The 1,117,886-nt window shown below is 44.9% G+C and overlaps 3 protein-coding genes and 7 long non-coding RNA genes across 27 annotated transcripts in view; 3 read left to right on the top strand and 7 right to left on the bottom strand.

Moving 5' to 3' along the window:
- LOC309646985 overlaps positions 1–40,841 on the bottom strand; it is a 74,135-nt gene extending 33,294 nt beyond the window's left edge. Inside the window, exons 1-2 of the long non-coding RNA XR_014255712.1 lie at positions 40,336–40,841; positions 30,314–38,504 (exon numbers count right to left, since the gene is read on the bottom strand). This is a non-coding gene — a long non-coding RNA (uncharacterized lncRNA). The remainder of the gene's footprint in view (positions 1–30,313; positions 38,505–40,335) is intronic.
- A 358-nt stretch (positions 40,842–41,199) lies between these two features.
- On the top strand, positions 41,200–47,226 carry LOC309646991. Its single transcript, XR_014255719.1, has 2 exons — positions 41,200–47,077; positions 47,145–47,226. It is a non-coding gene; the product is annotated as an uncharacterized lncRNA (long non-coding RNA).
- A 4-nt stretch (positions 47,227–47,230) lies between these two features.
- On the bottom strand, positions 47,231–226,198 carry ZFAT (zinc finger and AT-hook domain containing). 5 transcript variants are annotated; one of them, XM_082433774.1, is made up of 17 exons: positions 214,731–215,650; positions 214,169–214,258; positions 195,264–195,440; positions 181,999–182,250; positions 158,942–159,130; positions 157,076–157,226; positions 150,648–152,077; positions 149,604–149,836; positions 140,267–140,354; positions 138,123–138,272; positions 136,253–136,426; positions 118,359–118,447; positions 94,218–94,356; positions 85,860–85,978; positions 79,324–79,450; positions 76,410–76,540; positions 47,231–48,182 (listed from the first exon to the last, which is right to left on the bottom strand). In XM_082433774.1, the coding sequence occupies exons 3-17, from the start codon at positions 195,421–195,423 to the stop codon at positions 47,943–47,945; spliced, it is 3,672 nt and encodes a 1,223-aa protein (XP_082289900.1). In that variant the 5' UTR covers positions 195,424–195,440; positions 214,169–214,258; positions 214,731–215,650; the 3' UTR covers positions 47,231–47,942. The 5 variants fall into 5 exon arrangements, with proteins under 5 accessions (XP_082289900.1, XP_082289902.1, XP_082289899.1 ...); XM_082433776.1 differs by lacking the exons at positions 214,169–214,258; positions 214,731–215,650 and adding an exon at positions 226,179–226,198; XM_082433773.1 differs by lacking the exons at positions 214,169–214,258; positions 214,731–215,650 and adding an exon at positions 222,468–225,048.
- A 9,834-nt stretch (positions 226,199–236,032) lies between these two features.
- On the bottom strand, positions 236,033–316,735 carry LOC309646973 (uncharacterized protein). Of its 9 annotated transcripts, XR_014255698.1 has the most exons (10): positions 316,313–316,735; positions 315,769–315,862; positions 276,640–276,698; positions 275,772–275,861; positions 270,692–270,762; positions 267,455–267,573; positions 251,719–251,860; positions 245,215–245,459; positions 243,891–244,552; positions 236,033–243,561 (listed from the first exon to the last, which is right to left on the bottom strand). XR_014255698.1 is itself a non-coding variant. In XM_082433873.1 (6 exons), exons 1-6 carry the CDS (start codon positions 316,615–316,617, stop codon positions 254,811–254,813), a joined length of 681 nt encoding a protein of 226 aa, XP_082289999.1. In that variant the 5' UTR covers positions 316,618–316,735; the 3' UTR covers positions 254,045–254,810. The 9 variants fall into 9 exon arrangements, 4 of the variants coding, with proteins under 4 accessions (XP_082289999.1, XP_082290001.1, XP_082289998.1 ...); XR_014255699.1 differs by having other exon boundaries at positions 243,891–245,459; XR_014255700.1 differs by lacking the exons at positions 236,033–243,561; positions 243,891–244,552; positions 245,215–245,459; positions 251,719–251,860 and adding an exon at positions 254,045–254,872.
- Positions 316,736–316,867: 132 nt separating this feature from the next.
- Positions 316,868–333,455, top strand: LOC309646981. 3 transcript variants are annotated; one of them, XR_014255705.1, is made up of 4 exons: positions 316,868–317,102; positions 327,798–331,276; positions 331,597–331,785; positions 331,888–333,455. It is a non-coding gene; the product is annotated as an uncharacterized lncRNA (long non-coding RNA). The 3 variants fall into 3 exon arrangements; XR_014255703.1 differs by having other exon boundaries at positions 327,798–331,785; positions 331,860–333,455; XR_014255704.1 differs by having other exon boundaries at positions 327,798–331,785.
- Positions 333,456–447,359: 113,904 nt separating this feature from the next.
- Positions 447,360–830,402, bottom strand: LOC309646986. The gene is made up of 2 exons (XR_014255713.1): positions 819,244–830,402; positions 447,360–447,489 (listed from the first exon to the last, which is right to left on the bottom strand). It is a non-coding gene; the product is annotated as an uncharacterized lncRNA (long non-coding RNA).
- On the bottom strand, positions 589,380–598,819 carry LOC309646994. Its single transcript, XR_014255722.1, has 2 exons — positions 591,275–598,819; positions 589,380–590,953 (listed from the first exon to the last, which is right to left on the bottom strand). It is a non-coding gene; the product is annotated as an uncharacterized lncRNA (long non-coding RNA).
- LOC309646992 lies at positions 598,824–633,220 on the bottom strand. The gene is made up of 3 exons (XR_014255720.1): positions 622,081–633,220; positions 600,382–600,482; positions 598,824–598,871 (listed from the first exon to the last, which is right to left on the bottom strand). It is a non-coding gene; the product is annotated as an uncharacterized lncRNA (long non-coding RNA).
- On the top strand, positions 792,522–959,236 carry KHDRBS3 (KH RNA binding domain containing, signal transduction associated 3). Of its 4 annotated transcripts, none has more exons than XM_082433854.1 (11): positions 792,522–793,051; positions 845,041–845,159; positions 866,302–866,418; positions 872,899–873,045; positions 880,984–881,123; positions 893,660–893,855; positions 920,665–920,747; positions 946,729–946,787; positions 950,161–950,217; positions 952,312–952,328; positions 958,642–959,236. In XM_082433854.1, exons 1-9 carry the CDS (start codon positions 792,964–792,966, stop codon positions 950,184–950,186), a joined length of 975 nt encoding a protein of 324 aa, XP_082289980.1. In that variant the 5' UTR covers positions 792,522–792,963; the 3' UTR covers positions 950,187–950,217; positions 952,312–952,328; positions 958,642–959,236. The 4 variants fall into 4 exon arrangements, 3 of the variants coding, with proteins under 3 accessions (XP_082289980.1, XP_082289979.1, XP_082289978.1); XR_014255694.1 differs by lacking the exon at positions 952,312–952,328 and adding an exon at positions 948,608–948,757 and having other exon boundaries at positions 792,523–793,051; positions 958,644–959,236; XM_082433853.1 differs by lacking the exon at positions 952,312–952,328 and having other exon boundaries at positions 958,644–959,236.
- On the bottom strand, positions 921,067–945,163 carry LOC309646983. Its single transcript, XR_014255708.1, has 3 exons — positions 945,024–945,163; positions 938,963–940,318; positions 921,067–925,204 (listed from the first exon to the last, which is right to left on the bottom strand). It is a non-coding gene; the product is annotated as an uncharacterized lncRNA (long non-coding RNA).
- Positions 959,237–1,117,886: the final 158,650 nt, after the last annotated feature.

A 1,117,886-nucleotide genomic window follows, 5' to 3' on the forward strand; every position in this document is an offset into this window, starting at 1 on the left:
TATACCCTCTCAACAGAAAGGTGAACTGGAATGGTTGGTCACCAAAGATGAAAAGTCAATTTCACATCACAGCAAGAAAATCATTTTCCCAGAAGTTACACAGGTCAGCAAACAACAATATTCAAACCTCTGGGCACTGGCCTTGTCCAAGGAAATAAATCTTGAATTTAAGGAAACTGCTCAAAGAGATTGGGGTGAAGTCACCTCTCTAGAAATTGACACGACCAGTAACAAAATGCAGAAGCTAAGTCCTCCAGCTTTGCAAGGTTAACAGAAATGTCTGTATAGATCAAAAACTGCAGGCCATCGGATGCTGTAACTTCTCCAAAATGAGTAAAAATCCTGTCAATTATAAACTAGTGAGCTTGACTTCCATCATGAAAACTGTCAGTTGAAAATGAGAACCTTCTTTACAAGCCCAGCATTAATTATGACTTGTCACATCAGTCACGTCCTGAGCTTGCCAGTGGCAATGGACTCGCAGCCCTGTGGTTTACCACGCATATGCTTCAAGACGGAAAAGTGAAAGTCCAGTGGAAGAGAGCTGCAATGAAACATTATTTGATGATTCTGCCTTCTTTGCATATCTCTTCGAATGAAAGAACCCTTCCTTTCACTCTGCCCTTCTCAGGCCACGTGATTCACTCGGGGTTGACCTACACAGGTTCCTTGGGCGGGTGGCATGTAGCCTACTAGCCAGAGCAGTCAGTGAACTCCATCCCTCACAACAGTGATTATTTCAGTTTTGCTCACATGACTCAAATCCTGTTGGTTCACAAACCAGCCCCCAGTACATGGAGGGCAAAGAGGCTGAAGAAAGAGGCAGACGCTCCAGATCAGTAGGCAGCATGTTTAATAAGCAAGGGGACTTCCTTAGGACCAGACTTGTCTTGGGCTACAAAATGAGTAGATGTCCACCCCAAGCCCTTGGATTCTTAAAAATTTATAGAGAGGCCTTTATAGGGCTCAGTCACATGCACCATCCGTATGGTCTCAACTACTCATGCTCTCTCAAGGCTGCGTCCGTGAAAACAGTTCCCCCTGTGGGAACGGTGGGCAGAGTGTACATTCCAGGGACAGGGGAGGGTCGAGGAGCCTCCAATTGCCCAGGTTCAGTCCTTGGGTAAACCTGTGGTCACATCCTCTCCATGACCTCCTTCAACAAAATCCACCCAGTGAAGTCAATCCTGTGACTATTGCTGGAACTACTGAGAATGGGTCTCTCTCTTATCTCTAGGATTGAGAACCTGCTAGAATGTAACCTGGGGTTTCTTGAAGCCAGTACAAGGATAGAAGCTGTATAAGAATAAGGGTATCACAGAGGGAGGCAGAGCTGAGTGATGGAGTAAGAGGATGTGAGCGCACACTCAACGTTCCCTGATCCTGCCCTGACTCAAGCTAGATCCACCCCTGACTTTTGCCAAATGCCAGTAAATGCTCCTTTTTTCCTTAAGCTGCTTTGATTAACGTCCTGCCTCATGCAAATGCTGCACTCTCTGCGTCCTGAACAGCACCTCTCCCCAAGCTGGAGACATTTAGGTTCATCCTCAACCAGCCCAGGAACAAGCCTGTTCAAGCAGAGGACTAGGGAACAGTCATTCAAAAGCTTTGATGGCTTTGCTTTACACGTTGCTGATCCCCCTCTGGGCCCCCGCGTCGATAACTCCAATTCTACCTTGTTCATATAAACGAGCTCCCACCTGGTCTCCCGTTGTAGGGCCTGGGTCCTGTCTCACTCTGTGTGCTTTTGAAAGTTTGCCTTCAGGAAACTTCCACACAGGCATAACTCCATCATCTTTGATTCCAAATTGCCTAGAATAGTGTCTGGGATGTAACAGAGGTCCATGAGATTTTTGATAATTCTAACAGTGACCTCATTGATTATTTGTAGCAGATGATGTTGGTGTCCTGCCCAGATCGTGTGACCCAGAGGGTGAACTCATCCCCAGCGGTGGGTGTTGGCTGCTAATGGCTCAGATCTGCACCTTCCTCTGAAGGACTGCCCTTGGCTTACCTATGACAGCATATCTCCCTGGCGCTGCCTAGAGGTTATGCTTCCCCCACCGCAGGGAGGAGCTTCTAGACAATGGCGAATCTGCTCTAAGCCACCTTTTCTTCGGGCAAGACAGCTACTGTGTCCAGTTCACACGCTTGCACTCCCTGTGGGATCAGGCTGAGGCCAGGCGTTCCCTGAAGCCTTCCCCCTCACCCTGCCCAAGTTTTATTGAGATGTAACTGACATGTAACATTGTATAAGTTTAAGGTATACAACTTGTTGATTTGATACACTTATAATTGCAAAATGCTTATTACCACCGTGGCGTTAGCCAATACCTCTATCATGTCACATAATTTCCATTTCTTTTTTGTGGTCAGATTATTTAAGATCTACTCTCTTAGCAACTTTCATGTACATAATACAGTATTATTAACTATAATCACCATGCTGTACATTAGATTCCCAGAACTTATTCATCTTACAGCTGGAAGTTGGTACTCTGACCAACATCTCCCCCTTCCCTCCACGCCCCAGACCCTGGCAACCACCATTCTAGTCTCTGTTTCTATGAGTTCATGAAACCTAGTTTTCTTTGTCTCGCTTCTTTCTTGACCCATCCTGCTTGCCTCACTCCCTCACAGGTCCCTCTTTCGAACAATCCCTCAATAAATTGCTTTCATGAGAACTTCTCAGACATGATTTCCAGGGATCCGGGTCCAAAACATTGATCAAGCAATACTTGTCAACGTTGGGATCATACAGACCAAGGAAAGGCCACACTGCACTACACAGAAGAGTTGTCATTTCATGCAGACACTGAAGCATGAATGGGATTTCACAGGTGGAGGTGAGGAGAAGGTGAGACATTGCACAGGGAACTCCATGAGGAAGGGCCCAGAGGCAGATCTGTGTAGTAGGAGCATTGGATAGACAAGAAAGGAGGGGAAGCCGAGAGGAAAATACTTAATTTTCATCTCCTGTTTTACTTGCAATACGTCCCCTTCCACGATGTCATGACTGGTCATAAATCACAAGCTCAAATGGAGTCACAATTTCCTTCCCATGGTGCTCATGCTGGAACCCAGAAGATTCAGCTGGAGGAACATGTGAGTCAGTGCTGGGCTGAGTGTATGGAACGGCGAAGGATGACAAAGATTTACACTCAATAGAGAAGAAGGAAAATAATTCCCCCAATGTATTTGTATTCACTGGAATACTCCCCAGGAGAAGGGATCTCAGAGGCTAATTCCAAGAAGGGGAAATGAGGAGTAAAAGCCTTGTAATAGGATTAGGAAAGTAGGGGATGCAGTAAATAGCAGATAATTTAAAAGGGAAGAGGCCTGAACATGTTTGGATAGTTGTCACGAGCAATCATTTATTAACTCAAGACAAATTTGTTGGGTTTGTATTATCCAGAGGCTGAGAGAAGCAGCATGCCCACGGTCAACATAGTAGTCAGAGTGGCCTAAGGCTTCACCAATCAACCCCTAAAGTGTATTTCCCCTTTGTTAAGTAGTCCATAATGAACATTCCTGGGAAGAAAATGTTTTTTATTCATCTATATAAGTAAGTAAGGGTAGATCCTGAAGCCTACGTGGAATAATTCAGAGAAAAGAGAAACGACAGCGAATAGGGCTTTCTCCAGTGCTTGTGGTAGAAATGGAGTCCAACACCCACAAAATTATAAATTCACAAATATCTAAAAGGAGAACCGACCGTACAGACCCCACGCTTTGCCTCCTGAGAGCTGAAACCTCCAGGTGGTCTTAATAAATACAAGTAGATGCTCTATAGAGACAAACTATCCAGTGATCAAAACTCAATAAACGTGAGGTCAGGGAGGCGACATGTAGTTGCAAGAAAAAGGATACACGAGAGAAGCCCCAAGTAATTTTTTTTATTATATCTGGTACCTTCTCACTGCCCATGGCAGTAAGGTGGATGTTCAGCAAATACTCATTTCATTAAACTGAAGTTATCTTGCTCTACACCTTAAACCTTGTTAAGCTTAGGCTTCTTATCTGTAAAATGCCACCAGTAATAACCACTGTGCCTTGCTTCATAGGCTTATGTTAAATGAGATAATTCACATGAATTGTTTCTGTAAACTCCCAGGCACCATGCAAACATATTCACCTTCTCTGAAAGCAGCACCTCCAAAATACTAGCATGTTAATTATTTTTTATTGGTCAAAAATGAAAGGAAGGTCAAAATAGTGACTTAACTATACTGCCAAAAACACAAGAGATAGGGAAAAAAACTGTCTGCCATGAGAAAAAGCATTAACCTATGGCAATCTCTTTTTATTGTCTGCTTTCCATGCTCTGTTCCAAGCTTGGCATAGTTAGCTTTCTGAGGAAGCAGATGGAGGTTGGTGGATATGTGACCTGCCCACAACAATTACACAGCTTTACGGTGCTTTAAATCATCCCAAAGATAAAAATCGAAAACAAAGTTTTGGAGCTTGTCAAAACTAGTCTAATTAAAGCAGCAAATGTGCTAGTTGGCAACTGTGTCTCTGCAATGAGATAATGCAGACACTGCTGGCTGCAAGGCATGCTGGGATCTTATTGACATGGTCGGTGGGAGGAAGGATAAGGAAGGTGTTCCGGAGCACAGTGGACTGAGGCTTGGTTGGTCCTGACTGTATGGCTCAAGAAAGTCTAAGCTTAGGGGGGCAGGGCGTGGGAGATCATGGCAGTGCACTTGGGTAGAAGACCCTAGCCTGCGGCTGGTTGGTAACAGTGGTTACAATTCTGGATCTCAGGAGCTGTCCGAGGTCCTGAGAATACAGGCTTGAAACAAAGCCTCAGTAGCTCAGAAACTAACAGGCTAGGAGAGAAGACAAAAACATAATCAAAGCAATTTGGCACAATTATAGCAGCATATGCCATTTATTCATCCTCTACTCTGTGCCAGACAGTGTGTTAGGCATTGCTTCATTGTTTGACACCAACAAACAGAAATAGTCTTAAACACGCCGTCCTACACTGACCCCTGCCCACATTTAAATGAGCACGTATAGGAAAATTTCCAGGTGCCAGACACATTGCTAAGAATTTTCTATAAATTACCTCATGAGACACATAAGTACAAGGGTGGTTCCCAGAAGCCACGTTTTACCACCTGGCCTGACTTTCCTGGCAACAGATTCTTGTACTGAATACTTTACTCTAAATGGGCTAGTGATAATGCTTTTCCTGGGAAAAGCATTTTTCTTAGTCTGTTATTTTTGCTTCATTCTGTCTCTTGAACAGAGGAGATTAAAACTAGGGATTTTGTGTGTGTGTGTGGTCTTGAGGACTGAGAAGCAGGTAAATCAGACTGCAGTGAGAATTATTCAATAAATCTGCAGAAAGAAGCAAAGATGAAGGATGGAAAATCTTTCTGATTTCTTACAGTTCTACAAACCATGGGCTCACATCAGCGGCCTAGTTATATCTACCCCCCCTTTGGAATCCATTACATATCCCTGAAACTTAAAGACAAATATTCCTATTCGGTTAAACTAGTTTAAGTAAGTCTCTTTTCTTGCACTAAGAGTCCTAACTAATGCGTCTCCCAAAGACACCTAGATTGTAAACAGGGATTCAGCGCAGTCTCTCAGACAGAAGAAAGGCTGGGCTCTGAACCCACCACACATTGTAACTCCTCACGCCACCTTTCCGGACACTCTCTCTGTACACCCTCACCTTACGCTCCAGCCAAACCAAAGGACTGGCAATTATTTAAACTCTCCCTACAGCCTATCATCTACCTGTCATTGTAAATGTTGATCTCTGTACTTAAAGTTTCCTTCCCTTCTTGGTCTGGTACACTTGCATCTATCATGCAAGACTCAGCTCAAAAGCACTTGCCAGACTCAGCTCAAAAGCACTTCCAAGACTCAGCTCAAAAGCACTTCCAAGGCTCAAATATGGGTTTTATGTCTCCCACTGAGGTTTCCATACTAGTACACCTGGCTTTTCCAGTACACCAGCCTACTGCCAGGTTGCATATCCCCCTTCTGTGCACACAGCTTTCTGACTGTTAACGTGTCAGTCTCCCTCACCACAGCCGGCAGCAGGGACCAAGCCTTTCATCTCTTTATCTCCACTATCTGGCAGAATGCTTAGCACTTAGCAAGGACACAAGTAATGTTTTCTTTGTTTGAATAAACATTAAAACTAACATTTTTGGCTTTATACATTTCTTCCAGTACTGTGAAAGATGGTTGAAACCTGGTGCAGTGGGGGGAAAACATCCTGACTGGAAATCAAGATACAAACTGGGTTTATTTGGATAAATCTCATATCACCGTGGGATAATTGAATTGAGAAAAATTTCAGAGATTAGCTAGAAACACGGTCTTTGCTGCTGGGCAAACTTCCCCCTACCTTTTGCCTGCATCTTCCTTTGTCCCTATATAATAGCTCAATCTCCATACAGCAGCCAGGTGATCTTCTGGAAAATGTAAATCAGATTATAACATTATTTAGCTTAAAACCCTTCCATAGCTTTCCATTGCCTCCAGAATAGAATCCAAATACTTTATAACAACCTAACCCAAGTGCATCTCTCTGACTTCAACTTGTGCCACTTCCCCTCATTCTGTTTCAGAAACATTTACTTTCCTTCCATTGTAACTTACCAAGCTGGTACCTGCCTTAGGGCCATTGCATTGTTTTCTTTTCCCCCCTCAACCCTCATTTTCGAATGACTAAATCTCATCCCAAATAACATCTTTTCAAAAAGTCTACCCTGTCTCTTTAGTCTAAAGTAGTCTGACCCTTTCCCCATCACTTCCTGTATCGTTCCCCCTCTTCTGTTAGTTTCACATCTATCATCACCTTAAGTATTTTGAGGACTTGTTGGTTTACACCTATATTTACTCTCTCCTTTCTAGAATGTAAACTCTTTGATGGCAGAGATCATATCTGTCTTGTTCACTGCTGTTCACCAGGACCCAGGAAAGTGTCTGACAAATATAGTAGACTCTCAATAAATATGCATGGAATCGTTGAATACATATGAGTTCAAGTGTGGACTGTTCTTTACTATTTGGATGACTGTGGGGAAAAATCACTCATGTTCTCTGAGTCTCGGTTTTCTTATCTATAAAAGTTAAGAATCCTAGTAAACAATTCCATCTAACTTCAAAATGGCATGTTGCCATGATGGTGGGCCTTTGGGGGACATTAGAATGAAGGGACTTGCCCTTGGATAACTTTTTAATGACAGCCCCTTAATGCAAACACTGAAGTTGCACATGTCTGATGTCAAGGTTGATCAGCACAAGCCCAGCTGAGTATACTTTGAGTAGAAATGAAACTCAATCATTGACTTTATAATCATCTCTGGGGCTTTTCTATCCTGTGCATTTTACAGCCTGGAAATTGCATCATAAGATTAATGTATCTGTGTACCTTCCCTCGAATTTGTCTCTGTCCACCAACCTATGCAGAGAGGGAGTGTCTGGGTTTATCTAACATTAATGACAGTCTTGCTCTTGGTCCCGTGGCCCTGGCTCAGCAGGGAGGGTAAAAGTTCAAGCCCAACTGGACTACTGTTTATCCTCGGCCCTCCTTCCCAAGCCGTCGATTAGACTTCCAGAAAAAAATGGTTGTCAGAATCATGAGCCTCCCAGCATTTAGCAGAGGCAGTATTTTAAAAGATTAATGGACTGTGGCCAAGACTGCTTCTCCCCTTACTATATGTATTTCTTCGTGCAATTTACCTAACCTCTTTAAATCTAGTTTAGCTAATTCCACATTACAAGTTCTTTTTTTCCATAACATTTTGAAAGTATTTCTCCACTGTCTTCTTGACCCCATTGTTACTGTTGAGATATTTAATGCCAAGGTGATTTGTATTCCTTAGGGTTTGGTCTGTCTTCTCTCTCTGTAGAAACTTTTCGAGAAAGAGGAAAGCCTGGTGCTTAAGAACCCAGACTCCAGAACAAGAGACTGCTGGCTTCAAGAGCCATCTCACCTATGGCATGAGATCTTGGGCAAGTTACTTAAAACCCTCAGAAAATATTTACCTCCCCAAACTTGAATTTGAATTATACTGGCTTGCATATAAAAGCAAGTCACTGACCTTATGAATGAAGCACGACAACTGCCCCACATCTATGCTTTCATGTTGCTTTTCATGCCCCCTTAGACCTGGTAATGAGCAGAAAACCATAACAGATTTCTTATTGCAAGGAGTCTACAAAGGAAATCAACGGTCAAAGGAATGGAGATATGTGAGGACTGGGGCAGATCTTCTAAGGATCTTGTTCATAATCGTGTGCGGGGTTGATAATGTCTAGTAGCATCATGTCGGAATAGAGAATGCCTCCAATCCCAGAGGGCACCAGAACTGCCTGGACCGTGGAGCAAAGCTGGTCTTTGGAGCTGACTGATAACACACTGATCTAGCTGAAGCCCCACATGCACGATGGACTCCCTCTAACTCGTCCTGGCGTAGACTTTGCAGTGATACTGAATTGGGTTCAGATTCCACTTTCTGCCACCCTATTCATTTTATGGCCAAGTAATATAATGGCTCTATGCCTCCGTTTCTTCATTATAAAGTAGGGCCTGCTGTGAGCACAGATCAAGCACCTACCCTAAGCCGGCTGCTGTTTAGGAAGAGTGAGCCATGCCTCTGACCTCCAGGATTTCACAGTGGCACAGACAGACTAGCAGACGTACAATTACAATAAGGTGACAGGGCTGTGGTAGAGGCAGACGCAAGCGAGGGGTCACGGACGGTTTCTTCGTAAACCTGCACTGCAATCTCTTTTTCTTTTGATCTCTCAGCATGAAATCAATCGCTAACTCAAGCTTTCAATAATCACAGCACAGTGCTATTATAGCAGCTACTTTAGGGATACATGATCAACCCAGAATCTCACCCACGTCCTTTCTTTTGTGCTTAACACAAAGGGCTCTGGCAGGCAGTCAAAGGATTGGTTCTCCGTCCCTCTGCATCTCGAAGATGTCCTTCTGACCTCAACTTCTGTCACGAACTGCACAACCAAAGTAAGCCAGAGCCCGAGGCATGCTGGGAGCTTGGAGCCTGAGTCCGTGGAGAGTTAGGAGAGAGCAGGGAGTTGGCAGGAATGGGGCAGAGGAAATTGTGCCAGTGATTGGGATGGTCCCAGCGAGGAATGGTCATTGACAAGGGCCATAGAGAGTGTTAAAGGGATCTGGGTGAATGGGAAGTTGGTATGGCCTAGGATCACGCTATGTCCAGGGACTTGGAAACCTGACCAGGAAAAGGACAAGAGTAATGTTTCCTTCATCTCTGTCTCTCCCAGCACGGCAAGTACAGGGCCCCAGTACATATTTGTCAAATGAATTAATGAATAAATAAATCAGTAGACAAACAAAAATGGATTCCTCCAAGCCTGGAGGTAAACTTTCAAAGGCAAGATTACATGTCCCTTGGTCTTGTTGAGAGTGTATGCTAAAGAGCTCTGAGTCTTTAACAATTTAAACTTTCCCCAGAGAAGCAGAAACCGGGAGAAGCCAAAAGGCAGTATTTACAGAAGAATCCCAGGTTCTGCTCAGTCTGGCACATTTGTTGCAAACTCAGAACCAGCTGAGGATTTTGCTGCCCTAACCTCAGATGGCAGGCTGGGACTGTCAGGAACAGGCCCTGGTATTAGCATTTTAATAAAAGTGGAATCAAGCAGGATGCCATCCTCCGTGCCTGCCAACCAGGAATGAGCTAATAGAACAGGTCATCGTAGTCCGTCCTGGATATGAAGGCACATCCAGGAGGTGGGGTTGATAACACAGGCCTGGTCACAGGATCCCACACACTGAGGTCCAGGCAGTCACTCTAGAATGCTCCGTGCAAACACACACACTTTGCATTGAGACAACTACGGTGTACTAGGAAGAGGCTGAATTTATTTGGCTAAACTAGTGAGTGTGATATAAGATAAGCCAGGGGCCCAGAGTTGGAGGAAAACAGGCTGGAATCCCACTGGCTTCTAAATGACGGATGACGGCAAGTTTTCTAGCCCCTCTGAGCCTTAGTTTCCTTATTTGTAAAACAGGAATAATAAGATTTGCAGCAACACGGATGGACCTAGAGAATATTATACTTAGAGAAGTTAAGTCAGACAAAGACAAATACCATACAATATCACTTACATGTGGAATCTAAAAAATAATACAAATGACTCTAAAACAGAAACAGAGTCACAGACATAGAAAACAAACTTATGGTCACCCAAGGGGAGGGGGAGGGGCAAATTAAGAGTATGGGATTAACAGATATTGTACACGGCTATACACAAAATAAACAACAAGGATTTACTGTATAGTACAGGAAATTATATTCAACATCTTACAATAACCTATAGTGGAATATAATCAGGAAAAAAAGTAACTGAATCACTATTCTGTACACCTGAAACTAACACAATATTGTATATCAACTATACTTCAATTTAAAAAAAGACCAGAAAAAAAAAAGAATATCCACCTCGTAGGGTGGTGGAAATGTGAGAATTAAATAGGACGATACATGTAGAGCAGCAGCCCCAGCTACCGTCCCACCAGCTAATTGTCAATTCACGAGAGAGCCCGCAGCACGGAATAAAGCCCAGATACAGCATGGCTCTAGGAGAGGTGTGGTGCCATTTGGGCACCTGGAAGGCACCAGAACACCCTGCCCACGGCAGAAGCTTGAGTACGTTCACAGCGACTCTGGCAGCAGAAACCAACCCGCTTGTATCTGCTGCGACCAGAGCAGCGTAATGCGGAAGAACTGTTCCTGAGAACTTGTGAGACACCACTGGGGCCTCTCAGAAATAACCAAAGTGCTTCTTTATGTGGGAGTGATGAGACAGCCAAATGGGACGGCTTATCCTTGAGGTGAATCCAGCAAAGCAAAGCCGGGAGTAGATCATGTGCCAGAAGCACATGGTCACGCCAAGCCAGGGCCACCGCCAGGCCAGCCAGAGTTCAAGCGATGGGTGATGTTGCCCAACCGCAGCTTGTTGGGGGATCCAGGGACATGAGGGATTCCTCTGTGAAGTGGAAACATGATTTCTCCACATCGAATTCCCAACTTAATGCTCCGCGGGCGGTTTACTGAATTTTGTCTTAAGGAATACGAAGCACATCAGTGTGTCTGGGACACACCATGCAATCAGTGAGTGTTCCTCGAGTTGACTTGCAACAGAATGTATAATTTTATTGCCTCGGGATGTCATTCAAAAGGTTTTGGGAACCACTTCCATGTAATTAGTGAAAACGATCAGGTAGCTACGGAAACAAGAGCACATTACGGCGGAAGAGGTGGTTGCTTCTGGAATGCACATTTCAAAACAATTTCCCAACTATTTCCTGATTGGATCACCTTATTCTAACTTATCAAATTAGGTGAAACAGGAATTATTAGGTATATTACACTGGTCAGGTTGCCTCCACAACTGGAACTCACGGACCCTCGGATTTCCACAGTTCATGGATTTGGCAGGAAGTTTGAGACAAGCTTGCGCAAACCTCAAGGGATGGGAAGCCTCCTGTCCGACAGCCGATTCCACGTGCAAAGTGCCGGACAAACTGTAGGACCTCAAGCCACATCAGCCCCCTGCCCACCCGCTAGTGGACAATGTGTTCAAAGTGACTTTCTGAATTAGCTAAAATACCGTCCCACCAAGACTGGTCTCTAATGCAGAGTGTGCTGCACTCCACAGCCAAGGAGATCCCAGGAAAATCAAGAATTGAGACATGGACCTGGCAAGAGAGGAACCAATCAGACCTGAAATCGTATTGATTTCTTGACCTTAATTCAGCTCCTCAAATGTATGGCTCAATGACCTGTAACACTGACAAACGAGATGCGTCTTCGTGTTAATTGGGGTATTTGTATAAGGTGTCTCCCTCCCCTGGGTGGTCCCTACAGCACTCAGAGAGGAGGGGTCTCTCCAGGAGAGCAGGGGCTCTGCGCTGAAGATCTGAGGATTCTTGGGAGCGTTTGGTGCAGACACATGTGAGTTCAAATTCCAACTTTCCTATTTACTCTTTGGTAACTTTAACAAATCACTGGGCTCCACCTATGAAATGAGGCAACAACAGTAATTGTCCATGTAAGTATACATCTATTAGGGTTCTCTAAGAGCTATGTACAATTATATGTGCAATTGCTAGATACAATAACGTATGTTTGTGAGTCAGAGCTCATTCGACGCCTTCCCTGCCATGTCCTTGCTGTGTGGCTTTTGACGATGCACTTGACCTTCCTGGCTTTCATTCTCCTTAGCTGTGAAAATGGGGATGATAATCGTATCTCCGGCAGGGTTGATGTGAGGATTAAATGAGATTCTATATAAAGCAATTAGCACAGTGCCTACCACACAGTAGGCACTCAAACAATGTCAGCTATTCACAATAATAACTGTATTATTTTTATTATTGTTATCACCAGTCTGTGGAGGAGACAGACCTATAAATAGTTGTGATAAAGCACTTTTGGCCTAATCGTGAGGGAACTCCAGGGCAGAGTGACTAACACCGGGCGCTTGAAGGACAAGTGTCCCACAGGTTGGAGCAGCTGTGAGAGGGAGGGGGAAAAAGGAGAAAGAAAAAAATAAGGAATATGGGCACTAAAACCAGGAGAGAGTTGAGCGTTGACGAAATGTTAACATATTTTAACTTCACTTAAATGTCACACACACGGATGCACGCACACACACACACATACAACCCTAAACTAAAGACAGGAAAACAAAGGACTCTTGAAACAAGTTGATAAATGTAAGTAAGAAGGCCAGAGCACTAACAGCTATTTTGAATGACATGCTCAGAAAACACAGTATTCTAGATTCATGGGCTCCCGTCCTCATGGGATGAATCTGAGCTTTGGAGCCAACAGGCTGGGTCCTGTTGGCAGCTCTGCCCCCAGTAACAATGTCACAAAGTCACTCTGGACCTCAGTTACTTCACCTTGAAAGTATTGTTTAAAAAACTACAGAGAAAGCATGGAAAGCCCCAAGCAGAGTATCTGGCACACAACACATGCCCAGCAAATGACACAGCTAATAATAATGACAGCAAATACCAATATAGGATCTGCTAGGTACCAGTTCTCAGCACTTGGAATAGTCACTCATTCATGTGTCATGATTAGCCCCTGTGAAGGAACTACTACTATTATGCCTGATTTACAAAAGAGAAGTAGAAGGAAGGTTAATAACTTGTTCAAAGTCACACAGCCAGTCAGTGGCAGAGCTGGGGTCCAAATTCAGGCAGCCTTAACTTTTACCTCCATTGCCTCTCCCAGTGTAATAATGGGGGTAGCAGAAGAATCGTTCATTAGAATCACAGGTTCTTAGAAAGAAAAAGCCTAGGATTTTATTTGTTCAACAAACCTTTACTGAGGGCACTATCTGGGCCAAGGGTCAGGCCAAGCACTAGGTATACAATCATTGGGGAATCAGGTAAATTTCTCCCATAAATTCATTTTCTCTTCGAATTCCTAATTGTGGGTAGAAAAAGGGAAGAAGCTACAGTGGTGTACCGGAGCCAGCTCACACGGGCTTGCAAAAGCCGATTATTAAATTTTCAGAAATTTTGCAAGGTGGTTGTTAAAGCCAGCCATTAATGAAAATTAAATTACAGAAACATAATTAATTATATTAATAACAAAGATAATAAATTATAAAACTTCATCACTTGCTAATTATTTTGCTACAGTTTACTGTATCTATGCTCTTAAGGTAATTTGCATCTATTGCCCGTTTGGTGGAAAAACTATTAGTGATGCATCTCTTCCCAACTCCAAGTTCAGTGGCATCATATTGGTAGCTTGAAATCAGTTATGGTGGGAGTGTTTACACCACAGAAGTCAGCAAACTCTACAAATCAGTGCTTGACTTATTGTTTTGTTGATTGTTTAGACTTTGAAAAGTGATGGAGAAAATGGCAATCATATATCATGTCTGTAAGTACTTTGTTGTGAGTAGCACAGAATCTGAGGAAATAGTCTGGAATTCCAAAACTACCATCTATCTGACTCAGCAAAGAAGCTGCCCATGCCGTTGAAAAATGAGTGAAATCTTGACACACAATTCCATTGTTTCACGTTCATCTTATTCATTAACGTATGCAAAACTATCAACTAACATTCGTGTTGAAACTACTCATTCATCAATTACAACGATAGGTTGTCTACAGATAAAACCAATAAAAAGTAAAGCTGTAATGACATAAAAAAAAAAACCAGTAAAAAGTTGGCAAAAATCATCCACAGCGTTCTGTAAGAATCTATTGGCTATATGGAACTTATAATAAAGAATATATTGTATATTTTACTATTATTTATAAATTGTGTGCCACGCATCTTTTATATAAGTAAAATTTATAAGCTTATGTGTGTGTGTATATGCATACATTCTTCCCATAGAGCCATTTGTTAAACATTTACCAGCAGACTTCTGGAAAAGGGTGAATTAGGGACTTCCCTGGTGGTCCAGTGGTTAAGACTCTGCGCTTCCACTTCAGGGGGCGCGGGTTTGATCCCTGGTTGGGGAACTAAGATCCCACATGCCGTGTGGTGAGGGCCAAAAAAAAAAAAAAGAGGGTGAATTAGATCTAATTCACAGGGGATGTGAGGCAGGCATGTATATTTAGAAAATATGCTTCTGAAAATATTTAAAGGCCTCCCCACTTCCCCCACTGAGAGCTTAGTCTTAGCATTATAAGCCCACGTGTCACTCAGGGCTTTCCTCACCTAGAGACAGAGGTAAACTTGGCCTAAACACCCCTCTGCCTGGAGTATGTGTACTCAGGGCCCTCCCCAGCGCTTTGGTGAACCCCTGCCCTGTCTTCCTCTTGGTGGATTCAATTCACTTCTTCTCCTTCCATGCTTGTTGTTTTGGCTTAGCTTTGGCCTGACCTGGGCAGAAACCCCAACTTCCAAGAAGCCCTTTCCCAAGAATAGTCCACCAAGCAAAATATCAAGAGTCAAAAAGATTGTACTAGGGAACCGATGCCCCAGGAAGCAGCTCTTGTGATGAACAGGATTCAATGGAAAAAGTATTTCAGTTTCCTCACCCCTTAGGTGGGCAAACTCTGAAGCATGTTTCTCACTGTCTCCCCAAGGTCCCCATAAGAATTACCTGCCAGTTTCCCTTGGAAATAATCTGCTCAACACGTCTTGATTGCCTTTCTTCCCTTTCTCGGCTCACTTTCCTTACTCCCCTACTGCTATTTCCTGGGATCATCTCCCACCAAGCAAAGCAGAATCATTGTTTCATGGCTATAATGGATGGATTGCAAAAAAATGGTCCCAGTTCTTCATCTCTTACTGTACCCAAGCCCTTATAATGTGACTTCACAGCTCTTCCCATCAGCCTTGTGGATGCCATTCGTCAGTGGAATGCAGTGGAAGGGTCAGTGTGCCATTTCTGAACCTGAGTTTCAAGGAGTGATGTGCACTTCCACTCTCTCTTTCTCAATCCTTCACCATCAGACATGCAGCCTGCTGGAGTATGAGACGACTGTAGCAAAACCAAAATCAGCCCTGTTGCCTAAGCTGAGGACCAGAATATAAGAGAGAGTCCGGCCAAAATTAGCAAAGCTACCTTGCCAAATTTCACCTGACTACAGATATACAAGTGAGCCCAGCCAAGCCCAGGTCATGTCAGTAGAACCAGTCAGCTAATCTACAGGTCAGTAAACAAAAGTAAATGTTAACTGCTGTATGCTACCAAGCTCTGTGCTCGGTTATTACATGCAATACTGTAGCGAAAGATAACCAGCTAATCTATAGGTCAGTAAACAAAAATAAATGTTAATTGCTGTATGCTACCAAACTCTGTGCTTGGTTGTTACATGCAATGCTGTAGCAAAAGATGGCCTGGCTATGAATCACATTTTTCTGTTTCTTTCTATGTCTAGTAATTTGGTATTGCATCCTAGACATTAATTAAAGATACACTGTAGAGACTCTGGATTCTGTTACGCTCCTTTTAGATTATTGATTTTCATTTTAGCAGGCAGGCAGTTAACTTGGCTGATCTCAAACTCCAAACCTTGTCTCCCCTTCAGTAGCCAACAGAGAAATTTCTACCCAGTTCTTTTCATTTTAGCTGGACTACTTGGATTTGCCCCAAGAATACATAATTGAAGACAGAAATTTAGGCAGAGTTTATATATGGAATTTAGGCTGCCCCCTCTGTGTTTCTCTCCTTTACAGATTTCTCCTCTCACTTTAGAGATGTGGTGATTGTCCCAAACTCAGTCCTCTTGATCCCTCAAAGAGTAAAACTTCAAGTATCTATCTGAATTTTTTGCTATAACTTGAACTTGCTCTCAGGTGCAAAGGTATAAAATGGGAAATTCAGTCAGGGATGATTCCTTCTTCAGGTGTCAGATCCCCTCTAATTTCTACCTGTTTTTGTCACTCTCCAGGGCCTTCACATAGTGCTTTTTAAAAATATTTTGCCCAGAGTTTACAATTGTTGTTAGAAGGAGCGTTGGTCCATTACAAATGACTCCACAGTTACTAGAAGCAAACTTTCAGCAACAGACATCTGATGAGCTGATAGAAACACAGCTCTCCCTAGCAAGGTAGCTTGAATTCAAATAAGCAAAAGAATCTCTAAGTTGGAAGTCATCTAGTGTTTGCTCAATCGATGTTGCTGAATTAAATTGAACAACAAATGTTGGGATCTCAGGGACTGATTTGTACAGCTGTAACATGGCTCTAATCAACGGCTTATTGACTGTTGTTCAGACTGGTGCTGCAGGAAATGTCTGTGCGCCAGTCCTGAGAGCCCAAAGATCAAGGGACCTGGGAGGATGGAATGCTTTTGCTCAGAACCAGGCTGGAAAATCATCTCCCTCCCATAACAAGTTGCCACAATTCTAACACCTTTAGGAAAGTCAGAGAAGTTCACAGAACTTAAGGGAAGGTTGCAAGAGGCAATGAAGGAACACTGCAGTTTGGAGCTTCTGAGAACTAGAAGACATATTCTCATAAGGAAAATGTCCTAGTGTATTCGAATATAAATATATGACCACATAGTTTATCATTCAAAACAGGGCACTTGTGAGAGTGGAAGGGGCTTCTAGTAATAATTATGCCAAGGCAACAGGCCTGAAATAATACTGCTGCAGTCAAATTGGTATGTATAAAACCCTGAATGGCAGTGGGTGTGGTATTGTGCGATGGTGTTGGAAGATGGTGTATTGGAAGATGGTGTATCCCTGATTCCCTACCAGCAATAAAATCATGGCCAGTGCAGTTGTTACCCAGTCATCTTGGGTACCAACAGCATAGCTCTAGATGGTCCTGGAACTTCAGCACTGGGCACTTGGCAAAGGCAGGAGGTTGGAATAGATACACTGGCCCCTGGAGCTGGAGCAGGTTTAAAACTAAAGATAGCCAAATACCCCATTTTCAGTGTCCAAAGGAGCCTGGAAAATGCACACTTGAGTCACATAGAAGCTGATATCCCAAGTGGATTGAACATGGCAAGCAACACCCACTCTGTGGCAATTCTAGAAGCCATGGCATTCTAACTGGTTTCATTCATTCATCCATTCGTTCCATAAACATTTATTGATCCAGGGCACTGGGCTAGGAGCTGAAGACACAGTGCAGTTTGAAAGGCACCCCAGTTCATAGGGGCCAGGGTCTGGCCTCAGCAACTGGGGCTTTGAGGGCTAGTCAGGTGGTCAGGGCTCTGCTGACATTGCTGAGATTCAGTCCTGGGCTGCAAGGCAAGCAGAGAGCTGGCAAACAAACAGGAACTGTGGCAAAACTCAGATTACAAAAAAGCATGCACCTTGGGATGGTGCTGAGAGCTTATAGCTGGTGTACCTGTGAGTACGAGTATCACTTCTGCAAGTTCTGTGCAGCTGAAGTCGGGCTGAGGTGCACTGAGGACTCCCAGACCCCGCCTGCCACTGGCTTGCGAATGATAAGAATCAGCCAGTCAAGTCAGCGGGACAGACATGCTGAGCCTGAGGGTGGATGCTTGGCTGGGTGGGGAAGCGGGGCCAGGGGTGAAAACGGGGGCCAACGACCCAATCTACACACCACACCGATACCATCCCATCCCCTCAACACCCTGTAAGGTGGACAGCACCATCCCTAGTACAGAAAACTAAAACTCAGGGGCGTTCATCCACCTATGAAGGTTAGAGAAAGAGCCAGAAACGAAACAAGCGCCACACCCTCAAGTGCCGACTCTCCTTCCAATCATCGACGCTGCCCGAACTAGAGGAAAGGGCTGGCACAGAGCTGAGTCTGTAAGTACTCGGTTCCCAAGGCTGAGGAAATGAGGACAGCCCTGTGTGCCCTGGAGACACCCGTGGAGGGTGCTGGCGCGCCCTGGAGTCTGGAGTAGAGCGGGGGGCAAGTAAAATCAACAACGCTCAGGGGCTGGGCTGTATCTGTCCCCTGTTGACAGCATCTGGACCCAGGAACATCAGTAAATTAAATCCAGGCCTCCAAGCTGAGACCTGAAAACGTCTAGAGCTGGGTTTCACCCCGACAATCGCCCTCAGAGTCAAGGACAACTGCTGTGAACAGAGGGACACTGCTTACACAGCCAAGTGCCAATGAGGATGAATGTATCTGGGCAGGGGTTCTGACCCTGGGGAGGTTGGGGGCTGGCTGGGGGACATTCATCAGCCGAGCTTTGCCTCATTCCAGCGCCCTGAGGAGATGCCTGGCTCTGGTGTTCAGACCTGAGTCCAAATTCTGGCCGTACCACTCAGGCTTCTCATCTGCGGAATGAGAGTGATGACTTCCACTTTCCAGAACATCCAGAAGCTGGGAGCAGAGGCTGTTAGGGTCCACCTGGATCCCTTCTGCCACAGGTGCACCCAACCCCCAGCTGCTTCAAGGACTATGGGGAATTCTACCCCATAAGAGCCTGGGAGGTTACACACCTGCCCCAGGTGGCCAGTGACCATGATGGACATAAAAAAGCCCAGCCCTCTTGTCTCAAGAGGGGACAATTCTGTGGCACAATTTACACTCCAGAGCCCCTCTGTGGACCCAGCCCAGGCTAGACTTGTCACCTTCCCTGGGACCACATCCTTGCTCCCCTCCTTCCCCCTCCCTACCTGTCAGGGGTTCTCCAGAGAACAGACCCATAGGACATACGAGCTGATGCTGTAATCCAGAGGCGGAATTTCTTCTTCAAGGAAACCTCAGTGTTTGCTCTTAAGACCATTCACTCATTGGGTGAGGCCCACCCACATTATTGAGGGTCATCTCCTTTACTTCAAGTCAACTGATTATCAATATTACCACATCTACAAAATATCTTCACACCTAGATTAGTGCTGAATTACATCATTAACTGGGTACTATAGCCCAGCCAAGTTGACACCTTAAACTAACCCATCACATACCCACCTTCTTCACTCCCTCACAGGTTTTGTCTGAAGATCACACCCTCATTAAATCACATGCACCTTGCCTCAGGCTCTGCTTCCAGGGAACCCAACATGAGATAAAGGTTAAACTGCCCACTGATCTCTCAGCTCCCTGACCACTGATCCCTTCTTAAGGTATTTGATGATTTGGGCAAACAAATCATCCCATGTCCTAAAAGCAGTTACATTTTAGTGGAGGACGGCTGGAAAGAAAAGGGACTTCGGGACTCAAAGGAATGTCTTCTATGCTTAGACTCTGGGTGACTTTCTCTGCTGTGGTGAAAGTTGGGGTCCCAGGGTTCTTAGCTGGGATTTGTGGCCGTGGATTTGCTGTGTGACCAAGGACAAGCTATTCATCTTTTACAATGCCAGCGATGGGAGATGGGGCTGAAAGCTCGTGACTGGAGAGGCCAGGCTGAACCCTGTGTACACTGAGGTTATAGAGGAGCAGAAGACAAAAAGCAGGCAAAAGACTTGAATTCCAGGCAAGAGGCGCTGGGGAGAGGAGATCAGGTCAGGCAAGGGCTTGGGGGCAGAAGAAGGAGCAGACACACTGTGAGCACAAGGCCACATGGCCGAGAAAGAGAAAGAGGCTCAGTGAGGCTCCCTGCGTTCCTCACCCTGCCCCGGCCTCACACATCCTTCCCTCATCCCCCTCTTCTTAAGGTGCCTGCGTGACTCTCCCGATCTGCCAACCAAAGGAACCAAGTGGCATCTGGGTGGCCCTTCCCCTGACTTGTTCATGTGGCCACTCCTACTCACCTTCAGATCTCAGCACAACCTCAGCCTCCTCCGGGTACCCTCAACCTCTCCATCTGATATAGACACCTACCCCAAGTTACCATGCTCCTGGAACACTGTGATGTCTAATTTCTCATTCTCCTTCCTGGTTAGACTGTGAGCACCCCCAGGACTGGGGCTGCGCCTTATCTGTCCCTGGACCCAAAGCACCGTGAGTGGCACACAGTAGGTGCTCAGTGAACCAATGAGACACAAACAGGGCCCCGTGCCAGTGCGCAGGAAAGGGGAGAGAGAGGCAGCCCCGGTCACAGTGCTCCCATCTTTTAGAAGTGGCAGGCACGTGCCTCGTTATCATTTGAAGTTGGTTGTCACAGTGCCATGGCCCAGACACACCCCCAGGGCAACACGAAGGAAAAGTGAATTCCAAGTGGGCAAGCCCAACAAGCCCTCCAGGAGCAGGGGGCACCTGAGCTGGCTGAGAACAAGGAGGGGAATGCCGCCAAGCGAACAGGAGGGGCTTTGCCACAGGGCCTTGGAGCCACAATGGCGTCTGGGAGGTGGGAGGACCCAAGTTGGGGAGACAGTGAGGGGCCCCCCAGGGGACTTCCGGGAGCCCTTCACTAGGATCTGCCCCATCCGTGCACCAGTCAGGCCCAGTGCGAAAGCAAAGGCCATCCATTGGCTGGTGTGAGTCGATGTCAAGGCCCAGCTTGGATTTACAGTGACGTGCATTGATTTTGGCTCTTGGAGGATGTCAGCTCACCCATAAATTAGAAGATTTATCTCAAGGAGCTACACAGATAAGTGGTTTTGCACATAAATACCTTTTCTTTCTCAGCTAAGAGTGCTAACGTGCTGAGGACGTCTGTGGGAGAGGCTTTAGGGAGCTCCTGCCATATCCCCAGGTCCGGCTCTGGGCAGGCATATGGACACAGCCAAGTACAACTGCAAGGTGCCCCAACCCTGGTCCAACCTCAGCTCAGGAAAGGGTGTGCCGTTGGCCTTGCCTACCTTGCTTCGTGCTAAAGGATTCACTCACTCACTCATTCATTCATCAAACATCAACTGAAGGTCTGTTCAGTCGATGGCCACTTCTGGGGCCAGGGGCTGTGGATGGATGCAGAGGGGGACTAGCCCAAGTCCCTGCCCCCCACCCCCGGAACTCACATGCCAGCAGAGGACACAGGTGATCAATGACTGAGATGACATCAGGTGTGCTCTGCGCTGTGAGGAAAGTAAACTGACTGACGTGAATGATATGACCAGGGCGGGTGGAGGCTTTTCAAATGGGGTGGTCAGGGCAGGCCTCTCCGAGGGTGGCCTCTGAGCCGAGCCTTGAAGGATGAGAATGAGGTAGACTTGCAAAGAGGAAAAGGAGGGAGGGCATTCCAGGCAGAGGGAATTACAGAGGCATGGGAGAACTTGGAATGTTCCAGAAACAGAAAGGAGGCTAGAGTGGCTGGATGTTGGTGAGCAAGTGGGAAAGAGGTGGGAGGACGGCATCAGGGGCTGGATCCTGCAGGCCAGTGGATGAGGTTCACACGTGACTGAAAACATCACGGGCAGCTAGCGAAATGGCCTTAAGCGGGGAAGTGAGATGATTGCATTTGGGTTTGCAGGATGGTCTGGAGCGCCACTGGAGACTGGACTGGGGGGATCACAGGCGCGGAGGAAGGGAGGGCAGTTAGGGCATCTGGGCATCCAGGTGAGCGGGAAGGGAGGCTACTCAGAGGTGAGGGAGGTGACAGGAAGCAGAAGGATACAAGCTGCATCTTTGGAGAACGTGGTCGATTCCTACGCCAGGAGAGAGGCCCGGCCAGCTGGCTTCCCAGGCTACAGCTGCTGCAAACACAGCCAAGGCCACCCATGTGGAGACCACACAGCCCATCCCTGCAGCCCACCGACACCGTCCTCGGATTCCCACGTCCGGGCTGCCCCGGGGCTGAGTCTTCTGAAGCCTGAGCGGCAGTAGCCGGACACGCTCTGCTCCGTGGATTGAATTTATGTTCCTACAAGCCCAGGGGAAGCTCCACAGAAAAGCAGACATTGTTCCACGTACCAAATGACCCCTTCACCTAAAATCCGTCCTCATGTAGGGTCTTCTCCCTTCTATTTGGATATCCTATTATTTTTTTTATCATCCTCCTATAATTCTTGAAGAGGATTTTTCCCATCAGTTTTCCTATAATAAGTCCTCATTAAAAGGCGGTACTTTGGTTTGTAACCTTGTGTTTGTGATCAGGTTGAGTATTTGGGAAAATGGCTTTAGACTTACTGGTCCCAAATGAATCTGTTGGGGGTGAACTGTCCCTGTTTTAGCATCCTCCACAGGACCGCTGTTTTTCAGAGCTGAGGATGGACCGGGAACAGAACACTGAAGGCTGCCCTCACCCCCTCTTCCCACAGAAGACCCACCAGGACACATCGAAGGACCTCCATCCAGCATGGCAGACACCGCCGTTATCTCCTGGGTACCTGATTCAGTTCAGGTATCAGAGGAGGTTGCCCTCTCAAATCAGAGTTGTTTCCAGTTCAAATGAGACACTTTGATTTATCCAAAGATGAACCCTGGGGGCAAGAAGGAAAGGGAGGGAATGCTGGGTTAAGTGCTATGGATAGAAGAGGACAAGGAAAGGGGTTCAGCTGGAGTCCTGGAGGTCCCGGAAAAACACAGCCTGTATAAGCCTTCCTTGAAGAGTGGGTGAGGACCCCACATGGGGCCACCCAAGCATGGTATCAAGGAGGATTTAATAAAGGGGTTATCAACAAAGGGGATGGGAGGGTGTGGAGAAATCACAGGGGAGAGTGCAAGATATGGGGGCTGGTAACAGTGGGCACCTTTATTGACCTGAAGCCCAGCAGGGAGAGGAAGGGCCATTCCCACCACCAGAGCAGAGACCTGTGCGTCCTATAGGAGCTGGGACCTACGGTCAAGGGATACAAAAGTCCTCAGTAACCCTGCAGGGGAGTAAACACCCCAACCTCTCTCTCCTTCTTCCTCCTGACCTCTCACTGTTGCTCCCCACTGGTCAGACCAGAGTGCAAGGGGGCCAGTAGAGGCAACTCATATATGTCTTGAGTTTCCTTTCGCTGCTGTAACAAATTATAACAAACAGAATGTCTTAAAACATCACAGATGTATTACCTTACAGTTCTGAAGGTCTGGGGTTCAAAATGGGTCTCGTTGGGCTAAAGTCAAGGTGCAAGCAGAGCTTCATTCCTTCAGACCCCAGGGGAGAACCTGTTCACTCCCTTTCCTACTTCCAGAGGCTGCCCACGGTCCTCAGTCCATGCTGTCTCAGTCTGTTTGAGCTGCAATAACAAACTACCAGAGACTGGGTGGCTTATAAACGACAGGAATGCATTTCTCACAGTTTTGGAGGCTGGAAGTGCAAGATAAACTGATCCAAGATCTAAGATGGCGGTCTTCTCGCCGCTTCATCACAAGGTAGAAGAGTCAAGGAAGTCCTCTGGGGTCTCTTTTATAAGAACACTAATCCCACTCATGAGGGCTATCCTCTCAAGACCTAAAGGCCCCACCTCTAAGGATGGGGGGCTTAGGATTTCAAGATATGAATCTGGGCAAAACACAAACATTCAGTCCATAGCACATGCAGTATCTGTGACTGGTTTATTTCACTTAGCATAATGTTCTCCAGGTCTAACCATGTTGTTGGAAATGGTACGATTTCCTTCTTTTTTGAGGGTGAATTCTATACACGCACATTTCACATTTTCTTCATCCATTTGTCTGTCAATGGACATTTTGGATGTTTCTAAATCTTGGTTACTGTGAATAACGCTACAATGATCATGGAAGTAGAGATATCTCTTCAAGCTCGTGATTTCAATTTTAAATATATCATCCCAATTAAATTTCAGTCATCTTTCAGGGCAGAATGTTGTTTTTTTGTTTTGTTTTGGTTTTTATCCTACTTTCAGATGAGGGAATGAGATGCAGAATTAGTAATGGTGGGTAACTTGAAGCTCTCACCACATGCCAGGCCCTAGAAGTTCGGGACACTCTTGTAGACAAGGCAGTAAGTGGCAGAGCAGACAGGGCTGCACTAGCCGGGATCATTGCCCCGTTCAGAGCCTGGTGCAGAGAAGATGCCTGGGAACTACCTGGTGGGGGGATGAATGCAGGGGCTGTGAATGTCCACCTCTCGGGAGGGTATCGGAGCATCGAAGACAAGGGGGAAGGGAGGTGTTTAGAAAGACTGAGCCGTCTCGTGGGAAACTTTCAGCTTCTAATCTTCCCTCCACAGGAACAGCCCTAAATGTTTGGGAACTTTCTGGGACTTTGCCTCCAAAACAGTCTGCACCCCCCTACACTCTTTTTGTGACTGTGCTGGAAAACACTCTCTTTCTCTTTTTTCTCATTCCCTGATAATGCATCAAGAGAGACCAAAATTGGAAGTCCAATTCCTGGCACCAAAGCAGTGGGTCCAGGTGCTGCATCCCAGGCTTTGGAAAGAGTCAGCCCCGAGGCAGCCAAGGACATGGGAGCTGCCAGAGGCAGGCACACCACCCAGGGAGGGGGCAAAGCCCTTCCTTCAGGCGGAGAGAAGGGCTGGAAAAAAGAAGAAAATCAAGAAAGGTGGGGAGAGGGCCAACCACTTACACGAGAGCACCGAGGAAGGCTAAGAACCCACACATACTGGGCTCCTGTCGTCTTCGGCAAATATTAAGGCACAACGGCAGCCATCTCAGTGCCACTCCGATCTGATCAAATGGCACTTTCATCATCACAGCACAGAACAGAGCAGGAGCTGAATGGTGGCAAACGGATGCTCAGCTCTGTGTGTGTGTGTGTGTGTGTGTTTTAGAGTCAACCATTAATAATTCATGCCGCAGCTAAATGCCGAGAGGGTCGGAGCCATCCTCAGCGCCCTCCCCCAGGCACCAGCACCTGCTCCCCGCCACCGACCCCTCTGGGGGACCGCCGGTCCCTCTCTCTGCCTGGGACCAGAAGCGCCTGCCTGCTGTGTCATGCAGCGCCTGACACGCCCGGGACAAACGCTGACATCCTGCGTCAGGCTTTTCCTTCCACCCACCCAAAATCAGACAGGCTACAATGTGGCGATTTATCCTCCCTCCCATTGTCCTCAGCCTCACTCCTGCCCCTCAGAGGATGCGGGCCAGCTGGACAGGTCCCCCGGGTCACAAGCTTAATTCCCATTGGCCCCTGCCCCGCAGCAGCAGCCTATCCGATGTGAGCCTGGACATCCAGCCCTAGGACTAGCTTTTAGTGATGCCCAGATGCTTCTTCGAGGCACTGGGCAGGTTTCAAAGGGGGTGACGAATGCTGTAGTATTTCGCCCCTCCTGCCCCCCAACCCAATTCTTGGCGCAGTTTGTCCCGGCACATCCCTGGACAGACGTTCCCATTCCTCACCTGAAAAGGGTTTCAGGACATCTCCTGTCCCTGCCCAACTCCATTCCTCAAAGTGGCCTGACACGTTATCATGGTGGTAGCCGTGCGGTCCCCGTAGCGGGGAGGGGAGGTCTGACTCAGGCCCCCAGCAGCTGGTGCAGCCGCAGCCCCGAGGGAAGCCTCTCGTCTCACCCCACAGTCCCCTGAAGTCGGGGCCTGGCACAGCCACGCAGCCCACGAGAAATCAAACCAAGGCCGCAAGGCAGGGGAGGGACACAGCTGTGTTACTGCGGACGCCCTGGGGGTCAGCGGAGACTGTGAATATCACACAGCAGACCCACACACCTCACACAATTACTTCTTGGTGCCGTTTTTCGTTCCCCATTTACCTCCTGAGGGCTCATTTTTAATTCAATAACTATTTAGGGACTGCGTACCATATGCCAGGCACTGAACGAGGCACTGGGGGTAGAGCAGTGAGCGAAATACAGCCGCTGGAGCTTGTGTGTGTGTTTTGGGGTCGGGGGGAGCTAATCACAACATATGGGTGCGGGTACGGATAGAGACGGGGATGCAGACTGCAGATACAGATGTCAGCATTGCACTGCGGGGGGAGGGAATAAATGAGTCACGAGGACCCTTCACCACCTCTGTAGACGCCATCTCTGCCCAAGCTGTTTTGCAGGAGCTTGCAGTCAACTATGTCCAGTTCAAGCTCCAGCTGGCTAAGAGGCTAAGACCGGCTGGGACCACCACCCCTCCACCTGGCACGCGTTCTGTTAGTGTCCGCTCGGTGACCTTTCCGCGCCAGGGGGCCGAGACCTCCACCTCAGAACACGCCCACGCTGCCGTTTTCTGCACATGCGTCCCATGGAGAAGCACGTAGCTTAGCCGCACCTGTGCGGAATGACGATGACCCTCACCTTTTCCTTGTCTCCACCCTCCTCTCCCCAAGCTCCCCAAGCCTCAGCCCACCGGCTGCTTCAGCCCATAAATATCCCAGCCCCTCACCTTCAGGGAAGCGGACTGGAGTTCTGTCCTCCCGTCTCCTCGCTTGGCCGCCTCACGAATAAACCTCTTCTCTGCAGCAAACCTCGGCGTCTCAGCGTTTGGTCCGCTGAGTGTCGGGCCAACGAACCTGGTTCGGTCACAGGAGGGGCAGCCGGAGGCCGGGAGGCCGGAGGGAGAAGGCAGCGGGAGGCGAGCGCAGAGAGGCCCTGGCCCGACGAGGCACCCCGGGGGCGTCCCCCCACTGAGGGAGGGGGCGGCAGTGGGCGGCGTGCGCAGAGGGTCCCCCTGACCTGACGGTGTCGTCACGGGCCCGTGCAAAGGACACGGGCAGGAGAAGGGAAGTCGGCCGGGGGGGAGCAGAGCATCCAGGCCTTATGGTGCTGGGACCCGTCCGGCGGCTGTGAAGGGGGCCCAGGGACCAGCCTCTGGATGGTTCTACAGGGCAGAGTGCCGGCTCTGCTGACGGACGGGAAGTGGGGTGAATAGAGGCCCCTCCTCCTGGTGGAATCCACACCCTTCTCTCCACCTGGAGGAGGGCGTTGCCTGCTGCCCGCAGCTCACTCCCACTGGGCCCCGAGGCGCCAGACCAGCTCCGACCTGGCTGAGCTGCCGCTTCTACTCTTCCCCAAGCGCTAAGTGCAGAGGAGAAGGGAATGAACCTTCCCCGTGCCCAGGGCCTGCTGTGTGCGGGAGCAAGGCCAGGCCCTTTGCTACACACCCTCAGCCAGTCCTCCCAACTGACCTGTGCTAGGGTCCCCAGTTCACAGATGGGGTGTCTTGACATCTCAGACTAGTGTGGGCCGGGGACAGCCCTGCGGGGTCTCTGCTACAGAAGCTGGCAGGCAGGGAGTCACGGCTCTCACCATCTGACTCCAAGCCACTTCCCTCTTCCCTTAAGAAAACTCTGGTTTCCTCTCTCTCCTGGTACAGAAAGGCTCTCCCGCCACCAGCTGTCAGCCTCTCTCACTCAACTGTTTCACTGATTCAAAGACACACCCTCTGCTCTTCCTTCCCCGATTCCTCTCTCCTCCTCCCTTGGTTTTAAGACTTTGAAAAGGAGAAATTTTATGGGAAAAGAGCTGCATACAAAATCATATATATTCTGTAAACTCGTTTTATAAAACAAAATATATGTTTATGCTTACATAAATACGTTGAACACTAATCCACAAAAATCTAAACAGTTTAATTCTCTAGAATTTGTATTTTCTTCTTTGTTCTTTTCTATATTTTCCAAATCACCTGCCATTTATGGGAAGCATTATTGCACGAGGTTTACAAACATGGGCTCTGGGACCGGGAAGCCTGGATTCATCCCTGGGCCCACAGACTCCTCTGATTTGGGGCCAATTCTCGGCCTCATTGGGCCTCTCCTTTCTCTTCTCTAAAATGGGGATCAGGACTCCCCTGGTGGCGCAGTGGTTAAGAATCCGCCTGCCAACGCGGGGGACACGGGTTCGAGCCCTGGTCCGGGAAGACCCCACATGCCACAGAGCAACTAAGCCCGTGAACCACAACTACTAAGCCTGTGCTCTAGAGCCTGTGAGCCACAACTACTGAGCCCGAATGCCACAACCACTGAAGCCCGCACGCCTAGAGCCCGTGCTCCGCAACAAGTGAAGCCACCACAATGAGAAGCCCGCGCACGGCAACAAAGAGTAGCCCACGCTCGCCGCAACTAGAGAAAGCCCGCACACAGCAACGAAGACCCAACGCAGCCAGAAATTAATTAATTAATTTTTAAAATAATAAATAAATAAATAAATAAATAAAATGGGGATCATAATAACACCCCTTCCTCCATCCTCGGGCTGTTAACAGGACCCAGCGGGGTAGGGCCGGGGAACTGCGGATGGCACTCAGGCCGGTGGTCAGAGCTGAGGGAGTGATGGCTCTCACAATGGGCTTGCACTGCTTCTAAAATCACAGCGTGCAGAGCATTTTTAGAGAAATATTTTTTAAATAATTCAAAAGCCAGGGTGGGCGCAGGAGAATTAAAACTTGTTCTAACCTTCAGAGCCTGTGAATCTGAGGCTTCTGTGTTAAGAACATTTCAAAGCTTCCTGGAATCCATCTTCATTTGGTGCCTAAGCGCTGGGGAAAGATGATAAACAGGCCTGCGGCCACAGACAAGTAACAAACCATCGGATACGGAGAGACATTCCTCAGGGAAGAAGCAGGGTCCTCCCTTGCTCGTGTTGCAGGGGTGAGGGTGGGGAGATGGGGTGTGTGTGTGTGTGTGGTGTGTGTGTGGTGTGTGTGTGGTGTGTGTGTGTGGTGTGTGGTGTGTGTGTGGTGTGTGTGTGTGTGGTGTGTGGTGTGAGTGTGTGTGTGTATGTGTGTGTGTATGTGTGTGGGGGGTGTGTGTGTGTATGTGTGTGTGTATGTGTGTGTGGGGGGGGTGTGTGTGGGGTGTGTGTGTGTGTGTGTGTGGTGTGTGTGTGGTGTGTGTATGTGTGGTGTGTGTGTATGTGTGTGGTGTGGCATTGAGGACGTGGGTCTCCAGGGCTGGCACAAGCTGAAATGGAGGCATGCACACATCTCTGGTTTCATCTCCACATCTTAGCCTGCGTGCTGTGCCGTGCACGGGCTGGGCATTGCTAGCCAGATGTAGAAGGGTCCAGAGGTCCAATCACAGCCAGGTGGCCACTAATGGTGCAAGAACATCTGGAATGACTGTCCTGGGATGACTGTCCTGGGATCACCTGGGACACCTCAGGGGACAGTGGCAGACGAGATGGCCTGCACCGTTCTGGCCTGGAAGGATCCTGCACTGGTCCGCACAGGGGCACCTTGGAGACTGTCCTTATCCATAGGGGGGTGGTCCTGAACCACACTGGTCTCCTGTGTCCGCTTCACCCCTCCCCTCTTGGCCTCTGCTCTGTGACTTTCCATCTCCAGAGGCTGGGCTGATGGCCCTCGCCGACTCTCTTCAGTGGGTGGAGGGGAGATCGAAGCTGAGGGTGCTGGCCCCAGGTGGGGCGGGGAGATGGCCCTGGGCCACTGTGCTGGGCGCTGCCGGATTGTCACCCGTGGGCTGGAGTCTGAGCTGAGGAACCGGACAAACGTCAGGGTCACAGGGAGCTCGTGAGGCCAGAGACCAGACTCGAGGGAGGCGAGGGGCTGAGGAGCTCAGGGCCAGGTCAGCGGGCCACGTGGAGGCAGGACAGGGAGAAATGGCTCAGGTGGAGGCTGGGGTCAAGGACAGGATGCTAAAAGCTTCTTGTTGCCGATCGCTGGCTGCATCCCTTCCACTCCACCCCTCGTCTGTCGGCCTCCAACACCCTGTGCAAGGCTCTGCTCTTACACGCCAGGCTCCTGGGCACAAAAGCCTTTCTGTGTCTCCCATTTCTTGATTACAGGAAATAGGCTTCATTCCATGACTTTCCCTGAGTTCCAAAGGGCAGATTCAAACAGCTGCTAATCAGGGACGGGAGGGGATGCAGAGACAAGGGAGGAACAGTCAAGAAACCATAGTGCAGCCTTGGGGCAGGGTCCTGGTTCCCCCTCAAGGGATACACATAACAACATCTTTGAGCTGTTTTGCAGATACTGAAACCCTCACCAGGTGGGAGAAGTAAACTGTGTGCTGCCCACAAGCACGCAGACCCCAGACCGGGTGGAACCGGAAGGTTGATGACGCCGACTCCCAGTTACCTCCCCACCAACCAATCAGAAGAATGTCCACGAGCTGATCACACCCTCTTTGGGCCGTTGCTATAACACTCCTCACTGCCCCCTCCAGGTTGGGCCACACGGTTTTGAGGGCATTAGCCCGCTGTGCCTGGCAAAGCAATAAACTGCAAACTGCCTTCACACATCCACACATTCCTACTTCACCCAAAACTCTGTCTCCAAGATTTAATTCAGTGTCGGGGTACAGAGGCCGGATTCGGCTTCAATATCATCTCCATTTAGCCGAATGGCCCCAAGAGGCTGTCACACTCTCCCACTAGGGAGGGAGGTCAGAACTGTCTCACGTCAAATGCTTGTGTCCCCCCCTGCTGCTCCCACGTCAGCCAAAGTGAGCCTACAATTGCTCCTTTACTGCCTTCAAAGTGTTTCCAGGCCACAGAAGCAAGGGACAACCTCAGCCGAACCGAAGAGACTCCCTGAGCTGAGAAGAGGGAGCTGAGGATACAGAGAGCGTTCACAGGACAGAGCACTAGCGAGAGGAGAAAGCTGCACACAGAGATGCCCAGAGATCTGCAGAGAGCCCTGCGGTCAGCAGAACAGCCTCCAAAGATGTCCACATCCTAATGCCCGGACCCTGTGAACACGTCACTTTAAACGGCAAAGGGGAATTAAGGCTGCTCATCAGTCGACCTAAAAATAGGGGATGGACCTGGATTATCTGACCCCAGCTGGGGCAGAGACATGAGATGAGGAAGAGAGATCTGAAGTGTGAGAGGCCTCAACCCACCACTGCTACCTCTGAGGACAGAGGAGGGGGACCATGAGAAGGACCATGGGCAGGCCCCAGAGGATGGAAACGGCCAACGGGTCACAGCCAGCAAGGAAACGGGGACCTCAGAAGGAAGTGAATTCTGCAGAATCCGAGTGAGCAGAAAATGGATTCTCCACCTCCTCCAGAATCCAGAGGATTCTAGAACAGAGCCAGAGTAGAGTCTCCAGAGGGAACACGGCCTGCCGACACCTTGGTCTTCGCCCATGGAGACCTATGTTGAACTTCTAACTTTCAGAACAGGAAGACAATAAATTTGCATTGTGTAAGCTGCTAAGCTTGTGGTAATTTGTTACGGCAGCGATAAAAAATGAATTCAACCCCCTTGAGTATTCTGATCAACTCATGCATGTGAGAAGAATACCAAAGGTTGGGCAAAAAACATCTGAATGGATTAAAGGGAACAGATCCCAGGGATCACATAGGGCCCCCGCCTTGTGTACTGACTGGATGGAGTGGCCGACGGAGCTGTGACCAGGGGGAAGCAGAGACTCGGTTTCCGGATCTGGTTCTGCCCTAACTCATGGGTTGCCCTGGGCAAGACATACCTCCCCGGCGTCTGTTTCCTTGTATGGGAAATGTGGGCTTGGTCTGGAAACCTTCCAAAGCCCCCTCTCCACCCCATCCATTGTGACGTTCTTCCAGTCCTCATCACCGAACAACGATCTAGTCTTGGATTGGATTGGATTTCAGGGGTCCTTTGGGTCGAGAATAACTGAGCTGTGTGCGTACAGCTACCCTGATTCCCTGCATGCCCATGTGAAAACCATCACTGGGTCCAGTTCTACTGCAGAACGGACACGAGGCAGCCAGTCGGTTCGGTGCCATTTCCTACTTCCCTCCACTGGCAAGGAAGGCCCTGTCGAGGGGGAGACCCACGGATTGTAAGAGTGAAAGAAAATGAAACAACCTAATATCCATCAAGAGGGGAATGCTAAATATGCTCTAAGGAGCCAGAACATGGAAGACCGGGCCACCTTTTAGGAATGAGGTAGATCCAAGTGTGAGATGCAGAAAGTTCTCTAGTTCTCCACACACGTGGACGAGTAAAGGCAGTTTGCAGAGCAACACATACAGAGTGACGGTGCTTATGTTTGCTAAAGGAGAAAGATACAAATGTATGTGTGTGTGTGTGTATATATATAACATATACATTTTTATGTATGGTATATGTATATATATTACATATAGACATAAAATGCATTGAAAGGGGTCTATTCTGCACACAGCCGCCCAGCAGTCCTTTTAAAACATGAGTTGGCTCATGCCCTCCTCATTCCCAACGCTCCAGCAGCTTCCCAGCTCACAGAGAACAAGACACAAAGTCTTTTCCGTGGCCCGCAAGGCCCCCTATGTTCTCGCCCACTCCTCCCCAACCCCGAGGCCTCCCAGGCCCTCCCCACGCAGTACACTTGGCCACAGTGCCTCCTGCTGCCCCTGGACCAGGTGAGTCCGCAGAGCCCGCACCTGCCTTCTGCTACCGGGCACACCTTCCCCAGGTGTCTGCCGGCCCACACCCTCGCTTCTCGCAGGCTGCTGCTGCGATGTCTCTCATGGAAGGAGTCCTGGTCTAAGATAACACTTCCTCCCCAGCGGCTTCCCTCCCCTGCCCCGCTCCAGTTTTCTAAAGAGCACTCATCATCCTCTAATGAATTTTAATCTCATCTGCAAGCTCACTTACAGTTTCACTCCCTCGACTAGAATATAAGCTCTTAGAGGAATGCCAGGCACATAGTAGGTCCTCCATAAATATTAATTAAATGAATCAACAAATAATAGACAGCAAACCACACCGAGCAGTTGCATCTTGGGAGGAGACAAGAGCTGCTCTGGAAGAGAAACTCCAGCTTTATCTGTAAGGTCTAAATTGTTTACAATGAGAATGTTTTCTTGGATTACTTGCGAAATTAAACATTAACGAATATTTAGGAAAAGGCCATTATAGTCCATTGTGATGAGTCCCTCGTAGGAGGAGGGGTGCTTCTCTGGGAACTCACAGGGATCTAAACTGGGAACTGAAGGGACTTCCCTGGTGATCTAATGGTTAAGACTCCACGCTTCCACTGCCGGTGGGCACAGGTTCCATCCCTGGTCGGGGAAGTAAGATTCCCCACGCTGCGCGGCACAGCCAAAAACAATAAAAATAAAAAAATAAATTGGCAACTGAAGAATGGGCAGGAGAGAGGAGAGTAGTAAGAGGGTTCCAGGAAGAGGGAACGGTGTGAGCAAAGGTGCGGGGGTGAGATGACCGAGGCACAGCTAGGCTGAAAGTCAGGTTGAATGGAAACATACAACTTGCTCTCTATGGCAACGCTGCCTGAACCTGCAATCCGCCAGGAGCTCGTGCTACAATACAGACATTACAAATCAATGCACAGCTTCCCCACTTCCTTCACTGAAAAAGTCTTAACACGAAACAAACACGGAAGTTCTGTAATGGGAATGAACAGCCTGCTTGATGACCAAGTCGACTTACATACTGGCCTGGAGCCGGGTCTGGCCTGGAGGGTAACAAGTGGTTGGTAACTGGGGACTAGTCCTCAGGGCCGGCTCCGTAGTTCTCCGTGCAGGTCCTCTCGAGCCTTGGCTGAGGAGGGGGAGTGCCCGGGGGCGTGGAGGTTTGGGGGTTGAGGGGAGGGAAGGGGCAGAGACTAGGGCCACACCAGCTGCTACTTGATCCATGGGGGAGACACTAAGCCCCAGGGGCCTGCAGATGTTCACATGCTCCACACCCCCATCTTCCTTTTCTTCTTTCTCTACATGCCTTCCCTTGTCTGACTTCTTTCTTTCATCCACAGGTATCTGTTGATTCCTCCCTTCCCTGTGTCCCCCCCGGCCATGTTCTCACTGGCCTTGGCGCCCGTCAGGCCCTCCATCTGGCTAAAGCCTGGACAGCTTCAAGGATTTGGCTGCAGAACGTCCGGCACCCCGAGGAAGCCTGGCCCTCCAAGGCGGGTTGGGGCTCCCTCTGCGATGTCTCCACAGCCCTTGGAAACACCTCCATCACTTGACATTGCCATTGCGCAGTGGCCTGCTTCACCAGATGGGGAGACTGGGTGGGGCTTGGGTGAACTCACGTTCACCTCTGCACGCCCGGGTCTCAGGGCAGGATGAGCTCTCGGTAAACACGTTTTAAAAAGAAAACAAAGTTGGATTGACTGTGCGAGACTCCATGGGGAAAACGCTAATTAGACTATTTCATCCACATCCGGGGGAAAACGCTAATTAGACTATTTCATCCACAACCGAGGGGAAGCTGACTTCTCACCCGCAGGAGGCGATCACAGCAGGTGAAGAGAGGAAAACACCAAGGGGCTCCATGCTGAGCTGACGTGGTGCTGGCGCAGACGTGGTCAAGGTGCCATCAGGGGACCAGAGGCAGGAAAGGCTTCCAGGAGGAAAAAGGCCTTGGAGGGTGGGGAAGATTCAGGGCCACGAAGAACACACTCCTGGTTTACTGGGACCCCAAAGCCCGGGTCAAAATGCACATCCCACTCTGATGGGGGCTGTGGGTAGGGTGGATGCATTAGAGGCTGGGGGAGGGGTCAGACGACAGAGCTCAGGATTAGCAACAGAGAGCCTGTATTTGGGGAGGACGCTTCCCCAGCCTCTCCGGGAGGAGCCCCCAGACCACACGGACCCCCTAGCGCTGGCTGAGGCAGAAAGCATTCATTGCCTTTCTAAACTCAACAAAGATCATCCATCTTAATTAAGCTTGGCCCGTCCTGGGACCGTCCGTCAGCTGTTGGTGTGGCAGTAGCAGGAGGGCAGCTGGGAGTGGGGGGACAGGAAAGGGACTCAGAGGGGGACTGATCCCCACCGAAGGGTTTGCTAAATGTTCCTGCGGGTCAGGCCTCGGGTGTCCGTGATCTTGGACGACAGGGAGCAGAGCAGCATCTTAATTAATCCGCAGAGAGCGCCCTGGCCTCTGCATCACCCTCTGTTCTCGATCGCTCAATCCTTCTAATTTCCCAGCAATTTAATTAAAGGATCTTCCCCTTATAAGAACGTCTCATTTTCCACGGAGCAACATTAAAAGAATTAGGAGCCGCTAAAGCTGATCGGACGCAGTTGTTTCCCTGTCAGAACAGAAAGGGGACAACAGGATGACTCAGATGCCCACTGCCCCCAACCCCTTACCCCAAGCAGGAAATCGAGGCCCAGGGAGAAGGGGTATCCTCGGGGTCACACGAGGAACTAGTGGCAGACTCGGATCGTGACAAACCCTTCCAGCTCCCCTCCATCCACTCCATAAAGGGCTGTAATCTTCAACTAGTGACTCCAGTTTATGCCTCTTTAAAATGACATGATAGTCATGAAAGTTAAATTTGGGTATGAGTGTAAAAGTACTTGGTTGCTGGAAATCAAAATTAACACAAATGCCTTTGCCGTTCCTAAGAAGCTGGCCCTGTAGACCCAGGCACCTAGGACAGGAGTCAGTAAACAATGGTCCGTGGGCCCAATCTGGCCCGCCACCTACTTTTGTAAATAAAGTTTTATTGGAACACAGACACACTTATCGTTTCTGTGCTATCTATGGCTGCTCTCAGGTGACAGTTGGCAGAGTTGAATAGTTGCAACAGAGACTGGATGGCCCACAAGGCCTCAAATATCTGTCTGGCTCTTTACAAGAAATGTTTGCCAAGCCCGGGCAGAAGAGGGCAGGCTACATGCCAAGGAAATCAGACGACGGCGTTTAGAACATTGCCACGGGTAATCCTGGCGCTGACACTACAGATGGGCGGGACGTCCCCACTCACGGAGGAGCTCACGGAAGCTCAGGGAGGCGGAGGGGCCGCAGAGGCCGTGGAGCCGTGAGCCGAGGACAGAGCCTTGCCCCACACTGCTGCCTGATGCTAGCTCCTCCGCACCGAGTGACGCCTTCCTACCCCGGGGTGGGCCCTCACAGGTCCTCCAGCCCCAATCCCCCACTGTATGGTAGGGAACTGAGGCCCAGACAGCAGAAGAGCCCTCCAAGGTCACCCAGAGATGGGGAAAGGGCCCAAGGCTCCCGGCTCCCAGCGCAGTGCTCCATCCGTCCCGTCAGGCTGAGCTGAGGTGACACACAGGCGGGAATGACGGAGCACCTGCTCCGAGTCCGGTGAGGCGCTAGGCAGGGACCAGGCCTGATCTCCAGCCACACAGGAGTGACGAACACAAGTGTCATCGTCCCATTTTTCAGATGAAGATACTGAGGCTCAGACACAGAAAGGGAAGTATCCCAGGGCGTCCAGCTAGCAGAGCCCAGGCACAAACACAGGTTCCCCTGAGTCCCAAGTCTGTTTCTTCCAGGTGAACTGGAGCCCCGGTTCCAGGCTTCCGGGTGAACTGGAGCTGCCAGAGAAGCAGAGGAGGGTCGCCCCCCTCTGCTCTCCAGGGCAGTCCTGATCCGTGGAACCCACTATCCGCCAGCACCAAGGCCGGGTCAGTGGCTTGGTCGTCCTGGAGGCTCCTAGCTCCCCCTGCTGGTGTGTGATTCCCACGGCTCCATCTCTCTGTTGTTCTAGCTAAAAACCTGCTCTGGACTAGGGTTCAGTCCCACACTGCCCTGTACTTGCAGGTTACAAAGAGATTCCACAGGCTTTGGTGCAACCGAGATGCACACAGACCATGAGGGGGTGCAGGAGAGCTGGAAGCAAAGGGCTCTGTAGCTGGGCGTGCCTGCGTTCAAATCCCCGCGGGCCACCCACAGGCTCTGACCTCCGGCAAAGGCACGTGCTCCTCTCAGTGCCCCGTGACCTCTGGGACCCACGATTCTACCTCTGTGAAACGGGCAGCCCAGGTCACCTGCGGGGATTAGGAGGTGATGTATGCAGAGTGACTGAGTACTCCCCGCACGGGCAGGGGCTTGTCCTTGCGGTGGGGGAACTGGCCATGACCCCCCTGCCCCCTCCTCACAGAAGGTCCGGGTGGTGAGGTCAACAGCATCAAAGGATGAAGGCTGCCCCCGGGGGGGGGGCAGAGCCACAGGGAAAGCCTCCCCAGCAGCGGGGAGGGTATCTCAGCACCGTTAGGATGCTTGCATCACCAGTGGAGCCTAGGAGCGCTTTCCATGCCCACTTGTTCTGCGCAATGCGATGAGTCCCTTTCCCTCTCTGGGCCTCAGTTTGCTCACCTGTAAAGTGGGGCTGCTGTCTCCCTCAAGTTCCTTTAGCTCTGGCACCCTGTGCCTGGTTCATAGACTCTGCTGTCCTTTTTGATTATTGCCAACTGGGGAGTCACCTGTAGCTTCGCCCAGCCTCTGGGGCTCCTTTAGTGGTAATCCATCCTCCAGCCACTCTGCCATTCATGCATTCAACACAGTTACGACAGAAGAAAATGATGACAATAATTGAGGGGATGGTAATAATTAACCCAGGTTGGATGCTTGTGCTGTGCCAGGAAACGCACAGGTATCGTCTTCTCTAAGCCTCACAATGACTCGATGAGCAAGGTGCTATTGTGATCTTCATTTTAGAGATGGAAAAACTGAGGCTCAGAGAGAATGTGTGATGTACCAGCTAGTAAGCAGTGAAGCCCTGGCTCCAACCCGGGAGTCTGACCTCAGACGTAACAAAGGTTCAGCTGTTCACAGCGTACCCACACTTCACAGAACGCCAGGTGACAGGTTTACAGAGACCCCTGGATGGGGCCGACTCTACTGATTATCACAGTCAATGCATTGTGACCTACAAGGCACAGAAACCAGGTGAGCATGCCTCCCTCCAGGCCTGGCAGAAGCTGTCTTTCAAGGCTAATTTCCATCTAGGTACCCGGGCAGGATGCATGTGACCTAAGTACCCACCACAGGTAGGTGGCCAGTTGTGGTTCCCTTATTAGTTTCTCCTGGTCCATCACAAGCTCCCTGAGGGGGGGGCTCCTGTCTAGGGCATCTCTCCATCACCCGAGGCTACGGGTGACTCCCCAGTTTGCATCTCTCCATCACCCGCAGGTCTGCTTTTGGGATGGTCCAAAAAGAGGTGCAGAATGGAACTACCAATGCTGAGTACCGGGGGGGGGGCAGCAAATACCACAGGCGACTCTGGCCTGACACGCCTTCTTCTGTCTACACCTACCTGCCCTTCCCTTTTGTCTGTTTTGTGATAGTACCAAACCGTCACTGCCTTCTTAGCCTGCCGGAAGTGTAACAACTGTTATCTACCACAAACCCCCGAAGCCTTAAATTGCAGCAGGAATGGTGACAGTGATAGATTAGAATTTTTAAAATCAAACCCAAACGTGTCCCTGTCATGGCTAAGAGAAGGGCCAAGTTGACTTGAAAATAATTTACTTAGAAAATTTTGTGATGCACGGTAAATTAAGTCCTCCCTTCAGAATACGTTTTGTTTATTCTTTCCTCTTCCAAAGTATTAGTCCACTTAATGGATTCCCAAAGACTTCCTACTATGACTTACAACTATTACCACTGGGGGGAGAGGCATGCGGACCTGGATTTCATCCAAGGGCAGGATGGACGGTTCACTTTGAAATTGTAAAAGGGGCTGGTGGCGTGATGGATCTGGAATCAAACAGTCCTTTCTCTCCAGCCTTGAAAGATGGAACCGAAGAATAGGGAGAAAATCATCAGTGACAACAGCTAATGAATTTTAAATACTTATTACAAGAAAAATTAATTTGCTAAATTGGCCCTGTGGATACAGGTTATAAAATAAGTCACTGTCTCCTCAAAACACGCGAGACTCAGAGCAACTAACGCAGTTCAGACTTGGGGCTGCACAGCCACGGCCATGTTGGAACATCACGGCCTCCTTACTAGGCACTGTCTTGAGGGGCCAGAGCCGTCCTTCTCTGCCTGACACTGTGTCAAGCACCTCACAGACATTACCCTGGTGGACCTCACTACCTGTGGGGCTAGTTGATCTTCATCTGTACATTGGGGCAAGAACACCCACACCTCCCAGCACTGTCCTAAGGACACATGCAAAGGCCCCGACACAGAAAGTCGTTAACCCCTCGCAGCGATTATTTTATCATCCGCATTAGTGCAATGGTGAGGTGACGTAACCTAACTTCCCAAAGTGACACAAATGCCAAGAGGTGGAGTCAGGTCTTTCTTGCCTGGGCTGGGCTCCTTATTCAGAGCCCAGCCTTCACCCCCTGCGTTAACAGATGGCAGCCCAGGAGGGAGGAAAGGCCATCCGGAAGCAGGGCTGGTATTGGGGCTGCCGGCACGTGACTCTGGCTGAAGGGGTGCCTAGGGAACAGAGTCAGGGGTCTTCAAAGGCCGGTCGTCCAGCACTGCCCTCGGCATCCTCCCCAGCCCCCCCGCATCACAGGCCCGTCCTGGCTGCACCCCATCTCCTGCCTGGCCCTGGGTCTCCTGCCTTCTGCTGGCTCCTGCTCTCACTTGCTCTGGCCTTCCAACCAGAGGGGCCCTGGGCTTTTGCTCCATGTAGCAGACCTAGGCATTGAGCCTCGAACCCCTCCCTGCCCCTGGAATGTGACCTTGCCCCCGACATTCTGTGCTTGCTCTGCTTTCTGGTGTCAGGGAAGAAAGATAACAGGGGAGGTGTTGTGGCATGGGGGGTAGAGAAAGCAGCTGATGAGACGGGCCTCTCACACTAGATTCTAGTCCCAGACACATCCCTCTCTGGTTTCAAGTGTCACCCCAGGCAGGTTGCTTATCGAGTCTCCGTTTTCTCAGCTGTGGAAGAGAGACAGGAGTTGGCAGAGGACGCTTTGGTTGTGAGTGTAAATCTTGCTTGGGCTCAAATTCTGGCTCACTACTTCCTGTGTGACCTTGAGCAAGTTTCTTAATCTCTCTGTGCTAATATTCTCCATCAGTAAAACTCTAGATAGCATCCAACTCTCTGGTTGCCGTGAGGGCTACACAAGGACATCCACACCCTTGACACAGAGTCAGCACGAAGACTGGACGCGGATGAGGCACAAGAGTAGCCTAGTGTGGTGCCTGGCACACGGCAGGTACTCATCACACGTTATAAAGCAGGAAGGCAGGAGCCCACTCCGCCTTTCGGCACAAACTTTCACCTCTCCTGGCACAAAATACAAGGTGGGCCCGAAGGTGTCTAAGTAAAGCAGTGATCGGGAGCTAACGGCTTGAATGTCCTGTGGGGCTCAGAAACCCAGCTCCCGGCTCAGCAGTAGCTGCCCAGGAAAGGATGCGACAGAACCACGCCCCCTCCCTGCCCCGCCCGACTCCACGGGGATCCTGTAATACAGACAAGGGTCCACCTTTCTGTGTTTCCGGGACAGGGGGCGGAGAGCTGTGCTAAAATAAATGGTCTGCTGTGTCAAGATAGGTGGTTCTCTGAGAGCAATCGCTCTCCAGGGACAACCCTGCCGGGGGGACAAGGGCCAGACGATGTAATGACACAGATGGAGAGAAGCAGTCTACTGACACAGCAGAATACGGTGAATGGCATCAAATGGCGAAAGTCTCTCCGTTCTTTCCTCCCACCTCCTCCCCCACCTCCTTCTGTGCGGCCTTAGGTCTCGCCAGCAGGCGCCCTGCCCGCCCAGGGCCTTCTCTCCAGGCCAGATGCCCCCGCTCGGGGATCCGGGGATCCGGCTGGCTGGGGGCGGGGTCTGAAGCAGGCAGCCCCTCCCCATTTCTGGCTTCCCCTCTTGCAAGCTATGGCCTGTGGGCAAGCTTCTCGACCCCAGGACACATTCCCTCTTGGTCAGATAAGGGTGATTGGGAAGCTGCCCCGAGGCTTGGTGTGGGAATCGGTGTCCGGCCCGTCTGCACTGGCCCTTGGGCCTCTGTGACTCGCCATTTCTGGGCAGGTCGTGTTTGGTCAGGCCTGGTGTCTTGATGCCCCTTCTCTGCCTGGAGCCGGGGCTCGGCTGAGGCGGCAGCGAGGCCCTCTGTGTACCCCTTGGAGCCACACCAGCGTCCCCCTGGGTCCCTGCAGCATCCCATCCCTTGTTCGCGCCTCTGCCCGCGGACCTGGTGGGGACTTCCTTGAGCCCGGGACCACGTGTCGCTGCGAAGCTGTGTTCCCACAGCTTCACGGCCAGCGCCGGGCCGCTGCAGGCAGTCGATTCGCCTTTGCTGAATCAGGGGCGAGTGGGTGCCCACGAGGCTGTGGCAGGCCCAAGAGAGGCAGATGAACGACGATGTTACCGGGTTAGTAAACAACGGCCAGACACGGGAGCCCCACCCTGCTCACAGGCAAGCAAATGACACATCCCTGTTCACCCTGCCCTCTGCCACTTGCCCGGGGCTTTACCAGGAAACCACCGTGAACAATACCAGGAAACCACCGTGAACAACAGGAAGCAGAACAAATATTTATTGTGTTCCTACGACGTGTAACACAATGTGCCGGATGCTCTGATGTACGCTGTCAGGGTTAACCCTTAAAACGAACTAGGCAAATGGGGCGAAATCATTTATCCCATTGTGTAGATGATGAAACTGATATTCATAAAGGTTAACCAACATCACAGGGAATCATAAATGGGGAAGCAGGATTCAAACCGAAGCCCACCTTGCCTCCCAAGCACAAGGCCCCCATGACCATTTAAAGTCACTTGTCCCTTCTATCCGTGTTGATAAGTGCCCAGGACTGCACATGACCCAGCAGATGCCCGGCACATGCGCACTGAACAGCAGCCCAGCACAGTTACCATTCTTCGGGGGGTTTTATAAATTAGAAGAATAAGATCTTTTAATGATTTCAGGGTCACTGAGGAGGCAAAGAAAGCACACGTTGAATGGGACCCTCAGAAATAACCAGCTTTCGAGGGTAGCGGCATGCAGGACTGACCCAGCCCTGAAGGCACCCAGACTCTGAGTTCTGTGGTCGTTCGTGCAGACAGCCGAGAGCTCCTGCTGAGCGGCTGGGCACCTGCCCCTCCACGTCACATGACCCCACCAGTTCTGGTCCAAGGCCTCGTGCCAGGGGACCTGGGATGGGCAGGCTCCTCCCTCCAGCCTCACCCCACGGCTTACACCAAGCACATGCAATTAGACTTTTCCTTTTGTGCGTTCATGTTGCATCTTTCCCACGAGATCATGACCATTTTGAGTGTGTCGTTTGAGGGATGTTCATATTTGTGGGCCCCTTGACTAGGAGCACAAATAATAATGGATAATTACAGAGTGTGGGCCAGGTGATCTGCTAATGGCTTCTAGCGCTTTGTTCAGTTAATGCTCTCAGTAATCTTAGGAGTTAGCAATTATCATCAGACCCCTTTCAGAGATCCGTAAACTAAAACTCAGACAGGCATAGAACATGCCATGGTCACTCAGAAAAGTGACAGAACTAGATACGAGCCCAGACTCTCTGTCTCTGACCTGGATGCTCAACCATCTCAACAGAACTTACACGGATACTTGGGCAGGATTAGTGTCTCTGGAATACCACTCTGACCTTTGCACCCTGGGTCTATTAAATGGCCACTGTGTCCCCATTTAATTTTATTGAGTTACGTTTATTGAATAAAATCAATATCCATCATCTCCAATATCCAACCTGTTCCTCTAGGTTCTGGCTTCTGGCTGACCCTTCTGTCTTTCCCCTTAGAGGACCCACCAGCCTAACGGAAATGCTCATGGCTCACCATTCATCCTCCATGCTGTCCCACCCCCAGGGGTTAGCGCCACTGTTACTCTTTTTTGGAATCCCCTCCCTCTCCTTCGACTCCACTCCCTGCAAGTGCAAAGTCTATCTAGTTTACAAAGCCCCAATCACAGGCCACCTCCACCACGAAGCTTTCCCTAACTTATCCTGAGTGGGAAGTGTCCTTGCTTCCTGAGTTCCAGAGGCACTTCTTGCCTTCCTGGCTTAGGGAAAGCAGCCACTCCCCTCCTTGTATTAGAGCAGCAGCTTTTAAGCTTCCCCCAGGAGGTCCCCTCAGACCTGGCTGGGGTGAGAGGGTGGTGACAATGAAGGCCAAGTGCATGGGGCTATGGACTCCACCCTCTTCATCCAGAACAGTTACCACTTTACCTGTTTGTACATCTGCTTATACACCTGCATGAGATTTCATTTGAAGAAAGGGTTCTCGGAGAAAACAAACTTTGACCTCAGTGAGAAGTTACAACTGACACCGCACAAATACAAAGGATCACAAGAAATGACTATGAACCCCAAAATGACTATACACCCCAAAAATGTGCAACCTAGAAGGAATGGATAAGTTCCTAGAAACGTACAATCTCCTGAGACTGAATCAGGAAGAAATAAAAAATATGAACAAATTACCAGTAATAAAATTGAATCTGTCATAAAAACTCCCAACAAACAAAAATCCCGGACCAGATAGTTTCACAGGTGAATTCAACCAAACATTTAGAGAGGAGTTAACACCTATCTTTCTCAAACTATTCCAAAAACTTAAACAGAAAGGAACATTACTGAACTCAGTCTACGAGGCCAGCATCATCAATACCAGAACCAGACATAGACACCACACAAAAAGAAAATTACAGAATAATATCACTGATGAACTTAGATGCAAAAATCCTCAACTAAATATTATCAAACCAAATTCAACAATACATTAAAAGGATCATACACCATGATCAAGTGGGATTTATTCCAGGGATGCAAGCATAGTCCAATATCTCCAAATCAATCAATGTGATACACCACATTAACAAATTGAAAAATAAAAATCATATGATCATCTCAATAGATGCAGAAAAGGCTTTTGGCAGAATTCAATATATATTTATGATGAAGACTCTCAACAAAGTCGGTATAGAGGGAGCACACCTCAACATAATAAAAGCCACAAATGAAAATCCCATAGCTAACGTCATATTCAATAGTGAAAGGCTGAAAGCATTTCCTCTACGATCAGGAAAAGACAAGAATGCCCACTCTTGCCACTTTTATTCAACATAGTATTAGAAGTCCCCAGCAATAGCAATCAGACAAGAAAAAGAAATAAAAGGAATCCAAATTGGAAAGAAAGAAGTAAAACTGTCACTGTTTGAAGATGACATGACACTATATATAGAAAACCTTAAAGGTGCCACCAAAAATCTGTTAGAACTAATAAATGAATTGAGTAAAGTTGCAGGATAGAAAATTAATATACAGAAATCTGTTGCATATCTATACACTAACAATGAACTATCAGAAAGCAAAATTAATGAAACAATCCCACTTATAATTACATTAAAAAGAATAAAATACTTAGGAATAAATCTAACCCAGGAGGTAAAAGACCTGTATTTGGAAAACTCTAAGACTCTGAAGACAGCACAAACAGATGGAAAGATATACCATGTTCATGGATTGGAAGAATTAATATTGTTAAAATGATCATACTACCCAAGGCAATCTACAGATTCAATACAGTCCCCACCAAAATACCAATGGCATTTTCACAGAACTAGAATAAATAATCCTAAAATTTTTATGGAAACACAAAAGACCCCAAAGAGCCAAAACACTCTTGAGAAAGAACAACAAAGCTGGAGGTATCACACTCCCTGGTTTCAAACTACACTACAAAGCCACAGTGATCAAAACAGTATGGTACTGGCACAAAAACACATACGTAGATCAATGACACAGAAGAGAGAACCCAGAAATAAACCCAACTTACACGGATGGTCAATTAATCTACAACAAAGGAGGCAAGAATATGCAATGGGGGAAAGAAATTTCTCCAATAAATAAACGAAACCTCCAGCTGAGAAAACTGGACAGCTACATGTAGAAGAATAAAATTAGAACATTTTCTCACACCATATACAAAAATAAACTCAAGATTAAAGACTTAAATCTAAGACCTGAAAACATAAAACCCCTAGAAGAAAACATAAGCAGTATGCTCTCTGACACCAGTCAGAGCAATATTTTTTTTTTAATATGTCTTCTCAGACAAGGGAAACAAATGCAAAAATAAACACATGAGAATACATCCAACTAAAAAGCTTTTGCACCATAAAGGAAGTCATCAACAAAATGAAAAGGCCACCTACTGAATGGGAGAAAATATCTGCAAACAATATATCAGATAAGGGGTTAATATCCAAAATATCCAAACAACTCATACAACTCAACATCAAAAATAAATAAACAACCCAATTAAAAAATGGGCTGAAGACCTGAATAGAAATTGTTCCAAATAAGACATACAGATGGCCAACAAACACATGAAAAGATGCTCACTATCACTAATCATCAGGGAAATGCAAAAGAAAACCACAATGAGATATCACTTCACTCCTGTCAGAATGGCTGTTATCAAAAAAAACAGCAAATAACAAGTGTTGGTGAGGATGTGGAGAAAAGGGATCCCTTGTGCACTGCTGGTGAGAATGCAAATTGGTGCAGCCACTATGGAAAACAGTATGCCGGTTCCTCAAAAAATTAAAAGTAGAACTACCATACAATCAGCAATTCCACATGTGGGTATTTTTTCAGAACAAAAACAAAAACACTAATTCAAAAAGATATATGTACCCCTATGTTCACTGCAGCATTATTTTCAATAGCCAAGATATGAAAGCAACCTAAGTGCCTATGAACAGATGAATGGGTAAAGAATATGTGGTATATCTACACAATAGAACATTACTCAGCCATAAAAAAGAATGGAATCTAGCCATTTGTGACAACATGGATGGACTTAGAGGGTATTATGCTAAGTGCAATAAGTTAGATAAAGACATATACCATATGATTTCACTTATATGTGGACTCCAAAAAACAAAACAAATGAACAAACGTAACAAAACAGAAACGGACTCACAGATACAGAAAACAAACAGGTGGTTGCAGAGGGGAGAGGGGTTGGAGGGATAAGTGAAATATGTGAGGGAGATTTAGAGGTACAAACCTCCAGTTACAAAACAAATGAGTCATGGGGATGAAATGTACCGGATGGGGAAATATAGTCAATAACTGTGTAATAACTTTGTATGATGACAGACAGTAACTAGACTTACTGTGGTTATCAGTTTGTAATGTATAAAAATATCCCATCACTATGTTGTGTACCTGGAACTAACGTAGTGTCGTAGATCAATTATATGTCAAGAAACAAACAAACAAACATGACACACAGGCTTCTAAACATTAAGAGAAAAAAAATCCATCATTTTGTTATACCATTTACCTGTACCAAGACTGGTAAAAATCCACCACCCTTATTAGAGAAATAACTCAAAGTTCATTCTTTACTGAAAATGGGTCAGTAATGTCTTCCTTGTAAACAAAGGACAGCAAACCACTGTAGGATTAAAAATAATTCTCAAGCTTTTTCTTCATTTGTTACTGAATCAAAAGTTTTGGCTGTTTTTAGTGCCCAAAGAGCATCAAAAACGTTGTTTCAGATGAACAGTTTTGTGAGCCGTCCTATGTAATATAGATGATTTCATTGTCTAGTCTAGAAATGTGAAAATCTAAAACCATGAGGCAATAGCTTGGTAATTTACAACTTAAAAGGATGGTTTATTCAAACAATTGGTTAGAATCACTATAAATTAAATAAAATTTCATTTGATAGAAAAAAGGTCTTGACCTCAGTGAGCTGGATGCTGGGTGACAATGTCAGGAGACCCCGGGGCTGGACGGGGGCAGTAGGACTCGCCTCAGTGCCTCCACAAAGCTGTCACACGGCAGAGGCGCCAAAAGGTACGGGATTTATCACGAGCACCTGGACTAAAAAGTTCAGTCGGACTAGAGAGCATCACGAAGGCTCCTGACTGTCGGTTTACTGCTCCTCCCGAGGTGGGAAGGGGCTGCAGCAAACCCAATGCGAGGCGCCAGGACGTGGGGCGTAAGACCGTTAACCTCAAACAGTGGCCCCAAAGCAAGGCTAGTGCTTCAGAGGGAGAACGAGCATCACTGTCACATTTTAAGCGCTTGGGTCTCAGAGGGGGCGGTGCTGGGTCTCAGAGGGGGCGGTGCTGGGTCTCAGAGTGGGCGGTCCTGGGTCTCAGAGGGGGCAGTGCTGGGTCTCAGAGGGGGTGGGTCCTGGGTCTCAGAGGGGGCAGTGCTGGGTCTCAGAGGGGGTGGTGCTGGGTCTCAGAGGGGGCGGTCCTGGGTCTCAGAGGGGGTGGTGCTGGGTCTCAGAGGGGGTGGTGCTGGGTCTCAGAGGGGGTGGTCCTGGGTCTCAGAGGGGGCGGTGCTGGGTCTCAGAGGGGGCGGTGCTGGGTTTCAGAGGGGGTGGGTCCTGGGTCTCAGAGGGGGTGGTGCTGGGTCTCAGAGGGGGTGGCCCTGGGTCTCAGAGGAGGTGGTGCTGGGTAGGGTCCAGATCCAAGATTCTGATTTGGGAAGGGGAAAGGTAAACCCACCAACCTAACAGAGGAGCAGAAGTACTCAGGCAGAGAATGCTTTTATTCTATCCACCCCACCTCCTCAGAGTAGGAGGTGAATAGGAGAAAGTGCATTTATTTTAAAAGCAAAAGAATTCCAAGATAGTAAGCTGAGACCACCACCTGTGATGGGAGCAGGAGGGCCATCAAACCATAGTTACTTCACATGATAATAAGCGCCCTTGATGCTTGAGGAGGGTAGAACTGTGTGGATAACCCCTCCCCACTCTTCTCTCACAGGTGATTCAAAAACCGTAAGGTCACTTTCTCTGACAGCTGTCTCCTGGTTACCAGGCTGCAGAGCAGTCCCAGGTAAAGAGCCGGCACCTAGACGGGGGTCAAGGGTTTGGGCTGTGATTCAGGGAAGATGCTGATGAGGACTGGGGGGTCTCTGTTCGACGCTTGAAGCAAAGGGGCTATGCGGTATGGGCCGTGTCTGGGGAGTTGAGGCACAGGTCCTCCTGGAAGCAGACGACGCGGGGGAAGGTGTGTGTGCCTGTGCCGGGGGCAGCACTCCTGTGTCGCTGGTGACGCTGACCCCTCGCCCACCCAAAGCGGGGCCAGGAGAGCCCCACACGGCCGCCAGGGTGGACAGCGCAGAGGAGGGCGCTGCGGAGAGCACTGCCCTGGGGCCGCCCCGCCCTGCGTGTCCCGGCGGCTCCGCAGAGGCCGGCAGCCCTGCCCCGTGCGTGGTGCTGTCCCACGTCGCGTGCCCCCTAGAGCTCCGGGGCCGGCTGCCCCACTGCCTGCTCCTCCACGGGCTGCATGGCCTCCTGCACGTAGACGATGAACTCGGAGGCCTCCCCGCCCTGCGTGTAGACGGTCACCGTCTCAATGCCCTCCACGTCGTCGGAGGACACCACCAAGTGATGCTGCTCGGCCAGCTCCACGGCGGCCTGCTGGAGGGTCTCCTGGATCATGACCGTGCGGTTGGAACTGGGCTCCTCGTCCGTGACCTGCGGGAGGGCAAGAGAAAGGTCACACGGGCCCAGCTTCCAGGTCCAGCAGGACAAGAGAATCACCGCGACTGCCTACGGAGCATCTGGCACATTCCAGGAGCTGGTCCTTCCTGCACAGGATCATCTCAGCAATGCTCTACGCTTGCTCTCACCCCCGGTTTATAGGTGAGGAGAGTGACGCCCACCGGTGCAAAGCAACGTGGTCAGGGGCCCCAGCTGGGGCTAATGGTGGAACCCAAGTTCAAACACCCAGTCCAAGCTCTTCTCGTGATGCCAAGCTGCCTCCCAGAGGCGTGGGAGTTGCCGAGGCACTCTAGAAGTTATTTCCTGCAACCGTGTAGAGGGTTGGGTGCGGGGTCTCCTGGAAATTCATAGCTGGTCCATTTGGTGGTGAAAAAGGGACTAATTTATCCTGGGTTATCTGTCTCTCCACACACTCTGGGAGCTCAGCTCTGTGTATGAAGAAGATCAACATCACACCAGGCAGGAGTACACGCCCTTGCATGCCTGGTTTTTCCCAGGTGTCGTCCACCAACACTAGTGCCTCGGAGCCACGGGAGGGGCCTGCTGATGGGCACTCACTGCCCCGGGGCTCTGTCAGTGGAGGGGGCCTTCTCACTCCTACGGGCGGGCCTTTCTCTGTAGCTCCAAGCAGGCAGATTCCAGACAAGGCCAAATTCCAGCTGGTGCTAAGGCCCCAGCTCCCTGACTGTGCATTCTGGTCTGTTTTACAACTGTCTTTGATTTTGAGAAGAGCAATAATACAAACAATATGGGAAAGATTTAGAAAGTGTTGAGACCCTAAGAGCTGCAAAAATGACTGAAGGATTAGAAAACCAGCCCAGGAGGACAGTGAAGGGGCCTGGACTTGCTGAGCTGGGGAACAAGAGCCCTCAGATGTAGGGACGGATGTCAGAGAGACCGGCCTTTCCCAGGGGGTCCGAAAGGCGAGGTGGAAAGAACTTTGTCCTGCACTTCGCGGGGCTTACACAGCAGCTCCCCCGCAGTTAGCTGTGAGCCTTGCCCACTTTCCCCTGGGACTCTCAGGTGTCTCATCTGTAAAATAGGGACGAAAATGCCCACTTCAGAGAATGGCTAGGAGAACTGAAGAAGATTCCGTATGCAAAGTGGGTGCTTAATCACATCACCGTGCTTTTGGTGCCTTCATTCGTGTACGGAACAACGTTTTCTTAAGGTACTGTGGCATGTCAATTATTCATTCATTCAACAAAACCTTTGTCATTTTATCAGGTCCCAGTGGACTGAGCTCCGTGAGGGCTAGGACGGCACTGCCCCGGCACAGCTCTTCCCCCAGAGCCAGGTGGGCAGGGCGGATGCCTGGCACGGAGCAAGAACCCAGTATTTGTGCAACGATGCTCCCCCGGGTGCAGGTGCCCTGATGGGCGCTCAGGCAGCACATGGTGGAAAGCCAGTCTAGCTGGGGCAGACACAGGAACCGACCCATGCTCTGACAGAGTGCCAGGGCAGCCTCCGGAGGAGGCAGGGGGACGGGACTCCAGGCAGAGAGGGCAGAAGGAGCAATGACTCCCAGGACCCCCAGGAGAGACTGGAAGCAGTGGGTCTGCTCAGGTGGCCTCCGTGAGCTCCCATTCATGATGCTTCTGACTCCCTTCCCAGCTGGAGCCTGGCGTGGGATGGTCTCCTCCCTGCCCGGCCCTCTGTAACAAGCCACGACCCCACGCTGTCTCTGGGAATGGCCCATGGGGCTTCCAGGGGTCTCCCTCGGCCCTGGGCCTGTGTCATTCCCCGACAGCAGGAAGGGCTGTGTCAGACGGGGTCACGTTTAACGCAGAGAAGAAAATGGACGAGGCACGTCTGGGGTGGGCTCCACACAAAGTTACTGATTGGAAGGAACCTTTAACTTGGACTGACGGAATTTACCCGAAGCTAGAGAGATACCCTAGTGGAAAGTATTAATCCTTTTAGCCTGAGCTGTTTTTCTGTAGTAGATGGAGGCCTTTTTTTCTTCTTCTTCTTTTACTGTTTGTTTCAATTTCATTTAAATGGGAAAATGCACTGTGAACCAAGACTTTAGAAGTAAATATTGATTTATTTCACTTTGAAAGAAGGTACCTGACAGAAGGGTGGGAAAGGGGGAAGGAATACTCAACAAATGCTCTTCTCTTAGCTGTCAGTAAATTCTACATGAAGAAAGAAGTCAGGAGGCATGCGTGATTTATGCTGAGGTCCCAGGACCTCAGGTGTGCAAAGCAAGCTGATGCACTTCAGGTAAACAGACGACACAATGGTGATAAAAAAAAAAAGGGTGAGATCAACCAATACACGAGCTTTGTGATACACTCCTGGCACTGTCGTTCACACACAGTGATTGCCGTCATCAGAAATGAAGCCTCAAATGAGGACGTCGCCAGCCTAAGATTTCACTGTCCTTTTGGACAACTCTAGTGCCTCGATAGCTGAGTACTGACAAGGGCTGACACTGCTGCCCCGGACAAAGAGATCCCTGCCGGGCCCAGGGCTTTGATGAGCAGAGGCTGCAGCTCCTGTTCCCATGGCAGCAGGATGGACACACACCCAGGAGCCGTCCCAGGAGGTCCCAGGACGACTGAGGCGTGGCCACTGCCCACAGATGTGGAAGAAGGGCAGAAACCAACAAGAGGCCACCGTGCTCGAAATAAGGGCGATTACACGCTAACTCTGTCCCATCAGGGCCCAGGGCCACTTCGCGGAAGGCGCTGTCTGCAGATGGTGGGAAAAGGCGTGGCAGGCCGACGGAAGGCGGCAAAGGGCAGGCGTGTACCCACAGCCCCACCAGGGCCACCGCCACCTCCCAGTCACCAAGCCCACTGGGCAGGGTTCCATCCTCACCTCTCCACACGGTCCTTTGCTGTCTGACGCTGCTCAGCCAACCTCAGCTTTACCCACTGAGACGCCTCTTCGCTGCTTCCACAGCCCTCCGATTCCAGGCTTTCCCACCACGCTTCTCGTGGCCCCCCTCAAAGCCCGGAGGACTCCTGCATCCCCATCCTGAGTCTCCTATGGGCCCCTCGTCTGCACTGAGGCTTTGCTCCTAGCTGAGCGAGAGACCCCAGACCTCGAGTGTGTCTGCACAGGGGAGGCCCCCAGGGGCTGTGTGTCTGTCCAAAGTGCATGAGTCACAGGAGAGGCGGCGCTGGGGAGCAGGGGCGGGTGAGGCCGGAAACGACGTTCACAACCAGATGCTGAAGAGCCTCGCTCACCAGCTGAGAGACTGAGACTTGGTTTTACGAAGGAAGACGCTGGCGGCTTCCCAGGAAGGGCCCTGCCTCACCCAACCCGCGGCAGCCCCTGAACCGCAACTCACCTAACACGGGAAGAGAAGACTTAGCACCATCTGTCTCTCCCACTAAATAGCTACATTTATTTGCCCATATTACCTTTTCTACGTATTAAGTCTATTTAACATAATCCTTTCTCCATTTTTTTCCCCAATTTTCAGCTCCAGGGATTTGTCCACCGGAATCACCAGTTAAATTCACTCACTGCTAATTATAAGAGTAAAATAAACTTTCCAAACACTGTCCGTTGGGCTTAATTCAGCAGACAGAGTGATGAAGACAAAGATAAGTGTCCAGTTCACAGAAGTCCTGCGAAGAGTGGCCCTCCAGGTGGCACAGCTGTAACAGGCGGGGCGTCTAAAGCCTCACTCACGACAAGTCTACGTTCTCACGAGCTTGTGTGAGCAGCTCTGCCGGCCCCGGAGAGGCCCTGCTTCACGTACAGCCGGAGAAAGAGGAGCCAGGAGTGGTGGAGGGCTGCGTTCCAGAGGGAGGCACGGAGGCTTCCTGCAGAGCAAGCCCCTCCTCCCACTTCCCACACTCCACCTGTTACGTGATTCCCACTCTGTTTGTTGTGTTGTTTTATGTTTCTGCAAACCATGGAATTCCTTCCCTGTCCCCATGAAACCCAGTGGACACTCTCCCTGCCTCATCCCAATCATTTGCGCACAGCATCTTGTGGCCTGGGCATCTCTGAATGAAACCTCTAGCGTCTGGTGACTCATCTAAGGTCAAACACAGCTGGAAAGTAGCAAAATCTGGACGTTAGTCTGGGTGACCTCAGGTCCGGGGACCTTCCTCAGCTGCTGTAGTGTGGCAGCGACTAAAGGGATTACATGCCATAGATCAACAGGGTTAAGTTATTACTCTTTACCCACCCCAGTCAGTTTATGGCTGGCTGTAGAGCTCTCGACCATTTTCTTTGCTCAAAACGATCACACTCCAGCAGGTTAATCTGTTAGCACAGGCTTGCAATTGCTCTCCACGGCAGAAATACTCTGGCTTCACAGTGTCATTATCCCGAGGTGGGTACTCCATTTTCCCCAAGTGCTGTATCTAACGCACCTTCCAGCTAAATTATCGGCAGCATAGAGAGCTTAATGGAAAACCTTAACCTATAGGACTGTGCAAATTATTCACTAAGTCAGCCTCTGAGTTCTACAGCTCTGCCCACCTCAAGCGTTCCAGAATCCAGACCAGATCACTAACAGACCCAGGCACTCTACTGGGCTCTGTTCTCGCGGGAGAGCAGCTTCCCACCGAGACCCCATCTCCTGCATGGAGATGACGGCGGCTAAGGGATAGTCGGGATGTGGATGGGGTCGCTTGTGCCCCAGTCTGCACACCTCTGCTCTGCTGCACCGCCTCCCAGATACACAGAGAGGGTCCTGTCATGTAAGATGTGGACGCTTAGCACCTCCCTCATGCCCTACAAGCTCTGCGATAAGCGAGAAAAGGCTTATGTGTGAATGAGTGAAGAGGGCAGCACACAACCCTACGTGCCACACTGTGTGTCCCCTCACTGAGCACAGCCCCTTGGGCATCCATGCCCGGCCAGACCCTGCCTGCCTGGAGCTGCCGCCCCATGCCCAGTGCCCTCCCGGCCTCCTGGGTCCTCCCCCAGCGTGACTGCCCTGCTCGGAGCCCCTCCCTCACTCCCTTTGGGCTCCTGCTCCATTGTCACCGCGTCCAACAGGACTTCCCAGAGCCAGCCGCCTAGCAGAAGCAGCAGCCTCGGGCACACTCCGGCCTTCCTGCCCTCGTTCCTTCACTGCACTGTCGCCCCTGGAAAACACGTCACCTGTTCATCTATCTGCTCATCATCGTGAGCTTCATGAAAGCAGGGACCCGGGCCGTGTTTTGGCCACTTTGTTCCAGCACCTGTGATGTGGCCTGGCATGAGGAAGGGCCTAGCCAGTACCTCCTGAACAGACGGCATCGGGCTCCACGCCCGCACCAGAGGGGGGTCGGCACTCCTCGTGGGCGTCTACGTGCTGTACAACCATGGGCCCCTCTTCTCTTTTTTCTCTTAGCTAAATTTTTAAAATAATACAGTCCTTTAATAATTGGGAAAAATGAGGCAAAAAGCAAGAGAGGAAGAAAGAGAAAGAAGGAAGATGCAGAATTGCTTCTTCCAAAAGTCACAAGGTGTTTTGGCCGAGAAAACATTTTCCCTGAAAAGTACAGGACGGTTCTCAGCGCCGTGCTGGGCGCAGAGCTGGCGCTTTGAAAAGCTGTGGAGAAACTGAACTCTCCAGAGCAGCGCATCAGCGGGGAGGTGAGAAGAGGGTGGGCACTCAGCCTGCGCCACGAGAGAAGACGAGGCAAGAGGTCCCAAGTCAGCACCTCCTCCTGTACCAGCAGGAATGAAAGTTCCTGTGCAGAGTGAACGCGGCAAACCCTGCAGAAGGTGGGTGCAGACACTGGAGCGAGGCCGGTTTCCTAAGGAAGACAAGGTCTGACTTTGAAGAGAGCCTGCAGCGCCAAGTGCTGCCCGCCGCGGTCCTCACGCGCAATCAGGCCCTAACGAGCATCACCCGATGATAATGTCCAGTAGGCAGGCGGGCAAAAGTTACCAGGCCCAGAGCGAGTGACACACCAGAGGAGGGACAGAAGACAAGCTTTAAAATCGGAAGCACATCTGAAGGGCCAGCGCTTGCAATGGTCTGCTGGCCAGGAAAGGTGCTACCGGGGCTGCAGCAGGGATGTGCAGTTACATTAGCACCTGTGCTGCAAGACAGACAGACCGTGGCCTCTGTATGGACAACCCTGAATGGTCAGCCGTTTACTGAATAAGCCACCTGACAAGCCTCTGGCTCTCATCTGTCGTATGCTGAGTCCCCATGTACTTCAGATGCCCTCTCAGCCTCCTGTTCTAAGGAGAATTCAATGTGTCAGACACTCTGCTGGAAGCTGGAAACAGAACCGTGGGCCCCCCATGCTCCCCATCCTGAAAGGGCTTGCAGACTAGTGGAGGGGGCAGACAGGACACTCCTCCTGGACCCCCAGGGTGGGCGGGGAGCAGAGTGGGCGGTTGTCAGGGGTGGTTTCCTGAAGGAGATGGCCCGGTCTCGAACACGGTAGCATTTCCAATAATCAGAAGAATGTGAACATTTTCTAAGGTCCCTTCCACTGCGGAAATTCTCGGCCTCTATGATACGGTAAGAATTAGAGGGCTGCAGACAAAAATCCAAATAGTACAACCAGACAAGAATGAAAAAGAACACCTGGCAGTGTCTTGCATGGCCCGCCGAGCTGAGGTGTCCCTGCAGCCATTTCGCAGGAGCAACACTGGTCTGAAGATCTGTATGAGGCCTCTGCACGCTGCACCCTGTGAGCAAGTGACACCAGACTGTGCACAAAGGAAAAGAGAAGCAAAGAACATCGGAAAGAAGATGGTGGAGTAGAAGGATGTGCGCTCACTCCCTCTTGCGAGAGCACCGGAATCACAACTAACTCCTGAACAATCACTGACAGGAAGACACTGGAACTCACCAGGAAAGGTACTCCACATCCAGAGACAAAGGAGAAGCTGCAGTGAGACGGTAGGAGGGGCGCAATCACAATAAAATCAAATCCCATAACTGCTGGGTGGGCAACTCACAAACTGGAGAACACTTATACCACAGAAGTCCACCCACTGGAGTGAAGGTTCTGAGCCCCACGTCAGGCTTCCTAACATGAAGGTCCAGCAACGGGAGGAGGAATTCCCAGAGAATCAGACTTTGAAGGCGAGTGGGATTTGATTGCACGACTTCGACAGGACTGGGGGAAACAGAGACTCCACTCTTGGAGGGCACACACAAAGTAGTGTGTGCATCGGGACCCAGGAGGAAGGAGCAGTGACCCCAGGGGACACTGAACCAGACCTACCTGCGAGTGATGGAGGGTCTCCTGCAGAAGTGGGGGTGGCTGTGTCTCACCGTGAGGACAAGGACACTGGCAGCAGAGGTTCTGGGAAGTACTCCTTGGCTTGAGCCCACCCGGAGTCCACCATTAGCCCCACCAAAGAGCCAGGTAGGCTCCAGTGCTGGGTTGCCTCAGGCCAAACAACCAACAGGGAGGGAACCCAGCCCCACCCATCAGCAGACAAGGGGATTAAAGTTTTACTGAGCTCTGCCCACCAGAGCAACAGCCAGCTCTACCCACCACCAGTCCCTCCCATTAGGAAACTTGCACAAGCCTCCGAGATAACCTCATCCACCAGAGAGCAGACAGCAGAAGCAAGAAAAACTACAATCCTGCAGCCTGTGGAATGAAAACCACATTCACAGAAAGATAGACAAGATGAAAAGGCAGAGGACTATGTACCAGATGAAGGAACAAGATAAAACCTCAGAAAAACAATCAAATGAAGTGGAGATGGGCAACCTTCCAGAAAAAGAATTCAGATTAATGATAGTGAAGATGATCCAGGACCTTGGAAAAAGAATGGAGGCAAAGATCGAGAAGATGCAAGAAATGATTAACAAAGACCTAGAAGAATTAAAGAACAAACAAAGAGAGGTGAACAATACAATAACTGAAATGAAAACTACACTAGAAGGAATCAATAGCAGAATAACTGAGGCAGAAGAACGGATAAGTGACCTGGAAGACAGGATGGTGGAAATCACTGCCATGGAATAGAATAAAGAAAAAAGAATGAAAAGAAATGCAGACAGCCTAAGAGACCTCTGGGACAACATTAAATGCACCAACATTCGCATTATAGGGGTCCCGGAAGGAGAAGAGAGAGAGGAAGGACCAGAGAAAATATTTGAAGAGATTATAGTTGAAAACATGGGAAAGGAAATTGCCACCCAATTCCAGGAAGCGCAGAGAGTCCCAGGCAGGATAAACCCAAGGAGAAACACACTGAGACACACAGTAATCAAACTGACAAAAATTAAAGACAAAGAAAAATTATTGAAAGCAGCAAGGGAAAAATGACAAATAACATACAAGGGAACTCCCAAAAGGTTAACAGCTGATTTCTCAGCAGAAACTCTACATGCCAGAAGGGAGTGGCACGATATATTTAAACTGATGAAAGGGAAGAACCTACAACCAACATTACTCTATCCGGCAAGGATCTCATTCAGATTCAACAGAGAAATCAAAAGCTTTACAGACAAGCAAAAGCTAAGAGAATTCAGCACCACCAAACCTGCTCTACAACAAATGCTAAAGGAACTTCTCTAAGTGAGAAACACAAGAGAAGAAAAGGACCTACAAAAACAAACCCAAAACAATTAAGAAAATGGTAATAGGAACATACATATCGATAATTACCTTAAATGTGAATGGATTAAATGCTCCATCCAAAAGACACAGGCTCGCTGAATGGATACAAAAACAAGACCCATATATATGCTGTCTACAAGAGACCCACTTAAGACCTAGGGACACATACAGACTGAAAGTGAGGGGATGGAAAAAGATATTCCATGCAAATGGAAATCAAAAGAAAGCTGGAGTAGCAATACTCATATCAGATAAAATAGACTTTAAAATAAAGAATGTTACAAGAGACAGGGAAGGACACTACATAATGATCAAGGGTTCAATCCAAGAAGAAGATATAACAATTATATATGCACCCAACATAGGAGCACCTCAATACATAAGGCAAATGTTAACAGCTATAAAAGAGGGAATCGACAGTAACACAATAATAGTGGGGGACTTTAGCACCCCACTTACACCAATGGACAGATCATCCAGACAGAAAATTAATAAGGAAACACAAGCTTTAAATGACACATTAGACCAGATAGACTTAATTGATATTTATAGGACATTCCATCCGAAAACAGCAGATTACACTTTCTTCTCAAGTGCATATGAAACATTCTCCAGGATAGATCACATCCTGGGTCACAAAGCCTTGGTAAAATTAAGAAAACTGAAATCATATCCAGCATCTTTTCTGATCACTACACTATGAGATTAGAAATCAATTACAGGGAAAAAAATGTAAAAAACACAAACACGTGGAGGCTAAACAATCCATTACTAAATAACCAAGAGATCATGGAAGAAATCAAAGAGGAAATCAAAAAATACCTAGAGACAAATGGCAACGAAAACATGACGATCCAAAACCTATGGGATGCAGCAAAAGCAGTTCTAAGAGGGAAGTTTATAGCAATACAAGCCTACCTCAAGAAACAAGAGAAGTCTCAAATAAACAATCTAACCTTACACCTAAAGGAACTAGAGAAAGAAGAACAAACAAAACCCAAAGTTAGTAGAAGGAAAGAAATCATAAAGATCAGAGCAGAAATAAATGAAATAGAAACAAAGAAAACAATAGCAAAGATCAATAAAACTAAAAGCTGGTTTTCTGAGAAGATAAACAGAATTGATAAATCTTTAGCCAGACTCATCAAGAAAAAGAGGGAGAGGATTCAAATCAATAAAATTAGAAATGAAAAGAGGAAAAGTTACAACAGACACCACAGAAATACAAAACGTCATAAGAGACTACTACAAGCAACTCTATGCCAATAAAATGGACAACCTGGAAGAAATGGACAAATTCTTAGAAAGGTATAACCTTCCAAGACTGAACCAGGGAGAAATAGAAAATATGAACAGACCAATCACAAGTAACGAAATTGAAACTGATCAAATGAAAGTCCAGGCCCAGATGGCTTCACAGGTAAATTCTTTTTTTTTTTTTGAATAGGAAGAACTTTATTTAATGTGTTACTTTTTATTTGGTTCTCATAGCACAGAGAATATTTTTTAAATGAATATATTTGGAAACTTTTTAGTTCTTGAGTTTTAAGAGATAGCACTGTCATATTTTGGGGCTGCTGTTAACAAAAAGCTCATTAAGGTAGTTAAAATATTACATAACCCAAGAAGGTAAAATCAGTGCCTCAGGGTCCCCCTCCAAAATAGTACAGATAATAATTTTTCTGAAAAATAATGACATGCCAGACACCTAAAGTTTCTTAAACCTATGAGTCACTGATGTATGGAGTTTTGATCTACTATCTCTGGATTCAAGGCCGCCTAATCACATCACAGTATCTTGTTAACAAAAGTCACCATACAGTATGTCTTAAAAGTTTTACTTCACACCTACAGAAAACCACTGAGAGCATTGCCTTTACCTTTCCTAGTGGAATTTCAGTAGCAATATTTATCCTCTTAAAACATTTTTCAGAGTAAAAGTTTTACTATGGAATGCAAATCAAGCACTGAATTCCAAAACTTAGAATCACTGTAAATGTAGCCTTTGGGTTCAGTTCAATTAAATCATTCATTTTTCAAAGCCCCAACTACGCAGTAACTTGTTTGTAATTGCTTCCATGCATTTTTTTTTAAACATCTTTATTGGAGTATAATTGCTTTACAATGGTGTGTTAGTGTCTGCTGTATAACAAAGTGAATCAGCTATACATATACATATATCCCCATATCTCCTCCCCCTTGCGTTTCCCTCCCACCCTCCCTATCCCACCCTTGTAGGTGGTCACAAAGCACTGAGCTGATCTCCCTGTGCTATGTGGCTGCTTCCCACTAGCTATCTATTCTACATTTGGTAGTGTATATATGTCCATGCCACTCCCTCACTTCGTCCCAGCTTACCCTTCCCCCTCCCCGTGTCCTCAAGTCCATTGTCTTAGTCTGTGTCTTTATTCCTTCACAGGTGAATTCTATCAAACATTTAGAGGAGAGCTAACACCCAACCTTCTCAAACTCTTCCAAAAAACTGCAGAGGAAGGAACACTCCCAAACACATTCTATGAGGCCACCATCACCCTGATACCAAAACCAGACAAAGATACTACAAAAAAAGAAAATTACAGACCAATATCACTGATGAATATAGATACAAAAATCCCCAACAAAATACTAGCAAACAGAATCCACCAACACATTAAAAGGATCATACACTTGGTGAAGACTTCTCTGGGGAAATACTTTCTTTAAACGATTATTTCAGTAATTATTTTTACTTGTTGAGTCTCTTCAGTGGAAGTTTCTTTTAATTCAATTTATAAATTCCTTTATAAAAAATACTACCATAATAGGAAAATTTAATGAGAGTAAAATAAAAGTAGAGTGGACTAACAGTTCTTGCCTGAACAGATATAAGAGAAAAAAAAAAAAAAAGGATCATACACCATGATCAACTAGGGTTTATCTCAGGGATGCAAGGATTCTTCAGTATATGCAAATCAATCAATGTGATACACCATATTAACTAACTGAAGAATAAAAACCATATGATCATCTCAATAGAGGCAGAAAAAGCTTTTGACAAAATTCAACACCCATTTATGATAAAAACTCTCCAGAAAGTGAGCATAGAGGGAACCTACCTCAACATAATAAAGGCCATATACGACAAACCCACAGCAAACATCATTCTCAATGGTGAAAAACTGAAAGCATTTCCTCTAAGATCAGGAACAGGACATGGATGTCCACTCTCGCCACTATTATTCAACATAGTTTTGGAAGTCCTAGCCAAGGCAATCAGAGAAGAAAAGGAATCCAAATTGGAAAAGAAGTAAAACTGTCACTGTTTGCAGATGACATGATACTATACATAGAAAATCCTAAATATGTCACCAGAAAACTACTAGAGCTAATCAATGAATCTGGTAAAGTTGCAGGATACAAAATTAATGCACAGAAATCTCTGGCATTCCTATACACTAACAACGAAAGATCAGAAGGAGAAATTAAGGAAACAATCCCATTCACCACTGCAACCAAAAGAATAAAATACCTAGGAATAAACCTACCCAAGGAGGTAAAAGACCTGCATGCAGGAAACGATAAGACACTGATGAAAGAAATCAAAGATGACACAAACAGATGGAGAGATATACCATGCTCTTGGATTGGAAGAATCAACATTGTGAAAATAACTATACTACCCAAAGCAATCTACAGATTCAATGCAATCCCTATCAAATTACCAATGGCATTCTTTACAGAACTAGAACAAAAAATCTTAAAATTTGTATGGAGACACAAAAGACCCTGACTAGCCAAAGCAATCTTGAGGGAAAAAAACGGAGCTGGAGGAATCAGACTCCCTGACTTCAGACTCTACTACAAAGCTACAGTAATCAAGACAATATGGTACTGGTACAAAAACAGAAATACAGATCAATGGAACAGGATAGAAAGCCCAGAGGTAAATCCATGCACCTATGGTCAACTAATCTATGACAAAGGAGGCAAGGATATACAATGGAGAAAAGACAGTCTCTTCAATAAGTAGTGCTGGGAAAACTGGACAGCTACATGTAAAAGAATGAAATTAGAATACTCCCTAACACCATACCCAAAAATAAACTCAAAACGGATTAAAGACCTAAATGTAAGACTGGACACTATAACGCTCTTTGAGGAAAACATAGGAAGAACACTCCTTGACATAAATCACAGCAAGATCTTTTTGGACCCACCTCCTAGAGTAACGGAAATAAAAACAAAAATAAACAAATGGGACCTAATGAAACTTTAAAGCTTTTGCACAGCAAAAGAAACCATAAACAAGACGAAAAGACAACCCTCAGAATGGGAGAAAATATTTGCAAACGAATCAACGGACAAAGGATTAATCTCCAAAAATACATAAACAGCTCATGCAGCTCAATATGAAAAAAACAAACAACCCAATCCAAAAATGGGCAGAAGACCTAAATAGACATCTCTCCAAAGAAGACATACAGATGGCCAAGAGGCACATGAAAAGCTGCTCAGCATCACTAATTATCAGAGAAATGGAAATCAAAACTACAATGACGTATCACCTCACACCGGTTAGAATGGGCATCATCAGAAAATCTACAAACAACAAATGCTGGAGAGGGTGTGGAGAAAAGGGAACCCTCTTGCACTGCTGGTGGGAATGTAAATTGATACAGCCACTATGGAGAACAGTATGGAGGTTCCTTAAGAAACTAAAAATAGAATTACCATATGACCCAGCAATCCCACTACTGGGCATCTACCCAGAGAAAACCATAATTCAAAAAGACACGTGCACCCCAATGTTCATTGCAGCACTATTTACAATAGGCAGGTCATGGAAGCAACCTAAATGCCCATCGACAGACGAATGGATAAAGAAGATGTGGTACATACATACAATGGAATATTACTCAGCCATAAAAAGAAACGAAATTGGGTCATTTTTAGAGATGTGGATGGACCTAGAGACTGTCATACGGAGTGAAGTAAGTGAGAAAGAGAAAAACAAATATCTATATTAACGCATATATGTGAAATCTAGAAAAATGGTACAGATGAACCGGTTTGCAAGGCCGAAATAGAGACACAGATGTAGAGAACAAACGTATGGACACCAAGGGGGGAAAGTGGCGGGGGGTGGGTGTAGTGGTGGTGGGATGAATTGGGAGATTGGAATTGACATGTATACACTGATGTGTATAAAATGGATGACTAATAAGAACCTGCTGTATAAAAAAATTAAATTAAATTAAAAAAAAAAAAAAGAACACTGCCGTCAGTCCTTTCAGGCGAAATACTCCCCTATGTGTGTTTAAGCTCTGGGGAAGGAGCCTTACTTTTTACAGCAGTTAGGGTTTCACTCACTGCTCTAATTACAACCAAACAAGAGGTTCCTCTAGCATTCTCAAAAGGGGACTGCAGACCCATTTTACAAGGTTAATAAGCAAGCACATTTACTGTCACGACCCTAGGTCAGGTGTGGCGTTGCATATGTCGGAAACAAAGGGAAATGGTAAATACTATTCTGAATTTATAACCGAATGTGGTTTATAAAAAAGCATCGTAAATTCCCAACTCTAAAACTGTACACATATATATGGTACCCAGAAAAGGGGTAAATATTATGTGCGAGAAACTTGTGGAAATACCAAAAGATATTCATAGGCAGGAAGAAACCATTCCATACAGCAATGAAGATTCAAAGCGTTTTAAAAAAAAGAAAGAACGCGCGGCAAGTGAGGAGGGCTGTAATGTATGCCCGCGTCAGGAAAGGCATCTCTCGTGAGGAGACGTCATAATGCCTCCCCTCCACCCTATTTCTCTCTTGACTGTAAGGAGACAGCAGACATTTTCTTTTCTGTAGACCCCATAAACAGCCCAAAGCCCGGGTTGTAAAGACAGCTCACTAAAAACAGTCCCCGCCAGTCCCCACGTGTGTGCCCTGGCTCTCGGAGACGCTGCAGGGTCCAGCTGGCCGGCACTCGGCCACCCCATGCTGAGGCCCCAGAGCCCCCGGGAGCCCCCTGCATAGGGTGGCCTTGTCCATGGGGTCCTGGCCTGCAGGGGACAGACAGGTCCCACTCTCTTTGCTGTGACAGAGGGGCCTGGAAACAGGAAGAGAGGTGCCTCCTACTGGCCCCAAGCCCATCATAGGATGAGGATGGAAAGGCTTGCCCGTTGGCCAAACCAACTCGGTAGTAGCTGGGTTTAGAGGCAGGTGCGTGAGTAGCGGAAAGAGGGCGTGCACAGCTAGGACACCCTGTGTTTCTCAGGAGTCTAAGCACAGGTGAGTGTGATCTCGATAACCACGTGACCGAGGAAAGAAGAATCCCTCCTTCTGTTGTAAGTGGTGGCACAATGGGAAGGGCAGCGTGGTCTGTCTTAGCACATGTGAGAATAAGAGATGGTGGGGCGCCCGGGGCCTGGCGCAGGGCGAGTGGTAAGCAGTGTGCGGTGCTCACAACTGCTAGCGGTGTGTCATCCCCTCCAGGGGCGGTGTCCCCACCAGCCCCACCTCCCCACCGCCCCCCCGGGTGCACGATTAGCGCACCCACCCCCAGACGATGGCCACACAGCACGTGGCTTATAGTAGGCACTCCACACATGCCTGACTTGAATTCTCATGTCTGCCCCAGGAGATCTTTTCAAACCGAGCTCAAACAGAGCATATTCACAGTGACAGGGAAGGAGGCAGGCGGTAGCTTCTCACCACCTCTGAAAATCTTCTGATATTTAGACAAGTCTATCGTGCATAATGCTGCACGTTGGTGACCTTTCAGCACACTACATTGAATTCCACTTAGTACCACGCACTGCCTGGGCTCTGCACCCCTGTCAGGCACCTGGCCCAGGGGGCCATGCTTCTCCGAAAGCCTCACCTCTGCCTGGTAGCCCGTCCACAGATGGGCCACTCCCGGGGTCAGGCAGGGCTTCCGATATTGTTCTCACTGAACTCCCCTCCACGGCAGTTTGAGAACATTTCTCTCTGCACGCGCTCAGGACAAAAGGCCTCCACCCTCCTGATGCTCACCAGACCCCACCTCCCCCACCTGACGGGCAGGTGCTCGATGGAGACGTGGGGCGGTGGACCCCCTCCCTCTGCCCTCCCCTCTGTGCTGGGGAGGCACGGGCTTCTCTCCTCAGCCGGTGCAGACTCTTCTCCCCCCGATTTAACAAACTGTTTCCTCTAGCAGTTCCTCTCCCTGTCCTTTTACACAGGTGACGGGCAGCCTCCACAAGACCCCATGGGCAAGGACACGGAGCTGGCAGGATGCACCCTGTTCCTCCCTGGACCTCCAAGCCGCCGCCCTCACCCGAGGGAGAAAGGCAGACTAAATTCCGAGTGATGGAGCACATCTGCATTCTATTTAAAGGATGTTTATCATAACAAAACATAAACCACTTCAATCGCTCCTCAAACTCACCCAGGTAAGTTCATTAGTGGCAAAGTAGGTCTAAGAACAGAACACGGCACTGCGATGGTCTCACTCTGAGGCCAGTGCAGTGTTGACACCCACCCGGCGCGCTGCTGTGAGCAGCCTAAGACCCCGCCCTGAAACTCCGCGTGGGTGCCGCCTCCTGCTCCTCAAAGCCACTCGCCCGTCCCCTCCTACTGGTGCTTCTCTCTCCGAGTAGGGAGACCTGCCCACCTCGACTCTCTCTGGCCCTTCTCCCTTTGCCTGCTCTCAAGTCCGGTGCCCCTTCTGGCTCAGAGCCCCCCACCCAACTCCCCCGTTACTTTGGGCAAGCGGTTGCATGATGCCACTCAGCACCAGCTCTTCCAAATCAGCCTCCTCGAGGGCCTTCTCCAGAGAATGACCCAGAATGTCAAGACAGCTGCACGTGGTAAGGGGTCAAACTGTCTCCAGCCACAAACACGGCGGTTTACATAATGCAACCACCTGCTTGGACCCAGCAACAGACTCTGCTACGAAGCAGGCAGTGTTTCATCCACCCTGGGACTCCTACGCGGAGCACAGGGCCTGGACGGCTGCATCAGTACCTGCTTGCTGAGCAGAAGCTTCCAGAAGCAAAAACAGTTATGGCTGAATTCTACGAGCAACTCGATGAGCTCAGACGGGGGTTAAGGAGCTACGTCGCTCCTATGACAGGAGCTAAGATTAGACCTAACCAGCGCCAGGCTCCCTGCCAACTGCTTCATTTGCATAATTACGCATAACCCGTACATTAGCCCCATGGGGTAGGTTCTATTATTTTCCCACTTTACAGATGAGAAAACAGAAGTCCAAAGAGGAGAAGTGCTTTGTCCCTAGTCATACACTACGAGGTGACAGACAAGGGGTCACACCCAGGCTGTCTGGTTCCCAGCTGTGGCCTCCTCCACGCACTGTGGCCTGGCCCGGCGCAACCCCCAAAATGGGCTTCTCGGGAGACCCCCGTGCGCTGTTCATCCAGGGAGGGCCCCTGTCTCGGAGGTCTGAGGCTCCCCAGGCGGGGCACCCACGGCAGCTGGAAATCGCCAGGCTGCTCAGCTGGGTCCCGACCAGGGCACCCCCAGCCCACCCAGCTCGGCTTCCCGAGTCTGATCCCCCAGTGGTGCTTCTGAACGCTCGTGAGGCCTTTCTAATGTGCCAGGCCCTGAGCTAAGTGCTACAGACCTCCTCCAACTTGCTGGGGAGAAAAGGTGGGTGGGCAAACCAGCTACCTAAGATACGGCTGGTGGCAGAGTCTCTGAGAACTGACTCCTGCCCACCCCCCATTCTCCCCACGACCTAGACAGACGGGAGGCGAGCTTCGGCCCCCTGCCCAGGACCAGCCCCTCTGTAAACATCCCCTTCCTACTTTCCCGACTGGGGAGGGAGGGCCACAATCGGACCGGGTGGTTCGGCCCAGAGTCTCAGATCCAGGCCACTGTCCATGACAGGCCCACGGCGGGGCTCCCTCTCTGAGCCTCTGCTTTTCCGTGGAAGGGGCAGAGCGGTCTTCTCGCGCTGGACGGCCACGCCTCCACCCGCTTCTCTGGTTACTCAGGGGGGTGGACTTGGGGCTCCTGGAGAAGCAGGAAGCCCCCTGAGGCCTCCGGGCCGCGGGTACACCAGAGCGGCCAGGGCGGGTGCCGCAGGCACGTGGCTGTTAACAATGGGGCGCTTCTCTGCCCACGCGGTCTGTGACCGTGTTCGCTTTCTATCACCACCATAAAACCACCATGAAGGCAGCGGCTCAAAACACAGATCCTCCGGCTTCTAATCGTGCTGACGCCTGCCCCCAGGTGAGGCAGTTCCCTGCCTTCAAGGGCTCAGGGCACTGGATCAGGCCCACCTGGCCCGTCCCCCGGCTCAACCCCGCTGTGCCATCTCACGACACAGTCCGGGCGGTGACGGCTCGTCGCAGTCACAGGTTCCGGAGAACGGGCCCGACAGGACCTGAGAGGGCCGAGCCCGGGCCAGGAGTCAGCCCCGCCGGGGGGAGGCAGGAGCGCCCGGGGCACGGGGCGCGGCCGGCGCGGAGGCCTGGAGGTGGGCACAGAGCAGCCCGGTGGGTCGGTGCATCCAGAGCGAGGAGATGCCGCGGGAGGCCGGCTGCTGTGGGGCTGGGAGGCCAGGGCGAGGTCCCGTCCCAGTTTACCGGAGACTTTCAAGTTACTGGAGCATTTTCAGGGAGGAATGCCAGGATCTGATTCACATTTTGAAAAGATGGCTCTGTCTGAAAACTGCATCTTAGAGCAGCAGGAGAGACAGTAAGGAGCGAGGGGAAGAGCAAGGCCTGTGACCAGGGAGAAAGGCTGACAGCTCCGAGCAGAGCCCCTCGGGCGCCACCGTGCACGCGGGCCGCCGGGGGACGGGGACGACGGTGTGATGATTCAGCAGGTCTGAGGGGAGCCAGACGTTCTGCATTTCTAACGAGCCCCTTGTGCCGACGCTGCCAGCCCGGGGACCGCGTGTTGCGTAGTCAGGACTTGCTGGAGGCGGCAGCCTGGGGCCAGAGGGGTGCTTTAAGGTGCGTAGTGAAGGGAGCGCCCACAGCAGGGAGAAAACTTGCTGATGGATCAGATGTGGGGCGGAGAGAGGCCGAGGAGGGAAGACAGACCCCCAGCAGCTGGAGTGGAGCGCGTGCATTTACTAGATGGGGAAACTGGATGGAGAGGAGGGGGTGGGGAAGAGGTGTGGAGTCCACACCACAGGACACTAAGAGTCCTGCTCAGGGGACCGCCTCCGGCTAGCATGGAGGCTACTGCCCCAGGGGGAGAGAGCGCAAGAGCCAGCCTGTGGCCGAACCCAAGGAAGGCTGGACCAGAGCCCTTCGGATGGTGACTACAGTTCTGGCTTCTCCTACCAGGGCCATCCCAGCCCTGCCTTTGCCCCCAATCTCAAGCAGACTGAGCGATGTCAGCCAGCAAGGGGAAACTGCAGAGAGGGGAGGAAGCAAATAAAACCCACCTGCCCTGGCCAAGGACATGGACCAGGAAATGAGCGCTCGAGCAAACAGTAACAAGCACAGCAGTATTAAAACTCAAGTAAAGTGGGATTCTGCAAATTGCACCAACCGAGCTGCAGCTTCTTGGGGCGTAATGGGAAAATTGGGTCATAGAAAAAGGGAAAGAGAAGCAAAGTTCAATAATTGAGATCTTCAGGTCAGCTAAGGATGTTCTATATGAAAAAGAGTGTCAGAATGGGATAGGGAAAAAGCCTTTATTCTCTATTTTTTCAGACAATTTCCCATATGGCCACAGGTATATCATGGAATGTACTTTCACTTTTAAAATTTCACAAAGAAATGGAATTTTCAGTCACTGCTATGGAATAAAGGGGCTCAGCAAGTCATAAAAGAGCTACGAAAGGAAGTAGTTTTGAGTATCAGCCATCAGAAATCATACCAGAAACAGAAATCTCTGAAGGAAGTTTTACTTAAGACAAAGAAAAAGAAAAGATTCAAATGGCTAAGGGAGAATTAAAGAAGGTTCACAAAGGACAAGAGCTGGCATTAAGTGACAGGGGAGAGTAACCCATCGCCAAGACCCTGAGTGAACTGTCTCGATCTATATGCTGAAGGTCACCACTCAGCAACTGCAGGACAAACGCTCTATAAGGAATGTGAAGTATGCAAATATTTGAAGAGGCTACCTGTGTGTGTAATTAGAAGCTTGATATAATTAAAGCTGGCAGGGCCCCAGGATCAAATAAATTGCACCGCAAAGTTCTTTAGGCAGGAGCCAAACCTCACTAATCAAAATACGCAGTTGAAAACGGGTTCTCACAGGAAGGGGTAGGATAAGAGGGAAAAACAGAGAGAGGAGTCAGTGAGACTTCCATATTTACACAGCGATCAAAAGGCCTGGGAATTAAAAGATAAAAGATGTCTATCTGGATTGCAGGCATCTCTACCACTAACAGAGAATCCAGAATTAGATCATCTGAGGGTCAGGAAGCACGGGGGACGCCTATACCCTCAGCCCTGCAATATGCATCGGATTTGATCACCTACAAAAGACATGTGGCTCCCCTGCACGGGCCTTCCAGAGGCATGAATCCATCAGACTGTAATTACACCACAGAGCCAGTGAGCGTGGAGTGGGCGTGCCATTCCCATCACATGCTGAGGACGGAGAGAAAACACTAGCAGTTACGTCCAGAGGACAGACACTGCAGTTACTATCAGTTCTTTTAACATTATATACGTATCCTTAATCTTCTGGGAAAGAATCCTTAGATGAACCACAACGATGGCAAAGCCACCCTAATGGGGAAGTGGAATAAATAAACGAGACAACTGAAGATGCTGGGGTTTCGTTATGAGGAAAAGAATAAAAATCAGCGATTATAATGTCACAATTATGTGTCACTGCCACACTCACAGGCAAGTGATCTGAAGACAAATGAGGCTCTGAGCGAGAGAGGTGAGCAGAGGGAAAAGAACGGGTGGCTCTCCTGTAACCTCCGTGCCTTCGGTAAAGTCAGCGAGAGGTCTGTTTACAGTAGGAGCCCAACAGAGCCTCTGCAGGAACTAGAAAAAGACATCCCGCTAACTCACCGATTACTGGAGCTTAAAAGGATAACAGAACAGGAAGGCTTCACCCGATCCTGTCTGTGGGCAGGACAAGGGGGGAGATCTCAACTCAGTCCCACTTTACAGCAATGCGGGCGGCCAATATCTCCTATGATCTTCAAAGGACTACAAGGGTGTCCCGCTTGGACATGATTCTTCTGTCAGGTCTCTTGCTGTGTAGTTAAATGATCAAATTCATGGAATGGAGTGATCGTTTTTAAATAGTAATGAAAATAGATTTTTGCACCCTCACACGAATCACGTTCCAGATCCCTCTCCCCATTCTTCTGCCACAAATCTTATGAGATGTTCAACATCCACCCCCAGACGGGCAGGAGGCCCATCCCGGGCTCCCCTTCCGGGTGGATCACAGGAGCGAGGCTCCCCCAAGCCAGAGGCTGCACGTGAGAGGTCCCCTCTGCAGAGCGGCTTCTCCCGACCAGATGCCCCCGTACAGACGGACAGTGTGGAAGAGTTTCCGGGGACCACGTTACTCAGGGCCTGAAATGAAAAACAGGACAGGCTGGACCCGAGTTTCCTTGCACACAGGCAACTGATGTACGTGGTCAGCCACAGGAGTGGATTGCATTTCCTCGCAAAAATAATGAACTGCAAATAACAAACAGCAATTCCAGTGTTGGCTGCCAACCGACATACGTCTTCCAGTGAGACCTGCTACCGAAAGTGCCTCTCAGACTGGCACTGCGTGCTGAGCCCATCAGGGAGGCTGGCGAGTTCCCCTCCTCCAGGCTGGCGTGTCCTGACCTCACCCTCCAGTGCCAGCCAACACAGGGGACCTGCCCGAAGGTGACAAAGGCTGCGGGGAAGCAGCCAGGAGAGGTGGGTTGCTTTTGACAAAGCTAGAACTTCTGCTTTGGGTTTTGTTTTTTGTTTGTTTTTTTAACCAGCAGTTAAAGCAAGTGGGAAGAAAGGTTGACATGCTGAACAAGTCGATGGCAGCGTAATTCTGGGCCTGCCAGGCTGAGGGTCTGCGTTGGGGGTGGGGGGCGGGGTGCCTGCAGCTCTGGGCGGTCTTCATTGCTCCTTCCTGGTGTTCCGCGCCACTGACGCACTGGCCGGCAGCTTGGCGGCATCCGGCACCTCAGGGGAAAACAAAAGCAGAAGGGTGGCAATCCCAGGAGACGCCGCAGGGAAGCAGGACCGGGAACAGAGACACAGGCCTGCCGACGGAGAGGCCCGCTAATCAGAGTCGCCACTGAACGCCTTACTCCACGGGAGGAGGCCCACTAAGAATGGTCTGGCTGCTCTCGACCTGGGGGTGAAGGTGGAGCGCGGGTGCGCGGTGCAGGACCCCTGGGGGCTGCCTCCCCTCAGCCGTGACTCTTTCAAGGACCTGCAAGGGGGCACTCATTCCTGAACCGTGAACGGAAATGTCGACTGCAGTTAGAAATAAGGATACACCAAGGTGTACGTGCTCCCCAGAAACTACCGCATCGCCCCGAAATCTGTGACTCAAAATCGTCTCTATGACAACTGAGTATCTCAGTAAACAACAACCTGGATGAACAATAACCCTCCATTGACAAAGAGCACATACTCTGAAATGCACTACATGAATGTGTGTGATGGCTAATTTTAATGGGCCAAGGGGTGCCCACATATTTGGTCAAACATTACTCTGGGTGTTTCTGTGAGGGTGTTTCTGGATGAGATCAACATTTAAATGAACAGACTGAGTAAAGGAGACTGTCCTTCCTGATGTAGGTGGGCCTTATCCGATCAGTCGAAGGCCAGAATAGAGCAAAAGGGCTGACTCTCCCTTGCATAGGAGGGAATTCCTCCTGCCCGACTGCTTTTGAGCTGGACGTTGGTTTTTTCTTTTTTTCCTGCTCTTCGATTCTAACGGAAACATCAGCTCTTCCTGCATCTCAAGTCTGCTGGCTTTCAGACTGCAATTTATACCATCACACCATCAGTTCTCCTAGTTCTCAGGCCTTCAGACTCAAAGTAGAACCTGCACCATCGGCTCTTGGGTCTCTAACTTGCTGACTGCAGATCTTGGGACTTGTTGGCTGTCAACCTCCAGAATCAGTGAGCCAGTTCCTTATTTTATACACACACACACACACACGCACACACCACTGGTTCTGTTTCTCTGGACAACACTACCACAGTGTGTTTTCTCACAGGGTCTCAGCAGGGCCTACAACAGGTGGGCCCTTCCACACAGGGGAACACCCTAGCCTGTTCACACATGGCGCATGGACTGAAAGGCTGTTGTGTTTTTTAAAAGCAACACAGATGAGTGAATGACCTGCACCACTTCACTTGCATCTCAGGGATCTTCTCCCAGACGGGCCACCCCGCACCCCCAGAGGGTGACACCCCACAGTGTACCCAGCTCCGCCATCTACTGTGTAGGGGTGCCCCCAGCAGCAATAAACAGCACTCAAGTTTAGCTCAAAAAGACCGTGGATCATCATAACGGTAACCTGTTGAATCATCCTGACCTTCTTAAAAGGAAGATGCTGTGTGATTATCAGGTCTCCTTATTATTCACAGACAAACACCCTGAGGGCAGCTGCTGGCCTGCTGGGCCCAGACCCTGGACACCATGGCCAGCGTCAGCCGTGGTCTCGGAAAGCTACAAGCTCTTCTGCTGAACGCCAACTGGCAGGGCTGCTCAGTGCAGACTCACTGCTTGGAAGAACCTGGAAACTGTGATTTGTTAAAAATGCCAACAAGGCCTTCTAGAGGGCCGCACAGGTCAGGAAGCCCATAGAGGAAGGACGTCGGGCTTGGAGAAGCAACAGGAAGACATGGGCTGCTTGGACTCACCCTTTCTCCACTGGCCTTTGGGCCGGAGGGAGAGACCAGGCTGAGGCGCTTCCTGGACCAGGACTCCTCCCAACCCTTCGCCCCCGAGGTGACGACGGGGCATGTCATTTCACCTAAGTGGTGCCTCATGTGTCACCTCCCCCGCTTCCAGCAGCATCGACCACCAGCTCCTGCTCCCACCTCTGCTGGAGCCCTGCCCCACCCAACTCCCAGCTACCTTCCAAGACTCTATTCGGGCACGCACCAGGGCATCCACGGAGGCCTCCCTGCCCAGCACCTGCCGCCACCCCAGACCCAGGGTCAAGCTGGGCCACCCCCCAGCACCCCAGAGTGCTCTCGGCCAACCTCCCGGAAGCATTCATTACTCTCAGTTGGAACTTCCTGTTAAAGGTCTACATTCTCCAGACCAGTTCTGCTCATTTTTTTCCATCTCACCCCTAACATACTATCTTACTTACTTATTTATTATATGTCTGGGGGTTAGCTAGCTCCCTAAATTAGAATGTAAGCTCCTCAACCGTACCATTCATCTGCTCTGTTCACTGCAATATCCCAAGCACCGAGAACAGCGACCTGGCGGGTGGAAGCAGCTCGGGGGCTGTGTGCTGGATGAAAAAAATAAAGCATTTCCCTCACCAGACTATTTGCCTTTTGAGATCGGGGACCGTCTTAACCCTGTAACCCAGAGTGGCAGGCAGAATAATGCCCCCACCCCGAAGAGTGCGTGTCCTAACCTCCGGAACCTGAGAACGGTTCCTTACGTGGACACCAGCCCATGTGACGGAGTCGATGACCTGGAGATGCAAGAAGATCCTGGATTACCCAGCTGGGTCCAAGGTAGGCACAGCGTCCTTATAGGAGGGAGGAGGTTGGTCAGACTTGGAGAGGGCTATGTGACGACAGAGGCAGAGGTCAGAGCGATGGATGTGGGACGATCTGGGCCTGCCTTTGCTGGCTTTGGAGATGGAAGAAGGGAACCACAGTGAAGGAATGCTGGGTGGCCCCTGGGCCGGAAAAAGCAAGACAGGGATTCTTCCCAGAAGGAAGGCAGCTGTCGACGCCTTGATGTTAGCCCAGTGAAGCCCATTTCAGACTTCTGACCTCCAGAACTGGAAGATCATCAATTTGTGCTGTTTTAAGCCACTGAGTTTGTGGTGATTTGTTGCAGCTGCGATAGGAAACGGACGCCCCCAGGGACTGAACACACAGCCACGGCTGCGCAGTGAATGTCTGCTAAACGGACCTTGGGAATTTCCAGTAAAATGTCACTTTCAGTCTCTAAAATAAATTTCAACCCACAAGGACAGCAAAGAGTGATTTAAGCCATGAGCCAACAGTGATGGTGGTTATTTTCACTGGTCTTTCTTTTCCTTTAAATAACTAATTTTGACTCAGAGATGCTTGTGATAATATTTCCCCTCTGCTGGCACGTCTTACATTCAACCTACTTAGGCAGCTTTATTAATCAAATATAAGTTTCCTCCTCATAAAACCCTAAAGCAAAAATTTTTTTAAAGAAAAAGAAAAAAAGAAACCAATTTATTTAATGAAAACTGGTCTTAACAAACACGCAAGTAGCTGCATTCAAAGTTGTCATGTGACTTCTCAGGCCAGGCTGGTGAGGCACATGCAAGGTTTCTTCTTTCTGAACATTTCCAAATGCTCCATCCCCACGAATCTATGTTTAATGCTGACACTTGGGGAAAGAGAGAAGTGATGGGAAATCATTGAGGACTCATTTCTGTGTCCAACTAAAAATTTAAATGGTCTGAATGATGGGCCAAATCCTTCCCATGTCTCATTAAAAACTAAGAAGAAAACAACCTAAGAAACACCCTCAGCTCTTAGCTTTCCAATCCCCTCAGCCTACCTACCAGGCCTGTTAGTATTTTCATCCCAGAAAATGAGAACCCCTAAAGACTGGAGATTAATAAATAACTTACAGTTACCACCGATAAACTTTGATATGTGAGATTCTTTTCAATTTACAGTAATATATCATGAAAAAATTATAAACAGAGCATATAACTAATTTTTTATATGGGAAAGAAATCTTGAAATTTTTAAACATCCAGAATGAATTCACATACAACCCAGAATTTATTTTTGGCCCTTTGGAAGACAATATATATATATATATATATATATATATATATATATATAGGAAACTTTTAAAAGATCTCAAAATATGCTATCCAATAGTAATTTAAAATCTTTTTTTTCTACAATATATAGTACATACTTTATGACAATGTGTTCTTGCTATTTTTCCTACAGGATATAATTGGAGAATCAAAACATAAAGCCCACAGCATACTCCATCCTACTTAATAAACATTTACTGAGCAACTACAATGTGTGAGACCTTGAGCTGGAGAAAGACGAAGTCCCCAACATCAAGGGCTCCCTACAGGGTGAAGGGAGAACATTACTGCTTCCCCACAGGTGCACCAGGGTCCACATTTGAGTGGCTTAAGGACACTCAATAAACAGATATAATTTCTGTACTGAAAAATCCTAAACCACAGTTTAATTAAAAGAAAAAATGTTGAAACTGATTCATTTCTCTAATAAAAACAGCTACACTTAAACTGAAATAAGACAACTGAATCCAGAGGGCATTCCTTCACCTAGGAGAGGCTGACACAGTGCAATCCCTTTGCCATCGGAGTGGGCGTCTGACGTCTCCCGCCCATCAGTCCATCCATCCATCCAATCTCCCATCCATCATTTACCAACAGCTTCGGTGCGCCAGGTGCCAACCAGGTGGACAGGGGGATGACTAGGACACACATCCTCGGGAACATTTCCAAATGCAGTTACTCCAGACTGTGTTAAACAGTGACACTCCTCTTAGCCCTGTGTTCCCAATAAACCACGAGGCTGAAGGGTGCCACTGTTTTCTGCCACTGCAAACACTTTATACCTGTTTACACTGGCTGCACCGGAGGCTCACCTGCCTTATCCCTTGTCATGCTGTCACTCTAACGCCTCAGAGCACATCTAAGCTGTACCCTTCACCCGCAACCTCGTGTATCACCGCATCGCCTGCGACGCGCAATAAATCACGTCTCTAAGTAACAGCAAATCAATCCAGCTCCTGGAAGGAAGACGCAAGTCACAATCGGTGGCGCCTCCCTGCAATTCTCTAAAGGATTTGGCGTGTACGAGACATCCAAAGCTCTCCTATACCCTTCCTGAAGTGCCGGGTCTAGCTCAGGGCTCCACACGCCGTGATGCAAACGAGGAGTTTCAGAAGAGATTTACAAGACAATCTGAAGACTGCAGTCTAATAAATACAAAGAAAAGCTGCAAGAGTGTCTGGCCTAGAGGTATATGAGTCTGTTCCCAAACAATGCAGAACACCAGGCCCCTGCAACCTGAAACATCAAGCTCCTACTGTCCTGTCTGACTTCTGTCCAGGGTCTCGTTGACAGAAAGCATACTAATGGAGGAGGGTTTCCAGACCACGTGGTCCTAACGTTCATCTAGAGGCGCCAAGTCTTGTCTGTGGATCCAGAAATCCAGAGGTGAACCAGCATGTACTAATTCCCCCGGGAAGTGCTCAGCCTGAATGTCATGCTTTGTGCTGTGGCCTGGGCACACCTGGGGGGACGGTCACGGAGACAGCCCTGGGAAGTCTACCGGGTCACCAAAGGCAGGTCGCGGGAGACATGTCACTCAGGGATGCGAGAGCCGAATTAAGAGATTATTTGTTACTTGCCAAGAAAAACTTACCTCTTCCGCTGTTAACTGCTTCACGCTTCCTTCTTGTTTTTTGTTATCAGATTCGGTACCAAGTGTACGGCAGAACTTGGATCATTCTAGTAACTCCCACCTCTCCCAAGTCTGTGAGCAAATGTCAGACAGCTGCCCCAGCAGCCCTTTATAAAACAGCCCCCAACACCCCGGCTCCTCGGCCCACGCCCCTCCCCCTTTCTCGTTTTACTTTTTTCCACTGCTCTCGTTCACCATTTGACATCCTTTCTGTCTTACTTATCTTTTTTCCAGGAGAGTAGCCACTTTGATGGCAAATATCGGTTCTCTCCTGGAACCCCAGCAATGAGAACACTGCAGGCACTTAACTACATGCTTCCTGAGTGAATCACTAAAAGATGGATAACCGTGTAAAACTCTGTGGTCTGCAATTCAACCTTCTCCATGAACGTGAACTTGATTCTAAACCATACACCCTGGGTCTGCCCTGGTTCTGATGTGCTTACTGTCGTTTTTGCTTTTTTAAGTATTTGTGTAAGCCAGCTCAAATCTTGTGTACAGTGAAGCAGGAGAGAGTAGAGAGAGAGGTACAGACAGATACAAAGGATGATCTGATTATCACACACGCCGCATCCTAACAGATGGTAAAGTCTCCACTGAGGTTAGAAGGAGAGGAAATGAACCAAACAGTGTGACAATTAACTAGAGCAACCTTCATTCAAACACTGGCCATCTTCTTCTTATCAGTTTAGTTCAGTCATCCTGCGCTGATTCCGCCTGGTGATGTTTAATACTTAAGAGGCCAGTCCCTCCTGGCATCTCTGGCTGTCCCCCCGGCGCCCCTCCTCCACAGACTCCGGCCTTAAGGACCGAGGCTGCTTTTGACCATAGATGCGTCCTAATGCATCCATACCACGCTCGTTTCGCTCTGGGATGCCTTTCATTGAAAGGAAATGAATCAAGTTTCCAGAACTTTTTGAAATATACTACACCTTTCCCCTACAACACAGCCTCACATATGGCGCTACCGCAGATACAATCCCATAAGAAGAAGAAACTGCATGAGACTAGACCGATTTCATTCCAAATTCCACCTTAGATAGGTTAAAGCCCTGAAAACCTAAGGGGGCAGGGGAGAGAGAGGGTGTGTGTCAGCGCAAGGAGACAGCATTTAACGGGGAGGGCAAGGTCCTACCTGCTTCACGACTGTCACCGTCCCGGGCGCCATGGCGACCACCGAGGCAACGGCAGTGGCGTCGTGGGTCTCGGTGCCCAGCTCGATGATCTGCTGGAGGATGTTTACAGCCGTGGGGTCAAGTCGGTCACCTTGCCAGGAAGAAGCAAACAGGAGACCGGTAAGGCCATGGGCGGTGAAGGTCACTGAACACAAAAGCAGCCCTTAGCAGAGGCCATTCTTGCGCGGCGCCTTCTCCAGGGATGCACGGGTTCTCGGTACGCGCTCATTTTGACCACAGAAATAATGTGCATGGTACTTCACAGCCGACAATGCACTCTCTATAAGAACATCTCAAAACTCCAAACAACCTTGAGGAGATGACATTGTGACACTATTATCCCCACTTTATAGATTAGTCACCTCACTGCAAAAAAATGGAAGAGGATTGTCTTAGGCCATTGGGTCAGTTACGTCACAAAGCCAGGGCTCAAGCCCAGATGTTCTGAATCCAAACTTGTTGATACAAGACTGCCTCTCAAAACAGAAACTCCTGAGAAGCACCAGCTATGACGTCAAACCACAGAGCTGGTTTTCCTTGAGCACAGGCATGGTAGGTGGTCAGTGAGCGTTGTGCCAGATAAATTACACAGGATATGGGCAGAACACCCAAGGATGTCTCAGTTATCAAGCCAGTGGGCTTTAGAATTCTAAATTAATGTAAGCTTAGGATTCTCTTTCAATCATCTCAAAAGACTGTAATCCATATCATCAGGGCAGCTACTGAGTGTGCCCTTTCACTCAGCTCTCACCATCTGCTTGGCCATCTGTGACTCTCCGGAACACAGCACTCTGACCCTGATCATTACTTCACTAAGAGGGAAATTACTACCTCATCTCCAGGCTAGCATAATATTATGAAGTCTCCACCAACGTCTACATACTCCTGGACGACTTTCTGCGGGCCACGTTCCAATGCGAATCAGTAAGTGATGAGGGAAGGGAATTCAACGTGTTCTACACAGAGGGTAGGACGTGGCATACGACTGAGGCAATGACATTAGCACCTGTTCACCATGCACCAGCCTAGCATCCCCTACACACACCTATACACACGTACACACACACTCTCCTTCGGCAGGGGGGCGGGTTTCAACTCTGCCTTGCAGCCAACCGCTCTAAACGTCTAAACGCTAAACAAAACATTGACCTTAAAAAATGTACTGAAATAAGATTTTAATTCCTCATCCATTTACTCCCTCAATGACCATTTATCAAGCTGAACTGTCAGCCAGGAACATGGTTCCCAGTGGGATACAGCCAGGGTCCCCAACCCCCGGGATCTAATGCCTGATGATCTGAGGTGGAGCTGATGTAATAATAATCGAAATAAAGTGCACGATAAATGTAACGCGCTTGAATCATCCCGAAAGCATCCCCTCCCCCCGTCCTTGGAAAAACTGTCTTCCACAAAAATGGTCCCTAGTGCCAGAGAGGCTGGGGACCGCTGGGATACAGGCAAAGATCTAACGCTGCCTGCCCCCACCCCTTCCAGGGCTCACAGGTGACTGAGACGGACCGTAAGCAAATCATACGGCCCCTGGTTGGTTCCATATCGGGGGCAACTAGGGAGCTCTGTGGGAGCTCTGTGGGAAAGTCAGGCGGGCTCCCGGGAGATGACACACCATCTGAATACTGAAGACGAAGACGCGCTTGCCAGAAAAAGTGCTGTGTGGGGAGGGGAACAGGCCAGGCCCCAGAGGGCACAGGAGCGTGTGGGTGAGAAACACAGCTCACGCCGAGAACGACAGAGTCTGGCCCAGGAGGGCACGGCTCCAAGGTGGCCAGAGATGCAGCGCAGGTGGCCCGGCCGCCGAGCTGCAGAGTCTGCAGTGTTTCCTAAGAGCCAGGAGGAGATGCCGGGGGCCTGAAGGAGTGAGTGAGTGAGCGCTGGTGGGGGATGAAGACGGGCAGGCTGTCCTGGCAGGGCTTGAGCAATCACTGAAGTCACTGGACAGGAGGAAGGAAACACACACTGAGACATGGCGTCAGCTCTGGGAACCGCACCAAGCGCCGGCACCTTGACGCCCCATCTGCAGAGCCTGCTTCTCTCACAGGCTGCAGAGCTGTCTCCCGAATCCCCCGTGAGCACAGCACCGGCAATGAATCTTCCCCAAAGTGACCGGCCCAAAGGGGTTTTCTGCGCACCCTTCTTACAACCTGGGGTTTAGGGATGTAAGAGCTGGATGAAATGGCAATTTCCTGTCTCCTATCACCAGCTGACCTCACTTAATGCTTCCTCTAATCCCACTTGCTTGACCTCTGTCCCCCAAATACACAGAGGGCTGTGGTACATTGTATTAACTCGTACTCCTTTCCTGTTTTGAAAAGAGCATCAAGAAAAAGTTTTCTAAGCACAGTGCCCCAATTGCCACTAGGCTGGCACAGTGGTTTGTTTTTTAAAAGTGATCGAACATTTGAAACGGACGACATTTGACATAAAAATCCTGACTTGGGGCTTTTCAGAAGAACTGGGAAGCGGGCAGCCCCAACAAGAAGTCAGGAGACCTCGATTCCAAGACCAGCTCCAACACCCAACAAGTGGGTGATCCTCAGCCAGCCGTTTACAAGGAGGCAATCTTCCGCATCTGTGACGTGAGGACAGTAGGACCTGCTTCTCCCTGTTCTGAGAGGTGATCACATGTGTGCACATCCGGCAACCCTGTCGGGCGGCACCACCTTGGCTGGGGCCCTGTTCTAGAACACTGCAGGAGAGCTCTCCCTCCAAGTCTGACAATGGGACCGCTCCAGTGGTCAGAATGCAGTGGAAGGAGATCACCTGGCGGAAATAATTCATCCGTAAAGTCATTCCTTCAGCGTGTCTATCACAGGCCAGTTCTAAGGTGCCAGAGGGAGGCGGGGAGCGCGCTCTCACCGCTCTCTGAGGTGTATCTCAGGTCCTGGAGGGCAGCCACTGCTGCCTGCGTGCCCTGGACATCCTCTTCGGCTTCGGTGATGTGCAGGTACTGGGTGGAGGGCTCCTCCGGAGTTTCTGTTGCTGGCTAAATAAAAACACAGTATCATCCATGTGACCTTCTAGAAGATCACCTATTCCCCAGAAGTCCCAGGATAATGGATTAAGACACAACAAATGCACATAAGCAACGCTTTTGCAGCAGCTCATTAAGCGGGTGCCCCTGAGAAATCAGTGCTCCAGTAAAAGCCTACTTCCCAAAGACAAAACTTCTCTTTGCAAGTGCCGAGACTTTTTAAAATCAGCGTCGGTGGAAAGCTTCCTGCAACACATTCATGCCCTAGGGAACGGAGTATGCTGTTCATAACTAGAGATGACACACGCTCACAGGTTCTCGTGTGTGCTCTTCTGCTGTCTCCTCTGCTCTTCCCGTGGCCACCAACGCTGCCCTAATCTCCCCTGTGCCCGGGCCTCCTGCCGTGAGGCCAAGAGGAAGGCACAGCAGTGGTGATGGTGGAAGGGAGGAGAGGACGGGTAACCACATAACACTCGGCAAGCTTCGAGCACGGGTCCTGGCACAGAGCAAGATCTCAGCAAATCTTAGCTACTCATGCTGCTCTGATTTTTATAGGAAGGATATGAGAAATACAACTGACCAGAGAAAATGTATCTGTGCAAAATCAGGACTCATGAGAGTAGGAGAAGCTAAAGAGATATTCACAGGTATCTTATACCTAAGGAGAGAAGAGGTGGGATGGAATTTTCACAAGAACTAGATATTGATAATCACCTCCTTCTGGAACTGCAAGGCAGGAAACATGAATGTCACCAATAAAGAAGAACAAAAAGGAGATTTTACATACAATTTATAGGAGCCAAAGTGATCACGCTCTGTAAGCACTTATCATTTACTCACACAGGTTCAGAATAGAATGTGATTATTCTTTTACAGCCAAGTGGTCGAGTTCATTTAGGCATTTCCAGCCTGACATTTAGTAGACACCCAATAAATGTCTGATGAATGCATAAATGAACAAACAGAAGCATATTTCCTTTTAAGTACCATTAAGCATCATAGTGGCCAACACTGGTTGGATCCGAGGAATGGCTTAGCCTGTGATGAAGAGGATGGGCATGGACTGGCTTCCCCTCTTTGGGGTACTCTTTGTAATAACCATCTGTGGGAAGGACAGTGCTTTACAGGGGATTCCTGGGAGGCTGGCGACAGCCCAGCTGCTGTAACAGGCAGTTTGTCGTCACACGGGGACCACCCCCTGCCCAGCTTCTTAGCTGCTCTACTGTCTCACTTCTGGAGTCTAGTGTGTGGCTTGGTGTCAACTATTTTTATTGAGTCACAGTTCTGCTGAAGGTGTCAGGATCTGTAAGGAGCGAGACCTCCAGACGAGAGGGCCATGACTGCACTAACAAAAGCACCAACTGGCCAGGAGAGATGGTGTTCTACATCAGGAACTGGCATGCCAATGTCTGTGTGTAACAGAGAGCAAATCCTTGCAAGTATGAACTTGAAACACCAGAGGACTGACTGTTTCCCACAGATGAGGATGTGACGTTGATGCTGGAGACACCACCACCTCCAATAACCATGGCAGCTGCCATTTACTGTAGGCCTACCGGGGACTAGACAGTAGCCCCAGCGTTTTGTAGACAGCGCTTTAACACACTCCTTACATTTTCTTATAGAAAATGTCAAACATACGCAAGACAGAGAGGTGAGCCTCCATTGTACACATCACCCAGTCTCGACAATCATCAGCTCGTGGCCAGTCCTGTTGTGCCTGTCTCCCCACGCACGCCACACAACTGCCCTTTGATTTTGAAGCAAATGTGGATGTCATATCAATTTATCTCTAAATGTTTTAGAATGCATCTGTAAAAGGTAAAACTCTTTCAAACCATAACTACAACACCACTGTCACACTCAAAACACTTAACAGTAGTTCCTTAATATCTTCACATATCTAAATGGTGTTCTTATTTCCCCAATTACCTCATTTTTTCACAACTTGTTCTACAAATCATATTTAAGTAAGTTATTGAAATCCATATATTAGAACTGACTGATGAAAGTCTCGTAAGACTTGTATTTATAGGCGCTCCCTCCACTCTTTCTCCCCTGCTTATAGTTTTGTTGGGAAAAGTGGTCGTTTGCCTTCAGAGTTTCCAACAGTCTGGCTTTTGCTGACTACACCAACATGGAATCACTGAATATGTTCCCTTGTCCACTGTATTTCCTGTAAATTGGAAGTCAGACTCAGAAGCTTAATTAGGTATCAGTTCCCTTTTTGGCAGGAAGGCTCCACGGGTAACATTGTGTACTTCCATCAGGAGACACTCTATGTCTGAGTGTCTCTGTTTTTGCCGTGTTGGCAGGAGGCTGATGGTCATCGCTTAGACCCATGACATCAGTGGAGGGTTGCAAAATGGCAATACTGTAAATCTTCATTTGTTAGCTGGAATACTTCTACAAAAAGAAACGTCTCTCCACAAACATTTGGTTACTCTGAGATATAGTTTATTTAGATGAGGTAGAAAAACTGTTTGATTCTGAGCCTTTATTTACAAAAACAGAGTTTTATTTAGCAAAATAGAGTTGATTCCCTAATGTCCTACAAAGGTGACTAAGGATTTTTCTCCCAGTATCATTATAAACTCATGGATTTAAACACACTTGATGTGCTTCACTCCAGTCCGTAAACACTAACAACAGCCTTGGAGTAACAATATCAACCCTACCACTGACAGTGGAATAACTGAAAACAGTACGTTTTTTTGCAGTTCTTTTTGCCCTTAGGTTATATCCCACTAGGCAGGAACACCAAATTTCTATCTTAAAGTCTCTTGAAATAGTCCTTCTCTATGTAGTTCTGCCATCGTGTTGATATATAGTTCATATACTTTATTTCATTCTATCCTCAATTTTTAGGGTTAGCTTTTTAAAGTGTAATTTTGTTTTTATTATTATATAAGAAATGTATTTCTTATATTTATATCAGAGCTTCAGAGTCAAATCTGCACAGTGGGTCTGCTAAGACAAGTTTAGCTTCTTTCCTACCCTCTCCATCTTGCTATCTCCCTGACTTTTCTACCTATGCTTTCCTCCCTTTTTATAACTATTTTATTTTGAAATAATTTTAGATTTACAAAAGAGTTCCAAAAAAAAATACAGAGAGTTCCCACATACCCTTCATCGCACTTCCCCTAATGCTGACATCGGCTGTAACCATGGTACAATGATGGAACCAAGATACCAACATTGGTACAACACCAGATTCCACTGGCTTTTCCACTGGCGTCCCTTTTCTGTTCCAGGATCCAATCCAGGACCCCACAGTGCATTGAGCGGCCACAACTCCGAAGTCTCCTCCAACCTCTGACAGTTCTTCAGACACTCCTGAAGAGAACTGGTCAGGCATCTGACCACCCGCATCATCACATCATTTGGATACATCGGATGGTCTCCCATGATTAGGTGGAGGCTGGGGATTTTCTGAAGAGCACCACGAGGTGACTGCCCTTCTGATCACGTCATATCAGGGGGTACGTGAAGTCACTACGTCTTACTACTGAGGATGCCGACCTCGATCACGTGGTTAAGGTGGTGTCTGCCAGGCGTCTCCACTGTAAAGTTACTACTTTTCCCTCTATAATTAATAATTATTTAGCGGGAGATATTTTGAGGCTACATAAATACTGTATTTCCCCTTAAACTCCTGTCTACGAATTCTAGCATTCATCAACGGATCTTGTCTGCTGCAGTTATTACGGTGGTGTTCTAATGGTAATTTTCTATCTCCCTCATTCTTTCTACATTTATTAATCAGAATTCTTCTGCGGGGAAGAACTGTTCCTTCTCCACCATTTATTCAATCATTTATTTATGTCAGTATGAATGCAGAGATATTTATTCTATTCTTTCAGTTTTACTCCAATACCATCATGATTCACTTTGTTACTCAAATTGCTCCAGCTCTGGGCCATTAGGAACTCTTTGGGTTGTCTCGTGTGTCCTTTTGGCATGCCTCCATCTTACTTTTGTGGAGCACGTTGTTACTTTCTAGTACTGCAAAATGCTCCAGGATCAACTTACACAATTTCTGCCTCAGCCCTGGAATCAACCACTTTTCAAAGGGCCCCTGTTTCCTTTTGTTGGAGAATCCTGAGAAACCAGGATCTGGATACCAGGTGTGCTCATTGCCAGCGGGGTGTCACTGCTTCTAGGCCCTCTAAGCACAAAAAGCTACGAAATACATGTATGGATACTAACCATGTATACACATATGTCTGGAATTATTTCTACATCAATCTATTGGTGTGCACACACACACACAGAAAATCTATCTACAGATTATATATAACAGTGTTGCAACAAATAGCCTTGTGCAGACACCTTTCCTCATTTATGTCAGTATAACTTTGGGATAATTTTCTAACAGTGGGATCGTCAAGTTAATGGAAAAAGAAACACATATGTAATTTTAGTAGATATTGCTAAATTCCCCTTCATAAAGGTCACATCGTTTTGCATTCCCACCAGCAATGCATGAGAGTGAATATTTCCCTTCAGCCTCTCCAGCAGAGATGATGTCAAAACTTTTGGATTCTTGCCAGTCTACTAGGTAAGAAATTCTATCTCTGTCAAGTTTTACTTACATTTATTATGTGGGAGGCTGATCGTGCTTTCAGATATTCAAGGTCATTTGCATTTCAGATATTCAAGGTCATTTGCATTTCTTTTTCTATGAACCTTTCTTATCTCTCACCCATTGGGTTGTCGATCTTTTTCATCAGTATTTCTAGAAGCCTTTTATAATGTAAAGATATTCACCCTTTTTTCTATGATATGACTGAAAATATTTTTTTGTCATTTGCCCCTCTACTTCTTGAGTTCTTTTACATAGTAGTTTTTAAATTTTTTTATGTGGTCAATTTTTTTTCAGTCTTTTCCCTAATTGAATCTGGATTTTGAGTTACAGTTAGGAAAGTTCTCCACACTCCCAATTTATAAATGAATTCACTTATGTCTTCTTCTCGTATTTGTAAAATATCTCTTTTTTTAAATCTCTGTTCCTTTGCTCTAGGTTCTCTCTATAGATAAGTCACTGATTATTGTATATTGATGTTTTAATCTGCTGTTTATTGTGTGTAGTAGATTTTCACTCATTCTTTCAGATTTTCAAAAACATAATCTTGTGTCTACAGAGATACTTTATTTCTTCTCTTCCGATTCTTATGTCTCTATTTACTCTGTCTTTGTCCAACACACCAGCTGAGGCCTCCCATGTGATGTTAAAAACCAGAGCCCCTGGGGCACCCTCATCTTGTTCCCAACTCTAACGAGAAACCCCCTAGTCTAGGATGCCAGCTTTTGGGCTGGAACACATACACATTTTGTTTTTCATCTTAAAGATGTATTCATCAAATTCTACTTTATTGACTGTTTTTAATCAATGGATGCTGAATTTTGTCAAATTTTCATAGATGCCTTTTCTGCATCTATGAAGATGATCATTTCATTTTTCTCCCTAGTTCTCTCATTATGATGGGTTACATGGACACATTAACACATTCCCTCCTACTGGACAATCCTTCCCCTGAATTCTGGAATACTCCTCACATTGTCATGATGTATTATTGTTTTTCATGGGGTGTTGGATTTCTTTCAAAGCCCTTACTCTTAACTGGAGTAAGCCCACTGGATACTCTAATGCCCTAGAAAGTTCTCAGGAAGTGGTTCTCAATTGGGGGTGATTTTGACTCCTGGGGAACACTGGCAATGTCTGTGATAGTCTGGTTTTCACAGCTGGGTATGTGAAGGGATCCTAGTGGGTAGAGGTCAGTGATACTACTAAACATTCTAAAATGCACGGCACAGCCCTCTACCACAAAGGATTATCCGGATCATAACTTTAGCAGGACTCAGTTTGAGAAACTCTGCCTAAGGTAAACTGCAATTTGGTGTGACCCCTGGTACTTGAAAAGAGAAACAACTATGCACTTTTAAAATACAGCTACTGGCTTTTATATAATTCAGTCAGGAAACTGGTTCCAACACCTGAGGGGAAAACAAAGGAGACAGGTAGGAGGACACGCCTCCGGTGGAAGGAGAGGAGGGCCGAGAATCAGCAAATGGGGCCCTTCCCTGTCCTCTGGGGGAGGACTGACAGTACATGCCCTGTCGTGCATTCTTCTTTCAGATGCAACTTCCGAAGCTCTGAATTCGTGGTAACAGAAGTGAAAATACCGATGAGCCCAACACGGACATTCACAAACCAGCCTAAACGCAACCCAGAGCAAGAAGTCACATGCATGGCCTGGCTCTCACCCAGTGGTACCCCTCAGATATGAGGCAGGGTCTGAAAAGATTTCCAAGTTTCCCAACCAGAAAACTCACTGCTCCGAGGAACAGCACTGGGCTTGCCTGGTTTGTCATCTGCGTTTAGGAAAAGTCACAATCGATACCATGCTTTAAAAAGTACCTCCCACTTGGGATCTCCTTCGTTCTCCACCAACTTCAGGCCGTGCTTGTTCTTCAAGTGCCTGTTGAACTCCCATTTGGTGCCATAAACGAAGCTGCACACAGGACACTTCAAACAACCTGAAGGCACAGACACAGGTAAAAAGAAGCATTCACAACACATGAATTCTGCCTTCCATTCAAATGCTTCAAATCTAAGGAATGTATTTTTTTGTCTCTAGTACTTACTTTCAATCCAAGCTTACCTTAATATGAAACAGAACAGCAACAGTATATGTGTTTTTCAGGGCAAAGTTTTAAAACTTAATGCATTTCTTTTCGTTTATTAAATGAGAATTTGCAGTTGACCTAATACACACGTAATATTTTAGGTGCCAGAGAGAATTAAGATGAGTAACATAATTCCCTTGGCCAAGTGGCTGAGCAGCTTAAATGATTTTTTCATGTTTTTATTCGAAAATAACAAATAATTTGGAAAGCAAAAAATAACTGAAGGACAATGGGTGCTTTTCTCAATCTCCTTCGTCCTAAAACACTAAGACCAAGGGCCAGATTCTCAGTATCCTTCACATCAGAAGCGGAGCCAGTGATATAAATTCCCGTGTGAATATCCCACTAAAGAACAAATGAAAAAGCTGGTGACATCCTGAAATGTCACTATTTATTTAATTGATTAAATTTTATACATGTTCCAGGAAGTATCTGGATGCTTTCATTAAGAGAATATAAAACTCTAGGATAAAAAAAGAAAAACCAAAAAACCGACACACAAAGTCACACAAAGACTCTCTTTCTAAAATTATATCAGAAGCAGCAACTACATTGGGAGCTGGACAAAAATCACTTATTTATTTGTCTCTTTATATGAAGTAGAGTTGATTTACAATGTTGTGTTAGTTTCAGGTGTACAGCAAAGTGATTTAACAGGTTGTGCTTCCAGAAGCAAACTCCAGCCCCTCACAAGGCTAACCGCAGTCCCGGCAGCAGGCCTCCAAATCCACCAGACACTTAGCAGGCCAGAGTCAGGCTAAGTGCCGGCACCCTCAGGTGTGCACCCTGAGCTGGCCAGGGCAGTGAGATGGGACCACCAGGCACCTAACTGGTCTCCCCGCAGCCATTGTTTGTCTGCTCTACACCTGGCACACAAATAAAAACTCTTAAAAACTTAAACAAAATCACATCTCACACCTCTACTGCCTTCCCATCACACCCAGAATAAAACCCCAGCTCCTTGCTGTGGCCTGTGACCCCAGGGGCCTGGTCCCTGCCTCCCTCTCCAGGCTTGTCCCCTCCCCTTCCCCCCCATCCTCGCCTTTCTCTGTCTTTTGCATTCTCTAAGCTCCTTCTCTTCTCAGGACACCTGCTGTTGGCAGTCTGTCTGCTGACCCGGTCCCCTGTCTCTGCTGGACCTGCTGTGCTTCCCTGTGCCCTCCCAGCATCAGTATTTATTTCTTGCTCACTGGGGCACTAAGGAGGGAGGGAGAGGAATTCTGTCCTCATGACAAGGTGTCTTAACAAATTATATAAGAACTAGACAAATCTCATGGTACACATCACATAATTTAAGCACCTCCTAGATGCAGTTGGGATGTGCTAGCTCTCCTGAATCAATTCCATGTCAGTGACTCTTAGAGAGCACTCAGGAGTTCTGTAACCGGGGTTTCCTGTCTACCACCTGAGGGGGTGGGCGATTCCCCAGAAAGTCATGAGAAGGAACGGAAGCCAACCCAGGTGGCTGACAGCACAGCCCCTCAAACTTTCGGCCTCCCACGCTGGGAGGGCACAGGAGAGCACAGCGGGTCCAACAGAGACAGGGGCCAGAGTCAGTGCAAAGACTGGCAACAGACACCAATTCTGAACTTCCAGAACATTCTACAGAAAAGGCAGCTCAAACAGATGTTTGTTTTCTGAAACTCAAACACACTGCACTCTTTTTTTAGGCAAAATCAAATGGGCTTGTTCTTTCTTGCCCAGAGGATAATTAAACTTACTTTTTAACCTTCTTTGTTATCGCTTATTAATCATCTAAAATGAAATATTTTCCTACAATCATCTTTTAAAACCCTCCAAGGTATGAGAACCACTACCTTTTCTTTGGGTTAAGCTGACATTGCTTCTATAAAGACTTAATACGAGGTAATGAACACAAGCAAACTACCTAAGGTTAAAGTTAGGCTTTAAAATGAACTTGAAGGTTCCTTCTGGGCTATCCTTTAACAGAAACTAATTTAGGGAGAAAAACATCCTTATATTACGTTTAAATTAAAATTAATATGAGAATGCCTCCACATTAATTAAAACTTCCACCTTTGCCATGGTGGCTTTAATTAAAGAACAACAAATGGAAATATGTAATCTAGACCGAAGGTGTAACTATGCCAGTTAATTGACATTAAAGCTGAGAAAAATTAATTTCCATTTCAATTCATTAAATGCTTAGGCCACACTCAGTAAAGGTCACGGGGAGCCTTGGTGAATTTCCTTGCAGCATTGATATTAAGTAGGCACCATAAAACCCTAAACATCCCCCCACCGCCCAAGTCGCAAATTCCTCCGGAGGAAAGACAAACCAGGCCAAAGGATAGAATTTCAGGAGCAATTTTAAAATTCCATCATGGAACCCTTTATTCTTTTTGGAATGCAATATATTCTGGAGGAATTTTGAGCATTAAACTATTTGCACTCCTTTGCAGTGGCTGACATTACTGAAAATTCAATTTTATCTTCAATAATATAACTCCCAGAATGGCATGGGACACTGGGCTGGGCAGTCAGAAGACCTGAATTTGGCACTTGCTCACGTGACTCAGAACCACTTCCTTAAATTCTCGGGTCTTGGTTTTCTCTTCTACCAAGGTAAAAATGCTAAAGCTTATATCCTTATAAAACGCAGCGAGGTCAGCAGAAAAATGGGCCCCCCAAAGATATTCACATCCTAATCCCTGGAACATGTGACTATGCGACCTCCCATGGCAAAAGAGATCTCAAAGGTAGGAGTCACGTAAGGATCTTGAGATGGGGGATTATTCTGGACTATCTGGATGGGCCTAATGTAATCACAAGGGTCCTTCTAAGAAGGGAGTGGGAGAGCAGATCCCAGTGAGGTAACCTGAGAAAGACTGCTGGCTTTGGAGGAAGGGGCGCGAGCCAAGGAATGTGGGCAGTGTCTAGAAGCTGGAAACAGCAAGAAAACAGATCTTCCCCTAGAGACTCCAGAAGGAATGCAGACTTGTTAGCAAACTTGACTTTAGCCTGTGAGACCCATCTTGGACTCCTGACCTTCAGAATGGTAAGATAATAAATCCGTGTCGCTTTAAACCACCACCAAGTTTGTGGTCATTTATTACAGCAGAGATAAGAAACTAATGCAGACACTCAAGGGTAACTGGACCAAAAGCAGCTTAATTATCAAAGGAAAGTGGATACAGAGTAATTTGATTTTATTAACAAGTGAAATACAAAATCGGACTTGGGAAATACTGCAGAGGAAAAACAAAGTGCATTTGACTATAAGCCAGGCTGACGTCCCAAACCCCAGTGAGGAATTGGTAAACAGAGCTTAAGCAAGGTCTCCCCCTCCTCTCCTGGTCCCCTCACATACTCCTCAAAATCTTGGGATCTGAGATCCAGCCTATCCGTGGTGAGAAGCCAGACTCTGAATCAGGACCCCGGTCTGGCTTGACCACCGGCTCACCTTGTGGCCGGGGCCGGTCCTTTTCCCTCCCTACGTTTCCTCATTTTAAAATGGAAATGATGACGCCAACCCCACAGGGCTTCATGAGAGAGAAGATAACATACAAAACAACAACCAACAACACGGCGTAGCATCACGGCACTGGAAGCACCTGCCAATAATGTATGGGATCTAGGCCCTAATAAAAACAATTTTAAAATAAAAATGTCCAAAAGTCAAATAAAGGACTTTGGGTTAACTGATAGTTTCTGGATTTTTTGGATTTTCTTCTATACTATTTTCCCTGAATCTGGTGTGCATGTACATCTAAGGTACGGATGTACACATATTTACACTTTTCTAATACAACTGTTCAAAATAATGCAAAGATTTTAGCAGATGCCACAAAACTAAGCCTTCTCCTGGTCCTCTTCCTCACATCTTTTCTCATCTTAATTACCTGCCCTTCCTCAATGATGCCCTAAAACGGGGAGCCTGAGTTAAGGCACACCACCCAGGAGAAGCAGATAATTTTCCTCCTATGAGCAACATGGGGCCTGTTAAAAGGAACGTGTACTTTCTGTTAGAGGACCAGAACACGGAGGAGCTGCCCAGCCTTTGTCTCCAGCCCAGGCAGGAATGGAAAAAACGCTACCACATCCCAGTGCCTTGCACAGTGTGGGACACATGAGGAGCTCAAGACACACCATGAAGAAGGCCTTTGGGAATAAACATGATAGGGAATTTGAACCATTTATCAGGCACTTGTTACACGTCAGGCATGGTCTGGAATCTTCAAGAATAAGATCTAGTCTTTGCAACCTGATGCTCAGAGAAGGTAAGTAACTGGTCCAGGGGCCACAGTGATCACAGACCCGCCTCCAGGGTCTGTTCTCCCAACCCTCCGTTCGTGCCAACAGCCTGGGGCGACCTGAAGGAGGGCCTTGAGGTCACCGGAAAAGGACCAGCCCGCTAAGCCCCATCATTAGCCCACCGTGAGCTCCCGGAATGAGCTGAGAGCTTGTGACACTTAACATCAAAGCATCGGATGCCTCTCACAAGCTGTGATTTAGTGAACCAGCTCCTGAGCTAGCTTCATCAGGGGCATGCTAAAAGGAGGAAAGGGGCAGGCCCACCGAAGCGACACAACGTGGAAAATGTGTATTTTGTGGGAAAACGCCTCGAATCCATATTAATGAACAAGTGATGGGCTGAGAAGAATAAACAAGAGATTGTCTGATCTGCTTTCAAAATATCAGAAGTACATAAAACACAAGCAGGGAATAAAACACTTAAGTAGCATTCAGTACAAGTCTAATTGCCAAAAAGCACTGGAGCCCGAGGGAACTGGTGCCTCCTGACGGGGCCCAGCTGGCATGAGGCTGGAAGCGGCACCTGTGCCCCCAGGACCAGAGGTGTGCTGGAGCCGCTGGAACCATCTCTTCCCAGCTCAGTGACCTCACACTGGAAGCTTAAAATTGGCCCTGGCGGAAATATTCACAGCACAGAAATTGGCAAATGCTACGAATCAGGTTCCCTTCTCCCTGACCCGGGAGAGCCAGCTGGTAAACACTCACAGAACACGACGAGTGGATGCCCTAGCAGCCCCGATTCCAGAGCTCGCTGAAAATGACCCAAACTCCGTGGAAAACACCATGTGCCTTTCCTCAGAAGCCTACACGGAGCGGAAACCTCAGCCTATTGGGCCTTCTTCCCGCCTCTCCTGCAGTGCTGGGCACAGACGCCCTCCCCACACCCCTGAGCACGGGGGCAGTAGAATCTCTCCCAGCAATTGATGACTCTGCCTGCGTCACAGTGCGACACCGTTTAAACACTGCTGATGGACAAGGAGTCCCTGCATTGGTTTCAGGAGACTAGCATCATGTTGATAAAACTACATTTTATTTGTGGTTTTTTTATTACGTCATCATTTTAACACATATTCCTCTATCTCAAAACAAGAAATTATCAAGTCCCACAGAGATATCTTTTGAGGAGTGATCTGAAGCCGAAAATAAAACCAAGTGGGGGTAGGGAGAATTACATGAAATTAATCAAAAGGAAATGAAAAACTCCAGTGGTACCAAACACCTCGTCATTTCCAAACACAGTCATTTTATCCAGTTCCACTTTCTCCGTCTCCTTCACTCTCCACAGCGAGAGCTGTGTGCTCTTGAGATCTCTGAGCTGCACGCATAGTCAACCAGCTCTCTGCTTTCAGAGACAGCTCTCCCGCCAACACTCAATGGCACAAGGTCTCCTATGAGCCAAGAGACATTTAGTTGTTTTCTTCCACGATATGTCTCTTAAAGGGGGGCATAGGAAAAATAAATAAATAAACACACACACACACACACACACACACACACACACACACACACACACACAAAGGCCAAAAATAGCCCTGCAAAGATTAGAAATAAAACCCAGACCCTGTCAGGGAATGCCAATTGATTATAGAGAGTCTTGGAAAGTTAAGTGAAAACTTAGGGCATGAAGCAACTTGACCTCAGCACATTTTCTGCAAGGCAATGATGAAAGTTTGGAAGCACGGAGCTATGACAGTGTCATCAGTCAGATCCCCACGCCTGTCCCAACTGCCACAGTAAACATCTATTTCCTGCCAATCCAACCCAAGAGTGTGAAGGATGTTAAAACGAATCGCTAGCCCGCTACTCCAATTATTTACTGTGACTCTACGGCGATGCATCCTCTCCTCTGTGATTCCTAGAGAGGGGAGTCATCAAAAATGATGCACCGGCTCCAGAAGGACTGGCATATTTTCGGAAAAAAAACCCCATAAAAACAAAAGAAAAGGGCTTCCCTGGTGGTGCAGTGGTTGAGAATCTGCCTGCCAATGCAGGGGACACGGGTTCGAGCCCTGGTCTGGGAAGATCCCAAATGCTGCGGAGCAACTAGGCCCGTGAGCCACAACTACTGAGCCTGCGCGTCTGGAGCCTGTGCTCCGCAACGGGAGAGGCCGTGACAGTGAGAGGCCCGCGCACCGCGATGAAGAGTGGTCCCTGCTCGCCGCAACTAGAGAAAGCCCTTGCACAGAAACGAAGACCCAACACAGCCAAAAATAAATAAATAAATAAATAATTTTTAAAAAAATAGTATGGTCCTGAGAGGTACAAAATTAGTGATGAGATTTTAAAAAAAATTTTTTTAATAAAAATAAAAATAAAATAAAAATAAATAAATAATAAAATAAAATAAAAATAAATTAAAAAAAAAAAAGAAAGGAATGAAAATGTATTGAGTGCCAGACACTCAGGTGTTCTCGTTTCATTCTCCCCGTGATCACAAGGGATGGCTGCTGTGAACTCCACCTGAGGTGCAGGGCCTCAGGTAGAGAGGAGAGTAACTTGCCCCAATGGCACCGCACCTTCCTGCCCTCCAGCTCCGTGAAACTGCCATTCACACCAATGCCAGGCCCACGCTCCCGTTACCCCAGATGGATGGCTTAAAATTATCCCGAGTTTTTTCTGCTGCTCATCCATTTCCGTACATCAGCCCTGTCACCGAAAGTGCTGAAGGATACAGTCAATTCATTTGTTTTACATTAAGATGCCTTTCGTGGCGATTACAGCAAGTGGAGCTTCACGCTGCATCGGAAAACTAGGAGCGGCCCCAGCTGCAGCCAAGTTTACAATCCCACAGCTCTGTTTACGGGGGCAGATTTCTAAAATGGTCTTCAGCTTCAGAGAGTCACAGGATTCAGGAAAGAGTAGCAACTGACACATGGCACGGTGCAATCATTTTTCAGCTGAATTACCGAAGCGCAGATATAAATACAACAGCATTTCTCTGTGTGGCAACAGCATGTGAGCTAAACCCTCTCAAGTGGGAATGTGATTATTTATTTAAAAAAGAAGCAAAACCCCCCCAAACTTTTCAATGATATTAGAGGTTTTCATCCATTCTCTTTAGTTTAAATGTTCTAAATAGTTTTTCCTTTTCAAGATACATAAGTAATCTGAGCACTCAATAAATATTTTTGGATAATCTAAAGAATCCCACTTATAAATGTGATCAGTATAGCATTATTTACAACTGCAATAAAAGAAAAATCTAGAAACCCTACTGTGTTCAACAACAGGAGCATAGTTAAATAATACTTGATGCTGTATTGCAAAAAGCCCTCAGAGGTTAAAGTAGGAAGACAGTGTACCAAAGGAAAACAAAATGTGCATGTTAATCATTGTTAAGTAAGCCATGAACTTTCACTTGTGCAAAATGTGTGCATGGACCAAGGACAGAAGGCAATACAGTCAACCCTTCGCATCCCCGGGTTCCGCATCCAACGTGGGGCTGCAGATACAAATGCTGACTGTTCTCTGCCATTTTACACAAGGGATCGAGCATCCGCGGACTGCGGTATCCGTGAGGGTCCTGGAGCTGATCCCCCGCAGATACCGAGGGACGACTGTACTGACAAATGAACATTATGAGAAGGGTGGTAAAATTTGTGGGTTAATTATCACTTTGTTCATTTAAGAGTTCCATTAAGGTCGCTGTAATACAATCCTGGCATAAGTAACATGACATAAACAGCCAGGAGGAGGAGGAGGAGGACGGCAGTTATGAAGAGGACCGTTCAGGAATCAGGACTGCGCTGCAGAAGCCCGCAGCGCCGCCCCGTGGGGCCCGGCCGGGCAGGACGGGAGCCGCCCGCTCGCCTACCTTGCTGGATGAGCGCGTCGGCCGCCAGCTCCCCGGTGCCCACGTTGGTGTACTCCTCGTTGGGGTGTTTCCTGTTGTAGTGCCGCTTCAGGGAGCCCGAGATGTTGCACGAGTAGTGGCAGTGAGCGCAGCGGAAAGGCTGCAGGGACAAGGAGGAGGGTTAGGGCCAGGCCAGCCCCTGTGCCATCGAGCCCCCTCGAGAAGGAGGAGGCCCAGCTCCCCCCCAGTCCTTCTCCACGACTCTCCCACCTGTGAGTGTCTGCTTCCTGGAAGGCCTGGGAGGGGCCAGCCGCCCGCTGGGAAACGCTCCAGGAAAAGACGCCAATCTGGGGCAGCTGAGTCCTGCCTCTGCAGGGACCGTCCCAGTCACCTGGCAGGCGCCCCCAGGGTAGGAGGGGTCTCTGCTAAAGGAGGCTGCTCTGATTTCTTTTCTTTGCTGCCCACCCCAGATTTACAGTTCTTGTTTGAGAAGAAAATAACAAAAAGCAACCCAGGAATCTATCAGTTTTCTTTTCTTTTTTAAGTGAACGCCATTCAAGCATCTCCCCTTACCATTAATTCCCTGATGCATCTGCTTCTTTCACTAAATGGGCTCCTCCACAGCATTTACCTGCAAGCACCACGCGTATACGTCACTGTCCCCGCTTAGGGAAATCTGCCTGATAAAATCTATTGCCAACCCCCCAACCTGGGCAAGACAAGGCTCTTTTAGAATCAGGGCACCCACGGGTGGTTTGTGCAGTCGTATCTGCCAACTTGCAACCGCTTCGGGGGATGCAGAGAGCAGTGAGGAGAAGAGGTGCCTGCTCAGGTCTCTTGGGAGGCCCAGTGAGAACCCTGCACTGGCCAGGCGAGGCATGTACACCAGATCCCTGTCCTTTCCAGGCCCTTACTCCTGGTCAGGACAATATCAAGTGTCCCTCTGAGCCATGTGCTACACAGCTGTACAGCCCAGGGCTATGGAAATCCCAGTTCTGCATTCAGGGCCTGTCTGGTGACACAAGCATCTTCCTGGCCCAGCGGGAACGGAAGAGCACAGAGCGGCCCACAGGACAGCAGGGGATTCAGATGCGGCAGGTTCAACTGACCCCCAGCACAGCCTGGCCATGGAACTTCAGACAAGTAGTGAAACTCCTCTAAGCTTTGAGCCTCTCATCAATTCAAAGGGGATGATACCACTACCTGGTAAGCCTGCTATGAGAATTAAATGATCCAACATGAACTGGTATCTAAGATGCCACAGAAAGCACTGACTGTTTTTACAATTTTACATTTACTGTTTTAGCAATTTTACACGGCCCTTACTATGTCTGTGGGAGCTGATGCACCACTGTGTCTGGTGAGACCTCAGATCCACCTCGCCTTCTCAACTGTCCAAGTCATCAATATTCCTCCACTGTCACCTGGAAGAGCTAAACCAGAACCGTGCATCTCTGAAGCGGGATGCACCAACTACGGGAAAAGTCCTCTCTTTGACACTCCACTCAGCCCCTCTTTCCATGGTTCTTCAAGCCTACAGATGTGCTGAAGTCTCCCCATTAAGAGAAAGAAAGAGATGGAGGAAGGGAAGAAAATGAAAAGAAAAGCCATCTACCTGGGCCCTGTTTAAATCACTCTACTCCTTGCTTGTAGGCCACCCTCCCACCCCACCCTTTCGAAGCGCAGTCCTGCCTGCCACCTCCATACCATCCCCTCCCTCTCTCAGGCCCCCCAGATCTCCCAGGCAAACCGCTCCTGCGGGTACAGCCCGGGCTCCCTCTGCAGACCTCGCCCCCCTCCTTCCCCACCTCCTTCCACTGGCTGCCACCTCCCACCATGACGCGTAATGTGGTGACATCACTATATCACCAGGTTCTTTCTCGCTCTGAACTTTCTCGGGTTATTTTACTAGATCTGCTTCCCAGGCCTGAGGTGAAATGCTGACTTTCTCCAAGGTTCTGCCCTGGGGTCTGTTTTGTTCTTCCGCTGTGGTTCCAACGATCGCTTTTACATGCTGATATATCCATATATGTCCAGTTGTGATGGCTCCCAAACCACAGATAGGAATTTTCAACTGTCTTCCAGGTACCTCTACAGGGATGCTCTGGAAGCACCTCAAAATAAACACACACAACTTCAGACTCACGATCTTTCTGCAGAATCAGCTATTCATGCAAAGACAGAAACCTGGGCGTCACCCTAGACTTTTCCTTCTCTCTTACCACCCAACCAACTACCGAGTCTGCCCAGGCTTCCTCAGACATGTGTCCAGAGCCCTCCCCCCACTCCTCTCATCTGTCACTCCAGCACAGAGAAAGTGCTGACCTGGCCTGTAAGGGAAATGCTGTGACTCCCAGGAGAGCAGTTCTCAGACAGCAAGACTCGGGGGGGTTCTCTGGTGAGCCAACCTGCTCCGAACCCTTCCCCAGGGACCCCACCCTCCATCAAGGCCACAGCGTGGTCACCGGATGCTTTGTGTTACACTGCACGTGCCACTTTCCGTCCTTCATGGAGAAGAAACCCGTGGTTTGGCCTACGAGGGCTTATTAAACAAAAGGACCTGGAACAAAGGCAAAAATTAGCCAGGCTTCTCACCTATCTACTGAGCAGAGAATAAGAGACCTAAAATGCCAATATATGATTATCTGCAAAGTTAAAATAAAAGCTAAAACCTTCTGAAGTGCTTCCATCTCCATATAAGCAAGTTCTATGAAATTATTTTGCAAATATTAGCATTTGCATAGAAATCAAAAAGAACCACCAAAAACGCTTCCCTGCCAGTGCTGGGTAGTCAGTAAGCACAGAGGCAGGAGGAGGCAATTAAAATGAGAAATGGTCCTACAAACCTAACTTCAGGCTTGAGAGCCAACTCCATTCTTCTTCTAGCAAAGCGGATAAACTGCCTCATGAGAGTTTCGACTCCTTTAATTCCCCACGCCTGCTCCTTGGTAGAATTGCTCATGAAAAGAAGAATGGCCAAAACGTGAGCAGATAGGCCAAAAAATGTAGAGGTGAGCCCAGGTGAGAAATCAGTTTCTGACCTACTGATTTCTATGAAAATCTTCAATTCTTAAAGTTGAAAGGGACACTTTCAAAGACTGACTTTGACCAAGCCTCCCTCCATGACAAAACAGCCTTCTGCAGCCTCTGACAGTCTGTGATCTCAGCCTTTGTTAGAGGCAGGGAGGTCAGACCCCTGGCCCCTTGCACTGCTGAATGGCTCCAGGGGTTTAGGAGGATAAACCTTCCCGTTCTCTTCTACTCCCTTGAAGCCGCCATCACCTTTCACACGAAATCAATCACCACCTAACTTCTTCTTAGGACCCTCTCTCTTTAAACGGTGTAGCTGAGCCGCATCTTGGCCTTTCACGCCGAACAAGTTTGAACTTGTGGGGCATTGCCACACTTCAGCAGGGAGTTCTGCTGGGGCCGTCGCTGTGGAGCAGGAGACACAGGCAAAGAAAAGCGCGGGTGACACCCCTGCACCCAACGCCAGGCATAGAGTCTGACTGCATTATTAACAGTGCACATCTTGGGATTTCGCTTATGCAGCACGTATTTACTGACCTCCTGCTATGAGTCAGACATTGTTCTCTCACCCTGGGGACATAGTAACGAATGAGAGAGGTTCGTGATCCCCTGAATACACAGGAGTGTGGGGACTTAAGATATCAACTGCAAAGATTAAATGCTATCTAGGCAAACTAAATCACAAAACTTGTGTCCTAAGTCTGATTACTTGCAGATAGCAAAGGACGCTACACCTCAAAGGGAAGTTATTTATCGAGCGCTTTCAGGCCAGAATCCAGCCAAGAGTTATGAGGAAAATATATGCAGGCTATAGTCCTGTAGTGCATGTAAGACAAAACATCCAAAAAGAAAGTGGATCCAAAACAAGGCAGAAACCCGTGGTCATGCCTACAACGCAGTGTTGCACTAGATTTGTTAAGTAATGTGACCTAACATAATAACTATTTTAGCTCACCTTCACTGACAGCTATCATATGCCAGATAGTTCTAAGTTTTGCATGGATTAGTTCCTGGAAATCCCACAGCCTCCTCATGTGGTAGGTACAATTGTTATCTCCATTTTACAGATAAGAAACTGACATGTAGGGCTTTCCTGGTGGCGCAGAGGTTAAGAATCCGCCTGCCAATGCAGGGGACACGGGTTCGAGCCCTGGTCCGGGAAAATCCCACATGCCGCGGAGCAGCTAAGCCCGTGTGCCACAACTACTGAGCCTGTGCTCTAGAGCCCACGAGCCACAACTACTGAAGCCCGTGTGCCACAACTACTGAAGCCCGCGCGCCGAGAGCCTGTGCTCTGCAACAAGAGAAGCCACCACAATGAGAAGCCTGCGCCCCGCAACAAAGAGTAGCCCCCGCTCACTGCAACTAGAGAAAGCCCGCGTGCAGCAGCGAAGACCCAATGCAGCCAAAAATTAAATAAATGAATAAATAAATTTAAAAAAAAAAGAAACTGACATGTAAAAGGGTTAAGGAATTTGCCCAGAGTTTCACAGTCTCCCAGCCTGACCACTTGGTCTGCACTGGATTTGGCGCCCCAGACCAGCCAGCAATGAAGAGATGATTTGACTTCCCGTTTGTCATTTCCTGAACATCTATCTTCCCTGGGAGGGGCATGGTTTGGTTTGCTTGGATTTTCTAGACATAAGGCAGCCCACATCTCACCATCAACTTCTACCAATGAGGACCGCCATGGTGAGCTGGGAGGAATGCTGGCCGTTCCTGGGGGGCAGGGACGAGGCAGGGATAGGTGGAAGCCAAGAAGAGGGCAGACACAGCCAGGTCACAGTGGGACGTGCGCCAAATCAGGAAATGGGGTTTTTGGGAGATGGGGTTTCCGGTGGGTATCGAGCAGGGGGTGACATGACAACTTCACAATGTTCACTCTGGAAATTAACAGAGGGTGGATTTGAAAGGAACAAGACTGAAGGCAGGGAATCAACTGTCCAGTTGCTGCAGTGGTGTAGACAAGAGATCTAGAGGCCTAAAATGAGAGAGTGGAACAAAAACAATGGGAAAGGAAGAGAGAGTTTAAGAGAGATGGAGGAGGAAAGATCAGCCGACCTGAAGATGGAGATGCAGTATGAGAAGACAGAGACAGAGAGCCTCAGGATGACTCCCAAGTTTCCAGCGCGGATGACACAGGAGGAAGGTATCCGGGCAGCCGTGGAGGAAGTTCTACAGATACTGAGAGAAACAGGGAGAACGCAGAGCCCTGGACATCCAGGAGGGCAGGTCTAGAAAGCATTTGAAGATATAAGGTGTTCGGAGTCTAAAGCTCAGAGGACAGTTCTGGGCTAGAGGTACAGATCTGAGCACGGGTAACCAGAAAGTGCCCTAGGACAGAGCCCACCCATTGTCAGTGAGTGTGTAAAGTGATAAGACAAGTGGCCTTAGAACAGCACCCGGGAACACAGGAACAGCAAGAGAGCAGCTCGTGAGGAAGGACAAGAAAGAACGGCAGCAGGCAGAAGAATCAGGGGTGTCTGGAGACGAATGTCCTTCATGGAGGGAGGGGCTCACAGAGTCAAGTGCACTAAGACATCCGATAAGGCCTAACAAGTGTCCACTGGGACTGGCCATCAGGGAGGTGGGCTTGTGGCCTGACTGAAAAGAGCTGGTTTCAGGAACATGCTAAGAGCAAAGGCCAGGTCACGGGGAGAAGGCAGGGGCAGAAGCTGGATTTGAGGTCAGGTGTCAGTGATGTTTCAACAATGCAAACGATATGCCTCCTCGAAAGGTACACTGACAACCATCCATTTGAGTTGAAAGAACAAGTACAACTGAACTTGTGGAGGCTGGAACTCTAAGTCCTCAGACTTATGTCAAGAAAGCAAGTAAAGGGCTTCCCTGGTGGCGCAGTGGTTGGGAGTCTGCCTGCTAATGCAGGGGACACGGGTTCGAGCCCTGGTCTGGGGAGATCCCACATGCCGCGGAGCAACTGGGCCCGTGAGCCACAACTACTGAGCCTGCGCGTCTGGAGCCTCTGCTCCGCAACGAGAGAGGCCGCGATAGTGAGAGGCCCGCGCACCGCGATGAAGAGTGGCCCCCACTTGCCACAGCTAGAGAAAGCCCTCTCACAGAAATGAAGACCCAACGCAGCCAAATAAATAAATAAATAAAATATTTAAAAAAAAAAAAAGAAAGCAAGTAAAATACACTTTGTCAGAATTGGAGGATTTGCTGTTCTGGTTCTTCAAACAGAAAGAAAGAAAACAGCAGAGGACAGGAAGTCCTATCTCACACGTGAAATCGGGCTCTGACAAACCTGATGAGAAGACATCGAACTACGTGAGAGAGGCTAATGCAATCTCCCATGGGCGTCAAGAGACGGACTCAGAGGAACGTTTAAAACAGATGAGAAGCTGGTGAGGACGTTATGTCCAAGGTTGTGACATCGGTAACCAATCACAAAGCACAGGATGGCTTTCTGGCAGAAGGAGAGGGCGCCCTGCTGGCTTCCGTCCGCAGCAAGCAGGAAGGCTCTCACCTGGCAGGACCCTGCGGGCCACTGTGTGGAACCACATGCGGCATCACGGTCCTGTAACTACATCCACAGGCTCAGAGATCAGCACGTGAGCCTCTCCCTCTGTGATGGGCCTGATGCTCTCTGAAGAGGATGGGGAAGCATAGTGGCAAGGGAGAAGGTTCCGGATGACCTGTGGGTAAAACCTACGGCCACGAGTCATGATTTCATAGCCTTAGTTTAACATCCGGGTCAATGGAGAGACAGAGATAAAGAAGGAGGTAAACCACAAGTCGAATTGGTATTCAGGTGAATTTGGATCCAAAATGCTGGAAAAGATTATATGATTGTTACAACCTAAATTAAGTGCGCTGGTTGCTGCGAGACAATTTAGACGCTGCTTGGTGGAAGCCAGGCTATTAGAACGTGGCAGCTCTGCACCAGAGGGAGACCTTGGTGTTGACGCATGTGTACAGAGCCCCAGATGGCCTCACCTGCCACGCCTCTCTCACGAGGTGAGTCAGGCTCGGGCCAGGTACCGCCCAGGGGCTCCTCCACATCTCTCCTCTGCTTCTACTCACGCTGTCAGGCTGCTCCTTTTTCAACACTTAGCAACACTCCCGCCGGCCCTCCTCTAGCTGGCTAACCTCCAGGACAACTTCCGGGGCCCTGTCCCTCGGCGGGCCCCCAGACTGCCGTACGAGGCGCTCGGCCCTGCCCTCTGGCGTGGCGCCCCCGTCTACTTGACTTCCTTGCATCAGGCTCCATCCCTCTTTTTCTCAATAACCTCGGGAGAGAACCGATTGATTCTAATACTGCACGAGCCAAGGCAAGAAGGGGATGTAGCTGTCTCAGTGAAACATGTCACGACAGTGGAGATCAGCCCATCATCCGAAGGAGCAGCTGATCCAGCTGGATTCAGCACCGACCCATTCATTCGAAGCAAAGCCTCCAGTCCTGGATCCCCAAAGCATGAATCACGGGATTATACCAGCGAATATACCCACCCTCCCCCCACTTAAAACAATGCGCCTCTTTGCTTTGAAAGAAAACAACACTATTGTGCTTCACGGATTTCAGCCCAACTGGATGAGTTCAACTTTTTCTTTATCCCCAAGTCACGAAACATGTCTATGCTTTGTCTGGAAACGTTCACCAGACAAGCTACCATTCATTCTGCAAAAGTCTTAGCTCACAGGCTACTCCCCGCACCTTCACCTCTGAAACCTTCCCTAACTCCTGGAAAGATGTGACTTTTCCTTCCCATGTGCCCCCCAGCACCTAGGAAAACCTGGCGGCATGAATCCTGCTACGGCGTAACTGTCCTCTGGAGGTCCAGCCCCCCACCCCCACCCCGACTCACTCCAGGCTACAGCACCTGGAGAGCAGAGTCTGTCCCAGCGAGGCTCACCTGTGCTCCCTTGACAGCCAGGCAGGCTCGGCCCAGGTGGGCTCCCTACTACACCCATGTGGCTAAAGCAGAAAGGGCAAGCCACCTTCCTCCTTCTGTTACTGACTCCTGTAAGCCTCCCAACAGCAACTAAAACTAAAACTCTGGATAGGACGTTTCTTCAAACGACATTAAATTTAACAACTGTAAAAGACATTACATAGGGTGTGGGGAAAAAAAAGCCACAGCACGAGAGACTGCATTCACAACATGTAACCAAAAAAAATGACCCACACCCCCCATATATAAAGAATTCCTGAAAACAAATAAGAAAGCAAAACCACTCAATAGAAAAAAATGAGAAAATATTTGAACAATATTTTTTTTTAAAAAAGGAACGAGAGGGCTTCCCTGGTGGCACAGTGGTTAAGAACCCGCCTGCCAACGCAGGGGACATGGGTTCGAGCCCTGGTCCTGGAAGATCCCACATGCCGCGGAGCAACTAAGCCGGTACACCACAACTACTGTGCTCTAGAGCCCTCGAGCCACAACTACTGAGCCCATGTGCCACAACTACTGAAGCCTGCGCACCTAGAGCCCGTGCTCCACAATGAGAAGCCACCGCAATGAGAAGCCCGCACACCGCAATGAAGAGTAGCCCCCGCTCGCCGCAACTAGAGAAAGCCCACGCGCAGCAACGACGACCCAACGAAGCCAAAGATAAATAAAATAAATAAATAAATTTATTAAAAAAAAGGAATGAGAAATAAATACAAATGGCCAAAAAAAAATACGAAAAGGGGCTCAATTCCATTAACCACCATGAAAATGAAAATAAAGCCATACAGAGAGGCCAGTGCAGGCCCAGCTGGTTGGCCACCCTGAACGTTCACCCTGGGACGTGGAGCAACACAGGCTCCAGGCCGTGCACCTCTACTGCTGGCGTAACCTGGTGCAACCACTGTGGAAAACGGTTGGGGATCGCCTCGTAAAGCTGAAGAGGTGCCCACGGCCTGCAAGTCCTCTCCAGGTGTGTTCACCCCGGAGAATCTCGTAGACGAGCACACCAGGACACGCACACAGACAGTGCACAGCAGCAGAGCTCGTAACGGCAACACAACAGAAACAGCCCCACTGTCCACCTACGGCTAATGGGTGAGCTGAGCAGATGAACACTCCCACAGGGGCTGCACAGCGCGTGCCACGTCCCACTGGGGAGTGTGGTGCCACAAAGGACGGACGAAGGAGGGAGACAGGCAGTCTCACCGACATAACGTTCAGTAAAGAAGCCAAGTTGAGAAAAAAGAATATAATAAATTCCATATATGAATCCATATATAGAGATATATGCCCATATATAGATATATAGATAATATAACGTTCAGAAACATGCAATGCTAAATTAGCTTGTGTAGGGATGTATAAATGGATGGTAGACCTACAAAGGAAACCAGAAAATAATTCTCAGCGAAGTCAGGATAAAGGTCACCTCCGGCTAGAGGAACGGGGTGGGCTCAGGAAGGCCCCAGGAAAGGGCTCTGAGGACTGGCAGTGGTCCATTTCTGGGCAGTGGGACATGAGTGTTCATGTCATAATCATTCATCACACCACATACTCGTGTATATGCAATATTCTGGAGGTACCTTCTATTTCGTAACAAGAGAAGTAAAAACAGAAATGGTTGATTAAATAGGTAAATATGTGACCAAAAAAAAAAACCAAAACTCTCTTCACAAGGTTTCTGAGGATTACAGGTAACTTAGATCAAATGCCTTGAATGACATAGCACCCAATGAGTGGCAGCCATTAGTAATGTTAATAACAACAATAGCAAAGGCACTTATACCCTGACATGTAAAGCGATCTTTACCCTTATTTTCTTTCATCGGTGTGACAAAAATCACGTTGATACTAGAATGGGGTTCTAGCATATCCGCCCTTCGTAACCCAAAAGGTCCAAAAAGAAGACTGCAGTCAGGGTGTCCCTCTAAAGAGAGACCTGGTCACAGGCCTGGAGGAAACATTAACTGTAACACTGGCATCGCCAAACTTAAATCAAGTTACACGGCGGAAAGAGACGGTCCTGGGTCATGCAAGCACTTCCCTGGGGCCTGGGCTGTAGAACACCTATAAGATTTACAGCCGCGCTTCTGCAGCTGAGAAAACCCGACAGGAAGATGGAATTTTTTTTCATAAATGTCTGAGGTGGCCATCAATTCCCTCAAATGCAAGCCAGCACCAAGTCACCCTGAGAAGCATGCAGCTGGGCTGGGGGGAGGGCAGGACCGGGGTTCTCGAGCACTGTTAATTCAGGGCTCCCCTCCCTCAGAGACTTAATTCAGTTATGTCTGAGACTTACGAGGCAGTTTCATCTCATCAGAGCCTGGAAAGGACAGGATGAAGTGTGACAGCTTCTTCTAACTGTCTTACCTGGATTTTATTTCTGGAAAGAAACCATCAGAACAGACACTTCCCCACCGTTGGCCATGGAGAGCTCTGTGGTCCAGAATATTTTGCACAAACTTTGAGTGGCAGGGGTTTCAGGGGGGCAAAGAGACCTGGGCTCAAGTGGGGATCTAGCGTTTCACAGCTGTGCAACTCCGGGCACGTTTCCTCATTTTAGCACAAGGAGTAGCGGTAACGTAAACAGGGCAGCCTGCGTGGAGACGCTATCAGATTATTATCATTGACGGTTTAGACATAGAAACTCAGGGCAAACTGCCTTATTAAAAAAAAGAAAGAAAGAGAGGAAGGGAAGGGGAGGGGAGGGTATTCCTTCTGGCCTGCATACTTGCATGTGGGCTTCAAGGATGTCCACGCTTACATGTGGAGCACTGGGGGAAGGCCAGATCAAGGAGGGGAGCCACAGTGCACTGGTGACAATGACCGCGAACCCTGAGTCCCTACAGCAGGCCTCACGACCACCTTGGGAAGAAACCTCAATTCCCACTTCCCAGGTGAGGATGCAGAGGCCCTGGGAGGGTAAGTGGCTTGCTGAAGGTCATACAGTCACCAGGCAAGCTGGGTGTGAGCCAAAGTCTGTCTGGATCCCAAAGCCCACGTGCATGCATGCCCCTTGGCCGCTGGTGTACTGACCGCAAGGCCCCCTGCCAACAAGCCCCGCTTCAGCAACAATCTCCCCCATGGAAGGATTAGACGGATGATTTCTGCAGCTCTCCCTATTATGGTATATTTTCAGCTTTGCAAATGACTTTGGTGTTTCCAATTAACAGGATCAACAAGACAGTACTGTTTTCATAGTAGTATTTCCAGCACATAAAGTTCTGGTACACAAACTACTCACTTTTCTTCCCTTGGTCTCCCTATTCCCCCCTTGGGGACCTGGCTCTGCACAGCCCCCCATCTGGACAGCCCACGGGGTTGCCTGCTACCCACCACTACCTCTAAAACTGCAGGTCAGACAGTTAACGGCACTGCCATACTGAAGTCCATCATGTCTACATTTCCACAGATTTTCAAGGAACACACCAGAAAAAGAGTACCCACATTCCCTTTGACAGGAATCTCCTCTGAGATATATGTTGAACATAACACAATAATGAAGCAAGGCTCACTATGCCTGACCTAAGAAAACAATACACTTCCAGATACTAAATCTGCTCTTTGCTAAGAGAACAGCTCCTGGGGGGCCGCACTGAGCCTCCACCTCGTGCAGTGCCTGGCTCTCAGCAGGAGGTCAACAGCACTGGGTGAATCGAGAGAACCCCATGACCTTGGGACCACGCTTGATTACACGTGCTTGTCCTCACTTTAACCTCGTTACTGAGGGACAGAAGTGCCGAGAGCGCAAGGCCACACAGTGAACTCAGAGCAGAGAGAAGAGCAAGCAGGGCTCAGCGATGAAGAGCCGCTGAACCCCGTGCCCTGGTGGCTACAAGCCTTGTAAGGAGCCCAGAGGCCCACCTCCACCTAGATGACTTCCAGGATCAACCTATGTCACTGAAGTTCTACGGAATCTATTCATTTACTCATTTGTTCACTCAACAGGTATTTATTAAGTGTTGCCTCCCTGCTGAGACTAGAACAAAAGCTAAAAGTGCTCCCACAGAATGCACATTCCAGCATCATAAACAAGGAACTACACAATCTGCCAGATGTCGTCAGACAGCACGGAAAAATAAAGCATTTGAACCAAGACCAGAAAAAGGAGAGAGACTCCCGTGGCTTTCTGGGAGAAGGGCAACGAGAAGAGGGAAGGGCAGGGGTGAGGCCAAGCGAGGATGCACTGTGTCTGCAGCAGATGCGCGGTGTGGAGGCGGGGCCAGGCTGGGAAGCCACCTGTGGTCCGCAGGGTGTGGGCTTTAACTCTGGGGGCGAGCAGAGGCCGCTGCAGGGCAGATATATGTGGGGCTCGATACACTATTTTTTTCTACTCTTTGATTCTCCAATAACCAGCGTTTCCCAAGTTGTTTCACAAAACCTAAGTGCTGGGAGGGAACACTGGTGGAAGAAAAGGGAGGAAGGGGTTCTGTGGTGAGATAAGTTTGCGAATCACTGCACGCTGCGCCCCTCCACACAATGCCTGAAACATCCCACAGAACCAGTGTTCTAAGGAACACACTCTGGAAAATCCCGCCTTATGCCATCCTCCATCCCCCAGCTAGACCATGTCCCCCTGAGCCACATGCCTTACACGTCTGCTGAGTCGCCCACTGTAGCCAACAGAGAGCAGTGGGTACCAGAGACTCGCAGAACAAACCATGCAAAACAAAAACCCCGACTGATTGGCCGCTGGCTTCAAAATCTCCCTACTCAGTGGTAAAGGCGCCCATGAGAAACATCTTTTCCACTCAGAGAAATGTCATCGCGTTGGATCTGTGAACTGCCAAGTCCCATTACCCGGCACAGGGTCATCCAGCAAAGCTAGTGGCCCTTTGAGAATGTTCTGGATGATGACATGGGCTGGGAGACTGACATGTTTCACAGATTTACAGAGTGCATCCCCACAGCTGCTCCGAGAGCCCTTTCAGCAGAGCCACATGCAGGCCCCTCACCCTGTAGCAAGAGAAAAACACACTGGGCCAGGTCAACCGCCAAGAGACTGCATCTGTACCCCCGGGTTGGGAAGTGAGCCACTCAAAAAGAAAAACATGCATATTCATAGGAAAAAGGTCGGAGATTGTAAATTATAAGACACACGGTGATGCCGATACGGGAAATTCTTAAAGAGCATCTGCATCTGGAATCCTGGCTCCCTCACCTCCTTCTCTAGCCTGGGCTCAGAGGTAGATGTGAATGACGCACACGTAGAACCAAGTGGGGGGACGGGTAAACTAAGCCCCAACCTGACACACACACAAAGAGCCTAAGGATGCACAGTCACAGGGGACAGACAAGGAGAAAAGGGACACAGGGGCAGAAGCAAAGAGACACACACCAGAAAGGAAAGGACCTGCATCCCAAGGAGGGCCGGGGGCAAGTGGGCGTCCACAGACTCACGTTCCTCAGGGTCAGCCCTTAAACAGGTTTGTGCCAAAGTTTTCAAAGCAATGCTGTCAGAGTGAATGAGAGTAGCACCCCTTCTCCTTGTCCCACTGGTCACCCTGTGGTCTACAACCCAAGCCTTCAGTCAAAGCTGCCCTGTACCATCTGTGCAGAAGAGAAGAGTTTTGTAATTTTTTTTTTTTTTGGCCCTGTCTCTTCAGGATTATAAGCCTGAGAGCACAAGGTGGGAACTTCATTCTTGGGGTGGCCACAACAGGGACAAATCCAAGCTTGGGGCCAAGGATCCAGAGAGAAAAACGCCAGGTCTTCACACATTTCACCAAGCACAAAGTCACCTCTGTTGTAAAATAAGGCCCAAGATAAATTAAACAATTTAAAAGAATAAATGTTTTAAAACCATGGAGTACCACAAGTTCCAAAATGCCTTATGTTGAGGCAATTATCTCATCACAATAACGGTAAATCAATCCATACTAATTGCTTCTCATGCAAGAGCTTAGAAGACTCTTCAAATGTTCTCCAATGATTGATTTTTTTTGTAATCGCTTATGCTCTCAAAATGCAATATTTCCAGAGAATATACTGCACACTATTAGACAAACAGGATTTTAATTTAACATAAGACAATCCGATTTCCTTTTTTTTATCTCCCAAAGTGCTTAAAAAATCTAAAATACAAGGAAGCTGAAGATGGTGTAACAGGTTTTTAGCAGAGACATTCCAGTTCAAAACAACTTAATAAATGGCCCCTCTGACCACCCGCCCCCCGCCACGGCCCTTCTTCCTCCTCATAGGCATACACACGTTTAAAGGAAAAAAGGGAAACATGTAATCTCAGATTCTCCACTTTCATGGAAATTAAGAGCTGAAAAGCAAAATAAACACCACCAACAGCAACCCTACAATGGACTTCTCACTCTCTTTGTCCCATGGTTCAGTAATTTCCACTCATCTTGGGAAACGCTACAGCTGCTAAGTTTACACTCACTCAGCATTCTGCTTAAAGATTTTGCTTGAGTCTTGATAGCTAAACATCTAACTGCAGGCTTATATAATCAAAGCAGTGAGGGGAAAAAAAGGACAAGGGAGCCAGAACGTCCCTCTGCTTGGCTTGAGAGTAGGAAAGTGGAGGGTAACGCATGGAGGGTAGCTTTGTCTACAAAGAGACAAGGCTCAAAATCCCAGCTCCTCCACTTATGAATTGTGTTACTCTCGAGTATGTTACTTAACTGGACTCTGGGCCTGTTTCCTCATCTGTAAAATGGGAATATCAATACCTACATCATAGTAGTTTTGAGGGCAAAATAAGGTAACATACATGAAACACCTGTTGAAATGCCCAGCAGATGGCTATTATAAAAGGGATTGGTCCACCTGTCTTCTTTATTCTGACACAAGATACTTAAACATTCAACACTGTGGTGGGAGTTTCTCATGGAAAGATGAAACCATCTCCTGGGTAACAGACGAAGTTACAGTAGAAATAAAGCCACAATGCTTGCTATAAGCAATGCCGGGTGACTCAGCATTCTGGGGGATACTGAGGATCTCAGACTCAGGATTAACTTGAACTGTTTATAAATGTGTGGTTCTAAACATTCTGCTTCTTTGACATCATTTCTGTACTTTCACTTCCTTGTTTATTAAGTTTAGAGTGGAAACTAGTAGTAAATTAGTTCACTTCCTAGCTGAACTCATCCAAATACCACCTCTGTTCAACTTAGTATCTGAGCCCCTTACACAGCCTATGAGCTCAGCTGCCTGGCATCTTCTATATATATAACTTGATTCTGCTTCACATGGACACATTATGAACGCCTTTGGGACCCATTTCATTGTCAGAAATACAACAAGGGATTACACTAATTCCCTTTGATTTGTGGATATCAGTCGATCAGAAATTTTTGGTTGCTATAGGTTTCAAAAGCTATAGATTTTGCATGATAAGATAATACTATATTAACTCAATTAAAACATAGCTTTTAAAAAATGATAGAGTTGTAATAATTAGTTAGCTGGTCTTCTGGGTTCCCACAGAGCTCAGTACCTAACTTTCTTGCAGCAGTTAACGTACTTGTTGTAGCTTTTTATGCACAGGTGGCTCTCCCCAGACCCGTGAGCTGGGTAGAGAGAGGCCTGGCTTCATCTCAACATCCTTTGCCCTGGCACACAGTGGGTGCACAGAAAACACAGCAAGGACTCCAGGGCTGGAGCAGGTTGGGGAAGAGAAAGTCCACTACCATCCTCATCAAGTGTACGAAGCCTTCACCAAGTACACTGTAGGCTCTCCTGAGGTCGGGCTGGGCAGAGAGGGGAGAGAGCTCTGCAAGGAGCAGAAAGCCAGAGAGAAACAGGACTGCCTCAACAACCACATACCAACCAAGGGCCAAGCTCGCAATTACAGCTTTGAAAGGACAGCAGCCAGGCCTGCTATTCTCTGTACAGTCCCCACTCTAATGGCCTGATACAAAGAGGCATTTACTTTCCCATGGACAACAGTCTCTACTGTTCTTTCACACGTAATATCTAGCATCCAGGTAAACATTATGAGATATGCAAAGAAGAAAACGTGACCCAATTCAAGAAAAAAAGTCAATAGAAACTGATGCACAGATCGCTCAGTTATTGAAATTATTAGACAGAAACATTTAAATAATGATGATAAATAAGTCAAAGGCTCTAATGGAAAACATGTGAGAACAAATGATAATTTTTAGCAGAGAAAAAAACTATAAAAAGGAACTAAATGTCAATGCTATAAATCAAAAAAAATCAGAAATGAATAATTCATTTGAGTATCTAAATAGCAGAACTGACACATGAGAGAAAGGGTAAGTAAACTTGAAGATCAATACAAATCATATAAACTGAAACACAAAGAGAAAGAAGAATTAGAGACAGAAAGAGAGACAGATCATCTGAATGCTGTGAGATATCAAACAGTTTAATATATGAGGTATTATAGTCCTAAAGGAAAAAAAGGAAGCAAATGAAGCAGAAGTAATATTTAAAGACATAATGGCTGAGAACGGTCCAAACCTCATGAAAGATATCAACCCATAGATCCAAACTCTCAGCAAGGTAAACACTAGGAAACCCCACCTAAACATAATGATGTTAATATGATGAAAAAACAAAGAAAAATAGAAAAATCTAAACCAGATGGGAAAAAGAACCATTACATATAGGGGGAAATGATAAGGGTTAGAAATAATGAAGGACAAAACATAATGGGACAACATCTTTAGAGTGGTGTCCTCCTAGAAATCTATAGTCATCAAAATATTCTTCAAAAATGAAGACAAATAATTTCCAAATAGACAAAAGCTGAGATAATTCAACTCCAGCAAAACAGATATATATAACAAATGCTAATAGAAGTTCTCCAAACTAAAGGAAAATTTATCAGATGGAAGCTAGGCCTGCAGGAAAAAAAATAAAGAACACCAGAAAGGCTAAATATGTAAGTAAACATAAAAGACATTTTTAAGATTATATTTTCTTACACATATTTTAAATACTGACTAAACCAAAAAATAACACTATATTGAGGAGTTTAGAACACAAAGAGAAGTGCTATATATGACAACAAGAACCCAAAGGGCAGGAGGGGTGTAACGTGAACTATAATGATTCATGGTTCTTCCATTGTTCATAAAACAGTATATTTGCAGCAAGCTAGAATGTGTTAAAATACAGATGCATAGTGTGATGTCCACAGCAATAACTAAAAAGAAAAAAGAAAAACAACAACAACAAACAAAGAAAGTATAGTTAAAAAGCAAACAGGGACTTCCCTGGTGGCACAGTGGTTAAGAATCCACCTGCCAATGCAAGGGACATGGGTTTGAGCCCTGGTCTGGGAAGATTCCACATGCCATGGAGCAACTAAGCCCATGTGTCACAACTACTGAGCCCGTGTGCCACAACTACTGAAGCCCACGCACCTAGAGCCCATGCTCCGCAACAAGAGAAGATAAGAGAATCCACTGCAATGAGAAGCACATGCACCGCAACGAAGAGTAGCCCCCGCTCGCTGCAACTAGAGAAAGCCCGTGTGCAGCAACGAAGACCCAATGCAGCCAAAAATAAATAAATAAAATAAATAATTTTATTTAAAAATAAAAAAGCAAACAAATCCTAATTGAGGGCTATACTATAAAATACCTCATCAGTACTCCTCAAAACTGCCAAGGTCATCAAAAACAGAGAAAGTCTGAGAAACTGTCACATCCAAAAGCAGCCTAAAAAGACATCATGACTAAACGTAATATGGTATCCTAATGGGATCCTAGAACAGGAAAAGGACATTAGGTAAAATCTAAGGAAATCTTAATAAAATATGGACTTTAGTTAATGATATATTAATATTGGTTCATTAGTTGTAGCAAATGTACTATTGTAAATGTTAGATGCTAACAACAGGAGAAACTGGGTATGTGGAATATGGAAACTCTCCATATTACCATAACAATTTTTCTGTAATTCTACAACTGTTCTAAAATTTTAAATTTACCTGAAAAAGAAAATCTCTACTCTCAGGGGAAAAAGTCAAATGGAATACTAAAAAATACCTGATTCACCCAAAAGAAGCCAGAAGAGGAGGAGAGAGGATCAAAGAACTGACATGACAGAGAAAATAAACACCAAGACCATACTTTTCAAGTGAGACATGTCAAAAACTTCATTAAATGTAAATGGACTAAGCACTCCAATTAAAGAGCAGTGACTGTCAGACTGGTTGTGTGCGGGCACATGGACACACACACACACACACACACACACACACACATATACAGGCCACAACAAGATCCAGGAACACACTTTATATAAAAACTCAGATAGGACCTTTCCTTCGCACGGTTCAAAACCCAGTGCAGTGGCTGGCAGATTATGATTTGTGGAGCCCCTGCCTCAGAACCACATGGGAATGTGGTGTAGTCAAGGATGCTGGGCTGGCCTCCAGGTTTACTGAAAGAGAAGAACTAATCTGATGGGAAGGGTGGCAGGAGGCCAGAGCTGCTCCCATTAAAAAGAAAGCCCCCCAGCTCTTGTTACCAAGAGAGCAAGCCTGAGGCCCTCCCAGCACCTCCTCCCTGGAGCTGGCCTGCACAGGGCTGATGGTCCAGGTCTGTCCAAAGCAACGGGGGCACATTCCTTCTAATCTGCTCCCTCAAATCAGCCTCTCCTTCTTAATGTAGCCCTTGAAATAATGGTATCATTGTTCCCAATTTTCAAATAAGGAGACAGTGGCCCAAAAAGGCAAAGGATCAAAATCCCCAAAGGTCAGCTAGTTAGTAAGTAGTGGCATTAAGATTTTGATCCTGATCTGCCTAACTCCAAAGCCATAAGCAACAACAAAAGTAAAATAACACCAACATCTAAAAAAATATATAAGGAAAACACAACACCTGGAAAATATTTAGAATGAGTGATTTACAAACATAAATTGAAAGCATGATTAGACTGGTTTATAATCCTTGCTTTGGTTCTTTTAGGAATTGGAGTCATTTTTAAGAGACAGGGGAGGGGGAAAAGAGCCAACATTTTTTGATCATCTATCATGTACCAGATCCACTTCTCATAAAAGTGATATTGCCTTTAATATCTTCAATACCAGGAGACAGATATTGCCATCAACATTTTACAAACAATAAAATTGTATAAAGAAGTTAAATAACACAGCCTGTAAGTGGCACAGTCTGTCTAGTTCTAAACCTGAGTCTGTCTTGTTTTAAAGCCTGTGTTTTTCTACAAGATCTCATTGCTCTCAGAAATTTTCAAGTGCCAAACAGAATCTCAATGAACTTCCAAATGGCACAGCTACCGTGGTACAAATGGCATGGTCACTTTGGAAGAGAGTTTGGGGGTTTCTTACAAAACTAAACATACTCTTACCATACAATCTCGCCATCGCACTCCTTGGTATTTACCCAAAGGAGCAGAGAATGTATGACCACACAGAAACCTGCAAATGGATGTTTACAGCAGCTTTATTCATAATTGCCAAAACTTAGAAGCAACTAAGATGTCCTTTAGTAGATAAATGCACAAACTGTGGTCCATCCAGACAATGGAATATTATTCAGTGTTAAAAAGAAATGAGCTATCAAGCCATGAAAAGACATGGAGGAACCTTAAATGCAATTACTAAGTGAAAGAAGCCAATCTAAAAGGGCTACATACTGTACAATTCCTACTATATGACATTCTGGGAAAGGCAAAACTATGGAGACAGCAGAAAGATCAGAAGTTGCCAGGAGGCAGAGGGAAGAGAGGGATTAATAGGCAGAGCAAAGAGGATCTTGGGGGCAGTATAACTATTCTGTATGATACTGTAATTGTGGATATATGTCATTATACATTTGTCCAAACCCATAGAATGTACAACACCAAGAGTGAACCCAAATATTAACTATGGGCTTCAGGTGATTATGATATATCAATATAGGTTCATCAATTGTAACACATGTACCACATTGGTGGGGATGTTGAAAATGGGGGAGGCTGTATTTGGAGGGGGAGTGGAGTCAGGTGGTATATAGGAAGTCTCTATATTTTCCTCCTAATTTTGCTATGAGCCTAAAACTAGATTTTTGGTTTTTTTTTCCGGCTGTGCCACATGGCTTGTGGGATCTTAGTTCCCCAACCAGTGATTGAACCCGGATCTCTGACAGTGAAAGCGCCAAGTCCTAACCACTGGATCACCAGGAATTCCCCTAAAACTACTTTTAAAAATAGTTTCTAAATTTAAAAAAATAGATAAGACTGGTAAAATCCAAATAAGGTCTATAGTTTAGTTAATAGTAGTGTCGCAAAGTCCACTTCCTAATTTTGACAATATACTATAGCTAAAGATGTTATCACCGAGGGAAGGTGGGTGCTAGGTATACAGGAACTCCGAGACTTTTGTGAGTCTAAAATTATTTCAAAATGCTTTTAAATTAAATAAAGCCACTTTTTATTATTGATGTGCAAGGAGACTGGCACAGAATCCACCAGCCCTATGATTGAGAACATTTCTATCAGCAGAGTTATGGGTTCATATGAGCCTAATGGAGAAAACTCCACAGCTGAGTCTGCCTGGTGATCACATTGCTTACAGAATGGCATACGGCTTGTTTATGTGCAAGAAGCAGAGAGCTGAACAGCTGGGCCAAGGGAACAAGCCTGTTCCTGTTTAGAGACTCCTGGCTCAACACTGGTTCCTCTCATCCGAGCACCTTCTCTGGCACATCTTTAAGGTCGATTGTGTCAGCCCCACCCTAGGGAATGCATTTTATTTACAGCTGCAAGAAGCACATATAAAACCTTCACTGTTTGTGAACCCTCAGTGGTTTGGTGGGCTTTGCCCTGTGTTTCATAGTCTTTGGATTTTAGGGTGACATAGAAATGCTTTTGGTATGACGTCTACTGTACGGTTACTTATAACAGCAAGAACTGGGAATGACCAAACTGTCCAATTATGAGGGGAATGTTAAATTAAACTATGATACTCATCCTTATGCAGCCATTAAAAGTAGTTAATAAATGTATTTTCATAAAATGAAAAAAGGCCTATGAAATGAGGATAAAGAAAAAAGGCAATATTTATAATGCCTAAAGTATGCAGGTGCCCCCGTCTGCCCTTTGACTGTGAGGTTATTCTAACTCAGAAGCGAAGTATTCTTAGCAAACCAACCGGCCACTCATTTAAGCCACAATTCTCCAGCAAAGCTTCATCACTGATAAAGCTGACATTTTAATCTCCATCAAAAAAAATGCTCATTTACAGTGTGACCTCAACCATGTCTAAAAATATATCCAAAAATTCCCCCAAGGAAAAGAACCAAAAAGCATTTTCCAAATCTTATTTAGTGAATACATTTTAATTTTATTCTTAAAATAAATACATGAGTGACACCATGTAATTTTAAAAGGCAATACAGGAGTTTGCCTTTATTACAGTGTTTCCTGACACAAATTATATATTGAAAATTACACATCCAGATCTGGAAAGGCAAACTGGTTTCCTCTAGCAAGCCAACTGCAATGGATTAGCAGTATTTGCCCAAGATGTTGAAGTCTCATCTCAGATCAGTAAAACAGTGACGCTTGATTTCTTCATAATGTTTGCCGTGGGTAGGAAAAGGGAATGTAGGAGATGCATACTACATATTTTCTGATATGGATGAAAATTTTCTACCAGACAGATAGATGTGAAAGGAAGAAAAAAGAGTGGGGGAATGCAGTGGGCAGAAAAATGCCCTCCCCAAAGATGACCATGTCCTAATCCCTGGAACCTTATGTGGCAAAAAGGAATTAAGACTACAGCTAGAATTAAGGTTACTGATCCTCTGACTTTAAGATAAGGACATTGTCCTGGGTTATCCAAGTGGGTGCGCTGTAATCACAGGGTCCGTTCAAACTGGAAGAGAAGAGTCAGAGGAGGAGAGAGATGAGGGATGCTCTCACCTGGCTTTGAAGACAGACGAAGAGGCCACGAGCCGAGGAGTGCGGACGGCCTGTAGGAGCCAGAGAAGAGCAAGGAAATGGATTTTCTCTTAGAGCCTCCAGAAAGAACATATCACCTGTATGTTAGCTCAGTGTGACCTGTGCTGGAATTCTGAACCACAGAACTATAAGACAATAAACTTGTGTTGTTTAAGTTACAAAGCTGGAGTAATTGATCGCAACAGTAATGGAAAACTACTACAGGGGTGGACAGAGAGAAAAGGGAAAGGGCATTTACAGTTAGGATGAGGGTGGCTGGCAGGAATCAATTTCATTTTGCCTCATCAGCCCCAGTTAACTGAGAAGCACGACTTACACGCATGTGTGCAAGAAGAGCATCCTGACCTGGAGGAAGGGAGAAGCCCAGGGCTGAATTAGTGGTTCTCATTCAGGCTCAATCTCATCCGCAGCTGGGGCACCGCTCAGCACGGGGACCCCTACATCCACAGAGAGCCCGTGGGAAACCGGCCATGACCCAGGGCCCAGCTTAGTCGGGCTCCCGAGGCCCCAGAGTACAACCATGTGATGGCAGGAAAAAGCTGAGAACCACACGTGAGAGGGACACCTTCAATCAAATCACCCCCAAATGCACTTCTGCACACAAACCAAAGATTCCACAAATCTGAGGAACAAGTCAATGAGGACTTCAGGGCAGAGAGACTGTCTGCTGTGTCTGGTTAGGAAGGGAAGATGCCCCACACGGAAACTGAGGAATGAATGAGAAGTCTAGCTCCGATTCTGAAACAGCGAGGACAGAAATCAACCTCCCTGGGTCTACACTTCTCATCTATAAAGTGAGAGTTGCCCTAACTCTGCGTCCTCTAGTCCTACAATTGCACTAGTCTAAGAAAATCCAGAGTCCCCCAAAGAAACACATCTATGAGAGGTGGAATGCGACATTAAGCCCTTAATTTTAATTATGTGCAAAGTATGCAAACATGGAACATCCCAGTTGAGACGTTTTGCACTCCTGCTGGGTGACACGTGGGTCTCACCTGAGAAACTCGTGTTCAGTGCAGACCTGAAAGCAGCTACAGAAGCGACAGGCACAGCAGCCTCAGGTTCCCCAACTGCCCCCTTTCTGCCATCAACGAGGGACTGAGAAGATCTGGTGAGAGACGCTCAGGCCTAGGACTCGGAGGCAAAGCCCCAGTTCTCACTCCCTCACCTCCTGGATAGTCAAAGCACACGAGCCCTCATCCCCCCCGAGCCACCTGGTTTCTTAACTACAAGAGGAGAGATCATGAGGCTCCATGTGACTTCATCCCAAGGCTGTTCTGAGCATCAGATGAGCTTGTTGTCAGGGAGGGTCCTCGTACCTCAGAAGGGGTGACAGACGGCATAGGCTGGCCACTACTGTAACGGCGACTGAAGCCCGTGGATATGGGCCTCGAGGAAAGATTCGTGGGGGTCACTTAACTTAAGTGAGATGCAGGTTGTTCAGGTGTCCAATCCGGGCAATGATATCTACTGTGTGGAGATCAGAGTTGAGGGGGGTGAAGTTCCTGGCACAGTGCAGGGACACAGTAGATGCTCAATAAATATAAATGCACCTCTGAGTGTGGTGGCCCAGGGTCCTTCCACGTTCTGCCTACCGCCCTCTGGGACTTAGCAGTGGACACGATTTCAACAAACATCTCAGAGCATCGTGTCCCCACCTTCACACGCACGTGCCAGCAGCAAGAGCATAGATTTTAAGGGTCAAGTTGCTGAGTGCTGAGCAGAATTTTTTATTAACCAAATTCACTGGACCAGAGTTCTTGTTGTCAATAACTGCACCATAAGCAGTGGCCAAGGGGATATTACCATCTACATGAAAGAAACATCAACTGGAGGTATTAAAAGAATAAGGAAAGCCACAGTCTCCTGAGCCCCTGTTACACGCTGGCGCCGTGGCAGGCACATGAGCGCCATTTCCAGCTCCTACAAGCGCCTGCCAACCGGGCATCATCACACCTGCCGTATCAGGGGTTCACCTGAGGCAATCCAGGGTCTGACAGCACACACTTTTCCTTAAAGCACCTACCCTTGGCTCTAAATCACTCCAGTTTTTTACGGTGAGAGGGTGCCTTTCTCTAGCCTGCGTCCTCTTACACTCTGTTCCTGGACTTGGTCCCCAAAGTCCAGAGAAGCGCTACACTTGCAGAAGGAGAGGGCGTGCAGTCAGCCGAGCCACGCCCCAGACCCCACATGCACTGGCTGAGCAGGCCCGGAAGGGAAGGGGACGCTCCAGAACAACGAATGGAGGCTCCCTCCGTCTTTATTTTGAAGAGCGGTGCGCTTCCGACTTGAATACCCGCTCCAGCGCCGAGCCCCTTACCTTGAAGGAGGCGTGTTGCTCCATGTGCCGCAGCAGCTGTGGCTTCTGGGCTGCTGTGTAGTCGCACACCGTGCACTTGAACTGCTTCCCTGAAAAGAAGGGAGAAGAAGGTGAGCGCCGTCAGGCTCGCAGCCCCTGCGTGTGAGTGGAGCGTGCACGAAGGCAAGAAGATGCCCCGTGCCGTCGGGGGCGGTCCAGAACCTCGGGGGGAACTGGCAAGGAAGTGCACAGCTGCAAGGCAGCATGCTCCGTCTAGCCCAGGGGAGGCTGGGGGGCCGGACGCCAGGGGCCTCAGTGTCTCCCTAGGAGTGTGGACGCCATCCTGAGAGCCGACAGCACCTGCAGAATGTGCTTCAGCAAGAGAAGAGATCTGTGTTTTGGAACTCGTAGGAGCGTAAAAGGCAGATTTCAGGAGATGCTAGAGAGAAAATGACAGAGAAGTGTGAAACGTGGGTCTTTTGAGAGGATTAATGTTTCAGCAATTTATAAACATTCAGTAATGTGATAAACAAACCCACATGTTAAATCAATGGATATATGGGGCAGGCTACGTTTTTCACCCCTGAGGAGCAAAAATAAAACCTCAACTTGCAATAATACAAATGTGCAACCAAATAAAAATATGGCCTACTTCTCAGAGCAGCGACGTTCACCATGCAGCTTCTAATGGCTCTAAGCCTCCGGAGGCAGCAATGTCCACAGTCACTGCACGTGATGCCACAGAAACACTGGCTCCCTCCGGGAACCTCTCACACCTTTCCTTCCCAGACGAGCTGGGTGAAAAAGCTGTCCACCTCTGCAGCCTCCATGCTCCTTTTCTATCCACTCTTGAGCCCACCCAAAACTGGCAGATGACACCAGCTCACCCCAAAACCTGTCTCGCCAAGGTAACTAGTGACCTCCATGACGCCAAGCCAATGGCGGACTTCAGTCCTTATTTGACAGGACTCTACCGCACGTGGCTCTGCTAACAGGCCACGCTTGGGAAATCCTCTGCTCCTCTGACTCCACGCCACTACTGCCTCTCCGTGCCTCTCTATTCGTTCTGTGTATCCTGGAAACTCTCTCTCCCATCTACAGCTTTTATACACTGAGGTCCCAGAGTGCTCCAGCCCACACCCCCGTTCTCCTTCTACAAGCATCCTTGCATGTAAACCTTTGAGGTCAAAATCTACATCTTCTACTCATACTTTTACAACTTCTACCCTTCCCTAAACTTGAGATTTGAGTATTCAACTGTCTGCTGGACTACTGCTTAGCTGTCCCAAATGTCCTAATTTGGACTCTTCGCCTCACCCATCATATGGGTTCCACCTCCAGCCTTCCTAGTTTATCACCCACCTGATCGCCCAAGTCAGAGACCCAGTAGCCTTCCTCAACATCTCCATGACCCCAACTTCACTCACCTTATTTTTTCAGCACCTAATTTCAACTCCCAGTATTTTTCTATTTCTCTCTGTTTCTAAAACCTCCACACTGGTTTAGGCCCTCCTCATTTCTTTCCTGGACAATGGCAAAAGCCACTGCTCAAATGAATTGGTTTCCTTTCTTTCAGGCAACCCTCCCATCCATCTATCACCCACCCACTGCCCCCCCTCCATCCATCATCCATCCATCCTGATGCCCTATCCTCCATCCTTGATCTAACACACAAACTCGTCCACAGCCCTTGCTGCACAGCCCACCAATGACTCCAAATACAGATAAAAGTTGAAGTTCCAAAGCATGGCACAGAAGGCACCCCAAATCAAACTAACTCTCCCCTCCTGATCCCTCTCTCTGACTTCCTGTTTTGCCTTTGCAGTCTAAGAACCCTGAGCCTCTGCTAACATCTTCCATGCCTGAGATGCACTGTCTCTTGGCATGTGGTCATTCTTCACTTTAACTCAAAACTCCAGCTGAACAACATCTCTGGTATAAGCAGGCTAAGAGCCAGCCCCCTGCAGCTCCCACACACACTCTCACACACTCTGTCCATACCCTGGCCCTGCAGCATGGTCATGACCTGCCACTGGCCTTCCATTGGCAGGAACCATGTCTTAGTCATCTTGGCACTCCTAGTGCCTGAGCGCCTGGCACACACTGAACATATTCTGCGCATTCTACTAAACTGAGCTGGGCAAGAAGCAAAAAGGAAACTTTGTACATCTTACTTGACTAATGCTCTCAATAGCAGCAGCAAAAGGGAAACAATAATATAAACATGTTAATACTGCAATTGAACCTATCATTCCAGGCGAAGGACCCCCAAACTCTAGATTCTACTAATTCTGCAAGTCCAAAGCATGAGGAAAACTTTGTCATGTGTAAGGCAGGAAAGTCATAATTAGAGTGCAGTTAACACCTGCCCTTGAACACAATACCATCGTTTTCAAACAGAAGGGCTATGCATGGCTCCACATCTCCTCGGACACCATACTCGGACACCCATACTTCTCCACTGGTGTGTGACTCGCCTAAATACATCATGACTGTGCCAGGCAGCCTGAGCAGAATGGTGTCTAGGTTCCCCACTGGCACCGTGCGGGGAGGAAAGCTGATAAACCCATTCTCCACGTTGATAAATATTTTTACTCACTACCAATACACTTGGATCAAAGAGTAGGAGATTAAGCTAAAAATGATTAGTGCCTGAAATGAATAAATGGCATCACCTCGTTTGAGGTCCACAGTCAACCTTTTATGAATATACTCCCAGGGCTCGCCAGAGACAAGGAAAGAAGGCAGCTCTTAAAAGCCATCCCTTAGGAGGCGTCAGAGCGCAGGCAATAAATGCTACAAATGTTTTCAGCGACCACTGACGCCCTGCCACCGAACAGGCTGGGAGAGCGCGTGACATAATCTTTTGCTGCCTAATTAAAATAATGCAATATAGATGCATGACTAACCGTAAAAATGTAATGATTTGAGACTATCAGATTGTTTTCTATCAAGATACTCCTGAGAATCACAGGGAGAATTGTCTAGAAAACGCAGTATTTACCCGAGGTTAGAGTGACCTCAAAGGGCTGGCAGGTGCACAGCAAATGGCTGTATCGGATGTGAGTCACAGAGCAGCCCAGGAAAAGAAAGGAATGATGACAAAGACAAAATGAGGTGGACTTTTTAAAAAACTTAATTCATTTTGCACACAACATGCCCAGCTAGCTCTACCTACCGAGCTGCTGGCCATCAGCAGCTGTGCCAGGACTTGGCGTGTCTGATCTCCTCGCGCTCCCCAGAACCCGGGGAGGCAAGGCAGGGTACCCTTCTTATGGATGAGGAACTAGGAACAAGAAGCTGAGCAACCTGCCAGGGTGTGAAGCAGTCGGTGGCAGAGCCTGGATTTGGACCCCAAAGCTCTGACTCAGCTACATAAGAATACTCTCGGCTAATAAGGACATGGAACGATTTCCCCAAAGGGAACAAAGTATTTCCAACAGCAAGGGGCACATGTGAACCACACACGTAAAGCCTGGTCCCGCAGGATGGCGGCCCCAGGAAGCACCAGTGTGGCAGGGGAGGGGCGCTCTCCTGCAGCCCAGGCCAGCTCACCTGTGAGGCCCGGGGCTCATTCCTCCCTGCTGCTCAGCATGTCCCCACTAGAAAAATGGGGAGGCAACCTCTGCCTGCTGCCAGGACGGGCTCAGACTCTGGGTGGCAAGCACCCGAAAAGTGATCCCCTGAGAGAAGAGGCTGAGGGTGAGTGCAGGTGACCCAGCAGCGGACCCTGCTCTGCCACGGCCACTGGGGCAGCGCCCCTCAAATCCTAGCGCTTTGACCTCCCTGACACTCTCGGGGACAATCCAAGGATAGGTCCAATTAAGCCAGCCTGAGATAATATTCCTTAAAATAGAAAGAATACAGAGAAAGGAAAATGATAACGTGTAAGTAACTTATAATATCAGAGTTCACAGAAGGCCTTCCGCATCCTGCCCCCAGCAACTGCTCTGGGCTTGTCTCCACCCACAGCAAGCCGTGACCACCTGGCAATGGCTGGTGGGACCCTCCCCGTTACCTCCTGTGCTCAGCCATGACCCTCGCCCCCCTCTCTCCACCCCAGGGACATAGCACACTCACGCCACCTCCGGGCCTTTGCACTTGCTGTTCTGGGGCCTGGGGTGCCCTTCCTTCCATGCTCTGCTGGCTGGTTTCCCTTCCATGACCATCCCCATCTTCCTTTACTGATTCATTTGTAACATCCCTCATCTTGTAACATTTTCATATTGAAATTGAACTGTTTCACATTCATATTTTCATATCTCAATTTTCAAGATATTTTTTCATATCTCAATTGTAATATACCCCCTATTTTATTGATTTATCTTGTTTCTCATTTAGCTTCATGACAGTGGGGTGTTTAGTTTCTGCTTTGGTTGTTGTTCGTACTACCCGCTGCTACGTATCCAAAGTGCCTAATTCCAAGTGGCTCACCAATTCATCTCTGGTTGGTCCATCTGGCGCCCTCGGTGGGTTGCAGGTACTTTGGGGACAGGGACAGTAGACTTCTCATTCCACATCCTCGTGCCCGGCAGCGAAGGCATGCCAGGTATGAGGCTAGCGGCAAGTCACAGGGCCGTCCCAGCAGGATGCCTGCGCAGCCACGCGCCCTCTCCCTCCCCACAGTCACCACCATCACACAGGGCACCTCCAGAGCCCTGAATATGGCCCTGCCCACCATCCCTGCACTCCCAGCCACAGGTGATGGGACCGCTGTGGACCAGTGACCCAAGCTGAGCCAGGAATCTGAACTGTCCGGATCTGAAGCCTGTAACTCAGAAGCTACTGGTCATTATACTTTCACTCTGTGGATGAAATAAGAACACAAACCAGTCTGCAAAGGGAGACAGAGACAGAACATCAGAACCAGGAGGCAGAGAGGAGCAAAGGTGAGTGACGCAGACATCCGCTCAGCAAGCACTCCCTGAGGGGCCACTGTGTGCGGGGACCAGGCCGGACCCCTGAGCACAGCGGTGAGCAGACAGCGGAGCCCCTGCCCTCGTGGAGCTCACGGCCTGTAAGGACAAGAAGCAAATAAGTCACTGCAAATCACAGTGGGCTATGGAGGAATCGGACAGGGCAGTGGAGGAGGAGGAGGCCGGGACGGGGTGTGGCCACGGGGCTGAGCCATCAGGGAAGGCCTCTGTGAGGAAGCGATGGCAAGCTAAGGTGGGAGGATGACGGGGCCCAGCCACAAGAAGAGGAGGTGAGGACAGTCCCGTGACGAAGCGACGGAAAACGCAAGGATCGCGTGTCTCTGTGGATGTAATAAATGTCCCCTTCTGTTTCAGTGACCTCAAGTGAGTTTCTGACAGTCGCAACCAAGAGTCCCAGCAAATACAGCTGTTGAATGAATCAGTGGGTGCATGAATATAAAACGCCAAGACCCCTCAAGGCAAAGACATAAAAAAGCACATGAACAAACAATGCGCTCAAGAGAGGATTAAATCCGACTTAATTAATCAAGAGAAGTCCAATGACAGCAAACACTTGCACACAGCGCTATGAGCCCGTCAACGTTACAAATTCCTCACGCACGTTACTCACGTAATCCAGCTAATCCTCTAATTCACCTGATCGATTTCATGATTATCAAATCCCTAAAAAGTATAATAAAATGGTAAGATCTGATATCCATTAAACTAAGAAACTGAACATGTTTAATATCATGCAAAGATGAAAGAGTTCAGTGAGAACGTTGTCATGTTTCTGGTACAATTTTTTTGAAGAGTAAGCTGGCCGTGCAATGCATGATTCAAGCCACCAAAACGAAAGAGCCACCCTGCTCCTGGAAACATGTCCTAAGGAATTAATTCTTCTGTTAATTAATTAATGCAAGAAAGCATTCCCTGCAACATAAGCTGTAATAACGGGAGGAAAAAAGAAAACAGTACATTGCCCCAAAATAAGAGAATGGTTATGTAACTCATGGTTCACCATCTTAATGGAACATTATACACCTCTTAAATGTATTATTCATGGACTCTACAGCAACAAAAACTAATAGTAATTTTAAAGCTAAAAGAATGATATTTATCCTTTAATCACAACTATGTAATCATTCCATCTGAACAGGAATAAAGGTTGAAAAAAAATTTTTAAAGAATAATTCATTTGTTGTGTGATAGAACTGTGGGCATACTTGTAGGAAAGGGTTAGATTTTTGTGACTGTCGTTTTAATGTTTTCTGTGTAACAGAAAACCATTTCTGGTAAATTAGCACCCATCTCTGAAAGGCTGGGATGTTGGATCCCATTTGCTATTGCCCACAGTCCGGAAGACGGGTCTTTCAACGTGGAACAATAAAATGGTATCAGTGGTTCCCAAACTTGAAGCTCAAAAGAGTTCACTGTCTTTTAAAACACTGCCCAGCCTTGATTAGCTGTACACTGGCTTAGGCATCTCTGCCCCTCCTCTTTGCACAGAAAAGACAGTGGCCTAATTCTGTGAATCATCTCAGGGTGGTCATTTCTTGTCTTCTGAGTCAGGATTGAACCTTTCTCAACAGTCAGAGGTCACTCTGAGCCAATTCTCGTCAGTAAGGAGAACAAAAGAAAGCAGAGTCATACCACTCCCTGGAGAAACACTCTTTTGAGGGAAGCACTCCAAGCTTACTGCAAAAACACTGGCACAATGAGAAAAGCTAATTGAAGGTACAAAGTCTTCCTCGTCACAAACGACAGAATTTAGAATCTCAGTTACTTATGAAATTCTTGTTTGATCCAGAGGCCCAGATGTTAAACGTCAAAATCACAACCCAGATGAACCTTACAAATTTAACGAGAAAGGAAAAAGCCAGACACAGAAGAGCACGTTTATACGAATCCGTTTATATGAAGTTCAAAGACAGGACAGATCGCCTTCCGGTGTCAGAAGTCCGGGTAGTGGCTACCTTGAGGAGCAGTGAAGGGCAACAGCTCGGGGGACTGGTGAGGAGGGCTCCTGAGGGGCCGGCAATGTTCGTGTCTCATCCTAGGATGTGGTTACACGGTGTGCTTCCTTTGTGATAATCCACTGAGTGGAACACTTAGCAATTATGCATTTTGTGTATGTGTGTGATACTTTAAAAAGGTGAAAACAACAACAATACAAGAACCAAACAGTCAGGCTACCTTCCCCAGAAGGGGCTCAGGAACTGGCACCAAATTAGTTCAGGAAAGACAAGATGTGACGGGTAGTTCAAGGATAAAGTGTGAGGGCTGCATGGCGGTGTGTGAATGACCCTGGCGGCTGCTGCAGGCGGTAAGAAAAAAGACACAGTCGGCAATCTCCGCACCTGTGCTTTCCCGTCAGGCATCCTTCTGCGTGCTGGGCTTGCTGGAGATTTCCACTGCGGATACTGCTGCTCGCTCTGGAAACACAATGTTTCACCAGCGGCTCCTATCTTCCTCAAAATGTGTGATGGTGCAACTCCCGTTCAAAGATGGGAGATCGGGGGGTAGAAATGTCACCTCCACTACTTCTGTTCCTCCCTCAGTAGGTGAGGTACCATCTTTGCAGAACCTCCGTTTTCAGGTTTCCTCTGGGAGGAGAGTACTTCACAGCCAACTGGCTGATGGAACAAAGCTGATCTCTGACCTGCAGACACTGGCTGGGCCTGGCAGTGGGATGCTGGCTAAATCAGGTACCACCAGAAAAAGCCCAGGGTCTGGAGGCAGGCTATCCTGAGCTCAGCCCTTGACTCAGGTCTTAGGCAGAAATCTAGTCAGCTTGTCCTGCCAGGTAGAGGGGACAGGATTTGGAGGTGGGATGGGGGAGAAAAGGAACAGAAGTCCCTGTTATTCTGCCTTGGGTTAGACATCGAGAGGTGCCCCCAACCCTGGGAGGGTTAGGACTGCCCTTCCTGCTAAATTTCCTTCTGCTCTGGAAGGAAAGGTACATGCGCAAGAGCGTGGGGCTGGGGAGGGGGGCAGCGGAGCACCTGCCCTGCTGAGGCCCCTGGGCTCAAGCAGGAGATTCTCCTGAGTAGAGGAGACGGGCTCCGCTCCTAAAAATAAAGCTAGTCATCCTCACCTGCTGGCAGCTGTGTGGGACTCACTCCAGGATATATAAAGCCCCCAGCCTCGTGACCAGCACTTAGAAAATGCACAGCACCTTGGCGAGGATGTGGTAAAAAGGGAACACGTACATTGTTGTCGGGAATGTAAACTGGTCCAACCACAATGGAAAATAATATGGGGTTTCTCAGAAAATTAGAAACTGATCTACCGTATGATCCAGCAATTCCACTACTAGTATATACCCAAAAGAAATGAAAATAGGATTTCAATGAGATATATGCATTCCCACGTTTATTGCAGCATTATTCACAATAGGCAAGATATGGAAACAACTTAAATGCCCATCAACAGATGAATGGATAAAAAACATGTGGCGTGCACACACACACACACACACACACACTGGAATATTATTTGGCCGTGAGAGAGGACAATATCCTCCATTTCCAACAATATGGATGGACCTTGAGCACATGATGCTAAGTGAGATAAGTCAGACAGAGAAAAACAAGTACTGTATGATATCACTTATACGTGGAATCTAAAAAATCAAAAGCAAAGAGTAAAGTACTGGTTAATGGGGATGAGGGAGAGAAGGAGGGAGGGATAAAAACTGATGTTATTTAAGGGTACAAACTTGCAACAAGTAGTACATACGCCATAGTGATGCTTTTTTTTTTTTTTTTTTTTTTTACTTTTTGGATGCACCACACGGCATGTGGGATCTTAGTTCCCTGGCCAGGGATTGAACCCGCGCCCCCTGCAGTGGAAGCACAGTCTTAACCGCTGGACCACCAGGGAAGTACCACCATAGTGATCTAACACACAGTATAATGAATATAGCCAACAATACTATACTACAGCTATATAATGAGATAAATATCACTGCAATGGCAATCATGTTATTGATACAACATATAAATGCATCAAAGCAACACGTTATACACATTACATTTACCTAATGTTGTATGTCAAATATATTCAATAAAATGTAAAAATACTTAATCATCACAAGAAATTTTAACTAGGTGATAGATGTTAACTAAACTTATTGTGGTAGTCACTTCACAATATATACATATATCAAATCATTATGTTGTACACCTTAAGCTAATACATTATATATGAGCTATAGTTCAATAAAACTGGAAAAAAATACTTTAAAAAAAAGGGTAACACACACCACCTGCTGGCTTCCTTTGTTTCCTACTGCACCCTCGTCTGCTTGATGAGTTTCCCCGAGGATGGTTCCAGCTGCTTAGTTTCTTTAAATAGAGCTCTATATAAAACCAGGGCCGAATGGAATGGCAGAAAAATCTTAAACCGTCAGAAGAAAATAAAACTGTCCCCTTGTCTTCTGGCATTTGGATTCCATCAGAAACCAAAGAAAGACAGTGATGGAAAACTTCTGTTTTAAGGCAACATGTTTGGAATATCTGCTAAATTAAATAACTCCTGCCAAATCAAACTTCATGTGTACCTCAAACTTGAAGGAACACTAAAATATTTAAAGAAAGAAATCTGCATAAATATGAACTATTACTGGTAATATATGGAGGCATAAAAGTGAAAATGCCTTCTTATGACTGTTTATCCAGTCTTACTGAAAAAGGTGGTATTCTGCATAAGCAAATCCTTCAGAAAACTGCCTTTACCCTTTTCAACACTGATACTCACTCTTTAAATATTAACTCTTGCACTGTGCCTTCCTAAAGAAGGAATATTTGAGAGAAGAGTAATTTGATCTTTCCTAAATGACACAGATGATGTAGATTAATCACCACAAGTATCCATTTGCACACTGTGTCGAGAGTGCCTGGGAACCTGAGAATACCGACCCCTAGCGGAGCAGGTACACGTACACCACTTAGGATGAACCCACACTCAACGTGAACCCAACAAACCTCCCCGGAACCCCACCGCGGTAAGCTGATAATGCCCTCCCCGCAAAATACCCAGGTCCTAAACCCCAGAACCTGTAAACATTACCTTCCATGCAAACGGAATTTTGCAGATGTGCTCAAGTTAAAGATCTTGAGATAGGAGATGAGCCTGGATTATCCAGGTGGGCCCAATGAAATCGCAAGGGTCCTTATAAGAGAGGGGCAGGGGGTTCAGACTCCGAGAGGAGATGTGATGAAAGAAACAGAGGGAGAGAGAGGGGCGAGAGCTATGGTGCTGGCTTTGAGATGAAGGGGGCGCTCATAAGCCAAAGGATATAGGCAGCCTCTAGAAGCCAGAGACGTTAAAGGAACAGATTCTCCCCTGGGGCCTCCAGAAGACATGCAGCCCTGCTGACAGCTTGATTTTAGACTTCTGACCTCCAGAGCTGTCACATAATAAATCTGTGTTGTTTTAAGCCACTAAACTTGTGGTAGTTTGTTACAGCAGCCATAGGAAACTAATACATCCCCATACACAGGAAACTTCATCACCCCCACGTTACAAATAGGCATGACAGAGCACCTGTTCAAGGTTATTCAGACAGGAAGTGGTTCCGACCTGGGACTGCCCCCGTGAGCCCAAGGTTTTACTCACTCTGCCGTACTGCCTCTCTACACAGCCTGATGGTACACACGGGTCTGCCGCCTAAAGTGAGAGAAGCACCCTGCAGGAAGCATAACAGGCATTTTGCAGCAGGCATTTTGCAAAGCACACATCTTCGCAGTTCTGGCATCTGCAGTGATTTGTGCGATGGCAACTCAGAACAGAAATAGCTACAGCAATAAACAGGCAGTTTAAGAAGTCTCTGTACTTTAACAGCTGAACTTGAAGCAGCTTAGGGACGGATGATTCTCTGTAATTAGTACATCAGTTTTGATACAAGGAGGAATGGATCAGCATGAGACAGAGAAAGAAACAGAAGGCAGAGCTCGATAAAAGACCAGGAAAGAGCAAGGCACCAGAACAGGATTAAATTAGAGTCTCTGTGCCAGGTATTTGCAGCTGAGACCCCTCTACCCAGGTGAGGTTGTAGGTAACCAAGCCTTACTCAACAGTTAATCTGTGTATTAGTCTAAGCTAACTGTTCAGTAAGCTGTACAGTTCATTTTATAGTATGAGCTCAGTTATTCCTTTTTTTTTTTTAATTGGAGTATTTTTGCTTTACAATGTTGTGTTAGTTTCTGCTGTGCAACGAAGTGAATCAGCTATATGTATACATATATCCCCTCCCTCTTGGACCTCCCTCCCACCCACCTAGGTCACCACAGAGCACCGAGCTGAGCTCCCTGTACTATACAGCAGGTTCCCACTAGCTGTCTGTTTTACACATGGTAGTGTATTTATGTCAGTCTTAATCTCCCAATTCGTCCCACCCTCCTCTTCCCCCACGGTGTCCACATGTCCGTTTTCTACATCTGCCCCTCTATTCCTGCCCTGCAAATAGGTTCATCTGTACCATTTTTCTAGATTCCACATATATGCGTTAATATATTCTTATGGTTTATAAAAACCTCAGAAAAAGAGCTTCAGGTGGCCCCAGACAGGGTGCACACAGAAACTGGGACTCCTGGGCCCTAAAGTCAGCCCTCCCCTCTCCTGCCCATCACCCAGACACTAGCCCGTGGAGATAAGCCACGGAAACCTACTGCGTTCACGCTGTTGCCCCACTCCCACCCCTGACCCTCGACCTGTTCTCCAGGAGTAAGCTGGAGGAAGGCTAAGAGGGACGAGACCAGTCTCACTGAAGCCTAGTAAAGGAACCTGGTAAGATCAACCATCTGGCTGCTCAGGTACCATTTTCTTTTAACTTCTTGGTTCTAGAGTGTGTGTTTATAGAAGTAAAAAGACTATGGATAACTGCAGCTACTCTACGCTAGAGTGACTGTTTTTCAGAGGAAAGAGGAGATTAAAAAACTCCATACTTACCTCTCCTAGAATATTTCAATGTGTAGCCATGGGATCTCTTATTATAAATCGAAGAAGCAAGGGAAAAAGTGGTACTTCCTCCACTCAGACCTAATTTCCACATTCAGCTCTCCACTTGTCCAGTTACTACACACACAAGAGTGCATGAAGCTTGGATAATTCCTCTTTGTAAATTTTACCAGAAAACTTCTTATCTCCAGTGTATGAGGGCAGGTTGGATTGGGAGAAGGAGGGGACCAAAGGAATTAGCACTGAACTTCAAAGAGCTTTTTATTTCATGATTAGAGAATTCCTGTTTGATTATGTAACCTAAAGGCACTGCACCATTTAACCTCCCCCATCTGCTCTGGGTGGGCAGAATCATGTATAAAACTCTAGACCACACATCACGTGTCTAGACCCTCCTTAAAGTCAAAAGCAGGGAGATGTGTTACCAGCATGATTTCTGCATTAAATTCTTGCACCCACTGGCATACGTGCAAAGGGTTTAATCGGGCCTTTTACAGATCAGTATCGCTCTTCGTACATATCAACTGGCAAACCTTTCTAACAGAAACCTTCACCCGTTCTGGCCTATCTCTTCTAAGGCACAGTAATGAGCTCCTCTGGGAAACAGGAATGAATAAACAGGAATAGATCACTTTAAAGAAGCCAATACAAGTGAAAAGTTAGATTCACAAGCAGGTAAAGGAGAGGGTAATTACTCAATTCCTTTCTACTTCATTAAAAGATACCCAACAAGATTCATTTAACAGTGAGTTCCTCTACCGTATTTTAAGATTTCTAACTCACAAGCATTTGATTTGCTAGAACTGTCTGGGAGATGAGATGCAGAAAAGAACTGGCACTTTCTGAGTGCTCCTACACTCCATCCACTTTATGGAAGGCACTTTACATTTTCCTTCACTCATTCAATCAACAAAAATTTATTGAGCACCTAGTACAAGTCAGGCACTGTTAGGTGCTGGGGATACAAAACAAAACCAAGGGGGCTTCCCTGGTGGCGCAGTGGTTGAGAATCTGCCTGCCAATGCAGGGGACACGGGTTCGAGCCCTGGTCTGGGAAGATCCCACATGCCACGGAGCAACTGGGCCCGTGAGCCACAATTACTGAGCCTGCGTGTCTGGAGCCTGTGCTCCGCAACAAGAGAGGCCGCGATAGTGAGAGGCCCGTGCACCGCGATGAAGAGTGGCCCCCGCTCGCCGCAACTAGAGAAAGCCCTCGCACAGAAACGAAGACCCAACACAGCCATAAATTAATTAATTAATTAATTTTTAAAAAAATAGTAAGGTTATGATGCTGCTATATAGTATTAAAAAAAACAAAAAAAACAAAACCAATAGAGGAAGTCAAAAATCCCTGCTTGAGGAGCTTACAGTCTAGTGGAAGACACAGAAAATCGTGAAAATATATATATATATTGCACATTATAGAAAGATAGCTCTAAGAAGAAACAGTAAGAAACATGGAAGAAACTATGAAGTTAGTGGGAGAGTCCCAGTGGTAGAGAAAAAAAAAAAAAAAAGACAAACAAGAAAACTATACAGTACACTAGAGAAAGATAAGCCAAAAGAAAAACATAAACATGAGGGGATTTGGGATGATCTGGTGGGATGCTGAGATTTTAAACACACAGTGTAGCCAGGGAAGGCCTTCCTGAGAGAAGGACTCTCGAGTGGGACCTGAAGGCCATGAACGAAGTATCCATTCAGGCATCTGTGGGGGAAGAACACACCAGGCAGGGGGAGGGCAAGTACCCTGAGATGGGCATGTACCTGGCAGATCTGCAGAGCAGGGAGGAGACCGACCCGTCTGGAGAGGTGAGAGTCAGGGGAGAGCAGCGCAGATGAGGCCAGAGACGGGGGCGGGGTGAGGGGGTCAGAGAGATCACAGTTAGGATTTTGGCAGTCACTCTGAGACGCGTGCAAGAGGACTGACTGTGGGGACAGGGCAGAAGCAGGAAAAGCAGCTGGGACGCTACTGCAAGAACAGAGGCAAGAGGGGACAGCGGCCAAGCCGTGAGGACGCCCAGAAGTGGCAGAATTCTGGATCACGTCGAGGCGAGAACACACAGGATTTGCTAAAGGACCATCTGCAGGGTGTGAGCAAGACAGTCAGCTGTGACTCGAAGTTTCTGACCGAGCTCCTGAAAAGGAGCTGCATTTACTGAGATGGGGTAGAGCAGGGGTCGGCAAACTACGGCCTGCGGGCGGAATCCAGCCTGCTTCCTGTTTTGTAACAGCTGGGGGTTAAGAATGGCTTGGACATGTTTCAAGGTTTGTGAAAACAAACAAACTAACTAAAACAAAGAAGAATATGCAGCGGAAGCCCTAGGTGACGCTCAAAACCTAAAAAATGTACTGTGTCTTTACAGAGTTTGGTGGCCCCTGGACCACAGGAGACGCACGTGCTAAGTCTGAGGGGCCTTCCAGACACAGACGCACAGATGCTGAGTGGGCAGCGGCAGACGCAGGGCTGAAGGCTGGGGGCGAGGACGGGGCTGGAAATGGAAGTTTGGAAGCCTTCACGTAAACGGCGTGTAAAGCCATGAGGCAGAGAGAATCACCTAGGGTGAGGGTGTAGAAGGAAGAGTCCTCGGATTGAGCCCCGCGGCCTTGCAAGATGTAGAGGTCAGAGCTGAGGAGGCACCAGGAAAGGAGACTGAGGGGCAGCTAGAAGCATGGGAAAAAGCCCAGATGAGGAGGGATGCATCGCCTGCCCTTCCAACCTCGCACCCACTAGGCGAGGCGGGTATAATTATTCCCACTTCACAGAGGAGGAGACTGCGGTTCAGAGAAGCCACTGAGCCGAGGTCACCCTACCAGGCAGCGGCAGGCAAGACTCAAGCTTGCCTGAGGAGCAACCCGCTGAATTATTACTGATACAACTGCGCGGAAAACCAAATAATTTCAGGCAGGCTTTAAAGCCATGCCTGCTTCTAAATAAAGAGCTAACGCTATGGTTACAGGCTGGGAGCCTCATCAAGGTAGCCAGGCCCCTAGTATGAGCACATTTCCCCGAGGAATTCAAAGCATGTTTCAGCTGTTGTCAAACAGCTCATGAGGCCATCCAGTTTACCCAAAGAAATAATAATTAAATGAGAAAAACCAGATGTCCACAAAAAAAAAAAGAAGAAAAAGGAATAATATATGTATGCATAATATTATAATTTTTTAAACAGTATCTTGCCAAACAATGTACTAGAGCAAAGATCATCAAAACAAACCAAAATCCCAGAAAACACCCAACATCTTGAGAAATTCTGGCATTTCAAAACAAAATGGAAAGGACTGATTTCTCAATAAATACGCTGAGTCAACTGATAACTGTTGAGAAACAAAGAATCCTATGACAGACCGTGCACCAGAATAAATGTCAAGAATATTAAATTTCATAAATGTTATAAACCCACGAAATAAAACTTGAAGAAAATACAAAAGAACTTTCCCCTAAGATGGGGAAGGTTTCTTTTAACATAGAGGAATAAATGGAAATAGGAAAAAACATAAAGGAAGAGACTGACAAATTTAAATATGCTAGTTATTTAGCATCTATACATAAAAAGATACACTAAAAATATAGAAGCAAATGGTAAGCTGGAGGGAAATATTTGCACACTATGACAAACCACTGAGATACAAAAAGCTTTCAGAAATCAGCAAAATAAAATGTGAGTACTACCAAAAAATGGGTGAGAGGTGTAACTAAAGTTTTTTAAAGCTTTTTTAAAACTGAAAAGGAAAAGAATAGCCTATAGTTACAGAACAGATCACCAGTGGAGATGAACAGCTGGTCTACAACCCAGGACTCCACCCATGAGGCTGGACTTTGAGAAGGCGTGACACCACAGCAAGTGTCAAAACAGACACACAAAGGAGTCCCAGCAGGCCTGGGGAAGAAGTGGTCACCCCAAAGTTAGACCAGAGAAAATGACATTGCACCGCACATTTCCACATCTGAAGCACTCCATTACACTTGCCTGCTAGAATCACAGAGCATCAAGGCTAAAGAGACCCAAGAAACGCTAAGGTCTCACGTCCTTATTTTGCAGCATAACAAGACCGAGGCCCAAGTAGGGAAGAAGCTGTCCCACGAGGATGCCCCTGTCCCACTGTCCTCCTGGGGGTCACACCCGAGGACTGATGCCCTTCTTCCCAGACCGGCGAGTGTTTGAAAATAAGACATGACTTTACAAGTACCTCATCCTCCCAAGAAGGTCAGGAAAGAAAATGAAGAGTAACCATGCACACTTCCTGCTTTGTTAAGAAAATATTTCATAAAGCCTTTTGGGAAGGTCGTGTTACTGCTTTGACTCCGCACACATATTTGTCCATCTGAATTCCCCGTCCTGCTGAAGAGCTCAGGGAAGCAAGTGAAGTGACAGGCGGGACAGGCTGAGTGTCCCTGGGATGCCTGCTGTTACACCACTACTCACACCAACCCCATCCCTGCACGACCCAGGACGCCCGTTCACGATCCCTGATCAGACGTGTGCCCCATCCTCCCAAAGCCTTTCGGCACCGAGCCCAGACCTCGGAGCCGGGCACGAGGCCACAGTGCCCTTCCCAGCCCTCACAGCCCAGTGGACACGCCACACCTCCCTGGCTCTGGGACGGCCGCTTCTCATAACTGGCACTGTATCTTTAGGGATTTCAGTGAATACTGTGCGACCATGTCAAGAAATAGCAGTGAGGCTTATTGCTGGCAGAGGTGTAAGAATCCACAAATAATTACAGGACTTAATGCTTTCATTACTCAGGATATGACTGCTCTACAGTCATTGTATCTTTAATTACTTTGACTATGGATATTTTAATTTACCACACACTGCTTAAGTCTGAATAGCAGGGCCCTGGCTTTGGTTCAGCCTGAGGCAAGCCCTGATCCTCCATTCTGACGCGTCCCAGGCCGAGCGTTCGGCCGAGCCCCTCGAGCTCCCTGACGGCACACAGGACGAGATCCCCTGGAACAATCTTAAAATAAAGGTAGAACCTAACGGCTGGATCATCCTCTACGCTCTGAAATCAAAAATCTCTGTTGAAATCACTTTAGTTTTTATAGTGGACTCCAATTTTTGTATACCATTGTGCTAAAATAACAATTTATTGGTATAGTTTATTAATCCCATTACATGTAATATTGACAAGACCCTCACAGAATTGGGGTTCTAAAGGAAAATTTTAAATGTTATAGGTCTTTTATGGTCTGGCTGCCTGTCTTCCTAAAATAATTTTGTGATTCAGCCTTTCTTTCTCTATCGGGCCCCTCTCAGGGTGACCTTCCCGGTCACTGAGACGCACACCTTCCTCCCCAGAGCTCCCAGCTCCTCGCATCCCAGCGCCCGCCTTCCCCATGGCCCACAAGCTCCTCTTCCTCCCGCTAGACTAGAAACTTCTTGAAGGCAGGAACTGTTCCTTATTGACCCTGTACCCCAGGTAGAGGGCAGCACACAGGAAGAACTGGGTCAGTGGTTCTTAGTGAATGAATGAAACCCGAAATCCACTCAGGTGTACTTTATCAAGGTCAAACCTGCCCAAATGCTGTTTGTATTTTAGACTGAGTCTCATTTTGGACTGAAAACGGAAACCCTGAGGTAGCTTGGATGATAAAGGGCAGCGCCTTGAAGCGTCAAGTCAGGTGTGGTCGCCGCCACCCCGCAAGACCGTCAGGCTCGGGTGGGGACGGAGGGCTGAACAGGACTGCAGATCAAGGCCTCCTGAGGATGCCTTATTCCCTGAAGGAGCGCCCCCTCCACATCCACCCGCAACAAGTGCACGCGCACACACACACACACACACACACACACACACACACACACACACAGCGAGTGTTCAGCAAGCTCTGGCGGGGTCAGCATGGTCCAGCGCCAAGCACAGGGCCGTGAGGAAGCAGGCGAGCTCACCCTGCTCTCCTTCACAACGGAAACTCCAAAGGCAGAGGCTCCTTCCTGCTCGAGGTGCAGCCACGGTTTCCGCTGGACTCGGGATGTAAGATTCCAACCACACTTTTAGGGGCAAAAACTCCCTGTGGGGTCACTCACTCACCGTCAGCAGTGTGAAGGAGCTTGTGGCTTTTCAGTGTCCCTTTTGATTTGAATTTCTTGCCACACATGTCACATAGGTGGGTCTTCTCAGTGCTATGACGATTCATATGAGCCTTGAGGTTACTCTTGCTACGAGTTGCATACTCACACAAAGAACATTTGAAGGGTTTCACACCTACCGGAGGAGAAAAAATAGATATACACATGTATTCATGTATACGTGTGTGTATCGGAAGGAACATACATGTACACATATCGACACGCACATCTCCTTGTCCATTTTGAATAAAGCAGTGCACCTGCTGGTCCCTAAACACGCCACACACTTCCCCAGGCCGTGCTCCTACCCGTGCTATGCCTTCCAACTAGGATGCCCTTTCCTCCTGGGCCTGCAGTAGAATTCCTTGCCTCCCCATCAGTGCACCCAAATCCCGCCTGTCACTACTGCTGCACTGCCCACAGCTCTTTACAGTGAGTAGCTTACACCCCCTCTCCCCACAGTCTGGAACCTCTGAGGGCACAGACTCGAGCATTTGGAGCAGCAGACGTTCATTCACCTGAGTTGAGTTAAAGTGACAAAAATTAACCAAGGGCCTTGGCAAGTCCCCAGGATCGGGCACGCAGGATCACATGCGAGAGCATATTTTAGTTCATAAAGTAAGCAGAGCTTTACAACGCTAGTCGCCGCTGCTGGGCTAGCGGCTCGACTGCAGGGACGCCTTACCATCTGTCTACTCCTCCTTCGTTCCACAGACATCTACCGAGGACCTACTTTGTAGTAAACACCGAGGGTTGATTTCAAGGCGAGAAGCCCTGGCCCGGCCTTCACTGCCCAGAGGGAATGGACCAGCAAAGAGCCCTTCCCACCTGGTGTGACGCGCTGACGGGGGAGGGGAGCTGTGTCTGCACCTGAACACGGGGTATGACGGGCACGTTTCAGTGCGCCCAGCACCGCCACCCCTCGTCTGTACCACCTGCGGCCTTGCAGTCGAGGAGGCCCAGGCTTTAACGAGTCTGCGGGGTGCGCCCGGCGGCACAGAGCGGAGGCGCATGCGTGCTGGTCAACGAAAAAGCGGCTCCCAGCCTCGGCTTCCGTCCAGCTCCTTCTGCCGCGTCCAGGTTCCTACTCCATCAGCTACTGTTCTCTTTACTGAACCGTTCGCTTGATCCCGTTTCGCAGAAAATACTTATTCCTCCCCCACGTGGAGCCGTCCTGTCTGCCTGCCAGCAGCACCGCAGGCTCCTGACTCACAGGAAGGGCCCCCCTGGCCCCGGGCTCGGAGCCTCAGCACCAGGAGAGTGGCGTCCTCTTCCGACGGAGCGGCACGGCCCCGCCATCCCTAACAGCACCCTGACCGCCAACTGCCCAGCGGCCCAGAGCGCGGCCCACACCTCCCTTCACAGGCGGGCACCCCAAGGCACGGCCTACCTTCCTCCTCGCCCGGCTTCGTCTCCACCCAGGGCTTCCCCCGCCGCCGGAATCAGAGGACTCTGCCGTCCTCCTGGCCTTCCTTCACCCGAGACACCAGCAACTCCCCCCCTGCCTACCACCACCAGCACCCCGGGGCGGCCACCAGAGTTACCACCGTGACCAGGCCAGCGCGATTGCTGCTCTCCTGAAGGTTGCTTTCCGCCCAGGAGTTGTGGTGATTTGCTTAACTACGGCTCCAACCAGAGCTGCAAGGAATGCACACCGCTGCTCACTGCAGCTGCAACTGAGTAATGCTTTAAATCTGGCTGATGGACACATTTCTCAGCACACTAAAGAAATTCTAACCACAGGGGATGTGGAGGTATAGCTTCCTCCTAAAGAATTCCCAAAGGAAACACAAAATCACAAAGGGGCTCCATTTTGACGGAGGAATACTCACCTTCATGAGCCCAAATATGACGCTGAAGGTCTGAGCCATTCTTCATGAAATAGAAATCACAATACGGGCATTTCATGGCTCTCTTTCCGATGAGCCCTTTCAGCTGCACCCTCCTCCCGAGAACCTCGGAAATGGTGCTCATGGAAACCTCTAGAAGAAAAGCACGGTGATAACCAGAAGCAGTCAGAGAACCTTGGTTCAAGTTAGATGTCAATGAGCCTCCTGACAGAACCTGAACCTCCGGTCAAGCCCAGCAGCTCTGACGCAGCGAGTTAAGATGTGCCTCGTGGCGTCACGTGATAGGACTTCGGCCTAAAAAGTCAAACCAGAATCTAAGCGAGGCTCAGATCTAAATTTCTGTTAACACAAAATGTGAGGGATGGAGAAACAGTATCACGAGGCCACAGCAGGACAAAGGCAGAATGTGAAACCACTCAGGAAAAGAGACCCAGTTTCCCCAACAAATCCACGTCATGGGGAAAAAAGCAGGGCTGGGGCTTACGTCACCTAAGTTTCTGCAGAACACAAGAAACTTAGGTGACATAACAACTCGATTCAAATAAACCAACTGTAAAAAGGAAAGTCTGTGTCAACTGAGGAAACTTTAAATGGACTAATACTAACTGATAATAAGAAACTACTTTTAATACTGTTTTAATGGTGATGTGTTAGTTCTGTTTTTAAAAAGTCCTTGTTAGTTGGAGATGCAGGCTGAAGCTTTTTTATGGGGAAATCACATCATGTTGGGATATACTGTAGAATATTTGAGGGAAAAATGTGGGGGTCAGCTCCTGCCAGCAGCTTGACCAAACGTAGACAACTGTGGAAGCCGAGTTATGGGTACCTGGGTTTTCTTTCTATTATTCTGTGTATTTTGTACACATTTGAAATTTTACATAATAAAAAACTTAAAATAATAAGCAAAAGTTGAAGGGGTTAAATGGGTATCCCTGGCCCACACTGGACACAGGTTACACAGGACGTGGGTTAACACGGGGAGGACAGAACTGGGCGGTCAGAGAATCACATAACCCACGCTTCCCCACGTGGAGGAAGGCCACAAGGCTCCCCGATCCCAGAAGAAACATGAGGGTTAGCGCACTTCCGTTATTTCTTCATTTTTCTCCAATAGCATCTTTAATCAGTGGGTCAGTTCCCCAATAGGAGGAGCAGACACAAGGTAAGAGAAAGAGAAAAGGGACACGGACCTAGCTGCTCTGTTCCCCATTTATGCACACACAGCACACATCTGCACTCACGGGCCCCGAGCGATGTGGCACCGGGGGTCTGGGGACAAACCGCTAAGGATGGCGGCCCTGCCTCAAGGCTCTTGAGCAGCGGGAGAATACCAGTGCCTAGAGTACAGGGGTGAGTGCACCGTGATGGGCCGCATGGGGGGTGGGGCACCAAAGGCTCCCCAAGGTGGCTCTGAGGGAGGACGTCGAGAAAACACAGGAATTGACCGGGCAGAACCAAGGAGCAGGGTCCCAGGCGGTGAGAACAAAAGTGACAAGGCATGTGATGCCCAGGGAGTTTGGGGGTTGAGGACAGTGAAGGTGACAGTCACTCCAACTCACTGGGTTCCTCGGCCTGGGAGGGAGCCTACACCCCTCGTAAACCATCACTTGGTTCAGGAACCTACAAAGGGGGCCAAGGAAGTAGAATCTGTGTCGGGTCTGCACTGGGTAAGTGACCCGTCTAAAGGCAGTCACAGTTACTATTAAAAGGGGAGGGGAGCACGGGGAACTCTACTCAATACTCTGTAATGGCCTATATGGGAAAAGAATCTAAAAAAAAAAAAGAATGGATATATGTATATGTATAAATGACTCACTTTGCTGTACATCTGAAACTAACAGAACATTGTAAATCAACTATACTCTAATAAAAATTCTTTAGAAAAGGGGGGGGAAATCATGAGACTGGGGCAGACGTATCTGAAGACCAGATAAAAGGATAAAATGAAGCACATAATTATATAAACTCCTGAGCTTTAAAAAAAAGATAATTCTTGCCCTTGAAGTTACTCATATCTTTATTCCCTCTTATATTTCCATTTAATACAGTTGATATATAATGCTGTGTCTTAAAATAAACATAAGCATTTTAAAATCAATCTCCCACTCTAAGATGCATAACCTTACCGGGATGGTTGGTCTTGATATGTGACTTTATCAATCGATCTTCTGAAAAAGACTTTTCACACACAGGACAAGAATAACTCCTTTTGTCCTTAACAGAAAGAGAGCATAATCAATGGACTGTCTCATTTAAACTCAGGCTCTGTGGGAAAATACCACCACCACCACCATCACCGTCACAGCTAGATGCACAGCACGCCTTTCCCAGCGCCTGGCATGCAGTCCGCAGCTGGCCCCGCACAGCCCGGGGAACTCGAGGGCAGTGGGGCAATGGCCTCACCTCCATTTCAGGAGGGAGGGACAGGCCTTAGAGACAATGGTCCTGTGGAGGTGGCCAGGCCAGGGGAGGGCGGGGCTTGGCCTCGAGGTCTACCATGCAGACCAGGGCTGCTCCACAGCCTGACACGTATTCTGCCCTCCAGTGCTCAAGGCATGGTGTGTGTGAAGGGTTCATACAAGCTATTTTATTGAGACTCGTGACCACTCTTGAAGGACAGGCATTATTATGCTGTTACAGATTAAGAAACCAAGACCAAGGGCAAAAAGCCCCAGGTCTGCGAGAAAGAGGCAGCGTCGGAACCCGAGGGTACGGATGCCCACCCCAGGCTCCGACCACTCCAAGGCCACGTCCCACCCAGGCTGCAGGTAAGGAGTTCACTCTGTGCTGCTGCTGGCTCATCAACCCACCTGCCTGCAGTGCTACGTTTTCAATTAGGAAGAAGCTTCTGTGAAGGATCACGCCATTGCTCATCTGCCTTTCCTCTCAGAGCTCACTTTAATGCCATTTCACATGACAGTTCTCCAGAGGGTGGGTGTTATGGTTTAAATTCTGCCCCCACAGATTCATGTGCTGAAGTCCTAACCCCCAGTACCTCAGAATATGACCTTATTTGGAAATATGGTCATTACAGATGTAATTAGTTAAGATGAGTTTGCAGGCCCTAATCCAATATGACTAGTGCCCTTGAGTGGCGTGGACATACATACACTACCAAATGTAAAACAGATAGCTAGTGGGAAGCAGCCACATAGCACAGGGAGATCAGCTCGGTGCTTTGTGACCACCTAGAGGGGTGGGATAGGGAGGGTGGGAGGGAGACGCAAGAGGGAGGAGATATGGGGATATATGTATATGTATAGCTGATTCACTCTGTTATAAAGCAGAAACTAACACACCATTGTAAAGCAATTATACTCCAATAAAGATGTTAAAAAATAAAAAATTTTAAAAAAGGAGGAAATGTAGACAGAGACCTGCAAGAGGGAGAACGCCATGTCTTCATGGGAGAAAGAAAGTACCCAAACCCACCCCAAGAGAAGAAAATTACAAGCCAGTATCTCTCAAGAACATAGATGTAAATATTCTCAACAAAATATTAGCACATAAAACCCAAAATGTTTACAAAGAACTATACACCACAACCAAGTGGGATTTATCCCAGGTACAAGGTTGATTCAACATTCTAAAATCAATTAATGTAATCCATCACATCAACAAGCTAAGAAATAAAAATCACATGATAATATCAATAGAGGCAGAAAAAGAATTTGGCAAAATCCAATACCTATTCATGATAAGCAATCTCAGTAAAGCAGGAATAGAGGGGAACTTCCTCAACTTGATAAAAAATATCTACAAACAACCTATAGCTAACATTATACTTAATGGTGAGAAACCAGAGACTTTCCCACTAAGATTAGAAACAAAGCAAGGATGTCCCCTCCCAGCACTCCGTTTTAACATCACAGCTGAAGTCTTAGCTAATTCAATAAGACAAGAAAAGGAAATAAAAGATATAGAGATTGAGAAAGAAGAAACTAAAATTGTCTTTGTTTGCAGATGACATAATCACCTATGTAGAAATTCTCAAAGAACAGACAAAAACACTCCTGGAACTAACAAGCAATTATGGCAAGTTACAGGATACAAGGTTAATATACAAAAGTCAGTTGCTTTCCTATATACTAGAAATGAACAAGTGGAATTTGAAATTAAAAACACAATACTATTTACATTAGCACACACAAAATTCAATGCTTAGGTATAAATAGAACAAAATATGTACAAGATCTATATGAGGAAAGCTTCAAAACTGATAAAAGGAATCAAAGAACTAAATAAACGGAGAGCTATTCCACGTTCAAGGATAGGAAGACTTATTGTTGTCAGATGTCAGTTCTCCCCAATTTGATCTACGGATTCAATGCAATCTCAATCAAAATCTCAGCAAGTTATTTTGTGGGTACTGACAAACTGATTATAAAGTTTATATGGAGAGGCAAAAGACCCAGAAGCCAACACAGAATACTGGAGGAGAAGAACAAAGTTGGAGGACTGACATTACTCAACTTCTAGACTTACTATAAAGCTACAGTGATGAAGAGTATGTGATATTGGTGAAATAACAGACAAATAGATCAAATGGAACAGAACAGAGTCCAGAAATAGACTCTCTTAAATACAGTCAACTGATCTTTGACACACGAGCAAATGCTACACAATGGATCAAAGATAGTTATCTCAGGCTTCCCTGGTGGCACAGTGGTTAAGAATCCACCTGCCAACGCAGGGGACACGGGTTTGAGTCCTGATCCGGGAAGATCCCACATACCACAGAGCAACTAAGCCCGTGTACCACAACTACTGAGCCCGCACGCCTAGAGCCCGTGCTCTGCAACAAGAGAAGCCACTGTAATGAGAAGCCAGCGCACCGCAACGAAGAGTAGCCCCCGCTCGCCGCAACTAGAGAAAGCCCGCGCGCAGCAACGAAGACCCAACGCAGCCAAAAATAAATAAATAAATAAATAAATGTATTTAAAAAAAAAAAAGATAGTTATCTCAACAAATGATGCTGAAACTGGACAGGCACATGCAAAAGAAAAAAAAAATGAACCTAGACCAAAACCTTACACCCTTCTACAAATATTAACTCATAATGGATCACAGATCTAAATGCAAAATACAAAACTATAAAACTCCTAGAACACATAGGAGAAAACCTGGATGACCTGGAGTATGGTAATGATTTTTTAGATATAACACCAAAGGCATTATCCTTGAAAAAGAAAAGAATTGATAAACTGGACTCCATTAAAATTAAAAATTTCTGCTCCCTGAAAGACACTGTCAAGAGAATGAAAAAACAAGCCACAGACTGAGATAAAATATTTTCAAAAGTTACATCTGATGAAATAGGCCAAAGACCTGAACAGACACCCTACCAAAGAGGATATACAAATGACAAGTAAGCATATGAAAAGATGTTCCACATCATATGTCATCAGAGAAATGCAACTCAAAACAACAAGGTAGCATTACATACCTACAGAATGATCCAAATCTAGAACACTGACAACACCAAGTGCCGGTCAGATGCGAAGCAATGGAAACTCTCATTCTTTGCTGGTGGGGATGCAAAATGGTATAGCCATTTTGGAAGACAGTTTGGCACTTTCTCTCAAAACTGAAATACTCTTACTATATGATCCAACAATTGCACTCCTTGGTATCTATCCTAATGAACTGAAAACTTATGTCCACACAAAAACCTACACAGGGATGAAGCAGCTTTATTCATAACCGCCAAAACTTAGAAGCAACCAAGATGTCCTTCAGTATATGAATGGACAAATTGTGGTACAACCAAACAATGGACTGTTATTCAGTGCTAAGAAGAAATGAGCTATCAAGCCATGAAAAGATGTGAAAGAAACTTAAATGCATATTACTAAGAGAAAAAAAGCCAATCTGAAAAGGCTACATATTATATGATTCCAACTATAAGACATTCTGAAAACAGCAAAATGATGGCGACAGTAAAGGGACCCGTGGCAGCCAGGGAGTAGTGGGGAGAGAGGGGTGAACGGGCGGAGCAAGGGGGATTTTCAGGGCAGTGAAACTACGCTGTAGGATATACTATAATGAGGGATATGCAGCATCACACATTTGTCCAAATCCCAAAAATGCGCAGCACCAAGAGTGGACCCCAATGTAAACTATGGGCTCTGGGTGTTACTCACGTGTCAACGTAGGTTCATCAACTGTAACAAAGGTAGCGCTAAGGTATGGGATGTCAAGAGTGCAGGAGGCCGTGCACGTGTGGCGACAGTGGGTACACGGGGAAATCTCTACTTTCTGCCCAGTTTTGCAGTGGCCGATGCCACCGACTGCCACCCAGGCTACATCACAGGGCCCAGGCTTGTCAATGTACTCCCATCAGTGAGCTCCTATGCCCTTGACCTTCCAGGTCACCCCATCACTCCCGGCACCTGCACACAGGAACTGGTGCTCTCACGGCCTTTTGAAAGACGTCCCGGGCAGCACACATCCTGGAGGAGGCCTGTCGCCACGCCTGGCTGCCCCAGTGTCCTCCTCATCAGAGCTGATGGAGGCATTCAGAAGGGCTTTGAAGGAGTTTACACTGATCTCTCCTGAGCCCTTGCTACTTGATTTTTTTTCTTTTAATCTCTGATAGTCTGAAAGCAATTTATCTTAGAGCTTATCAGGGTCCCTCATTTCTTGATGCCTTTGAAGACTGTGGGAAGGATGCAGGCAGTGGGAAAGGGTGTTGGAGAAGGGTGCACGCTAAGGACTCATTTATTTCTTTCTCAGAAACCTCAGTTCCCGACCGGAGATGAAAACCCAAACTGACACAGCAAACTTAAAAAGCACAGTGGTGAAAAGAGTTCTCGGCAGAGGAGGAGAGAGAGCCCCGCGCCGTAATGGCGGTAAAAGAGCCCAGCCCTCGCAGTTTGTTTGCTCTGATGGAAATGGCCTTCAAAGCCATACAGGACTCTTTGAAAGAAGGCAGGTGGCAGCAGGAGGCAGTGGCCATGGGGTGTGGGGCGGAGGCGGGGCGGGAGGAGCTCCGGGGCTGAAGCTCCGAGCCCGGTTCGCAGCTCTGGGCGAACCCCGCCTTGGTCTACGCCTCTGTGGCAGGTTCCTCAGTCCCCAAAGCCACAGGGCGATTCTCAAGTCTGAAACCAGCGGTGGGTGGAAAATATCAAATCTGCCTCCACCCTGCCACCAAGTGTATTAACGATCACATAAGTACACCTATAAAGTATCTGACATCAGGTTAAAAAAATAAGGTGGGAGATTCCACTCTGAACAATTTCTCAGGAATAAAAAGGCCACGGTTCCAGCATCTGCTGACCTCTATGGACTCACTCATTTATTCCTCAAACCTTCCGGGGCCCCTGTGCTGTGCTGGACATAGCACTGGGGACAAAGGTGGGAGACTCTGGCCCTGCCCTCAAGGGGTTCATAAGCTGGTGAGCACTGCCAGCACACAGAGGTCACTAATCATCGTGGGACACAGAGAAAGTGTGACAAAGACAGGAAAACGGACACACACATTGTGGCTAATTTAACAAGTTAGAAAAGAGCCAGAAACGCGCTCCATATGGGATTTCGACTCCAGGCTCTTCCTGCACTGAGCGCGGCTCTGCTTTGCCAGGCCGTGCCCCTCACTTCCGGCCCTCGGGCTTGCTAACAGGCAGCTGTTTTAGACCCAGGAAACTCCGCTTGCCCGAGGTCCCCAGCACTGTGGATAGATGCTCAAACAGGGCAGCACAGAAACAGACAGTCTGCGACCACGTAAGCAAAGACCATACTCTTGCAGCTCTTAGAAGGGAAAAACATTTTGTCCAGTCGCTTTAGTTCAGTAACATTTTCCTCTACTTAAAAAAAAACTACAGACAGACCCATTTATTTCCAGAAAGATACTGGAGGTCGTTCCATCTACTTCTCTGTGTCGGCAGTATATTATTTTAGTTTACTTCAAGGACACGTAAGATTTCATAAATACATTTACATTTATAGCCAAATACAGTCTACACACTTCTCGAAGACAGGCATTAATTTTAAACGTTTGTTGAAAGGCCACCACACCCTGGATGGAAGCACTGCCACCACTGTTACTATTCCTCCTCCCGCCTCCTGCTACGCTACTAAAACGGAGGAGCTGGTGTAGACTGGTCTCCCCGTCACGCCTGGACCTGTGCTGGGTCCCCCACGATCGTTATCTCACTAACTTCCCACAGCAACCCCGGAAGCGGGGACTGCCACCCCACTTCACAGACGAGGGGTCAGAGAGGTTAGGCGGTGACGCCACACCACTTGCAGATGGTGGAGTCTGAACGCAAGACCAAAATGTGCCCGCTCTTCCCAAGTGCGGACTTGTAACTGCTACAGTGCCCTGAGCGTCGGGTGCCTGAAGATCTTCTGAGAAGTAACACAAGCCAGAGACAAAGCGGACAGACTGACGTATCCTGAACATCCACCATAAGCTCGACTTCCTGCTACATCATATGTCTGTATCAGGGCGAACTTATTTAAATAACAGGTTCCCAGTCCGCCCCCCCCCCAAATTATGGTGGAGCTCTGAGCCAGGAATCTCATTCATAATGTGCACCCCCAAGTAATTCTGATTCAGGATGTCATAACTTACATCATCGGGGTCAATGACTTACAACGTTATTTAATGGGACCTACACAGGAGGTCACCCATTTGACATCACCACCCAGAACATACTTGCACACACAGTGGCATATAAACACACTGAAACACAAGACGAAAGGTCTCAGAAAACAATACCTATTACCTTGTCATGGGTAAATAGTGCTGATCATTTCTATTTCATTCTATTCCATTTCATTTTTAAGATAAACTGGTTGTAATCCACTAATTTCACAACCCTATAATGGATCATGACCTGGGGGCTGAAAAAACACTGACCTGGGTGTTCTATACTTATTTTCTAGTTTAATCCTCACAATCCTGAGAGGTCGGAGAGAGTACCATATCTCCATTTTACAGATGAGAAAACTGAGGCTTAGGGAAACTAAGCAATTTGCCCAAGATCACAGAGGTGGATATGGGGTCTTAACTTTAACATGCTAGAACCCAAAGGCTCCCTTTTATTGTACAGAAACCATGTTTTCTCAAGTCTCCCTTTCACAAAGTTTGCACAGTGCTGTAAATAAAATGGGTTTGCTCCAGAAAGTCACTGACTAACTCCTTTGACCAGGTCCCCACGTTTCCTTGATGCCAACACATCCTTGACTCCAAGTCACGCCATCTGGCTACTAATGGGAGGGAGGAGGTGGTGGGAAGAAGCTATATTAAATGTACACACACCTTCCAGTCATTAGGTGTATCTTTAGCTAAGAAACGGTTATTGAGAGTCACAGAAACGGGCACTCAGCCAAATTATCCCGAAGTCCTAGTGCAACCGGAATGGACATGACTATAGGCTCATTTTGGGAGGGATAGTGGGGGATGGATTCTACTTTAAATTTCCTTAGTTTTTCCACCACATGGGAATCTGTGTTGCAAAGAGGTAAGTGTTGGATGGAACGTGAGAGCCCAACCAGACTTTCAGCGCCCCTCGCCCCATCTCTCTGGGTCACAGGCAAGGAAACAAAGGCCCACACGGACGTGGGGACTGGACCCAGGTCAGAACGGCACTGGGCTCCCCGCCGGAGAGACGCCTCCCCACGCTTGACCAGCGTCCTTAGGCACCTTCCCATCACAAAGCTCGTTTGTGCTCCCTCCTTGGACCCTCACCAGCACCCTGAGAAAGTGGGGTGCGGTATGCACACCATTATTGCGTATATATATGTCTTATGACTCCTTTTACATGAAGTGTCCTGAATGGGCAAATCCATGGAGACAGAAAGTAGACGGGTCATTGCCTAGGACTCAGAGAGGGGAAATAAGCGATGACAGACAATGGGAGGTCTTTCCACCGTGTCACCATCCCCTTGGTGCCTGTGGCTTCATCACAGACATAACTGACAGGCTCTAAAGACGAATGTGGTCTAAACTCAAAATACTGGAACCTGTTTTCATAAAGAATGCTCTCTTCCCACACTGGCAATGCAGTCCGCCTGCCTCCGGGAGAGCGCGTAGCCATTCGACGCCCCAGGTAAATGCGTGTGCTGCCTGTGAGTAAACAGGAATAGCACACCTTTCATGCCCCACACGCACAGACAGAGAGAGAGAGAGAAAGAGAGAGGGGAGAACAGGAACTAAGAGGTACCAAGTGACATACAGCAGCTGCCACGCTGTCACCTGTACAAGCTCTGAGCCAGGTTCTTTACCTAGAGCACTCCATTTTAACCTCCCAATAACCCAGGAGACCCATACACATACACAAAGACATACACGTGCGTACATGTGCATTATGTGTTCAGGGGTGTGTGTGGTACATGTGTACACATGTGTAGACTGCATGGGTGGATGTGTCTGTGCATATGTGTGTATATATACGTGTGTGTTTGTGTGTACAAAGCTGATATACTTTTTAATATATATTTTATACAGAAGGCTACCAAGTCTCAGAAAGGACAAGTGACTTGTCCAGCATCACACAGCCTGTTCAGATACTGGAGACAATACCTGAATCCAGGTATCCAACCCCAAAGCGCATGCTCTTACCTACCCACGAAACCCAAAACACCCTGACTTCACCCTTGGTGACAAACTGCTGGAGTGTTAGTGATTTTTAGGCCAGAAAACGGAGGTGGCACATCAAGTTTCTGAAGCCTCATCGTGCACAGTCTGTGGCCTAGAAAGGAATGCAGTTAAAGCAGAACCACACCTGGGGCCAGGTGCGCCTCCTTTATAACTTGGAGAGTCTCAAACCACTCTCGGGTGTCAGCCTCTCAAGTGAGAGTAGCATTTGCTAAAATAAACATTCACTCATTGTGTTACATGTTCAACACCCACCAGAGAATTAAACACATTTTGCCACCATGAATATTAACAGCACCTTGAATTAACATATCACTTTTTTTTTTAAAGTGCTTTACAGACATTCTTCCATAGACTTTCCAAGAAATAGCACAGTAATACGACAACAGTGATCATCAGCGTTTACTGTGGTCTCACTATGACCCGAACACCGTACTTAGCACTTGACAGGCATCATCTAACTCACTCTCTCAACGGCTTTTAGTGGCGGCTATTCTTATTATCATCCCTGTTATTAAGGGTTCTTTAAAACGTCATTTAAGAAACCCTTGCTTTATTCCTATTCTGTAGATCTTTCTTCTGTAGACTTTCTCCGATGCTTAAAAATCTGCATAGAAAAGCAAATTTATTCAATGTAATCTTTTTTCCAACATATGTGAGACTGTCCCTGTGACAGGAACCCTGGGATGGAGGCCTTTGTAAAGTGAAGGGCCTGTTTCGTGAGAAGGACCTCTCCGCTTTCCGGGGTGGACGCCCACACGCTGGGCTCACAGGGAGCAGGGGCACCTCCGTATGCATCACTGTGAGGAAGCAGGGAGCACCCAGGGGAGACGGGGCTGCCGCTCGGGCGTGCTACTTACCAGCTCTGTGTGAACTTTAAGATGTGCCTGCAGCTTATATTTATCTGGAGTCGAGTAGTCACAGCCGTCAGTGGGACACTTCAGCAAGATGTTACTGTGTTTCTGAATTACATGGCGTTTAAGGCAGTTTTTGGTGATGGAAGAATAATGACACTGGGAGCAATAATACAGATGTTCCCGGGTGTGGGTGCGGACATGCATGTCAAAATGCACTTGGTACCAAAAAAGTTTGCCTAAAAAAATATTTTCACATGAGAACAAGGAAGTTTCTTTTATCCTGAAGTTGATTTCTTTTAATTAGTATTATTTTTTAACTACTATATTTCTCTCCCTCTCGTGCTTGTCCGGGTCACCCTTCACACTTTGCACCACATCTCTGGCTGGACATGACTTTTCAAAGGTGGCAGGTGGCAAACATTAAGGGTGCTACTACTTCTGCGTGATGTCACAGCTGGGAGAGGAGGAAACGAACGTTTATCGAGGACCAATTACGGTGCCAACTACCTTTATGCACACGCGTGAAATCAACGAGGCTCTAAACTCTGCTGACACCTGGGCCATCTACCTGCTGTCCTGCCAGCTCGCCACGAGACCCAGAGGCCACGCTTTCACGGCGAGCTGGGAGGGTTGCATTCGGGGTCTCCCTACCAAGAGCTGCAGCCACTTCTGTGATCTCTCTCTGCTCATCTAGGACATGGCCACAGCTTAAATCTCGACTTTAAACTTGTCACGAGCCAGAAGAAAGGTGCTTCTTGGCTACAGTTCTGGCAGAGGTCGTGGGCTAAGCATCCGCCTGCACGCCTGATGGAGCCAGCACGGTTAGCTGTCCCGCCATCCTGGCTGCCTTCACAGGCTCCACGTGCTAAACTGCACGCACCACGGTGCACATCACTATCTACGAATGACGGCTAGCTCACTTAGAAGGCGTTCCGTGCAAAGAGACACGAGCTCAACTCAAAACACCAGGTGACCCACAGCCAGGCAGGGACGGGAGGGGCTGCTGGGAAGAGAGCCCCCAGCCGCGCGCCCCGGCGCCCCCCTTACCACAGTATTCGCACTCCAGGTCGCCGTACACCTTCCGGATCCTCTCGCACAGGCCGGTATTCATGCGCCTCTTCTGTAAACTGTCCAGGATCTTCATGAACGCAGTGATGCCCGCGCGGTGCTCGGGGGCGGGCGTGCGAGAGTCAGGCCGGCACAGGGCCGTGTCCCTCCCACCAGCTCCCGGAGGAGGGTCTGAGGCCTCGGCTGGGTTTGCCCTGAGACCCCTGCCGGCATCTGGGCCGTCGGATGGGAGGGCAGCCGCTTGCTGCCCTTCAGCCGGGGGGCTCTCGGCGCCCTGGGCTTCCGGCTTTCCTGCGGCGCCTTTGGCCTTGGACAGCAGTGGTGCAACGTCCTGGCCCTGAGCTGGCGTGGGGCCTCCCTGCTGGGTGTGCAAGGTCTTCTCTGGAGCAGCCAGAGCCTCGGCAGAGGAGGGATCGCTCTTCAACAGGAGCTCATCGGAAACCACCGCGCGCGGACGAAGGTCCGAGGACACCGCGGAGGCCGCCGGCTCGCAGGGTGCCGGGGCGGCGCTGTCGGCCTGGGCGGCGGCCGAGCGCACGGGCGCGGCGGGCGCCTCGGACCCCTCCTCGGGACGAGCGTCCCCAGCGCCGGCCGCCTCCTTGGGTGCGTTCACCCCCTGGAACACAAACTCCTCTTCCGCCAGCTGCAGCTGCCCGCCCAGGGCCTCCTGCTGGATGTCCCCGCCGGGCCCCAGGAGGCAGAAGCTCTGGTTGATGGAGCTGGTGAAGACCAGGGTCTCCTGGGCAGCCCCGTGCGCCTCCTTGATGTGGGCGCGCAGGCGGATGGAGCTGACGAACTTCTTGAGGCAGAGGGCGCAGACGTACACGAACGGGTGCTTCCTGACGTGCAGCTCCAGCGCCTGGTACTTGGTGGCCCCATGGCCGCAGAGCTCGCAGGCGAAGGGCCACTTGTCGCCGTGGACCAGCATGTGGCGGTCGCGGTCCAGCTCGTTCTTGAACTTGCGCTCGCAGATGTGGCAGTCGTAGAGCAGCTGCCGCTTGCCCTCCCTCGTCATCAGGCAGAGCTCGTCCAGGGCCTCCTGGACCTTGTGGTCCTGCGGGTCGTGTGCGTCGCGGATGTGCTTGATGAGGTTCTTCACGTCGGAGTACTTCTTCTTGCAGAAGCGGCAGTGCTGCTTGATCTTCTTGTGTACGCGCTCCACGTGCACCTTGAGGTGGCCCTTGCTCAGGCAGGTGAAGGAACAGCAGTCGCAGGCGAACTTCTCGCCCGTGTGCTTGCGCAGGTGCACGTTGAGGTTGGCCTTGATGGCGCTGGCGTAGCTGCACTGGGAGCACTTGTACGGCTTCTCGTTGGTGTGGATCCGCAGGTGGGCCTGCAGCGAGTGCTTGAACTTGAAGACCTTGTTGCAGTACTCACAGGTGAAGATCTTGAGCTGGGTGGGCCCGAGCCTAGGAACAGAAGACAGCGCCATTACCGGTGGAGATCCTGCACCTTCCTGATGACCCCGACTTCCTTCCAGCTGCCAAACACCAAAGGCTTAAACGTGAGCTAAAAGGGGCTGAGGAAGGATGCGTGCTTTCATTCATCAACAAACAGGACGGGAAGACCCGGAGCGGACCAGGCGCACGCGGAGAAGGAAGCACGGGTCCCTGCTCCCCTGGCGCTGGGAGAGAGGAGACAGGTCTGCACACAGCTGCAGGACAGTGTGCAAGTGGTGGCAGGTGCACGTGCAGGTAAAAGAGAAGGAGCCCTCTAACGTGGATGAAGGTAGCTGGGAAGAGGAGATGCCTGAGTTGAGGGATGCAGAATAAGCAAGAGGGAGGCAAGAGAAGGCAGAGGGATGTGTCATTTGCTAGGCACACAGTAGCCAGCGGTGCTCCAAAGCTGACCCCGATATATTCAGAGGTATTCTAACAGGACCAGTCTTAATGGAATGAACTCAGTCTGCTCCATGAAACTACATACAACCTGCTTGGGTTTGTTCAATAGTTTTGATCACCCAGACTCGCCTATTCATTCCATCAGCTGTCAGGGTAACACTCTTTCTCTCTGCTGCAAGTTTCCATGTGAGGGCCACTCTTTCATGAAAGACCCCTGGCCTTTCTCCACGTCCTCACTTCTCCCCAGGAAAAGGGAAGTGGCGTATCTGAGCGGGGACTTTGGAACAGGACCAAGCCTCCACAGCCGCGCTCACTCCTGCCTTTCTGGTGAGAAGGCGTCTGCCTGTGGACAGCACGTGACACGGTAGGCGCTCAGCCAGGAGAGTCTGGCGGCAGCAGTCAAGGACCGAGGTGGGGGGAGGCAGACGTGCAGGACAGCCAGCGGGAGCTCAGCGTGACCTGCCCCAGGCTCCCTCCTCCCATGGCTCCACCAGTCATGGGCCTGATGTGTGAGCCCCTGTCTTCCTCCTCCTCCAGCATGTCTGGTTCAGAACTCATACAGGGAAAATAAGGTTGTTCAACTGCCATTTGTTAAACTCAGACATCATTAATTAATAAATGATTGCCATTTTACCACCACTCGCCTGTGTGTTTCGGGCACTGTGTTAGATTTTGTGTATGCGATAGAGGATGAAAGCCTGGTCTGCCTCACAGGTCCTTTCTCTCTCAATACGGCGACGTGTATGCTGAATGAGATGGTAATAGTAATCACAGCTAACAATTACTGAGCACTTACAATACTCAAAACTCTTTGCTAAGTATTTAATCTCAACCCTATCATTATGCCCACTTTACAGGTGACAAAACTGAGTATAACCCAAGGTCATACAGTTAGTAAATGGTGAAGCCAGGATTTGAACCCAAGCAGGCTAGAACCTGCACATTCTTCCACATCCTCCTACTGCCTGGAAACACTGTGAACACCAACCCCCCTCGCCGGTGGGACCATACACGCGGAGAAGACCTCCTGTGTGGGGCTTCCATGGCTATTGGAACAGGTGTGCCTTGTTTCTGAAATCAACAAATGACAGTCACCAAAGTGCTGCAACTTGCACCCAGGACAGGAGTTGGCAGGTGAGCCCAGGAGGCAGGTGAGGCTTCCTCTCTCCATAACTGCTCCCTCGGGACTCTGCCCAGGTTATCCAGGTAGGTCCTCAGAAACACTGACGATCATTTAGTGCCGTTAATCAGACACCATTAAGCTGTACCCACTGTAACTGTAAAGTCTATATTTACGGAACTATCCATACAACTGTGTTTGACCAACACAGGTTACCTTATGTTTTAAATGAAAAATATTTAAACAGACTGCGGTCCATAAACACCAGAGGGTAGAAGTCTCATGTTGTAATTAAAACATTCAAATCTGAAAGTCAGTACTATGCCTGCACGCTAAACCCAAGGCTAATTTAAGGAAACTAATTTGGACCTTTCTTAAATGACAAAGATACCCAGAAGGTGATCACTTTACTGGAGGAAGAAACTCTAGATTCACAGCATTAATTAAACAAGTCACGGTATTTCCTTCTCTAGTGCAAGGTCTAAATGGTCTTAGGAGCATCTCTGACTCTGATCTTTTCGTATTATTACCCGAATACCTGGTCAAGCCCTCAGTGCTGCCTCCCACCAAGGGTGATGAGTCGGAAGAAGTGGCCAAGCCGCCTGCACCAGGCTCTCAAGCGCAAGCCTGTACCTGTGGGCTGATGCACAGAGCTGCGACGTCAGGGGATTCCTATCACATTATTTCACTCCAAATGTCCCCTATTCATTGAGAGAGGCACTCTCTCCCACTGCATTTTAGAAAGCATTCAGCCAGAGCTTTAAAAGATCAGACCCCTCGATCCGGTTATTCCACTGCTGGGAATCTAGCGAAGGAAAGAATACGAAATTCAAGCAAAGGTGCTAACTGCATGAGTTTCCACAATCGTTTAAGAGTGGAAGCTGCCTGAAGGTTCCAATGTAGGGAACTAGTTTGGACATTTTTTTTTTTTTTTAACTCACTCATTCACTCATTCATTCTTTCAAAAAAGTATTCCAGGCACTGGGGACACAATGGGGACAAAACAAACACAACTCATGCTCCCTTGTGGTGCACCTTCCATAGGAAGTGGTGGGCCAGCCTGGTGACCATATAAATGAGCAGATAAGGACCACCAGCTCCCTGTGATGGGAAAAGGCAGGATGCTCTAGGAGCCCAGGTCAAGGCAGACTGATCTGTCTGGGGGACAGGGAAGGCCGCCCTGAAGACTGGACATTTGAGCAGACAGCTGAAATATGAACAGGAGTTAACCAAGTCACGGGGAGGGGAGACATCCAGGAGGAGGAAGAGGCACCTGCGGGAGAGGTCAAGGAAATAAAAAGGACCCGGATGGCTGGAGCCCAGAGAACCAGAGGGAGCACAGGAGGGGGACCAGGCGGGAGAGGTGGCAGCCGTGGAAGACCCTGTAGGCCAAGTTCTCCTAACAGCAATGTGAAGCCTTAAAGGGTACAATCAAATTTTACAAAGAGCTCATTGGCTGCGATGTGGAGAGCTGAGTCGTGGATTGCGATGCTACAGCACGTCACTACAAAACAGAGTTCGTGAATAATTTGAGTAACAAAGGAAAGTAAGAATAATGGGATTAAGTATTAAAAGCAGGATACAAAATTGCAAATAAAATATAAACTCGATTTTATAAAATATATGGGCTGAAAAAAGGCTGGAAGGAAATAACATTAAAAATATTAACAGTGCTTATCTTAGGGTAGTGAGATTACAAATAATTTTTTTTCCTTATAGATTTCCGGACTTTCGCCATACGAAAAGCCTCTTTCGTAACTGTTTTACAATTTAGACTATAAAATATTAATAGAATGCTTGACAACAGGAATACAGCCTCAATCTACTGATTAAATATTGAGTATATTTACCTGTAACTAGATTAGCATTGAATTGAAACCCTCCCCAACAGACCTTGAAATATTATGAAGATAATTAACTAAGGTCTACAGATCAACCTGGGTTGAGACAAGAATGATCTTCAAAATTAATTCCATTTCAGTTTTGCCAAAGGAGTGCAGATTTTTACAGCTTTATCGATTAATTCAGTTGCTCACATTTGCAAGAAGAGAGGAGTGAGGCTACAGATTAATGAAGCACCCAGATGACACGATGTTATAATTCAACAAGAGCGCTCTCCATGTATGTTATCCTTTATTCCCACCACTAAACTAAGTCAGATTCTACTGGACAATCTTGTGGCCGGTGTAAGAGAGGCTCAGAGGCAAAAGCATTTGTGTCCATTCACAGCAGAGCCTCATCCAGGCAGTGGCCATGTCTGTCCTAATCTCTCTCACATCCCCAGTGCCTGGCACATAGAAGGTGTTTAATCTGTTGAACTGAAGTCCAGTAGAAGGGCCTAGAGCCAACCCAGGTCTGTCTGGTGCTAGAGCTTACGCTCTCATCAAGAACACCTCATTTCCCCTCTTCCAGAAACAGAGGGAGCCCACTGGCACTGGCATTTTGTCTTTCCCCTCAGCTGGGAAAATGTGTACAGAGCTCAGGTGATGAGAGTTTGCTGATCTACGTCAGCAGGTATGCATCACAGCTGAGCTGGTGACCATGGGGAGGGTGGGGGGGACACGCAGGCTAGTCCCCTATGGGACATCAACTCACCCAATGTATTTGGAGGACAGTTTTCAATGTCGATTCAAGTTTTAAGCACTCATATCCTTTAAGACGGCAATTTCAATTCTAGCAATTTATCCCACAGGAAGTCTTGAAGAAGTATGGAAAGAGGGAGGAACCAAAACCTTGTCCGTCAGCAAAAACTGGCAATATATAAACTGTAGTGCATCCACATGACAGCAAACGCACTTTAAAAAAATATGTACTGAAAAGGAAAAAGTCAAGGTGTGGTAAGTTTAAAAAAATAGGTTGATAACAGTGCCTTTGGTATTTTGTGCTAGGAAAAAAAAATAACAAAATTAAAGTGCTATGTTTTAGTATATCATGAAAAAATTATGGTGGCCTGTGAACCACGCTGTCTATAGTAGTGACCACGACCAGAAGAGGCGCTACGGGTTACTGTAACTGCACATCACACGGATGTTGGAACCTTCTACAGGATGCTTGTGCTACTTTTGAAAGTAGGGGGGAAAGAGAGATTTTCTTTTTCATTATAAATTGTGGAGCTATGAAAATCAGCTAATTTACTAAGTAAGGCCTTGTTCACACCTCTTTTCATTCAGGTGAAGCATACATCTGCCTTAAGCAAAACGCTCCACCTTCCTTAAGCCGAGGCGTTGCGTTTCCCAAGCGTGCTTGCTCATCTGCCGCGCATCCCACAGAGGCTGCCTGGGCTCAGCCAGCACTCTAGGGCCATAATGGAGGGGCTGGTTCTCAGGTTCAGTCAAGAAACCAAAACACTTCACAGATGGGTTTGCACACAGCGTCCTGATAAGCTAACACGCCCGTCTCTCGCCCTCTGCAGCGGTGGCTGGAGTCACACAGAACAGACGCTTTACCTGCTCGACTTCATGGGCTGCTCATAGGGTGTCTGCTGGATGGCGTACTCCTGGTACCCTCTCCGGGGCGCCAGGTCGGCCGCCGCGGCCTCGGGGTCTGCAGCTCCTGTTTCCGGGGGCCCAGCCTCCACCGGAACAATCTTGGTAGCACCTGAGATGAAGGCACAACGCACCACGTATTAAAGAGGCGCCGTGAGGGCCCTGACCACACCCCTGCCCCCAGAGCAGGGGACAGAGCCTGGGAAGCGTATTTCTTTACTGTGTGGTACCCATGCAAGGGACTAGTTTTCCTTCAGTTCACACCTTTAACTTGTGTGTTTGTATATGTGTACGCACACGTGTGTGTGTGTGTGTACGTGTGTATGTTTGGGGGGAAAGGGCAAGTTTTCCAATAATCAAAACCTTCTTCTGAGATACATTTTCACTTGATCTCTTTATTAAAAAACAAAAAAATAGATCCATATATACATATATGCTTCCCTGCAAGATTTCATATAGATCCACATGTGTTAAACTTTACGTAAATGTAAAACAGCATCAAGACAGAAGGGAGCGGTGGAATCAACTGTGAACAGGAATCTAAGCTGCCTGGGATCTGGTCCCAAATATGACATCACCCTCCCGCCTCTGGACCTCTGTGTCCACCCTGTGAAATGAAAGGTCTGGAGTGGAAAACTCAAAGGTCACCTTTATTCGTGCAAGTCCAGGATGTGAAACGATCAAAGACCGTGTACAGCAGCGTGTGTGCACGAGGGTACATGCACACGCACGTTACATATCAAGTGCACTAAAGAAAAGGCTCCGATCTACCCCTCGTTTCTGGAATAGCAAAGGAAATTAACCACTTTTCACCCCCCCTTACAGAAATCTCAAAATACTACCATCAATTCTTAAGAAATCATTACAGAAACTTTCTCTAGAGACAGCTAAACACAGGAACCTCTCTCCTAGCATTTCCATTTCCCGGAATAACACTTCTCTGAAGTAGGGTGGGGCAGACAAAGTGACTTTCCAGAAACAACTTCTAGTCACATAATCTTATATGGCTTTTTCTCTACTGATTACCTTACCCTGCACTGAAGTCTCAAGAGGCATTTATTCAGCGTTTTCATTTTAAATAATGAGTTATCAATACTATTAGCACTGAAAAAAGATGGTTAAAAAGGCTCTAGCTGTCCTCAAAATCCTAAACTTGATTTTTTAAAATTTTATTTAACAGCTATCACCTCAAATGGATAGAAAAAACCCATTATTATACTTTGGAATCTACTATCATAAACTGCTTTTTGTCTAAAGTATCCTTTCCTGGAAGAGACCTTTTTTTAAAAAGGGTAGTATAAGAAATCCACTGGCTATTTTATGTGAAAGGAAGAGGAGATAGGAATTTCTAGCATCATAAAATATATGATGAACCCACTAAAAAATGCAAAAAAAAAAAAAAAGTTAGGTGGAGGGTTTTGGAGAAGCAGCCGACCTCCATCTGGTGCGAGTGGTCTTGCACTTAGGATGGGGCAGTAAGGGCGGGGAGGACATCCAGGAGAGGGGCTGGTGAGGGGGCAAAGAAAAAAACACTCTCCTTGGCCACTGCTCCTCTGAGTGGCCACTCAAACGACAGGACAGGTCGTGGCTGCAGAGGTGGTGGAGGCAGCAGCGGGAGCGGCCCTCACTCGCTTTCCTCTGGACACGCCCGTCCACCACAGCCCTGGGCAGCGACAGGTCAGCCTTCAGCCCAAGTTACTGGGTAACTCAGTGGAGAGCCGGACACTGATGATGCCGCTCAGGATCACAGCCCCAGCTGCCAGGCTGCCTGCGGCACAGCCCCGCCCACAGAGTCCCACTCCGTCCCCTCCCGCTTGTTTTGCTCACCTGGAATCACTTCGTGAGCCGTTAAAACCACACTTATGATGGGCTTCTTGGCTCCGGAGATCTGCGCGGCCTCTTTTCCCGAGCAGACCTTCTGGACTTTCTCCACTCTCTGAGTCCGCAGTCTCTTCGGGGCCTTTTCTCGATCATCTTCCTTATACTTCTTCTCCAGTTCAAGGTCAGATTCGTTACCTAAGGAGCAAATACCAAGATGCATAGAATATCCTCCTGTGTCAGTGATGGAGTCAGAAAGTGCACACAACCCCAACCCTTTTACGGGATGACAGTAAAGGAAATATACACGTATGATACAGACATTGGTCCACGGTGCCGTGCAGGCCCCTTTACCACTTCGGGCATCATCTTTGCTTCTTCAGTCTTTCATGTGATTCAATAAATATCCTCCCCCCGCCACAGGCCACCACGTGGGCATGGAGAATACAGCTGACAGGGCAGGCAGAGCCACTCATCTTGTTTTCATGAAGCCAACCAGCCCACAGAGTCATCTATCAGCAATCAACACTGCGGAGAAGACATGGTCTTCTTTAGATTTACAGCCTAAGAAGAAGTCGTTCAGTTACTCATCTTCCAGTTAGTAGCTGCCTTCCATGTGCCAGGCGTGGTGAACATAAAGGCTGACAGGGTTTTGTTATACAGCAGAAACTAACACACCATTGTAAAGCAATTATACTCCAATAAAGATGTTTAAAGAAAAAAAGAAAACAAGGTTAGCTACAAAATAAATAAATAAATAAAAGTAACCTAAAGAGATTGTAAAAAAAAAAGACTGACAGGGCACAGACCCAGACCCTGCTCTCGAAAGCCCTGCAGCCTGAGGGGTAAGAAACACTTCATATCAAAGTGAAGCATAAAGAAGTGCATGCTATTCCCAATTCCTAAGTGAGAAGGAAATACGGGGAAGGAAAGGACAGGAGTTGTCTCTTTCCAAGAATCACAGCCACAGACCTGAAGTAGCCTGCCCAAGAACTACTTCTTCAGAACATTCTAACAAGGAGACAGGACCCACTCGGCACAGCCCTGCGTTAGAGGTGAACGCGGGGTGGGTGGATGGTCACGGGACAGGCACATGGTGCAGGCTTGGAAAGCGCTGGAATAGGGGCTGTCAGGGAGGTGAAGTCAGAACCAGGAAGTAATAAAGCAGAAGCCGGAGAAATGGGAGAAACCAGAGGGAGACAGCCTGAGGCAACTCAGGAAGCCTGTGCTTCCCGTGATTTAAGTTGCCCACAGCCGGACCCACACGGAAACCCACCGATGGACGCCTGAAGGCAAGACAGAAAATGGAGAAGTGCAAGCTCCTAGGACGGCATGCTGGCTGAAGGAAATCCCTCTCAAGACGAGGCCAGGAAAAAACTTGGCTAATGGCGCAGGTGGATCGAAACAAACAATTTTCTGTGTTCTATAAATGAGAGTCTTTTCGTGCTTGTCCCAATCATCCAGGTGCTTGAACATTTTTAGATCTGGTAGACACAGTCATGGGTTTTTTTTAACTGCTGGAAAAAAGGTCCTTAGTCATATAATTAGCGTCAGCACCAAACATGATAACAACAAACTGAAAAGAAATATTAGTAAATGAGACCATGATTCAGAGTGTACTCTGCAAGGCCAAAGGGAAAAGTCAAGACGGTTACATATATCCCCCCCTTGAAGAACACGATGCCTCCTAAAAAGCTAAAGAACGGGGCAAAACAAGTTATCCCCAAAGTCACTGCCAATGCTTACGTGATGTTCTATGATTTTTCATCTGCATCGTGCCTGATTTTTGATCTGCATCGGGCAGTTTTAAGAGATAAGTGTGCATAAATAATTATAGAATATACTGGATGCTATAAAGAGGTAGAAACATACTATAGGACTTTTTGCTTTTAAAAATGATGCTTTACTTTATAAAAGAATTCACCACAGATTACAATTCAATATGTGGATGAATAGATAACGTTTACATTAAAAAAAAAACAAAAAAACAAGAATTAGAGCTTGCCATAAGCTGAATCTGAGTTTACATCATGAATCAACTACCAAAGCCGAAAGCATACACACAGTGTCAGCCGGCATGACCACGAAGTAGCTGAAGCGATCACGCTTACACTCCCCACACTCGGCACTGGGCTGACCATGTCTGGACTCAGCTTTACGCATCGTGTGTTAAGAATACACTGCAGGACTGGGCGCACAAGGATGGTGGACAGGAGTGGAAAAAAGTCTGGAGGACTGAAACCCGCTAAAGACACGGGAGTTGACCCAGGTGGAGATGAGGAGACCGGATGGGACTCTGGTCTCTCAGCCCAACTATTACCACAGCTCCTATTCGTGTCCTTGCTTCAGTCACCCTGCCCGGCCCCCAGGACAACGAGGAGGCCGCTCCAGCCATTCTGGCAGCGGGAAATCCAGGACCCCAGCGTGGCCAACGGGGTCTGGGGTGAAGGCTGCCAAGGGCTTCTGGGAACGGTTTCCTTCCCTAAGAAAACCTCTCCTTCACTGGGCATCACTATGTCCACTGCCTGGAACTGAGGCAACCAGCCAGAACCTACAAGAGATCAAGGGAAAGCCCAGGTCGACGCCTTGAGGGTCCGGAATGAAGGATGGACCCTGGGACAGCAATGGCACATCTGCACCCCCCGACCCGACCCGACCCCACCCTGGAACCGCTGATCCCCATGCATCTGTGACATGGGAGAATGGACATTCCCACTTTCCAATTCGTTTCTAATTGATGCCTCTACTGAAAGTATCTCAACTAACACACTCTCCAAACCATTTTCCATCTTGACCAGAGAGTGAATTGTTTTTAAAACCCAAATCTGACCCTGTCACTCCCCTGCTTAAAACTCTTCGATGGCTTCCCTCCCACCTCCATGAGCAGAAAGTGCTAGATAAAGTCCTCCAAGATTTGCCATCAATCATCTCTCCCATGACCCCTGCACCCTCAAGGCCAAGATTCCCAAGCACGCACCCACGTGTACTCATCTGCTCACTCCTTCAGGCTCCAACAATACTGAACTACAGCCCCTGGAACTGCACGCAGGTCCACGTAACATCTAACACCCAACCCACAGGCCCCTGCTTGTCCAGATGACAGAGGCAGTTCAGATTTACACACACACACACACACACACACCCCCCAAGATATCAACATTATCAATGGTTGGACTTCTCACACTGCTTTGCAATTATCTGTTTGGATGCCTCATCTGTGCTGTAACCTCCAGGAAATCAGGTCTGTGTCTTCTTGTTATTTTATTGAGCCTGACACAGACCAATAGCAGAGGACCTAACCTAGAACACAATGAAGACCTGCTCTGTTGTGCTCAAAAAGGCGAAGCTAGGACCAATGGGTAGAGGTCAGCAACAGACTTCACCAGAGGAAGAAATTTCCAGCAGTCAGAGCCATCCAACGAGGGAGGGGTGGCTTTAGAGATGCGTTTCTCAGGAGGGTTTTCGAGGAGCTTCACATAGCAATCGTGATGCTGTGAGAAAGACTGAACCACATGGGGGGTCAAATCAGATAAGCTCTGCATCTCTGAATTCTGAGACCCTCCCAACAGGGAGATGGAGCTGCTATGTAAGGAGGACGGCAGGAGAAAGGAGGTGGAGGAGCTGGCAATACGAGAGAGTAAAAGAAAATGCAGAGTAAAACAGTGGGCAGTGGGAGAAGATGCACCTTCCACCTCCTGGACGGCCACCAGCATCCTTCTGTGCCTGTGTGGGCTCTGATCCTCCCCGTAGCAAATGCCAGCGGGGCTCTCACTATGTCCCCAAGGCCCACACACGACCTTGGCAGCAGCTACGGTGGACACTCAGGCTCACCCTGCACCCCAGCGTCCGACCTCAAGCTTGCACAGGTGTCTTGTAGCATCCGAGCTGGGCCCCTGCAGCCCAGAGGTGGAGACGGGTCAACGTGGTGGGGACGACCCTCAACCAAGGAGGGATGGGAACCAATGCACAACCACTCTGGGCTCCCGACCTGAGTGCACACTTCTGGGATACATTCTGGAAGCTTCGAGATCCTGGCAGAGTCAAACGCCCAGTGACCACAGCTGGAACCCAGCAGCAAACCCTCGTCTCTCCCCCTTCCCTGTCTCACCCTCCCCACACCTCACTCCTGCTTCCTGGGATCACCACCCCAGTAACTGCCTGCAGCTGGGGCAGCTTGCAGGGAGCATAAGCTAAGTCACCCCCCATTCAAAACTGTCCCAAACGTGCACCTCCAAGCCCCCACGCCCTCCATCAATTCCCTGTGGCCCCATGCGACATGAATCCACAGCCCATTCAGCTACATTCCACTCTCGAGAGCTTCCAGCAGCTTCCACAGTAAGTTTTCCCACTGATCCAGGCACCACATGGCAGACACTGTACAAGCAGCCTTGGAAATGATTCTTGGAGTTATCTTAACCCAATTCCTTGATGACTGGAGCACGGTGGAAAGAACACAGCCGCTACAGAACAAGAAGCGTGTGCGTGCAGGAAACAGCAGGTAGTTCCAGGTAAAACGCCGCGTATAAGAAAGGGGAGCCGAGAGGTGGAAGAAGGGCAGGCGGGGACAGGGCATGAAGACCCTGGACGACAAAGGCAAGTGTCTCCTGTAGAGAAATGAGGGTTCTCTGCCCCATCCCTGTGCACGTGTAGCCCTGTGCCCAGCCCACTGCAGCCCGCACGACTATCTATTCTCATCCCCAGCAACAGGTCAAGCACGTAGAAGGTGCTACACACTTGTGTGCAGAAAACAGGGAGGGTGGAGGAAGAAAGAGAAGGACATCTGAATAAAAGTCTTGTGGGTAATTTTGTGCTCACTCCCTTTGGACACCAAAGAAGTCCTCATTTCCACTTGACCTGCTTGTTTGGGGATTTCCCTGCATCCTCACTTGACCCATCTCTGTACTTTTCCAAGTTGCCACTGAACCGCTCCTGCATGCAGCCCAGGAGTCCTGCCGGCGCCCGCATCCCTCCCTCGGCTCACCTGCACCACGGTCTCCCACACGGAGCTTCTCCACAGTCCCCTGCTCCAGCCACTCTTCACCACGTGCCAAGGCGGCACAGAGGAGAAGCGCAGCAACAGGCACGTCTGAGTCTCTGCCCGCTTCCTACCCACCAGGCTGTCCTCTTCCCAAGTCTCTCCCTCCACTCTGATCTCCTACCCTGGTGTTTTGGGATGTGCTATGTGTAGCGTCTGCTGCAGAATGAGGTAGAGGGTCGCATCTCTGGTTTCCAGCCTCTAGAGGTAATTGGATTTAATCAGCAAAGGTCATCACTAGTCCTTTGGGAGTCAGGAGAGGAGAAAGTCCCAGGACCTCATAAGAACCTCCACTGACAAGTCCTGGCTCTCTGCCCACATCTCCCACCCAAACTAGCCCAGGATGGGCCCGCTCTCCAGGCTCACGGTGGAAACACCCTCTCACTCCAGACCTGACGCTGCTGGAGCCCAAGACAAATTAACCCACCAGGCTCTGTGGACACACTCACTTTTATTTGTAGGACTCGTCCTGGTTGTGACTCAGAAAGGCCAAGTCCACACTGGGTCTGACTCCAGGTCTACCTCTTCAGTTCCTCTGCCTGTTTGCTAGTTATGACCCTCTCCTCAATCTGGTTAAGGATTCATGTCAAGTAGTGTTCTTCTGAAAACAGACTTTCTATTTCTAATACCAAGTTCAACAATGACTCCCTCGTACTTAATAAGACATTCTCTTTGTGAGCTTTTTTTTTCCTTGTTCTCCCATTTCCAAATTTTCTCAGGGTCCATCTTCAAACAAACCATCATTTCGACACAAAAGAAAGAAATATTTACTTGTAAATTATCCCAGCACTATAGAATGTATTTGTTCTTTACCAGCCACAGTCACTCAACATATACTTATGGAGTGCCAGGACCTGTTCTAAGCATTTGTGATACTGCAGGGTACAAAACAGAGAGAGACCCTTGCCTTCTGGAGTTTACATGCTGGTGGGGAAAGACAGACAATACAGTTAAAACATAATAAATAAGTAGATTACATAATATATCAGAAGGTAATTTTTAAATTTCTCATTTTACCTGAGCCTGGTGAAAGAGCACAGGCATTTGGAAGATGAACAAGTCTGAATGTTTTTTTTTTTAAGAGAACCATTCTTTAGAGGGCCCTACTCCATTCTACAAAGGAAAAATAACCTTTGATCAGAATCTCATCAAATCAAAATAAAAAGAATCTTATAAAATCATCTGCCCCTTTTACAGGAATAAAACAAGTCTGAATATTTATGCGGTGTGGTCCAGTGCTCTAACAAACACATCTCACGTGACCAGTTTCTACTGATGGGGAAAGTAATTGTGACAGGGCTTGTTTATTTACTTGTTGACTTTGTTTCTGGTCTGTCCCCCTAGACAGTGTAAGTGCAAGGCAGCCTGGCAGGACTGAGCCCATTTTGCTGGACACCTGCCACCGGGCCACTACCCTGAAGGGCTCCGTGAAGTGGAAAGAGATGGGTGGGACCTCACCTTCACAAAGCAGGAGAGTCAGCCCTTCATTAAACAGATTACAAGTGAAGGCCTCTCAGACGCCTGGCCCTGTGCTGGGCTCTGGGGGCCCAGAGAAGAGCCCGGCCTGTCCCTGCCCTCGGGGAGACGAGCAAACACGGAAGGCTGCCCCACCCATCATAAAGCCCCTCCTGCCATCTTCTCCTTTAGTCCTTGGACCCTAGAGAAGCTGGACTGTTCCTGAGCCCGTTACAAACACCCCGCATCACGCCTGAGTCCCTCTGACTGCAAAGCGTGGGCTCCCCGCTGCCCTCTCCTGCCTCCGATGGGCCAGGAGGAGAAGTTTAGACAAAGGACCAGAGAGGAACCAACAAACAGCGGGCCCCGTGGTGAGAGGCCGTGGTCAAGTGGCAAAGCCTAGTGCTGTCCCAAGGGGACCAAGAGGACAGGGGGCCTGGCCGGTCAGCCGAGAAGTGAGGTCCACGACCATCGCTCTGCTTCCTCCGTGGGGAATGGTGCTCAGCTTAAAGGCTCTTCGTGCACCACGGTGCCTGGTCTTATTTCTAAGAAGCCCCTCTCCTCCGCGCTCCTCTCTCTGGCAGGGCCCTGGCCCATCTGTGCTGAAGGCTGGCTGAGAAGCGAAAGGCTGGCACTTGCTCAGTGCGTCCTCAGCTGAGTCCCCAGAAGCGGCAAGAGGCCATTTGCTCCTGATCGCCATGCACATGAACGGCCCACCTGGGCGCCCGCCTGCCCGCGTGAACGCACACAACGCGCAGGGCCTGCCCAGCTGGCAGCGCTGGCGCAGCAGACGGCCGCTCCGGCCCCCGCTTCCAGGGCCAGGCGTTTAAAGTCCTGTTGTGCGTGGCGACGGTGGCCCACTTCTTCTGCTCTGCAGCCACGCTCCTTGTTACAAAGAAGCAATTCTTGGAAAGTGAAGAAAACTACAGTTTCTGTTCTGTTCAAACTGGTAAATGTCTACCTTCCCTGCACTGAGACAGACTAAACCCTCTGGCAATGAACAAGGCTAACTGAAGGTGGCTCTTCTGACACAGTCGGAGAACCCCAGCTGATACCCAGGCTCCCGGGCTGATGCCAATGGGTAATTTGGGGTAATTTACTCACTCTTGGTTCAGCGAATGCCCAGCTGACCCCCTGGGCTGACACAGAGTGCCTGGTGAGGGACGGGCAGCAAGTGGATCTCTTTCAATAAATACACCCAGCATGGAAAATGAAGACAGTGAGGGGAGCTGGGCGTGAGGGGGCACCCGGGTCCCACTCCAAGTCTTCTAGGTAGTGCTTTCCAGATGAACCGCCTTCCAAGTATGCTGCTATTTTGCATGTGTTCATTACGCAATGAATTTTAAGGTAGCATTTTATCTTCATATTGTATGAAGCACCTGTAATATCTTCACTGAGCTCTACAAAAGGCTCTATCCAAAAGAAAGCAGGATGTGATTTTAAGTGAGATCAAGAGCGGAAATCTGTCTGAGATGCTTAAAAGGCAGAAGAGATGGGATACCATCAACCCGACCCAGTAGACCAGCAAGGGCACAGGAAGGAAGGTCAGTGTTAATCCCATCAGCAACAAAGGGTTTCAGACTGAAATATCTGACAGTGGTCTATGCCTGTCTGGTATTTTTCCCTTAGTCAATAATCATGAGAGGGAGGTAAACTGTACCACTATAATAGCACGACCTTATCTTCTGAGAGGCTCATTACAGTTTGCAAAGCACTTTCATGAGCATTAACTAGCGCCTCTAACTCTACTGTCATGTGCACACTGTGCCTTTTTAATCAATCTTTTTACATTTCATTTTTTCCTCCAAGGCTCTAATAAAATGTGCTTTTCCGGAATATGAGGTGCTTGGCTGAAGTGCCCTTGTCCAGCAAATTTCACACCGTGCTGCATCACCATCTGAATCCAGTTGTGATCGTAGCTGCATCAGGATGTGGTTTTCAAACATTTTTTTTTTTTAGCAGCAGGACATTTTGAGTGAATTCTTTAAGCAATTTCAACATAAACAATCAATAAAAGGGCATGACTGCTCTGGTTAAAGCGGGTAGGGTCCAAGCCAGCCCCCCACTAGCTACCCCCTCCACGGCCCTCCCAGCCCTCCATCTCAGCCGCAAGTGCCTCAGCTTTCAAACAAGTGCATGAGGATGCAAGAGGGGCTGTCAAATACCACCTTCACCACCGTCACTGCTCTGAGTGGCCAGCGCAGAGCCAGGGTGTGTGAGCTACACTCCAGCTCTGCCGTCGAGCTGGACCAGTCTGGAACTCTCTACACCTAGGGTCCGAATCTGCAAAATGAGTCATTGTGAGGTTCAAGTGAGGGAAGGTGGCAGAGTCCTCTCACAGGGGGGCGGGGGGAATCACGCAGTCGCCCCCAGGCCGCACGCGTTCGGGGCCAGTGACTTCACGCCTGAAGACGTGCACGTGCAGCTCAGGGCTGGGCTGGGATCAGGGCTTCGCAGCGGTTCTGGCCGGTTTGTGCTAACAGGAGAGGCGCGGGAAGGGCTGCCTCACCCCGCCCCCGAGCCTGGAGCGCTCTGCGGAGTCAGCGCTTCCCTGGAACGGTATCGTTCAACTTCGTGACATCCGTGCCTCACGGCTCTTCAACCACAGCGCGCTGACAGAGTTCTTTACATCTCATTTCCCTTTGAAAAGACGGCGTTTAAGAAGTGATGACACTGCAACATGGAAGCGGGAGTTCCCAGGCGGGTGCACGCGCCCCTCGGTGCTGAGACTGCTACGACAGCGCCCGGGGCCCTCACGTGGGGAGGCGCCCTGACTTCAGCCGAAGGCGGCCCTGCTTCAGGAGCAGAGACCAAGCATGTGCTCCGTTCTAAGGGTAATGAGCAAAGATCCAGTGTCCCCAGTGTTCTAGAAAGTTCCCACTTGCCCCTCCAGGCCCACCCTCATCTGTCTCCACCCAGCTCCCGGAGGCTCACCTGTAAGGGTCACACAGGGGCTCCATTGCCCTCTGGCCTCCCACAGAGTCACCAGCAGAAGTCACCAACAGAAGATGGGAGGGAGGGAGGGGAGTAGGGGGGGATATTCTCCAGGCCCCCTCCCTGCAAAGGCTGCAGCTCTCCCGGCAGCTCTCTCCTGCCTCTACACCTCAGGTGACAACGACTCCCCACTGTCCCCAGCCTCCCCCAGGACCAACACCTGCCCACACTTTACAAATAATCCCTTTAGTAACCTCTCAAGTCGCCATCTGCTTGCTGCCAGCTCCACGGGGCGACGCTTTCAGTCATCTCTAGATGACCCCTCTTTCCGGCCCCAAAATCTCATCTGCACCCCTGCCATGTCAAGCATCCCCGACTGACACGGCTCCTGCTCAGGTCGGCACAAGGCACATTCCCAAGACCAAAGGACTCTTATCCCAGCTTCGTCTCATTGACTCTCCCTGCATCACTGACCATCGCTGATCCCATCCTTCTCCCCCTTTAAGGCGGCCTTCCTGCTTTTCTCTCCCTCGGGATGCTCGGCACCAGGGTCCTCAGGAAGCCACCCTGCTGTTTGCTTCTGTTCCATCCCAACCCCTGCTGACCACCCACCTGCGCCCTCACCCACGAAGGGGCCTCCTGCCGGCCCCGCACCCGGGTGGACGACACCCCCACGGACACCCAGGGTCCACCAAACTCAGTGTGTGGCCAGACAAACTCATCCTCTCTCCCCCAAACCTGCTTCTCCCTTGGGTTCTCCAGACTGGCAGGGGCCGCCCTCCGCCCCAGCACCCAAGCCACAGCCTCGGCCCCCTCCCTCCCACAACTTCCCGTCCACATCAGCCTGTGCCCAGGGCCTGGGAATCACACTTCCTCAGCAGCTCTAGAATACGCCCCCTTCTCTGACGCCCACTGCCACTGCGGAAACCAGATACTGCAGACCCTCCGCCAGGCCCCGCACCAGCCTCCTACACAGTCTCCCCGCAAGCACGTGCGGCCAGCGGCCTCCTCCAGGCCTCACGGGATGCTACTCTCTCTGCCAGGCTGCATTCCGCATGCCTCCCCCGTCTTCTCCCTCCTCTCACCTCCAGCCCCACCCACCCTTCAGAACACCAGGCCCACGTGGATGTCAAAGCTCTGCCCAAGCCCTTCCTGACCGGCCCTGCTCTCCCAGGCTGCCTCTGAAGCCCCGTCTCTGAGCTCCCTTAAGATCCCATGTGGCCTCTGCAGGTGCTCATCACACTTACCCCAAAGGGTCAGTGTCATCTGTTTGCCCCGCCCAGCAAACTCTGAACAACTTTACTACACAAACTTCCGTTCACTTGACATCACATAGCCCAGCAACCACCACACGCCTGGTACCCAAACAGTAGGTGCTCAATCAATGCTTCCGATGAATTAATGAAAGATCTACAGCAGGGGTTCAGAAATATTCCCACTTTTCTCAGCTCCTAACCATACACACACATGCACACACACACACTCCTTTAACTCTGATGAGCTTCTCTGACTTCACTAAGAAAAACGAAGCTCATCTGATGCAGAAGCTCTCAACTAAGTTCCCTTTATCTCAAAGTCTCCCGCTCTTTGCTCACCATGCCCTCCTGTCCTAGAGGAGTTCCTGTGGGAGGGATACCGTTCCATTTTCCAACTCCACACTCTTAGCAGTGGGATCTGTGTCTGTGTTTACGCTCTAACTCCCCAAGGGACTTCGCAGAGTCCCCGACATGGAATAACACGCAAGCAAGGCAAGCTGATTTAGGAAAGGGCAGATGAAGAGTTAACCATATGAGCAATCACACATCTGTAGAAATTAGTTCATACACACTCATTTATAATCAGCACAGCGCTAATATTCTAAAGTACCTATTCCAAATTGCCCAAGAACTAATTAAATCTCAGAACACCCCAGAGAGTCAAGTGTTATCAGCCACATTAATAAAAAGCCCAGAACAGTTGTCAGAACAGCAGCCTGATACGGGATTATATTCTGGGGCTCTGCCACTGATTCATGCCACACTGCTAATGCAGCAGTTTAAGAAACTTATTAACCCAAGATAATTCTATCGAACCTGCTCACTGCGCATCACTCTCACCTTCCCTCTTCCCCTCAGGCTTTCTCAAGTCTTCCTGTCTCTCTTGCTCCGAGGGAAGGACAGGCGAGCACCTGCTCCAAGCACAGCATTCCCACAGACAGGAAACTATGCGCATAAGCACACGCCGAGCATGAGGCCGTCAGCCTCCTTGTGACCCTGTCCTCACTGCACACTCACCACAGTGAACTAGCCAGCATTCCTCAAACACGCCCCCAGCCCTGCGCCTGCAGGCTTTCGCAGCAACCATCCTGACGGAAATGCCTAGCCCATCCCCTCCCCCGCCCCCCATGTCAGCCTTAGACATGGAGTTCACGGCCCCTCTCTCCTGGGAGCCCTCCAGGATACACCCGCGGGTGCGTGGTCCTGCCCTGCCCCTCTGCATTGGGCTGGCCGCTCCATCACCCTGTATCCATTCACCCCTTGGTCCTCCTCCCCAGGCTCAGCTGCTCAAGGGAAGAGACTCATTTTACTCGCTTTGATCTCCAAAGTCTGGCTTAGTGCCCAGTAACAAGCTCAGGAAGGAGGAGAAAAAAGAGAAGAGGATCGGCCGCTGCAGGGATCTCACTCAGCCCTTGGCTTCAGACAGCTCCTCAGCAGCTGGGAAGCACCAGGCACAGCAGTAAGTCCAGCTTTAAAGGCCGCTGGGCCACGGGCCACGGGCCATTCTTTGCAGCACTTCTCAGTACTCGGGTTGTTAATGGTGAGAGAGAGACTCCTTTTCAAAATGGGGGGGTGGGGGGGAAATAATAAGTAGCTGCTACTTGTCTGAAGAGCCATCACTTGGAGCAAAGGTCCCCTGTGTCACAGGCTCCATCCCTCCCATCATGTCCCTCGAGGCAGGATATAGGCAGCCCCCTGAACTGCAGACAGCACAACGCAAAGGGGCTGCAGCACAAGAGGCCGGCCTCCAAGATGCTGGACAAGCTAGCCCTCCTTCCAAAGTCCTGACATAAAGCCCTGCTTGGGTGGGATTTAGTTAGTTCCTCTTCTCCCCCCGCCCCTGCCTCCCACCGTGAAAAAAGGCACTGAGTGCCCTCTGGTTACCTGAGAGTCACAGCAAGTCTGTAGTAGAGAGCACAGGGCCAGCTCCACGTCTGACTTATGTCACGTGTCTCACGTTGGGACACTTAGTCACCAAAGGTACTGGAGGTTTAATTCAGGTGACTCTGGGCCAGGGCAAGGTGGAGAATCAGAGGACCGGCATTCGAAGACGGCTGGATCCACGTGACAAAAGCTGGAGCTCGGAAGTCGAAGGGACCAGGATTCGTGTAATTACTAGCTGGCCTTGGGCAGTTTCCTTTGTCTAGCAGAGCCTGTATCTTCGTCTAAGCGATGAGCTGGCAGCCCTGCCTTGGCACCCAGCAGGAGGATGAGAACAGATGCTCAGCACCCTGACCGCAGCTGGCACAGACAGGCACACGGTAGGAGGAGGCACCATCACCCCTGCGGGGCCCAGCCGCTGACCTGGGTCTAGGATTCTGTGGACCTACAGGAAGCTCTGGACCAGCTCGCCTCTGGAATTATGGAAGCATGTAAACAAACATCTGCCAAACGTAGCAGCCTGAGCCATACCCACAGCTTGCTCACCCAGGGCCCGTCTCTGGGGCCTGTCAGGGCTCCCACGGGCTCAAGGCTGTAGATCTCACACTCTCCTCCTTCCATAAACAACTCTGACAATGGATCCCATTCGCATTTATCTGAATTTTATTCCAAGTGTCAGGAGCTACTGGAGAGAGAAAGGTCACGTGCAGGTGTTTTCCTTCAGCAGACGTTTAGCAGGGCTGCCTGCACTAGGGCACCGGGCCGGCCTCAAGCATGAGAAACAGCTAGGGAGCTGGCTTAGAGGGTTGAGGGCAGCTTTCCAAGAAGAAAAAGCTGCCTGCACAAAAGAGTCCATGGGACAAGTGGGGCGGAAAGCAGGCAGAGGTGAGACCCCTCCATGCAGCGGGGGAGGCCATGGGAGGGCTCTCAGCAACAACGTGACGTGTCACCTTGGCACGTGACATCCTTCTGTGAAGGGCGAGCTTATGGGGAGCAGGTCTAGAAGTGGAGCGGCCAGTCCGCTACGCAAAGAGTCCCTATGAGAGATGAGAAGGCCAGACCCGGGGCAGGGAGGACGCCCGGAGAGGAGACCGACCGAGGGCTCCAGAATCGTGGGGAGGGAGTCAGCAGGCTGACGGGGCCGGCAGGCTGCAGGTCAGCCAGAGGAGGGCTCAAGGATGACTCCAGACTCTAGCTCAGACGACTCCACAGCACTGGCAAAGGAGAGGTAACTTCCACAGGCAACCCTCAAATACAGGTGAAAAGAATGACAGCGGAAACCTGAAATGTGACGAGCAGGGTAGAAGGAGGAAAGAAGGAAAACAACTAGAGAGTCAAAAGCTGAGTGGAAGCCAGTACCATGGCCAGACAGTCAGCAACACGAACCCGGGACCTCTCCCGCGTCCTGTGACCCGCTCCGCACAGAAGCGCAAATGGAAGTGATGAAACATGCTGGGTTTCCCCCATTAGACGCTGCACAGTCCTAGTTTCTGCTCCATGAAGATTCATGCTTTCACTCACAAGATATTTACCGAGCACTGGCTGCGGACAAGTGTAGTTTTTCAGAGGGCAAAGGGAAGCAGGGCATGCCAAGCAAAATGAACAACCCACGAGAAACCAAGAGAGCACAGGGCACTGCGGCCTCTGGATGTTCATTACAGAGTCGTAGGTGGGCACCATGGGACGGGGTAAGAAATCAGGGTACAGGGCGGCAGCTGCCAGGTCATACGTAAACAACCTAGCAGGTTCTTGAGGAGCTTGGACTGTCTCTGAGCAGCGGTGGGCACCAGGGCGGGCTGTCTTCAGGGAAGGGATGTGACCGGTTTGCATTTCAGAAAGATGGCTCTAATGGCAAGGAAAGGCAGGGTTTCCAAAGCAGAAGGCACATGTCCAGGGGATGCCTAGGACAATCCACTGAAATCTGGGAAGAAAGTAGTAGAATTCCTCTTTACTTTTCTTACCTCTTCCTTTTGAAATGTATATCTTACGTATGTTTCATAATGCCTATAACACACGCACACGGCAGTGTATGTATTTGAGCCAAAACGCCTGAGTTCCCATCCCGGGTCCACCGCTTCCTACCGGGTCACACTGAACAGCATCCTTGCCTCAGTTTCCTAGTTTGTGAAATGAGGATAAAAACAGTAACCATCTGGTAGGATTTTTGTGAAGAGAAAATAAATTAATACTTGCAAGACACTCAGAATAGACCCATATCAAGAGCTCCATCGATACTTACTAAATTTTTTAAAATTATTTTTATTTTTATTTTTAAATTTTTGGTCACACCACATGGCATGTGGGATCTTAGTTCCCCGACCAGGGATTGAACCCGCGCCCCCTGCAGTGGAAGTGTGGAGTCTTAACCACTGGACCGCCAGGGAAGTCCTGATTATTAAATTTTAAAAATGCAACTTTGGGCTTCCCTGGTGGCGCAGTGGTTGAGAATCTGCCTGCCAATGCAGGGCACACGGGTTCGAGCCCTGGGCCAGGAAGATCCCACATGCCGCAGAGCAACTAGGCCCGTGAGCCACAATTACTGAGCCTTCGCGTCTGGAGCCTGTGCTCCGCAACAAGAGAGGCCGCGGTAGTGAGAGGCCCGCACACCGCGATGAAGAGTGGCCCCCGCTTGCCGCAACTAGAGAAAGCCCTCGCACAGAAACGAAGACCCAACACAGCCATAAATAAATAAATAAAATTAAATTAAAAAAAAGAAACCAAGCCTTCTCAGTGCCCCCCCCCAAAAAAAATGCAACTTATTAGTAAATAAGTAAATATTTATTGGGGATATATTTGCAGATCACTGATGCACACCGAGCATGGATCAGAGAGGGAGGGCAGACCAGACTTCTTACAAGAGTCCGTGTAGGAGACGGTGGAGCCTGACCCACAAGAATGGCAGCAGAGATGCAGAGAAGAATCAGAGGAATACTTAGCAGGAAAAGTCAGCTGACTGTGGCAAGAGGCCGGATGTAACAGGTGAGGGAGAGGTTTCTGGATGAGACACCTGGATGGGGTGGCCAGTCACCAGGACAGAAGAGCAGGGGAACATTTATAAGGAGCCTGTGGGACCCCAGACTGAGACACAGGCCTTGCGCTCAGGACATGGTCAGGGCAAGGAGGACATCTGCAGGTCCCCAGACCACAGCTGTGGGCAAATCCACGGAAATGGTAGGAGCCACGCGGTTGCCACTAGTGACAGCCACCAAACCTTTCCAGTCCTCCCCCACCTTGGGCACGGCAGGGTCACTCTCCCTGGGCCCTTGACATTGGGGGAGATCAGTTCTGGCTAATGAACTGCAGGGGCAGGAATGACAGAGGTCACTTCTGGGCTGACATGAAACCCTCAGGCTCTCCTCCCCTCCTGCCCGGTGACCAGCTGTGTTCAGGATGCTGACTGCTCTCTCTGCCTGGGTCCCTCGGTGAGCAGAGCCTCCTGAGAGTCTGCAGCAGAACAAGAAGGAAAGCTTGGTTCTGTGTGGCCACCGCGATGGGGGAGGCTGGTTATAAGGGCGTGCCCTGGCCCACACCGACAGAACCTGCGACAGTTAAGGGCTAAACAGAAGGGCCCAAGCTCACGAAGCAGGTGGGGCAGGAGGAGCTGGAGAGACAGGAGGAAAGTGGGACGAGGGGGGGGGGGGTCACTGAAAGGTGACACTAACTGTCCCAAAGTCCCACATTTCCAAGCATGCTGAGGACCATGTATGCTTGGAGGCCACTGCACTTTGCATTCCCCTGATTAGCACAGAGATAAAACAGGGTTCACAGGGCAGCGGGAAGAAACAGACTTTACCATTCTACATCTTTCCACAGAGAAAAGTGTTCTACTCAGAGACTGACACCGCTCTACCTTTCCACTTGCAAATTTTCAAACCCGACTCACTCAAAACAGTTTTCGATCACAGAAGCTACTTATCAAGTCAGCTGTTTTGCTAACACAAATACAGTATTAGACACTTGAAATATTGCTGTAAAAAATCCTCATGAAGATTATAGCTGCATCTTAAATAAGATCTTAAAATAAATGCCTTGGGGACTTCCCTGGTGGCGCAGTGGTTAAGAATCCGCCTGCCAATGCAGGGGACACGGGTTCAAGCCCTGGTCCGGGAAGATCCCACATGCCGCGGAGCAACTAAGCCCGTGCGCCACAACTACTGAGCCTGCGCTCTACAGCCTGCGAGCCACAACTACTGAAGCCCGCGTACCTAGAGCCCTGCAAGCCACAACTACTGAGGCCCGCGTGCCTAGAGCCCGTGCTCCGCAACAAGAGAAGCCACCGCAATGAGAAGCCTGCGCACCACAACGAAGAGTAGCCCCCGCTCACTGCAACTAGAGAAAGCCCACGCGCAGCAACGAAGACCCAACGCAGCCAAAAATAAATAAATAAATTTATTTTTAAAATTAATTTAAAAATAAATAAATAAAAAATAAATGCCTTGTCTTCTTTAAGGAGGATTTAACAAGAATAAGAGCAAATTTTTGCAACTCTCCTTGCATAAAATGACCCCAGAAATAACAAGCTTAGAAAGGTTCAGAAGTCACTTTTATAAACTTGACATATTGATTTCTGTAGGCTGCAAAATGTTTTTCAAAAACACCAGCTGTTCCACATAATGTCATTGGAAAAAAAAATCTCTTTTCCTGGTTTCTTTTACTATTCAAATGCAGAATAAAATAAATAAATGTTGAATATATATCAAAAATATTATTTTAACCTGCCATGGTTCAGTGTAGGGAAAAAGCTTATTTTGTTTTCTTCTAATTGTTTTAACAAGCGAAAGAGTCAAGGTCAATTCTTTGAAATGTCACTAAACTGCTCTTTACAGAGCATGAATTAAAACAATTACGCAAGAATTTTCCAAATTGTAATATTGTGCTTGGCAAACTAAGGAACATGGAGCAATCATCACAGGGACGTCAGCCACGAGGCAGCTGGGCGTAAGGTCATTTCTGCATATTTTAGAAGCTTCAGCAGTGGCCAGAAAGGGAAAAACACCCAGAGCTTCTACCTTTCCATTTGGTATCTGTTAAATTAAAGTGCACTTAGGTCATCCAGATCAATGGACTACGAGGCCGTTTTCTATACAGCTTAGCACTGGAGGAAGTGATAATCGTGTTAGAAAGGACTGTGCCTGTCTGCCACTGCTGAAGAGACTGCCTAATTAATTACAGAATAGGAAATAAACATCAGGACCATACAGGATGGAACTTTCATTTCCCATGAGGTTAGAGAAAAAGCTGAGAGAGGTATACTGAAATGAATAAAATCAACATCCACGAAGTAGAAATGAGACTGGTTTTAAGACACAAACGCGGTAGAGCTGGGCCAGCCACAGGGTAGGAGTGGGGACACATGGGATGGTACCCAGCCCTACCTCCGAGGAGCTGTGTGACTCTGGATAATCATCACTTCTGGACCTCAACTTCCTCAATTATAAAATTATGAAATTGGTTTGAAAAGGGGGTTTTCTGAGCCTATCTTAGAAGGTCACATATCCTTGTGACCCTTGTCAGGGTTGGCGATCAGTCGTTGCAGGGTGACTATAAAGTGGGAATACAAGGGAGACGTCTGTGGTGACGAACAGTCCTGTCTCCCGACTGCCGTGGCGGCTACACAAACCTACACGTGCGATGAATGATGAACGACGCACACAGTACCTCACTGTCAAGGTCCTGAACTTGACATTGTGCTGTAGTTATGTAAGACGTCACCACTGGGGGGAAGAGGGTAAAGGGTACGTGAGACCTTTCTGTACTATCTTTGCAACTTCCTATTATTCCAGTAATTGTTTCAAAATATGAAGCTTTATTTTTTAAAGCATTTCTTAGACTTGGAAGCAGACCCTTATTACTTTCTCAAATTGTACTTATGAAGATCATTCCTTTGCCCATAGTTATTGATCAAATATATATAACTGTCTTACTTCACAACTTTCACAGAAATACAATTTCCAGAAGGATCAAAGATATAGATAAAAAATGAAACCATACAAATAACAGAGGAGTATATAGAAGGTTGTTTATTATTTTGGGGTATAGGTAAGTGGTCTAAGCTATGATAAAAAGGGCAAGAAATTTAAAAGAAATATTTGACAGTAGTGACAATGCTGATATTTAAAACTACAGTAAAATGCAAAAGAAGAAAGAAAGCAATGCTACAAATGAAATTAAAAGACAAATGATAAAACTGGAAAATATTTTCAGAATATATGGTGATCTAAAAGTGTAACAAGTAAAGGGCGTGAGCGAGAAATGCCCCAAATTACACACAAAACAAAAACCCCTAATAACTGCAATGAGAGAGTCCACGAGTGACCAAATAGAGGCAAATTAAAATAATTAAAGAAAATTGTTCACATTAGAGATTAACAGGATAAAGACTGACACAACCCAGGATAAAGAGGGTAAAGGCAGATATGAGGACACAGCCAACGTCGGAAAAGTAACTGATAGACACAGTCTACCGGGTAGCTTGACAACATGCGTATGTGTCAAAATGTAAAAGATGCCCTATTTTTTGTTTGTTTGTTTTGTTCAAATAGTTTTATTGTTATTTTATCAACTAAAGTTTTCATATGATTTATTCAGATAAAACTCACATAACATAAAATTAACCATTTTAGAGTGAATAATCCAGGGACATTTAGAACATTCATAATGTTGTGCAACCACCACCTTTATCTAGTTCCAAAACTTTTCTATCATTCAAAATAAAACCTGTACCCATTAAGCAGTTTCTCCCCATTCTCCGCTCTCCTCCAGCCCCTGGTAACCACCAACAGTCTTCTGTCTCTATGGATTTATCTCTTCTGAATATTACATATACATGGAATCATAAAATATGTGACCTAAAAGATGTCCTATTAACCCGAGAATTACATTACTAGGTATTTATACCTAAGATAATAAAGACACAAGTGCAAATATAGTAATAATAAAATAAAAATGCATGCTTGATTGTACACCCGGGTAGTCTTCTGTTTGTTTGTTTGTTTGTTTTTAATAAGGGAGAAAAATTTAAAACAATATTCAGTGTCAATCAACTGGAGACCAATGAAGGAAAACCTATGGCCCATGCACACAATGAAATGCTGCGTGGCCTTTAAAAATGACAAAAATCTACACTTACTGACTGTTGTCAGTCAGAAAGCAGAGCATCGCAATCAGAAGCACAGACCCTGCAGCCAGAATGTGTGCATTCAGGGTCCAGCTCCACCCCTTATGGGCTGTGTGATGTTAGCAAACTCCTGAACTTCTCTGTGCCTCAGTTTCCTGGTCTATAAAATGGGAATGATAATAGTGCCTATGATGTTGCCATGATAATGAAATGAGCTATTGATAATAGTTGTAAGATACTGAGAACAGTATCTGCAACATAGAATGTGCTACAAAACAGCTTGTTAAAGAAAAAATATTGACATGAAAAATTTATCTGCTCCATTAGTGAGTGAAAAAAGATCACAGAACATTATATATGACCTCATTTCTGAAAAATGTATATGAACATATATAGAAGTGAGAAAGATCTTTCTTCACTTTTATACACAGTGTAATAGACATTATACCTAGGCAGTGAAATTTTGGATTATTTTTACTTTCTTCTTAGTATTTTTTATATCATTCCAGGTATTAAAAAAGAAAACAAATAATAATGATAATATCCAATTGGTACTCTTGGATACTTTTGGAATCTAAACTGGTATGAGCTTTCTAGGGGGCAATTTGGCTATATGTAATACACTTTCTGGCCCAGTAGTTCTACTTTTAGGAATTTATCCTACAAAAATAACAAATAATAATCCACACATACACATATATACACATACACAAACGCATACATATACATAAGGGAATGTTTATTAGAGTAATATTTATAACAGCAAAAAATATGGAAATAACCTAAATTTCACCAAATGTACCGTGGTTGGCATGAACAATGGGATACTATATGGGGTGGAAGAGTGACGCTGCAGAGCTCCATGAAAGATCCTTTCGGCGAGGGCCGTGAATACCCAGGTGAAGAGTTTGTACTTCCCTGTGAAGCGGCGACACTGCAGAAGTGTGTTTCGGGAAGAAACCCCCGAGGGCAGCACAGCCTGGGGGAACATCCACGGACCGGGCTGACCTTCTCACGCGCCCTCCAAGTTAGACCTAGGCCTAAGGCCCGGAGGAAGAAGCAGCCAGAATGTTCGGTGTTGCCAAAGAGGGATATCCCTGATTTCTAACCACAACTGTGCAGAAAGCCCAGGAGTCTCTCAGAGGGGGACGGACAGGACAAGCCAGCCGTGTGAAGGCACAAAACCAAAACAGACTCTCAACGAGACAGCCCTGAATGAGCAGAGAGACTTGGGTTCTCAGAAGGACTCGGGCCAGTCCAAACAGAGCTGCCCTGATGGCTAGATCTGGCCCCTCCGGTTAAAACGAGACAACCACTGAGTATTTGTGCGAGAAAAAGAGAGCAGGGGCCAGGGCGGGGTGCGTGTGTGTGCACATGCGACACACTCAGAGGGAGGGGGGCGGGGGTGGAGAGAGGAGGGGAGCAACTGCATGACCAGGGCCGGAGGGAACGAGTCCCCTGGAGATGAGCGCCTCAGGTGCAGGGCCGTGGCCTCCTAACCCTTCCGCCATCGGCCACCTTATTGCTAAAACTCTGTGTATTTGCCGAAAGGACATTAGGCTCTGAAGCAAGATGCTGCTTCCTCCGAAACCACCGTGCTCCTGCCCCGTCTCTCACACGGCGAGCCCTCACGCTCTATCTTGGGACGGCTGCCAGCCCGCTGCCTTATCCTGTTTGAATCCGTGTCCATTATTTGCATCAGCCCCTGCAGTCTAGTAAGAGTTCACGTGGTCACCTGAGAGCAGTTCTTTAAAGGAAAGAACAACATTTTGTGTTTTCTACAACTTGCACAGGTGTTGGCAATGAGCCTTGGCCACCAACCTAGATGTTTGATAAATATTAGGTGATGTCTTACCTCAATAATTCACCCAATCTGTGCTAGGATTTTACACACCAAGGGTCTTGCTCTACTGTTGGGAGGTGTTTCTAGGACTTAAGAATTGGGGTTCAGAGTCAGACAGTCTGGTTTCAAAGGCCAGGATCCCTTTCTAGCTAAAGAACCCCGGACAAATTGCTTAACGTCTTAGTGTCCGAATGCTCTTATCTATAAAACAGGAAGGACAGCAATAGCACTGTGTCCATATGGCTATGAGCTACAGTAACAGCTAACATTTATGGGGTGCTTTTTTTTTAACTTTTTATTTTATATTGGAGTACAGTCGATTAACAATGTTGTGACAGTTTCATGTTCACAGCAAAGCGACTCAACCACACATATACATGTATCCTTTCTCCCCCAAACTCCCCTCCCATCCAGCCTGACACGTAACATTGAGCAGAGTTCCCTGTGTTACACAGCAGGTCCTTGTTGTATCCATTTTAAATATAGCACTGTGCACATGTCAGTCTTACGGGGTGCTTTTGAAACGGCAAGTACCGTTCTAAGCACTGTACAAAGTCCTGTCTCATTGAATCCTCAAAGTAATCATATTAGCTAGTGCTGTTTTTATTCCCATTTTACAGAGGAGGAAAATAAAGCAGAATGAAGTTAGTAAATACTAGAGCTAGGATTCAAACCCAGGCAGCCATAGTCCAAAGCCCAAATCCGTAACCAGAACTGCATGCTTAGCGTGGTACAAAACACAGTAAGAACGTCCTAAATTCTCAGACGTGGTTTGAAAACTTCAAAAATGGTGCAAGAATCAAACAACAACAACAGCACGACAGCAGAGGCCCTCAGCTCTCCGGTGCAATCTTGCCGTTTCAGTCCTCCTAGAAAGTTGTCTAGGAGATGTTCCCCGCTCACACTCACACGTCCTTCGGCCTCTTTCAGAAGTTACTTCAGAGCTGAAGCCTTGCTAAGTACTTACCTGGAGGAAGCACCTGGTATTCTTCACGTTCTTCAAGAACGCCTGCCACAATCCAGGCCATCAAGGTCACTCACAGGGGCCTCGAGCATCCCACTGTCTGCTCTCCTGCTCACACGGCCCCACTCGTCCACTGAGACACCCTCCCTCCTTTACTCCAAACGCCACCCAAACTGCGACACCAGGCTCAGTCCGGAATTCCCGTCAGAACACTTTCTCAACTCCTGATTTATTATCCTGTAACACTTTGCATTTTAAAAGCCCATCGTCTTACCCCGAACATAAGCTCGAGAGCACAGACACTGTCTTACCCTCTCTGCAACCCCCCGCAAGCATCTACTCAAGTACCCCCGTGACCTGCGCTCTGTGGGCATCAGCTACCAGATGATACACTCGATTCCAAGATGACGTACAGTAACAGTCAGTAATCATTGCAAAAACGAGCACTTTCCAGATAGGCGAGACATGTATAAATATGTGCGATTTCCAAGTAACAAGTGAACCAGTAAAAACAGATGTGAGTAGTTACATCCGTGTGAGTTATCAGAAAGTGACGCGGTCGGCCCTCGGGCAGCACTTACCTGCCTCTCCCTCCTCCTCGCCCAGGTTCAGCACGATGATGCAGATATGCTTCCTCAGCTGGCGTGGGTTGGAGAACTTCCGGCAGCACTTGCTGCACTCCAGGCTGCTGGGAGCCGAGCTGCCCCCTCCCTCCGGGGCCCGCGGGCTGTCCCCGCCGGGAATAACGTTGTTTTCCGCCAGTTCCTCTTCAGGGCTGGCCTTCTTCGTGGACCCCTTTGGCCTGCCTCTCTTCCTCTTCATGACCGAAAACTCTATGAAGGAAGAAAGAAGGCACCATGTAGTCACAGGAGGCGACAGTGCAGGGCATGCACTCAATTTCCAAGTGTGGAAATATGTTTGGTTCCACGTTTTGTTAAAAAAGGAAAGTCTGAAGCAGTTCCAGAAATGAACAGCTGCAAACAATCATTAGTGCTAATATCTCTGCACCTCTATGCTATTGTATAATCAATTTTGTAATAATGTGATTTAAGAATATCACTTTATCAGAACCTTTGCACGTGCTTCTTCTGTAAGGTGGGCAGGATGTTTTTGTTTTTGTTTTTGTGTTTGTTTTGGCTGAGCAGCCTGTGGGATCTTAGCTCCCCGACCAGGGATCAAACCTATGGCCCCTGCAGTGGAAGTGTGGAGTCCTAACCACTGGACCGCCAGGGAAGTCCCGGGGAGGATTTTAAGTTGTGACCATCAGCCCCCAGTTCACAAACCAGGCTCCTTATGAACCACCATTTCCACTGAAATCCAGTTCTCAGAAACTTGCTAAGGACTTCTTTGCAAAGCGTTCTCAAAGGCTGCTTGGCTTTTCATGCTCTTAATGAGTTACACAGCTATTCAGACTATTTCAAGGCATCATAATTATTAGATGCAAATTGTTCTGATGAAAAAGAGAAAAAATAATTACAATCTAAAGCCACCAATTATAGGACTAAAGACAATATTTTTCAAGTTTCCTAGAAACCAAATGATTTAAATGTCATGATCAGAGCTGCTTTAGAGTAAGTTTCAAATCATTTTTCATCTTTTATTTCTTCTTAATTAGCATTCACTGTTAAGGCACTTGTCTCCAAGGGAAGGTGGGAATTAAGATGGGTGAGTGGGGTCAGGGGGCATCGTGCCGTTGTGTGAAGGTGGAGTGCTGTGTCTTAGGTGATGTGACTTGAGGGGTACCCAGAGGAGGCCAAGCAGGGGGCCAGCACAGCCTGGCCGCCGGGCCATCTTTGGAGAGCCACCTGTCTGGCTAAGGCACGGCATGTCAGCAGCCCTCTTTGCATCTGAATATCAGGGCAGAGGAAGGGTCCTAGGTTCTAGCACCATCTTGAGGGAATGTCATCTGCGGAATTATGATCCGTTCAAGGTCCCTCCTGCTCTCCCCAAGGCTACGGTTCTGCCCAGGAAACGTCAGCCACAGTGCCCACTGCTACCGCCGTGAGGACTCTTTAAGTGGGTCACTTGTGCTCCCAAATCAGACAGGAAAGCCATGGGGCGGGAGAGGAGGGCAGGAAGGTTCTGGAGCCAAGTCTGCAGGGAAAGAGCAGCGTGACAATGAGGGCTCTGGACAGAGAAGGCTGCTCTGACGTGGGGTCCCCAAGAGCTCAGAGGGACCAGGCACCAGCATGGGGGAGGCGCTGAGAGAGGGGAGCTCCCTGGGGAGCAGAGTTTCCACTGAGCTGCAGTGCCAAGGGCGGCTCCCCCTTGACCTAGAGCTCCGAACCAGGGCCTTCCGTGGCCAGGGCAGCCCAGCCCAACACACAATCACTGCCTTCCCTCTATCTCACCGGGCATGTCAGAGACGGGGACGGGGGTGGTCAGGAACAGGGGAGAAAAAAGTACTAAACAACAAGAGAGCAAACGAAGAGACCAGAACAAATGAGCAAGGGCACAAGCCCCTTGGACCCCTCTGCCCACACTGAGATTTTACCAAGGAGAACGACGGCTGTGTGGACACGAGGCCCAACCGGTGCGGAAGGGGGGCTGGAGGGGGAGGTGAGGAGAGCGAGGTGCAGAGTAAGGACAAACTCTTCACCTCCAAGTCATGAAAACTCTCCTCCTTATTATTCTTTACAGCAGCGACCTACTGAAGCAGCAGGTAATAGAGGACGGAATTCGCAAAGAGGCTACAAAACGCCCACCTCATGTCACATCCGCTGAGCTGCAGAAACGTGCTGCTTAACAGTTTGTAGGAGACCGTGGTCCAGCCCAACCCCGATGCCAGACTCCGCACCCCGCCATACAGACAAAGGTCCTCCTCTGAAATGTCCTGAGGATGCAGCTGGGTAGTGAAGAAGGGGCTTTACCCGCAGAGAGGTCTGGCCTCTGCCCTCAGCCACTGGGGGTGACCTCTAGGCCCCTGGAAGGCCCTGCCTGACAGCAGTGCCCACGTGCACCGGGGTTTTAGCCACAGGACTAACGCTGTGATTTGTTTCAGGGGCTCTGCAACAGGTCAGGTCAGTCCTGACCTCTGGATGAACTGGAGAAGAGAGGTATTAGTCTGACCCGCCGGAGAAGCTGGAGACTGGGGGCCAGCCACGTGAGTAGTGTATCATCGAGCCCCAAACATCTCCGGACACCAAAGGCTCGGGTGAGCGTCCCTGGTTGGAAATACTCTTGAGTCCCGTCATGTAATGTAGCCAGAAGAAGGCAGCGGCGTCCAGGACATCATGGGTGTAGGAGGGGGACCGAAAGCCCCTTGTCTGGAACCCCCCCGGTCCTGACCTCACCCAGGCATCTCCCCCTTTGGCTCGTTCTGACCTGTACCCTTTTTGTTTAGAACTGTCATCACAAGTACAGTGCTTTCCTGAGTTCTGTGTTGTTCTAGAAAATTATCCAACCTGAGGGAGTCCTTTGGGTGCCTCAAGCTTGTACCTAGCTGCAGAAGTGTGGGTGGCCCTCGGAACCCCCAAGTTTGTGGCTGGTGTCAGCAATCCTGGGCAGACGCAGAAGTCTTGCAGAAACCGTGCCCTTCACCTCAGGTTCAGATTCGGCGTTCATGGCGGCAGCGTACCCAGCGCCCTCTCCCCGGGGATGCCCAGAGCAGGCGGCAGCCGCGGTGCCCACGGGTGCGACCCCTCTCCCCGCACAGCGGGAGTGCAGCACGGCCGGCCGGACCCAAGAGTCGTGCGTGTGTCTCCCCACAGGCAGGACCCCCTGAAGACTGAGTCCCGTCCCGATGGCTTTTTATCCCCCAGCACGTGACCCGGTGTCCCGCCCAGTGGGCACCCCATAAATCGTGGTGACTGCACCCCAACAAGCAGGGTGCAATATGCTGTCAAGGAAGAAACGTAAAATCAGCCCTGAAAGCTCTGGAAAACCTCTAACACGACGGTGACAAAACTAATCTTACATCTTGCTGCATCCATAATTCAGACCCTCAAGACCTCAAGCTAAAAATGAAAGACTCATAAATGAACTTGGAATCATTTAAGCACCGAAAAAGAGTTGCTGCTGTCAACTACCCCCACGGTACAGAAGAGCGGAGAATCCTAGAACTGGGCGAGGAAAATCCTGTCGCCTCTAAATCGACACATTTTAATGGCATCTGAATGGAGGAAATTTCAGTTCCTGTTCCTGCTCCCTAAATTCCTCTCCTCAGGCGTCACTGAGCTCTGTGGATTTTGTCCTGAAGACATCTGCCCGTACACCCCCTCTCTGCTCACCTAGACCCCTGCACGCCATCTCAGAGTCCAGCTTTCTGCTCTGGTCTCTCTCAGCCTCCACCCCTTGTCTCACTGCCACTCACTTGCTCTAGAACTTTCCATTGTTCTTGAGGACTTTGCCCCACGACGCTGAGACCTGGCTTTCCAGGCCCTTTATCACACAGTTCACCCTACACATGTGCACACGCATGCACAAACACACAGAAGCACACACACGCGCACGCGTGCTCGCTCGCTCTCTCAACCACTCAGGGCAGTGTTCTAGGCCTCCCTAAATATGCAGAGGGAACACCTGCCTCTTTTTTACTCCCTGTGCTGTTCGCCCTCCTGCACCCCAATCAGAACCCTAACTCCAGGGCAGACCCTAACTCCAGGCCCAGTTCACATCTCAGTACCTCCTCTGTGAGGCAGCTCGGCCGCCCCTGGCTGGTCTCGCAGTTGCGTGTAAGGCACACACGTGTGCAAGCTCACCCACACCATTTCCTGACTGTGTTTCTCTCCCCCCACCTTCCATCATACACCCTGAGGTCCCACAGGATCTCGGGCAGAGCTGGAGACGTAATAGATACTTAATACAGAAATACACATTGATCAGCCGCTTAATAATAGGAAAAGATGCATTTCGAAAACAAAGCATTTCCTAGGTCCCAAGTTTCCAACAGGAAGAAAGGGGCAAGCCACGGTGCATCTGGACCCTGTCCCAAATCCATTACTGGGGACAACTTCCTCACAGGCAGAAAATTATCCTTGTAGATCCAAGGCCCGACCTAGCAAGGGATGGAAAGAATCAGCCCAAGGTTTTTAAATTTAATCAAAAGACGACATGAGCATTATGAAAAAAACCTCAACATTATCAAAAATCTAATAACATAAGCCCTTTATTTGTACATCACTCAAGTTTGTGAGGCACTTTCCCAGCTATTATCACATTTTATCCTCATAAAAACCTTCAGAGATGAATGTAGCAAATCTAACTCCTCAATAGGAAAAGAAATGAAGGACCGACCCAAAGGTTGAAGGGACTTGGCACATTTTCCAGAACCTTCCACTGAGCTGGCAGACCCAGGATCTGGGTTCCTTCTTCGCCGCCCAGATCTTTCTGCTGAGTCTTGTGGCCCTCGGATCAGTTCTGGACATGGTAGTGGAGCCAAGAGGTGCACTGCAGAGAACAGCAGCTGGGAGTCAGGCAGACCTAAGTTCAAATCCCCGCCAGCCTCAGTTTCTAACATGAAAAATAAACACAAAACTGCCTCTATTTTATAGAGTCACTATTAATAAAAAGCAGTCCATTAAAATGCTGAGCACAGCACTTAGCAGGTGATCGTTATATGGCGACTGCTTATTATTATGGCTACAGGCATGAGTATTCTGACTTGGACTGTCTCTCTGAAGACACTATTACCTTCCCAGTCCGTCCACTGTTAGATCGTGTGATTCCTTGACGTACACCCATTCTTGTTCATTAAGGCACTTTTTCCTCTATTTCTTCATTTTAAAACATCTCACACACCGAGAAAGCCAATATAGAATTAGAAGTGTATAAATTCCACTCTGCCTAAGACCAAGGATAAAGCCAGCCTTCCAACTCCCACTTTGCAGCTCAACCTCCAGTCACACCAACTCGAGAATTTAGGAATATCCTGAACCACTAACACTGCCAGGCCCTGGCAGTCAGCCTCCCTGACATTTAGTGCCCAGGAGCCCAGGCAGCAACAGAGAGACAGTGAATGATGTCAGAAACAAGGGACCGTGGGGCTTTTAGGGGCATTTAGGTTTACAGGAACGCAGCACCCCTTTACAGGACAGGCTGCAGCCTGTCCTATAATGCAAGGCTCCAGGGAGGCAGAGGGCACCCCAAGACTGCTCCCTGTGGTTTTAGCAGCAATAATGTGGAAATGCCACATAAATAACAGCAACAATTAATAATCACTAGGCACATACATCTCAGGCATGTGCTAAGCCCTTCACATGCATTGCCCCAGCAAATCCCTGAGGATTTCCCATTCTACAGAGGACACTGAGGCTTAAGAAAATTAATCAGGACTTCCCTGGTGGCGCAGTGGTTAAGAATCCACCTGCCAATGCAGGGGACGTGGGTTCAAGCCCTGGTCCAGGAAGATCCCACATGCCGCGGAGCAACTAAGCCCGTGTACCACAACTACTGAGCCTGTGCTCTAGAGCCTGCGAGCCACAACTACTGAGCCGCGTGCCACAATGACTGAGCCCGCGCACCTAGAGCCCATGTTCCGCAACAAGAGAAGCCACTGCAATGAGAAGCCCACGCACCGCAACGAAGAGTAGCCCCCGCTCGCTGCAACTAGAGAAAGCCCGCGCGCAGCAACGAAGACCTAATGCAGCCAAAAATAAATTAATTTTTCTAAAAAAACTGAAAAAAAAAAAAGAAAATGAATCAATCTGCCCCAAGACCCAGAAGTAGCCGAGCTAGGATTTGAACCCAGATCTGTTTGCCTCAGTCCGTGAACCTGCCATCCACGCCAGTTAGGTTAATATCGGAGCACAGAAATAGCACATTTTGCCCTCTACTCTGAGTTCTGCAGGAAAACGATGATAGTTCACCCAGCCACAAGCTTCAGTGTGACCCGACTCCCAACCTGAACAGCAGATGGATACACAGCGGGTGGGAGGGCTAGAAGGGCAACGTGCACACACCAGGTTCTAAGATGTTAGGTACTAACATGCATTTGTCTCAGGATCCGTTTTTAAAAAGGCTAATATCTTATCTCCCTTTAACAGATAACAAAAGCCACTTGCCTAAGCCACCAGCAGCCCCTCCACGGCTGTGGTGCAGGCTGACCCCTGCGTGAGGGCCACAGAGGGCAGGCGGGGGCCTGTCCCTGTCCCAGGCCAGGCTCCACCAGCAGGCGGAGCGCCCTGCACCGCCTGCATCAGCCCTGAGCACACTCTATCCCTGTTCACCCAGAAAGAACGCCCGTGACTAACTCATCGGCCCAGGATGGAGGCACCTTTTTGTAATCCCCACAAAAGCAGCAGGTGTGCCAGCGCAGCCGCGGCATCCCATGAAAGCCCCAGCACTGAAACCTGAGTCCATCGGAGGCCGCTGCCCCCAGGCTGCCTGCCAGAGCAGACGAGAGGGCTTGGGGTGCAGCGGCTCCTGGGACAGCGAGTCCAAGATGCCTACACACTCAGAGTGACTTTATTCGTGGCAAGTGCCCAGAAGAGACAACACAGAGATTTAAATTTAGACGCCAGCCCCCCTTGGGAAGCCTCCTTTCACCCTCCAACTAGACCACGTGTCCCGCCTCTTTAGCACCCCAAACCTAATCCCAGAGAAACACCTTCCCCACTGCACTGAAACCGCCTCTTTGTCCAAATGCCACCCACCAGCCAGGAGGCAGAACCAGCAGGAACAGTGCCTGGGCCTGCTCTGTGCTCCCAGCACCTAGCACAGCACCCAGGCATACAGCAGGTGCAATTAAGGAATAAATTAAGAAGGAGGGAAGGGGAACGGGAGAGAAGGAAGAGAGAAGAAGGAGAAAAGAAGAGTTCCTATTAAAAGTATGAAAGGGGAAGATGATGGAAGAACCAAAACCCGGCTCTCAGCAGACCCAGGTAAATTCCTGCTCAGGTAAGCCCAGTGTCCCCGCCTCCATCAGGATGAACAAGTGTGCGCACACACATTCACCCATCACACACACACTCACCCACCACACACACTCACCCAGCGCACATGCACTCACCCAGTGCACACGCACTCACCCAGTGCACATGCACTCACCCAGTGCACACTCACCCATCACACACACACACCACGCATGCACACACCCATCACACACCCATTCACCAATCACTAACACACACTCATACAGTCACACACTCACACGCACACATTCTCTTTTACACACTCATACCTACATACAAGAGGGAGAATGAACTTAGTCCATTAGGGAATTTTTTTCTCGGACCAGAGCCAGAGATTTGATTAGCAAGAAGGGAGAAAAATAAAAGGCTCTTCTGCAGACCTTTTCCAACACGAGCAAAAGAGATTAAAAGGCTATAAAATAAACCAGAGGATTTAGGAACCTTCATGTTATAAAGGGAGACCAAAATAATAAATCAATTACTACTCAGGTAAAGGTTTAATTAAACCATTTCAAGCATCTCTCAACTTAAAATGAATTGTGAAGGTTAAACCTGAATGGAAATCATTAGAGAGAAACTAAGATTCTGGAAGTTTCAAATTTTATGGGCTTGGACAAAGAGGAGAGGAAGGACTTGGGGTTCTTAATGAAAGACTTTTGAAGAAATTTTCTCATATTAACAGTCTAAGTCTAATTAAAGTCTTAAGAAATACTTTTTAAAATTAAATTACACAGGCAACTAATCTTCCAGTACACACACACACACACACACACAAAGAGAAAATGTATTCAAGAAGAATTTAAGTGAAAAGTAAATTAGTTAATAAAGGAAAATAACTTTTAAAAGAAGTTCAAAGGTAAGAATTTGATCATACCAAGAGTACCACAAGAACACTGCATGGTCAGGCCGCTCAAGATGGCTGCACTCTTGCTCTCTGTCCATCCCCTGCCCGACCAGGGCTGCTTCACCTGCACCCTACTCACCTGACTGATCTTCCTGTGTACTTGACCCAGGCCCCAGCTAGTGATAGTTTATCAAAGGGGCGGTGAGGGGCGTGCCCCTCGACTGGTTTCCCTGGTAACTAATGAGCCCAGCTGACATCAATTCCCCTGTAACTGGTAATCTCCCCTTCCCCCCACCCCAGGACCAAGGCTACCAACACGTCCTGCCCTCCACGCCCCGCACATGGTGGGGTGTCCCTCCAGGACTTTGCTTCAGACCTGTAAGCTCCCCCACCCATTAAACCCCTGATGTCTCTGTTGCTGACTCTGGGCTCTTTCTTCGGCCTTGAAGCTGGGCAAGCACAGGCCTTGCAGGCCTGCAGGGTTCAGCCCAACACCTGGAGGAGCAGCCGGGAGACGGAGGAGACTCCCGCGAGCGCCGAGATGTCGGGAATGGAGAGCTGCGGAGGCCGTCCACTAGCATGCGGGGCCCGAAAGCTGCGGGCGCAATCTCGGGGCGGCTGTCCACTAACTCGTGGGCCCCAAAATTGCGGGGAAATCCCAGGGCGGCTGTCCTTGCTGAGTGAGGGCTGCCGAGAGATCTGGAGAGCAGTGCCCTCTAACGGCTCTGCTACTGTATCTAAGTGAGCCTTTTGTAATTGGTTAAGCTAGTAGCTCTCTAGAAGGAACTGGTATTTCTCTTGTGCCTTTGAGAAGTAAATGATCTACCTAGGCTCCCGGGAACTTTAATCTTTTGTGATCTCTAAGAGTAAAGGAGAAAAAAGAGCCTCTAGGTAAACTCTATAGAAATAATTATGTTAGGGGAATGTCTATCTAAAATAGTCTCTCCAGATTTCGGGAACTTGAAACTAAGTTAAAAGAAGAAAATTCATGGGTCATTTCAAATAGGATAAAATATTAGAACATTAATTGCTGGGTGGGTCTAAGTTTATCTACCTATGCCTGCTTGGGAGAGGAAGACTAAAGCATTAAATTTTCCAATCAGGAAATGCAGAATGACTTGCTTCTTGGTTTTTGCCAGAGGTTATGGTTTTCAAGGGATAAAATTATAATCAGTCATAATTCTAGTTATTGTAACCAAGTTTATCGATTACATTGTAATCAGGTGTTTAACCATGACTTTTTTAAGTCTTTTGTCTTTTATAGACAGTTATTGTTTTACTCTGATGCTTTTGCAAAAGTGCTTCATCTTCAAGAAGATTCACAGTTAAGGACATTTTGACAGTAACAGGTCTCTGATAAACTTCAGAATATACTGCTGAACTGGGTAAGAAATTAAAGAATCCTAATGGAAAACTTGATGGCTTCATTAAAAGTTAACAGAAAGATTGGTTACTGAGTGAACTGGTCAATATGGTTATAATTTTTATGGGTTTTGTCTGGAATGTTCCTGGTTTGATCTGTTTTCCAGATAGAGGGAAACCCTTCCCCTCAAGTTGGTTATGACTTAACAGCAACTGGGTAAATTACACCTGTGGGTAGAATCGAAACATTCTTCTTTTCTCTCTGCCTGGTCCCTCCAGAAACTGGGAACTCTAGGGTTCTGAGCAGCCTTATCAGATGAATGGGGAAGACCGTCTCCTGGCATGTGCCGGAATCTCAGTGTTTTGGGGACCGAGAGGTCCACCGAGGCAGAGCCTGATGGCAGGCCTTTGGCATGGTTTTCCTGGCCCTGAGAGGCCTTTTGGGAATTCAGTCTGAGACTCCTGAGGAATTCCCCCTCAGCCAGTTTGGAGGAGCCTATGTGGTCAACTGACCAGACTTATTTTGCCAACAAATTAATTTTGATTGGCTGAGTTTGGTGGAGATGAGAGTAATTTTAGAGAGAACAATATTATGTTTCAGTGGATGTTAAATTCTAGTTCTGTTAATTGAGGTCTGTATTTATGTAAGTTATTGTGTTAGCCATACTTTTGCCCTGATGTTCTGGATTGAAAGAAAATGATCCAGTGAAACTGTCACAGAGTTCAATCACTCGTGAAGTACGACACTGTTGCTTTAAGTCTGCTGCTAAAAGCACATGTACAGTGCTTGTGTGACAACTGGGTACAAGTGATAAAATGTATAACCTATAAAGTGTTTCCCCCATTAACATACCTGAGCCTGTTCACGAGATCTGGTTAGTTTTCCCCCAATGTGAATGAGTAGGTGAATATAAAGGAGGCGTAGCACCCACATGATCTGAACCTGGGGTAGGAGAAAGCACCCCAGCATCTCGGGACAAATGTTTTGATCATCAGTGCTTTCTACTGGAAGATGTGCAATCAAAAGGGGAAATGATGGAAAAATCTGCACATGCTGCAGTATGGGGAAGTCATTCCGGATTATACATGGTTTAACTTAAACTTTACTGACCAGAGCAGCCTGTCTTGTGGCCTTTCAGACAGGAGTTGTACATCTGCTTTGGCCATTGAGGAAAGGAATGCATTTGAAAGCCAGAACGGTTCAGACATCCAAGGTAAAACTAGGTGGCCACTGTATATGCGATTTTAGACACGTTCTCCTATTACTGAAGAGTCTTCTGAACTGTATCTCAGATGTGGTTACTGCTCGTATTGTGCTTAATTGTCACCATCTCCCCTGTGTCATGCCTGTTAGGTGTCTCACATTTCGTCCCCGGCCTGAGGGAGGAAGTGTATCCGAGGACACAGCAGCACGGGCCTCACTGCGAAATGAGTCTAGTTGCTGAGTGTCCCGCGAGATGCCGTGGTCGCCCTCCTCCAGGCTTCCATGAAAAATCGACCTGGCTGCTGTGACTATGCGGGGACTGCTGACCATGGGGGAGAAAGACTCACCATCTTCCGGTCCCACAAGCCAGTACATCAGAAGGACCCCCATCGGTAAACGTTACTGTACAACTGACTGCCTATGAGCCCCCCTGGGCTATGCTGGGTGGAGTGGAATAGGCTGGCTTCTGGACACACAAGTCCAGCTAGTGGGATTAACTGCTTTTTGTTTAGAAAGACCCAATAGGTCCACCCCTAATGGCACCCAACATAACACGGGGTGGCAGACCTGTCCTGTGACTGCTGACTCCTGGCTAGGCCACCAGAATGTTCCCCTTAAAGCCAGGCCTTCGCCTCCCCATGGGGTGGCTCTGGGTTTGTGACAGGGCACTGCTGCCACTGACTCCCTCTCCATTGGCCTTGTAAGCACTTGGCTCCAAACTTTGCCCACATCGCGGCAAATGACTGCTCTGAGCGTACAGTTCTAGGTGTCTCACTCATGATACGGTGGCCGTACTGTGCTGTGGCGTCTGGCTGCAGTGCCCCCTACACACTCGACCCCAGGGATATCAAGGAAGACGAGCAGACCAAGACTGTAAGGGTCGTGCAGGGTACGCAGGGGTGGAGGGTATGGTCAGGCCCCTCAGATGGCTGTTCTTTTGTTCTCTGTCCACCCCCTGCCCGGTCAGGGCCTGCTTCACCTACACCCTGCTCACATGACTGCCCTTCCTCCGTCTTGCCCAGGCCCCAGCTAGTGACAGCTTATCAAAGGGGCGGTGAGGGCCGTGCCCCTCGACTGGTTTCCCTCGTAACTAATGAGCCCCCCTGATGTCAATTCCCCTGTAACTGGTAACCTCCCCTTCCCCCGGGAGCAAAGACTGCCCCATGTCCTGCCCACTGTGCCCCGCACACGGTGGGGTGTCCCTCCAGGACTTTGCTTCAGACCTGTAAGCTCCCCCACCCATTAAACCCCTGATGTCTCTGTTGCTGACTCCGGGCTCTTTCTTCGGCCTTGAAGCTGGGCAAGCACAGGCCTTGTAGGCCTGCAGGGTGCAGCCCAACAATTGGAGGAGCAGCCAGGAGACGGAGGAAACTCCCGTGAGCGCCGAGATGTCGGGAATGGAGAGTTTTCACCTTATGCCACTAACAGTAGCAAGTAGAATTTCTCCTAACTTCTCAACAACTCAATCTTCTGTCAGGCATGTTTCTCTGAGCACCCTGGGGATGGCCAGAGGGACTCAACCAAAACCTTGTGTGTCTGGAGTCTCTCCTTGTTAACGGTGTCAGACAGATGATCAATAAGCCAGCCTCTTTAGAAATGCCAGGCTAAATACTCCCGAGAAAGAGCAACTGGATTATTAGTGTGACTAACGAATCCTGCGACGGGACGTTTACCGCCACAGATCGTGCTTCTGCACAGGAGACTGGCCATCATCTCTCATCGTATAAAAATTGTTTTCTTGGGGCTTTTTCTGACTCTGGTTTTCAGCTGTTCCTCCTATACCATATATTTTCTTTGTCTGCGGGGACCTAATTACAGTGCCTGGATGGTTTCTCTAATCCATCCGCCTGCTGCATCTGATGCCATTCAGTGGGAAGTGTCTGGACACTGCAAACAAGATGTATCTCACTTCCGACTCTGACTGTGAACCTGAAGCATTCTGCGAATCAAAGCTCTGCGTTGGGAATCCCTGTTCCAGGTACACATGAGCGGTCCAGCCGTGCTGTTTCGAAGATTATATATCCTTATTCATTCATGACGTATGTTATCATACAGCTTCCCTTTCGTCTTCTCTGTGCCAGGCAGCATCCTTGGTGCTGTCACCATATCTTTGACTTAATCCTCACAGACCCCCTTGTGACAGGCAGATTTGTCTTCATTTTTCAGGTGAGCAAAGTGAGGCTCAGAGGAGTAACACCATTTGCTGCAGGTAATGCGGCAGCAGGTGCTGGAGGTGGGTTAAACACGCTTGTCGGACAATAAGCTCGTGCTTTTTGCCCTGCTGGATGGTGTCAACTCATTTCATTCATTCATTCATTCATTCATCCATCCCTCCATCTACCAACCAGGCATTGGAGAAGCACCTACAGAGACTGGGTACAGGGAAGTCAAACACACAATCTTACTTGAGCAGATCTACAAATGGAAATTACTGTGACTTCCGGTTGGAGATTTGGATTTTTATGAGACCCTATGCCCACCAGACAGAAACCGAGAATCAAAGTATCTGAGCGCAAATAAGCATCATCGTCGCCCTCAGGCACACCGTGGGTGTGGCGCCCTCGCCCAGCACCCCAGCCCCCTTACCATCTCTGGTTTTGCCTGGGTTGGTGGGTTCAGGGGTACTCAGAGGCCTCAGGGGAATGATGATCTCATCCACATTAACCCCCTCTTCTGCGTGCTTCTCAGAAACGTGGGAGAGGAGTTCCGATTGACTTGGTGAGAAAAGGTTACAACATTTACACATGAAGATGGCTGGGTTTTCTGTAAGGAAAGAAAAAGCAAAATATGTTATTTCATCTTCACCAAAACAATGACTACATCCAAATGCCAAAGAAAAATACTGAAGGTTGCTCTTCTGAGCAATCGCCAGGCGCCAACAGGTGTGTCCTTCCAGTGGACGCTGCACAGCCAAGCAGCTCACTTCTAACTGCAGGTGGCCCCGGTTGCCAGAAAATTCTTTTGTCAATATTCCAAAACCTCAGTCCTTCTGGACCGTGTCTAATATGGACCTCCCTGTTACCCTAATCTACTTAAGAGCCTAGATTCCGGATTCACATAGCAAAGTAAAATATGAATATGGAACTTGAAAATTAATCCAACCTTCAAATGAATGAACCACACTGACAACACTGAAGTATTCTAGTGAGACTCACTCAAATTAGGTGCAAGGAAAAAATGATCAAAACAGCATTTCCTAAGAGCCAAGCACCTTTCACTGGCGGGCACAGGAACTAAGAGCAAGAAGAATAGAAAGCTGTTGCTTTTTTAAGCCATTTAATTCCTATTCAAAGCATTACCACCGTTCGCAAATATTTATTAACAGTCCATTACGTTCATCCCATTATACTAGGCAGGAGGACATATGGGGAAAACAACTCATTTTTGAGTCCAATAGAAATAATTACAGGCACATATAGGAATATTAAATTTAGGATCCAATAACAAGCTAGATTGTTTTTCCACATTTACACTGAAAGGAAGAATTGGTATGATGGCTTTGAAGGTTCAATTTCCAACTCCAGACCCTAAATGCTGTAAAGATGGATGACCTTGTTGAAGTAGTACTAATCTCTCGGTTGCAACACTGAACAGGACATGCAGGTAACAAGTCTCCTCTGCAGCGGGAACCCAGGAGGCTCAGTAAGCCACGCCCCGATTCAGTGCAAGCCTCCACCTACTCTGTGCTCTCGCCCGGCGCAGCTGTAACCGCTGGAAATCCACCCCACGCTGCCGGGCTCCCGACACGCACCACCACCAGCCTCACGGGGACTGTTAACACGGCCTCGTGCAAGGCGTCGAGGCCACCGACTCTGCCAATGGCGACCAAGTCTATCGCACCTCTTCCTCTCCCCTCGCCCCCGTGCTCACAGCCAGCTGCCGACCGGCTTCCCATTTCACTGAAGCGGCCAGAAGACGGTGCCAGAGCCTCCTGGAGCAGCCGCCCACCTGCCGCTCCTGCCGGGAGGAGAGGGGGCCCAGCAGCGGCAGAGAAGGGGGCTGTATGCGGAGCGGTCCACCCCGGGGCAGGCGGAATGTTGAATACGGTTTAGCAGCTCGTGGAGGTGAGAGAAAGCAGACCAGCATGGAAACTTTCTGAAGACAACGCACCCCAAGCCCCTATACCTGGAGGACTGCTCGGCCGGCCCTTACCCTGGAAGGCACAGGACAGAGGGCAACGCCGTGGCCCGTGCGCTCCAAACCCCAGCCTCTCCCACCGCCTCACAACACTGTTCTCGAAACCCTGCTTTTCTCTCCAGGTCATCCACTTTTCCCCCTCTGCTGGCCTCTGCATGCCATGACTGCTCCCATCTTACCACAAAACCAAGCAAAAATCTCTCTTGAATGCCACTCCCCCAATCTCCCCGACCCCATTTTCCTCCTCTTTATAGCAAGACCAGAAAGGAGACGAGGAAGCAAAGCAGTGGACCTACACGGTGCTGCCACCGTGAGGACGGAGCCCGCGAGGCCCCGTTGCAGAAATGAGGCCCTCTCTGCCTTCAGAGAAAGGGTTTCTCCATGAACAAGCAGGCGAGATAATGACCTACGAGAATTCTTTCCCACCAAATGGCACATGAAATAGAAATTTAACAAAGCAGAACATTGCTTCGTCGATGAAAATCTCTCATGAATACCGTCAATCGATATTTTATTTTTTTCCAAGAAATGCTTGATTCCTAAGGAACCCAAAATGCTTCCAAAACAGGAAGAGATCAAGTGACAGCTTTTTTCTTCGTAAGATGCCATGTCGTTTGCAACGTGCACCCTGCTGATCCTATGACGACTCTATGATTTAGGCAAAAGGGGGTCTGTCATCCCCGTTCCACAGCTGAGGAAACTGAGACCGGGGGGAGAAGCAATCTGCCCAAGTCACACCCAGACTCTCTGCCACCTGCTTTTGACAAGAACTCTGTTTGGCGACAGACCATGAGCTGAGCGCCTCCAAGTTACAGCTAAAACGCTTATCCCTGTAGCCAACTGAGTCTGAAATGAAAATCATTACAGAGCGGAGCATAATCCCCAAATCACGTATCAAGTTCTTTCTTGGTCATTTCGGCATCCACAGAGCAGCGGCCACAGGGTGGGCCCCAGTGCAGGCACCAGGGACGCAAAGATGAGTCGGGCATGAGGTCCTGCACAGAGGAGGCCACCAGCCCACGGGGGAAACAGACACACCCAGAACAACGGCATCTTAGGGCTTTTACCGAAACAAGTTCCCTACAGACCAGGACGTATTCTTTATTCCCGTTATGCTTTCAGGAGAAAGGGAATTCTGCGACACGTAACAGAGCAGCACTTCCGGGGACCACAGGGTTACTGTGAGGGGTCCCTTAGTTCCCAGGCACACCAGGCATTGTCTGGAGACCAAATAAATACAACTACTTTTGCATCTGCATGTGACCGCGTGTTGGCATCAGCTGTAACTAACCTACTGCCCAGTGTCCCACAGAGCCTGGAGGCCTGAGCAGCCCGGAGCGCCGCCTGGCCTTGGCCATCTGCCATCAATCAGTACATCTCCCGAATGCCCACCGTGTGTCCAGCGCTGGGCCTGGGGTTCCCGAGGTGCAGGCGGAGACAAGCACACATGAGCAAGGACAACTGTCACAGAGGAGAGGGTTCAGCGTGCGAGGGAGACGGCGTGGGGGACCGGCATCTGCACTGAGACCACGGAAGCCAGCGGGTCCCGGGGAGCCCGGCTCAGCAGCCCCACTGCAGGGCCCGCGCTCGGAATGGCTGACAGGAACACACCCTGCCACCAGCGAAGGGGCCAGGAGCCCTCCAAGACGCCCGCTCGTGTCTTCTGAGCAGCGGTTCCACTTCTCGAGATCCAGTCTTCAGGAGCATCCAAAACGCAGACAAGGATTGTGCACAAAGATACTCAACACGGAGGTGCCTGTCAAGTTCCAGAAGCCACCACGTGCTCTGCAGCGGGCACGTCAGGGCACATCCCCCAGAGAAATTCCACGCAGCCACCGAAAATCATATTTGTAAAGAACCTGAGTGACACGGAAAATGCTCAGAATAAACGTTCAATTCTACAGAGTGGGACACACCACAACTCGGTATGTACATGACTTTGTTCCCAATGGAGAGACATGGTTTACGGGCTGATGGATGGAAGAACAGACAGCCAGGCTGAAAGGAAACACAGCAAGATCCTGCCTGCTGGACTCTTCTTTATAGTCACTTACGGATTTTCCACAATGAGCCTATATGAGTTTTAAAACTCAGGAAGGTTGCTAGACCTCCTGAGAAGTGAGATAGCAGGTAAACACAGGAGTCAGGACACGGCTCCGAGTGATGAGCGCTGAGCAGCTCGGGCAGGGCGGCCTCTTGTTCAAGGCCGCGTCCCCCAGCCTGGCCAGAAAGGTGTTCAAGGAACGTGCAAGCTGAGATGGGTGCTGCAAACAACAGACACCGTGGGAAGAGGGAAGGCAGGGATCCTCGGCTAAAGTTCCCGGAAGGCTTCCAGGAGGAGGCACTGAATGGACTGTGAAAGCGGCCCTGGGAAGGGCACTCGGGCTCCAGCGGGCACCAGACACGGGCTCCAGGCCACACCCCACAAGATGACCTTACGCACTCCCCCACCTCCCGGCCAGCCAGGACTCTCATCCCCACACGACGGGGGCAGGACTGGGGTTCGGAGAGGCTGACCCCAAGGCAGAGCCCAGCTTCACCTGAGCCAGGCCCAACGTCTCCGATGGGCCACTCGGTCCTTCCGGGGTCAGCACTGGGAGGGAACACGGCTACACAACGGCCAGCAGGACCACAGAACCCTTCTGAGCCGGGCCAGCAGGTGGGCCGGTTTTGCTCCCAGCAGGGCAGTCCTGCACTAGGAACAGCCTGTTCAGAAGCCCCGGCAGTGTTCCCTCCAGATCATCATCTGTGAGCCGCCCCCAGGCCTCTGGCAAGGAGGGAAACTGTGCACTCTCTAGACACGTTCGCACAGCAGTGTATCAGCAAGATGCCAGAACACGCAAAGAAAGTGTCAGATCGGGCTGCATCCCGCAAACATTAAGAATTGTTAACCTACCAAAATAACAACAAAGCAGCTCTTTTCATTTTTTTATAGTAGACTAATATGAAAAAAATGGATCTTATACCCTGAAATATAATCATAATTATGTTGTCAGCAAATTCTGATGAAGATGCCAAAATTTGGATGCATTTTTAGGTTCAATTACTGTGTACTCATCCTTAACAAAAGGATTCAAAGGGAAAATGACGTGTTCAGCACAAGGAAAATCACAGAAGTTTGGGGTTTGAGCATTCGATTTCTATGAACTTTTGCCAGTTTTTAATCAGCTACTCTGTACTGTTAAAAAGGAAAACTCTTAAACTAACTGCATAAAGTCCTCGTTTCTGAACTCTGAGTTGCAAACACTCCCAGCCAGGAACAGCCAGGTCCTGTCTGCGACCTCTGACCCCCTACCTGCTCACCCCTGCCTAGGAACCAGAGGCGAACAAGGGCCTCTGACCACTCCTCCCAGAGGAAGGTCATGACCTGGAGGGCCTGTGGGTCCCGGGAGGGCGGTCGGGCCCCTCTGACCCTAGGGAAGGCCACCGGGAGCTGACAGGTCACCGGCGTGGGTGGCCAGGCCTCTCCTCTCCTCTTTTGGCAACAGGCAGCCCACACGTCGGCTGGAGCCGGCCTGCTCCTGAGGGACCCCTCCCCATTCTCAGGCCCTCGAGTAAACAGGCGAAGAAGGTCAGTCCAGCCTTGAGCTGAAGTCGTGTGCTCCAGCCGGCTCACAGGACGTCCGGCCCAGCACAGAATCAAGGGCGTCCTTTCCTTTTTGCTGTTGTCCTTTGTAAGTGCATCTCCTGTGGGGACTCAAGGGTGGGACGACCAGAGCAGGACGCGATCCAGGCATTCCAGGTCTCTCGGCCCTTAAGCCACCTTGTAAATTATTATTATTAATTATTACAGAAGTCACAGGATGAATCCGCGCTCGTGGCGTAACAGGCAACACAGAAGCACGCGGAGCAGAGACGGCCACCTGACCATCCCCCTGCGAAGAACAGCATCGCTGAGCAGAGGCTTCTGCTGTGCGTCCAGGGACAGAAAGAGACAGGGACACCCCACGCACACGCCTCTGCTGCCCGCTGCCCCGTCTCCCCCCACGCCCTGGGCCCTCCTCCCTCCCTCCGCCCCCCAGCGCTGAGCTCCACACAGAAGGAAGGGACGGGGCATCTGGTGTCGCTGACCTGGGGGTCTCAGGGACCCCGAGCATAAACTCAAACTACGTTTTCCGACAGAAGCAACGTTAGAAGTGGCCTCAAAGTCTGCGAGGTCTCGTGGGGCAGCCGGGTCTGGGAGGGCAGGGTCTGGGATCCCAGCCCCCGACTGCCTGCGCACCTGTGGGCCCGGCACTGACGCTTTCACTCACAGTATAAAGGGCGGGAGGGGGTAGCCCAGGACAGAAGTCTGCCCTGTGGTGCTTTTCAGTCTGGGTTTAATGACACAGGCGTGACACAAACACAGCAGCCAGATTCACTGGAAACACACAGGCATCAGAGGGTTCTGGGGAAGGGAGATGGCACAGGTAAGCTGGTTCCGACATCCCAACTTCCTCCTTCAAAGCACCAAGAGAGTGAAGGCCCACGTGAGGGCCCACGCATCTACCTGAGGCCAGGCCAGACCATCGGAGACCAGGATGAGGGAGGAGAGCTGTGGGGACCTACTCAGAGACACGGACTCCCAGCCACACCCTGAAACGTGCTTCATCCAAATGAAAGCTGACAAAAACCCAACAGGGCATTATGGAGGTAAGAAAAGGAAGTGGCAGGAAGGTAGCCCCAGGAACAGGTCATACACGGCAAGGCCCTCCACGTGGGAAGGCAACTGGCAGAAATGGCAGAAGCCGTCAGGGGTGAGGTAACGGGGCATGGAGGGATGCGGCAGCCTGCGTGGCCTAAAGGCTCCCAGCGTACACGGATGTGGTTACACATCTCTCCTACGCTGCTCCTGGGGATGCAAAATGGCACGGCCACTTTGGAAGACAGTTTGATAGTTTTTTATAAAACTAAACGTACTTCACCATATAATCCTGCAGTCGTGCTCCTGGGTTATTTACCCAAAGGAGTTGAAAATGTGTGTCCACACAAAAAACTACAAACAAATATTTATAGCAGCTCCGTCGTAACTGCCAAAGCTTGGAAGCAACCAAGATGTCCTTCAGCAGGCAAACGGATAAACTGTGGTGCATCCAGACAATGGAATATCATTCTGCACTAAAAAGAAATGAGCTATTGGGAAGGGGGGAGGGGCAATATAGGGGTACGGGAGTAAGAGGTACAAACTATTAAGTATAAAATAAGCTCCAAGGATATATTGTACAACACCAGGAATATGGACAATATTTTATAATAACTATAAATGGAGTATAACCTTTAAAAATTGTGAATCACTATATTGTACACCTGAAACATATAATACTGTACAGCAACTATACTTCAATTAAAAAAAAAGAAAAAAAATGAACTATCAAACTATGAAAAGACATGGAAGAGCCTGAAATGCATACTACTAAGTGGAAGAAGCCAATCTGAAAACGCTTCATACTGTATGATTCCAACTATATGACATTCTGGGAAGGGCAAAATTATGGAGACAGTAAAAAGACCTCCAGTAAAAAGTAAAAAGACAGTAAAAAGGTGGCCATGCTTGGGGTGGAGGGGGTGAACAGGCAGAGCACACAGGATTTTTAGGGTAGTGAAAATATCCTGCGTGATTCCATAATGATGGATACATGTCACTACATATTTGCCCAAACCCACATAATGTACAACAGCAAGAGTGAAGCCTAATGTAAACTCTGGGCTTTGGGTGATGACGATGTGGCAGTGTAGGTTCTCCAACTGTAACAAATGCACCACCCTGGTAGGGATGTTGATAACAGGGGAGGCTGTGCATACCTGTAGGCAGGGGGGATATGGGAGATCTGTACCTTCATCTCAATTTTGTGGAAAACCTAAAACTTCCCTAAAAAAAATAAAGTCTTTAAAAATATATATTGTGGGGCTTCCCTGGTGGCACAGTGGTTGAGAATCTGCCTGCCAGTGCAGGGAACACGGGTTCGAGCCCTGGTCTGGGAAGATCCCACATGCCGCGGAGCAACTGGACCCGTGAGCCACAACTACTGAGCCTGCGTGTCTGGAGCCTGTGCTCCGCAACAAGAGAGGCCGCGATAGTGAGAGGCCCGCACACCGCGATGAAGAGTGGCCCACGCTCGCCGCCACTAGAGAAAGCCCTCGCACAGAAACGAAGACCCAACACAGCCAAAAATAAATTAGTTAATTAATTAATTAAAAAAAATATATATATATATATAGTGGCAAAAAGTTCCAGAAAGATGGAGCAGATGTACCGTTCCCTATTCTTCCCACTAAGTGCAACTAAAACCCTGGACGTCACAGATAAAATACACATAAGACTGAAAGTCGGAGAGAAGGTGGCAGAGCAGCTAACAAACAACCTTGCAAGCTGAGACAGTAAGTGCCCGGGGCTTTCCTTTCACCCCTAGAACTCAGAAGCAGAAACACCAACAGGCACAGGAAAAAACAGCTCCAACAAGAGCCTGCTCTCACTGGCCAGCGGGTCAGGAAAGGGACAGCCTCACAAGACAGAAACCTTTTAGGCAATATCCATCCTGCAACACTCAAACCCCACAGACAACACTGCAGTCCATCCCCACCCCTGCGAGAAGAATCAGTGACCTTGAAAATAGAACAATAAAAAACGCACAATCTGAATAACAGAGAAAACAGACTGAAAAAGAACAAAGACAGCCTCAGGGACCTGTGGGACTATAACAAAAAACAAGTCTACCATTTGTGTCAGTAGAGTCCCAGGAAGGGAGAAGGACAGTGGGGTGGGAAAGTATTCCGAGAAATAATGGCTGAAAATTTCCCGAAGTTGGCAAAAGACATAAAGCCACACAGTCAAGAAGGTGAGCAAACTCCAAACAGGGTAAACCCAGAGAAATCTATGACAAGACACATTATAATCAAGCTTCTGAAAACTAAAAACAGACAGGAAACCTGAAATTAGCAAGAAAAACAGTTTCCTGTGTGGAAAAACTATCCGATTGACAGCAGACTTCTCCTTAGACGCGTGGAGGCCAGAAGGAAGTGGCACATTTTTCAAGTGCAGAAAGGAGAGAACTGTCCACCCATGATCCTACAGCCAGCAGCAACATCCTTCAGGAATGGAGGGAAAACCAAGACATTCCCAGATGAAGGAAAAGAAACAGAAGTTGTCACCAGCAGACCCAACCTAAAAGAAAGACCAAAGGAAGTTCTCTAAACAGAAGGAAAATGCTAAAACAACGACTCCTGCGACATCGAGAAAGGCAAAATGAACAAAGGAAAGTGTAAAACTATGGGCAAATATATCAAATTTCCTTCTTCCTGTTGATTTCCTAAATGACGTTTGCTATTAAACAAAAAGTATAACTCTGTCTGATGCGGTTCTTAACGTCTGCAGAAGAAACTTTTATGACAATTATAAACGGGGGAGGTAAAGGGACACAAGGTTAGGACTTCCCTGGTGGTGCAGTGGTTAGGACTCAGTGCTCTCGCTGCTGAGGGCCCAGGGTCGATCCCTGGTCGGGGAACTAAGATCCTGCAAGCTGCACCCCAAGGCCAAAAAAAAAAAAAAAAAAAAAAAGGGACACAGGGTTTCTCCACTTTACTCAAACTGATAAAATGTCAACAAACAGCTCTGTATCTTGATTGCAGGGGTGGTTACACAAATCTACACATGTGGTAAAAATGGATTAGAACCATACACGCCCATTGCACCAACATTAATTTCTTGGTTTTGATATTGCACGACAGTTTCACAAGATGTAACCACTGGGTTGGGATGATGAAAGAGTTCTGGAAAGGGCTTCCCTGGTGGCACAGTGGTTAAGAATCCGCCTGCCAATGCAGGGGACAAGGGTTCAAGCCCTGGTCCGGGAAGATCCCACATGCCGCAGAGCAACGAAGCCCGTGCGCCACAACTACTGAGCCTGCGCTCTACAGCCCACAAGCCACAACCACTGAGCCCACGTGCCACAACTACTGAAGCCCGCGTGCCTAGAGCCCATGCTCCGCAACAAGAGAAGCCACCATAATGAGAAGCCCACGCACCGCAATGAAGAGTAGCCCCCGCTCGCTGCAACTAGAGAAAGCCCGCGCACAGCAAGGAAGACCCAACGCAGCCAAAAATAAATAAATAAGATTAATTAATTAATTTAAAAAAAAAAGAGTTCTGGAGATGCCTGGTGGTGATGGTTGCACGACAATGTGAATGTCCTTATGCCACTAAACGATACACCTAAAAATGGCTAAAATGGCAAATTTTATGTTATATATATATTTTTACTCCCCTCCCAAAAACGTAACCATTGGAGTAAGCCTGGAAAAGGGTATATAAGACCTCTCTGCATGATCTTTGAAACTTCCTGTGAATCTACTATTATTTCAAAATACAAAGTTAAAAAAAAAATACTCCAGCCAACAAAACATACCAATGGCTGCCAGCTTGGAGTCTCTGGAAAAGGCACTAAATTTGAGAAGAATCGGGTATACTGTTTGACACACCCATGACCCCGTCCAATCCCAACCACCCTATGAGGTCCAAACGTCCCGCAGAGGTGGAGTGAGGTAGCTCACAGGGGGCAGCCAGGGCTCAGGCCAGGTCTCTGTGCTCACCTCCATGAGAAGCAGGGCTCTGCACCCCAGCACCTTCCATACCACCTGCACTCATTACCTGCAGCCAGAGCCCCGCCCAGCCCAACGTCATCCATCCTCTTAGTGACGCTGCTACTAGGGACACAGTAGGCACTCAATGTTAGACGAACTGATGATCACAAATAGCCTTAAACATTTATCGATAACCATAAGAAGACAAAATGCTCATTACTAGACTACTAAATTCCTCTCTTTAAAAGTGACAGTGTAAAACAAACTCCCTTCCTCTCCTTGATTAGTATAAATCATCCTTCGCTGCTTTTCAACTACGTTTTATTTGGATTGATTAACTTTAAAGACAGTTCAAGAGCCAAAATTAAGGCCCTATTAAATTGCCTACCTTATGAGAAGAATAGGATGGCAAGTTCTTTCAGAGTTGTATTTTTGTTTTCTTGTTGTTCACTTGCCCTTAAGTTATTAAATTCAAAAGAGCTGGCAGCTTCCCAATAGGAGTGGAAATATTTTAGCAACATGCAGCCAGATTGCTGTCACATCCAAGGTAATGAATAAACTCTCGTATTGTGCAGCTTACTACAATCGAAAATACTTCTTTCCTTTTTCTTCAGGAAAAGAGGCCTGGGCTTGGACAAAACACTTTCCTTCCATTTAGTTTATTCTGCAGAACTTTTCATGAGCTGTGGATATGCCGTATAACATCATCATCACCATCACACTTACTGAGAACTTGCTGTAACCAAAATAAGGGAATTCAAAGAGGAAGAGGGAGAAGAAAAGAAAGCTTAAAGCAATTAAACACTCACCATGAGCTGGCACCACGCAAGCCTCATGCTAAGAGTATTCAATCTTCACAACAATCCTATGAAATAGGTTTCTTTATTGTATCTCCTCAAATCTAAGACAACATCTATTTCAAGAGGCACTGATACTTTACATACCACTAAAAAAGATTAAAATGCTACCAAATAAACTAAAACACGCTGGTTTCTTCTTATCACACCAATTGTAAGACACCACCTGATTTTAGGGATGTTAAAATCAGTCTCTGAATCAGTGAAACTCAGGAATATTTCCAGATTCCGATGGAGATGCAGCATGGCCCAAGTGCCCGGGAGATTGGACTCCTAACCCCTGTTCTTTCCTTGTAAGGCCCCATTTCCCCCCTCAGCACCCACAACAAACACACCTGGGGGCCCTGCCTCTGGGCTCACCTCCATGACCTCCTGCTTTCAAGAGAGAAGGAGACAAACGTTTCCTGAGTACCAGGCACTTTCACACTCCTTATCACACGTAATCCTGACAGGCAGGGCAGCTGCTAGCCTACAAGGCACCTCTGTGAGAAAAGGAAAAAAGGTACCCTTTCCTTAAGACACTAGCTCCCCCTGTCAGAAAGTGGTCAAAATATACTGATTTTGTCAGAACAAGATACTACCATTTGCAGAAAACTGTCATAGTGAATATACAAATCTATGATGTGAAATGGTCCCCTTAGAGGCGGTACCCTTGTGCAGTGTGCGACCTGCACAGCTGTACACAGTGGCCCTAATGAGTCAGCCACGAAGATACTATTATCCCATGTTACAGATGAAGAAGCTATAACTTGCCTAAGAGGATCAAGTTCAGGCCTATATGGTTTCAAAGCTACCTGGTCAACTCACAAGGGACTTAAAAATCAGGTAGAAACACAGGCTGTATGCATGCATGTGTGCGGCGGTGGGGATGTCTATACAGGCACATACTAACCACATGCCACCAGAGAGCACGGGGAGGACGCAGAAACCCCATGGCTGAGGCACCTGGGGAAGGCTTCTCGGGGGAGGGAAGCTGAACGGATCCAGCAGGTAAGGAGAGCAGGCGAGCAGAACAGAGGAGAGCCTCAACCCTGGGAAGCCTTGAGTGCGTGGAGGGGGGGACAAAGTCAAGGTCGGGGGGCAGCAACGCCTGGTCCTCGGAACACCCACCACGGGAGCCTACCCAAGAAAGGCAAGGGCACCCAGCCTCCAGAGCAGGAGGCCCATCGAGAGGGGCACACAGGAAGCTTGCCCCATCGGGAAGTCCCCAGTCCCGCTGATGGGGGCTGAAAAGCTGAATCTGTATTTGAAATCTGTGGATTTTTAAATGCTGGCAACTAAATGAGATTTTCCTGAAAAAAAAAACAAAACTGTGCAGGCCAAACACATCAAGTCTTCAGGTTACATCTATCCTGAGAGCTGCCAATTTGCAACTTCTGAGAAAAGGTTTTCCACCTGGGTGACTAGGACCACTGTTAAGTGGCAGGAGGAAAGCCAGAGAGCCTGGTCTGAAGAAACAGAGAGAGACACAGACGGACAGACACAGAGGGAGAGCTGAGGCCCCAGACCCTTTCCCCACCCCTCTGGCTCCCCAACACCCAGCAAAGCGCCGGGTTCTGGGTAGGCAGATTCTGAATGCTAGTTATTTCCTATTTCACAGACTCTGAGTTTTCCAGATCTTCCACAACGATGCTGACATGTGTAATCCAAGAAAAAATTAGATTAAAAAAATGTACATTGCTATTAGAAATAAAGGCACAGTAAGTGACAAAATAAGGTCTCCTTCTTGGGGGAGAAAGACACTGATCCCCAGACACCCTGGGCCCCAGACAGTCTGACAGGCTCTGGGCCAAACACCAGCTGAGGAAGGAGAGCAGGGCCACAGCTGCCGACACTCGGCAGAGATGCAAACTCTGGTCACAGACAAAACGTGTCTCCCAGCTGATGGTGTTCTGATATTCCTCACTGAGGCTGATTAGACATTTGTGTGTGTGGAGGAGGTGGGGGGTACATCAAACCTTACGCCTGTCCCTGTCGTTCTCTCGTAAGGATATATTAGGGTGACACCAAAAGTGCATAGTGTTCAGGTGACCAAAAAGAAAGAAAAAAGAAAAGGTGACAGATTTAGAATCGATGAGGAAAAGGCATTCTTGACACAACAGTTATACTTGCTACAAGAAGATACCTGGTAGGTGAGGACGGCCAAGCCTCGAAGTGCCCAAGTCCAGAGCTTGAATGCATGGGCCAGGTGAGCTGGCGCCCAGGTGCACAGAGGGCCCAGGTGAACAGAAGGCCTCGGAGTAGGGGAGGCCAGGCATGGAAAGGTACCAGAGCTCCCAGAACTGGGTGTCCTCAGAGAGTTCCCACATGTCGGCCATGGGAGGGGGGGCATGAAGACAGCATGGCCCGAAGCGGCACCCCCGGCCTCCCTGCCCACCCCAGCTGCAGAATAACATTAGACTTCCTGCTCTGTTCACAAAGATCTGCATGTCAGTGACCGCACTTGATCCTCCCTGCTATCCTGTGGAGTAACCAAGTAGATGGTGCCACCACCACCATCAGCATCAGCATCACCACCACCAACATCATCATCACCACCATCACCACCATCAGCACCATCATCACCGCCACCACCATCAGCACCATCAGCATCACCACCATCACCACCACCACCACCATCACTACCATCACAACCACCAGCACCATCACCACCACCACCAGCACCATCACCACCATCACCACCACCACCATCTCCATCATCACCACCATCACCACCACCACCATCTCCATCATCACCATCATCATCACCACCACCACCATCAGGACCATCATCATCACCACCGTCACCACCACCATCACCACTACCACCATCACCATCACCACCATCATCATCACCACCATCACCACCACCATCACCACCACCACCATCAGCATCATCACCATCACCACCATCACCACCACCATCGCCATCACCACCACCACCACTGTCATCACCATCATTACCACCATCACCACCATCACCATCACCACGATCATCACCACCATCACCACCACCATCACCACCACCACCATCAGCACCATCACCATCACCACCATCACCACCACAACCGTCACCACCATCAGCACCATCACCATCAGCACCATCACCATCACCACCATCATCACCACCATCACCACCATCGCCATCACCATCATCACCACCACCGTCACCACCACAACCATCACCACCATCAGCACCACCATCGCCATCACCACCATCACCACCACAACCATCACCACCATCACCACCATCACCACCATCTCCATCATCACCACCATCACCACCATCACCATCACCACCATCACCACCACCACTGCCGTCACCACCACAACCATCACCACCATCACCACCATCACCACCACCACTACCATCACCACCATCACCACCATCTCCATCATCACCACCATCACCACCATCGCCATCACCACCACCATGAACATCAGCATCACTATCATCGTCGTCCCCATTGACGATGGAGAGAGCTAGGGCTCAGAGAAGTTAGCAAGATGCCAAGGAGCCCCGAGCAGACAACACACAAAGTCAAAACCTGACCAAGACCTTCCAAGTCGACCTCCGTATGTGCCCACCCACGTGGGTCCAGCGCTGCTCCAGGAGGGAGTACTGACAGCGGGGCCCTGGGAGGGACACACGAGCCTTGGGCCCCACTCTGCACCCCGCCTCGTGGCTAGAGAGACATTCCGAACGATTCGTTACAACCAAGAGTAGCTACACCAAAAAGGGAACTTCACCCTCTGTGTGTTTATTATAATTTACAACAGGCACTCACTTCAGGGAGCAGTAAGCTGGAAAATGAGAGCACCAGATGCAGGGCCACCAACCCACCCGGAACACGTAGTTAATATGCATGCCCCTGCACGGCCTGGCAAGAGATCTAGAACTAGGGACAGAGAACCGCCACATACAGGGCATCAGCTTTGCTTGAACAAAAAAAAAAAAAAAAAAAAAAAAAAAGGGTACCAACACACACCATAAACCCAGGGCCTTCAGGCAAGAGTGGGCACCATACATGTGCCAGCGGCACCCCCTGGTGGCCAGTCTGAGCACTACACCCTCCATTCCCAGGATGAAGCCATTCCCAAGACTGAGCAGACAGACCCTAATGAAAACACGGCTACCATTCCCTGAGCCCTAACTCTGCCAGATGCTGTGCTTTGCCCGCCACCCACTTAACCTTCACATTAATCCAGTGAGGGAGGGGCTGCTATCCCCATTTGTAAATGAGTAAACTGAGCCCAGGGAGGGGACTGCAAGATCACAGAGCAGGTGAGCACACAGCAGAAGCACAGCCCAGGCCTGCCTGATGCCTGTCCTAAATGACAAGTCACCACTTGATGCACAAAAGGGGTCGACTGCTCTGCACTGTCTGAGTCAGGCCGGGTTTCCCCTGGGGGGCTGGGGCCAGGGGCTTCTGCCCCAGTTCCGTTTGGTCTCACAGTGAATTCAGTCTGTGAACATTCACAGAGCTGTTTGTCTCTTCGATACATACCTTTCTGTGTGTAGGTTATACATCAATTTTTTAAAACTTAAAGAGCAAATTTTAAAGGGAAAGATATAGGAGGAAAAGGGGATTCTGATTCACAAGTGAATCTCTTATTTAAAATGACAAAGTGAGGTGACAAGCCCAGACCTGGCCGTGAACCCACCCTGGCCATGTGTTCTTGGCCTCCCTCCTGAGCTTCCGCTTCTACATCTTCTGGGGCTGCAGGAGGACTGCAGGACACTCCCAGCCCGGTGAGCGACACCCCTGAGGCACCGTCTCACGTGAAGCCATAGAAGGGCACCTGTCTGGGTCAGGACCTGGGTCCCCAGCCCCTAGCCAGCCCCAGCTCCGCACCTCCAGTGTGATGGAGTCTGTAAGTCTCCGAACCTCTCCAGGCCCCGGTGGGAAGTGGCCTTCGCATGGTTTAAAGTGGAACCTGGTCTCCGAGCCTCACCCAGAGGCTAATTTGCAGGGAGACAGACAGAGCCGCCTGGACAGAAGCCAGGGTGTGCAGATGGCCCCAGCCTCCCCCATGGCCCGGAGGGGCCTGTTATGCACCTGCCCTCCCGCCCGCTACCCCACCCATGGATCACCTCCAAGGTGCCCTCCAGCTCTGAGGTTCAGTGGGCTGAAGTTCCAATAAATGCACACCCTAATCTGTGGTATTATTACCATGCAGCTCATGAAATGCTGATGGGCATGCCCACTTCTACAGCTCACAAAGTTAACACTTCTATTAAATGCAAAGGAGAAAGCCCATGGGTGTTCCCTTGTTGAAACAGGATTAACACAATAAAATGAGAAAGGCTCAGTATCAGCTATAATTAAGGCTGGGCCGACAGTTGCATTATAATTTTATGCATACGCATTTCTTCCATGTTGAAACTTGACATAATTTTTCTAAGTTATTTTTAAGCACTCTCAAAGTGAGAGCCCCAGGCAATAGAGTCTGCTATTCACATTTAACATAATCATAGCTGAAGAGCAGCCCCAGGGCCCTTTCCTTCGGAAAGCACCACAAATAATTTTATGTAAACAGAAACTGCGCCCCCATGACCCAGTTCTCTAAGTGGCAGCACCGTCCCGCCGGAGCGGATGTGTGGGAAGCTCTGAGAATGTGGGAGCCCCCGTGCACGCTTCTGACACCACAGCTCCCCTTGTGCAAATCACCGAGGTGGCCCCAGAACTCTTGACACCATGCCTCCAAAGCAACCGAGTCTCCGGGATCGTTTCCATGGGAAAAACTAAATGTGCAAAATCCTCCCCCGTTTTGCGGTGTATTTTAGGGAGACTGCAATGCCCAGGGCTGCCACCATCACCAGGCCTCTGAGTTTCCGGTTTGGGATTTTTGCTGTTTCAGTTTATCTTGGTTCCTTTCTGTGGTGGAGGCACCGTTAGTCTTAACTTGGGAAGGTAAAGGGCTGCCTGGAACCGGCTTCAGCACTGGGCCTCAGGACAGAGGCTCCGGGGTCAAACCCCACCCACGTGGCCACTTCTGCCTGGCTGGAGGGACCTCTCCTTTCCCGAGCCCGTAGGTCCTTGGCTGGAAACCCGCAGTGGCAACTGCAGCCGCCCTGCTGACCTCATGAGGACGGTGGAGGCAGGGGTCACCATGTGGAGGGACCTGGGGAAAGGGCGTTGTGGACTGCTCCACATGACGCAGGTGCAGAGCAGAACTGGGAAGAGTGGGTGAAAGGGGCTTGTGAACACAACCCACCCGGCAGGCGGACACGGCTCAGCACACACACCGCTGCTGTACATACTGGGCAGGTTCCTGCAGATGGCAGGCGGGTCCCTGCGCACGGGTCACTGCCTCGCGTGGGGAGACCCACACACGTGTGGCTCTCTGCAGAAGCTCTGGGAGGGCGGCCACCAGGGCTCAAGAGGCCCAGCGCCCCATCCAGGCCAGTGCTGTCCCACAGAAATAGAACCACTGGGACTTCCCTGGTGGCGCAGTGGCTAAGAATCCGCCTGCCAGTGCAGGGGACACGGGTTCGAGCCCTGGTCCGGGAAGATCCCACTTGCCGTGGAGCAACTGAGCCCGTGAGCCACAACTACTGAGCCTGCGCTCTAGAGCCCACGAGCCACAACTATTGAGCCCACGTGCCACAACTACTGAAGCCCACGCGCCTAGAGCCCGTGCTCCGCAACAAGAGAAGCCACTGCAATGAGAAGCCCACACACCGCAACGAAGAGTAGCCCCCACTCGCCGCAACTAGAGAAAGCCCACATGCAGCAACAAACACCCAATGCAGCCAAAAATAACAATAAATAAATAAATTTAAATTTAAAAAAATTTAAAAAAAAGAAATAGAACCACTGGTGTGATTTCAAATTTTCAAGCAGCCACGTTAAAATGAAAAGAAACAAGTAAAATTAATTTTAATAATATGTTTTGTTACCCCAGTATATCCAAAATATTATCACTTCACTTGTAATCCATTTTTAAAAGAGAGATGAGAAATTTCACATTCTTTTGATGTTGCTGTCGTACTAAGCATTCAAAATCTGATGTGTATTTCCCACTTCCAGCACATCGCAGTCTGGACCAGAACACAGATCCAGCATTCACATTATTTCCAGGACACCTGGCAACTTTTTCACTGCAGATCAGAGAAATGTGGTTTGCAAGTCCCTCTCCCCGACAGCCAGTGGGACAGGAGAGGGCCTCCAGCACCCCGAAATCTTTGGGACCCACAGAATTAGGAAAATGGAGACAAGGAATTAGGAAGCTTAGACCGTGCCGGCCAGAGTTACTGCCCACACTGCTGAAACAGAGGCAGACGATGGGGACACTTTCATTTATTACCGTCACAGGCTTTAGACGCTGGCTGTCTGCTCCAGGTTCCTGAGGTCATAATCAAAGAAGATAAAAGAACAGCCTGGGCAGGAACTGAAGGAAGATGTGGGAAACATGCAAATACAACTTCAAATTTTATTATTTTTTTAATAAGTTTATTTATTTATTATTTATTTATTTTTGGCTGCGTTGGGTCTTCGTTGCAGTGCGCGGGCTTCTCACTGCAGTGGCCTCTCTCGTTGCGGAGCACGGGCTCTAGGCGCACGGGCTTCGGTAGCTGTGGCGCCCGGGCTCAGCAGTTGTGGCTCACGGGCTCTAGAGCGCAGGCTCAGTAGTTGTGGCTCACGGGCTCAGTTGCTCCGCGGCATGTGGGATCTTCCCAGACCAGGGCTTGAACCCATGTCCCCTGCATTGGCAGGCGGATTCTTAACCACTGTGCCACCAGGGAAGCCCTCAACTTGAATCAAATTTTAAATACCTGCTTTACTTATCATGAAAGCCTGCCAGTCGCAAATTAATTCAGGAAGAAAGAACTGCCCTCTAATATTCAGACGTGTCTAAGGTCTGTTCAAATTCCAGAACAGAGCTTTAAATTTAAGCAAGAGCCACAGGGAAAAGAAGAATTTTCCAAACCCCACCAGCCACCCAGCTCCAGCCTACCAGAATGATCTGGTCCATTCTTCCTGGTAACCAATATATGAAGTAAGCATCAGGTGTGTTCTCCACATACCTGGGCTATTCAGTTTTTCACTAGGGAAAAAAGTAATTTTTAACTTAGTCTCACAATTCAACATTTAATGAATGCCTAATATATACCACATACTATGCATGCGAAGCACATTTAGAAATGAGTAAGACACAAACTCCAGAAACATAAATAATGCCATGTTGTTCGTGAAAGCAATTTAAAGTGACCGTGGTTTTATTTGTGGCCCAAATTCATAGACTGCTGCCTTGGAAGGGACAGAGAGTCCAGACTTCCAGCCAGTGCCCGACCTGCCCCTCACCGGGTTTGGGCAGCTACCACTCTTTTTAACAGGGCAGGGACCTTTAGAAGGTCAGGCAGCCTGTCCTCCTCCCTGACGCGGCTCCAGCTCGCGCAGCCTTACGGTGACCCTGGAAAGGCCAGCTCCTCCCACTGCCTCTGACCAAGCCAGAGGCGGCCCCTGGACCTCCTCCCCTGCAGGTCCAGCATCCCGGTCTCAGCCATGCCCTGCCATACCTGACGGGTCCCGCTGCTGGGACAGTGCCCACACGGTGGCCAGGCCAGTCCCCACGTGCAGCCGCCACCTCTGCAGGCAGAGCTGTCTCCTAGGCTATCTCCACTTCCGCAGGGCCTTTCCCACGCATGTCCCCTAGGGGGCGACAAAGCGCAAAGGAGAATTCCGGCCTCAGGGAGCTAGTTCTGAGCTGCCTGAAATTCTGCAAAGTGGAGAGGGCTGGCGAGTGCCTGCTTTCTGACTATCAAACTTCTTTTTTTTTTAATCCAGAACCTCATGCTTCAAGTTTCAGCTCCAACCTCAGTTTGTCAGAGAGGCTTTTCTTAAATCCCCTTCAATATAAATTAGGTCTCCATTATTTTCTCTTGCCCACTCCCCACCCCCCATCGTCCGCTTTGAAGCAATTACCGCAATCTGTAATCATGTATTTAACGGTGTATTTATTTGTTTAACCTGTCCCTCCTAAAAGACTGTAAACTCCAAAAATATCAATATCATTTAATTCAAAATACAGTTAAAAGCTTAAAGAGATCAATGTTTAAGGTTAACAAATGCTGCATTTCCCTTGTCGTGAGGACTAGAGCATTTCCAGAACGTTCACCTAAGAACCCCCGAGGCTAAGGTTAACCAAGGCAGTCAACTCACACTTCCCAGAGAAACAGACAAGACTAAGGGCTGGGGAAGAAAGAGTGGCTCAGGGTAGGTCAGCCGCCAGCCAACCCACATCCCGGTAAAACCACAACTTCTCGGGTCCTCCGACTCCTGCCCAGCGACGGGTAAGGGCTGCCCCATGGCCGTCCTGGGGCAGGGCTGCACAGAACTTCGGCTCCAGGGGCCTCTTCAGAGTGGAGGGAAGGGCCTCAGTCCCCAGGAAGGGTCTCTCTGAGGTGCTTCCAGTAACCCGCCAAGCCCTGCACCAACTCAGAAATAAAAACAGGGAGCAGGGGGCTTCCCTGGTGGCGCAGTGGTCGAGAATCCGCCTGCCAATGCAGGGGACACGGGTTCGAGCCCTGGTCTGGGAGGATCCCACATGCCGCGGAGCAACTAGGCCCGTGAGCCACAACTACTGAGCCTGCGCGTCTGGAGCCTGTGCTCCGCAACAAGAGAGGCCACGATAGTGAGAGGCCCGCGCACCGCGATGAAGAGTGGCCCCCGCTTGCCGCAACGAGAGAAAGCCCTCGCACAGAAACGAAGACCCAACACAGCCAAAAATAAATAAATAAATAAATAAATAAATAAAAAACAGGGATTAGAATTCAAAAGCTCTTCTCTCTACCACTGCAGGAGGGAATTGAAAATAATGGACCACGGTTGTGTGTATGGAGCCTGGAAAGTTTCACATCCCTGTGCCTGTTCGGTTCATCACTGCTCTTTCCCTGAAACCAAACACAGATGAAGGCTGGCTGGTCTCTAAGCTAAAATCCACTCAATCACCAGTCCTATGGGTTTTTACTCTGGTCCATTTCTCTAAATCTGCCCCAAACCTCCACTCCCACACCCACTGCCTTGGGGTGAGTGTCATGGTCCCTGGGATGCACCGTAACAGCACCTGATGACAGGTCTTGCTCCTGCCTGCATTTCTGCCCCTCCAAAAAATGTCCTCCTATTTATTCTTTATAACTTCAGAAATTACTAGAAAGCTACAGTAATTCACAGTGTGGTGCTGATGAAGGATAAACAAATAGATCAATGGAATAGACCAGAGAGCTGAGAAATGGACCCACGTGTAATTTTCAACAAAGGATCAAAGTACCTAAGTGGCTGGGCTAGGTGCACCGCACCCCCTCAAGCCTTCAACTCTCAGGGCTTACTTCCAGCATAGTCTCTGGCACCATCTCCTAAAGGATCGGTTTTCCACTGCTAGGACTCTACGAGATCCTCAAGAGGAAACAGCGAATCACACGTGACTGCATTCTCACCTCCCGGCACAAACTTTGGCACAAACATTTGGGTGAACCAAGGAATCTGCTTGGAAGAAAAAAAAAAAAGAAAGAAAGAAGGAAGGATGGGAAGGGGGAAGGGAGGGAGGAAGGGAGAATCCTAAGGGGCAGAGAAGTGGTGGTGGCCCCAGAAGAAGAGGCCTGCTGGCAGAGATGGGAAAAAAATATCTAACAGAAAGAAGGAAGCCAGCTAGGGCCCTACAAGGAGGCTTGGAGCTGACTTACAAGGTCCTCCAGGTTGCCAGGACCTCCAAGACCCTCCTTTTCCAGAATGCTGCTCCCAAAGCCCCCTGCTCCTTGGCTCCAGACGCGGTGGCTGATTTGGTCCCCTCATCCCCCTACACCCCCAACAAGGCCAGCAGCTGCCTCTGAAGTCCGGTCCCCACCCTTCCCACCCTGCCTCGGCCCAGACCCAACTAGGGCACAAACGTGCCAGATTCCAGAGTTCAAAAATTTGCGGCTCCATTTGTTACATGATTTAAAAGAAGAAAAATCTGTTACCCAAGTTAAAATCCTTTTTCTATTAATATGCCAAGCATAATCTGTTTATAAGCATATAATTATATATTTTATGTTCCTTGAAAAAAAAGGACGTAACTTCAAACCTACAATAGCTGTTTAATATGACATTTTGTTTCACCCCCAGATTACTTTTCTTTCTTTTTAAAAAAAAATCAGTCAATGGGAATTCCCTGGCGGTCCAGTGGTTAGGACTCAGTGCTTTCACTACCGGAGCCCAGGTTCAATCCCTTGTCAGGGAACAAAGAACCTGCAAGCTGCACAGTGCGGCAATAAATAAATAAATAATAATAATAAATTTTTAAATCAATCAAGGTCTATCACATTTTCCAACCACAACTGTTTTCAAGGAGCAAGTAGATCTCAATGCACTAAGCTGCACAGCAGAGAGACTGGGGTCTCGGTGAAAGGGATAAAGAGCAGTGCCCACAGCATCTACAGCATCCTGCAGATGAAGCGGTGGGTTCCAAGAGTTATGTGACTCCCTCAGGTCAGGAATCTGGTGAGTAGCAGATCTCTGGCCCCAGAGCACGTGTTCATTCCACCCTCCAGACTGTTCCAGCCCTTAAAGTTGACACCTGCCCTTGAGAAATGGCAAAGACAGTGAAAGTTTAACAGAATGAACAGCTGCTAACAAAGAGAAAACAACTCTAGGCTAAATCCCTTCTACATAATTAAATCAGCCCCTCTTGCTGGGGAGGTTTTCAGAAGCAGCATGCATGAAACTATCTACAAAGGAAATGCAATTAAGGAGAGTCTTTTTAATATATCCAATTCTTGACTGCCCTTGCCCTAGGCAGAAACTTAATTCTACTGAAGGATAGCTGTCTTTGAAAAGTTGTTATGTAAATTGTAAGGTAAGGGGAGAAAGGACACAGGAACCATTTTACAAGGTAAATGGGAAACCGACTGAGAAGGGAGCAGTGCGGTAACAGATCTCCAGTTCCCGGCAATGACCATCGCGGCTGGCTTACCATCAAAAAGCTGGACCTTAGAGACCAAATGCAACTCCATCTTATCATTTATTTTACTGGCTCTCCTACGTTAACCCAACAACCAAGCAAAACAGGAGGCTCTTTTCAGGAATGAGCTGACCACAAGTTAACAGCAACGCATTTTAAAACATGATTTTTGGTCACTTATTACAGCTGAAAATTGAAGGAAACTACAACAAGTGCCAGGTTTTTAAAAAAAAAAAAAAACTTTTCAGTAAACTCCAGAAGAGCAGAGGTGGGCAGTGCATGTCGTGTATCATCTGCAGTAGCCCAATGTCTTGGGAGAGGGAAGGCACCAAACAGAGAAGACAGTGTAATAGGGAAGAACAAATCTGACTCCATATTGGATCTGTTTTTTTTCCTTTAAACTTTGTATTCTATTGCCTTTGCTACAAGTTAAGAATGTTGCCTAAAATATACAGGTTAGCCCATTCTCAAGGCTCTGACCTTCAAAGGTACAACACTTCTCCGTTCACACAAAGATAAAAAGTCGCGACACACAGGATACCATTTGTCTTGGAGGTTTATAGGATCACTGTGACCAGACCTAGGTGCACAGCTGCAGGAACAACAGATTCCAGCACCAAGAAGTTGGCAGCAACCGACCAAACGCCCTCCACTTCTGGTATAAACGAAGGCTGAATTCTAACTCGGGGAAGATGGTTCTTTGGGACACTAGTCCACCATCTTCTCGGTCTGCTGGCTTTCCAAATAAAGTCACTATTCCTTGCCCAAAAAACTCATCTCTCGATTTACTGACCTGTCGTGCGGCAAACAGTACGAGCTGGGACTCCTACCATCATCACTGTCAGAAAGAATGCCTGGCATAGTGCAGGGCTCCTGACCCACCACTCCGGCTCTGGGTCTGCTCCGTCACTTCACTCACACACACACACACACACACACACACACACTCACTCACTTCCGGAATCTGACACAACAATGGGATGAGGGCAGGACCAAGGGTCAAAGGACTCTTTACCATCCCTGCCTGGCATGTCGAGAGGAGTGTCATGCAAAGCTGTTGGCTTGAACTGAAGAAGCCAAGAAAAGTGCCCCCGGGGTTTGGGCACCAAACACCCAGCAAACGTAAGCTCTAGGTGTCTTCTGCAGCCCTCAGCATGCGGGACACTCAGTATAGCTGCTTCGGTATGAACCGGTAGGCTCCGAAGATGAAGCTGGAGGGGCAGTTGTGGAGGGTAAGCCCTGTGACACTAAGCTTATATTTCCGAAGTCACTGGGCTCTGCCAGGGAACCAGGCTGGAAGGGGGCAGGAGGCAGTCAGATAGTTCATTCATTCTTCCATTCAATAAAGGCACCCTGGGCACCCACTCGGGGCCAGGCGCTGATCCAGGGGTTGGAAGTACAAGCCAGGCAGGCACCCAGAAGTTTGGATTTCATCCCAAGTCAGAGGAAGTTGATTTTTAAAGCCTCAGCTCTGCCATTTCTAAACTGTACGAAGTTGACCTCTCTGAACTTTTGTTCCTCGTCAGTAAATGACACACAAATTAGAGGTGTCGGGAAAACTGAGTAGCAAAAAGCATGAGGTCAGTGCCCCAGTGTGGATGCTTACTGTTAATTACACAGGAAGGAGCCTCAAGGTCAATGTTAAGGGGCTTAGACCAGGTGTTCAGTGGAAGATCCATCTCCGTCTTGCATCCAGCCAGCGGAAAGGCTGCATCACCCAAGAAGCCAGGGACGGCTGCCTGGAGGAGGTGGCATGTCAGGTAAACTTTAAAGGGTGAGGAACAAGGGCCCACAGAGCTAGGCGGCAGGCAGAGGCTAAATTACAATTTATTGGGCTTCCCTGGTGGCGCAGTGGTTAAGAATCCGCCTGCCAATGCAAGGGACACGGGTTCAAGCCCTAATCCGGGAAGATCCCACATGCCGCGGAGAAACTAAGCTCGTGAACCACAACTACTGAGCCTGTGCTCTAGAGCCTGTGAGCCACAACTACTGAAGCCCGCGTGCCTGGAGCCCGTGCCCCACAGCAAGAGAAGCCACCGCAATGAGAAGCCCGGGCACTGCAACGAAGAGTGGCCCCCACTCACCGCAACTAGAGAAAGCCCGCGCACAGCAATGAAGACCCAATGCAGCCTAAATAAATAAATAAATAAATTTATAAATAAATTACAATTTATCACAGGGTATTACTGGGTCACCAGCAGTAACCAGCTAATCCCTGGCGTTTATGGCTCCCTCTACAGGACACAAAGAAACTTTCCTTCAGCAGCTCGGTGGAACCCTTTCCCTTCAAAACATCCTGGCCAAGTACATGGGTCTAAAGGAACTATCCATTTCACAGAGGAGGAAACTGAGGCCAGGCAACAAGGAGGCCGAGCCAAGGCCCACGCGGCCAGAGTCAGCGGCATCGGATTCGAACCTCCCGCCCGCCAGGACGCCTGCGCTGGGTCGCTAACGCGCGCCCCGACCCCGCCCGTTGCCCCGGAAACGGCCCGCACGCGCGAGCGCACTGCTTTCCCTTGCTCGTTCTTCCGCTAGCACCCTCGTTACTTTTTTTTTTTTTTTTTTAATAAAAACCCAAGGCGGCGGGATACTGCCAGCGATTTAACGTGCCGTCAAAGGACGCCGCTACGTCCGCTCTCCGCCCTGGGCCGCGGATCCCTCCGCCGCCCAGCGGCCTGCGCGCTTCTACCCGACTCCAAGCTCGAAACGGCTTCCCGCGCGCCGCGCCGCGCCCCACCCCCACCTCATCCCCACCCCAACCCCCAGCCCGGCTCACCTGCCGCCCGCGTCTCCATGGCAACGCCCCCACCGCGGAGGAAAAAAAAGCCTCGGGCTCTTCCGGGCCCCCTCCCGCGCCGACCGAGAAGGCGGGGCGCTCCGCTGATGCTTCGCTTTTTATTTTTATTTTTTTAAGAAAAGAGCCGGCGCGGTTATGGCGAATCTGCGGCATCCAACATGGCGGATGGAGTCTTCGCCCTCCTCTTCCCGGGGCGCTGACGACGGCGTCGCGGACGTCAGGCTCGGATGACCCTCCCCCAGCGGCGAGAGCGGCCGGGCTGGGCCGGGCTACTGCGCATGCTCGGCTCTGGCGGTTGTGCTTTGTGTCCCGCTCCGCAGATTCCGTCGCTCCGGGTTTTGAGCCTCTCCTGGGAAGGGGCTAACGAGAGGCGTGGAATGCAGATTGGCGGATTGGGAGTCTTCATAGTGCTGCCAAAGCCAGCATCTACCTGCCGGCCCATCCTTGGACCCACCCCTGCACTACACCGGGCTGGACGACGTTAAGGCAGCGCTCCGGTCCCAGTTCCCAGCGATTTAACTTTTCTTGGCTTTAGTTTACTAATTTGTCAATCGGGGCGGTAACAGCCTGCCTACCTCTCAAAGGTTGCAGTGTTTCCTGAAGTGGGATGCTTTCCGCTAGGAGTACCCGACTTGATTTAGTCTTCCAGACTGAATTAAACAACTGGCACCACCTCGACAGAATGACTGCCTTCTTTCTGTCCTCCTGTCTTGCAGAAAGTCTCAATTGGGTGTGAGCACGCCTCGCTAACCCTTGCTCGTCTCCCTGAATCTGGCTCACAGTCTTCTTTCTGCAGGCAACAGTATCTGGTTGAGATGTAATGACCTCGTCTTCCTTTTGGTCTACCACTTCCTTCAGATCTCTGCTCAAATGATATCTCCTAGCGGGCCCTCCCAGACCACCCCATCCAAAGTAACCCTCCTAAGTCACTTTCTGTTTTCTCCCTAGTATCAATTACTGCCTGACATTAATTTATCTCCATCTCGTCTTTGTCGCCCCTTTAGTCCCAGAATCTAGAACAGCCTGACAGTAATTTATTGAATAAATTGAGTTCCTGTTGCCTGTATTTTTATGGTTAGCTTTTGTTTTAACAATGTTTTTCATTTATGGTAGTAATGTATAAAGTTTTCTTTTTAATCCCAACTTACATTTTTAAAAATTGGCCAACTTAAAATGGTGCAGGAGGGGCTTCCCTGGTGGCGCAGTGGTTGAGAATTTGCCTGCCAATGCAGGGGACACGGGTTCGAGCCCTGATCTGGGAAGATCCCACATGCCGCGGAGCAACTAGGCCTGTGAGCCACAATTACTGAGCCTGCGCATCTGGAGCCTGTGCTCCGCAACAAGAAAGGCGGCGATGGTGAGAGGCCCCCACTTGCTGCAACTAGAGAAAGCCCTCGTACAGAAACGAAGACCCAACACGGCCAAAAATAAATAAATAAATAAATAAATAAATAAAGGAGTTCCTTTAAAAAAAAAAAAAAGAATTCTCTTTAAAAAAAAAAAAAATGGTGCAGGACTTACCTGGTGTTCCAGTGGTTAAGACTCAGTGCTTCCAGGACTTCCCTGGTGCGCAGTGGTTAAGAATCCACCTGCCAATTCAGGGGACACGGGTTCGAGCCCTGAACCTGGAGGATCCAACATGCTGCAGAGCAACTAAGACCGTGCGCCGCAACTACTGAGCCTGCGCTCTAGAGCCCGCAAGCCACAACCACTGAACCCGCGTGCCGCAACTACTGAAGCCCATGTGCCTAGAGCCCGTGCTCCACAACAAGAGAAGCCACTGCAATGAGAAGCCCGCGCACCGCAACGAAGAGTAGCCCCCGCTCGCCGCAACTAGAGAAAGCCCGCGTGCAGTAACGAAGCCCCAATGCAACCAAAAATAAATAAAAATTTTTAAAAATACTATTTTAAAAAAGTATTAAAAAATTAAAAAAAAAGAAGACTCCGTGCTTCCAGTGCAGGGGGTGTGGGTACGCTCCCTGGTCAGGGAGCTAAGATCCCACATGTCGTGTAGCATGGCCAATAAATTAAAAAAAGAAAAAAATGATGCATGTGGTACAGAGACAAGGCCCCCAAAAAATGTAAAAGTGAACTTCAAGTGAGAAATTTGGGAAATACTGATTTATTTTTATGGTTCTCTTGAAGTGCTAATCTGCGCCTGTTGTCTTTTCCTGGAATAGCCTTCCCTCTATGGCTGCTCGACTTGAGAAATTGTCCTTCAGTTCATGCCTGTGTGTTCCCACACTCCCGCTCACACTTCCCTTTACCCTCCCCACACCCGTTGCATTTATCTGTTTGCTCAGCCCCCCTCCCCATGAGCTAGACCATGAACTTCATGAGCACAGATTTTTTTATCCTTGTTTCCCAGCTCCTACTGCACAGAAGTGTCACTCAGCACATTTGTTCCCATTGTCACTTGTTTTCCAGTTAGTAAAACTCCCGTGAACACTGAGCTTTAGGATGACGCTCTGATTTCTCAGGAACATTCTGCCTTGCTCCTTAATCCTGTTCTTGGGAAATAAAGAGTCATTATAAGACCCCAAATTTACCCAGTCCATTCAATATATGTTCGGGGATATCTCCTCCCCCAACCCCTTCGTTTCATCCTCACAACAACTGGAGGGCTAAATTGGACAGATATGATTATCGTGTTTTCTTGAAGAGAAAAGGAATGTTCAGAGAGGTTAGGTGGCTTTCTGAGATCATACAGCAAGCCAGTGAAATCCCAGGTGTGGAACTGGACTTTCCATGCCCAATATTCTCCCCACATGGCCATCGGGGATGGGCCCACAGTACCCACTACACCCCCAAAAGGGCCAATTTCAAGGCAATCATAGGGTTATTGCCACCACCACATCCTACATCTCAAGATAGATGGCGAGGTGGAGCCCATCACAGTCCTTCATTTGCAAATGAACTGCTCGAGAAGCTGCACTGATGAGCTTTCCTTTTCAGAACGATAAATATTTGCAATAACCACTATTTTGCTGTGAATCGATTTCTGTCAGGAAATTAGAGTTGTTCTGAGTTGCTGACAGTATTGGTTTTGTGCTGGGTTGCCTTTCTGGCAACAGCATTTAAATGTTAGTTATTGATTAGCAGATGGATTGCTCCTGGATGTTGTGACCAAAATGAATTTTGGAAATGAAGCAATTTAAAGTTTGTCTCAAAACCCAGTTGCCTCAGAATATTAATAAAGTCAAATTAAAAAAAAAAGAAATTGTGGATTATGAATGACTGTCCCAGGTTAATGATTTGGCCAGTTATGATTTTCTCCGTTATTCTCATGGCATTTTCTTCCTTCTCTATTCAGAGAAGAATCACTGAGCACCTATCATTACTGAAAACTGGCCTGGCCACAGGCATACAGAAATGACGAAGAGCCAGTCCCTTTCTATGGGACCAGATCTGCAAATGGAGAGAAGAGTCCACCCCTGGCTTTGCTGAGTGATTTGCACATTTTCAGTCAGCAAAAATCTTTATTCTTTCCATTTGCGTACTATCCCAAAATGCCTTCAATTAATGAAGGCGCATTAGTGGAATTAAATATAAATTGCTCAAAATTGTATTATTAATGGCATCCTGCTTCAACGACAGTTCCTAGAGGAGATGAGCTTCCCAGCTGGCCCTCTGGTGTCCATCAGCCTCTCAAGGCTAGCACGGGAGTGAATTTGTGCCAGAAATGTATCACCATGAAATGGCATTTGGTTATATAATAATAAATTAATATAATTGAATATATTTGTGTCAATAATTTTATAGTTATGTCTAATAGGTATATGACAAATGAGCATTTACAGGAAAACAGAAAATTTTATATATATAATTTTATACGACGTTATCTTGAAAGCAGGTTCTGATAAAGTATACATACGAGTGACCTCAAGATAATGGGCCTTGAGGCACACAGAAGTTGATAAGATCAGAGGTTGGGATAATCACAGTCTGAGTGAAGTGTTAAAATCGGAATAGGCACGTTATAGAGAAAAATCTATTTAAAACTGTATAAAAGAAGAGGTTGTAATAGTAGAATGATTTGAGCAATTTGAGAACATAATTATGACCTTAGGAAGCAACATACTCTCTAGTTCTTCCTTTTCAGTGGCCATGGTGTGCCATCTCATCACCAGCACGCACATATTGTACCCTCAGCACACACACATTGATCTCAACAGCATTTTTCGTTAGCGGTACCCAGGGCTCCTTCAAAGGACCTGAGTCCACGTCTGGAAGCAGGGGAAAGTCAGAATGGCCTGAGACAACTTGCTCTTGCCAGAAAACCAGGCTGCTGTCAAAAGTGCTGGGCTATTGCTGAAAGGACAAAGGAGTTGACTGAAAAGGAAATGGCGTCCCTCTGGGTCAGGTTGTGACAACTTGGATATAACAAAGAATAGCTGGGTCTACAGTTGTCGATTTACCAGAACAAGTTGAATCTGTGAAAAGCCATGAGTCCTTAATGATCAAAAAGGATAAGTTAGGGACTTCCCTGGTGGCTCAGTGGTTAAGAATCTGCCTGCCAGTGCAGGGGACACGGGTTCGAGCCCTGGTCCGGGAAGATCCCACATGCCGCGGAGCAACTAAGCCCGTGTGCCACAACTACTGAGCCCACGCGCCACAACTACTAAAGCCCATGCACCTAGAACCCATGCGCTGCAACAAGAGAAGCCACCGCAATGAGAAGCCTGTGCATCGCAACAAAGAGTAGTCCCCGCTCACCACAACGAGAGAAAGCCCGCATGCAGCAACGAAGACCCAACATAGCCAAAAATAAATTAATTAATTTAAAAAAAAGTAGGCTGGTCTCTGCAAAATTCAAATATCAGAGGGGGCTGACATCCAGACTTGCTGACCTGTTCTTCCATCCTTACACACCACTGACACTTATGTCAAAAGAAAGCAGAGAGCAGTCTGGCCTGGGAGTCATTTGCTGCAAATGAATAAATCCTGAGAAGGTTGAGGGTGAAACCTGCATTCCCCCGATGCCTCAGGCTACCGTCCTCCGGTGACCAGGCTCAGGCAAGCATCAACTCCTCCCTCCCCCAGTCACCCTCCAGCCTCTGGTGAAGTTCATCAGTGCCGATATCTCCCATGATCTCGCCTTCTTAAAGTGCATTTGGCACACTCACAGCCTCCCATGGACGATACGGGGTCCCCCCGGCACACAATCCACTTTCCCCTCCTGCTTCCTGCTGGAGCTGTGTGTATGACAGGAGAAACCCAGATCAGTCTTACCATCATGAGCTCCTTCTGCCACAACTGGAACATCCTTGGCTCTCAGAAACTGTGTCAGAAGGAAGAGAAATGGGATGAATAAATGTCTCCATTTGCTACTGTCAGCAGATAAACATTAACAGGAACATTTAGGGGAGGGTGGCCCCTGTTTAGAAATGTACATGGGCATCTCTGCAAGGGTTCCCAAGTTAAGGTTTAACACAGAATGTTGGAGTTAAAATGACTTTAAAGATCTTTGAATCAAACCCCCTTATTTTACAGATGGGTAAACTGAGGTCCAGAGAGGCTAAGCCTGTTGTTCACCAGGCAACCAGGATGGCGAGGGCATGCAAACCATGTTTTCCAAGTGACTTTAAAGAAGCTGGAAATGTTTAGTGTTCTTCCCCTGGGAGAAGACAGCATTTAGTGGGGACACACGTGTTGATCTTTAAATATCCAAAAGGTGATTCTACGAAGAAGAGCTTCTTAAGAAAACAAAGTGTCCAAAGATGAAACAGTTGCCCCCTACATGCAGTGAGTGCTCTAACCCTGGAGGTGCCCAACCACAAACTGAGAAATAACTTATAGAAAGAGGAGAAGCATCAAAATGGGAGCAGGGGAAATGGCTAAAATGATAAAGGCAGGAAATACCAGTGCAGAGAGCGTACGGAGCAAGTGGAACTCTCGGACACTGCTCATGAGAGAGGTAACGGCACAACCACTTTGGAAAACTGATGGACGGTTTCTGATGAGGTTAAACTTACGTCTGCGCTATGATCTAACAAATTCACTCCCAGGAACAGACGCAACAGAAGTGCACACACATGTTTCACCAAGAGACATTTAAGAGACACTCTTAGCACATTACTCTTAATAGCCCCAACTCGGAAACTACACAACTGCTCATCAGCAGTGAAATGAATAAATACACGTTAGTATATTCACACAATGGAATACTATATAGAAGTCCCAGAGCTTTTTCTGTAAAGGGCCAGAGAGTATCTCCAGCTTTGTGGACCTTATGGTCTTCTCAGCTTTTGTCTCTGTAGTGCAGTGCAGAATGCAGCCATAGACATGTACACAACTTAATTGGCATGGCTATATTTTAAAAAACAAAAACAAAAAACCCCACAACTTTATTTATGAAAACAGATGGAAGGTTGAATTTGGCCTGCCAGCCGTAGAATGCCAACCCTACAATAGTGAAATAAAAAAGGACAATCTATAGCCACACCCAACAATATGGATGAATCTCACAAACACAGTGCTGAGCAAAAGAAACCAGACCCAAGAGCACGTACTGCATGATTCCGTTTATACAAGGTACAAACACAGGCAGAGCTACAATCGAGGGTGTTGGAGGCCAGGACGGTAGTCATGCTCTTGCAGGGTGAGCGACTAGAAGGGGGAGTGAGGAGGTCCTGGGGATGCTATTTCCCATCTGGGCCCTGAGTACTTAGTGTGTTCAGTCTTTGAAAATTCATCAAGGTGCAGAGTTATGATATGTGTATTTTCCTTCTTTCTTTCTTTTCTCTTTTTCTTTTTTTGCGATGCCGCACAGCTTGTGGGATCTCAGTTCCCTGACCAGGGATTGAACCTGGGCCACGGCAGTGAAAGCGCCAAATCCCAACCACTAGACCACCAGAGAACTCCCTGATATGTGTACTTTCTGAGTGTATATAAAAAGATGTTCCATTAAAAAAAGGTTTTCCACTAATTAGAAAAGATACATGTTAAAAAAAAAAAGAAAAGATACATGCACCCTAATGTTCATAGCAGCATTGTTTACAATTGCCAAGATATGGAAGCAACCTAAGTGTCCATCAACAGATGAATGGGTACTTCCCTGGTGGCACAGTGGATAAGAATCCACCTGCCAATGCAGGGGACATGGGTTCAATCCCTGGTCTGGGAAGATCCCACATGCCGTGGAGCAACTAAGACCGCGCGCCACAACTACTGAAGCCCAAGTGCCTAGAGCCCGTGCTCTGCAACAAGAGAAGCCACTGCAATGAGAAGCCTGCACACCACAACGAAGAGTAGCCCCGCTTGCCACAACTAGAGAAAGCCTGCGCACAGCAACAAAGACCCAACACAGCCAAAAATAAATTAAAAAATAAAAAATAAAAATAAATAAATAAATGGATGCATGTAGTTAAAAAAGAAAAAGAGATGAATGAATAAAGAAGATGTGGTGTATATATACAATGGAATATTACTCAGCCATTGAAAAGAATGAAATAATGCCATTTGCAGCAACATGGGTAGAGCTAGAGATTGTCATACTGAGTGAAGTAAGTCAGACAGAGAAAGACAAATATCACTTATATGCAGAATCTAAAAAAAAAATTGATACAAATGAACATATTTACAAAACAGAAACAGACTCATAGACTTAAAGAATGAACTTATGGTTACGGGGGTCGGGGGAAGGGTGGGGGGGAGGGATAGATTGGGAGTTTGGGATGGATATGTGCACACCGCTGTATTTAAAATGGATAACCAACCAGGACCTACTGTATAGCACAGGGAACTCTGTTCAGTATTATGTAACAACCTAAATGGGAAAAGAATTTGAAAAAGAATAGATACATGTATATGTATAACTGAATCACTTTGCTGCACACCTGAAATTAACACAACATTGTTAACCAACTATACTCCAATAGAAAATAAAAAGTTAAAAAAAGATGTGAGATATATATATATATACATACATACATACATACACACAACGGAATACTGCTCAGCCATAAAAAAGAACGCAAGTTTGCCATTTGCAGCAACGTAGATGGACTTGGGTATTATGCTAAGTGAAATAAGTCAGAGAAAGACAAATACTGTATGGTATCACTTACATGTGGAATCTAAAAAATACAACAAACTAGTGAATATAACAAAAAAGAAGCTGACTCACAGATATAGAGAACTAGTGGTTACCAGTGGGGAGAGGGAAGGGGGGAGGGGCAATATAGGGGTAGAAGAGTAAGAGGTACAAACTATTGATGTTAGGCATAAAATAAGCTACAAGGATATATTGTACAACATGGGGGATATAGCCAATATTTTACAATAACTATAAATGGAGTATAACCTTTAAAAATTGTGAATCACTATATTGTACACCTATAACATATAATATTGTACAGCAACTATACTTCAGTTTTAAAAAAGGGTTTTCAATTTTTAAAAAGTTAAAAAATAAATAGGAGCAGGGCAGCTGTTGGCTTGTGGTCTCCGATTTGTGACTAATTCCTAGACACAAAGTTGGATGATAACAAAGCTGGAACTAAAACCCAGGTCTCTAGCTCCCAGTAAGGAGCAGACAAGGAACTGATGCTCAGTGAACATTTCTGTGTGTAAGCCACATGTAGCATTCAATCTTCTTAATAGCTCTCAGAGAAGGCATTATTGTGTTCATTTTTGCAGATGAGAAAACTGGGGCCCAGAGGGGGTCTGGATTTAGCTAGTTAGCGGCAGCAGAAATGTCATCTGAGCCCAGGACTGTCTGATTCCAGCCCCATGTTCTTAAGCTGCTCCACAAGTTTTAAATGCAAACATGGTGCTTCTTATATGAGTGTTGCATGAGCACAAAAATAAGCTGTCAACCTCATGTTAAGAAATATTATCCAGTTATCACTGGCTTTGGCTGCCGGCAGCCAGGGCTGCTAAATCTTATTAGGCGATGGCTCTGCTGACTGCTTCTGGGCAAACCCTGGCCACAGGCACAGCCGGGAGGGAGAACATAGGGCCTCCACGGGCATTTTCACTGTGCTTTCTCTCTCTGAATCAAGTGGGGTGGGTGGGAGTGGGGGAGAAAGAGGATGGAGTGAGAACCAGATGGGATTCTGGGTGAGGCAGGCACACTGAAGGTGGAGGGGCTCATCCCAAGCTGAGCGAGCTTGAACCAGAAACCAGAAATCGGAAACCAGAAATCAGAAACAAAACTGGAAACTGGAAGCCATGCTTCCTTCAGGAACCATCTCTCCCTCACGCTTGCCTCCACTTCTGAGATGACCCTCTCCCTCTCCCCCATCCCCCGCCTCCAATACCGGTTGTAAAAAGCGAGAGAAAGGTACCTCCTTATCCAACCAAGAGAGGTGTAGGATGAAGGTCTACCTTTCAGTATTTTGTGACTATTTCAATCTATTTTCAGTAGTTAAAAATCGGGAGTTACGTGGAGGAAACTTAAATGCATATTTCCAAAATGAAAGAGGCCCATCTGAACAGGCTACATACTGTACAGTTCCAAAGATATGAACATCCTGGAAAAGAACAGAGACAGTGAAAAGATCAGTGGTGGCCAGGGGTTGCTGGGAGGGTAAATGAAGAGGGATGAATAGGTGGAGCACAGAAAAGCTTTAGGGCAACGAAATGACTGTGGTTGACACCGTGTTGGTACATACATGTCATTATACATTTGTCTAAATCCATAGAATGTACAACACAAAGAATGAATGTAAACTATGGCCTTTAGTTAGTAATGATTATCAATATTGGTTCATCAGTTGTAACCACTGTACCACACTAATGCAAGATGCTAATAATAGGAGAGACTGGAATGGGGCTGGGGGAGGGAGTATATGGGAACTCCCTGTACTTTCCATGCATTTTTTCTGTAACCTAAAACTTCTCTAAAAAACAGTCTATTAATTTTTTTTAAAAAGTCAGGTGAGTTCATGGGAAAATCTGGATTTCTGGCTTCAATGGAAAACTCTGGTCTGTGAACACAGAGCCTGCTGCATTCCTCGGTCTGCCAGAGTCTAGCAACAATCAATCCCATGGAAGAAGCACAGCTTTTCCTCTGGGGCTCCCTCTATTAGGACACCCCAATTTTGTCAAAGCCAAAACAAGCCAGTGTCACTCTTTTATGTTGTCCATCTGGACTTTGGGGTCACTGGAGTTTGGGATGCCAAGGCTAAGACCAGTAATTTAGTGCAATAGGTTTCAAACTGGGTTCCTCAGAGACCTTCCTGCCTCCAGGGGTATTGGGTTCGGGGAGGAGAGGGGGAAGTGTGTGGGCTCTGGCCCCCTCACTGCTGCTTCTCCTTTATCTGCTGGACTTGTTGGACTTACTGTATAGGATGTACTCCAAAAAAGTGGTCTGTGGCTAAATAGACGTGCAAACACTGGGCTAACCCAATGCCTAGGGTTTTGAGAATCCAAAGGGCAGTGTCCGGCTGAAGGTGATTGCTCAGAGGGGAGGCGGTGTTACGTCTCTTGATTGTCCCTCTTAAGTTCCCTCTATCAGACCCCTCAATTTCCATTTATGTCTCGTCACTAACAGTTCATCACGGTGTCACCCATTTCTGATGTGACTGGCTTTGAGGGCTGTTTCCTGCTGATGGAACATCCCTTCCTGTCTGTGCAGGACTGCCTCGTTTGCTGCACCAGCTTCGTCCTCCTGCCACACCGCTCCTCCCAGACCCTCTCAATTCAGGGTTAAGGCCCAGAGATTTTATTAAAAGAAAACAAAAGCATGTAGTCCTGAAAAACATTAGGTCTGTGAGATGCACTAGGAAAATGAGACCTCTGCACGAAAACAAACTTTCAAAGTGCTCGCTCTTGGGAAGTCCCTGGCGGTCCAGTGGTTAGGACTCGGTACTTTTATTGCAGGGGGCCCGGGTTCGATTCCCTGGTCAGGGAACTAAGATCCCACAAGGCACGGTGCAGCCAAACAAAACAAAACAAAACCAAGTGCTTGCTCTTGTTATAGAGTGTGGGGAAGGCAGATGGAGTCCCAGAGCACCTTCCTGCTCCGGGAGGCCCTTCGGGGACTCTGCTGCAAGCTGCTCTTGGGGTCCAGGCTCCAGGTTCAGAGCCTCTGGCCTGCCAGGTGCACCGTCTGTGTCCCCTTTGAGCTGCTCACTTATCACACTGCTCCCTCCGCTTCAGGCTGCTCTTATATACCCTTGTGACTAGTCTTTACTTTTAGGAAAGTTTTCATGAACTTGGTGCCTCTCCAGTGTGTCTGTCTCCTACACGTGTCCTGTATCATACTGCTCACTTTCTTTTCATAGGTTGACCACATATATATCACTCAGTCATAGCATCCCCAAAACTTTTTTTTTTTTTTTGGCCTCACTGCCGGGTTTGCAGGATCTTATCTCCCCGACCAGGGCTTGAACCTGGGCCCCGGCAGTGGAAGCTCAGAGTCCTAACCACTGGACCGCCAGGGAAGTCCCACCAGAAATGTTTATAAAGTAACCGTTATGCGCCAGACGCTGTGTATGAAGCTGGTCTTTGTCCTCAGGAAGCTCATCCTCTTGATAGAGAAGATAATCTGTGAAAAAATAACTGCTCTAGGAGTCCCACACTTACCGTGTAGCAAGCACAGGAAGAGAGGGGTGGGTGTGGGGCGAGCAGAGCGCAGGAGGGAGCAGCTAAACCCACCCCCAGAACTAGGGCAACAGCTCAGAGGTGAAACCTGAGCCAGTCTCCAAGAGCAAGTGGGTGCTTGACCGGAGGGGCGGGGCATCGCCCACAGAGGGCACGCCTGGGCAAAGGTGTAAAGAACATCACCGTGTGTTTCAGGAAAGGCTGGTGCCTCTGGGGGCCAGCACGCAGCGACTACCTGGGCAGAGAGACGTTTTGCATCCGAGGAAGAGCTGAGCTGGGGCAGCTGCTTAGTCCGAGGGCATCAGGGATGGTGGGAGGGAAGCCGAAACTTAATCCTCTTATCAGATCAGCACAGCCCGGTCCTGCCTCTGCTCTGTCCTTCTCACCATGTCAGCGGCTTGCCACAGGGGCGGGTGACCCACACCTGCCGCTTGTCCTGTGCTGGAGCGAGCTGGTAGAAGTGAAGTCACATGGGTACGAGTGTGTGCTTGTCACCTGTTCCTCCTCTATGATTTATTAGGGTCAGCTGTCCAATTTGTGCTTCTTCATGTATCAACTTCATCGTCATCTTCCAATGTCGGGACTGGAAAGCAGGAGTTTTTATCTGGGTCCATGGCTTTGGGGGAATGTATCAACATCCTGAAATTATGTACAGAATTGTGTTAGCATGGGCATTTTTCCCAGGGAAAGGCTCCCAAGCTTTTATCAAAGCCTTAAACGGTTCTGAGACCCTTTTCATTGGAGGAAAAGGCAAACAAAATATCCCAAGAGCCGTGGATGCTTTTTCCCAAGAACATAAGTACAGGAGGAGCAGCGTTGAGATCAGCACTGAAGTTGGACAGTGGGCGTAGCTGATCCTAAGTCCAACCAAATAAATACATACTTCAAAAAACACTTTGTGGGCTTCCCTGGTGGCGCAGTGGTTGAGAGTCTGCCTGCTAATGCAAGGGACACGGGTTCGAGCCCTGGTCTGGGAGGATCCCGCATGCCGCGGAGCAACTGGGCCCGTGAGCCACATCTGCTGAGCCTGTGCGTCTGGAGCCTGTGCCCCGCAGCGGGAGGGGCCGCGATAGTGAGAGGCCCGCGCACCGCGATGAAGAGTGGCCCCCGCTTGCCGCAGCTGGAGAAAGCCCTCGCACGAAACGAAGACCCAACACAGCTAAAAATAAATAAATAAATAGAGTAGCTATTAATTAAAAAACAAAAAACAAACAAACCAAGATTATTGGGCTTCACCCTCAGAGTCTCTGACTCTGTAGATCTGGGGTGGGGACAATACCTTAAAAAAAAACAAAAAAAAAACACTTTGCTTACTAAAATTCAAAATAAAATGTGATCTTTGACAATGCTGGACTATCTAGTGTAACCATTATAATAGCAGTTCTAATTGGCTTTTTCGTATGTATTTGTGTGTTTTCATATTTTATTACCTTTTTACTTATTAAGGGATTTCCTCTCATACCTAATCTGCAAATGAAACACTGAGGGAGCAGAGCAACCTGAGGGCGTGGGGTTTTGTTGGTTCATTTGCTATAAAATAAGATCAATAAATCCCTCATGAGGGCTGTAATAGAGATTAAGTGCATACGACTATGACATGTCATGCCATTACTGTTAAAGTAAAGCTGACTTCATGATCCCAAGAGGGTGAAACATGATTTTCACTGGTTCCAGGGTTGCATGAAATAGGAGTCAGAATTTTTAAAAAGTAAAAATCACGACAACAACAAAAATGTCAAATGATATTGAATGCCACCTGTAAGTCCATCCCTGATTTATGCACTTTATAACCGTCTCAGGAGGCAAGGCATCGGATCCAAGGAGGTGGGCAGAGACTGATAAGGCCCAGCCTCCAGTTTTAGTCGGAAACCGGGGTCTCAGGCAGCTGAGAAGCAGACTGGGAAGCAGGGACCAGGGCTCTGCTGACCCCAGATGTTAGAACTGACATTCATTAACAGGGTCATGAGGGTGAGAGTGAAGACCATGGCCACAGAACCCCAGTTATTAGAATGGGAACATGGTAGGTAGGGAGAGAAGAACGGATGCGGGTTGAGAATTTAAAATGATCACACCCCGGCCACCTACTGCAGGTGGCCTTGCTTGTATGTTCTTTCCAGCACTGGGTCCATTTTCATGAATTATACACTGACGCTCATGACCACTATCCATGTGCAAAGGCAGACACATTCACACATCAGAAGGTTTGGGGACCACAAACGAACATTTCAGGGCAGGACATGGGGGCCCTGCCGGCTGTATGAGAGCTCAGTTTCAACAGTCGACACCTTTGTTCTACAAGCTTTGCTGCAAGTGGACTCGAGTGATCATTTGAGAGTGATGGCTTTCCCGCTGCTCCCTCGAGCTGGATTGCCCTGGGCTGGCCTCCAGGTCCCCTGAAACCCTCCAACACCAGCAGTTCTGCCCACATTGACCTCTATACTGAGGCTCCCTGTAAGATATCACTTGGAAATAAAAAAAACGTTTTGCTGTTAGAACAACTTTTTTTTTTAATTTAAAAACATAGTCCTATTGATCTTTCCATAATGTTATTCTGTAAAGATCAGTGGAATGGGGCACTGAAAGCAATGACACTCATAGTAAGCTGGTCAAAAGCAGTGGCTTGTTAGGCCCAATAGGGACAACTCTTCAGACTTAAGCCAGGGCTCTGTGTGTTCAGTCTTCGGGGATAAACAAAGTTAAACAGATACAAAATGCTGGGGCGCGGGAGGTGTCAAAGACTGTGTCTACAAAGTAGCGAGTCCTTAAGGAATAGCTCCCTTTCTGACACGTGGTTTTCAGGGCTCATCATTTAGGTTCTTTTTGCACATGCAATTTGGGACTGCCCAGCTGCGGCAGGGGTGGAGGTGGGGTAAATCTGAGCAGGATAGTGAGGGGCTGAGGCTGATTAATTCATTTTAGTTTCCAGGCAGAATGGGTCTGGGGTCGGACAGCCAATATATGTACCGAGGGTGATGGGTGGTGGATACAGGAGGGGTCTGACACTGCTGCACCCAGAGCCCCCATCCCTCAACTCCTAGGCTAGTAATTGCCTACAAGATCAGGGAGTTTCCAGCCTGCTTACTTTGTATTTATTTATTTTATTATTATTATTATTTTTTTTTTTTTTGGTCACACCACGCGGCATGTGGAATCTTAGTTCCCCAACCAGGGATCGAACCCGCACCCGCTGCACTGGAAGTGCAGAGTCTTAACCACTGGACCGCCAGGGAAGTCCCCAGCCTGCTTACTTTGTATCCCACCAATTATCCAAGCAAAGAATGCAGTTCCCTCAAGATAAAAGAGCAAAACAAAACAAAACAAAACACACACACAACCATTTTTGTGCAAGGAAATTGCTCTGCATTGTGTTGCTGTTCAGGTCTCTTGGTAGAACTGTTATGGTAACACCTGGCGCCCCACTTCATTGATTCCCATGACAGACCAAGGCCGAGCCTCACCTTGTCATGATCTTCCTTCCTCCAGTCTAGTGTTGCTTGCACCTCAGTTTCCTATCAACACAGAGAACTAAATAATTTCATGAGCATCAACAAAGAAAACAAACAGGTAGGACTCAAATTTCCCTAAATGACCCCATCCAGCCTTCTTCCCCAAGGTCCGCAAGCTGTTGAAATCAGGCAGCTCTAAATCCAAATGCTGAGATGTCATCCTCAAAAGCTGTTTGGCCTTAGGCAAGCCCAAACCTTCTGAGTTTCTGTCTCCTTATCTATAAAATGAGATTAATAATGGTTATCTTGGGAGGATTAGCTTTTAATTTGATCATTAATCCATTCATGCAATCCAAATATTTGAATACCAACTCTGAGCTGGAGATGAAGTGCTGAGCAAAACCAGACATTGTTCCTTCTTCTCAGGGAATTTAGACTCTAAAAGGGGAAGTTGTCCTGCCCACAGATGATGCCAATAAATAGTGTCCACTTTTAAGCTGGAATAATTGCCAAGAGGAAAGTAGCAGAGTTTCCAGGTGAGTGTAAGAGGGCTCACTCAGGTGTGGAGGGTGAAGGAGGCAAGGATGCAGAGCAAGAAGTCTTCCCTCAGGAAGACACCAGAGCTGATCAATGGGAGGCGGTACAGGTAATTAGGCAGAAGCAAGGGAACTGCTTTCCAGGCAGAGGGAATAGCATGTGCAAAGTCCCCAGGATGGGACAGCAAGACATTGGTTGAGGAATTCCCAGAAGCCCAGTGTGGCAGGAGAGTAGGGCAATGGAGAGAGTGGTGGGACCAGACACAGGGCCTGCACTCAGAAGCAAGCTTCAGAAGTCCTTCCAGGGTCAGAAAGAGAAAACCAAATAGCGTGTATTAATGCATATATGTGGAACCTAGAAAAATGGTACAGATGAACCAGTTTGCAGGGCAGAAATAGAGACACAGATGTAGAGAACAAATGTATGGACACCAAGAGGGGAAAGTGGCAGCAGGGGGGTGGTGGTGGGATGAATTGGGAGATTGGGATTGATATGTATACACTGATATGTATAAAATAGATAACTAATAAGAACCTGCTGTATAAAAAAATAAACAAAATAAAATTCAAAAATTCAAAAAAAAAAAAAAAAAGTCCTTCCAGGAAAAAAGCCAACAGGCACAGCTGAGCCTGCTAAGAGTCACCGAAATCAAAAACACCTTCAGGAGGTACAGGGTGGGTATGACTCCAGGGGACAGTTCACAGTGAGCTTGAGGGGGATAGAGCTGAAGCCACTCTCCTTTCCTTCCTTTTATGTTGTGAAGTCCATTGGGGGCCATCCTGAACGGCCTCAAGATGGACAACTCCATAGACCCCGGCCGGGTCTGCAACCTGTAAATATCTATCAAGAATATTCTTGTTACCCGAAAACTGGGTTCACCTCTTGGTGGGTGTTGAGCCAAAAGACACAACCAAGCCAAAGCGCAGGAGAAGGAAGGATTTATTGCTTGCAGCAAGTGAGGACAATATCGGGGAGCTTTCCCAAAGCACTGTCTCTCCAAACAGCTGTATTGGGGAAGTCTTAAGCTAAGGGTACATGCACGTCCATGAAGGAGGTTGGCTGTCAACAGAGTCAGAGCTTTAGTTGACTGAAGTCAGGAGGGTCAGAAAAGGTCAACATCATCACCTCTTAGGTTCCAGGTTCCAGCTGATCTGAGGTTGAGCGCTTCAGGCTAATCTTTACCATACCATTGGAACAGACTGGGAGTCTTCACAACTGATACATTATCTTTGCTGTTGTTACTTCTCTTGCCTGGTAACAGTTTGTTCCTGAATTCTTTTGTTCCCTTAAGATCATGAATTACTGACACCTGTTCCAGGGCAAGCACTGTGGCCAGGCTTAGATCACAAAATGGCTTAGGCGAAAAATGGCTTCTCTTCTGTCAAGAAAGCCATGCCTGCTTCCAAAAAAAAAAAAAAAGGTATCAAGTATGTACAGATTGGAAGTCAAAAGTGTGTGTAGGTGTGTGCATGTTAGGGTAGCATGGGGGTAAGGAATGGAGATGAAAATCCTAGGTAGCTGTAATCAGACAAGAAGAGCCAGGATTTGGAATTGGGAGATCTGAGTCTGCCACTGGTTAGCTACGTAACCTTGTGCAGGTCACAGCACTGTCGGAGCCTCGGTTTCTTCATCTATAAAATGGGGATAAGGGCAATCCCACCCTGGGGCGTTGTGAGGGTCAGAGGCATGCATTCCTCATCTTCTGGGTACTAAAGACCACACCCTACGATGAGCATCAGAGATCGGGGGAACAGCCTCTGCCTTAGAGGAGCTCACAGTCTAGATCCTAGACGCTATGAAAGAAACAAGGAAATAGATAGTTCCAAACAATGCGATGGGCATGGAGCAAAAGGAAAACACGGGCATGATGGCACTGCACCTGGAGGCTGGACGCGTAGCACAGGCTGCTGACTCCGTCCTTGGCCAGCTGTTCCAGCCCGAGCTCCCTGCCCGTTCTTGCCTGGAAGCTCTCTGCACACTAGAGCCTGCAGGCAGGAAGTGAGGAAGGATTACCACCAGCAGCTCTCAACCCGTGCATGGCAGCTTTGCATTAACACCAAACCCTGTGCCCTGAGTGGACTGACTTCGAGGTGAGTGTCCCCCGATTTCTCAGAACTTCCCCCAGCAGGACCAAGGCCAGTTGCCCCCATGATGACTTGCTTATCATGCCCCCTCTTAGTGACTCCTTCCCTGCCTCATTTCATTTTCCCAATCTCTTAACAGTTCTTTCTGGGGTCATTTCCCAATAATCTCCTAGCACTCAAATCCTTGTCTGGGGGCCTGTTTCCCTGGAAACCCACTGGAAGTGGGGTGAGACAGAGTCTCTGGAATGAAGGCTCTGACCTGAGCTCGCTGGGCTCTGAAGGTAAACACAGTTGACCACCCCTAACCCCCGGGCACGGGTAAGGCATCCAAATTAGCATCACTATTAAAAGAAGAAATTGACCAAAGCCAGGTCGTTGAACCAAGGCATGTCCATGAACAATGTGTTACGGGTCCAATGACAGGAAGTGAGTCTACACCAAGAAATTAAAGAAAACAAACCTTTACACAGATAGTTTGAGAAGCCCAAGCTTAGAATGCCCCGTTCCCTTCTTAGCCATGCCTTTTTGTTTGTTTCTTGTGTCCACAAGCTAAACAACGGCACTTTGTCCCTAGTCTTACCCAGGATAGGTCAACGCAGAGAAAAAATAAAGCACAAGGGCCCCTTGCATGGAATTTAGCCTCAGGCCTCCGGAACCATGGGATGCTCTGGCCTTAGGAAGGACCCCCTCCGGCCCCCAGCTTTCCAAGGGCTCCAGCTCACGTGCTACCCCTCGGGAGGGCTGGGAGCCGCATCAGCACAGCCTGTTAATCACCCCTTGGCAGAGCCAAGCAAGCAGCTCTGGGAAGCCAATTAGTGGAACAATGTCTAGAAGACTGAGTACCCAATAACATCAGAGGCAAGGGGTGATGGCACCTTATCTACCAGAGCCAACCTGTTAGCATGGCTTTGAAGATGTTTCTAAGAATAGGGTGGAAAATTATTAACCTCGAATTGCAACCTTTCTCCACCCCTCCCCAACTACAGTATCCAACGCAGCTGGGGCCTTACACACAGTAGGTGCTCTGGAAAGTTTATAAATATGTAAGAGAAAAATATGTTATGTTTGTATTTTTTTTCTTTTGATTTCCATCTTAGGTGAAGACCTTCTCTCTGATACAAAGAAGTAAATTTCAGATAATGTAGTTGGATGAGTGGGTAAGCACCTTATGTCATTCAGGTTGCAGCCCAGTTTTTTTTTTTGAGGAGTTAAAAACAACTGTACTGTCTTACAAATCAAGTCTTCACAAGAACAGAAATGTGGCTCTAGAAACAATTTAAAGCCCACCTATCCCTTTACCAATCCCAAATTCTCCCCCATCGTCTCAAAAGGCTTGCAGATATTGTAAAAGACCTGCGCTTAGGGAACAAAAGTCCTTCTTGGTGGAAGCCTTCTCCATCTATATTGACTCTTTCCCGTCAGAATTCAAACCAATTCTTGCTCCCCCCAAACACAGTCCCTCACCGTCCTCCTCCTCCTGTCTCTCCCTTTTTTTTTTTTTTAAAGATTTAATTTTATTTATTTTTGGCTGCATTGGGTCTTCGTTGCTGCGTGCAGTCTTTCTCTAGTTGCAGCGAGCAGGGGCTACTCTTCGTTGCAGTGCGCGGGCTTCTCACTGCGGTGGCTTCTCTTGTTGTGGAGCACTGGCTCTAGGCATGTGGGCTTCAGTAGTTGTGGCACGTGGGCTCAGTAGTTGTGGCGCACGGGCTTAGTTGTTCTGTGGCATGTGGGATCTTCCCGGACCAGGGCTCGAACCCGTGTCCCCTGCACTGGCAGGCGGATTCTTATCCACTGCACCACCAGGGAAGCCCCAGACAAAGTTCTTGAAAGAATGATGCTCCATCCTTACTCCGTACTGTATTTACCCGTCACATCACCTCACTCTGGCTCCCGCCCCAATACTCCTCTGAAACTGCTCTGGCCAAGATCTCTGACAACCTCGTCAACCTTAAGTTGAATAAGCCCTTCTCAGGTCTGCACTGTACCTGCCTCTCCGCCGTCTTTAGTTCTTCTGACCCTCCCTTTTTCTCTCCTCTCTTCCTTGGCTCTTGTGACATCACACCCTCCCCATTTCCCCCCTGCCCCTGCACGGCTCCACTTCAGTTGGCTTTGCCAGTCTGCTCCTTTCTGGCTGTTTCTTAAATGTAAGTGTAGGTGTTTTCCAGGACTCTTTCCCACATCTTCTGTTCTCACCATTCACAATCTTTCTGGCAATGGAGACATCCACTGCAGATTCATTACCATCCATATGCAGATGCCTCCTAAAGCCATATTCAGTCTGGACCTCTCTTCTTAGCTCTGGACCCAGAAGCTTCCAGATCTAGACTGGTAGGGAGGTACGTGGGTCTAGACCTCAGAGCCTGCTTCTCCTCCTTGGCCTCCGCAGGATAGTGAAGATAATAGAACCCACTTATCTACTTCTTTCTACTCACCAAGCACCTGGGGAGCTATATCTCCACGAGGCTCTGCCAAAATTTACACTTCCTTTCCCTTCTGAGCAAAGAAGGACATTGATTTTTTTACTGCAATGCCATAGAAAATGCAGGCTCTCAAGAGAAAATGACAGGGATGGCCAAATGGATTTCTCACTCCTGCACACACTTTGCATTGCATGTAGTTATTGCAAAACATATTACCGCACATTTAGAGACTTAAAGCTATACACATCTATTATCTCACACTTTCTGTGGGTTAGAAGTCTGGGCACGGGTTAACTGCGTTCCCTGGTCAGAGTCTCACCAGGCTAGAATCAAGGTGTCATCTGGGCTGGGGTCCCATCTGAGGTTCAGGGTCTTACGCTAAGCTCACTGGTTGTTGACAGGAGTCAGTCCCTTGTGACTGTGTGGTTGAGACCCCCATTTTCTTGCTGGCTGTTGGCTGGGGCCCACTCTCATTTCCTAGAAGCCTACAGTTCCTTGTCACATTGCTCCCTCTCTAGGCCGGCTCATGTGGCCAACTAATTCTTCAAAGCCAGCAGGAGAATCTTTTGTACGTTAAATCTCTTCCTTATGAAGTGCCAGGTCCCTTTAAAGGGCTCACCTGATTTGGTCAGACTCACTCAGGATAAACTTCCTTTGGAGTAACTCGAAGACAGCTGGTTTGGGACCTTCATTGTATCTACCAAACCTCTTCCTCATTTTACATAATAACCAAAATGAAACCCATCCTATTCACACTCCAGGGAAGGGGACTGTGCAAGGATATACACCAGGGGTCAAGAGTCTTGAGCCACTTTGGGATTCTGCCTAGCACATCTCCCTATTTTAATTCCTCCATGACATGCAATACCAAGTCATGTCCGGGTGTCACCTGCATTGCTCTTGTACTGTGCTGCGAGGGGTTGTGCAATCTGCCAAGCTTGCCTGGCTATGGACATGGATGCAGAAAGATTCTGCCCTGAGTCTACAGCTGAGCAAATATTCCAGCAAGGAGAGGGTCGATGTAAGTGTGAAAGATGGCTTTGAACCTATTACTGTCTCCAGGACAGAAATGGCAAAAATGGGGGCTGATGATAACATGAAAACACAACTTTTTTTGCCTAATTTGGATAGTAAAAGTGCCAAGTACTCCCAATTTTTATAGAAAAATTCACCATAGGCAAACGTGATTTCTAGGCAAAGGAGATTTCATCAGGGGATAAAAATCTTTCTGCCTTGCAGGTTTGAGGATCTGAAGTAATTCCACTGAAGTAATTTCCACAAGGGTTATCAATAAGAGCATTGTTTTATTTAATCATCAAAAAAGTTCTGTGAATTATATAGAAAATGGATATACAACAAGGTCCTACTGTATAGCACAGGGACCTATATTCAATATTCAGTGATGAAACATAATGGAAAAGAATATTTAAAAAATAATATATGTATGTATAATATATATATAAAAATCACTTTGCTGTGCAGCAGAAATTAACACAACATTGTAAATCAACTACATTTCAATTAAAAATAAAGCCCTGTGAGACGAGTATGTTACTATTCCCATTTTATAAATAAGGAAACCAAAGCTCAGAGAGGTTAAGTAACTTGCTCAAAGTCACAGAGCTATTAAGTATAGAAAAATAGAATTGATGGCAGGTCTGTATGGTTCCAAAGCCCTTGCCGGTTACCATTCGTGAGGTATTATCCCTCGTTCTTACCTCGGTCCCGGTGCATGTGCTCTTCTGGATCCCTTGTGCCCAATACTTCACAGGGATGCCCCTTCCATGTTGCATTAGCCCAAACTGCAGAAATTCTTTCTTAATTTGAAATCTACCATTCTATGAAATTTCTCTGAATTCTACCCTTTGCAGCACGTTGGAAAAGCAACCAACCAACCAATGAAAAGAGCTTCCTCCTTCTGATAGCCATCCAAATATTTAAAGACGGCTCCCAGGTTCCCTCTAAGGTGAAATATTCTCAGGTCTTCTCACATGGCTTGATTTCCAGATCATCCATAATCCCACTTGTCCTCTGCTCATTTCTTGGTTTATCATTTCCCTCTCAAAATGAGACACTCCAAATTGAAGAGTATTTCTGCTCTGTCTAGTGAGTCTAGAACACTGTGAGACCATCACCCACTTGATGTGGACACTATGCTTGTATTAATACAGCTTAAAATCACATTAGCTTTGCATGTGGCCACATCACATTGTTGGCTCAAATGTAGACTGCACTTGGCTAAAACTTTGGGTCTTTTCCAACTACACTGATGTCAAGTCAGATTGTCTCAATCCTGACCTTGTGTTGCTGAACTTTTTCTAACCTACTGTTTTTCAATAGGTTCAGTCCTCTTTTGGAACATGTTTAAATCCTTCTATGTGTGAGTCTGCAGTGCAAGGTATAAACTCTTCTTCCAGTTCTGGGTCACATGTACAGTTGATAAGTACGTTTTCTTCCTCTTAATCCAGATATTTATCAAGTGTTATACGGGCAGGCTGAAGCATTGAGTTCTTTGAGGTTGGCATGACAATTTTAGTAACCTGACAGCTTTTAAAAAACATTAACTTCTTGGGCTTCCCTGGTGGCGCAGTGGTTGAGAATCTGCCTGCCAATGCAGGGGACACGGGTTCGAGCCCTGGTCTGGGAAGATCCCACATGCCGCGGAGCGGCTAGGCCCGTGAGCCACAATTACTGAGCCTGCGCGTCTGGAGCCTGTGCTCCGCAACAAGAGAGGCCGCGATAGTGAGAGGCCCGCGCACCGCGATGAAGAGTGGCCCCTGCTTGCCGCAACTAGAGAAAGCCCTCGCACAGAAACGAAGATCCGACACAGCCATAAATAAATAAATAAATAATTTTTAAAAAAAACTTTAAAAAACAAAAAAAAAAACATTAACTTCTTAATTGAACCAGCACCCATGCCTTGTGAACATTGAGATGTGGTATGTCTGTGACATTCTCTTTATCCATGAACCTAGTAACTCTCTTAAAAATGGAAATAAGACTAATGAGAGAAAATTTCCCTAGAAAAACCATGCTGATTTTTAATCATTACTAACGATCACAAACCATGTGCTAACATTCATAGCCTACTGCTTTTAGAGGATTGATGCTATTATAATTTGTTCCTGGAGTATACCTTCTTCACTTTTCTAAAGATCATTAGACTGTTTGGAAGCCTTGTTTAAGCATTCTTTCTGAAATTTCATTCATGTAAATAATTGGCTTAAATGAATATTTTTCCTAATAGATTTTCTAAAAAATTCAACACTTCTCCAAAACACCAAATCGGCAAAGTCCTAACAAGGTTTCCGACTACTAATATTTATAACACACATACCTCCAAAAGATAGCTAAGTATACCAAGCTTGTGAAATACATTTATGGAACTTACAACTGTGAAGAGCCAAATCAGGTAAATCACAGCCTCCAGGTCAGCAGGGATGGAATCTAGGCCACTCGTTTTACTTCTTATTTTGAGATAATCTTTTCCGTACGCTTTCTGGGGCCCTGGAATTTTGTGCTTTTAATTCCTTTTTTATCATAATGAGGCATCATCATTATATTAGCCTCTGAGTAAACCAAAGGAAATGTAAATTAGTCTGAAGCATCTCTGGTCTCTGGTGCTGGTTGAAAGCCGCTTGGGCTTCAGTCTGGATGAAGTCCAGAATTAATGAAAGGTGGATGACAATGATCAAAGCTTATTTCTGATAATGAATATGCCTGGTGTGTTTGGATAGTTAAATTTGTCCACTTTACTATAATATCATATTTCATTGCATCTTAAAAAATCTGGGATTTGCGGTAGTTTTTTTAAAGCATTTTGAAGTTTAAAATACGTTATGTACACAAAGCATAAAATGTACATATAGAGTTGAATAAATTATTGTAAAGTTAGCACCCATGCAATCACCCCTGGGCCAAGACACAGACTCTTCTGCCCCCCAGGAGTCCCCTCTATATTCTACCGATGGCCGTGTTCTTGCTGTGTCCTCACATGACACAGAGAGACAGAGAGACAGGGAGAGATCTTTGTTCTCTCCTTATAAGGACACTATCCCATGATGAGGACCCCATCCTCATGACCTCATCTCAAAGTAATCACCTCCCAAAGGCCCCATCATATGGTAGTTCTATTTTTAGTTTTTTAAGGCTTCTCTATACTATTCTCCACAGAGGCTGTATCAATTTACATTCCCACCAACAGTGCAAGAGGGTTCCCTTTTCTCCATACCCTTTCCAGCATTTATTGTTTGTAGATTTTCTGATGATGCCCATTCTAACCACTGTGAGGTGATACCTCATTGTAGTTTTGATTTGCATTTCTCTAATAATTAGTGATGTTGAGCATCTTTTCATGTGCCTCTTGGCCATCTGCATGTCTTCTTTGGTGAAATGTCTATTTAGGTCTTCCGCCCATTTTTTAATTGGGTTGTTTGCTTTTTTGATATTGAGCTCCATGAGGTCATACAGAGTGAACTAAGTCAGAAAGAGAAAAACAAGTATCGTATATTAACGCATATATGTGGAATCTAGAAAAATGGTACAGATGAACCTATTCGCAGGGCAGGAATAGAAACGCAGATGTAGAGAATGGACATGTGGACACAGAGGGGGAAGGGGAGGGTGGGATGAATTAGGAGATTAGGTTTGACATAAATACACTACTATGTGTAAAATACTTAGTGGGAACTTGCTGTATAGCACAGGGAGCTCAGCTCAGTGCTCTGTGATGACCTAGCTGGGTGGGAATGGGGGGGGGGAGGGAGGTCCAACAGGGAGGGGATATATGTATACATATAGCTGATTCACTTCATTGTACAGCAGAAACTAACACAACATTGTAAAGCAGTTATACTGCAATAAAAAAAAAATTTTTTTTAAAGTAATCACCTCTCAAGGGCCCCATCTCCAAATACAATCACACTGGGGGTTAAGGTTTCAGCCTATGAATTTTGGTAGACACAATTCAGTCCATAGCTCTGAGCAAAGAGGATAAAGTTTTATAATGACTAAAATTTGGCCATTTGTCCAGCATTCTGCTCCAGTACAGCACCTATGGTAGCAGGAATATGTTCAAAACAAGGTATCCTGCACATAAAAATCTATGTACATTTTGTATGGGTGGAAGCGAGGGAAATGCCAAATTGAGGAGTGTTGAGAAATGAGGGAAAGAGACAGGCAAAAGCCAGCTTTGGGGTGGGGTGGGGGTCCCGCATTTACAAAACAGTAGGGATTTTATCTCCTGAATGACTGGGAGCATGAAAAAATAGAGTCAATGATATAGTCACACATGCTTGGCTGTTAGCTTTAAGAGCTATAAAAATGTCCATCCTAATGATCCCACTTTGGGGAATTTATCCTAAGAAAATAAACCAGAAGATCAAGAGAGGTAGGTACACAAAGACGTTTATCACGTTATTTACCATAATAAAAACTGGGAGAAATCCACAAAGGAATACTTAAGTAGTTATTAAGTAAATGTTTGTTGAGTGAACCAATAAATTCTTGCTAATATAAAGCGACAATTAAACCAGTGAAGTCCAGGTTAACAGAATGGAAAAACCTTTGAAGTAGGTCAAATAAACAAAATATAAAATAATAACTACACAATAGTACAACTCTGTAAATACAGTGACAAAAGATGGACAAAACTAGGAGTAAATACAGATAAAGATGACCACAGACTATTTGTTAGGTTGGTGCAATTATGTGCCACCGACGTATCATGTCTACAAAAGATACTGCCATTTTACAAATAAAAAACAACCCATCTTGTGAAAGGTAATCTGGTCAGCTTGACTGCAGTCACAACCTCACAGAGTAGCCTTTGTTTGTAGCCAGCCTGAATAAACACTTGGCTTTCAGTGATACCAGTGAATTGATGAAATACTTGGGGTCAATACAGTGGAAAGAAGGATGTGTTTTATAGTGAAGCACAGAACAACGTGGTAACTGGGGGAGCAGGGTAAAGGAGGAAGAGGATTTGAGCTGTTAAATGAACTACATGCTTCAGGACAAATCATCCGTTATCTCCCATGAGCAGGATGAGAAATAGGGACCTAAACAGTGTGATGATGGCTGAGCAGAACTGTGCTTATCTTCCCTGGAAACAAATACTGGAAAGAAAGAGAACCAGATACTTGGCACTAGTTAAGACATTACTGGATTGTGCCATTATAGCTCATCGGGTAATACGTTCCCTCAAGGTAGAGCTGCAGAACTTCAGAGCTAGAAAAGGGGTTAGGTGATTCAGCCAAGGTCACACAGTTGATGTTTAACACTGAAATCGAAACACAGCCTCTCTGCTAATGGGTGGGGTTGTGTTCCTGTCTTGCTAGTTGTTTGGCGTACGGTGTCCCGCGCTGGAGCTTGCTGGTCGTTGAGTGGAGCTGGGTCATAGCGTTGAGATGGAGATTTCTGGGAGAGTTTTCGCTGTGTGATATTACGTGGGGCTGGGAGGTCTCTGGTGGACCAATGTCCTGAACTCGGCTCTCCCACCTCAGAGGCTCAGGCCTGACACCCGGCTGAAGCACCAAGACACTATTTACAATAGCCAGGACATGGAAGCAACCTAAGTGTCCATCGACAGATGAATGGATAAAGAAGATGTGGCACATATATACAATGGAATATTACTCAGCCATAAAAAGAAACGAAATTGAGTTATTTGCAGTGAGGTGGATGGACCTAGAGTCTGTCATACAGAGTGAAGTAAGTCAGAAAGAGAAAAACAGATACCGTATGCTAACACATATATATGGAATCTAAAAAAAAAAAAAGGTTCTGAAGAACCTAGGGGCAGGACAGGAATAAAGACGTAGACATAGAGAGTGGACTTGAGGACACGGGGAGGGGGAGGAGTGGGCTGGGACGAGGTGAGAGAGTGGCATGGACATATATACACTAACAAATGTAGAATGGATGCCTGGTGGGAAGCAGCCGCATAGCACAGGGAGATCAGCTCGGTGCTTTGTGACCACCTAGAGGGGTGGGATAGGGAGGGTGGGAGGGAGACACAAGAGGGAGGGGATATGGGGATATGTGTATACATATAGCTGATTCACTTTGTTATACAGCAGAAGCTAACGCACCATTGTAGAGCAATTATACTCCAATAAATACATTAAAAAAAATACTTCATAGAAGTAAAAAAAAAAAAAAAAAAGAAGAAGATCTTTAAAGGAGTTTTATTAGCTGAACTTGTGGGCGTTTTTGGAGCATATTTTTTCTTTAAAAAGATGAACACAAGACAAGGTTTCAGGCAAACAATGAGCAAGAAATTCCCCTTCATCTTGGAAGTTCATTACAAATCCATTGAACATTCTGGAATGTATGGAATCAGAGAGCAAGATCCAGAAAAGTGGCTGAATGGCAAAAATTAGGAATTTGCCCATTGATCAAGGTTTGCCCTATTTCATAGTATCAGGCAAGATTAAAATTCCAAAGTTGACATGGATGGATTTCAGAATATTTAAGGTTAAATGTAAAGTCTAAGTCAGAGGTTTTATTCTTTGGACTAACTGTGAAGAAATTAATGGAAGATTTTTTATTATGTTATAAATGGGGTTTTGTTTACTACTCAAAATAAAGTGGTTCTCCTTAAAAAACAAAACAAAAAACTCCCCTGTGATTCTGAATATATAAACCTTTCAAAATAGATAAAATAGTAAGACATCTATTTTTAATATTTATTACATTTTTTTCTTTTCCATTATAGTTTATTACAAGATACTGAGTATATAGTGCCCTGTGCTATACAGTAGGACCTTGTTTTTATCTAATTTATTCCCCTCTCCTTTCCCCTTTGGTAACCATAGGTTTGTTTTCTATGTCTGTGAGTCTGTTTCTGTTTTGTAAATAAGTTCATTAATATTTATTACATTTTAACTCATATTTAAAATCATATTATCTAAAAATATATTAACTAGAAATATCACTTTTATCCATTTTCACTTTACCTGAAACAATATTTACACTCTACATCAATGTCTCTGGTACTACTAGAGCCACTCTGGAATACAATTTGTCATAAAAAAAGAAAAAAAAAAAAAGAAACACAGGCTTCAGAGTCAGAGGGACCGAGTCTCAAACTCCAGAACCACCGCTTTCTCGCTATCTCAGTTATGCACTCCCTCAAACTACAACTGCACCACAACATGTCAAGGGCTGTCATCCTCCCCTACCACCAGTGAAGGGGTCCTCACTGCCAGCTGGCCAGCAAGTGGTCCATCTCTAAAACCCCATTTTATAATTGATGTCCAGTTGATTTTAAATGTTGTGTTAGTTTCTGGTGTACAGCAAAATGATTCAGTTATGTATTTTTTCAGACTCTTTTCCATTATAGTTTATTACAAGATATTGAATATAGTTCCCTCTGCTATACAGTAGGTCCTTGTTCATTTCACATATAGTAGTTTGTATCTGCTAATCCCAAACTCCTAGTTTATCCCTCCCCTCCACCCCTAATCTCTAGGTCCATCTATGTTTCTGCAAATGGCATTATTTCATTCTTTTTTTTATGGCTAAGTGAAATCCCATTTCAGAGTCGGCTTCCCAGGACCACTTCCAGTACCAACTGCCTCAGGCTGAGATCCCTGCAGACAGACTCTGAGATGCGGAGTTGCATGTTGAAAGTTTGTAAGGAAGGAAGGAACGATGGCAGGAACGGGTGGAGGGAGAAGTTGGGAAAATTGACATTGGCCGTGAATTGGGATGGGCTACCGGTGACAGGGGGCATACTCCTGGTATAATATGGCACTAGAGAGGCATGAGGAAAATGGTAACTAGAAAGACAGTGGAATTGGTTGCTGCAGAGTACCACTGATTTGATGGAAAGAGGATATAGGTTCAGGATGAGATAAGGAGAAGGGCTCCTATTCTGAGGAGTGAATTGCAGGAGACAGGTTGTGGGGCTGAAGGTGCAGTGGCTGCTTCCTGATTATGCTGGTTTCCCCCTCGACCAGGACAGTGGCAACTGAGGCTCTGGAGCCGCCAGCTCCCTTGGCAGCTCAGGTCGGCAGTGTGGCTTTGGTTATTGCTCCTGGAAGCTCATGCCAGATCTATTTCTTTAGCCCTCCCAAAGATTCTGCAACTGAAGGCTGGTCAATTCCAACCCAAGTCTGTTGGATTTCAAAACCCATGTTCTGTCCTCAACACCTCGTGGAGACTGGGAGGACTGAGCTTTCATTACCTAAAATGAACTAAGTCAAGGAAAGGACACGTAGTTGGAGGGCGCTGGAGGGGGAAATGTGCTCAGTTGTAGGCACAAGGAACTTGAAATAAGACAGCTGATGGGACCATCTAGCAGAAATTTGAGGGTGAGGGGATTGGCTCTTATTAGAGAGCCTGGGACTAAAAATGTAGATTTTGAATTCTCCCCTAGAAGTGATGGTTGACAGCTTGGTCCTGGGTATGACTGCCTAGGAAGAGTGTAGAAAGAGAAAAGGGCTGAGAGGAGGACTGTAGGCAAAAAAAAGGATGCAGTGGAAAAAATAAAAGCAGCCATTTGGGGATAAAATACTTGGGTTCAAGTCCTGGCTCTACATCATACTAGCTGTGCGATGTTGGGCAAGTTACTTGACCTCTCTGTGCTCAGTTTAGGAGAGAGCTTTAAGCATCTCACACTCCTGGCTCTAATCTTTGGTTCTGTTTGGAGAAGAGTAGAGAAGTTGCTTGTTGCCTCATATTTGCAAAATGGCTTTTCACGACTCTGGCCATTGTGTCTTCACATAACTGTGTTCAAGACAGGAAGAAAAGAAAGAGATTGAGTGGGAAAGAGGGCCCTTCTTTAATTTGGAGGCAGCTTTTCTCGATATTCTTCAGCAAATGTGTTCTCAAGTCTCATTGGTCAGGATCAGGTTGCATGGTCACCCTCAGTTGCATGGGAGGCTGGGAACAAGCCAAGTTTATTACTCTCTTGGAGCTTTTTTCTTGCTGGTCTCCTTAGAATGTTCTACCTCCAGACTTTGGAACGGCTTGCTCCCTCATTTCACTTAGGTCTCTGCTCATATCTTATATCTGACCTCCTTAACCTTCTCCATCACTCTCCTTACTCTTAGTATTTTTTTACAGTGCTCATTGATTGATTAATATGTTTATTTATTTAGCTACCTGAATATACGTTTACTAGAATGTAAGCTCCACAAGCGCAGGGATTTCGATATACTCACTAGTGCATCCTTTTGCCTACAACGGTGCATGGCACAGAGGAGGTGCCTCTTGTTGAAGGAGTACATAAATGGACGGATGAATGATCTTTGCCAACAGCCGTATGAGTCAAGTGAGCATATGAGGTGTCACCCCTTTTATGACTGAGGAAACAGTGGCTTGGGAATGTCCAGCAGCTTGTCGAGGCTTTACAGCTAGCTAATCAATCACCCTGTAGATTTCTAGGATTTCCCGTCTATCTGATTCTATTAAACCACACTTAGTCTAAGAGTTAGGAAATCGGGCTTCCTCTCCTGGCTATGTGGACGATTTTCTGTATGACCCTGGGCAAATTAGAAAAGTTGAATTTTCTAAGCCTTGTTATTCCAATCATGTGAATAAAGGCAAGGTTGTTGTTGTGTGGTGTTGTTTTTTTTTTTAACCTCCAAGGTCCTTACCAGCTTTACCTTAACTTCAATATCAAATAATTCACACTTGTAAGTTAATCGTTGTTGTTATATTTGCTTCCTGCCTTGGAACAGAGAGTGTAATCGATATGTAGGGTGCAGCCCAGTGGTCCCACACTTACCAGCAAAGTCCACATGGGCCTTTCTTGTTCTCCCTGGCAGGGGACCTGGTCACTCCTGTATTAGCTAGACAGCTGCGGCCCTTGTTCTTGCTAGTTCTTTCATCTTGGGCAAAATGTGGCTTCTCTGAGCTTCAAATCTTTTCTGGGAAGATTAAGTGGGATAACATACATAAGACAAGAGTTGAAATTGCTTGTTGCTCGGAAATTGTTAAAATGAATACCGGCCACATAGAGACAAATGGGCCATGATGTTGTTAAGCTTTGATGATTGCTATGTGTACCTCCTATATTGAAAATATTGCTTAACTGTGTTAATATAGTTAACACAGGATCCATGTATTTTTCTGGAAAAATTTTTTAAATGTGCAACCTTGCACAGCTCATTAAAGGCAATTAAGAATACGACCTTGAACGTGGCTCATAAAATCAGCATAGCTTTTGCTGGCCAGGGTGAGGGAAGAGACCAAGTGGCAAGTACCGTGCCGGATGCTTGTAGATACACAATCCCATATAATGCCCAATAAATACTGCTGACATAGTGAATCCCTGCCCTCCACCGGCAACAGCTCAAACATATCTGATGTGCATTTTTTATTTGTCTGTTCTTGAAAAGAAAGTCTGTTGTTTTGTATGTACTGAAATGAACCGTATTGTGTTATAGATCTCCTTTCGCTTTTACTTTTTATCACTAAGCACTATGCTTATAAGATGGGTCCACGTTCCAGGACAGATGCTTGGCTGTTGCTTGGAATGCTGCATGGAGTTGCAGTGTCCATCCTCATTTTACTCATCCTGCAGTGATGCACCTTGCGAGGGATATGGAAGCCCTCGGGCACCGCTGATGGGAAGGAAGGTAAGCCGCTATGGCCATTCTGGAGAACAATCTGGCAGAGTACTGGGTCACATGCCAGTCATACGTCCTGTGATGTGGGTAGGTACCATGGAGAAATCTGTTTCTGGCAGTGTTGTTTATGAAATCCAAGAGCTGGAGCTGGGCAGTTGTGTGCTGGAAACTGGTATGCAGCTCACAAGGGACAATTGTTAAATTTTCAAGAATTTGATGAGCTGGTGTCTATATTCAGCCATTATTAAAAATCAAATTATATAAATATTATATGTGTTATGTCTAAATATATATTAAAACCAAAGGTAATAAGTACTTAAAATTCATCACTTCCTAATTTTTTATTATCAGTCACTGTTTGACTATCATCTAGGCCCTAGAGGTGATGACATCTACTGTACGGTGAAAATACTTTATCATATTGTACTCAACTGTCCATCTCTTCCCCTCTCTGTGTTCAGGGACATCACATTGGCAGCTTGAAACAGGGCATTGTGGGAATAATTACACCATGAAAATTAGCAAACGGTAAAACCCGGTTTGTTTTTTTTTTTTTTTTTGCCCTGAGAGCCATTTGTTAAACATTTACCAGTTCACTGGAGACTGGTATTATCTCTCCTTTCCAAATGAGGAAAATGAGGCTCAGACAGGTTATGAAACTTGCCCCAAATCATACAACTTTTGAGTAGGAGAAATTGGATTCAGACCCAGATCTGTCTCAGACCTTGTACTATGATGAAAATTAGAAGTGAGTTATACCATTTAGACTATACAATTCTTACCTTATCACCACCAGGGCACTTATATTTTTAGTTTAAAAACAAAACAAAAAAACTACTGGCTGCCAGTATCTGGGTACAGTGCGAAATCAAGAAAAGCAGAGTTTCTAGAAACATGTGCTTTTACCAAGTGAGCGTCATTAACTGCTCACGTGAGAGCTCGGTCCCAAAACACAGGTGCAGTTGCTGACAGTACGGATGAAAAATAAACGAGCTGCTTTTCAGGTTTGTGTTGTGAGGCTGCATAAACTAATCATTCGACACCACAGCTAAGCTATTTTAGGTACTGTTTAACTTTATAATATTTGTTAAGTAATACTATCTGCACACTGGAGGCCTTGACCCTGTCCCTGCCTGTTGGTGTGTGTTTACATGTATGAAAGTTACTTCCTAAATTTTCCTTGGAGAGCAACTTGAAATTTAGCCACATTTTGTTCTCATTGTCAAATATCTATTTCCTCCCTCATTCAGTCATTCAGTTAGCCCTCAAAGAACCTTTATAAAGCCCCTGTTATGTACAAGACACAGGGGAAACAAGGATCAATAAAATATGTCCCTGACCCTCAGAAGCTAACAGTGCAGCATGAAAAACATACATTTTAAACATGGAACTCTGATTAAAGGCCCACAGTAAAGGCAAATACAAAGGCTATGGGAATGTCTTAGTCCCTTCGGGCTGCCATAACAAAATACCACAGACTGCTTGTAAGTAACAGACATTTATTTCTCACAGTTCTGGGGGCTGCGAAATCCAAGATCAAAGTGCCGGCATAGTTGGGTTCTGGTGAAGGCCCTCTTCCTGGCGGCAGATTGCCGACTTCCCTCTGTGTCTTCACGTGGTGGAAGGGACAAGCAAGCTCCCTGGTCTCTTTTATAAGGGTACCAATCCCATTTATGAGGGCTCTGCTCTTGTAACCTAATCACCTCCCAAAAGCCCCACTTCCTGTCACCATCACCTTGGGGGTTAGGATTGCAACATAAGAATCTGGGGAGGAGAGCACAAATATTCAGACCATAGCATAGACTAACTAATTTCATAGTATAAACTGAACCTCAGGACAGTACTGGGTCTCTTTGGCCAACGAAATGGTAACTTGGGTCCTGTACCAAAGAAACGAGTATAGAAACATCTAGCTTGAGTGAGGTTACTCTGGCAGAGATTAGACTATGTATTTATCAATTAAGCAAGGGAAGGCGTACAACGCAATGAATATTCGAAGGCACTGGTTAAACTTCTGACTCTGCTGCTTCCTTACTGTGTGACCTTGAACAAGAAGAAATTTCCCCTATCTGGGACTCAAACTCTTCATCTGGTGTATTGGTTAGTTGGCAGGATAACTGCTCTGTGAGGTCATTCCGAGATATAGGTTCCTTCCATCTTGCTGTTCTGGCATTCCTGAGGTTGCCTTATTTGTTGAAGAAGGGCTGCAGGCATGCCCGTGTTCAGGCCATAGGGAGGTGCACACACCCTATCTGCTTCCATTCCATTGATTACATGCCATACCTGGCTGCAGGGGAGACTTGGGGTACTCTAGGCCCAAGAAAAAGGAAAGAAAGGACTTTGAGAGGAGAACCAGCTGTCAACCACAGCTTGAGACCAGAAAGTTGAGCGAACTATTTCTAACATGACTCAGCTCAACACTTTTATGCATCAAATTCTCTCTGAAATGTGAATATGAGATGAACATTACTTTTTTTTTTTTTTATCATTACATCAGTTCTCAACCTCCCAGACCACTAAATGGTTAAGTACAAAGATGAACTGAAGTGAGGGCATATAGATACGAAACGACTGGATTTCCTAGGCTGATTTTTTTAAAGTATTTTTAGTAAGGAAAATTTCAAGGGTACACCAAAGTACAGAATATAGTATAACAAATCTCTGTGTACCTACTACTAAGCCTCAACTATTTTCAACTCACAACCAATTGTGTTTCATGTATACCCCCAAATACCTGGGCATTTCATTTATCCCATTTATATATATCTTAAGCATATCCTCTATTCTAGACACTGTGTACTACATACATGATTCCACCAGAGCAAGCAGGCTTTCTGGTGCTTCTATAGTAATTGCCATCATTCATTTTGTAAGTTAAGGCATTTAATCTTCCAATAATCCTACGCAATAGATACTACAATTCTGCAGATGAAAGAACTAAAGCACATCCCCCAGTGGGTTAAGCACCAGAGCTGAGATTCAAACCCAGGCAGTCTGGTTTCGGTGGCTGTGCCTTTAGCCATGACACCACAGTGTATCACACAGGAATTTACATTGCTTCACTGGACACTGAACTGCTTATCCAGAGCTTCTGCATTAAAATTGTTCCTGCCCTGCTTTTCCCAAGATCAATGAATAGGACTGTCCTTAAAACACTCTTCAGGTGGTCCACCTTCCCCCAAACAAAATAACAACTTACTCAAAGCCATATTCTAATATATTTGTAATTTTTAAATGTTAGCTTCCTTTTCTTCTTCTTTCCCTTTAACTAGTACCCATCACGGTTTCACAAATCTTAGAACTGAGTTTCTCTTAGGGCACGCTATTAAAATAACACATTTATAAGTGTTCTAAACAAGATTACTAATTTTAAAAGTGTTTACACTTATCCAATCTTATCCTAATTAAATAATTTATGTGAAGTGCCTAATACAGTGGCTAGCGGAGTTCACTATAAATATTAATTTCTTCATTTACTCCAATAACCATATAAAGTAGGTTGGACAGGCTCTATTAATCAGTTTTGACAGATGAAGAAACTGAACTACAAAAAGGTCCTATTGCTCAGCAGTTCGTTAAGATCTCCTCCAACATGAGGTCTCTTGATTCATGAAGTCTCCTGGTTCACATTAGTGCATGTTAATCAAAGCTTGCAATTCTTTGGGTGTATACAGTATTTCTTCCTAGAGAAGGAGTTGGATCGCCCCGCTTGGGCTGTGCTTGACCTGACTGCTGATCTGGAGGAAATAAGGGAGGTAGAGACAAATCTTAGGACAAACATCATCTTGAGGCTCCTGTTGCTGGTGGCGTCTCTGCAGTGTCTGCAGGCAAGGGAGACCACTGTCGGGACTTCCCTGGCGGTCCAGCAGTTAAGACGCTGCACTTCCACTGCAGGGGGCGTGGGTTCGATCCCTGGTCGAGGAACTAAGATCCTGCATGCCACTTGGCAAGGCCAAAAAATTTAAAAACAGCAAACAAACAAACAACCCCCCCCCCCCAGAAAACCCCACTGTTGTCTAGGAAGAGCGAGGGCACTGCTTCTGGGGTTCAAGGTCCTCAGGTCTGTCCATTCAAATATCCCTATCCCACGTCTCAAGGTCTCCCGTTTCCTTTTCTGGGCCCTGACACTGATATCAGAGACTGTTAAGGCTGTGTTTGTTCTCCTTGGTAACTGTGCTGTACTCACAATTAAACCCCAAGACTGAATTTCAGCCATCTTCCTGTAGCTGTGGGAAGGAGGGGGACATCTCCACACTGCTGTGGAAGCATTCCCAGTTGCACAGCACTCCTTGAGGTTGAACCAAGTCTGACATTTTCTTCTCCTTTAACAAGACTCCTAAAGACTAGCAACCAAAGTCAGCCAGTTCTACATTCCTTATAATTAACATGGACCATATTTTTTCATGAGTTGCGACTACATAAATCAATGCTCTTCTTCCATCCTCATCATTCCAATTCACTGCTGGTGAAAATCTCAGTAACTGTGATACTGCTGCATGCCGGGGGCTAAGATCACCCCACTTATCAACATTAATGGTTTACTTATCACTATCCAATTGGTCCAATACTAGACTCCATCTGGAATGTCTTTTTGTAGAGCTGCTTGTGGTACCAAGTGTCTTAGCCTGGGTTCCCAAAGTAGTAAGGTTCAGAGAAGTACTTGCATGCGTGAGTTTATTTTGGAATGTGATTCCAAGGAAAAAGAATGGGGTCTGGGAAGAGTAAAACAAGGAAGGAGGACAATCCAATTCGAGGGTGTTTTATTGAGCTGATCACTGCTGATCAGCTTTATTTTTCTGGGGACCATCTGAGGATTAATGTGGAATCAGCCACTTGGGGGTGATGTGGTGAGTATTTCTCTACTGGTTCTCGTCCCCTAGTAGGTAAGTGTTGCCCCTGGGAGTTTATGCGTTAAAATTTCTCACTATGATTGTGGATTTATATATTTCTCCTTGTAGATGTATCAATTTTTGCTTCATGTGTTTTGAAGTCATATTATAAGTAGAATCTAGAATTAGAATATTTTGCTGGTAATTTGGACTTTTTATCATTATAAAGTGACCTTCTTAGTAATGCTTTTTGCTTTAAATTCTATTTTATGTGATAACACCTACCATGGGATAACTTAATTCCATTATTTCAATCTATTGGTATTCATATGTTGGACTTTTAAAAATTTAGTTTCACAATTCTTATCTTTTTTTTAATTAATTAATTAATTAATTAATTCATTTATTTATGGCTGTGTTGGATCTTCATTTCTGTGCGAGGGCTTCCTCTAGCTGCGGCAAGTGGGGGCCACTCTTCATCGCGGTGCGTGGGCCTCTCATCATCGCGGCCTCTCTCGTTGCTGAACACAGGTTCCAGACGCGCAGGCTCAGTAATTGTGGCTCACAGGCCTAGTTGCTCCGCGGCATGTGGGATCTTCCCAGACCAGGGCTCGAACCCGTGTCCCCTGCATTGGCAGGCAGATTCTCACCCACTGCGCCACCAGGGAAGCCCCCTTCTTATCTTTTAATTGGAGCATTTATTCCATTTACATTTGATCTTAAAGATATATTTTGATTTAAATCCACTCTTATTAAATGTGTTTCCTGTCTGTCTTGCCTATGTCCCTCCACCTCCTGGATTTTTGTCTTTTTCAATCATTCCATTTTGGACTCACTATTAGTTGAAAGTAATACATTTTTACCTTTTTAGTGGTCCCATAAAGCAAAACATGCATTGCTGACATATCAGAGTCTAGTGTGAAGTAATACCTTTACTCTCTTCTCAGATGATGTGAGGACTTTAGTACACTTGAACTTCATTTACCTGCTTTGTGATTTGTATGCTAGCATTGCAGTGGATTTTAGTTCTCTCTAAATATTTTTAACTGCACAAGACGTTTACCACTTTCTTTGGTCTTCAATCATTCCTGCATCACTAAACTTCGATCAACTTGAAGATTATCACTAGAATTTCCTTTTTGCAGGTTTATTGGTGATAAACTGTGATTTACCATCTGAAAATGTCTTTATTTCTTCTTCATAAATATTTTTGTTAAGTGTAGAATTCTATCTTTTTTTTGGCTGCCCCACGCGGCTTGCAGGATTTCAGTTCCCCTATGAGGGATTGAACCCAGGCCCCAGCAGTGAAAGCCGAGTCCTAACCACTGGACTGCTACGGAATTCCAACTTTGGCATTCTTTTAGCCCATTTCATCACTGTCTTTTGGCTTCTCCTACTGCTACTGAGAAGTTTATTTCTCACTTTTTTAAAGGTAAGTGCTCCCACCCACCCCCTTTCTTCTTTTGGTCAGCTTTTAAGATTTTTCTCATTGTCTTTAGTTTTCTACAATTTCAGTATGTTGCGGATTTCCATTTATTTATCTTGCTTGACCTGTGTATGGTCTGCTTGAACCTGTGGACTAATGATTCTCTCCATTTCTGGAAAATTCTCAGGTATTATGCCATACAAATTTGACTCCTTCCTATTCTCTCCTCTCCTCTGGGACTCCAATGAAACACACCGCAGGTCTTCTCACTGTATTCCTTAAGACACTTACTCTCTTCTGTTTATTCCCCACCTCCCATCTGTTTGTCTTTCCGATCTCATTCTGTATGTTTCCTTCTAATCTGTCTTCTCATTCACCAGCTCTCTTAAACTGTGTCTAATCTGCTGCTAAACCCCTCCAATGAATTCTAGAATTCTATTTAGAACATAGTTCACTTGTTTTTTGGAGTCTGATAATGTTAATAATGAAGTCTCTGTGGATCTGTTTTGTGTTTCTGATTGTATGCAGTACATTGTAATTGCAAATTTATTTGTAGAAATAATCTGATGCATAAGAGGATTTTTGTTTGCTTCTTGTAGACACCTGGGGTACTTACAAATTTCAAGATTTCTTGTGTTCTCAATGACCCATGTGACATGAAGCCTGGCTAAATAGATTGATGAGTGGCTTAATTCTGGTTCCCTCTGGTTCCTAGGATATTAACCTTTTGAGTTACAGACCAAAATGGGGATTTATAGGAAGGTTCCCACCTGGGCAAGTCCTAAACATGGACTTTGTACCCATAGCCCCAAAGTGCCATGAATATGCAGCTGTGACTCTTGGCTTCCTCCCTAGTTGGGCAAATTGGAGACAAAAGCGATTGTGGGGAATTCCCTGGTGGTCCATTGGTTAGGAAACCGTGCTTCCACTGCAGGGGGTGCCGGTTCCATCCCTGGTTGGGGGAACTAAGATCCCACATGCCGTGCAGCACAGCCAAAAAAAAAAAAAAAAGCAGTTGTGGATGCTGGGTTTATCATTCTAAGCTTGTACCTTTTCCTAGCTCTTAGCTGGAAATTCTTCACTATATTATTAGTTCTGTTTTGACGTAAAGAATTATTTTGGTCCAGGTTTTTTGGTTGTCTTCTGTGGGAAGATTGGTATAAGTCATTGAGTTTTCCATTTACCAGAAGGAGAAAATCCTTCTATTATTATTATCTCCTCCCAGAGCCCATAATGGTTAAAATTCTTTGATAGGATAAAGAACTGTTCTCTATTCTAATAATACATCAAAACATGCATATTTGATGTTGAGAGTAACAAAGAGAAACGAAAGGAGATTTTATCTTATTTATTTATTTTGGCTGCACAGCACGCGGGATCTGAGTTCCCCGACCAGGGATCGAACCGGTGTTCCCTACAGTGGAAGCATGGAGTCCTAACCACTGGACCACCAGGGAAGTCCAAAAGGAGATTTTTAGACTCACCTTGCTTTGCCTTCTTTATCGTCATAATAAAATAGCCAAAGCTGTGACTTGAATAAAGCATTATGGTTAACAAATATTTTCCAATAAAAATGGTAATCCTTAAACCAACTCCTGGACTTTATTAACACTACCTCCCTTCTTTGCTATGGATAGGTCACACTTCTTAACCTTATTTATATAAATGCTGTTTCCAGCTCTTTTTCAAATTGTTACCCCTAAGTCTTCTTGGGTACGAACACAAGTTCCTCTGTGCATATATCATCTGACTTAACATGCTCAACACTGTTGTGTGGCATTATAGTACTCATTTTATAGACATGGAAAGTGAGGCTTAAAGAAGCAGACTGCTCTAATACGAGCTCCTGGATCCAAATCCAGTGTTCTTCACACCCTGCCATTCTACCTGTTCACTTTGGGCAAGTCATTTCAAGGCCATCCCTCCTCCTTATTTTCTTAGAGTTAAATGTGAAGGTGAGACAATACAACCACTACAGTCCCCCCTCCTGTTCTGACACCTTCTGGAAAAGACTTGGGCTTGTTTAGCTGGTGGACTTTTGCAGCAGTTACATAAGTCTCAGGGAGAAAAGTGGGCTGGACACTCTCTTTCGGTGGTTGGAATTCTAATCGAAACCTCCTCTCTCTGCTCTGCTGAGGACCACCCTCATATCTTTTGGAGTAATGATGGTTTAACCATTTGCATGTGTTCCACTACACCCATTTGCGGAATGTTTTGACATTTTTTGACAGAGAATAGTCTCTACACATCCAGATAATTACAGCAGCATATGGAGAGGCTTGTGAGTGAGGCGTATGATGAGGCTAATAAATTTCATGTCTTAGAAGCATAAGCTTTTCTTAAGAGAAGAAACAAATGAAGTTCTGCAGAGTGAAATCCTCTTCATCCTTAGAGAAAAATCACGCATGTTCTCACTTGAGGATGTAGTGGAAAGAGTATCTGGAATCAGGAATTCTGGATTTAGTTAAAAGTCCTCTGCTATTAATTAGCTTTGTGACTTTGAGTAAGTCACAGATTTATTTGGATTTTAATTTCCTCCACTGAAAACTGAGGATGAAATGAGATGCCGCAGATGCTTAGTAAACTCATGAATTACTCTTCAAATGTAAATTATCATCTTTTTATAACATCAATCTAGACACTGAATAGATGAGTGATGGGGGTGAGGGGGTGGGAGGGGTAGCCAGGGATGCAGGTTTGCTCATCTTCTCCAAAGGAAGGAAAGGAAAGGAAAGAGGTAGAGAGAAGAAATGAACATCTTAGGGCACTTCTTTTGCTTCCTATAGTATATTTACATTTGATATCCAGGTTTCCGACTGCCTGGGCATCGGAACACAGTAAAATATTGGGAAAAAAATGGAGATGTAAGCCAGATGGAACTGGTCCAACCCCTATCTGTGCCACATGTCGTGTGAGTGAGAAAACTGCCTAACTTCTCCGAGACTGTCTCTGTATCTATAAAATGGGGATAGCCTTTTAGGGTAATCGTGAAGATTTCCTGAGAAACCTTATGAAAAAGTACCTAACAGTGTTTTGGACATTGTAGATGCTCAATAAATTCAAGTTCCATTCTCTCTTTTATAGAGGGGAATTGCTGCATTTACAAATTTAATTGTGTTAACCTTTTATTGAGTGTTCACTGAGGCCCATCAACGGAATTACATACGGAAGGGGAAAACAAGTAGAAAACCTCCATAGAACTTTCTGCTCTGTGATAACTATCTGGGGGAAGTAATGTGCCAATTAGACTAAAACAAGAGGGAAGCTTAAATATTATCTGAGTGATTCTGAAAACTGTGTTACACAATAAAATAATAATATACATTAGGTAACCCAGCTTCCAATTCATGCCATTCCATGTTTCATTGACTCTCATCATCCTCCAGAACTCAAATGTGGAATACTCTTCCTTTCAAGGATATGATTTGCTGTGTAAAAGGAAAAAAAAAAAAAAAGCAGGCAAAACGATGTTATCACTGGCCTTCTTCCTGCCAGCTTTCAAATGATCCCCATTCAACCTCAGAACAATCCAAAGAGCAGCATCCTTCAGCTGAAATTTCAGCTTAAATGTTTCTATAGCTTCCCGGCTGAACTGTCATGTATATGCCTTTTAAAAATTAATTATTAAAACCATTTCCATTAGTCTTTTGCTTGGCCTTCATGCAGTCATTTTTCTTGTGCTGTTTAACAAGTGACAAACCACCATCATTAGCTATAAATACACGGCACCAGATATGGAGAGAAGGCATATGACTCATGCTGGACTGTTCCCTAGGGCTAACCCGGTGATGACTGTATTCTGGGAAGTGGTGTCAGGTCCACTCTTACTCTACACGCAAATTCCAAAGCAGCTGGCCCTATGAGGAGAATTCTCTTGTCAGTTCCTTCTGCTCCCCTGCTTGGTTCAAGGTGCTGGGACGCTTCATTCACTTGGTCTGTTGGTAAATTCCTTCTTCTACCTGTCCGTACTCCTGGCTGTCCATCCGCCCATCCATCCATCCATCCATCCAGTAAACATTATTCATTACCTTACCAACCACGTGCTAACACAGGAGGCCAAAGATCAAATAAGAATGTGTTCCTGCCCTCAAAAAGAACACACCTGCGGGGGGCCTTCCCCGGCGGTCCAGTGGTTAAGACTCCACCTTCCACTGCAGGGGGCGCGGATTCGATCCCGGTTGGGGAACTAAGATCCCATATGCCACGGGATGTGGCCAAAAAAATAAAAAACAAAAAAACCAAAAAAGCAAAAAAAACACACCTGAAATGTGGGAGAGTTGGACAAATAAATGAACTGTTACAGTGTAGTAACTTCTATGATAGAGGAATGAAGCGAATGGTCTAGATGCCCGGACAAGGCTATCAGGGAAGACGTCTAGGAAAAGGTCGTATCAAGGATGAGTAACTGCCATTAAAGTAAAGATTCAGGGGGTGCGGCAGCACCCTCAGTAGGCGAACAGCACACGCAGAGGCACAGGGCTGCAGAACAGGACGACTCTCTGGAGACGTGGACGTGCTTAAGAATGGCTGCATTGGAGACTCCGTTGAGGCCAGTGGCCAAAGAGGAGGAGAGTAAGGAAGGGGGCCTTACACTAACGGCGGTCAAGTCGTGCCCTTCCCATGCTGCGAGGGACGACTGGGGAAGCAGCCCAGCAGGTGGGCTCACAGGCGTGTGCCTTATGTTGGGCTTTGGTGAGAGATTTCTTTTTAAAGAATATGTTCTGTTATAAGAAATATTTGAAAACCACTGGTCTAGATAATGAAGCGTCTGTGCTAAGTCAAGGAGTATGATCCTTCTCCTCCAATGTTCAGAAGCTAGAGTGACAGAGACGGTCTCGTTTCTGTCTCATTCCCCACAGGGCAGTGAATCTCAGCAGGAATGGGTCTCAACAGAAGTTTAGATCAGGGCTTCCCTGGTGGCCCAGTGGTTAAGAATCCGCCTGCTAATGCAGGGGACACGGGTTCGAGCCCTGGTCTGGGAAGATCCCACATGCCGTGGAGCAACTAAACCCGTGTGCCACAACTACTGAGCCTGCGCTCTAGACCCCGTGAGCCACAACTACTGAGCTTGCGTGACAAAACTACTGAAGCCCACATGCCTAGAGCCTGTGTTCCGCAACAAGAGAAGCCACCACAATGAGACCCCCACCAACCACAAGGAAGAGTAGCCCCCACTCACCGCAACTAGAGAAAGCCCGCGCGCAAAAACAAAGAGCCAACGCAGACAAAAATAAATAAATAAATAAAATTAAAAAAAAAAAAAGTTTGGATCATGAAAAACCTATGGGCTGTTTTTAACAATACAAACTACAAGAAGTGAAATCTGACAAAACTGGCTGGTGGAAAAAACAAACAAAAACAACAAAAATAAAGAAAGCTGGCTGGTAGAATATGGGTTAAAATGTTACAAAGCACTGCTGGACAGGTAAACACAGTGCAGGATACACTGTAGGTGAAGGAATCTACTCATTTGGTAACTCACATACTCTCCTGACTCTGGTAACCAGCAGAGAACACGCAGGGTGGGGGAATTTACCATCTATACTTTCATTAATCTGGTCATTAAAAACCTAAAAATTGAGCAGTTACAACACTCACAGTGCCTTATGTCCAAAGTAAGGTTTCCCTTGGCTCCAGATACCACTTTTACTTGGAAAGTCGGGCTACCAGAACATGATTTAGTTCTCTTTAAAAGTCATTGCCAAACAAAATGAAAAGTATATAGATACCTATTTTATAAGCCTTTTTAAAAAATAAATTTATTTATTTTAGGCTGCGTTGGGCCTTCATTGTGGTGCGTGGGCTTCTCATTGCAGTGGCTTCTCTTGTTGAGGAGCACAGGCTCTAGGCACATGGGCTTCAGTAGTTGTGGCATGCAGGCTCAGTAGTTGTGGCACGTAGGCTCAGTAGTTGTGGCTCGCGGGCTCTAGAGTGCAGGCTCAGTAGTTGCGGCGCACAGGTCTAGTTGCTCCGCGGCATGTGGGATCTTCCTGGACCAGGGCTCGAACCTGTGTCCCCTGCGTTGGCAGGTGGATTCTTAACCACTGTGCCACCAGGGAAGTCCTTGTAGGTTGCTTTTCGAAACGTGTTTTGAAGCCAGAAACAATGGGTTCAAATGCTAGCTCTGGATCCATTCGATTTTGAGTTAACTTCTCTGGGCCTCAGTTTCCATGTGAGAAACAAGGATAATACCTCGTCACGCAAATATGAGGACAATTAATATACCAAGTTCTTGGTTCCCCCCCCCACACACATAGTAGGTGCTCAATAAATGTTGAATTGAAAAGAAGGGCATGAGCTGTGTCTTAGTCTTCTTTCATCTCTCATGTAACCTGGTATGGACTACAAAGACAGAGCTAGATGAATGTTAATCACTTTGCCTTATTCACAGCTGACAGCTCACCTCTGGTCTCAGGAAACCAAGAAAGCATGTTTTTTTTTTTCCCTTCACAATTATAATTAGCCCACATGAGTGTCATCACAGCCAGGGTGATGGTAATACTTTTTTATACGACTCATTTACATAGTATTTTGACATTTATAAAAGGTTTCTTTTTTTTAACATTTATTATCTCATTTGATTCTCCCAGTAACTCCCTGAATGTTGGTAGGGAAGGTATCATTAAATTTTATATACTAGAAATCTGAATTCAGTGTGGTTCACATTAGTACCACTTTACCCTAATTTACAGTTTACAAAGCATCTAAAAAACCATTTTCTTATTTGATGATTACTTAAGATCCTAATAGTACTTAACTTTTTAATACCCTTAAAATCTTCTAGGTATCACTGGACACTAAACTTGGCATGATCACTATGACTGCTTCAAAGAGGAAATTTTTCTTTTAAGAAATACAAATTAGGTATATTTCCTCCATTGTAAAGGGTGGATTTAGCAGCTCACCACCAGCATAAAGGAAATTAACCCCTGAGAAGACAATGCTTATAGATTGACAAAATTGAAAAGAGAACTTGATATATCTCTGGAATGTATACCATAGCCCTTATGTCTTTATGAGAATCAATTTTCAAGTTTCCACAGTTCAAAATAACTGACCCTGCCAGCACTAACATACTTCCTACAGAACAGCCTCTTTAAACAAACAAGAATTCAGCATGACCTTGGGCAATTCACCTACCAAGACCTGTTTCTTAACTGAGAACTTGAGGAATTTGAAGCAGCTGAGGTCTTTAGCACAATCATTCTATAATTCCAAGCTGATTTCTGGAAATAAGCCCAAAAAAATTAGTAAAATAAAACCTTTTCATTTGTTTTACGAGACCTATTTTTCCCCCTTGAATCTCTCTTTTTAAGAATGAAAATCTGACAAATAACTCTTATCTTCCATTCCATTTTTTCCCCAGAGCTCACGACTATCTTAAAGTTCGAGATATCCTCCTTAGTGTTTTTTTAAGGTTTTACATATACATTTACCCATAACAATAGCTTAACTTACATAAATAGTATCATACTGTTTTTTTTTTAATTAATTAATTTATTTATTTATTTATTTTTGGCTGTGTTGGGTCTTCATTTCTGTGAGGGCTTTCTCTAGTTGCCGCAAGCAGGGGCCACTCTTCATCACGGTGCACGGGCCTCTCACTATCGCGGCCTCTCTTGTTGCGGAGCACAGGCTCCAGACGCGCAGGCTCAGTAATTGTGGCTCATGGGCTTAGTCGCTCCACGGCATGTGGGATCCTCCCAGACCAGGGCTCGAACCCGTGTCCCCTGCATTAGCAGGCAGATTCTCAACCACTGCGCCACCAGGGAAGCCCGTATCATACTGTTTTATTCTTCTATTACTTTTTTCACTTAAAACAGTTTGAGCTTTATTTATATCGCTATTCATCCATTTTAACTGATATGATTTCAATCTATGAAAATAACATAGGCTATTTATTTCCTACATTTCTGCATGAGTTGGTAAAAGTTTTCTGTAAAGGCCAGCTAGAAAATATTTTAAGCTTCGCAGGACACATATGGTCCCTATTGCATATATTTTTTAAATTAATTAATTAATTTATTTATTTTTGGCTGTGTTGGGTCTTTGTTGCTGCGCGCGGGCTTTCTCCAGTTGCAGTGAGCGGGGGCTACTCTTCATTGTGGTGTGTGGGTTTCTCATTGTGGTGGCTTCTCTTGCTGAGGAGCACGGGCTCTAGGCGCACGGGTTTCAGTAGTTGTGGCTCGCGGGCTCTAGAGCACAGGCTCAGTAGTTGTGGTGCACAGGCTTAGTTGCTCTGTGGCATGTGGGATCTTCCAGGACCAGGGCTCGAACCCGTGTCCCCTGCATTGGCAGGCAGATTCTTAACCACTGCACCACCAGGGAAGTCCCTGCATATTAGTTGTGTAAAAAGGAATCCTTTAATTAATGTTGTGTCAAGGTCTCCAAGACCACCCTCTAGTTCAATGACTCACAGAAGTCAGAAAAGTGGTTATGCTGACAGATACAATTTATAGCAAAAAGGTTCAGTTTAAAATCAGCGAATGTAAAAGGCACATAGGGAAGAGTCCAGGAGACCAGGCACAAGCTTCCAGGTGTCCTCTCTGGAGAAGATGCACGGACAGACAGCAGTTAATTCTCCCAGAAATGACGTGGGACAACACATATAGACTCTTGTGAACGAGGGAAGCTCACCTGAGACTTCATGCCCAGGGCTTGCAGTGAGGTCAGGTCTCACAGGCATGGAGCAGCCACGTGGCTGACCTTAGTTATTCAGCTTCCAGCTCCTCCAGAGGTCAAACTGATCCTGCGTACTGCAATGCCCCCACCAGAAATCACTGTTAGCATAATCTATCTGATGTGGCTCAAGGCCCCAGGTAAACACAGGCACTCATAGAAGGCAGGATATACCAAGAGCTTAAAGGTTATCTCCCAGGGACTTGGTCAAGGGGCAGACTTATCTTTGGAATGTGCAGGGTTTGAGTAAGCCAGACTTGCTAAGTCCTTCACTGCACACCTGTAAAACCATTCTTAGCTTACAGGCCATAGACTTGATTTGACTGGAGACTCTAGTGCTAGGGTCATGTAAGTTACTTTTTTTTCCCCCTGTTACTTCATACATTGCTGTAAGAAACATCTCTATGGATGTCTTTGTGTATAAATTACACAACATATTGTGGGAATAATGACATAGGTAACTTCTTTCAGAAATAAAAACATGAAATTAGAAATATGTGACTCTCTTTAAAAAGGAAATCAATCTATAATGCTTATCACTTGGACTTAAAAATTATGTATTTAGGGCTTCCCTGGTGGCACAGTGGTTAAAAATCTGCCTGCCAATGCAGGGGACACGGGTTCGAGCCCTGGTCTGGGAAGATCCCACATGCTGTGGAGCAACTAAGCCCGTGCACCACAACTACTGAGCCTGCACTCTGGAGCCCGTGAGCCACAACTACTGACCCTGCATGCCCTAACTACTGAAGCCTGCGTGCCTAGAGCCCGTGCTCTGCAACAAGAGAAGACACCACAATGAGAAGCCCGTGCACCGCAACGAAGAGTAGCCCCTGCTCACCGCAACGGAGACCTAGTGCAGCCAAAAAAAATAAACAAATAAAAATAAATAAATAAATTTATTTAAAAAATGAAAAATAGAAATAAAATAAAAATTATGTATTTAGATGTAGGACTATAAAATCTCAGCCTTTCTTAATAAGGAAAGTGAATTGACAACAAGTGAACTAAATATAAAATCTGTGTTAGATACTAACAGATTAAAGCAAAGGTCTCAAAGAGATATTAAATTTGAGTATACGTATTTTATCACAAGCCACATGTTGCTCTGTTGTGTTTTTCTGTTATTACATATGAAGGCACTTCTTTTGTCAAATTAATTTGTACACATATTTTCTCTTAATCTGAACTGTAACCTTCGTCTGAATGAATGTCAAAGTTATGCAATGTCTTACGTAATTGTGGAAAGTCAAAGCATGACCAATGTAGGAGACACTGGTAGCTCACAAACTGTATTTATTGTTAATATCTTCAAAGGTAGCTGGATTTAAAACAAAATATTAGACTTTTTTTCTATCAAGAGCTATTTTTTTTTTTAATGAAAACATCAGTGTGATTTCCCAGATTTTGGGAAAAGCACTTCAATCTTCTATTTCCCTGCTACAAATGTCTATAACAAGCTTCAAGTGTTCAATAATTTCTAAACCTAAGTATGATGCAGAACTTTAGTGTTGTAAAAAGACTTACATGTGGAACTGTTGTTATAAGCAATGTGTAATTTCAATTTTACTAAAGTAATGAAAAAAAAGTTGTGGCTTGCGGGCTCTAGAGCGCAGGCTCAGTAGTTGTGGCGCGCGGGCTTAGTTGCTCCGCGGTATGTGGGATCGTCTCAGACGACGGCTCGAACCCGTGTCCCCTGCATTGGCAGGCGGATTCTTAACCACTGCGCCACCAGTGAAGACCCTAAATAGACTGTTTTGAGTGGAAAGGAGCACTACTTATTCTTGCATATTGGTCTTATATCCCCACACCCTCAACTTTCATATTAGTTATAATACTTTGTAATTTCCCTTGAATTTTCAAATAATTTTCTTGCCCACTAACAGTAATTGTTTCTTACTCTCCAATCCATATGCCTATTTCTTCTTTTAATCTTACTGCACTGGCCAAGGTCTCAGTGCAATGTGAAACAGATGCACAATAGCCATCCTTGTCCTATTGCTGACTTTAAAGGAACATCTCTAAAGTTATACCATTAACTCGTCATGCTAAACATGGGTTTTTAGTTATCGTTTATCATACTAAGGAAGCTTCTGTCTATTCATAATCTACCAAGAGGATGTTTCATTTGGTAGATTTTTAAAATGAGTGTTGCATTTTGTCGTTTCCTCCTGCATTCATTGAGATGATAGTATGGTTTTTCTCTTTAATCTATTAATGTGGCATATTATATGAAAAGATTTTCCAATGCATACCATTCTCCCATTTTGGCAATAAATTTTACTTTGTCACAATGAGTGAATTTTAACTGGTGAATCTGAAATGCTAATATTCAGGCTAGTTCAGCCATGTTCATAAGAGACTGAAGTATAGTATTTTTTCCCTCACATATCCCATTTGACTTTAGTATCATAGTTGAGCTTCCCCCATCCTTCCCCCTTTCTAAAAATTCTCTACTGCAACATTTATAAGGATTGTTTCTTGAAGGTTTAACAGACCACATCATAAGCCATTTATATCTGGTGGATTACCTGGGAGTACATTTTTAAACAGATTCAGATTTAGTGTTATTTTATATACACACAACGATCCTCATTTAAAAAATAACTAAAATTTCAAATTTATCCACATAAATTCACAAGTTTTGTCATTAAAAAATCTAGAACTATATCCTTATTCATATCTTATTTCTTTTATGATATTGTCTTTTTTATTGAAGAAAAAATTTTTTGCCAGGGTAGTGATAACCTCTATCTGATCCTATCACCATAGATTAGCTTAAAATCTTTTTCCCTTTATGCTTCTACGTGCTTTAATTGTTGCCTGCCCCAAATCATTAAGATATTCTCCTATGTTTTATTTATTTCTCCTTTCACATTTAGACTATATTCCATATGGAACTGATTTTTCTGCCTTGCGTCTGGAAGGGGTCTAGATACTTTTTTTTTTTTCTCATATGGATATCTGACTCTGCACTATTTATTGAAAAGACCATCTTTTCACCCACTGCAATGATGTCCCTTGGTCATAAATCAGATCATCTATATTTGTGGATTTGTGCCTAGGCTTTCTGTTACATTGGTCTACTTATCTATCCTTATGCCAACCAACTTTACAGTCATAATTATAACTATAGCTTTATAACAGGTCTTAATATCTGTTGGTGAAATATTTTCAGTTTTGTTGTTGTTTGTTTACCTTGGATAGTCTTGTCCTTTGCACTTCTGTCAGTTGGTTGATTTCTCAACATCCTGCTGGGATTTTGGTAACTGTGAAGTTAGATAACAAGCCAAACATTTATATCTTTTCAAATTTCTCTCAATATTATGATTTTCTTTCAAAAATTTATTTTTAGGTATTTGATATTTTACGCTAGGGTAAATTGTATCATTTTAACAACTTCTATTTCTTTGTTTCTGACATCAATTGGTCTTTGTATATTGACTTTGTATCCAGCGACCTTGATAAATTACTCTGTTCATAGATTCCTTTGAATTTTCTATGCACAATAGCAGTTGTCTATAAATAGTGTTATTTCCTCCTTTCAAAACTTATGCTGTTATTTCAGGCCTCATTTCACTGGCTAGGATCTCAAATATAATGTTAAACAATAGTGGTTATTATTGCTATTAGACTTCAATGAACCAAACTTTTCGCTTTGTTGACTTTCTCTGTTGTACGTTATTTATTTCATTGACCTTAAATCTTTTATTTTTCATTCTTCTTCTTTTTCTAGCTTCCTGAAAATAGTTTAGGTCATTGATTTTCAACCTTTTTTCTTTTCTAATATACACATTTAACGCTATAAATTTCCCTACATACACTGCTTTAGCTGAAACAAGTTTTAGTATCTTTGTTACTGTTCACTTCAACATATTTTAAAATGTTTTTTTTTTTTTTGACCCAGATACTGTTTTCAAATGTATTACTTAATTTCCAAGCAGTTGGGGTTTCTTTAGCCATCTTTTTGTTACTGGTTTCTAGCTTAATTCCAGTGTTAGGGAATACAGAACGAAGGCTTTTGATCTTTCACAATTTGTAGAGGTTTGTGTTATGACTCAGCATAGGGTCAACTTTGGTAGATGATTCATGTTTACTTGAAGAACTGAATTATGCCTTTTTGATCAAGTGTTCAGCATATATAAATTAGCTGTAGTAATGGTATTGTTCAGATCGTCTGTATTCTGATTTTTTTTTTTTTTTTTTTGCTTTTGGTCTGAGTATTCTATCAGCTATTGCAGAAGCTATGTAAAAGTTACTAACTATAATTAGGGATTTACTTATTTCCCCTCTCCTGTCACTTCTGCTTTATATATTTTACATTTGTCCTAGGAACGAACACATTTAGGATTGTGTGGTTTGTGTGCATTATTAATTCCTTTACCACTTTAAAATGTCCTTTTTATCTCTAGAGATGCTTCTTGCCTTAAATCTCTGTGCCCGATAAAACTATAGTTACACTGTTTCCATTTGGTTGTTTTATGTGATCTTAGAATTGTGTCTCTTGTAAGAAGTGTGTAGTGGGATATTGATTCAGCTGATAATTTTTCAACTTTAATTCAAGTAATGAATCACTTTACATGTTTGGGTTTATATTTTGCAACTTAAAAATCTGACCTGTTTTATGTTCCCTTTTCCATTCTTGCCTTCTTATATTTTATCCTCTATTAAAGTGTTAGATACACATTCTATTGTTCTTTAGTGCTCAACTCAAGATTATAACATGCCTCCTTGACTTTACAGTCTAATAACAGTATTAATTTTATCACTTACCAATTGCTAGAACCTGATAGCACTAACTCCATTTACTCTCCCTGTGTCTTTTGTTATTATATGATGCATCTTAATTCTACAGATATTTTAAATCCCCCAGTTTTAGTTATATTTACATTTACACATCTACCATTTCCATTGCTTTTCATTTATTCCCTCATTTCTAGATTTCATCTGGGGTCATTTTGCATCCGCCTGAAGAATATCCTTTAACATTTCTTCCAGTGTATGCCTACTGGTAACAAATTCTTATTTTTCCTGGAAAGTCTTTATTTTGTCATATTTGCAGTGTATCTTGCCCTTGCCTCTTCTTTCTTATCTGGAATGTGAGCACCGCAGCTGCCATCTCTTCACGAGGACGGAAACCACGCACTAAAGATGGTGGGTCATAAGTAAAGAACAGAAAAAGCCTGGAGCCCCACTGATCTTGTGGAGCTACTGTACTGGACACCTGGACAGCCAACATGTGAAAGAAAAGTAAACTCTAACAGTTTAAGCACCGTTCTTACTTTGGTTCTGTTACAAGACAAATATCATTCCTGATACAATGTCTTTGATCAATTCTGGAAGCTTCTTAGCCACTTATCTCTTCTATGTAGCTGTTAAGATATCTGTAATTTACAGTTAAATAATCCAGCATTTGTGGCACGAGTTACTCATGTAAAGTTGTCATGTAGGTCCTGCTAGTATTCTGACCAAGAAAGTACAGTCCAGGATGATCAGCTCACACTCTAATTAGAGAATCCATAATCCAGAGGCAACTTTCCTAGGTACTGTTGTCTGTCTCTTGACCAACATATAATGCTTTGCTAATTTACATACTAAAGGTCAGAAATTTTTATTGGTGAAATTAGTGGCCTGTTAACTAGAATGATGAACTTCAAAAATTGACTCCCAATGGTTGAAGGTTTTCAAGATTATGTGGATTGGCTAAAAGTGGAGTTGCACACCCACCCCGCAAGAACAGGACAAAGAATTCAGCTTGGTCTGTAGCCCTTACCCTTTGGGAAGATGTCCTAATATAATCCCCTGAAAGGTCCTCAGTGTCCAGCCATGAACACAGGTTTTGTTAAGGGTAACAGAATTCTGCTTCTTGAAGGGAACTTTCAGGCAAGGTGGTTAGAGCATCTCAAAGGGCAGAGAACAACTTCCTTAAGCCTGCAGAACAGGCAATAAGATTTTTTTTCTTTTTTTTTTGCTTACTTAATATCTGTATTGGTGACAGAAGTTGGTGAGAAACTGCCTTCATTATAACCTGGCTGTTAGGCGGCGATCTGGGGGCAAGAGTGTGTTTGGGGTGGGTGGGTATTCAGTGGGTACTATTATCTACCAAGGGTTGTACACGAATACATTGCCTTAGGTCAGTTCATAATTGCCTCACCCCCCGTTCTATTTCCTCCTGCTTAAAACTCCTAAAATATATATGTACACTGGATCTTACTTGTGTGAATCTTTCATTTTTTTTCCATCTCTTTTATGCTGTATTCTAGCTTATTCCTGTCGTTTCAAAAATTATCGTGTCTGAAATATATAATAGTAAATTTCTTCCCAGTGACATTAGAAGAGAGGTCCCAAGAGGGCAGAAATTTGTTTTATTCATTGCTTTACCACCAGCACCTTACTGTGCCCTGCACATTAAGGAGGTGGTCACAATAATTTTTAAGCTAAGCTTGGATACTGTGAGAGCAAGACTGTAACGGACATTTCAGCTCTTTGCCATGGAAATCTTCCTTTCCCTCCACCTAGTCTTAGGTTCGGAAGCTGCTTTGCAGCCCCCAGGCTGCTGTGCAGAGCTCTGCGCTCCCCTTCCTGAGGCTGCAGTACCTTCTAGGGTCTTGGCTTCCTGCAGAGGTCTCAGTCCCACCTTCCCTGCATTGTCAGGTCATGTCTCACTGTTAAAACTCCCAGAGTTCCCTGGTGAGGTTCTCAGCCAAGATGATAATCCTGCAGGTCAGAGTTGCTTTCAGTGCCTCCGTTTACTACTTTGGCTTTGTTTTCTCTTCACTTCTGGCACTTGGTATTTCCTTTCTTTTCTTTTACAGTCAGCTGCGTGTATAGGTTATGTTTTATTTGGCATCTTTCTGAGTTTGGAGCTATGGGATGGTGGTGGTAGCAAGGTTTATGTGAATTCAGTCTGCCACGCCACCAAGATTCCTGGAAACAAACTATGTGAGAAGGTAAAACAATAAACCACCATTTTAAGCCACTGATTTGCAGTTTTCTATTACACTGCAGTAAAATTCAATCACTAATTGATGCACTTTGAAAAGCAGAACAAATGAAGAAAACACAGAGTTGGAAGAAAATGTTTATTTCGTAAAAAGGTATGAAGGTAGAAAACCAGTAAGAACAGGGAAAAGAGAACTTACAAGTGGGGGATTTTGAGTCAACTGGGAAGTGATTTGGACAAAACTTTCATAGGCAACAGAGCTTCATATACCATAACGACTACACTGAAAGGCATCTAATAACCAGCCAATTTTATCTGTATCAGTAGTACTAAGAATAATTCTCTCTACACTTCCACTTTTTCTAAGGAAAATGTAATCAGTGAAGACCTAGTTGGCTTTAATGTTTTCAGTGTGTGTCTCGAGTTATCAAAAATTAACTGTAGGAGAGTAGGATGAAGTAGAGACCTGCATTTTTGTGTTGAGAAAATATTAACCTTTAATTGTGCAACTTAATTCTTGGGTATGCCTTTGCTGTTTGATTTTTGTTTATTCTTCCCTACAACATTAGCATGATGGAAGTATAATTACTTGGTCACCACTTAACATTTCAGTTCTGTTTTTCAACATGTAACCAAGGGTACAATTAATTTAAACACTTTTAACAGTAAACAACTGTGTACATGGTAAAATAAGTTGGCTTTTTTCAAATTTAAAGGGTATAGTATCAACTGAAACTAACTCCACTCAAGAAATAATTGGGTGTCTTCTATTAAGCAGGCATAGTGCTGGTACTGCATGAATATTACCTCCTATTAATCATTCTAAGAACTTGAGAAAAGACTTGTGAAACCAGAGCACTACCAGAGGACTAACTGTAACCCTTCACACCCTGTGGTCTGTTTTTCTTGCTGTTACAAGTAACATGAAGTACTCCCACTTTGTAGAGCCAGAGAGATAAAATCATTGATCACTGTCATATGGCTAGGAAGTAGCAGATGCTATAACATGAACCCAAGGCCTTGATTCAAAGATCAGCTCTTTTATAGTGCTATTATGATGCCTTTATACAATTCTTTAGTGGACAGTTTTCGCCACCTGGCAGTCATTTTCTTACTTTAATTTTTTATAAGGAAAACACTGTGAAGAAGCAAAGTAAAAAACTGATTTAATCCTTGGCAGTACAGTGGCAATTAAATAGCTGTTAAAAAAAAAAACGTGTTTTGAGAACATGCCCAGGATTTTTGAGAACATTTCTACTAGACACCTTTGCTCCTAGCTTATCTTCCATTGAGAGAGGGAGGGGACCGTATTTAAAAACAAGAATAGGGACTTACCTGGTGGCCCAGTGGTTAAGACTCTGTGCTCCCAATGCAGGGGGCCCGGGTTCGATCCCTGGCCCGGGAACTAGATCCTGCATGCCGCAACTAAAAAAAAAAAAAAATAATAATAATAATGATAATAATAAAAATAAAATAAAAACAATAATAAAATTTTCTTCTTTCAACAAAATTTATCATGTCAGACACTGAATTTATGAAGACAAACTTGTTTCTGTCTTCAAGGGGCTCATAATTTAAGAGGAGAACTACACATGTAAATAAATTAGTGATAATTTTAGTACCAGTGATAGTGCTAAACTAGAAGAAAGTAAAAGACATATTTATGACACAAAGAGAAGAACCCTCTCTCCCTTTTACCTGGAAGGTCCAAGATCCAGGTTATACTAAGACATCTGAACTGAGTTTTGAAGAGTGAGTTATTTCCTGAGGGCTTAGTATGTGCCAGATAGTGTGCTAAGCGATTATCTGGATTATCTAATTAAATTATCACTGCAATTTAGGAGATAGGTAACCCCATTTTACAGATGAATCCAGGTGGTTTAACCTAGAACTCAATCTGCTAAATATTGCGAGCTACTGACATACGCAAACACACAATAAAACAGATCACTGGAGTCACAGAGATAAAGGGACTTATAAAACTGTAATGTTCTCATTTACATACAACGCATATGAAGTGAGTATGCTTCAGGAATTAGCCAAAGGTCACATAATAAAGATAGAGATAATCTCTTATTCTCTCAAGGGCTTGTCCATTGTATGATCATGTTTCCCTGAAAATGTTATTCTCTTCCTGCTTTTCCCTTTAACTCCTTCAAACTCTCCATCACCGAAAGCCACCTCAAACCACATGCCAACTTACCAAAGGGCGAGGTCATTAAATGAATGCAGCTCAAGGACACAAGGTTTGATAGGGTTAGCCTGTATTTAAAACAAGATATTTACTGTAAATGTCAGTGTTTTATAAGCAATGATCTGAAAAGACTGAGAAACAAGTAAAACAGGTTTGCCAGCTTTTATGAACACTGCTTCTTACATACTCAACCTATTACATACGAAAATAAATACAAGGCATGAATTCAAATCCCAGATATCCTGAAAACTTCAGAAAAGACCGGTACTCTGGTCTACCCAGAACTCTACCTACAACTGTACAGTACACATTCCTGTATGGCATGGCTACATCAAGTTTTCTAAGCACTTGGATTAGTTTTCCTAATGTCAGCCCTCGGAGCCTTCTACCTGCCCTGTCTGAGCTGCCTGGGATCTATTCAATCGTTTTTTTAAACATAAGTAAACAGTACAAACTGTTCATTGTTTAGTTTGAAACAAAGACTTTAAATGCTTGTGTGGAAACAAAAAGCTGAAATAACTTCCTTAGGGTCATAATAAAACTCTATCATTATTCTATTTTATAACTTACTTTTTGCTCTTATTAATCTGTTTTGGATATCTTTTCATATTAAAAATGCAGATCAACATTTTTACCTTTAATGCATACGTAAATTTTCTTAAAATATATTCTATAAATGGAATCTTTGAAATAAAAGATATTTTAAAAAATAAACTTTTTATATATGTTTCCAAAACTCCAGCTAGAATTTTCCTACTTACAGTGTATCACAAGCACTAATTTCTTTTCATCTTTAATAACACTGAATATTATAATTTTTTAGATTTTTTGCTAATTTTACACAAAAAATATTATCTGCCCAGTTATATCTTTGATTAATTACTAAAGAGATTGAAAATTATTCATTTGTCTATTTTTAAAATTTTTCTTCCATAAATTTTGTTCGTCTCTTCTATCAATGCTTCTATTAACATGGTTGCACTTTTCCTAATAAATTACAATGATATCAGATTTTTTAAAAAAAACTATCATTCTTATTATATGTGCAGTTTTAAAAACATACTTTAAAGGTTCAAGGTGGACAACTATTAAGACTTTGAAAAAAAAAAAACAGCCTGACTGGAATTCTAATGTAGATGACTCTGCTCATGGCTAGTGCGCATGAGCACAGTAAACCTGTTGTGGTTTAGGTTTAACATACAGATGGAGAGAACGGATGTGCAACATTCCCGGTACTACTGCGTTTATTTCCCACCTTCAAGTGAAGACCCAGTTAAATCCTATTGATTCTACAACAGTAACAATATGAAAATTGACAGGAGCCAAAGAATATCAGCAAACTTATTAATAAGAAAAGGACAAAAGTGAGCATTTATTTGGTAGCACAGTATACACTGGTTCTGAAAGGTATGAAAATTAGAATCACACACTTAATCACACACCTTTAAAAAATTATAGATGTTCCTTTCTAGATTGACTGTATATTTGAGGGTAGATCTCTCCCATGCATTTATTTCTTTAATCTCCACAAATTCCTGAGACCCACAGCCTGCATATATGAACCACTTATGGTACCCAGGGACACTTGCTCTGAGGTCAGGGATCTCCATCACTTTAACTGCTCTGTGATTATAAGCAACTTAACTTTCCTGAGCCCCAGTTTCCTGAACTGTAAAGTATACTCATAACACTTACCCTAAACCTAAAGGGCTGCTGCAAGGGTTAGATGAGAACATTACAAAAGTAATAAGTACCTGTACCGTAATAGGTGTTCCATATACACGGTGGTATTTATGAATACTCAGACAGTAATAATGACAGATGTATTAAAATGAGTGACAAACTCAGGGGAACACCCAAGGTCTAAGGGCTGTTAACGCAAAGATGAAGAACTGATAGAACAGACTTTCCTTTTTATATGAGTTTTATGATTTAAAAAAATTGATCAGAATAAATGTCTTAAATCTTTGGGTAACTAAAAATAAAATTTGAAATGATGAGGGCTCCTTAATTGCAGCTCCAGGGTTCCTTAGTTATGGCTCGCCAGCTCCCTAGTTGCGGCACATGGGCTCCTTAGCTGCAGCATGCATGTGGGATCTAGTTCCCTGACCAGGGATCGAACCTGGGCCCCCTGCATGGGGAGCACTGCGCCACCAGGGAAGTCCCCAGCATAATGTATTTATAATACTGAGGGTAGAATGGGCCTTCCTAAGACAACAAAACCCAGAAGTTACCAAAAATTACATAATGATTTAAAATAAAGTTTTAAAAAGCATATGACAGATTAGGAGGAAGTATCTGCAACACATTTAATAACTTAGAAAGAAAAAAAAATCCAAAATACATACAGTTCCTAAAAAACAGTAAGAACAAATTAACAAACCAAAAGAAATATGGGCAAAGGACATGAACATACAATCAAAAAAATAAAAATGAAAGAAAGAAAACCAATGAAAATATGAAAAGATATTAGCTTCACTCTTAGACAAGGGAATGAAAATAAAAACAGATACTTCTTTGCAACCATCAGATCAGCAAAAATGAACACAAAGGGTAATGCTTTGGGGCAAGGATGTGAGGAAACAGGCACTCTCTTACATGGCTAGCGAAAGTATAAACTGGCACAGACTCCTTGGAGAATAACTTTGCAGTATCTGTAAGTATTTTAAATAGACATGTTCCTTGACACAGCAATTACACCTTTACAAATGGTTTTGTAGAAATAATCACACAAAATATGAATCAAAATATTCTGTATTTTGCAAGACTGCCTAGAACAGTGAAATACTGGAGCAACCTATGGCTCCACCAATAGGGAAAAAAGTACATTATGGTATATTTATATATGGAACTAAAAAAAAAATATGTGATGCATAGATATGGAAAGTTCTCCAATGCATGAAAAAAGGTATAAGATATATACACAGTATGATTTCATGGTATTATAAATCCCACCCATATCACCAAGGTATATGTGTGTAAAAACACAACAGAGCTTGGAAGGATCACCACTGTTAATAATTCAGAGTGTAAGAAAAAGGCAGGCCGTGGTATGTGAATGTGAAGAGAATATCTTTATATACTCTTCACGTTTACTCTAAATATTACAGAATGAATGACCACACATTTAGAAAGTTATCTGAAGGGACTGTCCTGGTTGTCCAGCGGGTAAGACTCTGCACTCCCAATGCAGAGGGCCCGAGTTCGATCCCTGGTCGGGGAACTAGATTCCACATGTGGGCTGCAACTAAGAGTCTGCATGTCACAACTAAGAAGCCCGCACGCCACAACTAAGACCCGGTGTGGCCAAAATAAATAAATAAATAAATAATGAATTAATAAATAAAAAAGGAGTTATTGTTAACTTCAAAAAAAAACAAAAAACAAAAAAACAAAGAAAGTTATCTGAAAATGAAGGATTTGCCAGTACCCAGTTCCCAAACTCTGTTTCTCATTCATACTCATACCTTTACTTGAATATAACCCAGCATTCTGGTTAACATGGAATCTTTTTGTGTTACTGACTATATTACTACATAATTTTAAACAACAATTATTAAATATAAACAGGATACCCAAAACAAAAATTTTCAGAGACAACCTATAGTATAAGGAAAATTTATGTCAAAATTAAGACAACTGTATACCTTTAGCGACCTTTTATACTTTTTCAATCAAAGAAACCCTGCAAAAACCCTTATTTTCCCAGGGAATTTGAACTCCTATAAAATTTGCATGAAGAACAAGTAGCAAAGAAACTTTCTCAAACTACTTTTAAAAAACAAAACAAACAGCCCAAACCCTGTTTTTAAATATTTTTAGACAGTAGGACAAATACTAAACACATAGCTTAACAGTCTTTAAAGAATCACTTTGAAATAAGCAAGGAAAAGGTCAGAACTTTTAAGCCAGTTATAATTGCATCTGGTTAGTCCCAAGACAGACAGTTAAGTGACTGAACAGGTTCTACTGCTAAGATTTTGATTCCCGGAACAGTTTTACTCAGCCTCACAGGAATAATGTGTATTAAATTATACAAACACCCTTGGGATGTGTTCTTTTCCATAAAATTAAAGGAAGTTAAGGCTAATGTTAATGGTAGAATTGCTTTTTTAAAAAACTGAAATGAATAGAACTAAAAGGTAAACTCATGTGTATCAGATTCCCCATTTTAACTGACATTTTTCGATTACTGAAGCCATAGGACACATTTGTTTGGAACCATAAAAGCCTACTATTGGGAACCGATGAAATGAGAAAGATATAATGAAACAGGAAGAAGTTAAATAATTTACACCAAATGCATAGCAAATAATTATGAGGAGAGATATCAAATCCTCAAACTTGATAGAAAATAGTTGGAGTTTAATTTCGGAACATATTCAAATATTATTGAAAAATCCAACTTTATATTATGTGCTCTATCAATCAATTAAATAAAAAATGACAATTGGAAAATAAGGGGGGAAAATGGGGACATTTTAACATTTACCCAGATTCTGTAACATTTAAAACTGATAAGCACATGTTCATCAGAAAAAAATTTCTTTTACATTTCTAATAAATGTATGGTTTTTAAAGAAATCAAGGCATGTATTTTCTAAAGGGTGGGAGACAGCTCAGGATAAAAGAATCATTTACTGTATTAACTAAAAGCAGATAAAGTGAAAAAAAATTTTTCACTTAACTATAACTCAACTTTCATATGGAGTTTTTTCTAAGTGATAAAGTGAGGCAAAGCTGATAGCCCAAATGAGCAAAGACCCCATAATATAATCAGGAAAGTATGGAATATAAAGATATAGATACAGGGCTATTAAACAAAAGAAAAAAAGCAATAAATTAAAAAACACTATAAATTAGGAATTTAACCTATAGGCCATTTGGGAGCCTAAACCACATGGTATGTTAAATATTTTTTCATATTGGAGAATATGAAAGCAAAATTTTATATTTTGTTCACTGAGGTTCAAAGGTAAACTGATGGGGAACTCTCACATATGCTTAATCTGAAAAAATATATTTCATAAAACTACCCTTAGATTATATGATGCTTCCATAATGCACTGCAATATTTCTCTTGAAGTATTATAAATTAGAAAATAACCTAAGCACTTGACAAGTTTTAAATGAACATGTGGAACTCACTGAAATATACATTTTACATCCAAGTACATAACAGAACAGCTCCCAATTAATAAAAAGAAAATTTTAAAACTTTAGTATATTGAACAAATAGAATACAGTTAGAAAGATCGCACTCACCTATTCAAGAACAAGTCTCCCTGCCTTGACCTCACATTTTTTATTTGTGAATTTTTCATAACACATATATATCTTCCAGAGGAGAAGCAGCAAACGTGAATTCTAATTCTGGATTTAGGCACAGATAAGAGTTTATGGATACTTGCCAAGCTGCTAGAAAGAATAATATGTACTTAAGTCATTTTCATTTTGTGGTTGTTGTTTGCTTTGTGTTTTACCTGTACAGAATGTGGCGTGTCACCAAAAAAAGAAAAGTAGAGCTGATTTCATGGAGTTGAAAAACAAAGTTACAGAAAATTAATTTTAAGTAGAGTGTTTTCAATAAAAGCATGAAATATGAAAACATCATTTAAATCAAACAATTCATACCTAGAACTAGTTATCAGGTACTACCTTGTCTTTATTTACAAATGTATGGCACAACTATACTCTAAAAAAAAAGGATGACAAACACATGTTTAAAATAATAATAACAGTAATAACAATAATAATAGCTACCATTTTTCAGGAGCTTAGTATGTACCAGGAATTATTCTAACACTTTACTGGTATTAACTCATTTATAATATTAATCCATTTAATCTCATAACAATCCTATTAGGTAGGTACTCTTATAATCCCAATTTAGCAGATAGAAGAAACAGAGAGAGTAATAACTTCCTCAAAATAACATAGCTAGTAAGTGGCAGTACCAGGATATGAGTTCAAGAAGCTGGGCTTCAAAACTCTACCACTAAATTACAGTGATTTCAAAGATTCAAACCATTTCCATCAAATCAGAAAGTCGGTATCATCTTTATTGCTAAAATAAAAATGAGTTAGATCTACTTTAAACATAACAGCAATTATTTACTGAACACCTAAAATATGCTATGTATTATTATTAGGCATTATAGCTGGCATTAACAACAGCTAGCATGTTAGCATTTATCAGGACTTAACGTGACAGGAACTGACTAATGAACCACTTTGCATTCATCACAGAGGTCAATCCTTACAACCACCCTGTGAAGTGGATACCATACCTATTTTGCAGATGAGAAAAACACCAAGGTGTGAAACAGCGTCTTTCCCTCTTCCAAATCACATACCAAATTGACTGGCAGAGGCCAGATGGCTACACATGTCTAATATCAGAGCCCTTGCTTGTCAGAGCACACTGAAAGGGCTACAAGTGTGATGTCACCGACCAAACAAGACATTCTTTTGCCCCAAACCCCAGAGTCTTATGTCATGTTAGAGATACAATAACACAACTGAAAAGATATGACAGTAATTAAAATTTATAGTTATTACATTAAAAAAGACATCAAGCCTCTGTGTACTATTTTTGCCAAATCCTGCATCAATGTTAATGGTTGATATTCCAAGTCAGCTGAAGTAAACATCCACCTCCCAGCCGATCCATGTATTACAGCTGAGTGTAGGATGTTTACATGAACTGAAAACTCGGTTTAAAGCAGGACTTACAATGATTGACATAAATGAGGCAAAAGTCAAATCAAAAAGTATTTTGAGACAAGGTTTAAACTGCAAGGGAAAAGGCAGAAGTGACATTCTTTTCACTGAAATAATTTATGGCAATGTAAGCAAACATCTTGTAAATGTTCCCGATCTAAATGTGGCTGATTTTACAGCCTCTCATCTCCCTATATCCCTCTCTTCAAAACAACTGAACTTGCATTTAGAGGAACCCGGCTGATGGCCTTGACGATGCATCAATCACCCATTCTTCCTCAGGAAGGAGATTCCTGTTTTGGGTAAAAGACAAAGTTAACAATACACCTCTGAGGAGCTCAAAGCTCAGCTGTAGCCTTCCTTTTCCTCATTTCTCTTCCCCCTCCTCGAGCCTCTCCCCATCTCCTCCCTCAACTCATAATTCAGTTAAGTTCGCCTCAGTAACGTCTCTCTCCCATACTCTGATCTCAGTACACCTTCTACTGGCCCAAGTGTTGCTAAGTTGACTCTCAGAAATCCCTCGTCTCTTTGCATTCCTCTGATTAAGAAAATATTACCACCGATACCTCTACAAAGCATATGTGGCCCGATCAGTACACTTGCACCAACGAAGAGGAAATCCTCAAATTTGGAAGTAAAATTAAATATAAGAACCATTGCCAGCAAATTCTAAAAATCTCTGGAATTTCAGAGGCATTCCAGGACCTTCAGGAACCTCCCGTCTCTACCTGGCCTCTCCCGTCCTCTTCGGGCTACTTCTCCTGAAGCACCAGTTCTCAAGATTAAACACACACTTTTTTTTTTTTTTTCTCCACAAGTATATTGTTTTCTTGTTTCAAGTATTCCACTGCAATACTATTTTTTCCTTCTGCTTTTCTTTGCAAATGTATTCAAATAGGTTTTGTGGGCTAGACAATTAATATGATGCTTTCTCTGGGAGAAAAATGGGTCTCAGGTTTCCAACAAACCTTTTTCAAAACAAACTTTTGGATTACTACATGTTTTTAAGTTGGGGATTTTATGCGTATTTTTCTTCAGTCGCTAACTGGGCATAATACCGAACAGGGAAAAGAATGTAAGATGAGCTCCGCGCTCTGAAAGCCTGGACCCAGGACATCAGCACCAGCAGCACTTGGGAATTTAGGAAAAACAGTGCACATTCTCAAGCATCACCTCAGACCTACTGAATGAGAAGCTCTCGCAAGGCCCAGCAATCTGTATTTTAATTAATAATCCCTCCAAGTAATTCTGATACATGCTAATATTTGAAAAACAGTGGATTAAAGATTAAATTGTTTCACCAAATACGCTGGAAAGCCAGAGCAAAGATAGCAGTGAACATCAAACTGTTAGAAAGTCTGTCATATGCTACAGATTTGGGGGGCCGGGGGGGAAGGCAACGTCAAAACACCCATCACATGTCCACCCATAATGAACCAGGCTGGGGAAACTGTGGCAGAGACAGCCTGAAAAAGCATAATTTTGAAAAGTAATTAAGTTCAGACTGATACTCAGACTTGAAATTTTTTTTTCCCTGAATACACACAGCAAATAGAGGCACATTCGCTCAGTGATTAAAGTTTTAACCAGAGGAACGGAAGGGGCCACAGTCAGAGCCCTCTGTATGCAATGAGGACGGCACGCTGGGATCCGAAGCTCACTGCCCACTTCCGGGTCACCCCACGCCACCTCTGCCTCTGCGTAAAAGGGACTCGGGCATCAAGACCAATGAAGATCCGTCCAACAATGTAATTTTAACCAAGAATATTTGTACACGAGCATATCTAATTGGAAATGAACTTGAAGACAATTCTGTAGTTGTCTGCTTAAAAAAGTAACCCCTAAGGAACCTCAAAGCAAATGCTAAGGAAAAAACCTGTCATTTTCAGAAAACGGTATTCAGTAACTAAAAATGTTTTACTTTCAATATTAACTAGATCAAAATATCTTCTTAGTAAAGAATTCCTGAGGTTTCTAAGGCCTGTCAATAAAGACCACACACGTCTTCCTCAATACTAAGTTGAAGAATGGGGAAATAAGCTGTTACAGGTTCACTGGCAAATACCAATGCTCTAACATTTTAAAGCATTTGTTCTGTATAGTCAATTGCTAAATTTGCAGGCCACTGGGAAGTTTGTGGTTCTTCCAAATTAAAACATAAAGAAGTCATCTGCAAATGACTAAAAGGTTGTACTGAAGTACACTGAAGCAAGGGCATCCAGAATTAAAGCTGACATGGTCTCTGATTCTCATTAGGGCAGAATAACATGGAACAAATGTTACGTAACACAGATTGTACATTAATCCTGAGCATCCAGGGATGAGTGGACGGCTGTGCAGAGTGCCACAGCTTTGTGCAGGACACCCACCCTTCTTTTAGCATAGATCTGGGCTATCATTTTAAAAAGTCTTTCAAATTCAGCTAGGCAAATTATTAAACTAGGCAGTTTCTATCTACCTTACTGAATTTCAAAGCTATGTAACAAAATTTTTCACAGGAAACAATGTCACCTTGTCTAACAAAATAACCCTATTACCAGAGCACTCTTTCTGCCTTTCCAGGGAACACTCCCATGGCTCTTAGAGCAAATGGCCCTATCTGTTTGCTGCTATCTGGAACCCAAGGCCTCCAATGTGCTAAATCAGAGGGTCAGCTCTTAATAAAGCATGTTTATTAAGATTTGAGCATGAAGGGATACATGCTGCATGCTAATCATCAAGCTTGGAAATTATACTTCAACTTGCAAAGCTACCTGTGTCTGAAGCAACTACCTATGCCACCTCCCTCCACTCTGGCCACGTAAGTCTTGTAAACTAGCACAAAGGAGCATTTAAGAATCAGTGCTGTAGCACGAATACATCTGGGCAGCTACATTATGACCCAAACTGTCATTTGCTCATCTGTGTAAAAGATATAAGCAAATGGTAGACACTGTTGCAACAAAACAAAATTGTTAGTGGGGCCCCATACAGGCAAGGTGCTCTACTGGACACAGACGGCAGGAAACTGGTAATTATAAAGATATAATGTCCTCACCCTCAGAAAGCTTATGATCTAATCAAGGAAGATATGCATGTAAAAAATTAGCAAGAACTTTACCTTTTGGTTTAATTATGCACTGAACCTAACACAGTAAGATGTTTAGCAGTTTAATATTAATACATGATAAAAATACCAAAGCTTTATTGAAGAGAAAGATTTCAATAAATAGAAATGTTTCCCAGTGTCTAAAAGACAAATAGAGATAAGAAAACAAATTTTCAAAACTCAGAAAAAGAGCTGTTGTACAATTATACGTTATCAATAGTCTGCCCTGAATGTCACCTGCGAGAAAAGCCCTGTATTGTTCAGCACTGAGAGGGAACACAAAAAATAGATACAGCACACCTGCTCACAAGGCATCCACATTCTAATGAGGAAGAGAAAAGGCAAGTGATAATACTCAGGAAAATACACTCAATAAAGTAAGACAAATATAACCAATGGTGAATGTTGCAAATAGGCTCAGTGGTTTGAAGTCCTCCAAGTTTTTAGAGGACAGTTCTGACTAGGAGCTGTGACATCATTCCGGGTGGAGAACAGGAAGTTGGGGGGGGGGCAGGGGGTTGAGAGGCGAGAGACGAAGTTTGTACGCTTCTTCACTACAGAGAAAACTGAAATGTCTCGGTTGTGTGCTGCTGGGCGGTAGGGTGGGGTGGTGGTGATAAATGTGCTCCCAATAACGTCTCCAGAATTTCTAAAGGAGGAAATCAGTCTTCTGAACTGTTGGGAAGTTAAACTCTAGCCTACTTGGAAAGGCAATAAAGAATGAAAGTTCACTGCCAGGGCAAAAACAGAAATAAGAACCCATAGTGGAAAAAAAAAATTTTTTTAAACTAAATTCTCTAAGGCCCAGCAGCATCTTAAGTCTGGGAAGCTCAGATGGCATCTGCTACAGGATATCCTGTTCTTAGGACAGCATCCCACACTAAACTCTAGCATAAAACATGCATTCTCACAGAGAGCAGTAAATGAAGAAACCTAAAGATTCCTGGTGTTTTTCCACATATTTTATAGCCTCCCCTGTTCTGCTTCTTAGATATAACTATCCTGAAATGATGTCTGTGAAGAGCCGGTAGCAGCAAACATCTGACTGAAAGCTTAGCTATGTCTTACAGCTTCCAGTCGGGGATGTTTACAACAACAGACTTTCTGGACAACCAATTAACAGAAGGAATAAACACAAATGTTGCCAGTCACCATCTTTATCTAATGACTGATAGGCTTTTTAGTCCTGAACGCTATCTGTGACATCTTGGGACAAAAATGATAAAGTTAATGCTATTCATTGGCAAGAGATAAGCAGTTTATCAACAGCAATTTTTTCCTAAATAAATTACAAAAGACAATATGCATTATAAAGTTATCTTGGCAAATATGTAACATTAAAGATTTTACCCAGTTATCCTACAAGATACATTTTCTCTTTGCTACATGCAAAAATGAGGTTTTCTCTCCCTAAACCCAGAGTTTCAGAATTAATAATAAACAACACAGTAGAATGACAACCCTAATGATCAGAGTGACCATACATCTGCCTGAAACAGTCCCAGTTTATGACTGTTGCCCTGATATTATCATTAAAAGCGACTCTCTTCATTAACAAAAGTGTCCTAATTTAGATTGCTAATACAGTGGGTTTTACTGGTAGCGGATACCGAGTGTCTAATATTTTCTTCCCCTGTCCCCAGCTGATTTAGGTTAGGGATGTGCAGTCCATGGAAATGAACAAAGCAAAGCAGATAATAAGCAAACAGACTCATGACCTTGGCTTTGTTTATAAAACAATAATACACTGAAACCGTTTTGTTTCCCACACCACTTTCCTGAAAGAGAGACGGAAGACTAGGTGAAATATAAAAAATCTGCACTCCACTGAAACCAAGATTTGCTTTAATCTAAAGCATGTGAAATTACTGTCTCTTAAAAAAAACAATTAAAACAATTAGAGTCTACAATTTTCAGTGATTTCCAAGAAATGAACATACATACACACACACACACACACACACCCTGCAGGATAACTGCTGAAGACACCAATATACACAATTCTGAGAGGCTACTAATTTTCTAATATTAATTAGTTTCTTTGAGAAACCATGGAGTAAGTAATTTCAGTCATTGATATTTACCGTGTGATAATATTTAAAGTTGCTTTCTGAAAAAAATTTTTTTTGGTTTAAATGTCATAAATAACTACCCATTACAGAAATAATGCTGGAAATAATGAGGAAAGTGCATGTGGTCTCTATGGATACAAGATGACCTTCATTGTTTCTGAAGACAAATACCTTAAAAACAAAAAAACAAAAAAAAAAACCCAGTGGCTATTTCCAAGGAAGGCTATTCAAGCTGTTCCACAGTTGAAAATTTCCAGATTTAAATTAGGAAAAAAATAGTTATTTCGTGCCTATGTAGGCACATGATACTTGACTAATTAGGATGCTGCACATTAAGTTGCAATAAACCAGCAATAAATAAATACAACTCTCTCCTTCAAACAATTTCCCCCTCTGTTCTCAGTTTAATTTTTTTTTAAAGGTTGATCAAATGACAGAAATGTTTATCAGAGCTACTATATTTAACTCACACATAATTCTGTAATACATAGAATATTTTCTTCAGGGTTATTAGGGAATTTTGTCAAATGTTATACATTTGCTTATGATGTATTATTTTTTTTAAAAAATGCTGGTTTTTTATTTATTATATTATTATTATTTAAATTTATTTTTGGCTGCGTTGGGTCTTCGTTGCTGTGCGTGGGCTTTCTCTAGTTGCGGCAAGCGGGGGGCTACTCTTCATTGTGGTGTGCGGGCTTCTCACTGCGGTGGCTTCTCTTGCTGCAGAGCACGGGCTCTTGGCACGCGGGCTTCAGTAGTTGCAGCACACGGGCCCAGTAGCTGAGGCACTCAGGCCCTAGAGCACACGGGCTCCAGTAGTTGCGGTGCATGGGCTCAGCAGTTGTGGCACGTGGGCTCTAGGGCACATGGGCTTCGGTAGTTATGGCCCGCGGGCTCTAGAGCACAGGCTTAGTAGTTGTGGTGCACGGGCTTTGTTGCTCTGCGGTATGTGGGATCTTCCTGGACCAGGGCTCGAACCTGTGTCCCCGCATTGGCAGGTGGATTCTTAACCACTGCACCACCAGGGAAGTCCACTTACGATGTATTCTTGAAGACAGTTGAAAATTAAATGTACAGAAGTTGAATAATTAAATATATTATAAGAAAATCCATTATGAAATACATTCTGTAATTAAAAAGTATCTTCTAGACACAAACTATAATAATAATATATAATCTATATTTCATAAATGTTCTTTTTGTTCTTTTATTCATCATCAAAAACAGAGTAAGCAGGTCAAATCTAATGAAGGTATAGCTGAGGCTAAAGATTAACAATTTCTGGTGTGCTTAATGATTTCCATATTTGTCACAAATGTATTACATACTTGAGAGCTACCATTCTTACTACTAGTGTTAGCACTTTACTTTTCCCTTTACAAATTTTTATAAGAACGGGCAAAACACACATTAGATTCATACAAACAATCTGCTGTTCAGACAGAAATGGGTATGAACTGTTGGCTGGCATAGTGCTACTGTGCAGAAACTGGAAATGTTTGCCAAATCAATCTGTCAATGATAGTTTTGAGTATCCACATATAATGTATGCCAGGCCACATTTTGCCGCAGATTCTGTCACACCACAGATCCCACAAGTACAATGCTGAAAACGAGTTAGATACCTAATACATTCCCTTCAGTGTGACAACCCATAATGAAGACATTATTCCTCAAAAGTACAGCTGACATTTGAACAACAGTCTGAACTGCTTGGATGCACTTATATGCAGATTTTTTCCAATACATACATACATACATACATACAGTATTACAAGATCCGCAGTTGGCTGAATCTGCACATACAGAAGCATGGATGTGGAGGACCGGCTATGGGACTTGAGCATCTGCAGATTTTGGAGTCTGTGGTGGGTCCTGGCACAAATGCCCCGCAGATACCGAGAGGCAACTGTATTATTACAAGGAAGTTTTCCTGGGCACAGGAACTTGTACTAAACTACGTAAGAAAATAGTTAAGAAATACCATTTTGTAACTTAAGATAAACATGCTGAAAAAAAATACCTTCTCAGTTGGCCTAGATTTTGCATCCTCTAAGAGAAATCTAAGGCAGGGAAGCTGTTTGGACTAGTAGCAGAGAGGTTATATGCCGAGTCTTAAGGGAAGCAGGGTGGGACCGGGAAAAAAAGCTGGCAAAAGGCAAGAACTCACAGACCAGTAATAAAGACTATGGAGCAGAAAACGCCCACATTAAAAGAAACAAAAAAACCCAGATACCCCAAAAGATATTCTATTCTCTTTTTCAACCTATTCAATAATACTTATCATCCTCTATATGCTTCATGTTAAAAAAAAAAAAAGCAGAGATTAAAAAAATAAGGAAAAGAAAATGATAAAATGATATTTAAATTAATAAACTCAATCCATTTGAAAAATTTATAAAGTGATGAGGGGCTTAGGATAGACAACATGCTTCCTGTTCTTTGAGGCTTATTTATGATTTACTCATTATTACCAATGCCATATATAACAGAGGCTTGAACGTGTTTTCATACAGTTTCTCAAGTTAGCTTTATAACTAGTTCTAAGGTTAGTAGTAGAACAGGCATTAATTCTACCCTACAGATGAGGAAGAAGGTACAAATTGGAGAAGTGATTTGAGCAAGCTCAGCCACTGACTCTGAGCCACTATCCAGGAACCACCTACATGGTGACTACCTCTGAGGACAAATAAGCCTGGCAAACTGAAATACTTGAAAACAATCAATGAGGTGATGAAGATGAAAGCGCCGAAAAGCAGTGCTCCGTTGTAAAGTACATGATAATCATCGCCATGACATCTTATGTCTGCAGAGCATGTTCACACCGTTCATATGGATTTTCATAGTGATAACTCTGAGAAGCAGGCCAGGTGGGTACTATCATCCCTACTACACCCAGCTTAAATCAGTTCTGCTATAATAATGAATATGTGTTCTCTGGAAGTAACGACCCATATCAGCTACTTTATGTGATATTCAAATTGATTATCAAATGAAAGTTTACCTAAAAAACTTACTATACTATATGTGTGTATATACAGTGTGTATGTGCATGTGTGTGTATACATATATATGCATGTATATAAATGACTTGTTTTTAATTCGACTGTTTTTTGTTGTTTTTTTTTTTTTTAACTTTCCCCCCATTTCTGTCACCTCTAACGGGATCAGCTGTTTTTTCTGCTGCATGATCACAGCTCAGACACACAAACACCCTTTGGGACGGTGAGTGCTTAGGCTCGTCAGCAGAGAAGCAGTTCCTTTTCCTCACAAATCTGAATAAAACACCATCACACTCACACTGGACATGGCTTGACCCCAAACCAGCAGCCTCGGCTCTACCCATGAAACTGTTAGCAAAGCAATTCTCAGGCTTCTACCCCAAACCTAATGGATCAGGAATTAGGGGGAACGAGACCCAGAAATCACTGTTTTACAATCCTTCCAGGTAATTCTGATACACACTAAATTCTTTTAACCACTGACCTAGGTTTTTACCATAGTTCCAATAACATGCCTCAAGCCCACTGACAGAAGAGCTCTCTGTTAGGGTGACCACTAGCCGTGCATTAGGGTTTGTCTGGGACTGAAAGGGACTATCAGTTTTAAAACCAGGACAGTCCTGGGCAAACAAGGACTAACTGGTCACCCTAATAGCCATTACAGATCAAAAATGAAAAAACTATTCACTTAAAATGCAGCATTGATATTACGGACAAAATGCATGTTGCCTTTTGGGTAGAGAGAGAAGGTTATATTAAAACCCCAGGAAGTGTTAATGGATAATTTAGTTTACCATTTCAGTGTAATTATGCATTTTCTCCATTAATGCTCAGAACAAAGAAAGTGTAGCTTTCCATGATAGGGGTGCCATATAGCTACATATAAGCACTGATTTGTTATGTACTTACTGAAAAAAAGTTTGCCCAGGAATGCTTCAAACCTGAAGGGAGGTAGGGTAGGGCAGTGTTCTGGATAAAATGATCAAACACTTTTTATTAAACTATAGGGCAATCAGAAATTTGTATTTTTAAATTTAAAAAAAATTGTTTTAATGTTTTTCACCACACCACATGGCATGCGGGATCTTAGTTCCCTGACGAGGGATCGAACCCGTGTCCCCTGCAGTGGAAGCCTGGACTCCTAATCAATGGACCACCAGGGAATTCCCTGTATTTTTTTAAAATAAAATTCTCTGACCACAGTCAAAACTGACAGTGAGTTGAATGGCAGACAGATTTTTAGATTCTCAAGATTTTTAGATTTTTAAGAATCCTTTCAGAGTCTTCAAATACTGCCCACTGAAAGTCCTAGGTCATAAACAGGGTAAAATTCGTCACCAGTGACACACAGCTGGCTGTGAGTGTTAAGACCACTTACATCAGGTAAGCTGAGCAGGTCTGTGGTCCCACAGCACTCAGGTAACTGAAAGGCAGATTCTCTCTTTTTTTTTTAAATTATTTATTTATTTGCCTAGGCCGGGTCTTAGTTGCCGCACGTGGGATCTTAGTTGTGGCACGCGGGGTCCTTCATTGCGACACGCCGGCTCTTTGTTGCGGCACGCAGGCTCAGTAGTTGCAGCGCACGGACTTAGCTGCCCTGCGGCATGCGGGATCTTAGTTCCCTGACCAGGGACTGAACCCACGTCCTCTGCATTGTAAGGCGGATTCTTAACCACTGGACCACCAGAGAAGTCCCAAGGCAGAGTCTCTTCAGCCAACAGGATGCAAGAGGCTCCAAACTCTTTTTTAGAGACTTAAACACCATGAACTGCACCCAAAACAAAACCGGTAACTCACAGACCTGGAGTGCTCCCCATGATTCATATATACCATAAGCCAAACTACAACGCTGAAAATTTCCCATAATCCTGGAGGGTAGCGCCATATAAATGCATCACGATGATGCAGTTCACATTTCAACAAGTGTACTTCATTGTCAAAATCCACACCTGGAAGGAAAATTGCCGACTTCAGCCTCAATGTACAAGCAAAAGGAGATTTCAACAAATAAGGATCTAAGAAACCCTAACTGTGAACCTTAGTGACACAGAGAATATATATCCACACACATATATTAGACATACCTCTACATGTGAAACCTTAAATGGATGTCATGCTTCTCACTATGTATGTCCTAATTTCAAAGCTGTTTTTTTTTTGAATTTTATTTTATTTTTTTCAAAGCTGTTTTAATATTCAGAAATTATCCATTTATATCTATTTAGTTTTAAATACTGTTTTCAATTTTTCAGGCTCTTCTAGTAAGGAATCTACTTAATGCTTTACTTGAGAAAAAGAATCCTTTTCTAAGGACAAGAGGTATCAATGACTCTCCTAGTAATTTATCTTCCATGAAGTCTGTTTACATTGTTTCCCTGAAGTCACACCTGTTCGATCAAATCCTTGCACTTCCACTGATATACTGGCTGTGTGACTTTTAAGTTACTTAACTACTCAGAATCAGTGTCCCAATCTGTAAAATAAGAAAATCCTATAATGTGAAATTAAAAATAACCCTCACAGAGTGGCTGTGAAGTTTAAACAAATAAAATTATGTGAGTATAAAAGCATATTTGAAACAATAAAGCACTATATAGATGTTAATAGCGTTTACAGGTTTGTACCTACACTTTCTTGAAAACCTTCCCCCTGAAAGCATGAGTCTGCATCTGAAAGACCTGACAACCATGAGGGTCATGGTTTGTGTGAAGACAACAGAGTTCTACAGAATTCTCTTTGACGTGGCATTAACTGACCTGGGCGAAAAACAAAAACAAAGGAACATCAACAACTCTGGCCGCTTTCACACTAAACAGGCTAACTAGGCCCATCCATCAGTAGTGATATAATGACAGTAATATTGGGTTGGCCAAAAAGTGCCTTCAGTTTTTAGGTAAAACTAAAAGACACATTTTTCATTTTCACCAAGAACGTTATTCAACAACGTATTCACCCTTTTGTTCCACTACCTTCTGCCTTTTTTCAAGCAATTTCATAATTCCAACTTCCCAAAACTTTTTATCGTTTTGAGCAAAGAACTGTTCCAGGTGCCTTATACAGTCTTCCAGGAAACTGAAAATTTCTCCGTTAAGAGAATTTTGTAAAGACCGAAATAAATGGAAATCTGAAGGTGCAATGTCTGGTGAATATGGCAGATGAATCAGAACTTCCCTTCCCAGCCAAGCTGTAACAGTTTTTGCCTGGTCATCAAAGAACATGCGGTCTTGCGTTATCCTGATGGAAAATTATGCATTTTCTGTTGACTAATTCTGGGCGCTTGTCACCGAGTGCTGCTTTCAGTTGGTCTAATTGGTAACAGTACTTATTGGAATTAATCGTTTGGTTTTCCAGGAGGAGCTCAAAATAGAGGACTCCCTTCCAATTCCACCTCATACACAACATCACCTTCTTTGGATGAAGACCAGCCTTTGGCGTGGTTGGTGGTGGTTCATTTCGCTTGCCCCCAAGATCTTTCCCGTTCCACATTATTGTACAGTATCCACATTTCATCCCCGTCACAGTTTGTTTTAAAAACGGAATGTTTTTGTTACGTTTAAGTAGAGAATCGCATGGGGAAATACAGTCAAGAAGGTTTTATTGGCTTAATTTATGTGGAACCCAAACATCAAAGCGATTAACATAACCAAGCTGGTACAAATGATTTCCAACGCTTGATTTGGATATTTTGAGTATGTCGGCTGTCTCCTGCTTGGTATAACGTTGACTGTTCTCAATTAACGTCTCAGTTTGATCGCTGTCAACTTCAACTGGTCTACCCGACTGTGGAGCATCGTCCAGTGAGAAATCTCCAGCACGAAACTTCGCAAACCACCTTTGACACGTTTGTTCAGTCATAGCACCTTCTCCACACGCTACACAAATCTTTTTTTGCGTCTTGGTTGTATTTTTACCTTTCTTGAAATAATAAAGCATAATATGCCGAAAATGTTTTTTTCTTCCATCTTCAATATTAAAATGGCTACATAAAAATTCACCAATTTTGATAAGCCTTTTTTTTGAAATGCACGCTGATATGACGGCTGTCACATACAATCTAACAAACTGGTTTTGAATGAAGTTAAAGACAACTAAGTGCTACTAGAGCCATCTTACGGAAAAAACCAAACGAACCTTTTGGTCAACACAATACTATAAACACTACTCTTCGTTTTCACTTTAAAGTGAAGAAAGGTTTTAAAATCTAAAATTATAAAAGATAAACTTGGTTTTAATTATATAGTTCATGGACTGGTCAGCCCATGGCTAACCTGAATGCTACTAAATGGGAATATCAGCACAGAAGTAACAAACGTATCCAACGTAAGTGAAGACAGAGGAGGCTTCTACCAGAAGCTGGGAACCCGGGACTGACCTCCTGTGAGTCTACCCTCACTTCTGAGTGGCAGCACCTTTGGCTGTGCTGCTCAGGCACCTGCATCATAAACTCTGCAGCAGCCCCATGGACCCTCACCTACGTGGGCAGTGGGACGCTCTGAAGTGGGCAGCTAAAGCAGATATGCAGGTCGCAGAGCATCTTCTTGCCTGCGCTCAGCACACCACCAGTCATCAGGCAGAGACCTTAGGCTCCAGTTACTCTCAGTGGAGTCCTGGATGAGCCAGGCTCCATCTGGCCATCCCAAAGGTGGAAGGCACCCACCAATGCTTCTCAACAAACCTGTAACCTATGAGAGGCAAACCTAGGACCTGTTTTTGGGAAGCCCTGGCCTAGAATATTTATGGAGTGAATAGCTGTTTCAGACACTGATCTAGCTATGGGGGAAGTGGTGGATAAAATATCTGTTCTCATGGAGCTTACCACCTCTAGAGAAGGCTCCAAGGTTGAGTGCAGCATGTTAGGGATTTAGATAATACTACAGGCAACGAGGAGCCAGAGAAGACTTTTAAGACACAAGATTAGATGCCTGTTTAAGAAAGATCAGACTGCTGCTGATACATGTGATCTAAAAGAGGGGAGGTGGGAAGAATAACTGGCTGTAAGACCGCTGCAACGGTCCAGACAGGTCGTAAAGGCCTGCTTCATGATGACGGGGATGATTAAAAAAAATAAGTAAGTAAAAGGTACAGTAAAAGTAAAAACCTTCAAAGTTTCTTATGGCCTACACAGCCGACGTGAATGGTTCACTGATAAATCCTGCATGTTTCTGCTTTTTCTTTTGAAAATTTTGGCTAAATTGCTGATTTTTTTTTTTTCTCTTAAAAGCAGAGAGAAAGATATAAATTCTAGGGAAAGATACTAGTTACCAAGATTCTAGTTCATTTTAGTCTGATTCTAGTTTTATAAAGGCTAGCACCTGAGTTGCTGGCTGTATCTTCTGGCAAGAGTAGTTTTAAATAGTATAGAAGGCATTAAAACTACAGAGGGAAAAAAACAGGCATCAGCTAATTAATGGAAGGAAGTAGTACATGGGGACAGAACAATTTAAAATTCAAGTCAAGGCCAGTGAGCTCCTTGAGACGAAAAAGTATGAGGATGTTCCAGACAAACCCCATGGACATGAAACCAAAAATGCTGAAGACAGGGAAGCAGAATCGTAGACACACCTAAGATGTAGGGAACTGAAAAGGGTACTCAAACAGCAGTCAATTTGAGGCAACTAAAGTTGAGGCACTGAAGTCCAAGGGAAATTTGTATAATTTCTGATGAGAAAAATAATAAAAACTTCAACAACCCAGTGTTGCCATCCTCAGTTCAGAAAAAACAAGCACCTCCACACTGTTACAATGACGGGGAACAGCGATATGTTCGGCAAGCACTGGCATGCGTGTTTCTCTTCAATCTTTTGAAATGACTAGCGTACACAGTATCCACAGTCTTTCACTGTGACAAAGTGATCACGTGCATCCCTGTTAATCCCCAATAATCATAATTCTATGAATGTCTAGAACACCAACCCCAGAGCATTCTTTTAAAATATGTTTTGGAATCATCTTCTGATAGTCTACTCTTAGGAAGGAAGTACTGGATGATAATTAAGAACCTGAGCTTTACAGTCAGAACTAGGTCAAGCATTTAACTTGGTGACTCTGAAAAAGTGACTTTACTCTTCTATGGCTACTTTCCCATCTGTAAAATGAGATTTTAAAATACCTATCTGGTAGGGTTATCGTGAGGGCTGAACACGATTATGTAACACTCATCAATGCTGAGCTCTGCGGCAGGTGTAAAGCTAGTAAGCAATAAATGGAAGGAGAAAAGGAGGGGAAAAGCTTCTTCACCTCCTCTTTGCAACTTTTTTTTTCACACAGCTTTCCCCATTTTAAATTCTTTATATTTCATTTTTACAAATCCTGTTTATCCTTTAAGGCCCAGTTCAAATGCCAAACTCTCTATGAAAACTGGCCACTTAAAATGTATGATAGATATGCATCAATAATAAGAATAGTTAACACTTATCTAGTGTTCTAAGTGCTTCACACATTTTAATTCATTTAATCCTCCTAGCGGCCCTGTTAGGTAGGTAGTATTATCCTCTTTTTGTAAATGAGTGTGAGACAGAAAGCAGTCTGCCCAGAGCGACACAGGAGCTGGTGGGCTGGGCTCTGAACCCCTCGCACAGCCTGGCTCCGGAGGCAGCTCTCACCTGTGCTACACGCCGTCGCTGTCAACTGAGAAGGATGAGTAATTACTGCAGAGACCTTCAGAGAGTTGACAGTTTTATATTTAGTATAGCTGGAGATGTTTTCTGTACAAGCTACGGATAGCTTATTCACCTTTCATTAAAAATACCCCTATAGCTCAGTTCCTCAATCTGCACCAAAAAAAGGGGGAAAAATTGTTATTCACACACAACTTGGTTTTACTGTTTTTTAGGCTGCTAACTTGAGTCCAATTTTCTCAGTGCACACTTCTAAAATTCTAGTTCCCTTCTCTTATAAGGCCCAGGAGATGGATAACGGAGACCATAAAATGGAGATCATTTTACCCCCATATGACCCAGAAGATAGAGAATGCCATATCACCTACTACATTAGACGGTCAAAACTGGTTGTCATCTGATAATTGTGTGCAAATAAAATATAGTCATCAGGAATTGATTATCTAATATCCTCAACAATGTATGCCATATTTCCAGGTTTTGATTTTATATACACACACACACACACACACACACACACACACAAATACACACATAATGGCAAAGATACTCCTTGTAGATAAAAGATATTGATATTACTCTTCAAACTAAGGAAGGCTCAGGGGTATGAAATTGAGTTTTACCAAAAAAATAAATACAAATATGAACATTCTTTGTGTGGGAGACAAAATGTTAACATCTTCCCTTTTAAATCAAACTTTCTAACACAGAATCAGAGCAAGAATAAAACATACCTGACCAAGGGATAATGTTTGGCTTTTACAGAAAATTATAAGCTCTTGAAAGAGAAAGGCTTAAAAGGAAACTACTGTTTCTCCATAATTATAGCAGTGCTACTTTATCTACCTGTTCTCTGAATGCATTTTTGGTGCCTTATTTTAAGATCGAAAACATGCTGTAAGATCACAATGAACTTCATATGCTAGTTTTCTTAGGAATGGCCACCCCCCCAACCCCAAAATAAAACACAGTCAAAAGGCAAATAAGCCAAAATAAACAAGAAAAGTCATTGTTTCTCAGTTTCCTTTAAGAACTTTTCAAAAATTAAGAATTAATAAAATCTGCATCATTTGAGAGGAGGACTATATCAAGTTCAACTATTCTTAAATTAGTCTCTAAATGGGTTTCTATTTAAAATAAGACGAGCTGTCACCGATGGCTTATCACTAGCTGTGGGTCCATACTGAGGCTTCAGGCCTCTCAAGTGGCAGGAGCAGAGCAGGGCTGTCAAGACAAGTCTTACTGGTCACATATGGACTGGTCAGATATAGTCTGACCTTTGAATTCACTTCCATTTAGCCCAGGGCTATGGCTGGGAGGCAAAAAAGCACAAGAAAGCCCAAATAGCTAAGGCAATATAATGCATACTACACTAAAAGGCGGGGCTAAGCACATCCCCGACTCTGCTGATAAACAGATTCTGAACTCAGAGCCACTTAACAGACACAACCATCACAACAGGCTAAGCTCCCACAACAGGCTAAGCTTGCCTTTATCATGCCATTTACCTTGTAAGGCAACTGTTTGTTTACTTGTCCGTTTCCACACTAAGGGAATGGCTGTCTGATTCATTCCAATATCCTTAGTCCAGAGGTAAGTGTAAAATAGCACAGGTGTAAAATAAACGAGCAACAGAGAAGAAGGCAGCAAATATGAAGAAAACTGATGTCCCCGTCTTTTCCCTGGTTCCATATTTTGCCTCAAGGATCTCTCACCTTACACCTGGGGAGGATAATATAAACCAGGCTTATTTTATTTTTTTATGTTTATGTAATGTGAACCATTTAACCTCTTTGGATCTGAGTTGCCTCTTCTATAAAAGGAAGGAACTGAAACCAACGAATTCTTAAGTTCACTAGTTCCATGATTCTATGATGGAATCACATTCTAGTAATAAAGTTTTGTTAATATTTACTGAACGCCTCCATGTCAATAGTTATGCTTATATCTGAAAGCAAAGTTGTGCCTTTACTGCTATGCTAGTCAAGCGCCATATAAACTTGTAAAAGGAAAAAAAATCCGGGCTTCCCTGGTGGCGCGGTGGTTGAGAATCTGCCTGCCAATGCAGGGGACACGGTTTCGAGCCCTGGTCTGGGAAGATCCCACATGCCGCGGAGCAGCTGGGCCCGTGAGCCACAGCTGCTGAGCCTGGGCGTCTGGAGCCTGTGCTCTGCAACAAGAGAGGCCGCGATAGTGAGAGGCCCGCGCACCGCAATGAAGAGCGGCCCCCGCTTGCCACAACTAGAGAAAGCCCTCGCACAGAAACGAAGACCCAACACAGCCAAAAATAAATAAATAAATATATAATAAAAGTAAGTAAATTTAAAAAAAAAAGGAAAAAAATCCACAAACACTATTTTTGAAAATATATGCAAGTGCATAACAAGTCTTAGTAAAATTTAAAAGATATAAAATAGTATTTGCTTTAGATAATGCATACTTGGCTTAGAGTCTGGCTGGGATTTTTATATCAGGGAAAATAAGTAGTTTAAAGTTTCTTGGGCAACTGGAAATCCAAGTCACACTGAAATGTGCAGCTTGCTGATGTCTCAGAGTTGGGCTCATGTTTCCAAAGGCCCACGGCAACAATGCCACCTATGATCAGCTCACTTCCTTTCTTAAAACCCTCCCAAGGCTTCCCTCTCTGCTTGGAGGAAAATGCAATCTCCTTCCTGTGGCCCTCTCGGACTTCCCTACTCCTCTCCACCAGCATTCGGGGCTCCTCTCAATTCCTCCAATTTGCCGAATCTTTCCCCCTTCAGAGGCTTTGCACTTTCTCTTCCCTGCCACACAAGCTCACGCAGATCTTCACAGGGCTGGTTCCTTCACATCCTGCTCAAACACCACCTCCTCTGAGAGGCCATCCCTGCCCACCCGCTGTGAAGGCACTCCCAACTTTATCGTGCCTCCCTCTTTGGTCTTCCTCACAGCTCTTATCGTGACTTGAAATTATGTACTTTGCTTATTCCTTTACTTGTTTACTGTCTGCTTCTCCTGTCATAACCTGCCAGGTTGGAAGCTTTATGAGAGCAGGAACCTTGCTTATCCCTTTTCCTCCTGTAATTCTAGAGCATGGAACAGTGTCTGTAGGCTTTTTTGGAGAATTTGACAAACTTCTTTTAAAATTCATTTAAAAAATGCAAATGTAAGTGTTAAACATTTGTTGAATAAAGTAATAATAGTAATGGGAGCTATTATGTTTAAAAGCACTATTCCAGGCTCTTTACACAAAGCAGCTCACGTAACTTCACGATGGCTCCATGAAATGGACGTTATTATTCCATGTTGCAGATGAGGAACTGAGCCTCAAAAAGTTAATCAGAAAGAGAATGGCGTAAAGGTGATGCCTACCGCTCTGAAATGTTCTAGGTTCTAGACTCTAAATCCACCTACATTTTTAATCTCTAAAATATTTAAGAACTGTTATAATGCTATGATAAAAAAAAATAAAACGAAAGATGACTCAAATGAGGTAAGACCAGCTTCTTAAAATGAAATTGCCATTTCTGTCAGATGACTCCAATAAACAAGAGAAGTGAGAAGTATGACATTATGAAGTACCTAAATAATTCCTATTTTTAAAGGCTATGTCTAAAAAGATGGAAGGTAATCCTACACTAGAATGAAAAGACTGCCAGTCATCTGCTTAAGAGTTGTGAAAAGGCGGCCACAGTTAAAAAACAACAACAAACTAGTGAGCTAGCAACAAACAATCAAAAGTTGAACTTTAAAAATACATATTTATAATAGCATTAAAAATATGAAATATTTAGGGATTGTGGTGGTTGAATTTTGTGTGCCAACTTGGCTAGGCTTTGTGCCCAGCTGTTTGGTTAAACACTAGTCTAGGGACTTCCCTGGCGGTCCAGTGGTTAAGACTCTGTGCTTCCACCGCAGGGGGTGTGGGTTCGATCCCTGGTCAGGGAACTAAGATCCCACATGCCGCCCCGGGGCCAAAAAACAACACGAAACAAAACGAACGCTAGTCTAGAGGTTGCTGTGAAAGTATTCCATAGATGTGATTAACATTTACAATCAGCAGATGTTATGTAGAGGAGATCACCTTCCACAATGTGGGTAGGCCACGTCCAATCAGTTGAAGGCCTTCAGAGCAAAAACCGGAGGTTTCCTGGGGAAGAAGGACTGCTGGGTCAAGACCCGGACAGAAATCCTGCCTGAGTTCCCAGCCCCCTGGCCTATCCTACAGACGTTGGACTCAGGACTGCAACAGCAACTCCCTTGCCGGACGCAGCCTGCTGGCCCATGCCGCGGATTTTGGACTTGCCAGCCCCCGCAATCCTGTGAGCCAATTTCTTAAAATAAATCTTTCTCTCTCAACCCCTCCTTCTCCCCGCCCCCCACCCTGACACCCCTACCTTACGATTCAGCCACTCCACTCCTAGGTATTTACCCAAGAGAAACAAGGGTGCTATGTCCACATAAAGACGTGTACATGGACGTTCACAGCAGCTTTATTTGTAAAGACCAAAAACTAGAAACAACCCCTATCAAGAGGTGAATGGATACACAAGCTACAGTATATCCATGCAATGGAATACTACTTAGCAATAAAAAGGAATAAACTATTAATAAATGCTACAAAGTGGATAAATCTCAAAATAATCATGCTGAGTGAAAGAAGCTAAACTCTTTTGAGTGCATACTGTATCCTAGGACATGCTGACTAAAGTAAAGTAAAAGAAAATAAAGAGTAGTTGCCTAGTAATAAAGGGGGGAGGTTACCAAGAGGGACTAGAAAAATTTGGGGGGTGACAGATATGCTTGGTATCTTGACTATAGTAATGGTTTTATGGGTCTACACATATGTCAAAGCTTATCAAATTATACACTTTTGATATGCACAGTTTACTGTATAACAATTATATCTTAATACAGTTGCTTCAAAAAAAGATATCTGTCAGAAGTGTTAAGGAAAATTTTTAAGGCTTAAAAATGCCTTCTCAGCGAATTCCCTGGCTGTCCAGTAGTTAGGACTCAGCGCTTTCACTGCCAAGGGCCTGGGTTTGGTCCCTGGTCAGGGAACTAAGATCCAGCAAGCCCCAGAGGGGTGGCCAAAAACTAACTAACTAAATAAAAAGCCTTCTCAACAAGAAGAATAACAAAGGCCATCTCCTTCCTTGGGATCAACTGTCAACAGACAACCTAAAGAACTATTTCTCTCCTATCTTGAGTCAGCCTTTTTAAATAAGAAGACTGATCTTTAATCTGGAAGGGTAAGTTAAGGAGTAAGGGGGAAAAAAAAGAAAGAAAAAAAATTGAAGCCCAAGATAGGAAGGAGACAGGAACAGAAGAAGGAATTGCTTTAAATTCATATTTATAGATTAAGAAAAATCACATCCTAAAATATATCTGAAAATTGGGTAATTTCCAAGGAATCATAAAGAAGCGCCATGAGAATGGATGTAGAATCCATGCCAAATTCTAGAACAGAGTTTTAAAAACCTGATCCATGAGGAACTTCTACAACATCATGTTTGCTCCTGGCCCTCAGCCCTTTCAAAGTCCCCCTTCCGGGACTTCTCTCTGGGTTCTGGCTCCACCCGTCCCTTAAACACCAGTGCCCTCCCGATCCTCGTTCGGCTTGTATGCTCACTCCACAACCGGGTTTGCAACCTTCCATGGGAGTCATCATTCTCTCTGATAATTTGATGAAAGCTATAGCTCAGAACAATGTATGTTTACAGAAAATTTTACATGTAATTATTTCAAAGGTTTCAAGAGCTCCCAGGACCCTGGCCATGCAGTCCTTAGCGTCTCAGGGCAAGGAAATTCCTCACAGAACCCCAGCCTGGGCTTCGTCTCTAAAAACCTATGCAAAGCGAGGTGCACACGGCTGTGGCGATGGAAAGTCTGAATGCCAACAAATAAAATTCAAATAGCACCTCGGATCTCATGATATTTTTCTGGGTATGTTGGAGCAATAGTTCAGCTAGGCAGATTCTTGGTTACCTAGTGAATGCTAATTAATAAGATTTATGAAGGAAGCTTCTAACAACTATTCTGCAGAAGCCCATCCTCTTAAACATTCGATTTTAAAAAGGTGATTTGAATGAGGACACAGAAAACATGCTTATCAAATTTTGGATGAGAAGTTGTGACAGTGAGTAGCTGGACCTTAGACCCAGGATCTAAAACATATCGACTAAATTCGGCCTAGGGGTGAAGTGGAGTTGGGAAAGATCCTCAACTCAAAGACCTTTTCATATACATACTCTTCTCTTCCTCAAATACAATAACTGATGGAAATTTAATGCACCCACCAAGACTGCACACTCCTTGAGATCAAGGTCTAAGTCTTATTTATCTTCATATATTTATCTTCATATAGCACCTTGAATAATGTCAGTATCACGGTCTGCTTGGGCTATATTATGCTATGCTAACAAATAGCTCCAAAATCATGGTGCCTACAACACAAGGGTTTATTTCTCACTTACATACAGTAAATGTCAATCTTGGATTGGCTTCAGCTCTGCTCCATCATTCTGGAACCCAGTCGGAAGGCTCCATCATTCTGGGACCAGCCCCAGCTAAGGCAGGCTGGTTCCATGACAGAAGGAAAAGAGCTACCAGCAGAACCACAAGATGGAATTTAAAACATCTGCTCAAACATGGGACACATCACTTCCTCCAACATTTTATCAGTCTAGGAAAGCCAAGTGTCCACACCTGATGTCAGCAGAGTAGGAAATACAATCCTCCGACACAGAGGACCCTGGTAGAGAGGCAACAAATACTGTGAACAATCATACAAACGACCACAGTGCCTTCGTAATAGAAGGTGCTCAGTAACTGGCAGTAATTATTTATATGCCAGGCCATAAATACCACTGGGCAGAGACTGTAATCTGTCTCGCTCACTGACGCATCAGCGCCGCACGGGGCCCGCCACATGGCAGAGGACACGCTAAACCCTTACTGAGTGAACAGGGATAAGATGAGCATGGGATCCCGAATCAAAAAAACCTGCGACCAAGTACGATGTCCGCCAATTCCTGACTTACCGGAAAGCCATTTTTCTCTTCTGATTCTGGGATGGTTGTTGTAAAGATTAAATAAAGGGCTTCCCTGGTGGCGCAGTGGTTGAGAGTCTGCCTGCCAATTCAGGGGACACGGGTTCGAGCCCTGGTCTGGGAGGATCCCACATGCCGCGGAGCGGCTGGGCCCGTGAGCCACCATTACTGAGCCTGCGCGTCTGGAGCCTGTGCTCCCCAACAAGAGAGGCCGCAATAGTGAGAGGCCCGCGCACCGCGATGAAGAGCGGCCCCCACTTGCCACAACTAGAGAAAGCCCTCGCACAGAAACGGAGACCCAACACAGCCATAAATAAATAAATAAATAAATACTTTAAAAAAAAAAAAGAAATTAAATTGAAGTACTTAAAAAAAGATGATTAACTTTAAAAAAAAAAAAAAAGATTAAATAAAAATACATGAGAAAAAGCGCCACGAAAACTGTGCTCTTTTACACAGATGTAATTTCTCCAGATAGTCAAATGGGATGAAATTTGATAAAAAATAAACTCATTTAAACTTCTATAGTAATGCAGTACATAATATCTTGCATTTATTTTCAAAGCATCAACTGGCAAGTAAAGAATGAGAAAGATTAGACTTAAAGCAGTTCACATGAAAAAGAGACAATGTTTTAGTTGACCATAAGCTAAATATGATCAAAGGGTAATGTTGCTGCCAAAAAATGTAATGCAAATTTCAGGCTGCATTAATAGAAGGAGAGTACCCAGATAATAGCTTCACTGTATTCAGCAATGGGCAGTTCACATCTGAAGCAGCCAGTCAGTTCTGGCCACCGTATGTTAAGAGGTATACTGACAAACAGACTTTGTCATGAGTTTAGCAATGTGCATGAAAAAGGTCTGTAAACCATGTCATGTGCATATGGTTCGAGAATTAGGGCCTTTTTTCCCTTAGCGTGGCAAAAAGAAGACTCGAGTAGGATTTAACAGTCATTTTCAAACACCTTAAGAGTTAACTGTGTATAAGAAGAATAAGTTTCATGTGTATTGCGCTAGACTGCCAAGGACCAGTAAGTGAAAGTTAAGAGGGGCAACAGATCAAGCTCAATGAGAAGTTATTTCTGACACTTAGAAACCTAAAACAAGGAAGGGTGGATGACAACACGGTTACAGGTGCTACTGAGGAAACTGAATTGGGTGGGAGTCGTACAAATCTTACTCACTCCTCTATGGAACCAAATATTTCTGAGGCATTTGAAAACGTCCAAACAGTATTTCTCTTTTCTGATTAAATAATAATACTATTAATACTACTAATAACAGCAACAAAGAACAAGAACTGAGGTTAAGTAGTAAAACAAGAAGTTGTTTGGCCTGACAAACACAGAAAGGCATGCTGTTGAAAGGAAATGAAATTTCAAGCCTAGATAACATTAAACATAGACACAGTGTCTAGGTCTGTACAGAGAAAATAGGCTTAGTCAAAATTGCATTTATTCTGGAAGTTGGTTTTCCTTGCATGACCTAACTCCTATCATTTTCACGGAGGTGCAAAAGATTTTTTAAAAGTTCCTACAATGGCACTTAAGCAAAAATTTGCTAACATTATACTAGTGCTCTTGTTGCAAGACAGTACTAGCGTTATCGATCAACTTGTATAATCATTCAAACTTCCCACGGCAGACTATTACACAGAACACCACTGTCATTTAAAAATGGTCCCTCATTAATATCTTATTTTGTTTCCTTAATCTATTCAACATCCAGCACTTTTCCAGTCTCATTCGCAGCTTTCAATTCCCAAGTATTCTCTGCATACTCTGGTCTCTCTAATAGGTCCTAAATAGTAAAGATAAATGCCCGACTTATCTTTGTATCCTGGCCCCTCAGCTTCACATCACTCACAGCATAGTAAACACTCAAAATTGTTTGTTAAATTCCTTTCTTTAATGAAACATTAAAAAAAAATAACCTAATGAACTTTTCATTATATTTAATTGTTACACAAGAGAGAGAAAGTCATAGTAGGCTGTAAGGATATACTGGATATTATGTTCTTGTTATACTAAGAAGTGAATAACCACTCTTTACAAAGTATCTTGGAATACAAATTTCTTTCTCCTTTAAAGTCCTCTTTGCATCTTAAAAGGGCACATTGAACGCGATTTCACCGTACACAGGATTTTCAGAGTACTGACACAAGATGCTAACACCCCACTTACTTCCCTCACTACAGGTACGTGTGTAAAAATTGAGCTCAAAAATCGGGTTCATTGACTTGTTAAAGTAAATCTGTATGTGCCTTTCCAGAATGTATGTAAATTCAGATTTTAAAAAATCTATTCTTCCAAGCCAAAAACGTAAAGGAAAGTGTAAAGGAGAAAAGTTCAACACCTATCCTCTACCAGGAAATATGAAAGTTTAGGACTTACTTGGTACAGGTTAAGGCTTGTTTAGGAACTTGTCACTGGATTCCTGTCCTGTTACTTCTCTCCTTCCTCTTTTGTGGCACTATCGAGAATTGCACAGGTCATGGGGACACAATGCTCTGCTGCAGAAATCAGGAGAACACAGTTTCGCATCTCCCATGTCAACCCAAAGGACAGAAACATCTACATTCCACTGGGAGATGGCAGAATGAGTCAGTAAGGAGATAAACCAGTTATCAGTTAAAAGATACAGTAACTAACTAAAAGTGTTAATTTTCTTTTAAATTAGATACTTATGTATTAAAGCAATTATTTTTAAATGATGGAAATGATGTACAACTAAAAAACTGTTTAAATAAGAAGCCACTAGAAATTAATTATAGCTAATATGTATTGAATGTTTTCTGTGTGTTGGGCATTCTTCTAAGTGCTCAACATACATGAACTCATGTTTACCCTTCATCACAGCCATATAAGGTAGTATCCTCATTTTACAGATTAGAAAAAGGAGGCACAAGAAGATGTGGTACATATATATACAATGGAATATTACTCAGCCATAGAAAGGAACAAAATTGGGTCATCTGTAGAGACGTGGATGGATCTAGAGACTGTCATACAGAGTGAAGTAAGTCAGAAAGAGAAAAACAAATAATAGTATATTAACGCATATATGTGGAACCTAGAAAAATGGTACAGGTGAACCGGTTTGCAGGGCAGAAACAGAGACACAGATGTAGAGAAAAAACGTATGGACACCAAGGGGGGAAAGCGGCGGGGGGTGTGGGTGGTGGTGGGATGAACTGGGAGATTGGGATTGACATGTATACACTGATGTGTATAAAATGGATAACTAATAAGAACCTGCGCATAAAAAATAAACAAAATAAAATTCAAAAATTCAAAAAAATAAAGAAAGAAAGAAAAAAAGAAAAAGGAGGCACAGACTAGTCAGATAACTTGCACAAATCACATAGCTAGTGACAGGCAGGAAAGGGATTGGAATTCAGGCAGGACAGCTCCAGGGCTCATTCTTTAACCTTTATGGGTAGGTATCACTATGATATACTTTGACATTTGAAGGTCTTTTTGAGCCTATTAACATTAATCACATATAAAGAAATTTTTTCAAGACTGTATAGAATTATTATTAAAATGCTTCCACAACCAACTTTTAGGATTAGATGACCGAATCCAATACATTACTTCATTTAAACCACTAGTACCTAATCTAATTTTCCATATAATCTATCTTTTGGCTTTATTATACTTCCTGATAAGTGCAACTGGGTACCTCTTATACACTTAGCATTGTGCCCGACAATATGTCACTAAAAGTACTTTGCATAGACTAGATCTGTGATGTTTTATTCATATGAGTGTGCATTAAAGTAATTCTTCTACTTCTCAAGTACTGAATACAATTATTCAACAGACATTTGAATACTTAATGAACACCAAGTAGTATGGATACAAAGATAAATTAGATGGTTTCTGCTCTCAAGGGAGGCCACAGTTACAAAACAATGAAGCAAGTGCTTTTATGGAGAGATGACCAAGGTTCCAAGGGAACAGAGTTCCCCCAGCGTGACAAGAATGAGAGCAGTTCCATGTGCAAAGGCATGGAGATGTAAAAGAACATTTTCCTCTTGGGAAATATCAAGCTATTTAAGTAGGACTACAATGCAAAGTTTAGAAGGAAAGCAAGGGAAACAGTGATAAGAGATGAAGGATGAAGCTGGAGCTAGATAAAGAAGTCTTGTAAGTCATAATATAAAAAGATTCAAGCATCTCAAGGATTTAAGCGGGACGCTGATAAGATCAAATATGCTAACAACAGTGGTTATCACACTTTTTATTTTAAACAGTAGTACCCTGATTTCATGAAATCTTATGCAAACATCCACACTTAAAATTGATAAATGTAAAACTGCACTGGTAGAAATTGGAATGAATATGCTTGGAATGAACCCTTCACAGAATAGTTTCAAAACCACTGCTTTTCAAAGGAAGAATTAATATAGCCACACAGTTGCGTTTTATTTACTTTATGCCTCTCCCAATGTGATTCTAACTTCTCAGGTGCCAGGAGTCATTCTCATAGTTTCTCTTCAATCATAGAACTAGGAATACATAGAACTAAGCAAATAGTACTAGGCCTTCAAAATCAATGACAAAAGTTATAATATAGAAAAAGGAAGATAATCAGCTTTTTCACTTATGAGTTAAACTATAATTTAAGTGACTACATTTTCTAACCTAAAAGGATTTATGGTTGGACAAATACTAGTGTTATTTATGGCCACAGAATATTCAAAACTGGTACAGTGTTGGAAAATATAGGATATATGATTGTAATTGGTATAATGTAATTTTTTAAAGATTGGTATACTCGTTTTCTTAACAATGACTTTGTATCTGAAAATGCTTCCCCATCTATCCCTTGAGAATCTGTTCTCCCACCTTATAGAATTTGGAACTCTACATAAGATCTCTGAAAATGACCTTCAGTGTGAAACTGCTTATCTTCCTCATAGCCATCTAATATGTCCCCAGCAATAACACGTAAAACTGATTAAAGATATGCATGCATATGCCTCTCCTGCAATTCACTGGTCTTGATTCTTCACAGTGAGATGTGCTAATAAAAAAAGCAAGAATACCATTCTATGCAAAAGGTATATAATGATTAACATGTTTCATATCAAAACGATTATATTCGCTTCATACAATTTAATCAAATCCCTACAATCCTTCCCTCTACCCTTCTCCTTCCCCATGGTGGGGAACATAACCACTCATACAGTCTCGAGAATGTTTAAAGTATTATCCCCTTTAAAAATAGATTGATTAGGGCTTCCCTGGTGGCGCAGTGGTTGAGAGTCTGCCTGCCACTGCAGGGGACACGGGTTCGAGCCCTGGTCTGGGAAGATCCCGCGTGCCGTGGAGCGGCTGGGCCCGTGAGCCACAACTACTGAGCCTGCGCGTCTGGAGCCTGTGCTCCGCAACAAGAGAGGCCGCGACAGTGAGAAGCCCGTGCACCGCGATGAGGAGTGGCCCCCGCTCGCCGCTACTAGAGAAAGCCCTCGCACATAAACGAAGACCCAACACAGCCATAAATAAATAAATAAATACTTAAAAAAATAAAAAAACAGATTGATTCAAAACAAATGTTCAAAACAATGTTTAACACATATTAAAAGAAAGTTAGAGAACAATCTCACTTTTCTCTATCACATAAGATACCAACAACCACCCTGGGCCACTCTTATCATGCGTTAAAAGTTCTCTCATAGCATGTGGTTCAAAGCCAACCAGTGACAATTATTAAAAGGAGCAAGAGGGGAGACAGGCACAGGATACAAATTAAATTCTTCAATATATCATTCGACCAACATGTACAATATATTCACTTGCAGACATGTTTAAGAAATGGTCCTTAAACAGAAACAATATAAATATTACTATAAGGAAAATACCTTCTCCATATGATATAGCAAACTCAGTCCAAAACTTAGTATTCAATGCATCATTTCGGGACACACTCTACACTCCCTAAATCTGCAAAAATAGCCAACTATTCTGCTATAAATTTGTTTGGGATGAAGATAACTCTCTTCATTATAGTAAAATAAATTTTATCACATGCATTTTAGGGAAGCAGCTTAATAAGTTACTCATTTATATTTCTTTCAAATATAAAAGTCTGAGGAGTCTCAAATAATCATTAAGAACAAACTGACTTTTAAACAAAAGCTTTTTATAAATAAAAATGTACTTGAAAGTAATCCTACAAAAACATACAAAGAGTCCTCATATGTAACTATCAAAACAATACCCAATATCAAACATTTAACTATACACATTTAACTACTGATATATATTCAAGTGGAAGGTTTCAGAGTAAAATTTCCATGTCTTTCCCACTTAAGGGCAAGTTTTTTGAAAAATATTCCGCAGACAAATAGATATTTTTTAAATAGACTGTACAACCACTATGTTGATTTTAACAACACCTCAAGTAAAGTTAACTTAGAACAAATACTAATAATAGTTAGAAATATTAAGTTATATACAATGTTTAATTGCCCTTGCCGTAATACAAAGAAGTTCATAAATTATCTTAAGATAAATCTATATTTTTCCCTAGTTTGTGAAAACTGCAATAACCTTTCTATTAAGAATAACTTCTGATTAAACCACCCTCAATAACTGAGATTCAAACAATCTCCCAGATGGAGCAGCTGGGAGAAAATAAAGAGGACAGTTTTAAAAAAGAACTTTGATGCTGTAGATAAGATGATACGACATTAAAAACCAGTGTGACTGGAGTCTGCAAAATATAAATACATAACAGTGAAAGAAAACCCTTTAAGGCCAATGAGGAAAATGCAATTTACAGGATCATCTATGACTAAAATTCTGAGCTCAGCCTTTCTTATTTCTAAAATTTTTGCCCAAATTTCTGCAGATTACAAAGTCTAAAAACTTTTAAAAATCCTATAGAGTGGACTTAAACATACTTATTAGTATTAGGTAATGTTTTATGCTTAAGAAGTCTACCAAATATTATTTAAAAATCCAATTTTACATAAAGTATGTTGCACTACTGATTGCATTTTATAGAAAAGAAAAATTAAATGACATTTGAAAGTGACATTGGGTTAAATAATGAAATTGAGAACATAAATCAGCCTTAAGTTCCAATTAAAATTTCTAACCATTATTTCTGTTCTCACAGATCTTGGCACAAATATTTTTAAAATGCAGTAGTCTACTTATTTTTTTTGCATGTATTTAAAAAAATTTTAAATTACATTCCCTCAATAATGATAAATCCAAGTAATGAAATTTTTACCTATGCTCTAAATGAGCAATTCTTTGACAGTCCTTTGAAATTTAAAAAAACAAAAAACAAAAAAATGAAAAAAAAAACTTGAAAACATTTCTTTTAACACCACAACTTCAATCTTCATTTTTACTCATTTGTTCAATAGAGGAACTAACAGCCTATACTAAAAAAATCAATGGCATCATTCTAGCTGTTCCCTTAATTTTTATAATATTCAATTATGTTAAGAGCAATAAAACTGTGCCTGTTATCCCAAAGTTGTGCTCTCAACCCATATTCAACGTGAAAATAATTTCTTGCTTTCTGTGTCATGCACAAGAACAAAACAAAAAACTATTAAAGTGCTCAAAAGATACTCTGAACACTTATATACTCACATGCTTAGCTCTTAACCCTTAAATCCCTTCTCTAGGAATAAGACTTCTCTAAAATTGGGGAGGAAGGGTGTCACTCTTACACAGCCAGGCATGAATAGCATAAAGCAAAGTAAATTTGACTGATTATTCTTAATTAATTTTGTGTCCAGTTCCTCCCTTTCCCCCTTATTCCACCATAAAGTTTGAGCTAACTCATAACCAAGTTCTACTCATATTAACTTACATTTCTTTTTTTAAAGTCATCAAAGTGAAATGATTTCAGAATGAAAACTCCTCAAGTACTCCATTCAATATCTCCTGCGATTTCAAATAAACCCAACTGCCTAACAAAAAGAGAAAAAAGCTCCCAGGAAAGTTAGAGTATGCAGTTGTTCTTTTATCAAAATAGATTTCTCACAAGTGACCCAAACACAATTACAGCTTAGGAAAATCAAGCCTTTAATTCTGAAGAATAATTTGCACCTAGAGAAAAATTCAAGGTGATGGTTTTCACTGCATGTGGACTTTAGACCAAATCTATTTATTTTAACTTTACTGAAGTCTGGGTATAACCACTTGTTGGCCTATGTTGCAGGACCACCGTCCTAGTGAGAGCATCTTACAACAAGCTGCTTTTGATACCTTACTAATTAAACTACCTTGGATAGGATTCCAGACAAACCTGACCATAAAATTTTGGCATTCTAATTTGGTTTCAATGTACTCTAAATGGTACAACACTAGATCACATGGCAATTTTTCCATTCAGTCAAAACCTTAATAGGTAGCATATAAGTGGCACAACTTCGAATTTAGCAAGCCCATAAATATTAACTTTGCCCCCAAACATTTTGGGGAAAGGGATAATTCAAGGAACACACTGACAAATCTTAACATTATGCCAAAAAAAATTTTTTTTTTTTTTTTTTTTTGCCATACTGCACAGCATGACGGGTCTTAGTTCACCAACCAGGGATCAAAGCACGGAGTCCCAGCCACTGGACGGGCAGGGACATCCCCAAAATTTGTTTTTAAATTGTACGACAACTGACTTTTCATAAATCAAATCACATTTGATAAGTACCATATAAATAAAAGGGATTAATTATTTGAAGGCACCTTTTAGTGAATCCTTTTTGTAAACTTTAGAAGTCTCATATAACATAACTAACCACTACTTGTTTTGTAATCTTATACTTGTAAATATCAACGTTCTTGAAGTAGAGCATAACTGCTTTCTTGGGCTAAATACATCCCAGCATTACTGCCCTGCTCTCTCTTTCCCAAGTTTTAAAAATGTCACCCCAAAAAACAGCTGTTCGTCTGTAGTAGAATACACAACACTAGGAAAGTCGAAAAAAGAAACTAAGTGATTTTTAAATGTAAAATAGAAATGTATGTACTCCCAAAGATAGGTCAACGAATTATTTTTGGCAATGATCACAATAAATGCCGAATTAAAATGATTTTTAAAAAAATCAAGATATGCATTTCTTAAATCACTTTCCCACATGCCTTTGTCACCTGGAGGAAACTGTTCAAGAACTGTTTCTCTCCATGAACACATGACCTCCACAAGGGCACCAAGGTCAACGAGACATACAGGAGGGGGTATGCTGAGTAAGTGCTGATTTGCCCAGTTCTACAGTTCCCTTTAAAAAGAGAGGAAGATAAATAAAAATTAAAATTTATTTATATAGTACAGGAAAGGAAATGATGTTCCAAGTCGTAACATTCAAGTACCCCATTACAGAATTGCATATAGACGTATGTCAGCAACAGCCACAGGAGCAAGACGTAAAAGGGGCATCACAGCACAGAACCAGGTACAAAAATTGCTGCACAGAAAGAATTAACAAGATACCAAACTGAAAAATCCTCCCTTAATTCTTGTACTGAAAACCTTTGGTACCCTGGCTACATGCTACAACGACTCAATTTCAAAGTGAGAGTCTCTGCTGACAGAACTTCTTGAAAAAAGACAAATAACCAAAGATCCATAAACAACCGAAGAAGCACCCGCGTTATCAGAAATGCTCAGGTAAGAAGTAAATTTGTATATGCTGAGCCTGCCAGTTAATGTGAAATTCACCAGGTGTCCCGGTGTTCCCTCATTCTTTACCAAAGATCCCTTCGGACATTTCCTCAGCTGTCACAATCCCCAACCTTTCACAAACCAGAAGTTTTCTTGGATGAGATTTAAGCTCTAAAACACATTACCCACTTGGTATAATCTGTTTAAACAGGACTTACACGCAAAAAGTCCTTATCATGTGAAATTACTATATTTCAAATTTCCAAACAACTTTCAAATATGAAACAAACATATGTCAGAGGTAGCACCTGAAAATTTAAAAGTGACTTAGCAGAGAGCAATTCAGCTATGGATAATTCATTCCAACGTTTGGTAAATAGGTTGCATGCATTATAATAGTAGAAGACTAAAGAGGGGAAAAAAATCTGCAGAAGCACTGGGGATTTATTCACAATCAGCAGAGAACTGGGCTGACAGCAGTCTTCCAAGTTACTTTCAGGGAAGCTCCTGATTGGTGGGCGGCACTGGGTCAATGTGATTACTTAACCCTGGCAGTTACAACTAAACTCCACTTTGATGGGCTCCAAAGCTTATGACAAAAAGACGACTGCTTGAGCATATCAAGTACTTCGCTGTCCTGCTTCTATTTCTCTCTCACACAACTAGGGGCCTGACACCTGAAACTCATCAGAAAAACATTACCTCGTTTCGGGGCTTTAGAGTTTTGTATTTATTATTTTTAAAGTCCACTGGGCATAGATTCAGTTGGGGGTGGTGGTGGTGTGAAAGATTAACCCATTTCCTGCACACACAGGGAAGAACTCATGACCATTCAAGCAGTTCCCTCTCTCCCTAAGTAACTTTTTTTTTTTTTTAATATCATTTAGTCCTAAAATAACCATAAGCAACAAACATCAAACATTGGCATGGCAACGTCCACACATCATGCCCTAGTGCTACCCACAGGCAGATCTGTTCCTCTCTGGTCCCCATCCAGGCGGGTCCTCCGGGTCCCTCTCGCTTTCGTCCGGTCCAGCAAGGCTTCCCCCCGAGTTTTGCTGTAAAATCCGCCACTTTCGCTGGCCCGGGCAAAAGCAAGGAGCCTCGTCCCCAGGGCAGAGTTTCTCCCAACTCCCAGCAAACATTTCCTGAGCGCTTCCAACGGGCCCCCCGCGCGCACCTGGCCGGGCCCCTCGCCCCCTCCCCGCACTTTACCAAGCCCCAGACATGGGCCCACCTGCCTCCCGTCGCCTGTCCCACGGCCGGATCGCCCAGCCAACTCCTGCCCGGAGGCTGCACTCCCCCGGGTCCCGAGCCCCCATCAATCCGGGGCCGACCCCGAGGGTCAGGGGCGCCAAGAGGGGCCCCCAGACAGGCTGACCCCGCGACGCCCCCCAGAGGCCGGGTCCCGCGCGCCTGTCAGCGCCCCCGGAAGGGGTCAGGCAGCGGGGCTGAGCTCGCCGGGTGCCCTGTCCGCTCCTGACACCCTCTCCCCCCACCGCACTCACCTGGCGGTCTCCGGCCGAGGGGCCGGGCGAGGGGCTCGGGGGTCGCGCGAGGAGGCCGCCGGGCCGCCCGCCGCGGCCCCCACCCTCGCTCCCACTCCCGCTCCCGCTCCGGCTCCCGCTCCCTCTCCCGCTCCGGCCGGCGCGCGCCCCGGGCCCGACGCGCGCCTGGAGCGCCGGGGGGGAGGGGGCGCGCGGACGCGCGAGCGCCGGGGGAGGGGGCGCAGGAGGCGGGGGCAGGGGGCGCGGCGAGAGCAGCGGCTCGGCGGCGTCAGCGGAGAGAAAGCAGCCTCGGCCGCGTCCGTCATGGCGCGCGGCGGCAGCGGCGGCTCCCTCCAGCTTCCCGGCTCCCTCGCCTTTAGTTTGACCTTTCCCTCCAGTGTGTCTCAGGGAGAGCAGCGGTGCGCGCGCGTGTGCATGTATCTCTGTGTGTGTGCGCGCGCGCGCGGGGAAGGGGCCGGGTTCGCTCCCCGACGCCTGACGTCACTGCTATGGCAACGGCAGCCCCGCCCCTTGCCGCCTGTTTCCTGCCCCGCCCTCTGTGCACGTTCCGGGGCCTCACGTGCTCACTCACACGCACGCACGCACGCACGCTCGGAGCGCGCGCGCCCAGAGCGTTGACGGGGGGGAGTTGGGAGGTCATCTGGGCCTCCTGGTAGCCTCCCTGAGTTCAACCAATCCAGTGAGGAGAAGCCGTGGGCGGGGCGGGCTCGGCTGCCAGAGCGGCGTGAAAAATTTCCCAAGGCGGAGCGAAAACCTTTCCTGAGCGACTGAGCATGCCCGGTGGTGAAAGGTGAGCGTTGCCTGAGAGTTTAGGTGGGTGGCGGGGGGAGGCGGTCCGGTAGTCGAGGGAAGGGAGCTCCGGGGGCCAGTATAGGGGTGTTTAACTGGTATCGAACTGGGACTGCGTGGTGTGAGTCAGGCAACCCCGGATTGCAATCCGGCCCGGCCGCTGTTGCTGTGTGACCTTGGACGTGTTACTTAACCACTCTGAACTGAATGTCTTGAGTAAAATAGGGTTACTAGAATCTACCATAGTGGTTGTGAGAAGTAAAAGCGTGGAAAACGCCTCACCTGGCAAATTGTAGACCCCAAACACTTAGTTATTAGTATGGAGTCCACGGCCTCCTTATTTTACGAATGGGGACACAGGACTCAGGGAGATTAAGTGACCTGTTCAATGTCAGGTAGTGGCAGAGACCCAGGCTTCAAGTTCAGTACTCTTTCCTACATGGCCTTCCCTCAGGGAGAGGGGGAAAAAAACACACTACAGAAAAACATGTAAAGATGTTTCCTTTGCTCTCTGTGGATCCCTTTTTAATCCACACCAATTCTCTTCCCATCCTCCCAAAAGTTTGGAACTCTGGACGGTAAGGGCTGGACAGCCTTGGTGCAATTTTTGGAGGGCAGTTATTTGGCTCTCGATGATTTGTCCCTGAACAAACAACAGAATGGTGCTTTCCTCAATTCCCTTGGGGAGCCTAAATTTCTTCTAAAGTTTTGGTTAAAGTGTAAACACAGTAGCAAGGAGCTCCAGTTCCTCCACAATTTCTAGCTACCTGAGGAAAGATTAACTCAGTTGACCAATGTTTACCCAGCATCCACTGAGTAGGTAAGAATGCTTCTCCAGCCCACAAAAGGCCTGTGACCTCAGGTCTGTGCAGGTACCTTATGATTCAGACCCACTGGTGACCCCATCGTTCCTTGTGCTTCTAGTCCTTTATCTGACTTAGCTCTTAATCACTTACTGTCTCATGGTATTTCTTTTTTTTTTCAATGAATTTTTTTAAAATTATTTATTTATTTTTGGCTGTGTTGGGTCTTCGTTTCTGTGCGAGGGCTTTCTCTCTAGTTGCGGCAAGTGGGGGCCACTCTTCATCACGGTGCGCGGGCCTCTCACTATCGCGGCCTCTCTTGTTGCGGAGCACAGGCTCCAGACGCGCAGGCTCAGTAATTGTGGCTCACGGGCCTAGTCGCTCCGCGGCATGTGGGATCTTCCCAGACCAGGGCTCGAACCCGTGTCCCCTGCATTGGCAGGCAGACTCTCAACCACTGCACCACAAGGGAAGCCCTCATGGTATTTATTGAATGATATAGTGCTATTTAACTCTAGATTTGCTGTTAACTTTTTTAAAGTATTTGTCTCCTTTCCTGTCTTATACACCCCCCCCCCTCCCCAAAATACCTAAATCTGATCTTGGTAAAGGGCATCGCCAGCTCCTCAAACATGCCCTTATATTCCCCACTTTCTCTCCAGAAATTAATTCACTTGAGCCTTTCAAATTCCACCTAAAACGTACTTGCTTCCAAAAGGTCTTGCTGGATCTACTCAGAATGAATTAGTCCCTTTTCCTGAGCACTTGGTACATTCCTTGCTTCGGACATTGTTCGTAGTAAACTTTGTTTTCTGTGATTTGTGCACATGTCACCTAGAGAAAACTTCTCTGAACATCCATATATGGGTTGGCTGTTCCTATTCCTTGCTCTCATAGTATCTTATGGTCTAATATATTGCTTCTTACCCGTTCCTTTACGGTTTGATTTATTTACCTTCTCCATCAGATGTAAAACTCTCTAATGGCAGGAAACATGTTTAGTTCCACTTTGCATTTCCAGCATTAACCTCAGTACCACAGCTATAGAACGACTAGGTATTGAATGGCTGAATGGGCTCCTTGCCTACTGCATAAAGTTCTTAGGGGGCAGACTTTACTTTGTATTTATATCTCAGAACCAAAGATTTTCTGGGAAGTTATAAATCTTGGACTACTCTAAAAGGCACCAGAAATTACATGGTCACACTCATGCAATGAAGGAAGGCTTTGGCAGTAGCGTAAGATACTGAGCAGAGCAAGAAGTAGGAAATCCAGGGAGAAAGAGGTGATTTCTTAACTGCTGCTGTGGACCTAGAATGAGAGATTTTCAAATGTTGTTAAGGATATCAAGCAGATTCCTCCAAGGTGTGTCCGTGATGTTCCTCCCAGAAAAGGGGAACAGTTATGCAAAGAGGAGTCTTGGAAAAGAGATCAAGCAGTGTTTGCTTGCTCTGAACTGGTAGCATTTGTTCCTTTGCCTAACTGGGCACAAGAATCTAAAGCCTGGTGCTATTCTTGTGTGGAATATTGTTCTTCCTCTGCTATGCTATTTAACTACCTATGTGTGTGTGTGTGTGTGTGTAGATGTGCGTAAATCCTTACCAAATCTAGTCCTTTTATTCCTCATCATGTGAATGGCACTGCCGAACACCCAGTAGCAGGAGTCATTCTCAGTTTATCCCCATCTCCGTTCTGTCAGTCTCTGAGTCCCATAACGTCTTACTCTTAAATGGCGGTGGTAGCCATGAACTACCCTCAGGCTTCATGTGAGCCCTCATATCTCTCGTCTGGACAAAGCCCTCCTAATTGGTCATTTCACCCCATCTTGGCAGGTCCAGCCCAACGTTCCCCGCATCCCAGGCTCCAGAGGGACTTTTCTGAAACCCAGAGAATTGACCATGTCCTCAAACAGCTTAAAAATCTTCCAGGGCTCCTCCATGCCTCCTCAGGAAAAAAGATCACACTTCAATGGTTTTTTTTTTTTTTTTTTTTTAAAGAAATTCACGTTCTTTTATTTATTTATTTATTTATTTATTTATTTATTTACTTATGGCTGTGTTGGGTCTTCGTTTCTATGCGAGGGCTTTCTCCAGTTGCGGCAAGTGGGGGCCACTCTTCATCGCGGTGCGCGGGCCTCTCACCATCGCGGCCTCTCCTGTTGCAGAGCACAGGCTCCAGACGCGCAGGCTCAGCAATTGTGGCTCACAGGCCTAGTTGCTCCGCGGCACGTGGGATCTTCCCAGACCAGGGCTCGAACCCGTGTCCCCTGCATCGGCAGGCAGACCCCCAACCACTGCGCCACCAGGGAAGCCCCTTCAATGGTTTTTTTATGCTTCATCCTCAACCAATTTCTTAAGCCACGTCTCCCACTACTTTTGCAAGAACTCTTTTGCTCCACGGATGTTGAAAACGTGCAGCTTCTCATACATACCATGTTCTCTGTGCACACAGGTTCACCTACCTGCGATTCTCTGCCCAGGCCCTCTCTACCAGGTTAATTGCATCTGTGCTTTCTAGGTCTATGAGGACAGTCGTGCTTCATCCCTCTGGCATAGCTCTTCTTATTCTGTGTTGTGAATATACTCCATGTGCTCTCATGTCTTATCTTCACTAGAATGTGAGCTACTTGAGGGCAGGGGTCTTGGCATATTTTATACCTGTATGGAACTCTAACACCTACCAGGGTGCCTGGCACAGGATAGATACTCAGTAATTGTTTATTGAATAAATGAATGGATTATGAGCTCCATGAAGGAAAAAAAGTATTACATTTCTTTGATTCTTCACAAAGCCAGGCCCAGTATCACAGAAGTAATAAGTAAGTACTTAAAGTAACAACGAATGAATGAAAGTGTAGTAATGCGGTATTAAAAACCTACCATGCACCCCTCACCTTCCGAGATGGCCCACACTCTGTCTGTGGAGTGTCTGTCTCCCCGAATAAAACTTCTTTCAACAAAACAAAACAACCTACCATGTATCAGGGACTAAACTTAATACTTTCCATTCATTGGCTCAGTTAATCCCCCAGCAACCCTATACAGGAGACATTGGTATCTACGTTCTGCAGATAAGGAAATCAGAGCTTAAGGAGGGGACATGACTGGGCCAAGGTCACACTGTTAGTTGTTGGCCAAGCCGGGATTTGATTTCAAGTTCACCTAACTTGGAAATGGACTATTACGGAAGGTATTCTGCTGCTGCTGCCGTTGTGATGGTGGTAGTACTGCTGGTGAGGATGACTTTGACATCTCTTTTGTCATAACCGAAGGCTCCTACTTCTTATCAGAGAAATCAGTGCTCCCTGTGCTGCAACAGGAAGAAATGTGATTGCATTACCTGCAGTCAATATGTACAAGTCAGGTTAAATGGAGGGGTCATATTTTTTCTTTTTCTTTTTTTTTCCAGAATTATTTTTTCTGTAACTGAAATAAAGATTACTTAGTTTTAGGATACAAATGTTGCACATATAAGGATAAAATGTTTAAAGTTGGTCTTTGGGATATGAAGGACCCAGCTGAGGCCATTTTGGAGGCTAGAAAATGAAAACTTTTTTGGGTTAGTAACATGGTCAGTTCATGAAGAGCTAAGGTGAATCTTAGTATTTAAAAGGCAATCCTTAAAAAGTTGGGTTAGGAAAAAAGACACTGGGTAAGTACCTCATTAGGAAGAGGCGGAGAACATTTGGTTCCTGTCTGGAGGGAGTCTCTTGCTCCAGGCTTACAGTACCAAGAGGCCCCTGGAGTTGGAGTGGGGCTCCCACAGAGTTACAAGCACACCCTTGACTGGAGGGCACGCTCCCCTCTCTGGGAAGGTCAACATCTTTGACCAGAACATAGACTTGTAGGGGCAGGTGGTGAATGAGGAAGAAGCGGGGAAGGGAGAACCCACATGTACCCAGTTAGCCAACCAGCTCCATCAGTCCTGGTGATGAGCAACGGAAACCAGCTGTTCTACCCTCATAGCCTGTTCAGACTGATACATTGAAATTAGCGGCTGTGTGGGTGCTGTACACTGCACAACCCTAGGGGGAGCTATTTACATGGGTGTCCATATGAATGACATCCTCTGTACAGTACTCAACGGGTAGCCGTCCTGACTGTAATATATTCAAGGCACATCTCTGTCTACTTTGGCAATTTCAATGATCCTGATTAAACCTTTGATAATACAAATAAATAAATATTTATTGACTGCCTACCAGTTATCTTCTCAGAAATTTAAATGACTTTTATTGTACAAAGTTATTCCTAACAATTTGGGCATATTTCAAAGTGCTTATTAGACTAATAGCATTACCATTCATTTATTAATTCTAATAAACAACAATTGAGCAGCGAAGTTCCAGGCATGATTCAAAAGGCTGGATTCAACAAACGTGTTGAACACTAACTACAAATCTTACAAAAACTATTAACTGATTCCTTCAAAAATAAAAAGCTTATGCATTTTTGCAGTTTGTTTATGCCACTTTACATATGAAGGTATTCTCCGAAGCCTCTTTATTTCATAGACACTCATCTACTAAAACCTGGTTCTTGCATTTGCAACAATCCAGTATACTAGGATGCCCCAGTGAATATAAAGCTTTTACATACTTTTTTTTGTTTTCCCCTCCTAGCTCTATCAAGAGAAGGGCCAGAAAGTTAAGTTGGCTGCTTTAAAGTTTTCCTGGAAGCACTAGGGAAACCATTTTTCATAGAGTAAGTGTGTGACTGCATTGTCCAAGAAAGAGAGTGTAATCAGTCTTGGATCCCTGGATCACTCTGTGGAAGAATGCTGATCTCCACCTAGAAACATTTCATTTGGACTGTTAGATGAGCAAGAAATAAATGAAAATTTGGGGGTTTGTTTTAGCAGCAAGCTCTACTCAACACCTTCACTGGAAAAGGAGACAATATGGCCATGTTTGTACCCCAAATTTGCTGACTGCTCATACAAGTAACATTACATTCTTAACTTTGGAACCCAATTAAAGATGGCTCTACCTCCAGTCTTTATTAAATTGCTTCCAAGTGTTTGGATGGTCTAACTATGTGTGACTGTCGCTACTGGAAAATTGTTATGCGCAGTTCCAAAAGCTGATAATTAGCTTAAAAAAGCCACTCAGGAGGAACAAATACACACATGCATACATAGAGTTGCACACACACACAAACACAGTAGTATGCAGACTTTCAGGTAACTTTTACCATTTTAACTATTGTCATTATCAGCATCAGCATATTCCTCATTTTTTTAAAAATTAATTTATTTTATTTTTGGCTGCGTTGGGTCTTCATTGCTGCACACAGGCTTTCTCTATTTGCGGCGAGCGTGGGCTACTCTTCGTTGCGGTGTGCGGGCTTCTCATTGAGGTGGCTTCTCTTGTTGTGGAGCATGGGCTCTAGGTGCACAGGCTTCAGTAGTTGTGGCACATGGGCTCAGTAGTTGCGGCACACGGGCTCTAGAGCGCAGGCTCAGTAGTTGTGGCGCACGGGCTTAGTTGCTCCGCGGCATGTGGGATCCTCCCAGACCAGGGCTCGAACCCGTGTCCCCTGCATTGGCAGGCAGACTCTCAACCACTGCACCACCAGGGAAGCCCCCCTTCCTCATTATTTTATAAGTCAAGAGGCTTAAAGAAATCTGAAATAATAATCCAGAATATTCGCAACAACTCAGGAAGAATGAATGAGGTGACCCCAGGAAGGTAGTGGGCTGTCCTTTTTATGAGTCATCGACACAGTCTCTCTGTGCTGTTTGTCCTATGACCTCAGGTGGCATGCAGCATTATGCCAGGCATCTGTGTTTGAGTGACCCTCCAGCTCCTCCAGAATTACTGTAAAGTTGAAGGTAGGATTTGCTCCTGATATTTTATGTGAGCATCGGTATGAAAGGCTGCAGCATGGGTGAGTGAGCAGTTTATTCTCGCTGGGGATGGGGCTCAGGACCCACCCCCTGCAGGCCACAATTTTGCTCTGGGGCAGACTGTTCAGTCTTTCTGTTGGACTGGCAATTTGAGCCAAGCTAGGGGCCAAAAGCCATAATGGACTAAAAACTAGGGAGGTGAGTTCTGTTAAATTACAATAACATCCACACTTCCAGGGAAGCTGCAAAAGTCATTCCTGTCAGATGTACTCAAAATCAACAGCCAAATTACTCCTGCTAAATGCTCTGAGCTACTGAATAAAGCCCTGTACTGTTTTAAATAGTAACTCAAACCCTCTAGTCCCATGCCTCAAAAATAATTATGAAAATTCTCATCAGTATCCTCCGTAATGCATGGTAATGATTATTTAATTGATTGACTACCACGTGCAAGGTACTCTTTTAGGTGCTTTATGTGTGCCGGATGCTCAAGTCTCATGACAGCCTTGCAAGGTTATAAGGAATAGCAAGAAATAAGAGTTGTTATCCCATCTTATAGATGGGGCAAGAGAAATTCAGGGCACATAAGCAACTTGCTCAATGTCACCCCAGTGGTGATATCAATGTAGTTAAAGTATATTCTTTGAAAAAAAAAAAAGACTTCTGTATGTAAGAGCTGATTCCAAGCTCAGGGACATTTTAAACAAATTTTTACTAGAAAAAAGTTACTATGGTAAACATTAAGAATAGAGAGGTGTCCTCGTCAAGCAACTCCTATCATGAATAATTTGGAATCAAAGGGTTTTGAATGATCTCTATCTTATTTTCCTTGGAGCAGAGCCAAATTCTTAATAAGAGTTTCTACAAAAGAGGAACCTGGGGCCGAATCTTATTTATAGAGGCAAAAGATTTTTTAAATTTCAGTCTCACATTCTTGCTCTGCACTTGAATTTGCCAGTTAACACAGGAATAGCAAACGATGTGAAGACTAAGTCTTAGTCGTCTGGGTCCTGTTCCTCCTTACTGCACATCCTTAGTTTAGGTTTGAGGCAGGGTTATGCTGAGTCGTATAACTGCTCTAGTCCACAGCAAGATTTCATAGTCATGCTGTGAAACAAGTATAGCTAACTTATGTTTAGTATGGTAATCTCTCAGGATCCCAGGGGATTGGTCCAGGCCTTCCACAGACACCAAAATCCATGAATGCTCAAGTCCCTTATATAAAATGGCATATCATTTGCATTTGACCTACACACATTCTCCCACCTACTTTAAATCATCTCTAGATTACTTATAATATCTAATACAATGTAAATGCTATGTAAATAGATGCAAATACAATGTAAATACTATGTAAATAGTGCCGTCCATGGCAGATTCAACTTTAGCCTTTTGGAACTTTCTGGAATTTTTTTTTTCAAAATATTTTCAACCTATGGTTGGTTTTTTGTGTTTTTTTAATTATTTATTTATTTATTTATTTATTTATGGCTGTGTTGGGTCTTCGTTTCTGTGCGAGGGCTTTCTCTAGTTGCGGCAAGCGGGGGCCACTCTTCATCGCGGTGCACGGGCCTCTCACTGTCGCGGCCTCTCTTGTTGCGGAGCACAGGCTCCAGACGCGCAGGCTCAGTAGTTGTGGCTCACGGGCCTAGTTGCTCCGCGGCATGTGGGATCTTCCCAGACCAGGGCTCGAACCCCTGTCCTCTGCATTGGCAGGCAGATTCTCAACCACTGCGCCACCAGGGAAGTCCCCCCATGGTTGGTTTAATTCACGGATTCGGAACCTGTGGATACGGAGGTCTGGAGGCCCAACTGTAACGGATTTAATTCAAATGGGGGTAGAGTCATTGCTGGGCTATAGGCTGCTCATACTTGTTCACAAAGCTGACTGCACACAACGCTTCCTCATTCTGCATTTAGTGAGGTCTCACTGGTATTTTGAAATCAGCCTTTGTGGGAGTATTTACCCCATGTAAATTGGCAAATGCTACAAATCAGGACTTTTATTCCCCAAGAGGCAGTTAAACGTTTACCAGCACGCTACTGACTAGATTGTATTATTTGCTCAAAAATATCTGTTGTCTTCCCTGTGGGTCTGTATACTGCCTTTGCCTGTGAGAGGACAATATTTTTCACCTACTGCAGTCAGGCTTGACTATATGACTTGCTTTGGTCGATGGAATGTGACCGGAAGTACGTGTGCCATTTCTAAGCAGAGGAGAGTGTGCCCATTTTTTTTTCCTCTGCCACAAGCTGGCACGTCCCACATAGTGTCTGTGCCTACAATCTGAGTCCTAGAATAAAGAGGATGTGGAGCAAAATCACAGCCAACCTGTAAAGGACATAGACATAAGCAAGGGATACAGCTTTCCTGTTATCAAGATCTGGGTCTTGTTGTTACTCCGGCATTACTGAGGCTGAGCTGATTGATACAGCAATTGGGACTTATAATTGAGGCTGCCAGAGTGGAAAACCTAAGTTGTGGGGCATTAACTCTGGGACTTGGGAGTGGGAAGCAAAAAAATATGCATTGAAGGATGGAAAAACAGCAACTCATGTTATCTAGTGGCAATACATTTGGTAAAACTCTCACCTGTGATCACGGGGAGGACAGGTAAGTACTGAATGACCTTGTGGCTTTAGACAAAGAGGTTATGAAACGGAATGTTACTGACATGCCTGGGATGCTACGGTCTGCATGGGATGAAATATTATACGAAAAAGTTGAGTTTAGGAAAAAACTGTACATTTTGGAGAGATTGAAGGGAGTAGAAATGTCCAGAAATTTGAGGGCTCAGAGGAGAATGTAATTGATTCTGATTTCCATACAAAAGACAACACTGAGGACTTTAAGTGACAAAGGCTGATTAAAATTCAGCCTTGTACCAAGGATCCATAGAAGGTACGGTCCCTCTATGAAAACCTCTGAATTGATGAAGGTGACACCAATTAAATCTTTTCAACTGGACAAAATGACTCTGGGAAAAGAGATTATAAATGTGGTTCTCCCACTGAAGAAAAATAAACTCAAAATACCTGCAATTAAGTCTAGAGAGAATCATAACTAGAAAAGAATTGCGGATGTGGCCATAGGCACGTGACGTTTGATTTTGGAGTCTACCACTTGCAACTAAGAGAATTCTCCATAATAAACTGCATTACAGGGTTATTGGCAGGATAAACTGAGACTGTATACATAAAACATTTAGCAAGGTAGAGTAGTTCTTTCGACTAACACGGGCCAGAGAGCAGGTAAGAAGTAGCCAAGAAATCTCAGTTAAAAGATTCAATGCTAATAATTTCAGCAAATGAAAATGATCCTGTATTGGGTCCGTGTGGTGGAATGGAAAGAACTTGGGTTGTAGAATCATATAGAGTTGAGTTTGAAATCTACCTCTGCCACTTGACAAGCTGAATGGCACCGGGCAAACTGCACACAAAAAAATTCTGGGCCTTGGTTCTCTCATCTATAAAATGGGGATAATATGGTCTCCTTGTAATGATTAACATAAATAAATAATAAAGCATGAGGCATCATTCTTGGTGTCTAGACATTCAGTATATACCGGACAGCTCTCTCCTCCAAAAGTACCTGCTACCACCACTACCTCATGCTGGCCCCTCCTGACAGAATATGATTTTACCTGTCAAAGGAAAGCAGGAGGGTTATTGCCCCAAAGCATCTTCTCCTATGATGCCTCTGACGAACAGGAAGCCTGTTGAAGAGCTGGAAAGAGGGGTGTATTGTTTTATACCCGAGGTGCTTTCTAATGAAAATTTTATGATTTTCTCAGTATTTATTATTTTGCCAGAATTCAAACAAACAAACTTGATTTGCTTCAGAAAAGAAAAGAGAGAGAATCACAAAAACTAAGAGCGGAGCTCCTGGGTAGTACAGAGCGCTGATTTGGTGAGCCCATCTCTGACGGCAGGGAGTTGTCTATCCCAGTCAGCGTGTAGCATTCCCACTGATGACCTCTGTTGTCTAAGGATGGTCATTCGCCTTCATTGGTACAATAAACTGAATTAAAGTGTATATATTCCAGTATATTCCATGCTTGGGGTGAAGACTTCTCTCTCTTGCTGGCCATGAAAAAGAAAGCACAAAGCTTCAGGACTGTTGGCTGCCATCTTGGAACTATGAGGGGAACCAGCCTTAGAATGAACCCAGATACTGAGGACAGTAGCGCACAGGAATGGAAACAGCTTGCATCTGTGATGCCATCTTTGAGCTGATAACCGTACTGCATCTGGATCCCCATTCAGTCTCTGTGTTTACAGTTACAGGAGGTAATGGATTTCCTTATTTTTATGCCAGGCTATCAATGAATAGAAACTGATCAGTAATGAGAGTGGGGCAGCACCAAAGGGTAGAGTACACCAGGGGGGCTGAGGGTCACAGCCCCAAACTCTAGTCACCTGGGTTCCTATCCTGCTTCTACATTGTGCTAGCTGTGTGGCCATTGGAAAATCACTCAGCCTCTCTCTGCTTCAGTTCCTGCATCTGAGAAACAATGATAATAATAGATCTTATCTCATAGAGTTCCTGAGAGGATACATTTGCACAATTCACACAATACAGTGCCTGGCGCATAGTAAGTTTTAATATAATCTGATGCATTATCATGATTACCTCCAGATGCGAAGATCATCTGAAGATCTACAGAGTGATGCTGAACTGGGGCCCCAATTCTCTTCCTTTCTGTCCTTGACTCTGTATCTCCTCATTATGTCAGATTTTGTTCTCATTCCCTTCCTGGATCGTCTTTCCTTCCCTTGTTCCTTTCACTAGCCATAATTGGCATTGATTTATAGCATTATTTGCTGTATTTTAAAATATGTAATTTTACATTTCTTCTTTTTAAGTTACGAAGTCAAAGATGGAACATTTTCTATTTCCTTCAATAAAAAAAGAACATTTAGATTTGCTTTTTTTATATCCCTATTACATTCATCTTCTTGGCTTTGGTCCAGTGTTTCACTCTGTCAAAATCATTTTAAAGCTTGACATTGCCAGTTATTGCCTTCACCATCTTTCCTGGCTTTATATCATCTGCCTTTTAAGCTTTCACCAAGTCCTTGACAAAACCTGCAATTTAGGACTACTCTATCAGTTATCAGGTTAGGCATATGTGGTGGAAAACTCTAAATCAGTGCCTCTCAAGCTTTATTGTGTATATGAATCACCTGGAGAGCTTGTTGAAACACAGATTCCTGGGCCTCAGAGCAGCTCTGTAGTGGGGACTGAGAATTTGCAGAGAAATAGTACTGAATAGGGCTGCCCTAAATAGTGACTTAATCAAGTTAGTGGTTTATTTTCTCTTATGTTAAAGAAATTCATAGGCAGGTGGTCCAGGGCTGGTACTATGGTGTCAGACCTAGGCTTCTTCTGTCTCCTTTCTGCTGTACATGCATGTGGTTTCCTATTCCAAAATGGTTGCTTGAGCTCCAGCCATTGTGTCCACATTCAAGTCAGTAAGAATGAGGAAGGGGGTGAGGATGTCCCCTCTTTTTAAGGACATATTCCAGAAGTTGTCCATGGCACTTCCACTTATATCTTCTCAAGAAGCACTTGGTCATATAGTTAAATCACACTAGTGAAACCAGTGGGGGGGGGTGGTGGGTAACTTTGGGCTCCTGGGCACGGAAGCTTTTTTTTTTTCTGTCCTCCGTATCTTGAAGGCAAGACTCCCGCCTCCATGACCTTCCCTGAGTTCCAAAGGGCTATTCAAACAGTTGCTAATCAAGGGAGGAGCAGCCAGGAGACCACCTGAGGCAAGATTAAAGGGACCAGAGAAGCTCATCAAGATTAGGAGACCAACAACCTGAGACCCTGCACACACCCTAATCTTGTCAGCAACCCCACCCTTGAAGTATTGTTATAAAACTCATCAAATCCTCCTGGGTTGGGACACATAGTTTTTTGAGACAGGAACCTGCTGTGTCCCCCTTTGCCTGGCAAAGCAATAAAGCTATCCTTTTCTACTTCACCCAAAACTCTTCTCTCTGAGATTTGATCCGGCACCCATGCATAGAGGCTGAGCTTTCAGCATCACTAGTTGCAAAAAAATCTAGGAAATACAGCTTTTATGTTGGGTGCCATGTACCCAGATAAAAATCAGGGTTTTATGACAACATTAGGGGAGAATGCATTTCTGACATTACTGATTTTTCAATGTAGTCACATTCAATCTCTTCCCAACTCTCCAGCTAGAGGTTTGTGATCCAAACCCCACTATGTGCTAGGCAGTTAACTTTAAATTCTGAATTTCTAGGTCTGATCATCCTCTTGTTTGTCTGTTCAGGCTACTGTAACAAAACACCATAGACTGGGTGGCTTAAACAACAACATTTGGTTGCAGGTGAGAATCTCATCCTGGCTTGCAGACAGTGAGAGAAAGAGAAAGAGGAGATAGATTGTGCTTTGGTATCTGGTATCTCTTCTTCTAAGGACACTAATCCTATCACATCAGGGCCCTACCCTTATGACCTCATTTGACCTTGATTACCTCCTTGTAGGCCCCATCTCCATATATAGGCACGGTGTTGGTGAGCGGTGGTTTAGGGCTTCAGTATATGAATTTTGAGGGTGAAAATTCAGTCCATAGCATCTCCTTATAGATAAGTATTATTACTTTAATTTTAGAGTTCAGGAAATTGAGTCTCAGAGAGTTTTTGTTTTTTTTTTAAAAGATTTTTTTTTTATGTGGACCATTTTAAAATTCTTTATTGAATGTGTTACAATGTTGCTTCTGTTTTTTATGTTTTGGTTTTTTGGCCACGAGGCATGTGGGATCGTAGCTCCCGACCAGACCAGGGATCGAACCCGCACCCCCTGCATTGGAAGGTGAGGTCTTAACCACTGGACTGCCAGGGAAGTCCCTCCTTTGAATCTTGGTTTGTGCATTTAGTTACTTTGGGACCTCAGGAAAATCATTAAAACTCTCTGAGGGTCTTCCCTGGCGGTCCAGTGGTTAAAATTTCACCTTCCAGTGCAGAGGGTGTGGGTTCGATCCCTGGTTGGGGAGCTAAGATCCTACATGCCTCTTGCCCAAAAAACCAAAACACAAAAAGCAGAAGCAACATTGTAACAAATTCAACAAAGACTTTAAAAATGGTCCACATCAAAAATATCTTAAAAAAAAAAAGATTCAAATGAATTCTGTCAAAGTTCAGGATCGTTCTAATGCATCATTCCGCACCGCAGGGATGATACATTTGTTTGCAGGATGAGCCTTGAATCAGCCATATTGTTGCATAATACGCAACCACAAGAAGATCTCAGGGATAGGCATGCATTTCACTCCTGTGTCTCTGCATCATCTGGGGACCGGCTGATCGAGGCTGGGAACGACTGGGTGCCTCGAAGCTGGGGCAAGATCTGCCCCCACAAGTCTCTCATCTTCCTAGGACCCATGAGCTTGTGAGGGTCTCATGACCCACCCCTCAAGCACATTCCAACCCCTGCTTGCAGTAGGTCTGCTTCTACTCGAAGGCCAAAGAAAGTCATGTGCGGAAGACCAAGGTAAGCAGTACGCTTGTCCCAGGAGGGAGTAAATATTTTGGAATGTATTCTAATCTCCCCCAAGCCTGTAGGCGTATGCATTGAAGTGGAAAGAGAGCCAGACTGAGAATCGGGAGTCCTGAGCTCTGGGTCCAGATCTGCCGTTAATGGCTTGTGTGACCTTGGACACATTACTAATCCTTTCCGGATCTCGAAGGCCGATTCAGACCTTGGCCGTAAGAAGCTATAGCTTGAAAAAACAAATCACTGCCTCTCGAACTCCTAATCTCCTCTCAGTGTAGCTTAGTCTCTTTACTTATTCTGAGCTAAAATACACACAGCTCTAGAGCCCCTTCTCAACTGCTGGGCGAATGGTCATGACTCGGTTAATGATCAAACTGGAGCACCATGCAGCAGTCCTGCCGGTCACATGGAAGCTCAGGAAGAAATGAAGCCACTGGGAAAAGCCACCGATGCCATGACCTTCTGCTCCCAGGGCCGGAGTGCAGGCCGAGCCTCTGCTCAGACAGGTGAGCTTTAATTTTGGTGATTTACGATAATGCCTCTGAGCGCGTGGGTAAACATGCCATGGTTTGTTTTGCAGAATTAATGAAGTCTGAGTAATCTTTCAGTCCCCAGCAGATTCTGTTCTGAGAAATGAAGCGAGACCGTCAGGCTGTTGTGTGAATTACGGAGGGAGGATTCACGATGCGGGGATCATCCGGTATCCTCACGACGTGATCTCTGAAATCCCGAGCATCTCTGGGTGGAGGCTTTGCCATCGTTAGACGGGATGACTGCTGACTAGGGAGAGCGCCTTCTAAGAACACCATGTGATACAGTAATAGCTGCTACAGTTAATTGAGCTATTACCACGTGTCAGGAGCTCTGCTTGATCCTTCACACACATGGTCGCAATTATTGGAAAAAGCACCCGCTTTTTTTTTTTTTTTTTTGTGAACGCACCTCGCATGTGAGCTCTTAGTTCCCTGACCAGGGATCGAACCCGCGCCCCCTGCACTGGAAGCTCAGAGTCTTAACTACTGGACCACCAGGGAAGTCCCAAGAGCGCCCACTTTGACTTGGATACATATCAGCTCAAATTCCGGCCTCATAATTTACAAGCTGGGTGACCTTCAGTGTGTAGCATGGGCACGGTTTTTGCCCCTCACCCTGTCTTTCACCCACAACTTCTCTGCCTACCCACGTTCTATAGCATGGATCATTCCAGCACGTTGACATCTCACACTTTGGTAGGAGAGATAAATATGTAAACAGCAAACTATATTGAAAATAAAACTCATGAACCCTTGGGTGGGTCCATGCTGCAGGCTGGAAAACTCAATTTATCTACAACACTGAGGCTAAATCTCTCTTAAAAAGAATTGGAGGTTATAAAGACTTGTCTCAAAATTCGTGGTTGCTATTACTGGGATACACAAATGAGGTGAAGGAGGTTATAATGTAATGGAAAGGGCATTGGGATAACGATCAGGAGAGCTGAATTGGAGTCCTGATTCTGTTGATCAAAATGTGTGATTTGGGGCAAGGTCACTTTTTGAGTCTTGGTTTCCTCACCGGTAAAGTGGGGAATGTTAACGCCTGTCCTGCATTCTGCACAGACTTCTTGCAGAGACGCTAGCAAATAAAAGCTGTCAATGAGGACTTCCCTGGTGGCGCAGTGGTTAAGAATCCTCCTGTCAATGCAGGGGACATGGTTCGATCCCTGGTCTGGGAAGATCCCACATGCCGTGGAGCAACTAAGCTCGTGCGCCACAGCTACTGAGCCTGCACTCTAGAGCCCACGAGCCACAACTACTGAGCCTGCGTGTCTCAACTATTGAAGCCCAAGCACCTAGAGCCCGTGCTCTGCAACAAGAGAAGCCACCGTGGTGAGAAGCCCGCACACTGCGACCAAGAGTAGCCACCGCTCGCCGTAACTAGAGAAAGCCCTCATGGAGCAATGAAGACCCAATACAGCCAAAAAAAAAAAAAGGCTGTCACTGATTAGCAACTCCATTTTACAATTTTACAGATGGAGAAACTGGGGACAAAAATATAATGGGTGAGACAGAAGAAAGACAGGTCTCCTAGTATTTCTCCAACCTCAGCTTGTACCACTGTTCTCCCCACTTACTCTGTTCTAATGATGTTGGCATTTGGTCCTTTCCTTGAATAAACCAAGCTCACTCCCACCTCACGGCCTTTGCCCTTGCTGTTTCCTCTCCCTAGAGTGTTCTTCTCCTAGATCTTCATGTTCTTCAAGAAAGGTTTGGCCCCCTGTTCTTCAGGTCTCAGCTCAGACATCACTTGCTCAGAGAGGCATTCCATAGACACCCATCAAAGGTGTTCTCTCTCCCAGGCTCCCTTTAGCACATCATCCTGCTGTATTTTCACATAGCATTTATCACTTCCTGAGATTATCTTATTTACTTGTTGGCTTGTTGATTGTCTCCCACCACTCTTTCTGCTTGAGAAGAGAGACCCTGCTCATTTTCTGCTGCATCTCCAGTGCCAAGAACAGGATTTGGCATGTAGTAGACACACAATCTTTTTTTTTTAATGAATGAATTAGCATGTATAGATTTAGCTTATTCTTTTTAATGGCTTTATTACATCCCATATGGGTGTACCATAACTCACTTAACCAGGCCTTTAGAGATGGATACTCCATTTGTTTTCACTCTTTCTTTTCCACTCTTGTTCATTTTTATTAATTTTTTTTTTTTTTTTTTTGCTCTAAAAAACAAATGAGTATAATCTGTGCGTACTTTGTAGGTTTAGCTTTAGGTTCAGGAGTGCAAAGGGCATGTGCATTCACTAACTGTGAGATATACTGACAAATTTCCCTATATAATGTTTCCATCAGCTCACGTCCCCATCAACTGTGTATGATGACACCAGAGCGGAGTTCCCTCCAAGTCCCTGCCAATAACACATTCTTTATTTATCTATTTTTATTTATTTTTGGCTGCACTCCATGGCTTGTGAGATCTTTGTTCCCCAACCAAAGATTGAACCTGGGCCATGGCAGTGAAAGCGCTGAGTCCTAACCACTGGACCACCAGGGAATTCCACAATAACACATTCTTACTGAGAAGATGTTATTGCCCTCCCCCGTGCCCTCCGAAGTGCTCCATCTTCTTTACTCGTTACCTGAGGAGAGGCTCTGCACTGCAGCTCTGCTGTGTTTCTGTGTCATTTGAATGCTCTAGGCATGTTTTCTGCCTCTTTATTTGCATTCTACAGGCTGCTGTGGCAAAAGAAGGGATATTTTAAATGCATTAGTGTCTGTAGAGATTATTTGTTGTTCAGCAATATTCACTCCCTTCCCTCTACCCCCATGAGAGGAAAGTACTGTCTCTACTCCCTGACTTTGACCTTGCCACGTGATTAGCTTTGGCAAATAGGATGTTAACAGATGTGCTGTGAATAGAAGCTTGAACTATGCTTACATGCTTGGGCTTACTAGTGCTCCTGCCTTTTACCATGAGAATAACGTGCCTTAGGAAGTGCCTACACCAAGGAGGTTGAGGAACACGGGGAGCACACCTGGACTCAAGTTGCACTTGGAGCTAAACCTGAAGAAGCTCTGCCTAGATCAACAGAACTCCAAATGCCCTGTAGATGTGTAAGCGTACTGTCATATGACGCAGAGACTTTTGTTCTCATTTGTTACACAGCAAAAACTGACTGGTACAAAGCTCAGGTTGAACATGTAGCTCCCAATTTGCTGCACCTTGGCACTTGCTATGTCAAATATTAAACATCTCCTAGGACAGTGGTAGCAGAGGAATATTTAAACTACCCATATTCACTTTGCGTGGGTTTCATTGGTCCTTGAAGAAACAAAAGGCTAAGTGAGTCCTAGGTGAGGTGAGAAAGCAATACCACTGCTGGAACAGTATGAGCAAAGTTGTAGAGGAAGGAATGTGAAAGATCTGCTCTAGGACTAGTGAGCAGCCTAGATTTTAGATCACTTGTTGAAGAGTGTTGGGAGGAGGCAGTACTCAGCGTATTTGGGTTAGAAACTAAGAAACTGAGGAAGTTAGAATTAGCTTTTACTCTTTAGCTACTGGCTTGAGCAGAGAAATGTAAGCTACAGATCACCCTGGATGCTAATTGTACATCAATTACAGACAGTAAGTCACTGACATTCAGAGGTCAACTATATAATGCAGATGGGTAAGGGCCTAAGAATAGGCTGCCTGTACCATGTAGAAAAGGCTGACAGGCAACTTCATTTATAATTTCATTGTTTCCATTTAGAATATCATTATTAATTAAGTTGTGTCTAACATAGTGCCAGCCCACGTTTTTGCTCCTAAAATATGGTGTGAATGTGGGTTTGTGTTTACAGAAAACAGACATCAATTTTCATACTCAGAAGTCCTCTTGAACGTGGCCTCATACTTATCTGATTTTTAGTAGAGTACAATTTAAAACAATTATTCTGTGAGTAGTTTTTGGTATTTAATCAAGACAATTATGCTAACATTCGCTCACTAATTTTAAATATTTAGCATCATGAGAAGTCCTATAGATGGGTGTTTGAATTCCACATCCATCACTTACTGGTTGTGTGATGTTGAGCAAGTTACTTGATGAGACTCAGTTCTTTTCATCTGAAAAACAGGGTGGATAAAATCCATCACATAGTGTTACTGTACTTCTTAAATGAGTTAATACATATAGAGCACATAGCACTGTCCCTGGTCCAAGACAGGGCTCAATAAATGCCATCTTCCATCATTCAGTTAAATATTTATTGAGAAGAAGAGGCAACTGCGAAGCAGGTGCTGTGCTCGGCATAGCAGAGGAAATGGGCTCCTTACCCTCGAAAATCTCAAGACCAGGAAGAAGCAAGTCAAGATTGGCTAAACGAAGTGAGAAGTGAAATGAGGGCTGTGTCCTCAGTGCGGTGGACCCCCGCCTTTCTGTCTGTGTATCTCAGTAGCAGTCATGCTCCAATCACAAAGCCACCTCTTTGGCTGCCATGTTCTTACAACCTCTGCTAGAGTGACTGATCCAAGGGGGGGCACCTGACCCTAACTGGGTCCATCAGTCCTTCTCTGGGATTCCATACTTATTCTGGATGGCAAGTGGACTTACTCCAGGCTGTAGACCACATTTTTTTAAATTTGATATTTTTTGGTTGATAGGAGTCTCCCATACCCACCTTGAAAGCAGAGAGGACCCTTTCCCTTGCTCTCTCATCTCTGTTTCTCCTTGAGGGGGTGATGTGAGTTTGTTGGTCAGAGTCTGAAACACGGATTAGGCTGGGCTCATCGCTGGGGGGTTCACGGTGTGTTGAAGGTGGTAGACTGGTTTTCACGTCTCTCTTTCTGACTTCCTTTTTTCCCCCAGGGGCTGGTTAGATAAACGGAGCCCTGCCTAAGGACATTCTTCTCTCTCTTGTCCTCTTGTTTCCTCCATGGTCAACATTTTGTAGTGGAACTTTCTGCAATGATAGGCATGTTGTACATCTACACTGTCCAATATGGCATCCATTTGTGCGTGGCTATTTTTAATTTATTTATTTAATGTTATTTTATTTTTGGCTGCGTTGGGTCTTCATTGCTGCACGCAGGCTTTCTCTAATTGCGGTGAACGGGGGCTACTCTTCGTTACGGTGCATGGGGCTTCTCACTGCAGTGGTTTCTCTCCTCGTGGAGCATGGGCTCTAGGCACGCGGGCTTCAGTAGTTGTGGCACGTGGGCTCAGTAGTTGTGGCACACGGGCTCTAGAGCTCAGGCTCAGTAGTTGTGGTGCACAGGCTTAGTCATTCTGCGGCATGTGGGATCTTCCAGGACCAGGGCTCGAACCTGTGTCCCCTGCATTGGCAGGCAGATTCTTAACCACTGCACCACCAGGGAAGTCCCTGTGTGTGGCTGTTGAGCACTTGAAATGTGGCTAGTGTGACTGAAGAGTTGAATTTTTATCTAATTTTAATTAATTTAATTTTAAATATAAATATCCCCATGTAGCTAATAGCTACTGTATCAGACAACACAGCTGCACCAAATAGAAAAGACTGGCAGGCAGCTTCATTCATAAACTTTATTACTTCCATTTAGAAAACCAGTATTAATTAAGCCACATTGAACATAGTGCCTGTCCCACATTTTTGCTCCTTAAATGTGGAAGAGGCAGTGGGAGAAGTCAAAATTTGGATGTGGATTTTTGGGGAGGAAGAGGCTACACTTAGTCTGTGGTCTAACATGTTTGTTTTAATTCCTCTTTAACAGGGAATGCTGAGTTCAGGTGCTGGGTGCTGGCCCAGCTAATAACAGAAAGGTATTTTATTTCCTATGTGGCCACTCTTTCTTGTAGATCTATTGGGACCTCTACAGTGGGGAGGGGTGATTGGCAGGGCAGGATTCAGACATTCAGGGGCCCCAGAAATACTACATTTGTAACTCCATTCCAATTCCCAGCACATATTATAGCTTAGGTGGTGTCACTTCATCTCACGTGTGGCTTTATTAAATGCAATGGGATGAAGCATGTGCAACGGAAGTGCTGGCCCAGCTTGGGTTGCACAATGTCTACATTTGGGTTGAGTGGGTGGGGCGTCTTTTATCCTTGTCTGTGGTGCATCTCCGGGTAAGGGGACTCTAATGTGTCCAATGGTGAGCATCTGGAAAAGGTTGCAAGTGTGAGGTGTCAATATTATCAGCTACACCCGCCTCCCAATTTCTACATCCCTTGTCTGAATTTTGTCCACCTGGGCCAATTTTGAAATAAAAAAATTTCTCTGGATTCTATGTCTTATGCTTTCCCTAGTACTATGTTCTATGGTATCAATTCTTTTTTAAAATAATTAATTAATTTTAAATTTTGGCTGCATTGGGTCTACATTTCTGCATGCAGGTTTTCTCTAGTTGCGGCGAGCAGGGGCTACTCTTTGTTGTGGTGTGCGGGCCTCTCATTGCAGTGGCTTCTCTTGTTACAGAGCACGGGCTCTAGGCGCATGGGCTTCAGTAGTTGCAGCACGAGGGCTCAGTAGTTGTGGCTCACGGACTCTAGAGGACAAGCTCAGTAGTTGTGGCTCACGGACTCTAGAGGACAAGCTCAGTAGCTGTGGCACACGGGCTTAGTTGCTCTGCGGCATGTGGGATCTTCCCGGACCTGGGCTCGAACCCGTGTCCCCTGCATCAGCAGGCAGATTCTTAACCACTGTGCCACCAGGGAAGTCCCTCAATTCTTTTATTTAAAGCGGTTAACACTTTCTAAAATTGCCATTGGACTTCCCCCTCTAGACTTGACCTCCTTAAGAGCAGGAATCTTGTTTCTCGATTTCCCCCCTTTTATTGCTAGTGGGTAGAAATGTGACTTGCAAAGCAAGGGGCTCCGGGAATGAACCTGGCTTTCCTGCTTCCTGACACTTTCCTTACTCTAGCCAGGGATACTACCTGTTTGGAGCTAACAGAACCCAGGGCCAATCCTGGCTCTGCCGCTAACTAGCCGAGGGTTGGCCAATGACTAGACTTGTCCAAATCTGTTTCCTTACCTGTAGAATGCAGGTCATCAACAGCTGCTGTGAGGACTGAATGCCATTAGGCATGTACAATGCTTAGCATGGTACCTGGAATGTGGTAGACAATAAGTGGGGATATAACTATAATTATAATATTTATCACAGTTTGCTTTCATTGGAAATAAATGTGTATTTATTGATCCCTCCTCATTTGACCATTACCACCTTGAAGGCAGTAACTGTGCTTTTTCCTTTTTCTTTTTTAAATTGAGGTATAGTTGATATATTATACTAGTTTCATGTGTACAATATAGTGATTCAAAATTTTTATAGGTTATATTCCATTTAAAGTTAGTATAAAATATTGGCTATATTCCCTGTGCTGTACGATATATCCTTGTATCTTATTTATTTTATACATAGTAGTTTGTGTCTCTTAATCCCCACCCCCTATCTTGCCCCTCCTCCCTTCCTTCTCGCCACTGGTAGCCATTAATTTGTTCATTATATCTGTGAGTCTGTTTCTTTTTTTTTTTTTTAATCTTTGAATTTTATTTTATTTATTTTTTTATACAGCAGGTTCTTATTAGTTATCTATTTCATACATATTGGTGTATATATGTCAATCCCAATCTCCCAATTCATCACACCACCACCCTCCCTGTTTCTGTTTCGTTATAGTCACTAGTTTGTTTTATGTTTTAGATTCCACATATGAATGATAACCTACAGTGTTTGTCTTTCTCAGTCTGACTTATCTCGCTTAGCATAATACCCTCAAGGTCCCTTCATATTGTTGCAAATGGCAAAATTTCATTCATTTTTATGGTTGAATAATATTCATATATGTATATCATATATTCTTTATCCATTCATTTGTTGACAGACACCTAGGTTGTTTCCATATTTGGGGTAAGGTAACATTGCTGCTATAAACATGGGGTGCATGTACCCTTTTAAATTAGTGTTTTCATTTTCTTCTGACATATACCTAGGAGTGGAATTGCTAGATGATATGGTAGTTCTATTTTTGTTTTTTTGAGGAAGCTGCATACTGTTCTCCATAGTGGCTGAACCAATTTACATTCTCACCAACAATGCACTAGGGTTCCCTTCTCTCCACATCCTCACCAACACTTGTTATTTGTGGTCCTTTTGATCATGGTCATTCTGACAAGTGTGAGGTGATATCTCATTGTGGTTTTGGTTTGCACTTCCCTGATGATTAGTAATGGTGAGCATCTTTTCATGTGCCTGTTGGCCATCTGCATGAATTCTTTGGGAAAATGTCTATTCAGGTCTTCTGTCCATTTTTCGATTGTGTTTTTTTCTTTTTGATATTGTTTTTCATCCTTTCCAGCCTTAGACACTCACATAGAGCTTGGGTTATGGAGCTTGTTATGCACTGAATGTTTGTGTCCTCTCTCAAATTCATATGCTGAAGCCCTAACACCCAGGATGGCTGTATTTGAACACGGGGACTTTAAGGAAGTAATAAAGGTTAAATGAGGTCATAAGGGTGGGCCCCTGACCTGATAGGATGAGTGTCCTTCTAAGAAAAGTCACCAGGACACTCTCTCCCACCTGCATCCCCCCTCCATCTCCTCTCTCCCTTGTTCCCTGCCCCACCTCACACCGTGTGAGAACACTGCAGGAAGGTGACTCTCTGAAAGCCAGGAAGATGGCTTTCACCAGAAACTTGGACTTCCAATCTCCAGAACTGCGAGAAAAGGGATGGCTGTTGTTTATACCCCTCAGTCTATGGTACTCTACTATGGAAGATTTAGCTGACTAAGAGAGAGCTGATTAGTACATGCTTATTGAGTTAAAGTCCCTATAATGGGAGAAGAATGGAGTGGAGGTAGGGTGGGACAATTCCCAGAGGGTGATGTAAAATTAAATCTAGTGAAAGTCAGTAGGTGTCTTTAGAAAAGCACAGGGTGTAAACTTATATGTATATCACATTCTTTAAGGAGAATTTAAAAATTCTTAACATTTTTTCAGCTTTATTGAAATATAATTGACATATAACATTGTGTAAGTTTAAAGCCATTCGATGTGCTGATTTGACACCCTTATGTGTTGCAAAATTATTATTCCCCTTAGCGTCAGCTGACACCTCCATCACAGCACATAATTACTGTTTCTTTTTTGTGATGAGAACATTTAAGAATCTATTCTCTGAGCAACTTTCAAGTATATAATACAGTATTATTAACTATAATCACCATGCTGTACATTAGTTCCCCAGAACTTATTCATCTTATAACTAGAAGTTTGTACCCCTTTGACCAACATTCCCCACCCCAGTGCTTGGTAACCACCACTCTACTTTCTGTTTCTATGAGTATGGCTTTTATAGAATCCAAATAAAAGTGATATCATACAGTTTTTGTCTTTCTCTGCCTGACTTAGCATAACACCCTCTAGTTTCGCCTGTGTTGTTGCAAATGGTAGGACTTCCTTCTTTCTTGAGGCTGAATAATATTCCATTTATCTATATCTATATCTGTATTTCCAGTCATTCATTCATATCCACAAGGGATTGGTTCCAGGAGCCCCCACGTATACCAAATCTGAGGATGCTCAAGTCCCGTAGTCAGCCCTCTGTATCCATGGTTCTGCATCCACAGATTCAACCAACCATGGATCGTGTAGTACTGTACCTATTTATTGAACAAAAATCTGCATATAAGTGGATTTGCATAGTTCAAACCCATGTTATTCAAAGGTCAACTGTATGTGTGTTTGTGTGTGTGTAAAACTGTATATATAATAGGTATAAATATATATAATATATATAACTATATATAACTGTATATATAATAAATATATAATTATAACTATATATATATGTGTTACATATCTCACATCTTCTTGATCCGTTCATCCACCAATGGATGCTTAAGTTGTCTCCATATCTTGGCTATTGTGAATAATGCTACAATGAACATAGGGATGTGGATATCTCTTCAAGGATCTGTTTTCATTTCCTATGGATATACATCCAGAAGTGGGCTTGCTGGATCATGTGGTAGTTCTATTTTTAGTTTTTGAGGAACCTCCATACTGTTTTCCATAATGGCTATACCAGTTTATATTCCCATTAACGGTGAACAAGGGTTCCTTTTTCTCCCCACCCTCACCAACATTTATCTTTTTTTCTTTTTGATAATAGCCATTCTAACAGGTGTGAGGTGATATCTCATTGTGGTTTTGATTTGCATTTCCATGATGATTAGTGACATGAGTACCTTTTCATGTACTTGTTGGACATTTTATATCTTCTTTGGAAAAATGTCTATTCAGTTCCTCTGCCCATTTTTTAATGGTATGTTTTGTTTACTATTGAGTTGTATGAGCTCTTTATATGCTTTGGATATTAACCGCTTAGGAGATATAAGGTTTGCAAATATTTGCTCCCATTCTGTAGGTTATCTTTTCATTTTGTTGATTTTTTTTTAATTATTATTTTTTATTTATTTATGTTTGGCTGCATTGGGTCTTTGTTGCTGCACGCAGGCTTTCTCTAGTTGTGGTGAGCGGGGGCTACTCTTCGTTGTGGTGCGTGGGCTTCTCATTGTGGTGACTTCTCTTGTTGCAGAGCACAGGCTCTAGGCACATGGGCTTCAGTAGTTGTGGCACACGGGCTCAGTAGTTGTGGTTCGTGGGCTCCAGAGAGTAGGCTCAGTAGTTGTGGTGCACGGGCTTAAGTTGCTCTGCAGCATGTGGGATCTTCCCAGACCAGGGCTCGAACCCATGTCCCCTGCACTGGTGGGTGGATTCTTAACCACTGTGCCACCAGGAAAGCCCATGTTGATTGTTTCTTGTGCTGTGAATAAGCTTTTCAGTTTGATGTAGTCCCACGTATTAATTTTTGCTTTTGTTACTTGTGCTTTTGGTATCATATCCAAAAAAGACCAATGTCAAGGAACTTTTTCCTGTTCTTTTTTTTTTTCTCCTAGGATTTTACTATTTGAGTTCTTAGTCTTTAAGCCTTTTTGAGTTAATTTTTGCACGTGGTGTAAGATGCAGGTCCAATTTCATTCTGCATGTGGTTATCCAGTTTTTTTTCAGCACTATTTATTGAAGGGCCTGTCCTTTTCCTAATGAGTATCCTTGGTTCTAGTGTCAAGTATTAGTTGACCATATATGTGAGGGTTTACTTCTAGGCTCTGTATTCTGTTCCATTGGGCTATGTGTCTGTCAAATATTAGTTGACCATATATGTGAGGGTTTATTCTAGGCTCTATATTCTGTTCCATTGGGCTATGTGTCTGTTGATAGGCCAGTACCATACTATTTTGATTACAATAGCTTTGCAGTATAGTTTGAAATCAGGACGTGTGATGCCTCCAGCTTTGCTCTTCTTTCTCAGAATTGCTTTGGCTAGTCAAGCTCTTTTATAGTTCCATGCAAATTTTAGGATTGTTTTTTCTACTTCTGTGAAAAATGCCATTAGAATTTTCATAGGGGTTCTATTAATCTATATGTGGCTTTTGGTAGCATGGGTATTTTAACAGTATTAACTATTTGATCTATAAATAGGAGATAACATTCCATTTATTTGTATTTTTTTCAATTTCTTTCATCAAAGTCTTGTAGTTTTTAGTGTATAGATCTCAGATATGTTAGTGTTTGCTTAATATGTTTAGGTGCTTTGATGTTGAGTGCATATGTATTTATGATTGTTACAGCTTCTTGATGAACTGATTCCTTTATCATTACATAATAAACTTGTCTCTTGTTACTGTTTTTGGCTAAAAGTCTGTTTTGTCTGCTATAAGCATAGCTATCCCTGCTCTTTTTTGACTTCAACTTGCATAAAATATTATTTTCCATCCCTTCACTTTGAACCTATGTGTGTCCTTAAAGCTGAAGTAAGTCTCTTGTAGGCAGAATATCACTAGGTCCTGTTTTGTTTTTTTTTTTTTTTTTAATGCATCCATCCACTCTGTGTCTTTTTTGACTGGAAAAGTCAATCTATTTACATTTAGAGTAATTATTGATAGGTAAGGGCTTACTAACGCTACCTTATTAATTGTTTTCTGGCTATTTTGTAGTTTCCTTGTTCATTTCTTTCTTTCTTGCTGCCTTCCTTTGTGAACTGATGATTTTCTGTGGTGGTAGGTTTTCATTCTCTTCTCTTTATATTTTGTGAATCTACACGAAAATCTTCTGGTTTTTGCTTTGTGGTTACCTTGAGGCTTACATAAAACATCTTATAGATATAACAGTGCATATTATGCTGATAGCAATTTAACTTCGATCACAGAAAAACTCTACCCTTAAAGGAAATTTTTGTAAATATACTCAAATGCCTTACATTGCCTAAATGAAACTGTTTCAAACACATGCAAACACTTGATTGTATCTTCTAAAGGAACTGTTTACTTAATTTGAGAGACCAAGAAAGAGTTAGGTGGCTGAGAGCTTGAAGGCAGAGCTGCCAAGAATTCCATTCTGCTGCAGATGAAAAGTAGCCCTGGGCTTCCCTGGTGGTGCAGTGGTTGAGAATCTGCCTGCCAATGCAGGGAACACGGGTTCGAGCCCTGGTCTGGGAAGATCCCACATGCCGCAGAGCAACTAGGCCCGTGAGCCACAACTACTGAGCCTGCGCGTCTGGAGCCTGTGCTCCGCAACAAGAGAGGCCGCGACAGTGAGAGGCCCGCGCACCGCGATGAAGAGTGGCCCCTGCTTGCCGCAACTAGAGGAAGCCCTCGCATGGAAACGAAGACCCAACACAGCCAAAATAAATAAATTAATAAAAGTAGCCCTCCACCCCCTTTTCTTGATGGATGGTTTTTACTTTCTTTTGCGTGAGAGATGAAGTGTTTTTGAGGGCAAGACCTATGTCTTTTTCAATTTTGCAGCTTAACACCCAGCATAGTGCATTAGTAGAGTAAGATGTTTAATTTTATGCTAGTAAGGTATTTATTTAAGTTTATTAATGAATATTGGACAAACTGGGTTGTGTATGCTTCATTGTTTTCATTTTGTAAGGCAGGAGTTCTCATCCTTCGTGCACATTACAATCTTCCAGGGAGATTTTTAAAATACCTGCTCAAATCTGCATCCCTAGATGATCTGACTCACTTGGTCTAGGGGAAAGCCTGCACATGGTGATGATTATCAGCTCCCTAATTAGTCTGAGTGGTCAGAGGTGGACTCCACTGGTAAGGAGGAAGATGTAGGGTTATGATGAGTCAGCAGAACTGAATTCTGGTCTATGTTCTGTCACCAACTTGTGTGATGTGAAGCAAGTTACTCGTGACTTGGGTCTCTGCTTTCTCAACTGTAAAATGTGAATGGTCAGTTTTAATCTTTTTAGTTCAGGAACTCATTATGAATACTGATCCCCTCTCTAGGAAAATATGCCTCTGCATATTTACAGAAAGTTTGCATACTATTTCAAAGAATTCATGAAATCTCATGTATTGGTCAGGGTTCTTTTGGTTTCAGGGACCCACCTGAAACTGGTATATACCAAAAGGCAATGTCGTGGTCTGTGGTTCTCAAAGGTTTTGGAGAAGCTTCAGCTTTAGGCTTGGCTGGATCCAGGAGCCCAAGGGATGCCATTAGGAACCTATCTCTTTCTATCTTTTGACACTGCTGTTTGAGTTGTTGACTTTCTTTTCAGGAAGGGTCTCCCCAGGTGATGGCAAATATGTCCATCAGCATCTCAGGCTGACATTCCAGCAGTTGAGCAATCCCGATATAAAGGGCACAACTTTTTCTCATGGTTCTGTCAAAAGTCCAGCCCAGGTCTGATGTTTTCCCTGTGGATAGAGGGATGGATGCTGTACTGGCCACATGCCTGTCACTGTAACACGGCGAGGGCAGGCTCCACTCGAACCACATGGAGAGTGGAATGGGGTGGTTTTCTCCCTCAGAGTTAGGATATTGTTTCCATGAGATGGGACAATGCATACTGGAAAGGCAAAGACTGCAGACGTCCATCTCACATTTGAAGGCTGTGTATCTATGGAACACCTAGAGGTGCATTGCTCCAGGTTGAAAACCTCTGGACTCATGAGCCCTGAGGTCCCTCTCAGCACTAATAGTCTATAGTGATAGGTAACACGGTGCTCTCATGAGCCCTATATTTGAAAAAAATATATATATATGTATGTCAGAAGAGCTGTTGATTTTTTCCCGTCTATGTTTAATTTTATATTCCCCTTATTTTCTGGAGTGCTAGATCTTTTAGCCCTGTGTTTTTGGATGGCAATAATGAAGATTAAGGATGCTTGGGAACTCCCCCAAAAAAACCCATGGAGGAAATATAAGGACTTGGGATTTGAATCCTGGACTCCCAATTCCAAGCACAGCACTGTTTCCATGAAAATACTGCCTGATGTCTTGTCTTACATGTTTTCTCTGTCTTGAGAGATTTGCCCCATGGAATACTGGTTAACATGAATGAATTGTTCCTTCTCAATCATTTAGGTGGAATTGTTTTCCTAGTGACAGTGGCCTGGTACCCCATCATTTGGAAACAGGGTAGTTTTTGTTTGTTTAAAGCTGACCCTTTTATTTAAGAAAATAATACATCCAGTGATTTTTACCTACCTCTTGGGGCTATACTTATCTAGTTTATATTACCTCCTGTTATTCAGGAAGTGAGCCTCAGCTAGGGGCACATGTCTGCAATCAGTGAGTGTGACAATTAGGACCGTGTCGAGAAAACCCTGGGTAATTAGTGGGAGAGGAGGTTGTTAGGTTTGGCATGCTGGAACATCTTGGGGTTCCTGACTGGCTAAGACCAGGATAAATGAACTATTTTTTTTAAAAATAGTGTAATTTCAAAGGCAGTGATACAGCCCAGAGAAAAAGGACAGGATTTTTGTCTGAATTATGAGGTCATTTAGCTATTTAATCTAGTACCTCTAATGACGATCTAATGGAACAAATAAAAAGATCCACTGCTTAAGTTGCCAAAGATTTATTGCTTAGCTTCTACAGATATTTAGAGGATGAGTCTAAAGGATGAACAAAACATGGCTTCTTAATGTGTAAACAAATTTTGCTGAAGGAAAGGAATAAAGTGAATGATCTGGAAAAAATACATTCACTTACTTTATTCGATTATAATCCATGGTAGAGTACTTGATAGATAACCATGAGGATTTCTCTAAATAGGGTCTCTTGGTCCATGTCACAATTCCGATACTTTTGTCTTTGAATTCTTCAACGTACTGGATGTTTATTATTCATGCTACTTCTCTAACAACTTGTGCACATACTCTCCCCTCGGCGACCTCGGTTCGAGTCCCAGCTCTGTCACTTACTTAGTAGGCTGAGTCAATTAACCACTGTTCACATCTTATGACATTTCCTTCTAATCTTTGTCTTATGCATTTTTAATTATTGACATATTATTGCATAATTTTGCATCCTGCCTTTCTCACCTAAATTAAGCTCTTCATTTCCCCATGTTATTGAAAGCTCCTCTTTATGTTTTATTTTAAACGACTGCTTATTATACATCTGCATGGACACACCATGATCTTCATGTCCCTTCCTCTGCTATCAGAGGAGTTTCACACAGCGGATAGCACGATTAGATTTACACTGGTAGCTGTCTGGAGGGTGACTAGGAAGGGTGCGGATTGGGAGGGACCAGGGTGACTGAGAACTCCTTTTACTAAATGATTATTATAGGTGGAATCAGAGCAGCTCTGCTGAAGAGGACCCTAAAGGTCTTTTAGTCCAACTCCCTCATTTTATGGTTGAAGAATCAATGGGAGACTTGGGTAAAATGACTTCACCAGGGTCTCCCAGCCTCACCTGGGGCTCCCTAACAGTCCAGTGCTCTTTCTATTCTGGTCCAATCACAGCCAAGTAGTGTCTGAACGTCAGCTGAAACCCACTCCCAGGGGAATGTTTCATTAGCAAATAGAGGTCTAGTCTTGAAATACATTTGGCAGTTCTTTTTTTTTTTTTTTTTTACAGATTGTCAGTGTGATTAGTAATTACTGGCTGCTGGCTGAAAATAATTTCCTGCTTACCCAAACAAAGCAAATTAAGGAGAACAAATGATGTAACCCTGTTCAAAAAAAAAAAAAAAAAAAGTCCATTGGAAAGCTATTATTATCTCAGACTTATAAATGGGAAGATGAGAATAGGGAGGCTGGACAACTTGTCCAAAGTGATCAGCCCAAATTAGAAGCCAGAATTCCTGATGGCTACCCAAGGGCAAGACCTCTGCTGACAGTTTAGCTTTGTTGGCTACAGGGAAGGCCAAGTTAAACAGGACATAATTAGGGACAAAATTCCATGCTTTCTCCTGCTCTGTGACCTCCTGACTAAGAAGCTTTTGCCAAATTTCCTCACTGCTATATCAACCTTCTGACCCCCATGCAGTCAGCAAGATGAGGCAGAAACATCGGGAGTGGATAAAACTCTTCCACTGCTTCCTAACCATGCCCCACTGGGCAAGTGGCTTCATCTCTCGGACCTCAGATGTCCCATCTGGAAAGGGGGATGAGAGGTAATTGCCCGCCCAGTACAGCGATCCAAAATGTAAAGTGAGAGAGTACATTTCCAAAGCACATTTGCCAGGGCTTCTTTGCTGGCAGGCGAGAGAATGCCTGTTCAAGAGAGTTTAGGCATACAGAGTGAAGTAAGTCAGAAAGAGAAAAACAAATACCGTATGCTAACGCTTGTATATGGAATCTAAAAAAAAATGGTATTGATGAACCTAGTTGCAGGGCAGGAATAAAGAGGTAGACATAGAGAATGGACTTGATGACATGGGGTGGGAGGGGGAAGCTGGGGCGAAGTGAGAGTAGCATCGTCATGCATACATTACCGAGTGTAAAATAGCTGGCTGGTGGGAAGCAGCCGCATAGCACAGGGAGATCGGCTCCGTGCTTTGCGATGACCTGGTGGGGGTGGGATGGGGAAGATGGGAGGGAGGCTCAAGATCTTGGGAGGGGATATGGGGACATGTGTATGCATACGGCTGATTCGCTTTGTTGTGCAGCAGAAACTAACACAGTATTGTGAAGTAATTATACTCCAATAAAGATCGATTTAAAAAAAAAAGTGTTTAGGCAAAGCAGAAATGTACAGCAAGAACTTGGTGCCAGCAGTGACCACTTTTCCCTGCAAAAGTTAAGGTAATAATAATAGGACTTGCTCCCAATCCCTACTAGAGAGGGAGCCTAGGTCTTGCATGACTTGTCTCATTAAATCCTTGTAAACTACGAGATGCCTCATTTTACCAACGTTGCTTGATACTGGGGCAAACCAAGGCCTGAAGACCAGGATGCCACCAGACAGAACTGCAAGGTTGGATTACCTGACTCCAGACCCCAGGCTCTAGGCCTCCACGCTCTTTTGCCTTCAGGATTTGAGGAAGGACAGACAGGCATTTGTAAAGCACTTGCGTCCTGGCATTGTGACAGTTTTTTGAGGGAGGTATAATTATCCTCTTATCTCTACAAGAGAAAAATATTTGTCCTATCTTAGGAGTTTGGAGTTAAAGGAGCAGGTGCATTATGTACTCTTTTCCTTATGGTTTGGGTCCAAACCCAGTCAGCAGGCCAGTGTGTCTGTGACTAAAAAGAAAGCAACTTGACCTTGGTCGGCTTATGCTGAAGTCCTGCAAGTTGAGGATGGTGGCTCCTCAGACCTTGAGTGTAGGTGTGTGAATAATTAATAAATGGACATTTTCTGAGTGACCTCTGTGGGTGAGGCTCTGTGCTGATCAGTCACATTTGCCTCCTCATTTAAGACTCACAGCCACTCCGTGGGATGGTATTATTTCCATTTAACAGATGAGGAAATCGAGGCTCAGAGAGTTTAAGTGACATGCCCTGGGTTATTGAGTGAGTAAACAGCAGAGATAGAGTTTGGATCCACAAATGTCAGATTCTGGATTTAGGCCACTTTCTATCATTCCTCAGTGGTTTCATTCGGAATCAGCACCAGAAACCTTCTAGGTCTCTGGTTAATGAGAGCAAAACAAACCACAGAGATGCTTTATGTCCCACTGCATTACAGAAAATCAGACTGGAAGGGCCATCCAAGACCAGGAAATTTAGTGGTCCTTGAGTTTTGGGGGATGCCAAAATTCTTTGACACTTTTCTCTGAAAAATGCACATAGCACAGATACACAAACTCTTGCTTACAAGTCTGGGGGAAAATTTGTCCTTTCCTTCATTTTCTTGTGCCTTCACATCAAGTGTGAATTTAGTATGATGAAAGGAAGTCGTAGTCAGTATACTTCCCACTAGACTATGAGTTCCTATGTTAGTCATAATTCTCTAGAGACACAGAACCAAGGAGGGGTGTGTGTGTTTATCTATCATCTATCATTCTATCATTCTATCTATCTATCTATCTATCATTCTATCTATCTATCTATCTATCTATCTATCTATCTATCTATCTATCTATCTATCATTCTATCATTCTATCTATCATTCTATCTATCTATCTATCTATCTATCTATCTATCTATCTATCTATCTATCTATCTATCATTCTTTCTGTCTATCTATCTATCATTCTATCTATCTATCTATCTGGAGTGGAGAGAGTTATCTTAATGAATTGGCTCATGTGATTGTGAGGGCTGACAAGTCCAAATCTGCAGGACAGGCTGGCAGACTGGAGACCCAGGAAAGAGTTGATATTGTAGCTTGAGTCCTAAGGCAGTCTGGAGGCAGAATTTTCTCTTCTTCCAGGGACCTCAGTCTTTTCTCTAAGACTTCAACTGATTGGATGAAGCCTACCCACATTACCAGGGGGCATCTGCTTTATTCAAAGTCTGCTGATATGAACAGTAAGCACACCTAAAAAATACCTTCACAACAACATCTAGATTGATGTTGGCCAAACACCTGGGCACTGTGGCCCGGCCAAGCTGATACATAAAACTGACCATCACAGCTCCTCAGAGCAGAGCCTTGGTCTTATCTGACTCTGTGTCCCCAGGGCTGGGCAGTGTGCCCTGCACAGTGGGTACTCAGGACATGCAGGTGCATGAATGAGTCAAATTCTAAAGCTCCCAGGATGACCTTGGAGGAAGCAAGGAAAGAGAAAGAACGTTATGCTCAGCTCAGAAGAGTGGATGTGAGTCCAAGAAGCAATTGGGAATCATTGAAACTTTATTTTATTTACTTATTTTTTATTGGAGTATCATTGCTTTCCAATGTTGTGTTAGTTTCTGCTGTACAATGAAGTGAATCAGCTGTATGTATACCTATATCCCCTCCCTCTTGGACCTCCCTCCTGCCCCCCATCCCCCCCATCTAGGTCATCACAGAGCACCGAGCTGAGCTCCCTGTGCTCTACAGCAGGTTCCCACTAGCTGTCTGTTTTACACATGGTAGTGTATATATGTCAGTCCTAATCTCCCAGTTCGTCCCATCCTCCTCTTACCCCGCCATGTCCACACATCCATTCTCTACCTCTGCGTCTCTATTCCTGCCCTGGAAATTGGTTCATCTGTATTATTTTTCTAGATTCATTGAAGAGTTGTGGGTTAGGGAGGTGAATGTGGCAGTGACGTGCAGGGACCTTGGCAAAAGTGACCTTGCAGATGTAGCTCATCGGAGCAACCTTGGCGGGGATCCACGCCTGCTGAGACCTGCAGAGCGAGGGCTGGGCTGGAGCCTGGCCATCAGGAGGTCCGGTCTCCGTGCTGTCTCTGCCACCAGCAGGCTGTGGACCCTTGGTCGCCTCACCTCCCTGGACTCAGGTCTTGCTTCTGTGGTTGGGTCATCAACTGGCCATCTGTAGGCAGGATCCAGGCTGCAATGGGGTTTATTGATTCAGGTAAATTTTTAAAAGCAGTTTAAATAAATGGCCAATATTTTTAAATGGGGGGCTTCCCTGGTGGCGCAGTGGTTAAGAATCCGCCTGCTGATGCAGGGGACATGGGTTTGAGCCCTGGTCCGAGAAGATCCCACATGCCACGGAGCAACTAAGCCCGTGCGCCACAACTACTGAGCCTGCGCTCTAGAGCCCGCGAGCCACAACTTCTGAGCCCACGTGCCACAACTACTGAAGCCCACGTGCCACAACTACTGAAACCCACGTGCCTAGAGCCAGTGCTCCACAACAAGAGAAGCCACCGCAGTGAGAAGCCCGCGCACCACAATGAAGAGTAGCCCCCGCTCGCCGCAACTAGAGAGGGCCCGTGTGCAGCAACAAAGACCCAACGCAGCCAAAAATAAATAAATAAATTTATTAAAAAAATAAAATAAAATAAAAATGGGTAGATTTCACAGAATATTATGGACCTATGGCTTCTGAAAAATTGTGAAGGGCTAACAACTCTGACGCTGACTTTACTGGGCAGACAGGGCAGTTGCTGCCTCGCCAAAGCTGTTAGGCTCTCCCCGCTGTGATGCAGAGGCTGCAGGCAGCCACTAGTCAGCACTGAGCTGGCATGGCTGTCGTTCATGCTTCTCTATTACCTGCCAGGCCTCTGCAGGCCTTGGAGTTTATGGTCCTTGCTCCAGAGCCTTCCAAGGTCTTCTTACACTAATGCCAAGACATCCGGTGACTTGCCCCACTGCGTGTCGGGCACGGAGCGAGGCAGTTCATGTGCATCTCAGAGGCAACACTCCAAGATTCTAAAGGCATAGCCTGAGCAGGCTCGGAGTAGAGCGAGCACAGGGGTCTGGCTGGCAAAGGCTAGGGAGGGAGTAATGAGACAGACCACCTTCTCTGGCCAGTTGGATGGCTCCCAGCTGGGACAGCACTGAAACAATTTTTCTCTCATTTCCTGGGAATTCTTACGTAACATGCTTTTTAAATATACATCTCAACACCTTCAAGAGTTTGGGAAAATCTTATTTCCCCAAATTATTCAAATTTGGGGAATTTGGACTGGAAATGTACACAAATGCTTAGTTACAGCCCTTCACTGCCTTGTATGAGGATGCCCAGCGTGTAGCCTTATTACCTCCTGTAGGTGAATTCTTGAGCCCCATTCTCACTCAGAGTTGCTCAGTGAGAAGGACATTACCAAACTGCATTTTCTAGGATTCTTTTGGTGACAAGTGACAGAAAGCCAATTTGTAATGGATCAGGTACAGGGGAAAATTTAGTGGAAAGACTTTTGCTTGTATCCAGCGGTAAGAACTTCAGGGACCATAGGATTATGTCCTTGATCTCAAGGAGTGTAGGCTGTTTCCCAAGAGCAAGGGGAGCCCATAAGAAAAATAACTACATTTGATTTCTGCACGGAAAGACATGTGGGATTTGGGGCCAGGAAGCCCGGCTTAGTCGTCCACTAGCTTAGGTAATAGGGTAAAGTCTGTTTCTTCATCTTTAAGACAGCTGCCTTCCTTGCAGGATTGTTTTGAGAATTAGTACAATGCCTGGCCATGTTCTGGCACACAGTAAGAGCTTAATACATGGCACTGTGGTCGTTATTATTCTAATAGCCAATCGGTGGTTCTGGAGTTGCTGAGATCCCCATGGTCTGGGGGTCTGGGGAGGGTTCAGAAAGGAGATGGGCTGCAGCTGGGCCTCGGAGGGTGGAGAGGATGTGAGTGGGCTGCCAGCAGGGCGGAGTCAGCCCAGGGGAGGGCACAGTGTGTGCAGGGGTGAGGTAGGAGTTAGCACTGGGTGCTCAGGGGAAAGGGCAGACTGGCCTGGCTGGAGAGGAGGGTTCACACAGGGGCAAGCGGTTAGAACAACACTCGGCCCTTGTGACAGCTGGTTAGAACTGCCCTGTAATCCTCTCTGAAACGCCTGTCCCTTTGCCAAGTGGAAATTGGCATCCTTTGCTCTGGCCTGGGATTCTTTCTCCCTTGCCTGCGTACATGTAGCCTTGGGCAGTGGACCCAATGAATTGTCCTCATTCTCTGCCAAGTATTCAATTAAGAATTGCATACCTGGCATTGGCATTTCTGTGGAGCTGGCCTTAGGAGTGCGTCCAGAGAGTGGGTCAGCCAGGCTCAAGGAGGGCATCGTTCAGTGACCACAGAGCGGCCAGGCTGGGGTCCCTCTGACTTGGGGTGGCTACTTGCCAGGCTTCTCTCCCTCTCTCTGCGCAGACATAAGGGACTGGGGTGTCAGAGCAGGATTTAGACACCTTGGTACCCAGAACATTTTTCTTGGAGGAGCCCAGGGAAGTCACGCAGTGCCTACCAATATCATGTCCAACTTTCACTGCAGGCAACGCTGCAGCTTTTCCAACAGGTGGTTGCAGCTCTTGTTTGCAAAACTCCCAGGGGGGCAGGCAGTGGGGTGGGGAGGGGGGAGTGGGGCTGTGCCGCAGCTGCCCTTCATTCTGTTGAAAGCCTTAGCAGTTTGCAAGCTTTTCCTTACATTGAATTACAGACCAGCACGTATTCTTTTTCCGGTACTGATTTTTGTTTCATTTTTATTTATCGCCTAGTTACAAGGGTGGATGACGTTTTCTTAATAGCTTTTAACAGGGTCTAAACTCTAGGAGGGGAGGTGTGTAAATAAACGACGCAATGAAGGGAGCTGAGAGGGGAGGGAGTAGGGGCGGTTCGGGCTGAGAACAGAGCCACACCCATCTCAAGGCTCCAAACTGGACACTTGACCTCAGGGGTCCCTCTGAGGCAAGGCCAAGTGGGAAAAGACCACTCTAGTCCTGGGACAGGAGAGCAGGCTTGCTGGAGATGGCTCTTTAGGATTTTCGCTCTGTAACAACCACCCTTTTGATTTTTACTCTCTGCCAAAGAATGGGTGACTCCCTTTCATCTGTGACAGCACTTCTTTCCCTCCATGGGGTGAATAAGACAGTCCCTGCCCAAAAGGACATCACAGTCTAGTGGGGAAGAGAGATCTGGAAAGGAAACTATGCTGACAGGAGTACACCCTGGGATGGGGCGTCTATAAGGCACTAACAGGAAGACGAGGGCCCTAATCCACCCTGAAGGGTCCTGTCTTTCCCACCTCACCCCACCTCTGGTCCATCTCCTGTACTTTGCAGGTAAGATCAGCGGTCATCTTAATCTTTCCTATTTCTAGCTACTCTCTGTCAGTCGTACTCTACTGAATACTCACTGCACTGGGTCCTGTGCTAGAGGCTTCTCATAGATTATTTCAGTTAACAACCCATTGAGGAAAGGATTTCTCAGATACCCCCTTCATGACTGAAGAAACCGAGGACAGAGCCATGATGCAACCTGCCCAGGTACACAGCCAGAAAGAGGCAGAGCCAGAACCTGAATCCCAGCCACCTGACCGCACAGCCTACACTCCCCGCGCCCCTGATGTCAAAAGCTCTGCCTCTCTACACCAGTGCTGAATCAAATCTCAGAGACCGAGTTTTGGGCGAGGTAGAAAAGGATATCTTGACTGCTTTGCCCGGCAAAGGGGGCCTCGAAAAACTACGTGTCGCAGCCCCCGGAGGATTTGATGAGGGGTTTTATAACAATGGTTCAAGGGCGGGGTCTCTGAAAAGGTTAGGGGGTGTGCAGGGCCTGCTCGCCTTTAATCCTGTCTCAGGTGGTCGTGTCCTGATCTTGATGAGCTCCTCTGGTCCCTTTAATCTTGCCTCAGGTGGTTTCCTGGCTGCCCCTCCCTTGATTAGCAACTGTTGAATCCACGAACAGGATAGAAAAGGTTGCCGCCCTCAGCTTCTGCATCCTAGGTGGGGAAAATAAAAGGAAACAAGTAAGTTAAAAACAATGACATATACTGTAAAGGAGGTGAAGCAGGGTCAAATTCAAGAGTATCTGAGAGAGAGAGGTGGAAGGCATGGCAGGTATCTCTCGGAGAAAGAGAAACTTGAGCCGGCATCTGAATTACAAGCCAGGCATGCAAAGATCTGCAAAGGGCAATCCAGACAGAGGCTGGTGCCAAGTGTCTGAGGTGGGTGAGAGCTCGGGGAGCTTGAGGCTGAGGCAGGAGGTCCGTGGGCTGGACGGTGGTGAGCGGGAGCCAGGGACAGAGGGCCGTGTGGGCCAGCTCTGCAGTGGGCTCAGGGGCGCAGCCGTGAGATATCAGCCCCTGGCAGTGCATGGCGGGTACACACGGGACCGAGGAATCCTCCCTAGGCTGATGGGCCCCACCTGTGATTCCAGCACCTGGAAGTCGTGGGATCCGTCCTTGACCTTGAGATGCAAGGAGCCTCTGGATCCCTTAATCCGAGCTCAGCCTCCAGGAAACCCAGTTATGTGTCTGTCTACCTTTCTCTTTCTCTCAAAGAAAAATCAACCGAGGGAGGGCACCTTCCAGAAGAGGAGCCCGTTGAAGGCTGTACAGAGGTCCCACACTCAGAAACTCCCGCGTCAGAGATGAAGCAACCACAGCCTGTCTAACAGTCCAGTTTTACAGGTGAAATCGGGGTGCAGGGAGCAGCTGGGGCTCCACACCACTCAGAAGGGGCTGCCCCTGACGATGGATTTCATGCCCTTTTCTCCACCTTCTAATGCTGGGCGTGAACTCACTGACCCTCAGCCCTAAACCCAGCCTTTTCTACTCTGCTCTGAGATGCTGGGACTGGGCCTCTGAAACCACATTTCTAGCCCCCCACGGGCTCCACGTTAGGTTCTTCCATGGCAGGTGCCAGAGGGCGTCTATGAAGACACAGGAACACTGTATCCTTCAGTCTGTTCCTCCTCCCAGTTGTCACTACAGTTGACCCCAGGAGTCACATGGGTTGCGGTGACAGGTTCCGCACTCCAGGGTCAACTTCCGTGTGCCCACGACAAAGAAAGGCCCCCACTAGCCAGCTGCAGCCCTTTCCTTAGATGTCCGTGTTCCAGCTCCACAGGGCCCCTCCTCGGAGCTTCGAAGCGTTAGTAACACCAGACTCTCCTTCCGTGTCCCAGTCCTGGGCTGCTGGCTGCTTCTGCAGTTGTGACTCTGTGATTTCCCAGTGTCCCCTTTTTTTTTCTTTTCATTTCTCTCGTACCTGGTTGATGATTCTTTATACCAGCTTCTCTCTGTTCAAGTGACTGGTAGAATTTCTGTCTCCTGATGGGACTCTGAGATGTACTACTTCTTAATTTCAAGTATAGTTTTAAAAAGCTCCTTTTCATCCTTTTCCTCCTCTGGTCCTCATTTCTTTCTTGTAAATCAGGGCTTGTTCATGTTACCAGGGAAACTGAGGCCCAGTCAGCTCAGGCCCCTCAAGTAGTAAGTGGTAGGGTTAAGTAGTAAGAAGTCAAGTGGTAACTTGACTTCAGGTCCCCTGCCATGAAGGGCACTTCCTTTCCAAAGCCTGGCTGCTTGTCCTGGTTACAAGGGAAAAATCCAGGATTCCCACCTTGACTTGTGAAGTTGAGGTTATTATGCACTTTGTTACAAGCATCATAAAACCTATGCGTTAGGGAATACCTTCCTTGGAAATAAAAAGGCAAGAACTAGAATTTGTTAGTAAGTGCCCATGATAAATTCCAAAAGGAAGAAGACATCTCAATAAAATAGGATTATTCTATGAGGCTTACAGTTCTAAAAGGAATTTACTGTGAAAATGATGTACTTTCCAGTTTATCTCTTGTTCCTCTCTATGTGACATTATATCGGTTGTATGTTTTACAGCGAGTATTTTAGTTGTGCATTTTTCTATATGTCTTGTACTTATAGGAGTTTTGGAGCACATAAAGAAAATGTGTGTTTATCCACAGTATCAGGGAATAGAGTTTCTCCTTAGGGTGTTCTGTTGGAATGACTGTAATCATGATGTTGATCGACCATTTAAAAACAGAATAACGTGGCAAACACTTACACAGTATTTACAAGATCCCAGGCACTGTTCTGAGTGCTTCATGTATACTAACTTACATAATTTCCAAAACAACCCTAAGATAGGACTGTTATCTTTTTCACTGATGTCATGAAGGCACAGAGAGGTTAAGTAACTTGTCCAGGGTCACACAGCTGATAGGTATGAGAGCTGGGACTTGACCCCATGATACCTGGCTCCAGAATTCTTGTTCTCATCCAGTACACTGATCCTACTTCCAAACTCCTCCTTTTTTTGCATCTGCAGTTGCCGGCATAGTCAGGTTATATGATCTGTAAAAAATAAGAAAAGGCAAGGCTGATCCAAGTTTGTAGAGCGTGCAGCCATGGTGGCGCAGTGTTACTTTGACAAGGTGCTGCCAGCATTGGCCAGCCTCGTCGGTGCTGGAGAGGGTGATGGATGGCATGTGTTCATCCTCCCAGGTGTCCACGTCGCTCTGTAGCCCACCCTTTGGAAGTGCTCTGCATGCTGGCTCTGGGACTGGCCATGCAACTTGTTGTATTAGATTCCTATCTTGCATGACAAATTTCTACAACCTTAGCGGCCTAAAACAACATACATTTATTACCTCAAAGTTTCTGTGGGTCAAGGATCTGGGCATGGCTTGGTGGGTCCTTAAAGTTCCACAAGGCTGCAATCAAGGTATCAGCTGGGCTGTCCTCCTTTCTATAGCTCAGATTCCTCTTCCACGTTCGGAAGGCTATTGGCAGAATCCAGTTCCTTGCAGCTGTAGGACTGATGTCTGTTTTCCTGCTGGCTGTCAGCTGGAGGCTACTCTCAGCATCTAGAGGTCACTCATGGTTCCTTTCCATGTGGCGCAACATGACAGCTCACTTCTTCAAGACCAGAGGGAGAAACTCTAATGCCAGTCTGCTAACAGGTAGTCTGTTAGCAGGAAATCACTCACTGGAAATCATGTGAGTGACAGTCCCACCTATGCCATATTCTATTGACCAGAAACAAGGCACAGGTGCCATCTGTATCCAGGAGTAGGGGGTTATACATGGGTATGACTCACCGGGGCTCATCTTAGAACTCTGTCTACCATGATTGTTTTGACCAGTGGGACAGTAGCAAACTTGACCCAAGCAGAAGGTTGGAAATGTGCTTTCATGTTTCTGCTGGGCCCCTGGCATTACTGTGAGGCCATGCCTGCCTAATCTCCTGGAAGGAAGGAAGAGACATGTAAAGAAGCTCTGAGGCATCCCAATCAGAGCTTAGACCAATTTAGAACCAGTCCAACTCCAAACATGTGAAAGAGCCCAGCCAAAATCCACAGAGTTGCCTGTCCAACCTGCAGCTGACTGTAGATGCATGAATAAGCCCAGTCAAGACCAGAACCATCATCTGGTCCATAAATTCATGAGCAGTAATAAATGGTTGTTGTTTCAGCTGCTGAGCTTAGGTGATTTGTTATGTAGCACTATTGTGTCAATGCTAACCGATACAGAATTACCATTTGCTGCATACCCACTCTTTGCCAGGTGCCACGTTAGTTTTTCCATGTCTGTTTTCTCATTTAATCCTCAAAACAGCCCTGCAGGAGAGCTTGGGTCTATTCAGTATTTTCATTATTGGTGTGGGTAAGGATATTAAGGTTATGATTACTAATGGCCAACAAGCACATGAAAAGATGCTCAACATCACTAATCATTAGGGAAATGTACATCAATACATTGAGATACCATCTCACACCCAATAGGATGGCTACTATTAAAAAAAAACCCAGAAAATAATAAGTATTGGCAAGGACGTGAAGAAATTAGAGCCCTTGTGCACTGTTGGTGGGAATATAAAATGGTGCAGTTTATAGATAAAACAGTGTGGCAATTGCTCAAAAATTAAACATAGAATTACCATATAATCCCGCAATTCCACTTCTAGGTTTGTACCAAAAAGAATTGAAAGCAGGATCTCAAAGAGATATTTGTACACCCATTTCAGAGCAGCATTATTTACAATAGCTAAAAGGTGAAAACAACCCAAGTGTTTGTCGATGGATGAGTAGATAAACAAAATGAGGTATGTATATATTATATATATATACATACAGTGGATATTCAGCCTTAAAAAGGAAGGGCATTCTGACACATGTTAAATTCTGGCTACATAGACTCAAGTATTCTGACACATGCTACAACATGGATGAACCTTGAGGACATTATGCTAAGGAAAATAAGCCAGTCACAGGAGGACACTGTATGATTCCATTTGTATGAGGTATCCAGAATAGTCAGATTCACAGAGAGAGAATGCAGAATGGTGGTTGCCCAGGGCTGGGGGGCAGGGAGGGGGAGGGGAGTTAGTGTTTAATGGGCACAGAGTTTCAGTTCTGGAAGATGAGAAGAGTTCTGGAGATGGATGGTGGTGATGGTTGCACAACAGTGTGAATGTACTTAGTAGCACTAAACCGTACACTTGAAACGGTTAAGACGGTACATTTTATATTATGCGTATTTTCCCACAATTTAAGATTATGATTACTGTCTCATCTGCTTGCAATACAAATCCTCCTGTCAAGGGTAAACAAGGCATGGAAGCTGCCGAGCCCTTACACTCATAGGCTCTGATGGGAGCCTAGCTGGGTTCAAATCTGGGCTCTAGCTGTGTGATGCAGCGGTACGATCTTGGCAATGCTACCTAAGCTCTCCAAGCTGCAGCTGCCTCCTTTGCAAAAATCAAGATAATAATAGGACCTAACTCCTAGCATTACTGTGAGGGTTGAGTGACGGGATACAAGGAAGATGCTGAGGGCAGTGCCTGGCAAGAAGAAAGCACCCGGTAAATGTCAGCTGTTGTTGGTACCTGATGAAAGATAACACCCACCCCAGGGATCCTAAAAGACCACCCAATACATACTCATCATTATGCAGAACATAAAGAACATAATTAAGAATCTTGGCAACTGAAAAACAGCATATGGTTTTATACCTACTGTGTGATCATAAGAACAAACAACTTGTTCTTTTCCCTTTGGGTTAGTATTTAAAATTAAGGGAAAATTGCCCACAATCAAGTCTGGGCATGATGAAAATGGGTCACAGTACAAAGCCTTCCACAGTCAAATGATTCAGTTAGTGTTGAAACAGCCAAGCCACAGCTCTGGATCCTCTTTTCAACTCCCTCCAGCTTACAGACCCCTTTCTCCTCTGAAGCCCTGAGCCTCTCTTGAAGGTCTTGGGATGGGATGTCTCACATCTGGAGCTACATCTGATTTACCCTCCAGTACATCACTGTGCTGCTGACACTAAGAAGGCCTTTCTGAGCACTCAGAGGATTGGGTTCCTTTTGTCTCCTGAGCACTTGGGGGACATGGTTAGAGGTTCCCTAAGAACTTGGAGATAAGTTTACACTTAGAGTATTCAACTGTAAATCCCGCCCATAATGGATTACAACAGAGATGCCAAATGTGGCCATTTAAGCATGAAGACATCCAGGTCACCTAAGACCTCAGTATCATCCCCTAAAGAAAAAGCGTGTCCATAAGTAGTCAGCCTTAGCTACTGGTGGTGGTGTTGGTGGTTACTCAGCCTTGGAGGAATGGAAAAGGGAGTCACAGAGGCAAATATTGTCAGGACCAGCCCAGCTCTCATCAGGGAAAGAGTCATACCTGCGTCCATTGGTTCAGCCATGTCCATGGTGGAGGTGCACACCCTGGACTGTGTTAAGTCTGACGCCATTGTGGTTCCAGTTTCATGCTCACCAAGCCTGTTGGGTAGACCTGTCTACAGGGAAATAATGTATTCGTTATATGAACTCAAGTATTCTTGTTCCCATATGTGGTAGGCAGAATAATGTCTCCACCCCCAAAAGATGTCAGTGTCCTAATTCTTAGAACCTGTGACTATGTTATGTTAAATGGCAAATGCAAATTAAGGTTGCAGATGGCATTAAGGTTGCTAATCAGCTGATCTTAGAATAGGGAGGTTATCCTGGATTATCTGGGTGGGCTGCATGTAATCACGAGGGTCCTTAAAAGTGGAAGAGGGAAGCAGTAGCAGCAGCGTGAGGTCAGAGCGATGAGTTGTGAGAAGGATTCAGCCAGTGTTTCTGGCTTTGCAGATGGAGGAAGAGGGCAGCAAGCCAAGGAATGCAGCCACCTCTAGGAGCTGGAAAAGGCAAGGGAACAGATTCTTAGAGCCTCCACGGGAACGCAGCCTTCTGACAGTTTGATTTTAGCCCAGTGAGACGGGTGCCAGACTTCTGGCCTACTGAACTGTAGGATAATAAATTTCTGTTGTTTTAAGCCACTAAATTTGTGGTGATTTGTTACAGCAGCAAGAGGAAACTAATACACCGTGGCAGTGATTTCTCAACGTAAATGAATAAATTGGCATTTTGATTTATGTTTCCGTTTCAGGGTATGTGGTTTAAACTCTCCATGGGCTGACAAAATCAGATTTCTGACTCTGCAAAGCTAAGAAGACTCTGCTCCTGGAAGGCCTCTCCACTGACAGACTGTAAGATTAATTTCCATATTTTGAGAACGTCTATGTGTTGAATGCTTTTGGTATATTTCCTAGAATTCTCTCTACAGCCCTGTGAGCTAGGTATGCTTATGCCCATTTTATAGATGAGATAACTGTGGTTCAAGCTGGACCAAACAACCTCAGATGATCTGGATTTACACCCCATGTGGGTGTCTCTAACACGCATACCTCACCGCAGTGCTGTTCTAGAGAAGCTCCATCCCTTGGAGAACAATCCATCTGGTCACGCCTCATGAGAAGAGGAGCTGGGCAGAAGCAGGACGGCAAGCGTTCTCGTCTTCATGCTCAGCTGGGGCCTTTACCATTCTGTAGGGAGAAGGGGCTGGAGTGAACCCCACACACATTCTGTTATTTGCAAAGTGCTGCCTATCAACTTCTGAACACTTTCTGTATGTTAACTGTTTTACAAACTGTATACAGTTCATCACACTGTGTGTTCTGTTATTCTCAATTATTATTACTATTATTTTTGTCTTAAGGATTTCTGAGTTAAAGAACTCCCTTAGGTAACCTGAGCCAGATATATTTACCCTGAACCAGGTGTGGTTTTCCCAAACGAAGAGTAGGCAACCGACAAATGGTCAGAGAAAGCAGCCTCGGAGCCCACCATCCTGCATAGCTGAGGGTCTCCTTTTTCTACACAAATCTCTTGGTGGAATGCTCATAGATATAAAATCAGTGCCAGCAAACCCTCTTGGTTTCTCCTGTGCCTCCAGGAATGTGATTGGTCTACAGAACAGAGTTGAGAACAGATGCTGTTTGATCACGGTCTGCTCCAGTGGGTCTACATGACATGGAACATGTGACTGCCACTCCCTGAGCCTCCTGACTCACTTGGTCCAAGAGGGGACTTGCCCTGAGGGTTGGGGCGATGTGCCCAAAGTCCTGCAACTACAAAGTGGCAGGGCTGGGATTCACACCCAGACTCCAGGCTCCAGCATTGCCCTTCCAGCTGTATCCCAGCCTCTGCTTTCCCCACGGCGCTTAGCCTGGTGCCTGGCGTGGATGAGGAGCCCCGAGGAGCTTCCTGAATGAAGCTGAGGCTGTACATGAGGGAGAGAAGCGTGACTTCCTCTCCTTGTCTGCCAGGGGTTTTGCTGGGTGACTGTAGGAATCGCTCGGCTGGCTTTCATCATCTACAATTGGAAGTATTCACCTCTGGAAGTCATTCCGTCACTTGTGTTCTCAAGTCAGTCCAGAGGTAGCTTGCTGGGGCCTTGCAGCTTTGCTCCGAATTTTCCATACAAATAAGCACGTAAGTGGAGAAGCCCCTGATTCCAGCCAAACCTCAGATTGCTGCTCTCTTTCCCAAAGGAAAGAAAGGAAACGTGTCTCGTGCTGCAGCTGGGCTGCCCGAGCGAGTCAAGAGCTGGGAGGCACTGATCGCTTTGGGACCGGCATCTTCCTCGATTTCATCTTTTCATTTTTCTGCTGGGCTTGAGGAGACCCGGGTCTTATTATTATCATGCGCCTCAGCAGAGATCTCGTCCTTCCCACCTTCCCCACTTACAGTAGGCCCAGCGAATTCAGTTCAGCCCCAGAAGCACCGATTGTGTGACCATCATGCCCGAGCCCTGAGTGGGGCAGAAGGAACACAGAGATGAGTGAGGGGCGCCTTCTCCAGGGAGGACACACTCTGGCTGGTGACCAGCCGGGGAGGGGCTGGCACAAGCAGAAGTGTCTGTCTTCCTGTGTGGCTGGGGAACTCACAGCGGGGGACCTGTGTCAGGTGCTTCCCTGTGTTACCTGCATCCTTGCTGTTCCCCCCGCTGCACAGACAGGAATCCAGGCTCGGAGGCAGCGGCCAGAGCACGGGAGGTGGCAGGTTCCTGAGGTCCTGGCTTGCAACCCGGTCCCCGCCACTCCCTATGCCTGTGACCTTGGGCGCTTTCCCCAGCTTCTCTGAGCCTCAGCTTGGTCACCTGTAAATGCAGAGGTACAGGGCCACGGGGCTCAGTGAGAACGCAGGTTGGAAGGTTCAGTGCAGCATCCTCAGCGCTCCTGGAGGTCAGACAGCTCCTTGGGGGCGAGCTCAGGTGCTGCCTCCCCTCCGGCTGTCTGCTCCGTTCAAGAAGAGCTGGGCTCCGTCACCCCAGAGGAAATGCCTGCGTGGATCCCGTAGGAACGGGTTTAGTGGCCTTGTTTTTCATTATTAGCCTCCCCAGAGGGACGTGTGCCTTGCCTGCCTGGCGTGGAACTGATGGATGAGAGGGGAGGGCAGAGCGGCCCGGTGGGTCTTCCCTGCAGGAAGGAGCCTGGCCCTGAGGACAGCCACCCACGCAGCTCTGGCTGCACAGCCTTCCAAGCTCCGACCCAGACCTCCACTCCTTTTGCCCCCCTTGGGAGGAGGTGGCTGGAAAGCTCATTTGCCGGGACTGCAAGACGCTGTGTGGCCCTGGGTTTGGTGAAGGTGGCAAGGGGCCTACGTGGGGGTATATCTATTGATTCCAGTGGCTTTCATGTCCTTCCTTGTTTCTCTCATTTTATTTTGTTCCAGCAGCGGCTTTCTTTTTGCTGCCTCTGGGAAGACCCTTGGGAGAGGCTGGCTCGGGGTCTTCCTCGCAAATGCACGTCTGGCTCAGGGCTGCTTTGATGGCTAGAGGGCAGTTCGCCTTGGAAATCGGCTGCAGTGTTGGCAGTTCCGCGGGACATCCATTACTTTCCTCCCGGAGAGAGCTTTTCTGGGGGGGCCTCGCGATGGAGTGTTGCTGCTCACGAGGGGGTGGGGAAGCAGAAGTAACCTAAAAGGAAAGGCATCTATTTTAATGTTCTCGCAGAGCTGCGTCTCCTGCATATGGGTCCAGCCCACTCTTGTGAAGCGGCTCCTTTTGGAAAACAGGGGACTTGCAAACTGCTTGTTAAAGCTAAGGAAACGAAGAGGAGAGGAAACAGAAGCATGTGTAAGCAGAACCCAGCGCCTTCAGCTGGATTGGCAGGCCCCCGAATCCAAAAACCCTTGGTTTTCATTGGCGCCCAGAGAGCCCTCACTTATCCTCATGGGATGGAAAGTGCCAGGTAGCCAGGAAGAAGGGGGCACCATCACCCCCGCTGCCCTCTCTGAGTTGACAGCTTTGCTAGGGAGACATACACAAAAAAGCCCTCTTGATATAAGAGAGCAAGTATGCCTAATAATAACAGCTAACATGCTTGCTGTATGTCGGTGCTTTAAAAGCATTAAGTGATTTAAGTTCACCAAAACCTTGCGATGCAGATATTATGATTATCATCTCCATTTTACAGATGAGAAAACGGAGGCACAGGGCAGTGAAGTAACTTGTTCAAGGTCATCTCTAGTAAGCAGAGGCGCTGGAATCGAATCCATGCTCTCTAGAACCCATGCTTATGTTCCTGACTACTGCTTGTTTCTGTCTCTTGCTCACCTTGGGAAATCCGGGCAACTCCGAGAGCTTTAAGTGGTGCATTTGCTGGCTCTTAAATCCCAGATCCCTGTTTGGTTGGCTTGTTGTACTTTTCTCCAGACTCACTTCTTTTTTTAAAAATAAATTTATTTATTTATTTATTTATTTATGGCTGTGTTGGGTCTTCGTTGCAGTGCGCGGGCTTCTCATTGTGGTGGCTTCTCTTGTTGCAGAGCACGGGCCCTAGGCACGTGGGCTTCAGAAGTTGCAGCACACGGGCTCAGTAGTTGTGGCTCGTGGGCTCTAGAGCACAGGCTCAGTAGTTGTGGCGCACGAGCTTAGTTGCTCCATGGCATGTGGGATCTTCCCGGACCAGGGCTCGAACCTGTGTCCCCTGCACTGGCAGGTGGATTCTTAACCACTGTGCCACCAGAGAAGCCCTTTTGTTTAAAATTTATAAATTGAAGTATAGCTGATTTACAGTATCACTTAAGTTTCAGGTGCATAGCACAGCGATTCAGTTATACATACATATATATGTGTGTGTGTGTAACTTTTTCAGATTCTTTTCCCTTATAGGGTTCTACATAATATTGAGTATAGTTCCCTGTGCTATACAGTATGTCCTTGTTGGTTATCTATTTTATGCATAGTAGTGTGTATATGTTAATCCCATACTCCTAATTTATCCCTCCCCCCCGCCCCGTTTCCCCTTTGGTAACCATGAGTTTGTTTTCTGTGTCAGCAGACTCACTTCTTCTTGAGCCCTGGCCTTCTTCCTCTTGTGTGACTCACCTCACTGTGGCCGAAGGGCAGAGTCTGGAGTCAGCAGGGTGCAGGCTGGGAAAGCAGAGGATCTGGTCCGGGGGCAGTTGTGGTCTTCATCTCAGAAGCATCTGCCTGGCACATAGGAGCTTGCTCTGAGCCGGGCTCTGTGCTGGGCACTGGGGATACACCTGGCCTTCTGGATCTTGCCATCTACTTGGGGAATCAGACAATAAACGAATCAACATATAGAAACCCGGGTGAACGCTATACAGAGCATTGCAGCTGGCTCACGTGTTCAAGAGTGATGGGTGTCTGTTTCGAGTTGGATGACCAGATGAGGCCTCTCAGAGAAGTGACACTGAAACCGAGATCTTAATGTCGAAATGGAGCCAGCCATGGGGTGATCAGAGGAGGGGTATTCCAGGGAGAGGCACCTGCGTGGCTCAGGGCCCCACTGTGAGGGCAGGATGGGTGTGTGTGGACAGAGGCTGTGTCGCGGGAGCGTGGTGGGTGAGGAGTGTGGCAGAGAGAAGGTAGGGGAGGAGGCTGGGATGCAGGGCTTCGTAGGTCACGGTGAGGCGCTACGATTTCATTTAAGTGCGTTAGAGAGCCACGGAGGCTGTGAGAGCGGGAGGGACAGGATCGCATGAAATGCTGCCATTTTGCTGACACCAGCCCTTCTGCTGTGGTGCACGTGTCAGCCTCAGACGCCAGTAGTGTGGCCTGATGGTTAGAGCTGCGGTCATGGAATGAGAACAGCTATTCCATTCATCCTCTTGTTCTTCATCCAGCAAGCGTCCTTGGGCACCGACCACGGCCCAACACGTTGCTTGGCACCGATGATACAAAGTGGGCTGGGGTACATCCCCGGCCTCCAGCAGTTGCTGCTATGGGGACACAAGGAAAGTATTGGCCCAGCACTGGTCAGCAGAGGTTGAAAGTCAGCTTCCCCGAAGGGTACAGGACAAAGGTGAATGATCCTCTGGTCTTTTACGAGATGCACCTGAGACATATTAGAAAATAAGTAATTTTCTGACTGTTAAGAAATCTTAACATAACACGAATACAATCCAATGGAATAAATATTAACGGAACCACTAAGTTTGTCTGGTTATGGGGACTCAGAGAGAAGGTGGTCCTGGAAGATGAGGAGAAGAAAGGGTTGGGGGGAAATCTGGGCAGAGGGAACAGGGTGCTTGGCCTGCGTGTTCTGGACCCTCTTACTAGGAGCGTTGGGGGAAGGAAGGGAGCATGACGAGGTCAAACTTGGAAAAAAATCCTCTGTCATCTCTCCTTACAAATGTTACAGCCTCACATTTCAGTCAACACCCTTTCATGGGTAGGGACACTAGCCACGCTCAGAAGTAGCCAAGTTCCCAGCAGCTAGAAACTTACAAGACCTTGCTGACAACTGGGCCTGGTAGAGAAAAACCAAAACCAAAACCAAAACCAACTTTCTTCCCCTAAATCCCAGTGCATGTTATCGTGCCCTCCGGTGGCTCAAAGTGAAATGACAATCCCGCAGATCCCAAACAAAACGCTCCATTGTTCTCTACTGTTTACTAAGTAACCAACCTATTTATTGTGCTTCACCCCGTGTACCTACCATTCGCAGACCTGGCAAATGTTGTCTCTTCCATGATGTTCTCCTATATTTCCATCCGCAAATAATTTCTGCCTACTCAGTCCTTATTACTCATCCACGCATTTTTCACTTATCTTTTGAGAAACTATTATTATATGCTGGGCTTTTGAACATCTGCCTTGAATTCGAGTTCCCCTGTCTTCCCAGGCACACCAGGAGCTTCTGGAAGGTGGAGAATCAGACTGAGTCCCTCTGTGTTTGATAGAGGGGAAGAACATTAATTAGAACCAAACCAAATGTGGCCACTTGTACCTGCAAGAGGGGTGTGTGAGACACAATTTGTGTGAGACGCAAAAAGGGACATACAGTTCTTTTTTTCCCTGTGTTTAATTAAAAAATTTTTAAATTGAAGTACAGTTGATTGGCAATGCTGTGTTAGTTTCAGGTGTACAGCAAAGTAATTCAGTTATATAGAGAGCATTATATACATATATATGTGTTCTTTTTCAGATTCTTTTCCATTATAGGTTATTACAAGATACTGACCATAGTTCCCTGTGCAATACAGTAGGTCTTTGTCATTTATCTGTTTTATATGTGGTAGTGTGTAGGGACATATGTTTCTATTCTGACCTTTTTCCTTTGCTGAGCTTTGCTGGAGAAGAAGCAATTGTCGCGACTGCTCCTGATGCAGGGCCAGCTAATGTACTGAGTGCTTAGGAGACCTGAGTGATTAACCTTTCTGCACCTCAGTTTATTCCTCTGTCCAGTGGAGATGATAGTACCTCTTGCATAGACAGCTCTGTGAGCGTTAGCTGAGTTTCTGCATGTGATGTGGTTAAGAGCCGCTCTGCTATTGCCCAGAATGGGACTGGCTCGTGGGATTACAACAGAATAATGACTGCCTTCTCGGTCTGCTGCGAAGATGACATTTGATAATACCTGTAAAGTCCTAGAACATGGCCTGACATCATGAGATACAGTCAGCCCAGAGAGGCATCCATCCAACCGAACGGGTGATTTGAATATATAGACTGGAAAAACGCATTTGGAGACATTTGTGGTTAACTGAACACAGGCTGGCTATTAGATGACATTGGGAAAGAGAAAAGTGGTCCCTGACATCCAGGAGCTGGCCTGATGCTCTCAGCCTGGCCTGGCTGTTGTCATCTATTCTGTCTGTTTTTTGTGGCTGTTGAAGTCTCTGTTTGCTTAGCTTAGTTGTGTGCTCATAACTGGACAGTTATTTCCTGAAAGGCCGGGTCCAGTAAGTCGCCCAGACTATGCGAAAGGGCTTTGTGTGTGTGTGTGTGTGTGTGTGTGTGTGTGTGTGTGTGTGTGTGTGTGTGTGTGTGTGTGTGTGCGCGCGCGCTGGTGCCTGCCTTCAACACCCATTCACACAGGTAACAACTCTGCCTAGGCCTTCACTTCCTGCTTGCACAAAACCACGAGGGCAGACGGAGGGGTGCGCTCAGGGCCTTCCCGGGGCTTTCCTGAGCGTGAGCACAGCCCTGTGCACGCGTGTGACCTTCTAGGTTCCTAGGAGCTGTGTCAGAACTTTCCGAAGCCACCTATGAACATCTCACTCCCCTGTTTTGTCAGCTGGTTGCTTCCGCAGCCCTCCTTGGGCAGCTGTCACTTGGGACATTTGCCATGAAGTGTTTCCTAGAAATGTCCCAGGAAAAAGTCTCTTCCCACTTGGTGAGCTCTGAGTCAGGTCAAATAAAGAGAGGCCGTGAAAGTGGAGAGTTCCAGCCAACCTCCAGACAGGTCCCAGAGTGACCATGCTTGGAGAAGGGGGCTTTGGAGGGGCTTCGGTCCCACCCTGCCCCCCTCCACAGGCTGCTGGTTTCCACTGTGACTTGGGGCCGTGGTTTTCAAGCCAGTTGTGAAGCTGGAGAGGAAGGATGGGAACACGGCAAGTGAAGATGCCACATGGCTCACTTTTTTTCAAAAGAACGGACTTAGCCTTTTTTTCTGAAACAGTTGTTTCCCAGATCGTTGCGTTTATGGAGGAGCGGATTTTTGCAGGGCCTCACTCCAGCTCATCCCCATTAACGTCATCCTCCCAAGCCATTTTTAGGAATAATTAATCTAAGTCATTTGCATTGTGCTGGTGCAATCACTCCTGTCTTCTCTCCTCACATATTCAAACATTCTGCAAGAAAACCCCACGCCTTCCGCAAGTACGTTTCTTTGTACAAGTCAAGAGGAAGGGTCTAGGGCTATATCTGGGGCAAGAGGATTTAAAACAGGGACAAGAAGAAAATAGAAGCTGCCCTTCTTCTATCTCTCTGTCTTGCCTCTTCTCCCAAATTCTTGGGGAGATTGCCCTGGTTGTGGGACTCAGAGTCATTTCATTTACATTTCAAAAGACTGAGAACAAGGCAGATACCTGGGATGTCCCAAAAGAACATTTCCTGAGCGCATAGGGCAGCCAGGGGTTGGGTATCCAGTGACGAGTAAGACACAGACTCTTTTGAGTATCTCATAGTTCAGGGGGGACATAAAGGTATATGATTAAGGGAGATGAGGCAGGTGCTATGGAAGAGGAATCCTGAAATCTCAGCTGTTTAACACGAGGCATGTTTCTCGCTCAGCCCCAGCCCCTCCCCTTGGTGGCGCAGGCTGTGGCAGGACGGGGACCCAGGCTCCTTCCGCCTTGTGGCTCCCTCCTCTGTGGAGTCCTCTCCATTCAGCCTGATGGACGGGGGCTGGTGGGGGGGAAGGGGGTCAGCACGTGGCTGTGATGCGAGCTCGGAAGGGCTGGGTGTCCTAAGAGAGATCACGGAGGTTCTGGGTGGGGAAGGACTTCTAACCGAGCGCTCTGGGATAGTGTTTTTTTTTTTAAATTAATTAATTAATTTATTTTTGGCTATGTTGGGTCTTGGTTTCTGTGCGAGGGCTCTCTCTAGTTGTGGCAAGCGGGGGCCACTCTTCATCGCGGTGCACGGGCCTCTCACTATCGCGGCCTCTCTTGTTGCGGAGCACAGGCTCCAGACGCGCAGGCTCAGTAGTTGTGGCTCACGGGCTTAGTCGCTCCACGGCATGTGGGATCCTCCCAGACCAGGGCTCGAACCCGTGTCCCCTGCATTAGCAGGCAGATTCTCAACCACTGCACCACCAGGGAAGCCCTGGGATAGTGCTTTTGAGCAACCGATCTTTCAGCTTGGCTTCAGTGGCCCTCATGCTGTAGACAGGAACACAGGTGGGCGTGGGCCCTTCAGAGTTCAGCTTAGGCATCTCTCGGGGAGTCAGGATACTCCCTGAGCCATCATGGCAGCTGGGAATCAGCAACATCAACACACTTTCTATCCTTTCTTTACTTGTGCATCGGGCTGGACTCTCAGCTGCAAGGGACAGAAGTAAAGCGGGTGAGGGTGGGAGATGGGTGAAGAGGGTCAAAAGGCACAGACTTCCAGTTATAAAATAAACAAGTCACAGGATGTCAGGTACAGCATGGTAATTGTAGTTAATGATGCTCTATTGTATATTTGAGAGTTGCTAAGAGAGTAGATGTTAAAAGTTTTCATTGCAAGGAAAAAACTTTGTAACTATGTGTGGTGATGGATGTTGACTGATTGCAGTGACCATTTCACAATATAGACAAATGCTGAATTATCATGTCGGGTACCTGAAACTAATATAATGTGGTATGTCAATTATATCTAAAATATATATAATATAAAATAGTTCATATTCTATAATATACAATGTTACATATATACTATATATGTATGTATACTATATCCATATATCCATATATTCATACATATATTATACAGTACATATACATATACTGCCATGGTCACAGGAAGTATAAATAAATCAAGTACAGGTGAATTAAAAAAAGAAAGAAATTAGTTTAAGCAAAGAGGGGATTTATCATGTTGATAAATTGTATCAGTTTAGGTTCTAGTGGTCAGGATACAGTCAGGAGAGAAAGAACCCAGTGCACAGAACAGGGCAAGTTTGATAGAAAGAAGCCTTCATTGTAACGAGGGATTAGAGTGATGAAGGATTGGCCTGAGGAGGGCAAGAGAACCGTAAAAGGATGTAGCAAGAGGTGATGTAAGGAGCAGCCATTGCCCCTCGGGCTGAGATAGGGCGACTAAGTGAGGCCCAGACTGCACTGGACACGGACGGCATGTCTTCGACCCTCTGAATGGCAAGAGAAGTTGCTGTGGTGCTGGGCCGGCAGAACTTACTGGAACTTGAAAGAAATCTGCTTTCTATGAAGTCAAGGAAAGCTGTTCACAGGGAGGTGTCTCACCAGGCACTCTGCACTCACCCTGAGGGGGCTGCCAGGGAAGCTGCTGGCCACTGCGCCCTGCAGGAGCCTGGGCTGGGGGAGTCACCTGAGCTGGGTGGAGGAGCCCTGTGGCCCCAGGAGCTTGCCTAAGGTGCCCTGGAACCAGGGGAATGTCCCCTACGCCTGTAGCGTCTCTCCCGCGCCCTCTACTGACAAACATTAGCGTTACGCCAACTGGAAAAGGAAAAATATTTAAAGGATCCAGGTCTATTTCCCAGAGCCGGTGATGAAGACTGAATTTGGAGCTGAGAGGCAATCAATGGTTAATTGACACAGTGGTTAATGGTGATTTGTGACCTTCAGGGAAGGCTGGATCCAGAGGTAGTCCAAAAGACATAATAAATTCTTTTCGTCTCTTTGTTCTGCTTGTCTCCTTATTTCATTCTCTGTTTTTTTCCCCATGGGTCAGGCTAGAGAGCTTTTGGCAGCCCTGGGCTCACAGCCTCCCAGTTTAGGCCCCTCATAGGAAGAGGTCTCTTCTATCGGCAGATTAATCCCAGGAAAGACTGACTGGCCCTCCTTGGGCTGGACCCCATCTCTGAGCCAGTAATGGAGGCTTTATCAGCCCGGGTCACATGGCTACCCTGTTCCTCACCACGACCAGGAGCTCACAGGACCACACAGGAGAGGGGGAGGCCCCAGGAGCCAGTGACATAGGTTTAGCCAGCCCAATGCTCTACTCCAATCCTCCGCCACGCCACCCTACCCACACATCTCCCCGTTTCAGTTACTGGCACCACCATCTGGTTGTTCAAACCTCTTGAGATCCCTTTTGCTTTCAGACCTAATCCAGCAGGGAATCCTCCACTGCCCCCTCCCCCATCCACCCCGCCCCCTCTACCTCAGATGCTCCTGTCAGCCCCCAGCCTGCCCCTGCCTCTCTTTGCCCTCTCTGGTCCATTCTCAAGATGGTAGTTACAGTTTTCCTGTAAATAGTGAGTCGGACACATCACTGCTCCTGTTATTCCGCGCGGAGCGAGCACCAGAGCCCTAACAGGTCCCAGGTCCCACCCACCTGGCGTTCACCTCCCATCTCATATCTGCTCGCTCTACCGCTCACCACGCCCCTCCAGCCACACCGGCCTCCCTGCGATTTCTCAGAACTTGGCCCCAGCTGTTTCATTCGCCAGGAACCCCTCTTCCCCAATCCTTCGTCAGACACCAGCACCCAGTGGGGTTTCCTGCTCACCCCTGGTAAAACTGCAACCCTCCCTGCTGCGTGATCCTCCGTTACTGGGTTCCATTTCCCCCATGGCACTTGTACTATCCAAAAATATGAAATCGTTCACTTATTTACTATTTTTTTTTTTTTGAAGCAGTATCTCTATCCTGCTAGGTATTAGCTCCACAGGGCAGGGATTTTTGCCTGTTTTGTTTCTTGCTCTATCTCCAGAATTTAGAATGGTGCCACATGCATGGTAGCCCTTAGTAAATATCTGTTGGATGAATGAATGGATCAGAATAAAGGCGGTGAGAATGTGGGCTGGGCAAAATTATCCCACCCACCGCAGTGTATTCCTGTCCCCACCAGACTCTGCCCCTCGACAGCAAAAACACGTCCCATCATCATTTATTTGTCAGGGGCCAGAAGATTCTCACAGGTATAACGGATGCCAGCTTGAGGACATCTTCTCTGAGGAAGAAGCTTATGACTGGTGCTTGGAGCAGAAGAACAAAGAAAGGAAGTCAGACTCCAATTCAGTGGACGTTGACAGAGCATCTACTGGTAGAGGCTCTATGTTTGGTCTCCCGTCCTTATCACCTCCTGTCCATCCTTCTTGGTAGAGGACTTTTGACCCCAGCTCCATCCTTATACATGTTGTTGGGATATTACAGAGTCAACTTAGTAATTCATATTGAAGTGATTAATTCAGGACTCTGATGTGTCACGGGGCTAGGGACTAGGATGCAAGGATGCACAGGGCAGGTGGTCCCAGGTCTCATGGATTTGCCGTCTAGTGGGGAGACAAGTAAACATGGACTTAGGGTGCAGTGTAGGTTCTATGTGCTGCTAACAGTCAGAGAAGGCTTCCTGGAGGAAGTGTCATTTCAGCTGGGTCCTTAGCAATGAGTGGAAGTTAATTAAGAGAAGAGGTGGAGGGACTTCCCTGGTGGTGCAGTGGTTAAGAATCTGCCTGCCAATGCAGGGGACATGGGTTTGTGCCCTGGGCCGGGAAGATCCCACATGCCACGGAGCAACTAAGCTCGTGCACCACAGCTACTGAGCCCGTGTGCCACAACTACTGAAGCCCGGGCACCAAGAGCCCATGCTCCACAAAGAGAGAAGCCACTGCAATGAGAAGCCTGCACACTGCAACGAAGAGCAGACCCCACTCGCCGTAACTAGAGAAAAGCTGGCGCGCAGCAACGAAGACTCAACGCAGCCAAAAATAAATAGAGTATAATCCATAAAAAATATCAAATCACTAAGTTGTACACTTGAAACTAATACTGTAAATCAGTGATACTTCAATTAAATAAACAACCAAATAAATATTTAAATAAAACTATAAGAGATTTTGTTGTTGCTTCTCTAAAGATGGCGTCTCGATAGTACTTTTGGTAGCAAGGACAACCTAATGAGGACAACCGCTGACGTCTTTTCCTGGAGCAGTCGGGCTCCTCATTCCCAGCCCATTCCAGAATAGGGTGTTGGTCCTGCCTTAGCATGGGCACCACCGTCACGATTGCTTTTATTATTTTTTTTTTTAAATATAAATTTATTTATTTAATTAATTTATTTTTGGCTGCATTGGGTCTTCGTTGCCGCGCGTGGGCTTTCTCTAGTTGCGGCGAGCGGGGGCTACTCTTCGTTGTGGTGCGCGGGCTTCTCATTGCGGTGGCTTCTCTCGTTGCGGAGCATGGGCTCTAGGCACGTGGGCTCAGTAGCTGTGACTCGCGGGCTCTAGAACACAGGCTCAGTAGTTGTGGCTCACGGGCTTAGTTGCTCTGCGGCATGTGGGATCTTCCTGGACCAGGGCTCGAACCCATGTCCCCTGCATTGGCAGGCGGATTCTTAACCACTGCACCACCAGGGAAGCCCTATTATTATTATTATTGCTATTATCGTTTGATGGCAGTTCGCTACCAAAAGTACTATCGAGATATCTTTAGAGAAGCAACAACAAAATCTCTTATAGTTTTATTTAAATATTTATTTATTTGGTTGTTTATTTAATTGAACTATCACTGATTTACAATATTAGTTTCAAGTGTACAACTTAGTGATTTGATATTTTTTATAGATTATACTCAATTTAAAGTTATTACAAAATATTGGCTATATTCCCTGGGCTGTACATGACATCTTTGTGTCTTTTGTGTTTCATATTTACTTGTTTGAACATCTTAATCCCCTTCCCCTATCCTGCCCCTCTTGCCATTCCTCTCCCCACTGGTAACCACTAATTTGTCCTCCGTATCTGTGGGTCTATTTTTGTTTTGTTATAGTTTTAAAATGACAGCTTTCTCAGTCTGTCTCTATCTCTCTATTCCTTCCTCCCCTCCACCAACTTCATTTCCTTTTTTTTTTTTTTTAATATGGAAAATTCCCAAATCTGTATGAGAGCAGAGAGAAAAGTGTAATGAACTCCCATGGACCCATCAATCAACTGCAACAATTATCACAATTTTGTCAATCTCATTTATCTATACTCCATCCCTCTTTGTGTCTTTCACCCCATGCTGGGATATATTAAAATAAATCCCAGACAGCAAATTATTTCATCTATAAATGACTCAGTATGTGTAACAGATAAAGTCTTTAAAAAATATAATGACGATACCATCATCACTTCTAAAACTTAAAAATATTTCCTTAATAGCATCAAATATACAGAGCGGTTTCAAATTTCCCTGATGGACTAAAAAATCTTTTCACAATTGCTTTTGTTTGGATAAGTCCATATATTGTATTTGTTTGATGTGTTTCTAAGCTTCATTTAATCTTGGATAATTTCTCTCTGTCTCTAACTCTTTTGCTCTCTCTTACTCTTGTCAATTTCTTATTAAAGAAATCAGGTCACTTATCGTCTAGATTTTTCCATATTCTGGATTTGATGGACTGTACCCTAACATATTCTTGTATCTTCCATATTTCCTATAAAGTGGTAATTAGATATAGAGGTTTGATCAGATTCACATTTAACATTACGGCAAGATAAAATGACATTTTTTTTCACTTCGACCCATCAAGGTTTTGCACAGTGCACAGCATTACGTTGGTTAGGGAACTCGGGAGAGAGGCTAGTTGGGTGATGCTTCTGTGTTTATTATGAGGCTGGGTTTTGCATGAAGAGGGACTAAGGGCTATCCCAGGCTAGTGATGCAGGGAAGGGCCAGTGCTTACAGACCCCCCCCCCCCACCTCAACCCCCGTGCAAAGGGAGCAGGATTAACATGCATTTTCTTTCATCTCTGTCTTCTCATTGGACATGTCTGCTCATGGTCTCCTGCAGACTGATTGTACTAGGGAAACAGAGGCAGCTTAGAACCTAGCACAGGACCCCCAGCAATAATCAGGCCTTTGAATGATGACATTTACCCTAGAAGATCTTTTTGATGACATGAAAGATATTACACCCACTCAGGAGCATGTGTTCACCATCATTTGAATGTTTTTCTTGGACTTAGCCTGACTTCCTCCCAATGCAGAGCCTGACCTGAGCTTGTGTACGTGTAGTTTCTTTAGGACAGTGATCCGAAGGAAGCAGACGGGGATTTGAGAAGACTGAAACAGGGAAAGAGAGGAAACCAAAGCAGGTGAGCAACTGAGCTGGTTGATGCTGTGGACAACTTAAGCTCAGTTTTGCTGAGGACTCTCAGGAGAACTGTGCTGAATGCATTCTGGAATTTTCCACCTGAGAGGTGAGAATGAGCGTCTTCATCACTGGCTATCACCTCCCATTCATGAAGAGTTGACACAGGGGACGTCCACGTGCACCTTCCAGGTTTGCACATGCACCAGAATGGCTGAGTTAGTCCTCAGCTGTGTCCCACAAGAAGTTGAAAAAACTATGCTGATACAGAAAACCAGAGTTATATGGTCCAACAAAGGCAAGGCGCTGTCCAGAGGTACCTGCGTGCTACCGTTTGCTACATCTTTAATTAAAAGGTGGGCCATCGACAGGCATGTGAAAAGATGCTCAACATCGCTATTAGAGAAATGCAAATCAAAACTACAAAGAGGTACCACCTCACACCAGTCAAAATGGCCATCACCAAAAAGTCTACAAATGATAAATGCTGGAGAGGGTGTGGAGTTAAGGGAGCCCTCCTGCACTGTTGGTGAGAATGTAAATTGATACAGCCACTATGAGAACAGTATGGAGGTTCCTTAAAAAACTAAAAATAAAGTTACCACATGGTCCAGCAATCCCACTCCTGGGCATATATCCAGAGAAAACCATAATTCAAAAAGATACATGCACCACAATGTTCATTGCAGCACTATTTACAATAACCAAGACATGGAAGCAACCTAACAAGCTACTGGGCAATGCCTTTGGTGACTGTCCTTGGACAAAACTTTGGAACTAGCTACACAGTATCTGACCGAATCTGTCCCCAGTACTTAGTAATTGTCACCTGGTAAACAGTGGGTAATAGCTAAATTTTCACTGGATGGATTAAAGAATTATTTCAACCTAATCATAATGTTGACAATAAAAGCCAATATCTGAGCTTTTAGTATCTGTCAGCCACTGTGATTTACATTAATTCTACCTAGCACTGTGTGAGGAACTTAAAATCATTATTCCCATTGGGCAGATGAGAAAACCCAGGCTCAGAGAGGTTGAGTGATTGTGCTGAGGCTGAAGCCAGCATGTGAACACAAAGCCTGGGCCCTGAACATCTGTGGTATCCAGACTCTCAATGGGAGGGGCTATAGGTTATACTTCTGTGTCCCTAGCCAACTTGTAAGGGAGTTTTTTGAGTATGTTTTGGGCCCTCCATAATTTCTCTTATTTCATTGATGAATTGCATTTAAGTCAATGACATAGTTCACTAAAGAAGAAAGAGTTACCACTTTGCTCTAAAGCACAGATTTCCAAGTAATCAGGAGGGAAGATTCTCTTAGTTGGGTGCTTGGAGGAGCGTCACGGAGCCTGAAAAACTCTAGATTGAAGTTACATGCAGCATGTTGCTACCTATAACATTGGTGCATTTTCTGGGAGCACAAACCCACAGACTTCACTAGATTCTCAGTATGTGAACTCAGAAAAGCTAAGAACAAGTGCTTTAGACAATTAAAACTAGCTCTATCAAGAATTATCCTGATGGATATAATTTACTCTCCAGAATTGCCAGAGAGAGGAAGTAATTTTGAACATGTGGGAAAAAGGGGCAGGATTGCTAAAGAGGGGTTGACCTGATTACAAACTGTCAGGCACTGTGGGCTCTCTCTTCTAGCTTCTACCAGATCCTGCTGAATCCTTTGTGTCATATCACTCTTCTCCCGTGAGACGGGGGCCATGTCCTACTCATCATCGATTCTGTGAAGCGTGGCTTGGTGTCTGGCACACAGCAGGACTATGAAGATGTTAGTGGAACTATTAGGTCTGGGAAGCAGTGGGCCTTTCTCTAGAGTTCGATTTCCCACCAAAATGAGGTCGGTCTCTTGTGCATTCTGAGTCTCGGATGATGGGGAGATGAAGTTGTCGTCTTTTAGTCTACCACTGGGCAGCGCTATTGGCCTGCAGTTGGGTCCCTCCATTGTCTCCTTCTGCTCTGTAACAATGCATTATTCAAAAGGATGATTGCTACCAACAGTTAGACTTACAATGTATAATGTCACATAAAAATGATCAATAACGAATGGGATGGGGCCGATGATTAGCTGCATCCCGACTCCCTAGCACCTGCTTTTGTGTGGATGGTACCTGCAGGATCGACACCACCTTGCCTATGCTCTGAAAGATTCATAGATTTGTTGTGAGAACCCACAGGTTGCTGCCAACTATTTCAAAGGGATTTGCCTTCCTCGCTCCATATGCTCGTCATGAGGAGGATGGAAAATGATCCCTCTCGTGCAAGGTGCACCTATTTCCAGTCTCAATTTTAGGTTAGCAACATCAGATTGTATAACTTACAAGAGTCTCCCCTGGAGGGACGTGCAGGAAGTTTTAAGCGTGCAGGCAGCAGCGGGAGGCAGAAGTAAGGTGGCCCCCAGCTAGGCTGAGCAGTAGATGAAAGGTGCCTTTGAGGATGCTCTCTGAGCATCCCTCCTTCCCCACTGTGGTCCTGCCCTCGCCGAGACAGCCTGCCTTCCTTCGGTCCCCTTGCTCTAAGCTCTTGCCTCTAGGGGGCAGCATGGCATAACGACAAGCACTTTGGAGCCTGGGTCAGGGCACTGGGGTTCCAGCTAGCGCTGCTTTTGCCTGGAACTTCTGCTGTGTGATTTTGGGCAAGTCGCTACCTGTCCTGTAGACAGTCTTTGTTTCCTCGTCTGCAAAATGGAGATGTTAATACCTGCTTTATCAGAGCGTGTGAAGGCTCTTCCTATACTGTGCTATGCTCTCTCAGTGGGAGGCATCTAGAGGATTAGAAAAACCCAGGTTCTAGGTCCTTTTAAAATTAATTAATTAATTAATTTTTAAAAAATTCAGCAGGTTCTTATTACTTATCTATTTTTTAAATTAAAAAAATGTTTATACTACAGGTTCTTATTAGTCATCCATTTTATACACATCAGTGTATACATGTCAATCCCAATCTCCCAATTCAGCACACCACCATCCCCAAACCCTGCTGCTTTCCCCCCTTGGTGTCCATACGTTTGTTCTCTACATCTGTGCCTCAATTTCTGCCCTGCAAACCGGTTCATCTGTACCATTTTTCTAGGTTCCACATATATGCGTTAATATGCGATATTTGTTTTTCTCTTTCTGACTTACTTCACTCTGTATGACAGTCTCTAGATCCATCCATGTCTCAACAAATGAGCCAATTTCATTCCTTTTTATGGCCGAGTAATATTCCATTGTATATATGTACCACTTCTTTATCCATTCGTCTGTCGATGGGCATTTAGGTTGCTTCCATGACCTGGCTATTGTAAATAGTGCTGCAGTGAATATTGGGGTGCATGTGTCTTTTTGAATTATGGTTTTCTCTGGGTATATGCCCAGTAGTGGGATTGCTGGATCATATGGTAATTCTATTTTTAGTTTTTTAAGGAACCTCCATACTGTTCTCCATAGTGGCTGTATCAATTTACATTCCCACCAACAGTCCAAGAGGGTTCCCTTTACTCCACACCCTCTCCAGCATTTGTTGTTTGTAGATTTTCTGATGATGCCCATTCTAACTGGTGTGAGGTGAAACCTCATTGTAGTTTTGATTTGCATTTCTCTAATAATTAGTGATGTTGAGCAGCTTTTCATGTGCTTCTTGGCCATCTGTATGTCTTCTTTGGAGAAATGTCTATTTAGGTCTTCTGCCCATTTTTGGATTGGGTTGTTTGTTTTTTTCATATTGAGCTGCATGAGCTGTTTATATATTTTGGAGATTAATCCTTTGTCTGTTGATTTGTTTGCAAGTATTTTCTCCCATTCTGAGGGTTGTCTTTTCGTCTTCTTTATGGTATCCTTTGTTGTGCAAAAGCTTTGAAGTTTCATTAGGTCCCATTTGTTTATTTTTGTTTTTATTTCCATTACTCTAGGAGGTGGATCAAAAAAGATCTTGCTGTGATTTATGTCAAAGAGTGTTCTTCCTATGTTTTCCTCTAAGAGTTTTATAGTGTCTGGTCTTACATTTAGGTCTCTAATCCATTTTGAGTTTATTTTTGTGTATGGTGTTAGGGAGTGCTCTAATTTCATCCTTTTACATGTAGCTGTCCAGTTTTCCCAGCACCACTTATTGAAGAGACTGCCTTTTCTCCATTGTATATCCTTGCCTCCTTTGTCATAGATTAGTTGACCATAGGTGCGTGGGTATATTTCTGGGTTTTCTATCTTGTGCCATTGATCTATATTTCTGTTTTTGTGCCAGTACCATACTATCTTGATTACTGTAGCTTTGTAGTATAGTCTGAAGTCAGGGAGTCTGATTCCTCCAGCCCTGCTTTTTTCCCTCAAGACTGCTTTGGCTATTCGGGGTCTTTTGTGTCTCCATACAAATTTTAAGATGATTTGTTCTAGCTCCATAAAAAATGCCATTGGTAATTTGATAGGGATTGCATTAAATCTGTAGATTGCTTTGGGTAGTATAGTCATTTTCACAATATTGATTCTTCCAATCCAAGAACATGGTATATCTCTCCATCTGTTGGTATCATCTTTAATTTCTTTCATCAGTGTCTTATAGTTTTCTGCATACAGGTCTTTTGTCTCCCTAGGTAGGTTTATTCCTAGGTATTTTATTCTTTTTGTTGCAATGGTAAATGGGATTGTTTCCTTAATTTCTCTTTCAGATTTTTCATCATTAGTATATAGGAATGAAAGAGATTTCTGTGCATTACTTTTGTACCCTGCAACTTTACCAAATACATTGATTAGCTCTAGTAGTTTTCTGGTGGCATCTTTAGGAGTCTCTATTTATAGTATCATGTCATCTGCAAACAGTGACAGTTTTATTTCTTCTTTTCCAATTTGTATTCCTTTTATTTCTTTTTCTTCTCTGATTGTCATGGCTAGGACTTCCAAAATTATGTTGAATAATAGTGGTGAGAGTGGACATCCTTGTCTTGTTCCTGATCTTAGAGGAAATGCTTTCAGTTTTTCACCATTGAGAATGATGTTTGCTGTGGGTTGGTCCTATATGGCCTTTATTATGTTGAGGTAGGTTCCCTCTCTGCCCACTTTCTGGAGAGTTTTTATCATAAATGGGTGTTGAATTTTGTCAAAAGCTTTTTCTGCCTCTATTGAGATGATCATATGTTTTTTATTCTTCAATTTGTTAATATGGTGTATCACATTGATTGATTTGTGTATATTGAAGAATCCTTGCATCCCTGGGATAAATCCCACTTGATCATAGTGTATGATCCTTTTAATGTGTTGCTGGATTGTGTTTGCTAATATTTTGTTGAGGAATTTTGCATCTATATTCATCAGTGATATTGGTCTGTAATTTTCTTTTTTTGTAGTATGTTTGTCTGGTTTTGATATCAGGGTTATGGTGGCCTCCTAGAATGAGTTTGGGAGTGTTCCTTCCTCTGCAATTTTTTGGAAGAGTTTGAGAAGGATGGGTGTTAGCTCTTCTCTAAATGTTTGATAGAATTCACCTGTGAAGCCATCTGGTCCTGGACTTTTGTTTATTGGAAGATTTTTAATCACAGTTGCAATTTCATTACTTGTGATTGGTCTGTTCATATTTTCTATTTCTTCCTGGTTCAGTCTTGGGAGGTTATACCTTTCTAAGAATTCGTCCATTTCTTCCAGGTTGTTCATTTTATTGGCATAGAGTTGCTTGTAGTAGTCTCTTAGGATGCATTGTATTTCTGCGGTGTCTGTTGTAACCTCCTTTTTCATTTCTAATTTTATTGATTTGAGTCCTCTCTCTTTTTTTCTTAATGAGTCTGGCTAATGGTTTATCAATTTTGTTTATCTTCTCAAAGAACCAGCTTTTAGTTTTATTGATCTTTGCTATTGTTTTCTTTGTTTCTATTTCATTTATTTCTGCTCTGATCTTTATGATTTCTTTCCTTCTGCTAACTTTGGGTTTTGTTTGTTCTTCTTTCTCTAGTTCCTTTCGGTGTAAGGTTAGATTGTTTATGTGAGATTTTTCTTGTTTCTTGAGGTAGGCTTGTATTGCTATAAACTTCCATCTTAGAACTGCTTTTGCTGCATCCCATAGGTTTTGGATCATCGTGTTTTCATTGTCATTTGTCTCTAGGTATTTTTTGATTTCCTCTTTGATTTCTTCAGTGATCTCTTGGTTATTTAGTAACGTATTGTTTAGCCTCCATGTGTTTGTGTTTTTTACGCTTTTTTCCCTGTAATTCATTCTAATCTCATAGCGTTGTGGTCAGAAAAGATGCTTGATATGATTTCAATTTTCTTAAATTTACCGAGGCTTGATTTGTGACCCAAGATGTGATCTATCCTGGAGAATGTTCTGTGCGCACTGGAGAAGAAAGTGTAATCTGCTGTTTTTGGATGGAATGTCCTATAAATATCAATTAAATCTATCTGGTCTATTGTGTCATTTAAAGCTTCTGTTTCCTTATTTATTTTCACTTTGGATGATCTGTCCATTGGTGTAAGTGAGGTGTTAAAGTCCCCCACTATTATTGTGTTACTGTCGATTTCCTCTTTTAGAGCTGTTAGCAGTTGCCTTATGTATTGAGGTGCTCCTATGTTGGGTGCATATATATTTATAAGTGTTATATCTTCTTCTCGGATTGATCCCTTGATCATTATGTAGTGTCCTTCCTTGTCTCTTGTAACATTCTTTATTTTAAAGTCTATTTTATCTGATATGAGTATTACTACTCCAGCTTTCTTTTGATTTCCATTTGCATGGAATATCTTTTTCCATCTTCTCACTTTCAGTCTGTATGTGTCCCTAGGTCTGAAGTGGGTCTCTTGTAGACAGCATATAGATGGGTCTTATTTTTGTATCCACTCAGCAAGCCTGTGTCTTTTGGTTGGAGCATTTAATCCATTCACGTTTGAGGTAATTATCAATATGTGTGTTTCTATGATCATTTTCTTAATTGTTCTGGGTTTGTTTTTGTAGGTCCTTGTCTTCTCTTGTGTTTCCCACTTAGAGAAGTTCCTTTAGCATTTGTTGTAGAGCTGGTTTGGTAGTGCTGAATTCTCTTAGCTTTTGCTTGTCTGTAAAGCTTTTGATTTCTCCATCGAATCTGAATGAGATCCTTGCCAGGTAGAGTAATCTTGGTTGTAGGTTCTTCCCTTTCATCACTTTAAGTATATCATGCCACTCCCTTCTGGCTTGTAGAGTTTCTGATGAGAAATCAGCTGTTAACCTTATGGGAGTTCCCGTGTATGTTATTTGTCATTTTTCCCTTGCTGCTTTCAATAATTTTTCTTTGTCTTTGATTTTTGCCAATTTGATTACTATGTGTCTTGGTGTGTTTCTCCTTGGGTTTATCCTGTGTGGGACTCTCTGCACTTCCTGGACTTGGGTGGCTCTTTCCTTTCCCATGTTAGGGAAGTTTTCAACTATAATCTCTTCAAATATTTTCTCTGGTCCTTTCTCTCTCTCTTCTCCTTCCGGGACCCCTATAATGCAAATGCTGTTGAGTTTAATGTTGTCCCAGAGGTCTCTTAGGCTGTCTTCATTTCTTTTCATTCTTTTTTCTTTATTCTGTTCCACAGCAGTGAATTCCACCATTCTGTCTTCCAGGTCACTTATCCGTTCTTTTGCCTCAGTTATTCTGCTATTGATTCCTTCTAGTGTAGTTTTCGTTTTCAGTTATTGTATTGTTCATCTCTGTTTGTTCTTTAATTCTTCTAGGTCTTTGTTAAACATTTCTTGCATCTTCTCGATCTTTGCCTCCATTCTTTTTCCGAGGTCCTGGGTCATCTTCACTATCATTATTCTGAATTCTTTTTCTGTAAGGTTGCCTCTCTCCACTTCATTTAGCTGTTTTTCTGGGGTTTTATCTTGTTCCTTCATCTGGTACATAGTCCTCTGCCTTTTCATCTTGTCTATCTTTCTGTGAATGTGGTTTTGTTCCACAGGCTGCAGGATTGTAGTTTTTCTTGCTTCTGCTGTCTGCCCTCTGGTGGATGAGGCTATCTAAGAGGCTTGTGCAGGCTTCCTGTTAGGAGGGACTGGTGGTGGGTAGAGCTGACTGTTGCTCTGGTGGGCAGAGCTCAGTAAAACTTTAATCCACTTGACTGCTGATGGGTGGGGCTGGGTTCCCTCTCTGTTGGTTGCTTGGCCTGAGGCAACCGAACACTGGAGCCTAGCTGGGCTCTTTGGTGGGGCTAATGGCAGACTTTGTGAGGGCTCATGCCAAGGAGTACTTCCCAGAACTTCTGCTGCCAGTGTCCTTGTCCTCACAGTGAGACAAAGCCACCCCCCGCCTCCGCAGGAGACCCTCCAACACTAGCAGGTAGGTATGGTTCAGTCTCCCCTGGGGTCACTGCTCCCAATGCACACACTACTTTGTGTGTGCTCTCCAAGAGTGGAGTCTCTGTTTCCCCCAGTCTTGTCGAAGTCCTGCAATCAAATTCCACTAGCCTTCAAAGTCTGATTCTCTAGGAATTCCTCCTCCCTTTGCTGGACCCCCAGGTTGGGAAGCCTGACGTGGGACTCAGAACCTTCACTCCAGTGGGTGGACTTCTGTGGTATAAGTGTTCTCCAGTTTGTGAGTCACCCACCCAGCAGTTCTGGGATTTGATTTTACTGTGATTGCGCCCTTCCTACCATCTCATTGCGGCTTCTCCTTTGTCTTTGGATGTGGGGTATCTTTTTTGGTGAGTTCCAGTGTCTTCCTGTCGATGATTGCTCAGCAGTTAGTTGTGATTCTGGTGTTCTTGCAAGAGGGAGAGTCTAGTTATATATTTTATACATATTGGTGTATATATGTCAATCCCAATCTCCCAATTCATCCCACCCAGGTTCTAGGTTTTAATTTGCTGTGGCATCTTGGACAAATCTCTCTGGGCCTGAAATTGCTGATCTGAAGAAGACAAGGTTGGAAGAGGTGATGCTTAAAGCCTTTTCCATTCCAACCATTTATAAAATCTACCTGTCCTGTGTTTTACACCTTCACAGCCTTGACCTGGAAAGCAATCAGGGAAACTAAAGAATTATGGAAGGAAATACATGAATGGGCCGTTAGGATGACCTGGTTTATTCGTCTTGCATAATTCATTTTTTACCGGGGGATGAAAATGTCCATGATACTTTCTTTTCGTGGTTTGCTGGTCTTACTACTACAGCTCAGAGACTACCACCCCTCCCCCACAAACCTTTTCTAATATCCCCAGGCAATGTCAAGGCTTTTTGATTCTGTGAATTCTTATTGCCACCTCAAGACACATGTGTATCTTTGAATTGAGTCTTACTTTTTTATTGCTTTTATAGCATGTTATAGATAAAACTTATTTTCATTTTGTAATTATGTGTACATTCTTGTTTCACTCTGTATCTGTAATGGGATTGCCAATAATTTCTGTGCTCTCAACAGGTAACACAGTGCCTGGCACGTGTAATCACTTGAGAAGAGATATTTAGATGAATGAATGAGTGGAGAGAGTTGATGGGAGACAGAATTGATAAATGAATAAATGAATGAAGTGTCTCTAATAATGGGTTACAGGGTCCCTGGCAGTGCTGTGGATGAGGATGGATTTTAGAAATCATCTGATGCATTCATTCTCTACCAACACAGATGAAAATAATCCTTTTTATGCTGCACGAACAATGGATGTCAAGTTCATACATTTGCAATCCCAGGCTCAGTCTTTTTTTTTGTATTGTGTGTGTTCAAGTATAGAGTTCATGTTCTCTTTTATTTTCCTTGAAGGTTAAACTTTTGCTTTTTTTCATCTATACAGATGTTTTAAAATCCCATCTTGAAGCTTTAAAGATTTTTTTCTCACAGCAGCTAGATATAGATATATAAAATCCACCCACCTTACAAGAGAAAATGATTGATATACATCAAAAAAGTTATCTGCATCAGATAATAAAACCCAGCTCAAGTCTCTCTTTAACAGCTCACTCCAGGAATTTCACTGAAAAGTCAGGCTCCTTGGAGACTCAATGGTGGGGAATTTAGGAATGAGGAGAATTGGTGGTGGGAAGTGTCAACTGAAAAAAAGAAGCACAACGTGAGAATTGTGAATTAAGTTATATCTGGGGCAAAATGAGGACTATAGCCTGGGAGACAGCATTTCAGATAACTCTGAGAAACCACTCCAAAGAGGTAGGGGGGGAAGGTCAGTGTTCTATAGGATTTTAGCGAAGGGGGGCATGTGCATCAAGCACACATGTTGGCAGAGGCTAGCTGCTAGTCACGAGGAGCAGATGCTTCCATTAATGATATTAGTGCTTTTTCTAGATACGAAGAGATGCAAGAATTGGGCTCATAAAATCTTCTCCTGAAAATATCTAACTACCTGAAGACCTGTTCTGCCAGTTTCTCCCAGAACACAGACTGCCTCATGCCTGATCTCCACCCTGAACTCCTTTCAGGGGATATTGAAGGTCAGCAGCTGCGGCAGCTCATAATTTAATCCTTGTAGAGGTAGATGAGTTATGAGACCATGAACAATGCAAAGTTTCTTTCCTAACCCTGTCTGCTGCCCACACACTTTCTTTTCTCAGTGCATCATTGTTACCAGTTATTCATGTACCTTTTGGAGACTGGCCATTGACACATGGACATTCACATTATTAACATTTCCTCATTCCATTAACAAGTCTTTGAAAACATCCCTTTAATAACATTGCAGTATTCTAATAAATGGATCTGCCATAAAATAGATGTAACCAATTCACTCTCGTGAAGTTTTAGGCTGTGTCTACTTTTTATACTGTCAATAGTGATGTAATAAGCGTGTCTACATATCTTTGTGTACATATCAAATTATTCCCTTATTTTCCAAAGTGTGTTGAGGATCTCAGTTTTGGGTTAGAGTGGACATGGTTTTGTGTGGTTTCATATTCTTTTTTCCCCGTGGACGGTTGAGGATGGGACTCCATTTTTACTGGTAATGAAGTGTGAATGCCAGGGAACATTTGGTTGTCCTGTGCCCACACGCGGTGTTCAGAAATTCCCTTCCTGCAAATCACTTTTTGCTAAAGGGAGGCTTTCTCTCTCATGCCAGATGACATCATCTCCAGGCCCAGCTGTCCACAGAAACTCAAAGCTGTGAGCTTTGGAAGTCACAATTTCGAAATCCCTCACTGAGCTTCCAATAACCAAAAAAATTACGTACCTATTTCTTCTTCTCCACAAATTCTGAATATTTAGAGTATTCAGATGCTTTCAGAATTGTGCTCTCAGCAAGGTCTGATGCACACAGGATAAACACCATCTTATATTGGTTGGACAGTTTCCCTCTTTAAAGCATTTTTATATCTGGAAACACATCTGACCCCACCCACATCTCTGCAAGTTTTCAGAGCCAGGCTTGTAGTTCCTCCTGGTAATTAAATGGTCTCACAGGGGTTCATGGTCACAGAGTGACTTCAGGGCAGATCCGGGTCTTAATCCCTGGCTTTCAAGCCAACCTAGAGCTGATTCCACTAGGCAACATAACTGGGGTGTTTTCAGAAAACAGAAAGAACCATCAGAGAATCAGAGCTACTGATGAAAAGATTTAGGGGCTCTGGAGTCAGGAGGACTTGGCTGTAAATCCTGGAAACTCTCTCATCCTCTCTGTCTCAAGTACTTCTTCTGAAAAATGGGAATAATGCTACCTACCTCACCGTGTTGTTAGGAGCATTAGAACACATACATGAAAATATCAGTCATGGTGCCTGTTGTACAGCAAGTTTCCAAGCACATGAATAGGATTGTTATATGAGTGATTTGAAATGCAAGTGAAAAACTGGAGTCAAAGTCTTTAGAATCATGAACTGCCACAGTTAGAATGGACCTCCCATATGGCAATCCGGACCCAGGAGAGGAAAAGGGACCCCTTAGGGGTAGAGCCAGGATTAGAACCAAGAGTCCGTCTTCCTGTCTATTGTTCTTTTTGCCACTCCACTGAGATGGCCCAACCTAGGACCCCCATGACCTGATTGTGGCCCAATTCAGTAGACACGGCAGTGCATGTCTGTCTTCTTGAGATGCTTTCTTCCTTTGGCGTCTGTGACTCTGTACTCTTTTGGTTTCCATCCTGCCCCTCTGGTTGCTCAGTCCAATCTTTATTGTATTCCTCTTCCTCTGTCCTCTTGCAATGTTGCTGTCTTGGGGGTTACCAGGGTCCCCCGTGAGCCTCTGCCTTCCTTATCCCAGGCACTCTCCCCGGACGATCCCATCCACATCCATGGCTCTGTGGCTTTTGTAAACTCTGGCCTCTCAGCCTCGAATGCATTTTCCCCAGCCCTTCAAGTCTCAACTTAATGGTCATGTCCCTGAGAGGCCTCCCCTGACCCCCTTATTAAAAAGAAGCTCCATCTCGTCACCTTCTTTACTTCCTCTGGAGCGCTTGGCGCCATCTGGTCATTTCGGCACATTTGGCCACACCCTTTTTTGTTTCTTCCCCCATTAGAGTGTACACTTGGGAGGACAGAGGCCTCATCTGACCTGTTTTCCAGGGCCGAGCAGAGTCCACGGTCACGGTCGATATTCCAGCACGGTATGAGCTGTCCCAGCCCCACGTCCGATTACCCTCCTGGTCCTGTCTCGGGAGGTGGCACTATCTGCCCAGTTGCTCAGGCCAGAAACCTGGGAGCACTTTTCAGCTCTTAATCCCCATCATTCACCAAAGCTTGATCATCATAACAGTGCTCCCCACTGGGGGCAGGGCGGTGCTGCCAACGAGACAAAGGCGATTGGAAGTGTGGAAGGTCTTTTATTGGTTGTCAGAAAACTGAGGAGTGAAACCAGCCATTGATGGGCAGAGGTGAGGGATGCTAAATGCTACCCAATGTGTAGGATAGTCCTACCCCCAATGTCAGTAGTACTCCCGTGGGGAGATTCTGTGAGGGTCTAGCTCATTTATATCTCTTGAATGGGGTCTCAGTCTTTCCAGACTGTTGGCATGACAGTAGTCTCTTTTGGAATGTAGGATCTTTGAGTTCTGTAGTCTGGAGTAGGGGGTCCTCTGGGCCTGGAGATGAATTCAGAGATAGCAAACAAAGACCCAGGGTTGGTCTTAGGGAGAACTCAAAATATGCATGTGGAGGAGAACGATGGGTTGGTGAGGAAGGATTTGGAAGAAGACAGGGGAAAACGCTGTTTTTGGGTGCAGTGTTGTGAGGCCCAGTGGGAGGATGCAAAATGTTTGAATAATGGATGGATTATCACCTGTTAGAATAGTTCTGACTGTTCAGTTACTATGTTTGGGTAACAAGTCATCTCAAAACTTTAAATGACAATAATTCTTTCTCATCTCATGTTTTCAGTGGGTCAGGAATTCAGCTGGGTGTTCTTTGAAGTTTGAGATCGCCGGTGAGATTGCAGCCAGGCAGTGGCTGGGGCTAGGGTGAGCTCCAAGGCTTCTATCCTCGCATGACTGGGAGTCGGCTGGGCTGGGAAGGCTCAAATAGCTGGGCCTTTTTGGACTTCGCTCTCTGTCTCCGTGTGATCTTCCCATATAGTCTATCCATCACGGTGGCTCAGAGCTCCAAAAGGCATGCATCCCGAGTGAGTGAGCCAGGTGGCAGCCGTATCGTCTTTTATGTCCTAGTCTTGGAAATCAGGCAGCATCACTTCTGCCCTTCTTTGTAGCTTGGGGTGATTACAAAAGTCTGCCTCGTTTCCAGGGGAAAGAACACAAGGCTCAGTTCTTGATGGAGGAGTACCACACTCTAAGAGAGTTATGTATGATGGGATTTATATTGGTGCAGCCATCTTTGGAAAACACAATCTACCATTTGAATTTCTCTTGACTCTTATACCCACGCCTCCTCTAATGATTGTTGTCACAGAAAGAGTTGTAGTTTCCTGCCCAGCAGCCATTCTGCTTCCTGCTGGTGACAGCAGCCTGAGTCCCATTTGAGAAAGTTGCTCCCCCAGGATGTGAAATATCAGTGGAGGTGTCAAAGGTGGGCATGAGACTTGGCCAGTCACATTCTCTCCCCCAAGGATTTGAGTCTTGAGTGATGTGATGGGAAGCGGAACATACAAAATGAAAAAGTGGGAACAGGAAATGACTGACGCTGATTCCTCCTGATGGTGGTACCTAGAACCTAAAGGCCACTCTCATTGCTGTCTTTTTTGAAGCTTGGCTGTTCAGCTTTGCCTTTGGCTCTTGGAGCTACCCCACATCCTTCCACAAGATTCTTTTTCACTCAAGTTAGTGAGAGCTACTTTCTGTTGCTTGCAACCCAGAAAATCTAACTAGAATCATGATTTTAAACTTGCTATTTAGATGCTAACGTATGGTTACTGCTACAATTGGATTAACTGCCATTAATGTTGTTTTTAAACAACCAGTGGTTACAGAGGAAGAGTGAGAAGCTCTGCCAACTGCTCCAAGTGAGGGCAGGGATAACCATCCTTCTTTCTGGACGGGCTGCGTGGAACAAGCACTCCCAGATAGAGGAAGAGGCGCGGGCCTGAATCTCACTGTGTGCTGTGCGACTTCACTCCACTCCTCTGAGCTCAGACTTTCTTATTGGCAAAGGGGTACAATGGATCTTCACCAGATATAAACTCAAAGAGAGCAGGAATTTCATCTTATTCTCTGCTGTGTCACCAGAGAGTAGCACGTAACAGATGCTGCATACTAGTGGTCACATGAGGGAATAAAGGGGACAATTAAGAGGTCTTTTAAAGAGCCACCAGACTATAACCCCTTTTGAGCGGGGGCTATTTCTGTTTGATTTGTCTGTCTTTAACCCCCAGCACAGTCCCTGGCACATGAAGTAATTAAACTAGGTACAACACACGTAGTGGCACTAAACATGCATTTCCAGGTGCCTAGACTCTTGCCTGGGAAAGACACCCTGGAGAGAGCTCATGTTTTCCCCTCTGTTCCTTACTAGCACTGAAAGGTTTGGTGAGAACTGACCCTATGAGGGGTGTAGGACACCTCAGGCCAGTCCTTCCCCTATAGTACTCCAGGCAGGGAGAGGAAAGAGAAAATGACCTACTTCATGTTTTCACTTCCTGGCCTCACAGTGGGAATGCTGTTATTGCAGAGATGAGAAAACACGGGAAACTTGGTTGGATTCTATCAATGACAATGTTAGATTCCCTAACCCTCAGAAAGGTCTTTCATGGGTGACCAGACATGTGTATCGGTCAATTTTTGCTGCATAAAAAATCATGCTAAAATGTAGTTGGGTAAGACTTCAAACATTTATTATTTTTTGTGAATCTGTGTGTTGCTGGGTGGTATTCTGCTCCGAACTGTTGTGGCTGGAACTGAATGGTCTAGAATGGCTTCACTCACTTGTCGGGACCTTCATTGCAAGGCTGGTCTGGGCTTGGTCACTAGATGGCAGAAGGTTTCTCAGGAGAAGAAAGAGCAGGTCCCAAGGCACATAGGCTTTTCAATCTCAGCTTGCATCACATTTGCTAACGTCTCATTGGCTGAAGCAAGTCATACGACCATACCCAGATTCAAAAGTGGAGATATGAACCCCAAGAGTGGTCAAGTCTCATTGCAAAGGAGCACGTGCACAGAGTGGAGGGAATTTGTGGCCACTTTGCAATCTACTGTAGCGTGGATAGATAGGTCAAAGGCAGTTGGAAGGACGTGGAGAGCAGTACAAAGTAACGGCTACCCATCTGGCCAGCTGCAGAGGACAAGGAAGCATGTATCTGTTCATCAAGCAGAGATCCAAACCTTGCTTTATTCTCTGCTCTCTGCTGGACACTGTTGATGCAGAGATAGCCACTGTCCTTAAGGAGCTCCAGCTTAGTGAGGAAGACCCAACTCATGCTAGGGAAAGTCAGCATGGGCAGCTTTCAGAGACCCTGGAGAAACTGACTGGGGACAGCCAGCAGCTGTGGGAGCAGCGGGCATCTGGGAGGGGCTGGATGAGTCAAGAGTGGACAGCAGACTGGGTCAATGGGGAGGCCCAGAGATGCACGTCAGCAACAGCTCAGGTTTGACTTGAAACATCTCTGATCAGGGCCAGGAGGATGTTCAGATATTAGAACTCTCCAGCTGGAAGGGAGTTTGGGTTTTATTCTGTTCAATCATCCTGTTTTATAGTGTCACAGCTTTTATATTATATATTTCTTGAACACGTCAGTCAGGATAGGGTAACTGCTATAACAAGCCAACCCCTGAATCACAGTGGCTTAACATGTTACGTGTTTATTCCTTTTTTTTTAAATTTTATTTATTTATTTATTTATTTATTTATTTATTTATTTATTTATTTATGGCTGTGTTGGGTCTTCGTTTCCATGTGAGGGCTTTCTCTAGTTGCGGCAAGTGGGGGCCACTCTTCATCGCAGTGCGCGGGCCTCTCACTATCGCGGCCTCTCTTGTTGCGGAGCACAGGCTCCAGACACGCAGGCTCAGTAGTTGTGGCTCACGGGCCCAGCCGCTCCGCGGCATGTGGGATCTTCCCAGACCAGGGCTCAAACCCATGTCCCCTGCATTGGCAGGCAGATTCTCAACCACTGTGCCACCAGGGAAGCCCTACATGTTTACTTCTTACACCAAGTGTGTTGCAGATGCTCCTGGCCAGCAGTCGGTCTTCTAGAGTCACTCAGGGGCCCAGGCTCCTTCTGTGTTGTGGCTCTGCCCTTCCCCAGGGCCCATGGGCCCTCTTCTGGACACTCTGCATTCAGCAGGCAATGGAGGAAGAGGCTGTGGGAACATTCTGTGGGCAGACCTGGCGGTGGCCCCCATCACCTGTATCCATTGGCCAGACTCACTCATACAGCTCACACTGCAAAGAAGCCAGGAAGCATAGGTCAGCTGTGTGCCATGAATAACGTGAACTGGGTTTTAGGAACACATAGAAGTCCTACACGTGGACACCCTTTGCCTAGAGAGCAAGTTTTTTAGGAGGCTGGGACTGCATCATGTTTGTCCTAAATCCCAGGACCTGGCTCTGTGTCTGGTGTAGGGAAAGCACTAGACACATAAGAATTGAAGGTATCTAACTCTGACTTTGTCCTGACTTCAGGCTCTGTCCTCACTCGTCAGATTCAGTGACTAAACCCAGCTTTCTGTCCCCGCCCCCTTCTCTGGGCTTGCATTCACCCAGGCTTTTCCTGTTTCTGGCCTCTATCCTGGCTCTGGCCTCTTGGCCACAAACCTCGGCCCATCCATCTCCTGCAAGGGGAAGGAGGACCAGAGAGCCAGAAGGAATGCCTTTCACCCTCCCTCCCCTGAACCATCATGGCTCCTCCAGCCATGCCCGCCTTTTAGCCCTGAACAGGCCTCTACCCTAAATTGACGTGTCTGGAAACGTTCTCAGTGAGAAGACAAACCTAGCCCATGTCAGGGCTGCCTGTGACAGATCAGAGACACGCCAGGCTGGGAAAGATCATCATCCTGACCCACAAAGCTCACAGGGACCTGGGGCCCCTGCAGCTGCATCCCAGGCCTGGACAGACAGTGCCCCTCCTAGGGCCAGTCCCTTGTCAACCTCAGAGCCAGAAAGGGCGAGTCCAAGGATGAAGGGGAGGAAACAAACAGCTCCCAGCACACTGCATGATGTTGTTTCTCAGCATGGGGGAAAAAACGCCAGTTCAAAGGGCTGCCCCAGTTTCCAGCAACAAGGTTTCCCCCGGGGAGGCAGGAGCCTGCTGTGTTGATGGAGCACAGGGGAATGACCAAAAAGAGATGTTCTGGAGACACACAGGAGACAGGCTTTTGATAAACAATGTTGGCTTCTTCTGAAAAAGAAATCTGGAATAGAAAAAAAAAGATCAAGATGGCATTGGGGGGACTTCCCTTGTGGCGCAGTGGTTCAGAATCCACCTGCCAATGCAGGGGACACGGGTTCGAGCCCTGGTCCGGGAAGATCCCACATGCCACGGAGCAACTAAGCCCGTGCGCCACAACTACTGAGCCTGCACTCTGGAGACCACGTGCCACAACTACTGAAGCCCGCGCGCCTAGAGCCCCTGCTCCGCAACAAGAGAAACCACTGCAATGAGAAGCCTAGGCACTGCAACGAAGAGTAGACCCCCCTCGCCACAACTAGAGAAAGCCCGCACACAGCAACGAAGACCCAATGCAATCAAGATAAACAAACAAACAAATAAATAAATAAATTTATTTTAAAAATGGCATTGGGATAAATAATAGCGTCGTTTTTTTTTTTTTTGGTCTACTATATGCCAAGTACTTTTTATACCAATGAAATAATCCCGTGAGGTGAGGGTATTATCCGTATTTTATAGATGAGGAAACTGAAGCTCAGAGAGCTTAAGTAACTCGCTCAAGGTCACACAGCTCTAAGTGGTGGAGTCAGGAGTGGGCCCCAGGACTTTTCTGATTCAAAAGCTGATTTGTCCCCCTCTATTTCATAATTTCCAGCTTCCAGATTTTTCTTCCATAAAAACAAAGAGTCACTGCTGTCCTAAGTTAGAATTTATTACTTGGGGTAATTGTGTCCAAAGCCGTTTTATGTTGTATCTCTGTAAAGGCTAACAACAACCCTATGAGAAGCACACTATTATTTTTCCAGTTTTTTTGACGAGGAAACAAACCCAGAGACAGTGAGTAACTTGTCACCATCTTGGGGCCAGGTAGTGGAGAAGCAGGAGTGGGATATGGCTGTGATCCTAAACCCAGCGCTTGGTCCTCAGCCCCAGGGGTTGGCAAAATGCAGCCCCTGACCAAACCTGGCTGGCTGCCTCTTTTTGTATGGCCTGTAACCCCCTTTTTTTTTCTTTAACATTTTTTTAATTGGAGTATAGTCTTTCATACAGAGTGAAGCAAGTCAGAAAGAGAAAAACAAATATCATATATTAACGTATATATGTGGAATCTAGAAAAATGGTACAGATGAAGCTATTTGCAGGGCAGGAATAGAGACACAGACGTAGAGAACGGATGTGTGGACACGGCGGGGAAGGGGAGGGTGGGATGAATTGGGAGATTAGGTTGACATAAATACACTTCCACATGTAAAATAGATAGCTAGAGGGAAACTGCAGTATAACACAGGGAGCTCAGCTCAGTTTTCTGACATTTTTAAGAATTATTTTTACATTTTAAATGGTTGAAAACATCAAAACAATAATAATATTTTGTGATACATGAAAATTACATGAATTAAAATTTCAGTGTCCATAAATAAAGTTTTATTGGAACACGGCCATGTCAATTGTCTCCTTATTGTCTACAGCGGCGTTTAAACTCCAGTGGCGGTATTGAGTCCTTGTGACAGAAATTTTGTGGCCCACAAAGCCTAAAATCTTTACTATCTGGGTCTTTAGAGAGAAAGCTTGCTGTCCTCTGTGCTGCAGTATCCTGCTGGGAAGACAGAAAGGAGGCACCACCAGTGAATTCAGGGAGTAAGGGGTCTGGTCTCAGGGGAGCTGGGCCTTTTCTGCGGACGGTGCGCGGCAGGGTCGTTAACCAGAGAAGCTGCGTTGGAGACCCCAGGTGGGGTGGCCAGCAGAGTCCAGTGCGTGGGGAATTCAGGGACTCAGGTGCCCAGAGACTCAAGAGCTGGCTCAAGGCGAGGAACAAGGCAGGGAGGTGGCAAGAGGGCCCAGGACTTGGGTGGGACCACAGCTTGCACGTGGACGTGTCCGCGGGAATTGAGGGTGAGGTGGGCTGGATCAGTAGAAGCTCCAAACTGGAACAAGTCAGGCCTAAGAGTCTGATTTTGGGGGAGCGATGGGGTTAGGGAGCGGGTATCACGTTACGTCTTCAGGGGGATTGAGGAAGGAGGGCTGGAGATTAAGGCGTAAAGTCCAGGTGAAAAGTGTTTGAAGAAAGCTTGGCCCTATACCTGCAGACACTCCGCTCGGCCGCATCAGGGCGTGGTGATCTGAACTTGGCCCCGTCTCTGAAGGACTGAGGGAGGACAGTGAGCGTCGCAGGGCGGAAGGCTTGAGTGTCAGGGCTCCGCTATCAGACGGTCGTCGTGTGGTTTCCTTCTGCCCTCCTCCATGTGCAAGGATGGGCCACGCAGATTTCCCTCCCCTTCTAGGAGGGTTGGAGATAAAGTGCTCCTTGTCCTCTAGGAAAGGGAAACTTTTTTTCCTGTAAAAGATTTAGTCTCTAGTATAGTGAGTGATCAAAATTCATCATGGAAAAGTAAGAGGGAGGCTGGGGCCAGAGGGAGGAGAACGCGTTTGGGAGCAGGAGGGGTTGTGGAGGGGACGTCCGCCAACTCAAAGGACCGTCCCCTGGGCAGGGTGGGGCAGGGACGGGAGGGATCTCTGGGTCCAGGAGCTTTGAACCCCCGTCCTGTTCCTTGGCAGGGCTCGGAGACAAAGTGGAGCAGAATGCCGAGAAAGGAGGTGGGAAGAGGGCCCCTGGGCCTTGGGGTGCTGGTGTCATCAGAGGCCTCCCAGTGCCCAGGTTGTGTGCGTGTGGATGCAGCCCCCAGGCTATAAGGGGCCACGTGCCCTTGGGGCATGAGGATGGCATCCGCAACCGGGAATGGGTGGAGATGAGAAGCTGCTCCCTGTTCTCTGGGAGACACGTGGGACCCCTGGGCTCGGGTGTGTCTTAAAAAGTGAAAGGGCCCCAACCACACAATCAAGAGGGAATTTCCTGTCAGCCCACGTGGGACAGGGGCACAAAGTAGACATTAGGTTGATTTCAAAGAATGGAAGAGTGTAATATTTCCTAAACATCTAAATCTTTGGACTGACAATTGTGTCTGCTACACAAGCAAAGTGCTTATGGTAACCTAGCACCTAGCACCTAGACACTCAGTGTCAGTTCCTCCCTTCCTCCCCCTCCCCCTCTCCCCCTCCCTCTCATCCCCCTCCTTCTCCTCCTCCCCTTTGCACCTCCTCCCCTGTCCTCCCCCTCCTCCCCTTCCTCCTGCTCATGTTTATCATTATTATTGAGACAAGGCTGATCTGTGACTATTAATAGGACGATTAATAGGGACCTCTAGCCCTTATTGAACATGTATAATGTGCCAAACACTCTTCTATGAGCTTTCAGTGTAATAACTTAGGTTTTCCTCACAACTCTATCCCCATGTCACACAGAAGTACAGTAAGAGCCTAAGATTGCACAGCCAGGTGTGGTGCCTCAGGGGTCAGACCTGCTAGTCTGTGCCCCTGATTCTTCTCCAGTACGTCTCGAGTGGTCTGGAAGGGAACGGAGAGTGGTGGGCAAAGAGTCCAAAGGAATCTTGTTTAGAGGAACTTGGACCAGTTCTCAGGTCTAAAGTAGATCTTCCCAACCAGAAAAAGCATGTCATTGGAACCCCAAGCTCAACTGTGTCCCTGAGGGGCTACTCCCAGGTTGCAGTTGGGCAATAAATCATATGGGGTTCCCAGGGCCCGTGAGGAATGCCTGGAAGATTCTGCTGGGTCTAAAAGACCTTCCAGAAATGCAGTGTTTGATATGGCGGCGGCAGCAGCAGCCCTGTCTGTCTCCTTTTGTTTATAGCTACTGAAGTCTTTTGCAGGAAAACGGGGTTTTCTTGGTCTTTCAAGGGCTTGGTTTCCTGCTGCTGATTCTCACCTGAAGCCATAATTCTCCATTTGTGGCTCAGTAACCTTCTCCCGGGTGGTTAATTATGGGCCATATGCTCCTGGGGCTGGTGTGCTGGAAAGGCAGATTGGCATGTTCCGACGTCTGCAATCCTCTTCCCATTTCTCTTTTGGGCTCGCTAGCTCCAAACCTGTCCTCCTCAGTATCTCCCTGGGGCCTCATGAGACTCTTTTCCTTCTCAGGTAGTGTTCCATTTTGCAGATGACCCCAGCTGGGCTTAACTGGGCATTCACTAGTCTGTCTGCCAGCATCTCAGGGTTGACCAGTTGGCAAAAATCAACCAAAGGGCAGATGACGTCTGCCGTTTAAATCCCCTGCAAGTGAGGTGATGAAGTGGAAAGAGCTTTGGCCTGGAATTCAGGGAAGTTGACTTCTGCTACTAACTGTGCTGGGAAATTGCTTTTATGACTTTGGAGAAATCTCTTTACCTCTCTAGTTCTTAGTTTTTAAATTTTTAAATAAAAAAAGAAGAAATTTTGGTTAGATCAATGGTTTCTAACCTGATTTCTAGGTCTCTAAAAAGATAGTGATGGGCATAGGGGAGCTTTAAAACAGCATTGGACTCCCTCTAATTGCAGACTCTTAGAAGTGATTGCTGCCTATTCATCTTTGAGTCTACATCATAAAAGAGTGTTTGGTACAGAAGATGCAGACAATGAATGTTTGTTGAAATACAAAGGCCTTTCAGAAAGTCCAACAAAAGTTGTTCTTTGGCCCTGATGAAGCTGGGCAGACTAACAAATACCTTGGTTTCTTTAGTGGTTAGCATTACATTAAAGATGTGAAGTTGTCTCTGCATACCCGACTCTGTGTAAGTTAGGCAGGAAAGGAATCCTTGAGAAGGGTGCTGGCTAGATAAAGCACTGATAAAAAGGCTGAGATCAAGAACAATGAGAGAGGGAGAGAGACAAAGAGACAGAAGAGGGCTCTGGCTACCTCAGAAATGATCCCTGGTAAGTTAGCTTCTGTGGTAGCCGGCCTCTACTACAGCCTCATGGTCCCCAGTTCTGGTATCCATGTCTTGTGTAGTCCTTTTCTACATTGTATCAGGGCTGGCTTGTGTGACCAATAAAATATGGTGGAGGTAACAGTGTGTGATACCCAAGCCTAGGTAATAAAATACATTGCATCTTCTGCCTTGGCCTCTTGGGTCATTTTCTCTGAAAGAAGCCAGCTGCCATGTTGGAAGGACACTCAAGCAGCTCTGAGGAGAGCTCACATGAAGAGGAACCAACTTGGCAGTTCCGACTTGCTGGCCATGTGAGTGAGCCTCCTTGGAAGTGGATCTCCTAGCCTCAGTCCTTCACTTAGATGCCTGGAGCTCCAGCCAACATCCGTTAGAGAGAACATCCTGTGAGAACTTGAGCCAGAACTGCCCAACCAACCTGCTCCTGCATCCTTGATCTACAGAACTGGGAGAGATAATAAACGGTTCTTGTTGTTTCATCCATTAAATGTCAGGTTAGTTGTCACACAGCATTAGATACTTGATACAGTTCTCTTGCTGTCCTTCCTGTTGGTAAAGATGTTCTGGTGTCTGAGGTAGGGGCAAACAGTAGAGATGCTGAAACTCTCCTGTCTTCGGATTGGTGTTATTGTTCTGCTCCATAACAGCACTCAGTTCTCCACTTAGTAGAAATTCCTCTTGGGTTCTGGTAGATAATGGCACATTATTTCTGGTTTTCAGTATTATAGCACCTTTAATTCTCCTGGGTCTATTTTCATAAGTATTTCAATGGGAAGGTGAATAAGGATGAATCAAGTGCTCTTATCTTGCTGTTCTCTCTTTTTTTAATATAAATTTATTTATTTATTTATTTTTGGCTGCGTTGTGTCTTCGTTGCTGCGCGTGGGCTTTCTCTAGTTGCAGTGAACGGGGGCTGCTCTTCATTGCGGTGTGCGGGCTTCTCGTTGTTGTGGCTTCTCTTGTTGCGGAACATGGGCTCTAGGCACGCGGGCTTCAGTAGTTGTGGCACATGGGCTCAGTAGTTGTGACGCGCGGGCTTAGTTGCTCCGTGGCATGTGGGATCTTCCCGGACCAGGGCTCGAACCCGTGTCCCCTGCATTGGCAGGCAGATCTTAACCACTGCACCACCAGGGAATCCCTCTGCATGATTTTTTTTTTTTAAAGGTTTGTTGCATTTTTTTAAAAAATATTTATTTATTTATTTATTTATGGCTGTGTTGGGTCTTCGTTTCTGTGCGAGGGCTTTCTCTAGTTGCGGCAAGCAGGGGCCACTCTTCATCGCGGTGCGCGGGCCTCTCACTATTGCGGCCTCTCTTGTTGCGGAGCACAGGCTCCAGACACGCAGGCTCAGTAGTTGTGGCTCACGGGCCTAGTTGCTCCGCGGCATGTGGGATCTTCCCAGACCAGGGCTCGAACCCGTGTCCCCTGCATTGGCAGGCAGATTCTCAACCACTGCGCCACCAGGGAAGCCCCCTGCATGATTTTTTAAAGGGCATAGGTTGTGCTTTAATTATCTCTTCCAAGATTATAGGATTACTGCTCCATTTATGCTTTTCACTATACAGAATAAATGAATGAATAAGTGAATGAATGAATGAATACGTGAATACATGATTGGATGGAGGAATGACATCTGTGTTTCAGTATGATACTAAATGCAAGGAAAACAAAAACTGATATGTTAATTGCAATTTTAAAATTTTTTAAAAATTTAAAAAGTAAAATTAATTAAAAATAATATATATGTTAAATGAGATGAGGCTTAAGCATACTCTCAGTGGTTAGGATTTAAACTTGGGTATGCCTGATTCCAAAACCATGTTCACCATTTAATCTCCCCCAAATTACAGAGCCCCTGTCTACTACATGCACTGAGAATCACCTTTGTGCCAGATACACACTTGGAGGAAAGTTCCTTTATTTATTTCTAAGACAAACTGAGTTCTGTTTTCCCTACGCATCCCAACCCACACATTGACATACACAGGCCCCCAAGTCACACCCCCGCGCACAACCGTTTTCTCCTTTTCCTTCAAGCTGTCTTCCAGGCCTGTCTCTCTGGCAAATAGCCATCACCCGTGAAGACCTTTCCAGTGAGTACACATGTCGGGGAGGGTTTTCCTTAACTAGCTTGCCTCACCAGGATGCAGGCTGTCTGGATTTCTGTCTCCTCGCATTTCCTGGAGTGAGGACTTGTGACAGACACAATCATAACCAGCCTGTAGAGTCTATCTGTTCAGCTGGGCACCTCTTGACCGTGTCAGTCGACCTAGCTCTTCATCCCCATTTAGGTTCTGGGGAGACCTAGTGCGTTAGAATTAATGTCGCCATTTCCCTCTGCAGCCCCATTCTCCACTCCACTGGCTTTCCTGGCCTGGGACTGTGCAAGGAACTGGGAACCCAGAAGAAGACAAGGAAGGGGCAGTTTTATGAGAATATACAGCTTGGTTCTGTGTGTGTGCGTGTGTTTCTGTGTGCATGCACATGCACGCACTCAGGGAGCAATGGGAGGATACACTTAGTTGGATTTAGAAGGTCTTAGTTTGTTCTCTGGATTGTTTCACTGTTGCTGGACCTTGGCTGTGACAGCTCAGTTGGGACCAGTGGGTAGAAGTTCTTAGAGTTATACCTGGAAACATACAATTACAATGTAGTATTATAGTAGACATGCCTTTGGTTGCCCTGAACCTTTGAACAGTGGGATGGGTTAGATTAGACCCCCAAATCTTCATGGCTTAAAACAATAAAAGTTATTTCTCATTTATGCTGTGTGTTCATCATGGGACATCTGGGGGTCTACCTCACTCTGGGACTCAGGCTGACAGACAGGCCACCATTTGCCAGTGGCCCTGGTGGAGGAAAGTGAAAGAGCAGGTGCATCTCACACTGCTAACAGTAAGCTTGTTATTCAGAAGTGTCACAATCTCTTCTCCTGTTTCAGTGGCCAAAGCAAGTCATATGGGCATGACTGTTTTCAAAGGGATCAAGGACGTACAATATCACCATGTGACCAGAAGAAAAGAGAACTATAATATATGTGAACATATATGTGCTAATGACCGTCAGTATATCCTTTCCTGATTTTGGAGAATTTTCTAGTTTCTGAATTCTACTTTTCTAAGACAGAAGTCAGAAATTCACTGTGATGGGCAGAATAATGGCCACCCAAAGATGTCCAGGTCCTACTCCCCAGAACCTTTGAATATGTCTTACATGGCGGAAGGGACTTTGCAGATATGATTACATGAAGGATCTTGACATGGGGAGATGATCTGGGATTATCCAGGTGGCCCAACGTCATTACAAGGATCCTTACGAGGAAAGAGGGAGGTGGGAGAAGCAGAGTCAGAGAAGGAGGTGTGAGGATGGGCACAAGGTTGCAGTGATTGATGCAGAGAGCCTTGGGCCCAGGAATGCAAGCAGCTCTCAGGAGCTGGGGCAGTGGAGGCTTGTTCCATGGGGAGGGTCTGCAGGGATCATGTCTCCCTACAGAGTAATGATGTGAGCAGATCTCTGTGAAAAGGCTGAATTGGGGTGTGAGATAATATAATTCACTTTGCTTTTATGTTTACATTCAATCATTTTCTTCTTTTCACCTCATTTGAGAAATATTTGGATTATTTACCCATTAACGATATCCACAACCTACCACTGGCATATGTTATAGTGTATGAGAGATTTGCACTAATACACTGGCTTCTGATTCAGAGCACAGGGCAGAGTTCATCAGGATTGGTGCTGCCCCCATTTGACGAGGATTCCAGTCTGTTTTGCTGTGTAACAAACATCCACAGAATCCCCATGGGATAAAGCAATGGGCAATTATCCCCATGTTCATGGGTCTTCCTGTTGACTGTATCTATGGTATCTAGGCCGACCTGGGCTGGGAACATCTGGTGGCTCTGGTTTTCTGTAGGTCTGACTGCAGCTTGGGCTCAGGTCTGGGTCCTGGGCTGAAGGAACAGAAGCTCTCCCAGGTCATGGTAGACCACCAGAGCACAGAAGCAAGCCCACTGGCAGCCCACTCACATTTCGAGTCTCCGCTCCTGTCCTGACAGCTAATGCCCCATTGACTAGAGCAGGGCGTGTAGTTAAGCCACAGCTGGGGTGTGGTAAGGGGGAAGGGATGCAGACACTGTGATCGGGGTGTGAAGAACTGGACCTAATTCAATCTACCACAATAGAGAAGAAAACATAGCTTTGGGGAAATTAAGGTTGTTTTCCTGGATCTCATAGAACTAAGTCTTTTGAGTCAAGGCTACTTCTCCACTCATTACTCTACACTGTCACCAAGGCAGATCTCATGAAAACCTCCAGCAGGTAACCTTCTGGGCACTAATGTCTCATTTTGTCCTGGCCTTGTCTTTCTGTTTCTGGAGGTGTGTCTGTTTTCAAACCACAGTGTTTCAACAACTCAGCTCACCATTTATCCCTCGGGGGAACTCTCTCTCTCTCTCTCTCTCCGATCAATTCCATCTCTGTTTCTGTGATGACACGTCTCTCTCCGGTCTGTGTCTACTCATCTGTAAAGAGATCCAGTTCTCTGCTGCACGTGTGGGGCGGCAGCTCCCCGCAAGCAGAGGAAACGGGATCCTTCAGGTAGCAGTTTGCAGGCTGCTCCAGCCCTTCCCCCGTGCAGCCCTTCCTCTGTGCGGGGCTCCCCTGGTCCACGGGGTGGGGTGACAGCGCTGCTAGACATGCAAACCGCGTCTCAGGCACACAGGGAGCAGGGACTGTCCACAGGGAGGAGCTACTCCTACTTTGAGGGCCCTGGCCTGCTCCGACCCTGCGTGCAGTACTGGGTCATAAGGGTGGCCCCATAAAGCAGAGGCTTGTTTCTGGGTGGAGGTTCTGACATGATCATGCGGTCCAGAGGGGCTGAAGACTCTGAGTTGCGTTTGGCGGGGCAAAGAGATTTGGTGGCGTGATGATGGCATGTCAGGTATTCATTTAACTCATTTCAGTAAGCATTTCTTGAGCTCTAGCAATGCACCAGGACAGCTTCTGAGAACCCAGTTATAGAAGTGCCCAAATACAGACCCGGTCCTCATGAGGCTTAGGTCCAGTGGGAGAGATGAGGGCATTAAATAAGCAGTTACATTTTCTCCTTCAAGCTTGGCAAAAACCATGCAAACAAGAGCGGGAGTGTTGGGGGGTATTCTTAAGAGCTGCAGGGCTTTGTCTGAGAAAAGTAAGTCATTTTTTTTCTGTCTTGCTGCAAATAATGCATGGCTGTGTTGCACGGGAACCCTTAGTTCCAACTCTTTGTGTTTCTGTAGCGGGAAGGAAAATCCTACTTTCCAAGAGGGAAAGGTTTGGGAGGAGCACTGCTGACATTCTTCTCCACACCTACAACCCACTCGTTCCTTCCCAGGGAAGGAAAAGTGATTCCAATCCAATGAATGAATTTGGGGGAAGGAACTGAGTGGGAAGCAGAGTTCATGATGAGTTGTAGGACCTCCAAGGAGAATTGGAACCTGTTTGGACCTGAGGTTCAAGGAAGTGAAGTGACTTGGCTTCCTTTGTCCTTGTGTGCAGCAGAGACAAGAGGCGAACCCATCTCTCCTGATTCCCTGGATGGGCAAAGAAGGCAAAGGCTGGCAGCCGGATGGTTAGTGGCCGTGGTGATGATGGTGAGACAGGTGGGCACAGACCAGGCAGAGTCGAGGAGATGTGGAGGCTCTGAGGGGCGATGGACAGGAATTCAGAAATGGTTCCAATGGGGACCTGAGGGAGGAGGGGCTGGGAGTGCAGGTTCCCAGCTCAGGTGAACGCGTGGAGCATCTGTGGCCTCGAGAGGGAGCCATGATCACTCAGTTTTGCAGTTGGAGGAGTCATGACACTGGACTTGGGTTCTCCCTGAGCAGCTGTGCAAATAGGAAGACTCTTGAACAGAATTTACAAAGTGGTGGTCTTCAGGCTGAATCTAGCTTGTTGGTGTGTTTTGTTTTACCCAGACAAAATTTAAAGCTATGAATTAGCTGAAGGAAAAAAAAAAGTGGAGGATTATAAGCCAAAGTCTGAATTTTGATTTATTTTCTTAAGAAGAAAAGACTGGGGAATCCTTGGGCCCACACTCCTGATTGGCAATCATCTCTTGAAGCTGATTGGGGGTCATTCCCTTTCGCTGGGGTTGGAGCTCCCAGTTTGCCACTGTCCTCATGGATCTGTCTGTTTCACAGACTCATTCAGCTTCTCTTCCAGGGTACCTGCCTGGATCTAGTGGGCATTTGGGTTGGCAGCCCCCGTTCCACCTAGAATGTTGGGTTTAAACTCTCCTGGGTTAGAGATGCTTTTGAAATTTTATTAAGTTAAAGACCTCTCCAGAGAGATGTGCTTTGCACTTGAAACTTTTGCATAAAATTACAGGTGGTTTCCAGACCCTCTAAAGCTGTTTAGAACCTGGTTCCCAGGTTAAAAACCCCTGCTTTGAAAAAAGGATCGCCCAGTTTCTTTGAAACTGCAGAAGCACTTTACAGCTTATAAAGCATGCCCCTTTTCCCTGCAGAGCTTGTGGTGTCCCCTCTCTTCATTCCCGTAGCACCTCCTTCCACACCCTTGCCTCATACCCTCTGTACGCAAGTGTAGGGGTCACCCAGCCTCCTTTACAGATGAAGAGAGAGGTCCAGGGACTCTGAGTGACTTACGCAGAGCTGCACGGGCGGGATCTGTAGGGGCTGGCACTCAGCTCACCCCACGATTCCGGCTTTAGTCTTCCTCTCCTTCCATTTGCCAGTCGGTTATAAATAGCTCAAAGAAGATTTTATTTCCAGCTTCGAAGCGACGTGTGCTGTCAGCAACACCACAAAATACTTCATTGATGTTTTTAAGGGGGTAGGGAAGAGGAAATAAAATTGCTTATTTGCCCAAAGCGATGTTCAGTGAAGTGAAATCCATTGACTCCCCATGGGACTCTCTGCTTTTCCCAAGTGAATGGATTTTCAAATTTGGAACACAGGTGGCCTTCAGGCCGAATGGCCGCAGCCCCCCCTCTGATTAATACGATCAATGCCACGCTTGAGGGAGGACTAGGAGTCGGGGACACGCCCACTCCTCAGCACCCACTGCTGGCCTGGGGAAAACCACGCAACAGGAGCGGGGGAGTGGGGGGGGGCAGTTCCCAGCTGCTTTGGGGGCCTTGTCTGGAAAGGGTAAGCCGTTGTTTTTCTGTCTTGCTGCACGCACGTCAGGGTGAAGGCAGGAGGGAGAAGGCGTTTCTCTTCATGCTGAGCTTTCCCAGCACGAGAGGAAATCACAGCCAAACCTTTGCAATCACAGAGAAGGGTTTGTGTAAGACGACGTGGTGACACCGGGTGATTTTTGATGATATAACAGCCAGGGGATCCAGGAATAAGCAACAGGGCTGAGCACCAGCATAGAAAAGGGAAGGAAAGTAACCCAGGATTATTATATAAGTAACCCTGAGACACAAAACCTGGTGCAGAAGGCTGGTAAATGAAGATGGATGTTTGGGGCTCGTTAATAGCCAAAGAAGCTCTTCCTTGGCCTGAACTACTAGAAACAGCCGAGAGTTATGCAGTGCTTTACATACTCTGCAACTCGTGAGCTGCTTCTCCAAGACTCTTTGGAACGAAATTCATTCTTATTGCACCCATTCGGTGGATGAGATAATTGGGGCGTGAAGAGACTCAGTCATATGCTCGAGGTCACACAGTGGTGTGTGGTTGAGTCTGACAGTTTCGCCCCAGAGTTTCTCTTTAACCTCTTTGCCTTATTGCCTCAGCGAGCAGAGATTGAAATAGAGAAAGCTCCCATCCCTAGAGGAAAAAGGAACTTGGGAGAGAGAAAGAGGCAGAAACAGGCTGTCGGCCGCAGTGTCTGGCCCTGAGAGGGCTCAGGTCGCCTGTCTGAGAAAGAGAAACAAGCCACTGGAAAGAGGAAGGGGCAATGAGACCCCTGCTGAGGGCTGACCCCGGGTCTGATCCCTTTGGACTCTCCAAAGGGAGAGAAATGGGAGCTGATTCATGTCCTGACCTTTTAACACTACTCTGAAAGAGGGTGGTGACCTTATTTATCTTATTCACAGCTGTGTCCCCACTGGCTTCTCACAGGTGCTCAGAAAAGCCTTGCGGAATGAATGTGGAAAGTAACTGGCCCAATGTCAGCCTCCATTATTTAAACTTAGGTCTGTTTGCGCTGAGGGTAAGCTGGATGTACTCATCTCTGTGCGTTCAAGACGGTGAGAACCGATGGAACTTAGGTCCACGTGCCCTGGTGGAGCAGCTCGCTGGGAACCAGCCCTATTTCACCCATCAGAGTTTGGGGAGAAGTTCACCGCATTTACTATTCAACTCAACTCAGTGTGCATCTACTGGGCTCCGACCATGTGCCCAGCATTGTATTTGGTGTCTGAATAACACTGAAGAAAGAGAAGAGAGGCATCATCTCAGCCTTTGAGAAGTTTCTCCTATAGATGTGGAGATAAAGTGAATATCTCAAGGAATCTTATTCTCTTTCTTCAATTGTGAAACGAGGAACTTGTTTTTACCAGACGTGTCTTCTTACTACACTGTAAGCTCCTCCCAAGACTGACCCTGAGGCAAGACTTTGGGTGCAGTTTGTTTATTATGGATGTGATCCCAGGAAGCGCTGGCATGAGAGTGGGATGGGTCCTGGGGAAGGAAGGAAAGCCACAAAGAATGTACTGATGAAGGGCTACTGTAGCAGGCGGCTGGAAGTCCATCTCACTGGGGACCTCTGGGAGACAGTTTCGGACACACCCCAGAACTGTTCTGCTGCAGGTCGAGGAGGCCGGGGTCTTCATCCAATACCAACCCCACCCCTGGGGTCTTCATTTACCAACTCTATCCGTGGTTGGTTCCATGGTTGCTCCTGGATCATTGAGTCCCTGGCCTGTCCAGCCTGCCCTTTGGCCAGAGCACATCCTTAGGTAGAGAGATGCAGGGAGCATGGCGTGTACAGGGAGTCAGTAGGAGGCCCCTGGGTAGGCTGAGTGGATCACAGGGAAGGGACCCAGGAACACTTGTGTCTGTGACAGGAGCCATCCCCATTTTACCCACCTCTGTATCTTCACGTAGGAAGTGCCGGGTGCATTCGTGTTGAATGAATAAATGAATGAATTCTCCCTCTAATTCTGACTTTCCCCATTTCGATGGCCTCTGAGACAACACTGACCACTGGATAACAGAATATAACGTAGTGCTGTCCTGTAGCAGCGCAGACCAAAGGTGATGGAGGAGCTGGACAAAGGGGGACTCAGAACCGGCTGGAGAGGCCAGGAGGCTGTTTGTGGGGATGGGCCTGAGCCAGGCTGTGAAGGACGGGTGGGGCTTCCAGAAGGGTGAGAGGGAGGCCCAGCAGTCCTGGGCACGCAGAGAGGCAGGAAAGAGCGTAGTATCCAGGACGGAACTTTCAAGGCCGCACTGGCTCTGATCCCACGCGGCCCCGGCCTCAGCCTCCTCTTGCTGACGGCAGTCTGGAGCGGACACCACAGGCCCGAGCTGCCCCGTGAATGCCATCTGTCCTGCGCCTGGTGGTCCAGCTTCTGGCCCTGGCTCCTCTCTCCCTTGATTTGGGGCCCGAGCGTGAGTCTGGAGTCTTTACACGTGGCCTCCAAGCCTGGCTCTGCTCTTACTGGTTGAACGGTCCTGGGGAGGTTCAAGGATCACGCTGAGCCCTGTCTGTAAAACGAGATCATAACGGCACACACCTCTCGTTGTGTTGTTGTGAAACCAGCTAATACACGTGACGGGCTTAGAACAGGGCGTGGCCCACAGCTCGCGCTGCGGGAGGGTTTGCTATGACTGTGGCTCAATCGGGACCGGTTTCTCGCCCCCCCACCCCCCACCACGGTGGTGCTGAGGATACCCGGAGGGGCATGCGCAGTTCTCGGCACATCGTAGGTACTTCGATGGCACTTGTTATTGGAATTTATTTTTATTTCACAGATGCTTCTCATTGTGTCTGAGGCCTGACCTTGGTTTCCCAGTGATCACTCCGCCTTTCCCCCTCCTCACCCGCCTCCCACGCCCCCCGGTTAGCAGCTCACCCCGCTCTGCTCAGCCTCAGGCGCTGGTACCCGGGCACCGAGGCGCGTGTGGAGGGTGAGGAGGAAGGGAGCGCGGGTGGGGAGGATGTCCTCCGATCTGCGGTGGTGTGAGCGCCGGTGCTTCGCTTTCTCCCGCTGTGTGACCCGAGCAAGTTACCCACCTCGCTGAGCCTCAGGTCTGCTGCGAATCTGGAAAGGGGTCAGTTGTACCTATTGCCTGGGGCTGCTGGGAGAATTAAATGAAAGTGACAAAACGAAGTGGCAAGCCCCATTTCTGTCCCCGCCCCCTCAATTTCTTCCATTTCTGGGAGAAAGAAGAGCAGGAGAGAGAGGAAGCTGGGAACACGGGGCCGAAGGAGGCAGTTGATGTTGGGGACTCGGTTCCGGGGCTGCCTCTCCTCACTGTGATCTTGGGAAAGTTGTTTTACTGCCCCCGATGCGGTTCCTTGTTTGAAACATGGATCTCATCATGCCTGGCTTGTTATTCTCTTGCAGGATTGGGATGGAGATCAAAGCTCCAGTGCGTGAGAGGATGGCTTGTAAAATGTAACGCAGGATGCACCTGTCAGGTTGTTGTTGTTGCTATAGATATCTCTTTTTTTTTGGTCCAGCAACCTTTCCCTTTCTTTTCAGTAATATCATCCTGCTTTTCCTTCGCACAACCTCCCCTCCTTGTTCTCAGTTCCCAAGATTTGGCTAGGCTACTCCCACTCTCCCGGTTTCAGGAGGGACCTGGCTGGTTGTTAAATTCCATTTCTCTGGACTTAATTGATTTAGGGATGGGCAGGGGTTAGTCAGTCTGATGAAATGCAATCCTATGCTGGAACAATCAGGAGGGGGGATTTTCTGCTGTGATTATAAGATGCAAGGACCTCGTATGGTGGTGGTTTAAGGTGTCGGCTAGTCGTGTGGGCTCTGGAATCAAATCAGCTTCTTGTTTCAACTCTGTCATTTATTAGCCGTGTGACTTTGGGTGAGTTACTTAATCTCTCAGTGACTCAACTTTGCCATCTATGAAAAGAGGTTAAAATATCACCCACCTTGTGGCATTGCTGAGAGTTTTATTTTTTTAATTAATTAATTAATTTTTGGCTGCATTGGGTCTTTGTTGCTGTGCGTGGGCTTTCTCTAGTTGCGGCGAGTGGGGGCTACTCTTCTTTGCGGTGCGCTGGCTTCTCATTGCTGTGGCTCCTTCTGTTGTGGAGCACAGGCTCTAGGCACGTGGGCTCAGTAGTTGTGGCACGTGGGCTCAGTAGTTGTGGCACGTGGGCTCAGTAGTTGTGGCCCACAGGCTCTAGAGCGCAGACTCGGTAGTTGTGGCACATGGGGTTAGTTGCTCTGCGGCATGTGGGATCTTCCTGGACGAGGAATCGAACCCGTGTCCCCTGCACTGGCAAGCGGATTCTTAACCACTGCACCACCAGGGAAGTCTATGTTGAGAGTTTTAAATGACTGAATATTTAAGAAATATTTAGCATATTGTCAGGACTGAGTAGGCACTTAATAGATATTAGCTAATATCAGTTGTTAGGTTAGCTTGGAACTGCCAACAGTCACCATGAAAAGAGAGTCTGTCTGACATTGAAGTCAGTACAGGTTTATGACATGAGGAGACTGAGTCCTGATGTTATCAGTTGAGCACCTGGATCCATCCATACCTGAAGCCAAGCATCTCTAGAATTTCTTATTTAAGCTGATTAGATTTGATTTTCTATTACTTGCAACTGAAAGAGTCTTAACTCTTGTAACTAGTATTCCCACATAAAAAAGACTGATTGCTGCTAGCACGTTAGAACTTTCTGTGATTCTCCTTCCTCTTCAGGCTAAAGTTCCAATTCCTTGGCTAAACCTCCGAGAGTTCATGACCTGGCCCTTGCCTAACTCATTGGCCTCCCTTTTCTCTGTATACACTTGTCCTCTACTTTCCCACCTTTCCAAACTTGCGGAGCCCTAAGCCCATCCTGCTCCCTCTTCCTCTGTGACTTTGCACATGCAGTTTCCATTCCTGGGAATGCCCTTCCCCATTGGGTTGCCTCTTTCGCACGTGCTCTTGCTTTGAGAAGCTCTCACCAACTCTTCTGAGAGTGGCTCAGTTTCCCCTCCTATATCTTTGCATAACAGGCACTTTTTCCAGCAAGGATCTTCACCCTTATCCCAACACTGAGATTTCCTTGAGGGCGGGGACCATTTAGATAGGAATAATTAGTGCTACATCCCCAGGGTCTGGCACACAGCCTACTGCATAGAAAGTGCTCAGTGTGCATTCATGGATGGACTCAAAACCACCCATGAGAGTGGGAATGAGAGATGAAAGACAAAAGCAAAGTGACAGCATTTTGATATGCTAAGAGCCCCTAATGTGATTTGTTAAACAACCCCAAGCCTTTAGGGTACCAGAGGAGGCAGCCAGTTCAGAAGCTCTGCAGCTGAGGTTCCTGCTGGATATTCGCTCATGGCTGGCTTGGCTATGTCACTGACAGTGAAGCCAGCTTCCACCTGACAGGTGCTTGATTTAATAAAACCCCCAGACTCGTATCAGCCCTGACATGTCCAGGGAATAAGATGGCAAGTTAGAGAGATGGAAACTCTACTTTACTGCAAGCCAAGATTTAAAAGGTCCTTGTAGCCCTTATTTATGGAGTTTGGGTTTCCCGTTAACTCTTCAGTGAGAATGGGATGGCTTGCCAGCCCTAAATACTAATGAATTTTGGGCTGTGTTCTGCCTCCTGGCAGGCAGTGCTTAATAAATGTTCCCATCTTTCTACAGGGAACTCTCTCTCTCTGCTAATTGCTGTCTGCATCCATCATGATCACCGAGAGAGCAGTAACCCAGCCAGAGGGACCTTGGAGCTGAGCTGAGCTCCATCACCAGGAAGCAAGGGGGCCATAGGGGCTGTACCTGCTGGACATGTCCGCCGGGGGGCGCCAAGGAGGCACATGCACAGCAGGAGTCTAGACCAGCAGTTCACAGGCTCACAGACTGGGCACCTTGGAGCCACTTGCTCTGGGAGAGGCCTGAGCAACCACCATGGGGACCCGGGGGTGGCTGAGCTATGGGCACCAGATTCCATCAGCCTCTTAATCAGACCAGCCCGTCTTTATCTCTTTTATACCTCAGACCAACCCTAAAGATTTTGTCAAAGGAGTTCTGCTGATTTGAAAAGAAAATTTGAAAACCACAGATCTAGTCCAATTCTGACCTTTAACAGGTGAATAGACACAGTATGGGGCCCAAGGAGTGGTGAGGAGGGAGGTGCCACAAGGTCAAAGAGAAAGTCAGGTTCAGACCTGGGACATGAACCTGGGTCTCCTGATTGCACAGACAGCATTTCTGAGGTTTTGTTTGTTTTTAATTTTCCACATCCCATGTCCATCTGTTTTATACTTTAACGAATGCACGAGCACCAGCCCCTGTGTGTCAACCTTAGAGATTGTAAGTGAGGGAGAGTGAGGGGGATTGAGCATCCAAAGGGCAGGGCAAGTCACACATGCTGGTCATTGGTTGGGAACGTCACAGACTTACTCTCATTTATTTAGCAAATTTTTGCTGATTGCATGCTATACGCTGAAGGTACAGGCAAAACATCACACCGGTCCTGATGTATGAGAGCTTAAGGGCCAGTGAAGGAAGGATAAGGAAACAAACAAGTGAACAGAAATAAAATAACTACAATCTTTGTTTCATGTAATGAAAGAAACAATGTTTTGTGATGGAGTGTAAGGGCGGGCCAGAGTGGTGGGTGGACCACACTTCACAGGGTGGTCACGGGAAGACTTCTTCTGAGGAGGGGCCATTTGGGTTGGGGCCTGAGAGTAAGGAGTCAGGCAATTCAGAGCAGGGAAAAGTGTTCTGGCAGCGGCCTCCAGGCAGATCCAGCGCCATCCAGGAGGAGCACGTGTAACCCACTGGCCTCTGCGTTCCTCGAACCCTTCCCCTCAGTGATTTGCCCCAGGCATCTCCAGCCATTCACCCCAGGGCCACCTCTGAAACCCCCACTGAGAAGGTCATGCTCTGTGGCCACCACCGCCCACTAGGTGTCCCAGCACCAAAATGGCATTAATTAGAAGCAATCAGATTAGGAATCCTTCCTGCACCTGCTTTTGCTCTCTCTCCATTTCCTCCTGTTTCAGTGGATGATGCTTCCTGCTTCTATCGAAGGGACACCCCCACCTGTGCTCTGCGTTACAGGGTCACTCCTCTGCTGGGATGGTTCATGTTCTGATACTTTCCGCCTTTACCGCTGCCCCACTAGCTTCGGGTGCTTTCCTCTGCTCTCCATCATAGGATCACATCTTCAGTGTCCTTTGACTTCCTCATCATCCGTTCCCTCTTCTGCCACTACCGTTTGGGCTGAATACGACCCCATCTTCCGCTACAGCAACTGCTTTGTCAGGTCACCATCAACCTCCAAGCTGGCGAGTTCGAGGGTCTCTTCCGTGTCATCACATCTATTTCCTAGTCACATTTCACATGCCTGGCTCCTCTGGCTTCTTGAAACTGCTTTAGCTTCCCTCCCACAACTTCCTCCAGCTCCCACTCCTCCCTCCCAGGCCGTCTTCGCACAGTCTTCTCTGCTGGATGCCCTCCCCTGCTCTGGGTCTGAATGTTGCATCAGCTCTGGGGCCCTTTTTACTTCTTTACCTGCACACTGTCCTTAGGTGACCTCATCCACTTCCATGGCTTTAAATACCATCTTCATGATAATGACTTCCAAATTTGTATCTCCAGCGCTAACATCCTGAAGCTGCAGACTCATATATCCTGTGACTTGACATCTCCACTTAGATGACTAATGAGCATCTCAACTTAATGCATCAAAAAAAGTCTTAATTTTCTCACCTTACCTCCAAAGTTGCTCCTCCTTTACTGTTCGCCATCTTGGTAAATGTCACCATCTTCTCCCCAGTCACTCAAGCCCAAGTCCCGGGAATCACCTTTAATTCATCTAAGCACTTCACCCCACATCCAGCCCACAAGTGAGCCCTGTAGGTGCTCTCCTTAAGAGAGATGCTGAATCTGCTCACTTCTCTCCAACTGCCCGGCTGCTGCAAATGCCCCAGACTCCACCATTTCTCCCTCAGCTTTTACGGCAGTCTCCCAACTGGTCTCTAGGTTGCCAGCATTGCTTCCTAGAATCTGTTCTTTATATAGCGTACCGAGTGCTCTTTGAAAACTGTAAATCAGATCTCGTCACTCATCAGCTTAAGGACCTTCAAAAATTCCCACTTGCATTTCAATTTAAACTATTTGCCGTGCCAAACAAATCATTATATGAGCTGGCCCCGCCTGGCTTTGACTTCATCTCATACTGCACGTGACTTCTCTCAGCATATTTTGTCCACTCTGGCCTTTGCCCTTTCTACCCTCTCTTCCTTCCTTCCTTCCCTCTCTTCCTCCCTCCCTCGTTTCCTCCCTCCCTCCCTTCTGTAAACATCATCAAGTCCATTTCTGCCTGAGAGCCTGTGTTAGTTTCCTCTTGCTGTGTAACAAATGGGCAGAAACTTACCAGCATGTATAGTGGCTCCGTAAAGTTGGCAGTCTCTCTCTTCTTGTTCCCAACTTGCCGTGGGGAATCAGCCGTCTCGGACGTGTGGGGTGGGGAACAGGGGACAGCTTAACAAAGGGACCTGAGAGGGAGCCGAATAAAGCCATCCAGAACCTTTTTCCTGCACCAGCCTCTTCAGCAGAAGTCACACTCTATGACTAATCAGGAGCCGGAAGTCCTAAGGCTGCAGAGGACAAAAGGGAATATAAATGTTACATAAAGATAATAGCACCGATCTGAAAGCTCTGTGGTGAGGAGTCGCTCTTACCCTGTCACTGTCACCAGGCTGTGTCAGCGCCAGAGGCAGGGAGTCACTTTGGAGGGCCTGACAGGAGGAGGGATGTTATGTCTCTGGGGATGCTTGCATATGGGTCAGTCTGGAAATGGAGACAGGGCCAGATTCTTCTTCTGCCAGCACAGCTCCGTGCTGGCTGCTGGTGGCGCAGGAACAGCATGGGGGAGAGATGGGGAGGGAGACCAGCCTCCACCTGGTGCCTTCTGTGGTCAGGTAAGGTGCTGGGCATGCTATCCAACTCAGCACCAGCCATGCCGGACTTGCAGTCTTGTGATGAGACCAGCTCTTGCTGACCATTGATCTGGAAACTATTTCTTCTCCCCTTCTCCTTGGATAAGCCCTATGGATTCTTTCAGCCTTGACTCAGATGATAAACCCTCCAAACAGCTTTTCCTGATTTCTCTTCTCCAGACTGCAAGAAGTATCCCTCTACCCTCCCTTAGCCTCTAGAACTTCCTTTCTTACTACAGTATAGTTTGCTGCTTATACTTTCTGAGCTTTTGCAGGCCAAGGACTATATCTTTCTTTTTTCCATCTCTATTGTATCAACACCAAGCACATTGTATGGCAATTAGTAAGTGCTCAGTTTGTGCTAAAGTAATGAGTCTCTAATGTGACTCTCATGGAAATCCTGACATCCAGCTTGTTGAATCAACATTGTAACTCTCACATTTCAAATGAAGAAACTGGGCCCGATAGCAGTAACACAACTTGCCCAAGGACACAGTGCTAATGAACCATAGAGCTTGGTTTTGAATCATCATTATTATTATATTGATAGTTTCGATTTGCTGAGCACCTACTATGTGTCAGGCACCGTACTTCGTTCTTCACATGCATTTATCTCTTATCCATCCTCACGTTAATCCCGGAAGTTATATATTATCCCCATGGTATGGATGAAAAAACTGAGGATCAGGGAGACTTATTACCTTTCCGAGGTTATGTAGACAGTGTAGTGGTGAGATGGGTTGGGACCCAGGTGTGTCTGCTACCAAAACCCATGGTCCTTTCGCTGTAGCATGCTTTCTCCTAATCTACCAATAGAAGGCAAGGTGGATACAAAAAGGGAACAGTCGAAGATGTGGTTGATGGATTCAGAGTACGATGGTTGAATGTCCTCAAAGTCAGTGTGAAGTATGAAGACAGAGCATCGTATAACCTTTGCTGGCAGGCACTTGACTGTAGCTTAAGCAATGACAGAAGATCATTAGAAGAAAGGATGTGTTCCCAAAGGAGGATGGATGATCACCACAAGAAAAAATCTGAGATTCAGAGGAGCAAAATTGGTCAGTGAGTAGGGCCAAGAGACATAATGCTTTGGGGAGTGAGTGTGAGTGCCATTTTGCTGTTGTTGTTTCTTGCCGACTTTCTCTACTGGAGTTTGGGCTACAGAGGGCAGAGTCTTTACTGGTGCATCCCCAGCATACAGCACATGAATGGCACATAGTAGACACTCAATAAAGAAGTCTAGAGGCACAAATGCACAAATGATCCCGATCCTCTGGTCACTAAAGGGGTGTCTTTTGGTCCATCACCAAAATATTTCATTGGGTCTTCCCAAGTGGAGGTGAACTACTTTTCACCTCTGGAAAACCGTTCTATGTTTGTTGTTGTTTTTCCATGCTCCATGCTGTTCAAGTAGTTTTTTTTTTTTTTTTTTTTTTTAAAGAGCTTTACCGAGGATCATTGACTTACAGTAAACTGAACATATTTAAAGCATACAGTTTGGTAAGTTTTGATATATGTATGAATCTATCATCAAATGTATGAAACATTTGTTTTTATTGAAGTATAGTTGATTTACAATGTTGTGCCACCCTTCTGTACAGCAGTGACTCAGTTTTACACATATGTACATTCTTTTTCATTATGGTTTATCCCAGGAGATTGGATATAGTTCCCTGTGCTATACAGTAGGACATTGTTGTTTGTGCATTCAAAATAAGAAACATTTTAATCGCCTCCAAAACTTTCCTCATGCCCCTTTGTGATTTTTCTCTCCTGTCCTTCTCGCCCTGTTGTCCCCTTTAAACCACTGATTTGCTTTCTGTCACTCTACATTAGTTTATATTTCCTGGATTTTTATATAAACAAATCATACAGTATGTACTCTTTCTTGCTTGGCTTTTGTCATGGGGCATAATTACTTTGAGATTCATCGAAATTGTTGAGTGTATCAGTAGTCCATTCTTATTCATTGCTGAGTGGTATTCTATTGTATGCTGGTACCCTAATTTGTTTATCCATTCAACTGTTGATGAACTTGTGGATTGTTTCCAGTTTTCAGCTACACAGGTAAGGTTTCCATGAATATTCATAGATAAGTCTTTGTAGGAACATATGCTTTTACTTCTCTTGGGTAAATACCCAGGAGTGAAATGGCTGGATCATGTGGTGGGTATAAGTTTAACTTTTTAAGAAACTGCCAACTGTTTTCCAAAGTGGTTGTACCATTTTACAGTATATTAAAGTTCCAGTTCCTCCACGTTTTCACCAACCCTTGGTGTGGTCAGTTTTCAAAATTTTCTCCATTTGAAGAGGTGTGTCAGGCTATCTCATTGTGTTGTTCATTTGCATTTCCCCAACGAGTAATGATGAGGCACTGCAAATATGGGGAAATCTTAGGTCCTTGATAAAGTCATTGAACTGTGACTTAACCAGTCCTGGAAAACCTATCTGAGATTCTTTTAGGTGAGCAGGTAACTCTTCTACGTTGCCTAAGCCATTCTGAGTCTGTCCCTTACAGGAGACAGCATTGTCACTGGTTTTCTAGGTTGACCAGCCTCATTCCCTACAAGCTGGAGGGGGTGGAAGCAGCACTGGCCTTCAGCCCCAGAAGGTCTCCCGGATGAAATGGTCATTGTGACAAGGGCAATTTCTCAAATCGTGATATCCCTTTTGTAGCTCTTTCGCACGTACTATGCCTTTATTCGTCTTTACTCTAAGCCCCCAAGATCGTGGCATTATCTTTGTCTTACAGATGAAGAAACTGATATTTCATTCAAGTTAAAGTGTAACAGCTTTGAGATTACAGCTTCGATATGACTCCCACTAGGATGTTTTGTTGGTGCAGCAACCAAAACTCTGATAGTGGAATTTCAGGTGTGAACCTGCAGAGGAGATGGCATTTGAGGGGAATTAGGACTATTTGTGCATCCCTGAGGAAAATCATCAAGGACATTGTGTACTGTGCTATATAGGTAGACCTGGGGCCAGGAATCATGGAGATTTTCCTGGCTTCTTGGAGAATGATGCTTTTTAATATTTTTGAATAGTGTGTAATTTCACAGAAAGCTCGAGGGTCTGGAGCAGAAAAGAGGTTGCCTCTGATCTGGGGAGAAGTGGTCCAGTCCGACAATCTCTCCATTATTGTGAGGCTATTTCTAGCACCCATGAAGGGGCTTTGGGGAAAGGTCTTCCTCAGTTGCAAACCTTGAAACAAGCACTCGTGTGCAGGTGGTTTTTGAAGGATGTGCTCTCAGGAGACGCCAGAGAAGGAATGGGGATGCAAGCAGGGCTGGGAAGGGGAGGAACAGAGCCAAGGTGCCACTTCAGCAAAGTCCTGAGGAGGACACCACAGCCTGAGCCTTCAGGGAGCTCTGGAGCCCAGCTGTGCCTCAGCCTGGAGGGTCACGCCCAGAAGCAGGGGGGCTGGCTCATTCTCCAGCACCTGGGGTCACTGGCTGAGGACCTCCAGCGGGGGCTGCTTCCCACTGTCCTTGAGCGCGGGGCAAAGTGCTTCAGAGCCCCGAGAGGAGTCCTCTTGTGAAAAGTTTCAGGTTTGGGGTTGAAACAAAAAGTCCACAGAAGCTGGGGAAGGGGGAGGGTACACTCAAAAGAGAGCTGCAGAGTCTGGCCACAAAGGAGGACTCCCGTCTCCTCTGGGTGGGTCAGAAGACTCTACTCCCCTTCTGGTGTGAGGTGCAAAATAAATGCAAAGAAGCGCAGACCTAGAAGGCAAAGGTGAGTGTTTGAGGCCTGGCTCTCTTATTCATGACACATATACCTGGGCAGAGGAATTAATCTGAGCCTCAGTTCCTCATCTGTAAAATGAGGAAAAGCACTTTCACCTGCCGGGGCTGCTGGGCGCATTAAATCAGATTGAGAGCCGTGTAAACCATTGTTTAAACTGTGGGTGTCAATGTTTTCTAAACAGAGGACATCCTGTGATGCTGGTGACCGTTTCTGGGGGAGCTCCTGGGTGAAGGAATGTGTCCTGATTTGGGGGAGACCCAGACAAGCACAGGGTATTGGCGAGAGGAAATGCAGAACCGCTCCTGTGCTCCAGAGGGTATTATTTCGTTGAATCTTCTCAATGATCCTATGGCTATTACTGCTTCCCTTGTATAGATATGGAAACCGCGGCTCAGCGTGTTCTGGGTATCTTCCCTCCTCTCCCGGAGCTGAGCTGGATGGACCGCTTCCATGGGTCCCTCGCCCCTTGGTTGGGAGTGTCAAGGGGGGCACCAGGAGATGCGAGATGGGAGGAGAGGAAGCTTCTGGTGTTTCTGCTGCGGGTTGGCTGCCTGCCTCTACTGAAGGCTGCAGCTCCTGTCCGCACAGAAGCTATTCCCGTCCACCCTTCAAGCTTTGGGCTGGTCAGGGGTCCCCTCCTGTTACTGGTCCTTTAGCTCTCCTCCAATGCTGCCCTTCCCATCTGAATAGTTCTCTGTTAAACTCTCCCCATGGTACTCATTCTGAGTGTGCTACCTGTTCCCTGTCAGAATGCAGAAACCAAGTAATTGGCCCAAGGTCACACGTCTAGAAGTGATGGGGTTGGGATTGGAGTTCAATCTCACTTGAAGCTCATGTTTCTTTTCATGACATCATGGGACTTGTGTCTGTGCTCTTCTTGGACAGCCCTCAGCAGGCTGATTAGCTGGAGAAGACTGCCATCCCCAGGGGTCTCCTGTTCTTGTCTACATCTGACATGTCCTTAGGTCCAATCAGAGTGGGAAAACTCATCATTCAGGGGAAAAGAGGGAAGGCCTCGATGGGATGCGGTGAGTATGACAGATGGCCTGCCACTCAGGGCCTGCCCGTGTCTCGTCTGTAAAGCACACTCCTTCCTGAGAAAGCTGCTGAGTTCTGAGATGGGAATTCCCGGGGGTCCACCCAGGGTCGGCCAGCTGTGGGTATCATCAGCCGTAATAGACGAAGGGCCTGCGCAGCCAGCTGACCTTTGCAGCGACAGCCCTTCAGTTAGTGCGGGGACCCCCCTCCCCGTCCACCTGGCCTCCCTGTCTTGTGTGGGTGTCCTGCACTGAGGCATTACCAATAGACAGAGCCCTGGCCGAGGGAGCTCGACCCGTGAAGGGAAGCCCAGGGAAGGACATGAGAGGGGCCATGCTAAGCATCTGGTGGGACTCTCACGGCGCCTGCCAGAGGTCTCTTTGGAGGCCCAGGGCCCCCAGGGGCAGGGCCGAGCAGATCAGGAAAGCCCCAGAAGAAAGAAATGGGGCTTCAGTGCTCTCTGATTAATGAACAGATGCCTTTGCCCTTCAGGGAAGAGTCCCTGGACACAGGGAAGGAACAGGGATTTTAAGGGCTTTGGGGAAAACTACCACCACCTGGCGATACTGGCGAAAATATATCTATTTTTTCAGGACAGATTTTCTCCCCACCTTGGAGGAAATTAGCTTTGATATATAAAACATAAAGTGAGTTTATGTGTATGTATGTGGAAGAGATGCAGAGAGGCAGGGGAAGGAGAAAATAGCTGGAGAAGAGTGGAGACGCCGAGACAGGGAAAGAGCAGAGAGAACGATGGAAAAGCAGGCAGCCCCGTCCAGGACAGCAGAAGAGCACTGGGAGCCTGAGAATTTCTGTTGAGCTGAGTGGGTTGAAGTGTGGGCTGATGGTGAATGGGGTGGGGGGAAGCCCTGTGAAGGGGCAGGTAAGCACAGCCCAGGACGAATTCACTGCTCTCGGCCTCTCCTTTCAATTTGTTTTGGAGGGAGGAACCAAGAAGACCCGAGGAGAGTATTGACAAGATCAACTTCATAATAAAACAGAAATTGATTTGTGTATTTAATTTCTTAAACGGTTTGGCAAATGCTATATGCAAAGTTATTTTTTAAAGGCATTTGTTCTTTTACTGGGCTTCAGCCAATAAAAAGCATAGGACCCGTGTATGACAAGGTAGAGTCAGGTGTCACATGCCACCTTGTCAGCTCCTGGATGAAAAGCCACCCAGGGCACAAGCTTGGTGCTGCCACTCACAGACCAGGTGACCTTGGGCTAGTTACTTAGCTTCTCTCCACCCACTTTATCCCAAACATTGGGTGTCATACATGGACACGTCGGGGTGTTGCTGTGAGGAAGGAATGAGATGGTACCTCAAGTGAGAGGTGGGTGAGGGTTAGGGACACAGATGGGACACAGACCTGCTTGGCCGCTGACACCTTGGGCTTGTGTTGCTCTGCCCATCCTGGGGAAGTCACTCCTCTTCTAAGTTCTGTCCTTACTGCCCCCAGCCCAGTAGGAGAAATGAAACAAAGCAAAACAGAGGCCGGGATGAAACTCTAAGGCACTATAAAAAAGCATCTTCACCTCTCTTTGTGTTTGGGAGTGTGTACACAGAAAACAGAGGTCAAAAGAGAAAGCACAACTCTATGAATTTGGGCAAATACCTTATAATTTCTAGAATGTGGGGCCTCTATTAAACTGAGCTGGGGACTGTGGCTTCTAACTGAGGCCAACGCAGGTCTTCCTACCCATCTAACCTAAGTGGAAGAGAACCAGGCCTACAGAGGAGGTGAGCTCTGCCTTCTCCGCCCACTCAGGGGCCAGAGCAGAGAGCCCACAGAGGGCATCTTGGACAAGGGTGATGCAAGAGGGAGTGGGACCCTGTTCATAAGGCCCACTTGCCGGCTGCTGTGGTTTAACTCCCTCAGTCTTCAATGTCCATGAACATTGAACATCCAAAGGTTAGGGCTTGGGGTCTAAATCACTTTGTTCCCAAGAGGCTTTTGGGTTCCTAGGCTGATATTTCCATGTTCTTCTTAGAAGAGAATGACAGCTATTGCCCAAGTCCCAGTGTACCCTCCCCCCAGCGCTATTCTTCCTTGCTTCACGTGCGTATAATTAAATGGCCACTAAAGTAGATTATCTAAGGATTTGCTGTGTTCACTATAAAAATAGAACAAAGCAGCAGGCAACCTTCAAATCCTAAAAGCTTCTTTCAGTTAAAAACAAAACCATAAACCAAACTCCAGATCTGCCCATCAGATCCCAGGCTACATCAACTCTCCAAGACTATAGGCTATGGCCAGAAGGGGTCAGAGAAGGATCACGGAGAAGGGAGAATTGGCATCAGGATGGAGGAGACCCAGGTGGGACAGCCATTCCACCTTCTTTGAGGCAATTCTCAGAGGTGTGGACAGTTCACGTGTGTTTGGAGGAGGTGCTCTGTGGACCGTTTTTGTCTAGGATCGAGGGCTTGGGTAGTACAGGCTTTGCTGGTGAGGGCAGTGAGGTTGGAAAAGAAGGACCTGGTAGGATTTGGTGATACCTTGTATTTATAACCTGACTGGCACTATCCACAAGGCACCTGGACCCAGTTATCTCTAAAGCCTGAGCCATGCCCTGCACATCCCAGGTATAGGAGTCAATGAATTCCCTTTCTGTTCATCTCGTTTGAGTTGAGTTTGTGTTATGTTCAACTGAAATCGTTCTCATCATTTAGAAGTGATGGGAGAAGCCAGGAGAATGTGTGAGATGTGTCCGTGATGGGGGAACACACAGGGTGAGGGATTGGATGATCAGAAGCACTCATGGGTAGAATGTGTGAAGAAGGGTGGAAAGAGCATGCAATTCCAGGAAGCTGGAGTTGGTTTCCAATCTTCCTGAGTCCTAGGTGGGGCTCTCTGGGAAAACCATTGTAATATTTGAGCCTCAGTTTCCTCATTTGTATGATGGAGGCAATATTGAAATATGGATACAGTCTGAGGGTCAGATGAGGTACAATGTGCTTCAGCAACCCAGTGTGCGATGCCGTGTACACAAGCAAGCACGAGCACAGCGGGCTTTCGGCCACTGTGATTTGCCTCTGTGCAATACCTGTTGTTTTCTTCAATAGTAAGAATGGTGATTACACTTTACGCACTGGGGTTTTACTCACCTCAAAGTGCTATCACCTGCGGTATCTCGTTTTGCTTCAGTGCATTTTTCTTTGGGTTCAAGTGGCTGCCATGCTCGGGGAAGTGGCTGGGGAGACGTGGAAATGACATTTTAAAATCATTTATCTCTCCCAGGCTTCATGCACACTTAACCCTGTTTAATTATCTCAACAACCCTTTGAGGCTGGGATTGCTATTTCCATTTTCAGATGGGAAACTGGGTTTCTGCGAGGTTCGTTGACTCGCTTTGGGTCATACTGCTGGTAAGTGGTGGAGCCTGAATTCAAAGCCAGGTTGGAAGGGGAGCGAAGCCCCACCTCCCGGCTGGGAGCGAGGGGTGGGTGGTCTTATCTCCGCCTTATGGCTTCAGCCAAGGAGAGCCCCTGACTTGGGTTGGGGGAGAAGCGGGAGTGAGATGCCGTCCCTCCGTCTCTTCCCCCACCAGCGTCCTTGGGCTGGTGCCTCAGTTCAGGGCTTGCATGGACCTCCTTCCTCACCTCCACCTGTCTCTCTCCTGTGCCTTCCCTGAGCGAGTGGGACTGGCCCCATCCCTGGATAATTAAGGCTTTCTTTTCTTGATTTAAACACCAGCAAAGCCATCTCCTCTTTCTCCCACCTCTCAGGTTGGCTGCTTAAAAGCAGTTGAGTTGACAACTCAGAAGAGAAGGCAACTCAGACAGCAGCAAACTTTCTCTGACAGCTCCCCTAGGGAGCCTGGAACAGGGGAGCTGTCTATACCTGCAGGAACACCAAATACTCTCCAATTGTTTTTTTTTTTTTAAAAAAAAAGGGTTTAAACAAGCCCCCACACATCCTCTTATTAAATGGAATAAAATTATAAATGGATATACTACCCTGGGGGGATATGTTGGTGGAGTCTTTCCTGCACTACTTGTATCAGTATCATTTTTCTAGACTGGGAAGCTGCCTTCACCATATATAAATATATGTGTATATAAATGGTCCACTTTATATACATATATATTTTATATATATGTATAATATCACCTACTATGCACTGGGCATTGTGCCAGACATTAGGGACATGAAGGTGAATAAGATTCACCTTCTTTAAGGAGGTCACGGCTCATTGGAGGTGAGATAGGAGACACTAGGTAAATGGGAACTTGTAGTGAAGGATGTCACGAGGGTCAGTCAGGGTGACCTGGGGGCACAGAGGATGGGAGGATGTCCCCTTGCCGTGGAAGGGAGCCTGGGAGAAGCAGAGTCTGAGCTAAAAGTGCATGAGAAGTAGGTAGGAAGGTACGGGAGAGGTGAGGAGGAGGAAAGAGCTTTTTTTTTTTAAAGTAGATTATTTATTTATTTATTTATTTATTTATTTATTTATTTATTTATTTTTGGCTGCCTTGGGTCTTCACTGCTGCGTGTGGGATTTCTCTCTAGTTGCAGTGAGCGGGGGCTACTCTTCGTTGCGGTGCGTGGGCTTCTCATTTCAGTGACTTGTCTTGTTTTGGAGCACGGGCTCCAGGTGCGCGGGCTTCAGTAGTTGTGGAGCAGGGGCTCAGTAGTTGTGGTGCACGGGCTTAGTTACTCCACAGCATGTGGGATCTTCCCGGAGCAGGGACTGAACCTGTGTCCCCTGCATTGGCAGGAGGATTTTTTTTTTTTTTAACATCTTTGTTGGAGTATAATTGCTTTACAATGGTGTGTTAGTTTCTGCTGTACAACAAAGTGAATCAGCTATACATATACATTTATCCCTATTTCTCCTCCCTCTTGTGTCTCCCTCCCACCCTCCCTATCCCACCCCTCTAGGTGGTCACAAAACACTGAGCTGATCTCCCTGTGCTATGCGGCTGCTTCCCACTAGCTATCTATTTTACATTTGGTAGTGTATATATGTCCATGCCACTCTCTCACTTCGTCCCAGCTTACCCTTCCCACTCCCTGTGTCCTCAAGTCCATTCTCTACATCTGCATCTTTATTCCTGTCCTGCTCCTAGGTTCTTCAGAACCTTTTTTTTTTTTTAATATTCCATGTATATGTGTTAGCATACGGTATTTGTTTTTCTCTTTCTGACTTACTTCACTGGGTATGACAGTCTCTAAGTCCATCCACCTCACTGCAAATAACTCAATTTCATTTCCTTTTATGGCTGAGTAATATTCCATTGTATATATGTGCTGCATCTTCTTTATCCATTCATCTGCTGATGGACACTTAGGTTGCTTCCATGTCCTGGCTATAGTAAACAGTGCTGGCAGGTGGATTCTTAACCACTGCGCCACCAGGGAAATCCCAGAAAGAGCATTTTTGTAGAAGAAACAGTCTGGCCAAAGGCTTCAGAGATGAGCAAGTACACTGCTTTGGGGAGACCTGAATACAGCTTGGCTACTTCCCAACGTTTACTGTTTCTGAATAAGGGTGAGGCAGGCAGACTCTGGGAACTTTGTGGTTAAGTGTGTCTGTAAGGAGATGGGATCAACCAGCAACTTTATGGCATCCAGCAATTCACAAATGCTCTCACAGCTAAACCCCCATCTCACCAGCATCCCCCAATGGTCCAAAGAAGTGTGCGTGTCTGATCTTGTTGTGACAAGTCCAGCTTTATGCTTGGGAAAACCAAGGCTTAGGAGATGGCCATGTCTCTTCTGAGCTTAAAAGTGTGTTGCCTCACACTTTATATTGGTTTTTTTTTTTTATCACTGCCTAACAAATGAGCACACATGTAGCAGCTTTAAACAACATACAGTTATTGTCTCGCAGTTCCATAGGTCAAGAATCTGGGGCAGGGCTTTCCTGGTGGTGCAGTGGTTGAGAATCTGCCTGCTAATGCAGGGGACACGGGTTCGAGCCCTGGTCTGGGATGATCCCACATGCCGTGGAGCAACTAGGCCCGTGAGCCACAACTACTGAGCCTGCGCATCTGGAGCCTGTGCTCCGCAACAAGAGAGGCCGCGATAGTGAGAGGCCCGCGCACCGCGATGAAGAGTGGCCCCCGCTTGCCGCAACTAGAGAAAGCCCTCACACAGAAACGAAGACCCAACACGGCCCAAAACAAATTAATTAATTAATTAATTAAAAAAAAAAAAAGAATCTGGGGCAGAGCTTAGCTGGGTTCTCTGCTTTAGGATCTCACCACCTTGCAATCAAGGGGTTGGCTGGGCTGCATTCTTATGTGAAGGCTCAGCTGGAGAAGGATCTACTTTCAAGCTTTCTCAGCTGTTGTTGGAATTCATTTCCTTGAAGCTGTAGGATTCACAGCAGCTTGCTTGTTCAAAGTTGGCAAGTATCCTAGAGCAATCTGCTAGCAAGACAGGGTTTTATATAATGTGACATATTCACAGGAGTGATATCTCTTCTGTTTTGCCATTTTTTATTGGTTAGAAGAGGCTCTGCCCCGTCTCAAGGGGAGGATATTACCAAAGGCATGAATAGCAGGAGGTGGGGATCATGGGACCACCCTGAAGTCTGTTTGCCACACACACCAGCCTTTACCCATGCTGCAGTCCCCTCCCCTGGCTCTCCGTGGCAAGTCCCCCCCATCCTCCAAATTGCAGCTCAGATGCACCCCCAGCTCTCCTTGGGAAGGCTCTCTGACTGCCTCTTTCTCCTTCCACGGTGCTACTGCTCTGCTCTCTCCCACCTCTTTCCCAGCCGTTACTGTGAGATATTGAACTCTCACTGCTGATTTGCAAGTTTCTCGCTCTCTAGGTGGGAACAGAACCTTCTCACATCTGCATCCCCAGTGCCTGATGCCTGGTGGGTGCCCAGTAAGTATTTATAACTAATCAAATTGATGAATTAAGTGATTTGCTTTGAGTCCCAAGTCTATTTAGGAACTTGAGTCCAATTCCAGGCGTCAATCCACCACACCACCACCTCTCCAATTTCTCAAAAACCCAAACCGAAACTCATTAACATCGTGGATACTCCTGTTAGAATTGGTTAAGTCTAAAGGAACAGCTCCCCCTAAGACGTAACAGCGATGGATGGTGGTACATCACATTGTAATCATGTCATCATTGTAATTGTGCTTTTCGAAAGCACTATCATGATCAATATTACACTCGATTCCTTCAATATTCAGTTGGGTTTGGTCTCCTTATATATAATGTAAGTAACCGAGGCTCAAAGAGGTGAAACAATTTGCTTAAAACTATTCAGAGGAAAAACAAATTGCACAGCTGTGACTCAGTGCAGGGCTGCTAATTCCAGTCGTTCAGCAAATGTTTACAGTGGTGCCCATTTTATGTCAGACATCCCTGGGGATGCAGACCTAAATAGGATTAGCATCTTACCCACAGAGAGTTCATGCATTCATGATGGAAACAGATTGCTAAGATTGTAAATATAAAACAAATCGACAAATGCAGTGATAGAGTTTTGAAGGGTAGGTTTGGGGAATTAAGAGGAGAAATACGTCACCCAAGCGGGAAGAGGGGGTCTTCAAAGTGTGCACGTGAAGTCACTAGGAGCAGGTAGGCAAAGGAGAGTAGGAAGGACATTTTTTTGTGTGTGTGTGGCCTAGGTGCGCGGCGTGTGGGGTCTTAGTTCCCTGACCAGGGATCGAGTCCACGCCCCCTGCAGTGGAAGTTCAGAGTCTTAACCACTGGACGGCCAGGGAAGTCTCAGAAAGGACATTCTTAACAAAAAGTCTGAGCGAAAGTGCAGAGGAGAAAGCCAGTGTGATGCATTTGGTTGAACCATGAGAAGTTCAGTGTGAAGTTTGAGAAAAAAGACAGGTGGGACGTCTAAAAGCACCCCCTCTTCTCTCTTTTACTCTTGTTTCTCGAGCATCTTCCTTTCCTCCAAGGCTACTTCTTCTGCTTGTTCTCTGGAATCCATCCTCTCCTGCCGTCTCACAACCTCACTCTTGTTAGTTTCCTTTCTCGTCCTCATCTCCAGCCTTTCCTCATACTTGGTTCTCACTGATTTTCTCTGACACCCCGCGGGCTGGCCTCGACCCCCCGTCTCTCCAGGACTGCTCACAATAAGGCCACCAGTGACCTCGCACCGTGCTGAATTGTTGAACACTGTGGGCCTCGTCTCATGTGAGTTCCCGTCAGACCACGGAGTCCACTGACCTCTCCTTCCTGAGATGCTCTCCTCACCTGGATTCCTGACGCCACTCTCTGAGTTACTGCCCCACATCTCCACCCACTCGTCACTTGCTTCCTATTCTTAGGACTCCTTCAGGATTTTGCCTTCTGCCATCTTCTCTTCTCCTCAGCTCCAGAGGGGGAAGGGCTGCATGTGCAAAGGCTCTACGGTGCAAAACGTTCTTGTCGTGTTGGATGGGCTAGAAGAAGCCTGTGTGGCAAGAGCTTAGCTCATGACAGAGCCTGTAGATGTAGGCAGAAGCCAGGTCGTGAAGGGTCTTGTAGGACATTGATAAGAATGGCATTTATTTGATATAACTGGAAGTCTTTGAAGAGCAAGAAGCAGGGGAATGACATGATTCTCTGTATATTTAAAAGGTTGCCCTGGTTCCTCTAGGAAACCTCACGGGAGGGGACCACAAGTAGAGGAGGAGAGACCATATGGTGTATTTTAAAGGTAGAAGTGATGGTATTTGCTGAGGGGTCCAATGTGGGGCAGTCCATGGAGAGCCTCTTATGGATGCTCTTGACGTGGACAGTCCCTCTGTTAGTCTCTTTATTATACAAGACACTTTCCTTCTCTTTGTTAAGCACAAGGCCAAGGGCAAAGGCTGACAGATTTGTCCAGTCAAGATACAATGGTCCATGTTTAGATGGAGACAGTTTATTCACATAGACAGTGAAAGGAAGAGGAGCCGAAGCCACCAGCTAGCTACTCAGATCCCTGTCCCACGCCCCAAAAGGAGAACGCCAAAGCCACAGGGCCCAGATGACAATGCAGCAAAGTGTTGGGACACTCCCTGCTGAGTGCAGCTGTGTGGGGAGGGGGAGGGGTGAAGAGTCTCATATCTCATCAGAAGTCACGAGAAACTATCTCCTAACAGCTTCCCAGGGGGGATGGGGAGTGAGTGGAGATGAATTTGTAGTGGCTTCTTAGAAGCCTCCCATCCTCAGGTTCTTCTTTCTGCCAAGACTCAGACGGGCTGAGGCTTGAGGCTTTGTCTGTGTGGTTTATGTGCCTATGTGTAAGGTCACCAGGGCATGGGGGGAGCCCTTGTTCTTTAGTATCACTTATTACAATGAGCATTTGTATACAGCAAACACACACGGTACTTGCTGTGAACACGTACTGTGTTCTAAGTGCTCTACACGTATTAACTCACGTACTGAATCTTCATGACAATCCTGCGAGATAGGCACTATTTTCTTAGGTTGATTTAAAAAATTTTTAACTTGTGGTGAAAATGACACAATTCACAACTTATCATCTTGACCATTCTATTTATTTATTTATTTATTTATTTATTCACAGTCAACCTTGAGACTTTTATTGGAACTACAGGGGAAGAGAGGCTTTCCTTCTGCAGGGATTGCGGGCTGTGACAGGACATAAACATGAAAGCCAGTGGCCCCCTGGGGTCAGGCCAGCCTGAAATAGCCCCATCTCCCTTCCAGGATGGCAGAGCCAGCAGATGGGGACGAGGCCCTCCCTGACCAAATCCTTTGAGCCCCTGAATCTAGCCATGCTTAAAGTTACACGCATCCCAGGATTTCTCAGTTTGGCATCTCGACCATTGTAGAGTGCACAGTTCAGTAGTCTTAAGTATATTCACACTGTTGTGCAATAATGCTCTTCAACTTTTTCATTTTGCGAAACTGAAACTCTATACCATTTAAATAACAACTCCGCAGAGCCCCTTTCCCTCAGCCCCTGGCAGCCACCATTCTACTTTCTGATTCTCTGAGTTCGACTCCTTTAGCTACCTCATCTAAGTGGAATCAACAGTATTTGTCCTTTTCTACGTGGCTTATCTCACTTGGCATAATTCAAAATTCATCCATGTTGTAGCATGACATAGGATTTCCTTCCTTTCTAAGGATGAATAATATTCCATCATATGTATATACCAGTTTTTAAAATTCATTCATCCATCCAGAAGTAGGCACTATTTTTATCTCCATTTTTCAGATGAGGACCCAGAGCCAAACAGAGGGTAAGTAATTTTCCCGAACTAGTAAGGGATGGAGCTGGATTTGAACCCATGAGGAGAGGCATAATGTCCATTTCGTCCACCCTGATTTCCCTGGAGCTAGAATGCATGGCACACGTAAGGAATTCGACCAATGTCAGGGAGTTAATTGAAGACTAAGGCAAAAACGAATCAGATTTAGGGCTGATGGATGTAGGGCATGAAGAAGTTGGGGGGGTCAAGGGTGGCTAATCACCTTCTTGCCTGGTGATTAGGGTGTTTGCAGTGCCATCAACTGAGGTAGGGTATTCGGAAGAAGGACAAATATGAGGGACAGTTAAGGAACTCACTGTTAGACATTTTGATTTAAAGATGTCTGTGGATCACCTGTGTGGAGAGGTTCAGTGAATCATTGAGTAAATAAAGAAAAATGAGATACAGTTTTCTCCCTTCAGGATGCTCACAGAAGTATCAGAGATATCATCACAATTCAATGCACAAGAAATAAATAAAGCTGGGAAGAGAAGAGGAGAAAGGATGAGAACAGGTAGAACAAACCTCACCTTTTGTATAATCTTTTATCATCCTACCTTGATGCTCTTTCACAGTGCTGGAGTGGAGTCATCGATCAGACTTTGGGAAGCTATTCTGGTCTTGACACTTAAGCAGTGGGGTGTCTGGAACTGAATCTACTCTGGTTAATAGTTCTTCGCAATTGTTCTCCCAATTAGGTGATGTTTCAGCTCTCTGTCATACCGGATTTCCTTATTTTTTTTGAATAGGGCCTCCCTATAATAACCTGCTTTCCTTAATTAGCTTAAGATGCCGTTCACCCACCTCCTGGTTGATGTCCACGTGCTTTTGGTAGTCAGGTGTCCAGTTAAGGTGGACATGAGGGAGGACCCAAGATGTGTATTGAGACACAGATTCAAATGGTCCTTTAGGGACACATGGGTAGGCTATAGTTGTCACAAGAGATTCCGAGCTCCTAAGAGAAGAAAGAAATTTGAGGATAAACACCTCTGAAATGAGGGTGAAGATTGCAGTGGAGTGTTTACTGCTTTTATCATTTCTGACCCTATTCTCCTCCATCCTTGTCCAGGGAGGTAGGTTTTTATGATGGAGATTTTGAAATTGGGAGAGGACGGGGACTTACAACAGAAGACTTTTGGTTAACATGAACTATTCCTGTGAACCGGGCTTGAGGAACTCACATTTCTGCCTTTGTGTTGGCTCCCCGTCTCTGGGAAGATTGAAAATTCTCCCAAATTACCCCAGGCCTGATGAGTATTTATCTTCTTGCATCATGACTACAATCCTAGGCACATCCGTTCATAGATGGGGATAACACTTCCACTAATATACATGGTTCCCATTTTGGTCACCCCCCCCCAACCCTGTGGGGTCTAAACTGTTATTTATCTCATTTTATTGAATAAGAAGTTGGATGTTTACAGTGATGAGACTTCTCCAAGATCATATAGCTGGTAGTGGCAGAATCAGAACTGGTTTCTAGATTTCTTGATTCTTGGTCCAAAGCTTGTTGCTACCACACCGTAGTGCTTAGTGCATAGTGCTTAAGCACCATAGTGCTTAGTGCTAAGCACCATAGTGCTTAGCGGGGGCTCATTGACAGAGTTCTTCATCTCCTGAATATTTTCATTTTTCTCCTGCCTTTACCTTAGTGGCTCATTAACCTGAATAGATAGGGCAAGTGTCTGACACTCAGTGTGGGGCATGAAAATCACATGAATCCCTTCCCATGCCCTCACGAAACTCTACCTGACACGAAGACAAGCCTGAAATGTGGGCAGGTCACATGAACACTGCATGATGACTGGGAGACAAAGGCATGTTTGCATGATGCCCCAATAGCCAGGTGGGAAGGTGGAAAAGAGAGGATGCTGACAAGGAAGTCAGAAGACCCAAACCCCAGGCTTGCTTCTTCCTCGTTGTAACTCTATTTGTAAGCCAGGTAATCTCCCTGGGGAACAGTGTCCTGGTCTGTCAATTAGGAAAGCCACCCTGCCCGTCCCTATAAGGCAGAAAGAACTAGGTGGTCTGTCAGGCTCTTATACAACTCGAAAGCAGTGCTGTAATTATCCTAGATGCACTTGAACCTGAAACCTGATATATAATTGCTTCTCTGTCTATATCAAATATGATGAGACACTTGCTCATTTCTTTCCCCCACTAGGGAATAGCAGTTATCTAGGGGGCATTTGGTTTGGTTTTTAATCATGCACAGGTGTTGTAAGATTCTGGCAGAATAGAGCCTCTTTAGGTGCCCCTTCATAATCTCTGCATGTAGAGACAGAGATAAGATTATTTACACCCCATTCCATTATTCACAGCCTCTTGGAATGTAGCATTAAATAATTCAGAGACCATACAAGCTTGGGGATTGATGGTGAGGCTGTTTTTGCAGATACAGCATGCAGCAGCTGTAGAAAAGTACAAGCGCATGTGGGAACAATTACTGGGTACCCACATACTCATCAGGACCTTGGAGAGACGCCTTCTCGCTGGTCTAAAAATGACTCCAGATCAGAGGGTTGGGAAGCCTTGTGTCTGGTGTGGAATGTCCACCCTCCAGCCACCTTCTAATCTAAAGCTCCTTGAGGGCTTCAGAATTATCCACCACACCTGGCATAGATCCAGACCCCAGTAAGTGTTTGATGAATTTGAAACAGCAAACGGTCTTCGTTTCTTAGCTGCTTTTTGTCTGTACTACGACACATGTGGAACAGGCAGAGCCTTTGGCCACTGGAAGACAGTGTCCTAGTTCTTCTACTTACTAACCTGGTGATTTTACTGACAATGGGAAAGTGTAGAAAAAGAAGAGGAGAGGACATGAAAACTGAACCCAGAGAAGAAGCAGAGGGCTGGGAGGTTGCTTAAGAGGGGAGAGGTTCAGGATGGAGGAGTGGTTGGGGATGGGGAGTGGGATCAAGCAGTGTGGCATTCGAGGAGGAAGAGTCCTGGGAGGTGATCACTGGGTTTGACAATGAGGAGATTGTCCACGCGCATCTCTGACCTCGTAGATGAAACCTTCTTTCTCAGGCACTACACCAAGGCAGGCACGTGCGCAGCAGGCTGGCTCGGACCCACCCGGTCACTTAGCTGTCTGGCCTCTCGCTCCCCCCTGCATTTAGCTCCTGAGTTCCCAGCCCCTCCGCTGGCTCTGATGTCTTCTTCTGGTCCTGCCCTCAGCTTTCAGGCTGGCCAGACTCTCCTCTGGCTCCCAGAGTTCTGGTCCACTCTCACGCTGGACTCCAAATTGGCTCTTGATTTCAGAGCTGCCTGCCTCTCTGGACAGGAGGACCTCCTTCTCTGTCAGCCTTCTGACCCCACGGAATCTTCCATGGCCAGGATGGTTCCTTGTTTCAGCGTTCAGATGGACATCCCTGGTGACTTGCCAAAGGGAAATTTAGGTAAATCTTTGTTAATGTGCTAGATTTTAAGTAATTAGAAGCGCAATAATCAGCATGCTTAGGTTGCAAGTGGAAGACATTTGATGAGGGAGCATGGTCCCAGATGAAGCGTGGGAGTTGTCAGAACTCTCCTCCCAGGGGAGCAGGACCACGGCGCTATTGGATACGTGTGTGGGCAGTGGTCAGTGCAGTCCTGTGGTTTCCTGGAGCCATAAGGAGTTTAAGCATCGCAGCCAAGGTGAAGGAGCGAGACATAAAGAAACAGCTTGGAGGTACAAGCCCAAAGGAATTAGGCTGAGAGGCAAGAAATGGGTTCTGTCATTAGCAACAGATAAGACTGAGCTGTGATGGAGGAGCTTAGAAGAAGGTGGAAGTAAAGACCTTCTGAGGCTGGTTAGGTGGAGGGAGGGCCCTTTAAGAGGGTGCTGCCGCCTTGCTGGAATGTGAGGAGGGACCAGAAAGAACGTGGAACCAGTTTGGACCGGTAGGGCCTGAGTGTGTGGGTTGAGGGTCTGGACTTAGACAGGAGAAGGGAGACCTTTTCCTGAGAGGGGAAAGGAGGATGTTGAGGGGAAGGGGAAGGAGCCTGAGGGGCCAGGTGTTGATGGTGTAGTACTTTCGCGATGCTGGCAGAATCTCAGAGAGCAACTTCCCTGGAGATGAGCATGATTTTGGGGTCAGGAAACGCTTGGCTATGTGGGATCACTAAGAAGCTGGGGAGTCAGGCTTCCGAGGGGCGGGGGTGGGGAAGCTAACATTGCTCACCTAGATTCACATGTTAATGGAGCTCCTACGATATTTCAGGTACTTGACATGGGCTCTTTTACTCCTCAGAACACTATGCTATGGAGAATGTATTGCTCTTCCCCATTTTGCAGATGAAGTCATGGAGGCTCAGAGAGGTTAATTCACATCACCAAGGTCACACAGCTGAAAGTGACCAAGATAGGATTCTAATCTTTGTCTTCTGATTGTGATGACCATGATCTTTCTATTTTGCCCATGGTAAGGGAAGTGGGCCCATCATCACCACGATTGAGCATAAACTCCATTTAAGAACATGGTCCAGCTTCTGAACAATAAGAATCATGACAGTTATAACAGCATTAATCATTTCTACCTGGATGGCTTTCCACGGCTTGTCATTTACTTGTTTCATCAGATTCTGATCTTTATACCATTAATTACCATGGGACGATTGGTGTAGATACTACTGTCCTGTTGACAGGTGAGAATAAAATTGACCAGAGAGGCTCAGGGAAGTTGGTCCCCGGTTGTGGCTGGAACCAGATTTCTTCTATATTTTTATTCAGGCCTCTTTGCTTCTCACACTGCTTCGTGTACATTTTTGGGTTTACTATGCTTACAAGGGACTGATTAAAAGAGTGACTCAGTGACGGTGTGTGTCCTGATACCACTCCAAGCTCAGGCCTTGCAGTATGGGGCTGGTGCTATCATTTGCACTCACGGGCACAGAGGACAGGAATGACTACAGCTTGAAAATCTAGTATGTTCCAGATTTGGAACAGACGTTATATCATTTAGTTCTCCCCACCCCCCAAAAAAAGAACAAATGTGAGAGGTAGATCTTGCGGCTATACCCATTTTATAGGTGAGGAAAAGTGTGTCCAGTGAACGGTGGCACCTGATCTTGTATGAATCTAAAGCCTCTCCTCTTTCCACAGCCTCCTGATTCTCACCACTTTTCTTCCAAAATGCTCCCAGGCACTGGATGTAGGTCTGCTTTCAACACCCTGGATGAGTTGGAAATATCACCCTCCCAGCTCTAAGAATCATGCTTCCTCTGACTGAATGCTTATCAAATTGATCGCAGTGATTGATTTCATTGCTTTTCTTTCTTGCTAGGTTGTAGATTCTATGAGGCAGGAATAGGTTCATTTTGCTGACCATGAATTCTTGTGTCTGGCACATTATAGGTCCCCAATAAATATGTGTTGAATGGATAAATCCCATTTTATAGCCGAGAGATCTCCATTCCTGAGATGTTAATAAAATGTGAAGTTGGGATTCAAATTCACCCTCTGCTTCTGAGTTGGCCCACCTTCCACTTTTAAGAGGTTTAGAGCTGGGTGGTGCTGGTGTGTGTGACGGGGGGTGGGGGGGGGAGGGGGAGGCCAAGGTTGGGAATAAATAATTAAATTAAAACGTCCTGGGGAAACTGTATCAGTGCATGTGTGAGGGTGGCTCTAAGAAGTTGACAAGGAGAATTTCCAGCAGAGCTGCTGTGCTGGTTGATATGTAATCCCCAGGCCTGTGTGCAGGGAAGGAAGAAAAACCCGTGATTTGAAATGTCACAGCCACCGGTGCTATCTGGCGCCTATTTGCCCAAACTCTTGCTCTCCATAGAGACTGTAGGCTGTGTGGGTTTGCTGGAAACTGATCACCTTGGGCCACACGAGGAGTAGAGAGAGCCAGAATGCTGGAGGTGAAGATCCAGACCCTGCCTTGTATTCCCTGTGCCTTTTGTGGTTAGTTATTAACCACCCGAATCACATGGGCAGCAGGTGCGTGGTGAAGAGTGTGGCCCTTGGAGCCACAGTGCCTGGGTCTGAATCCCATCTCTCCTGCTTTGTGACCTGGGGCAGGTAACTAATGGCTTGCTGCCTTGGAATCTGGTCTGCAAAATGGGGATAGGAAGGATATCCCCTGCGAAGGCCTGATGGGAAGATTAAATTAAGTGATAAATGCAGAGTATTCACCCCAGAGCCTGGCTCTTTACAAGTCCTGGCTTCATGGGCTCTGGGCTATCTTAAGGATAAAATGAAACAGTGAGATGAAAACACTTTGCAGAAAATCACAGGTGCTGCACTCCACCCTGTACAGCAGAGGACCCCATCACCAATTGCACAGGGTCTCCTGAAGGATTTTCACACCTGTGACCATATATTACTTGTCTTCTCTGCTCATGATGACAATCTACTACCTTGTCTCTTTGGCAAACTCCTACTCATCCTTCAATGACCATAAATGTCACCTCTTCCATGCAGCCTTCCTTGACTTTCCCAGATCTGCTAGTTGTTTGATCCTCTGCTTCCACAGAACTTGGTGTAGACGTTCAGACTCACATGTGTTGCTTTGTCCTGTGATGAGCTGGTTTGGTGTCAGCTTCTTCACCCCTAAGCTCTGAGCTCAGAAGACTCAGCTCCTTGAGGTCTTACCAATCAGTCCTCCTCACCTCTGGAGCCAGCACAGGGACTGACATATGGGTGGTCTGAAATCCATCCATGCTGTCTTGAACTGAAGCTCTGGTGATTCACAGGAGATAAGTCATTTGGGAAATTTGAAAAGGATTATTTGATATTTTGCAGACCTTGATACAGAAATATAACTGGGCTACGAATAGAGATTTAAATTACTTGCTTTCTTCAATTTTTTAAAAAATCTTTTAATAATGGAAGAAAAGTCACCAATGGGCTGTGTGGATATATGCAATTTTTTTCATCCAAGAATTTGTTTTCTGCCTCATTAGTAGAAACGCTTCCACACATCGCAAGAAGAATCTTTTCCTCTCCTTCGCTAGGAAGGACAGTCAAGAAATGACTTGTGCTTTATTTTTTCATGGGCGTGGAGTAGATAATTGCTTAAAGCTGAATTTTGGGCTGCTAATAATCCAATTAGGGTCTTGGGCATAATTGTTTCTGTGTAACCTGATACCTTCTGTTCTCCATGGTTCTGACTTTTGAAGCTGGTTCTCTTGGCAACAGCCTATCTTTCTGGGGAAGGAAGAAGTACAGCCCTTTGGGGGTATTCTTTGCTCAGCAGATAAGAGGTAACACCTGAGAAAATAGAGCAGCAATGGTGGGCATTATTAGAACAATGACTGAGACTTTATGAATATGCAGATACATCAGTGTCCGAAAGAGAATGAAATCTCTCTGAACCTTGACATGAGTCCAGTGTTTCTTTCCTCCCACTGCTTACCTCACAGTCAGAAGACCAGGAAGCAAATCATCTCTTTTCTGCCTTGTACTCTGGCCAAATGACCTGGCCAGGGAGGAGCGTGGGGCACCTGAGTTTTCTTGCTGCTATGTTGAATTTGTAATCTTCCTTTTCCAGTACACTCCAGAGAATCAAAGAAGCAGCTCTGCTATGGAAAAACCCAGAACTGGTTGACAGGACATGTGGATTCTGGTCCTGGTGGTGACAGGCCACTTTATTCACCTCACAGAATCTCAGTGTCCTTGGCTGGGATGGGAGGGAGATGGGTTAGACTCAAAGGTCATGAACCATTGGCCCAAGGGACAAATCTAGCCCTCACAAATGTCTGTTTGGCCTAAATGGTCCCTAAAATACTTCAATTATCAGCATTTAAAACTCAGAATAGGTTTTATACATACACCCCAGTGTTCATTGCAACACTATTTACAATAGCCAGGACATGGAAGCAACCTAAATGTCCATCGACAGAGGAATGGATAAAGGCATTGTGGAAGGTATATACGATGGAATATTACTCAGCCATTAAAAGGAATGAAATAATACCATTTGCAGCAACATGGATGGACCTAGAGATTGTCATACTGAGTGAGTACGTCAGACAGAGAAGGACAAATATTGTATGATATTGCTTAGATGCGGGATCTAAAAAAATGGCACAAATGAACTTATTTACAAAACAGAAATAGAGTTACAGATGTAGAAAACAATCTTATGGTTAACGGTGGGGGGGGGAGGGATAAACTGGAAGACTGGTATTGACATATACACACTACTATCTATAAAATAGATAACTGATAAGGACCTACTGTATAGCACAGGGAACCCTACTCAATACTCTAATGGCCTATATGGGAAAAGAGTCTAAAAAAGGAGTGGATACATGTGTATGTATAACTGATTCACTTTGCTGCACCTAAAACTAACACAACCTTGTTAATCATCTGTACTTCAATAAAAATGTAAAAAAAAAAAAAGAAATTTCTGCCTTCCATTGATAATGGGAGAAATCTAGAATTCCTGAACCCCTATTTCCGTGCAAAGCTGGAATTCAGCAGTTCTCTCAGTGAGCATCCTTAGTTCACCACAATCCCCACCACTCCCTATTGTCTAACACTAGGTTTGTTTCACTCATTTTATTTATTTATTTTTTTAATAGTTTTTTTAAAAGGAATTCCTTTATTTTATTTATTTATTTATTTATTTATTTATTTATTTATTTATTTATTTATGGCTGTGTTGGGTCTTCGTTTCTGTGCGAGGGCTTTCTCTAGTTGTAGCAAGCGGGGGCCACTCTTCATCGCGGTGCGCAGGCCTCTCACTGTCGCGGCCTCTCTTGTTGCGGAGCACGGGCTCCAGACACGCAGGCTCAGTAGTTGTGGCTCATGGGCCTAGTTGCTCCGCGGCATGTGGGATCTTCCCAGACCAGGGCTCGAACCCGTGTCCCCTGCATTGGTAGGCAGATTCTCAACCACTGCGCCACCAGGGAAGTCCCTCACTCATTTTATTATCTGCCCAGCACCTATAGGCATTTGAGTTTGTGACCCCTGGACCAGAGAATCTTGAACTTCCAATTTAAATTTGTCAGTATCTGGCTAAGACACGTGGGACAATACTATGTTGCCTTTTTTGAATACCAATCCTCATTTTATGGATGCAGAAACTGAGCTTCAGCACGGTTGATGAGCATGTCCTCGGTCATGAGGGCTGTAAGTGGTGGAGTCAGCAGCAGGACTGCGGGGTTCCAGACTGCTAGTGCTGCAGCTTCTCTAGGAGTTACATTTTTCTACTTCAAGCCCAGGACCTTGTCGGTCCTGCATGTACTTATGCCAAGGCAATCAGATGATCTGTATGTTCGAAACTATAATCAAATGACCTTGAGAAACCACTTGAAATGAGCCTGAGTTATCACTTAGCAGAGCATTCTAGAGATGAAACTGCTGATTCAGATCGATTTTGACTCTGAGAAGGACCCCCACCACTTTGGATATTTTGAAAAAAATGGTCATTCCTTAAATTCTGAGCACTTGGCAGTTTTTGTAGTGCTTTCACTACTGATTTAAAATCAGTATAAAGAAGTAGGACTTACTGAGGCGCACAGGGTATAATAGCATTTAACAGGTCCTATTCCTGATTTTGTGAATTGTGTGTGAATACCGACTCTGCCACTTTCTAGCTGTGTAAACTTGGCTTCTTAGTCTGTAAAAAGGGGATGATAATTGCCACTCCTGACCTCACGGTCAACGTGCAATGACGTATGACATGTGTGTGTCACGTGCGTTGTACAGCATGTGGCCAATATCGAGACCCAACTGTACGCCCAGCCCTGGCCCACTATTCTCCAGATATTCACTCAGTGGGTGATATTATCCCCATTTATATTTGTAGAGTTCAGTCTCAGTGGCAGTAAGAAATTTATGAAGGTTACATGGCTAAGGAATATTGGAATTCTGCTTTATTTCAAACTGAATCATAGTTTTCACTGCATCCCAGTTGTTCCTCCTCATTCTTGTCTTTGTACTATTTCCTTTACTAAATTCTGAATCAGTCCAGCACTGAGCCTTGGTTTCCCTTCTGCAAAATGAAAGGATTGAACTAGATGAGCTTGTGGGCCTCTCCCAACCCTGAGATTCTACGATTCAAGTAATGAATGAAGAGGAAAAGGACAACATTAAAAAAGTACAAATACAAGTCTTAACTCCATTTTAGTTCATTACTTAAATGGGATCAGATAATGAAAATAATTAGCTGGAGTATAAAGAAAATAGTTTTTCCCCTTATATTGTATTCTCATTTTCTCTCTCTCTGTCCCACTTGGAAAGTTTATTTGTACAGGACAAACACTGGGGCCTAATCAGAAATCCTTCTCTTCCACGGCCCCAGTTTTGATTCAGATAAGGGTTCTGGCGCACCGTTATTGATGAAGACAAGCCCAGTATTACAGGAACAAAAGCCCAGTGCCTTGTATTAGCTCTCAGCCCGCAGGAGACAAAAGGGTAGTTGACTATAAAAGGGAATTTGAACACATCCTCTGATTTTTAAAATTAGTCCCAAGATCCGTTCTTTTTTCGTTTTCCTGGGGAGATTATTACAGGGGCAACAGCGAATAGTCCTCTGTGACTTCCTTTTTCTTCTTTGTCTTTGGAGGTGACGAAGCCAGGTTAGATGATCCCAATTTTGGTGATAACACCCCAAGCATCCAGGGCCAATTGAATGTCCTCCTCTTCGCTCCATCAGACCCAATCAAGAGGTTGACCCTGGCTTGTCAAGGTCATCGAGCTTTATCACAGCTTGTTTGATCTGGTGCTTGTTGGCCTGGACGTCTGCAGTGGACATGAGCATGTAGTTGTCTTTGATTTTGTTCGTGGCTGACTCCGTCGTCAGGGGAGTTTGATGATAGAATAATGGTTGAGTTTGTTCCTCTCGGAGGGGCTTTTTAAATTTTTTTTATTTTTTAAAAATTTTATTTATTTATTTATTTTTGTTTAAAAAAATTATTTGTTTAATTTATTTTGAAGAGGAACACAGTGCTTAAATATCAAGATTTATAAAAAGTCTACATAGAACCTTTGAACCCCATCCATCCATTTTCTATCCACTACAGCAATGAATCTGTTTGATTATTTTCAGGAGTAATATTCTAAATATTTACCAACAGACTGAACAACTGAATAGAACAGACAGCGTGCCCTGCTGTTATGATAAGAACCAGCTGACTATCAGCCCTACATTAGTTCTGTATTTGTCCTTAGAGATTTTTGTTAAGTAGTATCCATTTTCCCCTCCTTTTTTTTTAAACATCTTTATTGGAGTGTAATTGCTTTACAGTGGTGTGTTAGTTTCTGCTTTATAACAAAGTGAATCAGTTATACATATACATATGTCCCCATATCTCCTCCCTCTTGCATCTCCCTCCCTCCCACCCTCCCTATCCCACCCTTCTAGGTGGTCACAAAGTACCGAGCTGATCTCCCTGTGCTATGCGGCTGCTTCCCACTAGCTATCTGTTTTACATTTGGTAGTGTATATATGTCCATGCTACTCTCTCACTTCGTCCCAGCCTACCCTTCCCCCTCCCCGTGTCCTCAAGTCCATTCTCTAGTAGGTCTGTGTCTTTATTCCCGTCTTGCCCCTAGGTTCTTCACGACCACTTTTTTTTTTTTTTTTTTTTTTAGATTCTGTATATATGTGTTAGCATATGGTATTTTTTTTCTCTTTCTGACTTACTTCACTCTGTATGACAGACTCTAGGTCCATCCACCTCACTACAAATAACTCAATTTCGTTCCTTTTTATGGCTGAGTAATATTCCATTGTATATATGTGCCACATTTTCTTTATCCATTCATCTGTCGATGGACACTTAGGTTGCTTTCATGACCTGGCTATTGTAAATAGAACTGAAGTGAACATTTTGGTACATGACTCCTTTTGAATTATGGTTTTCTTGGAGGGGCTTTTTAAAACTTGGGCTTCCTTGAGAGCTGCTGGGTCTTATCTGATGGAATGTGGGTGACATGTGGGTCTTTTTTTTTTTTGAGTGGACGCCTTTTATCACTGCTTTCTTGGCCTTCGGAGCCTTTGCTTTGGGCTCCGTTTTGGAGAGCAAGGGCTTTCTTTCAGCACCACCTTGGTGAAAATGTCTTTTTCTTCTTAAAAACAGCTTTTTATTTTCCCCCTGAATAAAAATAAATCAAAGAAATGCAAGAAAAATAAATAAATGAAATACTATTTGTGGTAGAAATTTTAGAGAATCTGAAAGTTTTAAAAAATTGTAAGCATATCATCAGTTCTAAACACTGTTATATTTATAATATATATGTGTGTGTTTGTGTACGTATATCCTTCCAGTTTTTTTCCTGTAATGAATATGTATGTATATATCCTGCCGAATATACAGACTTGTATCTAGATCTTTCACTTAACTTTATGTGTGAACATTTCTCCCACGTTATTGTATATTTTTGAAAACAACTTTGATGGCTGCACCCTTCATGCATGGATCTGCTGCTTTGTACTCAATCTTTTGTCCCACATTTAGCTTGTTTGTAGTTTTTTGCCATCGTAGAAGATGCTACCCTGAATATCCCTGTAGGTTTATCTTGGCTTGCATCTCTGACTGTTTGAGCTGGCAGGCATTTCTCAAGACTCTTGAAGTGTGGGACTGAGTGTCCCTTTTGCTTAAACAAAAATCCTGACAAATTCCTTGACTCTGTCCTCTCCCTGTTGCTCTGCCCTCAGAAGAAATCCCAAGCTATTTGGCAAGTGTTTGAAGGCTTGCATGATGTGGTCCCTTCCAAAGCATCCAGAACTGTCCTCACAGCACTCCCCCATCTAGTTTACAATTTCATCAGTGTAAATTGCCTGTAGCGCTTACCTGCTCCGTGCTGTTTCACACCTCCCTGCCTTTGCTCAGTGCTTCCAAAGCTCCAGGTACTCAAGTATCACCTTCACAGTTTTGCCATAGTCTGGTACCACCTGTACCGTTGTTTTGTTAATATTTATTTCAAAGATTAACTGTTACTTAAAAAGTAGGTTTTACCTTAACTACTATAGGTGCAAAAGCATGGGTTTAATGTACTGAACACATGTGTATGTGTGTATGCATATTTTTTTTCCTAATGCACAGGAAAATAAATGTATAACCATTGAAATAAAAAAAGGATTCTCCCCACATTACCTAAAATTGTCTTCTCTGCTGGCACATACTCCCTATTTTGGGAAACATTATATTAGATCCGTCTTCCTAGTATATTATCCCCTCTTTCCTGATAGACTAACTCCTATTCATCTGTTGTTCCCTAGGTAGGCTGCCCTGACCCTGAGTCTGAGTTGGGGCCATTTTCCCCGGGGTCCTTCAATACCTTGTGCTTTTTTCATCTTAGCACTAAGCACACAAATTGTAATTGTCTATTTACTTACAATCTTTACCCCTAAATAAACATTTATTGAAGTCCTTTATGTGCTAAGCTCCACATGAAGATGTAGTGACAGCAAAAGAATGATTGCTGCCCTTGAGTAGCTGGTAGTCTGGAGTTGTTTCTGCTTTGGCAGTGGGAACCCAGGAAAAGTCTTCCAATTTGGTCACGGGCTAGATTACAGACAGGGTCAGGGAATGCTTCCACGTGGAGGTAATCCTGAGCTGGATTTTAAGGAGAATTAGGTTAGAAAATATCTATTTAACACAAAGGAAGGCAGTAAAGAAGAAAGGAATAAGTCAGACAAAACTAAGTTTGAATTTCCCCTCTGCCTCTATTGTATAATCTCGGTTAAGTCATTTTGCTCCCTAAGCTCTAGTTGCCCTGCCAAGAAAATGGAAATAATAACAAGAACCTACTGTACAGCGAAGGGACCTATACTCAATATTCTGTAATAACCTATATGGGAAAAGAGTCTGAAAAAGAATAGATACATATATAACTGAATCACTTTGCTGTACACCTGAAACTTACATGACATTGTAAATCAACTATACTTCAATTAAAAAAATAAATAAATAATAAATAAATAAAAAGAAAATGGAAATAATGATAGTATTTACAACACAAAATTCATCCATTCACTTTATTTATTTATTCATTCAGCAAATGGTAATTGAGCAAGATGATGATATTATACTTAAGAGCTTAGCCAGACGTCAGGTGCCTTAAGTTCTCTCCACTATGAGATTTTCCCTATGTTTGGTCCTTGGCTGTTTTTCCTTCTCAGGCTGCAGCCTTTTCTTGTGTGATTTCACCTACTCCATTGCATGCTCTGGACCTGCCTATGCTTGGGTGACTCCCTCAATCATAAACTCCCAGGACACTTTTCCTCTGAGCTGCAGAGGCTTGTATCCATCACCTACCGGCCACCTTCTCTGAGAACGTACCATAGATTTCCCAAGTGATGCCCCTAAGTGAACTCCTTATCCCCTTCTACCCACTTCGTCTGTTCCTCCTCCCATGCTGTCCCTTCTTTCAGAAAGTAGGGCCACCAATTCTCCAAGAGCCAGAAACTCTTCCTGGAAACCTTCCACGGTGAAGTATTTCCCTCCACATGAAGATTAGCTCCTCCAACGCGTCTCTCAGATGGCCATGCTAGACAGGGTCCAGCTACAATTTCAAGTGTATCTCGTACAGTTCTTGTCACGATCAATATTTGTTGAATTAAATGAATATAAACTAATGGTGAGAATTTCATGCACCATAACAGGATTTGAGGGAAGCTATTTTGGGGCGTCGAGTGAGTTATTGATCTCTCTGAAATCACATCACTTAGACAACTATACATTTTATCATTCCTAAGCTGAGAGCTGGGGCTTCGTAGACAATGAGAGTGGCTCAAAATGAATTGATTGATTGACTGATTGATTGATTCTCTCATCAGGCATACACGTTTTGAATACCCACTGGGTGTCAGACACTTTTCTGGGTTCTGGGGATACAGAAATGAACAGAATATAATTCCAATGATCTCATGATCTGTTTGGGGTGAAGACTTGAAAAAAGTATATGTAATTCAATGTGTACTCTTACGAAGAGCTGTACAAAATGCTCTGTGTGCACAGGGGACAGTGTGAGAGGGTCTGTCTCTGAGAATCAGGGTGAGCTTTATGGAGGTAGTAATACTTGTTTGGGGCTTTTATAGGGAGGAAGAGTTTGCCATTTGGAGAAAGAAGTGGTGGTGGAGGAGGAAAAGGAAACCCTCGGCAGGGGGGACAGCATGTGTAGGTGGAAGTGGGAAGAGATGGGGCCTTTGGACACTGGTGAGAATTTCTCTGCAGCCAACACCTATGGTGTATGTGAGGGTGAGTATAAGCAATGAGGTCAGGGTGGTCCATTGGGACCAAAGGCTGTATATGCACAGTTGAGGAGCTCTCAGTGTCAGCGTACATCAGAATCACCTGAACTTCGTCTAAGGAGGCAGACTCCTGGGCACCCCCCCAGACCCAAAGAATCACCATCACTGGGCCGGCACCTGGTATCATGATGTAGAAATTCTCCAGAGGTGATTCAAATGCAGAGATGCGTTGGAGGTTCAGTCAGCGAGGTCAGCGACCTGTCCATCGTCACACAGAAAGCGGCAGAAGCAGATTTCCCGCTCAGGTCCCTTGGGTGATTATTAGAAACACTGAGGTCCTGGGCTATTGGTCCCAGCTGCCTGCTGGACTCCACAAACTGTCACACATCCTGATTTTCCTGGAAAGGCAGCGACTTCCTTGGTCTGCCTCGAGCTAAGGGCTGCAGCTCAGGCCAGAAATTGGCATCCTCACCAGCCTCGTCGGTTCCTTAGATAATGACAGATTCCTTTTGCTTGCTCGCCATTATTTCACTGTAAATGAGAAAGTAATAAAGTGAAGCTGCAACTGGACTAATTAAATCAGCCGTTTCTAATCCCATCGATCCAGGGAAAGAGGGCTGTGGAGGGCTGGAAGGGAGAGAGGCTTCTGATTCAGAATAAACCGCATACACTTCTGTGACAAGGTGGGGGTTTCAAGAGTGAGCAAGAAACCTCACGGGATCTGGGATCTGAACTCTGCTGGGGGAGGGGCGACGTACTGTGGCTGGAGGGGAGACCCCGCCCCTCCTGGGAGGCTGCTGAACCACAGTGCTCGGCATTGAATTTACAGGCATCTTTTCCATTCTCTTCCGTGGACGCTCCCAGGTCCCCTCCACCCCACCCCCAGCTGTGGTCTCCAGCTTGAACTCCCTGGCCTCCCATTTGGAACTGTTTGCCAGTCCTTGAAGACACCAGTGTGATCCCACACACCCTTGCCTTCATCCATGCTACACCCTACCCCTCTTCCAGAGTTCTCAAAGTGTGACCTGTGCACCTTTTGCCTTGGAAAGCCTTGGGGACTTTGCTGGAAGTGTGAAAGCCTGACCCCAGCCCATTCCTGCTGCATCTCTCTCTGGGGGCTGGTGCTCAGGAACTGAGATTTTAGCAAATGTGATGGAGGCTTCTGAGTAACCCTGGGGTTTTAGAACTAATGACCGCCCCATTCTCTCTGTGTGGGAACACCTGTTAATCCATCCTTCACAGATCGAGCGTGTTGAAATAGGAACAGGGCTCCCTGTTGCTTTAGGTTTAGGAATGGGTGAAAGCATTTCTTGCTTCCTTATCAACATACCCTAAAATATTTTACAGCCCAGCATCTGAATAACAAAGTACTTTTAATCCAAGTGATTTGCCTCACAGGCTCCTTTTAATTAAAAGCTGATTCTCTTCTTCGAGGAAGACACATTTCTGATGAATCTTTTCCTTTCTCAAGGAGGGGGCTGACGTTATCCTACAACCACAGAGTGTCACCTCCATGAAGATGCTTTTTGAACATCCCTAGTGGATTGACCGACCCCCTCCGCTGAGCTCCTAATCTGTTACAGTTGTGATGCCTCAGGGCACCTCGACATTTACCTGTGGACCTCGAGGCTCTTACACTTTGGGGACAGGGAATTTACCTTCTTCACTTCTGTACAGTAGCCCCCCTTATCTGCAGGTATAATTTCCAAGGCCCTCAGAGGATTCCTGAAAACGGGGATAACACTGAACTCTATAAATACTATCATTTTTCCTATACATACATGTCAATGATAAAGTTTAATTTATAAATTAGGCACAGTGAGAGATTAACAACAATAACTATTAATAAAATAGAACATTTTTAACAATATATATACTATAGTTAAATTTATGTGAATGTGGTCTCTCTCTCAAAATATTGTATTCTACTCACTTCCTTGTTCTTCTTTTTGTTTTGTTTTGTGTTTTTGCATGCGGGATCTTAGTTCCCTAACCAGGGGTGGAACTCGTGCCCCCTGCAGTGGAAGCGCAGAGTCTTTTTATCTATCTATTTATTTATTTATTTATTTATTTTTGGCTGTGTTGGGTCTTTGTTTCTGTGCGAGGGCTTTCTCTAGTTGCGGCAAGCGGGGGCCACTCTTCATCGCGGTGCGCGGGCCTCTCACTATCGCGGCCTCTCTTGTTGCGGAGCACAGGCTCCAGACGCGCAGGCTCAGTAGTTGTGGCTCACGGGCCTAGTCGCTCCGCGGCATGTGGGATCTTCCCAGACCAGGACTCGAACCCGTGTCCCCTGCATTGGCAGGCACCACTGCGCCACCAGGGAAGCCTGAAGTGCAGAATCTTAACCACTGGACCGCCAGGGAAGTCCCCTCACCCTTCTTTTTCTGATGATGACGTGAGATGATAAAATACCTACAGGATGAGAGGAAGTGAGGTGAATGATGTAGGCACTGTGATGCAGCCTTAGGCTGCTACTGACCTTCTGACGATAAGTCAGAGAGAGGATCATCTGCTCCCGGTGACCCTGGATCATGGATGGTGGCAATGGTTGGATGTCAGGAGCAAACGATGCCTATGGGTGGGGATCCAGGTGGGGCAGATTGGGAAGGAGGACGATTTCATCACGCTACTCAGAATGGCATGCAATTTAAAACTGACGAATTGTTTACTTCTGGAATTCCATTTAATATTTTATGACCTGGAGTAACTGAAACTGTGAAAAGTCTGGGGGATGGCTGTATTCTCAGCACCTAGTGCAGTGTTTCCCATGGAATAAGTGCTCAATGGATGCTTGTTGAATCAAATAATCCATGGAAGGAGATAGAATTGTGACAAGTTCTGGTGGTGACCCATGAGGGCGAGTCTTTGGAAGGTATTTAGAAAACTAGGTTCCCTCAGCTCTGCTCTGCTTTCTCTGTCAATGTCCACTTCTTCATATTCACTCACAAAGTGCGTTCTATTATCTATTGTGGAGATTTATGCAGGAAAGTAGCATAATTGTGTCTAGGTTTTAAGCAACATCTCTTTGGCCGCATTGGAGGAAGGATGGGAAGGGGCAAGACGACAGGCAGGGAGCCCCCCAGGGTGGATACTGCAATAGTCCAAGTACCAGATGGAGAAGAGGGGATAGAAGCAAAGATATTTTAGAAGATAATAAAAATGCTACAATTGTCCACTCTGTACCAAGCTCTTGTATACACTGTTTCTTTTCTTCATTACAGCCCTGCACTGTGTTCAACACTGCCTTTCCTCATAAGGAAAGGGAAGCAGCTAGATTTGTCTACAAACCCAGAGCTAGTGAGAGTAGAGTCAGTGTACTAATCCCAGGGCATCTGGCATTAAAGCCCATGTACATTCCCATGAACCTCACGCTTGACCTGGCTGCTGATCTGATGGCCTCATTGTGCCTCTGAAAACTCCAACATAGCAGTGACAGAAGAGTCACAGCTTTGCCAGGCATGTGGGCACTGGACCAGCTCACAGAAGGGCAAGAGGCGGGTTGCAATTTAAACATGTGCCGCTGCTGAGGGAGAGGGGTTTCCAGGGGTTAGGTCTGCGATATTTCATACACAGGACGGCAGCTGGGGTGGAGGATCTCTGCTCCCCATCTGGTCTGCCCTGGTCGAAGACAGGTTATGCATATGCGGCCAATCTGAAGTTGAGAGGTCACCGCTGATCCAGATGTACGCTGTGAGCTGGGATGGAACCTGGGGGTCTTGCACCCTACGAATAGTGCAGGCTTCAACCAAAGAAAGAGAAGAGAGAGATTAGCTAGAGCTTCTGTAGTTTATCATCACACCGGGGGCACTGTGAGAGGCACACGGGCAGTTTTCTATTCCACCTCACCCGTGATTCTTTGCCTACCGGCCTGTAGGGCTGGCACTAGAGGTAAGCTGGGCGCTTAGGGCACACGATTTAAGGATGTGCTCTCTCTCAGAGGTGTGGGCCTGGTGGACCTCACTTGTCCAGGCCCTGCTGGACTCTTTTGGGAATCTGTGCATCTGACATTCTGCATGGACCCTGCTAGTTAAAATTGTTTAATTCTACAAATCTCCTTCGAGTCTTTCTCACCATTTTCCACTGTGCTGCTTCTTTTTCCAACGTGAATGAATATTTCAGGAAACCTTGGTGTTTGAAACTTAACCATGTGATTTTGACTGTTTGTCAGAATCCCTGAAGATCCATGTCTTAACGACAATTTGTAACTTTGTGGAGGCAAAGCTTGAATGTCAAGGGCTGCGAGACCAGCTCGCCGGAGCCAGCGCCGAGCTGGTGAGAGAGCCGCTGGCCGTGCGGCATCTAGACATTGTCGTGCGATAATTAGGAAGAGGTGCTGCCAGCTCTCAAGTGTGCATTCCGGGCCAGACACTGTGCCAAATGTTCCACATGCATCATCGCATTTATTCCTCAGAACACCCTCGAGAAATAATGTCTCATTTTGCAGAGACGTGGTAGCTCAGAGGTATTCGGTAACTTTCCCTTAGCATCTCATGCAGCAAGTGCCAGAGCCAGGATTCAAACACAGCTCTTCTTCCCTCCAAAGCCTGTGCTTCCCATTGCTGGAGAGACTGCAGTGTTCTTTCTTTTCTGGCTCAGGAAGGGTCATGGTTAAGGTGACTGCCATAAGGTTCTCATGGAATTCCTTTATTTAACAAATATTCACAGAGCTCCAACTGTGTGCCTGGCACTGTTCCATGATCAGTGTTATTACAGCCGTGAATAAAAAGGGACAAACAGCTCTGTCCTCATAGAGCTTTTGTTCGAGTGGGCAGAGACATGTTATAAACTATATAACAGACATAGTATATGTTGGATGGTGACAAGTGCAATGGAGAAATATAAAGCAGAGAAAGGGTAGGGAGTATAGGGCTAGGCTAGTTGGGGGTAGTGTTTCAATTTTAAGTAGGGGTGCGGGACAGGCACCCCCCCCCCCCCCACAGAGAAGGCGGCATGTGTGCAAAGGCTCAGAGGCGAGGTGTGCACCATGCACCGGGGAGAATGTGACAGAAAGAGGCATGAATGCATAGGCCCCCGGCCCTGGCAGGGCAGTGTCTGGAGTGTTCAAGGTCAGCCAGGATGCCGGCGTGGCTGGGGGGTGAGAGAGAGGAGAGTGTCAGGAGAGGAGGCCAGAGAGGCCACGGGGACAGATCATGAGAGGCCAACACGGCACTCTACTGACTGCAGCTTCCACTCTGATGGAGATGGAAACCATGCGGAGGTTTGCAGCAGAAAAATGACGTGCTCCGTCTGATGTTTTGAATCAATGAGGAGAATTGAGTATAGGGAAGCAAAGACAGGAAGAGGCAAGGAGTCCACTGGGGAGAGGATGATGGCCTGGACCCGGGTTTGGTCTGAGGGCTAGTGGGATGCGGTCAGACTGTGGCTGCATTTTGAAGGCAGATCCAATAGAATTTTCTGACTGACTGGATGCAACATGCAATACTGAGTTTATTTCAGAAACAGAATTTACTTCAGTAGCTTTTAAAGTGTCCTTCATGCTATCTTAAAAGGATCACTCCAGTCTCACAAGCGTTCCTTAGATATTTTGATTATCCTTGACTACATTTAGAGGAGGAAACAATTCGCCACCACACATGTGGACATTAGCCAAGATCGCGGCTTGTAAGCCTCACAAATGTCTAAAGTGTGTGTGTGTGTGTGTGACTGTTACCTGGTCTGGACTTGGATCAGGGACAGAGACCAAGAAGATTCTGCTAGGATTGAGAAATTGAAGTAGTAGTTCATCCTTGAGGAGGTGAGAAGCCAGAAACCACACTGGGAACAAGCTGAGGTGGTGACGGCAGCCTTCTGTGCTGGAAAAACCCATTGTTTCAAGAAGTAGGTGCCTGAGGAGGGGGTGGGGGGGCCCATGTTGGCAGCACAGACCCACAGATGTCTTTGAGTTTCAAAGCAACAGATTGAAGAAGAGTTGAATGCCGCAGAACAATAAGGATGGGGCTGGAGAGCCCACATTCTCTGTTCTGCTGGCCAAGCTGGCTGGAAGGAAACATCTCTGAATGGGCACCATGGTTACCAGTCTGCTTAGGGTGGCCAGCATGCAGAGTCTAGTTTGCCCAGGAAGTGTGGTGTTCTCCTTGGGTATCTGCTATAGGATTTCCAAGCCTTTCCAGGCATTTCAATTCATCTCTGGCTAAAAGTGCTATAGACTGAGTTGGAAACCCTGATTCCAAATCCCTGCTCTGCCACCTCTTAGCTGAGTGACCTTGAACACCTCATAGAATCTCTTTAAACCTCTGTTTTTCCATCTGTACAATGGGGTGGTAGAATATATCACTGATGCCCCTTCCTGCAGGGGGATTATACTTGTGATCATGTGATTTGCTTTGACCAATGAAAGTGTGCAAAAGTGACGTTGACACTTCTAGGTTAAAGCTTTAGAGTCAGTGCATGGCTTGCCATGTTTTCTTTCCCTTGTCTCCGTGATTGTGGAAGTATGGGTCTAGATGAAACCTCCATCAGCCTGGGTTCCTGAGGAATTACACTGTGCAGAACCCCTGTCCACCTGTGATGGATATGTAAGAAATAAACTTTTTTTGCTTTAAACCTTTAAAGATTTCTGGATTGTTTGTTACCATGGCGTAACCTGGCCTATACTGAGTGATACAAATGGAAATGCTAATCTCTCTACATATATTATAGCACAGGATTGTTCTGAGGAGTGAATGTAAGCCTTCCCTCTCTCTGGAATTTTATATTCTCTTCTCCACTCCAGGTTAACTCTTACTTACTTTCTAGCTGTCAGCTGAAATGTTGCTTCCTTAGCAAGACCCTTCCTGACCTTCTCAATGAGTTAGCTCCTTCTGCTGTTAGAGCTTCTGTACAGCACCTTGCTTCCTCTTTTGTAACCTACATCTCATCTATAATCTCTTCTTCTTCTTCTTTTTTGGTAATCAAATGAAATTTTTATTTTACTTTGCAAATACTCCCTTTGCTAAACCTAGTGTCTCCACAGATGATCATACTTTTAAGTGTAACTTGAAGGTGTATGTGTTATTAATATTCACAATAATCCCTTCTTGAATAGCCTGTCACACCACTGTCCCTAAACCCTACGATGGCAAGCCCTTGCCCGTCTTGTTCATCGGCACCACCACCTTGCACACTGTTAGGCATAGAGTAAGTGCTCAAAAAAGAATGCATGTGACAAACAGTAGCTGGCACAATAATGGTGGCCTTGTTTTTCTCTTTCACCACCAAAGATTCCTTTATAATATTTCTCTTCTTCCTTCAGGAGCTCTGTATTTAGAAGGGTTTCTGTCTACCGAACAAACTGCATTTATTACAAAGCAATTCATTTCACTGTTTATTATTATTCAAAGGCACATGCGGCTACTGATAAGAGCCTCTGATCAGCAGGAGATAATCACTGTGACCACATCAATAGATAGAGTTCCAGCCCCAGGCAAAGCAAACAGATGTTTGCATTCGTGTAGCTTTACAGAATCCTTAAATAACCTAGCTGCTTCAACCACTAGGACCTATAATGTTTGTTTAACAAGAGGTCCTGAGGAGACACTTCCGGGGATGGTCAGGCAGGTCAGCCATGTCATCAAGGACTCTGTCTCCTTCTATCTTTCGCCTCTGCCATCCTTAGTCTTCTCTTCACGCTTGTTGCCTCCTGGATTTCCCAAGATGTCTGCAGCTGCTCCGGGGACCATGAGTACCATGAAGGCCAGGTGAAGGGGCGGAGCCAGCAAGCTCTCCTCTCTGTCACTTTCTCCAGGAAATCAAAAGCTGCCTCAGAAACTCCTCTTCAGACTTTGTGTTTCCTTCATCACAACTGGATTCCACGGCTACTTCTAGCTGCAAGGGGTTCTGGGAAAGTGAGCATCTGGCAAAGCATCCTGGGAGTCATCCTGGGCCATCACATGGGCCTGGCATATGGTCATGCTGGGAAAAATGTGGGTCCGTTAGCAAGGGAGAGAGTGGGGAGAGCGGCTTGCGGGCGAGCAACAAACAGCATCTGCTGTGTCTGCTCTAAGTAACAAGAGCTCATGACCACATTACTTCTTTCTCATTCATGTAGTCAAACCCACTCCATTAACAGATGAAGAAAATAAATATCCAAGAAGAGGAAATGTCCAAGTTCTCATCTTGCTTTAGGGGCAGATAGGGGTTAAAATATAAGTCCTCAAGGTCTCTTCAGTCTTTTGAAGAAATAATCTCAAGAGCACCGTAACCCAGGCAGGTTGCTCAGTGCAAGCAGAGGGGCAAAGCTAAGTGTCTGCCAGGGCAGTAGCATGAGCAGGGGACCTGGGTTTCCATCTCGGTTCTGCTTCTAACTAGCTCTACCTTTACGCAAGTTATGTAATCCATTTAAGTTCTGTTTTAGTCATCATTATTTAATTCGATTTTCCAGACGAGGAAATTGAGACCCAGGGAAGTGAAGTGACTTGTCCAAGGTCAGACAGTTCATGAGTGGCGGGGCAAGGGCTACAGAAAATCGGGAAATCTGCTGATTTCCTCATTGGTGTTCCCTCTTTGATTGGTGTGTTTGGAAGAGTTTCAAGTACTACCCGAGTAAGGGGTTTGTTAGGGCTGCACATCCTCTTCATTGTTTAGGGCATGACAATGAACTGTGTTAGGAGGAACGGTTGACCAAGTTCAGTTGCATTAGCAGGAATCGACGACCAGTTTTAGCTGTTCAGACATGGACTAATAACAGTGGCTCTCAAGTTGTATTTATAAAGTGGCTCTTTCAGTGAATAAATCTGCATATCATGCATGATTGCAGAAAATGCCCATGTTAATCTACGCATCAGTAAATTACCCACTGCTGCAGTCACAGGGGACGGTAAGAACAGAACAATTTTTTTTTTTTTTAATAAATTTTTATTTATCTATTTATGGCTGTGTTGGGTCTTTCGTTTCTGTGCGAGGGCTTTCTCTAGTTGTGGCAAGCGGGGGCCACTCTTCATCGCGGTGCGCGGGCCTCCCACTGTCGCGGCCTCTCTTGCTGCAGAGCACAGGCTCCAGACGCGCAGGCTCAGTAGTTGTGGCTCACGGGCCTAGTTGCTCCGCGGCATGTGGGATCTTCCCAGACCAGGGCTCGAACCCGTGTCCCCTGCATTGGCAGGCAGATTCTCAACCACTGCGCCACCAGGGAAGCCCCAGAACAATTTTGACTTATTTTTTTTCACATTTCAATGATGAATTTTTTTTTTTTTTACACAGGCGCTGTCAATGATGAATTTTATTTTTTTAATATAAGACATACTATTTTAACCACATTTAACTGCACAGTTCAGTAGCACTAAGTACATTCACATTGCTGTGCAACCCTCACCATCATCCATCTCCTGAATTTTTCACCTTCCTAAACTGAATAAGAACAAAGAATTCCAACTCTGGCCATGATTCCCACCCCTGTCTAATCATCACAATGTCCTAGAGAGAAATTTTTTTTAAACACAGATTCCAGGGCCTCATCCCTGGGACAGGACTTACGAATATGTATCTTTACAAGGTTTTCTCAGGAGATTCTGAGAATCGGCCTCGTATTTCAGTCACTCAGTGGACAGGATGTGATTTCTCGAAGCAGCCTTTGGACATCTTTGAATTTGTTCATTGGCTTTGCTTTCAAACAAGATGTGTGTTAGCTCTGGGTGGATGGATGTGACTCAGTGATGACCAGATGCAAGAAACCGCCAAACTTCTCAGAAGCACTGTTCACCATGGGAGTAATTTGCTTTATAATTTGAAAAATATATAACTTCCTTTTTTAGGGGAACTGAAGGTAAACATTGAGTACTATTCCAGTCAAACAGAGGATGCCACCAAAACAACATTTAAAAAAAATTAAAGCTAAACTCATGAAGTGTTATCAATCATCACCTAGATCAGTGGTTCTCAGTAGAGGTGGGTACATTTGACAATGCCCAGGGGCGCTTTTGGTTGTCACAGTTGGCAGGGCTGGGGCTGCTGGCATCTAGTGGCTAGAGGTCAGGCTGCTGCTGTACACCCTGCAGCGCCCATGACAGATCCCCCAACAAAGAATTATCTGGTCCCCAATGTTGATAGTGCCGAGATTGAGAAAGTCTGCTTTAGAGGCTTGAATAAAATTTCCTCATCACCAGTCTTTTAACTTGGCATATGAGTGTGTGTGTGTGTGTGTGTGTGTGTGTGTGTGTGTGTGTATGGGGTGTATGTGTGTGTGTGTGTGTGTGTATGGGGTGTATGTATGTGTGTGTGTGTGTGTGGTGTGTGTGTGTGGGGGGGTGTATGTGTGTGTATGGGGATGTGTGTGTGTGTGTGTATGGGGTGTATGTGTGTGTGTGGTGTGTGTGTGTGTGTATGAGATGAGGGTCAGGCTGTCCATGACTCCAGGACATTCTTGTATGAATGTTTGTGTGAAATCTGCCATCTTTAGGGCCTATTGAGGAAGACTTTTGGGCGCTACTTCTCCGTCATTTATAAGTGGCCATTAGTCCACGAGGTAACCAGTCGCCTCCTCTCTGGGTTCCTGGGACTGCTGTGATTCCACTGGGTGGTCCTTGGGCTGCCCTTTCCCAGGGTGAGTCACTAGCTCTGTCTGACTACTCCTCTTTCTTACTCTGCTAAGAGACCTCATTCCGGCCCCCTCCTCTTTGGCTTGTGTGAGAATCAACTTACAATCCACTTACATCTCTGCTGATGGTGTGTCTCCAGTCAATCAGTGTTTCCTGGAAAGGACTTTCTTTTGTTTTTGAAGGGCTTAGAAGAAACCTACCAGTTTGAGAAATTCAACCAAACACAGGAGGTGTTTAAGGCCTATGCACTAAGCAGTGCGTATTCCAGAAGCTGCTGGCACAGTAGAAATAGTTCTGCCCAGGGAGCCAGGAGCCCTGGGTTGGGCTCACCTTTCACCAATTTGCTGTGTGGCCTTGGGCAAGTGACTTCCCTTCTCTGGTCCTCATTTGACTCTCTGTACAATAGATGGCTGGTGGAAGAGAATTCTCAGGTTCCTTCCTGGTCTCAGATTGAAAACTCTGAAATTGGCAGAAGTGTCTCCCTGACAAGGACCCACAGATCGACCAGAAACAGCACATCCCGTGAACCACAGCCTGCTCCCATGTTTTCCTCCTAAGTGCTAAGAGAAATGTTTAAGCTTATCATTCTGCAGAATCCTACACCCACACTGATGGATGTCAATTCTGGCATTTATTAGAGTGCCAGTAAATCTGGAAAACAATAAATATCTCATTATTTTCCTGATGATGTGTCTTTAAGTGCTTCTTCAAAATGCCTGTCTTTGCTGTGCATGACTGATAACAAGAACTTGTTTTAATCTTGCGGTCTTTCATCTTTCGCAAGCGCCTCGCTGGACCCTAATCAGGTTTCTGCAAATCCCTTAGAGCAACTGGTGAGGCGGCCGAAGTGGGTATTCCAGGGATGGCTCGGTCCTGAATCGTGGCAGGTTTGGAACCTGATTTCCTGACCTATGACTTTCAGTTGAAAGGATATCAACTTTAATGTCACACAGACCTGGATTACTATCCCGTATCCTCTTCTGTCACGGGGTGGCCGGGTCACATCCTGGACAAACTAACTGAACTTCTCTGAGCCTCAGTTTCCTCACCCGGAAAATACGTGATCACAGTTCTTTGCAGAGTTAAGGTTTAAGAGGAAACGAGTTGATCCATGGAGAGTCCCTGTGCCAACGACGGAATGGAGTAGATGCTCAGAAAATGGTGAACTATGAAAATGATTATGACTCTGAAGAAAGAATTGAGAGCTTCTACTCAGAAAGCCCTAGAGGCTAATGTCAGGGGTTGTAAATCAACTCCTCTTCTGTTTTAATACTGAATTAACAACCAGGCAGGGGGAAAAATGAACACTTAAATATTTAAACCAAACATTTAATTTTTAAACATGAACATTCTTTTTATAACTTGGACGGCCCCAAGGCCTGTGGAAAATTTCCGAGCCTCCGCTATCGGCCCTCCTTCATGGTGTGTGCTGAAGAACACTGCTAACCTTGGGTGCCTCTGAACTTGGCAGGGGATAACACATTTGTTTTATTCAGAAGAAGGCACATTTGTGTCCTAATAAAGATATCCCTGACAAGTTTCTGCAAAGAAAGAGGAGTAAATCCCTATAAAATCAAAATGAAACTAAACCTAAAAGAAAGGGAATGATTTCATGTGATTCTTGCTTCCTGCCCTCTGCCAGACACGGTTCCAAGCTTTTAATGTGATTTCTTTCAAATGGCACAAAAAGCCCGGCAAGGATTTCATTGTAATCATCTTCTTGTCCACAGGAAACTGAGGCTCAGTGAGGCTAATTAAGTAACCCAGCATCGTGCTCTTTGGACAGCGGACAGTTATGCATTGTCTCTCGCTGTCTATACCCTCTTCTTCCTGCAAGGACCTCTGATTTTAGCTTCAAGATCCACAATTTCCTCCCGCTCCTTGTTGCTGCTGTTTGTGGAACTAAATCCACCTGTAGTTTGTGTGTTTTCTGGTTCTCAATAAAGTGTCTCTCAATGGTGACCACAGCGATCGGTTCAGGAATAAGCATGTGAACAAATAGAAGCCAAAATAGATGCATTGAAATGTCTCTGGGGTCCTGGAAGAAGATGTTGATGCTTTTGGCCATCTTGCCATCAGGAAGGGAGGGCCTGCTGAGGAAGAGGCTGGTAGAAGCTAGAAGAGAGAGATTGTAACTGGTCTAGTTCAGTCTCTGAGGTCATCACTTCCCTTTAAGACAAGGGTTTCTTTCCTCTTTTTTTTTTTTTTTAATACTTAGATATACTTTTTTTTTTTTTAATAATTCTTTATTTTATTTATTTATTTTTGGCTGTGTTGGGTCTTCGTTTCTGTGCGAGGACTTTCTCTAGTTGTGGCAAGCGGGGGCCACTCTTCATCGCGGTGCGCGGGCCTCTCACTATCGCGGCCTCTCCTGTTGCGGAGCACAGGCTCCAGACGCGCAGGCTCAGTAGTTGTGGCTCACGGGCCCAGTTGCTCCGCGGCATGTGGGATCTTCCCAGACCAGGGCTTGAACCCGCGTCCCCTGCATTGGCAGGCAGATTCTCAACCACTGCGCCACTAGGGAAGCCCTTCTTTCCTCTTGATGGCTTCTTATTTATTCATGTGTTACCTTCACCTACTTAATTAATGCAACAAACAATAGCAATGGCAACTGTATAACCTTCTAGTCTGGCTCCTACTTTTGGATTAACATTCACTTGACTCTGAGGATGTGACTTCTTTCCCTCCCATGATTTTTGGTACCTACTTGTAAGCTGTCCCACTGGTGTAGTCCCAGATGCCCAAGCACAAAGCTGCTTTCTGTTGAGCGTGTGGTCCTTGAAGTGGGTGATACTCCCATTGCTGTCATAAATCTGAGTTTACTGCTGAAAATCTTTGATCTGTGCCTTCTCCAGGGAGTTTTTGGCATCTCTCTCCAGCCTTTATTATACTGGACCTTGGTTTTCTGTTTGGCTTTTCTCCCCTACTGGATCCCGAGTGTCTCCAGGCAGGGCTCGTCTTGTTGGGCTTAGGCATCATGTAGAAGGCTGAGCGGCATGCTTAGTCCCTCTGGATTTAGAGGGAAGGGTCCTGGATATCTGTCCCAGGTCTCCTGCTTTTGTGCTGCGTGGCCTTGGGCAAATCCCTCACATCTGGTAACTCCAATTTCCTCAGCTGTAAAACGAGGGTAAACATCACTGCGGTAGAATGCAAAAGCGGTCACTGTGGTTCGCACTTCCCTACTCACACCCTTCAACGTGTGGCTCTGAAACCTTTTCCTTCAAAGTTGGAGTCCGTTTCTCCACCCCTTGCGCAGGGGCAGGTCTTTTAATTTGCTTTTGCTTATAGGCCACTGTGAAAGGGACCGTTTGTCTATTTGGAACTCAAAGTTCAAGAAGCCTTGCTCGCCTCTGCTTGCCCTTTTGGACCCCTGCCTCTGCTATGAGAATAAGCCCCCAGAACCCTTGCTGGAGCAGACCTGAGTTATCCCGGGGGACGCGTCCCTAGACCAGCCAGCTCCCAGCTGATTCTGCAAACCACATGTGGAGGAGTGAGCTTCGGGAGACAGAAGAGCCACTACGATGAGCCCCGTCCAAACTGCCAACCTGCAGAATCATGAGCTAAATAAATAGCTGTTGTTTTAAGCCATTACGTTTTGAGTTGGTTGGTTATGCAGCAAAGGTGAATACACTCCCTTCCTTCTCAGATGATTGTGAGTAATAGATGGATAATGTGTGTGAGTGCTTAGCAAACTGAAGCATCGTCGTTGCCATCTCGCCCTTCTTGCTCTCAGGTACCCCTCCTCACATCAGTGGGCTCCTAGACCTCCCTTCCTTAGCACTGGAGAGCACCTCTGGACAGAGGGAGATGTGGCACATGACCTCCTCCCCCCAATGCCTGGTGCCAGCTTCTGTGTCTCATGGAATTTCAGACCTTTTGTCAACTCCAGACTCTAGTAATTGTTCAGTCCTTAGCATATGCTTTGTTGGATTGATTTCTCCCAAAACTCTTGCCTGCTTTTAGACCCTGATAACTAATAGAATGAAACACATCCAAAAATGACACTCCAAAGGCTTTTGTTCAAACTTGCAAGTTTAGGCTGTCTGACTAGCCAGTTGTGGGACCGTGGGCTAGCTCTCTGAGACTCAGTGCCCTCATAATCAAAAGCAGTAACAGGCTTTTTACCGGCTCTCACACGGGTGCCCTGGGAATCACATGGTGATCATGTGTGTGAAAGCACTTTCCAACTATAAACCCTTGAAAAAATGTATGGTATTACTTGTCCATTCCACAAATATTTATTGAGTGCTACTGTCTCCAGGCACTATTCTAGAAGCTTGGGCTATTTCAGTGAATGAAGCAGACATCAATCCCTGCCCTCATGTGGTCATATTGTCATTATTTGGGGTTGTCCAGCCCTGCTGTGACCCACGACCTTGATGTGTTGTTTTTTTTTTTAATTAATTAATTAATTAATTTATTTTTGGCTGTGTTGGGTCTTCGTTTCTGTGCGAGGGCTCTCTCTAGTTGCAGCGAGCGGGGGCTACTCTTCATTGTGGTGCGTGGGCTTCTCTTGTTGCGGAGCATGGGCTCTAGAGCACATGGGCTTCAGTAGATGCGGCCTGTGGGCTCAGTAGTTGTGGCTCGCGGGCCCTAGAGTGCAGGCTCAGTAGTTGTGGCGCACAGGCTTAGTTGCTCCGCGGCATGTGGGATCTTCCCGGACCAGGGCACAAACCCGTGTCCCCTGCATTGGCAGGCGGATTCTTAACCACTGCACCACCAGGGAGATCCCAACATGAGCTTTACTGAATGAAGATGAAAATCTTTTCTTTCAGTCTCCAAGAAATGTGATTGGTGCCATGTGACCTTCCCAGAGCAAATTGGGGAAGGGGCATGAAGAGGATCCAGAATGCTTTTAAGGACCCATTTGGACAGTGTCACGAAAGTTGGTGTAGTAGAAGGGAGAATGGCCTCAAGCCAGAGGTCCCAGGTCCTCTTCTCCCATTAACTTGCTTTGTGACCTTGAGCACATTCCTCTGTGCCCCGGATTCCCCATGTGTGCCACGAGAGTGGTCTCTAGGCAGAGCCCTTTACTGCTCTGCCATTCTAGAGCCCTAGGGCTATATGTGGATGCAAAGCCATCCTTCCTTACCCCCACCTGTTCTGTGCGTGCACAGGGAGAAAAGAGGAGATGCAGGCTCACCAGGAGAGAGTCACAGAGGGTAATGAATAGCCAAGGTCGTGGGCAACTTCATCCTGCTAGTGTTGTTCACGTTAAATATAGCCACCGAAGTCTTCCATCCAATGCTGACCGACTGCAAATATTTAACACATCCCGCAGTGGAACGAATGGCCACCAATCACCAGCAATCATTGGCGGTGACTCTGTGAAGGAAGCTGAGGGCAAAATTTCACTGGTGTCAACATTCACAGTTGGCATCTGTAATGACCAAGAGATGCCTGAAGCCCCTGCTGACTGCATGTTTAAAGGTGACTATTTATTTATGAAATAGTGGAGTCCTTTACCTTTTGAACTTTTTGATGGGTTGAGCGTGCCAAAATGTGACTCCAGAAGCATTTTGAGTTAAGTAATTATTTTTCCAAAAGAACTAATATCAATGACTAATGATTGTTGTGTGTTTGCTCTGTGCTCATCATGCATTTTTATGTGTATCTCTCACCTTTACACTGACTCTATGAGGTGGGTCCTAATTTGTCCTCACTTTATAGGTAAGGAGACTGAAATTCATAGAGATTAAGTAATTTGCCCAGGATCACCCAGCTACTAAGTGACCCAAAGTGCATTAAATCAGAATCCAGGTTCAAGCTTGTGACAACTTCACGATTCTGTGTCTTTTCATCAAAACACTGAATATAGGACTATCTATAGGTAGGGTGATCATACAGCTTACCATCCGGACCATTACACTCTTGGGAGTAAAGGGGGCAACCATTAATTGTCACTCCAACGTATCAAGAGTGAATCAGGACTGTCCCTGGCAAACAGGGACTTCTGGTCACCCTAGAACCCAGGCGAGTGGAGTGAAAGCTAGCATTGATCCTATCATCTCTCCTTCCTATTCTCCATCTGGATTAGTCTTAGACCACCAAGTTCTGTAACTTACTGAAACCATAGTAACTGACATAAATGTGAACATCCATTGTAAACTGAAAAACACTATACAAATTCAGATAATGCAAATCCCGCTTATTAACCCTGGTAGCATACTGGGCATTGTGATGGCACTTTCCCTGGGTTACTTCATTTAATCTTCACAACAGCCCTGCTGCCACATCTCACTAATATTTGACAGATAAAGAAACTGAGGCTAGGACTAGTTAAAGGGGACCAGAAGGGGACAGCAGCACAGTCTGAGACACACGGTTTCCTGTGTAAATATCTAGTGTACGTTGTCCTGCATAACTCACATTTTTTTAAAATTAATTTTTTCTATTGGCATATAGTTGATTTACAATGTTGTGTTAGTTTCTGCTATACAGCAGAGTGAACCAGCTATATGTATATATATATCCACTCTCTTCTAGACTCCATTCCCACATAGGTCACTACAGAGCACCGAATAAGGTTCCCTGTGCTATACAGTAGGTTCTTATTTGTTATCATGTATACATAGCAGTGTGTATATGCCAGTGCCAGTCTCCCAATTTATCCGCCCCCTTACCCCTTGGTAACCATAAATTTGTTTTTTACATCTGCGACATAACTCACACTTTTTTTAGAGGGGCCTTTTGCGCTTAACATTAGGCAGAGTTCTTGGGAGAGAAAAGGGCTTCTACTTTCCTTCTTCATTCTGAGGCTCAGTTTCCAGGGCCCTTCTTCTCTGACATGGCAGTGGTGTTTGCACTAGGTGATGTGCCTATTCCTACCAATGGAATAGCGATCATTTACTGCTTTTCCTGGGAAACTGTAACCCTGAAGGATAGTTGCCAGTGCCTAGAACCCCCTGATATTGGCTGGGAGGTTTTCAGGAAAGGGTGGGAAGCTATTGCTGTACCCTTCAAACCCTCCACGTGTAGGAGGCAGTGCTGGATTTTAGAAGAAGCGTGAGGCTCCAAGTGGTGGGAACTGGCTGCAGCTCTGGTCCCATCACGAATAAGCTCTTCGGTTTTGCAGATCACTTGTCCTCTCTTGGCCTCAGGAACATGATGGCCTGCCTTTCCACAGCGTTTGGACAAGAGCTGCAAATACGTTCCTAGCCTTTGACTCTGTTACTCTTTTCCTGAGAATTTACCCCGAGATAATCCTAGATATAGAAGTGGTTTTCTGCAGAGAGGAGGAGGAGACCACCAGAGTCAAGGAGAACAGAGGATCCAGCAATCTCAATGAGAGGGTCCTGGTGGAGTGGGAAGTGAATGGGCCAGACTGATGTGGGTCTGAATTTCACTCTTGCCACTGATAATACCTGTGAGACCTTGGGCAGGTCACTTGACCTCACTGAGACTATTTACTATATGTACAAAATGGAGAAAATGATGCCTTTTTACGGGGTTGTTGAAAAGATAAATGGGATTATTGATTGATTAATATCTATCTTTACAAAGTATTTGAGGTATTCTATCAGAATTTATATACTAAAAGAGAAAAAGAAAACATAAAGAAAATAAGTGAGATAAGGTTGAAGGAGAGAAAAGACAGAGATATGCAAACATAGGAATCCCAAGTAGTCATTAAAATTGGGCCATAATTGGGTTATTTGCCTCCTGCTGGCCAATGCAAATGAGGAAGAGCCATCAGTGACATGGTTCCTTTTGTCCTCAATTCCAGAGGGGGATATAACGCGTAAGAACCTGCCTGGCACAGTACTGGTGCCCATTATGATAAGTTTTCTTCTCTTTCCCCTACTGGGCGTATAAATACTTTGTAACCACTGGCCTTTTTTTGCAACAGACTAGGGTTCTGTGGCTCAGAGATGATGTGGACACACAGTGGGGCAGAGAAACTTGGGAGGGTCCCCCTCGTCTCTTTTCTTAGATGAGCCCACCTAGGATGCTTAACAGAGAAGCCAGTCTCCCCTCCCACCAAGAGGGAGATGGGGTGTTGTCCTGTATTTATTTTTGTGTGTTCAGCTTCCATTGATGGACACTCCTACCTGATGTCAGGCACTAAGCTAAACAAGCATCCCTGCTCCCCTGTGTTACTCAGACCAACTCTTGGAAAGAGACACTTTTATCATTCTCATTATATACATGGAAAATGGAACCTCAAAGAAAAGAAATAACACACTTATAATCAGCTGCTCATGGGTGACAGAACTGGGGTTCCTATCCAGGACTCTCTGGTCTGAGACCATTAAGCTTAGCATATGAGGTACCCTGCCTGCTTTCTTTTAAAAAAAATTTTATTGGAGTATAGTTGATTTACAATGTTGTGGTAGTTTCAGGTGTACAGCCATATATATATATATATCTCCACTCTTTTTTTTGGTTCTTTTCCCATATAAGCCATTACAGAGTATTGAATAGAGTTCCCTGTGTTATACAGTAGGTCCTTATTAGTTCCTGCCTTCCTTCTTTATGTGTTAGTTTGATGAAGGTAGGAGAGGGAGCCTTACTGATGACATATCTTTTGCGTTTCTAACCTACCCCCTGGAAAGAAAAGAACCGCACTTGCACAATCCATTCCTCCAGTGACCCGAGAGAAATCCATTCACTGATTAAACAAATGATATTGTCCTCCATAACCAGGCTCTAGGACTACAGCCGTGAATAAAATAGACCAAGTTTCTGCTCTCTGTGGAACACACATTCTATTGAAGAGACACATCTCAATAATGAATTTCAGGAAAAGTCATTCTTGTCCATTGTTATTTAGGAAATATCCATAGCTTATGCTTCCCATCACCACCTCCATTCCCACACTGGCTGTGTGACTAGCATAATAGTTATCTTCTATTGAGCACCTGCTATGTGCCAGGAAGTCTGGTAAGTAGTTTATACATGTTATCTCATTTCAATACCATAATGACCTTACAAGAAAGGTAAACCACGCCTTTTCTTTTTTTTTTAAGGATCAGGCCCTTTAAAAAAAATTTATTTAGTTATTTATTTGGCTGCACTGGGTCTTAGTTGTGGCATGTGGGATCTTTAGTTGTGGCATGTGGGAACTAGTTCCCTGACCAGGGAGCAAACCTGGGCCCCTGTATTGGGAGCACAGAGTCTTAACCACTGGATTAGCAGGGAAGTCCCTAAACCACGCTTTTTTTTTTAAAATTTATTTCCCTTTTTTTATTTTAACATCTTTATTGGAGTATAATTGCTTTACCTTGCTGTGTTAGTTTCTGCTGTACAACAAAGTGAATCAGCTATACGTATACATATATCCCCATATCCCCTCCCTCTTGCGTCTCCCTCCCACCCTCCCTATCCCACCCCTCTAGTTGGTCACAAAGCACCGAGCTGATATCCCTGTGCCATGCAGCTGCTTCCCACTAGCTACCTGTTTTACATTTGATAGTGTATATATGTCAGTGCCATTCTCTCACTTCATCTCAGCTTCCCCTTCCCTCTCCCTGTGTCCTCAAGTCCATTCTTTATGTCTGCGTCTTTATTCCTGTCCTGCCCTTAGGTTCTTCAGAACCATTTTTTTTAGATTCCATATATATGTGTTAGCATACGGTATCTGTTTTTCTCTTTCTGACTTACTTCACTCTGTATGACAGACTCTAGGTTCATCCACCTCACTACAAATAACTCAATTTCATTTCTTTTTATGGCTGAGTAATATTCCATTGTATATATGTGCCACATCTTCTTTATCCATTCATCCGATGATGGACACTTAGGTTGCTTCCATGTCCTGGCTATTGTAAATAGAGCTGCAATGAACATTGTGGTACATGACTTTTTGAATTATGGTTTTCTCAGGGTATTTGCCCAGTAGTGGGATTAGTGGGTCATATGGTAGTTCTATTTTTATTTTTTTAAGGAACCTCCATACTGTTCTCCATAGTGGCTGTATCAATTTACATTCCCACCAACAGTGCAAGAGGGTTCCCTTTTCTCCACACCCTCTCCAGCATTTATTGTTTCTAGATTTTTTGATGATGGCCATTCTGACCAGTGTGAGGTGATATCTCATTGTAGTTTTGATTTGCATTTCTCTAATGATTAGTGATGTTGAGCATCCTTTCATGTGCTTCTTGGACATCTGTATGTCTTCTTTAGAGAAATGTCTCTTTAGGTCTTCTGCCCATTTTTGGATTGGGTTGTTTGTTTTTTTGATATTGAGCTGCATGAGCTGTTTGTATATTTTGGAGATTAATTCTTTGTCAGTTGCTTCATTTGCAAATATTTTCTCCCATTCTGAGGGTTGTCTTTTCATCTTGTTTATGGTATCCTTTGTTGTGCAAAAGCTTTGAAGTTTCATTAGGTCCCATTTGTTTATTTTTGTTTTTATTTCCATTTCTCTAGGAGGTGGGTCAGGAAGGATCTCACTGTGACTTATGTCATAGAGTGTTCTGCCTATGTTTTCCTCTAAGAGTTTTATAGTGTCTGGCCTTACATTTAGGTCTTTAATCCATTTTGAGTTTATTTTTGTGTATGGTGTTAGGGAGTGTTCTAATTTCGTTCTTTTATGTGTAGCTGTTCTGTTTTCCCAGCACCACTTATTGAAGAGGCTGTCTTTTCTCCATTGTATACTCTTGCTTCCTTTATCAAAGATAAAGTGACCATATGTGCATGGGTTTATCTCTGGGCTTTCTATCCTGTTCCATTGATCTATATTTCTGTTTTTGTGCCAGTGCCATACTGTCTTGATTACTGTAGCTTTGTAGTATAGTCTGAAGTCAGGGAGCCTGATTCCTCCACCTCCGTTTTTCTTTCTCAAGATTGCTTTGGCTATTCGGGGTCTTTTGTGTTTCCATACAAATGGTGAAATTTTTTGTTCTAGTTCTGTGGAAAATGCCATTGATAGGTTGATAGGGATTGCATTGAATCTGTAGATTGCTTTGGGTAGTATAGTCATTTTCACAATGTTGATTCTTCTAATCCGAGAACATGGTATATCTCTCCATCTGTTTGTATCATCTTTAATTTCTCTCATCAGTGTTATAGTTTTCTGCATACAGGTCTTTTGTCTCCTTAGGTAGGTTTATTCCTAGGTATTTTATTCTTTTTGTTGCAGTGGTAAATGGGAGTGTTTCCTTAATTTCTCTTTCAGATTTTTCATCATTAGTGTATAGGAATGCAAGAGATTTCTGTGCATTAATTTTGTATCCTGCTACTTCACTAAATTCATTGATTAGCTCTAGTAGTTTTCTGGTGGCATCTTTAGGATTCTCTATGTATAGTATCATGTCATCTGCAAACAGTGACAGTTTTATTTCTTCTTTTCCAATTTGTATTCCTTTTATTTCTTTTTCTTCCCTGATTGCCATGGCTAGGACTTCCAAAACAATGTTGAATAATAGTGGTGAGAGTGGACATCCTTGTCTTGTTCCTGATCTTAGAGGAAATGCTTTCAGTTTTTCACCATTGAGAATGATGTTTGCTGTGGGTTTGTCATATATGGCCTTTATTATGTTGAGCTAGGTTCCCTTTATGCCCACTTTCTGGAGAGTTTTTATCATAAATGGGTGTTGAATTTTGTCAAAAGCTCTTTCTGCATCTATTGAGATGATCATATGGTTTTTATTCTTCAATTTGTTAATATGGTGTTTCAAATTGATTGATTTACATATTGAAGAATCCTTGCACCCATGGGATAAATCCCACTTGATCATGGTGTATGATCCTTTTAATGTGTTGTTGGATTCTGTTTGCTAGTATTTTGTTGAGGATTTTTGCATCTATATTCATCAGTGATATTGGTCTGTAATTTTCTTTTTTTTGTAGTATGTTTGTCTGGTTTTGGTATCAGGGTGATGGTGGCCTCCTAGAATGAGTTTGGGAGTGTTCCTTCCTCTGCAATTTTTTGGAAGAGTTTGAGAAGGATGGGTGTTAGCTCTTCTCTAAATGTTTGATAGAATTCACCTGTGTAGCCATCTGGTCCTGGACTTTTGTTTGTTGGAAGATTTTTAATCACAGTTGCAATTTCATTACTTGTGATTGGTCTGTTCATATTTTCTATTTCTTCCTGCTTCAGTCTTGGAAGCTTATACCTTTCTAAGAATTTGTCCATTTCTTCCAGGCTGCCCGTTTTATTGGCATAGAGTTACTTGTAGTAGTCTCTTAGGATGCATTGTATTTCTGCGGTGTCTGTTGTAACTTCTCCTTTTCATTTCTAATTTTATTGATTTGAGTCCTCTCCCTCTTTTCTTGATGAGTCTGGCTAATGGTTTATCAATTTTGTTTATCTTCTCAAAGCACCAGCTTTTAGTTTTTATTATGTAGTTACTTTTTTTTTTTTTTTTTTTTTATTTATTTTTGGCTGTGTTGGGTCTTCGTTTCTGCGCGAGGGCTTTCTCCAGTTGCGGCGAGTGGGGGCCACTCTTCATCGCGGTGCGCGGGCCTCTCACTATCGTGGCCTCTCTTGTTGTGGAGCACAGGCTCCAGACGCGCAGGCTCAGCAGTTGTGGCTCGCGGGCCCAGTTGCTCCGCGGCACGTGGGATCTTCCCAGACCAGGGCTTGAACCCGTGTCCCCTGCATTGGCAGGCAGATTCTCAACCACTGCGCCACCAGGGAAGCCCCAGCTTTTAGTTTTATTGATCTTTGCTATTGTTTTCTTTGTATCTATTTCATTTAATTCTGCTCTGATCTTTATGATTTCTTTCCTTCTGCTCACTTTGCGTTTTGTTTGTTCTTCTTTCTCTAGTTCCTTTCGGTGTAAGGTTAGATTGTTTATTGGAGATTTTTCTTGTTTCTTGAGGTAGGCTTGTATAGCTATAAACTTCCCTCTTAGAACTGCTTTTGCTGCATCCCATAGGTGTTGGGTCATCGTGTTTTCATTGTCATTTGTCTCTAGGTATTTTTTGATTTCGTCTTTGATTTCTTCAGTGATCTCTTGGTTATTTAGTAACGTATTGTTTAGCCTCCATGTGTTTGTGTTTTTTACATTTTTTCCCCTGTAATTCATTTCTAATCTCATAGCGTTGTGGTCAGAAAAGATGCTTGATATGATTTCAATTTTCTTAAATTTACTGAGGCTTGATTTGTGACCCAAGATGTGATCTATCCTGGAGAATGTTTCGTGTGCACTGGAGAAGAAAGTGTAATCTGCTGTTTTTGGATGGAATGTCCTATAAATATCAATTAAATCTATCTGGTCTATTGTGTCATTTAAAGCTTCTGTTTCCTTATTTATTTTCACTTTGGATGATCTGTCCATTGGTGTAAGTGAGGTGTTAAAGTCCCCCACTATTATTGTGTTACTGTCGATTTCCTCTTTTATAGCTGTTAGCAGTTGCCTTATGTATTGAGGTGCTCCTGTTGGGTGCATATATATTTATAATTATTATATCTTCTTCTTGGATTGAGCCCTCGATCATTATGTAGTGTTCATCTTTGTCTCTTGTAATAGTCTTTATTTTAAAGTCTATTTTGTCTGATATGAGAATTGCTACTCCAGCTTTCTTTTGATTTCCATTTGCATGGAATATCTTTTTCCATCCCCTCACTTTCAGTCTGTATGTGTTCCTAGGTCTGAAGTGGGTCTCTTGTAGACAGCATATATACAGGTCTTGTGTTTGTATCCATTCAGCCAGTCTATGTCTTTTGGTTGGAGCATTTAATCCATTTATGTTTAAGGTAATTATCAATATGTAAGTTCCTATTACCATTTTCTTTATTGTTTTGGGTTTGTTATTGTAGATCTTTTCCTTCTCTTGTGGTTCCTGCCTAGAGAAGTTCCTTTAACATTTGTTGTAAACCTGGTTTGGTGGTGTTGAATTCTCTTAGGTTTTGCTTATCTGTAAAGATTTTAATTTCTGCATCAAATCTGAATGAGATCTTGTGGGTTAGAGTAATCTTGGTTGTAGGTTTTTCCCTTTCATCACTTTAAATATGTCCTTTCACTGACTTCTGGCTTGCAGAGTTTCTGCTGAAAGATCAGCTGTTAATCTTATGGGGATTCCCTTGTATGTTATTTGTTGCTTTTCCCTTGATGCTTTTAATATATTTTCTTTGTATTTAATTTTTGATAGTTTGATTAATATGTGTCTTGGCATATTTCCCCTTGGATTTATCCTGTATGGGATTTTTTGTGCTTCCTGGACTTGATTGACTATTTCCTTTCCCATATTAGGGAAGTTTTCAACTATAATCTCTTAAAATATTTTCTCCATCCCTTTCGTTTTCTCTTCTTCTTCTGGGACCCCTATAATTCGAATGTTGGTGCGTTTAATTGTTGTCCCAGATGTCTCTGAGACCATCCTCAATCCTTTTCATTCTTTTTTCTTTATTCTGCTCTGCAGTAGTTATTTCTATTATTTTATCTTTCAGGTCACTTATTCCTTTTTCTGCCTCAGTTATTCTGCTATTGATTCCTTCCAGAAAATTTTTAATTTCATTTATTGTGTTGTTCATCACTGTTTGTTTGCTCTTTAGTTCTTCTAGGTCCTTGTTAAATGTTTCTTGTATTTTCTCCATTCTATTTCCAAGATTTTGGATCATCTTTACTATCATTACTCTGAATTCTTTTTCAGGTAGGCTGTCTATTTCCTCTTCATTTGTTTCATCTGGTGGGTTTTTACCTTGCTCCTTTATTTACTGCATATTTCTCTGTCTTCTTATTTTGCTTAACTTACTGTGTTTGGGGTCTCCTTTTTGCAGGCTGCAGGTTCGTAGTTCTCATTGTTTTTGGTGTGTGCCCCCAGTGGCCAAGGTTGGTTCAGTGGGCTGTGTAGGCTTCCTGGTAGAGGGGACTGGTGCCTGTGTTCTGATGGATGAGACTAGATCTTATCTTTCTGGTGGGCAGGACTGCATCTGGTGGTGTTTTGGGGTGTCTGTGAACTTAGTATGATTTTAGGCGGCCTCTCTGCTAATGGGTGGGGTTATGTTCCTGTCTTGCTAGTTGTTTGGTATGGGGTGTCCAGCACTGGAGCTTGCTGGTCGTTGAGTGGAGCTGGGTCTTAGCGTTGAGATGGAGATCTCTGGGAGACCGCTTGCCGATTGATATTTCATGGGGCTGGGAGGTCTCTGTGATCCAATGTCCTGAACTTGGCTCTCCCACCTCAGAGGCTCAGGCCTGACAGCCGGCTGGAGCACCGAGGCCTTGTCAGCCACATGGCTCAGAAGAAAAGGGATAAAAAAAAAAGAAAAAAATAAATTAAAGAAATAAACTTATTAAAATAAAAAATTTAAAAAATTATTAAGATTAAAAAAATTTTTAAATAATTTTTAAAAAAAGAAGAGAGAAACCAAACCAGTAAACAAATCCACCAATGATAACAAGTGCTAAAAACTAAACTAAGATGACCATATAAATCAGAAACTAGTCAGTCGCATACAGCAAACCCCAAGTCTACAGTTGCTCCCAAAGGCCACTGCCTCAATTTTGGGTTGACTCGTTGTCTATTCAGGTATTGCACAGATGCAGGGTACATCGAGTTGATTGTGGAGATTTAATCCGCTGCTCCTGAGGCTGCTGGGAGAAATTTCCCTTTCTCTTCTTTGTTGGCACAGCTCCTGGGGTTCAGCTTTGGATTTGGACCCGCCTCTGCGTGTAGGTCGCCCGAGGGCGTCTGTTCCCCGCCCAGACAGGACGGGGTTAAAGGAGCAGCTGCTTCGGGGGCTCTGGCTCACTCAGGCCGCGGGGAGGGAGCGGTACGGAGGAGGCGGGGCGCGCCTGCGGCGTCAGAGGCGTCGTGACGTTGCAGCAGCCCGAGGCGCGCCGTGCGTTCTCCTGGGGAAGTTGTCCCCGGATCACGGGAGCCTGGCCGTGGCGGGCTGCACAGGCTCCGGGAGGGGCGGTGTGGAGAGTGACCTGCGCTCGCACACAGGCTTCTTGGTGGCGGCACAGCAGCCTTAGCGTCTCATGCCCGTCTCTGGGGTCCGCGCTGATGGCCACGGCTCGCACCTGTCTCTGGAGCTCGTTTAAGCGGCGCTCTGAATCCCCTCTCCTCGCGCACCAGGAAACAAAGAGGTAAGAAGAAGTCTCTTGTCTCTTCAGCCACTCTAGACCTTTTCCCGGACTCCCTCCCGGCTAGCCGTGGCGCACTAACCCCTTCAGGCTGTGTTCACGCCGCCAACCCCAGTCCTCTCCCTGCGATCCGACCTCCGAAGCCGGAGCCTCAGTTCCCAGCCCCGCCCGCCCTGGCGGGTGAACAGACAAGCCTCTCGGGCTGGTGAGTGCTGCTCGGCACCGCTCCTCCATGCGGGAATCTGTCCGCTTTGCCCTCCGCACCACTGTTGCTGTGCTATCCTCCGCGGCTCCGAAGCTTCCCCCATGGCCTCCCCCCATCTCCGCCAGTGAAGGGGCTTCCTAGTGTGTGGAAACTTTTCCTCCTTCACAGCTCCCTCCCAGAGGTGCAGGGCCCATCCCTATTCTTCTGTCTCTGTTTTTACTTTTTTCTTTTGCCCTACCCAGGTACGTGGGGAGTTTCTTGCTTTTTTGTGAAGTCTGAGGTCTTCTGCCAGCGTTCAGTAGGTGTTCTGTAGGAGTTGTTCCACATGTAGATGTATTTCTGATGTATTTGTGGGGAGGAAGGTGATCTCCACGTCTTACTCCTCTGCCAACTTGAAGGTCCATCCCTAAACCATGCTTTTTTAAAAGATGAGCAAACTAAAGCACAGAGAGGTTGGGTATTTGCCTAAGGTCACACAGCATAACTGGTAGAGCTGAGATTGGAACTAAATCAGGCTGAATCTAAAGATGCTGCCTCCTGTTATACTATCATACCTTCATACAGGTTCTAGCCTTGCTTCTGCTGCTCACTAGCTCTATAGCTTTGGATAAATAGTCTTTCTTTTTTGGGACTTCAAATTGTCCCTTCTATAATATGGTAGAACTGGATAAGGTGACTGACCAGGTCCTTCCAAGTCACATGTTCTCTGATGGTGAGTCTCTGGGAGGGGAAAAGATGGGAGTTTCAAGGGATGCCCAAAACTTCCAAAGAGGTCTGTCTGGCTGGAGAAATGGAGAAAACTGCTTCTTTTAATGTCAACTTGGGCCACCCACTCCCAGAAAGTGAAGGAGATTACAGCTCCTTCCACGAAGAGGTCTGAGCCCCATTGAATGCATGAAGGTTGCCCCCTTGCTATTGACAGCCTACATCTGGTATTCAAAGTCAGCTACCTGACAACTCAGGTGGAGGAAGAATTGCCATCACCCAGGTAACCACGAAGCTGGTTTTGTTGCTACTGACTTTGGATCCTTCGTAAATTATTCACATTTTGGTTTGTTGTGACCTAACGTGAACCATGCTTCTAATTAGAACTAATTAGGGAGGTGACTCTGCATCTGAAAAACTAATCCTGGAAAGTAACAAAATAAAGCTGCTTCCACCTCTTCAGCAGCCTTGAAGATGCCTTGGATAATGAGGGGGAAGAACAGACATTTTTCTATCCATTTGCAGATTTGGGGAAGTTTGCATTAGGATGTTATTATTGGTTTCCTCAAAGCTGTTTTTTGTTTTCCTTAAAGTGTTATTATGGTATCCTAAAAAGGGCTCCAATTTTGACGTTAGGTCTGGAATTGAATCCTGGCTCTGTCATCACCATCTGTTGCAACAGTACTAGTTGAGGTGACACTAGTTGCTATGCTGTAGGTTGATTGTAAAAATGGTCCCCCTTCTTGACCTCTCACAATGCCATCTTGCTGCTCCTCCCATCAAGAGATGGGCTCTATTCCCTCATCCCATGAATATGGTTGGCCTGGTCACTCGCTTTGGTCAATAGAATGTGGCAGAGGTGATGTTGGTCAATCCCAAGTCTTGGCATCAAGAGGCCATGTGTGCTTCCAAGATGTCTTGTGGGCCCCTGTCACCACCATGAGAAGCAGCCTGGGCTACCCTGCTGGAGTGAGAGTGACCACGTGGAATAAAGTGGGATTACGGCAGCCCAATCCATTCTAGACCATCCAGCCCACTGCTGGCATGGCACTTGACCTCAGATGAATGAGTGAGCCCAGCTGAGATCAAGTCAAGCCCATTCAAGATAAGTCAAATGTCCATATGACTCATTGATTTATGAGCTATAACAAACGGTATTGTTTCAAGCTACTGTCTAAACAGTTTGGGCTTCTATGACAAAACACCATAGGCGGGCTGGCTTAAACAGCAGAAATTTATTTCTCACAATTCTGGAGGCTGGGAAGTCTGAGATCAGGTCACCAGCAGGGTGGGCACTGGCAAGAGAGCTCTCTTCCAATTTGCAGATGGCCGTCTTTTTGCTCTCTCTTTTTGCAGAGAGAGAGCAGAGAGAGAACTTTCTGGTGTCTCTTCTTATAAGAACACTAGTGCCATTATGAGGACTCTACCCTCACGACCTGATACCATCCTATTGGGTGTTAGGGTTTCAGCATATGAATTTTGGGGGACACAATTCAGTCCATAGCGGTAACAAAGTGTAGGAGTGGTTTGTTTCACACGATAGCCAACTGATATACGCAATAGAAATCTCACTGGTTTGACACAGGTGAACACTTATTTCTTGCTCATGTGGACAAGTCTGTATAGCAGAACCCCTGTACCATGTAGTCAGAAGGCCACGAGGAAGACGGGAAAGAGAGAGAGAGAGGGAGAGAGAGGATCTCATTGGAATTTTTTATGGGCAGCACATGTATTTGCTCTGCTTACTTCTTTGAAGATGCTTTACATCTGTATAAAGTAGGCATTGCTTCCATTTTGTAGACAAGGAGACTGAGGCAAAGAGAGCTTAAAATAACTCGCTGAGGGTCTACAGCTACCCGCTGAACCACCCGTCTGCCTGATTCCAAAGTCTTGCACCACTACATCTCCTTAAAGACAGCTTGGCTAGGCTTTGGTCCCTACCCTGTGGATCTCAAAGGAAGAAGGGAGAAAAGCACCGGTTTCTCCCTGCCTTTCTCTTATAAACAGGTAAGGAGGCATTGTCTGACTTGGATTCACAGGCCCAGAGGGCTTTGAATCTGTAATGCCTTCTGCAGACAGTATATGAGAAGATATTGTTATTAACTCTTACTCATTCCTAAGGAAGATACTGAAACTCAGTGACCACCTGGCCTTCTGATTGGGTGAACTGCACCATGGGACCCCCTAGAGCCTCAGCCTCCAATCCCAGCAGGGACAATTGGGTCTTCTCTTGGGCAGAGAAAATAATATTTGTGCATGGAGCACACAGCTGGCTTGGGAGAGGGCCAGGATTCAACCCCATGTCTACATGACCCCAAGCCTTTGCTCTTTTCACCCCATTGCACTAGATTTTCACCAGCCTGCACCCTGAGAAATGGGGGTTTGTCTCTTACAGTGGCCGTCCTGGGGCTTCAAAGTCATCTAGGTTTGCTCTCTCATTCCCTTAACACTCTACCTGAGCAAGGGACGGATGGTGGGAAAGACATTTCGGAAAAGTTGTCATTGATTTTCAGAATGAAGGTGGGAATGACGTGTAAAATGGTCTGAAAGTTGGAGGAATCTGGGTCACCTTAGTAATAGAGAGGGAGGCAGGTGATTTGCTGCGAGAATCAACTAACTCCCAAGTGTTTAATGAATTAAACATATAGCAAGGGAAGGGCAAACAGGCTGTTCTGGTTTTTCTTCTCCCCTTTTATTTCTCTTCTTTCTGAGTCTTCCACTCAGAGAACAATCCCATCTACATAGTCAGTTGGGGCTGGAAGTGAGAGTGGGAGGAATAAACCAGAAAGTTTCTCTCCACTTGTTGTCCTAAATTTAGTCTCCACTGTGGCTCTCACCCCTCAGTAAGAGCTCTCCAACAATGTTCCTGGTAGGAAGCAAGTTTGCAGAAACTTACTGCTCTGCTTTGCAGATCCAGACACGAGGAAGGTGCTGCTCAGGGTTAGGGTAGCTTTTTAATTTTTTCATCCAAACAGGAACTCTTTTAAAAGTGAAAAAAGGCAGTATTACTAATTATACTAGGACACAGGTATAAACCAGGACTGTCCTGCACAAAGCAGGACATATATACCCTATTCACTGTGGGCTTCCATGGAACCAGAGCTGAGACACCCCGTTGAAAAGCAGGAACAGACCGTCAGATTCAAAATTAGCTCTACTGGGATGGACTGGAAAAGGCTCAGGGTTCGGAGTCTGTCCTAATGTCTAGTTGGGTACTTGGCAAGTCACATCCCCTACGAACCTTGGTTACTTCATCTATAAAATAGAGGCTATGATAATCCTCACATTAAGAGTCATTGTTGGGACTTCCCTGGTGGCGCTGTGGTTAAGAATCCGCCTGCCATTGCAGGAGACAAGGGTTTGATCCCTGGTCAGGGAACTAAGATCCCACATGCCACGGAGCAACTAAATCCATGTGCCACAACTACTGAGCCCTCGCGCTGCAACTACTGAAGCCCACGCGCCTAGAGCCCGTGCTCTGCAACAAGAGAAGCCACCGCAATGAGAAGCCCACGCACCGCAACGAAGAGTAGCCCCTGCTTGCCACAACTAGAGAAAGACCGCGTGCAGCAACGAAGACCCAACAGCCAAAAATAAATAAATAAAATAAATATATTAAAAAAAAAGAAAAGAGTCGTTGAGATGAGGAGAGAGGAACTCAGAAAAGATTTTGTAAATGTAGTTACTCTCCAAATATTCTGTCCCACCCTGAAGTTCTCTCTGATACATTTTATGGCTCTTTTTACTTTCCTACATTACTTCAGCATTTTCCATCAGGACTCCAGAGTTGAGGACTTGACTACATACTGGCTCATACTTTTCCCTGTCAATTCTCAGTTTTTTTGGTTTCAATAATAACCCTACACATGTGATAACTCCTTTTAAAAGTTTGTACAGCATCTGAAACCCTATTATTTTGTTTAATACTCTCTGGTACTTAATAGTTGTGTGGCTTTTAAGAAGTTACTTAATCTTTCTGTGCCTCAGTTTCTTCACAGTGGAGATAATAATACCTCTTAGGTTTACAGTAACCTCCGAGGGTTACAGTAAGGATTAAATGAATTAGCCTGTATAAAGCATTTAGAACAGTGCCTGCCATGGGATTCTCATTCTGGACATTCCAGCTCTGCAGTTGCTGTGAAATGAATGTTGTTACCTAGAAGATGCTTATCCCATGGCTTCCAGGACCTCCCTAGAAAGCTACCATGTATCTCCAAAAGTTCCCAATTGGAGAAGGGTCATTCTATGCCATGTCCATGCACTATCTAACCCCTTAGTTATTTGCATTCACCCTGGGGAGGAGGTCATTTCTCACCAGGAAATATGCCACTGGAACCAAGTGGCAGAAGGATGTCTGTGAAGTCTCTTGCATCCACATGCAAATCTGCCATCTTTGTGAGACACCAAGTTTTCGAATAAGGAAAGCTGAATCAATGAAGGTCATGACAATGGAGGACCGAGTGGGACCTCTCAGGAGTGATTTTGTCACCAGCAGTTGGCGAGGTTGTGATTATTTGGATGCCAAGTCTCAGTAGACGGAACCCATTTGGCTAGTTAATTACCCTTGAAAGAGTAAGAAGGTCAGAGAAGGGCATAAATGACAAAGTCCATTGATCCTGCTGGGTGGAGGCCAAACCCAAGCTGCACTGACTTCTTCTTTCTCCTCTGGAGGTGGCAGTGGCTGCTTAGGCAGTGGGTACCAAGAGAGTATGCTGATGCCTTGGAGAAGGCTGGTCTATGGGGGAGGGCCCTGAGCTTGGAGCCAGGAGACCCTGGTCCTCATCCTTCCTTTTCTGTTACCTCAATGTGTGACTCTGAGCAAGTCCAGTTCTGTTTCTTTTCTTTTCTTTTTTTTTTTAATATATAAAGCAGGTGATTATTGTTATTTTTTAATTAATTAATTAATTTATTAATTTATTTATTTTTGGCTGTGTTGGGTCTTCGTTTCTGTGCGAGGGCTTTCTCCAGTTGTGGCAGGCGGGGGCCACTCTTCATCGCGGTGCGTGGGTCTCTCACTATCGTGGCCTCTCCTGTTGCGGAGCACAGGCTCCAGACGCGCAGGCCCAGTAATTGTGGCTCACGGGCCTAGTTGCTCCGCGGCATGTGGGATCTTCCCGGACCAGGGCTCGAACCCGTGTCCCCTGCATTGGCAGGCAGATTCTCAACCACTGCGCCACCAGGGAAGCCCAGTTCTGTTTCTTGACATTACCCTTCTCCCTTAAAAATAAGAGATTCATCCCAAATGATGCTGGGGGGATGGTTTCCTGCTCCAACACTCCTTGGCTATTAATTTGGGGAAAGCAGAAGCAGCTCATTGTCAACCACAGGTTTGGGATTCATCTCTTAGAAACCTGCCAAGAAATAAGATTGACCACATGTTGAAAATGGTTGAAACTGGATGAAGGGTACGTGGAGGTTCGTCATGTCTTTTGCTTTATTTTTACATATGTTTGAAAATTTCTATTTATAAAGGAAGTTTTAAGAATCTTCTAAAACCCTTTAAGGTTAATGACAAGAATAATCAGATCTAGTTCATTTGCGAGTGACCAGAATTTCTCATACATCAACTCCGGTAGAATGTGATATAATTCAAGGAAAGCCCACTTGATAAAAAACTATCTCCATCACCCATTTTCACACCGCCTGCTTGGCTCCCAGCGTCTCTTGCTTCAAGAGGGAGTGTAGGGGCTTCCCTGGTGGCGCAGTGGTTGAGAATCTTCCTGCCAATGCAGGGGACACGGGTTCGAGCCCTGGTCTGGGAAGAGCCCATATGCCGCGGAGCAACTAGGCCCGTGAGCCACAATTACTGGGCCTGCGTGTCTGGAGCCTGTGCTCCGCAATAAGAGAGGCCGCAATAATGAAAGGCCCGCGCACTGCGATGAAGAGTGGCCCCCACTTGCCGCAACTAGAGAAAGCCCTCGCACAGAAACGAAGACCCAACACAGCCATAAATAAATAATTAAATAAATAAAAATTGTATAACTTAAAAAAAAAAAGATTGAGTGTAGTATAATGGAGAAAGTACTGAATTTGGCTATTTAGACAGGACTGGATTTGAATCCTGAGCTTCAGTTTTTTATCTATAAAATGGTAATACTTGTACTGACTTGTAGTAGGTTTTTGGTGAGAATCAGGAGTGGTATACAAAGTGCTAAGCAAATGGTAACTCTTGTTATGATATCTTGGTTTCCAGAAGATTATTTAAAATGCAAACACTGCAGGGAAAGGCTCACTCTTGTAACTGAATTTAAATGAACATATTTGCAAGCTGTAAAACAGCATATTTTAGTGGGGTTCTGGGTCCTTGATTTCTAGGGGTGCGAGAGGAAAGGGAACCAGGCAAGTGGCTAGAAGCAGAGATGGTGCATAAGAGAGTGAGCCACGCTGCTGAGACATTTCCCAGCATTTCTGCTCTTCCCCATCTATCTTTACAACAAATGTCTATTTTCATATGGAACCTGGGTGTGTCTCTGTACCTTTGATCCTGAAAGAGCCTAAAAGCAGCATGACATGGTGTCAAAAGAGTACAGATTTGGGTATTAAAGAGATGTGGGTTCAAATCCTAGATCTGCCAATTCTTAGCTCGTGAACTTGACCAAAGTCACTTAAACCCTCTGAGACTTACTTCCTCATCTCTAAAATATGGAAGGAAATGCGTTTTTGAGAGCATTAAATAAATTTTCTGATTCATGGCAGCTGCTCAATGTCTGATCCCTTCCTTATTACCTATATGGGAAGCTCTGATGGTTCAAGGGTTCTTCCTTTTGCATTATGTGACTTGTGCCATTAACAATAATATTTCTGTATGAACCTATTCAGAACATATGTAATTCTTCTTTTTTAAGAAAATTTATTTTATTTTATTTTTATTTATTTATTTTTGGTTGCATTAGGTCTTCGTTGCAGTGCGCGGGCTTCTCATTGCGGTGGTTTCTCTTTTTGTGGCGCACAAGCTCTAGGCGCGTGGGCTCCGTAGTTGTGGCGCACGGGCTTAGTTGCTCTGCGGCATGTAGGATCTTCCCGGCAGGGTTCTAACCCGTGTCCCCTGCATTGGCAGGTGGATTCTCAACCACTATGCCCCCAGGGAAGTCCTGTAATTCTTCTTATCTGTGAGATCTCTTTAAATACTTGAAAGTAGTGGTCACCTTTTGTCAACCCCTTATTTATCTTCTCCCACCCCTAGTCTTCACTTTTCAAGGTGAAATCCCAGTGAATTTAAACCAATTCTCCAGTGTCTAGATGGTAAAACTGGTAAATCTGTAGTAGATTGTAAAACTGGCCACATTTCCCCCTCTCTGTATCTTTATACTTACTTGACTTTTTTTTAGTTCTTCCCATCAGGAAGTGTGACATTTTTCCACCCCTTGAATCTGGAGTGGGCATATGATTTCTTTAGCCGATGTGCCATGAGACTTGAAGAGCGATCGTGGCACTTACTCTCTTGCGATTCCTGTCACCAGCATCTGAAGAGTCCATGCAGATGAGAGAGAGTCCAGCCAAGACCATAAAACCGTCCAGGTACCCTGACCCATAGAATCATGAGCTAAATAAGTGGCTGTTGATTTAAGCCACTAAGTTTTAGAGTGGTTTGTCTTGCAGAAAATCGGATACATCAGACTTTCAGAACATTCATTCTTCTCTACCCCCTTGGATTTGCCCATCCTGCCCCCAACTGTTTTCTTGGCATTTTTAAACCATCCATTTTCTTGGAACTTTCTAATTTACTGGGTTCTTGTCACAGCAGTACATTCTGTCTGTTCTTGACTTCTTCCCACTCAATTCAAACCATATGGTATAAAAGTACAGATCAATGTCCAAAAAGTCTTTAGAGCCTCGTTGGAAGCTTAAAAAATCCCACCCAAAACTTTTGCAAGGAAATCGTGCTTGGCCAAGGAGAAGGGAACTTGAACAGCTTGAGTTCTGCTCGGCTCTTCCTGCGAATGATAAATAACTCTATACTTAGGAGAATTTCTTTTCTAGGTTTGAATTAATAAGGTGGCCTCTGCACGACACTCAATGGGTCTGCACAGAATTTTGGAGCTGGAAGAAGCCTCAGATTTTCTTTGGTCCAAATCTTTTTTTTTTTTTTAATTAATTTATTTATTTTTGGCTGTGTTGGGTCTTTGTTGCTGCACGCGGGCTTTCTCTAGTTGCACTGAGTGGGGGCTACTCTTCGTTGCTGTGCACGGGCTTCTCATTGCGGTGGCTTCTCTTGTTGCGGAGCACGGGCTCTAGGTGTGCGGGCTTCAGTAGTTGTGGCACGTGGGCTCAGCAGTTGTGGCTCGCAGGCTTAGTTGCTCTGCGGCATGTGGGATCTTCCCGGACCAGGGTTCTAACCCATGTCCCCTGAATTGGCAGGCGGATTCTTAACCACTGCGCCACCAGGGAAGCCCCCAAGTCTATCTTTTTACATATGGAGAAATTAAAATTATGGTAGTAGACACTACCTGTTGGAAGTGACACTAATGGAAGGACCCCAGATTCCCTGAATCAAAGATTAGTGCTTACAATGGCCATATTTGAGTCTCTATGGATGTAGATTCCTGCTTTTTGGAGTATTAGATGCACGTGTGTATGCAAGTGTGTATGTAAGGGTCTGGGAATAAAGGCATGGAGGGAAGAAATGTCGAGTTGGCCATTTCTTCCTGTTGGCCATTCAGGAAGCCACTAGGTCCAACCACAAGCTGTTTGAGAACAAGGATATGGTTAATTTTGCACCTTCAAGCCTGACATGGTGTTTGGCACAGTGTAGACACTCAGAGTGTTGAAGGAAGACATGGGTTATAGGTTCAATTCCAAGGGTCAGAATCTTGGATAGGTCTTGGCAATTCTTGTATCAATAGCTCCTTTCCATTCTTTTTGCCATAGACCCTTTATAAGACAAGAATATTTGTTTACAAAGGAAAAGACTCTTCTAAGAAAGGGGAAACAAATGGAAGCGCTATTGATTATATCATGATAACTGTGATGGGATGGGGATACATCACCAGGTTATGAACATGAGAGGGACACGGTGATATTTATGCTTTAGAAAGAGCATAAGGATGGGAAGATGTGTGGCAGAGAATGTTGGTGCATATCAAAGATTCATGAGCTGGTCTACATTTCCTGGCCTTCTGTGAAATTAGGTCAATGCCACATAATGGGGTTCTGGCCAGTGGACGTGGGCAGAGATTTGTAAGACACTTCTGAGGCTTACAGTTGTAAAAGCCTCCATGTCTTCCTCTTCTATGAAGAGTGTGGAGGCCACATGTTTCAGAGGGTACAGACAAAATGTGAAAGAAGTCAGCCTGACTCGTATCAGATGATGGCTCAAGTGAGAAGGTTTTTTTTACTGCATCAGGTCACTGACATTCCAGGATTCATCCCTTGTTGCAGCAGAGCCTCTCCTATCTTGACTAACTCAGGGGACTGGACTAGGGACAGAGACTAGTTAAGAAAGCTATCGTGGACTTCCATGGTGGCGCAGTGGTTAAGAATATGCCTACTAATGCAGGGGACACCAGTTTGAACCCTGGTCCGGGAAGATCCCACATGCTGTGGAGCAGCTACTGAGCCTGCGTGCCACATCTGCTGAGCCCGTGTGCTGCAACTACTGAAGTCCGCACACCTAGAGCCCGTGCGCCACAACAAGAGAAGCCACCACAGTGAGAAACCCGCACACCTCAAGGAAGAGTAGCCCCCGCTCGCCACAACTAGAGAAAGCACGTGCACAGCGACAAAGACCCAACACAGCCAGAAATAAATAATAAATAAAATAAAAATAAAAAAGAAGCTATTGTAATATCTTATTATTACAGATTTTAAATTTAATACAGTTGCAGTTAAAGCATGTATGTGTTTATTTATAATCCTTTAAAATTTACAGAAAATCTGTTGATAATCAAGTATGTTGTCTTCCTTGGTGAATTTTCCATGTTTAATTGAATTGTATTAAGCAATTGTCAGTAATTCTGTTTTTAAACTTTCATTACAATTTCTTCTCTAACCACCCCCGACGCCCCCCAAAAAGAAGCTATTGTAATAGAAAGGCTAGTGGTGATAAGGGCCTGAATTGTGACAGAGTCAGTGTAGATGATGAAGAAGAAACAAATTCCAAACCATCATGGAAATGGCATAGCCAGGTCCCAAATCTCCCAGGCAACTTGCCTGGATTAATACAATAGCCCTTGGCTTGTACCCCCGATTCCACCTGTCCTCTCTTACAGTCTGTTTTTAGTTCAACAATAAGAAACATCTGGTTAAAATGCCAGTCAGATTATGCCACTTTCCTGCACAAAACTCATTGCTTCCCGACTCTCTCAGAGTAAAAGCTGAGAAAGGCCTGTGGGCCAACAGGATCTGTCCTTTCGTTGCTTTTCTGGCCCAGTCTCCTTACTGCCCTTTTTATCTCAGTAACTCCACTTTAGTCCACACTGACCTCCTGCTGTTCCTTGAACCCACAGGCATACTCAGACCTCAGGACCTCTGCACATCCTGTTCCCTCTGCCTGAAATGCTGTTCCTTCAGATTTTCTCTTGACTTGCTCCTTCACTTCCTTTAAGTTACTGTTCAACTGTCATATTTTCAGTGAGGACTTTCTGAGTGTTCAGTTTAAAATCACACCCCACCTCCTTCCAACACTCTTAACTTTCCTCCATTGCTTTATTTTTCTCTATAACCCCTCACACTTCCTTAAATAGTATATGCTTTACTTATTATTTTGTTTAATGTCTATCTCCACCTACTAGAATGTAAGCTCCAGCAGGGCCAGATTTCTGGTTATTTCTCTGTGCACTGCTACATTCCTCATGCCTACAACAGTGCCTGGCACGTACTAGACCTTCAATCAGTACTTACTGAATGAATGTTAACTAAAAGAATAACTGAATCTGAGGAATATTATTGGCATTTAAGCATAGGTAGAAGAATTATTCTTTATAAACACAAACTATGTACTGGGTAGTAAGGTTTTAGAGTAGGACTGGGAAAGCTTGGTGTGCCTTCAAGGAGATTATGCGTGACAGTTTATATGACTCAACACAACTTCTCTTGGCCATCCTGGGCCAAGAGATCAAATTTGTTGCTCCTTAAATGTCTATCTTCCTTATCCTAGCAGCCCCGGAATGATCATTACTAATTGGTGATCTATCTAGATTGCTCTAAGAGTCATATGAGAGGCTGGATGGAAACTCATGCCTATAATGGTGCATAACAGACAGCAAGTGATCAATGATCCTGCATTTCCTTCCCTCACACTTCTTCCCTCATCATTTCTTCCTCTCCCTCTGCCTTTTCTTCTTCCCTCCTCTGCTTATCGGCTACCTCAGAGGTGAATGGATTGAGGACTATACTTATTGCCAGGTTAAGAACGGAGGCTGAGAGGTAAGGAAACCAAGAAGGAGGGGAGAAGGGGAGGAGAAAATGTGGGAGGGGTTCTGGGAGCGCTGCTCATGATTAATAGTTATTTGAGTGTCATTTCACTGGGATCAGCTGAATGTTAGGCCATATAATCATGGTTAAAAAGCTTTAATTCCCAACTTGAGAAGGATGGTTGAATACTCCCCAATCACTGCGACACTCAGCCTGCAGACTATTGAGAAACCCCACTGCAGCATTCATTGAATTATTCCATTCCTGATAAATTCTGCCACCTCCATCCCAGATTCAATTTGGATGTTGCAGATGCAGAAAAAATGATGACTGTGGGGACGAATCTAATATCATTAACTGAAGCCTTCATATTCCACATTCCCAATAAATATCGACATAGGATGTGACGAAAATGCATGTAGCTGGTGGCATTCTTCCAGGCTTATCTTGCCAGTGTCGTATAGAGAAGCCCCAAAAGGAATGTAGCTCAAGAGGCTTTGGGTTCTATTCCCACCTCCACTGGTTACTGGCTGGATGACTCTGTGTGACAGAGCCTTCATTTTTTCAACTATCAATGGACATAATATCCGTTCTTCAGAAGATCCAAAGGAGAAAGTGTACCAAGTGCCTGGCACATTGCCTCTGGCATATAGTGTGTTTAAGGTATGTAATTTCCCTTTTCTCTCTCATCCTAAAGACTTCAAGACCATCCAGTTATCTGGTCCATATTACCAATGAAGCTGAGTTCATATTACTCATGCACAAGGCTCATCAGCCTTTGTGGTGTTGCCTTCTCCTGATGCTGTTCCTAAATAGATGCCTGAGTGTGTCCCATTGGGAACATCACGTGTCTTCATAGGGCATCCAGCATTAGGGATAAAATTTTGAGTTTTTTTTCCCTAGGAGTGAGGGTAGACTCTTCTGAACCAACTGCATCTCTGTCAGATGCTGCTGTGGCCTTTCGTATCAGTCCGGATAGGCTATGTAATGCCAATTAACAACCAACCAAGTCTCAGTGCCTTACAAGTACAAACACTTATTTCTCACTCATGCTTTTTGTTCAGCATGGCTTGGTTGTAACTCTACTCCATGTCAGCTTCAATCCAGATCCAGTCAAATGGGGCAGGCTGTCTGTGTAATATCGCCTGTCCCATGGAAGAGGGGAAGAAGACATGGCCAACGACATAATGGCTCTTCAAGTTTCTTCCTGGAAATGACACATGCTACTCTTCCCGCATTTCACTGGCTGAAGAGTCACGTGACGATTCTTGAGTTCATCAGAATAGGGCTGTGTAATCCTCACATATGGTAAAGCACCTTGAAGAGAGAAAAATGGAAAACTTGGTTAAAAAGTAACACAATATTGATCTGAGCAGTCCTGAATGAAAAAACAAAGTAACACAATACCATGTTCTTATTTTTCTAAAGTTCAATCGTTTATATCCACCTTCATAATTTCACCATACTTATTTGACAGCTGTCAGTATTTACTTGTCATTTTTCTTTAAAAACCAGTATTACTTAAAGAGGTTACCATAAAAAGTAAAACCAGGGATAATGAAAGAATGATATTAAATTCTCCCTGGATATTTTATTTTTGAAGGCTCTGGACCTAAGGCAAATTCTCTGTCTCCACCTCTCTATGTTTTGTTTTGTTTTTCTCTCCGTCTCTCTCTCTTTCTGTTAGAAGAGAAGGAAATTGGCAAGTTTTAAGATGCTAACACCATATGGTACCTAACTTAGGCTTTATTCTCAAAGTAATCAGTGGAGTTGGGGAAAAAAATGAAAAAGTGGATGGCTTTCATACTATGTAATTTGGTTATTTAATGTCTTACCTAGGCACAAACAAAAATTCTCTCTGTAGAACTTAAAAAAAATTAAAATCGTGTGTATCCACTTATGGTAAGTCTCACACATTTAGAAACACTGAGCCATGAGGACAATGGAATGGCCTAGATTCCAGGCTTATTCATGTTTATATCTCTGCACTGTACCTGGCAAGTGTGTGCTCAATAAGTGTTTGTGGAATGAAACAACGGCTAATTCTTTTTCTGGTATAGATTCTTGCATATAAAAGATGCTCAAAAATAAATGTTTTAAATCAATAAATGAAAAGGTCTGGGATCCCCTTGTTTTTGTTTTTGTTTTTGTTTTTATTTTTTAAAGAGCTCCTGACTTAATTATTTTATTTATTCTTTTGGCTGTTTTGGGTCTTCGTTTTTATGAGAGGGCTTTCTCTAGTTGTGGCAAGCGCGGGCCACTCTTCATCGGCCACTCTTCATCGCGGTGCGCGGGCCCCTCACTGTCGCGGCCTCTCTCGTTGCGGGGCACAGGCTCCAGACGCGCAGGCTCAGTAGTTGTGGCTCACGGGCCCAGCTGCTCCGCGGCATGTGGGATCCTCCCAGACCAGGGCTCGAACCCGTGTCCCCTGCATTGGCAGGCAGACTCTCAACCACTGCGCCACCAGGGAAGCCCGATTCCCTTGTTTTGTCTGTGCTCAAGGTCCAGGCCCTCCTGGCATCACCTTTTTGCTTTTTTCTGCCTAGCCTAGAAGCTTAGAGAAATCAAGTTTTGAGATGGGTTTAGATCATCATCTGCCATCAAGGTACGGATCTGTTGTGCCATGCCCCCAGGAGGGTACCTTACAATAGTCATGTCAAGGTTGATCTGAAGGTCACACCAACATGAGTTTAAGCCATGGGTGCCTAGGTCCATCAATGGAGCTTCCCTTCTTGAAGCCTCTCAGAATACCTGGGTTGGTAAGCCTGTGTTTTGAATCACAGGGGGTCTTATCACCCATCCCCTGCCCCTTATCAAGGCAACTCCTCTTGTCGTTCAGTCCAGTGAGTAGAAGGGGGCATGGGAGTTGGTGGAGGTGCCAGAGGCTGGGAGGCTGTCCCTCAGGAGGCTTCATGGGTGAACTGCTTTCATAGATTTAACTCCATCAAGGTCTTTTGCAGGTTCTTGAACTAAAAATTAAATTAAAAGAATTTCTGAACACAGCAGAGGAAAATTTCAACGATAGACTGACATGAACCTGACATACAAACACACACACACACACACACACTGATACATCAAATCAGATACCAAAACACCCATTTACAAAGAGAGATATATTTTTTCAGTGGGAAATATGGGTGTCCTCTGCCAGAAGCTTGTGGCTTCTTATATCTGGGATATGCCTGCCTAGTATAAAACCACTAGTGGTTGGGAGATTGGGATTGACATATATGCACTATCAATAATATGTATAAAATAGGTAACTAATGAGAATCTACTGTATAGCACAGGGAACTCTACTCAGTGCTCTGTGGTGACCCTAGTGGGAAGGAAATCCAAAAAAGAGGGGAAAAAAATGAAACCACTAGTGGATCCTTCCCTCAGTGGGCCTCATTAGATGCAGTGGGGCTGGGAGTCAAGAGTTTCTAGTTCGTGTCAATTTCTGGAATCCCAGTGCCTTAGAGTTCACTTTCCCAGGTTCATATTGTACACAAGCAGAGGATTTGGGACTTGAACCCACTTCTGTTTGGCTCCAAAACACGTGCTCTTAGACAAGTCACTGAACTGCCTCTTCAGTGACAAGAATGGTCACGTCCCTGGCAGTTGGTATCTCTTCCCTGGACACTGGTAGGTATGACCAACAAAGATGGCCTTTCTTTCCTATTTTGCATACTGAAGTAGTATTCTTAAACACTGATGACCAAACTACTGTCAGTATATTTTTCCTCACAGGCTCGGTAGTTGTATTGTCTCTTTCTACTCTGTATTTTTAATTTTATTTAACTCTTGGAGTGTGGGTCAACTGAAGCATTTTTGGTTGTAATTAAGAGAAAATCCAACTCAGATCGGAAATATACTGTTATTGAGCTGAAAAGCACAGAGGCAGGCCTAGGTCAGAGAGGCCTGTTCAATAGCTTAGTGATGTCACTAAGTACTTGGTCTCATTCTATCTCTCCGTTCTGCCTTTGATGGTGCCCACTTCATCCTTACGTTGGCTCTCTTCATGGCTCCAGTCATTCCCCCACATTTGAGGGCTTCCATTCTTCCTTATTTATAACCAGCAGGAAAACAGGATTGTCAGTTCCCAGAATTCCAAGGAAAAGTCATGTAGCCACATCAGACTTATGTCAAACGTCTATCCTGTTTCCAAGGGGATGGAATATTCTGATTGGCTCAGCCTAGCTTGTATCTTCCACACCTGGAACTGGAGTCGGCTTCCTCAGAGCGGTCAGAAAAGAGGGAGGGGAAGCTGGATGCTGGGAAGGGCACCAAGAAGTCTCTACTGAAGACGTTAAAATTATTTCCTCATCCCTAAGTACCTGGTTGGAGTATGAGGGGGAGGAATCACTGGCCTTCTCCACCCCTTCCACCATTTCCCTTCCCTCCCCATCTGTCTGCCATAATGAACTGCCAAATAGTGAGGTGCAGACACCAGACACGATGGGAAGAGGGGGAGGTTGACTGCGGGGACTCCTTCAGTAGGCTCACCTGCCCTCGGACGCCTGGTTGAGTTTGGCCAGCAGGAAGCTCAGGAGGGAGGTTGGTGAGCTGGGGCACCCATTCTCCCTCTCAGGTTTGCACTCTTACTGAGGACCCCAGCTCCTGTTGGGAGATTGTTCTCCATGTAGCTACGCTTGGGATTCTGGTAACTTCTCCCCCTCTTTGCTTCTTTGGATCTGGGGGATGGTAACTGGCCCTGTTTCTTCTAGCACAGAGATTCTGCGCTGTCCCTTATTGGTTTCCCCCCTGCATGTAGTTCCATTGTTGAGCCCTTGTGCATCCAGCTTGCACGTGCCACACCTCCCTGCCAGGGCCCTGACCACTACATAGCTTCATTATTTACACAGGGATATTTCAGGGCAGGTGAAGCACGTGCCATCTCGTGGCTGCATTCTCCCTCTGCCTCAGGGTCTTGCTCTTCTATTACTTAGTCCATCATCTCTTCATCATCAGAGTCTTAACACTATTACAGTCTTAACTACGTGGTAGTTTAAACCACACATCTACAAAGACACCCCTTTTAGAGGATACGCTATTCACCTTGCTGTCATTACTGGAACCCATGCAGTTATTCATGGCTGAATTTTAGTGGTCAGGCAGGCTTAGTGGTGTGAATGGGTTGACTGAGCTGAAAGGATCAGTGATCAAGTGGGCGGAGGAAACATGTTTTGATATTTTAAGTGCTGAGACAGGGCTAAAGCTTGAGCTTAAAAGGAAAAGTGAGAAAGCCCAAGTCAAGGATGGAGCCTCCAGTTTCAAGCCTCCGGGGGCCTCCTGCTTTTGCAGCTAACTGTCTTCACTGCAAAATGCACATTTAAAAGAGCAAGACTTCCCGGGTGGGGGCGGTGGAGCTGGGGTGTGATGAGAGGATGATGCCGGGAAGCTGTCACACTCGCTCAGCCTCCATCCCGTGGATGAGCCCGTGGGCCCAAGCCCTCGTCCTGGGAGAGGTGGCACTGCTCCCTTTGACGCTAGGTCCCTTGTCACCAGAGCTCATTATCTGCTCAGTGTGAGTCACCGAGTCCCGCTCGGCGGCCCCCCACACCCTTTAGCTGGAGGAGGCTCTGCGAGCCTTCCTGGTGGGAGGACGTGGAGCAGGGAGGGCCCCAGGCGTGAGCCTCCCGGGACCCAGGAAGAACTCGGGCTTTCCCTTTTCTCCTTTTTAGAGAGGCTTGTGGAACACGGGAGGGGAGAGGAAGGAGCAGGGGAGTGGGAGGGAGAGAGCTTCGTGCAAGTACCTGGGCTTCTGCGTCGTGGCTGGCAGAAGAGAGGGACCTGGGAGCGTCTCCCAGTTCACAGAGGCGAAAACCCCGCGCCGTCTAGACCCCATTGACGCTGTGTGGTTACAGCTGCAGCCCCACTCTCTGCTCCTTGTGGTCAGGTCCCGCTTGGCTGGTTTCCAAGGTCCTCCAGCCTGTCGCCCCCTCATCCCTGTCCATTCTGCCTCGGGATCTTCCTCCAGCCCGTCTCCATCTGTCCATCTACATCAGCATTGCCTGGCTCAGGGCCACGTCCTCCCTCCCGTAGACCGTGGCCACCTCCTAACTGCGCTCCTTACTGCCGTCCCCTCTGGTCCAGTGAAAGCGCCGTGCCTGACATGCCCCTTGCCCCAGTGTCAGCTGCCCTCCCCGCTCACACACCTGCCTAATGGAAGGGGGTCCTCACGTCTGTGTCCCTAGACCGGGAGTCTTGGGGGAGCCCTTGTCCCGTTCATCTCTATACATACCTCGTACCTGGTACAACATTCAACCAGAGCTGTTGCACTGGAGCGGTTGAGTTCCCCAGGGATGTTGAGCAAGGTCTGGAAACATTTTTGGTGTCAGAACTTGGGGTGATACTGCCATTTATTGGATAGAGGATGTGACTAAACATTCTGCAGTGCCGGGGACGGTGGCCCTGCCCACCCGCAGCAAAGAACTGCGCTCCCCAAACGTCAATAGTGCCAAGGTTAAGAAGCCCTGCTTAAGCCCATGGTAGGTACTCAAGTGATGCTTGCTGAATGCATACGTTATAGAAAAGGCTATGAAATACCAGGTGCTTACCATCCGCCACATGCTGTGCTGAGCGCTTGCCCTGTCTTGTCTTGAATCTTCCCTTCGACCTACCAGGAGGGTGTGGGTGTATCTTCCTTATGCCTTGGCACCCCTGCATCTAACGTTACGCCTGGCACCTAAAGGGGCTTAATAGATGTCTGTAGAAAGTGAAGCCCAGAGAGGTCATCTGACCTGAGTGTGGCCCAGCTGGCCTCTGACACTGTCCATGTTCTTTCCATGACACTCTGCCGAACAAGAGCTGCCTACAATTTCCAATGGCTTTTACACTGGCAGGTGGACTGGCCTTCGGAAACGTGGGCGAAGCAGGTTTTATTCGGCCCCCTTTACAGATGGGAAAGTTGAATTATGGGATCCTCAGTGATGGCTCAAGCCTTCCAGGAAGTCAGTGGTGGGTCCCAAATCTCAGTCTTTTCAGAAGATATAACAGGTGGGTGGGTGAAGGGAGAGGGGTGGGGTCTATTTCTTTTGACGCTGAGATGAATAGCATTTCCTCTGCCAGAGCCCCTTGACTAGACTCTAAAGTAACCATGTCAGGGTCTGTGGTTAATGTATATGGGGCTTTATCCAGTTAGCTGGGGTTTTATTGCCATTTCTAGCCTCAAGAGGGAGGGGATATAGGGATATATGTATACATATAGCTGATTCACTCAGTTGTACAGCAGAAACTAACCCAACATTGTAAAGCATTTATACTCCAATAAAGATTTGGAAAAAAAAAAAGTGAATTAGAAAGACCCCTGAATTTGAGTCAGAAGATCTGTGGACAGAGGACCTGGCTCTGTCACAGTCTGGGTGGCCTTGGCTAAATTCCTTACACTTGGCTAATCTCATTTTCCTCTTTGGTTAAGTGCAGAGGAGGTAGTTTGGAGGCACAAAGGAGATAAGGTGTGGGAAAACTTGCATCCCGTCTCGAGTTCTATTCCAACACACAGGATCTGTACGAGGGGTTGATCTTTGTGCTTAAAAGTGACCCTTGGTCATGCTAAGTGAAACAAGCCACAGGAGGGCAAATACCGTGTGATTCCACTTCTGTGAAGTATCTAGAAGAGTCAGATTCATAGAGACAGAAGGCAGAACCCTGGTTACCTGGGGCTGGGGGACGTGGGGATGGGGAGTTAGTGTTTAATGGGCACAAAGTGTCTATTTGGGGTGATGAAGATGTTCTGGAAATAGTGATGGTTGCACAATGTTGTGAATATACTTAATGCCACTGAATCGTACACTTAAACTGGTTAAAATGGTACATTTTATGTTATTACAGTACCACAATAAAGAACAAATTAAGACTTGATTCTTGGTTTTTCAAAAGGCTTTGTGTTTGGTCTCATCAGAATTCTTTTTTTTTTTTTTTTTAAACCAAATGTCTTAGATGTATTTTTTTTTAATTAATTAATTTATTTTTGGCTGTGTTGGGTCTTAGTTTCTGTGTGAGGGCTTCCTCTAGTTGCGGTGAGCGGGGGCCACTCTTCATCGCGGTGCGCGGGCCTCTCACTATCGCGGCCTCTCTTGTTGCGGAGCACAGGCTCCAGACGCGCAGGCTCAGCAGTTGTGGCTCACGGGCCCTGTCGCTCTGCGGCATGTGGGATCCTCCCAGACCAGGGCTCGAACCCGTGTCCCCTGCATCGGCAGGCGGACTCTCAACCACTTGCACCACCAGGGAAGCCCTCATCAGAATTCTTAATCCAACTTTTCATTTTCTGAATGAAGCTGTCCAGGTGAAGGGAAACCAAATGACCAGCTCAAGGACCCATGCTAGGTTGGACCATGAGGAACACAGGACCCAGGCCACATGACCTCCAGCTTGCTGCATTCCTCTTTGTCTAATCAAAGCCTCCTTAGCTGTGGGCAGGCTGCTGGTCATCAGAGAAGCTGCCTGCATAGATGCTGGGACACCCTTTTTATGAACTAGGAATCCAGGACAAAGGTAAAGAATATTCACAAAGACCAGAAACCAAGCAGATACAAGTGTTTGGGGCATCAGTGCACTTGCTGCACGAAACAAGGGGCATCTGTTTTGTTTTGTGTGGCTGTTTTGTTTTGTGTGGTTTGGATCAGATGAGTGACGGCCGCACGAGCGGGTGCAGTCATCCCAGAACCCACACGTCTGTCCACCCCCGTGTTCTTTGGGCTTGGTGCCCAAGTGTTTGTTGAGCAAATGCATAAATAAGCAAACACACTGAATGGAAGGCGCGGGAGTCACATCCAGTGTTGAGTCTCAGATTTGCCCCTTACTACCTGAGACCTGGGTTAGAGTCACTTACCCTTTCTGAGGCTCAGTTTCCTCACCTGTAAAATGGGATAATAATAGTGCTTAATTCACAGGCTGGTCTGGAGGAGTAAGTATCGAATGTGATACACTTATTGAGTCATCTATTTTTAATAGGCAATAATGATGTATTAAGCATGGATTTATACTCAAGAGTCCTCTCTGTTAAACATAGCGCCAAAAACGGACGTCTTCAAGGGGATGCCAGTATAATGGGGGTGATAAAATAGGTGCAGGACGATCCAAGACCGCATTTGACCGCTGCTGTCCAAGGTGGTGCAGAGAGCAGCCTCCGCCTTTGTGATTTCGGGGAAGTCTCTCCTAATTCTGTCTTCAGTTGTCCAGCAGGCGTGATGTTCCTCTCCTTGCTCAGCCAGCCCTTCAGAATTGTTGCAATTTCCACAGGAGATAAAAATCTCCAAAAGGCTTTTGTGAGCAGCAAAGCACTGTGTGTGTGAGTTGTAGTCATGTCAGGTGCTGAGGGAGGGAGGAGTCAGGCCACGAACCGCTGCCTTTGTGGCTCTAGGGCTCCACATTCGCCATGCGAAATGGGGGCCCACTCCTCCAGGGGCCGGGGGCCCAGGTGAGCTTGTTCCTCGTAAGACGCCGTCCCCGGAATAGCAATGCTTCTGAACTTCTCAGCAGAAAGGCCTTGCAGGCTTGCAAGACAAGCCTATAATTACAATTTTTGATTTGGAAAGTAGCGTGCCTCAAGCTTGAAGTGGCGGGCAGTGTGGGCAGTCGTGCCTTGGTTTCTTTTCCAGAAAGTCCTCAGCTAGGTACAACACACCTTTGATGAATGAATGTACAGTAGAGTTTTTTCTTTGCTTGATTTTGAAGACCTCATTAATGCCTTCAGAATATTAATGACTTCTATTTTCAGCCCTGGAGCATGAACCTGAAGCTGAAACTTTTTAGGATCTTTCTCACTCCACGTGATTTTCTTTACCAGCCGTCCTCAGCTCCGGTCATATTAACACAGGCAAGGTGATAACAACAGGGAAGGGAGAGGACTAACAGGGGGTGAGGGCCTACCATGCCTGCGGTGCTCTACAAACGTGATTTCTTAAACTCACAAACACCCTGGAAGGTTGCCACTAATAACACTGGTTAAAGTCAGGCAGCCAGAACTCAGGGAAGTGAAGTACATTGATCAAGGTCACGAGGATGGTGACAGACTAGCCTGAGAGGTGGGGCGTGTCAGACACAGGCTCATGCACCCCTGCTGCTGTACTATAGCCTCCTAGGCCTCCGCGGCTGGGCCGGGTGGGAGTGAAGAGGACGCATTATAAAGGGAGATGCTCTAAATGAATGAATGGCTGGCAACAGAGACAGAGGAGAAAAGCACCCCATACAGCCTGGGTTCGGCTGCTTAAAATAGGCAAAGAAATTCTTCGGCTAATGCATAATCACCACAGGGATTAAGGCAGCTCTGCTCTTGGGGTTAATTTATATTCCACGAGCCCCTATTAGATGAGATTTCTAAAACGCATAAGAGCCCGGGGCTCGTTAGGGACTTTCATAAAAGCCTGGTATGGGAGAAGACACGGAGGCTGGTGCCGTGAAGCCAGCCCAGAATAACCTGGGTTGGGCTGCCGGTGGGGGCAGGTGCAGGACTCACTGTCGACTTGCAGGGCTCTGGTTGCCAGTGGAGTCTTCACTCTTCCTGGCCCCATTTAGCATCAAAGGAAAGCAGCAGGGGTGGAGAGGAGGGGAGCTGGGTTCTCCTCAATTCCCAGAAGAGTGGAGCCAGAAGGGACCTTGGAGGTCATCTGGTCCAATCTTCCTCTCCCACCCACTGCTGGATAGACGGGAACACTGAGGCCCAGAGAGAAGTAAGCTCACAGTCGAGTGAGCTTCTGGGTACAACCAAGCGCCCTGCAGTTCCGTCCAGCCTTCCCTGACAATGTCTATTGCTCCTGTCTTCATCCCTCAATCAGCCCTAAGTCCAAGTTCTTGCTCTGGGATAGAAGATGTCACTCATTGGTTTGTTCATTCTCCTATTCGTTCACTTGTTGATCAAACATACTGCCCACCTCCTGACCAGCTGCTGTGTTCTGCTCTGGAAAAGGCAGTCAGGCATCACCCTGCCTGCTCCCTCAGAGAACTCAGTCTGGTGTGCAAGGTGCAGTTATAACAATAGTTTCTTTTTCTTTTTTTTTTTTTTTAATATTTATCTATTTATTTGGCTGCGCTGGGTCTTAGTTGCGGCATGTGAACCCTTAGTTGCGGCATGTGGGGTCCAGTCCTCTGACCAGGGATCAAACCCGGGCCCCTGGCATTGGGACGCGGAGCCTTAGCCACTGGACCACCAGAGAAGTCCCATAACAGTGACTTCTAAGTTTTCTTCTAGCTCTGGCTATTCCATGAATCGGTGCTGAATAATTAGGGAATCTCCTGATTAGTTTGGCTTCTCCAGTCTCTGTCTGTCAGTTCAGGAAACATGCACTGTCAGATTAACCTCCTGGAAAACAGCTCCGGTCACTCGGCATCCTCAGTGACTCCCTGTTGCCTAGACAGACTCCAAGCTCTGAATCCCCTTTAGATCACATACCCCTCACATCTGGACAATACAGAGTCCCTGGCTGGTTCTGGAGCACACGCCATCTGCTGTCCTTCCTTCAGCAGTAGGACACCTGGGTTCTTGTTGGTCCACCTGGCAGGCCTTCCTTCCCCACATCCACCTACGGGAATCACACTCTTTAAGGCTCACGTGTCATGGCACCTCTTCCAAGAAGACCTTTCTGAACATTTTCAAGACAGATCATCCCTTACATCTCTGAACTCTTCTTAAAACTCTTAACTCTTGGTTGTATAATTTCTAGAATCTTTAGCTCACACTTAAGCCCTGTGTACCTCAGTTTCCTCATCTGTAAAATGGGAAAATGGTAATACCCATCTTACTCGTTGTGAAGACTGAATACACAGGTATGTGAACTGGAGCAAATCGACTAGGTCAATCAATGTGATTTATTGTAATGATTGTGTCCATTATTGTTACGGCACTTTTGGACATAGAGTCATACCCATTTATTTTTACACTTTACAGCACCTGTAGGCTGTCTCTTCCATGTAAGTGAGACCTGGCACCTGATTGTTCAATGAACAGTGTTATTTAAGATATTCATCCCTTTGCTCATTGAACAGAGGTGTCCTGGTTGCCTGCGAGGACCTGGGTGTTGAGAACAGAGGGGAAGGAGGCACGGGTCTGCCCTCCAGCAGCTCATGGTCTGGAGGGGGACAAACACACAGCACAGAGCAGGCTGCCCTGGGGCAAGGGCCACAGAAGGGATAGGTGCTCAGGGTCCTGCAAGTCTACGTTGGGGGATTCATTGTGCTCAGGAACAATAAAAATAATGGCTCCCCCCGTGGGAACTTAAATGGCATTTTTCTTGTTACCTGAACTTTGGCTGAGCCTCCAAAGTTGAGAACAAATGATATTAAGTGGCCACAGATTCTGAACAATGAAGAGACAGAATCTATGAAGCACTGCCAAGGTGCGGCCCCTAAATCAGTCCAAAGGCCCTGGCCCTTCACTCCCCGGGAGGGTAGAAAAGAATTGCAGGGAGGTTGATGGAAGGGACGGAGATGGGATTCTCTGCAGTGCTGGGGCGTCCTGTGCCCTTCCGACGGGGTCGGCAGGGCAGGTGAGGGGACCGCGGGCTTCCCTAGTACCATCTAAAGAGCTCGGCCTTGGGCATTTCAGGCTGTAGGAGTGGCCCAGGGGAGTGGAATGAGAGCCATGTGGATCACGCAGGGCAGGAAGCCAGCCACGAGTGTCTGGCCGTGGGCCCAGGTGTGTCCTGGGATGGTCAGCTGGATGTGGGGGCTAAGGGGACATCATAAGCCACAAGCCAGAGGTGACATCAGTCAAGTTAGGGGACTGCAGCCAGAGGTCCCCAGTGGACATATTTCTCCCGAAAGAGCTCCACGAGGAAAAGGGTAAGTATTTAGACACCTGCCATATCCTCAGGGCCCCCAACCCTGGATGACAGCTTTAGTGAATGGGACAGTTTCGGCTCCTTCTCTCTTCACAGGGGTCCCTCTCTTCCCACCCAGCCCTGGAGGATTCAGAGGCAGTCTAGAGGGAGGAGGAAAGAGGAATGATACTGACGAGCGCTGCCCTTCCCCCGAATGGGGGTCTCAGCCTAGGGCAGGCAGACATGGGGGAAGAGATGTTTAAACAGGGTAAGGCTCTGAGGTTTTGGTATTAGTGGATAGGACAGTTTAATAACTGCACTTAAGAGTTGTCTGGGGGGCTTCCCTGGTGGCGCAGTGGTGGAGAATCTGCCTGCTAATGCAGGGAACACGGGTTCGAGCCCTGGTCTGGGAAGATCCCACATGCCGCGGAGCAACTAGGCCCATGAGCCACAATTACTGAGCCTGCGCGTCTGGAGCCTGTGCTCCGCAACAAGAGAGGCCACGATAGTGAGAGGCCCGCGCACCATGATGAAGAGTGGCCCCCGCTTGCTGCAACTAGAGAAAGCCCTCGCACAGAAACGAAGACCCAACATAGCCAAAAATAAATAAATAAATTAATTAATTAATTAAAAGAAAAAGAATACACACCTTTATCAATACTGCCAGGTAATTATATTAAAAAAAAAAAAAAAAAAGGAGTTGTCTGGAAAGTCAGAGTGCTTCCCCATGTAGTAGTTGAGTACACAGAAGCTCAGAAAGGTTAAGTAAATTGCCCAAAGGGACAGAGCACAGAAGTGAGGAGCTGGGTCTTGAAGCAGGAACAAATTCTAAATTCAAATTTGTAATTAGAGGCAGGACCACAGAGCGCCCAGGGAAAAGCCAGCCCCTCTGCCAGGGTCGGAATAGAACCTTGTTTTGACATAGGGCATCAGAGAAGAGAGTGATTTTTTTTTTTTTTTTTAAGATTTTTGTTGTTGTTGTTGATGTGGACCATTTTAAAGTCTTTATTGAATTTGTTACAATATTGCTTCTGTTTTATGTTTTGGTTTTTTGGCTCCGAGGCATGTGGGATCCTAGCTGCCCCACCAGGGAGTTAACCCACACCCCCTGCATTAGAAGGCGAAGTCTCAACCCGTGGACCGCCAGGGAAGTCCCACAGAGAGTGATTCTAGGGTGTTGAGTGGCTGACCTCTGGCCAGAGACTGTCCACTGCCGCCTGGAGCAAACGGAGAAGGGAGGGGGTCGGGCTCAGAGTGGGCGCACAGGGGCGCCCCCTGCAGTGGGGTGGGTGCAGCTGCGCAGCTGTCTCTAGCTGTGACCGTGCAGGGTCCCTGACCTGGTCTCCAGGAGGGAGGCTGCAATTACCGCTTACGGGGAAATCGATCTACAGAGCTCTTGATCAGCCAGCATCACTCCCATCGGAGCTGAGGGCAAAGCTGGGTGGGAAGAGGGAACCTAGAAGTCACTGGTGTCCCTGGGAAAGGGTAGGGCTCCTGGCTGGCTGTGACTCAGGCTGCTCCCTGCGGTCGTGTGGACAACACCAGCTTCAGCGGAGCGAAAGCAGAGCGTCGGGGAGGCCCTGGGCGGGGTGCGGGTCAGCCCTCCCGTAGCTGTGCTGGAGGCCTGTTGCATCTCCGGGGCTGGGTGGCAGGGAGGAGCTGGCATTTGAGAGGTCCTCAGATGGTCCAGCAGCCGGTTTATCTCCCATCACTCCAGGAGGCCAAGGTTTACCGTTCCCTTTTGGCAGAAGAGAATAAGGAACCTTCGGAAGGGTGAGAAACACATGCGAGACGACAGGGCTCGTTGGTGACAGCCTGGATGGGAACTGTCACCTGTCTGTCTAAAGCCAGTGTCTCACCAGGGTGAGGAACAATGGCCGTGTGTCGCCTTCTGACTCCGTTTCTCCATCATCAGTGGCGTCAGAGGCAGGGCTGCCTTAGCAGCAGATCAGAGAGAGGCGAGGCGGTCCCTGCAGACCAGCCCAGCGCCTGGGTGCTCTCCCCACCGCTTTCGCCCGCCGTGCCAGGCCTTGGGGGCACGAGGCGGACTAAGACGCGCTAGGCCTTCGCGCACGCTGTTCGCTTGGCCTGGGGCAGCATTGTCCCCTCCTTCCCAAGCCCCCCCCTCCCCGCGGCCAAGTCTATCGGGCTGGCCAAGAAGTTCGTTCGGGTTTTTGCCGAACATCGTACAGAAAAAACCCGAACGAACTTTTTGGCCAATCAATACAAGGTTCAGCTTGGCTGTCGCCGTCTCTGGAAACCCCTCCGACCACAATTTCCTGCCTTTTGCCCCTGTCACACGTAGAGTTAGTGACCTAGGGGCCCCACTGTCTTAACACTTACTGCACTCCTTTGTAATTGCCTATTTGCTGATCTGCCTCTCCTACTAGACCACAGACTCTGGGGACTGTCTTTCACGTCTGTAGCACGATGCTACATCACCTCCACCCTGTGTCCCACGTTTAGCTCATGGTGACAGTGATGGAAACTCCTTGTTTGTGCTTATTCTAATGTGGGACGTTAAGTAACGTAAGGCCACACAGCTAGGAAGAGGCCAGGCTGAGATGGGAGAGTCGCTGGCTGATCTTCATTTATCTGCAGGGTGAGGATGACAATCTTTGCCCCTGAAGATTAAAACAAATGTGGAAACAGAAGTGACAGTGACTTGGAATGGCAGAGCGAGATGGACTCAGAGATTTGAATGTGCTTTGGAGGAAGAGACCTGGACCCCTTGGCCTCTGAGTTCTGCAGGGTCCCTGCCCAGAGGAGGGGAGGCAGCGGCTCCTCCCCAGATGCCTTTCCTCTTCAGGGCAGTGAGCCTGGGAGTGGGGAGGGTTGCAGGGAGCAATTTCCAGGGATTTCCTAGCACTTCACTGAAGGGCTTTTAGGCAAAGCAGCAGCTGTCAACACTGCTAACTGTTGAGCGCTGGAGAGCCCAAGTGTCAGAGGCTGCGAGAGCGGAGATAGAAGGAGAAATGCCGAGAGCCAGTCATCTTGGCAGCACTGAAGAACGCACGAGCTGCATTTCCAGGGGCTGGAAAATGAGGCTTCGGAGAGCACAGCAGGGGTGGGGTGAGGGGAGAAGCAGCCCAGCTTGTGGGGATGGCAGCCTCAACACACACGTGTTGTGAGCTGAGCACAGGGTATATGAGGGAAGAGATGTGAGCGCAGCCCCTGATGAGCCCTCAGATGACGGGGGAGACAGAAATAAAAAGAAGATAACAATACAGAGTAGTAAGGAGGGGGAACACAGGGCCTATGGAAACCCAGAGGAAGTGCAATTAAAACAGAGGCATGCAAATGGTTCTCAGCCCAGGCTGCATAGTAAAATCACCTGGGGAGATTTTAAAAAATACTGTTGTCCAGGTCCCATCCTAGATCAATTAATTCAGTATCCTTGGTGGTGGGACCCAAGGGTCAGTATTGTTTTTTTGTTTTTTAAAGCTCCCCAGGAGATTATGGTTTGCAGCCAAGCTTGAGAACGATATTGGGCCGAGAGATCTGGGGATGATTCTCAGAGAAGGTAGAGCTTGAGTGGGTCTTGGGCAGGAGTTGGATGAAGATGGTGGAGGAAGGGCTCTCTGGGGGGGGGGGGGAAGGGTAAGGCGGGCAGAGGCCAGAGGAGACAAAGCAGGACCCACCATAGGAGACGAGAGAAGATTCCACAGTGAGGGCTGAATGGGAGGCTGTGATTGCATCTAGGAAAGCTGCCCGTGCTCAGCCCAAGGGCTGAAAGCTTCTTGGAATCTATGGGGCGGCGCTGAAACATTTTAGGCTAAGGATGATGTTATCAGGACATCAATGAAGGAAAGAAACTGGTGGGTAAAAACTCCCTCCCCTGTCCTTCAGAGGGATGGTTCTGGAAGGAGTTCTGAACCCATCCAATCAAGCTCCCAATTGCCACAGCAACAACTTTGAAATGCACCCCAATACTGGCTTTTCCCCCGTCTTTATCTCATTCTCCCTGATGCCGGCCTCACTCTTCCTTTCCAGACTCATCTCCTAAACAAACTGCCTGCACCTGAGACTTGGTTTTGGGCTGTTTTGGGGGAACCACACTAAGACAAGCCCCAGGCAACACCCAGATCTCAAAGAGCTCACTGTCTGCTGGTGGGGTCAGATGAGTGTAGAGATCAGCTCAATACCTGAGACACATCTAGTGATGGGCGAAGCACAGGGTGATTTGGGAAAATAAAGGAGGGGTGTCAGGACCTATTCTGGGGTGATATGGAAGGCTTGCCAGAGGAAGTGGTATTCAAGGTGAGAACTGAAAATCAGGAAGATATTGGCCTGGTAAAGACCGCGTGTGTGGGTGTAGAGCCAGACAGAGGGTGTGAGGATGAAAGTCAGTGTAGGCAGAGAGCAGGGGTTACTCTAAAGCTGTCTGGAGATGGTGTGACACTGCCTAGGAATTGCACAGAGTTACTCGGGCCTGGAGCGTAGAGTGAGAGGGTCCAAGTGGCCCAAGATGCGACTGCCACTGCAGAGGCTGAGGCCATGGTTTAGGTCATTAGGCCACTGTATCCTGAATGTTATATGAAGCCACCAAAGGTTACTTATCATGGATAGGAGCTGAAGTATGTGAGTTTCAGGTGCCTAGCGCAGGGCTTGGCCCAGAAATTGCCTGCTAATAAAACAAGTATTTATCATTATTCATCTTGAGGGTCATTCCTCCTGTTCTCTTTACCTACCATCCCTCTTCCTCCTTTACAATTTTGCCTTCACCCTCAATCTATTCTTTCTGCTGTCTGGAAATATCCAATTGCCTCCAATTCAACAAAGAAAAAATAAATCAACTCACCCAAAGAGGGAGAGTCTGTAGATTCTTTGCCTGGTTCTTGGCTCCTTCAAAGGCAGGTAGGGATTGGAGGAGAGAAAGAAGGTCTCTTTCCCGACAGGTGGGTAACATTTTATGGGGAATAATAGGAGGATTTCTGTCAAGCAGTCATGATGGGTCCTAACAATGTTTGGGTGTTTATATATGGGTGAGTATATGTTACAGTGGAGTCCCTAGGCATACAGCATTTCTAGCTGGGCATGGTTGGGGAGGGGTTTCTGGGGTGGGAGACTTTGACTTTTTAAATACTCCTCTGGCATCTCTGGGTCCCCAGCCCTGGCACAGCATCTGCCCTGGAGTGAGGACACCACTTCCTTCCATGTTAATTGGCAAGAAAGGGAAGGGGCACATATATTTATTGATGACCTACCATGGTCCAAGGACTTTTGGTACCATGAGAATAAAGATGATGTGAATACCATCATCCCCAGTGAGCAGATGAGAACATTGAGGACCAGAGTGGAAGGTTGAATACACTGGTCAAGGTTACACGATTTGCCGGTCACCAGGACAGGATTTGCACCCACCTGGCCTGAGACCACAACCTATGATTCCCCTCTCAATATCCCTGCCTCCCTCTCCACAAGGGTCAAATAAGGTCATGCCCTGCCACTTCTCCATCCTGTCTTAAAATTAAAATCAGACCCCTATGCTTATTTTAGATTTTCTCCCCTCTCACCTGCTCCCAACCTCCACCCCAATCAGCAGACAAAGGTACAAAGAAGCTCTGGGAAGCTGACTCAATAGCTGTCTCCATCCATGGATCCCAAGTAGCCCCAGATGCCAAAACTGAAACCACGCCATGACTTAATGAGCTTTACACGCTTCACATTTGTTGTGTTTATAAATATCAACAAAGTTTGAATTTATTTTCAGAGAAGGGGAGGAAAAGGAATCCCTTGTGGTTTTTATAACAACATTTAAAATAATCAAGTATCCAAATAACCATTAAAATCACATGGTAGTTAAGAGCATGAGGTCTGGAGACAGATTGCTTGGGTTAGAATACTTTCACCTCCTCTTGCTATCTGTGTGACCTTGGACAAGTTTCTGAACTGCTCTGTGCCTCAGTTTGCTTATCAGTTAAATGGGGATAATAATGGCTTCTGCAGCCTAAGAATTAAATAACAGTATAAAGCACTAAGAACAGAGCCTGGAAGAGTTAAGCACTAAATATATATTAACTTATTTTTTCCTCCTCCTCTTCCTCTTCCTCCATCATCATCATCATCATCATCATCATCATCTTACAGCCCACTTCCCTACTCCCTAGACAGAGGCATCTTGTTGGAAAGATGCCCTTGCTTCAAGCTCCCAGCACTGCCTGGGCTTACGTTTCCAGGCTGTTTTCACACTGAACTACAGTTGTCTGCCTAATGATTGCCTCCTCTTCTGAAAAGTGTATTCCTTGAGGGCAGAGCTATTGTTTAAATTGGAGCTTCTTTTCCTGGGTCCATGGAATTCAGGGCTTCCATTAAGTTGAATAGGCGAAATACATCTTTATTTCACTAACTTCCATGTCAGTGGTTCTCAAATGTGCAGAATGACCTGGAGGGCTTCCTTAAACACAGATTGATGGCCCTCCACTAGGGCAAACAGCCATCCTGGTTTGTCTGGGAGTAAGGGGTTCCTAGGATGTGGGGTTCTCAGTGCTAAAATTAGGAGCCTCCTCAGCAAATTGGGATGCACCAGTCACTCTAGCCCCAATCCCAGAGTCTCTGCTTCAGTAGAGCTGAGGAGATAATTTGCATATCAGATGGTTCCTACATGATGCCTGTGTTGCTGGGACCACACTCTGAGAACCGGTGGTCGGCCTGAAAAGTCATTCATTGCTATTATGTAGCAACATAGTAGCAATGTAATACCAAACTACAGTATTATTTGCAATACCTGGGACTTCACTACCAACAGAAATGATATATATTTTCCTTTTACATTACAGATATCTCAAAATATCATTTACACTCACTACCTTGAAATCAGAGTTGCTATGAGACAGCTGATCTATCTCATTATTTAACGTGTTAATTACGATGCACATATATTATTATACTACCACTTTCATTTTTAATATTTTGATAACTACATTTTGATGTAATTGGTTTCCTTTGTAATCTTACATTTTATTCTTTAAAAACTATTGTTCTGAAGACGTATGGACACAAAGCGGGGAAAGTGGGGCGGGGGGTGGCAGTGGTGGTGTGATGAATTGGGAGATTGGGATTGACATATATACACTAATAGGTATAAAATAGATAACTAATAGAAAAATTAAACTTAAAAAAAATATTGTTCTGAGAAGCTGTCATTGGTTTCTGTAGACTGCCAAAGGAGGTGATGGAAGAAAAAGTTTGAGAATCCCTGCCCAGCACCATCTCTGTGCCCTGGCACCAGACAGAGGGACTAACATGGAGCAGGAACTCAATGAGACGCTGTCTGGAGAACTGGTCTCCTTATTAACCCACTGTTCATTGAGTGTCTAATAACTGTTAGGAATACAATAGTGAATAAATGGACCTATTCCCTGTTCTTCAACGGCTTACAACCCACCACAGGACATCTATAGACAAGCAATCAGGTGACACAATGTCCAGAGGCCACAGAGACCCAGCATCTCATATAAAGATTTCTCTAACTTCAAGTGTCTCTCTCATTCTCCACTTTCACACCCTCGTTCCACCCTCCATGCTGCTGCCAGCTCAACCTTTCTAAGACTCATGTCTGGTCTCATCACTTTCATACTTAACACTATCTGATGGCTCTCTGAGTTCAGAGGAGGAACTCATACTCCACAGTAGGGCGTACTTGGCTTCCCTGTCCGTCTCCTACCCTCACCCTTATGCTATCCAGAGCTTCTGGTGGTTCCAGACATCAAGCCATCTCACACCTCCATGCCTTGGCTTAGGCAGTACTCGCTGCTAGAAGTGCTGTCACGATTTTTTACCTTATTTTAAGTGGCTGATACCTACCTTTCTTTCAAGACTCAGTGCAAGTTACATTTCTTTATGAAAAATTTCCTTTTCTGACACTTCTTCCTGCTGCACTGGAACTGACCCCTCCCATGGTGGTGCTCCCTTGGGGTCTTCTGAGTCCGCGTGACCCAGCCACTCTCCATGGTATAAACCATTCTTCACGTCTGGCTCCCCCACTAGAGTGGCACAGTGCCCTTCCCCAGTTGGATGATCGTGAGGTGGAATTTATCAATGTATTGCCTGACACCCATAGGTGCTCACCAAGTGTTACTATAAAAATTATTATATCAGTTATTTCTCTACCCTTTCCCCACAGGGGAAATCAATTTCAGTGAGCAATCAGTCTTTTCTTTTTTATTTATTTATTTATTTATTTATTTATTTATTTATTTATTTATTTTATTTTTTTTTGGCTGTGTTGGGTCTTAGTTTCTGCACGAGGGCTTTCTCCAGTTGCGGCAAGCGGGGGCCACTCTTCATCGCGGTGCGCGGGCCTCTCACCATCGCGGCCTCTCTCGTTGCGGAGCACAGGCTCCAGACGTGCAGGCTCAGCAGTTGTGGCACACGGGCTTAGCTGCTCCGCGGCACGCGGGATCTTCCCAGACCAGGGCTTGAACCCGTGTCCCCCGCATTGGCAGGCAGATCCTCAACCACTGCGCCACCAGGGAAGCCCATCTTTTCTTTTTTTAAATAAATTTATTTATTTATTTTTGGCTGCATTGGGTCTTCGTTGCTGCGCGCAGGCTTCTCTAGTTGCTGCCTCCTGCTCTTTGTTGCGGTGCATGTGTTTCTCATTGCAGTGGCTTCTCTTGTTGTGGAGCACGGGCTCTAGGCACGCGGGCTTCAGTAGTTGTGGTGCGCAGGCTCAGTAGCTGTGGCTCAGGGGCTCTAGAGCACAGGCTCCGTAGTTGTGGCACACGGGCTTAGTTGCTCCGCAGCATGTGGGATCTTCCCGGACCAGGGCTTGAACCCGTGTCCCCCGCATTGGCAGGCGGATTCTCAACCACCGCGCCACCAGGGCAGTCCCGAGCAATCAGTGTTAACCCCCATTTTACCATGACCTTTGCTCAATCCCGAACATTGATGACACCTCCTCTTTGCTTGTCAGAACTTTCTTCTCAAGCCGGCTTTCAGGGGACTCCATGATCTGCCAGCGTCCTCTCTAATCACCCTGCTTTCCCCCACTCCTCTGCTCAGGGCAAGAGAGGCTGCCTCCTCTTTTTCCCAGGGGCACCATGTTCCTTCTTAACTCTGCTTCCATCACCGCTGACATACATTCCCCGCCCCCATCCCTGGCTAATCCGAGCCACAGAATCCCCTCCCACTGAAGTGGGCTCCCACTGGCTGATTTAGGGGCTTGATGATGCCATCAAAGACCCAGGTGTTCGCCACTTCTCCACCACTGTCCCTGGTTCTGACTCCATCCTTGCATCAGGACCCGGATGGCTACCGAAGTTTCAGGTGCTGCATTCTGACAAGATACTTTGTAGAGGAAGAAGATTGTTCCTGTGGCTCTCCTCATTGAGAAGTGAAGATCCCCTTTTTTCTCAATGACCAGAATTGGGTCATATGCTCACCCCTTCACCAATCACTGGCAAAAGGGGGATGGCTCAGGCCGGCTCTGCTGGAAGGTCAGTCAGCAGGGAACTAGCAGTGCCAGCATCTACTTAGAAATTCAGATTCTCAGTCTCCGGCTGGGACCTATGGAATCGGAATCTCTGGGATCAGGCCCCTCCCAAATCTGCATGGTTGTTAGCGAAACAGGTGACTCTGATGTTAATTTGAGAAGAACCTGTTTGCAGTGACCTCCTGGGATGGAAATTTCATTGTGGCGTGAGCTATAGTTTGACTATCTTAACAGCTTTACGTTGCATCACTCTCAATACCAAGCCTCCAGAACTTGCCATTCTCTTCCATGCCATCCAGACGTAGCCTGGGCTGTGTTCCCTCCAGAACGTTCCTTGACGATTGGACACATTTCCACCCATCTTTTAATACACATTGTGTCACTCCTTCCATAGGTGGGCCTTTCCTCTGTGCCCCACACACCCCTTCTCACCCCCATCCCTTGGGACATTCCCCTTTCCTCACTATGTCCCTGTATAGATCTGTTTCTTCCTTCATGCTCCTGGAGAACGCGTCCTTCTTAAGTTTGTAGCCTGAGCACAGAGTGGATGTCCCATACATGCATGTGGAATAAACAAGGTGGGTCAAGTTCTTGCTTTGGGGCCTAGGGAGGTGGGTGATGAGTGCTTCATCTAACCTCTTCACTTCTGATAAAGATTCTTCTATACTCACTGCACACTGTACTGGAAAGACCATGGGCTTGGGGATCAGACTGGCCCATGTTTGAATCCTGCTCTGCCCTTACTAGCTCTGTAGCCTTGACTGATTCACTTAGCTTCCCTGAGCCTCAGTTTCCTCAGCTGTAAAATGGGGCTGGTAGTGTTTACCTTCTAGGACTCCTAGGATTGAATGAGAAACTGGTGATGACAGCCCTAGCACGTAGAAGGCAGTCAACCAACAGTAGTTATTACTTCCCTGCCTGGCGGCAGCCCTTTCCACAACTAAAACTCGCCCCATTTCAGCTCTCTTGATCCAAGCGGTAATTTTGGTAACTGATGTTGGAAAATATTATGTCACTTGCATTTCACAGTCCTCTCAGCTGACTGTGAGCATCTGCATCTACTTTGAAAGGTAAGCAGTATCTGAAAGAATTTGTCTCAAAGACTATGTGTGTGTGTGTGTGTGTGTGTGTGTGTGTGTGTGTCGGGGGGGGGCGGGTAGGTGGGGAAAGGAGAGAGAGAGAGAGGAGGATGGGAGGGAGAAACAGAGATAGAAAGAGAAAATGACGGCCCTCCTTTTGCTAGTCTGAACAAAATAGTATTGATTTAATTTATTTTTAACATCTTTATTGGAGTATAATTGCTTCACAATGGTGTGTCAGTTTCTGCTTTATAACAAAGTGAATCAGTCATACACACACATATGTTCCCATATCTCTTCCCTCTTGCGTCTCCCGCCCTCCCACCCTCCCTATCCCAACCCTCTAGATGGTCACAAAACACTGAGCTGATCTCCCTGTGCTATGCGGCTGCTTCCCACTAGCTATCTATTTTACATTTGGTAGCATATATATGTCCATGCCACTCTCTCACCCTGTGACATCTTACCCCTCCTCCTCCCCATATCCTCAAGTCCATTCTCTAGTAGGTCTGTGTCTTTATTCCCATCTTGCCACTAGGTTCTTCATGACCTTTTTTTTTTTTTCCTTAGATTCCATATGTATGTGTTAGATTACTGTATTTGTTTTTCTCTTTCTGACTTACTTCACTCTGTATGACAGACTCTAACTCCATCCACCTCACTACAAATACCTCCATTTCATTTCTTTTTATGGCTGAGTAATATTCCATTGTATATACGTGCCACATCTTCTTTATCCATTCATCCGATGATGGACACTTAGGTTGCTTCCATGTCCTGGCTATTGTAAATAGAGCTGCAATGAACATTGTGGTACATGACTCTTTTTGAATTATGGTTTTCTCAGGGTATATGCTCAGTAGTGGGATTGCTGGGTCGTATGGTAGTTTTATTTTTAGTTTTTTAAGGAACCTCCATACTGTTCTCCATAGTGGCTGTATCAATTTACATTCCCACCAACAGTGCAAGAGTGTTCCCTTTTCTCCACACCCTCTCCAGCATTTATTGTTTCTAGATTTTTTGATGATGGCCATTCTGACCGGTGTGAGATGATATCTCATTGTAGTTTTGATTTGCATTTCTCTAATGATTAATGATGTTGAGCATTCTTTCATGTGTCTGTTGGCGATCTGTATGTCTTCTTTGGAGAAATGTCTATTTAGGTCTTCTGTCCATTTTTGGATTGGGTTGTTTGTTTTTTTGTTATTGAGCTGCATGAGCTGCTTGTAAATCTTGGAGATTAATGCTTTGTCAGTTGCTTCATTTGCAAATATTTTCTCCCATTCTGAGAGTTGTCTTCTGGTCTTGTTTATGGTTTCCTTTGCTGTGCAAAAGCTTTTAAGTTTCATTAGGTCGCATTTGTTTATTTGTGTTTTTATTTCCATTTCTCTAGGAGTTGGGTCGAAAAGGATCTTGCTGTGATTTATGTCATAGAGTGTTCTGCCTATGTTTTCATCTAAGAGTTTGATAGTGTCTGGCCTTACATTTAGGTCTTTAATCCATTTTGAGTTTAGCAAAATAGTATTGAATATTGTAAATTCTGCACTGTTTTTGTTCTTTGCTGGGAAATAAGTCCAAGTCTTTCCTCAAGGGCAGCATACTGGACAAGGGTCCTTGATGCTGGTAAGTGGTCAACTGTGTTCCACAGTTTTGAACTCACTGTTCCAGAGAGAGTTGGCTGCTGGCTTGGTATAGTCCTGGAACTGAGGGATTTATTCTTATGGCCATTGAGGGTCTTAGTGGAGACTCACTCATTAAGAATCCCAGCTGCCCTAGTCTCCCCTCCTGGGCGGCCTGGACTAAGAGTTGGGGGGATAGGATGGTGGTGAGAGCCTCAGCCCAGGAGTCTGGAGATCCTGGAGCCCAGAGCGGGTGTCTGGTCACTTTCTGTCCGTGTGAGCTTGAGTGAGCATCTCAGCCTGCTGGGCTCTGACCCCTTATAAGTACAAATCATCGTAACCTTGTGACCAATGCTATGAAGTGGTTGTGCAGGTGAAATGCACAAAATCTGTGACGACGTTTTGAAAAACTAAAGCACTTGGAAAATACTGATAAAATAGTAGCGGTAATAATAGCAATAATACCAGCAGCGATACTGTTACTAGTTATGCCAGGCTAACTCTGGCCAGCTTTGTTCAGACTCACACACTCAGTGTCTGGGCTTCACTGCTTCCTGAGCCTTTTGAATTTCACCTTCCTATGACATGTTCATAGACATCCTTGCTTTTCATTAAACACATTTTTCTTGAAGTCCTGTAAGTGGTTCTGGGTTCACAATCGTGAACAAGGTACACGGAGAGGTTGGATAAGGGAGCTTTGCACGATTCTGAAGTTGAGGATTCATTTCCTCATTTTATAGATGAGAAAAATGAGGATCTGCAAACTGAGAAACTTGCCTGGCCGGAAGGGCAGAGTCTGGCTGGAGCGGCTCCGGCTTCAGGTCCAGGGCTGCTTATCATTCACCCACTGCCCCACTGCTTCTCCAAAATCCTCCCAAAGACCTCCTTCTTTTCTCCAATGCCCAGGTGTTGAACTAAAAGGGAGTTGGGAGAAAAAGGAAATGAGGGAGATGACATTTTTAGAGGCAAGATGGTTTTCAAAAAAAAAAAAAAAGAGCTTCCCCCCCCCCCCCATTTGCAGGTGAAGTAAAGCGAGAAAAAGAATACATGGGGAAATGATGGGGGTGGGGTATGGGACCGCTCACTTTTGTCTCCAGTTAAGAATATCTTCCTGACTTTTTCCTTTCTTCAGATGTCTGTGCACTAGCAGAAAATGATCTGTTTTTTTTAAAGCATATAAAGGAAAAAAAAAAAAAAACTTTTAGCTTCAAACCAGAGCTATGAAATGCTTGTGTTCACATGCAGGCAGGAAACGGGATTCTCTCTAGAAATAAACTTCAGGACCCTCAGTATTAGGAAATGGGAACTTAGGTTGATCTTTCTTGTTTATGAAAGTTCTTGCACTGTTGTAGAAAACTAGTGAATTCGTTAATTCATAACACCGATTTTTATTAATTGCCTGGGTCTGAGATGCTCTGAACTTAAATTTTCCCCTTATATCCTGGCCCAGGTCTGGATCCATTGCGCAGGGTTTAGTGCACTGTAAATGGTCAGTACATGTTTCTTAGGAAATCAGGTAAAGGAGGGTGGAGATGGGTAGGTGGTCTCAACCCCAGCCTGCTTTGGAGATTTCCTGTTCATTGGCACCTTCCTTGTATCCCTTTCCTAGGCTCTCTCTCCTCCTCCCCACCTCCTGGTCTCTCTCTTCCAGCCCTGCTAAATACCCCTGCGGGAAAAGTGTACTTCAAGAAGGATTCAAAGCCATTTCATACTAAAGAATAAACAGCTGGATGTAGCTCATGTTTGTCTCTTCTACAATGGTTTGCAGAGTTACTGCGAGAAATATGCTGTGGGAACTCTAGGGGGCAGCCAGTCAGTATGAAGGCATAGACTTGCAATAAAAACACTTGGGTTCCAGACTGGTCCAGATGTGAGCTGTGAGTTTCACCATCCCCTCTGCTCCCCCTTCTACCTCTGTCCTCAGTGGGACAGACACGGCTGCAAGGCACACTGGGATCTCTGCCCAGCCAGCTATCGTGGAGTGAGAAGAAGCAAGCCAGGCAACAGGGAAAATAGGAAAACAGGGCAGAAAACACTTCACTGGGGCCAGGGAGGAGTGAGCAATCAGAGAAATGTCCAAACAGATGTTCAGAAGGAGGGAGAGGCATTAACTAAACAGGTGAGCAAACAAATCAATGTGTAATTACAAATCATGATATGGTCTACGAGCAAGAATGCGGAGCCTCACAGAGGAAGCTAAGTCTCAGCTACAGTAGGAAGGATAAGAAGGAGGTATCCACGCAGAGACTAGGGGAAGAGTGGGGGGACCAGAGGGAAGCAGTCAGGCCCCAGGGAGGAGAGAGACTCTGGTCATTTTTCCCACCCTGTTGAGAAAGTGGCTTATGGACGCAGGGAGAGCAGTGGGTGCCTCCCAGACCCCTCCATCTCTTCTAAGTGACCACCCCAAGCCTGGACATTTTCTACAACACCTAATAGGAGGCAGGAAGGGCAGGAGGGAGGGAGGGAGGAAGAAAGCCAACCTTTCCTGGGTACTTAATTTGTATTTGCTGCTTGGAAATACATCGTTTCTTTTACATATATTCCCATCATCCTGGACCTGGATGGGAATTTCCCAGTTTGTCCAAAGAGCAAACTCAGCCCCGATGCCAGGGTGGCAGAGCTGATAGGCGTTGGAGTCAAAATTTGTCTTTGGTTTTGTGTTCTTCTCACCCTTCCTTGTGCTTCCTCTAGAAGGCGTAATGGGGACAGAACACAGGTTCAAAGGTTTGCACCTCCTGCCTAATAATACCTGAGGCTCATTAGCAGCTTCTCATAATGGGCTTTGTCACACATCCCACCTGTGTCTTCACAAAGGTCCTGGTTTTCTTACTCACAGCCTCCTCTCCTGTTACTATCTTCTCTCACCCCTGAGAGCACTTTCCTCTTTGGTCCTCAGGAGTCAGGAAGGATGGAGGAAGATGAAGATATGTAGTGGAATGTCACGGAGATGATAATAACCGTCCCTTCTGAGAGCCCCTTTGAGTATTCCATCTTGCTGAATCTTCTTCTTTTTTTTTTTTTTTTGATAAATTTATTTATTTTTGGCTGTGTTGGGTCTTTGTTGCTGCGTGTGGGCTTTCTCTAGTTGCATCGAGCGGGGGGCTACTCTTTGTTGTGGTGCGCGGGCTTCTCCTTGTGGTGGCTTCTCTTGTAGAGGAGCACGGGCTCTAGGTGCACAGGCTTCAGTAGTTGTGGCACGTGGGCTCAGTAGTTGTGGCTCGCAGGCTGTAGAGCACAGGCTCAGTAGCTGCAGCACATGGGCTTAGTTGCTCGGCGGCATGTGGGATCCTCCCAGACCAGGGCTTGAACCCGTGTCCCCTGCACTGGCGGGCAGATACTTAACCACTGTGCCACCAGGGAAGTCCCCTTGCTGAATCTTCTAAGAAGAATATGGATGAGAAGTTATTAACCCCACACATTAGCTTTATTTCCTCTGCAAGCCAGTAGTAGAAATTAAGTCAAAGTAATTTAAACCCCAGAAAACGTGAGGGCGTTACTATTAAGGTAAAAGAGTGCTTCAGGCAGCCCAAGAGTAAGAATTATTAGGAAACTTCCTGAAGATTCTCAAACCACAGCCTGCAAGCTGGGATGGACTTTCTTGCTGTTGCCCCATCTCTGCTCCTCTTTGAGCATCTCAGTGTGCACCTGTGCCTGCCTCTCTCTCTCAGTAAAACAACAGGGTAGCAACATGGGTGTCCTGATTTTACATGTCATGGATGCAGTCACTCAACAGACCTTTCTCTCTGTACCAATTCTAAATACCCAGGAAAAGGGACAATCAGCTGCAGCTGGAAGGAAAAGGTATTGCAACAAGAAACGTGACTGCTGTAAACCCCTTGTGGGTTGGGGGTGGCAGGAAAGGAGAACCATTCAGTGATTCCCAGAGAGCGGGCCAGGCAGAAATGGCAATGTGTCCATTATACCCCATCTTACAGGTGAGGAAACCGGGCCCCACACAGGTCAAGTTTATCACATCATACAGGGATTCAGTCAGCAGAATGGGTATTTGACATGTGACTATCTGATTCCCAGTATGTTTTCTTTGTGCTGTCCCAATGTTTTGCACAGTTTGGAACACACGCCAAAGATGGTATTTGAAATGATTTGGGGCATTACATAAATGGACATTTTACATTTAATGTATTAGAAAAATAATAACCACCACATAAAACCCATAATATAGAATTTCATTTATAAAAAGATTGTAAATGGAAAAAAATGTGAGCCAATTAAAATATATATTAAGTAAATCATAGGGTAGGTGGTGTAGTACATATAGATATGATAACAATTGTGAAGATTGTTTGCAAAGGACTAAAGTTTGACAAATATTATTCCGCTACCAAGTCATTTTCCCCCCGAAGTCCAAGGATCTCATCATATTCTTTATTTCTCCTGTCTTATCTTCTCTCCTCAGTAAAAACTAAGTGTAGGGACTCAGTTATCATTTCTATTTCCATTTCCAAAGCAAAACAATAGACATCCACTGAGAATCTGTTCTCTGTTCATCTGTCACATCCAGCACATCCCAGCAGGACATCCCTTTATGCAGACTCCATTCTTCATGGGAAGAGTTTGGTTTGTGTCACCAGCTGGGGCGCAGATAAATCCCCTTATTTTTGCAAATAAGTGAAGCATGAGATTCCGCATACTTCTCAGAAAGTCCATGGCTCCCTATAAAGTCCCCAGAGTCAACCCTGACTTTCATCTTCTCCTCTCTGGGCTCTGTTCAGGACCCTCGTCCAGTCCTTTCTGCCCTCCTCCTCAGAGTGAGTGCCTTTTCTGGGGTCCTTACTCATCAGAAGATGTTGGCTGAGACTATCCCATTTCAACCCAACAGGTTTCTTTAGCTTTTCATTTCTAAATGGGATGAGAGTTGAGGTGTTTTCCTCCAAGAAGCCTTCTGGCTCCTTCTGTAAAATGGCCACATCCACCCCAAATTCCAAAATGTTTAAAGGGGATGCTAGTTCAACTCAATTAAAAATCCATTCACTGAAACCCAACTTCATAGTTGATAAACTTGCTGTAGGACTATTTTAGTAAATTATCAAGTCTCCTGATTAACCAATCACTGATTGTAACGATTTATCACTTTGTAACAGTTTGCAGTGTGTGTGTGTGTGTGTGTGTGTGTGTGTGTGTGTGTGGTTGGTTCCAAAGCTTGTTTCTTGGGGAACTTTGGAGGAATGGTCTCCATTTTGTCCAAGGGCAGCATTTCAAGAAATATTTAATTAGCCCAAAGTTCAGAGTTTGCAGGCAGTTCAGTCTTAGCATGATCACTTTTAATAGACTGGCCCTTTCAACATCCAGCTTTAGCTTCAAATAGATATTTACCGATTTGATGAAGTACAAATAAAAGAAAATCCTCAGCTCGATTGAGTCTCACTAAACCCAAACTATGAAATGAACACTATGTACTCTACAATTTTCTCATCCAAAAGTGATCCCGTGTTTGAGTGTATTCATATACATAAAGCTGGATGGAAATTGACCTAAATAACAACAATGAGGTTCCTTGGTTTTCTTTTGTTTTTTAATGAAAAGTATCACTTGAGTTAGGTTCATTCATTTTGTGAAGGTAATGCAAGTATGCACCATGGCCATGTGAAAAGAACTTTAAGTGTCTTTTGTTTCCTGTGTCTTAAAATGCACACTTCCCAACACTTTAGAATGCTGATCCCTGGAAAGGGGTGAATCCATTTGCTGAGAATCTTTAAAGGCAGGATGGGGAATTTAAGGCCACGTGCCATCTCATCCCCCTTTGCCGCCAGCCGCGGGTAATGCTAATCCGTCACAGAGCTCTTTCCTACCAAGCCCTGAGCACCTTTAAAATCTTTCTTAAGTCTGTTCCAGGCAGTGCAGATCAAATGGTGAACTTTGGGATGGGATGAATCTATTTGCCATCTTAGCTTTGGTTCTGCTGGATTATACACTTTCATCAACCTGGTTCTATTTGCTCTCATCCTTCCCCACTGTTCCACATTCCATTTTTTTGCTCTGCTCTAATGGTTGCTTTTCAGCTTCAGCATATGTACATCAAATGCAGAGAATTATCTATCATTCTGCCAGCCTTTGCTCACCCTTCTGAATTTATGTACAGAGAGCTTACATCTCCCTCACCTCTTCTTGCTAACTTGCTCCTGGGAAAGCAGACCTGTCCTTCTCCAGTCCAGTGTGGGAGCAGCCTGGCTCAGAAAACTCACCTCCACCTGTTTTATGACATGTTCATTACCAGTATGTCTTAACATTCAACACTGGAAATCTCAGGACACTAAGTCTTGGCCACAGCTTATACCTTGGATTCCACTGTGCTCCAGGCTGTGGACCTTTGGTCTTTCTACTTACCAAGAAGCTGAAGCTGCAGAATTGCCTGAATCAATGTCCAAAGAGCCCCTTTGGGGGTAAATAATCCTAGGAGACAGGAATTTATTTTCCTGGTTTTGCAGAACTGCCCGCCCGCCCTGGGCAATATATCCTGGAAAGATAAAAGTCTTCAAAGCCACATTCAAGGTTTTTTCTTTATCAAATCCTAATGCTTTATACATATCTCTGATTTGGCCTTTCTTGCATCACATTTTGATTATATGTATATCTTGTTTCCATACTCTCATACTGACTGGGATGTCCCTCAGGGCAGGGACAGTTTTGTTCACCTGTGTGTCTTGAGGGTAAGTCACAGAGCCTATTATTAGTGGGCAACAAAGTATACTGGAAAGAGTCAGGCTTAAGCAGAAAATAGTTCCCAAATGCCAGTATTGACACTTACTGATTGTGTACTTGTCTGTGAATTACCTGGGCCTTTTGTAGTAATTTGAATAAGTCACTGGGCTTTAAAAAATTAAATAGAATAAAACATTTTTATAATGAAAAGGGCAGGGCTTCCCTGGTGGCGCAGTGGTTGAGAATCTGCCTGCTAATGCAGGGAACACGGGTTCGAGCCCTGGTCTGGGAGGATCCCACATGCCGCGGAGCGGCTGGGCCCGTGAGCCACAATTGCTGAGCCTGCGCGTCTGGAGCCTGTGCTCCGAGACGGGAGAGGCCGCGATGGTGGGAGGCCCGCGCACAGCGATGAAGAGTGACCCCCACTTGCCACAACTAGTGAAAGCCCTCGCACAGAAACGAAGACCCAACATAGCCATAAATTAAAAAATAAATAAATAAATATAATGAAAAGGGCAGTCATTGCCTGCTCTCCCCACCTCTGTCCTGCTTCTTAGGAGCCTTCATTTTTAACTCTTTGAACTATTTCTTTTGGTGGTTATCTCCATATTTCCAAATATAATTTCTTATATTACTCTTTTGGTTTTGCACATTTTAGATAGCATCTATTGATGTATTGTTATAATTAATGAGGATTTTACTCCTTCATATATATGCACATTTCTTGACAAATTTCTATTACAACAATCATTTAACTTTTTAGCAGGGTTTTCAGTATTATGACTATTTAAAATTTGCTCTAAAGTCAGGTGGTACACTATGATTTTATTTTCTTTCTTATATAGTTTTTATGTCTAGTTTCTTTTTCGCTAAAGTTTCTGGTTATCATACTTTTATTTTTCTTATTGCAAAATCTCCTTTATAATTTTCCTTCATATTTTTTCCAAGAGCTCCAGCTGATCAAATATTCTACTAAGCATTTTTATTAAAATCATTATCATCCTTTCCAGGCTGAACCAGTTTCCCTTCTGGGTGGCATGGTCACCATCCTGGACATCCCTTGTACCCTCGCCTGGCTGGGGACCTCTTTTTCCTGAATTCCATATTTTCCTCTTTCTTGGGTTCCTTCCTTATTTTGCTGGAGCACATCCTTCTTTACTTCCCAAAAGGTAGGTAAATTTTCAGAGCCCTTGAATGTGTGAACATACATTTATTTCCTGGTTGGGTTAGGTAAGGCTGGAAGTGACTTGACTTCAATGTTTAGAACATGCTCTCTGGTCTTCTTTTTTTTTTTTTTTTTTAAATAAATTTATTTATTTATATTTATTTTTGGTTGTGTTGGGTCCTTGTTGCTGTGCACAGGCTCTCTCCAGCTGCGGTGAGCGGGGGCCACTCTTCACTGTGGTGCACTGGCCTCTCACTGTGGTGGGCTCTTGTTGCAGAGCACAGGCTCTAGGCACGCAGGCTTCAGCAGTTGTGGCACACAGGCTCAGTAGTTGTAGTTCACCGGCTCTAGAGCACAGGCTCAGCAGTTGTGGCGCACGGGCTTAGTTGTTCCGCGGCATGCGGGATCTTCCTGGACCAGCGCTCAAACCCGCGTCCCCTGCGTTGGCAGGCAGATTCCTAACCACTGTGCCACCAGGGAAGTCCCTCCCTGGTCTTCTAATATTCAGTGTTGCTGGCAAGACACCCACCACTATTCTGATGATCATTCCTTTATAGGGGACCATTATGGGTTGAATTGTGTCCCCCACCAAAAGGTATATTAAAGTCCTAATCCCCAGCACCTCAGAATGTGACCTTATTTGTGAATGGAATCATTGCAGATGTAATTAGTTAACTTACGATGGGGTCACACTGGAGTATATTTTAGGCATTTTCGATGGATTTCCTCTTACGGTAGTAAGTGAGGAATTGTGCTCTTCTTAAGCTCTTCTACCTTATTCTCTCAAAATAGTTATGTCACATTTTAAAATCCAAATTTATATCAAGTCACTTTATTGCTATAATTATATACACTGTCCACTGCTGAGCCTAGTAATGCATGATGACTACATTTCCTTTTTTTTTTTCCAAAGTTTTTAGTTTTTCCTTGAATTAATAATTGCCTAATTTTTCATTTACTTAGTTTATATATGTAAAATAATTGGAACAGTGCCTGAAAAAGAGTAAGCACTATTTATGCGTTTGCTCTTATCATTTGGCTATTTTCTTACACCCTGTAACAGCTCTACTAAATTATGTAGAGATGGGTCAATTTTCCACATCATCAAACCTATCAAATACTCCATCCATCCTATTTTTCTCCTGTGGCCTCCTGGTGCCTTCATCCTGCTGTTGCTATCTGGGACCCACTGTTCTCTAAGTGAATCCTTAGCTGTGATCCCAGACATCCACCTGCCATCATCCTTGGGGCTCCCTTCCCCACTCCCCTGAAGTGGGTTTTCCATTCCTTGGTTTACCTTCCCATTTTGTTGGAACATCTCCTCCAGTAACTTCCTGAGAAAGGGTAAGTGAGTGGGAATTGCATTTTAGAGACTTGACATGTTAAAACATTTTTTCACTTGTGCTCACACTTGATTTACAATCTGGGTAGCTATCGATGTCTAAGGTGTAAATTATTTTCCCTTAAAATTTTGAAGTAATTGCTTCATTTTCTTAGCTCCCTATGTTCCTATGGGGAAGTCCAATGCCATTCATATTCCCATACTTTTTAATGTAATTTTCCCCCTACAGGAGCATTTAGGATCTTCTTTTATTCTGAAGTTTCACAGTGATATACTTTAGTTTGGACTTTGGACTTTTATAATTTTTACTTATGACTCAGAGAGAATTTGTGTATCTCCATTCTAGGAAATGTTCTTGCATTTTTTTCCTGAGATAATGTCCTCCTTCTATTTTCTATGATCTCTCTGAAAACTCTTATTAGTGGGATGTTCAACCTCCTGGATTAATCTTTTAATTTTCTTGTCTTTCCTCTGTTTTTAATCCATTGCCTGTCTTTTTATTCTACTTTCTGGGGAACTTTCTTGAATTTATTGTCAAGCACTTATTTTGAATCTTTTTTAAAAAATTGACTCATCATATTTTTAATTTCCAGGAACTCTAAATTATTCTCTGAATGTACTTTTTATGATTGCACTTTTCTTGTTTTATGGATTATAATATCTCCTTTTATTTCTCTGAGGATATTAATTACACTTTCTTTGAAGTTTTTTATGCTCTCTACATTAATCCTGTTGCCTCTTTGTTCCGATCTCTTTTATCAAGTAGGATGATTTTCCCAATTTTTAGTAATTCTCAACTGTCTTTTCACATTAATGAGTAAAGGTGCTTAAACCCAGATGTAGGCCCTGAGTGCACTGGTGGTCTCCAGTGAAGGACAGTAGAGGCCAGGCGACATTTTCATTAGAGATTTGTAAGCTTTTCCTGGAGTAGGTTTATTTTTCTGTAGAATGATCCTCAAATCAAGGGACTGTGGACGGTCCCCACCTCATTTACATATTTATAGGCGTTAACTTTTAACCTATTTTCAGCAAAGTATAGACTCAAGGAGAAAAAAACCTATGGTGTCTTAGAGGGTAGGACAGGGGTTGGGACGAGGACCCAAGCGTCTAAACTGTTGTTATTCACGCTTTCACTCTTCTGTGTTCAGCTGCTCACACCACCCTTCTCACCTGTGCCTCGTTTGATACCCTATCCTGTCCTGTTAGTTTCTAAGCCTTTCTCTGTTCCTGGAGGGGCAAATTGGGTTGATTCCTCTCTTCGCAGGCACTTAGGGTTGAAATGTTCTCTCTGCTAAGTCATTTGTTTTCCTCCTTCTGTAGTCCATCTTCCCATATAGTGTGTTAAGATGTCTCTTAGTTTCATTGAAGATGAAATGCATTGCTTTTTTTCTAGTTCTTACTGTTATTGGGGGAAATTTTTGGAAGGAGAAGGTAGCCGAAATGAATTTACTCTGCCATCTTAAAATGAGAACTTTTCTGTAGAAGCTTTTAGAGACTTTTCTTTATTGTGGTGCCTTAAAATGTGATAACTTGTTGGTAAAATATTAGACCCTATAGCTATGTCTCTTTCCTTTCATATTTTTTTAGCTCTTTATATTTTTAGCTACTAAAAATGCTTGGAGAATCCCAAATTCTCAACTAGGGATCCTTTGCGGGGGAGGGATCCCTCAAAATCTTCAGGTGAAAAGAACAGCCAGGGCTTCCCTGGTGGCGCAGTGGTTGGGAGTCTGCCTGCCAATGCAGGGAACACGGGTTCGAGCCCTGGTCTGGGAGGATCCCACATGCCGCGGAGCGACTAAGCCCGTGAGCCACAACTACTGAGCCTGCGCGTCTGGAGCCTGTGCTCCGCAACAAGAGAGGCCGCGATAATGAGAGGCCCGCGCACCGCGATGAAGAGTGGCCCCCCGCTCGCCGCAACTGGAGAAAGCCCTTGCACAGAAACGAAGACCCAACACAGCCAAAAATAAATATAAATAAATAAATAAATTTATTGAAAAAAAAAAAAAAGAACAGCCAGATGTTCTGCCTGAAGTGGAGGTTTGAGGTTAGGAAGACAGGTTACACACCTGGATGGCAGTGCTCTGCTCACAGAGGGTGTGTCTGGGGAGGAAAGGAAACTATATTGAGCCCAGTGTTTTAGCTAATTTCCCTGGTTCCAGCCCCCCTATCTTGGTGAACCTTGGTTTCAGCCCCCTATCAGTCTCACCTACCACTCTCAAGTCCTGGACTTCTCCAGAGTTTTGCGTTACAGGATATAGTTTTGTCACGCACATGTCACTCTGCTAATGCACAGGGCTGAGGCTCCATCCATCCTGTGCCATCAATCACCTTACTCCGTGCTATTTCCCAGAACTTTAATGAAATCCCTTAACCGCTAATGGATTTTCTGCAGGTACTATCTTCATTGTGAGTTTAAATACTTTCTACTCCTTTACAGTTGTAGAGCTTCAGAGCACAGGGCCTGAAGATGCAGTGCTTGGGAAGTGCCACTACTTTTTAACTGTGTATCTTTGGGCAAGCTAGTTAGCATCTCTCTGCCTCAATTTTTTTAATCTGTAAAGGGAGAATAATAATAAGACTTTCCTTGTAGAATTTTGTGAGCATTAAATGAGGTAATCCAGGGACTTCCCTGGTGGCGCAGTGGTTGGGAGTCAGCCTGCCAATGCAGGGGACACGGGTTCGAGCCCTGGTCCAGGAAGATCCCACATGCCGCGGAGCAGGCAGGCCCGTGTGTCACAGCTACTGAGCCTGCGTGGCACAACTACTGAAGCCCAAGTGCCTAGAGCCCATACTCCGCAACAAGAGAAGCCACTGCAATGAGAAGCCCATGCACCGCAACCAAGAGTAGCCCCCACTCTCTGCAACTAGAGAAAGTCCGCGCACAGCAGTGAAGACCCAATGCAGCCAAAAAATAAATAAATAAATAAATTTATTTAAAAAAAAAAATTGAGGTGATCCAGGTAAAGAAAGGAAAACTTGACATGTAGTAAGCTGACTCATAGCTGACCTTTCAAAAATCTCATTCATCATTATTTTAGTGGATTTTTAGCATGGAGAAAAAATAAAAGCTTGTTTCAATCCTCTGTCATTAACTGGAAGTCTGATGAACTTTCCTGATATTTACGTATTTCAGGCAGTTGCTTGAGGAATTAATGAGCTAATATATGGAAAACACATAGCACACGGCAGACACACAGTCATCATTATTAGTAGTCGCTGAATAAGTGTTTGTTGAATGACTGTTGAAGATAGAGTGTTATACAGGAAGCAATCCCAAGCCTGGATGTTGGATGACCTGCATTTAGTCCTGGTTGCCACTCTCTTTCTGTGACTTGAACAAGTCAATGAACCTTTCTGAGCCTCAATTTCTTCTTCTGAGAATAAGAATAATAATAGCAGATATTTAATGATGTTATAGTGATGAGTCCTACGATAAGTGTTATGCAAACTGTAAAGTGCTTTATAAACAATAAGCTCTATGTGGGTGTGCACACCCATGTGTGAGCATGTGAGTTAGGCAGTTCGAAAGACAAAATGTGAAGGGGATACACCCTCATGATGTTGTCAGAGATGTCAAGAAATTACACCACTTCTTAAAAATGTTGCAATTTCCAGATGTAACCCAGACGTCTGTGCCCAAGAACAACTAATCAGTGCCACCATCTCCAGACTTGTGTTCAGTGCTTTCCACTGCCTGTGGCTCTTAGTGAACCCAGTCAACGAGGAAAGGCTACTCATCATTGATCAGAGTGAAGGACTAGTCACTTCCTGCCAAGTTGTTTCTGTCACTGAAACGTACTGGACACAATTTTGATGAAAAGGAAGAGACAAGAGGCTATCTATCTCTGAGTCTTTGCATGGAGACTCAAGATTACAAATCGGTTCCCCTTAACCAAGAGAATTCCAATATATTTATTTATTTATTGGTTTGGCAGGGAGAGCTCTCAAAGATGGGTTTTATTTTCGTAATTTTTCTCAATTAGCACTAAGCAATGTTCACAAATGACCAACGAGAGAATAAGATGAGATGGAAATCTAACCCCCAAGCAGCTCCCACCAGACTCCCATGAAGTGGCTGCTTATGTTAACTTCTGAGGGACTCCCTCCTCAGCCCTGCATCATCTCTCTCCCCCTCAGACAGACCCGTGCACTGACTTTCTCCATGGAGCCGGTTTACAGGGAAGCTAATTATTTTTCCTCGTGCAAAAGTCCACTTCTGACTTTGCAGCTGTGCTCCGTCTCCTGGGGGAGAACAGATCTGAATTTCAGTGCTCCCACTGTACATTGGATGGCCTAAAAATACCCACAAATTGGTCTTCTCTTTCCTAATCGGGCTGGGCTCTTATCGAAAGGCAAACTCTTCTGAGAATTCTGAGGGACTATTACTTCTCACGGATGGCATCAGCTATAAATAGCAGTGCCTTCCAGGTAGCGTGCTGCTGGCTGGCACAGCTCTGTGCTTGCTTTATTCCAGGGAAGATTGAATGCCGCTGGAGGATTCTGGGAGCGAGAAGGCTGGTCTGGCACTTGGGGCTTGGAGAAATTCACAGGGACCCTCCCTGGAGACCCTTCTCTGTACCAGTTTCCCTCCCAGCTGGGTACCAGGGTCACAGATACGCATAAGACAAGCTTGAGCTTTTCAGGATCTCATAGCAGAGAGCAGAGCTGCCCAACAGGAGTGCAATGCAAGCTACATATATAACTTAAAAATTTCTAGCAGCCATATTTTAAAAAGTACAAAGAAACAGGCAAATTCATTTTAATAATATATTGTATTTAACATACTATATCCAAAATATAGCCTTTTCAATGTGTAGTCAATATGAAAAAGATATTTTACATTCCCTTTTTTTGGGGGGGGGAGGATACCCACATTGTGACTGATTTTCATTATCTGACAAGTTCCTAAAAGCCATAAGCTGTACAAAAAGGTAGACTGACAGAAGTGTCCCCTCTCCCTCTCCCTCCCTACTACTTAGTTCCTAGGCCAACATTGTTTATACCCTGTTCTTGTCCCTTCGCCTTGAGAAAGCATTCTCCTTAGTTTCTGGTTTATCTTTCCTGTCCTTATCCTATCCTTTTCCAAAAACGAGCAGATATACTTTTAAAGAAATATTCCTCCCTTTCCTATATGAAGGGTTCACACTATAGATATTCTTTGGCACTTTGTTATTTTTGACTTAAAAATATATCCTGGAAATCTCTCCATATTGGTACACAAAGATTTCTCTCTCTCTCTCTCTCTTTTTTTTTTGTTTGTTTTGGCCACGCTGTGTGGCTTGTGGGATCTTAGTTCCCTGACCAGGGATCGAACCTGGGCCCTCAGCAGTGAGAGCGTGGAGTCCTAACCACTGGACCGCCACGGAATTCCCAAAGATTTCTCATTCTTAATTGAACTTCAGAGCCCTTCATTGTATAGATGTACCAAACTTGTCTCAACTATTCTCCTATGCATGGTCATTTAAGTTGTGTCTAACATTTTGCAATTACAAAAAATACTCCTGACGATTCTGATTCCAAATACAAGGTATGGGTTTTTTCCCCACATCAAGCGATTTTCTGACACCAGCCGGGTGTCTTACAATTCAACTCAATTCTGACGCTGTCTACCTGGAGAGAGCATCAGATCCCGCAGATTAAGGGCTCAGTCCTGCAAAACTCTCTCCCTCACCCCCGCATCAGATACTAATTGCAAGTCCAGGTTGTCACCTGTGCTTCTGCTGGCCTGGCTATAGATCCGAGGTTCTAACAACCCCTCCTTATGTTGGATTAATTTGCTACAGCTGCTCACTGAACTCAGAGAAGTAGTTTTCTTACTAGATGATTGATTTATTATAAAAGACATAAGTCAGCAATAGCCAGATGGAAGAGATGCATCAGGCAAGGTATGGGGGAAGGGCATGGGGCTTTTATGTCCTTTGACCTCTGAGCGCATCACTCTCCCTGAATCTCCACGTGTTCACCAACCCAGAAGCTCTACATTCCCTTTTTATACTAAGTCTTTGAAATGTGTGAATTTTACACATTTAACACATCTCTCTTTGGATTTTAACTTTTCATTGGAATGACTTGATTTTTACTTAAATTTCATAAAACTTGCAGTAGAAAAAGTGGATTCACAACAACCCAGGTTGTTTCAAACATTCTTACAAATTTTCCAATAACTGAATTGAATATGTTTAAAAATTTATATTTAAATTAGTTAAAATGAAAAATATGGTTCATCAGTTACACTGGCCACATTTCAAGTGCTCACCAGCAGCATGTGGCCGGTGGTTACTACACTGGATTGTGCAGGTCTGGGATAAGGAGGCTGTAGGCTGAACCCCCTTGCATGGGGCAGATTTCAGACCCATCACTGGCTGGGTGACCAACTGACTCACTAACACCATCTCATCACCGTGCGCCAGCCACGTACTCTTTTTTTTTTTTTTAAACATCTTTATTGGAGTATAATTGCTTTACAATGGTGTGTTAGTTTCTGCTGTGTCACAAAGTGAATCAGCTATACATATACACGTATCCCCATATCTCCTCCCTCTTGCGTCTCCCTCCCACCCTCCCTATCCCACCCCCCTAGGTGGTCACAAAGCACCGAGCTGATCTCCCTGTGCTATGCGGCTGCTTCCCACTAGCTATCTATTTTATGTTTGGTAGTGTATATATGTCCATGCCACTCTCTCACTTCGTCCCAGCTTATCCTTCCCCCTCCCCATGTCCTCAAGTCCATTCTCTACGTCTGCGTCTTTATTCCTAGGGCAGGACAGGCATACTCTTTTTTTAACATTCTAATTTTAAAGGCTAACAAGCCCCGCCCCTCCACAGACCTTTGCCTAGGCTGTGTTCTTCTTCAGCAGCACCGTCTCTTTTCCCTCTCCACCTCTCATCCCGTCACCTCCGATTCATCTGTCATCCTCAGCCCAACTGTGACCTGCCCAGACTACATCAGGTCCCCTTTGTAAATTGCTCTCTCATTACCCTGTCTTTCTCCTTCCTCCGCTCATTCTCCACAAGCATGTTGAGAACTTGCCACGTGCCAGGAACTGTTCTAATGCTTGGGGCACCATCAGGGAATGAAACTGACAAAAATCCCCACCCTCGTGGAGCTTATGTTCTGATAGAGGGAAACAGAGAATAAATAATAAAGTTATGCTATGTTACTGGAGAAACTATTAAATGCTACGTTTAAAGTAGAGCAGGGTAAAATGGAAGGGGAGTGTGGGGTGGAAGGAGGACAGGTGTTCGGCATAAGGTAGTTGAGCCGACTCGAAAGAGGTGAGGGAATCAGCCATGCAGCTGCCTGGAGGAACAGTGTTCCAGGCAGAGGGAACGGCCAGTGCCAAAGCGTGGAGACAGAAGGACAACTGGCATGTTCCAGGGCCAGCGGCAGGCCAGAGGGAGCCAGGAAGAAAGAGGCTGGCATGGGTTGGACAGGTAGTAGGGCGTGGGTCATGTAGGGCTTCTAGACTTTGGCTGAGATGTGGTTTCTCCTGAGTGTGCGGGGAGCCACTGGAGGGTTCTGAGCAGATGAATGGTTCTCACTGCAGAATTAATTTATTATTTCTCCCACCAGGAACTCCACAAGAGGGTTTGTGTAACCTGAGCTAGGGAATAAGAATGGTGATCAAGACGGGTTATGCAAACCCCCAGGAATTTATGTGTTTATCCATTATGAGATACAGCATGTTATGGCCAAGGACTAGAGGTCTTGGGGCCATGTGCTCCTGTGTTAGAATTCTGGCTTCCCCATCCACAGCGCTGTAACATCGGGCAAACTGTTGAGCAATGAGCAGGACATTGAGCAAGGCTGCAGGACTCTGCTTCCTTCTCTCTCTGCTTGGCTCCTTTGGAAAGAAGTCTGAAGAAATTTACATGGCATCATGTTGCTTGGCTGGAGATGCCAGCTGGTTGGGGGCAGGAAGCCCAGCTGGCAGGAGGGAGAGCAGATGAGGGAAAGGAGAGGAAGGAGGATGGTCCAACAGTCTGGGCATGCTGATTCTCAGAGGTGGGTGAAGTGTGGCCAAGAAGTTCACTGCGGATGTCCCAAAGTGGCAAGTCCTTCTTATACCACCCCCAAGACATGGCACAGTGCAGGAAGGCCCACAGATGGAGTCCCAGTCATCCAAAGAGGAGAAAGGGCAAGGAACTGGTAAGACAGCTGGGTTGCATCAGAACTGCCCTATCAAACCCCACTCTCACACGTGCTCTTCAGGAACCACTGCGGAGCCTACTTTCAGAAGGGAGTGCACGATTGAACCCCCTTTTTCATTTCCTTTCCTTTGGCCAATGGCATATCTCCTCATAATTGAACTTGGAGCCGTTATTTGTTAAGAGTATCAGGTATTTTACGCGTCCTGATGGCATTTGTTTTCATCTTTGCAATAATAACTCTCAGGCAAGAATTATTATTTGCATTTCCCAGGAAGGAAATTGGGGCTAACAGAAATTCAGTAACTCTCCCAAGGTCAGCCAGATAGCCAGGTTTGAATCTAGGTCTGTCTTACTCCAAAGCCTGTGCTTTGTCTTTTAATTCATTTGTTCATTCATTTATTCACTCACATAGGTGAGGAAGACAGACAAATGTCCTGCTCGCATGGAGCTTTCTTTATAATAGAAGAGGTATACAGGCATAAACAAGAAACAGATACAAAAATGTCATTTATATAGTGATAAATTTTATGAAGATAAAAGTGGCTGGGGTGGGAGTGGGGGTATTTTAGACTGGATAATTCGGGAAAGCCTCTCTAAGGAACTGGCATTTGAGTTAACACATAAATGAGAAATAGTAGCCAGCCCGTGGGAAGATCTCAGTGTAGAGATCTTTTATCCTGTCCAGATAACCTGAAAGCCATACTCACATAGAGACACAAAGGTTCTCTTTTCAATCTGATCACCTATTCTCATATAATCATGGAAACCGAGGAGTCAGGGCTGGAAGTAGACTTAGCTGGCATTTCATGCCATAAAATATCAAATTTCTGTGCAAGGCTTTGCAATTTATAATTGTCATATGATATTCAGAAAGGCCTTGTGAGGTAGGAGAACATGGATTTTTGCCCCAATTTTTCAGCTAACAAAATAAGCAAAAAGAGATTTTGTCCCTTTCAGGACAGTTTTTTGCTCTTAAGTTCCTTACCCACTGGGCAGGGTCTGTGCTTATTTATTGTGCCTGGCCAATGGCTGTTTGCTGAATAGGAACCCAGGGATTTTAAACTGCTTCCTGCTTGCCCAGGATCCTGTAATGCATCCCTCCTCTCCACCTGCAGAATGAGTCTACATTCTGAGGACAGTACTTGCCTTTTTTAAAAAAAAATTTTTTTTTACTTATTTTAGCGATTTTTCCATATATATATATATATTTTTTTTAATATTTATTTATTTATTTATTTTGGCCACACTGGGCTTTAGTTGCAGCATGCATGTGGGATCTAGTTCCCTGACCAGGGATTGAACCCAGGCCCCCTTCATTGGGAGCACGGAGTCTTACCCACTGGACCACCGGGGAAGTCCCGAGAGTACTTTGCTTTTGATCTCTGCTTCCTCTCTCTTTCACCAAAATTACCTTATCCATGTTCAATTTTTCCAGAACTTGAAGTGTGAGTAGTTAAACTGAAAAATTAATATATTCCAAATTTTGTCCCCTGCAAAAAATTTAAGATGGTTCAAAATTTAAGAGGATTAAAATGACACAATAATGATATTAAAAGTGAATATACTGAATGGGGGGAAAAAACCTACTGAATAGGAGAAAAAAATTACGAATTGTATATCTGATAAAGTGTTAATATCCCAAATATATGAAAGACTCATACAACTTAATAGCAAAAAATCAAAATTAGATTACAAAATGGGCAGAGCATTTGAATTAACATTTTTCCAAAGAAGGCATACAAATGACCAACAGGCACATGAAAAGATGCTCAACCTCATTAATCATCAGGGAAATGCAAATCAAAACCACAATGAGATATCACCTCACACCTCTCAGAATGGCTATTATCAAAAAGACAACAAATAACAAGTATAGGTGAGGATGTGGAGAGAAGGGAACCCTTGTGCACTGCTCGTGAGAATGTAAATTGGTGCAACCACTATGGAAAACAGTAGGCGGTTCCTCAAAAAATTAAACATAGAACTACTATTTGATCCAGCAATTCCACTTCTGGGTATTTACCCAAAGAAAATGAAAACAGTAATTCAAAAAGATACATGCACCCCTTTGTTTATTGCAGCATTATTTACAATTGTCAAGATATGGAAAAAACATATGTGCCCATTAATGGATGAATGGACAACGAAACTGTGGTGTATGTGTGTGTGTGTGTATATATATATATATATATATATTTATTTATTTATTTATTTATTTATTTATTTATTTATTTATATACAATGAAATACTATTCAGCCATAAAAAAGAATGAAATCTTGCCATTTGTGGCAACATGGATGGACCTTGAGGGCATTATGCTAAGTGAAATAAGTCAGACAAAGAAAGACAAATACTATGATCTCTCATAGATACAGAGAACAGATTGGTGATTGCAAGAGGCAAGAGATGGGAAGGTGGGAGAAATGTATGAATTTTTTTTGTTTTTTAGTTTAAATAATTCAAGTAAAAGTTTTTAAAAAGTAAGTATAGAGTAGGGACTCTTGAGCAACGTATAAGAGAAAGGCTACATGTTAATCCTAAAGGAATTACCTCTCTGCCTTTCCTCCTGTTATTGTTTATGACCAGTCTTGTCTAAGACTAACCTACACTTTGGTTTCCTAGTTAACACAAACTCTTGCATATTCAAGGGTATCATTTCATAAAGTCTTCCTCTTCTTTCCTAAGTCATTCATTTCCCCCTTTCAACTGGATCACTCCCATCAGCATGGAAATAGGCTATGATTTTTGCTACCTTAAAAATACCTCTCTTAAACCTATATTCTCCTCCAGATACTGACCCTTCCTTCTGCTCAAAACAAACAAACAAACACTTCTCTGTTGTTTAGTGCATATATATTGAGGATTCACCAATTTAGAATTAAATAATGTTCCTTTTTATCCTTGATATATTTCCTTGCTTTGAAATTGTCTGACATTTGCCACATATTTGTCTTATATAATAGCCTAGTATTAATACAGCCACTCTAGCTTTCTTTTGTATTTGTATGGTAAGTATTTTTCATCCTTTTACTTTTAACAATCATTGTTAAAGTTTGTTTCTCATAGACAGCATATAATTGGGTCTTGCTTTTAGAATCAATCTGATAATATCTGTCTTTTAATTTAAGTGTTTAGACCATTTATATTTAATGTAATTATTAATACACTTGGATTTAAATCTAATAGCTGTTTTCTATTAGTCCCATTTACTCTTTGTTCTCTTTTCTCTCTCTTTTTTTTTTTTTTTTGTTGCCTCCTTTGGATAAATTGAGAATTTTATGTGTTTCCTCTTTTGCTTTGGCCTCCAGTGTTTTACACTCTCACACTAGCCCACATCTAGCCTTTAGCAATTTGTTGAATTTTTTTTAGCTGCTTGTATGGTGCCCAGCATCTCTTTCTTCTGTGGTCTGCCACAGGTGAGCCAGGTTTCAAGGTCTGTCTTTCCTTGGATTTCAGGTTATTTTTTAGCCCCATGACTTCAGCTGTCTGATGGGTTCAAGGAAAATAATAATTTTGTATTCTATCCCCCTTATTCTTGTTGTTAGGACTGAAGTGATGCTCTTTACAGCTTTTTACGTCTTAGGCCTAAATTCTCTGATTGTTTTTACAACAAAACAATGAAAAAGAGATGTCTGTATTCATATTCTCCAAAGTATCTCTCTTCATTATTTCTTGAAACTTACTCCAATAAGGCTTGTACCCTCATCCTTACACCAAAAATTGTTTTTCTTTTTTAAGGTTTCCAATAAATTCTGTGTTGTTAAATATGATGGTTAGTTCTGAGTCCTCATCTTACTTTACCTTTCAGCATCATTTCACACAGATGACCTCTCACTCCTTCCTCAGTAAAATACTTTAACTTGGCTTCTGGAGCACCATACTTTCTTGAATTCCCTCCTACATAAGTGGCTGCTCCTTCTTTAACACCTTTTTGAGTTCCTTCTCTTTTCCTGACCTCTAAGTATTGAGTATCGTGGGTTCAGTTTCTGCACCTCTTTTCTTCTTTAATGATACTTTTATATTCTTTTTGTGATTTCGTCTAGTCTCAGAGTTTTAAATATCATCTATTCACTGACAAGCCCCCTGAACTCCAAATATATACCCTACTAGACATCTCATTTGAATGCCTGAGACATCTTAATTTAACATGTCTAAAACCAGATCTTCCCCCAACAAACCTGTTCATCCTCCAGACTTCCCAAACTTAGTAAATATATTCTCAGTAAAAGTCCTTCTATCTGTTCAGACCAAAAACCTTGGAGTCATCTTGGCACCTCCTTTCAGAGGAGACCACATCTGATCAATCAACAACCCTTGCTGACTATACCTTCAATATATATCCAGAACTAATTGTTTCTTATAATTTCTGCTATTACTACCCTCATCAACACTACAATCATCTTTGGCCTGGATTATTGTAATAGAACTCTAACTGGTTTCTTTTCTCCTGCCTTCCCTACCTAGTCTATTAATGTACTGGCCAGTAACAAAAAAGCAATGGCAATTATAATTAGTAGTGTGATATTAGGCAGGTCACAACCTCCCTGTGTCTCATTTTTCTCATTTGAAAACTAGAAATGTGAGCAGAATTCTAAAGATGTTCTCCCAAACTTTTAGTCCCCTGGCTACTCAATTGAACATTAATTTAGGTACTGTTGTGAAGGGATTTTGCAGATATAATTAATGTCCCAAATAAGTTGACCTTAAAATATGGATATTAACTGGGTGGCCTTACTAAATCAGTTAGGTCTTTTAGAAGCAGAAAGTTTTCTCCTTCTATTGGTAGAAGAGACATTCAGAGATTAAAACTTGAGGGGAATTCAATGTGCCATTGTTAGCTTTGAAGATGGAGGGGGCACAATGCAAGGAATGCCTTCAGCTTTTAGGAGCTGAGAGTCAGCCAGCAAGGAAATGAGTACCTCAGTCCTACAACCACAAGGACCTGAATCAGCCAATAATCTGAATAAACTTGGGAGCAAATGCTATCCCTAGAGCCTCCAGATAAAATCCTAGTGTGGCCTGTGCCTTGATTTCAGTCTTGTGAGACCCCAAGCAGAGAGCCCAAATGAGCCTGCCTGAAATTCTGACCTACAGAACTGTGAGATAATAAAGGTGTGTTATTTTAAGCTGCTTAATTTGAGGCAATTGTGGTGCAACGATAGAAAACTAATGCTAGGAATAATAAGAAACTTGTTCTCTTCATGGTACTTGCTCCTTTTCAGAGATAAGTCAGATTATGTTTTTATATTTCTTTCGAGAAAAGGGTTTACCATGTCACATTGAATAAAAACTAAATAGGTTAAAGGGTTCAACAAGACTCTATCCTGCCCTTTCACCTCTTTGACTTAATTTACTACTTTCCTGATTAGTCACTCATCTCCAGTCAAATTGGAATCCTTGCCTTAGAATGCTTGTACTTGCTGTGCCCAAGGCTCAGAGTATAGGCTCTAGTATAGAGCTTAGATGTCTTCACAGCTCCACCATAAAGTAGTGGAGGTCTATCTCAGTTCTTTGCTCAAGAATCTGTGGCTTGATACGTTTCATTAGCTCAATAGTTGTGGAAAGTCTACAGTCACAATCTTTTCAAATACTGTCTTTAACTGATTTTTCCTGTCCTTTCTTTCCAGGACTTTAATTACTGTTAAATCTTTTGGTTGTGTGTCAAATGTATCCTATTCTTTTTTTCTGTGCTTTTCACCCTTTCGTCTCACTGTGATTTAGTCTGAATATTTTCTACTGACCTGTCTTTTAGTTCATTAATCCTTTATTCTTTTGTGCCTAGTTTTCTTTTAAACCAATCTATTAAGTTCTTAAATTCAGATACTATATTTTCAATATTACAGTTTCCATTTAATTATTTTTTAAATAGTTTCCAGTTTTATGGTCAAATTTCCTGCCTGGTCATTTATTTTCTTGCTCATATTAACCACAGTTATTTAAACATTTACTTCTGGACCTCTTTTGGGTCTGTTACTATTGCCTGCTTTTTTTCTCTTGCTTTTGGTTCTGTCTCCTGATATGCCTGGTAAATTTCACTGAATTCCAGCTACTGTGTGTGAAAAAATTCTAGAACTAACATGAGACTCTGGGAGGAAATTATCTTCCTCTGGCAGGAATTTAGGGATTAGGAGGATAATAAGCCAGTCTGGGATTGAGCTGAGTTGAAGCTGTGTCTTCAGTCTTTGTGGAAGTTGGCAAATTTCTAGTATGCCCTTATTCCTGGGGTGTAGAACTTCAGTGGTTCCAACTGAAAGCCCATGGTATTTACCATGTCCCCTCCTCCGTGACCTGTTCTGAATTGCAATGTTTTCTCCCTAGCCCTTTGATATGGCTGAACTCTCAGCCTCTCAGCACAGTTTCTTCTTGGTTTCTTGGCCTCTTGGTCATTATTTACTAATGAGCAAATACCTCAAGCAGAGGCAGGATGTAGAGCTCACTTCTCTGTGCTTCTCTTCTCTCTTGAATCTTGGCCCTTCAAGTTAAGTACCTCTTTAATGTTTTAAAAATAATTATCTTTTTTTTTTTTTTTTTCTGGTTGTCTTCGGAGAGAAGCTTGGTCTGATCTAAGCTGGCTAAGATATAGCTGAAAATGGGAGAAATGTCACCACCTTTATGATAACTTTCTTGACACCCTGTAAAAATGGCAACCTATCACCTCCCCTCCTCTATTCTAATGCTTTTTGTTTCTCTTCTCTGTGTCTTTTCTGTATAGTATTTATCAGTATTTTATGCACTATATATGTTTATTATTTATGTGTATTCTCCACAAAATATAAGCTCTAAGAGAGAAGAAATTTATAAATATATTTCTTCCATTGCAGTATCCTTAGCCCCTAGCACAATGCTTGGAACAGAAGGTAATTAATTAACCAAATTAAATATTTGGTTAATGAGTAAAAAAATTGAATGAGTAAATATGAGAAAATGTTGAGTAAATTTGGTTTAGACACTTTTTGGTGGCAGCGACAGAGGAGAAAATGTGATAGATTGAAATGCTCTTATTATCTGTTAGAAGAAAGGATACCATTTATTAAAGAAGTACAAATTTATTTCCTGACATGACTTTCTTAAAGGAATTTATTATCTGATACAATATATGAGTCTTTTAATGACATAATAAAAAATACATTTAATGGTACTTTCATAGTAGATGCAGAAGCAATTTTATATGATTCTTTTGGTTCTATTATCCATAAAAATTGAGAAAATGAGTTTAAGTTGGAGAGGTAAGGGTTGAAAAAAAAACTCAAGGTAACTAGAATGGTAAAATTTGTAGTTTATAAGTAATTCTCAGAAATTATGAGAATTACCAGTAACATCAGCAACAGGAACAACTACAAAATCTAGCAGGGTGACAAAGAGCAGGTTGATTACCTCTTTGAGCCTCAGTTTTCTTTCCTGTAAAAGAGGAATAATGAGAACTCTACTCTTTCCAGAACTGCTGTGAATATCAAAGATAGAATTCTAAATGCTGCTTAACAAACAGCTGAATTGATCAATCACCATTGATAAAATGCTTTTATGTGCATTTTCACATTCACATAAGCAGGTTCTGTGTGCAAGTATTGTCATTACTCTCCGTTTTCCAGGTGAGGAAACCAAATTCAGGAGGCCCATTTGGCACAGCCAGCAAGCAGCAGAGATATAATTCATCCCCCTGTCTTTGATTCACATGCTCTGTCTCCAGAGCCATATTGTCTCTCCATTGGAGGGATTCTCAAGTGGTAGAAACTCAGACATCAGGGCACACACTGATGGGTCTGGTGGCCTTTCTCAGGCTCCTGTGGTTACTCCACATCAGCTCAGCTCATCGACTGTTGCAGATGTGGAAGTAGATAAAAATCCCAAGGACTGCTTTCACTTCAACACCTAACCCCAAGGGCTAGGGACCAGATGAATTCCTCCCAGTTGTGAGAAATCTACACAACTTCTATTTTTTCTTAGTTAAAAGGCAACACATTTCATTTTTCCCTTAGAAATTAATATTTGGTCTTTGTCTGGAGCTGAATATAAAGACCCTCCTGATATCTGATTCAGTAAATTGACTCTATCCTTTGAACTCTGCAATGGCCTCAGGCTACAAGAGTACAAGAAATGCCTTCACAAATATCAGAGGCACAGCAAGTTTATCTCTTTAAATATTAAACCTAAAATAGCCACGACTCTGGGAGAATAGACCTCCTTGCTCTCCTGGCCTCCTTGCTGGAGTCTGTGGTGCTACCTTGGACTAACAGAGTCCATTCTTTCCCTGGAAGAAGGGGAGAGGTTGTGTATTCCTGGAGTCTTCCAGAATGCTTTTGAGCCCAGAACCTGGGAAAGCACATATTTAGGGTTTTCTGTTGCTCTCATGACCTCATCCATTGGCATTTTATCTCTACTCCTAAGATCTAAGGAACCGGAAGCAGATGATGCGTTTATTTCATGGTCTAACAGATTGGCCAGTAACTCAGACAAGCCAATTCTTTAGGAAAAAATATGCCAGGAAAATGCAATTACATTTAGCTGGAGCTAAAAACCCCACACAATACAATAATGATGCCATCACTTATTTTTCCTCTTCCTTTGTGCCAGATGCCACACTATGCATTTCATATCCATTGTTTCACTTCTGTCACATAGTATCTATGCAAAATTCAGTATCATCCTGTGTTTACAAATGAAGAACTGAGCCTTTGAGAAGGTAAGTGACTTGTCCTATGGTCACATATTAGGTGGGTTGTAGAGTTGAGATTTGAACCCATATTCTTTCTGATAGCAAAAATGACACTCTTTCTCTTCACCATTATTATTATTATCAGTAGTAATTATTAGTATCTTACTATTTGTGGCAGGCAGCCTCTAAGATGGCCCAATGGTCTCTGCCTTATGTTGAGTGTGGACTGGACCTAGTGACTCAGTTATATCAAATGGGATACAGCAAAATGATGGGGTGTCACTTTTGCAATTAGGTTACAAAGAGACCACAGCTTCTGGCTTGGGTATCTCCCTTTGGGAAAGCAAGTTGCATGTTGGAGAGGCCCATGTGACAAGTAACTGATGTTTCAGACAGCCAGTAAGGACATGACCTGCCAACAGCCACAGGAGTGAGCTGAGAAGCAGATCCTACCCCATTCAAGCCTTGAGATGAATGAAGCCACGGATGACCACCCGATCGTAGTCTTGTGACAGACCCTGAGTCAGAACCATCCAGCTAAGCCAGTGGCTACCCAGGGCAGATGCCTTCCTTTATGTATCTCATTCTTGACCTGCTGATCTGAATGGGTGGCGTCTACCTGGGCATGTTCCTCCACGGTGGGAATCTGAAGTTGTCAGAAGGGCAAGAGGAAACACACGAGCTCCTAATGTGTGGGCTTGGAGCCGGCACTCTGCCATTTTTGCCCATGTTTCATTGGCCAAAGTAAGTTACAAAGCCAAGCCCCACATCAAAGGTCAGGAGGTACTCTCTTCCCATGGAAGCAGGATGGGGAAGGGAGTTGTTGGACAACTAAACTTCCAAATCCTCTGTTATGGCTGAGGAAATATTGAGCTCAAGGATGATAGAGACCGTGCTTAGATGCAGCATTTTGCGGCTTCAAATCCCGTGAGCTTTTTCTTAAAGAAAATCTTCCTCGGTTCAAATATTATAGGGTTCTTCAGTTCTCTAGGCAACAGATAGAAATTAGAGTGAGCACCACGGTGCTCTGAGAAAAGTCAGTGAATTCTGGGTTAGCTAGAAAAGGAACTTAAACTTGGAGCAATCAAGAGCTGATTTGATTTGAGTAAGCAGGGAGGCTGAGCAGCGAGGAAACAAGAGGAATGGGGGCTGCTCAGGCCAACAGAGGCAGATAACATCTACAGAGGGTGAGCTCCATGTGGGTGGCGATCTTTTCGTGTAGTGCTCCCTGATGAATTCCAAGAATAGTGTCTGGTAATAGTAGGGGCTCAACGTGTATTTGTGAAGTGACTGAAAAAATATGGCTAATGAAATAATGAAATATTTGCTAATGAAATGCTGCTAATGAATAGCAGGATGATATAGACCAAGGGCTTTGGAATCAGATGTGTGAATGTAAGCCGTGCCACCTGTCAACTCTGTGTAAACTTGGGCAAAGTATTTACTCTTGATGACTCTTTTTCCCTTACCTGCCCATACCTGATTCATTATCAAGTCCTATTGACTTGACCATCTAAATATCTTTTCACTCCATCTTTAGTAGTAGAGACTTTGCTCTAATCCAATTTACTTTCCTTTTGCAATAACCTCTCAATATCTGGATAAAGGCAAATTGGGTGCTAGGGTTGACTTAGGAAGGGCACCTAAATTAAACCAGGGGGACAGGAAAGGCTTCCCAGAGAAACTGATCCTTGAGCTGAGTCCTGAAAGATGAGAAGATGTTATCCAGGCAGAAGGGAATGGAGTGGGCTTTCTCGTAAGAGGAGTTAGCAAGTGCTGAGGCAGGAATTTCCATGAGTTGGTTATTTGGGGGCTTCACGGCACATGGGAAATGTGAGCATAGAATGGTGGGACATTTTGCAAGAGAGGTAATAACTCACCTGAGTGATTAAACTCAACCTCCTAACGCCCCCCCCCCCACCTCTGCAAGCTACAAAGCCAGAAAGAAGAGTCTAGGAGGAATCATTTAAAAAAAGACAACTTTGTTGAGTTTGATGGTCATGCTTGCTGAATTCACTTATTCTTCTATTCATTAATTCTCTCAACATGCAGTTTTGAGCCCCTATCATATCCTAGGTAATTAGCTAGCATGTTGGGAGGGTATAAAACCAATGTATAGGATGCAGACCTTTCCCCCAAAGTCAAGTAGGGAAACATATGCAAGCAAAGAGTAAAATGCACTGTCGTAAGTCCTGTAATCGATGTGAGTACAGAGTGCTGTGGGAGAAGCCAAGGGCCGGGGAGAGCAGTTGGAGAAGTCCTAGAGGAGGTGATAGAGAGTACTTGCAAGATGAAGGTGTGCCAGAAGGAGCTGGGGTAAAGGGAAGGCCACTGCGGGCAGAGAACACTGTGTGCAAAGGCATGGACGCATGAAAGATCACCATGTGCTCTGAGAATAATAAGCTCAGTGATCCTGGTAGGGAGAGATGGGGGGTCAACTAGTAAGTAGTAGGAATAAATCAAGAGCAGGGAGAGAGGACAGCCCACAGCTTCCTCTGGCTTCCTGCTTCTCTACCTCACATTTGTAGTCGATGTTCCTTCATTTCCCTTTTGTCTATGTGAGTTTTCGGGCTGTAACTGTGTCCATGGACTCTTGATGCACATTATTGCTGATGTTCAGCTTTGATCATCACTTTAAGGCAGTTATGAAACCTACCGAAGACCTCTCTCTATTGGGTTAAGTAAAGCCAGTTCCTTTTACTTTTCCTTGGGGCTTTGGTTTTATTAGAAACGTTAATGAAAAAATATAGCTTTTTTAAATGCAAATGTCCTCTTCCCCAGGCCTTTGGACTCTTTTGACTATAAGGTTTTATTCTCATGTCCAACGTGGAAGGTTGGCCTGAGGGGGTGTTAGGAGACTTTATTGATGGAATCAGGGGAAGGGAGACTTGAGGAAGGGAAGGTCACCTGCTGGGCTCTGTGCAAGGTGCTTGAAATGTGAGATTTTTATAATCCTCCCAGCATCTCTGAATGGTAGGTGTTACTCTCCCCAATTTGCAGATAGGCAAATACAGCCTCAGGAAGGGTTCTGTGATTTTCCCAAGGTCACATCATTAGGAAGAGGCAAAGCTGGGCTCTGCACCAATGCCTGGCTGAACTCAGAGCTCAGGTTCTCCTCATTAAACCTTGCTGACTCTCCTTTGTTTGTCCAATGATGCACTTTCAAGTTACTCGCTGCTGCCCAAATTTCACCAAATATGGACCAACTACCCAACAGCAACAGTCATGATGATAACCAAACACATCCAGGACCACTACAACATGTATTGCTTTCTTTTTGGTAAAAGGCCACCCAAACTACCTTCATTTTGGATCCTCCCAACCCTCTGCAAGAATAGCAGGGCTGTGACTAGTATCATCATTGTACAGAGGAGAAAAACTATTGGGATATCAGCAAAATGAATTTTGTATTTGGTGTGTTTTTTAAAAGTAGTTTGATAATTTCTGGGATCACAGGATCTGCAGAAGGTAGCCTATTTAAGACATTGTGGGCTAATGGAGAACAGAAGTTGAGGAGCTGTGTGACCTTTGGTAACTCACTAACCCCTCTGATCATCAAACTCCACATCTTCTAAAGTGAGTTCCTACTTTGCATCGTACCACACTTAAATGGACTTGTGAGATTGGCAAAGAAAGTATAGCAAACCTTGGACCAGAGAAGGAACAAAACCTCGAGGTTTTCTTTCAGTGGATGGAACATAGGCATCTACCTTCTCCCCTTCCCCAAACCGTTCTGAAATGCAAGTAAAGAAATAAAAAGAAGCATAAACCTACAAAAAGGAAGAATAGGAGGGGTGATAACATAAGATGAAAGATGACCAGTGTCTGGTCATTTAAAAGTTGATGAAAAATTATTAAAACAAAGACAGGCAGTAGGAGCCTTGCAATAAAAAATAAGTTGTGTTGCTTCCACTGAAACTCAGAAGTGCTCTGGAATTAGAGGCGTGAGGCATAGAGAAAGGTAAGGATGAAAACAAGGAACTTGTTAGTCTCTATGAGGAGCAGTGCCCTCCTTTCCATATTGCATCTCCCATCCCACACCGTTGGATCACAGCTTTCCCCTCCCCTGGAAAAGACAGGTTTATTCTGCAGAAGCCATCAAAAAAAGCAGAGGAGGGAATAAAAGAGGCAAACTCCCCCACCCCTTTCTGGGCTCTAGGAAGGGAGAAGAGACTAACTATCCCCAAAGGAAATGCCTGTGGACACTAGCATCTTTCATTCCCCCAACAAATTATTGGAGCCCTACCCAATCATCCTAAAGTGAGTGAGATATAGCTGTTAACAAGCCCTGCCCACACCTAGAGAACTCTCACAGCATTTTAGTGGCTTCCCTTTTAAATATGAACAGACAAGATAGAATCATCATGTTCCTGAAGAAAACCTCCAACAAGAAAGAGAGAAACCAAAAAAGTAATTCGGGGGAAACAGAAACAATACAAGGAGCAGTGTTAAAAGAAATTCAGGACTTCCTTGGTGGTCCAGTGGTTAAGACTCCACGTTCCCAATGCAGGGGGCATGGGTTCAATCCCTGGTCAGGGATCCCGCGTGCTGTTCGGCCAAAAAAAAAGAAGTGGCACAATGTTTAAAAAAGAAGTGGCACAATGTTTATCAAGTGCTGAAAGAAAATTGTTGAGCCAGAACACACAGTTAAACTGTGGTGTATTTATACCATAGAATACTGCTCAGCAATAAAAAGGAACTAACTATTGTTGCGTGAAATAACCTGAGTGAATCTCCAGAGGATTATGCTGAGTGAAAAAAGCAGATCTTAAAAGGTTACACATCGTATGATTCCATTTACATACAATTCTTGAAAAAACAAAATCATACAAATGGGGAACAAATTAATGGCAACCAGTGGTTAAGGAGGGAGTGGGGGAGGGAGGGAAGTGGGTGTGGCTTATAAAAGGGCCACATGAAGGATCTCTGAGGTGAACTTTACTGCATTATTGTTAATATTATATTGTTAATATTGTCCTGTAGTGTTTTCTTTTTGAATTTTAAAATTTTATTTTATTTATTTTTTATACAGCAGGTTCTTATTAGTTATCTATTTTATACATATTGGTGTATACGTGTCGATCCCAATCTCCCAATTCATCCCACCACCACCACCCCTGTCCTGTAGTTTTGCAAGCTGTTCACCATGGGAGGAAAGTGGGTAAACAGTAGCTCTCTGTATCTTTCCTTATGAATGCATGTGGACCTACAATTATCCTAAAATTAAGATTTTAATTTAAAAAATACTATAAGAATATTCCCCAGGACTGAAGAACGTAAGTTTCCAAATTGTAAGGTCCACCTGAAGATCCAAGACAGACTTATATGAATTTTATGTGAAATTCCAGAAAAGAGTAAAGAAAAGATCCTAAAAGCCCACACAAGATAGAGAGAGAGAGGAAATAGAAGGGGGAGGGGCACAGAGAGGGAAGGAGAAGGGAGAGGGAGGAAGAGGTGGTGGGGGGAGGGGAGGGTGGAGGGATAGGGAGTTTGGGATCGACATGTGCACACTGCTATATTTAAAATGGATAACCAACAAGGACCTACTGTGTAGCACAGGGAACTCTGCTCAATGTTACGTGGCAGCCTGGACGGGAGGGGAGTTTGGTGGAGAACGGATACAGGTAATGTATGGCTGAGTCGCTTGGCTGTGCGCCTGAAACTATCACAACATTATTAATCGGCTATACTCCATTATAAAAGTTTAAAAAAAAATTTAGGTCTTTAACCTAAAATTCTCTAGCTCTTCCAATTAAGCATGAGATTAGGATAAAGATATTTTCAGGCACGCAAATCCTCAAAATTTTTACTTTCAATTTAGCTTTTTGTAGGAAAGGAGCAAATCAAGAGAGAAGATATAGAATCCTAAACAGAAGGTCCACACCCAAGTGAGTTGAAGCGAAGTCCTTTTGTGGCAGCTGTGCTGTGAGTGAAAGGTCAACCAACACAGACTACAGCAGGCCAGTGAGGGCTGCAGAAGTATCTCTTCAGGAAATAAATTCATTAATGAGATTTACGGCATGCTTGTTTGTGAAGAAATATTATTTAAAGTGGTTATAAAATTTTGTTAGAAAATTGGGAACGTGGAAAACTGAGCAAATTCCCAAAGCCAACAACTGAAAATGAAGCAATTAATTACCCTTTTGAAAAATAAAAAGCTGTATAAGAAAAAAAAAAATGCATTCTTAGTTTGACTTGGCTTAGTCATGAACATGTTTACATCATCATAAGAAACACTGGATTTAACAAAAAATGTTAATAGTAGGAGAGAGGGAGAATAAAAGTGAAGGGTGTGTGTAGGGGAGACTTAAAGGTGCTGTCTGGCATTTTTTATATGATAGATTTAGATAATGTCCAAAATCAAGAAATCAAGAATCACAGTAATAGCTAGCATTTTAGGTAAAAAATCTAATATGGTGGGAAGTGCAGAGTGTATAGCTAAAAAAGTGAAAATTGGTTGCTTTTAAGGATAGGGAGAGATGGGGCAGTCCGCTGCTGATTTGATTGTAAGTCTTCTAGTGATTTTGACATTTTAAACCATGCGTGTGTATGACAGCGATAAAAAAAAATTCTTAAATTTGAAAGGTAGGACCAAGAGGCAGTTTTTTCTTTTTTTTTTTTTTTCCATTCAGATACATTGTGGACACAGGCTCAGTTGGGTCAGAGGCATTTACTTGTCTAGAGATATTTCAGAAGATATAGGCACACCTTCCAGACAATTCTTCAGGACCCTCTGCCCATCATATATATTAGTAGTAACCATGGTAACCTGACTAGATGCTCTAGTGGCCGAGCCAAAGATAGAAGGGCAAGATAGAAAGATGGTGGATATTTTCTGGGTTTTGTCTCCTTGGCCCTTCCCTTTGGCTCCTTGCCTCTATAAAGACAGGGGACTTGTGGTTATGATAATAGAGCATATCCACGTACCACCTTAATGATCCTGTTTTTCTTCTTTATGACCTGCTGAGGGCTGAATGACTAAAAAACAAGTGCGTTAAAATGCGGCAGCTAGCACAGCTAAACCAATAAAGAATAGCAAGGGAAAAAATTAGCCCGAACAGATGGTTTTTAAATCTGACCTAAGGAGGAGTCATTTATTGCTGCCTCTGCTCTGGTACAGACTAAGTTTTCTGATTTGCACCATGCTGTTCTCATACTATCAAACTTTCTGCCAACAGGTGGAAAATCCTTTGTGTCTCACTGAGCTGGAAGTTCACAAATAATCAGTTGCCCTGTCTGCATGGAAGCAAAGAACATCCCCATTTTACAGATGAAGAAAGTGAGATTTAAATTTATTCATCCATGTGGCAAAACATTTAATAGGCACCAGCTATGAGGCAGGCAGTTTCCTGGGTACCAAGATATGGAGATGAAAGTCAGATGCTATGTGAGCACAGAAGAGGGGGGCTGACTCATTCATTTATTCATTCATTCAACAAATATGTATTAAGGATTCAGTGCTTAGTACTGGCTGGATGCTGGAGATAGAGCTTGGAATAAACTAGACTTAGTCCTTGCTTTCATGAAACTTATTTTCAAGTCTGGTGGTTCTTGGCTGTGCATTGGAATCTCCTGGTGGAGATTTAAAAGCTCCTGATGTCCTGGTCTTATCCCAGACCCACTGCACCTGGGGTAGGGAGGGGTATCCAGGAATCAGTGCTTTCCAAAGCTTCCCAGGTAATACTTATGTGTAGGCTACAGTCAATTGTAGACAGGGTCTCACGGTGCAGATTTGGTAAGAAGCCAGGGTTTATGGAATTCTGGAGAATAGCCAGTTTGGGTTCCTTAGCCAGAAGCCCTTTTTCCTTCCACATTCCCCCTGGGTAAATTCCAGAAAGGAGCATCACATTCAGACTCCTTTTTTCCTGCCTGTATCGAAAATCAGAGCTCCATTAATGGTAGGTACTGCTGCTGATTCGACAGCATGATGCTTTTATGATTACTTCTTTTCTGAGAGTTGCTCTTGAGACTTTAACTATAGAAATGCTTAGAAATTTTCTAGATTTCTCATGGCTCAGGCAGTGTCTTTGATACACCCCTGTCAACTGCTGGTGTCTATTGTCCCTGGTCTTTAAAATATATCTGACCTTTCTCCACCTCCATGAATAGGATCAGGGACAAAGATTACCTGGAAGCAACAACACTTGTCCAGGTGTTCAAGACAGTCCCAGGACAGGTGGCTTGTACTTACTCTCTAATAATTTTGATTCTGAACCAACCCCCAGTTTGGCTTATTATTCAGGACTCTTTGTTGAAAGTGGCAGAAAACCAATCCAAATGAGCATTAGCCGACAGGGAACTTCACAGCTGGCTCCAGGATATCAGACATTATCAGGATGTATCTTTCTCCATCTCTTTTCCTGCCCTCTTCTCTGTCTTGGTCTTATTTTTACAAACGAGAAAGCACAGAGCTGGTGAGCGGAGTAGCTGGAATTCTCGCCCAGATCTTTATGATTCCAAAGTTCATGCCCTCTTTTTCCATTACAACATCCTGCCTTCTGAAGCGCTTGGATTCCACTTCTTCAGCGTACGACCCCCCTGCTGGGGCTGGCGTGCAGAGCTGAATGTCACCAGAAGCACCCGCTGCCAGCACGTTAGGGACACCACCCTTTTAAATCTGTCCTTTCCTGTCCTCCTTTCCCCATATGGCAGCTCCCTCTGTTCCCAGTCCTGAGTACTGGGCAGAAAAAGAGGTGCTTTCCTTTTGCCAAATGCAGGAAACTACAGATCTCCGGATTCTTGTTCCCATCTAACTGCCTGTGTCTGGTCCGCCTTCACCCAGATCCTTCCTCATGTGTTATATGCTCATCTGTTCAGTTAATAATCACTGTTTATTAATCACTGTTTTAGCTCACTGAACCTTTACTGAGCAATAACCCTGAGCCAGGACCTCTGTTAAGTGTTGGGATTAAGAGAAGAATAAGGCACACGTTCTATGTCTTCCACGAGCTCAAAGACCACTTCAGGAGGCAGACAGCTCCCGTGATGCAATCAAGGATGTGTTGGGAGCACGAGAAGGGCATGGCTACTGCCACTTGGGCACGGAGTGTCAGTGACACATTCTTAGACAAAGAGGTAGCAATATTGGGCAGTTACTGCCACTTATCCAACCATGACCCATCCTTCTATCCATCTGACAATTGCACTTAAGTCCACTTTTGCCTAATGAACTCTGGCACCTCAATGTGATGGTTTCCCCAGGATTTAGGGTCTTCTACAGGCCAGCCTCCATGCCAGACGTAAGTGTGGGAGGGAGCACATCCTCTTGGAACTTAGAGTTTATGGGAGTCAGGTTCCTAATTGTGTTGAATATAATAGTCACCTGGGGGCTGTATTAACAATTAACAACACAGATTCCCAAACCTCACTTCCAAAAATATGAATAATTAAGTCAGGAGAGCAACCTTAGAACCTTCACGCTCAGGAAGCACCCCAGGTGAATTTAGGTAGATTACACTTTCAGAAGCATTGCTCTCATTGATGTCTAGGCCTTGAAAAGTGAGAAGCTGAAAGTAAGACTAGACATTCCGGGTAGAAATACATCATTAGAAAAAAAAAAAAACACCCAGGAATGCAAAAGTGCAGGGGTGAGTTTAGGGAGGGAAAGAGATTCAATGGCCAGATAATAGAGTAAACAGGATTCAGGCAAGCAGTGGGCAACATGAACTGAAAATGCTGGAAGGTGGATAGAAGCTAGGGGGTTGAGGTTCATGCTGACAAGCTTTGGCTTCATTTTATAGGAATTGGAAGTTGTAGAGGTACTTTAAGGACCTGATTTCTTTTTTTTTTTTTAGTATTTTAAAAAATTGAAGTATAGTTAATTTACAATGTTGTGTTAGCTTCAAGTGTACAGCAAAGTGATTCAGTTATACATACATTATATATATATATATATTCATTTTCAGATTCTTTTTCATCATAGGCTATTACAGGATACTGAGTATAGTTGCCTGTGCTACAGAGTAGGTCCTTGTTGTTTACCTGCTTTATATATAGTAGTGCATATATGTCAATAAGGAGTTGGTGGGCTTCCCTGGTGGCGCAGTGGTTGAGAATCTGCCTGCTAATGCAGGGGACACGGGTTCGAGCCCTGGTCTGGGAAGATCCCACATGCCGCGGAGCCACAACTAGGCCCGTGAGCCACAACTACTGAGCCTGCGCGTCTGGAGCCTGTGCTCCGCAACGAGAGAGGCCGCGATGGTGAGAGGCCCGCGCACCGCGATGAAGAGTGGACCCCGCTTGCTGCAACTAGAGAAAGCCCTCGCACAGAAACGAAGACCCAACACAGCCAAAAAAAAAAAAAAAAAAAAATATATATATATATATATATATATATATATATATATATATATATATATAAAATAAATAAGGAGTTGGTTTTTTAAAAAATCCCCATGAAGTTACACAAACTGGGGCCTTAGTCATTTTCTAACTTTTATGAGCTTTGGTGTCTTCATCTGTGAATGGAAGTTTTCTTCATTCAGGAATAGCCATGCCCACCTTATAAGGTAATTTTAGGAATCTGATGATGGCACAGAGACACAGTAAACAGCAGTGTCCTTATGTGTATTATCACCTGGGTAGGCACAGCAGCTGTGACCGTTCCCCCTGGACGTGGAGGACTCCAGGGGCGAGACGCGGTGAGGGGCTCTCACTGAATTAAGCGTAATATAAAGTGAGACATAAAGTTGGGGGTAAGGATCCTTGCTCCCAGGGTTAGTTTGTGTGAAGATGACACAAGAAAGGAAAAGAGAATCAAAATCTGGGGGCACCTATTCCACGCTTGGCTGTTCATATAAAAGGCTCAGTAAGTCTTCAAAATGACTTTAGACTTACTAGTGACACGTATTCTTAATAGGAACAACCCCGGCAAAAGAGAAACAAAAAGATTTGCTCGCAGCCCCGGCCTTTACACTGCTGTCTCATCTTCGTGTTATCCTTCTCCCTGCCCTATATCCCCCCACCAGTCCTTCCAGATCTCTGCTCCAGCTGCCTCTTCTGGCAGCAACTGGTTCCAGGAAGGTCCCTGAGGGACAGTGGGCAGGCACATGCCCTCTCTGGTTTCCTTGAGCCCCTGGAGGGCAGGACAGTCCTCCTGGGCATCTCTTGTGCCATTTGGCTTCCAGAAGCCCTGCCTTTACCAGCTTTGGCCACCTCTTCATGGCGAATGCCCTGGGCTCTTCTTCTTGTCGGCAGGGCTCTGGGTTCTGGGAATGGTACCTCACTTACAGGGTCTGCTTCTCTCACTAATGAGTGAGTTGGGTGGATGCCAAGAAGCCTATTAAAGTTGTTGATTCATTAATTTTTTTCTCTCTCCCTTGGCCTAAAGACTGCAGCATAATCACGTTATGATTGGGTGGCTGCACCCGAGTGACTCAGTGAAAGGAGGGAAACCCAGAGGTGAGAGGCTCCGGCTGCAGGACCCTCAGTGAAATCACTTCTGTTCCTCCTTCCTCGGAGTTCAGGGGGCACCTGCTATGGGCCCCGCAAAGCAGGCTCGGCGATGAGGGGTAGGTGGTCCTTGCTCCTGTGGGATCTACAGCCCAGTGGAGAAGACCAGAGTGAATGAATGGACGAACACAAGCATGAGTGAATGCATGTGCCTTCATTTACACAGACTGCCGTGGGCACGGCCCGAATGTGTGTCTTCATTTATTTATTTATTTATTTTAACATCTTTATTGGAGTATAATTGCTTTACAGTGGTGTGTTAGTGTCTGCTGTATAACAAAGTGAATCAGCTATACATATACGTATATCCCCATATCTCCTCCCTCTTGCGTCTCCCTCCCACCCTCCCTATCCCACCCCTCTAGGTGGTCACAAAGTACCGAGCTGATCTCCCTGTGCTATGCGGCTGCTTCCCACTAGCTATCTATTTTACATTGGGTAGTGTATATATGTCCATGCCACTCTCTCACTTCATCCCAGCTTACCCTTCCCCCTCCCCATATCCTCAAGTCCATTCTCTACACCTGCGTCTTTATTCCTGTCCTGTCCCTAGGTTCTTCAGAACCATTTTTTTTTTAGATTCCATATATATGTGTTAGCATATGGTATTTGTTTTTCTCTTTCTGACTTACTTCACTCTGTATGACAGACTCTAGGTCCATCCACCTCACTGCAAATAACTCAATTTCGTTTCTTTTAATGCATGTACCTTCATTTATACAGACCGTAGTGGACACCGCCCGAATGTGCGTCTTTATTTATTTATTTTTTAATTAATTTTTATTGGAGTATAATTGATTTACAGTGTTGTGTTAGTTTCTGCTGTGTAGCAAAGTGAGTCGGTTATACATATACATATATCCCCTCTTTTTTAGATTCTATTCCCGTAGAGGTCATTACAGAGTACTGAGTAGAGTTCCCTGTGTTATACAGTAGGTCCTTATTAGTTATCTATTTTACATATAGTAGTGTGGATATGGACATCCCAATCCCCCAATTTAACCCCCACCTCTTTTCCCCCGTCTAACCATAAGTTTGTTTTCTACATCTGTGACTCTATTTTTGTAAATAGGTTCATTTGTACTAATGCGTGTCTTTAAAATACACAAGGTAACATCCTTGGGTGGTTCAGGGAGCGAAAAGATGGTCTGAAATTCCAGCCCATTTTTGTTCAACTAAAACAATATGGACAGGCCCCAACAGGACGGTGATTTGGAAACTCCTGGGATTCATGGATGAGAAGTTCTGGAAACCTCCCAAGGATGAGTGATGCAAAGTCTGAGCACTCTCCACCTTGTGGAGTTAATTGATTCAAAGTCCTAGAAACCTCAGGAGGCTAATTGCTGGCGAGAACGCTGTTCACTTCCAGCCTTCAGAGGTCCTATAGGCGGGGAGAAATATTCATGAGCAGAAGCATTCATGAGAGAACTAATGGATTGATTGAGGGGAAGGGAAGATAATTAAGGGGTTGGAATAGTCGTCAGTAAAAGGCTAAGAATTCAGCTGGAGTGAGATCAAGGAATCAAGAAGAACAGAGATAGATATACCTTCCGGGCCCTGCATGCCAAGAGCAGAGGTCACCAGATGAAGTAAAGGAGGGGAAAATTCGAGTGCATTAAGGGGAGGTTCTCAACTTTACAAGCCCCTGGAGACCCCCCAGGAGGAAATATTTCAAATTGAAATTACACTGTTTCCTTTCTGAATATTACTTTTATTTAATATTCATCCTCTTCCTCTAATAACTAACTTTCCTTTTGGCTTTTTCAAGGAGCAATTATAGATATTTTTAGATATTGTGTCCATGAAGAAGCTGAGATACAGAGGTGAAACAACCTAGCTGGGGCACAGAGCTGGTTTGTAGAATGCACCTGTTGGCCAGTGAAATGTATTTCAGCTTATTATCAATGAGCCAATTGTTTTCAGAATGATTTTGCTCCAGACAGAAATATGTCCTTTTAAAAAATGTTTCACTGAAGTATACTATACCTACAGAAAAAGGCATGTATCCTAAGTGTGCAAGCTAGATGAAGTTTTGCAACCTGAATATACTTATGTAGCTAGCACCCAGATCAGGAAACTGAACATACGAGCACAGGGAAGCCTCTGGTGCCCCACTGTCCTGATTTCTAACAGCCTAAATTAGTGTTTCTGCTTTAGGAACACAGAATAAGAGAGTCCCATTTGCTCAACATTGTGTTTGTGTGTTTCTTCTATGTAGTTGTAGGTTGTTCATTCTCACTGATGGTAGTATTTTATTCCATGAATATGCCACAATTTATCCATTCTACACTGGTGAGCATTTGGGTTGTTTCCAGTGTATGGCTGTTACAAATGGTGCTACTATCAATGTTTAAATATTTCTTTGGGTAAAAATATGTGCACATTTCTGGAGTTGCTGGCTCAGGGGGTGTGCATATATTCACCTTTAGTAGATACTGCCAGACTGATGTCCAAAGTGGCCTGACTAATGTATTCCCACCAGCAGGGCATAACCATTCCTATTGCTTGACTACCTTCCCAACTTTTGCTATTTTCTGTTGTTTTCAGTTTTAGACATTCTTGTGGGTAGTAGTGGTATCACATTGTAATTCTAATTTGAATCTCCTGATGACCAATGAAGCTGAGTGCATTTCATACCTTTATTAAGTCCATGGTTAGTGCCTTGGCCAGCTCAGGCTGCTATAACAAAATACCACAGATCAAGTGGCTTAAACAATAGACAATTTGTTTCTTCCAGATCTGGAGGCTGGAAGTCCAAGGTCCAGGTGCTGGCAGATTCAGTGTTCGATGAGAGCCCTCTTGGCTTGCAATGGCCACCTTCCTCCTCACCTGGTAGAGAGAGAGAGAGGACTAGACTCTTCCTCTTCTTGTAAGGACACTAATCCCAACGTGAGGGCCCCACCCTCATGATCCATCTAAACACAATTCCCTCCCAAAGACCCCGCTTCCACATATTATCACACTGAGGGTTTAACATATGAATTTTGGGAGGACACGAACATTCACTCCATAACAATCAGGAAGGGGCCTAGTCTACCTTCTCTGGGCACCAAAATCTTGACTGCAGTTGTCAGTGGGAACAATCTATTTCAGTTACAATTCATAAGGGAACATGTAGGAATTCGACAACATAGGAAGATAAAAATACAAAAAAAAAATCATCAAATTACCTTAACTAAAATCAAACTCATCCAATTACCTTAACTTAGTTTGTTGACATTCACTTAGGCTTGACTCCATACCAGGCACTGCCTGCGGGTTTTATTTAAACCATACCATGAAATGGTCTCAGTGCAGCTGGTTATACAGTGAAATGAATCCGATATCCATGCATGTTTCTGCACACAGGAGTGTGTGCACACAGAGAATGCACTCTTCATGCTGCAATCCTGGTACTGCCCCTACTTCCCCATACTACCTTCCCAACCCCAAATGCAAGAGAATTAGTAAGACTCATGGTTAGATATGGCTAAGTAAAATATTTCCTTCCTGACCCCACTCAGCCTCTCGCATTCATTCACTCAACATCTATTTATTGGGCATTGTCTAATGCCGAGCACTGTCCTATGCATGGGATACAGCAGTGAGCGACCCAGGCAAGGTCCCACCCTCATCTAGCTCCCAGTATACATCTTTGTAAACTGTAAGAAGAAGAAGAGTGCACAGGGACGATCACAGAAACCAAACCATAGCACAATGCATCAGGGTTTTCTGGGAAGATTAAACCCGTTAACAGACAACTCCCAAATGAAGTCAGATTTCAATTCATTTTCATGGCTTGAGAGGTGACTCACCTCCATTCCCCCTCCCATGCCCTGTCCCACTAGGCTGGGGTTCCACTGTGCAAGGGAAATTCAGACCCTAAATTTTGTGCTTTTTATCATAGAAATGAAATGAATACTGGAGTGAAACACCTTTTTAAAGTGAAGCTGTGTTGGAAGAAAGACGAGCTTCAGGAAAGAGAAGTGACTGATTGGGGGAGGAAACACATCTAAATGACCTATGAGAACACGTATGCAATTATTTATGAAATTCTTGGAAATCCTCCTTTGCTAATGAAAGATAAAAGGAGGAAACTCACAGAGCTCATCTTGAATGCAAGATAACATAATATTTTCCTCATACAATTCTTGGGGAAGATAGATTAGTTCCACCTTTTAAGAGCTGTAGGATTTTGGAGGAGGGGAACTTAACCTAATCTTGGGGGATGGAGGCAATTTCTATGAGGGGACCCATCTGTGTTATGAATCCATACAGGGAGGGCAATATCCTCTCATAAGTTCCAGTCAAAGACCATGCTTTTTGCAGTTAGAAGCAAAAAATTGGTCAGTTTCTTCTTTGACTTAGCTAATTGGAACATTTCATTAAATGGGCTTCCTCCCTAATTCTGGTCTTAAACCTGCATCAGCATAATCATGACATAATCATAATCATGACGTATCTTCTGGCTTTTATTTCATCAGTTTCGGCCCCTCTCACTCAAAGACCTTCTGTGAATCCACTCTGTCCAAAATCCTACCTTCTCAGGGCCTCATTTGAGAGCCCCAAAGTCTGACTTCCACTTACTTTTTTGCCATAATTGCCTGCTGTCCTTTACATGAGGGTGGGCATGGCAGAAGGAGACCTGAGTATCTGATTGGTTGGAAAGTTCTTTCTGGCTTCCTTTGGGGGCCTTTACATGGGCCCCTCTCCCCATGTGATGCATCCTCTCAAGCCCATTTGCCATCTGGGTTTTTTTCTGCTATGATCTGTTTAGTAACTTATTTTGTGTTTTACTCTTCTGGATTTCAACTCAGTTGTAAACTTTTTGAGAAAGGCTTTTCTCCTCTACAGGGTCCAGATAAAAATGCCTGCAGCAAATGATACCACGCCACTTAGGTAGAAATGCCTGAGATCACAATAAAGCGGGATCGACCTGACCTTTAATCAGATTGTTGACCTTGGGAAAGTTCTTTAACCGTCATGGAGCCTCAGTTTCCTTATCTGGAGCATGAGCATGATTACGCCTGGTTGCATTCTTGCCAGCATTGGGCAAGAAATCTAAAGTAGTTAGTACGTGTGGAGCAATTCTCACTGAAAACTACTTAGCATCGTGCAAAAAAGTACCTGTGGCCTGTTGCCTCCCTCAATAGATCCTCACATATAAACGGATTACTCTTATTCTGGGACCTAGTACTTTACCTATAATACAAGATCCAGAGTAAAATTTTACAATATTCTGTATTTATTATCATTATTTATAAAGAGGAAAAAAAATTACAGTACAGAAAATAGAGGTAGGGTGTATGCAGGCTGCAAAGTTTTAAACTAAGATGGAGCCCCAGAGCTGAAAGAATGAGTGAGTGCGTGGAGGAATCTGATGAGAGAGGGGTTTGAAATGAGACTCTGCGTTGGACGCGCAGGCATGGACTCCCCTGTCTCCTCTTCCGGCTCAGTCTGCAGAAATGTCACCTTGAGGAAAACCCAGGGAGTGTTGATGCTTTGAAGGGTTTTCAGAATGTTCTCGCCTGCTGTGAGGGTTGGGACCGAGGAAGGCAGCCGAGAGCACATCAAAACCCGCAGCTGTCTGGAGCATCAGCTGGGCAGGGGTTTTGGTCTCGCTGGACAAGTTTTGATCATCTGAAAGCAAGAACTCTTCCATTTCGCTAGCTCAGGAAAAGACCCTAAGGTTTTTCACCAAAGTCAAAGCACAAATAAAGACTTTCTCTGCCTGACAAGGAAAAGAGGGGCCCACAAAACTAAAGACAGTGCTCTGTAAGAGATGCTGGGGGCAACATCAGAAACTGTCTTATTTTCACAGTGGCTCCTCCTCCCACATTTAGTGGCCAATCCAGAGCTGATCTGAGGCCAAGCCCGTGGGAAACCATGTGGTATTTTTTGAGCGACTTAGGGAAGGAACCCCACCCAAAATATCACCTTCATACTCAATTTCCATCATTAAAAGTCATGCCCTTGAAGCCCGAGTGATTTATCAACTCACTTAGTAAATGTGTTTATTTATACCAGGCTGCATACCAGAAAGAATTTTAAGCACCTTTCCAGGACGTATTTACTATAAGCTAAGGCATAAAGAAGAATTAAAAGGGACCAAATAAAAATAAAGGTAAAAAGTTTCAAAGAAAGGTAAAAATAATACAAAGGTGAAAGGCATAGGGTATATGTAAGTGCTATAATTGAATCTAAAATTTTTCTCTTAGCTGGGAAAACAAAATAGAAGACATAGTCTTCTTACAATTCTTACTATCAGGGAGGAAAAACTTATACGCCAGCGTAGTAAAGGCTCTGAGAAGTCCTGCAGCAGGTTACAACAATAGCAACACAGTAACAGCCATTTGTGGTTCTATGTTCCAGGCACTGTTCGAAGTGCACTGCACATATTACCTCATTTAATCTCACAATGACCCATGGCATGGAGAGCTGGACATAGTCATTTGGCACCTGGCACTGCTGTCCCCTCCATCTTGTGTATCTTCCTGAAATGCAGAGGTTGGGACTCTGAAATGGCATGGTCCACACTCTCTTACACATGGGATTCCAGCTGAGAAAAAAGTTCCACTAGCAAGATGCTCTGTGGTGAGATGGGGAAGGAGGAAGTGAAGATGGAGCCAGTTCCTTGTGGGTTGGCTATTATTAGTGTCCAGTGGGCATGGTCATGGGGACCAGTGTCCAGCTGCTGCCTTTGGGTACAGAGAGGCAGTTGTGGTGGTGACAGTGACTGGACTTTTTGATGGTCAGGCCAGTCCAGCAATGGCAGTGGTGGCTTCCTGAACCCTGAATGGTACCTACCATGGTATTTCAAGCATGGCCCTATGATTCCTCCCATTTCTGATCATGACAGAGGCACAGTTAGTTCTATTTTCTTTTTTTCTGGACATCACTCCTGGAGGTCCAGCCTAGAATTTCCTCCTCCAGTCTTTCCCGGGCTTTTCTGTAAGCACCTAATTTCCTCTGTTGAATCCTTTTCCACCCAGAATGCTTGCAATGTTCTCTGTTTCCTGCACTGAACCCTGACTCACACGGGCAGGTAGCAATATCATTTCTATTGTGTGGATAAAGAAACCGAGTCACAAAAAGCTTAAGTAGTTTGCACCGAGTCACAAAGCTAATAAAAAGCCAAGCTAGGACTCAAACCTGGTTCAGTAGTCTGATGCCAAAATCCACTCTCTGAACTGTTTAATTTTGTTTAACTCAGAATTTCCCAAACCAATTGACTCCAGAAACTGCTTTTGTGTAACACCTATTAATATTCCGTGGAAGTAATCCCCGAAAGGACCGCCTTCAAACATGGTATTTTCAGCTACTTTTTTTCACCCAGTGGGTTCTGGCCAGGAGGGACATGGATGTATCAGTGGCGGGAGAAGAAAGGGGGTGTGTCCTCCACCAGATACTGGAAAGAATACATGAATTGGGAGCTGGGGAGGAAAAGCACAGTCCAGCCAGAGGCGCACAGGAGACTTTGAAGTGCAAAGCATGAGGTCAGTGTGGTATATGTTTGAGGACAGGACTTGCAGTGTGTCTTAGGGACAGGTCATCACTTTTCTGCACTTTTGTTTCTGCACCTGTGAAATAAAATCAACAATACTGTTCACTCACTGGTGTTTTGTAAAGAGATGATTTGGTCAGAATTCTTCCTGATGTGAGCCATGGAAGACCAATTCAAACTACCTCAAATAAAAGATAAACGTTTGGCTCTAGGCCCTAGCTCACATCCTTATCCCTCCTGCTAACTTACAGCCAGCATCGGTGTGTGGGTCCAGAATTCTTTTGACCTTCAGGGCAATTTTTTCTTTCCAGGGGCTGATTTTTCCTTCCATGGTTCTGGGTCTGGATTAATTGAATCTATTGAACTGATTTCCTTAGTTTTGAATTTTGGAAAGAAGGAATAGGGTTCTTGTTTAATCTCTCTGGAGGCATCTGGATATGTTGTGCAAATTGACTCCCTTCTCCCTGAGCTCTGCATGCCCAGGGGAGGGGTAGACTTTGCTAAACCATACACACACACACACACACACACACACACACACACAGGCATGCACACACCCAAGGCATGCACACACACATCCATGAACTCATGCATGTGTACATACATGCACACACACATGCATGAACGCATACACACTACTGTAATTCACGGTGCAGTGGAGATCTTGGGCTCTTGTTGAGAGTGGAGATTGTTAGGAAGGGGTTTGGAGGAAGCATGGAAAAGGGGGCAGATGTGTTGGGAAAGGGGTGGAAGAGCCTCTCCCTCAAACTTTATCTTGGGATTTTGGGTCATAGGAAAAGACTAATGTAAATGGTCTTACGCTCAGTGAGTAAGAGACATTCTAAGGCCACCTGCTTGTTTCACTTCAGGTCTTCGGGCCACCTTCCTCACACCGGTTGTGTCCTCCCTCTGCCCGCTGCCCCCCTGGGATTCATGGTCATTATGTTTATGGTAGGCATTCAGGAGGATGCAGAGATCGACCCCGGCTGGAGGAGCCATTAGTCCGACACTCCCTCTGGGAGCCATTAGTCCGACACGCCCTCTCCCTCTGGCTCAAGCCTTCCTGGGCCTCTCTGCTAGGTGGCTGCATGGAACTGGGGCCCCAGGGGCTCTGCAGCAGAGAGATGTCTGGTTAACCATTAAACTGGAACATGCGCTAGAACATCTGAAATGAGGGAAAGACAATGTCAGCATGGCAGGGCAGGAGGAGCACATTCCTGGAAGGAAGGAGGCCCAAGCTGGCTCTGTCACCTGAGAGTGGTGTCACCTTGGACAAGTCCTTTTGCTTCTCTGACCCTGGATTTCCTTCTCTGCAAAATGCTGTGGTTGGACCAGCTGAGTTGAAAATGGCCGAGTTACATTATCAGCCCTGGGCCATGACCTTCCTAGTCTTTAGGTGAGAGAGAAAAAACTCCCATTGTGTACCCAAGGTGGCTTTGGATTTTTGTTGTTGCTGTTGCTACAGCGACTTAGCCTGTACTCCAGTCCCAAGAATGACACCGATTCCAGTAGGGGTGGGGAACCTGAGAGCGGGGATGACCTGTGCCCCATACCCAAGGTGAATTCCTGGAAAGCAGCACGACCTCAGAATTTCCTCTGGACCAGTATGCCTCAGGCAGCAATGCAATAACTGGACCAGGTGCCTCCCACTGGCATACTTGAGGGACTTAGATCCTGAGAGAGGAGCAGGGAGGAAGCTGAATGTTCAGGCATCAGATGAGGAACCGACTGGGTCTGCTCGGAGGTAAAAAGGCATAAAAACGCGAAGCTCATCCAGGGTCATTCTCTTTTTCCACGTGTAACCTCCTGTCTAGTTTCTGCCTGCTTTTGGTCGTTCTCCTGTACCTGCAGGTAGTTGTTTTATGTATGTTTTGCTTGTGTCTATGTCTATGTTTATGTCTATATCATCAAGATCTAGCTAGCTGGGCTTCCCTGGTGGCGCAGTGGTTGAGAATCTGCCTGCCAATGCAGGGGACACGGGTTCGAGCCCTGGTCTGGGAAGATCCCACATGCCGCGGAGCAACTGGGCCCGTGAGCCACAACTACTGAGCCTGAGCGTCTGGAGCCTCTGCTCCGCAACAAGAGAGGCCGCGATAGTGAGAGGTCCGCGCACCGCGATGAAGAGTGGCCCCCACTCGCCGCAACTGGAGAAAGCCCTCACACAGAAACGAAGACCCAACACAGCCAAAAATAAAAATAATAAATAAATAATAAATAAAAAATTAAAAAAAAAAAAAAAAAAAGATCTAGCTAGCTAGCTAGCTAGCTATCCTCCAGAGGATATACTTATTATCTATGGGAGGATTGGTCCAATGTGAGCTAGTTCACCATTACTAGAAGCAGAATTGTAAACCTCAATTCTCCTGGGCAATAAAATGTTATTTCTAAGGCAGGAAAGGACCAACTATGGCCACACACATTTGTTCACTTATCACTTATGGCTGCTTTCTAGTTGCAACAGCAGAGTTGCCTATCTGCAGCAGAGATGTGCAAAACCAAATGGTCTGCAAAACCTAAAATATTTACTATCTGGCCCTTTATGAAAAAGTTTCCAACCGTCAATCCAGAGGGATGAATGAACTACATAATTATCCATAAATATATATATATTTATATATATTTATATATATACCCAGGATATAATTATCCTGGGTAATTATCCATAAATATTTCTTGTTAATAGGATTTTGAAAAGAATTAGAAGGTAGAAAGTTTAATGTTACATTTTCTGGCAAGAATTTGGGCTAGAAACAGTGTGTGTTGCTCCTTAAATGAAGATCTGTATGCTTTGATAAACTGAATGAGGCTCAGGGGTTAAAATTCTTCACCAGGTTCACACGGGTAGTGAGGCCAGGCCATGAGTCAGACGTAGGGCATCTCTCTCCAAGGTGTGTGCCCTTTCTACTACACCTGCAGAACTGCCTCAACCTGGGAGGAAACATTCTTCCAACTCAGCCTTCCGTGATGTTTGTGGAGAGAGCGCAATTAAGATTCTGACTTGAACGACTGGATGCTCTGTTCTTTGGAATCTCTCGAGGTCAGAGGCCAATTGACTAGTCCCCTCCTCCTGCTTCCTTCTTTGTCCACGTTCCTCTCAGCTCTCTTTTAAGATACATGCATTGGCTTTAGCCTTCGGCACCTCACTTCCCACTCCAGCCGGGGCTGCCATGAAAGATTCACGCTACCATTCATGTATGTTTCACATGCTATCTGCCAAGTCATAGCCCTGCTTATCTTCTTCCTCCTGAAACATCTCCTGCCTCCCAAATTGGGTAAATGACTGCCCTTTTTCAAAACAAGAATTTTGTCCCAATTTCCTTGTTCTTACAAAGCAAGTAAGTGTTTTTTAGACCAGTAGGCATATGGCAGAAATTACCACTCCATTTCTTGGCACTCTTAAGTCTTTCTTCAGAAATGTGTTTCTTGATACAAAAACATTATTTGTAATTTATTCCTAATATTGTTCCTTGGTGAGGGGCAGTGGGAAGCACAAAGAGGAAGAAAGAGAGTGAGTGAGGTTGTGGTGATCATGACTTTACCTACAAACACGGATAAAGCCGGAGGACTCTCAAACAACGACTGAGTCAAATCAATGAACGGGACCTTGAATTTTTCTGCATTTTCACGTGTGAGAATGGTTAGCATTTGTTAACTCTGTAATTCATGTTTGTTGTATCCTTCTCTGGTTTTTTGATATATCTTCCAAATATACAAATATATATCTCCAGCCAGGAGCTCTGCTCTGAATTTCAGTCTTATACGTACAGCTACCTAAACATTGTCTCCACCTACAGTACCAGATACATCTCAAACTTAAAATAAACAAGCCAAAAAAACAAAATGAAAATGAGAGAAAGAATGGAAGGAAGGAATGGAGGAGGGAGAGAAGGAAACATTCATTCACTCCCACTCTTTAAAACCTGTTCCACTCCTTTTTTCAGAGCCCATTTTTGGAACTGGGATCCAAAATGTTTAGGACTGAAATGCCTGTCCCTTAGGTTTCTGGACTACGTGTTAGTTAAGCCATAGGAGATGAACAGTGGTAGGTAATTCTTGACCTCGCCCACCGCATTCTTGCTTCTGGCACATGTAACTTGCCCAGCCACTCTCTCCAATCCCCAGCACTCCCCTTGCATTGGAAGGGGAGTAAGAAATATGAATGTTCAGAGACTAGGATATAAACTGGACCACATTTACTGGTAGACTTGGATGTTGCATTGAAAGATGTTATACACCTGTTTCTCACTCTCTTTTCCCTCCTTGTCAGTTGGTGACTTGGGTGAGAGGACCTCGTGCAGCTGCCTCCGTGGGGAAGTGAGCTTGGAGCCTGCTCTGGGGAAGCAGCTTCTGGGCCCCGCAGGTAGTTCCCAAGGTCGAGATTTGGAGTATGAGTGGAAGACTCCACTCAGCCCTAGTCTCCAATCCAACTGTGGGTCCAAAGCTATTGTTTGTTCTTGTTTCTGTTCCTGTCATCTTTTTTCCTGACTATTATCCATCGTCAGAACCCTTAAAAAGAAGCAGCAGTGTGGGTTATATTTGGGCACTGAACCCCAACCTCAAATTTTTAACAACGTGAAATATATGAAGAGGAGAAGAAAAGTGACGTACACTGAGAAGCAGCTATGTGCTGAGTACTCTACGTATATTGTTTCACTTAATTCTCAAATAATGCGTATCTCAGCTGAAATAGCTTTTCCCCCATGTTACAGAAAAACCTAGCTTCATCTCATTGCTAAGAGCTACGATTCTCGTATCCATTTAGGTGAAAATGGGGGTGGGCGCTCTCCTCGCCCACTGTGCTCTGGGCACACACACCTCCTTGTGTTCTCCAAACATGCCCAGCCCATGCCACCTGAGGAACTCTGTGTGCTCTCCTCTCTGGCTGGTTCCCCAGCCTCCAGCTGGGCTCCCTCACCTCCTTCCAATCCTTTTCTCACATCTCACCGTCTCTACAAAGCCTAGCCTGATGACCCTATTTAACATTGCAAACTGCCTGCCCCTTTTGCCCATCATGACATGGTTGATCCCTCTTCCTTTAGTCTATTTTGACTGTTTTTCCATAGCACTATCCCCTTCTCACCTACCATATAATTTACTTATTTTAAGTATTATTTATTCTCTGTCTGCCGCCTCTGAAATGTAAGGTCCATAAGCGTTAGAATCTTTATTCTGCTTACTGATGTATCCTGAGTACTTAGCAGAGTGGCTATCTAACCTACAGTAAATGCTCAAAAATATTCGTGGAGAGAATGAACGAATGGCCTCCTTCCTTTCTTTGTCCAGTTACTGATGTAGCCCGCTTCTCTGCTGCCACTTTCTCCTCACCTCACCTTCATCTCCACCCTGGACCTCCACTGACATTGTGGGTGGTCACCTCCTAGAACCCCAGAACCACCTTCTTTCCTTGATGCTCTGCTGGTACCACCCCTCTGGTTTCAGAATGAGGGAATTGTACGTGTCCCTTTACCTCCTCACCCAAGGCATGAACATCTGTAACCTTTAATTCCTCCAAGACACCAACAATCCAAGTTGGCTGAATATAGGACTTTAAATGACAATTTGGAAGAGAATGATGCGAATGGCAATTACACACTGCATGGGGATCAACTCTAAGTCAAATGTCCAACCTCAGTCACTGATTCTAAACATTCCCCGGTCATTCCTGATACACAGGAAATTTCTTTTTGCTGGGTCCTCTTAGGTTCCAACCTCCTGCCACCCCCTTTCATCCCGTCTTGGTTTGATGACTATTCCCTGCTTCCCTCTCTTGGCTGGGTTTTCTGGATCTGCTGAATTCCATCCTTTGGAACAATCCTAGGACAGCCCCCCAGTTCATCTTCCATTATTGTCCGGAGTCATTTTATTTTCCCTTTTTGCAGTCATCACCTTCCAAACCATTATGGCCCTTTGTTGTCCAGAAGTAGGAAACCACTGTGGTTTTGCTTAATCAAACCTCCACTGTGTTCAAATCTCCATCCAGTGACATGAGGAATAATAGGAACTTTGAAGTTCCAACTCTGCTTTCTGATTCTTGGTTTTTGTAAGGGCCAGGTCAAATGTTTAGTCAGGGCTCCTACCCTTCTCTCTATGGGAAAAGCATTGATGGGACCCTGGAGAGATGAAGAACCCAGGAGGGATGGGGTTTAGTTTCTTTCCTTTACATGGGTGATTTTTAACCCTCGCTGAACACAAAGGATCACCTGGAGAGCTGTTAAAAATCTTGACACTCAGGCCATACCCAGACCAATTAGATTAGAATCTTAAGGGTGGGGCCTACTTTGCAGTTAGGCTGAGAACCACACTGTTTTATATTTATAGCAACTATAAAGTGGCAATTGTTTGCTTTAGGGATGTGAGACCGAAAACCAGAGAAGTCTGCACAGCTAGTTCCTTGTGGAAGGCATCAACCCGGGGGTCCATACTCCACACTCCAGGTCCCACGCTTTTCCCATGAGAAGGAAGACCTCATCTTGTAGGGGAGTCAGACGTGGAAACAAAAAATTTCAGTATAATGTTACAGTAGAGGCATTGCAGGCACTTTGCAGTCACAGAGGGGAGACCATCTAACTTTAAGTGGCAGGTCAGGAAAGGGGCTTTTGTGAACTTTTTCCTGCTCTAGGGCAGCCTGGGGGATGTTTTGTTCTAGCCTGGTTTTACTGGGATAAGCAGATTAAGAAGCCAAGGGAGTTGAGAGTATAAGGGATGAATTAATGCAACCCCTCATCCCCCAAGGGAAAAATCCTCATCAAATTCCCATTGAGCTTGTAGCCCCTCTCCTCTCGTTAACCAGGAAGGGAATCTTCCCTGCTCCTGCTTCTGTTCTTTCAGGAAGGCTCATTAGCTACCGAGCAGTTCTCCTTCCGCTGGGGTCTGCTTTGAGATCACTCCATCAGGCTTTCAACAGTGTGGTTAGGCTGGGGTCTCACGCCTGTAAATGGCCACCTGGGAATAAGGGGAGTCGGTGGGATCAGGACCTCTTTACTTTGCCAGCAGGTTGGGGAGGACGCTGCTAAGTTCTGTGGAAGACTGTGCTTTTCCGGCTGGCTTTCTTTCTTTCTTTTTTTTTTTTTTGGTGGGGATGGGGGTGATGCAAAAAGAAAGAGATGGTGTGGCAGAGACAATAGGAGGTGTTCTCCAAAATCCTGTCTCATTTTTCTATGCGTTGGCACACAAAGGACTGCATTCCTCAGTCTCCACTGAAGTTAAATCAGCGTCATGGACTGCATTTTGGGGTCAATGGGATGTTTAGAAATATTAGCTACTTCCAGGCCTGACTCTTAAAAATGTCCCCACCTGGCACTCCTGTTTTCTTTTCTCTTGCTACAACAACACTGTAAGTTGTATATTGAGGTAGGGGAATATGGATCCCTTGCAAAAGAACTGTACCATAGAATCTCCTGGCCTGAATGAACTTCACATATGTAAAGTTAAGGCCCTGAGATTATGAGGTTTGTCCATTGCAGCAGCAAGAGATTACCTATCCTGACTAATACACGTAGACAAACTTTAACTCCTATATTCCAGCACAGATAATCCTGAAATATATTTGTACACACACAAATAGACACATAGACAACTTCACATACACAGAATCTAACTCATATACATAAGTACAGACACAAATGCACTGACATTCTATGCACACACAGAAGCACAGTTCATCCATACATACTTTCTTCAGCATGGGAGATGCACACATCGACCTGCTATGGATGGACAAACATGCACACAGAGTGACCCAATCCCTGATCAGCTGTGTTACTTGCAGCCCAAGACTTAGGTTGATTTAAACCTCCACCAATTTACTCTACCTCAAAACTCTGCCAATTCCCCCTAATTGATAAAGTCTCCATTGAGGGACTGTTCTTTCTATCTAGGGGGGAAGAGAGACCTCAAGTTATTCCTCTACAGCCCTTTCAGGTTGAAGTCTTCCTTGGAAATAAATGCCCTATGGTGCCACATCTTACTCACTGTGTGAAATGAGCCAGGCTGAGGGACAGAGGCTGTAGGATGTCCTCCGAGACGGCACAGTTAAATGGAAAAGGCTTAGTGTTTGAAGTCAGAAGACTTGGATTTGATCTCTGGCTCTGATCTTGGGTGAATCACTCAACTCTGAGTGTTAGTGTCCTCGGGTAAAAGCAAAGATAATGTGATCCCTACCTCACAGCTTTATGAAGATACACTGAGGTCATTTATATGAAAGTCCACTGTTAGTATTTTAGATCAATGAGCATAGCTTGAGTGCCATGCTTGTGGACGAATACTGTGTTCCATCTCTGTGCTAGATACTGGAATTACAGAGGTAAGCAGTCCTGTTCCCCCAGTTCATGGGGCTATGAGTGTAGGGCAGAGAACTTATATATAAACCAATGGCCATACTGGAGGTACAAAGAAAGCGTAGGAAAGGGACACTGAAGTGGGAATGTTAAGGAAGGCTTCTCAGTGGAAGTGATAGTTGAGTTGTCTCTTGAGAGGTGAATAGGAGTTTGCCAAGTGGACAAAGAAGAAACCGCAAGCAGAGAAACAGTGCTCACAAAGGCCTAGAGGCATAACCACATGACCTGCTCTGTGAGTCTCGTGGATAATTGGTCCTATTTCCTCAATTTCAGATGCATGTTTTTTATATTTTAGTATTTTAAAATTCCATATGAGTCTTGAAACTAAGGAAATACAATATAAAAGATAGATTAGCCTTAAGGATGTACAATTCCAAACATAAACATAAGATTTAAAAAAAATGTGACTTGCACAGTGAGAAAGCAAGGAGTAGAAATCCTAATTTTTTTGGACAGCCCATTTTTACATGTTTTTGAGGCTAAATTTACAGACTTGGATGTTTCTAATTTACGCTTGTATAGTAAGTTTTTGAATAACAGCTTCTGGACCACTGTCACCTAACTTAAAATTCAGGTCCACTTTTCCCATGAGCTCAAGGATTTAAGTTTCAATAGCTCTGATTCATGAGTCACTCCTGTTGGGGATAATTGTCAAAAAAGGATATTAGGCAGTTTTCAAATAGCAGCTCTATCATGACAATTTAGTAAATAAAGGTATGGTTTCACTTTGTTTTTGGCACGGGAAGTTATCTCCTCAGACCAAAACAAATGCCATTCTTTCCTATGGATTTTGACATCTCCAAAGTGTTTCTAAACCAACTGTCCTGCCAAGCATTCAAGTTCCTCTCTGTATCTGGAGCCATGGTGGGACCTGAGAGGCAGAGTCAGAAAATTCAAGGCGTAAATTAAGAAACGCATCAGACAATATCACAGGGGAGCAGGGCTGGTGGTAGGGATTAAAGGGAAGGCCTTCTTTGTGTGAGTGTTATGTACAAGAAAGCCGAAACATTTTTGAAGATTTTATTGAAATGTAAGAATAGGAAATCACTGAAAAGCTTTTAGCAAGCTAAGGTTACGAATAGCATAGGTTCATTAGAACAAAAAAAAGGAATGTCTTCGAGGTCTGCATTTTGGGGGTACACCTTTTGTGTATTTTTCTGAAGGTGCAAGTATTTGTTAGGGTCCTCATAGGCTCTCTGGGGATACTGCTCCCTCTAACACTTCTTTCGCATTGGGAATCAGGTTCCTAGGCTGGGAATGCTCCTACCACATTGTGATTCCAGAAACTTATCTTTATGGAAGGAAAGGGCTGATTTCCTTCCAAACTCTCTGGTCCATAGCTGAGAAAATTGTTTTCTTGCTCCTCCCCACCCCTGAAAATTTTGTTGTGTCTCTTCTGACCAAGAGCTCAGGACAGGGTCATGTTTTTATTAGAGCTTTTGTAAAACCTATATCTGCTTTTTTAAAATGTCAAAGCCAGTTTGCCTGTGCCCTTCTTCCCATTCACATGATTCTGCTTTGCTTTTAACAATGGAGTATCACCTCCTCAAACAGGAATTGTCATTGTTTCCCCTTATTCTTGACATCTTCAAGTTGTTTGGCAACCTACTTGGATTTTGTCTCACTTATGAGCAATGACATGTGCCTGAACACACCTTCTTTCTGTTTTGATGTGTGTCCTCTCTGGGGAACTTTGCTTTGTGACAGTTGTAAGAGAACTGATTTGAAAGAAGAGATACTTGACATTACCACAGAAGATTCCTGAAGACTGGCGAGTCTGGGCATTGACAATCATCTTTGACTCAGGTAACTTGATTTATTTTTTGTTTGTTTTTTTCTTCAAAACTCCAAAGTAATGGGCTAGGGTAGGCACCTTCTATGTACCAGAGGATTTACAAACATAATTTCAGGCATTGCTCACAATAATAACCTTGTCATGTTGGTATAATTATAGCAACCTCATTTGATGAATGAGGAAACCAAAGGCTTGAAAAGTTGAAGATCTTATCTAACCCTCTAGTCAGAAACTCTGATTAAAGCATCCACAACTGAAGGAAGGAAATCAGCACTGCAGTTCTGGAATGAGTACCACGAGTCAATAAATATAATTCTTATTATTTTCATTTTTAGTTTTAATGATGCCTGCTTCTCGTTTCCCTTTTTGTACTAGTTGCAGTAAAAAGCTCTGCTGAAGTAATAAGAAGGACAGTAATAATATGGTTTAAAGCACAAAGAAGTTTACTTCTCTCTCATGTTAACAGTCTGAGGAAAGCATTCTATTCAATGGTACTCTTGTTCCACAAAGTCATTCAGGGATCCAGGTTCCTTCCATCTTGTGGTCCCTTCACCTCCTACAGCAGAGTCCTCAACTGTCCAGGCAAATCTGGGCCACTGTCAGGTTCCAGCCAAGCCAGTGCAGAAGAAGAGCAGGTAGGTAGAGGAGGCATCCATCCCTCCAAGGCACCAGCTTGGAAATGGCATATATCACTTCCACCACAGTTGAGCTGGCCACGTCTTTAGTACTCTTACTAGTACTAAAGAAGAGAGAATTGATTTAAGGAAATAAAAAACAGTCTCCACAAAAATATCATTATCCTCAAATTTATATATTCCAGCAATATCTGAATACCCACTCATTTCTTCAGAGTGGGCTATCTTTAGAATTTATTTTCCTTATGGGTTTTGCTTAGCACTGGACTGAGGTCACAGTAACTCTGTAATGATTCGTTGCAAACGTGACTAGATGAATATAATTTAGAATTCTCCAAGTGCCTACAGTTGCTAGGGTCTGTAGTTTTCTTCTCTTAGTTCACATTCCCAGTTTAACACAAAAGGGACCAAGACTCAGGGGGGCTGTGTAACTTAGATGAGGTGGGGCAGCTAATCAGTGCACAGAGAGGTCCGCCTGAAGCTGAAGTCCAGTGGGTCTCCCTGCCCACCAGCAAGACTAAACAGAGGAGAATTAGTCAACAGGGCTACCTCTCACCTCTTCCTGATGGTAGACCAAGCCCCATGCTCTGGGGAGAAAGACTGGGGAAGGGGTGAGCATGCAGTCCTGGCTGTTTCTGAATCTATAGAGTCAGGGATCCCATTTCTGCCTCTTAGGGTCACAGTCATTCACCATTTTTGATGGATTGCTGCAAAGATGGGGCAGAAGTGTATTGAAATGAAAAAAATATATATTTTCACTGCTCAGACCTCCCATTGCAGAGAAAAGAGGGATCCTGGTAAGAGACAGAGAGGAAAGCATTGGGTGTCAGCAGTCCGGGGTTCAAAGCCAGACATGCAACCTTTGGTAAGATAATGAATGTTACCAAGCCTTTGCTTCTCATCTTGAAAACAGGCATTATAACTACCTTTTGGGTGTGTTGGGAAATTAGATTATAGACATAAAATCCCTGGCAAAGAGTCTGGCTCATAGTGAACTATAAATTATAGCTGTTACGATTGTCACTACTTTACCTTTCTGCATTTTCCCAAACTTTTTCAATGAATATGAATTAGCCTATTCAGTGAATATGTTTGGTACTATAAAAAGTATGTATACACCAGAATAAAACTAAACCATGCTAGGCTAACTGCATATTCTAGCTCCTATAGGGGGCAGTGCTCTTAGAGTTGCATTACTGAAGGGAGTCTGAACTTGGCTTTCCCTCCCTCCCTCCCTTCGTCCCTCCCTTCCTTCTTTCCTTCCTTCCTCCCTCCATCCACCCATCCTTCCCTTCCTTCTTTCCTTCCTTTCCTTTTCCTTCTTTTCTTCCTAACTTATACTCACCTACTTTAAAAAATTGAGGCAGTCTGCATCATAAAAACAAGCGTGCACTGACATGGTTTACACAGAAAAGACTAGAAATATTTTAAGAGATGAGAAAGAACGGAACTAAGAACATAGGTTGAGATTCATTCACTCATCAAAACTTTCAACATTCATAAATAGTTTTATCAAATATAGAAGAAACAGGGGAGTGGAGGAGTCAGACAGTCTCTATCTCCCAAGAAGCTATTGTCTAAGGAGAGACAGAAAGTCATTAAAAAACACTTATTGCCATTTTTAATATACACAGAGTCCAACACTTGGGATTGCAACTGAGTTCTAAATGTAGCTGTTTCCTGGTAGCCAAGGCAAAAATGTGCCTAGAACACAGTGAGTTCAGTCTTTCCTTTTATCTGATAAAAGGGCACATGCAAATCCTTCCGGCAAGAAAGCTAACCTGGATTCACACACTGAGTCACTGACTCACCAGGACTCTTGGTTACTGTGTTCATGCCATTCATAAAAACCTTTAATTCAAAAGTGGTAGTTACAGCCTGTTCTGTCATCATGGGTGATGTTATGCAAACAGTGTGTGCATGGCAGTGTGTGAGGGTCACCGCATTTAACAAAAATAAGAGCAATAATGATTTCATTCTAAGCAGTCTAATTTTGCCTTTGGAGTATCTCGGTCCTCCCTCTCTGGGCTCTCTGTGTCCCTAAGTTGGTTCCCATCTCTCTCTAAGCTCCCTTTTCTCTTGGGATGCCTGATTTTCCAATTTTCCAGAGCTGCCCCTTTGCTGCCCTTGTGGGCGGCTCATCTCTTAACTATCCTGATGTTACAGCCTCAGTAACGACTCTTGGGTCCACCTAGGTAACCTGTCCCCTGTTGTCATTCTCTAGAGTTGATTCTCTGTTGGGGCTACTTTGAGAACGGAGCCGGCTCGTGAAGAGACTTGATGCATGAGCACACGTGGGCAGGCAGGCCTCCTTTGGTTGCACCCTGTGGGTTTCTTTTCACGATCACCCACTCTTCTTAGACACCAACTGGCCTCTGACCACCATATCAAGTCAGAACTATTCCTGACATGTGCAGAAGGCTTTGCAATTTACAAAGCACTTTCACACATCTCATACATGCTAACTTGGTGAGATTATGCATATTTTTAAATACTGCTTTCTCCCAGTTAACTTTACATAGTAAGTATTTTTTCCATGTTTTTCTTGAAAACTTCATTTTTAAAGGTTTCCATTGTATACAGGCAGCCAAAAGTTCTCTATTGTTGGACAATTAGGGTGTTTCCAGTTTTATTTAGAAAGCTACATTGAGAATCTTTGTGCAGAAATCTGGGCTCCGCATCTCAGATTATTTCCCAAGGTTGGATCCCTATCAAGGGGATTTCTGAGTCAAAGATTATAAAGCATTTTAAGATTCTTGAGAAGTATTGGATCTTTGCCTCATTGGTTGTATTTTCACGTGGATTCCCTTGCAGATATTTTAACAATACCAGGAAGTGTTCTTCTAACTGGACGGTGTGAAAGGATTCATTCAGAAAGACACAGTTCAACTAACAGAGAGTCAAACACACACACATACACGCACACTCAATGCTAACAGTAATTCTTTCTTTTTGAGGAACTGGTAAAATTCCTAGTCAAGTGTGACCAAGGAAAGTACCTGATCCTGCCAGAAGCCTCTTCTTCAGCTGTTTGCCTCTGTATTGAATATTAATTCTCTTTCTGTTTAGTTTGTCTCATGTACCAGGACAGTCTGTGTTTTGATGGTTCCACCTTGGGTCAAGGATTTTATACTTTTTGCATAGGACTGTTTCTCTCTGTCTACGTAGAGTACAGACTCTCCCGCCACTGTCCTTCGCCACATCCATTCCTAACTTGCTATTGTACCCATGTGTGCAATGATGGAACATAAGAAGGCCTGTCACCTTTGGGGAGGGCTCTGCAAAATGTCTGATCCTGTTGTTTGTCTCTGTGAGTAATTACTTTCGTGGGTCCCATGACTCTGTGTGTCCTGTGACACTTTCCATTGATCCAAGTAGCCCGCAGCTGTGTCCTAAGCACCTGTGTCCCATGAATCTCCACTCCTCCTAAATATGTCCTCCAATCCGGTCACCTAGTGGCTTGTTGTTTACCTGTTCTCACACTCATAGGGCTTTGCTGGTGTATGAACAGAGTTTTAATTCTAATTATTTGTCCAGCTTTGTTGTACAGGTAACTTCTGTATTTTCACAGTGATGTTGTATCTTTTACTCATTTTTGTGATACTGAGTACTGGGACATGGTTGGTTTTTCTGTTCACTTTCTGGCATTTATTAGCGTCACCTTTTGACCAACTGCAAGCACTGGCGCTACATGAATGTGCCCTGGATTGCAACGTCAGTTAGCAGCACCGCGAGGGGAGCAGCGAGACGAAGGAGTCACTCCAAGTGATACAGACGTCAGTGCCAGCACGTCTTGCTTCAGAAAGGGAAAAAAAAAACACAGCATGTTAGAAACTGAGGGGAGAATTTAGCTCATATGTTTGGAATCTTTAACAAGCCAATTTGCTCCCCGAAGACAGGTCCGCAAGAAGGAAAGTCAGTCTGAGCAGAGGAAGCCAATTGCAAGGAGTTACAGCTCTCGGTTCAAGTGAAACGGCTGGGGAAGAAACCTCTGGCGGAAACCAGTAAACACGAGCTTTGCAGACACCACCTCCAGCTGGTTGCTTGCTCAGGGCTGGCGCCTCCAGAGACAAGTCAGGGACAGGTCCCCACCCCGAGCCGCCAAATGAATGTGCCCACTCGGAGCTGAGGGGAAAGGGTTAATTCAGCTGAGACTTTGCTGGCTTCTGTGGGGAAGCTGAAGGGAAAACCACGCAGAGGGACTCATGAGCCTTCATGAAATTTTAATTTGATTTCATGAAAAGGTAAAGACTTGTATCTGGTCTTGCTGTATTTATTAAAGCAAGGATGAGTTCTTAGGACCGGGATGGAGCTGGGTAAAACCATGACCCCAGAAATACAGGTGTGTGTGTGTGTGTGTGTGTGTGTGTGTGTGTGTGTGTGTGTGTGTGTGTGTGCGCACATGCATGTAAAAGAGAGACAGAGAGAGAGACAGCACTAAATGGAAGGTCTGAGGGTCAAACCCAGGCTCTGTTGGGGGAGGAGGGACTTCTGACTCAGGCCTCATATTCATAAAAATCCTCACATGCAGCCTTTTCTCCAAATGGCACTTAACCTTCACAGGGATTTCTCAACAGGACTGACTGAAGTCAATTTCCTCAAACTTTAAAACTCATTGGGGACTTCCCTGGTGGTGCAGTGGTTAAGAATCCACCTGCCAATGCAGGGGACACGGGTTCGAGCCCTGGTCCAGGAAGATCCCACATGCCGCAGAGCAACTAAGCCCGTGCGCCACAACTACTGAGCCTGCGCTCTAGAGCCCACGAGCCACAACTACTGAGCCCGCGTGCCGCAACTTCTGAAGCCCGCGTGCCTAGAGCCCGTGCTCCACAACAAGAGAAGCCACCGCAATGAGAAGCCCACGCACCACAACGAAGAGTAGCCCCCGCTCGCCGCAACTAGAGAAAGCCCGCGCGCAGCAACGAAGACCCAATGCAGCCAAAAATAAATAAAATAAAATAAATAAATTTAAAAAAAATACTCATTTGGGGCCCCATGTGTACTCCACATTCGTGTTTTAAAATAAACTGTATAATTATTCTATGCAAATCATAATTATACTGCTTTGTAATTTTTTATGCTAAAAGCGTTAATTTATTCAAAGTCAACATTTAAAACAGGCCACAATTTTTGTAAGCCTGTTTTGGCAGTTTTCCATCTTTTTTGATGTAATGAGAAACTCTTAAATGGGAAGTGGCTGGGGCTGCTAAGTGACCCGCATTTGAACCAGAACCCAAATAACAACCACAACAATAATAAAAGTAACTGCTAATAATAGTGATATTTACGTTAGTGAGTCCTGTGAACCAGATACTCATCAGCTCCGTTCCAGGTGCTGTAACACATCATCCCCATATACAAATCCCTCTTTGAAGCCCACCCCATACTGAACAGGAGTGGGGGGAAGTGGACTACTTTCTAGTGTGCACAGGCATCTTTTAACTACTAGATGTGTTTTATACTTATTAAGAGTCAGCTATGTTTGTTCTCAAACCAGTTTATGTTAGTTTTCCTGGTTACCAAATATTTAATTAGCCACTAGGTAATATGATGAAATATGATGTCAAGAAACAAGTTACTATTGCTTCAAACACCAAGTTGAATGCATTGGAAAGAATTTATTGAGTGCTTACTATGAACTAGGCTCTCTGCTGAGCAGGTTTTACATGCATTATCTTCTTTTTCCATTGTAATAGCCACCCCCCAAATTAGATATTACCTTTACTCTAGTGATAGCCGAAATGAAGCTCAGAGATCTTAAGCAAGTTACTCAAGGTTACACAACTAGTAAATAATGGAACCAAAATATGAATCCAGGCTGTCAGACTCCAAAGCCCACTGCAGGGAACAGCCAATGCCCATCCGTGCCTGACGTTGCATTAGGCAGGAGGAATAGGGCTGAAAAAGACACAAGGCATGTCCCTGAGTAGCTCAGAGTCGTAGGGGACAGGAAGACAAGTAAACAGACCACGACAAAGAAGTGCACATGCATGCCATGAGGAAAGGACCTGGAACGCAATGGGAATGCCAATATGGCGTGTCTGACCCAAGCTGGGGGCGAATGAACTGGAGAAATCTTCTGGAAGGGGAAATTCTGGCTTGAGTCTTACAGCTTGAGCAGGCAGTTATCAGGCCTGTGTGCTACATTCTGCCCCATCACAGCATCCCGTTTTATTAGAACGTTTCCCTGGTGAAATTCTCTCCTTGCAACACAGCCTGGCCAGGTGCTTTGGGTGTCTAATGGAATGATGAAGGGGCAGGTGGGAGCAGAGGTTGGGGCTGCCCCCTCCATGCCTGTGGTCTGGATGACACTGCTGCCCCAAGGCCTCCCCAAATGCCACTGTACTTTTCTGCAAGGTAAATGGGACCCTGTCAAAACAGCTGGAAATTGCTGACCTTGTCTCGTTGGTCAGTATAAAGACAATGAGCCAAGATGCGTAGCAGTGGTGGGGTAGAGGTTCTGGGGACTCTTGCAGCCTCATTTGAAGTGAGACGTGCTAAGCCTGCCATATTTAATGGCAGGCCTGGGAGTGCAGTTGAAAGCATGGGAGCTGTACTTCCCTTGACTCTCGCTTGCCCTGTAACACTGCCTCTGGGCCTTGCTAAGTGGTAGCTCCAACCTCACCGTGGACAGGGGCCAAGGGACCGGCAAAGATTCTCAGACAGCCCCTTACCTGCCAAGCCTGCAGATTTCTTTTCCTTTTTTTAACTGTTTTAAAGAAATTGGCTTTTCTTCTTGTGGGGTCCCTGAGGTTTTTGGGAGGCCATGAAAAGCTTCAGAAACTTCAAACTGCGGCGCTGATGAGAAGACAGGAGCAAGGGACAGCATCTAATGGAAACTGAAGTCATAGTAACAGCTTGGGGGCTCCCAGACCTCAATCCCCTTATTGTCAACTGCCTTTTTAAAGACGAAATCTTGATGACTGGTCAAGACAGCTAATTAGAGGTTATCCCATTACACAGCATTCCTGGATTAAAAGCTTTCTGGGGTCCCTGAGATTGTGGCAGGTACAGATGTCCATTTGATCCTTTGATTATGTTTGAGCTCAGTACCAATTCTACTGGGAATTGCCCAGAATGCCTCTCCCATTTCTCTGGGGTCTGGCAACAGCTGGGATATGGACCCAACAGTGAAGATGTTTTCTTCTCTGCCTACTGACACCTGATCAAAGTCTTAGCCCATCAATTACAAAAAAAAAAAAAAGGTAAAATAAAAGCTGCAGAATCAACACTTTAAAAAAGTCTTCTTAACTTTTTAGGATGTCTAATTAATGATGTGAGTGGGCAATTTGCTGCAGCCCTCGCTGATTAATTTATCAAAAGCTGAAGGCTTTCTTGTTAGCCTCTCAGTCCAATTAGTTAAGTGCTGCATGTGACAAGCAAAGCAGTGTCTCTGGGAAAGTGCTGGCCGCTCCTCATCGAGGTCCTCCTCCCACCCAACCCAGTCCACTCCTGGGGCATCTTTCCCCTCCCTGCTCTCCTGGGTGAATCGCCCGAGGCTGGTTACTAACAATCCTGCTCATCCCGCCTTCTCTGGTTGAGTGGTCCAAGGCAGGCTGTGGCTCAGGACAAAGCCACACGCTTGTGAGCTGTCCCGGAAGGGCCACTGCCACTGCTTTCCTGCCGGCACTCCCCAGCTCACCACTTGATTAGGCTCAGTTTAGCTCTTCACAACAGATCGACGCATGTTGTTCTCTAATTAATAACAAGCAAGAGCTCACATGTGTCTGGCGTGTCATCATCTGTGAAGTGGCTTTCACACCTGTTGTGATGAAGAGTCTAGGACAGTAATTATTATAATCTCCATTTAGCAGAGGAGAAAGCTGATGCTTAGATAGGCAGATGTAAACTGTGCAGGTTCACTGCATCATTTATCTAACTGCTACAATTGTGATGCATAATATCTACCCTAAAACTCAGCATACAACAAGGAGCATTTATTGAGCTCACTTATCTATGCATTAGTTGTGAGTCAGCTGATTTAGACTGGGTTTGGCTGGTGCAGTTTGGTTCTGTGCCCTGAGGCCCTCGTTCTTCTTCTGGGACAGAGGGCAGTCCTGGGTGTGTTGTTCTCATGATGATGGTAGAGACTGAAGAGCCTGGACTTGGAGCTGGCACACAGTTACTTGAGTCTCATTCTGTTGGCCAAAAGGAGTCATATGGCTGAACCAACGTCAAGGATTGGGAAAATATATTCTATTCCCTGTAGTGAGAAGTACTGCCAAGTCGCATGGCAAGAGGTATTTACATCAAGGAGGGGTGAAGAATTGTAGTTTTGGGGCCCATGGCAGGCTGTCCCCAAATATGCCACAACGGCATAAAGATTATTTTGAATTAAAGTTACTGATACTTACAAAATGGCCAGTGCAAGTGCAAGACGGATACCCTGACCCTTTTCTCCTGTCTCCTTGAAAGCAGGAAATAAACCCTTCATGTGAAAGGCACACACCCTGCATCTGGAGGCTGAAGGACACCCTTATTACCAGAAATAGGAAATTTGGCCCAAGAAGCCTGTATAAAAACATCTTGTTACTTCTTAATTTCCTACCCCAAGACCAAACTGTTTAGATTCTTCACTAATTAAGCAATCAAAACTTTTGTTTCTTTGTCCTGTTAATCCCTCACAAATTTATTGTTTCTTTATCTAAAAACTATAAAAGCTTCCTGCTTTGGCCACTTCTTAGGTCCTATTTCTTTGAGACCTCCAAGTGCATGAATTAAAATTTGTTTCTTTTTCTCCTGTTAATCTGTCTTGTGTCAATTATTAGTCCAGCCAGAAGCACTCAGTGCCCAGTAGTGCAATCTACTATAGAACCAAAAATCTGGCCAGGGTTTTACTCCAAATCCTCACCTCTTTCATGGTGCAAATATTTTGGGAGCACCTACAGTGTGTAAGACACTTTTTAAAAAATGGGGACTGAGTGAGAAAGACAAAATCTCTGCTGTTACAGGATTTAATTTCTAGTAAAAAGAAAGAAAAGTAGCTAAACAAGGAAAAAAAAAATCAGCTCATGATATAGACAATGTGGACCAAGAGCTGGAAAACTTCTGTGAAGGACCAGAGAGTAACTATTTTAAGTTTTCTGGGCCATCCAGTCTCTGTTACAATTACTCATCTCATAGTTGCAGCATGAAAGCAAGGACTGAAAGATGTTGCTGCTTTTCAATAAAAATTTATTTACAAAGAGAGCTGGGGGCAAGATTTGGCCTTTGGGCTGAAGTTTGCCAAACCATGAAGTACAGAATGAAAACAGCTATGGGATGGAGAGATTAGGACTGGTTATTTTAGATTGGTGGGATCAGAGTGGCTCTTTGTGGGGCTATGAAGTTCAGACTGAGGCCTAAATAATAAGAAGTCAATCAGGTGAAAGTCATGTGTAAGAAGGGCCAGCACAAAGGCCCCAAGGTGAGAAAGACCTGACATGTGTGCAGAACCAACAGAAATTCAGTGTGGTTGGAGCTAGTGGGAGACAGAGAAAGCAAGTGAAGATGATATCCAGGTTAATAAATTTGGGTTTTATTTTAAGTGTACTGAGAAATGTAAAAGAAAAAAATTTGCACTGAGTGTGTGTTAAAAATAACAAGACAGATTTTATTTGCGCTATTGCAGTAAGGGAGAGAGACTTTACTATAGGACTGAACTCAACTCCAAATACAGCAGCGATTGCTGGGGATCTATAGCCAAGGAACAGAGTGTGGAGGTCAATGGCTCGAAAACTACTAAGGAGAATTTGATTAGACATCAGGGGTAGGGGGTTCTTGCTAAACAGACTTAACAGGATTCTTGCTAAAGGCAGGTAGAGAACTTAGATATCATGGGTGAGGAATGAGAAATTTGATCGTATATCAAGGTTTGGGAGACTCTTGCTAAACTGACTCAGAATGATTCTTTGCACCACCACCAGGTAGGCGCCTCCTGCTCTTATTTTCCCTTCTACTGTCGTTAATGGCTCAGCAGTGCCCTGCAACCAAATCTTCTAAGGAAATCTAAGTTATCACTGAGAAGCAAACAAAACAAGTTCATTCCATCTTGGCAACAATCAGAAAAATCAGACAGAATAAAATCCTTGGGAAAGAAAAATGTCTTTTGCCAAAACTACAGCCCACTCAGGAACTTTAAGTTCCAAGCTTCCAACTCAGCTGAAAGCTTTTCCATTTCTAGTTCTTGTCAGAGTTGGCAAATGGCAATATAGTGAGTGAGGGAAACGTCCCTTATTATTAGACTTTCTGAGCCTTTTTTGCTCTTGCAAAACACTATTTTGAACGACCCTCAAATGATTCAGAAGTGAAGAGACTCCACTGGCTTAGCGATACTGCCAATGCTTCATGCAACATGCACCATGGATTTTTCCTCCTCTTGAAGGAGACATCTTCCCGTCTTTCCTGCCTTGGAATAAAATGCAATTTATGGATTTCAGGGTGTCTTTCTTGTTTCACAAATTATGGCAGTTCTGCGGAATCTCAAGTGCACAGAGGTCACCACTAGGTTGCAAGCCTCAAATTTCCAGCTAGATTTATCACATGCATGAAAAAGTACTCAAGTCTCCAGTGCACCCTGTGAATCCTCTTGTGCCTAATGCTTCTAAGAACAAAATCCATACTCTGTAGCATCACATTAATGAGCCATCAGGATCTGACCCTGACTTTCCACCAGCTGTGCTTTCTTATCACTCTCCACAGTTAGAGATATACTGCCCTCTGACCCTACAGACATACTCCTTACCATAACCCATGTTGACCCACTGTTCGATTCCTTGGCTTCTAACTAACTTCCTCTCATTCCCCCCGATTCAGCAAAGGCATTTGTCCTTCTTTTGGTTCTTTGCACAAGCCAAACTCATTCTCAACTTTGGGTCATTACACTAGCTGTTCCCACGGCTTGGAATGCTCTTCTCTCGTGTTTGCACTTGGCTGACTCCTTCTTGTCACAAAGATTTTAGCATGAATGTTTCTTTCTCCGAGAACCCTTTCCTAGGATTGTTGCCAATCATTGTCTATGTTGTGCACTGCACAATTTCAGGGGGCACTGTTCCCATGACAGTTCATGTTAATGGTATGTCTTCGGGTTGTACAGGCACAGTCAGCACAGCCATGCTGGATGGCCCTTGTCTTCTCTGACGTGCACTCTAATAACCTTCCAACCCCATCCCAGTCATTTTATATTTTTTCACCCCTTTAAACATTTTTTCGCCATACCTACCATTATCCAAAATAATTTCATTTAATTATTTATTTACTTCTTTACTGTCTGCCTGCTCCTATGAGACTGTAAGCTGCATAAAAGCATAGCTTGTGACTTTCCGGTTCATGCTGTAGCCCCAGTGCCTAGAAGAATGCCTGGGAGATCCTAACTGCTCAGTAAATATGTCTCAACTCCAAAGAGCAAAATGTAAAGAGGCATCAGAAAAAGACAGCAACCAGGAAATGAAAAGTCACAATAGACCTGCACAGAAACTCTCTCTCTCTCCTCTTTGTCTTTTGGTTTCCCTATTTGTCAATATCTGCAATTGTCTGCAGATAAGCTTCTCAGCTTTGTAGTCCTCTTGTTAGATGATGATGACTTCTTCCATATTTCCAGGTCCAGCCACAAGTATGGAAACACTCAGATCTCTCTTGATCCTGATCCCACATTTCAGAATAAGGAATGTGATTATTTCAGTTTGAGCCAAGTGTCCATCACTGGTCCCATCAGGTCTGGTCAGGAGAGTGAGGCCATGTGATTAAACATGGCTGCCAGTGAGAGGTAGTCCTGGGAATTTCCCAGAGAAGAGGAATCTTCATGATCCAGTTAGACTCCAACAATTCTGATGCAAGGTGGCAGCAGAGCCTCAGGTTCAGGTAAAAGCTGATGAGTCCAAATGCTCAGTAGAAGAGGTCATGGGATAAGGGTCCAGATTCAGGTAGCTTTTGGTAATCAGCAGTGTGATGCTGTACAAGCGTTTAAATTTATTGTCCTTATCTGAGAAACAAAGGCACTGGATTCAATTATTCCTATGCTCCTTTCCAACTCTGCCATTTCATGTCTTGCAACCTGCTAATCACCCAGGTTAACCTGCTCTCCCACTGAGTTAATCTTCCTTCAACTCCATTCTCTAACCCTGATCTACCTAGTCCCACTGGCAATAGCAATGTATCAGGGAAAACAACTTCCACACTGCCAGCCAGCGGCCCGAAAATGCTGAGAAGTATCAGAATTAGGGACACAAAATCATGTTAAGATCCACAAAGAAGAGGTTGTTGTACTCTGGGACGTGATAAAGACCTCAAAGGAAGACCAATAAAAGGTTTTCAGACCTCTAGACCCAAATAAAGTGAACGTGCTTGAGGGAAAAAAGAAAAAATTATAAGAAAAGGTAAAAGCTGAGAAAATGATCAAGATGCTCAAATGGAGATTATCACAACGTTCCCGGATGGAGATACTTGGCAAAGGGACAGCTGTAATCCATTCTCCCAAGTTAATGAGGGTCGAAGTCTTCAGACAATGTGTTCCAAATCCTCCAAACATCCCCAACCATTACCCCATTAGTGCCTTTGTGCATGTGAGTGTGCTTGGAGACGTCTTTTCAGCTGAAAGATCATGACAAACAGAGAGCTCTGTGCAGCTTGAAGATCTGAGCGGGCTCAAGTGCTTAAGTGGTTCTGGCTGCAATCAGCAACTGCAGAGATGCCTGGAATCAGACACAAACTTAATTGAACAGTGGAGAATAGACAGAGAATGGAGAAGAGGCACAAAATAGGAGACCTAAAGAAATACTGATGCTTTGATGAAAATAATGATGCATTTTTTGCTCACGAAGGGCAGGGGCTATATCGTGTGTGCTTCATTGTTTATTTATTTTTTTGTCGCTAATAGCAGTTGTTATGATGCCAGGCTCAAGGGATGCATGACTATATGTCTGTGAAAGGAATGTCTGTGTTGGAATAGTGGTACTTAACGTGCCCACAGAAGATTCTCAGCTCTGCAGAGCTTTCCTTTGTAACTTTTTGTTTTCGGGGGCGGGGTTGGCTGATGTTCCTCTTGAGCCAACCTGGGATTCTCTAGGGTTCCCTCACATGGAGAAAAATTCTATTCGTGTGTGCTCTTAAAGTCTCACTATCTGGGATAACGCCGATGAAGCTTCTTTTAACAATACTGACCTTGGAAACGTTCTCAGTTCTTCTTGGAAATGGTGTAATAGATGTTGATCATCTTCAGAATAAAGTCCAAATATCTTAGCATGGAAACCCATGGTCATCACACTCTGGCCTTTGGAAAACTCCTCCATCTCAGCTCATGGCACTTTTCAGTTTTACACCTTGAAATTCCCTGAACTTGCCATTCTTCTTCTAGCTTCTGAACCTTGCTCATTCTATTTCCCCCTTTCCAAGGATGCTCCGTCTCCTCCCTCACCAGCCCCATGGGGCTAATTCCTTTAGGATTCAGCTCATATGCATGTCCCTCTCTGTCCCCTCATTAACTCTTCATTTATACCTCATCACAGTACTCATCATTCTATGCTATGATTCACCGTTTCCTTTTCTTCCAATCTGTATTAGAGGCCACTTGAGGACTGGACTACTATTTTATTTATTACCATCCCTTCAGTTCATATGACCATGCCTTATATATTCTAGGTATTCAATAAGTTGTTTGTTGAATGAATAAATGAATGAATGAGGTGATGGGTTAGAAATCAATCTAGGAAGATGGTATAAGAACTTTTTTATGTTAAGGACCCCATACTCTTAATTTCTTCATTGGTGGACTCTGCTGAATCACTATGATTGAAGCCACACTCTAGATCTCTGAAATCCATAGCTATTATCAGAGCTTATCTAGGGAAAGAATCAGAATCAACTTGAAAGCACCACGTGGAAGCATCTTAGAGAGGCTACAGGGAAGCCTCATGAGCAAATGGAGATGATTTTGCCATGGCTTCCTTCTTGACCCTGGACTCAGGCTACAAGATTGATGATACTGAGAAAGCATTCAAAATAAATGAAAGAAGTAGCCGATCTTGTACCTCCTGTCAGTACTTGCCATTCATACTATAAAGTCAAAAACTTCACACACTGCAACTCTTGTCATTTTGGGGAGGGTCCTATCCCAGCCCACAGGAAAGTCATTTTCTCCTACAGTTTGAAGTCTAAGTCAAGCATTGGATATCCCAGGTCTCACGGCTAGTTACGGAAGAGGTGGAAATGGTGAGCGTGTGGATGAATAGATGGAGGGACAGAAGGATGAAGGATGGACGGATGCAGGTATGAACGCATGTATGGATAGATGGGAGAAAGAGCAAGAGCGGGGAGGGCAGGAGAGCAGAAGGGACACTGAGCTAGAAGACAACTGACTGAACTTAGTATTTCATTATATATTGGGGACAAAGGAGGCAGAAAAATTAAATAATAATGAACAGCATTCAGCCTAGGAGACTAGAGAATGGTGATAAAAACTAGGGAGAAGGGTCAAACTGCTTTAAAAACACTTCTATGCATAGGAATAGATGAGAAGTGACTTTCTCTTCCCCAAACTGAGGGATTTATTTTGATTGTAGACATAAGAGAAGGTTTCATCGGAGAAGGTTACCTTTCCTTTGCTCCAATAAGACCTTCAAATTTGCTTTCCATGATATTTTACCCTACACAAAGGGCAAAAGGACTGAATTCAGACTGTATGTGCACATGGGTGTATGAGTACATAACCTGAAAATGTCTCAGGAGTTCAGGAAAACAAGAGATTCTTGTATTTCACTTATTAAAGCTTTCTGATTACTAGACCATGGTCATATAGGGTTGCAGATATGAGTGTGAAAAGTGGGTAAAATTAACAAGGAAAACGCTTTTACATTCAACAATTAGTAGCTATTGTTACGGATATAAACAGTAATATAAATAAAACATTTCAAGAGAACAGCGAAGGAAGTTATTAATTTTGACCTTGGAGGAAGCCAGAGAGGAATCTGAAGGACAAGCTTCACTCATTCTGTCATCCTCCTCCTCCATCACTTACATTTGGCAGGACTCCAACTCTGACTAAGAAATGTCTTGGAATCTGGGCTGTGAGTGTGAAAATTATGAAGTCATATAGCACTTGTATTCATCAGAATTCACACTCATACCCATGGGGAATACATTCATCTTTGCCAAACTCCAAAGAGAGTAGCTTAAGGTCGTGTTAGTATTAAGCATAAATTGGTGGCTGAAATAGTGCCAAGAGGAAAATTATCTGTAACAAGAGCCATTTGTCAAGTAAGGTGGCCCAGAGTACAGAGAAGCAGGTGGACCCTATGGCCAGTGCTTGCAGGATCTAGCAGGTGGTCTCTTTGTGCAGGCTGCTGGCTCCCACTTCCTGAGTCACCACAACATGTAGGATGGGGACATTTGTGAGTCCCTCCAGAGCATTCCCATTGTCAGCTCATTGGCCACCAAGCCCAGCAAGCTGCACAAATTTATCTACCAAGGGTGAGGGAAAACATCGTTTGTCCTTCTTCTGCCCTTGTTTTCTGGGGGAAATGGAGATGAAAAAGAGCGACAACAGCCCTTTTCATAGAAACGAAGAGTATTAGCTTATGTTCTGGGACTGACATTAACAGTTATGGGGCAAAATTGTCTTCACCCCAGGAAAATGATGGAATCTTAATTAGTGCTTCGAAATTCAGACTCAAGACACAGGGAAAGGTTTGGAATCAGGAGTAAGGTTTCCATAGACAGAGAAAAGAGAGTGGAGGAGAGCATTCCTGGGGAAGAAACACCAAAGAACACAAAAAGTACAAGACCACCCTTCAGGGTGCTTGGGGAACGGATGCTGTCAGGAAACACTTTTCCTGGTTATGGAATTCTGAAGAATTATGCTGCAGGGGATGGAACTTCAGATTTGGAGTGAGAGCAGCACTGGGTACAAGTCCCAGCCAGGCCACTCACGAACAGGATGGCGGAGGTGGGGTGACTTATTTAACCCCTGAGCCTCAATATCTTCATCTGTAAAAGATGTCCCCATTGTGATGCCTAACTACAACATTCGGTCCATACTAGGTGCCCACTGACCAGTCAGCATGGGGAAGGGAACCCCCCATGGGGGGGTGTGGGGGGTGGACAGTCTCCCCATAGGGAGACTTCCAGCAGAGGCTCGGTTAACTCAGAGCTGAGTTTTAGGGAGATAGCAGTTGACAGCCTTGAAGCTCTGGAGAAAGACTGCAGTTTGCAATTGTCTGCTTCTCTCCTGAAACCCCTTCACCCAGGCTGTCCGGTGCCTCTGTGAGCTGACTCACCCCTCACCTCTCTGGAGCCCCTGAGACTGAGACTTCCAGGAAAAAAGGCAGCCCTTCTGTCTCAAGATTTAGTTTTTTTCCCCCAACAGATGGGCAAGCTCACTGCCTGGGGTCTTTAAACAATGTGCTGTCAGCTGTTAGGCGTTTTCCACAGTGCCTTTTTTTCCCCTCTCCCATCTCTGATAGGTAACCTCAGACCTTCTAAGAGTCGGGTCAGGAATTTCACTGTGACAAGCCCCTCTGAGGCCTGTCTGAATGCACACTCGGGAATAATCAGAGGAATTGGTTGGACTAAGAGGACCCCAAATCTGAGAAAGTCCTAGAGAGCAAGAACTCCCCTGCGTTTTACATCCCCGTGGCCTTTGCCCTGCAGTTGAGGAGAAATGTCCAGAGTGGAGGTCCCCCCAGCCATCTTGAGATTTGAGACGCTCTCCACCTGCACTAACCACGCTGGCCTTTTGTTATATTGGCATCTTGGTTGAACATGTGATAAGTGCCAGGCATGGGCTGGGCTCTGGAGCCTTGGAGGTGGAAGAAGGTGGAAGGTTGTTCTTTCATCTCCAGGTTTAGATTTCTATTAAAGAGACAGTCACACAGACACATGCGAGCACAACATGGCATTTTTCAGTGAATGATAAGACTTCCCACCTGGATGCCCAAACCAGAAATCTGGTTGTCATCTTTGATACCTTCCTGGATGGAGGGATGGCCAACTGCCCATGACATACCCCCTGGGAAGGGGCAGTCCATGTGGAAGGTACGAGATGCTACCTCCTACCCCCTTTGTTGATGTGGCTATAAGATTGAGTGTTTTTTTAAAATGTTCTCAAGGGATGTTCATTTGCACATGAAAGATCACTCACAGATTACCCTGGTTTTAAAATTTAACAATGAGTTTATTAAATTTTAAAACAAAGTTGGGTTCTTTCTCAAGCTTTTAAGTTCAGTTTATGAGTCTTATTTTGTTTGTAAAAGTCTAGCAAAAATTAACAATCACATATAAGGAGACCTTGATTAATACCTAAGCTTGTTTATAAAGATTTTCAACTGTGTTTATAATTTTGATACATTCTATTTTCAGTACTTTAATTGTCTGATTAACAAACAAAATTTCCCAAGTACGCAAGACTTATAAATCTAATAGATTCATTAAACTCATAAACATGGTGATTCTTTTTTTTTCTTTTAATTTATTTATTTATTTTTGGCTGCGTTGGGTCTTTGTTGCTACGCGCAGGCTTTCTCTAGTTGCGGCGAGTGGTGGCTACTCTTTATTCTGGAGCACGGGCTCTAGAGCATGTGGGTTTCAGTAGTTGCGGCGTGTGGGTTTCAGTAGTTGCGGCACGTGGGCTCAGTAGTTGTGGCTCACGGGCTCTAGAGTGCAGTGTCAGTAGTTGTGGCGAACGGGCTTCATTGCTCCGCGGCATGTGGGATCTTCCCGGGCCAGGGCTCAAACCTGTGTCCCCTGCATTGGCAGGCGGATTCTTAACCACTGAGCTACCAGGGAAGTCCCATGGTGATTCTTATGATATCAGAAATGCTCAAGCATTATACATAAATCTAGTAAAAATTCAACTTAAAACAGCAAGTCTAAATCAATTTCTAAATTAGTCATTTTAATTGTGATCACAAAGTTTAACTGCTATCCCAATAGACCAAACACTCTTAAAGACAAAAGTTTCTATATGAATCATACAATGCTTTTAGAATAATACAGGCACACCTTATTTTCTTGCACTTGGCAGATATTGCATTTTTTTACAAATTGAAGGTTTGTGTCAACCCTCTGTCAAGCAAGTCTATCGTCACCATTTTTTCAATAGTATTGGCTCACTTCATGTCTCTGTGTCACATCTGGGTAATCCTCACAATATTTCAAACTTTTTCATTATTATTATATTTGTCATGGTGATCTGTGATCAGTGATCTTTGATGTTACTATTGCAAAAAAATTACGACTTGCTGAAGGCTCAGATGATGGTTAACATTTTTTAACATAAAATATTTTTAAATCAAGGTATGTACATTTTTTAGATATAATGCTATTGTACACTTAATAGACTACAGTATAGTGTAAACATAACTTTTATATGCACTGGGAAAGCAAAAAACTTGTGTGATGCACTTTATTGTGATATTCACTTTATTTTGGTAGTCTGGAACCAAACCTTCAATATCACTGAGGTCTGCCTATAATCGGTTAATAAAAACTATACATAATTATTTTATTTTTTTGTAAAAATGCATACTAACAATTACATAAGTGGGTACACTAACATGTTAACAACTAATAACTCTGGGTGGTGGCATTTTGGCTGAATTTTATTTTCTTATTCAAACCTTTCTTCATTTTCGAATGAATATGTGGCTCTCTTTTTTTTTTTACAATCCAAGGAAAGACATAATTTAAAAAAAAAAACCACTTAGTTCCTGTTCTGGGATACAGTCTGTGCTGGGATCCCATCTTATAGGGTAGTCCCTGGATACCTAGCCCCCGCTGTGTAGCTTTCCTCATGGGCCATCTGGAGCCTGGACCCATTTAATCACTGCAGCAGGCCTCACGGGACTTGCGTTTCATGAATCCATTTGTGCAAAGACACTTCCAACATCAGGCTTTGAAATTGAGTATTATTATTTTTTAACAAAGAGAGGACATCTATACCTAAAGCCATCCTCCACAGTCTGAGCCTTTGGGACCATCACGCAAATTTAAGTTTAACTGAATAAAAGCATAGATCAGAAGCTGTTCTCTCCAAGCCTGGTGGACAAGCTCACTATGACTAAGGAACTGATTGCCTGACTAAGCAACTGTCTGACGAGCTGAAGGACCCATGAATAAATGAATAAATACATGGACACAGTGAATTAGTGACTGGCTTTGAAAGTCTGAATAAATTAGTGAATGGATGAGTAAAAATAACTAATTGCTTAATGACTGATTGATTGACAGAAGCAAGGACTAACTGGATGAGTGAATGAGTGAGTAGGAATCAAAGACTTCCTGAGACTGACCGTGGGTGAATGAATTAATTGGTTGAATGGATGATGAGTAAACGATTGACAACACTGACTGACTAAATTGTCCACTGAAGACCGAGTAAATGAATAAGTGAATGAGAGAATGAATGACTGAGAGTGAACTCAAGGCTTGGCTGACTTACTGACTGTGCTTATCTGAATTAGTTGACTGACTGAATAATGGTTGTCTAAAACAACAAAACGACTGACTACAGTAAATGGGACACTGAATGCATGCATGAATGAATGAGTTTGAAGGAGAGGGTCTCACGGGATCTCTTTTGTCCTTGAAACTGCCATGCCTCCATCCCAGCACTGCGGCTTCCACCCAGCGGTATATGGCCCCTTCCCTCCACATTCCCAAATACCTTAGATTTATTGATGTAGTTACTCAGGACCTCCTGGTTGCCTTCACAAGTGCTCTTTTTTCGTTTCATTTTGTGGATGAAACCTGATGCCTGACTTGTGGTCTCTTCTTACTCTTAGGATTTGTCAATCAATCTTGATTTTTTGGCTTGCTCCCCAGGGGAATCTAAGAATACTGAGTCACACCTGAGCCTTGGGTCTTTGCTTCTGGGCACCTTGGGAAGGATCCAGGTCCTGGGGAGGCAAATCTTTCCCAGGGTTCTTCCCAGCCTCTGGAGGAAGCCATTCAAACTCCAGGTCTTAAGGTCTTTATCTGTTGGGTGAGAGGTTCTACTGCACCTGGAGCTCTGCTGGGAGGCCCAGAGCTCGTCCACCTCAGTGCAGGGGCCTGATGACCTGATACATGGCTATTCTCAGGCCACTGGGACGTGGGGAATGCTGTGCACTTGCAAGCTTCCTGGGGCACATTCTGTTGAGAAATTCCAGTGTTTGCCTGCTCATCCTTTTATTGTTGACCCTTGTGAGTTTGCCTTTATTTCTCTGGCTTACCTGAAGCAGACTGACCCTTGAAAGAACTTTCATTGAAATAAACTCCTCCTCGGATCTGGGAACGAAGCCTCCCACCCCTCCTCTCCTGCCTGCTCAGAGCTGCCTCCATGGACAAAGAGATTTTGCTAAAGGAGGCTCTGTGTGTTATCAAAGGATTCATTAACTGGGAGCTCACTGTTTGCCTCTTGTTCATCAGCTTCGGATCACACAGCAGATCTGTTGTCTATTTACATTTATTAAAGGAACATTTCACAAGAGTATTCATTCTTAAAGGGAAGCTCAGAGGTTACCCTTGAATTTCAGAGTGAAGATCTGCCAAAATCCATGGCCAAGAGGCTGAAAATAGACATAGTGTTTATTTGTCTGCAGCCTCTTTGGGTGTGTTATTAGCTGTGGGCACGAAATTAGAACATCACCTGTAGTGCCAGGCTGGAATGAAGGTGGGACTGACATGACCACGGAGACAGGGCCCGATGATCGTGTGAGAAATCATCTTGCTTGGTTCAAAGCTAATAAACAAAAAGACATTCTAATTAGATGTCAACTTTTACATCAGGATTTGTAGAGTGGGCTTAACGTCTCAAGGATCTTTACATGTGTGAATACTCACACTGACCTGGGAGAAGGGCAGGAAGATTTAAACCAAGTTCATCGTCTGTCTGTCTAGGGTGACTTCCTGATTTCTGACCCTCCAATTTCCATAATCTGTTGAATTCTAATTATACATATATTTATTCACCCTATACAGTGTCTGGTGCATGATTGGTGTTTGATCAATATTTGTTGATGGTATCAATAAATGGCTAAATGTCAAACTCAATTCATCTTTTAAGGCTTAGTTCAAATTCTATATCACTGTGTAATCATTCCTTGAATTTGCTTACAACATGACACAAAAGGAAAATCAAGAGCCGTGGAGATAGGCCAACTTGGTTTCACTCCCCAGTTCTTTTACTAATTAGTTGTGTGTTTAACTTTTCTCAGCCTGTTTCTTCTTCATCATTATCTCTGTCATCATGATCACCATCACCACAATAACGAATACTCCTGAGTGCTTACCATGTGCCAGTTAAGCACATGCCATGCATCTTCTTTTTAATCGCCACAAAACTCCACTCTGTAAGTTCTAGTATCTTCCATGTACAGATAAAGAAATCGATGTACATGGAAGATCAGCAGTAGTAGTAGCTACCTCTTTACTATTTGCCAGGCACTGTGCTAAGCATTTTAAAATCCCTTCAACCATCGGATGAGCAACAGGTCTTAGTTTGCCTAGAACTGTTCTGGTTTTAGCACTGAAAGACCCATGCTCTGGGAAAACCTTCAGTCCTGGGACCACCAGGACAGCAGATTACTCAATCCTCATAACAAAACAGGAGAAAGGTGATACTCCTCCAACTTACAGGTGAGAAAACTTGCCGAAGTTCATGCTAGTAAATGGCAGAACCATGTATTCTGGTTCTCTGAGTCTCATTTTCTGCACGGGGAAACAATTTTCCCATCATTGGATTGGTGGGATATTAGATACGTTAATATGTAACAAGAGTATAGCACTTACTTTTCTACCTCTTGTCATTCAAAACTATCACCTTTTCTTCTTTCTCTTTACATCAAGAGCCTTAAAGAATCACATCTGGTGGTCTCCACCTCCTAACCTTCCATTTTCTCTCAACCAGTTTTACTCCTTTCCCCATCACTTGTCTAAGAAAGAACTCTAGTCAAAGGTCATCAGCTAACCACTGGTCTCTTCATAATCCTCATTCCACTTCCCTGGAATGTGAGAGGCAGTCTATCTATGTTTGAAAAACTAAAACAAACGGAAATGAATTGAATCAGAATGAATCCCAAAGCGTTTGACACTTCTGACCTCTCCCTCTTCTTAAAATTCTTTGCTGTCTTGGTTCCCATGACTCTCTTAGTTCTTCCACGTGTCTGAATGCTCCTTCTCAGACTTCATGGCTCCTCTTTATCTTTCTTCTTTTTAAATATTGCTGTCTTTCAGAGTCCTTCCATTTGCCCTCACTTTGCAGTCTCTCACGAAGCCATCTCATTCATTTCCCAGACTTAACTGTCATATTTATACTGGTAAAATTCCAACACTTTCTCCTGAGTTTCATACATATATATCCAACCATATTAATAAGGAGAGCATAGGTCATGCTGCAGTAACGAATTTACCCTCAACTCAGGGGCTTTATGTATCAAACATGCAGTTCTGTCTCATGATTCATGTCCAGCAGAAGCTGGTAGACAGAGCTCCATAGAGTCACTCAGGGACCCAGGCTGGTGGATGCTCTGTTATGAACTCTGAACGCATGACCTCTAGTCTCTGTGGCGGGGGATAGTGAGGGGGATGGTTGTACAATGGCTCTTAAATCCTCCCATCTGGAAGTGACACAGATGACTTCTGCCCCTACTCAGTTAGCAGGAACTAGTCATAGGACCCTGCAGACTGCAGAGGTGCTGGGGAAAAGGAGACGTGTAGTGAGCCATAAATCAACACATCAACTGGCCCCTGGACATCTGCACATAGAGTTTACTAGAGAAGTTCAAGTTCAGGTTCCTCACAGAATCAATATCTTCTTCCACCAAACTGCTCCATCTTCTATTTTCCTGATCTTAGAAAAAGGGCCACCATCCACAGGGTATCCTGGACCATAAGCATCTCTGGTTTTTACCTCCTCTCCCCTACTTTAGGCCACTTGTGAAAACTTACTGATTTTACCTCCTTGCCTTCCTCGTTGCTGCCTCTGTGAATCTAAACCTACTTCTCAACCTGCTGCTCTTAATCAGCTTCTTATCATCAGGATTCTGGATTTTGGTTTTAGCACCTGAAATGCCTCCCCTTCCTCCCGAGCACCTCTTGCTATTCGTACTTCCTCTCCAATTCATCCTCCCTAAGGCTCCAGAGAGGTTTAGCTTGTTTTTCCTCAAGTGTTAATCCAATCACACAATGTCCTTGCTTTAATGTCTACAGGTTTCCTGAACCCAACTCCTGTAACATCTAACTTCTAACCTTCCTCCTCAAACTTGCTCCTCCTGAAAGTCTCCCCTGCCCATGTACAGGAATTCCATCCTTCTAGATACTCAGTCAAAAACCTTGAAATCACCTTGATTCCTCTTGATTATTCTCATATTCCACACCCTATCTACCAGCAAATTTTGTTGGCTCTACCTTCAGAGTATATCCAGATCCAATCAATTCTCAAGAACTCTTCTGCTCCCTCTCTGGTACAAGCCAGCAACATATTTCACCCAGATTAATGTAAGACCCTTCTCATGAGTCCCCTGTCTCTACTTTTGTCCCTTTTGTTCTATTTCCTAGATTAGCAAGAGAGGTCCTTTTATAAGTAAGTCAATCTTATCACTCCAGTGGTCAAAGCCCTCTAAGCGCTTCATAGCTCACTTGGGATAAAAGACAAAGACCTGGGGACCCTGCAGGCCCTCTACAATCTGATCATCTTGGTGGAGCTCTTCTTCCAGGACCCTCCCCCAGAATCACTCCACCTGGTCATATTGGTCCCCTTTTTCTTCCTTCAATACACCAGAGTCCTCTGCCTTCAGGAAGATCTTCAGAACCAGGCCCCATCCTTTGGGTCTTTGGTCACTTGTCATTTCTCAGTGACCAGCTCCCTGACCAGCTGATATAAAATCCTTATCTCTCTTTTCCCTCCCTCCTTGTCTTATTGTTTTATCCATGGCGCTTATCACCATTTGACACACTATATATTATACCTATTTATCTTGCTGACTATCTGTCTCTTTCAGGGAGAAGGAAAGCTACATGGGGATAGGGATTTTTTTTCTACCTTGTTCACTGAGAGATCCCCAGTGCTACGAAGAGTGCCTGAGATGTAGTAGGCATTCAGTAAGTATGTGTAAATTGTCCTGAAGATAATGGTGATACCTCTTAGTCCAGCCTTCACCAATTACCGCAATCTCCTCATTTGCCATACTACCTTCTTAGTACAAAACCAACATTTCCCAAATTACTATCTAGACAATGCCAGTCCTACTTGCATATTTGCCTTTAAAAAATGTTCGGGAAATACTTTACACTCTTGGCTCGCCCACCATCCCACAAAATTGGCCAAAATTCAAAATATATAATAGCATATTATAAAATCTAAGAAGTACTACAGGAAGTTTAACTTTGTTTCTAAGCTTACTTATTCAATGAATCCTTTTAGATGATTTATATTAGCATCCTGTACAATTGCAGCCCTTTGTGGATTTTCTGCTACATAGCTTCCAACTCCCAGAAGGCATCAGACTGTTTTGTCTGTTTTGTGATGTTGTTTTCTCACTTTTGAATTGCCAAATACTCTCCCTCATCTCTTTCGCCTCTACATAAGCACACACACAAGCACACACTGTCCAGGACAAATAGTAACTTCCCTTTCCTGCTTTTGTGTGAGCTTACAACTCTTTTATGAAGCCTACTCTGATTCCCCACCCTCCTCAACTACTTTTTCCTTTAGTGCCCTCACCATGGCCTGGTAAAGTATTTATCAGCACAGCCAATTTAGTTAATCCCAGATATGAAATCACATGTCTACTGTCCTGATTAGTTCTTAGCTTCCCAAAGGCACAGGCTGTATCATTTTATCCTTGTAGGCCCAGTTTGTACCCCTCTTCCTCACACAGAGAAGGTTGGCCTTCGTCAATAGAACTGACCTGTTGGGCCTTCTGAAGTTAAGGCATAAGAAGCCTTGAAAGCATCTGCCTGGTTCTCTGGGAACTCTTGCTTGTGGGATACTCCCTCTCAAAACCCATCCACCAGCTGTGAGAAGCCCGAGGCACATAAAGAAGCCACTTGTAGGTATTCTGGTTGAGAACTGCGACTGAGCTCCAAGCTGACAGCCAGCACCGCTGGCAGCCGTGCAGTGAAACCACCCTGGACGTCCAGCCCAGTCAGGCCTTCAGATGACCACATCCTCAGCCTCCATGTGACTGCCACCCCTGAGGGACTCCACGTGAGAACCATCCAGCGGAGCCCAGTCAACCCACAGAACAAAGAAAGATGAAAGTAAATTGTTACATTAGCCCACTAATTTTGGTGGTAATTTGTTACACAGTTATAGATACCTGAAACAGTCTCCTTATCCCACCTTAACATGTAAATTGTAAACAAACCTGATGTGAACTTGTCCTTTCTGGGCAACCCTGCTGTTCTTAATGAAGGAATTTGGAATATGAATCACATCCCTTGTCATTCAAAAAGTCCTGTAGTCTTTTACATCTGCCGGTGAGTAGTAATCCCCTTTTATCCAATCGCTAGACTCCCCACAAAAAGGCCAGCCCCCTCCCTTTTCTTCGGTACGTCTCATCCTACTAGAAGAGCAGGATGTCTTTTTAGAAACTTCATTCTGTAAATATCATCTACTCTTGAGCACTATCAAAATGTGCTCCATGAGCCGGTGCCTGGTGTGTTTAAGTTGGTGGGACACATTATCCTTTGGTTGCAGCCCACAGAACACAACAGTGTGCTTTCAATAAGCTCATTTTAAGACTCCTACATGACACATTCTTGCTTGGAGATCACCCAAAATGCTCCAAGTATTTCCTGCTCTGTAGTAATTTGTGTACCTGCCTTCCTTCCCTAAGCGTGTGAGCCCCCTGGGGTCTGGACATGTGCTATATGTTCCTATATTGTGCTGTTTACAGAGCTTTTCTCTCCCATGATGGCTTTCAGTTTTCATGGCCGTTTGGTTTTCAGTGATGTTATAGTTTAATCCCCAGAGGTTCGCCTTATTTTCCTAAAGCGCAAGTAATCGGTGGGGCAGGGTGTGCTGCTCACTGCTCCCTACCCGGTACCACCTGCAACAGTCGCGAGTCTCAGCGTAGGGAAAGGGGTCATTGCAGGATTTAGGACCTGAAGAATCAGCTCTGGGGCTTCCTGGATGTGTCTCTGTGCAGCTGGCATGATTCCCCTGAACCTGAACCTCAATTCCCTCATCTGAAAATAGGCAAAATAGGCACCCCTAACCCTAACCCATGTCCTTGGGAAAATCAGGTGAGATAAAGGAAATGAAAGGTCTGAGACACTCACTAGATTACCTCTAAGTTACCTCTCCACTGAGGCTCTAGGACAGGGCTTCTCAGTGAAAACTGGGAGGTAGAATTGTAAGTCAAAAGAACCTCAAGGGCTTCCCTGGTGGCGCAGTGGTTGAGAATCTGCCTGCTAATGCAGGGGACACGGGTTCGAGCCCTGGTCTGGGAAGATCCCACATGCCGCGGAGCAACTGCGCCCATGAGCCACAACTACTGAGCCTGCGCGTCTGGAGCCTGTGCTCCGCAACAAGAGAGGCCGCGATAGTGAGAGGCCCGCGCACCGCGATGAAGAGTGGCCCCCGCTTGCCGCAACTAGAGAAGGCCCTCGCACAGAAAACGAAGACCCAACACAGCCAAAAGTAAAATAAATAAAATAAATAAATTAAAAAAAAAAAAAAAAAAAAGAACCTCAAACTCACTCGGACGTTCTTTACTTTTCTGCTAAATTTGGAGGGTGGGGACATATCTGATTTATAGTGAGCTCCCCTCCCACACAGTGCCCAAGTCAACCCTAAGCATCTGGTAAACCCAAAAGGGATTACAGTCCTTCAGGGAAATGGGTTAAGACCCAGGACAATTGGATATATTGGAACAGAAGCTTTGGGAATAAAAGAGTAACCACCATACAACTGATCACTTTGTCTGCATTCAACACATTCCCTGATTTATCCAATCTGTCCACCAGGGACAACCACCACCAGTTGGGGAAATCAATCATTAGGTTCAAAATACAAGATTCAACACATGAGGGACTTCCCTGGCAGTCCAGTGGTTAAGACTTTGCCTTCTAATGCAGGGGGTGAGGGTTCAATCCCTGGTCAGGGAGCTAAGATACCACATGCCTCGTGGCCAAAAAACCAAAACATAAAACAGAAGCAATTTTGTAACAAATTCAATAAAGACTTTAAAAATGGTCTACATCAAAAAAAAAAAAATCTTAAAAAAAAAAAGATTCAACACATCAAAAATCTGTAAATAACCAGTTATTAAAGAATGATTATTACTACATCCATTAAAAATGTGTGGCTTGGGCTTCCCTAGTGGCGCAGTGGTTGAGAATCTGCCTGCCAATGCAGGGGACATGGGTTCGAGCCCTGGTCTGGGAAGATCCCACATGCCGCGGAGCAACTAGGCCCATGAGCCACAAGTACTGAGCCTGCGCGTCTGGAGCCTGTGCTCCGCAACAAGAGAGGCCACGATAGTGAGAGGCCCGCGCACCGCGATGAAGAGTGGCCCCCGCTCGCCGCAACTAGACAAAGCCCTCGCACAGAAACGAAGTCCCAACACAGCCATAAATAAATAAATAATTAATTTTAAAAAAATGTGTGGCTCATACTTAATAAAACTAACTCTGTTGCTTTTCTCCACTGGGCTTTGTTCTGTCTGTTGGTGACACTTGGCCCAGTGCCCACCTTCCCAGATACCAGCTCTTTAGGCATTTGGAGCCAGTGGCTGTGCCCGCTCTCTTCTGCAGCCCAAACACCTCACTTCCTTGATCTGCTCCTCATGCAGTTGTTTCCAGTCTTGCTGCTATCCTGGAGTCCCTTCTTTGGGGGTAGTTATATCTATTTCTGTCAATCTTAGAGCACATCTTCTTTAGCACCTTTCATCCAAGAAAAAAAAAAAAATTGTTGCATGGATGAATCCAGAGAGTACTCTTAGAAGCCATGGCTTGCAGAGAACCATGGGATGAACATACCTGAACCTTGGTGAGATTTTCTAGGTGTTTCTACATCTCAGGAGAGACACCATATTTCATCCTTGGTTTGACCCAAAAGCCCATGTGAGAAAGTTTACTTGAAGCCAGAACCACCTTAAGCTAACAGGGCTGACACAAGCTTTGCAGAGACAGACCTAGACCTCTTGCTTGGATGGTAGCAGCACTGAATGGAAGACCAGAGGGAAGGTGGACAGGGTTGGAGGAAAACAGAAAAGAAAGAAGGGAGGGGAAAAGGAAGAAAGGAAGAAAGAGAGGGAGGAAACAGATCCTATTTTTTTCTCAAGTGTCTTCCACATTTTGAAGGCTCACAGGATGATTCTGAAGCTGGAGCTCTTTAAGTCATTCCATTATTCACTGTACAGGCTTCTACTGGTTGACTCTACTGAATCAAGTATTGCACTAATCATCAAGGATACAGAGATAAAAAATTCAATTCCTGCTCTAGGATCTCAACATCAGTATAGAAAATGCACAGGCAAATAACATTATGGTAAATAAAATAGTAACCCACACACTAGTGGGCATGAAGCAATTATATGATACTGAACTTCTTTTGCTGCTTTAGACAGGGCTGAATGGTGTTATCCAAGAAGTGAGTCTCTTTAACCCTACCCCATCCTCAGACAGCCAGGGTCTCCCATAGTGGAGACAAAGGCTAGTCTAGCTTGGGGTCTGTTAGGAGACATTGCAAAATTTTTGACACTTGCCGCCACCTCAGGCATAGGTAATGAGTGTGGGACAGCCATACGTCCTGCTTTACCCAGGACAGACTTCATTTACACCTGCTTTCCCAGTGTAATTCTTGGTAGTGCACACTTTCACTCTCAAATACATCCCAATCTGGATGATAAATTATAGGGTCACCCTAGTGATAAAACATCAGGAGCCAGATGCCTGGGTTAGATTCCAGCTCTCTGCTTAGTAGCCACTCTCTTAGGAGTCCCTTAGCTTCTGTGTGTCTGTCTCCGCATCTACAAAGTGAGGCCAATATAATCTGCCTCACGTGGGTTGTCGTTGAGGATTCAGTGAGTTAAAATATGCAAAGCCTTAGAGCAGAGCGAGCGTACCTGCCCAGGTATAGAGCTCTTGCCCTCTCCTTGATTTCCACGGAACACAGAACGCCTAAGGTACACAGGCATTTCTGTGTCTGGTGGTTTCACTGAAGACCTGGGGAGTTGGGGTTGGACATCAGGGTGCAGAAGTGTAGAGCCCACTGTTCCCTGGAGTCCCCGTCCCCTCCGCTGGCCCCATGACTGTTCCATTCATGGCTCCATTCATGGCTTCTTTCCCTCTCCGCCTCTCCAGTAATATGATGCTAGGCTGAAGGGACCTGCACCTGGCCAGGGAACAGTTTTCTGCTTTCAAGGGGAAGCCCTGGATTTTTCTGTGGTCCTGGGGAGAAATATTAAGAACTTCTCCTGTGTACCTCCTCAGGAGGGCTGCTGGAAAAAATACAGGACACCCAGTGAGTTTGAATTTCAGATGAACAACCAAGTCCTTTTTTTTATTATAAATAATCCCCCCAAATGTCATGGAGCATACTTACACTAAAAAGACATTTGTTGTTTATCTCAAATTAAAATTTAACTGGGCTTCCTATATTTTTACAGGTATACCTTGGGGATATTGCAATTTTTGTTCCAGACCATCACAATAAAGTGAGTATCACAATAAAACAAGTCACACGAAATTTTCGAATTCCTAGTGCAACTGAAAGTTATGTTTACACGATAGTGTAGTCTATTAGGTATGCAATAGCCTTATGGCTAAAAAAACAATGTATATACCTTGATTAAAAAATACTTTATGGCTAAAAAATGCTAACCATTATCTGAGCCTTCAGGAGTTGTAATCCTTCTGCTGGTGGACAGTCTTGCAATATTTCAAACCCTCCACCAGGTGCCCACACTCATAAGAATATCAATAACTTTCCACGTGCAAGGGTCTTATTTCATTTCTTAAGCAACCACATGGCATTTTTATACTGAGAACTCTCTGCCTCTCCCCTCCATGGCCTCATGTCATCCCAATGTCTCAGCAAGGTCTTGAAATCTTGAAAGGTCAGAGCCCTCCAATCTGTGCTGATTTGGGTCACCATTTCCTTGAGACTTCCTTTGCCTCTTCTTTGATTAAAGCTGTGTTTGCCTCGCCTCCCGCTTTTTAAGCAATTACACTAATTAAGCTAATTTTTCTTTGTTCTCTCTTTGCAATTTGCATAAATGGCAAATTTATATATAGTGTCCCTAATTCTCCTTTAACTGCTCTGTAATTAACAGGATGTTCAGGCTAAATATAAATAAGTGCAGAAGGAAAAACAGCCTTCTGCTGAAATACCGATAAAGGCTGGGAGAAAAGAAAAGCAAAGAGGAGAAAACAGTTCTAAGCCCTGCTCTAAACTCATTATGCCTGATTGGGTCACAGTTGGAGGAGACTAGCTAAAGGTCAGCTGCTGCAAGAGCGTCTTTCTGAGAGCCCTGACACCTGGAGCAATTTCAGGATAGAATTCGGGCTATTTGGTTGCAATAATAATACTGCACAATTTTTCAAGGGAGTAGAGCAGCTTGGCATGAGGCAGATAGTGGTATGACAGTCAGTGGGGCTCAGTCTGAGGCCCTGCTCTAATTCCAACCAGTCGAGTCACCTTGGGCTAAGGAACAACAAAACCCAATACCTGGGCTTCAGGTGCTCTCCAGGCAACACATACTATAACACTCAGTAACCCCATCATCCCATTATTTCCCAGATATAAAAATATCCCCACGATGGAGATGTGCTTAAAATATACTCCTAAATCAAGACGAAGTCTTTCTTCTACAAATGCACATTCATATATTGACACAGGGCTTATGCAATAGTCCTTTGGCAATCAGCTTGGTTTAGTGATTAAAAAGGTGGTTTTTGGGGGCTGGTCTCAATTCTACCTCTAGCTTTAGCTCTGTGACCTTGGAAAAATTGCTCAACGGGTCCAAGTCCAAGTTCTCTTTTCTGCAGAGTGGCATAAAACACACTTGTGAGGCTGTTGGCAAGATTACAGAAGCAGCTTTAAAGTATCAATACTTAGCACCGTGCCTGATGCCAGCAAGCCCTCAATACCGTTTAACGTTCATATTTGTTAGGTCACATGTTTCAGTTGGCACTGGTTTCAGGTGAACCGCATTGGTTTCAGAAATTGGTTTCAGAAATATGGTTTCAGAAATACGGGGTCTCAAGACCTAGAAACTTGGGTCATCCAACCAAGGAACCATGGGAAGACCTGTCTAAGAACAGAATTGTCCTCTCCTCCAAATCTTCGAGCTGTGATCATAGTCATTGTAACAATATCAATGCCTCATTTGTGTGTATATTTCCTGAAAAGTCTACAGAGTCCACTCTGTCACTGGGCACACAGAGGGATGAATGAGACAGTCTTCAAGGTGGGGAGATAGACAGGTTTTAAACAGTCAATTCCGAAAGGGTGAGTGAGAGCTGTGCTGGTCTCGCGTGTTGGGGAGTCGGGGTCCCTGCGTGGACCAGAGGATCCAAAGAAGGTTGTGTTCATACCATGTATTCACACCATTTCTATGTGAGGAAATCACTTAGGACTTCTCTTCCCCCAATTTTTTATCTGTGTTTTTTAAAATTGATGTTTTGTATACAAGTATCCCCTACTTTTCGAGAGTTCGCTTTATGCCACTTTGTTATTAAGGAAAACTCACATTAGTACCTGTCTTTGATAACCAAAAGAAATCAAAAATAGCATTCAGCGTTTGCTTTGCAGCAGCCATTATAAAGGGAGTGAACACCCAGAGAAGCGAGAGCTGCTTCCCTGGGAACCACACTCAGCATCTCAGCCTGGAGCCAGCACGGCTTTGAACTGTGTCTATGAGCAGCTGTGCTTTATCTCCATTTATTTTGTGCATCCATGAGCAAGATGTGTCCTAAGGTAATTGCTTCTTCGCTTTGCACCACTTTGGCTTACGAAGGGTTTCAGGTAGTGGGGGATACCTGTATTGTTATATTATATATTAGAATATGCATATAATTTGTAAATAAGTGATACATATGCAGAGGAGTGTGTGCTCAAAAGGTTTTTACTGAGATCAAAGGATACAAAGGAGAATCAGCAAAGGGAAGATCAGAGAAAAGAGGGTTAAGTGAGGAGGGTTTCCTGGAAGAGAAGCTTGGAAGCTGTAAGCTCCATGAAGGTAGGGGCTGCTTCTCTCCTGTCCCTTGTTACGTCTGCAGCATATAGAAGAATGTCTGACACACAGGGGACACTCAGGATCTGCTGAATGAGTGGGTGAGGTAAGGGGGTAGGAGGGGAGAGGAGATGCCCCCTGAATTGCCCATGCTTTATGGACTGAATGCTTGTGTTCCCCCAACTTTGTAAGTTGAAGCCCTAACCCCCAAGGTGGTGTTATTTGGAGGTGGGGCCTTAGACAGGTAATTGGGTTAGGTGAGGTCATGAGGAGGAGGCCCTCACAATGACATTAGTGTCCTTATAAGAAGAGAAAGAGGCAGCAGAGCTCACACTCTGTCTCTCTACACTGAGGGAAGGCCACCTGAGGACACAATGAGCAGGTGGCCGTCTGCACCCCAGGAAGAGGGTCCTCACCTGAACCTGACCATGTTGGCAGCACCCTGATCTCACAGCCTCCAGATCTGTGCTTAACTCACCCACTCTATTGTATTTTGTTATGGTAGCTGAGCTGACTAAGAAACCATGGTTACACAACCTGTAACATGGTCATGACCTGTGTGATTTCTGAAATCAGAGAAGGAAGAGACGTGTCCCAGGAGGGGGAAGGTCATGGACTAAAGTGCATAGGCTGGAGAGAGCCCGTGTGTTTGGGGGGCCACAGCAGCTTCCATAAAGTGGGAGGCAACAATGAGGGTGATGACATGGACAGCTCCACTCTGACTTGGGCTAGAATCCCACCTTGGCTTTTAGCAAGTAACCCGGGCTCTCTAAAAATCATAATAATGTCTGGTTGCTCAGTAAAATGGGATTAACAGTAGTTCATGGTGTATTTATGAGAAACAAGATAATGTACGTAAAGTGCCCTCCGCGCCCAGCATGGTGTTTGGCACAAGAAAGTCTTCCAATAAACCCTTATTGGGACTTCCCTGGTGGTCCAGGGGTTAAGAATCCGCTTTCCAAAGTAAGGGACATGGGTTTGATCCCTGGTTGGGGAAATAAGATCCCACATGCCACGAGGCAACTAAGCCCACGTGCTGCAACTAGAGAGAAGCCTTCGCGCCGCAAAGAAGAGCCCGCTTGCCTCAAAGAAAATCCTGTGTGCCACAGCTAAGACCCGACGCAGCCAAATAAATAAATAAATATTAAAAAAACAAAACAAAAACCTTTATTGATTGGCTGAGGCCCCTTTAAGCAGATGGTCAGCAGGGCATCTTTTAGAAGAGTAGAATCATGGCTGGCATCAGTTAGCAGAAATTGTTCTCCATGAGCGGATGTTTCCAAGGATCATTTAGAGTCTCAGAGATACTTCCTTATTTTCTGTCTGCTAGAATTCAAAGATCCCTTGTTTCAACATTACATCACTGGGGAAGTACTCAAAGACTCAATTATAAAAAATTAAAAAAATTTTAAAAATTTAAAAATCCCAAAAGAGTTTTTTCATTTTGGTTGGGAGAAATATTTTCAATAATTTGGGGGGATGGGGGAATCTCTTTTACTAAGTTGTTTTGTGATAAATATTTTAATGGTGTCAGGAGGGAAATGCCTTTTGTGCTGAATGTAGCTCATTACAGGCCCCTCAAAGGAAGCCTTTGTTAGCATCCCCAGTAGCTGATGAGTGCTACTTTAGCATGATGTGAGGGAAAGAATACAGATTTTGTCTGAATTCCAGGCCTATTTCAAATCCTGGTCATCCTTTGTGTGACCTTGAAAAAGTCAGTTAAACTCTTAGTTCAGTTTCTTCTCCTGTAAATGAGACTAGAAATACTTCCTGCATAGTTTTGTTGAGAAGGTAAGATAGGATAATGCATGCAAAGCTTCTACAGAGTAAGTGGTCACTAAATGTTATTTCTCTCACTGGAGTAAAAGTTTGATTGTTTAGGATCCCAATTTAGGCAATAGTTTTCTCAAAAGGCCAACTAATCCCAAGAGACCCCCAAGGAAATACCTCTTGATATTTGGTTCAATATCATAATCATCCCTTTTCCCTGTTAAGAGATGAAGTACTCACACTGTATTAGACAGCTTTGCCGAGTTACAAATGACCCCCGAATCTCAGCTGTTGGAAGTTGAGGTTTGTTTGACTGGCTGTGTGTCCATCCTTGAGACTGAGGAGAAGAGCAGAGAAGTCAAATCAGATGTTGGGGGAGGTCATGGAGAGAACATGACCACCATATGCCCTGCAAGCTGGGACAGGGCAATTGGAGGCTCCTCACCCATCCTCTGTCCTTGGAATGTATTCTCTGTCCCCTGTTCCCACACTGGAAGCTGTTCCAAAGAGAACATGAGCTGCCTTGGGAGAGCATGTGTGGTTGACATCATCTGGATGGTGTATGTGACTGAACCCCGTTAAGCCCTCTCTATGAACACTTTTTTCCTTTTTTTTTTTTTTTAATTTATTTATTTTTATTTTTGGCTGCATTGGGTCTTCGTTGCTGCATGTGGGCTTTCTCTAGTTGCGGTGAGAGGGGGCTACTCTTTATTGCAGTGCACGGGTTTCTCATTGCCGTGGCTTCTCTTGTTGCAGAGCATGGGCTCTAGGTGCACGGGCTTCAGTAGTTGTGGCTCACAGGTTCTAGAGCATAGGCTCAGTAGTTGTGGCACACGGGCTTAGTTGCTCCGTGGCATGTGGGATCTTCCCAGACCAGGGCTCGAACCTGTGTCCCCTGAATTGGCAGGCAGATTCTTAACTACTGTGCCACCAGGGAAGCCCTCTATAAACTCTTAAGATTTGGGATTTCCCAAAGTGTTCAGTGGGATGTTTTTAGTGTTTCCTAGGCTGATTGGAGAGCAAGATCTCCCCTCTCCCTTCTTACCTGATCATCTGTTACTTGGAACACGCTCTGGGAAACACTAATTTACAGCACATAATTTAAGTTTTAAAAGAAACAGTGAGGTGCAGAAATCCCCCATTAACTAGGCAGAGAGCCAGCTGGTGGGGGTGGTCAGTGGTGGATTCACAGGGCCAGAGATGAACATGAGGGGTTCCTTCTGAGCACAACCCATGATGCTGGGCCTCAGAGCAGTGATAGCAGGGAAGTCAGGTGGGAAAGGACAAAGCCTGCATAGCGGAGACCAGACCCGATAACAGCAACTCTGTGTCTGGCTCAAAGAGTGTGGCCAACACATATATGTTGAATGACTAAATAAATGAATGGAGTGCAGGAGCAATGGTGGGAACTAGGGTAGGATAGGTTTGGCAGAGGGAAACAATAAATGCAAGTTGGGGACCCGGAGGAGCGGAATTGAGATACGAGGGTCTCTTGGACCCTCACCTCACCTACCCCTACTCTAGCCATGGCTTCCCCAGCTTCTCACAAGTGTGACCGGGCAGCACCTCACCTGAGGCACCTGCCACCTGTCTCTTTCCTTATGTCCTGGACTCCTCTGACCCCCGGGTGGAATCTCTGGGCACTCATGCATGTGCCACTTCTGAGATGTTTTCTACAGTCTTCCACAGTGTCCCAAAATTGGAGCACCAGTTGCCCTGAGTGGCCATCTTGCATCTGTGTTCAGCTCCTCCCAGCTGGAACACAGCTTCGCATGGGCTCTCCCTCTTCCCTGCCCCCTCTGTTTCTGGCCCTGTATCCCTGCTTGCATTACATATAAGCCACTTACCCATCAGTCTTTGTCTCAGGATCTGCTTTCAAGGAATCCTGGGCTTAGACACAAGATGACCAGTGGCTGAGATCACCGTCTGGGACAAGTCGGGGCAGGCCCTGCACAGACAAAGGCAGGAAAGCATCATGGTCAAGAACATGGCTCTGGCCTGGGACTGCCTGGGTTTATATTCCTACAGAGTTGTGGTGATTATTAAACACGTTAATGAGATCAGTGACATAGACAGAGTGCTTTGTAAGCATTTAGCTGGGTCCAGCTGGGGTAAGGGGCCAAATGTGGGTGAGACAGTAAGATGGAAATTAGCATTTATATTTTAGCCACATAGATGCTGAGATTCAGAGAGGTGGAGCAGCTATCCCACATATGTGATCAGCTGCTAAGGGGCCAGTCCGGGAACCCCAGGTCCACGTGACACCAACACGTGTGCTCCTCAGACTCCCTGCCTGACTTCTGTGGATTTCTGGTCCTTGGGGGCCTGACCTCAGGTGACTTCTCCTTGGCCTCTTCTCCAGAGCTTGTGGGATGTGCTTTGTTGGTGCATTTCCACATCATCCATCTGGTGATTTCCCAGAACAACCTGCCAGCCAACCCACCCCTGGGGGTGATGTTGAGCCTGAGACTCAATGATTCTGATCTTCTTCCTAAGCTGGCTTTTGCCTAACACACTCCCTGTTTGGTCGGGTTCCTTCCTGCTGACTCTTGCTGTCATCTCTCCAAATCGTGGTCTCCAGTATGGCTGAGTATTGTCAGCATGAGAGCCAGTCATCAAGGCCACCTGGGGTTGAGTTCCAGCTCTGCCAGTTCCTGGCTGTGAACCTGAGCGAGTTACTCAGTCCCTGGGTCAAGCTGCATTAACTCGTCCATGTAATGAGTGTACTATGATCTGCAGAGAGGGTCCCTTGTGAGGCTAGAGGTGACCCGTGTCCAGTTCCTAGCATGGTACCTCCAGGGACACAATGGCTAGTCAGGATGTTAGTTCCATGACCTTCTCCCCACACCTTGTACATAGATGTTCCCCAGTATCCCTGAATGATCAATTTCTTCACCTCATGACCTTCCCAACACATGCCAGAGACCAGTTTTTTTTTGGGTTTTTTTTCTTGCCTGGCTGGGGACTTACTACAGCTGTGGTTGTTTTAAGACACCCTTTTGGATCGACTCTGGAACCTCTTTTAAGGTGTCCCAGAACCCCACCACTAACCCCTCCTGTGTCCAGTGAAAACTCTTCTTTCAGCTCAATACAATGATACCAACAAAGTCCCTGGCTGTGCCCTCGACACCAGGATGAAGGTGCAGGGGTGGGGGGCAAAACCTGGTCATGTGGACAAATGGCACCAGGGTTCTGGACGGAGAGAACCCCCCTTGGGGCTACCCTGACCTCTCTCGCTAGTGCCCTCTGCTGTCCTGTGTGTCCTACCTCTGCTTCTCTGCTTGAGGGCTTTTTCTGACCTCACATGAGCCACCCGGCCTGCCTGTCACTGGGCAGCCCCAAAGTGCAAGGCATTTAATGCCTCCCATGGGAAACTCCCAGCCAATGGGAAGGAGAATCCACAGATAAATGCTGCAGCTTTGCCGTCAGCCCTCAGTGGGTCAGTTCTCAAGTTCAGTCCATGAGGTTCTTCAGAGGGTCCTCTGCGGGATAGGGCTCCCGCTATAAACACACCCTGCTGTTGACCTTTCTCCTTTTACTTTCTCACTTTTCCCATCCCTCACAAATGTTTCCTGCAATCACCCTCCAGGTGAACTGCCTTCCTCCTAGACCTTGTTCCAAGACCTCTTTGCAGGAAAATCCAAACCAAGATGCATGTAGAGTGGAAGGGCAAACAGAGTCTGTGCAGCACAGCACAGAAGGGGGTCTGAGTTGTGAGGGAAACAGACATTCTAACCCAGTGTGTCAAGCTCAGCCTGAGAGCAAGCCCAGAAATAATGGGAAGACAGAAAGCGGGGAGCCCGGCCTTGGGGGTGGGCGTGGCCAGGGAAGTCTTCCTGGAGAACATCTGAGTCCCAACTTCTTTCAGAAAGGAGTTGTCATTCTCAAAATTGAAAATCTTGTGGTGCCTGAAGGTGAGAATTCCGTTCCCTACCTCTTCTCAGCGGGTGAGGAGCTGGGTGGCCGACCATTTGCAAGCCTTCACTCCTCCTGCTATTTTGAAAGGTTCTAATATGCGGGAAAATATCCTCTCTGGGGAGCCCTTGCCCTTTCATGGTTTGCCAGACACCTCCTCAACAAGGTACCCAAAAGCCTGCTGTAACCAATTGAGATTCCAAAAGGAAGCGGATCTAAATGGAGGGTTGGAGTGAAAAGACCGTGTTTATCATCAATCTCGGGCACCTTGGCAATCTTCACCAGAGGAATTTCAGCACCACTCACGGACTGCCAGGCAATGGGAGCGATTTCTCACCTGAGTGGCAGACACCTCTGTTGAATAGGGAAAGGCTTGTCATGGTGAATTGGAAGCTGATGCATTCAGGGCAACTGCCCTACTGGCTCTTTGATGTTTCTCTCTTAATAACCTCAGTTCTGACTGAGTGTGACCCATGTGATCTTAGAGACAAGGGAGCTTAGAAGAAGAGAGGATTTGGGGCCTGTGGTTCAAATCTCTCATTCATAGTGGGAAACTGAGGTCAGAATGGGGAAATGACAGGCCCTGGGTCACATAACGTGTGAGTAACAGACCAGAACCCAGTTAGCGATTTCCAACCCCAAAGGCAAAAGAGCAGGGTGGTAGATAAGTTTTTAAGCTCTGGCCTGATTTGTTTCCCTCCAGAAGCCTTCAGACATTCTCCTGGATTCTAATATCCTCAAGGGCAGAGATCCCAAAGGCCAGTCTCACAAAAAATATGACTGTAAATCAATGACATTTCACACACGTTTACTGAAGGTCAGTCATAAACATGGCCGTGTGCTACATCCTTGATAGAGAAAGGTGTAAAAAAACAAAAGCAGGGGAATTCCCTGATGGTCCAGTGGTTAGGGCTCCACGCTTCCACTGCAAGGGGCACGGGTTCGATCCCTGGTCAGGGAGCTAAGATCGTGCATGCCACATGGTGCGGCCATCAATCAATCAATAAATAAACAAAAATTAAAAATTGGGCTCTGTTCTCAAGATCTCACCATTTGGCAGGAGACATAGACTTGTAAACAATCGGTTATTATACATTGTGAAAAACCAGCCAGAGATTGATAGCTCAGTACAGAGATAGAACAGAGGAGAAAATCACAAGGGTCTTCATGATCACCATCATTGTACTGGGTTGAATAGGGTTGCCCAAAAAGTCATGTCCACCCAGAACCTCAGAATGTGACCTTATTGGGGAGCACGGCCCTTGAGTTTGAACTTTCCGGACTTCAGAACTATGAGAGAATACCTTTTGTTGTTTTAAGCCATCCTTTTGTGAATTTTGTTACGGAGGACTTGGGAAACTATGATAGTCATCAAGCCAAGAGGCTTGGTTTTAGCATGAAGGCTATGGGAGCAGTTGAAGGGCAGATTCTGTCTTTGATATAAGGCTGCCTCATATTTCTATGCCTGTTTTCTGCCTTTCTCCCCACCACTCAGACTCCATAGCCTCCAGGGCACCCCTCTCCATAACACACCTGCATCATGAACCTGCTGTACAAATCTCCCACCTACAGAAGACAGGCCAGGCCCACCCACCATCCAGGAGGGTGTCCTGCCTGCACTCTCTTCCTAGCCCTCCTACCTCACCCATCCTCTGAAAGGAGAATGGATATATTGAGCAAGTGCATCTCATGTGACTCAATGTAGCAACAACTCTGTGAAATGTGACCTCATTTTATAGATGAGGATGTGTCAGCTTCCATATTCCCTCTAACGCATCTCAGGAATCTCCTCTTGGTTTACTTGACTGACGACAAATTATCCTACCAATGACTGTACTCCAGGTGTGAAAGGCTGGCTATGCCTTAATTTTTACCTATCCCAGGTGACATTCACCTTCCAACAGGGGAGCCTGGAAATGCAGTGCTTCAGTCCACTGGTTCCCTGCACTGGGTCTCAGCCCTGGCTGTGTACTGCAATTACCTTTGTTACAAGGTTAGAAAAAGTTCCACTCCAGAGACTCTAGTTTAGTAGGGCTGGATGGGCTCTATCAGCTGTACTTTTAAAAAAAACTCTGTAAGAATTCTGAGGCCCACTAATGGTTATAAAGTGCTTCACCTCCTAAGAGTTCAAGCGCTGGGACAGGCTACATTTGGGGTTGAAAATCTTTGAAGTAGATGGGACTCAGAAACATTGAAACTGCGCTGTTTCAACCTGCAGTCCAAATGTACCATGGCAATAGCAGTAATAGTTCAAACAGGTACCAATTATTAAACTTCCACCAGGGCCAGACGCTGTGCTTGGCTCCTTAAACATGTTGCTAATCCTCACAGTGGCTACACGACGCGGTTTATTTCCATTTTATGAAGAAAGAACTGAGGTTTGGAAAGCTCCCCTGCTCCATGTCAAAGCTGGCTCTCACTGCAGTACAGACTACTACCTGTGCATAACCCCACACTTTTCTCACTCTGGCTTCAGCAGGTGGTTTCCCACCACCCCTAGAATCTAGCATAGCCTTCACAGCCATTCTTTGGCTCCTGTCCCCTCCCAGGGACAAAGCTGCTTACAAATGTGCTCAGAACTGGAGAACAGACAATTAAATCTGTGTAAAGCCCTTGGCTCCTACCAAGCCGACTTACATAAATGCCCTTTTCTGGGTCTGGAAATCCTTTGGGGTTTTTCTCCACTATGAACATCTTTCTTTTCACACAATTACTCAAAATCCATCTCTTTAATCTGTTCTTCCCAGACCTTCCCTCATCTTTAGACTTTCTCTCCATTCATCAGCCTGTATTAAACATCAGCCATGCCTAGTTGAATGATTCATAACATATTTACAAGATGCAACAAGCTTACACATATTATATCTCATAGAACCCTTACAATAACTCCCCAGGATGGTACTATTATCCCCAGTTTTCTGAGGTTCACGAAGCTAAATTGTGACTTGGTCAAAGGCTTATATTTAGTGATGAGAAGAAAGGGGGTTAGAACACAGTATTGTCTCTCCCCATATCTGATACAGTATCCGTGACCCACACTAAAGAGTTGCCCAAATGCTAGTATCAGAGTAAGACCTCCAGTTATATACTCCAGGAAAAATAAACATCTTGGGGTATTTACACACTTAGTCAACTTTTCCTGGCTGCCCACATGCAGTGGGTCCACTCTTCAATCAAGGGACACCTAGTGGATGCCCATTAAATGCCCAGCGCTATTCTAGGTACTAAAACATTAAGGCAAATAAGATCCATTCACTGTACTCAAGGTCTGGCAATCTACTGGGTGACAGGCAACATAGAGAGAGTACAGAAACATGGCTACAGTGACAGAGACAGGCACACATTGTGGGAGCAGCGAGAAACTGGCTTCAAGGGATCAAGGGAGGCTTCAAGACAAGATGGCCCCAGGTGAGGTTCTTTAAGGATGGTTAGGAATTAACCGACAGAAATGTAAGAAGAGTCCACATGGAAGGGACAGTATGGCAAAGGCTTGGAGTCAAGAAGTAGGGCTATGTGACTGAGTGGGCGTGTATGTGTGTCCATACACATAGGTGTGTGTACATGTGTGTGAACACGCCTGTGCATGTGTGGTATAGCAACAAATAGCTCCCCATGGCCTGAGGATTGAGTATAAGGCAGTGAGGAGATAGGGGCTCTTCTTCAGAGGATCTTCCTTCTGGCCCTTGTTATGTTGTTTGGACTTCATCCAGGTTGTCATGGGGAGTTAGGATACAATGGAGAGACAGGCATTTTACTGTATTATTTTTTATCATAGAAATTGTCAAATATGGAAAAAATTATAGATAGTATTGTTATGACAAGTAACCACGGACCCGCCACTGAGAATGAACAGAGGTTAATATTTTGTCCTATTTGCCTTAAAGCTTTTTAAAAAATGTGAAGGCATCAAAAGGAGAGCTGAGGTTCTCTTCTTACGGCTTCTGATCACTGCCCCTCCCCAAGGGCACATACTGTCATCAACCTGCTGTGGGGATGAACTTTCCTGTGCCTGCTTCAAACATTGTGCAAGTTTCCATGTACATTGCCTTGTGTGGTTTTGCAATTTACATAAATGGTAACATGCTGTATGCGACATTTTGTTACAAACACGAATATGACTATATTCATTGATATTTTCTATAATAAGCAATGGTGGGGTTTTGGGGGGTTTTGGTTTTATTAAAGAAATCCTGCTAACCCATATATCATAATATTTTCCTATTATTTTTTACAAGTTTTACATTTTGCTTTAATTCATGTTAAATTTGCTTTTGTGTAAGGAAGGAATTAATGATGTGAGGTCGAAATCTAATTTTATTGCCTTCCGTATGTTAATCAATTGCTCAGTATTATTAATTGAACAGCCCTTTCTTGTCCACTGATTTGTAATTCCAATTTATTTTAAAAGTTGCAATATCTAAGTGACTTTCCTTCTGGGATTTCCTTTCTCTTTCATTGATCTACATGGAAGGTCGTTTGCAAAAACAGCTGCAACTATTGTAGTGGAGGCCAGATAGGAGAAGGGTAGGACGGGCTGATGTGTCAGCCAATAGTGTTTGTCAAATTGTTTTGCTCCTTAATCCATTAAGGTAGAATTTGATAATCGATTTTTCTAATATTTTTCCATTTGGTTTTTTCTGTGAGTGTTTATAGAGAGGTGTGTGTGTGTGTGTGTGTGTGTGTGTGTGTGTGTTTAAATACATTGCTGGAATCAATTTGCTAATATTAGGATGTTTGCATCTTTGTTCAAAAATGATATTGCCAATAATTTTATTGTCCACTCTTATGTTCATCTATTTGTTATCAAGTCTAGACCGGCCCCATGATTTGAGTCTTGCAATATCCACCAACAGTGGTCTCAGTTTCAACTAGACATTTAGGCTCTAGGGCTGAGTCCACAGGCCACAACTGGCACCAGGTGACATTGAAGGCTGCAGGTCATACACACCTGTCAGCAGGACATCTCTCTTGGGTGGGAGTCTTTGCAGCAGCTGACACAGCAGTCGCTGGCTATTCTCAGATCACCCAAGTGGCAGCTCAGGTGAAGGGAGAGAGACCACCTGGGTGGATTTAGGAGCCATCACCTGAAATAAGAACCAACAAAGTTGTAACAACTCCTAGCCATAGCTTCTATATCCCCATAAAGGACAAACCCAGTTACAGATTGCCCCACACAGGAAGCTCAAATTACAGCGTCCTGCCAGGCATTTATAGTCTATCCACAGTCCTCCCAGGAATGATGCAGTTCATCAATCATGGAGGTTTTTTTTTTTCTTCCCTAACCGTAAGTTACATTGCCTGGAACAGTGCTCACATTTCACCTTTAGCAGGATTTCAGGGTTAACACACGGTCAAATTTGTCCATCTAGAAAGAAAAGGTTTTTCTTAGCCCTTTTCTCTCAGCTAGTTTCCCTCTTTCTAGTCTCTAGAAGAACTTGCATAAGATAAGAATTGTTCATTCTTAGGTTTGGTAAAACTTGAAATTATCTTGTACTGTTGCTTTTTCTGGAAGGGTAGGCAGATTTTTGACCACAAATTTAATTTACTGAATGGTCAATTCAGGTTTTCTATTTCTTCTTGAGTCAATTTTGGTAATTTTTATTTTTCTGAAAATATTAATCTCATCTCAGTTATCAAAATTATTGTCATAATACGCTTCACAGCATTGTTTAATGATTGCTAAAATGCCTCTGAAACTGCAGCTATGTTCCCTTTGGTGTTATAAATATTGCTTATTTGTGTTTTCTCTTTTTTGTAGAGCAATCTTGTCAGAGAGCTATTTTATGGGTCTCTTCAATGAGTTACCTTTTCAAAAATAAATATCTTTACAGCGTCCTTATTTTCTATTTAATTGCTTTTATATTTTATCTTGATTATCTTTTAAAGTTTCTTTCAGTTTATTCTATGGTTCTTTACTTTTAGTTTGTGTATTAAATATGTAGCTTCTTAAGATTTAATTTTTTCCAATACATACATTTAAGACAATATATTTCCTTCTAAGTATCCTTTAAATTGCATTACTCATGTTTTAATATGTAATTTTATCATCACTCACTTCTAGATTTCCATTATGAGTTCTGCTTTAATTCATGAATTATTAATTGTGCTTTTCAATTTCTAAACATATGTTGTGTTTCTTTGCACAATTTCACTCTGGCAAGGTGGTAGCTGTCTATTCTCCTTACAGCAATAGCGCAGAAGGTTCCCAGAAAAAAATTATGGTGGAGGTAATAAACATATCAGGTTTATCTCACAGAAAAAAGATAGAAATAACTTTGCTAGATCAAGTATACAACAGCACAGGATAGTGTTTACTTACAACTGAGTTTAACCTTATTTTTTTATGGGTGTGTTGTCATTCAACCAACATTTATTTACAACTCAATGTATGCAAGAAATGTGCTTGGGACTGAGGAGACAAGAAATCAAATGCATAAAGAATTCTGTGATAGGGACCAGCAGAGAGTCTACAGGGTGAGAAAAGGGGCACCTAACTCAGAGAGGGCTGAGAAATGAGGCTCCTAGGAGGGGAAGAAGCAGGTCAGCCAGGTGGTGGAGAATGCTTCTCCAGGCCTGGGAACAGTCTAGACAAAGGCATGGAGAATCACAGAGTAGGTGGACTTAGGTAAGACCCAAGAACGGCTCTAGCATTGAGTTACCTTTTAGCAATGCCTAGAAATAAGATGAGAAAAGCAACAGGACTTAAGAGTAGGATAGGCTTCTTGTTTTGTTTTGTTTTGTTTTTCCTCCCCCTTTGGCTGCACCTCGCAGCTTGTGGGATCTTAATTTCCTGACCAGGGATCGAACCCATGCCCTCAGCAACGACAGCACATATTCCTAACCCCTGGACCACCAGGAAATTCCCAGAATAGGCTTCTTAAGCGATGGTTTGGATGTTGAACTTCCCTTCTATCCATAGCCCTCTAGCCTCTCCAAGGATTCATGATGCTGCTTCCTTTGCTATGAGGCCCAGGTGAGTGGTCCTTATCCTAACTTGCAAGGGAAAATAAGAGCTAGCCAGTTTCCAAGCAACTTAAAATCGTTCAACACTCTCACACGTCCACAGGTGGAGAACAGAAACCGCAAAGCAGGGACTGAGTTCTCACCGCCTGCCAGGCGCTGTGCTGGGTGCCTTATAGCATTATTATCTCATTCAATTCCTCAAGAGTTGGAGTAAGTCCTGCTGCTATGCTTCGTGTTACAGATGAGCAAATTGAGTTTCAGGGTGGTAAGTACCTGCTCAAGGTTGCACAGATGGAAAGTAACTGAGATAGGATTCAGTCTTTTCAGGTCCAAAGAAAAAGCCCATGTCTCCCTCTGTGTCTCTCTGGAAAACAAGAATGTTGGTTTTTCTTGTGGGCCTCCCAAAGGTAACAATGCAGACTTACATGCAATCCTCAACATTACCAAAAGCTTTGGAGAAGCCGTACTTAAACAATAGTCTCATGGGTGACCAAAGGAACGGGTAACTCATTAAACAATTGCATCAGTTAGGATGCTTTCAGCTAAAAATAACAGAATATCTCACTAAGAATGACTTAAGAGATTAGGTCTTTTTTTCAATAACAAGGTGCCCAGAAGCAGGTGGTTCCAGTACTGATTCAGCACCTGGTCAATGCCATCAAGGACCCAAGTCTCCCCTCTCTCTGAGCTGATGTGCTTTGTGCATAAATCATGTCACCAGGCACAGCCCTAAGATGGCAATCCAAAAGGAAAAGGGAGGCACATTGCTTTTTTAAAAAAAAAAATCTATTTTTATCATGGAACAGGGAGAGTATTTTCTGGAAGTCTCCTCCAAACACAGCAAACTTCCCTTTATGTCTCATTAGCCCAGATTGATTTCCATGGACACCCCTCGCTGTGAGGAAAGCTCGAAAGCAAGGATTGAGCACTTTCTTGCTGTCAGGAGAGGTGGGCTCTTCTGGGACAAAGAAGGATGAGGAACGTCGTCATTGGTTAGGCAGCCAGCAGTGTCGGCTGCAGAAGCTCCATTTAACAGTGTTTTATTGCTCTTTCCTGTTTTGCATTTAGCGTCTGCCAATTTATACCCATGTATGATTAATTTAGGAAGAGGAAACAATTAGTTATTACTTAAAAAATAATATTTGTTTGGTGGAAACTCTTTCAAAGCCGAATCTCAATCATGGTTTCTTCCATTGAGCTTTAAGGTTCTTCCCTAGAGAATCTCCCCACTGTTCCTACTTCTACCCTTTGGGGCCATCCAAAGAGTCTGAATAGTATCGTATGTGTTTCAAGGAGCAGTGGGGATGGCAAAGAGGACACGGACTGAGGAGATATTAGAGAGACAACCCTGACAGAATGGTCCCCAATATGCCCTGTCTTCCGGATGGGTTTGCAGCTCACTGGAGGTGAGACAGATGCTCTGGACTCCCACCCGCCCCATCACCATGCCTGGCCCATCATGTATTACCTGCAAGTTTCTCCTGATGAAAATTAGTTCTGACTCCAATTTAAGCCAGAGGATGCTTCATTGCCTCTTTCTACGGGCTGCGTGGGCAGGGGTGGCAAAATAGGGTGTCACTAAGTAAAATTAGGTAATAGAAACTAGGTGATACAGTTTTTTGAAAATGTGTCTCTCGTGCAGAATGCAAGATGTGGCAGCTTTCCTCCATGAGAATTGAGTTTGACAGTGTTGAGAAGGATTTTTTTTTTTTTTTGCTGGATTTTTTAGTGTCTTGGTGCTTTTAATGGATAGAGATTTTTAATGTGTTTTTTTTTAATTGCCACCTTTGAAGTCCTTGAAGACCGATGTCCCCTGATCTGAATTTATTCAGATTGCCATTTGTAATGAAACACCATTTAATTTTACCTCTACAAATGTATTCTACTTTTCCTGCTCTCCCGCTTTCTTGAAAGTTTGCAGAAATATTTGTCACTGGCCCCCATAATAAGGTCCCAAATTAGGATGCACTTGTGGAATGCATGTCTTTATCATATAACTTCCCTGGCTTTCTGCACGTTCACGCATTTTTCGATTATGAACCGCCATGTGTATTCAGTAACGAAGATGGATAAAAGAGAGAATGTGAACTGGTTAGCAGGGCCAGAGTCTGAGGAACTAAGAATATTTTCACTTAATTGAATTGGTAAAATTATGGACAATATTTTGCTTTCAGAAAAAGAGGGAGACCAAGCTCCAGTTTCTTGGGCATACACCATAACAGGAACTAATTTGCCTATGAGGTCAAAGTTAGAAGGAATCTTTGTCCTGTTTACTCTTTCTCTTTCCGGAGGCTCCATGAATGTGAAGACCCATTTCATGGGAGGCTGGAAGCAATCCTTCTGTAGTTTTGGCCCAGCTGGAACAGGATTACAGGGGCAAAAAGCACTCGGGAGAGGAGAAGTCAGAGGAGCTATGCAGTCACATCCTAAAAAGAGGAAGACACCCGAAGCACCTAAGCAGTATTGATGCTCATGACCCCACCTCCACCCCCAACCACATCCACCACCCAAATGTACCCGGGATTGCCTGAGAATTTCAGTGGCTCAGGGCAAGCCCAGGGCAGCTGGTCAGGACTTGGCTAAAGGCTGAGCCTTTGTTCAGCCAAACTAGGAACAGGGTATGTAAGCAGATGGGGTATGGAATGGGAGGAGGGTTCCAGCCAATGGAGAGGGATGACAGCTGCTTTAGGAAAGGAAAATTTGAGAAAATAAAAAGATGCTTAAAGAAGAAATTTAGGTCTGGGCATTGGTATATGTGATTTATTCCTCTTTGTAATCTTATATAGCCTTAGAAATAATACTTAAGAACAAACAAACAAACAATCTTTCTCTTTCAGGTCTTAAGAATTGATTTGTGATTTGACAGAGGAGGAGGTAGTTTGGAGTGTGTGTGTGTGTATGTGTGTGTATATGTGTATATGTGTGTATGTCTGTGCGCGTATGTTTGTGTGTGTTGGTTTGCTTTTTTGATGTTTATGTGGTGAAAAAGGACTTATGTCTAGACTGAGGCAACCCAAGAGGTATAGCTAAATCCAGGTTACAGCGATAGACAGGGCTCAGAAGCCTTAAAAATGGCTCAGAATAAAGGTGGGCAATGCAAGTGTCATACACATGATTTCCTCACCCTGCAGTGCCCAACCTGGACGATTCTGTTCCTAAAAACCTTCTTGGATGAGAATTTCAGGTTGACAAACTAGAGTTCCTAACAGGAAAGGATGAGAGTTGATACTAAATCAAGAAAACACAAGGGACTTTTGTACATCCTAAGTGAATGATAAGGAGCACTGTACAATTGGTATCCATTTGCCATTTCTTATTCTTAAGTAATTTTTAAGGATCTTTCTTCCCTGAAATTTCAAAGAGATGCTTGAAAATCCCTCATGAGATACAGGTTGAACAAGCACAGCTTATGAAGCAGCTAAAATGCACTTGCGGTTTGTTCTCCCACCACTTCTTTAAAATGCACTCAATGGGGCAATCTTCTCCTGCCCTTGGAAGAAAATAAGGCAAGTCCAAGACCTTTCTGACAACTCTCAGGTAATTGGCATTTCCATAGCCATTTTAAGTCTCAAAAATTAAGTGCCCAGTCAAAGGTATTAGCCAAAAGTCTAAACAAGATTTGGTAGTGAATCTTCCTTCTCCCCCCCAGCTCAGACTTTTTTAGGTTGGAAGCCCATGCAGGGAAAGGTGGGGAGTTTGGGACTGACTCCTCCATTCCTCTGTCTTGTGCTTTAACAATTTCCAAAACCACAGCTTCTCAGCTGCTTCTGACTGCTCCAGGATGGGAGGGGGGAAGAAGGTGACGTAAGAGAATAGGATGGCATCTTTGGATGACACCATCATCGCCTGCCCTAGCCCCCCAGGACCTGGCAGGAGTATCGACATTTTGGGGCGCTCAGAAATCCTACCACTGAGAACTTCCCCTGAGGCTCCCCCAACCCAGCTAGAAGCAACTCAGACCCTAGGAACCCAGGTTGTTGATAATAGAATCCCCCCCACCCCCCTGGGAGCCTGATGAATTGAAACATTCCCACCCTGGCTTTCCCTCACCTCAAAGAGTCCCACACTGGCTCATGGGAAACACCAACATCCTTTTCTCCAAGAATCACTGGGTCCCTGCACAGCAGGATTCCCAAAATTCCACCCCCAAAGCAGCATATTAGCCCTCTTCTATCCTCTGCATTTCCTGGTTGGGAATCAGACCTCAGCTGCAGGGAACATACTTCAAATCTCTTAGAATGATTCCTTTGAAGGCTCTTACCACACTTTAGCTGGGACCCATGAATACAATGGCATCTCTGAAGAAAGCTCCTCGATAATTTCCCTCCTTCCATCCCCCCTTAACTCTCTTTAAATCCTCAGTGAGGAAGAGGGTCCTAGAACTCTGGGACAGGTCTTCTGACATTTGCTTTGCAAATACCCAACCCAGAGATCTGGCTTTGAATTCCTTGTCTGTTATCAGAGGCTTCAGTTTCAACATCCTATTACAAATTTGTTTCAAGATAATTCATATGCCAAGAACTTTTATTTTTTTTCCCTTTGGTCTTCCATCCAAATGTTTCATGACTTTATAATTTTATGACTCAGTTTCTAAGACATATTCCTTAAGTCACAAGATGGAGTGACTCATACCTCGTCTGTACTATCTCTGAAGCCCAAAAAATATAGGATGGCTGTATAAAGCAAGTCTGAATATTCTAGAATTTCAAGTAAAGGGAATTCAGAATAGAGAGAGGATTTTGTGTGCTAATAATTAAAGGGAGAGACTTTTGCATTTTTTCTGGGAAGATGGTGACTAGATCCAGGTAAAAGTACTTGAAAAATTAAGGTGAGAGATGGAATTATTTATTGACCATGACCTTCATAACGAACATATTACTGAATCCTCAAAACAGCCCTGCATATCCCCTGTCATTCATTCTTTTTTTTTTTTTAATTTATTTTTGACTGCGTTGGGTCTTTGTTGCTGCGCGAGGGCCCCCTCTAGTTGCGGCGAGCAGGGGCTACTCTTCGTTGCGGTGTGCGGGCTTCTCATTGCAGTGGCTTCTCTTGTTGCGGAGTACGGGCTCTAGGCACGCGGGCTTCAATAGTTGTGGTGCACGGGCTCAGTAGTTGTGGCTCACAGGCTCTAGAGCGCAGGCTCGGTAGTTGTGGCGCACAGGCTTAGTTGCTCCATGGCATGTGGGATCTTTCGGGACCAGGGCTCGAACCTGTGTCCCCTGCATTGGCAGGCGGATTCTTAACCACTGAGCCACCAGGGAAGCCCCTGTCATTCATTCTTTAGGTTCTGACTAGATGTTACTTTCTTTAAGAAAGTTTCCCTGACCCCAGACTATATTAAATTCTCTTGCTCTATTCTCCGAGAGCAAATTGTATTTGAGTGCATATCACACTGTGTTGTAATCATCTGTTTACCGTGTTACTTCATCACTAGTTCGCTAAATGAAAACAGGTCTCATGAGTATCTTTGTTATCACTTATCCTAATGGCCTTGTGTAAAGCAAGCAATAGTAACTGTTTAATAAATATTTCACCTACGTATTAGTTAGGATAGGTTAGGTTATGCTATAGTAACTAACAACCCCCAAATCTAGGCAGCATAGCACAGCAAAGATTGCTTAGTCATGCAGAGTCCCGGAGAATCTCCAGGCCAGCTTTCCTTCACACAGTGACTCGGTGAGCCAGGCTCTTGGATCACGTGGCTGCATTTCAACAAGGGTATTGTAATGAAGAAAGAACACTTAGAAGATCGTGTATCAACTGGGGAGTGATTCCAGACACCTCTCATGGCCCATTGGTCAGAACTCGTCACGTGAAATGCTCATGAAATGCTTGGTAAGCCCCGCTGCAGCTGCACACCTTGGTCCCCAAAGCCTCAGGTTCATCCTTTTTATGCAGAGATCCCAGCATGCTGAGCCCCTGAACTGACCTCGTTTGAGAGTAGTTCAGAGCTGGAGAGCAGGGTCCTGACAAGTATTCAATCGGCTGAGCCTGGAAAAGCGTCCGTGCCAGGCTGAGGAGTCAGGAACTTTCCTTTTTAAATAATATGAGTGATCATTTCTTGGATGGCTACTTGTGTCGTAGCTGCATTATTACTGCTCTTTGCAACAAAGTTCTCAGGGGAGGACAGCGGTAGCCACGTGGCAAAGCTGGGATTTGCGATTAGGTCTGCAAAGCCTTCACTCTTTACAAGGGAAGGGCTCGGGGCAAGTGTGGAAGTTTCAAACCTGTGTGGGAGGAAAAACCCAGGCATGTCGTGAAAGAGAGAAAGAACAGGATGCTGTTGAAAGCGTTCTGGTGAGAAGTTACGAAGGGCTGAGCCAGGGCAGGGGCAGTGAGGACTGTACTCTTCAGAGACACTGTTGGGGCGGCTCTTCTCTCAATCAGCTATTCAATATCCCCCTGCCCTGTCCCTGAGAATATTTCAGATACATATGGTCAAGTTGTCAACACCTGATCTCTTTCCTCTGTTTTCTTCTTATCAACTCACTGTCCCAGATCAGGGCATCAGAAGAGTGGGAGAGGTGAGGCAGTAGCAGGGGGTGAGGGGTGAGATGCAGGGTCTCTGGGGGACTCTGTGGCTATAGAACTTCCTAGGCTACTGTTTGGGCAACACCAATGTCAGTAAGTGACCTAGAAAGTCTCTTTCCAAACCACAGCCCCAGTTCACCCTGACAATGCTTTTTTTCTTTTCCAAAGACAGCACATTTCACGTTTTACAAGTGAACAATGCAGAAGTCAAATTTCTTTTGATAGATTGAATTCTGGCAACTCTCTTGAGTGCTGGTAGGAGCCAGGCAGGAGCCTGTGACAGGAGGGCTTACAGATCCTGCCCTCTTGGCATTCAGCATCTGAACGGGAGCCATGATCAGGTGGGTCCCTCGAGCTCCCAGCAGCCTGGGAAGTAGGCACGGCAGGATTTACCCTCCTCACCTTGCAGACGACAAAACAGGGTTGAAAGTAAGGATAGAGCGCTCTGACTTGCGCCTTGCAGTTGCCCTGCAAGGTGGATTCTCATCACCACCTTCATTTCACAGATAAGATGGCACACTACAAAGATTCAGTGATTTCCCCGAACTTGTGCATCTGGGTTAGGTGCAAACAGCTGTTCCAGACCCCATCAGTTGGCCTCCAGACAACATGTCCTTCCACTTCTGCCCACACCTTTGCAGTACAAAAGCTGGGGTGTGATTTTCAGGAAACGTGACACATCACCTTCTCCAGAGTGAAGACTTTTCATACTTTTAAAAATGTGTAAGACATTCTGCCTCTAGTACCTTCTGTGCGGACCTGAAGCCATTTTATGAGTGGAATACTAGGAAAAAGGCCACCAATCTTTATGCCCCCACGCCTTTGAGGAACCAAGAATATTTTTCCTTTCTAAAGCAAATTAAATATTCTACCAGCGAAGCATAATTTAACAATCTATGAAAATGAAGCTTGGGCTCTCATTAAAATGAAAGCCATTCATTTACCTTGCCATCATTTGGGGAAATTTTTCCATGACCTACTGGATCCTGAATCACCCCCCAAGCCTACAATCAAAGCCATCTGCACTATTAGACTCCCAAACTCTTTCTTCTTCAAATATTATTAAATTTATAAAATCTTGAGTAGAATGGCTTTGATCTAGTATTCCAGTATAGAAAAACCTCATTAACTTAGGTGTCCCTAATTCACAAAAGGTGGAAATCTGGGCTTGAGGTGGGCTGAAGCTGACTTTCTAGTTTGTACTTTTCTGAAAGTCAAATGTTTGCAGTTACAGAAACTCATCTCACTTCTGATATTTTCTGTTGACACTGATCCCAATTTTTCTTCATATTGGTTCCCCTTCTCTTCATCTTTATTGCTTCGTCAGTAGCTCTGGTCACTGTCTTGGTCCAATTCCTCCAGCCTCCCATTTTTCAATGCCCAAATCAAGTCTACATAGTGCAGCCGGATGATTTGTCAAAAGTCCGAATCTGCTCATGTCACTCACCTAACAGAACATCTACACACCTTCATTATCTACAGGATGAAGTCTAATCTCTTCTGCAGACTTCTGAGGACCTTTATGTTCTGCATGGGTCTCTTTTCTCCAGCCTCATCCCTCTTTACTGTTATCTTTACTCTGAGCTCTACTTTAGCCACATTAACCACCATACTTTCCCCACTATGACTTACTCTTTCTCATCTTGTGTTTCTTCTCATGCTGGTCCTCCAACTAAACAGTGCCCCTCTACCTCTTTGCTAATTCTTGGCGCTGACTCCTATTCAGGAGGTCTAAACTCAGACTAAACTCTAAGATCCTCTAGGAAGATTGCTTGATTTCTCAATCCTGAATAGGAATGAATCCTCTATGTGCTTATAATCCGCTGTTGCTTCCAACTTTGCTGATTTGTCACTGTGAACCGTCACTACCTATTAATTTATCTGTATCCCTGATGAGACCATCAGCTCTTACAAGCTGGAGTCATCAGAAGGTACCATCGGGAACGTACCTGGTGCACGGTAGATTTTCCATCCGTATTACTTGGATGAACAAATAAGCAATGATGAGCACCTTGATGAAACTTCAGATGAACCCTGCATATAAGGAAGCTGCAGCTTTAGTGATTATCCCAACCAGGTGGGATTCTTACTTCACTCCATACTTGATTCATCTCCATGTCTCCAGCCGTACCAGCATAGTACGTTGGGCGTACTAGGTGCTTAGTAAATTTTTTGCATGAATAATAGTATGGGACAAGTAGGGTCTGGTGTTGAGCCTGTGGTTTTCTCGGACCTGGAATCAAGTGTGGCCACAGGGCTGGCAGACGTGGATAGAGCTCAGCAAGTCCCGATGTCCTAAAAGTGAGTGCCACGGTCTCTGTTTTTGTCCTCTTCTCTAGGGTCGCCTCAAGAAGGATTGGGAGAAAGTCAAAACAGCTGGGTGATTCCATTAACAACCAATAATCTGGGAATGCTGCTGAATGCTTTTGAAACTGAAGTAGCAATAACTCCCCACGGGTCCATTAACCTACAGCCAAAATTAGATTATGTAGAAATAACATTAAATAAAGAGCCACAGTCCTCAGTTAATTGAAAGGCAAACTTGTGAATTATACGATCATTCTCTTTGAAAGGCCGAATATTCCATCGCCCCAAGACCCTTGGGGCCACTCTTGAGTGTCCAGCTTGAGGTTCATTTTAGAGAAAACACATTTCCTACAGGGACGCTTTAACAATCTATTTGTTGTAGAAAACAGTTTGAAATGGGGAGAATTAAGAGCTTTGGAATGAGACCACGTTAAGGCAGGTTTAAATCTTGGATCTGCCACATCCTAGCTCTGTGACCTTAGGGAAGGTACTTAATTCCTGAGTTCCAACCATCTTGTCTGTTTACGAAGGATGGTGGTGGTAATAACATGTATCCCCCAGTCTTGTGAGGAAGGTTGGCATGTAAATAGATCATTGCTGTACAAAAAAGGGAGTGCATTGAAAGAGAATAGTGTGGGAGCATCCAGGGGACCATCTCACCTGGCCGAGATGGTTAAGAGATGCCACCTGGGCTGAATCATGAAGAATGAACAGGGGAAACTGGATTAAGGTGTGGGCCACTAGTACTTGCCTTGGAAGTCACATTTACTAGTATTAGGTTCCGACTGCTGAAAACACAAGGAGATGGATGGAGGTCAGGTTACTGATCAAACTCCCTCCTTTCCGGTCTCACTTCTTTCTAGGCTTCTGTATTTACTTCCTTCCATCCTTCCTACTAAAATTCTCATGTTCCTTCTCATCTTGGCTTCAGTGAAGCCCGAAGAAAACTATCAGCAGCCATTCTCTCGGGATTGTGGGGAACAGATCTTCTTGTCCTGTCTCTTCCTGGCAGCGCCAGTCCCTGCAGAGGACAGAACATTGTCTCCATTTCCCTCTGCCTCGGGCAGATGGTGGAGAGTGCAGTGTGTTCCCACAAAGGAGCATGCTGTCCTTGCTCTAGAGTCTGTGGGCGAGTCCTACCACGGAAGGCAACCAGGACAATTTGGAACTCTGCACCTGCCTTTTTAAAACACAGGAGCGTTCATGACCCGCAAAATCCCATGGCTGACCCATACCTGCATGGGCCTGAGGCACTAGGGACCGAGGTCCTGAGACAAGTGGCTCTGGGGAGTCGCTTCACACTGTACACTGTGATGGCGGTGGCAGGAGTGATGCTCATTATCTCTATTTTATGGATTAGGAAACTGAAGCTCAGAGAAGCTTGGTAAGTTTTTCCCAAAATTACACAGCAAGATTAGACAGACAGAGGTGACATGCCTGGTCTTCTGAATCTACATCCAATGCTCTTTCATGATGATACCTTGTCCCTGTATATTCATAAATATCTGGATTTTGACCAAGGGTAGATAAACAACCTGGGAATTTGATTATATTTTCACTTCCTGGTTTTGGCTTTGCTTATACCTAAATTAAGATCCAATCTTTTCCATGCAAAATCTGCCCCTTCTTCTGTCATTCTATGTCTTCAGTGGGGGTACCACTCTCATCCAAGAAAAAAGCCTGGTCGTCATCTTAAACTCTTCCTACTCCTCAAACCCACCCAATCCTCTGCCCACCACTTAAAACGCACCCCAGGTCCTGTAGATTTGACTTTCCAAATTCCTCCTGAGTGGTCCCTCCTCTCCTTTACCCCTCCCCCAGGCCACTGCCCTACCCCAGGCTCCTTCTTGCCCAGTAAAGCACAATGACCTTCCAACGGGTTGCCTTTCTAACGAGTTTCCCCTCAATCAATGCTCCATTCATCAGCGAGATGATCTTTCAACACCACAATAAATACTTTCAATGACCATTCATTTCCTAAAAAAAGCAACTCTCTACAGAAGAACGTCTCTGAGCTAGGCATGTCGCCACAGTCTGCACACATCTCTAATCCTCAAAATAACTCTACAAAAGAAGTCTTGTTATCCCAATTTCACAGTTGGTAAGTAGCAGGTCAGGACCTCCAATACAGGGGGATTTGACTGCCCAGCTGTGGTCTATTCACTGCACCGCACCAGCTACCAGCTAACATCCAATCTCCTTCGCATCAAGTACAGCCTTGCCTCCTGCCACCAGAGCCCTCTCACGCCGTGTTCTCCAGACATACCACCCTTCCTGCAGTTCACCCATCTCTCCAGATGGTTTTGCATTCCATAGTTCCACACATGCACTGCCTCTTCCTGGAAGGCCTTTCTCTTTTCAACTGCCCTTCCAAACCCCACTCAGTGGGCAGCTAAGGTTCAAACTCAGGACATTCTCACTCCAGTCTGTTCTCTTTCCCACCGTAGAGCCCTGCATCCTTCCCACGTGGACAATTTTTGATTTGTTCTAGGTTATAATGCTGTAATTGGCATGGATGAGGAAGGGGAAATACCACTGGGGACTGTTTCACTGGGTAGTTAACGTAAAGGGATAGGTCTCCGTTGGTTTCCTCTGGAAAATTATTTCAAGATTTAATTTTTAAAATGTAAAGGAAACAGGACTTGATTCCCTGGTCACACTAATTACTGCACTCCTAAGTCATGCTGATGAGATGGCTTCGGGAAAACAATGGTTCTCCCACTGAGCTGCAGATCAGAGAGTGTTCCCTTACTCTCAAGGGGGGTCATTGCTGGGCTGGAATGCACTGTTTCTTGAGGAATAAAAGTACCAAAATTGGTCTAGTAAGTGTTTCTGTGTGGCGAAGAGGTCTCATTCCTCAGCAGTGAATGACTCAATGAAAGGGGGGATGTATGTGGTTTGTGTGCACCATGCTGTTGGACTTGTCAATACCAAGTTTAAGGACAAAGAGAATAAACAGAAGAAAAAGAGTTTGCCTTTACAAAGTTATTTGAACTACTTCTCTACCTTCCTAACCATCACAGGTTTTCTGTATTCACACACTGCTGGTTCTCTAATGTTTTTCCTTTAATTTCACTTAAATCAATCTGATTTTAAAGCTTTACTTAAATCAATCTTATTTTAAAGCTTTACTATTTCCTAAGGAATAATATTCATAAAATCATGGGTTTGCTTTGCTAATTACATGTTTTCACATTGAATCAGTTAGAAGGTCTTTGGTTGAAAACAATTGAAAAAAATTCCAGCCATCTTCAGCAAAGAGGTTTTACTGGAGGGATACTGTGGCTTCAGATAACTTTCAGGAGGCTCTAAGATCTGACTTGAGAGCAGCAAGTATCAAAATGTTCCAGTTGACAAGGCAGCAGAAGCATAGCAGCAGTGGTCTTGCAGAGTAACCACTCTGGTCTCTGCAAAATGCCACTGCCACACCACAGCCACTGTACGACTATGACCATCAGCCATCCCTCAGCCATCACAGTGTCACCTGCTCAGAATTCAAAATCCCAGAGAGATTATCTTGTTGGCCAAGCCACATCTATACCCTGTCTACCTTGGGATAGGGGTGGGGAGGATGAAAATTTGGTCCCTTTGCCTGCCATAGATGATCAAGGATCCCCAGGACAGCACAAAATGGGAGATTCCCCAGTAGGGAGAACAGGGTGCTAATTGAAAGGCAGATTGAATGATGAATAGCAAAAAGCAAAACAACACAAAACACCAAAAAAAACCCAAAAAACCCTCTTCATTACATTTATTAAAATGAACACATAACATGAAAATAAAAGGTCGATTCAAGTATCATAACATCATAAACTCATGCACCAACCGACCTGTGTACCACCCTTCAGGGAGTGCTGAACCAGTTGCCCTCCAAGGACCTTGTAGCTTTGGTCTTTATTGTATACCAGTGACACCACTCTATTAGAAAGTACACACTCATCTGTAACTTTCTGCAAATAAACTGACCCTTCTCTATTTTTGTTCGGTTGGTTTGGTAGCTATTTTTGTTCGGTTGGTTTGGTAGCTATTTTTGTTCGGTTGGTTTGGTAGCTGTTCTTTATTTGCTTTGTACAGAGCCATTTTTTTTTCTGTATAGAGCCATTCTTTGACTCTTTTAGGTTGACCTGTCACTTCCAACTCATTTATGATGCGTTTAGATCCTCATGCACCCTCACAGTTTTGCATTTCACTAAGGAAGTAGCAGATAGTTGGCAAGGCGGAAAGAACATGAGCCTTTCTAATGATCTTGAGATCTTGCCATTTTGTAATCAGAGTGTAGCTTCCTGGAATTCCCTGAGCCATTCCAAGGAGTGCATATTCCGAATAGTCCAGATATGATCTCATTGCCAGGATTCCTCTAGCGTTCCAGAGAAAGCATGTCTTGCAGAGGACTTTAAAAACTCTTCACTAAGTCAAAGTTTATTCTACTCATTCGAACCTGTATTTGGTATTTCCTATTACACTCATCAAATAAATGTTTGCTCTGGAGGAATCTTAACAACAATATTATTCATTTTTATTGATAAAGTCCAGAAAGGCAATCTATTACCCAAAGTGACCACCAAAGAAATGATACACTAGGACTAGAATATTCTGGAAACTCTTCTGAAACCCATAATAGAAGTTCTAGCTCAAGTATTAAGTTACCATTTTTTCTAACAGACCCTCTCCCCCTGCCAGGAAAGACTATTTCCCAGTTAACCTGATACTTTATGAAATAAAATTCTCCCTTTAGATAGAGGTATGGCTTCACAGAAATTAAATAATGTATCTTAATGCATAGTCTCAACAATAAATGATAAGTAATTTCCATGCATGTATACACACACACACACATACACACACAGCCAAAAGAGAAGGTAAATGATGCCAAACATTTTAATTTTTGTTACAGGAGTGAGTATTAGATATAAAGGTCAAAATCCAAAGTATTGTCGGGAAGGAAAAGGTTAGCAGTTGGAATTTCAACCATTCTTTTTACCAGGAAGGGATGAATAAAGAAAAATGAAAAGAAGAAAGAAATAGCCAGGTCAAATCTGGTAAATATTCCATCAGAAATCCTGATGGTCTTTATTGATGAAATGATAACAGAGAGTCCAGCCTCTTCAATAAGTGGTGCTGGGAAAACTGGACAGCTACATGTAAAAGAATGAAATTAGAACACTCCCTAACACCATACACAAAAATAAACTCAAAATGCATTAAAGACCTAAATGTAAGGCCAGACAACTCTTAGAGGAAAACATAGGCAGAACACTCTATGACATAAATCACAGCAAGATCCTTTTGGACCCAACTCCTAGAGAAATGGAAATAAAAACAAAAATAAACAAATGGGACCTAATGAAACTTCAAAGCTTTTGCACAGCAAAGGATACCATAAACAAGACGAAAAGACAACCCTCAGAATGGGAGAAAATATTTGCAAATGAAGCAACCGACAAAGGATTAATCTCCAAACTTTACAAGCAGCTCATGCAGCTCAATATCAAAAAAGAAAAACCCAATCCAAAAATGGGCAGAAGACCTAAACAGACATTTCTCCAAAGAAGATATACAGATTGCCAACAAACACATGAAAGAATGCTCAACATCACTAATCATTTGAGAAATACAAATCAAAACTACCATGAGGTATCACCTCACACCAGTCAGAATGGCTATCATCAAAAAATCTACAAACAATAAATGCTGGAGAAGGTGTGGAGAAAAGGGAACCCTCTTGCACTGTTGGTGGGAATGTAAATTGATGCAGCCACTATGGACAACAGTATGGAGGTTCCTTAAGAAACTAAAAATAGAACTACCATACGACCCAGCAATCCCACTACTGGGCATATACCCTGAGAAAACCATAATTCAAAAAGAGTCATGTACCACAATGTTCTTTGCAGCTCTATTTGCAATAGCCAGGACATGGAAGCAACCTAAGTGTCCATCAACAGATGAACGGATAAAGAAGATGTGGCACATATACACAATGGAATATTAGCCATAAAAAGAAACGAAATTGAGTTATTTGTAGTGAGGTGGATGGACCTAGAGTCTGCCATACAGAGTGAAGTAAGTCAGAAAGAGAAAAACAGATACTGCATGCTAACACATATATATGGAATCTAAAAAATAAATAAATAAAAAATAAAATGGTTATGAAGAACCTAGGGGCAGAACAGGAATAAAGATGCAGAAGTAGAGAATGGACTTGAGGACATGGGAGGGGGGAGGGTAAGCTGGGACAAAGTGAGAGAATGACATGGACTTATATACACTACCAAATGTAAAATAGATAGCTAGTGGGAAGCAGCTGCATAGCACAGGGAGATCAGCTCGGTGCTCTGCGACCACCTAGAGGGGTGGGATAGGGAGGGTGGGAGGGAGATGCAAGAGGGAGGAGATATGGGGATATATGTATATGTATATGTATAGCTGATTCTGTTATAAAGCTGACTTTGTTATAAAGCAGAAACTAACACACCATTGTAAAGCAATTATACTCCAATAAAGATGTTAAAAAAAAAAGTCCTTATCAATGGAATTATTTCAGCAGGATATACTTGATAAGATTAGATTGCTATGGTAAACAAACCTGGAATTTATAGATTTCTGGACCATAGCTTGCTGGAAAATGTCAGCTTCAGGTATGTCGTAATCAGAGTGTAAGACAGAGACACTTCATGCTGAAAATCTCCCTTTGGGAAAGTGATGGACCCCATGTGAAAAATCAGAGCATGTCCTGGTGATGAGGAAAAGCCTAAGAGGAAGGATTGGTGATCTTGGACTTCTCATGCTTGATTTGTATGTCACCTTCACCTCTATCCTCTGAATTATTAGTGAAGTTTGATATTAGATAAGATCTTTGATTCTTGTGAGTCTAATTTGACAGTGTGACCCTTTGTATAATCTTAATAGCAAATGTGGAGAAGGCAAAAATGTTCACAAATTCTTGCCCTCCCTGTATTCCCATCCCCTTCCCCACCACACACTCCATTCTGCCTTGGCTCAGCCATGTGACTTACCTTGGCCAACAGGATGTTAGCCATTGTGATGCAAGGGAGGCTTGAAAAACATTGGACAGTAGAAATTATATTCTCTTGCTGCTGTGGAACTCTGTGCCATGTGAGTAAACCTGAGTTATTTGGCTGGAGGATGAAAGACCATGTGGATGAGAGACAAGATAACTTAGCTGAGGCCCTCCTTAGACAAACCAGCCTTGGCAGCTAGCAGGACTTGTTAGTTGACTACAGATGTATGAGTGAAATCACCTGAGCCCAGGCTAATTGCTGACCTACCAAATTATGAAATAAATCAATGGTTTTTTTTTTAAGCATCTACATTTTGGGGTGTTTCATAGCACAGAAAAAGCTAATTGACACAGTATATGCAAAATCCATTGTGATCACACTCAAGCCTTCTTCTCACAGCCTCCTCACCTCTACTGCTTTCTTTCTTTCTTAGTTTGAGATTAGGGCTTGTAAACTGGTGGCCTAGGGGCAGTCCAAATGTGTCCCATGCAGAACCAATGTTCAGCCAAGAGTCACTGGAAAGACCACACTTACTGTTTATGTGCGGTATACATCTGATTTTTAAGTGCCCTTGCCATGCTAACTGCTAAATATCTTCACTGTCTGTCTTGGTCCTGTGAACACAAAGTGTAAATCAGATTTTCCATGGATATCTGGATTTCTGGCTCAAAGAAGAAGAGGAAGAAGAAGAAGAAGATGAAGGAGAAAAAGAAGAAGAAGGAGGAAGAGAAGGAGGAGGGAATAAGGAGAAAAGATCTGGGAACACTGGGCTAGGATCTGGAAAGAGTGAGCTGGAGCTGAGGAGGGACTGCTCATTTACATGGGACATATGCTGCCAGGTCACCAATGTCCCCATCACTTCTGTTTCATGTATGCATATTGCCCGACTGGCCCCTAGAGGAATTTGACTGTGTATATATGTCACATTGGCTAATGCCCAGCTTTAGGGCATGACCATGTACTGTCTTGTTTCCCCATGTATTGATCTCCTTGCCTAAGATGTCCATCTCCTTAGACACGTCCTGAACCTTTGCACATTCTTCAAATCTGACTCAGATGCCTCTTGTTCTGTGAAAATTTCCTTGTGGCTCTAGATAGATAAGGCTGGCTTACCCTCCTCTGTTCCCTGGAAGACTCTGCACACGATCTCTCCTGGCAGCCTTGCCATCATGTCCATCATCATTATCATTGAGAAAGCTGCCTGTACAACGGGAATGGGACCTCCTTGAACACAGCACCACCTTCTCCCCTTCTTTATCCCTTGGGTGTGGCATGTGGTGAGGCCCCTCAAACCGGGGGTGAATGAAGGACTCAACCAACTAGACATACTGGCTGAACTTCAGACCATAAATTTGATGCAATTTATGTTTTGCGTAAAACCGAGTTTATGATTCTCTATTTTCGTCATATTCCCTGAGGATTACTTTATAATCACCAATGTTCTGCTTTGTTTTGTTTTTTAATTTTTTTTTTATTGGAGTATATAGTTGCTTTACAATATTGTGTTGGTTTCTACTGTACAGCAAAGTGAATCAGCTATACGTATACATATATCCTCTCTTTTTTGAATTTCCTTCTCATTTAGGTCACCACAGAGCATTGAGTAGAGTTCCCTGTGCTATACAGTGGGTTCTCATTAGTCATCTATTTTATACATAGTATCAATAGTGTATATATGTCAATCCCAATCTCCCAATTCATCCCACAGCCCCTTCCCCCTTGGCGTCCATACGTTTGTTCTCTACGTCTGTGTCTCTATTTCTGCTTTGTAAATAAGATCGTCTATACCAATTTTTTCAGATTCCACACGTATACGTGTTAATATACGATATTTGTTTTTCTCTTTCTTACTTATTTCACTCTGTATGACAGTCTCTAGGTCCATCCACGTCTCTACAAATGATCTGTTTTGTTTTTAAGGAAGCTCTTTGCTTTAAGGTTAGCAGCTTGTAAGGGAAATAAAAAGTGGTTTAAAGTATAAGAAAACCTGAGTCTAATAAGTTTGAAGAAATGTAGTTAAAGAAACCAAGAGGAAACAGAGAGCAGAGTAGTCAGTATAAGTTCCCATCTTCCTAATAAAAGAGCATCTACACTGAGCATTGGGATAATCAGTATCAGGCAAGACAGGCTGGACTATACTTTGGTAGCAATCCCCAAATCTAAGTGACTTAACAGCAAACATTTGTTGCTTTACTTATGCTACTTGAACACCACGGGTGGGCAGAGAGTGGTCTATTTATATTGGTCACTCAGGGAACGAGGCCAAGGGAAGCTCCATCTCAACACATGCTTCCATGATCACTCAGGCAGGATGCAGGGAATCTGTGGTCCACACACTGGCTGTTAAAACTGCCATCTGGAAGTGACACACATCATTTCTGCTCCTATTTCATTGGCCAAAGCAAGTCTTCATGCCAGGCCTAACTTCAACAGGCCAAGGAAGGGTAATTCTTCTATGTGTCAGGAAAGAGAAACGGTGACATATTTGTGAACAAAAAGTGAGTATCACAATCAGTGATTTTGTAAAATGTCCTTCGGTTTTCAAGATGTACTACCATTGTTGACCTTATAATGACCTTCACCAGTGAATTTAAAGTAGAATTTAACATCAATCCATTGGATACAAGTACTCCCCCACCATTGTTTCATAAAGCAAGATTCCTTTGTTTCAAACTCCTGCAACTAAGCAATAAATGAAAGGGGGGAACCTGAGACTGCTTCATGATTACACCCACCCTCCAAGATGCATCAACAGGCCATCACAGTATAACGTGGAAAATGTTATGTTTTGTGGGAAATTGGTGCTACAAAACACAGATTGGGGACACCGAACTTGGCAGAAGACCATTGAGAAGAAGGAGTGGAATCTAGGAAGAAGTGTGCTTGAGCAGAATAACAGCACATTTCTTCCTTGATCCTTCCAGATAAAGGAGGATGTGTTGGTGTTTGTTCAATGGACAAGGGTAGGGAAGATATGTGGTCCCAGAGGACGTGTACATGGATGAGATCCTTAGGGTCGTGTCTCTGGTCAGGACAGGGCAGCTACCCTAGAAATGAATTATCTGCATGTTATTTACACATATGTGACCTTGAATAAATGCCTTCTTTTCTCTGATCTGAGTCCCCCTTTATAAAATGAAGAGGCTAGAATCAAAATCCCATTTTTAAAAATAGAACTCAACAAGCTGATTCTAAAATTCACTTACAGAGTACATTAGTAAGAATAGCTAAGTGTATTTTGAATGTGAAATACAATAAGTTCAACTTGCCCTATCAGAAATAAAATCATATTCTAGACATATGGAAATTAATTTTTTTCTCAAAGCCTGGCATTGTCCAAAGACTAGACAAATCTATTAAAAGAACAGAAAAGAGAGACCAGAATCCAATCTGTGGTATTTGAGAATTTATGATAAGAGTTTCATTTCAAATCTGACAGAAAAGGAGTAACAATTCAAGAAATGGTGTTTAGACAATTGAATAACCATTGAAAAAATTATCTCTCTAATTCACACCATATATAAAAATAATACCCAGATGTATTAAAGATATGTTTTAAAAACAAAATTTGGGAAGCATTATAATAACTCTAGAGGAGTAGTTTTATTACCTTAGGTTGGGCAAGTTGTCCAATGGAGGATTCAAAACTTTTGAGACCATAAGGAAAAGACTGATATATTTGATTATAATACATTTTTGCATTTCTTTTTTGTGAGACACAACATAAATTAAAAATGCAGAATAAGAAAAATATTACAATATATGTAAAAAATGATTAATAATCAGAATATACGAAGAGCTCTTTACAATCAATTATTTAAAATTTTCATAGAAAAATAGGCACAGAATATAAAAAGACAATCAATACAAGACATACAAAAGGCTAATAAACATATGAAAAGTTTTCAACCCCACAAAATATCAAGGGAATGCACAGTGAAATAAAAAATGTAAAATTTATATTGCTAGCAAAAAAAAATATGTATATAGTTCATTAAATCCAATGTTGTTTAAGTTGCTTGAAAATGGATATTTTCATTAAATGACAAAAAATTAAAATGGGTTAGGAACATGGGCTGTGAAGTCAGACCACCCAGGACCACATCTGGCTCTGTGTGGCTTTAGGCAAGTTACTTAACCTCTCTGCACCCGACTTTCCTTATCCATATCAGAGTCTACATTAATAATTCTAATGTAGAAATTAAATATAATGATTCATGGAAAATGCTGAGAGCAGTGCCTGGCACATAGTGAGTACTCCGTGATGATTAGTTTTTATTCTTTTCACTGTCAATGAAAGTACTAAAATTAGAAATGCATATGCAATTCCATTTATAGGCATCTGTCCTACAGACATAACACCCATGAGCATACATTTCTTTTTATAAGACTATCCATTTCAGTAGTTTAATGGTAAAATTTTGAAGACATTTTAGCTGTTAATAAAAAGGAGAAGAGTCACATAAATTATGACAACTCCCCTTTATAAAATTGTATTCAACCATTTATAAATAATGGGCTAGATCTGTATTTACTGATGTGGAAGAATCACTAAATATATAATATTATATTAAAAAGTAAACCAGAGAACAATTTGAATTGTACAATTTCTGGATATCACTTAAAAATATAATATTTGTAAATATATTGACTTTTCTGTAAGGAATCACGCCAGACTGTTAGTAGCAGTTACTTTTGGGGAAGGGAGTGGGTTGAATGATGGTAAAGGCATATTTTGAAACTTACTTCGGTAGTATTTCTGTTTCTCCATAACAACTGCATATTTCTTTAGGTACTTTAAAAACATTATTTTTCAATTAAATGATGGGTGAGCTATATAGTCACCAACTAGACAAGCTTCTAACTCAAATACTCTGATTCTCTAATTTTATCCTCCAGGAAATGGGGAGCCATGGATGGTTTTCGAGGAGGAGATTGACTTGGTCACAGCTACAGGAATTCTTGAATACAGCTTCTTGTCTTACTCTGTCTTCCTTTCCTCACCTACTCTTCCAAGTGCCTACATGCTCCTTTTTGTTGTTGTTGCCTGCAGTCAGTGGTTTTCCTTTAATTTTCTCTTAGCCAGGCACTCACCACTCAAGTTTATTTCCCTCTTAAGGTCTTTATTGTTTTCCTCTTTTCAGACCAAAAAGAAATTGGTTTCTGAAAGTATTTCTTCTCTGTTGCTCGGTGAGATCTCAGTGAGGTCACTTACGGCTAACAAGCTTTCTTTCCTACTTCCCCACATGGTGAGGGATAGTGGGAACCCCTGTGCCCAGAATTAGGAGACCAGGCTTTGGGCCGTGGCTTGCCGCTGGCCTGGGGATTCGCCCTCTCTGAACTCCAGTTTCCACACGAACAATCTGGAGAATTCAAAGCAGACATCCTCTACGGCCACATCCAGGTGTGATCATCAAAGTTCACAAGGCAGTTATGGGGTATTGGAGTTCAGTTGATCCCAGAGAAAGAAGAACTATAATCTGATGTCTCCATGCCTTTGCCCATCGTATCCCCTCTGCCTGGAATATAGTTCCCCTCATCTTCCAGCTGGCCAACTCCTACTCATTCATTCACCTAATCATGTAATTAATACTGAACACCTACTAAGTGCTAGGCTCTGCCGTAAGCATCAAGAATACAACAATGAACAAGACCTACAAGAATATGGCCTCCGAGTAGCTTGCAATATAGTGGGGGAGACAGACTTTACTCAAATAACCACAGAAATAAAGGTATCGTTGTAATGTTTATTTTGTGCAATGAAGGAACATAAATGGTGCTTTGAGGGAGAGTTAAAGGGTGACTTCCTCTAGACTGGGGATCAGGAATTGTCTCTTGGAGGAGGTATCCTTGGAGGGAATGTGTTCCAGGCAAAGGAGGGAACGAGTTTGCTGTGTCTGAGGAAGAGGAAGAAGTCCACTGTGGTCAAAGCAATGGGATGATGGTGCAAACGAGAACAGGGAGGTGGGGAGGTGGGCAGGGGGCAGGTCATGAAAGCCTCTGTGGGATGTGGTTCTGAATCTGTTTTCTTATAAGTGCAATTGGATTTTAATTAAAGAAGTAACTTGTTCTGGTTCACATGTTTAAAATATCACTTAGTCTTTTATGTGGTGGGTGAACTAGGGGTTTCAATCATGGGAGTTGGGTAATTATTTACACTATTGCTCTTGTCCCAGGAGAGGAATGATTGCTAAGACTAACTCATTGTGGAAGAAATAAGGAAAGTGGTAGATTCAAATGGAAATCAAGGTTTATCTTGAGTCAAGTTTTCAGAAACCATTTTTAAAAATGCCCCCTGGTAATATTAATATACACACACACATACAAATACACTTGCACATATACATGCACACTGCCCTCTGTTCCAGACAATTGATGCCTTATGGAACATGGGGCCACTATTACAAGATCGTCTACTTTTTTCAAAAGAACCCATACTGCATAAGCCAAAGAAAACAAATCTGTGGCTAGAACCAGTCCATGGGCCACTGGTTTGCAATCCTTAACCTAGATAAGCTTCAAGAGGGCAATGATCAGATTTGCCCATTCTGAATATTCAGGTACCTAGTGCTGTTCCTGGCACATAACTGATGCCTAATACATACTTATTGGATGAATGGATGGATAGAAGGGTCAGTGACAGCAATGGTTGGAAATAGTTGGGTATGGGGATGGCAAATATGTAGAATCCACTGGAGAAACAAACGAGAGCTTTCTTAGATTCATTGGATACTAGGGTTGAAAGTTCCTGAAAAGGTCATCTAGTCATGGCCTAAGTTTGTGCAGCTAGGAGGAAGCAGAGCCTGGGCTAAAACTTAAATCTCCTCCTGGTCAGTCCAGGCAGAGTTGGATTAAAAGAGTACAGTTTAGTTAGCCATAGGAACAGTCTCAGTGAGTTCTCAAGAAAAGTCCTTGATTCTTTCACGTCAAGAGCTCAAAACATCCTGTCCCTAACCGAGCCACAGGGAGAGCCTCTCAGTCACTGGAGAATCTCTGGGTAGTGAGCTGTTCTACGGGCAATGTCTGGTCAGATATGGCAGGTACCTCTAGTTAACCTAACACTCTGTACTAACCAGAGCTTGAGGTCACTATAGGCATCAGGGAGACCAAATGCTTCCTTTTCTTGATAGGAAAAGGGGCATTAAAGAGATGGAGTGACTTGCCAAGGTCATGTGCCTGCACTGGGGATGGGGAACCAAGTCATTGAACCTGGAGCTCTCGGGATGATGAAATTCCCACATCTCCCCAGTCACCCCAGGTCCTACCCTTCTGCCACGTCTATCTACCCAGGGAGAGTGTTTTCCAGTGAATTGGCTTTAAACAAATCTACACTGATTTCCTTGCATCTAGACTTACTCCTTGTGTTAGCCAAGTTTTTGCTACAGTAATGCTGCATAACAAACAACTCTATAATTCTAGAGGTTTATAAAGCAATGTTTTATTTTGGGCCCATGAGTGTCAGGTTGGCTGTGGTTCATCTGATCTCAGCCAGGCTTGACCGACTCCAGGCTTCAGGCTGGTTCAGGCCAGCTACACATGTCTTCATTCTGGAATCTAGGCTAAAAGAGGCTACCTGGGGCCTGCTCTTATTATGGCATAATAAGAGTCAACTGAGACAGGAAAGAAAGCTCATTTAAAGCCGCTGGTTGGATGTGGCATATATGACAACTGCTCACGTTCTACTAGCTCAAGAAAACGGATCAGTTGGTCAGAGTCATATATTCCAACTTTTTCTAGAATGGCAGTTTTAAACTAGGGGAGTAGGGTGGATGATTTTGCCCCCCAGGGTCACTTTGCAGTATCAGAGATATTCCTTTTTTTTTTTTTTTAACATCTTTATTGGAGTATAATTGCTTTACAATGGTGTGTTAGTTTCTGCTGTATCACAAAGTGAATTAGCTATATGTAAATATATATCCCCATATCCCCTCCCTCTTGCATCTCCCTCCCTCCCACCCTCCCTATCCCACCCCTCTAGGTGGACACAAAGCACCGAGCTGATCTCCCTGTGCTATGCAGCTGCTTCCCACTAGCTAGCTATTTTACATTTGGTAGTGTATATATGTCCATGCCACTCTCTCACTTCGTCCCAGCTTACCTTTCCCCCTCCCTGCGTCCTGTCCTATAACTTGGTAGAATCCCTGTGTTTATTATGCTATTAATTCCCCTTGCTTTTCCTAGAGTTGTTATTGGTAAAATCACAAGGAAAACCTTTAAAGAATCTGTCTAAAGAAGGGGCAGGGAAATGAAGGGAAGAAGTCTTAAAACTGCATCTCAGTGCATGGCAAACTGTGTAGGAAAGTGGGATGGGACAGGGAGCAGGGGTGGCGATTTTACTGGAATATAGTGGGTAGAGACCAAGGACGCTGCTAAACATCCTACAATACACTGGACAGACCCCACTGCAAAGAATGACCCAATACAGAAGGCCAATACTATTGACGCTAAGAAATCCCACCCTAGAGGGAGTCACTGCAAAGTGGCATAACGAAAGCTGTCGACATAGAATTATAAATATAGGGAGAAGGTGAAGAGTTGGGAACCATAATCTGATCTGCCGCACTCCCAGCCACTCTCCTCTCATCAGCCAGAGTGAAAGTCACATTTATCTTTTCATTTCTCTACTTAAAAACCCTTAGTGGCTCCCCATGACCTCTAAGTTCAAACTTCTTAGCGAGACTTACAGGTCCCATCATGAGCTTATCTACTTCACCAATCTCGCTTCTTGTTCACCTTTCTTCTTTGATTTTATACTCTTGCCACATGAAAAAAAAAAATCATTTCTTGATTTTTTAAAAAAGACAGCTTATATCTTCACATAAGCTGTTCTCAGTTTTTTTTTTTTTTTTTTTTTTTTTAAATTGAAACCTGGGATATTTTCCACCTCATATTTCCCTTATCTCTGCTGAGGCCTCCCAAACCTGGTTCCATAACACTCCAAGGACTTGAGTTATCTCAAGGGGACTTAGGAAATTCTTTTTTTTTTTTTTTAATTAATTAATTTATTTATTTATTTATTTATGGGCTGTGTTGGGTCTTCGTTTCTGTGCGAGGGCTTTCTCCAGTTGCGGCAAGCGGGGGCCACTCTTCATCTTCATCGCGGTGCGCGGGCCTCTCACTATCGCGGCCTCTCTTGTTGCGGAGCACAGGCTCCAGACGCGCAGGCTCAGTAGTTGTGGCTCACGGGCCCAGCCACCCCGCGGCATGTGGGATCTTCCCAGACCGGGGCTCGAACCCGTGTGCCCTGCATTGGCAGGCGGATTCTCAACCACTGCGCCACCAGGGAAGCCCCCGTTCTCAGTTTTTGATGTTCTCCCTCTTCTTTGTCTATATCCAGCTTGCCTTTGTCCTTTAAATTTCGATTAGCAGTCTCTTCCGCTCTAAGCTCTTCACGCCTTCTCCAGGAAGGCTTGCCCTCCCCTTCCCGTCTCTTGCCTTGTCCTTTAGTTAGTTCATCTCTCACTCTGGACTACGATGATCTTTCCCCTTTGCTATCTCCCAGGCAAGACTGTGAGCTCCAGGTAGTGAAGAGTCTTGACTTATGTACCTCCACCAAAAGGAGCACAGAGTAAGTGCTCAAAGAATACGACATATGAGACTGTTACAACCCAATACATAGGGCTGTGAGACTACAGAGAAGAGAATGTATCCATTGCATGCTCCCTATGTTTGTAAATTCCCTAAGGATGTAGAATTTATCCATGGCGGGTGCCAAGCACAGTGCTCTGCACAGATTGTTGTTCTCCAAATATTCAATAAAGAGTTCAGATGTGAGTTGTTTCTATCAGTCATTTACACCTTAGTATGAAATTGGCGCAGCTGTGCCTGCCTCTCAGGGATGCTGGCATCTTGAGTTTCTCTCCTTGTGGAATTAAAAGGTTGTGAAGGGTCAAACATCAAAAAGCAGGGGAGAGGGGAGGAGTATGGAGGACAGGGTAAAGGGGGGGGGGGTCAGCTTCTCCGAAAAGACCAGTTTAGCCCCTGGGTCTGTGCCTCAGACTGGCCTCTCTTTCCCACTCAGAGTTTCTTTGCCTGTGCCTCCTACCCCTCTTCCAATCCAGAACACCAAGGATCTCAGCAAGGCAGTTTCCTCACACTGATACTCCACCCTGAGCCTGCCAGAGGCAGTTTATTTCATTGTTTATGTGCTGAGACACACAGCCCTTATTTAGAGGGAAGTGTGAACAAACAGACCTGCGGCAATTTCTTTTCTCCACGGCCTCCCCCCCTGGAACAACTGTCACTCCTTTCTCCCTCCCACCCCTCCTCCCTCAGCAGGCTTTAGTGCTGAGAACACCATGTGGAGATCACAGTTCTAGATCTGAGTCCTAGTTTCACTACTGACTAGCTCTGTGACATTCTGCCTTGGTTCCTTCGTCTGGGAAAACGGGCAAAATCCCTGTCATCTCCTCCACTATGCAGTCAGTTCAGGTAAATGTATCAAATGAGTTCAGTGAAGGCATCACATCTTTGTTGATACAGGCATTGAAGCTACAGAAATACCTAGGATGAAGTTTGCAGAAAGCATTTAAAAAAACAATTTGGTTTTTCCCTTTCTGGCTTACTTCACTCTGTCTGGGGTACAGATACACCTATTTTTCGGGCAGGAATAGAGACGTAGACGTAGAGAACAGACATGTGGACATGGGGGTGGAAGGGGAGGGTGGGACGAATTGGGAGATTAGGATTGACATAAATACACTACCATGTGTAAAATAGATAGCTAGTGGGAACCTGCTCTATAGCACAGGGAGCTCAGCTCGGTGCTCTGTGATGACCTAGATGGGTGGGATGGGGGTGTGGGAAGGAGGTCCAAGAGGGAGGGGATATAGGTATACATACAGTTGATTCACTTCATTGTATAGTGGAAACGAACACAACATTGTAAAGCACTTTTACTCTAATAAAAAAAAAAAAAGGGCGGGGGGAACAATTTGAGATAGTGAGAAAGAAGTGGAGTTTGATTTCAGAAGACCTTGTGTCCAGGTTCTGGACCTACACCTTCCTGATGTTAAGTGTTGAGTTTAGTTTCCTGGAGAGCACCATGGTGTAGGGATGGCATGCATACTTTTGCTTCCCTCCAACCCATGGCAGACATCACTAATCAAACCCAGATGCCATCTCAGTATTTTCCTCAACACAGGGCACCTGGGACCCACTGACAATCAGCCAGAAGCTGAAACCTATGTGCCATTTTGGGAAGAAAAAGCACAGCTTTGTGGTCAAGCCAATGTGGTTAGAATCATGGTTCCTGTGTAACATTAAGCAAGTCCAACACTCTCCTTAAATCTCAGCATCCCTCCACATCTGTATAAAGAATCTATTTTTACCTCCCTCACAAGTTTCCTGTGATAACTAAATAACATTAAATAGTACATGTCATAGATACTTAATACTCATTTTCTACCTCTTGTCTTCTAGTTTTAAATAGACCTTCTCTCTTACCCTCAGTTTTTACCACCTGTAAAATATTATTATGAATGCCATTCTCACGAGGTTATTTTAAGGATTCAACATGCTGCCCTGGATCATATTAACGTAAGAGATCTAAAGACTCTCTGTTGTCCTGACTCCCCCTCATAGTTTCTCTCCCCACAGCAAATCCACTGGCTCCCAGCTGAAGGTCCATCCTGCCTCAGTTTCCCTTCCATCCTCTGGCCAGTTCTGAGAATTATTTGGAGAAGGGTCATTAGCTTCAAGCTAGCCCAAGTGCTAGATCTTGGTCCAAATTGTGTCCCTCAGTCCTCTCAGGCCCTTCAGTACATCAGGGAATAAATGCCCCACTGCATGTCCCTTTGGAAGGGAAGACAGCAGAAGAGGCCACCAGTGTCCTTTTCACCACTTCTCAGTTATTTCTTCCTCCCCTTTGGATCCCACTAGGGCCTGACCAAGGTGAATAAGGAGAGACTCTTACGTGGCAGATTTAAGGAGGTCCTTACTCTTGGGGGCCGTGCAAGGGCCGATTGCTCAGTGAGAGTGAGGGCCTCCTTAAATGGAGTAGCTTCAGCTCCCTGCTTGCCACACCCTGGTCCTGGTCCTGGTCCTGGCAAGTAGGGAAGGAATTTAGTAAAAGTATTATCTGCCAGATGGGAACATTTGAGGGTATGGGCTTTGGAGTCAGGCCTTCTGCATTCAAATTCTGACACCTCCACTTGAGTTGAGGGATTTTGCATAACTTAACTATATATATTTTTTCCTTATACGTAAATTGAGGGCAGATGATAATAGTACTGCCCTCATAGTGGTGTTGTGAGGATTAAATTAGGGGCTACATTGATGATAACCAAGAAAGCATTGGTAATCCTAAAAGCACAATTTTAATTAGACTGTGCAAAACTGGAAATAGTAGAGACCCTAGAAGAGAAAGGGATCAAATTCCCACTGGATATGTTTTTCCATTTTAAGTCTCCAAACTATTCTCTGTAGCGCTATGATCCCCACTTTACGTGTTAGGAACTTAAGGCCACAGAGAATAAAGAACTTGCCCCAGGATGCTCAGTTGGTATGAAGAGGCTACAGTACTTGAACCCGTGTCCCCAAAACTCCAAATTCTTTGCTCTTCCCTTCCACCCTGAAGCCATCTCTGATTTGAAATCCATGGACTAGATTCATGGTTCCTTCAGCTGCCTGTTTATTAGAATCACTTGTGTGGCACCTTAAACACACACTTGACAGAGCCCCACTCTTGAATTAGAATCTTCTGGAAATCTGTATTTTTAATAAGAAGCCCTGGGATTAACACAAGTCGCCAGGTCTGGGCATCACAGGAGGCTGGGTGATCTCAAAGCTCACTTCCACCTCCCATTTTCTACGTATAGCCTCATGAGAAAGTGAGAGTGAAAGTGATTATCAAATTGCAAGAATAAAGTGCCTTGCTAAGAAAAGGCTGGCACTTTCTAAGGGACGTAAAGTTAAAGCCCAATAGATTAAAATTCCTTTAAGAAATGAGTAATACAAAGATTAAGGCACATCTGATACAGCTTCTTGAAGGGCTGCTCAAAGATTTATAGGCAGAGGATAAATCAGCTTTGATGAGAGAAAGAAGAAAATGTGTCTTATCGCTCTCATCTTGCAGTGGAAGGTAAAGTATGCAGAAAAGGAGAGTTGGCAATCGTCAAGCAAGGCACCAGAGGCGCTTTTGCAAATATTTGCAACAAAGAGAAAGCAAATCCCCTTCAAGTGAGCAGGGAAGGTTTGGGTGTCAGTCAGGGGTCGAGTGACTTCACAAGTCAAATCCCTTTCTTGGGAGGTTTTTTTTTTCCCATCACACACAGAAAATGAGCAAAGGAACTTGGAGTAATTAGGAGGTAATGAAGTTGTCAGAATAAGCTATTGACTAAAGAGTAGACAAGGGAATAGATGAAAAATTTAAACATTTCTAATTTAGCTGATCTGGAAGCTGCACATCTTTTGTACGTATGGGAATTATCCTTGGTGCCTAACGAATGAGTTTTCTGGGCAAAGCAGGGAGAATCCCAGAAGACAAAGGAAGAAGGAATTGGAATCAAAGTCCAAAATGGTAATAGTGACAGTAATAGAAATTATAATTAATCCCTTACATTTTTATTCAGCTTTGCAAAGCACTTGAACATATATTACCTAGTTCAATTTGTGCAGAAACCTAAGAGGGAGGAAGAAATATCCACAGATGTAAGTGTGGAAACTCAAGGTCAGAGAATACAATGCCTTGCCTAAGGGTCATCCAACTTACTCTTACTAGTACAGAGCTGAGGCTTGAATTCTGGTCCTTTCAGCCCAAAGCAAGTGTTCTTTCCATTACAGATTAAGCTGGGGGACACTGAGGGTGATTGGAAATTGATAAGAAATTGATAAGCCAGTTTAACTCAATATTTACAGCTAAAACGGCCAGACTATGCTCTATGCTTCCTTTCTTCTTGCATCCTTCCTTTCCTGCCAACTCGGTCCCTTCTTCCCTCTCTTATTGTTCAAGAGTTTTAACAGAAGGAAGTGCTTTCTCTGAGAAGAGCCTGGCTATCCTCTGTTTATTCTGGCTGGTGTTGCTAGTGGGGGAAAGAGACTAAGAGAATAATCATTTGCTCAGTACAGGTCCTGGGCTTTGCCTACAGGATCTCATTCGGTCTCAAAATCACTCTGCAAGGGAGGTATGCGTATGCCTCCTGTTATGGACGTGCAGACTAGCATCCTGAAAGACTAGGCAACTGGCCCTAAGCCTGCTGCTGTGTGGTACAGCCCCACCCAATCTCTCCAATACCCAGACTCATGATCCTTCACTATTATTTCCACCTGGCAGACCATCTGGGCTGAGGACATCAGACCACAAAGATTACTATTTAGTCTGGAAAGCAAAGGCTGGAAGGGAATATGGTTCAGTTTGCAGTCAGTGTTAGTCAAGCCCCCAGCCAATGTCCAGCACTCATCTGCCAGCCACACGAATGAGCTGTCTCAGAAGTGGATCCTCCAGCTCCAGGGAGCTGTTCTCAGGAGGTTTTCTGGAGCAGAAACAAACAGTGCTGGTTGAGCTCTGCCCAAACTGCAGGAAAATGAGCAAATAAAATGGCTGTGTCTTAAGCCACAGAATTTTGGTGTAGTTTGTTCCACAGCAAGCGATCCCTGGGATACCCGTTCTACACTCTTCAGAGGAGGGCTTATGTCAGCAGGTGATATTTTCCAGGAAGAGTGTGGCCAATGGAAGCCACTGACAGGAGAATGAAGGGTGGAAGGAAGGAGGAAGCCTCAAGCGGGTTCTCTGGCAGAGGCTGCATCTCCTCTGTCCTTCTAGCTCTTCCTAGAAGGATCTTGTGTGCTTCAAGTTCTGCCAGGTGAGCACTGCCCCCGTGCTGCATTCCACTGCCTCTTGCCTCTATCCCTCCAGGCCAGGGTTGGGAGTGTCTTCTGTTATTGCCGATCATCGGCCCTGTTTTTCCCAATTTTCCCATCGGTTATGCAATTAATGTCCCACATTAAATTCCCTCTGTGGAAAATAAATGAGTAATTTCTGTTTTATTGGTTAGATTCTGCTGATGGGTATATCACAAGTTACAATAAATAGTCCAACCCAGTTCTTTCCCACACGTTCATTCTTTTCCATGTCCTCGAGCCCCCATCGGAACATAAACACACGTTTATCCCTGGTCACTGGCCCCTTCTGGCCTCTCTGATACATCTCTGGCACTCTCTCCTCCACTCTCCACTTTGCCTTAGGGCTCTCACACTGGCTGTTCTCTCTGGATGCTCCTCCCTCGGAAGTGTGCAGGGTTCACTCTTATCTCCTCCAATCCTCTGCTCAGGTATCACCTTCTCAGTGAGGCTGGCCTCAATCCTTACTTAGAGTGACACCCATGCATCGCCCCCCTGCCTTCCCAGTCCCCCTTATCCTGTTTCTTTTTTCTTTTTTTCCCCCATAGCACTGATCATCTTTGAACATGCTATGTAATTTTCTTGTTTATCAGATTTATTATCCATTGTCTCCTCTTTCTACATCAAGTTCCATGAAGTCAGAATCTCCCTTGTCTCTGGTCACTGATTTATCCCAAGTGCCTCGTACACAGCTGGCACATGCTGGGAAATATCTGCTGAATAAGTAGATGACTGTTTTATGCAGAATCTCAGTGTCCAAAGCAGAGAAAAGCTGAACCTCTCTGGCTGAAACAGAGGAAACGGGCTAAGACCCCAGGCTACTCATAGTCCACCTCTTTCTCTGCAACATTCTCTTTAGGATAAAACAAACCCTGCAGTGTAAAACCCACAGCTGCAGGGGACTCTGAGAGCCCAGATTATTTGTGCATATGTACCTAGTTGGGCTTATAACTTGTGATCCATTTACTACAGTTTGTTTCACAAACACTTTCACTGAGTTTTAAAAGGAGATATCCCCCAAGACAGTTTGGTGGGCAAATAAAAACATACAAACAGATTTCTTTCCTGCAGTATTTCTGAGCCTTTTAATATGCTCCTGAGTGTGGTGAATTTCCAGGAGGGACTTAGAATATTTCCCAAAATTTTGTGACCACAGAGCCCTCTCTCTATGGACTATCTGGTAAGAAATGCTTTGGGAAATGCAGATCTTCTGGCTGATCTCAGTCTCCAACCTGTTACTATGATAATTTGAATCATCATAAATATTTAATTCATAATGCTTATCTCAATTGCTAATATAGTTAGTAACTCCACATTAATATCACACCTATGAGCATAATTATTAATTCTAGAACGATTAACTGTAGGTGAGCCTCAGTTCACATTAAGTACACTTCAGTCCTGAGAAGAGGTGAAGATGGTGGATGGATGGGATTAGGACTTGGATGGGGTTCAGACAACCTGGACCGGGTCCTGGCTTTACTGCATGTCTGTGACTTGGGGCAAGGAAAAAAACTCCTGGGCCCCAGTTTCTTCTTTCTTAACTGAGCTGTTTTGATTCAGTTGGGATGTTTAAGCTAATAAGGTCCCTCAGATGTGTGACAATGAAGGAAGGAAGCTTGTGGTTCCCCATCCCTAGCCCCAGTAGCTCTGCTGCCTTTAAGTGGTTGATGGCAGCTGACAGGCATTGTTCACTCAACATCTGCCAGGCACTGTCCTAATGCTCCCTGTCACAATGCCCACAAAACCCAGTGGAAAATGCTCCAAATAAATCAGAGTAATGAGGCGGAGACTGACTGGGGTATTTTCTATGAAGTTTCTAGCTTCACTCTCCTCTATTAGCAATACCCCTACACACACAGACACACCAAATGTGTTCACATATGCGTGCAGGTGCGTGTGTGTGTGCCCGTGCCTGGGTGTGTCAGGGCTGAAGAACAATATGTTACAAGAGCTTAAATGAGTGTCAGAGACCAGGCAGGCAAGCAGGAGTTTAGAGAAAGGAGAGGTGATCTTCTCAAGGACGGCTGTCAGGTCAGCAGCTTGAAGGCGTCCTCAACCAGAGTATTTCCATCTACAATGAGAAGCAGGTTCCCAAAGGTTGAGAGTGAGTCAACAGCTGAGAGGTAGAATGTCAGTTGGATCTGCTTGGTTGTTTAGAGTCAGACTGGAAAAGAGGCAAGAGCATGTCCTTCTCCAAACGCTGGCGGGAGTCCCTGAGAAATCAGATGCTGCTTCAATGTCCTCACACTCTCCGTCTGGTCCTTCCACAGCGATAATAGCTGAGCCCATCTCTCAGCAGAGGAGAAACTGAGCAGTTGGACTGAAGCCATTCAATATGTCTGAGTCTTGGAACCTCTCTGAACCCTGTAGGTGACATATCAAACACATCTAGAGATAAGAGCCCCAAAATATAGACTTGCACTCATCTGGAGATTATAAATCATGCTTCCAAAACTATTAAATCTAAAGGTAATAGATGAAAATAGAGACTTGTCCAAATTCCCTTTTCAAAAACTTAGTGAGGTTCTGACCAAGCAAGATGGTAACCGAGGACGGAGATAGGGTAACCTGTCTTCCCTGAGTTCCGGAACTTGAGGGGAGATTCTGAGCCAAAATCCCTAAAATGTGCCATAAATCAAGGCCAAGGACGTCAATTTCAGTGTAACAGGTGAGTATAGGGTTACAAATCTGAACCCCATGCCAAATATGAGTGGGAAAAATAGTACAAACTAATCAAGGAGGATTCTTAGGTAAGACCTGGCCCTTCCACTAATTTCCCACATGACCTTTAGCATGTGGGATGCTGAGCTTTCCATAAAATGGGCTTCAGTTTGCCCAACTGTAAAGAGTTGGTACAAGATAAAATACGGTAGATGCATAGTGTGGATTCCTATATTTGTCATCTTGTTGCAAAGACAGACATTGTCATTCAATCAAAGCACTCTTTTCCAGTTGGTGCTTTCTCAATGCTGTGCTCCAAGGAACCACACCTGAGATGACCTGGGCATCCCTGAATTAGAAATACCCAAAATTCCTTCCAGTGCAAACAAGCTTCTTAATTCTATGAAAAATAGGCTTCTTTGTGTTAGAGCACTTTGGTCATTGAATTTTCCTCTCACTATATTAATGGCACCTTCATTTGCTTCCTTCAACCTTATGATTGATGCCCCAAACGTCCTCACCATGAGCCATCTACCTTAAGGTATCTGCACCTGAAGGTCACCTGTAACCCGAAGCCCTCGATGCTCAGAGCAATCTTCCTGATGAAGAATACAGTGTGAAGACAGAGTCATAGGTGCTGACAGGCACCTTAATGACTAAACCTTGGGCGCTTTTACAACCAAACACATTTTTAATTGGACTTCCTTGGAGACCGCCTCTTATGTGGTGTCTTGAGGAATGTTCTTCCCTGGCATCCTTGTGTGAAGGGCACTTCACAACTTCCGGTGCTAATTATCCTCTGGAGAAAAGGGGAGAGACCCTGGCCAGCAGCTGGTTGCATAATCTAGGTCAACTCTCTGGAGTTGGTCTTTTGTTATTTCAATTTCCTCAAGCTCATTATCAGAAGGAACCTATAAACTCTTGATTAACTGGGCCCTAACTGAACAGAACACTCGATTTCCAGTAAATTTTCAGGGGCCCTCCTCTCCAAGAGCAAGAGGTAAATGACAGCCATACAAGTCAATATGAAGGAACCCAGAACAACAAAAGACGCTAGGAAAAAAGCATGTTTGACTTTGTGGCATGTGTTGTATTATCATGTCATTTTTTGTTTTGTTTTAGTAACTTAAAACATCAGCCATGTTTTTGTCCATGCAAAAAATGGGCAGGAGTTCAGGCCAGGCTTAGCAAAGATGGTTCATCTCTGTTTCACATGGTGTCAGCTGGGCAGCTTGATGGGCTAGAGCATCCAAGATGGCCTCACACACACGTCTGGGCACTTGGTGCTATTAGCTGGGAGCCTCGCTTCATCTCTGCCAGGCATCTCTTTCTCACCAGATGGTCTCTCATCAGTCAGGAATCCAGACCAAGCTTTTTACATGGAAGCCGGCTTCTAAGAACGCACATTATTTTTAGTTTGCATTTACACTCTCCAGGAAACAGCAGTCTGAGGAGGACCACCAAGAAATTGTGGGCACCAACAATAGTGTCAAATAAAAAGAATCTTTGGTTCTTACACCTACCGTTGGGATCTGATGACTCTCAACTCTCAGGCTTCTTCTGCCTCAGAGATTCAAAGTAACTAGGATGCTTAGACTGGGAAACCATTGCATAACCTTCATTAATTTGCTTTCTTTGGTATATTTTTATTTTTTATTTTTAATTATGTATTTTTTTTTGCCGCACCGTGCAGCATGCGGGATCTTAGTTTCCCAACCAGGGACTGAACCTGTGCCCCCTGCATTGAGAGCACAGTCTTAACCACTGGACTGCCAGGCAAATCCCATGCTTTTTTTGGTACATCTTTAGAGTAGAAGTCTCAGTGTTTCACTGCAAGATTTCTCCAAACTTCTCCTCACTGCATAGCATTATGGAGTGTAAACCATAAGTTTAAGGATGAAGCCCATCCTTCAAGTCCACTGGCCACATACTGTCTCTGAGTTTATCTCATTACCCTCCTGGCTGCAGACTTCAACAGCTGTTCAGTTCCCCCTAAAGAATCCACTTATACCAAAGCATTAGTGAGCAATGTGGATTCACTGACAACTACGGAATGGAGAAAATTTACACAGCACAACCCTCAGCAAAATTAAGAAAATATATGTATCCCCTGTTAGATGTTTGTCTTTCCCAAATTCCCTTCTCTACAGGATCCCTGGGAGTTCTTTCCCTTTCCTATTTCCTGCCACTATACCCAGGTTCCCTGGATCCTCTCTCTTCTCTGCCAAATGTTACCAGGTCCTTCAAATTCATCTTGCCTCTGTCATCCAGAACAATCAGAACAATGCAGCTCTTTGCTCCTAAATCCTTTACCTTTCTCAGTAAAACTGTTTTTTTTTTCCTGTTTCGAGAGCTAAGCTCATAAAAACCACAGGGAGAAAAGTGAAGAACATTCTGACCCAAGTGTACCCACCTATCCCACCCTCAGTACCAACACCATCATCACGACCAACACAACAATGTGATGTGACAGTAGAAGCCAGTTTAGTGGGCCAGGTCTGTTAATTTATTCATTTACACAACAAACACTTTAAAAAATTATTTATTTATTTATTTATTTATTTATTTTTGGCTGCGTTGGGTCTTCGTTGCTGCGCGCAGGCTTTCTCTAGTTGCGGCGTGGGGGCTACTCTTCGTTGCGGTGCATGGGCTTCTCATTGCGGTGGCTTCTCTTGTTGCAGAGCACGGGATCTAGGCATGTGGACTTCAGTAGTTGTGGCACACAGTCTCAGTAGTTGTGGCACACGGGCTTAGTTGCTCCACGGCATGTGGGATCTTCCCGGACCAGGGCTCGAACCTGTGTCTCCTGCATTGACAGGCGGATTCTTAACCGCTGTGCCACCAGGGAAGTCCCACAACAATTTTGAGAGCCCTACTGTGTTTCAGACACTGTGCTGGTCACACATGCAAGAGTGAACAGCATATGTCTACATGCATCTCACATTCTAGTGCAGGGAACCAGAAAATTTAAAAGCATACAGATTCGGGACTTCCCTGGCGGTCCAGTGGTTAAGACACCAGGCTTCCACTGCAGGAGGCTCGGGTTTGATCCCTGGTCAGGGAACTAAAGATCCTGCATGCTGTGTGGTGGGACCAAAATAAATAAATAAAAGCAACCATATTAGTAGAAGAATGCATAGATAGACTGAAGGGCCAGGAAAGAAATGGAGTGCTGTGATAGGAAACATGAGAAACTTTCTTAATCGAGGTAGTTAAGAAGGGTCTCAGGGGGCTTCCCTGGTGGCGCAGTGGTTGAGAATCTGCCTGCCGATGCAGGGAACACGGGTTCGAGCCCTGGTCTGGGAAGATCCCACATGCCGTGGAGCAAGTAGGCCCGTGAGCCACAACTACTGAGCCTGCGCGTCTGGAGCCTGTGCTCTGCACCAAGAGAGGCCGCGATAGTGAGAGGCCCGCGCACCGCGATGAAGAGTGGCCCCCGCTTGCCACAACTGGAGAAAGCCCTTGCACAGAGGGAAACGAAGACCCAACACAGCCAAAAAATAAAAATAAATAATAATTAAAATGTCATGAACATTTTCCTTATTAAAAAAAAAAGAAGGGTCTCAGGAGGATGGGGCATTTGGGCTGAGATCAGAAAGGTGAAAAGGAGTATTCCTTCTCTTGCCAAACTCTTGCCAACATCCTGTTATCTTCTTGCTCTCAATGGATAAATCCCAAGGAATGTTCAAAAATAGACATCAACTTGAAAGACTTGAAGCTGGAGAAGAACATGGCATGTTCTAGGGAGAGTGGAATAGGAGCGTGAGGAAGGTAGGTCAGGGTGAGGCTGGAGAGGCAGGCTGAGCCTCTGTGGGCCAGATGTGCCTTCCAGGCTTCAGCTGGGGAATTACAACCACTGCAAGTCCTAGAGAAATGAGGGATTTATTATAGGAGTTAGACTTCCCATGCGTGTAGGAGGTGCGGGGAAGTAGGTGTCTGGAACGAGGGAGTTGAAGGACCAGAGAAACAGTCTCTGAAGCCCAGTCAAGGTGGGGATGTCAGCGCTTGTGGGGCGCCCACGATCAGAAGCACTTCAGCCCCCCAAATGAGGTGGGTGCTCAGTGGTCTCTGGAAGCTGCTGTCTCGAGGGGGTAGCTGAATGCGGATAACTGCTACCACTGCGGAGTCACAGCCGAGTGCCTGGGTTGTGGTCGGCAGCTGAGAGGAGCTGGCTGCAGAGGAGCGCACGGGCAGGCGGGGGCCGCTGGCCTCCTCTGCGCCCGTTCATCGCCCTCTGCGACCACGACAGCCTTCTGAGAGTAATATCCCTGCTTTCCTTCCGCCCCTGACTTCCTCTCTTGGCCAACTCTAAACCAGAACCACAGAACAAAGGGGATTCTGGGAAACACAGATCCCAACACCCCAGATGAGGGTTTGGATTTTATTCTCATGGAAAGGAAAGGCCACTCACCTTTACGACTCCAGAGCCTATCACGAAAAACATCAATTCTTCTCTGCCATTTACCTTTGCTTCTTCACTACCATATTCCTTCTATATTTCCTTATTACTAACACAGTTCCTAAGCCCCAAATCCCTCAAGGTTCCCTTTTTCTGGTAGGAAACGGGTATACCACCCATCCTCCTCTTGAGCATTTAAGTTCCTCTCTGGAGTTAACAGGTGCAAATCCATGTCCCACCCCTTCAGAGGCTCAGAGGCTGGGGGGTCGGAGAGGGGATATATTTTGTAGGCTTGAGTCAGGACACCCATGTACGACTCAGTAGATGGTCATCAGGGGCAAGTTACCCGTCTGAGCCATAATTCATCCACGTATAAAGGGGCATAGCCATCCCTACCTCACAGAATCTAGGGGGTTAAAACAGAAATGCATTACAAGCAGACAGCATATATGCAAACTGTCTTATTCCCAGCAAGCGCTCAGTCTAAGGAAGTTCACCTTTTCTTTTCCTCTGCTGTGCTTTCAGGACTAACACTAACACCACGTTGGGGTTAGTCATTGCCCTGCTCGCACCACTTGTTCCTGCTTCTTTTATTGCCCACCACCAATGCTGCAGCTGTTTTATGAAGCTTCTCAGCAGGGTGAACCAACTCTTCCATGTGTCAGGCTTCCCCAGTACTGCAACCCTGTAGTCACCCGCCTCAACTTGAAACAGGCATCGTCATAATGGCACCTAACTCCTTCTACGGACTGAATGAGATACTGTATGGAAAGGGCTTAGAACATAGCCTGGCCCGTGGGAAGGACTCAAAGAATGGTAAATACTGTTATTATCACAGCCATTATTACCACGTGCATCCTTCCCTCAAAGGTCAACTGTCAAGTCCCTGTGTGGTGGGTAGAAGGACCCAGCACAGTGCTGAACTCTACAGTGCCTCCCCTCACGTAATAAGTCAGGTCATGAGAAGAAAGCCAAATACCTTAGTCACTTTCTTTAGGAGAGCTCTATGCCCACGAGGGTATTCTCGAGAAGTCATAAAATGGACTGTGTTATGTCTCCCTCTGATTTGAAACTCTGGTTGCCTAGGGCAGATGGGCAATTTCAAGCTCCATTAATGACTTTTCCCAGGAGCCGACTATGTCCTTATGTAAAAAGCTAAGAAATGTTAGCTGAAGAGACAGACACATCATCATCCCTTTCTAGGATTCTCCAACATGTTTATAATTATTTTCCCAAATGTATATGTCTTGTTTCTTTTTTTTTATTTATTAATTTTTATTGGAGTATGGTTGCTTTTATGTCATGTTTCGAAAATAATAATAATGCCCAATATTTATTGAGCATTTACTATGTGGCTGACACTATATTGAGTGCATTAGTTTCATTAGGTATTTTATCTTCATGCTGACCAATGAGGTAGAAGCTGTTATATCAGATTTATAGAGGATGAGACAGATGTGTATGTATGCATTGTTCTAACGCTAGGTACTTGGTGGTGTGAATAATCCAGAACCCTTCCTGATACATACATACTACTTACAAATGGAAATGATGGGAGAAGTATAATAATTTAAAAAGCAAGACACATGCACATAGCTTACTTAGTATTCAAGCAAAGAAAATTACCAAGTGCCAGGAACAAAGAAAGAATTAAAAGCCAGTGTGATAACTGTAAAATCTCATACTGTGGCAAACCTAGTAGGTAGGGAATAGTATTAGACCTAGAAAAATGCCCACATGTTTATGGGATTGGGTTTCAGTCTAATATAGGCACGGGAGTGTCAACTTAAAAAAAATGCACAATGTGAGAGTTGCGAGTTAAGTTTTATTTGGGGCAAAATGAGGACTATAGCCCAGGAAACAGCATTTCAGAGAGCTCTGAGAAACTGCTCCAAAGAGGTGGGGGGGAAAGTCAGTATAGATGTGATTTTGGTGAAGGGGGAGTACCTGCGATCAAACACATACTTTTTGCAGAAGGTTTCTGTTAGTCTCATGAGGGTTACTGCCAGTCATGAGGAGCAGACATCACCATGAAGGAATGTAGTGCTTTTCTAGATATGAGGAGATACAAGAATTGGGCTCATAAAATCAGCTCTTGAAAATATCTATCTGAAGACCTGTTCTGCCAGTTTTTCCCAGGGCACAGAGGGTCTCATTTCTGCTCTCCACCCTGAACTCCCTTCAGGGGGTGATGAAAGTCAGCAGCTGCAGCAGCACATGATTTAATCCTTACAGAGGCAGATGGCAAGTGCCCATGGCAAGTGCCAATTTGTAGTTGACAGGAGATAAGGCCTGGAGTCTGTGATAGGTGGAAAATTGGAACTGTGGCTGCATAAAGCTGGAACCATCACAAATTAATTCTTAGTGAAAATAGAAAGACTTGAACCACCAACTCTGAGAATTTACAAAGAAGCATCTCTCTACCCAGAGCTCTACAAAGGTTAAAAAAAAAAAAAAACTCTTTGGTGAAAAATAACCCTAAACTTTCATTACAGATGGGTTTGGAAACTGAACTATGTGACACAAATAGTTCAAAAATCTCAAAACAACAGATTAATATAAAAAGTGATTCCTGGTTTGTGGTAAGCCTGGAGCCCTTGACAGGGGCCAAAACAAGGGCTCAGAAACACAGATTCACTCCCAAAACAGAGGAGCTTCCCACCAGACAGAAAATTAGCCTTCAGTGAAGATGAATTAACAATAAAAATGTACAAAATACACGGGGAAGTGACTCACCACAAGGGAGTTTTAATAATCACAATCATCAGGGAAACCAACTCCCAAGAATTTAGGGCAAAAGAACAGTCCAAAACAACTGCAAAATAAGAACTTTTAAAAGCAAATAGAAGTAAATAGAAGAATAGTAACCACAAGAAAACAAGATATTATTAGAAAAGGCCAGATTGTTTTGAAAGATAAAGACATTAAAGATAAAGAGGAAGACATTAAAAATTGGGTTCCCAATATTCAGAATCCAATGAATAAATTAAATATCAGATTAGACACAGCTGAAGAGATGATTAGTTAACTGGAAGAACAAGCCAAAGAATGCATCACAGGGAATCCAGAGACAAAACATATGAGGGAAGCATAAGGAGACCTATGGCATAGAATGAGAAAATTCTATCATTTAAGTAGAATATAGAGAGAATGAGGGAGAAGCAATGTTTAAAAATATAATTATGAACTTTCCAGAGTGGATAAGATATAAATTCTTGGAACATAAGTTCTGAGAAAGAAGGGGTAGATAACTTTCTCAAGGCCACATAACCAATAGGCAGTGGAGTCAGATTCATACTGACTCAATCTGCACGAGCTCTTCATTTTAACTAGCACCCCCATGCTGCAAACAAGTCTTTGGTATTCTCCTTGAGGGCTCAAATCATGACTAATTCATGGGACCCTTGTTGTTGTAACAAACCTCAAATTGTATCTGGTCCAAAACAATGATGATTATGAGGCTGTCAACCCAGCATTTCCTAAAATGTGTTTCAAAAAACATTTGTCCCATAGTGAAGGGTAGGGGTGAGGAGGGTTCTCTGGTCAAATGTTTGGAAAACACTATACATGCAATATCTCTTTGTGGAGGCATAGCAAATATCAGTGTATTAGACTTTCTGGTAAGTCTGATATAAAGACTTCTGTTTGATTCCAGAGCAAATTTCTCCCCAAATACCAACAACTATTGACCTTCAGAAGTCTCTCTTTTTTTTTTTTTTTTGTTACAATTCTGTATAATATTGGAAACAAATAATTATTCAACTTTGTTTGAATACTTCCATTGTTATGGAATTCACTATCAACCAAGGCAGTCCTCTCTACTTTTAGGCAGCTTTTATGGACAGAAAATTATTTCTTATATTGAAAGGAAATGTTCCATCTTCTACCCATTGGCATTAACTATGCCCCGTAAGGTTATAAAGAAAATGTCCTGACCTTGTTAACGTCTGCTGCAGTAACAAATGACTTCTAAATTTCAGGGGTTTACAACAACAAATATTGTTTTCTTGCTCATGTACTTATCAGCTCCAGGTGAGCTGAGTCTCTGCTCTTCGATCTTACTTATTTCAGGGCTGAAGGAGCATTCTCCATCTTGGTTAGGGCCAAGGAGAAATTGTGATGGAGGTTCCTAAAGCTCAGCTGTGGCAATCACCACTTTCATGTTTAATTGGTCAAAGCAAGTCATATGACCCAGCCAATTCTCAAAGATGAGAAGATACGGTCCTGACATGGAGAGGGTAGCCAACATTTTGGAACTATAATACAAGCAACTATCTAGTCAAATCTGTCATTCAGAAAATCTGAAGACGGCTACTGACTAGGTTCTGGTACCAGTTCCAGTGTTCGGGGTTGGGGGGATCCCCACCCCAACAAGCAATTCTCCTGACACGAGTGGGTGTTCTGTAATCCAGCTCAATTCTGACACTATCTACCAGGAGACAGCATCAGATTCCACAGGTTAAGTGTTTATTTAGTTCCACAAGGCTGACACCCCCCTGCCCAACTTCAGACCCCAGTCGCAAATCCCGGTTGTTACCTGTGCCTCTGACACACTGGCTATAAATCAGTTTCCCATCTAGACCCTCTTTGTGTTCAATTAATTTGTTAAAGCAACTCACAAAACTCAGAGAAACATTCTACTTACTAGATTAATGGTTTATTATAAAAGGATGTAACTCAAGAACAGCCAGATGGAAAAGATGCACAGGGCAAGGTAACGGGAAAGGGCATGGAACTTCCATGCCTTCTCCAGGTGTGACATTATCCCCAAATCTCCGTGTGTTTACCAACCCTGAAGCTCTCTGAACCCAGTCCTTTTGGGTGTTTATGGAGGCTTCATTACACAGACATGATTGATTAAATCATTGGTTGTTGGTGATTGATTCAGCCTCCATCCCTTCTCCCGTCCCCAAGGTTGGGTGGGCGTGGGCATGAGGGGGGAACTGAAAGTTCCAAACCTCTAATCAAGAGGTTGGTTCCCCTAGCAACCAGCGCCCCCCCCACCCCCAGCTTACCTAAGGGCTTTCCACAAGTCCCCTCATTAACATAACAAAAGATACCTTTATCGTTCTTACCACAGGAAATTCCAAAGATTTTAGTAGCTCTGTGCCAGGAAAGGGGATGATGACCAAAAACATATTTCTTATTATAAATCAAATATCACAGCTACCATGTGCTCCTGGTGTTCCCCAGCTTCTCCAATATCCAGTTCCTTTTCTGTTCTTTTGTGACATGGTTTTGAGTATCTTGGGATCTCCCTTCCCTGAATATATTCCAGGTAATATTAATATTAATAATAATGATGACTGGTGAATATAAACCTGTGGCTATGCTCCACTCTTTACTGGCATCATCTCTTTTAACCCTCACAACAGCCCTGGGGACAGGTGGTGTTATACTCATTTACAAATGTACAGATGGGGAAATCGAGGCTCGGAAAGCTTGATTAACTTAACCAATTTAGAGCTGGCATATGGCAGAGACTGTCTGACTACAAAGCTCAGCTCTTAACCTCTACTGTACACACTGCATCTCTGTGCAGTTCTGTTCCCTAAATATGTATGAGAAGCTGAGGAAGAGATGACACCTTTCTAGTCTCAAGAACATATGCCATGGGGCACAAATGTCCAAAAGTGAGATAGAAATTCTATGATTCAACATTTGAAGCAAGAATAAGAATATGTTGGCACATCTTTCAGAAGCACTGTGTCCTCCAAGCACCTGGAGGTCCATTTGCACATTTACTGTACATTAAAAACCATCTGTGCATACTTGGTGCAATAATCAACAGGGTAATTTATGGACATGATCTAGATCACAGATGGAAAAAGTATTTTACTTTCTATGTGAACTCCGATTTTTTATAAATGACCACCTTGAGGGTTGTGTTGAGAAGGATCCTGAGGGGTTCTTAAGAAAGTGTGGCATAATCAATAAGCAATGTCTGCTAAAAGAAAATAAGAAGGAAGCTGTGCTAGGCCTAGCAAGCATTTGTCATCCTTATACTAGAGAATACCACCCATATGATTCAGGGAATAAAGCCTCTCAGAAAAATACTGAACTAATATTTAATTTCATAAAAAGGAAGGAGAAAACTAACAGCACCTACCATTAAGCATATACTTTATTTCACTTACTCCATACAACACAAGGCAAATGGGTATTATGTCCCCATTTTATAGTCAAGAAGATGAAGTCTTGGAGATGCCAATTAACTCCTCCTGAGATCCATAGCTAGTCAATGGTAGAAACAGGATCCAGCTTTAGGTCTGATGGATTCTTGATGCTAGACCACAGCATGCCACCTCTAAAATGCTCTGAGCTGCATAAATTGTCCTGCTAGCTGAACTAGCTCTTTTGCCATGATATGGCCCAATTCCAGGACGTCCAACACTTTTCTATTCCTGCCTTTCCTCCTTCTCACTGGCTGAAGACTCATTCCTCTCGGAACACAAATGGCTACAAGGCAAGACACTTTGTGTTGGACCAGATCATGCCTCCTAAAGGTGGCAGGTTTGCATCACGACTTTACATAAATGCTCTGCGCACCGACAGCAGGAGGCAGGCAGGAGTGTGGCTCTGCCATGAGACAAATATAGAGCTGCTGTCCTTAAACCTCTAACAAGAGACTAACCCTCAGGGGAGACGCCATGCAATAAATAATTTTTGCCATGACACATTCCTTCCCTTTGCATAAATTTAACACCCCGCTCTCTGTACAATATGTGATCTTCCTGCTAACTCCCCATAGACAGAAATAGCTCTGGTAAGATGTGATAAAATACAAGTGGCAGAAAGGAAGGGAGACACGACACATAGGAGAACTTGACTTTAGTGCCGGCTTTTCTACGATGGATGTTTTTTTGCATTCTTCACAATGAACAATGTACAAAGCACAACCACAATGGGGCGGATCACCAGTCCATGGGACCCCCAAAGCATGAAATGCATGTATTTTTGGACTCTGAGATGCTGGTTCCCTGTTTCTTCTGCCAAGTAGTATCTGGCTGCCAGTCTCTGCCTTTCTTGTTTTCTCCACAGCAATGGCCATGGACCACTTCCCTCACCGTAAACATGCAGTCCAGGCACCAGCCTCAAGAGCCAATCCTGCCTCCAGTGGAAGAGTTCTATGCAGGTCTAGCAAAACTCATATATTCAGCTAGTATATCTCTGGATTTTTGGCTCAGTTTAGATTGCTGTGTAACTTTGAAGGGACTATGCAAATATGTATGTATGCGGTCCTTCTTTCTGGAGATCAGACCGCTAACACAAAAAAGTCTGCCTTAGATGTTTCAAATCTACCTAAACAAAATTTCCCTAACTTATATCCTCCAAAGAGGGACTTCGGCACCTGGAAAATCTTTCACTGTTGAGTAGTACCCTGTATTCCCTTTGATCCAGATAGCCTGCATAATCTTGGTATTCCCATCTCTAGGGAGGAAGCACACTGTGTGAGAAGAATCCCTTGTTCTGCACACAGAGGCACTCTGATTAGGTAAGAGCATCTGTTCTATATGCCGTAATTACCAACATCCTGGTAATAGCATCTTTCCTCTTATATTGCCCTTCTCCTTTCCCATGTCATTCTGTTTGGGAATGTCAATCAAAGTAACCCATCCTTCTCCACCTCCAAGCTTCAGTGTGACCATGTGATCTATTTATTCCATCCCCTGGAAACCAGATGAGGAGAGCTCCGAGGGATGGGCACATGACTAAAGTAAGAGTAACCAAATCACAGGTATGAATTGGCCGGAAGTTTTTCAGTTTCAAGTGACAAAATTGCCAACCCAAACTTAGGTAGACAGAAAATAGAATATATGGGCCTATGTAGTAAACTGAAAACCAAGAGTAGATGCACTTCAGAAACAGTTAAATCGAGGGTTGCAAATAATGTCATCATATAAGTTCTCTTTCCATTGACTCTTTGCTTTCCTTCACCCCCATGTCCAGGTCTCTGCATTTCTCTGCATTGGATTCACTATCAGGCACTCTCTCTTGATGTATGGCAAAAGTGCCACTAGCAGTTCCAGGCTTGGGTTCTATAACATCAGCTATCTAGAGGAAGTAGGGCATTTCTTTCCCAATTGATGCAGTCCCAGGACTGACTCTCATTTGCCCAGCCTGTGTCTATGGGTCTATTCCTAAGCCCGATCAAATGGTTACGCTGTTTTTAGGTGGAGTTCTGTCATATGCAAGTGGAAGAGATGGACCAATACCAAGGTTCCTTTCTGATGAGCTGGTGACTTTGACCTTGGTATCAAGAACCCAGAGGAAGGAGATAAGGTTACCAGAAGACACATCAAGACATAAACAGCGGGATTTGGAGAGATAATAAACAAGACAGAACTCAACCTTACCTCACTTTTCTCATCTCTCCGGACAAAGGCACTAGCTGCCTAATATGTGAGAATTTCTGTCAAATGTTGCACCTGCCTGGTATGGTGCATGCGTCTCTATGGTGACCAAAGGGGGTTTAAACATTCTATAGAAGTTTACTCCTGATGAGCTTGATAGCATATTGCCTCCTAACACAATGCTGGTGGCATCAAAGGTCAAAAGAATCTCCTGGCTACTGCTTTTATTACCTCAGTTATCCATGAAAAGCCGTAAATATTGAGTGGTAACACTAATAATTGAGCCCTGCTGCTTTCCTAGGACCTGGGTCCCCATGCTCATCATTCAATTCCTGTCTAGGTCTAGGTCTTATGTTCCAGTTATAGTTTTGGCTGCTGCCTGGTATATCAGTCCCTCTAGGACTGTTTCCTTAGAAATGGAAGCTGTGTCCTTGAACCCCGAGCCAGTACTGAGGGGCTGTTGTGTGCTGGCATCGCTGCAGGGTGATCAGAGGCTGCCACACTGGTGTAAGTCGAGTCCCAGACTCAGTTACTAAACTGCCTGCTTGATATCTCCACTATGGCACCGCTCTAGCTCAACATGCCCAGAACTGATTGCACTAAATCTCTCCTCCTCAATCTGCTCTTCTGCTAATGCTCTCAGTTTCAGTAGATGGTATCACCATCTTTCCATTTGCCCAATTCAGAAATGCAGAGATCATCCTTGACTCTTTGCTTTCATCTACCCCCATGTACAGTCAATCACCCCATCCTATTGATCCCTATTCCCAGTAATTTGTCAGGACCATCTACTTGTCTCCATCCCCACATCTAGCACCTTGGCCCAAGTCACCAGCATCTTTCACCCCGACTGTGGGCCTATCTGTTTCCATTCTTGCCCTCTAGTCCATTGTTCACATAGCAGCCGGAATAACCATTTCAAACCGCAAGTTAAATTGTCTCAAGCCCACACATAGTGTCCTCCAATTGCTCTTCTTTGCCTCAGCCCCTATTCATCCTCTAGGTCTTACACTACATGCAACTTCCCTGGGTCAGTTTTCCCTGACCACTTTCATAGCATCCTATATGTAATCGTCATAAAGTCTATCAGAATTACCATGTATCGATTATTTGTGTTACTATTTATTGAATATCTACCCTCCCAGGTGAATTAATTTCTATAGAACGTGAGTGCTATATCTAGTTTTCTCCCCGTTTCCCCAGAACCTAGTTCCCCACATAGTTAATGCTCAATAAATATTTAATAAATAAATTTACGAATGAATACCATAGCGCATTCAAACAGTATCTAAGCAGAGCCTAAATAGTCATCATTCTGGAAGGTTGCAAAGAGAAATCTCTGTTTTGGAGGTTGGACTAGATAATTCTTCAAACTCCTTCCAAGTAACCCTTTTTAATTCTTTCTAAGAGTCTCATCATCCTAATGCTAAACACTAGTCATCACTCAACATCACAGCCACAAACATAGAAAATACAAGAGGTAATCTCAGCATTTACTAAATTAACCTATCATAGGAGATACCATTAGTTGTTATATCGTGTCATTAAGCCATCTTATTTCCACTCTATTTTCAAGCCCTGTCTTCTGAATATGGGAGAGGGAATAACATTTATCACCATCTAAAAAAAAAATTTAAACCTACCAACCCAATATATTAGGGGATTGTCTTAGGCCTTCCCAAAGAATTCACCAAAGTGGTTCGTTGAAACAACAAGCTCTCTGAGGGCATTTTAAATTGGATTTGATTTACAAAAATCTGATTTGCACATAACCATTCAGGAACATATTGATTGATTAAAGTGAGGTACACCGGGACATAACTACCTTTAATCTTTTATAACAAAGGCATCAATTAGAATTGCTTTTGCCAAGCAAGTTTTGAAACAGAGGGTTCGATCTCTTTGCTGGTACACCCGTACCCAGAAGACTCCCTCTCTCCCCACATGCTTTTCTCCTCCTAATTAAATGAGGTAAACATTTTGGATTCTTTGTAGAATGCAGTTTCTGACAGGATCACACTCCTATCTTAGAGATACTGAAAAGGCTGTGTTAGGGGCTTAATTTCATTTCCATCCCTCTTTGTTAATATAGTCCCTTCTCATTCTCACTTCTTGGGCGCATTGTTAGAGAGGGATCGATTTGTTGGTTATTAAAAAATGGTCAATTCCTATGGTATTAGATGGCCTTGTATTCCCCAACCACAGTGTCATTTTCATCCCCTGAAAAAGTCTGCCCTTTGTGTGCGTGTCTGTTTGTTTGCTTTATTTAGCTCGTGGTGCGAACTGCCTAATAAGGAATCCTGATGATAGTTTGCTCCATCTCCAGATTGAATTTCTTTATAGATCAGCCTCAGTTACTCATTTCCCAACTGGTTTTAATCAATACAGCTTGACTCAGCTTAAGGTTGGGGAAACTAACAAAAACATACTGACTGGTACTGCTTGGGTGTCTCAAAGCACCGTCTTCATAAAGGCTCTCTTTGATGGTGACCTGTCAAACTCATCCACAGCCTCTTAGTGAAGTCAGGGCCTGAGCTCTACCCAGGCCCCAAAGCTGTCATGGTCTTGTTTTGTTTGATTCTGTGAAGCCAGAGGCCAAAGAGGCTTTTGCAAAAACAGCATGGTATGAGCAAAAGATGAGTAATGGGGTATCAGGTTGCCCTCAGAACTTGCTGTTGAGCTTCAGGGAGTGGCTGGACCATTCTGAGATTCCATTTCAGCATCTACAGAATAAGGTAGCTGGACCTATGCGTATATGAGGTCTCATTGAGCTCTGAAGTGCTAAGACGCTTTATGGAGATAGAAAGACCCGGCTGTATCCCTATCCTCCAGCCCACTTTTCAAGTGCACGTTGCAATGACCCGCCATTTGAATAAAGAGAAGGAAAACCATTGTTTCTAAATAATGGAAAAAATGCTTGCCCTCTGCCACAGGGATTCCAAACCCAGCTCTCATATTTTCTAGCTATGTGGCCTTGGCTAAATCATGTTATCTCTTTCATGCTCTGTTTCTTTATCTGTAAAATGGAGACATGTAATAATGCCCTTTGTCCATTCAGGAGATGCTGTGGGGACCAAATGGGGTCACAGGTGCAAGAAGCACTTTGGAAAGTAAAGCAGGATGTAGAAAAGGAACTGTTAATCAGGTGGCCAGTGCACTGCCAGAGAACAGAGGCTTGAACATCACCCTGGAGCTTCATAAATCTGGCTTCCTCCTGCTCCCTCCTCTCCCAGCTGCCCCACTGCAGCTGTAGTTCACGCGGGGACAGAAATCATGGCTTGTTTACAAGTTATTCGAGTGCAGAGACTCGTTAGTGTGGGCAGTGATACCATCCTTGGGGAGTGCTGCAGAGATTCAGCCAAGTCGGCCCAGCCAGCCTGCTCACCCAACCAGGGCAAAAGTCCTAACACCCACTGGTCAACCAGCCATTCAGCCATCAATGCTCTGCCTAACAAACTGGGAACACAGGGCTCATGAATGCTCCAGATACGGGATCAACAGTGAGGACGGGCTGACCCCATACATTTTTAGATCAATGATGGCATTCGTAAACTATTCAGTGATGTTCTAACACAAGGCATGTTTATGCTTTTTACCTAAGAGCCTACTGATTCTTTTTTTAAAATAGAATATCTGTAAACCCTAGGGCCTAGAAATAGAATTAATTTCAGTTATTATTTCTTTTAAATATCTATAATGTCCTGGATCTTTACTCTGAGCCAAGTTTTGTACGATATTACATAAATGATTGAATTTATTCTTTTTTTTCCTTTTTGAATTTATTCTTAACAACATCTCTGTGAGGTAGGTATTCACTTAGTAACATTTCTTGAATGCATGAATGAATACAGTTAAATAATGAACATATGTTGAGCGCTTTCTACATGAAAGGCACTGTGTGGGTCATTGGAGGTTCAGAATAAGCAAAATAAACAGTGTAGCTGTTATCATGGTCTAAGTATTATGGTCTTCATTTGTAAATAAACAAACTGAAACACAGAAGATGAATTAACTTGCTCAATGTCACACAGCAACACAGTAAGGCTCTGGTCACAATGGAGGAACTAGTACAACTTACCTTCCTACTTCAAACAGTGATAAAAACTTAAAAAGTATACAAAGCAATTGTTTTCAGGCCTTGGACATCAAGGAGCATAGGACTGTGATACTTAAGAAAAGAAAATCACACAGAATAAACCTCACGTTTGGTCTGGTTCTCTGCTTTAAGACACTTTCCCAACTTCAGCACAGAGAGCTGAGATCTTCAAGGAGGGCAGGTTGAGACATATGTTTGGGGCTTCCCACTTCATGTGCACAAGGCGAGACTCCACAAAGTCTAGCAGAGAGCAGCTGCTATGGGCTGAAATTGCAGAGATCATGGAAAACTGGTAGATATGGGAGTTTAAAACCAGCCAGAGAGGAGAGACCTCACTGAACACCTCAAGGATTTAGTTGAGACTTCATAAAGGCCAAGATTTAGGAGTAAGGACCAACTCCTAGAGACAGGATCAATCCCTAGGATATAGACAAAATGAAAACAAACCAGCCCTTAACAAAGTAAAAAACTTTCCAAGCCTGGAAAGTTGAGAGGATCTACCAGTAATTTAATACCTCCCCAAGCAGAATGTAATACTCTTTAAAAGAAGACAATATGATCCAGATTTCCTACAATGCATCTTTCTAAATGTTCACCATATATTCAAAAATTGTTAAGTATGCAAAGAAGTAAGGAAATGACCCATAATTTATAGAAAAATAAGTCAGTAGATGATGCAGTCACTGGAATTAGCAAATAAGGACTTTAAAACAGCTATTATAAATATATTCAAGGATGTAAAGGAAAAGATAGCCATAATGATTAAAAATAGAGGAATGATTTTAATTCTAAAACTGAACATTATAATACCTAAATAAAATTTATTTAATGACAATATATTAGAGACGGCAGAAGAAAGAATCAATAAACTTGAGATAGATCACCAGAAGTGTTACAATCTGAAGAATACCGGGGGAAAACTTGAAAAAAGGAAAAGTGCCTCAGTGGCGTGTGGGGTAATATCAAGTGTCTAGTATATGTGTGATTGGAGTTCCCAAAGGAGAGTCTAGAGAGAATATGGCAGAAAAAATATTTCAAGGAATAATGGCCAAAATGTCTCAAATTTGATGAAAATATCAACCTATAGACCCCAAAAGCCCAGCAAACCTAAAGCAGGATAAATATAAAGAAACCCTGGAATGGAAGAGAGAATAACAGTACAGATCTTGAAGATGTTAAAAAGATAATAGATTCCGTAACTTAGAGGAAATGGATAAATTCCTTTACAAGCATAATTTAATAAAAGTTACATAAGATTTTTACAAACTGAAAATTTTATTCTAAAATGTATATAAAAATTCAAAGGATCTAGAAAATGAAATAATCTTAAAAAGGAAAACTTGGAAGTCTTATACTATCTAATTCCTAGATTTACTGTAAAGCTACAGCAGTCAATACAGTGTAGTATTGGCCTAAGGATAGAAAAATAGATGAATAGTACAGAATTAGAGAACCCAGAAACAGACCTACACATTTGGACATTTGGATCAATTAATTTTTTTAAAATGCATGCCAGCAATTTAATGAAGAAAGAAAATTTTATTCAGCAAATGGGAAAAAAAAGAAATTCCAATACTTTCCTAATCAAACACAAAAATTAATTCAAGATGAATCATGGACTTACATGTAAATATTAAATACTATTAAATCTGATACTATTAAATCTTCTTTTTCTTAAAGAAGAAACATATTCATAGAAAAAATAGAAGAAAAAATATATTCAAACTTCAGCATGGCTAAGATTTCTTAGAAAAGACACAAAAATAACCCCAAAAGAAAAATTGGACTTTATCAAAATTAAAGACCCCTACTCATTAAAAACAAACAAACAATAAAAAACAAAAACAAGACTGTTAAGAAAAGGAAAAGGCAAACCACAGACTGAGAGAGGTTATTCACAGTGCATATATCTGACAAAAGACTCATGTCCATAATATAAACTAATCCCTGTAAGTCAATAATTTTTAAATGTTATAAAGCAGACAAAAGACTTGAACAGATACCTCACAAAAGAAGTATAAAAATGGGCAGTGAGCTTAAGAAAGAGCTCAACATCCTCTGTCATCAAGTAAAAGCCAATTAAAACCACAATGAAATACCATTACATATCTACTAGAATGACTAAAATTTAAACAATAACCCCAAATGTTGGCTAGGATGTAATGCCACCAGAACCCTCATACATGGCTGGTGGGAATGTAATAATACGAATGCTTTGGAAAAACAGTTTGGCAGTTTCATACAAAGTTATACATCTCCCCTATGATTTAGCAAATCCATTCACAGGTATTTTACCCAAGATAAATGAAAATATGTCTAAGAAAAGACTTATCCAAAATGTGTATAAGAGCTTAATTTAATAGCCCCAATCTGGAAACAACCCATCAACAGAAGAATGCAGTATATTATAATATATCACATTAATTATATTAATTCAACAAAATACTAATTAGCAATAAATGTTATAAAGTATTGTTATCCACAGCAACATGAATGAATTTTAAGAACATTCTACTGAGTGAAAGTAATCATATATAACACATACTGTAAAATTCATTTGTTCAAAGAAGGCAAAACTAATCTTTGGTGACTGAAATCAGAACCCTGGTTGTCTCTAGGGTAGTGGAGATTGCATAGGATGGGTTATAGAGAACTTTCTAGGGTGACAGAAATGCTCCTTATTTTTATTGGTATTTTTTGTTGTATCCGAGAATGCATTTGTCAAAACTCATTGAACTGTACCTTTATAAATCTGTTTATTTACCTGTATATAATTTTTATCTCAGTTAAGATAATCCAATCTGTCTGATTCCAATGCCCACATTTTTTTTTTTGCTATCCTATGCTGAATATCAGGCAAAAAGTTAGCCACTGGAAATTTTACAGACCTGAAATGAGTCAGCACCTTGTGAAGTAAAGAGAATGGATTCCTGTATTAGAAGAGCATAAGTGAGGAAGCTCTTTATAAACTGTAAAGGTGACAGAAATATTTATATTTATTTTAAAAAAACTATTATTATAAACTGTTAAAGCAGTATCACACCCTAGGGGCTTTGGAAAAAGTAGCCATTTGCATTACCTGTTGCTGCACAAGTGGCCTAAAGCAACAAATTTTATCCCCTCATTTTTCTGTGGGTCAGGAATTTGGAAGTGGCTTAGCTGGGTGAATCTAGCCAGCCAGCCCTCAGGCTTTTCATTTAACCTGGAGAGAATCATTTGTATAGAGTCAATAGGATTACGTGTTGCAGCGAATACCAATCAGGTTACTCCGCAGCTCACTACAATTGCCCTTCTTTGAGAGTAGCCCCAATCACAAGGGTGGACCTGCAGTCACGATGTGCAATGTCCTTGCAATTTAACCCTGACCTCTGGCCACCTCCTAGGGGTGGACAACTGATCGAAGCTGGACCAAGGTTTGAAACTTGAATGGAGAGACTGAAGTTGGGTGAAGCTGTTACCTTAATGGCAGTGTCCATATACTCCAGCTGCTGAGGCCTCGGCGGACCGCGACCCACGGAGACGGCCGCCGCCATGAGGTCGCGGAGGAGAGGATGGGGGAGGGGTTTGCTGCTGCTTCAAGGCCTGGGCCCGGCCAGTGGGCGGCCGTGGCGAGGGCTCTGGAGCTCTGCAGGACACAGCCCCTCAGCCTGTCCCCGGGCCCCTCCAGCTCACCTGCGCGTCCCAAGGTTGGAGGGCCTGGGAGGACCCCGGGGAGAAGGCCACGATCTGCACCTGACTGCAACCTCTGCCACGAGGACCACTGCCAGGCTGACTGATGTTGGAGCGAGACCCTACGGTCTCGCGATAACGGTCTCGCGATAACAGTCGAGCGCTGAGCGCCGCGGGCTAAGGGTCGCGCGTCCGCCCTGGCCCTATTACAGTCCGAGAGAAAGAACGCGAGACTGAAATGCAAGTCTCCTCTGTACCCTGACGTCCCTTTTGCAGTATCCCGTTGCTCACACAGACCAAACCTGGTACAAGCAGGGCGGAGACTGTACCCGGGTAAGTCCTGGGGGCAGGAGGCCCGAGGGCCCTCCTGGAGGCCTGGAGGCCCGGTCCCGCAGTGTTTCATCCCTGCTCCACAACTCATTAGACGTGCGATTTGGAACAAATTACTTACTCTTTTTAAGCCCCAGTTGCTTAATCTAGGAAATGGAAAGGAATAATTGTACTTACCTCAAGGGGCTAAATTGGTAATGTTAGAAGGTTCTCAGAAGGAAACCTGGAATGGAGTCAGTTTTCATTAACTGTATCTTAAAACACAAATCCATTAGTACCGCCCTATGGAATGTCTAGTATTGTTAACAGGGGCGGGGCGCTCAGACACCGGTCAGCGTCGCGGTGGGTGGTCCCCCCAAGGTGGTCTCCCTGGGTCGTGGTCTGCGGACCCGGCCCTCCCCCCGCCCCCCCGTTTGTGCAGCCAGGGGAGCCTGAGGGCTGGCTGGGTCCTGGGCGCCCGGCTCCCTCAGTGATGGCAGCTGGGCAGGGCCTGGGGAGCTGGCCCCGACGGCGCCACCAGTTGAGATCTGCCTCTTGAGCGGGCCTGGGCATTGGCGGGAGCACGCAGCCCTGGTGCTGGAGGAGCGCTCCCAGGCAGGGTGACGGGCCGTGTGGGGACCCCCCCACCACCCTTAGCCAGGGCCTGGACCCCGGAGGGCAAGAGTCGGTCCTTGGAACGTTAAACAAGTAAAATGAGGGGTAACGATGTCGCTTTGCTTACAGGATTTGTTAAGGGTTAAAAGCCGCCAGGAGGCATGGAGACAGAGCTGAAAGCCTCCCCTTCCCTTTCTTGTATAATTCTCAAGCCTGTGACCTTTAAGAGTATTACACCTTTAGATAAAAAGTTGCAGAACAGAGAATAACACTGTTTTGATGGAGGTTTACAGGAACATCGTGACCTGACCTTGACCTGACCAGTTGCAAAAACAAAGGATCTGACACCAAGAAGTTTGCAACAACTAATCGCGCTCCTCCCTCACCTTTCCTATAAAAGGGCTTTGCTGAAAGCCTTCAGGGAGTTTGGGGTTTTTAAGGCATGAGCCGCCTGTCTCCTCGCATGGCCCCTGCAATAAACCTTTCCGTGCTCCAGACTCCGAGGTTTTGGTATTGTTTGGCCTCACTGTGCGTTGAGCATAGGGACTTGCGTTTGGTAACAGTATCGCTCCCCTGGCCAGGTAGTCTGCCTAAACATTCTGCCACTGACTGCATATCTGGATCAGCTTTTTAAATTGGCGACTTCCTCTAATTTGGATCCTTGAAGCTGGGTAAGTTCTATAATCAACCCATATCCAGTAGCTCCTCCCCATTCCCGCTTTTTTTTTTTTACATTTATTTATTTTTGGCTTCGCTGGGTCTTTGTTGCTGCGTGCGGGCTTTTCTCTGGTTGCGGTGAGCGGGGGCTACTCTGTTGTGCGCGGGCTTCTCATTGCAGTGGCTTCTATTGTTGCGGAGCTCGGGCTCTAGGCGCGCAGGCTTTGGTAGTTGTGGCATGTGGGCTCAGTAGTTGTGGCTTGCGGGCTCTACAGGGCAGGCTCAGTAGTTGTGGTGCATGGGCTTAGTTGCTCCGTGGCATGTGGGATCTTCCCAGACCAGGGCTTAAACCTGTGTCCCCTGCATTGGCAGGCGGATTCTTAACCACTGCACCACTAGAGAAGTCCCCCATTTATTTACCCCATGTGTTTGGTACCCTTTGCCCTCTCTTCTCTCCTTAGACTGTGAGCTCTCTTGAAGGAAACTTGTGCTTTAATCTCTGAATTTCCCAAAGCCACTGTTTGAACTTCGTATTGATTTTTACATAGCCCATGCTCACATAGTATTTGCTGGCTACATTTTACAAAGCAGAACATCCAGAAGGTGAAAGCCACTATCATAAGACAATCAATCATTGTCCTCGAAATGGTGTATAGTAAGCCACCCCAAAACTCAAAGCCATACAACCACAACCACTTACTTGCTCATGGGTCCGCAGGTCAAAGGAGAATTGGTTGATCTTGGCTGTGCTGGGTTGGGTGGTGCTGCTTCGGGCTGTAAGTCAGCTGGGCTTGGCTTGATGCAAGTCTCAGCTCAGGTGTGCGCCGCCTCGGTTTATTCCGGGACCCAGGCTGAGGGGCAGTGTTTACCCTGGACATGTTCTTCTCAGGTAACAGTAGAAGCACAAGAGGGCAAATAGAATCCTGCAATGCCATTCAAACCTTTCCTTGCTTATGAATGCTACTATCTAATTGGCTGAAGTAGGTCACATGACTGAACCCAAAGTCAAGGGATGCAGAAGTATTTCCTCTGCTTCCAGTGGGAAGAACTTTAAAGTCACTCAGAAAGTGGCGTGGACAAACTGATAAAAGTTGGGTCCAGTAATTCTACTATATAGGGTATTAAGTTATCAGAACTAAGAACCAAGTGTTGCTGGGAATGCTGGACTTTCTGAGAATATCTGAGTATTGTTCTTTCACTTCTAGAACTTGGAAACACTTGAGAAATGAGTTTTAAACTGGAAGTCTGCATGAGAGTGACATGACCCAATATGGGTTTTAGAGATTCGACCCTACGTTCTTCTTCTGTGGACACTGCCACTGGTTTTTTCTTTGAGCTCTTTTTCCTCAAACATAAAGTAGAGATACTAAAACCTACCCAGGTTGTTGTGAAAATTAACATTAATTAACATATAAGAAATTACTTGGCATTACAATGTGCTCAGTGTTTGTTTCCCTCTCTGTCCTGCTGGAGTGAGGGTGGGGGGAGGTGAAGGGTGCTTTGATTTTCCAGCAAGCTTCTGAGGCATGAACTCAGGGAAGGACTCAGCTTTCCTGACTGAAAAAGAGGTAATGACAGAGAATCTTCACCATATTCATCCACTTGTTGCATTAAGGTAGATGAGTGATCAACTGTTGCCTATTTTGGGTTCTAAAACGCCAAGTTATTGCCATAGAAACATAACTATAATGAGTAATTAAATGAAAATGTTTTCCAAAATCTTTTATAATTGAAGTTCTAAATTTCTACCTTTTCAGTCAGTTCATATAAGCATAACCCCAAAACTGTAGCACACATCTTATTCTCTTCCAAATCAAATCAATGAGTTATTTGTGGTAATTTATTTTTAAAAATGAGATAAATTCTCTCTAACCTTATTCTGAATGTGCAACTTCCACCCTTTCCGTTAAGAAATGGCATGTAGCCTGCTGAAACAGTCTGGATTTTAACCTTGTTTTGCTTTGGCATCCCAGGAAAGGTCTGTGAGCAGGTCAGTAGCTGTTGACAAGGGTCTTTCATCAACTTTAGGATATATTTGGGCTCGCTTTGCTGGAGAATTCCGTAGAGGAATCCTTTAAGATTCGCAAGAGACCTGTTGGCTCTCCTCTCACACTCTGCAGCCAGCCCCACACCAAGCCAAAGTACCTTCTACGCCCAAAATACATTTCAAATCCATCTGCGCAGCCTGACTATTAGTGACATGGGCTACAACTATATCCTCTCACATGCCACCCTGTGTCTCCTCTTATCTACCATCCCAATTCATTTTCACAAAGCAACCACAGTGGTCTTTTGAAAACCTAGAATCACATCACTTCTCCCTCTGGAAGAAGTGATAAAGGCTGTCTCTTGAAAAGCTTCCTGTGGCTTCTTATTGTAATTAAAATGAAAGCCCAGATTTGTTAAGAGGCCATCAAGGGTCCACTTGGGACTGTACGATCTTGCCCTGACCTACATCTCAATTTCTTCCTTAGGTAGGTAAGCCCACCCTAGTGAGCTTTCTTCCAGCTCTTTAATATTCTAACTTCCTCCTTCTCAAGATCTTTGCATAGGTTGTTCCCTCTGCCTGGAATACCCTTTCCTTTACTCTCCACATGTCCAGTTTCTTCTCATCTTTCATCTCAGCTTAAATGTCAAATCCACAAAATTGACATTCCCAGCAGATCCCCTTATTTATTATTCTCTGCTACCATCCCATTTACTTCTTTCATAGTACTTACCCCAGTTTGTTATTATAAATGCATTTGTGTTTTGACTTGTTTAACATCTGACTCATCCATTGGATGTAAGCCCCATAATGATAGGAGTAATATCTGTGTTTTGTTCACTATAGTATAACAGGGCATTGTCCTGTGCCTAACCCTGGAAGATGATCAATAATTGCTTCTAAAATGGATAAATGATTGAATGAATGAATGAATAAATAAAGAAGGCTAAGTCATCAATATTTACCAAGAAACCTAAAATATCTCTGAAGCCCCATCAGATAGCCATCACTGGAGCATTGCCCAGGGAAACTACACAGTGTCTTTTGGAGGAAAAAGCACCAGCTTGGGGGTAATAAATCAGGGATACTGGTCCAGTTTCCCATGGGACTGTCTGCAAATTTTAGGGCCTTTCTGAACCACAGCTTGCTTGTAGTTAAAGTGAAGGTTTACAACCAAACTAGGAATGCTTAACCAGGAGAGGGCCATGGTCTACTATGGACATGCATTTTATGTTATTTTATAGTAGTGAGCGTCTATCAAATTTTAACATATTCTTGACTCCAAAAAGGTTAAGAAACACTGGATTAGATTAATTCTAAAGTCCCATATGCCTCTGACAATCTGTGTTTCTATAAAAGGAATATCAGTGTACTGGTCAATATTAGATATGGCTGCATGTAACAGAGTTCCCAAATAACAGCATCTCAAACAAGGTTGAGATCTATTTTGTCTCTCTTTCCTTTAGGTCTGGAGATGAGCGTTCCAAGATCAGTAAGGATTCCAAGCTACCAGAGACTCCAGTTCCTGTCTTGTTGCTCCACCATCCCTTGGGCATGGCCCTTGTCTGAATGAATATTTGACCACATGGATGGACGGATATTCCAGCCAGGAGGACTGAGGTAGGGGAATGTCGCCTGTTTTTAAAGACAGAAGTGGAAATGTCACGTAGCATGGGTCCTAACTTCCTATTGGCTGCATTTGGCTGGAAGAGAGTCTAAGAGATACAGATTTCACTCTGGGTGGTCATGTGCTCAGCTAAAAATCAGAGGTTCTAATACTTTGGAAGATCAAGGCAATCAAGAATCTTTGCCAAAATCAGAGATTCTACATAAGTCTTAAGTAAAGAGATGTGTCTGATGCCTGCTATCACAAGAGACAGACTATGCAAAGGGAAATTAGGTTTGCAGACTGCCTGGCATAAGTAACCAGAGAATTTACATCTCATAGAATTTCAGGTTGCAAGAGACTTAAGAGTTTTGCAATCAAGCTCTTTTTGTCTGCATATTTTCCATTGTGGTTTCTTCCTGAATTTAATTTATTTACACATAGAATGAATATTTACTGAGTACCTACATCTACTGCATTATGCAGGCACTGTATTAAACCCTACATATAGAGTCCCTGCCCTCGGGGAGTGAATAGTCTACAGTAGAGGCAGACAGCAGACCTTCCCACTGTGGCCTCATGATCAGTTTTCACAGGAGACAGCGGGAGCAGAAAGAAGAGGACCCTCCTCAACCTTCTTGGGAACCTGTGGTTCAAGAAGGGCCTTCTGTAGGAGGGCCTCAGACTGAGTTTTTTTTTTTTAATTAATTTATTTATTTACTTTTGGCTGCATTGGGCCTTCATTGCTGTGCACGGGCTTTCTCTAGTTGCGGCAAGCGGGGACTACTCTTCCTTGTCGTGTGCAGGCTTCTCATTGCGGTTGGTTCTCTTGTTGAGGATGGAGCACGGGTTCTAGGCACGCAGGCTTCAGTAGTTGTGGCTCGCGGGCCCTAGAGCGCAGGCTCAGTAGTTGTGGTGCATGGGCTTAGTTGCTCCGCGGCATGTGGGATCTTCCCAGACCAGGGCTCGAACCCGTGTCCCTGCATTGGCAGGTGGATTCTTAGCCACTGTGCCACCAGGGAAGTCCTCAAACTGAGTTTTGAAGGATGATCAACAGGCGCAGTGCCTGACATGGGGAAAGCAAAGGAGGTATTCACATCACCTCCAAGGGATGATTAGGAAGGAAGGAGGGAGGGAGGAAGGGAGAAAGGGGAAAGAGGGACGGGATGGGATAACAAAATTTATTGCACTGGGGCTTCCCTGGTGGCGCAGTGGTTGAGAATCTGCCTGCTAATGCAGGGGACACGGGTTCGAGCCCTGGTCTGGGAAGATCCCACATGCCACGGAGCAACTGAGCCCGTGAGCCACAACTACTGAGCCTGCGCGTCTGGAGCCTGTGCCCCGCAACGGGAGGGGCCGCGATAGTGAAAGGCCGGCGCACCGCGATGAAGAGCAGCCCCCGCACCGCGATGAACAGTGGCCCCCGCTTGCTGCAACTAGAGAAAGCCCTCGCACGAAACGAAGACCCAACACAGCCAAAGATAAATAAATCAATAAATAAAGTAGCTATTAAAAAAAAAAAAATTTATTGCACTGAGGAAAAAAAATCACTAGAAGATTTCAGATTGTTGATCTGGTAACAATTAAAAACTGATCTTAGGCTTAAAAATATACACTCTATATAGTATTTTTGTTATTAAAAATGGTGTTAATGTTCTATGGAATAGGCAGGCTGTATTTCTCTTATCTTTCACCCTTTTCATGCACACAACCCATCATGCTAAGTGTCTTGCCCATTCTGTGCTTGTTTGTATGTCCATCTCCCCTCCAGATGGTGAGCACCAGAGGGCAGAGTTCGTGTCCGTTTATCTCCATAGACACAGAGTCTAGCAGTGTCTGACACAATAGCAGGTCCAACAATTGCTTGGCAAATGAGTGAATGAGCAGATGTTAGGCTGATGAAGAGGAGCAGGCCTTCTACACAGAGGAAGCAGCATCCAGAATGATGGGAAGGCTGTAGAGAGCGAAGAGCAGCAAGGGGTCCATCTCTGTTGGAGGCCGGTGTGCATAATGGGTGGAAGGAATGAGGGCAGTTGGGTGAAGAAAGTCACTTTTTAAAACTGTTTCCTCAGGCTCCCCACCACTAGCTGCACACTGATAGTAGCCCAAGCCTTTCTTCTGTGGTGCCTGTCACCGTCTGTAACCATACCCTGGAGTAGTAGCAGGTTGTGAAGAGTCCAGGCCACTTCCTGGGCACAGATCCTGGCCTTCCCACTTCCTAGCTGTGTGACCTTGGGCAAGACATTTAAACTGTCTATGAGGCAGTTTTCTTACCTGGAAAATGGAAATAAAAATGCCTATCTCATAGGCTTGTTGGAAGGTTTAAGTGAAAAAAATACAGTTAAAGTGATTATAGTTCCTTAATCATTAGTGCTTAATAAATGTTAGTTATTGTTAATAGGTGATAATGATGATGATAGCTAGATGATAGAGAGATAGAGAGATAGATAGACAGATAGATCAGGACAGGTATCTGTGTGGTTAGTTGATTATGGTATGTCTAACCCCTACTGCATTATAAGTAAGGGGCAGGACCACCTCTTACCTTTATGGAGGTAGCCCAGCAAAATGTCTCGGATGAGGAAGGTGCTCAATAAATATAGACGAAAGGATGAAAGTGACGATGCAGCTGGAGAGGTAGGTGGGAGACAGATCACCTGGGGCCTTGGAAACTGTGCTAAGAAGCTTGGATTTTTCCCTCAGGGCTAGTCTAGGCTCCTGAAGGGAAATAAAATGGTCTTATTCTCAACATCACAGAGGCTGAACTGGAGGGGAGCAGGCTAGGAGGTCCCCAGTCACACCGATTGAATGAATAATCCAGGCACTAGCCGATGAGAGGCTGGATTGAGGAAGGGGCAGCACAGAAGGAAAAGAGAAAAAACAGTTTTCCCTCTTGGGACTTTATCCAGGTTACTTAACATCTCTCAACCTTAATTTCCTTATGGGGAAAGCAGAGCTCAGAACTCAGTTCTCACAGGGTTTTTGTGGGAATATATAAAATAGATGAAGAGTGACACACATATTCTCGGTCTGATAGATAATCAACACGTATTACGCCCCTTCTCTGCCCCTCCTGATCAGTAGCACACTCTTCCCAGTACCACCTCCCCTCCCCGCAGCCAAACACACACACACAAATGTCATTGGCCGATATTCAGGGACATATAGCCTACTCTTCTAATCGTACGCTCTTAAAAATGGAAGGACCTGTCAAGGTCAATTAGTCCTACTCAAAGATTTTTAGGAATAGAAAAGATCCTAGATCACAACTACTTTGTACACTTACAGACACGGAGAATCAGAAAAGTAAGGTGATTTACCCAGCACACAGCTTGCAGGCTTTAGAGCTGGTCCGATTTATACCTCACTGTTTTTTCTAGCTTCAGTATTCCAAAAGCTAGCCCAGTGTGCCATGGGATATGATTACCAACATCCAGGAATTTTTATTAACCATATTCACAAATAGCGAGCCCAAGGTAAAGCAGAGACTCTGCAGCAATAGTATCTACGATGTGTTACACACAAATTGTGTGCTGGGCACTTGGCCACTTTCTTTATTTACATTAATTTGTTTCATTCTCATTATTATTCCCGATTTACAGATTAATAAATCAAGTCTCAGAGAAGTAAAATAATTGCTTGTATGTGACATAATTAGAGTCAAATATATTAAAACATTTAACAAGCTTCATTACGTAGTTATTACTGGAAACACTTGTTGTGTGGCAGATACTCTACTAGATCCTGGATTGGTCTGACTCCAAACCCAGCTCTGTCTTATTGCAAAGTCCTTGCTCTTCATCACTGCTCACCCACGCAAAGCCTAGTTGAAAACAGCATGGCTTGAATTCCCAGGCCAGTTTCTCTTTATCATTCTGGTTCTTCCATATTCAGATTTTTTTCATTATTTTCAACTATATTTTATTATGATTTATTTTTATTTCCTGTCCTACAGCATGTCAAATTTCAAGTCCATTTAATCCAATAGACGCTTAATTGAGTCATAACTATGCAAAAGCAATACGCAAGAATAGAGGGTAGGAAAATGTAAAGATTAATGAAATAGGACCCTTGCCCAAAAAGAGGTGACAGTATAATTCTAGATTGTAGGAGGATTAAATAGAGGTACTAGACTGGGAATATAAAGGGAAGAGAAAATGACATTTAACAAAGGCCCATATTGTGCTGGATGCTGTTTCTTGGGGCTTTCCATACATTATACATATAGCCCTCATAAGAGCTATTTCTGGTGGAGAACAAAAGAGAGTCAAGGGTTCAGAATGAGTAACTAACTTACCTACGTTTGAGTGGCTAGTGCTGGTGAGTGGCAGAGTGACAATCCCCTACAGTTCATCTGACCCCAAAACCTGGACCCTATTCACTACATCACACCATTGCCAGAAAGCAACCAGATGGGGACAGAAGAGGGAACCATAATCCTGACTGAGAAGTTCTTCACTTTAGCCCTTAATTATTCTTAATCCTTAATTCTTAACTTTCTTAACCCTTAACTATTCTTCCACTCCCATGTTTGAAACCTGGACACACAAGGTTGAAATGGGAAGGAAACTTAAAGTTCAGCTGGCTCTAGGAAGACAAATAGATATTTATCTCATGGTCAATGGAAAAGGCAACTCCAACCAACAACTAATGAATCTTCTAATTTATGAGATGAGAAGTCCAGAGCCAGAGAAGTAATTGTCTTTGTGTGCAGTGGAAGATGACGACATGAATCCCAGGCATGTTGGTTTGCGTCTCATCCCCACCAGTGTGAGCTGCTGGTCTGAGAATAACCTTGATTTAGTTCAGGTGGCTGGAAAGGGAATAGGATAGGAGAGGTTCAAGTATGGAATAAGCCTGGGAGAAAATAGTTGAGAAGGAGCTGCATCTCAGAACCAGATGAGGGATTCAGAATGGAGACATATCCAGTGGCTAGAAGGATGGCTGTAAGAAGAAGTTCCCAGTTCTGGGGACAAAGAGGGAGGATCCAAGGCCATGAAAACAGGCAAGTGAGACAAAACCAAGAGAAGAAGTAGGACTCAAAATGAGTAATGAAACCTGGATACATGAAGGAGTTCAGTCCCAGAGCCAAGAGGGAAATGAACATTAAGGGGACACCATGCTGGCTATTTTGGGACACATTACCTCATTTAATCCTCACAACTGCATTATGGGGTGGGTAGTCTAACCCCTTATTTATAATGAGGACTGGGGCTCAGAGAGGTAAATTACTTGTCACATAGCTAAAACTCAAGGGCTGGAGAGATTTTTTTTGTTGTTGTCACAAGTGGGGATTTCTACTGGCATCTAGTAGACAGAAGCTGGGGGTGCTGCTAAAGATCCTACAGCACACAGGACAGGCCCCCGCAAACAGAATTATCCAGCCCCAAAGGCAAACCATGGTCAAGTGGTTGAGAAGCTTTATTCTGCATTGCCAACCTCGGAAATGACAGAGAATACAAAGCAAGTTCTTTGTATTTGAAATTATACCTTCATTCACCCTTCACACATTTATTGAGTGCCTACTAAGTTCCAGGAACAGTTTTATTTCTTCTCCCCAGCTTCATTATGGTATCACTGACAAATAAAAATTGTACATATTTAAGGTACACTATGTGGTTTTGATACATGTGTACATTGTGAAATAATTACCACATCAAGTTCATTAACATATCCATCACCTCACATAAGTACCATTTTGTGTGTTTGTGGTAAGAACACTTAAGATCTGCTCTCAAATTTCAAGTATATGATACAGTATTATTAACTGTAGTCACTTGTTGAATATTAGATCTCCAGAACTTATTCATCCTGCGTAACTGAAACTATATACCCTTTGACCAACATCTCCCATTTCCCTCACCCCGCCCCTGGCCCCTGAAGGTCACCATTTTACTCTCTGCTTTTATGAGTTCTACTTTTGGAGATTCCACATGTAAGAGAGGTCATGAAGGAGTTGTCTTTCTGGCTCTGGCTTATTTCACTTAGCATAATGTTATCTGGTTTCATCCCTGTTGTTGCAAATGACAGGACTTCCTTCTTGTTTTAAGGTTGAATATTTTATTATATTTTATGTGTGTATGAACATATATAGCTATTTTCTTTTTTTATATAAATTTATTTATTTATTTACTTATGGCTGTGTTGGGTCTTCGTTGCTGCGTGCGGGCTTTCTCTAGTTGCGGTGAGCGGGGGCTACTCATCGTTGCGGTGCACGGGCTCCTCATTGCGGTGGCTTCTCTTGTTGCGGAGCACGGGCTCTAGGCGCGTGGGCTTCAGTAGTTGTGGCTCACGGGCTTAGTTGCTCCGCAGCATGTGGGATCTTCCCGGACCAGGGCTCGAACCCATGTCCCCTGCACTGGCAGGCGGATTCTTAACCACTGCGCCACCAGAGAAGTCCCTATAGCTATTTTCAAAAAGACAAAAGATAAGTCTTGGTGAGGATGTGGAGAAGAGGGAACCCTTGTTCACTGTTGGTGGGAACGTAAATTGGTACAGTTATTACAGAAAACAGTATGGAGTTTCCTCAAAAAATTAAAAATAGAACGACTATATAATCCAGCAATTTCACTTCTGGGCATGTATCCAAAGGAAATGAAATCCAGGCACTGTTTCAGACTCTGTAGGTACAGAATTGAATAAAACAGTTAAAATCCTACCATGTTGAAACTTACATTCTAATGAAATACAGACAATAAACACATCAGCCAGCAAGTAGACAGTATGGAAAACCATAGGCCCGAAGGAGTTTATCTAATGGGAGAGTGTACGTGGAGGAGAGGGACAAGGACAGAGTCCTAGGCCCTTGACTTTAAAGATTAGAAAAAGGAACAGGAGAGTGTGGGTTTCCTAGAAATCCAGTGAAAAAAGTGTTTCAGAAAGGAGGAAGGCGTGTTTGAGATTCTGGCCTCACCTCCCCCTCCAGTGAGAAGGGTCACTAGGCTTCCAAGAATCTCAGTTTAGTATTGTTCAGAGGCTCAGTGTTCGCCCCACCCCCCCTCCCCGCCAAAATGGGGCCCCTGAATGTTATCATAAGAATAAAATCATTGAATGAATATGGAGTCTCTTTGTAATTGCCTTATGGATGAAACAGATCATCATCATGCCCTCCAGAAAACCTGTGTGTCCAGATTTGGTTTCATAGTTTTGTCTTTTGAAACCATAACAAAGCGAGACTACGGATGGGAACAGAAGGGAGATCTTTTCTGATACAGCACATCTCATAAAGTGCATCAGAAACAACCTGGTAAAAGAGTGTGTCGGGGGGGTGGATTTTATTCAAGTTTACTAAGGATGCTTTGGCTAAATTTTTTTTTTGCAATTTATTTTTAACAAATTTACCGAGTGACTTGTTTCCCTGTCATTGGAGAAGAGTCAGTACCGTCTGTAACGGTGCTGCATTGTCACACAGGGGGTTCTTGTGGGTGTTTCTACAAAGGATATTTGGGGCTTTTGCAACAGGGAAAATAGAGAAATGAATGCTGGGTAGGCCGCCAAAAATATCCATTGAGGTAATGACTCATCTTTTAAATCTAGAAGGGAGGAACCTTAAACAACAATCCTCTGCTCTTAAAAATAGCAAATGTCTATGTCGCACTTAACACATGCCAGGCACTGTACCAAGCACTTTACATATATTGATGCATTTAATCTTTACCACAAACGTATGAGGTACTGTGGAGCTCCCCATTTTACAGATGAGAAAATGGAGGTTGAGCAACTTCTAGAGGTCACCTTGCTACTAAGAAGCAGAGCTGGTGTGAACATGGAGACTGTATTTGTAACCACTATTCTGGGTCCCTTCTCATTGTAGAGATGAGCTAACAGGTGTAGAGGGGGGAACAGGCTTAGCCAAGCTGGATCACTGGTTAGTGATGGAGCAAAGGCAAGCTTTCAGTATCTCTGTCTTAGCTGTCAAAATGATCAAATGGGCAACTTTTTAAAATAAAGATTTTAGACATTTTTAGGAAATACATAGAGGCATCTGTGCATAATGGGAAAGGAGAGGAACGGACAGAGGGTCAGACGCTACCTCGTAGCTGCTGGAAGCTGCAAAATCCTCCACCCCAACAAGGCTCAAATGATGTTCCTCTGCCTTTCCCATCCCTTACCCCTGGGCTTCCAGCTTCTGCCGGTTAAACCGCGTGGGCTGGCTGTCTCCTGGAGACATGGCTTTGCTCGTTTCCAAAGGCTGAACTCCCATGAGAAACAAAAGTCTCTGCCCCTAACCATTCTGTGCGTTAAGATTCCCTGAGTACAGCTTCTCAAGCCATCCTGGGGAAATGGTCCCCTGAAGCAGACAGCCAGATAAGTGTGTTTCCCTCTGAAATCCACACAGGCTACAAAAGAATTAACGAGGAGAATTAAGGGTTGTCAGAGCTTGGAGAAGTCAAGCTATTTTCTACCCAGGAGCAATCTGTTAAGATCATAGAAATCTGGACAAATAACTGGGAAGCACATCTCAGGGAACAATTTTGGGCCAGTGAGCAATACAGAATGATTGTCTGGCTAAACCTTGTTCATTCCTATTACCTCCAATCCTATTTTTGGCAGGTCTCTATAGAAGCATCTAGTCAATAACATCTCTCAACAGGGTTCTACACTGGGTCTGCCTGGGGAGTTAATACTCTTTCCTTTCTCTGATTCCCCGCTCCTCCCACTCTGCCCAGAAAAACACTGAAATGAACTCTGCCATGAGCAAGGCATTTCATTTCTGACTGACTCTGGTTCGTAATCAACAAAGAAGGATATGAACATCTATGCTAAGGTTAATGGGAAAATATAGACAAGAGTGGAATTGCTTCTGTGTCTTTGACCTTTAAAGCATGTTTTTCTGAGTGATCTCGGAACTTACATTTTTCACTCAGCAAAGACAGGAATTTTTAAAAAATACATTTTTTTGTGTTTACCAACTGAACAAAGAACATCAGTGAACTCCCTTGCCTAATTAAAAAAAAAATTTATTGTTGGACATTTACCAAAAAATACATATGGATGGATGGATGGATGGATGGGTAGATGACTGGTGGGTGGGTGTAGTGATGTACAATGTGTTGACCTTGAGGTTTACAGAAGCATTGAAGGCTTATATTGAAGCAGAGAAAAATTATTAGAAGATTACTAGAGGCATTTTTTAAGGTGTATTGAGTGCTTACTATGTGCCAGGCACTGTGTGGACGGCTCTGGTTTGGGATTAACATAAACACACTACTGTGTATAGAAATAGATAACCAAGGACCTACTGTACAGCACAGGGAATTATACTCGATATTTTACAATAACATATAAGGGAGAAGAATCTGAAAAAGAATATATATATATGTGTGTACGTATATATATTTTATATATGTATGTATAACTAGATCACTGTGCTGTACACCTGAAACTAATACAACATTGTAAATTAAATCTACTTCAATTAAAAAATAATAAAAACAAAGAAAAAAATGCACAAGTGGGTCTAGGCTGCTCTGCATTGCCTAATTTCCCACACCCACTACATTCCCCATCTCCCCCAGCCCAATAAATGACAAGTGTCATGGTGGACACTGCCTTACCTTGGATACATGCCTTGTCTAACATTCATTCATTCGTTCGGCAGATATTTATTGAGCATATACAATGTGCCAGACCACTGGGAATAGACCAGTGAACAAGAAGATAAAAAAATCCCTTTCCTTTTTGACACTTATATTCTAATGGAGGGAGACAGACAATAAGCAAATAACCATAACAGTTATAAAGTGAAATGAAGCAGGGTAACTAGAGCGGAGGCGGTGGGGGGGGGGGGTCATACCTGTTTAATAGGTAAATTGTTATGATTCCTGACTACACAGGAGATGCAAAAGGAAGCAGGAACTGCACTGGATTTCAAGGAGACCGAGAGCCGTGTCAGTTCAAGTAAGGGCACATGGAAAGGAGCGATCACTTCTTCTGAGGGCAAGGAAATGGCGTAAGAAGTTAAGAAGGTCTTTGAGATCAGGGGATACTTAAGCTGAGTCTTGAATTTGTTCTCTGAGCAGACAAAGAACGAAGCTATATTCTAGGTTGAAAGATATTCAAACCTGGAGCCTCATAACTCAAAGTGTGTTCTACAGACCAGTGGCACCAGCATCACCTAGGAGCTTATTAGAAATTAAGAATCTCAGGCTGTCCCCATCAACAAGATGCCCAGGTGCTTCTCATGCAAATTAAAGTTTGAGAAGCACTTTTCCCAACCGGTGGCTTTCAAACTTTGCAGCACGTTAGAATCACCCAGGGAACTTCTAAAAATCCCGATGCCCAGGCCACACCTTCTATCAATTTTACCAGAATCTCTGAGAGTGGCATCAGATATCATTACTTTTAAAATTCCCGGGGTGAAAACCCTGCCCTAAATTTCTTCTCACCCCTGACCTGTGTGCCTTATCCTCTATAAAAATTCAACTGTGTTGGGCTTCCCTGGTGGCGCAGGGGTTAAGAATCTGCCTGCCAATGCAGGGGACACGGGTTCGAGCCCTGGTCCCGGAAGATCCCACATGCCGCGGAGCAGCTGGGCCCGTGAACCACAACTACTGAGCCTGCGCGTCTGGAGCCTGTGCTCCGCAACAAGAGAGGCCGCGATAGTGAGAGGACCGCACGCTGCGATGAAGAGTGGCCCCCACTTGCCACAACTGGAGAAAGCCCTCGCACAGGAACTAAGACCCAACACAGCCATAAATAAATAAATAAATAAAAATTAAAAAAAAAAAAAATTCAACTGTCATCCTAAGAGTCTCACTTGTGAAACAAGAAATCTTAAAACCCTAACTTTGCTGATACGGCTGCCTTGGTCACACCCCTCCCCCCCCACCCCCAGAGAGCTTAATCAGAGAAGAGAGAACTTCCACCTGGTAAGTGGGGAAGGCTGCGCCGTGGATTTCCCTGCGTGGTGACAAGTTGGCAGCTCTGGCTCCCGCAGATGGCTGGGCTGTAGCAGACACCGTGCGGTATCTCTGACACATACGTGCTGGGTTTAGCATTCTTTCCTGAGCCAGAGCAGACGGATCTGGGGAGAGAGGACAGCGGGTCTTCAGAGAGAAGGAGAGCACGCCGTCCCAAGTCCTCATCGACAACAGGCTCTGTTCTTGAGGAGCAGCCAAAACACACATTTCTCACCAAAATTGAGTCATACTGAAAAAAGCAAGAAGCTGAGCCAAGATGCAAACTTTTCTCAAGAACTTTCTTCCCAGAACTCCATCTTCTGCCATTTGCCTCTGTGTATCCTTTGCACCATTCCTCCCTTCACTTCAATCCCCCAGCACTGAATCTATAGGAAGGACCACAGTCGGAGGCAAGAGGGAAAGGAAGACTCCCTGGACAGGAGTGTCTGAGCCTTGACCGGCAGTAATCGCTGTTATGCCTTGAAAAGTGACGTAAATCTCTGAATCCCATCCCTTGGAACATTGTAAAGATGACTTTTCTCATCAATTAACCCTCTGCTTATACTCTTGTCCCCATCCCCCGCTGTTTCAAGTTTGGGGACCAGAGATCCACTGGCTCTCCCAAGGATGCTATAATAGATATGGTCAAGGGAAAAGTCAAAAGCCGGGAATTCCAGGTTCTTCATGGGTTTGGTCATGAGTCAACGTGTCTCTAACTCCATCTCCCAGTAGAGAAGTCAGAAAATTACAAGAATTGGGCTGAAAGAGAAAAAGGGTAGGGACCACATTCTTTACCTAAGACTTGGCCTTAATGAGCTTCTAAATAAATAAACCATTGCTCCTCTATCTAGAGTATTTCTCTCTTTCCTACCCCACAGGAAATCTCCCTAACCACATTTATTATACTCTATTTTGGAATTTTCTCCCCAGACCATCAAAATGGCCATAGGCAACCCCTTTAAGGACAGAGTTCTGGGTAAATGAAGGGGGGAGGGGTCCAACTTAAACGAAGGACACCCTATACAAGCAGCATATTATGGTATAAGAATATTATTAGCATCAAAAAGACAGCACAGTACCTGGATTCTCACCTGAAGAATGCAGAAAGGCAGGCCATAAACATCAGCTGAAACTCTACCCCATTTCAGGACTATGCTAGTCCCCAGTTCACCTTTATAGCAACTATTTTAAAAGTTTTATTTTTCTTCATTCTATAGGTGAGAAAACCAAGGTTCTGGAGATTCAGTATATTACATACATTGAGACAAACTAATAAACATAATATGGATTTAAACCCAAGCCTAGTTGATTCTAAAGTCCCTGCAATTTCCTATGGAAAAATAAAATGACTCCTAGTTATTAAGCACTAAGTTGATAGGCCAGTGCACTAAACATTTGTATGCATTACCTCGTTTAATCTTGCCAGTGTCACTAGAAAGTGGACACTTATTTTTCACATGATACTTTTTCTGAAAATCTGAAGAATGGGTTGGTCAAGTTCTTGTCTAAGTGATGAGTGATAGATCTTGTATTCAAACAAGTTCTAGTCTGACTTTAAGCCTCTGCTCTTTACCATTCTCCAATAGTTTCTTAACCACTCTCAAAAAAATGACTGTAAAGCTCCCTCTGTCACCTTGAAAATATCTTGATTCTTGTAACTGTAAGCATGGTCCTAGGATTGAATGCATTAATTAACACTGCTCCAGGAATTCCTTGGTGTTTTGTCATTAGAGGCACAACACCTTCTTGAACGCCATTTATCTTACATGCCTGGGAATTGAAGCAGAGGGTACAACTGGAGTTTATCACCTTAAACTCCTTTTCTATAAGGAGGTCTGCAGATGACTACAGGAGAGATCAGGAGGAAAAGTGGAGGGCCTGGTTTGCACTGGTGTCGATGATGGATGGATACAGGGAGAGTCGTGGGTGCACCACGTTATTGATGCAATCTGCAAGCTGCAAATAAAAGTGTCTGGAAAACTGACAGTTTCTTAAGTGATTTCTATACTGGGGAAATTTGAGGAATAAATATTAAAGGAAATGATGCCTCATAGCATCTTTCTCCCTGGGGGTCGCTGACCATGGAAATGGCATTGATGGCCCAATATTTATGTGAGACAGGCTTGATTCAAGACCTCGTTTACCCTCAAATGCCCTTTCCTTGCCTCCTTCTGGGACACTAGGATGCTTCAGGGGATGACCTCATACAGAGACTGAGAAAATGATTGACTGCATGATGTGATTTACCTCCAAATTTTCCCCACAGTTTTTCCATGAAGGCTAAAATATTGTCATCAGAGGCACAACTTGAGTTGGAAAGACAGCATTGTAAAACGGAAAGATTACGCTCTGTCATTAAATATTCTTTGCAAACGTGACATTTAATGAAGTAGAATATTCCATTGAATATTTCTATAATTAGAAATTAAGGCTATTTCCATTTTTCACTACTTTAATGTGCACTAATTTAATACTTTTATATATACATATCTCTGTCAAAATCTATTATTATGTACTTAGGAGAATGTTCTAGAAGTGGATTACTAGGTCCTGAAGCTGGTGGAAATGTTCATTGGTGAATTTTTTGAAAAATACTTTTTTAACCTTTATGATTCAAAAAAGTTTCAAATACTTTGCATGTGGGTTGCTGTTAAATCGGGTCTCCCCTGTCCCCCACCTGTGCCATTGACTTTTCGTGCCTGTATTCACTCAGCACATTGGATTACCCTTATTTCCTTATTAAATGTGATCTTGCTAGCGTGAGTCCATCATTACAGTCTGTGTAATCCTTTAGAATTTTGCTACAGCCATCAAACATCCGATCTGCCCCTTCTAACACTGGGTCAAAAATAAGTATGTCTTCTGAGCTTCTAGCTGGGTCATAGTTGGAGCACACCCCATGAAGCCTCTCTCTGGCTTGAAATAAATTCATTAATACTCATGAGCACAAATGTTCATCCAGCTCCAAGTCAGTGTCAGTGCATTATGGATCACAGACTGCCCATAAGGATGCCCTTGAAAATGGTTTGTGATCATCCCATTCATACTGTTTCATGAAGAGTGTCCATAATGGAAAGTTATCTGACATAGGGGGGTCATGTTGGCTCTTGGGGATTACCACTTCTTCTGTGTACTCCCTGTGCTCCAAACAAATCTGTAGAATACTATGTATTCTACATAGTATAATACATAATACTATGTCATAAAATATTTCTAGATAGGCAGTGATATCCACTCAGAGAAGATGATATTTAAACTTAAGACATGAATGACACGGAGGATGAGTCAAGTGCACTTGAGGGAAAGAGCCGTGTTGAGGGCTTGCAGTCTTCCAGGCACAGGTTTAAGGGACTGAGGGGAGCCTTTGACAGAGAATTGCAGACAGGACCTTGAAGCTGTGGCAGGTGGAGCTGAGAGAGATACCAGCTGGCCGGAGCTGACAAGAAGGAGAGTGGAAGCAGTGGGCAGTGGGCGGATGCTGTTTTTATGACGTTTTCTTCAAGTGGTTTTCTTTCTGCTCTAAGATTTTGTTCTTCCTCAGTCCAACTTAGAATTTGTTTGCCCATTGCTGAGGATTTTATATGCCATGTATTTGTTTATTCCCTTTTAGCTTATGCCGGAAGGACTCTTACCTACTCCAAACCTGGGGGAGTATTTGTGTACACATATGTGTGTTCTTTAAGAACATGTGATGATGCTCAAGGTCAGGGTGGGAGGTGATTTGCATGTCAGTTATGGATCATTTCAGGAGACCAAGGCCGCCCCTGGCACTTCTCTGTGTGATGGAGTGATACAGAAGAGTCATGGGGGGCTTTGACACGTTGGGTCAAAAGATGCCTCCTGTTGCTAGTGAGCAAGGGCTTGGCAGTCAGGAGACAGGGTTCAAATCCTAGCTCAGCCACTGCGTGACCTTGGCCAACTTCCTTGACCACTACAGGTCTCCATTTCCTCATCTATATAACAAAGGTTCTTTAAATGCGTCCAATAAACCCACTATTATGTCCATCCTGAGCAATGAAAGCAAGTGCTCTGCTATAGCAGAAATTCGAGTCATCAATCTGAAACCCTCCTTCCATTCCTATCCCAACCGTACTCTTATCCCGATGAGACCCTCTCTGGTTCTGAGCTCTGGACTTCTTACCCTGTCCTGGAGGACTCACCCCCAAGTTTCTCCCCACCCTGGATTCCCCAGGCAGATGTACCAATTCTGCGGAGCTAGCGTGCAGGCACCTCTCTGGCAGGTTGCCGCAGGGCAAAGGAGCCCTGTGGTTTGAGCAGAAGTCCAGGCATATGAGTCAGAAAGTTTTTGTATACTTCTCGAATTCTTTCTGTTTCTCTGCCTTTTGCTCAACTTACTATTTATTAAAGGGTGTTGTGAGCTCTCAGCACAGAACTGGAGTTTTATCCAGGCATAAACAGAACCGCAGTCCTTTGGGACTAGTGTTAGGGAATACTTAGTCCCATTCTTTGAGTGTCTACTTGAGGCATCTTTCTGACCTTCCTTCAACCCTAACCCCCTTCTCCAGGGAACTCAGTAGGGGAAGTCAGTGCTCTGATGAGTGAGATGGGGAGAAGTCACCGAGCCTCCCGATGGCCTCAGGAGAGCCACATTTTCTGCTTATCCAGGCGATAAACTTGGAGAAGCAGTAGACACTCCTGCAGTGGGGATGCCTGGAGACTGCGCTGGTCGCGTTCAGTGTGGCAGAGGAGAAAGGGGTAGGAAGCTCAGATGATGGCAGCACATCGAGCTACAATCCCCAAACCAGCCCGTTCAGTCACAGAGCTGATACTTGATTTCCATTTTTCTGACTCCCATGTGTCATATCTTGATTTATTTCAAACTCTGGGGGTACACAGGTATTATTTAATGCCCCCCTTAAAATCCCACATATAAAAGGTTTTGCCTGGAACTTCAGGGATAGGCATTGGAATTATCATTTGGAGCCCAAAATAGTGTGAGGAGACATTGCTTCTGGCATGGCCAAGGCGCTTCAAGCTTGTCCTGCAGGGTTTTCGCCTGCAGCTTGCAGTGTCTTCTCCTGCAGGTACTCCAGTGACTGTTAACATGACATTGGACCCAGACCATTAGTGAGTCCTGATTCTCAGGGGTTGCTGGCTGATTCTGACTTGAGCAAGTACCAATGAGGCAAGCCTCCGCTTATGGGAAAAAGAGAGTCTTTTAGCCTGCGGAAGGCCTGCCTCAGAACAGGCAGAGCTTCAGTGCATGGGCTTTTTAGTCGACAGTGGGAGGAATAATTTTTTGCTTCTTTTACTGTGTTTCTCGGCAAGGACCATAAGCCAGGACTTAAAATTGGAAAAGCAGCTAACTTCGCTGTGGGCTACAGAGGCAGTAATGTATGAAGGTTATGCCTTAAAATGGGAGCACCGGACTCAGCATCAGTCCCTCGCCGCACAGATGCCTGAGCCCAGTCGTGACTTTAGATTTCAGAGAGCCAGATAGCTGCTCTATCCACTACGAGGTGGTGGATGTCATCAGAGACAAAAAAAAAAAAAAAAGTAGCAGGGTCCCTATTATGTAGGGTTTGTGTCAACTTTTCATGTTGAATTAGAAAACAATGTAATAACAGTTTTACAAATGTGATGAAAAAGAAAGATATTTAAAAGTTCTGCATATGGAACTCTCTTTCTAATTATGGTTTGCCTTCAAAATCACGGAAGAATTAACTAGTTGAAAATGTGCCTCAGATTTATTACCAAAGCAGGAAAGGGAAATGAAGGATGTCAGAGTGATAAGCCCAGGAGAAGGCTGGTTTCCTTTGCAGGGGCTGAGATCTGGGTCCACTCCAGACAGCTGAGGAGGTAAGTGAGATATAGAGGGCAAGCTGGACAGGTATGGAAAGGAAACGAAGATATACCTGGGCCCAACCATCCTTGAATATGGAGCCAACAGGAAAGATGTGTTTTAGTTGTTACTAGATCATAAGAAATGGCAGGGACCAAATAAATCTAATACAGAGAGAAAGAGTCAAGAGCTGAGGGGGCAGAAGAGAGTGACTCTCAGAAGGGATTCTAGGTCCAGAAAGTATGTATTGAATAGAAGCTCATTCTCAAAGCCACAGGTGGAGACCATCGATGGAACAACTGGACAAGCCCTGCTTGGACCCAAGGAGAGCCAGGCCAAGTGGTCACGCACACCTAGACAGATTTGAAAGCGGTCACCTGAGAAGGCTGGCCGTATTAAGTGTCATCCAAGGGAAACAGTGCAGAAAAATGTGAGCGTGCACACTCAAACGAAGTATGGAATTGGGGTCCAGAGAAGACATGGTTATTCCAGGGGAATAAAGTGATGAGAGATGATGTCAAGGCTTGGGCTAGAGGTTGGCCTGATGGAGGAACCATTCCTGGGGGGAATGTACAACTCAGAGGGACACATGTGGTCAAGATTCATTTTAACGATGGATAGTTCTGGAAGGCCCAGCTCTTCTTGACTCCATCTATTCTTCTGTGCTGTGCTTACAAGGTAAAATACAGACAGTGTTTGAAAAACAAATTGTCTTAACAGTAAGAGAGCAAATCAAAAGAAAAGGAGAGAGAGAACTCAGCCAGGGGGCATAAAAGGAAAGAAGCCCACTTAAGAAGCAAGTTAAAATTTCAGCCAAATGATTTTGAAATGAATTTAGAAATAAGGGGAAAGTGGACAATCAGAGGCACATGCCATGACCACAGGGAAACGTACAACAGAGGGAAATTTTTCGCTTCTACTGAAGCCGTGCCAGTTACCCAGGCCTGAACGATGGCGAAGACGGGAAAGGCAAAGTTCTGGGGACGAGGCTGTGGTGGAGGTGTCAGAACTCACAAAACCCGGAGGTTCAGAACTCCAGAAGCCTCACCTGCATCTTCAGCTCGGGAAGCTGCTAAGGATGCTGCTTCGGCTGCAACGAAAATCAGCTTCGCGGACTAAAATGATGCCACAGCTCAAGGTAGGGGCAGCAGCCATCAAAGCTCAGGCCTGTGGCCCTGGACAAAGCACACTCTTCATGGCAGGAGGAGCCAGGATCACCCCAGAGCTGACGGGAGCATGGACTTCAGGAGAGTCTGAATGCAGCATGAGGAAGGGGAGAGTCTGAGGGGGTGATGCGCAAAAAAAAAAAAAAAAAAATGTATAACACAAGGTTACTACTGCAAAGCCTCAACTTTACAAAGAGACAGAATAGTTCAACTGCCACCTTCTGAGAGAGGAAGTGTGTGAATGGGAGATATTAACACAGCACGAAAAATAACCTCCTGATGGGAGAGTTCTTCACTTACACGTGAGGAATCTGGACCACTGGCTTAGACTAGCTGGCATCCAGAAACCAAGTGTCTCTCTGCTGTCCTAAGATGCCCCTGAGATTCTGCTTGTCTTTGATGACAGTGGCAGATGACAGTGGTCTGGATTAGGAACTGGGCCCTGAGAACATCGTTTCTCCAAGGATAACTAGTAGATGGGGAGGGGGTTCAAAATTGGTCGTCAGGGGGTTGTTGAGAAAGATTGGCACCGTGATATTATTGTTCTGTTATCTATTTAGATTCTTCAGATGGTGAGATGCATCTAAGAAGATCCTCGGGTTTGGATTAACTTGGAGGTCTTTGAGAAACTATCACTGTTCTAGTAAAAGGCCACACAGAGAAAGCCCAGGCAGGTTGAGTTACCTTCCTCGGAGGATCCTTGTGTGGCCATTTAATCCCAATGCAGGACTTTTGGGTGTCTCCATTGGACAAGCACTGGGTGTCATTGGAGATCCAGAGTGAAGAATAGAGAGTGCTTAGCCTAGATTCAGGGAACTGCATTGTGGAGTCTTTGGCAAAAGTTAAAAGGCTGCCAGGAGTCCCAGGAGAAAGAAGAGGAGGGGAAGGGTTTGGGGGGGTACTTATAAAACTGAGGGCGGCGTTTCCTGGACTCCTCTGAAAGTCAGAGTTGTACCCTGGCTGACCATCCCAACGGGTGGAGAGAACCAGGGCCCCCAGCGAGCGGCAAAGGGGGCGCTTTTCCCTCTCACCCCAAGCTTCTACTCCCAGCTGTCCTTCAGCTCCTCAGTTTTCCTACCCAAGAGAGGAAGAGAGACTAATCTAACTGGAGAGCCTGGGAGGAGGCACCGGACATCCCGCACGTCTGTGGGGAAAACTTGCCAGGGCAAGTGCTGCCCTGCCATCGGGGACAGTCAAGTTCAGTTCAAAGGGAGATGGATCAGGAAGCCCAGGCATGCTCACACAGCTAATACCCATTCTGAAATCCCTACTTTTCCATAATAAATCTCATATAATTTTGTCATTTTCTAATTTGCGAACTATCGTAAACTGATGTGATGGTATGAGTTCCTGCTGGCTTTGACCCCAAAAGCAGCCTATTGAGTGTCACGGGTAGTGTCAGAAATTATGGAAGGACATCAGGAAGAGTGAAACTCAGGGGATGCTGCTTGATCCACCTGCTTTGCACCCCAGCTCCTTTTCTTTTCCTAAAGCTTCAGAAACTCTTACGCTTTGATAGGTTGAGAGGCCTTCCTTGGACACAATATAATATTATGTGCTAACTTAGCTTCGTGTGAGCTGTAAGTCCCTATGCTTTATTTACACCGTCCTATCAAATCTTTACACAAATACCATGAGGACTTTCTATTTCTTCCCCCATTTTACAGATAAGTAAACTGGCTCAGAAATGTCAAATGACTTGTCCAGGGTCATAAGAAAAGGTGGTGGAGCTGGGATTCAGCCCTAGCTCAGTCTGACATGGAGCTCATACCTTTCGCCACTCCATTCTAAGGTCTTCCCTGAAATGTGAGTTTTAACTCTGCAAAGAGGGAAGGGTGAGCCCTCTAACCAACTTGCACAGGACTTTTCAACCAGCATTGAAAGGGTGCTGATGATAGACACTAACAGCGATGCAGAAACCCCCATGCTGTCGATGGCTTGGATAAACTGGAGCTCACACACACTACTGCAGAAGTCTAAATACTGCCTTTGCAGAGCTCAATCTATTGACGTATAGGGATTTGTTCTAGGAAAATAATTATACCAGAGCAAAAAGATACATGTGCGAAGCAGTTCTCTAAAACGTTATTTGTAATGGTTAAAATAAAAATTAAACAACCTAACTATCCATCCCCAGGAGGACTGGTTAAATGCATGAGAGTAAACCCATCTGGCGCAGTGGGCCGTGGCCATTTATAATGATAATAGAGATCTGTATGTATTGACTCGGAAATATGTTAACTGAAAATGGCAAGTTACACAAGAGTATACATAATAGAATCCCATTTTTCTGAAAAAAAAAAAAAAAAAAGAAAAATCATGAGTGAGTCTGCATGAGAAAAAGCTTAAAAGGATGCGCTAGTCAAATCTCAGCAGTGAGGCAGTCTAGCCTAATGGTTAGAGGTGGGGACTCTGCAGCCAGGAGACCTGGCTCTCATTCTCGCCTCCTGCTTGAGACCTAGGACAAGTTCCGAACCTTCTCTGCCTCAGTTTCCTCATCTGGAAACTGGAAACTGTGATTCTTACCTTACGGTGTTGACTTGAGGATTAAATGAGATGATGAATGTCAAGGCTCAGCACAGGGCATGGCACATGCTGGACATTTGGTAGATGGTGGCTATTGTGATATTTATGTGGGCACATGTTCCACTTTTCTAGTGTGACGTAAGTAACTACCCCCAGACTCAGTGGGTTCAACGATAACCATTTTATTATGTCTCACAAATCCATTGGGTCCCAGATTTGGGCAGGACTTGGCAGATTATTTGTTTTCTATAGCATCACCTGGGGTCATTCTTGGTACTTGGCTGGTGGACACACTTATTTGGAGCATACAAAATAGCTTCACTCACATGTCTGGCATCTTGATATGTGTGGCTGGAAGGCTGGGCTCAGTTGAGACTCTTGATTGAAACGTCAGTACATGGTCTCTCCAGCATGGTGGCCTCAGGGTAATTGAACTTTTTACATGGGGACTGGCCTCCCCTAGAACCAGTGGCCCAAGAGAAACTGGTGACAGCCGCCTGGCCTTTTCTCACATCCACAGAAGTCACACAGCTTTACTTTCACTACACTCTACTGGGTGAAGTAGTAATAAGCCCTTCCTGATTCAAAGGGAGGGGACATAGACCTCAAGGAGAAGAGTGTCAAGGTCTCATTGTAGACAAACATGCGGGATGTGAGAGATATTGTTGTTGCCATCTTTGGAAAATATAATCTGCCACAGAACCTATATCCTTATGCCCTAGTATTTTGCAGGTATATAATATGTATATCTACAATCTGATGTATATCTCTATGTACAGAGCTGGATGTACTTTATATAACTAAACACTTGGGCACACAAGTAGATGTGTACAAAGATATGTATAAATCCTGTATCAGAATTGCTTCAGTTGAGCAGACAGGCCTGTTGCATGTGAAGTCTGAAATGTTTGTGTAGGAAAGAGCTGGAAAGAGGAAGGAGATGCTGGCTTGTTGTATATATAGCATAGATTTTGCCCTTTACAATAAGATGATGTATTTCATTTTGCTTTCCCTGTTGCTATGGTATCTGTCACTTTATTTATAACTGTGTCTGTTCCGTTACATCCCTGTACTTGAGAGGCTTTTCTACTCTAAGAAAGAACTACAGCAAGCACGGGAGGCTCCCTGGGTCAGGAGTGGGAGGAACGGGGGTCAGGGTGTTCCTGCTCGTTCTGGTTCGCTGACCTCCCTGAGCTGCCTTTCTAGTCCCCCAACACCCCTCAGACAGCATGGTCTTACCTGCATCCCGCACCCCGCAACTGCTCATGCAGTCAGCACTGAGGTCTGTGACCTTGCTGGCTGTGTGAACCTGGGCAAGTTACTCAGTGTCTCTGAGCCTCCCTCTTCCTTTCCCCCTCCCTTTTATAAAACAAGAAGGCGAGAGCAGACTTTACCAAGACCCCTTCCCAATCCACCACTCTCCACAGGTCTTTCAGTTTCTGGAGAACCCAGTCCTCTCCACCTGATGGCTTTTACATGCCTGGCTTCCTCTGCCTCTTAGACTCACCTCTGCTCCTCCTCATCTTTCAATGTCACCTCCTCCAAGGAGCCTTCCTGGTCTGCCCATCTGCAGCAGATACACTCAGTGCTCTTATGCTCATATCCCCTTAGGTCAGAACCCTCAACTATTTCTGGCACATTGGCTTCCTGGGTGTGCTTTCACTCCCAACAGCCAGCACCCGAGTCTCTTCATTGACAGGCTGCCTTCTTCTGGTCCCAGTGGTGCCCAGTGCCTCCTCTGGGCCTCTGGCATCACCTGCCTCTCCCAGCTGAGGCTACCCCTGTCTCCTCTCAGCAGCTGTCCTTCTAGAGCATGGGCCTGAAAGCCAGTCCTCAGCTTCTCCTGTCTGGGCTCACTGCTAAGTAACTGGGCTGTACCAAGTGCAGTGGTTGATTTTGTATTAGTTTGACTGGGCAACAAGATACCCAAATATTTGTTCAAATGCTATTCTGGGAGTTTCTGGGTGGGTGTTTTTGGAAGAGATTAGCATCTGAATCGGTGAACTAAGTAAAGCAGATTGCCCTCCCTCATGTGGGTGGGCCTCATCCAATCAGTTGAAGGCCTGAATAGAACAAAACGGCTGAGCCTCCTCTAGCAAGGAAGAGGAAACTCCTCCTGCCTGACTGCTTGACCTGGGACATTAGTCTCTTCTGGCCTTCAGACTTGAACTGAAAGTCTGAAGGCCAGAAAAGACCTTGGCTCTTCTTGGATCCCGAGCTTACTGGCCTTCAGACTGGAATTACACCATCAGCTTTTCTGGGTCTTCAGTTTGCTGAATGCAGATCTTGGGGCTTCTCAGCTTTTATAATCACATGAGCCAGTTTCTTAGAATAAATCTATGTGTGTGTGTGTATATATGTGTATGTATATCTATATTTATATCCATCCCGTTAGTTTGGATTCTCTGGAGAACCATGACTACGACACCAGGATAAAATAATAATAATAATAATAGTAATAATAGTAGCCTACTCTGTGTCAGGTGTTTTGCATCTATTATCTCTAATCTGTAATTATTGCCATTTTACAGATGAGGAAACTAGAACTCAGAAAAGTTAGGCCTCATGCCAAGGGCGCAGCCTACAGTGGAACCCAGAACTTGTGCCCAGTGGCTTCATGGGGCACACCATCAAGCCAGAAGTAAGTCGCACGAAGCATTTGCCAGTAGGTGAAAGTCCAGTTCATCTCAGGTCCACCGTAGAATGACTTACGCTTTATTATTCCTATTTCCTCACATGCACAGGCTCAGGAAGGGTGGGTGAAACCCTTTTTTGCTTGGAGAAGCCAGGGAACGTTACAGGCAGGCAATTCCATCAGCACAGATACACTTCCAAGTGCTAATTACCAGCATCGGGGAAACGAGGTCTAAAAACAAATGCAAACCAACAAGCCACGTTACCAACTGCAGCCTCATCTAAGCACTGCTCCCTAACAACCAGCTGCTCTGGAGAGTAGACAACAAAGCAGTCACGTCTACTAACAGCTCAGGGTCCTGCTGGGCTTCTCGTGCCCTACAGCCCCTCAGCCAGGCTCCAGCACAAAGTCATGGGATGCTGCGTACCAGTGTGGGGAAAGAGCCCCCAAACCTGCCCTCAAGAAAAGTGGTCCCCTAGTGACAGGGCCCCAGCTGTGGGACAAGAGGGCATTAGATGGACACTTGGAAAGAGACGGGGCCCCAGCTGGCTGGGATTTGAGTGCTGACCACCACCCACTAGCTGTGCCATCTGTGTGCCTCTCATCTTCTTCCTTTTCATCCATGAAGTGGGCACAGGAAGGGCTGGTTTTGATCTTTCTGAGGATCCTGTGACTCTTGGTTTTGGCACCCAGCACAGCACTTGGCACGTGATAGAGTTTGGGGCTCCTGGTCCTTCCTTATGAATGAGCCCCAATTTTGCGTGCAGGCCTAGAACAAGACACTTAACAGGAAGAGGGTAGGGAGTTGTCGTCTAGCAGGGTCAGCACCCCAGAGCAAGGCCACGGGGTTCGACCTTCTGGAGCACTCATCCTTCCCCTCGCTGGTCTCTTCTCACCTCACACCCTCCCCTCCTCACTGGGAAGTGAGACCCTGTGGACCAGAGGGCCCGGGACCCTGCCCTTGGATGCAGCAGGGGACAGGAAGTTGGGTGGGGACCTGCTGCTCTGCCACCATCCTGGAGAGAGCAGAGGGGGCAGGAGGGGACTGGGGAAATAGCGAACAAGGGTATGAGAGGGAAGGCAGCCAAGTCTAGGGGCCAGCGGGGCTCAGCAGTGGACTTGGGAGGTGACAGTGCTGGGCTCCCCAAAGCAGGGACCTCCCAGACAGGACCTTCAGGCCCTGGTGCCCCCCATCCGTGGGACTGAGACTCCTGCCACATCCAAGAAGCATCGTTTCATGTGGTTACACCCCATAAAGGTGTGAAGGAGGGAAGAAGGAACAGGGTCACTGGCTGGGAATTCTTTGCGGGCTGTTGGGATAAAGGTGTACCCAGTGCCCCCCAGTCCTCTACACATTCTGTCCTTTGTCTGCCAGTTTCCCTGCACTCCCTGTTCTGTTTGTGACCTGATGATGGTAAAGCCTCTTCATTTATTGATGAACCCTTGGGAAGCAAAGTACTCCAGAGACTTCTCAGATCAATACACAAGGGCGAGAAATCATCGGAGGATTACAAGAACTGGTTTACTTTGAACTCCGCCTAATATGAAAGGAAAGACCTAAAGGGAACTAGTTTACTTTAATATCTGTGTGGCTTTTTTTCAAATGGCAGCAAGATGCACCCCTAGCCCATGCGTGGCCCTTGCTCTTCCAACTGTAAACAGGTCTTTTAATGGAAAGACAGCACAAGTTTGAAGTTCAAAGGACCGAGTTTACATCCCACCTCTGCTAAATGAATAGCTCTGCAATCCTGGGAAAGTTACTTAACCTCACTGACGATCACAGGTTTCTCCTATAAAACTTTAATGGTGATAATAACTAAGCCCCTTTGATGGTGGGGTTATTAAATTAACTAACGTAAGTGAAAATCATTTTGGAATTTTAGAGCTATTTTGGTATTAGTTTCTTTTGTGATTTTTAATATGTTTTTTTAAACTATATATGATTCCCGTCCCCACCATGTCATCCTTCTGAGAATCACTGGTTACTCGTTTCTCCATCTTCCCGACATGAGGGTGCCTGCAGTTCTCAGGGCCGGTTTTCCTCAATGTACTTACACGTTCAATACCAGTTTGTTAAGCATCTTCATGGGCGAGGTGTTGGCATACTCTGAGCAGTGTCTCTCCTCTCGTGGAGCTTACTGCTCCACCACCACGACGGTTAAACAGTGAGCCCGTGGCAAGGAACTGGCTCCGCCACGGCTGTGACCTAATGGAGCCGACATTGCTTGAGAGCTTGCGTGGAGTCAGGCGTCGTGTGAAGGGCTCTGGGTGCAGCATCTCATCGCAACCTCACGGGAGCCATGCAGAACAAGTGCTGCTGCTGTTTTTTGTTTCACTTGTGTGCACACTGAGCTCGGGAGGAGTCAGGCCATCAGTGCAAGGCAATGGCTAATAGGTGGTGGACCTGGGATTGAACCTGCGTGGTCTGTCTTCAGCCTATGTTCCTAGCTTCTAGATTGTATTGGGTCCCCTGGTAGATGGAGACGCCCAATGAGCTATGAGAGCCAAAGCAAAAGCAGTGCAGTAGTACGTGCAGTGTCCCAAGGCTCAAGGACAGAGCTCACCTGAGGAAGTTCACTAAGGCAGAGCATCACGTCAAGGGGAACAAAAGATGGGAAGCTCGTATCTGCTCCTCCTCCTCCTCCTGGGTTTGGGGAGCCTTGGGCCCCGAGTAGAGACAGAACTTCCCTGGAGCAGGCAGGGCCAGTCTGGCCTGGAGCCATCCTACCTAACTGCCTGGAAGTGCTCCTTCCTTTTTACCTCCTGCCTCCTAGTCCCAAGACCTCTCTTAGCTTTGCAATTTTCCTCTCTTTAGTTTTTTGTTTCTATTTCTTATTAACCAGACCTGACAGAAACAAGGATGGGGCCACCTCTCGTTTCCTCAATTGTCTGATGAGCCCATAATGAGAATCACTTATCAGAGAACTATGCTGCAATGAGCCTGGAACCACAAGGCCATCTGTGTTTTTTTAACGCCCAAATGTGGTTGAAGTCAACGGCGGGAGCTCTCCTGATGATGTGCAGACAGAGGCAGGATGGCACCTGAGGGTGATCCCAGGCAAGGATACAGCCAGGTGTTTGGGACAGAAGGCTGCAGGGTCTGGGACCTCTCCTGGTGCCTCAGTTGGTGGTGCTTTAAGGTCACCTCTGGCTGGGGAACTGAGAAGAAACTGCCACTTCTTGAGGCTTGGGGCTTCTCAAAAGAGAAAGGTGGGCAGGGATACATCTGTTCCTTTCTTTAATCACTTTGTTAATTGGCCCTTGAAGGGAATACGTCGTATTTGATGGAAAAACCAGTGAATTGTACATAGTTGACACTTGATAAATATTCGCAGGATTAGGCTGCATAGAGGTTTCTTTTAAGTCCAGACTGACTCTTTAGAAGTCTTGGGCAAGATGCCCGAGTTCAGAGAGTTCCTCAAGCACCCCGCACGGAGGTCAGCAGTGGGGAGGAGACGCGTGTCAGAAGTAGAACAGATCCAGCTTTGGAGAATATAGTTTTGTTAGGTTTGATCTTGGACAATTAGGTATTAAATTAAATTAGAAGATTCCTTAGATCCCTGGGCAAAATCATGAAGCTGATGAAGTTTTGTCCTTTGAGACTCCCCCTCTCCCACTTGAGCTCCAGGTGGTTCCTGGCAAGTCAGTTAACACTGGTCAAAAATGCCTCCCTTCCTTAGGAATGGCATTTGGCTACAGGCAATAAAAACCCAGCCAGGGAGACTTTGATGAATGGGGATCTGGAAAAGGGTGCATCCCACCAATCAGAGAAATAAAGTGAAAACAACAAGGAGATACCTTTCCCACTCAGCACGCTAGTAAAGAACTCATAGTTGTAGACTGTGGAGGTGCAAGAATTTTCATAATCACTGGCGGTGATGTAAATCAAGGAGCCCATTAGGAAAGCAGTCAGGTACTATCTGCTAATGTCGAAGACAGGCAGGCTCCTCTACGCTGCAAGTCTGCTGTCAGAGTGCCCCGGGGAGATGTCGGCAGGTGTGCTGGTCATGCCCAGGGTGGTCAAGCCAGCGTTGTTTGAAACAGTGAGTGAAAAAAGAACCTACCTACACATCAATATAGAAAGTGTGTCTAATTGTGAAATTAGATGCCCAGCAATTATAATCAATGAACAAAACATATTTATCAACATAATGTTGAATGAGAAAAGCAAATTACAAAAAGATTCATATGACCATAAAAACCTTTAATATACACAAAACAAAAATATGTTAGGCTTGTGGAGCTGTATATGGATAGTCCAAAGATCAAAACATGGTTTGATCAGATGTGTACAATTTTTAGATCCTGATTTCCTCAGGAGAGAAGGAGAACGGAATGAAGGGACTTCCATTTCATGTTTCATTTCTTTTACTGTTGAATAATTTATGAAGCAAATATCTGGACGGAGAGTTTTTGTTTATTATTCTCTGGACTTTTTAGTACATTTCCTAATTGAAGCAATTAAATAAGGCACACAGATGATTGCAGGTCTGGCTGGCAGAACCCGAGGAAGGGGAGAGCCTGGGGGAACCAGGACCCCCAGCTGGCACAGGCTGGATATCTCCAGCCTCCTCCAAGGAGCCAGGTCTGGCCTCTTCTCCTGGTTCATGAAGTCTTTTTTCGGGGGCGGGGGGGTCTCATCTTTCAGATTTCAGATGCGATCAGCGTCTCCACATCAAATCCCAAATATTTATGTCCATCTTGTACTTTCTGGAGCCAAGATCAGCCTCTCTGGCTTTCAGACATCTTATTTTGCTTAACTTTTAGGTACCAAGTGGTCTGGCTCCTTAGCCAGGACCTTGAAAGGCTGTGTGCAAAACAATATGAGGACAACAGAGGTATTCTGCAGCAATTATGTGGAGGGAAAAAGAGAAAAAAGGGAAGTTTTTATGCAAGTGTCTGGCCTCTTAACCTACTCTACCTTTAAATAAAGTCAGATCTTTGACAGTCCCTGGGGAAGGGGAAGGAGAGTCGTGAATATACCTCTTGCCTGTCTGCAGAGTTGAATCCATTCTGTTTGAACACTAAATTTCCTTAAGCACAATATTTCAGGACAACTGTTCTTACTCATAGATAACTGATTTGTATTAATATTACTAATAGCAACTATTTTTTTTAATAAATTTATTTTATTATTTTATTTATTTATTTATTTTTGGCTGCGTTGGGTCTTCGTTGCTGCACTTGGGCTTTTCTGTAGTTGCGGCGAGCGGGGACTACTCTTCATTGGGGTGCGCGGGCTTCTCATTGTGGTGGCTTCTCTTGTTGCAGAGCACGGGCTCTAGGCATGTGGGCTTCGGTAGTTGTGGCACGTGGGCTCAGTAGTTGTGGCTCATGGGCCCTAGAGCGAAGGCTCAGTAGTTGCGGCACACGAGCTTAGTTGCTCCACGGCACATGGAATCTTCCCAGACCAGGGCTCGAACCTGTGTCCCCTGCATTGGCAGGTGGATTCTTAACCACTGTGCCACCAGGGAAGCCCACTAATAGCAACTATTGATATAGTGCTTCCAGCTGGCCAGGCACTGCACTCGACATTATATACATTATCCCTTTTAATTTCCACAATTGCCCTAGGAGATATGTGTGCTTATTCTTATTTTGTGAATGTAAAGGGGTGAAGAAATGTGCCCAAGGGCACATGGCTGCTAAGCGGCAGCGCTGGGACACGACAGCATGGCTTCGCGTGTTGGTGGTGGGTAGCAAGACGTATGTAGCGTTCCTTATTGAATGGTGCCTTCTTGGACCATCCGTGGACTGAAGTAAACTCTGTCTCTGGTCCTTACCACTCTGTCTGCTCCACACTGCCTACGCACATGTCTGACCCACATCTTGAATTTAACATGAATTCCAAGAGGACTCTGTTTTCGTTCACAATCTGTTTCCCTCTAGTCTTTCATGTTTCTGTAAACGGCATCAGCATCCGCTCAACAGCTCAGACCAAAAACTTAGAAGATGCCCTCATGTTCTCCCTGACCCTCAAGCTCCATTCAACCCACCACCAACTCCTGCTGTCTCTACCTCCAAAAAATACCTCGGATGTAACCCCTCCACTGCCAGATCCTACTTCAAGCCACCCCTTTCTCCGATGACAGTGATCTTCCTGCTTCCATTCCTCCCCTGCCGCACCTGCTCCAGAACATTCAGTGATTTAAGTGAAACCGTTCATTGTACCCCCTGGTTTCAGCTCTCCGGTGACTTCTCACTGAGTAGTCCAAGTGGTAAGCGGTGGCTTACCAGGTCCTACGCACGGCTGTCGTCGTGGTGTGAGGGCCATGCAGCCGGGCTCAGAAGGGCCCGTGATTGCTTTATGCTCTGCAGTCTTGGGATTCTTAGTAATTTCTGAACAAGGGGCCCTGCAATTTCATTTTGCCCTGGGCACTATGAATCATGCAGCTGGTTCTGTCCACACACGCTGACTCCCTGGTCTTTCTTTGACCTTATCTCCTATCACTGTCCCACTTGCTTCATCTGACTTCAGAGCCCTCACTCTTGTTTCTGCATTGCTTAGTATCTCCTCAAGAATCCTTCGTGCCCCATGCACTCTGACCCCGCTGCTGATTGAGAAACAGTTTCAGAGTAACACTTTCCACATTTGGTTAAGTCTTCACCAGCACATAAATAAAGTAGGTGGCCCTTTTTCTCTCCCTAGATGACGACCTCACTGAGCATTGCACCGTCTGCAGCCACCTGACTACAAAATTCTACTTGTAATTCCACAGGTCATTCCTTATGCCACCATGCACAGAGATGAGTGACATTTCCTGTGGACACCACGATCCATGTGGGTCCCACTGAAAGCCATCAACCACTAGGAGAACATGATGTAACACTTTCTTTGTGGAATATGTGTTGTGATTCCTCCCACATAATTGGCAAATGATGAAAATACTGATATCCTCCCAGGCATTTAAGCTTGCTATTGGATAACTACTCAGAACGTAGCCCAGGTCTAGAGCGTAGAGTACAAGGAGTGTTGCTTTGAAATGAATGAATGAGCACCCGCTGTATCTAGGCACTGTGTGATGTACGGGAAGCACATATTAATGGGACACGGAAAGAGCTGAAATCAAAGTTCGAATAAGACACAGGAGCGCCCAAGAGGAGATGTGTGAATGAGGTATAAGTAACGTCTAGTCTGTGCCAAGCAGAAGGGCAGGGATCCCCGGCAGAGGGAAGATTCTTGAAAAAAATCCAGAGGCTCGAACTGCCTAAGGATCTCCACAAGCACTTTCACAACAAGCCCCTGAAGTTGGTAGAACCATGGGAATCATCCCCCATGTACAGATGAGGAAACTAAGTCTCAGAGAAGTCAAATAACTTGCTACAGGCCATGCAATAAATACGTGGCAGAGCCTGGGTTGAGATCTTTGTGATGAAGTTTTTCAGGCATCTGGGGTGAGCCTGTGCATGCTTCTTGATTCCTTCAGGGTCCCTGTCCTGACTTCCGGAGCTTCCAGTGAACGGAACTGAGCCAGAGAGGATGCTACAGCAGAGAGAGACAGTGGCCAGAGTGACAGAAAGGGTTCATCTAAGGTATCTGCATCCTTAGTTGGCATTTCATGAAGAGAAAGAGGTCTGAACAAGGAGTTTAAAGTCCTGGTTTGAGCCCTGGCTCTGGCACTAGCTTGCAAAGGGTTCTTAGATATACTATTTGCTCTCTGAGCTAGTTTTCTCATATGAAAAATGTCTGCCCTCATTAGAGAGTTGACACAATAAATAAATGAGCTACTCTGTGTGATGGTAATCTGTGTGCTCCGAAGAGCTGTACACACGTTAGATTTATAACTTAATTATATTATTATTATTACATTTTATTATATCTTCTAATTCATGCTATATATTATATAATAATATATAAGAATATTATCTCATGTATTATTAGTAATATCATTGCTAAAAATATTTTCCCAAGTAAGACATAGTTTAATAGGGGCTTGCATGGGACAGAAATATCTGAAGAGTTTTTCAAACTTCAGGTTACAAACCATTAACAGGTCTTGTAAACAAGTTAGTGTTTTTTAAACATAAGGCAATACAGTTCCTGACCGAGTAAATGTGGTCAGTGGTGATGTAAAATTTATTACTGCTGGTAGGTCATGATCAAAAATGTCTTAAAAACTCCAAAATCAGAAGAAAAACCTAGAAATGTTAGGGACCAGCGTATCAGTTGTTCGATTAAAAAGGACCTCGGAGATGATTGGGTCCCACCGCCCTTACTGATTGGATAGAAAACTGAAGGTCCCACAGCTGTGCTGTGGCAAAGGCAGGTGGCAAAGTCCAGCTTCCAAACGAGGCAGCCAATCCTGGGGGCTGAACTGGAAAGGGAGGGGCTTGGAAATGAGAGCTCCTGCCTTCAGGAGTTTGCATATTTAACATTGATTTATTAGCTGCCACTCTGTGCCTAGCACCGCCCCTGACTTCAAGGAGCGGCTTACATTTTAACGGGAGAGAGAAAAATATTAATAGAGGTATACTGAAAAATAAATTTTTTTCCGCTTGAAATAAATTCAGTGAAGGAACTAGCAAAGGAAGAGATATAAAGAAGCATGGAATGGGGGTCCACGTGAAGGTGGTCAGGGAAGCCTGTCTGAAAAGGTGATGCTGAAGTTGGAACCTAGAGGATGGAGGTCTTTGAGCTCATCTTGGACACAAGATGGCTGCCACAGTGTTAGGCACCACACGCTTGTTCAAGCCAGAAAGAAACGGTAAGGGGAAACAGTGATGCCATATATATACTTGTGTTTCATAAGGAAAAAAATATTATCAGAGGGAAGATTTTTGATTAATTTTCATAGATCAGTGGATGCTGAGGAAAGCAAGTGTCTCTCTAGAGATGATCATGCTGCTTCCAAACCAAACTAGGCTTTGATTATGAAGGAAGAAAGGGACAGGGTATATTGGGTAGTGATTGCTACGCATATCACTCTCTTACACATTTCTGTGCATTTGTTCATGTGATCGCTTCTACTCAGCACGTGCTTTTTCATCTAATGAAAGAGAAATAAGCATGTGGCATCAGCGTTTTCCTCTCAGTGCCAGCAATAGACAACCTCCACACATTCTAGTTCATGAAAAAAGCAAGGTATATACTTATATAAACCACTGTGTCCAGCTTTCCCTTACTTGCAGCCAAATGGAATCTCAACTGACATGAGGCTGTGTGGGGGAAGGTCAGCATCTCTGGGGGATTCATCCCTTTGCTGACACTCAGTGACTAAAGTCTTAAAGGTGAAGTCAGAGTAACTTAGTTTCAAGATCTCTATCACTGATGCCATGTCTCTGCTGCCCTGACCCCCTGCCTGGCTGAGGACCTTCAGCTGATCTCTGGTCTTAATCCTCGTGCTCTGTCTGATGTTGGATTGCTTCCACAGCTTTTGATCTCAACCCCATAAGTCCAGAACACCCCACAGACTCAGCTGAATCCTATGTCTCATTCCTAACTTTGCTTCCTCACTCTACTTGACCAACCCACCCTTGATTTCTAGCCCTGTCCCAGGAAGGGTCCTGGAATGACGTGACTACATCTGATCATATTTTATCTCCACCCTGCAAGATGGTGGACTTGGTTTTTCTAATAAGCAGCACATTGCTCAATTTATAATTTATTATACATTATTATCCTCAGCTTTTTGTCAGTATGATTATTTCACAAATTGCAGGCTCCCACTTTAAATTAATGCTGATTGAGACTTTTCCCAGGTACATTATCTTACATTTATCTATATTAAATCTCATCTCATTTGCTTCCAAACTTGCATTCTTCTCTGTTCTTTTAGTCTCTCTGATACTCATTGTGGTTTGGAATTTGGTAGCATCTGAAATATAATAAACTTGTCTTTCTTTCTAAATCATAAATGAGCTTAGTATAAATGCTTCTAACATGTATAGAAGAAGAACTAGCATTTATTGTCCATTGACTAAGAGTCTTAGCTGAGCTTCCCCCAAAAGCATACACTAAGATGAGGATTTGGCGCATACGGTTCATGTGGAAGGAGATCCTGGGAAGCAGAGTGATGGGATGTGAAGGGGAGACAGGGAATGGAGGAAACGCCATTAAGAGTGCGTCATCAAGTGGATTACCACTGCTGGCTTCTGGGGCTCACCTGCTGAAGACCCTCTGAGACTATGTAGCGCACACCCCATTGACTCCTGCCCATCGTCCCTAGATGGTTGCTCCTGGGGAACATTAACTCCCTGACATTTACAGTCATCTTGAGCCTAGCAAGCTCCTGTAGCCAGAGAAAGCGCCCAGGCAGAGATGCAGATGCTGGAGGAGGAAGGTTTTGCATGTATGAGATTTGTCCGTAGAGCTTCAGGTGACCTCTTAGCTGAGGGGAGAGGAGCTGGGCACCTGCTACAGTCCATCCTGTGCACCACCCAGGTCTACTCTTGCCACACGTTGTGTCTACCTTGTTCCGTCACTTCCTAGCAAAGCTGTGCCCTGGATATTCCCCGTCTCCCTCCTCTACCACTCATGTGAGATTGTCCTCAACCTTAGCCAGTACTTCTACTAGTGTAAGTTTCTTTCCCAATAAGGTAACTCACTGAGGTATCTGAGCCCCTCATTACAATGCCCTTGTTGCTCCATGGCTGATGAATTGCCCTTTCAGTTACCAATGGGCATGGAAGCAACAATAAGCCCTCCAGAGAAACTGCTGTGTTCCATACTGTTATCTCTCTGTTCTCATTATAGGTAGGAGCCCCAGGACCTCATGTCACTTACCCATGCAAATAGAGTAACTCTTTTTTTTTCCCCTTCTGGTCTACTGGCATACAGAGTCCAGCATAACCAGGCAGCAGCCATAACTTTAGGCTCAGTAGAACCCTTCATGTGTTGCCTGGCAGAAACATCCAAACATCTCTTGGAAACTAAGACAGCTAGTCCAGCAGAGCCAAGAGTTGTAGGTTTGGGAGGTTAAAAAAATTACCCAAGAGGTCTTCTGGGAGTGATGGTGACTCCAGCAATAGGACCAATGCTTTTTATACTTGCTCCTATAGGTCTATCCACATGCCTCTTTCCTGGACTTCCTCGTCTCCAGTCTTCCAATTATGTTCCTCTTAGGTCTCTGACCAACCTGTTAATCCATTCATCGCTGTATGTATTCTTCCCTCAGACCACTTCTGCCCCCACCCAAAATTGAGGATTACGTGTGCTCAGACATCTGTGTGCTGAGATTTCTCCCTGCCACTGTCTTTCATCAACACTCCTGAGTGGGACTAGAGTATGGCAGCAGACCATGGTCAGCACGTTAACAAATTGTGCTGGACCATCCAAGAACCAGGACTGAGATTTTTCTAATCCATCACTGGTCATAAGGAGCTTTATAAGAGGCCACAGGTGTGAGTGGTGGGAGAGGTTCTGATGCAACGGAGGTAGGTGACAGAGGGTCAGGGTCATCTTTTCATGTAACTTACCTGTACCTGGCAGGTCTGCTTGGGCTTGATCTAGCATGGGACATTTCCATCATGTGATGGATTATTGCTGTATACGCCCAACTTGCGACCTGGTAGACCTGACAACACCCAGCTCTTGGTGGGCAGTTCCAGTTACATAATCACTTGATGCCCCATGATTAGGAGCTTCTTTCTGATCAGTGTATAATTCCCTGTGCTAAAGTATGGTTTTGATCCAGAAACCTAAAGGTCTGCTCTGTGGTTCCTCTACTGAAATTGCCAAACCCTCCACACAGCATTTGTGTCTACCTCAGTAGATCTGGCACCCCGTTAGTTCTGCCTGGTTGTATAGCTCCATGTCAGAGCAGCTTTTACAACAGTCTGATCCTGTTGCAGAGGTTACTTTTGGCCTCTTGCTTTTGGCCCCAATCAAAACTTGCAGCCTTCCTAGTCATCAGTAAACTGTTGGAACAGTATTCCCAAATGTGGTACGTGCTGCCTTCCAAATCCAAAGTGGCCCGTCAAGCACTGTGCCCAACTTTTATTTGCAGGGAACTCAAGGTACAGTAACGTGCCTTATACCTTGTGACATGCCCCACGTGGTTAGACACCTTTTTTCACCTAATTTCATCAATGTGGCAGTCACCAAAATCTTCATGGAGTTTATCTCCCACCTTCTGGTGTGGGATAAGTATGTGTTTTGATGAACACATAGCAGTCTCTGACGTACATATGCATACGTATATGTGCATGCATATATAATCGTATAGATTTGTCAAATAGTGCATCTCAAGCTTTACCAAAGGGAAATATGAGTAGAAAAGGGAAGAACAATGACTGTCCTTCTCTTCTGTCCAAACACATTTTACTTCAATTTACCCAGAGTTTCAATAACACCTGAGTATTCAATATTGTAGGTTCGTTCCCTGAAACCCAGAAATTATGCAGGAGTGCACAGATGAAGTAAACAGACTTCAGCACCACTGATATAGTTAGTGGAATCACCAAACCCCCAATCATTTACATATTCTTTCTGAGCGTAACAGTAAAAATAATTCAAGGCAACAAAAAATATGAGATATTGAGGAGGACATAAGTGTCACCAAGGGGTCTGAGAGAACTTTCTAAGCAAGACAGAAAGCCCAGAAACTGTAAAGGAAGGAAAGAATACATATGGACCACAGAAGACTTAAGATTTTTACATGACAAGAGAGTATAAAACAAAGTCAAAAGACAAATGAGGGCTTCCCTGGTGGCGCAGTGGTTGAGAATCTGCCTGCTAATGCAGGGGACACCGGTTCGAGCCCTGGTCTGGGAAGATCCCGCATGCCACGGAGCAACTAGGCCTGTGAGCCACAACTACTGAGCCTGCACGTCTGGAGCCTGTGCTCCGCAACAAGAGAGGCCACCATAGTGAGAGGCCCGCACACCGCGATGAAGAGTGGCCCCCGCTTGCCACAACTAGAGAAAGCCCTCGCACAGAAACGAAGACCCAACACAGCCAAAAATAAATTAATTAATTAATTAAAAAAAAAAAAAGCCAACTGGAACACATACCACAGTTGCTTCTAAAAGCTAAAAAAAGAAAAAAAAAAAAAAGACAAATGAGAGATTGGTAGAAGTATCTGCAATTCCCATGATAGATAAAGGTTAATATAGAAAGAGCTTTTACAAATTAATAAGAAAAATGCCAACAACCCAATAGAAAAAAATGGGCCTAGTATAGGAATAGTTAATTTACAGCAGAGATTATCCAAAAGAGCAATAGACATAACAGTTCCCAGGTAGAATCCGATCCATTTCAATAAAAAGGCCCCTCTTCTGCTCCTTGAAGAACAATTTCACACAGTGTGGAATGGAAATAAAGTGTCTACGCCTTTTGGAATGTGGATAAGAAAATTGCAAATGTGAGCTCCCTCTGACTTGTGCTCAGTGGAGCAAAATAGTCTCCCAAGGGAAAGTACCTGGGTGACTTACAAGTGCCAAGAACTCTACTGGAAGGACTTAGGAAGGCACAGAAAAGCCATGAGACTTGTTCACACACTTATTCATATGCAGACTCCATCAAGTCGGGTGAAGAGAAAAGAGCCAGATCTGTATTTGAGCCCATTGCTGCCATCTACCAGCCAAATGGCTTTGGCAAGAGTTCTGGGTTGAATTGTGTCCCCCACAAAAGGTACATTGAACTCCTAGCCACCAGTACTTCCATATGACTTTATTTGGAAATAGGGTGGTTGCTGATATAATTAGTTAAATTAAGATGAGGTCATACTGAAATAAGGTGGGCTCTTAATCCAGTATGACTGGTGTCCTGATAAAAAATGAAGAGACACAGAGACACACAGGAAAAAGATGACTATGTGACAACAGAGGCAGAGATTGGAGGGATGCCTCTACAAGCCAAAGAAAGCCAAGGATTATGAGCGGCCAGAAGGGGTAATACTTTCCCCTTGCAGGCTTCAGCAGGAGTATGGCTCTGCTGACACCTTGATTTAGGACCTGTAGCCTCCAAAACCGTGAACCAATAAAGTTTTGTTGCTGTCATCTACCCAGTTCGTAGTATTTTGTTACAGCAGCCACTGAGCACATATACAGCAAGTATTAAAGAAAACTCATTAATGACACTTGTCAAGATGCTAAGGCTGTCCTACATTTAGGACAATCATGATAGCTCTAGGGACCACTGCAGTGGGGTTTTACAGTAGGGGAGAGAGATTGGGCTCATCTCTGAATACAACAAGGGAAAGTAGGAATTTTATAGCCAAGGAGTGGGGGGAGGTGGGGATCAGTGGGTAATTCTGGCTAACTGGCCTAACAGGATTCTTGCTGAAGACAGGTCAGTGGTCAGATACTACCTGGGGAATGGGTGGCGATGAGGAAGGGAATCACATATTGTGAGTGATCAGATACGGAGAGGAGGAGATCTGGCTAAACTGACTTAGCAGGATTCTTGCTAAATTGGACCCTTGAGGACAATGCCCAAGGATGGGTCCTAGTCAGGCGCAGAGGAGCCTGTCTAGAGCTTGGTCCGGAAGAAGGTCTTTGTCACAAGTCACCCGAATGAGCCTTGGTTTCCCATCAGTAATAGACAGATCACACTCGCTCCATCCCAGGAGTGGTGTGAAGGCGAGTGTGTTGTTAAATACAAAGTCTTCCCACACAGCAGCCTCCCCCAAATCGGCCCTCCATTCAAGTGTTCATGTGTTCAAAGGAAGATAAAGAGGTGATTTTGTATTTTCTCCCTATTAATCTGTGTATCAAATACATTTTAGAAATAAAAAGCTCTAGAGCAGTGATTCCCAGATTGGATCGTAGAACCTGCAGCAAATTCCCCTATTTAAAAATACAGAGTTGTAGGGCTCCTCTCAGTCTTTGGGCCCAGGGACTCTGCATTTCATTACAAAGGGCCCAGGAGAGCTGATGCAGAGTCAAGTTTGGAAATCGCTGTGTCAGAGAAGAGGCTCTGTAGGAATCTGAATGGTGTCAATGAGAGTGGTACAGAGCATCCAGCAGGAAGCAGCGAGTCGTGATAGGAGCAGTACCAGGTTTGGAGTGAAAAGGCCTGGACTCAAAACCTGTTCTATTTCCTGGCTGTGCACTGTTGGCTAAGACACTCGTATTAGTTCCCGATGGCTGTTGTGACAAATGACCACAGACTTGGTGGTTAAAACAACACACGTGGATTCTCTTATCGATCTGGAGGTCAGAATTATGAAATCAGTCTTACTAGGTGGAGATCAGTGTCAGTGGGCTGCACTCCCTCCAGAGGCTAGGGAAGCATCCGTTTCCTTGCATTTCCAGCTTCTACAGCTACATTCCTGGGCTCCTGGCTCTTCCTCCGCCATCAAAGTCAGCTCACTTGACAGGGTTGCTGATATGATTACGTAATTTAAACTATGCATTTGAAAGCATCCAGCACCAGCTCTGGAATATAAGAGCTGAGCAGTAAACGCTAGTTGAATTTTAGGAATCGTCTTGTATGGCATGTAGGTCAGGGCTGGGCGAGCATGACTCCCTGCAATGCTGTTCCTTTAGTAGCTGGTCTACCCCGACCTGCTTCAGCCAGGGAAAGATGCTCTTGGGGTCAGAAAGAGCCTTCAATTTCCAACCCACACCCAATATGACTCTTGGATGAACTAGACTCTTCTTTCCCTGAGTCTTGTGTGAAATGGATCTTGCAGTTTTATTTTACCAAGTAGAAATTGCTTTACTGTTATTGGTCTTTTAACCTTTAGGGAAAAGTAGTGCTATTTTTTTAAACCCTCAAAACCTTTTAATAGAATCTGCCAGCAGATACCCATGGCTTCAAATAACTCTCCAACACCAGACCCTCTTCTATGAACAGTTTCCACCTTTCTCTGTGTGTGTCTCTGTCTCTCTCTCTCCCTTCCTCTCTCCCTCTTTCCCTCCCCCATCTCTCTGGAATAAATCTTTATTACCTTTATTTATTCTTGATTCATTCAAGTAGACACACTTTTCATACAGCATTCTTTAATCAGAGTTCTGCTGTTGTCCTGTTTTAATTAGATCTCTGCTTAGAAATGTAGTCAGCACATAAAATAACCTTTTTTTTTTCTTTCAACTGGGATTGTAGCAAACACTGTCAATCCAGGTTGATAAGTCAATCGTGAGAATCCTTCTACTGGTCTCTGTAAAAACATCAGGTTTGAAAATTCCCTTCAAAGAGAATTTCTCAAAACTCATATCAGCTTGATGGTTCGGCTAATGCCTTTGGGTGATAGAGAAAGGAATGTGGAAGGATGCAGCCGGAAGAGCCCCTACTTAATAGTCCAACTGAGCTGTGTTCGATTGCTCTGCTGTTTTCTAACTAACCATGCAACCTTGGGCAAGTGACTCGGCCTTTCTTTGTCTCAGTTTCCACATCAATAAATGCAGGAAAATTCACCCTCCATAATTCTGTTGTGAAAATTAAACATACACACACATATATGTACACATACATACATATGTATATATATACACACACACACACACAGAGTGCCTGGCACAGTTCTAGAGATGCATGTATATGCACACACATATTATTTATCAATCTATAGCTGTGCCTGTATCTAGGTCAATAAATATATATAGATATAGATGTAGATATAGATACAGACATAGACATAGACATAGATATAGAAGTAGCTATGGCCATGGCCATAGATCTTTGTTCTCTTCCACCATGGGAACAAGTAAATCATCACAGGACATATTAATGTACTTACCTATCACTCATTTACCTTGTTCATTCTATAAACATTCATTGAGCATTTGTTATGACCTAGAGAATGCTCAGGGGTGTAAGGCGGGGACCACAATGTCGCCGCTCTCTTTCTGGCAAACACTGCTCATTGCCCAGTGTGGTGGATGCTGTGAGAGCCCCGCCCCTATCTCTTCCCTTTATCTTTTCTGTTCACACTGCCTCCCTTCCAACTGCCAGCATCTGCATTTCTTTTCCTGAGAGATTTCCCTTGCTGCTGGAGCCCTCTTTCCTGCTGGCACGGAAGGCAGAAGTGCCAGGGAATTTGCATGTTCTGGGAGTAACTCTCAACCAATGACCAGCAGGAGCTGGTGTGTCAGTACCCCAGCGCCCTGGGCCCTTGTGTGAGAAAACTCCAAGATATGTGTTTCACGCGAGCTCCAAGAGCCCTTCTGTGGGATGCACTGCATCCCACATGGTGGTAGATGAATAGATGATACACCCGGTATTACCTGCCTAGTCTTCCTGGTCTCTCTTCTCCACTCCTCCCAGATAAACCACTAGCATCAAATGCTCTCAGGGTCCGCCTCTGGCCACTTTCCACCAGTTGATTGGTGACTCAGCTCCTCTATGTGCCAGGGGAAGAAGGGGCCACAGAAGGGGAGGAAGCTGGACCCTGGAATGACGGGTGGACAAGGGCTGCCTCCTATTCTTGGACGGCTCACCTCAGAACTAATGAGTGACAGAGAAACAGAGGTGTTGGTCTTTAAATCATGTGTTTTTATTGGGTCTTTTTGCTACAGAAACCTAACTTTTTATCCTAATTGGTACACCCTCAGGAGCTTTCATCTAGTGGGGAGAAAAAAATAGTGATAACAATTAGTACCTAATAAACGCTAAAATAAAAATGCATACAGGTTATCAGGAAAGCATGTCTCTTTCACATATTATCTCAGGTAATCAATCCTGCAGCTCCATGAAAGGGCGATCAGCTCCAGTTTACAAGTGTCTTTTGGTTAGACCCTGCCAACAGGATTCTTCCAGTCCTCGCACCTGCCAGGTCTCCACCTGTTTCCAGGCCTTCCATCTGCCCGGACCTCCTTCGACCACCATGGCCGCCTCCCCTGTCCAGCCATGACCCCTCAGGTCTCAGCACATCCGCAAATCTCAGAGGGTCTTCGCTGACCTCCGCCAGGTCGGCTCTCTTCCTCCGGGACTTCACAGAAGCAGTTTTATAAGACTCCTCACACTTGTCTTTCTTGTCTGATGCATGGCATCTGCCTCGCTCACTGCCTGGTATATAATAAGTGCTTGAAAACTATTTTTTGGATGAATGAATCTCAGAGAAGTAAAGAGATGGAGTCAAGTTACAACGGTAAAAAGCTTAGAACACAGCCTGGCTACCTGCAGATCCAGGGCTCAAGTTTCACTTCTCTCTTGCAGCCGATTCCCAAGGTAAACAGGACTTTCCTCTCTCATGGCAGCGGTCTCCCCAGGTACTGTGTGTGCCTGTGTCTTAATTCCTCTGCTGTATGGGAGCTCCTCGGGGGAGGGGCTGTGTCTTATTTGTCCTCATATCCCAGGACAGGGGTTCAGTAAATGTGTGTGGAAGGACGGAGAGAAAGAAAGAAGTGAAAAAGGGAGGGAAGGAAAGGGAGGGAGGAGTTAATGAGGAACATTAGTTCCCTGGGTACCATTTCTCCAAATTAATGAAATTTTCTCACTATAGGTTTTTCAGATTCTTTCTCACTTCAATTCCACAAACAGCAACGTCGCTGTCAGCGCAACGTTGAGAGTGAAAAGGGGAGGCTGTGGAGCAGACAGACGGAGGTTCACATCCTCCCTGTATGACTTCTAGCCGTATGACCTTAGGCAAAGGCTGTGACCTCTCTGAGCCTCTGTTTTCACGCTAGTCGAATGGAGTAGCCGTACCACAGTTACGGTAATTCAATAAAATATTTTTATAAAACACTCAGCTTGGTGCCTAGAACACCGTATGTACTCAATAAATGGCCATAATTAGTACTTTAGTACTTTTTGGAGCTCCCCCCCCAGTATGACTGGCACCATGAGGGGGCGAACATGAACACAGCTCAGACCCAGGAGGACAGCCAAGTGTGGAGGGTGTAGACCACAACAGTTGTTTGAGCTTCTTGTTGCCGCTGTGACAGAGTACCACAAACTTGGTGGCTTAAAACTACACACATTTACTGTTTTAATTCTGGAGGCTAGCAGGCTGATGTGGGTCTTGCTGGGCTAAAATCACAGTGTGGCATGGGCTGCCTTCCTTTCTGAAAGCTCTGGGGTGGAATCTGCTTCCTGGCCTTTCCAGCTTCTAGAGGCTTCCCACATTCCTTGGCTCCTGACCCCCTTTTTCCACCTTCAAGTCCAGCCACGTTGCATCTCTCTGTGCCTTTTCACTGTAATCACACCTTCTCAGATTTGCCCATTCTGTCTCACTCTTCCCGTTTTAAGGACCTTCAGGATTACACTGGGATAATCTAAGGTGATTTCTCTATTTTAAGTCCAGCTGCTCAGCAACCTTAATTCTATTTGGAACCTTAATTCATAGGTTCTAGGGATTAGGATGTGGACATCTTTGGAGGTCAGATTTTTTGTCTATCACACTGATGAAAAGTACTGACTCTGGGGTGACATAGACATGGGTCTAATCCCAATTCTGCCACTTCCCAGTCATTTTCCCTCTATTGTGTTTTAGATTCCTCATTTGACAAGAGTCAACTATTAACAGCCAGCGCAGTTACTGTTAGAAACCGGTGAGTTAATGCACTGCATCAATTAGGCTTTGCTATAGGACCCACCACACACAGTCCAGTGATCTAAAACACCAGCCGTTCATTTAGCTCTCAATTCTGCTGGCAGTTCTCCTACATGAAATAACCTAAAGCGTATCCTGTAGGACTTTGCACAGTGTAAACTCTGCAATGTGTAGCTTGTCGCTATGGAGATTACAGCAGAGCAAGCCTTGGGCTAATAGCCGCATCTCTGACACTTAGAAGCAGTGTGACATTGGGCAAATGATCTCATCTCTCCAAGTCTTGGTTTCCTCATAAACTGAGTGGAAATGAGTTAGAGAGGAATGCCTGTCTCACAGGAGCGGGAGACTTAAATGAGGAAATGCCAGCAAACGGCAGTAGTGTATCCAAGCTTCCATTGTTATAAGGAATGGGCTCAGGAGCCCTGGGCTGGCTCCTTTGTCTGCCACTCACAAGCTGGGACACCTTGGGGAAAGCCCTTCTCTTAGAGCCTCGGGACCTCTCCAGTTAAACAAGAGGATGGGACTCGGTGATCTCTAACTGAACTCCAGACCATCCTGCTAGACGGTTGGCGGCACTGTAAGCTGGCCAAGAGAGCATCCTTGGCCCCATCCACTGTGTCGTCCTCTCCTCCCCACCTGAAGGATGCTAAAGTCCTTCTCAGGCAGGTGACCAGCTTTCCAGGACTTTCCCGGTTTTAGCAGTGAAAAACCTCACTTCCTGGGAAAGCCCTAGTCCCAAAACTCCTCGGGACTGAGGGCATGGAGGGCAAACAGACCCACTGGAGATGCCCTGTAGAAATTCTGAGTCAATGAGGGAATGGTGAAGAAAGCCTGAGAACTGACACTTCTCAGCGGAGGGGAGACTGGTTGGTTCAGCACTTCACAAGGAACGCGTTGGGACTGATTTTGGGCTCGAGTCAGCCAGGTGTCATTATAGTTAGAAGCAGAGACACCACACTGCGAGCTGTGAAGAGCCTGAAGTTGGAGTCAGCCAGACCCAAGTCCAGTTAAAGAATGTAGTTGTGTGGTCCCAGAGGATCCACAAGACCCCTCTGTAAATTGGGAATAATGACTCTGCCTTTCTCGGAGGTGGGTATGTGAAGATCAAACGCATGGGGAAATGCTTTGCAAACAGCCAAGGGCTACAGAAGTGGTCGTACTGACTTCTGTTTTTAGATAACTCAAAAAACACATTTAAGTGAGAGTTAGGTGAGAGATTTCAGGTTTTCTTGGTTGTTTGTTTTTATATTATCGACTTTAGTTTTAAAACTTGAGCTAAGCTACATAATATCAACCCGGGAAACAATAGCAGTCTGGTGACTAGAGATCCTAATCCCTGGGAGAGAAAAATCTGAATCTAAATGAGAAACAAAGTCTAGTTAATGAAAAGGCTGCAGGATATTTACTCAGAATGTCAATTTTTACTCAGAATGTCAATGTGGCTTATCTAAGAACCCAGGCCCGATATGCCTTGGAACAAGGATGCACAAGTTTCTGTGACACACAAAGGAAAATACCCTTTTTGCTTATTTATTTAGCCAATAAGCAGCCTAGAACTCAATTTTACTCTAACCTGCAAAGACTCATTGATGTTATCCTAGAATCAGGGAGGAAAATCTGAACAGGCCTTTGAAGATCATCCAGGGCAGGTACGCGTTGCCATTTCCCCCTCCTATGCCACTCACAGAAAATTGCTGCCCTGCTAAATTGAGATAGAGCCTCAGAATCCTTCTCAACACACCAGCGTCTTCAACAGACCTAGCAAGGCTGTATGACTTGAACATATTTTTCTCCTGTGAAAGCTGTGTGAAGAAAGGATAAAAAAATTTTTTAATGAACATAGTACATATTTACAGGCATATCTCATTTTACTGTGCTTCATTTTATTGCACTTCACAGATACTGCATTTTTTACAAATTGAAGGTTTGTGGCAACCCTGCGTCAGTGCCATTTTTCCAACAGCCTTTGCTCACTCAGTGCCTCTGTCTCACATTTTGGGAATTCTTGCAATATTTCAAACTTTTTCATTATTATTGTATTTATTATGGTGATCTGTGATCAGTGATCTTTGACGTTACTATTGCAAAAATGTTATGACTTGCTGAAGGCTCAAATGATGGTTAGCATTTTTTAGCAATAAAACATTTTTTAAATTAAGGTATGTACATTTTTTTAAGATATAATGCTATTGCACACTTAATAGGCTACAGTATAGTGTAAACATAAATTTTTTAATTTTATTTTTCTATTGAAGTATAGTTGATTTACTATGTTGTGTTAGTTTTCAGTGTACCACAAGGTGATTCAGTTATTCATATACCTATATATATCCTTTTTCAGATTCTTTTCCAGTATAAGTTATTACAAGATACTGAATATAGTTCCCTGTGCTATACAGTAGGTCCTTGTGTTTATCTTTTTTATATATAGTAGTGAGTATCTGTTAATCCCAAACTCCTAATTTATCCCTCTCCCCCGCTTTTCCCTTTGGTAACCGTTAGTTTTTTTTCTATGTCTGTGAGTCTATTTCTATTTTGTAAATAAGTTCATTTGTATCATTTTTTAGATTTCACATATAAGGGAAATCACATGATACTTGTCTTTCTCTGTCTGACTTACTTCACTTAGTATGATAACCTCTAGGTCCATCCAAATATTACTTTTATATGTACTGGGAAACCAAAAAATTTGTGTGACTTTCTTTATTGCAATATTCACTTTATCACAGTGGCCTGAAACCGAACCCACAATATCTCCAAGGTATGCCTGTGTTTAACTGCAGTATCAATATATAGGTAGTCTAATTAAAATAATTTTGTGGGGATAAAAGAATTAACTTCCCATCACTCCAAAATCTTTTCTGATCTTAATAAACATAAAAAGTTACATTTATTTTACCTAGTTGTAATCAGCATATACTTTCCATTTTCCCTTCTGCCTTCTTTATTCACCGTCATTCAATGCCCACAATTGTCTGCCTACTCTAGAGAATTTTTATTTTAATGGTTAGATATTTATTATTCATTATTTTGCTCTACCAAATTTTCTCTCTGATCCTCCTTTCTGGAGTCTACTGTTGTAAATTGCAGAGCTTGTGTGTGTGTGTTTGTACAGTGGCTTCTGTATGTCTTCCATGGCTGCCATAATAAAGTCCCAGTGGCTTAAACAACAGTAATTTTTTTTTCCCTCACAATTTCAGAGCCTAGACGTCCAAGATCAAGGTGCTTGTAGGTTTCTTCTGAGCCCTCTCTCCTTGGCTTGTCGATGGTTGTCTTCTCCCTGCCTCTTCACGTGACCTTCACTCTGTGCCCATCTGTGCCTTAATCTCCTCTTTTAAGGACACCAGTCATGTTGGATAGGGCCCATGCTAATGACCTCATTTTTTTTTTTTTAAAACATTTTATTTATTTTGGCCACGCCCCGCAGCATGTGGGATCTTAGTTCCCTGACCAGAGATCAAACCCACGCCCTCTGCACTGGAAGCACGGAGTCTTAACCACTGGACCACCAGGGACGTCCTGACCTCATCTTATCTTAATTACTTCAAGACTCTATCTCTAAACACAGACACATTCTTAGGTCCTGGGGTCAGGACTTCAACATATGAATTTTAGGGGAATCACAACTCAGCCCACAGCAGTTTCTTTTTCATTTGGGTTCCTCTTTTGAGTTTTCAAGTCTGGAGCAGACAGGAGTCACCTGTCTCCTGGTTTTCAGCCTTTTGCCCTCTGCCCTTCAGTGCCTTTGTGATGTGACCTGGGAGTGGAGAGAAGTTTATACCCAGGGGGTAACCCTTGCAGATGGAGCGATAGGAGATGGGAAGGTGCTAGCAAATAAATCCTTCTCTTTTCCCACCCCAATAAATCATTCCAATCCACGGTGTCTGGGGATATCCCACACGACTGAGAATCCACCTGCATTTTTGTGTGTGAAAATACAGCTATCTCAGTAACTTCCCACTTTGTACTTTTTCTCCCATTTTTCTTACCTCAAGAAAGGGAAACTCTTTCTTCCTGTATAAACCATGAGTGTTTCTGATGCTTTGACATCTGGGATCTTGCTGACCCCTTCAGGGTCAGCCAACTCACAGAGATGGTAAAAGACTCACCTGTGGGTTTACCTTTCGTACGCAAACAACCAACCCCGAGCCCCCCACTGCTTCCTCCATCTCTATGAGGCTCTCATACTCAGGCCTACTGCCCACCCTCTGGGTGGGTTCTCATCACCCCAGGGCCAGGTACCAGACTCCCAGAGACAGCCCCCGTGCCCCAGTTATTCACACCAGCCAGTCCTGAGCCTGCTCACCCATTTCTCCCCTAGGAAACCACAATAAAGCCCCCTACCCCTGATACCCCCACTGCCTCTGCCCCCAGATCCAACCTGGTGCTTTGCCGTGTGCCACTACATGGCACTGTGTGTCCCTCCTCTTGGAACTGGGAGTAACAAACTGTGGCAGTCGTTTCCTGATCTGTTGGCCTCACCGTACCTGAATAAGAGTAAAACTTTCATTTAGAAACACCTGCCTCTTGCTACCCTGATATTTTATCCTCTGATAAACATTAGTACTTACACTGTGTCTCAGGCTGATTTTCTAGGAGACTGAGCTAAAGCATTACCCAAAGGAAAGAAGACGTGGTTTCCTTGCTAGCCTACTAAGTGCCGGGCAGTGTACTCAGACCTTCATTTATGTGATGTCATTAGAAATAATTTGAAGTAATTTATAAGTCAAAGAAAATGGTTTCGTAAATCCAGCTGAATTGCCTTTTTCTCCAGAAAGATTAAGCGAAGTAAACTCACGTCTCTTTGCATCCCGGACAGCGTCTGCTTGTTACTGCTTCTTCAGTAGGTGTTCTGTGGTAAATTAGAAGGTGCTTTTACTTAATGTTACCTTAATTGCTAATGAGGCTATGCACTTAAAGTGAGAGTTACTTTGTTTGTCTGCTTGTTTGACTGCCAAAGTAATATATCAGGCATAGACTTCTTGGGACATAGCAGACTTTCAGAAACTTACCTCCCTGTTATACTAAGTTCTAATACTGGCCTCTCAGAAATGGTAGGGGCCCAAATTCCTGACCTGTCGGGGGCAGTGCAGGGCAGAATCTCAGCCCTGAGGCCCTCTGATCCAGGGACCACATCCCCTGCTGCCAGGCTCCTTGGTGAGGTGAAGCTGGTGTGATCTTACCACTTGCTCCTCCTGAGTTCCATCCCTGGACTAGGGTCTCCTTTAACCACCACTGGCCTCATGCTTAACCTGGAATGTGAGCCCCCTGACCTGGGTGCCTTTGACCCCCACCCCCCTGAAAAATAATGCTTGTTGATAAAGCGTTTTGAGATTCTTCCAAGAAACCTAGGTTCTCGGGACAAGGTGTTATTATTTAGTTGATGGAAACAAATATCCACGTAATCACCATTATTATATTGTCAAAACTGCTTAAAATATCCACCCTGCTGGTGCAGTAGTGATGTCAGGATTTTTGTGACTAGTAAATTGGAACATTAACATGAAATTAAAAAAAGAAAAGTTATATTACCAAGTAATTCATCGCAATGATTTGATATTTCAAGGATAACCACTAAGCAGTTTCAGGAACATGTAATTATTTTTTCACTCGCTATTTTATGATGCATTACTCAGTAGCTGTGCAGTTGACTGTGCCTTTTAAAATGGAAGAATAATGAATAACAAGTCATTAACAGATCAACGACTAGGTGGGAATACAACTTGGACTTCTTTGATCCTCTCCTGCTTTGGGAATTGAAACTCACGTGGCAACAGGGACTCTGTACTCTCTCATACCTGAAGCACAGGGAACAGCCTGGCACATAACAGGGGCTCAGTAAACACTGACATACTGGTGGTTTCCACATTATTTGATGTTGCACGTCTCTGTGCCCTGGTACATGCCCTACTTCTGTTGTTGAAATCCCAATTTTCCCTCTGGCAAACCTTTAGTCATTCTTCAAGTCAATCCAAGGATCATCTCCTCCATGTAAAGCATCTTCTGACTTCCCCAGGCAGATTTAGGTGTTCTTTCCATGGTGTGCTGCTGTCCTGTATACACGCCTGCGTTTTAGACCCACCACGGTGGATAAAAACTGTCTGTTCCCCTGCTGTTCCCTTCCTATGTAGTAAGCTTCTTGAGGGCAGAGACTGCCCTCCTGCCTTCCCGACTGCTTTCTTTCCTGCCTCCTATTAGCAAATATTGACCAATCCCCTATGTGAGTTGGGCACTGGAATAGGCACTGTGGATGCAGTGGAAACAGGCTAGACATGGCTCCTGCCTTCATGGAACTTCTGGCTTAATGAAATCCTATTTTACATTGCATCCTGAGTTTCTGGCACAAATTCCACTTAATTAATGTTTAAGGAAGGACTGAAAAAATGATGGAAGAAAGCATGACAGAGGTGGGGGAGAAGGGCAAGAGGCCCTTAAAAGGATCTGCACGGTGATGTCAGTAGAATTTGAAGTTTCACTTCCCATTCTGAAGGGTGGTCATTTGGAAGGCAGTCTCAACTCTGATTTCCCAGGTGGCAGAACTGGGGCCAATGGCTGGGAGTTACAGGAAAGCACATTTCTCCATCATTCCATATCAGTGGATATAGACAGAAGCAGCTGAATAGTATCCTATAGGAGATGCTGTGAATGTTAGAAGATTGCTTAGCCCAATGCCCGCACATGGTAGGTTCTGGAAGAAAGGAAAAGATAGAGGAAGGAAAGGAGTCCCCAACATATAATTGTGAAGCTTAGGGGAGATACAGCTTAGAAGAGGTACGTGGGGAAAACAACTCTAGGTTTTAGTTTGCTTTACATTCAGTCAATTAACAGGGAAGCCAGATCAGGTGACAAAGGCATTCATGTGATCTCAGGCTGTTGAACAGAGTTCCCTTCTGTTGTCAAAGTCATAACAATGTCATTGACCTCACTGAAATCACAGACATCTTACAACTCCAACTGAGTGAGAGTAAAGACTGAAAGAGGTTGTCCAAAGCCAGTGTGGGGCTCCTGCTGCCTCTGAAACTCCTCTCTCAACCAGTCTCCCAGATCCCAGACCACGGGAGCCAGGATGCAGGACACCATTGCATTAAACAAGACCACGGTCCAGACAACTGTCAATCAACACCCCTGAGCTGCCCCTTTACACTTAGATTTATACCATTTTGGTTTGTCTTTTCATACACATCCTGATTCTGTTCCAGTTAGAGCGGTGATCCTGCTTTCACATTTCCCCATCTTAACTTCAGCGTACACACAATATGGCCCTTTTAGGGACTGAACTGTGTCCCCCGCAAGTGCATATGTTGAAGTCTTAACCCCCAGCACCTCAGAATGTGGCTATATTTGGAGATATGGTCTTCAAAGAGATAATTAAGATTATTAGGTCACTGGAGTGACCCTGATCCAATACAACCAGTGTCTTTATGAGACGAGGAGATTAGGACACAGACACACACAGAGGAAAGACCACGTGAGGAGCAGCAAGAAGGCCGCCATCTGCAAGCCAAGGAGAAAGGTCTTGGAAGAAACCAAACTTGCCAGCACCTTGAGCTCGCACTTCCAGCTTCCAGAACTGTGAGAAAATACGTTTTTATTCTTTAAACTACCCAATTTGTGATATTTTGTTGTGGTATTCCTCATAAATGAATACAGGCTCCAACACTGTAGAGCGTGTTTAGTCATCTAACATAAGTAGTTTGCCTATTATCTACTTCACTGGAAATCCCTCGCTATTAAATTTCTATTAATGACTTCATTTGAAAACACTACCACTTCCTGCCAAGGGCTGTACCAGGGATCAAATATGACCAGTTTCCCAAAGAAATATTATTTGTAGGAAATGGAAGGAGGGACCATGCCCTTCTCAGGCCTGCTCAGATCCTGCTTGTGTTATAACACTTCTTTCTTGTACTCAATTCCTATTGATAAGCGTCTCCCCCATTAGACCTCAGGCAACTTTGGTGCAAGTGTTCTGCCTTCAGCATTATGGTGTGTGCTCTGTTTTACACACACACACACACACACACACACCCTATAGAGTTCCTGGTGCAAACATTGCCAGATTGGATGAAAGTCCACCAAACAAATCCCTGAGAATAATTCATTTCTCCATGATCATCTTCCTCCTGGAAAGGGGAAAAAACAAAGGCCAGGACATACAAATCCACTTGTAATCTGGACTCCTGGTGAGGAAGCAAATTTTCTCATTCAAACTTAATCTGTTGATCTGTCTATTTGTCTATCACTATGGTTGGTTTAGTACCCATAAGGCCCCCTAAGAATGGATGAGCTCTGTGTAAACTCCATTTCTAAATGGAGCTTCGAATAAGCTTAAGAGCATTTTAGAAATCTCAGGCGTTAACCTAAGATTGGACTTTGACATGTGGTTGCCTCTGCTGGAGGACTCTGTCCTCCTCATCAGGCCTCACCAAGACAGGCTCTCCCTTTTCCATCTCTTCTGTTGCCATAACGCCTTAGTCTATTCAGGCTGCAGTAACAAATATACTATCAACTGGGTGCTGATAAACAAGAAACACTTATTTCTCACAGTTCTGGGGGCTGGGAAGTCCAAGGTCATGGTGCCAGCAGATTTGATGTCTGGGGAGAGCTTCCTGATGCACAGCTGTCTTCTCTCTGTGTCCTCACATGGCAGAAGGGGTGAGGAGCTCTGTGAGGTCTCTTTTATAAGGGCACTAATCCCATTCATGAGAGCTCCACCCTCAAGCCCTAATCATGCCCCAAACCCCCTCCTCCTAATACCATCCCATTGGGCATTAGGTTTCGAGATGTGAATTTTGGGGAGATATGGCATTCAATCCATAGTATGTAATCACCACAGTCTTCTTGGGCTGCACAGCTGAAGGCAGGCACTTCCCCCAGCCCAGTTCAGAGAGCCCTGGCACGCCCGTGTGTCATGCTCAAAACCCTCAGTGGTTCTCTGTGGCCTCTAACAATGAATTTCAAAACTACGTCTGGAAAAACAAAACCGTGCTTCACACTCTTGCTTCCATCATATTTTAGTAACAATACCTAATTCATCTTGCAATTTTCAACGATGTTAGGAGGACATGTCATTTGGATGTTTGTGGGTATAAGGAAGCTGGAAAACAAGCAGTTGTGCCTGATAAAGTCTCACAGCTGATATGACCTGCTTCCTTCCTTCCTGTCTCTCAACCTTGTCAGTCCCATTTCCCCACGAACCCTAAGCCCTGGACACTCCAAGACACTCAGGTCTCCCAAGCCATTGCATGCTGTTCCCTCCATCCGGACCATCCTTCCTCCTCTTTCTCCTTGGTCAATCCTTGTCATCCTTCAAACCTCATCACCTAAGTGATGCTGCCCTGCTTTCCCTCCCAGCGTCTGGATTGCCCTCCTGTGATAGAATTTGGGTTGGTTTTTGTTTCTGAGTCTTTCTCGTCTTAGCAGCAGAGGTGGTGGCTCCTCCAAATCTGCTCAGAATCAAGCACAGGGTAGGTGCTCAAGGGACATTTGGTGCTTGAAGAAATGAGAACCAGAGTAAATCCGAGGCACGTTGGAGCTGGAGGCCCCTCCCCACCGTCCTCGAACTATGCAGCTCCACCTGCCTCGTAGGTCTGCTGAGGCCTCAGGGATCCCCGACGCATGTCTCATCTTCCAATTGCCATGGGCCCATCAGGGAGTCCCTTTGTTGAGACATCTGCCTGATTCACTTACATCAACTTAAATTACTTCCCTGGACTTGCTCCCCTCCCTCAGACTTTGTGTTTGATATTTGTTCACCAAGTGTATCAGCAGTGTCGGGGATTTAATCAAGATGTATGGACTGTAAAAGAATTCACAGTATTGGCACATATGTATGTTGGGGCCGGAGCTGGAGCCATCAATCTTGCCTGAAAACTTGTCAGCAAGGTGAAATGGCCAGATGTCTTATTTTCGCAATTTTGTAATTCTCTTTGAACCACAGCCCCCCAGAATGCTCCATCCAGGAAATATGCTGCCCTTCGAATAGCTATGAGCTCCAACTCCAACTGTCTACAAAACAGAATGCACTAGGTGCCCTCTATAACTCTCCCTGCTCAGATCTGATTCGGACCCAAACAACAAGACGCGGGGGAAAATACAAAGAGGGAGATGAAAGCAGAGCTCCTGATGGAATCAACAATGACACAGTAGTGACACAGAAAGCACAATTCATCATATGAAAATGAGATAAATCATAGCCGTATACTCTGGGTACTCAGTGAGGTTACCATGTTCCTGGGGCTGGTGTTCAGCTCTCGTCCCAGAGACTCCACTTTGGGGAGTCCTTTCAATGTGCTTTCTTTTAAAGGCTTTCTTTCTCCTTTCAAAAAGCTTCTGACGGATGCAGTATAACATAGCGGATAAAGAGAGATAGTTTGGAATCAGAGATGACCTTGAGCGAGAGGCTTAAACACTCTGAAATCTAGTTTTCTCATCTGCTAATTTGACCGATAATAACAATTCTCTCTTAGAATTGCCACGGGAATCAAAAAGAATAATTCAGGAAAAACACGAAGCAAAGTACCTGGCGGGTAGCAAACACATTATTATTATAAGTATGAAATAGGAAATATACAATGAAACAGTTGTTTATAGTAGGAGAAAGATCAACAGTGTCATGTTACGATTCTTGGTAATGATCAAACTATCATCAGTAAGTTTTTTTAAAAAACTGACTTCCTGGATGAAAAGTGGAAAATGTAAGATTCTGCAGACAAACAGACCTGGGTTTGAGTCCCAGACTCTCTACACTTCAGTTTTGCAAACTTCTTCCCATCTTTATACTTAATCTTTAAAATGGGTTTAATAAAATCCTCCTCATAGGGTTCATGTGAGAATTAAAGTAATAACATACAGAAAGTGCTAGGCTTAGAGCCTGGCAACTGTTCAGTAAAGGGCTATCATTAGGATTAATGTCAATTCTCTCTGGTTTCTGTTAAAGGTACAGAAGGAAGAGACTGTACTAGAAGGAGGACCCTGAGTTGGAATGGTATTTTTATTAAGAGGTGTTAGATATTTATTTAATCTTTCAGAAGCCTCAGTTTCCTCATCTGAGGAAAAGTCAGCATTTGGTTGTGCTCTTGGGCTCAGAGCTATAGGCACGCATGGCTCCATCCTTTCTGGGCACTTCTGAAGAGTGTCCAGAATATTTCTCAGGGCTTTTCATCCAAAGACCAACCAGCAGAAGTAAAAGCCCCACTGTTGAGAGTTGCTCCTGTGGGTGCTGTCACTGCATTTCCCAGTTATATGGAGGGGGCTTGCTGAGTAGAAACAAGCCGGTCTCGGGGCATCAGAGTGGCCACGAAAGATGCATGACGTGAGCTCATGAGAAGAAGCACCAGCATGAGGGGCATTTAATCCTGCATGGCAGTATCCACCCGCCGGGGCTGGGACCAGAAATAAAGTTGAGAGGACATGGGCATGAGGGGGTCTGATAACACTATATGTAGCAAGTAATCTTGAAATGTCTCAAAGGCTTAGAATCAAAATATTCCCTTCCAGTTCTGAAAATTGGGCTCGTCTTACCCTGAGTTGACATAGCAACAAAAACCAGGTGTTGGGTGAAAATGTCCTTCAATCAAGTATGTGATGACAGATTTCTGAAGACATCTGGATGCTTGATGAAATTTGCATTCAGTTTGTTCTCTCATTTGCACACACAATTACATACAGAGAGAGAGAAGGGGGTGGAGGGAGGAGGAGGAGGAGAGAGAAAGAGAGAGAGAGAGGGAGAAAGTTACGCCTAGCAATATCTAGTTGGAGACATTATGGATTGAATGTTTACATCCCCCCAAAATCCATATCTTGAATTCCTCATCCCCAGTGCTGTGGTGTTCGGAGGTGGGGTCTTTGGGAAGTGATGAGGTTTATATGAAGTCAAGGGGGTGGAGCCCCACGATGGGATTGCTGCTGCCAGCACTATCTCTTCCCACCATGTGAAGACACAGCAAGCAGGTGGTCATCTGCAAACCAGGAAGAGGGCATTCACCAAAAACCTGACCATGCTGGTACCCTGATCTCAGGCTTCCAGCCTCCAGAACTGTGACACACAAATGTTTGTTGCTTAAGCCACCCTGTCTATGGTATTCTGTTATAGCAGCCTGAGCAGACTAACACAGGGGGAAGCCCAGCCTCCACCTGCCTCATACCACTTCTCAGAGTTGAACTCCCACTCTGAGGCTAGTACTGGGCTGGAAGTTTCATCTTGCAGAGATGATTGTATAAGGGTAGAGAGGTAGGGAGGAGAGACATCTATATATTGAGTTCCAACTAAATCATTATCCTAAAGTCTTTGAAATCTCTCATTTCAAAGCTTTGAGGAAGTCTCTGTGTTATAACAGGTGGACAATTGAATCCACCTTTGGAGCAAACCATTCTTCTGTTGTCAGAATACCACCTTTCAGGTGGGAAAATAAGAGTGCCACCGTTCAAACTCACCCCTTGCTTCCTTGCCACCTATGACTATGCATACATAGAGCAAAGACCTTCTTCTCAAACTGAGAGTTTTAGGATGCTCTGGACCCCAGCAGCTGACTCTATGAAAAGGGGCGTGTATCATGGGCAGAGCTGAGTGTCTGCCACTTTTGTTTCCTAGAGAAAGGTTTCTTCTCTATATATGGAATTAGAACTGAAATTTTTCATTTGTTCTTAGATGTGTGTGTAGAGGGGTGTCTGTGTGGCCATTTTCTCACAAGACATCAGGAACTGAGCCCCTAAAGATGCAGAAATGACATGTGGACCCAAGCACCGTCTCCAGCTAAAGGAGAACCTGCAATGAGCCCACATTAGATTGCTAATGTCCCACCCATAGTAAAATAGGATGGGCAATTCCAGAATGAAGATCGACAGCAAGGTGCCTTGCATTGCATTTGGATGACTATTCTGATGGGATTGCCCTGCTGGAAGACACAGCACAAGGCCAACTCTTAACCAGAAGGAGGTGGGGCTTCCAGGAGGGAGGGGTGTTCTCCCGAAAGAGCAAATCTGAAAACAGAGAAGCATCTGCTGGCAGACCTTAGATCAGGAAAGAGAGGACACTTTGTCCTGTGGAGGGACAGAGATGTACTCACCGCCTCACCCCGGTGGTGCAGGAGGCAAAACTGACTTCTGCTTAGTGAAAGGAGCCAGGAGCAGTCACAGGGCACTTCATACTGGACAAGCCCCTGGGGAGAGGCTCCACCATTGAAGGTGGTTTTACCCAGTATAAGTACCTCTGAATTATGATTTCCTTATTACTCAAGCCTGCAGACAGGTTCTGTTAAAGATCACAGAACCACCTGGCTTGAGATTGAGGGATAGAAGGGAAAAGGGTTCTTCTTTCTCCCTAGAAGGCACTGACCCAACAAAGGTTGTGGCTTCCAGAGCTGCAGTGACCAGTAGAGCATCTACAGTGAAAACTCACCTGAGTGAGAGGTTCCACCCCAGCGTGGAATGGGAGAGAGCCCCAGTGGGAAGACACCCCAGATACCCTCACACACACAGGAGAAGGGGAATGGGGGGGGGATTCCCACCATCACTCCAGTGGGGACACAGGAGCAGCAGTGATTTGGGTTTTCTTCTTTGCTTTCAAAGTATTTAATGAATAGTCCAACTCAATTCATTACCAGACTGATCTCTCCTTAGGAAGTCGGAATACCAAAAGCCAAAGATCCTTCCCAGTATCTGATGTGTGCTGTTTACCATGTTTTAGCAGAAAAGGGAATAGTTAATGAAACCCATATCTTCATAAACTTAAGTCATGTTTTTCACCCTTCCCATCTCCCTTTACCCCATTTAATAGAGGAATTGAATCTGAGATGAGCTTTTAATTAAAAATCTCATAATAATATATACAAAATCCAGGAGATAAGGAAATTAAACAGTAAATTTTTTTCTTTTTTCCTTCTCCCTCCCTCTCCACGTTTCCCGTTGTTTGGCATGCGCAAAGCTTATTAGAACAAAAGGACACAAAAGAACTTTTAGCATCATAAAGGACAGTGTTGGAGAGGGTTGTTTTGGAGCAGTGAAGGTCTTGATGGGCTTTTAACTCATCAATCCAGATCCAGACCAAGGGGTGGGCAGCCCCTCCTGTACCTGAGGGTTTGGAGAGCCCACTGCACCCTCAGCCAGCTAAATAAATGACAGTCCACACCAGAAGTCGAGTGCCCTGGGAGGTGTGGGGCTTGAGGGAGTAATAAGGAGGTTAATGGACTAAGGGCCTTAATAGAGGGGAAAGAGAGAGATTCCAGGGGAAACCCTCCTGATGAGGAAGGGATTTGTTCTCCTCTCCTTTTATATCTGACAGGCTGACAGTGACATGATTTGAATGTGGGACATACAACCCCTTTCTTCCATGATAGAGGCCCTAAGAATGTTGTTACAGGAGAAACAATAAAAATAAATCTTAAATGTTTGATTTTTATAAATGATGTTTGTTACTTGGTTTTCAAGGAAATTTAAAGGAGAAAAACGATCAAATTTTGCAGTTCTATAGAAAATTCCAAATATTTCGAACTTCATGATGAAGGGAAGACTCTGAGCCCCTTAGTTTGGATTCATAGCTGAACAATCCCTTCAGGTTCCCGGGACTAGACGCTTTAGAAGTCTGGAACACAGGCCTCCTGTTGACATTTTCTGGTGTTGTCATAAGCCAACTCCTGGCTGGTGTAAAGTCCAGAGACTTGAAAATCTATAATGGCAATCAGATCAGATCACCGGTATAAAGAACTTATCTGGAATGACAAGAGTAGGTTAACTAATGTCTCGGGGTGGGGGTGGGGGGGGACAGGGAAAGCCATGAGAAGCTGACACACCTGAATGCTTGTCATTGTAAATTCAGAAGGACACATATTTTTTTTGTTGTGTGTTTGTTTAAACCTGACCTCACTCTGAAAAGAAATGGAGGAAGTTCTTACGTATAGCACAGCAAGATAAAAAAATAAATAAATAAATTAGAAGACTAGGGCGAAGAGAAAATAAGCTGGAATAATAAGATGAAAACACAATTTTAAAAAAACTTGTCAGGCAGAAAAGCGTGCTGCGAAGTTCTGCATGATGATTCCAGTTGAGCCACAAACTGATTTCTTAGCAGGATGCACTCATTTTTCTACTGGTGGAAGCACATAGGTCACCCCAGATTTAGCATTTGGACTCATTTCCATGCAGTAGGTAAAGCTAGATGGGAACATTATTCATCTGAGTAGAGCTCTGTCCTTACTGCTCTGGGTGGAAAGCCGCACACATTCTTCCTTAAGGCATTTGTTTAAAGCTGTGGTTTTCATTTGATCTGGGGCAGTGTGAAAAACTTCCAAGTCAGTTTGATGGATTGTAGATGGTGCATTCATTCACTCATTCAACAATGTATTGAGCACCTATTACTTGCCAAGAGTCCTGCTAGGTGCTGGGATAGAGGAACAGATGAGACAGAGTTGCTGCCCACTTGAAGCCCTGGGAGACAGACAAGCAGAAGGTCAATTACTTGGCAAGGGGATGGGTGCTGGTCACAGGTGCACCTGTGGGTACACAGTATTGGGGCACACTGTAATGGGGGCATGGCAGGAAAAGGACAGTCTCAAAGAGATAGAAACTGATATTCTTTTGGCCTCTGTGGATTTCTTGTATTCATTCATTCATTCATGCATCTACACCAGAGACTTAAAGAGGCACATCCCTTGAATTTTACTGTCAACTGACACAGCTTCAACCTCACGCCCTTCTTTCTTACTTCCTCACTCCTATTATACCTGATTTTCAATCACAAAGAGAGAATTTGGTAGGCCAACATTTTCATTCTAAGCATATTTCTCTTAGAATATTTCTACCTCTTAAAAAAAAAAAAAGTGATTTTGCATCTATCCTATTATCTCCATTACCACAAATACCATAAAGGGAAAAAAATGTCAAATTGGAAAATGTCCTAGAACCTGAGAGCAGAGAATCTTCATTCAGGTCTTAGCCTAGATGTTTTTAGCTATGTGACGTTAAATAAGTCACTCAGCCTCTCTGAGCCTCAACATCTCACCTGTAAAATGGGGATTAAATAGTACCTGCTTTATAGAATGAAAATTAAGTGAAATAATGGATGCAAAGTGTTTAGTACCCAGAGAATGTTTGACAAATGCCAGTTTCTCCTTGGACTAGGAAGTATCTTGGAGAAATGTTTCTGTAATCAATTCAGTTTTTCACCAATTCTTTTTCAATGTGTGCCAAGCAGAGTAATGGGCATTAGAAGGAAAAAAGACATAATCCTGCCTGCTGGAGTCAAGTCCAGCTGTCCACTGGCTCAGCAGCACCCACCTTCATGGTCACAGCATCACAGCACCTCCTTCCCAACTCCTACATGAAAATTGTTCCCGTGTAAAGGATTCTTGAAATTTCCCCAAAACCAGTCTGTCAGACACTTATTGCCCAGCATAATAGCAAGTCTCCAATAAAGGGCCCCCAGTGATCACCACTTCCCAAAGGTGTTCTTCATTGTCCAGAGTTTACCCATGGGATTGAGCTCCAGTGCCTGCTACGGCAGTTGATTCAAAAAATGCACTTTTTTGAATCAACTTTCTTCTCCAAGAGAACCCAAATGAAGACCTTCATATGGGACAAATGTCATTCTGTTCCTGTCTAAAGCTTCTCTTCTCCACACCTTAGCACATATTAACTTATTTAATTTTAAATAAGATATTAAGAGATACTACGTAAAGGTAGAAACTTACTAGCTCAGTAAGCTGAGCAACCCGGCTTCAATTTCCTCATTTGCAAAGCGGATGCTGTAGGTTGTAAATAGATGTGCTGGTTATTATAATCTCAGAAAGCCCCTAACATTCTCCCTACCACATAGCAGGTGTTCAAGAAAAGTATTGTATGTTTATTGAGCACGTACTATATTACAGACACATTCTAAGCATTATTTATATATGAATTCATTTAATTCTTACAACAGCCCTACCAGGTCGGTATTATTGTCATGTCCATTTTGTAGGTGAAGCAGCTGAAGCTAAGAGAGGTTGAGTGTCTTGCCCCATGGTCACACAGCCAGTAAGCAGCTGAGCTGGGATTTGAACCCATGTTGTGGAACTCCAGAGCCCACCCTGTTAAGCACAGCACTATCCCACTTCTTACCAAAACATAACTATTAGCTATTAAAGTGACCCCAGGCTTTAAATACACTTTACTTTAGATGCATTCAAAATATAAAAATCAAGAGGAAAGGGACAAGCCTGTCCTTCGGTTAAATAGGTCTGTTATCTAACAGCTAGCTACATAAACTCAGCCCAAGCATGATTTAGACTTTTTTCTGCATAAAGCCAACGATCAAGTATGGACGGTGAAGAGTAGCAGATCTTGGCTTATCATATAGAACTTTCTAATGGTCAAAAATGTTCAACAAGGAAACAGTCTGAGCAATTTCTCAGTCGCTAAGAGCATTCAAGCTGATGCTGTGTATCCCTCATCCTGGGGTTGCAGAGAGGTTTTGCACATTTAATGGTGGTTACACAATAAGTTGTTTAAGATCCCTCCTAACCTCAAGATTCAACAAGACAAATCAGTTGGTGCTTATTGTGTATGTCACCGAGATACTACAGCCTCTAATATGGATCTTAACTTTCCAAATGCATACCTTCCACCCACCCCCCCTTCCTCGCAGGGTTGTTATAGAGATAAGAAATAATGCATATAAAGTCCCAGGCGCACAGTAGGCAAGCATGATGCGGCTGTCAGGTGGGGGCTATTATGATGTGTCTGAGTGCTCTCTTCTCCGTGTTGACCACATAAATGAGCCCCTCTTATGTATTACAAGAACCCTCTGAGGTAGGTTACCTGTCCCTAGGAGGTGAGGGCACTGGGGCTGCGGGAGACGCCTGAAGTCCCACGGCCAGTCAGCGGCCACGCCACCTCTGCCCGGTTCCAGAGCCCTTTCTGCTCCCTCCATGCATCCTCTCTGAATGCAGAGCCGAGAGGCAGCACCAATCAATCCTCATCCTGCACGACACGGGAGTTTTTGAGTCTCGGTAAGAACAGCAGGAGTGGCTTAATTGAAAGAAAGGGCATATTGTGGTAAGAAAAGGTTGTCATTTTGTTCCTTTGACTGTTGGCCCTTAAAATGTACCCGTGATTAATGAACTCCCTGAAAGCCTTCTCTCTCAAAATTTTTTTTTTCCTGAATCCCACAGAAATTGTGATTGTTTTATAATAACTGCCGCTGTGACACAAATTACCTTTAGCAAACACCCAACGTGGTTAATACCTTCACCAAGTGGCACGGCTGCCAGTGTAACACCCAGCCAGCGTGGGGTTTCCAGCTAGGTGGGCCTTGTTGCAGGAGGGAGACCTTTGAATGTCAAATGAAACCCTGCTCAGGTGAGCTTCCCTTGGAATCAAAACTCTGTATTGAAATACAACTTAAAAATATTAGCTGGACAGATTTTTTTTGTTTTTGCAAAAGGGGTTTTTGCTTTATAAATGATTTTGCTTAGTGTTCTTCAAATTGCGACCCTACAAACTGTGCAAGAGACTCTAGACTGGGATGTAGGGACCTTCCATTGCTCACCTTGGGCAAGTCATTTAACTTACTTGAATCCCTATTTTGAAGGAAAAAAAGGAAGAAGGGGAGAAGGGAAGGAGACAAGGGAGATGAGGGGGCAAGGATAGGAGTTAGAGGGGAAGAGGAAGAGAGAAAAGAACAAAAAGGAGGAAGAGGAGAAGGAGAAAGAAGAGGAAGAAGAAAGGAAAACTCAAGGAATTGGACATACTCCTTAGACCATCCTGGATCCAGAAGTCTGGGGCTCTGATCGCATGTAAGGTTTAGCGCCCATGTCTGATTGTCTGACTGACACGGTGTTTTCCGAGCCACATCTGTTGCTGTGCACACAAGCATGCAGATGAGACGCGTCTGCTTTAAAGCATTCGCATTCCTAACTCCTGGGGCCCAGTGTTCCCCAAACTCCTTGAAGATAAAAATCACCTGAGGTCCAGGTGGACCTCCAGAAGTCTGATAGTTTTACTAGCCTGTAGGTTATTACAGGAGCCCCAGGTGATGCTTATCTTCAGGGAAGTTTGGAAAACATGGGAGAAATAATGAAAACTTGTTGAAGTGGTCCAGAAGGTGACAGAAACACAGGGATGGGAAATGACAGTGCCTCACCCCAAAGCTGAGTGGCCCGAAGAGAAGGGAGAAAAGGATTGGGGAGATGTGTCAGACCCGGCAGAGGGCAGGAGGAGAGTGCCAGGGCCCTCCCTGGTGTCAGGGCCCCTCCCAGATCCCTCCAGGATCTAAGCTGCAGGTGAGATGCAAGTGAAGCCAAGAGGAGGCCTCCATCACCCCAAGTCATCACTGCAAACATCCGGAACTTCAGAGAGGGCAATGCAGATAGACCTGGGACCCTGCTCAGCAGCAAGTAGTCCTCCTGGGCCCCATCTCTGGGGTCAGAGGCCCTGCATGAGCTAAGTCAGTTCTGCTGAGGATGGACTCCTAAGGCCACTGTTGTCTCTCACTGTCCAGCCTGACCCTCTTCTAAAAGCAGCCCATGCATCCCCGTCTATCATCAGAACAGGCCCTCTGAGGTTCCTGGGGTTTGGCAATGGACATCCTGTCCCACTCTGCCTTGCTTTTCTCTTCATCCCTGTTCAGGTCTGCAGGCTCCCCACTTTTGATTTCATCTACGTCTGGCCTCATTCCTGGCCTCTAACCTTGACAATGACTAGGGTCTTCTCAGCTTGAACTGCAGCATCTGTAAGGCCTTTGGCTCAGGCACAACCCTCCGGCTTCTCTCCCTCCTTGGTGAGCCCACCTCCTGAGCCCTACCCATCCCACTGGTGCCCCCATCAGTGATCAGCCAGGTGCTCAAAGACTGGACACCCCAGTGGGAAAAGATCCATTCGGCCAGTAACCCAGGACCTTCTCTAAAAGCCACAGCCAGTTGTGCGAACTGTTTGGTGAGGACGCAAGTGAATGTAATTGGAACATATTGGGTTGGCCAAAAAGTTCGTTCGGGATTTTCGTAAGCTGTTACAAAAACCCGAATGAACTTTTTGGCCAACCCAGTGCTTTGCCCAAATCAAAGCTTCTTTGCATTTTAACGTGCAAATGAATCGCCTGAGGTGCTTGTTAACTCGGAGAGTCTTACCTGAAGAGGAGGTGGGCAGGGGCTGAAGAGTCTGCACTGCTAACAGGCACTCCGGTGATCTCAGTGCTGCTGGCCCAGGCCCTCACTTTGAGTAGATAAGCAGCACTGCCATTTATTCTCAGGCAAACTCAGCCCTAGATCATATCCAGGAAGCCCATTCTGACCTCCCACCCCATCCCATCTGGGCTAGGTGTGCTCTTGGAAACTTCCGAGGCAGCCTGCTCTGCTTACCATTTTCATAGCAATTACCACCTACGTAGCAATAACCAAGAGTTCTCTGAAGGCGAGAACTGGGTCTTCGAGCTCGCCCTTCCCAGCCCCCGCACATTTCACAGTGAAGCCGAATCCAGCCTCTGTACCCTGACACCGAAGTAACTCTCAGAGATAGTTTTGGGTGAAGTAGAAAAGAATAGCTTTATTACTTTGCCAGGCAAAGGGGGCCACAGCGGGCTCACGCCCTCAAAACTGTGTGTCCCAACCTGGAGGGGGCAGTGAGGAGTGTTATAGTAATGGCTCAAAGAGGGCGTGATCAGCTAGTGGACACTCTTCTGATTGGTTGGTGGGGAGGTAAGTGGGAGTCGGCATCATCAACCATCTGGGTCCACCCGGTCTGGGGTCTATGTGCTTGTGGGCAGCAGACAGTTAACTTCTCCCACCTGATGGGGGTTTCAGTATCTGCAAAGCAGCTCAAAGATGTTATGTGTATCCCTTGAGGGGGAACCAGGACCCTGCCCCAAGGCTGCACTATTGTTTCTTTAGACTGTTGCTCCCTTGTCTCTGCATCCCCTCCCTTCCCTAACTAGCAACTGTTTGAACCTGCCCCTTTGGAATTCGGGGAAGGTCTTGGAGGCTGAATGAGGCCTATTTCCTGTAATCAAGAAATGGGAGACAGAGAAAGGTTTTTGTGCCCAGGAGCCCCACAGGGTCCTGCTCAGTATCAATAGTAATCTTTCAATTAGCATGTGTTGCATGAAGGAATGAATGAATGAATGAATGCATCATGTCTGGGTAGATAAAATTCAGTGCACTGAAGACCTAGTGCAGGAGTTGGCAAACTTACACTGTGAAAGGCCAGATAATAAATATTTTAGGCTCTGTGAGCCATATGGTCTCTGTCACAACCATTCAACTCTGCCATAGACAATACAGATATGAATGGGCATGGCTGGGTGCCAACAGCTCTATTTACAAGACAGGCTATGGGTTGGATTTGGTCCAAAGGCCATGGTTACCGACCCCCTGGCCTAAAGAATTCTCTTTAATTGGGACAAGCAAGTTTGGTTATTGAGTTTGGTATTTGAGTTTGATGTTTTTTTTACAGTGTCAACCAATTATTTTGCTGAATGATATCAGGTCTACAAGGATGACCGGATAAAGGATTGGTTTATTTAATCCTTTGTAAGATGAAGACTTCATATCTCTTGATTTAGCCTCTGACACTCTCAATCTGGGCAAAGCACAGAGGTGTCCCTCTGTGCTTTGCCCAGATTGAGATCTCAGCTTTCCTCGCAGATGTGGCCTTGGTTCACCCTTTCAGCTCTTAGCTTTCCTCTCGGCTCAGGAAGCAACTCTAGGCCAAGGCTCCAGCTCAGAGATGCCAAATCTCCTTTCTGGCTTGATAGCTCAGGCCCACCCCACGCCCCTGGCCATCGGAGGGGAGCTCAGGTGACTGTAGTCGAGAGAGGGGCTGAGAGCAAATATGAAGTGCTGGTAGGGCACCTGGCACCCTGGAGGAAATCTGTCCACGTCCCCTTTTCTTCTTCCTCCCATTATCAGCTGGAGGAACACATCGCCTGTCCAGAAGATGCTCTGATTGGAGAGAAGTGATGGCTGTTAGGCAAGGTCTCTTGGCTTCCCTGGGAGGGTGACAGAAATGTAACAAGCTCACAGCTCGCACCTTCTTGTCCAGCTGTTCCCACCAGATTGGCTTCTCTCTTTGAAAGATTCCCCAGGCAGGCGGCACTGGACAAAGACACACCTCTGCGTTGCAGTGCAAACAGCTTCTGTCGTAATCCTACAGTCTCATGTAACACTTGTCACTTCGCGTATTTCTCATAGAGCCCTTTCACCTATTCTAGTGTTTCCCAGATTTGGATCCATGCAGATCTGTGGTGTTTTCACCAGTCCAAGGTGGAAAAGAAAAAGAAAGCCTCTGAGAGCCCTGCCCTGTTAGCACCATAAGTGCATCCTCTGTGATTTCAGTACTCTTTCAGAGCACTTGTTGAAATTTTTAATTGTAGATTTCTGTGTGGGTTTGACTATTTAATACCCTAAAAGCCTGGATTTTACCTGAGGAAAGGACTTTGTCTTGTTCACCTCTGTAGGTCCAGCGTGAAGGATGATTTTCAAAATATGTCACAGCTGGTGTGGCATGCAGGTCCTGCTAGTGAGAGCCAATGAGTCAGTACACTGTACCAGTGGGTTACAGCTGAGAACCAGCTCTGCCCAACAGCCGAGCACAGTGCCTGATGTAGGCTAAATGCTCTATCAGCATTTTTTGAATAAATGAATGAATGTAGTACGTTTTTCATAAAAGTAAATTTAGTCAATTTAGAGAACTGAGCTTTGTTCTAAGAGTATGTCCTTCCCTCTTTCTGATGTGGGAAATCAGAATACCCTTTAAAAAAACAATTGTGGCGGTAGCAGATAAAAGAGGTTTCTTTTTCTTTTAACATCTTATTTAACAACAAATAAAATTTTTTAAATTGGCAAACCGTGTCCCAAAATTATTTTGAAATACTGAAAGTTTACCAAATCCAGGATTCAGGGAACCTTCGCCCTACACTGTCCTTTTATCAAGATGATGATAATGATGATTAAGATACAATTCTCGTACCATAAAATTCATCCTTTTAAAATGTACAATTCAGGGGTTCTTAGCATATTCGTAGAATTGTGCAACCACCACCATTTTTTAATTCTAGAAAATTGCCACCACTGTAAAAGAACCTTGGTACTTATTAGCAGTCATTTCCAATTTCTCCTCCCCCCTGCACCCGTCCCCTGACAATCACTAATGTGTTTTCTGGCACTATAGAGTTGCCTATTTTGGACATTGTGTATAAATGGAATCATAAAATATGTGACCTTTTGTGTCTGTCTGCTTTCAATTAACATAATTATTTCAAGATCCATCTATATTGTACCATTACTTCATTCCTACCTGTGGCTGAATATTACTCCTTCGTATGGATATACCACATTTGTTTATCCATTCGTTAACTGGACTTTTTCTACTTTTTGGCTATTATGAACAATACTGCTGTGGACATCCATGTACAAATATTTGTTTGAACACTTGTTTTAATTCTTTTGAATATATACTTAAGAGTAAATTGCTGGGGTCATGTGGTAACTCTATATTTAACTATTTGAAGAATTGCCAAACTGTTTTACAAAGTGGATGTACCATTTTGCATTCACACTAACACTGTACGAGGGTTCCAATTTCTCTACATCCTCACCAATACTTGTGAATGTCTGTATTATAGCCATCTGTCTTGGTCAGTTTCAGCTGCTATAACAAAAATACCAGAGACTGCATGGCTTAAACAACATTTATTTCTCATAGTTCTGATGGCTGCAAAGTCCAAGATCAAGGTGCCAGCAGATTCAGTTCTGGTAAGGGCTGTCTTCCTGATTTACAGATGGCCGTCTCCTTGCTTTCTCCTCATGTGGAGGAGAGAGATTGTCTCTCTCATGTCTGTTCTTATAAGGACACTAATCTCATTCTCAAGGGTTCCATCCTAATTACCTCCCAAAGGCCCCACCTCCAAATGCTATCACACTGAGGATAAGGCTTCAACATATGAATTTCGGGAGGGAGAAACAAACATTCAGTCCATTACACCATCCTAGTGGGTGTGAAGTGGAATCTCATTTCCCTAATGGCTGATGATGTTAAGCATCTTTTCATATGTTTATTGGCATTTGCATATCCTCTTGGAGAACTGTCTGTTTAAATCCCTTGTCCATTTTATAATTGGGTTATTTGTCTTATTGGGTTTTTTTAAAACATCTTTATTGGACTATAATTAATTGTTTTACATTGTTGTGTTAGTTTCTGCTGTATAACAAAGTGAGTCAGCTATATGTATACATATATCCCCATATCCCCTCCCTCTTGAGCCTCCCTCCCACCCTCCCTATCCCACCCCTCTAAGTGGTCACAAAGCACCAAGCTGATCTCCCTGTGCTATGCAGCTGCTTCCCACTAGCTATCTATTTTACCTTTGGTAGTGTATATATGTCCATGCCACTCGCTCACTTCGTCCCAGCTTACCCTTCCCCCTCCCCGTGTCCTCAAGTCCATTCTCTATGTCTGTGTCTTTATTCCTGTCCTGCCCCTAGGTTCTTCAGAAACTTTTTTTTTTTTTTAGATTCTATATATATGTGTTAGCATACGGTATTTGTTTTTCTCTTTCTGACTTACTTCAGTCTGTATGACAGACTCTAAATCCATCCACCTCACTACAAATAACTCAATTTCGTTTCTTTTTATGGCTGAGTAATATTCCATTGTATATATATGGCACATCTTCTTTATCCATTCATCTGTCGGTGGACACTTAGGTTGCTTCCGTGTCCTGGCTATTGTAAGTAGTGCTGCAATGAACATTGTAGTACATGACTCTTCTTGATTTATGGTTTTCTCAGGGTATATGCCCAGTAGTGGGATTGCTGGGTCGTATGGTAGTTCTATTTTTAGTTTTGTAAGGAACCTCCATACTGTTCTCCATAGTGGCTGTATCAATTTACATTCCCACCAACAGTGCACAAGGGTTCCCTTTTCTCCACACCCTCTCCAACATTTATTGTTTGTAGATTTTTTGATGATGGCCATTCTGACCGGTGTGAGATGATATCGCATTATAGTTTTGATTTGCGTTTCTCTAATGATTAATGATGTTGAGGATTCTTTCATGTGTTTTTTGGCAATCTGTATGTCTTCTTTGGAGAAATGTCTATTTAGGTCTTCTGTCCATTTTTGGATTGGGTTGTTTGTTTTTTTGATATTGAGCTGCATGAGCTGCTTGTAAATTTTGGAGATTAATCCTTTATCAGTTGCCTCATTTGCAAATACTTTCTCCCATTCTGAAGATTGTCTTTTTGTCTTGTTTATGGTTTCCTTTGCTGTGCAAAAGCTTTGAAGTTTCATTAGGTCCCATTTGTTTATTTTTATTTTTATTTCCATTTCTCTAGGAGGTGGGTCAGAAAGGATCTTGCTGTGATTTATGTCATAGAGTGCTTGTCTTATTGTTGTTGTAAGAGTTCTTTATGTTTTCTGGATACTAGTCCCTTATCAGATGTATGATTTTTGCAATTTGTGTGTTTTCTTCCTATGGGTTGCCTTTTTAACTTTCTTGACAATGCCCTTTGCACATAAGTTTTTAATTTTAATGAAATCTAATATATCCATTTTTAAATTTTTCTCATTGTCCTTTTGGTGTTACATCTAAGAAACCATTGCCTAATCCAAGATCACAGTGATTTACACCTGTGTTTTCTTCTAAAAGTTTTATAGTTTTAGTTCTTGCATTTTGATCTATGATTTATTTTGTCTATGATCCATTTTTAGTTAATTTTTAATGTCTGGTGTGAGGTAGGGGTCCAAATTCATTCTTTTGTATAAGGTATGAAGTTGTCTCAGCACTGTTTTTTTTTAAATACATTTTTCTCCCATTGAATTCTTTTCAACAATCAATTAACCATAAATGTATGGGCTTATTTCTGTACTCTCAATTCTATTCCATTGATCTATATATCTACCTTTATGGTAATACCACACAGTCTTTTTTTTTATAATTTTTTTTTAAAATTTTTATTTATTTATTTATTTATTTATTTTATTTTTGGCTGTGTTGGGTCTTCGTTTCTGTGTGAGGGCTTTCTCTAGTTGTGGCAAGCGGGGGCCACTCTTCATCGCGGTGCGTGGGCCTCTCACTGTCGCGGCTTCTCTTGTTGTGGAGCACAGGCTCCAGACGCGCAGGCTCAGTAGTTGTGGCTCACGGGCCTAGTTGCTCCGCGGCATGTGGGATCCTCCCAGACCGGGGCTCGAACCCGTGTCCCCCGCATTGGCAGGCAGATTCTCAACCACTGCGCCACCAGGGAAGCCCCCGCACAGTCTTAATTACTGTAGACTTCTAGTGAGTTTTGAAATTAGGAAGTGTGAGTCCTTCAACTTTGTTCAGGATTCTGTTGACTATTATTAGACCTTTGCATTTCCTTGGAATTTTAAGATCAGCTCATCAGTTTTTGCCCTACACTGTCTTACTGAAGGTTTGCCACAGTTCTGAATGTAATTGAACAGGGATGATGACTCAGGTCAGGGCCTGGAGGGCGTGTATGATGGGGCCTGACCAGAACCTTCAGCTTGTTCCAAGACCAGCTCTTTCTCTGGCAGAACTACAGAAAGGCTGGAGAATCCTAAGAGGATGGGGCCCACGCTGATAATGTGGGGCCCCTCACCCTGAGTTCTACTTGTTACAGAGCTTCTGGTCCCTGAGTTTCCAGGGTCCCTGTCCTTCTTTGTCCCTCTGTCCAGGGAGAAATCCCAGTGATCGCTAAAGGATCTTGCTACCATGGGTGCCCAGAACGCACTGCAGTTTCCCCTTATGGCCCACCTTATACTATTTTCATCAGTCCTTTTTTCATTTATCACAAGCCCCACAAGAGCAGAGGCTATGTCAGGCGTCCTCTGGATTGTTTCTGGCCCTCCTACCCAGCTTCATCCTCACTTGCTCCAAGTAATTGCTAATTTTAAAAAAAATGCACAATGTGAGAGTTGCGAGTTAAGTTTTATTTGGGGCAAAATAAGGACTATAGCCTGGGAGACAGCATTTCAGATAGCTCTGAGAAACTGCTCCACAGAAGTAGGGGGGAAGGTCAGTACATACATGATTTTGGTGAAGGGGGAGTACGTGCAGTTAAGCACATATTTTTGCAGAAGTTTTCTGCTAGTCATGAGGAGCAGACGTCACCATGAAGGTGCTTTTTCTAGCTATGAGGAGATACAAGAATTGGGCTCATAAAATCAGCTCCTGAAAATATCTAACTATCCGAAGGCCTGTTCTGCCAGTTTTTCCAGAACACAGAGTGCCTCATTTCTGCTCTCCGCCCTGAAATCCCTTCAGGGGGTGTCAAAGGTCAGCAGCTGCAGCAGCACATGATTTAATCCTTGTAGAGGTAGATGGCAAGTGCCCATGGCAAGTGCCAATTTGTAGTTGATACAATCACTGACCCGCAAAGTAGAAACAGTGGTCTAGACAATGGCCCCAAACCTCTAGCCAATTCCTGACGTGCTTGTACTTAAACCTAGTCTCTTACTGGACTTAAACTCATGACTCTGCAATCACGGGCTACGTCCCCAACTCTGACAATCCCCTCTCCCATCCCAAAAAACCAGTTTGAGTCTGAGCTCCCCCGAACTGCAGACTTCACCACTTCCCTGCACCCTTCCAGCTCCCAGCTTCCCTCGGACTCCGCCAAGATCAGAGAAACCAAATCCACTTTCCAGCTCCTCAGTTAGCATCTGGCTGGACCACGCACAGTCCACTGTCCCCCTCCACCAAAGGGTCACAGGTGATTGTTCTTAGGGGGTAGCCTGGGGGAGAGGGGCAGGGAGAGAGGGGAGAGAAGTAACGAGTGCTCTCAAGGGAGAGCTAATGAGAGCTGCAGGGAGTGAGTGGGTTGTGGAATGGGAAGAAGAGGAGGAAGAGTGTGGAAAGTGTCCCATAACTCGCAGGAGACATTCACTAACCACATAATTTGGGCCATGGACTGTGCTACGTGTGAATGTGGACTCAATCCTGCCTTCGTGGGGCACCCAACATTTTAAAACACAGAGGAACATCCATCTTTTTAAAACTTAACACAAATCACCTCTAAATTCCATTGTAGTAAGTGCTGCAGAGAAAACGTTTGGATGCTATTAGAGCATACGTGGTGGGCATGTAGTCGGGCCAGCCCGATAGCTGTTCCCACCCCCCTTTCAAAGCCCCACACTTTAGCAGCCTCCCCTGTAGCTAAGAGTGACAGCGAGACGTGGTGCTGGCCAATAGGATGTTAAGGGAAGACTGCTGGGGATTTCTGAAGAAGCTTTTGTTTTCCTAATGAAAGGGACCTTACCATTTGGAATTGCTTCCACTTCCTTTTTACTGTCTTAAACATGGTGTGATGCCTGGAGCTGTGTCAGCCACTTTGCAACCATGAAGTGACAAGCATGGAAATGAAAAGACTGATGGTAGAAGAGCCAGCATTTCTGATGGCTTCTTTGAGCAACCAAACCAACATCAGCAATCACCTACCTCCAGAATTCATTTAACTGATCTGTGAATTATAGAGTAAGGATCAGAGGTGGCAGAATAGGTGTGTCCCCCAGCACTCTGCAGCTGCTGGTGCATCGTGAGGATTCAGTGAATATGTGTTCAGCCTGTAAGTAACATCTTCCACCTCCTACAGCTCCCGGTACTCATTAAAACTGCCTGAGTTGCCCAGGCACTGAGAGGTGAAGACCTGCCCAAAGTAACTGGGAATTAGTGGCAGAGCTGGAAACAAAGGCCTCCTCATTAGTCATGACTGTCCTTCCTAAGCTGTATTCTTCTCTGGGTTCTGGCAACAACATCACCCTTAATGTACAGCTGCATCCTCCCAAGGTCCCAGAGTACTTCACTGCCTTCCAGGAGAATGCAAGACAAGTTATTGGGAAGGGAGGAGATAATAAATTCACAGAACATCAGCGTTCAAAGACATCCTCAAATCCTCCCAGCTTGGGCATGTAAATTGGTGCAACCAACTTTGCAGAGCCCTTTGGCAACCGCTAATAAAACATGCATAAGCAATTCCCAGCCACCCACTCGTAGGTGGACTCTCCAGAGAGACGTTCCAATGTGGGCATAGAAGACATGCACATAGAAGTTCACGGCCACATGTTTTATAAAAGCAAACGCATTGGAAACTCCCCAACTGACCTTTCATAATGACTGTATCAAGGCTGTGTGGGCTTCTGGGCCAATAGAATACACACAGAAGATAAAATAAATACAGTGATACTCAAGTGGGGATGTGGGCACGGCTCCAGGTGTACCGCTGATAGAATAAAGCAAGTTACAGAAAGACAACAAAGGCTGGGCTGCTGTTTCAGCCAGCTCTGGCTGCCGTAACAAAATGCCATCGACTGGGTGGCTGAAACAACAGGAATGTGTTTCCTAACAGTTCTGGAGGCTGGAGTTCTGAGATCAAGGTGCAAGCATGGTTGGATTCTGCTGAGCGCTCACCTTCTGGCTTGTAGACGGCCTCCTTCTTGCTGTATCCTCATGTGGACTTTCCTGGGCACTAATCCCATCAGACCAGGGCCCTGCCCTCATGACCTAATCACCTCCCAAAGGCCCCATCTCCAAATACATTGAGGGTTAGGGCATCAGCATATGAATTTTGGGGGGATACAAATAATCAGTTCATAACAACTGCGAATTCCTGTCCCCCTACTTGGCAGACAGGAGGACTCAGGGGTGCAGAAGGTGATAAGCTTGCCTACAGCCACCCCCGCCCACCAATCACAGATCAGGCCTTCTCACTCCCACCGGCGTGCTCTCCCCGACACCGTGTTGGTCTTCAGCAGCCATTCCCATTCCTTTCTGCCAGAATCGTTATAAGAATATGTATTAATAATTACTTTCTTCCATGGTGCTGCTTCCCACTCTTCCCTATCCCAGTCTGCTTGTCCAGGATATAACTGGGAATATTTTTTACCTCTGCATCCCTCTCCTATCCCTGGGAAGGAGTTTTTCTTGGTCTCTGAGGTGTGCCTACGAGTCCCTGCACCTTCTCCCAACAGCTATTTGCATGTGTACTCATTTAGTCCACGACTGTTTACTGAGCATCTACTATATGCCAGATACTATACCAGCAGTGGAGATTCAAAAATATGATGTGGTCTCAGCTCTAACAGTGTTTGGGGTTTAGACGTGAATAGTTGGAAAACCCTTACCGTGTGCCAGACACTGTTCCAGGTTCTTTACTGAAATGGATTCATTTAATCCTCATAACATTATCATCCCCATTTTATGGGTAAAAAAAAATCAGGCAGAGACGTTTAGGTCAACTTCCCAAGGTCACACAGGTAGCAAGTGGCAGAGCCAGGATTCGGTCTCAGGGAGTCTGGCTCCAGAGTCTAGCCTGACAAGATATCCCCAGGTAGGTAAGCAGACAAAGACAGGGCACTGTGATAAACTATGAGACCCAAAGCTCAGGAGGCTTTGGGAACCCAGAGAAGGAAGTGTTCATGGAAGGCTGCCTGGATGAAGGGACCTTTGAGCTGAGTCATGAGGATGGCTAGATTTTTTCTGGGTGGACACATGTTCTCTAGACAAAGCAAAAACACATGCAAAGACCCAGAGTATGAGAGAGTAATTAAATTCGGGGCACTGTGAGATGTTTGATGAGGCAGGACCAGAAGGATTGAGAGAGGGAACATGCAATTGATCCATTTCAACATCATTGCCGTTTAAAAAAAATAAGGCCGCATAATATATTTTAGTGGCTAAGTGGCCATGTTTTGGACCCAAAAAATGCTTGGGCTCAGATCTCAGCCCCAAAGCTTCTTGGCTTTATGAACATGGATCTCATGATGTCTCATTTCCTCATCTGTAAAATGGACATGATGATGTCCCTGCCTCACGGAGTGGGGTGAGAATTAAATGAGTTAAAACGCGTGAGGCTCTTAGAACAGTGTTTGCACGTGGTAAGTGCTCTTTATCATGGTCATCATCATCACCATCATCATCGGTTGGTTCATTCATTTGTTTGGCCTGTTTATTTTGTCCCAGGGCCATGTGATGGAGGACAGAGTTATGGAAGGCAAGTCCTGAAACTCATGTTTAGAGCCATTGTCACTAGAAAGTGAACTCAAGGCTAGTGAGGGGAGGGACATGCTTCCAGCCTGTCACTTGCAGGAATGCAAAATGTCCCCACATGTCTCTTTTTGATGAGAACAAGCAAAGTCACTGCTGAAAGACAAGGACTTCTATTCACAAGGAGCGCAAAGGCACTGGGTATATTAACATTTGACTTTGCAGAGGGAGAGACAAGGGCGCTGAGTGGGTCTCAGAGGCAGATCCAGCCTCAGAGGACCCTTCGGGGATCATGGTCAATAGAGAGGGGCTCCACAGGGGCCTCCTGCAACAGGTGACCCTGGAGCCCATAGGAAGGGCCTGTTAATGGTCATCTCAGCATTATCATCTTTGCTGTTTTGGACAAGTGAGCCATAACTTACATTTCTAGGATTACTGTCAGAGTCATAACTTACATTTGTAGGATTACTGTCAATGGACACTTGCATCTATTAGTTTGTCTGAACCTCACCATACCCATGTTAGTGAGCAGAAGCTGGTCTTATTTTTCCTATTTTGATTTGTAAACTGAGGACCAGTTATGTGACCTGTTTGGTGATGAGCTGAATCATGATCAAGACTCTCCACACTTCAGGCTAAAGATCTTTTTAGTATAAATATATCCCTTCATCTCTGTGACTGTTCCCAAAGTACAGACAAAAATCCAGGCTAGTTCGTGTTCAACTTAAAGAGAATTCACAGTCTGCACGGCTGCTGCCAGCTGGCAGCTGTATGGCCTCCCTCCGCTAAGGACGCTGTGTGGAGGGGGGAGTGTGGCTTCCACCCATGGGCTCCCAGGCTTTGGAATTTGATGTGTCAATACAATTTCAAAGAATATTACGAAGACAAACATAGGGTGGCCAATTTGTATTTTTCAAAATGAGGATATACACAAAATATAATTTAAAAAATATAATATTACAAAGAAAGGATATTTCAGCATTCCCACGAAACCCCAAACAAGTAGGAAGCACTCAACATCAGAGAGAGGACATCCTCTGCAAGACGGGCAAGGTGAAGACCTTAGACAAATGCACATCCTGCTCAGGACTGCTGGGAATAATCGCACAGGTTGTGCACTGCACAACTCCAGGGTCGGGAGTGCCAGTCACAAGAACTATGCTGATTTTGCCCTTATTTTCTCATTTCCCCCAGATGGGCAGAAATTGTTTTAGAAGGTAAACTGGCAGATGAGAGTCCCTTCTAGCATGCCGATTCTAAATTTCTCAATGTTCCGAAGGAATATTGACATATTCTGGTCCAGAAACTGTAGGTGTGCTTTGAGAATCACAAGAAAAACCACCAAGTCTACTCAAGGGCCACGTACTCTAAGGAAAGCTATGCTTTAATTCCCTTTTGTTCAGTAGCCTCTTGTGCAAACATCTAAGAAAGTGTTTTACAGTGAACAGAAGTGGGGAAGCCACTGCTCCTGCCCACCCACCTCATTTTACAAAGTCCCTGAGAGGTCACATTACTTGTCAACAAACCTAGTCTGTTTGGCCATGGCTGGAAAGATGGTGGTCACCTTTGGGCACTAAACATTGACGCATCAATCTAACCCCTTCCTATACCCATCTCAACTCCACAGGTTCTCAGAACCTAGGGAGCCTACATATACTCCTGGGTACTTCTACCATATATGACCCAGCAATTCTACTTCTGGCTATTTATCCAAAGGCAACGAAAACACTAACTCAGAAAGATGTATGCACCCCCATGTTTATTGTAGCATTATCTACAATGGCCAAGACATGGAAGCAACATAAGTGTCCATCAATGCATGAATGGGTAAAGAAAATGTGATATATACAGTTGACTTTTTTTTAATAAATTTATTTATCTATTTTTTGTTTTTGGCTGTGTTGGGTCTTTGTTGCTGCACGTGGGCTTTCTCTAGTTGCAGTGAGCAGGGGCTACTCTTTGCTGCGGTGAGCAGGCTTCTCATTGCAGTGGCTTCTCTTGTTGCAGAGCACAGGCTCTAGGCGCGTGGGCTTCAGTAGTTGTGGCACGCGGGCTCAGTAGTTGTGGCTTGCGGGCTCTAGAGCACAGGTTCAGTAGTTGTGGCTCACGGGCTTAGTTGCTCCGCAGCATGTGGGATCTTCCCGGACCAGGGCTCGAACTCGTGTCCCCTGCATTGGCAGGCGGATTCTTAACCACTGTGCCACCAGGGGAGCCCTATACAGTTGACTCTTGAACAGCTCAGGGGTTAGGGGTGCCGACCCTCCACACAATGGAAAATCTGTGTAGAACTTTACAGTCGGCCCTCTGTGTCCTCAGTTCCACATCCAAGGATTTAACCAAACACGAATTGTGTAGTACTATAGTATTTCCTATTGAAAAACATCCACGTATAAGTGGACCTGCACACTTCAAACCCATGTTGTTCGAGGGTCAACTGTATATAGAGTGGAATATTATTAAGTTATAGGAAAGAAGAAAATCTTGCCATTCACAACAACATGGATGGACCTTGAAGACCTTAGGCTAGGTGAAATAAGTCAGACAGAGATAGACCGTCTGCTTTCACTTATGTGGAACCTAAACAAACTCATAGCTACATGGAGCAGATTGGTCGTTGCCAGAGGCGGGGGTTGGAGGGTAGGTCTAATGGGTAAAGGGAGTCAAAGGTACAAACTTAAGTCCTGGGGAATAAATAAGTACAGCATGGTGACTATAGTTCATGAGGCTCTACTGTATATTTGAAAGTTGCTAAGAGAGTAGATCTTAAAAGTTCTCACCACCAGAAAAACAACTGTTAATTATATGGTGCTGGATGTTACTTAGACTTGTTATAGTGATCATTTTGCAATATATACAAATATCAAATCATCATGTCTTACACCTGAAGCTAACATAATGTTATAGGTCAATTATATCTCAATAAAGAAAGAAACGTTAATATTTCGAACAACCAACAAAAGAAAGTCTCCTTTACCCTTTCTCCTCCCCAAAAGAGACAGATTCAACGTATTGCTGCATGGTTTCCTAGTTCTTTTCTAAGCCCTTAAACACACACACAAATCTGTATATATATATCCAGGAGATAATAATGTAAGCATGGTTCTGAAAATTCCTGTTTTCACTTAAAATGTTTCTTAGCAATACTTCCATGTAGTGCCTGACTCTTTTCGAATACATGAAGAGATTTTCCTGGACATACCATGAATTGTTTTAACCACTTCCCTTCTCGTGGGCTTTCGGGTTGTTTGCACTTTTCAGTGTCAAAAATAAATTTCCAGTTAATATTCTAGAGTTAACATATTTGTGCCTAAGAATGAATCTTTATTTAAGATGTTTTCAGAGAAGTAGAACTCTTGGGCCAAAGGTACATTTTAAATTTTGATAGCTGTAGTCAAATTTGTTTTAAAAATGTCTTTACCAATTCATCTCCCATCAACAACATATGAAAGTGCCTATTTCCACACATCTTCCCAGCCCAGGATTCTCAATCTTTAATCTTTGCCAAACTGAGAGGTAAAAAATGTTAACTTATTTTCATTTGACCGTCTCTAGTAACTGGAGAAATTAAATATTTTTTCATGTGTTTATTGGCCGTATATGTTTCTTCTGTGACTTTGCCCATTTTCCTATTGTTCTGCTTCGTTTCCTTAACAATTAAAAAAATTCTTCACATATTTCAGATGTTGATGAAAATATTTATAATTTTTTATTTCAGTAATTTGATTGTCTTCAACTTTGTCATGTAATTTTTCAAACATAAGCGATTTTTTTCACTTTTTAAACTTTTAAATTTAGAACAGTTTTAAATTAACAGAAAAATTGTGAAGATAATACATAGAGTTACCATATACCCCACACTTGATTTTCCCTTTTATTTATATGTCACATTAGTATAGTACATTTGTTACAATTAAACCATTGTTACATTATCATTAACTAAAGTCCATATTGTATTCATATTTCCTTAGTTTTTACCTAATGACCTTTTTCTCTCCAGGATCCCAAGCAGGACCCCACGTTACATTTAGTCATCTTTTTTTTTTAATTAATTAATTTATTTTTTGGCTGCCTTGGGTCTTCGTTGCTGTGCGCAGGCTTTCTCTAGTTACGGTGAGCAGGGGCTACTCTTTGTTGCAGTGTGCAAGCTTCTCACTGCAGTGGCTTCTCTTGTTGCGGAGCACAGGCTCTAGGTGCGCAGCTTCAGTAGTTGTGGCACACGAGCTCAGTAGTTGTGGCTCGCGGGCTTAGTTGCTCTGCGGCATGTGGGATCTCCCCGGACCAGGGCTCGAACCCATGTCCCCTGCATTGGCAGGTGGATTCCCAACCACTGTGCCACCAGGGAAGTCCCACATTTAGTCATCTTGCCTCCTTAGGCTCTCCTTGACTGACAGTTTCTTGGATGTTCCTTGTTTTTGATGAGTACTGGTCATGTATTTTGTAGAATGTCCTTTAACTGGAATTTATCTGAGAGTTTCCTCATGATTAGATTGGGGTGATGGGCTTTTGAGAGGAAGACCACAGAGGAAAAATGTCATTTTCATCACACTGTACCAAGGGTACATACCATCAACATGACTTATCACGGTTGGTGTTACCTCGATCACCTGGCTGAGATAGTGTTTGTCAGCTTTCTCTAACACAGTTACTTTTTTCTTCCCCCTTTTCCTTATTGTACTTTTAAGCACAGCCCACGCTTAAGGAGTGGGGCGCTACCCTCTAATTCCTTGAGGGCAGAGTATCTACACAAGTTATTTGGAATTCTTCTGCACTGAAGAATTGTCTATTCTCCCCCATTTATTTATTTATTCAACTATTTATTCATAACAGGATGGTCCCATGAATATTTACTTTATACTTTAGGTTATAATCCAATAGCATTTAATTTTTTGCTTGAAGTGTTCCAGCTCTGGCCATTAGGAGTCAGGAATTCTTTCACTTGGCTCCTGCATCCCTTTGATAGCTGCCCCTCCATCATTGTGACTTTTTATTTTTTTTAACACTTCCTAACTTTCCAGCATTACAAGGCTCATCTTGTATATTTCATGCCCCAGTCTTAGAATCATCTGTTTCTCTAGGGAATCCTGGTTCCTTTTATTGGAGAATGATATTAGCAACCACGATCTGGGTGGTAGGTATGCTTGTTGCCAGAAATTGGTATTGCCAGTTTCTTTGGACTTTAACCACTTAATGGGCGTGAGTAGTCTCTTACTGTTGGTTGAATTTGTAATTCCCTGAGGTCAAATGATGTGCATCTTTCCACATGTTTATTTGCCTTCTATATATCTTCTTCGGTGAGGTATCTGTTCAGAATTTTTTGTCCATGTTTTAAAATTGTGGTAAAATATACATAACAGGAAATTTACCTTTTTAACCATTTTAAGTGTATATTCATATTCATGTGCAAACATCACCAAGATCTAACTCCAAAACACTTTTCATCTTCTGAAACTAAAACTCTGTACCCATTTAACAATAATTTCCAGTTCCCTCCTTCCCATAGCCTCTGGCAACCACCAATCTACTTTCTGTCTCTATGAATTTGACTATTTTAGCTGTCCTCTTGTGTCTAGCTTATTTCACTTAGCATAATGTCTTTAAGGTTCATCCATATTGTAACATGTCTCATAATTTCCTCCCCCTTTAAGGCTGAATAATATTCCATTGTATGTATATGTCTCAGTTCATTTATCCATCCATCCATCAATAGAAATTTGGTTTGCTTCCACTTTTGGTGATTAAAAATAATACTGCTATGAACATGGGGGCATAAATATCTCTTGAAGTCTTTGCTTTCAATTCTTTTCGGTTTGCTGACATGGAATTGCTGGATCATAGCATGGTAATTCTATGTTTAATTTTTTGAGGAAACATCCTGTTTGGCTGCACCATTTTAGATGCCCACCAGCTATGCACAAGGGTTCCAATTTTTCCACATCCTTACCAATACTTGTTATTTTCTATTTTGTTAATAGTAACCATTCTAATGAGTGTGAGGTGGTATGTCACTGTGATTTTGATTTGCATTTCCCTAATGATTAGTGCTTCTTGGCCATTTATATGCCTTCTTTGTAGAAATGTCATCTCAAATCCTTTGCCCATCTTTTAATTGGGTTGTTTGTTTCTTAGATATTGAGTTGTTTGCCCGTTTTACAATTAAGTTGTTGCTTTTGTATTGTTGAGGTTTAAGAGTTTTGGGAATGCCTTGGATACAAGCCCTTTACTAGATATGTGCTTTCTAAGTATTTTTTTCCTTCTGTGACTTGACTTTTCAACATCTTAACAGTATCTTCCACAGAGCAGAAGCAAATGTAGATTCTCTCCTATGTTTTCTTCTAAAAGTTTTATAGTTTTGCATTTACATGTAGTTCTTTGGTCCATTTTGAGTTTATTTTTGTGAAAAATGTAAGGCATGTGTCTAGGTTACTATAATTATTATTTGCATATGGACACCCAATTTTTCCAGCACCATTTATTAAAACAGCCTTTCTTTCTCCATTGAATTGCCCTTGCTCCTTTGACAAAGACCAAATAACTGTATTTGTGTTGGTTCATTTCTGGACTCTGTTCTGTTCTGTTGATTGATGTGTCTGTTCTTTCACCAATACTGTGCTGTTTGATTACTGTAGCTTTATAGTTTGTCTTGAAATTAGATATTGTTAGTGCTCCAACTGTGTTCTTTTTCTTCAGTATTGTGGTGACTATTCTTTTTTTTTTTTTTTTTTGTAATTTTATTTATTTATTTATGGCTGTGTTGGGTCTTCATTTCTGTGCGAGGGCTTTCTCTAGTTGCGGCAAGTGGGGGCCACTCTTCATCGCGGTGCGCGGGCCTCTCACTATCGCGGCCTCTCTTGTTGCAGAGCACAGGCTCCAGACGCGCAGGCTCAGCAATTGTGGCTCACAGGCCTAGTTGCTCCGAGGCATGTGGGATCTTCCCAGACGAGGGCTCGAACCCGTGTCCCCTGCATTGGCAGGCAGATTCTCAACCACTGCGCCACCAGGGAAGCCCTGTGGTGACTATTCTTGATCTTGTGCTTTTCCATATAAACTTGAGAATCATTTTGCTGAGATATAAAAAATACCTTCCTGGGATTTTCATTAGGTTGCAATGATTTATAGAATAAGTTGTACAGAATTGATTTCTTAATAATATTGGGTTTATCAATTTGAGAACATGGAATATATCTCCATTTATTTAGATCTTCTTTGATTTCTTTCATCAGAGTTTTGTAGTTTTCCACATACAGATCCTATACTTATTTTATTAGTTTTATACCTAATTATTTCATTTTGGGGGTGCTACTGTAAAAGGTACTAATTTTCAATTTTTAATTCCAATTGTTCATTGTTGGTATAAAGGAAAACAATTCACTTTTTGTATTAATCTTGCTGTAATCACTTATTATTTCCAGAAATTTTTTGGCTATTCTTTAGAATTTTTGATATAGGAAATGTGTCATCTGTGAACAAAGAAAATTTTATTTCTTTCTTCCCAATCTGTATAACTTCTGTTTCCTTCTTAGGGGCTTTTGTGTGTGTGTGTGTGTGTGTGTGTGTGTGTGTGTGTGTGTGTGCATCTTATTCCACAGTTAGGTCTTCTAATGTGATGTTGAAAAGAGGATATCCTTGCCTTGTTCCTGATTTTAGAGGGAAAGCACCTCGTTTCACTCCATTAAGTTTGGTGTTAACTGTGTGTGTTTTATAGATTTTTTTTTTTATCAAGATGGGGAAGTTGTCCCTTCTTTCTAGTTTGCTGAGAGTTTTATCAAGAATGGGTATTGTCAAAAGCTTTTCCTGCATAAATTGATTTGATCGTATGAGTTTTCGTTTTTTAGCCTGTTGATATGGTGATTTGCATCGATTGGTTTTGAAATGTAAAACCAGCCTTGTATACCTAGAATAAATTCCACTTGGTCATGGTGTATAGTTCTGTTTATACATTCTTGAATTTGATTTGGTAATATTTTGTTGAAGATTTTTACATTGATGTTCATGAAAGATGTTGATCTACAACTTTCTTTTGTTATAATTCTTTGAATTGGGTATTAGGGTAATGTTGGTTTCAGAGAATGATTTAGAAAGTATTCTCCCTGATTCTATTTTCTGGACGAGATTATGGAGAATTGGTTTCATTTCTTTCTTAAATGTTTGTAGAATGTACCAGTGAAACCATCTGACCTTGGTGCCATCTTTTATGGAAGGTTATTAATTATTGATTAAAATTCTCTAATAGATATAAACCTATTCAGATTATCCATTTCCCTTTGTATGAGTTTTAGTAGTTTATCTCTTTTTAAATAAATTGACCTATTTCATCAGTCATCAAAGAAAATTATTCATAGTATTCCTTTTTATCCTTTAATGTCCATGAGATCAGTAGTGATGACATCATTTCTGATACTGTAATTTGTGTCTTCTGTCTCTTTCTCTCTCTTTTTTTCTTGATTAACCAGGCTAGAGGTTTATCAGTTTTTAGAAACTTTTCAAAGAACCAGCTACATCAATTGTTTTTTTTTTGCTTTCAAGTTCATCAATTTCTGTTCCTAATTTTATTACTTCTTTTCTTCTGCTTTAAGCTTAAATAGCTCTTCTTTTTCTAATTTTATTGATTTTAGATCTTTCTTCTTTTTTAATATATGCATATATTGCTATAAATTCATCTTACAGTACTGCTTTTACTACATCAAATGATTTTTGATTAGTGTTATTTTCAATTTAATTTAGTTTGAAATATTTTTACGTGTCTCTTCAGATTAGGGGAGCACTTAAGGTGAGGGCATTCTGAATCAAGGACACAGCCTACCAAGGAGGAGTGAGAAAATATGCCAAGTTCATAGGATGAAGATTAATTTTGTATTATAGGTACAGAATATGAAGTGGTGTCCAACCAGAGGCAAGATAAGAGGTAAGAAGTCAGATCCTGAACGCCCTCACGTGCCATGCTAAAGAGTTCAGATTGTATCTTGGAAGTAATGGAGTAGAAAGCATTCTACCTATTAGTTTTGAATCTAGACACTGTACTTCAATCAGAATGCTATGAATTTTTGCTACCCAGCATCTAATCAGTGTGGCTTACAAGAGCCAATCTTCACAACACCCTCATATCAGGGAAATGTGGAATGCTAGTCCCTCTCATGCTACTGAAGCCTAAACAAAGGAATTAAGAGGAGTCTGTTCCTTATGCCCCATATTACACTAGTTCGCCCAGCTGTACAGTCTCAGAGTACCCCAGAACTTCTTTTTATATAACATGCATCATAATATTAAACAAATAAATACAATTGCAATTTAACATCTGCCTCTCCTCTCTGAAGGTTTGGATGAGGGTGCAATGGATTTCATGACCTTTCATCCCTAGCATTTACAATGACTGGGCAAAATTCTCACTGCCTATATTAAATCCATTCCTGCTCAGAACACCTGGAGGGATTTCTCTTTTCCTTAGACACACCCCAACTCTTTTAGTATTTGGTACAGGGATGGATCCAAGAAACAGGACATTTGATGTGGGTTAGATCTGAAGATAGTAATGGTCTCATCTCTGTTGGAAAACTGAATGTTGGAAGTGCTTGGCAAATGTTGGCTGTTTGACAAAGCATTACAAGACACACTCAGGGGACCATTAGCTGGTTTCTAAGCAAGAATAAAAGGGAATAGAGAGAGTCCAGAAATGTGGGACCTTGAGGATCAGTAAAGCTGACTGATTCTAGACTCCAGATGGTAGAAAATAAGAATTAGAAAGCCTTTTGTCTAAATAAACAAGCAAACAAACCTTGCAACAAAGATTAGATTAAAAATGTGGTCTTCCCACTTAACCCTGGCAGCCTCATGTACCATGAAGTTGAGAGAGAAGGGCATAGGGATGGGGAAGCAAAGAAATAAAGTAGATTTGAAAAATATATCCAGGAAAGATGTTTGAGTATCATTACTGGCTCTTCGAACTGACTAGAAGCAAAAAGATCAGATGTCTACTAAGGTTTGGGGAGGATTGTATTACCAAGGGATGCGTAATTTCAGACTAAAAAGATCCTTGATGATTTAATACTTAAAACAACACTTTGTCCTCCAACCTTCCGTAAGCAAAGATCAGCCTCCAGAAACTTACAGTTCCCAAGAAGAGCTTCTCCCCAGCACACATCAGAAGTGGTCATGGAAGAGAATGAGCAAAGAAAAATCTCCCTAGAGGGTAAAGCCTGGACCACTGGGAAAAATGGACATCATGATTCTGCCCAAAGAGCAGAACAGAAGTCTAGGGAGCCTCCCCCTCTCCTAAAACAAGGAAGCTTACAGTGTCTACACTACAGGATTCCCACATTGCTACGAATCAGTGACTATCATGTGCCTTCTTTTCCCTTCTTTTGTGAATGCGAGACTTTACTGTGGAATTTCTGTTGCTGCTCCACCATCGTACATCAGGAGGAAGAGATAATTTGTAATTTTAGTTTATAAGTCCCAAGATTCCTGTTACCCCTTGTGGTCCTCAGTACCCTTTCTCTCTTTCCCACTGGCAGGTTAGAGGTTAATACCAGGGTGATCTTGAGAATCATGTGCTAAAAATGGCAGTATGTCCATTAGCCTGGGCCCCTGAATGACCATGTCGAGCAAAGCCCTCTGTTGACCCACATTGCATGATGATATCATAGGGAAATGCATGTTTAATGTGTTAGTATGCTAAGAGTATGGATTTGTTTGTTATAGCATCTGGAGTTAATTACCTTGACTAATATATTGCGTGACTCTTTGTTGTTGTTGTTTTTTTTTGGCTGTGTTCGGTCTTCGTTTCTGTGCGAGGGCTTTCTCTAGTTGTGGCAAGTGGGGGCCACTCTTCATCGCGGTACGCGGGCCTCTCACTATCGCGGCCTCTCTTGTTGCGGAGCACAGGCTCCAGACGTGCAGGCTCAGTAGTTGTGGCTCACGGGCCTAGTTGCTCCGCGGCATGTGGGGTCTTCCCAGACCAGGGCTTGAACCCGTGTCCCTTGCATTAGCAGGCAGATTCTCTACCACTGCGCCACCAGGGAAGCCCTGCGTGACTATTTTAAGCCACACAATAACTCAGAAAAAAAAAAACAGGTCCAGAGCCCAGGTCTCCTGATCCCTAGTCCAGTAAGTTTTCTACTTTTGGAATATGTCTTGTGCTGACTCTAAAATGACAAGTCACTCCCCCGAGGCCCTGCCTTTATTCACTAGAATAATGACATGGTCCCATTGTTTTTCCGCTGGCCGATCTTGTCTAGGTTAGCAAGCGTGATGGAGGCATCGTCTGCTGACCCAAATTCTCTCCCTCTAGTGTGTTGAAGGAGTTTATGAAGGTCTGTAACTACACAATCACCCTCCTCCTTTATGAGCTCAGACAACATTTCCCCCCTTTTATTACATTTACTGTCCTTGCTTGCCGAGGCACTTTTATGACTGTGGGAACGATTGCCTCGCTCTTGAGAAACTCAGGATTATCCCTCAGTGCTTCATATAACTTGTCACAATATTTTTAACAGCAATTCTTCTTGTGTTTTTCTGTGAGAGCCTCTCGCCAGCATCTCCCTTGATGACACTGTGAGGGGCTGGAGTACTCTGACAATGGGAGTCATCCTTCTTTGCAGAAGCAGCTATTTTCCAAGCTCTGCCCACAGCTGGCTTCTCCATTCTTCTAAACCCACTACCCATGGTCTCATGGTGAATTTAAAGGCTTGAGGTTAGAGTTTGAAGGTTTGGGGTTTTCTTTGCATGGGTAGAGAAAAGAAACAGACCATCCTGAAATTAGAGGCTCAGAGGAGCAAGGGCCAATGTACAGCCTTAGACAAAGGTTACTAGCAACAATATTAAGAGCAAAAATTTGTTTACAAAGCAGTTTCATATGTAATCCATTTTTACCTGGTACAACAGTTTGGGGGAGGGGGGGCATTACAATTTAGTACATGGTCTTCGAGATTCAGGTGTTTTTGGCCACCCTGGGAAGATTCTGCCACCCCCATCATCACCCCATTTTATTCAATATATGGATGTCTTTGTCTATCCTTTGTTCTCCCATAATATCCTAAGCTTATCTCTCTTGCAATATTTATCTGTTTTGAGAACAAAACAGCCATTCATCTCTCTGAATCCCGGACACTTTAACTGGTGCCCAGCACACGGTGAACGATCAATATTCATTAAGCCAACATTGATTGAGCACCTACTCTATGCCAGCACCTGTCCTAGGCTCTGGTGATACAAGGGTGACCGATACATACAAAGCACCTGATCTCAGGTTTAATTCAGTCAGGGAGAGAGATAGGAAAAATGATTTAAAAAAACAAAACAAAACAAAACAAGAGGAGAGTGTTTGGGAGTGAGAGCTGCCAGGGAGACAGTAAAGTGGTCATGGTCAAAAGGTGATTGGGCTGGAGGGGAAACTAGGTGGTCAAGGGGCCTCTTGGAGAGAAGACATGTGAACCGAAACATGAATGAAGAGACAGAGGAGCCAGGAAAGATGTGGCTGAAGAAAAGTCCAGGCAGAGGGAACAGCCAAGTCCTTGATGCGTTAGAGGAACAGAAGGACAAGAGCGTTGCCGGGTGGGAAGGAGCGGAGGGCAGAGCCCCAGCAGGTGAGGCTGGATGGGCAGCCGGGAGGGGCCCGGGTGGGAACGGTGGATTCACTCTGACAGCAACAGGAATTACTGGAGGGTTCAAGCAGGGAGCATCATGATTTACTCCAATTACTCCATATTTTTGGAAAGATCCCTCCAGACTGCTGGGCAGGGGACGGATGGCTGTCTGAGTGGCTGTAGGGACCTTAGGGAGGAGTTGGCTGCTCCCAGTAGGGGCTGAGGTTTGGACAAAGGCATACAGTGGGGCTGGGTGTACTTTCAAAGGTAGCACTGAAAGGAACACAGTTTACCCGTTGAGGCGGAGATAATCCAACCCCTAAATACAGTGTGACGTTTTTAAAGCATCTGCTACGTACAAAGTGCTTTCCATTTGTTATCTCATCCCTGCATTCGTAAAACATGTATGGACCATCCCATAGGCCAGGCACTAGGAAGTAGAAAGTATCTTTGTTTCTATACTTGGGAAACTCGATGACAGAAAGATAAAGCCAAGGTCTCAAACTGGGGACAGGATACAAGTCTAACTCCAATGTCTGTGCCACTTTTATTACACTCAACTGTGTTCCCTCCCACGGTTTTCAGGGAGGGCAAGATTTCCCAGGGCTTTATCTCTTCTTCAAAGTACTGGAATTACGAATAATAATCACATCTGACATTTCTTGAGCACTTACTATGTCCTGGGCACTGTGCCCAGAGAATGATGGACATCATCTCATTTAACTCTTGATAACCCTGTGAGGTAGAGGATGGGACTGAGGCTCAGGGAGCTAATTAGCCCAAATTATACGAATAATATAGAATGTTTGCAAGAATTAGTAAGTAGTAGAGCCAGGCTTTAAGACTCAGCTCTTTTGAACTCTTTACCACCATGGTTTTCTGTCTCCAGTAATACACAAAGAACGTCTGTATTGTTCTTCACAGTTCATAGAGCTCCTTCTGAAGTCACATCAACTCCTGTAGGATTTGGACTGTGGGCCAGTGCAGGCTTAGGCAACCGAATGGCCCGACACACAAGGAGGTCCCATGCAGATGTGATGTCCGCGGAGAGCCTCTCCGGTTCAGCCACCTTGTTTTCTGGAAAGAAAGCAGCAGCACGGCATTTCCCATGTGGGTCAACTCCCAATAAGCACATCAAAGCCCTGAAAATGTATCCCAGACATCTTTTCAGACTGACATAGGAGAACCACCCCCAAAATGTTATTGAAAACATTGCCAATAAAAGTGATGAACCACTTTTGTAAGTGACCCAAGACTAAAACTTTTTTTCTTCTTTGCCTCGAAAGGCATCCCCTTCATCTGTCTTAAATTGTAATCAGATACAACCTTGATAGAATGAAAGCAGAGGTCACACTGAACAAACTGGCACTTTACGTGCTCTGAAAAAGGCTCCTTTGTAACAGGGAAATTATAGCATTTCTGTAGAGGGATTTTTCTTAAAAGGACAGGCTGCTTTGTTCAAATGGTGCTGATTTCAGCGCTCTGAGGAGAGGGCGCTTTCAGACTGTCGGCCTGCTGAAATGTGTGGGGTTCCTTTTGTTTGTAGAAACCTGCATATATTACAGGGAATATATTCAAATAGATATTGTAAACCGTTTCTAGGCAATGTTTTGCTCGTCCAGAGACATCAGACAAAATGCAAAATGGTCCCCACTTTACATCTTGCTTATCTATAGTATCAGATGTCGTATGAGCAGAGGTAGAATATGGTTCCTGGATCTCTGTGGGACCTGAGTTACACGTTTTGTCCACACACGTGCTGCTTCTCTTGGGAGGGGAGCTGACATTTGCAAGCAGTGGTATTCCAGATCACAGAATTCGACTTGCATTTAAAAGGGAAAACAGCAACAAAACAAAACTCTTAAATTTAGGTAATGTACAAGAAGAAAGGAAATATAACTTGGACCCATGGCACCCTGCAATCTGCGGGAGCGAGGCCAAACTTTGGGAAATCATGTTGCAAAGCAGAGTGTGAAAGTCTGAAATGTGTTTGAACTAAAAAACAAGGTTTTGTGTCAATTGAAATGCCAGACATGTCATGTCTCAACATGTAACGTTATCAAAAATTAAGCAAAGTGTTTCATTTTCCCGGTGTCAATTTTAACACTTAACAACATTTTTGGCATTGTAATTACTGTTTTCATTCCATTAGGTCTTCTGTGAGTAGGAATGTTTTGTCTGCAACTCTGATAATCATTTATACTTTGTATGAGCAGATGTATTGCTTCATTAAATCTGATTGTTTATAGCTAATCATAAAAGTTTTACCAAGCCTACTAAACCCCATATTTGGGTTTTAAGTGTTTGTTTCTCACCCCGTTAATTATGTCATGAATGAAATCAGTATTGTCATTTTTCATGAAACAGCTGTATTTGTGGTGGGGTGAAATGAGACTTCTAAATATAATTTCCTAGGTAATAAAAAGAAGGAATTCCAGTGTGATATTCTTTAATTTCATGCACAATGAGTGCTTTTTAATCTAAGTCTGGGCAGGAAGGGGCTGCCTTCCCCCTGGCATCATAAGGCCATTGTATTATTTCCCAAGAAATAGGGTAAAGGTTTCATTAATAGGAAAGCCATGAAAGTCTTGTGTGGTCTAGACCATAAATAAGTAGAAAAGAATCAATCCTAGAGGTAGCGGGATGAGCTTGATTTTAGATATAGCAGGAGAGACCTGGCCGAGAGAAGAAGGCCCTGTAACGCATCCATTTCACAACCCAGTCTGGGTTTGCATGACTTGTAAACTTTCCTTACGTGCAGCCACTGAGATTCCAAGGTTTATGCATTACTATCACAGAGCCTAACCCGTTCTTTTATTTTTATTATTAAAAAAATTTTTTTAATTAAAAATTTTTTATTGAAGTATAGTTGATTTATAATACAATGTTGTGTTAGTTTCAGGTGTACACAAAGTGATACAGTTATATATATGTGTGTATATATATATAAAATGATATTTATATATTGTTATATATTCTTTTTCAGATTCTTTTCCATTATAGGTTATTACAAGATATTGAATATAGTTCCCTGTGCTATACAGTAAGTTCTTGTTACTTATCTATTTTATATATAGTAGTGTGTATCTGTTAATCTCAAACTCCTAATTTATCCCTCCCCTGCCCCTTGCCCCTTTGGTAGCTATAGTTTATTTTCTAAGTCTGTGAATCTATTTCTGGTTTGTAAATAAGTTCATTAGTATCACTCTTTTTAGATTCCACATGTAAGTGATATCATATGATATTTGTCTTTGTCTGACTTACTTCACTTAATATGATAATCTCTAGGTCCATCCATGTTGCTGCAAATGGCATTATTTCATCCTTTTTGTGGCTGAGTAGTATTCCATTGTACATACGTACCACACCTTCTTTATCCATTCACCTGTCGATGGACATTTAGGTTGCTTCCATGTCTTGGCTACTGTAAATAGTGCTGTTACGAACACAGGGGTGCATGTATCTTTTTGAACTAGAGTTTTCTCCAGAATATGCCCAGGGGTGGGGTTGCTGGATCATATGGGAGCTCTATTTTTAGTTTTTTGAGGAACCTCCCTACTGTACTCTACAGCAGCTGCACACATTTACATTCCCACCAACAGTGTCGGAGGGTTCCTTTTTCTCCACACCGTCTCCAGCATTTATTACTTGTAGACTGTTTGATGATGGCCATTCTGGCCGGTGTGAGGTGGTACCTCATTGTAGTTTTGATCTGAGCCTAGCCCATTCTAACCAATAGGTGCTCACTTCTCAGGCTGTCATGAGGATCGAATGGTGTTCATGCAGGGCGCCTAGGGCAGTATCTAAGTTCTTGCCTGTGATCAGTAAACAGTGCGCCTCCCTCACCCAAGCCGCACCCGCTGGTTCCTCAGCATAGGTGTGCAGATGCTCACGTCTCACCCCAGTGGCATGTTGTTCCTGCCTCACCTCTCTGAATGTCATGACAGCCTAGGAATGTTATAGAGCCTACGGAGGCAATAGCAAATGCCACTGCCAGATTTATAGAGTTGATAATAGAGCTCTTGGGCTAACAAAGGCAGTGCTGGAGTAAAAGGTTGCAGAGCATTTTGGTGCAAATGTATGAAGAGGTGTTTTGTCTCCCAGTCAAGCCTTCCTTGGCTGAGATAATAAACAACTGAGGCAGCCTGGTCCTGTCCTAGGGCTGTTTATCAGTTATGGCATCCAGGGGAGAGACAGCCAGCTGGGTCCTACCAGGCCACTTGCTGGAACTCGGGAACTACCTTGGGGGGAAACAAATTCTTCCTGGAAGGAACTCATCCCATTTGTTCCCTCCTGGACGCTAGGGGAGGGTGCCAGGCTGAAGTTCCTTGTCTGCCCCAAACTAGCTGTGTGCTCTGGGAGTGTTCTGCTCACACGAGGACTTCCTTTCTTCCTCTGGTGCACTGGGTGAATCAGAATAGAGCAGAGCTCTGCACATTTCCTGCAGCAACAGCAGAACCTTATTGCAGAAATCCAACATAAAGAACGTAAAAATAAAAGTGTTTAGGTTGAAATAGGAACAAGGGCTGAGAGACACTCCACGGCCACCCCGCCCGACAGCTCTGCAGCATCCTGAGCTCTGCGGGAGCAGGTTTGAAAACTTCAGGCACAGACCATCTTTCAGGTCCCTCTGAGCTCTGATATTCTGTGACTCCCCAGTTTCTGTAATGTGAGACTCCCCCCATAGTGGGACCCAAGCTGCCTACTTTCATGGTTCTTGCTTCCCAAAGTTCAGTTTTTCTCAGATCTAAAGATGGGATTCTTTTCTTTGAAGGGACTGGAAAGATGGTCTTTAACAACCCAAAACCAGCTCCTGTTCCTGAGTTCCTACCTCTCTCCCTCTTCACTCTGGAGAGACAGTGAAGATTATAATGTGAACAGTCTCCTGTGGTTGTATAGTACTTGTAGTTTACACAAGTCATTGTAAAGCCTTTATTTAGTTTAAGAATATGGAAAAGGATGAGAGAAGATCAGGCCACCCCCCTTCCCCTAGAAGAGGGTCCACAGATACAGCTTACAGAATGCCCCGGGGGCTCTGAGAGGGGTGGGAATGCTGGCCAGGTCCCATCACTAACCTTCCTCTCTGAAGCCCTCTTGACTGCATCTCTACTTCCTCCCTGCTACCGAAGCTCTGACTTTCCTCCTTCTCGATATTGCTTTCGGTTGCAGTCTCCTTGACTCTAGCTTCCAGCTTTGCTCTGGACACTGGCTCTGGTCTCGATGGCTTTCTTCCTCACTCCTACAGAAAGCAGCCCGAATCTGGTGCCCTGGTCCTCTAGAGAGTAGGAGACCCCTCCCCAGAGTCATTCCGGGCACCACGTGTGTTGGATTCTGCTACCTCTTTACAGGCACAGCCTAAGTGCCCTCCCCTACCCGCCCTGCATCTATCCTGCTTGGAGCCTTCCCAGCTCCGGAGGCTCTTTCCTATCCTTCCTTTCCAGTAAGACGTGCAATAGCATCTTCACAACTATGACCTTAATTTCTGAGCAGCTTTTCTCATTTCTCCACCCCTGAAATAAGCCTTTGAAAGTGTCAGATAACCCCCTCCAATTTCAGCTGTGACACCTGCAGGTGAAGCTCTCACCAGGTTCTCCCTGTTTCTGCCAAGAAGAAAGTAGGAGAAAAGAAGGAAAGGGAGAGGGTAAAAAGGTGGTTTGCAAGTGCCCTTTAGCCCCAAGATATGAATTTTATTTATTCCTCTTCTCTTGAAAGGAAAATGGAAACTATGAAGAGGACAAATAAAACAACAATAGGACTGCTAATATGAGTAGTACAGCTGACCCTTGAACAACACAGGTTTGAACTATGTGGGTCCACTTACACACAGATTTTTTTCAATGGTAAATCCTCTAGTACTAAAGGGTCCGCGGTTGGTTGAATCCGCAGATATGGAACTGCTGGATACAGCAGGCCAACTGTAAATTACATGCAAAATTTAGACTGTACAGAGGGTCAGCGCCCTAATGCCCACTGTTCAAGGGCCAGCTGTGTGTTCTGTGCCAAGAGTTGTTCTAGTCCCATGTTACCGATTTGGTCCTCACAGCGCCGCGAGCAGGCACCCTCGTTGTCCCTCCTTCTTTTCCCAAAGTAACGTAGTGGGTCTAGTGTCAGACAAATATGAATTCCAATGCAGCTTTGCCACTTTTTGGCTTTTCAACCTTGGAAAAGTCACTTCATTTCTCTGAGCCCCAATCTACCCTGTGTGCAATGGAAATGATAATGCTTCGTGTCTCACAGGATAATTGCAAGGATTAAAGGAGATTTTCATGTTAATGCTTAGCACAGTACAGGACATAATCAATACATATCGGTACTTTTCTTCATTCATAAACTTACTCAATTCTTGAGCATTACAGAAATTAAGAGACCTTAGTGACAAGGGTAAAATCATAAGTTAAATGGATCTCAAGCCATATGGATCCAATTCATTCATTCATTCATTCATTCATTCAACAAATGCTGTCTGAGCAACAGCTATGGGTCAGGGACTGCTAGGACACAGGGAATGCAGTGATGAACAAGACAGGCAAGTCTCTTCTTTTATGGAGCTTATATTCTAGTGAGGGAAGCTGACAATAAACAAATCATGTTAAGTATCTTGAAGTAGATACAATAGGGGCAATTTTATGTATCTCCATAAGTCAATACACATAAGTGCATGTTTATACATTCACACGTGGGCACACACATGACACACACATACATATGCACACAGATGACATACGCACAGGCACCAGTCACATGCAAACTCACAAACTCTCACACATGCTCCTTCACACGTATGTTTTGTTTTGTTTTTTTTTTTTTTTTTTTAAGGAGTGGTTTTCTTTTTTTTTTTTTTTTTTAAGAAATTCACGTTCTTTTATTTATTTATTTATTTATTTATGACTGTGTTGAGTCTTCGTTTCTGTGCGAGGGCTTTCTCTAGTTGTGGCAAGTGGGGACCACTGTTCATCGCGGTGCGCGGGCCTCTCACCATCGCGGCCTCTCTTGTTGCAGAGCACAGGCTCCAGACGCGCAGGCTCAGTAATTGTGGCTCACGGGCCCAGTTGCTCCGTGGCATGTGGGATCTTCCCAGACCAGGGCTCGAACCCGTGTCCCCTGCATTGGCAGGCAGATTCTCAACCACTGCGCCACCAGGGAAGCCCCACACGTATGTTTTTTTAATGCTTCCTTTTACGCTATCTTTATTACACTACTCAGCCAGAGGAATCCACTGCTTTCAGGAGGGTTAGGAGACTGAAAGCAGGAACACTGAGAAGGAGTCCATATGGAACTTTTGATTTCCAAAATAGTCACCCCAAGCATAAAGAGACTGGAGATGTCGGGCAAGGCAAGTTCCCACCTGAGAAGGGGAGGGAGTGGAATGCTCTTCATAGCAGGTGGAAGCAAAGAGACCTGGAGGGTTCCCATCCCGGCTGGAGATGCTGCGTTCGCCTCTGAGAAGCACTTTCCCCACACAGAGCCTTGAGTCAGCGACAAGATGGTGCAGTGCGATAGAACCCCATGTAGGTGACAGTGGGTGTGACAAGGTCCAGATAGTGCCCCTCTTCTCCACCTTCTCTCCCGTGTTCATGGTGAAGTGGAACCAGTAGACCAGCAAGAGCAGAGGAAGGCTCGTTGATGGATGGCCCCAAGATGGTGCTCCCAGCCCCCATCCTTAGGCAGTCCAGCAGTTCCCAAGTACACTGGGGGAGGGGCTGGTCCCTGAGGTCCTGAGTGGACAGTGGACCCACAGAGGTTTGAAGCTGGAGAAAGAGTCCACAGAGAGCTGCATCACCGTAGCTAGAGTGAAATGGCAGGGATTTTAGCAGCTTGTCCCACCTGACATCCAAAAGAACAAGACAGGATTAGACATACCTCAGAGGACACTAGGACACACACTGGTGATCCAGTATTAGACCAAACTGGCCACACCACAGTGGAAACATCAGGAGATGAAGTACACAGAGACCACCTTCTCCCAGTTCTGGCAAAAGCATCCCTGAGTACCTAGACAGTATCTGGGAAAATGGATGGAGAGAGGAGAACAATGGAAGGGGGGTGGGGATCGTTCTGAGAGAGAGTTTGGACTTAAAATGGATGGAGCATTTTCCCAAAAGAGGCTGAACTTACCTGAAATAAGCTGTTTTAGATCGGAGGAGGGTGAGTTTATATTCTCCCCATCACCTACTACCGTTACTGGTTCCAACAGCCGAATAAGGAGGACTCTAGGGAAGATTGAGATCTCCTACAGAGAAAAAATTAAGCTATCGTTTTGCATTTCTGAGTTGTAGTGTGTAAATGTCAACTCCCGTACGTAAACAACAGCAAGAGCGAGACGCTGAGCAAGAGGATAGTGGGAAAGGGAGATTGACATTCTTAGCTAGTGTGGTCAGGGCAGGTCTTCCTGAGATGGTGACATTTAAGCGATGACCTAAAGGGCAAGAAGGAGCCAGACACACAAAGAACCTAGAAAAAAAAAGGATTCCTGGCAAAGAGAACAACATATAGAATGGCCCTAGGGTGGCAAAGAGCTTGGCATGAGCCAAGGAGATGGAAGGAGGAGGGTGACCTGATGTGGGATTGGAAATGTAAACAAGGAGCAGATCATTAAGTTCTCATTGACTACAGTGGAAAATATTGAAGGGCTTTCAGTAGGGCAACGATCGGATCCAATTTGTATATTTTTAAAAGATCCCTCTGGTGATGCGTGGATAGTATTACAGAGGAACTTTGAGCAGAGGGTCTGTTGGGAAGCTCTGGACACACCCCATGCAAGAGATGATGGTGGCTTTGACTAGGGCAGCAGGAGAGAGGGAGAGACATGGATGGGTTCACAAATATTATGGAAGGAAACTCAGCCAGATTTGCTCATTGCTGGTGAATTGGGTGTGAGGTAAGGGAGAAGGAGCGATGCAGAATGATGGCCAAGTTTTTGGCTTAAACTGCTGGGTAGAAGCCGCTGTCGTTTATTGAGATGGTGAACACTGGCTGTGGCGATATTAAAAATATTGCAGCAAATTGTTACCTCCCTGCCATCAAGAGGTAGGTCCTGGCTCCTCTCCCCTCGAATCTGGTGACTGCATTGACCAATAGAGTACGGCAGAAGTGACTGTGGTGTCCAAGATCAGGTCATAAAAGACCAGGAAGTGTCCCTCTTCTTAACTGGAGCATGTACTCTCTCGGGTCCCTGGGTTGTCACTGTCCCACTTAGTTTGACTGCAAAACAAGTTACACAAAATTTTCATGGTGTCAAGCAACCATGTACTATGCTCATGGATTCTGAAGGTCAGAAATTCATACAGGACACAGTGAAGAATGCTTGTCTCCACTCAGCCATGCTGGTGGCCCAAAGGCTAGGGGCTGGAGTGATCTGAAGGACCTCTCACTCATAGTGCTGGTGCCTGAGCTGGGAAAACTTGAACAGCTGGGGACAAGAGCAGCCTGGGCCCTTTGGGCATCTCTAACTCTGTGTAGTCTCCCCACCTGTTCCCTCCAGCATGGCAGCTTCTAGGTTGCCTAGCCTGTATGTATCAGCCCAATACTGCAAGGCCCTTCCCAAGACAGTGAGCAAGGTGGAAACTTTATCACCTTTTCTAACCTATCCCTGAATGTCACACAGCATCACTTCTGTTCACTAGAAGCAAGGCACTAAGACCAGCCTATGTTCAAGGAGAGGTAATTAGACTCCATGTTTTGTTGAGCCCATGTAGGAAGTACACAGTTTCAGCCAGGTAAGAAGTTTGACTACCTAAGACCACCCTGCTGGCTCCATAGGCCATATATGGAGACTTCAGCCAAAAGTCCAGTTAAATCCAGCCTTCCCACTATGTCCATCGAGCACTGGAAATGTGAGTGGACCCTCCAGAACAGCCCATCTGCCAACTGAAAATCCCCTCGTGACCTCCGTCAAAGCCACGTGGAAGAGAAGAATCACTCAGCTGAGTCCTGCCCAAATTCCTGAGCCACAAGTTTATAAGATAATAAAATGATAGTTGTTTTAAGGCACCAAGTTTTGGGGTGGTTTGTTACGCAGCAGTACATAACTGTAGCACTGTGGGGAGATCTAGTTTTGGACTTGGAGGATGGATGGGGAGAGAGAATCAAGAATTTACTTGTAAACTCTTTTGCTTGGGGTTAGTGTCCTGAACAAGGCAGTCAGAGAAGTGAATCTGGAGCTGCAGGGGAGGCTTCAAGGTGCCAGGGCCTCGTCAGTGTTGGGACAGCTGTGACTGGTGGGGAAGCACTGCCTGGCACACTCAGACTGCTCCTGGATACACTTCATTCATTCATTCCTTCATTCACTCGTTCACCGTGCAGACCTGGGCAAGGTATTTAAACCCTCTGAGCCTCACTTTCCTCATTTAGAAAGTGGAGAGTTCTTGAGGACATGTGACCCAATATTCCCAGTACAAAGGCACTCAGCGGAGCCTCTGTACCTCCATCTTCCCTGTAAGATTAAAGAAACAATATAAACTGAGGCCTTAGGTGAGGATGGAAACCCTCACATCCCAGTGTGATCTTAATGATGTAGAAAAGATGGCTATTTACATTATAATTGTTCTTGAGAAGAACAATGTCCTACAATAAAATGTCAAGTCTAAATAAAATGTAAAATATCGAGGTCTCAGGTGACTTCCTCAGCCCCCTCCTCCTGTCTTACATGAACCATCAAGAATCCCGGTTTGATTTTTTTTTTTTTTACTCAAAATATCTGAAAAATAAAATCCTTTTTTTCTTTTTTGCTCCTGAACCATATTCACATCCCTCCCTACCCATCAGGACTTTTTTTTTCAGCTGCAATTGACCAATCTGAAAAGCTCTCCCTTCCCACCGGAGACTTTGTTTAGGAATAAGAATGAATGAGGGTCTTGCTGTGACCTCCTTCTGCTTCTGTCTTCCTTTCTCTCATGCAGGTGACATAGAAAGAGAAGAAGGAAAATTACACATCAGGAAAGGCCCCGAATGTAAGACAGCAAACAGACACAGTGAAATCTAAACCAGGGTCAGTGACCTTCTTTCCAAGTTGGGTCCTCAACGGAGGGTGAGAACGGAGGGCGCTGCTTTATGGAAATTTGCTGTGGCCCCCGGGGAGCAGTGACTGTGCCGTCATCACCCCCTCCCTGCCCGTTAGCTCCCCACCTTCACCCCCTCCCCGGACACAGTTCTCTTACAGAAAAGTAAGATAATAAGGCCATAATGTTGTTTTCCAGAGATAAGTGAAAACACCTTAAATGTGTTACTGGTATTGGGGGAAAGGGAGATTAGGCTGGGGGTGGTGCCCAGGAAGCGTGGTGGGTACGTTAATTGAACCTCTGGATTAAACTCTCCGGTCCCTAAACGCTGCCCGCCCCCTGGCAGAAACATCGCAGAGGTCTCAGAAGCGGCTCTGAGGCTTTTCAGGGGCTCGGAGATGATCCTTTGGAGCAGAGGTACGATGATACCTGAGTTTGTCCTGGCCTCACAGTGATAGGGCCACTGGGACTCTCTTCTACAGAAGAGAAGGGTGGGGCTGGCGGGCAGCAGGGGCGAGGCGGGTGCAGCAGGCGGCCGGGCAGCTGCAGGAGGCTCTGGCCGGCGCTGGGCGAGCCAGGTCTGAACCTCAGAGAGGGCTGCTCGCAAATGAGCTCAGCCCTGGCGTGGTGCCTTCACCCGACAGCCACTGGCTGTTAGGGGCATTTTGAAGTCAGACAAATATATCTCCCAGCGGCCTGGAACGGAGGAGGAAGAGGCACAGAGAGCGGGATGACAAAGCCCAAAGTCGAAAGCTGCTCCTGCTGGTTTTGGCAAAAGGGAGGGTGGGGAGCGGTAGGGAAGAGCCCACCCTAAGCTTTACAGATGCTGTCAGGCAGCACGACCTTCCTGCACCGCTGTTCCCCAGGACAGGGAGCTCGGGGTTGGAAGGGACCTTGGTACCAGCCAGTGCAAGGATGCTGCCGCCGGGGCCGGTGCAAGACGGTGAAATCCAGTGCATCGCATCTCTGCTGCAGTTCCTTCACACACCCCATCTTTCCCGGGCTCCGAAGGAATGTATCCTCCTCATGCAGCCCTTCAGACAGATGAAGGCAGTGTCTACAACCTCCCCCTACTCTCGCCCTCCCCCAGACCTTCCGTCTTCTTCATAATGACCGCCATGTCATAGACTGTCATGTGGCACCATGACTGGTGAGCTGCTGGGGGAGGAGTGTGGTTTGCCTTGTGTTTATGAGGGAAGCATCTCATCCTGGAAGTCCAGCTTCCCTCTGGCTCTGAACTTTAGGCAAGTTTCTCCCCATCTTTGAACCTTAGTCACCCAGCTGTCAAATGAGGGGATGGACCGGGTGACCCTCAAGTGCCCCTCGCACCTCCCCTGCCCAGTGGCCCTCTACCCTGGCCACGCTACCAGAAACCGGACACTGGGCTGATGGGTTCGACCCCCTGTGGCTCCCCCGATGCCTCTGGGGTTGGTGTTGAAGTGAGTTAAAATGATTAGAGGGGCTCAGAGCACACGGGATAGGAGACAGGAAGTAATACCCCAGGAACCAAAGGCTCTGGAGACAGAGTTGGATCTGTATTTGTTCCCTGAGGTTGCTTGAACAAATGACCACAAACGTATTGGCTTAAAGCAACACAAATTTATTATCTTAACAATTCTGGAGAGTTGGAAGTCTGAAATAGGTCTCACTGGCCTAAAATCAAGGTGTTGGCAAGGCTGCGTTCCTTCTAGAAGCTCTGAGGGAGAATCCGCCGTTGCCTTGCCTTTCCAGCTTCTAGAGGCTTCTGCATTCCTTGGCTTGGAGCTGCTTGCCTCATCTTCAGATCCAGCAAGTAGCAGCTCCCCGTCCCTTCCTGACCTGAGGATCACCCTTGAGCCTTGCTTCTCCACTTCAAAGGACCCTTGTGATTGCATTGGGCCCACCACACAATCCAGGGCAATTTCCTTATTTTAAGGTGCGCTGATTAGCGATCTTCATGCCGTCTTAACACCCCCTTGCTGTATCACATCTGTATCCACAGATTCTGGGGGATTAGGACATGTGCATCTTTGAGATGCCATTCTTTTACCTTCCATGAGATCCACACGCCAGCTCTTAAAAAAGCCAAGAAACTGCCCAGGCCTGTAGCCTCATGTGTGGCCACTGACCCCGTAAATAGGATGTGGTCCCCGGCTGCACGTTCGCACAGCCCCTCCCTTGTCCACCATGGATCACTGTGCCCAATTTATTGTAACTACTTTTTTTTAATCGATCTTTATTGGAGTATAATTGCTTCACAATACTGTGTTAGTTTCTGTTGCAAAACAAAGTGAATCAGCCGTATGCATACACATGTCCCCATATCCCTTCCCTCTTGAGCCTCCCTTCCATCCTCCCTTCCTACCCCTCTAGGGTCATCGCAAAGCACCAAGCCGATCTCCCTGTGCTGTGCCGCTCCTTCCCACCAGCCAACCGTTTTACATTTGGTAGCGTATATATGTCGATGCTACTCTCACTTTACCCCAGCTTCGCCCTCCCACCCCATGTCCTCAAGTCCATTCTCTATGTCTGCCTCTTTATTCCCATCCTGCAACTAGGTTCATCAGTACCATTTTTTTTTTTTTTTTTAGATTCCATGTATATGCGTTAGCATACGGTATTTGTTTTTCTCTTTCTGACTTAACTTCACTCTGTATGACAGACTCTAGGTCCACACATAACTACTTGTTTAATAGCTTCCTCCTTGGATTATAACCTCCATGAGTTGGAAACAGGGTCTGTCTTGTTCAATCTTTTACCCTAAGCACACAGTGTATTAGTCAGCATTTAATGTGTTAACAAACACCGGCCAAACCTCAGTGAGTTACACTGTTTTATTCAATGCCGCAGATTGAATTCAGGTCTGTCCCATGTGTTTTCACATTCAAAGACCCAGACAAAGGCAAAAAAGCAAATAATTGACAAGAATAATACATTCTACCCCCTTAGGATCTGACAAAAATATTACCTGCCGGATAGATGAATAGACGAGCTGCATCTGAAAAAAGAGGGGAGAATCGGGAATGATTGGCCCATTCCTGTATATGACCATTTCTTTTAATTTTTTAACAAGTTTGCCAGGAGGTCTTATAATTTCTGTCTTCAGACGAAGCACCATCATGCTGGAATAAGAATTAAATCTGGTTCTCTCTGGCCCTAACGTCCATGCCCTTCATCTGATCTATTTTTCCTTGAAGAATTACTTGGAGGATAAGGCATGCTAAAATGTTGTCTTAAAGGAACGAAGTTTGATGAATATGAATATGTACCGTGGAAACAATAAGGAGCTGATTTATTAAACCTTTCGAGTCCTGTTTTACAAACATAAGCAATGCTCATAGAAAGAGCCCGAATCCAGGTTTCTCATCCATTCAGATCCTCTCCCACTATGTCTCTCTAGGCCAAGGCTTGACACGTAACTGGTGAAAATTGCATTTGCTTTTCACTGTCTACTAGGATATAAAAGTCAACAATTCAGTAATCCAATTGTCTGGTGCCAATTTCATTTGAAATAATTGCTAATAAAGTCGAAAAGAAAACTTCAGCAAATCTGAAAACAGATTACAGCAGAACTCAGTGGCACGATGGGCTGATATTAAATATTGTTTCAGTGCTTGGGATCAGATTTCATATTGAATCTCAATGAATGCTGGGTCACAGGCTTTGGATTATAGCCAGGCAGAGTCAGGTGTTCTGTCATTCATGGTACTTGGATCCTGAGCTGGGAGCTGATGCCTGAAGCAACTTACCTGTCTCCACCTCGAGTTCACAATGATTAAAGATTTGCATTCAAGAATAGCAGTACCTGAAATTAAAGTAATTCTACTGAATATTCCACTTATAGCCTCATGCCATCACTCATAAATAGCACATCCTAGGAAGTAAATATTATTTCCCTCGTATGGCAGAGGAAGAATTTGATTCTCGCCCAAATTCACACAGATGGTGAAGGACAGAGCAAGGATTCAAACCTTGAAGGTTTGTCCAAGGGAGCTGATCATCCCGCTGGACCACACTGCCTCTTAATCTGTCCCAAATATTGGTCGCCATATCATATAATTGAGGGTCAGAATCGACCTTGGATAATCCTATTTAGCTTTCTACACTGATTAGTTTAGTTATATTACTGCCACAGTCCACTTCTTAAATGTTGCCCAGGAAAAGCTGAACGTAATTAAAATAACCAACTATTGATGTGTGTCTGCAAAGCTGAGCACAAATTGAATTTTTAAGCAACATATCATGTTTTATATGCAAAAACATCTCCATTAATTTGTTTATTCAACAAACATTTATTAGTGCCTTGTTGCTGACAGGCACATAATAGACCCTGAGAACAGAGAGATAAGTGTGACCCAGCGTCTGTTTCGAGAAGCAGAGACTCTAGTGAGGGGAGACGAACCAAGGAAACCAGTGTCATGCTGAGGCTCCCCCTCTGCCTCTCTCCTCCTGCCCACCCTAGACCATCCTCTCTCTGGATTCCTGCCCCAGAGCAGTCTGCAGCCCTTCTCTGTTCTCTGGCTTAGCCAGCGAGTCTGTACTATCTCCAGACAGTGGTTGGTTCTCATCCCGGCTGTGAGGGTCCCCTGACTCTTCGCATAAGTACTTGTTCTCAGGTCACGTAACCCAAATGTCAGTCGTGGTCCCCTGCCCCCGGGAGACCCAGGTGCAAAAATGTCAGCCACCTTCAGATACTTCCCTGGCCCACGGAAATCCACATGCACCTGTGCAATTTCTGCTAAGCCCAAGAGGCTACCTTTCTTCAGCCTCTAAGTCTCTTACTTGCTGTGCTGTTCTTACCTACCCCGTGCTGACCCCAACGTGAAAGCAAGCTTGTTCCCCACTTGTGCGTGACACACACACACACACAGACATGCACTCTACTCACAGGAAGCATGTACGAGCTTGGTAAACTTTTCTGAAGGTTTGGCAGCTGCAGGAAGGGCTAGCATCATACACTGCACAGCTTCCTGCAGACCAGTGTCAACGTACATGGAGAGCTCCTCGTCCCCTTCCCTTTCTATCCTTAGTCTCACGTTCAAGCTCAGTCCAGAAACCTTTCCCATACAGTGGCCGCTTGGCCACCCCCCAGGCCTGGGAGTGTCCGTGGTGCTGTCTGCCCAAAGGAAGACAGACTAGGTAAAAAGTCCTGGAGGCTCAGCAAGCGGATGGGTTAGAGGCTGCCTGGGCTGGAAATTCTGGAGTCCGGTGCACCCAGAACACAGTGTGGAGGGGAGAGTTGAGGAGCCCAGTGGAATGTCCCCTTGGTCCCCTGGGAAGGGCGTGGCTGGAGGAGGCCAGAGCAGGTCTTCCCAGAGCACAGGAGCCAGGTTGCCTTGGTCTAAGGCAGTACTGTTACTATCATTGTCTCCATTCTTACGGATGAGGAAACTGAGGCACAGAAAGATTCAGTAACTTGCCAAAGGTCACAGAGCTAAGAAGAGGCAGAGGCAGGATTTGAACTCGGGCAGGCTGGTTCCAAAGACTCAACCATTTACTCTACTGACTCTCAAAGTCAGGGTCTCCTGCCTCCTGAAGCTCAAGATAATTGTGTGTGTGTGCGTGCGTGTGTGTGTGGTGGGTATATGTATGTGTGTGCATGTTTAAAATGATTGCTGTCCTCCATTCTGTGGGCTACACGCTAGGAAAGCAGAAAGCCAAGGGACCGGGGTTGCCCCGGGGAAAGAATCCCTGACCTAACTGTCCCGGGGAAACAGGGTCAGCAGGAGGAGGTCAGGGAGAGTGACCCAGGGGACATGACACGGGGCCTGAGACTTAAGGGAAGGTTAGGGAGAAGGTGGGGAAGGGAGTTTGAGGCAGAGAAAACACCACGTGCAAAGGCTCAGGAGGCTAAGAGCATAACGCTACTTCCTAGACTATCATCATCATCATCATTGATATTTATTGAGCTGATTACTCTCCACTCCTCATTACAACCTATGAAGGAGGTATTGCTGTTAATCCCAGTTTTAGGAAAAATAAAACCTGAAACGGAGGTTCAGAGATGCTAACCCAGGTAGTAATAGGATCACCCCGAGGTCAGTCAGCTAGTCAAGGATGCAGCCTGTGTTTTTACCACTCGGCAGGGCTGCCTCCAGCTAGTCAGGAAATGTTTGTTGAGCTGGGTTAGTTGGATTGAGTTGGACTGAGAGGGAGGCAGTGGCCAGGGCACCACACACTTGGTCAGGGAAGGGCCCCCCCAAACGTTCCCCATGAAGTCCCTCTTAAGGGGCTCAGGACCAACACCCCCCCACCACAGTGGGAAGTGGCTAGTAAATGTCAACTTTAATCTGAACAATTCAAAGTTTGCTGCCTGGACCAAAGTATCTCACTGCTTGTTTTAAGTTAACCACGATGTCAGATTCATTAATATTCAACACAACTCCCACTCCAGGAGGGCATCTGTGTTTTCTGTATCCTGCCCAGCATACTGCTGGGGACCCCATTTGAGAGCAGCGGTGTGAGTGATGGAGCCCACGGAGGTATAGGGCGGCTTGATTAGATTTCCCTTCTGAACTAACATTTTCTTCTCTTCTCTTATCTACACTGATCAAATTAGCTGTCAACTTCCTTCACTTTGAGGGGTGGATGCTACCAGCTTCCACTGGCAGAAATTATTTTATTCTTCAGCCCCGTATGAGGCACCCCAACGAACTGCGGGATAAACGTTTCAGAATCAAGCTTTCACTGGAGCTCGCGGTGTTCGTTCGGGTCTGTTGCTTATCTCCTTACCAACTGATGGGAGCAAAGCCCAGGGCAGCCTCCTGCCTCCTGATGAGCCCAGTAACCCCAACCCAGCCCATTTCCTCCTGTGCCCTACCTCGCCCCGCTGCCTTAACCTAGGGGCTGAGATACGCATAGAAAGTTCCATTCTGCTCTTCCTCCTGGGTCTTAGGGCCCACCCTGCCTCCTTGGCTCCCTTGCGAGGACAGGCTGCCTGCCTTCTTTGATCGCTTCAGGAACAGCCTCTGGGCTGTTGTGAATGATGATGGTGTGAACATTAGTGTGCAGGTACCTGCCTGAGTCCCTGCTTTCACTTCTTTGGGGTATAGATCCAGGAGTGGAATTGCTGGATCATATGGTGCTGATCTGTACTTTTCATACCAGACGAAAAGTAGCAAGAATATAAAGTGAATCGTCTTGGATACAGTCCTTGCCCAGGGCTGTAGGACCAAGCAGGGTCGTGCCTATTGTCAGCCAGTGAGGGTCCCTCTCCTATCCAGTGGGAAACCCCTGACCCCTTAGGATGGAACATTCAACAGCTATCACACATGACGCCTATGTAGTCGTTAGTAAAGAGGAAAATGCTTATATTTCCATAAAGTATAAAAAAGCAATAAAAATTGTCTGCATACAGTGTGATGTCTAAGACCTGAGGAGGGGCAGGAATCTTTGCTAGACCCCTCTTTCAGGGTGTAGCTCTCAGAAATTGGATTGGTCAGATTCCAGGCTGTTGATTGACTGCACCCTGAAGGTCAGGACATGAGTGTGACCCCCTCTTCTCTCTCGCCCTCACTTAATAGGATTCTCTTGCCGTCTCCTCTCTTACACCCACAGCGGAAGTAGTAAGATTCTCTTGCGTTGACTTGCAGGTGATCGTCAAGGTGTGATAAGATTGGAACTCTGGTTTGGGTTGAGGTGGTAGAAGATCTCTTAGGCTCCTGCTTGAGGCCAGCTATTCTCGTCCAGCTTCCCAGAGTGCTCCTTTGGGGTTGGAACCCAGGTCAGCTGGCAGTAAAATAGTACATTAATTTTTGCCTTATATTGTTTCTTGTGTATCCAGTTGACCCTTGAACAACAGCGAGGTTAGGGATGCAGTCCCCCATGCAGTTGAAAATCCAAGTATAACTTATAGTCAACCCTCTGTATCTGCAATTCCTCTGTATCTGCAATTAAGTGTCTGTGGATTCAACCAACCTCAGATTGTGTTGTACTGTCTTATTTATTGGCTAAAATTTGCGTATAAGTGGACCTGTGCAGTTCAAACCTGTGTTGTTCAAGGATCAGCTATATATCTTTCTTATGGATCTCACTGGGAAGGACGTCTATATTTGTACTAAGACTCAGATGGTCCTGTATTCCTTGGCCATTATATCATCTTGATACCACTGAACAGCACCCCAGTCCAGTCTTTATTCCTTTATTTAACATATGTTTATTGAGCACCTCCTGTGTGACAGGCACTTGAAATACATCAGAGAACCAGGAAGTTGAAAATTGCTAACCTCATTCTAGAGAGAGACGAAAGACACTACATGGAGAAAAGGAAAGTAAACTATATAAGATGTCTTAAGGTGACATAAGATGTGAATAAAACTTTGCCTGTGCAAATGCTAGGAGCAGGAGGGTGTGAAGAGCAGAGACTGTGGCAGGGGATGGGATGGTAGGAATGGGGAGGAAACAGAGGGCCACGTCAGGCAGGTCCTTGTAGGCCTTGTTAGGACTTTGGCCTTGACTCGGACTGAGGTGGGAGCCATCGGAGGTGGACACAACCTAATGTCTACTTGCAAAGGCTCCCCCTGGCTGCAGAGATGAGAATACACTAGGGAGCAAGGGCGAAACCCCAGAGAGGGGTTTGGAGACCCACAGCAATTCACTGAGAGTCCAGAGAGAGGTCATGAGAAGTGGTCAATTCTGGTTTTATTTGTAAGGTAAAGGCAGCATGAGTTTTTGATGGATTGGGTGTGGATCATCGAGAAAAACAATTTCAGCCTGTGCAACAGAAAAAAAGGACTCATCATTGAAATGAAGTGGGAAAAACCATAGCAAGTGAAGTTTTGGAGGGCAAGTCCCTTATACCCCTTAATAAATACACTTTTTATGTGCATGAGGACTATTTTGGAATTAGAATTGGACTCTGCTTTTTACTAATGGTATAAATATGATTAACTTTTTTAACCTCTTGACCCTCAGTTTCCTCATCTATACAATGGGAATAATAATAACTACCTTACAGGTTTGTAGTATGGATCGGCAATAATCTGGTAAAGTACCTTGCACAGTGCCTGATGCATAGGAGATGCTTGTTTATGTTAGCAAAATAAGTGCTTGAACAAGTGAAATACCTGTGGGCTTGATAATTAAGTAGGAAAGGCCAGAATTATGGACATTATATGTTCACTCATTCACTTTTTAGTATGCATTTAAAAACACTGGGACTCGTAGAAAACTTTGATTCCTAGTTCATCCCATAATCCACCCAAAGATGCATCACTTTGATGGAGATTTTAAACCTGTAAGAAAATGGGAAAGTAGCTGGTGAGTTTCTTGTCCCATCTAGCTTGGCGATGGGCCAGAAAGACAAGGCAGCTGTTGTTCTTGTTTCTCATCCAATGTTTCAGACAGAGAAGGCAGTTTGTTGGAGTCAGTTATTTAAACCCTTCTTTCCATTTGCATCCAGGGGAGTTTGCAGCTGGCCCAGTTTGTTACCAAGTAATGAGATAGATTAAATGATCCAGTCAAACATAATGATTACTTCCTTGATGGCTAGAGCCCTGACTTAGTTTTTCTGTTTTAACCCTCATAGCAGCACACCTGTGTAGGTAGAGCAGGTGCTTAACAAATACGCTGGTAGAATTTTGTTTATTCAGCAAACAGAGAGCAATGCGGAGCCTCAAGTTACGACTCACAGTTCTACCCTCCAGGTGGTAGAGGTGATAAGGTTCTGATTGTAAACATGCATTGGAAACCTATTATGTGTCAGACCCTATAACAGACCTGGTTATGACCTTCTCTCTAATCCTCCCGGTGATCCAATGAAGTATTATTATCCCTGTTTTAAGATGAAGACACTGAGCCTACCAGTGTTAGATGATTTGACTTAAGTTTTACCACTGCTGTGAGTCAGAGTCAGGACTTGAACCCAAGTCTGTCCAACACTTTTAATCACACCGTGAAAAGAAAAGACTTGTTCCCACTTGAATAAATATTTTCTCATCAGCCAGCTGAGCACAGTAGAACCAGATTCAAATTCTATAATTCGCAGCCAGCCAGTCTAGATTGAATTCAGTTCAATAGCTTCATTGTTTGAGCAACTAGAGGGTGTCAGATGCTGTTCCATGCACTGTGCAGAGGCGAGGAAGACCCTCCTCTGGGGCTGCCGTATGGTCTAGGCAAGTTGGGAGCCCTGGACTCATCCTGAGCCTATAGGTGCTTTGCTGGCTTTGAGTGGGCAAGGTCTGGGCAAGGGTGCTAGAGGGGATTCAGTTTCCATTTCGACCAGGAATGCTGAGATGTTTTGATATTTGGGTGGAATGGAGATAAGGATGGAAAGATGAAGGGATAGGAAAAAGGGAGGAAGAGAGGAAGAAAGGGAGGAAGGAAGGAAAATGTGAGTTACCTCTACCAGGGAATTTCTGTTCAATTTAAAACAAAGCCTTAGCTAGAAAGAATGAAACCACTGTGGTGAAATCTCAGAGAACAGTTAGTGGAAGAAGATGGTATTTGGGGATCAGAGACACACTCCAAAGACAACAAAAATACTCTGAAGAGAACTCTGCCTATTTTAAGAATTTCATTGCAGTCAAGTACTAAAGAGAGAGAGAAAAAAAAGAGGGGTCAGATGCATTATGGGAAAAAGCACTTTGTATCAGAAAAATAATGGTGTTGTTATCCTTTCAACAGATCTTTAAATACAATTTTCCCTTTGCTTAATTAATTGCAGATTGCAGAGAACTTATTTTGTAACAAGACTTTGTTCTATGAACACTACGATCTAATGAAATACTGATTATTTCAGACTATTTTAGAAAATATCTTCTGCATATACATTCTGATTACATAGATATCAGAACAAACATGGGTTCCCTGGTTATATCTTTCCTTCCCCTAATTTCACCTTTGTGGATCTTCATTCAGTTGTTTTGTGTCTGTACCTGTTAACACAAAGTTAGAGTTAAGTTGTGTAAGAAGAAAACAGTTTCCAGATATTATGAGAAAACATTTTTTAAAAGGAGGGTGGGAATAAACATAATCCCATAATAGAATTACTATGATTGTTTTACTGTCAATGGTTCATAATAGGATCAGAAAAAAGGGAAATAGTCAAAGGGTGTCTATTTGAGTGGATTTAATTTAATAAGATCACTGACCGCTAGAGGTGGACAGATCTTAGAAATAACCAGTCTTTATGCTGTGTTTGTGAAGCTGAGTCAGTTAGGTAAGGGAGGGTTGTGACTAGTGGAGAAAGCTCAGGCTTTGGAAAGAGGAGACCTGAGTTTTCCCTCATCTCTGTCCCTTGCCTTCTACAACAGTCTTAAACCCTTGGGTCTCTATCTCCCCAACTGTAAAATGACGACAGGGGACAAAGTGCTCTCCTTCTAGCCTGTCACTTCCCTAACCACCTGATTTAAGTGGGTCACCTGCTGTTCTTCATTCAGAGCACTTATCACCATCTGTAATTTCCATATTGATGTGTGAGCTTATTTAATACATGTCTTCCCCAGGGAACGAGCAGAGACCATAACTCGATGAGGATGCAGCCGTCTCCCTGGTGCTCCCCAGTGCTCAGCGTATGGTACCCAATGATGTACTGAATGGATAAGCGAATGGACCGTTGAAAAATATTCTAATCATTATGGAGGTAGAGACTGTAACCTGAATTTCCTGAATAGCAGTTAAAGGAAAAAGAAAAGCAAGCTTTTTTGGCTCACATAGATTTCAATTTTATTAAAATACATGTGGATTTTTTTTACGTAATTGGCTTTCTAGACCTGATATGTAACAAACTATTAAGTAATTTAACACTCTTTTTCACACTCTTAGCTGCTAAAAACACAGAAACTTGATGCTTCTCATAAGTACAGGGAAAAATGCCCTGTATTTGAAGCCCTCCCCACCTCCACCTCCTTGAAAATTTTCTAGATAATACCTAGAGGAATTTTCTAGATAATACCTAGAGGAATATTTTTTCTAAGTGCTGAAACTGGTTATCCATAAGCAGTATCTTTTCCTTTTGTATTTGAAGCTGCCACATCACAGAACAAATCAGCCCAGTACAAATCTGTTGGATATGAAATGTACACAGATTGCTTAAGTAGCACACATTAAAAAGTGTTTTTTAACCGATTACATGGAAAGACTTGCCACAGACTCATGGCTGCGACAGTAATGGGTCGTTTGTCCATTTATCCAGCTCATGTGTACGGAGCGGGAAAGCACGGCCCAGGTGGGAGAAGGATGAGTGTTTGGAGGAGGCCGCTCTGCAGTGTGGAAACCCCTCGCTCTGGGAGCCCAGTGGAGGGACACCTCCCCAGAGAGGGCGTGCTGTCAAGAGGACTTCTCCAGGGTGTGAGGAGCCAGGGGAGGGAGGAGGGTTGGGAAACAGGAGAAGCGATTCTGTAGAATGTAGAACAAGGGCAGGAGGACGTGGCTGTCCCAGATCCCGGAGCACAAACATGAAACAGTCTATCATGGGCGCACAGTCCAAGGGGATAGGGGCAAGTAAACAGACAAGATGAATGCTCTGATGGGGGAGGTCAGAGTCTGGGATGGGCTCTGAAATGTGATGCGAAGTCATGGCCATATGTGGACTGAGGCTCACAGCATCGGTTCTGTGGACCACGGAAGGCTTGCAGTGGACCTCGCAGGACAGGATGTGAACACACAGAGTGAATAATTATCAGGAGGAGAGCGTCACCATTTAGTTCAACACCTCCAGCAGCTTAGAAGCTAAATGACCTTTGGCCTCAATTTCTGTATCTGTGAAATAGGAATGATAACACCCTTTGGTAGCTACTCCACAAAAACTAATTTCAACTACTCCCCCACCTCAATCCTAAGAATCCCAACATTTTGGCCATCTCCTAACCTTCCTTCTCCGAAATGCATCCCGATTCTTATTCCAGAAAATATGGCCTCCTCCGGAAAAGTACCGTTTTAATTCCGAGATTATTCAGACATTACTTCTCCTGTGAAGAACAGAGCAATTCACACATGCCAGAATCACGGGAATCATTTTTCTCTCCTCATTCCCCCTCGCCTCTTATCCAACATCATCCAGACTTGCCAATTTAGCAAATCCCCAGACCCGTGCAATGCACAAAAGGAGATGAAGGAGAACAAGAATGAAAAGGGAGGAAGGAAGGAAAGAGGTGAACTAATCGGGAGTAGGATTATCTTGATAGGTGGAGGGAGCCTAAGGACACAGGAGAACACCCTTCCAGAAGGAGGTCTGTCAGGGGGGCTGGGGCTTGGAAAACAGGCTGCAGACGCCTGGGCAACATACTGCTGGACACGCTGCCCATCCTCAGGGCCCCTCTGCCCTGTAAAATGAGGGCAGAGAATAGAATCCCCTCTACTGAGACACCGTGAGGAGTAAAGAGAGCATTCACGAAAAAGGCCCGGGTTAGGGCAAGTGTTCCACTCATGTGATAGCTACTGTGATTATTCTGGATTTGACCGAGTGGTGAAGTGGGAAGGACCCAGGGTTTGCAGTTAGACCCAGGGTTTGCTTGGCTTTGAAGGCTGGCTGACTGGTTATGTGAATGATCCCAAGGAGGCAGATTTTAATTTTGGAGGATGCTTAGCGCCAGGCAGCAGATGCAATCCAGCGTTTATTAAATTGCCTCCGATGCGTAAGCTCTCAGCTTGGTGACTAACACGAGCTCTTATTTAAAATCTACCACGCTGAGTTTACCTTCTTCATTACTATTACCTTCATTCTCTTTATTATTGACGTTGTAATTTTCATTTTGCAGATGTGAAGACTGAGCCTCGGGGAAGCGACGAGGGTCTCCTGAGGGCACGGCTGGAGAGCCACAGAGAAGGCGCTTGAACCAGATCCGGGCATCTAGGAGGCCCATACTGGTTCTGCCTCCGCTGATTCTCAAGGCTGACTCCTTTACGTCCTAACAGTTACCTCTTCAGAGGGGCCTTCCCCGGCCACTCCTCCTACGTCCTAACAGTTACCTCCTCAGAGGGGCCTTCCCCGGCCACTCCTCCTACGTAAGTCCCCTGCGTCATTCTTTGTCACTGCGCCAGCTCTTCTCCCTTCAGGGAACTGATCACAATCTGCAATTCTATGTTCCTCTGTTCACGTAATAATAATATGAATCCATCATATATTGAAGAAATATTATCCTGATACGATTCCAAGCACTTTTCTTATATTATCTCATTATCTCTCACATTAGTCTTATGAAGTCAGCACTAAGCAATTGACATATGCTATTTTACTTCATTCCATAACAGTGCTGTAAAGGTGACATTAATATTTTCACTGTACAGATAATGGAACTGGGATACGGGGAGGTTAAGTAACTTACTCAAGGTCATAGAGCTGATAAGTAGCATGTCCGTCTCCTCCACTAAACTCTGTGCTTTATGAGGGCAGAGACCCTGTTCCAAAGCCTGAAGCAGACACACAGTATACAGTCAGCAAACGCTGAGTCAATAAAGAGATGAATACTAAGGAAAAAGAACACAGATGAGTTATTAAGTGGTGAGGAGATGTTTCCTCTGTGCTGAGAAATAGCTGCTTTGTCTCTGACCACACTGAGTCCAGGCACTGGTTTAGGTGCTACAGTCTGGGGAGTGGTGTGTAAGAGTGTGTGTGTGTGTGTGTGTGTGTGAGAGAGAGAGAGTCCATGCATGCGCTCCCTTGTGTGTGTCCATTGTAAGTGCAAGCATGTGCATGTGTGCATGCACGGGTGTATGTGTGTGTGCCTGTGAGTGTGTGTACACAAGCATGTCTGTGTGTTTCTGTGTATGTGTGATGGGCTGATGGATCGAGGGGTGGAAGGTCACCACCGTGAAGTTCTGAGAGAGGGACTGGAACTTGACCCTGTACCGCCTCTGCCGCCCCCAACAGAGAAAGGCTAGCCCCAGAAGAGTGTTGAGCTCTGGGTGCAAAGAGGGGGAGAGGGCATGACAGAAACTGGGTTTACAGAGTCAGAGGAATGTTAAACTTTGATGCTACAGGCAAAAGAGGGCCACTGTAGGTTATGGAGCACCTATTCCATTAGTTCCTGGTACATTCCCCCAAACCAGAATCTGTATGGCCGGGGTGAGAAGAGACTGGCAAAGCAGGGTGAATAAAGGATTTGGACCTTCATCAAAACAAAGAGCAAAGGAGACCACTGATGGGTTTTCAGCAAAGAAGAAATGACCAGACTTGCATTTTTATGGATCAGCCTGGGTGCAGGGCAGACAGCAGACAAGACGGAGGCCAGAGAGCAGGAGGCCAATGAGAAGACTGTGGAGAGGGAGGGAGAGAGAGCGGAGCAATCTGGGGATGCTTAGGAGGGGTATCAACAGGAATTGCTGGCAGTCACTGTGGTGGCTGAAGGAGAGGGTGGTGGCCTCCAGGTTTCTGGAAAAATGGAGAGGCCGTTCGATGAGATGGAGAACACTGATAGAGAACAAGGTTTGGGAGGCTGGGGGAGAAAGAATAAAATTAAAGCTATTTGTAAGAGAAAGGCAAAAATGCAAATGCAACGTAAGACCACAATACTCCTTTAATCAGAGATTTGTTTGTTATACGGACTTTGAGGCAAATTTGAGGGGTCGGTTATCAGAGCGAACGTGACATCTGGGAGAAACTATTCAATGACTGACAACAGCTGCTCCCCACACAGCCTCAGATTCTCACTTAATTGTAAAGGCCTGTTTAGGAGCAACTTCTCCAGCATTGAGCGTCTGCTTGGACTTGACTTGAAGTAAATTGTCCTCATGTCATTAAAACCTACCAGCTTCTTCAGCAGGCATGGCATTATTTCTTTGGAGTATAATGTTCTATTCCTCCCCATATTTCAGGAAATCTAGAAAATAAATCATCAGTGAAAGGAGCAATTAATGTGGATTGTTTTTTGCTTCATCCACTTTATACAGTCTGTTTGATTATGCACTTAAGATAACCGTTACCATTTACTAAGCCCCTACTGTGCGCCAGGCACTTTATGTGCATAGTATTAGTTAATCAATCTCAATATTTCTGTAAAGTAGGTATTTACAGTCGAGGAAACTGAGACTTAGAAAAGTTGTCAGTGGTCTTGACTCTTCAGAAATTAAAAGACTCTTTAATGATAAAAAGAAGGAAAAGAGAAGAAAATTTAAGTCACTTGCTAAAGGCTATGACACATCAGGGAGTTGAAAAGCTGGTTTCCAAAGTCTATGTTCTTCCTACTATGCCTCTGGGGCATCAGCCCTTCTTTCATTCAAAGTAAAACAACAGAGCCAGAGCCTTCTTCAGATTAGCACAGGCAAGAAGCATCATTGTGCATTGCTTAGTTAAAAAAAAGACAAACCCTGCTGTACACTTGGTTTCAAATTTGTTAACACTTAATTAGCTGGTACCATCTGTGAAATTCAGTCTCCCAAACTAGTTCTCTCTCAGACTTTCTCATCGTTTATAGACTTAGAGATACAAAAGGTAGAAGGGGGACTTCCCTGGTGACGCAGTGGTTAAGAATCTGCCTGCCAGTGCAGGGCACACGGGTTCGAGCCCTGGTCCCGGAAGATCCCACACGCCATGGAGCAACTAAGCCCATTGGCCACAACTACTGAGCCTGTGCTCTAGAGCCCTCGAGCCACAACTACTGAGCCCGCACGCCATAACTACTGAAGCTGGCGTGCCTAGAGCTGGTGCTCTGCAACAAGAGAAGCCATGGCAATGAGCAGCCTGCGCATGGCAATGAAGAGCAGCCCCCGCTCGCTGCAACTACAGAAAGCCCGCACGCAGCAACGAAGATCCAGTGCAGCCAAAAAATAAATTAATTAATTTTTAAAAAATCAACTGTTAAAAAAGAAAGGTAGAAGGAAAACTCTTCCATTGACTGAGTAACTGTTGTGTAACTGAAGGAATATTTGATATAGGAATTAACATCCCCATTTTACAGATGAGAAAATGGAGGCTCAAAGAAAGATGAAATAACTTGACCAAGTCATACACACAAGCTAGTAAGGGAAGGAGTGAGAATTTCATTTCCTGTCTGCTAAATCTGTTGTTGGTGATCAGGAAGTATTGGCAGAGCTTTGTTTTGTTCACAAGATGAAAAATCAAAGCATTCTCAGGCTATCGAATGCCAAAGAGTGATGTCAGTGACTTGTATCAATGAATGGACCTCTTGATTTTGCTGACTTAAGCATTTTCTATCTTTTCCCCTGAACAAACACAGTTTTGATTTGCTCTTAGCTCCCAAGGGAAAACAGTGTCTCAGACCAGTACTGATCACAAAGGAAATCAATTGGTCAAAATTTGTTTACAGAACTGAGATTATTCTATTTATTCAAAAAGCTTTTATAAAGCACATACTATGTACCTGGCTCTGTTCTAAGCATTTACAAATATTAACTAATTTCACCTTCATAACAATCCAAAGAGGTAGGCACTATTGTAATGCCCTTTCTACAAGTGAGGAAACTCAGGCACAGAGATGTCAAGTAACTAATTCAAAGTCACACAGCTAGAGAGGAGCTGGCTCTTTATATTATGGTCTTAACCACTATACTAAACAGCCCTGTACTTGAACTAGGCTCAGATATTTCTTGGGCAGAAGCAGGGAGCAGTGGCTTCTGTATTGATTTTCCTTTTCCTGAAGAACAGGGAGCCACCCCTCATGACACCTGTCATATACTTTGTTCCTGGTCAGATGCTCTGTTGTATCTACCCTAACAGGGTAAAGGAGGAAATTCCCACCCTCCCTTTGGAGGAGTCCAGGGAGGGCGCTGTCCATGCTGTTGGTGCTGATCATGTAGGAAGGCTGCAGAAGGGAGCTCAGTATGTATTAAGCGCACAACTGCATCTCAGTGCTTTACTTATAACATGGTGTTGATGATAAGAGTCACACGTTGTTCTAATCACTTTTCATGTAATAGCTCATTTAGTTCTCACAACAACCTTATACAGTGGGGACAATTTTCCTCTGTTGTGTGGATGAGAAATCTGAGATGCTAAAAGGTTAAGTAACTAGTCCAAGGGCACAGAGTTTTAAGTGGCAGAGCTGGGATCTGAATCCAGTCATTCCATTTCCAGAACCTGCACTCTCAGCCACTGTGCCTTCGGCTTCCACAGAGTAGTAAAGGCATAGGAATCTCGTGTCGTTTCATCTCATGTTCATAACTAGCCAGCGAGACAGCTGCTTTCCCTCCCATGATATGGATTAGAGAGCTTGGTTCAGAGCGGCCTGTTAGCTTGCACTAGGTCACTGGCTAGTGAGTGGGAGAGACATGGTGTAAAATTCTGGGTAAGGGGCTCTAGACCTTTCACACCATGATGCCTCTCTGCCTCTGGACCCTCAACAGAAGCCACGTGTTCACATAACCTGAACGTGGATACCAAACACCCCAAGCAGAAAAGAGAGTTAACCGGAGTGCAAATCCAGTAAGTCAGCTCCAGATAGTTAAGGTGAAATCTTTTACGGTAGCACGTTGCAAAGTAATGGGGTCATTCTCCTTTTGCACCTCTGGATCCATTCTCCACCCCTTTCAACACAGCTCTCTGCCCTGGGAGGCTGATATCTAGGGAATGCATCAGTTGGGCTTCACCAGTCTCTGGCTTCAGTTTGGACTCAGTCGATGGGAGGCACCTGCAGGAGATGAGGGGGTAGAAGACTGAGGTCAAGGTGTGTAGTTCCCTGGCTCCTTCCGGGTCACATCGCTGTTTGGCAGGGGTTGTGCTCTCTGTCTGCAGCTGTTGCTCCTACTGCAAGTCTTCTCCTACTTCTACAGCTCTTGCAGGTTCTGGGACCTGTCCTTTCTCTTGCCTCCTCAGGCGTAGATTGGCAAGGTTACCCAGACTGCTTAACTCTTCCTTCTTAGTTTCCCTTTGCCCTGCACATACCTTGTAAAGAGCCCCTTTATGAAGCTCTCTTTAATGACTCCTTCTGAGAGCACTGTCTGTTTCTTGCCAGGCTTCTAACCAATATACAAAATGATAGGGTGGACAAAAGGAAACACACAACTCACTCTAGCATGATAAGAGAAAACTCAGAATAATAATTTATTGAGCACTTTCTATGTGGTAAGGGCTGAGCTAAGCATTTTGAATACATTAGCTCATTTCATCCTCACAACTGGACTATTAAGTGGTCCCATTATTGCCCCCATTTTAGGAGGAAAGGGAGGCTTAGATTTTAAGTAACTCTCCAAGAACAAACAAGGTCATCACCTTGGTGACACTGAGGTTGGTAGTGTATCTTTTCCTGCTCAGCGATGAGCAGGGGTGTAGTGAGGAGTCCAGGGGATAGGAATTCAGCTTCCTAAGAAAGCCCTCCAAGCTGCAGCTGAGCCCATAGAAGCACCTTTAGTGTCCATGAGAAGGACCCTCAACAGGAGCTACACTTGCTTTCCATAAAGTGACCCTCCCGGTTGCTTAAGGCGCATTTCCTTCCAACACTCTCTTGAGCTGTAGCATCTGCCTCATCTGCACAAAGGAGTTGTTTTCTGCCCACGCCACCCCTCGTTCTGCCCACCCAGGGAAGCGGCCTCCTGCCTTCCCTGCCCTGTCTATCCTGGTTCCCTGGACCTTACCCAGCTATATTCTAAGATGTGATGCAGGAAGGGTATTTCTGTTTTATTCAGCAAAAAAACCCCAAAAAACACAACTCTATTATTTTCTTTCTTTAAGGATTCTTTGTGAGTGCCCCTTGGAATCTGGTGGCATGAGTAATAATAACTGCAGGTGCCACCTCTGGTAGAGGCTGTCAAATGCCTACCAAATATCCATTGTCCCCTATTTCTTACTGAGGAACTCCACTTTTTGTTGGAGGTGCCAATGTGCCCAGGTAAAACACTATGTTTACCAGCTCTGCCCTGTGCAGATAAGGGTGTCCGTGTGTGATACAGTTCTGGTTAATGACACTTAAGCAAACGCCATTAGTTGGGGCTTCCAAGAAAACTCCTTAACAGCTGAGCAGACTCGACAGGTGATGGTCATTTTCCCTTTAGCCCCTTGCTCCCCCCTTTTCCCTGCCTGGAGTGAGGTCAGATGCCCAGGGTGTCATGGGGATAACCCATCCTGCCACCCTTAGGTGGGTGGAGCAGAAAGACTGAAGGAGCCTGGCTCACTGATGACATTTTGTAGCCATTGCACCAGCCCCGGGCAGCCTATTTTAGGCTTCATGTGGGGTGAGACCAGGACACATCTCTTTGGTTAAGCAGTTGACAGCTGCATTTTCTATTCCATGCCCCTGAATCCCTTCCTCTGATCTGCACTGCCTGGTACCATAGCTACTAGTCACATGTGGCTAACAAGCACATGAATTAAGGCTAGCATTATGAAGAACCAGTGTTAATGTTATTTAATTTTAATTGAATTTGAATTTAAAAATGCAAGCAGTGTTAAATATTTTTCCATTAAACACAACTCTCCATTAAAATGTAGGACTACATTTTACTTTAACTGCTGAAAATTTTGCTTCTGGATTGAGATGTGCTGTAGGTGCAAATACACACCAATTTTCATAGTATAAAATTTTTTAATGTAAAATATCTCATTAATATTTTAAAAATTATTGATTACATGTTGAAATAGTATTCTGGATATGTATGGTTAAACCATCTTATTAAAATAAATTCCACCTGTCTCTTTTCACTTTGCTAATGTGGCTGCTAGGAAATTTACAGTTATGCCTGTGGCTCATGTTATATTTCTGCTCTATGGCTCTTCCATCCATTCTGTGCCCATCGAGTGCCAGCTCTCTGCTAAGCGCTTTACGTACATTTATCTCAAGGAGATCCTAAAGGAACTCTTTGTGACGAGAGGTATTCCCTTCATTTTACAAGTGGGGAAAGAGAGGCTGGAAGAGGCAGCTTTGCCCAGAGCACCCAGCTGACTAGTGGCAGCCCCAAGCCTCTGTTTGGTTCCTCAGCCGGTGGCTCCAACCATTACCTGCTCAAGGGTAACTTACCAGGTCAAACTGGGCACGGATCACCGTGGTTTGTACATCTAAGTTGCTGCAGGTTTGCAGACCTGTTACCAGTGAGTGTGGCTAGGAAGACCAGGAGAAAATTGATTACCAGGATAAGATCTGACAGAGGAAGCTGGAACTTCCCCACATACCAGCTACCATCTGAGGCTGGATCAAGTCCACCAAGATTGCCTGAGTACACCTGCCACTCTACTCCCCTCCCCTAGCAAGAGCAAATAAGAGATTTTGAGGTGTTCCATATCACCCCGGTATAAACCCAGACAGGGTAGCAATGAGGGATGAGATTTGTGGGAAGGCTAGTGCCATGTTGCACAGAACCCAAAGAAAAAAATCCAGAGACACTTAGGAAGTCCGCAGATGGGATACTGACAAAAGTCCACATTTGTTTTGAGAAGAGATGTTTTCTCATGTAATTCAATGTACATGAGTATACAACTTCAACTTTATGTCCGTTTTTCTTCCACAGCCATTTTTTGATAAGATTATCTCTCCATTTTTTAGCTACAGAAAAACACAAACACAAGCTGGCATTTTTATATGAGACCAGGATGTGTTTACTTTTGCAGTGGACTCTAAAAATGTCATCACCCCCTTGGTAGCTGTTTGGACACTAAAGGTACCTTGACACTTCCAAAATATTTTGTTTTGTGATCATTTTGCCAAACTCAGACATGTGCAGTTTTATTGTAAAGTATTCTGCTAATGTGGACGGAATTGTTTTGCGTGTATCTCTACGCATACTGAGAAGAAAGAGTGGGTTAGGAGATGGACATAGATCTTTTTACTACTGTGGCAGTAATGTTTTACATTTCAACAGCGCCTTTCAAATCATGGCATCTTATAAAGCACCAGAGGTCGTGATAACTTGATGCATTGTTGAAATATAGTAAGTGCTTTGGCAGTCCAGCATCACATATCACACTTTTGGTCCAGGAAGTAGAGGATAGAGGGCTGCTGTTGCATAGAGGAAAACAATAAAACACATTTCTGTGATGGTTATATCTGGGAACTTTTCAGAGCACTTTTTGGGGTTTTCTCTGCAAATCTTTATTCTCATCAGATTGCAATAAAACAGGAAGAGAACAGCTGCTATTAGCGCACCTTTTACAAGCTCAGAAATAGAGACAGAGAAAGGTTTGGATCTTGAAAAGATTATCAAGTCAGGCTGTGATGGGGTCAACTACAGGGTCCCTGTCCCTTCTTCTCCCTGGCTCCTCTGTCCCCGCCTGACGGTGCCACAGGGAAGCCAACTGACCCTGGGCATGTCAATTCTTATTTTCCACTACTATTTTCTTGAGTGTTTATCTTCAAAATAGAGAAAGGCTGAGCACAGAGAAACGTCCCTCCTTTAAGCCTTCCTTATTCTCTTGCTCTGTCTCCTATGTGTCTTTTGCTTTCTCTTTTTTCTTTTTGTTCTCTTCATCTTCTTTTTCTCCCTTTTCCCCTCTCCTTTCCCCTTTTTCTTTACCTCCTACCTTTTTCACTCTCTTTCACCTAAGATCATACTTCTCTGTCCCCTTTGCTGGGAACGAATTAAAATCCTATGTGAGGTTCCCTTTTGGTGGAGACTAGGTTCAACCCGGGGGTTGTCAATCTGGTTCAACACAAACTTTTGGGGGCATGTGCTTTCACACTTCGCCACTAGGGGGGGCCTGCGCAATAGCTGTGGTTTTATTAGCTCCTGCAAGAAAGTACCAGGATGGCTCCCTTCCTGGAGAAAGAAGAAAGTGGCTGGACTCTAGCCGCTAGAGGAACTGGATTATCCATCCACCAACTAGCAAGAGAAGGAAACAGACTTGTAGGGTATATGGATACAGAGACAGGATAGGAGTCTTCAGGTACGTGAGTGACTGGGCTGAAAGGTTTGATCCCATTCATCCTTAGACATGGCTGGAGGGTGTGTGTGTGTGTGTGTCCAATTCTCCACTGAATACTTTTGGGTCACTTAAATGTTCTGAGCAACTGTTTCTTCATCTCTAAAAACGGGTGACTTGTGAGCTAGCAGATCTCTGTGGTTCCTTCTAGTTGTATTACTATATCTTGAATGCAGGAGGTTTTGGAAGGTTGGCTGAATAAAGTAGGAGAGAGCCACCAACAGACTAGCCAGGCCTCGGTGAAGGCGTTCCTGATTTATGGATGGACTTTGAACTTTGCAAAGGCTCCCAACTTTGAAGAGTTTCTCTGTGCCCCCCTCTACGTGTGCTAAGCCTTTTCAGTCATTCTTAAGGTTTGAAAATGCATTTCCTGCTGTAACGGACTGGAGCCGGGATCACAGTGAACATTTGTGGTGCCTTTCTCCCCGCCACATGAATGACTGATTTCTAGGTAAGGCTGTGCCATGTTTTGGTGCTTGTCTTACACGACAAACTCATTTATCTCTGGTCGCTGGGAAGCGGTGCTGTTGGGGGACTGCATTTCAGGAGAAGTGGACTTGAACGAGTGTTGAGTACTTGCTGTGAACTGACCGCCCGGCTGGGCACTGGGGCTGTGGAGGTGAGCAGGCTGCGAGGACGGCGTGGTGGCAGAGCGGTCCACACGTGCCCAGAAACTGATGTGTTAAGTGTGGACAGGAGCACTTAACTGCTTAAATGCTGGTGGAGCGTAGAGGAGTGAGGCTCAAAATGCTTTAAATGCCATCAGTGCATATGACAAGCTTAATGCTTCAGTTGAAACCTCGCAGAATCCTGGGAGGTTGGTATTTCCTCTCCCTCTGCTCAGAGACATCAAGTAGTTGGCTCAAGATCACACAGCTAGTAAGCAGGAGAACCGGGGGCCAAATCGAGGTCTCTCTGGCCCTCAGGCCAGTCAGATTTGGACACCATCACCCATGGCACTGCCGGGTCTCGTGGTAACTGGGATAGGATTCACCTTTTTTAAACAAAACGAATAGGAAGCTTGTAGTGTGAGCAGCAATTCAGTACAAACATGACAGTGACCTCACAGACTCTCTTCACGTTTGTTATCCTCTGATGACATGGAGTTTCTTTGGCTGTGTCTGACCCACTGCTGTTAGTGTCACAGAGGCCGGGGAAGTGCTGGCCATCTTTCTCCAGAGGTGGGTGCGGTGGTGGTGAGGGTGACAGGCGGGGATTCGGGCACACACTGCCATGTGGTGGTTGGCTGGAGCTGGAGGGACTTGCCGTGGGAGCAGTGCCTGAGATGGCGCAGTGACACCTGGCGAGGTTGATGTGGGAAGTGCCCCTCTGTCTCTGACGCTGAGGGGTTGTCTCCTGACTTGTGGATGTGAGGAGAAAGGGCAGCTGGAGTTGTCTCCTGCAGCTTCGGGCCTCCGGTCCAGGGCAGACACAAGCCACGCAGATGGCGTAGGCGGCCCAGTGCCTCTGGCTTGAGGCGGCTTTGTGCACGGCTAGTCCTTTGTACCCAGATGGCGCGTGCACCAAGCCTGTGCTCAGCGAGTCCTGGTGTGCGCCCGGAGAGCTCTCTGTCTGGCCCGGCAGTCATTAGACCTGAGTTGCAGCACTACCTATAGTTGCTTGAAGAAAATCCACGACCTTTCCCAAGACCTGCTTTTCTCATCTTCAGAGGGACCAGAGGGTTAGTGCTTGCAGGATGGCCATCTCAGGACGACCAGCAGAGTCTGGTCAGGAAGGCGTGGAGGTGCCCCACAGCCAACAGCTTGGCCAGGTTGGTGGCTGGGGGTAATTTCCTGAGCCTCTCACAGAGACATTTGTCTCCTTTCTCCCTGGAGAGTCCCACATGGATTCTTGCGTTGCTGGGCACCTGCCCTCTTGGAAGGTTCTGTGAGAAGGAGGGGCCGGAGCCGAAGATTCAGTGCTTCGCTGTCAACTTCCCAGGGTACAGCCCTCCTCCCCAGCTGCTGGCGAGACATGTCTGCCAACTATTTGGAGGCGGGAGGGATGGGGTGTCTCAGACTGCTACCTGGGAGGGCAGGACAGGGAAGGCAGGGAGAGGAGGCTTTGGAGTCCTGTGGGACTGGATCCCTCGCTGACAGCGGTGGCACTTAAGCAAGGTATTAAACTGCTCTAAGCCTCGGTTTCCTCATTTGTAATTGCTGATAAACAGTATCTTCCCTACAGGATGTTGAGAGAACTGAAAGTAGTGGGTACAAAGCCCCTGGCCTCCCACCTGGCACGTAGTACATGCTTAATAAAAACAGCAACTACTCCAGGGCTGGACTGGCACTGGGGCAGAAGGTTGGAATGGAAAGGAGGGTCTTAGACCAAGTGGTGAGGGGAGCAGCGGAGCATCTGGTCCCCCTTACGGATCCCAGACTCTCTCCATATCCCTTCTTCCCTCGAAAAGTGGCTGCCAGGGAATTACACCCTAGAATGTAAATCCTGTGTTGTAAGGCATGGAAGCCAGAGGTCTGTGCATTCCACTCTAATGTTAAAGGAGAAAACATTTCCCCTCAAATCCTTCCAACTGCCCTCCAGGACTGCCGGCATAAGTTGAGTTTTGGAGAGGTGGGCTCCAAAGCTCAGAGAGGTTATTTGACTGAGGGTGCACAGTGGGTCCTGGAAGATCTGGGACTGCAGAGTGTCTGCCCAGCTACACTCTGGGCTCCTGGTCTGAAACAGAGATGTGTGGTCCCAGGTCCTTCACTCAGTCTGTTGGGGCGATGCAGGTGCCCCCAGGAGCTACAGCTGGTTCAGAAAACCCAGAGAGCAGCCATACAAAGGGGATAAACTCAACAAAGAACAACTAAGCACTTTCTATGTGCTGGAGACTGGGGATTTCATTGACAGTTGATATGCTTAATCCTCACGATTCTCTTAGGAAACAGGTTCTATTATCATTTCCACTTTACAGATGAGGAAACCAAGAGGTGAAGTAACTTGCCCAAGATAACACAGCTAGTGAGCAGCTAAGCCATGATTCTAAATGCAGGCTGTCTGGTCCCAGAGGCCACACATTTAACTGTCTCATCTGACTGGCTCTTGCAAGTTTAGCCCAAAGAAAGACATGGAAAAGATTCTTACTGGGGACTCTGAAATGGCACCTCACCTGGAGCCAGGTCTGTCTAGGGGTGGAGCTTAAGAATGAGGGAAGTCCGGCTGGGACTTAGGGGCAGCTTAGAGCTCCTTGATTTCCACTCCCAGCATCTTTGGGCATAGAGCTGCCTCTGTTTACATCAGGAGTACAGGCGGTTGCCTGGGGGGCTGGGAGGAAGATTCACTCCCGGTGGAGTGGCATGCCCATGGCTTATTCTTTCATCAAATATTTCTGGTGCCTCTCCATCTGTCCTAGTGCACTAAGAGCTGGGAACTTTCCCCATAAAACAAAACTCTAGCCCTGTCCCTGAGATGCTCATGGTCTGATGAAAACACAGTTACAGCTCTCTCTGAGCGAGGCTTGACCAGTGCTGGTGGGACACACAACAGTAACCAGCTTTGCTGGGGAAGTCCGGGAAGGCTGTCCAGGGACAGTGGCATTGAGGTCAGGACCTGAAGTGGGGATTTGGTGGGGCAAAGGCAGGACAGATGCGGAGTCTTTGGCCTGCTGGGGGGCACTGACTCTACACGGGAAATCTGAAAACGGACTGATGGAGGATTTATCGGGGATGGGGGTCGGGGCGTGTATGGACGGAGGACATGAGCACCTACGTGTGTCCAGGGGACAGGCCTGGGGCGCAGCTCCCTCCTCCGCATCCGGGCACAGCAGGTTTCTGCGCGAAGAGAATGACAACCCGGCGGCAAGTCGGGATGACAAGGCCGACCTGAAGGGCACGCGCTTTTATGTAATCGACCTCGGTACCGAGGGTCTCGGGGGTCGGCGCTGAGCGCGGGAGGCGCCGAGGGAGGACGGCGTGCCCACGTTATTTCCTAGCACATAGGAGGGGACAGCAACGCGAGATAAGTTAGGGAAGTCCAGGGAGCTTAAAGAGCAGGGCGGCTCGTCCCTCTGCCTTTGCCCAGAGCCCGCTGCGCCGAGCGCGGGCGCTGCTCGGCGTCCTCTCTCCCCGCCCGGCCCCTGACCCGACCCGGGGTCCGAGCGCGCAGCCCTCCTCCCGGAGTCGCTCGCTGGGTGACCTTGGGCGAGCCGCTTCACCTCTCTGGGCCTCAGTTTCCCTGTCTCTGCGTCTGGCCACGCGGTAGCCGAGCCGTGGGGCTCCCCGCGCGCCCCCCGGGCTGTGGGCGAGCGCGGGGCGAGCGGGAAGCGCCGGGACGCCCCTCCCCGGCCCGTCCGCGCATCCGGGAACGGCCCCCTCTGGCGGCGCGCCGCGGCGGACGGCGGGCGGTGGGGCGCGGGCTCAGCGCGCAGGCGCGGCGGGCGGGGCGCGGAGGGTGGGGCCGGGCGCTCGGCGGGGCCGCTCGGAGAGCGTGGGGCGGCGCGCGGCGTGCGGGTGGTGGCTGAGGTCGGCGCTGGCGCCGGCTGGCTGCGCTCGCCCGGGACTGCCTCAGGCTCGCAAAGTGTGCCGCCGGCCCGGCCGGAGGGCCCGCCTGACCGCGCCGGCCCGTGGCGGGAGCGCGGGGGCCGCGTCCAGGAGGCAGCGGCCGCCAGCGCGGGGCAGTCGGCGGCCATCCCCTGGGGACCGGGGCTGCGCGGCCGCTTCCCGCCTCGCGGCGCCGCCGCCGCCGCCGCCGCCGCCAGGCCGACCGCCCGGCTTGGCTCCGCCGCGCCCCGGCCGCGGCGTCCGGCCCGGGTTCCGCGCCGCTAGGGCGCGGGCGGGGTCGGGGGTTGCGTGGCCGGCGCTGCCCGCCCGCCTCGAGTCCGCGTCCCGGGCCCGGGCGGCCGGCGAGCATGGAGGAGAAGTACCTGCCGGAGCTGATGGCGGAGAAGGACTCCCTGGACCCCTCCTTCACGCACGCCCTGCGGCTGGTGAACCAAGGTAGGGGCGCGCGCCGGCCGGCCGTTAACTGGCGCCCGCGGCCGTTGGGGACCCTGGAGCGGCGGGCCAGGGGGTCGGGGACCGGGAGGGTCGGGACCGGGGGGCAAGGCGGGAGCGTGGGGCTGGCTGGCCGTCGCCCTCGGGGCGACTGGAGGGGACCCAGGTCGCAACCTGGGGGCGTTCGGAGAGGGACCTGGGAGCGTACGGGACACCTGGGGAGCGCCGAGGTGTGTGTGCGCGTTGGGGAGACTCGGGAAAGAAGGAGGCTGAGGCGTTTGGCTAGGACTTGAAGGAAACCTTTGGGGCCTCGAGGGTACCCAAGGGAAACTTCTGGGTGGGGGACGGCGAACATCTGGGGGCTTCGTCGGGGCGGGGTTGAATGATCTCATTGGAGGGGGAGAGTGGGGCGGGGGACTCGGGGAACTAGTGCGTTTGGCTTGTCTGGAGGGAAGGAACTGGAGCAAGCTGGAGGGAAATGGAAGGATTTGAGGGGATCGAATGCAGAAGAGGTGAAGGGAGCAGGTGCTTGGATTGTTGGTGAAGTTTGAGGACCTTTGGAGGAGATTTGGGGTCAGACCCCAAGCACTTCGGAGGAGCAGGGCCAGCGGTCCCAGTGGCAGAGACCCGTTTCCTGTCGCATCCCCTCTTTGTCCCGGGTCCAGGCTCTAGCCGCCCTCCCTGGGGGTGGGCAGCTCATGCCAAGCCTTGCCGGCTGGCCCTCGAGGGCCATTAGGGGAGAAGAGGCCCACCCCGGAGCCCGCTTCTTGGCTTGCCTGTCGTCTCTTTGGGAGGCTCTGGCTGGGCCGCCCTCCTTGGGGGCTGGCTGGGGACTCGGAACGCCGGCCGCGGAGTCTCTGCTGCCTGTGCCATCTTAGCACTACTCCGGCCAGCTCAGGGTGTGAGCAGCCCTGGGGAATGCAGGCCACGGGGTGCAGGGGGTGCAGGGGCGTATGGAGGCGGGCGGGCCCAGGACAGTGTTCCCAGGCTTGTTCCTCCTCAGGCTTCCTGAGTAATCTTCTGGGATGGACGGTAAATTAAGCCTGCCTTCCCGGGAGCAGCCCTTTATTCCTCCTGGATCTGGGAATACGTGTCTCAGAGAAAGCTGGGTTTGGGAGCCACTGGTCTACTGTTTCTTTGGGTGATGACAGACACATTATCTGGTCGGATCTGTTACCTTTTGCTTGAATTACTCACTGTGCCTTGACAGTCTGTGCTTCCTGACTCAGGCGGGTCTGCGGGTCTTAATGCTGGACCTGGCTCTTTTATTGTTGGAAGTGAAAGATGAGGCAGACATATTCTGCTTGTGTATAGATAATCTATATTTTAAAACAGCGACCTCCGGTATTTGCGCGTTGCAACCAGTTCTTCCGAGTAGGGTGTGCGTGTTGTTGACTGAGGGTGGTGGTGGAGAGACTCACTGTCTCCAAGAATTTAAGCTTGATATTTAATTTGTTGAACGGAGATTGGTTCACAGAGCTTCCCCATTTAATTTTAATTGTAGGCTTATTTTTATTTCTTTAATAACAAGGGGTTGTGAAGAAGTAACGGGCATGCATTAAAGTAAGAGAATTTTAAGTTTTATTGCCATGCTCTTCCGAACAGCCCAACAGTGAGGTTTGTACTCCTTGCTCTTTGTGATTTACATATATCTTTTGTTGCCTGCTGGGCTGTCATCTCTTTGAAAGATATTTCTTTGTACATTGTGTGAGATCACTGGCGTTAGAAATATTCTGGATTGTAGAACGAGTGCACTTTTCTTAATAAAGAAGCTGCATCAAAGTTACGTTGTACTCAATTAAGGAAGCAGTTTAACAAAAGTGTAGTAAGTTATTTTATTTTAAAAGTCAGAATTATTTTTCTGTGCCAGGTTGCTGCAGTACATTCATTCTAATACATTCAAAATTCTTTTGGTTTCTGTGTTTTTACCTGTGGTAATTGTCTCCAGTTATTTGAAACAGATCTTGCACAGTGTTGCCATTTAGTGTTTTTTTTAAGACCTTAAACCGGATTACCTTACTTTTCCATCAAAAATGTAGTTCTTACAAGAAGCACGCTTCTCACATTGAACAGTTACATGGAGGAAGAAAGAGATACTGCTCAGGTGCTCTTATTACTGTTAATTTAATTATTTCAGACTAAAATGTTTTCCCCTTAAATCACAGGCTGGTATCTGGAATGCAGAACCCTATCATTTAAAATATTAATTATGCTCTGTTACGTAACTTCAGAATTACAAATGCATTTCTAAAACATAGTGTCTTAAATCTGAATTGGCTATTAGGAAACTTTGATTTTAAATCTGATAATCATCTTGTGAGTGGCTATTGAGAGCATTTTTATTCTTTTTTACCTGTATTTTTGACTGTTTGCATCTAAAGGAGGCACCTGGTTTTTCAGATGTTATTCTGAATCTTGCTACTGGAATCCGAATTCGGTCACTAACTTGTACAGTGCTGATGAGTCAGCAGTGCACACCTCTGTTTTGTTATGGAGTGGCACGCAATAGATAGACGGGATGGTTAACATCTCCACATGCTAACAGTACCTTTGTTTGCGTAGTGTTCTAAAGTTTCTGAGACTCTTTCAGGCACATGCTGTCTACTTGTGTTCTCACACTTGCGCGCTGGTGAGGCAGCCTTTGATGTCTCCATTTCTCAGGGGAGGGAGCTGAGGATCTCAGCTATGGGAGCTCGTAGGTAACTGAGATAGGTTAATCTGAACTCAGGTGTTTGGTCTCATAAGGCGCTTGTTCTCCCTACTTATGCCTTCCCCAAAAGATGGCTCTGAAACATTTCACACATGCTAATTTACCTGCAGAAATCGATATAACTAATATGCTTGTTTTGTGTCAACTTCCTGTTGATTTTGTTTAAAAGTTTGTTTCTGTGCTTGTCTAGTGGTCTTCTTTGAAGAAACAAACATTCACGGTAGATTTATCCTGCAGGATTTTAGTGCTCAGGTCAAGAGGCATTTTTGAATTAAAGCTCTCTGGAGACCAATATATGACTTCAGTAATCAACACACTATGATAATGAAACAGTTGATAAATGAGGTGTGGTCATTTTTTTAAAAATTCAGCATTTGTAAACATGTTCAACTTCCTAGCTGAATTACTTTTTTTCCTAATAATCCTTATGTAAGAACTTGAGCTTGGATCACATCAAGATGTATGCTTCTCTGCTAACATAGGTCGGCTTTTACACTTTCCAGGCTTGTGTTTCGTAGTGGACATTAGTTCCTGACTTTTATTTCTGTTTTCTCAGGATAACTGATTTTCCTTCCCCCCACCCCTCAAATATCGAATGCTTTTGTTTCTTTGCCAATAGTAATGGGTAATGTTTACTTGATGTTAAACCGAATCAAATAAAATAGACTTTTTAAAATCGCCCCTCCCCCCCCGCAAACACCACTGCCTATAGAGTGAGTTGACATTGCAGTTTCTTGCCAAGGAGGTTAATTGGAGATGAAAGTAGCATTGCATGTTTTATATTATATTTGCTAGTAGGGGATGTGCTGACTCTTACTAAAAAACATCTTCAGAAATGTCTTACGCATTATAATTTAATCCAGTTCTCTGGTATTGCTTTGGATGTTTTTCAATCCAAGCCAAGTAACCATTAAATAAGATTACATAACCCTGTATTTTTAATTATCTGATGTAATATATGGATTGGTGGCTGGTTCACTGCCAAGTTATATTTAGTGGTTGGTTACAAGAGGAAGTGGAGCAAAGGATTCCAGATTATGGTGGTCTATTCAGGTCGAGATAAATAAGTGTTTTTCATATTACATAAATTTCTCTAATAATAGGACTCTTAGCATTACTCAGGATATGTGTGAGGGGTAAACATGTATAAAGGAAGGGTCATTATTTTGCCTTAAGTGCATCTCTTTGTTCAACAAAACTCAATGGCTTAAGAGTTTCATTTTGGGAGATCCTTTTTGTAAATTTTTTTTGATTGCTTGCGTGTTGTCAGGCGTTTAAAGTAAGAGAGAAGAATGAGAATGAAAATTGCAGAGTTATATTTAGCTGTGGTGCCTTCATGTCATAGTGTGTGATTCTCTGCTTCATCCAGAGAAAGATGTGGTTATTTAAGTTTTTAATAGTTTTTCTTAGGGTTATCAGGTTTTGTTTTTTGTAAGAAAATGGATTCATGACTCACATTTTTAGATAAACCATTTCTGAATTTTTTATGGTGTGTTATGATTCAAAGGGATCCAGTGATTGTCAGTTACCGTGTTTTGGTATCTGGACGTTAGTAGCAGGTTTATTTGAGAACCTGCCACGCGGGGCATTTGTGTTGGTCCTGAAGGTAGAGAGGGAAAAACAGTCTCTGCTCTTGAGGAATGTCTGCTCTCTCTGCATTAGATTGAGAGTGAGCTTTAAGTTTATAGATGCCCTCTCCTTTCCTAAGGAATGTCTTATTAGCCTTCAGCTATTCTTTTGAAATATTTAGTGACAGGCAGTTTAGATTTAACTCTCAGTCTAGGAACATTTTCAAGGTGCTTCTCTGCCTGGTTAGGTCTATAATCTCAATACTGGGAACAGCCCAGAAATGTAGAGGCTATTAGCCTAATATTTCACTTGTAGAAATCAAGACTCCAACAATAAAGTTGAGTCACCCAGAGTGACATACTTATAAAATGTCCAAGTGGAGGTTCAAGCTTTGTTCTTCTCCAAGCCCATTGTTCTTTACCATATCACACTGACCCTTGGACGTATAAAGGGTCAAGCTCTGATGGTACAGTTAGTAATGACAGAAGGGGGATTCAAACTCTGGCCTCTTATGCGCAGTTTGTTCTTTTCTCCCTAACCAGTGCCGGAATTGAAAGATGGGTTATGTAGCATCCGTTGTTATACTTTATCCTTCCAATTTCTGCTGTAGGTATCTCCTCTGACCACTTACCTCCCCCGCAAATGGGTTAGAGTGCCTATTTTCAGGTCCCGAAGCAGCCGCTGCCTAAGTCTCTGATGGGGTGATAGTCATCACACTGTACTGATTGGATCTCTGTCTTCCCTGGGAGAGTGTGGGATGCTTGGGAGGCAGGGCTTGGTCTTACATGTCTTTGCGTCTTCAGCACCTCATGTAATTCTTGGTACGTATCCCTGGCAAACTCCAGTCTTCGTTTCAGTGTTGTGTTTTAATTCTCATAACGGTAGAAGAGTTAGAAAGTATATTTGGAGTTTGGCAGTCATTAAAGGCTTGGCTCTTTACCACTTTAGAGCCCCTGAGTTGGGGGTAGGAGGAAGTCACCAACAGCTCTGCAGACAGAAATGAAAGGAACTTCTAAGTGAAATGCAGTGTTAAACAAGCAGAAGAACATCCCAGGGCTCTGTACACGTGGTGGAACAGTAGGGGTCCTTCTCAGGAGGTAATGAGAAGATGTTATCAGATCTGCTTTGAATCAGATGCTTATTTACTTTTATTCTTTCTTGAGGAACTTATTAGCCAGTGCACTGTAATACAATTAGCTCTCCTTCCCTAAACTCCTAATGAGATTTCTTATGATAGGATTAAACCAGAAATGTGGAGGCCCTCGTCATTTGCCGAATAAGCCTTCTTACCTGAAGGAGTTAATCTTCAATCTCAGATGCCAGATAGACACCCAAAGCCCAAGGAGCAATTGGGGTCACAGATGGAATGCCAGCAGCAGCTTGGGTATCACAAGACCCGTTGCTTGTTGTCATCGTTCCCCCTGAGTGGAGATAGAATGGTTTTTACGTTTCATCAAAAAATAGAAGTAGAGTGTTCCTTAGCATTGGAATAATGATTATAATAAAAGCTGCCAAATCGAGGGCCTCTGTGCCACGTGCTTCCTATGCATTGTCTCTCATCCCCACAAGATCTTGCGAGGTAGGTGGTTTTATCCCCTGCCCGCCTCCTTTATTTTTTCCAGTGAGGCATCTGAGGCTCACAAGGGTAAAGTAACTTGCCCAGTCTAGGTATGCAGCTTTAAGCAGTCAGGCTAAACTTTTAAATCAAGTCTGCAGTGTTTTGATAGGATACTTTAAGAGGCAAAGGGGTGGAACCCAACATTGTTGTTTGTTTTTAAATAAGAGTTTCATTGTAGTAGAAGCCAGTTAGGAATTTCCATTTGTGATGATGAATTTTTAAAAGAGGTTCCTGAAAATGTGTTTTACCAAAAAAGGCAAGCTCCTTTTTTTCCTGCGTTCTCCGGCAGTACTTTTCAGTGTTCAGTAAGCATTCAAGGTAAGGATTTTTAATTATGTATATTTCAGTAGTCAAGGAGAAAATAGAAAACTTTCTGTATTGAAAATTAGTCATCTCTTGATAAAGCTCTGTCTCTCTTGAAGGAATCTCTCAGAGGCACAGGGCTCTTTGTATTGGTATTTTAATACTCTATCACAGACACAATTGGCATGATATCAGGGATTTATAGTCAGTTTATGGTATGTTTAAAAATTCTCCATCTTCTAAAAATAGGCTCATAAAAGAAAAAAAAAGTTCCTAGAACATACAAGAACATATTCCCGCAGATAATGGTTTTGGCCTTCTGAAGGGGGGTGGTGTTTGAATATACTTGATTGCAATTGTTAATAATCGTAGTTACTGTTAATGAAGAACCTTTTCTGGGTTAGATGCTTTATGTACATTATTTCATTTAATTTTTCTAACAGTTGTCTTAAAAGAGTAAATCATTTTACCTTATTTTATAGGTGAGAAAACTGAGGGCAGGAAGGTTAAATAATTTGCCTAAGATTCAGACAGCTAACCAGTGGTAAGCCGGGATTCAGGTCTGTATCTGCCCATCTCCAGGGCGCTGTACCACATAGCTTACCTGCGAGCTTCAGGCAGAGGTGGGAGCTTTCGTTGTGGCTGGGTTTTCATGTTGACTCCCGTGGGAAGATCTCTGTCATGCAGCTCTTAAAATGCACTGCCCGGCATCGGACTGGTTATCCGTGAGCAGAGCCGATTGCACAGAGGGGCAGACAGTGGTGTGACCACGTGGGGTATGAGCTGTGTGACCACGGGCAGCGGCAGCACGGAAAGTCTGGTGGATGCGTTTCCATGGGGAGCGGCGTTACTTCACAGGGAAGAGCTTCTAAAAGGGCCGCGGGATTATGGGAGGCGACAACTTTCTAGTTCGTAACCCTGTGCCAGTTACTTAACTTCTCGGAGCCTCAGCTTCTCATTTTTAAAGTTGGAGACCTTATACCTGCTTTGTGGGGTGGTTGTGTTAGGTGTGAGGTAAGTACAGTGTCTGACACGCAATAAGTGCTAGACAGACATTACCTGCTCATTTCACAGAATTGCCTGAGAGAGGTGTGTGCGTACTGGCAGCACTTTGCAGAGTAAAGTATGTAATAAGAACTTAATACTTAAGTCATCCAGTTTCATTCCTCAGGTTAATTTTATGTTTTAGAATGATTTTAGTTTTCCAGTCCTGGAGATACTGAAGGGGAAACTCATTCTTTCGGAAGGCTCTTTCATTAATATCATGTACAAAATTAGCAGCAACTCTGACTGATTTTTATTATGCTATTCAAGACGCAGCACCTGAAGCTTCCATTAACAAATGAGGCTTCCATAAACAGATTTATGACTGCACATCTTAAAACATGTCTGGGCACTCAGCAGCCTCTCTCCACAAGCACAAGGTATCTTACTCTGAATTGGTAAGCTTTAAATTTCCATAATTTTTTACATTTCCATAATTTTTCACCAATCAGCCCCTGCTGCTATTTTAAGGACTTTAAAAGGTGTTCTGGCATATTATTGACGTTCTTCCTTGGTATGATAAAGAGCGTGAGTGTGTGAGGGCACCCTTTTTGATCTCTGTGTTTGATATGAATCTTACACTTGGGGTCACTGTTGGTTCAAGCTCCCATGGAGAAATTGTAATGGAGAGGAGGAGGGAGAAGGGACAGTTTTCATCCTCGTCATTTTTCCTTATTCTCCCCCCCTCTACTTCAGTTTCTTGTGCTCTATTCTTCTTCCACTAGATGGCGCTCCACATAGCCAGGCCACCCTCTTCCTCCACACAGGTAGCTTCTCCTGAATCAGTGTTAGTCTTGATCCATCAACAAGCTTGCATTGCTTTTGAAATTCACGTACTGATATTAACCTTTCATATTTCTGACATTTTAAGAGGCATACTCTGTAGCCAGCGCTTGCAAACCATTATGGCCCGTTTCTGTTTTGTGCCTAAGTTGTGCCTGGCACTGCTGCAGGTTCTTTTCCACACGATACCTCCTTTAATCCTGGGGCCTTGGGAAGTCGTTCGGTGGTTCTCATTCTACAGCTAAAGAAATGGAGGTGAGGGAGATGCATAGCTTGTTCAAGGTCATGCAGCTAACTTACGTTATAGGGTTTACTTACATTATAGGGTTTATTGTGCCCTAAAGAAAAAATATTTCAGAAGCGTTGAATTGAAATTTTTTTTAAGGAAAGTATTAGGGTAGTCTGATTTATGGCTACTGGCCATTGTAATTTGTTTATTTTGTTGGGGAAAATTATAGTCCTGACAGTTACTTGCATTGGAGTATAAAAGTCAAATTCTTTGATTTGTGTAAGGAAGCAAGCAATAGTAACAAAAGCTTTGTCAGCTGGTGTGGAAATTGGTGCTTCCTCTTGCCTTCCCTTATCTACTGACTTGAGTGGGCCAAGGGACTTGATCAGTACCAGGTACAAAACCATGGGGAACTTTGGACAAAGCCATGATTCTACTTTTAGTAATTTTAGCAGAGCTGAATACTGGATTGAGTCCGTAGGAATTCAAAAATTTAAACTGAGGTTTCTTTCACTCCATTCATTTATTTAATATTTGTTGAGTATCTGCACTGCTAAATTGAACTGTTTGTTCTGGGCCAGTTACTTCTCTGAGCCTGTGTTCCCCTCTCTGCACATGTCATTAGGGTGAAATGACAGTGATTGTGTATTTGTTTAATTTTACTAAAATTTTTAAAATTAGAATATATTTTTACATCCAATATATGTTATTTTTTTCTATCTAAATTTCATACATCAACCCTTGGTCACCTACCAGTGCAGTGGACTATCTGCCGGTAATTTTTTTAGGGCTGACTTTCTCCTGCCACCTTTTGCCACCCTTGTCCCTTGCTCTCTGGTTGGGTGTGCTCAGCGAACACAAACGGAAGTGAAATGCTTAGAAAAATCCCTCTCACCTTTTGTTTGCTTCCTATGTGCAAGCCACAGCTAACTAAAGACTCAGGCGAGAGTGGTTAAGGACATAATTTTAAATCAGACAGACCTGAGTTCACATCTGAGCTCTGCCACTTCTCCTTCTCTGTGTTGTGACTTTGGATACAGGGACCCCTCTCAGCCTCGGTTTCTGTGATGGAGAAATGGTGATAAAAAATTAATAAATCCCCTTTGAAGTTTTTTGAGGTTTAAATGAGATGTGTGTGCAGAGCTGTTTAGTGTCATGCCTGACGTTTAGTAAGTGCAGGGCAAGTAGCTGCTCTTCCTGCCATCCTCCTCCTCCGCCTCCTCCTTGTCCTCATTTTTAATCAAGGAATTTGTAATCCAACGGGGGAGATAAACATGTTGGGGAACAATTTTAAGAGTGTGTTAAGCGCTGTGATAAAAGAAGGCCGGTTTTAGGGGCTCAGAGAGCGACCTCTCTCATCTCAGGACCAAGATAGGCTTTCTGGAGGAGGCTTTTTCAGAGAGGACTAGCTGGATGCAGCCATCGCTGCGAAGGCCGGGCGAAGGACTTGGGCAGGGATGGATAAACTGTCTGACTCCTCCAGGTTATTCATTTCCGTCTCCCATGTTTCCATAACTTCTTCATATTCCTACGTGCCATGGCATGTTGTAGGTATTGATCTGTCTTCTCCTTTCCTCTCCCCCTCCCGTTTTTCTTTTTCCTGGCCTTAGAATTTTTATTTCGAAACAACTTTAAACTTACGGAAGAGATAAAAGAACAGTGCTAAGAAACCTTTTATACCCACTTGTCTGGATTCACCAATTGTTTACATTTTCCCACATTGGCTTTGCCATTCTCTCTGTGTCTGTGTATTTTCATGACTCATTTGAGAGTAAGGTGTGTGTGTTATCTCCCCTTTACCCCTAAATACTTGAGTACCTTGGTGTGTATTTCCTGAGACTAAGGGCTGTCTCTTAGATAACTGCAGTTGCAGATAACAGTGATGACAGAAGTTAGTCATCGTTTCGGTACTTTTATTATCTAACCTGCAGTCCATGTGCTACTCTTGCTGGCTGTTCCCGTTTTGTCTTTTATAGCAGCAGTCCCCAGCTTTTTTGGTACCAGGGACTGGTTTCGTGAAGACAAGTTTTCCATGGACCTGGGGTGCGGGGGATGGTTTTGGGATGATTCAGCCACGTTACATTTACTGTGCACTTTACCTCTATTATTATTACGTTGTAATATATAATGAAATAATTTTACAGCTCACCATAATGCAGAATCAGTGGGAGCCCTGAGCTTGTTTTCCTGCAACTAGATGGTCCCATTTGGGGGTGATGGGAGACAGTGACACCGAAGTGTGTTGCTAATGTCCAGTCTACTCTGCAAGATGCAGCTTAGCTGTCACTGGCCACTCACTGATAGGAGCCTGCAAGCACTTGATTTATTATGGTCTCTGCAGTCAAACCTCTCTGCTAATGATAATCTGTATTTGCAGCCACTCAGCTCCACCTCAGATCATCAGGCGTTAGATAGATTCTCATAAGGAGCGAGCAACCTAGATCCCTCACATGCGCAGTTCACAGTAGGGTCGCTCTCCTATGAGAGTCTAATGCTGCTGCTGATCTGACAGGAGGTGGAGCTCAGGCGATAATGTAAGTGATGGGGAGCGGCTGTAAATACAGATGAAGCTTCACTCATTTGCCTGCCCGCCCGCCGCTCACCTCCTGCTGTGCAGCCCGGTTCCTAAGAGGCCATGGACCGCTACTGGTCCGTGGCCCGGGGGGCGGGGGACCCCTGTTTTATAGGACCCAATTCAAGACCACACATTGCTTTTAGTTGTCAAGGCTTTTCTTTTCTTTTTTTTTTTAACATCTTTATTGGAGTATAATTGCTTTACAATAGGGTGTTAGTTTCTGCTTTATAACAAAGTGAATCAGTTATACATATACATATGTTCCCATATTTCTTCCCTCTTGCATCTCCCTCCCTATCCCACCCCTCTAGGTGGTCACAAAGCACCGAGATGATCTCCCTGCGCTAACAGCTTCTCCGCCTTACGTTGCCTTTCGTGGCTTGCATGTTTGAATATTGCACAGGCTAGGATTTTGTAGAATATCTCTCAGTTTGGGTTGTCTGATGTTTCCTTAAATTTAGATTCATGTTGTGCACTCTTTAGGCAGGAGTTCCACTGAGGTGGTGGTGTGTCCTTCTTAGTACATCATATCAGGAGGCACACAGTGTCGGTGTCACTTTATCCCGTTATTGATGACGTTAAGCTTGATCACTGGTGTAGGTGGTGCTAGTTTTCTCCACTGTAAAGTTACCATTTTCCTTTTGTAATTAATTAGTACTTTTGTGGGGAGATGCTTTGAGACTATGTAAATACTCCTTATTAAACTCTCCCTCACAAATTTTAGTATCCATTAATAGTTCTTACCTGAATTAATTATTACTATGATGGTTGTAAAATTGTAATTTTCTAACTGAGATATTCCATCTACATTTATTGGTTGACCTTCTGCAGAAAGGGAACATTTTCATTTTTTTCTTTCCATCTTTCTTTTCCTCTCTCCTTCCCTCCATCGGCTGTCAGTGTACGTTCACGGATTCTTCTGTAATTCACTTGGTTGTAGTCCTTTACTGTCACTATATAAGTTGATGCTTAATTTGTTCCAGACTTGGCCATTGGGAGCTCTTTACCCTGACTCCTGGGTCCTATGGACAGGATCATTCCATACATTTTTTGAGTTGTTTTTTTTTTTTTTTTTGAAACTTTCTAACAGCATTTTGTTCCAGGCTCATCTTGTACTTGCTCTGCCCCAGCTCTGGAATTGGCCATTTCTTCAAAGGTTCCCTGGTTTCTTTTAGTGTGGAATGGTGTTTAAAAACCACAATCTGGGCTGCTGGCATGTCATGGCTTCTAGGCCTTTCACCAGACAGAGCCAGAAAACGGATATGTTTCTGTAGGTGTATCACCATTTCTTGTCTTCATGTTAAACTCTAAGCCTAGGGCTAGCAAACTTTTTCTGTAAAATGCTCAATAGTAAATATTTTGTGGGCTGTATGTTCTACTCAACCCTACTGTTGTAGCAGAAAAGCAGCCATACACAATATGTAAGCGAGCGAGTGTGGTAGTGTTCTGACAACACTGTTTATAGAAACAGGCAGTATGCTGGCTCTGGCCCTGGGCTGTAACCTGCTGCCCTTCCCTGCTCTCAGCTCCTAGAGAGTAGGGACCGGGCCTTATCTCCGCTTACCAGTGCTGTCCACATACGGGCACAAAGTCTATTTATTGCTCTTACAGATCTTTTGGATGTCGATCTCTTGTGACTTGCCAATTTGTTGAGGTCCTTATTTGCAAGATGAGAGTCTTTAAAACATAATATGCACAATATACAAAGTAGTACTGAGAAAAAATAATTTTGTAGCACTCCTGAGGGTGTTTTTCTTGTCATGGTAAAAAAGTTACCTTTTTCTTGATGAAAGCATCTCAAGGCGGAGTCTTCACGTGCAGGCGTTAGCACAGGCCCTGCTCTGGTCTGACATCACGTTTATCCCTGTAGTCTCAAGCTGTAAGGCAGAACTCCAGCACCAATCAGGTGGGCAAAAAATCTTGAAATTATACTCCTTTGATTGTCTCAGAGCTGATTTATTTCTTTGCAGTTTTCTTTAGGTAATTTATTGCTTTAATTTATTCCAAAAGAGACTTCATTACAGCAGTGACAAATGGGTTTTATGAGAGAGTGAGCCCTTTCTCAGGAAGACTGTGTCGTTAGGAAAGACCACCTGCCTGTGGTCAAGGTGGTGTGGACACTGAGGAGGCAACCACACGCATCACAGCAGAGAGCAGTGGCGCTGGCGTAAAGGTGTGGATCAAATCAGGTTAAGTGTCTCTGCGGACTAAGTCTATCAGACTTCTAGTTACGTCAGTTGTAAGCTTGCTGGTGAGCAGTTTTTCTGTTTGTCACCAAACTATCTAATTGTTTATCAGAAGCAGCACAAAGTTTTGCTCTATCCTTTCTCTAGAATCCAGAAAGAGTGGTTTTAAAGTTCTGTGTCTCAGAGCAGTTCACGGTTCCGCAGGGAGTCCCGGTCTGGTGAGAACGGGGAAGGCGAGCACGTCTCCTTCCCCCTGGGCTTTTGTCTTCCAGGTCCTGAGGTGCCTCATACGATTTTGATTTGCTTCATGAATTTTACTTTTTGTTGTTTTTTTAAGTGTGAAAGGTACTGTCGAGGAAATTGTACCTCAGTGACGGACTCTTGGTCAGAGACAGGGATCTGTCCGCTCTGTGGCTCACGGCCCCTCGCTTAGTGTATTGATGCCGTCAGTGCGGAGCACCTGAGGAGCCAGGGCTGCCCGCGCTGTTTACGTGGTCTGCGGTGGCGTGGGGGACGAGGGGGCAGAAACATCGAGGTCATGTAACTGAACACAGTAATTGGTTATTTTCTGTGTTGTACATTCTTCTAGTTTCCTTTTCACCCCTGTTAGTGTTGTGCTCCGTATATGCTACATGGGTGCGTTACCCTTGGTAGTAATGAGCTCTCTGGGCTTAGGTCTCTTCATGTATAAAGTGAGCACGAGAGGGTCTGTGTCCCGCGCCTGGCAGGTCGCAGGTCCTCACTGTCAGCCCCCTCCGCCCCGGGGCCCTTGGCCGGCAGAGGAGCCCAGCACAGGAGGCGGGGACGCGGCGCGGAGCCGACCCCTGGACGGTGCGTGGATTCCTGGCTGCCGATCTTTGCGGTTCCGGGCCCCACGTTCCTTCCCACAGAGGGTGCAGGACAGAAAGTAGTGCTGTCGGCTTTGGGGGTCCGCGCGGTCTGCCCATCACGCTGCAGGCTCTCAGGCTCTCGGGAATCCACTGCCCAGCTTCCAGGAAGACCCTTACGAGGAGGCCGGCAGGGTGTGTATTTCTCCGCAGTTGTCCCCGCTGGACCCCGGAGGGTGTATTCATCAGGGATCGAGTTCTTAGGCTGGGCTCGGTGCTGGGACACAGGGCCGGTAATCCTTCATTCCTGCTTAAAGAGTTTTCAGCCCAGTGGGGAAGCAGCCAAATTTGAAGACATTCATGATGTGAGGTGGTGAGGGCTGTACAGAGACCGTCACGCAGGGCTCTGTGGAAGCCCAGCAGCCCCGCGTCGTCCCCGGAGGGGTTCCTGACGTGGTGGTGGAGGAGGAGGAGACCGGGCTGCAGAGTGTGCCTGCTCGAGCCCCTTCCGCCACGTGAGACCGAGGCCACGCCGCGGAGCACAGGCCTGGCTTCCTGGCGTGTGGTCCCTGTCCCCGCCGTCCTCCTCCTCCTCCCCCTCCGTGTTCATTCCCAGTGCCCAGTACAGCCCCTCCTCTTTCCAGCCGTGGTTGTGTTCATCACACTCCAGATTATAATGATTTGTTGGCAGTTATTTCTCCCACGAGAATCCCAGTTCCTTACAGACAGGAGATCTGCCTTCTTAGCTTCAATTCCTTCTCTAGCACTGAGTGCAGTGCCTGGGAGATGGTTGGTGCCCAGGAGATGTCTGTAGAACGAATGGTCAGCTGGTCTCAGTTTCTTCTGTGCATTAGGGCAATGAATTCATTATCTCAGGACGCTTTGGTGAAGGAAAACTGAAAAAGGTTGTTCTCCTTTTACTTGAGTTTCTGGCTGCTGATTTTGAGGGGAGATCCTCCATTTCTCAGGCAGGTGTGCCAGGCGTGTACATCCTGGCGGTGTGGGACTCGGTCAGACCTGTGGCGAGTCTCCCTGGGCTGCTTAAGAGTTTCTGGATCTGGGCACCTGCCTTCACCTCTCTAAACACCAGTGCTTTAGTTTGTTAAAACAGGCATGAAACTACCTACGACCCAGACTTCCTGTGAGGTTTCAGTGACAAACACTGAGACTGTGTGTGACCAGACTCAAGGCTTCTGAGCCAGCAACATCAGACTGGCTGAATCTGTTCACACTGCCTTCTCTGTGGTTCTCTCTCTCCTGCTTTTCTTATCCATCTGTAAGGTCCTTTGTGATTATATTGGGCTCGCCTGGATAGTCCAGGATGATCTCCCCATTTTAAGGTCGGCTGATCAGGAAACTTAGTTTTCTCTGCCACCACTAATTCTCCTTTGCCTGCAACTTAACATTCTCCGGTTCTGGAAGTCAGAATGTGGGCATCTTTGGGGAGCCACTGTTCTGTCAAGCACAGAGGGATTGGGGAGGCAGCAGAAACTGATGTCCATCAAGTACCAAGTGTATCTTTCAGCCTGGTTTCAGGGATTTTCATATATTAGGACATTATCTCAAATTATACAGCAGGGGTTTTAGAGATGTTAAAATAACTTGTTCGTGTCATGTAATTATTAATAATAATGAGGTATTTTGTTGAGTTCTTGCTAAGTGTCATACACTGTGTCAGGAGATTTACAGAGCATATTTTTCTCAAGTCTCAGTACAGCGTTCTGAGGTGAATGACAAATTCTACTTCATAGGCGAGAAAACAGGCTTTTGTGGAACTGTGATTGGCTCAGTGTCACATGGCAAGCTTGTAACTGAATGCTTTGGACTTCGTCAGTCTGACTTCCAAGTCCATACTCTTTCCGTTAAGTTACCATGGGTTAAGATAAAAGGGTCTTATGGAGCTGATTTCTCTTGCATCCCACCTCATATTGAAGTTTTTGTCTGGATAACATTCAGAGTACCTCTTAGGGTATCTGTCAAAGATTATTTGGTGTCACATATCACAATGACCAGGTAGTTAATTGGCTGACTTGACAACTTCTCTTTCCTTTCCTCTACGCTCCAACTTTTTATCCCTTTGTAGACCATAACAGCCTTTTGTAAGTATTTATTGAGCTCCTCCTCAGTTACCATTCCTCCCATCTATTTTCCGTATTGTTTCATACATTATTTTATTTAATCTTTGCAGCAGCCTTCTACAGATAACTATTAGTACTACTATTTTATAGATAATAAAACAGCCTAACAAAGATTAAAACCAAGCTCTGTTTTGACTCAAAAGCCTGTGCTGTAAAAAGGTGTATCTTATTTACAGTTTTTTGCTTCAGTCCTACATATTCAACATGATCACCTGAAATAATTTCATAAAATATGAGGAAAATATAGATAGAAAAAACTAAAAATGACTGGTGTAGTAGTAATTAAATAGGTAAGGAATGCCCGAAGAGCACAAGTTCATATATCAAAAGTAGGGCTAAAGAGTGCTTGGTTTATATTGACGCTGATGAGCTCAGTGACATGGAATAAACTAGGACTTGATTCAGCAGTGTGTTTCAATTAATGTTTGTGGTAAGCTGAAGAGTGGCCCCCAAATATGTCTATATCCTCATCTTTAGAACTTGTGAATGCTACCTTATATGGCAAAAGAGACTTTATAGATATGATTAAGTTAAAGATCTTGAGATGGAGAAAGTATCCCTGATATCTGGGTGGGCCCAGTATAATCACACTGGTCCTTATAAGAGGAATGTGGAGGAAGAGTCAGAGTCAGAGTCAGACAGAAGACAGTGTGACAGTGGAAACAGAGATTGGAGTGATGTGGCCACAAGCCAGAGAATGCTAGCAGCCTCTAGAAGATGGGAAGGACAAGGAAAAGGATTCTCCCTTGGAGTCTCTAGAAGAAATGCTGCCTTTATACGCCCATTTTAGACTTCTGACTTTCAGGCCTATAGGGCAGGGGTCCCCGGCCTGTTAGGAAGCGGGCCGCACAGCAGGAGGTGAGCAGCAGGCAAGCAAGCGAAGCTTCATCTGCCGCTCCCCATCGCTGTCATTACTGCCTGAACCATCCCCCCCTTCCCCCACACTGGTCCGTAGAAAAATTGTCTTCCACGAAACTGGTCCCTGGTGCCAAAAAGGTTGGGGACCGCTGCTGTAAGGTAATAATACATTTATGTTGTTTTAGGCCACTAAGCTTGTAGTAATTTGTTACAGTGGCAATAGGAAACTAATGTAGCGTCCTTCAATAATTATGAACTGCTTAACAAAGTAATAGTTGGGGACTTCAATACCCTTTTTTAAATAATGGAGGCAACAACTAGGTAGAAAATTGGTAAGGAAATAGAAGACGTGAACAACGCTATAAGTTGACTAGACTTAAGGAACATTTATAGAACATGCAGAAACTACATTTTTCTCAGGTGCACATGGAACATTCTCCAGGACAAACTGTATGCTAGTCCATAAAACAAACCTCAATACATTTTAAAGGATTTAAATCATGTAAAGGATGTTCTCTGACCACAATGAAATGAGATTGGAAATCAATAACAGAGAGAAACTTGGGGAATTCACAAATATGTGGAAATTAACAGACTCCTAAATAACCAATGAGCCAAATAAGAAATCACAAGGGACATTAGAAAATACTTTGAGATGAAGGAAAATAAAGACACAGCATTTCAAAACTTATGGAATGCAGCTAAAGCAGTACTTGGAGACAAACGTATAGATATAAACGCTTATATTAAAAATGAAGATAAATCTCAAATCAGTTACCTAACCTTCGATCTTAAGACACTGGGAAAAGAAGAGCAAATTAAATCTAAAAGAGGCAGAATGAAGGAGGTAATACAGATTAGAATGGAAATTAATGAAAAAGAGAATAGAAAAACAGTAGTGAAAATCAACAAACCAAAAATTGGTTCTTTGGAATGGACTTGAGGACACAGGGGGGGGAAGGGTAAGCTGGGACAAAGTGAGAGAGTGGCATGGACATATATACACTACCAAATGTAAAATAGCTAGCTAGTGGGAAGCAGCCACATAGCACAGGGAGATCAGCTCAGTGCTTTGTGACCACCTAGAGGGGTGGGATAGGGAGGGTGGGAGGGAGACGCAAGAGGGAGGGGATATGGGGATATATGTATACGTATAGCTGATTCACTTTGTTATACAGCAGAAACTAACACAACATTGTAAAGCAATTATACTCCAGCAAAGATGTTAAAAAAAAAAATTGGTTCTTTGAAAAGATCAACAGAATTGCCAAGATTGTAGCTACATTGACTAAAAGAGAGAAGACTCATGACAAAAATCAGGGATGAAAAAGGTACATAGCTGCTGACTTTACAGAAATGAAAATGTAAGGGAATACTGTGAACAGCTGTATACTCATAAATTAGATGACTTAGATGAAATGGGCAGATTCCTAAAAAGATACAAACTACTGAAACCGACTCAAGAAATAGAAAATCTGAATAGAATGGTAAAGAGATTGAATTGGTAAAAATAAATAAATAAATAAATAAATAATCAAACTACTCAGTAAGAAAAGCTCAGGTCCAGATGGCTTCACTTGTGAATCCTATCAAACATTTAAAAAGCTAATTAGTACTAATTCTTGACAAACTCTTCCAAAAATTAGAGGAGGAAGGAATATTTACCAATTCATTGTATGAGACCAGTATTACCCTGATTCCAAAAATCAGACAAAGACATCGCAAGAAAACTACAGACCAGTATCTCTTACGAATATAGACACAGAAATCCTCAGTGAAGTACTAGCAAACCAAATCCAGGCAGCATATAAAAACGATACACCTTGATCACATAGGATTTATCCCAGGAATGCAAGGTTGGTTTAGCATCTGAAGATCAATTAATTTCATATCTGTGCCAATAGAATAAAGGACAGAAACCACAAAATCATCTCAGCAGTCACAGTAAAAACATTTCATGGATTCTAACACCCTTTCATGATAAAAATGCTCAACAAACCAGGAATAGAAGAGAACTCCCCAAAACACGATAAAGTGCGATCTGTGAAAAACCCACAGGAGACATCATACTTAATTGTGAAAGACTTTTGCCCTAAATCAGGAATAAGCAAAGATGTCAGCTTTCGCCCCTTCTACTCATCATTGTTCTGGAGGTTTTGGGCAAGAAAATGGAGTAAAACATCCAGATTGGGAAGGAAGAATTACAGTTAACTATTCATAGATGACATGATCTCATATATAGAAAATCATAAGGAATCCACTAAAAATCTATTAAAACTAACAAATGAGTTCCTCTCTCCCTTCCCTTTTGTATTTAAATTTAAAATTGAGTATTTCTTCTGATAATACGTATAGTACATACTTTACTGGACTATAAGTTTCACGAGGCCAGGATTCATATCTGTTTTGTAGACCATTGTGTACCTAACACCTGCATACATGCCTTGTCCATAGAAAGTGTTCTTTACATACTTGATAAATGAATGCTTATTTTGGAAAAAATAGAAAGTATAAAAAATAAAAAACAGTTGTACTCACCATAAACCAACCATTTGGAGATAGTCATTGTTAATATTTTAGACAGTTGACTTCTCCATAGAAAATTTCATAATTTCATTTTTTTGGCTTAATGTTTTGTTATCATCATTTTCTTGGATCATCAGAATGTTGGAAATACTGTTTTCCATGGCTGAGTAGTACTCCATGGCATGTGTGCCATCCTGTACTTAGCTGATTCCTCACTAATGAGCATTTCCAACTCTTTGAATTATTGGTAATTCTGATTTGTCTGTTCTGTGTCCTTACATTCTGTACATTGCTGCCCTTACCTAGATCACTGCAAGAGCCTGAATTTGTTTCCTTACCACTAGTATTCTTCTCTCTTTCAAGATTTGCATTTTAAAAAGAAGCAGTACAAAATGCAAATCTTTTTAAACATGCAAATCCAATAAAGTCATTCCTTTGTTTAAAGTCTTCACTTGTATATCATATCCTCAAGGTAACTTGTGTCCTCAAGACCTTTCTCAGGATGGTGTTCACTGCCCTCCTTACCTATCCAGTCTCATATCTGTCAGTCCCCTCTTTGATCCTGAGGTTACAGTGATGCTGGATTTCTTGTCTGACTCATGAAAGCCAGTTGTTCTTTTCTGTAAGGCCTTTTGTTTGCTCTTCCGTTATGTTTTGTGTAACACAAATGCCCTCCCCCTTATGTGTTTAATCCATTTATGTTCTTAGGGATTCAACTCAGGTGTCACCACCCAGAAGAAACCAATTTGCCACCCACTCTCAATTTTGGATTGGGTACCCGCTTCTGTTCTTCTCTGATCTCTTAGAGCGCTCTGCATAACTCTGTCATAGCCTTTATCACCCTGGATTGTCATCTCCTAATGTCTCCCCTTAATAAGGTAAGCTCCTTGAAGGCAGGGGCTGTATCCACTGTGCCTGGAACACAACAGGGACTCAGTGAATGCTGCAGGGAACCTCTTTGCACATCAGTCTGCACTGGCCATTCAGATAATTTCTTTAGGATAGCCTCCCAGAAGTTTAATAACTAGATCAGAGTTCATCAACATTGACAACCCTCATTGTCAAGTTGATTTATAGGTGAGATGTACCAGTTAAACTTTCTGCCAGTAGTGCTTGTGAATATACTTAAATGGGACCTTCTAAATCATATTTTGAGGTAAGATATGTTGGATAGTTTATGTTGTTTCTGCTTAGGCATGGTTATTTAGGGAGATACTAAGTAGAAAGCGTTATTTGGCAGGCTCTCAGCCTGTCACCTTTTATGAGTAATTGGTAACGGGAGCATAATGTACTAAACTGGAAAGCTGGGTATTGGGTTTTCCATTTCCCATTCTGCTGTATGGTTGCCTTTCAGATGTAATTTGTTGTTCCTTGATATTGTAGACAGGCAGAGAGCTTTCTTTGACACTCAGTGTAATGATCAAAACAGTAATAGGCACACTGCCAGGATTAATGCTTTTTCAGAATTTGGAGAAACTCTTGGAGAAGCACTTTTGTCTGATCTCCCTATGGTTTTTCAAAGTTAAAAAGAAGTGTTATGGTATCATTGAGTTTTATATTAAGAGGTAGGTTCAGAACTGCTGGTTGGGCTGAAGAACTTACAGTGGCTAAAAGCTGTCCATAGGGCAGAGAGAAAAATAATTAGCAATGATATATATAGCATTTGGATTTGCATCTGATAAAATCCACAATAGAATTCCAAAGCATTTCACAGTGCTGCTTTGGGAAATAGGAAATGGTTAGGTCTATAAGGGTTAATACTAGAGAAAAGGGGTGGTGGAACTGAGCTCTTGGTTACCAGACCAGTTTGTGGAAGAATATTCTCTATCAGTTATATGTCCATTGTCCTTATACCTCCATAGTCCCAAATGTAACTGGTGCTGTCTTTTTTCTCCTTCACTATTTCTTTCTCTAAGTTTTTGATTGGGTGTTTGTGTGTTGGGATGGGTGGGAAGTGGCTTTAGGGCCTGGGAAAAGCTTGCTATGTGAGATTCCGATTTCACTGTTTGAATAAGTAGTCTGACACACAGCAGATGGGCTCTGGGCCAGCTATTAGCCACGAGGATGTGGGCAGGTACATTCCCTGCAGCACTTCCCTCCTCTGTGAAAGGGGTAAACACCACCCAGCCAGCTGAGTTGTCACAAGGTGTGTGTGAAGATCAGGGAGGTAAAGGAACTATTTGTGAAGGGTCTAACTAGTGCCTGGCACATAGCAGGTGCCCAGCCAACGTTTCGTTTATTCCTTTCTTTTTCATGAGGCTTTTCCCATCAGAACTTCTAGAAGAGAACTCAGTGCATTAAACAATAGGTGTTGCTTTGTTACTGTTCTTGTGCTTATTCCTGGGGATGACAGCATTTTTCCTTCTCCCGTAGCATTCCTAGACATCAAGTCTCTTTCGTCCCTTTCTCTGTCTCCCTCTCTCTATAAATCAGTCCATTAAAAAAAAAGGTCAAGACTGTTGGGTTTTCCCTATTGAAACATTGTATTTACTAATCAAATCCTCTTTGCACCTGGCTCATGTTTGAAAGTTGCTGATTATATTTTATGGACTCTTTTTTTTTTTCCCACATTAAACATGTGGCACAATGGTCAGACCTGTCTGAAAACGTCGTCTTCTCAATCCCGTAATTATTATATTGTAGTTGCATTGTTGCACAGCACCCAGCCCGGAGATGATGGATTGTGGCTAGGAAACACATCCGGCTGCCATTAGCGCGTGTGCGGTGGTTTGCAGCTGCCCACACTGGCTCCTAAGTGCTGTCAGATTGTAGTTAGTGCAACGTTGTCATGGCAGTGGTGAGGGGAAGTGGGGGGCATTTTCTGTACTTGAGAATCTTTGAAGCTAATTAGTCTTTGGAACGAAAAGGTATAAAGTATGTGAATCAGATTCATACTCTGAATTTACATAATTCTGTCCCTCGCTGTTATCAGGGCACCGTGCCACGAGGCCGTCGTGTCCAGGTGCCTGGCGCTGCCTGGCCCAAACCCCCGCTGCTCACCCACTGGCTCCTGCGGGGCTGAGCTCACCCTTCACATCCAGACCTCGGAGTGTTGGGGTCCAGTCGGGACCTGCTCATTCCCGTCCCTGTCCAGGGTTGTGGGGACTCTGTTTCTGGGCCAGTACAGGACATTTTAGATATATTACAGAGCATCAGTGTGCAATTCCAGTCTGTTTGGATGTGAGATGACTTTGAACGTCCAGTATTTTGGAAGGCAGTCTTGGATTGTGACTAAGATTGAGGCCTCTAGAATCAGATGGCTTAGGTTTAAATCTGTCTTGTCACTCCTACTTGCTGGCTGTATGCCTGGGGAAAGTAATTTAACCCTTCAGTACCTCAGTTTCCTCAATGAGGTGAAATGTGGAATACTGTAAAAATACTACCTTAAAGGACTGTTGTGAAGATAGGCTAACATACGTAAAGCATTCATTACATGGTAGGTGGTAACATTCAATTAATGTCAGCTGCTATTATTTTTATTATTATTATTTTTACAATTTGTATTTGTCAAGAGCTGAGCTAACTGCTGGGGAGGTGACGATGAATAAGAAAGAAGGAGCTACAGTCTGCTAGAATGTGTGCAGTGTGATAAAAGCTGTGCACAGAAGTACCTTCTCGCCGTCCCAGTTATCTTCCTCACTTAGTTCACTTCTCTTCAGAGCCCTCCTTTACCTTCTGGCAACTGATACATTTACGATCTGTCTCTCCCTCCTAGAGTGTAAACTTGTGAACAGCATGTTGCCTACTTGTGGCTGTATCCTCAGCACCTGTAATGGTGAGTGACGCATAGTAGGTATTCAGTAAAAGATATGGGATGAATGAATGCCAAAAGTGCCCTGGGAGCCCTGATGAGAAAGCAGTGCATTAGCATGGATGGGACAAGGAAAACTACAGAGATGATACTTTTTACGTTGGGCGTTGAAGGGCAAGCAAGAGTGTGCCAGCTGTCTACAGGTATTGCAGAGAAGGGCATTGCAGCCAGAAGAGCAGAGGTTTAAAGATAGGAAAGTCTCTGGTGTGTTAATGAGAGGAATGACTCACACCTGTTGTCACATCAGATGCTCTGATGGGTACTTTGCATGGAGATTATAGGAATTCATTTTCTGTTTGGTTACTTAGTTTTCAGTACTAAACTCTTCCTTTGCTTATTGTAGGAAATTGTTTTCTGTAAGATTTCATATGGTAGCTTCATCTTTTTGGGTGAAGTTAATTTCTAGAATATTCGCTATTCCTTAGTGATATAATCGAGCACAAATAGGCCTAAGTAATGCTGGTAAAGGTAATGGAGATGATGATGATGATGGCATTTGCAGGTCACTTTACAGTGCTTTTACCAAAGATCTTTACGTGTTACTTCACTAAGCCTCTTGGTAGCGCGATGAGGTGTGCAAGACTGAGTAGCATCCTTGACCTGTGTATTTTTTCCATTTGCCTAGGCCTTTGAGATATATCCTTTTATCATTACCAGAGGCCTTAGCTCCTGAGTGCGACGTGTTGTCTTTGCTTCACCTTTGCAGTCCTGGACCCGGGTCCCCGGGGGGTGAAGAGCAACGTGTCCAAGAAGCCTGGTCCATGTGCTCCATTTGGGGTTCCCCCTTAGCTTTCCAAGGGTGGGGATGCTCACGATCCCAAGGGACTCCAGGGCTCATTGCCAGCATGTGGACCTTGAGTGTGAGAAGCAAGGCAAAAGAAGAGGCCAGTGAGACTGTGGTTGATGAGTCCAAGTCCCTCTCCAGTGCCATTTATAATCCTTAATTTTTCTCTCCAAAGGCATCATCCCTTCCACAGAATGTAAGCTTTACGAGGGCAGGGTCTTTGTTATTCACTCCTGATGCCAAACAGTCAAAACAGCGCTCGGTACATAGAAAATGCTCAGTAAACATTTTGGATGGATGAATAGTAAATGGGCGGTGGCCTCTTGTTGTCTACCAGAAGTCCGTTTAGTTCCTGGCCCTTGTCTGAGCTCCTGTTCGTGGGTCAAGGGGAGATTGGGGAAGTCTAGACTCCTCCCAGAAATTAGAGGTTTGTTAGTAGTCAGGGCGGATGTTATCTCCATTTTCTGAGTGAAAAAGGGAGGCTTAGAGAGGTTAAATAACTTGCCTTGGGTTATATGGTAGGCAGGTGGCAGAAACTACTCAAACACTGGTCCCTCCAAAGCAATTGAATGGCTTTCTCAGCTCCATTAGAAAGGAATAGTAATCGTTTATTATATAATATGTGCATATTTAGATATGTATGTCTTATGTTTTGTCTCCCAGATGTTCCCAGTATATGAGCATATACTCATAATGACAATCATGTTTACCTGTGTAGCAAAACGCATTCTTAAACAGTGTATATTCATTTATAAGTTGTCATGCTTAATTGTGACAGAAATTGATTCGTGGAAATACTGTTATCAGATCTGATCAAACATGAATAATACTGCACAAAAATACTCACTTTCAGAAGCATCTCTGATGAAAGACAGCAGTTTGAGTCTTCTCTTTTGTGTTCTCTCTTTTTCTAGAAGAGGGTAATTCGAGCTCATCTGTTTGGACAAAATGATTTTTCTCTTCTCTCTGGTATTTTGACCTTGAACCTTCAGACCTATGTAAAACAAATTTCCTTTCAATATTCTTTGTTTCTCTTTAATTTTTCTCAACATTTTAAATTATTTAAATATTTTTATATAATGTCTGAGTGTATTTATCACTTGACATCACTTGTCAGTGGTGGTTAATATATTTAACATTAACATTTAAGGTCCAGCAGGGCAGTGATGTGTCTCTTTCTGCTCACTGTTGATTTCCTAGCACAGAGTGGGCTTCAAATGTTTGTGGAATAAATGACGTTTGTGTTACAGATATAGAAACACTTCAGCATTTCCTAGTTACAGAGCACTTACCGTAGTCCTGATCCCTCCAGATGCATCAGAAGGGCCCCTGTGTCTGGGGAAGATTGGGGTTCTTACTTGGAAAAGAGAAGCCATGGATCTGTATCTATACGTGGAGGGAAAGTGCCTTATAATCCAAGGCCAGTGACTGTTTTGATGACCCCTCCATCTCTGAAAAAGGACACGTCTACCCAGCGTCACTTACTTTTGACATATGTTGTCTACAATTTGGGTTTGTCTTTTTACCATAGAAAATTGACTACTCTTTGTTAAGTGCGGTGTTCTGGTTCAAGAGGTGTTACCTGGAGGAAAAGGCCTGCCCTTCTTCGCTGCACACCTACATGGATGTCTGATGGTGTAGTGCCCTTCTTGGAGCCCTGTGACTGCAGACAAATGACTTCCCTGCCCTGCTCTGCTTCCTCATCTTTAAAGTGGAGATAGTGGTGTCTAGCTTTCTCACCCCATAGAGCTGTAGGTTAAGATAAACTGGAAAAATCTGGAAGGCTTTTTAGTTTGTAAGCTGCAACACAAAGCCAGAGTATTATCGTTACTGCCATCATTGTTATAATTAGGGTTATTAAAACACAGGTGTGGGAGTCAACATCTTTTATATAATTAGGTTTGAAAAGATTAATAATATGAAAGTGAGTGACTAATACAATGCCTTGTGTAGTCAGGTGTTAAGAGGAAAGCCAAGGAGCAGACCGAGGGTATGTTGTTTAGAGAAGGCAGTGTCACCGGAGCTTGAAATTCTGGACTTCACTGTCTGCCAACGTTAGTACTAGTGAATGATGGAGAATTGTTCTTTATTTTTTTTAATTGGATTTTTTTTTTAATTAATTTATTTATTTTTGGCTGTGTTGGGTCTTCGTTTCTGTGCGAGGGCTTTCTCTAGTTGCGACGAGCGGGGGCCACTCTTCTCATCGCGGTGCGCGGGCCTCTCGCTGTCGCGGCCTCTCGTTGCGGAGCACAGGTTCCAGACGCGCAGGCTCAGTAGTTGTGGCTCATGGGCCCAGTTGCTCCGCGGCATGTGGGATCTTCCCAGACCAGGGCTCGAACCCGTGTCCCCTGCATTGGCAGGCAGATTCTCAACCACTGCGCCACCAGGGAAGCCCAAATTGGATTTTTAAAAAAACCACTTCTTTGCTGAACACCTTTAGGTTTAAATACAGATCGTTAAAACAGGCAATGACAATAATAGCATTGAAAACAGATGGAGATTAGCATTTGACTCTATGTATCCGATATTTATTTAGCATATGTTATATGCCACTTGGTACACACACTTATTTTGAACGACATTTTAGAACTAAATAATTATTTTTAAATTAATGTTTTTAAATTTCTCAGTTTTAATTTAGAATATGGTAAATACTGATAGATTATAACACATAAACAAAAAGTTCTCTGGGGTTCTTAAAATTTTGTATGAGTCTTAAGTCGGAAGGGCTCCTGAGACTGAAACGCTGGAAAACTCTTGGGTTTGTGAGATCATGGTTCACATCTGCAATAATGCTTTGTACTTTTGCAGGGAAATGTAGAAAACTTTGTTCCATGAATAAATTGTTTCTTGACCAGTAGCTATTAATTAACACGTTGTTTGATGTTGTTATGGTTGTCTATTTAGTAACTGTTTATTCTGTAAACTGCTATTCTAATGTAATAAAGTAGACTGTTCTTGAAATTCTTTTGCACATTTGAGAATTTTGATAACAGGAAAAATCACTAATTTTTTAAGGATATGTTTTAGTACCTACTGTATACTTTCCCTACCCACAATCACCAATTCATGATTATTTGACAAGCGTATAGATTGGTAACCAGATAAATAAGCCTCAAGACTGGAAGTAGCAAATGAAATGCTGATAACCATTTGCCAAAAGGCAGGGGTTTCTATGATGCAGTCATACGATGTAATGGATACAGGAACACTTTGAGTAGTAGATTAGGCTGAACAGATATATGGGATTATTAGCACTACACTTGTGGGTTGTAGTACTTTGCTCCATTTTATATTTTTTCACCTGAACTTTCTGTATCTTAAAGCAAAATGAATTTTTCATTTACTTTCTGACAGCAATTAAAATACTTGTGTATCTGTTGAACTAATCCAGTTAGAGAAAGCTCTATGTATGGAGAAAGAGTTAAGCATCAAAGAAAACAGGAAGCAAAAAGGGAATATTCAGGTCTGTGTTCCATTTCAAGTTATTTCTTGTATATGGTAGAGCTTGAGATTAATTTGTTTGCATATGTATATGTAATTGTTCTAGCACAGCTTGTCGAAATGACTATCCTTTCTCTACTGAATTGTCTTTGAATCTTTTTCAAAAATCAATTAACCATATGTGTGGCTTACCTAGCGTGTATGTAGGACGCTGTTCTTTTGTTCTGTATGTCTTTCCTTGAGCCAACACCACACTGTATTAATTACTGGAGCTTCATACTAAGTTGCTGAAATCAAATGAGTCCTTCAACTTGTTCTTTTTCAGAATTTTCTTCCCTATACTTATAAGGACCTTATATGCAAGGTCCTTTGAACATGCATATACATTTTAAAATGAGCTTTTATCAGTTTCTACAAGAAAGTTTACTGGTCTTTGACAGGAAATTACATTAAATTTAAAAATCAGTATTGGGAGAATTGACATCTTAACAATATTGAGTCTTCTGATCCATGGACGTGATTCTGTCTTAATTTATTCAGATCTTTAAAAATTTCTACCAGCAATGTTTTGTAGTTTTTAATGTATAGGTTTTACTCATATTTTGTTCACTTTATCCCTCAGTATTTCATATTTTTTGATGCTGTTGAAATGTTAATTTTTGAAGTTTCTTTTTTTTTTTTTATAATGCGTGTGCTCTTAGAAATACAGTTGATTGTTGTGTAGTACTTATATCCAGCAGTTTTGCTAAATTCACTTGTTACTTCTGGTGGCTTTGTTGTAGATTCCTTGGGATTTTCTAGATTATTCTTTCTTTAAATAAAGGTACTTTTCCTTTTCCAATCTGAATTATTTTAATTTCTTTTTCTTCTCTTATTGTGCTGGCTCTGTCCATCCATGTCAGTGAGTAGATGTTCCTGGTTATGGGGGGGAAATGATACAGTCTTTCACCATTACTTGTAATGTTATCTGTAGATTTTTCATAGATGTTCTTTATCAGATTGATAAAGTTTCATTTTATTCTTATTTGCTGAGAGTTTTTATCATAATGAAGGTTTAATACTTTTAAATGCCTTTTCTACGTTTATTCAGATGATTGATCATAAGGTTTTTCTTTTGTAGTCTGTTACTGTAGTGAATAACATTGAATTACTTTCAGATGTTAAGCCAGCTTACCTTCTTGGGACGACCCTTACTTGGTGATCTTGTCTGCTCTTGTTTAGATGTTGCTAAATTCAATTTGTTAATATTTTGTTAAGGACTGTTTCATCCTTGTTCAGGAGGGATATTGAGATATAGTTTTCTTCTAAAATCTTTGTCTCGTTTTTATATTAGGCTAATGAAATGATTTTGGAAGTGTTCACCTCTTCTCTCTATTCTAGAAGAGTTTTTTTTAGAATTGGTGGTATTATTTATGCCTTATGTGTTTGATCAAATTCACCAGTGAAGCCATTTGGGCCTGGGGTTTTCTTAGAGAAAAGTTTGTAAGCTGCGAATTCAGTTTCTTTAATAGATAGAGGCTTATTCGTGTTGTCTTTTTCTTCTTGAGTGATCTTTGGTAGTTTGTGTCTTTTAAGGAAATTGTCCATTTCATCTGAAATATCAAATTTATTAATATAAAACTGTTGGGTAATAATTGTAGGATCTGTGGTGATGTCACTCTTATTCCTGATGTTAGTAGTTATATCTTCACTCTTTTTCTTGGTCAGTTTGGCTAGGGGCTTATCAATTTTATTGAGCTTTTCAAAGAACTAGCTTTTGGTTTTATTGATTTTTTTTTTCTCTATAGTTTTATGTTTGTAATTTCACTGATACCAGCTCTTTAGGATTAGTACATGATACCAGTCAGAAAGGCGGTATTGTCTCCTTGCTGAATTTGTGCCGATAAACAGCAGTTATACTCCCTTTTCTTTATGGTGTTGGTGGGTCCTTTGTGATTCCGTATTTTCCCTTATGTTATAACATGACTTTGCCTTTACAAGTCTGTTTGTTTTACCAGGGTTGAATTCCTTAAGGTGAGGGGCTGTTTCATTAAGCTCTGTTTCCCTGGCTGGAGCACAGTCCTGGCACCTGGGCAGTCACTGTAGCAGGATGCATGGGCAACTGAACGTGTGAGTGATGGGGAGAAGGGCCATGTGCGAAAAGCCTATTTTTGCCTCTAGGGAGGTGATTAGAGAATTTGAGGAATGAGTCACTGTGGTGTAGAAGTAGTTACTTGTGTTTTAAGTGCAGATGTGTGGTATTTTTAATATTTTAGAATGTATAGTTTAAGCAAGTAAACATTCCTTTTGAAATGTGAATATATGCTATGGAGAATTGTGTTCCTTCCTAGGGAAATAAAAGTAGACTCTGCAGATAAGCTAAGGGCCAGGTTGGGGACAGAGCTGGCGACCTCCAGCTGAGGGGCGCGTTTAACCACTGATCTCTATTAGCAGGAATTGGAGGAAAACTGCAGGGAAATGGAAAGGTCAAACTGAAAAAGAAAAAAAACTCATCAAGAAGATAGATCAAGGAATTGAAGGAAACTCTTCAGAAGCATTTTTTTTTTTAATTATTAGCACCTTTAATTATTTATTTATTTATTTATTTATTTATTTATGGCTGTGTTGGGTCTTCGTTTCTGTGCGAGGGCTTCCTCCAGTTGCTGCAAGTGGGGGGCCACTCTTCATCACAGTGCGCGGGCCTCTCACTATCGCGGCCTCTCTTGTTGCGGAGCACAGGCTCCAGACACGCAGGCTCAGTAGGTGTGGCTCACGGGCCCAGCTGTTCCGTGGCATATGGGATCTTCCCAGACCAGGGCTCGAACCCATGTCCCCTGCATTAGCAGGCAGATTCTCAACCACTGTGCCACCAGGGAAGCCCAGAAGCATTTTTTAAAACTAGTACCAGGGTTTAAAAAAAAGTAAATGTCTGCCATGTTGAACTTGGAGGAGGCTAGTTCATATTGCAGCCAGGGACTGCCGGGGTAATATTCCTCAGCTTTACATCCGCACACCCTGATAAATGTATGTGTTATCTAGGGCCGTGTCATGAGCCACCCCAAACTTAAAGTGGTTTAGAACAGTGTGTTGTGACTCACACAGTTGTGTGAGTGACGGGATTCGGCTGAACAGCTCTCCCGTGGAGCGTCTCATGTCGTGGCAGGTAGAGTGGCCAGGCTGCAGTCATCTGAAGGCCGGACGTCCAGGTGCTTCCCTCCCGCAGCTGGCAGGCGACGCCAGCTGTTGGTGGCTGGGACCTCAGCTGAGAGCTTAGCCCGAGTTGTCAGCCATCTAGCCTACTTATAGCCTCGCCATGCATGGCCTGGGCTTCTTAGAGCTCCGGACGGGGTTGCCAGAGGGAGTGTGAGTGCTGCAAGAGGCTGGGCAGGACCTGCAGTGCTTCTTATGACTAGACTTGGAGGTCCGGGGCTGCCACTTCTGCTGCATTCCGTTGGTTGACTAAGTCACTGAGGTGAGCCCAGATTGAAGAGGAATGAATTAGACCCCCATCTCTCCATGGGGGGAGTAGCAGAGATATCGCCGTCATCTGCGTTATTTGAACTGGGGTGAGCACAAACAAGGTTTCAGTATTTTACAGGGCATGCTGCTCTCTAGAGCACAGCAGCGTGGTCCAGTTAGGATTTTCCTACTTCACTCCCATACTTAGCTCTGAGTGCCCTTTGGGGGCTTCCGAAAATCAGTTGTACTGTCACCAGTGGATATGGCAGAAGTGTTCTCTATGTCCTAATGGTAGATTTATAAGGGTATTTTGGAGAGGACAGTATTTCTCAAGACCTTAGCAGCAACCCTTCTGCATGCCTTTTCCTCGTCTTTATTGCTGTGTTTTAATGGCTGTTTTGAAGGCTTTCAAGGTATGTAAATATTTGCTTTCTGCATGAATTCAACCTTATTACCTTCAGTGTAAGCATCTTGTGGTCTGTTACTAATAGGAAGCAGCATATGTGAAAGCTCCTTTCTTGGGCTGGGAGAGGGAATGAAAGGCACGCGTCCTGTAAGTTTATTAGGCCAAGTCTATACAGATGAAGTGACCCGTCGGAAGAAACTGATGATGTTTTAATGGAAATGCATATGAAAGCAACAGTCATTTATTAACATCTGCTGTGTGTCAGATACTGTGCTTAGTAGTTGTTTTTTCCCCCAAATAGTAGGTATTCCTTTATACACTGAACTTATTTTTTTCAATAATCATGAAAAGTAGGTAGTATTTTCTCTATTTTTAGAAGTGAGTAAAGTTGTAACCAAGTGAATAACTAACTTACCTGAGGTCATGAGTGTAGAAATTGGCCATTCATTTTGTACTATCCTATCCAACTTCTCAAAAATATATTATTTGTTAGTAATCAGGTCATTGTCAGATGATTTACATGTGATGGTAAATCCACTGAATCACCATGGCACGGTGAAACTGTGTACCTTTTCTTTATGCTGCGCTGTGGTTTGTGGTTTGATTCTTAGGCTAATGTGTTCATTTAAGGATATTTCATGTCTCTATGAAGGGAATGAATGGGCTTCAAGATGTTCACAAACTCAAAGATGAAAAAAACCTGGTTGTGTTCTAGCCATATTGTATTGCTCTGCGGCACTGAAGCCGTAGGACGTAAAACACACTTTCTTTGGGAGTTTTGGGGGGATGATAAAGAGAGCTTTTGGTCATTAAGAAATGTCTCAGCAGCCTTCTCCTAAGTGGTTCATCCGCCCTACTGAGTTGTTCCTCCCCAGCAGACCCTCCTCTCTAGGGCGGCCAGAGTGATCTCCTAACAGCCAGACCTGAGCATATAATTCTTGTGCTGAAAACCTCTCAGCAAGTCTTAACTTGCCTGTCCATCGCTGACCCTGCAGTGGTCTCGATTGAGCTTTTGGGCTTGTCTTTCACAGCCTGTGGACCCCCAGCCAGAACACTCATCGCCTTTGCTGTAATTGTCTCCCTGATGCCTGCCTTCCCTGCTCTGCCTTAAGTTTCGGGATCACCGAATCTCTGTCTTGTTTCTGGAAGAACTCTGCAGCCAGCAGAGCCCCTGGCATGCAACAGGCATTCCATACATAGGTGAATGGAAATGATTTTGAGGGAGTAGGTAAAGATTATACTTGTTTTCTTCCTCTGTTGTTTGTTTTGACTATAAGTACACATGTGTTAATCATTTCTTCATTTAGTCCTCTAAACTATATTGAGCATTTACTCTGAGGTGTAGAGGGTATGGAAGAGGTAAGAAAGACATTATTAACCTGTCCCCAGGTGCAGGGTCTGGAGCTGGGAGAAGACACCTTACTGGGAGTGCCATCACAGCGGGGGCTCCGGCGCACCTGTTTCCCTCTGTGCTGGAGGGGCCTGGGTATTTGAAAGAATCCTCATTATCATAAACTTGGGGTAGTTCTGTTTCAGAGTGGTTCTGTTCATTGTGCTTTACTCTTAGAATTGACTTGCTTTTCCTATTTCTCTTACCCTACAACCCACAGGTCAGTTTTGGTGCCTATTCTAGCAGGTGGGCACCTGACTGTGCTGGAAGAAAGAGTTGGAAGATGGCAAAGAGCTTTGTGTTTGGGAAGGGTAGATATTTACAGTGTCTTTTTTGGGGGGGGAGGGGTGTCACCTTAGATGTGCGTAAATGAAATATAATAGCAATATAAATAGGTAACATAAGTATCTACTGCTTGTCGGGCATTGTTTACATTTGTTTTCTGTTTTACTTGTGTACCACAGTGTGCATATTAGACATCATTATCTACGTTTTGCCAATTAAAAGACAGAGTGTGAGAGATTAAGTAATTTGACCACAGTCATGCAGTTTTCTGTGCTGGAGATATAATTCAAGTCCACTTAACGCTTATTGTTAAGTCAATTTTTGTACTGATCCACTTTCTTGCTATTAAAATTCCTGAATTCTTGGCTATTTGTATATGTGTTTATCTATACAAAAAGGAAATTGCTGTTCTTATCTCTAACTTTGTCTTTCATTATAATTTCCTGTTTTTGAAGGTACAAAATTTTGGATACAGGATATGGCCAGCAGGTCATATTTTTGTTATGGCATAGTGTCTATACATCTTAGTTTTTAAAAAGTATTAATTTTTATTCCAGAGACACATCAGAGTGCCTTAAACTCATTTATCTTACTTACTTTCTCTTCCTGAGTTTTTAACCTTGCCTGGAGAGGGAGATTTACTCTGGATTTTATTTGATCAAAGAGACTTTTTATATTAGGTGGCAAGGAAAAAATATTTTTTAAATAGTTTCCTTTTATCTTGTTCTCCTCCCATGCTAGAGTTCTTTTTCTTTTTTTTTTTTTTTAACATCTTTATTGGAGTATAATTGCTTTACAATGGTGTGTTAGTTTCTGCTGTATAACAAAGTGAATAGCTGTACGTATACGTATATCCCCATATCTCCTCCCTCTTGCATCTCCCTCCCACCCTAACCCTATCCCACCCCTCTAGGTGGTCACAAAGCACCAAGCTGATCTCCCTGTGCTATGCGGCTGCTTCCCGCTAGCTATGTGTTTTACATTTGGTAGTATATATAAGTCCATGCCACTCTCTCACTTCGTCCCAGCTTACCCTTCCCCCTCCCTGTGTCCTCAAGTCCATTCTCTATGTCTGCTTCTTTATTCGTGTCCTGCCCCTAGGTTCTTCAGAACCTTTTTTTTTTTTTTTGTAGATTCCATATATATGTGTTAGCATACGGTATTTTTCTCTTTCTGACTTACTTCACTCTGTATGACAGACTCTAGGTCCATCCATCTCACTACAAATAACTCAATTTTGTTTCTTTTTATGTCTGAGTAATATTCCATTGTATATATGTGCCACAACTTCTTTATCCATTCATCTGTCGATGGACACTTAGGTTGCTTCCATGTCCTGGCTATTGTAAATAGAGCTCATGCTAGAGTTCTTATCCCCTTTATGCTGCCACAAAGTTAAAATGAAAAAGAATTGTTACACTTAAAGTTTACCTTTGTTAGTTCTGTGTTAGAATTAAGACTGTTATTTAATGGCTACAATGACTTTCAGGATTTTTTAATAGAAAATCGTATTCTCATACTTAATGATACTATATCTCTTTTATTACTATATCATTGATCCTAAAAAATCACTGCAGCCAAGGAAGGTGAGACTTAGCCTCAGAAACATGAACAAAGGGATTTCAAGAAGAGATGAAAGTTAAGTCAGAAGTAGAACAATGGCAGTCGGGAAGAAATGTAGTTGATTGTGAGGTATTATAAGGCAGGATCTGGTAGTAGTTTGGCTATAGACTTTTTTTTTTTTTTTTTTTTAAATGGGTTAGTTGAAAAGGAGTAATATTGGAGCCCTTTACAGTGTGGAGGAGACTGTATTTCCCCACTGTGTCACTCAGGGTCCTTTGTTTTCAAAGAATGGAAACTGACCCTGGCTGACCAACAAAAACTTGAATTTGTCAGAGGATTTGAGGAGTTCATAGGGTTGATGGAAGATTAGAGGTAGGTTTTGAAATGGGCAGGGAGAAAGGCCACTCAGAAGAGGAGTTGTCTGTAAAGGAAGCAGAAGTCCACCCCATCCTCATCTCAGAAGGCAGTTAGTTACCCATTGTAGGCCTGGGCTGGGCTGGCGTGGGAAGAGAGAGAGAGCTCGGAAAATATTTACTAGAAGAAATGGAGTAAAATTCAGAGAACTTGTCATTTGGTCAGGGTCACTTAATAGTTCATGGCAAAAACCAACAGGGAACTCATATCTTACAGTTAAGACTCCTGTATATTTATTTATTCATTTAATACTTGCCATGTGCAAGACACTATCCCGAGTACTGAAATTTGGCCATGATTAAGACAGATGTAAACAATTATGGTAAATGTTGCAAGGTAGCATGGGGTGAATGCTTTGGAAGGATGAGTAAAATGATTATCCAGGAGTTAGTGGAAGCTTATATTAAGTGTATCACACTTTTATCACATGTGGGTGCAATACCTATTACTTTCACTTACTAGCTCCATAGACAAGAAAGTACCCTGCTTTGTTTTTCTACCTCCCTCAAAGATTAAGACAGTATATTTAAAAGTGCCAAAAATATGTTTGTCTGCTTTTCAGGAGGCTGTCAATAAGTGCAGACATTTAATTTATAAAACAAACAAAAACAAAAACAACACTGGCTTAATTCTGAGCCCTTTTTTTCTTTTTTTGTAATATTTTCTTTCTTAGAATTTAGGGTCTTTGAACACATTCGGTTGGTGACTTATGAGCATACATAAAGGTGTGATGCCTTGGCATTCAGACTTTTGAAAGTCCAGGTAGAATATCAGTCATGATTCTTGTCATTGTTGGTTCTTGTTTCAGGCAAAGTTTTTTTCTTTTAACATATTATTTCTACGACTTGTAAAAATCATTTCTGGAAGAATCAGGTGTAGCAATTGAGCAAGAAACTTAAAAGGTATCAAAGAATGTTTAGGAGATCTGAATGTGTTTGAAGGAAATAGGCACGAATTCAACAGATTTAAGCTAGAAGTAGATTAGAGGAAAAGAAAAATGAAGTCACACATTTTTACCCATCCTTCAGTAAGATTTATATCTGTTTTACCAGTTAGTTATAGCTTATCATGTTTACCAAACATGTAGCTTATCACTCCTTTTCTTCCTGTCTTGTAGAAAAGTTGTAGTGTAGGGATTTTTTGGTTGTTCTTTCAGAGATGTTATATAACAGAATTTTCTTTAATATCTTATTTTTTAGTCTCAGAGTAAAATGACTTTGTATTTACAAGAAGGCATTGCGGGTGCTATTGTGTAATAATTCTCACTTTTTTCGGTGTTCAGCTCATGGCCTCAGATTTAATGTATAATGTGTGAGTTTTTTCACTGAAATTCATACCAGCACATCTTGCACTTTTTGCATGAATTATTGGAGTTTGAACATTTGCTTCACTCTTCTGATGTAGGTAGTTACAAGGGCCTGTAGAGGGTCTCAAGACCCACCTTTTCTTTATCACATTTTTTCATTCCTGTGCAGCTTTTATGTGACATCTTTGTTTGTGAAAGTAGCTTAACCTTAGCGCAAACAGCTGCGGACACTAAAGCACCAGTTCCAACACAGTAGCCGTGGGGTGCTGCCGTACGATGCCGCTTCTCTTCTTCTGAACCGTGAATGTCTTCCTGCTCCTGCCCCGTGTCAGTGCCTCCTGAGGCTCCAGCCCTGAAAGAAAGAGCTGCTCACTCAGCAGAGCACTGAGAGTCTGTCTGCAGTCTCCCCACCTTCTCAGCCGCGTCACCAGATGCTTCCGCCTTTGCACTGTGTGGGGTTGTCGCACTCTGCTGCTTGGTGGCTTTGCAGACGTCACCATGGCCTGTGTGCACGGGGTGGCCCGTGTGCTCCCCTGCGTAGGACTCCCCTGCACGGAGCCAGGCCCGTTCATTCAGGCCCAGCTGAGGTACCGCCTGTCCGGAAGTTCCCCTTGATCTGCTGACCTGGAAGTGTTTACTGTGTCCTTTAAATTTTGTAATACTTCATTTGTACTTAAAATGTAAACTTCACGTTGTGAGTAGCCATGTGTAGTCTTTCCTAGAGTATGTGTTTCTTGAGAGTGGGGCCAGTGTCACTGTAGTACACAGTAGCGTACCCAGCGTTTCCTGAGCCCGGGTGGCCTGGCTCGAGTCCGTGCGTGCTCTACCAGCTGCTGCTCACGGCCGGCAGGTGTTCGCTAGGGAGCGTGGTTGGCACGTTGTCCGCACTCAGGGGCTGGTTGTTGAATGACCAAGAAGTGTCCGAACTTCGTGGCACCTCTTTCTGCTGTCACAGGCCTTTTCACGTCCTTTCTAGTGCTTAGCTGGATTCTAGATCTGTGCTGTGGTGGCTTCTAGCCACTTGGGGCTATTTACATTTAAATTTTAATTCATTCACTCATTAAAATGAAACAAAAGTAAACGTTCAGTTCTCCAGCCACACAGGCTGCACCTCGGGTGCTCGGCAGCCACGCGTGGCAGAGACCGCTGTCGGGCTGCACGGGTGCCGTTTCCACCCTCACAGAGGTTCCCCAGGATGGCGCTGGTGCAGGTGGCTCTGACTCCCGTCTGAGTGGCCCCTGCGCACACGTGGAATGACTGTGTGCCGTGCTCCTAGCCCGGGAGTCACATGGCTGACCGGCGTCCTGTGTCAGAGTCATCCCAGAAGCACAGTTTTCTGCACACCTTGTGCAATTGCACGGTTCTGTGAGCTGTTGCAGAGAAAGTGTCCTTTACCCAGCACACCGCCCTCACTGCTCTGCGGAGGGAGCAGATCTTCTTTTCCTACAGAGCCCTGAGCCGGCCGAGCCCTGAAGGGCAAAGAGAAGGTCTAACCTGCCAGCCCTCTGTTAACTGCAGTTGGAAAGCTTCCCTGTAAGGACCAATGGCCCTGCAGCTTGCTTTCTTATCCCACTTAGAGGGACCCTCCCTCCCACACAGAACTCACCTCGGGGCCCTTGCTGTGGTCCCACTGATATTTGCGTAGCTCTTTCCGGTTGTGAATGGTTTTTCCCCCGTGGTCTCAATTTCCACCTCATCTATGTGAGGTAATAGGGAGTCCTCATTTGACAGGCAGTGAAACTGAGTTTCAGAGAGAGGATAAGCAACTCACCCAAGTGAATCCTAAGCAAGGAGTGAGTTAGGACAGAGGAGTTAAGGCCCTCCGACCTCATGTTCAGAGAGCTCCTGATTTGACCGTTGGTGCCCAGACCCTGCCCAGGGGGGGCACGACCACGACTGACCAGATTTCTCATGACAAGAGGATCTGGATGACTGTGACTGTGATTTCTTCTGGCGATCTTTGCTTTAATTATATTAATAGTTAAATTTTCATTAAATTTGTATTAGCCGTCTCTTCATATATGCCTGTGCTTGAATTAATATACAGAAATCTGGAGTGTGCAGGAGGCGAGAATTTGTTGTGTGTGGCGTCGAGGCAGGGCCCTTGAGGTGTATCATTAATCCCCGCAACTCCAGACGTAGGTCTCAGTATCCCTAATTGATAGTCCAGGGGCCTGAGAGCCCGCTGACTCGCTTATTTTTTCCCAGTGTCATAGTGTAAGTAAGTGCTGGTCTGTGATTTGAACCCATGTTTTTATTACTTCAAGTCTCACTAAATTAAGCTCTTCTTTCCATATTATTATTAATTTATACACTCTCAATGCAGGTGTCAAAAGCTAGACAGTCGTGCTTGTCTGCAGGCTGTGGGTTAATGGGCTGCTCTGGGAGTGCCGTGAGCAAAAACAGGTGACAGAATAACTCGATTAAGCATTCACTTAGGGCTATTTTTGAACTTTCCTCTAAGCAGCTTAATTTTACATTCATTTTATGCTCATGTTTTGGCTTCATTTGTTCCCAAGCTTGAGATCATGGAATTTAAAGGACTTGGCTGGTTGTAGCATTTGTATGTAGTACCTGTAATACAGTTTCTTTGTCAGAGGCATAATTAACAATATGATATGTACATCTCCTGCCTTCTGGTATTCACAATACCAGACTTAAATAGTTTGTAAAGTTAATTAGTTCTTGGAATAGCAAATGTTTTGAAGATGATAAACACTTTCCCTCTGAATAATGTGTTGAATGGTTATATATTCATGGAAATTTACTCTATGCGTCTCAAATTAGGATGCTGATAGGTCTGCTTCTCAAGGTAAACATCACCTGCAGTTGCATAGTCCCCGATTACATTGTCTTCCTGTGCTTTTCACAAGGGAAATCAGAGATGTAGCTCAGCTAATTCAGCCTCCAGGATATTCATTACGGTTACACTGAATAGAGACCGTCTATGCTAATGTCATTATGTAGGTGCCGTTTTCCCAAACTCTGATGGTGATCATCATGGTATATGCTGGAGGTGGAGTGGGGAATAACAAGCACAGCACTCCCGCAGTAGTTGAGTTACCCCCTGTTCTCAGCTCTCCAAGATGTGGTTGAGACCCAGGAAGCAAGCGAGGAAGCGCTCTCAGCAGGTGAAAGAGATACTGCCCAGGAAGGCCTTCTTACCATTCATGAATCACTGGTCTGAAATGTTTATTTGGGTTTCCAAGTAATACTGAACGAGAAGCATCAAATTAGAAGGTGCTGATGCCATTAGATTAGTGACTTCCAGCCCCCAGAGTTGGGGATAGGTCACATAAACCTGGGTTTCCCCCCATTTTTACACACGAAGAAAGGAGGGCTCAACGAAGCTAGTGACTTGCCAGAGACTCTCCTGTGGTCAAACTGGGGCTGTGCCCCCCGACCCCTGTGTCCTCCTCACCACTTCACTGCCTGCCTGGTTTGTGGCTGATGGGGGCCCAGCGTGGCGCCTGGCACATAGTACTGAGATGTGCAGCCTGTGGATTCCAGGGACTTCCCACTGTGCTTCCAGGAACTTACCAAGGTGGTATGTCCGTCAGCGTCTAGTCAGGTAAACAGGAATCACAGCAGGCATTTTAACAAAGGAGATTTAATATAAAGGATTGGTTAGGGAGGTGCTAGATGACTGAAAAAGCAAATGAGGAATACTGAAGTAACAGAAATAGTAACACAGGCTCTGCCACGAGCCAAGCACCATCAGGGCTGGAGACGCAAAGAGAAGACACATAGGAGGAAGTGTTCTGTGGAGCTGGGACCAAGGCCCGTTGAGTCTGGTTACTCAGGAGCTTGTAAAGGGAGCTCAGAGGGCTGGGACTCGGGGCCTCTGAGGAGAGGGTCCTGGCTTACTGACGAGGTGCAGAGAATGTGGGGGAAATGTGAAAATCAGTCACTGCCAGGATTTGGAAGCCCTGTTCTGTATGCTGCCAGGAACTGGAGCAAAACGGAAGGGATGGTACCCCTGCCCCCCTCCTCCGGCACCCCAGATGCAGAAGCTATAGGGAAGCCCTGGCAGCGGAGAAACGGGGCTTGCAGATTCCCTGCCCAGCCTTCCCGATGGTGTGTATGGAGCTGAGAGATGATAGGTTAGTAACTGGCATAGATGGTTTGCTTATGGAAATGAAAGATAGATAGATGACTCCCATTTTGCTTAATTCGAACCTTGGGTGTTCTTAAAAGTTCATCAAGTCTTACTGGGCCTTTCCATGAAGAATATCATTATTCATTCTCACTCACTCAACAAATATTTTTTGAATGCATGTTACATTAATGATGCAGAACCAGGTACTGGGCATGTGGTGATTAATAACACAGTGTTATGTGTATAAGAGCTAGTCAGTGAGACAGATGACAGGGACGTGTGTAAATCTCAGGGTCGAGAGGAACCTTCAAGTTCAGCTTGCCATCAGGCGTTTGAATCCTCTCTAGAACATTCCTGCCAAGTGGGTCCAGCCTGTGCTGGTCAGGCCTCTATAGATGAACTTAAAATCTCTTCAGGATAGCAAGTTCCCTCTTCAGAAAATGCTGTTTTTAGAATCTTCATCTCTAAAATGAGTGGTAGCTCCTTTCTCTATCTCTGCCTTTTAGTTTTAATTCTATGCCACTGGTCTTCTTAACCGACCAAATCTAATCTCTCTTTCGTATGACATGCAGAAATAATTGTATATAAGTTAATGATTCTCTCTTGAATCATTTATCCTTTAGGATAAGCATTTCAGTTATTTCAGTTGGTTTTTTTAGATAGTACTTTTCAATTTTTTTTCCATTATTTCCTCCCTTATAGAGCCTTTTAGACTTCTTTTTTTTCTGTAATCATTCTCCTCCTCTCATCCCCCTTCCCCGATGAAATAGTGATACTTTACATGTACTGTATATCTGATTATGTATGGGGACCATTTGGTGAGCCAGTAACCATTGTTGCTGTGAAAATTGGTAGATGCTTGAAAGTCTAGGGGAACACATCTCTGGATTCCTGTCCATGTTATTAGTCTCTGTGTTCTCATCTTAGTTTGTTACTCATTCATAGAATAGATCAATAAATTATCCCACCTCTATGTTTAAGAAAAGAGAATAGAGGACAGTCAGACATTAACCTAACATGCTAGTTGTTAGTTTTAGCCAAAGTAATGCTCTGTATTTATCCTTTGATTGTGTCGCATTTACCTGGATAGGCCATGCGGTGCAGTTCTGTGAAGTTAAAAGTTATCTGTATTTTCAGCCTTAAAATAGATGGCCCAGTTGTCAGTAGATTTGACAAGTGGAACCCACTAGAGTGCATGATTGCTTAACCAGATACTTCATGGTTGAAGGACAAAATGAAAACAGAAGAATGCTGTTTACTGGCCTCAGTATAGTTATTTTTCTGTAAGACCCTAGATGATTTTAATGTACAGCTTGGTCTAGAATGTGAAGATCTATACGTAACTTGACAAATCCCTTTAAGAAAACCCCCAGTGGGAATGTCCACCGTGGAGAGATAGCATCTGACTCATAAGGAGAAGGAAAATATGAAATGTGACCTAGTACGGATAACACATCCTGGCTTTAAATTGATGTGGGAAGGTGTCCTCATTTTCAATACTTGTATGTATCTGTGTAGAGATATATCCTGTCCTCAGAGGCTGTGACTATTAAATAGGGTGTACAGCTGGATTGTTTATCAGTGTTTTAACTTTCTATGATGATTAAATCTAAGTGACAAAATATGTTTCTGCTGTAATTGTATTTTGTTTTTAAAAAGTGTTTTATGCTTGTTTGGCAGTTTTTAGGTAGCTTAGAAGAGCATTGAGTTGTGAGGGAAATATAATATTCTAGGCATCTTGTATGTTTTGTACTCATATTAAGCTGCATTTTTTTTAGTGATGTTTATTATTCTAGCATATCTCTCATGATTTCGTCAATATGCCTTTTAAACAGCATCAGAGTCAGTGTTCTTGGGGATCTGGTTGCAATCCTTGATCATGCTGTTTATTTTTAGAATTATTTTTATAAAGGTGAACCTGTAAGTAATCATCATATGAAAAAATATGATTTAATGTCTTAAGGATTATTTTCCCCCAATTATTCTAACTCTTTGCTGCATAAATAGGGACTGGCTATGATTCTGAAACTGACCTAAAAATGTAGAGCCAAAGCATGATTGTATCCTACTTTGAATTTATTTTGAACAGTCTGTCACACCCATAGAGTTTGTATTATTGTATATCTAACCAATAGAAAATATTCATTGGTAATCTTATTAGATATTAAAGTAACAGAGAGCAAAATGCTTGTATTATATGGTTGTTATAGAATATCATTAGTACAGTCATATTTCTCCCTCAGAGTGTGATAATGCCAGCGGGATAAATGAGAAAGACATTGAATCTTCACACAAAGGAAATGGGTTTTATAATGAGTGCAGTCTGAACAGAACTAATCTCTTTCTTGGATCATTACTTCACCTAATCATAAAACCTTTTTTTAATTCAAATCCTTGCAGGGTTCTAATTGGTGACCTCTGGAGCCTGATAATTGTTTAAGATAGCTGGTCTTTTGCAGTATACTTAATGATGTTTGCAATTAAAAGTGAGAAATGTGGTTTAACCTTTAGGCAGGTAAAACTAAACAGTAGATTTTCCTTTTTTTGTCTTTAGTAGTTAATCCCATTCCTCCTCCCAGTAGTTACTGACTTAAGTCATTATTGACTTAAATTAACCTGATGTATTGTTGTCTTCATTTAGTCTGTGGGTTTATCGAATCTTCATTTGACAAATGCATTGGGATACATTAAGAATAATCCTGGGCTTCCCTGGTGGCGCAGTAGTTAAGAATCCGCCTGCCAACGCAGGGGACACGGGTTCGAGCCCTGGCCCAGGAAGATCCCACATGCCGCGGAGCAACTAAGCCTGTGCGCCACAACTACTGAGCCTGCGCTCTAGAGCCCACGAGCCACAACTACTGAAGCCCGCGCGCCTAGAGCCCGTGCTCCGCAACAAGAGAAGCCACCGCAGTGAGAGGCCCGCGCACCGCAACGAAGAGTAGCCCCCGCTCTCCGCAACTAGAGAAAACCCGCGTGCAGCAACGAAGACCCAATGCAGCCAAAAATAAATAAATAAAATAAATAAATTAAAAAAAAAAAAAGAATAATCCTGAATCCTTTGGAATAGCCAAGGGATTGGTCAGTTTGTGTTGGCAAGAACTCCTAGCCTGTTCTTTCTCCGTTGTTTAGGTTCATCTTTCTGCCTTTTTTGGGTGATTTAAGTAGAAGCTGAGACATTTCTTTGCAACCAGTTTCAATAAATACTTATTTCAGAACTTTCCTTACTACCAGATGAAAGTGAGTCAAGAGAGAAATTTGCCAGTGTGAACCATTAGGACTGGTAAAGCTGGGGGACCCTGAGCCCTGATCGTTTGTTGTGCCTAGAAGCATCCTGGAAATTAGTTTGCACTGTTGTACTTTTATTATGTTTTTGTCTTCCTCTGTTGCTCCTGTTATGTTTCTCAGTAAACAGCGGGCATTCAATGAATGCAGTTGACTGACTATTCCTATAAAATTCTGTTCATATATTGGAGGTGGAATTTAATCTGTTATGTTACCTGTTGGCTCAGAAGGTTTTGTTTTGTTTTGAAGTGTCGACAAAAATTAATCAGTCAATCTGAAATTTTATTTGAGTCAAATTGAGGGTTATAACCCAGGAACAACCTCTCAGAAAGTTCTGGGAACTGTTCTGCCGGTTCAGGCTCCAGAGGTCACGTATATAAACCAAAGCACAGTTATATACGTTTTTGAGACAGAGAGCTGTATTTTAAATGATGTATTATTGACAGTTTACACAATCTAGATCTAAGCTTACAAAGCAGGTAGTGAGCCATGGGTCAACGTGACCCCTTACAAGATTAAGAAGGAAGGTTATCTTTTAAGGAGTTGTCTTGTTGATTCTAGAATGTTGCTCCTTATGGTTGAGCAGGTATTTCTGCCAGTGGGGAGGTTTGGTTGATGCATAATGCAGTTACACAATGCACAGTAGAGGGGAGCGAGGAGGCCAAAGGGCAGAGAAAAATTTTTATGTTTAAAGTTTTCTTTTCTTGCCATAAAATATGAATTTTATTTCACAGAAGCCAGTTGTGAGTATTTTGAAGGAGACGCAAACCTTTTGAGAGTCAGACAATCCTGCAGTCAAACTTTAGCTCTGCCACTTATTAGGTATATAGGAGAAAAGGGGATGATAATTCCTGTCCCAACACTCTGAGAAGTTGTGTGGACTTCGTGTATGCAAAGCCTCCAGGGTAGTGTCTAGAATATTGTAATTGTTCAACTTGTTAGATTCCTTCTACCAATTTTAAGGAACATCTCACCTCTGATTTACATTCCTTGGTGTTTATGGTTTTAAAATTATAAAAACCCTTTGCAATCAGAAGTTTACTTTGAAAATTGTTAGACTTTAGTACCAAAATCCAGTAACCTCCTCATTTCTGAAGGTCTTTGAGTCTTTCCCCTTGTTTAGATGATAAATTTACATTTCACTGGGGCATTGAATGATCAACATGTCTTATCTTTGTATTTTTCTTTTTTCTGCCATGATGCCTTTTGTTTGGTGAATGACTGCATATATTTAAGGGGATGAAAAGGGGCCAGTACACTGGAAGCGTTTTTTTTCTCTTAAAAATAATTTGATAAAATTTGTTATAATAATTCTGAGTAGTGCTCAGAATTTTTTAGTTACCTGGATTTGAATTTGTAGAATCATATTGCTTTCACAAATTCTTCTTGAAATCCGTTCTACAGTGAGATACATGTAAATCAGTCATCACAATTTAGGCTTTGTATTAAGTAAATAAGAATAACTGTATTTGCATTATGTGTTATAGTTTTCAAAGCACTTTGATAAACATCATTTCTTTTGATACTTGTAATAACTTGGTTAGTTTCCCCCAAAACTAAGTAATAATCCAAAGAATTTTTTCTCACTCAAAATCAAGATCCCTTTACTACAGTGATACTAAGAAACTGGAGGGGAGCATGGCTTTAGGAATCAGATACATTGGGGTTGGAATCCTAGATCCGGGTCTGCTCTGGGATCTTAGCTGAATCACTGGATTCTGTAAGCAGCTGTTTCCTTTCTGTAAAATGAAGATTACATCTACTCTGCTGCATGGTTACAAGGATTAAATACCTGGACAATAGTTAGTAAATAAATTCCAGCTGCCAGTATTATTGTTATATTTTTGTTAATTAGCCATGATGGGTAGAATTACAGTTGACTGTTGAACAACATGGGTTTGGACTGTGCAGGTCCACTTTTACGCAGATTTTTTGAAAATAGAAAATAATGGTTTTCTCCGCAGGTGCGGAGCCGTGGCTACAGAGGAACTGTGGGTACGGAGGGCCAAGTATAAGTTATATACTGAGTTTGGACTGTGGGGAGGATCAGCGCCCTCCACCCCTCCTTGTTCGAGGGTCAGCTGTAATTCCTTCCTCCCTCCCTCCTTATCAATCTTTCTTCCTCCCTGGAGGAATTTGACTGTCATTTCCTTGTGTGTATGTTTTAATCTTATGCGTTGTGTATATATTTAAGGATACTTTGCATACAACTATTAGCACTGTCTTCATAAAAAGAGGTTTACTTCCAAGCATTTTAATATTTAAAGTATTGACTGTTTTTTGCTCCCTGGATGGTATATTTTTGTGTATTTTATGATAAGCTTATTCTTATTAGATAGTGATATACATCTCTATTCTGCTGTGCCGTTTATTTCTGTTTATGGAAGATTATTTGCAAGATCATGAGCTGTGTGAATCAGTCTAGTCTGGGCAGATTTTAGTGCACTCAACTCTGGTTTGAATCTAATAGGTGTTCTGTTAGGTTTGGATTGCTTAAATAAAATAATTCCTTTATGAAAACATTTGTCATGTTGCAGGTTAAGGAATATCTTTTCTGACCAGAAGGCACAGTAACATTTTAGTAATCTGTCAAACAGAATTTACAATGGCTGTGAACACTATATATATTTTAAGATCATTTTAAACCCTCCAACTAGGCTCTTGTATTATTTTGAAATAGCTCTCTGAATGTTGAGCATGTAGGTATTATCATTCTGCTTATGTGGACTTCTTGTTTCATTATAGATCCAAGCTAACCCCTCTCCTTTAGTAAGTTCACACATAGTTAAGGTCCTTGGGAAAGGGCGGGGGGTGGCTTTTGACCATATTACTGTCTGCCCTAGTACTTAATTGTGCAGGCTGATTTGTATTATTTATACTTCTCTGAACCTTTCGTGAATTTTTATTACATAGCTTTTAAACAGCTAATGAAACAGGCTTTAACGTTAGCTGAATCTTAGTGTGAATCCTGCCTTGGTACTTAGGAACTGTCTAACCTTTGGCAAGCTTCGAACCCATTTGAATCCGCGGGGTCTTATTCTGTAAAATGAAGGTGATAGATCATAAGTTCATTAGAATAAAGAGGGACCTTAAGTCAAACATGCAGCCCTTAACCTGGTGAATCATTGTCAACAAAGTCATAATAATTATTATTTACTTAGTACTGTCGTAATAAGTGATCTCTAAAATGATTTTCGTTACTTTTCAGTATTTTGCTGCGTAATAGTATATGTGGTGTAAGCGCAAAAGGAAAGTTTTGTGTGTATAGGAGGCATCAGACACTGTTTGAAGCTTCCTTAGTTACCAAAGCTGTGGGGCTGGATTGCTGCTTTCTGCCTCACCAGGTCCTCTTTCCCCCTCCTCCGCTCTGTGCCCGGGCCTGATGTGGGTGCCTGAGGACTGCATCCGCAGACACTGTCACCCTCTGGCTTCTGCTTGGGTTGCCCCTCCCCCGTGGAGCCACCAGCAGCAGGTCTGCAGGAGGAAGTGAGATCCCAGTGTGTGTTCTCTTTGGCTTCCTCCCGGTTAGGTTAGCACAGGCTGGCTGCTTCCTCTGGGGAAGTTGCAACCCCTGCCAGGCTGCCCTCTCCATACAGTCTCTCTTTTCCTTTCCTTGCCCCTTCCTGCTTCCCAGCTTTGTTAAGACCACGAAAGGAGTTAAGGGTGGGGAGGGGACTGACAGTCTGTTGGAGAAGACGGACATTTAGTAGGAAGTTAACACCTGTGGTGAGTATCATGCTAGAATGCTGCGTTGTTTTGGGTAACTAGTCTGGGAATTCGAAGACAGTCTTTCTAGGAAGTGGAATTTAGGCAGAGGCACCAAAGAGGAGGCTGTTATTCGGGGGAAAGTCCCCAGAAGTGTCCCAGTCTTGGGGAACAAGCGCAGAAGCCTGAACCTCGGTGAGCTGGTGCTTTAGAAGCCGTGAAAAGCTGGGCACTAGGGGTAGAGGGCAAGGGAGGGGAGAGGCGTGTAGGGCACGCCTGTGTGTTTGCTCTAGCCGGGTGTCCTGTGGGCTTGATGCCTCCTCTGAGTACGAAGGGTTTGCCTCTCTGATGGCTTTCTGTCCAAATAGAAATAAGCCCTCTAGTTCCATCCCTCATGGGTTGTTCATGGGACAGATTGTCGCATCATCCAGCTGTGACGTCCTCTGTGCTCTCTCTCCACATTCCGTGCTTCCCATTTCTGCTCAGGCCCCCCTTTCCTTGAGGAAGGCGCTCATCACGTCACTCCTTAGCTGACAGCTTTCAGTATCTCCCTGTTGTTACTGAACCCTTAGTATATCAGTGTTGACATTAAGAACCTGGCCTGTCTTTTCACGCTTTTGTCCTCATTTCTCCTCCGTGTTGGCCGCAGAGAACTACCCCCTCTTCTCACCCTGGTTCTTTCTGCAGGAACGCAGGATGTGGGGTGAGGAAATGGAGTCCATGTCTCAGCTTGTTCACTGACTGGCTCTGCAGTGGCAGGAGCTCGTCATGATTACTTGTGTGATTTATTCTATTTTGTACTGTTAAAGGAGAAAAGGGGGGGAAAAAAAAGTAAAACTCCATGTATCAACTGTACAGTCTAACTGGTCAGATGAGGGAATGTGAACTGGTGTTACCCAGGGCTACTTTACTTCACTGAAGAACTCATCGGCTCTTTGCCTGGCAAACTCTGTTCCTCATCCTTTAAGAACTTAGCACGCATTTGCTAGCTTTTTGAATAATTTTCCAAGTTCCAAAGCTGTTAGTCCCTTTGCTGCAACACTGTGTACATTATATTAAATTCGTCTGTTTACATGCCACAGATTCTGTGTATTTTCTTCCCAGCACCCAGTACAGTTTCTCCAATGTATCAGACCGCAGTCATTGTTTTTTGGATAGATACCTGTTCCTCTCTCCCTCACTATGTGAACCCCATTGCATTGGAAGTATTATTGGATTGTCAAAATATTGTGCATGTAGTTTCCAGAAACACACCTGTTGCTTCAAGTGGGATAGGCAGTCCAGGTAAATTCCTCATCACAGTTTCAGTGAAAGAATATTTTAATGAAGAATTTAAATGAATGATCACGAGAGAGTCAAGCTCTGGATTTTCAGCCAAGACGCAAAATATAAACATGGCAATCTCTGTATACATTCTTATTTTATTCTGTTTCAATATTAAAAAAAAATTCTGCCAAAGTGTTTAAAGATTTAAAATTTGAAGAGTAAAATATTCACATAATTCAAAATTTTAGAACAATGTAAAAGAGAGATACCACGAAAGTCTCCTATTCCTGTTTCTTATCCACTGCATTTCCCCCTTGACAATTAATCACTGTTACTCATTTCTTATATAGAAGAAGTGAGCTATTTTCTGTGCATATACAAGTGAATATGAACATATATTCTTACACTGTTTTACACTGTGTATGTGCGTACGTGTACTAAACAGTTATTTGGTGGAGACCTTTTCCTATCAGAACATAAAGAGTTTCCTGATGTTGTAAAGTAGCTGTATGTGATTTTGTTGTATGGCTGTGCCCTAGCTTAGTAACCAGGTTCTTAATTATAGACATTTAGATGATTTCCAGTGTTTTGCTATTAAAGACAGTGCTTTAAATGGATAACTTTGTATATAATATTTTATAATCTATCCAAGTATATTTGTAGGGTAAATTTGTAGAAATGGAGTTGCTGGGACAAAGGAAAATGTCAGTTTAGATGTGCTTGATTCTGTGAGAGAATTTAAGCAGTTTTAATGAAAATTTACTAAATTTTTTTATATTGGAAATTTAACTTATTTAAATTCAAAGATTATTTTGCTGTGTTTTAGAGGATTAGTGGATTTTAGTATATTTGGTAGGCTATAATGTAAGTGGCCATTGCTTAGGGAGGCTCTGTACGGGACCAAGACAGAAACAAAAAGAAATGGAAAAACAAAAGCCAAAAAAGACATAACTGACACTAGATTTTCAGGTTGACAGAAATTTGGTGTCCATGGTTTGAAAACAGCATTTTAATCCCCTCCATCATCTAAAACCTAATCACACATTTGCTTATTATTTCTGTGCTGGGAGATGGCATTGGTACATTAAACTGTATGTAACAAATGTAATCTAGGGATTAGTGAAAGTCAAATCCCCTATGTGTTCCACCTTGAACATCTGGCTGGGTTTTCTATGGTTGGCCTTCATATGCTCCAATTTACTAAAAGGTTAAATCCACCTTGGTAGGTGTCCAGTGCCCTCCCTTCCCTAAGGAAGACCGGAGAGGTAGTAGCCTGAGTTTTAGAATATGAAACTCCCAGTCAGGGACAGTTTCAAGATTTCATTAAATCATCTTGTGCACTTCCTGTTATTTTGCATTTTACTTTACTGGACTTCATAAAAACATCAACCTACTTATTGTCTTCAATCAAGAAGAAAATGCACAATTGTTGATTGAACAACGCCTAAAAAAACAGAAGTTTTGAGCAGTTTTGAATGTTATCACAGGAGGTCACAGGGGCCTGAGCTGTGCTGAAAACCAGATCTGTTTGATGCCAGTGACAGGGATGGGGCTCTTTCCATTGCTCTGTGGTGTGTTAGGTCCAGTACATGCAAACCTACATGCTTTAACATGACATCAGGCTTTAAACTTTTTTCTTAAATAAATCTTAAACAGTGAAATATTATATTTCAACATATTTCAAAGCTTACTAGGTATTTTAGCAATATAAGATTTGCAAAGTTGAGTGGAGAGGAAATTAGGTATTTTATATATTTTTTCTTTTAAATTTTACTCTCCTCTTTAAAATCATAGGCATATCTCAAACTTTAATATATGGTAAAATATATAATTTTTTCTAATTCTTTAATCTTACCTTTATGACTTAACATGTTACTTCAAATGTTAAACGTCACTGATGCAAGGAATAACATTTTGAATGCCGATTAGGGAATTAAATATTAAATTATGCATCTAAGTTCTCAAAATTATAAAAATGCTTTGTTATTTTAAAAGAAAATAGGTAGTTAAATCTGTTTTGACAAATGTATACGTAACATTAAAAATTCTTTTTTCTAGGAAGTTTCAGTGTACCTAATTTTGTTGTCTTCTAACTCGCTAAAGGTATTCCCAATTATAGCATAAATGGATAAATAAAAATAAAATGTAGAATTTATTTTCTTCTACTCATTAAAGCTGAAGTCAGTGGAGCAGGTGACATGTGACTTATTGCTTTTTACTGAGGAAAACAAAGCTAATTTAGCTCATATCCACCATTAGTTCTACAATTTTCAAGCACATTGTATATGTGCATGCCCGTGTGCTAATTTATTCATGGAAAACTTCTGAAAGAGTATATAACATTCTGTATTATTACCTCTGGAGTATGGGTATAGGAGAAACTTTCTTTTACTTTTATATTCTATGATACTGTTTTAACTTTTCACCATATGTATATTTTATTTTTATAGAAAAATGTCAAAATTAAAAGTACCCTTGAAGAATTTTTTCCCGCAACAATAATAAGAATTATCTATGTAAATGTTTACATTTCACATACTTCTGTTTCAGTGTATATTGTTCCCATGCAGATTCTATGTAGAATGATCAGTTTTACAGGATCAAAACTTAGGATAATACAAGAAAGCAAACAAAATGATCAGCTCATTTGGAGACTTAGTAATTATCTTTATTTTTAGAAGGTTTGGTCGGAAGCTGTAGAGCTAAGCTAGAAATGATAGTAAAATTGTGCATGAAGTGCTTTGTGAGTATCGTGGTGGGAGGGACTGATTTTCCCACTGCTGCTGCTGCCCAGTCGAGGAAAGGGACGGTAACACATAAAAAGTAGTATTTAATGTGGTTGAATCTCGAAGGAGATGTGTGAAATTGAAATCATCAGAATGACATCGCAAGAAGAGAAAAGAGCATTAACAAAGCCATGAGCTTATAATTGGGCTTGTCACTTGTGAGGAGGGAGGATTTGTTGGGGAGGTCAACTGACAGAAGGTTGTCTAGGGCTTTTAATGCCATCTTAGAGAACCCATTCTTGATGGGAAACGCCTTGGAGAGCCAGGCGGGGTTTGATAAATAGGGATGTCAGTGCTTGGTAACGGTGAACTGAGAATAGTTTCTGGCTTTTCTTTGCCATTTGATCAGCCTTTTCCTAGGATTCCAAAAGGCCCCAAAGAATCTATTTTTATGTTTGTGTTTGTTCCCTTCCATTAGCTTGGGCGATTGAGATTTCACATTGTAGCGCCCTGGTATGTGCGTTTTCCCGCTGTACTGGTGGAGAATCATCGATACAATGGGACATATGTCATTACTTGGAAAAAACTGTAGCCATCTGAAGTCCATATTCTGTATTTGGTTTCTTGCCACCATAGAGCTAAGGAGAACCCCCAGCCTCTGGAATTCTAAGTCAGACACTTCACAGTTATCTGTTTTTCTTCCACAGAAATAGAAAAGTTTCACAAAGGAGAAGGCAAGGACGAAGAAAAGTACATTGATGTGGTGATTAATAAGAACATGAAGCTGGGACAGAAAGTGTTGATTCCTGTAAAACAGTTCCCTAAGGTAAGACCGTGAGCCTGCACTGCGGGTGTGTCAGACCTTATCACAAGGGAGCGCATGCTCAGTTTACATTCTGTTTGGTGTGTTCTTGAGGTGTTCTCCCTTAGCAGGATGCCCCAACACACATACTTTTACAATCAGGTGAAACCTTATTTGGTGATTCTGTCCTTTCTGTTTGACTTTGGTGTGAGTTGCGGAGCCCTAAAATTTATTCTTCTGAGTTATATTTTGGACTTTGGACAGCCTGTTCAACTTCTTCCTGCTGTAGTTTCTTCATTTGTAAGATAAGGTTGGATTGATAAGAAATAAGATTATCCATGTTAAATGCTTGGCCTAGGGTTTGGCACATAAATGCTTAAAATATTCCCTAATTATTCTAGAAAAAAGTTTTTTATTCACTGCAAGTGTTATTTTATGACATTTGGCACAGTTACAATAGGTGCTTTAAAGTCTAATTCTAAAATCTTGATCATCTCAGATTTGGCCTAAATTGATCTTCTTTTTACTCTGCTTTTCTTTTTTCTTTCTTCTGAGTGTCCATGTACATCATTTATGCATACTGTTGTATATATTAGTAGCTAATTTCTTTTGATTGCAGAACAATAATCCAGTACCTGAAAATACCACAATGTATTTATCCATTTGCCTGGGCAGTTTTCAGTTTGGGGTTATTATAATTAAATTGCTGGGAACCTTTTCGTACATTTAGTGACCATACGTTTTCATTTATTTTTAGTAAACACTTAGGGTTTAAATTGCTGTGTATTTAGTTTTATAATAAATTGCGATAATTTTTTTCCCAAAGTGGTTGTATTTGTGACATTTCTAGAACAGTGCATGCAAAGTTGTGGTTGCTCCGTATCTAAATCCATATTTGATGTTGTCAGTCTCTTTAATTGCAGCCATTCTAATAGGGTATTGGTATTTTCTTGTGGTGTTAATTTGCATTTCCCTGTTGATTAGTGATTTTGTGTACTTTTTCATGCACTTATTGACCATTTATATATCTTCAATTTTGAAGTCTCTTTTTAGATCTTTTGCCGATCCCTGAGTGGGCTGTATGTCTTCTTATCATTGAGTTGTAGGAGCTTTTTTTATATATCCTGGCTACAGATCTTTTGTTGGATATACGCTTTGTGAATATTTGACTCAGTCTGTGGCTTGCCTATTATTTTCTTAACAGAGTTTTGTGATAAGCAGAAGTTCTAATGTATCAAGTTTTTCCTTTATGATTTTACCTTCTGTCAACTAAGAAATCTTTGCCAACCTCAAGGAAATGTTAGAGTCCTTTATAAGTTATAAAGACAGTCTCCTGTGTTTCCCCTAAAAGCTTTATCATTATAGCTTTTAATTTTACGTCTATGATACATCTCAAATTAGCTTTTGTTACGGTGTGAGAAAGACAGTCAAAATTCATTTTTTCTTCATATGGATATCCAGTTTTTTCAGTACCATTTGTTGAAAGATATTTTCCTCCCACGGATTGTGTTGGCATCTTTGTTGGAAATTGGATGACTGTGTTCAGTGAGGGTCTATTTCTGTACTTTCTGTTTTGCTTCATTGATCTATTTATGGGTCATTATGCCAGTACCATGCCATCTTCATTGCTGTTGCTTTTTATAGTAAGACTTGAAGTTAGGTAATGTAGTCCCTTCAACTTTGCCCTTTTTCAGGATTGCTTGCATATAGATCCTTTGCAATTCTATATAAATTTATTGTTTTATTTTCACACAACATTCTGCTAGGATTATGATTGCAGTTGCATTGAATCTGTTGATCAGTTTAGGGAGTTCTGACATCTTAACAATATTAAGTCTTCCCTTCCTTGAACATGATATATCTTTCCATTTAGATTTTTAATTTCTATCAGTAGTGTTTTGTACTTTTTAGGGTAAAGGTCTTGTCTTTTGTTGAACTTATTCCTAAGTGTTTCATGTTTCTTGAACACTCTTGTAAAATATTTTGAAATCTTATTTTCCAATTTTTTTGCCTCTAGTATAAACCTTGTATTCTGCTCCCTTGCTAATAAATTCACTTGTTCTAGTAAGTTGTTTTATAGATTCCTTAGAAATGCTATGTACATAATCATATCATCTGCATAAACAGTTTACTTCTTTCTTCCCAATTTTTATGCTTTTTATTATCTTATTATTGTATTGGTTAGGATCTCTAGTATAATGCTTGAATACAAGTGGTGATGTTAGGCAGTTTTCTCTTGTTCTCAGGCAATGTGGAAAACATTCAGTATTTTACCATTAAGCATGGTAACAGCTGTGAGGTTTTTTTGTAGAGGACCTGTATCTGGTAGAGGAAGTTTTCTTCTATTTTAGTTCTGCTGAGAGATTTGATCCTGACTGGGTGATGAATTTTGTTGAATACCTTTTCTGCATCTATTGAAATGAACACAGGATGTTTCTCCTTTATACTGTTAATATAGTGAATTTTATTGATTGATTTGGCTAAATTAAACCAGTTTTGCATTCTTGCATTAAACCCTACTTAATGATGTATTATCCTTTTTATACATTATTGGATTCAAATGCATCTGTATTCATGAGTGATAGTGGCCTATAATTTATACACACACACACACACACACACACACACACATATAGAAATGTTCTTTCCCTCCCCTCCCCCCCACCCCCCAAAGAATGTATGTCAGTTTGGTGCTGTTGTTTTCTTTATTATTAGATAGAATTCACTAGTGAAGCTATCTGGGGCCTGGAGTTTGGTTGTGAAAAACTCTTTTCAAATACATATATTTATATATGAATCAAATGTAAGTTCTTCAGTGTCTTTAATTGACAAGGCACTAATCAGATTTTCTGTTTCATCTTTTGTGAAAATTGTTTTGTGTTTTTCAAAGGATTTGTCCATTTCATCATAATATTTCAGGTATTGCTTCTTTAAATACTTTTTCTGATCCTTTCACTCCCCGCCCTTTGAGACTCTAATTACAGGTACTTTCAACCTGTTGATATTCTCGAAAAGATTCCTGTGACTCTGTTCACTTTTGTTATTAGTTTTTTCCCCCTCTTCTTCAGTTTGGATCATTCCTGTTGCTGTATCTTAAACTCATTGACTCTTTCCTATGTTATCTTTATTTTTTTGGTAAGCCTATCAGATAAAATTTTTATATCAGGTATTGTACTTATCTGTTTCAGAATTTATATGTGATTCATATATAAATATATGTATTTGGAAACATGTTTTTTTCTTTGCCGGGATTTTCCATTTATTGCAGGTGTTATATTGTGTAATTGAGCACAGTTAAAATAGGTGCTTTAAAGTCTCTAATTCTAAAATCTTAGTCATCTTAGATTTGATGTGAATTGATACTCTTTTATCTTGATAATGTCATATTTTTCCTATTTTTTATATGTTGAGTAATTTTGGATTGTATACTGGAGTGTTATATTGTGGAAATTGGATTCTGTTATGTTTCTTTGAGGGATGTTGTTATTTTTGGATTCAGACACAGACTCTGTCGGATAGGAGTGCAGATCTCAGTTTACTTCTCAGTTTGACTTTTGCATTTATTTTTGGCATACACGATTAACAGATTTTATACACAAAATTTGGGGCTCCTGAGGTCTAACTCTCATTTCTAGTATTCCTCCCACACATTTCAGCACTATGGTTGCCTCAAACTCTGCTATGCAGCTAATAAAAGCTCTACAATCAGTGAATTCACCCAGCCATTCCCTTCTTCCAAGTCTTGACTCCCTTGTAGAACCTCCTTGTTTTTGAGCATTCTGCGGAGGCTTTAGATGGTTGCTTTTTGTATTTTGTTCAGCGTTTTGAGAGTTTGTAGTTGTTTACCTAGAGACAGTCATCCTGTTAGGAACTTACTCAGCCATACTTCAAAACTGAAGATATATAATACATTTTAGTAAACAGAAAACTGTTATGAACATGTTATAGACATACTAATTACTAAACACAGCATGGATTATGGAGACTTTCATAAATTGATTCACCAGGCTTGATATGCTCTATATGCTCAATATGCAGTAGGTAGAAAGATGCACAGACACCATCCCCAACTTTAAAGAGTTCATAGTCTGGTAGATGATTAATCTGAAGTTAATACTCTGTTGTGTATGAGTTAAGTATATGAAATAAAACCTCAAATGTTGTTTTTCAGTGTCAGCTTTGATGAGAGTAGGGGAAGACGAATTGTAATTTCTGTGTCTCACAGAGAGTGGAGTCCGTGTCAAGTCCTTATAACGTCTGAAGTAGGCTGCTTAGAAATCTGCTTTCAGAATGCTGAAAAGGATATTTCTGCTTAGCAAATTGAGCATTTGAGTTTCAAGCCAGCCTTGTGTCAAGGCTAACATAGGACTCGCATCAGTTCTAAGAAAAAGCTTTCATGCTGGTGTCTGTTAATAGGCTGAGATGGAGGAAGCTGGCAGTACTCGCCCCTCTGGAATAGCAATGGGCAGAGGCAGCTTGGTGTGGAATTGAGGCTATTGTACACTTTCAGCTTCTGGGGCAAGAGAGAAGCACTGTTTGTGAAACTCCAACTAATAAAATGATTTCCATTAATTGAGTAATTTCTCTTAATGAACCATTTCAGCACTCTTTCAATGGTAAAACACTGAACATGAGTCTCTAAGTATTCAAGCCCAAAATATATTTGCTCTCTTGAGCATACGCACGAGCTTGTAAAGTGTGAAACGCAAATAAACACTGTTTCATGATTGTTTTTTTAAAAGACTTTAAGCTATAGAAATTGTCCTCCAAAGTTTCCCTGTGGGTAAACCCTAACCCTTGGTTCTGGGCAGTGACTCGATGTAACAGTTAACCTAAGTGTCAAATCAACATTGCAACAAGGCACCCTGTCTGTGAGGACCTTAAATGCCTTGTGGTTTAGATTTTACATTGATTTTTTTTTTTTTTAATTCACTGTTTCGTTCATCATTGATCCCATCTATCCATTCATATACTAACATTTATTGAGGGTCTTCTCTGAGCCAGGAGTTGTGCCTGGAAAACAAAACTGATTAAGGCATGTTCTTTTGTCACAAGAAGCTCTCCGTTTTGTGGGGAACACAGATGAATAACTTAATTTCGTATAATACAGTGTGAGAAGTTCAATGTTGGGGTGCTCTAGAAAGACAGAGGATCACGCTGACAGTGTCAGAGAAATCTCCCCTAAGGCTCTGAAGGAGCTGGCTGGGTAGGGGTCAGAAGTAAGACAGGGTGAGATGGAAGGGTGGCCATGACAGGGGGATACAGGGTAGAGGGCATTTGAGAAACTACCAGCCATTGTGCTTGGCTAAGCAGGTTAATTTCAATAAGATATGCAGGTTTTTATTGAGGATTTATAAATAAAGTGATAAGGGAGCAGTGAATGGGGGCTGATCCCTTATCACTTTACTTATATAAGGTAGGGTTGGCCAAGGGGGGCTGTGAGGTTAGAACAGGAAGTGACCTTTGAGCTGCTTTGGAGTATGAGGTGGGTTTCTCCAGGTGTTTAATTATTGGAAACTATTTCAGGAAATGGAATGCCACATGTAAAGTCATGCTAGGGTAAAAGAAGGCTTATGCACCATTTTAAAAAGTCAGTTGGGGCTTCCCTGGTGGCGCAGTGGTTGAGAGTCTGCCTGCCAATGCAGGGGACATGGGTTCGAGCCCTGGTCTGGGAAGATCCCACATGCCACGGAGCAGCTGGGCCCGTGAGCCAAAATTGCTGAGCCTGCGCGTCTGGAGCCTGTGCTCTGCAGCAAGAGAGGCCGCGATGGTGAGAGGCCCGCGCACCGCGATGAAGAGTGGTCCCCACTTGCCGCAACTAGAGAAAGCCCTCGCACAGAAACGAAGACTCAACACAGTCATAAATAAATGAATAAATAAATAAAAGAACGTGAATTAATTTAAAAAAAAAAAAAGTCAGTTGTCATATGAAATTGAATTATATCTCTATATATCATTATGCATACATGCTCTATTGCTATGGTAAGATTGTCTTTATTATACTGTTAAATAAAAGAAGGAAAAGCAACATGTAGGACAGATAAAACCCTAGTTGAACATTTATTTTAAGAAAAACTAACTTGAATCTTACTAAAAGTTATTTTCTGGAGGGTAGGTTCATGTGCTCTTTTCTACTTTACATGTTTCTGTACTTTAATGTTTTAATAATAACTTAGTGTCACTTTTAGAATTAGGATTAAAAAAAAAAAAGATTCCCATTTTGGGGGAAAAAAAGTGCCCGAGATTGTTAACTTAGGGGATACCTGTGTACTATGATTATGGTTTTTAAGATTTAGTGTACTGAGTTAGATTCTACAGGTTTAAATTAGATTTATTAATTTTCATAATTTGGTAATTGTTGTCTAATCTCTAAGCATTCTAATGCTTACATATTATTTTCAGTAACTTTATATTAGGCAATATGGGTTCTTACATTAAATATTTTCCTATTATGTGCATATTTTAAATTTGATATATTTGCTGTCTCACAGAAGTTCTTTGGTTAAGAGTCTTTGAGAGAGAAGAATGAAGTATTTATAAAACACGTTTCCTCTGGAGTTTGAATTAAAGCTCGAGAAGCTTTCTTTTTAAAGTTGGCTTGCATTTTTCCCCTGTAGTGAATTGCAGACAATTAAAAACCCACGAATTTACTACTGGGTGGAAGGAAGCCTATTCCATAGAAATCATCATGGCTATCAAAATTTTCCTAGAATGGTAAATATTTGACAGTCATATCGGTATGTTAAAAGTTGCCTTTTCTGTGCCTCCCAATTAATTTTTGGAGGCAAATAATGTTTTTTCAAGAGGATTCATGTGAAAATCCTTTTTATTTTTGGCGTCCAGTTGATAGTTTACCTGTAGAAGTAAAGTGATAATGCACTTGTTTGTTAGTCCTTACGTGCCATTACCGAAATCCACAGTGCTGTCAAGGGGGGATTTTGAAACTTGTTGGTGTCGAGGAAGCCTGATAATAAAAATCATCACTTAAAGACACATGTATTTATGACAAGTCATGATCAGTGTCCCTCCTAGTATTCATTACATCTTGGACCCTCTGGGGAAGCAGAAAGGCCACTCTGGAACACAGAGCCTTAGGAAAATGTCTTGGCCCGAAGTCCATTGCTTCACTGAGCACAAGTCCCCTTCCAGGCCAGCCCTCTCCGACCTTGACAACCCGTGTCTTACTGTGGGAGCGGGAGGAAAGTGCAGCTGTAAGTAGAGATGAGCCTCTTCGAGGCTACTTTTGTTCTTTTCTTAGAGGTCTTCTCTGGGCCCTTGAGATCTTGTGATACGCGCCCCTATGTCATGAGAATGAGAAAGTTAAGTTGGTATTTGTGAATATGATAGCGTTCAAAAAACATTGTGAAGGAATTTCAAATCTTATGCTGTGACTTTTTCCTTCTTCTCTTTTAAAATGCTTGATTATTGACCCAGAAAGCAGCCCTTGAACTTCAAGTTGTTAAGTGGACTTCAGAAACAGCAATGCATATATTAAGGGGCTTGTGAAAGAATTTACTCACGTTTTTTTGGGGGGGGGGGTTATTGTTATTACTATTACTATTTTATTGAGTCAAATGAGTAATTACAAAATTTGGTTGTATATAGGTCCCCCAAAATCTCATTACATTTTAAAGAGTAGAAATGCTACCATTATATGTACTTTGGTCACAGTGCAGTACATTAAGAAATTGAAGTCTGTGATGAATATTGTTCTGTGTAAATCTTTTATTACATCACCGCTTATTTTTGAGAGGTGATGGAGGATCGATCTCTTAAGTGTATTGCTGAGCCAAAAGGTAAAACAACTTTAGTGCTTAGCAATATATTACTGGCTTAGATGTGTTAAATATTATTGGACTACTTGTTTTGGCTCTGGGCCCCATGAAGACCTCTCAGTTGGATCACCTGAAAATTGCACAGCTGTACTGTTGGACACAGGAAATATGAACAAAGCTTAACCCCTCTCTTCTAGGATTCCACCCACCTCACCTCCACCCCCCCCACCCCCGCAGTGGAATAAAATGGCAGAAATTCATTAAATGGCCCAAACTATGAACTTTTATCAAAACAAGTAATTGACACACAGTTACATGAAACAGAGGACACTTAGTATATACATTGATACTGAGACAGTTACAGAGGGGAAAGAAGTCAGGTTTAGAAGTCAGCCCCTCTTTGTTATGCCTACTAGCTCTGCCATTTACTAGCTTTCTGACACCAGATGTGTCACATCTTCCTTTCCCTCCCTCCCTCCCTCCCTTCCTTCCTTCCTTCCTCTCGCTCTCTCTCCTTTTCTTTCTTTCTTTCTTTCCTTTCTTTCTTTCTTTCTTTCTCTTTCTTTCTTCCTCTCTCTCTCTCTCCCCCCTTCCCTCCCTCCCTCCCTTTCTCTTTTCTCTCTTTTTCTCTTTTCTCTCCTTCTCTCCCCTCTCTCTCTCTCTCCCTCTCCCCCTCTCTCCCTCTCCCCTTCTCCCCCTCTCCCCCTCCATCTCATCAGGCTGAACACCACCTCCACTTGGATATCCTGCAGACTTCTTATATTTGATGTGTCCATAAGTGAACTTCATACCTCTTCTTGGCAAACCTGGACCTTTCCCTGTGCTCCTATTTTAGTGAATGACAGACAGCCCCTGTATCTAAGAGCCCATGCCTAAAACTAGCATATCATTTTTGTCTACTAATTTCTCCTTCATTTACCTCTCCCCCTCCATTCTTTTTTTTTTTTTTTTTTAATTTATTTATTCATTTTTGGCTGTGTTGTGTCTTCGTTTCTGTGCGAGGGCTTTCTCTAGTTGCGGCGAGCGGGGGCTACTCTTCATCGCGGTGCGTGGGCCTCTCACTATCGCGGCCTCTCTTGTTGTGGAGCACAGGCTCCAGACGCGCAGGCTCAGTAGTTGTGGCTCACGGGACCAGTTGCTCCGCGGCATGTGGGATCTTCCCAGACTAGGGCTCGAACCCGTGTCCCCTGCATTGGCAGGCAGATTCTCAACCACTGCGCCACCAGGGAAGCCCCCCCCCCCCATTCTTGAAGTACAATGACATATACATTTTATTACTTCTACTTCTAAAGTAATTCACATTCTATCTCTGCATTCCACTGCCACTCCTTACTTTAGACCACTATCATCCATCACCCGGTCTTTTGTAATAGCCTCTTATCCAGTTTCAAATCCTCCATCCCATTCTCCACACTTGAAGCCAGACTATTGCAGTCTGGGATTTTCTGGATTAAACTTAAGTATATATGGGCTACATTGCTTGTTTTATTTGTTTTGCTGTCCACCAGTCCCCCACCCCCGCCCAAAGAATGTAATCCAGCTTTGAGCATACAGAGATTAAAAAGTACATAAAGTAGATGATTTCAGATGGTGTGTCACTGTGTGTGTGACCTTGCCCATGTCATCTCCTGAAGAAGTTACTTGTGTACTTTACTTGATTGATTTTCAGGGTTGCTGATGTCTAAATAAGTAGGGTTGTTTACCATTTAGAAGTAGATACTGTGTTAAAATGACAGTCAGTGGAGCAATACCAAATAATCTCAACCACTACCAATAATGCTTAGCGATTTGTGGTTGACAAATTAATAAATTTAAATAATAGTATTTATATAGCTCTAATATGTTGCAATAATTTCTGCAACAAAGAAAATCAATAAAAACTATGTTGACTAATGCCATTTGGTTTGGGGCAAAATAAACTTTAGTTTCACAAGTATGTATTGAGAAATCATTATGCAGGAAGGATGATGAATAAAATATGGATCCTAATTACTCTCCAGGGATTTACAGTCTAACAGGAGAAACAGAGTAAATTTTACTAAATAATATAGGGTAAAGACTGAACTAACATAGGAGAGGTAGATGGACACTGCAAGATTTTAAAAGAGTGAGGGAGAGTTATTTCTGGAGAAAGAATTACAGGTGGAATTAAATGTAATCCTTAAGTATAAATTCAGGATGTTAACAAGCAGAGATCAGGGGGAAAGACAGAGTAACTCTTGGGCCAGAATGATTTAATTATGGGGAATGGTAGTTTGTAGCAGTCGTTGGAATGGTGATGACTAGTGTGGAAAGCCTTCAGTGCTGTACTTGCGCATTAGATTTTTATATGGCCTAGGGAGCCCTGAAAGATTTGTGACAGATACAAATAAACAAGTAGAATATATAGTAGGAAATATTCTGCATTATAAAAGATCTTACCTTTTTTTTTTTTTTTTGAGTCCTCAACATTTAGGAATGATTGATTTAAACACAAGTTGGAATGACTTTTATTCCTTAGAAATTGAAGTTCCCATGTAAAAGTGTAAAAGTGATTGTTCTCGTTAGAGGTGATTATCAGAATCGTGGAAATTATTGTCAGTAATCCAAAGCTTGACTCAATTACTAACTATCCTAAGAAACAAGTGTTCTGTTACCGAAGAGGCTGCTCCACTTCATATGAATGCCATGGTCCCAAGTCTGTTGTTAGGTTTACTACTGTTTGGAGTTTTGCATTTATGACATTGGCTTAATTCAAATGAGATCAGTATTCTGAATACCAACTAAAAGGTGGATTTATTTAATTAATCATTGTGTTAGTGGTTAAATTATTAAAACCTAAAATGGCTCGTAAAGCTAGTGAAAGTAGTGATCTGGTCTTTTCCTTTCAAGAGAAGAAGATAGGTAAAACAAACCTCGTTTATTTTCTTTTCATTCTTGTCGTTGGGCAGGAATTAGGTGAATGTGGAGATGATGAACCAAATGTGTTTCCTGACAGTTTAATTCTTTCTCTCCAGTAAGGTCTAGAAAGAGAATATGGGGTGACGTTTTCCAAAGAGGGATGTTATGTCCAACCTTACATTTGGGTGCTAGAAGAACATGCTAGAACTTCTATTGTAATGTATGTATGTAGCGTATGGTTTCTGCATCTCAGGCACTGTTCTAATGGCCTTACATGTGTTAACTTTTCACATGTTAATCTTTACAGTTTTAGGAGGAAGGAATGATTATTTCCTGTTCACTTATGAAAAACTAAAAAACAGAGACGTTAAGTAACTTGCTAAATGTTATTACACAGTAACAGGCATTTGAACCCCAGAAATCTGGCTCCAGGGCCCATTGTCCTGTTCAAGAGATTAAGCTTTATTAATATTTATTACACAGGTTAACGCTAGTACTATTACCTGGCACATGTGAGTGCGGGACAGTTGTGTGCACAGTGAGATAGGATGCTGGAGTAGAAGAGGGGATTCTCCGAGGCAGAAGCTCCCACCAAATTCTGTTTTTTTTTTTTTAAAGATTTATTGATTTATTGATTGATTGATTGCTATGTTGGGTCTTCGTTTCTATGCTAGGGCTTTCTCTAGTTGCGGCAAGCAGGGGCCACTCTTCATCGCGGTGCGCGGGCCTCTCACTATTGTGGCCTCTCTTGTTGCGGAACACAGGCTCCAGACGCGCAGGCTCAGTAGTTGTGGCTCACGGGCCTAGTTGCTCCGCGGCATGTGGGATCTTCCCAGACCAGGGCTCGAACCCGTGTCCCCTGCATTGGCAGGCAGATTCTCAACCGCTGCACCACCAGGGAAGCCCTCCCACCAAGTTTTAATCACTCACTTGCTTTCAGTAATTGGGGCAGATAGCTGTATATGTGCCTCGGTATGGATTCTTGGATTGCATCTACTAGTTTTAGTTAACTTACCTTTTTCAGTGGACAAAGATTGTTGCAAAAGAGACTGCGACTTCAGGACCACTGTAGATGCAGTCGAAATGAGCAGGAAGACGGCAGAACCGCTCCGTCCCCGTGCCCAGTGCAGGCTCAGCACCAGGACAGGGAAAGAGCAGCTCCCGTCCAGATGGGCGTAAGAAGAACAGTCTTTTCAAATTGGGACTGTTTTTCTACATCCGGTATCGTTAATGATGAATCTCTTGACCTAAGTACGGATCGAAATATTATTACCCAATGGTAGATCAGGTGTAGAATTTTTAAATAAATAAATGTATACATATATCTATATATGCACACACGCTCACATCCATTTTATGTGCATATAAACGATAGTGCAGGGGCCAGGGATCCTTCTTGGCTGCCTAACTTAAGATCTGGAACATTGGACGTGATAGTCTGTGGGGAACACTTAGTCGCCATGGACTGCACCGGACCTGCTTCCTCTCACCTCCTTCCTTTCTCACAATTTATTAGCTCTTCATTAAACTTGAGACATATACTGTATCCAAACAAAGTTTTTTTAATTTCTTTATATCCTCTCATTTCTCACATCCTACTTCAGACCTTCCTCTATAGAAATGAATTACATTGTTTATCTATTACAGTATCTCCTTATTTTAGTCTTTGTCAGATGCCTTTTTAATCATTTTTAATAAACATGTAGATTTTATATGACGCTCAATTACAAGATGTTGGACAGTTAGGACCATATACCCAAAATATGCCTCCTTCCATCTGTGCCTGTGTGGTATATTTTAGGGTTCGTTTTAATTAAATCTTGGGTAGTGATTGGTACATTCCGGACGTTAACTTTGGTCGGCACTCATCATTCGCTTCCAGCGCATGAAATGCTGCTTGCCTGTTGGGAGCTAGTGCTGCTCTCGTCTGTGGCTGAGGTGCTCAGGGGGGTCAGTCAGGGTCTCTGCCCTCAGAGAGTGCCACCTCCATCCCCTCTTAAGGAAGGGAAGGCAGGCAGGTGATTGCTAGGCCTAGAAAAGACCGTGATGTTTGAGGCTCTTAAAACTTTTTGATAAATGACTGCTTTGTTGTTTTTTGTCTGTGGCAGTGCGCCCCCCAGTGGCCATTCCCTGCGTTCATGCCCTGTATCGTGCCCTTCCCTTGAGTCTGTCCTGACCCTGCAGCTCCCTTTAACTGACAAGATGTGAACTTCCAGGCTGGAGCTTTAAGGAAGCCTGACAGCTTCTGCTTTTCTGACCTTGGAAGACATGTACCTTGCAAAGGTCCTATCACCCCGAGGCCACTGTGGGAGGTGGAAGCTTGGGATACCCAGGTGGAGGAGAATCAAACCAATAAGAACTGAGGTCCCCATCTGACAGCCACCACCAACTTAAGAGACATGGGAATAAGCCGTCTTGGAAGTGGGTCCTCCAGCCGCAGTTGGTCTGGCTGTTGCCACATAGAACTCCCCCCAGGGCTCAGATTGCTGAATTGTGAGCAAATAAATAAAACGGTGGTTGTTCAAGGCCATTACATTTTGGGTTAGTTTGTTACGCAACAGTAGATGCCCAAGATGTCATTAAAGCATAACCTAGTCCCTCATTTTCTACTTACCAAGGCAGGTGCGGCTGTGTGTATGTCGGCCACAGACCGGGGTTTTAGGGTCAGGTGGGAGGATGATGAGGGGGAGAAGGGACTGTAATGGACCAAAGGAAGCTGCTTTTAGCACATATGAGATTTATCCCAGACTATTCTGTCGATGAAATAGTGAAGTGCATTTAAGAAAAATAACTAATGTAAAAGGAGCGTTAAGTAGTTCATGTTATAGTCAGGAAAGATACCGTAGCGCTTTTGAGCATTTTTGCCATAGTGAGCAGGAGGGACTCTACCATTGAGAGGACTTTATGTTTTGAAATTCCTTTCCTTTTGTGCCACAGAGTGTTTTGATTTTATGTTACTGCTGATACAGCCGTGGCCTTTTTAAAATAAAGCAACGATAGGCAGAAGACTAGGTTCCTGGACCCAGAATTTATTAACCTGTTCTTTTGCTTTTGTTGATCCAGTACAAGTTTTCTTTTTTTTGAGTATTACTATGTGTATTAAGACTGAAGACTGGGGTGAAGATATGGAGAAGATTTCAGAGTTGAGCAAAACACATTTCCTCTTCCAAGGAGTACAACCTGAAAGGAAATGTCTTAAACCATAGTTTGGTAAGTGGGAGAAGAGAAGGCAGGAGGAGAGGGAGTGAGGGGGCTGAGAGTGTCGAGGAGGTGCCTGGAGGAGCAGCCCCAGGCCTGTCAGACTCTGCTGAGCTCAGGAAAGGGCTGGCTGTGTTGCGTTTGTTCTTTACAAAGAAAAACTGAGACCATCTTAGACTCCAAATTAGGTCCAAGCGCTTAGCCTGGATGGGTGACTCTGCCTCTTACTTCCCCACCCTAGTTGCTCTGCTCCAACAGGCTGGCCATCTTCTTATTTCACAGAAGGTCCTTAGTGCCTGGGGGCTTTTGCACTTGCTATTCACAGTGCCGGAAAGTCTCTGTTTCCAGATCCTTGCATAGGACGCAGCCGAGCTGAGCATCACAGGCCAGCCTGGTGTGACGTTGCTCAGCCCTCCAAGGTTACCCACGCTCTCTGTAGTTGCCTTCTGCCCGCCTCAATAGACGCTTAGCAGTAATTAGCAGACATTGTGTCTACGCTTCTGTTTCTCTTGTTTGTCATCCGCCTCTTCTGTGAGCAGATGGGGCTCAGGAAGGATGTGGCCATTGCTTGTTTCTGTTCTCCACCCAGCGCCTAGAACATGTCAGCACTTCACCAGTGTTGTAGCGAGAGTAACACTTCCTGAGGGCTGGACACTGATCTCAGTACGTGTTTTGTTGATTTTGTCAATATTTTAAGAAACAAAGCAAAGTGGGTTTTGTTGCCCTTCCTCCTGCAGATTAAGGCCTTTGTTTAGGAGGGGAGATAGGGGATATGGCTCTGAGTAGATTTCAGTAGAGGCTGTTTTCCTCTCCTCCACTAGCCAGGGCATGTGGTCTCAGGATTCTTCCCTGATCTTCCCTGTGAGCACTTGGGGGTTGGAGGTGGGGGGGTGGTGGTGAGTTCCTGCAGGAAAAACCTTTGAGAAGGTATCAACTCTCTTAATTCTGGGGCTTTTGGTCTTCTCTGCTCTCATGCTCGTCCCCCGTCCAGAGAAGCAGATGCTTGAGTCTTATCTCTCCCCGCAGGTGTCTGTACTCTCTCCAGTTGTGTGGTTAGTGTTTACCTTGGCACTTAAGCATTAGTTTGTATTCTGTTTCGTTTTCTTCCTGTTTTAAGGGTGAGAGTGACGTTCTTTACAAGCTCTACATCTGAGCTGAAATGGGTAGTTCTTGGAACTCGGTAATTTTGGGAAGCTGAAATGAGTCCAGAATGGCTAAAGTCAAAAGCAGGAGAGTGAGGCTGGGGAGGTGAGCAGGAGCTGTGCTGGGGAGGGCCTTGCACAGCAGTTCCAGGGCATGAGGACTTACTCGGAGGGGAGTTGGACAGTCCTGTTTGAAACACAGACATAACAAGGTCACCTTTGGATTAAGACCTCTCTGCTGATCCAAGGAGTTAGAAGTGGAAACAGAGATGGAATTCTGCAGTGGGCGAGGTGAGGGATGGTGATGGCTGGGCTAGTGGTTGTGGTGAGGCTGCAGGAAAATAGGCAGGTTTAAGAGAGACTTAGGAGGTAACATTGTTAGGATTCACTGGACATTGACTGAATGCCCTCGCCGCACAGGTGTTGGATCAGTGACTGCAAAAGGCCTCGTCACTGCCCTCATGGAATGAATGTCAGGTTTCTGGCTTGAGTTGCTGCATAGACGATAGTGCCATTTGCTGGGAAGAATAACGTATTTGCTGCTGCTACGTTGGCAGAGGTTACAGGTTCAGTTTTAGTGTTGAGTTAGAGGTCGATAAAGCATCCCTTTGTTAGACTAATCAACTTTTTGGTGAGCATCCAATTAAGGGAAACGTTTTAATGGAGACAGTGACATGTCCTTGATTGAGGCTTAGTTGTTTATGAAATGACCGCTTAACTGTAATTGTCCCCGTGGAACAGTGTCATGTCACAAATGTAGTTTAGATCAATTAAAGCTAGTTCTTCCTTGATCTTTACTGGGGAAGAACATAATTATTGGATCTTATCCGTTATGTGGTAAAACTCAAATATACTGTATGTTGGTTTACCATCTTCATAATCATTTGAAAAGTTTCCTATTTACAGTTGTAACATTTGTAATACGGTAGTATATTTGTCATATAATAATTGGCATCTGGAGAAAAATCATTGGTCTTGGAAATAACACTTTTACCTTCTATTCAAATCTGCGCACAAATGAAATCATTAGTAAAAATGAAGGCTAAAATGTATTAGGTTCTTACTGTGTGTCTTGCCAATACACTCATCAAATAGAAAACAAATCCTGACTTAAGGAAGGACAGACTTTATATTTGGAAGGATTTCTGGAAGATCAGGGAAAGGGGCTGCTGTTGTGATAGGGAGAACTGTGAGCCTGAGGCCTGTCAGTGTCTCAGAGGTCAGACCACAGAGAGAGAGAGTGGACAAGGCCGGGAAGGTGCAGGGACGTGGGTGGAGGACGGGGGGCAGGAAGGGACAGGCGTCAGAGAGTGTCTCGCCCAAGGTTGGTCCCTGGGAGCAGAGGGCCTGTCGCAGAGGCCTGTGCCAGCCCAGGTTGCCTGTGTGAGGAAAGGACAGAAGCTTAACTGAAGTTTGATCACGTCAGGTTAAGGGGCATTCTCTGACTGATCAGTGGAGACAAAAAGAACAGCTAATCTTTTATGGCGCAAAGAATGGAGGGTCTGTGCCCGGCCTAGAGAAGCAAGGGGGTCGCCCGCATCTGGGGAAGAGTAGTTCTCTGCAGTGAGCCGTTCCCAGGAGTGCAGAGGGTGCGTGGGCTCCGGGGACATTCAGCAGGTCCCAGCCCTCAGCGCTATGTGCGCTACCTCTTCATCTTCGTGATGCCCCTTCAGCGTGACGACCCCTGTGCACCACAGACGTGGTAGGCTCGGTGGGCTGAGGACACTGTTGGGATCACTCCGCGGGCGAGAGGGACCCCTCGACACGCCTCAGAGGTCGGGAGCAGGTGGGCCGGACCCTCGGTGGGTCGTAGAACTCGGCAGGTCGGAGGGCTGTGCTGCTCAGCTGCTCATGTGAAGTCGGAAACGTTCTCACCCGTAGGTGGCTTAGGCCCCGCCGCAGGTGCAGGCCGTGGTGGGCTTCAGGGGTGCGCGTGGGGGGGTATCTTCTAGAACCCAGGAGGAATTGGACTTGTGATCTGAGGGAGGCAGCAGCAAGGGCTTCGAGCCGAGGAAGCAGAGTAAACAGGCCTGTGGCTCCTCCTTTCAGCCGGCAGGGCTGCTGAACAGGCACGACTGACGTTTTACACAAGCCCCTTCCTCGCTGTGAGGGGCGCCCCACCCATGCTGATGCGTGACTGTGGGCCTTTGACCACTAGTGCGCTGGTGGCCCACAGTCACTGTCACCAGGTACTCTGGCTGTCTCCAAACGCCTGCCGGGGAGGCCCCAGGCAGGCAACCGGGCCCATCGCCGTGTGTGGCTTAGCTGTGCAGGCGGTCGGCATCCACACGCCTGGTTCTACCTCGCACCCCGACTCCCAGACAGAGCTCAGCCCCTCGACCCACCTGGGTGGCCTGGGTGCGGCCGTGTCGTTCCAGGCGGTGGCTTCTCGGCAACCTTGTACACGTACGAGGTGGGCATTGTTCACCCCAACTTACGTATGTTCACGATAGTTAAATTCATCCATTCATTACTTACTGATTTGGCACAGAGAGTGCACAGTCTGCCGGCTGCTCTGCTAGGTGATTTTTGTGCATTTTCGTATTAGTTCATGCATCAGGCGCCCGCAGTAGGCGTTGACCCCTGTGTTGTGGATGAGGCGCCTGCGACTCACGAGGGTAACTTGACCAGGGCGACGCGACTAATACGCAGTGTGCGGTGACAAAGAAGAGAGCGGAAGTGCTTCCGATGGTCAAAATGCGCGTTTATATACTTTCTGTGAGCAAAAGACTAACAGAAGTTAAATGGAGAAAGAAAACTGCATATAAAATGTTCTTCCTTCTTATATGGAATCTCGTGGTTTTATGTTTTATCAGGTGACTTTGAGTAAATCATATCATTCTGTGGACTTTAGTTTCCTCGGTATGAAGTTAGATGTTTGGACTGGATGTTTTCTAAGGTCTCTTAATTTTTATTAATTGGGAGATATTTAACTATTACAGACGTGATATAAATGTGGTTGTTTGAATACAAATTAATTTTTATGCTATCCTTGAAACCTGCTAAAATGAATATAAATGAATTAAAAAGGCACTGATCTATGAAGATAAGAATGGGAGTGTGAGAAAACAATGGACAAACGATGTTAGTAAAATTTGGTGCTGCGCTGTATTTACAATAGCCAGGACATGGAAGCAACCTAAGTGTCCATCGACAGATGAATGGATAAAGAAGATGTGACACATATATGCAATGGAATATTACTCAGCCATAAAAAGAAACGAAATTGAGTAATTTATAGTGAGGTGGATGGACCTAGAGACTGTCATACAGAGTGAAGTAAGTCAGAAAGAGAAAAACAAATACCGTATGCTAACACATATATATGGAATCTAAAAAACAAACAGAAAAGGTTCTGAAGAACCTAGGGGCAGGACAGGAATAAAGACGCAGACGTAGAGAATGGACTTGAGGATACGGGGAGGGGAAAGGGTAAGCTGGGATGAAGTGAGAGAGTTGCATGGACATATATACACTACCAAATGTAAAATAGATAGCTCGTGGGAAGCAGCTGCATAGCACAGGGAGATCAGCTCTGTGCTTTGTGACCACCTAGAGGGGTGGGATGGGGAGGGTGGTAGGGAGACGCAAGAGGGAGGAGATATGGGGACATATGTATATGTATAGCTGATTCACTTTGTTATACAGCAGAAACTAACACACCATTGTAAAGCAATTATACTGCAATAAAGATGTTAAGAAAAAAATTTTGGTGGCTGCAAAATACATGGATAAATGGTAATGACTTTCTCTGGTAAAGACCAGAGAAAGCAGCATCCTGAGCTTGCAGGGCAAGAGAAAGCCAACCAGAAACATGCCTATTAGTGTGGGAAAACCTCCAGAAGACTCGGGAATTGTGGATACCAGTTAGCTGCATGTGAATTTATGGGGTGGAAATGACAAGAGGGAGCTTGGTGGAAAGTGTGCTGGAAGTAGTTAGACCCCTGGATCCTCTCCCAGCTGAGAAAACCAGGCATCTGCCCTTCTTAACCTAGCAACAGCCGAGAGATTTCCTGAAGAGTTTGAATAAGAGGAACTTGAGGTTCTAAGACCCAGATGGATACAGCTGAGGGCTGCAGTGAGATGCCACACTGAAAATGTGGGAATTATTTCCTTTAAATAGAGGTGTGTGGGCTTCATAATGGGATTCTTCGTATTCTGGCAGCCAGGCTTACATACCTCCTCCTACGAAGTTGGGGAATTCCTATTCAGGGAAATGCCTAGCACAAGGAAAAAGAAATACAGATCTTGATATTTGAGTAGCTTTGGGTGAAAAAACTGGGCTGCTGTGTTGCAGTGAATTGTTATGTCCAGTTGTCAGATTGCATGTATGGAAGCAGAACATCCAGTTAGCCTGTTTGAGCCTCAATTTAAAATTTTTAGAAACAAATAGCAGAGGATTACCAGTCATGTGAGGAAAGGCCATAGTGTAGCAAGAAACAGACTCTCAGAACGTGGAGGGTAAGGGGAATCCGTGGGAAGAAGCAGGCTCTGTGAGGTCCACGGCGTCGGGGAGGGGACAGCTACCGCCATTGACGCCTCAGGAGGATAAGGACTTGTATCACTTCCGTGAAATGTCTCAAGTGCCATAAGGAAGGGACAGATACAAGAAAATGCTGTTAGTAGTGAAACATGTGATAGCAGAAATGAGAGAATCAGTAGATATGTAGGAAACGTAATTAAATCTCCCAGAAAGTAAGACAGAGAGAGGTGAAGGAGGGAGGAAAAATCAGAGAGACTTAGAGATCCAACTCAGGTGGCCCAATATCCGATAGTAGGATTTCCAGAAAGATAAAGCAGAGAAAACAGGGAACAAGAATGAGGGAGGGTGGGTTGAGACATTGATTTTTTTACCCCTCACCTTGTAGTATTATTTGATATTTTAAACTCTGTGCACCTCACTTCTATATTTTTTAAGTAATTTACTTAAATTTAAAAAAGCAAAAAAAAAGATGACATGTGAAGGTTAAAAATAGATAATTTAGTTTTTGTTGAAGGCCAATAAAATTGAAAGTGGGCAAGGAAAAAATACCATTTTGGTCTTTTAAAAGTACATATTTCTGGAAAATTACTTTCATTACCATAGTTAGAGACATGAGGAACAGTTTTCTCTTAAAAACAGCAACAGCACGGCAGTGGCATGGGTCATGGAAGGTGGCTGATATCACAGCAGCAGCTACATGAGTTTGTGATCAAGAATCCTGCCAAAGAGAACAGTTTCTCTCGCGGTAAATAGGGCTGACTTTCTATTTGGAAGCAAGAAGAATTCATAATTATTGTAAGGCTTTTAGAAGTTGTGTGAAATTCCTATCAATAATTATTTCATTCAGTTGTATGTATTTATTCTCTATTATGTGCCAAGCATTGTTCTAAGTGATTTGTTTATGTTGACCCATTTAATCCTCAAAATACCCTGCAAGGGGAGGTCCTGTTGCCGTTCATCATTCCCATTTTACAGATGAGGAAACCAAGGTCTAGTGACCCCGAGCCCAGGGTCACTCAGCAGGAAAGTGGAAAAGCCAGGTTTTACAACCATGGCAGTCTATCCTCAGAGTCCGTAGTACCCTTAATTAATTCACTGCTACTCTGCATGCTGAATAAAGAACCCTCTGCGTCTAGGCTAAATAGATAGGTGGATTTTGTCATAAAGCTTTGGTCAGCCACTGAAGGCGTAGCACTCATCTAGGCCGGTGCACTCAGTGGTTGATTAACCGAGGCTTAAGTACTGACCAGGTAGAAGAACCCAGACACTCCATGGTGACCAGTTCAGTGCACATTACAGGACATTTGGTGTCGTTTTTCCTCACCAACAGTCTAATTCCAGCACTGTTTGTGGTTGATATTGAACGTGTGCTGAAATTGTCAGGATGGCAACTAAGGAATTCTGGGAATTAACTTCATTTATTGATACAATTTGTAAAATACAGCCATCACTGAAGTGATCTGGTAAAAGGAAATACATCGTTTTATGGTTTGTTTGTTTGTTTGTTTTAGCCCTGTTTTATGTGGTTTGTGGGAAACATTATAGGGTGATGAATGTAGCAGGAACTTAAATACTTGTCGTTAGTCAATGATGTGTAGCATACTGACTGCAGTGTTTACTAAAATTCAAAAAATAAATTACTTTCCTCAGATATGAATGTTACAAATTTGTTCTTTTGTTTCTCCTAGTTCAACTTTGTGGGAAAACTTTTGGGGCCACGTGGCAATTCTCTGAAGCGCTTACAAGAAGAAACCTTGACAAAAATGTCCATCCTTGGAAAAGGCTCCATGAGAGACAAGGCAAAGGTAATACTTATTATAAACAATGGCTACTTTTTTAGTCAAGTTATATGATGTACTTTTAGATCATCCATGGTATTAGTACATATGATATAAAAGCTAACTAGGACCTCAAATGAAATTATGTGAAAATGCTATATATAGTGATATATTTGTGATACTATTTAGAAAATTCGGTCACTCTGGCCAGTTTCAGAATATGTAGTATCTTAAACCAAAATCTGTAACTATTATATGTATTTATAGAGTGAAATTGTAGCACCTGTGCTTTTGATTCTAGAAGCAATACCTTCTAGAAAGTACAGTGGTATTGAAGTTATCATGAAGAGAAATAAAAAGTAATCTATAGTCTCACCATCACTATTTGCATTTTAGAATAGTTCTTTCAGGTCTTTTTTTCTATGCCTGTGTTTCATATTGTTGATTTTATAAAGTATATGCTTTTATTTGCTGTTTTTGACTTTCTTTTGATATCCTATGCATTTTACCAAGTTAAAATTGATTGTAAATGTTTTAATAATTACTTCCTATTTTAACACATAGTTCTATGTGCATGTATTCACATAACTGCCTCCTCTTCTTAATAAGCTAAAATTACTGAGTTATTTTTATTGATCACTTTCTTAAATATACCAATTCTGAAAGAAATTTTCACATTTCATAATGTGCTGTCGCTTATGTTGTTCCATTATTACTTTGTTGTTCTCTCATTATTAAAAGATTTATATTACAGAGAACAAAATCCACATTGAGTGATCACTTTCCATGAAATGATTGTGTCAGACAAAAAAGTTATTTAGACAAAATCCAGCCTCCTCACAAAAAAGTCCATTTAAGAGTAGCTTTTATAATTTAAAAAAAAAAAAAAAAGCCACCATTTGTTTATTGAACAGCCACTGTGAGTCAGGCACTCTGTGAGACATTTTACATGCGTTACTCCATGTTATCCTTGGAAAAATGATGACAGATACATAACATTTTCCTTATTTTATGTAAGAAAAGTGAGATTCAGAGAAACTAAATACATTATTGGGTTAATCAGGGAAGTTCATTGTAGTATTTGATTAGAACATGGCTATATGTCAGACTCATATGGGATGCTGTTTAAAAATATAGTCCCGGACTTCCCTGGTGGTCCAGTGGTTAAGATTCTGAGCTTCCACTGCCGGGGGCATGGGTTCGATCCCTGGTCAGGGAACTAAGATCCTGCATGCTGCGTGGTGTGACCAAAATATATATATGTGTGTGTGTGTGTGTGTGTTGTGTTGTGTGTGTGTGTATGTGTATATATATGTGTATATATATATATATATATATATATATATATATATATATATATATATATATATATATATATATGGAGAGAGAGTGAGTGAGTGAGTCCCATGCACCAACCTGTTTAGGGTGAAACCTCAAAATGAATCTCCAGTAGGTGTTTAAAGGATTCTAATGCAGGGCCAGGTTAGGTTGACTGCTCACTAAGCATCACTGTCTCAAATGATGTTACTCTGATTCCCTGACTCATCTATTCTGGCAGTAGGAGCAAGTGGAACTGTATATTGGCCAGTTGGTCAGAAATTATGTGTATCTCGTTGGAAAGTATCCCATCCTTGCTGATATCTTAGTTAAGTTTCCAGGAAGGCCATCTGGTAATGAGGTCCATGATATGACCAGTGAAGCCCATAGACTTTGTGCTGCTCTTGTTTGTTATTAAGGGAGTTCCTTGGTGAGAAGCAACATTTTGTGCTATGGCGGCAGTGATCAGGGCCCCCAAAGATCCTTTTACAGGTAGAAGGGAAGCAGGGAAGGCAAGTCGTTGGCCAGATTATATGTCCAAAAATAGCAAGTGCCTGGCTGTGCGTTTAATGAAAGGGATCCTAAATAGCATCAGCTCGCTAGCAGGGCTGGTGGTCCTCCCAGATCGTGCTGCCGTTTTAAGGGCTGGTGGTGGTTCTCTGCTGCTGGCTATTAGACAGTCAGCAGCGGCAGTGGCCTGGAGTCCTTTTTGAGGGGAATCCGCGTTGTGGAGTAATGCATAACCGCTCTCCCTGTAGCGGGGGGATGAACTGGGAGACTGGGATTGACTTATACACGCTACTACATATAAAATAGACAACTAACGAGAACCTGCTGTATAGCACAGGGAACTCTACTCATGCTCTGTGGTGACCTAAATGGGAAGGAAACCTAAAAAAGAGGGGATATATGTATACGTATAACTGATTCACTTTGCTGTACAGCAGAAACTAACACAACATTGGAAAGCAACTGTACTCCAATAAAAATTAAGAAAACAAACAAACAAACAAAAACAAGACCTCTTTCCCTGTCACCATAGGTACTTTGTTCATGAGTCCTTTGAGTAGCATTGAGGTGGCTGGGGAATGAGGTGCTTTGACATCTGCTACAGTGGGTCCCCTTGGCTGCCTGGTCACTGAGTGCATGCTCTGGCTCACGTGGGGCTCCCTGTTCTTACACACTTGGGCCTCTTCCCAGACCACTTATCACCCCTTCACTAATCCTCTCATTTCTGTGTCCTTGACCACATGGGTCAGCAAGTCAGTAGGGGGATTCTGCAAGTGGCTGATCATTTACATTCCATCAAGACACCTAGAAACTGAGGAAGTGGCATAGCCCATTGGGCCCACTGTCAAGGGAGTAGGAGCAGAAGCCCTTTACCTCTTGACCCCTTAAGCCCCACTTTCGTCGGTGGCCTTCAGTGGAGCAGCACTTGCTCAGAGGCAAGTCTGTTAATCCTCAAACTGTGTGAGTATTTCTTCATCTCAGTGCACAGTCATTCTAGAAAAAGGTCCCCGATCCTTATTGGGAAGACTGGGAGGAAGTGTCCAGTGCACACACACCAGGAGACGTTACAGTTACTGCACTCACGCAGCCTTCTCCTCTAGATTGAGCTTAGCTCTTTTGTTCTCTGCATCCCTGGGGCAAGCAGGGATCTGATCTTAGGCCAGAAGGTGATAAAGGGTAGCAGTAGTAAAGCATGAGAATTGTCATCTCCTTTCAAGGAACTACCTTGGCTGTTCGAGACAGGCTTCTGCCAGTGCGGAAGGCTCAGTGGGACTTTAGCATTCGTATACTCAGAGTTACTTGAATCTTTCCAAAAGTTGCCAGTCCAGCTCTCAGATTTTCACTGTCCTCCAGACACCGTCCTAAGTCTCCCACAGCGATGACCAGGCAACCTGCTGGTCGTTAGCACACGCCTGAACTCTGCCTGGTCTGTTGACTCCATCAGCCTGTGGCCATAAGCAGTAAAACCTTCTGGGATACTTCTGGCTCTTTGGGCCTTGAACTGATAATGTCAAGTGCTGAGTGTGTCATTTCCTTCTTTAAGTTCTTCAATACAGTAGAAGCAGCCCCTTTCACCCCACCCGGCCCACCACGTCTCCTTCTCGCCCGTCATACTGGGCCAGGTGGTCCATCAGTTACACCTTCAAAAGCATTTCACTGACAGTAACCGCAGGTGATAATTTAAGTAGACAGGTGTCCCATCTGCTGTATCATAATCAGATCCTCACTGCCTGAACTCCTGAATACTGATTTCAGTTGATCCTTTTTACTAATTTTTAGTCTACAGAAAATTCTCAGTTAACAGTGTTTATTTCTAAAGAGATTTCCATTCCTTAGTATTAAAATCTCATCCTTTTAGATTTTCAAAGTGTTCACCATTTAAATTCTAATGTGAACATAATTCATTTTCTTCTTGTATTTGCTACATTGATGATATTATGGGAGTCATTACTGACATGTATCAGGTGGTTATGTGGCATAATAATCACTATAATGCTACGGTCTGTGGAGCCTTCAGTTTGTGCCAAACATGCTAGACGTTTTGCCCACCTCATCTATATTATAGAATAATAGAATAATTGACACTATTGTTATGTAATAATAGTTACCATTACTATATTTATCACTTGAGTGCTTATTATGTGGTAGGCATAATTCTAAAGACTTCTTGTGTCTTCCGAATTACTACAATTCCTTTATTACTAATAACTCCTAACGACTGTTACAACCACTCCTCTGTTACTACAACAACCCTTGGAGCAGTAGGCGCCACGGTATTATCACCCATTTTAAAATCACCTCTTCAGGATGGGGATAAAGTAACATGACCAGCTGCTGGATTTGGGGTTTGAAAGCAGAACTTCAAACACACTCTGTGTTCTTCCCCAAACGCTGCATTGCCTCCCATCATTAACCCAAGAAGTAACCAGTCATAACTGCTCACTCTGTGGAGCTGCGTGACAGCTGTGGTTATGGTAAGAGGGCCTTCCTGTTCCAGCGTAAGTTTGTAATAGCAATGGAAGTGTTTGCCTGTGAATCAACAATTATAATCTCTCATTAAAAGCATTAGTTTGGTGCCATATTAGAAAAAGATAAGAAATGTTCATTGCAGTAGTTCATGCTTTCAAAGATGAACTACTGTGCATAGAATCCAGTTTCTAAGACTTCAGCTGTGAAAGGCAGAGTCAGATCAAATGATTGGAAATGTTCTGATTAGAACAAGAACTAGTCCACCGTTGGCATGAAAGAATAGTCCTTTTCCTTATTTTTTTTTTTTAAATTTATTTATTTTTGGCTGCGTTGGGTCTTCGTTGCTGCGCGCAGGCTTTCTCTAGTTGCGGCGAGGGGGGGCTACTCTTTGTTGCGGTGCACGGGCTTCTCATTGCGGTGGCTTCTCTTACTGTGGAGCACGGGCTCTAGGCGTGCGGGCTTCAGTAGTTGTGGCGCACGGGCTCAGTAGTTGTGGCTCGCGGGCTCTAGAGTGCCGGCTCTGTAGTTGTGGCGCACAGGCTTAGTTGCTCCGCGGCATGTGGGATCTTCCCCGGACCAGGGCTCGAACCCATGTCCCCTGCATTGGCAGGCGGATTCTTAACCACTGTGCCACCAGGGAAGTCCCAGTAGTCCTTTTCATACTTGACAAATTTTGAAGGAAATGCATAGGATATTACGGTAGCTTATGTTTGCTCTCCCTTCAAATATATTTTTCTTCTTTTCTTTCAGTTTCTGGCCCACTTTCCATAAACGTGAAGGAAACTAGCATTTACTGAGTGCCTGCCACGTACAAGGCAGTGTCCTGGGCACTATATATACTGTCTCCTTGGCCAGGCCTTTACACAAGCTGCCTTTTTAGTCTTCCCAGTGGACCTACATTAATATACATGTGTTAACACCAAATTGATTTTGCCAACTAAGTGTTGGATTACATAATCTGTTCAAACTCACACACACACCTGGTGACCACCATGGCTAAAATTCAGGTATATCTAACTCTAAATCCCCTGCCCTTTTCATGCTCTATATTTTGATCTGTCTTTTCTTTGTAAAAATTCAGATTAGTTAAGTAACAAAAGTTGAAACCTTAAGGGGTGAAGTCAAGGGTGTGTGTGCCTCCTTGTCCTCTTGGCTAATTTTGGAATCAACAGGTGCTGTTGCCAGGAATTCCTGGGTTCTCTCTCTTACGGGGTGGGTTTTTTGGAGAGGCTAGGAAGGTTTCCTGCCTTTTAGAAATCACTCTAGGTGTAGGTTCCTACTAATCTTAATCTGTCTGTCTGATTTTAATGTTGAGAACAAAGACTTTTAAAAGAACCAGATTGTGCAATTGCTACTCTAACAAAGGCTTGTTAGAAAAAGATAATGGAGCAAAGTTAGTGGTCCCTTAATGATCTGGGGTTTTTTCCCCCCTGAATTTCACTATACCCACCAAAATTTTTTTAAATGTTTCTCATAATCATATAAAATCCTATAACAAAATTTTTCATTTATTTTATTCACTCCTTTATTCTCAGATAGAGTATAGTGCCTGGCATGTAGAAATGTTTTTTGTATGAATGAGCAAATGAACATAGAAATGAATAAATAATATTTACCTATTCATTCAAAAATATTCGTTGAGCATCTACTGTCTACCAAGCACTTTTCTAGACAAGGAGCACGCAGCACCACACCAGACAGTCATGGGTTCTGCCCCATGGTGATCACCTTAAGTGAGAAAAATTAGAAAATGGACAAGCAAAAAGTAAGGCATTTTAGATAGTGGTAAATGCTTTGTGACAGCTCAGGGGCACACAGGGTAGCCAGTGCAGAAGTGAGCTTGGTTGCTCGGCCAGTCTGAGGAACACAAAGCAGTTCTCTGCTGCGCCTGGAGGGGTTGGGCCGGGGAGGCTGGAGGAGCTGGAGGAGCCGGAGCTCGGAGCGCGTGGCCTTGGGGAGATGGCCGGAGGGCTCCTGGGCCAGAGGCAGGACTTGAGACCCCTCCCACCGCAGCAGGAAGCCTTTGGGGTTTCCATAAAGGCCTGGGGACAGCAAGATCAGATTTGTGTTTTAAACTTTCTTCCTTAGGTGTTGTTTGCTGTTGGGTGAACCTTTTGTGATAACCACGTGCCAGATAAGCTTGGGTAGTTTTTATTTTCTTTTTCTTTTTTTACAGTGACACCCTTTTAAACATGATTTTTCTTTTTTCAGGAAGAAGAGTTGAGGAAAAGTGGAGAAGCAAAGTACTTCCACCTGAATGATGATCTCCATGTTCTGATTGAAGTGTTTGCCCCGCCAGCAGAAGCCTATGCCCGGATGGGACATGCTCTGGAGGAAATCAAAAAGTTCCTCATTCCTGTTAGTACAGTTTTTCTTGATAGTTAATTTGTACTTTAAAGTCCTCCCTTTGTTTTAATCCTTGACAGTTCTTATCAGTAATTGTTATTTGCATAGCGCTTTGTCCGTTACAGTGTCCCTGTGAATTACTTGGCATCATTCCTTCTTTACCTGTGAGGCCAGGGATTTTTAAAGAGATTAGGTAATACTGCAAGAAAGTTGAAGAGCACAGTCACTGGTGTGCCTTTGTGGTCTCACGCCCGAAGCCTTGCTGTGACACTGAGTCACCTCACAGATTCGTTGCTCTCGAGCGCGAGCTCGTTGGTGCGGTCCACGTGCCTAGCGCTGTGCTTGGTGCTGGTGTGCCGCGTGGGTAAGCGCAGCCCCGCCGGAGGCTTGTGTGGTTTAGGGGCGCAGAAGCACGTGGTTTCTGTGCAGTGTGAGGAATGCGTGACGGAGACGGAGCGGCGGTGGACACAGAGAGGAAGGCACTGTGTGGGTATTTATGTTTTTGTTAACAGTAGATGGTCTTTTTTAATCCTTTTCAGACACCCTGACATTGCTGAGAATGTGATCATTTAAAGAGAATATGTCCCTATTTCCATTACAAAAGTTAATTTCAGTCTTTTGTATAATTTGCATGTTCTAGATTTAAAAAACAAAAACTTGAACAGGTTGGCTCTTCAGACAGTTTATTTTAGAGAAACTGTCACATCTGCCAAACAGCTGTCTGGGATAAGACTGTGTTCAGCGATTCCCAGTGGTGTAGTAGATTGACTTACCTACTGGAGCATGTGTCATGATTATGTTATCTGTGAGGAAGACTGTCATATTTATAGGGAAAGGACGTTTTAAATCATGATTGTCTTGGAAAAGCCAGGGCATAAGACTGTATTAAGTATTTTAATTTGGGAGCTTAACAGAGTTTTCATTAGTTCCCTCAAGCCAGTGTGATGATCCTATTATTCATTTAGTTTAAAAACAGAGTTTTCGAGTGCTCTCTATTTGATAGACACATGTGAACTAATAAAAAACATGGCCCCTGCCCTTGTGAGTTTATATAATGGGAGAGACAGGTAAGAATCAGATATTTATATAAATGACTTTAAAATTGTAACTCTGACAAGACCAAGGAGAGGTTTAATGTCCTTGTGGTCATTCAGTGTGGACGAGGGAGTGCCAGCTTAGCCAAGTAGGACAGACTCTGTTCTCCAAAGGTAGCAGCAACAGTCCTCCCACCCCATCACTTCACACTCTTCCACCAAGAAGTAGGCTCCAACTGCTTTCACCTTCTTGAATCTGAGCTGGCCAGAAAACTCTTTGCCTAACCCAAGGTCGCAAAGAATTTCTGCTGTGTTTTCTTCTTAATGTTTTATGGTATTAGCTCTTGCATTGAACTCTGTGATCCACTTGAAGTTACTTTTTGTGTAAGGTGTTAGATTAGGATCTAAGTATATCTTTTTCTACGTAGATATCCAGTTGTCCCAGCACTATATGTTAAAAAGACAATTCTGTCCCTATTGAATTGCCTTGGCACTATTGTTGAAGATTAACTGAATATAAATGTATGAATTGATTTCAGGATTCTCAGTTCTGTTCCACTGATTTATATATACCTGTCCTTACGCCAGGACCATACTCTTAATTACTTCAGCCTTATAGCAAATTTTGAAATCCAGGTTGTGTAAGTTCTGCAACTTTGTTCTTCTTTTTCAAAATTGTTTTGGCTATTCTGGCTCCTTTGCATTTTTAGGTATATTTTACATTCAGCTTGTCAATTTCTACCAAAAAAAAAAAAAAAGCTTGCTAGGGCTTTGATAGTGCGTTGAACTTGCAAGTCAATTTGGGGGTAATTTTCCATCCTAACAATATTGCACCTTCTTGTCCATGAACACGAAATGTCTCTCCATTTTTTTAAGAGATATTAAAAATTTTTTCTCAGCAGTGTCTTATAGTTTTCAGGATACCAGGCTTGCATTTCTTTTGTTAAATTTATTTCTAAGTATTATATACTTTTTGATGTTATTGTGAACGGAATTGTTTTTTTTTTTTAATTTCACTTTCAGGTGGTTACTGGTGTATAGAAATGCAGTTGATCTTGTTTGTACCTTGTGACTTTGCTGAATGTGTTTATTAGTTCCAGTGTGTGTGTGTGTTTCTAATGGAATTATCAGGATTTTCTACATACAGAATCATGTGATCTGTGAATAAAGAACGCTTTACTTCTTCCTTTCATATCTGATGCCTTTAATTTTTTATTTAATTTTATTTTCTTCTTTATTACACTGACTAGAACTGTCAGTGCGTTGTTGAGCAGAAGTGAGGATAGACACCCTTTGCTAGTTTCAGTCTTTTACCATGAAGTGTGATGTTAGCGGTAGGGTTTCTTTTGCTGCCCTTTATCATGTTGAAGAAGTTCTCTTCTGTGCCTGGTGGTAAGAGGTTTGGGTTTGTTGGTTTGTTTTAGTCACAGATGGGTGTTGGGCTGTGCTAACTGCTCTTCTGTCCATTGAGCCCTTCACGTGGCTTTTCTCCTTCATTCTGTTAATAACGGCGTATTGCATTTGTGATTTCAGATGTCAAGCCAGCTTTGCAGTCCCAGGTGAAACTCTACTTGGTCGTGATATGTAATCCCTTTTATATGTTGCTGGAAACATATAAAAAACCCTAGTAGTTTAAGGATTATTACATCTATAATCATGAGGGATATTGGCTTGTAGTACAGTATTTTTATAGACATTTATATTAAAGCACACATCTAGCATTTCTGGTGCTCTTTGTTTCTTTATGCGGATAGAGTTGACATATGGTGTTACTTGTTTTCAGCCTGAAGGACTTCCTTTAGTCTTTTCCGTAACATAGGTCTGCTAGCAAAAAAAGATTTTTTCTCGGCATGTCTTTATTTCACCTATATCCTAAAGTTTAGCTTACAAACGTACCTCTTTTTATTGCGCTTCACTTTATTGTGCTTCAGAGATACTGTGTTTGTTTTGTTTTGTTTTAACAAATTGAAGGTTTGTGGCAACCCTGTGTCAGGCAAGTCCATTGGCGTCATTTTCCCAATAGCATTTGTTCACGTCATGTCTCTGTGTCACATTTTGGTAATTCTCACAATATCTCAAATGTTTTTACTAATTTTATATCTGTTATGGTGATCTGTGATCAGTGATCTTTGATGTTACTACTGTGACTCACTGAAGGCTCAAATAATGGTTAGCATTCTTTAGCAGTATTTTTTAATTAAGGTAAGTACTTTTTTGTTTTTTTTTAGACATAGTGGTATTGCACACTAATAGACTACAGTATAGTGTTAGCCATAACTTTTATATGGACTGGGAAACTAAAAAATTCATATGACTGGCTTTATTTCAATATTTGCCTTATTGTGGTGGTCTGGAACCAAATCTGCAATACCTCCGAAGTATACCTGTATGTAATTCTTGGTCGACGGTTTTTTCTTTTAGGTGGTAGGAGGCCATTCTTCTATTTTCTGGCCTCTACTATTTTTGATGCGAAGAGTCATTAATTATTTTGTTGTTTTGTCTGTAATCTGTTGTTTTTCTCTTGCTGTTGCTCAGACTTTCTTTTTATCTTTGATTTTCAACTATTTGACTGTGGTGTACATGTTTATCTCAAGGGAATATGTGGGTTTATGTTTTTCTTCAAACGTGGGTAGTTTTCAACCATTGTTTCTTTAAAATTTCTCTGCCTTTCTCTTCCTCCTCCACAACCCCCAACCCCTGGATTCCCGTTATATGTATGTTGGTACATTTGATGGTGCCCCACAGATCTCTGAGACTCATTTTTCTTCATCCATTTTTCTCTGTGTTTTTCAGCCTGAATACTTTTAATTAACTTCAAGTTCACTGATTCATTCTTCTGCCATCTTAAATCTGCTATTGAGCTCCTCTGATTAACTTTACATTGTAGTTATTGTGGGTTTTTTTAATCTCTTTTTTTCTTTGCTAGTCCATGGCTGTTAAATTTCTGGCTAATTGGCCAGTCTGTTTATTGCTTGCCCCACCCAAAACGTGATTATTAGGCTTGCTGATTGGCTGGTCTTCTCTACTCATTTGCTATCAGAATTGCTACTGATATTGACCGTGCTGCTGGGCATGGAGTCATTTCACACTTCCTTCAAAATTACGTGAACATCCTTCACTGGTTTTCACAGCTTTCCCCATCCTAGTGGAACTTACGCATCACCTGGGCCGGGGAGGAGGGGTGGGAGCACTCCCAGGCAAGATTGCCACAGACTCCCACTCTTCCTTCCAGGGTCTTGAAGTGGTTGTTTTTAACTGTTTGCTCAGCCTTTATTGTTGCCTGTTATGGAAAGGCTTTGCTGAGCTCCTTGCTTAGTTATCCTGAAAGTCCTGTGCTCTCTCATAACCTTTCTTTTTTTTTTTTTTAACTTAGGTTGTTTTGGATCTCTGTCCATATGAGCATATGTAAAGTTTAACTTCATTCTTTTTAATGTCTGCATAATATTTCATTATATGCGTGTTCCAGAATTTATTTAATTAGTCTTCAAATAATGGACACTTACTTCTTATAGATTATAATTCAAACAGTGATCCCAGGATTAACCTTGGACATAAATATTAGCATATTTGGGCAAATATGTCTGAAGAGTACATCTCTGGCAGAGAACCCACTGAATTTTTAATGAATTACTTTTAATGATTTTATTTTAAGACTTTTTTCCTATTCTCCAGGCTAACACATTTAGATAGATCCTAAACTTACTGGCTAGAGAAATCCCATTTACACATATTTAATTAGAATTCTAATCAATTTTCTCCTCTTCACAATTGGTGGCAGTGTTGGTGTTAATGTTATAATAGTTTCACTTTTCAGATGGGGAGTTGAAGTAATAATTTACTAATGACTAGTTTAAAATGTAAAACTGTAGAAATAATTTAGTCTGTAAGCTACCATACATGATTTGGTTTCCCTACTGATTTAAAAACATTATTTCGAAGACCAATAAAATTGTAACTACAGTGTGTATGTCAGTGTCTATCTGACATCAGAAGAAACAGTTACCTCACATTTAAAGAAGTTGCCTAAAATCACATAGCTGGTCAGCCCGATTGGGTAAATAAATTCAGGCTTAACCTCAGATGTGATTGACTCCGATTCCGTTTTTTTGTTTTTTGGGATTTTTTTCCTTCCTAACTACACTATCTGCTGTAATGTACTTTGACACAGATGATGTTTAAAATAGGCTTTAATTCTAGTTTTTGTGGCACCATTGTAAATCACCTAGCTTTACTTAGAGCAATGCTTTGCTTTTTTTAATTTTTCTTTTTAAATTTTTAATTGTATTTTTGAATAGGGCCTCAGTTATCTTCTTTTCCCATGAATCAGTTTTTAACCACATACAATTTTGTGTCCTGCCTCCTAACACTTTTCAACAGGGCCAATATTTAGCATTTAGGTAGCACATTTTATTTAGGATGTGCTTTACAAATAATTTATTAATCAAACATTTTTAGTAAAATGGTAAGGAGCATACTCTTAGTCAGCAGAACCCACCACGGGTTCAGAGGTTATCTGCCAGGAGCCTGCCAAGGGCCAGCCGTGATGACACACCCTTCTCTGTAATGTGCGGGGCCTTCCTTCCCACTTCTGTATCCATATCTTTAACTTCTGAATTTCCAGTTCCTATGTCTGATTGCTCTAGAACAGCTCAATTTTTGTGTGCTATAGACCATTGAAGAGTCGACCTGTACAAAATTGATTAAATCATGATGTCACTTTGTTACTCTCCTTATCTTCCAGAAACCAAACTTCTTGACTTTGCTCATATACCCCCATATCCAATATTTTACCATTTCTAATAAAATTAGACATTATAAATAACTCCATATCTACCTTTCGCCATCCTTCCCGCCACTTCCCTACTCCAGGCCATCTTTACCACATACTGGGATTACTTAAGTGCTTCCATCTGGTGTTTCTGCCTCCAGTGTGTTGTTTTTTCCTTTTAATATCTTTATTGAGATATAAATCACACGGCATAAAATTCACTCATATAAAGTATACAGTTCAGCGCTTTTTAGTATATTCGCAGAGTTCTGCAACTGTCCCCCTAATCTAAGTTGGGCCATTTGTTTTACCTCCCAAAATGAACCTTGTAACCAACAGCTGTCACTCCCCATTCTTCTCCCGCCTTCGGCAACCACTAATTAGTTTTTGTTCTTTTTACACAGCTTTTATGGAGATGTAATTCAAATACCATACAGTTTACCCATAACGTATACAGTTCATTGGATTATTGTATATTCACAGTTTTGTAACCGTGACTACAAACTGGTTTAGATTTTTATCATCCCCCAAAAGGAACTCCATACGCATTAGCAGTCCCTCCCCATTCGGCTCCCCTCCCCTCTCACACTCCTCTGTCTTACATAGCCACTAATTTATCTCTCTAGATTTCCCTGGTTTTTTTTTGACATTTCATATAAAACACATACAGTATGTGTAGCCTTTTGCCCTGACTTCTTTCACCTAACATACTGTTACCAAGGTTCATTCAAGTTGCGTTTTATTGCTGAATAATATTCCATTTTATGATATACCACATTTTATATGTCCACTCATCAGTTGAGGACTTTGGGGTTGTTTCTACTTTTGGGCTATTATGAATAATGCTGCTGTGAACATTCATGCACACATTTTTGCATGAATATATGTTTTCATTTTCTTGGGTGTTACCTAGGAATGGATTTGCCAGGTCATATGGTAACTCTTTGTTCAGCATTTTTGAGGAGCTACTACGTGGTTTTCCAAAGTGGCTGGACCATTTTACATTGCCACCAGAAAGTTGTAAGGGTTTCAGTATCTCTGCAATCTTACCAACACTTGATATTGCTTATCTCTTTGATTACTGCTATCCTAGTGGGTATGTTCGTGGTATTTCATTGTGGTTTTTGTTTGCATTTCCATAATAACTAATAATGTCGAGCTTCTTTTCTTGGGCTTACTTTATATTTTTCTTAAAGAGAAATGCCTATTCAAATCCTTTATCCTTTCAAAATTAGGTTATGTGTCCTTTTATTATTGAGTTGTAAGAGTTCTTCACGTATTACGAATACAAGTTGCGTATCAGGTAATAGAATTTCAAAATATTTTCTTCTATTTTGTGGGCTGTCTTTTCACTTTTTTGATGGTATTTTTGTAGCACAATAGTTTTAAACTTTGACTTGGTCCAATTTGACTGTTTTTTCATTTGTGCTTTTGATATCTTAGCTAAGAAATCATTATGTAATATAGGATCGTGAAGATTTACTTTCATGTTTTCTTTTAAGAGTTTTACAGTTTTAGCTCTTACATTTAGGTCTCTGATCCATTTTGATATAATTTTTGTGTATGGCAGAAAGTAAAGGGCCCATCTTATTTTTCTGATGTGGATATTCAGTTGTTACAGCACCATTTGTTAGAGACTATTTGAAAATCAGTTGACTCTAATTGATAACTGGGCTCTCAATTCTATTTCATTGATCTTTACGTCTATCTTTTAAGGCAGCACCATACGTTCTCCATTACTATAGCTTTATAGTAAGTTTTGAAATGAGAACATACCAGTCCTCCAACTTTGTTCTTCTTTCTTTAGATACTTCTGGCTAAACTAGGCTCTCTGTAACTACTAGTTGATTGCGTTGTAAATAGTAATGCCCATATATCAGTTACGTGCCATTTTAATTTTATTATAAATATTTCACTTGGAAAGTATGCACAGCAGAAGGAGATATGGCTGACTGTAGAAAATTCTAGTTTAGGGGAAAAATACTCTTTGTTTTTTTTCTTTTTACAACAATTTATTGATAAATTTTCATTTCAGCAAACTCAAGTCTTGTTTTATGAATTTAACTATTTTCTTTACCTTTTTTTTTTCCTATTAAAATTATTTGCTTCTTGTCCTAAATTCTTTGTTATCTTCTGTCTTTTGTGTAGGACTATAATGATGAAATCAGGCAAGCACAGCTCCAGGAATTAACATATTTGAATGGTGGTTCAGAAAATGCAGATGTACCAGTTGTTCGAGGGAAACCTACCTTGCGTACAAGAGGTGTACCAACCCCAGCAATAACCAGGTAGGTGTGATTAATTGACTTACCTTTTTGTTGTTAGAATAGGGTACCATGGCAACAGTTTTAATGTTTCCTTTATTAACAGGCAAGCGGCTTTACCAGTGTATTGGTACAAAGCCTGTAGGAATGCATTCAGGCAATATGGTGTCGTATTAAGAGGATTCACTGTGGACTGAGGTATTCCTGGGCTTAAATATAACCTGTACCACTTACTAGCTAATGACTGTAGATAAGTTTATTTAATCACCCTCACGTTATTAATCCCTTAATTCTTTGAACGTAAGTCATAGCTTTGATACACAAATGGAGATAGTGGAAGCTTGTGTTTCCCCAGTGAGCGCAGACAGTACCAGGCTAGTTCATTGCCGCATCTCCAGTGTTGAGCAGTGTCAGGTACCAGGTGAGTGTCCCGATGCTTGTTGTCTTCTTATGCCTTGTAAATGCTCTGTGGTATCTGAAACTCCTAAGCTTGTCCAGGCACACTGAATTTTTATTTCTGTCTCGGAATCATGACTGCTTTTTTTTTTTTTTTTTTTTTAAAGTAGAGGGAAGGATTATTTATTTATTTATTTATTTATTTTTTTGGCTGTGTTGGGTCTTCGTTTCGTGCGAGGGCTTTCTCTAGTTGCGGCAAGCGGGGGCCACTCTTCATTGCGGTGCGCGGGCCTCTCACTATCGCGGCCTCTCTTGTTGCGGGGCACAGGCTCCAGATGCGCAGGCTCAGTAGTTGTGGCTCACGGGCCTAGTTGCTCCGCGGCATGTGGGATCTTCCCAGACCAGGGCTCGAACCCCTGTCCCCTGCATTGGCAGGCAGATTCTCAACCACTGCGCCACCAGCGAAGCCCATGACTGCTTTTATCATGAAAAATATGCTAATGAATTCGTAAGTCAGTTGAAGCAAACTATAAATTGAGACGTGACTCTCAAACTTATTTGAAAATTATTTTTAATTTTTGCATTTTTGCCCCCAGAAGAACTCAGTGGAAATTAGTAACACAAACTTTTTTCCACTGGTGACTGTATATATTTTTTCAGGTAGAGTTTTTTGCATGAAATAATTTAAAGTAGGTTTCTTCCATATTTCCAAGTTCACTGGGAGGAATAAAAAGTGAGTCCCCCTGCCGAGTGCTGCTGATCGACACACTGTCAGAGCAGTTACAGACAGGTGTTATTGCGATGTAAAATAAACACAGATCTGGGCATGGAACCAGGGGGGGTTTCTCTGTAAAAACAGGCTAATAATAATAGGATTTATTGCTGATGATTTAATGAAATAATTTATGTCGCTGTTCAGTAAATGGTAAATCTCTATCATTTCCATTTCTCCTGTTCAATCATAGGAAATTACATATTTGCTATATTCGTTTCCAGTGGCTGTTACAATGAACTACCACAAACTTGGTGGCTTTAAGCAATAGAAATTGGTCATAGTTCTGGAGGCTAGATGTCTGAAATCAGCTTTACTAGGCTAAAATCAAGGTATTGACCGCTCTCCCCCTGGAGGCTGTAGCGGGGGATCCTCTTGTTGACCCTCCCAGCTTCTGGTGCCTGTAGGCTGTCCTTGACTTGAGGCCCTCGCGCTCTGCTCTCTCTCCTTCCTAGCGCTGCCTTCTCGAATCTCCAGTTGCCTCGCTCGCAGAGGGGTACGTGTGATGGTGTTTACAGTCCGCCTGGATGATGCAGGGTAGTGTTTCCATCTCAGGATTCTTGACCTAATGTCTCATCTGCAAAGGCCCTTTTCTCTAAATCAGGCAACATTCACAGAATGAATATGCCTTGGATAGAGAATATAGATAATAGAGCACATGCAGTGCCATCATTTAGGGGATGCCCTGTTCCTCAGACCAGGTCTTCCATTTTTACTGAAGATCATTTCTCATCTAGTTGTCTCGTTTTCAATTAAGTTGAAAATGTTATGTTATGAATAGACAAAGAAGGCAGAAACTTTCTGTTTTGGGAGAGTGTAGTATCTGGAGAGACACCTCCATCTGCCCAGATGAAAAATTATTCCTCTTGATGACAGCCTATACCCTGCTTGCCATTTTAAGCTTTTCCATTGCCTTGGTAGTGGGTATTTTGGGATGGAATTACCGTTCAGGTCACACTTCAGACCCAGTGGTTCGCTTGTGGAGCAATGGCTGGTTCGTGCTAGTCCAACACCTTACGCGGGGCACTTCCGCTCACCGCATGCCAAGGAGCCAGGCACCGCCTTCTTCCCTCCACGCGATTGTGGGCTTGCGTGGCACCAGATAGTTCAAATACTCTGTTTTCTACAGTGTGAAATACATGTTCTTCTAAGAGGCATTCAGTTGCCCTTCTGTATTTTTTCTTAAGACCTCTCTCCCAGTTGGTCTTTGTTCATTACTTTGCCATGTTTCCTGTGTTTAGCGCCTGCCTCCCCCGGACACCGCCACTGGGTTAAAGGGTGTGCTCTGACCTTGCAGACCTTTGTTCACACTGCTCCTGTGTCTGCAAGTCTGTGGTTCCGCTCTCAAACCCTTTCACCTGTTTAAATCCTACTTGTCTTTACATCCCGAACTGAAACTTACTTTAACAGGACACTCACATTGTGCCTACTACTGACTGAGTGCTTTCTGAGCACATCACAGATATTAACTAGGTTAAGCCTCATAACAGCCCTGTGAGGCGGGCGCTGTTTTGCTAAAGTCACCATTTCACAAATGAGGAAACCAAGGCCAGAGGAGTCAGTTACTTGCCCCAGTCACTCAGCTGGTGATTCTTAGAGCCTGGCTGGAATGCAGGCAGTCTGGTTCCAGAAACCATGCCTCTCCCTCTCTTTGATCCTTCCCTTCTGTTTTTATCCAGAATCTTTTTTTTTTTTTTCTTCCACCCATTCTCCCCTTGCAGTTTTTCCATAGAACTTTCATTCTGTCACTTTTCTTATATTTTAATTACGGCACAATTAATACAAACTACGATGAAAAGACTTATATTTTTACTACTTTTTCTCATCAGATCACATATAGTAACTTGCTAAGTTAATGTCCATCTACCAGAATAAAAATAAATTAATATGGAAAAGAATTAGGATGGAAAATTACAAAAATCCTAAGGGTGAGATTAATACACAAAAAGGTACATGTTATTTTGTAGGGTTGGCAAAATTGGTCTTCACATTATGCTTTGAGCTTTCTAGTGGCCAAAGCGGAGGAAAATATGGTTATAGAATTCACAGCATCTAAATGGCTAAAAACAGTCATAAAACAAAAGATAATTGTACTTATTGCAGCCTAGCGCTTTCTAGTCCTGGGACCACTGGACGGTCACAGGTAGATCCTCGCTACACCCGGTCCTCAGGAAGTCATTTTGATTTTAGCTCTAAAATAAGCCTTAAATCTATTTTTCTTTGATCACCTTTTCCACCCTGCACTCCAGCCAGACTGGTCTCCCTTCTGTTCCTCGAACAGGCCAAGCTCGTTCCTTTCCCTCTCCTTTGCCTTCACTCCTTCACTCCTCCTCCTCGGAAGGCCTGTCTGCAGTTGCCTGCCTGCCCCTCAGCATCCTGTTCTCAGCACACACAGGCACCATGTCAGAGAAGCCTCTGCTGGTCGCCTTGTTTGAATTGGCCGCCCCATAACCCAGAAGCCGGCCCACAGCACCCTTCTTGGTTACATGGTAGCATTTATCAAACTGAATTTACCTTTCTGACTTGTTCACTTTTTCATTGGTTACTCCTCAGTATTATGTAAAACCTTAAAGGCACTTGTGTCCCTAATGTTTGGCATATAGGAATCACTCAGTATATACATGTTGAGTGAATACAGTACAATCGCAAATTCTTTAGACTCTTCTGATCAAGTGTTGACCATTTACAACATTTTTTGTTAGTGTAGTTCTTGTCTGTCATGTGACTAGATTACCAGGGTATTAGCTTTTTGGGAATGGTCACATGGACAGCACCACTTTGGAATTTCACAGCAGAACAAGTCATTACTGGAATCTTCATGAATGTTCTCCACTGTTATCACTTCAGGGTAGCTTTCTGCTGAAAGATGTAAATGATCTAAAATTAAATCCTGCAGAAGGGAGTAATAAGTATTTTAATAAAACCTTTTCATTCAGTTTCAAATGAGAGGACTAAACTTACTCTTTTTTTACTTAGGAGATAAGGAAGTTTCTTTACTTCCGTTCTGCCCTGTGCAAACCTGTGGTACGTCACCTCCCTAACTCCCCGCACGGACCCCAGCAGAGAACACATCAGGGAAGATTAGGACTGATGCCACTCCAGGCAAACTCTCTGTTTAGCTCTGTGGTTTTCTCCGTAGGGTCTCCACCCCATATATTGCCTGCTGCCCTGATGGTCTGGGCTGGACAGTTTTGAACCCTCAAGGATGCTCCCTTCCTTTCCCCTCTTCAGAACAGCTGGCTAGTTCTGTGTTGCTTCTCCACTGGCCTTGTCTGTCCCATCTGGCCCTTTCCCCAAGTAGCAGGCAGTGTTCTCTCCCTGCATTTGTTACCAGAAAGAGCAGGAAGAAAAAGTGAACAAAGCAGATGACGCCTGTCTTTCTAAGTAGTAAATACGCATTCACCGGCATTGGGTGCTGAATGTGGTGGTTTTGTTTCAACTTAGGACATGAGGCTGACCCATTCACGCAGCTTTTATCCGCTTTCATCAAATGGGGAAAATTTTCAGCTACAGTTTCTTTGGAGAGTTTGCCTTCCCCTTATCTCTTCTTTTCTTGGACTGCAACCCCATGTTAGATCTTACGATGGCACTTCCGAGACTGTATGCCAGGGTGCTGGGATGCTGCATCACACTCACAGGGCTGCCGTGGAGAGTTTACAATTTCCTGGGACCACTGCAGTAATCGGCGGCTTTCACACACTGCATGAACTGTCAGCTTACGTTAATCATTTATGGTTTTAACACTAGGTCGTGCCCCACTGGTTTCAGTGACATCATATCTTTGTAAAACCGGCACCTGAGCAGCTGCTGTGATAGATGTTAGGTAGCCACAGCTGCTCTGCCTGTTGGGCACCACGTAACTTCCCAAACCAGGGGATCAGATGGGACTCGGTCACTCTCATTTTCTCATCCACACTGATTTTCACATGCTACCTATTCTCTTTTTAAAATGGATTATGAATAATATCATAGATGCTAAAGATTGTTTTAATGACAGAAAATGATACATTCTTCTCCACAGTATCTGAGAAATGTTACCGGGAAAACTGAGTAGTTAATATATGGGCCATAAATATTTCACCAGCGTATGATATGATTTATATTATTCCACCAATCTCTATTAAAAAGTCCTTCTTTATCATTAAGGAAAGGCTGGATATAGGAAAATGATAATATATTTCTTTTTCTACTAGCCAAAATTATAGGAATTTCCAATTTTAAAAACCCATTAATTTGAGATGTTACGTAAACTATATGATTGCCTCCTGGATTTGCCTTCTGAGGACCTTGTACCACCTGACCTGCCAGAACAGTCACTCTCCTCTCCTTCCTTCCAACTCTGTGTCTGCTGTCCGTGCCTTTCTTAAAACCCAGACGGTGGCTGACCACACACGTGCCCCGCGCCCCGGGCAGACCCTAGAGGACTCTCCTCGCACACGAGCTTCTCTGCTCCTCTTGCCGTAAGACCTGGACTGCCCCTCGGTCGTCAGCATCCACTCTGTGGTCCACGTGCTCTCAGAGTGTGTGTTAGTGCAGCCACGCTGGAGTTGATGCAGGGGAGGCAAAAGGAGAAAAACGTGTGCTTTCTTTTAAAATCACCTTAATAGGCTTTGGGAAGGCAATAACTGAGGCAAATAATGTGGCAAACAGCGAGAAAACTTCTGATAAAGAACTTGTAACTTAAGCGCAGCCTGGAGCGGACACGTGAGAAAAGCCGCTGAGCACGGTTCTCCTGCCTACGGTGCGTCAGCGCAGCCTGAAGCCAGGTGTGGGTTCCCGCTCCTCCTGTCGACTCCAGTGCCAGCTGAAGGAAGGCTTGGATACCCATCAGGCCAACTGACTTTTCCTAGAATAATGTCAAGCAAGCGCCGCTGAGAGGCTGCAGCCCTGTACGGTGGAAGGAGCCCAGTGGGTGTTTCCTGCGCAGTGGGCGTCCCCTCCCCTCCCCTCCCCACCCTGGCTCTTCAGAAGTTTTAATCAATTTTTTTCCTCTTTGGCCATCAGTCAGTTGCTGGTGTTAGGTCATTTAATGTCACACATTTTCCTGAGCTCTTTCTCTGACAAATTGAAGTTGCAGAGATGATGACCAAGTCATTGTCCTGCCATTCTGGGATTTTTAAGGGGAAAGTAAGAGAAACAAGTAGTTATGGCAGAATGGCTGAAATAGAGCACGAGGGATATGAGGAAAAGTGAAGCGGAAGCAGAAACGATAGCACAGATCATCCTGAATGGGGGGCGTGGGTACGAACACACTTAGGATGAAGGCAAAGTAATCAGGCAAGGTAGTGCCAGAGGGAGGTCATCCCATGCAGAGGGGCAAAGGCTTGAAAGCAGGAAAAATGGGGCCATCTGCCTGGAGTTAGGGTGTGGCTATGGGAAAATCAGAGTCACTGCCAGCCCCTCCTAGCTGCGTGGTCTCAGGGAACTTCCCTCGCTAAGCCTAGTTTCTTCGTCTGTAAAATGGAGATAGGATGTTGAGCACACATTAATCCATATCCTACTTAATTTTTTAAATGTCTCATTGAAGCCCAGACTGTGGCATGATTCCTTTTCTGATTACTCAAAATGATCCCTCACTAAAAATTGAATTTCTGTAGCACAGATATTTGATCAGTCCTTGGGCAAATTGCACATCTCTCTTAACTCCTTTATTATCAATTTCACCGTCATCACAGAGGAAGAAGACTTGTGCTGCATAGTTCCAGAAGGCAGAAGTAAGGTTGATACTTAGAAATGATAAAGATTTTTGCTATTTTTGTTCATAAGGAAAAAAAGTAAAAACATGCTAGCAATCAGAATTGGAAGACAGTGACAGGCTTCAGAGTACGGAGCGAGCTCTCTGTCTCCAAGGGGATACGTCCCTGGATGAAACGATAAGTTTCTTGTACTTTTAAGAGGGTGGACTCTCTCACACTGTCTTATGTTGTCAACAGTTTTACTAGTAACCAGTTTGTAACTTGTTGGAGAAGAAACAGATTGCATTGGATTTCTTACAGACTGTGTACAATGTAGAATAACGTAACACTTACTCAGTCTTTTTTTTTTTTTTTTAATTGCATTGAAGGTTGGATGGTTCGCAGAATAAAGAAAAGAGATAACGACAGGTTTCATAACAGGTCTATAACCTCTGGATCGAAGCTACCCACAGCAGCACTTGAAATGCAGAGTCTCAGTCCCCAGCCTAGGTGTACTGATGCAGACTCTGCCCCGAAACCAGGCCCCAGGTGATGTGTGTGCACAATCAAGTGTGAGAGGAGAAGCACGGCCCTAGCACCGCATTTCAGATGATCTGTAAAGGAGGTCAGAGAGCCGCCAGAGTCCTCTATTCAGAACTTCCAGTCTCCATCAGCCCCGATGGCTTCTTATGTTTGTTCTGAGGGATTATGACCATAGGCTGCGTTTACCTTTCCCTTCTGTCCAGCTTCTCGTTCCCTTGTCAACCTCTGGCAAGAAAAAACAATATCTCAGTGATTAAGCTTTCGGAGAGGTGAAGGAAAGTTGTCACATGTGTTAGGGATTCTGTAGGAAAATAAATTACCCCTCAGGTCATTACTGCGTCAAGCGTGGATCCTCGGATGGATCTCTGGGAAAGCTGATTCTTACTGTGAGACCGGCTAGACCTTGACACTGGATCCGGCAGGCACCCGCTCTGTGATCAGCTGTAGGCCTTTCTCTTCCTGAGGCTCAGGCGTCCCCTGTGTTTCCCAAGGTCACCCAGCTGACAATGCTGGAGCTAGCTTGAGCTAATTCCACAAAATTCATTGTTTTATCATACACTTTTGCTTCTCATGAAATATATAGACAAAAGCCAAACAATGTGGTATATATACTCTTTCTCTATACCACACTGCATCACTGTTGCTAAATGTATGAAATGTACATAAATGTGCTGCTGCTGAATGGATGAAATGAGCACAAATGCGAGTTGTACCTTCTGTCTTCTCTCTCTCCTCACCCTTCAGTTAGCAGCCAAAAGGACAGTATTCATTATAGAGTCCAAGTAGAAGTCCACGTGATAATGACCACTTACTGAGTGCCTGTTTTAGCTTAGGCACTTGATGCAGTTGTAAACCTCACAGCTGTTCTGCAAGAGCTAGATGTTATTAACTGGACTTGTAGATGGGAAAACCAAGGCTCAGCAGCCCAGTGATGACAGGACTAGATTTGGGTATTGAGTGTGGGTGTGCTGGAACCCCCATCACGTGCTTTTTCATCATAGCCTAAAACCTCCTATTAATATATAAACTGAATAATTAGTTCCTAATTGACTGAATACAAGAAGTTATTGATCATCCAAAGCACTCTTCCCATGGAAAAAACTTTTCTCAATTATTTTCACATCTGAGTTTCAAAACCAGAAACCAAGGTCACCCTGCTGAAAAATGCAAACAGAAAGAACCATTACAGTCACACCCCTTTGCTTATGAAACTTTCTACTCAGATGTGTTATGTTTCTGCTTTTCCCTTATCCCCGTTCTGAGCAGTGTGGCACCCAATCCTATCAATTTGAATCAACTTTTCAAGTAAAAAATAAGTAAGTTCCCGTTGATTGTCGTTATAAATGTCATCTACCAGGCACTTTTTCTGTTCTCATCCCACGTTACCAGCCCTGCTGTTTATCTCTACCCTGAACTTCATTTGTGGCGTTGAGTGAGCACTGGGCAGTGCAGCGGGACCTTCACGTTGGCCTGTCGCTCTGCGTGCCTTCCTCTCACCAGAGACCACTTACAGCAGTACTGAGACTGTGCTGCTTGACACCATTCCCGTGGGATTTCAAACTCTTAAAAACGAATCTTCAAACTGTCTCTTGTAGACAAGTATCCCGAGCTACATATATCAAATGACTTGTCTAAAATTCTATAACGGATTCTTTAGTATGATTCCATATACCCAGTGGGCACATAACCTAACAATGTCGATGATGATAAGAAAGAATGGTGAGCTTCTTAAATATAAAGTAATGTCTTTCAGTGTGGTAAAGGACATGAATTTATTGAAATACTGAATATTTTGTGATCGATATAGTACCTTGGACGGCAGGGATGGGGTATTAGATAAAGAAGCAGGAGCCTTATTTAGTTTGAATACACACAGATTGACTGAAATATCACAAATGAGTGAGATGTACCATAAGTAGAAACTACTCTTTTCTGTAATCACATTGAAGATTTTTCTAGATGTATACCAGAGATAAAAAGGTGAGTAAGACTATAGATATTACAGTGTCTATCAGTACAGTTCAGAGAGATTGAAATTTATCTAAGTTGCTGATATTCATTGAGTAGGAAATGGGCTAAATACTGTGTATGTCCTACCATTTTTTCCTTCACCATAACACTAAGAAATGGGTTCTGTATCCCATTTCACAATTGAGGAAACTGTCTTGGAAAGTTCAGACTCTTGATTAGTTTGAATGTTAATTGGAAGGCAGAGGTAAATAAGCACAGTCAGGAAATCGATCTGAATCCAGTGTCCTTGCTCTAGACCACCAATTTTATTGCACCGATTTTTATGACCTAGTATGAAAACAAAAAAAAAAAGATCTAACTTACAGTGCTCAAAAAAGGGATAACACAAGTTGCCTAAAGGTGAAAGTCATGGATTTTGACAGTTTTGAGAAGTACCAGTCAGGTTTTTTGTAAGATGTCCCTCCTTTGGGATTTGTCTAATATTTTTCTCATGATTAGCCCAGGGTTATAGGTTTGGGGAACAAAAACCACAGAGGTAAAATGCTATTTTTATTACATCATATCATGGGAACATACTAGTCACATGACTCACCACTATTAGCTCATTGCTTTTTGTTGCTGAATCGTATTCCATTATATGAATGCACCCCAGCTTGCTTATCTATTCACCTGTTGAACAAAGGGCATCTTGGTTGTTTTAGTGACTAATTTCAAAATTTCAAATTTCAGGTATTCATTGGAGCTATGTAGGAAAGCAGTTGACTTATTAACTGTGTATTCCAAGACCTGTTTCATGTGCTTATTAGTTCTAGTTTATTGTTTGTTCGTATGGTTGCTTTGTTTTGTTTTGATCTGGTTGATTCCTGGGGAATTCTTACATGGAAATGTCACCTACAGACAAAGTTTTGTTTCTTCCTCCACAATCTTAAAAGTTTTATTTCCTTTTCTTGTCCTATTGAATTAGGTAGGACTTCTACTACAGTTTTAATTGGAGTGGTAAGGCTGGACATCCTTGCCTTGTTTCCAATCTTAAGGGGAAAGCATTCAGTCTCTCACCATTCAATATGATATTAGCTGTAGGTTTTTGTAGATGTTCTTTTTTTTTTTTTAAACATCTTTATTGAAGTATAATTGCTTTACAATGGTGTGTTAGTTTCTGCTTTATAACAAAGTGAATCAGTTATACATATACATATGTTCCCATCTCTCTTCCCTCTTGCATTAGATGTTCTTTTTTAACTTGAGTAAATTTACCTCCGTTCCTAGTTTGCCGAGTTTTTATCATGAATGATGTTGCATTTCATTAAATACCTTTTCTGCTTTATGTGATCTTACGATTCTTCTTCGTGAGCCTTCTTGGCGAGGTGGTCACATGGATTTTCACTAATGCTGAAGCAGCCTTTCATACCTGGAACAAATCCCATTTGGTCGTGACGTGTTTAATACATTATTAAATTCACTTTGCTACTACTGTTTTTGAGGATTTTTGCGTCTTTGTTCATGGGAGATACTGATTTATGGTTTGCTTGCTTGTTTGTTTCATTGTATAATGTCTTTAATGTCTTTTGTTTCCCCTTGGACCACATGTCTCTTCCTCGGGATGTCAGAGACCACCTAGCTCAGCCCCCTGTCACCCTTCCTCGGCCTCTCTGTCTCCCAACCCCTTGACCAGTTGTGGCTTCCACAGGTGGACTTAGAAAAAAAATCTTGGGAGGCACCTCCTGTGACAGGTCCCCATAAGGGCTCAAGACCAAGTGGAGGCTGGTCACTTCTGTCTTCCCCGGTGGCCCAGGCCAGTCCCAGCCTCTGACTAGTAATGCAGAAATAATTTTCAGGAGGCACGTCTGGTGACCACCCTCAGAGAATGAGTTAGGAAATGTTTCCTCTGATTTTATTTTATGGAAGAGAGTGGAGAACTGATATCATTTCTTCCTTTAATATTTGATAGAATTCACCAGTGAAACCTCTGGGTCTGATGCTTTCTTTTTTGGAAGATTATTAATTATTGATTAAATTTCTTTAATAAACATAGTTTTATTCAGATTATTTAATTCTCTTTGTATGAGATTTGGTCATTTGTATATTTCAAGGAATTAGTCCAGTTCATCAGAGTTAACAAATTTGTGGGGCTAGAGTTGTTCATCATTTTCCTTTTTTATCTTTTAATGTCCTTGAGGTCATTAATGATGACCCCTCTTTCATTTATGATATTGTTGTTGTTTTCTTGTTTAGCCTGTCTAGAGGTTTATTAATTTTATTGATCCTTCCAAAGAACCAGCTTTTGGTTCTGTTAATTTTCTCTGCTGTTTGTGGAATTTGAGCTCTCAGCTGTGTGTTTGCTATCCCAATCAAACAAGAGAAGAAGAGAGAACTGGTCTGTAGGCAGCCACGTTATCTGCTTGGTTCTCCTTGTTTGGAGGACATTGTCCATAGGAGGTGGGTCAGGCTATGCCTTTATTTTCTGGTGGAGCCAAATTTCTGTCCTCATTTCTTCATAAGACTTGCACACTTCCTCAAGTTTTAGCTTACATTGGGCTCTTCTGCTTCCTGCCTTCCTCTCTGACTTGGAAGTCTCATTGTATAATGAGACTTTTGTGTTAGAAATACATGAACATGTTGAATTCTACTTCAGAAAATATATGTGTTTATTTAACCTAAGAATGATGTTTTCAGTCCCTAGGTAGTAGATACACTGTTTGGGAAAGTTCATTTTATTCCCTCTCTCGTGGAATCTGATGTCTGTTTTCGTCCCGGGTTTGCCAGCTGTGTGTTCTAAGACAGTCTTAAGATCTGTTTAGGCCTCCGTGTCCTTGCCTGTGGACAAGCCAGGCAAGGCCCAGGCCGCAGTGTTGGAGTGAGGGTTGCCTGAGGCCCTGGCAGGACGTGATGGAGGGCTGCTCGGTGGATGCAGCCTCCCCAGACGTCGGCTTCCTGTTCTGTGTCCCAGACAGACGCTGGCTCCCGGGGTTTCTCTGATGTTACCATATTTATTGTTGCTGGACTAGCTGCCTAAATGACTTAATTTCCTTCCTTTAGGTAGGTACCTGTTTCGCATTTGCTTTTAGTTTTCACTTTGCATATGGTTTCCTTATTTCTTTTTACAGAATTATGGAACACTGATTTTTGTGAGGTATAAATGCATGCGAACAGTGGAATGCTAGAGAATACCATGAGGCTTGCTAATTTGACCCTCTTGCTTGCAGGGGAAGGGGAGGAGTCGCGGCCCGGCCGGTGGGAGTCGGGGTACCGCGAGGGACGCCGACTTCCAGGGGAGTCCTTTCCACGCGAGGGCCAGTGAGTCGAGGAAGAGGACTTCTCACTCCCAGAGCAAGAGGCGTCCCCCCAGCTGGGTACAGACCTCCACCGCCGCCCCCAACACAAGAGACCTACGGAGATTATGTAAGTGGAGGTGTTCTGATGATCTGCGACCCAGACATAGCGTCGGGTGTTGTGACCAGTATCCCTCACCTTGCTTTAGCTCTTTAGCAAATGTTTATTGAGTGCTAAATAAGTACTTGGTACCAGAGGCACAGAAAATGTGAACAAAATAACCTCTTTGGTCAAATAACTTAAACCTCAGATATGGAAGATGAGTTTGGGTGGCGGCGAGGTTCAAGACCAGGTCAAGGGGGCGTGCGGGCAGCCCCCAGGAGTGTAGCATGGCACTTGTCCACGGTCCTCTCCAGGTTGCCTCTGAGCGATTCAGTCATTTAAAAAGCAGTCGCCTACGTATACCAAGCTGTTTTTACCCTTCAGTGTTTCCACTTAAGCTGTGCTGCTGAATACCGATTCTTAGTGGAAATTCTTTTCAGTGAAGAAAATAAAAGTTCCCAGTTTTTTAAATTAATGCATTATCAGTTTTCCCATTTATCATTCCATAATTCTTTGATATGGTTCATAGACTTATTTAACATAAGAGAAAGAAAATACATCCATGGAAAATGGGCGGCAGGGGGTGAGGAGGGCGGAATCTTTAACAAGAATACAGAACCCCTGGGATTCTTACTGTAACTTTCTGGTTAACATAAATGAGGAAGATAAGTACTGGATAGATGTTTCATATTAGTAATTGAAAGTATTAAAGAAAGAGTATATGAACTGTTGTCAAAGAAGGGGAAGTACTGACAGGCCTAAAATGCCAGAACCAGTAGGTTTTCATGTCTCCCTTTAATGGAGGTCTCTTGCTAGGAGCTCAGCACCTCTTTGCACAGTTTCTGGAACTTTCAGTAATTCCTGGGCCACAGACAACTTCTTCAGTGTCATCTGCAGCCACCAAAGGAGCTGAGTCTTTGTCCTGGTCATACTGAACTTCTTATAATTCCCTAAATGTGCTGCGTCCTCTTAGGCTTCCAGAACTTTCCTCGTGTAGCAGCCTCGGCCTCGAGTGCTCCTCCCCCTCATCTGACTGTTTCCTGTTTGTCCTTGCAGACTTAGGTCAGCTGTTACTAGGGAAACTCATGGGAGGCAAGAGCTGGCCTGTTGAGCATCACCGCAGTCTCCCACCTGACCGTGGCCGCTGGCAGGGCAGGGACGGAGAGCTGCACCCCTTTGCACTGGCAGAGCGCACGCTGGGAGCTCAGCGAGTTATATTCTGAAAATAAGTGCCATGGGGACAGCTTCACCATTTGGCTGTTCACTTGGGGAAGGCTGTGTCTGTGTCTCGGCTCTGTGTTCTTTACAGTTGTACGTGGTCCTGTTTACTAGTATTCTTACCAAGCTGGCAGTTGTGCCTCAAATTCATCCACAAAGGCTGAGTCTCATGAGAGTAGCAGAGACTGAAGGAAAGGAAACGTTGTGAAATTCCTTTGAGGTGGCCCGGTGTCTGCTTTTTTCCACCTTGGCGTGCCTTGAGTTCCCTCAGGTTTGGGTGCTGTAGATGTGGCTGGATGGTGTCGCCGTAATCGCCAAGGCAGGGGGTATGGGAAACCTGGATCCTAGGCCCCCCTGTGCTATAAACATGGTACGAGTCAGGCAAGGTACTTAGCTTTTTTTGGCTAAATCCACCAATCCACCTGTCTCAGAAAGAGCCAGTGCCTTCTTTCCATACATTAATTCATCTTTCCACTCAGCAAAGATCGATTGAATTCCTACAGTGTGAACCAGACACACACATCCTCTGTCTCAGTGTGTATACCCTGGTGAGTCTCAAATGAAATTAGATGAATACAAATAAAAATTTCTTGAAAGGTTAAAGTCGAGGGGAGCAAAAGGAAGAGAAATTCAAGGCACTTGGTTTTTCTGTGTTTAGCTCTGAGTTTTATTGATAAGTGATGGGAAAGGCATGAAAACAGTCGATTTGCAAAGTACTCTGTTGAGTTAATAACACCCCTTCCCATCCACTACCACGGCTAATGGGATGGTGGCCGTGCAGAAGAATATGTGTCCTGTCAGGAGCAGACGAGGGCTGGAGGGCTCTGAGCAGAAAGGCAGCCCGCGTCGCGTGAACCCACACTCACGCCTGGCGCTCTCCAGGCACGCATTGTCCCTGAGGCTGCATTTCCAACACAGCTCGTACTCATTCTGCCACACCACAGCGTTGCCTCCAAATAACAGACGGCCACTTTGGCTGTCTTGCTTATAATTTGCCATTGGTCTTAACCGTTTGAGATTCTAAAGATTACTCGCACTGTACGCTTAGCTTTGCAGCATGGGAAGGGGAAAAAAAACCTTTAAAAAATTATTTTGTTTATTTGCTTATTTCTAGGATTTTAGATCATGTGGGTATACTACAAAATATCCGACTTAGCCTGGGTCCTGGAACCCCCCAGAATGGTTATTCATTCACGTGGCAAGTGGGAAAGTTGAAGCTGGTCTTCTTAGAGTATACTAAAATAACTATTCCATTGAACTGGAATAACCATAAATTAGACTCTCAACTCCGTGGGAGTAGGGACCCCCGACCCCACCCCTGCACCCACCTTTGTATTCTCAGCACCTAGTATAACATCTAGCACATAGTCGGTCCTTAGTACATGTTTGCTGAACGGATGAATATTCTCAAGACCGAGTTTTTAAAAATTACCACCTGTGGAGAACCCACCCCAAATGCCTCCTGTGTGCTTTGTCGTTTTTAGTCACTTAGCGGTTTATATCTAACTTATTAGCATGTCACTGTGTAGTGCAATCTTCACTTAGTATACGTCTGTTTCTAGATTGTAGACTTGTCAGGAAAGGCACTGTGTCTTGTAATTAGTCTCTAGCCACTAGCATAGTTTCTGGCACATTGTAAGCACTTAGTAAATGTTTACTGGACTAGACAACCCTGCACAGAGACCAGGTAAGTTTTCCTAACGAAGGTTGCCATTGATCTTTTCTAAGTCAATTACTGTAACCGTCCCGTGGGAAGAATATGATAGTTGGCATTTGGAAAAAGATCTTCCCTTCATTATTCTTGTGCTCAGAGGGCAGTTGCAGGTTACAAAGACGTAAGACTGATTCTGTGTAGCTCCTGAAAATAACAGAGTCACGTATGATAAGTCTGATCTCAGTATGAGAATGCTTTCAAGAAGGACGTAACATTTAACGAGAAACTGCTCTCCATGAGGCACTTTCTTATATGTCATGTCATGTTGTTCTCACAGCCACTCAGAGAGGTATTGTGATCCTGTTGTACAGGTGAGAAATTCAGATGTGGGAAGTTAGTGTCTTTCCCCACGTCACAAGGGTGATACAGAAGGAGCAGATGCCGGGTTCACGATGCAAGGCCTGTATTCTATCTTGAACAGCCCGTGCTTGATTGAAACCAGCGCTCTGCGAGCTGAGATGATAAGGTCTCCTCACCTTTGGGGAAAGTGCAGCAGATCCTGTACCCTGCTGTCATCAGGAGTGCAGCAAAGGATGGCAGGAGATTACGTAACCTCTGTGGTCCCTTGCAGTTTAATAATTCTCTGGTTAAAAGCTACCTTAAGTAGGGAAATGAGAACTGAGAACCATTAGGAAGAATGGGATGGGTTAGGATTTAAAAAATAATAATAAACAAAGCATTATTACATTGATTGGCAAAAAAAAAAAAAAAATGAAATAGCACTTTCACTGTTTAAGAATTTCCAAGCATCTGTATCTCTAAAAAAGGCTTGTCATTCCTTTGGAACTCAAAAATGTAATTTTTAATGATTTCCTTGAAATACATTTGTGGTAATAAATGTTCTGTTTCTATAGAACTTGTTGGTTATATCTAACCAATTCAGTTTACTTATTTTAACTCTCATTTAACATTTAGTATCTGAGGCCATTATTTCCAGAATAAAAGATGCAAAGAAATCATATCAGTTGCTTATTTAAACAAAAAAGGGGATGAAACCTATTCTTTCAAGATCCTGCCACAACTGGTGCTTTTTTGAGAAAGTATACATTTCAGTCCTTAAAATACTCAGTATTCTTCAGATTATGTATACTAAAACGAAGGTATTTCAATACAGTTTTAGGCCCAAGAAAAAACTCAGTGTATGGTATATGTAAATTTTTTTTAGTAAATAGTTATAATATGCCCATAATAAAAATGTTGCCTATTAGCCCAAGCAAGAAAGCCTGATAACTTAAAGGTATTTTCTTGTCGAAATGTGCCTATTGAAATTGGACTGATTTTTCTCAAGGTGAGTTGGTGAAGATAACTTGGTCATTTACAATGTCATCTGAGCCCACTGTTCTTCATCGGAGTCACTGTGTCACAGAATATTCCCTGAGTATGTGTCATTGAGAAGAACATCTGTTGGCAAATAAATCTGTTCCACTGTAAGAAAGTTATTATCACAAAAAGTACATGTAACACACAGTAGCCATTTGAATAGTATAGGCTCACCACCTCTCCGTGAACACCAGTCTTCTGAGAATAACTCTAAGAATACAAGGCAATTCAACACGATTAGCTTTTTTCCAAAAAGGAAGAAAACAGATAATGGATGTGTTTTCAACCATTTGAGTACAAACTGGGACCTGCTGCTCCACTTTTCACTTAGTAAAGTTAGAGATAATTACAGTAACTTCTCATCTCTTTTCAAGAATAAGAAGCACCTCTTCCCCAAAATGACATTGATTAATTACTTATGTCCAGATAATTAAATAGCTGACAAATAATTAGTGTAACCCAGAATATATTCAATGAGAGCACTTTAACAATTCAAAATGTCGTAATTACACAAAAGGACATGTTTGATGCTTGCTGACCGAGCCCAACTTACATGTGAATTTCTAAAGTGAAGTCATTTTTTACACATTGCTTTAGGCTCCACATACAAAGAAAACACACAAAGTACAGCGGCCCTCCATTATCTGCAAGTTCGACATCTTCGGATTCAACCAACCACAAACAGAAAGTATTTTTTAAAAAGTTCCATAAAGTTCCAAAATTGAAGCAAAACTTGAATTTGCCACATGCAGGCAACTATTTACATAGTATTTACATTGTATTTACAACTATTTAAATAGTATTTACATTGTATTACTATAAATAATCTGGAGGTGATTTAAAGTACAAGGGAGGATGCGTAGGTTATATGCAGATATAACTACATATCCGTTTTATATAGGAACTTGAGCGTCTGTGGATTTTGGTTCCGACGGGGTCCTGGAACCAATCCCTCGTGGATACCGAGGGACGACTGTAGCTGCGTATTCCCCACACACTCAGTCTGGTCGTTTTATTTACTGTCTCTGAAAAATCTTGTCCATTGCCGTGATTTCACGTGACATTTGTGTGTTAATGACTACTAGATCTGCCTCTCCTCCGAGCTCTCTCTAGGGCCCCTTCCTGAGTCCCTCCCTACAGCCCCGCAGCTCCGTGCAGGCTGTGGTGTGGCCTGCAGGGGCCTTGTTCCTCCCAGGGCCCTCGTTGAGGGAACAGCACCTCCATGAACCCAGGCGCCCAGGATCTCGTTCGTTCATCGTCATTCCCTGCATTCACACGGTAAACACGGCTCACTTCTTCATGAATAACTGTTTGATCTCCAGTTAATCTACGTCACAGCTGCTTTAGGGAAGACGCTTGTCCTCCTGCGTCTTAGGAAACATTCTTGCCAACCTCCCTGCGTCCAACTCCTGTGTTCTGATGATGGCCTCTCACAGTGCCTGCACTTTCCACAATTCGTAGTTACTTGTTTGTATATCGTTTTCACGTCTGACTTCTCGCTAACTTTAAGTCTTTGTTTACTCTTTTATTCCTACCACCTAACATATAGTAGTCCCTCAGTAAATGCTGGTTGTTTATTTTATTTTATTTTATTTTTTTAATTTAATTTTATTTATTTTTTTATACAGCACGTTCTTATTAGTCATCCGTTTTATACACATCAGTGTCTACATGTCAATCCCAATCTCCCAGTTCAGCACACCACCACCACCACCCCCCGCCGCTTTCCCCCTTTGGTGTTCATACGTTTGTCCTCTGCATCTGTGTCTCAATTTCTGCCTTGCAAACTGGTTCATCTGTACAATTTTTCTAGGTTCCACATATATGCATTAATATATGATACTTGTTTTTCTCTTTCTCACTTACTTCAGTCTGTATGACAGTCTCTAGATCCATCCACATCTCTACAAATGACCCAATTTCGTTCCTTTTTATGGCTGAGTAATATTCCATTGTATATATGTACCACATCTTCTTTATCCATTTGTCTGTTGATGGGCATTTAGGTTGCTTCCATGACCTGGCTATTGTAAATAGAGCTGCAATAAACATTGGGGTGCATGTGTCTTTTTGAATTATGGTTTTCTCTGGGTATACGCCCAGTAGTGGGTTTGCTGGGTCATATGGTAATTCTCTTTTTAGTTTTTTAAGGAACCTCCATACTGTTCTACATAGTGGCCGTATCAATTTACATTCCCACCAACAGTGCAAGAGGGTTCCCTTTTCTCCACACCCTCTCCAGCATTTATTGTTTGTAGATTTTCTGATGATGCCCATTCTAACTGGTGTGAGGTGATACCTCATTGTAGTTTTGATTTGCATTTCTCTAATGATTAGTGATGTTGAGCAGCTTTTCATGTGCTTCTTGGCCATCTGTATGTCTTCTTTGGAGAAATGTCTATTTAGGTCTTCTGCCCATTTTTGGATTGGGTTGTTTGTTTTTTTAATATTGAGCTGCATGAGCTGTTTATATATTTTGGAGATTAATCCTTTGTCTGTTGATTCGTTTGCAAATATTTTCTCCCATTCTGAGGGTTGTCTTTTTGTCTTGTTTATGGTTTCCTTTGCTGTGCAAAAGCTTTGAAGTTTCATTAGGTCCCATTTGTTTATTTTTGTTTTTATTTCCATTACTCTAGGAGGTGGATCAGAAAAGATCTTGCTGTGATTTATGTCAAAGAGTGTTCTTCCTATGTTTTCCTCTAAGAGTTTTATAGTGTCCAGTCTTACATTTAGGTCTCTAATCCATTTTGAGTTTATTTTTGTGTATGGTGTTAGGGAGTGTTCTAATTTCATTCTTTTACATGTAGCTGTCCCATTTTCCCAGCACCAGTTATTGAAGAGACTGTCTTTTCTCCATTGTATATCCTTGCCTCCTTTGTCATAGATTAGTTGACCATAGGTGCATGGGTTTATCTCTGGGCTTTCTATCCTGTTCCATTGATCTATATTTCTGCTTTTGTGCCAGTACCATATTGTCTTGATTACTGTAGCTTTGTAGTATAGTCTGAAATCAGGGAGTCTGATTGCTCCAGCTCCATTTTTTTCCCTCAAGACTGCTTTGGCTATTCGGGGTCTTTTGTGTCTCCATACAAATTTTAAGATTTTTTGTTCTAGTTCCGTAAAAAATGCCATTGGTAATTTGATAGGGATTGCATTGAATCTGTAGATTGCTTTGGGTAGCATAGTCATTTTCACAATATTGATTCTTCCAATCCAAGAACATGGTATATCTCTCCATCTGTTGGTATCATCTTTAATTTCTTTCATCAGTGTCTTATAGTTTTCTGCATACAGGTCTTTTGTCTCCCTAGGTAGGTTTATTCCTAGGTATTTTATTCTTTTTGTTGCAATGGTAAACGGGGGTGTTTCTTTAATTTCGCTTTCAGATTTTTCATCATTAGTGTATAGGAATCCAAGAGATTCCTGTGCATTAATTTTGTATCCTGCAACTTTACCAGATTCATTGATCAGCTCTAGTAGTTTTCTGGTGGCATCTTTAGGATTCTCTATGTATAGTATCATGTCATCTGCAAACAGTGACAGTTTAACTTCTTCTTTTCCAATTTGTATTACTTTTATTTCTTTTTCTTCTCTGATTGCCATGGCTAGGACTTCGAAAACTATGTTGAATAATAGTGGTGAAAGTGGACATCCTTGTCTTCTTCCTGATCTTAGAGGAAATGCTTTCAGTTTCTCACCATTGAGAATGATGTTTGCTGTGGGTTTGTCATATATAGCCTTTATTATGTTGAGCTAGGTTCCCTTTATGCCCACTTTCTGGAGAGTTTTTATCATAAATTGGTGTTGAATTTTGTCAACAGCTTTTTCTGCATCTATTGAGATGATTGTATGGTTTTTATTCCTTAATTTGTTAATGTGGTGTACCACACTGATTGATTTGCCTATATGAAAGAATCCGTGCATCCCTGGGATAAATCCCACTTGATCATGGTGTATGATCCTTTTAATGTGTTGTTGGATTCTGTTTGCTAGTATTCTGTTGAGGATTTTTGCATCTATGTTCATCAGTGATCCTGGTCTGTAATTTTCTTTTTTTGTGGTATCTTTGTCTGGTTTTGGCATCAGGGTGATGGTGGCCTCATAGAATGAGTTTGGGAGTATTCCTTCGTCTGCAATTTTTTGGAAGAGTTTGAGAAGGATGGGTGTTAGCTCTTCTCTAAATGTTTGATAGAATTCACCTGTGAAGCCATCTGGTCCTGGACTTTTGTTTGTTGGAAGATTTTTAATCACAGTTTCAATTTCATTACTTGTGATTGGTCTGTTCATATTTTCTATTTCTTCCTTCTTCAGTCTTGGAAGGTTATACCCTTCTAAGAATTTGTCCATTTCTTCCAGGTTGTCCATTTTATTGGCATAGAGTTGCTTGTGGTAGTCTCTTAGGATGCTTTGTATTTCTGCGGTGTCTGTTGTAACTTCTCCGTTTTCATTTATAATTTTATTGATTTGAGTCCTCTCCCTCTTCTTCTTCATGAGTCTGGCTAATGGCTTATCAATTTTGTTTATCTTCTCAAAGAACCAGCTTTTAGTTTTATTGATCTTTGCTATTGTTTTCTTTGTTTCTATGTCATTTATTTCTGCTCTGATCTTTATGATTTCTTTCCTTCTGCTAACTTTGGGTTTTGTTTATTCTTCTTTCTCTAGTTCCTTTAGGTGTAAGGCTAGATTGTTTATTTGAGATTTTTCTAGTTTCTTGAGGTAGGCTTGTATAGCTATAAACTTCCCTCTTAGAACTGCTCTTGCTGCATCCCATAGGTTTTGGATTGTCGTGTTTTCATTGTCATATTTCTCTAGGTATTTTTTTATTTTCTCTTTGATTTCTTCAGTGATCTCTTGGTTATTTAATAATGTATTGTTTAGCCTCCATGTGTTTGTTTTTTTTACGTTTTTTTCCCTGTAATTCATTTCTAATCTCATAGCCTTGTGGTCAGAAAAGATGCTTGATATGATTTCAGTTTTCTTGAATTTACTGAGGCTTGAGTTGTGACCCAAGATGTAATCTATCCTGGAGAATGTTCCGTGCACACTTGAGAAGAAAGTATAATCTGCTGTTTCTGGATGGAATGTCCTATAAATATCAATTAAATCTATCTGGTCTGTTGTGTCATTTAAAGCTTCTGTTTCCTTATTTATTTTCATTTTGGATGATCTGTCCATTGGTGTAAGTGAGGTGTTAAAGCCCCCCACTATTGTTGTGTTACTGTCAATTTCCTCTTTTATAGCTGTTAGCAGTTGCCTTATGTATTGAGGTGCTCCTGTGTTGGGTGCATATATATTTATAATTGTTATATCTTCTTGGATTGATCCCTTGATCATTATGTAGTGTCCTTCCTTGTCTCTTGTAACATTGTTTATTTTAAAGTCTATTTTATCTGATATGAGTATTGCTACTCCAGCTTTCTTTTGATTTCCATTTGCATGGAATATCTTTTTCCATCCCCTCACTTTCAGTCTGAATGTGTCCCTAGGTCTGAAGTGGGTCTCTTATAGACAGCATATATATATGGGTCTTGTTTTTGTATCCATTCAGCAAGCCGTGTCGTTTGCTTGGAGCATTTAATCCATTCACATTTAAGGTAATTATCGATATGTGTGTTCCTATGACCATTTTCTTAATTGTTTTTGGTTCGTTTTTGTAGGTCCTGTTCTTCTCTTGTGTTTCCCACTTAGAGAAGCTCCTTTAGCATTTGTTGTAGAGCTGGTTTGGTGGTGCGGAATTCTCTTAGCTTTTGCTTGTCTGTAAAGCTTTTGATTTCTCCATCGAATCTGAATGAGATCCTTGCCGGGTAGAGTAGTCTTGGTTGTGGGTTCTTCCCTTTCATCACTTTAAGTATATCATGCCACTCCCTTCTGGCTTGTAGAGTTTCTGCTGAGAAATCAGCTGTTAACCTTATGGGAGTTCCCTTGTATGTTATTTGTCGTTTTTCTCTTGCTGCTTTCAATAATTTTTCTTTGTCTTTAATTTTTGCCTGTTTGATTACTATGTGTCTCAGCGTGTTTCTCCTTGGGTTTATCCTGTATGGGACTCTCTGTACTTCCTGGACATGGGTGGCCATTTCCTTTCCCATGTTAGGGAAGTTTTCGACTATAATCTCTTCAAATATTTTCTCAGGTCCTTTCTCTCTCTCTTCTCCTTCTGGCACCCCTATAATGCGAATGTTGTGGCATTTAATGTTGTCCCAGAGGTCTCTTAGGCTGTCTTCATTTCTTTTCATTCTTTTTTCTTTATTCTGTTCCGCAGCAGTGAATTCCACCATTCTGTCTTCCAGGTCACTTATCCGTTCTTCTGCCTCAGTTATTCTGCTATTGATTCCTTCCAGTGTAGTTTTCATTTCAGTTATTGTATTGTTCATCTCTGTTTGTTCTGTAATTCTTCTAGGTCTTTGTTAAACATTTCTTGCATCTTCTCGATCTTTGCCTCCATTCTTTTTCCGAGGTCCTGGATCATCTTCACTATCATTATTCTGAATTCTTTTTCTGGAAGGTTGCCTATCTCCACTTCATTTAGTTGTTTTTCTGTGGTTTTATCTTGTTCCTTCATCTGGTACATAGCCCTCTGCCTTTTCACCTTGTCTGTCTTTCTGTGAATGTGGGTTTTTTTCCACAGGCTGCAGGATTGTAGTTCTTCTTGCTTCTGCTGTCTGCCCTCTAACGCTGGTTGTTTAGATGGATGGACAGACATGGATGGATGGATGGATGGACCCACACACAGAGAGATGATTACCTTAGCCTCCTTAGTCCCACCTTTGCTTGTTGTCCTGCCCTAACCCTGGGTCCTTCCCTTGAATGATGTATTACTCATATTACTTCTGGTGTGCTTTCTGGTATCTAAAGTCTGATGATGCTACTGCCCCGCCAGCCCCAGAACGTAAGAACTAGTTGAGAAGTTTAGGAGGATAAAGTTGAGATTCTTCTAAATGATGTCTGAAGGCTTTCTTCACTGCCCTCTTCAGCCTCTTAACCCCTTCTGTCCCCACATCGTCATTTTATTTCAATCAATACCTGTACTGCAGTTCCTTAAACATACCAGGACTGTGTGGCTATCTGTGTATGTACTATTGCTTCTCTTCTAATGCCTTTTTTTGTTCTGTCCCTACCAATTCTTTTTACTATTTATTCTTCAGCTGTGAAGCCTTCCTGGTCCTACTCAGGCACCCCTGGGTGCACGTGATGCCTGCCTCAGTGTCTGCTTACTTGTCTTTGTTCCCTGTAGGGTGGAATTCTTCAGGGCAGGAACTATGTCATTTTTTTTTTAAATCTTAGTTTGCCCAGAGCCTATCACAGGGCCTGACATTTTGGAGATACTAAATAAACATATGGAGGATGGCTTTTATTAATGCCAACTAATTCTGTCATTCCGTGTGTCATGTGCCTTGTTAAACATACTTAGTGAAATAAAACTAAAGCCAATTTTAGCAAACATTTAGTGACCTAATAGGAAAGACAGTGCAATTTAATAAAGAGGATATTATTCTGAGATGTAAAATACTTGGTTTCTAATCCTCCTTATTGTCTGTATCACATCTGTTTTTTTTTCTTGTGTAAACTAACCTTTTTAGTTTCTGCATCTGCAAAATGCAGGTGATGGTACTTTACCTATAAATCAGCAGGTTAGACCAGATGCTGTTCTAACCTCTTTTCCAACTTTAAAATTCTATAATTGGTTGTTTTCTGAAATTTACTTGGTTTCCACTCACCCTAAACATGTTCTTTTAATAAGAAATTGTATTTTCATCAAATAGAAATCTTGATATTGAAAGGAAAGTCACAAAATAAACAAAGCAAACATTCTAATGAGAGAAACAAGCTAAAGGTGAGTGGCTCTGAATCTTTTGAATTCTAAAACAAGTTTTGAAAAATAATTTTAAAAGTGAGATCTCTTTTTAAATGCAAACTCACCTTTCAAGATTTATAATCTAGAATTGTCTTAGAAATTTTAATCATATTATTTTTTAACTCATTTAATTATGGTTGCATCAGCCTTCTATTCATGGGAGGTATTTACCATTCACTAATATCCCTTGATATCTTAATATTGTGTAATCATTTAAGCTTTTGAGCCTGAGCTGATGGGTTAATCACCTTTAAACATACATACAGTGGGGCGTTCTAGATGAAGTCGTACGAGTTCATCAGAATATGAAAGCTCTCTCAGGTACTTGAAATGCTCTGATTATCCAGCTGTATGGTGTTTACTGAACAGAATGTGGAATTGTCCTCAAACCACTCCATCTGGTGTGGCAGTGCCTACTTGAGCGAGGCAGGGGATGGCTGGGCACACGAAGGACTTTTACACGTTTTAGAGAAGGATGTGCAGGCTCCTTGAGGCTGCTGGGCCGTAGGAAGTAGCAGAGCCAAGTACATCTGACTAGAGCACCAGGCGCTTTTCTCTTTAGATCCTCCCATCAGGGCCTCCCCACGGGGGATGTGGTGTGCAGTGGAGCACGTGGTCCCCCCGTGCTTCCCCGTACGCTGCTGCCCCAGCCCTCACAGTGCTGCCGGGTGGTGTCTTCTCCCAGACAGGAGGAAGGAAGGAAGGTCACTAAGCCACAGACACAGGGGATAACCCAGCCTGCACTGTGCAAGGGTGGACATCCCCTCCAGTGGCCTGCGGGCTGAGAAGTGGGTGAACTGAGATTGGATCCCGGGTTCCCTAACCCAGGGTCTGAAGCTTTTATTCACAATATTCTCACTTGTATAGTGTTTATGACCTAGAAGAAGTGAGAAAATAAGTGAGGAAAGAATATAAGAACCAGAGCTGGAGACACAATCGTAATTGTATAGCAAGGGCATCCCTAGCCATGGACCTTTCTTCCAGATTGATGCCCTTATCTGGTCTGTCTGAGTGACTGAAGAGGATCCTGAGCTTTCTAGGTGCTTCTTTGTAAAATCATCAACTTCAGTCTTAAGGTCAGAAGTTGCTGCTCTAATTTATTATATGTTTGGAAGGACAGTATCTGAAGGAGATGGCTTCATTTGGAAACGATCACAGAAGTGTAGGACAGTTTCTCCTAACTGGTTTAGTCTTCTAATGTTTTTCTGATTCCGTAACCACAGGAAAACAGTGTACTCTTCAACTTTTAGAAGTTGATGGAAGAAAAGGCAGCTGCCGTTTGTTGGGTATTTACTTTATAGAACGTATTAGTGTGCCGGGCACTTCTCCTGTATCGTCTTATTCACTCCTCACTTCAGCCCTGTGAGGTAAACGTGATCACCAGACCGTTGAGAGAGGATGACTAATTTTTCCCAAATCACACTTCTAGTAAGTAATGATACCCACATGCCCTTATTTTTCTTCACAAGCACTTTTCTCAGTGCTTTACGTGGATCTGTCATATCCTTAAAACACCACATGAGATAAATATCAATACTTTCTAGAAGTCATACAGCTGATTGGGGCAGAGCTAGAATTTGAAGCCCAGCGTCTGGCTCCAGAGCCCACTCTCTTAACCAAAGATCCCGGTGCTTCCTGGACAAGTCAGTTTCATCTAATTTAAAACTCTGTTTGTGGACAGAGAAACTGACAAATGAATGGGAAAAATTGCTTAATCACTTCAGACATGAGGGTTCCTATGTGAAACTTAGAGCAAGAGGCCCGTGATTGAGTAGTAGTTGGTTTTACTAGTCCTTCTGCAACTACTGGAGGGTGTGTCCTCATAGGACTTCTGCCATTGGTTAACCTAACCCAAGTGTGAAGGGTCAAAGAGACAGTTTAAATGGGAGCAGAAATCTATACCTTGTGTTTGTACACAAAGACATGCCTTTCCTGCCTGTTCTGTAGCATCAGACTCATTAAAGCTGTAGGAAAAGAAACTTGTCTCAAGAAAGACGCTGCTACCACCATCAACAGTGTCGTTGTCTATAAAATGCCTCCGCGGGGACCACCATTTCTCCGTTTGCCCTAGGAATAAACTCTTCTGAAATTTTGTCAACTAGGAACATCAGTGAAAGCCTGTAGGGAAAAACCAAATATATCTTTAAAATGTACACATAATTCTGCGATGTAGACTTTGCTTAAAGACTCAGGGAAGTCACGTTCCTTGTCATTCTTCTGAGAGCTCACCTGAAGTTTTAATTGTATGACTAGTCTGGGAGTTTCGGTCCAGATGAGAGTTGTACTAACGGCAAATTTTCCCATTGCAGTGACTACTGGCGTAATTTTTTTGACAATTAAGTAATCTCTAAACTGCTTCAATTATCTTGTTTTCCACAGTGAGAAATTTAATTAAAACAGAGTTACAGATTGTGAAAAGGTTATTTATGAAAATGCATTTTAAATGTGGATTGAAAAGCCTAGGGACACCTTTTTATTTTAGATAAAAAGATGAAGGTTCTGTAATTTTTTATATCCATTTTACCAGAAGCAAGAATAAGAGCAGTGTGCAATTTACTTGAAATGTCTATCAGGAGCTTCACAAATCTATCTCTTTCCTAAATTGCTTGAAAACTTGACCTCTTTTAGAAATGTAAAACTTTAGGAAATAATTTCAGATTTTAAAGTTGTGAATATGAAGGGATTTTGTTTTTGTTTTTCCTCCTTTAAGCAAAAACAACCCCCCAAAATGTGCTTTATTAAGGGAGTAGAGGACTCTGAAATGGCAATGTCTCTAAGGCATGGGAAGCAGATTCTGTCTCCCTAACTAGGCTTGCGCATCCAAGTAAGGTGAGCGAGCGATTGTAGTTGAGCTAATGTGAGGGGCGTGTCACATCCCTTGGGTGAATCAGGGCAGAGGCTGGGAGGGGAACTTGAGAACCACTAGACTAGTCCTCTGTTACGGTGGATTTCCCACAAGAACCTGCCATCTTCGTTTTATTGTTTTCCTTGAGCTTTTCACCAGCGTGCGTAGAACTCAGTCCTCGCCTGCAAGTAGACCAGAGTCTACGAAGGAACAGTTATCACCCTCACTTTGAAGCCTTTCACAATCCCCTGGAAACGTCAGGTGGTCATTATTTGGATCCACGTGTGTACATCCTATTTAGGGTACTTACCTTAGAGTGATGTGATCACTCTTTAATTTGTCTTACTGTTTCCCATTATATTTTAAGCTGATGATAGGGGCCATGGCTTTTTATCCACAGAGCCCAGAATTGAGTAAGTAATCAATGTTTGATTTCTTGATTCAGAAACAAAGCCCAGTGATTATTCAGGAGAGGAACACCTGCAATTGACTTACATACAGAGTGTTTAGGGAGGACGGAGGAAGGAAGGCTAACTGCTTGATGGAACGTGGGAAGACTTTCCAGAGGAAACTGTGTAAACCAAACAGGAAAAGGGGCTGGCAGCACTGAGACAGGGAGAGCTGGGGGGCGGGGTGGGGGGGGGACACTTTCCATGAAGACTCACATGACATTCTAAGGCATAGGCACATGCAGGTGCAGGTGTGTGCAGGGACAGCCAGAGCGCTCTGCTGGTACAGTACTGATGAGGTTTACTAGCGTCTTTTTATTTATACCTTTATTTTTATTCTATTCAGTTTGTTTATAGGTAGAATAGAGCTGAGGTACATAACAGTACAGGGAATCTTGAAAGATACTTTAGGGCTAAAGCAGTTTAAAGTACAGTCACATCATCAGGTTGGGTGATACAAGTGGAAGACCAGCTGGCCATCTCGATATGTCCTCATAGTGTGGCATTATCTTGGGGAGTTCATTAAGGTACAGGGTCTGACCCTCAGTTTTATAGGGTCAGGCAGAATATCAGTGGTTAAAAGCAAAGTCAGGAGCCAAACTCACTAGTTTGAAATCCTTGCTGTGCCTGTAATTGCTGTGTGACCTTAGGCAAGTTGCTTAACTGCTCTGTGCCTCAATTCCTAATCTGTAAATGGAAATATTCGTGCTTATCACATGGGGTTGTTAGGAAGATTAGGTAAATTAACATATGGAAAGTATTTAGAATAGTGCCTGGCACATTAAAAGGAATATTTAGTTCTTCAGTTTACCAATATTGCTCCATCTTTCAGGGCCAACTCTTGCTAACTGTGCCCCAAACATTAATATATGAAAAACAAAATATCCAGTACTATTCACACCCACCAAGAAGATTAAAGTTAAAAAGATAGTTTGAAGTGTTAGCTGGAATGGGGTGCTATAGGAATTCTCATCCACTGTTGTGGGAATGTAAGTCAATGCAACTGCTTTGGAAGAATGTTTGGTACCACGTGTTAAAGGCGAAAACATGCCTCCCCAAGAGCCAGTGATTCTGCTCTGGGAACCACTCAACAGAGACTCATACTTGGATGCACCACAAGACGTGCCTAAGAGGCATGTAGGCAAAACTAGAAAGAAGCAAAGTATTCATAACTGGGGTGGATAAAGGAGTGGTAGTACAATCATACAGACCAAGTTTTCAAGCAGCGAGAAGGAACCAGGGCTTGCTGCCTGCAGCACCGTGGACAGATCTCACGGGCACGCAGTTGACTGAAAGAAACCTGGCACGAAGGGGTAGCCACTCTGCTTCCATCTCTGTGGAGCTCGAAAGCAAGTTAACCTCCCTGGTGGTGTTGAGAGTCAGGATGGCGTTCCTTTGTGGGGGAGATAATAACTGAGGATGCGCACAAGGGGAGCTCCTGGGGGCTGTTGATGTTGCCTTTCTTGATCCGGGTGCTGGTTTCATAGCTGTGCTCACTTGGTGAAAATTCACGAAGCTGTGCACTTAGGATTTGTACCTTTCTATGAGTTATTTTATGCTTGAATAAAAAGTTTAAAAATGTGATCAATCTGTGTATTAAAAACGTTGTATTAGACAGACCAGATACTCTTGTTTATAACAGAACAGCACGTCTTCCTTCAAGCAGATTTGTTCAAGCCGAACAAACCTTCAGCACATCTGGTCCCTCTGCTGTTAAACCAGATGAGAATCTGAAGGTTTCTGGGTGAGTCTAAAAGCTGAGCAAGGAGAAATCTTAATACTAACATTATGAAGCTCTGGTAGTTGATGCTTTCATTGTGGAGAAGCCTCTGCACCGTGAACTAGGTGTGCCTCCGGCTGGGCCAGGAGCCCCTTCCCCTTCGTCCCGCGACTGGAAGCACTTGCTGCCTCTCCCCTGGCCGCTCCTCCAGGAGCACATGGAAGGCTGAGTGAGCCCATAGTAGGCGAAGCCCCTGTTCTCAGGGAGACGACATTTCCAGTGGAGGATATAGGCCATAATCAGATATGTTGGGTATTGATAGGAATCAGCTGCCAGACCCTTTTAGCATTTCTGGCTGATTTTCCCTTGGGGCAGCCTTTCTCACCTGGGGTTCCAGAACCCACAGAACATAGAAAATGATGTGCATAATTATTTCCTTAGTTTCCCAGGGGTGGTACAAACGACTGCTGTTCTAGATGCATGGGAGAGAAGTGAACTCACTTTATACGCAGTGGACACCTTAGGGCACCGGGCTTCCACTCTCTGGTGGAACGCTGGTTGAGAAAGGCTGTGAACGCTTCTACCAATTCCTGAAGAGGTAGCTGAGAAGCTGAATTGAGCCTTAAAAGAAATCCAGAATTTGGGAAGGATAAAACAAAATAGTTGGAGTTTAAGGCTCCCCAAGTTTGGGTTTAGGGGGCTGATTAATCCCCTAGGCTTTGGATCAGAACCCAGAAAAGCTCTACTCCCAGAGGAAGGCTTATCATCTCAGTCCTGTGTGGGGTGCAGGTTGCTAATTCTTCTGTCCTCCACCAAGAGCAGATACAATCTCTCTAGAGGAATAGAGCAGTGTAGGCCTTAAATTATTTCTCTCAATTTTTCATATGTAATTGCAATTAATCAAAAATTATAGGCATACAAGATGAGGAAACAGTAAAAAGCAGACCGCGATGGATTCATGTAGCAGACACAAACTTTAAAATAACTATACTCTTTATAATCATGGAATTAAAAGATAAAGTTGATGATTTAAGCAGGCAACTGGCAAATATAGAAAACAGCCATTTTAGAACTGAAAAATAAAAAAAAATAACGGAATGGTTTTAGTTGCAGATTAGACACAGATAAGGGAAGAAATAGTGTACTGGAGGTTAAACCAATGAAACAGAAAGACAGAAACCTGGACGACACAGAAGGTCGCATGAGGCACAAAAGCCTCCAGCGGCACCTCATTCCCTTCAAGCCCCAAAGGCGTGATGTGGCGCCTGCACTTCTCCCCCGGCTCACCCGCTGTGACCTCCCCCCTCAGGCCTCTGTGTCTGCTGTCCTTCTGCCTGAGACACCAGCATAGCTAGCTTCTCCGTTTGCTCACATTTGTATGCGGTCCTTTCTGTGAGGACCCCTCTGGCACCTGTCCGAGGTCTCCAGCTCCTCCACACCCTCACCGTGCCGTGCACTGTGTATGTGAGGGTTGGTGTTTGTGTGCTTCCCCACTGGAATGTAAGCCCCATGAGGACAGAGGTGTTTGTTTTGTTTTGTTTGTTCAACACGATATCCCCAAGGGCTTGGAACAGTAGGCATTCAACAAATGCCTGCTTCCTGGGGAAAATGGCAAAACCGATACAAAAATCCTTAGCATGAGTTACATAATGTGGGCTGAATAAAATTTAGTTATCCCCCTTTTTCTCATCTTTGTGGAATTTCTGGTTTAATCTTGCTTTCTTTAATTTTCTATTTACAAGTTTTCCCTTCCCTTTGTGGGATTTCTGGGTTAACCTCTTTGTTATTTTATCTTCTGTATTGTATTGTATTATATTGTATTTCTTGTCAAATCTAAATAAATCTAGTTCTATCTCAGATACAAACTGAGAGAAGAGAAGACTTTCTATGAATAATTGATGTAGATGTGTTTTTAAAAGCTGTGTTCAGATGTGGATAGAATTACAACTACTGTTGGTCAGCCATTCCTTTATCTAAAAACCACAGTAGTCGTTAATACTAGTATTTGCAGAATGAAAATGTAGACATCACAGTTTAGACAACATTTTAAGAATTTATCACATTCAACAAAAGAAAAATACCTGGATAGCTCTGATGTTTCTCTGGCCTAATAGCTTGAGAGTGTTAAAGGGAACAGGTCTTCAATAAAATGGAACTAGCTTTATTGGGCAAGAACTGTGCCAAACAGCTTTCATAGATATTTTTTTTGGTTAATCCTCCCACAACCATTGGAAACAGCCAGGATGTGGATTATGATTATAAAATTGAGGTGGAAGGGAGGGTAGGTGATTTCCCGGAAGCCACATAGCCAGTTAAGAGGCAGAGCTGGAATTTGAACGTGGGCATCAGACTCCAAAGACTGAGATGAAGAAGTTGTATGAGTCTAGAAGCCGCATAATATACTCCTCACAGCCGTAGATCAACACGTGGGGATGCAATTTGATTGTTGAATTAATGATGTCTTATTTAAGTGATTATGGGGGACAGATTCTTATTTAGCATTGTTATTAATGTTGTGATTTTGTCCTTAATTATAAAATAACTTGGTTATGTGATATGTTCATGGTCATTGCTGATACTCAACGAGGATATTACTATTATTCAGAACCCCAGCAAGAATGAATTTCTCAAAAGACTATTTTTAGCTAATGTGTATGTTTTATAAACTCAAAAGAATCATGGTAAGAATAGACTTAAATAATCTCTTAACACTGTATTTTATGTGAAAACTTTTTACATTTTGAAATGACCAGGTTTCACCCTGGTGAGGTGGTGTGTGGTCAGCATAACTGTCTCCTTTTAAAAGGACTCAAAACCTAAACATTATTTTCAAATCACTTTTGTAAATTCTGTGTTTAAAATGGTTTTTCCCAGCTTAAATTTTATGCTTGATTTTACTTGTGACAGAAATAGAATTAAATAGGTCACGCTGTTTCCTTTATCCTAGAAAATCTTTTCTCTTCAGAGCAAGATTTCTTTGGTATTGGGCCATATGTCGGTGGAGTTTTCAGGTCGCGAATGGCACATGAAGGATCTCTCCCTGTGTTAGGGCGTGTCTCGCCATAATGTGACCCCCTGACACCTGTCAAGTGTCCAGGTCACCCCGTCAGTTCCATTTAGACATCGAAGACAAAAACTCAGAAGTGGATCTTGATGAATAAGTCTCTTTAATGATTCAAGAATGTTTATTAATATACATTTATTTCTTGTCCATCTTTGTTCACTCTTTTTAATAATGTTCTGACTTTCAGGAATAGAATACAGAGGGTTTTTTTAAAAAATATTTATTTATTTGGGTGTGCCAGGTCTTAGTTGAGACACGCATGTGGGCTCTAGTTCCTGGACCAGGGATCGAACCCAGGTTCCCTGCATTGGGAGCGTGGGTCTTACCCACTGCACCACCAGGGAAGTCCCGAATACAGAGTTTTAACGGGAAATTTTTTTTCCTGAGGGCAGGGACTGTAAGATTGATAGGTAATGTTTGAAAAAAGAATTGAGGTGAGGTCTCCTTATCAAAATTTACACTATTTGAGTAAATGTTGCATCTTACTCTAGCACATCTCCTCAGTTTGCATTCATCTTAGAGAAGCTATTGCTATGTTTCCTGCCACTTGGTCTTTAATTAGTTCCTTTCTTTATTCATTACTGTGTTCCCGATATTGAGAATACAAGAGAACAAGGTCTGTTCCTTCCTTTTAAGGACCTTGTAGACCAGGGGGAGAGAAAGGAGGCAGAGAAATAATTGTGGGCACTGTGTACGTGCAAGTTACCAGTTATCAGGGAAGCACAGAGAAGGGAGTGATGATTCAGCCTGGAGTCTCCCAGCGAAAGACCTAAAGAGGGAACAGCATGTGCGGAGAAATTACAGCATGAAACGGACAGGCTTCCTCAGGGCCCTTATTAACATGCTGATGAAGCTTAACAGTGCACCGTCTCTCTCGTAGGAACCAGGCGAGAGGAGTGGAGATTTGTAAGCAAGGAAGCAACAAGCTTAGGTTTGCATTTTAGCAGATGATTCTGGAGAAAGGATTAGATAAGGAAGTACTAGGCAGCTTCTGAGTGATTCTAACGCAGTCACGTCGGGAATGTAGAGGAAAGATATGAGAGAGAAATAGGAGATAAAGAAAGATTGACTGGCAGGTGGCGTGGTGGTGAGATGGGAAGTGGAGGCATGGATTCTGTCTAGGACAGGAGTCCTTCAGAGGTGCGTGCAGACTGATGGTTTCCCAGCACTTGGTTAGAGAGGCGTGCCTGCAGTACTGCCCCACTCACAGGTACAGGACCCTGTTTTTAAAGTGCAAGGAAGGGGCATCTTTGCAGTGCATTTTAACAACATAAAGGAGCTCTGTTAAGCTCCTTGCAGAGGAAATTCAGTTAAGTTGCTTAGAATAAAGGAGTTTATCCTGCCCAGTGTCCTCACTCTGGGTCGTCTGAGGAATGGCTCCAGAGATGTGTAGACAGGCTGAGGCAAACTCGGGGCAGCTGAGAGGGCTCGGTGCAGGAGGGATTTGGCGTGCTTTCCTCAGGAGCGTTCAGTCCAGCAGTCTAACGAGCATTTACTGAGCGGTCCTCGTTACGTTCCAGCCCTGTCATTACTCTGTGCAAAAGAATCAGTACCACACAGTCCGTGTTCATAACAAACAGTAGGTGAGGCCAGAGCCAGTCAGTCGTTTCTGTACAGTAACAGCGGCATGTGTTGGTCCATTGTTGCCATAACAGGTGTGGTGGACTCTGCGTTTGTGGGAGAAACAGAGCAGGAGGTTCATTGGAGCTGCATCGTGAAAAATTGACTAGGCAGAGAAGGCAGGTGCAGAGACTCGCAGGGAACAGCGTGTGAACTGGAAGGGACTTGCACGTGAAGCAGCGGACTGACTGCAGAACAGGGGGCCGACACAGAGACTTTGTGACGTGTCGTGAAGGGGAGTGTTCTCTAGGAGAAAATGGAAATACGAGAAGCTACGCAAAGATGTCAAGTGTAAAAAGAAATCGTTCAGCACATCTGAGCTCTGCCGACAGTGGAGTCCTGAGTCCCCATCCCAGGTCCTGGCGCTTTTTAAGCGTGGATTCTAAGCTCCTCTGTGATGGAACTGTTGATAGCTCAGCAGCATCCCCGCTACACTAGATGGATGATTCCGCTCGATTATATGTTAACTTGTGACAAAGATTGCATTCACTCTTCTTCAAAATTTCTAACTAGCCTCAGAAAAATCTGAAGAGGAATTTCATAATGTCAAATTATTTAAAGAAAAGCAGGCAGTTGTTGGGAACACTGGAAGGTAAGAGCATTAGGAGAAGAGAGACAGAGGGAGAGGGCTGCTGTACCTCAGGTCCCCCAGCCCTCAGACAAAAGCCCTCAGGCAGCCCGTCACCCTCATCCTTCCTCCTCATTGTAACCCTTTGTTGATCCTTTGCTGGCTGACCTCCCCAACTGTTCTTAGCCAATGACCTCATCTCCTTCTTGCAATAAAATGCAGGTAATCAACAAGAATCCCCTCCACTCCCTCCCAGAAACGTACACATCCATCTGCAGTCACACTCCTCCTTTTTCTTCTTTTGTCTGTCACAATCTGCTTTATGCTGTCCTATATTTTTCACGTCCTGTCCATTGAACAAACAATACTTGTGATGGAAGAGGCTGCACCCCCAAGGCCAAATCCAACTGTGAAATCATCGTCATGAAAGAAATATTGTGAAAATTGCATTTTTAATCTTTTAAAATCTTCACTGTAAAATATGAAAGTCAATAATTCAGTGACCTAAACAATTTGAAAATTCAAATAAACTAACATTGTAATATCTGACAGAATAATTGAACAAGCAATGAATGACATAAGTGTAGGTTTTAAATAGTCTACTACTTTACATTTCAGTTACTTAAGAAAATTCCAGTTATTTACTGGAGTTTAAAGAATCTTGATTCTTTTAAATAAGCATAGAAAGAGAATTCTGCATGGGTGAAGCCATATTCTTTTTAAGCTACTAACAAATTACTGAAGCAGCCGTGGGCTCTGCATTTTGCCAGACCACATGCTTAAGGCAATGACCGAGTTGCAAGTCCCGCCCTCCAGACTGACCTTCCCGGCTCCATGCCCACACAGTTTCCAGAGAGAGCCCTGAAGTGCGGAATCTAAATCCACACTCCGTAACTTGGCCACGCGTGGTCTGCTATATGGGTGTCTCCGGCTCACTGCTCTCCCCTTTCGTTTGCATTCCACAGTGTGCTCACCTGAACCCTGGGCGAGAAGGGTTCTTGTGTCTGTACCTCCATTGTTTTGCACCTGCTGTTCATTCCACTGAATTTTTAATAAGTTTTCCCAGCTCCTTTTGCTTTTCTCTGCTTTCAACACTTCTGGGAAATTTTCTTCCCCTTTCCCTTTCCCAGTGCCACCCTGGGTGCTTACCTTCGCCACAGCATGTGACACGTTGCCTGATAGTTCTCTTCAGTCGCCTGTCATCTCCATCCCGCCGGCGTACGCACTAGACAGGACACCCCTTTCCCGCCATGGTGTCTAGCGGGAGTGCCAGCCACAGGGTAGGGGCTAAGTAAAGGATTTTTTTTGGTTTTTGGTTTTTTGGGGTTTTTTTAATGCGGTAAGATTACTTTCTTTTTGTTGAGATGCTAGCTGCTTTTAATTTGTTAATTCACCAGAATTGTGATATCTGCAGTTTGCTACTTATAACTAAAATCATCTCAAATATTTTTGTTTGTTTGAATCTTATCTGAGAGCTTTCTCCTCCTTGCGTTGGTCATTGGAAGATCACAGCTATATTAGCAACCTGCCTTCAGCTACTGCAAGGGACACCATGGCTTACCAATATGTTCTAAGGATATTCTTGACTTTTATTCTTCCTCTGCCCCTATTTAATGAGTATTCCTTTTAGATTCTATCCATGTTCAAAGTTCTGAACACATAGCTCTTCAGCAAATACTCAGTTCCTCCTTTATGAGAAAACATTTTTAAAAATTTAAGGTGGTCACATACAAATTGTATAAGCCTTACCCCTGCAAAGATAGTATCATCCCTTCAGCTTAATAGTTGTCTTACAAAATGGAGCACATTGCAATATACCTTGCTATTCAGATACTTTTGCTTTTCTAAATCAAATAAATTGAGGTATACTATTTAGTAGATGCTTCTTAAAAGAGAGTAACTAAGGTCATCACTTTAAAATCAGGCATTTGGCTCCTACCGTTGTGTGTAGTGGCTCCTGATGTTCATCACCTGCGAGTCTTATCATTTTAGAAATCCAGGAGAGAGGTCTGCAAGGGTAATGCTTTACTATGATAGTTAATAATATAAGCTATTCTTTATAAAGTTCTTAATACATATCTGGCATTTTGCTGGAATACATACATATGTATATGTAATTTCTCATCCTTTCAGGATACTTATTAAGGATTCACATTTTACAGGTAAAGAAACAGATTCTGAGGAAGTGGATGAACTTGACTGAGATCAGTGACAGTAAAACACAGAAGCCCATCTGACTCCACATCTTTTCTCTTACCCCTTGACCACATTTCTCCACTTCAAAAGCTCTGGTGATGATCATTAAATTGATTACCACTGATAATACTGATGTTACAAAATACTTAGATTATTTCCTGGCTCTTTTAAATATTAAGTAAATACCAGTAAGTCCAAAGTCACTATGTAATTGATTATCCCCAGAAACTTAGAAATCAGTTGTAGGGTAGGCTTCACACTTTCATAGATATAAATGTCATTGAGCAACATATCTAATTTGATCTTACAGAATGATCATTTCTCTGGACCTTTTTCAGTTTCAAAATACCTTTAAAATAACCATAGTGTACTTGTTATCACATCTGCAAAATGTCCTCATAGAACTAGGAGAATGGCTTTAGCTCTTTTTGGGTTGTCTTTTTATTGTTGAGTTATGAGAGTTCTTCATATATTCTGGACACTAGACCATTATCAGATATGTGATTTGCAAATATTTTCTCCCATACTGTAGATTGTCTTTTCACTTTCTTGCTAATGTCCTTTGACACAGAAGTTTTTAATTTTGCTGGAGTCCGTTTTATTTATATATTTTTTTGGTTGTTTGTGCTTTTGTTAGCATATCTAAGAAACTAATAACTAAGGTCACAAAGAGTTACACCTGTGTTTCTGCTGTTCAACCTGGCTAGTGAATTTTTCATTTGAGTTGTTATATTTTGCACCTCAAGAATTTCTTTGGATTCTTTTCTGTATTTCTTATATCTATATTAATATTCTGTATTTTGGTGAGGCATTGTTCTAATACCCTTCTTTAGCTTTTTAGATACAGGCTATCATTTAGTTCCTTGAATATATTTCAAGTAACTGATTTAAAGTCTTTGTCTAGTGGGATGAATTGGGAGATTGGGATCGACCTATATACACTAATATGTATAAAATAGATAACTAATAAGAACCTGCCGTATTAGCACAGGGAACTCCACTTCACTGTACAGTAGAAACTAACACAACATTGTAAAACAACTATACGCCAATAAAAAATAAAAATAAATAAAGTCTTTGTCCAGTAAGTTCGGTGTCTCAGCTTCATCGGGGATAGTTTCTATTGACTACTTTTTTTTTTTCGTGTATAGACTATACTTTTGTTTTTTCTCTGCATGTTGCATAATGGTTTTTGTTTGTTTAAAACTGGACATTTAATATAGTGTGTCCGTGTGAAAATCAAATTCTCCTTCCTCCCTAGGATTTTTTTTTTCTTGGTTTAGTTACTTTTCCAAACTAATATTGTAAAGTCGATATTTATCACGCGTTGCCACAGAAGTGTCTTTTCTCTCTTACCTTAGTGGTCAGCTAATGATTGGACAGAGATTTTTGTCAAATGCTTGGAAATTAAGTCTAAATTAAGTCTTCTTTACCAAGAGGCTGTGGGTACCTGTTGGAGCTTGTCTTCAACACTGAGCCAATCAGTTTACAACTAACTCTGGCTTAGCCTTGACTTTCCTTCTTATACTGAACCTCAAGGTCAGCCAGAGGAGAGAGCTCAGGGCCTTATCAGGTCTGTCCTGGGCAAGTACATGACACTGTAGTCTTTGAGATTCCAGAAATATGTCAGAACTTTGCAGAGCTCCTATGGACATCTCATTCCCCCACTTTTCCTTGTAAGCTTTTTGGTCAGCCTGTTATTTGCGCCAGTTCTTCTCCACCACTTCAAGCAGCTAAACTCATAAACAGTTGCCTCTGATTATTTTCTTCAAATACCCTGAGGGAAAAGGCTTTGTGCACCCAGTCAGGTCAAATAAAGGCAATCCTCTGGGAATGGGGTTTTGAAAGCCTCCACCCTGCCCTGCCGCCTCCAGTGACCGCCAGCCTGCTGCTTTCCTCCTTGCTGGATTGCGGCTCCTGCAGAGCTGGGGGTGAGGGGTGGGAATAGGACCGAGCTCACCCTTCATTCCAAGGTGCAGCCAATTTTTTAAAAATAAATGCTCCCTAGATCTCTGCAAGCCTTTGGTTAATTTCCAGGGATCTAAAAGTGTTGATTCTAACAATTTTTGCCAGTTTCTCTTTGCTTTTTCAGGAGAATTTTTGGAGGTTCTTACTCTATCATTTTCACTGATGTCACTTTTATATTTTTCCTTACATTATAATTAGATATATAGTTAAATGGTAGCTGAATTAATTCACTAAAAGCAGAATGCGTCTTCCTTCCCAGAAATTTCTCTGAACTTTTTTGTACTTCTCCTGTTATATTTTAGGACTACGATGATGGATATGGCACTGCTTATGATGAACAGAGTTATGATTCCTATGATAACAGCTATAGCGCCCCAGCCCAAAGGTAAGAGTCAATCTTTATGACCAGACCCCATAGCAGACACTTGTGCCCTTCCGCATTTGCTGTACTCTGGGAGCAGGATGATGATTGGCCAGTGATGGTGATTTGACTCGGCCTGCTTTGTTTTTGTTTGTTTTAACTGGAGAAGCACTATCTGTCCTACCGAATAGCATGTACTGCTCTCAACTTTACTGTAGTGCTAAAGCAATGAGTCTTGGAAAATAAAATTTGAAATTTTATTTGCTCTAAAAATTTAACTTAAGCATTCAGTATATTCTAAGGAAGAACAGTGTCTACCAAGTCTGTGGCTCTTCAAGTCAGTGCCTGGGGATGGAAGTGACAAAAGTTTTTTTCAGTGTTCATAGATCATTTCTGTTTCTTAGCAGCAGTGCTCCTGTTTTCTAACAACTTCAAATTCCTATTTGTGAAAAATGAGTGAGTTCTAATTCATTTTCTAAAGAAGTGTTGACTTAGAAATGAGTGTTATTAGAGGGAAACACAGCTTCATAGTTACGTCTTCTGATAGTAGACCTTGATGTCCATTGATATATGAAATCCGTGTTCTGTTCAGAATGTTTTCCTAAATGCCTAGAAACCTCTTGCTTTATGTTTAAAATTCTAAGTGGTAGACAAAGACAGACATACGCAAACCAAAATACTGGCTTTATGAGCATAAATAAGTATGGACTACATGGTTATTTCGATGAAGCATAAATTCACTTTTGAACTCATACGGGGCCAGGCAAGCTTTGAACAGACAGGCACCCTGGTACTGAGGTTGACAGGGATATAATTTTGTCTCTTTTTGTTCATGCCAGATTTTTTACTTATATAATTTCTAACAATTAAGTAGCCTTTAAACTTTGACCCCCAACTGGTCTTCTTTACGGGAAGCCTTGTGCATGGTGTTTGCGTCCTTGCGGGTTTTGGCACGCCCGGGGGTGACTGGCACACAGTGGACGCTAGACAGGACTTTACGTGTCTCACCTTGTATAGGTGTCCCGGCAATGTCACGAAGTATGTGGGGCTGTTCCCGTTATACAGATGAAGGGAAGGAGCACAGAGCATAAGATTAAGTAATTAGCCGGAACTCACACATGGAGTGCAATCCTTTAAAGACTCACACATCTCATTTAATCTGAACGGCAACAGCAGGAGTTAATGTGCCTGTTTTACAGATGATGAAACTGAGGCTCAGAGAAGTAAATAACTAACCCAGAACGTGAACCAGACTTTGAAAGCTTGTAGTCTTCCCACTTTAAGCGGTGATAACATATTAGTATGATTGATCACAAGCATTCGTTCCTTTGGTCATTTATTCATCCAGCCAACATTTATTAAATGTCCACTACGTGTATTAAATGTAGGCACTGTGCTCGATGTTGGATTACAAAGATTGTTGAGACAGAGACCCTCTCCTTGGGAAGTTCACAGGCTAGAATGAAATACAAATATTTAAAAGCAATGTAATATGGTAATCACATGAGAGTCTGAGGAAAAACACAGTATTTCCATAAAAAGACAGTGCTCAAGTCTGGTTGGGAACACTGGGGACACTCCACTGAGAAAGTGAAGGGGAAGTAGGGGTCACCAGGGTACAAACAGGGAAGGACATTTCCCAAAGCCAGAGCAAGGCACAGAGCCTGACACAAGAAGTGCTGCCTGAGCTGGAGGGCGTGGTGCACGGGACAGATGAGGCAGGAGAGGGAGTGACCGCATCCTCCGCAGTCTCAGGGTGCAGGCTCCGGACCGTGGGCAGCAGCGGGGAGCCAGCGACGAGGTACAGGCAAGGGAGTGGTGTGTTCACACCTGGATTCGGAGAAATGAATCAGAAGGCAGTAGAGAGGCCAGATTGGCAGATGGCGAGCCTGGAGGCAGAGACCCATTAGGAGGCTGGCACTTTCCGAATTATAAGCCCTTTAAATGTCAGGAAGACTCACGTAAGAGAAACACCTTTCATGACAGCCAGCCCACCTGCCCGGAAGTGATCTTTTCAGTGCTACCTGAAGGAGTTACAGAGAACTGTACGAGAATTCCACACGTTGGCAAGTGCAGAAGTCACTGTTGGTCGGTTATTCTTAATATTCATTTAATCCTCATAACCTGTGAAATAAGCATCAGTCCTTTTAAAGAAGAAAAACTGGTTTACAAAAATTAGGTAACTTGCCTAAGATCATGCAACTTACAAGCGAAGGGGCCCGACTGAGCACCTTGGTCTGTCTGTCTGTCTGTCTTCCTCTTCACCGTCTACTGTAAATCACAATGAAGCAGCTATATTATGGAGCAGCGTGAAGAATGGTTCCAGGTGCTGTATTAGTTTGCTAGAGTTACCGTAACAAAATACCACAGACTGTATTTAAAGCAACAGAAATTTGTTTTCTCAAGGTTACAGAGGCTGGAGGTCCAAGATCAAGGCGTTGGCAGATCTGGTTTCTTCTGAGGCCCCTCTCCTTGACTTGCAGCTGGCCGCCCTCTCACTGTGTCCTCTGTGCGCGTGCATCCCTGCTTTCTCTTTGTGTCCAAATTTCCTTCCTTGTTATGACAGCAGTCAGATTGGACTAGGGCCCACAAAAGGCCCCATTTTAACTTAATCACCTCTTTAAAGATGATTGATTGTCTCCAAATACACATTATAAGGTGCTGGGGGTCAGGGCTTCAACATATGATTTGGGGGGAAACACAGTTCAGCCCATAACATGCACATATTATAGCATTGGTTTAAGTACAACACCATGTATCTCATAATTAGAAATTTAGTATAAACCAGTTAGGAGAGCAGATTTTGAAATCATCCCCAGGATTGAGTAGTGGGTGTTGACCAGGAAATCACCATCACTATCATCTTCAATAGTGAATGTTGGCTGTGTGCTTGGTGTACTATACCATGGGCTTCACATAGATTCTCTTTCCCCTCTCAGCATGCCCTGAACTATTGCAAAATTCAAGTCTAAACATGTCACTCCCTTGCATACAGGTTCAGAGAGGTTAAATCGCTTATCCAAACTCACGAGGCTGAGCAGTGGTAGATCCACATTGGCCCCAAGCATCCTCGTTTGTACTTCCATTGCCTTTCAGCTCTCCTTTTGTCATGGTTTTGATTTCAGTTACTGAAACTGGTTCCAATTAATATTTTCCATATACAGTATTCAAAAATCTGATATTTTGTGATGCGTTTAAATCCCTTAGGAATCATGCTTTCATCTGAACTGGAACTGTTGCCTTATCAGACTGTGGAATGCCTTAATCAAACCTAAGAATTTCATTTATCCTGCATATTAATGTTGCGGGCTAAGACGAATGAAATTAAGAACTTAGTTTTTCCAATTTTACATGAGATCCTTTCAGCCAAGAACATTCACGGCCACTACTTTCAAGGAGCAAACAACCTAGTACCCACTAACAGATAATACCATGTAACACTTGATATTCTGGGGTCTAAAATTTCTTGGTTTTTACACTCTAGGTTCTATAAAATTTATTTCAAACTTCAATAATTCTCTCAATTCAGAATTTGAAAGTACAGTCTGTGCTGTAGTTATATAGTTCAGCATTACTGCAGAATTCTTTACTTGGTCTCCTTTTAGATTACAAGCTGTTCTGAAAATGTTCTTTGACACGTCAAGACGTAGTGGAAAGAGCACAGAGCAGAAGTTATTAGGACCGCACTGTCCACCCTGGCAGCCTTCAGCACACGTGCCTGTTGAACGCTTGAAAGGTGTCTAGTCCAAAGGGGGATGTGTTGGGGGTGTCAGGCACATACCCGATTCCAAAGACGGTGTGGAGTAAATAAAGCATGCAAAATAAAGACACGATCAACATCAACATCACCTGTTTCTTTTTACTTTTTGTTTAAACGTGACTACTAGAAAACTCGAAGTTACAAATTTCCCTTGGACAGCGCAGAGTTAAAAGACGGCGGTGTCTCTGGCACCAGCGCAGAGGAGCTGTGTCTCAGGGTCAGGGCACCGCACGTTACTACTACTATAGCACACATGTTACCCATAAATAGTTTCAGTTACAAGCTCAAAAACCATTTCTTTCTGATGCAGATGTGTTATCAGAAACGTCTGCAGACCCAGGCCACGGTGTAAGAGTCTGACGGAGCTGGGTTTAGGTCCCACTTCAGCGCTTTCTGGTTATGTGACTGTGGGCAAGTTATTTCACCTCTCTAAGCCTCCATTTGTAAAATGTGTAACTTGGTTTTTTCTTTGGAGGATTGACCTGAAGGGTGAACGAGACAGGAAAGCCCACAGCCCTAGTGAACCGCGTGGAGGTAGGCAGGCTGCCCAGCATCTTCTCTGAGGGACTAAATGAGACCTTCCCCGGCGTAGTTCCGCATTCCACCAGGTGGTTAGCGTAGCACTGAGGGTGCCCCAGTGCCCGCCCTCGCCCGCAGCTCTGAATTTCTTCTGCATCCCATTTTGCACCGGGATGGCCGCGAGAAGCAGGTGCTGGTAAATCTGCAAGGACCAGGGAGAATGAGAAGGGCGAGAGGGCACCTGCGGATGCTCCGTATGGATGTCAGCCATACACCGGCCTGAGCGGGTGAGCAGCCATAGCCTTTCCAAGGGTGGGCACTTGGAAACAGGGTAGACCGAGACGGGGGCCACGGCTGCCACCAGCGTCGTCACCTGTGTGTGAAAGGCCTCTCTCAGCTATGACTTCTACACTTCACGCACCATAATCATTTTACAACACTGTTTTGTTGCAGAAAAAATTTCTCTCCGGAGGTCTTACAAATTAGGAATTTTTTCTCCTAATTTTCAAATACCCAAAAGGAAAATTAGAGTACAAGTGAGAGTCCCTACATAGAAAATAGAAAATTCAGCATAGTTCAGCTACGTTTCCCCATCGATGTTTGTGATGGCCTCCATAGCGTAAAACAAAATGTAAAAGCATTGTTTATCTAACTTCACACATTTAGTGAGTAACAAGCTGTCATCTATTACTGTGAAGAGAAATGTGAACTATTCTTTACAATACTGGAGTTATTCTGATATACATTGGCTCAGAAATAGTTACTGATTAATTCCTATGGACACACCGCTCTGGAGTAGCTGTGGTGAATTAAAAAAGAGCAGGTGATGAATGGCCTCAGCCCTCAGGGACCTGCACCTGCCCTGACATGACTAGAGCCTTCACAGAAATCATAATCTGACTCCTGGAAACCCTTTGTAAATGTATCTGTTTCATTCTAAACTAAGTGGAATTAGTTCTCATTTGATATCTTATTTATAATCCTAATAACAGTCGCAATTGTATAGCATGATGACTATACTTAATAATACAGTATTGAGTTCTGGAAATTTGCTAAGAGTAAATTTCAGGTGCTCTCATCACACAAGAAAATGGTAACTGTGAGAAAGTCTGTTAATTATCTTGACTGTAATAATCATTTCACTATGTTTTTGTACCTTATGTACAACTTTTATTCAAATTTCACAATATTTTAATCTGTGTTTCTGAATAATTGTAAATTCTCCAAGGAGATATTTGATTCCCCTGATGATCAATCATAAAGAAGGTAGAACAAAAAGGGTTTCCAAAAAGTACTAATAACCCCCTGAGCATAAGTGGATGACTCTGTAATAAAAAGTTTATTTTCTGGCGGGTTTAATGTTGACCTGCTAATTTCCCATAGCACTTCGTGGCTTGACGGTACTTTCGAGTACCTATTTCCTTTCATCCTCCAGAATCTCTATGATTTTCCTGAAAACACTTAGAAATACTGGAAAAGGGAATTAGAAATAATAGCTGCTAGTTTTGGAGAGCCTGTTAAGTCTAGCACTCAGCCATCTGCGTCCTTTCTATACATTATCTCCAGTTTTCACAGTGGTCCTACGTGCTAAGCTTTTCCATGTACAGAAGTTGAAGATATGATGTTTAGCAACTTTCCCAAGAGTACGCTGCTGAAGAGTACTGAAGCTTAGGTTTTTGTCTGACTCTAAAAACCATTATCCAGCTCAGAAAAAAAGTTTAAATATAAAATCATTGACTTGTTTTTGTGACAAAACAACACCTCAGCCCCTTTATCCAAATAGGCAGAGTAATGGAAGCTGTCAGAAGCTACGAATACTCTTGGTGTGTTTTCAGATGCCAATTCCAAGGAAGGCAATGAGACAAAAATTAGTGTTACCATGTGCCCAGCTGTCTAGTTTGCTGTTGCTTCTGTTGGCAGCTTTAGCATTGTATGTGCAGTAATGTCTTCTCAAAAGCTGACTTGTAGAGGTCTGAATATAGTTTGGAATTTTCACTTTGGAAATGATGACCTGTTGTTTAGTTTAGGATGTAACATTTAAACATCAGTAAAACTGTCTTTTGGAAGCTATTTCTGTGTTGTATCAGGGTTGGCTGTTTTGGATTTTTAAAAGCAGTAATGGTTTGGCCTGGATTAACCATGCCTTGCAAAATTTTTGTGAAATATACTTTTACCTAGCCTGGGTTTTTGGCTACTTGCAGCACAAGTACTGAAGGAGTCTCTTAGCACAAACTAAGCCGTATAGCTATTGACAGACAGATACTTCTAACACAGTATTATATAGACATTGACCAAATAACAGAGACACCAACCCAGATTATACTGTAAAACTGTAAATATCTAAATTCTCAGTCAAGGGCCATATGGTAAGAAAAAACAAGGAGAGATGGCTATAGTGAAAATGAAGCTACAACCTAAAAGGGAAAAGGGAGGGAAAAGCCCAAGGGCCAAAGTTTTAACATGTATAAGTATTGCTGTTAATAATAATTACTATGCATTGACCACATCTACTGCAGCATTGGTTGTATCAAGATAAGTGTGTGTGTGTGCACATGTCTCTGTGTGTATGTTTGAGCACGTGTGCACACGAGCATGTATTATCCCCTCTGGTCTTAGTTTTAACTTTAAAAGGTGGATATTCTCATCCCCATTTTTTTCTTGAGAAAACTGAGACACAGAGGGAGGTTTAGTAAGTGGTCTGAGTTACACACTTAGTGACCTTACTCATCTCAGTCCATTTTCTTTCTACTGTTGTTGTGCTTCTCAAAGAGTCATACACCTATCACTGATGTTTCACAGCATGATTTCAGGTGGTACATGGCAGACTTTTTTTTACAGTTTTAACAATTAGATTTTAAAGTTACTGGAAAAGTGTAATTACCATATCAAGCACATGATTTTATGAATAGTATTGCTATAAATAAATTACAGTAAGTTTAAGTTAAAATAAAATCAATATAGAGAGTAATATGAAGTCACTAACAGGATGAGTGGTGGACATGGATGGGAAAAGTCCCGAAAGTGGTCCATGAAGGGCTGAAGTTGGGCAAACACTGCCTTCAGCACTTTTTTTTTTCAAGATTCATTAACAAATTTTGAAGGAGTGAGATATCTATTGAGTGCTTATCAAGTGTTAGTTACTATATTAAATGCTCTCATGCCTATCATTTTATTTAATTCCCAAAAACATCTGTAAGATTATCAGTTTTTAGTTTTACAGATAAGGAAGCTAAGGCTCAGAGAGTTTGAGCTCGACCAAAGTCACATAGCTAATAAGTAGCAGTCAGGCCTCATATCCAGTTCTCTTTAAGATCAAGTTCTTTTGCTTAACCTGAAAGCAACTAAGATGGGGGTGGGGGGGAAGTCCCTACAAATACAGAGAATACCAGAATGCCTGAAGTGGCCACGTGGAATCTTCAGACATGATCTCCACAAGTGGATGAAACAGCAGCAGGGCAAAGGCGTGCTAATGGCAGTAAATCAGTTGCCACTGTCAGTTCACTCGTTCATGTTCTTGAGAACACGTGAGATTGATCACTGAGGAGTGTGGAGTCATGGGAGTCTGTGAAAGCGGCGTCCACCGGGGAGATGTACTACATCGTTTGGGTTTAGCACTGCCATCTGCTTCATAGCATCAAGACGACGACAGTGGTGCTTACGATCACCCGCTCATGGCGGTGACAGATGCTGCGGGGAGTAGAGTGAGCGTTCCCGGAGACGAGGCTCCTCACCAAATTGTAGATTGTGCGACAGGCTTTCTAAAAAGTGGGTTTGTTGGTTATCACACCACCAGTTTAAAATCTTCACTATAGAATTTTAAGTTCTGTTAGATAAGGATCTACTTGGTGAATCTCCCGTGTTTTCTTTCCCCATGTTTCATACATTCTTGAAACGCATTTTTATTAGTTTTAGAATAATTTTCCTGACGAATTCTGCCCTCTTTTTAGTGAAAGAAAATGATAGAACTTTTGTATGATTCTTGACTCTTACAGTTAGTCACATGATTTAGTTAAAAAGACTTGTGGGCTGTGAAACCACACAAACCTGGATTTGAATCCCAGCTGCGTCGCTTCCTTACCTGTATTAGTTTGGCCAGGTTACTTCTTCGAGTCTTCAAATGATGGCAAGAATATTTGACTTGTGAGATTGTGATTAAATGAGATAGCAGATGTAATGTACATAGTAGAAGTTCAGTAAACTTGCAAAGATAACATACTGGGTGCCGCACGCTCTTCTAAGCATTTTACAGCCTTATAAGTAGGTTACTATAATTATCATCCCATTTTATAGATGAGGAAATTGAGGCACAAAGATTATGGAATTTCCCTAAGGTTACTGGAGAGTAAATGCTGGGGCTGGCATTGAACGCGGGCAGTCTAAGCCCTGTGCTGTACTGCCTCTCTATGTAACCTGTTCTTATCAGTTTAGTTATCCCATCTAGCAACCTGTACAGTCTTTTCCTGAGAAAGACTCCAGTCAATAAAATCTCAACAAAGAAACAACCTGCATAAAATTATACGTGCCATTTTGATTCCCCATTTGTGAAGTAAAAACTTATTGAAGGCTTCATTTAATTTAGATTGTTTAGAGTTCCAAGATGTTTGGAAGCACAGACTTGAGGTCAAAGCTTGAAGTTACTTGTGAAGAATGATTTATAGTAGAGAACGTCAGTGTGCTTGAATTTCTCAGAATCTAATCAAACCTCATTTACTGGACTCACAACTCTAGAAGCAGAAATAATTCGCACATGATGTGGATGGTGTTTTTCCCTTTTATTTGACATCATGAAGGGATGTGCTCTTTTGGAAAGTAATTTACAAGTGTCCATCAAGACCCTTGAAAGTGTTTGTAACCTTTGACCCAATATTTGCACAATAAGTGCCTGAACTTAGTATATAACGAGTGTTTGACAGTGTAAATATATTTAAGACCTCTTTAAAAAGAATAAGCAGTTTCTGGCAAAGTTCAGGGAAAGTAATATGGCACTTTAGATACGGGGGAAAAAAAACAACCTATGCATATCAGCTTGGCCAAAGTAATGTAGATAAAACAGCACCTCACTTAAAGCCGAATCCAGACTTGGTTAAAGGAGAGTGAAGGGCGGGAAGGCCTGGGTTCACATCACAGCTCTGCCACTTGCTGACAGTGCAGCTGCGGTCAAGTTACTCTGCCTGTGCTTCAGGTTGCTCATCTGTAAAGTGGGGATGATGATAATAGTAACCCCCTCTTAGGTTGTTGTCATGCTAAATGAGTTAATAGTCAATATGTGGAAAGCACCTGGCACTTTGTATATGCTATCATTAGCTATCATTAAAATTCTGTAACATTTTATCTAAAAGCCTTGGGGCTGTAAGTGTCTCAGATGTAGAATTTTTGAATTTTGGAAAGATAGTGTGTTACATTCCACACGTTACACAACTCCGGGCGGGGGGTGGGTGTCTTTTTGTGGTTCTCCAGGACAGTGGTTGCCCCTTGGATTATTTGACATTTATGATCAAGGAAAATGTGATTACAGAGGGATGGAAAGCGTATATGGCAAATTGAAAAACAAGGGAATTGCTGAAGGGGAGGGTGGTTGGTGCTCAGCCTTTGCAGTTTGTAATCCTACCGAGTATAACAGATGGTGAGTGCTAGCAGTTCACTTTTAAATAGTGCAGATCAAAGGATTAATAACAGGACTCTCCCTTCTATTAGAAGCCATTACAGTAGCAGGGCCTGTGTTGATCTGGCCCTGATCTTTCTCTAACCTCACGTCAATTCACCCACTCATACAGTCTAACCTTATATTGAATTGGTCAGTCATGACTCATTTATAATTTGCTCAGTTACACACAAAGTAGATCTCAAGGCATAAATATGAGAGTAAATTTAATCTCGTTAGATTCTTCCTGGCTCCTTCAATCGTTTTCTTCGTTTACACCTTTTAAAGACATTGCAGTTACTCGGCACATGTCTATAAAAATCACACGCAGTGTTTTTTAGACTTTTCCACAATGGTGCAAACAGGATAATTTGCTTTTCTTTACATTTTAGTGCTTGCCAGATTGCTTGCAGCAGAGCAAAGGTTCCTTGACTCGGTAGTTACCTCATCCCACAAGCTTCCGTGATGTTCTCTCTGCCCCTCACATCCCCTCCCATGTTTACTAAGTACTCAGCCAGTCTTCTGTGTTTCCACAATACTGTATGCTTGCCTCTGTTGGCCACTAGTACCTGCTGGACTTGAGAATCTCTCTCCTTTTTATACAGAGAGGCCCTCAGTGGCAGAAACCCTCTTGTATTTATCCTTTTATCCCCAGTACCTAGTGTAGTGCCAATCAGAGAAGTGACCTGTCTGTGTTTTTCACTTAAATTGATAACATTCAAGAATCCTGCATCTGTTCTAAAAAGAAGTCTGATACCATTGAATGTCTAATGTGAAAATGCAGGTAGCCCTCCTTCAACTTGGGCTGTATGGAAGAGTCACTTATACAGCGTTAAAAAAAAAAAAAAAAAAGTAGGTGCCCAAGCCAATCTCCTATTTATTGTTTTTAATCTGAGTCTTTGGATAGCACAGCTATCTGAAAATTTTTAAACTCTACAGTTAATTTTTATGAGCAACCAAGGTTGAGAACTACTCTTCTTGACTAGTAAGTACTATGTAAATGAGATATTATATATAAAGCACTTTTCAGAGTGCCTAGCAGATAATTGCTAAGTAAATATTTGTTTCCCCAATAAATAAATCATTGGCATGTCTTCCATTCATTCATTCAGCAAACTATTGAGTACCTACTGTGTGCCAGCAACCATCCTAGGTGCTTGCTAAGTACCAGTGAACAAAAGGGGATAAAGAATGTGCCCCTGTAGAGCTTAAGTTCTAGTGGTGGTCATGTTTAAATATGGCAGTCGTTTTCAGCCTTCTGAGAAGATGATTTAAGACTTGAAGGAGGTAAAAGAGTTTGCCTAAGGGTATATCTGTGGGAGCAGTGGTCTGTGCAAAAGCCCTCAGATGGGAGTGTGTCTCGTGTATTCTGAAATGCTTGAAGTTATAATTTTCTTCCATTTGAATTTGTAATTTCAACTTCTCCTAACAGAAAACTTGAGATTTCCCTTTGGAGTAAGGTATTTCTGAACAATTTGGAAGAAAATGTTTTAGCATTTCAGGAATGTGTTGTCATAACTTTTTCCTATCTAAAATTAATCCCAGTATGATTAAAGGAGCTTGCAAACTTAAAACTGTGAAGTTACAGGAGAAGACTGTGGCCTGTACATGCTGATATCTTGGCCTGTAGCAACTTTGGTAGGCAGAATAATGGCTCTCAAAAATATCCATAGCCTAATCTTCCAAACCTGTGGATATGTTCTCTTACATGGCAGAAGGGATTTGCAGGTATGATTAAGTTAAGAACCTTCAGGTTCTTTTTGGAGCGGGCCCATTGTAATCACAAGGGTCTTTAAAAATGAAGGTGGGAGGAAGGCAGAAGTGTCAGAGGAAGAGGTGGCTGTGGAAGAAAGGTACAGAAAGATGCAGTGTTGCTGACTTTGAAGATGAAGGATGAGGGCCATAAGCCGAAGAATGTGGGCCGCCTTCAGAAGCCAAGAGGGGTAAGAAAACAGATTCTCCCCTAGAGCCTCCAGAAGGGAATGTGGGCCCGCCAGTACCTTGATTTAACCCAGGAAGACCTGTGTGCAACTTCTGTCCTATAGAACTATAGCATTATAAAGTGTGTGCTGCTTAAGTTGCTACGTTTGTGGTCATCTGTGACAGCAGAAATAGAAAATTAATAGGCAACCAACAGCCGGACAGAAGAAAAGAGATGTCCTTTACAGATGTAAATCTTATTTATCTAACTCTCTCTCTCTCTCTTCTTTTTCATAAACATCCAGCATTCAATTATGAATAAAAATTATGCAATAAGAAAATATAACCCAGAGTCAAGAGAAAAAATAGTTAGTCAAGAGAAACAGCCCAGCTATTAGAATTGTCAGACAGGGTCTTAAAATTGGTACGTTCAGTATGCTAAAGCATATTGTGCGAAAGGTGGACAGCATGAGTGAACAAATAAGAATCTAGCCAAGAGAACTCTTAAAAAAGAGCCAAGTGGAAATGCTAGAATTGAAAAATTACAATGTCAGAGATGAATAATTATTTCAGTGGGCTTATTAACAGATTGTACACCATAGAGGAAATAGTAAGAGAACTCGAAGACAAATTAATAAAAAGTATCCAAACATGCAAAGAGAAAAAAAAAAAGATGAAGGGTAAAAGGAACATTGCATGTGAGATCTGCAAGATGAGGTAAAACAGTTTAACATGTTATTGGCATTGCAGAATGAGAAGAGAGAAAGTGTAGGATAGAAGTACTTGAAGAAATAACGACGAACATTTCTAAAATTAACAAAAAACACCACTACACAGATCCACGAAGTGCAGAGAACCCTAAGCAGGATAAATATGAATAAAAACACACCAAGGTATAACATATACCAGTTGCTATAAAACAAAGAGAAAAGATTGAGAGCAACCAAAGGAAAAAGAAATATAAATGTAATCAAAATATATGATCTTTTACATCAGGTATTTTCACTTAGCATTATGTTTTTGAGGTTCATCCACATTATAGCTTTTATCAGTATTTCATTCCTTTTTATTACCGAATGGTTTTCCATTTATGGGTCTACCACGTTCTGTTTATACGTTAACTAGGTGATGGATACTGGGGTTTTTTTCACTGCTTGGCTATTGTGAATAGTGCTGCTTTGAACATTTATGTGCAGATCTTCATGTAGACTTGTGTTTTAGCTTCCCTTAGATAGATATTTAGGAGTGGAATGGCTCAGTCAAATATTAATTGTATGTTTAACTTTTTAAGAAACTGCCAAAACTGTTTTTCGAAGTAGTTCTACCATTTTAAATTCCCACCAGTGGTGCATGAGGATCCTTAAGGATAATTTTAACTTTTTTTTTTTTTTTTTTTTTTTAATGGCTGTGTTGGGTCTTCGTTTCTGTGCGAGGGCTTTCTCCAGTTGCAGCAAGTGGGGGCCACTCTTCATCGCGGTGCGTGGGCCTCTCACTATCGCGGCCTCTCTTGTTGTGGAGCACAGGCTCAGTAATTGTGGCTCACGGGCCTAGTTGTTACGCGGCATGTGGGATCTTCCCAGACCAGGGCTCGAACCCGTGTGCCCTGCATGGCAGGCAGATTCTCAACCACTGTGCCACCAGGGAAGCCCAAGGATAATTTTAACCAAAATGTTCAAGACCTCTATACTGACAACTATTAATAAAACATTGCGGGCTTCCCTGGTGGCGCAGTGGTTAAGAATCTGCCTGCCAATGCAGGGGACACGGGTTCGAGCCCTGGTCCGGGAAGATCCCACATGCCGCGGAGCAGCTAAGCCCGTGCGCCACAACTACTGAGCCTGCACTCTACAGCCCGCAAGCCACAACTACTGAGCCTGCACTCTACAGCCTGCAAGCCACAACTACTGAAGCCCACATGCCTAGAGCCCGTGCTCCACAAAAAGAGAAGCCACCGCAATGAGAAGCCCGCACACCGCAACGAAGAGTAGCCCCCACTTGCCACAGCTAGAGAAAGCCCGTGCGCAGCAACGAAGACCCAACACAGCCAAAAATAAATAAATTTAAAAAAAAAAAAAAGTTGCTTATAGAAAGTAGTGAAGACCAAACTAAATGGAGAATACCCAATGTCTTTTAATTGGAAGACTCAATATTCATAAAGATATCAATGCTCCCTGAAATTATCTGTAAATTCAGTACAATTCTAATCAAGACCCATGCAGGCTTCTCTCTCTCTCACTTTTTTTTTTTTTTTTTTGGTGCAAAATGACAAGATGGTTCTAAAATATGTGGAACTTCAGAGGGCCTGGAATAGCCAAAACAACCTTGATAATGAAGAACAAATTTGGAATACTATACTGACTTCCAGATTTATAAAACCACAGTAATCAACACACTGCAGTACTATGAAAGGATAGATCACAGGTCAATGAATATCCACAAATGGACTCACACTTAAATGCTTTCAAGGGCTTCAGAGCAATTCAGTGGGTGAAGAATGGTCTCTTCAATAAGTAATGCTGTAACAATTAGATATATGTGTAGGTGAGGTTAGCTTTGATTGCCCCCCCGCCAAACACACACACCACCCTCACACAATTTAGATGGTTCATGACTTCAGGTTAAAAGTTAAATTTATAAAGCTCCAAGAAGAACATATTGAAAAAGACACAAATCATAGAAGAAAAAAATTTACAAATTTAACTTCATTAAAAGTTAAAACACCTCAAAAAAAAAAAAAAACACCTTAAAACATCGCGTAATCAGAGGACATCATGAAAAAATGTATAGATAAGCCACAGCCAGGGAAAATATATTTGCAACACACACACACACACACACACACACACACACATATCTGACAAATGATTTTTATGTAAAGTATATAAAGAAACTGTACAGCTCAGTAAGAAACATACAAAAGTATATATATTCAAATGGCCAAGAAGAATATGCAGAAGTGCTCAAAATTACTGGTCACTAAGGAAGCGCAAATGCAAGTTGAACCTCATCAGAACACGCTGCCCTCCCACTAGAATGGCTGAAACAAAATTGTCGATGACAGCACCAAACGTTGGCATAGTTATAGGGCAACTAGAACTCTCATACATGCATGAAATGCCACAACTGTGGAAAATTTGGCAGTTTCTCTAAAAAAGTTAAACATATATCTACCCTGTAAACCAGTAATTCCACTCCTAATAATTTTATCCTGGAGAAATGAGACTATGAATCCAGGAAAAGCTTTATGTAACAGCGTTCAGCGTAGCTTTATTTGTAACCGCCAAAAGCTGGAAACAGCCCAGATGCCCTTCCACAGAGGAATAAGCTGTGACGTATTCATATAAGGGAATGCTACTCAGCAATAAAAATGAATAAAGTCGTGGTGGCTGCAATAACATAGATGAAACCATAAGAAAACTTTTAAAACATAACTTCCTACAAGGCTTTCAGTGTGAGTGAGTTATCGTTTCGTAGTTATCCACGTAACTGTCGCTAATAGTACATGAACGTTTTAGTAGGCGAAACAGGAGGAGGAGAAGGGAACACACAACGTGGAACGGTCCTATGAAGGGAACTGACTTGGCGTGTGCTGGTACTAGCCAGTCCCTCACGCAGGCCGTAGCCTTAGTCTGGGTTGCCTAAGGAGGGTGAGCCTGACAGCAGGCTCGGGAGTGTCCTAAGCCAGTTTGTCCTTACAGACCAGGCTGCTCTCCGTACCCTCCACCACCGCCATGGGGCCCCACCCGACGCCCCCTTAACTCCTGGAGCACCAGTAGCCTGCTTGCAGCCTGCCCCGTCGCCACTTGCAAGCCGTTTCCTATCATTTCTTCATACTGTAGCCAGAATGACTTTTCCCCCAAATGTGTTATGATTATGTGCTGTCATAATACCAACCAACTTCCCTTCATAACTGCAATTTTATATTGAAGTAATTCTCTGATCAATGTCTGTCTTCTTTAAATTTCTTTACTGTCATAACCCTCGGTTCCTAGCCCAGTGCTTGAAACATAGAAAAAGCTTAATAAATATTTGTTGAATAAATATGGGGAGGTAGAATTTTACTTCACATCAGTAATTTTAAAACAAAGTAGGTATTCCTATCTGAATTTCCTAGTGTTGAATTTGAATTTAAATACAGTTGCTATAGGTAATATAGTTTAAATTGTTTTAACTCTGCTTATTTGAAGAGTGAAACTGAATAATTTGATATGCAAATTGATGCAAGTTAGTGTGCTACCAGGGTCTCCAGAAACACTGAAACAAGGGTGCTGACCGTCCCCTACAAAGTCAAATGGGTTCCTTCCACACTCATATATGTATTTCACATACATAAATAGTGTAGATCACAGTCAAATATCCTTAAAGAGTAATAGACAATGGCTTTCAAATCTAACTATTCGAAATCTAACTAACCGATCGATCAGAAATCTCCCAGAAAGGATACCTCAATATAGCAGATGGAGGAGTTGACTGCAAAAACAAATTCAAGATGCCACGAATGAATCTCATTAACAGATGATCCCATGAAATACTGTAAACTGCTTATAAAGTGTTGATGGGCTGTTTTCGAGTGCTATTCAAAGAGCCAAAGAATCCAGTATTGAAAGCTGACGTGCCTTGGCACTCACTGTAGTTGGACTTGGGTACTGACAGAGAGAAGTACTAATAAATAGGCCAGTGAACCCAACGTCCATTTTGTTCTCTGTCCAAAAATCTTTTTATCTTTTTTAAACTTGTAGGTACATATTTCATTGTTTAGAGATTATTTCTCAGCAGCCTTCCCAGCCTCCTTCTGAATGATGACTCATCCCTGACCCCCTTCCCACTCTCAAGACTTGCCCTGCAGTCTGTGGTGACAGTCATGTTCTGTCATGTTCCAATTTGCAGTTTTGATACTTCATGCAAAGAATTCTCAATAAAATTTCTTGGGATGTCTGGGGATGATATATGTTACTGGTAAATTTTTAAATTATCTTTTGCCAGAAAAGTGTTATAAAAAATAAGTCTGTTCCTTTCTGGTTTTTTCATAAGAAATTTTAGTTCTAAATGTTGGTGTTTCAGAGAAACTAAATCATTGTTGAAAGTAACAGCTATAGTAGAAATACTGAAGCTTGAGTCAAAGACAGGCCTAACCTCGAATCGCAGCTCGGTCATTCAGTGTGTGACCTGGAGCCAGCCACCAGTGAACCCAGTGGACCCTTGTGTTTAATTAATAAAGTGAATGGACGAAATAGCACTTACTTTCCTGAAAGTTACAATTATGAAATTGCAGAGAACTGTGCAAATAGAAGGAAATTATTAGTTATTGTTGGTATTTTTGTTAGACTTGTATCACTAAAAGTACATTCCTCACTCTAGCAAATAAGCAGAAATAGATTGTATAACATCCAAGTAAGACTCTGGGAAAAATATTACTCATTTAGAAAGAACCTCTACTTCAATAATATTGGTAACAGCTGTCCGTGAATAAGAGCTTAGTATATGTGTGTAACACATTATCTTATTTAAACCTCACAACACTCTTATGAAAGATTTATTTTTAAACCTGTTTTACAGATGAGAAAATTGAGTAAACGTTGCCCAAGCTTACACACAGAGTACATGCTGGAGCCTAGATTCTGACGATATGTGTTTGCTTGACTCCAGAGCCTGATTCTTAACTATTAATTCTATATTGTCTTCCAAAGTGATTATAATAAGACGAGAAACCTGCTGAAAAGTGAATATGAGTATATAGAGTAAATTTAGCATTGCATACACATCACATCACAGCCTCGGTACGTGTTGCTGTGAAACACACACCCTGAGTATCACTGAAGCCTCTTTGCGTGCCTGCCTCAGGTGTGCGGGAAGAAGAAAAAGGCACAGAGTGAACTGAAGAGACTTGTAGACAAAACTCTTTTCCTTTTACTCTTTCATTTTTCTTGGAATGTAATCAAAATTCATAGTTTTTTAAAATTGTATAGAACCATCTGCAATCTTTTAGGCAACTTTTGATAGAAAGAAATAGCACAACAGACTGCTACAGCTAGAGGAGAGTAGCTTACAGAGTGCTGTTAAAATAAGCATAACTGGATATCGCTGCAGCAAAAAAATACAGATACTCAACATCCCTCATTTCAGAATTCTTGTACCACCTTTTAGGACTGGGATAAACTCTGAATTAACCATAAATTCAAACGAATTAGAGGTTTAGTCTCTCGTGCAAGAATGTTAGCGGCTACAGACTAATGGGAGAACTCTTTATAGTTACTAAGAACCCAGGCCTCTCCCTTTGTTTTCACTATCCTCACCCTTGCCTTGTGTCCTTAGGCTCACCTCGGTCTCAGGGTGGCTGTCATGGCTCCAGCCACCAAGCTGGGGTTCAGGCAGGAAGAAGGAGGAAGAGGAAAGCCATACCTCCTGGGCGGGTCAGCCTTCTGTTAGGAAGTTTCCTGGAAGCTTCACTTGCTGAAGCTCACTCCTATCTCGTTGGTGGCCTCATCTGCAGAAATGGATGAGAAACAGAGTTTTTTGGATTGATATGTTATCACTAGCACTTCACCCTCAGTCTTACAAGGAGTCTTTTGGTAAGAAAGAAAGGGAAAGTGCACACTAAATAGGCAACAACTGCACATTGATCCTTCCCTTTTAACATGTATGTTAGCGTTCTTCTTTTAGATTTGTTTTCCGTTTTCTGAAATATAATGTACATACAGCAAAGAGCATAAATTCACACTTATCTGAAGCATGTACATAGCTGAGTGAATGTTTCCAGAGTGTACACCCACGTAACCAGGAGAGCGAGTCCAGCACCCAGACAGTTCTCTGGCTTTTTCTTTTGACTGTGGGATATCTCACTTCATCATCTCTTTTTGTCTCCCTGAATTGCATGGCTTTTCGAAAAAGCACCCGAACATATTTCTTACTATTTGGCGAGTGTAGTGATTGGTAGTTAAGTTAGACAGTGGTGAAAGTCACCTGGGAGTGGGAGAAACTAGCCTTGCATCCTGACTCCCCGGCACTGTGGCCAGTCACTGCTTTCCCGTCACCGAGGCGAACCGAGCGTTGTTGTTCTGCTTGGGATGCTTTTCTCTTCCTTATCGTCTGGCTCTTCTCTTAGGTGGCAGTTTAGACCCCAAAACTGGTTCAGGCACCTCCCCCCCCCCCCGAGTTCCTCCAGAACTCTGGGCTTCTCGGGATCACAGTGCTCCACTGGCCTATTTACGGTTGTCTGACTTGCACACTAGACCAAACGTGTTTTATCACAAAGACCGGATCCTGTTCACTGCTGCAGCCCCAGTGCCCAGCACATGGTAGGTGTTCCAGAAATATCTGCTGAACAGATGTTGAAACAAGGTGATATCTGAACTTCATAAATTCCTACCAAGAGCATCCTTCTCAAAAGAGTGTAAGAAGTGAGAGTTTCTCTCTTAAATGGTGGGAAAATGTTGTTTTTAACCTAAATTTATAAAATAGAGATGATACCAGATTGCGAGTTTGTTTTAAATATGAAAGGATTTGTGTGGAGTACCTAGCCCAATACAAGGTTCCTACTAGGCATTTGATAACATCTAATAGATACTATGTGATAGTATCTATTATTAGTGTCATGTTAGCTCTCGTTTGCATGCCTCTGCCCACCACCGGATCCTAGTAGTTGACGCAGGTCCTCTAAGTTAGGTTTGCCAGTCGCTGCCGAGGCACGTGCTTCTAACTGCTCTGTGTGATCGGTCTTCCTGAGTGGTCTCTCACAGGAGGTGGTACTCTCGAGCTCTGAGGAGAACAGAATAAGAGAAAAAGGATTCTGAGTGTCTCATGAGAGATTAAGGTTAAACATGGAACTTTCTGGTAGGCCTGTCCACGTGTGTTACTGTGACAGGTTATTCAGACTCTATTTCTGAAGTCTTTGAAAGCGCGAGGGAATCATTCTCTCAGATGGTTGAGACAGTTTGGCCTGAAGCCCGGAGGATGGATCACATGACTTCTCAAGGCCGATTTCTCCCCTTTGATCAGGCAAGTACCAGTAAGTTCCTGCACTTTATAGTGAGGTCAGGTTGAGAAGTTTTTCACAGTAGAGGTGGAGGATCCACCGTAAGTGGCAAACCGCGCGTCTCTGATTCTCTGGCCAGACCTACATCAACGTTTAAAATCTCTTTATTTGACAAAGTAATTGTTACATCTGAGATGAGGCTTTGCAAACTTAATTACAACACCAGGGCTAAGAATAATCGCCGCCATTTATTCTGTGCGGAGGAAGTGGCCGGCCAGCGAGAGGCGCTGTGTGAGCGAGCCCACTGAGTCGTTGCTCACTCACTGTCGCCCCGTCACGGAGGCGCCGCTGCGGTCCTCACCTCCTGGGCAGCACACACTTCATGCACTCATTCCTGTCACTATTTTTATTGAGCACCTTTTACGTTTCAGACACTTGTAGAAGCTGCAACTCAAAAAGACAGCTGCCTGTCCAAGATCACACTGCTTCCAAATGGAAGAACAGATTCAAAACTAAGTGCACCTTTAATCCGGGATCCGAGCTCTCTGTCCCTTTGCACGTATTCCCTAAGGGATCGCATCCTGCCTCATGGTTTGGAGTACCGTTTATATGGTGATGACTGCAGATTCATGTTTCCAGTTCAGACCTCTCCCCTGACCTCTCAGTTTCTCTTCCCAGCTGCCTCCCAGTGGACTCCTCTGGGAGGTCTGAGAGGCCCGTCAAACCTGGCCTCTCCCAGGCCAAACTCCTGATGGCTTCCCGCCCTGAGCGCTGTCTGCCTCAGTCTTCCCCATCTCAGGAAATGGCAACATCGTTTCTCCCTGGAGCCATGGAAACGTCCAGTAACGTCCCATCTTACTCAGGATAAAGAAACCAAAAGCCTTACAAGAAACCAAAGCCTTTCAGTGGCCTGCGTGACCCTGCATGACTCACCCCTGCCTCCCCCTCATCCCCTCTGCTCCAGCTGCGCTGCCTTCCTGGTCCCGGATGGACCAAGAATGTGCCTCCGTAGGACCCTGGCGCTTGGTAGTCCCCAGCCCAGGATGCAGTCCCTCAGGTGGCGTCTGCTATGTGTGATCAGCTATATCACATCTACTGACCAGTCACATGACAGGCCTGAGAATTGACCACTGAATTTAGCAACTTGGAGTTCATTGGTTACCTTGACAAGGGATGCAAATTTTAAGAACAGTAGTGGGGATGATTGTAGTGTATTGGAAAGGATGGTCGGCGTAATCCTTTTGAGGGAGGGAGTGAGACTAGAGAGAGGAACTTGTAGTCAGAGTGGAACATAGGAAATTGGAGCGAGGTGGGGGAAGATTGAAGTTATCAATATGACGAGATCTAGGATGTGACCTGGGAGTTGGTGGCTAAAGGAGACTAGAGACAGGATCAGTGGACAAGAGAGGTCCAGGGACTCGAGAGACCAGCTTGTTTGAAGGATTGTCTGCCTGCATATGGAAAGCACCAGGACTTAGGACAGCGATACCATCGGGAGGTTCAGAGCTGGGTGTTTGTACGGAGGCGTGGAACATCCTGGTCTAGAAGTGGCAGTGGTGTGTCTGTGGGGGGGCGGTGGTAGCGAAGAGAATACTCACCCTTCCTGTGCTCCCAGTGGTACGTGGGCTGTGGGGCATAAAGAAGAGGGCAGGGCTGCCAGATAAGAGCTGTCATTAGAGGAGAAGCAGGTTTCCATTGAGGAAGAAGGTAAGAGGATGTCCAAAGAGGAGGCTGAGAATATGTAAGGTGTTTTGCCCACGATGAGCCATGAAGGAATTCCAGAGGGCACGGTCGGGATGGAGATGAGGACAGACGGGGGTGGGCAGAACTTTACAAGTACTGGATATAAAGAGTAACGAGTGGTCTAGAGTTCCCTGAGCTAAACAAATACAAGCAAAGGGCCTAATGAGATTAGTTCCAGTGACTTTAAACTAGAAATTCGTGGAGAGGCTTGAAGAGGTTGAAGGGATGTGGGACAGATTCGTGTCAGGAGTTCCTTCTTAATCCCGTTTGTGGAGACAGGGTGATCTGGGAACTCGGAGTTTTTGTCCTCCTTGAATGCCTGTCGATGGCCTGGGGAGATGTGGACTTGGTCCCAGTGCTGCCGTTTGCTCCTTGACCCCCCGTGTTTCCGTCCAGTGCCGGGCCTATTTCTTGACTCTGGTTGATGGGATCGAGGACCTCCAGGAAAGCCAGGAATCATGCTGAACGTTTGGACTTCCTTCAACCCCTGATATGGGGTAGAACGCAGAGGACAGACAGAAGGCCTGGGGAGACGTGGCCCTGGTGCCAGTGAGGGGAGCCCATTCTTGATCTATTGAGGGAGGGGGCTTCCCTTGACCCCTTGTGATGGAGTTGAGGCATGGTCAGCCTAACATGTTTTCTTGCATATTATTAATATTGTAAGTGTTGTACACATAAATGAAGAAATTTTTAGAATTTTTCCCCTTTGCCATATGTTGGGTTTCTAGTTTATCCTTGGGAAATAGGACACGTCTTTGGTTAATAGACATTTGAGGTGCACGAAATGAAATGCTGCAAAAGCAATTCAGATGGAACTGACAGGTACGAGAATGGGGCCCAGCTGCTCCCAGCTTCTTGGTTTGATGACAGTCTTGAAATAAATAATCAGAAACTGGGTGAAATGATAGCAAATGTCAGTTTAAAGTTTTCACTTGTCAAAACTAAGATTGTCTTATCACCAAACCATTGCAGGACCAAATTATGCTACCTTTTATTCTCCTGTTCATTGGGAAACATTCTTCACCCCTGATTTTTTTATGCTGAGCCATGTTAGAGCCCTTCACAGATGGATTTCCAGTCGACACTGATGTTCATTACTGCTCACTTCATTTAATAAAGAGGACTTAGTTTGGTCAGAAAGCAACTGTTTGATTCCTGTTTATAGGTCTCAGTACCTGTCACTGACAATTCCAAGTTAAACAGTGGGGACCTGTCTCAGTAAAGAGAATTCTTTCCAGTTTTATGAAGAGGTCACTCTCATTGTTTCTGTGCAACGAAGATAAAATTTTAAAGAGCATCGCAGCTTTATTTGTCTAAGGAGCCATGATGATGTAACTTCTGACCTTTGGAAAGAAGACTGAGGTTCACTTAATTTAGTGCTGAGTTTTTCAGAAGCCATAGCCAATTTATTTTCAACAAAATGAGAATTTATGTTGACTGCTTGTGTCCAGATGCTGTACATGAGCCATGGAGAACGTTAGGGCTGCCCAGAATCTGGGCAGTCCAGCGCAGTGGGATTTGGCAGGGGGAGGGGCATTCGGACTCAGCAGGAGGGCGGGCAGCTGCCCCAAGTCTGCCCAGCCCTGGGAGGCCCAGGTTTTAGACTCAGATGTCTTGACCCGTATTTGGCAATGACATTTTATCAAAAGTTTCGCTTCTAAATTTCTATCCGCAAGATGAGAAAAACCTTCTACTTTATTAGCAGTTCTCATATTTAAAGCTATTAAATCTTAAGAGGTAGGGATGCCACATTTTTTTGCTGTTGCTTGTTTTTGCTGGATTTTTTTCCTTCTTGAATATGAAAGTCTCTCTGTTCCTTTTTCAGCTAGTCCCTCTTTTCTTCTCGCCATAAATGTGTATAATACCTGGATGGAAAATTAGGACTACAGAAAGGGAGAGGAGGAATTTGAGACCAGAGAGAGAACTAGGCAGTTACAATTTGCCATGATCGTATGGCATTGGGTTTCGCGTGGACCCTGACTTCTGTCTCCGAGCGTGAAGAGGGATCACGTAAGCCCCAGGGGAGCGAATGGGACATTCTGGAAGAGTGGCAGAGCAGGTGGGAGTCAAGCAGGAACCACCAGATTAAGGGGGCCGGGCACGGCGAGGGCCGTCCGCCTCGAGCGTGGGTGGGTGCCCAGCACAGGGCAGAGGCGCGTCCTGAGCCTTGAGCACGGCTGCCGCCCCGATGAGCCGCGTGACTCTGGGAAGGGGGCACCCTCACTGAGCCTCGTCTGTAGAAGCACAGAGACGCCACGTAGACCCGTGAGGTCGTGCCTGTGGAGAAGCTGTCAGGACGGCAGGGGTCCGGCTCAGGACAGCCCACTCCTCTCAGGCTCCCTTGCTATTCCCGGGGTTCTCTAGCAGTGAGGGCCAGCTCTCAGCTGTCCTTGGGAAGACTGCAGATCGCCGCCTGGTCTAATAGGTCAGCCGTGGGAGGGGCTGCTCTGTTCCTGGGCTCCGGTTAAAGCAGCCAGTGGAGCCCCCAGCGCACACCAGGCCAGAAAGCTCTCACCGGCACCGGCGTGGTGCAGCGTACTGATGAGCTTGTGAGGGCGTGATGAAACCAGGATAACAAGGACCTGGCCTGTGTTTGCACATGGAGGAAGCGTTCTATACTGAGGAACGTCCCGGCGCAGGCCTTGTATCAGTGCTTATTCACCCTGCTTAACACGACTCCTTACAGACGCTCAGCTTGCAGCCTGCTTCCGCCTCTGTGCCCGGCACGCCACGCCCACCACTCACCCGTCTTCAGCTTCGCTCGGGCTCTCAGAACATGCTCAGGCATCGCCGTCTTGTCGTGACACAGCAGAGGGCGGAGGTGCCCCTTCCTCTGTACCCAGGCACTCAGTTCCTGGAGAGCGAGGGCCCGTGGGGGCCAGGAGAGGGGTGGGACACAGCGGAAGGGCCTTGATGGGGACACGCCCAACCCTGGGAGGTGGGCAGTGCTCTCTGAGGAGGCGGCAGTTGGGCTAACGAGTGGGTGGGAGGCGCTTGGAAGGAGAGGGAAGAGGAACATTTCTGGCAGAAGGAGGAGCCATCCCCACAGGCTGGAGGCAAAAGGGCACGTAGCTCCCCGTCTCGGACCCTTTCTCTCATAGGACTTGCCTCCTGGGCTGTAGTCAGTGGAGTTGATGATTAGCCTCTGGTGATATTTACCCGAGAAACCAAAGGTGGGAGGAGAGGACCAGGTGTGGGTTTCGCCGGTTGTGTCCCCTGTATGTTCCCTGTGAGATTTTAGGCTGGCGTCCCAGCTGTTGTGATCTGCGGTATCCTTGTCTGTACGATGGGCACGGCAGCCCTGCTTTCTTACCTCAGGAGCTGAGGTGACGACTGCTCGTGGGGTCTCGGAGCTCATGGATTTTATTATTCCCTCCGTGGCTCCCTAGGGTGTTAGACAGACAGCTGAGCTGGGTCATTTTCCAGTTTGATTAAAGTTTCTTACTTGATTGCATCACGTTAGAATAATGAGAATGTTCATTTCCAGGACAATCCAAGATAACAGATTCAGGATGATTGTTTCCCTACAAAATTAAGAAGAGTGGGAAAGGGGAAAGCAGGAGAGAGTGCGTGAAAGCCCTCCCCAGATACTCAGAATAGCATTAGAAACTGGATTATACCCGCCGTGGTCGAGTCATCCAGATTTTCCACAAATCCGTTCCGGTAAAAGGTTATGCCTAATTCACATACTTCGTGTGTGTGTAGCCTGTTTTGCATCATCTACAGAATGGCCGTGGTGACAGACCCCCTCCCTCCCGGTGTCTCAGGGATGTTGTGCCTTGGAATACAGCTGTGCCTGTGCTTTGGAAAGATTCCTGGCCTCTGTCCTCACAGACTTGGCCAGGGCTGGTGACTGGACCGCAGGGGCCTTTCCCACCCCGGTCACACACGGTCCTGCTGGGCAGCCACTCCCGATGGGAACGGGATGGTGCTGGGGAAGTAAAGTGTTTCAGCCCGTAACGTTGTTACTTTATTGTAAAGTGAACTGCCCACGGGTCACACAGCATCGAGTTGTCTGGTCCATAGGTTTGTGCCTTCCGTGAACTTTGCATCGGTTGGAAAGAAGCCGTGGCTGTCCTTCCTCCTGTCCCCTGTCCCTCACACGAGCCCAGCCCAGGTTCCGGGTGCACAGGCTGTGATTGTCCGCCGCACACGTGTCTCCTCAGGCCACGCGTCCTTCCAGGACAGGGGCTCTGCATCCCTCAGGCGCCATCACGCACTCCCTGTGGACCGGCCAATGGCTGCGGTTACGGTGGCAGACACATTTACTGTGAATGAAAGTCGGGGGCCACAGAGGGGCCTGTGATCATTCTAAGGCCTCTTTCTTCTCTGTGGGAATTCCTTTCAGTGTTTATCCCTGCCCTTTATTAGTTATCTTTAAGTTTTAGAAGTCAGTTTGTCCTAACTATGTTTTCGTCTTTCTCTGCTTGTTTTCTTTTGTTCTATACAGTGGTGCTGATTACTATGATTATGGACACGGACTCAGTGAAGAGACTTACGATTCCTACGGTGAGTAAATGGCCAGAGTGGAACCATAAATAGAAAGGTCATAGAAACAGCTTAAAGATCTTAACTCAGGGGAAATTCATACAGACCGAAATTGAGACAGCAGCTCCCTCTCGGTTCATCTGTTCTTATCTAGCTATTTTCAGAAGCTCCTTAAGGTTTAAATTTAATATTTAAAGAGGACTAAAGACTTGCAGAAGATTACAGGAATTCAGATTCTAAACTTAGATTTTCTGTTTGGGATGATTGCCATGTGCTGATTTTCTCACTATTGAATAGTTTGCCAAACTGCAGACCCTTGATAGAATGGGTCTCTTTGAAGTGTCTTTGCTTCTTGACAGTAAAGAAAATGAAGCAGTTGAGACTACAGCCCAACAGTGATTCCACCACCCCCATCTTTATATTTTAATTTATTCGCAATCTCAAATCCTCTAAAAACATTACGGTGGGAATCATTCCGTAAAGGTTACGGAAGCACTGAGCCAGGAAGGAGATGCACGGCTCTCTCAGGCTTACAGGGAGACATCGAAACCCCACTTATTTCAGTGGGAGCTGGCCAAGATGCTGGGGAACCCATGTCCAGAGTCTCACTGTGCAGAAGGACGACAAGTTTAATTAAAAGAATTGGCGGCAGCAACTTAATGATACTAAGAAGCTCCTTTGCCACGGGGCAGAGATCAGAGAATGAGAAGCTTCACTCAGTTGCAAAGCTCTGATGAATGCCTCGTGCCCAGTGCAAGTGAATCAGGATTCTCGTTAAATGGATGTTATGACATTTCTCTGAACATAACTGAAAAACCATTTTCCAGTGTTCCTTTTGAAGTACATTTTGTTGTATCACCTGCCCAAGCCTTGATGACCGCACCTTGGTTTTTTTGTTGTTGTTGTTATTCGTAACAGCCGCTTAAGAGAAATACCTTGGCTTGCTGAATGCTGTCTACTTAAATTGATGCAAGTTAGCTTGAGGGAATGATGTTGATTGCATGTTTGTATCAAAGAAGAGGTCATTTTCAGCGTTTTTTCCTTCACAGCTTTTTAAAATTGGTCTCTGTGGACGCGTGGCTTTTAAATCGCTGTGTGTTGCAGCACGGATGTTAACTGTTTGTTGTCAAAGACCCGCAGATCACTCACTGATGGCCCAGAGATGGGGGTGATTGAATGTCCCTCTGTTGCAAATAACATCATTCGGTATGGATTTAGTATTAGGATGAAAGCAATTTGACATTATGTCATTGAGATTATTTCATATCCAGGAAGTATTTTTGAGGCATAACTCTCCACCGAATACAACTTTCATTTACTCTTTCTTTGAAGGACCTGTGAAGGATGAGGCCGCATTTCCCCCTCCCAAGCTGCCCGTTTCCATTTTGCGCTCCAGTTTTCTCTCCTTTTGCCTTCACAAATTTTTATCTGTGTTTTCTTTGCTTTTGAAGAAGAAATCCAAGTGACCCTTTTCCCATTCTCTTTCCCATCCATAGATGTCTTCACGTTTAGCAAGAGGCAGTTCAATTTGCTGCTTGAGTTTGTGAGCATTTGTTAAATGAGTGTCCGAAAGGAAGTTCCTGCGAAGTTGGTAGCCATTTAAGATACAAAAATTATTTGTCTTCCCAGGCTGGTAGGTTTTGCTAGTGAGAGGACCATTTTCCATTGTGTTCGTAATTTTTTTTTTAAAGCACATTCCCTTGGGTTGTTTTAGGACCTCGGGGGATACATACCTTCAGTACGGCATCTACCACTGGTTCAGGGCTAAGTTAGATTCTGAAAAATGAAGCCAGTGGGATCCCTGGCAGTGGTCTAACTGTGATTCATCTGACTGACTTTAGGGCAAGAGGAGTGGACTAACTCAAGACACAAGGCACCCTCGGCGAGGACAGCAAAGGGCGTCTACAGAGACCAGCCGTACGGCAGATACTGACTGTACTGTCTGACGTTGTGACATAGCCAGGCTCCGCCAGTCCTGCATACTGTTCAAAGTAATTGTTTTCTATGAACAATCCCTCTTTAAATAGATCAAAATGCTTAACACCTGAATGGATGGAATTTAAAATTACTTTGTTGAAACATCAACCTGGGCAGGAAAAAAAAAAAAAAGACATGTAAAATTTTGTTATTTCCAGTCTGTATATGAAAAAATAGGTCATCAAAAGGAAAAAAAATAACTTTGATTAACTAGTGTTAAACAAAAAAGATAGGTTTACTAAATATGTTAATCCATCCTTTTAACATAAGCCTCACCTTTCATTTTAAAGGTTTCCATAGAAATTTAGTTATTTTATCTTTCAGCCATATGCTAGTTGTTTTTTTTTTTCTCTTGCCAACATGCGTAAAAAGGGAAGCCGATTACAAGTGCAAATAATGTGGTATTCTTTTGTAACTCAAGTCTTGAAATGTTCTGTAGTGTTAAGCAAAGTCTCCTCTTGCTTGATACTAAATAAACTTTTGAAAGAAATTTTGTGTGTGTGAGCTAACAATTTCATGTCTCTCTTATTTAAAAAGGCCTTCATAAATAGTCGTAAACAGGGAAAGGATTCATTTAACAACGCTTGTCAAAAAAGGGTCACACTAAACATTGTACAACTTATTTAAAACATGGTATAAAATTAAATGTACCATTATATACTCACCGTAGATTTAAATGCTGTTTAAAGAGTCCAAGTGGTATCAAGCTGCTTGAGTGGCACGTTAAAAACTACGCAAAACCAAATCTTGTTTAAAAACTGGTTTTAAAATAACTACTGATTTTCTGAAAAAGATGTGATCAGTTTTCATCTTGTTGAGCGTTTTTTCACTAGTGCAACTTTGGATTTTTTATGAGAATTTTGGTACCTTAATGAACACCTCGCTCCATGCTGGAAGCAATAAGCACAAAGCTTTTAAAGACATTCTGACTTGACTAATTGAGGTCGCACTCGCCAAGGCTGAGGATGTGTAACCCTTAAACGGTCTTCATTTTCAAAGGTAAATAAATCAAATAAGATTTTAATCTCACTTAATTTATCTTAATATAACTAATAAAACCAGGGAGGTTACAACTTAGCAAGTTTCATTATCCATTTTAGAAAGGTTTTAAGATCACCTAAATTCTCATTTTAAAAAGTTTAATTTGTTTTAGTAATCTAAAAAGCCTTAGTTTAGTCAGCTTAATTGGGGCCAATTATTCCCTATTAAACAAATGTAAAACCTCATAACTAGTTGTTTGTAATACATTCTTTGGTTAGTAATTGAGGGCACTTCTTAAAACTGACAAATATTTAATAAAGTTTTTCTTTAATCATTTGGCTAAGTTTTTTTAAATTGTAGATTATGTAAAATGTTTAATTTTTATTTCCTGAGGGGCTTCCTTCTCTTTGAGTAAAAAGGTCTTTTCTTTTGTTAGGAAATGTTGGCCGTCTTGGAAAGTGAAAGGAAGGTTGTGTCCGTCCAGCAGACACAGGTGAGTGCCTTTGTTCCAGTCATTTGATGTGCTTCTCTGAAGTCGCGTGGAACATTTCCCACACTGTTCCCACCACCAGCACTAGTGACTGTGGCTAACTAACTTCCTGAATGTAAGCAAGTCAGACCCAGGGAGCTCTGCGTAAGCTGCAGAGGTGGGAGGCTCGGCCATCACACTGTGTAAGTAACTCCATTACTTTCCTCGGTAAAAATGTAACAGGCTAGTCGGTAGCATGATAAATTTTTCAAAAGTATCAAGTGAAAAAGCAGTTTACTGCTAGCGATACTATCGTCCCAATTTTATTTTTAGACTGTATATATTCTCTCTATATATATTCATAGGCAAAATATTACGTGGATATGCTAGAAATTTTTTTTTAAACATCTTTAAAATGAAGTATAATTGCTTTACAATGGTGTGTTAGTTTCTGCTTTATAACAAAGTGAATCAGTTATACATATACATATGTTCCCATATCTCTTCCCTCTTGCATCTCCCTCCCTCCCACCCTCCCTATCCCACCCCTCTAGGTGGTCACAAATCACCGAGCTGATCTCCCTGTGCTATGCGGCTGCTTCCCACTAGCTATCTATTTTACATTTGGTAGTGTATATATGTCCATGCCACTCTCTCACCCTGTCACATCTCACCCCTCCCCCTCCCCATATCCTCAAGTCCATTCTCTAGTAGGTCTGTGTGTCTTTATTCCCGTCTTGCCACTAGGCTCTTCATGACCTTTTTTTTTTTTTTTCCTTAGATTCCATATGTATGTGTTAGATTACTGTATTTGTTTTTCTCTTTCTGACTTACTTCACTCTGTATGACAGACTCTAACTCCATCCACCTCATTACAAATACCTCCATTTCATTTCTTTTAATGGCTGAGTAATATTCCATTGTAAATAGAGCTGCAGTGAACATTTTGGTACATGACTCTTTTTGAATTATGCCCAGTAGTGGGATTGCTGGGTCGTATGGTAGTTCTATTTTTAGTTTTTTAAGGAACCTCCATACTGTTCTCCATAGTGGCTGTATCAATTTACATTCCCACCAACAGTGCAAGAGTGTTCCCTTTTCTCCACACCCTCTCCAGCATTTATTGTTTCTAGATTTTTTGATGATGGCCATTCTGACCGGTGTGAGATGATACCTCATTGTAGTTTTGATTTGCATTTCTCTAATGATTAATGATGTTGAGCATCCTTTCATGTGTCTGTTGGCCATCTGTATATCTTCTTTGGAGAAATGTCTATTTAGGTCTTCTGCCCATTTTTGGATTGGGTTGTTTGTTTTTTTGTTATTGAGCTGCAGGAGCTGCTTGTATGCTGGAAATTTTTGACCGTCATCGTCTTCAGCTTGTGAAAGTGTGATTTTTGTGTGTGTCCTTTTCTACTTTGAGTTTTGCAAAACAAATTATTGCTTTTAATAAGATAAATATGATAAGGTGTATTTTATAAAATTGTTTCATAAAATTTTAAAAATAGGGATCTGTGAAGGAAAGGTGTCCTTAATTAGGTCTCACTTTTTAGATATTCTTGTTTTTTCCTACACCATCAGAAACACTGCTTAGGGCCCGACATTCCAGAGACTCTTACTTAAGAGTGTGTGTATCTGAGCCCTGCCCCTCACTGGGTGACGCTGGCCAAGACCCGCTTTGAGGACCTCGCTCACCTCTCGCAGTTGTTCTGAGCATTAGGTGAGGCGGTGTTGTGAGAGTGTTGTGTAACCCGGAAGGTGATAACAATAATGCAGTTTAATTGTTGGAGTTGAACGTGCATGTTTCGTACGACGGGGAAATAGATGAGCTTTTGGTTTTCCTTAATCACCAAAATTAACCTAAAATAATTAAATTACTCTTAGGAAGAAAATAGTTCTCTTCACTCTCATAAATCAAAATAAGTGTTCTGGTTTTTTTTGTTTCTTTTTTGTTTGTTTGTTTTTTGGGGTTTGGTTTTTTTTTTTTTTGGTGCTTCTCTTCTTGTACAGAAAGGGAATGTGATATATAACATATTTTTTTGATTCGCGATGTTATATTGAAATTTTTTCACTATTTTCTTTAATAAGTAATTTTTTTTTTTTTTTTTTTTTTTTTAGGAATTGGCATATTGAATAGTAAGTGTAGGTTTCTTTAATCAGAAATTATGGACAGGTCCCTGGAGGGTTAATCCCCAGATAGTCTTCAGAGCTAATTCATAGGACTTGTTCAATTTTATGTTTATTTTCATTTTATTAGAGAATCCACAGCTCCATTACACTGCAAAAAGGGGTTGTGAGCCAGAAAGGTCAGGAACCACCAGGAATGCTCTTGGACAGGAGTTCTTCTGCTTGGCTTTCTAGGGCTTCCCTTATTCGGCAAATACTCTTCTGAACCTCATTTCTCCCTGTTTCAATAGGAGGACTTGCAGACAAGCAGTCTTCTCCTGTCCCTAACCGCACACTGCATCCTTCCCAGATCTTTCCCCTGGCCTTTGTCTACCCCCTTGGGATTCGTTTATCTTCTCATTTGACAACGTTTACTGAGCGCGAGTTCTTCCCCAGACACAGAGGAGGCACCAGGAACACAAAGATCTATAGGACGTGGACCTTACGCTCAAGTAGTTCAGCATGGATGGAGTTGGTAGATGACACACCAGCACTTGCTGCCCCTGGGCCTTTGCCCCTAGAAACCATGCCTATCCTTCAGGACTCGGCCCCACACCCTCCCTTCCGTGTCTTCAGCAGTGAAACCACAATCCCTCCGTGCTCTCTGAAATAGTGTGCTTAGTTTATACTCCTTCATTGTAGTATTGATACCATATGACTTAGATTGGTTATAAGTTGCCATTATGACCAAGCCTGTGCTTAATCACTTTCTATAAATGATTTCATTGAACCTTCACAATGATAAGGAGGTGAGTGTCATCTCCATTTTACAGAGGAATATGCTTAGGCTTCAAGAGGTGAGATCACTGTGTCGGATCCCAGGCCCTATGACTGGTAGAGCCAATTTTGGACCATCCACTCTGATCCAGAGTCTTTGTCCTAACCGTGCTGTTGCACTGTCCCCTCTCTGGGCTAGCACTCGCTCTCCCATGAGATTAAAGGCTCCTTGAGGGCAGGGGCTAATTTATATGTCGCCTTGTATTCCTAGAAGTAAGCCTCACAACACTGAGTGTTGGCAGACGTTGTGACTGATAACCAGCCCCTCTGTCTCTGTCCCACCCTGCCCCAGATTCCTCCCTGGAGAGGTTCTTTGGCTGTAGTTAGGTTCTGAATCTTGCTTTGTTCAAGATATTGCAAGTTGAATAAGTATCAGCGTTCATGCAGACACGTTGGCTGAGCACCTGCTATGCTGCAGGCAGTGGAGACGCAGTGGTGACAACAGTCTGCTGGGGAAGTGGGCCAGGCAGGCGCCAGTGACTGGACGACGACAGACGTAGCGTGGGAGAGACATGGACACCAGGCGGGGTGGCAGAGATGGGACGGGTGCCAGCAGGGCTGTAAGGACCAGTAGAAGGCAGCCACGTAGGGAAGGTCTTCTTGGAAGCAGTCGTACCCAGCTCTGTCATTTACCAGCTTTGTTACTTAACCTTACTGAACTTCAGTCTAAACTGCAGTTTCCCCATCCATACAATGGACACAATAGTGAAATCTACCTCAGTATAGCTGTGAGGATGAGAAGCATGCCTGGCACAAACCTAGGTACGTGCTCTTGCTTGTTGCTTTATGCAGATATTTGGATTATAAGAAAACACAGTTATCTAGGAAATTTCGATTATTTAGGTAATTAGAGAAAGCTGTAGATGATGCTGTCTGTGTGGGCAAGGGGCCACGTAATGAAGGATCTTGCAAGTCCTGCTAAGAAGCTTAAATATGGTGAGCCCACGTTGAAATGTAATAAATATCCTCTTCACCCTTGAGCTGGCCCTGCTGCATCCCCCTAGGCAGAGATGGTGCCTTTTTCAGCCTGTGTTCCAGCAGGAACTTTGTACAGACCTCTGTTTGCACTGGTTATTGATCTGATAGCCAGATGGTGAGAGCCTTAAAAAACGGGGGCCTAACCTTTCCATCCTTTTGTTCCATCTCTTAGCACAGGATTTGGCAGCCGAAAGCGTTGAGCAAGACAGTGAATATGGAAGAATGACACTGTCGGTGTGATCAGTATGATTCGTAATAGGCAGTGTTAGGAATGGTTAGGAATAGTTCACAGAGACCCAAAAAAAGGAAGAAAAAAAATCACTCATGTAAATAGTAATAGTCTAACTCAAAATTAGACAGTGACTCTAGTCACTGTGTACAGAGAGACAGGTCCCAGAATTTTTTTTTTTTTAATTTTATTTATTTATTTATTTATTTTTGGCTGTGTTGGGTCTTTGTTTCTGTGCGAGGGCTTTCTCTAGTTGAGGCAAGTGGGGGCCACTCTTCATTGCGGTGCACGGGCCTCTCGCAATCACGGCCGCTCTTGTTGCGGAGCACAGGCTCCAGACACGCAGGCTCAGTAATTGTGGCTCACGGGCCTAGTTGCTCCGCGGCATGTGGGATCTTCCCAGACCAGGGTTCGAACCCGTGTCCCCTGCATTGGCAGGCAGATTCTCAACCACTGCGCCACCAGGGAAGCCCCAGGTCCCAGAATTTTTAAAACAGATGATTTGAAGAAAAAAATTAAAATGTAGTCAAAAATCTAATTAACCAAGTTAAGCCGCTTTACAGGTTATATGTGATAAGTATACATAATAAAGTTAGTTATTTTATATGCAAATCATATCTATTATTTATAGTGATGTACTATTTATATTGATTTATATTGTAGGAATAGAAAAGAAAAAATCCATCATTATGTTTAAAATAACAAAATCTACTTTATGCTTGATTCTGTTTCCATCTTTGAGGAAGGTTGTGGAACATTTTAAAATCTGAATTCCATCCTCCCCTTATCTAATGGAAAATCCTTTCCAATTGAAGTTGATTCTGAATGGGATTCTTATTCCAGGAATCTGGTTATCTTTCAGGGATCAGCACCGACTGCTGTACCTGTTTTTCTTGTCTTAGCGTGCGTCCTTCCGTGGCTCCCAGCGCACCATCCTGGCCCGGCCCGCCCCTCCAGCTGCTCCCCCAACCCGCCGTACCGCTCTCAGCCTTGCTCTGCTCCAGCCTTGCTCTCGAATACCCTTCACGGTGCTTTGATATCTGTGCCATTCTCTGCCTGACATCACATTTCCTTACTCTTCTCCCCAGCTCTCGATATAGCTGGTCAGTACTGGTCTGTCCAACTTCGGAGTGAGACTTGAAGCATCACCTCGCTCAGGAAGTCTTCCTTGGCCCAGTGTCTCCACATCTCCCTGGGTGCAGAATCCCTACTGGAGGGCCCTCATCTGCAAAATGGGGTCCTACGATTGACTGTTTACTCTCCTCTCCATCCCTCCCCCCCACCCCGAATGTGAACATCTTCAGTGCAGGTACCATGGCTTAGCACAGCCGTCGTGTATGTGATGAGTGAAATGAACAAGGTGACCTGGTGTCTCCTGGTACGGGACGGTGGATTAGGACTTCACTGGCCTCATCGGGTCAAGTTAGAGTCATTCTTCCACTGGAAGAGAATTTACCAGGTTGTTAAACATTGCCATTCGCATATGCACGTATGTAAGAGCTCACCCGAGCACCACGGCAAGATCCACGCCTTTCCTCACCTCCCCACGTCTGCTCCCCGCCACACTTCCTAGCGCCCAACAGGCTCTCAGAACAAGGAGGTGGGACAGATGAGCAGACGCCGCCGTGACGTGGGGCCGGAGGTGCCCTCCTGAAGCCGGATCTCTGCTCACTTGTTGACATGTTTGTCTTTCTCTCTAGTGGCGTCACTTCAGGTTCTTTAAAGACAGAACCACGTCTCATTTGACTTTCCGTCCAGATCCCAGCGAGGTGCCTGGCGCAAAGCGGGGACTGACAGTGCTCATTGAGGGGCGAATGACTGAATGGATTAATGAGCAAACGACGCTGTAATTCTTAAAATACTGACACTGAGCCCTTCTCACTGTTAGTTTGGTTTATCAGTGGAAATGAGATAATTGACTTCGGTAACCATTGGCTTTTTCAGTGGAAAAGGAGAAGTTGGAAAACAAAAACATGCCCTTTGTTTAGTAGGTGATAACATGTGCTCGGTACAAAATCCAAAACTTCGGAAAAAGGGAACAATGAAAAGTTGGTCTTAATTCCCACCCCTGCCCTCAAACACCCAGAGGCAGCTGTTGGTCTTGGTGTTTTTTTTTTGTTTTTTGTTTTTTTTCCAGAGATAGAAAAACATGTGCTTTGCTTCTGCACAGACTAATGATTACTGTTTTTAACATAGAGAACAGTACACTGTTTTATACCTGCCTTGTTTCAATTTAGAGTATATCTTTGAGTTCATTTTCTATCATTTTAAATTATAAAGGTATGTTTTTCTTTTTATTGGCTGAATAATATTTATATGAACGCACCATAATTTCAACAACTGTTGACATGTAGTTTTGCTTCCAGTATCTTGCATTCATTAAAGACAGTGCTAGAAAGCATAGCCCTTCATCTCTGTTCTTGTGCACGTTCGCATACATCTGTAGAATAAGTTTCTAAGGTAGATTTATTGAGTCATTACATTTTCTTAGAGTTCTTACTATATTGCTCCCCGTAGAGGTAATGGTGTATCTTAATATGCTCTTCTGAAGGAAGCTTGAACCCTCAGTGCTATACTCTCCATCACCGTGTACAACTGTTGGCACCTGCGGCCACACGGAAAACTCACCCGCGCAGAGTGGGTTCACAGTGGCCTTTCCTTCCCACGGAGGTGGGCACGTGGTGGGCTGGATCCCCGTGTGAGTGAGTGAGTGAGGACAGCTCTGGGCGCGGCTGTGTCCTACAGGGATGGTGAAAGACCACCTTTCTTCGGGCTCCCGCTGGTCTCCTCTCACTTCTGGAGCCTCCTTTCACGAGCCGATGGATTCTAAGGCCGACCTGCAGCGGCAGGCCCTGTGCTCAGCACTGTGGACACACCCGGGGAAGGGGAGGCCTCCGCTTTTAAGGGGCCCACAGTCTCTCTGAGGAAGCCGGCCCCCAGCTGGCCCTTCCATCCGCCATATCTTTGCCCACCTTCTCCTCTTCTCTGGGTATCCAGAGCCTGCCGGTTCCTCAAGATCTTCTCTCTCTCCTTCTGCCCAAAGAACCCTTGTCTCTCTTCACTCTGAGAGTACTGGCCAGTAGCACCCAAGTGGCGAACCCCTAATTCTGATCTGCTGATTGACGTGTGGGTTGTCCTGCAGTCCCGGGGAGTCCTCGAGGGTCAGGAGCAAGTCCGTCATGTGTAATTTAAGAGCACGCAGTCATCAAGCCATTCAAGAAATAGGCACTGATGAATTAAACAGTACCCTAATGAATAGATGCACTGTATTAGCTGTTTCCTTTTTTTAAGTATTAGCCTTTAAAATGACTGTCTGTGTCTGGTTCGTCCTGGCACACCGGTGCCGCATGCGGGGGCCAAGGCGCACTGTCCCTGGCACCGCGAGCGGTCATGACAGGCGAGGTGAAGGCAGAGGGTGCAGCGGCACAGGTCACGAGCTCTGGCCGAGGAAGGGCGAGGAGGGAAAGGCTTCACAGAGGAGGAGAAACCTGAAGCGGGGTTTACAGTTAAGTTCAAATCTTGAAGCAGACACGGGAGGATGAGATGTCAGAGTTGCCAGGCTGGTGCAGGTCAGGGGAGGAAGGGAGGGTCCTCGTGTGTCTGGGGACGAGTAAGCAGTTGCTGGGAACTAAGGGGCAGGTGCCGGTGGGCGGTGGGGGGGGAGGCGGGAGGGGTGGGCAGGGCTGGGTCACGTCACAGGGAGCCTCGGGGACGGTCCCCCCCCCCCCACGCACCTGTGACAAGAGCAGTGAGGAGCAAGCGTGGCGAAGGCGCGTCTTCCCTTGTGATTAGATTCTGTTCTGTGTTTTGTTTCCTTCTGGTTGCCGCTTGGGTTTTGAAACAACAGTTTTGTTGTAATTAGCACGTTGAAATATATTGTTTGGTGTTAGTTAGTAAATAAAGTTTTGTCTAAATATACCTGAAAGCTGAGTCTCTTCTCAGGTGGCAGGAAGGCAAGGGCAGTGCCAGTGTGCATCCACAGGAAGTCACTGCACGTTTTAGTTCGGGAAGTTCCGCGTGAAAAGAGGCGTGGCCATTCCGAAAGCCTCCTTCCCGTACACGTGGCGGGGAGGAGTGTCGTCGTCCCGTGCTGTTTAATCATTCATCTGCCTCCCTGAACACAAATACTTTATGTCCTGAATCTCTACAATTCTGTTTTGCATTGTTTTCCATAAGTATTCTCATTCCTGTCAAATTTCAGTTTGCCTGCTTCCTCTGCCTAAATCCTGCCGTTCCCACCAGAGTGTAAATAATTTGTTACTTGAAGTATACAAATACATATCATTTTCCTCTCTTTCAGGAACTTTCCTTCCAATTATGGACTGCTTAAGAATAATCAACTCACCAACGTGCCTAGTCAGTAAATGAATTCACTTGAGAACTTGAAAATCATCCTTTTTTTTTTTTTGTGCAACTTTGTGTTTCATGAAATGTTTTATAAAGTAGTATGCTTTTTAATTTGGAAAGTCTGTTTGAAAAAGGGAAAGAAAATCAATTTCTTTGTCTCCTCATAACAGAAAACAAATGATTTGTGTATTGCTTAACAAAGGCTGCCCATTTCAATCTCTTCTACTTTAATATAAACCTAGAAAAACAAAGGCTTGTTATTTCAGCCCAGCTCTAAATTCTGCACACTTGAGAACCATATATGGCTGCAACTCACAGCTCACAAGAAGTCAAGCGTCAGCGCAAATTCCAGCTTTGAAAATGATTTATCCAACTCAGTTATGGACCAATAAAGATGAACATGTTATGCCAAAAGTACGCCGCCACATAGAAGGTTAATTATAAAGGCTTCTGCGGGAAGCGGTGGCACTGTCAGAATAGAAACCCGATTTTCATGCCTCTGTAATTTGTTGTGGAACATAAAGGTCATCATCCCCATGGACAGTATGATTCAGTTCCTTCTCTTTTCATCACTTACTGGTGCTTTGTGATTTTAATTCAGTACGCCCCGGGAGGATGCGTTTTATTCCTTCCTCTAGAAGCTCACACAACACGCTTCCTAGTCTTGGAATTTCGGAAACAGTCTTGTGCATTGTTAAATTGTCACTTTCTTACCTCAAAGACACATTCCCTCAAGGCGTTCACTTTTTACAGGGTACCGTGTTGGGAGCATTGTGTTAAAAGCACAGAACAACTTCTGATAGGTTTGCTTTTCCTTATCCTCTCGTGATGCACCCTAAAGACATGATCTTCTACTCCTGCAGTTGGCACTTTTGCGTTTGTCAGATACGTGTTTCTCCATCTCAGAAGTGCAAGGAATAAAGGCCCGCGTCCCAGAGGGCAGTGCTGCAGTGAGTGGGTATGGGCGCCCACCAGAGCACGGTCAGCAGCGCCCCTGTGTGGAATTAATCCTAAACAAGCAGGAACTTTAGGACGGGCGCCAGACTGTCATGAGTGGGGAAGAATTTGAGTTCCCTTTCTGCCTGCAGCCTTTTCCCCTCCTGAGTTGGGGACACAGTCATAAAGCTGCAAGTGAGATCCCAGGGATTCGAACTGTCCAGCTCACCTCCTGTCTGTCCCCCTTCTCCCAGCCTCACTCTTGCTGCCTTAGTCTTGGCCTCACACTGTGCTGCCTGTATCACTTAAATTCACTGAGCACACATTTACTGAGAGCCTCCTACATGCTGGGCACCGCCCTGCGTGTGAGAGCACAGGACAGAGCAGAGGGGCTCCTGCCTCGAGGAGCTTACATCCCAGTGGGGGGAGCCAGACCATCACCCGCAAACCGGAGGACGCCAGGCAGTGACAGAGCTGGGGCGACAGAGCACAGTCACGGGAAGAGGGGTTAGACTTGACTTTGGGCCGTAGGGGAATAATAAGGTGATGTTTCAGCCAGGACCTAGAAAAGTAAAGAAATGAGCTACGTCAAGACACTAACAGGTGCCAGGATCCTGAGGTGGGAACACGAGGGCTGGAGGAGCCCCAAGGATGCAGGAAGGAAGTCAGGGCGGGGGCGGGGCCCGGGTGTGGAGGGCCGTCTCTGAGCTTTACTTCAGCAGGAGCTCTCGGGCACACTGAGCCAAAGAGGAACGCTATCCATCCGATATATATCTCAGCAGAATCACTTTGGCAACCACGTGGAGAAGAGGCGGTAGTGGGGCAAGGTAGGGGGACCTGTTAGAAACCCCTGCGGTGAAGGTCAGAGGGAATGCTGGCATGGCCCAGGGTGGCAGCCCTGCAAGTCCTGAGGACTGGCCAGACTTGAGACGCACTTAGAAAGTAGAGCCGATAACACTTAGTCTACAGGTTGGATGTGAGGTACAGAAAAGAAGGGGTTGGATGATGCAAAGATTTTGATCTAGAGCCATTGGGAAAATAGAAACTTCTTTCTGAGATGGGAAGATTGTAGAAGGGACTGTTTAAGATACAGATCTGAAGTTTGAGGGGAGATCTCAGCTGGAGATGGGAATTTGAGAGCCGTTAGAATATAGATGTCTTGCAAAGGTATAGCCTGAGTGTGGACATCAGAGAACAGGCCCAGGGAACATACAACACGTACAAGTCAGTGAGATGGCGAAGAACCACAGCCCAGGAAGGAGCTGCCGGGAGGTAAGAAGAGAACCGAGAGTCCTGCCCTCGACGGCGTGTGCAGAGGGGGTTTCCCGGAGGAGGGCTGGGACCCTCTGCTGCAGGGGGCAGGTGACATGAGGCAGACTGGACACAGTAGCCGCGTAGAGGCCATGCTGGCCATGCTTTGCTTCAGAGTGAGGCCTGGGTAGATTCAGGAGAGAGTGGAGCAGGCAGACCTCAGAGGTACTGGGGGTTCGCTTCCAGACCACGCAGTGAAGGCAACACAGCAGCAGTGAAGTGAGTCACAAAGGTTTTGGTTTCCCAGTGCGTATAAAGGGTAGACTGCGGTGCAGTGGAAACATGTTAAGTGGGCAACAGCGTCATGTCTAAAAAACAAGATGCATACTTTAATTAAAAAAGACTTTATTGCTGAAAAATGCTAACCATCACCTGACAACGCAGGGTTACCACAAACCTTCAATCTGTAAGAAGCGCAGATCTGCGAAGCGTAGTAAAGCGAAGTCCGCCTGTGTAGTCAACTCTTCCAAGGAGTTTGCTTTTAAGTATCGCTGGAGAGGGCTGTGGCCTCGAGATGAGAAATTTGAGAGCGTGGGAGAGAGTGAGGGTGCTGGGGAGACGCCCCGACAGGAGCACAGGAGCGGGCCTGGCCGACAGCAGCGCACATGGCGGGGATGGGCCAGGCGGGGAGGTGGGGACCGCTCGGCGGCTGGGGACATGTATGCGCACTGGGGCGCCTGCTGCCGGAGCTGTGTGACGTCGCCCTTTAGAGGCGCGGCCAGCACCCTTGGGGCACCCGCGGCTTCTCCGATTGTCGCCCAGGCCCTCCGCGATTTGGCCCCTACTGACCCCTCCAGCCTGAAATTCCCCCTGTGACGACCATCCTCAGGTGGCTCTAATTCTGTACACTGGGGTGGGGGCAGGGCCTGGCTCCCCACTCAGCCGCCCTGACTCTGTGCACCGTGTGCCCCCGTGCGTCCCCCTCACGGGGGACTGCTCGAGGCCCTTCGCCCGGACCGTCGGTACCCGTTCACTGCGTTTCACCTCGGCACACGCGTCCTGTCGGCCTGGTCACCTCTCTGCTTGCTCCGTGCTCGCTGCCGTTTCAGGACGTGGCAGGGAAAGGAAATGATGGCATACACACAGCTCAGAGCCCCCAGGCCTCACTGCGTGGCCCCCGGGGAGGGAGATCTGGGACCTGTTTGCATCACAGGGATCTGGAAGCACTGAGATTCTGCCAACTCGTGTGCCTCCTTTAAGACTTAGTGCCAGAAGCTCTGCCCCAGAGACCCCTGCCTGGTTGTCACACTGCGTTAGTCACTGGCCTCCTCGCGGGTCCTGCGCTGGCTTCACGGCCCTGCAGGCCCCGCTTCATCCCAGGTGACAGTGTCCCCAGCTCAGCCCCGGGCCAGACCCCTAACGGGGGCTGGGGAGGAGGTGTGAGAGGGTGCGTTTAGCTCTGAACAACTGGACAAAAGTCTTTCGATTTGAAATTCCACTTAACTTTTCTCCAGTTAAGCTGGTTTTGGTCCGTCTCAGCGGGCGTTCCTCCTTGACGCGTCTGTCAGCAGCAGCTTTCAAGCATGGCAGGCTGAGATAGCCATTCTAGTGTTTGATTTTTAAAGGATCTGAGCGACTTCCCGTGGTTTTAAAACTAACAGCTGATGGCTTTTTCAATGTGTATTTAACTGTCTTCAGCCCTTAGAGCTAGCTTTTTAAAGGGATGCCTTGGTGGAGTTGTGAAAATCACAACCACGACGCCGAAGGAGTTCTGCTTTCGGCTAGTCCGACGGCCCTGCCTTCGGTGCGACTTAAATCTTCTGCAAAGTGGCCCAGGCCTGGTGCTTTTGCATTGCATGATGGGAAGCTCCGACAAACGGATGCTTCTGTGCAGAAGCTAAGAGCTTCTCGTCCATGTTCCGGCCCCATGGTGATGTCCAGAGTCCCTCCCCAGGCCGCCTGGCTCTGGCCTCTCTCCCGGTGCCCACGTCCGCACCCACCTACCTGCCTTTAGACAGCACCTTCCTGGGCAGCCTGTCCCAGGTGGCTCGCTGTCCTTGCTCTGCCCTCACCCCAAACGCTCGTCCTCCAAATTGTCCCTCATTTTGGCTCATGGAGGTGACCCAGCACAGGGCATCCTCTGGAGGCACAGCGCGCTCCCTGCAGCCCATACCTGGGTGCACTTGTTATCAACTGCCGCATAACCGACCACCCCAGGACTTAGCAGCTTAAAAGAACAAACATTTACAATGTCACACATTCCCTGAGGGTCGAGAATCAGGGATCAGGGACTGTTCTGGCTCATAGTCTCTCACGAGGGTGCGAACCGTCAGCAGGGGCTGCGGACCCTCGAGGCTGGAGAATCCACTCACCGACTCACTCACGGGGCTGCTGGTGGGAGGCTCTGGCCCTTGTCCCACGGGCCCCTCCACAGGCCGCCCAAGGGTCCTCACGACACGGCGGACAGCCTCCCGCAGAGCAAGCGGTCCAAGAGAGAGAGTCCCCAAGCGAGGGGGCCACAGGCTCGGCCCTGATTTCAGAAGTCACATCACGTCGCTTCCTCCACAGGCTTGTGGTCCATCCCCCCCTCCCCGCCCCCCCCCCCCTCCGCGGGATAGTGTGGCCGGGGGACTGCTCCGGGCTCCCCCCAGCCCCGGGGAGTTACTTGACACCTCTGTGTCCTCCCCCACAAAATGGGGAGAGTCGTGCCCCCCCCTCCCGGGATCGTCAGGAGGAGGCCTGGCACGTGGTAAGCTCTTGGCAGGTGTCAGCTGTGCACTAGGATGGGAAGAACCCTGAGGCGCGCGCATGCGCAGAGGCACTTCCCAGGGGGACCGTGGACGCCACTCTCGGCCCCCCTCCCCAGGTGAAGAGCCTCAGCCTTCATTTCCATGACAGTGACCTCCTGAGGGCAGGACAAGGATTCGCCCCTCCCCACAACACTCACCACGACAGCAGGCGCCTGTGAAGTGCCCGCCAGGTGCAAGGGCCCCTTCCGCCCACCAGCGAGGGGTCCCCCAGCTGCCGGGCACGCACTCGGCGCGCTGGGTGCAGCCTCTGCAGTCCTCAGGTGTGGGTCACAGCCTTCCCTTGACCCTCGCGGCCCCCGAGGGGGCTTCGGCCCAGCTTCCCCGCTGGTTCCAGAGCCATCACTCCCGGAGGCCCTGGCCGCCTCCGCCCCAGGACCCCGGCCCCCTGGCCGCCGGCTGGGCCCTGCCTCGACCGGTCTAACCAGCCGGGAGCAAGAGGCTGCCCACCGAGGGACTCCTCACCCACTTCTCCCAGTAGCAGAGCACCGCGGTTCCAGACAGAGGCGCCCGGCCCCGTGGGTGTCGTGTTAACCCCCGATGTCCTATCACCCTTAACCCCTGGCTGCTTCTCCAGAGCCAGGCCCAGGCTTCCCCGTTCCTCTCCTTCCCCATCAGCTGAGCCACGTGGAAGCTCTCTGAGCCTCGGTTCTTCCATCGCTAAGACGGAGATTCTCTGTCGCCGCCACCTCGGGGTGCGGTGGAGGGACTCTCAGAAGCCAGCAGTTGGGGTGATAGGGTGGGGCCGGGGCGGGCTGAGCACGTGCGGGGTGCGGGGAGGACGCGCCCACCCTCACGTGGGCCGGAAGATCACACAGGGTTTCTAAAAACCAGAGCCCCTTTAGTTCTCCGGTCTAGCCTCACGTGGTATTTCTGCTCAGCAAAATGCAGACGATCTCCCCAAACAAAATGCTATGCTGTGCTCATTCCCTCGCCCAAGGCCGGGCCCCTGGGGAAGCCGCCGGCGGCTGTCGAGGGGACATCAACGTCAACACCCAAAGCGAATCATAACGCAACGGTGCAGGCAGAGGGGATTGGATCTGCTTCCCTTTGTGGGCAGGAAATTCATGATTTCCAAAGATGATGATGCAGGGGGCAAGATCCAAAATCTTCCAAAGAGGGACGCGAAGGGCAAGTCCACCGGGCAGCTGAGTCCAGAGCCACCTCGGGCCCCCGTGGTCGCCGTCGTGCTGTCTGCAGAGCAGCTGTAGGGGAAGCTCCAAGCCCAGGAAGATCCCAGGAGCGTGGGCCCTGTGTAGGCCTCTCTGCCTGGTTTCTCTGGATTGAAAGGGATTCCGAGTTCATAATGGGAAACCACAGACTATTTTCATAATGACCACACATGCCCTATCAATCTTTCCTAAGGCTGTGCAGGCTTGATCCAGGCGAGCTGTTCCTTCCCTTGCTTAACTTCTCCATCTTAAACCAAATGGTGCAACTGTATCACAGAATATTCACCTCCCTAGATACTTTTTCCTACACGTCTATTATACTGAATAATTTAGGTCAAGCTGTAGATACCTTAGAAAAACTTTTGCATTAAATATCAAACAGTGTGCCTATTTTCTCTGCTTCTGACTTGCCAACAAGTGTTGTTAGATTATTTTCCCAGTGTTTTAGATAATTTTCATCTGCTACCAAATAACGCTACACGATTATCTACATTTCTGATTGCACGATAAGCAGGGACCTGCAACCTCAGCCCGTGCTCTGCGTGCCCTGGGTCTGCTGGGGCGTGGAGCCATGGAACCAAGGCACAGGGCCTGGGGTTTGCCCCAGTCCCCACGGTTCTCTATCGCCTCCCACCCAGCCCGCTGCAGGCATTTGCTGGTAACTATTTGGCCTCATTTGCCATTTGCATTTGAAGTCCATGGCCCAAGCAATAAGGTTTTGTTCCATTCTTTCCACTGCGTGGTATGAAGGGATCAAGTTAGCTGGAAAAGTCACAACCCAGTCCTCCCTCTGTGTCACAATAGGATGGTGACTTGCACCCTTGAGCACAACATACTCCTTACACCTCCTGACTCACTGTGCGCTCAGCAGGGGCAGGACTCAAGAAAGGAGCAAGCAGTGCCTTGTCCAGGTTCCCGGTGGGTCAAGGCGAGAGGATCCCCCGAGCAGACGGCACCCAGCGCGGGAGACTGTCAGGGGCATCCCCCACCCGCCCTCGGCTGCAGCAGCCCCTGCATGTGAGAAGGGAGGGGCCCTGCCCCACTGGCCAGAGATGCCAGGAGCAATGCCCCCACCTGAGCAGGAGCCTAATGCAGAAAGCTGACCCTGCCCCACACCGAGCAGGGCCACGCGCAGCACCGGCCTCCGCTCGTCCAGACGCTCCCACACCCGGCGGGGCGGGGCTTCTCTCAACCGCGCAAGTTCTCCTTCTCCTACTTTGCTTTGAGGCTGCGCCGCCCAGAGCCTCCGTGGAGGCAGGAGCTCCGGGGTCTCGGGTCCCTCTTCGCCCTTGCTCATGCGCAAGGCTCCCGTCTCCTTTCCTTCTCAGAAGGCGCCAGAGGCCATCCCCCATCTGGAGACCTGTTCTCTCGATCCGCCGCCGCAAGGCTCTCCCAGGCACAGGGCAGGCACCCTCGGTACCCTGCGGGGTGGATCCCAAGCAAAGAGGGGCATCAGGGTCCCCTACCCCGCCTCCCAGGCAGGCCCCCCAGGAGGGGGCGGGCAGATAGGGGCCCCGCCCTTCCCAGGGTCTCTTCATGATACCAGGGCGCACGGCGCTCGTCCCAGAGAGGATGGTCCTTGTGGACGTGAGGTGGTGCCCCTGGCGTGATGGACAAATCCCCTGAGACGGACCTGCCACTCGTCCCAGCTCTGCCACCCGCTGGCCTCCTGATCTGGGGACAGTCCCCTGCCGCTAAGAGCCTCCGGTCCGTCAGTGGACGAATGAAGGAGAACACTAGCCTCGGGGAGATTGTCGAAAGAATCAAAGGGAAACCAGGTCCTGCCCGGGCTGGGCTCTGGGGCTGAGCCAGGACCCAGGTGGAGGTGGCGCGGCCCGTGGGCGGCCCGGTGGCCCGTGACCTGCAGCTGCCTGCGGTGCTGGGCCAGGAGGGGCTGGAGGAGCAAAAGGGGAGAAGAGGAGGGAACAGAGCTGCCCCAGCTCGCAGCTCTCGCAGGCCGAGCTGGCTCTTGTCTGCTCCGTAATGACTTTCTATTTTTAGACGGCAGCGTGCTCCTCAGATCGTGACCTGCTTTGTAAATAGACGCTTCACGGAAGAGATGGGCCGCGCTGGGGCCGGGGGGAGGGGCTGATGGGAGGGGGCACCGGGGCCCAGCCTCCCTCCGCCTCCAAGATAGAAACTCTACCTTGAGTGAAAAGCTGCAAGAAAATCAGTGAGTGGGGAGAGGACCAAGCGGTCTCCTGGGCCTCACCCCCTCTTCTGGGGCCACTTTGAGCGCACTGACTGCGTAAAAGTTGTTTGCTCGGTTTTATTAGCATTGTAGTAAACGCAGCCAAAAAGGTAGAGAAGAGGGGTCCGCTGGTCACGGCCCGCGCAGCCTGACAAAAAGAGGGTCAGACCAAGATCCAGGAGGAAGGAAGGGACTTCATCTCGGGGCCACTTCCCGGGGCCGGGGGCGGCGCTGGGCGCCTGGGACAGTGGCATGTTCGGTCACCCATAACCCCACAGTGTCCCCTCTCCACTCCTGGGGGATCTGCCCTCCCCTCGCCCCCAGATACTGACTGGCCCGAGATCCGGTCAGGCCGGGGCACCTCTGGGACAGCAGGTCCCCTCCCGCTCCTGGCGGGCCGCACATCCCCGCTCCTGGCATCTGGCTCTCGCTGATGACAAGTGAGGGGCAGCGGCAGGGCCACCTGTGGGCCGAGGCTCTCAAGGACGGACCTGCCTTCTCTGCCCAAGCTCCCCCTCTCGGCATCGGTGGGCTGAGGCCCAGGAGGGCAAACGCACACCTGGGAGGGGCCGAGCCACCCTGGACCCCAACGTGGGCAAAAGCGAACTTCTCTGGGGTGAGCGCGAGAGGGCAGGCCTTCCGTGTTTGGGTGGGTTTCTCTGAGTCCGTCCTCGTTCGTGCAGGCTGAGAGGCCTGTGCTTTTCTCCACTGCGCTCTGCTGTGATGGGTTCTAGGAAAGTTCTGGGGAGTGGGCTCCGTTCTCCGGGCTTCGGCTCTCTCTGGCAGGAGATGGAGGTAGTACTGCAAACCTGTCCAAATCCAACAGTACCGCAGGCTGTGTGCGGCTGGGCTTCTCGGGACCATTCTGCGTCCAGCCCGGGTCATGGGATGGATGTGGAGGGCACAGGGGAGGTGGGGGGCCGGCTCCACCCCCTCTCTGTGTGGACCCGTGGCTCCAGTGCCTCTCCTCCTGCACCCTGTTCTCTGTCTGGCTGCCCTTCCTCACATTTCAGCAGCTGGTCACGTCACCTCTCCAGGCTCAGGGCCCCCATGGCAAATCCCACAGAAACAGACGCTGTCGGCGCCCCAACTGCCGTTCCCTCGGCCGCTGGGGGTCACCGAGGCCTGTGTGATGAGTCCCTTACCCGTGGATGGCCTCTTGCCTCGAGCACGAGGCTTCCTCATGGAGGGGCCCACGCGCTGACGCCCCCCGGGAGAAATCCTCAGCCGGGGAGGGATGCGCTGGGTGGGTGTCACCGTGTTCCTTGCATCTAGGTGTGAAACTGCAAGGCGTGTTTTACCCAGTTGCTCAGAGGGACCTGGGTGGGACTGAGCCCCAGATGCCCCCAGCAGTGACCGCTCACTGACGCGCCTCCCCTGACCTTTCCCCCCTTGCCCTCTCTCTCTCTGCCCCACCTCCCCACATAAACTATTTGCACCCAAGTCCTTATCTTAGGGTTGCCTTTCGGGGGAGCCTCAACTGTAGTAGACAGAATGCCCCCAATGTGTCCATGCTCTGATCCCCAGAACATGTGAATTCGTTACCGTCAATGACAGAACAAACTCTGTCGATGCGATTAATTTAAGGACCTTGCGATGGGGAGATGATGCTGGATTCTCCAAGTGGACGCACTGTACTCACAAGTGTCCTTATAGGAGGCAAGCAAGAGGGTCAAAGTCAGAGAGAGAGGGGACGAGAGGGCGGATCCAGATGTTGGAGTGATGTGCTTTGAGGGCGGAGGACGGGGCTGTGGGCCGAGGAACACGCAGCCTCTAGAAGCTGGAAAAGGCAAGAAGATTGTCCCCTGGAGGAAGCTACTGAGAATGCTCCCAGACCTTGGTTTTAGCCCAGTGAGACCCAAATTGAACTTCTAACTACAGAAGTTTCAGATACATTTATGTCAAGTCAATAAGTTTGTGGTCATTTGTTAGATGGTCTATTAGTTTCCTATTGCCGCCCTAAGACAACTTGGGTGCCTTGAGTGGGATCAAAAATGCTCAGGTTTTGGAGAGAGGCCTATCGACCTTGACCTTCCCGGCTCCGCTAATGAGCAGGGGGGTGTCAGTGATTTAGGCCACCTCCCCATTTCTGATTTTCTGGGATTTCTAAGGTTCCTTAGGAGAAAACTCAGAAGGTGAGGGGTAGGAAGAAGCAGAGCAATTTATTTCTCATTTCCCTTAAATATGAACAACACTTTACACCCTGTGAGGCGCAGACACACCATCTTGTTGTCTCTCAGGAGAAATACATTGCTCCTACTCCTCGTGTAACTGGATTCATAGAAGTTGGTGGACTTTTATCATTTCCATTTACTGATTTCTGTGCTTTGTCTCATTCCCCATAGCAGGATTTGGGGATAGTTTTCTGCAATGCAGGCATGCCGTACAGAAGGATAAATGGAACAGAGGAGGAAATGTGGGGAAAAGCAGGTGGGGCTGAGGAAATGAGATACAGCCAGAGGAAGGTGAGATTGGTGAGGATCGTGCATTCTGTAAGGCCTAAAGGGGGTCCCTGAGCATCCCAGCAGCCAAAGCAAAAAGGGACTGAGGCTAATTGCAAGGCTCAAGTGTCCACAACATGCACCCTTCAGGGAGGACACACTGGAGCACCCCATCAGCCTGGGGGCAGGGGCAGAAGGCAGGACGGTGGGACCAGGAAGACTTCCTGGAAGAGGTGATGCCTGAGCTTCATCTTGTAGGTTGAGTGAGGAGTGTTGGTCAGATGAAGGGCTATCCAGGCGAAAAGCAGCACGAGCAGAGCACGATGGGGAGCAGATCTGCGTAGCTGGAGGAGAGGGATATGAAGCCAGGAGGTCGGGAAGGGCCCGTTGAGAAGCCCAGGATCGCTTGCTGCCTTGCCAAGGAGCTAGAACTTGACCCTGTGGGCAGTGGAGGGCCGCTTGTGTGTGGGGAGTGGTTAGTTTTGGGAAGCGGCATCCTGAGATCCACATCTTAGAAGGAGACAGCTGCCTTGCGGAAGGAGTGTGCCTCCACCCACTGGAGGCAGAGCGGGCCTCTGACAACAGTCCCTGTGAGAGAAAACACATTTGTATGAATCCAAAGCTTGCTCTGTCCCACCCCCCAGGCTGTGTGGTAAACCTTCTAAAGGGTGCACAGGAAGTAGAGCAGATCAAGGACCCGCCTATGCCTGGCGGGGGCGGGGGCGGGGGCGGCAAGGTTTGCTCCAATCCCCATTCCTCAGCCCTCCTGGCTCAGCCTCGTCCCCGGAGCCCCAGGCAGAAGCAGCGGATGAAGCCCAGGGCGTGTTCCCAGCAATGTGGAGGGACACTCTGCCCGGCAATGGCCAGTCCAGAAAGCCTGGGAGACACCAGCCCCAGATCCTGCCACCAGCTGGTGCCTGGGAAGCTCTGTCCATAGGACCGTGGTCGAGCATTCCTCCCAGCCCCCGCCCCTGCCCTGGTCTCCTTGGTCTCCACAGGGTGGCTGGCGGCTCTTCTCTAAGAAAGGCCTGCCTGCTCCTGTGCTCCCGCACTGGTTCCCTCCCCATCCCCCGAGCACAGGGCAGCAAGGAGCAACCAACCCTTGCTGCCCCTTCAGCTCCTCCCCACGCATCGGCGGCTGCCAGTACAGGGAAGGTGGATCGTCAGGCCCTAAAGATGAGACGGGCACACGGAGGCGGGACGGGTGGGCCAGCTGGCTTTCCCTGAGTGCGGTGGGCTGGAGCCAGGATCTGACCCTCCCAGGGCTTCCAGGGCAGTCCTCCTTCCACACTCCCACCTGGCGGCCTCTGTTACTGCTCCAGCCACCCTGGCACCCAAAACAAGGACGCCCTTCAGGATGAAGAGTGCAGGCTCTGCAACTGGACTGCCCAGGTGCAAACCCCAGCTTCACCTCGGGCCCCTCCACGTCACCGGGGGCGGATTATGTCACCCCTGAGAACCTCTGTCTCCTCATCTGTAAAGCAGGAGGAATATAGCACCCAATTCAGAGTTGGTGTGAGGATCAAACATGAGCTGCTATGATTATTATTAATATTTGTCTGCTGATGAACAAGACTCTCTCATAGAGCTGTGGGAGGTTAAGTGGGAGCTCCGTGGGAACCCCATAAAGGCTAAAGGCAGTCAAAGTCTTTGAGGGGCTGCAAGGCGCCCAGCACTTTGCATAGATGGGGATGGGACAGGCTCTCTGGATTCCCTCACTTCCTCCAGTTTTTGAAATTTGTATCAAGACCCTTTTGTTCGCGAGTGTCAGAAAAATCCAGAACAAGCTGGCTTTCAGTTAAAGATGAATTATTGATTCAAGTAAGCAGAAAAGTCTAGAAGATAGAGCGAGCTTATCTCTTGGATCTGGTCCTGGACTGGCTGCCGCTCAGTTCTCCGGAGTCTCAAGAGACCTTCCAGGTGAGATCCAGGCCATCCTTACACAGCAAAAACTCTGCCGTCCACTCTGATTGGACAGACTTGGATCACGTGTTGCCAGCCCCCAGCCAATCACTGTAGCCGGAGAATGCAGAATCTGATTGGCTCAGCCCCTGGGTCGGGCTCATCTGAGGGTGACAAAGTTGGGGGTACCGATACCATGAAAGGGGAGCTGCTGGGGGCACCCATAGAGCCAACAGGGTTTGAATCGGCCCAGAGGACCATGGGCAGGAAGAAAGGAGATCGTGACAGCTGGAAATCACGAAGAAGCCACTTTCGCATTTTTCTTCACATCACATCCGTTCCCGAAATTGGAGTGTGCCCATCTCAGTGTCTGGAAATGTGGTGCCTCTAGGCTAGGGTGGTCAGATTTAGCAAATAGAAATACAGGATGCCTAGCTTAATTTCAGTTTCAGGTAACAAATAAGTCTTTAGGTACAAGTATGTCCTTTGCAATATTTGGACATATTTTACCCCCCAAAATTTATCTGAGATGTAAATTTAACTGGATCGTCTATATTTCATCTGGCAACACTACAATCTAGGCTCTCCATTTGTTTTGAAGCATCCTCAGACCCTTCGGAGAGAGATTAGGCTGTTCTGTGTGGATCCAGGCAGAGCTCACACCCACGGCATTATCCTTGGATGGAGATTTTCCAGTTCAGTATGATGAGGAACCTGCCAGCAGTCCAGTGCCAGAACGAGGCAGTTTCCCAGGAGGAAGGGAGGCCTGTTTCACATTGAAACAGTTATCACCCTCCTTAAATTCCCTCGAGAAGGGATTTGCTCCCATGGATTTCTCAGCTGGGGGTTCATTTGTGAGAAGACTGGGCACGCTGGGATCTTCTCTCTTTTCTTTCATCTCTAGGCGGGACCAGAGGGAGGCAGTGATCTGGTGGAATATGCCATCACTGTAAAACCAAACCTTCCCGTGGGAGAGAAGGGGACTGTCTCGAGTTCCAGATTTGGAGCATCAGGTTGGCAAAAGTGTTGAAAAATCCTTTTAGTCACGTGGTCCTTTAACCAAGCTATTGATGAAGAGCCAATTCAGTTGCATATAAAAGAACACCCCAAATAACTGTGATTTAAACTGCATAGAAGTTTGTTTCTCTCTCAAATGTGTCCACAAATAAGTCTGATAACATAGGGCTGGTATGATGACTCTATGGGGCCCTCAGCCTCCTAGCATTCCTCCCTCCTACCCTCAGTACAGGCTTTCTTCTTAAGAGTCACCTCACAGGCCAAGATGGCTGCTGGAGTTCTAGCCATTGCCTCCACATTCCATGCTGGCAGCAGGAGGCTGAAGGAAGGACAAAAAGGATATTCATCCCAGCTAAGTCAGCTCCTCTAGCACGACCTTCTTGGAAATCTGACACAGCATTTTGGTTTCCATCTTCTTTGGACACTCCTGGCTGCAAGAGAGGCTGGACAATGTAGTCTTTTTTTTAAGAGAGCACATAGCCTGCATGAGATAATGATATGGAGGAAGAAGGAGAGAAAGAATATTGCACAACCAGCAACAGCCTTGCCTACAAGTAATAGAAGGTGTCATTTTGATCTCCACTCAAATGACTTCTGAGTTCTCCACTGGCTCTGATCTTGGACGGGCGAGATGGGGGTTTTACATCAGCTCCCTGACCACCCAGGAGTTCAGGCAGGCGCTGGATGCTTCTTCTGGCCAGGGAAAGGATTTCTGCATTTCATGGCTAGTTGCACACGGCCAGCAATTTTTTCCCAAACAAAATCTTACCTGTATGAACAACTCATGAAATTGGAGCTGAGCTGGTTAAGGCTATGCCCTGGAGCTCACCCAGGATGCCCTCAGCTGAGTCCTGGCAAACCCAGGCTATAGGAACAGACAACCTCAGAGGCCCCTTCCTATATGAGGCCCAATGACCCTAAGGCTTGATGATCACAGGGTCTTCTTTCTCTGGAGTTTCCTCAGATAGAGGCCTCCCAGCTTTCTAGAAGATTCTGCCATGGGGTGCCCTGTGGAGAGTTATAAGTAGCAGCAACCTGAACAAAGAATTTAGACAAATTAGCCTTTTCTCCTCACATAGTGAGGATCCTGAAGCTCAGTGGCCTGGAAATGGGATAATAGAGCACTAACCGCAAGCCCGGCTGAGTGTATACCCTCAGCCCCCCTCTGCACTTGAAGGAACTGAGGCCCAGAGAGGTTAAGGAACTTGTCCAAGTTTGCACAGCCGCTAAGTGCCTGAGCTGGGATTCCCACCCCGGGCGGCTGGGTTCTAGCATCCCCACGTGTGACCACCGTTCTAGAATACACACTGCGGGGCGCGGCAGCTCCACTGTGCTAACAGGGACCCCAGCTCCTTCTGTTTTCCTGTTCTGCAATCTTTTGTGGGTGGCCTCCAATCTCAAGATGGTCTCTCAGTCACAAGAAGGGCGTGGCAGCTCCAGCCATTGTGCCTGTTGTCCAGGCAGGAAGAAGGAAGAAGGGGGGATGGGGAGGGCGAAGGACGTGTCAGGGGAGACAGCCCCCTTTAAAGAGCATTACTGGGGTCCCCCTACTTGTAACTGCAAAATTAAAGTCCATTGGCCAGAGCATGCAGCCCCTAGGACACTCTGTCACTAACGTCTTAGTTTGGGTCTTCCCAGAAGAGAGCTTCAGACACAGGCTTGGCTGCAGATGGGTTGTGTGTGAGGGAGCAGAAGGGCTGTGCCACTGCCCTGCGGGCTGCTAGGGCCCAGTCCCTCTGGGATCCCCAGGAGGACACATCCCAGAATTGTCCCTCGGGAGGCCGTTTGGTGGCACTTATGCTCCAACTCCGCCCCCCTGGTTGAAGGTTGCCCTGCGCTGGCTCTCTCACTGTGAGCAGGCAGAGCGAGTGGAGTGGTCCGCACCTTCCTCCCAAAGACGCCGAGTCCTTACACCTTCTCCAGCTGTGTTTGCACGGTCCCTGCTGTCACTGAGTGTGGGAACATCCAGGGGAGTCCCAATGAGTCCCCTGAATTCCAGGCATCTCTATCCCTTCCCCGTCACCAAGTGCCAACCCCAGCTTCTCGTGCTCAAGAGTTGACTGTCGCCATCCGTATAGTAACCCCGTTCTTTGTCTGCTGGCCCAGCTGCATGGGGACCAAAGTGGCTGGGCAGCGGTTGCAGTTCTAGGTTCAGGGGAAACTTTACTGTGTTCGCTGGTGGGAGCGCCTCCCTCTGGGAACCAGGCCACTGAGTCCAGCACACGCCGGAGCTGCAGGGACAGAAAGCCAGTTTCCGAGGAGGTCACCGGGAGGACAGCAGAAGGAGCCAGCCCTCCTTCCGACCGGTTCCAGCGGCTGCGCTCAGAGTCCCGTGTTTGCCCGTGGTTCAGAGCCTGGGGCGTCTGAGGACAGAGAGCGGACATGCAGTTGTCGAGCCGGCACACGAGCTGAGCGGCTGCCCCCGGGTGCCGTGGCGCACGGTGGGCCCGGGGACCCTGTGGTCGTGCGCTGTTATTGGACCTCCTTTGCCCTTGAGTCTTCCACCTGGTTCTGCGTGGACCACAGACAGGCTGCCCCCACGGAGCCATCCCCGAACTGCAGACTAAAGAGCAAGATAAGGGATGCTCTTTTAAGCCAGAGGCCGGCAAACCTTTTCGGCAAAGGGCCAGGCAGGGAATACTTTGGACTTTCCGGGCCATAGGATTTCTGTCCCAGCTGCTCGACTTGGCCCTCGTAGAGTGAAAGCAGCCGTAGCCACCAGGCGTGGCTGTGCACCCAGGAAACGCTGTGGGCAAGAACAGCTGTAGGGCTGGGTTTGGCCCACGGGCTGTAATTTGCCGGCCCCTGGGCTCAGCCACGAAGTTTGGGGCGACTTGTTTTGCAGCAGCAGAGAGAGAACGCCCACGCTTTTCCTTGTCCCTGCACCTCGTCCCCATCACTTGTGATGTCAGGGATGTGGGCTTATTGCCATCTGATGGGTGAGAGGCGATGCTAGAATCCCATCCTGCATCCCCTCCCTGGGCCACTTGTGGTCCTGTCTGTCTTAGTTTGCGACTCCCCAAGCAGATCCCAAGGCGGACTTGGGTGCTGGTATCCTGGAGGTGATCCTGGGAGAGAAGGGTGGGCAGAGGGGAGGTGAGATGAGGACGGAAAAGGGCCAGGATGTTGGGGGGAGGCTGCCATGTGACTGGGGCACCACAGTCAGGACAGGGGGCTCCAGGGATGTGAACGCCCTCGCTCCTGCACACAGCCTGAGTTGGACAAACTGGGAGATGTGGCCAGAAGATGCCCACCGCCATCGCAGCTGGGACCTTACCTGGGCCGAGGGATAGGCACAGGGCACAGAAAGTCATCGTCAGCCTTGGCTCTCGAACTTTAGCTGCATCAGAATCACCCTGAGGGCTTGTTAAAACAGATTGCTGGGCCCCGCTCCTGGGTTTTGGATTCAGTTGGCCTAGCGGGCGGCTGGAGGATTTGCATGTCTCCAGAATTGGATTCCCAGGTGATGCTGATGCTGCAAGGTCAATATTTAGAGACCCGCTGGATGGGGAACGTGGATGCTGGGCTGACAGCTGTCAGTCTCTATCACACTATCAAGTGGGCTATCCTCTGTGTGTGTGTGTGTGTGTGTGTGTGTGTGTGTGTGTGTGAGAGAGAGAGAGAGAGAGAGAGAGAGATGACCTGGGGAAAAAAGCTCTGAATTGAGAGTCAAGAGTTCTGGCTTGGGCTTCCCTGGTGGCACAGTGGTTGAGAATCTGCCTGCCAATGCAGGGGACACGGGCTCGAGCCCTGGTCTGGGAGGATCCCACATGCCGCGGAGCAACTGGACCCGTGAGCCACAGCTACTGAGCCTGCATGTCTGGAGCTGTTCTCCGCAACAAGAGAGGCTGCGACAGTGAGAGGCCCGCGCATCGCGATGAAGAGTGGCCCCAGCTCGCCGCAACTGGAGAAAGCCCTCGCACAGAAACGAAGACCCAACACAGCCATAAATTAATTAATTAATTAATTTTTTAGAAAAAAAGAGTTCTGGCTCTGTTACCAGCTAGCAGTGTCATAATAGTCACGTCTCAGGGCCTCAGTTTCCTCGCCTGTAAAATAAGCCTGGACTGCAGGATTGTCCAGGGCTCCTCCAACTCTAATTTGATGATTATTTGCAAAAAGGAAAGGGCTCAAAACCTGGCTCAACAATTCACTGTAACTCAAATGCATGCACCTTCCCAACCTTCGAGTCAGAGTTGGCCCTGGAAGTTTTGAAAAGAGCTGAGGACATCAAAAGAGGAAAGAAATGTGAGGATTTGCCCAAGAGGGAAAATTCCCGACAAGTTTTCCTACAGATGAGCTGCCGCTCCCCCGAGACAGCAGAGGGAATCCCAGCAGCCTGTTCTCAGGAGGAAATGAGGTCAGAGGCTTTTGGGTCACATGCAGTCCTGGGGCGCGTCCCCAGAGGTTGGCCCCAGCATCCCCCAAGCAGAAGTGGGCAAGGCCAGGCTCGGGCACCCCTCTGCAGCGGCTCAGCTGGACGTTTTGCATGAACCTGGGCATGGGTCCCACACACACCTGCCTGTGAATCCTGCCTCACAGACCCCGGACAGGTCCCCTGGGTCTCTGCCCATGAGCACAACGGGAATGCAATGGACCCTCCGCTGGATTTACTCCATTAGCCTTTGGGGCACACCTAAGGGTTCCCGCGGTTGTTGGGTGGATTTAGTAAAATAACACGGTGGGACTATTGCCATAATAATGATTGTTTTGTTGGCAGTAATATCATCTATGGTAGCTCTGGTTCTCTTATTATTTTTGGTTTTCAACCCTAAATCCCCCATGAGATGCCCTCAAGCTGTTCTGTCAGGTTCATCTCCACTGTGGGGCGGCAGTGACCTCGCTGTGTACCCTCGGGCAGTCACGTCACACGAGGTGGCCGAGAACAAACAGGAAGACTCACACTCGGGCATTTAGTGCCTCCCCTGATTCCTGAGCAGAGACGATGGGCGGCAGCAAGGTGGCGTTTCTCCCCGCAGGTCTCCTCGCCTCCGTGGCGCTACATTTGGTTTTCTTTCTCAGGTGAAACTTGTTCAGCCCTGACTGCAAGCCAGGCACTGAGCTGGGAGCTCTCTGGACTTATCTCAGTTAATCCTGAGGATTCTAGGAGTTAAGTACAATCCTTATCATCCTCCTTTCACGTGTGAGGAAGCTGAGGACCCAGAGTTGGCAAGAGGGGGAGCCCAGATCTGCACGCAGGTCCCGGACCCCTGATGCCCCATGATCCTGCCCTCCCCGGCTTGTGACGCAACAACAGGTGGGAGTGGGGGTCAGGCCGGGGCCACCAGCCCTGCCCTGCCCGGGTGCCGCTCACCTAGGCCCGGCCCCGTGCCCGATGCAGGCCAGGTAGACACGGCCCTGCTCTCCCCACGGCCGCTGCTCCCGCCCCGGGTTATGAAGATGCACAGGCTCGGCTAGGCTGGGCCTGGGTCCCAGTTCACCGCCATCTGCACACCTTTCGGAGAGCCCCACACCTTTAAGAAGGGAGGACTGAGTGTCATGCAGCATTGTTCTGTTTAGAAAGAACAGGTCAGGCTGTGGAATCGATCCAGGAGTCCGGAGGCCAGCTCTTTTCAGAAGCTTGCAGGACAGGGTCTCCGAGGGCAGGATGAGCAGACCGTAATGATGAAGGATGACCGTGGCCTGTGTGCTGAGCTGGGGGCAGTTTCCAGGGTGCAGACGCTCTCGCGGGTTCACTGACTCACTGGCTGTGAACTCCCCATGGGGCGTCTGGCACTCGGGAGGCATCTGCGGAGAGGAAGGGGCAGAATCCGAACTCCAAGTGACTGGGGTGGGGGTTCTGGATACTCCCAGACTGGTCACCAGTGGGCGAGGGTCAGGCCAGAGGTGGCCCCGCATGGTCCCCTGGTGAGAGAGAGGCCTTGGGTCCCAGGACACGGCAGCAGGTGTGTCCCACCAGCGGGTCTCTCTGCTCTGCAGACCCGCCTTCAACCTGTGCCCAGGTGTGCCACCTGCCCCTCTGCCCGCGGCCCTGACCTGCTCGATTGGCCAAATCCACCTGCCCTCCAGGAACAGGGAGCCTGTACTGACTCTGAAACTCTCTGCTCATCTTTTCCGGCAGCAGTTCTGGAGGCAGGTTCTGTTATTAGCCCATTGTACAGATGAGGCAGTTGAAGCACAGGGAAAGAGCCCATGCCAAAGGTTACCCAGCTGCTGCTAGGTGGTTCAGACAGGCTTCGAGCCAGGCATCCAGCTCTAACCGCTGTCTCCCAGCCCTGCCCAGCCACCCTGGGGTTTAGCGAGGGGGCCGCCTGCTCGCAGAGGCTCTCTTGCACCTGCACATGGAGTGGAGCCCTGGTCACTCCGTTATAATGACACGGGCCCTTCTACTTCTGCTTCTCCCATTTCTTCGAGCCCCTCTGGAGACATAACCGTCTCCCTATTTCCTTAGCACCGAACAAGGCCTCGGCTGATGTTTATTGCTGCCACGAGTGAGTTGCTGGGGTCTGACCCCCAGGCGGGAGCGGGCTGGTTCCCAGGGCCGCAGAAGTCTACTCCGCAGAGCTCTCCGCACCCTGCGGGCCCTGCGGGGCAGCCCCCAGCTGGTCCGAGGCAGAGCACGATGTCCTCCTCGGCCCCAGAGTCCCGGTTTCATTGGATCCCGGGGGCTCGCTCAAGCATCCTCAGCAGCTGTGATCTCGCCAGACCGTGGTTAAGTCCTGGGGAATTCACCGTCCCTGGTGCCTGCCTGAGTCTGGGGCCTGGCTGACATTCAGTGGGTGTCTGGACTTTCAGAGTTCCCTGGGCCCGGAAGGGACTTCTAAGTCTCTTGGCTAAGATGGATTTTGAGCTCTTGAAGGCCCAGACTCACACTGAACCATTTCAATCAAGGCCCAGCTCTTGGTCCACCCAAAATGGGAGAATCTGCCTTACATCCTGCAGGCTGGAGGCCCCGCCCGGGGTGTGTGGCTCCAGGGCATCAGGCACAGCAAGAGAGACCTGTGTCCATGACCTTCTTTAGCTACCAGAGCAACCATGCATGGTAGATGCCATCATCCTCAATTAGTAGATGAAGACAGTCAGGCTCAGAGAGGTTAAGTGACCTACTGGGGTGTCACACAGCCGGGAAATGGCAGACCTGGGATGCCAAACCACTTCGGTCAGCCTTCAAGCTGGCTGCTCTTCTCCACACAAACCCTCACGTGGAATTCTCATTTCCATCCATCAATAGAATCTTGGAATGTGGGCTTCCTTTGAGGTCCTCTGAGAACGATCTACAAGAGAAGCAGGGCAGTGGGTGAGGGTTGGAAACGTGTCTGAATCACCTGGCAGAAGGTGTGTATCCCACCAATGAGAACCTTGTTAACAGAATTGTGTGAGCGCCATGTTAGTCCTGTGACCTTGGGGATGTCCCATCACCTCTCTGGATGCTCAACTTCCTCATCGGTAACATGCACAGGGCTCTACCACGCACGCTTCCCTTCTAGTCCCAACAGTCTATGGTTACGTCTGTCCAGCGGTGCTTGATCAGCCCTCTAACCACAAGAGGCCAGCAGGGCAGAGTGGAATTCTGATCCAGTCATTGCAAAGAAATAAAACTCATCAAGTCATGGAACCTCCTTACAGAGCAAACAATTCTTCAGGTAAACAGTCTTCATTCATTGTTACAAGTTGAGCCCACAGACAAAATTTTCAAAGCCCCCAGACAGCTTAACACCTTTGAGAATGGAGGTGGACAAACAGTGGCCTGCCAGCAAATCCAGTTGACAGCCTGGGTTTGTAAATGAAATGCAATGGGCACACAGCCATGCCTGTTTACCTGCTTTCTATGGCTGCTTTAGTGCCACAAGTTGGGCACTAAAGTCTTATCCTTTCCATTTCTTCATTTAAAAATGGGGTAATAATAATGATGACCTCACAGGGTAATTTTGCCAGCAAGTTTTTAAATGGTTCAGTAGCTTGAAATTGGCCATGGTGGGAATACTTACACCATGTAAATTGGCAAATGCTATAAATGTAGTGCATTTTTTAAAGTTGGAATGATAGCACACCACCGCATAGGTGCCAGTATATATGAAGTCTCAAGCAATACCTGTGCAATGAATGGATGGATGGATGAGTGAATGGATGGATGGATGGATGGATGGATGAGTGAATGGATGATGGATGGATGAGTAAATGGATGAAGAACATTGTGACAACAGAGCTATGGGAAGAGGCAAGCCAGTGGAGGGATGAGACTGCCTGGTAGCTCTAATAATAATAAAAATGGAGGTCATTTATTAAACCTTTCAAGTAGTACTTTACATGGGCACTATACATGAGTTAGCAAGTCTCTAAAGTAGTTAATATCTTCATAGTTTACGGATGAAGGCACAGGGGGATTAAGAAAAATTCTCATTAATTGCACACTTGCAAGAGGCAAGTTTCAGCGCAAGTCCAGTTGTGGTCGCCTTAGAAGACTCCTGGCTACCGACTCCTGCCTGTAATGGTCCAGGTTGATATGTCCATCCCTCCTGCCCTGAGATCACCATTATTGTGCGTGTGTGTGTGTGTGTGTGTGTGTGTGTGTGTGTGTGTGTTTCATCTCCTTGCTTTACAGTTTTTATAACTTATTTTTATCTCCTCAAACAATACATTTTCATTTTACTGTTTATAAAAATTTACATAAATGTAATAATACTGGATATATTCTTCTGTAACTTGCTTTTTTCACTCAAATTTTCATTTGAGATTCATCTGTATTGATGTGTTCAGCTATTATACTATCACTTTCTCTTCTGGATATTCAACTGTATGAATAAATCATAATGTGTTTATTAAGAAAAATAAAGGTAACCTTGGCTTCTATACTTTCAGGCAGAGCTTTCTTGGGGACCTGCGGAGAGCGACTCTGGGAATCGGTGGCTGGTCAAGAATTCAGGAGACAGTTCCTTTGCTAAATTTTGCTTGAAGGCATCAATCTCATCAGAGGCACGCGGGACATTTTATTTGCCCAGGTAGAAATAAAGTGGTCACTAAAAAAAAGGATAGAAAAGCCAGCTTGAATCTCTGAAGGCCTAGAAAAACCAGTGGTAGAAGCATGACCTGCATTTCCTTTTCTCCTGTTTGTACTACAAAGTCTCCCTTAGACACAGTCCTGCCCTGTAGGAACTTGATGTCTAGGTCAGATCAGCAATTCATGTGATGAGCGATGCCCCAAATGAACTCAACATCTTCTATTCTGAACTCTGTCTTGGAGGGTGTTAGAATTCTGTGCACTTACAAAGAGCTCACAGAGAGGATGCACAACACCCAACCAGAAGATGAAAGGCCATCCCTGAAGAATCCCACAGTGAATTAGTTGGGATCATCACGTTGCCCCACCCTTTTGCATACTGTTCTCCCCTATTCCATTCCATTCTGTTTGTTGCACAAATTTTCATTGTCCCTCCAAAAATGCCCTGATTCCGCACCCAGGCTGAGGGCTGTGGCTGAAAAGCTGTCCTCTGAGACCTTCAGTCACTCATCTCTGCTGGAAGTTTACTTTGGAGCTGTTGGGGCTGCCATGGAGTCCTGCTTGCTTATGTCAGCAGTGGTTTCAATACATCATCATTAGACTGACTGACTGAAGGGTGGGGCGTAAGGGGGAGGGAGAAACCCATCAAATGCTGGTTGTCAGTAAATGTCAGGAAAGAGGTACATCAGCAGCAACAGCCAGGGCACACTTAGGAACTTATTTTCTTTTGCTGAGCTTTGGTTTTAATTTCCAAACTCACTTTGCAATTTCAATCCCAGTGTTTGTTGCAACATGCAGGATGTAAGGACCTAAGAGGAGAAAAAGTCAATGTTCAATCAGCTTTTTAATGTATGTATGTGGGGTTTTTTTGTTTGTTTGTTTTTAATTACAAGTGCACAAATGGAGGGAGCGAAAAAAAAAAACAGGGTAGGATTTCTGGTTTGAGCACTGGGCAAATGCTGGGAAAAATAGAGAGAATTCCCAATATTGGTTATTGCTTCCTCTGCCTCTTGCAGACTGAACTGGTCTAACACTTCCCTAGAAAACCCCTCGCCTTTGCCTGGCCTCTGCGTGCCCATTGCCCTGCTCCCTGTTCTGTGGCAGAGAAGAGTGAACATAAGCGGGTTCTAAGCCTTTGCTTTGCTCACCAGCCAGTGGCGGAGCTCAGTATACTGAATACATCATTTTCTTGGCTACCTTTCTATTTTTAGTATTTTCCACTTTCTAACTATCAAAAACAATAACTCAATGAACATTTTGCCTTGGATTCTTAAGTCACTGATGTAAGTTTTTCTCTGGAAGCCCATCTTCCTTGTGATACATCCCACGCAGGACTGAAGACCAGAAAGTGCTCAGGAAATCCATGTGGGATAAATGAATGAATGAAAAAGTGAATGCTATTGAAGGATTGTTGTTTTGTACAAAATTTGCTTAGATTTGCTTATATATTTATCTACTTATTTGCTCACTATCTCTTCTGAGGGACTTTCCGTTTTCAGAGGATTTTTTTTTTTTTTTGCCTGAAACTCTTCCTTCAGAATTTCCTTCAGTGAAGGGCCATTGATCATAAATGCTCTTGGTTTGTACTTGTCTGGAAAATGTCTTGATTGCACGCTCAATTTTAAAAGATTTTCGCTGAATATAGTTTTAGGTTGACAAACGTTTTCTCTCAGGACATTTGTGATATTATCTTATTGTCCTCTGCATTTCACTATTGCTATCCAGAAGTCAGCTCTCAATCTGTGATGGTTCCGTGAGAGGGAATCTGTCTTCCGTCTCTGGAAGCTTTTAGAATCTTTGTTTTCAGTGTTCTTCAGTTTCAGCCTGGGTATTTTCTTGTGGTAGGTTGAGCTTCCTGAGTCCTGACCTGTCTTTCATCATTTCTAGAAAATTCTTAGATTTTCTCTTCAAAATTTCTTCTTCCCCATTTTCACTGTTCTGGAAATTTGATCATAAGATTGTAAGCCTTTTCACATGAGTCTTCTTGTTTTTATAATCTTGCTTTTATATTTTTCAGCTTGGTCTCTTTATGCTACATTTTGAGGCAATTTCTTCAGAATTATCTTCCTGTTCATGAATTCTCTCATCGTCTGTAGTCAATCTGCGATTTGACCTGCTGAGTTTTAAATTTCAATTATTATTTTTTCAATTTAGAGAAGCACTGCTTTTTAGATCTGCTTGTCAATTTTACCATCTCATATTCCTGTGGGTAGTTTATTTTATTCCTTTAAACAGTAAATGTATAAATGATACTGTACCTAATTATTTGTGGGTCTGGTTCCACATTCACAGTGTTTTGTTTCCTTAAGTGTTTTGAGATCTTTTTTTTTTTTTAATTGTGAATTCATGTTCGTTGGATATTTATCTGTAGAAATTCTTCCAGTACTGGAATGAAGTTGCATTCTTCTAGAAATGATTCATATTTGCTTTACTTTAAAATGAATTCTAAGCTTGTGATTGGTTATGGACTAAACTGTGTCCCCCTCAAATTCATATGTTGAGGCCCTAACCCCCAGTGCGACTATATTTGGAGATAAGGTCTTTAGGGTGATAAGGTTAAATGAGGTCATAAGTGTGGAGCCCGAATCCAATAGGACTGGTGCCCTTATAAGAACAGGAAGAGACACCAGAGCTCTCTCTCTCTCTCTCTCCACGTGTACACAGAGGAAAGGCCATGTGAGGCAGAGAGAAGAGACCTCTCACCAGAAACCAACCCTCCAGGAACCTTGATCTTGGGCTTCTTGCCTCCAGAACTATGAGAAAACAATTTCCACTGTTTACACCCCTGCTCTGTGGTACTTTGTTATGGCCGTCCTTGCAGACAAAGGGTCCTTGAACTACAGGTAGAGTAATAGTTTGGTCTGCAAATATGTGTGAGAGCTGGTTGGTGGTTATGGCTCCTCAGGGGAGGTTTTTCTCTCCCCTGTGCTGAGGCAGGTAGCAGTGGGCAGAGTTTCCTGCTGTCTCTCTGCAGTGTGTGCTTTTTCTTTTTCCCCGTTTCACACATATGGAACACATTCTAGCGCTTTGGGATTCCAGCTTCATTTAGAATCTCCTGTCAGACTTTCCACCACTGGCCAGCCCTACATTTTTCTTCTCCTGGGGAAGACGCATGTCCGTCTGTTGGGAGGATGAGTGTGGCAGACAGGTGCATGAGTGTCCCCAGGGAACCCCACTTCCTGGCATCACCTGACCCTCTGATATTGACTCTGAGTTTGGCCGCATGACTTGATTTGGTCACATTAGCCCCTGTGATGCCAGCAAAGGCTTTAAATCTGCCTCCGTGTTGGGGCTTGTCCTCTTGGAAGGCTCCCTCCCAGAATCCAGTTGCCATGCTCTAAGAAGTCCGGGCTATCGGCTGGTGGACGCAAGGATTCACCCAGAGGCCACAGGAGTTGAGACAGCACACAGAGAGTCGGGCCACGTGGAGGAGAGCCAGGGCTCCCCAGCTAAGCTCTCAGCTGAAGGCAGTGGCGTGAGCTGCTCCATCAACCCAGAAGCAGAACCCCTTTCTCCCCGACCTCTGTGTTCCAAGTGCCAACCCAGGCCCGGGCCCGGAGGAGGATGCCTGCAGTGCAGGTGTGTTTGGTTGCTAAGGAAGAATGAGGAGAAATAGTAAACTGATGATTTCAGCCACTGAGCTCTAGGGAGGGCGCTCTGCTGGACAGGTGACCTAGTCGATGAGAACTGACCTCCGTCTCCTGTCGCCTCTGAGCTCAGGGCACACATGTCGGAGAATTAAAGGACAGGCTGGTGGGGGAACTCCTCTCTTGGCTATTGCCTTCACATCCGCAGGTTTTAGGGATGCGTGACAGCTTTGTCTCTCACTCACTGGGGACTTAAGTTGGCAGTGTCCCCCCTCTGCCTCCTTTTCTTCATTCAGACACAAAGGCTTGGACCAGTGGTTCTCCAAGTTCCTCAGGTCCTTTGCAAACCCAGCCTTCGGTGTTTCCCATCTTACTAGGACCTCAGGGATCTAAGAACAGAAATCAAAAGTGCCACCCCTGGCCTTGTGAGTTTGGTCCCAGCTGGGACTGGAACACGCCTCGTGCAGGCACTGACCAGAGACTCATGGGGGGCAGCAGGGAGCCCTGTGCCGTCTTGGGAGGTTCTGCTGCCTTTTCCCCCACCCAGGCCAGTAGATGGGTAAGGCCTCCACACAGAGGGCACCAGGGCAGGGGCTTTGCAGCTGAGACCAAAGTGTGAGGGCAGCTGACCCTTGAACAGCCGGGAAGTTTGCCCCAACTTCAAGTTGCCCCAACTACTCAGGTAGGGCCTGAGGGGAGAGCAGGAAGGGAAGGATGGCTTGTGGCTGAAGATGAGGGAATGCAGGGAGGACAGGTCCGAGTGGCAGCAGGGCCCATGGCATGGACAGCCTTCGAAGCCATGGGAAGAGTCAGGCACCTTCCTCGACGGTGATGAGAAAGCAACGAAGAGGGTCATGGTTGGTCTTCTGCTTTAGGAGATCACTAGCGACTGCTGTGTAGACACAGGCTTTTGGGAGGCGAGAGTGGGCGCTGGGATCGAGGGCCTGGATGACCACAGACAAGAGGCCTCACCTGGGCCTCAGGAGCCACCAGAATCGGGTCAAGCTCCCTCCCACCTCTGCATCGTCCACCGGGGCGGGGAAGGGGGCTCAGCAAGAGTTGCCCATAGGAATTTGAAGTGGGAATTCGGGTGTTCATGGATGTGGGAGGGGCTGGGGAAGGGAGGTCTGGAAGTGAGGTCAGAGGGCCACCCTCGGGGGCGCTAAGCTGGGGCCGGTGGGAGATGCAGGAGGCCGAGCCCGTCCAGCGGCTGAACTCGGATCAGGGAAGGGAGGGGGCGTGGGTCCCGGGAAACAGCCCCGCTGTGACGGCCGCTGACCCTGAGGCTCCCTGCCAAGTGCCGGGGGTGGGGTCTCAGGCCCTGAAGGCCAGCAGAGCCAGCGGCCAGGAGGTGAGGCGACACGAGGCCTGCAGAAGAGCGGGGGACAGCCGGGGCCACCGGACAGCACAGGCACAGGCCTGTCGTCCCCAGGGAGCACGGCCTCTGCCTCCTGCCTGTCCATCCAGCGGTGATCGGGGGCCGTGCGGGCAGCAACGACCCTGCTTCAGACAGGGGCACGGTGCCCAGCCCCGCCCCGCCAGCCTCGCCATCCCCGCCCTGCCCCGCCAGCCCCGCTTCCCCCAGTTGCTGGATTAATGTTCATTTGCTGCAAGTTAGCTTCCTTCACACGGGGGATTCTGTTCACTTTCAGCTTCTGAGCTTCATACCCCATGGCCTCCATCATCAGAGGCAGGTGAAGTGTCCACTGTAGCTGGAAGTTCCTGGGTAACAGCTCTGATGGGCCTGGGTCCAGTCGGCTTGCCAGCCCGAGAAGAGGGAGGAGGGCTGAGGATAGCCCTGGAGCTGCCGCTGCGGTGGGGAGGGGCGGTTTCCAGGGGAACCGGGCTGGGGCTGGGGCCTGGGTATAGAATCCCACCAATCCCACCACTGTTCCGCCACTGAGCTTGGGGGACTCAGGCTGGGGGATCGTGAGCGCTAGGGAGTAGAGGCGAGGTCTCTTAGAGAGACAGACAGACAGAAGCAGAGACACAAAAAGAGACAGAGAGAGCCAAAAGTCTAATCTGGAGAAGCCATAGCTGTTAGTAGTCCAAAGAGCAAGCCCAAGGTCAGGCTCAGGAGGCAGAGACAGCAAGTTGGAGCGAGCATGGGCACCAGGGGAGGGTCCCTGACCAGTGCTGGGCTGGAGGAGCCCCTCATGTTGTGTTGCAGGCGTGGTTCTGTGTGGTCTGACTCAGACTTTTTTGGTTGCAGCAAGCCTGGAGGGAAGGGATCAGTGACCTGTCCCTGAGAAGCCTGGGAAGTCTTCCTGGAGGAAGCAAGATTTCTTTTGTGAGTTAAGTCGGCTTTTCTTTCCTCTCTGGACTCATTGGCCCTCGTTTTTGCTCCTTATCGCCGCTGCTTATAAGGTAAAGAGATAGAGGTGCAAAATGCAGCCACAGCAGCAGGTGCCAGCCCTCACCGAGCTCTCACTGTGATAACCAGTTGATAATTACGTAGGATTTAACACTTCCACGACCTTATGATATTTGTATTGTTAAACCCATTTTATAGAAGAGAAAACTGGGGCTCAGATAGAATAAGAACTTGTCCAGGGCTCCACATCCAGTGAATGCTGTGACAACTCAAAAGCCTGACCCCAAGCTTGGACTTGTATCTCCTCACTGGTCTGCTGCTGACTGGGAGTGGGGACACGATAGATACATCTCCATAACTATATAGATCACTTTCTTGGAAGTAGGACTTGCTTCTCCCTCCTGGGACTAGCAAACTCTGCAATTATTGCTACAGGTAGTGCTGTCGTTTCTTAACTCTTGTCAAGAAGATCAATTGGCTAGTCTCCATAGTTCCAGCTCTCTGCGAACTTCAATCATTTGGCAATTATCAAGTCTTTCAGCCCAGTAATTATTTTCCTTGCTGCTCTCTTTAATTTCTCCTGTTCCCGTGGTGAACTTGTAAGAGAAGGGGATGAGGTGACCCACAGTAATATGAAATTCTGCCTCTCAGGGGCTCTGGGGAGATGTGTGGAACCACAGCCGAACTCTCCATGCACCCTGCTGAGAAGGAAGGGCAGGCCAAGGGGTTCCAAGGGCCCTCGGGGATGGGGGGGGGGGGGAGACCCAGATCTGAATCTCTCCCTGACTTTGATGGCCTTGACACCTTTGAAAACGTCAGGCCAGTTATTTTGTCAGTATCCCTCACTTCAGGCTGATGTTCCCTCAAGGCTGGGTCAGGCCCCTTTGACGGGAATGTCACAGAAGTGATGCCATACTTGTGGCTTCAACTTGTCCCATCATTTTGAATGTCTGGGTAGGATGGGATGTCCAGAGCTTCTTTACTTCCAATTTCGAGCAAATTTTTTGAGGAGATTACATTCAAAATACGTAGATAGCCGTTGCTCAAGAAGGCCTGATTCCTTTAAGACAAGGGTATCTAGAAGCCAAGGGCTGGGTGAGAGGCGTGCTTGGTGTTAACGGAGTATGGCTGCTGGTGGCATCAGACATTTATATGGATGTTTATTTCTAATTCTATCTGTATGTATTGAAATCCATGAGTTGGGAATTCCCTGGCGGTCCAGCGGGTAGGACTCCGTGCTTTCACTGCTGAGGGCCTGGGTTCGGTCCCTGGTTGGGGAACTAAGAACTAAGATCCCACAAGACATCCAATTCCAATCCAACCCCAGAGAGTTTATTCTAGCTTTCACCCTTCCTGTATTTGTAAGTCCAGTGGTGAGAAACCTGACTTCCTTCTGTCCTCCTTAACATATTCATTTATTTATCAACCCTCCTGTATGTGAAATCTCCTCTATGCATTCCCACCACCTCCCCCAGGCTCTGACTTCTCCTGTCAAGCTGCCCCACCATGAGGCTGTCCTCTTCCCCCATTTTGGGTTCCACCCCACGCTGGCCGTCCCCATGCCAGGGTGCCCTCCTCACACCTTTCGGGCTCTGACACCTCACACAAGGCTCCCCTCTCAAATGTGCCGGTCGTCCTGGGCACACTGCTTTTTGATGATCTCTTTATGTATTTGTCTTCCCCACTGGGCTCAGCAACTCTTCAAAGCTTGGAATGTATCTAAGGCATCCTTATATACTGTTACTTGTTCCAATGCCAGGTACACGGAAGGCACTCAACAAATGCTTGTTGGGTGCATGAGGGAAGGACAACATGGGTCAAGGCTCAGAGGCGTGAAGGAGGGAAGAAGTGAGTGGGTCAGTACTGAGGGAGCAGAGCCAGGAACAGGCAGCAGGGGAAGGAGGCCAAGGTCAGATCACAGAGAGCTCAGGACTCTGTGGAAAGAAGCCATTCCCAGGCCTCGGGACAGCAGAGTTCACAGGCATCTTTTGGTCTGAAAGGGACAGGTCAGCTCTGCGCTCTGGAAGCAGCCCTCTGGCTGCCCCCCTGGCCCCCTGGCCCCGACCCCGAGGATGCACTGGATGGGCCAGAGCGGAAAACCCAAGGGCCTCCAAGTGGCCCAGTAGCGATGCCATTGCTACCTTCCACCCAGACTTTTAGTCCCAAGGTTCCTTCTGCAAATGGAAATGCAGGCCCTCTCAGATGTGGTATTTTTGATGTTCTCATGTATAAATGCATTAAAAGGAGAGCCTCTTTCCATACTTGGTCTACTTTCTTGTGCGGTCTCAGCTTCATTTCCAATTCCCTGCTCGAGTGTCCTCGTTCCTCCTTGATGGATGCTTTGACTCCATCCTGACCGACTTGCTGCTGAAGGAAAGCTCTTCAGGGCCGGGTTTTCCTTTTTTTTCTTTTTCAGTCTTAGAAGCAGCTGGGGAATCTTGGTAGGGTTCAGTGAAGGTGGGATCCAGAGCCTGGGATCTGTTTCCAGACCCTACACAGCACCCTGCCCCGGCCTGGTTTGGGGCTGACTGTGGACACTTTAAAAGAAAACTCAGGGGCCTTCCTTGGTGGCGCAGTGGTTGGGAATCCGCCTGCCAATGCAGGGGACAGGGGTTCGAGCCCTGGTCTGGGAAGATCCCACATGCCGCGGAGCAACTAAGCCCGTGAGCCACAATTACTGAGCCTGTGCTCTAGAGCCCGCGCTCCACAACAAGAGAAGTCATCACAGTGAGAAGCCCACGCACCGCAACGAAAAGTAGTCCCTGCTCGCTGCAACTAGAGAAAGCCCACGCACAGCAACGAAGACCCAATGCAGCCAAAAATAAATAAATAAATATTTTTTAAAAAGAAAAGCATTAAAAAAATATATGTATCTTAAAAAGAAAATTCAGGGATAGGACATAAGGGTTACTGGGTGCTACATTCTATGGCCATTGTCTCTGCTCTGATAAATCCATTTGCTTTCTTCTGGAGAGAAACGGTTATTATTGACTTGGCTGTTCTCCATTTTTGCCTTGACGTCTAGGTTGCTCAGGCTGCCATTCTTTCGCTTACAGACACATCTTCCTTTTATAGACCAGAGACAGCTTAAGGATGCTGTCAAGATCCCAGGTCCTTTCCTTCTTTCTACTCTGTCTCCTTAGTGCATTTTGAAGTCCTCACGTCACAGGATTTCTGACCTCCTCACATAGCCAAATAAAAAATCAAGATTAGAAAAGACAGGGCTGAGGCTTTCTGTTTGTGCATCTGTATCTTATCAGAGAGAAATGTTTCTCAGAAGCCTCCACAGGTTTGCCCTCTACTCTCACCGGCTGGCATCGATCACATGACCACTCTTAGTGGCCAGGGAGCCTGAGAACTTGAGGACCTGCCTTTGGAACCTCTCTCATTGAGAGGCAGGTTTTGCTGGTCAAGAAGGAGGGAGAGAAAGGTGGCTATTGGATGCAAGTAGCTTCCTGTGCCCAGCACTCGCTGGCCAACCCCCCTTCCACCCATCGTGGGAAAGCCTCACCAAGGAAGTACGCTTGATGGGGCCATTGGCTGGGGATGGGTGAATGCTCCTCCCTGCCTTGGTGCACTCTCTTCCCTCTCGCTAGAGTACGAGCCACATAATTGCCTCCCCAGGGTTGAGATCATTGCATACAGTAGGTGCTCAATAAATGTTGATGAAATGAACAAGACCGGGCTGAAAATGACAGCTATCTGGGAAAAACCCTGTTAGCATCAAACATTGCCAGGAAAATGCCCTTTGAAACGGACTTTGTTCTGGGGAGAAATTTGCCATAAGGTCCAGTTCAGATAACCAGACCAAGGGAGTAGCTGGGGATTTGGGACTTTATCAAATCTTCCCTGGAACCCGTGGAAATAGGGGACTGGCGGGGTGCAGGTGCAGCTGGGGAGAGTGGAGGGGCTTCCCACTTTAGAGCATGAGGAAGTGTGTCAACCTTGGGGATCTGGGTCTAATTCTGTGATGTGGTGGGAAGCATACACGCTTGGGTTCACATTTGGCTCGTTACCCACCTGTGCGAGCCTGGAAGAGACCCTTACCCTCCCTGATCATAGTGCTCGTCGACAGAAGCACGGGGAGAATAGCAGCCTGCCTCTCTTGGCTATTTCAGAACCTACAGGAGAGAGCTCTGGAATAATTACCATGTACTGGGGTCTCTCAGTAAATGTTAGTGACAATAATAACAAGGAATATTAATACTGGCTATTATTGTTCTTAAAAGCCAATTTGCATTTACTATGTGTTCAATGAATTATTCTGGCTGGTTTAATTTCCTTTTGATACGCAAAAACACAGGAAATGTCTGCAGACAAGAAGCCTCACTCAATGAACTCTGTGCGTTGAAGAGTCAATAAGGGCAGGGAAAAGGCATTTTTTTGCCTCACGTTTTTATGATCTCATCATCTGCTCTGGTTTTTAGATGTGAAAATGTGATTGTCAGTTAAGAATCTGAAAAAGATTTCCCTTTGTTAAACACACACACACACACACACACACACACACACACACACACACACACACCATAAGCACCGTATTTCATGCTGTAGCAGAGCTGCTGCAGGCTAGCTGAAATTTACTGCCTTGGGTTGCAGCAGAGAAAATTTGCAGCTGGATTAATGCCCCTTTCTCTGGTAGTAAATCCATTTCATACATGTGGCCATATTTTCGCCCAAGTGACAGGCAGCAATGGCTGCTATTTTTTTTAAATTAATTAATTAATTAATTTATATTTTTGGCTGTGTTGGGTCTTTGTTTCTGTGCGAGGGCTTTCTCTAGTTGCGGCGAGCGGGGGCTGCTCACTGTCGTGGCCTCTCTTGTTGCGGAGCACAGGCTCCAGATGCGCAGGCTCAGTAGTTGTGGCTCACGGGCCCAGTTGCTCCGCAGCATGTGGGATCTTCCCAGACCAGGGCTTGAACCCGTGTCCCCTGCATTGGCAGGCAGATTCTCAACCACTGCGCCACCAGGGAAGCCCAATGGCTGCTATTTTGTAGTCACTGTAGGAAAAGCGGGGATAACTTCCGAGGCATTTGGAGCCTCCTCTGTGAATAGTGTAGAACTGAAAAATTTTCCTGGGGAGAGGCACTTTAGAAACCTTGGCCCAGTCACTCCAAAGATGGGAAAACTGACGATGGGGCCTCTTTAAGCACACTTCATCTCTCCATCTGTCCAATCCCTTACCGTGGCCTCTGAGGGCACATAGGACCACCCAGAGAGCCTCCTGGGGCCGCTCTCCTCTTTGCTTCCACACTCTGGGAGCTCTGGACTTCTCGTGGCCTCATACACACGCTTCCTCTGTCTGGCCTGTCTTCATACTCTTAGAGGCACCTTCTAGGTTAGACCCCTGTTGTGTGCTCTCATCACCCAGAATGTCTCAGGCAAGGCCCTCACATGGGCGTAATTAATCGTCGCATAATCAGTCACTTAATGTTTAATGCCTGCCCTCCGCATTAGTGTCTTCCTTATGGAGACACTAAGCTCCCTAAGAACGAGCGCCCCCCAATCCCTTGCCCTGAGCATCTTTGTGGAAGGTGTATCTTTGTGGAAGGAGTGAATGAATGATAGCTGAATGAATGAATGAAAGGGCCAGACGTGGGGACACACAACAATAGTGTCTGGGGGATGGTAAGTAGCTCGCTGTATTTGGAGTGGAAGGTTCTAGGGGTGCATGGAGGGAGGGGAGCTGCAGGAGAGGCAGCTGGGAGGGCCAGGAACACTGTGTCTTTCAGGGTCTTGTGAAGGTGCCCTTGACACCAGGGTGACGTGGCACGGTTGGGGTGTGGGTTACAACAGGGCTTCTCACACCTTATTGTAAGTGAGAATCCCCAGGGGATAATGTGACAGTTCAGACGGTGTCCTGTAGGTCCACAGTGGGGCCTGAGGTTCTGTGTTTGTAACAAGCACCCAGGACCACAGTTCTAGAATCATCCCTCCTGGCAGCTGGTGGAGGACGGCCTGGAGAGCAAGGAAGAGGGACGCAGGGACACCAGTTAGGAGGTGATGGAGATGGTCCAAGACCAAAGAGATGAGGGTCAGATGGAGGCAGAGCTGTGGGGATGGAAGGAAGGGCTGACCACTGAGGCTTGGAGGGCAGGCCAGCAGGACTCAGTGACCATCAGGAGGAAAAGGGAGTTGCTCAGTGTATCAGTGTCTGAATTGTATACTCAGACGCTGAGTATCAGTGTCCGAGTTGCTGGTTGTATCAGTGTCTGAGTTGCCGGTTCTTGCATTTTTAAAAATTTATTTTATATTGGAGTAGAGCTGATTAACAACGCCATGATAGTTTCAGGTACACAGCAAAGCAGCTCAGCCATACATATACAAGTATCCATTCTCCCCCAGACTCCCCTCCCATCCAGGCTGCCACGTAACATTGAGCAGAGTTCCCTGTGCTCTACAGTAGGACCTTGTTGGTTATCCATTTTAAATACAGCAGTGCGCACATGTCCATCCCAAACTCCCCAACTATCCCTTTCCCCACCCTTCCCCCCACCCCGGTAACCATTAGTTCATTCTCAGTCTGTGAGTCTGTTTGTTTTGTAAATAAGTTCATTTGTATAATTTCTTTTTAGATTCCACATGTAAGTGATATCACAGCTATTTCTGTGTCTGACTTACTTCACTCAGTACAACACTTCACTCAGTATGACAATCTCTAGGTCCATCCACGTTGCTGCAGACGGCATTATTTCATTCTTTTTTATGGCTGAGTAATATTCCACTGTATATATACAACACATCTTCTTCACCGTTCTTAAAAATTAGTGTTTAGTGGCATTGACATCACTTTTCAGTGCTTGTGATTAGTTTATTTTAAAATGGAAAGAACTAAAAAAAAATTAATAAAATGGAAAGAACTCCATTTTGTTGAAAATAGTGGAGTGTAAATCCGTGCAGCTGCTCTCCACACCCCGGCCCTGGGGGCTCACACAAGATCCAAGACCCCAGCTGTGGGATTGGAACCCTGACCCTGAACCCAGCTCCCTTGTTTGGGACCCAGGCCTCCCAGACCTCTCTCCTCTTGGCCTCTATGCTGTCTCTTGGTCCCCACCCCCTACGCCCTGTTTTAAGGAGATGGGCCAGCCAGGGCGGCCAGACAGTGAGTCCTGTCTTCTCCGTCAGCCTGCAGCTCAGACCCTCCTGGAGTCCTCTCTGGCCCAGGGCGGCCCAGATGCTCAGCCCCCCTTACCCCCCAGCATGATGTTGACAGCTATCTGGGCAGAAGCCGCCTGGGGCAGAGTCTACTGGTCCCCTACCCATGTCTATTCTGCTCTTCCTCCCTGCCAACAAAATAATAAAACTCTCATTTTGTTAGAGGGAGCCCTGACCTGCTGAGAGGTTACCTTGCTCACTGCCCCCTGCAGATGGGTTTGTCCATGGGACTGAGTTCAATCAATGGACAGGCTTCTAGAAGTGCTCCTTGCATTCCCCATTTCCCTTCCTGCTACCTGGAATGAGGATGTAGTGGCCGGAACCCCGCAGCCATGTTGTATGGAGCAAATAAGCGATTCGTGACCCCCCCTACCAGCCGCAGTGCTGTCCCCTTATTTTCTGACATCACTAGCTGCTCATGTGGGTCTCTTACATTCAGTCTTGGCAACTTGGTGTTTTTCTGGGGCTTTTTTTCCACGAGAGAACCTCATTTCTCTCTCCACAGGATCCTTGGCTGGTTCTGAACCTGCACAAGAAACTTTGGGCCTCTCAATTCCCTGCTCTCCCTTTGCTCTGGGAACACCCAGCCCCAGCTCTTCCCGTGGCCCACAGATGGCTGCCTCCTGTCTCCACTGGCAGAAGGAGCAGGCCCAGGTGTGCCAGGCATGGTGCTAAAGTTCTCACCTATTTTGGGCCAATCATTAAACTGCTCCTAGGGATAAGAAATAGTTGCATTTCTTTACTGGTGGGAAAGTGGCCTCCAGGAGATTATATAACTTCCCCAGCGTCCTTCATTTGTTCACTCAGTAATTATTTGTGGAGCTTCTACTATGCACCAAACAGTTTTTAAAAAAAAATTTTTTTTGTTTATGGCTGCTTTGGGTCTTTGTTGCTGCGCGCGGGCTTTCTCTAGTTGCGGCGAGCAGGGGCTACTCTTTGTTGCGGTGCGCGGGCTTCTCACTGCGGTGGCCTCTCTTGTTGCAGAGCACGGGCTCTAGGTGCACGGGCTTCAGTAGTTGCAGCATGTGGCTCAGTAGTTGTGGTGCACGGGCTTAGTTGCTCCGGCATGTGGGATCTTCCCGGACCAGGGCTTGAACCTGCATCCCCTGCATTGGCAGGCGGATTCTTTTTTTTTTTTTTTTAAAAGAACGTTACATTTTTTAAAAATTTAATTAATTAATTAATTTATTTTGGCTGTGTTGGGTCTTCGTTTCTGTGCGAGGGCTTTCTCCAGTTGTGGCAAGCGGGGGCCACTCTTCATCGCGGTGCGCGGGCCTTTCATTGTCGCGGCCTCTCTTGTTGCGGAGCACAGGCTCCAGACGCGCAGGCTCAGCAATTGTGGTTCACGGGCCTAGTTGCTCCACGGCATGTGGGATCTTCCCAGACCAGGGCTCGAACCCGTGTCCCCTGCATTGGCAGGCAGACTCTCAACCACTGCGCCACCAGGGAAGTCCCCTGTTTTAATTGTGGATGGCACCCACAACATGCCACTTTCTGAGACAGAGGAGACGCAGAGACACAGGCTTGGTCATGCCATGTCTGAGTCGAGTTAGGACACCCAAGGGGGACGCTAAGTGTGCCTCTGGACACGGGGGTCACCCGGCAAAGCCAGGACGGCATCATGAGTGGAGCCCAGCTCTTCCCTGCCCGGTGAGGTGTTTGGAATCAGGTGGGACCACAGGGGAGACAAGAGAGAGAAGGAAAGAAAGAAACCTCCTCATGCAGGTCTGGCTCAATTTGAAAATAAATAACCAGTTTCCTAAGGGGAAAAAGGCAAAAACTTTTCAACCACCTAAAATAAAAGATCTCAATCTAATTCTATATCCTCCTGACAGCTGCGGTGACGGCCTCGTGGGAGAGTCAGTGACCACACTGTCCGACTTGAAGAGTTTTCTGTTATTATTTCAGAAAACGAAGGTGCCTCGGGCACTGTGAGTTTGGCGTGTGTAGCTGGGGCTGTTTCTATCGAACTCTCTGTGCCTTAATGGCCCGGCATTGATTGCAGCTATCGACCTCTTGGTTTCAAATAACTGACACGGTTTCCAGTGGATCCAGATAATTAAGACTTCTCAAAGGGCGACAACAATTTGCAATGCAGTGTGGGCAGCCCACGCTGGTGGACATGAAAGCAAAAGCTGGTCCTGGTGGTCGTCTGATCCTTGCTAATGGAGCCTTAGAAAAATCATTTTGCCCTCCTGACCGATCTTCCCCAAGCTATCAAGTGACCGAGGGGAGTGATTTTCATTTACTGGAAAACGCCTGGGGCTGGCGCACAGCACTGGGGAGTGTGGTCTGTTTCTCAGATTCATCCCTCGGTCACTCACAGGGGTCAGGCTGTGGAACTCCCAGGGGGTTCATTGTAAGAGGTCTTTCCGCTTCAAGTCCCTCTCTCCTCTAAGGCAGCCTTCTCTCTGTAACCAGCTTGATCTTCTTGGGGCCTTTATTCCTCTGCTTTCACACCTCCGTTGTGTTCAGAATGAACTGAAGTCCAGGCTCCCGTGGAGATTGGCCCCAGTTCTTTGCACCCACGCATTCTACATCCACACCCCCTGCCCAGAACCGTGTGGATGCAGTGAGTGTATATCCTTACACCTTGACTTTGGGCTTGCCTGTGTGAATTTCTTTAGCCAATGGGATGCTAGTGAGTGCATCTCAGATGGAGGCTTGAAACGTGCTTGTGCAGTTGGACTTGCCTCTTGAGGTTGTGATCTGTGGAGAAGAGCATGCCCTGGGTGGCTGCAGGTCTGGGAGGAGGTGAGACATGTGGCGGAGCCGAGCACAGGGTACGTCGGCTAAACAAACAGCACCGTAGGCCACGCTGCAGGACCGAGCAGTGTGAGAAGATGACTGTTGCTGTAAGTCACAGAGTTTAGGGAGTGCTTGTTACACAGCACTGTTAGGGCAATAGCTGAGAGGTAATGACCCCATTGCATTATGGTTATTTATGAGTTTGTTTCCCTTCTAAGACAGATATTGAAGGCAAGGACCACACTTCCTCACCCCGAATACAGCCCAGGGTCTGCTATACAACGGAGCTCAGAATTTGTTTGTAGAAGTGAAATAACCATGGGAGAAGCAAACCAGGAAAGGAGAAATACCTTGGGGAGGGGTGCATTGTTTATACAACAGGTGTAACAATGACAACAGTATTTATTGAGCACTAGCTGTGTGCCTTGTAGTGTTCTATTTTCTCATTTAACCATCATTACCCTTGTTTGCTTTTCAGGCGAGGAAGCTGAGGCTCGGTGAAGTTATGGGGTTTGCCTGTGGTGAGTGACCACTAAGGCGAAGGAAGGCCCATGCCTTCCGGCTCCTAGCTGAGCATCCCTCCTTTCATGTGTACAGTAAGGACTGGCCTGCCCCACCTGCTGGGACAGAATCTTCCCAGTAAATGCTGTAGCTCACCATCTAGAACAGGGTGGAACCAGGATTCGAGCTGGTTTCTTTGTTTTCAAAACCCTGCCGAGTTGGGGGTGGGCAAAAGCCTCCAGGCACAGAGTGAGGGGGAGAGGAGGTGTAGAGTGCAGTGCGCCGTGGGGCTGTGCTGGATGGAGCAGGGGACGTGGAGGGGGGCAGGGCGCTGACTGGGAGACGCTCCCTTGGGCCTGGGTTGGGGAGATCTTGGTGAGCAGCTGGGTTTTATTCTGTCTCCTCTTGGTAAAGTCTCTGCCCCTGAACGTGCAGGAGTTAAACACAACCCTCATTGTCAGCTTGCTGTTCTTTGGACCTGCTCTGTCCTGAGGGGCCTGGTTCCCAGGCTGACCTGACTTCCTGGTCTTTGATCACAGCCCCTGGAACCAGCTGAGATCCATCTTTGTTTATGAATCTGCCTCCCAGGATCTGTCTGGTTCATCCGTGGGCGCCAGAGCCCAGCACACGCCCATCACAATAGCGGACAGTCACCGAGCGCACGCAGGGTATCTACCAGCACCCTCCCTGCCCCCGGCTTAACTCACTTAAGCCTCAAGGAGCTATCAATCCCACTTTACAGAGAAGGAAACTGAGTCGTGGAGGTAACTGTCAAGGTCATGCACTTGGTAGGTGTTGGGGCCAGGATTTAGCCCCAGGCAGTGTGACCACAGGGCCCAAGCTCTTAACCACCAAGCCATGCTTGTCAGATGAATACAGGATCCCTCTCCCCTCTCCCCTCTCCTGTCCTCGCCTTCCCTTCCTCCTTCCCTCCCCCTCCCTTCCCCTTGGGTACTCAGCTCCCTACAGGAGGCCTTTTTGTGAACCAGCAAAAGGGCCCTTCTGTTGGGCAGGTGCACCTCTCACCACACGGTGCATGGCTTGGGCAGTGGGGACTGGGGCCTGGGTTTCAGTTCTCTTCAAACTTTCCTTCAGGGCACAACACTGCCCCACCTCCCTCTGCTGTTATCGACTGCTGACCCTCTGGTTTGGTGTCTCATGCGTGGCTATCTTCCAACCTCCCCCCCAGATGGCTGTTGCTGACATCTGTTGTTGCCCCCATCCATGGTGGCGTGGTGGGCAGGGAAGACCCACAACTTTCTCCCCAGTCCCAGAATCCAGGCTGCAGTACAAGGGTGGCCCTAGCTGGGGACAGCAGGGAATGGGGCAAAGAAGGCTTTATGTTGAGATTCTACACCATTTAGTTTGGAAAAAAGATCACACTTTCTTTTAAGTTTCAGATGTCATCTTGGAGTCAGACAATTAAACTGAACTCCTGACCAGCCCTTCTGCTAAACCTTTTTGAGAATTAACAAATGTTGCCTGTTGCTCAAGCCTTCTCACTGCCCTTTGCTGACAGTGTCCCAAACTGTGATAACAAAAACGGCATCCCTAGAGCCTAGAGCTGTGCAGTGCACAACCTGTGCAACTGTATATGGCAGCTCTGACCCTGACGAGTTGCAGTGTTTCTGAGCCTTGTTATCTTCACCCATAAAGTGGGGTTTTATAGTCCCGAGAGAAATTGGTTAAGTATTAACTGATACATTATTATTGCTGTTATGACTTCAATTCTGATAAAAATGATTAAGATGCTGATGAAGACACTGGTATTTATAGAGGATTTATGCTTTTCCAATGGGGTTCCTTCCAAATTTTCTAACTGCCTTGGTACAGTCACAAAGCAATCATTATTATCTGTATTTGACAGGTCAGAAAATCGACCCATGCATTATTTCATGACTTAGGATAAGGCCATCAGGAAAACCAAAAGTACCACATCAACTCCCAGAGTTCTCACTCAGCTTCTCATCATTCCACCTCTGGCTTCCTGAAGCCATGGGGATGGTGGTGATGGGGACAGTGGTGGTAGTGATGTGTGTTCTTGTTCAAAATGTGCTTTTGTTGGAAAGTCTTATTAAATTGCCTTCTGTCACTGTTCCAGATTTATTGCTTTAATTTATTTTGGCTTTTTATACACAGGAGCTGCATTTTCCTTTGTTCTAACCTCAGTTTCAGCCTGCCTGTAGGGTATAAAAATATTTATATTTTTATATTTCACCCTCTATAGTTTTCTTCTCTGGTGACAGATGTTAAGAAAATGATTTACTTTGGACTTGTGGGTCAGCAGAATGTGAAGCTATCTGTATCTGTAGTACTCACATGTTTACAGATAAAAAACACATGGACATGAGACTAGACTACTGAAGACCCCTGGAATCCTGACGGACGAGGCACGATTTTCAGGAGAATCTCTCTTCTTACCTACACGACCATCATCTCATTCTAGATCACCCAGCATGACAGAATTCTCCCTCCACCCCCCGTGCGACGCCCACTCCCCAGGTGGGTCTCCGGGCCTCATGCAGAGCCCTCTGGTCACGGGGGGTCAGGTCTGGACTCTGCCCTTCCTCCCAGCTCCGCGGGGGCTGCCCATGAGTTGACTACACCACCTCGGAAAGAGCGGATATGGTACTCAGCACAACATGCCATTAGTAACTTTTGTAAAACACACAAGTACTAATTTTGTGTGGGGAAGCCACTGGGGGAAGGAGAAAGGTAAGAAAATAAGGAGGGAAGGGAAGGTGGCAGGGAGGGAGGAAGACAGACCAGAGCCTGAGGATCTGAGCTTTGAGAGACAAAAATCACGAATTCCTGTTCCTCCCTTCCTTGTAATCTTCTCTGCAGGAGTGTGCACCCGTGCCCCCCTCCCTCACCAGCCCATCTCCTGTCCCCTCCCCCAGCCATCCTTGCATTGCATCCTGTGATCCTCCTGGGCCTGTCCCGCTGGCCCCTTCCTCAGGCACGTCGTGTCTGCCCCCACATGGACGGGTCTCCCTGTCTCCCGCTTTTGCCTTTAGAACACCTACAGCGACACGTCTGGGGCCCACGTCACATCCTCCTTGCCCTCCCCCACCTCCCTCCACCAGCCTGGGCGTCAGTTCACAGAACTCAGGTGGGTCTCGGCGCACAGTGCTGAGTCCAGGGCTGGGGTCTCGGTCTCTCTCCTCCAGGGCTCCCCCGAGAGCAGCCACATTGGAGAAGTGGGTTTGAGTTCATAGCGGGGGGCACCCTGGAGCCGTGGACGGTGCTCCGGTCTCCCTCCCACCACGTCTCTCCGGCTGACCTTCCAGGAGGGTTTCTGCCTACTTCTCAGGGGTCCCAGGAGCACTGGCCCCTGCTCGTCTGCACTGACCTTCCAGAGACATCCCTGTGTGTGTGTCCTCTCCTCCTTTCTTTCCCTGCCCACCCTCCCTCCTTCTGCTTCCTGGGATCACATCCCAAATAAAGTCTGTGCCCCCAAGGCCTAGCCTCAGCTCTACTTTTGGGGACATCAAAAGACAACGCTATTCTCATGGTATGATTTTACACGTAGGGGCTGCCTTGTCAAAGGCATGTTTGTTTCATGAGTCCATGAGCTCCTCGGGGGCTCCATGGGTCTGCTTTGCCCATCACCATATCCTGAACATAGTCCTGACACATAGTAGGTGCTCAATAAATCCATAACATGAATGAATGATCTCACTGTACTGTGAGGTCATGATGCCTCCTCAAGGCGATGCCATTATCCCACTTCCTGAGAAAAGCAGTTGCAGGTGGTGACAGCATCAGACGCCTGTTCTTTGTGTCAGTGTGATCTGGCTCTTCTGGATGGTATGGGTTGGATCTGACTCTAAAGGGAACTAGTGTCCTAGGAGGTGACCTGGCCTGAGAGCCCTGCACCCCATCCTGGACACAGGCCCACAGCCCTGGTCCCCCCACGCGTCCCCTATGCAGCCTCCTCTCCTACAGTTCCTGGTTGTTTCCAGACTCTCCACTTTGGAGATGAATTTCCTCGCAGTGGGCTGGATTCTTTCTGCAGGAGGAAGCTTGGTCTAAACTTTCTGGCTACTCCCTACCAGGGACTGGGCCACGAGCAGACCCACAGCTTGGAGCAAGGCAGTCTGTGTCTCACGGCCACCCCTGCGCCTCAGTGAGACAGGAGGGCTATGCTTGGACATGGGCAGCCCTCCCCCTGAGAGCATCCCACCGTCTTCACGTCTGGTATCTACCACCTTGGCCGAGTTCAGACTGAATCACCTCCAAGGAACAGCCTCCTTGACTCCAAGAGTTCGTGACCTGCCTAGGTGGTCCCAACTCCTGCCCCTTGGGCTCAGCCCTCGCACATCAGGGAGCCAGAAAGGAGGGCTGGAGTGGCGTGTTTTGTTGTCTTAATTTAATTTTTTTTTGGATGCATTGCATCTTCATTGCTGCACGCAGGCTTTCTCTAATTGTGGCGAGCAAGGGCTACTCTTCGTTGCAGTGCATGGACTTCTCATTGCAGTGGCTTCTCTTGTTGCAGAGCACGGGCTCTAGGCATGCGAGCTTCAGTAGTTGTGGGTCACGGGCTCTAGAGCGCAGGATCAGTAGTTGTGGCGCACAGGCTTAGTTGCTCCGCGGCATATGGGATCTTCCCGGACCAGGGATCGAACCCATGTGCCCTGCATTGGCAGGCGGATTCTTAACCACTGCACCACCAAGGAAGTCTGGATCTGTTTCTTTTACTTTAACCCTTGCTTCCCGTTGCTTTTGTTCACTAAAAGGATACTGTGTATACATAATGGCCTGCCTCAGGGAACCCCGCCCCCCTGCCAGAATGTTAAACCAAAGTGCCTTTGTTCAGGGAAACATCCGGACCCTGTTCACCTGTGGATGGCTGCAGGAAAGAAGAAATTAACACATCCCCTCCCCGAGGCTGGCCATTCCAGGGGATATTTGCAAAATTTATGGCCTTTTTACTTTACTTCCTCATCTCCTCCCCCTCTCTGTGATATAAAAGAAACTGGCATCCAAACCCTGACACGATGGTTATTTTGAGAGTTTAGTCTGCCGTCTTCTCTGTCTGCCGGCTTCTTCCCTGCCTCAACACCTCGTCTCCGACTCATTGGCCTGTCGTGGGGCGAGCAGAGCGAGCTTGGACTCGGTAACACAAACAGGCGGAACAAACAACAAACCGAAATGCAGAGCAAAACCAACCACAGCCTCCACCTGCAGGCACTAGCACATTCTGCCTGATCCCGGAGAGAGCAAAACGCACACACCTGGGTGGCTCTCGTCCCCCTCCAGGGCTGGACCGCCCTACCTCGAGGAAGCTGAGTGCCGTCCCCTTACCCGGGCTGTGTGAGCGGCGGGAGGCAGCCCAACCTGGACGGGGGCGTCTGCTCTTTAAAGCAGGGGTTGCAACTCCTTTTCTGTAAAGGGCCAGGTAGTAACTGTTTCAAACTTTGTGAGCCGGGCCAGAAGATCTCCTCGTATCTACTCAGCTCATCCACTGGAGCAAGAAAGCAAGGACAAGCCATCAGTGAGTGCGTGTGGCTCTGTCCCGATCAAACTTCATTCGCAAGCGAGCAGACCGGGTCCACTGGCCTCACCCTGCCGCCCCCTGTTCTAGGCATCTCAGGGCTCCCACCCCGGCCCCTCTGATGGGTGGGCAGGTGTGACCTGCCGCCCCAGGACGCGCTCACGCACAGCTGGCAGGAGGGCTGGACTCTGGACTGAGCTGGGGCCGTGGCTGCCCGTCTGAAGGGTCGCCTGAACTCGTCTACACTCCTTTCCTTCGGCACCAGAGCACGAGCCCTGTGAGGGCAGGACCCTGTCCCGCGGGCCGTGGGTTCCTGTCCTGGCCCTCCACTCTCGACTGTGTGCCTTTAGCCAAGGGCCTCAGCCTCTCTGAGCTGGGCTCCTCTGCCAGCAGAAAGCACGGAGAAGAGGTGCCGAAACCAGCGCAGAGCACGGAGGGAGGGGGGGCAGTGACTGAGCTAACGTCGAGGGGCTCGTGTGAGCACGGAGGGAGGAGGCTCCAGGCAGAGGGACCAGCGTGGGCACAGGCTGGGTGGCATCAGCTTTGCTGGAGACTGTCTTTATGGAACGTTAAAAAAGAAAAAAGAAAAAATAAGAGAACCTCTTGCGTTGATACTGGCCCATCAGCGCCTGCCCACTTCAAGGGACTCGTGAGGCCCCTACAAGGTGAAGCACGTGCAGCTGGGACCCAGGGGAAGGTAAGCAGAAGCTGGGAGTCAGCATCTGGTTGTTTGCTGAGTCCTTGAGCTCTTAGCCCTTCAGGTGTTTGACTTGCTGGAGCTAATTTGCCAGGGGAAGGGCGCGGGGATGGAGGTTTTTGCCCTGAGGCCTGGGCTCTCCTCACTGCTGTGGACCAGGGCCGAGTCCTGCGGGGAGGGACGGGCCGTGGAGACAGGATGGAAGGCCCGCAGCCTGCATGCAGGGGCAGGGGAGGTTGTGTAGCTGGGCTCTGCTCCTATAGCAGCAGGAGGGCCCAGCCTGGCCTTGCATGTCTTTGCTACTGGAGAACATGACCCAGAGTGTTGGCTCCTGCAGCCCCATGTTAACACGGAGACATGGGGCCAATGAGCCAGGGAAGTTTACTGCTAAAGGATCCAACTGCCTCATCATCCCCTCTGACTGTGAGGCCCGCGGAAGCCAGTCAGAAACCAGCTACAAATCTAGGAGCTACGCGGCTCTGGCCCTTTGGTGGGTGTATTAGTTTCCTAGGGCAGATGTAACAAGTTACCACAAAGTTGGGTGTCTTAAAACAAGAGAAATTCATTCTCTTGCAGCTCTGGAGGCCAGCGGTCTGAGATCAAGGTGCCGAGAGGCTTGGCTCCTTCTGGATGCTCTGAGGCTCATGCCAGGCCTCTCTCTGGCTTCCGGTTGCCGCTGGCAAGCATTGGTGTTCTTGGCTTGTAGATACATCGCTCCAATCACTGCCACTAACTTCACGTGGATTCTCCCTGTGTCTCTCTCTGCCTCAAATCTCCCTGTGCTTTGTCTTATAAGGATCAGTCATTGGATTTCTGGCCCACCGTAAATCCAGGATGATCTCATCTCAAAAAAACTTCTGCAAAGACTCTATTTTCAAATAAGGTGAATGCACAGGTAGGGAGTTGGGACTTGCACCTATTTCTTTTGGGGACACAATTCAACCCGCTGCTGTGGGTGTGTGTCATCACGAAGACACCCTCCATCCCCCGTCTTTCCCTCCTCCTCCCCTTGAATCCCTCCAGGTGTCCTCTGGCTGTCCCCCTCTCTCCAGCAACACCCCAGGCCTGACTAATTCTCCCTTCGGTACTTCTTTTGGGGTCTTCCTGCATGGGTCTCTGCGGGGAAAGACATCCCATTAGTCTGGTAGCCACAGCACAGTGTCCTGGGGCTGGGCTGGGCTTTTATTGAGGCTTAGGGGATGAGAGACTTTCTGTGAGGCCGGCTGATGAGCCTCTCGGGGAGGCTGATGAGATCAGAATCCGTTACCTCCCTTGTAATTTTCTTGTTCCGAGGAAAGACTTTTCTCTGGGATGAGTTTTCCCAGAAAAGATTTTTTAAAACAGCTTAAAAGCTCTTCTCAAAAACCACACCTAAAAACAGAAGGCTTCCCTCTAGCCATCTTGACTCCTGGCAAAGAAAAAAAAAACTAAAAAGGCAAAGGAAAGTAGCGTAAACCGAGAAGGAAACACTTGAGAGTGGATTCTAACTGCTGGATTTGAGGGGCCAGGGCTTGTCTGGTGGGGGGCATGCAGACTTCTCCCCCTTCTCTGTTTTTGTCTGGACTGGTTTTTCTCTATTTCTTTAAAGAGGGGAAGAGTATTATTAACCCTGTGCCACTGGCTTTGGGCAAGGTGCGGTAGTCACTCGGGCCCCAGTCTCCTCTTCCAGAAAATGGAAGTAATAACACCCGCTCTGCAGGATGGTCTAGAGAGTAAATAAGATTGCAAGAGTGTCCAGCACAGTGCCTGGCACATAAGAAGTGCTCAGTTGTATTTATTGCAACCTTTTAACTTCATGAGCGCTTGATGAAGTGGGTGTAATTCTCTTTTCCACAGATTTGAACACGTCTCACAAATGTTACGTCTCTGGTCCAAACTCGCCCAGCCGGGCGGGAGAGAGCCCAGTTCCTGATCGCCTCACTCCTGCCCTCTCCTCATCCCCTTCTTCCTCTATCCTCCTTTTCCTCAGCCCTTCCCTATCTCTGTAAAATCAGAGCTCGTGCTCGGGATTGGAGCAGAGACAGAAGTCACGCTGTAGAGAAAGCGCCGGATTTGCAGTCAGGAGCCTAGAGTCCAAGTCCAGACTCTGCGTGGAGTGAAACCTGGGCAGTGCCTCCCTGTCTGGCCCTCTTTTCCTCCCCTGTGACCAGCTGTGATAGGACCACCCGCCCTGGCCACGTCTTGGGCTGCAGTGAGATCATGCAGGGGGTTTATGCCCTGCTCTGTGCAGGCTGCTGTAGGTGAGGCACAGAGCCTTAGTCTGCCTGCCTCATTTCAAGCCCAGGTGTCATCAACATACCTTGCCCATCACTAGGAGGCTGCAGATGGCCCCCACTTGCAGGCAGTTTTCCAAATCCTCATTCCTGACTCAGCACTCTGCTCTCTAGAAAGGAGCTATTGCCAATTTTTCTTGTCTGCTTCCTTTTCCCCCAACACCCAGTTATCAATGATATCTTCAGTTTTTATCATTTAGTGTTCCTAAAGGGAGAGAGAACCTCCCCCAGAAAAGATGCAGTCCTTCATGCCGCTGGACCTTTGCACATGCTGTTCCCTCTGCCTGGAGCACCCTTCCCCCATACTTCACTTAGGTCCTACCCGCCCTCCAACCTGTAGCTCATGCGGCTTTCCTCTGCACCCCTGGGCTGGCTGTGGCCTCCCTGCTTCTTCCAAGCTCTGTGCTGGGGGCTTTCATTTCCTGCCCGCATCAGTCTCAACTCCACCCGTCTCTGTCCCTGCAGTGGACAAGCTCTATCAGAGGGACCCGCTTCTGTGTTCTCAGTCCCCACCGCCACGGGGCAGCGGAGTGAAGAAGGTGGCGTTGCCCACCCGCCTCTGCTCCAGGCAGCCCGGAGGACCAAGCCACGGGGGCTCAGAAATGCAAATCAAGTTACGTCTGCTTCAAACTAAGCCCATATTCTGGTTTAGTGGGAACAGAGCTGCTTCTTAGCCAATAAATACTCATAAGAAAAATAAACCAATCTTTTAGGCTTCTTCCCCTCAACTACCACCCCAGAATCATACATTATGTACTGCCCGAGTCCGTTTTGACACCTGTGATAAAGTGGGCTTCAGATTCGGAGAGCATTTCTCCTGAAAGGCTGCAGCATTGCGCGTTTCCCGTACAGTCACCCCCCACCTTTTCCTGTCTAGGAGGAAGACCTGACCAGAGGTTTTCTACTCTGGGGCCTCTTGTCACTTTTTTTTGCCAAAACACTGACTTAAAAAAAATTCGACCCTTACCACAAAAAACCTAGAAAAATTCTATCCAGCAAGAAGGACACGCTCCCCGCAGGGGGCAAGTCGGGCTATAATCGACCCCCTCCAGCGACCCTTGTGCGTGGTCTTCACCCTCCGGGGACCGGCCCCCTCGTCTGCCCACCGATTCCCGCCAACAAAACCCAGCCCCTCGCTGAGGGCCCAGATCAGGCTCTGGCTTCTTCCATGCCTCTCCGAGCGTCATTCCCTGTTCCCTCCCTTCGCTCCCGGAGACAGAGTCAGGACTAATGAGACGAATCTTTTCTCATCTTCCCTGCTTTCCACCCAGCTGGCTCCCGCTCTTGCTTCTGCCACTGTTACCCACCCAGGGTAGCTTTAACCCCGAGCGCAGCAAGCCAAAACAGAGCTTTTCCCGAGACACACAGACAGAGAGGCAAAAAAGACGGTAGGATAGATGTGAAACCCACGTCGCACAGGCCAGGGGCTGAGGTACTTATGGGTTGAGGACTAACGCAGCAGGGAAGTCCCGGCGTGGGGAGCGTGGGGGGCGTGAGGGGCGTGGGGAGCGTGGGGGGCGTGGGGGGCGTGAGAGGCGTGGGGAGCGTAAGGGGCGTGGGGAGCGTGAGGGGCGTGGGGAGCGTGAGGGGCGTGGGGAGCGTGAGGAGCGTGGGGAGCGTGGGGAACGTGGGGGGAGGGGATTGCAAGAAGGTGCGGCAGTCGTCGTTTTGCGCAGGCGTAACTAAGCCACGGGCCTCTGCACGTTCAAAAATGGAGGCGCTTGGCACGAGCGGAGGGTGGAGTTTTCTGCCCTCTGACGTCAAAAGGTCACTCAGCAGGCACTCGCGCATGCCCAGTGGGAGGGTGCGTGGTCCCATGCAATCTTAACCAGCTCAGCTCCAGCAAGACGCAGCTGACTCCAAGTTCCCGCAAAACCACTCGGGTAAGCATCTTCTGGTTTACGCTACGTGCGGCCTGGAAGACGTGCAAGTCTTTTGCAGACGACTTTGATTAGGGAAGGCAGGGGAAATGGGTTTCATGTCCACGCGTCACCACCGCCCCCAGTAGGTGTCAGGTGCCTTTCCTCTCCATCCCCAGTGCTGCCCACCCGCCTCGCACTTCCATCCTGGCTCACCTGGGCTTGCTCTTTTCTTCACTTAGCTATTACCTGCATGAGCAAAGTGCACAAACCCCGGCTCTGCCTCCAGTGAATTTTTACATATGTCTACACCTGTGGAACCTCCAGCTCGAGATAGATTTCTAGCACCCCTGCAGCTCCCTTGGGCCCTCTTGTTGGTAACCAGAGGCTCAATTATCTTTATCACTTACATCAAGGTTACTTTCACCTGTTCTTGAACTTCTAAATAGAATCAGAATGCACTTTTTTTGTGTCTAGCTTTTCTTTTTTTCTTCTCACCATTATGTCCATGAGATAAATCCAACTTATTGTATTTAGAAGTAGATTTTTTTTCGTCATGACGAAGGGTTTCACTGTCTTTGTTCTTTTGGGTTGCTTTAACAAAATACGGTAGACCCGGGGGGCTTGTAAACAACAGAAGTGTATTTCTCACAGTTCTGGGGACTGGAAGTCTGAGATCAAGGTGCCAGAAGATTCAGTGTCTTGTGAAGGGAAGCTTCCTAGTTCATAGCCATGTTTTTGTCTTTTTGCTGTAACCTCACATGGTGGAGGGAGCAAGGGGTCTCTTTTATAAAGGGTACTAATACCATTCATGAGGACTTCACTCTCATTTCCTAATCACCCCTTCAAAGACCCCCACCTCCTGATACCATCACATTGGGGTTTAGATTTCAACATACGAATTTCAGAGCGACGCAAACAGTCTGTAGCATCTGCTAAGGAAGAAAATCTGTCTATGTTTATATCTCTATATCACAAATGATTTATCCCTTCTACTCTTAATGGGCATTTAGTAATTTCCATCTTTTTGTTATTATGAATAATGCTATGAACATTCTTGTGCCTGTCTTGGTGGAAAGAAGTTTTCATTTCTCTTAGGGACGAAGCCCAGAGTCAAGTTTCCAGGTCATAGAATGTCTGTGTTTAGCTTTAGTTGATTTTGCCAAATAGTTGGCTAAAGTGGTTGAACCAGTTTACACTACCACCAGCAATGTAGGAGAGTAGAAATTATTCCATATCTTCTACACTTTGTTTTTGCCTTTAGACTCGTGTGTGTGTGTGTGTGTGTGCGCGTGCACACACGCACATGCATGTGTATGTTTGGTCCGTTTAAAGAAATTGAGTTATAAGTCTCTGCATTGTAGGAATTATTTATATATTCTGAATATGAGTCTTTTTTCATATATATGTGTGACAAGTATCTTTTCCCACTCCGTGGCTTGTTTTATCACTCTCTTAACAGTGTCTTTTGATGAACAGAAGTTCTTCATTTTAATGAAGTCCAATTTGTCAATCTTTTTTTTTTATGGCTAGTGCTTTTTTTGTGGCATGTTTAAGAAATCTTTGCCTACCCAAAGGTCGTGAAGGTGTTCTCTTATGTTTTCTTCTAGAAGCTTCATTGCTTTACCTTTCACGTTTAGGTTTATGAACCATGTCAAATTAATTTTTATGTACTGTGTGAGGTTCACCTTGACTTTCGAAATAGCCTCTTGCTTGGTACCCACCCCAGCTTCCTATTATGAATTATCCTACTTTTTTTTTTTTTTGAATGTTTTTTAATTTAATTTAATTTAATTTATTTATTTATGGCTGTGTTGGGTCTTCGTTTCTGTGCGAGGGCTTTCTCCAGTTGTGGCAAGCGGGGACCACTCTTCATCGCGGTGCGCGGGCCTCTCTTGTTGCGGAGCACAGGCTCCAGACGCGCAGGCTCAGTAATTGTGGCTCACGGGCCTAGTTGCTCCGCGGCATGTGGGATCTTCCCAGACCAGGGCTCGAACCCGTGTCCCCTGCATTGGCAGGCAGATTCTCAACCACTGCGCCACCAGGGAAGCCCCTGAATTATCCTACTTTTTGCTATAGTCACAGTTGTCTATTTCAAAGCCAGGTCTGATCACATGACTTTTCTGCTTAAAGCTGTTTTGTGTTTCTTTGACTGTAAAGTCTAAAGTCCTTAGCATGGCATGCAGTGCCTTTCAGGATCAGACAGATACTTATCTTTCTAGCTTCATCGCCTGTTAAGTATAATTAATGGATATTATACTCCAGCCACAAAAAATCTAAATATCTGCTTTATGGGTTGAATTGTGTCCCTCCCCCCCGAAAAAATAAAAAAAAGAAATATTGAAGTTCTGACCCTCAGGACCTCAGAACGTGACCTACTCCAGGGCAGAGGATAAGTAGTTGCCCACGGCAATCTTTCTCCTACCAGCCACATCCAAGATGGCTCCTGGTTTGGACCTCTAACACTGGGTAACAAACTATCCCAAAAGTTAGTGACTTAAGATGATAACTTATTACAATCTCTCTAGGTTCTGTGGGTTCACAGGTCTTCACTGGGTGGTTCTTGCTTGGTCTTCCATATGGTTGAAGTCAGATGGCAGCTGTGGGTGGAGTCATTTGAAGACTCAGCTGGGCTAGACAACCAAGGCGATGTCTTCACCAGTGTCTGGTGCCTTGGTTGGATGTATAGAATTCCTGGGAGCTGGCTGGTCTCTCTCTTCATGTAGCTGCTCTTGGCTAGCTTGGGCTTTCTCACATCATGGCAGTATTACGGTTATCATACTGCTTATATGGAATCCAGTCTCCATGAGAATGAATGTACCAAGAGATCAAGGAGGAAGTTGCAAGTTTTCTTCTGACCCAGCCTGAAAAGTCACTTCCTCAACATTCTATTTGTTAAAGCAAAAGGACCAGACTAGATTCAAGTGACAAGCATTATGCAAGAGTGTCAATACTGGGAGACCTGGCTAACTAGGGCCTGTGGGGAGACTAGTTATGATAGCTCCTTTGTGTATCCTCCTTAGCTGTGGACAGAATATCTTTTGTCCCTGGAAGGCTCTAATATGAGTCAGGAAAGGGCATTTATTAAGAGTAGTAATTTATTTTGCAGTCGATTTCCTATTACATAAAGCATGCCCAGCCCTGATAACTTATCTAGATTAAAAAAGGACATAAATGAGCCTAAAGGATGGCCTAAAACTCCTCCTTCAAATCATGTAACCTCAACAATATAGACGTGTCTCACAAACTGCTATATAACACACTGCACTGCGTAACTAATGACCTGTGAGGCTGTATCAAGAATGATATCCAGTGTACACTTTGAAATACAGAAAATAGAATAGCTCCCAGATAGTACCTGCGAATTTCAGGTTAAGAAGCACCAGAATAGATTACCTCATTTTAATCTCGGATAACTAGCATTTTCATTATACCCAACGGAGCTCATCAAAACAACCATGTAACAGAACTAAGATATATAATACACATTTTATACAAGAATAGATGGAGTTGCAGAGAAGGAGACGGATCTCCCCAGGGAGTAGCTCTTCCGTGGCTGAGCTGAGGTTCACGTCCAGATAGTGTGATTCAAAATCCACTGTTCTTCTGACTATAGTAGGTTTGACTATAGTAGATTTCTTTTGACAGCAGGTTGGTGTCATACATAATATTGCTTCCCCTCCCATGTCTGCACAGACATCACTAATCAGTCATGGATGTCTATCCTGCTGAATTGAGACATTGGCTCATAATCCTTCTCAACCCAGCCCTCTTCCAAACACTTGAGGCTCAAGATAACATTTTCTCGCCATCCTGGTACTCTGTGTGTTGTCTTTCTGGGGGCTGAGCAAGGCCCGGAAGGTATCTTGGGTTATATTTTGGTGGTCCTTTCCACATTGGAAAGATTGTCTCTTCTTTAATTAGTTTATTTTTAAACATAAGAAATATTCTCTGTTTACTCACTTCTAAGATGCACATCTCCCCCACCTCCCACTCATTTGAACATTTTTGACTTGTGGTGTATTTTACAGTCAGTGTGGTGCTGTTTCCTTTCCGCCTGAACCACGTCTGTTAAGCTGATAGTACACTGTTCAATCGGCAGCATCTTAGCGCTGAGGAATATGTATCCATACGCACTCGGTGCGAGGCTGGGTACTGGGCAGTTAGCCCCCGTCAGTGAGCATGGTCCAGACTCAGTGCTTGAGGACAGAGTTCCTCAACCTTGGTATGATTGACATTTGAGGCTGGATAATTCTTTTTTTTTTTTTTTTTTTTCTTTGTGGGGGAATGTGCGAGGCTGTCCTGTGCATTGTAGAATGTTTAGCAGAATACCTGGTTCACACATATTAGCTGCCAGGAGCGTCCTCATCCCAGTTGTGACAACCAGAATGTCCCCAGACATAGCCAGATGTCCCCTGCTGTGGAAAAATACCCCTAGTTGAGAACCAGTGCTCTAGAAGGTAGCTCCCTGGGTCATCACAGTCTTTGGTCTTCTTTCTCATGTCACTCATCCATGAACTGGAGATTTACCCAAATTGAATCCAGGCAATTTTTTTTCTCCATGTGCCCTGGGAATTGAATAATGACCACTATTTTTAGGGCACTTACTATGTGCTAGACACATACTACGCTCTCTGCATACCCTTAGCTCTCTGAGTCCTGATACAGAAGGCCGGGGTGTATGAAGAGGGGTTAATGGTGTGGGCTCTGGCACCTTCTGTCTGGGGTTAACTCCTGGCTTGTCACTGCTGGCTGTGCATTCTCATGCATAGGGTCATGATCCTCTCTTCTGCCTTGCTTTCTCCATCCATAAAATGGGAGTGCTAATAGTTGATGTTATAAGAATTAAACAGTTAAAACATTAGAAATGTTTAGAACAGTGCTGGGCCTATAAGAAGTACTCATAAAACTTGGTTTTAATTCTTAAACTCTGTGATGTAGGGGTTGCTGCCTCTGTTTTTCAAACGAGGAAATTGAATCGGGGAGGTTAAGTGGTCCACGTTCACACAGCTGGGTGAGTGGCAGAGCTGAGATTCAGTCACTGTTAGACCTGCTTTCAGCGCTGATGGAAAAACTCAGGGAGCACACACGTGGCTGTCCTCCTGCGTGTCCGCTGTGCCACACTTGCTGGCCGCAGCATTTGCAGGTGGCTGGAGTCTGAGGCCCGCACGCGCTACCTTATCCAGTCAGGGTCACCGGGGGTCACGGGTTAGAACATTCGGGGCGGCTGTGCGAAACAAGATAATGGGAAAACACCATGCACTGTGAACAGGGTAGATGAGAAGCACACAGGGAGAAAGGTGGAAGATAAGACATGAGAACCAATATAGGAGAAGTACACTGGCACCCAGCTGGGCTTAGCTGGCGACCAAGGTCAGTGTTCCTTATTCTCTGTGCGCTTTGAGTCTGCCCTGTTGAGCGTTTGGCCAGTCGTGGCCTGTCCACTGGCTGTGGCTGTGTCCCCTTCTCAGGGTGTGCTGTGTGTGGCTCCCAGGGTCACCCGTCTCACCTCCATGAAGATGACCTGCCCTGGGCTTGGGGCCACTTACTGCTGTGGGCAGTGCCTTCCTGTCCCTGTGTCACCAGGGTGAGTGCCCTGTGGTGCTTGACTATGGCTTGTTTCATAGAGGGAACAGTGATGGCGTCTGATTCTCGTGGAAATCCTCTGACTTAACGTCTCACTTCATAGTGAGGAAACTGAGGCAAATGAGAATAAGGTGCTTGAACCCCAGTGCATATGGTCAGTGAGGGGTGGGATTAGATCATGGCACAGACTCTGTCACTCTCCCCACCGCTGTTCATGCAGATGATAGATAATACATAACCATAATGCGTGACGTATTCATTCATTCATTCATCTAATGAAGTTACGGGCCCTCAGTGTGTGCCAACCACCTGCTGAACTTCCTGACCCCATCTTACCTGAACCACTCACTCCGTTAGCACGTGAGCCTGTTGGGAATCCATGGAGGAACTAGACCTGGTCCTGTCCTCACGGAGCTCCCAGTTTAGTGCTTGAGCCACACGGATAAGTAACCATTATTTCATCTGACAGTTGTTAAAATATACACAAGGCAGAGTGGGGGCAGTGGCTTGTCGATTGTTGTTAGATGTGCATCTTCTCTCTGCAAGTGGACAGTGAGTCCCTTGCAGGCTGGGAACACATCTCCTGCACTTTTCTGGTGCCCTCCTAGGGGCAGCTTAGGCTTAGAATATCATAACTTGGTCAGGTTCAACTGGTGTCTATGCTAGGACCTCTTACTGAGCATCTGCTATGGGACAGACACTCTGCTAGATACTTCACATGAGGTATCTCACAAAATCCTCACAGCCACCCAGAAAGAGTCTTAGTCCCATTGTACATATGAGGAAATTTAGGCTCAAAAATTTTGAACTGATTGGTTTAAAATGTCACAGAGACTTCATGTTTCCTACTCAATATCCATTCTCCTTTCTTTAATGACAGAAGTCATATATATCTATATATCTATATATATCTGGACGTGGCAATGTGTCAAATTATAAAAGTGTATTTTACATTCTCTCTTGCTGATGAGAATGGCCAATGAGATGTGGCAGGAAGTTGTTGCTTGAGGTTTTTTGGGGGAGCTCTTTAAAAGGAGATAATTTGGCTCAGAGCAGCATCCTTTTCCCTGTTCTTCCCCCTTGCTTGGGACAAGGATGTGATAGCTGGAGCACTTACAGACTTCTTGCACCATGAGGGGAACTTGAGAATGGAAATCACAAGTGAAGAGCGATGGGAAAAATGATAGAATAAGTCTGAGCCCTTGATTACTAGGGAGCCACCAGCCCAGCCTGGGATTGCCTACCCGAGGCTTATTTTAATGAGAGGAGAATAATTACTGTTTCATTTACTACATCATTTAGGTTTTCTGTTCTGCACAGCATAGATGATTTCCTAAGCTCCCACCGCTAGTAAGTGGTAGAACTGGGATGTGAAGTGAGGTCTTTCTTAGGTGAAAACTCATTTTATTAATCACAATGCCGTTTGTTCCCTTGGAAAACATTACATGCCTGCCACTGTGCCAGCTACTAAAGACACCAAAATAAATAAGACCACATGATATTTGAATGATAACATATGCTAGAGGCACATGATAGAGAGGATGGCTAACTATCTGGGTCACAAAAGGAAATTGCAGACTGAGCAATATTAGCAAGGATTTTAAATGTTTGAGTTCATCAGCAAAGAGGAGTAAGAAGGCATCTAAGACAGAGGGGAAAGCACATTCAAAACAGCTAGGTGACTCGGGGTTATGTTCAGAGTGGAGAGAAGGCAGAACTTGATAAACATTATAGCTGGTTGTCTTTTAAATGGGCAGCTTTGTTAGCGTGTCAGCCTTCGCTGTGTAACAAACCACCCCATAATATAATGATTTCAGACAACACATATGTCATTTGCTTTTACTCCCATAGGTTAGCAATTGTGGCTGGGTTCAGCTGGGTGGTTCTTCTGGTCTTATCAGACTCTTCAGGGTCCTGAATGATGGGACAAAGATCTTGGCATTGCTCCAGGAATGCAGTGTTTTCTGGTGGTCCTTGTATTAGAAAGCATAGTTTATCATTGTGTTTTCTTGTTAACCAGCTCTGAGAAGTCAGTTTGTCTTTTTCTTGTTTTTCCATTGACCAACACCTAGCATCTGTCAGAACCTGTGTAGGTCAATGATTGCAAATTATTTGGGAAGGAGAGAGATTCTGAACAGTGGAGCAATGGGAGAGGCATTTTGTAAGGTATTAAAGTTTAATAATGGCTCAACATTTTTACCCCAAATTTACATCTTCACTAATGCTCTCCTCAGGTCTTGTTTTTTTTTTTTGGCTGCATTGGGTCTTTGTTGCTGCGTGCAGGTTTTCTCTAGTTTTGGCGAGCGGGGGCTACTCTTGGTTGCGGTGCACGGGCCTCTCATTGCGGTGGCGTCTCTTGTTGCGGAGCACGGGCTCTAGGTGCACAGGCTTCAGTAGTTGTGGCACGTGGGCTCAGTAGTTGTGGCTCACGGGCTCTAGAGCGCAGGCTCAGTAGTTGTGGCGCATGAGCTTAGTTGCTCCGCGGCATGTGGGATCTTTCGGGACGAGGGCTCGAATCCGTGTCGCCTGCATTGGCAGGCGGATTGTTAACCACTGTGCCACCAGGAAAGCCCTCAGGTCTTGTTTTTATATACAAGATATTATTACTTCTCTTAACATTTTGTGAGGCCTGCAGATTGCACAACTACAGGGGCTCTCTTTAAGAAAAATACCACAGGATTGTGAACAGAAAATTAGACATAAAATAAATATTTATTTAGAGCTGGAAAAGAAATAAGTTATACAGATTGAAAATCTATAAAATTCAATGGAATCTCACAAAATCTAACCTAAATTAAAAAAAATATTAATAACTTCCAGGCACACATCTATAACAAGTTTTCCGTAAGATTTTGGGTGCATACTCTTTTATTGTCTCTTCACAGGATGACAACTGCATAATAATGTTTAATGAGAGAATAGAAAGCTTATTCAGTCTTTCTTCTAGCATGGTAGACTAAAATAGTTTTTATTCATAATTTAGAAAATTTCTCTTCAGTATCCCAGTCCACTGCTGGTCCTGTCATGTAAGTTTTTAGGATTGTTACCAACTTTAGGAAAAACTCTATTTAACTTCTTCCCTAGATGGGCTATAACATATAAGGGCATTTGAAGTTTTCTTGTGTAACAGCTAAATACTGAAACATCTTTGAATGACTGAGGTTCAGTGATTTCCTCTTGTAATGGTATATTTTGAGTTTTGTATGACCTTATTGATGTCGGCATTTTGTTTCAGATCAGCCAGGCATTTGAATATCTCCCCAGTATATTCAGATGATCCACTCTTTTAGGTTGATCAAAATATTAAACAATTTAAGGCCTATGCATTATGTCTATGAGAGTCACTCTTCTAATGAATGACCACATTTAGTTTTTGTTATAATTCACTCCTAAATGTCAGATTAACTTCTATTGCTTTTCTTTCTTCATTTTTTCATTTTGTTTCCATTAATTTTTAATTGAATTTCCTCTCCTCTCCTTAACAAATAAAGATGATAAATTGGATGTTCATAAACATCCAATTCAGAAGCCTGTATTTCTTATTTGTTTTATCGAAACATTCCAGAATACCTTTTCAAATTGCAGTGGAAATGGTGTATTGAAGCCTTATCAACTTTTTGAATACATTCTTTTTTTTTTTTTACATTTTCTTTGTGCTCAGATTTATCTTCTGAGTCTTCAAAAGTGTATGTCAGAGTCCTTTTAATGTCTTTATGTCCATGTGCAAGACTTGAATAGCTTTATAATGACCAGGCCATTTTATCACCCTTAAAATCTTTAAAGAAAAATCCAAGTTGGCATGTGTGGATAAAATAACACATCTACAATTCAAATCTGAAAAGAAAACATTTAGTGTAGCAGAATACCAAAGCCATCAACAACCTCAGCACTGGGGAGGCAGCTTTCTCTTCAGTAGGTTTAAGGCAATGACATGCTCACTGCACACATTGTGCCATTTTTAAATGTTTTAAAAGCTCATGTGGAGTCCTTTGTTCTCCATAGTAGCTGTGTTTTCATGCGACTGACCATGAATAGCATTCAAGGGCGGGCTACAGTAGTCCCAAACTTGTTTCCCTTGGTTGAATGAAGTCATCGATAGATAGTTGTCAGTTCGCAAAAAAGTTAAAATTTTCTCATAGGATTTTTGTTAAAAGACTAGGACACAGTACTAGCCACAGCTCAGTGTTGGTTACAGCCCAAGTAGGACCTACAATAATGGAGTAGTATAATATTTAGGGGGTGGTTTATTTAATATAGCTCTCTTTTTCCCCTGCCTGGATGTTATTAATTAATTTTGATTGTCTCAATAGTTACATTGACTTATTACATTATATAAATTTCATGTGTACAGCATTATATTTCTACTCCTATAAACCCTAGAATGTGTTCACCACCAAAAATTTAGTTTCCATCTCTCACCATACAGTTGACCCCCCTACCCATATGGTCCTCTCCCAGCCCCTCCCCCTCTGGTAACCACTACTCTGGTCTCTGTATCTATGTGTTTGTTTGTGCTTGGTTTGGTTTGTTCACTTATTTTTTTCCCACTCAAATGTGGAATATAAAAAAATGAATAAACAAACAAAAAAGCAAAATGTTTAATACCCCTCTTAATGGAACATGATTTATAACCAAAACAGCACCAAGCCATACAGGACACACCTATAGGACATCCTGTAGGATAGCCAAGATCTCAGAAGTTTGGTCGTTAATTTTTTAAGTACTTGTTTCAGAAACATTTTTATGTCCATTTTTGTTCTGTTGGATTCTTTGTATTTCTTTGTAATATGATGCTTCATATTACTGTGATCATGATATTAGAAAAAAGTTATTTTTAGTTAAACCTATATGAATAAAAATACCGCTCACTGTAACAGTCTGTCACGAAATATCACAGAAGTTACTGAAGTTGATGAATTCAGCAAAGGGGAGCTACTGTTGACCTTCACGCCAGTTTTGTCACTTGTACAACTTGTGTCTTACTTTGCTTTTATTTTCATCTCCCTCCTGACTTTGTTTTCTCTTTGGGAGTGTCCTGATTTTCCAGTTTTTGTTATCTTTTCAATTGTCATTTTAATTTTATCCTTTTGGTTACCAGGATTCTTTTCTGCATCTTTCTCATTTTGTCCATCAGAATTTTAATTCCCGTTGTGATACAACAATAGAGTTTTTGACATAGAGATTCTGCCAGTCTTGGCTTGTTTAATTTTTTTTTTTTTTACTTCTACTAAGATATTTCCCATCAAATTTTCATTTTGCTTTGATCAGTACTTCTTAAAATGTATACAATTATTCTGAAATTAAAGCATACACAAGAGCAATTCAAATGCTTTTAAAAACTGCTTTTAACTTTGTATTGAGCTACTTAATAGTGTAATCCAATTTTTCTTCCTCCTCATCCATTGATGTACTGATGAATGTGTAGGAGATTGTCACTTGTTTCTTCAGGCTGTTTCTCTGTGTCGCTGACAATGTTGCGTTCTCTTTAATCTGGAGCCAGCAGACTTCCTCAGGACAAGATGCGTTGGCTGTGCTAGAAGCAATCCAACATGTTAGGATACATGAAACACAGAGCTTCTCACACAGACACACTTGCTGTGATTGTTCTTCTGTTTATTGTTCTGATACTGGTTTCCACTCTACAAACACAGGGATTCTGATAAATTCTATTTTGTTTCAAAGAAAAATGCATACGGTACATTCATAATCGTAACTTCTGAGATTTTGAGCATATTTGAGCATATTGCTGACAGGAGAGGACCTCTGTTTTGATGAGACAAGGAGAAGCAAACTTATAATTGTTCACAGTTGATGAGTGGAGATATTTTCAGCCCTTGGAAAATTCTGGCTTCTGGCTGTGTACATTTCAAACCTTGTTTCTCTCCCACTAGCTACACAGACCCAGTGCCAGGGAATAGAGCACAGATTCCTGTCAGGGTCAAACCCTGAATCTTCAAGTCACCGTGCAGGGTAATTTGGCACAGAGGGAGGTGGAGACTTCTAGAAGTTCTTCCTCTACCAGGATGGCTAGCAATAACTATAAATGGCAGTGACAGCAAATCACATAAATAATATCAACAAGTCCCCACTAAATATATCCCCAACTCAACCTCCCTTTAGCCAGACCTCCAAAGCACTCGGGGTAATTTATCACAGCAAAATGATATAAGGCCCAATCAGTCAAAGAAAAGGGTACACAGGGAAAATTCAGAGGAAACCAGGAACAAGCTTCCTGGCATCCTTTCCTAATGGAGTCACACGGGATGTGCTTAAATCCTCCAGCAATGAATTGTGACATACATGATAATAGAAAATCCTAAATAAAATTTTAACAAACAATTCAGCAGCACATTAAAAAAAAGAAGCACAGCATGACAATATGGCATTTATTCTAGTAACCAAGTGTGGTGTGTTATAAGGCAATACGTTTAATTCATGATATAGGTATATCTAAGGAAAACAACTTATGATAATCTTCATAGTTGCTGAGTAGACATTAGGTAACACTGAAAATCCATTTCTAACTTTAAAAAACTTAATAAAAGAGGAATTCATGATATTTTCCTAACTTGGTAAATGGTATTTCTTTTGTCCCAAAGGCATTTTCAGGATGAATGTGAAACATTCCTACTAAATTCAGGAAAAAGACAAGGATGCCATCACTCCCATAATTTCTCATCATACCAGACGTGTTAGTAAGATAAAGAAATTATATGTACAAACTTGGAAGGAGGAGGTGAAACAGTCAACAGTTAAATATGTGATTATATACCTGAAAAATTCAAGGCAATTAACAAAAATGAATAAAAATAGTAAAAGTAATTTAATAAAATAGCGTGATTCAAAATTAATATCTAGAAATCAATAATTGCATATATACACACACATACATGCGCTGCTGTGTATCATAAGCTATTTATTACACTGTGAGACATGAAGGAAGAAGATTATCAGTGGACGATGAATTGCCTCGTTTAGTCCATTCCATGTTTCCAAGCGCATCCCTTCTGCCGCTTTCTCAGAAACCATGTCAGCAGGGAACCAAAGGTTCTGTATCTGCAGGAGGCCAGATTCCCCTCAGATTAAACTCCACGCCTGCATCCTTCCAGACTGCAGGTCTGTGCCCGCGCAGCAGTAGAAATTCTGGAGCCGAGAAGAAAGCTTCCCACTTGGAAGTGGAGACATAGAGGAAAGGGCTGCAAAAGGCCAGCTCGAGGAGGGCTTTGAACGTCATGGTAAAGACCCTGGGCTGAAGGCAATAAAGCCATCGAGTGAGCTGGGGGCAAATGTGGAGGCAGAGAGACCAGTTCAGGGGCTCCTGTAGAAACGGTCCAGCTGAGAGCTGATGAGGGGCTCATCTCTTGTAGCCATGATAGAGATAGAGAACAGATGAATAAAAAATATTTAAGAAGTGAAGTTGGCCAGGTTTGGATAGTTGGTTTGGCCCGTGTCGGAGGGCAGAATCTAATTGGTGCTATGTCTTTAGAATTCATCCTTCTAATATGGTTTTTAGAATTTTAATTATTATTATTATTTTCGTAAATTGACAGAAATCAGAAGCCAGTGTTTGTATCTTGATAATTATAAAAATGCTTCACAGATCCCCTCTCTGTAACTGTGCCCCCTGTTTCTGTAGCTTTTACTATTACTTATAATTCACAAGAAATGTCAGGTACCATCCTAATTCTTCTTCCCGGGGGTGTTTGAAGTTTCAAGTCATTGATGGAATAGAAAACTGGGAGACAAAAATAGAGAGTGAATTCCTAGGTAAAAATTGAAGTGACAAGTGTGGGATGAAATGTTTAGAATTGGAGTAATTGCCACAAAGAGCCCTGGAGTTTGTTCAGCTCAGTTTTATTAGTTTTTTCTTGCATGATCTGTTGGGGTGCTTTAAAGATATTGTGTGTTTCTTCGTGAGCATGGGGCTACATGTTATTTTGAGAAATGAGAAAAAGAAAAAGAAATGGTAGGTGCATCCTCATGCTTTTTTGCACAGAAACATAAGAATGCACTTTTCATTTTTCAATGATATTCTATGAGCAATTGCCTACCCATTGACTTGTGAACTTATTTTTGCCCAATGAGCCATTCAAGATGGGCACTGCAATTTAGAAGAACATAGACTGAAGTTATCCTTTAAAAGGTCTTGCTACACTGGAACATTAAAAAATATATATTCATTTGGGAAGCAGACTCTCACAAAATTAGAAAATCATAACTTTTCAAAGTCCTTAATACCCCAATCCTCAACTTTTTTCGACCTGAGTTTCACAGACAATCAACCAGGCTGGCAGTGCAGTTTATCACCACTGAACTTTGCCACCTGGCTTAATTTCCCTTTCAGCTTGACTTGGTAATAATATCCGCCTAATGGAATCCCATCTCCAGAATTTCCAGTCATCCCTGCGTTGCACAACGGATGAAGCTAATCATGTTTTAAAGAGACTGAATATTACAGTGACATAAAAAGGTCCATTATGTCTTGGTTAGGAATATTAAACATCTGTGACCTGGGGGAGGAGAAAGGCAGAGATTAAGTTTGATGTTTGAGTGAAAACTAGGTGATAAAAACAATTAGGGCATTAATGGAGGAAGATTCTGGGCATTTTAGTACCACTGACCTTTCCAAGCCCACTGCTTCTCTTTGCCTCGTCTCTTCAATTGCTATGTCTCCTGAGAGGGGAAAAGGCTAATTTAGTGGATTGGATGGAAATTCACTCAGTTTCTTCAGTGGAGGAGGGCTGCCGCTGCATCCCATTACCCAGGGGTTTGTGTCTCTGCAGGGTCGTTTCCTGATCACCGAGCCTCTGACCCATCAGGACCCACACCTGTACTGCTTGATACCGTGAAGACAGTAGCGTCTGGATGACCAGTCTGATTTTTAACCCCCACTAGTGCATGCGTTTGCAGACCAAGCTTGGGGGGTGGAGGAAAGAATAGATGTTGAAAGTCAGACGGAGCTTCTGGCAGTCCTCCACCACCACTGGCTGTCTGTATGAACTTCTGCAAGAGGCTTAACCTCTTTGAGCCCCATTTCCTCATCTCTAAGAGGGAGGTGATGACATCAAGGTCTGTGAGATCAAACGAGACACATAAACAAAGCACCTGGAGTAGTACTCGGGACAGTCTCCATCTCTCTCCCCCTCGCTTTCTAGATTCCTGTGAAGACCTCTTTCTCTATGAGGATATTCATTCACTTATTCATTTTCCCCGCTGTGTTTACATAGTACTGACTATGGGCCAGGTACTGGGCTACATGAGATTCAAAGATCATTAAAATGCATATTTTCTTCAGTAGGTTCTAGTTAAGCTGATCAGAGAATGGAGGGAATAGGATCAAGTTCATACATTTGAGCTGAAGATGAATCACCTAATTTTGTTTTGTGTTCTTGCTTCAAGTGTCTGTTAAGAGTAACAGCCGTTTAATGAGCACCCGTTACAGCCTAAACACTGTACTAAGTGTTTTAAATGTAATGCTTGTTTTCATTTTTAAAATATTATTTTTGATTATATAACAAGATTCGTCATGATTATAGAAGGATAAAAGTGAAATTTGGGATATATTTGAAGACAAAAGGCTTAAAATGTTTCTTGCAAGAACCACTGCCAAAACATATCCATTGTTAACATTTGGGTGTGTAACTTTCCAGAACTTTCTGAGACTTTATCTCTCTAATTATATACATAACTTTGTATTAATTTTTGTATGTGTATATATGTTAGAAAATGCAAAATTTTGAAAACAAAAATGGAATCACATATCACGAACTTACAGCATGCTTTTTCTGTCAGTAGTATATTATGAATCTCCTTTTGTGTTCTATAATTCTTAACTGGTTATATGTTTGTTTCCAATTTTTATACCACAAGCAATTCAGAAACAGATGGTTTTGCACATACATCCTTTTGTGCCGAGCCAATGATTCCCTTATGATCCATTCCTAGAACTAGAATTCCTGGGCTAACTTTTAAATTTATTTATTTATTTATTTATATTTATTTTTGGCTGTGTTGGGTCTTCGTTTCTGTGCGAGGGCTTTCTCCAGTTGCGGCGAGCGGGGGCCACTCTTCATCGCGGTGCGTGGGCCTCTCACTGTCGCGGCTTCTCCCGTTGCGGAGCACAGGCTCCAGACACGCAGGCTCAGTAGCTGTGGCTCACGGGCTTAGTTGCTCCGCGACATGTGGGATCTTCCCAGACCTGGGCTCGAACCCGTGTCCCCTGCATTGGCAGGTAGACTCTTAACCACTGCGCCACCAGGGAAGCCCCCTGGGCTAACTTTTAAAATAAAGTGTTTTTATGGCTGTAGCCAAATTTGTCTCCAGAAATGTTGTGCTTTTTACACACCCACCAACAATCCATAAGAGTGCTGATTTCTTTTCAGTTTCACCCTCATTTTTATCGTTCTTTTCCATTCCTTCAGATGTAATAGCTGAAGGTATTTTCTTATTTTAGTTTTTATCTCTTCAGTTACTGGCTAGGTTGATCATTTATTGGCCATTTATGTTAACCTTGCCAATTCTTTTTTTAAACCACTAAAAAAAAATTGAAGTAGAGTTAATGTACAATGTGTTAGTTTCAGGTGTACAGCAAAGAGATTCAGTTATATATACATTCTTTTTCAGATTCTTTTCCATTTTAAGTTATTACAAGATATTGAATATAGTTCCCTGTGCTATACAGTAGGTCCTTGTTGCTTATCTATTTTATATGTAGTAGTGTGTATATGTTAATCCCAGACTCCTAATTTATCTCTCCCCCTCCCACTGCTATCACCTTTGGTAACCATAAGTTTGTTTTCTATGTCTGTGAGTCTGTTTTTGTTTTGTAAGTAAGTTCATTTGTATCATTGTTTTAGATTCCATGTATGAGTGATATCATATATTTGTCTTTCTCTGTCTGACTTACTTCACTCAGCAGGACAATCTCTAGGTCCATCCCTGTTGCTGCAAATGGCATTATTTCATTCTTTTTTATGGCTGAGTAATATTCCATTGTATGTATACACCACATCTTCTTTATCCGTTGATGTACATCTGCTGATGTACATTTAGGTTGTACGTGTCTTGGCTATTGTAAATAGTACTGCTATGAACGTCGGGGTGCATGTATCTTTTCGAATTAGAGTTTTCTCTGGATATATGCCCAGGAGTGGGATATATGCTGGATCATGTGGCAGAAATCTGAAGTCGGCAGTTGTTGCCAGGTCAGTGTCTCTGCAATCCTTTCGATCTTACCCTCAGGGCTGTAAGATAGCTGTTGCAACTCTAGTCATCACAGCCGCATTCCAGGCAGAAAGAAGGGGAGAGATGTATACATCTTTTTTTATTAAGAAAGCCAAACAATTCTCAGGACCAGCCCAAGAAGACGTCTGCTTCAGCCTCAGAGACCAGAACATGGCCATACTTCTCTAGGAGAGAGGCTGGGAAACGAGAGACCACGGATATCCTGATGGCTGGGGTCAGTCACGATCTATTCCTTAGGTTAGGTGTTTTGCTGCTCCAAGCCAAACTGTCTTCTCTATCAAGCAAGGAGGGGGCTAGAATTTGGATGACCAACTAGCACAGCTTGTTTCCTGCTGGCGCCCCTCTGGGCAGCTTTAGGGTTAAGATGCTTGCTTTCCATTGTCTAAAATTTCGTTGGCCCCTCTCATTGGCTGTCCTCTCTTCTCTCACCTCTCTTGTCTTTATAGGTTTTGATTTACTGAATTCCCTTACTGTCATTCTTCAGGGTTTCGGGAAGTGGCTGCTTTTAACTGCAAAGCCAGAACGCATTCTACTCCTGCTCTGGGCCATCAAAGCACTACTTTTGCCCTCCATTTTCAACAATATATTTTTTCAGAGACGACTTTACACATTCCCCGGAGGCAGGAAGGCTCCCTGCTCCCCCTTCCTTCCCTTCCAGAGCCTGACCGAGGGCCTGGCTCACCGCAGGTGCAGAGAACATCATTGCTGACCGGAGTCACTCTCGGGAAAGGAAACCTTCCTTACATCTTATTCAGGTCCTCCAGGTGACAGCTTTGCCAGTGTCTTCTCATTGCTGGCCTCTACAGAACTGTAAAATGGCAAATCCTGTCTTTTCAAGAGGAAGCAAGGAAAGTAATAGAAGCTGCTGGGGGCAGAGTTTCAGAGTCCAGAGCCAGGCCGAGGTATATTTTTAGTTCCAGGCTTCTGAGGCGGCAGATTGGAGTTGCGGCTGCAGGGAAGGAGGGGGCGGGGTGCGGCCCCCGCCTGCCGGGAGCTCCGCGGAGCTGAAAAGCCCTCAAAGCACCTGGCTCTCCGCGCGGCGGGGAGGGAGCCCAGCATCAGAACCTCAGACTCACCTGCTCGGGGCTGAGGGGTCCAGAGTGGGCGTGGCTCCCTGCGCAGTTCCGCCGTGGACTGTGTGCAGGGCAGCAAAGGGAGAGGGAGCGCGGACGGTCGTTCAGGGCTGCAAAGGGGACAGCCTCACCTGGGTTCATCCGTTTGGGGCCTCGGAATCTTGACTTAAAACTCAGTAGCATCCACCCAACCCAGCCCCGGGTAGAAGTGAGTAATAGTGACATTGAATAAGCCGTACACATGAACAGTTTGTAAGCTCTCTGTTACACGTACACACCCATGAAACCATCACCACGACTGGCATAGTGAATGCACCCATCACCTCCAGAGGGTCTTCCCGTTCCCTTGTAATCCTTCCTCGCCACCCCGCCATCCACCAGCAGCCACAGGTCTGCTTTACATCGCTGCACACGGAACATAGTCTGATAACTGGTCTACAGAGCTGATGGAAAGACCCAGCAAGCGTGTCCATGCTTCCTCATGGACAGTTCCTCTTGACTCTTTTCTTTCCTGGGTATATGGGACATTTTTGTTTGCAGGTGAAATCACTTTTGTTGAAAGCTGTACATTTTCAACAATGTAATGTGGCTACTCTGGAAATGTGACTCCCCTCTTGCTAGGGTTGATTGTTGTTACTCTTTGTTGCTGTTATTGATGCTACTTGTTTATTTCGTGACTTTTCTGGACTAATCTTCTAACACCTGTGTTTCCTGTCCTGTGCCGCCACTGAGGTCTGTGCCCACTTAGCTGCATGGTCAGTTGAAGAGTGGACAGAGATTTCCTCAAATCCTTGAACCAGTAAGTCTCTCCTGCTTTGCCAAGGAGCTGTGTTTGTGTGAGTGTGTTGGCACACCTTTTCACTCCTCTAGCAGTTTGTAACTCTGCCTCAGTCATTACTTCCTGTTTGCACAGCGTCTCAAGGGGAGCCAGAAGTGGTCCTTCCTGGGAACGTGCACACCCGTGCACGTGTGTGTGGCCTGTGAGATCCCAGGGAGGCGTTGCAGCTTTTCAGAGTCCCCTGTGAACATCGCATTCCTCAGATCTTTCACAGGTTTTGGCTCGCCTCTTTTTTGCCCCAAATAGTATCACCACCTCAAGCTGTTGCATCACAGTATGAAACAATTGCCACTCATTTTTTAAGTGTACTTTTTTTCAGAGCAGTGTGAGGTGCACACAGTAAAATTGAGCAAAAAGCACCGAGAGTCCTTGCATATCCCCAGTCCCCAGGAACACACAGCCTTCCTCATCATCAGCATCCCACCCGAGTGGTACGCTGTCCCAATCCACAAGTCTACACCGGTGCAACATAATCACCCGAGGTCCGTAGTTTACATTGGGGCTCACTCTGGGTGGTGGACATTCTGTGGAGTTTCACGAATATGTAACGACATGCATCTACCGCTGTAGTTGCATACAGAATAGTTTCAGTGCCCTAAAAATCCTCAGGGCTCTGTCTATTCCTCCTTCCCTCCTCCCTGACCCCTGGCAACCATCGATCTTTTTTATTGTTTCTATATTTTGCCGATTCCAGAATGTCATGTAGTTGGAATCATAACAGTCCGTAGCCTTTTCAGATTGGCTTCTTTCACTTAGTAATTGCATTTAAGGTTCCTCCATGTTTTTCCATGGCTTGATAGCTCATTTCATTTTAGCGCTGAATGGTATTCCATTGTCTGGATGGACCACAATTTATGTATCTGTTGACCTGCTGAAGGACATCTTAGTTGCTTCTAGGTTTTGGCAGTTATGAATTAAGCTGTTGTAAACGTATGTGTGCAGGTTTTTGTGTGACCGTAAGTTTTCAACTCCTTTCAACATCCCTTCCTTCCCAGCTCCATAGGGACCTTGAAAACCGGCTGCCTTGCAATCTTGATTGCTGGGCAAACAAGCAGCCTCGCAGACACTGAAGGGTCTGGGGCTCTTCAGAAGTCCCATCCCCATCACACTGCACTATTTCTCTTGTCTGGCAGCTCCCTGGAAAAGCCCCATTATTTGACCTGATTCAGAGCTCACACAATGAGAAAAGTTCTATCCCCAGGGTGTTTGTCAAAAACAATCAGTGGTCAAGAGGATGAGAAAACAAGCCACAGACTAGGGGAAAATATTTGCCAAAGACATATCTGATAAAGGACTGTTATCTGAAGTATACAAAGAATACTTAAAACTCAACAGTAAAAAAAAAATGAATAACCCGATTAAAAAATGGGCAAAAGATTTGAGCAGACACCTCATCAAAGAAGATATACAGATGGAAAATAAGCATATGAAAGGATGCTCAACATCGTATGTCATTAGGGAACTGCAAATTAAAGCAACAGTGAGATGCCAATGCACACCCATTAGGATGGGCAAAATCCAGAGCACTGACAACATCAAATGCAGTTGAGGATGTAGAGCAACAGGAACCCTAGGAAGGAGGAGCACAATTGCTGGATGATATGGTAAGAGTAGGTTTAGTTTTGTAAGAAACTGCTAAACTGTCTTCCAAGGTGGCACTAGCATTGTGCTTTCCTAGCAGCAGTGAATGAGAGTTCCTGTTGCTCTACAACCTCACCAACATTTGATGTTGTCAGTGCTCTGGATTTTGCCCATTCTAATGGGTGTGCAATGGCATCTCACTGTTGCTTTAATTTGCAGTTCCCTAATGACATACGATGTTGAACATCTTTTCATATGCTTATTTTCCATCTGTATATCTTCTTTGATGAGGTGTCTGCTCAAATCTTTTGCCCATTTTTTAATTGGGTTATTCATTTTTTTTACTGTTGAGTTTTAAGTATTCTTTGTATATTTTGGATAACAGTCTTTTATCAGATATGTCTTTGGCAAATATTTTCCCCTAGTCTGTGGCTTGTTTTCTCATCCTCTTGACCACTGATTGTTTTTGACAAACACCCTGGGGATAGAACTTTTCTCATTGTGTGAGCTCTGAATCAGGTCAAATAATGGGGCTTTTCCAGGGAGTTGCCAGACAAGAGAAATAGTGCAGTGTGATGGGGATGGGACTTCTGAAGAGCCCCAGACCCTTCAGTGTCTGCGAGGCTGCTTGTTTGCCCAGCAATCAAGATTGCAAGGCAGCCAGTTTTCAAGGTCCCTATGGAGCTGGGAAGGAAGGGATGGAAATAGGGCAAGTTAAAACATCACAACACTCCGGATTCTTACCGAGATTCAGCTATTTCTTCTTGAATAAATGCTCCTTGGATTATTGCAAGGTATTTGTTAATTTCCAGAATTTTGAAAAATGTGATTAGACCTTTCTTTTTTTTCTTTTGCCAGTGCTCTTGTTGTCTTTGTGGAGGAGTAGATCTTCAGAGGTTCTTTCTCTGCTCTTCTGGAAGTCTGTCCTCATTGGTTCTTTTCTGCATAACGGACTGAGTATTTTCCAAATCGTGTGTGATGTTAAAAGTTGTTTCATACAGCAAGGATTCTATGCTCAAAAAAAATTGAGAAATAATACATAAGCAGATTAAAAAACATCTCCTGTGTTATGTGCTCTTCTCCACCTTTGATTCCAACACGGCCTTGGTACCCAGTTCCATACCTGCTGGGATCCTACCTTCTGCCCCTGCAGTAGCATCTCATGCTACTCCTCTGTGGTTTTGTCTCATGGTTTCCCCTAAGCTGCAGCAGATTTCTTGGCCTGTGTGAAGGTGTCCAGGGGTGTAAGAGAGTTAATGCTTTGGGGGTCAGCCCTCAACCAGTAGAGGATCAGAAGTGGTGGTTAAATGCAAGCTTCCTGAAGTTGGAGAGAAAACTCTGAGGGCATTTCCCTCTATTCCATGTAGGGACCCTCCAGAGACCAACCCCCAGGTAACCATAGTGGTGACCACCTCCATAATGTAGCATTTATTCCCTTTTCCACCTTCCCCGTCTCGCCGTTCCTTCTATCCTGATTCCTGTGATCACCTTTCTAACTCTTTGTGCAACTCTATGTCTCAGACTTTGCCTGTAGGGAAATCTAAATGAAGAGATATGGTTTCAGGAAAAGCTAAATAGTTCCTCTTTATTACAGTTCTCAGAGAGTTTTATCTACTATTTCAGATTATCATTATCTAAGAGAAGGTTATGGTATGCTTTTAGCCATTGAACCTTTTAAAATTTATCAGCTGAGGGCATGTGCCCCACGGAATATGAACATGCTTTCAGAAGTGTTGGTTTAATGTATACCAATACCTACCCGAGCTTAGGATATCCTTTTAGGTGCCAGTTAACGTGAGGTAAGACTCCTCCAGCATTAAAGGCATATAGTCTTCCCAGGATAGGAGCAAAGTCCTCTGGGGGTTGGGCAAAAATATCATCACATCAAGATGCCTCAATATTTCATACGCTTTATAATATCCAAGCTCATGCAACAAGCCAAGGCATCGCGATTCGCGAGGCTCAATCTGATGTAGAGATGATAGATCTCTCCATGAGATAGAGTTAATACTTTATATTTTATTTGATTTCTCATTTTATTTGATTTCTCATTTGATGAAAAATTTATGATGTCTATTCTACAACAAAACAATGTGATTGTGATTTAGCTGATTTTATCTGTTGTGCTATATTAAAATGTGCCATGTTTTCTCACTTAGAATATTCAATTTTGGGGATATTAGAATTATGTCGTAATGCTGGCTTGTATGCATGTGTGTATTAGGGAGGTGGTGACAACTTCTTGTCAACATCTCATGATTTGGGGTACCCCTCCCCCCTCCAAGTGACTTTGGGGATACCTCCCACTTCCAAGTTATTAGAAGAGTCTAGTGATTTTCAGCCAGTTGGGGACCTTCCTGGAATTTTCCATTACTGGCAGTAGATGAGAAGTTGTCTCTTTCTTTTGAATCAAGGGTGGTAAACACATAGGCGTGGGGCTGGTGATGGCTGTTTCGACTGCTATGTGGAGGAAGCTTGACTACAGGAAGAAAATTCAGTTAACAAAGGGAACCAGAGATGGACGTGAGTGGACAGAAGGATGGAGAGCTACTGTCATTGCTGAGCCCTTATCCAGAGCTGTGCCTGAAGGCAGCTTTGCTGCCTTCAGGACTTGCCAGTTGCATGAGTCTATAAATTCTCTTTATTGCAACTTGCTGAACTAGTTGGCATTAGAATTCTGTCACTCGTTACCAAAATTCTTGACTTGGTGCATGGTAAATATCTGTGCTTGGTTCTGACTTCCTGCCCACCCCGCTCTCCTATCCCCTTGCCCTTTCCTAGTGGAGAATGTGTTTGCTATGGACTCAGGCAGACCTGGGTTTATAATTTGGTTTTATCAAATGTTATTGTCACTGATAGTTTCTGAGAGAAGTATGACAATGTCAGAGCAAAAGGTATGTTTTGGGCCAGTCACATCTAGGGTTAAAATCCTGGATACGTCACTTTTAATCTTTGTGCTACTGGGCAAATTTCATAAATTCTTTGAACTCTGTTTTTGCAATGTAATGTGTAAATTAATACCTCTTAACTTTTGTAGTTACTTTGATGATCAAAAATGATTTGCTTTGCAAGCTTGATAAATAATTGTTACATATTTTGAATACCTCATTAGTTTTTCTTATTCCATAAAAGCAGTTCTCTAATAAAAACAAAGAAACAAATGAAACAAAAACAGAAACAGTCAACCTCAGAATCTTCTTTCCCAGGTATGAATGGAGGTCTAGTAAACTAAGGTTCCAGGACAAACCTGGATACATGCCTCTGATACATGATACTGTTTCTATTTTTGCTCTCCCAACAAAAGGACTAAATAGGGAATGTTTGTTCATTGACCTGTAAATTTATGATCTTAAAAAATAAATATTTGCTTTGTGGGACAGTGGTATTTTTCCTCCTAAAATAACAGAAGGGAGAGAAAAAAATTTCTGTGCCCCTTTCATCCCCACATTCTGTTGCTAATCCTCCACAGTATTGAAATCAGATATAATTACTCATTAAGGAAAGGGACACGAGATTACTTATACATGAACTGTGTGCCAGGTAGTTTATATTCCTTTTTTTCTTTTAACTCATCTCTGAACAACCCTGCGATGCCAGAAGCCACCTTGCTGCAGGAGCCCGCTGAGGAATTATTAGGTCTCTGCTAGGTCTCTTCAGCGCCCTCTGTTGGCAAAGTTCACAATGGAAAAAAATGTTTAAAGGGCCCAGCTCCATTTTTTTGCAGAACTGACATTGAAGGATTAACTTTCAGTCGAGAGGCAATAAATTGATAATGGACACACTTATAAACCATCACAGGAGACACTCAGTAAGGGAGAATAATTAATACCAAGAAAAAGACACCCTAGGAGACTTTCCTTTTAAAAGAAGAAAATGTCATAGTAAATGGTGATATTTTAATTTAGAAACATAAAATTCAAAATTTTGAAAGTGAGTGCATTTTACTTATAATGAATCATAGTTAGGTTATAATTAAAACTATGATAACCGTCCTGTGCCTTAGTTCTCACATCTGGGGAAAAAAAAAGTTTGCAATAATGGAACTTATTAGGGTCGTTGTGAGAAACTTAATGGCATATTACACATAATGGATTTAGAATAGTGCATGGCATATATTAAACAATCAGTAAACATTAGCTACTATTTTTAATTTTTAGAATGCACAGAATGGTTAAATATTTATTTTGCTTTTCAAAATTGTATTATAATAAATACATTCAATAATTTCACTTAATAGATACTTGTCAGTCACCTACAAATGTGTATTTAGATCAGTGGTGAAAACGGGAAAAATCTCTAGTAGAGCTAATATTCTAGCATGGACTGTATAAGCACTAATAACCTCATGAGGTGTGTCTTATCCTTCTTCTCTCTTTCCTTTCTACCTTTTGAATAAAGAGAAGGATGAAGGTCTAGAACAGAATTCGGCAAACCACAGCCAGTAGGCCATAACTGGCTCACCGCTTATTTTTGTAAATGTCCTATTGTTGGAGTACAGCCAAACCCATTCATTTATTCATTGTCTGTGGCTGTTTTTGTGCTACAATGGCAGAGTTAAGTAGTTGTGACAGAGACCAGGTGACCTGCAAGCTGAAAAGATTTATTGTCTAGTTTTTACAGGAAAAGATTTCCAGTCTCTGGTCAAGAAGATGGCAGATCTACATGGATGGAAGGAGTCTGATTGGAGGAGAACTTCCCTCCCATTCCATCCCACCCCACCCCACCCCACCCCACCCCAATCCACCCACATCAGACCACATCTTGAGTGAGAAACATACTTGCATTCATGTTAACCCTCTGAGAATTTTGAGGTTGTTTGTTACAATAGTTAGCTTACCTTTATGAATTTAAAGTGTCCAATTTTCTAAGGGATTCACCAGTTTTACCAACGGCTACTTTTAGTCCTACAATACTCATATAAATCTCTTGTGAACTGCCTGTTCAGGTTGCATATTTTATCTTTTTTTTTTTTTTAATTGAAGTATAGTTGATTTACAGTATTGTGTTAGTTTGGGGTATACAGCAAAGTGATTCAGTTATACATATATATATTCTTTTTCAGATTCTTTCCCATTATAGGTTATTACAAGATATTGACTATAGTTCCCTGTGCTATACAGTAAATCCTTGTTGCTTATCTACAGATTTTATCTTTTTACTTGACAACTGTCTCTCAGATTGTCACTTGTCAGTGGGTATCCTATGCTTTGAGTAGTTCTCCAGTATCACTCTTGTTAAGTTGATGGAATTCTATATCTTTGTAAGAATTACAATTTAATTTTGCAGACCGTTTCCACAGTGTTTGTACAACATCTGAAACGTTTGCCAGGCATGACATAATCAACAAGAACACAGAGCTGATGGTAGGAGTAGACTCGAGTGTTGTAACAAGAACTGCTTTCTTTTCAACAGTTGATCATGATTATTTTTGTGTTAAGATTGTTGTGCTTCTCTATTCAACCGTGGAGAGTAGCTATCAGTACTCAGAGGAGGCTCTTTATTGTATGAGTATAAAGGTCACCAGGAGGGTCAAGAGGAGGGAGCATCTGATCTCTGCTGGGAGAGCTAAGGAACGATGAACAGAGGACGAGGCATTTGAGTTGGGTGTTAAAGGGTGAATGTGAGTGTCCCGGGGAGGATGGGGTTAGGGTGCAGGGTGGATGTATGTTACCAGATGTTACCAACATGCGTCTGGGCGAGTGCATTTAAGTTACAGAGTTGTTTGTGGAAGCGTTAAGTGCATACATAGGGCATGGCCACGGGTCGGGTCAGTGAGGAAAGAGCAGCGAGGTTGGGAAGGTCTTGAGTGATCTTCAGTGAGTTTTGTTGACTTTTTTTTTTTTTAATTAACTGTAGGCTACTGGTTTTAAACTGCAAACCTGCCATTTTCAGAGTCCATATCTCTGCTGTACCCTCAAAAAAGTCATTCATAGGCTGACTGAGGAATTTCTAAGACTTGGTGGAGCCCATTTTGAAAACCATTGCAGCAGAGGACAGGATGCCATTGAGGGCTTTGGAACAGAGGAGTGACCTGAGGAGGTCTGTGTGTCAGCAGGACCACATGGGTGTCACGTGAGGCTGGAATGCAGGAAGGAGCCGGGAAGCATTTAGGGGAATTGCGTACATGTTACTGCAACTGCATTCAGAACCGAGAATGGTACGGGTCCCTTGTAAATACATGGAAATATACGTGGGTTGAAAAAAATCCATAACCATTTTAGCAGTAGGTGGAACCACTGTTATGTATCTCATTTGAAGAGCAAGAGCCCTCCATCACTGTTTGTTGATTATCAGGGTCATCAAGATGAAAGCTCAAGGTGAGTCTTGGTGTCCTCCTTTAGGGGCGAGAGCATTTTGTTGAAAGGAGCGATGCCTGCCCCCACTTGGGGCCGTCTAGGTGGGAGAACAAAACTCTGAGCTGACTCTTGACTATAAAGAGTAGACTGTGAGCACAAGCAGTGGCCTTGCCAGTTCAGCCAAATTCTAGGAGCTAACGCTGAGCTCAAGGCTGAACGAACCAGGAGCTCGATATCCTCCGTGACTGCGCACAAGCCGTTAACATGATGACTTCCTCATAGGTAAGACATACCAATTGCAAACTCATACATCCTGAGACTCCAGTCAGGATAAAGTATAAAAGAAATAAAATGGAAACACTAACAACTGACATACCCATTTGAGACTAGCTAGAGTATCATCATTATTATTATTACTAGCTGCCATTTATTTAGCTCTCACTGTGGACCTGGTGTTTTGCTTATGCTGCCTGTAATTCTTACAAGTGCCCTGCTTGGCTTAATTGGTTCAGTCTCCAGACATCCTCCAAGTTTTGGTTCACATGCCACTTCCTCCATGAAGCCTACCCTGACCACACCTCCCCTCTTCCCCAGCAGTAGCTACTCTCTAGTTCCTGCTTCTAAAGGCTTTCTTGAGCATCTCTCATCATGTTTTTCACTTTGCTTAAGATTTCTGTTAATAGTATTCTGCTACTACTTCCCCTTCTAGACTCTTCGTTGATGGCAGAATCTGCGTTTAACTCCTCCTTTCTTCATTTGCCCGTGTGTTCTTTAAGAAGCACCTATTATCCATCTACTTTTTCAAGGAAATTGATAGGTACAGGAAGTACAAAGTCAGTAAGGCCTGATGTCTTTGTGGCGTTAGTTCCCATTATTATGGAAGAAGCAGACTTTTAAACATAATTTCAGTGTGCGCAGACTGATCTCAGATGTTTAGGCTGGGCGTCAAAGGACGAGATGGTAAAATACAGGCAAAGGTTTGGAGATGTTATGGTCAATGCCCTGTTTGCATTTGGACTGCAAATTGCACTTTGGATGGTCAGAGTAGAGGGCAGATGTGGGGAGTGATGGGCCATGAGCCTAGAAAGGTAGTTTGAAAGTCATATTTTGTGACTGCTGGTGCAGCACAATATAGGTCCTCAAATGTCTGCTGACTATCTCGCTTTCACCAACAACATGGCACCTCATATAAAGCCCTTTGATACCTCCTGTGTGATATTTCAACTCAAAACTTTGTGGAGTGTGGGGAGAGAATAAGAAAATAAGGTTTTGAAGACCTGGGTTTGGGATTTGATTTCCTAGCCCTCTTTTGGCCTCTGCTGCTTTCATTCCAACCCAGAAACCCTCCTTGAAGTCAGCAGAAAGTTTGGGATCTTGGCACGATGTAAGTTCAGGCCCTTAGACATTCTATTTTTAATAGACAGGCATGGTTGAGTTTTTGTAAATGAAAAAAAAATCAATAAGGCTTTGATATGAAGACTTTGCTTTGCTTTTTTTTTTTTTTTTTGGTCAGGAGTGAAAAAGTCACTCTGTACCAAAGAAAAATGATGGCCATAGATGAAATATGTTTTCCCTGATGGTTTTTGATCAACTCAGTGCATACCAAGTGCTTTCAAGGACTCAGGATCCCGCTGGAGCTGGGGCAGGCCTGTGGAAACTGAATTTGTGCATCTCTTGGCATTTTTGTGGACTCTGGTTATTTTAACGTGTCTGTTGGAAGTCAGAGTTTTCACAGTTTATTAAATTTAGAAATAGAGCTCACCAGATAAATGGAGACTCTCATCTGGAGGGCAGGAACTCTCTTCCCAGTTCTGGTCCTTGCCAATTATTACACACTTTTGGTGTCCAGCCCTGGTGGGTGATTCATCATGTCACTTCTTGATAATCTTTGATAAGTCTGCATTGTTCATAGGACAAGACTTAGATGCCTTCACGGTGCAATACAATTCGGCAGCAACAGAATCTCTGGGCTAGAAATGGGAGGATCCAGGATCAAGGCGCAGTGAGGCTTCTGACTGGTCATGCTGCTCTGGAAGGATCTCCGTGCCTCCCTGGGGTTCAGAACCTCCATAAAGCAGTTTTGTTGGGGAAAATAATCTCTAAATTCTACTTTAATCCTTTGTTTTTGTTTGAACATTCTGTATCTCTGTCTGAAATTTTCAAACTTATCTCCTACCAGTACATGCTGGAGGTCTACTATATGCCAGAAAATGACAAGACATTATTCTTTTGGCTCTTCATGTAATTACAACAAATATTTATATGTCAGAGGAAAGGAAGCAGAGATCCAAGGTCACACAACTGGGACAGGGCAGAACTGTGACGGAGTAAGGGTTCTGGTGATCTTGGTGCCCTCTTTCACTCTGCCCAATGGCGAATATTACGAGTCTTACTAAGCTGAGACCACTTAAGCAAAAGGGGGCCAGAAGACCTCGATGCCATCAAGAGGTGAGAATTGACTCTAGTCTTTATTAAAGAAGTCCAGGAAATGTGTTGTTTTATTTTTCCTAGAGACGTAAATATAAACCTGTAAGGACGGTTTGGTTTAGTGGAAATCGTCTTGTATTGGCCACAGGACAGGGATTCTGTCTGAGTTGCATGTGGTCAGTACATGTTGAACTGTACTGACTGTACTGAGTGAATGGCCTATTTTTATTTTTATTTATTTATTTATTTATTTATTTACTGGCCATGCCGTGCGGTTCATGGGATCTCAGTTCCCTGACCAAGGATTGAATCTGGGCCATGGCAGTGAAAGCCCGGAATCCTAACCACTAGGGCCACCAGCGAACTCCCTGAATGGACTACTTTTAAACTAGAGTTCAGGAGCCTGGGGATAATTTTTATTTCCATCACTAATTTATTATAGTATTTATTATCACCTTGGTTAAGTGGAATAAAGTTCTAAGATGGCAGTTTTCTCTTTAGTAAAATGAGATGGTTGGACACCAGATGATTCTAATTCTCAGGTTCTATGAAATAATGGGGAATACTGTGTTAGTAAAACTTATAAATATTGGATCTGAAAGACTCAGAAATCATACCTGATTATTTAGAATAACTCCTTTGAATAGGCTGGGGGCCAAAGGAAACTACCAATTAACTCCAAAGCAAAGATTACCCAACTTCCAGCTATAAGGGAGGAGGGCTTAAATTCTCCCCATTCAGAAGGTTTTTGTTCCATCAGTTAAGGGCTGGTCTTATGTTTTCTTTTCTAGTTTTTTCATTAATTTTTATTGGAGTGTAGATGCTTTACAATGTTGCGTTAGTTTCTTGCTGTACAGCAAGGTGAGGGCTGCTCTTAGGTTTTCAGACTTTCTTTCCATTGGCTTCTTCCCCTCACCATCTTAATATGTTAAGTCTCTGCAGCTTTAAAGTAGATTATTTATTTGTGCCCATGCTTCCTCTGGTTATCTCTCTTCCCCTCATCTGTCTCTAGCAGCCATTCTTTTCTCTCCCTCACCTATCACTCACTATACAACCTGGGATGTGCAGACTCTGGCCCTCACCACTCCACTGACACTGCATTTCCCAAGGTCTCCAATATTGTCTTTCTTGGTAATTCCAACGGACCCTTTCTGGACTTCCTCCTGGCAATCGGCAGTGTTATGATGAAAATTTTTCTAACGCAGTAGTTTGAAAGACACAAAATTTAAGGTCATTTTTATCTCTGGACTTGGGTGGGTGGTGAAGGCAAGGGACTGGGATGAGAAGAGCCTTAGATTAAGGCTTAGATACTAATGTTCTTATTCATGGTTAGGCAATGGATATATAGATGCTCTTTACCTAACAGGTATGATTTTATCAAAACCCTAAGAAATAAGAGAAGGCATGGACCATTGGTGATAGTGTTTCTTGAGCCAAGAATTACAACTTTTGTGTGCTTTAGGTTCATAAAGTAAACAGCACAAATATAAAATTCTGATTTACATTTTCCTGTAATCTACATGACAGTGTGTTTTATTTCTCTCTGATTCACATCAGGATAGTGCTAGGATTTAGAAGGGGATGTAAGGAATCAAAATGATATGTAGGATATTTCAGAAGGAAAACACATTTTCCCCTCCCTTCCTGCCTCCCTTTCTCTCTCACTCTTCTATCTATCCACGCATCCATCAAGCCAACAAGTGCCATTCTGCCTTTTACTCTAAGGTAACTGATAGATTTAAAAGTTGTTTGTAAACTGCCTGAGGGCAGGGGCCACACCTGTATCTTTGCACTCTCCAGAGTCTTGCCTTTGTTGTAGCTACAAAAGTGTTTGTTATACACCAAGTATGGAACTTTAACCATTTTCTCTCTAAACAGGATATTAGGGATATCATTCACCCCACATATTTCACAGATGAGAAAACTGAGGTCTAGAAAATGTAATGAATTTACCCATGCTCACGTAAGGAATTAAGGGCAGCTTTTGGAAGCAGCATTCATTTCAGTAGCCCAGAAGTTTTCCAATGTGGCTGCACTTCATACTCACATAAGGAGCTTTTAAAACATATTTATGCCCGGGCCTTGCTGCCAGGTAGTATGATTTAATTGGTCTGGACTGGGATTTGGGGATGTGTCTTTAATGAGCTTCCCAGGTGACCCAACTGTGTGCAACTAGTGACTCTCGAGCCCATGTTTTCCCTGTTAGGCCTCCTGTGGGTTGGATTATCCACAGATGGAACTAACATTCAAGGTAGGGTTGTTTCAGGCTCCGATGTGAGTCCCCAGTGTAGAGCCTCCCCAGCTTTCCATGACAGGGCAGGAACCAGAAGTTAAGAGCTCCTGAAGGTGCAGGGGGAAGAGAGTGGATTTGACGCATCGAAGAAGAGAAGCTGGAATCTCTCTTGCACATCATGGCGTTTTGAAGAGTGTAACTTACTCCTGACCTTTATGTTGTGCTCTGGTTAATTTAAAAAGAAATTCTTCATCAATCTTCTATGCTTAAGTGAACTTCCTGTGATGAGAAACTAAAGATTCTTGTGCTTAGAGAATAAACCAAGTCAGGTTTCTCCCTCCCTTCCCTCCGTCCTTCCAATTTATCATCAATCAGCCATTAAGTGGGTGCCTACTGTATATTAGGATGTTGCTCAAATAAAAAAGTGGTTAATGAAGAGAGCAGTGGATACAGAGAGCTGAAAAAAAAAGCATAGTTCTTACCTCCAGAAGCTGTTCAACTTGAGTAAATTGGGAATACTTACGAGGGCATGTCTTGCCAGAGAACACAGAGGTGGTCAAGCAGCTTGGGTATGATTTCAAAGCAGATCTCTATTTATGTATTCACATAATCATACATTTTTGTAAAATGCACACAATTAAAATTTTTCTGTATTTTTCTTAAAGTAGTTTCCCAAATCGTATAAGCTTTTGGTTTGGCAAAGCATCAACTCTGCCCGTTCCCAGGCTCCCTGTTCCCACCATTCTTTTCCTTTATCACTTCCATATTTCCTGCCCACACTCTGCTAGAGGTGCTTTGACACAGGTGATACAAATGCCTGGGCCAGCACACGGGGCAGGTGGAACTAGAGAAGACAGGCTGGGACATGTCCCTTAGTGTGTTCCCATCTTGGTGGTCGCCACACACCTTGCTGTTTTAAGTGCTCTGAGAACTAAAGACACCTGGACAGTTTCGTTAAAGCCTGAGTTCCTGAACTTATTTCATCCACATTGAAAAAAACAGTTTTTTTCCTTTTGGCATAAAACCTGGAGCTAATGTTTTGTTTTGTTTCAAGACTTTTTTTGATGTGGACCATTTTTAAAGTCTTTATTGAATTTGTTACAATATTGCTTCTTTTTTTTTTTATGTTTTGGTTTTTTGGCCGAGAGGCATGTAGGATCTTAGCTCCCTGACCAGGGATCAAACCCACACCCCCTGCATTGAAGGGCGAAGTCCCAACCACTGGACCGCTAGGGAAGTCCCCTGGAGCTAGTGTTTTGTAGACAGCGGTCCCCAGCCTTTTTTTGGCACCAGGGACTGGTTTCGTGGAAGACAGTTTTTCCACGGACAGGGCAGGGGTGGGGCGGTGATGGTTCAGGCGGTGATGCGAGTGATGGGCAGCGATGGGGGGCGGCAGATGAAGCTTCGCTCGCTGGCCCGCCGCTCACCTCCTGCTGTGCGGCCCGGTTCCCAGCAGGCCGCAGACCTGGGGGCTGGAGACCCCTGTTGCAGAGTACACTCCGAGGAACCCTGGGCTAGGAATGCATCTGGTCTGGCTCGGCGGCCCACCCTGGTGTTGGGGAAAACAGCAGCGTTTTCACTCTATTCATTATGCAGTGATTGTCGTGGAGCCCCGTTATGGGTCGAACCCTAAACTAGATGCTGAGGATTCACCGGCGAGCAGAAGCAGCCCTGGTTCCTGCTTTCCAGGAGCTCACGGAAAAGGTAGACGTGTCACGTAGATGCATGGTTATCAACTACGACAGACGGCATAACGCAAAAGCTTAGAGCACCAGGGAGACCCTCCTAAAGAGGGGGTAGGATTTGCTCTTGAAAGTCTAGGAAAACATCCTTGAAAGAGTGACAAAGTATTTGAGATCTGGAGAGCAAATAGGAGATGAGTAGATTAGACTGGGGAGCAGCAAGAGTGGGAGTGGCGTACACAGCATCCCCGTGGTGGAGAAAGCGCGCCATAGCTGAGGAGATAATGAAGGAGGTGAGAGCCATTCTCATTCCACCCTTTGCTTAGTTCTAGAGTCTTCTGGATATTTTCTTTTTCCAGCACCATAAGGATTATATGTTGACTCTGAGTCACCTCTATGGACTGCTGGATTATATCCTCGTGTTAATGACCTGAAGGCATTTCAGAACTTTAGAGAGATGTTGTTTCCATGCCAACGGCATTGGATTCCCAAGGCAGGTACCATAGGCTCCTTTGAAAGGCCTAGGTGCCTGTTCTGTTCCTTATACCTTATCCAAGGGAGAGCCTTCTCTTAGCTTATCACCTACATTTCACTGGAAGAGTATAAAATGTTGCTTTTCTTATTTTCATTTTTTAAAATATGAGATCACATTTTAAAAAGAAGATGGTAGTGAGAACTCTCATATAGGAGGAGTCTCGTATAGGACAGAATGTAGCTGGCACCACTCTTGGCCCGTAGAAGATACTCGTTAAATATCTGTGGAATGAGATGCCCGTAGGGCATTTGAGTTTGAGGTGTCAGTGACCGATTCTGTTTTCACCCCCAATGGATGCGGATGCTTTGGTTACTATGTGTGCCTCAAGTTGATTTGACATTTTCCTACGTCATTCTTTTACAAATTGTCCCCTTTCTCAGCTCCTAACTCTGCACCTGAAGGCAAGAGAAACTGTCCCATGCCTGGATTAACTGTGCAGGTTAATGGTACTGACCAGGACCTCAGATCACCAAGACCTTGCCCATCGGGAAGGGAGATCTCTGGAGAGAAGCTCTGAAGCAAGACTCTTGTCCAGATCAGGGCAGGGGCCTGCCGTCGTTGGGCTCCCCCAGAAGCTGATCCTGAGATCAGAATTTTAGTGCTGGTGACTTACTTAAAAGATGATTCCCAGAAACACTAACAAAAGAGGGGCGAAGTAATGTAGGGAAAGAAGGAAGCCAGCAAAGTGTATGTTGCCATGAAAATTACCGCTGTGGCTGCAGGAACTCAGTCCTTTTGAAGAGCTCCGGGAGCCAGGGTGGAATACACACTTCTGAGTTATCCACCTGGGCTGTGAGGGGCTGGGGTTTTAGCCACCCTCTCTGCTTCTGTCTTTGCTGAGAGCCACTTTCAGGGTTGTCCAGCTTGCCTGTGTGCAGGCAGAGTCACGGGTGTTCACCAAGAGCCCTCCCTGTGTAGCGGTGCATAGCGGGGTCCCCAGATAGTATCTGCCTCAGAGCTGCTTCCACACAAGCCTGGACTTGCCAGTGGTCCCAGGGAAACATAAGGGCATCCTTAGAAGGGGCAGATGTGAGTGGCCAACTGACTGCATGTTGGGCAGAAGTCTGATTTGGGAAGAGGGAGGCACTTCCCCTAACGAGGCCATGACCTTCGAATACAAGACACATCTCCACATTTAATACACACGGTGCCAGGTTCAATGGCAGGGTGTCAGTTCTTTCTTATTTTCCCGGGTGATGCTACCTCGTTGTTTTCGTGCTAATAACTATCAAGAAGCTATCAGAATTCTTCTTGTTCTATTGTTGCAATCATGGCAATGTTCTTTGTCTTACTTTTGCCACCCAACAAGACCTCTGTGGACCAGAGATGGGAAAACTGGTGAAGAAGGGCATACAGGGACAAGAGAGGCATTTTACAGTTTAATCAGGGAGGAGAATGCACATTTCTTTCCCCCAGATGGAAAGCATTTAAATAAACTGGACGTAACACAGCCATGATTGCTAGAGATAGAGAATTAGGTCTTGCATATGCTGCTTTTTAGGAACAGAATTGATTTGTTCTCTTGGGGCTTGCTACAAATAGAATTGGGAAACTCTGGCTATTATCATACTGACCTTACTCTGAACAGGTACACTGGGGTTTTCTTTTTTTTTTTTTAATTAATTAATTTTATTTATTTATTTTTGGCTGTGTTGGGTCTTCATTGCTGCGTGCGGGCTTTTCTCTACTTGCAGTGAGCGGGGGCTACTCTTCATTTCGGTGCGCAGGCTTCTTATTGCGGTGGCTTCTCTTGTTGCAGAGCACGGGCTCTAGGCATACGGGCTTCAGTAGTTGTGGCTCGCGGGCTCTAGAGCGCAGGTTCAGTGGTTGTGGCACATGGGCTTAGTTGCTCCAAGGCATGTGGGATCTTCCTGGACCAGGGCTCGAACCCGTGTCCCCTGCATTGGCGGGTGGATTCTTAACCACTGCGCCACCACGTAAGTCCCATACACTGGGGTTTTCGTCTAAGACACTTGCAGGCTGGTTGCTTGAGATCACTTAGAACACTGGAGTAGAAAAAGGAGAAGCAGGGTAGAACTGTGAGCAAGTCAACATTATTTTTCATTTTTTCTCATTAATCCTGTCTAATGTGACTTTTCTGCCAACTTTTCACGGCCACCACTAAAATAAGGTTATTTCTGGACCTGAGAAAACGGAGCAGAGGTCAGATCAATCCATTTTCAATGTACCTAATGCTGTTAAGGTGCTTCTCTACACCAGGGTCTGGGTAGGAAGCTGGTACAGAGGAGCAGACATCACCGATTCTGCCTCTGGAAATTTACAGCCCAGTGGGGAAGATGATAAGTGATGGGAAACACTTACCAGAAAGCTGGTAGCGATTGTAGGAGAGCTTTCCACAGTGTGTGACGGACAGTGGGCGGAGTAGGAGGCCTTGAATGAGTCTGGGTGGGAATTGCAGAAGCTGTGACCCAGGGCGAGGGTGGTAAGAAGGGGCAATCCGGAGCTTCAGCAGGATTGGCTCATGGTTGTGTGGCCTGGATGACCATGATTTCTGCACGAGTTGGGGGCTTGGTTGGCCGGAAATGATGAGTTCTGTTACATGTTATGTTTGGAGTGCTCCTGGGACGTCCTTGCCGAGAGACAAGTTGGGAGCTTGGAGGACAGATCTGGGCTGGAGACAGGGATTTAAGTGTCGGCACCATAGGTTTCCATCTGTGGCAGCTGGGTGGAAAGTGATTCTTTTAATTAAAATAGGTCTCTGTTTCCCTGTCTGTAAAATGGGAATAACACTGCCTGCCATCAGAGTGTTGTGGGAAGTAAACGAAACAGCCTATGAAAACCATGGCACCAAAGAGAATGTTAGTACCTTCCCCACCTTCACCTTAGAAAAAAAATATTCATAATCAGACCCTGTGATGTTCTTGCTCTGCTCTCCTCCTTCTTATCCTGGTCCCAACTTAACCGACTCAACTGGCACCATGAAGAGATGAGACCCTATGTAAGTCATAGGAGAGAAGCCCAGGGTCCTTCTACTCCACCATCTTGCGCCACACACCTGTCGCTTAGCTTTCTCTTGCTGCTTTTGCCCTTTCAAATTCCTCTCCTAAGGAGTGGTTTCTGGAGAGCAAGGCACTTCTCGGCACGGTTCTTTGGTCTGTCGAGCCTCCAACTGATGTCACTTTTAGAGTGCTTTGCAAGCATAATGGTGCCCGAGCCAGGATGGTGCCAAAATGTGTGCACGCACACGTGCATGAGTCTTCCGAGAACTACATTAATCAATTCTAATCAGTCAAACACTTACTGAGCACCTACTGTGTGCTAGGTATGTACAGTATTGGAATAGATGCAGGATGTTAAGGAGGTACTGAGGGGAGTACCTTGACCCAAACTGGGGAGGTTTCTTAGAGGAATTGATATTTGAGTTTTGTTTTAAAGGGTGATTCATAGTTATCTAGGCAAAGAGGGAACACAAAGACATTCTGGACAGAAGGAAGGACACAGACCAAGTCTCAGAGGTGATACAAAGTGTAGGGCATTCTAGAAATTCCAAGAAGTTCAATGTGACTGGAATGCAGGGGGCAGCAGCCATGGGGCTGGTGTGGAGGGGACGAAGCAGGGACCTTGGGAAGGTGGGTCATGCTCATGTCACAGACAGCTCTCTGTGCTGTGCTCAGGAGTCTGGCATTCACCTGCAAAGGAGCTGAGCTTCTGAAACGGATTCCTTGCCTTACGCTCACAAATGGCACCCCCGGTGACACACTAAACCTTCGATGAAACCTTACGGTCCCTGTCCGTACTATACTTTGGGCGGTTTTCCAGCCCTCACTTGCAGTCTGCCTCCTCTGCGCCCCTCCCTCCCCCATCTTTTGGTAGCTGCTGCTTTTATTTATTTATTTATTTCGGCTGCTCCGGGTCTTAGTTACGGCATGCGGGATATTCATCGCGGCATGTGGGATCTTCAGTTGCGGCGTGCGTGCGGGATCTAGTTCCCTGACCAGGGATCGAACCCAGGCTCCCTGCGTTGGGAGCGTGATGTCTTATCCACCATGCCGCAAGGGAAGTCCCTTTTGGTAGCTTCTTAATTCCCATCTTTCTAGATTGAGTGCTGCTTTCCAGATTTCCAAACAGATGACATAACCTAACCCTTTTCCAGAGGCAAAGAGCCATTCTGGATCACTGATATTTTGTGTTGCTGGTTAGAGCACGTTTTAGAGCACCTTTTCATCTCCTTATGTATCCATGATATTCCAAATAAATATTTATATTTTAGCAAAACCAGAACTCCCCCCCCCCCATTTTTGATGGACTCAACCATTCTAATGTAAAGAAGAAATCTGACAGGGACCTACCACTCGAAATAAAGAAACGCAGTACAAAACAACACAGACGCAAGTACTTAGTGTTGAATTTGAAATCACACAGGGCCCCTTCCCCCCCATTTCCAGAGACGTTAAAACCATTTGTGGAAAGGGGCAGAGCCAGGACCGGAAAGCATGTCTCCTGTTGCCTGGATGTGCACTCCTTCCGCAGCCCTACGAGCTGGGGCTATTGAATCTGCGGGAAAAGAATCCCCAGCTGCTATTAGGAGCGTCCTTGCACACTTAAATGCGTGGTCCCACGGAGACTTCCTGCACCCTGGGTCATTCTACCCTGAATAATGTCTAATTATATATTTCCATGGTTACTTTCAGAGATAATAATGAAACCCGCAGCCCCCTAAAACATCACAAGGACTTCAGGAAGCGTGTCGAAGAGAGAACAAAACAAAACCACACAATTACCATATTCAAGTAAATAATCAGAGGCGAAATTGGCTACGGAGGCATATTATCTCTCACTAATTATCATTTTAAATGATGAGAAACTCAAAACGGATGGTCCTTTCCCCACCCCTGGGCTGCAGAGAGCGCTTCGCTTCCCAGCTCCAGGAACCAAGGGCCTAATTATTTGCACTTAATAATTCAGCCCCGTCCATTCGTTGCTGTCAGTGGGGGCCGCGCTCCTCACAAAAAGTGCATCGTTAAAAATAAAACCCTCGCTTTCCCTCCCTCCCCTTCCCGCTCCCTAGCATGAAGAATGACTGTGATTAAGACCAGCCCAGTGAACAACCAGAGCTCCGAGTCTGTCCATCCCCAAGCTCGGCAAGAGTACCCACTCTTTGCCTTGAGATCTGGAGTGGATATCCCTCCCGAGGAGCCAGATCAGACGTGCGCTGCAAATCGCTGCAGGCTCGGTGGAACTTAGTAGAGTGCCGCGAGCCCTGTCATGTATTTGCAAAGGGGGTTCATCAAGTACTGGAGCCCCAGGTACTAAGTGCTTATTCAAGTATGAGGTAGCGTTCTCACAAGATTCTGAGTTGCTGTTATTTACATGGAAATGAGAAATGGTTTGTTTCATTGGTCGCTGATTCCGGGTCTCGCTTATAAATGGAGCACAGGGTTAGCCCCTGTCGTGGGGTTAGCGTCCTGCAAGGCGGTGGCTTCACAGAGATGCATCCAAAATAAAGTCTCCGTTCAAGGAGCTCACGTTCAGTCAGAGGGAGGTGGATTCAAAAGCGATCAGGGTTCAGTGAGATCACTGCCTTGAGAACTAGGGAGCTTCTGCCGTGGGCCTGATAAGGGTAACATTCGTGAACACGGCAGAATAAGTACGCTTTCCTAGGTCCACCTCTGCAAATGAGGTCTGGTTTTAACAGGGAAAAGACGGAATTGTTATCATTGAATACTTACGGGGCGATGAGACCATGAGGCAGCATGCAAAGGATTCTCGGGGCATTTCACGTTCTGTCCCAAATCTCAGCCACGTTTTCCGTGTCCGTCTGTGGTCCCATCTCTGCTTTGGCTGTCCCAAGCATTCCGCGTTTTCCTAACTCAATGCACCTTCGTGCCTCTGTCCTTGTTTCTTCCACTGACATCCCCCGCTTCCTAGTCTGTGTCTGTGGAATTCTCAACCGCCTTCCGAGGCCTGTGTGAAGCAGCATGCTGTCATGGAAGAAACAGAGACTTTCGAGAGAAACCCTGTCTTCAGCATCGGCTCCACCAGTGACCAGCTGTGGCCACGTTGTTTATTCCCCCCGAGTTCAGCTCTCTCACGGAAGAAGACAGGAGTCATGACCCCTGGTTCAAAGAGCTGTTGCAAGGATTCAATGTAGGGGACTCACAAGATGAGACACGGTGGATACTCCATAGTTGCTACTTCCCCCGCTGCCTTTGTGGAATCAAATTGCATAAATGAGATTAAGGAAACATACCAGGAACTCCATTTCTACCAACAAGAAGGTATAAACCATTTCCTATGTCCTAAGCCCCAAGCCAGCAGCTGAGGGAAGGCAGGATGTGAGACCTGGGAATCCATTAAGGTGCCGACTGTCCAAGTATGGAGATAAGACCCATCACACACATGAAACACACCAACCCAGAATTGTGTTACAGTGTTCACCTGAGCAGCTTGGGGGCAGCGGTAGTCACCTTTGAATGTCCAGGGACTAGCATGGTGCCTTTTGCTGAATGAAAGCGTGAATGACTGAATTGAATGAGTAAATGAATACACAATATTGTGGCAGCCTCCATAGCACCTAGTCCAAAATATGTGCTTAATAAGTGATTACGTATTTGAATTAGTGAAGAAATGGTTCACATTACATGTAATAGGCACTTTATGATTTAAAGAGGTATGCAGGACATTTGGGACCAGATAGAATTGGGTTTTGTCTTAGATGTGACTACCCCTTAACTATCTGTGTGACCTTCAGCAAGTCAAATATTGATAACAACCCCAAGACTTGGAATAGCAGAGATCACAAAATGGACAGCTCTCTCTGTGTCTATAGCTATATAGATATAGATCTATAGGTCTGTCTATCTATCTATCTATCTATCTATCTATCTCTGAATGGATTTCTGATGTGCCACAGTCTACTTTACTCCCTATTGTCATACTCTCCACCTGCAGCTTAGATGCTTAAGTAAATTCACACATGGCCTTCATGGAGGAGGCCATGCATGAACTGGGTTTCAGAGGGTGAGTAGGAGTTGACCAGAAGGTAATGGGGGAGAGGGAACCATGGTTCAGAGATCCAGGTTCACTCAGGAAACAGGGAGATGTGTGATGATAAAATGAAGACGGTCAAGCTGGGGTTGGGAGGGTGGGTTGAAGATTCAAGGACAGTCTGTGATGCGGGCAGAGATTTTAAGTGAAGCTGGAGCATGAATGGTCTCACAAGACGCTCTAGGAGGCCTTGATTCAGATCAGAGAAAATAAAATTATTTAATGATGCCCTGTTGTATTCCAGGCAATGTCCTTGTCACCAGACAATGATGGATGAGGAAGATGCGGTCCCCACAGTCCCACTGGGAACAGGCAGACAGGAACAGAAGATTTCAATGTAACGCAGTGGATGCTGCCAGGCAGGTAAGTACGGGGGCCTGGAAAGTACAGGAAAATTCTCACCACCGTACTGTGATGTAGCTACCATTACAATCACCACCGTACTGTGATGTAGCTACTGTTAAAATCACCACCGTACTGTGATGTAACTACCGTTACAATCACCACCGTACTGTGATGTAGCTACCGTTACAATCACCACCGTACTGTGATGTAGCTACCGTTACAATCACCACTTTACAGATGGAGAAACCAGGCTTTGCTGGACTCCCAAGCTTGTTCCACTGCACAAAAGATGGCCAGTGACAGTGGCTGTGTTCCAAGCTGGGCTTTAAGTGTGGAATCTAGCTTATTGGCTTCAAGGCCACAGAGCTGCAAACTCACCCCTCCAGTCGCCCTAGCCATTAGTGGAGGGGGCGGAGAGTTGTCCCAAGCTGGTCTCTGCGTGTCCTGTAGTACCCAGGCCTTGGTGCCTTTTTACCTTCCATCTTCCTTTGCCCCCCTGACATACCGCCAGGCAGTTGCCTAGCAACCTCTCCAGCCAGACTGAGCATCCTGGCATAAATTGCTGTTCTGCACCGGGAGAGATTTCTCCCTCTTCTCTCTCCTGCGTTTTAAGCAAAGAGACATCCTAAAATAGGGCATTTTTTTCTATTCCTTTTTTTTTTTTTTGACAGACAACTTCTGTGTAAATGTTGAAATCTGTGTTGTCTGTCAGGAGCAGTCAATCTGAAAACTTTGCTGAAGAGAATGTATATTTAGTAACGGTGACAAAGAGAGGAAGACATTGAGATGTCAGTTATTCTGGCGAGTTAATGCAAAAGCTGGGTATTTAAATCAAGTGATTTAGGGAAATGAAAAGGACAAAGAGAGATGGGCCCAGTGCCGATCCCTGCATTTTAAACAGCGCCGGATCTGTTTTGTTGAACCCCATCTGTTGCCAAGGATGTCTTCGGTGTCAGTTTACCCCTGTGAGTGACTCCAGACCATTTGCTCTTTCTCTCCTGTCTTTAAAATGTGGCAAAACAGGCCTATGAGAGTCAACATTTCCACATTTCCTGTGTAGTGAGTTGAGCAGTGGCTCCCACCCCCCCAAAAGATCCGTCCAAGTCCTCACCTCCCAGTAACTGTGACCGTGATCTTATTTGAAAAAAGGGTCTTTGCAGATGTATCAATAATTAAGGCAGGAATCTCAAGATAAGATCTTCCTGGATTTAGGGTAGCCCCTAAGTCCAATGACATGAGACCTAATAAGAGAAAGGTAGAGGGAGATTCGGGACACAGAGACAGCAGAGAGAAGACAGGAGGAGAGTAGAGGCAGAGATTGGAGAGATGCGTCCACAGGGCACGAAATGCCAAAGATTTCCAGGAGCCGCTGGAAACTAGGAGAGCGGTATGGCACAGATTCTCCCTATGATGGTTGATTTTATGTGTCATGTCGACTAGGCTATGGGGTTCCCAGGTATCTGGTTAAACATTATTTCTGGGTGTGTCTGTGGGAGTGTTTCTGGAAGAGTTGACTCAGTAAAGCAGACGGCCCTCCCCACTGTGGGTGGGCACCAGCCAATCCACGGAGGGTCTGAATAGAACAAAAAGCAGAGGAAAGGAAGATTTACCCCTTCTGCCTGACTGTACGAGCCAGGACAGTGGTTTTCTCCTGCCCTTGGACTGAGACTTATCTCCCCTGGTTCTCAGGCCTTTGGACTAAGGTTGACCTATACCACTGGCTTTCTTGGGTCTCCAGCTTGCAGATGGGAGACTGTGGAACTTCTCAGCCTCCGTAATCATGTGAGCCAATTCTTCATAATAAATCTATTTATATTGTACTTATAAAAATATTATAGTTGACCCTTGAATGACATAGGGGTTAAGGGTGTCAACCCCTGTGCAGCAGAGAAATCTGTGTATCACTTTACAGTGCATTGGTACCCGAGGTTCTGCATCAGGGGATTCAACCAACCATGGATAGAGTACCGTAGGACATATTTATAGGGAAAAAAATCTGCGTATAAGTTGACCCGTGCTGTTCAAACTCCTGTTGATCAATGGTCAGCTATATAGAGAGACATATCCTCCATAGATATATCATGTGTCATTTTATATGTATATTTGAATCTTTTTTTTCTATTATTCTATCCTATTCTATTCTATTCTATTCTATTCTATTCTATTCTATTCTATTCTATTCTATTCTATTCTATTCTATTCTATTCATCCAGTCGGTTCTGTTTCTCTGGAGAACCCTAATACACCCCCTCAGAGCCTTCAGAAAGAACCGACCCTGAGGACAACTTGATTTCACACTTCTGACCTCCAGAATTGTGCAAGAATAAGTCTCTGTTGTTCTAAGTCAGCTAGTGTGTGGTAACTTGTTACAGCAGCCGTAGGAAGCTAATACAAGCGTGTCCCCCCTCATGCTCCTGGGTCCCGTCTCCTCGGACGGCATCATCAGCCGGCCAGTTGTTCAAGCCCAAGCCATGGCCTGACTCCTTCGCTCCCATTGGACCCGAGGTACCCAGCCAGCTACGCGTTCTCCCAAATCCACCCCCTCGTAGCTCTTCACTCTTTCCCCTCCACCTACTGCACGTGGCCACTGTCCAGCTTGAGGTCTCAGTAATGACCACCTGGTTCACTGCAGCAGCTTGACCACACCCCGCCTGCTCTCTCCACGCCCGGCCAGCCTCCCCCGGTCCTTCTGCCCCGAGAGGCAAAGCTGAGCAGATCTCCTTAAAACTCTGCATCACTTCCTCCTCACAGTTGTGAACCGTTTGAACACTTTAGCATACCTGTCTTTTCTTCATCATCCTCTTCTTAATTTTATTTTTCTACTCATTTTTAAGGTTAATAAAGAACATTTAATTAAACTACTACAATGCACCGGTCCTTGTGCTTAGCCCTGGGCATAGACGAGTGAACAAAACCGAGCGCGTGCCTGAGTTGGGGCAAAAGACGCAGAGAGTGATTTCATTCCAACAGAGAGAAGTGAAGGATGAGAGGTGATCCGTGTTACGAGAGTGACCGATGAGGGTGGGATTAGTCGATTGCTAACCTAGTTTAGGGACAGAAAAAGCTTCCCCTGAGGAAGCTGGGGGAAGAGCTATCAGAGGGGGGGGGGGAGGAGGGATGGACCAGGAGCCATGTGACCTGGGATGGGATGCAGTGTGGTGTGCGGGGAGCCTGGGGGGAGCTGAGTGAGCCGTGGGGACAGAGACCTCGCGAGGCAGGCGGGAGGGGCAGGAAGGGGTCGGCCACGCGGACTCCTGGGGGTTGCGATAAGGGACCTGGATTTTATTCTAAATGAAAAGAGAAGCTATTGAAGGGTTTTATGTGGGGAGTGAACTGGTCAGATGTGTCTTTAAAGTAGCACATAGGCTGCTCTGTGGAAGCGGACGAGCGTTGGCCTGGGGACAGCCAGTTAGGAGGTCCCTGAAGTCGTGGGAGGTGATGACAGCTCCACCCAGGGTGGGACCAGAATTGGAACTGACCAGACCTGGACGGGTGGTGCAGGGAGAGGCTACGGGAAGGGAGGTGTCAGGGGGCCTCCCCGGCTTCTGACTGAGAAACGGGGAGGTTGGCCCCATTCACTGAGGCGGAGGAGACAGGAGACAGGGGGGCGGCAGGGGAGAGGAATCCGCCATGTTCAGTGCGAGCTCCCTCGTCTCCCAGGCCCCTCCTCTGGCTTTTTCTCCTTTTCTCCAGCTCTTGCTCCCGAAGCCCCCAGGCTCACCTGTCTGTAGGCCTCCCCACTGCTGCCCCTTTGGTGCAGAATCCTTGGTGTGTTCTTCCTTCCCTAACGGGGCCTCAGAGAAGCCTTGCCTGACTGCCCCGCTCCTCTGCCTAGGACAGCAGGAGTGCCCCCTGCGCCCGCCGGCATCCTCTCCCTCCGGGACCCCTCCCTCCACTCCTCAGGCAGGTGCTGTGTTCTCACTGTAAAGGCGCTTCTCCAAGGTGCGTGCACCTCATGCACCAGCGCGGGGAGCTAGGCAGGAGGAGAGAGGCCCACCTCCTCACAGTGGCACATCTTTGCCCAGCTCATGGCCAGCCTGGACCCCGGGTGCACGCTTCTGAGCAGGAATGACACCGTTCTACCTAGCGACACGCAGCTGCTGAGCACGCCCAGTGAAATAACGGACGTGCAGATGTTTTATAAACTCAAGGCACTAATGATTTGTGAGGTGTCCCATGAAACAGCGTAGAATCCTAGCAGTCTTGACTCTATTATTGCTGGAATGTTGAATTCAGTTATGGAAGTTTGAAAGAGACCTTTTATTATCTAAATGCGTTACTTAAGTATATCCTCTAAATCATGAAAACTGGAAACAGCGATATGGTGAGACTCTAGCAGACATATATTTTCAGGGCAAAGGTTCCCAAATACTGGTCTGTGGGACAAGACTAGTATGTAATGAAGTCGTCACCTGTTCACAGTGTATCTGCCAGTGTAATATTGCCAACTTACCTATTTTGGGAAAAACAATCCTTTTTTTAAAATTGATTTTAGGTTTTGTTTTTAATGATCTGTACTGCAAAATCAGTTAAGTTGCCTGACCTTGATCACTCAGTTATTATTATTTTTTAGAAATCTTAAATATACAATAGTTGTATCCATTGTTTTAGGGTACTCTTCATTTTGGAGATTTTTTTTTTACCTATTGAATTTTTGGTAAGTGCCGAAGAAACCCTGAGGGAATAAATGGAGCTGGAAGCATTGGTCTGTTTGCTCAGGCTCTTTGCGGGGCTGGGAGTAGAGAAAGAAACTATGATTTTTGGGGGGTTCTGGCTGGAACGGACCTTATAAGTTATCTAATTCCACATCCTCTCTAAGAGATGCTTTCACGTGCTCAATTATGTCCCTAAAAAGTGTGGTCCGCTTCCAGTGGCCAAATACTCATTAACTCCTGGGAGGACCGTGCCACCTTTGAACCGTTACGGCTCTTAGAATGGTCTTCCTTAAACTGAGCCCAAATCCATCTCTACCTCATTCCACATATGGGTCCAAATTACCCCTGTGGAATCCCAGAGAACATTTCAAATTTCTTCTTCATGGGTGTTATTCAAGTATCAGAAGTTGGTTATCCTGCTTCTTTTCTAAGGTAATCAGCTTGGATTCCCAGGAAATAACATTTGAATGAGTCAAGTGGATTACCTTCTCCACTTTGGTGGTTCTTTCTGTCATTGCCTGTTTCCTACCACAGGGTCCTGGTGGCCCTTCGATGTACCGATTCCCTGTAATGATGATGCGTTAGCTCCCTGGGCCACAAATCCTTGGTGACGCACCCATTTGGACTGTCACCTGTCTGCACTTCCTGTCTGGCATATCTTCCCTGATTTCTGCCTTTCTGTCTGCCCACGGCTACCTGCAGCCTCTGATGCATTATCTCTTTACCTGATTGAGGCATGGCCCTTGGATGCTGACTTAGTTCAGGTCCCCCAGGCTCTCTGAGGTGAAGATTTGTGAAGGAAGTGCTTTGGGGAGGACCTGCATAAAAGCAGGGTAACAGGATAGGAGAGGGAAGAAGCCAAACAACAGTACAGCTTCCGTGCGTCCCTGACCTGGGCTGGATCCCGAGGGGAGCTCTGGAGTGTAAACTACACTGCACAGAGTGTGTCCGTCCTTGAGGCAGGGGATCCTCCACGCTCCCGTACCAGTCAGTCATTGGACGGCTCCAGGGTCGTAAGCTTTGGCTCACAGTTTGCCCAAAGGAAGTAGCTCCAGGACCACAAAGATAGTCTTTTCAATAAGGTTTCGGGGTGAGTCGTTTGGAAAGAATTCCGTAGAAGCTGGGGGCTGGGGCAGGAGGGGCTGGGCAGAGTACTGCCAGCCTCGGCTACAGCTCCTCCGTGGAATGTGCCTCAGTTTCCTAATCTGCAGTCTTGCCTCCTGTCTCACTGCTGAGCAAAGGAGTCCAGTCTGAGTCTGGCCCCTGGTCCCCTCTCATCCAGCTGATCAGGGTGCCCTGAGCATGCGCCAGTTTGCTGACGGCTTTCCCTAAACACATGCTTCCTAGGGCTGAAGAGGGCTCGGGATGCCCTTTGATCAGGTTGAGTGCAGGGCAGAATAATCCCACTTCCTCTCCATCCGTTAATGCAACTAAAATGGAATTGTGGGTTGTTGTTTTTTTTTTTAATTTGGGAAAAGATGTTTTGATTGTCTCCTATTCACACCACTGGGGAGGGATGGATTTCCTGCCCTAAATAGTACGTGATGGTCAAACACAGGACAGCAGACGGATGAGATTGACAGCCATTTATGAGTTGTGTACTCAGAGCCCAGCGGAGGAGCATACCGCGAGCCACGCAGGGCCACCAGAGGTTGTCCTTGGGGACAAGGTGAACTCGCAGGGGCAGTGGGAGGCAGGCTTTGTAGTGACAGGAGGGTGGGGTGGCCCCTGGCTCCCGAGGGAGGATGTGGCCGGCTTGTTGGAATGATTCCGTGGGCCGGCACGGGGGGGGAAAGCCGCTGTGTTGGGGACTGCGTGGGGTGCGGCTGGTCCGGCTGGTAAGGGGAGCTCGCTGGGTAGGGAGCCTTCCTGCCGGTGGGAGCCTGTCTGGGGAGAGCAGGGGCGCTCGTGGTTAGGTCTCTGGGGCTCCGTGGGGCTCAAAGATGTCAAGGCAGCTGCACATGGAATTGTAGACTTTTCCAATTTTGAGCTTCCCGTTGACCGAAACATCGGAATATTTGACCACATATGCTGTGGCTACACCGTATCCCCATCCAGCCCCCGTGGCTGGCCACGTGCCCAGGGGCCCATCTTTGCACTTGCTCAGCCATTGCAGGCCTCTGGGAAGCATGGATAAATTCATGTCTTGAGGCATGTGGACTCCAAGGAAAGGGACAGGCAGAGAGGATAGAGAAGAAGGACACGGCTGGAGCCAGATGACTTTCTCGCTGGAACGGACAGCATCACCCGCCGCCTCTGTCCTCTCATGCTGTCACGGTCATTCACGGCTGGCCTCTTCCAGGGATCCAGGAAGAGAACAAGAGATCCCATACACACCAAGGCACAGGAGCTAGCTGCTCAGTCATTTGGGTACAGAAGTCCATTTATATCAATAAAACAGTCCTGTAAGCACAATGCAAATTTCATTATTGGTACACCGAGCTGGCGGCAACGCTTGGGTGAATCCTTAAGGAGAACACTATTATTATGCCTGATTTGTGATTTCACAGCCGTGGAGGAGAGGGGCAGGGAGTCAGATTGGTTTTCTCAACATTAGCCTGATGAAAAAAAAAAAAAAAGTCTCACAAAAGCCATCATCATCTTGTGTATTTTTTTAACTGCAAAATATAATATGTAGAGAAAGCCTCAGTCTGCAGGAGACAGGAAACCGAAGTGAAATAAATTATGTTCCGTGCCAGGAGCACTCATCTCCAGGCATGGTTAATGAGCTCGCCCTGCAGATGTGTGAGGGATGCCCAGCTGCTGACACAGAGGGAAGATGTGGATTCCCGGTGGTTGACTTCATTTTTTTCCCTTGCTAACATTCTCCAAGGTTTGCTTGGTTCTTTTTTTTTTTTTTCTTTAATTTTACTGAGGTATATATTAGAAGATATTTGAAGTGTACGTCATGATGATTTGATATCTTCTTACATTGTGAAAGGATTCCCTCTATCTAGTTAATTTTCACATCCATCACCTCACATACTGATTTACTTAAATTTTTTTTTTTTTTTTTTTTTATGAGAACATTTAAGTTCTCCTTTCCTAGCGAATCTCAGTTAACATGATACAGTGTTACCAACCCTGGTCCCCATGTTATATGTTAGATCCTCAGATCTTATTCATCTTAGAGCTGAAAGATGTACCCTTTTACCAACCTCTCCCTATTTCCCCCACTCCTCAGTTTCTGGCAACCAGCCACTTTTCTACTCTGTTTCTGTGAGTTTGATTTTTTTTAAATTGTTTTTGTTTGTTTTTTGCTGTGCTGCAAGGTATGTGGGATCTTAGTTCCCCCGCCAGGATTGAACCTGTGCCCCCTGCAGTGGAAGCGCAGAGCTTGTTTTTAATTTGAAGCATTCCCTTGAAATCTCTTTAGGACAAAGTTGTGTGGTGAGAGATTAACCGGATTTGTAGAAACCAAAGAAGCTGGTTTGTCTTGTTAAGAGAAGTGATCTGGCCTAAGGGTGAGAAACAATCTAACCTTGAGGATGATGAGCTTTACTTTGGGGTCCAGTCAAAGCACAGGGAGTCTTGTGCAGTGGAGAGAGTAGCATTTTTGTTAGACTGTCTGGACTGGGTTCTGGCTCCCTTTCTTCTAAGCTGTTAGACAAGTTGATTAACTTCTTTGATCCTCAGTTTTCCTTGTTTACACAACTCGGATAATGAGAGGAGCTCTGTAGCCCTGGGGGTGAGCTTGGGGATGAACAATCAATCAGAAAAATGTGTGTGAACATGCAAATGGCAAAGCCCTATATAAAGTGAGCTTATTATCAACATCCCTGGGCCTCAGTTTCCTCATTTGTCAAATGAGATAGTGGACCAGTTTCTGAGCTTGCTTTCAGTTCTGAGATTGCCAGCCTAATGAGGGGACAAGGCGGCCTGCTTATTTTATAGTGTGTGTGCAATGGCCCCTACAACTTGCAATGCATTAAATTGAGAAGAGTAAAGAACCAAGATGGAGAAGGTAGTGTCTGCCCTCAGAGTGATTCACAACATGCAGAGGACAATGGGCATATAAATAAATTCACCCCAGTGGGACGTGGAGGCCGTGGGCGGGAGGTGGGGAGCCACGTGTGTAGATGCAGAGACAAGACTGGACCACCTCGTCTCCAGGTTCCGTATTGAAATCAGTCCTAAAGCTTTTGACCTCATCTCCGATTGGCATATGAGGGGTTTGGTCCAGTTTTTAAATTCCCTCTGGGCGGCGTTGTGAGATACAGGAGTTACACAGCAGGAGAGAAAGATGTGGACTTTTAGATCCCCGTCCTAGCAGTGGCCTCCTAGGGGCCATGCTTGCTCAGCCTCCCGGCTGTGAGGGCAGGTTAAATGTCTTATTCTGAGTCAAAGAATCAGGAAGTATTTTAGAGTTGGGCAGATGGATTCTTAGGAAACGTCTAGTCCACAGCGGGAAGTAGAAGCCCTGGGGACGGAAGCTTTGTAATTGTTATGAATCTGTCTTCTGCAAACCTTTCCTTCCTCTGTGTTGTCTAATGCAGGTTCCTAATCTTGACTGTGCCCTAGAATCATGGGGAGAATTAAAAAATCTCCAGGCTGTGCCCTTGACCAGTTGAGTCAGAATCTTTGGGGGTGGGACCAGAGTATCAGTATTCTTAAAACTCCCAGGTGATTCCAACACGCAGCCAGGATTCAGAACCCCTAGCCTTAGTCTTCCCATCAGCTCCAGCTTTGCCCCATGTTGCTTCAGTCCATCCTGAAGACTCCACCCTTCCAATTCCTGAGCCAGTGTGACTAAGGCAGGCTCACCCCAGGGTGTGGCGTCCAGATTGGGTATCATGGCCCTAGTCCAGTACCTGGGGCCATCTGAGCCCACCTCTTTGACTTCACCTCCCATGACTGTCTCCCTACTCGCTCTGCTTCAGTCCAGCTGGTCTTCCTTCGGTTCATCCAACACACCAAACCCATTTCCACCTCAGGACCCCAGCAGCTTCTCTCCCCTTTGTATGGAAGTTTCTTGCCTTTGACAGTTGTATGGAGGGTCCTTTCCATGATTCAGATCACCTTCCTGACCCTTTCTCCACTAGCCCCTCGGCCCATGTACCCTCAGTGAGTCACCTGATTTATTTTTCCCATAGCACTGATTATTCACTGAAATTATTTGCTTACTTAGTGATGGTCCATCTCATTCCACAAGGACGTGCTCCGTGAGAGCAAGGGCTTGTTCTTTGGGTCACGCATGAGCTCTCGGATGAGGTCATTGCCTCTCATGGGTCTTCATAAATATTTACGATTGGTTGATTTCTTCTGTCAGATACCCAGGCTGTCCACCTGGCAGTATCACTGACCTCCCTCCCTCTTTATCCATTCCTGTGTTTCCCATTGTCCTTTTTCCCCCATAGTGTTATGCACACAGTAGGTGGACATTTGCTGGCTTGGGGGGGAATCTACAAAATTTTCAAGCACCAGTGATGACGCCTGAAAGTGTTAAGTATATAGAATCTTCCACTCACAGAAGCGACATAAACTTTAAAAACATTTTCTTTTTCTCCTGCTGCATTATCACCAAGTTTGGGGAAAAAAAAAATATTCTGGAACAAAATGTTTCCGTTGTGAGCTGTTTGTATGCTTTGCTACATTTCCTTCCTTGAGGGGATTTAGTAACTTAAAATGGAAACCCTCCCCCTGTGAGAAGTATTTAATCATGTTTTCAAAACATGTGGACTGCAGCGTGTAGGTCAGTCATCACCAGGCCTCATCCCTTGTCTCCATTTCGTTGGCCCTGGGGCCTTTCCCGCAGGCAGGTGGAGGAGGTGCTCTCCAGAGCCCTCGGCCTGAGTTTAAAGCTTGAGTCATCTTGTCACAAAATAGAAGGGATTTTAAGTAAAAGGAACTGGAAAGAAACTTTCAAGCCCTAACCCTGAACACGGCCACAGGGAACAAAGGCTTCGTCCGCTTCAGCCCTGGTCCAGAGCACAGATGATATAACTGTATGCAGAATCAATGCCAGCCCCTTCCTTGGACACGCTCCACTCTGCAGGAGCAGTCCCAACTTTAAAATTTTACTTTCCATCTTTTAGTTACCTGTATAACACCCTCTCATGGCTGTTCACTCACAAGGGAATTTGTGAGCAGGTGGACCTGATATTAGGATGGTTTCTTGCTTTGGTATAAGAAACGAGGCTCAAAGGGTTTAGGTGATCTGCCTGAAGTCACGTGGTGACGGGCCCATAAGCTGTGGCTCAGACCACATCCTTGTGCGTTTGAGTGCATATTGGGTCCGCGGGTGCCTGTGTGCTGGCAGGGGAAGCCAGCAAGGAATAAAGACTGGGATTCACAGCTCCCAGCTCTGAGACTCACCAGCTGGATGGCCCTGAGCCAGTCTCGTCCCCTTTCTCAGCAGCAGGTCTTTGGTCTGTAAAGTGATGGGGTCTGAACTGTGGGCATCCGAGATTCTTTCCTCTCCTCTCCTCTCATGTCTCTCTGACACTTTTGTGTACCATTCCCCATAAAACCATGGCGGGGTCTCATGGTTAGGGTGGCTTTTAGGGGTGAAGAGAAATTTAATATCATTATGGATGCCTACGTTCTGACCAGTTATTGGTAAGATTTTCCCGGAGTAAAGGACTGCTCTTTGCTGGGACTTATGCATTAAAAAAAATACAAATCACAGAGAAAGTGGGATCACAAGCCTTTGGTACAGCTCCCGGCCTGTCTCCACTGGCTGATACCCTCTCAGAGCTTCAGTCTTCTCGTCTGTGAGCTGTGTGTGGTGTTGATACCTTCCTCACAGGGTTGCCAAAAGACTAAATGCAATCAGGAACATGAAGGTCTTGGACAGCATTTGGACATCATGAGGTGGAGAGAGGCAGGGAGTGAGTGACCAGTACCAGGAACGGGTATCCCTGTTCCCCTAGGGACCCCCTTCCTTGGTGGGGAGCCCACTGGACGTGATCCCTTTGCTTCTTTCCTTCCTTCGTCCCAGGCACAGGAGTGGCCTCTCTGACTGGAGGACGGACCAGGTCACACTGGGCATGCTCAGCTCAGCTTGGACCTTACTTCCTTTAGAGGGTGGTGTGCACGCAGAGACACAAGGCTGAGGGCCCGTCCAGGGCTCTGTTCCGGTGCGCGGCACAAGGGCTGCCTGGGCCTCCACTGGCTGGCCGCCTCCTGCAGGTCATCGCACAGGCCCCTTAGGCCCGTACTCCCAGGTGATATGCTGACCTCCATCTGCCTTGCTATTCATCCGATTTCTCAGTTTGTTGAGAACCTGGGTAGGAAAGAGGAGCGCGATTTAGTATCACATGCCCCCCTCCCAACCACCATGCGCCCTACCCCCGTCAGAGACCTCCAACCCCGATTCCCACTAGACTGGGCCTGGGCTTGTTCGTCAACATCTGACTTTGAGGAGAGCCTTCCATCTCCTTCCTGGGCATCTTCAAGGAGAGCAGATGACACGACCTCATCCATCACTCCTTCTGGTGTTTCATAACCCTCGCCGACATGCTCTCCTTCTCGGGTTAACCTACATTCCACCCACTGCCATTTATTAAGCCCACTCCCTCCAGGCTCACGGCACCAGCCTTATTCGAGGAAAGATGAATAACTCGCTCACAGTCACCCTCTCCTTTGTTAAAAAGTCACCTTTCTGCCTGGTGTTGTTTGTTATTTAGAGAGATGTCCAGACATGCGGCTTTTGTTGCATTGTCTTTTCCAAGCACAACTGAATCTCAGATTCATAGGCTGCCAGAATTAGAAAAGTGTACCAGGACCCCCAATCCAGATGGTCTTGGCCTCCCTCTAACGAACCAAGATGCCACCGGTCAGCTTCGTCTGCTCCTTTGCGTGGCGTAGCCAGGAGCACATACAGCTGCCCCATATACTAGAGACACACGTGATTTAGATACTCCACAGCCTCTGTCCTTGGTAATTCCCAACTCTTCCCAGATCCCACCGAAACACCAACCACATCACCGAATATTCCAGGTCTGGAAGTTCTTGGGGAATCAGGGTCTTCTTCGTGTATGTTCTAGAGATATTCCACAGCCCCTTGGTAACTCTCTGGTGACCTGCTCTGAAAGCTGGCCCTGCATGCAATTCAAGGACAGTTTCAGCTCTTGATTTTGTTGGTTCCTCCTCTGACCAGAATCCTTTGCTTTGGAATTGGATTATCCTTCCCTCCCTCATTAGAGTTCCCTCTATCGGTCAGGATAGGCTGGGTTGTGCTGCAGTAACAACAGCTCCACAGTCTCATTGGTCAGCAGGGAGGGTTCTGCTCACTGTGGGCATTCAGGGGCCAGGCTGATGGAACAGCCACCATCTCAAATATTGCCAGTTGCTGTCAGAGGGAAAAAGAGACCGGGGTGAATTGTGTGAGTCATTGAACCTTATGACTAGTGGTGACACATGTCACTTCTGCTCACTTCTCATGGGCCAGAGCAAGTCACATGGGTGTTTCTAACTTCATCAGGGGTGGGAATAGCAATCCCACTACAGGTCTGCAAGCAAAGAGCCAGGAATACTTGGTAGACAAACTAGCGATTCTTACCACACCAGCTTTCTTTCTCTTTCCAGAGGGGGAAGAATGCTATAAACCATCTGTTAAAGAAAAGAAGCTATCTAATCCTGTCTTCCAATTTACTTAATTTAAAAGGAGCAAAAAAAAAAAAAAATAAAAAAATAAAAGGAGCATACTTTGACCTAAATTGGGAAAGTGATTTTCTCAAGATCATACACTGAGCCAATGGCACATTATTATTACCAGAAACCAGGTCTGCTGATGTGATTTTGGTTTTTCCTTTTTGGACCATAACATCATGTAGACATGTTATTTTGTTGATTTATCCATATACCCGTTTGGGTTTCTGAATCAGTAAGGTTGTTACTAATTTTAGCTTGACTGGCTGGTGGGTAGTGATACTATGGTTGACTATCAGCAAGGGAACTATTTAATTTAATAACTCCCCCAGGCTTGTAAAATAAAAAAATATGATGGTTTTCTTCATGGGAACATGCATCTGTGTTTAAATAGCAGTGCTGCCTGCATCCTCTGTCAAAAAGCCCAGCCTCAGAGCTCAGCCCATGTAAACTGAGCACCCACTAATAGTCCAGCGTAATGGTAGGATTAAATTGGAAATGCAGGTGGACAAGTAAACTGGATAGTAATAGCAGTGGCGTTAAAGGTCTTCTCAATGCCGTGTGCTGTGCTGTTTATATTTTCATTAACTGACTTAATCCCGGTGCTTATTTGGCAGGTAGGGATTGGTAGCCACAGCTTACAGATGAAAACATTGATGGTCACAAAGATTAAATAGCTAGCTGAGATAGTAAAACTCGTGATTACAGAGAATAACCTTCATCATTCTCACCATACCCATTCATTGGGTAGAAAATCCCAGGTTGACATTGTTGTGATCATTTACTCATTTGTTATCTCTGACCAGGCTTCCCCAGTGGGGGCATGTACACCCTAGGAGTGCAGGGACCGGGTATGTCTCGATACCACTGTATCCATAGCCCCCAGCACTGAGCCTGCCCTGTTACCGGTATTCTGTAAACAAGAAGTTTTAATGACCATAGGTCTGGACACCCTGGATCCCAGGCAGAGATGTGAGTTTAAGCTTCTCCCTGGTTTAGTCACTTTGTTTTACAGGGTTTGACCCTCCCCCATCTTCTTATCTCCATAAGCCCCATCCATTTCTTTGGAGTATCTTGGGCTTCTGCACACTAAATATCTTAATATTTTTATATCTCTCTCCCTTGTTCTTGCCCTTATGCCCTCTCTTGTTCTCTCTCCCTTTCCATCCCCTCTTTCTCCTTGTGTTTGCTCTTTCTCTGATTTAATGATCGTGATAAAGAAGTACCGACTCCAGAACTCTCATCTGAGGAGTGGCTTGTTGCTAGGTCATTTAATTCTGCATTGAGAATGCTCACCTCAGGTGCATCCGGAACCAGTCTTCGATGTGGCGTCATGCAGTCTCATTTAGTGTCTCTGCTCATTAGTGTACTGAAATTTCCTTTAATTATTTCATTCATCCAATTTTAATTTTGTAATTTAACTGTGGAATATAATAGTTGGGTTTAGCATATCCAGTCTTGACTGAAAATGGATACATTGACTGAAAATGGATAGCCTAGAGTATACTTTTGGTCTGGGTTGTCCAGCGACTTGTCAATTTAGCATCAGTGCCATCAATTCGTGAGTTCGTCACGTGTGTACTGAGTATCTGCTGTGTGCCAGGCGTTGCGCTGCTTGCAGTGATGTAATAAGCAGGACACAAGGCCGTCCAGCAGAAAGCTCACAAGTTATCGGGGGCAGGGGAGGCACAGGAACAGAAAATCGTTGTGTTCATGTAGCAAAGCTAAAGGCATAGACATGCCTGAGCAGTGGGTGCTCAGAGGAGGATACATGATTAAGTCTTAGTGGCTGTAGTAGATGAACTCCGAGATGGCCCCCCTTATCCCCACCTTCTGGGGCTTATGTCCTTACGGAATTCCCTTCCCCCAAAGGACCTGTGATTTCCTTCTATCTGGTAGAAGACAGCAAAGGTGACTGATGGCACTTGATTAGGTTAAACAAGAGTATAACGCCCATCTTGTTACCTTCCTGGCCTTTGCTGGCTTTGATGAAGGAAGTGGCCGTGTGAACTGTCCTGTGGATAGATCTACACAGTCAGGAATTTCGGCCAGCAGCCACGTGAATGGCTGGGGTGAGAACTCAGCCCCGACACATGCTTCAACTGCAGCCTCATAGAAAACAGCTCAGCTGTGGCTGGGCTCCTGACCCTCGGGAGCTGTAAGGCAATACAGTGTGTACTGGTTTAACCCCCTGAGTTTGTGGTAACACCATTATGTAGCAGTAGATAACTGACACAGTGTTTGAGGAGGACTTCCCGCAGGAAGTGACGCCTGAACTGGTGCCTTGAAGGGTGAGTAGGGGTCAGCCAGGTGCCTCAGATCTTCCCTGACTGACGATGGGGTCAGGTCCTCATCAGTCACGAATGCCTAGCTCTCCACCTTCAACAGCTTCCTTAGCCATCCGCAGGCCCGTCACACGGGCAAGATGACATGTGAAGAAAGAGTCAGCCGGTCTGCATGCAGTGGACGGTGATGCAGAATCCAGCCTCCTGCCTTGATGGTTCACCGAGATTCTTTCCCCTGTTCCCTTTAAAAATCGTCACAGCTGCGCAGAATCTTCCGAGTTGGTGTCAGGGCGTAAGTGCTCCTTCTCCCCAGATTGCCGGCTTTTCTGATGAAAGCAACTTTCCTCTCTTAAAAAAAAAAAAAAAAAAGTAAAAATGCATCTACTACCCCTGACCCACGCAACATCACAGCTTAGCCCAGCCCACCTTAAACGTGCTCAGAACACATACGTTAGCCTACAGTAGGGCATAATCAGCTGACACAAAGTCTGTTTTATAATATAATGTTGACGACTGCATGCAGTTGAACACTGTACTGAAAGTGAAAAACAGGACGGCTGTCTGGGTACAGAATGGTTGCCAGTGTGCTGGTCTTTTACCCGTGCGATCGCAGGGCAGCCTGGGAGCTGTGGCTCACTGCCACCGCTCAGCACCACGAGAGAGGATCTTACTGCATAATTAGCCTGCGAAAAGCTCAAAATGCAAAATCTGAAGTCTGATTTCTACTGAATGCGAATTGTTGTCACACCACTGTAAAGTCGAAAAACCCTCCGTCGAACCGTCGAATGTTGGGGACCATCCTCACAGGGAGGAGTGAGTGGGGGTGCCCTGGGGAGAAGGACATTGAAAAGAGCGGCGACACAGCACGGATGAAGGTTTGGGGCAAGAAAAAGCCAGGGTGGTAAGGGGGCCCATTAGGTAGAACGATCAAAAATTGCTGCTAGTTGATGCATTTCGATTTGCAAAAATGCCACTTTCATTAGGACTGACCTATTATACGCAGCCCACTGCTGCCAGAGCTTAAACTTTGAAGGAGTTCCTGTTAACACTCACTTGACTCACGTAATGTGGTTTTTTTTTTGACTTAAAAAAAATTAAGATGGTCTGTCTTCATGGAGTCTCTCCATTTCCTCGAATTAATGTGAAACGTCGGAATTTCTCTAGGCGTGTTCGAGCTTCACAGACTAGCATCTCACATCCTCACGGCAAAGGAGAGCCTCAAGGACCCCAGGGTGCTCTTCCGTCCCGGACCCACTGCAAGCTGGGAACACATCCTCTGCACTCGGCAAAGGAGAAAATAAATCAGAGCCAAGGGAGGTTCGTAGCCAGGGCTTGAGGTGGGAATGAACGACCTCAGTTCCTTCCTGGAAGCTTACCTCTGTCTACCCCTGCACGCTTTCTCTTTTCGAGCCTGAGTCACTTTTCCTCCTGTACAAGGCCAGCCACTCAACCAGTGGGCTTGACCCCAGCCCGTTCTGCCTGTTCTCAGCATCACTCATCCATCACTTCCTCCCCTTGTCCTTGACCTTTTGCTTCCTCCTGACCTTTTTCTTTTTAGATGGCAAAGATGGCTAAGCATTTCCAATTCTGAAAACATGTTCTCTCTTGCCCCTGCGTTTTCCAGGCTTTGCTTTGAGTTTCTCTCTCCCTCTTGACCTTCTCAATGGTGGTTCTCGAATGAATGGTGAATTCTCTCTGCTTCTGTGTCCTCATCTCCCATCTCTTCTTCGGTGCATTGAGGTCTGATCGGCTGACTTCCGATCCCGCTTACCTCTGCACTTCGCTGACGCCCAGGGCAAGCCTTCTGTGCTGCAAGTGACCCGGTTAACCATGTCCACTTCTTCCTGCAACTTCTTTTGCTCTTGGCTTCCATGTCGGCACCCTCGCCCTTGTTCTCCCCCTTTCCTCTGATTGACTCTTCTCTCTCCCTCTCCCCTGTCTGTCCTCCTTTCCCCATTCTGCCTCTTAATTAAATGTCGGTGTCCCTCTGAGTCTGTCCTTCCTGCCCTACGTCCTGGCTGAGCACGCTCGTCTTCGCTCCTGGGTTGAGCCTTCGTCATGAGCACGTGGCCATCAGAGCTGTGTTTCTAGCCCCGATCTCTGTGCGCCAGCCACGCCAGCCTCATCACCTCCCCACGTACACGAAGCTCTGCTTGTACAGAACTGGCTTCCCACAAACGCCAGGGTGCTGGGGTTCCCTCTGCCTTCGACTCATGCCAAGGCCTAGGCTGTCTCCCCACACTTGCTCATCTCTACTCATCCTTCAAGGCTCAGGTCAGGCGTCGGCTCCTCCTGGAAGCCTCCTGAGCCTCTGGCAGGGACCAGATAACGTCCCTCCTCCCCACCCATATTCCCACTCTGGTGGCATTGCTTCCTTGTGGTTGCCTCTTGCTGCTTCCCATTTGTCTGTAGGCTTCCGGAAGGCGCCAGCTTTCTTGTCTTCAACCTTGTACACTCAGAGTCTATCACTGTGCCATTCATTCAACAAGTAACGGTACGCACCTGCCTTCGCTGGGTACCCTCCTGGGCCCCGGGGGTCCGTGGTGAGCAGTGGGGTGGGGACACACGCGAAGGTCACAGCATCCTGGGACTCGTGTCTGGTAAAGCGTAGCTGGGACTTTGGTTCTAATGCAGACAGCATGGTTGGGGAAGGTTTCCCAAAGCTGAGACCTGAGGAGGGATCGGGGTTAGCTCATCGGTGCCCTTAGGGTAGGGGGCTGAGGAGGAGGGATGTTGCAGGTAGAAGGAACACCTGCGCAAAGGTGCAGAGGTTAAAGCGAGTATGACTTACTGGAAGCAGAGAAAGCGGCCCCGAGGCTTGACCTGATGTTTGAGGTGGGGTCTGCAGAGAAAGGAGGCAGGAGAGGACCACGGCCGGAGGGCAGCGCGCGGAGTGGATGGAGGGGCCGGGGACACCCAGGGAGCCCCTGGGGAGGCTCTGCGGCAGCTCGGGTGAGAGGTGATGGCGCAGAGTGCTTCCCAACTCAGACTGTGCTGATGCGCGTTTGTCAAAGGTGTTAGCAGGTGCCAAGTGTCAAAGACAAGGTCAGGATGTAGGACAAGCCGGTGCTTCTCCTGGCAGACTGGTGTGACTAAGACACACAGGCGTCGGATTCTTTTTGTTTGTTTGTTTTTAATTTATTTATTTTTATTGATTTATTTTTGGCTGTCTTGGGTTGTCGTTGCTGTGCACGGGCTTTCTCTGGTTGCAGCAAGCGGGGGGTACTCTTCGTTGCAGTGCGCGGGCTTCTCATTGTGGTGGCTTCTCTTGTTGTGAAGCACGGGCTCTAGGTGCACGGACTTCAGGAGTTGTGGCACGTGCGCTCAGTAGTTGTGGCTCGCGGGCTTAGTTGCTCCGCAGCATGTGGGATCTTCCCGGACCAGGGCTCGAACCCGTGTCCCCTGCATTGGCAGGCAGGTTCTCAACCGCTGCGCCACCAGGGAAGCCCCAGGCATTGGATTCTGACTAAAAGCAGCCTGTGGTTTTCCTTCTGAATAGAGGATGGAGCGAAGTTCTAATTCCTACTGCTGCGATCAGGGCTTCTTGTATTGGGAATTCACTTTTGCGTTGGTTTTGAGTGGCCGCATTGACTGCAGGTTTTTGCCGGCTTCAAGTGACAGAAAGAGAACAGATGTCCCTGTTTCATTTTTCTCAGTTTGCCTTGATCAGAAGCAATCAAGGCGACGGGGCCGCTGCTGGGATCTGTGGGGAAATCAAGCTTCTGCTGGCCTTGGCGCCATCTAAGCTGAGAGGCGCGAGCTTTACTGAAGGCAGCCCACATCCCAGCTGGCCCAGATGCAGCCTTCCTAAGGCAGATAATAAAGGCAGACTCAGCAGGACAACTTAGAAGTAAATTTGTCTGTTTCTGGAAGCACGGGAAAGAGCCATGAGAAATGATATTTATGTTAGATGTTACCTTTCCCTGGGTTTTCTTTCAAAAGTGCTGATGATTTCTTTTCGTGTGGTTGCCTGGGGATATTGTTTCCAGCCCATCTCCCACAGCAGAACGAGACTTTGTGGCTTGGTTGCCTGGGGCAGTGGAGTATGGAGGAGGGGGCCATGAGTGGAAAATGGCTTTTCTCCTTCTCTAAAAAGAATGTCCTTCCATTTGCATCTGCCCTGCTCACCTCTTGACGTCACTTCTCCGATCCCCCTCAAGCCTCAGCTAATTTGTACGCTTTGCCTCCCCGAGGCACTTGCTGTTCCTCTTCTTGGGATGCTTTTCCCCTAGGTTTTTGCACGGATGACACCTGCTCATTCTCACATCACAGCCGGAATTGACTGTGGACACCTTTCTTGATTATGACCGTTAATTTCCTGGGTCAACTTGGTGGGGCCATGGTGCCCAGATGATGTGGTAAACATTATCCTGGATGCTTCTGTGATGGCGTTTCTGTGGATGAGAGTAACACGTAAATGGGTGAACTTTGAGTAAAGCAGATTGCCTTCCATAATGTGGGTGGGCCTCATCTAATTAGTCGCAGGTCTTGCTGGAACAGAGACTGGCCTCCCAAAGCAAGGGGGTGTTTTGCCAGTGGATAACCTTCAGACCTGAACTGCAACGTGGGCTCTTCCCTAGGTCTTCAGCCTGCTGGCCCTCCCTGAAGATTTTGGACTTGCCAAACATGACAGTGGCATGAACCAATTTCTTAAAATAAATCTTTCTCTCTATATTCACATCCTCCTGGTCTTCTTTCTCTGGAGAACCCTGACTGACACACTGATCATCCTGCCTAAGGTCTCACTTCTTCCTCCACCAGTTGCTCTGCTTTATCATTGCCCTGTTTCCATTCAGAAGACTTGTCACCACCTGCAATTATCTTGTTTATTTGTTTGCCTCCTCATTTACTGCTTCTCTCCCCCAAGAAAATGTACATACCCCAAGGTCAGGCACCTTACCTGTCCTGTGCATGGTTCTAAACCCCAGAACCTAGCACACCCTCTGACACATGAACGGTGCTGAGTGAATAATTAAGTGAAATGAATGTAGTCTTTTAGCTTAAAAAGAAGCATTGGAACAAAAACTTGTACACAAATGTTCATAGCAGCTTTATTCCTAATAGCCCCAAAGTGGAAACAACCCAAAATGTCCATCAACTGATGAATGGATAAACAGCATGTAGAATATGCACACAATGGAATGTTATTAAGGTATAAAAAGGAGTGAAGTCTTGATACACGCTACAATGTGGATGAACCTTGAAAACATCATGCTAAGTGAAAGAAGTCAGACATAAAAGGCCACATATTGGATGATTACATTCAAATGAAATATCCAGAATAGGCAAATCCATAGAGACAGAAAGTGGATTAGTGGTTGCCAGGGGCTGGGGATGGAGGGGGATAAAGGAATGGGCAGTGATGGTTATGGGTACAAAGTTTCAGTTCAGGGTAATGAGAATGTTCTGGAATTAGATAGTGCCAATGCTTGCACAACATTATGAATATACTAAAAGACACTGAACTGTATACTTTGGCATGGTGAATTTTACGTTAGGTGAATTTTACCGCAATTAAAATAAAGCAGGTAGGTATCCACTCTCTCATTTAATCCTGACCTCACCTTGGGAGTGGATCCAACAGTTAATACTGAGCAGAGAGTTGAAATGATGATTGTCCTAGAATCCCACAGCTGGCAAGTGGCAGAATCACAAATGCCATCCAAGGATCCTTGGCCGCTATGGTTTTCGAATCCATCTGTGTTTGTCCACTTCCTCTGCCGTGCCTTTGATTTAATTCACTCTTGCTTGTCTTTGGACTCTGCTGATAGGCTCCTGCTTGGTGGTCTCCTGGCTTATAGTCAATCAGCCTGCGTCCCATTTTCCACCCTCCACCACAGTGATCTTTATTGAGAAAGCATGTACCGTACCATGTTACTTTCATCCGAAAACTCCCTTATTGGATCCCCAGTGCATCCCTAACAGTGAATGCCTTTCTCCTTCTATCAGCAGTGGCCCCTTAGGTTTAAAATTGCATCACTCACTCCCATGTTCGTGGTGGCATCACTCACAAGCCAGAAGATGGAAACAACCTAAAAGTCTGTCAATGGATGAATGGACCAATGGATAAATAAGATGTAGGACACACACACACACACACACACACACACACACACACACACACACACTGGACTATTATTCAGCCATGAGAAAGAAGGAAATCCTGCCGCGTGTGACAGTGTGCCTGGACCTTGAGGACATGATGCTAAGTAAGATAAGTCAGACAGAGATAGACAAATACTGTATGATATCACTTATATGTGGAATCTAACAAAGACAATCTCAGAGAAACAGAGAATAGAATGGTGGTTACCGGGGGTCTGGAGGGGACCTGGGGAGGTGTCGGTCACAGGGTACAAACTTGTAGTTAGAAGAAAAATAGGTTCTGGAGATCAAGTGCACAGAACAGTGATTATAATCAACAGTTCTGTATTTTATACTTCAGAGTTGCTCGGAGACTAGACCTTAAATTTTCTTACCACAAAAAAGAAATTATAGTTATGTGACACGATAGGGGTGTTAGGGAATGCTACAGCAGTGATCGTATTGAAATATGTAAGTGTATCAAATCAACACATAGAAATGTATCTTTTCTTTTTTTAAAAAAATTATTTATTTATTTTTGGCTGTGTTGGGTCTTCATTGCTGTGCGCGGGCTTTCTCTAGTTGTGGTGAGCGGGAGCTACTCTTCATTGCGGTGTGCGGGCTTCTCATTGTGGTGGCTTCTCGTTGCGGAGCACGGGCTGTAGGTGCGCAGGCTCAGTAGTTGTGGCACGTAGGCTCAGTAGTTGTGGCTTGCAGGCTCTAGAGCGCAGGCTCAGTAGTTGTGGTGCATGGGCTTAGTTGCTCCATGGCATGTGGGATCTTCCCGGACCAGGGGTTGAACCTGTGTCCCCTGCATTGGCAGGGGGATTCTTAACCACTGTGCCACCAGGGAAGTCCCACGTGTATCTATTCAAATTAGTGTTTTGATTTTTTTGGATTTGTACCTAGGAGTGGAATTGCTGGGTCATATGGTAGTTGAGTTAATTTTCTGTATATGGTGTGAGGTAAGAGTCCATCTTCATTTTTTGCATGTCAGTATCCAGCTGTCTCAACATCATTTGTTGAAAAGTCTGTTTTTTCTCTATTGAATAATCTTGGCACTCTTCAACTGGGTTAAGTACTAAAAAATTGACTAAGCTATCTTTATTCTAGTTCTTACCAAAAGCATCCCAGCCATTACCATGATCTCTATTTTACAGTTGAAGAAAATGCAGATAGGAGAGGTTAAGAAACTCGCCCTAAAGTTATATGGCTGGTTGGAGACAGAATTGGGTTGAAAATCCTGTTCTCCTGATTCCTACTTTGTTATTCTGTTATATGAGTTACATCCATCCAGCTGAATGACTATTTTATTATAAACCATCCTGCATTATTTAAAATGTAGAGAAATTATTTTAAATGGATGGAGAAAACTCTATCAAATTTTCTACAGCCCTTGAGAGTTGAGACTACACTTTCAATTTCAAAATAATAATAAAGCTAGACATATTTCTAAGACTGCTTCATATATTAACTCATCTCACCCTCGCAGCAACCCTAATGACGGCAGTACTTTTACTGCCCCTGTTCCGTGCATCAGGAAAGGAGGCTTGTTGAGGTTAGATGCCCTGCGTCAGATCAGACAGCTGGTGAGCGTGGCCAAGCCTCCTGAAAGCAGGCAGTCTGGCTTCTGAGTCTGGGTCCCACGCTACGGTGCAGCCTGCGCTGTAGGGGTCCCCTTGGTTGATGAACCTCGCTTTCTCTCTTAAAGCCCAAAGCCCCATACAGGGCTCAGCAGCGGCTCCTCCGTTTCCTTTGCTCTGGGTCACTTCTCAACTAACTTCCCTGCTCCCTCTGCCAAAGAAAAAGCACCCACAACTAAAACCAGAAAGGAAAAAGAGAGCAAGAAATGAATTCCCCCAAACCCACCAGCCCAGAGGGCATCCCGGCTCATGTATGCCTTCATCAAATATGAATTAATGTGGTCCCTGGGCCCTGGCTGGCATTGGATGAGGCACATGGGAGAAGGGTGGTCCCCAAGGAGCTCGGAGACTAGTGGGGAGTAGCTCCAGGAAGAGCTGTGCACAGAATTAAGTTCCATGGCGTATTCGGTTCCCTCATGGACACTGTGATGGAGCACAGGGCCATCGTGGAGAAGGTGCGTGTCCCCTTGGGCTCAGCGGATCCTCCTAAACAGAGGCAGTATTGACGCTGAGGCTGAGGGTGAGGCGGGCTTGGCTCAGAAAGTACGGGGTGGGTGTGTCGCTGTGTTAGGAACGCGGCTCTGCAGGCACACCATCTGGGGTCAGACCCATCGTCACCTCTCACAGCTCTGTGGACTTAACGTTATTTGACTTCTCGGAGCCTCTCGTTTTTGACTGTAGAATAGGTCTCAAAGCATAATGCACCTTGTCGGGTGGCGGTGAGGATTAAACAAGGCAATTCCTTTGCAGCATGCAGTGCAGAGTCAGTAGCTGCTCTCCGCGGCTACTGATATTACCTGTATCGGTGCTATTTCAGGAAGACGGCGCTGTCTGTGGACAGCCTGGGGTGGTCGGGGGCAGACACCTGGAGGGAGTGTGGAGAGGTAAGGAGGGGTCTCACGTCTGCCATCGTCGTGGACCCCCTGTGGTAGGCGATGGAGGGCCAGCCAAGGGCTTTACAGAGGGCGATGCCGGGGTCCTGGCTGTAGGAGGGAAGCTGGGTCAGAGCGGAGGAAAGCTCATTGGTGCAGGGGGACAGTGAGGAGGGCCCGCCTCTGTGCGTGGCCAGGTCACCCTGCAGAGATGGGGAAGCTCGGGAAACAGCAGCCCTGGTGGCACCTGGGAGAGGAGGGTCCGGGGAGAGGTGAGTGGCTGTTAGCTTTCTGGCTTTTTGGTCTCAGTGTTTTCGTTGTGGTTTATTGGAAATATGGAATCCAGGGGAGGGGATGACAGTAAGCTGAGACATGCCTCGTCAGGGGGTCGGTGGGACGCCCAGGTGGACTTGGCCAGCACGCGTTGCTCTGAGCTGCCCTTGTCCACGTCTGCGTTGTGGTCCCACTGGCGCGATTTCCTTGAGGTGGGAACCGGGCCTCTCACTTGTCTATTTCCAAGCCTGGGTGTGTGCTCCACCATGGATCCACGGGTGCTGAACACGCAGATGGGTCACCTCTGCACGAGGCTCAGAGTCACAGAACAGGACAGTAGTGAAGCTTCTCAGATTCTGGACCCAAGCCTTGCTGGGGGAGGCTGGGGTGTGGTGGGGAGGAGCAGGGCTCTGGGGCCGACCTGACACCACCTCTGCGAGCGTGTGCCCTGGCACTGGTTCCCGAACCATCCTATGCCTTGGCTTCCTCATCTGTGAAATGGGCACACTCATTGCACCCATGTCAGAAGATGGAGAAAAGATAATGTATATGAGACCCTTCGAGAGGTGCCTGGCACGCAGTACCCGCTCAGCAAGTGCCCCTTTTCACTCCCTGTTCTCCATCCTCAGAACTTGGTCTGGCCAGCACAGACATTTTATACAGCCTTCTTTGAAAGAAAAGAATTTAGTTCATTTCTTCCCCTGTGAAGGCCAGGAAGCAAAGGCTTAACACATTTAAGAAACTGATGTACTGTCTGTCCTGCAAAATAACAGAATAGCATGCTGCCCCTAGACTGACAGCTCAGACTGCTGTTTGGGCCCCTACTGCCTTTCCATGAGATTTTTTTCATCTTCTTGCCATTTCTCCCTTCGCTCCCAGACCATGGCTTGCATGGTTTTCTAGCAGCCTAGGAGTTTCCAGCTGGGGATTACAGTGGAGAGAAAGGTGCGTGGTGTAGTCATGCAGGGGTCAAAAGGTGGCGGCCCCCAGCCCAGAGCCGAGCATCACTGCCGACTCGCCTGCCCAGGCATGGGGCCAGGTCTATAGTGAGCACCGTCCTTGTGTCTTGGAGGAGGTCAGAACTACCAGTCTCAAGTCGTCCCTGATGGCTTTGAAGGAAAGGGCAGATGGGAAGTTCAGAGATGGGTCTGGAGCCAGGATGGCCCCCAGCTGCCCTGAGATTAGTGCAGCCATGGGACCATCGGCTTCGCCTGCCGGCAGAGCATAGGCGGTCAGCACATGGATTTGGGAGCCAGAATGCTGGGGTTTGAATCCAGCACTACCTCTTACTAACTGTGCGGCTCTGACTGAGTTATTTAACCTTTCTGTGCCTCCAGAGTCTCCTCTGTGAAATGAGGGTTAATGATAACATCTATTTCACAGGATTGTTGCAAGAAATAAAAACATGTAAGGTGCTTAGAATAGCACTTGGCATACAGTGAATACCCAGTAAACATTAACTGTTGTTGTTCTTTTTAAATTTTTATTTTATATTGGAGTATAACTGATTTACAGTGTGTGTTAGTTTCAAGTGTACAGCAAAGCGATTCAGTTATACATATACATGTACCTATTCTTTTTCAAATGCTTTTCCCGTTTAGGTTATTACAGAATATTTAATTGTTGCTGTTCCTATCATTACTGTTGGTGTTATTTGCCAGGATGGAAAGAAGTGGTCGGGGAGGTCGTCGTGCACTGTGCCGGAAGCTCTGGATGGGGAGCTGGGCCACCTGGGTTTCAATCCCAGCTCTGCCATCCCGGGTGGTGTGACCCTGGGCCCTCTGTACGTACAGGGACTGAGTTCTTTTAGGACACGAGCTTGACCTCTAGGCCCGCCGTGCTCTGGTGCAGCCACGTCCCCCATGTTTTCTCCCCTTGCCGGCAGTGCTCCAGCAGTGACTGGTGCTCCCCGCACCTGCTCTCTTCCAGTTGCTGTAGGCTCACGTGTTCAGACCTTCTTGAGAACCTAGGGCTTGGCATGTAGTAGGTGCTCAATAAATATCTCCTGATTCACTGCTACTGCTCACTAACAAGCATGGACACCTCTTCTAGGAAGCCTGCCATGAACACGACAGGCTGGCGAGTGCCCCCTTGCATCACTGCCTTTGACCCGGTTAATGTTTAGTCCTGTGCCAGCCGTCCACTCAGGCACCACCTGCCCCCAAGAAAGTCCCTGCCCTCCGGGGCCCCCCGACACAGTGGTCCTGGCTGAGCTGGGAAGCTACACCTGTGTGTCATAGTCAGGAAGCCAGCGGCTGCTCCAGTGAGGGCACTTCTTGGGGGAAGTGGTGATGAAAACAGATCTTGAGGGAGAGAGATTTAGGATGTGGGAGGCATGGAACAAAGACCCAGGCATGAAAAAAATGAGAAGAAAGGTTCTGTTTGGTTGATTTTTCTTCTTAAATGTAAAAAGCAAAGCGACAGCGGGGATTTGAGCCGCTGAAGCGAGTATGTCTTCTTGCTTGGCTGGCTTTTATTCTGCATCCAGGGATGCAATGGTGTCTTAAAAGTTTTTTGATTTCTGTTACGAGCCCATGAGCCACTTCAAAAAGCCCTAGCCTGTCTGCCTGGGCACACCCTCTCCTCCCATCTTCAGAAAGAGTGGGTACAAGCCTCGTGCAACAAGAACTCACATTTAAAGCCCCTGCTGTATACCAACGCCTGTTTTAATGGTTTTGTCTGAATTAAACTCAAGACCATTGTTCCTGCTTTGCAAACTGAGGCTAAGAAAATTTAGTGACTTGTTCTAAGTTACCAGCTAGTAAGTGGGAAATTGGAGCCTCCATCAGGTTAGGGTGGCTCAGGGCTCCCCTTCACTGTGTTCCCCTTTCCTTTCTTGCCCGTTTCTTGCTCAGTAAAGGAAAGAGCTGTTCCAGGCTCCAGCCCCCATATGAAAGGTGGAAAGGATGGGGAGATTTGAGAGCTCAGAGGGGTCCCTGCAGAGACAGGCCTTGGCCTGGGCTTTTTTGATAACATGACAAAAGGCCTTTCCAGGTCCTGGTGGTTTCACTTTCCCAGTCTTAGGTGGGGGCACTTTCCTTACCTTTTGTTCAGCAAACAAACAAACATTAAGTTTTGGTTTTTTTTTTTAAACTTTAGCTTCTGCCTCACATGTCCCTTAAACACAAACAATAGAGAGGGTGCTGCCTGGAGGAGGACGTGCGATCTTAGGTAAAAGGGAGAGGAGAGATGGATGCAAAGAACAGGACAGACCGGGGAAGGGGCCTCAGCAGCACTGAACGTGCAGACTCTGATCAAAGTGGGCAAAGGCCTTTTGGGGCCTGGGCTGACACACTGTGGCGTCAAGGGGGCGTGTATACGCCACTGCCATAGCCCCGAGCACATCCCTCCATGAACTGCTTCCTCCTCTGAACCCTCCCAGACTCTGACAGCTCCAAGGCAGGGCCTGGGTCCTGGATCTTTCTTGGTCCCTATTATATTTCTAAGGCTTACAGCACGTGCAGGACGCACATATGTTACTAAGATCTGGCTTGCACCAAGTGCAAATAGTGGCCAAGGACAGGATGGGGCAGGTGGGTCATGCCTGTGTGCTACGGTGGGATGTGAATTGCAGAGAGGGGTGGAAAGGTGGTGTTTATCAAGGGCTTTTTCTGTTGCAACCAAAGAAGCCCAACCAAAGTGGCAAAGCAGGAACTTTCTAAGCCCTGACTTTTGTATCTGTGAGCAAGTGGACTAATACTAGCCTCCTTGTCTCTTGAGAGCTTTTATTTATACAAAATGTGGGTGACATTGCAATCTCTATCCATTTTATTGCTTCTTTTTTAAAATTTGTATTGGAATTTAGTTGATTTACAATGTTGTGTTAGTTTCAGGTGTACAGCAAAGTGAATCTGTTATACATGTACATAGATCCACTCTTTTTTTTCACTTCTTTTCCTGTATAGGCCATTACAGAGTATTGAGTAGAGTTCCGTGTGCTATACAGTAGGTCCTTATTAGTCAGAACATGGAAGCAACCCAAATGTCCATCAACAGAGGAATGGATAAAGAAGATGTGGTACATTATATACAATGGAATATTACTCAGCCATAAAAAAGCATGAAGTCATGCCATTTGCGGCAACGTGGATAGACCTAGAGATTGTCATACTGAGTGAACTAAGTCAGACAAATACTCATATGATATCACTTATAAGAGGAATTTATTGCTTCTTTATCTCTTAATTTGTCCTTAAATTGGGTGGAGAGTTGAAGAGCTATTGATTAGCTCTTTAAAGTTTGACATTAACTTGCTTTATAATAATAATAGTAAATATTATTATTGTTACTGTTATTATTATTTCACATCTCAGTGTTTCTCAAAGGCCGATACCTCTGAACACCTGCACTAGCATCACATACAGATGCTTACAGATTCCTGAGCATTTTTCTAGCCCTAGTGAGAATTTCTGGGGGGAAAAGGAGAGTGGCCTAGGATTTTTCATTTTTAACAACCACTCTGATAATTCTTAGGCCAAGCAGAGTTTGAAAGCTGCTGCCTTTTTAAAAAATAATTAATTAATTAATTTATTTATTTATTTATTTATTTTTGGCCGCGTTGGGTCTTCGTTGCTGCATACGGGCTTTCTCTAGTTGTGGTGAGCGGGGGCTACTCTTTGTTGTGGTGCACGGGCTTCTCATTGTGGTGGCTTCTCTTGTTGCAGAGCACGGGCTCTAGGCACGTGGGCTCAGTAGTTGTGGCTCGTGGGCTCTAGAGTGCAGGCTCAGTAGTTGTGGCACACGGGCTTGTTGCTCCACGGCATGTGGGAACTTCCTGGACCAGGGATCGAACCCGTGTCCCCTGCCTTGGCAGGCACATTCTTAACCACTGCGCCACCAGTGAAGTCCCGAGAGCCGCTGCCTTTTCTTATTTAACTCCCATTTGAGTCACACTCTGGAGATTTATGTATATTTTACAGGTGAGGGACCTCAGACTGGGAGAAGAAAATAATTAACTGCCCAAGGCCACACAGACACAATGTGGCAAGATTGTGACATCTGCGTGTCCTCCTAAAGCAGTTGCCCTGCTCTTCCCAAATTTGAGCTCGTCTGTGTCCTTAGGATCGAGTAAAGCTCTGAGGCTTGGAAGAAGTAGAATAATTGATTCTGAACTCACATTGGTTATAATTTAATTGGGGACATTAGAGGCACATGGATGAAAGAGGACCAAACAGTTTGAGGTGTGGGCGCAAATTCAAAGATAAGGGGCAAATACCAGGAGTTACAGGAGTTGGGAAGAAGGAGAGCTGATCTCAGCTACACTGGAGAGAATTCTAGACGGAGAAAATTCCAAAGAAAAAAGCCAGGTTTCATATGGAGTCTCTAGAATGAGTCAGACTGGCAGAGGTAAGGGGGAATGGAGAAGGATGTCCGCGTGGAAGGAATGGCCTGGACAAAGGCAAGGAGGGAGGAAGTTAAAGCACGTTTGAGAGTCCTTCCCGCCAGAGCACATCAGTCACCCAGCTGGCAGGCTGTAATGACTTGGGCCTGGCTTATTAAGCACATTTGGAAATTGGGTGAATTGCTTGATTTGGTAAAAAATTACATGGTACATTTAATCAGGCCTCCTTTAAGGAACAAATGTCATTAAACACCACTTAATTAGCTGCCCCTGCAGCCTGACTGGGTGAAAATTATATCCTTGACAAACTACAAAACATTTTTAAGGTCAAATATGGAGAATAAAAATACCACTGGAAGCCCTCGGGTAATAGGCCCATAAAATCTTACCTCATTTTCATTCACTGAAAAGATTCATTCTGGATTGCAGCTAATCAGAACTTGATGGGCTTTCTTTGGAGCAGAATCTTAAGACCCAGGGTGTGTCGGTGTTTATGTTAAAGGAGTGAAAAATAAAAGAGCCAGAAAAACAGACACATACACACACACACACACACACACGCATTCGATAATACACTTGTTTATCAGCCTGCTGATTTGTCATGGGAATAAAAATGTCTACTTGCTCTGTTAACCCAGGATACTGTATATTATAGCAATCCGAGCTCTGGCTGTGCCCAGGACAAAGAAAGCAAATCAGAGAATTACTAAAGAGATGAAGTGGATGGGGCCATCGTTTACTGCATTTCTAAAAAGACTTCCAAGTAATTTACAATACACACACAGAAAAGCACACATATCATAAGGGCCTGGCTTAATAAATTTCCATAAACCACAATCACCCTAGTCACCAGCACCATCAGATCAAGAAAACAAGCATTACCACCTGTCCAGAATCCTAATGCTTTCTTTCCGTCCTTCCCTCTTCTCGCCACCCCAGGGGTAATTGCGGTCCTGGCTTCTCCCAGCAGAGGCTGATGTCCCCTGCTTCCTCTGAATGGCATCGTGCAGCCTGCACACTTTTGTGCCTGGCTTCCTTCACTCAACGTGCTTTGAGAGGTTCTACCATGTTACTGCGTGTGCTGTAATTTGTCCACTCTTACTGCTGTGCTGTGTTCCGTTGGGTGAAGATGCTATAATTTATGTACATATCTTTTGGCTCACAGGTGTTTGGACAGGTTTATATTTGGAGCTATGAGTCATGCTGCTATGAGCATGCCTTTTGTTGAGTCTATCCTGGCGTATGTGGGTCTATGTAGGCAAGAGATTCCTGTGGCTTAGCATATGCACCTGTGTAGCCAGAGTGTCTATGACTTCACAGCCTTGTGATATTTATATTAGTGGAAAGAACATTTATATATTACATATAATATATTAACATATTATATATAATATTGTGTGTGTGTGTGTGTATGTGTTTTTTGACCATCTATTTTTTTGATGGTCTGTTTCTTTGAACTGTGAACTTCTCGAGTGCAGAGACTTCTGGCTTATTTCTCTCTGTCCTAGAGACAAGTGAAATGCTTGGCACAGATAAATTCCAATGAGTAATTGTTCAACAAAGAAATGAGCATCGAGCTCAAGTGACCTGAATTCTAGTTATTTAGCCTCTCTGGGTCTCCCGTTTCTTCATCTGTCTAGTGGGGAAGATTTGTTAATTGAAGTCTGCTGACTGAGAGGGTTTAGCTTTTGTCTCAAGGAAATTATATAGCACTGCCCCCCCTCCAGCCTCTTCTCCTTATAATGTAAGGGTGGTCCATTCTTATCTTTCATCAGACTTCTTATTAAAGACAGTGTCTACTTAACCTAGATTGGGATTCTGACATGCTATTCCCCAAACAGAGAAAGTGTTTTAATTGCAGTCATCAAAATCAAGCCATAATTAAATGCTCTCAAATTGTTATGTTAGTGGAAAAAGCATTTTCCCTTCCTTCTTGTCAACGCCTTCCCCAGCCTGGCTCCCGCCACAGAAGTCCCTGTTGGTCATTCTCCCACGTTTCACTTCATTTTTAAGTGTTAATTAAATATATTATTCTATGCATTTAAGATAAACCTGTAATCCAAATGCTGCAAACTAGCAAATACAATTTGAACACAGTTTCTCTTTAAAAAAAAAAAACGAGTGGCTTTCAAATACTTTTTTCATGTAATTTGATTCCCCTGCCTTGTTTGTAAAGTGGAGAAAAGAAGACTTACAAGGCAAAGTTGTTCTGTCAGATCACAATACATCTGACACAGATGGTCTCGGAGACTTCGTGGAATGATTTCAACCATCTTATCCCTTCTAGGGCCCTTTCACAATCAAGAGCTGGCATTTTCGACCAGACACTGGATTGAGTGGGCCGATGCCTTCTCTGGGCCTTTAATTACTTATCTATAAAATGGAGTTTTTAGGTAAAATTATTTCCAGCTTTTACATTGTTTCCCAAATTTGGGAATGATCTTCAGGAGGAATTTGGGGTGAAATAGATGATAATATGTGGTAGATTGTGCTATTATTTCTGATTTTTCTTCCTGTGCCTTTGCCTTACGACCCTGCACTTCCATCCCCCAACCCCATCGGTGCTGGGCATGGCCCTGCCGTTTGCCTTGGCATCCGAGATGTGGGTGGATGAACAGAGGGCCGGTTCCAAGCCTAGACCATAAGCAGCACGGTCTAGTGCTTCCGGCCTCCGCCCTGGAGAGAACATGCTCTTGGATAGAACTACCACCCCTTCAGTCGAGACCCCAGAGTGAACACATTTATAGTAGAGCATTTCCAACCGTTCTGCTGACCTGGGCCTGAGAATGAAAGCTCACTGCTGCCCTGCTGATGGATACATACGATGAAAGTGTATCATTCTGTCAACAAAGGGGGCAATGGCAAAACCTCTCTTTGCTTTGGGCGTTCACTCTTGGTGTGTGAAGACAATGAGGACGAGATCCATGTAGAAGAGTAGAAACCTGTCACAGGAAACAGTAAACATCATTAGCAATCTGGGTAAAACTCCTCAAGGAGCCGTTTACTTGTATTGTCTCACTTATCCTTAGTAACGCCTTCGAAGGAGGCATGATCATTGCTATTTTGTAGAGGACAAAAATCATGCTCAAAGAAGTCGAGAGGCTTGCTCAAGGGTATGTCATGGACAGGTGGGGGAGATCGGCGGTGGTCCCAGGCCAGCACTTAACCACTTTGTGCTGCCCCTTTTCAAAGATGCGACGTGAAGTGTGAGAGGTCGGGTGTGCTCCAGCGCCTTCTCACGGAAGCCTTCTGTGCAAGTGTAGTTCACACAGAGGGTGCCAAGGGTGGGGCGACTGTTATAAAAGTCAGAGGATGAGGGAAAGGTTTGGGTCAGACTCCTGGACCATGGATGTGGCAAGACTCGACATTCGCTGAATACCCATGAGCATCTCTCTATCTCCCTGCCACACTTACGGTTGTACTGGGGCAATATGTCTAGGTTCTCGCTGGTTAGACGTAGGCAGATACAGTATAAGCAAGGTCTGAGGTTGGCCCTTAAACTCATTCTGCAGATCCTTCAGCCCTCACTTTCCTGTCTACAGTCTCCTTGGAAGACGTGTGTCTTGGAGGTTATAGGTAAAGGACGGAAGCAGCCTGTGCCCCAGTCACCACTGAGAAGAATGTCACCAAGAGCTGCATGACCCTCATAGGACTTGGACAGGAGTGAGAAAACTTTTATTGTGTCAACACAATGAGATTTCGGAGTGTATTTGTTGCTTCAGTATAACCTGTCCTATCCTAACTGAAAAATGTGACTTGCCTTTCCAGTGGGGTGAGGAAATCTCTTGGTTCTTCCATCTAGGGTGGGCACTCAAGATTTTCTGGTGTCTTTTCACAACAAGTTAAGATGAGTGAGAACAGACATTTCTAGTATTATATGATCTCTCTGAACATCACTGCAGAGGAATATCTGTACCTTTTTAATATTTTCTAAATCTTTCAGATCATTGTAAATGTATATCAAATAAATGAAATAATAAGGTAGATGGATAAATGAAATAAAGGAAGAAGAATGATGAAATTGTATCTGAGAAAATAATTGGAGGGTGTAATGGGAGATGGAAGGGAGACCAGGATGAATGAAGAGCATGCCACCATAGGTCTTGTACCTTCTGTCTGACTTGAACGTCAGTTGCACTGAGGCAGGAGTTGTTTCAGTGGGTGATGATGATGGCGGCAAAGCCCCGCCATCTTTGATGGTCAACCACTGCCTCTGAATAAACAGCTTATCAGCTTGAGGAACTCGCAGCTACCCCCGAATCGAGCGGGAGCTCCCTCTAGACGATGCCGTTCTTCATGGCTTTAATCTGACGCCTGTATCTCCTTCTGGGGACTGTGTCAAAAGAGCTTTTCATGAAAAAAGTTCCATTTGAAATTAAAAAGTTCCATTTTTTTTTCCTAAAATTTATTTTAAAAATCCGTGTTTTTTCCTTTCTCTTTCTGGAAAGGCAAGCTGCAGAGTGTTTATAATTAATTCCTCACACCTCTTGACCTCTTGTTCACTGAACATTTATTGAGGAAACTTTGAGGAGAGCTTTTTTTTTTTTACTGTCCATGGGGAAGAGTAATAGGATTTGAAATTTATGCAGACTTGGTCGTGGGAAGAGTAGGCAGTGACCTGAGCTGTGTGATCTGAAGATGTTCTGAACAGGGCCCTGGGCCAAAAATACCTCCTTTGGAAAAACCAAGTGTCAGAGAACCTGTTCTCAGAAAGTTCTGCGTTGAAGAGTTATAACTCTAGAGGCTACCTGTTTCTAGGCAAATATGAGTGAGATAAACAAGCAGAGATTCTCTGTGATTTTGGCACATAGATTTATAATGATAAAATGTATATACGTAGTCTTTTATTTCTTCAAGCTCTGCAGTAGACGTGAGCTCACATCTTGTGCAAAACAAGCCTATGAGTTAGGGTTCATTATGCCCATTTTATGGATGCGACTGAGCTGTGACTTGTGATATTCTGGCCGAATGGGGATCTTAACGCTGGTTCTCGTCAGGGCTGTGCAAGGATGGTTCAGAGGCTTTCCCTTTCCAACCATGACCGTAAATAAATACCATCAATACCTCCACCACAACCCTTACCGTCCCCGTCCCTGTCCCTACCGCTACCACCATTATGACCACTGCCACTCTGGGCATTAATGTCACCATCACCACCACCCCCCACATCACCATCATCTCCACCACCGCCAGTGCCATCATTACGGCTAACCATCACCACAATAAATACCACCATCATCCCCACTACCAGTAGCTCCTTGTGCAATGATGCATACTCACCTAAGGGGAGTCTGAATGCCCATGCAGCTCCTGGGTGCTGGCATAGAGGTGCCCTTAGGAGGGGAGGCTGAGCTGTCTGCATACTCAGACTCAGCTCCTTTCCCCATCTGCCTCTTCCTGGATTCCATTTTCCACCAACTTAATGGTTGTGGTTGCTTGTCAATTGTCTATTTTTTTTCCTAACCCCTCTGGGGGAGATCATCTTCTCAGCTAGGGCGGAGGGTGAGAAAACTTGATCTTCAGGAGTTTAAAACCAACAGGAAGAGGTTTTTTTTTTTTCCTTTACCCTTTTGCTCTCTGTCCATCATTCCTTCCTAGAAGCGATACACGTGAAGAGTGGTCTGACTCTTTGTTATTCAAGGTTTGGTCTTTGGAATAGTAGATTACCATCATCGAAAGGCATATTAGAAACAGAATCTCAGACCCTCTCCCAGACCTACTGAAGCAGAATCTGCATTTTGACAAGATTCCTTGGAGAATCTTAAACACAAAATTTGAGAAGCACTTCTCTGGCTGTCTGGTTGGGGGCTGATACATGGTGAGAATACAACTAAACTATAAATAAAACTGGGGTTTCAAAAATATTTGCCTCATGGACAAGAGAGTTGAGGCATAATAGCAGGGCAATTATGTGCTTCATTTCCTACTGTTTTGGGAGATGATGGGGTAAAATGAGACCCTGAACTTCTCCCCCCAGACTTTGAGCTCTTTCCATTACAGCTTGCTGCCCCTCCCTATCCAGGTCAGAAAACTGTTCTGTGCCCAGAACCCAGGGCGTGTATAGGCAGTGGGTTAGAGCGGAGAACACCCACACGGCATCAGGAGCCTGGAGTCTAAGTTCTAGTGGAAGGTACAGTGCCAGGATATCAGAAGCAGAAGGATCCTCAAAGCAACGTTACTCTCCATATGGTGCCTCTCTTTCACATCATCCTGGCTATTTTATTCCCAGCTTGAATCACTGTCTCACATTATGTTGACTATTTACTTATTTCTTGTGGCTTCTCCCACGAGAATGTGGTTTCATGAGACCATGAACCTTATCCACCTGTTTGTGGTTGTATCGCCAGCATTGTCACATAGAAGGTGCTTCATGATAATTTGTAGAATAAATAAATGTAAGAAAATTGAGGTCCTAAAAATGAACATAATTTATTAACATCATTTGTTCAAGTCAAAAAGATAGAAAATTGCCTGCCAGGCACTGCCCTGGGCACTCTATATGTACAATCCTTTATGATAGGAATTATCATTCCTATTTTTTTTTTTTTTCATGAGGATGGATGTCCCAAATGACAGCGATCGTTAAGAACCAAGATCTTTCCACAATAACATGTTTCCTTCCCTTTTAGACTGAATAATTGAACCTGGGTCTATTGACACGTACGATTTTTTAGATGCAGGGAAATAAAAGGAAGGAGGGAAGGAATAATTGGTATCTATGCTAAGCATAAACTCTATGCCAGCTAGAGAGGGAAAGTTTCCCTGTGTGTTATCTCTTTTAATGTACCTAACAGCATCACACAGAATAGGTATTATCAACTCAAAGTTTCACTGAGAAGTTACTGAGACAGAGAGCTCTTGTCTCGAATGTAATCGATACATATTGTGGAATCAAAATTGTTTTATTCCAAAGTCTATGTTCTTTATCATATATGATTTTGTCTCCTCATTCCTTATTTAAAGGACTAGGTCCTTATATAGAATACTCAGGGAAGTCTCCATTCATTTCGGCTGAAGTTTTACCATAAGGAAGAAAAGTTTAAACATAGGAAGCTGATTTCAGGAATTTATTTTAAAGCAATCATCTCCATGTATTTTTCTTGGATCCAGCCTGCATCTGCCCAATCTCCTGTACCTCCTCCTTCTACTGACTCTGGTCATGCATCCTTCGCACTCATTGGCTCCTCAGCCTGTGAAGAGGGCCACCTTTGTTCTCCGTTCTTCCTCGGCAGGGCGTTGTTTGATGTCCTGCAGAAAGATTTCCAATGAGGATTGAAATTAAATTGGGTTTCTGAGGGACATCCGGCGAGTTAAATCCCTCTCTCCTCATGGCGTTTAGATTCAAATGGACTTCGGTCTGAATCTCAACTCAGTCAGGTGTTAACTGTGACATCTTGAGAAATTGGGTCGTTATTGCAATTCTCAATTATTCATCTGCCAAGTGGTGGAAATACCTGGCTCAGAAGGTTGTTTGGAGGTGTACGTGTTCTGATGCACTGGTTCCCTCCTCTGTGCCCATGCTCCAGGCTGGTTCATTGAGATTTGCCTGATTGTTTGAGGGCTGCCCAGTCTTGACGAAGGGGACCAGGTGGCCTCCCGACACTCTTGTTGTGGTTTAAATAGAGATGCTGTCACCCATGTTGCAAAAGTAGAGGATAAATGGGAGATCTAGAGAGTGATCTCTGTGCTGCCTTATAACATGTGATATGTTCAGATGACAAATGTTGAAAGAAAAGGCAGCAGGCAGTTGACGCTGTAGTCACTTAGAAAGAGTCAGCTTCATATGCAGCACAAGTAGGTGAGAAGAAGGGGATCTTTTTGGATGGACAGACGATAAATGTGTTTTAACAAATCCTTAGAGGAAGCAACCATGGCAGAATCTGCGGGACTTCATCAAATGAGTCAGTGCAGGCCAGGGCAAAGAAAGGCAGATAGGAGAGATATGTGTTATGTGACCACATTAATTTTAGTGTACTTATAAGAACTCATTTGGAAAAATACTAGCCTAAAGTTTACCCAAGACACAGAAGATTGTTAACCAGATTATATAATGTTGAAAGACTTTAGAAGTGAAAGAGAAGGGAAACATTTAAAGAGTTTTTAAAAACATTTCCCGATTATCTGTAGTGCCATTTGTAAATAATCGCTCTGCTAATTATGAACAAAAATCTTATCTTTTTATTAAAACGGATCGAAGAATCTCTATGGAAAAATAATTTTTGGGTAAACATCAGTATTTTTTTCCTTTTGCTTTCAAATATACACAGTGACGCAAATAAAACTTGCTAATCTACTTCCTATTACCCGGTGTTCTCAGAAGCACAGGCACATTCCCTTGATTATAAACGTGAAATTTGCACTTTTCGCTAACGCAGACTGTGGTCCCCGGGCAGTCTCAGTTAATGAAGTTTTACTCAACTTGTCACCTGGTAGCAAATTTATCCACTGGAAAATTAACAGAAAGACAACCTGGGGCCTTTTAGGAGTAATTAATGTATTTGGAATTGCTGTGGTACTCTAATTGCTGGTTATAAAAATCTGCAGTCTTGTTACTTTCGTTGCCGGGCTGATGCGGTTTTGGCCTGGGTGCCAGGGGAAGGGCAGGGTGGCGGGTTACCACTTATTAATAATTCTGTTTCCCACTTATTAATAATTCTGTTTCACAAACAGACTCTTTCATGCCAGGCCCCGTTGATTTATCTTCCCGATGCCATGTTGAAGTCAGCGGCGGATTTACGGCTGATTTATTTTGGCTGAGTTAATATGAACAACGTCACTGGGCCTAGTGATTAAGTATTCACGGTTGGCTATAAATTACTCTCTTTCTTTCCTCTCGATAATAACTGATTATTTTTCACCCCTTGTGAGTGTGAATTATGAAGGACAGTTACCTCTTTAATCTCCAGCACGTCTAGCCATGAAAAAGGTTTGCGTGTCCACTTCTTCCGTTTCAGAAGAAGGCAAGCTGCTGCTGCTACTTAAAAAAAACAAACAAAACCACCCCCCGCAAAAACCATGAATGAATGAATGAATTGCTCCTCCTGAAAATTTGTCTAGGCACTGTTGTCTGCTGGGAAGAAAAAAACTGGGTTGTGTGACAGTAAATTGGGAAGTTTGCCAGAGTCCTGCTGCCACCAGCTGTGGAAATAGCTAGAAATTCAATTTTGTCAGGCCTCAGTTTCCTAATCTGTCAGTCAAGAGGGACAGTATATTTGCCTCTACCGTAAAGTTGTGAGGATCAAAGAGGATAGTAGTAATACCTCATACCAGAAAAATTGGTGGATCATTATATATACATGTGAATGTGTATTTTTATATATGTAATGTATATGTATGCATGTATATAAGTGTATATATAGAGAGTATATATGTATATGACATATAGTGTGTATGTATGTATGTGTATATATATATAGATTTGCTCTGAAGTATTATTCAGAGCTAGGATTTTTGCTGGAATCTCTACTTTAGGAAAGCATGAAATAATTTTAGAATTCATCATTTATTGAGAATAGCTACCGTTAATTAGCACTAACTATATTCCGAGCAGTGCATTAAGTGCTTTTCAAAGACTAGCTGACTTCGTCCTTAGAATGCCTGTGTAAGTTACTGTTTTTTATTATTCCCATTTTACACAGGAGGGAAATGATGCTCAGATACACTAGGAACTCGTTTCAGGTCACATGGCTAGATTGTGACACGGTGGGTTGAGACCCCGGGTGTGGGGCTGCCATCTGAGCCCTCACTCCACGTGTTAGAGGTCACCTCTCAGTGTGGGTGGTAACAGCACCCAGAACTGCCTCCAAATCCCCTATACCTGGGTTTCTAATGACCATCACATTTTTGTACAGATGAGGAAATGGGTCTTGAGAGAAATGAACATAAACCGCTTAAGCAGAATTAGGATATTTGAGATCTCGGTGGAACAGAGCATCACACGTGTAAGGGTGCAAGGAGACGTTCTTGATACACTGGTCTCAGGGGGGGAAAGCATGCAATGACTGATGTAATTGGAAGGTTCAGGCCTGTATCTTCATCAGGCAGGGCTGGATCTGGGGAACCAGTGGCATCCCCGGGACACTTCCTCATTCCTCTCTGGGCCCCACCTTCTCGTGCATTTAGAGCGTGAGAAATTCTGGTCCCAGACACAGGATTAAAATGCTGTCCTCCAACCCTGTGTTGTCTCTCCCTGAAGACCTTGGCCCATCTTGCTTTGGCCACCCTCCCATCTCTTAAGCTATTCAAATGATGTCCTCTTCGGTAGAGGGGAGCTGGTCTGTGGACTCTTCGGTTTGAAGGCATTAAGATCCAGGTGAAATAACAATAGGAGAAAATGCTTTTCTAACAAGTAAAGAAAGCAAGTGTTGTAGAAGAAGGTTGAGAATAAAAAGAGAAGACTGTGGGCAAGAAAAAGATAATTCTGAGGGATCTCTAGAGTCTAGTGTCATGTGTCAATGAGATGTTTCTGCAGGTGAGTTTTGCTTGTTTGTTTCTTGTTAATATCTGTGTTAACAGTGTCCACTTCTCTGATGGATGGGGCACACCTGAAGGTACCAGCTCAAAGAACTTTGATCTAAACTAGAATACATTTTTTTTCCTTCTGCAAAGGAAGTGAAATGTTAAGTGGATGTGACTCCGTTACTCATGTCTGATGACTAGAAGATTCATGTCACCAAAGGATATCATTGATGGGCCCAAGACAGATTCGGGGCTTAAGACAAAGGCATAAACAAAAGACAGATCTGGAAGTGGTTTTCTAAAATGTTAAAGCACTTTGCAAATATGAGAGATTTTGTTGGCCGAGGTCAGTGGCTGGGGTCACTTCCAGCTGGGGAGAGTCAGCCTCCAAAGGTGATGGGACAGATAACCAGGGAACCCTCCCAGGCTGGGGCATCCAGTGACTTGCATGCCCTCCAGGAGCTGGGACTGACCTCGAGCAGATAGCCCATCCCCCTTATTACGAGTGCAGCCTGCTTGACACTTGGGATTCTCAGGCTAATTTTGTATGTGGAAAGTTTGCATATCATACCGTTCCTTCCACTTTTACAGCCATTACCTTATATGCAGGTATATAAGGTAATATATATTTTATATATATCTGTATATATATTGTATAGTATGTACAAGGCTTCCTGCCTTGTCTTATTCCAGGACTGAAAGTCAAGGGTATCTCAAAAAGGGATGCTTTCAGATGGAAGGACAACAGAGGGAAGACAGGCCAGGTGGATGTCTTTCTCGTAAGTGGATTTAGGGCAGGTTAAAGTTAGATTTGCATGTAGGACATACAGACAGAGGCTTCCAGCAGCCACGATAAGCCATTATAGCTAGAAGTTTGCAGCTTAGAGAAGAGGTGGAGGCTGAAGGGGGCCATTTAAGAGATGGGTATTTAGACGGCAGTGAAGTGAACCACATTTGTGGAATGGTTAGGAAGTCCAAATAAAGTGTAAAAGAAGGCCCAGAATGGACTCTGGCCAAATACCCAATATTGAGGCAGATGGGGCAAGGGCCAAAAGGGAGCAGTTGGGGACCAGAAGGAGAGCTGCAGGAGAGAGAGCCTTCCCAGAACCCAAGAGGGAAATGATTTCTGGAAGGAGGATGTAGCTAACAGTTTCCAGTGCTCCAGAGGTTCGGGCTGGGTCTTAGCAAGTAGGAACATCGACCGTCCACAGCCTCAGTGAAAGCACTTCCCCACAGCGGGTGAGGGAAAGAGCTACATCTCCCTGATCAGACTGAGACTTAGTGAAATCCCTACTCTGCCGTGGTGTCGGGGGACAGGCAGAGAGAGAAACACAGGCGTGGGGGCCTGGGGTCCCCCATCCTTTCTAAAGGCACAGCCTCACTGGGGCATGTGGCACATCCTCTCCAGGACTGTCTGTGCCCAGAAACTCATCTCTCGGCCACACCTGGCTGCAGGTGAAGTCGGACATATTTTCTGTGGGTGGTTATGGGCCCAGCTAAAGTCAGGGATTCTTTTTTTTTTTTTTTTTTTTAATTTATTTATTTTATTTATTTATTTTTGGCTTTGTTGGGTCTTCATTGCTGTGCGCGGGCTTTCTCTAGTTGCAGCGAGTAGGGGCTACCCTTTGTTGCAGTGAGCAGGCTTCTCATTGTGGTGGCTTCTCTTGTTGCAGAGCACGGGCTCTAGGCACGCGGGCTTCAGTAGTTGTGGCTCGCAGGCTTAATAGTTGTGGCTCACGTGCTCTAGAGCGCAGGCTCAGTAGTTGTGGCACACGGGCTTCGTTGCTCCGCGGCATGTGGGATCTTCCCGGACCAGGGCTCGAACCCGTGTCCCCTGCATTGGCAGGCAATTCTTAACCACCGCGCCACCAGGGAAGGCCAGGGATTCTTATACAAAGGGAAGAATGGGAGGATGCAAATTGAGGTGCAACCAGCAGTTCAGCTGCAAGCAACATCCCACAATCACACTCACCAAAAAACCTTCAGACTAATCTTGTCAACAGGCTGTCAGCCTGCTTAGGTCTAAATACCTGCTCCATCATTTACAAGCTGGGAGAGCTCATGTAAATTACCTAATCATTCTTTGTGCCATTATTTTTATTTGTGGAGTATAGATGATAATTCTTTTTTACTTACCTCATTTGGATTTGTTCACAAGGTTCAAAGGGCAAAAAAATCCCGTAGCCCAAGGCCTAGCACAGAGTTGTTTATTATTAATATTATTTTTTTGTCAATAAATACTATCATAATGAAACATTTACCTTATACATTTTATGAATACTTTAACTTATTATTATTAAGGCTCTGCTTGCTCCCCGTTAGAGTTTGATTTAGCTACTGAAGATACAGTTTTGCCTTTCCTGAATTCTCCAATTTTTAACGCGATACAGTATGCTGGTGGAGGAGAAATACAAGCTACTAAACAAAATGACCTGTTCTAGATACTCTGCGCAAAAAATGAATAGTTTTTCTTCATTGATTTTTTTTTAAACTGGTTTTTTTTTAAATTTATTTATTTATTTTTGGCTGTGTTGGGTCTTCGTTTCTGTGCAAGGGTGTGGTGGCCCCCAAGCTGTAAGCTTATTCAGCTTTCTGCTTTCCGGAGAACTGCTTGTCTCTTTCTTGGTATGCACTCCTGACGCTGCGGTATTGAGCGTAAAAAAGGAAAATGGCTTGCGGCCAGTTTCGTTCCAGGTGCCTGCTCTGGATGTAAGAGCCCCTGGTTGTTCCCCAGAAGAAGGACGTGCTGCCCTGAGGGGGAAGTCTGTATCTCCAGAGAATGGCCCATAAGGCATGCTGACGCATAGATAGTGGCGACAGAATTATGTGGAAATACAGGGTTTACTGATTTATTGTCTAATATTCGTTCTGTACTAAACCTATATATACATTCATGCTCTTTGAATAAACTTGCCTTGCAACCATCAGTTGTCTTGGCCCTTCTGACCCCATACTGGTGCTTTTCAGTTCCTTACCCCTGACCGCTAGGAACTTCTAGCTTTCTGCAGCTGGTCTGCGGCACAAGGGCCTTCTCTAGTTGCGGCAAGCGGGGGCCACTCTTCATCGCGGTGCGCGGGCCTCTCACTATCGCGGCCTCTCTTGTTGCAGAGCACAGGCTCCAGATGCGCAGGCTCAGTAGTTGTGGCTCACGGGCCCAGTCGCTCTGCGGCATGTGGGATCTTCCCAGACCAGGGCTCGAACCCGTGTTCCCTGCATTGGCAGGCAGATTCTCCACCACTGCGCCACCAGGGAAGCCCCGTTGATTTTTTTTAAACAAAAAATAGGGTTCTTTTCGCTTTTTACATAGTCATAATGATTATGCTTAATCTCCTTAGCCAAGGTTGTATCTATCACTATTATAATTATTGTTTGTTCATGCTATTATGGGGTGGGGAGAGAGAGAGAGGAAGAGAAACCAGTGCATTAACATGACATTGAGAAGAAAGTTACTTATTACTGGAGAAAGTTACTTCTCTGGTTACCAATAACCAGAAATAATTTTTTCCTTCAACACTGGAACGGTCATTTCCATTTTAATTAGAGGAAGAAATTTTAAAATTATGGTCCATTAGAATTTCAACTAACATCAGCTGGAAGTTCTTCTTTCTCTTTAAATCCATTCAAGTAATGGAGGAAGATTTAAGTGCCATAAACTTAAATTTTTTTTTTTTTTACTTTTACTTTTCATGTTTTAAAAATAGTTGGACACTGTGAATTGAAACCAGCATGAGCAGAAAACAATTTTTATTATTAACCAATAATTATTAGTTTGGTTGCTCGTCTGTTATGATGTGCAACTCACAAGGTTTATAAATCGTGGTTTAGAATCTTTTGTCAGTTTCTCTCTAGGCAAATATTAAGTGTCAGCTACAGCAAAAGGCTTAGCACACACACACAAAAGGTTTTACAGGAAGTAAAGCTGTTTCAAGCTCAGAGCCTTCCTGCCTGTGGATTCTGGATTTTGTATGCTCCGCTGTGCTGCCTGCAGCTTTCTTGACTTCCTGGCTGCATTCCTTCCCTACGGATAGCATGACCCCTCCTGCATATTGGAGCTGAGCCTGGCTTCTTGAGCGCACAGCAACATCTTTGCACTTGTACTTATCTCCTGGCCATGTGGCACAATTAAGTTGATGCGTCCGTTTGAAGTTTGCAACCAGCATCAGTCCCAAGGATTTCCTGCAAAAGGGTAAATGCAGCCCTCGTTGAAACAACTCCCAGGTCTTTGGGTAGTGAGGGAACCAAGTTTGGAAGCACAGTCTTGGAACTTTAAAAATAAATTCTTGTCTGCCAACTAGCAACAGCCTCCTAATGTGCCACATCCCACATGCATTTGGATTTAATATGTTTGCTTTTCCTCAGCGATTGCTCTTTAATTATTGCAATGTTGAAACAACTTGCTCGGTCTCTAAAAATAATCTTCAGGAGGTGGGGGAAGGATGAGGAAGTAAAAAACAGGCGGCCTGGAAGGCTTGGTACAGCTGACTGAGGAGGAGTGTTCCAGTGCTGGGGGGGTGGTGGGGATGGCATTTGTCCTGGGCCTTTTATTCTCATGGCTTCACCTTCCAAAGGATGGGATGACAGTCCAAAAGGGACTTCCTTGCAGTCAATTTACAGTCTTTTGAAAAATCCCATGATCGTTTTTATAAAGATGTGATGGATTAATTTGAGATCCGTTATGCTGGTTAGAATATGTCAGCAGCAGCAGTAGGAAGATACAAATTCCACTTCATCAAAAATCCAAACAACGAAGCTCAACACATGACATCTCCCACTCCTGCCTTTACTCTCTCTGTGTCTACTCTCTTGAGATGAAATGGTGAAAGCTTGAGCTCCTTGAGGTTCTTTGTTAATGCTCTGAGATGAAAGAGACTGACAGTAACGACAAGTGGCAAGAATAATAGCTGACGATATGATCACACATGCATTTGAATGACTTGTTCCCCCCCCCCGTTTTTGCTGAGGGTCTGGAGGCTCAGACAAGTTCAGTTGTGTCCCCAAAGTTATAAAACTTGGAGTTAGTTTGAATCTAGACCTGTTTCCAAAGCCTGACTTGTTTCCATTGAAACATACGACATGATAGGTTGGGTTTCGGGCACTGTGAGGTTTGTGTGCGGGAAGTTTGCTGGGAAATGCCCTTGAGAACCCCTTCTCTGAGGGGGTGAGGGGAGCAGGACTGAGCAGAGGATGGGTTGCACTGTGACGCAGCTGCAGCACCAGTCCTACAGGGCGTTCCGGAGGCGGGATGACCCTTAGACCTGCCCAGAATTGAGGCAGAAGGATTGAAGTTTTGACCAGTGTTTTGGTGGCAGGCTACCCTTGGGGAAGACGAGGCAGTTTCCTTGGCCAAGGGCAATTCATTCTTAGAGAGGTACTCAGCTGTGAGAGCTCAGCAGCCAGTACTTCCTGCAGCCGGAAGAGTGAGTATTTTGGTGCTGAGGGGGTGAGGGTAGGATTTGTGCCACACCAGCCACTATAGCCCATCTTTTGCAGCACTTGGGTCCATTTGCTTTGTACAATAGTTGATCCCATCTGGGAGCAGCTCGTCCAAGATCCCTGTTGGTCTCTCTGCCTCGGGAAAGTTATAGTAGGAATGTTAATAGTACGAACTATTCTCCCCTAAGATCTGCTCCATCAGGTCTTGAGAATACAACTGATACCATTGTCTCCTTTCTCCACTGCTGACCCTAGGTTCCTTCACTCTTAGCACATCTGTGGGTCTAAGGGACTTCCCTGGTGGTGTGTCCCAGTCTCTCATCCCTGATGTCCTTGTTTACCAACCTTTTTGGGGGATGTGAATGCTGTGCTTGTCCATTTACTGTCACCATTTGGCATGGGAGTTCCAAGAGGCACCCTAGTAGATCACTTAGGTGCCAGACCTTTGTTCCCCCTCCTCCCATGTGTTGGACAAGCCCGCCGTCTTCTGGATGATCAGGGTCAGTGGCCCCTGTCAGGATGGTGACTCATTTCCTTGCCTGCTGGACTCTTGGCACAGGGAACCTGCAGTGATTGTAGCCTTGGCTGAAGATCGAATGGGAATCTCATTGTATTCCTGATGCAAGCATTTCTCCTGTGTGAACTAGACCCTCTAGACTACAGAGTCTTATGTTCTGGGGACAGGAAACGGTGCATCACTGAGCGTTATGGTTAAGAAGCACTGTCCTATTCCTACCCTTTGGCTCCTAGACCTTGTATTCTACAATTGGGGACATTATAGTATACAGTGGTCGCATTAGTTTTCTTTTGCTGCATACCAAATTATCACATATCTGGTGGCATAAAACAACACCCATCTATTAGCTCACAGTGCTGTGGTTCATAAGTCTGGGTGGATTCAGCTGGGTTCTGCTTAGGGTCTCACAAGGCTGGTATCCAGGTGTTCGCAGGCTGGGCTCTTACCTGAAAGTTCTAGGGAGGAATCTGCTTCCAAGTTTATTTGATTGTTGACAGAATTCAGTTCCTTATACTTGTGGGACTGTCTTGTCCTGTAACCATCATCACCATAACTCTGCAGGTGGGGCCACCCTGGCTGCTATTCTGACATCCCCTCTCCTTACAGTAATCGTGCCCATCTCGTTTCAAAGGGTCAAGTGTCTCCATTTGGCACCTGTTATATCAGGACCCTGATGTACCCATTGCCATCGTTTGTAGTGGCACGTCCTACTGTCGGGCCTGGGATACAGAGGCTGGCCACCGCTGAGCAGCCCAGTGATGCCTCTCTCATCAGTGCATTCATTATCACTCCGGGAAGGGGGTCTCTCCATTGGAACATAGAACAGACACAGAGCTAGCCAGTGGGCTTCGTATTCTTATGTGGTATATTAACTCTGGAAGCCTCACTCCACTGAGTCTTTTTTTTTTTTTAATTTATTTATTTGGCTGCGTTGGGTCTTCGTTGCTGCACGCGGGCTTTCTGTAGTTGCGGTGAGCAGGGGCTACTCTTCGTTGCGGTGCGCAGACTCTAGGCGCACGGGCTTCAGTAGTTGTGGCTCGCGGGCTCTAGAGTGCAGGCTCAGTAGTTGTGGTGCACGGGCTTCGTTGCTCCGTGGCATGTGGGATCCTCCCGGACCAGGGCTTGAACCCGTGTCCCCTGCACTGGCAGGCAGATTAACCACTGCACCACCAGGGAAGTCCTCCACTGAGTCTTTTGATCCTTCTCTTCACCATCGGCCATAGCACTTCTGGCATTTCTACTTCATGTAGTATTAACCATTTATTTCCACATTTCTAAAAGCCATTTCATCAGTGTATGGGTGTTATTTCCTTGCCAGTTTATTGGCATATTGTATCACAATATTTAACATACATTTGGACCTTATCCAACTTTATGGTCTGCCCCCTCCCACCTTGATCCGGCACCTTCAGGATCCGGTCTCTGGATATGTATGTATTCTCCCAAATGTTGGCTAGTCTTGCTTCTCCTTAAACATGCAGTGCCTTTGCTCCCTCAGCACCCCTACACTTCCCCGGCCACATTATATTATTCCTTGACTTGTTACTGATCTGTTGACCAAGAGAAGAGATGGGGGCAGATCCTGAGCGGGCTCATATTTTTTGCAAATCAAAGGCCTCTCCATCTTGTTCAAGAAAGAGGAAGGTGCCAGCTGTAGAATTCAACAGAATCTAGGAATTCAAGACTTTCATGATCATTGACTGAGATTCCAATCCCAAATCTCAAAATCCCTTAACTTCCCAGTTAGGGACCTGACCTAGGCATAGTAGCCTCTCTGGGCTGAGAAATTCAGCCTTCTCTGGAGCTCCTGAACCCTCCTAATTAAGTCCTCCATCTGGAGGAGGTGGATGTCCCCAGATATGCTGCCAAGATGATGCTCTGACTTCCACAGTTTAAAAAACTGGTGATCAGTCATCCTCAGCCTCTCGCTGTCTTGTTTCAAGGCATCAGTAACTATCCCTCGGCAACAGCCATCGCCTGCCGTACTCCTTACAGTGACCGCTTTCTCTGGAAACTCTCAAACACCTGAGCAAGTGTACCAGCCAGCGCACCCCCTTCCACAGTTACCCCACCCCAGTTCCACTGGAGAAGTTTGAACAGTTACACTGTTAACGGAATGCAAACAGTAATGGGTACTTCACCAGCCACCAGCAGTGGGCTCCCCATTAACAGTGAATATGCTCCCAAGCCCATTTTAGCATTGGTTTCCCAGCACCACTTCAGGCATCAGCTGTCTTAGGTCAAATTCACTGGAAACAGCGTCTGAGACAGTGATCTGTGTGCAGAAAGTTTACTGAGAAGCGCTCTGCTCTCAGGAATAAAGCCTGGAAGGGAGTGGGAATTAGAGGGAGGAAGAGGTCGGACTGTGGTGCCATTGCTCCCACGGTTCAGCAGATCCTGCGGGGGAGGGGGTTCTGGAGCTGGGATCTGAGGCAAGGGGGCCAGGACGTTGTGGCCCCTCGTCCAACAGTCACTGGATGCAGGTCACTCCCAAGGAGGGCACTTGGCCTTGGCCAGGAGGTTCCTCTCAGTCATCAGCCACTAGAGGTTAGCATTCTGCGCTCCCAAGGCAGGACGCAGGGGCCTCGGTCCTGGAAGTGGGGTCTGGGAAGCACATCGCAATAACTGTCACATGCCGCGAATCCTGTTCCAGATCTGCCATGGACTTTGCCTCTCTGCATCTCAGTTTCTTCAGCCATAGAGGAGAAGCCGTATGTCTGTGGAAGTGGACTAGATACTATCTGAGGAATTCCCTTCCTCTCAAAATATGACTATTTTCTTTTAATTTTATGAATGAGCTTCTTTGGATGAAATATGATGGAGTGGAAGACAATTGACAAGTGCCCGTTAAGCCTGTTTCGTGACCCTTTTCTGTCACTTAAAACCATTGGGACTTTGACCAAGTTTCACAAGCTTCTGTGTCTCAGTGTTTCCAGCAGTAGAATGGAGATATTGATATTGAGTTCAGGGGGTTACTATGAGGCTTAAATGAGATGAATTTCTCTTACTGTTTCATCTAAACTAATCCTAAGTGAAGACTTTGGTTTGAAAGACTCGGCTTTATTTTGATATAGAAGTTTATTTGTACCATATTCATCAGACTACGTAGCCAACACATGGAGTAAATATCTAGCTGTTTTCCTGCACGTGATTAGCTGTGTCTGAAAAAGTCCACCTGATTATAGAGAGGAGGCTTTATCAGTGGGTATCAGGACTGCTTCAGGAGATTGCAGTGCAAGTAACATGTATGAGGTAGGTTGTCTTGCCGTTGTTCCTCCCTCTTGGTGATGGGCTGCCCTCACACCATCTGCGTGGGAACATTCCCCTGAGAGCACATCACTCCTTTATTCTGCTTGGATGACTTTGTTTGATGAAACACAGTCCGGGGGCGTTGTCTTCAGAGAGAAGCACTCAGGTGGGACTAGGACTTGCCTTCCACAGAAGGGGAGGGCAGAAAATCAAGGTGGGAGGTGATATGGGCTGAAGGACAAGGTTATGCGCTTTGCAGGGATAAGGAAAGCACATTTGCACCTTTGCACAATTAATTTTGTCCAAGGGAAGAAGACTGTGCAGAGCCAGAATGGAAGGAAAGAAGGAAGGGAGGGAGGGAGGGAAGGAAGGAAGGACCTCAAAAGGGAATTCCAGACCCAGAAAAGCTCTTGACTTAAGCTCTTCCCCATGGCTGTGACCATTAGACGTCCGCCGCATGTGAGGTCACAGATCTGCCCCCAGAACTCTCTAAGAAATGAGGCTCTGAATACCTTGAATATAATTTATAACATCAGTGATAAAGTGGAAAGAGCACTTATTTTGGCACTGAATAGAACGGACTGAATTTCTAGCTCTTATTTACTTGCTGACAAGTAAGTTTTATATAATTTAGGAGAAATTGTTTGCCTTCTCTGAACCTCGTTATTCTTTGCCTGTTAGAGAGAATCCTACCTACTGTAAAGAGATGATGTCGGAAATAAATTAAATCACAATGTAAGACACCTGGAAAATGACAGGTGGTCAGTAAAATATATCTTTCATTACTAAGTCACTTCAGTCCCTTCCTCCCAATCCTCATTCTTGGAGAGCCTTTGTCTTTATAATAGGGCTGTAGCCTTGGTCTCCATCCCTAGTCATTGGCTATGATTCCTGTCAATGTAGTCCCGCCTGGCTTTAGCCTCTCCTGTGTTACTGAGCTGTGTCTCTGAACCTTCAAGCCTGGATATCTCTCCTGGACATTGCGTGTCTACCTGGACTTGATTATAACCCAATACAGATGCTCCCTACAAATTGGAAACCTTGCTTAATTCGGCTCCCTGTGCTCCATTGCCCACTTTTATTATAAATATATCTGTGGTGGTTGTACTGTGCCTTTCCTGTGGCACTGGGCTGCATTTTACATGATTGGGTTGGTTCCTCCCAGCTCCTTTGCTATCTGTCTCAGTGGGCAAATGCAATTCCAGGCACCTCTCTGTTTTCTCTTCCAGCTTGGGAAGATGGATCACCATGGGCTGTAGGATCAGAAGACCTCTGTATCCAGATCTAGATTTTTCTAATTGGGCCTGGTGAGTCACTTTTCACCTGCTAAGGTTCTTGGGAGGGCTAAATGTAATAGAAATAATGACAGATCACTTCTTGAGCTCTTACTTACTATGTGCCGTGATACTTACTATGTGTGTTACAATAAGCGCATCACACAAATTATTTAATTTAAGCCTCAAAGAATCCTAGTATCCTCAGTAGGCAGAATCTCAGTTATTCCCATTTTACAGATGAGAAAGAGAGTCAAAATGAGGACAGGGAGAAGGTAAGGCAGATGTGAGAGAAGGAAGATGTAACAAAGGGGAAAGGAGAAAAGAAAAAAGTAAGAAGTCTCAAGAAGAGGAGACCCAGTGGTACATTGAAGCAAGTAGAACTTTTTATTTAAGCTCTCTGTGCCCTCTGCTTTGTAAGCGACAGTCCTTTCTAAACTCTGAAAGTCAAAAGACAAATGAAATAGAGTCAGAACAGGATGAAGGATTTCTGTGTGTTTTGTCTGAATCCCCAGATGCCAACACTTTGCAGCACCCTTAGCCAAGGCAGTGAGTATTTTGCCTGTTTCTCCTAGTGTCTGGTCCAAGATCTCAGAATTGATACCTGATAGACTGGTGGCCAGAGCCTGCCTATTGGTAGAATTATTTCAATGTTCAGCCAATGCCTCATTCATTCAGCCAATATTGACTGAATGTCTTGTATGGACCAGCTGTGGACCAGGCACTGGGGATAAAACTGAGAGTTAAACAATCACAGGGATCTTTTAAAATGGCCAGCCCCTTCCCCAGGTGACAGATTAGGAAACTGAGATTCAGAGAGAGAAGCAGTCGGAGCGAGCTGACAGTTTACTAGATTCAGGAGGTAGGACTCAAATGTAAGTCTTGGAGATTCTTGATAATTGGTAGGATTTTTATGAAAATATTATGGACCACGCTGAAAAAAAAAACTTGCTATTTTTCTTTAAACTTTTTTTAAAAAAATATTTACTTATTTATTATTTTGGCTGTGCCGGGTCTTAGCTGCGGCTTGCGGACTCTTAGTTGCGGCATGCATGCAGGATCTAGTTCCCTGACCAGGGATCGAACCCAGGCCCCCTGCATTGAGGGCACAGAGTCTTCCCCACTGGACCACCAGGGATGTCCCTAAAACTTGCTGTTTTTTTAAAATGCTATCAGAAGAAAGGGTGAAAGAAGCTAGCATAATTTGGGCACCTATCATGAGCCAGGCATCACGTGATTTAACCCTTCATCTCTGTGAAACAGAGGTTACAGTCTCTGTATTACAGATGATAAAGAGAGACTCGTGTATTTGTTTCTAGTCCCAGGTCACTTAGGTGGTACATCAGGGAGTGTGACTGGGGCCCCCATGCACGTTTAGCAGGGTGGCTCCCTCCTCTGCAGCCGCTGATAGGTTTTCAGTGAAACACAGTTTTCATCTCTGAACTCTTTTCACGATGCTCTGCATTTTCTGATCAAAAGTGCCCAGTGGGAATAGACACCGGGAAGCAATTTAGCCAAAATCCTTTTTAGCAAAATGATGTATTTACTGCTGCTAGGACAGCGTTTTCTCCTGTTCTTTCTCGGGCCCTCTTTGTTGCTTCCAGTCATCTTTGTCTATTTCTCGCCAAGAAGCCTCTTATCTTTGCTGATTCGGGACCAGTACATCTGCTCCCCGCAGTAAATCTGAGGCTAATGGGCACCCAGAAGAAAAGCAAAGCTTAGGGCCACTCAGAACACAACTGTCTTCTCTTGGAACAAACAAGTTATTTTTTCCTTAAATGCCTAAGCGGGATGCCTAATGACCTCTCTTCCCCTCACACGACCCACTTTTTCTCATACATCCATTTTTCTCCAACCACGGATAACTGAATAAACTTGGATTATTTGGGGAATAGGAAGTAGTTTTGATAAAAATTAGTGTGCCCTTGGTCTTTGCATAATTTTTAGTATGTGAGAAGATGCATTTGAGGGAAAGAAGGCTATATTAGAGGCTCATGTAAAAGGGAAGAAGATAGTAAAAGACTGGATGATTCCTCTCTACGATCAGGATAAAGACAACAAGCATGTCTGCTTTCACCACTTCTATTCAACGTCTGCTGGAGGTTCTAGCCAGGGAGATTAGGCAAGAAAAGGAAATAAAAGGCATCCAGATTGGAAAGGAAGAAGTAAATCTCTATTCACAGCTGATAGGAGCTTGCATATAGAAAATCCTAAAATAATCAACTAAAAGCTATTAGAATTAATGAGTTCAGTAAGGTTGTGGGATGCAAAATCAACATACAAAAATCAGTGGTATTTTTATACACTCACAATGAACAATACAAAAACAAAACTAAGAAAACAATTTCATTCATAATAGCAAATAACAAAAACAAAAAACAAAAATGAAAAACCTACACTGTGAAAACTATTAAAAAATTGCTGAAAGTAATTACAGAAGCTCTAAATAAATGGAAAAACATCCCACATTCATGGTTTGAAAGACTTAACAATTGGCAATTTTAATAGCAATTTTCCCCAAACTAAACTGCAGATTCAGTGTAATCCCTATCAGAATCCCAGATGCCTTCTTTGTAGAAATCAACAAGCTGATTAAAAAATTCATATGGATTTGCAAAGGACTCAGAATAATCAAAACAATTCTGAAAAAGAAGAATAAACTAGGAAGACCCACACATTCTGATTTTAAAACTTGCTACAAAGCAATGGTAATCAAGACAGCATGGTACTGACACAAGGCTAGATGTATAGATCAATGGAGATGGAATAGAGAGTTCAGAAATAAAGCTGTAGATCTTTGGTCAACTAATTTTCAGCAAGAGTGCCAAACCATTCAATGAAGAAAAAATAGACTTCAACAAATAGTTCACAACATATATAAAAATTAAGTCAAAGTGGATAAAAGACCTGAACATAAGAGCTAAAACAATAAAACTATTAAAAAAAAATAACGTTTGTATTTACTTACATATATACATATTTCAGGTGGGTTTTTTTCTGTGTGAGAGATCTCAGTTTCTAGCTGGTATCATTTCTCTTTAGCCTAAATAACTTCTTGTAACATTTCTTGCAGTGTAGGTCAGTTGTCCACAATTTTTTTCAGATTTTGTTTCTCTGTAAAGGTCTTACTTTTGTCCTTATTTTTGAAAGATATTTTAAATGTGTATACAATTTTGGGTTGACTTTTGTTTTATTCAGCATTTTAAAGATGTCATTCTGCTGTCAACTGACTTCTGTTGTTTCCATTAAGCAATCTTCCTGACTTCATTGTTCCTCTCAATGTATAGATTTGGTTTGTTTGTGTTTTTTCTGTTTTTTTTAAAAGATTTTCTCTTCATCTTAGGTTTTTAGACGTTTGATTATGATATATCTATGTTTGTGTTTCATTTTACTCAGCAAATTTACCAAGTAAATTCCTGGATCTTTAAGTTAAAGTCATTATTATTATCATTATTAACTGAATTTGGGGATATTTTGGCCATGATTTAATTTCCATGTATATTTTTATGCCTCATTCATTTGCTTCTATTTTCTAAGGAGTGTGACTTCACATATGGTAGACTATTTGAAATTATCTTAAATCTCATCAGGGCCCTGATCATTGAAAAATATTTTCCACTTTGTCCATCAGATTCAACATTGTACTGATTTGTCTTCAAGTTCACTGATTCTTCTGTTCTCTCCAATCTGCTATTAAGCCCATCCAGTGAAATTTCTATTTCTAAAATATTTTACTTTTTTATTCATAGACTTTCCATTGTTTTGGTAGTTTCCATTTCATTGTTGAAATCTCTCATTTATTCACTCATTTTACCCATATTTTCTTTTAAATCCTTACACATATTTTATAGTTCTTTCAGAGTTCTTCTCTGCTATTTTCTCCTTCTGTGTTTTTTCACGGTTGTTACTGTTAACTTCTTTTTCTTAAATGATTTGCTGCATTTTCCTGCTTCCTCACATGTCTAAAAGTTTTTGTTACATGGTGGCTCTTGTGGGTGATAGGTTGTAGAAATTATAGATCATGTGGTCTTCCTTTAGAGGGAAGACAGTTAAATGATTGGTTGTATCCTCTCTATCCTGTCATATCGGTTTTTATACCTTTTATGATAGAAGTGCCTGTTATTTTCCCCTTATTAATAAAAAATTGTTCTCACTAAAGAAGACCTTATTCTTAAAGTGAGGTCTTTCTGGGGTCTCAGCCGCATGCAGGAATGCTCAGTGAAGTCTCTCCATTCTGCTGACTTGGAACGGCAGTGTCTTCCAGCGCTGGGTAATCTCTAGATTGCCTTTCAGCCTTCAGCCCTGCAGCAGCCGCTCTTTACTAAGCATGCTGAGTTTCTTCCTGTAAATGTCCATCCTGACTTTCTGCTAAGAGCTGCAATGACTCTCACGCAAACTTCTGGGGCCACCTCTGTGCACAATTTCCTCCTCTCTGGTTGCCTTTCCCACAAATTCCAGCAACTGCAAACACCGTTATATACTCCCCTCAGTTCAGCCAAACTCAGGCATTCTGCTTGGGTGCAGCTCCATGGTTAGGAACATGCACTCAGGAGGTGGCTCAGGAGGTGGGGGGCTGTCATAGTCTCACATCAGATGTTTCTCTTCTTATTAAGACCACAGTCTTCCTCTGGCTCTTCTCCAGTCCTAAAAACATGCCTCGGACTTCCCTGGTGGTGCAGTGGTTAAGAATCCGCCTGCCAGTGCAGGAGACACGGGTTCGAGCCTTGGTCCATGAAGATCCCACATGCCACGGAGCAGCTAAGCCCGTGAGCCACAACTACTGAGCCTGTGCTCTAGAGCCCGCGAGCCACAGCTGCTGAGCCCGCGCACCACAACTACTGAAGCCCGTGTGCCTAGAGCCCGTGCTCTGCAACAAGAGAAGCCACCGCCATGAGAAGCCTGCTCACTGCAAGGAAGAGTAGCCCCTGCTTGCCGCAACTAGAGAAAGCCTGGATGCAGCAATGAAGACCCAATGCAGCCAAAAATAAATTAATTAATTAATTAAAAAAAATAAAAACATGCCTCGTTGTTGATGATGGTGATGATACATTTTATCGTTGCTTAGGGTAGTAAGGTGAGTCTGGTGATAATATCTCTCACATGGCCATGATGAAGTCGCTACCCATTGAATTTTTATTTTCTATAAATATATTGCTTTCTTTTTTCTTTTTTTTAAAGAACTTTTTTTTTCTTTTTAAAAAATTTTTATTTTATATTGGACTATAGTTGATATACAATGCTGTGTTAGTTTTAGGTGTACAGCAAAGTGATTCGGTTATACATACACATATATCTATTCTTTTTCAGATTCTTTTCCCATTTAGGTTATTACAGAATACTATAAATATATTTCATTTCTATAATTTGGAGTGTATTTCATATCTGCCCCTTAATTCCTGATAATGTCCTGTTTTGCTCATCTTTGTGGTGATGTCTTTATTTCTTTAAACATTTTATACATGGTGATTTAATATTCTGTATCTCCCAATTCCAATAACTGCAATCCATAGAGACGTAAATGTGTTCTTTCTACTTTCTGCTGACTCTCATCCACGGTGGTTTGGTATCCAGGGTACTTTCTGATCTTTGATTTTGAGATCATTCCTTGATCTTAATTTATCAGAATCGGTGAGAACATCATTGGGGAAACTTTCCTCTGAAGCGCAGATGTTTCTTCTGGCTTTCAGGGGTTTCTTACCAGCCAGAGACCACTTTAATGCTCCTCAAAAGTCTTGGCTCAGTGCTGGAGCCCATGGCTTTCATCTCCCATCTCAACTTTGTCCCACAGCTCCCAGTTATCGGCATCAGCCTTTAGGGAACCCCCCAATTTCCTGCCGAAATACTGACTTCATGTGCACCATTCTTTTTTTCACACACACACACTGTATTTTATTTTTACAAGAGATAAGTAGACTGACACCAAACATTGTACATGGATGACCACAACAAAAGCAACAATGATTGCAATTACCAAACATGAAATGTGCACCATTCTTTAGCTCTGATTCTTTCTTCCCCTTTGCTACTTGGGATGGGAAAATAATTGAAAATGTCCATTACCTTTTGTAAGAAGGATAATGCTTTAAGAGGTATGTCCTCTTCAGGATGGTTTATGTTAGGGCAGAGGTTGAGGGTCTGTTAAAGCACTTAGCCTATGAAAGTGACAAAAAATGGACGGTGATTTATTTCCTACAATCATCTGCTTTTTGGTAAGATGCAGATTCACATGTTATAGTGTTCCGATTTGTATCAGATTTTGCAATTATATGAAGAGTGGCATCCAGGATTCTATTTTTTGGTATTTAACCACATTGGAAATTCATATAACAAGAGAGAGAAAAAGGAATGCATTTTGCTGAATCTTAGAAGGAATGAGAGCTACCGCTAGAAGAATGAGGCTGGAAGAAGCACATATTAGTCTGTCTTACTGAGAGCAAGAAAGATACCTGGAGACTGAACTACTGCTTCACCAATTTGGACTCCACATTTAGTGCATCAATAAATGTCCTGTGTAAAGTGCATACAGTAGTAAGTCTGCATGTACTAAATGTACCTCTAGAGGTCCAGTTGAGAGAGATTAATCTAGTTAAATGAGACTGGGTCTTGAGAAAATAAAAACATTGACAGACAAGTGCCTGCTTAAGAAAAGGCATGCAGTAAATAAATGCATTTTTTGAATGAACAACTGAATGGCTACAGCCAGATTCTGATAATTACCAAACTAAGCCTCTAGAGTTTAAATGCCTCACAGGTCACCTGAAGTTCCAAGTGATTTTGTTGAAAACAGTTGATTCCCTTTGTCATGCAGAGTGAAGGAGCAGGTGAGTCTGACTTGGTACACCTGACACACCTCCGAGTACCTATCTCCACATTGTTCTGACACCCTAGGAAGGCTGTGACTACCAAGAGGAGATGGGGTTTCCAGTGCTCAAACTGTAGAGGAAGTCTTCACGAGGAAGCAGAAAGAGCGCAGGACTTGGGATCAGACACCTGAGTGGTCTCCGGGAACTTAGAAAGTTTCCTCAATCACACAGAACGTCAGTTTCCTTACCTGTAGGATGTGACTAGAAACAGCTCCTTGACAACAGAATGGTGGTGACAAATGACAAAATACGCATGACGGTGCTATGGAACCATTTTCAAACTATACAAAGAATAGAAGAGGCTGCTCAGTATGTTCTGAGCGCAGATAAGGCAGCATTAAGACATACCGGGTCAGTCTTCTCGGGATTCCTAGTCATCAGGAAAATAGGGGAGAACAATTTTGAGTTTAACTTCCAAAGTAACTTAGCAGTGAGTCTAAACCAGAAAAATCTTTCAAATGGTTAAGGGAATTCATTCTCTATAAATTAGGTTAAACACTCAAAGAAAAAAAAGTAATTTTCCATTCTGCTACTTTCTGGAGGATATTTAACTACTGGGAGTTACGATCCGAGAGCCCTCAGGCTCATGAAAAATGTGGCCATTTGCATATTGGACCTCAGAGACTTCTCTCTCCATAGCTGCTGCTTTTGCTCATACCCTCAGGGTTGGAAAAGCTGAGTTGTTCTCAGCCAAGAGAGTTGTGTTTGGTAAAAACAAGAAAAATAAATAAAAATAAGACAAAGCAAGAAAGTAACATTGGGTTGAAGTCAGGTGTTGTAGATGCTTGACTTAGCTCTGCCTGCCAAAGCAGCGTGGCCTTGTGCCTGGGCTGGGGGGCAGACATCCGGACTGGTGGGCCGCCACCCGGGCTGGTGGGCCCTTTTGTGGCTTTCTCTCCTCTCACGCCAGGGCCTGCAAAGCCTGACAGAAAAGGGTTGGGCTGCTTCCTGCCGACCAGGCAGTTTTTCCAAGCATCATCTTCCGCCTTCCGCTTTGCACGTTCCCTTTTCCCTGTGGCCCAGGTTCTATCCCACCGACCCGCAAAAGGGCTCCTCTGTCCGCACCACAACTTAGCTAGATGATCTGCCTCACTTTTGGGGTCCTTTTCTCCCCAAATGCTGTCCCCTGATTGCCCTTCCTTACTTTATACCCCGCAGCCTCCCAGCTCCTATTCTGTCCTGATGCCCACACTGAACTCTTGGCGGAAGCTCCCAGTTCCATGCCGCCCAGGCCCAGCGTCGATCAGGGAGCTGGACGGGCATCTTTATGTTCAAATTCTACGGCGCTTCGGGGAACTTTCCCAGTAGCCTACAGCTGTTAACTGTCTCGCTGTTCTCTGAAATCTAATCAGAATTTCTCACTGATGTAGTGTGTGGGACTTAACACTCTATCAGGCATGTCTTACATCCCTGCTAGATTAGGAGCAAGGTAGGATGCGTATCCATGGGTGATTCATTTTTATTATTATTATTATTCTTTTAACTTTTTATTTTATATTGAAGTCTAGTTGATTAACAATGTGCTAGTTTCAGGTGTACAGCAAAGCGATTCAGTTATACATACACATGTTCCTATTCTTTTTCAAATTCTTTTCCCATTTAGATCATTACATAATTTTGAGCAGAGTTCCCTGTGCTCTGCAGGAGGTCCTGGTTGGTTATCTGTTTTAAATATAGCAGTGTGCGCATGTCTCTTCACTGCCAGTTTGTAGATGGCAGCCCTCATCAGATGCCTTTGCTAGCACAGCCTCCTCTGATGAATCAGGACTAGGACCTCATCTCATTTTCGTACACTGGGCTCTTGCACATCATGCTGTTTTGTCTCTCTGGAATGTTCTTCTCTTCCTGTGTTTGGTCAACTTCCACTCATCCTTCAGATTCTAGACCCATCATCACTTTTACTCAAAGATGTCATCTCCAACACCTGCAGATTCTGCCCCCATCACTCTCATGGGTCTGACTCTCTTTGCACTTGTCTTTGCGGGGTTTTACACATTACTGCAAGGCGCTTAGCTCCAGATGGCGGGAAGAATAATTGACTTTGCTCACCATGTTATCTCCAGCATTTACGACAGAGCTTGGCCCACACTTTACTTTAAAAAGAATAAAATAAATGGTCCACAAGTGAACGGCAAACTTTTATTCGATAAATGAATGAATAAATAGTCACGAGGGTTCGATGTTTTCATCAGTGACTGTGGCAGAATCTCTCCATCTTGGTCACCCAAAGAGCTTTGGTTCATGTTGGAAAATACAACTAAGGCTTACCGTTTCCGGCTCCCACAAGCCTCCTGATGTCAGGAAATTGCCCTCCCTGAAGTGAAGACAGCAGGCATCAAGTCCACAAGCCTGTACATAAAAAGATCCATTATGCTGGGAGCCAAATGTCACTGATGGAATGGCTCCCAAAAGCTGCTAAAAAGAACAATATTAATAACAGTAATGATAATAATAGTGATCATAAAAACACATATTAAACTTTAATTTATATGGCACCCAAGCTCCACAGCTCTGGGAGGGAATCACTCTCACAGCAGAGGGGATGGAATAAAGCAAAACTCCAATTGAAAGGAAATATAATACAATTTGGGCCCAGAGCCAGGCTTTAAGCTTCTGTGTGGACATAGAAAAAGAAAAAAAACCTCATCAGGCTTCAGACTAAGTGAGATGATGTGAGAATTTTGAATTTCAGGGATACAACAGGGAGAGGTGAAAACATATGTTTTAATCTCATTTCAGGATAAGTACCCTTCATCATTTCAACTCAAAGCACAGAACGTATTACCCAGCAATGCCCTAAAGGATGCAGGAAGGAAGACAGTCCAGAGGTTGTCTGAGTCTGTGTCTACACTCGGTGCTCACTGCAACACGATTGGATGGGTTGACAGATCAGCGGGCCATGCACTATTTACAGGTAATGGTCAAACATTTAAGGAGTAAAAAAAATAAAGTAGTTGTTTCAGTGGTTGTTAGGACACTTAAAACATTTTTCACGGGTATGAGAGAATTCGGTGACTCTAAAAATGGAGTCAAGAGCTAAAAATGGAGATAAGAGCTAAAAACAGGAATAACTTTTATTTATTGGGGCAGCATTGTGTAATGTTGAGCTGTGGGCCTTGGAGATCAGTCAGACTGGGTTTGGGTCTTGCCTCCTCTGCTCACTGTGTGATCTTGAATGTGTCACCCTAAACTTCCATTTCAGATTATCACATTGAGAGCAATAATGGTATTTAACCTCACAGGTTAGAAAATACTCAGTAAGTGTCAATATCCCTTATTCAATAGAAGTTTATTGATAAACCAGCATCTTCCAGAATTGCCTGGTGTCCTTTATTTGTGTGTGGTAACAATACTTAATGTGAGATATACCTTCTTAATAAACTTTGAAGTACAAAGCACCATATTTTAAACTATAGGTACTATGTCTATTACCTTGATGGTGGTGATGGTATCATGGGTATTTGCCTATGTCCAAACTCATCAAATGTACACTTTTATTTATTTATTTATTTTGTAACATCTTTATTGGAGCATAATTGCTTTACAATGGTGTGTTAGTTTCTGCTTTATAACAAAGTGAATCAGCTATACATATACATATATCCCCATATCTCCTCCCTCTTGAGTCTCCCTCCCACCCTCCCTATCCCACCCCTCTAGGTGGTCACAAAGCACCGACCTGATCTCCCTGTGCTATGCGGCTGCTTCCCACTAGCTATCTGTTTTACATTTGGTAGTGTATATATGTCCATGCTACTCTCTCACTTCGTCCCAGCCTACCCTTCCCCCTCCCTGTGTCCTCAAGTCCATTCTCTAGTAGGTCTGTGTCTTTATTCCTGTCTTGCCCCTAGGTTCTTCACGACCACTTTTTTTTTTTTTTTTTTTTGGATTCTGTATATATGTGTTAGCATACGGTATTTTTTTTCTCTTTCTGACTTACTTCACTCTGTATGACAGACTCTAGGTCCATCCACTTTACTACAAATAACTCAATTTCCTTTCTTTTATGGCTGAGTAATATTCCTTGAATATATGTGTCACATCTTCTTTATCCATTCCTCTGTCGATGGACACTTAGTTTGCTTCCGTGTCCTGGCTATTGTAAATAGTGCTGCAATGAACATTGTGGTACTTGACTCCTTTTGAATTATGGTTTTCTCAGGGTATATGCCCAGTAGTGGGATTGCTGGGTGGTATGGTAGTTCTATTTTTAGTTTTTTAAGGAACCTCCATACTGTTCTCCATAGTGGCTGTATCAATTTACATTCCCACCAACAGTGCAAGAGGGTTCCCTTTTCTCCACACCCTCTCCAGCATTTATTGTTTGTAGATTTTTTGATGATGGCCATTCTGACTGGTGTGAGGTGGTACCTCATTGTAGTTTTGATTTGCATTTCTCTAATTATTAGTGATGTTGAGCATCCTTTCATGTGTTTGTTGGCCATCTGTATATCTTCTTTGGAGAAATGTCTATTTAGGTCTTCTACCCATTTTTGGATTGGGTTGTTTGTTTTTTGATATTGAGCTGCATGAGCTGCTTGTAAATTTTGGAGATTAATCCTTTGTCAGCTGCTTCATTTGCAAATATTTTCTCCCATTCTGAGGGTTGTCTTTTCATCTTGTTTATGGTTTCCTTTGCTGTGCAAAAGCTTTTAAGTTTCATTAGGTCCCAAATGTACACTTTTAATATGTGCAATTCACTGTATATCAATTAAGCCTCCATAAAGCTTTACAAATTTGCAACATAAAGCATAGATAAAAGTTTGAGTATGATGAAGCAGTTCATATTTGAAGCAAAATAAGGGAATAATTCAACAAAACTTCCCGTGTACACAGGACTAAGATTTAATGAATACTTGCAAAGCAGAAGTTCAGTGTAACCATTTTTAACTTGAGTGGATCTGTGGGCAAATTTATTTTGAGACTGAGAACTTGGAGGACAGGATTCCTGCCTGCCTGATATCGGGATATAGTGTGGGATTTGAGGACAGAGATGGGAACAGATGATGAATTACTTTAAGATTAATCATTGTGTGACCTTTTTCCCCCAGACCACAGCCTCCCCCCAACCTAAATTGTAATTCATCGTGTCATCCTTTTCTACTGAGACCATTCTAGCTAAAACTGGAATCTATATTCTGATCTTAATCTATAGCAGATAAAGAACATTATAGTTTCTTAAGTAAAAGCATATGTGCATATGCTAAAAAATTTAAACTATCAGGATGTATGATTAAGTCTGCCTTCCTCACCAAACCTCTAATATCCTTTCTCACTAGCAGGTTCTTGCTTATCTTTCCATAATTTTTCTTCTTTGTTGTTATTTTGAAACTTGATTTAATGGACATGACTACATATAGCTTGCAAACTCTCAAGTTTTGCCCATTATGTTATATATATTAATATTGACTATTATTGAATGCATGCTATGTGCTAGTCATTTTTCTAAACACCTTATATGCAATAGCACATATAATTTTAGCAGCAACGCCTGGTTTACATGCTGTGTGGCTTCAGTCAGGTTTCCTAACTTCTCTGAAGACCAGTATCCTTCTTGGTGAAATGGGCATAGCACGGCCATCCTAGCAGGGTTGGTCCATGTACAATGTATTGAGTGGTGTCTGGTACCGAGGACTGACTAGGCCATAGTGACTACAGCCTCTTACACATATCTTTTTCTCTGCCCTGATAATACGTAAGACGAGGCATGATTCTGGTTCACTTAGACTGTGCTGTATGGAAAGGAAGATCTATGCTATTTGAATCTTTTGGGTAGGTTTACTCTAGATAAACAAGACTGGTATGTATTAGACAAGTATAATTATTTTGTGTTTCCTGAACACACAGGGGATTCATTATTATCCAAAGCACTAGGTATAAGAGCTTACTTTTTTACTTTTATTCTTTTACTCTCTCTTTTATAAAATCACTTTAGTGTTTGCAGACACTACTAGGGAAAGGTAATCCCGGTTTTTGATTTGTTCATTGACTCACCAAATTTAGTTTGAGAAAAAGCTGGTTGGATAATCAATCCTTTCATCCAGGCTAGTACATTAAATTATGTGGTCATAGACAAAATTCAGATAGCAAAATCAGAGTCCTTGAGGTTTGGATTTGAAAAAAACAATCCAGAACTACCTGCCTGTTCCTCTAGAGCTTAAATAATTGCCCTGTGCCTCCCAGAAAGATCTCAAACTCACCATTCACCAGGTTGTGCAAACCCCACATTGAGACATGAGATTTGCCAACTAATTATTTTATGATTTGTGGATCTTTTTATAATAAAAGACACAAAAATATAAACTTATGAGACATTTAATTATACTTTTTAAAAACCACATTGATTGAATATTTTGCAATAAGAAAGACACAAGTCAGTAGAAAAGATACACTGAGAAGTACAGTATTTGTATTGTCATTTTTGTCCTTTTATCTGTAGGTAGGTGATCTTCAGATAAGAGAGGGAGAAGCCTTTTAGGTAGAGTGAGAACTGTCTACAAAGGCATGGAAACATGAAGCAGCAAACTCTCTTTAAAAAACTCAGAGTAATTCTCTTTGGCTCCTGTGATCCTGTTGGGGGACCACGTGCATCATTCCAAGGGGCTTGGGTTCATTTGGTCGCAATGGGGAATGGCTGATATATTTGAAATAAGTGAAGTGATGTGATTAAATTTACATTCCACTAAGAGAAGTCTTTCTAGACCTATTGAATAGGTAAACTAGAGAAATATTATTGAATTAAATTATGAAAAATATTAAATGAACTAATATTATTATGGAAAACTTGATAATTATTTGGAAAAGTCAATTCTATTTGTGGGAGAATGGGGGGGCACTGGCTGAAGGTACAAGGGACTTTCTGAAAGGATATTGAAAGAGTTGGTATGAAGAATACTGAGTGATCGAAGAGGCCAGTAACAGTGAGGGCGATGTAGAAGGGAATGGATCAGTAAATATCTTTGATGTGAGGCCCTTGACCTCCAATAATTAAAATGATCTTGAACGAAGAGATAGTTTAAAGAAATGGAATGGTCAGAACCGAGAGGTCAATCAGAAGTCAATGGTGAGGTCATGGCAAAACGTTACGGTCCCTAGTGTGGTGATCCGGGGGAAGACGAACATCATCAGTATATAGAGAGTAGCAGAAATGAGTAGGAACTAGCACAACATTGTTAAATCAACTATACTTCAATAAAAAAAATTAAAAATAAAAAATTGCCCAAGGTAGCGTGTAATGAAAATAAAGAGGATCTTGGTACCCTGGGAGCATGGGCATTTATCATAATAAAGGGTAGCACCTAATAGGTAATTAATTTAGTCCCAGTGTGGTGTAAATGTATTACATGTATTAATTCATTTAACTCTCACAACAAACTTTTGAAGAGGATACTATTATTTTTTTATTGAAGTATTTACAGTGTTGTGTTAATTTCTGCTGTACAGCAAAATGATTCAGTTATACATATATGCACTGTCTTTTTTATATTCTTTTCCACTATGGTTTATCTCAGGCTATTGAATATAATTCCCTGTGCTATACAGTAGGACTTTGTTGTTTATCCATTCTATATGTAATAGTTTATATCTACTAACCCCCAACTCCCAGTCCATCCCTCCCTGAAACTGATACTATTATTAAACCCATTTTACAGGTGAGGAAACTAAGTCAGAGGAAGTTAATTACTCATTTGATGTCTGTGAGAAAATAGAAAATATATATTTTAGTCTTTGTGCCCAGTGCCTGACACAGGGCTCCTAAAACCCTTGCAAATTCCCGAGATAAGAGCAGTAGGGACCATCTTTTGTTCTAATGAGGTGACTCTGGGTGGGTTCCTAGATGGCTTCTGGATGGGGCTGCTGGTCACCAGAAAGACCAAGCCATGATCAGAAGGTTGGAATTTTCAGCTCTGGCTCCCCCCACCGCATCCTCCAGGGAGGGGGAAAGGCTAGACATGGTGTGTAATTGATCATACCTACATGAGGAAGCTTTCATAATATTTGATCCCAAGGGCTGCTGTAACAAAGTACCACAACTGGGTGGCTTAAAACAACAGAAAATGTATTCTCTCACAGCTCTGGAGGCTGGAAATCTGAAATGGAGCTGTCAGCAGGACCATGCTCCCTCTGAAGGCTCTAAGGAAGAATCCTTCCTTGTCCCTTCCCACATCTCATGCTTGCTTGCTGGCAATCCTTGGGGTTCCTTGGCTTGTTGACACATCCTTCCAGTTTCCACCTGCATCTTCACACACCTTCTCCCTGTGTGTGTCTCTGGAGATGCTCTTCTCTTCTTATAAGGATACCAGTCATTAGATTTAGGCCTCATTCTAATTCAATATGATTCATGTTAACTTACTTCATTATATGTGCAGAAACCCTATTTCCAAATAAGGTCACATTCTGAGGTTCTGAGTAGACATGAATTTTGGGATACACTGTTCAACCCACTACAGACTTATTTATATTTGATACTAAGTATTTGTCTATTTTGTTTGTTTGTTTGCTATGACTTCATCCTTCTAAAATATTAATTCCGTAAAGATAAAGCGTTATCTGTTCTGTTCATTGGTATATCCACAGTGCCTTGTAGGTGGATCATCAATATCTGTTGAAACTAGAATTTCTGTTTAGTTGTGAATAAGTGTAAACAACATATTTTTAAAGTAAAATCTGAGAATCTAATATTTATTGTGATTAGACAGATATTTGGACTTATTTCTACATCTTATTTTGCATTTTATATTTAACTTTTTCTAGTTTTGTTTCCCTCTCTTTTCCACTTTCTGCTAAAAGACTGAGTTTTATCTAAATCTATTTCACATTTCTTGTTTGGAAGTTAAACATAATTACTGCAATTATTTCATGGCTCTCTGCAGTTGTATTAGGCGTTCTTACAAAGTCTGAAGTTAATCAGCACTTAATACAGCCAACTACATAAGTTCCACCTTGTTTTTAAATCAATCCAAATTATCATCCTCATAGTTTTTATTCTTACAATTAATTCTTATTTAAATTTACTTTAGAAGGTGTCGCTCTAGGACCTGGCTTCAAGTGTAAGTGCTTCATCTTCACGAAGATCCATAGGAAGAACCTTTTGACAATAACACGTCCCTGATAAATGTCAGATTATACCGCTGAACAGGATAGAGGGAAGCCCTTCACCTCAAGTTGGTTATGATTTATAGCAATTTGGTAAATTACTCCCGTGGGTAGAATTGAAACATTTTTCTTTTCTCTTTGCCTGGTCCCACCAGAAATTGGGAACTCCAGTTCTGAGCAGCCTAATCAGGTGAATGGGAAGGACTGGCATGTCTTTCTGGCATGTGCAAGAATCTCGATATTTTGGGGACTGAGAAATCCACTGAGGCAGAGCCTGATGTCAGGCCTTGGGCTTGACTTTCCTGGCCTTGAGAAGCCTGTTGGGAATTCAGTCTGAGAACTCCTTCTGGGGAGTTCTACCTCAGCCAGTTTGGAGGAGCCTATATGATCAACTGACCAGACTTGTTTTGCAAACAGATTAGTTTTCATTTGGCTGTATTTGGTGGAGATGAGGGTAATTTTAGAGAGAACAATATTATGTTTCAGTGGATGTTAAATTCTAGTTCTGTTCATTGAGGTCTGTATTTATGAAAGTTATTATGTTATCCATACTTTTGCCCTGATGTTCTGGATGGAAAGAAAATTATCTAGTGAAATTATCCCAGAGTATAACTACTCATGAACTGTGACACTGTTGCTTTAAGTCTGCAGCTAAAAGCACATGTACAGTGCTTGCGTCACAATGAGGCATAAGTGATAAAATGTACAGCCCATAAAGTGTTTCCCCATTAACATACCCCTGAGCCTGTTGACGAGATCTGGTTAGTTTTTCGCCAAAGTGAATGACTAGGCAAATATAAAGGAGGCCTAGCATGGAGGGACATGATCTGAACCGAGGGTAGGAGTCAGCGCCCCAGCACCGAGGGATGGATATTTTGATCATCAATGCTTTCTGTTGAAAGATTTGCAGTCAAAAGGGGAAATGATGGAAAAATCTGCACATATTGAGGTCTGAGGAAGTCAGAAGGTTTATACATGGTTTAACTTAAATTTTACTCATCAGAGCCGCCTGTCTTGTGGCCTTTCAGGCAGGCATTGTACATCTGCTTTGGCCATTGAGGAAGGGGATGGATTTGAAAGTCAAAATGGTTCAGACGTCCAAGGTAAAAAACTAAGTGGCCATTGTATACATGATTTTGGGCACATTCCTGTATTACTGAAAACTTGAGTTTTCTGAACTGCATTGCAGACGAGGACAAAAAAACCATAGGTGGGTGTGGTATTATCTCAGAATGTGGTTACTGCTTGTATTGTGCTTAATTGTCATGATCTCCCCTGTGTCGTGCCTGTTAGATGTCTTACATTCCCTCCCTGGCCTGAGGGAGGAAACCTGTTCAAGGACTGAGCAGCACCCTGGCCTCCCTGTGGAATGACTCTAACTCTGGTTCTACAGCGAGATGCCGTTGTCGTCCTTCCCCTGGACTTCCACGAAAAATTGACCCGGCTACTGTGACTGTGGGTACTACTGACCATGGGGGAGAAAGACTCTCACCATCTTCCTGTCCCACAAGCCAGTACATCAGAAGGACCCCCACTGGTAAACGTTACTTACACCTGACAGCCCTTGAGTCCCCCCAGACTATGCTGTGTGGAGTGGAATAGGCTGGCTTCTGGACACACAAGTCCAGCTAGTGGGATTAACTGGGTTTTGTTTGGAAAGACCTAGTGGGTCCACCCCTAATGGCACTCGACATTACATGGGGTGACAGATCTGTACTGTGACCAACACAGTCTGTCTGGTGGCTAGGCCACCAGAATATTTCTTTGAAAGCCAGGCCTTCCCCTCCTCATGGGGGTGGATCCGGGTTTGTGAAAAACAGAGGTGGCCTTACCTTCCTTATAACTGGACAGGGCACTGCTGCTGTTGACTCCCTTTCCATTGACTCAGTAAGCTCCAAAATTTGCCCATATCCGGGCAAATGACTGTTCTCAACATACTAGGCGTCTTATTCTTGACACTCTGGCTGCTGCTGTCTGTACTGAATTTGTGGCCTCTGGTTGCAATGCCCCCTACATGCATGACCCTTGCAGTCCTCCTTGGGGAGGACCAAGACGTAAGGGTTGTGCAGGGTATGTGGGGGTGGAGAGTGTGGTCAGGATGGCTGCTCTCTTGCTCCCTGTGCATCGCCTGCCTGACCAGTGCCCGCTTCACCCACACCTGCTCACATGACTGCCCTTCCTACGTACTTGTCCCTGGCCCCAGCTGGTGACAGCTTATCAGAGGGGCATGAGGGGCGTGGCCCTCGACTGGTTTCCCTGGTAGCTAATGAGCCCACCTGACGTCAATTCCCCTGTAACTGGTAACCTCCCCTTCCCCCCAGGACCAAGGCTACCAACACGTCCTGCCTGCCCAGCGCCTCCCACAGTGGGGTGTCGCTCCAGGACCTTGTTTCAGATGTGTAAGC

The sequence above is a fragment of the Balaenoptera physalus genome (genome assembly GCF_965194825.1).
Source record: "Balaenoptera physalus genome assembly, chromosome: 17".
Lineage (NCBI taxonomy): Eukaryota > Metazoa > Chordata > Mammalia > Artiodactyla > Balaenopteridae > Balaenoptera > Balaenoptera physalus.

Bases quoted from the DNA above. Each gene is read 5' to 3' on its own strand.
- LOC309646973 (XM_082433872.1), bottom strand. From the start codon at position 316,617: ATGACGGACGCGGCCGAGGCTGCTTTCTCTCCGCTGACGCCGCCGAGC. The intron at 315,863-316,312 runs GTGAGTGCGGTG...CGGATTTTACAG, and splicing joins CCTCGGCCGGAGACCGCCAG to CAAAACTCGGGGGGAAGCCT. The intron at 256,300-270,691 runs GTAAACAAACAA...TATTTCCTCCAG, and splicing joins AAAGGACAAGACTATCCAAG to ATCAGCAGTCAGGTCAAGCA.
- ZFAT (XM_082433772.1), bottom strand. The intron at 159,131-181,998 runs GTAAGTGCTGCC...TTTGCTCCTTAG, and splicing joins CGAGGAGGAGGGAGAGGCAG to GTAACGAATCTGACCTTGAA. The intron at 48,183-76,409 runs GTAGGACCTTGC...GCCCTCCCGCAG, and splicing joins CGGTGACAGTCGTGAAGCAG to GTCACGGACGAGGAGCCCAG.
- KHDRBS3 (XM_082433852.1), top strand. From the start codon at position 792,964: ATGGAGGAGAAGTACCTGCCGGAGCTGATGGCGGAGAAGGACTCCCTG. The intron at 793,052-845,040 runs GTAGGGGCGCGC...TTTCTTCCACAG, and splicing joins CCTGCGGCTGGTGAACCAAG to AAATAGAAAAGTTTCACAAA. The intron at 866,419-872,898 runs GTAATACTTATT...TTCTTTTTTCAG, and splicing joins CCATGAGAGACAAGGCAAAG to GAAGAAGAGTTGAGGAAAAG.